Genomic DNA, 1,111,001 nt, shown 5'->3' on the forward strand with positions numbered 1-1,111,001 from the left:
GGCAGAGGGAATAGCAACAGCCACAGTCCTACGCCAGAGGCTCAAGGAACAGCCAGGAAGCCAGGGTGGCCGGAGCCGGTGAGGGGGCGAGTAGAGGAAGCCAGATGCAGGGACTAGGTGGGGCGGAGGGCCATGGTCAGGGCTTTGGCTCAGAGTAAAGTGATGCACTCTTGCAGGGCTGAGCTGAGGAAGGGTCTACTGCTCCCAACTTGCCTTATTCAAGATGCAGAGAGACACTCTCTCTTTCATCTTTAGAGAAACATAAAAATCAAGCAGGCCCACTTTGTCCACAGAGGGCATTTGCAGCCAACATGCCAGGTAGCACCGTTCTTGCCCCTTTTGGTACCTCGGGGACCTGAGGGTCTCAGATGTCACAGGCGTTTGTCCCAAAGATCAATCAGGCATGAGTCCAATTCAGGATGCAGTGCCTGGGTTCTTTCCCCGAACCATCAGTGAGGGGCTCGGCTGTAGCGCCAGCCTTGGTTTGCTACCCAGGGCTCTGTGCAGGCCTGATTCCAGGAGGCTGTGTCCCCGACTTAAGGCCTGGTGGGGCTTCCCCATCCCTCCCATGAGGGGGCCCTGAGAGGGCTGTCCTCATCCACACTGTGCTCTGAAGCCCTCCCCACTGCAGGATCCCACCTTCCCAGCTGGAACCTTGGGGCTGAGCACCAGCTCTGTGGCCCATGTTGTCTCCCCAGAACATCCTTGGCTCCCGTTGACACCCCCTCAGCTCCTTGAGGACAAGGTTGGGGTCTGGTTGGTTTCTGTCTTCCCCCCCAGCCCAGGGCCTGGCCCAGAGTGTCAGTTTGTTTGGTAAAGGAACGCTGTATGGGACGCTGACCTGAGTACTTAGGAAGAACACTTAGCAACAGCTTCTGAAAGTGACCCTGAGCCAGGCCACAGTGACCCAAAGGTACTGAGGGGAGCCGTCCCTTGTGGGCCCAACTATAGTGGCAGAGTGGGTGACATATAGACAAATCCAGGCCACTGTGACAAGTGGGGGATGGCCACATGGCCACGGCTGCAAAAAGGAGTGACCACGGAGGAACTGTGGAGGAGACGAGGACTTAGGGTCAGTGGAGTCGGCTACTGAGGAATGGCCGGCCATTCCAGGCAGGGGGAACAGCATCTGCAAAGGCTTGGAGGATGAAGGAGGGAGGTTCAATGGTTAAGCCCCATGGGCAGGAGTGTACCCGAGAGTGTACACTCAGGGGTGCAGGAGGGGAGGAGAAGGGCAGGGCCAGGCAGTGGTGTAGGGGCTTCCCCTGGAGGGCTGGGGAGCCAAGCACAGGACCCTTTTCTTTCTCCAGGCCTTGTTCTCAGCTCTCTCCAGCCCCCACACCCTGCCCTGAGCCCCTCCTCCACTGGGTGACGCCCCACAATAATTACCCAGGCAGAAGGGCACTACCTCTAAAAGAGACCAAATACCATCTGACAAACCATATCCTGTACCCCTGAATGAAACACACCAGTAGGCTTCAATTCTCCCAGACCTGGTGGCAGAGACGGGACCTTAAGAGAGGGACTGTCAGATTATGGAGACCCTGGATGCTTCTGGGGTGGGAGCGGGGGCAAGAACTGACCTGTAAGGGACAGGCAGATGTGGTGGGTTCTCTCTGGTCAGTCTGATCTTTCTGCTCCATCTGGCTGTAGAATGATTTTTCTGAAATGTAGACCTGACTGCCCCTCCCTTGCTCCCTTGCTCCGGAATTTGCTGTGGCTCTCTTGTCCTGGCCCCAAAGCTGGACTCTACATCCTGGTCCCTGGCATCTTGGCCCATTCCCCCTGCTTGTCTCATTGCAGAACGGCTCCAGCCCAGGAAGTCTGGGCAGACTGCTTCTCCTTGCTTTTGTCCAGCTCATGGGTGCCATCTCCCAGGCCACGTAGAGGCCCGCGATACCTGCAGAAAACGAGAGAGAGCAGGTCGGGAAGGGCCTGAGTGCATTCCAGCACTTACAGCCCCAGCTGGAGCATAGCACCTGGGTTTGTGCAAAATTCTCAGACCTATCACCTTGTCTGACCCCTGCATCCCAAGGAAGCAGGCTGGGCCCATTTTGTCTTTGGTTCTGTCCTGCACCATGAGGGCCTTTCTGCCACATATGGAGGCCCCCCCCACCGAGTACTTCTAAGTTCAGTTCCCACCCCAAGACTCAGATGGTGAAGCGAGCACCCAGAGCCCCAGCTGGGAGGTCACGGAGCTGGCCAGTCCCACTGTCCAACCGTCCCACTGCACGGCTTCCAGCCCTGCCCTCGTTCCACTGGGCAAGTGGGTTCAGAGGTCAGCCCAGTGCAGCGTGGGCTCCAGGCCAAGCTCTGAGGGCAGGTGAGACCTCCCACTCCTACTCCGGGGCCACCTGTGGGGCCACCCAGGGGTTTAATGAGGGACAATTAACACCACCCGCTCACCTCACCACACCTTGGCTCCTCCCCACGTCCCAGGTCTCCTCTGCTCTCGATTCCCTCCACTATGCGGGGAAACATCCCGGTGTCCCCCTCCCACCACTGTGTGCTGCACACACCTTCTCTCCTACTGTCCCAGGGTCCAGATCAAAGTTGTCTTCTCAAACCCAACTGTCTCCAGGCCCTGCTGTGTGTGAGTGGGTGTGCAAATGCGTGTACATGTGCAAATGTGCTCAAGAGTGTGCACGTGTGGGTGCATGTGTGAGTCTGTGTGCATGTAGGAGTGCACATACAAGTCTGCATGCTTGTGTGTGTGTGCTAGTGTACGTGCCTGTGTGTGGTAGGGAAGTGGCTAACATCACTACGGTAACATCTTCCCTTCCAGGCTCTCTCCTGTGAGGTCCTGACCTCGAGTCCAGCTATAGTCCTTGCTAAGTCCAAGACCCTGGCGTGGTCCCTGGCCTATGGCTGAGCTCTCTGGCTCCGTGGCTCTCTCTCACCTCCCCCATCCAGCTGAGCTCCCACTTGGTACGAGGCACTGAAGGACTGCAGGACTCAGACAGGACCCAGACTCTGGGCATCCCCCCAATCCACATGGTGAGAAAGGCCCGAGGGTCTCCCTGAACACCTATGTGGGGGAAGAAGATTCTAGGCAGAGGGAATAGCAACAGCCGCAGTCACTAGGCAGGGTTGGTGTAAACCCAGAGTATGGACCTGAATGTAGCTCCTCGGCCTATAGCCAGGGACCCCTGCCCGCTCCACTGCAGCCAGCCAACGGCCAAAGCAGAAATTCAGGGCCCTTCAGCCAGAAGGTATCTGCTGGCCTGTGCCCTGATGTAGTGGACACAGAGTGGAGGGGACAGGGGCTGGGCTGACCTTCAATGGAACCCACTGGGGCAACTAACCTTTTGTTAAAATATTGAAACACTCCCGTACTGGCTGGTAAGGAGCTGCTGACCCCAGCCTCCCAAGTGTCTACCAGCATCCCCGCCCTTCTCTGAGGACTGTGACAATTCAGGAGCCAGCTCCAGTGTTTGTTCTGACTGGTGGAGGCTATACTGCTCATGAACTGTTTTGGATATTGCCCAGGATGAGAAGCTGGTGCCAGAGCTGAGAGTGAGGGGCGTACAATGCCTGGTCACGCGTGCTCACTTGGGCCTCAGACACTCTCAGGGCTGTGAGGGAGCTGGTGTCTGTGGGAAGAGGGGGGCTGGGAGAGTTAAGGGGCCTGAGGAAGCTCTGTGGGAGGAAGACCAGCCTAGGCACAAGTCTCTGCCTTGGGTGGAGGGCAAGCAGATGCTGGGTGGCCTTGGTCAAAAAGTCAGTCCAGGACTCCCAGCTCCCAAGCGGGTGTTCCTCCTAAGAATCATGATAAAATAAAGCCAGTTGCTGTGGAGCCAATTCTGATTCATTTTGACCCTATGAGTGTCAGAGTAGAACTGTACTCTAGGGGGTTTTCAATGGCTGATTTTTTAAAAGAAGTAGATCACTAGGCCTTTCTTCTGAGAACCTCTGGGTGGACTCAAACCTCTAACCTTTTGGATGGCAGTTGAGCACATTAACTCTTTGCGCCACGCAGGGACTCCAGTGTTTTCAGTTGCTGAGGAGTTGACTTCAACTCATGGCGACCTTATATATAGCCACTCCCTACTTATCGACATGGTAGGTTCCAAAGACCAGGATGTTATGAGAAAATTGGTGTTACAAGAAAATGGAGGATGACCACATCAGATCACAAAATGGAGGATGGCTACATCATTACATAACTAACAAATTACATCATTACATAACTGCCACGCCACTGAGAATCATGGCCCAGCCAAGGTGACACATAACCATCACAGCCAGTGTTACTCTCGCCTCATACCTCTATGTTTGTTACTGCCAGATGTACGTCGTTAAGGCGCAAAATAGTCTGATAGTAAGTTTTTTACTATTGTCTTAAATTTGAAATATCAGATAACGAGATAGTCCCTAAGTGAGGAGTAGGTGTATAACAGAACAAAGCGCTGCCTGGTTCCTTGTCATTTTCATGATCATTGGTGTGCTTGAGTCCGTTGTTGTGGCTGTTGAGCCAATCTTCCTTATTGAGGGTTTTCCTCGTATTCGTGGGTCCTCTACTTTACCAGACATAATGTCCTTTTCTGGGGTTGGTCTTTTCTGATGACATGTCTAAAATAAGGGAGCTGAAGTTCCACCATCCTTGCTTGTAAAGAGCATTCTGCTTGTATTTCTTCTGAGACTGACTTGTTTGTTCTTTCGGCAGTCCACAGTATATTCAACATTCTTCACCAACACCACAATTCAAAGGCGTCAGTTCTTCTTCCGTCTTCCTTTGCATTGCCCAGCTTTCTAATCCATATGATGCAATTGAAAAGATGATGACCTGGGTCAGGCGCACCTTAGTCATCAGAATGTCATCTTGCTTTTTAAAACTTTAAAGGGGTATTTTGCGGCATATTTCCCCAATGCAAGAAGTTATTTGATTTTTTGACTGCTGTTTCCATGAACATTGAAATTAAAGTAAAATGAAATTATTAACATCTTCAGTTTTTTTCTCCCATAACAACAGCAACAAAAAAACTGAATTGCCACTGAGTTGATTTCAACTCATGGTGATCCCATGTGTTACAGAGTAGAACTGCTCCATAGGATTTTCTTGGCTGTGATCTTTATGGAGTAGTTCACCAGGCCTTCTTCTGCAGGGCCATTGGGTGGGTTAGCAGCCCGCTGCAAACCACCTGCGCTTCTTTAGGATCCCATATTTCCTGCTCCACCCTTTCGACCCTGGGACTCAAGAGAACACATTGTGATCTGTTTCCTGGATCAGGAGGGGATCAGGGTGAGGCTGAAAATTAATCAGACACTAGCTTGGCACCCAGGGGCTTTGGGACCCTGAGTCTACACCCAAGAGTATTCCAGGGTACCAAGCATCTCCCTTCCCAGAATGCACTGGAAATGGTCTCTCTTGGACTTTGGCTCTGTATGGCCCACGCCAGGCTGGGCAGGAAAGGCATTTGGAGGACACACCCTTCTCACCCTGCCCTTGATGTGTCCCAAAGATCCGCAGGGCAATTCTCTGGATTGGCAGGAACTGCCTAATTCTGAGCCCAAGCCCTAGCCAGAGACAGTTGAGATACCATTGGGGTCCCCCAGCCCCAGTTATCATCTACCAAGATCCAAAGGTACCCTCATGGCTCTGCCTCCTGCATTAGGCTGTGAGCTTCCTATGGGAATGGTTGTATTTGCATCCCTAATTCCCAGCTCTGGCCTTGTACAGAGCAAGTGGAGAACTGAAAGGCTGTACAGTGAGTCACTGGGCAAATGACAGAACACTCACAGCAGGAAAGGGACTCCTTCCCAGACCCCAGGAGGCAGTGACTGAGGCAGTGGGCAGGTGAGCCAATGGATATCCAAGTCAGAAAGAACAGAAGGCCCCCTCCCCCACCCCAACTATACCACACCTGCAATTCCAACCACCCCAGAGGTTTCTAGAACACTTCTCTTCCAGACTTTTTTTTTATGGATTATAAAAACAGAATTTCATGAGATTTTCAATTAATTGAATTCCAGGGTGATTTATTTCCAATGTTATTAATAAATTCTAATGCCACCTATAACTTTCAATTGCAAGTTAATTAACTTGAAATCAATGCCTTGTAAAAAGCACATTAAATACTTTTCCAGGCAGGCACTGGTAAATCTAATGAGCCGGCATGTCCCGAAGGAGACAGCCTTGCTCACACATCCCAGCCCGCCTGCTCATGAGTGTGTGACCTGAGCAAGTGACAACTGGGCCCTCGGCCTCTCAGTGTCTCGCCTGTCAAAGGGGATCATAGAATCTGCCTCCAAACCTTCATTGGTACCCAGTGTTGGTTCTGGTTTTTGTTCATAGACAAATGCATAAAGGGCCCTGAGTGAGAATTGGGGTCAAGGTCCTGGCTCTGATCTTGTGGACTGAAGGACTGTATTAATCTCCCAGGGCTGTTGTAACAAACTACCACAAACTTGGTTACCTAAAACACCAGAAATTTATTCTCTCACAGTTCTGGGGGCCAGAAGTCTGAAATCAAGGTGTTGGCTGGGCACGCTCCCTCTGGACGCTCAGGGGGAGAATCCACTCCTTGTCTTTTCCAGCTTCTACCAGCATTCCCAGGCTTGCGTCTCCACCTCTCCAGTCTGCGCCTCCGTCTTCACACAGCCTTCTCTTCTGTGTGTCATTGGGTTTAGGGACCACCTGGGTAACCCAGGGTGATCTCTAGGTCCTTTTCATTGCATCTGCAAGGACCATTTTTCCAAATAAAGTCACATGCATAGGTTCCAGGGATGAAGGTATACACATGCCTTTTGGAAACCATTGTCCAGCTGACCACAGTTTCCTTGGGCAGGTCACTGTACCTCTCTGGGCTTGTCAAACAAACAGCCTGCATCACTAAACTAGTGAGAGCAGCTACTGCTTCTTGTCATCACTGTGTGTCAGGCCCAGTTCTAAGCCTCACCATGTATTGACTCATTTAACCCCTACACCTATGAAACAGGTGCTTTCATGATTATTTTGCAGGTAGGAAAAGGGAAGCCCAAGGAGGGTAAGTAACTTATCCAAGGTTACACAACTAGTAAGTGGTAGAGTCCAGATTTGAACCCAGGCCATCTGACCGTGGAACCTACACATCTTCGTCTTTATACCGGTAACAACTTCATTGAGATATAACTCATGTATATACAATTTAACCGTTTTAAGTGTACAATTCCATGTTTTTTTAGTATATTCACAGAGTCGTGCAAGCATCTCTACAATCAATTTCAGAACATTTTCATCACTTTCCAAAAAAGAAGCCCTGTACCCATTAGCAGTCATTCCCCATTCCTCCCTCCCCTCAGCCCTAGGCAACCATTAAGCTACTTTCTGTTTTTATAGATTTGCCTGTTCACACAATATGTAGCCGTTTATGTCTGGCTTTTTTCACTTAGCACCATGTTGTCAAGGTTCACCTATGATGTACATGTGTCTGAGTCCCTGCTTTCAAGGCTTTTGGGTATGTATCAAGGAGTGGAACTGCTGGGTCATACGGTAATTCTCGAGTCTCTGGGTGGTGCCTTGGCTACTAACTGAAAGGTTGGCAGTTCAAACCCACCCAGAGGCACCTCAGAAGAAAGGCCTGGCAATCCATTTTCAAAAGGCCACAGCCTTGAAAACCCTATGGAGTGCAGTCCCAGTCTGCAACAGACGGGGTCGCCATGAGCTGGAATTGACTTGATGGTAACTGGTTTGGTTGGTATGGGAATTCTATGCTAAACTTTTTAAGAGGAGTCTACACTCTTAACCTCTACAATGACCTGTGGAGTCCCTGAACAAAAAGATCCAAACCCATTGCCATCAAGTTAATCCCGACTCATAGCGACCCTATAGGACAGAGTAGAACTGCCCCATAGGGATTCCAAGAAGCAAACTTTTGATTAGCAGCCAACCTCTTAACCACTGGGCCACCAGGGCTCTGTAGGGTCCCTGGCAGCTCTGAAATCCCTTGTGTAGGATCAACATATTCCAGGCATTTCAGCCAATCCTGAGGCTAGATCTGCGAGGCTTCTGTGGGACTTGGGAACACAGTCCCTGCAGCCCTCTACCAAAGCACTGTCTTCCGTCTTTGTAAGATTCCTGGCACAGCAAGAACCCCAGTGACACGGGCCACAGCAGGAGAGCTAGCATGTCAGGCCTGGCTGCCCCTCGAACGGAGCTGTTCTGCCCTCACCCGAGGCAGAGCTGCTCGACCTTCTCATTTCACGCCATGCAGAGAATATGATAGTACGTGCCCACCACACAAGGTAAACAGACCAGGCTGTGTCCAGCAGAGAAGTCCAGCCCAGGGTCTCTGGCCATCCGTGCCCTGCCCTGGCAGCCTCCAAAGGCCAACCAACATCCTAGCACATCTGGAGCTCATTCGCAGCACACGAGTGGAAGCTCTGATCTCAGGTATCAGGACTGCGCACAATGGGAGCTCTGGGAGTTAGTTTTGAGTCTTTTTCTGCAGGGGCCCATTTCAGGAGAGCTTAGCTTCTCAGAGGAGGGGTCTGGGCCAGGAGGGTGAGAGCTGGTGAGAGTGTCCTTTCTTCACTGCAGAGCAGCCCCCAGTGCCCAGCACAGCAGAGAGGACACCAGAATCTCAGGCTCCAGTGGGGATCCGGCTCTGTCCTGGCTGTGGGATGTGGCCTTGCATCTGGACAATATGGGGTTTGCAGTGAATTTATGATCACGGGACTGCTGCCAAATGTTGCCCCTCCCCAGGAACCACGACAGGAGCTGACTCGGCTGCACCTCTTCAGGATTTTCCCCAGGATTTTCCCATCTGAGGGTCAGCAGCGGCCTATCCACACCACAGGGCATGGACGGACTTGCATTTACAAATTCTCCCAGGCACTATAGGGAGACAGCCCATCTTGATCCAGCCCTTGGGATGGATATGGCCTCACCAAGGGCCAGGACCCCAGGAAGGCTCTGGCTCAGCGCTGGCCCCAGCATGGGTGGCTTGCCGGCCTGGGCAGGGACGAAGGATGCCCCATGCCCCATGCACTGCCCCAAGCTTGCCCTGTCCTGGTCCTGATCCACCCAGCCCAGACCCTGCCTGCACGGAGCTCCCAAAGAGCAAAGATCAGTGACAGCAAATGAGGACTGAAGGAAACCCAGGGAGCAGGGGTCCCCAGGAGGAGCACCCAGCTCATCTGCAGGTTGGGGAGTCCTCTCCGAGGAGGTGGCACAGACGTCGAATCTAAAATAATAAGTAGGAGTTATCCAGGTGAAAAGGAGCTCCGGTGGCACAGTGGGTAATCGTTCGACTGCTAACTGAAAGGTCAGTGGTTCGAAACCATCCAGCAGCTCTGCGGGAGAAAAGACCTGGTGATCTGCTCCTGTAAAGATTACAGCCTAGGATACGCTATGGGGCAGTTCTACTCCGTCCTATGGGTCACGATGAGTTGGAATTGACTTGACGGTACTCAACAACACTCAGGTGAGGGTGGGGAAGGGCCAGTCCAGTGCAGGGACCAAAATGTGCTCAGGGCCTTCGGGAAGGGAAAGGTGTGGGCAGAAGAATGTTCTAGCGAGGGGCAGGGAGATAGGAGCTGGAGGAAGAGATGAGGCCAGACTAGGAAAGGCCACGAGCAGGTTAAAGAGTTGAAGTTTTACCCCGATGGTGGAGGCAACCAGGGGAGAGTGCTCAGCAGAGAAAGGACACAGGTTTGGAGGGACAGCAAGGAGAGGATAGTTGAAAGGTGTTTGGGAGGTGGATGTGCAGCCCCTGGGGACCTGCTGGGTGTGAGAAGGTGGAGGGGTGTGCTCTCACCCAGGGCCCTGCTGTGCACTCCATAACCAGCCCCTCAGGCTGTCCCTGAGGGTGAGGAAGGGAGAGAGGTAGAGTGAACAGGCCCGTGTGGCTGAGGTGGGGGAGCATAAAAGGAAAGACACCTGGACCAGGCTGGAGCAGGCTTGAGACCCAGGGCCAAACTACAGGTGTGCCAAGTCAAAGGCCAAGGGCACCGTACCCAGCCCCTGTGTGCTGACTTTGGGCTACTTAGCTGCATTGGTTGTAAACAGCAGAAACCCATTCAAAGTGCCTCAACTAATGGGGACTTATGGCAAGGCTAGGGGGTTCAGGGGTGGAAGAAAGGGCAGCCCAGAGGAGCTGTGTGGGAATTGAGGCAGCTCTGGGGGCCTCTGCAGCAGGAGGGGCCTGCTGACTCCCCAAGTTAGCTGCCTGTGCAGCTCTCCTCTCTCGGTGATCCATCATTCTGTCTCTGCCCTCAGAGCTTCTTCCTATTCACGTCTCCTGCTCCCTCCCACCCCTGACTGGCAGCGCCTCACTTGCTCTCCCACCCCACATTCCGCTGTCACCCGCATCTTGATCTTGTCTCCTCTCACCCAGCATACAGATTTGCTGGGACCTCCCCAAGGCAGGGCTCCTCCTCTTCCTCCTGCATCCCCCCAAACCCAGAAACAGATACCTGATAAGGAAGGAGGGCTCCAGGGGCGTAAGGTGGGAAGCCCCAGGCTACCGGAATGTTTGAATACTTTGTCTTGACTCGTGTAAAGACTTTCTAAACATAAAAGCAAAGGAAAAAATAAAGAATAAGACAGAATTTAATTCACAAACATTTGAATTTCTTTATGGCTTTGTCGCCTGTTAATGGCAGAGGCTCCAGTCCCAGGAGAGGGATGTTTAGGGTCCCAGGCTGGCTCTTGCTGGGCAAACAGTACAGTCTCGGCTTTGTTTCGTGTTGTTGGTGTGTGCTGTTTTCACATTAGAACTGTGTTTTTCAAGCATGAGCATCCTGCCCCCACTCCCCAGCTATTGAAGGACTTCCATGATGTCCCTCCAGGTCTCAGGGTGCAGCAGGTCCACTTCCTCACCTTGCTGCCACCACCCCCAGTTCCAACCAGCCTGGCCGGCCCAGCCCATAACAGATTGGGTATATGAAAGGGCTTTAGCCTTAATTTTTCTTCTGCATTGTGAATCTAATGGGAGAATTTATTTAAAAGACAAAACCAAAAGGTGCATCTTAATTAGGGATGATGTGCAGCGAGACCAGACTGAGCGGGGCTGGGCACCACTTTGTGAGAACAAATGCTTTTAATGCAGCCCTGTTGCCATGGTGATCACCAAGTCTCGGCTTACTGAAGTGGCATTGCAAACCTGTGGAGGAAAGAACAGATTATTCAATAAATAATGCCGGGACATTTGGTTAGCTATTTGGAAAGAAGTAAAATTAGACCTTTCCATCACATCATACATCAATATAAACTTCAGAGGATTTAAAGAATTAACTGTAAAAAGAGAAATCAAAAAAAAAAAAAAAAAAGCCAAAATGAATATTTGGTCTTGATGTGTGGACTTTCTAAACATAAAAGCAAAGGTAAAAATAACAAAGAATATGATAGAATTTATACATAAAAATTTAAATCTCTTTGTATATTAAAAAGGCATTTAATTAAATTTATTGGAAAATTATAAACAAGGATAAATAGTTGCAACACATAAGATAAAGGGTTAATATTGTTAATATATAAACAGCAATTACAAATCAACAAAAATGAACATTCCAGTAGAAAAGTGGTCAACACTTTTGTACAAGAATGTATAAAATGAAATATTAAAATACGAAATAAACAATTTAAAATATGCAGCTTTACTTGGAATGAAAGAAATGCCCATCAGTGGTCCAAATACCAACAGCATTCTTTAACGAGATGGTAGAACTAATCACCAACTTTATATGGCAAGAGGCCCTGAATAAGCAAAGCGTTACTGAAGAAAAAGAACAAGTAGGAGGCCTCATACTACCTGATCTCAGAATGTGCTGTAGAGCCATGGCAGTCAAAACAGCCTGGTATTGCTACAATGACAGACACATAGACCAATGGAACAGAATCGAGAATGTAAATTGGTGGGAATGTAAACTGGTACAACCACTGTGGAAAACAACATGGCACCTCCTTAAAAAGCTAGAAATAGAAATACTATGCTATCCAGCAATCCCACTCCTAGGCATATATTCTAGAGAAATAACTGTCACACGAATAAACATATGTACACCCATGTTCATTGCAGCATTATTCGAAATAGCAAAAAGATGGAAACAAATGCTCATCAATGGATGCATGGATAAACAAATTATGGTACATACACACAATGAAATACTACTCAATGATAAAGAACAATGATGAATTCTCAAAACATCTCACAACATGGATGAATTTGGAGGGCATTATACTGAGGGAAATAAGCCAATCAGAAAAGGACAAATATTGTATTAGACCACTATTATAAAAAACCAAGAAAAGTTTTACACACAGAAAGAAACAATCTTTGATGGTTATGAGGGACAGGAGGGAAATCCCTAGATAGTAGACAAAGTGTTAACTTTGGCAAAGGGAAAGAACACAAAATATAGGGAAAGTCAGCACAACTTGACCAAGGCAAAGTCATAGAAGCTTCTTAGACACATCCAAACACTTTGAGGGACTGAGTTACTGGGACCGAGGGCTGGGGACCATTGTCTCAGAAGACATCTAGGTCAATTGACATAACATAGTTTATGAAGAAAATATTCTATATCCTACTTTGGTGTGTAGCATCTGGGGTCTTAAAAGCTTGAGAGCAGTCGTCTAAGATACATCTATTGGTCCCAGCATGTTCTGAGAAAAGAAGGATGAAGAAAGCCAAAGACACAAGGAAAATATTAGTCCAAAGGACTAACGGACCGCATGAACCACAGCCTCCACCAGGCTGAGCCAAGAATAACCAGATGATGCCCAGCTACCACCACCTACTGCTCTGACAGGGATCACTGAAAGAATTTTACAAGAATGCATAACTGAACAGCAAATGAAGAGAAAAATAGAATAACAAAAAATAATTAATCCAAAAGAAAGTTAAAAAAAAAAGTGATATAAAGGAAAAATAATGGTGCAATAAATAAGCAAATAGCCTGATGGTAGACTAAACCCAACTATTTCAGTAATTGTATAAATTGTACACAAAGGAAAGACAATCAAATTAAAAGCTAAAGATTGTCAGATTGAATTAAAAAGACCCCAATATACGCTGTTTATAAGAGGTGCACTTTGAATAAAAGAAAATAAAATAATTGAAAATATACACGAGGCAAACACTCACCAAAAGAAAGGTGGTGTTACTAAATTAATATGAGAGCAAATAGACTTTAAGGTAAGAAATAATTTAGTGGGAAAGGGGGATCTATTCTAGCAGGTTAACTCAACCAGAAGCTATGAAAATCCTAAATTTCTATACGCTAATATCATAGCTTCAAAATATATTTAAAAAAATCTTACAGAACTAAAAGAAATAGACAAGTACACAATGGTAGTTCGAGATTTTAACACATCTCTCTTATTAACAAGGAAACCTAGTGGTGCAGTGGTTAAGTGCTGGGTTGCTAATGGAAAGGTCGGTGGTTTGAACCCACCAGCTGCTCTGCTAGAGAAAGATGTGGCAGCCTGCTTCCGTAAAGATTTACAGCCTTGGAAACCCTGTGGGGCAGCTCTACTCTGTCCTACAGGGTAACTATGAGTCACAATCGACTTGATGTCGGTTGGTTTGGTTTTTTGGTTTTCTCTCATCAATTAACAAGACAAGGAGGAAAAAAAAAATTAGTAATGATATAGAAAATTTGAACTATGCAATTATCCAAATTGACCTAATGGACAATATATAGAACATTCGTTTACCAACTGCAGAATGCATGTTCTTTTCAAATACACATGGAACATTTTCCAAAATATATCATATGGTAATCCCTAAAGCAAATCTAAACAAATTTCAATTAAAATTGTACAGAGTATTTTTCTAATTGCATTTAAATTAAACAAGAAATCAATAAAAAATTAGAAAATTTTCAAACATTGGAATTGAGGCCACACTATTCTAGATAATCTATAGACCAAAGAAGAAACCACAATGGAAATATAATGTATTTTGAATTAATGAAAATAAAAACATGACATGCAAAAATTGTGATATGCTGCTCATACAACTCTCAGAAAGAAATTTATAATTCTAAGTGAATATATTAGAAAAGAAGAAAGGTAGAAAATAAAATTGTTTTTCTTTTCCATCTCAAGAAACTAGATAAAGAGCAACAAATTAAAAGAAAGTAGGGGGAAAAATAAAGGAAATAGTAAAGATGAGAGCAGAAATCGATATAATAGAAAGCACATCTATAGAGAAAATTTAAAAAGCCACAAATTGATACTTCAGAATGTTACCAAAACTGATAAATCCTTCACATGGCTGATCAAGGAAAAGAAGGTAGAAAACACAAATTACCAATATTGAGCATTAAAAAGGAGACATCACTACAGGTCCTAGAGACTTTAAATAGATAATACAAGAATATTATGAACAACTATTTGCCAGTAACTTGAAAGTTTAGATGAAATGGACAAATTCATCAAAAAATCAACTTATCAAAACTTCCCTAAGAAATAGAAAATCTGTATAGTCTTATTTCTGTTCAAGAAATTGAATCCATAATTAGAAACCTTCCCACAAAGAAAATTCCAGCCTTAGATGGTTTAACAGGTGAATTCTACCAAATATTGCAGAAAGAAATATTACACATTTTACACAGACTTTTCCAAAGTTGCTTCCGAATTTGTTTTATAAAACTGATACCTAAATATGACCAAAACACTACAAGAAAGAAAAAAAAAAAAACCTTCACTAATATACATGAAAAAACCATAAACATATTATTGACAAATTGAATTCAGTGATATATAAAAAGGGTAATACACATATTCCAGGACTACAAGATTAGCTTAACATTTGAAAATAAGTTTATACAATTTATCACACTAACAAAATAAAGAAGATAAAAAATAAAAAGCTGTCATCCAACAACGGCAACAACAAAATTCTTTGGACTATCCTCATAGATGTAGATAAAGTATCTGATATAATTCAATATTTATGGTGTTGAATGAGGAATATAAGGAAACTTCCTTACTGGATGAAGAGTATATACAAAAAAACTACAGCTAACATAAAACATATTGATACTATATTGAATGCCTTTCCTCTGGTGCCAGGAAAAAGACGTATTGCGCTGTCTAATTTAAAAACATTTTCATCACCTCCAAAAAGATCTGTAACCATTAGCAGTTACTCCCCACCTCGCTCTGCCCTGTTTTTGTTGGGTGCCTTCAAGTCAGTTCAGACTCATAGCAACCCTCTGTACAACAGAACAAAACACTGCCTGGTTCTGTGCCATCCTCACAATCGTTGCTATGTTTCAGCCCATTGTTGCAGCCACTGTGTCAATCCATCTCACTGAAGGTCTTCCTCTTTTTCACTGACCCTCTACCTTACAAAGAATGACGTCCTTCTCCAGGGACTGGACCCTCCTGATAACATGTCCAAAGTACATGAGACAAAGTCTTACCATCCTCACTTCCAGGGAGCACTCGGTCTCTACTTCTTCCAAGACAGACTTATTTGTTCTTCTGGAAGTCGATGGTATATTCAATATTCTTCGCCAACACCATAATTCAAAGGCATCAATTCTTCTTTAGTCTTCCTTATTCATTGCCCAGCTTTTACAAGCGTATGAGGCAACTGAAAGTACCATAGCTTGGGTCAGGTGCACCTTAGTCCTCGAAGTGACATATCTGTTTTTCAACACTTTAAAGAGGTCTTTTGCAGCAGGTTTGCCCAGTAGATTTCCCCAATCCCTAGAAACCACTAGTCTACTTTCTGTCTATATGAATATGTCCATTCTGAACATTTTATATAAACAGAATATACAATATATGACCTTTTGTGTCTAACTTCTTTCATCCATTGCTGAAAATTTGGACTGCTTGTGCTTTTATGTACTATTGTGTACACTACATATTTTATTGTACTATTATTAATTGGTGGTGTGGTGGTTAAGTGCTATGGCTGCTAACCTAAAGGCTGGCAGTTCAAATCCTCCAGGCGCTCCTTGGAAACTCTATGGGGCAGTTCTACTCTGTCCTATAGGGTCAGTATGAGTCGTAATCGACTCGACGGCACAGGTTTTTTTTATTATTAAGTATGCTGCTATGAACATTTGTGTACAAGTTTTTGTATAGACATATGTCTTCATTTCTCTTGGATATACACCTAGGGAGTGGAATTGCAAGGCCATATAGTAACTCTATGTTTAACTTTTTGAGACATTGCCAAACTATTTTTCAAGTGGTTCTGTCATTTCACATTCCCACCAGCAGTGTAAGGTGGTTCCAATTTCTCCACATCTTCACCGATACTTGTTGTTGTCTGTCTTTTTATTATTATTATTATTATAGCCATTCTAGTGGGTGTGAAATAGTATCTAGTGGTTTTGATTTGCATTTCCCTAATGACTAATGATGTTGAGTATCTTTTCATTGTTTATTGGCCACGGTATGTTTTCTTTGGAGAATTGTCTATTAAAATCCCTTTCCCTTTCTAACAGGGGTATTTATCTTTTTATTGATCTATAAGAGTTCCCTTATCAAATATATGATTTGCAAATATTTTCTCCCATCCTGTGGGTTGTATTTTCACTCTTGATAATGACCTTAGATGCACAGCAGTTTTTAGCTCTGAAGTCTAGTTTATCTGTATTTTCTTTTGTAACTTGTACTTTAGGTGTAGTATCTAAGAAACTGTTGTATAATTCAAGGTAAAAAATATTTATGCCTATGTTTTCTTATAAGAGTTTTATGTCTTTCATTTCGCTCTTACAAAATGATCCAATTTGAGTTAATTTTTATGTGGTGTGAGGTAGGGATACATATTCATTGTTTTGCTCGTGGATATCTAATTGTCCCAGTACCATTTTGTTGAAAAGACTATTTCTTCCCGAATGAACGATCTTGGCACTCTTGTTGAAAATCAAGTGACCACAAATGCAAGAGTTTATTTCTGGTCTCTCAATTCTATTCCATTGGTCTATATGTATTTCCTTATGCCAGTATCAGGCTATCTTGATTACTGTGGTTTTATGGTAAGTTTGAGTCCTCCAACTTTGTTCTTCTTTTCAAGATTGTTTTGGCTATTCTGGGTTCTTGAATTTCCATACGAATTTTAGAATCAGTTTGTCAATTTTTGCAAAAATACCAGCTGGGGTTTTGATAACAATTGATCAATTCGGGGAATATTGTTATTTTAACAGTATTGTCTTTTAATCCATGAACATGTCTTTCCATTTGTTTAGGTCTTTTTAAATTTCTTTCAACAATGTTTCGTAGTTTTCAGTGCACGAGTCTTGTGTTTCTTTTGTTAAATTTATTCCTAGGTATTTTTGATGCTATTGTAACCAGATTTTTAAAAATTTCATATTCAGATTATTCATGAGTAATATATAGAAGTAAATTTTATTTTTGTGTATTCATCTTGTATTCTGCCTGCAGCCTTGATGAGCCTATTTATTCGTTCTAATTTTTTGTAGGTTCCTTAAAATATTGTATATACAATATGTCATCTGCTTACCTTTCCAAGCTGGATACCTTTTATTATTTTCTTGTCTAATTACCTTGGCTAGAACCTCCAGCACAATGTTGAATAGGGGTGAGAGAGGCCCTGTCTCATTCCTGACCTTAGGCGGAAAACATTTAGTCTTTCTCATTAACTGTCATGTTAGTCACAGGTTTTTCATGAATGCCCCTTACCAGGTTAAGGAATTTCCTTTATATTACTAGTTTGTTGAATGTTTTTTTATCATGAAGCGTTTCGGATTTTTTTCAAATGCTTTTTCTGCGTCTGTTGAGATGACCATGTGTGCTTTGCCCTTTTTTCTATTAATATGGCCTATTATATTGATTGATTTTCAGATATTAAACCTATCTTACATTCCTGGGATAAATCCCACTTAGTGGTAGTATATAATCCTTTTACATGCTGCTGGATTTGGTTTTCCAGTATTGGAGGATTTGGGGGCCTATGTTCATAAGGGATGTTGGTCTGTAATTTCTTTTCAAGCTATGTCTTTGTCTAGTTTTTGTATCAGGGTAATCCTGGCCTCATAGAATGAGTTGGGAAGTGTTCCATCTCCTATATTTTCTGGAAATGTAAAGGATTTGAGCTCATTCTTCTTTAAATATTTGTTAGAATTCATCAGTGAAGCCATCTGGGCTGGGCTTTTCTTTATGGGAAGTTCTTTAAAAATTATTATTACTAATTCTATCTCTTTATTTGTTACAGGTCTGTTCAGATTTCCTATTTCTTCTTAGGTCAGTTTCAGTAATTTGTGTCTTGCTAGGAATTTGTCCATTTCATCTAAGTTATCTATTTTGTTGATGTGCAATTAGTCATAGTATTCTCTTATAACCCTTTTTCATTTCTGTAAGGTTAGTAATAATATCCCGTATTTCATTCCTGATTTCAGTCATTTGAGTTTTCTCTCCTTTTTTCTTGGTGAGTTTAGCTAAAAGCTTGTCAATTTTCTTAATCTTTTCAAAGAACCAACTTCAAAAAAAAAACATTTTCTATATTGTTTTTCTGTTCTCTATTTCATTTATTACACTCTAATCTTTGGATTTAGTTTGCTCTTCTATTTCAAGTTTCTTAAGGTGGAAAGTTAGGTTATTGATCTGAGATCATTATTTCTTTTTAATATAGACAATTATAGCTATAAATTTTCCTTAAAGCACTGCTTTAGCTACATCACATAAGTTTGTTGTGTTTTCAATTTTATTCATCTCAAAGTATTTTCTAAATTCCCTTGTGATTTCTCCTTTCACCTACTGATTATTTAGTAGAGTGTTGTTTAATTTACACATTTTTAAATTTTCTGATTTTCATTCTGTTATTGATTTCTAATTACATTCTGTTGAAGTTGAAAAACACACTTTGCATGATTTTAAATGTACTGGGTCTTATTTTATGGCCTAACATATGTTTTATCCTGGAGAATGCTCCACATGAACTTGAGAAGAATGTGTATTCTGTTGTTGTTGGGTGGAGTGTTCTATAGATGTTTGTTAGGTTCAGTTGGTTTATAGTACTGTTTCTTTAATTCTTTAGACATGGTTTCCTTTAGTTCTTTGAACATATTTATAATAGAAGTTCTAAAGTCTTTGTCTAGAAAGTCCAATATCTGGGCTTCCTTATAGACAGCTTCCTTGATGTCATAGATTGAATTGTGTCCCCCCAAAATATGCATCAACTTGACTAGGCCATAATTCCCAGTATTGTGTGGTTGTCCTCCATTTTGTGATTTGATGTAATTTTCTTATGTGCTGTGAACCCTAGTCTCTGCCTGTAGTTAATGAGGCAAGACTACACTGTGTTAAAGAGGATTAAGGTAGGATGCAACCCCCTTACTCAGGTTACAGCCCTGATTCAATGTGATGTAAGAGGAGTTTCCCTGGGGTGTGGCCTGCCATCACTTTTTATCTTACAAGTGATAAAAGGAGAGGGAATTGAACAGAGAGATACGGACTTCATGCCACCAAGAAAGAAGCTCAGGGACTGGAGCATGTCATTTGGATCTGGGGTCCCTGCACTGAGAAGCTCCTAGACCAGGGGAAGACTGATGACAAGTTCCTTCCCCAGAGCCGACAGAGACAGAAAGCCTTTCCCTGGAGCTAGTGCCCTGAATTTGGACTTCTAGCCTACTAGACCGTGAGAGAATAAATTTCCATTTGTTAAAGCCATCCACTTGTGGTATTTCTGTTACAGCAGCATTAGAGGACCAAGACAATATTCTACCTAGGTCCACCCATTTTACCACATTTTCTTTGTCATTCTCTCTTCTCTCCCTCGTAATATAAATTATCATTTATATTATTTTCTGCAACACCTGAGATTTAGTTGCAGACATAATAGTCCTTTACCCCAAAATACTTTAGTGTGCATTTCCAAGAACAAAAACATTGCCCTACATAACCACAGTACAATAGTCAAAATCAGAAAATTAGCATTAATACAATACTAAAAAAAAAAAATTTTTTTTTTTTTATCTAATCTATAGACTTTACTCAAATTTTCCAGTTGTTCCAATAATGTCCTGTATAGCAAATTTTCCTTGTCTAGGTCTAATCTAGAATCCAGGTACTACATTTAGTTTTCATGTCTCTTTAACCTTCTTTGATCTGGAACATTTCCTTAATCCTTCTTCTTCTTCTGTGACATTGACAGTTTTGAACAGGACAGGCCATTCATTTTTAGGAATTTCTCAATGTTTGCCTGATGTTACCTCACCCTTAGATTCAGGTAATTCACTTTCCGCAGGATTACCACAGAAGTGCTGTTGTGCTCTTCTCAGTGCATAATATCAGAAGACACATGATGTCAATTTGTCCCATTACTGCTCCTTCCTTGTAGTTTAGGGTTTGCTCTTCTTTGATCACTACAGAGATTCAACATTTTCTCTTGTATATTTGCTTCCCGGTTGATATTCATGTATAATTTTAAGGGAAAAAAGGTAGACTTTCAAAATTGTGTTATGACTTTATAAAAATATGCACAGGAACAAGTGTTCAGAAGAAAGGGTTATAGCAGATCTGCAATACTATCTCTGTCTCTGTGTCTCTTCTCCTCTTTTATAAAACACCACTCAGGTGGGATTAGGACCCACCCTACTCCGGTGTGATCTTGCACTAACTGATAACATCTTTAAAGACCCTATTTTCAAATAAGGCCACATTCACACTTACCAGGGGTTAGGACTTCAACATATATTTTTGGGAGACACAATTCAATCCACAACAGTTGTCATCCTGATACTCCTTTCCTTTCCCTCCTATTCTGGATCCCCTGATTCCTGAAGCCCATGTTTTCCTCCTGTTTGCTTTTTCTTCCCTCATTTTGGAAATACTACTTCTTGTAACACCCTGAGATAAAGAGCACGAGAGGTAAATTTTCGTGACTTTGCAAATCTGAAAACATTTTTATTCTACCCATACATTTTATTCATGGTGTAGGAGTCTTGCTTGAAAATCACTTTCACTCAGAATTTTGCAGACTTGACTCCATTTGTCTTTCACCTATTCACCATTGTTATTGAGAGTCTGATGTCATTCCAATTGTCAGTCTTTTGTACATGAGCTTTTAATTTTTCCCCCCAAAACTTCTAGGATTTTCTCTTAATCACTGATAATCTAAAATTACATCTTGATGTGAATTTTTCACTCTTGAGTCGTGTGCTTTGGCTGTGGGTAAATTTCTTGAATTATTTCTTTTATAATTTCCTCCCTTCAATTCCTTAGGAACTCATATTAGATGGATGTTGGCCTCCTAGATTGACCCTTTAATGTTACCTTTTCTCTCCTGATATCCACTCACTTTCCATTCTTCCTGCCACTACTAGGCCTGTCCTTTTTATATGCCATTTCCTATTTATGGTATCTTTTTCCTGCTCCTCTTTGCCTGTGTAACTCCTACCACTGAACCTTCAGATCTCATCTCAAGCATCTCTTATTTAGGAAAGCTTTTGCCATCTTCTCCAACTAGTCAAATGCTCCGATTTCAGGCACCATGTCGTTTTTATTCATAGCACTAAGGTGAGTTGTATCTTTGCATTTACTCCTGTGATTATTTAATTGCTGCCCATCTCCTGCTCAGTCCCTAAGCTCCATGAGGGCAGGGCCATTCACCATTGTGTCCCCAGAATCTGACACTATATCTGGCATACAGAGAGGCTCAGACCCGTTTACTGATTAAATGGTGAATGTCTTTTTGCTTTTGCACATGCTGTTCCCCCTGCCTGGTATGTTCACTTCCTCTATCTCCTGCCAGCAAAGCTCTGCATCCTGCTGGAGCCAGCTTGAAAGCCGCCTCCTCAGGCCTTCCCTGGAACTCTAGGCAGAGTCATTGCTTCTGCAGTACAGTGTAAGCATGGTGCACATAACAATGGGCTTGAAATGATTCAACAGCATAACCTTGAGCTACTGCAGTTTGGATCTTATTGTATAGATTGTTGCAGAGAAAACATGAGCGTTTCCATATTTTTTGCAATAAGGAAGCCGATTTCAAGCATAGCACCAACATGAAAAATACTCCTTAGCTGAAAACCCAGAGTTCGGAACATCCTTACCATCAGAGCCTACCACGCAGAGCGCTTATCAGAACACACGGGCAGAACTGAAGGGCCTGGTTTAGAGTGAAACAATGGAAGCTATGTGTGGGCCTTGTAACCATGTGAGTCAGCAGAAGCCTCCAGCCTGACTCCTGACCCTCAGACTTGGGACTTTCCAGCCTCTGTAACCTCGTGAGCCATTTTCTTGGTGTACATCTCTCTCTCTCTCTTTCTATGGCTTTGCTTCTCTAGAGAACTCAGTCGCCCTCCCTCTTAGTGTTGCTGGTGAACTCCGGTACCCAGCTCAGACCTGGCACAGTGGGCAGCAGGGCCCTGTGAAATGCATCCATCTCTGCACACTGGCCCCAGTGCAGGACCCTGCTTGAAGCATCATTGGCCAGTGTCCACTTCTCGAACTTGTGCATATGCAGATGGGACCAGCTCCTGGTGTCCCTAGGAGACTAGGAGAGACCTAAATTCCACTCAGATCAGCCCTTTTCCATGCAGATTAATTGCTGTTGATGTTCTTTGGATGTAATTTTAAGCGAGACAGGATCATTTGGAAAGCCATAAATACACATTCAGATGCACATGATGGGTAATAAACCTGGGCTCCAACGAGTGGCTCAAGCCCCCATAAATCCTGACTACGTTTTCTTCCCTGTTGCCTATAAATCTGCCCCAATCTCCGCCTTCCTCTCCCCTCCTCCTGGAGACCCTCCCTGCCATCCATTATGCTTCAGGTGGAGCGGCTGACAGCCAGCCCCACACACTGCCTCCTGCCCCTCCTATATCTGTCACGTAGCCGACCCCACATCCTGCCGCTCCCGCCCAGTTTTAGGCCTCCTCTGTGCTTTTCTCAACAGCAGCCTTTCCCCACCATGGTTTACATGAGCCTGATTGGGTTTTAATAACATGCAATTTTTAAAAAGCAGTTTGTAGCTGCTCCTGGCCTTTTCCCTTTCCTGGGCCTGTGCCCTGTGGGCTATTGTCAAGAAGCCAGCAATGCAAAGAACAGGGGAAACCTCATGGGGCTAGGAGTCAGGTACCATTGGGCTAAGTGGCTCTGTGGCTGAGAGTTTTCAGCCAAGTCTCTTCTCTGGGTCTCAAGGGACTTCTCGGTAAGATAGTGTGTTGGTTTCCTTGGCTGCCATGGTAAAGTACCACAAACTGAGCGGCTGACAACCCAGATTTATTCTCTCACAGTTCTGGAAGTCAGGAGTCCAAAATCAAGGTGCCAGAGGGCCATGTTCCCTCTGGAAGCTCTACGGGAGAGCCCTTCCTCGCCTCTTCCAGCTCCCGGTGGCTCCAGTCAATGCTTGCTTGTGGCTACCTCCATCCAGTCTCTGCCTTTGTCTTCACATGGCCTTCTGCTCTGTGTCTTCTCCTCTCCTGTCTCTTACAAGGACACTTGCATTGGATTTAGAACCTACTGGAACAATCCAGGATGACCACCTCATCTTGATATCTTGACTTAATTACATCTACAAATGCCCTTTTTCCAAATAAGGGCACATTTACAAGTTCTGGGGTTAGGACATGGACATATTTTGGCGGGGCCACCATCCAGCCCATCACAGATGGAGACCTATTTCCCAGGATTGTATTATTCAGGGTAACATGTCACATGAGAGAAAACCCCAAACCTTAGGTTCATAACTCAATATAAAGGTTTAATTTTTGTTCATGTGAAGTCTATTGTGGGTCAGGCTGCCTTCTGTCATCTTATAACTTTATTATCTGAAACTTGTGTTCTTCTAAGATTGCTGGGGCAGGAGAAGAGAGAGATGGAGGAAGCATACTGGCTTGTCACTGCTTCAGCCCAGAAATGGCTCAGGTCAGTTCTGCTCACATCCTATTGGCCAGAACCAGTCATGTGAGCCCAGGCTAATCACAAAGGATACTGAGAAATAAAGAAGCACATGGCAAATTGGTGAGCATTTACAGTCCTGCTAGAGGATTGTGAGTGTTTAAAGAAACAGGATTCACATGACAGGGTAAGGAAGGGCTGTAGCAGAGCCTCAAGATGTCAGAAATGAATCTAAATCAGGACTGATGGAGGATTTATGCCAAGCCGACTTTCAAGATGGCATCTGGTGGTCCTGATTCATGGGCAGAGAGTTCGCACACGTGTCTCACTTGGGGCCTGGCTGGGGCTGCACAAGGCCATACACCTGGGATACCTCCTTGTGCTGGCTCAGCATTCCTGCCTACTCCTCCAGTCAACCTAGAGGGTCTCTGGGAAGCTCTCATGGCCTGAAATGGCCATTCCTAATGGTCAGGGCACATGGATTCAAAACCCTGATCCACTACTGACTCACTCTGCGCCCCCAAGAAAATCAATCATGGGTCCTTCCCAGCCGTCTCAGTTTTCCTCTTTGTAAAATGGCGGGGGAGGTAATGAGGTCACTATGAGAATTCCACGATGTTTATACAGGGCTTGGAGCCAGTTTCTAACAGGTGCTCAGGGAGGAGATTTGTCTAAGGCTGCTTCATCTTCCATGATACAAGACAAGCTCCCCAAAGGCCGAGCCGTCACTCCCTCACACTCCACCACCCCTCCCTTGGGCTGGCACTTCACAGGACCCATGGCCTTCCCCACCAGTATCTCCATCAACCTCTATTGTAGCATCAGGCTCCATTACTCAAAAGACACTCCAGCCTTCAGCTAAGCCCTGCCTGCAGGAAGCCCTCTGTGATTTCCCGAGCTCTTGTGAGTTTGGGGAGTGGATGTGTTTCTGGCAGTCCTAGGGTTCTGGATAGGGAGGAGGTAATTCAGCAATGAGGCTCTCCCTTGTCCTTGGATCCTGCCTACCCACTGAGCAGCCTCCCACAGCTGGGCAGTGTGGCTACACAGCTGGATCTCCTCATGCAGCATCTGCCCTCTTCAAGCCAGCAGCTGCAGATCATGGAAAGTCAGGGTGGCAGAAAGTTCAGGAGGGCAGAGCCTGGTGTGGCTGGAGTAAACGGCCTGATGAGGTGCCCTCTACTTTTAGGGGTGGGAGGGTGGAGGCCCCCAGGGACGCCTCCCCCCTGGCTTGAGACAGCTGAGCTTGAAAGCACCCGCCTAAACTATGGGGGCAGATGTACCAAGTCCTATTCCTTGCCCTGATGCTGATTTAGCATGTGGCCTTACAACAACCCCTTTCCTGTTCAGGTCTCAGCTTGCTCATCTTGTAAAATGGAGTGTTATGGATTGAATTGTGTCCACCCAAAATATGTGTTGGAATCCTAACCTCTGTACTTGTAGAGGAGCCCTCATGGTGTAGTGGTTAAGAGCTTGGCTGCCAAACAAAAGATTGGTACTTCAAATCCTCCAGCAGCTCCTTGGAAACCCCATGGAGCAGTTCTACTCTGCCCTATAGGGTCCCTATAAGTTGGAATAGACTCAATGACAATGGGCCAGGGTCTGCTACACTTGTAGATGTAATCCCATTTGGGCATAGTGTTTTCTTTGTTATGTTAAAGAGGCCATATCAGTGTAGGGTGTGTCCTGAACCTAATCGCTTCCAGGTTATACGGAGCAGCATAGACACAGAGGTGAGCAAACACAAATGGGAAAGGGTGGGGGGATAGATGTCCTGAGAAGATTGCCAAGGAACCGAGGAATGCCAGAGCTACAGAAGCTGACACAAGGATCTTCCCGCACAGCCCACGGAGAGACAGCCTTCTCCTGTAGCTGGTGCCCTGAATTTAGACTTCTAGCCTCCTAAACTGTGAGAAAATGCGTTTTTGTTCTTTAAAGCCACCTACTTGTGGTATTTGTGTTGTTACACCAGCACAGCTCTAGAAAACTAAGACACGGGGTCACAACTCATCCCACCTACCTTAGAGCTCTAGCTGCAAATCACTTGGGAATGGGCCAGCGTGGAGCTGGGGTGGAGATGGAGGGTGTACGAGCCAGAAGGACCCTCTGTTGGGATCTGAAAGTCTGCCTTGGACAAGCTCTGGGCTGGATAGCAACTCTGGCTCCTTGGGAATCCAGGCGGGACACAGACGACAGCACTGGGCCTGAGGGCCGTTCTTGCATGGTCCATTGTCTCTCCCCAAGACTGAAATCTGCTGCTTGTCCTGGATGGAACTCTCTTTTTCCATCTCTCATCCTCAGAAGCACCCCATAAAATACCAAAAATAAACACCGTGCATGGCTTTCATTTGGAGAGAGCTGTCTTTCTGCTTTTATTACTTCTTACCACGACATACCAGCCTTTCATCTTTGCACATGTGGGTCAGTGACCCCGGGAGCCGGGCCAAAGGTGGTGCGTCCAGGCCTCTTTGGGAAAACGAGGACTAGCCTGCTTGAATGATGGGGTAAGCACAGAGGGCTGCCTGGGGGAGGCAGGAAACTGAATAGACAAGGAGACCCTAGGCCTGGGCCTGGGCCTTGAAGGATCAGTAGAAATTGATCAGGTGGGAAATGTGGAGGAAAAGCATTCCCGGTGCAGAGACAGAGGCAGGATGGACTGGTGGGTTCAGGGAGCAAAGGCAAGTTCAGCGAGGCTGGAGGTTTGAGTGCCCTGGGGTGGAGAAGAGATCCAGAGAGGCTGGGAGGGAGGGATTGTGGAGGCCTTGATGCCCTGCTAAGGAGCTGGACTCTAACCTGAAGGCAGAGGGGAGCCAGGGAGGAATGTAAGGGGGTGGGGTGGGGCTGGAGGTGGGGGACACACCGGTACACCTGCCCCAGGGTCAGCTTTTGTGATAGAATCCCATCTTGTTGTGTAGGTGGGGGGCCTGGAGAGGGGGTGGCAACGTGGCTTTTTCTGTCCCCAAATTCAACTTCCTCTCTGAGGAAAAGATAGTCCTCAAAAAAAAAAATCTGAAAGGAGCCACCACATAAAATGACTCCTTAAAAAAAAAGTCAACATTTCCATGATTTTTGTAGAATTAATCAGGAGCACATGTGTTCTATTTTTCATAAATTGCATGGGATCAAAAGGGAAGGAAAAAACTCTTAGGGTAAAAGACAATATGAGTCCCATCACCAGAGCAGCACCCCACACTGCTGGCTCAGAGTGCCGGGCCTTCCTGCCATCCAGCGTCCCCTGAGCACCCACTGGACGTGGGCCCCAGGGTGGGCACAGGACATGGAGGGGCCCAGATGTGGCCCAGACCCCCAGATGCTTACAGGTGGGAGGAGCACTGGGGACTGGGTGATGGCAGTCAGTGTAACCAGTGTGGGAGAGGAAGCTGAGGCTGGGGCATCCAGAGGAGTCCTCCAGCTCAGCTCTGGGAAGAAAACAGGACAAGGAATGATTAGAGATGAGTCTAGGTGGGTGAGCTGGGGATAGGTCAGGACTGCTAAAGAGTCTGGATTTTCCCTGGAACTTTTCCCCATGGCCATCGCATTCCACTATCCAAGAGGAAGGGAGTATGGGAAGGGTCCTGCACTTGGAGTCAGAACCTTGATTCGAGCTCCCTCTTACAGTATGACCTCTGGCCTAACCAGGACCTCTGTGGCTTAATGCTCTCATCTGTAAATTGTGGACCATAATGAGGCCTACTTCCCCACCTAGGGAAGCCATGAGGAGCTGGGGCCATGTGGACAGGTGGGGCCTCACTCACCCCGTCCTTACCCCCACTGGCCTTACCTGGGGTCTGCCAGCTGTGGGGGCTGCATTTAGGGGTGGGAGAAGGCAGGAAACAAAGTTCCTCAGGCCTCAACCCAGGTGATGCCCTGCATGCCCCAAAGGATCAGTGGTTCCTCTGCCAAGAGGGGCTGCAGCCTCCGTTGACCTGTACACTCTTGTGGCCATCCTAGGACAGAGTGAGGTCAGGAGCCCAGCCTAGACACGGTGCTAGGAGACCGTCTGGTACCTACTTTAGCCTCAAGGCCTAGCTCCCTCCTGTGCCCCCACCCCCTAGGAGAGCACAGCACTCTGCCCGCCGCCAGCCCGCCTCTGCAGTGGGCGCCCTTCCAGCCTGCCAGGCGGGCGGGCACACCAGGTGGCTGCAGGGGCTGAGGTAATCTGGCTAGACTGGCTGCCATCTTGGCACGTCCCGAGACGCCTGGGGCTGGGGGGAGCTTCAAAAGGAAAATGAATGTCTCTTAGCAGCAATTAGAGGAAATTATTTAGATAGAAATCTTGTTTTATATCTCCTCATCCTTGTTTTTCAATCCCCACCCTTTGATTTCATTTTTCTACGGGGATTCTCAGAAAGACTCACTGAAAGCCCTGATACACAGCAACATAATTAATGGAGGGCACACCTGGTGCAGTGGCCTCTCTTCTGGAGGCTTCTTTGAGGCGCTGTGCCTTTTAACCCAGCCCTAAGGTCTTCCAGAGGGCCAAGGGCAGTGCCCCTCTGTGGGCAGTCATGGGTGGGCCCTCAGCTCTGCCCTGGCTGCTTTTCCACTGCCCAGGGGAGGGTAGCACTGGGGCTACAGACCCAGCGAAGGTCACAGCGTTAGGGGGTGGTGTGGTGCTGTGGGGAGGGAGCAATGGGGTGGCCTTGGTGAGAGCTAACTCCCTTCCTCTCTCAGCAGGGACCCCCTCGGACCCCTGCAGTCCTACCTCCTTAGCCTGGCACGCAAAGCCCTGCACATCCATCCCTGCCAGCTTCCCTGGCCTTGTCCCTTGCCTCCTCCACCACACATCTCCCCACTTCAGTTGCCCAGATGCCTGGCTTGTCCCAGACACACTCAGGCTCCTGCATAACCTTGGCATGAGGTAAACGACCTTCTCCTCTTTCCCTAGCTGGCCAACCCTGCTCCTCCTTCCAGGTCGAGCTCTACTTCCATTCCTCAAAGAGGCTTACTCAGATCCCATCCGCTAGAACCACTGAAGCCCCCAGCACTAGAACCAGGCCTTTGCTTTCATCTCATAACACTGGGTTTTTTTTTGTTTTTGTTTTTTTATTGAGCTTTAGATGAAGGTTTACAGAACAAACTAGTTTCTCATCAAACAGCATACACATTGTTGTATGACATTGGTTAACAACCCCAGGACATGTCAACACTCTACCTTCTCAACCCCGGGTTCCCTATGACCAGCTTTCCCTTCTACCTTCCAGTCCCTGCCCCAGGCTGGTGTGCCCCTTTAATCCTGTTTTGTTCCATGGGCCTGTTCAATCTTTGGCTTAAGGGTGAACCTCAGGAGTGACCTCATTACTGAGCTGAAAGGGTGTCTGGGGGCCATACTCCCAGGGTTTCTCCAGTTTCTGTCAGGCCAGCAAGTCTGGTCTTTCTTTTTGAGTGAGAATTTTGTTCTACATTTTTCTCCAGCTCTGTCCAGGACCCTCTATTGTGATCCCTGTCAGAGCAGTCAGTGGTGGTAGTAGGGCACCATCTAGTTGTACTGGACTCAGCCTGGTGGAGGCCATGGTAGATGTGGTCCATTAGTCCTTTGGACTAATGACCATAACACTGATTTATAACTAGTCTCAAAGTCAGGGAGCAGATCTGCTTCATCTTAAGGCCCCCTGCACTGGGCTTGGGCCACAATGGGCTTTGATAAGTTTCTGCTTCAATAAATGACACCCAGTGACAATGACTGCCTGATTAAGTGAATGAATGAGCAAATGAATGGAGTTTAATGGAAAAGACATCTGGAACAAGGAGTCAAGAGACTAATCTAGACCCCTGCCTCAGTCTTTTTCTTCCCTGTGTGAAATGGGGCAAGTCGCCTTACCTCTCTGAGCCTCTGTTTTCAACTCTGTAGAATGGAATTAATAGTTCTAGCCCTGCCTTCAAAACAGTTGTGGGGATAAAACAAGATAAAGAAGTTGAGGGTGTTTTGTAATTATATCAGAGATCCATACATCATTCACCCAACCATCCATCTACCTACCCATCCATCCATCTACCCACCAATCTAGTCATCTACCCATCCATCCATCTACCCATCCACCCACCCATCCATCTGTCCGTCCGTCTGTCTGTCCGTCCATCTGTCCATCCATCCATCCATCCATAATCTGTTCATTCATTAACCCATATAACCATCCACCCATCATTCCTTCATCCATCCATCTTCCACCCATCATCAACCATCCGTTCATCATCCATCCACCCACCCACCAACCCATCCATCCAATCACTCATCCAATCATCTATTCATCATCTCATGAGCAACTCACTCAGGTCACTGTATGCCAACTCACTGTGTGCCAGACCTATGTTGGGGCCTGTGGGACAAAGAAGGGTCATAAGCAAGACCTGCCTTCCAGGACTGCCCTCTCTGAGGGGCAGTAGCAGCAGAGAGGCACAGGCAGGAGCTGAGGGGAAAAGAAGAACTCTTCCAAGAGTGCAGCCCCAAACTGCTGCTGCTTCTTACCTATGCAGCTGTTCTTCTCAAGCTCAGCTTGCTTTTGCAAGTCCTAGGAGGCCATAAAAATTTCTACCAGGATTCCAGTTAGGAGGGTACATGGAGGGCATGGACACTGAGGTAGAGGTGAGAAGGCAGGAAAACCCAGACACAGAAAAATTAAGAAGTTTGCACCAGACTATGTAATTACGAAGCTATTGAATTGGGATGTGAACCCAGAGCCATGTTCTTCACCTCTGCCTTGTACTGACTGGTCAGCAACCTGGACTGGATGGGCCCTCCAGTCAAGTGCCCAGAAAGCCTCCAATAAGTGGCTGTCTAGCATCCGTCCACTGACAAGAGGCTTACTGCCTTCCCAGGTAGCAAGACTCATCTATGAACAACCATGACTGTGAGATGCTCGTTCTTGAACTGAGGGCCCATGCTGGCCCTAGTTCTGCCCTCTGGATCCTATGTGTTCTTACTGCCCTGGAACGTCCCTGCAGAAACTTAAAGAGAGAGATGGTCTCCCTGAACCTTCTCTTCTCAGCCTAGGTAGTGCTTCTCCCTCCTCAGACCCTCACCTTCCAGCTGTCAGACTGGTACAGAAGGCCCAGTGCATAGATGAGGCCACAAGGGAGGTAGGGATGGCCCAGGGGCTCAGAGGAAGGAAAGTACCTTGTAGCATTAATTTGGGGATCTTAACCTCGTCCCTGGCCTTGTCCTATTCCTTCGAAGCATTAACTGTCACCATTCCCCAAATCCTTATTTATTATTATTGTTGAATAATAGTCTTCAGTAAATTAAGTTTGGGGAGTGGCCACAGCTGGCTCCTCTCTCCCTCACAGTCACTAGCCCACCCTTCCCATCTTATACACCCCCTGGACCTCCATAAGCACTGGTCCTGTCCCACGGACGGGACAAGTGGTAGTGAAAGCTCACCCTGTGGTTTGCTGGAGCCTGCTCATTCCAGCCCCAAGAGCTGATTGTTCATGCTTCAGGATTGTTGTAGTCCAGTTGACTTCATGTTGATATCTTGAAATCAGCCATAGTGAGAGTATTTATACCATGGGAATCGGCAAACGCTATAAATCACCCCCAGAGAGTTTACCAGCACACAACGGACCTGCCTCTCATCTTTCCTCTCCCCTTGGATTCCCAGCAGTCAAAGGGGAGGGGACTAGGTCTGCCTGACACCGGAGACCCCAGTCTTTCCAAGAGGCAGATGGCCCAATGCGAGCCTCTATTTTTAGCAGACATCATCCTATTCCATACACAGCAGTTTCCTAGGAGCTGCCGGGGATTCAAGGGTGCAGCCACTCATTTTTGAGCAAACATGTGTTGAACACTACTTACCATCTGCCTGGCACTGAGCTGGGGAGTGGGGACACAGTGACGAGACAGAGCTGCTGTCCTCTGCTAGATCAGGGGGAAGGCTTACTCTGTGCCACATACATTTCAAACATTATCTCTGCCAAGCTAGTAGTCTTAGTCTGACCAATTCCAAAGACCCTGGCTTACACCCCAAAATGATGGTGGTGGTAAATGTTTTTCTTTGTTGCCCTTCACTATGGTTCTGAGAGGAAGACATTATTTACCCTATTTGCCTATAAGGACACTAAAGCTCAAAGGAGCAGACTTGCCCAACTTGTAAGCTTGAATGGAAATGCAGACCTCTTGCCCCTCAGTCCTGGGAGTGGTGCAGAGTTAGCCCCTCTTGGGTGAGGCCTTCATTTGGTAACCCTCAGTTCTTATTTCAGTTCTACTCATGACCCCTGGGATGACTTGGGACAAGTTATTCCTCACCATCCAAGCCGTTCTGCCTCTCAGCCCTACCTTCCCTCTGAGCCCCAGACCCCAGTGTCCCCTGCCATCTGGGTTTCACCGTGAGGGTGTCTCATGGATGCTGCAGCTTAGCATGTTCTAGACAAAACTCCATGCCTCTGTTTCCTCATTGGAATCACATTAGTTTCTATGTTACTAGATATTTTGAGGGTATAGTAATCTATTTTCTATGGGCTTGTGGTAGATAATCAATAAATATTAGCTATTAATTGACAGGGACATGTTCCCACTGTTTAGCTGGCAGTGGTACCCATGCATGTAGTCCACCTCTGAACACTCAAGCATCCACTGATCACTTTAAATACACACCAGTTCCCCATCAGGGCTGACACTGATGGGTGTTTGGTGGATTAAAGATGGCCACAAAATGTCACTCCCATCAAGACATCTATTTCTGCTTCCTTTGAGTCTAGGCTGGCCCCATGACTGCTTAATCAATAGAATTCAGTGGAAGTGATCCTGTGCCAGTTCTAGTCCTTGCCTTTAAGAAGACTGGCAGCTTCTGCTTTTTCCCTGTTGGAACACTTGTTTTGTGACACTCCCTCTCAGAACCCATACATCATATTACAAGAAGCCCAAAACATGGAGAGGCCACATGTAGGCACTCCCACTGATACCCCCAGCCAAGGTCCCAGTCAACATCCAGCATCAACCAGGTCCATGTGAGGGAGCCATCTTTGATGTTCCAGCCCAGTCAAGCCCCCAGATGATGGCAGCCTCAACTCATATCACATGAAGCAGAAGAACCTCCTAGCTGAGCACAGACAACCCACAGAATCACAAGATTTAATAAAATGATTATTGGTTTAAGCCACTAAGTTTTTTTAATTATTATTTTTCTGTTGTTATTGAAGATGTACACAGCAAAACATACACCAATTTAACATTTTCTGCATGTACAATTCATTGACATTGATCACATTCTTCAAATTGTACACCCATTCTCACTCTCCTTTTCCTAATTATTTCTCCTCTATTAACATGAACTCACTGCCCTCTAAGTTCCTTCTCTAATCTTTTGAGTTGCTGTTGTCATTTTGATTCCATATAGTTAGTTCTTTGAAAGAACACAACACCTAAGGCAAATGTTCTTCACTAATTAAGCTAAACTATTTTTTTGTTTTAAAGAAGACTTCAGGGGATGTTTTTGGTTTAAAGCTTAAAGATTATCTCAGAGCAATAGTTTTGGGGGTGCCTCCAGCCTCTATGCCTCCAGAAAGTCTAGATTCCAAGAGATTTTGAAATTCTGTTCCTCATTTTTACCACTTTTGATCAGAATTCTTCTATAGATTCTTTGTTCAGTAATGGTAGCTGGGCACAGTCCAGTTCTTTTTGTCTCATGGCGAAGGAGGCAGTTCTTCCTGGAGGAAATAAGCCATGCATTCCATTTGCTCCTCCCACTCCTGACTCTCCTTCTGACTCCTGACTCTCTTTCTTCCTCTGTTGCTCCAGACAAATAGAGACTAATTGTTGTATTTTGGATGGCCACTTGCAAGCTTTTAAGACCTCAGGCACTGTGCAAGGAACTAGGAGGTAGAACAGAATAAACCACTTAATTTTGAGGCAGTTTTTTAGGCAGCAATATATAACCATTTTTGATATTTATAAGTATTTCTAAACACTTATTGATTGTTTTTTTTTTTTTTTTCTTTTTTTTTGAAGATTAGTCTTTCTACACTGCAGAACAGGGGTCAGAAAACCTCAGCCCCCAGGCCAAATTCAGCTTGCTGCCTTTTTTTTGTAAGCTGAAAGGTAAGAATGTTTTTTACATTTTGAAGTGGTTGGAAAAAAATCAAAAGAATATTATTTTGTGACTCATGAAAATTATATGAAATTTAAATTTCAGTATGAATAACTAAAGTTTAATTGGAGCACATTCGTGTTCATTCATTGACATATTGTCTATGGCTATTTTTGAGCTACAACGGCAGAGTTGAGTACTTGGGACAGAGACCATACGGCCCAAAAGGCCTAAAATATTTACTAGCTGGCCATTTACAGGAAAAGTTTACTAGCCCCTGCTGTAGAACATTAAGCATGTATCACCTATTTTGAACTTGAAACCCTTCATAAAAGGATTTCTATGCTTCTAAGCATTTATTTACATAATCCACTAAGTAAATAAAACCTCTATAGACCTTTTTTTTTGCTTATTTATTTATTTAAAGGTTTGGAAGTTTTAAGAAGTATAGAAATGCCTGAACAGTGTGCAAAAATCTAATACATTACAGGAGGTATGCTAAGAAAGCATTTGAGAAGAGGTCAGGATGAAACTCTATGATGATGGAACAAACAGAGGACTTTGACGAGAGTAAAGACTGGAAATGGGGCCCAACTGGACAGCGATGCTCCCTGAGGCTCACATGGCATCCCTGTAGCCTGCTTCCTTCTCTTCTTCCCACCAGTCTGTCCTAGCCAGTGCTCTAGGCCTTATTCCTCTCACTGGGAGGTTACCCCAGCCATCCCAGTGCCCTCTCCCCACCACGTCCCCTGCCTGTCTCCCTGCTTTCTCTTCTACCAGTGCTCTCAGAGGTCTTTGAGTTGACCTAGCCTCCAGATGGCTACAGCTCCAACCATCAAATGGAACAGAAGAGCCTCCCAGCTGAGCACAGTCTACTCACAGAATCTTGAGATGTGATAACATGGTTAAAGTCCTCCACAGAGCTCATGCTCTCTCACACCTCCCCTTTGTCCTCCCAGCTCCCTTTTCTGCCTGGAAGTCAAGGCCTAGCTTGAAAGCCTTTCTTCTCTGAGAAAGGGCCAGCCTCCACTCCCTTATCTCTGCTCTCCCAGTTCTAATATCCCACCTGCTGTGTCGTATTGTTGATACCCACTTCCTTGTTGAGGTGCTTCCTGGGCTGGAAGCACCTCAATGGTGGCGACTGGATGTACTCACCTCTGGTCCCCCAGGACTTGTCTGCTGAATGAAGCCTACCCCCAACCCTTACAGAGCATTTGGATATCAGAAATCCCTATGCTGAGGGGGCTACACAGTGTGCAACTCTGTGATACAGCACCCACACCCCACCAGTCAGGACAAAGAGTCCAGAGAAATCAGAACCCCCTTCACATATTGGGCACATTCAGGACCAGTCCTGAGCTGCTCCCCACTCTTGCACAGCCTCTGGCAAGGCCTCTGGCTGGGCAGGAGTGGCTGACAGGACTACTGCTGGTTAACAAGCCGGGCGCTGAAATATAGGTTCTGGGAGAACAAGAAGCCCATTCAGGGCACAGGCTGGGCAGGCCCGCTGTCCAGGTGCATGATCTCACTGTGTGGAAACCCAACAGCCCTGCCAGAGGCCTCGTAAAGCCTTTGATGACCCAGTATGCAGGATGCAAATCACAGGCCACCAGGCCTCCCGGGGCCTGGCTGACACCTCATTCCATGGGCAAATGTTCCTGCCCAGAAGAGGTGTCCAGACAGAGGCCTGCAGGGGTTTGGGAAACTGAAGGGTGCACGGCAGACAGGCAGGGTGTCCACCCTGGAGAGCAAGCCTAGGCCAGACAGGGTCCAGAGCCTGGCCAAGTGTCCTGCGCACCTGGTGGGGCAGGGGCAGCCCAGCTTTCCAAGGCACAGCAGCTTGTGTGTCTGGTCAGTAAAGCTGGCTGTGACATCAGACAGACAAGAGCACTGCCCCAGGCCAGTGGCCCTGACACACTGGCCCACCAGGGGGCTGGAGCTAAAGGAGATTGTTCCCAGCCTATGCTGGGTCTGGCCTTTGTTCTCTAATGACTGCCAGCTCCCTGAAGGAAGGGGCTGGCCAGGGAGAATTGTTGGCTCCATCTTGCGTGGAATCTGCCAGAACTCCTTGGCCTGCAGTTTGCTGGAGGCCCTGCTTTTCCGTGCATTCACAGGGCATGGCCTGGGCTGGGCATATAATTTAATCCCATTTGCCGAGTAAAAGTCAGGTGGTCCAAGAAACCAGGCCACTGCCTGCTGCCCTCTCAGCATGCCTACTTGGCTCCCTGCATGAAGACGTGGCCTGCAGCCCTGTATTTGCCAAGAACTCCTAGGGCAGGTGTCTGGAACAGGGTTCATGGGCCTCTCATCGTGTCCAGCCATGGCCTCTGTCATCCCCTCTGTGGCCAATAGCACAGGCCTCCACCCATTCCTCACAGGGACGCCCATGCCACAGTGCCCGTGTGGGCTCCCATGCCCTGAAGGCACTCCCATACTTTTGGGATGAACACCCAGCCCTGGCTGGAGGCCCCAAGGCCCTGCACCTCTGACCCTGGCAACCTCACACAGCCTTGCCGGCCACCCGCCATGCTTGGCTTCTCACCAGGCTGTTTGGTGCCTCTCAGCTCCTCCTGCTCTGGCAAGCCTGGCTTATCTATGCCCTCTGGCTGGCGCCCTCCTCCCCCAGGACTCTGTGGAGCCTGTGCCATGGGCATTTATGGATGATTCCATTCCTCTCTGACACCAGTTACTCAAGATCAGAGGCTGGATGGAAGCCGTTCTGGTTTCCAGTGCCCAGCACAGGCCCAGCCCAAAAGAGGTGCCCACAGGTGGTCGCAAAGTGACTAAGAACATTCGGGAAGCCTCTGGTTGGAGGGGAGGCAGCCTGGCCATGGCACTGGGCAGAGCACCCTTGGCCTGTGGGTAAGTGTCTTAGCTTCTCTAAGCCTCATTTTTTTATCTGCAGAATGGGAATATTAGCACCCACTGCCCCCACAGAACCTGGTGGCACAGTGGTTAAGAGCTCTGGCTGCTAACCAAAAGGTTGGCAGATCGAATCTACCAGCTTCTCCTTGAAAACCCTATGGGGCAGTTCTACTCTGTCCTATAGAGTCGCTATGAATTGGAATCAACTTGATGGCAACCGGTTTGGGCCCTAGAGAACAGCATGCTCACACGAGGCTGATAAGAGGTTCAGAGCAACCAGCCATGAGAAGCCCCAGGCCCAAGCCCAGCACACATGGTGCTCAGTAAAAGACAGTCCCCTCTCCAATCGCAGGCCTCTCCTCTCACCTTCGGGCCCCCCTCTTTGCTCCACACCCAGATCACCTACAACTCACCTTTCTTCTAGGCCTTCACCTCATCTACCTTGTCTGCCTCTGGGCCTGGGTCAGCCCATTTCCAAGCTGCAGAGTCTTCTTGGGAGAAGCCTAATCTTGAGCACTCTTGGGAAACCCATATGCTCCAAGCCCAGCCCCCAGAAAGCAGGGCAGAGCCAGGAGCTGGAGCCCCCATGGCAGGCTGTGGGGAAAGCTCTGGGCCCCAGAGTTCACAGCTCTCTGCTGCTTTCTGCATGTGTGTCCAAAGGCAAGCTGCCTTTTCTCTCTGAGCCTCAGCTTTCCCATCTATAAAATGGGCGCTCCGGCCTGCCTAGACCCCTCCTCCCCCAGGTGGTGGCAGGCCTGAAAGTGAGAGAAGAGGCCCAAGGGTTCTGTAGGCTGTCAAGGGCTATGTACCAGGTGGCCTGGCCACGCCTGCCCTTGGGACAGGAAGCTCCCAAGGTCTGTGTAGAGACGGGCCCACCCAAGAGTGTCTGGCCAGGCAGGGGTCCAGCAACCGTCCCCGGCCCCCAGCCAGGGCTACTTTGTGCCCAGCTTGATCCCAAGTCTCCATTTGGGACAGCAGATTTCCGGGCACCTGCCCCTCTTTCCACAGAGCCCTGGTGGCACAGTGGTTAAGAGCTCGGCTGCTAGCTGAAAAGTCAGCTGTTCAAATCTACCAGCGAGTCCTTGGAAACCCTACAGAGCAGTTCTACTCTGTCCTATAGGGTTGCTATAAGTTGAAATCGACGAGAAAGCACTGTCTTGTTTTGTTTTTGTTTTCTCCCTTTCCATTCTGTTTGGATGTGCTCAAGCTGGCCCAGACCTCCAGCTTTTACTGCGAATTCATGTCATGGGGGACACTGGATGCAACTTGGTGTGGGGCAGGCAGGAGAAGAACCAGCTATTACCAGAGTGATGAGGGCATTTTGGAGAGGGGGTGCTCCACTGAGAAGGAGGCCCACATGAGGAAAAGCAGGGGACTGCCATGGCCCGAGGCTGCCTGCAGAGCTGACCTGGAGCCCTAAGCCACATGGCTTGTCCTGCCCACAGCTGGGTGGTCACAGTTCAGGCCAGAAATGGACATTTCCTATGTCCTCACCATGCCCTGGGGGAATGCCTGGGCTCCTGAGTGGCAAGTTTGGGTCAGGCCACACAGGGGGCCTTTGGAGGACATGAGAAGGGGAAATGTCCTCCTGATTAATTTGGAGAAAGGTGCGAATTGAGCTTTGCCGGGAAGGCCCCTCTACACTCTGTCTCCCTCCACCTGAGGCCTCCATGGGCTCACATACTCAGTCCACTGCCCAGAACACAGAGGCCAGGAAGAAGTTCTCTTCTCTCTGGCATCCAGGCCCTCCTCCCCCCACCCTTCACCCACCTCCCAGGGGAACCTAGGACTGTGGCAATGTGAGGATGCTTTGTGGTCCATCAGGTGAGCGTACAGGGAGGGCGGGCAAGGACAGAGATCTCCACTACTGTGGAGACGTGAGAATAGTGAAAGCCTCACTCCTGCCAGCGCTGGATGCCCTAAGTGCTTCATCTCTGATGCTCACACCAACCCAAAGTGAAGGGGAGCTGGTACTGCCCCATTTTATAGACAAGAACACGGAAGCACCGAGACGTGAGGTGGCTTGCCAAGGTCCCACAGTAAGTACTAGATCCAGGACATGAACCCAGACCAGACAAAAGGTCTGTGCCTGAGTCACAGACACATACCATCTTGAACCGAGGGTTTCGGCTGATAGTAAGTACCTCAGCAACATTCTCCTCACCTTGGTGGATACAAGTATGGGCTATGAAACCTGGATTCAAATCCCAGCTGTGCCTCGTACTGGCTGTGTGACCTAGGGTCAGTATCTTACCCTCTCTGGGCCTTAGTTTCCCATCTGTAAAGTGCAGATAGTAACAGAAGCCACCTCACAGCATTGCTGGAAGTTACCTGTGTGGAGGCACACAGATTACTTAGCACAGGGCGTGCTCTCCACCAGTTACTATTATCTTTTACAGGAAACCGAAACTCAAAGAATCATTCAGCCAGGAACTGAGACAGCCAAAACTCACATTTAGTGTTGCCTGCCCCAAAGTTGAGCTTTTAACCCTGTGTCCACAGCTGTGGAGAAGATGCCCAGAGGGGAGCCCTGGGGTGGTTAAAGGGGCACCTTGGGGAAGCCTGTGCCCTGTGAGGCTGCTGAGCCATCAGTAGATGGCGCTGTGGGGCCACAAGGGCTGCCCTCTGTGCGTTTGCACACACCCGGTCACACGCAGACTTAAGGGCCTCCAAGGCCTGGTGCTACCCTGGGAAGGGGCTACCGTTCACCCTGTTTCTCTAATGAGGAGTACGAGGCCCAGAGAGCTTAAGTCACTGTCCCGAGATCACACAGCCCTAAGGGGCAGGACCTAGATGCCCCCACTGAGATTCCCAGCCCTGCCCCCATGCTACTCACCCCCAAGAGGCCATAGCTGCTCTCTGGAACTTGATGGAAACCAGTTGCATCCCACTCTTCCCCCTCCCCCAAGGCTGGACATTCCACCAATGCTGAAGCCGCCAGTTTTGAAGTCAGAGCTAAGCCCCAGATTAGGGCAGCGCCTGCTGGCCCCTCCCTCCCAGCCCTGCTCCAGGCCTATGCCCACAGGCCCACTGCAGTCCAGTGTCCTCGGGGCAGAAAGGGGCCTGGGCCCAGAGGGGGAAGGACCTACTTGGCAGGTCAGGGCAAAACTAGCCACAACCCCTAAGGAAACCCCAGGTCCTCCCAGACCTGCCACAGCACTGAAATTCCATCTTCAGCCCCTTATCACCACTCAAGGCCACATATTAAACACATTGCCCTCCCCCCACCCCCCACGGACACTCAGTGACCCAATTACAGGTCCTGGGCAGGAATGTGCCCCCGAATACGTTCAGGGATGTGGGAGAGACCAGATGAGATGAAGAGGCTAATGGAAAGGGAAGAAGAGATGGGGAAGGTCTGAGGCTGGGAAGAGCTCTCTCCTCTAGGCCTCAGCCTCCTCAAGGGTTCACCCCCAGTGAGCTCCACAGTGACCCCTAGAATCCTTCTGGCTCAGCCTGTCTTGAGTTCTAGGATTCTGGCCGGGCCACATCAAGCGTAGGTGGGGGAGACAAGGAGACACCCACTGTGTGCCAGGCAATAGACCAGGTATTTTCTGTGCCCTTATCTTTCTGCTGTGAGGAGTGACCCAGGTTGTAAAAGTCAACCGGTCTGCCCCATCTCTGCCACATGGCCACCAGCCTGGCTTGCATACCCCCAGTCATGGGGGGTTCACTCTCTACCAAGAGGCCTGTCCCCTGTGATGGCTCAGGCTGACAGCAAGTGCTTCCTCAGAGCAGTCCAAAGGTGAGGTCCCTGTCTCTCCCAGCTACCTGCCTGCTCTGCCTTTCTGTCCAGGACAGGGATTTGAAGGCAGGGTGGCCCGCACCCTGCCCCCATGGGCTTACAGGGTACTGTTTCCAGCCTTCTCCCTGCTCCATCTGGCTTCTCCTCATTGAGCTTGCCTTTGTCTGTCTTTGTCCTCCTGGAAGTGAACCCATGGGGTGGGCAGGACCATCCCCTCCTCGTCCTGGTGGAGGCAGCTCCGTGACTGCAGTTTCAGATGCTGTGAGCTCCTCTGGCTGCCAGGTTCCATGGCTGAGGGACCTCACTTCTGGTCAATGGAGCCTACTGACCCCAAGAGGAGAGGCTGGGGTCACAGCGGTGGTGGCCCTTGCCTCAGTTGTCCATCCAGCTGAACCAAGAACGATGACTCAACATCCAATCTGTTTCACCCTCACCAGGTAAGCGTGGGATAAGTATGGCAGAGCATTATCTGTGAAAAACAGCACCGATGGCAATTAGTTTTAAATTTTTGAATGATCTCTCATAGCTGCCAATGGAAACTGCCATGGCAAATACAAACTGCTCATTGGTGGGTGCCCTCTCCTCCCCTTAAGTGGTGCCCGGGGCATGTGCCAGACTTGCCATACCCTAGATACTCCCCTGGCGAGAGCCCCAAGCCCACAGGCTAATCCCGGTGGCAGCTGGGAGAGGCTGGGGCACAGAAGGCAGTTGGAGAGGGGCAGGGCTCTAGGAAGCACCAGGTGCAATACGCAGAGTGCCATGATGCCACACTGGCAGGACTGAGCGGCGCCTGAGTCACCTGGAGAGTTTGGCTTCATGAAGACCAACCATGAGCTTGTGTGCTTGCCAGGCCACAACCCCCGTGTGACTGGAGACTGTCTGTCTGTCTGTCTGTCATCGAGCAGCCACACTCTCTTGGCCCCACCTTGCCCATTTGAGGAACAGGGTGGAGTCTTTTTGTTCAAGGGGATTTAGACTCAAGATTGAAAGCTGACATATTGGAGGAGGCACATGGGTTCTAGAACATTCTCCTTCAGAGTAATCTCTCACAGCCTCTTCTCTAGAATTCAGCTCTTCCCAGTAGTTCTTATTCTACTGTCATGATTTTTGCCTGAAATATTGTTTACATTAATTTTTTTCCTTAAATCAACTCATGTAGGTACGTTTATTTTTAAAGAAAGCTTTTATAAAATAAAAACCTCACTACCAAATACATTTAAAAGAAACAAAAAAAGATTCTAATGAAAAAAAAGAAACCTCACTACTGAAAATGAAAAGCTAATCCCGTGCGTCAAATGCAGAAGATGACTGTAAACATACATACAATGAAAACAAACTCCGTTCCTTAATTTTAGCTGGCTCCATGGCTGCGGAAGGCTTTCAGGCTGCAGCCTGCTCTGGGTTACTTATAAGGACCACAAGGCTGGCCCGAGAGGTTCAGAGACCCCTGCAGCACCAAACTGAGCCTCTATCCTTGCAGTCAGGAGCGAAGGTTCCGAAAAGAGACTCCCTTTCTTCACCTTTTGCCTGGAGGGCCATGTTTCAGGCTGTCACCTCCTCCAGGAAGCCTCCCAGGCTGAGTGGGCATCTGCTTTGCACTTCCACAGATCCGTGGGCCTTTCCTGAGTGTGCCCTTGTCACCCTGGATTAATACCCTGCAGAGTTTGGCATTTCTGATCACCCCACTCCCAATGGGACCACCTTAGCATGACCTACTTGGTCCTGGTCCACTCCCTCCTCTTCCTCCTGTCCACTCTACCATCACAGGTCCTTCTCACATCTCCATCTGCAGTGATGTTTGCCTCTCCTGGATGTAAGCTCGGGGGGGCCAGGATAACGCCCACTTGGATGAAGGAACAATCCTGTGAGTTTAGCACTATTATTATCTTCATTTTACAAATAAGGAAACTGAGTCACAGCGAAGCTAGTAACCTGCCCAGGTTCACACAGCTCAGCAGTGGTGGCTGGCAAGCTCTGCAGCGGGTTCAAGGGATTTTCTCCACTTTTGTCAAATGAGAGTTAAGGGCTTTGTGTATGAGACAAACAGATAGACACTGACAGACACTGGGGGAGGCACAGACCAACTCTCAGCCAGAATCAAATTCCTGGTCCAGCCCAGGGCTCAGCTCGCAGCAGGAACAGAATAGAATTTCCACCAAACAGACTCTGTGGCTACTGGGGCATCTGCTCAGAGCCCCACCCCATGCTGTAACCACCCCCTGAGGCCTGAAATTCCACTGGGACATTTCATTGCTCTGAGGCCCAGTGTCCCCCAGCTGAGGACACTGGCAACTCCCCCCGCCCCCCCCCCCCGCCCAGCCTGGCTGTAAAAAGGGGCAGAGTCACCCCTAGGGTTGCCAAGTGACAGAGGTGCCCAGTACCGGAATAGGGTCTCCCCATGAGCCACAGCTGTCCTGGAGGGGCCCCGCCCTCCTGCGGTCAGGAGAGGCTCCCTGGGAGAGCCACGCCCAGCAGGCTCCAAGCCCCTGGGGTCCTCCCTGGAAGGGCCTTCAAAGGACCTGGCCATTCTTGAGCGAGTGCCAGAAGGGAATCTGCTCCCAGAGTCCATTTAGCCAGCCACAAGGAATGCGGCGTTTCTCTTAACATCGACCCCCTCGTAATTTGTACGGGGCCACTGTCCGAAGGCCCCAGCCGATGGATCACAAGTGGAAAATGAAACACCAAGACCCAGGCGTCTAGCTGTGCTAATTACCCTCAATGAGGCCCAGCTGGCTGGGGAGCAGCAGCTGGGACAGGGCCAGTTTCCCTGCACCCAGCTCCCTGGGGATGTGCAAGCCGGCCACAGCCCTGTCTGGGCCTGCTGCCCGTCACCTACCAGGTCATGACTAGGACCACCAAGAAATCTGGGCAAGCCAGTTTGGCCAGCTCATGAGACAGGTCGCAGAGAGACCAACCTCGGGCAGCTGACCTTTGGCACAGCCCAGCCAGGCAGGCCCAGGGATGGTCACAGGAGTCCTGAGTGCCACGGGCTTCCATTCTGCTCATGGGAAGACTAAGGCACAGACAGACACGGCAGTCCCGAGGAGCCCGGGAGTGGCTCTGGGCTGGACGCGGGCCCTGGACCCAGCGTGGGGCCTAGTTTCTTCTTGTGGTCCGGAGCCTGCAGCGGTCAGTCACAGATGCTGCCCAGAGGCCCTGTTCAGTTCCGGGTTGGCTCTCTGGGCCTCCTAGAGGTAGTCAAATGTTTCCCAACAGTCTGCTATGAGCCAGGCCCCATGCAGGGTGCTGGGGGAGACAGTAGGGGGCAAAACCCAACCTGATCCCTGCCCTCAGGGGCTTAAGTCCTGTGGGAAAGACAAACATCACTCACATCTTCCAAATAAAAGTGCTTGGTGCCTTAAAAGTGCATGGGAGGGAATGTGAGGGTCTGAGAATGTGATACTGGGCTGAGATGGAAAGCTGGGTAGGGAGTAATTGGGCACAGGTGAGGGTGGTGCCTAGCGAGGGCATGTTCCAGGCAGAAGGAATAGCACATGCAAAGGCTCTGAGGCAGGAGGAAATGTAGGGCAATCCAAGAACTGAATGAAGTTGTGTAGCTGGAGTCCAGAGCAGGCTGGGCAGTGTCACCAGGACAGGCGGGGGAGGCCAGCAGCAGTTCTTCTAAGAAGGTGATTCCAGTGTATGACTCAGGATGATAGGTGGTATGTCCGTCAATGTGCTTGCTCCTCCCAGTTTCTCTTCTGCCTTTTGGAAGATCAGCCCCAAATCTGGATGGGGGGGAACTCTGGGATCACCCTGGCAGCCTGGGCCAGAGGAGAAGCCGTGGCAGCCTCCGTGGGGTCGAGACAACCTGGTTTGCTCTGGAGGACTGAATGGACAGACCTAGTGGGCAGGTCAGTGGCAGCCAAGACCACAAATGAACCCCAGTTCGGCGGGGGAGAGGAGACCACAAGTAAGCAACCATGTGGGGGCACCAAGAGAAACATTGGCCAGACCCATGGAGCCAGCAGCAGTCTCAAGACTGGCTCAACCCCTCCAAGACAGCCCCCCTGCTTTCTTTCCCTGGGCTGCTGGAACTGGGTCACTCCCATGCCTATGGCCCATCCTCACCCCCATAGCCCCCACTCAGAGCCTCCTGGGACAAGGGTGGGTGTTATCGGTCATCTCTGGGCCTTGGAGCAGGGGAGACGCTGAAGGATGGAGGAGATGAGCGAATCCATGACCTGCCCTCCTCTTCTCACCAGGCATGGAGCCCCTCTGGCCCTCCCCCGGCCACCTCTGTGTCCTGGTGGAGCCAGGCCTTTGCAGGGTGGGCAGTCCCAGTTGTCCTGGAGCAGGGCGTGCAGGTACCCGCAGTCTCCACTCCTTCCAGCCTCCAGCAAGGCACAAACAGGTCTGACGAGTTCCTAAGCAGCTGAGCCAGGGCTCAGTCCTTGCCATGGTTTTTGGTTTTCGAGGAAAGGCAAACTCTTAGAGAGCAAGAGGGAGCAAAGCCTAGGGTAGAGGGGAGGGTGTTTCAGAATATTTCCTCTCCCCAGCCATGTGCCTCCCCACTTCCTGCTCCTGACCTTGCCCTTGGGTTCCAAGTCGGGAAGTTCCAGGCTGATGGTGGTCCTTCCCCACCACCTTCCTCAGATGGAACAAGGGGCTCAGGATGGGGAGGGCAAAGAAGGGGCTGAGACGAGGAAGCCTGTCCCTACAGCCAAGGTGCTACCATCAGAAGCCAGGCCTGGGGCTCTGCAGGCCTAGCTCCCTGGACCTCCTCCCCTCCTAGCCTCTCAGGTTCTGAATTCTAACTCCTCAGCTCCACTCCCACCTCTCAGCTCCAAGAACCTCCTCCACCACCTCAGTCACCCTGTCTGAAGGCCACACTCTAGACCTGCCCTTCCTGAAACACTGGGCTTCAGTTTCACTCAGTGCTCTACTTCGCAGGAGGCAGTGTGGAGTGGAGGTTTAGGGCGTAGGCTCAGAGCTAGGCTGCTGGGGTTCAACTCTCAGCTCCACCATTGACCTTGGGCAAGCTGTGTGCCTCTGCTTCCTCTCCTGTACTCATAGGTCATTGTAGGCATGAGATGAATAAGCCCATGTGCAGAGCTTAGCTGGGCCAGCTCATTTGATTAGAAGTTGTTGGTATTTCTCCACGGATCTTTGACCTCATCAAGTCCTCCAGCCCTCAGTTCCTGTCTCCCAGCCTAGCACTGACCACCGGTCTACCTGATCTTCCTGTTCGAAGTGCTACTGGCCCCCAGCTTTGGCTCATGGTCTCTTCTTGTCCCCATTACCTGCTTTCCCTGCACAGGTTCACCCAGACACCTAGGTCTCCATCCCACACCAGCCGTTGCCTCCAGAGCTGTAGACATAAGCATTCAGCCATCTCCTGGAGCTCTCCACCTCACAATCCACAGGCCCCAAACCAAACTCAGACTCACCCCAGAGTCACTTCTCCTCCTGAGTTCTCCACCTCAGGGCACAGTGCCATCAATCACCAAAGGCAGAGTCCTGCAAGTCCTCACAATTCCTTTCCGTATCCATCAGTCTCCAGTGCTCTCCACTCATCTCCTGAACATGTTATCTTTCCCTTCTTTCCTTCCTTCCTTCCATTAGAATGTTTTATATATAGATATATATCAAGTGCATGAATCTTAATGGTGCAACTCAATGATTTTTCACATACATTTACACATGAGTATCCACTACCCAGATCAAGATATAGAGGATTTTCAGCACCCCATAAGATTCTTTCATGGCCCTTTCCAGTCTGTATCTTCCAACATCCATCCCAGACATAACTCCATAAATTAGTTTTGCCTGGTTTTGAACTTCACATAAATGGAATCAAAAAGTATGCACTCTTAGACATATGAATCAATGGAATGGAATTGACAGTCCGAAAATGAACCCAATCTGTGGTCAGCTGATGTTGGACAAGGGTAGCAAGTCTTTTCAACAAACGGTGCTGGGACAATTAGATATTCACATGAATTTGGACCCCTATTACATGCCAGGAGCCCTGGTGGTGCAATGGTTCTACTCTGTCCTACAGGGTCGCTTTGAGTCAGAATTGACTCAGTGGCCGCAGGTTTGATTTTGGGTTTTATTACGTGACATATACAAATATTAACTCAAAATGAATCAAAGACCTAAATGTAAGAGCTAAAACTATAAAACTCTTAGGAAAAAACATACGTGCAAGTCTTCATGACCTTAGACTGGCAATGGTTTCGGAGATATGACACCTAAAGCAAAGCAACTAAAGAAAAAAACAGATAATTTGTACACAAAATTTAAAACTTTTGTGAATCAAAGGACACTGTCAAGAAACTGAAAAGACAAACCACAGAATGGGAGAAAGTACTTGCAAATCTTTTATCTGATGAGAGTCTAGTATCCAGAATATATAAAGAACCCTTACAACTCAACAATAAGAAGACAAATAGCTCAATTTTAAAATGGACATTTGAATAGACATTTCTCCAAAGAAGATATATAAATGACCAATAAGCACCTGAAAAAATACTCAAAGCCATTATTGAGTAGGCAAATAGAAATCAAAACCACAATGCAACTCATAGCGACCCTATCTATGGACAACAAAATGAAACACTGCCTGGTCACTCGCCATTCTCACAGTCATTGCTATGTTTGAGCTCATTGTTGCAGTCACTGTGTCAGTCCATCTCTTGAGGGTCTTCCTCTTTTTCGCTGACCCTCACTTTACCATGCATGATGTCCTCCTCCAGGTACTGGTCCCTCCTGATAACATGTCCAAAGTACACGAGAGAAAGTCTCACCATCCTTGCTTCTAAGGAGCATTCTGGCTGTACTTCCTTCAAGACAGATTTGTTCGTTCTTCTGGCAGCCCATGCTGTATTCAATATTCTCCGCCGATACCACAATTCAAATGTGTCAATTCTTCTTCAGTCTTCCTTATTTGTTGTCCAGCTTTTACAAGCACATGAGGTGACTGAAAAGACCATGGCTTGGGTCAGGGCTACCTTAGGCCTCAAAGTGACTTCTTGGCTTTTTAATCTCTTTAAAGAGGTCTTTTGTAGCAGATTTGCCCAACGTAATACGTAGTTTGATTTCTTGACTGTTGCTTCCGTGGACGTTGATTGTGGAGCCAAGTAAAATGAAATCCTTGACAACTTCAACATTTTCTCCATTTATTATGGTTATAACCAAAAAAAAAAAAAAAAACCAAGTGTTGGGGAGGATGTGGGGAAATTGGAACTCTCAAGCATTGCTGATGGGGATATAAAATGGTGCAGCCACTTTGAAAAACAGTTTAACAGCTCCTCAAAAAATTAAACATAGATTTACCAATATGACCTAGCAATGCCACTCCTAAGTATACACCCAAAAGAACTGAAAACAAATCTTCACACAAAAATTTGTACATTAATGTTGACAGCAGTATTATTCAGAATAGCCAAAAAGTGGAAACATCCCAAATGTGGTATAGCCATACAATAGAATATTATTTGACCACAAAAAATGAATGAAGTTCTGATGTAGGCTACAACGGGGATGAATCTTAAAAACATTATGCATAGTGATATGTGGTTCCATTTATATGAAATGTCCAGAATAGGCAAATCCATAAGGACAGAAAGTAGATTCATAGCTGCCAAGAGCTTGGGGGAGAGGGGAATAGAGAGTGACCGCTAGAGTGTTTCTTTTTGGAATGATGAAAATGTTCTAGAATGACATTGTGATGATGGTTGTACAACCTCGTGGATATACTAAAACCATTGAATGGTACACTTTAGAATGGTGAATTTTATGGTATGCAAGTTATAGCTCAATAAAAAAATACAAAAAAGTATGCACCTTTTTGTGTGTCTTCTTTCATGCAGCATAATATGTGTAAGAGTCGTCCATATTGTTGTGTGTATTAGCAGCTTATTCCTATTGATGTGTAGTATTCCAATGTATGAATATACTGTAATTTGCTTTTCAACTCTCCTGTTGATAGGCATCTGCGATGTTTAAAACTTAGGACGATTGTGAATAAAGCTCTAGAGTCTTACACGTGTCTTTTGGGGAATATCAGATGGACATATCTACTGGTATATTCCTAGGAGTGGACGTGCATATATTTAAATTTAGTAGATACTCTCAGCTTTCCAAAATGGCTGACCTACTTTACACTCCCTCCTACCACCAGGGTCCAAGAGTTCTGATTGTTCTACATCCTTGTCAACACTTGGTATTGTCAGTCTTTTTAATTTTAGCCACTCTGGTGGGTGTGTACCTAATTGAAGTTTTAATTTGAGTTTTCTTTATGATTAATGAGATTGAGCATCTTTTCATATGCCTAGTGGCCATTTGGATATCCTTATTTGTGAAGTAGCTGTGTATTTAGTTTGGTTGTTGTCTTTCTATTATTGATATGTAGGACTTTTAAAATATGTTCTGGATATAAGGCCTTTGTCATGATTGATGGGTTGCCAATATCTTCTTCCACTCCATGCCTTGCCTTTCCACATTCTTAATGACTTTTTTTTTTTTTTTGGATCAGCAGAAGTTTTTAATTTTGAAGAAATCCAATTTACCCACTTTTTATTTTATGGTCGGTGCCATTTGTGTCCTGTTTAAGAAATCTTTGCCTACCTCTTCAGCTCCCTTGAAGTCACCCCCTCGATTCCAACTTCTTTGCCTCCGCCTGGCTCCTTGCTGCCACGTTTCTCCTGGACTGCCAATCCTGCTCCCCACTGCTTCTCCCCCACCACCTTAGCTCCTGCTCCCCCCAGCTTGTCCTCCTCACTGCGGTCTGCACACTGTTCCTGCTCAGGGACAGGTCTGGCTCACCTCTTCCGTGTCCCGGGGCTGGCACAGAATCTGGCGGACACTAGGTGCTCAATATAAACTTCATAAATGAGTGCAATGTCCCTTGGCCCAGCTGGGGATCATTAAAACTGTGAATTAGTTCTAAACACCAGCTCATCAGGAACATTTGAGCAAAGCCAGGGAAGTAAAAAGTTTTGGAAAAACCCACAAGATAGGAATGTTTAGCTTTCTCCCCAACTGAAGCATTAATCACGAAAACTCAGACCTTGTTAGCATTATTTATTCTCACTTCTGCCCCTGTGGAACCAGGGGGCCTTTCTCCTGGCCAGTGTGGCCGCAGGAGAGCCCAATCAGCCCCCTGTATTTGCTGACTCTGAATGGGAGGGACAGCTGTGGTCTCCTTCTAGTCCTTCTCTTCACCGTGGGTGATGACGTAGCACAGGTTCCTATAGTCCAGGTTACCACACACATCTGGCGGGAAAGCTGCAAACATCTGCTTGATCTGAAGAAAGAGCAAGGAGTCAACCTCGACCAGGTTGGAATGGGGGCCAAAGCGGGTGGGGGCTGGAGCGCCAGGTCCTCTGGGTGCCAGGTAGCACCTTCCTCCCTTTCTTACAGATGGACCATCAGGGTGAGGGGCAGAGGGGCTGGGCCAGCAGGCCAGGGCCCTACAACCACCCGCAGCCCAATTCTTACCTCTGTAACCCTACCCACTCCTTGCTTGTTCTCAACCACGGAGTCAAGGAGGGAGATCAACTCAGCATGGAAAGGAAAGGGATCTCAGGGGTGGGGCAGGCCTGCAGGCCCCAGGAAGACCCTCCACGGTGGTGGGAAGGACCTCAAAAAGGCCAAGCTTACCTCCTCCTCGCTGAACCTGTCTGCCTGGGTCATGAGCTTCTCCTTGATGCTGCTCAAGGAAGAGAGACAGAAACTGCATGCTCAGGGGGAGAGCTTCCCCCATGTGGCCATGCAGGTCCCCGGTGACGAGGGCAGGTGGGCGGGGGCAGCCCTGGCCCAGAAGGACACCACCTGGGCTGGCCCTTGGCTGGCCATGTGGACTCGGGTAGGCCTCATCCATTCTCTGCACCTCAGTGTCCCCATCTGTAATGTCAGCTCTCCTCACTGGGTGGGGACCAAATGAAATGACCGAGGAGCCTGAAACGACCTCGAGAGCCACTTTATCTTCTCACTGTGCTAGTAATCAGTCTCCAGGTCACTGAGGGGAGGCAACTTTCTTTGCCTCAGTTCTTGACGTATAGCTTGGTATGGCTTCTGACAAGCCCTGAAATCTGCACGGTGCTTTACAGTGTACGAGGCACTGGCACTCTACAGTGAAGGGCCCCGGAGGCCCACCCAGGTCTCACTTGTCCTCACTGCCCTGGGAAGCGAGTATCTTTAGCCCCCTTTGACGGAGGGGGAAACTGAGGTTTGGGAGGGGGTTGATTTGCCCAAGGTCCCAGAGCGAGGTAGTGGCAGGAAAGCAGCTGCCCCCAGGAGCCAGAGCTGGCCTGGGGTGCAAGGAGCAGCAGAGGAGGGCGTGGGAACCACATTTGAGTCTGTGTAGGAGGGACTGATGCCCCCACGTGGTTGGAGGGCCCTGAGGGCTCACAGGGGCTCCATGGGCAGGCTGGGATCAAAGGACTGAGCAGGGCCCCCCTACACCCAGAGTGTCCTCTGGCGCCGGCAGTGGCAGGCCCCACTAAGGACCGACACACATTTTCCATTATTTATCTTACTGCGGGACAGTCCCAATTTCCAGCTCTCCAAATGGGGACTTTTCAGGCTCTGTTTTTGCAAAACACACTGAGCTGTGAAGGGCCTCCGCCAGAGCCTGCCTGGCCGCCTGGCCGGCAGCCCGATTTCCCAGGTCCCATATCCTGGCATGCGGGTGAGGGGTGGTGCCTCCAGTTCCCAAACTGGGTCCCCAAAGGGCTCCTCTCAGTCTGCCCTCATGCTGGTGGGAGTGAAGATGGGTGACAGCAGAAAAGTTGCCCCAGGCCACTCCAGGAGTGTCCCTAGTATTCCCCCAGGTCCCCAAGGTGGGAGTGGGAGCCAGGGACCCTGAGGGAGGGGTGAAGAAGAAAAAATCCTCAGCAGCCCCTCCCCTACCCCAGGGGAGTATGTGACTCACAACCTGGAGGGGGCAGGGGGTTCACAAGAATGTGTGCAGAGACTGTACCTCCATGATTCGATTATTACACGGAGCCAAATTATCCTCAAAACATAAAGGCCAAAGCATTGTAGTCTTTGACCAGGAAGCCTGTGCCTACCAGCCTAGTGAGGCCTTGGAGGGGACATGGGGATATTTCAGAAGTCAGCTTGGCATCCCGCCCCTAGGCAGGCTGCCATGGCCCCCATTGCCTCTCTGCCTCCTATGCTTTCACTGGCCCTACCTAGGCTCCCAGGTCAGCAGGCCACCCAAGTCAGTGCCTCCAGAATGCCAGCCCAGGAGCCCACCAGACAGCGCCCATGGCCACCTCCAACTCAATGCACCCCTCCTCACCTCCTCCAGGCTAGCCTCCAGGTGGTCCCCACCTAACTCCTTCTCAGGCTTGCCAATGCCCCGGGACAGACCCAGGATCCATGACCCAGTGTGTGAATCACCCTGATGCAGGCCCTGCCTACCTCTCTGTGCTCAGTCTCTGCACCCCAAATCTGCCTGCACCCTCCAGCTACAGCAGACATCTCCTCATAGACCCTGCATGCCCCAGCCCTTGACCCTTCACTTGCTTCCATCTTCCAGGCTCATCTCTGCCCTCCCATCCCTACCACTGGGAGGCCCTTCCCAAGTGACCTCACACTCCCTATATACTTTAGTTGGGGGACTGAGGCCCAGAGAGGGAAAGGGGCATCAAGCAGAGAGCTGGGCTGGTCAGTGGCCCCCTGGCTCCCGGCCAGACGTTGACCAACCTTGGCTGAGTTCTGGGTGGGGGAGGGGACTGTGCTGCCCCCCCACCCTGCCCCCACCCCAGCTCCTTTATCTCTTGAGCCTTTGGGGGAGAGAAAAATCAAAACCAGGGGGAGGAGACTTACAAATCAGCCTTGATGAAGCCTTTCCCCTCAGTATCAAACACCTTGAAGGCATGGAGAATGGTCTCCTCGGGGTCTGTGCCTGGAAGCAGCACACACAGGGCAGGGAGAGCAACAGGGTAAGGAGGGTCCCACAGAAACAGGCCAGAGCTGGGCAGGGGCTGAGGTGGGGCCAGTCCCATGGCCCCTGCAGAGGGGAGTGCAGGGGAGGGCTTCCTCCCCTACTTCCACTCCACAGGTAAACAGAGCCCACTTGAAGGAAGTGCAGGGCGGTTCAGGGAAAGTCATAGTAATGATAGACAGCACCCTGCACAGAACTGTGAATGGCCCTCACAACTGTACTTGAAGATCCTGCCTGAGCATTGACTATGTGCCAGCCACTGTGCTTATCCTCCTAAGAACTGTCCCTATTTTACAGACGAAGAAATTGAGAGGTTAAGTCACTTGCCCATGGTCTCGCAGCTGGCAATTGGTAGGGCCACCTGATGCTGCCATGTGATTAGTGAGGTCCTCAGGGCAGCAACTCTGGGGTTCCTTACCCAAGATGTGCATAAGAGGCTGTGAGTGGAGGAGAAAGAGCGCTGCCCTGGAGGCAGAAGGCTGAGGCTAGGGCAGTAGGGTTGCAGAGGCCTGTGGAGATTGCCAGGCCAGAGGAGCAGGAGGTGGGGTCAATGCAGCTGGGGTGGGGGGCTAGGCAGCAAAGCTAGAGCAGCTCTGATTTCCTCACTTTCATGGGGCAGGCTTTTGGGAAAGACATCTTTAGAAGAGATGGTTCTGTTGCCTACATCCAGCCCCTTCATTGTACAGATGGGGAAACTGAGGCACAGAGCGAGGAAGGGTTTTACCCAAGGCCTTGCGGGCTGTATGAGGGACAGCAGGGGCTGGACCTGGGCCTGTGACCCTCACTGGATGCTCCTTCCTCTCGGTCCTACTGCAAAAAGGCTTTGTTAATGGGAAACAGAATGATAAACATGAATCTATCCCCTTTTTCCCCCATGAGGCCCCAGAACAACGCTGTGTGGCAGGTATTGACACTCCCAATTTGTCAAAGAGGAAACTGAGGCTCAGAGAGGTTCTGTGACTTATCCAAGTTCCTACAGTTAATAAGGAGAGGCAAAATTTCAGCCCACCTCTGTCTATCTCCGGAGCCCCTGCTTTCTGCCACTCTGTGCTCCTGCTCACAGCAGGCCAAGCCCCCAACAGACTGGGTCAAGGCCTCTGACCTCCTCCATCAGACCAGGTCAAGGCTCCCTGTATCTCTCCCACCAGACGGATAACGGCTGCATCAGACCAGATTGGGACCACTGTGTCTCCCCCATTGTATCAAGTCAGGGCCTCTATGTCTACACCATCAGACCAAGTCAGGGTGCTCTATGTCTTCCCCATCGGACTGGCTCAAGGCCCTCTGTGTCTACCCCACCAGACCAGGTCAGGTCCTCTGTGTCTCCCTATCAGGCCAGGTGAGGGCCCTCTGAGTCTCCCCCATTGGATCGGTTTAAGGGCTTCTTTGTTCCTGCGGTGCAGTGAATTACTTAATATGGCAATTTTAGCCATGGTCTTGTCACTCCCACAAAATGATTGGGTGGGACTATGCAAATAGGGTGCGTGTGGCCCCCAGGGGGATTGGACAGCCTGCTAATAATGCAAATAAGGTGTGTGGAACACTTGTGGGGGTGGGACCATACAAATTAGGTGTATAGAACCCTAACAAAAGATTGATCAGTTTTGCCATCCCACTAGGCTTAAAATGAGCTCCCCCAGAGGCAGAAAGGGGTCCTCACTACCATCAAGAAGAACAGCCAGAAGCGGAGTGTATCCTTTGAACCTTGGGTCCCTGTGCTGAGAACCTCCTAGACCCAGGTGACAGAGAGAGCTATAATACTGGAGACAGCGCAAGATGATGAAAATCAGCAACAGAGAAACGGCAGCAGCAGAACCAGGAGACTGGCGCAAGATGGCTGCAGTGGGCTTCCCGGCCCATGGAGCGAGGTGGCTACAGTGGGCATGCCGACCCACAGAGCAAGAGAGCTGAGCGCCTTGGGGGAGGAGGCTTGCTGGCACAAGTGGGATGCCTCCGGGCACTTGTTGGCAGAGCTAAAGAGCGAGCTGTAACAGTTGCTGAAGCGGGGCAGAGGCCAGGCTGAGGGGCCCAGAGAGATCTGCCTGTGGGCATGGCCAAGAAGCTGTCCTGACCAAAAAACTCTATTCTGAGTTGTTCCTGATCCTGAATTGTAACCTGTTATTTCCCTAATAAACCCCATAGCTGTGAGTATAGTCTATGAGTTCTGTGTGGCCATTGCAATTAATTTTCGAACGCAGCAGAGAAGTAGAGAATGTCACTGGAGAGACGGTTGGTGTCAGAATTGGTAGAACGGTTGGAGGGTGAAGGTATGTTTGACCTCCACCTCAGAGCAATCAGCCTTGGGCTGACACTGATCTTGACTCTCCTTCCCCCTTGTGAAGTTAAGGAGGTCTGATGCCACTGAGCCATTTTTACACTGCCCCATCAGACTGGGGACTTCTCCAGGGCAGGACTGTGTCTGGGTCACTTGACGTCTCTGACAGGTGCCCATAGTAACCATATCCTGCTGGCCTGCAAGTTCTTGGTGGGGAGAGTTATGAGCTCCCTCTGGGCAGGGCAGCATTCGGGCTCAGCCTAGAGTCCAGCTGGGAAGGGCTCCAGGCCCTAATGGTGGCGGGGCAGGCAGAGAGAGGCAGCTCCAGGTGACTGGCCAATCAGTCATGGTGGGGGCCTGGCGTGGGGTCCCTGCCTCCCAGGCCTCAGCTTCCAGCTGTCATTGATGCTTGTATTTGAGCAGAGACCACCCTGCCAGGACAGGCTTGTGGCTGAGGACGGCTGAGTGTGGACTCAGTTAGCTCAGGCCCAGGGACGAGACACTCCCCACAGCCCACCCACTCCCACCCCACAGTTCCTCCCTGGTCCTAAGAGAGGGCCTCTGCTCTCATAAAATGGGCGCAGAGTGGCTGCTTCCCCCATTGCTGATGGGAATCTCATGACACAGTCTCCTCATCCCAATTAGGGACAGGCGGTGTCTTCCCCAGCCCCCGCTCCTGTCCCCACCCACTGGCCACTCATGCAGGCTCAGCCACATTTGCATGACAGGCTCCTCTGGGGCCCCATCCTGGCGCCCCTGCAAAAATGAGAAAAAGCTGCTGCCCTGAGGCCCACGCCTGGTCTGAGTAGCTGCTGCCCCAGACCTACGCAGCTTCAGGCCTCAGTCTCCCATCTGTTAAACAGGTCTTAGGCCATCATGATCTAAAAGGCCTCCCATCGCCCTCCCGTTTCTCTGAGCATCCAGAAAGGGCCCTCCTGCACCTCCAGCTCTCAGAGCCTGGGCCCCCTCTGCCCACCCCTCACACATACAAGTCCTGGGGCCAGACGTGCCACTGCCTCATCCTAGGACTTCAGGCTCAGAAGTCTCAGGCGAAATCCTCAGGCTGGCCAACCCAGCAGACTCAAAGGCTATTTCCCCAGGCCCTTCTGCTGGCCTTTAGCAACTTTTCCTCAGTAAGGTTCCTCAGAATAAAAGATGGAGGCCTATCCATCTGCTCCCATTAAAGTTGCTGGCTGGAGTCACGCTGGCCCTTCCCACAACTCCTATACCCTGACCCAGCCCCCTGGGCTTCTGAGCCACAGTCCCAGAAATAACCCCTAGTGGCTGCCAGGAGCTCTCAGGCGGTCCAATGGCTCTCCTGACTCGGCTGGACAGCCCTAGTTCATAGCTTGCCCTGGAAGGGTTCCTGGACCTCTCTGGCCCTCGGTTTCCTCATCTCTAACATAGAAGGGAAGGTATCGGGTAACAGACACTGTTGGCCTCCTTCTAGCTCCAGGAACAGCTAGGGTATTGTGTCATGACCCCATGCAAGAGTTTTATGTTTTTTACCAAATAAAATTTAGGTAAGGTTGCCCCATTTCACAGGCAAAACTGAGGGCCACTGAGGAACTGAGCCTTGCCCAAGGCCATCCTGGGAGTCAGTGGGAGACACGGAGGCAAAGGGAGCATGTCAGGCAAGGCAGCCCAAGAATGGGATAACAACTTCCACCTCACAGGGCAAACACAGCCCAGTCTGGCTCTTCCTCTGACCGTAGAACCTGCCAGGGAAATCATTAAGGGGGACAGAGATGGCCCAATCCCTCCCCCCCGCCAATTCCCCACCACTGGCCAGATGCTATGTCTCAGGAGAGTGCAGTGGTTAGAGCCAGGAGCCAGGGTTAGAATTCTACCCTGGACAGGTTTTTTTTGCTGGAGCACCTGGAGCTGGTATCCTAACCCCTCTGAGCCAAATCTCTTTATCTGTGAATAAATGAGCACCTTGCTCATTTCCCTGCCTGGGAGGGAGGAAATGCAGTGTCTCCTATGGTCATAGAGCAAGTAACCTGTCCTGCCCTGGGCTGGCCACTGTGGCTTTCAGAAAATAGTGATGATGTCATCCCACCCTAGCACCCTTAGTGGTCTGCCAGAGAGCAGTGAGACGAAGTAGGCAAAATGGGGGCGGGGGGAGGGGGAGGCTGAAGGAGGTGGGGATGGGGTACTGTCTTGATGGTGGACAAAGGGCAATGGGCTTCCCCTGAATTGTCTCAGTGGGTCCCCTCTCAGCTCTTCATGACAAGGGTTATTATAACAGAAACCAAGGCAGGGCCCAGGAAGATGTGTACCCCCAGGACCTGGTATCTGGGGGCCACATCATGTTCCCAGCAGCAGCGAGTGTGTGTCTGTGTGTATGTGGGGGGTACAGGGGTATGTCTGCACCCAGAGCCTGGCCTGCCCACACCATCCCCTCGCCGGGGCTGACAGGAGCCTCACTCACCCTTCAGCTTCTCCCCAAACATGGTCAGGAAGACGGTGAAGTTGATGGCCCCTGGGGCCTCCTTCACCATGGCCTCCAGCTCTTCGTTCTTGACATTGATGCGCCCTGGAGGCAGGGAAAGGTGGGGACATAATGGGGGTCAGAAGGGGCCCTGCCTCCAGGCAGCCCTAGAGACAGGAGCTTCCCAGCTCCCAGCTCTGCAGACCCACCCACCCCCACTCAGCCCTAGGGCCCTGCCCACTTACTGGAGGGCCAGGGCAGGGGGTGACATTCAGCCCACAAGCAACAAAGCACTGCCCTAGCCTCGCCCTCACCTCCACCTCAGCCTCCCTGGAAAGGAGAGCAAGTCAGTCATTATCCCCATTTTACAGAGGAGGAAACTGAGGCCCAGAGAGGCTGAGAGTCTTGAGGTACAAGCTGTGCACAGGGGCTGGAAGGCCTAGCTCTCCCTGGGCTTCAGGTCACGTGCCCCAGGAGGGGTCAGTGAGCTGCTGGGTGGGGAGAGGCTCTGGGATTGCTCATGGTCCCAGTGAACAGCCAGATCCCGGGGGCCCAACACCCAGTCTAGAGGTGACTTGGTTGTGTTCCCTTCCCCCCACTCCTGCCCCCTCCTTAAGGCCCTTCTCTGGGCCCTTAGAGAATGTAAAAGCCTCTTCTGACATCTGAAGCCCCATATCCTTGGGCTCTGCCAATGTCACCAGCCCCGCCCCACCCTCCAGCTTCTCCCCTGCTCTTGAGGGTCCTCACCACACCCCTGACCCTTCCATGCCAGGCCTTTGCACAGGCTGTCCTTGTGCCTGAAACCCCCTCCCCTTCTCTGGCTGGGTCTTCTTCAGCTTTGAGGCCCAGCTCTAACCCCCACTAAACCCCTCCTGACCTCCCAGGAGCAGGTCACCCCTGCTCTGCCCCATAGCACCTGTGCCCCTCCTGCTGGCAGCACCCACTGCCCTAGACTCCCACGGCCCCCTCTTGGCCCCACCCAGCAGAAGCTCCTCTTCATGTCCCTGGGGCCCACTCAGCCCAGCCCACAGTGGTCATCAGTGGTATTTGCTGACTGACCGTTTAACTCAGGTCACCTACCCAGTGCAGCAAACGTGTCCCTCAGGTCCCCCTTGTCAATGAAGCCATCCCGGTTCTGATCCATGATAGTGAAGGCCTGGCAGAGACACGGGCACTGAACAGCCACCACCACCCAAGCCTAGTTCTACCCTGACACGCCTTCCCCAAGATGATGCCCTGCTGTGAACCACTGCCCGAGGAATCTCATCAGTGCAGGCCCCTCTGGCCACCTTGCTGGGGTTTCACAGTCACTGCCTCATTCAGTGTTCACAGCAACCCCACTTTTTACAGACAGGGAAACTGGGGCTCAGAGAGAATGGGCTTATCCAAGGCCACACTGAAAGCAAAGACTCAGGTACAGAGAGGGGAAGGGGTTTCCCAAGGGAAGAAAGACACATGTCTCTAGACTCTAGACTCTGAGGCACCCCACAGTGGCCTCTAGGAGTAATGACATATCCCGCACTCCCCCGCCCCCACCCCAGGGATTGAGGTCTGGCTGGGTGCTAGGTTTGTTAAGCATTTTACATGCATTACCTTAATCCTCCCAACAACCCCATGGGGCAGCTGACCAACCTCCTTAAACTCCTGGATCTGGGACTGATCAAACATGGAGAAGACATTGGAGCTGGCTCCACCCTCTGCTCTTTTCCGGGCTCTTCTCGGTCCCTGTGAGGTACCAGGTAAGGCCTTGCAGCAGCCCTTCTTTTGAGAGGTCAGGCATCCACCCTCCCTCCTTCTCCCCTCCCTTCACCCAGAGTATCACAGTCCTGCATGGCACACCCCACCCTCAGGGCTAGACATCACAGCAGACTGAAGGGCTTATAGTGAAGCCTTGCAGACAACCAGGGTGTTTTGTCAGCCCACGGGAAGAAGCTTGCTGAGTGCCCACCCACAGGGCCAGACAGCTGCCTCCTGACCCAAGCTCCGGATTCTGGAAGGTGAGTGGCCAGCAGTCAGGCTGTGGAGCAGAGAGAGGCATTGTTTCTAGAATCAGCCTTTAGGGGGCTTCCACCTAAGTCTGGAGGGAGCCTTATAGACAGGAATCTAACTCTGGCATCCAGCTGTTTAAACTTTCCCTAGTTCCCACAGGATAACATCTAGGCTCCTTAGCCCAGCAAGGTACCCCCCCAACCCCCCCCATGTCCCTCTTCCAGCGTTTCCCCTCCCACCCACCCCCTACTTTGCCCCAAAGCTGCTTAGAGCTTCGTTCTCTCCCAACTTCTGCTCTTGCCATCCTACTTCCTGGAATGCTTTCCTCCTTCCACCTGGAAGAGCCCTTCAGGCTCAACCCCTCAGTGGCCTCCTCTGAGAAGCTTCCCTGACCTAGGCCCTCTGCCTCCGCCTCCACCTCCACGTCACGTTGCCATCTTGTGCTGCCTCTCCCCACAGCTCCCTCCACACTGCCCTGTGCCCTGTCTGTTTCCCCAGCCAAGTGCAGACCTCCAGGGCAAGCCCCAGTCTCTCATCTCCGGTAGCTCCAGCACTCAACCCCTCCAGGGCCTGGCTGCCAGTGGGGATCAGCCAACATTTGGAAATGGCCGCCCAGAGCAGATGACCCCTCAAGGAGCTGGTCGAGGGGCTCTGACCAGCCCTCCTGCCTCTAGATGTTTCTTTCAGGATGTCATAGGGCCTGAGAGTCCACCACAATTAGGCATTTGCTGGAAAGCTCTCTGGCCCCCGAGACCCCCTGAGGGGCCAACCTTTCCCTCAGCAGCCATCACTAGAGCCCCAGGAATGCTCTGGAGGGGAAAAGAACAGCTTGGGCTTCACAGGGGTAGAGGTGGAGGAGCTTCACATTCACATAGCCCCCTCCTACAGCTCCCCCCCGCCCCAGCTCCTGCCTCCATCTCAGCCTCTTTGCCAAGCCCTTGTCCTCCCAGTGCCCACCCCCCAGGTGGTCTTATCTCCCAAGCAGGGGTTTCCCCTGGCTCCCCTGCACCCCCAGTGCCTGTGTGGTCCCCCTCCCCCAGATCACCCCTGTCCTCTTCCCACCCCTCCCGCTTCCCTTCTGGCTCCTGGGCTTCTTCAGGAGTGAGCAGCACCCGGCTGACTTATAATTAGCTTTTACTGGGTGCTTTGTCTCCACTAATCCTTTGAAAGGGGGCTGGCAGGGCGACTGGGAAGTTATGATGCTGTAAAACCTCTGTAATATTTATAAATCCCTTCAGACATCATAAAGAAAAGAACCTCCCTGCAGAGTTCATCTGACATAATTACATATACATTTCCCTCTGATTAATAAAAAATGATCACTTCCGACTGTGGACTACTCTCTGCCCTTTCTCTCTGCAGACCTCAGCCTCCCCCATCCCCACCTAGCCCCAGCCCTTTCATGTCCATCTTATTAAATGTCACCCTACTGTGTGCCAGGCCCTGGTCTGGAAACTGAAAGGCGGGAAGGAATTCTTCTCTCTGATTGTACAAAAGGGGCCCTGAGGCCCAGTGCCTTGGCCGGGCTTCTGCTCTCCCAGCCAGGGCTTTTTCCAGCCCAGCTGTCTTGGAAATTTACCTTGATAAGGTGCCCCTAAAAAATAAAGTTCCTCTGAAAGGAACACCTCAGGGCAGAAGGGACAGCCTAGCACAGGGAGTCACTCAGCCCTGGGTTTTAATCCTGACTTTGCTGCTCACAGCCTGTGTGATGTTAAGAAAATCACTCTTCGTCTCTGAGCCTCAGTTTCCCCGTTTATAAACCAGGATACTACCTACCTCAAGGAATCCACTGCATCAGGACATTTGTTAAGCACCTGTTCCATGGCCCCAGAGCTGAATCAGACCCCATCCTTGTCCCCAAAAAGCCCACAGTCCAGCTGGGAGAAAGGCAACCAGTAAAGGGCAACGGAGGGAAGAGCAGGCATGCAAGCACAGAAAAGCCTTATGCTACTCGGGACTCAGGGCAGACTCCCTGGAGGAGGTGACTACTGAGCTGAGACTTGGCAACTGAGCCCAAGTGCTCAGGCCAAGCAGGACTAATGGAGGTATGTGAGGCAGAGGAGTAAAAGAACAGCACTGTTGAGGGCCTGCAGAGAGGTCCGCAAGACAAATCCCTGGCAGGCAAAGTTAAGGGTGAGCAAGGAACCTTGCAGCAGAGCCCCACAACAGCCCCAGAGGAACCCTGCTGACCTGCCCCTGCCCGGATAGGAAGCAGCTGTTTCAGCAGGAACAGAGGCTCAGCATCTGCTGCTGTGAAGCCACCAACTCTACTGTCTTGTGTCTGCCTGGCCCACCCTGGCTTCCTCTACCCTCCTCTTCCTCATTTCCCTCACCTTCATCACCCTAGCCCCCAACAAGCCAGGGGAAGCAGAGACACAAATTAGGATCACATGGCCACTCATTAAGGGCAGACTAGGGTGGGCCAAGGAGCCCTGGTGGTGAAACCGCCGAGCGCTCAGGGGCTAAAAGGTTGACTTCTCAGAAGTCATTGGCAGCTCCTTGGGAGAAAAGACCTGGCCGTCTGCTCCTGTAAAGGTATAAGCCTAGTAAACCCTATGGGAAAGTTCTACTCTGACATATAGGCTCACTATGAGTCAGAATTGACTCCGTAGCAGCAACAAAGGTGGGCCAGGCCCAAGGATGACACCAGGTCAAGGCCAAGGATGCCAATGAGAAGAGTAAGGTCAAGGTTAGGTGAGTTCAGGGATGAGGTCATGCTCAGAATCACAAATGAAGTTGAGGTCAGAGGATAAAATCAGAGTTGAGGGGTGGTGTCAGGATCAAGGGTGAGGTCAGGATTGAGGTCAGGACTGGGAGGTTAACCCCCACAGACGGGAGTGAGAAGGACCTTCCTGGAGAGGAGACTGAAGGGGCAAGGAGGACAGCCAGAGGAAGGTAAGACAACCCCAGCCTACCATGATGCGGAGTGCTCTCTCTCGCTGCATCGGGGTGAGGGTACACTCAGGGCTGGCTCTTTAAATAGTGCTCCTCCCCAGGCATGGTGCTGCGCCAAGTCCAGACAACAGTTTGGAAGGTGACAAAGGACAGGATGGGGACCTCCCTGCCAGGCACCTGTCCTGAGCCATTCAGTGTGGGTGGGGTGGTGGGATCCTTGGGTAAACACCATGATCCACAGTCTGTCCAAACCACAGGACCTCCATTAGTACTGAGGCAACTGTCTTCTCTACAGCCCAGGGGCCAAGGCCAACTGTAAGTTGAGGCGCAGAACCAGCTAGAAAGACTTAGCTTTAGGCCACTGAGGGTCAGGAGAGCTCCCCAAGGCAGAGCCACCCACTCCAGCTGGAGAAACTCAGGGGCTGCTGTCTTAGTTATCTAGTACTGATATAACAGAAATACGACAAGTGGGTGGCTTTAAGAAACAAAAGTTTATTCTCTCACAGTTTAGGAGGCTAGAAGTCTGAATTCAGGGCACCAGCTCTAGGGGAAAGCATTCTCACTCCATTGGTCCTGGGAAAAGGCCCTTGTCATCAATCTTCCCCTAGTCTAGGAGCTTCTCAGCACAGGGGCCTCAGGTCCCTGCATTTCTTTCTTGGTGGTATGAGGTCCCTATTTCTCTGCTTGCTTCTCTCTCCTTTTATCTTTTTTAAGATAAAAGGTGATGCAGGCCACACCCCAGGGAAACTCCTCTTACATTGGATCAGAGTAGTGACCTGAGTAAGCGTGTTGCAATCCCACCCTAATCTTCTTTAACATAACCTGATCTTGCCTCATTAACCATAGGCAGAGATTAGAATTTATAACACATAGGACAGTTAGATCACAAAATGGAGGACAACCACACAATACCAGGCATCATGACCTAGCCAAGTTGACATATATTTTGGGGGACACTATTCAATCCATGACAGCTGCAATTCGGCTGACCCCTCGAGCTGCCTGACCCTGGGTGGAGCACAGCTCACTGGAAGCCTCAGCCATCTCAGAGGGAAAGCGGGCAGGACAGTGACACCCCTGTCAGTTTGTGGAGAGGGTTTCTGTGCCAGCCTGGGCCACAGGGGCCCTCAACCAATATTGCTATTGATCTATGGTTATCAGTGCCACAGTTTCCCACCCAGCCAGGTTTCCCTTCCAAAAAAACTCAAAACCACTGCTGTCAAGTAGATTCCAACTCATAGAGACCCTATAGGACGGAGTAGAACTTCCCCCATAAAGTTTTCAAGGAGTGCCTGGTTTCCCTTAGGGCACTGAAAATGACCAAACCCAAAAACCAAACCCACTGCCGTCAAGTCGATTCCGACTCATAGCGACCCTATAGGGCTGCCCAATAGAGTTTCCAAGGAGCGCCTGGCAGATTCAAACTGCCGACCTCTTGGTTAGCAGCCGTAGCACTTAACCACTATGCCACCAGGGTTCCCTGAAAATGTCCAGGGTGTTGTAAAAGCAAAGAAAAATGGGGGCTCTGACCAGGGAGAACTGAAAAGTCAGACCCCCACCTCTTCCTGGGCCCGTCCAAGAATTCTCCAGTATATGAGCCAGCAGAGCCTGCACCTGCCCCGGGCAGGCCCCTCATGCATCTAGGGCAGCCTGGGCAGCGTGGGCTTGGCCTCAAAGGCTACCCCTACCCATCTGGCCCAGTCAGTTCCTGTGTGGGACCTCTCACATCTGATCGACTGCCAGGGCTTACAGTGCTGGGTTCAGGTGGTGAGCTCACTCCCCGGTCCCCAGGAGGTAGAGAGCTTAACTGTCCCTGGGAGCTGGCCTGTGGCCTCCAGGCCCTGCTGACCGGCAATGGATTAGCCGTACCGGGGCACAAATCTGGAGCCACTTGTGGGGAAGGAATGTGATAATGATAAGAAAAAGAGTAGCTAACATGTATGAAATGCGGAAGGTCTGGCTATGTTCCGTAACAGTGCTTGACATGTGTCCTCTCAGTCAATCCTTTCCCCATTTGCCAGGTGAGGAAATTGAGGCACAGAAGGATTAAGTCACTCACCCAAGGTTGATCAGTGGTAGTGTCAAGGTGTTGTTGTTGTTAGCTGCTGTGGAATCAGCTCCGATTCATAGCGACCCTATGTACAACAGAATGAAACACTGCCTGGTCCTGCTCCAGCCTTAAAATGTTTGAGGCCGTTGTTGCTGTCACTGCGTCAATCCATCTCGTTGAGGGCCCTCCTCTTTTTCAATGATCTTCTGCATTACCAAGCATGATGACTGTAGTGGATTTAATTGTGTCCCCCCAAAATATGTGTCAACTTGGTTAGGACATAATTCCCAGTATTGTGTGGTTGTCTTCTATTTCGTGATTTTCCTATGTGTTATAAATTGTAGTCTCTCCCTGTGGTTAAAGAGGATTAGGGTGCGATGTAACACCCTTGCTCAGGTCACATCACTGATCCAATGTAAAGGGAGCTTCCCTGGGGTGTGGTCTGCACCACCTTTTATCTTACAAGAGATGAAAGGAAAGGGAAGCAAGCAGAGAGTTGGGGACCTCATACCACCAAAAAAAGAAGCATGGGGAGCAGAGTGCATCCTTTGGACCTGGGGTTCCTGAGTGGAGAAGCTCCTAATCCGGGGGAAGATTGATGAGAAGGACCTTCCTCCAGAGCCAACAGAGAAAGCCTTGCCCTGGGGCTGACACCCTGAATTTGGACTTCTAGCCCACTAGACTGTGAGCGAATAAACTTCTGTTCGTTGAAGCCATCCACTTGTGGCTGCACTAGGTGACTAAGACAATGTCCTTCTCCAGGGACTGGTTCCTCCTGATAACACGTCCAAAGTACACGAGACGAAGTCTAGCCATACTCCTTTCTAAGGAGCATTCTGGCTGTACTTCTTCCAAGACAGATTTGTTTGTCCTTCTGGCAGCCCATGGTACAGTCAATATCCTTTGCCAACATCATAATTCAAATACATTGATTCTTCTTCAGCTTCCTTATTCATATGCTTTCACATGCATATGAGGTGATTGAAAATACCATGGTTTGGGTCAGTCACAGCTTAGTCCTCAAAGTGACGTCTTTGCTTTTTAACACTTTATCATGACTCATGGGACATATATCACCCATCTACATTTTCTGCCTGTGAGGTTTACTGAAAAGGTGCTTTCCCATTTATTGTGTGTTCTGATGCTTAACTGTGTAAAACTGAAAAAAATAGGCGTTAGTACTGCATCACCGTGGTGAGAGGGTATTGTATCTGTTGTTGCATCCTGAAGGCGTGATTTTGCAAAACTTTTTTCTCTTTTGGCTTTTTTTACTGGGAGATAACCCTTGTACATATATTTCCTGGCACCCGTGTGTCATTTGGAAGCTGCGATGGTTCCAGGTTCACGTGATTACCTCTTTTTCAGGTGCTACACATTTTTTTACACATTGTATATATATATAAAAATCAAAGCAGAAAATAATTGGACCTTGAAAGGGTTAACCCTTTGGTGACTGAATTATTTTCTGATCTGAGCTTTTTTTCTTTTTTTGGATACCGTGTGTTTTCAGTAATGAAAGTCATGCTGAATCACTGAGTTTATCTGAATTTTTTTTTTTATTATGGATAATATGTGGAACACCCATGTTCCTGTGGACTCTCGAGGTAGGATTATGTGGGACACCTATGTCCCAATGGACTCTGGGGGTATGATTGGTGGAATCACAGGTGCATACAATGAATGGCTCCTGAAAACGAGGTACTCAAGCGAATATGGAATCATTGCAAGTAATGCAACTTCCAAATAACACACAGGAACACTAAAAAAGCCAAAGGAGACAGAAGTTTTGCGAAATCACAGCTCCAGGATGTGCCACCTAATACAATACCCTGTAAAAACAGTAATTTGCAGGACACACCAGACTCTTTCAGTTCAAATAGTTATACAGGCCCTAGCCTAGCAGTAGTAGGCACTGTAAGTGGGAAGGCAGCTTCTCAAGAAACCCCGGAGGCATAAAATGTAGGTGGGAGCTATATGTTCCATGGGTCACCAAATTAAAAAGATCTTTTGCAGCAGATTTGCCCATCGTACTACCTCATTTGATTTCTTGATTGCTGCTTCCATGGGTGTTTATTGTGGATCCAAGTAAAATGAAATTCTTAACGGCTTGAATATTTTCTCCATTTAGCATGATGTTGCTTATTGGTCCAGTTGTGAGGATTTTTATTTTCTTTATGTTGAGATGTAATCCATACTGAAGGTTGTGGTCTTCGAACTTCATTAGTAAGTGCTTCAAGTCCTCTCCACTTTCAGCTAGTAAGGTTGTGTCATCTGCATATTGCAGGTTGTTATTGAGTCTTCCTCCAATCCTGATTCCACATTCTTTTCCCTATAGCTCAGATTCTCCAATTATTTGCTTAACATGCAGATGGAATAAGTATTGGGAAAGATACAACCCTGATGCACACCTTTTCTGATTTCAAAACATGCAGTATCCTCTTGTTCTGTTCAAATGAATCTCTTGGTCTATGCAGTTTAGTATTCTGGAATTCTCGTTCTTTGAGATGTTGTCTGTAATTTGTCATGATCGATAGAGTTGAATGTCTTTGTGTAGTCAATAAAACGTAAGTAAACATCTTTCTGGTATTCTCTGCCTTCAGCCAAGATCCATCTGACGTCAGCAATGATATCCCTTGTTCCACATCTTCTTTTGAATCCCGCTTGAATTTTCTGACAGTTACCTGTTGATATATAGCAAAATTTTACTTGCATGTGATATTAACGATATTGATCTAGAATTTCCGCATCCTGTTGGATCACCTTTCTTTGGAATGGACATGAATATGGATCTTTCTTCCATGAAGAAGTTTGGCAGAGACTGGAAGCTTCCCAGAGTGAGTTGGTTCTAAAACATTTGTCCCTGGGCAAGGGGGTGTGAGTGTGGAAGTGTGGGTGGAGGTGAGAAGGGGAAGCTGTGAGTCTGCTCTGTCTGTGGGACTCTCGCTCAGCAATGCAAGGACCCTGTTTTTCCCATCTGAGAAATGGTGCCAGCAACCTGGTCCCCTCAAAGTTTTCCTTAGGCAACCTAGTGCTGTGGAAAGGAGATAGGCTTTAGAGTCACAGGCCTGGGTTGGAAGGGCTGACTACGCCCATCTCCCCACCCCACCCACTAAAACAAGCATGCAGGCTCTTCAAGTTGCAGTTCCCTCATAGGCCAAAGGGGGCCTGCAGTGAGTCAGCCGTCATTGCTGGGTCACATTGTTTGACTCAGCTGTACAGGAGGCAACAGCCTGTTCTCAGGGTCAGAGACGCTCCTGAGGGCCTCTGGACTCAGCCAAGGGATCACCAGGAGCGCAGAACCTCTAGAGCTAAAATTCCAGGTCTGTCTGGGTTGAGCCAAAGGAATGCTTAGCCTCTTGCTGCTTGTCTAATAGTCTGAACTTTGGCAGTTCAAACCCACCCAGCGACACCATGGGAAAAAGCCTGATAATCTGCTTCCGAAAAGATTACAGCCAAGAAAACCCCATGGAACAGTCCTACTCTGAAACACGTGGGGTCATCATGAGTCAGAATCAGCTCAATGGCAACAGGTTTGGTTTTCTGGTTTTGGGTAAAGAGCACACCCACTTTCCAGAGGATAAACTGAGGTCCTATGAGAGACCAAACCAGGAAGGGAATTGGAAAGTATCAGCTGCCTTTGGAATTGGCACCCAAACCACACAAGAGCAAGCTGGGGCAGGTGACTTCACCTATCACACCTATCACTCCTAATCTCTCACCTCTAGCAGTTTCCCCTCCCCACAGTCCCACAGCACTTGGCCCTGGCCAGCCACCACCCTGAAGTCTACTGTTCTCAAATGCCTCCACAGTCTCCTACCTCCAAGCCTTGTTCGAGTTGCATGTTCCCACCCCTATCACACTCCATCTTCCCACCTTCCATCAAGTGTCACCACCTCCTAGAAGTCTTCCCTGGTCTCCCTCCTCTACCCTCTCCCGATGGCATCATGTCTCCCTGCAACCTGGCCTACTGGACACTGGCAGCAATGAGGGGTCTCAGAGGCAGCCCCCATAGACCCTGAGCTCTCACCAGGAAAACTCCCCCAGGCTCTTACCCAAGCCTTGACTGCTTCCCCTCCCAAAGACTTCAGACCCTGAGAGGCTTGTTCACAGAGAGCCTTCCACATGGGGGATCGTTGTTTTGGACTTTCTAGTGAAAGGAACCTCAAAGGCCCAGTAGAATGATGAGCCCTGTCGAGTGTCCTTTGCAGCCTTCCCATCAAGTGGCCCTTGCTTGCATACCACCTGTGATGGGGAGCTCGCCGTTCCCAAGTAGTTCCCAAAGGCAACTCAAATCAGCAAATACTCATTAATTATCTACCGTGGACCTAGTCTGCGTGCTCTGAGGGACTAAGAACTTGCCTTTGAGCATCTGGGGTTTGGAACATTTTAGTAATCAGTGCACCTGAGTTGAGTCACTCATTCATCAAATATTGACTGAGTACTTATTGAGCCCTGGGTAATGCAGACACAGAGGTAAATGAAACAGGTGTGGTTCCAAGCCTCATGGGAACTAGACAAAGAGTCTGCTGATTCAAAAGGGGCACTGAGGGCTGGCACTCAACACGCTAGATCTTGAAGGATGAGGAGAATGCATTGAGGGTTGTCAGTGTTCAGGAAAACAGCCAGGTTAGCATGGGGAATGTCCCCACACACCCACAATATGAAGATGTAAGACATGTGAGGCCTGGATCAGGAGAAAAGGGGGGAGCAGAGGGGACAGGGCTGCTCAGAGGTAGTGGCTCCAAGGTATAAGCAGGACCCAGCAGAGAGACCCAGACCTGGCTTGGGGCTCCTTCTACTCATGGTTTAGTGTGATTGCCAGCCTCCTGGGCAGAAGAGGAGCCCTGCTGGTGCAGTGGTTAGGAGTTCAGTTGCTACCAAAAAGGTTGGCAGTTTAGACACTCCTTGGAAACACTATAGGGCAATTCTACTCTGTCCTATAGGGTTGTTATGAGTCCTAATTGACTCAATGGTAATGGGTTGGGCAGAAGAATCCTGCTCCTTCCTCCTCTCAGCCATCAAACCCGCAGTTATTTTTACAGCAGGAAGTCTGTGGCCACAGGTCCCTTGAACATGGTAACTTTGCGTGCTGGGCTAGGGGACTACATTCCCCAGGACTCTCAGCCATAGCCATAAAAGAGGCAAGAGGCCTTCTGGAGATGTTCCTCCCAGCTTGAAAAGTTCCCCTGTCTTCTCTAAGTGGCTCCCAATTAGAGGAAGGCTCCAGACAGGGGCGGGGAGAAGGGGACACCAGGGCTTTGGGTAAAGACAAATCTCTCCTAATTGTCCTCAAAATCGCAGCCATTCCATGTGGTAATTAGAGAGCTGACAAATGAGAAAGGCAATTTCCTTTGTGGAGAGAGAGAGAAAAAGACTAATTGACTCCAAGTCAGAGTTTTGCCTGAAATATTAACTCTCAAAGGGTGGGTTGCTCTGGCCTGGCCTGGCCTGTGGCCGTTAGGGAGCCCTGCTGGTCTCCTGGGCAGGGTTGCAGGACTGTGGGCATTGTGCCCACTCCCACCCCTAACCTGAAGCCTTTCTCTGAGCATGTGGCAGAAATGGAACACAGGGATAGGGGCTGAGTGTCTGTTAAGCAACAGCAGCAGCCACAGCCTTCAGTGGAATGTGGGTGCTCCCTGTGGACCCAGCCCCACCGTCTGTCCTTGGGCCACAGGTGGTCGGAGGGGATTCTTGATTCAGGGACATGACATTTGGAAGTGGGGGATGGAGACATTTCAGGAGCCCTGGATCCCTGAACAGATCTGAAAGAGCAGAGCATGGACCCAAAAGTATATACCTGTGCCAAGCCTCGACCATAAGCGGGGGACTACTGTGGCCACAGCACATTCCTGATGTCCCTTGGTTCAATGCCAGGTATATTGGTCTGGATTGGAGGGGTCTTCAGGGAGGAAGCACCCACCTGATATTAGGACCCTGCCTCCCAGAGATCATTCAGGAAGCCTTCCAGGGGGAGGGGGACCTACATCTCCACCCAATCCCTGGTCTCATCACTGAGGAACTGATGGGGAGGTGAGAATGGTGAGAGAAGCAGCGATCAGAACCCAGAGCCCCTGGACCTTGTGGCCACATCACCTTCCTCAGAGCTGGGCAGCTTCATTGCTGGACAGGGCTGGCCTGGTGGTCCCAGGATACAACCAGGAGGACCCAGGGGCCTAGAGATGTAGGTGGGAGGCTCTCAGAGAGTGATGATGAGATGTCTGCCCAGGCACAGTAGCCACAAGGCAGGCCATGCCTAGCACCCGCAAGATAAACCTTGCCCTCACCTATGCCCAAAGAGTTGCAGGGACTCATAGCAGTGTAAAAACAACCAAGAGGTTGTTGTTCAAACAGTTCAACTTGGACATGTGTTTGTAAAACTGAAGGTATTCTTGGACTGCATTAATAGAGGTCCTCAACATCTCATATTCAAGTTGAAGCTGAAGAAAATTAAAACAAGTCCACAAGAGCCAAAATACGACCTTGATTATATCCCACCTAAATTTAGAGACCACTTCTTGAATAGATTTGACGCATTGAACACTAATGACCGAAGACTAAACGAGTTGTTGGATGACATCAAAGACGTCATGCATGAAGAGAACAAAAGGTCATTAAAAAGACAGGAAAGAAAGAAAAGACCAAAATGAATGTCAGAAGAGACTCTGAAACTTGCCCTTGAATGTAGAGTAGCTAAAGAAAATGGAAGAAATGATGAAGTAAAAGAGCTTGTTATGGATTGAATTGTATCCCCCCAAAATGTATATCAACTTGGCCAAGCCATGATTCCCAGTATTGTGTGGTTATCCACCATTTTGTGATCTGATGTGATTATCCTATGTGCTGTGAATCCTAACTTCTATGATGTTAATGGGAGCCCTAGTGGTGCAGCCGTTAAAAGCTTGACTGCTAACCAAGAGTTCTACAGTTCAAATCCATCAGCCACTCCTTGGAACCCTATGGGTCAGTTTTACTCTGTATTATAGGGTCGCTATGAGTCAGAATCGACTTGAGGGCAACAGATATGATATTAATGAGGCAAGATTAGAGGCAGTTATGTTAATGAGGGAGGACTCAATCAATAGAATTAAGTTGTATCTTGAATCAATCTATTTTTCGATATAAAAGAGAAAACCAAGAAGAGAGGAGAAGGATCTCATGCCACCAAGAAAGAAGTGTCAGGAGCTGAGCATGTCCTTTGGACCTGGGGTCTCTGTGCTGAGAAACTTCTAGAACAGGGTTAAACTGATGACAAGGACCTTGCCCTTGAGAGAGAGAGAGAGATTTATCTCAAGGAAATGGATCGCATGGTTGTAGAGACTAAACCCATTGCCATCGAGTCGATTCTGACTCATAGCAACCCTATAGGTCAGAGTAGAACTGCCCCATAGAGTTTCCAAGGAGCACCTGGTGGATTTGAACTGCTGACCTTTTGGTTAGCAGCCGTAGCACTTAACCATTATGTCACCAGGGTTTCGAAGCTAGCAAGTCCCAATCCATTGGTCAGGAGTCAGGCTGGAGGCTTCTCCTGGCTCACATAGCTAGCTGCAGGGGCTGATGGAACCAAGATCAGCAGACCACTGGCTCACAGCTGCAGAGGCTGATAAATCCAAGATCAACTGGCAAGACCACAAGCATCTGGCTCAAGTCCCAAGAACCGGCCTATTGCAACCTAATCTCAGAAGATACATAATGACACCTCCACACTACTCTTTTGGTTGAAGCCATCACAAAAGCCTTCCCAGTGTCAAAGGGAGATGACATAGACCCCCATCTCTGATGGGAAGAACTTCAAAGAATTTGCAGAAGCATTCCACAACCACCACTCCCACTCAGTCTGGGCTCAGGGAGGCTTAAGAGGGCCTAAGATCACAGACCTCGTAGGCAGAGCAGCTGGAATTTAGATCCAGGCCTGAGGGACTCTATCCCTTAGTATGTTCCAAGTATGCGAGCCCAGAAAGGCCAGGAAACTCAGCCAGGGAGAGGATAGAGGGACAGGTGGTCACTTCCTATCCACAGCCAGGAAGGCCTGAGTTTGAAAAGGGGCCTAGAGCAGGGTGAGAGATCAGGCCCCTCTCTCCTTCTGAAAACAACCAGAAGAGTAGGCCCGTCTGACTTGGCCTGGACCTGGGCCATGGCCCCACTGGATCTCATCATCTCTGCTGTGAGACTTCAGCGGATGAGCAACAATGAGATGTTCTGTGGACTGGCCATCACAACACAGGCTGCCCTTCCAGACCCCTGAACCAATCCCTGGCAAAAAGAGGGCTTGCCTCCTGTTATGGTTGAAATATGCCCCTAAAAAGAGATGCTGAAGTCTAAACCCTGTAAACATGATCTTGTTTGGAAACAGGGCCTTTGAAGATGTTATCGATGAAGTAAATGTGAGGTCATATTGCAGTAGGTGGTGTATTTATTAAAGAGAAGAGACTCAGACACAGAGGGGTGAACATCATGTGACAAGGGAGGCAGAGACTGGAAGCCAAGGAATGCCTGGGCTACCAGAAGCTGAAAGAGCCAAGGAAGTATCCTGCCCTAGAGACTTCGGAGGGAGTGTGGCCCTGCTGACACCCTGAATTTGAATTTCTAGCCTCCGAACTGAAAAACAATAAATTTCTGTTGTTTTAAGCCACAGAGTTTGCAGTACCTTCTTTTTTTTTTTTAAATAATTTTTATTGAGCTTTAAGTGAACATTTACAAATCAAGTCAGTCTGTCACATATAAGCTTATATACACCTTACTCCATACTCCCACTTACTTTCCCCGTAATGAGTCAGGCCTTCCAGTCTCTCCTTTCGTGACAATCTTGCCAGTTTCTAACCCTCTCTACCCTCCCATCTCCCCTCCAGACAGGAGATGCCAACACAGCCTTAAGTGTCCACCTGATACAAGTAGCTCACTCTTCATCAGCATCTCTCTCCTACCCACTGTCCAGTCCCTTTCATGTCTGCTGAGTTGTCTTCGGGAATGGTTCCTGTCCTGGGCCAACAAAAGGTTTGGGGACCATGACCACCGGGATTCCTCTAGTCTCAGTCAGACCATTAAGTCTGGTATTTTATGAGAATTTGGGGTCTGCATCCCACTGATCTCCTGCTCCCTCAGGGGTTCTCTGTTGTGCTCCCTGTCAGGGCAGTCATCGGTTGTGGCCGGGCACCATCTAGTTCTTCTGGTCTCAGGATGATGTAAGTCTCTGGTTCCTGTGGCCCTTTCTGTCTCTTGGGCTCATAGTTATTGTGTGACCTTGGTGTTCTTCATTCTCCTTTGATCCAGGTGGGTTGAGACCAATTGATGCATCTTAGATGGCCTCTTGTTAGCATTTAAGACCCCAGACGCCTCACTTCAAAGTGGGATGCAGAATGTTTTCATAATAGAATTATTTTGCCAATTAGAAGTCCCCTTGAGCCATAATCCCCAAACCCCTGCCCTTGCTCCGCTGACCTTTGAAGCATTCAGTTTATCCTGGAAACTTCTTTGCTTTTGGTCCAGTCCAGTTGAGGTGACCTTCTGTGTATTGAGTATTGTCCTTCCCTTCACCTAAAGTAGTTCTTATCTACTAACTAATCAGTAAATAACCCTCTCCCACCCTCCCTCCCTCCCCCTCTCGTAACCACAAAAGAATGTGTTCTTCTCAGTTTATACTCTTTCTCAAGATCTTATAGTAGTGGTCTTATACAATCTTTGCCCTTTTGCCTCTGACTAATTTCGCTCAGCATAATGCCTTCCAGGTTCCTCCATGTTATGAAATGTTTCACAGATTCGTCACTGTTCTTTATCGATTGCAGTACCTTCTTATGGCTGCCCCAGGAAACTGAGATGGCTCCTCTCTCCTTATTCTCTTTCGGCACCTGCAGAAACGGAGGCTCAGAGAGCTGAAAGGACTTGCCTGGGCTTCACAGCAGGCAGGGGTGTGCAGCTAGTAGTTGGCTCCAACCCCTTGCTCTTTCTGCTGTGTGAGTCCCCTTCCCAACAGTGGGGTGACAGGGAGGATAGGGTCTGGCTCAGAGTCATATATTCCCTGACTGCCCCCCTCCCAGCTCAGAGCAACAGAGAATGCTGTGGGGGGACAAGCCCAAGGTGCGTTCCTGGAGGAGAGAGGGATGAGCTGGGCCGTGGTGTGTGTTGGGGCCTGGCACCTAGCTTCTCCCCAAGAGGGAGGAAGTCCTCATCCCATTAGATAGCTGGGGAAACCGAGGCCTGGAGTGGAGAGGGGCTTGTTCAAAGGGCCATAACAAGCTTTCTAACCCAAACCCTGCCCAACCCATCCTCAGAAGGGCCACTTGGGAGCCAAGAGGTTGGGGCCCTCCCCTAAGATGCTGGCATCCCTGCAGCAGAGCAGTGGCTCAAGCAGCACCTGAACTCAAGCTCTCCAGGGGTCTGGAAGCTGCCAAGCAGACCCAATTTGCTGTGCTAATGTGTGCTTTATGCTGCAAGGAGACTCTACACACCCTCTTCCATGATCCGGGCCAGCAGCAACAGGACAAGCTATAATTACATCAAGCCACGTCCTGCTGCCCTGGCTGAGTGATTAGCAAAGCCGCCCAGCTTTTTCGAGCTTATGCCCAGCTATGCTCTGGGTGGGGTCCAGCAGCAGCAGTCAGTCAGGAGAGGGGAGGGCAGGGGAACCACTTATTAAACACCTCCACACCCACCCCAGGAATGAGTCTGCAAACGGGGGCTCCTTTTCTCAGCTAGTTACCCATCACCCCAGCCTGACCTCAGCTACCCTCTAAGGGTGGCCCACTGAACCAGGACTACTCCCACCCACACACAGGCCAGGATGCCCACAGTGGAAGGGCCAACGGGAAGCAGGAGCCCTCCCTGGAAGGCATCCCTGCCTAGCACCCAGTCTTGTGGACTGATATGTTGGGGAACTAGCAGTATAGGCACAATCTACTCCCCAGGGCTCTAGGGGCTATAGAAAGATTGGTGCATGAATTGGAAATCAGGTAGGCCTAGGTTCAAGTCCTTCTTGGCCTGTTTGTCCTGTGAATATCAATTGATTTCTCCAAGGTCTCAGTTTCTTCATCTGTAACATGGAGTTGGCCATATTCACTTCACAAGATTGTCATGAGAATTGGAGCACTGTGCCTGAAACACAATTTATGCTTGATAAATCGTGGCTAAAAATCCTTTCTGGTCATTGGGAGAGGATATGGCTTGACTGTGACAAGGTTCACTCCAATTTCCAGGCCACATGGCCCAACCCTCCTTGGGCCAAGCACAAATGTGAACAGTTATGTCACTGCACTTCCATATGCTGAATTCCAAGAGAACACTGTCTGTGTCTGCTTTTTCCTTTCACTTCAGCCCTGTGCATAGGACCCAGAACACAGCAAGCACTCTATCAGTGTTTGTGGGTCTGCATCTTTGAGTTGATTCCTTCCACAAACACTGGCTTGCCCACTTAGGCCAAGTCCTGCACTGGATATGTTAATGGGAAACTGGATACATTGATGGGAGAGGCTCTGTTCAAAAATCAGAATGGCTTCAGACTTGTCCCAGCAACACTGGAAGCAAGCAGACAGTAGAGTGATGCCTTCAGAAATCTGAGGGAAAATAATTTACAACCTAGAATTCTATATCCCAGCTAATGAATCGCTCAAGTATGAGGGTAGAATAAAAGACATTTTTACCATGAAAATTCTCAAAATACTTAACTCTCATGTATCCTTTCTCAGGAAGCTACTAGAGGATGTACTCCACCAAGACAAAGAAGTAAAGCAAGGTCAGAAACTTCTAGGATAAATTTCTGTAAGTAAACAAAATTAATAGAATATTTGCTATGTCTGAACATCTTGAGAGGAAATTTAGGCAATTTGCAGAGATTTGGGGTTAAATAAGTGTATAGAAAACTATGCAAATGGGGAAAAAAGGACAATTATCTCCAGGAAAAACAAGAACAATGCAGAAAATGATAGAACACTATATGCGTCAGCAGTGGATAGCATTTACATAATCATAATAATATAAGCACTAACCATTGGTCTAAGGGTCCCTGGTGGTGCAGTGGTTAAGCACTTGGCTGCTAACTGAAAGGTTGGCAGTTTGAACCCACTTGCCACTCCGTAGAAGAAAGATGTGACAGGCTGCTTCTGTAAAGATTACAGCCTTGGAAACCCTGAGGGGCAGTTCTACTCTACCCTATAGGGTCACTATAAGTCAGAATTGGCTCAGCAGGCAATGGGTTTGGTTTTTTTGGTTTAACCATTGATCTAACCCAAATTGCAGTCTATAACTACCCCTTATTTCATTGATTATAAGATGTACATTTTTTTCACATCCTCTGAACTCTATGACTCTTATAATTATTGATGACACCCTACAACCTCTGCTAGCCAGGGGATAGTCAGGACATAGTTGTGTGGAAACCACCTAATGATAACCTCCTGGTAAGACCAAGGATGTGCCAGCATCTTAGATTTGATGCAGCATGGGTATGTTGGGAGAGTGGACTGAGAAATGTTGGTAGATGAGGTGTTGGAGGACTAGGGTATGGTAAGAGCTAAATGCTCACCTCCCGCAGTGGAAAGTCCATAGATAAAGTAGACACTGAAAAACTAACAAGTAGGAATGCAAGCATATTATTCAGTTATATGGAGGGAAATATCAAAAGAATTGGCTGAAATAGTTGAGAGTAGTTGCCTCTGAGGCAGGGGAGAAAGGCGGTTAGGAGGAGAAGGGCTACTATTTTTTAAAACAAGCCTGTATAATTATATAATGATGCAACTCTTACTACTGATTCTAACTTAGGTGTATGCATAAGCTTAAAAAATCTAAATTAAAAAAAGAAATGTGACAAACAACCCAATCAAAAAATGGGCAAAAAAAATTGAAGACATTTCCCCAAAGAGGATATTCAAATGGCCAAGAAGCACGTGAAGAGATGCTCAACACCATTAGCCATTCCAAACCAAAATAACCAAACTTGTTGCCAATTACTTACCAATTACTTACATTACCCATTACTTACCTCACTTATGACTCATGGTGACCCCATGTGTTACAGAATACAACTGCTCCACAGGGTTTTCTTGGCTGTTTTACAGAAGCAGACCCCAGGCCTTTCTTCTATGGCACTGCTGGAAGTATTCAAATTGCCAACCTTTTGGTTAGTAGCCAAGTACAAACCATTTGTGCCTCCCAGAGGCTTCATCAGCCATTAGGAAGATACAAACCAAAATCACAATGAGATACCACCTCACTCCTATTAGAATAGCAATGGTTAAAAAAAAAAAAAAAAAACAGGTGTTGGTGAGGTTGTAGAGAAGCTGGAACCCTCATCCATTGCTGGTGGGAATATAAAATAGTACAGTCACTGTGGAAAACAGTTTGGCAGTTCCTCAAAAATTTAAGCGTAGAACTACCATATGACCCAGAAATCCCAATCCTAGATATACACCCAGGAGATGTGAAGACAGAAAGGCAAACAGAAACCTGGACGCCAATGTTCATTGCAGCACTTTTCACAATAGCCAAAAGGTAGAAACAACCGAAATGTCCACCAACAGATGAATGGATAAACAAAATGCAGTATATACATATAATGGAATACTACTCATCTCTAAAGAGAAATGAAGTCCTGATGCATGCCACAAGTCAAAAGGACAAATACTGTATGATTTCACTTTAATGAAATAAGCAAATGTATAGAAACCGAAGATTATTGGTGGTTATGGGGGAGGGGGCAGAAAGGGGGAGTTTTTGCCTGGGGAGGGTTGAGTTTATGTTAATAGTGGTAGAATAATTTGGAGAAGGATAGTAATAATGGTTGGACAACATGAAGAATGTGATCAATGTCACTGAACTATACATGTACGAATTGTTGAATTGGCAAATGTTTTCTTGTGTGTATTTTCACCACACACACACAAAAAAGTATACTAAAAAAAAAGAAAGAAATTTGTATCATTGCGTCAGCCTCTGTCTCCCTGTTCTCGGGCAGCACTGAGGGGAATGGGGGAGAGGGGCAAGGCTGGTGTGGGGAAGAGCAGAGAGTGCTGATGTCAATGGCCTGGGCTCACTCAGGCCTGTCCCGCTCACCTGAGGTGGACTCTCAGTCCATTTGGACCAAAGGGGCTGAGAACTCCAGTGAGGAAACTCTGTCCCACTCTTTCACCCACCAGTTCACCTCACTGTTCCTAGGTAGGACTGAGTACTCAGAGCCATGGGAGCCCCTGAAAGCACACACTCCAAGTAAAGCACATTCTCTCCTTGATTTCTCCCAGAAAAATCCAAGGCCTGACCTCATTTCACCTCCACTTCCTCCTACTCAACCAACTGAGGTGAAGCCTTAGGGAATTGCAGTCACCTGGTTCCTCTCGGTGAGACCCCCCATCCAGCAAAGTTATGCCTGTTATCTCTCTTCTCTCTCTTTCCTCCCTCCCCTCTCAGTCCCATCAGAGAATAGGAGGCTCCAAGAGAAGGGGGAGGGTGTTCCAGGCTGAGAGAGGCATGACCTTTAGAAAAGCCTGCCCCTTTCAAGGAGTAGGGGGAGTTCTATTCATGTAGAGCACCAGCAGTGCACAATCTGACTGGCTATACATGGCGACCGTTCTCCAAGGCACAGGTTCTTGGCTCTTTCCCTCAACCACGTACGGTATGTTTCCTAGAGGCACAGGGCCAGCCACCCATCTGACCCCTCCTGGGACTGCATTCCCAGAAGGACAGCATTCTGTGTGAAGTGGGGAAGGATTTCATATCCTGGAGTTCTAAATACAGTTCTGGCTACTTTGAGAGAGAAACAGATAAAAGATTCTGGGGTGAGGAGCTTGGGAGATGGCAAGGGCCCTAACCCACATTGCACGGGTCTGATTGGTGCCTTTCAGTCAGGAGGATGGCCCAGCAGAGCTTCTTGAGCTTCACACTTACGGAAATGGATTAACCCGTGATCGTTGGTTCATGGGACACCCTCATTATTGGCCCATGCTTGACTCTCTAGTTTTCTCCATTTAATTGATTGATTGATACAACAAACCCATCAGCCAACCCACGAACTTGAACATCACCAATTACTCACATCACTTATACTTTCCTATCCACCTGCCCTCCTACTGTCCAAGTAATCCTGAATTTTATGTGTATCATTCTTTTGCTTACTTTTGTTTTATTATATATATAAAATAAATCATGTATTATTTAGTTGTGCTTGTTTTTTTAGTTGTACTTGGCCACGTGACTTGCTTTGGCCACTGGTAGGAGATTAGAAGAGAGCATGCGCTGGTTGCATGCCTAGGCCTTAAAAGGCCTTAAATGTCTCTCCTTCCCTGCTGCACTATGGAAAGATATTCGTTTAGAGGAGCTGCCCCTTCAGCCTGGGCCTCAGAAAGAGCAAACATGGAGTAGAGCAGCCCTAGCCAGTCAACAGACCTTCAGCTTCAACGAAGCCCCAGCTAAGCTGAAGATCCTGAGAATTAATGATTGTTGCTTTAAGCCACTAGGGCTTGGGGGTAACTTGTTACGCAGCATTATTATGACAAGAACTATCCATTATACCACGGTCCATCCACATTGTTATATGAGGCTGTATGTAATTTATTCTTTATTATGTGACTTTAACACCACTAACTTATCCATTTTCTTCTAGATGGACTCTAGGGTCCTTTCAATCTTTTGTTGAACAGTGCTGCCTTGGACATTCTTGTAAATATGGTACATGTGGCCAAGGGCTTCTCTTGAGAATATAGCTAGAAGTAGAAATCAAATATTCAACTTTACAAGACAGCGTGAAATTGTTTTCCAACGTGACTGTACCAATTTTTACTCCCACCATCACTGTTGATCCTGTTCTCTTCAACACCTGCTCTCAGAACTGTTAATTCTTGCCAGTTGAAGGGGTCAAATCAGTATCTCATGGTGACCCTGACTCACATTTACCTGAGTACTAGTGAGGTTGAGTATGTCCTATGCTAATTGATCATATTTCCCCCTCTTGTATGAAATTCCTGCTCTGGTCTTTTGGCTATTTTTCTATTGGAAATTTTCTTATTGCTTTATAGGACGAATTTAAATATTCTTGATACCAGATATTTTCTCCCAGTATGTAGTTTGCCTTTTTACTCTTTTTAATATGGCTTTTATGAGTAGAATTTCTTAATTTTAATGTAGCCAAATCTGTAGATCTTTTCTTTCATGTTTAGTGTGTCTTGTGTCTCCTTTATTAATAGCACACAGACTGAACACTAAATATTCCATAACAGGATATGTTAAATAAATTCTGTGATATTACATGATGAAATAATATATTTCAATTGAAAATTCATATTTTAGATGAATATTTATTTTTTTATATTTATAAAATATTTTACATCATAATAAGTAAAAATAGCAGGTGACAAAATAGTGCATATGCTTCTATTTTTGTATGTGTTGGGATGAACTACCCCCCTTCCATGAGGCACAAACTTTGAATAAACGACAATCCTCACATGGATTGCCATGTGTCAGAAGCAACGTATGGCAACTAGTTTTGCTGTTTTTTGGTTCAAACTGGGTTCCTCCTTGCAGGGAAGAAAAAGATAGACTTTAACCGCCAAAGCAGGCTCAATTACGATATAAGCCAGGCTTAGAGGGCAAATCTACTGTTCCAAAGGGCACAAGGCCAAAGTCATATTGATTTGAAATTGACCTGGGTTGTTTCTGAGAAAAAATAATTAAAATATTACACACTGTAGTGAGATGTGCTTAGCTCTTGTCCTTATGAGTGGTACCCACAGCTCTCTCTGGGAGGACAGTGAGCTGGGCCTCAGGTCCCACCTTCATCCCTGAGGAAGGTACCAGAATCCAGGGGTGGGGGGGTCAGGGGCGTGTGATGGTTAAGGTTATGTGTTGACTTGGCTGGGCCATGACTCTGGTTTGGCACTTATGATGTGGTTTGGCAGTTATGTAATGATGTAATCACCTCCACAGGGAGATCTGATATAATGTAATCACCACTATGATGAGATCTTCTATGAGCAGTCAATCAGTTGAAAGAGAGTTTCCTTGGGGGTTTGGCCTGCATCCAACATACATGGACTTTCCGGCAAAGCTCGCTGGCTTTTGCTCACTCTGGATCCTGCATCTGGCCTCCATTTCTTGGGACTTGCCACATTGCCTGCTGATCTTAAGATTCGTCAGCCTCCGCAGCTCATGAGTCAGCAGCCTCCTGTCTGACCTGCTGATCTTGGGTTTGTCAGCCACTGCAGCACCAGCTGCATGAGTCAGGAGAAGCATCCAGCCTGGTGCCTGACCCACAGACTTGGGTCATTCCACACTCTACAACCACATGAGCCATTTCCTTGAGATAAAGCTCTCTGCCTCTCTCCCTCTCTCTCTGTGTATATATTATTTTGCTTCTCTACAGAACCAGCATAAGACCTTTGGTACTGAGAGTGGTTCTAGAGAAACAAGATGTAAGGATGAATTTTCTACATTTGTTTTCAAGTCTGGTTAATCTTTTAAGGTGCTGATGAATCTGCTTCCAGCAGTAAAGAAGGCACTGCTAATGCACAGGAGGTGGCAGCAGAAATGCACAAAATGTCACCACCAATAGAACAAGTATTGGTGAGAGGCAAGGTTCTGGGTGATTGCATGTTTGATATGTTTCTACAATTGCGTCCGACTGAGAAATATAAGGAAGCTGGTTGGTTGGTTCTGCTTTTGTTAGACAAAGTGGTAAAAGTAAGAGATGAGCTCCGGGCTTCAGAGTCAAAGCTCAACAGCCACACAAACAACCTCAAAGTTGCAACTTGTGCCCTAAAAGAAAGTCATATTTCTCATAGCAACAGAGTTGATACTGACAAAAAGCAAACCCAGAGTTTTATCATAAGAGTGGCTGAATTACAATGCCAATTGAACTCCCAACCTTGAATGATGTCTGAAGTTAAAATGAGGGCATTGATTGGGAAGAAATGGGATCCTGAAACTTGGGATGGAGACATATGGGGAGATAATCAAGAGGCTGGGGACACTGAGCCCCTAATTCCTTTGAATCACCCCTGCCAACAAAACCATAGGCCCCTCTACCCTATCTGATAAGGTTAACCCAGCTGTGTCTAAAGAGCCTTTGTCTGAGACATCACGTGGAGCATTGTCTTGAGTCATTGCCTGGGTCATCTCCTGAGGCAGATGCCTTATAAGACATTTCTGAACATTCTCAAAACATATCCCCACCACTCATTTTGGCTTCTAGACCTATAACTAGACTTAAGTCCCAGCCAGCCTCAAAAGGTGAAGTACAAAATGTGACCCAGAAGGAGGGATGCTACATTCCAAAAGAACTGCTTGACTTTTTTCTAATATTTACAAACAGAAACCTGGGGAATATATGTGGAAATGGCTATCAAGGGTGTGGGCTAATGGTGCAAGGAACATAAAGTTGGATCTGTCTGAGTTTACTGATAAGGCCCACTAAGCACAGATTCTTCATTCAATGTTTCAGCTTGAGAGGTTAGAAAAGAATTTAGTTGTGTCGCTGAAGCATAGATTACACAGTTGCTTACGTTAAATTAAGTTGAAGTACCAGACCTGTCTTGGTACACGGTAGAGGAAGGTATCCAAAGGCTTAGAGAAATTGGCACGTTAGAGTGGGTTTATCAGGTTAGACACACAGACCCACACATGGAGGGCCCAGAGGAGACACTTTTTACCACAACGGTGAGGAACAAATTTGTGAAGGGAGCTCCTGCATTCTTGAAGACTACTGTGATTGTTGTTCTAAGTAAGTCAGATTTGACAGTGGGAACTGCCCTAACTGAATTAAGACACTTAACTACAATGGGGCTGAATGGACCCCGTGGTTGTAGGGGCCAAGCGGTGACAAAGACGAGGTGGTCATGGTTACCATAATGGACAGCAGAATCAAAGAAATAATCAGAATAATCTGACTCATATGGACTTACGGTGTTGACTACTTCCTCATGGTGTCCCTAGGAATTAAATAGATAGGAAATCTACTAAATATTTATTTGATCTGTATAAGCAGAAGAAATCTAGGTCTAGTGAACAGAAGCCTAACTCAAATCACCAGAATAGAGAGTCATGCCCCTCAACCAATTCCCAGACTTGACAAGTTTAAAGACCTACAACCCCTTCAATGAAAGGGAGGCTGGGGCCCCTTGAGGAAGGACCTAGTTACATTGCCAAAATTGTATACCGTTAATCTTTCTCCCAGTCTTTCCCAAAGGAATCTATAGCATTTTACAAGAGTGACTGTTCATTGGGGAAAGGGAAGTAATCAGACTTTTCAGGGGATTCCTGGACACTGGCTCTGAACTGACATTAATTTCAGGAGACCCAAAATGTCACTGTGGCCCACCAGTCAGACTGGAGGCATATGGAGGTCAGGTTATTAATGAAGTCTTAGCTCCTGTCCATCTCACAGTAGGTGCAGTGGTCCCTGAACCCATCCTGTAGTGATTTCCCCAGTTCCAGAATGCATAATTAGAATAGATACACTCAGCAACTGGCAGAACCCCCACATTGGGTCCCTGACAAGTGGAGTCAGGGTTATTACGGTAGGAAAGCCAAGTGGAAGCCATTATAACTGCCCCTACCTAGGAAAATAGTAAACCAAAAGCAATACCACATTCCTGAAGGGATCGCAGAGATTACTGCCACCATTAAGGACTTGAAGGATGTAGGGGTGGTGGTTTCCACTGCATTCCCATTAAACTCACCTATATGGTCTATGCAAAAAACAGATGGATTTTGGAGAATGAGAGTGGATTATCATAAACCTAACCAGGTGGTGATTGATTCATGGGCTGTGGCCAATGGTTTGGCTGGATGACCAGGTTCTTGGAAGGAACGTGATTGGAAAATTGGAGACAGGAGGTATGAGGAAGAGGTATGTGGATAGACCTCTCTGAATGGGCCAAAGAAGTAAAGATATTTGTGTCTCATGTGAATGCTCACCAAAGGGTGACCTTGGCAGAAGAGGATTTTAACAACCAAGTAGATAGGATAACACGTTTTGTGGAAAACAGCCATCTTCTTTCCCTAGCCACTCCTGTCGTTGCCCAATGGGCTCATGAACAAAGTGATCATGGTGGCAAGGATGGAAGTTAAGTATGGGCTCAGCTAAATGGACTTCTACTCACCAAGGCCAATGTGGCTACAGACACAGCTGAGTGCCCAATCTGCCAGCAGCAGAGACCAACGCTGAGTCCCGGATATAGCACCGTTCATCGAGGTGATCAGCAAGCAGCTTGGTGACAGTTTGACTACATTAGACAGCTTCCATCATGGAAAGGGCATCGTTTTGTTCTCACTGGAATAAACACTTACTCTGGAGATGGATTTGCCTTCCCTGCACATAATGCTTCTGCCAATACCACCATCCGTGGACTTACAGGATGCCTTATCCGCCCTCATGGTATCCCGCACAGCATTGCCTCCCCCATAGTATCCCACACAGCATTGCCTTGGATCAAGAGACTCACTTCACAGCAAATGAAGTGTGGCAATGGGCCCATGCTCATGAAATTCTCTGGTCTTACCATGTTCCCCATCGTCTCGAAGCAGCCAACTTGGTAGAATGATGGAATGGCCTCCTAAAGACACAATTATGGCACCAGCTAGCTTTCAATACTTTGCAGGGTGGGGCAATATTCTTCAGGAGGCTGTATATGCTCTAAAACAGTGTTTAATATATAACGCTATTTCTCCCGTAGCCAGGATTCATGGGTCCAGGAATCAAGGGGTAGAAATGGGAGTGGCACCACTCTATTACCCCTAGTGACTCACTCACAAAATTTTTGTTTCCTGTCTCCTCAGCTCTATGCTCTACAGGTCTAGAGGCCTTAGTTCCAAAGGGAAGAATACTCCTTTAAGAGACACGACACTGATTTCATTGAGCTGGAAGTTAACAACGCCATCCGGCCTCTTTGGGAGCCTCATCCCTCTGAATCAACAGGGAAAGGGGAGTTGCTACACTGACTGGTTCGATTGATCCTGATTACGAAGAGGAAATCGAATTGATATTACATAATGGAGGTAAAGAAGATGATGTCTGGAATACAGGAGATCCCTTAGGACGTCTCTTAGTATTACCATGTCCTGTGATTAAAGTCAGTGGAAAATTACGGCAACCCAATTTCAACATGACTGTTAATGGTCCAGACCCTTCAGGAATGAAGGTTTGGGTCACCCCACCAGGCAAAGAACTATGGCAAGCTGAGGTGCTTGCTGAGGATGAAGGGAATACAGAATGCATGGTGGAAGAAAGTAGTTCTAAATACCAGCTATGACCGTGTGATCAGTTGCAAAAAGGAGGATGTAATGTTATGAATATTTCTTCCTTGTATGTGTGATCAGATATTTTTGTTTTCATCACTTATAAAATATAAGATATAAACAGGGCTAGTGCATTTTCGGTTGTACGTGTGTTAGTTGAATCATATTAGGCACAAGTATGACTTAATAATTGTCTTTAGAGATTATGTATGGTTTAAGATGTGTACAGGTGTCAAGTTGACAAGTGGTAGACTGTGATGGTTAAGGCTGTGTGTCAACTAGGCTGGGGCATGATGAGTTTGGCAGTTATAATGCAGTTTGGCAATTATGTAATGATGTAATCATCTTCACAATGTGATCTGGTATAATGTAACCAACTCCATGATGAGATCTACTATAAGCAGCCAATCAGTCAAAAGAAAGTTTACTTGGAGATGTGGCCTGAATCCAATATATATGGACTTTCTGGCAAAGTTTGCTGGCTTTTGTTCACTCTGGTTCCTACATCCAGCTCATTATCATCTGACTTTCTTAGGACTTGAGCCAGCAGCTGGCTGTATTGCCTGCCAATCTTGGAATCTGTCAGCCTCAACAGCCTGTGAACCAGCAGCCTTCCATCTGACCTGCTAGTCTTGGGTTCGTCAGCCTGTGCAGCTATGTGAGTCAGAAGAAGCCTCCTGCCTGACACCTGACCCATGGACTTGGGACTTTCCAACCTCTACTACCAAGTGAGCAATTTCCTTGATGTAAATAGATGCTTAATTGGTTTTGTATCTCTAGAGAACCCAGCCTAAGACAGGGAGGGAGGACATTGGTGGTTCAGAGGTAGAATTTTCACCTTCCATGAGGGAGAACTGGGTCTAATTCTCAGCCAATACACCTCATGTGCAGCCACCACCCACCTGTCAATGGAGGCTTGAATGTTGTTGTAATGCTGAACAGAATTCAGGGGAACTTCCTGTCTTAGTCATCTAGTGCTGCTATAACAGAAATACCACAAGTGGACAGCTTAACAAAGAAGAATTTATTCTCTCACAGACCAGTAGGCTAGAAGACCAAATGCAGGGCGCTGGCTCCAGGGGAAGGCTTTCTTTCTCTGTCGGCTCTGAAGGAATGTCCTTGTGATGCATCAGTCTTCCCTTGGTCTGAGAGCATCTCAGCTCAGGAACCTCAGGTCCAAAGATCATGCTCTGCTCCCGGTGCTGTTTTCTTGGTGGCATAAGGTCCCCCTGTCTCTCTGCTCACTTCTCTCTTTTATATCTCAAAGAGATTGGCTTAACACACTATCTTAATCTTGTATATCTCATCAATATAATTGCCACTAATCCATCTTATTTCATCATAGTGATAGGATTTACAACACATAAGGAAATCACATAAAATGGTGGACAGTCACACAATACTGGGACTCATGGCTCAGGTAAGTTGACAGATGTTTTGAGGGGACATGATTCAATTCATGACACTTCCAGACTAAAACAGACTAGGAATAAAGGTCTGGTGATCTACTTCTGAAAATCAGCTAATGAAAACCCTATGGATCACAAAGGTCTGTTCCATAACCGATCATGGGGATGGCAGCATTTCATTCTGTGGTGCATAGGGTCTCCATGAGTCAGGGCCAACTTGACAACAGCTAACAACAAGAGGAGGAGAGTAGGAATTTCTCTATCAGAGAAACTTAGGAGCATCTGTTGGAAGGAGGGTGTCCTAAGCTGAATTTCCCAGAGAAGTAAAACCAGAGAAAGAGAGAAAGATTTATCTCAAGAAAATGGCTCACACAGTAGTAGAGGCTTTCAAGTCCCAAGTCCGTGGGTAGGTACCAGGCTGGAGGCTTCTCCTGACTCACATAGCTGCAGGGACTGACAAACCCAAGATCAGCAGGGTAGACGGCAGGCTGCTGGTTACAAGTTGCGAAGGCCAAAAAATCCCAAGAATAGGAGGCAATACAGCAGACCACTGGGCCAAGTCCCAAAACCAGAGGGTAGATGATGAAGAAACGAATGCAGGATCCAGAGCAAGCAAAGGCCAGTGAGCTTTGCCAGAACATCCATATATATTGGATGCAAGCCACACCCCTGAGGAAACGCTCCTTACAACTGTTTGGCTGATCATATCAGATCTTATCTTGGAGGTGATTATGTCATATCACAAAGTGGAAGATAACTACATCATTTCATAACTGCCAAATTACATCATTACATCACTGCCAAACCACTGAGAATCATGGCCCAGCCAAGGTGACACACAGCCTTAACTATCACAGAGGGACTTTAAGATTTGTCTTAAAGTTACATTTGTGTAACAAATGTCCTGATTTATTTATGTTGTCTATTTCAAGTGGCTTTTTTTTATGTGTACTGGGGAGCCCCTGTAGAGACTGATGGCAGCTAAAGGCCCCCTAAGTCACCTCTTGTGCCATGTCTGGTCTAGAGCTAAAGGGCCAGGGACTTCTTTCTCCAGTTGGGAGGGGAGGCACTTTCAAGACAGGGAGATGGGCCTAGGAAATGCCAGACAGAGGGACTTAGGAGGGGAAACAAGGGGAGCTGGAAAAAAGCAAGGTGGGGAGGAGGGCCCTTCCTCTCTGGAGGAACCCTCCTTATTGATGACAAATTGCACAGGGTTTCAGGTTCCCCCCACTCTCTCCACACACTGTCTTGTCCTCAAACACCCCAGCCTTGGGCAAAGACCTGCATGTCCTCACCTCATCATCTGCTACCTGGGATACTGAATGGAGAGTTAGCCATGCTTTGTATGAGAAATAGTTGCAGGAACTTGGTGAGCCTGGGCTGCTGGAGCAGGAGTAGAAGAGAGATTTCACCTCCACCTGGGGAAAAACACAGGTAGTGAGTTCCCCGTCACTGCCACAAAAGCAGTAGGAGGTAGTGTTGAATCTAGCACATAGGAAGTGCTCCGTAAATACTGGTCAAACCAATGGTAAGGAATGAAGGTTGTGGAGGGTCCCCAGGCATGGAGAAGGAAGAAAGGCCGAATTCTCCAAAGAAGGAAGAAGGGCCTCTCCCTGCCCACCACAGAGCCCCACACACAGTTCTCACCCTCGCCTGGCTCTGGACACGGAGGTACAGCAGACACCCCGTGTTGACCTCGGGTTACTCACACGGTGGGAAGCCCACATGGCGCCGCAATGAGCCAGGGGTCTGTTTGAAGTCCCAGCACCTGCTAAAGATTTGGTTTAACAAGCTTGGAGTTGTGGGCACTGGGATGAAAGACACTATATAACGAGCAATTAAAGCCATTTTCCTTAGAAAAAGGAAGGTCCCATTTGCCAAGAGTAACCAGTGAGGGCAGGCTCTGCCCGGGCACAGTTAGAAAAGTCAGCCCAGGTGGGCTCAGAAGCCAGGGTGAGTCAGAGCTCAGGGTCAAGTGGGGCCAGGGCACCCCCCACCCCCAGGGGTTGAGGAGTCAGCAGAGATAGCAAACAGGGGTCCCCGGGTGGCTGGAGGGGCCACCCCACCACCTTCCACCCTGCCAAGCAGGAATGAAGGAATATTGGGCCAGCCTAGATGGAGGGAACCCCTCCATCTATTCAGGAGCACCAGGACATCCTCCACAGAATGTGGCCTCAATGAGGAGACAAGTGGTAAAGCTGACTCCTTTTTTGTTAATTTTACAAATATCTATAGGAGGTTACCTGTATGACACCAGGTGCCTGATGCTTCAATGGACAGCAGACAAGCAGGCAGTCCTCACTGGGCTTACCTTCCAGGATAAAAGCTACTGGGTACTTACTATGGACCAGACACTGAGCCGAATGCTTTCCGTGGGTAGGCTCATGTAATCCTCACTATGCCCTAGAAAGTGGGCTCTTAGGGTCCACATTTACAGATTAGGATGCTGAGCCACCCAGCTAGTATGTGGGAGGCTGGAATGCAAACCCAGGCCTGCTCCGGGATCTGTGCTGATAATCACTGCACTGCCCTGCCCTTTCCCATTTCCCCAATGCCCCGTCCCTGCCTGCAGCTTGGAGTACACCTCTTTGACATCCACCCTGCAGACTTCCCTGCACCCTGACATTCACCTTGCAGACTTCCAGCCTCCAGGAGGACTCCAGGACCACTCTCTAGCCCACCTCTGTCTCCCTGAGCTCCTTATAGCCAGGTTGGTAGCCAGGCTCACCCTGCACATGTCAATGCTGACCTTCTTGTCCTTCCCCTGCATTCCCTGTCACAGGGACTGTCCACTCAACCTTCCAAACCCAGAAGCAGCTTCCATTTCTCACACTTCGTCACCCCATCCCATTAGCCACTGGGCACTGTCCCGCTCTCTTCTGGAATTATCCTGTTGTCTACCCCCTTCTCAGTTTCCCACAGGTCACCCAGACCACCTCAACAGCCTCCAGCCACAAGGTTGGTCCCCTCCAATTCCTCCCACAGTGGGGCAAGGGGATCCCCACCTAAAACGCTTCAGGGATTCCCCATTGCCCAGAAGCTTGAGCCCTAAATCGCTACCCTGACCTCCAAGGCCTTTCATCATTTCTCTCCAACATATCTCCACTTTCCCTCCACCCAGTCCCACCCAGGACCTCCAGCACACCTGGTCTCTTCCTCTCTGGGCCAGCTCCTCCTCCTTCAAGGCTGAGCTCAGAGACCCCACCCCCTCAGTAGAGCCTGCCTTGGCTCTCCCCTTGTTCTCTCAGAGCTACTCACACCCTCCTCTGCCTTCCTCAGAACTGGGTGTGAATTTCCGATTTGGCCCTCACACTGCATTGGTGAGATTCTCTGGGCCCCCCTCCAGATCCAAGACAGCTTGAGGGGGACCCAGCCTTGTTCTGTCCTGTGACCTGTGTAAGAGCAAAAACTTGTAAGGCTTGACCAGTGTAAAATGGTTGAACTAAAGACAGGCCTGAACTCCATTTTGGCTCCTGCTGACAACTTAACCTTCAACATGGAATGAAGATCATACAGAAGGAGGGAAATGTTTTTGTTTGTGGTCAGGCTAGGGAGGGAAAGGGAATATTCCAGCGAAGGTCTGGATGTCTGCAGACTTAAGTACATAACAAAAGAAATGTTTTTAATGCACTTAAGGGAGGGTCTTGACACAAGATCCTTACCAGAAGTCCCCTCAGCAGCCCTCAGGAAATGTTCAAGATAAATTACCTTGTAAGTGCCTACAGACCCCCCTTAGGCATGTATTGAAATGGACCAATCCAAATATCCCACATTTGTGTTTCCAACCAATCACTGTAAAGTCCACCACCTCCTCTACCAGTGCCCCCCAACCTGGAGTTGTTCTGCCTCCTAGTCTTGCAACTTCCAATCAGAATATTGTAACCTATTTCCTAATTTCCAACCTGTATCCCTGAGAAGAAGCCAACCTTTGGATTCCTTGGTCTTTACTCTGTGTGGGCTAATATCTCTCCATTCGAATGTTTCTTATGCTTTCAATAAATCTCTTTGTTTTAGTTTAGCCCAGTCTGAGAGTATCTCTCTGTAGCAGTCCCCACACCCACAGCAGGGCTGGCCAGCACTTGTTGAGTCAATTGTCCTGGTTTACAAATGAAGAAGGTCAGTCCAAGAGGCACCCCATGGTACCTGGCCTGTGCTTACTCAGTGGCCAGAAGTCGGGTCACACACACTCCATCTCTGTCATGGATTGAATTGTGTCTACCGAAAATATGTGTCAATTTCGTTAGGCCATGGTTCCCAAGATTGTGTGGTTGTCCTCCATTTTGCTATTTTCCTATGTGTTATAAATCATAATCTCTGCCTGTGGTTAAAGAGGATTAGGGTGGGACACACTTGCTCAGGTCACATCCCTGATCCAATGTAAAGGGAGTTTTCCTGATGTGTGGCCTGCACCACCTTTTATCTTAAATCTTACAAGAGATAAAAGGAAAGGGAAGCAAGCAGAGAGTGGGGAACCTCGTACCACCAAAAAGGCAGTGCTGGGAGCAGATCGGAAACCCTGGTGGCGTAGTGGTTAAATGTTACGGCTACTAACCAAAGGATCAGCAGTTTAAATCTGCCAGGTGCTCCTTGGAAACTCTATGGGACAGTTCTACTCTGTCCTATAGGGTCTCTATGAGTCGGAATCGACTCGACGGCACTGGGTTTGGTTTGGGTTTTTTCGGGGGGAGCAGAGCGTGTCCTTTGGACCTGAGTTTCCTGCACTGAGATGCTCCCAGACCACGGGAAGACTGATAACAAGGGCCTTTCTCCAGAGCCAAAAGAGAGAAAGAATTCCCCTGGAGCTGGCACCCTGAATTCAGACTTCTAGCCTACTGGACTGTGAGAGAACAAACTTCTCTTTGTTAAAACCATCCACTTGTGGTATTTCTGTTATGGCAGCACTAGGTAAACTAAGACAGCCTCCAAGTCCCTTATCCACGCTCTCATTACCACAACTCCATGAGTCCTGGAGGGTTTTCTTTAACTTGAATTTGCCTTCTTCCTCTGGGGCTCTGAGGAACCCGGCAGAGTAAAGGGTGTTCTTTCTTGCTGCTCCTGCGTGCTCGCCCTGAGCCCTGGGGATCTGCCAACCAGTCCTTGTTCCATGGACCTCCACATCTGTCTTGGAAGAAGTACAACCAGAATGCTCCTTAGAAGCAAGGATGGCGAGACTGCGTCTTACATACTTTGGACATGTTGTCAGGAGGGATAAGTCTCTGGAGAAGGACATCATGCTTGGCAAAGTACAGGGTCAGCGGAAAAGAGGAAGACCCTCAGCGAGGTGGATTGACACACAGTGGCTGCAACAATGGGCTCAAGCATAACAATGATTGTAAGGATGGTGCAGGACCGGGCAGTGTTTCGTTCTATTGTGCGTAGGGTCTCTATGAATCAGAAACAACTCGACAGCACCTAACAACACAACAACAACCACATCTGTGTCTCAAGGTGAGTGAGGCATGGAGGGTGGGTTCGGCACAGCTGCAGGCCATCAAAGAATTCTTGGCCACACTGTGGCATTGGTGTCCCTTAGGTACCCTCAGGCTTAGTACCTAGGTGGAGCCTAACCTGGGTGGAGGCACAGCAGTGAGTGTCCGTCTCACTTGGGCCTGCAGGGCACACAGAGAACAGAGGTTCGACATCTTCAGTGGGCCAGTTGGGGCCTGGAGCCAGGAGGACCCAGCAGTCTAGAGCAGATCCTAGAAAAGGCTCAGCTCCTTTTACCTCCTGCCCTGGTTTCCTGCTCCCTTGACCAGGAAACAAGCCTTATAATTCTCAAGTCAAATGTACAGACATAGCCCAGTTCCCCAAAATGACATGGCACTCAGAAATGGTTGTGTTCAACATTCCACAAGAGGAAGCAATCTACTGTGTTCTGGCACCTACCATGATAACCCCTCCTTACAGATGAGGAACTTGGCCCTCGAAAAATGTAAGTACTGCCAGAAGTGAGGGACAGTCACATAGGAGCCTAGGTTCTTGCCCCATTGCTTCCTGAATTACTTTTCTATTGCTGAGTAACATACTACTACAATTTAGTGGCTTAACACAATACACACATTTATTAGTATCCCTGCTGCGAGTTGCACATCAAAGTCCTGATGACAAGTTCTCACTTTCTTGGATTCTAATCTCAGGGGTTTCCTCTAAGTCAAGGGTATGAGCAGCAGCCTAGATTCTGCCTCCACAGGGAGAGCTTAAAGGACTCCTCCCAGCCCCCAAGACCCTCTGATCCATCTCACTGGTCCTATGGATGGGAAACTGAGGCCCAAGGAGGAGAAGACTTGCCTGAGGTCACACCAAGGGTCAGGGTGGAGTCCAGCCACAACTAACAGTTCCAGCTCCTGGCCCCACTCACACCTACCTTTCCTGGCTGCCTCCATAGCTCCTTCACTGCCCTAGCTTTGGCCCCACCACAACTGTCTGCAGTCCGGCCTTGGAGCCTCCTCTCATCTCCATCTCTTCCACACAATGGTGGTCTCATCAGGATCTTTCAGCCAATCACTGAAATTAATAGCCACATCCTGCTCAGATTCCCAGCAGCAGCAGTGGATGGGGCTGAAAACCTACTCTGCGTGAGACATTTTTTGCCTCCTTTGGGTCCCCTATCTGACCAAGAACTCCTCTGGAGAGGAGTCTATAAGATTAAAAGCAAAAGGAATTATGCATAAACATTGAACTCTAGTTGCTAAAGTTGTTTCTCATGAGGTTATGCGTTAACAATTCTGAAAACACTGAACATGTACACCGGAATTGAACACTTAAGTAAGTGGCTGGCAGATGCTAGGAGCCTGGTTTCTCACTGTGGAAGTGGGTGATTATAGGTAAGCAAGGAGAAGAAAGCTGGAATGATGCATGTGGTAGGAGACAGCAGTGTGGACTTGTGTTTAGCTTTCTATAGAGATGGTTGCATAAATAAATATTCATGGGTATGTGTATACACACAGGAAACCCTGGTGGCATAGTGGCTAAGCGCTACAGCTGCTAACTAAAGGGTCAGCAGTTCAAGTCCGCCAAGTGCTCCTTGAAAACTCTGTGGGGCAGTTCTACTCCTTCCTGAAGGGTCACTATGAGTTGGATTCGACTCGATGGCAATGGGTTTTTGGGTATATACACAAGTTAGTACACACATGTGTTTCATTGCTCCGTCAGCTGAGGGCCTAGAAGTAATGGTACCCCAGTAGCAACAAGCACACCCAGCTTTTTGATTCCATTCTCCAATAAAAGGAACCAAGGCTTCTCAGAAAAATGGCTGATTCTAGGACTGGGGCAGGAAATACATAGCATAAGCCTGGAGCATCTTGTAAGGCCAGAAAGTAAGGAAGTGCTCCAAAAAACAACCAATGATGGTATATGTCAAAGGGACACAGAAGCCGGCTAAAAGAGCTCTTAATGTCCAAAGCTGGAACAATTTGAGCAAGAAAATAAAGCAGTACGGAATTATAGGGGTTCCTGAGTGGTGTAAACGGTTAACGTGCTCAGCTGCTAACTGAAAGTTTGGTAGTTTGAGTCCATCTGTTACCGGAATAAGGTTCTTGCCTCTCTCTGGTCAAGAATAAGCAGGTAAGGCACGTAGTTTTCCACACGAGCGAAGCTTTATTGAAGAGGCTTGAAAGCGGAGATGAGGAGGGCCTAGAGCAATGCATGCCCCCATCTCAAAAAACAAAAGATGGGCCCAAGTTTTTGAAAGTTCTTGGGCAGGAAAAGATTCGTGTTTATTCATAGACACAGGCGGGGATATGTTAACTAAGGTGAGCGCAGCAGCTTTCCAAGATGGCTCCTGTCCCGGAGCCCTCTGGGATTCGTAGCAGGACTTATTATGGGGTGTCACGCCTGCGCTGTCTCTCGCCCCCCAGCTTCGGTTCCCAGGCTGGGGCTGTAGCCCGTCACTGCCCCTAGTGGCAGGTCACACAGCAGTCACAGGTGGATGTTCTGTGCATGTCCCTGGGCCTGGTTTTCTCCAGCTGCTTCTGAAAGGCAACTTTAAAGAAGTTTGCACACTATTTTTAGATACCCTGCCCCATTGTCCTGGGGAATGGCTTCATTTCTGCTCCCTGGCCCATTTCTTTTTACTTTGTTTGCAGATTGGGGGGCCCCTCTGTTCCTTTTTTTTTTCTGTTCCTTGTCTTACTAAGTCTCTAGGTTCCACACTCAACCCACTATTACCTCCCTGATAGTATAGTCTTTTACTTGTTTTTCCTCTAACCACACCAGTCTCTTCGCTATTTCTCAAACAGATACCCTCTGATCTCAGGGCCTTTGTTCCCTGTCTTACATCCAGAGGCTCCTTGTCTTAGTTATCTAGTGCTGCCACAACAGAAATACCACAAGCGGATGACTTTAACAAAGAGAAATTTATTTCCCCACAGTAAAATAGGCTAAAAGTCCAAATTCAAGGCGTCAGCTCCAGGGGAAGGCTTTCTTTCTCTGTCAACTGTGGAGGAAGGTCCTTGTCCTCAATCTTCCCCTGGTTGAGGAGCTCCTCAAGCACAGGGACCCCAGGTCCATAGGACATGCTCTGCCCCTGGTGCTGCTTTCTTGGTGGTATGAGGTCCCCAACTCTCTGCTTGCTTCCCTTTCCTTCTCTCTCTTGAGAGATAAAAGGTGGTGCAGGCCACACACCAGGGAAACTCCCTTTACATTGGATCAGGGAGGTGACATGAGTAAGGGTGGTGTTACAATCCCACCCTAATCCTCTTAATATAAAATTACAATCACAAAATGGAGGACAACCACAGAATACTGAGAATCACAGCCTAGCCAAGTTGATACACACATTTTGAAAAATAGAGAAAAAACATACACCTCCTTGCTCCTTGCCTGTGCACTTGCAATAAAGTCTCTTCCCCCCTCCTCACTTTGTTGCGTCTTTATTGATGACAAGCCACACTGAAAAAGACCTGCTTTGGGTAACAGTGTCTTGAATGGAATCCTGGAAGAGAAAAAGGTAATACAATTGTTTTGATTCTCCTGGAATCCATATATCTGGGTTCATGGGATTGGGGTGACCACTCAGGCCATCTTCCCTTAGATGTCCTTTTGAAACTCGACCCTTTAAGGAACTGTTTTCCTAAAGTCACCTTCAAGTCAAACAATAGCCTAGGAAGCAGCTTAGCAGAGATCGTTTTGCCTTAGGCATGGGGCTCTTTTAGAGAATTACCTATGTGCAGTCAGTTTTCAGGAGCAGGAACCCCAGAGTCTGACTGGAAATGTATGGCACGTCCTTAGTGACTGTTCTTCCAACACCTGAAACCCCAGGATGTGGTTTGATGCTATCTCCTGAGAAATTAACATAACAATGACCTATGTAACCTGCTTTCTCTGTCTCCTCTTCAAGTGGCTTCCCGATATGATGCTCGGGTTGACCCTGCCTGATTCGAATCATATCTACTCTCAATAAATACATTCTGTTACACTAATTTTTGGTGTTTCTCTGTGTCTTTTTAGGTTTTTGACAAAGGACATCAGGTAAAAACTAAGGAAATCTGAATGAACCTCAGTTAAGAATCATGTGTCAAAGTTGGTTCAATAATTGTGACAAATGTACCATACTAGTATCAATTACAGGGTCGCTATCTGCGGGTTTGGGTATGAGTGGGAATCGACTTGATGGCAATGGGTTTGGGTTTTTTGGGGGGTTAATATCAAATAATAAGGGAACCTGAGTGTGGGATATGTGAGAATTCTATGTATTATCCTTGCAATTTTTCTGTAAATCTACTATTCTAAAATTTAATAAGAGCACATATTGTAATTCTATTTATATAAAACTATAAAAAAATGCAAACTAATCTATAGTAACAGAAAGTAGATCGAAGTTGCCTGAGACAGAGGGGAAGCAGTGCAGGAGGGAAGGATTCCAAAGGGGCAAGAGGAAGCTTCTGGGGGGCTTGGATATGTTCATTACCTAGCATCTAGGTGTAGTGATGTTTTTATGGGTGCGTGTAGATGTCACACTTTCCAAATCATCACTTGAAATATGTGCAGTTTATTGTGCGTAAATTATATCTCAATAAAAACCAAAACCAAACCCACTGCCGTCGACTCGATTCCGACTCAGCGACCCTATAGGACAGAGTAGAGCTGCCCCATAGAGTTTCCAAGGAGCGCCTGGTGGATTCGAACTGCTGACCTCTTGGTTAGCAGCCGTAGTACTTAACCACTACGCCACCAGGGTTTCCATATCTTGATAAAGCTGTTTAAAAAAAAAAAAATCTGGGGGAGGCAGGAGTGGTTTCACCTTATAGAAAAGGAAGGTTAGACTTTGCCATGATGTATGGCTTTTCTCTCTTCCATTTCCTTATCTGGCTTTTAATTTTTAGATAAACTGAGTAGCTCCTCTGAGGTGCAGGGAAGTCAGCAGAGAAAAGCACATGCATGGTAGGGTAACCATCTTCACTAAACAAGGGGCACAGTGGGCAAATCCCACCTTTATTGCTAAATATATGGTGAGGCTCAGCATGAATCCAATTCCCACTGGAGGTGGATCCAGTCCTTACCTTCCCACTTTTCCATTCTCGTTGCCAGTCCTCTAACTCATCCCCAGCCACCCTGCACCAGGTCAGTGAGCACCAGCTCAGGAGTCCACACATTTCCCTCCACTTCAGACCAGCTAGCCCCAAATTTGGAGCTTTCCTCTACCCCTCAGGGTACCAGCCACAAGCTCAAAGGTTGTCAGTCTCCTAACTTCTAACCCGATGGCCCCTTCTCTCTCTCATCCCTAGCTACCCAGTGGACACAAGTAAAAAAGGCATAGCTCTTCAGACTGTCAAATAGGCAGACATCAGAGCCCCTATTGGCTTTCACTGCCCCTTGTGGGTTTGATAATTCCTGGAACCACTCACAGAATTCATTTTATCTATACTTATAGTCACTGATTTATCATAACCAGAAAGGATATAAACAAAGAGACGCATAGGATGAGGTTCGGGAGGGATCCCAGCACAGATCTCCCATGTCCCCAGGGACATACCACCCTTCCAAGAGCAGATGTTTTCGCCAACCAGGAACCCCAAGCTACTTGTGTGTTCAGGGTTTTTTATTGGCTTCATTGCATAGCCATGATCAATTAAGTCATTAGATATGCATGATTGACTAATTATGCCCCCCTTGCCTCCTGAGTTTAACTGACTAGGTGTGGTTTGTGTAGCTCCCACTTATCTGCACAAATTTTCAAGTGTTGCTTGGTCGGTTTTAGATAACAAAGACACCTCATTTACCCAGGAAATTCCAGGGATTATCTCTCAGGAGCCAAGAACAAAAGACCAACTTATTTTAGGTAAGGTAATTCATTATCACAGAAACCATTCTGGTTTGTCAATGACTGAGGGAGTTTTAGGGACTCAGGACTTTGAGTTACTGGGAGGAGTTGGTAACCCCTAAATGGCCACGTGGGTTTGGGAGGTAGGTTGGGAGCAGACAGTAAAGACCTACAGGGTGTGGGGGGTGGGGGTGCGGGTGGGGAGGGAGATGCACAGGGTGGCCACAGGAGTCCCACTGGTGGTTGTAGCTTGGGGTAGAGAGAGTTCAGAGACTGGTGTGTCATGGTGGGGGTGGGGAGGGCAGTCCCAACAAAGATTCTCCCTTTACTGGAGTCGCTCCTTCCCCACGCTCCCCAAAAGGGGCTGGAAGCCAGCTGGCAATGGCAGGGCTGGGATTCAAACCCAAAGAGCTTGGCTTCACGTCCACACTGGGAAGACCTGCACCATCCTGCCTCCAGAACTAACACGGAGCATGCTGGGAAGGAAGCATCTACTTCCTATTTGTTCTTCACCTGCCATTCTTAGGGGCCAGGTTTTTCCCTTGGAGCTGGGAACTCAGACCTGAGGAATCAGACACGACTCTTGCCCCCGGGAGCCCCACTCCAATGGGTAAGAACCCACCCCTCCCAGTAGCTGTGAGAGAGGCTGATCCAGGGAGCTGGTGGGGTGCAGAACACTCTGCTCCAACCTAGGTTTAGTGAGAGTGGGGTGCTCACTGCTGGTTGCTCACCCAACATCCATTCTCTCCTTCCTTACTAACAGAAAGAACCCTGACTGTATTAGAGGCATCAATATGCTCAGACAAGATAATTACATTTCTCAATCTCCCTTGGAGACAGAGGTAGCTATGTGATCAAATTCTTGCCCGTGACATGTATGGGAAAGTTGTTGAGTGCTGTTTCTAGGAAAGTGCCTTCAGAGAGAAATGCAAACTCAGATGTCTTGCACCCTTTTGCACCTCCCTCTTCCTCCTTTGTACTGCTGAGAACATGGATATGATGGTTGGAGCTGCAGCAACCATCTTAAGACCAGAAGTAGACTTGAAGATGAAATCACACACTAAGGATGGTAAAGAGAAGGACTCACGAGTGTTGAAAGCATCATGGAGTTACAGCACCAGCCATGACTCTTCTACCTCTGGACTGTTTGTAACATGTTAACCCCCCTCTTTTATTTAAGCCACCATTGGGGGAAGAGCGAGGTTTCTGCTACTCACAGCCAAACACAATTCCTGACTGACACAAAACACTTTCTGGAAGAAGTGATACCTGAGCTTCATCTCGAAGGACAAACAGGAGTTTGGTGGACAGACTGAGCAGCAGATAACACCAGCACATTGTATGTATTCAGGGCTTTCCAGCTGCAAAGCAGCTTTCCACCCATTGCCTCTGGAAATCCTCAAGAGGGCCCTGAGGAGGAAGCAGGCAAAGATTGCCAACCCTTCATGTGCATGAAGAAGCCAAGGCTCCTAGGGGTCTGTGACCAAGCTCTGCTCAGCTCCCAGGCCTCATGCCTCCTCCCAGCTCTCCTGCTACCCCCACTGCTCCAGCCCACTGTGCAGACCTCAAGCACCTGGAAGCCCCAGCACAGCTGCCCTCTACCCTGGTGCTGAGGCTGTGTCACACCTCCTTGTCCTGCAGAGACAATTTGCCAGTGCAGTTGCAGCCTCCAGCCACCACCTTTTCTAAGCCCCGGAGAGTTGGGCCTCAGCTTCCTACCAAGTGTGTTTCCTCAGCCTTGTTTACAGTTGTTGAACTATTTTCGTCAAATTAATTAAATACATGCTAAATCCTCTCCAATGTGTTGTGCGATAAATTAAAGATGCTAAGATTGTGAAATGCACAACAAAACCTGTTTATTCTGATAAAAGCCCACAAGACAGCTCCTAGTCAACCGTCAGATGGTTCAGAATCTGCTTCCTACCGGCAGGGTTTATCAGAGCGGGGCTTCCGGCTGCCAAGCCCGTCTGCAGCTGTGAATGGAGGCTCAGAGAGAGAGGGAATCAGGCTCAGGTCACCAGAGAGAATAGTTCAAAGCGGCCAGCACAGCCAAATGCAGAGCCCTTCCCTAGAATCTCCTGTAGGGCTTCCTGCCCTCCACCCCCATCAGCAGTTTGTGGAGATAATAAGAGCTAACACTGACCAGGTGGTGCAGTGCATGCAATAATTTATATGTGTTAGTTTCTTAGGGCTGCCGTAATAAATGACCACAAACTGGGGTTTAAAATAACAGAAATTTATTCTCTCACAGTTCTGGAAGCTAGAAGTTCAGAATCAAGGTGTTCACGAGGCCATGCTCATTCTGAATACTCTGGAGAAAATCCTTCCTTGCCTGTTCTAGCTTCTGGTGGTTGCCGGAATCCCCGACATTCCTTGGCTTGTGGCAGCATCTCTCCAATCTCTACCTTTCGTCATATAGCTGCCTTCCCTCTGTGTGTTTCCGTCTTCTTATAAGGATACCGGTCATATTGGATTTAGGGCCCACCCTAATCCAGTATGACCTCATCTTAACTTGATTACATCTGCAAAGACCCTATTTCCAAATAAGGTTCCATTCACAGGCTCCAGGTAGACATGAACTTTAGGGGAACACTGTTCAACCCAGTACATGATGTCATCCTCATGGCAACTCTCTGAGGGAGGTGCTGCTGTTGCCCCATTTACAGAGGAGGAAGTGGAGGCACAGCAAGTAACTTGTCCAAGTCCACACAGCCTCCAGGATGGGGCCAAGTCATCAGCCAAAGAGTTCGTGCTGGTAACCACTGTGCACACAGGATCCTCCTCCAGCTTTGGCCACCCGTTCCAGGCATGGCTTTGGCAGACCAGCCGGACCACACCCTCAGAAGCCCTCAGGGGTTCAGAACACACACCAACACCACCACCCTCCCCACAGCTGGCCTCCACCTCACTCTATTCCTGCTTCTGAGCAACATATGGCCCACTGTGAGCAGGGGTGAGCAGGGCAGATCACTTGTAAGAATTCCCTTCACCCATAGTCTTTCCTGCTCTCAGGATGCAAAGAGCCATAGAGAGGCACCCCTCAGCTGTCCTAGAGAAAGAAGACTTGGGTGTTCTAGCCAGAGAAACTGAGGCAAAGAGGCCCTTGCATCTCATGAGACTGTGGCCCAAGCTCATCTATGTACAAAATGACTCCACAACCACCGCCCCAGTGAGTCATTCAGCCAGCCCTGGAGCCATGTTTTATTATTCCCATTTTGTGGATGAGGAAACTGAAGTCCAGAGAAAAAAAAACGTACAACCCATAGAGAGATGGAGGGCAACTGAATCCAGACCCAAGAACTGCTGAGCTCCCAGAGCCCAAAGCCCAGCCCCTCGCCCTGGCATACCTAACCTCTCAGCGGGCACCTGTGTCACTAGCATTCCTCAGCCCCTCCGCCACATAGGCTATCTGGGAGCCTTAGTGTCTGAGCACACTGAACAGACACCCAGATACTCCAGTCCTCGGCTCCTCCCCTGTCAAATGGGCATGGTGATATCCCACTCATCGAGTCCCAGAGAAACCAGCACGATCATGGACTTGAAAACAACTTGTAAACTCTGAATCCCAAAAGGGATGGCAATTGCTAGTGGTGATGATGCTGAAGAAGAGGATGGGGACAAACCGGGAACACCCCCACAGACCTAGTCCTGCACGTCCACTCAGGCAGGCAGCAGCTCACACTGCTAGAGGGAGCCTGGCCTGTCGCAAACTTCTCTTCCCTCAGGATCTCTTGAGGACACTGTCACGCAGCCACCGGAATCTCTTGCCCCTATGGGGTCCCGAGTGCTGGGGGCTTGGCTCCATCAAAAGCCTTTTCCTTGCAGGCTGAACACTTAGCTCCTGCTGAGTTCCTGCAGCCCCTCAGCTCATTTCCTCCCTCTACCTGGACACACAAGAGATCCTCGGCCACCTCCTCCCTCCACAGCCTTTCCTCGGCCCCTCCTCTGGCCTGTGCTAGGCCATGCTGAGGGCACAGGGGCAGATCACACCCAGTGCCTACTGTCTGGCCAATCCTAGGCATGGGGAGACAGAGAGAAAAAGGCCACTGTGATCCGGTGAGATAAGGGCTAGGACACAGGAAGCTCAAGGAACCTGGGAGACCGGGAGAGTGTGACTGGTTCTAGCTGGGGCCTGTGGGGAGGGTGTGGTCCAGGAGTAAGTAAGCAGAGGTGACATTGAAGCTGTGGTTTGAAGGATAAGTAATGAGTAGAAGTTTTCCAGACAGAGATGGAAAGATAGGGAGGAGGAGGTTCCAGACAGGGTCTGTTTGGAGAACAATACCTTTCGCTTTTATCTTTTTCAGGACAAACATTGGTGACACTGTTGCAGCAAGACAGATGTTTGCTGTGGCTAGAACACAGGGCACAGAATGGGGAGATGGCAGGGATGTGTCTGTAAATGCTGCAAGTGCCAGGACCTATGAGGCCTTGAGTGCCAGGTGCAGTAGCAGTTCCTAAAATCCAGAGGCATTTTGGGGCAGGTAGGGGAGAGGCAGAAAAAGATGTGATATCAGGCTTGCTTCTGGAAGCATGTAATGCCAGGAACTGTCTGATAAGAAAGTTAATCATAAAATGATAGCTCAGGCTGTTCTTAGATGGAAAATAGATTAACTGATCAGTAGAAAGCAAGTAAAAAAAACAAGTTATTTTAGAAATCTTTATGGTCACGGTGACTAAGATTATTTGCATGTATAAAGGATCTTTATTCCACTTGAACTTTGGAGCACATTGTACTTTCATACTCTGCTGCCCAGTTCGAACTGCTGCTATTCCTCAATAAAAACTCTTCTTTCACTCCTAATATTCCTCAATAAAACTCTTTGCTTTTACTCCTAAAAGAGTATGCAATTTTCTTCTTTGACATATTTGGTGTCAGAAGTGGGAATTTGAAAATGCATTGCCTTCAACAACACCCGAGGTGTTGAGGACTTGAGCTTTGGTAGTAGCTGAGCTGTTTGGACTCTTCGCTTCCACAAAATCTTGGGAGTTGTCTGAAGCTAAATAACCTCTTGAATCTGGGCTCCATTCTCTTGCATTGGAAGCTCTTTGAGTTTTATTGTGGTTTTGGTTCTTGCAAGTAAAAGCTTGTTTTGCTGCTGTGCAAACCCCAATATTTACTGCGAGTTTTAGTGAATCATAGCACTTAGGACTGTCTCAGTATGGGGCATGCTAAATCCAAGAAAGCAGCTGATTTTCCAAGTGGAACTCTGTCTCGCTAATGGCCAAGAACTATGGGTCTAGGTCTTGTTTGTATTTGAATTTTTGTTTGAGCTTCCTAACAACAGTTCGGAAAATCAGTGGCCACTTTTGAATACTTTCCAATTGGAGAGACTAGCGTGTATAAGGCACTAAGTCCCTAACCAGCAGAATGAATTAGCCTCAGAAGGAATGAAACCAGGTTTTGTATGGTTGTTATAAAGGAATCCCAGAGTCTTTTAAGCTGCAAAAATATGTGGACACGGTTCTAGCATCTTAAAACCCTCTAGGGTGCTCACCACCAACAGAAAGGCACCCACGAAAGGATAAGCTGGAACATGAGATGGGCTAGAGCATTAGGCTGCCCACCAGACACAAGACAACTGTCATGCAACGGAGACACTCTGTGAAACAAAGTACTGACCAAACACCATGGCAGACTCCCTGCTAGGAATTTTATTTGACTCTGGGAGACCGAAGTTTCAACCTATTCTTAACATCCTTAATAAATGAACCTGGATTTCCCCCTACCGGGACGCTGGTTTGGGATTCATGTTCAAAAATATTACAAGCTGAACATATTTGAAGTAATTTGGAATTTCAGTGATCACTTTGAGAAAATGAGTTTCCATCTACTTTTTTTCCTTCCATTTTAGGAAAATAAGTTCCCATTTGTGCTGTCTTTTCTTTCTTCTGGGGAACTTTAGTTTGATGCTCAGGTTTTGTCAGGGCGTCTGATCTCCCTTCACCTGAGACTCTGGAAAATTAGTAAGTTTAGTTAGGACCTGCTTTTCTGTTAAATTGGGTTGATCTCACCCAAGAATTTCTATATGCATTTTAAGAAACTGGGTTGCTGCAATGGCTAAGCGTTCGGCTGCTAATGAAAAGGTTGGCCATTTGAAGCCACCAGCTCCTCCTTGGAAACCCTAGGGGGCAGTTCTATTCTATCCTATAGAGTCGCTATGAGTCGGAATTGACTCAATGCCAATGGCTTTGGTTTTGGGGGTACTCCATTTCTTTGCCTTGTGTGACGTTGTATAAGCCTGGTTTTTGAGCTGGCCATTTTATTCTGAAAGCTTGTCGCTTGTCTAGAGCGTCGTGTCTGAGTTGTATCAGGTTGAAGCCATGACTGGTGTTTCTCATAAAAAAAAAATTCTCATAGGGCTGTCTAAAATCTCAGTTCTTTTCTCTTCCAAGAAAAGCTACTCTTGCATCTGTCTTATGATTTGGGCTTTTAATAGCTACTACACTCCTTGGAAACCCTAAGGGGAACTCTGTGGGGCAGCTCTACGCTGTGCTGTAGGGTCACTATGCGTCGAAGCTGACTCGACAGCAACGAGTTTTTATGAGAAACTTTGATATACATTGTTCTCTTTGAAAAGTGTAGGGAAAAAAATGATTGTTTATTTTGATTGGTATAACAAGTCCTTAAAAAGAGACAAATTATTCTAAAATTGCTTCTCTTAAAGATCTTATAAATCATGCAAAAAACCCGTTGCTGTCGAGTCGATTCCAACTCATAACAACCCTATAGGATGGAGTAGAACCACCCCATAGGGTTTCTAAGAAGTGGCTGGTGGATTTGAACTGCTGACCTTTTGGTTACCAGCCAAGTGCTTAACCACTGTGCCACCATGGCTCCTAAAAAAAAAAAAAAAACAGGGTTATGAAAATAAAATATTTTCCTACCTCTGGGCAGTGTTATTAAAACTAGACTGTAATTTTCCTTCAATTTTTTTTTATTCTGGTTGGTTTAATGATATATAAGTATGCTTATATAAATTTAATAGCCCAAATATTTCCAGGAATTAATGAAAGCAAATTTGTTTAGACAAAGATTTTTATGTCAATCTTAAAAGCAAAACCTTTCAAAGTAACTTAAGCTAGATATTATATGCAATGTATTTTATTAAGGAAAAGGGGTAATTTTATCTTAAAGTAAAACTACAGTTCCAGAATGGAAAAGGGGAGGGGGGGCATAGGACAAGCCTGGAGTTGATGGGTTCATTTACAAAATTTCTAAAGAGCTTTGGTATTTACTGGGTAGATAAAAGGTTGTGATAAAGAAAAGGCAAGATTGCTTACCAAAAGAATAGTGAAAGGGAAAGAATTTGGTTATCTTTTGTCTTTCAAAATACTAGGCCAACTTAAATATAAGTAAATGAATTAGGATGACAAAGTCTTGTCTTTCACCATGAGCCAGAAAATAGGAAAGGCAGGGCCGGATTGGACCTCCTTGGCCACCAGCCTCTGAGGACATGTAGTTCCAGGGAAGCTTTTGAAGAATCTCTCCTGACTAGGTGAAGACCTTTTAAGAAAAAAGAAAATAAGATGATGTCTTACTACAGTTATCAAAAATTGGGTGGATCCCCACCATAAAAGAACCGTAAACAAGTTCTCTATATTGTGGAGGAATTCTAAGAAGCCAAAATGTAGAAACTATAATGAGACACACCTGAAATGAAATGGAGATATTTTAATCCCCCCCCCCAAAAAGTCCATAAAATCTAAGGTTAGATTGAAAAATATATAGAAAATTGTGAAAGTTTGAATGAAAATATAGACTATTTAAACAAAATTTATTTCAACAGTAATTATGTTTTGTGGTAAAAAATTTTGTGGTATATAGGCTTAAAAATCTTTAGGCAATTTATTGATATTGTTGTTGTCAGGTGCATTGAGTTTGTTCTGACTCAAAGACTCCATTGACAACAGAATGAAACACTGCCTGGTACTACACTATCCTCACAGCCATTGCCATTCTCAGGCCTTTATTTCAGCCACTGTGTCAATCTATCTTGATGAGTGTCTTCCTCTTTTTCGATGATCTTCTATTTTACCAAGCATGATGTCCTCCTCCAGGGACATCTGATAACATTTCTAAAGTACGTGAGATGAAGCCTCGCTATCTTTTCTTCCAAGGAGCACTCTGGTTGCACTTCTTCCAAGACTGACTTATTCGTTCTTCTGGCAGTCCATGGTATATTCAATATTCTTTGCCAACATCATAATTCAAATGCATCAATTCTACTTCTGTCTTCTTTATTCATTGTCTAACTTTCAAATGCATATAAGGTGATATGGCTTGGGTCAGGCGTACCTTAGTCTTCAAGGTGACATCTCTGCTTTTCAGCACTTTAAAGAGATCTTTTGGAGCAGATTTGCTCAACGTAATGTGTCTTTTGATTTCTTGACTGCTGCTTCCATGGGTGTTGATTGTAGATCCAAGTAAAATGAAATCATTGACAACGTCAATATTTTCTCCATTGGTGGAACCATTTATCGTAGAATCCTTCAATATTGCAACTCGAGGTTTGAATTTTTTCTTTAGTTCTTTCAGCCTGAGAAATGTCAAGCATGTTCTTCCCTTTTGGTGTTTTCTAACTTCAAGTCTTTGCACATTTCGTTATAATATTTCACTTTGTCTTGTCTTTCTATCCTTTGAAATCTTCTGTTCAGCTCTTTCACTTCACCATTTCTTCCTTTCGCTTTAGCTACTCAACGTTCAAGAACAAGTTTCAGAGTCTCTTCTGACATTTATTTTGATCTTTTCTTTCTTTCCTGTCTTTTTAATGACCTTTTGCTTTCTTCATGTATGGTGTCCTTGATGTTATCCCACTACTTGTCTGGTCTTCAGTCATTAGTGTTTAATGAGGTAAATCTATTCTTGAGATGATCTCCAAATTCAGGTGGATTATTCGACGGCACTGGATTTTTTTTTTTATACTCAAGGTCATATTTTGGCTCTTGCGAAATTGTTTTAATTTTCTTCAGCTTCAACTTGAACTTGCATATGAGCAACTGATGGTCTGTTCCGCAGTCAGCCCTGGCCTTGTTCTGACTGATGATATTGACTTTTCCATCTTCTCTTTCCACAGATGTAGGTGATTTGATTCCTGTGTATTCCATCTGGGGAGGTCCATGTGTACTAAAAAAATGCTCCTTGGAAACTCCATGTGTATAGTTGCCGTTTATTTTGGTGAAAAAAAGGTATTTGCAATGAAGATGTTGTTGGTCTTGCAAAATTCTATCATGTTGTCTTTGGCATCGTTTCTATCACTGTCTTAGTCATCTAGTGTTGCTATAACAGAAATACCACAAGTGGATGGCTTTAACAAAGAGAAATTTATTTCCTCACAGTAAAGTAGGCTGAAAGTCCAAATTCAGGGCATCAGCTCCAGGGGAAGTCTTTCTTTCTCTGTCTCTTGGCTCTGGAGGAAGGTCCTTGTCCTCAATCTTCCCATGGTCGAGGAGCTTCTCAGATGCAGGGACTGCAGGTCCAAAGGACACACTCTGCTCCGGGTGCTGCTTTCTTGGTGGTGTGATGTCCCCCTCTCTGCTCACATCCCTTTCCTTTTTATATCTTGAGAGATAAAAGGTGGTGCAGGCCACACCCCAGGGAAACTCAGTTTACTTTGGATCAGGGATGTGACCTGGTAAGGGTGTTACAATTTCACCCTAATCCTCTTAACATAAAATTACTATCACAAAATGGAGGACAACCACACACTACTGGGAATCATGGCCCAGCCAAGCTGATAAAAATGTTTTTTTGTAGGGGGGGATATAATTCAATCCATGACAATCACCAAGGCCATATTTTCCAACTACCTGTCCTTCTTTGTTTCCATCTTTCAAATTCCAATTACCAGTATTCATCAGTGCACCCTAACTGCATGTTGGGTCAGTATCAGACTGCAGAAGTTGGTAAAAATCTTCAATTTCTTCATCTTTGGCCTTAGTGGTTGGTGTGTAAATTCAAATAACAGTCGTATTAACTGATCTTCCTTGTAGGTGTTTGGATATTATCATATTACTGACAGCGTTGTACTTAAGGATAGATCTTGAAATTTTTTTTTGACAATGAACGCAACGCCATTCCTCTTCAAGTTGTCATTCCCGGCATAGTAGACCATGTGATTGTCTGATTCAAAATGGCCAATACCAGTCCATTTCAGCTCACTAATGCCCAGGATATCGATATTTATGCATTCCGTTTCATTTTTGATGATTTCCAATTTTCCTAGATTCATACTTTGTACATTCCATGTTCCAATTATTAATGGATATTTGCATCTGTTTCTTCTCATTTTGAGTTGTGTCACATCAACAAATGAAGGTCCCAAAAGCCTGACTCTACTTTAAGAAGGCAACTATTCCCTAGTTGTTTTTTGAGTGCCTTCCAACCTGGGGGGCTCGTCTTCCAGCACTGTATGGGACAATGTTATGCTGCTATTCATAAGGTTTTCACTGGCTAATTCTTTTCAGAAGTAGATTGCTGGGTCCTTCTTCCTAGTCCGTCCTACTTCGTAAGCTCAGCTGAAACCTGTCCCCATGGGTGACCCTATTGTTACCTGAATACCAGTGGTATTCAGCATCCAGCATCACAGCAACATGCAAGCCCCCACAGTATGACAAACTGACAGACACGTGGGGGAAAGAGAAGAATTAGGAGATGAGAAAAATCCTTACCATAAAATATAGTCAGCATAGTACTATTAGTTACTGAGATAGTTGGTTCTTGCATTAAAGGAAATCATCAGAGTTTAAATAGGTTTAGATACAGTAACTCTCAAATTCGAAGTTTCTGTTGAAAAATTGTAAAGACCATAAATAGAGTAGTATGTGAACTTTGAGCTATGATTTTACAAACAGAATATCATTAGATTTCCTGTTAAGTCTCCCAAGGTGGAGTTCGTGTCTTAATATATGAATGTTGCTGTGTTAATTATATTAATAACATGCAATCTGAGGTCTTGTGGAATGTGGCTCCTGCAGAGACACATGAAAAGCAGTTACTGATGCTGCTTATATATAAACAAATGTCTCATTGCACTTGTTCCCTTGGTTCGGAAACCTAGGGCCGTGGCTTTGTGGTTCATTTCAGTCAATTGGCCTAATGTTATTCTATCTCCCAGTTCATAATGTAGCATCTGGGGACTTAAAGGCTTGCAAGCATCCATCCAAGGTGCAACAATTGGCCCTCTGTTCATCTGGAGCAGCAGAAGGAAGGAGTGCCCCAGACGGAGAAAATTAGAAAGAAGAGCCTTGCTGATACAGTGGCCAGACAAGTTGCCTCTCAAATTATTTCTGCGCTTATGATGATAAAGACAGGGACTCCCCAAATTTACTTATTGACTATTTCAATCTTCAAGAATCGACTTTAGAAAAGTTTGTGAAACACCAACAATTGACCCAGACGGACGAGACTGAGACATGGAAAAAGGCAGAATGTTATTATCTTAGTTATCCAGTGCTGCTATAACAGAAATACCACAAGTGGATGGCTTTAACAAAGAAAAATTTATTTCTTCACGTAAGTAGGCAAAAAGTCCAAATTCAGGGCATCATCTCCAGGGGAAGGCCTTGTCTCTCTGTCAGTCTTCCCATCAATCTTTCCCTGGACTAGGAGCTTTTCCGCCAAGGGACCATGGATCCAAAGGACGCTTTCTGCTCCCAACATTGCTTTCTTGATGGTATGAGGTCCCCCTTGCTCTCTGCTCTCTTCTCTATTTTATATCTCAAGAGGCTGACTCAAGACACAGTCAAATCTTATAGATTGAGTCCTGTCTCACTAACACAACTGCTGCCCATCCTCCCTCATTAACATCATAGACACAGGATTGCAACATATAGGAAAATCACACAATACCAGGAATCATGGCCCAGCCAAATTGATAAACACACTTTTGGGCAGACTTAATTCAATCTATGACAGTTATTAAGTTCCTGTTACTAAATTATGGACTGGACCTAATAAGAAAACTTTCTTACTTAGCTTTATCAAATTATTATTAATACTTAATCCAATATTCTAAAGAGTATCTTTCATAGGCAAGAGAAGCCTTTAATGAACAAAAGTTGGGCTCTTGAAGCCTGCCTAACAAAACTCTGAGAGAACATGTATATTAAAAGAGACATTGACTAAAGTACTTACTTGTTGGAAGGGACCATCCCTAGTTCTTCTCACCAATTTATTCAGCCAAACTTGAAGGAGTTAAACTTTGGATCCACCTGTTGCAACGCAAGAGGGCCAAATCTCCCTCTTTGGACTAGTCAGCTCTCTGGAGAATTAAAGCTTATCTTCAAACACCCCTCTGGCCAGAAGCAGATGACATTTGAGGTAGATGGCTAATCCCGAGATTATGGAAGAAGGCTCTACAAATTTTGCCAAATTTTGTGGACTACACTTTATAATTGTGACTATTCTTAAAGGTTTGTTTAGGCTTTGTACTTCTTTTTCCATTAACTTTTTCTAATGTTCGGAGAGAGAATTTATTGTTAAATTGGCCCAATCAGTAGCCAGTGCCAGTAACCTATCCATCACCCTTCTTTCATGAAAATTTAGATCTTTTGGCCTCTCCTGAGTCTAATTACAATCACGTACCAAGTGCTACTGTTAAGCCCAACATTACTACCAAATGAGCCATACATGTTAGATTATGGTACCTCCCTGGATAATTGGCTCAGTCTCAGGTACCAGGTTTTAATCTAACCCTAGTCAGAACAACAACAACAACAAAAATTTGCTCTGAGGCTGCTTGGGACCCTCTGATCCCAATTGCCAAAATGATTTTCTAGTTTCCTATGCAAAACTTCCTAGGTTTTGGCTGATGGTCACGCAGCCAACATAAACTGTGTAAGTAAATGTGGAAGGATCTCCTGTGCTAAATTATGGCATGCAGGCAAATTAGGGTTAGGACGATTGACTATTTGTAATAACTCTTTAACAGAAAATTGACTTGTGCAGATAAACCATTCCCTTTCCACACAATGAAAAGTGTGTGATTTGCGCCCCTTATGGATTTGTATTTTTATGTGGGGGATCAAATTATCCCAGAATAACAGAACCAAACCCCAGAGATAAACCTTATACTTGGGCATTACCCTGTTTGGACGGCTGAAACATGACAGATCAAAGTACTTTAGGACATTTAGGAGTCCCTTTTAGATATCCATTCCTATAATGAAGGAGTGCACTGGACCACTGATTAGAGTATCTTTACTTGCCATGAGAGTGATGCAGACCCTTTAAAGTGGGCTGATCAAATGAAACACCAGAACCCTATCTCTGAAAAGCCCAAATTAGGGTGGGTATTTCTTCGAGACTTTTTACCCTGGTATGGTGTTCCTTAACTTGAAAAACCTATTTACAATTTATCTGCTACTCTGGCTCAAATTGCTAGTTGCAAAAGGGATGGCAGCTCAAGCAAAACCATTAGAGTCTTTCTAAACTTATATTAGATAACAGAATAGCCCTCAATTTTATTTTAGCTCAACAAGGGGCAGTCTGTGCCATCACTAATACCTCTTGTACTTCGGCGAATACCTCAGGGAAAGTAAAACCAACCAAAAACCAAACCCAGTACCGTCGAGTCGATTCCGACTCACAGCGACCCTATAAGACAGAATAGAACTGCCCCACAGAGTTTCCAAGGAGCACCTGGCTGATTCGAACTGCCAACCCTTCGGTTAGTAGCCATAGCACTTAACCACTACGTCACCAGGGTTTCCTCGAGGAAAGTAGAACATGTTACTGAGAAGATTCGCCAAAAAGCAACTTAGTTACATTCAAGACCCCCTATGCCTGATGCCCCTTTCTTAGACATTTTTAGTTAGTTACCTAATTCTTCCTTCAGTTCTATTGATTATAATAACGTTAGTCAAATGTATCATGAAATGTTTGTCCAATGCTTTTATCAAGATTGAAACTGCTTTAGTCATGCATAGAATCATGTACTTCAAAGAAGCCAAGTCTTTAGAATGAAAATTGAAATCATACCTATTAATCTCTTTGTCACACATTATATTTTCTTGAAAGTTTTATTAATGTTTAATCAATATAAAGAACCCTCCTCTATTTTCTTTAAATGTCTTCAAGTTGGCCCTTTGTTGGCGTTTACCCCCAAACTGTTCCTCCCATTTGGCCTGGCCCCTTGTCATAATCCCAATCAACTCACCCTGAAAATGGGAACCATAAGCTTGGCAACGGGAAGAAAGAGACAAATTTTCCTTCAATAACAACTGATACTGTTGAAATTCCTTAGGCAGAGTCCTTGCAAAGAAGGGTTACTCAATTATGGGTGACCAGTGCCCTCTAATAAGGGCTTGATCAAAAGGGGGGAATACAATAGTGGGCCCTAAAATCCGGAAGTGTTTGGGGGCAGGTTTGCAGCAGAGGGTTGATCCAGACCACTTTTGAGAAACCAGAGGGAGAGGTATAAAGAGATGTGATATCAGGCTTGTTCCTGCGTGCATGTAACATCCAGGAATTGTCTGATAAGAAGGTTAATCATAAAATGATAACTCAGGCTGTCCTCAGATGGAAAATATATTAGCTGATCAGTGGAAAATATGTAAAAAAAAAAAAGATGTTTTAGAAGTCTTTGTGGTCAGGGTGACTAAGCTGATTTGCGTGTGTAACGGACTCTTAACTCCACTTGGACTTTGTAGCACATCGTACTTTCACTATTATGCTGCCCAGTTCAAACTGCTATTTCTCAGTATCAGCGTATGGAATTTTCTTCTTTGACACAGGTAAGGATCTTGGTCTTGGGGCAGAGAGAGCGATACGAAGCAATCACTCTGGCACAGACATAGAAGGGCTGGCTGAGGCCAGATCAGAACTAGAGACCCAGAAAAGACAGAAGAAATAGTGCAGACAAGAGGTGATAGAGCCCTGGAGGGCATGAAGGAACATCGATTACAGGGACACTAAGAGCCATTGAAAACCTTCTGGAGCTCAATTCTACTCTGACGCACATGGAGTCTCCAGGAGCTGGGGTCGACTTGACAGCAACTGGTTGGGTTTATGGTTTTTGGAATGGGATACAGCCAACAAGATGGCGGTGGGTGATTCTCTGTAAGCTGAGGGAGAGGGAGGGATCCAGGTGTTCCACTTGGGTAACTGGGTGGATGTTAGTCAGACCCAACTGGGGACGCAGAATCAGGGTGAGAATCAGAGGTCCAAAGGACGCGCTGTGCTCCCGCGCTGCTCTCTTGGTGGTATGAGGTTCCCAACTCTCTGCTTGCTTCCCTTTCCTTTTCTCTCTTGAGAGATAAAAGGTGGTACAGGCCACAACCCAGGGAAACTCCCTTTACATTGGATCAGGAATGCGACCTGGGTAAGGGTGTTACAATGCCATCCTAATCCTCTAACATAAAATTATAATCACAAAATGGAGGACAACCACACAATATTGGAAATCATGGCCCAGCCAAATTGATATACACATTTTTGGGGGGACACAATTCAATGCATAACAACCTTTGTGAGGTCCCAGCCAACCATCCATGGAAGACCCAGGTTGTTGGAGTCAGCAGACACTGCAGGTGGCAAGAAGTAGATGTATATCAGGGAAGGGGAAGCAGACAGGAAGGAGCAGGACAAACTGGAATCTGCTGCCCCTCTGCACATGTCTCTCACCACCTCTAGTCATGATGATCCTCAGAGCACACATTTCTTTTTATGTATTAGTTTCCTAGGGCTGCTGTAACAAAACTCCACGAACTGTTCTGGAGGCTAGGAGTTTGAGATCAGAGTGTTGGCAGGATCATGCTCTCTCTGTCTACTCTAGGGAAAGATATGTCCTTGTCTCTTCCAGTTTCTGGTAGCCTCAGGGATTTCTTGGTGTTTCTTGGCATTTCTTGTCTTGTAGCTGCATCTCGACATAGCCATAATTCCTCTGTCTGTCTCTCTGTGTCTCATCTCTTCTTTTATAAGGACACCACTCATATTGGATTAGGATCCACCCTACTCCAGGATGACCTATGAAAGACGAAAATCTTGTGCTCTTTTAGGAGTGAAAGAAAAGGAGTTTTATTGTGGAATAATACAACTCAAGCTGGGTAGCACTCAGTGAAAACACAAAGCAGTCCGTTGTTCAAGTGGAGAGAGGGGTCTACATACATAGAGAACAAACAAAGGTAGGGGGTTAAGGATTAATTGTAGATAAGATCAGCTTTAGCTTGAAGTCCTTTGAAATGTAAAGCTCGGCCATGAGGCTAGGAAGGAGCAAATTACCACCTAGGTGAGTGGCACCAGCTGGTTTAGTTATACATGACTGTAGACACTTACACAAGATTGTAGTCACTTATACATGATTATAGTCATGAACACATTTTTTCCAGGAACAAGTTGTTTGCATCTTGACACATTCTTCCCAAATGGTTCACATCCTGACCTTTTATTTCCTAGGAATTCATGCTGGCCCCACTATTCTTATGTCTGACACGAGTGCCTCCAGTTTGAAACTTTTCTGTTTCTAGACCTCATGCTAATTTAACACAATAACATCTTCAAGGAGCTCTGATGGCATAGTGGTTAAGAGCTGCGGCTGCTAACCAAAAGGTCAACTGTTCAAATCCACCAGCTGCTCCTGGAAACCCTATGGTGTAGTTCTACTCTGTCCATATAGGGTTGCTATGAGTTGGAATCAACTCGACGGCAATGGGTTTGGTTTTGTTCTAACTTCTTCAAAAACCCTATTTCCAAACCAAGTCACATTCACAGGTACCATGGGTTATTACTTCAATATATTTTTGGAGGGACACTATTCAATCCATAATACTTAAATTAGGAAGGAGATTCTAGAGAAAGAAAGTTCCAGCTAGGCCAACTTGATCTAGCACCCAGTGACTGGCCCAGGGAGGCCAGGTATGTTTGGACCTGGCTCAAGATGACCAGAGTTAACCTATGTTGTTGTGAGGTGACTTGAGTCAATTTCAACTCATATTGACCCCATGTGATGTAGTAGAACTGCCCCATAGAGTTTCCTATGCTGCAATTCTTACAGGAGTAGATCACTGGTTTTTCTCTCACTCGGCTGCTGCGTAGGTTCAAACTGCCAACCTTTTGGTTAGCAGCCAAGTGCTTAAACGTTGTTGTGCCACCAGGGCTCCTTAACCTGAATATCACCACCGCCACCCATTGCAGTAGATTGATTCCATCATCGCGACTCTATAGGACAAAGTAGAACTGTCCCAAACGGTTTCTAAGGCTATAAATCTTTACGGAAGCACACTGTTATATCTTTCTCCCATGGAGCAGTTGATGGGTTCCATCGTCCAACCTTTTGCTTAGCAGGAGAGTGCTTAATCATTGAGCCACAAGGGCTCCTTAACCTGACTATACCCAAACCAAACCGGTTGCCCTCTAGTCCATTCCAATTCATAGCGAGCTTATAGGACAGTGTAGAACTGCCCCATAGCTTTTCCAAGGAGCGGCTGGTAGATTCAAACTGTTGACCTTTTGCTTAGCAGCCAAGCTCTAAACCACTCTGCTTCCACTATACTAGGCCCAAAATGAGTCATTTGTGCTGGGCCCCATGTCAACAAACCAAAACCTAAGTTTCTATATTTCTCGTAAATGCCTAACCGTACTGGGAGCTGAAATCCAAGTCAGTCAATTGACTCTCCTGGAAACGAAAATCTAAACCAGCCAACAAGGACTTGCTTGCTCAGTTTAACCTAGTTCTAAATTTCCCCTTCATCCCAAATGAGGAAAAAAAATGCCCTCCAGCCAGTCTGGAAGTTGCCCAGTATAGCTTCCTTGTTCCTGTATGTCTGTGCTTATAAAACCTTTCCTCTTTGTACAGCTCAAGGGAACTTTTGCTTGACTTTCAGATCGGAAGCCCCCCACCCCACCCCACCCCACCCAATTCATGAATTGCAAAAAATGAAGCTTATGAGTTTGTACACAAATTTAATATTGTGGAAATTTTAATATTAACGCCAGGGATGATGTCCTGACCTAACTCTGGGTGGTTAGGGTCAGAGGGAGAGAAAGTACCACGTGAGGTGGCAGCAATGAGGAACGGAGATGTGGAGAGGTGAAGTCTGGATCCACTTCCAGGTGGGAATTGAATTCATGCCGACCTTTACTGTGCAGTTAGCGACAAAGGTGGGACTAGCCTGCCTTGCCTCTTGCTTAGTGTAATCAGTGACACAGCATAGTCTCCCAAGGTCTGTCTCCCCATCTACGACCAACACGGAGCAAAGAGCCAACTCTTTGTAAGGGCCCTGCACACAGGGTCCTTGATAATGGTTGGATTAACCAATAATGGGCTCCGGGTACATAGTGATGGTCCTAAAATCTCCAGAGGGCAGAGCTAAACCCAAGGCAAGGGTGCAAAAACGTCAGTTTACCGAGAGGAAGAATTTTGCCCTGAGCAGAGCTGTTTTAGATAGAATGAGCAGTCTTTGGAGGTGGTGAGCTCCCTGCCACTGGAGATGTTCAAGCAGGGCTGGATGGATGGTTGGAGGGTTTGGTGCAGGAGAGAGTACCTCCTGAGCTATGAGTCAAACAAGGAGAGACCACAGAGGTGGGAGGGTTGGGCTTCCCCTCAAGTTCTCCCCCGCCTCCCTGCTCACTGCTTTTTGGAAGCAGCTTGATTATTTAGCAAGATTAATTTCATGTTTGTGCAAAGCAGGAGACGAGGAGGGGAGGAGGCTGAGGTTCTCTGTAGGTTGTTAGGAAAATATCATCTAAAAAAAGACTGGCTTTTGAGACAAGTTACAGCTGAATGCGCTCCTCACCGCCGACAACCCAGGGCTTTCCATCAGTAATTGGCTTTCCTTTTACGCAGTCTCAGAACCAACACACTTAGGCTCTGGGGACGTTAGGAAACAGACCAGGTGGGGTGGCCTGGAGCCCTCAGAGAAGAGAAAAGTAGGTCAACCCACTGCCACACCTCTCCTGCCAGGGTCCAGGCCACCGACCTCAGGCACAGCTCCTATCTCCCACTATGGCTCTTCTGTCCACTGCTGCCTCCTGCACCACTTCTCGGCCCTCCTGGGGGGAGTCAGAGGGGAGACTGAGGCACAGAGAGGGCACAGGTTAATCCTAGCACACAGAGAGGTCACAGGTTTATCCTAGCACGCAGAGAGGGTTGCTAACTCCCAGGCCAGAGCTTGCTCCTCTGCACTGCCGCTTGAACTTGGAGATTGAGGGGGGAGCAGCTACACCACAGTGGTCCTTGTGAGGGCTTTGGACTGAGGTCTGGCCCCGGGGCCTCTGGAGAAGAGCCCATGCTTTCCAGGATCTCCTATCTTGTTTGGCCTTTGTTTTATTTTTAGTTACAGCTTTATTGAGATGTGGAAACCCTGGTGGCATAGTGGTTAAAAGCTATATAACTGCTGACCAACATGTTGGTAGTTCATATGTACCAGCCACTGCTTGGAAGCCCTATTGGGCAGTCCTACTCTGTCCCATAGGGTTGCTATGAGTCAGAATCGACTCAACAGCAATGGGTTTGCTTTTTTGAGGGGGAGAGGGTTTATTGAGAAGTAATTCACACATCACACAGTTTACTCATTTCAACTGTACAATTCTACAGTTTTTAGTATGCTCACAGAGTTGTGCAACTATCTCCACAATCAAGTTTAAAACATTTTCATCATTTCAGAAAGAAACTCCATAGCCTTTAGCAGGCTGCTATGGATTGAATTGTGATCTCCAAAAAGATATGTTGAAGTCCTAACCACAAGTTCCTGTGACTGTGACCTTGTTTGGAAACGGTCTTTGAAGGTGTTATCAGTTAACGTGAGGTCATACTGGAGTCGTGTGGGCCCTGATCTAATATGAGCGGTGTCCTAATAAAAGAGAAGGGCCACAGACACACAGAGGGAAGAGAGCCATGTGAAGACAAAGGCAGAGACTGGAACACCAAGGATCTCTGGCTATCACTGGAAGCTAAGAGAGAGGCAGGAATCATTTCTCCCTCAAAGCCTCAGAAGGTATCAACACTGCCGACACCCTGATTTCAGACTTCAAGCCTCCAGAACTGTGAGACAATAATTTTCTGTTCTCATACACCACCCAGTTTGTGCTACTTTGTTACAGGAGCCCTAAGAAACTAACACACAGCCACTCTCCAATTCCCCGTCCTCCTCAGCACTAGCGACCTCCAATATGCTGTCTCTATAAATTTGCTTTTTCTGGACTTTTCCTATAAATGGAATCATATACTATGTGGTCTTTTGGAACTTCACTTAGCATAATGTTTTCAAGGTTCGTCCATGTTGTAGCATGTAGCAGGACTTCATTCCTTTTCATGGCAGAATCATATTCTTTTGTACAAATATCCCACATTTTGTGCATCCATTCATTAGTGGTATGAGTAATGCTGCTATAAACATTTGCAGACAAGGTTTTATGTGGACATATGTTTTCATTTCTCTTGGGTGCTCCTATCCTTTTGAAGAGAAAAAATAAACATACAGTGTGCCAGAACAAAACGAGAGTGATAAGAAGGAAAGGCAGAGAAGATCATCAAGACGGGGGAGGGTGGCCTTGGAGTGCATCCAGGAGGAGGAAGCCCTACCCTGTGCCTTAAGGACAGATCTGAATTGGAGAGGCATTCCCAGTGCAAGAAACAGACTGAACAGAGGCATGGAGAGGAGGTGGTAAGAGGCCCCATCCTGGTATCTCCATTGCCTTGGGCACTGCCCTGCCCTGTAGACCAGGGGTCTCAAAGTGCGGTCCCACAACCAGTAGCATCAACCTCACTTGGGAACTTGTTAGAAACGCAAATTCTCAAGCCTCACCTCAGCCTACTAAATTCACAGCGCTGGGTGTAGAGCTCAGCAGCTTGTTTTAACAAGCTGCCCAGGTGACTCTGATGTTTGTTCAGGTTTGAGAGCTTCTGCTCTTGGTCTAAGGCAGACACGCAGGAGTGGACATCCTCAAAGAAGAGAGGAGAAAGAGAGCCAGGAGCTCACCATTCGGATGCAGGAGCCAATGGCAGAACACACAACATCTCTTCCAACCCTTCGGCATCCCTCCCTCCTGCCCCAGGAGCTCTGCTCAGAGCTCCCAAGCCCTGCCTTTGCCCGTGTGGCTCCCTCCCCTGGGGAATGTGTCCTTGTGGCTTAGGGCCTGCTCTAAGGGTTACCTCCTCCATGTCAGGTAGCACTGTCCTCTATTACGCCCCACACCAGCTGACCCTTAGTCCTTTCCCTGCATTTTAACTCCCTCCCAGTCCTTGGCAGGAGCCCTGGTGGCACAGTGGTTAAGCATCCAGCTACTTACTAAAAGATCAGCAGTTCAAATCCATCTGCCGTTCCTTGGAAAGCCTATGGGGCAGTTCTATTCTGTCCTATAGGGTCACTATGAGTTGGAATCGGCTCAATTGCTATGGGTTTAGTTTTAGGTGTCCTTGGCAGGATGCTGTTTTTCTATATATCCTCTTCAAAGGCCAGCGCACACAGCAGGTGCATAATGTAGACTGGATAGCAGAAAACAAAATCAATGACTCAGGGACTTCTGGAGGCGTCCATGGTGCTCTCTCCCTCTGAGTGCTGGTGCCTTGGCTATTCAAAGTGGCTTAGAACCTCCAACACATTCATGCAACACCAGCAACAACGTAGACGAATCTCACGCGATTTTGTTGAGCCAAGGAGCTGGGCACAAGAGGGTGCCTACTGTGTGAGTGCATTTATATGAAGTTCCAAAGCAGGCAAGACTAGCTAAAGGTGGGAGAAATCAGATCTGTGGCTGCTGAGGTGGGCTTAAGAGTGAGGACTGACAGCAAAAGGGCCTGAGAAGACTTCCTGGGCTGATGGGAATGGTCTGTATCTTGAATGTGGTGGGGGCCACCCAGGCATCACCGCCACTACCAGATGCCATTAAGGTGATTCCAACTCATGGTGACCCCCTGTGTGTCACAGCAGAACTGTGCTCCATAGGATTTTCAGTCACTGATTTTTTTTAAGTAAATCACTAGGCCTTCCTTCCGAGGCACCTCCGGATGGACTAGAGCCTCCAAACTTTGAGTTAACAGCTGAGCACTGTAACCATTTGTACTACCCAGGGACTTCTACCCAGGTATACCTTTGTCAAAATTACTGCACCCTACACGTAAATTGAGTGCATTTTATTGCATGTAAATTATACCTTAAAAAGTGATTTTATTTAATTAAAAAAAAAAAATTCTCCCAGATGGAGGCTCCTCTCTTGGGAAGGACAGACCTCAAAGATCCAACTGATGGTAAATTTTCCTACAGCCATCTCTCCCACCGGCCAATCCCCACCCTGCCTTGAGGCAATGAGCCCTCCCCCAGCCCCTGCCATGGTGCCATTACTTCCTGAAGCTCCTAATCCCCCAAAGGGCCTGTTTTGTGACAATGTCAGAACCAGAAACCAGCTAATCCTGGCAGTAAACTGGTATCAGGGCCCGCCCCACTCTACCTAGGATCTCTCATGTCTCCCAAGTATCAGGCTGTGGGGCAGCACCCCTCCAGACCCTCAGGCAGGCACCCTGGCATGTCAGATCTGGGTCTCAGCTGGAGAAGCTGGGGCACAGGGCAGAAAGGCAGAGATATCTAGAAGGAACTGATGCATGACTTGGTGATCACCACACAAGCAGAGACAAGGAATACTTCAGGCTTCCTGTCCCCTTTCCTAGAACCCCAGCACCCCAGGCAGCCCACCTGTAGACAGACAGCAAACCCTCTCTCTCCCTTTGGCTCCTATATGCCCTACCCCAGCTCTCAGACCCTATAGCCCTGACTCAGGAGTTCTATTCATGCATTCACTCAACAAACATTTACAGAGTCCCTGGTAGGTGCTGAGGACACCACAGAACAACACCCAGGCTCCAGCTTGAGCTGGGGCAACTAGCCCATCTTAAGGAGTCAGGGAACACTCTCTGCAGGAAGCAATGCCTCCTCAAAGGACTGAAGGACAAGCAGAACTTGGCTAAGCAAAGGAGAAGGAAGATAACTCTTAGCCCAGGGATGAAAAAACCTGGCACATTTCATAACAGCACATGGCTTGATATTGATGGAAGAAGGGTTCACAAAGGATCTATAGGTAAACTAGGTGGGTAGGGCCTGAGCTACAGAGCCTTGGAGATCATGTATGATGAGGAATACAGTCATCCCGAAGGTGGTAAAAAGCTGTAGTAATCTTCATGGGGAATGAACTGGAGACAGGGAGAATGATGGTGGTTTGGACCAGGTTGATAACAGGAGATATAGCAGAGGTTGCTAGTTGTTCACCAAAATATTTCCTCTTTTTACTGGGCACACAGCTAGACCACATTTCCCATTCTTCCTTGCAATTAGATGTGGTCTCATGACTGAGAGGAAGTGATGTGCACACTTTAAGGTCTGGCCCATAAAAATCACCCATTTACAGCTCTCTGTGCTCTTTCCCTTTCTTCCAGCTGAAGGTTGACCTCAGGCTAACCTAAGAAGCTACCAACTGAACATGGCAGAGTTGCTACAAACCTGTGAATGAGGTGTTGGGGGTGGGGAAACATGGAAGGAATGACAGCTTAGAGCAGACTCCTACACAGACACAACTAGGAAAACCCACACTAACTACCAAAACAAACAAACAAAAAAAAACAAAACCAGTGCCATCGAGTCGATTCCGACCCATAGTGACCCTACAGGACAGAGTAGAACTGCCCCCATAGAGTTTCCAGGGAGCACCTGGCAGATTTGAACTGCTGACCCCTTGGTTAGCACCCGTAGCACTTAGCCACTACGCCACCACGGTTTCCGTGAGTGAAAGTAAAAGCCTACTAAATTAAGCCACTAAAAGGGTTTGCTGTAGCAGCCAGCAATACCCTAGTTAGTACAGAAATTGGAGTCCCTTGGTGGCACAGATGGTTAAGCACTGGACTACTAGCCGAATGGTTGGCAGTTCTAACTCACTCAGAGGTACCTCAGAAGACAAGCCTGGCAATCTAAGTCACAGCTTTGAAAACCCTATGGAGCAGTTCTACTCTGCACATATGGGGTCTCCATGAGTCAGAATTGACTCAACAGCAACTAACGACAACAATGGCAACAGTACAGAAATTAGTCACTTGAAGTGGAGTAGTACTGCTATAATAAAAACCTAAAACAAATGGCATTGGCTTAGGGGTGGGGTGACAGATGGCAAGAAAACACACGTATCAAGTTGGAAGGCTGGGGAGTTCTGTGATACCAAGGCAAAACATGTGATAATGAAGCAAACATTTGGTTTGTGATGACTCAAAAAGCCGACCATGTGCTCACGGAGCCTGTAGCTTTGGGGAAAATGGTTGAAAAGAGGCCAAATAATGTGCGTTGGCTACTAAGGGCTGATTTTAGTAAGTTACTGCAAGGAAGACATGAGCTCAGGAAAGATCTGGCTAGTCTGTAAGCAAAAATAGAAGGAACTAAGGAGAATCCAGAAATTTGGGGCTTTACAGGATTTCAAAAGCCAGTTCTTTCTGGATTTAACTTTATGTATGCTATATGTCAATAAAATTTACCCTAAAAAGAAAAAAGTACCCTCAAAGCAAACAAACATAATCCAGAAGACAGAAGATAACTTTAATAAGAACTCCAGTTAATATCCCCAGAAGGATGCAATAAATAAACAAAAAAAAAAGCTCTGGAAAATTAAAAGTGGTAGAATTTTAAAAAATATAACAAGTTTAGGAATCTCCCAGAAATTAGAAAGAAAGAGAAAGAGAGATGGAAGATGAAAGAAAAGCTTAGACACACGGGGTCAATCAGGGACATCCAATGCCTAACACTGGGAGCTCCAGAAAGAGAAAACAGGGACTACAGAAGGGAAGAAATTATCAAAGACACAGAAGAGAAATTCCCAGAAGTCACAAGTCTTTGAAAGGACCTAGCTGAGCATCCAGCATAATGAATGAAACTAAAGAAAAAATACCTAGAACTATCACTGGGAAACTTCAGCAAGTGCAACAGTGATAAACAGATGGCCCTAAACATTGCTGACGGGCAGAGGTGGGAATAAATCACCTAAAATGGAGCCAGGAATCAGTGATGACGTCCATTTTCTGAGGAGAAATTATTTTAACTAGAAAAGGCTATACTGCAGTTGTATTCTGTCACATGGGGTCGCTATGAGTCGAAATCAACTCGAGGGCACCTAACAACAACAAGAATTCTATACCCAATCAAACTAGCAATCAAACCTGAAGACCAAGTAATCGTTCAGATATGCTATGACTCAACTGAGTTTATCGCCTCTCTACTTCCCTGGGAGTGGAGGTGGGAGGGAATAAGTAAATCAAGAAAGAGGAAGAAATGGCATCTGGACCACAGTGGTTCCAATCCAGGGGAGTAATGAAGGGAAGTACTGAAAGTTGACAGGATCCAGATCAGGCAAAGAAGATAGATAAGTAGAAAGTATGTTAGAAGGAGCCCAGGAAAACCGTGGGACTCCATAGATTTGATCCCACCCCTGAAGCATCAAAAGAATTTAAGCTGCAACAAATGTAGGCAAAAGAATGACTTTTAGAAACTTCCAGAAAACTAAAAGCTGGACTCTACAGCAAAAGGCAGTCACAGAATACCAGTGAATTTCACGGTGAGCACTATTTACATAATCGTAACAGTGTAAGCACTGTTTACTTATTTTCAACTTTTATAATCAACCTATAGACAAAGCAAGGAAGACTTAATTAAGGTTAAGGAATGCAAATATTTTCAACCACAACAATGGAAAACTACCAAAGGCAGATGTAGGGAGGGAAGAGTGAGAAATAGAACTGACATAAATGCCCAAGACATCAATATCCTTATCTTGTGCAGCAGGTTGTCAATAATTGATGAAACAATTAAAGTTCCCAAGATAACTAATAAAGTAATTAAAAATGGTGAGGTAACTCTGTTGGGAGATGGGGCTGTGGGGGGAGGCGATAAACAAATTAAATCTTCAGCTCTCAGAGCAAGAAGTCATCAGATATTACCTAAAATTGATGAATCAAGAAGTACCGATATAGTGGACACATGTCATTCTTATCGTTCACTCAGCATGCGAGCTCCTCCCCATTGTTGGAGGGATCCCCCTTCTTATGAAGCAGGCCCCCTCCCACCCACAGAAGGAGAAAATCCCAATTAATAACACTGGTGGAGTAGTGGTTAAGAGTTCAGCTGCTAACCAAAAGGTCAGCAGTTTGAATCCACCAGGTGCTCCTTGGAAACCCTATGGAGCAACTCTACTTTGTCCTATAGGGACACTATGAGTCAGAATCAGCTGGACAGCAATGAGTTTGGGTTTAGCCTTCCTTGTAGCCAAGGGTAGGCTCATGACCTGGCTCAGCCAATCAGATGCACTCACTCAGACCTCAAAACGAAAGCCATGAGAAAAAGAACCCAACCCACGCAGATGCCAGGCAGGTAAGGCCACATTCAGCTTCTGGAAGCGATAGGGACCCAGAGCAGTGCCCAGCAACAAGGTGCTTGTACTACAAGCTGCAACATCTGAGCCCAGCAGGAGTCTTCACCTGACCAATGCTGGGCCATGACTTGGGGTGTTGTTCCTGTGGGTGTACCCCTGCACCTCCGCAGTTCTGCAGCCTCCCATTGATTTTGTGAGCTTCCCAATATACTTCTAATAAATGCCCTTTCCACTTGAATTGCTTGGAACTGAAAACGCTGACTGAGACAAAGGATACAAGCATGTCCTTCAGAGACAGGAAGGGAGTCTCCAGAAAGCACTGAAAACGAGGGGGATGTGAGCAGGGAAGAGTGAAGCAGGGCCCTATTGTTTTTCATGATATAATCCTATTTTTTAACTCTTATAATACTCTGTATAATCCTGTTTTTTAATTCTTGGGAACTGATTCATTTGATTAAAATTTATCGTTTTTTTTTTTAATAAACCAAAAAACCATCATGTTGATTCTGACTCAGTGACGCTATAGGACAGAGTATTTCCCATACAGTTTCCAAGGGAGTGGCTGGTGGATTCGAACTTCTGACCTTTTGGTTAGCGGGCAAGTTCTTAACCACTCTCTTTCTCTCTATGTGTGTGTGTGTGTACACATATATATATATACATTTTTTTTTTAATTTCAAGGGTCAAGTTCTGGTTGATGACAAGGCCAAGGTATGATGGTCAGGGGTTGAGAGAGTAGCTACGTGGTACGGAGATGAAGTCACTGGCCAGGGTATGAGATGGGTGACCCCTAAGTTACTGAGGCCACCAGGGGAATGGCGTGAGAGGAAGCCTGGAAAAGGAGACCAATGTCTTCCCTGAATGAATGTGATAGTGATAAATGAGTCGGGCCTCTTGAAACCCTCAGAGGAGTTGCTTTGGCCCAGCCAGGCCAAGCTCTGTACTCGGTCCATTGCTGCAAGCTCCCTCCAGAGCCTCAGGTTCATCTTCTTCCCTCCCTCAGCAGCCCTCCTGCCTCATGCCTAAGCCCACCCAAGTTCTGACAAAGGCTGGTAAGACCCATTCCCCAGGCTCTGTCAAGCCTCACATCGGTACATGTCCAGGAGAGGGGGGATTTGGGTTCAGAGGGCTCAGCTGCAATATGGCTTGGAGAAGGAACGGGGAAACTAAAGAAGGTGTTCTGGAAGGAGAAGACTTGGAGGTAGGGCCAAGGGGGTGCTCATTTGCTGTTGACAAGCAACTGCAGAGCAGCCAAGGAAAGGAAGGACCCCAGAGAGCTGAGCCATCGCAATGGTAGATGCTACAGGGAGTTAGATTTGGGTTTAAATAAGGAAGACTTTATCTCATTGCCCGGAGATGGACTGTTTGGGGGAGTGAGTTCCCTGTCTGAGGAGGTGTGTGAGGAGAGGCTGCATGTCCACCCAACTGGAAGGGTATTGGTAGGATTCACACGTGGGATCTCCTCCAGCTCTGAAGCTCTAAGAAAAGGAGACAGAGTAAGCGGAGGAGGGAAGAGAGAAGCAGGGCCCAAGGCGAGAAAGGAGACGCCGCAACAGCAGCTGCTGAAACAGCAGCTCAGGATGGAAACAAGCCCTTATTTGTGGGAAATTTGTTTCAGCAAATGAAAGACAGTGATGATGCTCAGACTGTCTCCTGAAACGAATGCCATCTGGAAAAAATACCAAACTCAACAGGACCACTTTTTTCTCCACTAATGAACTAAATCAAGTTTTGTGCCCGTCTGGATTTATCTGTTTAGAAAGAAGCTATTCACTCCCATAAGCCAGGCTACGCTTCTGGGCAGATGAGGCTTTTAGTAAATAGTTAATAGTGAAATACGCCATATATGCAACAGTGTGAATTAACTGTATAGGTAGAGTTTAAATAAGAATCATTAACACCCAAGTACCCTCCCACCACGCTCCCCCCTCCACCCCACTTAAGAATTAGGATATTACTAGAACCTGAGATAGAATAGTAGTGGAAACTTAGAAGATCCCTGTATGAATGACTCTGGGGCAACCATTGTCCTGAATTTCAGATTAACCATTCCTTTGCTTTTCTTTGTCTGTGACCTTAACATAGATGGACTGCTACTGGATGTACTCTTCTGTGACTTTCTTTAATTAAATACGGTTTTGAAATTCTTTTCCATTGGTGTTCATAGTTATGTTGTATCTTAGTCATCCAGTGCTGCTGTAACAGAAACACCACAAGTGGATGGCTTTAACAAAGAGAAATTTATTCTCTCACAGTCTAGTAGGCTACGAGTCCAAATCTAGGGTGTCAGCTCCAGGGCAAGGCTTTCTCTCTCTCTGTCGCCTCTGGAGGACAGTCTTTGTGATGCATCAGTCTTCCCTTGGTCTGGGAGCCTCTCAGCACAGGAACCGCAGGTCCAAAGGATGCGCTCTGCTCCTGGCTCTGCTTTCTTGGTGGTATGAGGTTCCCGTGTCTCTCTGCTCACTTCTGTCTTTTACATCTCAAAAGAGATTGGCTCAAGACACTATCTAATCTTGTATATCTCATCGATATAACTGCCACTAATCCATCTTGGTACATCATAGTGATAGGATTTACGAGACACAGGGAAATCACATCAGATGACAAAAGGGTAGACAATCATGCAGTCACCTAAGGGAATCGTGACCTAGCCAAGGTGACATATTTTGGGAGGACACAATTCAACCTGCGACATGTTGCCTTTATTTTTATTCTCTATAGTGTCCCATCAATTGAACATGCCACTATTCATGTATCCGCTGTACTGTTGATGGACATTTGCATTTTATGTCTCCCAGTGCACACATAAATGCAGGGAAGTCTGCCGGGTACACTACTAGGACTGGAACTGCCAAGTCATGGGGTATATAGCCTCACGTATGCAGAGGCCTTCTCCCAAGTTAAGGCAATTTCCATCTAGTCCTAGTTTGCTACTAATTTTTATTATTACTATTTGTTAAATTACATCAACTTTTTTCTTTTTTGTACCTATTGAGATGATCACATGGTTTTTCTCCTTTAATCTTTTATGTGGTCAATTACATTAGTCAATATTCCAATATATCTAATATTAAACCAGCCTTAATTTCCTACAAACCAAATTGGCCATGATGTATTAATATTTATCTATGCCTTGATTCAATTTACTAATCGTTTGTTTGGAATTTTTGCGTCTATGTTCACACATGAGTTGGTCTGTGATTTTCTTTCTTCTGGTTTTGGAGTAAAGGTTTTAATAACTTAATAAAATTACTTATAACATGTTTCCTCTCTTTCTGTTCTCTGGAAGAGTTTTATAAGATTAAATTATCTATTCCTCGGATATTTGGAATATTTTACTTCTGAAGTTATTTGGGGCTGGTGTTATCTTTGTGAGAAAAAATTTGCCTAGGGACTCAATTGTTTTAGCGGTTACAAGACTATTTAGGTTTCCTGTTTCTTGAGTCAGATTTTGGTTTTGCAGGCTTTTTTCTTGTAATTTATTCGTTTTAACTAAGTTTTCAAATTTATTGTCGTAAAACCAAAACCAATCCTGTTGGCATCAATTCCGACTCATAGCGACCCTATAAAAAAGCGTAAAAGTGCCCCATAGGGTTTCCAAGGAGTGGCTGGTGGATTTGAACTGCTGACCTTTTGGTTAGTAGCCAAGCTCTTAACCACTGCACCACCAGGGCTCCTATTGCCATAAAGATGTTTATAATATCTTATTAACTATTTAATCTATAAAGTATTTTTAGTATGGTTCCCTTTTTATTACTAGTATTATTTTACTTACGCTTTATCTCTTTTTTCTTGATTAATATTGCAGAGGTTTGCTTATTTTCTTTTTAAGAACAAGCTTCAGATTAATGTTTCTTTGACAATTCTAGCAAATTCCTAGCCAATATCATTTCAAATTTTGACTTTTCCCCACTCTTCCTATTACCTCCTTTTAGAATTTTGATTAGGTACATATTCAACCTTTTCTGTCCTTTATGTGTCTTCGCTGCTCTTGTATATTTTTTCATATCTTTTCACCCTCTGTATTACGTTTTGAATAATTTTTTCAATCTTCAAATTCACTGATTTTTCTCTTAACTGTGTCTAGTTTTTCTTTTCAGTTGTGAACATAGATTTTTTTTTCACTTGTCATAATTTTCATTGGCAGAAATCCTGTTTGCTGCTTCAAAAGTGTTTGTTTTCGTGTTCATGTTTTCAAGCTTACATGTCTTTAGACATATGAACATAGTCATTTTGTATTCTGTCTTTAATAGTTCTAGTATCTAATATCTTTGTGGGTCCATTTTTGCTATCTTTTGTTTCTGTTGGTTTCCACTCATGGTGCTTTATTCCTTATAATTTTTGTCATTTTTTTTACTGTGAGCTACTCATTTTCCTTGGAAATTTATTTGTGAGGATTGTTTGAGGCCTAGGACAAAGGCTATTAATCTGAGAGTTTCTAGTAGCCCAAGCCTACTGTCACGAATTGAATTGTGTCCCCCAAAAATATCTGTCAATTTGGTTATGCCATGATTCCCAGTATTGTGTGATTGTCCACTAATTTGTCATCTGATGTGATTTTCCCATGTGTTGTAAATCCTACCTCTATGATGTTAATGAGATGGGATTACTGGCAGTCATGTTAATGAGACAGGACTCAATCTATAAGATTAGATTTTGTTTTAAGCTAATCTCTTTTGAGATATAAAAGAGAGAATTGAGCAGAGAGACATGGGGCCTCATACCACCAAAAAAGAAGTACTGGGAGCATAGCACATCCTTTGGGCCCAGGGTCCCTGCACTGAGAAGCTCCTCAACCACAGGAAGATTGATGACAAGGACTTTCCTCTAGAACTGACAGAGAAAGAAAGCTCTCCCCTGGAGCTGATGCCCTGGATTTGGACTTTTAGCCTCCTAGACTGTGAGAAAATAAATTTCTCCTTTGTTAAAGCCATCTGCTTGTGGTATTTCTGTTACAGCAGCACTAGAGGATGAAGACAGTATTTGTACAGGAGTGGGGTGCTGCTCTAAAAGATACCTAAAATGTGGAAGCAGCTTTGAAAGTATAAATGCATAGAGGCTGGAAGAGTTTTAAAGTGCCTAATAGTAATTTTTTTTAATAGTAAAAGCCTAGACTGCCCTGAAGAGACTGTTGGTGGAATTATGGACATCAAAGACAATTCTGGTGAGGACTCAGAAATAAATGAAGAAAGCTGTTATACTGGGGATAGCACAGACATTGAGAATCAGCAGCAGAAAATGACAGCAGTAGAACTGCGTGAGACAGCACTGAAGCAGGCCTACAGAGCAAGAGAGCCGAGTGCCTTCCAGCTGAAGTTTATTGGTGGACTGGGGTGCCTCCAGGCACTTATCAGTGGAGCTGTACAGCTTTGGAACACTTGCTGCAGCAGGGCAGATGTGTGGCGAAGCTCAAGGAGCCCAGAGGCCAAGGAACCAGGAAGTAGAAGCTCAAGAGACAAGGAATACAAGAAGCAGGGTTGCCTCAGCCTCAAAGGGTGGAGTGAGTCTCAACTCAGATTGACTAGGAAAATGGCACCACCCAAAGCCTAGGGAGCAGAGTTGCCATTCAGTGGGCCTCGAAGGCAGAGCTGAAGCCCAGGACCGAGGGCCCTTGACCCAGAATCAGGATAGTGCAGCCAACACCCAGAGTCTGGAGGACAAGGCCATTGCCTAAATGGTCTCAGAGAATAGAGGATTATTTTCAATCCTTGAGGGCTAATGTAGTGTGTTCTACTGATTTGCTTGGTGCCTATTATACCTTCATTCCCTTCAATTTTTCTTATTTGTAATGGAAATGTCTAGCTTGTACCTGTTCCACCACAATACTTTGAAAGCAGGTATCTTGTATTCTAGATTTCACAGATGAAGAGGAATTTTGGGGTTTTGGACTAGGAGTTGATTTAAGACTTTTGCTATGATCTGATGGGGTGAATGTGTTTTACATTCGGCAAGGACATGAATTTTGGGGGGCCAAAGGGTGGAATGTCATGGATTGAATTGTGTCCCCCCAGTATTGTCAATTTGGCTACGGCATGATTCCCAGTATTGTGTGATTGTCCACAATTTTGTCATCTAATGTGATTTTCCTATGTGTTGTAAATCTTATCTCTATGATGTTAATGAGATGAGATTAGTGGTAGTTATGTTAATGAGGCAGGATTCAATGTACAAGATTGAATTGTGTCTTAAGCCAATCTCTTTTCAGATATAAAAGAGAGAAATGAGCAGAAAGATATGGCGATCTCATACCACCGAAAAAGAAGCCCTGGGAGCAAGTAGCACTGGATGACTAAGACACTGGCCATATCTCTACTAGCACACTAGCTCCAGGCAGCACCCACTCTCCAGCTCTTAGTTTTGTTTTCCAGAATTCTTTTGTTTTTTTTCTCCTGTACATGTGAAAATGGTATATAAGTTTCTTTTATCCTCTGCTACAAATATCTGCTCAATAAATACTTGTCCAGTGCTCTAAGCATTATCTCTGGGAGGGCCTTTGGTAAATTGTTTTGTGTCTCTGTGCCTCAGAATCTTCATCTGTAAAATAGAAAGGTAATACCAGTTCAGGGGACAAAATGGAATGATGTAAAAGTGCTTAGCAAAAAATAATGTATGTGAAAGTGCTTAGCAAACAATAAAAGCATTAATGCTGCTTGTATTATTGTAACAGTCCTGAGCTCACTCTTGCAGTGACACCCTGGTTCCAGACACAGTTTCTAGTCATTCCCACAGAATTGAAGTTTACATCTCCAGTAAATGTCCTAGGAGTTATCTGACCTCACTCCACTTCTCTTGTTAGTTATTTAATAAACTTTTATAAACATCAATTATGAGTCCACCCCAGATTGCTGCTTGATGGCAAGGTTGTTGGAGCTGAGCTAAAGATACAAATACCTGATCCAGACCTCAAAAGAGGGGCCAAAGGAAAGATCTGTCCAAAACTGAGAAACTAGGAGGAGGATCTATCCATCCAGACTACCCAGGAAGAACCGGAATGATGGTCTGTCCACCCAGACAACACTATGTCCTAAGAGAGTCTGTCCATTCAGACCACACAGGAACTGCTGAGGGAATAGCCTGGCCACCCAGTTGATGCAGGGAAGAACCCCATAGTGTGTTCTGATTTGACCATTCAGCTCCTCCTCACAAAGGAAGGTGCTCTGTGTGGCTGGCAGGTCGGAGTTTCTGTGGCTCAGTTCCCAGTCTCCTTCTCTCCTCACTTAGGTTTGCTGAGCCTCTTTCTTCTGCATGTAACCGATATACAACTGGACCTTCTAGTCCTTTATTTAAGGCTCATCTCAACATAGTGTACATTCAAAAAAAAGTAATCCACTGACTTCCCAAATTCAGATAGAGATGATCTGTTCTTTCAAAGTTTGTTAAATATTGGCCTGAAAAATATTTGCACCTGGAACATTTTTGGAAGGGAAATCTTTGTCTATCATTTCTGTTTTTAATGATTATTAAAGTATATTAGAGTTTTCTATTTCTTCTTGTGAGAATTTTAGCAATCCAGAATTTTTCCTCTTTTACCCAAACTGTCATATATATTAATATATAATTGTTTATAATATTTTTATTTTTAAATTTGTGTTGTATCTGTAGTTATTTTATTATCCTCTGAAGTAAATTAATCTAATATTCCTTATTTTTTTCCTACTATTTCTCCACCCATTACCTTGGATGAACACCAACAAAAAAAAAACAAAACTTTTTTTAATTAGAAAAGAAAAACCCTAAGAAGACAGAGGAATAAATTGGACTTCATGAAAATTACAGAGTTTTGTGCTTTAAAGGACACATCAAGAAAATGAAAAAGACAACACACAGAATGGAGGAAAAGTTTTGCAAATCATATATCTGATAAAGGACTTGTATCTAGAATGTATAAAGAATTCTTAGGACTCAATAATACAAAGACAAATAACTCAATTTAAAAGTGGGCACATGATTTGAGTAGGCATTTCTCCAAAGAAGGTATGCAAATGGCCAAAAAGCACATGAAAAGATGTTCAATGCCATTATTCATTAGGCAAATGCAAGTGTGGTACCACTTCACATTCATTAGAAAGGTTATAATAATAATAACAAAAATAACAAGCATTAGTGAGGATGTGGGGAAATTGGAACCCTCAGACTTTGCTAGTGAAATATAAAACAGCCCACCCGCTTTGGAAAACAGTTTGTCAGTTCCTTAAAAAGTTAAAATAGAGTTACCACATGATCTAGCAATGCCACTCCTAGGTATACACCCAAGAGAATCTAAAGCAAATGTTTACACAAAAATTTGCATGTGAATGTTCATAGCAGCTTTACTTATAATAACCAAAAAACAGAAACAGCTCAAATGTACATCGATTGATGAATGAATAAATAAAATGTGGTCTATTCATAGAATGGAATATTATTCAAATATTAAAAGGAATAAAAAACTAATACATACTACAACATGGATGAACCTGGAAAATATTATGCTAAGTAAGAGAAGCCAGGCACAAAAAGTCACATATTGTATGATTCCGTTTGTATGGAATGCCCAGAATAGGCAATTCATAGAGACAGAAAGTAGATTGGTGCTTGCCAAGAGCTAGAGGAAGGGGAAAGGGGTTGTGACTGCTACTAAGTAGAGTGTTTCTTACTGAGGTGATAAAAATGTTCTAAAATTGATTGTGATGGTTGTACAATTCTGTGAATATACTAAAGACCATTAAATTATACACTTTAAATGAGTCAATTTTATGCTGTGAATTATATCTCAATAAAGATGTAAAAAAAAAAAAAAAAAAACCAGAAGGCAGAAGAATGGGAAACAGTGTGACTATGATACCTTAAATTTTTGTCCCTCACATGCCCCCACCCCCACTCCTGCCACTGGAATTCACACCAGTCCTCTCCAAAAAGAATCATCATAGGTAAAATGATCCCTATTCACAGATGACATGATCCTGTATATAGAAAATCCCAAAGAACCTACTAAAAATTTTCTAGAACTAATAGAGGAATTTGCATAGTTGCAGGATACAAGGTCAACACACAAAAATCAGTTGTGTTTCTAGTCACCAACAATGAGAAATCTGAAAATGAGATTCAGAAAACAACTCCATGTCCAATAACATCTAAGAGAATAAAATATCTAGGAATGTAAAAGACTTAAATAATGAAAATTATAAAACACTGCTGAAAGAGACTAAAGAAGACCTAAATAGATGGAAAGATATTCTGTGCTCATGGATTGGAAGACTTAATATAGTCAAGACGTCAACACTACCCCAAGTGATCTACAGATACAACACAATTCCGATCAAAATTCCAACAGCATTCTTTACAGCAATTGAAAAACTAATCCTCAATCTTATTTGGAAAGACAGGAAACCCCAAATAGGCAAAACAATTTTGAAGAAGAACGAGTAGGAGGTCTCACACTTCCTGACTTCAAAACATATTACATAGCTACAGTAATCAAAACAGCCTGGTACTGGTCTAATGATAGACTCGTAGACCAATGGAATAAAATCCAGAAATAAATCCAAATATCTACGGTCAATTGATTTTCAACAGTGTCTTCAACAAATGGTGCTAGCAAAACTAGATTTCCACATGCAAAAAAATGAAACAAGATCCATACCTCACACCATACACAAAAACTAATTCAAAATGTATCAGCGACCTAAATCAAATGCTTCTCATTTCAGCTTGGTTTCTCCTACAAACGCAAGAAGATGAGGGTATTCACTGGTTCTTTCTCTCAAGCTTGCAGTCAGCTACAACACATCCTACATGCTAGAACCAAGACAAAGCTGGACATTTCTGCCTCCTGAAATCCCAGACACTCCTAGATATGATGCTGGATCTGCTCCACTGGAGCTGAAGCCTACAGAGCAATCACAGTCTTCCCATTTGTGAGGGGCTTGCCTCGCTGGAGAAAATGGAGGTGGGGGTTCAGCCTTGATTGGGCCTCAAACTGCCTGCAAGAGGTTCCCAGTTGGTGAAGAGAAGCCTGTCAACCCCCAGTCACCAAGACCTTCCTGAACACCCTTAAGGCAGGGCAAAAGGAGCCTTAGTCCTGGTCCCCACTCTTCAGGGAGCCCCTCTGGCCCTCCTCTGGTTGTTCCCCTCTAAATAAGGCGAGGAATTCACAGGGTCATGCATATGTGTGGATCTGAATCTCCCACCTCCCGCAAGCCAAAGCCATTGAGTCAATTCCGACTCATGGTGACCCTATGTTACAAAGTAGGATTGCTCCATAGGGTTTTCTTGGCCATAATCTTTATGGAAGCAGATTGTCAAGCCCTTCTTCCGTGGTGCCCTGGTAGGTTCAAACTGCCAACCTCAAGGTGAGTAGTAGAGCACAAACTGTGCCACCCAGGGACCTGTCTGCCATAAATGGGAGAAGAAAAACACAGTGATAGTTGGAAGAGGTTGCAGGATTGAGGGTAAATTTCAAAGGGGAAGATGGTGTTATTATGGCCAAGAAAATCCTTGTGTACTGATGGGAATTATCCAGTACAAAGAGAAAATTTGATGATGCAAGAGAGAGAGGAAAGTTGCAGGAGAAAAGTCCTTGAGAAGGAGGTGAGAATGAAATCCAGGACACTGATGGAGGGGTTGCCTGAGACAGGAAGGAGGATAGTTTTCCTGTCATAGGTAGTGTTATAGATTGTATGACCGCGGAACAGTGGCTGAGGTTGAAGGAAGTGAGGGGTCAAGGTCAAAGTGTTAGCTGGATCTTCTCACGGACATTGAAATCACCAAGAGTGATGACAGGGGTAGAGGTGGAGAGAAAGACAGTGGGCCAGGGGTAAAAATACTTTTTGACACAAGAGATGACTATCAGGAAGAAGGCATTGGTTGACTGCAACAAGAAAGGCCTGGGGTTGGGGTAGTCTGAGCATGTGTGCTTCAAAGAGACTGGGGGAGCGGGGGCTTGTGGAAAGACGAAAGTGCTCACTCCGTAAAAATTCATTTATTGGTACACCTGTAATTTGCTTTTCTGCATATATGTTATACTTCAATTAAAAATGTACATTAAAAAAACAAAAAGCTAGACATTTATACACCAATGTTCACTACCAAGTTATTCACTAAAGCCAAAAGATGGAAACAACCCTTGTGTGCATCAGCAGATGAATGGATAAACAAAATGTGGTATATCCATACAATGGAATATTATTTAGCCGTAAAGAGAGATGAAGTTCTGATGCCTGCTACAACATGGATGAACCTCGAAAACATTAGGCTGAATGAAATAAGTCAGACACAAAAGGACAAATATTGTGTGGTCCCGCTTATATAAAATATCTAGAATAGGTGAATGTACGGAGACAAAAATTTATTAGTGGTTACCAGGAGTTGGAGGGAGGTGGGGAGTTATTGCTTAAGGGGTACTGAGCTCCTGTTGAGGGTGATAGAAATAATTTGGAAACGGATAATGTGATGTTTGCACACCATGGTGAGTGTAATTCATGTCACTGAACTGTACACGTAAGAATGGTTGAAATGGCAAAAGTTTTGTTACATAGATTTTATCACAACAAATTTCTTTCAAAATTTCTTTTTAAAAAGCTGATAGAGGGCCAACTAATGCATGCCAAATGTAGAGTGGACCGATTTAGCAAATAAAAATACAGGGCCCCCAGTTAAACTTGAATTTCAGATCAACCACAAATAATTTTTTACTATAAGTTAAAAAAATGAATAACATAACTAAAAAATTATTTGTTGCTGTTGTTGTTGCTAGGGGCCATCAGGTTGGTTCCAACTCATAGCAACCCTATGTACAACAGAATGTTGTCATGCTTGAGCCCATTGTTGCAGCCACCGTGTCAATCCACCTCCTTGAAGGTCTTCCTCTTTTTCGCTTACCCTCTACTTTACCAACCATGATGTCCTTCTTCAGGGACTGGTCCCTCCTGATAACATGTCCAAAGTATGTGAGGCGTAGTCTCACCATCCTTGCTTCTAAGGAGCATTCTGGTTGTACTTCTTGCAAGACAGATTTGTTCATTCTTTTGGCAGTCCATGGTATATTCAATATTCTTCACCAACACCACAATTCAAAGGCTTCAATTCTTCAGTCTTCCTTATTCATTGTTCAGCTTTCACATGCATAGGAGGTGATTGAAAACATCATGGCTTGGGTTAGGCACACCTTAGTCTTCAAGGTGACATCTCTGTTTTTCAACACTTTAAAAAGGTCTTTTGCAGCAGATTTGCCCAATGCAATATGTTGTTTGATTTCTTGAGTGCTGTTTCCATGGGTGTTGATTGTGGAAAGAAGTAAAACGAAACCCTTGACAACTTCAATCTTTTCTCCATTTTTCATGATTTGTTTATTGGTCCAGTTGTGAGGATTTTTGTTTCCTTTATGTTGAGGCATAATCCATACTGAAGGCTGTAGTCTTTGATCTTCATCAGTAAGTGCTTCAAGTTCTCTTCACTTTCAGCAAGCAAGGTTGTGTCATCTGTATAACGAAGGTTGTTAATGAGTCTTCCTCCAATCCTGATGTTCCATTCTTCTTCATATAGTCCAGCTTCTCAGATAATTTGCTCAGCATACAGATTGAATACATATGGTGAAAGGATACAACCATGACACACACCTTTCCTGACTTTGAACCACACAATATCCTCTTGTTCTGTTCAAATGACTGTCTCTTGATCTATGTACAGGTTCCTCACAAGCGCAATTAAGTGTTCTGGAATTCCCATTCTTTGCAATGTTATCCATAATTTGTTATGATCCACACAGTCAAATGCCTTAGCATAGTCAGTAAAACACAGGTAAACATCCTTCTGGTATTCTCTGCTTTCAGCCAGGATCCGTCTGACATCACAGTGATATCCCTTGTTTCCCACCCTCTTCGGAATCCGGCTTGAATTTCTGGCATTTTCCTGTGGATGTACTGCTGCAGGCACTTTTGAAGGATCTTTAGCAAAATTTTGCTTGCATGTGATATTAATGATATTGTTCCATTATTTCTGCATTCAGTTGGATCACCTATCTTGGGAATAAGCATAAATATGGATCTCTTCCAGTCATTTGACCAGGTAGTTATCTTCTAAATTTCTTGGCATAGATGAGTGAGCACTCTCAGGGCCACATCCCTTTGTTGAAACTTCTCAGTTGGTATTCCATTAATCCCTGGAGTCTTGTTTTTCTCCAATGCCTTCAGTGGAGCTTGGGCTTCTTCCTTCAGTACCATCAGTTCCTAATCATATGCCACCTCCTGAAATGGTTGAATGCCGACCAATTCTTTTTGGTATAGTGACTCTGTGTGTTCCTTCCATCTTCTTTTGATGCTCCCTGCATCGTTCGATATTTTCCCCGTAGAATCCTTCAATATTGCATCTCGAGGCTTGAATTTTTAATTCAGTTTTTTCAGCTTGAGAAATGGCCAGTGCGTTCTTCCCTTTTGGTTTTCTAATTCCAGATCTTTGCACAGGTCATTATAATAGTTTACTTTGTCTTCTCCAGCCACCCTTTGAAATCTTTTGTTCAGCTCTTTTACTTTACCATTTCTTCCTTTTGCTTTAGCTACTCAACGTTTGAGAGTAAGTTTCAGAGCCTCTTCTGACATCCATTTTGGTCTTTCCTTTCTATCCTGTCTTTTTAATGATCTCTTGCTTTCTTTATGTATGATGTCCTTGATGTCATTCCGTAACTTGTCTGGTCTTCGGTCATTAGTGTTCAACACATCAAATCTATTCTTGAGATGGCCTCTAAATTCAGATGGGATATACTTAAGGTCATACTTTGGCTCTTGTGGACTCGTTCTAATTTTCTTCAGTTTCAACTTGAACTTGTATATGAGCAACTGATGGTCTCTTCCGTAGTGGGTCCCTGGCCTGGATCTGACTGATGATATTGAGCTTTTCCATCATCTCTTGCCATGGATGTAGTTGATTCTTTTGTGTGTGTGTGTGGTTGATATGAAATTCACATTTAACTGGGTATCCTGTGTTTTATCTGGCACCTCTACTAAATGCGTCCATGGTGCCAAGCTGGGCATGCCCACTTAGGTGTCTCATTCACTCCCCATAAATCCATCTGGGGGCAGGTGCAGAGAGAATAGTAACTTGGCAAAGGTCACACAGAAGGTCAACAAGCAGGAGGTGTCAGAGGCAGGATTTAAATGTCAGGTGGCTGCTCCCCACTGAGGGCTCCCCTCCTGGACCCATGACAGCCTCTGAGCAAGACCCACGGGGCACTCTGAGCTGATGTCCTGAGCCATGACAACAAAACTTCTGGGCTGTAACAAGAAACATTTCCTGACCACTTACTACCCCACAGCCTGATTCTAAGGCCCAGCTCCTTAGACTGTCACTCCTCATAGCACTCTTGAACAGTCCGGAAGGTGACAGGCTGGGTGGGAGGTTGGCATTACCCTCCAAGGAGAGGCCTCAGAGTGCTCTCTCACACCCAATTCTTGACTGAGGAAACTTGTCCAACATTATCCAGCAGGTCCATGGCAGAGCTGGGACTTGAACTCCAGAGCCATCCTCATAGCCACTGTGCTACATCACCCCTGAGCATCATGCAGAAAACTCTTCCAGTTTGTCCTTCCTGGGTCAAAACCTTAAATCACAGGAGTTCAGCTTTAGCCTTGTCCAATCGAGTCCTGAAGGCCTGGCTGCCATCTGTACTCCCAGGATGGAGGGAGATCGGATGGAGATAGGAAGGGGCCAGAGATGGGAAAGAAACTGTACTTGTCTGAGCTAATCTTCCAGCTGTTGCCTGCCTTGAGTAAGAAAGGACCAAAGTGGGTCCCTAGTCCCCAGCTGGCCAGAACACTCCGGTTTTGATACATTTACCTTTTCCGGCAAGATTTCATTTGAAGCAAGAGTTCCTGAGGCCAAGGGAGGACAAACAAAGCTTTGAAAACCAATGGCCTCAAATTCAGCTGTTTTCAAACTTCAGCACACTCAGAGTCTCCAGGATGCTCTGTATCCCCACATTTGGATGGGCCTGGAAATCCACTGACAAGAAGCCTAGAGGATGCTGGGATACTGGCTGGGGGCCCAAGTGGGGCCCAAGGGTCTTTTCCTAAGGACCCTTGTAGCTTGAGTCCCTGAGTTCCCTCAGGTTCCCCTTCCGGTCCTGTCTGCAAACACCCAAATCTGAGCACATCACTTCGGATGCACACAAGCCTTGCCAGGCCTGGGGGGGGAAAGAAGGGTGGCCTGGAGAGCACACAGCCCCTCCCCTCTGCCCACTCCTCCCCTGAGCTCTCCACAAGCTCATTAGTAACTGGAATGCTGGTCCCACTGAGCTGTAACTGCAGCCCCCGAACCACCTTCCAGCAATCCATCACTCACCCAGTCCCTTCCCTCACCCAGTCCCACCCACCACCAGGTAATTCTATTGTTAATTAAAATCCTGCAGCCTTTAATAACATGGCCGGTAATTGCTGTTTTCACCAGGTCCTGGCTGGCTGTGCAGGCCTTGGGGGGACCAGGGATTTTGTTTCTGGCTTTGCTTTTGTAGCGCTCTCCAGATGCCAAGAATCCTCCATGAACTTCGAAAGTGGGGCAAGTGGGGACCGGACGCCCCCGGGGGCCACCCAAGCACCCCACGATATCTCCTAAGGAAGGAGGCCAAGGAAGAAGGCAGGGTCTCTACTCTCTTTCCCATAGAGAGGGCTCCCAGGGTACAATCCTGGCAGCATAAGTTAGTTGAAGTAGACCTGTGAAGGCTCTGGAGACTCCAAGGCTAGAGAGAACTGTAGAGGTCTCCACTGGCCTTGTCTACATGCAACAATGCCCTGTAGTCACAGCTCCTTCGCATCCGCCATCTCCTGTCATACTCACCTCAGCTCTGAGTGCCCACTTTACAGGTGGAGAAGCTGCAGATCAGAGGGGGTGGGGAGTTTCCCAAGGCCACACAGCAGGCAGCAGAGCTGGGAGATCAGGATGCCAGAGTCAGTTCTTATCACCATACCACTCTGCTCCTTGACTCTTGCCAACCGGTTCACATTCTTGCTTTCACCCCACAGGTGAGGCAAGGAAGAAGGAATGGCAAGAGGACCACAGCCTGAGGCCAGAGGAGTCAGAAACTGGAGGCCCTGGTGGCCACAGTGGAGCTGGGACAACAGAGTTTGGCCCTGTCCTAATTACCTACTAGAGTGAACACGACTACTTCACCCATATCCTACTAAGCCCAAAGGCTTATTTGCCCAGTTGCTGGGAAGGTGATTGGGAATTACCGTCTGCTGAAGACTCAAGCCAGCCCCTTCCTGGGACAGCCTGCACCCAATGCCTAATGGATGCAGGCTAGGAAGCCCAGCCTCCACTTTCAAGGTCCCCACAGGTTGGCTGAGAACTTGAAACCACCCATTCTCCTCCTTCTGCCCCACCCTGCTTCTGTCCCTTCCCTTCCATGGGTGTCATCCCCAGAGCATCCCTGTTGAACTTCCAGTACACAAATCTCTACTCGGAGTCTGCTTCCAGAGTCCTGTTCTGCAGCACCCTCCTTCTAGAGAAGTCCTTCCCTTTGGGACTTCCAGGTCCTGTTCCCTTTGATTTGTGTACCCCCTAGTCATCCCCTCAGGGACCCCAGACCCTCCTCACCACTGCCCATTGCCCAAGCCTGGCTCATGTTCCTGGCTTCTCTGTTCCTTCAGACCTGGAGAACACAGATCTGTCTTCTCAAGCTAGAGATAACCTCAGGTGCCCCCAGCAGGAATATCTGGAGGCCAAGGACCCCTCCAACGCCCTTTATACCTCTCAGGTAAGGTGAGTTATCCCCATTTTGCAGACAAAGAAACTTGAAAAGCTGTCACCTGCCCCGGTTTGCATCACTAGGATGTGTCAGACGGAGCTGGGATCAGGTCTGGCTCTAAGTCTAATACTCAGCTCACAGCTGCCTCTGCTGAAGTTCTAAGGCTCCTTTGCTCATCAGCGTCTTGGTGAGGATCAGTTCCTTCACTAACCAACCCTCACTGAGCCTGTGAAGCAGGATTGCGTTTACAAAGGAGTGCTTTCATCAGTATTGGATTACCCAATAAGCAAGGTAAGCACAGGCTTACCTGTGCTTACCTACTAATCTATAGTGAACAATTTTTCATGTTTTTTTTTTCTTTTACCGCATCAAAGATTCTGCTTCTAGGCATTGCTGGCATCTGTCTCTCTCCCAATTCCACAGCACCTTCCTACAGAATCAAAGCCTGCCTGTTTTCAAATATAAAATCCCTGACAAGGAGGATTACCCAGTAAGCAAGGTAAGCATGGGCTTACTCGTGTTTATTTACTAATCTGTAGATGTGGTGAAAGGGAAGACCCTCAACGAGATGCATTGACAAGGTGGTTACAACAGTGGACTTAAGCATAACAAGGATTGTGAGGATGGCGCAGGACCGGGTAGTGTTTCGTTTTGCTATACATGGGGTCGCCATGAGTAGGCACCAACTCAACAGCACCTAACAATAACAAGAGATGTGGTGAAAAACATGTGAAATGGTTCACTACGGGCTAGGAAGTAAGCATAAGCAAGCCCCTGCTTACCTTGCTTATTGGGTAATCCACCCCTGGATTTCATTCATTCATTCAACAAATACGTTTTGACCACCTACCTTGCACCAGGCACTCAGTGAACAAGACAATGTCCCTGTCCTCAATCTACTAGCTTATATTCTAGGAGAAAGACACATTATAAATAAGACAAATAAGTAAAATGAATATATAGGATGGGATGGACTTTACTTAATAATCTGCATCAATATGGTTCATCAGTGATAACAAATTTACCACATGAATGGAAGGTGTTAATAATAGGAGAAACTGTGCCCATGGAGGGAGAGAGGGTATATCCCTCTTCCCCTTTCCAGCTGCACAATTTCTCTGTAAACCTAAAACTGCTCTAAAAAATACCATCTATTAATACACACACACACATATTAGATATTGATAAGTGAGAAAACAAAGCAGAAAACAGGGACATCCAATATATAGGGTACATTAGAGGTGAAAGTTTAGGCAGCGAAGGCCTTGATGGAAAGGTGACTTTTGCACTAAAGGGTTCAGGGCCACGACACATCGCCGAGCCTCTTTCCTGGGCTCTTGGTAAGGGATGGGGGAAGTCCCTCGTCTTAGGCTGGGTCTCTAGAGAAGCAAAACCATTGAAGCGTGTGTGTATATATAGAGAGAGACATTTATCTCGAGGAAATGGCTCACGTGCTTGTAGAAGCTGGAAAGTCCTGAGTTAGTGGGTCAGGTGTCAGGCTGGTGGCTTCTCTTGACTCACACAGCTGCAGGGGCTGATGAACCCAAGATCCAAAAGTAAGATTGTAGGGTCCTGGCTCAAGTCCCTAGAACTAGAGGTCAGATGATGATGAGCAGAATGCTCGATCCAAAGCAGAGCAAAAGCCAGCAAGCTTTGCCAGAAAGCCCAAATATATTGGATGCAGGCCACACACCAAAAAAACTCTTTCAACTGATTGGCTGCTCATAGCAGAGCTTATCATGGAGATGATTACATTGTATCATCTCATCATGTAGGTGATTACATCATTACATAACAGCCTAACTACATCATAACTGCCAAACCACTGAGAATCATGGTCCAGCCAAGTTGACACATGACCTTAACCATCACAACCTCCAAGGAGGAAGACCAGGCATTGATGAAGCAGAGTCTGAGCAGAGGCTGAGCCCTACTTTCCTGTCTTGTTGTCCTGGTAGGGGCAGCTGGTAGGGTGCATGGCTCCTCAGCAGAGGCATCTTGTTAGCAGGCAGAGGGTCCCCTTGACCCTGGGCTCCAGCCAATGCACACAGCTCTGAAGGCTGTCCAGGTCCACCTCACTCCTCTGGGTAGCCTTCCCAGCACCCAGAATCTCAGCTTCCTCCTAATAAATGCCTGTGGGCTCCTTGCAAAGATTACTGCGTGCTGCGACGGCACTCTGAGATTCCAGATGAAGGCATTCACTTACCCGGAAGTGTCATAAGTCCCCCCAGCAGATTCCAGGGGGCCTAGCTACTGGACTTCAGTCAATGCCCCAACCCCTTGTGGGGAATGTCCTTGGCATGGTTCCTGGGAACCCCTAAGCAAGTTGCCACACTCAGCATATCTGATTAGCTGTTTTCCTATGTCTCCATCTCTATTAGGGACCCAGTCAGTGCCCAGGCCCAGGCCTAGGCTATAACCCTGTGGCATGCCATTGGAGACCACTAGTGAACCTGTGCTGGCTACCCGCTCTATTTGAGGGATCAGGGATAGACACTAAGCTCTGGCCACTGTATAACCAGACATCTCTGGCTCCTATCTACAGAGGAAAGTATGGGAAAGCTGCTAGCCGAGATAGAAATGGCACAGAGACGGCAAGACAAATATAAGACAAATTGCTCAGGGGGCCTTTGGAAGCAGCCAGGCCCTGAAGGTGTCTGAATCCACAATAAAGTTTTAGTGTCCTCCAAAAAGATAAGTTGAAGTCCTAACAACCCACCCCCCCCCGCCACCACACACACACACACCGTACCTTGTTTGGAGATAGGGTCTCTGAAGATGTTATTGGTTAATATGAGGTCATACTGGAGTAGGGTGGGCGCTAATCCAATATGAGTGGCGTACTTATGAAGCAAGGAGAAGAGACAGAGACAGAGGGAAAAGGACCACATGAAGATGAAGGCAGAGATTGGAGTGATGCGTCTGTAAGCCAACAAACACCAAGGGTTACTAGAAACCACCAGAAGCTGGAAGAGGCAAGGAAGGATCTTCTCCTCGGGCCTTCGGAGAGAGCATGGCCCTGCTGACACCTTGAATTCAGACTTACAGCCTCCAGAACTAAGAGGCAATAACTTTCTCTTGTTTTGAGCTACCCAGTGTGTGGTACTTTGTAACAGTAAGACAGTGGGAGTTAAAGAGAAGCATTCTGCTCAAGGCGGGAGGGTGGCTGGGGTGAGGTTGAGTAGTAGCTGGACAACAGTCGCAGATTCATGAGGAAGGAAAGTGCCTGGGCAGCAAGGCCCTTTCCTCAGGGTCATCAATTAAAAAAAAAAAAAAAAAGCTCTAAACTAGCATCATGAAAACAGGAAGGAAAAACTACCGTCAAGTCAATTTTCCTGGTGATTCCATATGATTCCTGGTGATTCCATATGATTCCTGGTGATCCCATATGTTGCAGAGTAGAACTGCTCCATAGGGTTTTCAAGGCTGTGACCTTTTGGAAGTAGATCACTGGGCCTCTGTTCCAAGCCGCCTCTAGGTAAGTTCAAACCACTAGCCTTTCAGTTGGTAGTCAAGTGCTTAGCTATTTGCACCACTCAGGGACTCCTTTACCCACTTACTATTTATAGGAAACCAAAGCTCAGAGAAATTACCGTTTGCAAGTGATGGAAAGGAGATTCAAAGCTGCATCTCTCTGGTTCTCAGTAGACACTTTTCTCTCAAGAAACAGAGACAGTCAAGTTCCCAGGATGTACATGTCTCCCCAGTGGGTGGGCCCCTCGTCTCTGACATTGGCCTCCAGTGAACCTTCGTTTGGTCTCAGGGTGAACTGTCTGAAGACTTGGGGTTTTTGTTCTATGAGTCAGAATTGACTCCACAGCAGTGGGTTTGGGTTTTTTTTTGTCTTGACAATGTGTTGACAGAAGAGGAGGCCAACCTTTGGCTGACATGGAGTCACCATTCCTTTTTACTCCCACTTGTGTCTTTCTGCTCCATTGCCCAAAGCGCTCAGTGCCCTGGAACTCAGCACTCTCGCACGACCCATACTAAAGCCCATAACAAAACACGTTGCCTTCAATTCCAACTCAGCGACCCTATAGGACAGAGCAGAACTGCCCCACAGGGTTTCCAAGAAGCGCCCAGTAGATTCGAATGCTGACCTTTTGGTTAGCAGCCATAGTTTTTAACCACTACACCAGCAGGGTTTCCACTAAGGCCCATACGGGGCCATTTAGCCACATTGAGTGCCAGCAGGAGGCAGTGTGAAGCAGAGGAAAGAGCAAGAGCTCTGGAATCAGACTAACCTGGGGCGGGATCCCAGTGCTGTGCCATCTTGGGCAAGTTATTAAGTCTCTCTGAACCTCACTGTATTAGCTCCCTATTGCTGTTGTAACAAATCAGTGGTTTTAAAACAACACAATTTTACCATCTTGCAGTTCTGGAAATCAGAAGTCCAAAATGGATCTCACTGGGCTAAAATCACGGTGTCATGGGGCTGCATTCCTTCCTCGAGTTTCTAGGGAAAAAATCTGTTTTCTTGCCTTTTCTACCTTCTAGAGGCCACTTGCATTCCTTGGTTTGTGGCCTCCCTTCCTCCTTCAAAGCCAACAGCTTAGCATCTTCAAATCTCTCTCTGATCTAACCTCCTCTCCTGCCTCCCTCTTCTGCTTTAAAGGACCCTTGTGATTACATGGAGACTGTGTGGCATAGTAGTTAAGAAATCAGGCTGCTAACCAAAACATTGACAGTTTGAGGGCAGTTCTGCTCTGTCCTATTGGGTTGCTATGAGTTGGAATCGATTTGACGGCAACGGGTTTTTGGGTTTTGTTTTTTTTTTTTTCCCCACCTTGATTACATTGGGCCCATCAGGATAATCCAGGAGGGCCTCCTTATTTTAAGGTCAACTGATTAGCATCCTTAACTGCCCCTTGCCATTTAACATAACACGTTCACAGGTTCTGGGGATTAGACGTGGACATCTTTGGTGGGTGGGTGGCCTGGCATTATCTTGCTACCACACCACTTGCCTCCCTGGGCAACTATGGATTTAAGATTACTCTGTGTAATAAGGGCCCCCACCACAGTGACTAACACACAGCAGATTTTTTTGGTAAATGGTCCCTATGAGTATAATTTTTTATAATAAATTATTCAGTTATAAAATGGAAGGCGATCCTCTCATCAAGGGGATCAAAAGCCTTAGGGGAGCAACAGACAGGTCCTCCCCATGGCTCCCAAGCCTACTGTGTTCTGCTGTGGACAGGCTGGGCCATAGCAGGCCTGACAGTGAGGCCCCCCACCGCCGCAGGGAAGTGCTCCCCCAGGCTGGAGCCATGCTCTGGCTGGCAGGAGAGCATCCTGGGAGGTGGGCTGACCTGAGGCATGGGCCAGGACTTAATTACCTCTGGCACAACTGGACCTCCCAAGCCAAACTCTGGGAGACTGACCCACCCCAGACCTGGCATTTCCCTAAACAAGCCCAGGTGCAACGAGCTGGGGGACCACCTCCCAGGCAGCCAGAGCAGCTGAATCCTGGCCTCTGGAAGTTCCAGTACTTGGGGTCCACTAAGCCTTTAACTCTTCTTCTGATATTTAAAAAAAAAAAAACAAAAAAACTCTTGCCTAAGCCAATTTGCTACTCGAGGCCTTGTACATTTAAGTGAAATTCAAGTCACTGATTCCCAGGGTCTGATGTCACCAGCTTGTTTCACAAAAAGACATGCAAATTCCCAGAACCCCTCAGCTTTTTCCTTGAGAGACTGGAAGTCAGATTTCTCCTATGAGATAAGCCCTGCACCCCAAAGGTTCAACTTTAGGGAGGAGAGAGAGGTTTAGGCTAGTGGCAGTCTGTGCACTGCACAAATGCCCCCAGCTGAGGTGGTGGGGGTGGGGGGGAGGGGGCCATGGGCTGAGATCCAGCCCCCGCTGCACTCACCAATGTTATGTGTGACCCCAGGTCGACCTTCTGGGGACGCTTATTCTATTTTGCACAAGGGCACAGTACAGGCTAGAACCCTGGTTCTCAAACTACCTGTCCATTGTGGACAATACGTGGTCCTCCTGCCCGTGACCAGGTTGTTGCTCAGGTCAAATGTACCACACCACACAGGCTGCTCTACTCCTTGTTCCAGGAGACATGTCCATGGAGCAGATGCCTTGGATGTCATGGCAACGACAAATTGCTATAAATGTACCTAAACCGTTGCCATCGAGTTGATTCCGACTCGTAGTGACCCTATAGGACAGGGTAGAACTGCCCCATAGAGTTTCCAAGGAGCACCTGGTGGATTCAAACTGCCAACCTTTTGGTTAGCAGCCGTAGCACTTAACCACTGCACCACCAGGGTTTCCATAAACGTACCTAGATACTCTCAATTTTTGTGTTTATCCTGTCTCAACCAGTAACAGCTTGAGTAGCATGGGGCCTGAAGGCATCTTTGTCCCACCCACTCTGGGATCCCAGGGATACTCTTTGGGAGATGGTTGAAAACCAAGGCCAGGGTTGGGGTCTGCAAGTGACTTAAGGTAGGGCCAGAAGTGTAGGGCAGGGTGTGCCTCTCCCTCAGGCCCCCAGCATCCCACCATTTCTGCATATGCTGTCATAGCTTCTTAGCCAGTGTGAAGAAGCCATCTCAGAGCAAACACTGACCTTCTGGGATCTGAGAAGCTGCCTGACTATGTCCTGTTTGGGAGAAGGTTGATGCTGAAATCTCCACCTCACCCTGAAGTTCAGGTCCCAGCCCAAGTGACATCAGCAATGTAAGGTATTCCAGTTATCTATTGCTGTATAACAAGTCACCCCAAAACATTATGGCTTTAAACATTTTATTATCTCTCCTGGTTCTGTTGGGTTGACAGGGTTCAGCTAGGTGGTGCTGGTTGATGTCATTCATCAGCTGCAGTTAGATGACAGCAGGGGCTGGAGTCGTCTGAAGGCTCAGCTGGGCTAGAAATCCAAGATGATTCCTTCAGTCACGTGTCTGGTGCCTCAGCTCCCAACTAGAATAGCAGGGCTGGCCAGATCTCTCTCATTCTCCATGAGACTTCTCCATGGGGCTAGACTGGCCTTCCTTACAGCACGGTGGTCTCAGAGTAGTCAGTCTTCTTACACGATGGCTGGCTTCCTCCAGAGCAGCATTACCAGAGACCCAGGTGGAAGCTTCAAGGCTTCTTCTGACCTAGGCTTGAAAGTCACACAGAGTCACTTCCACTGCCTGCTATTGGTTATGCAAGTCCAGCCCATATTCAAGGGGGGAGGCTATACAAGGGAATGAATCCCAGGAGGCATGGTTTCCTGTAGAGGCCATCTTTGGGATACCTATGGAGGAGGGGGAAGCCCTGGTGGCATAGAGGTTAAGAGCTACGGCTGCTAACCAAAAGGTCGGCAGTTGGAATCCACCAGGCACTCCATGGAAACTCTATGGGGCAGTTCTACCCTGTCCTATAGGGTTACTATGAGTCAGAATCAACTTGAAGGCAATGGGTTTGGTTTTTTTTTTTTTTTAAGGGGGGAGGAAGGAGGAGTGGGGGGAGGTGAAACAGGACCAAAGGCAGCCAGGGCTTGGAAACTTCTGGCTTGGAACCAGACTGGACTTTTTCAAAAACATTATCTTTCTTTCACAATTGTTCTCTGAGTCTGAGTCACAATGGTGACTCAGCCCCAGCCCTGCCCTCAGGGAGCCCAGAGTCACCAACTTTCCTATAGGAAATTGTCCTTCCGGTGAAGACAGTGTGAGCTATTCTTGTCCTCGCTAGCTATTCAACCCAAATTACTGGTTAAATATCTCAATTTTATTACCTACATCCCACTCCGCGGTCCAGCGAGTTCAGAAATATTCAGGGATTTTTTTCCTCAAAATGCCCTGATGTTGTAATGGTTAAGAGCTACAGCTGCTAATCCAAAGGCTGGCAGTTCAAATCTACCAGCCACTCCTTGGAAACCCCATGGGGCAGTTCTACTCTGTCCTATGGGGTTGCTATGAGTCAGAATCAACTCAACAGCAATGGATTTGTTTTTTGGCTTTATGGATTGAACTGTGCCCCCCGCCACCACCACCACCACCAATATATGGTCAAATCCCTGTACTTGTGAATGTGATCCTATTTGGAAATAAGGGTTTTTCTTTTTTTATGTTAAAGGGTAGGGAGGGTCCTAAATCTATTTCCTTCTACCCACTACTGTTGCCATTGAGTCAATTCCGACTCATAGCGACCCTATAGGACAGAGTAAAACTGCCCCATATGGTTTCCAAAGAGCGCCTGGTGGATTCAAACTGCCAATCTTTTGATTAGCAGCCATAGCTCTTAACCACTACGCCACCAGGATTTCCTATTTCCTTCTTTAATAAAGACTAGGTGGTGTTTTATAAAAAGGTAAAACAGACATGGAGAGGCCGAGGAACGCCTGGGGCTGTCAACAAGGACAGATATTCCCCTACAGCCGATACTCTGATTCCAACTTCCAGGCTACAAAACTGTGAGACAAAATACATTTCTGTTCTATAAAGCCACCCATATGTGGTATTTTTGTTACGGCAGCACTAGGTAACTATTGTTGCTGTTGTTAGGTGCCATTGAGTCAATTCTGACTCATAGTGACCCTATTTACAACAGAATGAAACACTGCCTGGTCCTGTGCCATCCTCATAATTGCTGGTATGCTTCAGCCCATTGTTGCAGCCACTTTGTCAGCCCATCTCGTTAAGGGTCTTCCTCTTTTTCACTGACCCTCTATTTTACCAAGCATGATGTCCTTCTCCAGGGACTGGTCCCTCCTGATAACATGTCTGAAGTACATAAGATGAACTCATGAATAGATTTACAGCCAGACCAAGGAAGTACACAGCTCATCTTCACTCCTCGCTCCCTCTTCACGACTCTGGACAAGCTCCTCCCTCCTGGGCCTAAGTTTCCTCCCTTAAGAAATGGAGAAATGGAGGTTATGGAGAGGGAGAGGAAGTTGACCAGATGACTAGACAACAAAAGCCACCATCATGACCTGCGGGCTTCTACTCACTCTGCAGCCTTGGGCATGTCTCCACCTGTCAGGGTCTTAATCTCCCACCTGTAACGTGGGAAGTCAGACAAGATGACTCTACCGGTCCTTCCAGTACAGTCATTCAACAACTCAGTCTTCCATCTGGATCCACTTCGGCACGTTCAGGAAGGCATCCATTGCTTTAGGATTAGGATTCAAGCCCGGCTATTCAACACTGCTTGTATTTCCTCAGATCCAAGCCTGCTCACAGTTCAAACAATTGCAGACACGCAGACACTACCATGGAAACTGACTTGGAATCCATCCACCGGCCCCAGCTACTGCTGAGTGACGGGCCAGCCTGGGCAGCCTGGGCAGCAGTTTGGAATAGAAGAAAAGATTGAGATTATGGGTCAGACAGACTGGGCGGGAATCCAGGCCTCTCTGCTTGGTTTTGGTGTGAGCTCAGAAAAGTCCTTAGCCTCTCTGAGCCTCAGTTTCCCCATCTGTAAAAAAAAAAAAAAAAAACTAGGGTAATAATGCCCACTTCCCGGCGAAAAGTCCGTGGATTCAAGATCCCATCCAAGAAAGCCCAACATAGTGTCTGTTATTACTCAAACCGCACCCTGGGAAGCAGCGTCTGTTTAGAAGGCTATGGCGCTGACTCTTGTCACCACTGCAGAGCCTTCCCTGGGATAATTTAGGAGGTCTGGGCTCAGGAGTGTTCCCCAGGCGGAACTGCCAGCTCCCTGCCGCCAGCTGCTGGATGGATAGGCCTGCCGCCGGGCTGAGAAGCCCTCCGAGCCGCCGCCTGCAAAGATGCCCTGTGCTGTCACGGTCTCTAGCACGCCGCACTAAAAAACGACTCCAAAGAAGAGTAAGCAGACAGACACTCCAGGCCATAAATATTTCAGAGCAGAATGAACGTCCTCTCTCTGGCACCAACTTGCCATACATATTATTTATAAAACTATAACTTGAGTTGAACGGTAGTCCTCGAAAGAATAGACAGTCTCACTCAGATTCACTTGGTGATTGGAAAAACCATCTAGAGGGGGAGAAAATATGCGTCTGGGCTAGAGGAGGTCACAGGAGGTCATCTCTGGCCCTGCCCCCCTGTGCCAGCTTTACCCAGATGGACTCTAGCCGGAGTGACGGGACATTACAGCTGGGAGAGGCCCTGGACACCAACAACCCGAGAGACCCACACAGCCCGGGGCTTTCTGGGCGTCTCCCAAAGTTACCATTAAATTACAACCTAAACTCTACAAATGGAGAGTTGAGTTTAAAAGATCTTTTATTTACCTTTATAACACGAGGTGGGGTCTATTGTCAGAGAGGAGGCTGAAGAGGGCTACCTAGAAGCGATGGTGGGTGAGCAGAAAGAGCCCTGGATAGGATGTTGGGAAACCTGAGTTCTAGTCCTGGTCCTGCTGGTGCATGGTGTGACATCCTGCCTGGGCTCAATTTTCCCATCTGTGAAATGGAGGGGACAGTAGTCCTTGATTCCAGTCCCCTTCTGTTACACGTTAGTCGAAATCTACTCGACGGTAACTGGTGTATCAATTTAAAAAATATACAATTTTAAAAAATCAATACAGTAACTTGTGATATAAAGGAAAGAAGAAAAGTGATTTATAAGGAAATGGTATGTATTTTAATAGGTAAATACTTGGGCACGTCTACACTTGGGGACAAAATGAAGCAGTCACGTTGGTCACCTGTTCACGGACTTGCCCCGAATGTGGCATTTCCAAATGCAGGCTGGTGTTGTTCTGCTCTATTGGCACCTCAAATACCATGAGCAGCCTGCAGTCAGAACGTGACTGAAACAGTGAACACTCGGTAAAACCCTGCAGCAAAACAAAGGACAACGGCTCGTCAATTTACGCTGTGCAGAATGTACTGTGTGTTAATATGTAAAACAGAGTTTAGTTCTAAGCTTGGCTGATTATAAACAGGTTTTTCACTCTCAGGAACTGTGGGGCTTTGTAATTTGTGCAGGATGCGGTACATTCTTCCTGGAGCAGGACTCTGGGGGTGACTTACAGACAGCCTGGCATCCCTGACCCACACCCACCCTGACCCCCCACCCACGCAGTGCCACTAGCCCCCTCCAAGCATTGTGATGATGATAAATGCCCACACACATGTCTAAGACACACCCTGGGTGGAATGACCCCCACAGAGACTCACTGGACAAGCCAAGACCCCTTCTACTCCACTCTGATTGCCTGATGCCACTCATGACCGGCTCAGTGACAAACACTAAAGACCATACTGGCAATACTGTGACATTTCAGGGCCACTTTGGTGGCAGGGGAGCCTTGGTGGCATAGTGGTTAAGAGCTATGGCTGCTAGCCAAAAGGTTGGCAGTTTGAATCCACCAGCCACTCCTTGGAAACCCTATGGGGCAGTTCTACTCTGTCGTATAGGGTCACTAGGAATTAGAATTGACTCGATGGCAACGGGTTTTTTGGTTTGGTGGCAGCAATGGCCGGACCAAGAGGATAAACCTGATTTTAAGAGTTGGCCTGTCCAGACACGTTGAACACTGCTTGAATAGAGCCTGGAACCAGGATGCAGGATGTGCAACACTCCCCCCTTCACTCTGCCCACTCAAGGAGCTGGCCTCTGATGGAAAGAGATGGAGTCCAGAACCCCGAACAGAAAACCAGAACACCGTGTGTGCTCACAGCAGGGCCCTTGAGCACTCTAGAGGTAAGGGGGCCCAACCAGTCTCACAGGGTGCTGTACACCCACCCGGCCACCCCTCACCCCACCCAGACTGTTGGTATCCAGTCCCAGATGGGGATGCTAACATCAGCAGGAAGGGAACAGAAGGAGGACAGCCACAGCCCAAGGGATGATGACAGAGGGTGGGTTTCATCCCCAAGCTTTGGCAGTGGTGAGGGCTTGTTGCTTGACTGAACATATATGATCTAATTCATTCTGCCCCCTCTTCAGCTGAGGAGAAATGAGGAGGTAGGAGATGAGCCACAATTAACTGGGAAGAGTCAGGCACTTTGAAGATAGCAATAAATGTGGCATTTGGGGAAGACGAGGTGCCACCCATCAGCATATGAGATGGAGGTCCCTTTGGTACAGGCCTATGGGACTGCAGTTAATTAGTGCAAAGATGGCGTCCACTTTTCAGTCAGTGCCGGACCAAGAATTCGTTCTCCATAAGCATTCCTGAGAGGGATTCACATGAATGTGATTTACTGGGAAATGGTCTTAGGAAAACTCAGTGAGGGAGTGAGGAAGTAGGACTGGGAAGGGAAGGAAACCAAATGAGGGTGCAGTTTCCAGCAAGGCCTCATGGAGGGCACCTTATTCAGTGCCATGGGGGTACCCCAATGGTCTTGCTCAGGGGCCTGGAGCTAGAGGATTTTTACCTTCAAACTCAAACCCGTCAGTCATTAGTTAAGGGCCACCTCCAGGGAGACGTAAATTCCCAGGCACCCCAGCTCTCTGTGCAGAGAGGCTCCAGTCACCTGAGGGCAATCCCCAACCAAGAGGTGCAGGTGCTGGTACCAGCTCAGATCTGAAGGGCACTGGGAGAGGGCGGTAGAGCACTGACCCATCTGCTGCACCTGGGCCCAGGCATGGACCTCAGAAGGTCTGCACCATTTATACACATATGTGCAGATGTGTGCTCTTCTCCCCGTCAGACTCTCAAATGTGGCCCGTGCCCCAGAAGAACTGCAGGTCTGTAGGAGGCCCCTCCGCCCCCCTCAGATCCTCTCAGATCAGGTGGGGGCCCTGGGGTCGGATCATGGATGCCCTGAACGCTCTCCCTCTCAGCTGCAGTGGACACCTGAGTTTTCCCCACCTGCCAGTAAGTCACACGGTGTTGTCGTCGCCTGGGCTACTAACACCCCCAAGGGGGGACACACCGCCCATGTCCTGGAAGTCTGCTCCAGAGCTGTGGGTGGCCAGTGTGAGGGGCACTGGCACCTTCTCTGAGGGTACCACCTTCATTGCCTCCCAAGCTCCAGCACCGTGCTGCAGGGCACCAAGGTAAATCCTCCTCAGACTCTCCTCAGGCTCCCCTCACTTAACTCCCTGGATGGCCACTGGCGGCAGCCCTGGCTGCTTCCTGCCACCCAGGGCTCACATTCTTTTCCCTCAGGGTGATTTCACCCTGGGAGGTCCATACCACCAGTAAGCACTTCCCACCCTCCCCAGCACCCGACTCCTCGCCCTCCACAACCACCCCCAGCTGCCCACCCTCCTCCAAACAGGCCCAGTGGAGCCAGAGTCCTGAGGGGACCATTGGTCAGGCCCAAGATAGGCTTCCTGTTACAATTGCCTCAGATGGTGGATGAGCTGGTTTTTTTTTTTTTAATGAGCTCATTGTATAAAATACAACACATATATATATATGTATATTGTTATTAGGTGCCATCAAGTTGATTCTGATACACAGCGAGCCTATAGGACAGAGTAGAACTGTCCCATAGGTTTCCAAGGAGTGGCTGGTGGATTTGAACTGCCAAGATCCTAACCACTGTGCCACCAGAGTTCCATTATGTATATATATATATCCACGCATGCACGCACACACACACACACACGACACACACACACATATATATGATAGTATGAATGAACTTTAATTTATTTAAACAGTTCCTCTATTGTTCCCATCTGTGGAGTGGAAATCCCAGCTCCCAGCTAGAGAGAGACTGTCCCAGGACTGTCCCATTTAGGTGCGTTCAGTGAACCACCAGCATAAATGAGGGTCTCAGGTGGAAGGAAGAGGGGTCATGAGCCCCAGAAGAAGCTCCTGGTGTCAAGGGCCCAGTCTAGCTGCTCAGGTGTACAATACCTGGGGGCTGATTTAGGAAGGCAAGGGGTCTTGAGGACATCTTGTTAAAGCAAACACACCCCCATTCCTGGCACCCCAGCCAGAGAGGCAGAACGCACCCGTGCATGTCCTCACCTCTGGTGGGAGCCGGTGAACGTTTGGGGAAACAGGCACCCAGTCAGAGCAGAGTCACACAGAAATTGTAGCTACCTGGCCTGTTCCAGGAACCAAGAGGGTCCAAAAGCTCTGAGGGTCATGCCAACTCTGGGGACTCGCAGCTGCATTAGGGAGACAACTCTCCCATGAAGCTGCACAGCCACATGTCACCACAGGACAGCTTGTGCAGGGCCCCGGGGTCAGCTTTGGTGCCACACTGCTTTGTCACTCACCAGTTGTCCTCTAAGTCTCAGTTTGTTTAACTTTAAAATGGGTACAAAAATTGTATCTACACCATAGCTTTACTGGGAGGACCCAATGAGAGAAAGCATATAAAATGCTCAGTAAACAGTCACCCTTCCAATGATTATATCTGGGTTCCCCAGGCCTCACCAGACAGTTACCTGCAGTAAGTCGTATTTCTCTAACTCTTGACCCCTGCAAATGGAGGGTCTTCCCTCCCAGTCTCATCCAGCAGCTGGTGGTTCCCCGGGGTGTCTCAGGTGAGCTCGTTTTCTCTGCTACCAGTGGGTCACCATGCTGCTTTCTCCTTCTCAGCCCTGACTCCCAGGGCCCCCTGATCTGCAGACCCCGTGGGCTCAGAATAACCCCACGATCCCTGACAAAGATGGGGGAGTGGCCCCCTCCCCATTCCAAGCTGTGCCACTTGGTTTCCCAGGCTCTGGGCAGAGGGCCTGGTACCCTCATCCTCAGGATCCAATGCCCCAGACCTTGCTTGCAGCTGCCTCCCTGTGGGCCCAGATCCCAGTCCAGGAACCAGGCTGGACATAGCCCTCCCATCCTCTTCCTGTCCGCATCCCACTGACGTCCTTCTTCCCTGTGCCCAAAGGCCCCCGCAGACTGATGACTCGGGGTCAGGGGCTCATCTCACCCTATGTCATCCGTACAGTGGGCATTATCTGGCACCCGCTGTCAGCAGTATCATGGTACAGAGAAGTGGGGAAGGGCACATGGCTGGAGGCAGTCCTGGAAGGCTTCTAGAAAAAGTAATATTTGAGTTGGTAGGACCTCAGCAGCGATGGCATCTGGTGCCAAGAAAGGGTGGATCTCCCTGGAGAGAAAGGATGTGCACTAAAGCTGCAGCCTGAAGCAGGTGTCACCCGGCTGCTCAGAGCCCACAAGAACACAGCCTACCCAGGGAGCGGAGGCCCAGGGTCTGGCCAACAGTTACTCTCAGGCTTGTTGTTCAGGCACGGCTTTTCGAGATCAAATAACTTTTGTTTCCCCCAACATTTGAGGGGAGGAAGGGTCCATGGCTCTACTGAGAGGTGAAGGGAGCAGGGTCCAGCTTCACTGAGTGAAGTTGGGTGAGGATTTCCCTTTCAGGGAGGGCTCAGTCTCCTCACCTGTGAAATGGGAGTTTGTGTTACCTACCTCAGAAGCAGATGTGAGAATGAAATGTAAGAATGAATGTGAAAGCCCTAAAATTGGGAGTGACTGTAATGTAATCGTTCACATACAGATGGGCCTGGTAGAATCTTCTGGAATGGCGTCTTCTAGCAATGGAATAGTATGTTCCATAAGGCCTCCAAAGTGCTTGCTCACAGCAGTGCTAGGATTCTCTTCTGGTTGGTGGGCATAGAAAAAAGGGTCCAGGAAATGGTCTACAGACAGATGCGTGTGTCTGCCCCGAGGTCCCAGCAGGACCAAGGGACTCCAGCAGCCCCTGCTCTGGGCTCAGCTCTGACCTGCCTTTTCTCGAAGTCTGTTCTTGAGCTTCCCCGAGGGCCTTCTCACAACAGCTGCTTTAGCTCAGCTCAGGCCTCCACCAACCTCTTCCCACTCTGTAACCACCCGGCCCCTGAATTAAAAAAAATAAAAATAAAAAACTAGATGAGTTAATTTGCTAAAATGGACTGGAGTGCAATAACTGATTACATTTTTCCCCAAAGGAAACTTTAGTTAATTTGGCCGGTGACTCATATACCAGGCTGCCAGTTACAACACACACCATCACAGACACAACTCTCCCAGAGCCCCAGCTGGCAGCCGCCCTCCCTCCTCACTGCTGCAGGCCCAGGTTTCCTCCTGTGAAAGGTGGGGGCGGGGGGCAGCCAGAAGTGCCCACTGGACAAAGCTTGTGACCCTTCTGGAAGTGCAAGGCACACTCACACACAGGCATGTACATGGAGAAGCACATACACCAGGCACGGACAAGCACAGGAGTGCCTACGTGCACACACACATACACGCACACACACACGGGGTGCCACAGCTTAACCCTGGCATGGGACACTCAGAAAATCATTCAATGATAACCTCTGTATAGCAACACTGGGGGGAAATCCAATTAAAGTAACTTATTACTAAGTTGTTCCCATTGTCCCAGCATCTTAAAGCTCCTGGGGAGAGAAGAGAGGGATACGCGGGAGTGAACTTGAACTCCAGTGGGCTCTGGGTGGAAATTCTTGGCCTAGCATCCCATGGGTGGAGGCCTCAGATGGGCTTTTTCTAACAGGGGTGAGGGACCATGGGGACCCCCCACTCCACCCCCATATTCCTCACATATCCATAGCTCCTATTGAAAGCAGCACACAGCTCATGCAGAAATCCTCAAGGCAGGCCCTGAGGTCAGAAGACTCCTGAGACCCAGTCTTGTCATTCACATGCTGTGTGACTTAGGGCAAGGCACTTAACCTCTCTGAGCCTCAATTACTTCTATAAAAGGTCACATTATCATCATCATGCCAATCTCACACGATCATGGGGGAAGCACTTAGTGAGCTAAAGTCATCCAGAGGGGTTAGCTGGGAAAAGGATGAGAGATACTCCTTAGATACCTCACCCAATCATCCTGAGCAAGGGAACACGGCCCAGGAATCAGGGACTGGGTTCTGGCCCTATTCACCCACTAACTTCTGTGTGACCTCGGGTATGTGATTTCCTTCACTGGGCCTCAGTTTCCCTACCTGTCTTTTGACACTACTACTATCAGCCTCAATAGTTTTTATCTGCTGAACAAGGGGCCCAAGCAGAGAATAGGCAGGACACCACTCTGCAAAGAGCAGAGAGGAGCCAGAACAGGGGTCAAAGTCCATCTGACAGAGGGTAAGAGCAGAGAGGGCTGAGGGAGCCTGTAACACCTAGGCTGTTTTCTGCTCATCTGGTCCTATTGCTAAACCCATTTTATGGGACAGTAAGCTGAGAGAGGGCAAAGAGGCCTGAGCACTGGCCAGAACCGGGTGGGTAGCCAGCAACAGCAAGAGGTCTAGGAGAGAACTGGAGCCCCACAGCCCAAGCCCTGCTGCACAGGTACAGGTGGCCAGAGCCTTCCAGAGCCCTACGCCTTCATTCCCAGGGCTCCTGTGGCCTCATGGCTTCCACTGCACCCTGGGGTCTCTCCATTAGAGTCTCATTTTGTGGGTTTCCCTGGTTCCCCCCTTGAAGGAAAATGAGCATGGACCCTAGTGGTCAGCCCCAGTACTTGGGGTGGAGGAAAACAGGAGGCAGGGAGTCAAGAGCTGAGAGGAAAGAGAGGTGGGGAAAAGTTTGCTAACTTCTGGGCTGGGGTGGGGTGGCTTCTTGGCTCCTTGGGAGACGCAAGCATTGTTATCAAGAATGAGGGACAGAGGTTCTTGCCCCAAGACAAGTTCCAAGAAAGCCTCTTTCTTGTGAGTTGACTCCCAGGACAGTGCTCAGAGTGGCAACAGCCCCCAGAATCTGGCCTAAAAAGACAAGCAAGCTCTTGGGACCAAGGCTCAAGCACAGAGTACCAGTTCGCCCATGAACTCAAGGCCAGGTGTCTCAGTATGGAAAGCAGCCGTGCCCACCCTGAGGCTCACCCAGGCCCAGCCATCCCCTTGATACTCATCAGCGCCCTGGCCTTGAAGCATCTGCACAGCCTTAAGGCCAGTGAGAAGGAGGTTTTCTAGCCCCAGGCTTCAGCCCCTGCCTCTATAAGGAGACATGGCCATTCGGCTGCCATTGACTAACTACACATAAAGCCATCCAGCACACAGCAGGCTGTCACAGGGAACTTCACTGCCACCCTGGACGCCTGTAACTTGGAAAGGGGATTACGAAAAAGCAAATAGCTCCAATAAAGTATGTGGTCAGCATCTTCCAGTTTTCCCAACTATTGTCACTTCAAGATATAAAACACACTGAAATGTCTCTTCCCTCCAGAAAATGGGGACTCCAAGTATGGCCCCAAAATAAGCAGGCCCAGTCACGGCCTGGCTCCAAGAGGGCCTGCTGGACATCTGAGTCTCCATGCTCCCCACTCGGGTCTGGTGTGGCAGGTTCTGGACTTTTCCAGGCCCCAGGCCCAGCAGAGGAAACACACAAGTCCTCATATCTGACTTTTTAAAGCCCACACCAAACACTGCTGAACATCCCCATATTTTCCACTCAAATATTCTTACACAGGACTGAAGTCATAAAGCTGGGTGACCCAGTGTCCAGCTTTCAGGAGAGATTTCCCTCAGCAGACATGGCCCAAGGGAGCATCTGCATGGAGTGGGCTGTGAGACTGGGCTGAGGAGATGGGGATGAGGTGAAGGAGAGATGGGGCCCACCTGGAAGTGTCTGCATGTCCCTCTGGGAATGAAAGAGGGCATCCAGCTGCCGGAGGAAGGGGGCCAGGGAAGGGAAGGCAGGTTTTCCCAAAATGCACAGCCATAAGGGCAGTTCTTCACTGTTAGTAATGGGTTCCACTCACCCCTCGGCAAATGGGCCACAGACACCTTCAGCCTCACAAGCAGGAATTGCGCAGGCCAAAGGTCACACTGGTGAATTCACGGCAGACCCAGGACTAGCTCCCCCCAGGCTAGGGAACCAGAGCACACGTGCTCCCCAAGAGTGTTGTTCAGACTCTGAAAGCCTTTGATAGGCTTCAGCAAAGATGTGTCTGCTTTACTTGAACTTAAACAACAAGGGGGGGAGGAAGAAGGAGCCCTCAGGTTGACAGAGAGGGACTTCATGTCACAGGCAGTGTGTATTTGCAAGGGACAACCTCTCACCTCCTGGGGATCTGCCTCAGTGCCTCCTGAGGCCCACCCTGGGCTCTTGAGCCTGCACCAGCCTGCCTCCTACCTCCCCCTCTACTCCCCATCCTACCCTGAGCCCCAAACTGGGGCCCAGACATCAGCCTGCCCCTCCTGCACCCTGGGGCCTTTCCTCCCCCAACACTGTCTGGCCCTCCCCATCTCACTCTTGCCTCCTCCTTGACCCCCGTGGCTGGGCTTAGCGGGGGCAGAAGCCCCACGAAGCTGGGGCTCAGGAGAAAATTCCCAGACTACAGGAACTGGGGGTCAAGGTCAGGGCCAGGGTCAGGGCCAAGCTCTGGTCAGTCCCCTTTCTACTCTCTGGCTTCCTTCTCCGGCATTCATCCCCTTACAAAAAAAACAAAAAACCAAACCCATTGCCATCAAGTTGATTCATCTCCTTAGGTGTCAGGAACTACAGCCTGGCCTGTGACCTTTTGCTCCTCTGGCGGAGGTCCTGCCCGCTGCCTGGGGCCGCCCCTTCCTCCTTCTCCCCGCTCCACCCCGGTCCCTGGGGGCTCAAGGCGCACGAAGCTCCTGAACCTGAGAAGGTCAGGGGACGCGGTCGCGCCGCCGATTCCCCCGGACGGCGCTAGGTGGCGCCGCGCTAACGAGGATGGGACGGCCGGGACTACCGCGGAGCGAGGGCAAGGAACCTGGATGTTCCGCAGACTTCTCCAACAGCAGCGGCTCCCACCCGGGGTACCCAGAGCTCCTGGCACCGGCCCTGAGCCCCCCTCCACACCCCGGGCTCTCCCTGGGGCTTAGCTCACACACACCTGGGGTCCCTGCCCTCTCCCGCTGCCCTTCCTGGGGACCGCGCTGCGCCCCTGGGGCAGCTTCTTGGATTCCGTGGGCCTGGCCAGTTGCCTCAAAGGAGTTACCTGTAGTGCCTTGCCCTCCCCGGCGGTGGCCCCCACGAGAAGACCCTGCACAACACAGAGGTGGATAAACAGAACTTGGTGAGGGAGAAAAGACCAGGAGGAATGATACCTAGTCCTTGAGTAAATGAGATCAGCGTGCAAAACTAGCACAGGCATGGCACAGACTCGGTGCTGAGTGAGCACCACGGTTGCCTCATTATGTCCCTCCAGGATTGTACCTCACAACTGCCTTTGCCCCCTCAGTTTCAGGGTGGTGGCACCCTCAGGTGTCCTCACAGGCCATACGGGCAGCAGTAGACATCTAATCAAACGCTGCCTGCACCCCACCGCTTCCGTCCCTAGAACAGAAAGACCGTGTTCCCCTCCCTTGGCCAAATTGGCCCAATGCTCGCTCCCTTTGGAAACCAGAGAGACCCAAGGAGGGCTTCAGGATGTCCCCATTTACCAAACTCCTCCTGGCCTGAGTCTTCCTCTGAGTTCACCCCACCCCCATTGCCAGACTGCAGCCTCCTGAGGACAGTGACCCCATCTTCTTGGTGTGGCTTAGCACAGGGATGGGGACAAGTGCTCAATACATGCTTGTTAACAGTACTTGTGTGAGAAAGAGACGGGGCACTGTCTATATTATATTGACCCTACTCTGCCAGGCCCTGGGCAAGGGGCTTCTTTAATTTAGCCCTTCAACAAACTGAGGCTCAGAGAGCCCAAGGTCACACAGGGGTCAATGGCAGAGCCAGGGTTGGAGCCCAGGTCTAGCTAACATCAGGACCAGCCCCTGCCATACTCTGGATGCCCGGGGCCTGTTTGGTCATGAGAGCCCTGTTTACTGAGCGTCTGTCTAGACCTGAGCTGGCAGTGGCCCCCAGGCCCTTGCCGTGATGAGCCCCTCCCACTTGTTCCTTGCAGTATGAGTGGACCCTCTCAGAAAGTCCAACTGTGAGACTCTCTCTCACTATGCTCACACCCACCTCCTAGCATTGCAGGTGCTGATCCTCCTGCCAAGAAATATGTTGTTACAGATTTTGAATTATGTCCCCTAAAACTGTGTCTCAATTTGGCCAGGCCATGATTCCCAGTATTGTGTGATTGATTGTCCACCATTCTGTCATCTGATGTCACTTTTCTATGTGTCGTAAATCTTCTATGATGTTATTGAGGCAGGATTGAGGCAGTTATGTTAACGAGGCAGGACTCAGTCTACAAGACTGGATTGTGTTTTAAGTCAATCTCTTTTGAGATATAAAAAAGAAGTAAGCAGAGAGACAGGGGGACCTTGTACCACCAAGAAACAAGAGCCGGGAGAAGACGGCATCCTTTGGACCCAGGGTACCTGCGATGAGATGCTCCTCAGCTGAGGAAGATTGATGACAAGTACCTTCCCCCAGAGCTGACAGACAGAAAGCCTTCTCCTAGAGCTGGCATCCTGAATTCGGACTTCTAGCCTCCTAGACTGTGAGAAAATAAATTTCTCTTTATTAAAGCCATCCACTTGTGGTATTTCTGTTATAGCAGCACTGGATGACTAAAACAAATGTCTTCCCTATCCTCATCCTTTAGGGCCTCACAGCAGCATCACCTCCTGCAAGAAGCCTTCCATGACTCAGCCCTAAGTGAAGATGTCAGCTGGACCCTCCATAGCACAGGGTCCCCAGGCTCAGAAAACTCCTGCCTCAGACCCTCACTTGGTCCCTGGCTCAGATGCACTATAGGACCAGCTGAGAACACATCATCATCATGAGGGTCCCATGGAAGTGCCTGCACCATGTCCCAAACACCCACTTTACAAAGAAGCCTTTAAAGGGGCATTGAGGATAGAAGATGAAACTAGGGCCCAGAGGGGCCAAGTGAGCAGCTCAAAATCACACAGAAAAGCAGAGGCAGAGACTAGACACAAAATAAGGTCTCCTGTCATCACCTTAAGTGGGGGGAAAATAAAAAAAAAGGAAGACTAAAAGGGATGGATTTAAAACGCACAGGTACGTTCAAAGGGCCAGGCAGAGTGAAGTTATGGAATGAGCTGGGAGGGGTGACTCACTGTGGAGAGGCCCTGCTCTGGGCCCCAAGTCACCGAGAACACCTCCAGAAGCTGCCTTCAGCATGCAGCTCAAGCCAGGTACTTTTTGCAGGCACATCCCTGAGGATGGGTCTGTCACTCCACCACACCGTTTGTCATTGCCCACCTGTGTGACCAAGAAAGCTCTGCCTTCCAGTCATCAGGACAAAGCCACCATGACCAGTACCCCTATCCCTGAGAGTCTGGGGGGAGGCCAGGCTAGGTCAGGCCAGGCCAACCAGGGAGCCTCTGAACCTCAGAAGCCCACTACCACCCATCCTCTCAGGGGCTCGGCCATAAAACACTGTGGACATTCTGGACAGTGCTCTGCCCCAACCCTGGGTCACCTTGGACCCTTCTTTGGGCTGCATCAATACAATGATAGGTTGGGTGGGTGGGCTCTGAGCAGTGATGTGTGCATCTGGGCCATGGCAGGAGATTCATTCTGGAATGCAGGAAACGCCACTTCTTTCTTTCTTCTTTTTTTGTTTCTCTCTCTTTCTTTTTTTTTTTTTTTTTTTGAGAGCAAGTTGCTAGTCATTTACCTGCAGGATCAGGGAGCAGCTCATTCGTCTCCACCCACAGGCCCAGGGAGCAAGCCAGAGCCTCCCAGCAAGTGGGCCCAGACCCCCGATGCCCCCACCCCACCCTGCACAGGAAGGCCTCAGCCTCTGTTCTCCCACTTGGCGTCAGTTCTCTTCCTTGCATGAGCGTGAGGAACCATGCAGATCCCCCATCCTCCTCACTTAACATCTGTCCCCAGCATGTCTGATCCCAGAGCCTCCCTGGTGGAGACCATATTTTAGCAGCATCCCCTCTGGGCTTCTCGGGGACCACCAATCAGCAGGGAGTGGTTTCTGGGGTTCCACGCAGGGTGAAAGAAACGGCAGCCTGAGCTGCCCAAGAATACGTCCCCACCAACCTGGCGAGAGCAGCGCTGATCAATCGGCAAGGTCAGAAGGCAGGGCCTTCACAGATCCAGGCAGCACCTGTGTGGTGCTGGCCTCATTTGAACATGGGCTCAGCTGAACCGGCCTTCAAAGACTGGAAGAAAAAAAGAGGGCCTCGCTAAGCTCTAAGCAGGGAGTGCAATGGAGATGCTTAACCTACTTAAGAAAGCTGATCGGTTTCAGACTTGTTTAGTGCATCCACTTAGGCACACCAAAAAACTGATATCCTGATTACAGGCTGTGCATTGTTCCTTGAAGTTGACGCCCGCCTCAGCACCACCTGCAGTCAGCATCGCTACCCACGCCGAGAGTTAGTAAAACTCCATTTTAAGACTAGCCAGCCAGCTTCCCTCTCCTTCACTTACTATTTACGAAATGATCCCTGTGGCCAGGCCCTGTTGAGTCCCACACTCAGACATTTTCTATGCCACACTGACCTCCCTGCCCTCTTTGTGGGGTCTGACTGCCGAGGCTCTGAGATGGGCGTCACTGGACCCACGTACGCCCATGAGTATGAGGGCTGTGGCCAACTGCCTTCTCTCTCAAGTCTAACTTCTCATAGTTGCTGCTCAAAGTTTGCCAGTGATGGCTGGCTAGTCCTGCTCACGCTCCAACAAGTGAACAGCATTAGGGAGGAACCGGTAACTGCCTGCTTGGACTAGGTCAGTGGCTTTTAATTGTTTTTCAGCAGTAGAGGCCTTTTTACAAGGGAAATCATAGGCAGGGCCCCAAGACATAAACCAGATGAGAACAAAACAGCTTTAGCTCAAGTGGGTCCTGCCCAGCTGCCGCCTCTTCCCCAGCCCCTCCTAGCAGCTGAATCCCTGGGGGACCTCCCCTGGGTCCTCTAGCTCCAAAGTGTTTTCTATCGGGAACTGATCCTCCCCTCATCTAGGAAGCCAGGCTTAGAGGCCACTCCAGCCTAAGTATATAAAAAACATATAAGAAACAAAAACTGCAGGTTACAATAAAAAAAAAAAAAAAAAAAGGAAATCAAACCCATTGCCATTAAGTTGATTCTAACTCATAGCAACCCTATAGGACAGACTAGAACCGCCCTGTAGGATTTCCAAGGACTGGCTCATGGTGCCCACACTATGGGATAGCAGAAGGCCTTTCTTCTGGGCTTCATTGCCAGGAGCTTTCCCCAAAATTCTACTTCTTGGGCTCCACCCTCACCTGCCTCACCTGTATTCGCTCTGTGGGTACTCCGGCTCTCCAGGAGTCCCCAGAAGAATCCTCTTGTTTCCCACTGGTTGGAAGTCTTCTATTCCAGGTCACTATGGCGATGATGATCCTGGTTATACCAGTAGCCAGCTGCTGACAAGTCCGTTCCGACTCACGGCAACCCTGTGCATGTCAGAGTAGAACTGTGCTCTGCAAGGTCTTATTAAAAACCTTGGCTGACTTTTTGGAAGTAGATTGACAGGGCTTTCTTGTTAGGTGCCTCTGGGTCTTCACCACCCAGGAACTCCATTTCTGGTTATAGCATCTCCAAACCAACAGCTGGGATGCTCAGGCCTGTGGAAGACGTGGCCACCGTTGCCACTGCCACCAACTGGGACACAAGACTGGGCCAAAGTGCCAACTCCCATGACTACCCACGTGGCAGGGAATCCCTTACTCCCTCATTCATTCCATAACACCTATGTGCCGGGCCCTGCGTCAGGCACCAGGGACGCAGCGGGGCCCAGGACAGACAAACCTGCTGCCCTCGGGGAGTGTGCATGGGGTGCTGATACGGAAACGGGCAGCATGAGGGCAGGAGGAGAGCTTTGGAGCTCATGGGAGGAGGTCAGGGAAGGCTTTCTGGAGGAAGTAGCCTCCGAGCTGTTACTGGAGAGTTAGGCAGAAGACAGTGCACTTAAAGCTGGTTCCACCACAGGGAAGAGCATGTGCAAAGGCCCAGAAGCAAGCAAGTGTGCAGAAGTAGGAGTTTGGTGGGCTTGGAGTGCAGATGGCAAGGCAAGGGTCCCGGCTAAGACCAGGCTAGAGCAGGCCTACAGGCAGCACAGGGCTGCAGCCCAGAGGAGGGTGGCAGCCAGCCTTCATCGGGAACCAGTCTTTGCTGCAGGGCTCACAGCCAGGGTGGCTGTGGGGAAGGATGGCTACATTGACTTGGATGTGCCTCGAGGAAGGACCTGGGATCTGGATAAGGGCCTTTGCTGCTCACCTTCGTGCTGCCAACGTCCCAGAGCCCTCAGGAAGCAGGTCTTGGGGTCTGTACTGCTCTTTACTCAGCCCTCCCCTGGCCGTTGGGTATGGATCTGTGGGTGGGCCTCCTGGGCACAGCTGAGGAACAGCTCAACCCGTGTGCCCTTGAAAGAGGCAGGCCCTCTGCTGCTCCAGAATGCCAAATATTCCTGGCCAGAGGGACTGTGGCCCAGGTCCCAGTGGGTTGGGTACTCACAGAGAGATAGTACCAGCCTGCACTTGGCATTGGGCTGCCAATATGTCTGTGCAATGGGGCCTTTGTCCAGAACACTGCCCAGCACCTCCCAAGGTGCCTACACGATGGGATAGCAGAAGGCCTTTCTCTCGGGCTTCAAGGCCAGGAGACACTGTCCATTCCACCAGCAGCTGCTTGCATTTCTCCCGAGAAGTCCAACTGCCAGGCCCAGCAAATGGTCCCCAGGACACACAATAATCGTAATAACATTCTTTATTGATTACTGGTTATTGACTATTTATTATGTATTGGGTGCTCTGTGCCAATCACTATGGAGAATGTTTCACAGGTTTTTATCTCATTTAATCCTTACAACAGCCCAAGGTTCTATATTATCCCCATTTTAGTGATAAGGAAATAGAGGAACAGAGGCCACTCGCCTAGGATCACAAAAGCATGTGAAGCTGGGATTTCAACCTTGGTAGCTCCAAGCCTGCAATCCTCTGCCCTCTGGGAACCTCTTATTTCCCTTTTACATTCATTTTCTTCTTTTTCATCCTATTGTCTGTACGCATCTCTGCACATCTCATGAAATCCCTTTCTGAACTAACTAAGCAACAAAGAAATACATTTACAAGTCACCCCTCCCCGATCCCAGCACAGACCCACCATCCTCCAGCCAAAGATGTGAGTCCTGAGGCCCGTGGAGGGTGACTTTATTCCTAGGAGGCTCCAGGCTTTTTACGCAAACGTGCCCCAGGCAGCCTGCCTGCCAGTTCTCTACGTGTTCAGGCCTGCCGGGGGCCAAGGCATGGCACAAAGAGCTAGGACCTTCCTGATTCCATTCATTCACTCATTCATTCACTTGTTGGGCGATGATTGGTCTGAAACTAAGGCCTAGGGTCAAGCTCTGCTAACTCGTGCCCAAGAAAGTTGATTGACAGGGCCAGTGGGGTCACAATGGGCCCACAATCACAGTGGGCTTCTGGAGCCTGAATCTGTCCTGGGGGCTGGTCCCTGAGTAGATGAAAGCTCCCAGGTCTGGGTTCCAGAGCTGCTAGCCCTGCTCAGTGCCTGTAACCTTCCTCACCTGCTCAAGTGGCCTAGGCCTGACCTGCAGACAGCCGCCTGCAGTATCAATCTCCCCAAGCTCAGTACCAAGGCTACCATCCCAGAGGGGCACCAATCCCCTTCCTCTTCAAAGCTGCCCCAGGCAGGGCTCAGGGCCCTGGAACCAAAAGCTCTTAGGTCTTGGAGAGGTACTGAGACCCCCATATCCCTGCCCTGCCTTCCACCTCAGCCTGGCCTTCCTTTGCCAACATAAGAGACAGTGGGAGGTTTGAAGTCTCCTCTTCTCCTTTGTGCCAACAGACCAACAGACAGCAGGACACTAGGCTGGCTTGTCAGCATTGCAAGATTCCCAGGCCTGGCGGAGACTTGATGACAGAACAGGATGGCAGATTTCCCCTTGCTAGTGGTGATAAGGGGTGGGAGAGTGGCCTTCCGAATGGTGGAGAACAAAGACAGGGTGAGGGGGCCGCCCAGCTCTCCTGTTGGGCCACCCGGCCGTCACCTCCACCGGCCTCTGCTGGCCCATGAACTCTCCGTGGCTCCCAGGGGCGTCATCACCCTTATTTTACAGAGGGCGCCTAGCGGGGCTGAGAGGTGGGGAATGGAGAGGTGCATTATTGTGCACTTTTTCTTAAGTCTGTGATAAGCTCCTTCTATTAGACTATAGATCTCGTCACATAAAATAGATTTGTGGACTCGCAGCCGGGAGAGCCACGTTCCAGAGCCAAGGAAATGGCTCATTTTTCCCCTTCTTCCATGAGTAACTGATGGTCATGAATTTTTCACCCAAATGTCGCCACTAAAGATGTCACCAGCTTCCCTCCCCTAGAGATTTTATGATCTTGCTCTAATGGGGCGGGGGTGGGGGGCAGGAGGAGAAGGGACTGGCCGTGTCCTGGAGCTAGAAAAAGAGCACTGTCCCCAGGTGGGGGGGTGGGACAAGGGGTCAGAGGCTGGAGTGCCAATTCCGGCAACATTAGTAGCTCTGTTTATTGGGCATTTACTTCGTGGCAGACACTGAGCCAAGGGCTTGACGTCCACGATCTTGTTTAATCTTCGCAACAAACTCATGAGGGGAGTGACAGGTAGGCTGGGACTCAGAGAGGCTGAGTAATTTGCCCAAGGTCACAAAGCTTATTAAAGCAGCAGAACCAGGAGGCCAGCCCAGCTCTTCAGGGGCCAGAGCATGCCCCATTAATTGCTCTGCTTCGTTGGCTGGTCAAACATTCAGGGTGATCTCTGCAGGCTGTCGATTCACTCTAGCTCAGGATCTCCAGGAGCAAATAGGACAACGTATCAAACACTTGCATTCTCATCAATATGGAAGGATGAAATCTTCTGCAAGGATCAAGGTCAAAGTTACATTTGATGACACAATGCCCTTTCCTCCTGCAACGCGAAACTGCAGATTCTGGGATATTGAGATGCTTGCTTTGGCAAAGTGTGTCTTCTTTTTGGGAGAGGAGATGGAATGGAGACTAGAAACGTCCACTGTCTCCCGACTCGTGGGCCCATAGCCAGATGCCCCCAGCAGAGAATGAAGCTCACCCCAGAGAGCCTTCACTAGTGTCTGCAGCGCCAGAAGTCATGGCCATGAATGCTTCACCCCTCAGGAGGGGTGGGCTGCCAGATTGAAAGAGAGGGCTCTGGAAAGCAGAGGAGGAGAGACCCAGGTGTGGGGAGGGAGAATGTCCTTGAGGTCCAGCCCCCTCAGAGTAGGCGGGGCCTGCTCCCCTTGGACAGTGCAAAGAACAGTGTGGGTCAAAGTCCTACCCACTGGTCCTCCCACTTTTGAGCTGTGACAGGGGAAGGATCAAATACCTGTGGAACCTCTAGCACAGTCCAGTCTCCTTGGGCCTACAGAAGACTGCCACCAAGCAGGAGAGACTCAGGGGTGGGGTGTGACTCCCTGATCATCTGGGAGCCAGGTGTCCATCAGAGAAGGGGAAGAAATGCTCCCTCTTCCCACCCCTGCCCAGGTAACTAAGTAGTCATTGAGGTTCATCTTTTCTTTTTTCATGCCCCTTTGTAATCCCTCCCTTCTCCATCCCCTGCCCCACTATAGTTTGCATTTTCTAGAATTTTATATAAATGACTTATATAGTATGCACTCTTTTATTATTATTATTATTATAATACCTCTCCACTCCCCACTCCCCCCAGCCTTTGGTAGCCATTAATCTACTTCTGTCCCTGTGTGTTCGATTGCTGGCCATCTCGAGCCAGATAGACCCTCAGACTGGCTGTGGCCAAGATAACGCCTCAGGTGTCAAGCATTGGATGTAAGTCTAAGGTTCCTAGTCCCTGCTTCTGCTCCCTGTATGGCTTCACCCCACCCAACTGTGCAAGATGGGGAAGGAGGGGACCCCTGCATGCCTGGAGGAGGGGCACATTTGAAGGGCAGAGTAAAGGAAACAAAACTTCAAAAGCAAATGCTAGCGCCTTCCAGGGCAGGAAAGAACAGACTCATATCCAATGCTTACACCTTGTCATAGCCTACTTGCCAAGGGAGCCTCCAGCTTTGCTTTCACTTAGTAACAGGTAGCTCACTACCTCTCAAGGCCGCTCAGTCCATGTTCTGATAGGAAGCAGCCCCCCTATAACTCTGGCCTCCTCCTCCAGCCATTCCCTCTGGGACCTCTTGGGAGGCCCGTGGAGATCTTTGAGAGTATCCATCGAGCACTGAGTCAAACTTACTGAATATCAGGGCCAGTTTCACTGCACCTAGAACATTCTCCTGTCCACTGTCTGCTTGATGCATAATCCTCTGGGATAGGAAGAACAGGCCAGGGTTACTACTCCCATTTTCAGACGATATTTGGGCCACATGTGGAGATATGGGAGGAGAGAACTTGAGTGGTGTCCGACCCAGCTTCTGGGCCAGGGATCTGTCCCCTGCACCGGGGTGACATGGCCCAGTCCCTGCCACCCTCTTCTCCCCCCAGCTTCAAGCCCCCACCTACTCAGAACCAGCTCCAGCTGGCCTTGACCCCTGCCGCAGGTCCAGCCCTGACCATGATGAGCCCACTGGACATGCTTTCTAGCACCCCAGGATGCAGCATCAGAGGTCTTCTAACTTCAGGGGGAGAGATGAGAGTCACCATCAGGATCAGCTCAAAGTTGATCCCATGAGATGGAGGTCAGATATACCTCCACTCTCCAACCTTTTTCTAACCAATTCTGGCACCAGTCATCCCTCCCATGGCACTTTCTACTTCTCTGCTGGGTTCAATAATTTGTTGCAATGACCACACAGAACTCACAGACCACACTCACAATTATGGGGGTTAATTAGGGAAGTAACAGGTTATAATTCAGTATCGGGATGAACTTGGAAGTAGCAGAAACAACTCAGGAGACAGTATACTGTTTGTCAGTCAGGACAGTTTCTAACCTTTCAGCTCCTTCTGAGCCATGTCCACAGGTAGGCAGGCCTCCCTCTCAGCCATACCTACTGCCAGCCCTTGCTCTCAGCCACTGCCCTGCCCAGACAAGTGTAACAGCTCTTTAGCTACACCGATAAGTGCCCAGAGGCACCCCAATCTACCAGGAAGCCTCCTGCCTGAAAGTACTCAGCTCTCTTGCTCTGTGGGTCCATGAGCCCACCGCAGCTGCCTCACTTCATAGGCCAAGAAGCTCAACACAGCTGTTTTGTACTAGTCTCCTGTTTCTTGCCATTGGAGCCATCTTGCTCCATCTCTTGCTGTCTCCAGCATTACAGCTCTCTCTGGCCCCTGGGTCTGAGAGGTTTTCAGCACAGGGACCCTGGGTCCAAAGGGCTAACTCCACTCCTGGCTCTTCTTCTTGATAGTAGTGAGGTACTCCCTCAATCTTTGTGGGATTGGCTCTTTTAAGTCTAGTGGGATGGCAAAACTGACCAATCCCCTTGGTAAGCCACAGGTACCTTATTTGCATAGTTGCTGTCCAATCCCTGCAAGAGTTTTACATGCCTTATTTGCATAGTCTCAGCCAATCATTTTGTGGGAGTTAAGAGACCATGGCTAGAAAGACCATATAAAAGCAGTTCATTGCACCACAAGGATGCTGGCTGGAAATTCAGGGTACCCAAGGAGGTCCTATGGGGCTTCCACTGCCAAAAATTCTCCACACCCTGCCCAGGCTGCAAAGCAAAAGGCCCCAGTTCTAGTCCCTTCTGCCCTTCCCCAACTCAGCCTTACCTTCCTCCCCTGGAAGATGAAGGGGCTTCTCCAATAAGGTGAGAACCCTTGACTGCATCCTCCATTTCAAAAGTAGCCAAAGCACAGCCCCTTTGTGACTTGTTGTCCAGTGAAGTTGCCCAGGCCTGGGGACATGATGTCAGCTGAGCCTGTGGAATCCTGGGGGTGGGGTGGGGGGGCCTGGTATGCCCTAGGGAGGGAAACCCTGGCAGGGTCCAGGGAGGCATGGCAAGTGCTCTTCAGCTCTCCAAGTCCTGGGTTCTAGTGTGGAGGGCCCAGACCTCAGTCATTCAGCAAAACAGGGAGAACCTGCCTGTGGAAGGGGCAGCAAGGCTGAGGGGTGGGGCCAACAGGGAAGAAGAGACAAATTCAGAGCTGCATCCCTAAAGAGGACACAGAAAATACCCAAGAATTGATGGACACTTTACAAGAATCAAACATTTTGCACGTGGCACTTCAGAATATAGCCAGATTATTGCCCTATAAATGAGTAAGAAGCAAGTTGACTGATTCACGACCAGATTGAATCAAGCCCGAGACGAGTCAACAGGCAATTACAATGCAACCCAACAACTCTGATAGTTGCCGTGAGAGAAGGAAGCTGAGACTGCTTGCTGAGCAAATGACTCTGCCCAGGGGCAAAGAGATGTCAGGAAGTCTTCCCAGAGAAGGAGATAACTCAGCTAAAAACCATTAGGGGCACTTCCAGTGTAGTACCAGAGAGTGAGTCATACCGACAGGGTAGGTCAATTGTGTGGAGAAGAGAGGAAGGGAAAGAATGGGGGGAGGGGAGAGGGTTAGGGATAATCTCAGAATCCTTTCAAAATTTAGAGCTTTGTCTTAAAAATATAAGCAAATATTGCATTCTTCTCCATAATTTGCTGTAGTTTCCATATAAAAACAAGTTTTCTTATTATGACTAGATGGGCAAACCAATGGGACAGAAAAGAAAGCCCAAAAACACATCCCGAACATGCTGGAATCCAGCATACGATAAAGGTGACCTCTTACGTCAGTGAGGTAAAGATGGATTTTTAAATAAATAGTGTTGGCACAACCAGGAAACCATCTCGAAATCAATACAGCTGGATCTATTCCACACCAGAACACAGGGACAAACTCCAAATGGATCCAAGATTTAGACATAAAAATTAAAACCAAAAGAGAACCAAAGGAAAGCATGAGGGAATCCCTGGATAATTGTGGAGTAGGGAATGTCTTACAAAAACTATGGCTTGAAGTTCAAAAGCCAAGAAAAAAAAAAAAAAGATGATAAATTGTATTAATAATACAGTGAAACCTGTGAAAGTTGGAACTCGACTGGACTGCCTTGTTTTTCCAGGTCTTGCAGGTTTTCCACCTTTGACAGGATACAGTCTTACCACTTTTCTGTTGCCCGTTTTAGTGGAAAATATTTGAGTTTTCCTTTTCTGACAGGTTTCCTCCTTACACAGGTTCTGGCTTTTGCGAGTTTTACTGTAATAAATTTCTGTATGACAAAGAACACCATAAGCAAAGTCAAAAGAAAATCACAAATTAGGAGAACGTATTTGCAACTCATATGACTAACAAGGGGCTGATCTCCCTAGTATACAAAGAGTTCCTAGGAAACAGGAGAAAAAGGCCAACAACTAATAATAGAAAAGTGGGCGAAAGATCTGAACAGTGCATTCAAAGAAAAAGAAATGTAAGTGACTTAAACATATGAAAAGATGCACAACCGCATTCATATTAAGAGAAATATGAATTAAAACTACACCTGGATATCGTTTGTTACCTATCAGATAGGCAGAAGTCCAAAAGTTTGACAACGCACTCTGTTGGTAAGGCTGTCCTGCTGAGAAATAGGCACTCTCATACATTGCCAATGGAAATCCAAAATGATATAACCCCCGTGGAAGATGATTTAGTAATTAATACTCATCCCAGTCACGGATGTGCTTACCCTTTGACCCAGCAATCCTAATTCTGGGAATTATCCCAACGGATACACCCTGAATACGTGAGAAATGATGTATGTACAAGCTTACTCACTGCAACTCTCTGTAATGGCAAAAATCTGGGAACAACCCAGGCATTCATCTAAAAGAACTAGTAAATAAACTGTGGGACAGCCCCACAAAGGAATAGTATGCAGCTGTAAAAAATGAGGCAGGTCTCTATCGTAGTAATTGTTATTACTTAATATTACTGTTGTCCCTTGGTATCCAGGATCCCCTCAGATACCAAAGTCTGGGGATGCTCAAGTCCCTTATATAAAATGGCATAGTATTTGCATAAAACCTACGCCCATTGTTTTTTATCCTCCTATTTTTTTTATATACTATAAACCATCCCTAGATTACTTAAGATACCTAATGCAATGTAAATGCTATGCAAATAGTTGTTTCATCACAGTCGAAGACTTGCTCTGGAAGGTAGCCTTTCTCTTCTGTGGGAACGCTAAAGCTGCCTCAGCTCAGCCAATGCCAGTTCGCCGCTGATCTTAAGTTCTTGAGGCTGCGTAGTGCTTTACATAGCTAGCCAGCCATCCCTTACCCCTTACCGTTACCCGTTGCTATGGAGTCAATTCTGACTCATAGGGACCCTATAGGGATCCCTCCGCCCTGTAAGGTTTCCGAGGAGCGGCTGGTGGATTTGAACTGCCAACCTTTTGGTTAAAAGCGGCCATACCTCTTAACCACTGTGCCACCAGTGCTCCCTTATTGGCCTGATACTCCTTCCTCTCACCCTCCTCATACTCGGCCCTTGAGGAATAGCTTTGATCACTTCATTGCTTTTTAGGAGCTTTTTTTTTTTTTTTTTCCACAGAAACAAAGGGTGTGCGCAACCTAAGTAGTGACCGAACCGAGATGCTAGGCAAACAACGCTGAAACGACTGCTGGAGAGAGACTGAGGATCCCTGAAATGGCGGGAGGCTGCAACAAGGCGTGCCTACTCATCACTTCATTCGCATGGATTCAGCATAGTGCTCGGAGCGTGGCACATTCAAGTTTTGCTTGTTGGAACTTTCCTCCTTTTTTTTCTTGAATATTTTCCATCTGCAGTTGGCTGAATCTGCAGGAGAACCCCGCGGATGCGGAGGGCGGACTGTGTAAGTCAAAACAGAAGGAACAGAACAGCATATATGTATGCTGCATATTACTTTACGTATTTCCAGAAAGAAATACTTAAATGATACACAAGAAACTGAAAAAAGTGATTTCCTCTCGAGAGCAGGGGAATGGGATGGTGGGGACATAAGTAGAAATGGAACTTCCAATGGGTGCCATTTTTAACATTGGTTTTTATTAATAATACACTTTATTTTTTTTTAGCAGTTTTACGTTTACAGAAAAAATGCACAGAAAGTTTCCATATATTCTCCCTTGCCCCGAACACCGTTTCTCCTACTATTAACATCTTGCATTAATGTGGTACATTTGTTACAATTGATGAACCCACATCAATACACAGTGAAACCTGTGAGAACCAAACTTCACCGGACTGCCTTGTATTTCCAGCTCTCACAAGTTTTCCACCTCTGACAGGGTGCAGTCTTGCCACTTTTCTACGGTTAGTTTTAGTGGAAAATATTTGCATTTTCTTTCTCTGACAGGTTTCCACCTTACACAGGTTCTGGCTTTCACAGGTTTTACCATAACCTTATTAACTAAAGTCCATAGTTTACATTAAAGTTCACTCTTTGTGCTCTGAAGTTCTATGGGTTTTGACAAATATATGTCCTGTGTCCACCATTATAGTATCATGCAAAATAGTTTCACTGTCCTTAAAATGTCCTGTGCTCCACCTGTTCATCCAGTGCCCACCCCCTGCCCCAAGTTCCCATCAACCACTGATCTTTTTACTGTCTCTATAGCTTTGCCTTTTCCAGAAAGGATGCCTTTTACAGAAGTTTGTATTATGAGCCATGCAAACATAGGGCACATTCAAATGTTTATAACGATATTAAAATAAATAACTTGCCATGTAACTAAACACTGGTGTTTACCAGGTATTTGGTCAATTGTTGATCCCCAAATACCAAGTCCTAGACCATGGGAACGTGCCCCCCCCCCCAATTTGGGAAAAGGTGCTATATACAGAGGAGGGTAGGCACATGGCATACTCAAGAAAGCCCACAACCCCGCACCAGGGCTCAGGGCCAACGGACCTCTCAAGTAGGAGCTGGAAACAGGGCAAGGGGACCTGTGGCTAGAACCCCGGGGCACCTCTGGATCAAGGCAGGGCCTCATCAAGCTCCCACAACCCTTTTTGTCAAAGCAGGGGCACATTCCCATGAGTCTAGGACTTGATATTTGGGGTAAACAAACCCCCAGTGGTCCTGGGAGCATCTCAGCCCCCAGCTCCTGGCTTCTAAGCAGGCTACTTTCTGCGTAAGGAGGAGAATTCTCTGATATGGGCAGAGAGGCCACCTCAGTGGGCTCAAGTAAGTCCACAAGAGTCAGTTGCCAAGCTCAGGGCCCAGGGGCTGGCTGGCTGGGCCCAGGACCCCCAGCTGATAAGATGGCAGGTGGCTGAGGAAACCCACCTGATAGTCAGGTGTTCAGTGGGCCCTTTACCTTCCAGCTTCAGACAAGTGATTTGTGGTTGTGAGTTGCTATCAAGTCCACTCCAACTCATGGGGATGCTGTGTGTAACTGTCCATAAATATTGCCTGGGCCTGCTTCATCCTCGGGATTGCCAGCATGTCCAAAGCCATCATTATGCCAATCCATCTCACCGAAGGTCTCCCTCACCCTCGCTGGCCCTCTAGTTCACCAAACGTGGTGTCTCCCTCCAGTGATTGAGCCTTCCGGGTGACGTGTCCAAAGCAAGCAAGTTGGACAATGCTCTGTTGTGATCCATAAGGTTTTCATTGGCTAAATTTTGGGAGTAGATTACCAGGCTTTTATTCCTAGTCTGTCTTAGTCTGGAAGCACCGCAGAAACCTGTCTACCATGAGTGACATTACTGGTATTTGTAATACTGGTGGCATGGTTCCCAGCATCACAGCAACGAGCAAACCACCACCATACAATAAACTGACAGATAGGAGGTAGAGATGAGTGATAGATGGGGAAGAAGGGTTCCTTGGCACACTTGCCACACCCCACCAACTTAGGAAGCCTTCCTGGGGCAATCAGGATGCTAGGCTGTAACCTGCCCTACTGCCTTTCTCAAGTCCTTGTTCCTGTCTATACACTATTCCATGACCCCCTCACCCAGGTCTGGTATGTTGGTGCCCTGACCTGGAGGTCTCAGCCCTTCACTATCCCAGCCTCAGCAAGTGAGTCTGGGGCTCTGTCCATACAAATGAACACCAACAGATGCTGGCAGAGCCTGGGGAAGCACTCTGCAAACTAAAGTGCTGTGCATCACAAATATCTCCCCTGGAGTGAGGCGGGGTAGAGGGGGAATAGGCTGTGGTTTCCCCACCGCATGCCTGGTTTTACTGCCCACATTAAATGCCTTGTTTGTGCACACCCCGCCTGGCGGCTTGTACACACCTGTACACAGAAGGCTGTAATTTTTCTGCATGAATCACAGGTAGGATCACACCCAAGTTACCGGAACTCCACTCCTTGAGGCAGGCTGGCCAGACAGTCGCCTTTGTCTTCCAATTATGCTGTCATTTATTGCTGTCTTAGCTATAACAGAAACACCCAAAGAGACAGAATCTGAAGGACGATTAATGACGTTGAAAAAAGCCAGCAAAGCCACCAGATCTGGGGCCCTAGGAAACTCTGTGGCTGGACACGCTTTCACTTGGGGTGTGAGGAGGCCCCGTGCAGAGCAGCATGTGCACGCTGGCACCCCATAGGCTTGGGTTCAAATCCTGGCTCTGGTACTAAGCAGCCATGTGACCCTGACAAGTCTCCTCGCCGCTCTGAGCCACGGTTCCCTTATCTGTACAATGAGAAGCGGAGTACCAAGGCTGCAGGAGGACCCCAGAGACGAGGGTGTGAAGGTGTCTGCTGCTCAGTAGACGATCAATCATTGTGATGTCCCTCCAGGCCCCTCACACCATCAGTGCTTCCTATTTTACAGGCGTATTTCTTCTCCCTCCAACGACTTGTCATTTCCTACAGTCCCTAGCACACACCATGTACAATGTAAGTCCACAAGGCAGCCAAAAATATGTTGGCTTTGAAGTAGTTTTTTCATCTATTCCATAAACATTCACGAGACACCTACTAAGCACCCGGTCTTGGGGTTCAAAGGCGCAAACCCTGCCCTCGAGGAACTCACAGTCTTGAGGAGGGAGACACAGAGCAGTGACCAGCGGTGAGAAGGCAGATAACAAGTACCACCATCACGGGGAAGAACCAGGGGCATCCCTGCCCCCAGCAGGCCCCATCCCAGCCCTGAAGGTATGGAAAAGGCCCTCGGGTGGTGCATCCTGGGGGAGAGAAGAGTCAGACAGGCAATGGAAAGAGATGGTGTCCCGGTGTTGTGGGCCAGAGAGTATGTGTGTGGCTTGGAATGTGAGGCAGAACTGGTGGCAGTCTGGGAATGACGAGCATGGAACTGGGGGCAGAGAGACAGAGCCAAAGGAATCGCCTGAGGTCAGAGCTTAAAGGCCTCTTCATCCAGGCCAAGGGCTTGATGCAGAGGACGGTGAGGAGCCACTGCAAGGAATGAAACAGGTCTGGTTTTAGCAAAAGCATCCTGGTGCCCTGGGAGCAGTGGTGGTGGTGGTGGGGTGTGAAATGTAAGGCCAAGACCCGAGGCAGACACATCAATGTGTGTTGAAACACTGTTCACAATAGCCAAAAGGTGGAAATAACCGAAATGTCCATCAACAGATGAGTGGTTAAACAAAACGTGGCATATACATACAATGGAAATGAAGTTCTGATGCACGCCACAACATGAATGAACCTTGAAAACATCATGCTGAGAGAAATAAGTCAGTCAAATAAGGACACATATTATACGACCACACTTAAATGAAATAAGCAAATATATAGAAACCAAAGTTTATTAGTGGTTACCAAGGGTGGAAGGGAGGGAGAAAGGGAGAGTTTTGCTGGGGTGGTGTGATGATTAAGGTTGTGTGTCAACTTAGCTGGGCCATGATTCTCAGTGGTTTGGCCGTTACATAATGATGTAGGTTGGCGGTTAGCTAATGATGAAGTTCGACAATTATGTAATAATGTAGCTTGGCAGTTACAGAATGATGTAATTTGGCAGTTATGTAATGATGTAGTCATCATCCATGATGTGACCTGATATGATCAGCCAATCAGTTGTAAGGGGAGTTTCCTCCAGAGTACGCCTTGCGTCCAATATATATATGATGTTCTGGGAAACCTCGCTTGCTTGCTCTGGATCTGGCATCAGGCTCATCATCACCTGGCCTCCAGTTCTTGGGACTTGAGCCAGAGGCCTGCCATATTGACTGCTGATTTTGGATTCACCAGCCTGCACAATTGTGAGTCAGTAGCTTACCGTCTGACCTGCTGATCTTGGGTTGTCAGAACCCCTGCAGCTATGTGAGTCAGGAGGAGCCTCCAGCCTGACACCTGACCCACAGACTTAGGACTTGCCAGCTCAAATCCACCAGGTACTTCTTGGAAGCTCTATGGGGCAGTTCTACTCTGTCCTATAGGGTTGCTATGAGTCAGAATCAACTCAGCAGCAACAAGTTTTGGGATATATATATATATATATATATACACATACATATGCACACACACACACACACACATATATATATGGGGCCCTGGTGGCACAGTGGTTAAGCATTTGGCTGCTAACCAAAAAGTAGCAGTTCAAATCCACCAGCCACTCCATTGGAAACCCTATGGGACAGTTGTACTCTGTCCTACAGAGCCACTATGAGTTGGAATCAACTCGATGGCAATGGGTTTTTATATATATGTAGACCGAACCAAACCAAAACCATTGCCACCAAGTCAATTCCAACTTACAGAGACCCTATAGGAGAGACTAGAACTGCCCCATAGGGTTTCCGAGGACTGGCTGGTGGATTCAAACTGCTGACATTTTGGTTAGCAGCTGAGCTCTTAACCACTGTGCCACCAGAGATCCATATATATACATACACACACACACGTATATATATGTATGCTTCACTAATTTTGCTTCTCTAGAGAACCCAGCCTAAGACAATTGGTACTGAGAGTGGTTCTAGAGAAACAAAATCTAAGGATAAATTTTCTAAATTGGTTCTCAAGTCTAACTAGTCTTAAAAGAGCTGATGATTCTGCTTTCAATAGTAAAGAGGGCACTGCTAATCCATGGTATGAGATGGCAGTATTAACACGAAAAATATCACCACCAATAGATCGAGTACTGGTGAGAAGCAAGGCTCTGGGTGATCGCATGTTTGATGCTTTTCTACAATTTTGTCAGCATGAGAAGTATAGAAAAGCTGGTTGGTTGGCCCTACCTTTGCTACACAAAGTGGTGAAAGAAAGATGAGCTCAAGGCTTCAGAGTCACAGGTCAAGCACTGCATAAAAGACCTCAAAGGTGGCATTTGTGCTCTGAAAGAAAACCTTGTTTCTTGTAGTAACAGAGCTGATATTGCTGAAAACCAAACTGACAGTCTTATCATAAGAGTGGCTGAATTACAACGTCAAATGAATTCCCAACCTCAAAAGGTGTCTGAAGTTAAAGTGAGGTCATTGATTGGGAAGAAATGGGATCCTGAAACTTGGAATGGGTCATACAGACAGATAATCAGGAAGCAGGGGACACTGAGCCCCTAAATTCCATTGAATCACTCCTGCCGACAGAACCAGCCCTCTTACTCCCATCTGAAGAGATTACTCCATCTTTGTCAGCTAAACCATCTCCTGAGTAAAATGATTATCCCCTCCACCCCCATCTGATGAGATTAATCCAGCTGTGTCTGAAGACCCTTTGTCTGAGTCATTTCCTGGGGCATCATGTGGGGTAGATGCCTTAGAGGACATTGCTGAATGTTCCCAGTTCCCACACTCACCACACATTTTTGCTTCTAGGCCTATAACTATACTTAAGTCCCAGCCGGCCCCAAAAGGTGAAGTACAAAGTGTGACCCAGGAGAAAGTACACTACATTCCAAAAGAACTGCTGGACTTTTCTAATATGTACAAACAGAAATCTGGGGAATATGTGTGGGAATGACTGTTAAGACTGTGGGATAATGATGCAAAGAACATAAAGTTGAATCGGTCTGAATTTATTAACGTGGGCACACTAAGCACGGATACTTCATTCAGTGTTTCAGCTTGAGAGGTTAGGAAAGGATCTAATAGTTTACTTGGATGGGTTGCTGAAACATGGATTATGCAGTAGCCTACACTAAATCAAGTTAAAGTACCAGGCCTGCCTTGGTATACAGTACAGAAAAGTAACCAAAGGCTTAGAGAAATTGGCATGTTAGAGTATACTTATCAGGCTAAACCCACTGTCTTAGTTATCCAGTGCTGCTATAACAGAAATACCACAAGCGGATGGCTTTAAAAAACAGAAGTTTATTCTCTCACAGTTTAGGAGGCTAGAAGACCAAATTCAGGGCACCAGCTCCAGGGGAAGTCTTTCTCTGTCATCTCTGGGGGAAGGTCTTTGTCATCAATCTTCTCCTGGGTCTAGGAGCTTCTTAGTGCAGGGACCCTGAGTTCAATGGATACACTCCACTCCTGGCTCATCTTGCTTGGTGGTAATGAGGTCCCTCTCCTCTCTGCTCTATTCCCTCTTTTGTATGTCAGAAGAGATTGACTAAAGATACAACCTAATCTTGTAGATTGTGGCACGCCTCATTAACATAACTGCCTCTGATCCTGCCTCATACATCGTAGAGGTTAGGATTAACAACACGTAGGAAAATTACATCAGATCACAAAATGGAGGACAACCACACAATATTGGGAATCATAGCCTAGCAAAGTTGACACACATTTTGGGGCGACACAATTCAGCCCATAACACCCACAGACCCACACATGGAATGCCCAGAGGACACACCTTTTACCACGGCAGTAAGGAATAAATTTGTGAAGGGAGCCCCAGCATCCTAAAAGACTGTTGTGATTGCTATTTTATGTAACTCAGATTTGACAGTGGGAACCGACCTAACTGAATTGAGACACCTAACTCTAATGGGGCTTATTGGACCCTGGGGTAGTAGGGGCCAAGTGGCAGCATTCAATCTAAAAAGACAAGGTGAGTGTGGTTATGGTAATGGACAGCAGAGTCAAAGCAGTAATCAGAATAGTCTGACTCATACGGAGATGTCATAGCTGAAAATTCTCTCCCAATCTGTAGGTGGTCTTTTTACTATTTTGGTGAAGTCTTTAGATGAGCATAGGTGTTTGATTTTTAGGAGCTCCCAGTTATCTGGTTTCTCTTCATTTTTGGTGATGTTTTGTATTCTGTTTACGCCTTGTATTAGGGCTCCTAACGTTGTCCCTATTTTTTCTTCCATGATCTTTATCGTTTTAGTCTTTATGTCTAGGTCTTTGATCCACTTGGAGTTAGTTTTTGTGCGTGGTGTGAGTATGGGTCCTGTTTCATTTTTTTTTGCAAATGAATATCCAGTTATGCCAGCACCATTTGTTAAAAAGACTATCTTTTCCCCAATTAACTGACACTGGGCCTTTGTCAAATATCAGCTGCTCACATGTGGATGGATTCTCAATTCTGTTCCATTGGTCTATGTGCCTGTTGCTGCACCAGTACCGGGCTGTTTTGACTACTGTGGCTGTATAATAGGTTCTGAAATCAGGTAGAGTGAGGCCTCCCACTTTCTTCTTCTTTTTCAGTAATGCTTTCCTTATCCGGGGCTTCTTTCCCTTCCATATGAAATTGGTGATTTGTTTCTCTAACCCCTTAAAATATGACATTGGAATTTGGATCGGAAGTGCATTGTATGTATAGATGGCTTTTGGTAGAATAGACATTTTTACTATGTTAAGTCTTCCTATCCATGAGCAAGGTATGTTTTTCCACTTAAGTAGGTCCTTTTTAGTTTCCCGCAGTAGTATTTTGTAGTTTTCTTTGTATAGGTCTTTTACATCTTTGGTAAGATTTATTCCTAAGTATTTTATCTTCTTGGGGGCTACTGTGAATGGTATTGATTTGGTTATTTCCTCTTTGATGTTCTTTTTGTTGATGTAGAGGAATCCAAGTGATTTTTGTATGTTTATCTTATAACCTGAGACTCTGCCAAACTCTTCTATAAGTTTCAGTAGTTTTCTGGAGGATTCCTTAGGGTTTTCTGTGTATCAGATCATGAGTCTGACTCATACGGACTCATGGCATTGGCTACTTAGTCATGGTGTCCCTAGGAGTGAAGTAGATGGTAAATCTACTAAATATTTACTTGATCTACACAAGCAGAATTCTGGGTCTTGTGATTGGCAGCCTAACACAAATCAGCAGAATAGAGAGTCATGGATCCTCAATAAATTCTCAAACTTGAGCCAGTTTACAGATACATAACCCTTTGAATGAAGGGGAAGCCAGGTCCCTTTGAGGAAGGACCCCATTACACTGCCAAAAATTTACACTGCTAATCTTTCTCCCAGCCTTCCCCAAAGGAATCCATGGTCTTTTACGAGAGTGACTGTTCACTGGGAAAAGGAATTAGTCAGACATTTTAGGGATTACTAGATACTAGTTCTAAACTGACACTAATTCCAGGAGACTCAAAACATCACTGTGGCCCACCAGTCAGAGTGGGGGCATAGGGAGGTCAGGTTATTAATGGGGTCTTAGCTCAGGTTCATCTCATAGTGGGCCCAGTGGGTCTCCGGATCCATCCTGTAGTAATTTCCCCAGTTCCAGAATGTATAATTGGAATAGGTATACTCAGCAGCTGGCAGAACCCCCACGTTGGATTCCAGACATGTGGATTAAGGGCTATTATAGTAGGAAAAGCCAAGTGGAAACCATTAGAACTGCCTGTACCTAGGACAATAGTAAATAAAAAGTAATACCGCATTCCTGGAGAGACTGCAGAGATTAATGCCACCGTCATGGACTTGAAGGATGCAGGGGTGGTGATTCCCACTTCATCCCCATTCAACTCTGTATTTGGCCTGTGGAAAAAACAGATGGACCTTGAAGAATGAGAGTGGATTATCATAAACTTAACCAGGTGATGACTTCAATTGCAGCTGCTGTTCCAGATGTGGTTCCATTGCTTGAGCAAATTAATACATCTCCTGGTACCTGGTATGCAGCTACTGAGCTAGCCAATGCATTCAGCTGGCAAGGCCAGTAATATATCTTCACTTTCCTGCCTCAGAGTATATCAACTCTCCAGTCCTATGCCATAAGTCAGTCCTCAGGGACCTTGATCAGCTTTCCCTTCCACAAGACGTCACACTGGTCCATTACATTGATGACATTATACTGATTGGACCTACTAATGAAGAAGTGCCAATGACTCTGGACTTACTGGTAAAACATTTGCATGCTACAGGGTGGGAAATTAATCCCACAAAAGTTCAGACACTTTCCACCACAGTGAAATTTCTAGTGGTTGAGTTGTGTGGGGCATGTCAAGAGATTCTAAAGTGAAGGGAAAGCTCTTGCATCTGGCCCCTCCCACAATGAAAAAGGAGGCACAATGCCTGGTGGTCCTTCTCTGGATTTGGAAGGCAACATATCCCTCATTTGGGTGTGCTATTCCAGCCTATTTATCAAGTGACTAGAAAAGCTGCTAGTTTTGAGTGGGGCCCAGAACAAGAGAAGGCTCTGCAACAGGTCCAGACTGCCGTGTAAGCTGCTGTCATCACTTGGGCCATATGATCCAGCTGATCCAATGGTGCTTGAAGTGTCAATGGCAGAGAGAAATGCTGTTTGGCCTCTTTGGTAGGCCCCTATGGGTGAATCACAGCACAGACCCTTAGGATTTTGTAGCAAAGCCCTGCCATCTTCAGAAGATAACAACTCTCCTTTTGAGAAACAGCTTTTGGCTTGTGACTGGGCCTTAGTAGAGACAAAATGCTTAACATGGAACACCAAGTCACCATGCGGCCTGAGTTGCCCATCATGAACTGGGTGTTGTCTGACCCAATGAGCCATCATTAAATGGAAGTGGTATATACAAGCTCGGGCCCAAGCAGGATCTGAAGGCACAAGTAAGTTGCAAGAGGAAGTGCCCAAATGCCCAAATGCCCTCTCCCCGTCTGAACCTAGGGCCTCATGGGGAGTTCCTTATGATCAGTTGACCTCGGAAGAGAAAACTTGCACCTAGTTTACAAATGGTTCTGTGAGATATACAGGCACCACTCGCAAGTGGACAGTGACAGCACTATAGCCCCTTTCTGGAACCTCCCTGAAGAACTGTGGTGAGGGGCAATCCTCCCAAAGGGCAGAACTTTGAGCAGTGCACCTGGCTGTTGGCTTTGCTTGGAAAAAGAAATGGCCTGATGCTCAATTGTATACTGATTGATGGGCGGTGGCCAATGGTTTGGCTGGATGGTCAGGGACTGAGAGGAATCATGATAGGAAAGTTGGACACAAGCAGGTATGGGGAAGATGTATGTGAATAGACCTCTCTGAAGGGGCCAAAGAAATGAAGATATTTGTGTTTCGTGTGAATGCTCACCAAACGGTGACCTCAGCAGAGAAGGATTTTAACAATCAAGTGGATAGGATGATAGGTTCTGTGGTAAGCAGTTATCCTCTTTCCCCAGCCACTCCTGTCATTGCCCAATGGGCTCATGAACAAAATGGTTATGGTGACAGGGATGGAAGTTATGCGTGGGCTCAGCAACAGTGACTTCCACTGACCAAGGCCAATTTGGCACTAGTGAGTGCCCATTCTGACGGCAGCAGAGACCAACACTGAGTCCCCAGTATGACACAATTCCTCAAGCCATATTGTCTGCTGATTCTGGATTCATCAGTCTCCACAGCCCATGAGCCTGCAGCCTGCCATCTGATCTGCTGATCTTGGGTTCATTAGCCCCTGCAGCTATGTGAGTCAGGAGAAGCCTCCAGCCTGATGCTTAACCTAGGGATTCGGGACTTACCAGGCTCTACAACCACACGAGCCATTTCCTTGAGATAAATCTCTCTCTCTCTCTTTCTCTCTCTCTCTCTGTATGGGTTCTCTAGAGAAGGAAAATCAGTGACGCATACATACATATATATATGTTATGTTTTTGCTTCTCTAGAGAACCCAGCCTAAGACAGGGGGTACTGAGTCTATGTTAACGGTGGTGGAATGATCTGGAAAAGGATAGGCAGAATGGGTGCACACCTTGAAGAGCCTAATCAATGTCACTGAATTGCACATGTGGAAATTGTTGAGATGGCATATGTTCTGTTATGTATATTTTCAACAAAATAAAAATTTTAAAAAAGAGTCCAGGCAGAGAACAGGGGCAGAGGCTGCAGCAGTGAACCAGGTAAAAGGTGGAGGAGTCTGAAGGGTGCTCACTTGGATCCTGCCTCAGCCCCTCACCAGCTGTGAGACCTTAGGCAAGTGATTTACATACTCCGTGTCCTTCTTTCTTAAACAGAATGGTGATACCTCATTCCCAAGGTACCAAAAAAAAACAAACCCCATGCCTTCGAGTCGATTCCAACTCATAGCGACCCTATAGGACAGAGTAGAACTGCCCCATAGAGTTTCCAAGGAGCGCCTGGAGGATTCGAGCTGCCGACCTTCTGTTTAGCAGCCGCAGCACTTAACCACTACACCACCAGGGTTTCCCCATTCCCAAAAAAAAAGGTAAAAAAAAAAAAAAAGTAAGGTTTAATCAGGATTAAAAGAGGGATGATACCATATTGAGATAAATAAATAATCGAATAAATAAACAGGGGAGGAGAGGCTCTATCATGCAGTAGAATGACAACCCGTAACTGTAGAAGGAACAAGGAAATAGAAAAATAAGCATTAGACAAAAACCACAGTAATAACTGTTGCAAATGGTATCCACAGAGGGATGTTAAACTTAATGGTGGAAAGGTTGAGGAGAAGTAGGATTTGTCTCCTCTCAAAGTATCACCTCCAAGGTAAGTGTTAACTACAGAGGGAGAGGCAGTAACTCTATACTGGAGAGACCTGGAAGGCTCCACTTTAACCAAGCCTGATGCAACAAAAAGGACACACACCATTTTTGTATTTTTCTTGCCCGAATTCTATTACTTATTCCAATCGTGAGAAAACACTGGACCAATCAACACTGAGGAAAATTCAAAAATAATGGATAAGTACTCTTCAGAAGTATCCCAGTTATGAAAAATAAAGAAAGACTGTTTCAGACTGCAGGAGGCTAAGGAGAAATGACAGCTGGATGCAACATGGGTTCCTGGACAGAATCCTAGTACAGAAAAAGGACATTAATAGAAAAACTGGTGAAAATTGAGCAAAATATGTAGTTCACTTAATAGTATCGTGCCAAGTTAATTTCCTGCTTTTAAAAATTGCACTGTGGTTATATAAGCTGTTAGGATCCTAGGTGGCGCAAGCGGTTTGCAATCAGCTGCTAACTTAAAGGTTGGTGGTTCGAACTCACTCAGCAGTGCTGTGGGAAGAAGGCCTGGTGAACTGCTTCTGTAAAGGTTACAGCCAAGAAAACTCTATGGCGCAGTTCTACTCTCTAACATGTGGGGTCACCATGAGTCAGAATCACCTCCATAGCAATGAATTTAGGTTTTTTTTTTAACGTAAGATGTTAAATTTAGGGGAAGCGGGGTGAGAGATATACAGGAACTGTCTGTAACTATTTTTGCAGCTTTTTCTGTAAGTCTAAAATTAGCTCAAAATTAAAAGCTAGAACCCCTGAAACTATTACCCTGAGGTAATCTTTAAACTTTAAACCAGAAATATCCCCCGAAGTCTTCTTAAAACCAAACGATAGTTTAGCTTAACTAGTAAAGAATGTCAGTCTTGAGCATTACGCTCTTTTAAGATCTACGTTGTCGAGGTGGATTGTATATGGGGTCAAATTAACATTAGCAACTGGAAAGATTAGATAGGAACCCTGGGGGACAGTGAGTTTATGTTAATGGGGGAGGAACACCTCAGAAAAGGGGGGTGAGAATGTTTGCACAACTCAAAGAATGTAATCAATGTCACTGAATCGTACACGTAGAAGCTGTTGGTGTGAGTTCTGCTGTGTATATTCTCAACAACAAAAATAAAATATTAAAAAAATTAAAACTTAAAAAAGGGGGAGGACTATATCAAGTGGTTCTTAATCTTGGTGACACATCTGGAAAGCTTTTTCTTTTTAAAGGCTGATGCCCAGGCCCTCCTCAGACCAGTTGAATCAGCATCTCTAGGGGAGGGGTCCAGGCATAGGTAGTCTTTAAAAGTCCCCAGGTGATTTGAATGGCAGCCACAGTTGAAGGATGGACTACGTAAATCCCTTGGCCCATTGTAAACCTTCAGCAAATAACTATCCCTCCATATAAACGTGTTGACTCATCAATTCACACCTCAATCAAATATTGATTGAGCACCTACTATGTGCCAGGTGCTGTGAGACATAGCAGGGATGCAGTGGTGGGCAAGAGAGACAAGGTTCTTATATTCTAGTGGGGGAGATTAATAAATGAGATTATGACGCACGTAACAGGGACTTTGAAGGAAATTAATGGTTGTGAGACTGGAGGGGCGGGGTGCTCCATTAGCTGGTGTGGTCCTGGAGGTCACTGCTGAGGAAGTGACATTTAAACTGGAATGATAAGAAGGGTGGAGCCTTCAGAATCTCTGGGGAGGCTGGAAGCATTTGATACAAAGTTTCCAGAGTCCTGAGGCAGCCCTGGAGCTGGAGAGGATGGGAGTGGTGGTCCATGAGCCATGTTGAGGAGTCTGGATTTTATGTACAGTGGGAAGACTTCAGTAAGGGTTGAAGCAGGGTGGGGTGGGGGGATGTTCTTTGATCTGATTTGGGATTTTAAAAGATCCCTCTAGAAAACAAAAAAATCACTCTAGCTGCTGTGTGGAGACCAGGCAGTGGGGAGCTTGTTAGGAGGCTCCTAGGTCTGTCCAGCAGACAGTTGACGGTAGCCTGGACCAGGTAGGAGGCAACAGAGGAGGTGAGATGCCAACCCATTGAAACCACCCTCTGTGTTCAGCCAAGGTCTGAGGTAAGCAGGCCCCTGACTGCCCAGCTCTCCCTGCCAGGCCCTCTGCTGGGCAGCAGAGTCAAAATGCTCTTTCAGCCAGCACCTACAGTTAGAGCCCTACTGTACGCCAGTCCCCCAGCCCAGCATTGCCATGGCCATGAGACCCCCTCCTGCAGAGGCACCATGCGCCTTAACATATCACATCCCATATTAGCCCCATAGGTCACATGTTCTAAATAGTCCTTAATACTGACGTGGAAACTGAAGCTCAGAGAGAAGGCATTCACTCAACATCGCACAGCAAGTTGAACCCAGGGAGGATTGTCCCACTGCCCCAGGCCAGGTCCTCTGAGCCGTGTTGATGTTCTAGACAAACAAGGGCAGGACTGACAGTCAAAGCCAGGCTGGGTTACACAGCCCAGAGATGGCAGCACTGTCATCCCCAAAGTGCCCGGGGCCTGAGCCCAAGTGATGTCATTCTAATTGCACATGCCCAGTGCCTAGATTCCTCGACACCCCAGCCCAGAGAGAACAGGCTCCCAAGAAAGCTAATCTCACTAAGGTGTGAATGACTGATAGCAGTTCCTTTCCTGAGAGGAGAGAGAGTACTGGGACATTGAGCTCCGGAAGAAAGGAGACGGCGTCAAAGGCAAAAGCTTTGTCCCCATCCCAGTTACACTGTTGGCACCTAGAGCCCCCTGGAAGTCAGTGATTAGCTGCAAACTCCTCCACTTAATTTGCCCAAATTAGCAACAGATGTAGGAGCTCAGCCTTAGCCCACCCCCACCTAAGGCTGGGGTCCCCTCTGCAACCAGTGCTTGCCCTCTCTTGGCTTGAACGCCTACAGTGACAGGGCCTGATGCTTATCCAGGCAGTTCTGCTATTTGGCAATGGTAGTAAAGTCCCTTTGTGCAGGTATGCAATATGTAGGGACTAGTTTACAGGTAGACCTATTTGTAGCTCTATTATAGATGGGGAAACTGAGGCACAGGGAGGTAAATGAATAGTCCAAGATCACACAGTTCATAAGGGATGGAGCTGGGCTTCAAAGCCAGACTGGAAGCAGCAATCTGATCTCTGAAACTTCTCTAGCACGTGATCTGGGAACCCCAGGCGCTGGTCTGCTGGCCCCACCACTAGCTTCCTCTTTGTTTAAACTGTGGTCTCCTCAAGGCCATGACCAACTCACTCCTGTGTGTCCTGGGAGACAGGGACTTTCAGACCTAAATCACAGCTTTGAACATGCACTTGAAATCCCCAGTCAAGACAGACTAAAAACCAGAGGACTTAGTGAGTAATTCAGGGACCCCTGAATGAACACCCCGTGACCTCCCCTGACCCACAGTTCCTCTTCCAGCCTCACCCCACCAGCCGGCTGGGTGTTTTCAGCATCTCCAGCTGTGACCTCAGTCTGGGTCACAAAGATGAGGACAAGAAGGGGACCATATTCCTCTGGCCCCACAGAACAGGGTAGGTGGGTAAGAGACGGCGTGATGAGGGAGCTGGCACAGTCCTCACAGTCTGAGCTGGGGGCCTCTCTCTGAGCCACGATTTCCCTGATAACAAAATAGAGCTCATGTGCCTGCTCCTGGGCCCTGAAGAAGATTCCCACAAAACTGTCCCACCATGGGGAACACACAGAGGGTCCCCCTGCCACCGCTCTGAGGCTGTTCAGAACCCCAACACCCTCTGCTTCCTGTTCTACCACTCCACCAGCTCTTGCATCTCTCTGAGATGCAAAAGGCCCCTTTCCCCAGCCTCTTGGGAACCCCAGCCACCCTCAACTGCAAGCCCCCAGCCCCATCCTTCCACCGAGGCTGCCTTGATCCAGGCCCCCCTCCCCAACTGCAAGAGGCTGCAAACGCTTCTGAAGGTTGGAACATCTGGCTAATGACGGGGAAAGTGCTGAGACGACAGGTTATTTCAACACTGTCATCATCGTTGGGGATTTCAACACTCAGTGCTTGTGCAAGAGACATAATGGGACCTGTCATAAACCCGCGCTGCCTCAAAGCTCGGGCACGTCACAGCGGGGCTGGTGGGGAGTTGTTGGGGTTTAGCAATCGAGGCTGTCTTGGGGCCTGCAGCCTCCTTCGGGTTATTTTGGCTCCATGCAGAAAGCCTGGAGAGAAATCTCAAGGTGTCAGAGAAAACTAAGAGCAATTACCTCTTGGGATAATTAGGTAGTGGCGGAGATAGCCCGCCTTCTTGCCTGCCAGAGAGGGAGCTGGGGAGGACCAGCTTGCCTGGCCCACTGGGCCAGCCCCCACTTAGCCCTCCCTCTGGGGAGCTGAGGCAGAAGATGACCTCATGGAAGCAGCAGCAGCAGCGGTGAATCACGGCCCCCTCCGGGTTTCCACTTCCCTCCGGGTGGGCAAGTGCGCAGGCCCTCAGGGGGCAGCCTCCACCCCCAGGAGCCACACCCGTCACCTTTCCATTGTGGCTGATTCTCCAAAGAGCTGTGAGGAACCTGGGGGTGGGGGGCACTTCAGGAGACTGCCGGCCACTACTGGAGACCAGAGTCAGGACTTGGAACTGGAATCTGATTTAGCACAGGCCTGATTCAAGATGTCATCTGAAGCTAGCCACTCCCGTAGGAGGCTGCATGATGGTGGAAGCTGGAACAGGGAGATGAGGTTCAGAGGGGGGCTGTCTGGGACAGGCTGAGCTCCCCCCACAAGCTCTCATGTGGCAGGTCAGAGCCACCAACCGGGGACCGCAGAGCCGGTTTTGGACAGAGCTGGGAAGGGCAGAAACTCCAGGTCCAAGACACTCCACACCGGTTGTGAAGAAGCGCAAGGCACAGCCATCAAGGCCTCCCAGCCTCCAGGGAATGGGCCCCTGAGCAATGAGTGATCAGAGACCCCCCAAAGCCAACAGCAGCCCACACTGAATATGGCTGGGCTCAGAGCCAGCCCCCACCCTCCTGTGGGCCCCCTGCGTCAGCCCCCCCACCACACACACACCCATATCTCCAAGGTATCCTGGGAGAGATGGTTCTGGCTCGGAGCTTGATGACAGTGCACAGAGGACAGGCTGGTAAGGAACGTAGGACTCCCACCCCTGAAAGGAGGTGCCTGAGCAGGACACCAGAGAGCAGGAACAGCATGGACAAAGACACGGGATCTAATGATATGAATGTATGATGGGACAAGGCGACACAGGCCATGTGGCTAACACACAGACACATGCTGAGCCCGGGGCCTGGGGCAGGGAAGATCCAGGAGTGACAATCCCATTTAGTAGGCACTGGGGAGCCACAGAAGGTCTTTGACCACAGGAGTTCCAGTGCACCACTGTGCTTTGACCCCCTTCCTAGGCTTGGGGTGGGCAGGGGGGGCAGGAGACCCAGAGCACGCCCAGGAGGCTGGACAGTAGCCAGAATGAGGGATAGAGGAGAGGGCAGAGAGGGGGAGTGTGCCTGAGGACATTTGGAAGTAGACCCCCCAGGGCTGAGTGCTGGGGTTAATGTGAGAGAGGGAGGCATCAAGAATGACTTGGGGTCAAGCTGGGAGGACTGAGATGAGGAGGGGACCCTTCTCAGATACAGGCTGTAAGGAGGGAAGGGAGGACAGGGAGGGAAGTTTGCACGAGACTTTGGGGTCTTCATGGAAACCTGCACCCCAGGACCTAGGCCAGTCTCATGCCCCATTGCCAGCAAGACAGTGATCCTCTGCTTTGATCAAACCCTTGGGAGCCAGTCAGACTTGTCCCCAAAGAGATGCAGCAACCAAGGATGGCGGCTTGTGTGGATCCTGGCTCCTGCTCCAGGGCTCAAACTCCTTCCCCTAAAGGCTTCTCTGCCCTAATATCACCTCCTGGCCTGTCTTCTCTTTCTCCAAGTTCACTTCCATGGCCTCATCCAAGGCCCCTGCAGGATCACAAGCATTGCCTCCCAGCCTCCTAACCCCCATCCCCTACTGGTCCTCCTCAGCATGGCTCACACTGTCCCGCCATTGTCCCTCCACATGACTCAGGCCCCCACTCCAGGCCCTACCTCCTACCTGGGTTAAAGCATCCCCCTCCCTTCAGCCCACCTACCTGAGGCTGCAGCTGAATCCCCTCCTTCCAAGTCCAGCTCTGTGGGACTCCAAGCCCACGCCCCACAGCCTCTACCCAGCTCGACCACAGGAAGTGTAGACGCCTGGCCCTAAACCAGCATCCATTTCCTTTCCCCAGGCTGGGAACCTGTCAACAGGACTGTCACATTCCCATTGCCAGAGGCTACGTTCCAATGCTGTCTGTACAGGAAAGTTTTACCAGTACCAGACTGAGGAAAAGGCAGCCGCCCGGCCACCTTCAGGTGGCCACAGCTTTGTAGTGAGCAGTTTCCTGTGAATTGCACTTGGGTCCCACCTGATGCTCACACTTGTCCTAGGAGGTAACCGATTATCATCCACATTCTACAGTTGAGAAGACACACCACTCGCACATGAGAGAGCCTGGTCCCAGCTGTCTCACTCCCTGCATGGGGTGAGTACAGGGGTCAGAAAGGCTCTCTATTCCCGGGCACACAGTCTACTTAGGCTACCCTGGACAAGGTGGGAGGCAGATGGGAGGCACCCAGCCCTGCCCTGCACCAGCGCCTCATGTGGGTTCCTTCAGGCACCTTTCTCCTCTCCACAGATCAGGACCTCTCTTGCCCATATTCACAGACCCTAGTTGAAGCAGAGGGAAAGCAGAAGTCCCTGATTTTCTCCATCATTTTGAGGGAATCATTGACCATTCCTGGGCTTCTGCTTCCTCCTCTGCTGGAGGAGGCAGCTGGCCTCGGTTTCCCTGGTCCAGAGTTGCCATCATGGCATGGTGAAGAAAAGCCCCTGAGGACAGGCTGGCTATCAGGGTCTGTGTTAGCTCTGCCTCTTCAGTGCTCAACTCCCTGCCTTCCTGAGCTTTGTTTTCCCATCTATAAATGGGGTACACTATCATCTCTCTCATACATCGGCCAGAGCAGACACAACATGGGTGCTGTGTGACGTCCTTGGTGTGACACCCAAGGTCCCACCTTATTCTAGAACCATCTGTCATTCTTTGACAGACCATCCCTCAGGAGACAGCTGAGCAGCCATAGGCTAGGCCAACTCCTGCCAAAAACAGGTCTGTGGTCTCAGCAAAGCCTCAGCTGCAAACCCAGGAATGAGCCCATTCTACAGAAGCCCCAGAGAGCTGCCAAGTCAAGCTAAGAGGACTCCATAGGGGGTTCAATACCCTTGAGGCTGGGCCATGACTCAGGAGGCCCCATAGCCACTGCCCACCTGGCAGGCCAGGCTGGCTCACACACGCTCACTCACTCCATCTCCTGTTTATCTTCTCGTTCTCCCCACTGAATGCTCACCCATGGACCCTCTTTGCACTTGACTCAACCCTCCCAATGTAAGGTGCAGCCGAGGGATTTGAGGCTGACTCAACAACAGGGCACCCAAATCCACAACAGGTGAACTCAATGAGATTCAAGAGGGAGCAGAGAGGAGGGGGCCTGCACCCTGTGGAAGGGCTGGGGCAGCAGCAGACAGGAAGAGCACTCGCTCCTTTGTGCCTGCTTGGTACCAGGCCCCACACTGGTCACCAAGGCCAGAGTGACTCAGATGAGGACCCTGTGCCCCCTGCCCCAGGAGATGCTCTTAGTGCAAGGGGCCTAGAGAGCTTGAAGAAAGGCCCCCAGCCCCATCAGAATGGGACCCACCAGCCGGACATGGTGCCATGGGAGCCCAAGGAGGGGACCCAGTCTGGCCCTGCCTCCCCAGGAACCAGAGTGGCCTCCCTACCTGGCCTTCTGCTTGGTGAGGGGTAGCAAGATGCTGGTCCAGGCAAAAGCCTCCCTCACCGCCTCCCCCACCGCTCTACCGGATGGCATCGTCTCCTGATGCATCTGGCTGTTTACATTCCCCCAACGAAAAGCAGCTTTGTTTATGGAAAAGAGCTATTTTGGTTCCACGTTTTCTCTCTCAGCTCCTCTGACTCGCAGGCGGAGTGGCTGCTGCTCTCTTGAGGAGCCGTGAGGAGCCACAGGGTCTGTCCCCACTGCCTTGGGGGAAGGTGACCACACCAGGACAACAGATCACAGACACGGTGCCATCTCCTCCACGAAGGCTCTAGGAAAGGAACCGAGGTGTGAGCCCGTGTTCACAAAGTTCAGGTGAAAGCCCTGCCCCACGAGCAGGTGTTTGCTGACACTGCCCCCTCCAGATGCCTCAGTATGCCTCAGTCAGAGGCATACTGGTCACGAGTGTCCTGCCCTGCCAGGTGAGTAATATGATTATCCCCACTATACACGTGAGAAACTGAGGCACTCAGAGGTAAAGTGGCATCTCCAAAGTCACATAACTAGTGAGGGGGCTAAGTCCCTTCCTGAGACCCAGGGGCTTTACTGCAAATGTTATGCTGTTTCCCACTATACCATCCTATGATGGAAACAGATATTCCTATCTAATGGTGGGGGAGACGCTGGTCATAGCCATTTCCATTAAAACCCATGGCAAACATTCAGTGCCAGTCTCAGGAGACAGCAAGCAAAGGGTGAGAGGAACGATCAAGTTTTATGACCTGGATGCCTGCTTCTCCGGAAGGAAGCTGCCATTTTCCAGACGGGAACCTCAAAGCTCAGAATGGGCAGAGGAAACAAGACTTCCCTCCAAGAAAACACAAGAGGCCAGTCCCCTGCGCAGTTCCCAGCCACCACCTCCCCAGTATTAGAAAAATGTGTCTGGGCATGTGGCCGGAGGTTCTACTGAATGTCCCCCTGTGACCCTGGGCCCTGGACCCTGGACCCTGGATGCTCTCCCACTCTCTCTTTCTTTCTGCTTCCATCACCTCCTCCACTGAATCTGTGTTTTCTGATACAGGCAGGTCCACCACTGTCACCATGACAACAAAGAAAAAGTAAAAGTGATGAGAGATGGAAGAGCCACACCCTAGAGAGACCACAGGTGACTCTCAGCTCTAATCCCCACCTCTAAGAGGAGAAGCCCTGATGGGGCTAGGGCTGCCCTAGGGACGGGTACAAGGGGATCATTAGAGAAGAGGATGAAGTTCTCAAAAAAGAGGCAGAAGCTTCTCATAGCCCTGTGGTATGCTTCTCCTAGATTCCCCTCGGGGAGACACAGTCTGCGCCCCAGCATCTTTGGAATCTCTGCTTACTCAGGGGCTGGAGCAGAGGTGTGATGTGGGGTCAGCTACCACATCAGTTTCCAGAAGCAGAGCCGCAAGTGGGTCAGAGCCTGGGAGTGTCAGCTAGGTGTGCCCACCTCTGCAGGTCTGCGGTGGGATTTGGGGAGTGTTCCTGGAAGTGTAGCCTCCCAGCCTGGAACTCTGGCTTTCCAGAAGATTCTGTGATTATCTTTTAATAAATTCCTTAAAATATTTGCAGTATCTTTTAATAAAATCCTTGTCTGCCTAAACTAGCCAGAGTTGGTTTCTGTGGTCTGAAACTGCAAACCCTGGGATGTTCACCTCATGATGGTGAAAATGGCCTAGGAAGCCCCTAGGCTCAGCCCAGCTGAACAGAGTCAGAGGTCAGCCCTGCTTCTTCCAGACCAGGCTGGGGGTGGGATGGATGAAGGTCCACCAGGCCAGATCCTTCCTATGAAATGCCCACCCTCCAAAGCGGGACCAGGACAGAGGTCTGAGCAAGAACTACCTTCTGATCCCAATGGTCTAGCACACTCAGGCGGTCCCACTGCCACTAGGCAGAGCACCTCCTTGCTGTTGCTTCTGTCTACCACTCCCTCCCCACAGGCTCCTGTTAACTCCTTCTCATCTTCCTTTAAGACTCAGCAGCTCCTGCCTCTTCCAGGCAGCCTTCCAGACCCATCCGTCAGGGCTAAGTGCCATATCTGCCAAGGCACTTCCACACTGGATTGTGACTGGCCATTCACACATCTGTCTCTTGACTAGACGGCGATTCTCTGAAAGCAGGGGTCATATCCAGTCCACTCTGGGGACCCAGTGCCTCAGACCATTCTGACACAGAGTAATATGCTCAGCAAACGTCTGCTGAGTGAGCAAACGAGTGAGTGAAGGAAACTGCTCCCCACTGGAGAAGTGAGAGGTCACTCAGCTCAGCGAGACCCCAGAGAGACAAGAATTGCCAGGGTGGCCATGTGGCTCAGTGGGCAGCTCACCCAGCCTGAATTCTCCAGGACATCGACAATCTGCTCAGCTTATATTGGAGCAAAGGACACATGTAGGGTTTGCCAAAGCCGGCAGCTCCAGCCACCATGGATTTAATAGGAAATCCGATGGAAAAAAGTTCCCCGGGAAATTAATCTGGAGCTGCCAACTTGCTTCAATTCCCTCCGTATCCTGCTATTGATTTGTATCTGAGAGATTTAAGCCTTTCCATTTGTTTGCCAGAGACACTTGTCGAGCAGACGTCAAGGATGGAGATGGGATAGCAACGTTCCTGAGCAGCTCTGAGTCCGAATTAAGGACGTGCCTCTGAAATCGCTCTTCTGCCCCTGGCACCGACAGGCGAGAGAGGTTTCCGGAGCCCCTCAGAGAGATCTGGCAGCTCCATCCCACCAACTGGGCTGCCACTGTCCACACAAGACGTCCAGCACGAGGGGCCTCTACTCTGGGCCATGCCACCTGAGGCTCCTGTCCTGGTGCTAAAAGCTGGGGTCAGCGGGGTCACCTTGACCCTCCAGGCTGGACCAGGGTGACTCACATTCAAGTCTGGCCCCACCATGGATGGTGGAAGACTGAACTCTTTCCCAAGGGGTCTGTGCATTCTTCCTGGGGAGGGCAGTGGGGGCAAAACGGTCACACTCTCTTGGCTGCTTGTGACCCAGAGACTTGCCTCCACTGAATTTTGGTTTGGGGATGGTCTCACCTTCTTCTGCAAGACTCTGCGGTCCCCCCACCACAGCCACCCAGATGTGGGGTCCTCCCCTTAGTTTCTATCCCCAAACCCACTCACGCTAAGCATTTTGTGGGCAGGGGGTTCACTGGCAGCTGAAGACACAAAGAGATTTGCTTTGCAATTATAACAAAAAACCAAACTCGTCCAGTTGATTCTGATTTATAGACTCTCTAAGCGACAGAGTAGAACTGCCCCATAGGGTTTCCAAGGAGTGACTGGTGGATATGAACTGCCGAGCTTTTGGTTAGCAGCTGAACGCTTAACCACTGTGCAACCAGGGCGCCATTTGCAATTATAGAACCTATTAAAATCCTTCTCCCTCAAGGTCTCTCTGCCGTTTCTGCCCCGACAGTCACCCTCCCCTTCCTCCTCTGCTCCTTAAATCCTGTAAACTGTAAAGCCGAGTGGTCTCACCCTCGTGGTCCCCCCTCCCCTCCTGATAGATTTTTCCCAAACACTTAGAAGTGGAATTTGATGCCAGTTTTTAGAATGATGGATTTTTATCTCATTACACTGGTATCAGCCTCACCTTCACTATATACATAAGTCCTGGCACCTCCCGCCTTGTGGGACCCAGAGCTGAGACAAGCATAGACCTTGACTCCAGGGTCCAGAGGAGAGACAAGCCTTCTAAATAGACCATAGCAGAGCAGGTGGCAAGATGCTGGGTGAGGGGAGAAAACACAGACCCAGTGAGGACAGATGAGTGGGAGCTCCCTCTGCTTGGAGAAGGCAGAGCTTTCCTAAGAGGTGATGGGAAAGCTGGCCAGTGAAGGGGTTTCCCAAGGGGAAAGGGCAGCTGGGACAGAAACAGCCCCAACAGAACCGGCCCCCACACCTCTCTGCAATGCTCCCACTGTGCTGTGTGGTGGCTTCATGTCTGCTTCCCCACCAAACAGTAAGCTGCTCAAAGGGGAAGGCAGGGAGTAGACCATGTTCAACCGATCCCATGCCTGGGACCCAGTCCAGGGCTCAGCACTGAAGCCTCAGCAGAAGTTTTGCGGGAGGAAGAAAGACAGGGAGACAAAGGGAGGCATTGTGGCAACAGCACAGAGGCCTGGGCGCTGGAAGCCCTGGGATCCTTGACCCTATGGTTGAGACAAGAGGCGGAACTGGCTGGATTTTCATCCTACACAGCTCTGCTCACCTGCTTTGTGGGACTCAGGTCATTAGGAGGCCAGAGAGGGATGTTCTTGCCTTCAGTGGGTTTGCATGTCTAAAGACAGGGGTGCCAGGCCCTCAGAGATGGGAAGTATATAAGACCTAGTAAGTACCCCAAGGCCAGCTCCAAAAGTTCTCCAAGCAGTGAAGCAGCCAGGCCCAGGGACAGTCCTTGTCAGCAGACCTAATCACTTCAAACTGAAAGTGAGAGGGATTGGGGGCCGTGGGTCCTTAGACCATACCTATGCAAGGCCTTTTACGTCAAGTATTTGTGATCCACCAAACATGTGAACCACCAAATATCCCAGCATACACTCTCTGTTCTGAGAAGGACCATGATTTCACATCCGTACAGCACTTAACACTTAGGAAGATGTTCTAATACCCATGAGCTTAGAGCTAACGTATAGACCCTACACCCTACCCATGGACCCCCAGGAATAAGAGAGAGAACAGAAAAGAAGCACATGGTAAACCCTGGGCATCGTGCATCGTGTGGGATTAGGTGGTCAGTTCTCTAGTCCCCTCACCCTCCCTGTTCTTAGAGCTCCCATAGCATTGAGAGTGGGCAGCAAAAACTGAGTGATAAGCTCCCTATTTGCTGTTTCATGTTCGTGAGGCTCCTCACCTGCACTGGATCCCCAGAGCTAAGGATATGCAGCCTGCACCTCCTCTGTGCTGTCTACCCCTGCAGTGCTCAGCCTGGTACCAGCCCCCCAGCACATATTCAAACCAAGCAGTGGGGTTGGCAGCTTCCTCTACAAATTGGCTACACCCTAGAATCATCTAGGGACTTTAATAAAACACCTATGCCCAGGCCCCACTTCCAGAAATACTGATTTAATTAGTCTGAAGTGGGGCCAGGACATCAGTAGTTCATTAAAGTCTCCAGGTGATTCTAATGTGCAGCAAGGGTTGAGAACCACCTCTGTGGCAGCTGCAGCAACAAATGCAGAAAATGCACTTGTAAAATATGGACCTGGAAAGTTGACTCTTGGTATTAAGTTCCATCACTTCAGATCTCACTCACCTCAATGGCTTCAATTCCCACTGTATCAGATGGTTCCTAAATCTCTATGTCCAGCCTGGGGTTCTCTCCTCAGAGACTTTAGGCTCCAAAATATAACTCCAGGTGGACAGCTTTAGCTGCATGCCCATAGGTAATTCACGACGACCCCCAAACAAGTGTCTCCGCATGTACATAAGACCTTGGTGAATGGCACCACTACCATGGTGAACAACTCTATTAGTCATATGTTTTAAGCTATCTGTGATGGAAAACCAACTTGAACTAACCTAGTAATGGAAGGACTTGGATATATCTTCTGTAACTATGGGGTGCAAAGTACAGCTGGGCTCAAACACCATTGGCTCTAAGACTCACTACCACCACCAAGACCTGCATTTTTTCATGCTTAAATATTCTAGGGAAGGACCGTGACTGGCTTGGTCAAGTGCCCACCCTATACCAATCATCTGAGGCCAGGGGCATGGGTCTTGTAGCATTGACTTGGCTGTTAGGGTCCACAACTGAGTACAGAAACAGAGGAGCTTCCATTTAAGATGGTGGTGTAAAGCCAGATCTCAAAAATATCTCTTCCCCCAAAGACTAACAATTCATATTTTTAGATAAATAACAACAATAGTGACAAATAGAATTGTTGTTAACTAGATGCATAAGTTAGGGACCTGGTAAGAAGCAGATATGACAGTCAAAGAGGTAACTGAAGAAATTTAATAAGGAGACTATCTAAAAGGTAAGAGATAAGAGAATCAATAAGGGATGCTGAAGCACCCAAGGATTAGCTGTTACCACCCTCATCCCTAGGCCTGAAGGAGGCAGTTGTTACCAGAATCCAGCAGGAGTAGTAGCCTGGAAGAGGGCTACCCAGCAGGAACCGTGGCCTTAGTTAGATGAATACAGTCACTGGTAAACTTGGAAGAGTAGGAATTGGAGGGATAAATACCCAAACCTCTCTCCTCCCGCATTTAAAACTTTTGTTGGCCTCTCACTGGCTGAACATAACTAGAAGCCAGAGAGAGCCGAAGTGATGTAATCCATCGAGGTCAGCCTTCCAGGCACAGAGCAGGTGGAGAAGGGTGGAGAATACATCCAGAGGGACAAGTGTAGCACATCCTACATACTGGGCAGACACTCAAATGACAGCTACTCTCTCAGCTTCAGTCGCCCAGTGGCAGTAACCTTAAAGTCACCTTTGTTCCCTCCATTTTTTCTCCCCCACATTCCATCACTGAGTCCTACTGATCTCAACTCCCAAACATTCCCAGAGTTTGTCCACTCCTTTGTCTCCCCACCCTTCTTTGGTTTAAGTCTTCATTATCTCTCCCTTGAATTATTGCGGTTGTTTTTCAACTGGCTTCTCTATGTCCAGTTAAATCTACCCCCAAGACTCAGCTGATCTGACCATGGCCCTTCCCAGCTAAAACCCTTCCAAGGCCCCCCACTGCCTTCAGGATAACAGGCAGCCTCCCCGGCATGCTCCGCAGCTACAGACCTGCTCCAAGTTTGTTGAAGGAAGGTCATCAAGGTTGGTGACAGTCTGGGTAAGGTATTTGGAACTCATCCCCTAGGCAATGGGAACCCAAAGGAGCTTTGAAAGCAGGATTTTTTTGCTGTTGTTGACTTTTCATTTTTAAATACATTCAGGATTTCCAACCTACCCACCCACTGCCATCAAGTTGATTCCAACTCATTGCAATCCATAGACAGAGTAGAGCTGCCCGTAGGGTTTCCAAGGCTGTAAATCTTTATGGAAGGAGATTGCTACATCTTTCTCCTGAAGAGCGGCTGGTGGGTTTGCACCACCGACCTTTGGGTTAACAGCCAAGTCCTTTAAATACTGTGCCACCAGGGCTCCTAGAATTTCCAAAAAGTTGCAAAAATAGTATAAAGAATCACCATACGCCCTTCACCCAGATTCTCCAAATGTTAACATCTTACACAGTGTAATTATCAAAATCTGAAACAACTATTTATCTAATCTACAAACCTTATTTAAATTTCATATATTGTCCCACGAATGTTCTCTTTCTGGTCCAGCACCTAAACCTAGGCTCACCTTGCTTTCCATTGTCGTGAGCCCTTAGTCTCCTTTAATCTGAACAGTTCCCCAGTCTTCATCTTTCATGACCTTGACACATTTGAAGAGTACTGGCCAGCTGTTCTATAAAATGACCTTCAGTTTGGCTTTGCCTGATGTTACCTCGTTATTGAAGTCAGGTTATACATTTTTGGGTAAGAATAAGACAGAATTGAAGTTGTCTCCTCAGTACAGCTTATCAGGAGGCGGTTTCTCCCAGTGTTGATGACATTAATCTTGATCCTTTGGTTAAGATGGTGTCTGCAAAGTTTCTCCAGTATAAAGATACTATTCGTTATTAATAAGTATCCAGACAGGAGATACTTTGAGTCTATGTAAATATTCTGTTTCTCATCATACTTTTTCTACCAATTTTAGCATCCATTAATGATTCTGAAACAATTATTACTATGATGTTTGCCAAATAGTGATTTTCAAGCTCATCATTGCTTCTATATTTTAGTTGAAATTCCACTGTAAGGAGGGGAAGAGAGAATCAGGATATCCACCCACCCAGAAAATGGTCTCCAGGGATCAAAACAACCTCAGGACAACCCAGTTTTAAAATGGGCAAAGGACCAAATAGACATTTCTCAAAAAAAAAAAAAAAAAAAAATCGAAATGATTAATAAGCATATGAAAAGATGTTCAGCATCACTGGCCATCAGGGAAATGCAAATCAAAACCACAGTGAGATACCACTTCACACCCACTTGGATGGCTATAATAATAATAAAAAAAAAAACAGATAACAAGTGTTGGTGAAGATGTGGAGACATTGGGACCCTCATACACTGCTGGTGGGAATGTAAAATGGTGCAGCCACTGTGGAAAACAGCCTTGGAGTTCCTCAAAATGTAAAGCATGGGCTTAACCATATGACACAGCAATCCTACTCCTATGCTCAAGAAGAATTAAAATACAGGTCCACACAAAAGTTTGGATACAAATGTTCATAGTAGCAATAAAGGTTGTCTTTTTGTCCACCTACTCTGAGGCCAACTCTAAATATCTTCTCCGCCACCTACAGCAAATGCAGTGTTTCTAGATTTACACACAGGAAAAAACATTCTTTGATGGTTACGAGGGTGGGGAGAGAGGAGGAGAAATCACTAACTAGATAGTAACAAGTGTCAACCTTGGTGAAGGGAAAGACAACACACAAGACAGGGGAAGTCTGCATACCTTTACTAAAACAAAAGTATAGAAGTTTCCTCGACACACCCAAACACTTTGAGGCACTGAGTGGCTGGGACTGGGACTGGGGACCATAGTCTTGGGGGACATCTAGATCAATTGGCATAACATAGTTCATAAAGAAAATGTTCTACATCCCACCTTGGTGAGTAGCGTCTGGGGTCTTAAAAGTTTGCTAACAGCCATTTAAGATACATCTATTTGTCCCATCCTGTCTGGAGCAAAGGAGAATGAAGAAAATGAAGGATAAAAGGAAAATATTAGCCCAAGGACTAAAGGACCACATTAACCAGAGACTCCACCAGCCTGAGCCCAGAATAACTAAATGGTGCTCGGCTACCACCAGCGACTGCTCTGACAAGAGTCACAACAGGGAGTCCCAGACAGAACGAGAGAAAAATACAGAACAGAATTCAAATTCACAAAAAAAGACCAGACCTACTGGTCTGACAGAGACTGGAGGAACCTCTGAGACTATGGCTTCCGGACGCTCTGCTAACTTAGAACTGAGAACACTCCCAAAGCCCACTTTATACACAAAGATTAACGTGTCACCATCAAGTCAATTTTGACTCATAGTGACCCTATAGGACAGGGCAGAACTGCCCCATAGAGTTTCCAAGGAACACCTGGCAGATTCAAACTGCCAACCCTTTGGTTAGCAGATATAGCACTTAGCCACTGTGCCATCAGGGTTTCCAGACAAAGATTAAAACCAAAACTAAACTCATTGCCATCAAGTCGATTCCAACTCATAGCTACCCTACAGGGCAGAGTAGAACTGGTCCATAGAGTTTCCAAGAGGCACCTGGTGGGTTTGAATGGCTGACCTTTTGGTTAGCAGCCATAGCACTTAACCACTATGCCATCAGGGTTTCCAGACAAAGATTAGACAGGCCCATATGTAAACAATAATACATGTAAGGAACACACTTCTTAGTTCAATCAAACATACAAGACCAAATGGGCAACTTCTGTCCAAAAGCAAGATGAGAAAGCAAGAAGGGACAGGAACTGGACGAATGGACATAGGGAACCTGAGGTGGAGAGGGGGAGCGTGCTGTCACATTGCAGGGATTGCAACCAAGGTCACAAAACAATATGTGTATAAATTTTTCAATTGAGAAATTAACTTAAGCTGTAAACTTTCATCTACAGCACAATAAAATTTTTTTTAAATTCAGTATTTCTTTCTCTGATCCTAACCGCCAGAGCTACATCAGATCTCACAAGTTAAAGGGCACAGTTCTCCAGCTGCCAAGACTTCAGGTGCCAGTCCTAGTTTGAGATCCCCATGACACCCTCACTTCTGCTCTGCTGGCTACAAATTTAGGGATTCCTATTACTCCCTCAGGTCCACTATAACAACTCAAAGAACTCAGGAAAACACTGTACTTACAGTTTTATCATAGCAAAAATGATACAAATAAAGAGATGCATAGGGCAAGATCTGTGAGGGTTCCCTGTGCAGAGCTTCCTTGTCCCAAAGGATGTGTTACTCTCCCCCATACATCAGTGTCTATCACCAACCAGGAAGCTCTCGGAGCTTCGGGATCCAGAGCCTTTATTTGGGCCTCATTACATAGGCATAACTGATTAAATCATTGCCCACATGGTTGAACTCAAGTTCCAGCCCCCCTCCCCTGAAGTCGAGTTGATAACATGTGGTGGGTCTTTCGGGCCTGGCCAGGGCCCCACCCTCACAAATCACCTCATTAGCATAAACCCTCAGGTGTAGTCTGGACCCCTCAAGGATAACAATACCATCACTTGGGAAATCCCAAGGTTTTAAAGATTCTGTCTCAGAAACCAGAGATAAATACCAAATTCTTCGGGTAAAATTCATTGTAAACCCCAGAGCAGCATTATTCATAATAGCCCAAAAGTGGAAACAACACAATGCCCATCAACAATGAATGGATAAATAAAACATGGTGGACCCATAGAATGGAATATTAATTGACAATAAGAAGGAATGAAGTATTGATACAACATGGATGAGCCTTGAAAACATTATACTAAGTGAAAGAAGCCAGATACAAAAAGTTACATTTCATATGATTCCATTTATCCAAAATATCCAGAATAAACAAATCCTTAGCAACAGAATGCAGATTGGTAGTTTCCAGGGGCTGGGGCAGTGGAGGAAGGATGGTGACTTAGTTATCTAACACTGCTACAACAGAAATACAAGTGAATGGCATTAACAAAGAGAAATTTATTCTCTCACAGTTTAGAAGGTTAGAAGTCCAAATTCAGGGCGCCAGCTGCAGCGGAAGGCTTTTTCTCTCTGTTGGCTCTGGAGGAAGGTCTTTGTCAACAATCTTCCCCTGGTCTAGGATCTTCTCTGTGCAGGAACCCTGGGTCCAAAGGACATGGGCTCCTGGCTCCTTCATTTGGTGGTAATGAGATCCCCATGTCTCTGCTCACTTCTGTCTTTTATATCTCAAAAGAGATTGATTTAAGACACAATCTAATCTTGTAGATTGAGTCCTGCCTCATTAATATAACTGCCGCTAATCTCACCTCATTAACATCATAGGGGTAGGATTTACAACACACAGGAAAAGCACATCAGATGACAAAATGATAGACAATCACACAATACTGGGAATCATGGACTAGCTAAATTAACACACATTTTTTTTGTGGAGGGGGGAACACAATTCAATCCATAACAGATGGGGAGCGACTGTTAATGGATATGGGGTTTTTTTGGGGGGTGATGAAAATGTTCTAAGATTGATTGTGGGGATGGATGCACAGCTCAGTGAATGTTCTAAAACCATTGAATTGTACACTTTAAATGGGCGAATTGCAAGGTATGTGAATTATATCTCAATAAAGCTGTAATTAAAACAACAACAACAATTCCGTTCCATTCCATAGCCCCATAAGACTGGGAGCTTCCTCCTCCTCCCAGTCTGCCTGAGTTCCTGCTTCCCGCTGCTCTTTGCATGCAAAGGTGATTGAGGCCCAACAGGCCGAGTAGGAAAGTGGGGCTTTCTTGGGCCAAGCAAACAAACGGCAACTTGACAGAATTTCCAGCGATGATGGCCGGTAAGATTCACAGCTGCTTGTTGACCAGCTATCTCTTTACTCCCCAGTGAAATATCCGGAGCCAGACTGTGGTTTTGTGACTTGAAGTCCAAGGCCATGAATCAACATAATCCACTTATCAAGACCAAAGGCTGTGGTTGTCTTGCATGTAGAAGGAACAACCCACATTTCTTGGCGCCTGCACATCAGAGGGTTGGGCTGCACTCTGGTGCCCAGGAGGGTGGGGGCTGTGCCCATGGATGCTTCTGGACTAACCACACACCACCTTGGGCCATACCTTTCCCACAGCTGTTGCTGGCTTGGCCACTCAGAGCCTGAGAGTCTCAATTCCACTCGCCAGCTCAGGCCCAGCCAGGCCCGTGCTGGGTCCTCTGGCTTTTGCTTTCTCACTGATGTTAATACTGTTGTAAAAGACAACTCCAATTAGGGTCTCTCTTCAGCTTAAAGCCCTCTGGCACCTTCCCATTTTACCTGGGATAAAGACAGAGCTCTTGAACCCAGCCTGGTGTGGCTCCAGGAGCCCTGCCCCCACACTGGCCTCACCAGCTCTTCACCACCATGGTCCCCCACTCGTGACCACACTCTGACTACCCTGGCCTTGTTTCAGCTCCTTAAAGTCCCCCATCCCCTCTCACCTTCAGGCCTCTGGATAGTCTTCCTGTCCTGCTTTCCTTGCCCCTCGTTAACACTCCAGGAGTCCCTGGGTGGCCCAAATGGTTAAACACTTGACTACTAACTGAAAGGTTGCCGGTTCAAGCCCATCAGAGATGCCTCAGAAGAAAGGCCTGGTGACCTAACTCTGAAAGGTCACAGCCTTGAAACCCTATGGAGTGCACACATGAGTTGGAATCCACTTGACGGCAACTGGTTTAGCCGACACTCATTCGGTCTTGAGATCTCTGCTGATGTCTCATCCCCATACAAGGGAAGTAGGGTTCTCTGCATTCTTTTGGTTGAGCAAACTGGGGCAAAGGGAGGCTCTGTGACTTGCTAGAGTTATAACCAATCAGTCAGGACTCCCAGGGGGTCTTTGCAGTTTGCCTCACCACCTATAGGGGCCAGGATGGGAGCTGTGTGTTTCCTACATCTCTGCTCCCAACAACAGTGAAGGAATGAATGGAGGTGGCAGAAGAGACATGATGGGGGGGCCCCCTTCTCAGAAAGGATCAAACAGGGCCCTGCTTAACAACTAGTCAGGCAGCGGAAAGCCTTGTGAATTCTAAAATTTCAACAGAAACACTAGGCAAAGGAAACATTGGCCAGTGGGCAGAGAAATCTTGGCCAGGAAAACAGCCTCTTGTTCCAGTTTCCGCAGGGGGATTAAAGACAGATTCGGCAGCTCTTGTCCAGCCCCAGTGAGGTGCCACTACTGCCAGGCCATCAGCACCCACATCATGATTCATTTTGTCTTCACCATGGCCCTAGGGGGAGGACGAGTGGTGCCCATTTTACAGATGGCAGAACTGACTTGCAGAGGAAGGCAATGACTTGTATAAGGAACCCAGGCCTCCTGCCTTCCAGCCCAGGGCTGTCTCCCTAGCCCATCCCCATGCCCTGCCCTGGCTCCCCTCACTGGCCTCCAACTTTCCCCCTTCCTACCACCTGCCTGCAGCCCTGTGGCTGCTACTGCTGGACAAATTCCAGCTCCTTCCCCGCCCCTATCCTGAACATTCTGTAAGGAGGGAGACGCCAGGAACTTTGGGCCCAACATGAAGGACATTAGAAGGTGTTAGAAAAAATAGCCAAGTGTGAAATGAATTCCTGCCACCTTCCTGGGCATGCCAGGAACCTTTGTTTTGCCATCAGACTGTCCCACAGCTAATAAATCAAAGAGGGTGGCCAAGGCTGAGATGACCAAAACCGAGCTGAGCTGGATCCACCGGAGCTGCTGAGGGGCCAAGAAGTAACTGCATTGGCTGGTCAGCTCTCCCCTTTAACATCCGCTTCCTGAGCTTTCTGAGTTAGAGGACTTATTCTCTCAGGTAGGCCTAGAATCTGGGACTACTCCAGAGGCACCTCCCTCATAGTCAAGGTCAGGTCAGGCCCCCTCAGGAAGGGCTGTCGGAGCTTCTAGACAGGCAGGCCAGCTGAAGAGTCTCCAAGAAGAAGCTTCCTCTGAGACCACAGCCCCCTGAATTCTATTCCCAGCTGACCACACACCCATCCCTTCTCACTTTAAACCTCTCCAAGCCCAAGAGGCAGGAATTTTGCCTGCAGGGCAGAATAGGCTTGTCCTGAAGCTCACCTTGAGTTCACACCCTCTCTGAGCCTCAGCAAGTTGGGTCTGTGCCTCAAGTGTAACACCGACCACCCAACTTCTAGTGAAGGTATACGAATTCCATCATACTGCCCACCCTGAATGCAAGCTCTGTGAAGGCAAGGCCGAGGTCTGTATGCTAGAATGCTAGCCCAGAAGGGAAACAGAAAGTGGGGGAGGGAGGAGAGGAAGGAGAGGGAACAAGGAAGGTGGCATTGTTCAGGAAATGGGATTTTACTCTGGCAAAGTCAGACCCGGTCTTGGTTTCCTAGCGCTGCTGTAACTGCAATACAACAAGTGGGGGCTCTAAAGAACAGAAATGTATTTTCTCACAGTTCAGGAGGCTAGGAGTCTGAATTCAGGATGTGGCTCTACAGGGAGGCCCTTCTTTGTCTATTTCAACTTCTAGTCGTTGGCAATCCTTGGAGTTCCTGGGCTTTAGATTTACCTGCCTCTCTTGTCAGATAGCATCTGTCTCCCCGCTTCACATCTCTGTGTCCATGCTGCTTGTTATATAACTCAGAAGTAATTAGGTTTAGGATTCACCCTACATTGGGTATGACCTCAACTGATTGATTACATTATGGAAAGTAATTACATTATTTTACATTACGTTACATCCACCAGTATAGGACTTAGAATTCCAACACATATTTGGGGGGGACACATTTCAATCCACAACAGATACTGGTTCATTTATCACATATTTATTGAGCATCTCCCATAATCCTAGTACTATAAGAGACATTGAAGCTACAGCAGGGACAGGGCCAAGTTCTTGATCTCTGATGCTTACATTCTAGTACAACTTCCCAAAAGGGCAGCAGTTAGAAGTCTTTGGATGCAAGTAATAGAAACACAACCAAAATCAGCTTAAGCAAAAATGAGGAATTTAGTGGCTCAAGTGGCCCAAATGCAGGTCAGGCAGGGGAGGTCCAGATTTTAGGTTGATGAGAGCCAGAGCGCTGCATGTCTCTTCTCTCTGCCTCTCCTGGTGGGCCAGTCCCATTTGGTCCCACTGCAGACCCCTCTCTCCATGAGGCAGGGTACTTGAGGCCATTTCAGACTCACTTCTTCAGAGCTCCAGGGTCTGAATAGAAAAGGGGTTTTGTCCTCCTGGCAACAGATTTTAAAGTCCTAGGCAAGGATTTTGATAGGCCCAGCCAATGCCATGTGACCACTCCTTGGCCCAATCACTATAGCCAGAAGAATCGGGTCTGTTATTACAAGAAGTGAGGAAGAGTACAGGGCAGACAGAGTAATGATGTCCACTACACGTGGATATTATTTAGTTTGCTCTTCATATCAGCTCTAGAAAGGAGAGCAAAAAGGAAGGGTGAGTACTGTGGCCTCCATTTTCTGACTAACAGAAGAGATTTTCCCACTGCTAAGTGGAGTGCATGCCTGCCTCAAACTTAGCCCCCTGACAGCCAGGCCAGAGTTCAGGCCCCACACCACAGCTGCCCACAACAGCAAAGGAAAACTCACCTGGGACTTAATTCCTGCTGGGATTGAAGTGGAAGAAGGGAAAATGGATGTCAAATATGTTTTGAGGAATTTCATCAAGATTGAAACGGCATTTTTCTAACACTTTCCCATGCAGAGAGAGGGAGGAAGCTTTGTTCAGATCAGAATCTCAGAGCCATGCATATTAAAACCACAAGGGGTTTTAGGAATAATGTCATCTACCCAAATGGATGGTCACGGGAGTCAGGGCAAAGCTGGAAATAGGATCATAATGGTTACTCTTCATTTATTTTGTGTTGGACACTCTTCTTATATTAGGTGAACATTTATGCCCCATTGAGGTACGTAGTGCCCTCTTTACTTCCTGCTCCCCTGCCCTACTTCCTTTTTCCCAGGGGAGGAGGAACGACTCACCTAATTTGGGAGAAGGAAGTAATCATGCCCAGCCTAGTCCCTTCTGGCACTCTCCATTCTGATCAGCTACCTTCTGATCTCAGTTGGTCCAACTCCTGCAACTGTCTGTCAATTTGTTCTGAACTTGGGAAGGGAAGAAGTTTTATTGACTGGCCTACAGGACCAAGGGGGGGTGCAGTTAAAACTCTTAGGATGCAAGTAATAGAAATTCAAATAGAATAAACTTAAGCAAAAATCGGGAATTTATTGACTCAAGTGGGCCAAATACATGTATAGTAAGAACTGTGACAGCCGAAACTCAACCAGACTGCCTTGTCTTTCCAAGTCTTGCAAGTCTTCCACCTTTGACAGGGTGCAGTCTCACCACTTCTCTATCACTCATTTTGGTGGCAAATATCTGAGTGTTCCTTCTCTGTCAGGTTTCCGCCTTACACAGGTTCCATCTTTTGAAGGTTTCACTACACTATCTTCAACAACATGTACTATAGGCAGTCCCAGGGTTATGAACGAGAATTATGAATTTTGCAATTGGAATTCCAATCGCCAGTAATTATCAGTGCATCTTGATTGCATAAAGTTTGATCCATTTCAGACTTCAGAAGTTGGTAAAAATATTCAATTTCCTCATCTTTGGCATTAATGGGTGTTTATAAATTCAAATAATACTTGTATTAACTAGTCTTTCTTGTAGATGTATGGATATTATCCTATCATGACAGCTTTGTACTTCAGGATAGATCTTGAAATTTCTTTTTGACAATAAATGTGACACCATTCCTCTTCAATTTGCAATTACCGCAAAGTAGACCATATGATTGTCTGATTCAAAATGGCCAATACCAGTCCATTTCAGTTCACTAATGCCTAGAATATTGATCTTTATGCATTCCATTTCATTTTTGACATCTTCCAATTTTCCTAAATTCATATTTAGTTCATTCCATGTTCTAATTACTCATGGATGTTTGGAGCTGTTTCTTCTCATTTTGAGTCATGCCATATCATCAAATGAAGGTCTTGAAAGCTTTACTCCATCCACTTCATTAAGGTTGATTCTATTTTGAGGAGGCAGCTCTCCCCCCGTTATATTTTGAGTGCTTTCCAACCTGAGGGGCCCTATATCAGACAATGTTCTGCTGCTATTCATAAGGTTTTCAGTGGCCAGTTTTTTCAGAAGTAGACTGCCAGGTCCTTCTTCTTAGTCTGTTTTAGTCTGGAAGCTTTGCTGAAACCTGTCCACTATGGGTGACCCTGCTGATATTTGAAATATCAGTGGCATAGCAGGAAGCATCAAAAGAAGGTGGAAGTCCTGAGGTTCACCCTTCAGCCAAAGACTAGACAGGCCCATAACACAAAACAAGACTAAATGGACATACCAGCCCAGGGGCAAGGACGAGAAGACAGGAGGGGACAGGAAAGCTGGTAACGGGGAGCCCAAGGTTAAGAAGGGGAGAGTGCTGACATGTCGTGGGGGTGGCAACCAATGTCACAAAACAATATGAGTATTAATTGTTTAATAAGAAGCTTATTTGCTCTGTAAACCCTCATCTTAAATACAATTAAAAAAAATGAAAAGAATACACAGAGTAACTGTACCAAAAATAACTGGTTGATGTTTAACCATTTCAGGAGGTAGCATATGATCAATAACCAATGATAATGGAGGAGGAAGCCCAAGCTGCACTAAAAGCTTGGGTGAAAAATAAGGCTCCAAGAATTGACAGAATACCAATTGAGATGTTTCAACAAATGGATGAAGCATTGGAGATGCTCACTCATCTATGCCAAGAAATTTGGAAGGTAGCTACCATGACCAACTTAGTGGAAGAGGTCCATATTTGTGCCCATTTCAAAGAAAGATGACCCAATGAAATGCGGAATTTATCAAACAATATCATTAATATCAAACGCAAGTAAAATCCTGCTGAAGATAATTCAAAAACAGTTGCAGCAGTACATTGACAGGGAACTGCCAGAAATTCAAGCTGGATTCAGAAGAGGACATGGAATGAGGGATATCATTGCTGATGTCAGATGGATCCTGGCTGAAAGCAGAGAATACCAGAAAGATGTTTACCTGTGTTTTATTAGACTGTGCAAAGGCATTTGACTGTGTGGATCATAACAAATTACGGATAATATTTTGAAGACTGAAACTTCCAGAACACTTAATTCTGCTCATGTGGAACCCGTACATAGATCAAGAGGCAGTCATTCAAACAGGACAAGAGGATACTGCGTTGTTTAAAGTCAGGAAAGGTGTGCATCAAGGTTGTATCCTTTCACCATACCTATTCAATCTGTATGCTGAGCAAATAATCTGAGAAGCTGGACTATATGAAGAAAAATGGGGCATCAGGATTGGTGGAAGACTCATTAACAACCTGTGATATGCAGATGACAACCTTGCTTGCTGAAAGTGAAAAGGACTTGAAGCACTTGCTGATGAAGATCAAAGACTACAGCCTTCAGTATGGATTACACCTCAACATAAAGAAAACAAAAATCCTTACAACTAGATCAATAAGCAACATCATGATAAGCAGAGAAAAGATTGAAGTTGTCAAGGTTTTCATTTTATTTGGATACACAATCAATCCCATGGAAGCAGAAGTCAAGAAATCAAACGACATACTGCATTGGACAAATCTGCTGCAAAAGACCTCTTTAAAGCGTTGAAAAGCTAAGGTGTCACCTTGAGGACTAAGGTGCGCCTGACCCAAGCCATGTTGTTTACAATTGCCTTATGTGCCTGCAAAAGCTGGACAATGAATAAGGAAGACCAAAGAAAAATTGATGTCTTTGAATTATGGTGAAGAATATTGAATATACCATGGGCGGCCAGAAGAATGAACAAGTCTGTCTTGGAAGAAGTACAGCCAGAATGCCCCTTATGGCAAGACTTCATCTCACATACTTTGTACATGTATTCAGGAGGGACCAGTCCCTGGAGAAGGACATCACACTTCGTAAGTTAGATTGTTAGCAAAAAAGAGAAAGACCTTCAGTCAGTGGAGCAAGGGTGGGGATTTGGGGACTATGGCTTCAGGGGACATCTAAGTCAATTGGCAAAATAAATTCCATTAAGAAAACATTCTGCATCCCACTTTGAAGTGAGGCGTCTGGGGTCTTAAATGCTAACAAGCGGCCATCTAAGATGCATCAATGAGTCTCAACCCACCTGGATCAAAGGAGAATGAAGAACACCAAGCTCACAAGGTAATTATGAGCCCAAGAGACAGAAAGGGCTACATGAACTAGAGACTACATCATTCTGAGACCAGAAGAACTAGATGGTGCCTGGCCACAACCGATGAATGCCCTGACAGGGAACACAACAGAGAACCCCTGAGGGAGCAGGAGAACAGTGGGATGCAGACCCCAAATTCTCATAGAAAGACGAGACTTAATGGTCTGACTAAGACTAGAAGAATCCCGGCGGTCAGGGTCCCCAAACCTTCTGCTGGCCCAGGACAGGAACTATTCCCGAAGCCAACTCACGAGACATAGATTGGACTGGACAATGGACTGGAGAGAGATGCTGATAAGGAGTGAGCTACTTGCATCAGGTGGACACTTGAGACTATGTTGGCATCTCCTGTCTGGAGGGGAGATGAGAGGGTAGAGGGGGTTAGAAACTGGCAAAATGGTCACGAAAGGAGATACTGGAAGGAGGGAGCAGGCTGACTCATTAGGGGGAGAGTAAGTGGGAGTATGTAGTAAGGTATATATAAGTTTATATGTGAGAGACTGACTTGATTTGTAAACTTTTATTAAAGCACAATAAAAACTATTAAAAAAAAAAAGAGAAAGACTTTCAAAGAGATGCACAGACACAGTGGCTGCAACAATGGGCTCAAACATAGCAATGATTGTGAGGATGGTGCAAGACCGGGCAGTGTTTTGTTCTGTTGTGCATAGGGTCACTATGAGTCAGGACCAACTTGACAGAAGGCACCTAACAACAACAACGTGCGTATAAAACATTTAAGAAACACTTTCAAATACATTAAAACATTGTAAACATAATAATATAATACATAATAATAATACTGATACAGTAATAAGTAACTACATATGGTAGTCCCTAAAGAGGGACAGAGAACCTGCGTGTGTGTGTATGTGTGTAGCTATACAGTACTGTAAAAAAATTTTTTAAAGGAACAGTTCTTAAAACAGGTTAGATAAACTTTCCATTTCAATAATTAAATCACTGTGTTGCTTAGTAATAATTGTAGCTTTCATCGGGGCAGAGCCTTTCACATTCTCCATTATTCTCATTTTATGCTTTAAAATTGTTCTGATCATTGACCTATGGTAGCCTAACACTTTTCCAATGACCAATGGCGTTTTACCTCTTTCTGATGGCTTTAATATTTCCACCTTCTTTTCAATCGTGATCGTTTTCCTTTTCTTTGATGCATTGCTAGCACTTGCATTGGGTTTATGCTGTGGAGGCATGGTTACAAGGGTAAAAAAGTGGAAAATTTAAGCCAAATACAAAGTTACACACTCAACACAGTGTTAATGGCAACACGATCCGATTTAGAAAAAGGCAGACAGCGTATTCCTTCATTGAGCCCAGGAATGCTGAAGCCTTGCAATGTTTTCATGAGTGTCACAAAGTAGTGCGTGCATTTATTATTATGAACCATTGTATTTAACTCAAACTTTTAATACAATAGGCCTTACAACAGTCCATTCTTAAGTATGAGTTGTCCATAAATTGGACGTAACCCGGGGACTTGCTGTACTATAATTATCCAACAACATTATGAGGTATTATTATTATTTCCATTTTAAAGGCAAGGGCAGTGATGTCAAATGACTTGTCCAAAGCACCCAGCTAGTCAGGGATACAGCCAGGACCCAGATCCAGGCGGGCCAGGCTCACCTACAGCCTGAGCTCTGGGTCCCTCTAGAACACGGGCTTGTTGGCTCCCAACCAGTTCGCTCTCCGTGGCACCTGGCTGTCTCGCCTCACAGGACAGACCTCAGAGAAGACAACCAGACTTCCCTCACTGCCTTTAGAAGCTTTCAGTGAAAAACTGACATGCCAATGAAATTCATCATCAGAAAGGGCTTCACAAAATGGTGTGTTCAACTTTATACAAAAACAGGCTCCTAGCTACCCACTTAGAAATAACACTGCCTACCTTAGGGTTAGTATGAGCATTCAGTGTAGAAATACACACGGAATGATTAGAACCAGGTGTGGCACAGTAGACGCCCGATAAATTCTGGTTATTGCAACTTTTACCTCTGTGACTTTGGACCAGTCACCAGCTCTCTCTGACTTTGGTCTCTTCACCTGCGTAACTGGTGGAATGATAGCACCCAGCAAAGTGGGTAATAGGAGAAAAACCAAAACTAAACCCGTTGCCATCGAGTCAATTTCAACTCATAGCAACCCTACAGGACAGAGTAGAACTGCCCCATAGAGTTTCCCAGGAGCACCTGGTGGATTCGAACTGCCAACCCTTTGGTTAGCAGCCAAACACTTAACCACTACACCACTAGCGTTTCCGGTAATAGGAGAGTCACATGGGAAAATGTACGAAAAAGCCCTTTTCCATGTGTCAACTCAGAGCAGAGCCAAAGGGTTGGGATCTTTTACTTTACAGCCGCCCCAGTGCACCCTCCTGGATTCCTGACCCCAACCCAGTGCTGGTCTGCCTCACAGGCTGGCAAACTGCAGCCTGGTGGGAACAGGTGACACTGGTAGGCAGAACACTGGAACTCTGGGATGGGTACTCTGTCACCCCCGCCCCCCACCCCAGCCTGGGAACTCCAGCAGGCCAAGGGCTGGCCCTCTGATTCACCTCAGTTTCCCCAAACCCAGCACATTCCCTGATGTTGAGGAGAGGCGGGGGCAGATGGTTATGGGGTGAGTATATGAGTAAGTGAGCGTGTCAGTCAGTGAGTTAGATCCACAAATATTTACTGCATGCCTATTGTGTGCCAGGTGTTATAAATTGAGAAGGAAATAAAACAAGACACTGTGTCTGCCCTCATGGAGCTTACAGGCTAATGGAACAGGCTATGAAATTAACACAAATAGATTTATCAGGTGAGGCCTTGTAGACTGTGGCAAGAATTTGGATTTTATCTTAAGTCCAATGCAAAGCCAGTTAAAAATCTTAGGCAGGGAAGAACACTGATCTGGTTTATCTTTTTTTTTTTTTTAATTACTCTGGCTGCTGAGTGGCAAATGGACGGGTGGCCCAAGTTGGAGCCTGTGAGGAGGCTGCTGCCATGGACAATGGTGGCTGAGACCTGGATGGTAACAGCAGACACAGTAAGAAGCAGTTCGAGTAGGGGTATATTTTTAAAGTAGAATCTACATAGTCATGTGTCAAATCGAGTGTGGAAATGAGGGAGAGGAAGGTGTTAAGAATGATTCCTGGGGGAAGAGTGGTGGTGTTTCCTGAGATGAGAAAGAGTAAGAGTTGAGTCTGGGTTGTGTGGAGTGGCGCATGCCCTGGAGGCCAAGTAGAGGTGTCAGGTGGGCAGCAGGATGCATGGGTCTGGCGCTCCTGGCCCAGAATGAGTGAGTGCCAGTGGGTGAGAGGGCGAATGAATACCAAAGAGACTAGATACATGGACAGATGGGTCAGTGGGTGTCGTTGCTAGAGCCTGATGGTGGACCTGCTGTCCTTAGAAATAGCTCTTCCAAGGACCTAAAAGGTGAAACACTCTGGCTAGGCATACCTGGATGGCCTTGACTCATCCCTCCCCATATCCCACTCCTCACAAGTCTAGGTGAAATCTGGAGCCTTCTAAGGACTGGGTTCTAAGCACAACAGTGCACATTCCTGCAGTTTTCAGGGAGAGAAGAAGGTGGGGACAGAAGATGGAGGAAACAAGACAGAGGGGCTAGGCTGACTCCAGGGGGGAGGGGGAGGGGAGAAGGCATGGAATGTGGGCCTGGAAGCCCCTTCCTCAGCCTGTTTGCACAGCTGTCCAGTCTGAGCTGCACCTGACAGTGAGTCACTTGCTCCAGGTTCACTTCCCCAGGTCTAGTGGAAGGCAACTTGCCTTAAAGGAGGGAACTTGGCAATGAAGTCCCCTTGTCCCTTTTCCCTTCTCCCTTCTCCCCAGTCCACTGGCCATGCCCCTGTGAAGACCCAGGCTCAATGTTCTGAGCCCCTCACCCTGGCCTCTGAATCTAAAATGCCCTCTCCTCTCTGCTTCCCTCCCAGCCACCTCCCAAGGCCCAGATCTGCTTCTGGTCTTTCTTTCACTTACCCACGTCTGAATGCCATGCCTCCTTGGTTTACCCGCCACCACAACCTGAATTAAAAAAAAAAAAAAAAACAGTAAAAAAATGTTTTGTTTTGTTTTGTTTTGTTTTTAATTAGAGTCATCCATTTCCGGTCTTCCCATCCGTCGGTGGGCAGCTCAGGTACCTCTGCTATCTTTTCTGTCTCTTGCCCTGCACACACCAGATGCTTCATCAATATTGGTTGATGAAATTAAAAAGTGCTTAATTCACACTGCTCAAGCTATGAGTAAGAACAAGGATGTCTCTCTCCCTCTCTTTTTAATCCATGCCCCTGTGATAAGATGGTGCTCAGGCTGGAGCAAGGCAGGAGGGACTTCTTCTCTGGTGGGAGACCTGTCTTTGGCTCTGGATAGTTGAGGACATTTTTTTCCAATACATTCCAGGTCTGCAAAATGCGCCAACCAGCCTGTCTCCAGCCCTAGAGCATGGCCAGGCCACGGATGAAAACAATAAGAAGCTCCATTTATGGAGGCAGGTGCTGTGTTAACCTCTTCACCTGCATTATCTCAGCTATCTATCAACAACCCCATGATGTAGGCACTATAGTCTCCATTTCCTGGTTTAGGAAGTAGACTCAGCAAGTCAAGTGACTCAGGAATGTCAAGTGATTTACCAAAGGCGCTCAGTAAATACATGATGGCCTGGGATTTGAACCAGGGCCTCTCTGACCCCAGGGACACCGCTCCTGGTCACTTTGCCTCCTGACTGCCTGCTCCCTCAGGAGGCCCTCAGGGATGGCCAGGAGACCCCTAGGCAGGAACCAGAGGATCACGGGAGGAAATCTCTCTCCACCACACCATGATTTAGTCACCTGCTTTCCTCCACCCTGTCCACAACCCCAAGGTGTCCGTAGCTCCCGCCTCTCTGACTCCCTGTCTTACCAGCTTCGGGCTGGCCCTGGGAGCCACAGGCACAGTTTCTTTCGCCTGGGAAAGAGAGATGCAACCCTCGCATCAATGCAAGTAACGGTTTACCCACTTGGCTTCCTGTTAGGTTTTTTCTTCCTTCCCCCAGGGGCGTCTCTTATCTTAAGGTTCTTAGGAGGTTTTGTGATGGACCGTTTACCATTGGGTGACAGTTGGTGCCAGCACCAGCCTCTCCAGAAAAACGAGGAGGAGAAAGGCAAGCCCAGGTGCACCCCCAGTTATCCGCATGGCCACAAGCGTCCGAGCTGGGTGGGACATGCAGGTCCTGAGCAGTGAATGATCACATCCAAGGGTCCCGTCGGTGTCATGTTGCATCTTCCAAACAGGCCTCACTCAACTACGGGGAAGACACAGGGAGCTGCAAATAATCCGTCAGATATGTAGTCAAGAGGCGGCTGGGCCTGCTGGACTAAGGAGCTGGCTTTGGTCCCTGAATTAGGAGCTCTGGGTTATTTATGACTAATGCAACGCGAGAGAGTTTGCTATAGAATCTGGTCCTTCCTCGACCACCCACTTCCTAGCACTCCTTGGCTTAAGACCCTTGATTCTCTGTGGTGGGAGCTCTGTCTGATCCTGTGGCCCAGTCCTAATAAGGCCCCTGTATTTTATCCTCCTGGAGGAGCTACTAACCAAAAGGTCGGCAGTTCCAATCCACCAGCTGCTCCTTAGAAGCGTTATGGGGCAGTTCTACTGTGTCCTATAAGGTCACTATGAGTCAGAATCTACACGGTGGCAATAGCAACAGCAATGAGATCCTCCTAGAGTCAAACCCCCATGGCATAGCCCAGCCCCAGATCCTAGGCCCACAGAACCCCAGGCCAGACCTTGCCCTTGTCAATCTGCCCAAAACCCTTGGCAGTCTGTTGCCCTGTCCACACCTGGACACTCCCATTCCTCCTGGACAGTGGAGCCCCAACCTAAGCTTCACTCAGTGCTACCAGGCTCCTCACTTCTCCTCCTTTCTGCTCTTGCTCCCAGGTGCCCGTCCACCCAAGGAACACCCACCTCCTGGCTAAATGTTACTCTGCATCTCACCCTGGGAGGGCTAGGGTCTGGACTCCCGATCATCAGTCATCTGTGGGTCAGCCAGCTCCCAAGCTTCTGACCATCCCCTGGGTCTGGTTAGGGTCCAGGATCAAGGCCTACCCAGATCTAAGTAAGCTTGAACCTCTGTCCAAGGGGTTCAACTTGTGCACGGTCTGGGCCATATAAGTAACAGATGAAATGGCTGGACAGAGCAGTACAGCTGCCTTGAGTTCAATTGCAAGAGATTCCACGTGACCTCAGGTTGAGTGGGCCAAACTCTGACCAGACATGGAAAAAGAGTTTTTTTTTACCATGTTACCCAGAAATGGGATTCCCAAAGTAGGTAGGGCTCAGAGACCAAGTTCCTTGGATCAGTGACTTTAGCGAGAAGCAAACAATGCAAGGAAGAATGGCTCAGATGAAATTCCAACCACCTTGCTAGCCCTCCAGACCTACAGCTTTGGGATCTGAGAAAAAGTCAGTGCAGAAGAGGGTCAGGTAGCCTCTGAGAAGATAGCTCAGATCATGGCAATGTGAGAAGGTGAGGTGTAGGTGAGATAGCAACAACTGATGAAGGGGGAGAAGGCACGAGACAGTGAGGTGGGCCATCTCCAGTGCCGAGGCTACTTCGCTGTTCCTCCACAACCAGGTGTTTGGGGAGGCTGAGCAACCTGAGGGAAGGAGAGAGACAGTTAAAAATTCAGAGAAACCGTCACAGTGAAAACACACAAGGGAACCTCACTCGCCCAGGGACATGGGTAAGATGGAGACACTGAGGCATCAGGTAATGGAGGGTAACCGACATGTGTGAAAGCCTCTGAAATCATTCATTCATTTTTCCACTCATTCCTTCAACAACTACTCATTAGGCATCTCCTTTTTTTTTTTTTTATGTATAAAGTACAACACAGAGATTAAGAGCACAGACTCTGGAACCAAAGGGCCTGAGTTCAAATCCTTGCTATGGTCTCATAATCTTATTACTTAATGTCTCTTCTTTGTCTGTAAAATGGAATAGCTACCTCAGAGGCTGAGCTATTTTGACCCTTCAGCGGGTCCAAAACCCATTGCCATTGAGTTGATTCCAACTCATAGCGACCCTATAACCCAGTGACCCAGGGCCGTCGAGTCGATTCCGACTCATAGCGATCCTATAGGACAGTAAAACCACCCCACAGAGTTGCCAAGGAATGCTTGGTGGATTCAAACTGCTGACCTTCTGGTTAGGAGCCATAGCTCTTAACCACTGTGCCACCAGGGTTTCCTTAAGTGGGTCAGTGCGTGTTAAAGGGTTAGGACAGTGCCCGATACACAGCGATCACTCAGCAGGTGCTAACCCCTTGCTGAGCACTTAGCCATGGCCTGTGGAGGGCTCTGTGCCTCTGATTCCTCCTTTCCAACATCTTTGCAGTATGCACTGACTCTTGGGCATGAGATCATGGATAGAAATCAGGCTGTACCTCCCTTGGGTGGGCCACTACCTCTCTGAGCCTCACTTTCCCAATCTGTAGAAAAAGTGGCTGGACCCTTCCAGCAGGAACATCCTAAGAGTCCCTTCTTGTCACTCATGATTCCTGATGGAAGGAGAGGGACCAGCTCTTCCTTGGAGAACAGGAGTGCTCCTCACATTCCTCTGTGTCATCAATCACCGACAGGCCAGCCAGCTCCAAGGCGCCTGTCCATCCCCCTGGGCCTGTCCAGGGTCCAGGCTCAAGGTCTCCCAGATGAGTAATCTGAACCAATGTGTCAAACGCATTCCCAGCCCCCTCTATGGTCCTACACCCAATGATGTCCCCCAAGTGAGGGTTTGCCTCCTGACCGAAGCCAGACCCACCTTCCCAGACAGTCACTTTAGACAAGTACAAGGACTCCTCCCTTCTCAAAGGCAGAGGTGGCACTTCTCACCCCCACCGCTTCCCAGGGGCAATTGCACCCATTACTACCTCCTGGTCAACACATCGCTCCATTAAGCCACAAACATCTGTCTCGCCTAAAAAGCCTTCCCGGTCTTCTCACTCACCACCGGTCCACATTTCACCTTCCCTTTTTTCAGAGTGGTCAGCGTTGGCCCAGCTTCCTCATCCCCTCACCCAGTCACTTTGAAGGTGCCCAAGCATCCCCACGCTCTCATCCCCCGGCCTTTCCTGCCTCCCAGAGGGCGCCGGTGATTCTGTCTCCAAACAGAGCTGGGCCCGCAGGGCTCTGGGCTTTTCAGAGTTATAGAGGGGCGGCGGTCCGTGGGAGCCTGAGAGGCCCAGGAGTGAGGCGCAAGGACTCTCTTGCCTGGGACACTAGCCCCCTACCTACCATCACTCGGCACTCGGTCCCCTTTTCCGCCACCTCAGCTCTGCCCGAGCCCGGCAGGGGGCGCCCTTCCCAGCCCGCCGGCCCTGAGGCCGCTGCGCCAGGCAGGGTACCCTAGGGAAAGCCCTCTTAAAGACTTTTTCATTTCGCGTGAACTCACCGCCTGCATCCAGCCGCGCGGTCTCAAAGGTGAACATCGCATAAATGCGTTACAGATGTGCTTCCTTCCATTTTTGGCTACTGCACCGCGGTGCGCCTGGGCGCGGCGTCCACAGCGCGATCCAGGCCGCGTTTTCCGTCCCGCCAGCCAACTTTTTCAAGCTGTAGTTATTTGATAATGATTTTTTTTTTTTTTTTTTTTAACCTCTCCCAATAATTGTTACCCTCCCCACCCGGTGCAGTTTAGGTGATGGGCAGAGACTGCAGACTCCTCCTTCTCCGGGTGCTCGGCTCTGGCGCTAGGTGAGAAGCCAATGCGGAGAAAGATGACCCCTAAAGGCCCCCACGGAGGCCTCTGCACCTTGCTCTCCCCCCACCCACCAGGCCGCCTCCCCCAAGGCCCACTCTCCAGGGCCATGACACTCTGATAGTGCCACTGAACAGAGGGGGTGCTTGGCACAGAGTTCAATATCACAAGCATTTATTGAGCACCTGCTGTAATATCGGAGTCCCTGGGTGGTGTATACGGGTTAACACACTCAGCTAGGAAGTGAAAGGTTGGAGGTCACCTGGAAGGGCCTAGGAAGAAAGGCCTGGATATCTAATTCCGAAGATCAGCCATTGAAAACCCCATGGAGCACAGTTCTAATCTACTCTGACACAACCGCATGGGGTCACCATGAGTCATAATCAACCTCCAGAAACTGGTTTTTGTTTGTAATGTATTACCAGGTCCCTAGTAAAGCTTTGGAGCCCTGGTTGCCCAGTGTTTAAGTGCTATGGCTGCTGTCTGAAAGGTCAGCAGTTCAAATCCACCAGCTGCTCTTTGGAAATCCTATGGGTCAGTTCTACTCTGTCCTATAGGGTCACTATGAGTTGGAATCCACTCAACGGCAACGGATTTGGTTTGGTTTCTTAGCAAAGCTTGGGCCTCAGCATCAAGTAAGACCACCCTCTGGCCTCCCACCTCCCAGTCTAGAGGAGACCCAGGACTACACACCATCTACCTGGGAACACTGAGAGGGGCTTCCAGGGCAGGGGTTCCCTGGATAGAACTTGGCCCAAGGCTGAGCTCTTCCCCATCCAACCCCCAACCCCCACAACCTCAAGGAAGGTTGAGCCCCTGGGAAGGGCCTCTCAGAGCTCCTTCTAAGAACCACACGGGGTTTAGAAAATTAAGTCACAGGGGGCCAGAATGCTAGGGATCTCTGAAACCACCCAAGCAGGTGGCTGAGACGCAAGCACCAGACAGAAGCACTAAGCCCTGTTTGAGTTCCCCCTGGGAAGGGAGGGCTGGTCTGGCGGAGCAGCTCAGGTGGACTCCTGCCTCCCCACCTGGGGGCCACATCTGTTTTTAATGCTCAACCACAAGTGCTTTGAGAAGAACCCTCGGCTGGGGGGGAAGTGAGTCCAAACTCCACTTGGTTACACCCACAGAAAGCCCAAAGTTCTCTTGTTAAGCCTCGATTAATTTGAAGTTTTTAAATTAGTACATTGGAGGTGGAACTCTGGCCAGCCAGCAGCAGATGTGAAAGAGAAGGAAGTGAAAAGTTAAGAAGGCAGAGGGGAAGGGTTGGGGGTGCTGGGAAGAGAAGGGCACAGCTGGGGGACCTGCCCTCTCCAGAGAGGGGTGTCCTCTGGGAAGATCAGATTGCCCTGTTCCTCCCCTCCCCACAGACCCTGACGCAGCCCCCCCTCCGCAAATCATCGCCACTTAAACCCCCCAATTCAGAGGCCTGGCTTGGGGGCACAGTGTGAATCCAAGTGCGACTAAGGAGCCGGAGGGGGAGGAGACACTACAGCTACCTTAGTGTCCGGGAAGTTGCCTGGAGGGGCTGGGGTGTCCTTCACTGGATAGAACCAAACCTCAGAGAGGGGCTCCACGGGCCCTTCTTGTCACCTGACACCTTTTCTGAAGCAGCTCCTGTCCAGCCTGGTCAGTGGTCAGGGTCACCATGGTTCAGGGAAGGCCATAGAGCTGCCAAGAGTCAGTTACCACCCAGCCCATCTGTCCAGCCTCGTGCCTGGGCACACCTCCACCACTGGTGCCTCCACACACCAGGACTCCAGCCACACATAGCCATCGCCAGCTTAACATGCCTGCGTCTTCTCAGCCCTCCTGTGGCATGAATGCCCACCACACACACACACACACACGCACACACACACACACACACACACACACACACACACTTGCTTTTTCTGCCCAGAGTCTCCACCCAGAAACACACTGGGTAGTTTACCTGAGCACATGCATATGGTACCTGCAGAACCAAAAAAAAAAAAGGACGAATATTTATTGATGAACTTATCTAAAATGTTCCAATCAGAAAATCTTGAAAGAGGCTATTTTAATTTTGACATATGTATAATTGTATGAGTTTGAGTTTGGTATTATTTTTTATTTTTAATTATCTATGGGCAGGCTTTCATAATCTTCTCAGCGTACAAGGCCCAGGTCAGGGTTACCTCCTCCAGGAAGCCTTCCCCCCCGCCCAAGATCGGTCAGACCTTCTCTGCGAGGCTCCCCCAGCCCCATGCTCCCCACCATTACCATCCCATCACTGAGCTGTCTGTTTGCCCATCCATTTCCCTCACCCCACCAGCACCGGATGAGGAGTCTAATGTCTCCCGTCCTTATGAACACTTGTGTTTGAAGCTTCTGAAAGCAGGAACTAGGCCTTATTCCCCCCTGCGTCTCCAGGAGGCAGCTCAGGGCCAGTGCAAGGAAGACACCAGGGACTGTTTGCAGAACTGAACCTGGTTACGTAGCTGGGCTAAGTGATTTCCCTTCTGCTCCAGCTGGTGACATTCGAATCTTGCTGGATAAGCCGTCCCCAGCTAGCCCTTTCACAAAATCCTGACAGCCTCCCCTACTCAGTTGTGGGACCCCCTTCAGGGCCTTGGAGGAGTCCTTCTCCTTCTTTCTCCGTGGGTCCAGCCATGTCCCTCGAAGTCCACCAGAGGAGAGAGGGTTCCCGGAGACGCCTCCTCGCCTTCAGCCAGCCTAGTGGAGGGATCAGATGCAGGGCTGGAGGCCCCCTGTCTGCACAGGGGCAGGATTTATCTCAGTTTGGGGAGGTCTGGGGCCCCAGAGTCCTAGATCATCATTAGTTCCCTCAAAGAGGCGACGACTATCTGAAAGAGCAAGATGCATGGCGTCCAAATTGGAAACAGCCTGGTGGGCTTCAGGGTAGGAGCTGGCGGGAGAGAGCTTGGCTGCCCCGGGGGAGTGCGGGACCCTGGAGGAGTCCCACAAACAATGCACAGGAAGAGGAGGAGGAGGGAAGAGAAAACATTCCACTGGGGCTCCAGGGAAGAGAATGGTGCAGAGGTGGAATCAAGCCAAGTCTGCAAGTCAACGCAACCTCCCCAAGGCGGCTCAGGCCTGAGAGGCCCAAGAGAAGGTGGAAATCCCACTCACCATCATGAAGGAACTACTGTGTTCTGGCCCAAGCACACACCTTCCTATACCCTGTCTCACTTCATGCCTATGGCAACCAGGGGGGACACAGAAAGCATTGCCTTTGCTTTTTCATTGTTGTTGTGTGCCATCAAGTCGATTCCGACTCATAGAGACCCTACAGGACAGAGTAGAACTGCCCCATCGGGTTTCCAAAGCTATAATCTTTGCTTTACAGATGGGGAAACTGAAGTTCATTGGGAGAACTGTCATGCCCAAAGTCACACAGGGTGCCAGGCATAGCTGCATCCTAGCCCAGGTGGCTCAAGGGCATTCTTAGCCCTCTGAAAATACAGGAGTGAGGCATGGTCCAAATGGTAACCTTCTCTCTCCTCATGTCTCCCTGTCAGCACCTGCCCCAGTGGCAGTGGTCTGGTTTTAAATTCCAGGTTTAAAATAGAGACAGAGAAACAAAACAGAAAAATCTTCTAAATACTGGGAAGTGGTGATACTAGTGGATAGAATGGAATTGAAATGGTTCATTCAATTATAAAGACATATTTAAAAGATCTCTCCTACCCTACTGCTCTTTGCCAATGACCATTCCCCATTGCCCCCCCCCAGGGTGTCCTTTAACCCCTGCACCCCACAGACCTCCAGACATCTGATCCCTGCATCTCCCACACTCCCCAACAAACTACTCTCTAAAGTGGAAAGAAGGTGGCTGAAGCCGCAGTTGCTGACGCGCTGGGTTCAGTCCCTGACCCTCCCTGAGCCTTAGTGACCTGCTTGGGAATGAGGGGCTGTGTTGGGGAACCTCTCTGACTCCTCAAGAAGTAGTCCAGGAAGAACATTGAAATGCTAGAAATGAGGGGGAGGGGACATTGGGGAAATTCTTTAACCGGAGGTAGAACCAGAGAACTATGCAGGCTAGGAAGCTGTTTTGAAGAAAGGGAGACCGAGATAAACGACAAAACTTCCTCTGCCCAAGGGTATTCCAGAGGCCTTATTTATAATTGTGAAAAATGGGAAACAAAAAGATGCTCAACGTCCTTAGTCATGAGGGAAATGCAAATCAAAACCACAATGAGATATCGCTTCACCCCCACTAGGATGGCTATGATCAGAAAAAGAGAAAACAGCAAGTGTTCACAAGGACTTGGAGACATGGGAACACTCATCCGTTTCTGGTGGGGATGTAAAAGGGTGCAGCCGCTGTGAAAAACAGTTTGGCAGTTCCTCAAAAAGTTAAACATAGAATTATCGTATGATTCCACTCCTTGGGAAACACTCAAAACCCTTGAAAGCAGGAACGCAAACAGATGCTTGTATACCAGTGTTCACTTCAGTACTGTTCACAATAGCCAAAAGTTGGAAACAACCCAAGTGCCCATCAATGGATGAATAGCTAAATAAAACGTGGTATATCCCTACAATGGAATAGTACTCAGCCATAAAGAGAAATGAAGTTCTGGCACATGCTACAACAGGGATGAACCTTGAAAACGTTATGCTGAGTGAAATGAGTCAGACACAAAAGGACAAGTGTTATATGATCCCATTTATATGAAATTATCTAGACTAGACAAATGTATAGAGACCTAAGTTTATTAATGGGGGAGGGAAAAAGGGGAGTTGTTGCTTAAGGGGCACTGAGTTTGTGGTAAGGATGACGGAAAAATTTGGAAAGGGGTTCTGGTCATGCTTACACAACGTGAACTTAATTAATGTGGCTGAATTGTACATGTAAAAAATGTTGAAATGGCAAATGTTTTGTTATAGATATTTCTACCACCACAACAAAAAAAGAGAAACAGCCTAAATTTCCAACAACAGTTAAATGATTGGATTAAGCTATGTGGCACCCTTGTGCTAGAATATCATGGAGCCATTACAACAGATGCTGTGGACTTCTTTCATGGAGTGGTGGAGGGAAGGAGGATGTTGTCAGTAAGACATGAGAATTACACGAGGGAACTATGTAAAGAGCTGGTACACTATAAACATTCAAAAACTGTGGTTGTTGTGTGATAAAAACAGGACTGAAACGTAGATATACAGACTGATTCCAATTTTGTAAATAATAACCCATGAATGCCTAGAGAAAGATTAGAAGGAAATATAGCAAAAGAAGGCTGAATTGTGGGATTATTGGAGATGTTTTGTGTTTGATAACTTTCCTATAAGGAGTAGATTTTTTTAATTAGTGGAATTTTTTTCCAACATTTTACTATGAAAAATTCGAACACAGCAAAGTTGAAATAATTTACAGTGAATCCACATAGCCCTCTTCCTAAATTCTACCACTAACATTTTGTCTTTGTTCTACAATATATCCTTTCATCTATTGCTCCCTCTACCCATCCCTAAATTCATCTTTTTTATCATACATTTCAAAATAAATTACAGACATCAGTAGACTTCCCACTATGTCCTCCAACACACATATCAGGAAAACTTGTTTTTAATAGTATCTTCGTCATCTAGTGCTGCTGTAACAGAAATACCACAAGTGGATGGCTTTAACAAAGAGCAATTTATTCTCTCACAGTCTAGTAGGCTACAATCCAAATTCAGGACGTCAGCTCCAGGGGAAAGCTTTCTCTCTCTGTCGGCTCTGGAGGAAGGTCCTTGTGATGCATCAGTCTTCCCTTGGCCTGGGAGCACCTCAGCACAGGAGCCTCAGATCCGAAGTACAAGCTCTGCTCCCAGCACTGCTTTCTTGTTGGTATGAGGTCCTCACATCTCTCTGCTCGCTTCTTTCTTTTATATCTCAAAAGAGATAGGCTCAAGACACTACCTAATCTTGTAGGCCTCATCAGTATAATTGCCACTAATCCATTTCATTACACATAGTGATAGGATTTACAACATATAGGGAAATCACATCAGAAAATGATAGATAATCATACAAGGGAATCATGACCTAGCCAAGTTGACAGGTATTTTGGGGGAACACGATTCAATCCACAACAGTTGCCTAGAGGAGAGAGGCTGTCCTTAGCGCTGAGAAAGGCAGCCCCCACCCCACCCTCCTGGCAGCAGACCAGTCACTGGGTCTGGGGCTGAGTTTGGGGTGAGGCCCAGCCCTCCTGCCTTACTCTCTGGGTGACCCCAGGTCAGTCCGTGGAGCCCTGTGGTTTCCTTCCACCTCAGGCAGGGATAATAAGATGCAAATAAGCCTCTCTTCTCCCTATCATCTGTGGGTGTGGTGAGGGTTACCTGCAACACCTGCACTCACCCTGGGCTTCCTGCAGGGTTGAGTTGCCAGATTTAGCAAATAAAATCCAGGATACCCGGTTAAATTCGAATTTCAGGTAAACAACAAATTTTTTTTAATCTTAAGTTTGGGATCCCTGGGTGGTGCGGATGGCTAACATGCTTGGCTGCTAACCAAAAAGCTTGAGTCCCTCCATCCTTAGGATGGAAAAGCCGTTGAAAACGCTATGGACTACAATTCTACTTTCACATACAAGGTTGCCATGAGTCAGAATCAGCTTGATGGTAACTGGTACTGGTACGTCTCGTGTAATACTTGGGACACATTTGTACTAAAAAGCATTTATTGTGTGTCTGAAATTCAATTTTAAATGGGTGTCCTGTATTTTCTCTGGCAACCCTATATAAGATGTGGAAGCCAAAGCCCTGGGAATGGAAGCATGCCAGAAGTTAGGATCCAGGTTGGGATTTTTTTTTTTTTCTTTTGCAACCATCACAACCATTCATTTTCAAAACTTTTTCATCATCCCAAACAGGTACTCTATACCCAAGAAGTAATAACTCCTCACTCAGCCCCTGGTAACCACTAATAAACTTTCTCTCTATACATTTACCTATTCTAGATATTTCACATAAGTGAGATCATACAATATTTGTCCTTTCCTGTCTGGCTTATTTCACTCAGCATAATATCTTCAAGGTTCATTCATGTTGTAGTGTGTATCAGGACTTCATTCCTTTTTATGGCTGAATAATATTCCATTGTGTGTAAATACTACCATTTGTTTATCCATTCTTCTGTTGATGGCCACTTGGGTTCTTTCTACCTTCCGGATATTGTAAATTATGCTGCAGTGAACACTGGTGTACAAATATCTGTTTGAGTCTCTGCTTTCAATTCTTTTAGGCATATGCCTAGGATTGGGATTGTTGGTCTATATGGTCATTCTATATTAAGCCACCAAACTTTTCTCCCAGTTAGGATTTTTGATAGTAAAGTCTCTCATTTGTGCTGTATTTTGTAGTCTACGAAGTATTTTTCTGTCTACCATCTGACTTGAGACTCACTACCACCCTCTGTTGTTGTTGTTGTGTGCCATCAAGTTGATTGCAACTCGTAGTGGCCCTATGTAGAGCAGAATTGCCCCATAGTGTTTCCTAGGCTATAATCTTTACGGGAACAGATCACCAGGTCTTTCTGCCATGGAGTGCCGTATTATTATTTGATTCTCATTTTACAGTTGAAGAAACTGAGGCTCAGAGAAGCTCAAGATCTCTACCCAGCTGGCACGGCACAGAATTAGAATTCAGCCTCAGTCTCTGGTATCCAGTCAACGCTCTCCCCAACCACAGTTCCTTCCTGTCTTTGAGACTTCAGCAGACTACAAGTGTTGGCCCTGAAACCCACCAGGGGGCTCTAAGACGCAGCTTACAAGCCCACAGCTCCCGTTCTCATGGTCCACGATCTCCCTCACAGGGGTCACCTCGGTCTATGGGTGCCTCCCACCATCCCCACCCTGGGGAGTTGGGAGGTGCAGATGTGAGCTAACACCCTTGAGCAGAAGCCTTACTAGGTCACATGCCACATTGTGCAACAGAGGCTCTGAGAGGTCCCAGCAAGTTCCCCACACAACAGAGGAGCACCCAAACCTCCCACCTTATCAGTACTCCTTTCAGGCCCCTCAGGCCTGATGTTGGCTGCTGGAGAGGAGACAGCTGCAGATGGTGGCAAAGAGGAGTGACAGGAGCAACAGGCCAAGGCTCGGGAGAGGGTACGGCAAATGAAAAGAAGTAGCTTTTTTATGTGGATTTTGCTGAGTCCTCCTTCAGACTCCCCAAACCTGGCAGAGACCCACTCAGTGGTGGCTTCTGCCTGGAACCCCATGCAGCATCCTTGAAGGAGTTGGACCCAAAGTGTTGAGTCTTTAGAAAGGAGGATGGGGCAAGCCTTTGTCTGCTACCTTGGTCCTCCTTATGGGCCTGAGCTCTTCACTCTTCAGTTGACTGATCCTTTCTGCCTGGCTGCAGCCACCCTAGAGACTTGCTGTTTCACCCATTCACTCACTCATTCTTCATATGCTCCCCCGTCTGTGAATGTTTTCACAAAATTACATGATTATTCTCATTACTGGGTGACGATATTGAACCCACCACCAGCCAGCACCAGCGATCATGGCAGAAGCTAAGCTCTGTGTGGCTTTGGTGGAACTAAAGCTCTGAGCTCTTAAATTGGGTCTGCAAATTTATCCCATATGTCTGGCCATGCTTCATGTATTGGTTTATTGCATTCAGTTACTTTAAAACATACTTTGTTTTGCTGTAACCTTTCTCTGAAAAGCACGCATTTAAATTTAGCAATACAGCGTCCAAATCTTTATAGGTTAGATAGTGTTGGATCCCGGTCTGACAAGGTGGGAAAAATCACTCTCTGAATTTCCATGATCTCTCCCACACACTCATCCTGTCCCATACCAGAATTTTCCTTCTCTGAAAGAAGCTTTTCTTGTTTTGTTTTGTTTTTACTTTGAACCCTCCAGTTTAGTTTTTGGCAAGTTTCCTTTGCTGTCTACCACACGGTTTTGAAATAGTCATCGTTTCTCTGAGATGATAAACAGTGAAAGACTGCTTTACTTTTGAAGGCAATGAAAACACGTCTATGGTTTCCCTTTGAACTCATCAGGAAAAAAAAAAAAGCTCGTGTACCACGTAGCACGTGTAAAGGCATCCTCAATTCACGGGCCACCTGTGTGTCTGATAATCGTTTAATGCCTCTTCCAAAGTTTCAATAATCTCTGCCGGCAGCTCAGTTGCAGCCGAGAAAGCCTGATGATACACAACCCAACGTGTTTCCAGCAAACTACCCAGCGTCCTGCGTGTTGCTTCACTGCTCCTCTTGACGTATATTTTAGGCAATCACCAATCTTTTCACAGATGAATGCACAGAGTAGAACAGAGACCTGAACAGAATGAACGCACGTCATAGTTTTCTTCATTTGTCTACCAAAGCCTCATCATCCCAAAGTCCAAGGAGGGGATAACAATACGCATACCCATCCTTCTTTTTCCCCCTTACACCATGCTGCGGTGTAGCCAGATCTTAGCACGCGTTTTCAAGTCTTCCCTTGCGGCTTTGACCACCCAGGTTATGAAGTCTATAAATCTTTCTGACTGCAGAGAGGTTGGTCTTCACCATCTTTTCAACACCAGCAAAAATCTAAGAGTTTCTATCATTGAGATAGAGGTTGAGATTTTTCTTACATAAACAGCAGTGGGTCCTTTACTGCCCAACCAGTGGCCCTGTCAGATGGTACAGAATTAGAAAACACTGATTTTCTCTGCAATGTCCTTCCACCTTTCCAGTTTTCTTTTTCTGATGATCTCATTTTGAATTTGCTCCCTTTTGTAGGCATCACAGACACCTAAGTTAAACTAAACCTCTCCTTTATCTCTTCTCTTCCAGCAACTCCTTCCAAATTACCTTTATTCACAGATGAAATACGCCTGTCATGACTTCTTCACGATAAACACTGTTTTCCAAGAAATCAAATATGTGTAACTCTGAGTTTCAGGAATGTTTTTGTTTCCTTAAGCTGTTATGAGTTAAAAAAACAAAAAAAAAATTTTGTTATGAGTTAACAGATAATAATTTGTTAGTGACAGTTTCACCAGAAAAAATCAATATTCTCCCCGCCCTCAAGTGCAATGATTTCAGGTGCATTTCACTTCTTTTGCATTTTCAGAATTTTTAGAGTTTTTTTCTTTGTTTGTTTTTTGTTCTTTCAAAACAGGAACTCCTCACGCAAAGTGAATGCTTCTCCTCCACAGGTGTATTTTGTTGACAAAACCTTTGGCAGGTGTGAACAAGGGGTTTATGTTTTATAGCCCCATTTGCTACCCCTGCAAATCTGAATACCAAGAACTCCCCAGAATTTCCATACTTGCTTTGCACGTCGCAGATGTTAGAAATACATTTTAGCTTATCCATCACAAATTTCAAACCGAATGGCCTCCTGGCTTGACATCATATTATTTTCTACATCTATCCTAGCATCATCTGTAGGCTGTTGTTGTTAGGTGCCATCAAGTCGATTCTGACTCATAGAAACCCAGTGTATAACAGAACTAAACACTCCCCGGTCCTACACCATCCTCACAATCGTTGTTATGTTTCAGCCTGTTGTTGTAGTCGCTGTGTCAATCTATTTCCCTGAGAGTGTCCCTATTTTTTGCTGACCCTTTACTTCACCAAGCATGATGTTTTTCTCCAGTGATTGGTCCCTCCTGATAACATGTCCAAAGTAAGCGAGCCAGCAGATTAATTACTGGTGATAAGGAAACATATGAAGAGCTAGATCACACCATTTTCACTCCATCATTAAAAAAGAAGAAAAACCGTATGTAATACACTGTTGCTGTTCCTAAACGTGGGGTCACATACCCTCAGGGACAGACTGTTCTGTACTCAGAATACTCATTTGAGTCATACTTTGAGTCTAAGCATGATTTTTAGATTGGCCAAGCCAAACTCTTAGAAATATGAACAAACACAGACTTTGATTTTCACATCTTTTTCCAATAGTCGCACTTACCAAGAAAGAAACCATAGCTGACCATGACCAATATATCCAATAAAAGGAAGGGAGTGAGACATTTGTCTTCCTGGCAACACAAAGCTATGCGCCTGTCAAAGTGAACACAGGGTTTCCGGGTGTGAGCGGGCAGGGTGCTTGTCGGTAGAGAAGGCATAATTGATGGATTCTGCTACCATGTGTGTGCTGTTCTGAGTTTTCATTTTATATCTTGATGAGAAGATTACTATTTTTTATACTACTACAGAATAAAGAGAAGTACGAACTGTGCTTCATGCAGGTGTAGCTGATCCCATGTCTTTTTGCCTCTTCTCTGTCATGTTTCTGACAGTTAAAACGGTGTTCTTTCTCTCTCTCTGGGACATTGGGGTGGTTCCAAAAAACCAGAACCAAACCTGTTGCCATCAAGTTGATTCGGACTCATAGTGACGCTATAGGGCAGAGTAGAACTGCCCCTTAGGGCTTCCAAGGAGCAGCTCGTAGATTTGAACTGCTGACCTTTTCGTTAGCAGCCGAGCTCTTAACCACTGCGCCACCAGGGCTCCTGGGGTGGGGAGGGAGGTTCCAGGGATGCTTTTTCATCCTCTTCGTCCTTGGGCTTTCACTGAGCATTTCATGCCAGGTGTCTGCTAGACCCTGGGTATACAGATAGATTCATTTCATGTCCTGGGAAGCTCATAGCTCAGAGGGAGAGACAGATGTTGACAGTACAATGTGAGAACTGCAGGAGGCAGATGGATGGGTCATTTCTCCTCTGCTTGGGGTTAGAGGGGAAGAATGAGGAAAGGAGGTGAGTGGCAGTGGCAGGGACAAGATATGTCTTGTCATCCCACCAATCCCCTGAACCATATCCCAAAGAGACAAACGACTTAAGTAAAAAGAACATGCAAATTTTCTTCCAAGACAAGTCCCCTAGTCCCTCTGCTCACCCTGATTTCGGCCCTCAAACTTCCCCCAAATAGAAGTAGGGGGTTGGGCTCTCTCAGGATCTTCTGCTCACCTTTGGGGAAGACAGGTTTCTCTGCTGGCACTAGGAAGATGCTGGTGTTAGCTAATGTCATTCTTCACATCCAGAGATGACCCTCCTGGCCCCTTGTCCCCAAGAGAGGCCTTGTTCAATGGGTACCAGAACCGCCTGTGATGGGTACAGGTTACAAGCATCTGGGCCTGGCCGGTTCAGACACTAAATCAGTCTCTGGGCGTGAGTGTCTGCACTTTAACCAAGTGCCCTGGTCTATGTTTTATAGACCAAGGTCAACAGCAACTCCACATTCATTTGTATTCCTAGGAATCTGCACCCCCCTGGGCTGCTGTTTGGCTTCAGTGATGCCCATTCCAGGGTGGATCCTGTCTCAGAATGAAAAAGCCTGCCTGGCTGGGACCTTGGGCTCTGTCCAATGGCCTCACCAGGGAGAAGATTCTCTGTCATGCCAGCCTGAGCCCACCCAAGTGAATCCTTGGGGAGGGAAGAAACCTAACGCAGCCTCTGGATCCCACTGGCCCCTGGACACTCGGAGCACCTGGGGTAAGATGGATCACTTTTATTTATTTTTTAAAATAATTTTTATTGTGCTTTAAGTGGAAGTTTACAAATCAAGTCAGTCTCTCACATATAAACTTATATACACCTTACTACATACTTCCATTTACTCTTCCACTAATGAGTCAGCCTGCTCCCTCCTTCCATTCTCTCCTTTAGTGACCATTTTGCCAGTTTCTAACCTCCTCTACCCTCCCATCTCCCCTCCAGATAGGAGATGCCAACATAGTCTCAAGTGTCCACATGGTACAAGTAGCTCACTCCTTATCAGCATTTCTCTCCAATCTGTTGCCCAGTTCAATCCATGTCTGATGAGTTGGATTCGGGAATGGTTCCTGTCCCAGGCCAACAGAAGGTTTGGGGACCCTGACCACCGGGATCCTTCTAGTCTCAGTCAGACCATTAAGTCTGGTCTTTCTATGAGAATTTGGGGTCTGCATCCCACTGTTCTCCTGCTCCCTCAGGGATTCTCTGTTGTGTTCCCTGTCAGGGCATTCATCGGTTGTGGCCAGGCACCATCTAGTTCTTCTGGTCTCAGGATGATGTAGTCTCTAGTTCATGTAGCCCTTTCTGACTCTTGGGCTCAAGCTTACCTTGTGAGCTTGGTGTTCTTTATTCTTCTTTGATCCAGGTGGCTTGGGACTCATTGATGCATCTTAGGTAGCTGCTTGCTAGCGTTTAAGACAAGATGGGTCACTTTTACATGGCTTTTCTCACCATGGTCTTGTAACTCCCACCAAATGACTGGGTGGGTCTATGCAAATGAAGTGCTTGGATCACCAAGAGGATTGAATAGCTTACTGATAATGTAAAGAAGGTGCATGGCACCCTTTGTAGGGGTGGGACCATGCAAACAAGGTATATGAAACCCTAATGAAAGGATTGGTCAGTTTTGCCATCCCGCTAGGCTTAAAATGAGCCATCCTAGAGGTGTGAAGAGGGGAATTCGCTACCACCAAGGAGAACAGATGAGATTGAAGGATACCCTTTGGACCTGGGGTTCCTGCTCTTAGGAAGTCCTGAACCCAGGATACAGAGAGAAAGAGAGCTATAACGCGGAAGAGAGCAAGAGACAATGGCAAGAGGCACAGGCAAAGAAACGGTGGCAACAGAAGCAGCAGAACAGGAGCCTGGCAGGAGATGGTATGTTGGGCTTCCTGGCCCATGGAGCAAGAAAGCTGACCTCCTTCGGGCAGGGGGCTTGCTGGAGGAGTTGGGTGCCTCCAGACATTTGGCAGAGCTAGGCTTACAAACCCAAGGAGCTAAGAGTTGTAACACTTGCCGGAGAAGGCCCTGAACAGGGCCCAACAACAGAAGGCCCCGAGTAGGACCCAGCGGTAGGGGGCGAGAAGAAGCTACCCTGATTAAGAACAGTATTCTGAGTTGTCCTTGTTACTTCTTAATTGATCCTGATCCTGAGTTGTATCCTATTACTTCCCTAATAAACCCCATAACCTTGAGTATGGTCTGTGAGTTCTGTGTGGCCATTGCAATGAATTATCTAACCCAGCAGAGAAGTAGAGAGTGCCGTGGGAGGGACAGCTGGTGTCAGAATTGGCAAAAAGGTTGGTGAGAGGAGATATGTTTGACCTCCACCTCATAGGAATCAGCCCTGAGTGCTTGATGCTGGTAATGATTCTTCTCCCCCTTTGTGAAGTTAGAGGTGGTTAGATGCCTCTGCCACCATGCCATTTTTACAGCACCTTACCCAGAGCATTTACCAGGAACTCAGCCCACCCCTCCTCTCCATATGCCCTGGAACTGCCTTGGATCAGGACTCATCATCTCCTACGACAGTCTCTGCTCCTCCAATCCATACACCATACTGCTGCCTGGGCCATCATCCATAAATGCAAATTGATCTCATTTCTCCCCCATCTAAATCCTTAAATGACTCCCTATTGTCTACAGGGAAATGTCCAACTCATCAGCCTGGCATTCAAGACCTTTCAAAATTTTGGGAGGCTTTTCTTGTCCGTGGATAACCCCATTTGAGTACCCACCCCCACCCAATTGCTCCCTCAACCTGGCAGTGAAGTATTGTGGTCCCCAGTTCACACTCTTGAGCCAATCTGCTTGGGTCCAGATCCTGGCGTGGCCAGTTACAAGTTTTGGGGCAAGTGAATTTGAGCAAGTTGCTTAAATTCACTGTGCCTCAATTGCCATGTCTGTAAAATGAGGATAATAAAGATACATATCTCATAATGTTGTAGCTAGCACCTAAAGATTTAACCTGTGTGTACACCAAGGTTCATTGCAGCAGTCTAAAGGTGGCCCAAATGTCTATCAACAGATGAATAGATAAGTATGGTATATACACACAATGGAATATCATTCAGCCATAAAGAGAAATGAAGTCCTCTGCAGGCTACAACATGGATGAGCCTTGAAAACCTGATGTTGAGTGAAATATACTAGACTCAAAAGGATTAATATTACATGATCCCACTTATATGAAATATCCAGAAGAGCCAAAAGTGTAGAGACTGAGGGGTGGAAGGAATGGGAAATTATTGGTTAAGAGAATTTCTGTTTGGGGTGATGAAAAAGTTTTGAAAGTAGATAGTTGTGATGGTCGCATAACATTGTAAATATATTAAAGCCACTGAATTGCATACTTAATGGTTAAAATGGCAAATTTTATACAGATTTCACCACAATTTTTTTTAAGTTTAAAAAAAAAAAAGGTTTAACATGGACGATGCCTTTGGAAGTATATCTGACACACAGTAAGCATCTAACAAAATAATATTTGTTATTATTATGGTGTCTTTAGGAGCCCTGGGTGGAGCAAACGGTTAAGCACTTGACTATGAACTGAAGGATTAGTGGTTCGAACTCACCTAGAAGTGCCTTGGAAGAAAGACCTGGCAATCTGCTTCCCAAAGGTCACAGCCTTGAAAACCCTATGGAGTGCAGTTTTACTCTGCAACATGTGGGGCCACCATGAGTTGAAATCAACTCAACGGCAACTGATTTGCTTTTGTTTGGATTGTGGCTTTGCTCACACTCTTCCTTCTATCTGCAAGCCCTTCTACTCTTCTCACCTTGTGAGCTCCTATTCATCCTTCAAGACAAAACTCAAGTCTAGCTATGGAGCCCTCTGTGACTTTTCTGGAATATTTACTCCCTCCTCTGCATTCCCTCTACTTCCTGGGCTTATCGCCATCCCAGCACACTGCATCCTAAGCCTCCTTCTTTACCTGCCTCCTCCACTAGCCTGTGTTCTATTGACTAGCCCTCCCCAACCTCCACAGGGCCAATTTACTGAATGAATGAATACATTTTCAGAAATGATGACAGTAGGAGGTTTTTACCTACTGTCATCTTTGGGAATAAACACTAAAAGCCTCATTATAAAAAGAAACCTGATTTCTATTTATAAATCTTTCTCAAGGCCATAAAAGACTACTAATGTCTCTAAAAAGGAGAAAAATTTGAACAACTGAATAATAGGTTAGACTTTTTTTTTAATCAGGCAGATAATAAAATAGAAAACCTTTTTTTTTGTGTTTAATTAGTCATTGTGATCAGGTATCTATGGAAACAACTGGATGCTCCCGCTCAAAATAGATAATCATCTCTTCCCTCAACAATGCACAATCAACAGGAAAGTTGGAGCCGTGAGTATCAACGTTCATTTTTCAACAAGTGTTTCTTGACTGCAAATGATGTGAAGAGAAAACAAAGCTCAGTCCTTGCCTTCAAAGGTTCTCCTGGTCAATAGGCAGCTTCAGCAGTCTTGTCCTGACAAGGCTAGTGTGTGGGGGTCAAGAAAGGGAGGTGCTAGCATGTGTTCCCGCACCGATGGGTAAGATCTAGAAGCCAGGGAGATGAAGTAGAAGAGACAGGAAAGAAATATAAGAGCAGAGACCTTGAGAAGGCTGACTGGGGGTGGGAGAGATCAATAACTAGGGGGCAGGAGGGAACTTTTGAGGGTAGTGGGAATGTTCTAGAACTCAACGAGGGTGATGGTTACAGGAGCATATACAATTGTCAAAACCCACTTAAAATGGGTACATTTTATTGTATGTAAATTATACCTCAAGAAAAACAATTTTTTTTAAGACCTTGAGAGGAAGAGCTCGATGGAGATGCTAGCCAGCATGGTGGGGGACATAGGACAAGGGCAGGCATGGTTGGAAGGAAAGACATGAACTTGGTTTTTACCATGTTGAGTTTCAGTTGTCTGCACTCTTCTGCTAAAATTGCAGTCCCTGAGTCCACAGAATCAGGGTCACCTGGGAGTTTGTTAGAAAGGCAGATCTCTGGCCCCACCCTGGGACTACTAAACCCGAATCTGCGCGTTAGTAGGATGTCCCAGTGATTCGTGTTCATGTTCAAGTTTGAGAAGCACTGATTTATGGGACAACACACACAACTGTGAAAACTATAGGTCACAAAAAAAGGGGGGGATACGGGGGCGAAGGCCTATATGGGGTGTCCCAGGAGGTGGGACACCCTTAGGAGGCAACCTAGTCAAACACAGAGGACAGAGCAAGGAGTTGAGGGATCCAATTTGGGTTCTGGTCCTTTCCCAATGAAAACCAACCTAGTTATAGCACAACAGAATTCGCCAAGAACTTTCCACACAGGTGGTCCTGTTTGAGTCTGATTTAAACTGCAAGAGCCCGACAAGATCAGCAGGATCCTTCCTTCCACCAGATAGATGAAGACACTTAGGCTCAGAGAGCTGGAGACTCAGTTAGGGTGGCCTGGCCCTTTACTCCGGAAGGCCTCATCTGTAGACCTGAGGGTGCGTGCTGTGGTCTTCAGTCAAAGTCTCGAGTGCCCTGGGAAGGAGGGGCCACTCCAGCTTGGAGGGCCTCCTGGAGCAAGGCCTTGCATGCCCAGGTGCCGGGCTCCAGGTCTGCTCCACTTCCAGGAATTTCAGGGCAGCTTCCTACCACACCCACTCAGGTCGAGGAGGCTTCCAGGGATCAAGCTGTTGGGGCAAACCTCACTAACTGCTGGCGTGGTCACTTGGACATGCTGGGGAGCCATGGAAGGACATACCTCAGCCACTGGTGCCCTCTTTGAGGCCTGCCCCTGTAGCAGCTGAAACCAGGGGGAGTGAGGGGCTGGAATTTGCAAGGGCTGAGGGGCACCTTCTTTGCTAGTACTGGTCCATTTCCACCTTCACCAAGGGCTACCTTCCCACCCTCCACTCCACTCCTGACTCCTACACTATAGGCCTGTTTGTTGGTCCCCTGATTTCAGACTTATGTTAGAGTCCACCCTTGGAGCTCAGGCTGACCTGTCTTGTGCAGACAGAGAGATAGGGTTCAGAAAGGGAAAGGGAGCTGTCCTTGTCACACAGCAAGCTGGTGGTGAACCGGCCCAGCACCCAAGCTTTCCCTTCTCAGACACCTGCTGTGTGCCCCACCTGGGCCTAACCAGAACCTTCTCCCAGGCAGCACTCCATGAACAGCAGTGACAGCGTCTCAGTGCTCATGTGCCTGCCACGCCCTGCCCCAGGGCCTTTGCACCTGTTCTTCCCTCTGCCTGAGAGACTCTTCCTCTCAAAACCCACCTGGCTGATTTTTTCAGTATACACACATCTCCACTCACAAGGGGGCTTGTCAGAGAGGCCCTCCTGGATCTCGCTGCGTAAAACAGCCCCCATTGCCCTGCTTTGTTGCTCTGCATAGCTCTTAACGTTTCCTGATACTATGTTCTGTATTGTTTTCTTTCATTTATTTTCTGTCTTCTCTTGCCAGAATATAAACACCGTAATGGCAGAGACTTTGTTTTTTTCGTTGCTGTAATCCCCAGTATCTAGAAGGGCGCTTGGCATTTAAGAGGTACTTTTTTTTTCACTAAATATTTGTCGGATGAATGAATGAATTCAACCCATGCTTTCAGAGTTCAAGGCTAGTGAGGAATTCTCTCTTGTGTGTTTAGAGATCTGTGAACACACCCCAGTCTCCTCCACTGTCCTCAACCTGGTTTACAGATGCAGCCTCTCACTCTTCACTGGTGCAGGGAATTACAGTAGGGAGACAGGAGCCTCGTCACTGTCTTCCCCCCACAGTCCCCACCACCACCACCAAGGCCACCACTATCCCCTTGGTCCTTTTAATTACTTATCTGAGAATGGTCTTTCCTGCCCTCCAGGTAAAATGACAGGCAGCATGTACCTCTGTCTCATTGACTCTTTCATTTTCATAATCACCTGAGGCTCAGAAAGGTTATGAAACTTTCCTGAGGCCACACAACTCATACAGGAACAGAGTGGAAGTCCAGACCTTAGTCCCCTGATTCCAAGTTCTGTTGTCTGCCCTCTATGGCAGTCTAGTGTCTGGCACGAGGGATAGATGCCAGTACTGAATGACCATTGAGGCAGTAAACACAAAGGCCTGGCAAATAGCTGGTGCTCAGTAAAGGGTAAGGGCCAGTGGACCTAGGCAGGGCTCTCCTGGAGTCTGCCCTTCTGGAATGTTGTACAACAGGTCAGGCAACCCTCTTTGGTCCTTCTTTTAGAACACCCACCAGGAGAAAGCAGAGCCCAGGGAAGTGTACACATCACACTGGGGGGCACTCCTTCTGGCTCTGTAGATGATTCCAGACATCAGGAGCACAGGGGGCCCTCCAGGGGCCTGGGGAAGCACAGGCCATGCTGAGCAGTCCCTCCTTCACACTTTGACCTCAGTTAGGCGTAAGGCTTAAGGACCCACCCAAGTCCTGGGACCTGACACTTCCGAGAGGGAGGACACATCACCATGACGAGCCTTCCCTTGGCCTCAGCTGGAGCCAGCACTTATAGATAACTCATTACCCCATCACGTTTCCAGACAGCTCTGATGGGAAAGAATGTTCTTTCTTATATTGAGCTACAGTCTTCTTTCCTGGAAGCTACGCCCACGGGCTCTTTGTGGCTTCACAGAACAGTCCTTCTTCATTTGAATGAGGGTCTCCTGGCTCATGGAGTTTTCTCGCAACGAAATGATCACAGATCCCCTAACCAATTGCATGTGGTGGGGCTCCCTCACCGGCCTGCTGCTTCTCTAAAATCAAGCATTCTAGAGAACAGGACCGATATCTCTCTTTTTGTGGACACTACCAATTGCCACTGAGTCTGCTCTGGTGCACGTGTGCTCTGGGCCCATATGTGTCAGGGTAGAACTGTCTTCTGTAGGGTTTTCAATGGCTGATTTTTTAGTAGATCACTAGGCCTTTCTTCCAAAGTGCCTCTGCGTAGACTTGAACTGCTGACCTTTTGGTTAGCAGCTGAGCACTTTAACCATTTGTACCATTCAGGAACCCCTTTAAGAGCAATGCGGAATAAAACCAAAAACCAAACCCACTGCCGTTGAGTCCATTCTAACTCATAGCAACCCCATAGGGTTTCCAAGGAGCTGCTGGTAGATATGAACTGCTGACCTTTTGGTTAGCAGCTGAGCTCTTAACCACTGTGCCGCCAGGGCCCCAAGAAGCCTCTAGTAATGCAGCCTAAATTCATATTTCCTCTTTGGACAGCCATCTCCTAGAGAAGGAAAGTTGTGAGTGGAGCCTTGGAAGGTGACCGAATTTTAATCCAGCATCCAGCACAGCTGTAGGCATGTAGTTGACCTTCGCAGAGCAGAAAATAGGCAGAGAGGGAAATATTTAAGGAGGTAGGATAGTATGGCCAAAGCCATGAAAAAAAAAAAAAAAAACAGAGATAATTGTGGCCTATTTTGAAGGAAAAGGAGGTCTGGCTGAGCCACAGTTTCGTGATGACATTCCTGGAGACAAGGAAGTTGGAACAGATCATGCGAAGTCTTGAACGACCGGCTGAGGGGTTTAGACTTCTTGCAAGCCAAAGGAAGAGATTGAAAGTCCATTAGCAAAGTGACACGATGGCCATGATTCAGAACCTTTATGGGAGTTTATGGGATGTACTAGGGGGTGGGGCACAGAGAAGGAAGGGGGCTTCAAGTAGACAGTGAGGAATTATAGAAAGCCACCCTAGGAAAATACTGAAAGATAATCTAACTTCCCTTTCATTTGCGGACAAGAAACCAGTGCCCAGAGAGGGAAAAGGACTTGCCCAAAGTCACACAGCTATCAAGGAACAGAGCCTGGAACAGATTCGATTTTTTTATTTTTTAAATTTCCATCCAGATGTCTTTCTGCTACATCAGGCCTTCCCAGAAGCTGCCACCGAACAAGTAGGTGTCCAAAGAAATAAACGTGGGTTTGGTTTGATGTGTGGCCTGGCCTAGATTGGTGGCGATAAGAAGGCATAACAAATACGGATGACAGTGCTTGGCAACTGATAGTGGGCTGGGGGGGTGCGGGTGGGAGTGATCAAAAAAAGCTCGGGCCACCACTACAGAAGGGGCACCAACGAGAATGAGGTTGGGTCAGGATTTCACTCTCTGATATCAGAGTGAGCTCATCATTGAGGTCCCTTCACAGAAGGGACTCTTCCAGGGATCAAGCTGCTGAGATTCCCTGTCATCAGAATGGCTTCAGGACCCATCTTGGCCCCCAGGGCCAGTGCACTGGGCACAGAACTGGGGAACTACCTGGTCAGCCTGATCCCTGGGTGGGTACTGCTGAGGAACCCCTGGAGGACCTGCTGCGGGTCTGTCCCAGGGCTTTTGAAGACCTCCCTCCACATTAGGAGACCTGGATGGCCACCATCCTGGGAGTGGACTTTCCTGAGGACCCATTTGTGTCTTGGCTTTCTCATCCGTGAAATGGGGATGATGATACTCACCTACCTCATCGCCCAGTTATGAGAATTAATTAATGTTTATAAAGGACTTGGAGATCCACAGATGAAAGGCTCTATAGAACTACAAAGTATCATTACTGTAATTACATTACACTATTATATCTCGGGCCAAAGGCTTTCTGCAGCTTTGCTTATTACTGAGAATGCGCGATGGGGTGCAGATAAAGCCCAATCTCTCCCAACCATCGCTCTAAGTCCCAACCAAACTCTATCCAGATCTAAACTCTGGGAGATTCATTCAGGCTTGGAAGACATGACAAGTGTCTTCAGCCCCAGAATTCCCTGGGGGAGAGAGACAAGGAGAAAGACAGTCTTCTGAGTCTCCCCTGAAACCAGGAATTCTGGGGGTCTAGGGTTTTTTTTTTTTTTTTAGGGATACTTCTGAATTCATACAAAGGCTGGGTCATCTGGCCAGGCTCTCTCCTTCTTGGGGGGCCTTCTTGGTATTAAACCAGGGCCCTGTGGGGTCCATTTATGTAATTCCCCCAGCCCCAAGTCAGACACTGCTACCAGACCAAAAAAAGAAAAAGGCCACTTGGTTTCAGGTGTCAAGCTCCCCGTGTTTATTGAATATCCAATGATTCCAGGACATACCCATCATCACTTGTTTCACAATACTCCAATCTGACTGGGTAGGCGAAAGCTAGATCAGAAAGAAATATAATTACATTTTTACGAGCTTATGACATGGTTGCACCCTTGTAGGCTGCCAGCTTGTCCAGTCACTCACAAATGATGATATACATACTATAAATTATATCATTATCAACCTATAATTACAGGCAACATCTATATGAACCCCCTGAAGGAGATTGAGGCTCCAAGATTACGTACCCTTGCCCCTCAGTCCCTTGGGAAAAAGCAGAAGGGGAGTTACCTTTTTCCAAATTTCACAGACGCTGGGTTAAAACAACAGAGATGCCCACCTCCCCTTCCATATGTAGTACACACCCCGGGGCTCCCCCAGAATGTGTCAGCTCCCCCACAGCATTCACAAAGCCTGAGACGTTGGCATGAACAACTCTGGACATGTGAGGGCAAATGATCAGGGGGAGACAGAACAGAAGCCCCGACCTCTGGGTTCCAGGGGAAAGCTGGTTGGACAGCAGACTCTAGTATACTCTGGTGGGCTGGGCTGGGCCCAGAGCTGGGAGCCCTGTAGCTACCCTCCAACGCGGGATGATGCCTTCAAGGACACCTTTGCCTCCCGGACCAGCATCGTCACCCACAGGGGCGATTCCTGGGGCCAGGCTGCCCTCTGCCAGGCAGTGGTCTGACAATGCCCCCATCCTGCACCATCTTGCAGGGGGAGCCTTGGGTGGCAGGGAGTGTCAAAACAGCTCAGCTCCTCATGTGGCCCCCTGGGCAGGAGGGAGAGAGCAAGCTGGACGGGAAGAGGAGAGGGGCAGCCCCTCCAGGCCACACCCCAGCTCCTGCCAGGCCCCTGGAGTCAGCCCTTTCCTCCTCTCTTCCTTCCCATAGGAGCAGACATGTAAAGGGCATAGTCCTGCCTTCAGGGAGTTCAGTGAGAGAGGCCCATGGCCCAAGGTGTGCCCACCCTGAGGCCAGCGTGCCGCCAGAGGGGGCCTGTGCTGGACTCAAGGCAGAACACAGGCAGGCAGGGTAGGCTGGCCAGGAAGGGCAGAGGTTGAGTTTTGGGGTGAGACCAGAAGGGAGTTTCCAGATGGACAAATGGGAAGGACATTTTAAACAAGAATACACCTTGCATAAAGGCCTGGAGGGATGAACAAGATGGTCTGTTTGGGCAGTGGTGAGAATATCTTCGGTACTTAAAGGGCCAGCAGAGAATGGGGGGCTGAGACTGGATCCCTTGTCCAGACCCAGCCCCACCTCATCTGATCCCCTGTACTTCCTCATACAAACCTCCACTCCATCCAGCTCTGAATGCTCAGCAGGCCCTTTGCCCCTTTCTATCCCCAAGGCCTTTTCTGTAACCTCTGCCTGCCAACCAAGTCTTTTGATCTCACAGGCTCCAGCTCTGACCCCTCCTCCCCTGTGACAAGCCCTCCTCCAGATCCCACCAGGACATGTGGTCATACTTGGTGTGTGAGGACCTGGATGTTTCTCTGTTCAGGTGTGCACACCTGAATCCCAAACAGCCTGGTCCTGGCGACACCTCAAACCAGCCCCTGGCCCTGCACATAGCGAGGAGCAGAAGAAGAGGATGTCAGGGAGAGAAGGGCTTTGCCCAGAGTCCCAAGTGGCAGACTCAAAGCAACCAAAAGTCTTCCCCATCTGGATGGCAGGCAACCCCAACTGGGGCTCGTCCTTGAATCACATCTTGTAAAAAATCATTTGCACATTTGAATTCAAAGCCCCTCAAAACAGTATAAACACCACCACTCCGAGTACCATAAAAACCGCATTGAGCATTTATGGAAACTCAAACATGTGTATTAACATATGGCAAAAATTTCACTTTACTGCATCTTTTTAGCATTGGACTGATGCACAAGGCATCTGTGCTAAAAGCTTTTGAATGGAAGGTTGAGAAATGAGCAGAATGAGAAAAAGCCTATCGCAAAGGCTGGGCTGGTTGGCAGGGCTGCAGCAATGCCAAGGACTGGCCCCCGGCAACAGCTGGCAACTTTAGCACAGAGGCGGAGGTTGCCTCCAACAGGGCAGCACCAGGGCACACACGCAGCTCCATGCACCCCTGACCCTCAGAATAAGCTCGCCCTCTCCTGCGTACCCTCTTTCCTCTTTTTCTTCCCTCATTTTCCTCACCTCCTACCTCAAAGGAGCAGATGGTGTCAGGAGAGAGAATGGTCAGAGCTGAGAAGAGGAAAGGGAAACTCCTGGATTCTTTTTTCCCTCTCTCTGGTTCTGACAGGAGAGGGGTGAGTCTTTCAGCATCTGTAGCCCAAGGATGGAACACTGACTGGGGTCCCAGAGCAGGACTTTTATCAGCTTCTGCCTGAATCATCCACCAAATAGTCCCTGTGACTCCTCTAGGTTCCCGCAGCCGCCCTTGCCACCCTTGCAACCCCATCTTAAAGGCCAGGCAGGAACGCTCCTCTCCTGCTCTGAAGAAATGTTCATGGTCCTATGGCCCTTGGGGTCCTGTTCACTGGGGCCCAGCTCCTCATGCTGGGCTCCATATCCAGCTGTGGCAGATCCAGTTAAAAATGCTAAGGCCCTTACAAAACTGAACATTCTGATGGTCAGCTAGTCCTTGGGAATCCCTCAACACCAGGTTCAGCCTCAGCTTGGCAACTGGTAGTATCGCCAGGCTTGCAAGTGGAGTTCTTGATTCCTCAGGTACCGTGCTAGTCATTCTGAATGGTTTTGAAAGAACAAGCCAGCCTTGTAAATAGCTACTCGCCCAGGGTGAATTACGGCATAGATGAGACAAGAAAAACATTTGCTTTGATTTACTTTGCCACTTATGTGACTTTTGAGAAGAGGCCAGGTGGGCTTTCAACTTCCCTCTAAATGAGAGGTCATTCCAGACAGTGATGAAAAGAGCATTGACGTGTGCTGCAGAGCAGGTGTGATGAGTGCTTTGCCCCAGAGTCATCCTTCTAATTACATGAACATCAAGTATGCAGGTGGTAGAAACTTGACAACTTGCAGGTATAGACCCTGGGGCTGGCACTCTGCCATCTGATTGGGGTCTCTCCTAACTGGAGGAGGTGGGAGGGTGAAACTCCATGTTCCTGGTAGCAAGCTGAGCGTGCCATTCTCATTCTACAGACATGCTAGCCATTTGGGAGTGCCCCAAGAAAGGTTTTTCCAGTGTGGGTGTCGATAGACCCTTGGGTTTTCTTGTCCAGGGTTGAGCAAGTCTGTCTTCTCTCAGACAACAAGCTCACAGTCCAAGGCAGGTAGTGTGGGGTAATCAAGGCAGCCTGGAACTGGGAGTCTCCACTGATTCTTCCTGATGGCAGATTTCCAGGTCAACCCTGATGATTTGCTCAGCATCAGTGTCCTATTTGTTAATTGTTGGCATGGGATAGACCGGGTATGGCTGACAAGATCCCTGCAGTGCCTATTGAAGAATGACATCAAATCCCAGGGCTGTGGGGAAAGAGGAAATTAATCCATTGAGCTCCTACTCATGAGAATGCTCCTAGCTATATCCAGATGTGCAGATTCCAAAGTGCTTTCAGATGCATTGTTACAGTTGAACCGTGCAACCACCCTTTGAGGGAGGCATCATGACCATCGTCTCCTTTTCCATCAGAGAATTAACAGCTCAGACCACATGGTCGGAAGGAGGTAGAGGCAAGACTCTGAACCACAAACCCCATGCCCTGACCCCTATCCCATGGCCCCTTCATCCTCAGAAGACCCTCAGTGAGGAAATATTGACACTATGGAAACCTATCTCCAAGAGTGGGTCCCATTCTCCTTTCTTGCCCAGCAGGTGCTGTCTGGGTACTTGCTATCTCCTTATCAGAAAGTGGCCTCTTCTAGTCAACCTAATTGCCTGGCACTGTGTCTTAGTTATCTAGTGCTGCTATAACAGAAATACCACAAGTGAATGGCTTTGACAAACAGAAATTTGTTCTCATAGTTTAGGAGGCTAAAAGTCCAAATTCAGGGTGCCAGTTCCAGGGGAAACGTTTCTATCTGTGTTGGCTGTGGGGGAAGGTTCTTGTCATCAATCTTCCCCTGGGTCTAGGAGTTTCTTAGCACAGGAACCTTGGAGTCCATAGGATGCACTCTGCCCCTGGCTGTTCTTTCTTGGTGATAGGAGGACTCTCTCCTCTCTTCTCTCTTTATATCTCAAAAGAGATCGATTCAAGATACAACCTAATCCTATAGATTGAGTCCTGCCTCATTAACATAACTGCCTCTAATCCTGCCTCATTAACATCATAGAGGTTAGGATTTACAACACATAGGATAATCACTCCCCATGTGTCTGTCAGTTTGTTGTACTGTAGGGGTGTGTGTGTTCCTGTGATGCTGGAAGCTACGCCACCCACCGGTATTCAGATACCAGCAGGGTCACTCATGGAGGACAGGTTTCAGCTGAGCTTCCAGACTAAGACAGACTAGGAGGAAGGACCCGAGAGTCTACTTCTGAAAAGCATTAAAAAAAAAAAAAAACTTATGAATGGCAGCGGAACATTGTCTGATATAGTGCTGGAAGATGAGCCCCCCAGGTTGGAAGACACTCAAAAGATGACTGGGGAAGAGCTGCCTCCTCAAAGTAGAGTCGACCTTAATGACGTGGATGGAGTAAAGCTTTTGGGACCTTCACTTGCTGATGTGGCATGACTCAAAATGAGAAGAAACAGCTGCAAACATCCATTAATAATCAGAACCTAGAATATAAGAAGTATGAATCTAGGAAAATTGGAAATCATCAAAAATGAAATGGAACAGATAAACATCGATATCCCAGGCATTAGTGAGCTGAAATGGACTGGTATTGGCCATTTTGAATCAGACAATCATATAGTCTACTATGCTGGGAATGATGACTTGAAGAGGAATGGAGTTGCATTCATCGTCAAAAAGAACGTTTCAAGATCTATCCTGAAGTACAACACTGTCAGTGATAGGATAATATCCATACGCCTGCAAGGAAGACCAGTTAATACGACTATTATTCAAACTTACACACCAACCACTAGGGCCAAAGATGAAGAAATAGAAGATTTTTATCAGCTGCTGCAGTCTGAAATTGATCGAACATGCAATCAAGGTGCTTTGATAATTACTGGCAATTGGAATGAGAAAGTTGGAAACAAAGAAGAAGGATCAGTAGTTGGAAAATATGGCCTTGGTGACAGAAACAATGCTGGAGATCAAATGATCGAATTTTGCAAGACCGACGACTTCTTCATTGCAAATACCTTCTTTCACCAACATAAACGGTGACTATACACATGGACCTCGCCAGATGGAACACACAGAAATCAAATTGACTACATCTGTGGAAAGAGATGATGGAAAAGCTCAATATCATCAGTCAGAACAAGGCCAGGGGCCGACTGCGGAACAGACCATCAACTGCTCTTATGCAAGTTCAAGCTGAAACTGAAGAAAATCAGAGCAAGTCCATGAGAGCCAAAATATGACCTTGAGTATATCCCACCTGAATTTAGAGACCAACTCAAGAATAGATTTGATGCATTGAACACTAGTGACCGCAAACCAGACGAAATGTGGAATGACATCAAGGACATCATCCATGAAGAAAGCAAGAGGTCCCTGAAAAGACAGGAAAGAAAGAAAAGACCAAGATGGATGTCAGAGGAGACTCTGAAACTTGCTCTTGAGTGTCGAGCAGCTAAAGCAAAAGGAAGAATTGATGAAGAAAAAGAACTGAACAGAAGATTTCAAAGGGCATCTCGAGAAGACAAAGTAAAGTATTATAATGACATGTGCAAAGAGCTGGAGAGGGCAAACCAAAAGGGAAGAACACGCTCGGCATTTCTCAAGCTGAAAGAACTGAAGAAAAAATTCAAGCCTTGAGTTGCAATAGTGAAGGATTCCATGGGGAAAATATTAAATGACGCAGGAAGCATCAAAAGAAGATAGCAGGAATACATAGAGTCATTATACCAAGAAGAATTAGTTGATAATCATTTCAAGAGGTGGCATATGATCAGGAACCGATGGTACTGAAGGAAGAAGTCCAAGCTCCTCTGAAGGCATTGGCAAAAAACAAGGCTTCCGGAATTGATGGAATATCAATTGAGATGTTTCAACAAACAGATGCAGCGCTGGAGGTGCTCACACGTCTATGCCAAGGAATATGGAAGACAGCTTCCTAGCCAACTGACTGAAAGAGATCCATATTTATGCCTATTCTCAAGAAAGGTGAATCAACCAAATGTGGAAATTACAGAACAATATCATTAATATCACTGGCAAGCAAAATTTTGCTGAAGATCATTAAAAAATGGCTGCAGGAGTATATCGACGGGGAACTGCCAGAAATTCAGGCTGGTTTCAGAAGAGGACGTGGAACTGGGCTATCATTGCTGATGTCAGATGGATCCTGGCTGAAAGCAGAGAACACCAGAAGGATGTTTACCTGTGTTTTATTGACTAGGCAAAGGCATTCGACGGTGTGGATCATAACAAACTATGGATAACACTGCAAAGAATGGGAATTCCAGAACACTTAGTTGTGCTCATGCGGAACCTTTACATGGATCAAGAGGCAGATGTTTGGACAGAACAAGGGGATACTGATTGGTTTAAAGTCAGGAAAGGTATGCGTCAGGGTTGTATCCTTTCACCGTACTTATTTAATCTGTATGCTGAACAAATAATCCGAGAAGCTGGACTATATGAAGAAGAACAGGGCATCAGGATTGGAGGAAGACTCATTAACAACCTGCGTTATGCACATGACACTACCTTGCTTGCTAAAAGTGAAGAGGACTTGAAGCACTTACTAATGAAGATCAAAGACCACAGCCTTCGGTATGGCTTATACCTCAACATAAAGAAAATGAAAATCCTCACAACCGGACCAATGAGCAACATCATCATAAATGGAGAAAAGATTGAAGTTGTCAAGGATTTCGTTTTACTTGGATCTACAATCAACAGCCATGGAAGCAGCAGTCAAGAAATCAAAAGACCCATTGCACTGGGCAAATCTGCTGCAAAGGACCTCTTCAAAGTGTTGAAGAGCAAAGATGTCACCCTGAAGACTAAGGTGCGCCTGACCCAAGCCATGGTATTTTCAATCACATCATACTCATGTGAAAGCTGGACAATGAATAAGGAAGACCGAAGAAGAGTTGACGCCTTTGAATTGTGGTGTTGGCAAAGAATATTGACTATACCATGGACTGCCAAAAGAACGAACAAATCTGTCTTGGAAGAAATGCGGCCAGAATGCTCCTTAGAGGCAAGGATGGCGAGACTGCATCTTACATACTTTGGACATGTTGTCAGGAGGGATCAGTCCCTGGAGAAGGACATCATGCTTGGCAGAGTACAGGGTCAGCAGAAAAGAGGAAGACCCTGAAGGAGGTGGATTGACACGGTGGCTGCAACAATGAGTTCAGGCATAACAATGATTGTAAGGATGGTGCAGGACCGAGCAGTGTTTCGTTCTGTTGTGCAAAATGTCACTCGCTATGAGTCGGAACTGATTCTACGGCACCTAACAACAACAACAACAAGATAATCACATCAGATCATAAAATGGTGGACAATCACACAATACTGGGACTCATGGCCTAGCCAAGTTGATACCCATTTTGGGGGGACACAATTTAATCCATAACAAAGTCCAAATTCGGGGTACGGGCTCTAGGAGAAGACTTTCTCATTCTGTCAGCTCTTGAGGAAGGCCTTGTCTCTTTTGAGCTTCTGCTCCTGGGCAATCTTCATGTGGCTTGGCTTGCGTCTTCCCCCATTGCTGCTTCTCTTGCTTGTTTAATCTCTTTTATATCTCAAAAGAGATTGACTCAAAACACACCTTATACTAATCATGTCCGTTAACCTAACAAAGACAACCCATTCCCAAATGGGATTATAATCAAGGCATAGAAGTTAGGATTTATAAAACTTATTTTTGAGGGACATAATTCAATCCATAACATTCCACCCTTTGCCCCCCCCATTCATGTCCTTGCCACATGAAAAACACATTCACCCTATCACATCACTGCAAAAGCCGTCTATCAACGTCAAATCCAAAAATCTCATCTCCTGACTCATCAAAATCAAATATGGGTAAGACTTTTGGCATATTCCATACTGGGGCAAAACTCCTCTTCATCTGTGAATACAAGCTATCTGCTACTAAAGTACAGTGGTGGAATAGGCACAAGGTAGCCATTTCCATTACAAATTGGAGAAACTGAAATGAAAGAAGGGATAACAGGTAACTTCAAAACCCAGCAGAACAATTTATATTAGCTCAAGGCTTGAAAACAATCCTCTCTTCTCTGAGACCATCTGAGCAATGGCCTTGGCCTGCAGCCTCTGGGTGTTGGCCACACCCTCTGAATTCTGGGTCGAGGTCCCTTGGCCCTGGGCTTCAGCTCTGTCTTCCAGGTCCTCTGGCATGGCAACTCTGCTCCCTCGGCTTTGGGCAGCCCCATTCTCCTAGTCCATCTAAGTGGCGACCCCACCGCTTCAGCTCCAGCAGGCCCCATTCTTCTGCCCTTTGGGCATGGCAGCCCAACCCCCTCAATTTTGAGCAGTGGCCCTAACCCCCAGCACACCTTAATGACAGCCCCACACTCCGGAACCAAGTTGGCAAAGATTCGACTCTTTGAAACATAAGAGGCTATGGCCCCACTGTTTGAAACAGAGAAGGCCCTGCTTCCCATGCTCCTTCCAACATTTCTGCTGATTTCTGAGCTTCTCCAGGGATGGTCCTTTTCTTTTCTTGAAGGACAACAGATGTAGCTCCTTTGGCCTGTTTCCTGCCTGTAGAATTCCAAGAGGCAGACAGCTTTCTTTCCTTTTGTTCGTTCTCTATCCCCTTCAGTTTAAGCTGATGGGTTTTCTGCTGTGGTAGTTGGTTAGATCCATCAGTCACCTGTAGCAACATCCTTGGTGAACATTCTAGGACATGTGTCCTTAGTTTGTAAAAGAGAATTTTCCAACTCTTTAAGTTTTGTTCTCATTTTGCACAGTTCTTTTTTAAGTCCATCTCTCTCCTCTGGTATTTTGCTATAAGCAGCAAGGAGAAACCATGTGGCCCTTTTAAGACCTTGCTTAGAAATCTCATCAGCCGGATATCCAAGTTCATCACATATAAGTTCTGCCTTCCACCAAACATTTGAACATAATTCAGACAAGTTCTTTGCCACCATATAAAAAGCATTGCCCTTCCTTCTTTGTCCAATCACACGTTCATCATTTTCTTTTAAAGCCTCACCAGAAGCACATTTAACACTGACATTTTTGGCAACATTCTGTTGCTGGTGAATTACCTTTGACATCCATAATCCTCTTCAAGGCAATCTTGGCTTTTACTATTAGGCACCTTAAAACTCTTCCAGTCTCTACCCATTACCCAATTTCAAAACCACTTCCACATTTTAGGTATCTGTTAGAGTACCACCCCTCTCTTCCAGTACCAAAATCTGTCCTACTTATCTAATACTGCTATACCAGAAATACCACAAGGCGTGGCTTTAACAAACAGAAATTTATTTTCTTACAATTTAGGAGGCTAGAAGTCCAAATTCAGAGTGCCAGCTGTAGGGGAAACCTATCTCTCTGTTGGCTCTTGAGGAATATCCTTGTCTCTTCTGAGCGATCTTCATGTGGCTTGGTGTATGTCTTCCCCCATCTCTTCTCTTACTTGCTTGTTTAATCTCTTTTATATCCCAAAAGAGGTTGACTCAAGACACACACTACACTAATCCTGCCTCATTAATATAACAAAGGTAACCCATTCCTGAATGGGATTATAACCACAAGCATAAAAGAAGTTAAGATTTACAACACATATTTTTAGGGGACATAATTCAATCCATAACACACTCCATCTCTTTAATCACAAGAACCTGACACTGAGACATTGCTTCCTTGCTTTGATAAAAATCAAAGCCCCAAAGGTAAAGTCAAAGGTCACCAACCCCTTCCCCTCACTAGCCAGCATCCTGGATTTGGAGTTTACAAGGGTCTCTGACAGGCAAAAGAGAGACAGGGCTTCCTGAATCACACTATCTTTCTTTCCTGTTTCTCTCAAAAAAAAAAAAAATGCAGTGGCCTGGGGCACAAACAAGTTGTAAGGAGATAAAATGATACCCTCTTGTCACCATCCTGTATTTTGATATCCAGAGATGGCGGGAAGTGCTTGCATTGGCAAAGAAGGTGGTGTAATTGATCTACCTTACAACATCTTTCAGAATGTGCTCCTCCCTGCTTTAATTTCAGCCTCAGGTGTGGAGAAACAGGCAGCTTTCTGAAAAACAAGAAAAACACATCCTTTGGTTAACCAGCGTACAAAATGGCTGTGGGCTTTTAGCACACTTACAACTAGACAGGGCCCTAGGGGTCCTTGGATTACCTAGGAGCCCTTCTTCCTGCTGGAATAGATGGGTTTGGATGGCCTCTACCATGGTCTGTCCTCAGTGGTCATGGAAAGCGACTCTCTGGAATCTAGGTCTGGAGACAAATGCATGGGAAGCAGGCTCTAAATAAACTCAAGACATGATTGTGGGGTGGGGCGCAGTGGGAGCTGCTGTGACTCTGGCATCCAATACCCCTGTGATGGGAGAGAAAGAGGCCCCTCCTGGTTCCCAAGAGGAACTTTGGGTGACCTCAGAGAAAGCAGGCACTCTAGTGTTGTATTAGTTTCCCAGGGCTGCCGTAACAACGCACTGCAAACTCGGGGCTTATAAGGACAGAAATCTCCTAGATTTGGAGGCTAGGAGTTGGAATTCAGGGCGTAGAACATGTTCTCTGTGAAGGTTCTAGGGAAAGATCCTTCCTTGTCTCTCTCAGCTTCTGGTAGCCCCAGGCATCCCTTGGCTTGTAGTTGTAGCATCATGCTGCTGTCACATGGTTGTTTTCCCTCTATCACTGTGTCTCTTCTCCTCCTCTGTAAGGACACTACTCAGATTAGATGAGGATCCACCCTACTCTGGCACGACCCTACCTTATCTCATAACATCTTCAGATCCTACTTCCAAACAAGGTCACCTTCACAGGTACCAGGGATTAGGACTTCTACATAAATTTTGGGGTTCACAATCCAATCCATAACGGGTGTCCAATGGGTGTTTTCCAAGAGAACTGCTGAGGCAGAGGCAGGACCTGGGCACGGGAAGTGCTTCCTGGGATGCTCATATTGGAAAATGGGTGCTTCCAAATGGCTAGGAAAACTGGAAGACCTACTTAGAACTTAGCCCACCCAGTACCACTCCATGGACATATCATGATGGGGAAAAGGCCACATAGGGACCTGAGCACTGCTGGCTAGGTGACCTTATGCTGCACTCAGTGTCTCTGGCCTCTGTCCCCTCCTCTGTACTAAGGTTCAATCGCAGTGATGGGAGTGCATGAGCTTCTCACTCTGTAAAGCTTTCTTCAAAAATCAGGAGGAAGCCACGGTGAGTGAACATCGGTCTAGACTGGAGTGACATTTCCTAAGTGCATCTGAGGCTCCACCGCCATCAGCATTCCATTGGGAGAGCCTCTGTCTCAGGACAGCCATTGAGAATTGGGTAGGAGTGGGCACGTTTATGATTTTCCAAGGTAAAAAAGAAGTGGTCATCCACACTGGCTCAAGGTCCCACAAATTTCTGCATCCTTCCTCAGCAAGCAATGACATCTGGTAACCCCATTGTCTGCTATCTGAAGGGAAGAAAGTGTTAGACATGAGGGGCAGATGGAGTTTGCCTAACGTGTCTGTTCTTTTCTCTGCTGCCTTTTCAACTCTTCTTGGGAATGCAGCAAAATAGCAGCTGTTCATAATTTCATGAATAAAGAACTATGTAAATTTCAGCTATGAAAATGTGTTGCATCTCTTGTGGGCAAAGTGTGGTGTATGCTCCCGTTCTGTCTCTATTTCTATCTCATGTGCATCTTGGAGTTTATCTAAACTGCCTTGTCTGGGCAACTGCTGAGTTTCAGAATCAGTCTTGGCTAATCGGTAACAAATGGCATCATTACCTATTCGTTGAGGGAACCCTATTGGCCAGAGCAAGAGGCTTGGAGGCCAAATTCACGGGTGTCAATTCCAGTTCCCTTGCTTCTGAGGGGAGCCCTGGTGGTGCAGTGGTTAAGCATTCTGCTGCTAACCAAAAGGTCGGCAGTTTATATCCACCAGCTGCTCCTTGGAAACTTTATGGGGCAGTTCTACTCTGTCCTATAGGGTTGTTGTGAGTTGGAATCGACGCAGTAGGTCTGGATTTTTTTTTTTTTTTTTTACCTCTGAGTGGGACATCTGTCTCTCTTTGTTTCTTTTTACTGGTCTGTAAAATAGGTATAATAATGTTTCTCTCTTTCACGGAACACTTACATAATAATTATGCACTTGTGTACTAACCTCCAGCACTCTTGGATGAAGAGGCCAGGCATGTTTACAGTTTTTCTTTAAATACCTGCATGAGACCAAACTTGCCAGCAAAGAATTCCAGCCATGTTTGTGCAGCCCCCGGAGCCTTGACTGGGTCTAAACAGGTATTTCAGCTCTGGAGCTGTCCCTCACCCTCCCACCCCATGGCCTCTCCTCCTGGGGCTTTCCAGGCAGCCTCTACACTCTGCACTTACACAGTGCTGCCAGGAACCAAGCTGTACTCCAGTAACAATCTTGCCAGCTTAGTTCTGTTTGCTGGGTGTCAGATGGGAGATAATGAACCTCCCGTGAATGGATTCAAGGTGTGGAGCTAGGATCCATAGGTGGAAGCTCTAGAAAATCCACCTTTAGCTCCTCAGAAGGAGGAGAGTTCCAGAGTGCCTGAAGAGATGGCTCAGTCTACCTTGGAAGGGTGTGGGCCGAAGCCTGGTGACCAGTAGGATAGGGTGCTGCAGGGAAGCACGTCTCAGACTCCAAGGTGCACACAAATCACCTGGAGATCTTGTTACCATGAGAATTCTAATTTAGCAGGTCTGGGTGGGGCCCAAGATTCTGCATTTCTGTCAAGCTCCCCTGTAGACCACACATTGGACTAGTAGATCTTTGAGATTTCTTCCAACTCTAAGTCTCTATAATTCTGTGACTCTATAATTAGTTGGCGTTTGGCGACTTATTTGTGTGAGAGTTAATTTCACAGGGGTTCTGGTCTGCTTGGGCAACAGAAGGCATCAACAAGAAGTTTGAGAACCTCCCTCCACAAAATGGAGCCCTGGTGGTATAGTGGTTAAGAGCTTGGCTGCAAACCAAAAGGTCAGCCTTGGAATCCACCAGCCAGCTACTCCTTGGAAACCCTATGGGGTAGTTCTACTCTGTCCTATAGGATTGCTATGAATCAGACTCAATGGCAATGGGTTTAGGTTTTTTTTTTTCCCCTCCACAAGATGTCCCTCCTATGTCTCCTACTTTAATCCTCTTAGACAAACGTTTTTCTGTTTTGTGATTAGCAAATCAAATCAAGTTGCTTCTGACTGTTATGGCTGTTAGGTACCATAGAGTCTGTTCTGACTCATAGCGACCGTATGTACAACAGAACGAAACACTGCCTGGTCCTGCACCACCCTCACAATAGTTGCTATGTTTGAGCCCATTGTTGCAGCCGTTGTATCAATCCATCTCCTTGAGAGTCTCCCTCTTTTTTGCTGATCCTCTACTTTGCCAAGTATGATGTCCTTCTCCAGAGACTGGTCCCTCCTGATAACATCTTCAAAGTATGTGAGGAGTCTTACCATCCTCACTTCAAAGGAGCACTCTGACTGTACCTCTTTCAAGATAGACTTGTTCCTTCTTCTGGCAGTCCACGGCATATTCAATATTTTTCGCCAACACCGTAATTCAAAGGTATCAATTCTTCTTCAATCTTCCTTATTCATTGTCCAGGTTTCACGTGCATATGAGTCAATTGAAAATGCCATGGCTTGGGTCAGATGTACCTTAGCCCTCAAAGTGACATCTTTGCTTTTCAACACTTTAAAGAGGTCCTTTGCAGCAGATTTACCCAATGCAGTAAACTAAAACAAAAACCCGTTGCCATCGAATCGATTCTGACTCATAGTAACTCTATACGACAGAGAAGAACTGCTCCATAGGGTTTCTAAGGAGTGGCTGGTGGATTCAAACTGCCGACCTTTTGGTTAGCAGCCAAATGATTAACCACTGTGCCACCAAGGCTCCACCCAGTGTAATACGTCATTTGATTTCTTGACTGCTGCTTCCATAGGCGTTGATTATGAATCCAAGTAAAATGAAATCCTTAACCACTTCGATATTTTCTCCATTTGTCACGATGTTGCTTATTGGTCCAGTTGTAAGGATTTTTGTTTTCTTTATGTTGAGGTGTAATCCATACTGAAGGCTGTGGTCTCTGATCTTCATCAGTAAGCGCTTCAAGTCTTCTTCACTTTCAGCAAGCAAGGTTGTGTCATCTGCATGTCGCAGGTTGTTAATGAGTCTTCCTCCAATTTCTGATGCCATGTTCTTCATATAGTCCAGCTTCTTGGATTATTTGGTCAGTATATAGACTGAGTAAGTATGGTGAAAGGATACAACGCTGACGCACACCTTTCCAGGTTTTAAGCCACTCAGCATCCCCTTGTTATCTTTCAGCGACTGCCTCTTGGTCTATGTACAGGTTTTGCAAGAGCACAATTAAGTGTTCTGAAATTCCCATTCTTCACATTGTTATCTATAATTTGTTATGATCCACATGGTCAAATGCCTTTGCATAGTCAATAAAACAGAGGTAAACATCTTTCTGGTATTCTCTGCTTTCAGCCAATATCTATCTAACATCAGCAATAATATCCCTCTTTCCACATCCTCTTCTGAGTCTGGCTTGAATTTCTGGCCATTCCCTGTCAAATGTACTACTGCAACTGCTTTTGAATGCCCTTCAGCACAATTTTACTTGTATGTGATATTACTGGTATTGTTTGATAATTTCTGCAATTCCAGGAGCCTTATTTTTTGGCAATGCCTTCAGTGCGCAAGTTGGATTCTTCCTTCAATATCATCAGTTCTTGATCATGTTACCTCCTGAAATGGTTGAACGTGGACCAATTTGTTTTGGTACGATGACACTTTGTATTCCTTCCATCTTCTTTTGATGCTTCCTGCATCATTCAATACTTTGTCCATAGAATCCTTCAAACTTGCAACTCGAGGCTTGAATTTTTTCTTCAGTTCTTTCAGCTTGAGAAATGCCAAGTGTGTTCTTCCCTCTTGGTTTTCTAATTGCAGGTCTTTGCGCGTGTCATTATAAAACTTAACTTTGTCTACTCTAGCCACACGTTGAAATCTTCTGTTCACCTCTCTTATTTCATCATTTCTTCCATTGGCTTTGGCTATTCTGCATTCAAGAACAAGTCTCAGAGTCTCTTCTGACATCCATATTGGTCTTTTCTTTCTTTCTTGTCTTTTTAATGATCTTTTTTTTTTCTTCTTCATGTATGATGTCCTTGATGTCATCCCACAACTGGTCTGGTCTTCAGTCATTTGTGTTCAATGTGTCAAATCTATTCTTGAGATGGTCTCCAAATTCCAGTGAGATATACTCAAGGCCATACTTTGGCTCTTGTAGACTTGTTTTAATTTTCTTCAGTTTCAACTCGAACTTGCTTATGAGCTACTGATGGTCTGTTCTGCAGTTGTCCCCTGGCCTTGTTCTAACTAATGATATTGAGCTTCTCCATTGTCTCTTTCCACAGAAACAGTCAATTTGCTTCCTGTGTATTCTGCCCTGCGAGGTCCACATGTATAGTCGTGGTTTATGTTGTTGAAAAAAAAGTATTTGCAGTGAATACGTTGTTGGTCTTATAAAATTCTATTGTATGAGCTCCAGTGTTGTTTCTATCATCAAGGCCATATTTTCCAACTACTGACCCTTCTTGTTTGTTTCCAACTTTTGCATTCCAATCACTAGTAATTATCAATGCATCTTGATTGCATGTTTGATCAACTTTAGACTGCAGAATTTGGTAAAAATCTTCAATTTCTTCATCTTTGGCATTAGTGGTTGGTGTATAAATTTGAATAATAGTCGTATTTACTAGTCTTCCTTGTAAGCATATGGATATTATTCTATCACTGACAGCTTTGTACCTCAGCATAGATCTTGGAATGTTCTAATTGAACTATCTGAGGCCATTTGGGAAGTCTTGGAGTCAAGCTGCACTGAAAGCTCAGCCCCAAAATGCTTCCTACCTGCTGGTGTTGATATGGTCATTTGGCTTCTGAGAACGCAAAGAGAGGCCCTTTCTAAAGTCAAGGTGGACAAGAGAGCAAGATACAAAAATGTTATTGCGTCCAAGGTAACTGGCCAGCTGGGACAAGGGAATCTGTGAACAAAACCCTCTCTTTGCCCAGTTGTCCTTTGTTGCCCAAGCTCCCTCCCATGCCCTAAGCCCAGTTCACTCCTGCCCATACTTGATAAATGCTGAAGTTGAATAAGCATCTTTCAGGGTTTCCTTCCTCTTGCCAGGCACCGTGTCTGGTGCTGGGGGGCACAGAGATGGGCCAGGCATAGGATGTTTCCTTGCCTTGCCCACAGGTATACCATGAAGACAGAGCACTCAGTTCACTGAGAGGAAAAAAGGACCTGTGGACTGGAATAGTCAGGGAGAGCTTTCTAGAGGAGGTAAGATTTCGGGTGGGCCTTAAGGATTAGAAAGATAAAGATCATAGGAAATAGGACAGGAACGAATTGTGGGGATAAAGAATTCACATCCCGGAAAGGCCCCATAGGAAAAGCCCATTCAAGAAGCATGAGGGTTAGAATGCTCGTGGGAATGTAAAATGGTGCAGCCACTGTGGAAAAAATGGCAGTTCCTCAAGAGTTAAACATAGAGTTACCTTATGACCCAACAATTCCACTCCTACTCCTAGTTATACACCCAAGAGAATGAAAACATGTTCACACAAAAAACTTGTACACTAATGGTCATAGCAACATTGTTCATGATAATGAAAAAGTAGAAACAATCCAAACAAAATGTGGTACATCCATACAATGGAATATTATTCAGCCATAAAAAGAAATAAAGCATTAATACATCGTACAACAAGGATGAACCTTGAAAACATTATGCTAAGTGAAAGAAGCCAGTCACAAAAGATGACATATTTTGTGTCATATTTTATGTCATTCAATGCATAAATATTACTGTATATGTATCTCATTTATATGAAATGCCAAGAATAAGCAAATCTATACAACCAGAAAGTAGATTAGTGGTTGTCTAGGGCAGAGGGAGAGGGTAATGTAGGGTGACTGCTAATAGGTACAGAGTTTCTTTTTAGGGTGATAAAAATGTTCTAAAAGTGATTGAGATGATGGTTGCACAACTCTGCGAACATACTAAAATCATTAAATTGTAACATTGAAATGGATAAATTATATGTTATATGAATTATATCTCAATAAGATGTTAAAAGAAAAAGAACAGAGTAACTCTTGGCCTCAGAGTCGTCAGCCATGCTCTTACAGTTCCACCCTTGACAAGCGTCCCTGATCCCCTCAGCAGCCTCTCGTTCCCCAGTTACACCCCCTCCCAATCCCCTGCAGTATTAGGTCAAGTTCCCCAGAAAGCCGACTGTGAGACAGAGATACGTTTGCAGGAATGTTGTTGGGAATGCCTTCAGGATTTTTGGAGAAGTGAGGGGAAGAGGATTGAACAGAGGAAAGAGCTGAGCTGTGATGCAGTCACAAAAAAAGGCTCAGCTGATCCCACGGGTGCTCTGGAACTGGGATGACCCATCAGAATTATCCCAGCTAGAAGCAACGGGGCCAGGCAGTTATACCCTCCCCATTGACCAGCCATGGATACAGGCTGCCCCCAGGAGGAGCATGACATTGAGCAATCCTTGGAAAGGAGCTCAGCTGACAGCTGTCAGTCACCAGTATTCCCAGCGGCTAGAGGGCCGAGTGCCTGGTGGATTCGAACTGCTAACCTTGTGGTTAGCGGCCGTGGCTCTTAACCACTGCGCCACCAGGCGTTGCTTGGAAACCCTATGAGGCAGTTCTATTCTGTCCTGTAGGATCACTATGGGTAGGAATCAACCTGACAGCAATGGATAACAGGGCCAAGGTGTTAGTCCTGGAGGGAGGACCTGGGCCATGACCCTGTCATTCACCATGCCCCTTCTCCAAAAGACTAGCCCAATCTACTCTGTACCTGGTTAGAGCTAGGAGCCTTACTTGGCCTCGCAGCACAGATAAAGCCAGAGGAAGCAACCTTGTTCCAAAGTGACTATAATAGGGAAATTCTTTAGAATTAGCTGTATTCTAGGGCATTTCTGGTACAAGAAGGGAAAACCCAATCTTCGAATTCTCTCTCATTTCTTCCTCGGATTTTTTTTTTTTTTTTAAGAATAAAGATAAAATTCATATAACATAAAATTCATTCCTCCTTGTTTTTAAATCTTTTTTTTTCCTCTTCCCTTCTGCTGTTTGAAGGCATTTTGGCACAAGGCTCCCCCTTGAAGCAGCAGCAAGTCTGGCAGTAGAGAAATAAAGATCAATGAGAGTTTTCAAATGGCAATAACAATGACAGTAATGAGCTACTTATGGGGGTATTGGGGAAGTCACTCTTTAGTCAAAGAGATGGGATGCTTAGCAAAGTTATAAGTGTCCCTTCTCTGTTGTGTGCTTAAGCCAATGAAAAATATCGACGTAAAATAACAAGAGATGGCCTAGTCCTTTCAATATTCTTTCAGCAGAAAAGAGAGAAACTGACTTTAGGGTATTGCTGCAGCTTTTTCTTTTTAATTTTTAATAATATGTGATATTCTGTCCCACAAATGAAAGTAATTTGGGTCATCAAATTACCTGAGTCACCTGAGAAGCCACAATTTAACGCCACCTTCCAATACCCAGAGTTCCTATCTTCAAATCAAATTAAGTAGAAAAACAAGTCAGGGGGAAAAAAAAAATCCTTAAATAATTATGGAAGTGGGCAAAGTTTTTTTTGTGATCGAAACGGTTGATAATGCTTGTATGAGGAGTGAAAAACATCTCATATAAAAATTTGATCTGGAGGTTTTTGTTGTTAAAACTCTCATGTGAATCATGAATTATGAAAAACATGACTGGGAAAAGCTGTGAACAAGTTGGTTCAAGTATCTCAGGCATCTGATGATCTCACACCCCAGTCCAGCTTGGCTTCTGGGACTGTCAGGATTTTATCAGGTTCAGAGCACGCGATGGCCTAATGCTGGCTCCGGGCCTCACCCAACTCCTCTCACACTGGTTCCAGATGTTTGGGAAATTGTGGAAAACTAGGGCTCGGACTTAAATACAGAAACCCTGAAACCGACGAGCGCAGTGAAATTGACTTAGGTGTCATGACCCTTGACCTCTGGCTCTTGGCTGAGGAGTGAACGTGGGTCCCTCCTTCCTGTATTCATCAGACAGGTATTAAACACCTACTATGTTTTTTTTTTTTTTATGTGGCACTAGTTTTTTTTTGTTTTTTTTTTTTATGTGCTAGGCAGAATCCCCAATGGCACAGTGGTTAAGAGCTCGGCTGCTAACCAAAAGGTTGGCAGTTCGAGTCCACCAGCCGCTCCTTGGAAACCCTATGGGGCTGTTCTACTCAGTCCTATAGGGTTGCTATGAGTTGGAATTGACTCAGTGGCAGTGGGCTTGGTGTTTTGGTTTATGTGCTCAGCCAGTGGGTGACGGAAGTGCAAAGAGAAATAAGACAAGGTCCTCAAAGAGCTCAGTCCAGTGGAAGAAACTGAAAAATACTTGCAATATGGTATGACAGACTGAAGGCAACATTTGATTCCGTGAAAGAATCCATGTGACATGTACTGGGGGCCAAAGGATGGCCTTTACCTGAAGGGTCAGGGCAGCCTGTCCCAGAGAAATGCTGACTGAGCAGCCTTGTGAAGGGGGAGGGGGACTTACCTGCTCCTTGCATGGGGTGGTTAGACGCTGGGCAAAGAAAGAAGCCAGTGACAAGTCTGGTGCCTGGTATGTTCAGGCAGGGGTGATGTTAGAAAGCTCTAACAACTAACCAATCAGAATAGGTCAATCGGAGTGGTCAGTGGACATTAGCCAACCCAGTGGGGCCAGACAGGCATGTATGGTGTGCTCAGGGAGGAGGGAGAAGTCTGGTGTGGCTGGAGCACTGGCCACACAACAGGCAGAGGCAGGATGGAGGTGGAGATGATAGAACAGGACTGAGAGGTCTAACTCGCCAAGTGAAATGGAGGAGAGACTGAAGGATTAGCAGGACAGGGGCCAAATGAGCATTCCAGAATGCCCTCCCCCTCAGAAGGGAGCTCTGTGGTCTGTCTAGAGGATGATTTGATCCCTATACTTCGGGTTTTTGGGAATACAGAAGCTGAGATTGCCGGAATAAAGGGGAATAAAAAGCTGATGGGCCTGGGTCATTGTTCCCAACCTGGTTCTCCTTCTTAATGCATGGCTAGGGCCGGGTCACTGGATGTCCTCTTTCACCATGTCACCACCGCCCATGACTTAGAAACCCAAAGCAGGAACTAGCCCATGGAGACTTGATTTTGGCATCACTTTTAACCCCTAATCTGTTCCAGCCCCACCTAATACCATGCAAGTCAGGGTGCAGCCCAGCCCAGCCTGGAGGAAAAATCCACACTTAATGCCCTCTGGGGGATGCTGCCTTCACCCATGGAGCCTGGCCTCCTTTAAGAGTTTGGCTCAGTTGCCTCAGCACACTGTGGGCAGACAAATGGCATACAAGATGAACCCAGGCACTTTACATACAGTACCTACGTTACGTTTTCAACAGGTTTTAAGCAGTTCCTCCCTCAAATCACAAAGTTACAAACTATACTGCAGCACAGGTCTACCCTCAAAATGGGTACATAGCAGTGAGTGAAGCCCAATACGGTTGCTGGGCCTTAAGCTAGACAACTCTTTGGCAAAATTATTGGTGCTGTGCCCTTGTTCCTGGCATCTAATAAAACTGCAAGTTAGTACATATCACCGATCTTCAGGGTTGATTCCAAATCCAGGAGCCCACAAACATTAAGTGCATCATCAGCTCTGAGGGTCTGTGGAATGATTGCCACTTTACAGATGAGGAAATTGGCACTCAGTCAGTGTGACTTGCCCAAGGTATCCCAGCTAGTGGTGGTGGAGCCAGCGTTCAAGCCTGGCCTGCCCCACTCTGAAACCTGTCCTATTTTCACTTTGCTGCCCTTTCCTTTTGGTTATGACCATACCCAAGTGATCATGAGACGTAAGGTGTATGAAATCCCACTGGAGCTCGAAGTTTTTTTTCCCGCTTTTCCAAGAGGGAGTGTGAAAGTTGGACTTGACCATGTTCTCTCCATACACTGGACGCTGTCACACACCTTGTCTTCGGATCAGCCTTTCAAGGTTGTGTTTTGCCCCCACTCTTTAAATGGAGAATCTGGAGATCCCTCAGTTGGTTACTGGCCTTCCTTCTCCATGTCACAGTCCCCCAGCAATGGGGGAATATCTTAGTTTCCTAACGCTGCCATAACAAAAAATACCACAAGCGGGTGGCTGCTTTAAAGAACAGACATTTCTTTTCTCACAGTTTTGGAGGCTAAAATTTCAAATCAGGGTCACAGCTGTGTCAAATTCTTCTGTGGGCCTCTCGCCTAGCTTCTGGTGTCTGCTGCAATCTTTGGTGTTCCTTTGCTTGTAGACAGGTCCTCACATGGTATCTGTCTCCCCCTGTGTGCGTGCCTCTGTGTCTCTCCTCTCATTTTATAAGACACCACTCACAAGTGATCAGGTTTAGAACCCACCCTTATCTAGTATGACCTCATGAACATAACAAAAGAAAACCGGGGTTATATTTACAAGGTACAGGGTTTAGGACATCCACATTTCTTTTTTTTGCTGGGGTGGGGAGGGGAACGTGATTCAATCCATAAAAGGGGAAAGGTGGTTCAAGTTCTGTGTTGGACCTCAGTGACAGCCCCACTTTGCAGAAGTAGTTTTCCCAATGGCCGCCTCAGCCCAGAAGCCACAGTTGTCCCTGGAGAGTAGAGCTCTGCCAGGAGACTTCTCAGGGCACCTTGTGAGCCCTTTACAAGAGTGTGTATTATCTTAACTGCCCATCCCCACTCCACACGCTGCAGGAAATAGGATCATATTGTTTATCCTCAGGGCAAAGTGCCTTGTATAAGACAGCAAAGGACGACTGCTTCAGTCCCAGCAGAGGTGCTGGTATTGAGTCACATCAGCCACTAATGCCCTCAATCATTCGCCACATCATTATTGAGAGAGCCAGCCCCCGGAGACAAGGCAGTGAAGGAGAATACAGAACCCAGTCCCTGCCTCACCATGCTTACTGGTTACCAGAATGATAAGCAAACCTGGAATGCTTGTTTGAAAAGTTTGGTATCATGCATACTGGCAACAAGAAAAATCAACCATATCCTAACTGAATGCTACTTTGCTAAGTTGCATACATGTTTTCTTTCTTCTTTTCATTCTCTGATATGTTAAACAAGTATGTATATATATTTTAGCTCTTGCTGTATCAGTCAGGGGTCTAGCAAGAAACAGAATCGAACTTAGATGACTCATGAGAATTTAAGAAGGGATAAGGTAAAAGGAAGTCATGGTACCACAGGGATTTAGTGCTACAGCTGCTAACTAAAAGGTCGACAGTTAGAATCCACCAGGCGCTCTTTGGAAGCTCTATGGGGCATTTTTGCTCTGTCCTGTAGGGTCGCTATGAATCACTATTGACTCGACAGCAAGGTTGTTTTTTTTTTTAAGGTACAAGGTGTGGGCAAAATTAAGGGTGCTAACAAGAGACGTGGAGGCACCCTGAGATTAGCAACAGCAAGCTGTCAGCACTTCTAGGCCTGAAGGGGCAGAGGAAGGAAATGGTATTCCTGGAGTCCAACAAGAGCTGGAGGCATGGTAGGGGGACCATCTGGTGGGAGCTGTAGTTGTGGGAAGACGCAGCTAAGTCAGAACTCCAGAGACAAAGCTGAGAGGAGTGGGGAGGCAAAGCCCCAGCCTTTTCCTTCTCCAAGCATCTGGTCTCCAGCAGTGCCCTACCATTGGCTGAACCCGATGGGAAGCCAGGATGCAAGGGAACCCTGGCACCTCAGCCTCCCTGAGGTACAAAGCAGGGTATGAACGAGTGCAGAGCAGATCTGGGGGTGGAGGAAGGTAAATGAAAATAACCATGAACAATTAGAGGAGGGACTCCAAAGGGAAATAAGCTAAGGGGCCCACCCTCAAGAACTTTCGGTCTGGGAGCTCACTTGCTGGGTGAAATACTGCTGGGAAGGTGGAGATATTGAAGAAGAAAGGAGAAGGTTAGGATTTAGCTGGTTAACCTGTGTTTTTTAAGTAGCTAGAATGTATAATTCAGTCTCAAAATGGGAGGGTGGCCGTGGTGATGGCCGTGATGGTGGTGGCTCATCACCAGCCCTGTCTACTTTGATCAACTACAGCGATAACTACCAGCTGTCCCGGGCCTTTGTGCTGGGAATTCACAGACATAACGTGTGTGCATCTGGGCCTTCACAAGAGATCGTGGAGGCTGAGTAATGTTTGGAGGGAGAAGAAATTATTGCGTTAAGCAATATGATCTTCAGCAATCGACAGCTGGTGATTCAGGAGCTTTCAATCTTTTATTTTGTCTGAGGCTGAGCAGCTAAGTCTGGTGTTTAGCTATATTTTGTATTGATTTTCAAAATGACAAAGGAAATTTCAAAAGCTGTCAAAAAACATGTGACATTTATAAAATGAAGTTACGTTTCATGGCAATTTGTGCTTTCCTTCTCATCTATTATGGATATTTCATTAGAGATTACTCAGAAACTTTCGAAGCCGGCTTCAGAGTTTGTCATTTAGAGCTTTCATATCAATTTCCTTAAAACAGAAGAAATAACACTCCTATAAATAAAGCAAAAGGCTAAGTATGCAGGCAGATAATGCAATGCAGAAAGGAAAATATAATTTCCAAACATACACAATTATGAAAAATAGAATAACGAAGTAGGCAATGTTTCAAATTAAGTTCCTAAATGTACATTTAATTTAAGCTTAATAAAATATCACTTATATTGCAGTAATACCACTTAATTATTAAAGTTCCTATCCAACCAGATTAATAACTATGTAAAAGATACTTGCCTAAATTCTAAATTTCCCCGTCTACTCAGCAGTCCCTCATTACCAAGACAATACCTCATTTTAGAATGAATTCCCTCCTGTCCCTCAAAGATCTGCTGTTAACTCATTTTTAACACTGCAAATGAATTATTTCAGATGTCACTGGTACATCACTTTATGTTTATTTTGCACCTACTGTATCTTCCATGAGAAAGCTAGACAATGAATAAGGAAAACCGAAGAAATCGATACCTTTGAATTATGATGTTGGTGAAGAATATTGACTATACCATGGATTGCTGGAAGAACAAACTATCCTGGAAGAAGTACAGTCAGAATGCTCCTTAGAAGCAAGGATGGCGAGACTTTGGCTCATGTACTTTGGACATGTTTTCAGGATGGGCCAGTCTCTGAAGAAGGGCATTATGCTTGGTGAAGTAAAGGATGAGTGAAAAAAGAGGAAAACCCTCAAGGAGATGGATTGACACAGTGGCTGCAACAATGGGCTCCAGCATAACAATGATTATGAGGGTGCTGCTAGGCTGGGCAGCGTTTTGCTGTGTTGTACATAGGGTCAGAGCCAACCTGGCAGCACCTAAAACAAAAATATATCTTCCTAGTCACTGACACCTAACAACAACAACATGTCTTCCTAGGCTCAGGCAAATTTTAAAGAAGCATAATTCATAAAGAACTATGTTTTGAGGAAGAAAACCAATTCTTACATGGGCTAGGTACCTCCCCAGACACTTGACATACGTTGTCTTAATTACTCCTTACACCAAGCTTGTGAGGTAAATATTGTTTTCCCCATTTGACAGATGAGAAACGAGAGGCTTAAGGAGATCCCAGTGCCAGCAAGCACCAGAGCCCAACCTGAACCTGTACCTCCTGCTTCACCATTATGGGCTTTTTTCCCTTCCCCCCAGACCATGCTGCAAAGGCAACCAGTAATAATTACCTAATATAATTTCCAACATAGCTATTCACATCAAATTCCACTCATTTATGATCTGGCTTTTGTTGGCTCATTAGCAACCCTAATGCCTGGTAATAGCAATGGGACCAGTCTCCATCCATGACACATTGCGTGACTGTATCTAAATTGATTGTTTTATTAATCACGTAACATGCCATGGAAATTCAACCACAGGGTAAGAGTTTGGCTGGGGACTAGACAACTGGACAGGGTGTGTTGGGGAAATTTTTGTCTGTGTTAAGATATGTTTTTGAAGTTTCTGCTGTGTCCTTTTGTGGTTTCTCTTTACTGGATGGTTATTGCTATCTTGGCCTCAGGACACCAAATATTAAGACCTCGGTGGGATTTGAGTCAGGTGGGAAGACTGTTTTTACTCCATGGGATCTGTTGCCTTTTGCGTATGGGGGTGGGGGGGCATTGAGGTTTTGAAATCAGGGAGAAGCTTCAGTGATTAAGTCAACCACCACGCCATTTCTAGCAAGTCAGGATGATCATGCTAATGGATTGAAGGTCCAGAGCCTGGGAAAGGCAAGCCCCTTATTTTGGTTACAGCAACTTCAGGCCTCTAAAGGTTGTATGTTGTTGTATGGAGGGCAAAGAAGGGAGGGGGAGGGGCACATACAAGTGGTACCTCCTGCTCCGTGAATTTAGAGATTAGGTGACCATAGCCTCAGGGATACTGGTCTACCCGCAATACTATTTACTCCAGAAGTTAGGACATATTGAAGGGATCTTAATCCAGAGACCTCTGGCCAGGCCACAAGTGTGACCTGAGAATGCTTCCTGTCTGTCTTAATACCTCCAGAGGGACAAAGCTAGCTCAGTGTGGGCCATTAGCAGGACAAGATGGCAGTTGTTAATTTCAGTGCAATCCATGGAAGGGATGCTGTCACTTCCTGGCTGCTGGTTATTATCTGTGGGTGTATTGGGTGAAGAGGGGCATACAGGAGAACCTGTTTTACCTTGGAGATGATTTGTTTTTTAATTAAGACTTTTTTTAGAACCATTTTAGATTTACAGAAAAATTGAGCAGATAGTAGAGTCCCATGGAACCCCTCCCCTGCACACAGTTTCTCTTGCATTACCAAAAAAAAAAAAAAAAAAAAACTCATTGCTGTCGAGTCAATTCCGACTCATAGTGACCCTACAGGACAGAGTAGAACTGCCCCATATGGTTTCCAAGGAGCACCCAGTGGATTCAAACTGCTGACCTTTTAGTTAGCAGCAGTAGCTCTTAACCACTACGCCACTAGGGTTTCCATCTTGCATTAGTGTGATACATTTCTTACAACCAGTGAACCAATATTGACACATGATTGTTAACTAAAGTCACAGTTTACATTAAGGTCAGCTTTTTGGGTTGTACAGTTCTATGGGTTCTGACACATGGGTCATGTTGTGTGTCTACCACTATAGTATCATACAGAATGGTATCGTAGCCCCAAAACTGCGACACTGTGGATACATTCCTCAGGCATTTTCATCTTCCTAAAGTTAGCCAAAAATGATTCTCCAGGGACAAGGAAGTATGAACAAATATCACATGTCCAATGGACTACCAGCATTCCATGACATGGACTAGGGGCTGGTGAACAAAATACTGTGACCAGCACGAAAAGAGCTAAAGAGCACAATAGTATGCAACAGAGACAGTCAATGAGAGCAGGGGCCAAAGATCCGTTTTGGGGTAAAGAGGAAGAAGAGTAAAACCTTCACTGGATGGTAACTATCTCAGGCCCCATTCTAGTGCTTTCTGTGTATTAACTCATTTCATGCTAACAAAGATCCTGCGAGGTCGGTAAGATATTTTCTGTATTTTATAGATGAGGAAGCACAGGCAATAAGTTGAAGTAAGTTAAGCCAAAGACCCAGAGTTAGCAAGTGTTGGTACTGAAATTTGAATCTAGATGGTCTGGCTCTTAACCCCTACCATTTGGCAGGGGTTTGATACATTTTATTTCATTTTCACTAGGGGATAGGTTCCTTATGGTTCAGATATTATATGGAAGGAAGTGGAGACTCAGAGAAGCTAAGCAACCAGTTCAAATCACCTAGCTTCAAAACCGCAGAGCTAGGGTTTGAACCCAGGTCTGTCCAGTCTGATGTCAATGCCGGTGGCCTTTTCTGATGGATGAAAATAATGCTGTCTCATGTGAGTCAGAGAGTGGCTGAGGATTTAGCTCTTTTCTTCATCTGCAAAGTGGCTGTGACTGTTCCGGAGAGGGTGAGGGGAGGCAGCTTCAGAGAAGCAGCGACAGGAAATTTGGTCTATTGTTTGAAACATGAGGTGCAAACAAGTCCCCTCTTTGAAGTGTCAAACAACAAATTCCACCGGGAATGGAAAGGCTAGAAGCTACATGATTCTTGAGCTGGTGTCAAATGTGCGGTGGCGGATAGATGGCACGGGGGAAGGGGCGGACCTCAAAAAACTGGGGCAGAATTTGTTTGAAGAGTACTTACGTGTCTTAAATAGATCAGGCTACAGGGGACGGTGAGGGGGGCAGAGTCATTTCTTTTTTTTTTTTTTTCTAAGGGAGCCAGTGTTTGAAAAGAAAAATGGCATTCAAAGGTGGGGGTCAGAAGCAACCAGCTCAACAGTAAAACGGACCAGTTTTAAAAGAAAACAAAACCAAACCCCAAACCCCACCACCTGGTCTGACTTGGTTGGTAATAAAATGCTATCGGATAAACGGAGCTTGTGTAAACTAATCCTACCTCCCACTCACAAGTAAGTATTAAATTTAGGAACGAGAGAGGCTGAGATACTGCGTTACCATGAGGCAAACTCGGAATTACTTGAAATTGCTTTACTAAACTGCAAGTCTTAACTCTAATAGCATATCCATGACCCCACCCTCCCAGCCATACATGAAGCCAGAATGGGATTGTTAATCAGATACTTTCCCAGACAGTCCATTAAACCAGACTCCCCTACAGTGAAGAAGCAAAACCTGTCAGCAGTTAGCAAGTAGATTCCCAATGATGACTAGGAAAACACACCCTTTTCCAACTACTTAGATTGCCAAACATTCCGTCTCCCTGTACTTAAGGGGGACTTTTGACTCTCCTCATTGTCTCTCATTTGCAATCAATGTCTCATTCAAGACCAAAGTCAGGTTATCAATCTTCATTATAGATGCCCTGGACCAGGGCGCCTGGAGCCTCAACTGTCATAGCCAGAAGATGTCTGGAGACAAGACCACCACAGGGAAAGACTGCTGGCAAGTGGACTGCTGTAAGGTAAGATGAAGCTATCACTCCTGGGCAGGCAATACCCAGGACTTCCTGCAGAGGTGGAAGGGAGGCTCCCAGGTAGGTTCTGACCAGGTGGAGGGAGACCCAGGTAGGATGGAGCAGCAGCGTGCAGGCACGATGAGGTAGAGTCCAGACTTTCGCTTACCAGTGAGTCAGTCACATTGCAGAAGTTCCTTTACGTCTCTGAGCCTCAGCTTTCTTATTTGTAAAAAGGGCATCATGATTCTGACCTCGCAAAACTGCTGTGACGATTAGAGATAAGCTTGTGGTACACATGGTAGGCACTCAGCGGACAATAGTTGTTGTTGTCTGGTGGTTTTACAGGCAAAGATGACTCTTGCAGGCATGTGACTTTCAATCTGATCTTTCCACCCTCAGGTGATCAGTAGATAATAGTGATATTCCACACAGCTATCTTCCCAATCCCCCACTAATGGTTTCCATAAATGCAATTTATTTGGTGGAGACCTGAGCTCTGAAGTCTCCAAAGGGGGAAGAAGTCTAAGAGAGGTGTGTGTCTGAGTCAGAACAGGGCTGGAGCCTCAGACTGGTGATTCCAGAGCTGTGTCTACCAGCCACAGCCTTTACTTCCACCAAATATCATTCTCTTGTGCACATTAAATGACTTACAGGGTCTAACCAATTATATGTTTTCAGGGTCTTCTAACCAGATTTTAAGCACTCTCCAGGGCAGGAACTACTACATTTCACGCTGTTTTATATACACTCCCCCCGAATCCTACCTTCCCACCTGTCCCCAGCACGTGAGCATGGATGTGCGCATATGCGTGCGCGTGCGCAGACGAAAGCGTGTGCGAACACATACCAGGCTGGGAACGTGGTTAGAGGCTTCGGGAGCAGTCGTGGATTTGTGTGGACTTTATTTCATGTCACGTTGGGGAAAGCAGGAAACTTTGCTTTTCTCTGTGTGGTTGTAGCCTCACTCCTGATTTCTGAAATCAAAGGTCCAGGGTAAGCAAGCCTGGAAGCTGAGTATTAGGATAGCCCTTACCAATGTCAGAGACCCACCAAAGACACATTTCACTCTGGCAATAAGTGGTTACATTGCCAAAACAAAGAAGGCTGAAGGATTACAATGCTCTGTGGCATGAAGAATGTATGTCAGGGAAGTGAAAGGCATTTTCATAACCAGCAATGACATGCCACAGGATGAGAAGGCTGCCAGGGGGATCCTCCTCTCCGAATTTCTTTCCATGGTGCTGAGCTCTCCAACGGAGAAAGGGGTAGAGAACCCCCACAAGCTTCAGACCTGGCACACAGTAGGCCCTCACTAGATAATTATTGGAGGAATAAATAAACAAAGGCATCATTTGTTTGAGAAAGGCATTTGGGAGTGGACAGCTGAGATCATAGTCATTAAAAGGTGGTCAGGAAATTGAGCAGGTACTTGGGAGTCTGGTTGAGAAATCCAATCTCTGTCAAACAGCAGCTTTCTGCTGCTCTGAGCATCAGTCTGCTGGTGTGTACAATGGCACTAAGATATCAGCAGGGCTGCAGAGAAGTAAAAAAGTACATGAATGTAATGCAGTTGATGAGATTAAATAATATTGGCTAACTTTTATTGGGTGCTTCCTGGGTGCAGGGAGCCTTGGTGGCACAGTGGTTAAGCCATCAGCTGCTAACCAAAAAGGTTGGTGGTTGAACCTTTCCTTGGGAGAAAGATGTGGCAGTCTGCTTCCCTAAAGATTACAGCCTTGGAAACCCTATGGGGCAGTTCTACTCTGCCCTATAGGGTCGCTATGAGTCAGATTGGCAATGGAAGTTTTTTTTTTTTTTGGTTTTTACTGTGAGCAGGTAGCACTCTCAGCATTTTACATGGATTTCCTCATTTAATCCTCACTGCACACAATGAGTTTGCATTTATCCTGTGGAAATGGAGACTCAGGGGTGTTAGCTAACTTGCTCAAGGTCAAAAAGCTCTTCCCTAGAATATGCACCCAAATCTGGCTCAGGGGCATGTGCCTCAACACCAAACTGCCTCTCCTTAGCTCTGCTGTGTTTTGTTGACTAGATCCATAGGACAACAGTCCTTTTTGACACAGTGAATTGGAAATGGGCCCCCATGTGGGAATGAGCCATCTGCAGAAACTGCACATCACATTGCTTGCAGTGCTGTGACATATCCCCCTAAATGTCGGTCTCCCAATTTGCCTCTTCAGAGATGCCACCAGCATCTTCCCATCTAGCCGCCTTTAAAATGCCAGGCTGCTCTCCACCTCCTGGCTCCAGGCTGAACAGCCGCTCACTGTTGCCTCGGCCCTTCTTGCATGGGCCCCGTCTTTGCCACTTAGTATATGCTTTTCCTGACCCCAAATACCCTCTTCCTTTCTTTCCAACCCTTAGATCCTGTTCTGTCCAAGGCTCCACCATTTTGGAAATCTTTCACTCATCTATGCTGAGAGCTAATCTTGCCTATGGCACGTGTTAGCATTTCATCAATTCCTTTCCCAGGTATTCTTTGTCTTATGCTTAAGGTTGAATTTTTTTTTTTTTTCCACACATGAATGCCCTATTCCCACTCCTAACTAAATTGTAAGCTTCTAAGGGCTGGGACCTGCTTTGGGGTTTCTTTAAAGTGTCTGGCATAGAGCTTTGCCCAATGGATGTTTGATGATTGGACAAATGGACTTTACAACATCGTTGGTGCCATCCTCATCTGTCCCATAGAAACCCTTTTTAAGAACCGGAAGATCCTGCACAGCTGTAGTTTGGCCTTATATTTACTGGGCCTCCCTTTACTTAGAACATAATGGCTTCAGTTTCTCTCAAACGCCTTTGTATTTTATATTCACTTCAATTCGCCTTAATAGAACAACACTTTGCACCTTTATAGGACCTTTCTTTGGAGAGCCCAAAAGTATTTTACAAGAAAGTGTTAATTATTCCCATTTTAGAGGCAGAAAACCTGAGGCAAAGTCAAACCGTGACTCAGTGGCAAAATGAGGACAGGATTTTCCCTCTCTGTTTTCAGTTGTCTATTATAATCACTAAATCATGCTATCCCTTCCAGGGTAGAGTTAAATTACTGTTTAAGGAAATGACTTGTCAGACTTTATCAGCATCATTTTAAATAATATTTGCTATTTTCCTGCATTATAAGGCTAGTGTATTCCCAGGTAGAAATATATAAAATGCAAAATGTTAAAGAAGATGAAAGTCATCCATAAATTCATTGGCCAGACATCCACTATAAATGTTTTAGTTAATTTTCTTTCAATACCCTATAAGCGTATATGATATGCTATTCTTTGTATTTGAGCTCATATGGTATCTTGCTTTTTCTCTTATTCTATGGTAAACATTTCACATGTCACAACACATTTTAGTATATGTAATTTTAAGGGCTACATAATATTTCAGTGGTTATTTAATAATTCTCCTATCATTGATTGTCTCATTTGCTATTTGTTTTGTCCCCAAGAATATTTCTGTGATGAAAATATTTGCATTTTCTTCTTTTATTTAATATTTATGCTTTTCAGATTATAAATGTACGTGAATATTTTAATAAGAAAAAAACAGTTGCTAGGTTATAGGCCCATTTGCCCAGCTTTGTACCCCCTTCTCTCTCACGCACAAAACATTGACATGCTATGAAATTCTGCCCTGGTTAAAGTCTCTCTAGCTGTCACATACAGACTCTGAAAAACTGACACCAGCTCAAATATTTCTTGTAAACAGAGCTTGAGAGAATGAAAAAAGTTTTCTATTCACTGCTAGAAATATCAGCTTTTGCCATTGGAATAGGCTTTCAAAATTTTGCAAACCACATTAACCCGGGAAAAAATAATAATACACAATCCGACGGTGCTTATGAGAGAAGAAAATCTAATTTCATGACAACAAATCTTCATTCAACTTGAACTGTACAACTGCAGAGGTGTCATGAAAGATCTTGTGGAGGAATGAAACAATTCCTTGCTTTGGATTGTGGATATAATTTAAAAACAAAAAACAGGCCTGTGTCCTATATGATCGGGCTCTAAGGACACAGCTGTGCCTTTAAAATATTAGATGGCAAACTGATATACTAAGAGCATTTATTAATAATGAAACTCAATATAAATAGAATGCATGTGGCTCAGATCTCCCAGGAGGAAAGGAAAGGAATTAATAGAAGGTCTTAGCACAGAATTTGAACTTTACATTAAGCAAGATGATGATAATATTTATGTAGTGCTTTACATCTTCCCAGCCCTTTCAAGCTACTGACTGTGTCCATTATTAATTTCTAGCAATTCAGCAATGACATCAGTGAGAGTCATAGAGGATGGCATTTATTTTAATAGTGTACAGGGAATATGTAAGATGACATTCACATGGCATCTTATGAGTGGGAGGAGGTAAAAGGGAAAACTGAGATGTGATATTCCTATCAACTCGAAATTTCAGGAGGATTTATATTAGAGCGCAAGTTTAAACAGAGACTGGGGCTGAGGGTGAGTGGCTAATAAGGTGAGGTTTGGGAACTTGTGTGAGAATACGCAGCCCCAGGTGCCCTTTTTGGGGTTTGGAAATCCTGGAGCAGTGATCAGTCGACCTGATTAAGCTAGATGTATTTTCAAAGCACAAGCCTTCATCTGAGAGAGCAAGCTACACATTTTCTTGTTTAAGACAAGCGGAGGAGAACAGAAAGTAATCATTAGAGGTGTAGAAAGATACCTAGAGTGAGTGTCATCAACATATGCTGTCCAGAAGTGGAAGGCAAAGTTAAATGGAAGGCCAGAAGAAATTAAGTCTTTGAAGCTTCCAAAAAGGGTCTTGGAGACTGAGAGATGCTGTCACCAAAGAGAGACTGGGAGGGTGGTAGATAATAGAGTCTACTGTTTAGAAATCATTATAGTTTGCTCTTACAAGTTTGGCAGGTTCTTGGTACAATTATATAACTACCCATACATTTGGCCTGTAGAGATGAGTTACGCAGTATGCATGTAATTGTAATTACATGAGGCAAAATGTGTACTTTCATTTGGTGGGTATTTACATAGTACAGTGAATAGTGTACTTAGAAATAATTAACATAAAGTATTATTTAAAACACGAAACAATTAAAAGTAGTTTGGTTTTCTTGAGCTTCCAAAAAAAAAAAAAAAAAAAAATCTGGAGTCTTCCTTTTATTTCTTCCAGTAGTCTATGCCAAATCTTTCTGGGAGACAGTCACCAAAGACAAAAGGAAGAGGGTGTAATTTCCTTCTGTTATTCATAAACTTTTGATTTAAGAAAAAGGCCTTTTAAAATTTGAAGTGTTTCAAAACTTCTGTCGGGCCTCTTAGATACTCCTAAATTTAAAACATTTACAAATTCCGTCACCTTGAATGGATGCCTGGGTATAATTTTGAACTTCTGTGTTTGTAAAATCCAGATTATCCATATGCCTTGTTAGGAGTATGCTTGTTTTACCATGGGTCGAATTAGCCATGGTTTTAAAGTATATCTACTCGTGGATAAACTCTGATATAAACATTTAGCATTATACATTGTTTCCAGTTATTTGAAAGGTTTCTTGTGGAAAACTATTCAAAACCAGTTCTAACTCGGATGCAAAAATTCAGAAAATGAATGAAAGTTTTAGAAGGAATCTCTTGATTTTTCTTTTTAACAGATCACATATGACAGAAGATTTCTGAATTTTTTTTATTATTCTCCGAGTTGGGTAAAGATCCTAGATTATCCCTCAACTTTTTTCTGGAGATAAAGTTTTTAGGCAAAACTTAATCTTCTAAGTCCGTAAAATAAGATCTCAAACCATAAAGACTCTTTTGTGAAGGATAAAGAGTATAGCTTTTTTAAATAATGGTGTACAGTGTAAGACATTTTTCAATTTGGAGGAAATTCTTGATTGTTAATTCTTTCAGGGAATTTGGTCAAGTGCATTAGAAAAATTACTAAACTTGAGTCTTTAGAAAACAGCACAACACATTTTCACTTCTTGGGGCTACCAAAGGAGAATCAAATTAGCAATAATCAATCCATATAGTATTTTGGAAAATTTATCAATTTATACCTTAATGGATTTAATAAACTGTATGTAGATGGCATAGTTATGTAGATGGCAAAGGCGTGACACTAACGCTAATAATTAGGGTAGGGAAGAGTGAACTCCTGAAAGTGCTTTACAATTTCCTGTGACATTAGTTAGTATTATCATATCTCCAATATGGCCACTGAATTTTTTTTTTTAAGGCAAAATAAAATGGACCAGAAAAATAACTTAGATATTCTTGGTTCATATTAGTTATCGAGTTGCCTTATTTGGCGCTAAGCTGTTTGTCTTTGAAAGGTGTGGAGAACAAACATCATTATGGCCAGTCCCTCATCTGATTACTGGGGCAGTGAATTAGTCAGGAACTGTGAGCTTTTTTTTTTTTTCCTAAAGGGAGAGACTGACCTGCAAAAGTGACCAAATACCCCTGGGCTGTTTTTCTTGTACTTCTTTCTAATATCAATGACAAAGGTGCTTCTCTGGAACTGGGCCCTTTCTCAGTCTGTGCTCTGGTGGGGCATAGCCATTATGTTATTATCCTTACAGGTGCTAATGGAGATAAAAGCTTCTATTTTGTAAATATTTTATACAGTACGGGCTTTGAAGATCTACTGTATTTGAATGTCAGTGAGTCCTCTTGAGCTTTTACAATGGTAAGGCTGAAAGTCATTCTGAAGAAAAATTAATTAAAAAATATATAGTTCTTATTGTATATTTGCTCAAGAAAAATAAAACTTATTTAAAAATATTTTTTAGGTCCCTGATAGTTATTTTGCTCAGCTAAGATCATTTTTTGGTCATTGGTTTATCTTGAATGATTTTCCTTTGAAAATGGTAACATTTCCTTTTTAAATGGTGCTGGCAAAGTTTTCGTAAACTTTTTTCCCCCTGTAGAGAGCAATAAGCTTTGTAGAACCCGAAATGTCGATAGGAGAAATCTAAATAGAGCTTAGGACTCTGGCCATTCAATACAGTGTTTCTCTACTAAGTCTGGTTAGCATGCAAATAATATAAATACAACCAGAAATGTAACAAGGGTATTTAATGATCCTCAAATTTATTTCTAAAATATTGCCGTGGACTCAGAGCCCTGAATTCCAACCAGATGTATTTCTGGAGTATTACACAGGTCATATATATTTCACTTTTTTGGTTCAAGCCCAGGGGATTGACACGATAATTAGATTGAGAACATCTGCACCAAATCCAAACCATTTCCCTGATCTTTCCTTGAGCCTTCCCCACGGGAGAGTTTTTTTTTTTTTTTTTTTAAATGTTTAAGCTCCTGCACATTTTATTTGTTTAGCCACCTTTAGGGCAATTCCGAGGTCTCGCCTGCCTGCCACTGCACAAATAGGAGGGAGGGCAGACTGACCCCCACGCATGGGCTGGGGAGAAATCCTTAGAAGCAGCACTTCATTGGGACAGGAAGCGCCCCAGCTGGCAAGGCTGCTTCCCGCCGGGAGCCAGGCTCTGGGACAGGGCGTGGCCAGGCGCGGGGCTCGGGGCGCGCTGGTGGGCACGTGCGCGGGGACCGGAGAACGCGAGTGTCGGGGCGCCGCTGCCCTCTACCGGGCGGCGCCGTCCGAGCTGCAGCGCGGCCGCCAGCCGACTGAGCGCGCGGGCTTGGGCGCTGCAAACCCCCGCGGCCTTGGGAGGCCCGAGGTTGGGAGTGCCTTGCCTCAAGTCTCAGCATCTGGGGCGGGGGCCCCAGAACGAGCCCCTCCACGTCCGCGCGCTCTCACCCGCTTCCTGTCCCTTGGGCCAGTCAAGGGTGCGACGGGGACGCAGAGTGACACCCCCCCTCCCCCAGCTCAGGAGCTGCCACTGAATGAAACTGAGGCCCCTGGTCGGGAGTGCGAAACCTGGGGACACGCGTGTTCTTTCATCCTGGGTACTTTCGTTTCTAGTTCTTTCATTCAGAAATGCCGAATTCACTCCAACGATCGGTGGTATACACTCTAACTCAGTTGAAAAGCAATTATTTTCCACTTATACGTTTTATTTTGTATTCCATACGGATTTTTTTTACGTATAATTTTCAAGATTAAGGAATATGGGATTTGTTTTAACTAATTGCACGTTAAATGAAGTGCGGACGAGTGCAGTACATTCTGCTGTAAACGCAAACTCACACGTGTATATAATCAAAGACGCTCATAAAACACGGTTTTTGCAAGGTTTCCAGTGAAGAAACAAATAAAGAGGTAACTTCTTTTCTGTTTAAATGTTAGCATTTCAGTAAACTTGGGACCTTGCTTTCTGTGTTAAACAACTTTTCAATTTTCTGCCCCCAAAGTAGTAGAAATCGAGGGGTCTCAACCACAGGAAGTTTTCGGGGCTGTTCCGCTGAAGCGATGCAGGAGCACAAATGACTGTGCTCCGAGACTTTCCCTGTCACGACCTAAGCTGGCGCAGCCAGGTGGACCTGGGCCACCTACACCCCTGCGGACCGCCATGACGTGGCGTTCTGGGTGTGCGGGGACTCAGTGACCCCGTCCTGGGAGGTTTACGAGTGCAGCTACAGGAGGGTCTGGGCTGATTTCTTGCAGCCTCGGTCCTCCAAACATGCAACGCACTTCTAGGGTGCTCGGTCTCCGAGTCCCCGCTGCTGAGGCGCAGGGGGCTCGGTGTGTGTGCCACCGACGGCCAACGCGCCCGGCACACGCGCGGCTGCCTTGGGGCCTGGGCCGTGCGGGGTCTGGGCTCAGGCAGGTGGTCGCGGCTGCTCCGCGCACTCGGCGCCCCGCAGGAGGGTGAGCGAAACCCGGAGCGCCGCGGGCGGCAGCACAGATGCGCGCAGAGTCGGTAGGGGCCCCGCAGGGTCTGCCCTTGGCCGCCGGCTGCGCTCCCCCTTCCCCAAACACTCCCCAGGTGAGCCTGGCCTGGGGCCTCTTGCGGGTTTCGGGGCTCCCCTCCCGCAGCCCTCCAGCGCCCCCTCGGGGCTGGGCCGGGCCGGGCCGCTGCAGGCAGGGGCTGGGGGCCGGGGAGGGGCGGGGGTCGCGGGCAGGTCGCCCGGCCTCTGGCCCGCCGGGGGCGGGGGGCAGGGGCCGTGTGCGCGAGGCCGGGCCAGCGGCCGCCGTGCCCTCGGGCTCCGACTCCGGCTCCGGCTCGGCTCGCCATGGCTGCGGCAGCGCCGTGAGGAGGAGTCCGCGCTCCTCCGTGGCGGCGGCGGCGGCCGGCTCCAGGCCGGGTTTTGGCGCCGCCCGCCTGCTGCCTCCTGGCGGCTCCTGAACTCCAGCCCCCTCTCTATCAGCCTCTCACTCCGTCTCAATATGTCTCAAGATGGCGGCCAATGTGGGATCGATGTTTCAATATTGGAAGCGCTTTGATTTACAGCAGCTGCAGGTCAGGCTTCTCCTCTCTCGGCCTCTCGCCCGGGGGTGGAGGCTGCGGGCGGTCGCGGCCTCCCCCGGGGCCCCGGGCTGCCTAGCCGCCGGGGGGCCGCGGCGGAGGGGAGGAGGGGGTTGCCGGGGAGAGCGGGGCCGACTCGGGGACAAGTCCCTCTCACTCCCCGGCCCCCATTGATAACTCGCTTTATCAGAAATTGATCCTCTTTGTTCAATTCATCGATCAGCCCAAGATGGCGCCGGGAGCCGCCGCCGCCACCGCTGCCCCCGATGTCTGCCCCCTCCCCGGGCGCCCCCCCGGCCCTGAGCCGCCGCCGCCACCGCCGCCGCCGCGGGACCGGGGAGGGGGCGGCCCCGGCGGCTGGCGGGGTACGCGCGCGAGCGGGGAGCGGGTGGCGGCAGCGGGGAGGGGGCCGCACTGGGGAGGGGGCTGCGGCCCGGCACGGGCGCCGGGGGCGCGCGCCCCCGGTCCGCCGTATTCCCGGGGAAAGTTTGTGGGGAGTTGCTGTGGGGGGTGAAGCGCCTGCCTCTCCAGGAGGAGACGCCGCCGCCACTGCCGCCGGCGCGGCGGAGCTGGGGCTGGTGGCGCTGTGGTGCCGCCGGCTCGGGGGAGGGTCAGAGCGGCCACCGGCCAGGCGGCGACGCGGCCCGGCTCCGGCCAGGCGCCGGGTGGCCGGGCGGGCACCCGCGCTACCCGGGCCGGCCCGGGCCCCGGCCCCGGCCGCTGCCGCCGGCCGTCAGCGGGCCCGGGCCGTCCCTCTCGCGTCCGGCGTTCTGCTCCCTGCTCGGTCCCCGGGGTTTGTTTACGTCCCGGGGAGTGCCCCGGGGGTACCAGCACACCCTGCAGCCGCCGGGGTCTTTTGTGTGCTTGGAGGAGTGGCGCGGACCTGCCTCTACGCAGCCAGTGGCCCCCTTAGGGGCGCTTTGGGGAAACTTGCGAGGGGCCGCGGGGAGCCCCACGCGAAGTGCCGGAGGGTCGGGGCGCCCGGGACCGCTTGGCAGGCGCGGGTGCGGGACCAGAGCTGCAACTTTCCCCGAGCGCAGGCCCTGCGCGTTGCCTAGACGCGCTGTCTGCTCCGGCGAGGGGTACTTCCTCCTCGCCGCCTGTCCTGGCGGCCTTCGCCCCGCGTCCAGGGGCTCCCGGGGCCCCCACTGACTCGCCGCCCATTCCAATTGGGTCCTCTTCTCTGGGGCTCTGCCTTTCTAATCAAGGTCCACGAGCGGAATGGAGCGCGCAGCGGGTCCGCTCCGAAATGCCTTCTCGGGCTGGGTTCTTGAAAGCAGACCTAGGGAGACCCCGCTGGACTGTGGCGTGCTGGGCCGTAGTCAGTGTTCCCAGCCCCAGGCGCGGCGAGGGGATCGTGCCGGGACTCTCCATCCGGCGCTCGAGTCGCCGCCGGTTCCCGGGGGCGCTTTTCTGCTCGTCGCCCCCCACCCTGAGGAGCGGTGCGTCCTCGGGGTCCGCCCCGCACATGCCAGCTCCGCGCTCGCGGCTCCTGGACAGCCCCGGGACTCTGCCAGGTGGATGTTGTGTATAGCCGGAGCTAAGTTGAAGGTGAGCTGCATGTGGGCCAGAAGCTCCGTGAGCGTTGGGGCGGGGGTGCAGCTTAGAAGGGCCCAGGGAGGCCTGGTGCTCTGGGGAGGGGGGGATCCCTCAGCGTCCCTAGGGAACAGCTACTGCTGCCAACTCCTAGGTGTGCGTGAAGGTACACTTGGCTGAACTTTCCTAACCGGGGAGACTGGTGACTGTGACCTACGATACCTTTAGGAGTAAAGCAAATGAACTCCAGATGCAGGCTTGTATGAAATGAAAACGGATTGGATTAAAACATATATAAATGGAGTCTGACAACTTTAATTGTATATGCTTGTTTTCTGCTCTTGCCTACGTAAAAACGGTAAAGCGGACTCAGAGCCGTTACGAAATTTACTCAAATTTCTCGCTTAACTAGGAAGAAGACTATGTGAAATATGTATTTCCGATAAGATTAAACTTAAAGGAGTTTGAGTATTTATTGACTAAAATAGATTACTCCAAAGTGTCTATTGTGTAAATTAGATTCCTGAATGTAATGAACACAGCCGAATGGCATTTTTGATAAATTGGTCTACCCTGTTTTAGTAAAAATAGCTCCCTTTTACCATAATTTAATTTCTGTGCTTACTGTAAAACCCGTTGTGGAGTTTTAAGAGACAAACCTTAATTTTTTCTTTTCTTGCCTTACTAAATGTGACATCCTAGCGTAATATCAATGAAGTTTCTTTTTTAAGCATCCTGGCCAAAGTGCCTGGGAAATAGATTTGGTGTCTAGAAAGTTATTGGATTTTGGGAACTCTCTGGACCTGTTCCCTAACCCCCCCGCTGTGACTACCTACATCATCTGGGACCATGGGGACAGTTAACTGTGTGGCTGTAGGGCTAGAGAGAAAGCTGCCCTGTCCGTGGGCTTGAATGAACTTTAATATGTTGATTAAAAAAAAAAAAAACCCTTTATCTGAGCATGGTTCTCTTTCTTGAGCATCCGGTGCCTTTTGGTGGTGGATAATAATTTGGCCATCTTAGATGTTTGCGGCTTTGTCGCATGTTTGAAAACTTCACTTGAATGTGGAATGCCAAAGTGGAAGTACAAGCTTAAGCTGGTTCTTTCTCTGGGCCCTGAAGAGGCCTTTTGAATTATCTGGTTTAGGGTCATCTCTTTTTGCACCGATGGTAAGTGAGCCAAATGAGACAGCAGTTTGAGAGAGAATTCCGTAATTTCAGGCTCTCCTCGTCTTTCCAGACCCTTACACTGAGATTGGGTTTCCTGCAGAGCCCATTGTGGGTTTTGGCATTGCCACCTGAGGGTAAAGAGCTTGGGTCTTAGTTCTCTGCGAGCCGAGTGGATCCGGGGGGGATGCTGCCATCCCGCTCCTCCCTGAGGACTCAGTGAGCCAGGGCTGTGCCCTTGTCCCTCTGCTTGGTCTGTCTTGAAGGCTGCCGTGTGACGTGGGGTGAGTGCCCAGGAAGAGACTTTCTGAAGATTGAGCCTTATTTCATTTCCTTTTTAGTCCTGAAGCCTTGTGATATAGAAGTTTCGGTGCGTTGGTGCTGCTGAGGCTAATTGGACAAGTTTTTATCCTTTCTCCGACTTGTAAAAAACCAGGCTTTTGTATTTTTTTTTTTTAATTAGAAAAACACCATTGTATAAATATACCTTTTAAATACAAACGCGCGTTTGAAAAGAGGACACTTTCTGAAAAGAAGCTCATGTAACTCTGCATGTTAGCGCCACTTTGAACTTTTTTGGGCTGGGGCCTGCCGTTGACTGCCTTCCCTTTTGGACTTTGCTCCTCCATGGGTTCCAGGGCTCCCATTCATGTTCTTAGGAGCCTTTACAGACCAAAACTTTAAATGTTTTTCTCTTTTTCAAAATAAAAACAGAAATTCCATTTTGTGGAAAAACTACTTTCTGGTTGCTTTTATTTTCTTTTCACCTGTTCTGGAAGTGTGTATGTTGCCAGCCCTCCAGGACTGTTCTCCATAAGAATTACATTATTTTAAATAAAATACGTATCCCAACTAGTATCCTTTATTAAACACCAAACCCAGAAACCAAACCCACTGCCATCGAGTTGATTCCGACTCATAGCAACCCTGTATGACAGAGTAGAACTGCCCCACAGAGTTTCCAAGGAGCGCCTGGCGGGTTCGAATTGCCGACCCTTTGGTTAGCAGCTGTAGCGCTTAACCACTATACCACCAGGGTTTCCTTATAAAACACAGTAATGAGTAAATAAATTGAGGGCTTCTACACTGCTGGTTATTTTTTTCTTTTGGGTTCTTTTAATATTGATGTCTTTAAGATTGGATGTGTGAAGGGGTCGTGATCAGTCGATGGAAGTTTTTTCCTGTGTGAAGCTGTGTGGGTTTTTTTTTAACTAGGTGCAAGTCAGTGAAGGGATGGAGTTATGCAGCAACTCCTGATACAGTTGGGTCCACAGAGACCCCTTCTCCTGCATCCTCACTTTCACATCACTCATATTGGTGATTAGCTACGTGAGGAAGTTGAAAAGGGAAGGGACATACTGCCAATCCCCTCAGGAATTATCCTTGCCCTTATCCACTGGGGTACCTTTAAAAATGCTGCCTGGTGAGCTGATTGAGCCCAGGACTTTTAAAGGCAGTTTAAAGAGTCCTGCCCCGCTGCCATGGAGTTAAAACAGACCCACTAGGGTTGGTGCTGGAGCCCTGAGGAAACAATCGTTTAGGTTCTTGTGCTCCCCCTCTGGGCCTACCTGTAGCAGCTAACAGTCAAAACCGCTCCTGAGGCTGTGCTCGCATTCTTAGAAGAGAAAACCTGGCCAGAAGTTGAAAACCTATATCCGTTTCAGTTCATTTATAAAGCCCAAGGAACATCGTGGTGAAATGAAGGAAGGACAAACGTGGAGGGAAAAACTTGGACATTTTAAAAAAGTTCATCGTATGAAAAATCCTACAGAGCTAGGCTAAAATTCCTACCTGTGTTTTTGTTTAATGTAGTTCACATATTTGACCCCATGTAATGGAATCCAAGGAGCCCTGGTGGCACAGTGGTTAAAGCGCTTGGCTGCTAAGCAAAAAGGTCAGCGGTTTGAACCCACCAGCCGCTTCGCGGGGGGAAGGATGTGGCAGTCTGCTTCTGTAAAGATTTACAGCCTTGGAAACCCTATGGGGCAGCTCTACTCTGTCCTCTAGGGTCGCGTTGAGTCGGAATCCGCTGGATGGCAGTGGGGTTGGGTTTTGGTTAATGGAATGTAACACAAATGCTACATTAAAGCTACTGTAAAGGACACTAATATACAGCATCATAAATTAATTTAGAAATTATTTAAAAGCCTACTTAAAATTATTTGATGTATAATGTTTTAAAATATAATTGGTTTTTCCCTGGAAGAGTCTGATTTTTACAATTGTCAGGATACAGATATCTGTCTAGTCTTACTGTTTTTTTGAAGCTATGCATTATGGCTTGAGAGAGTTTTGATTTCAGTGGAAAATTTCGCTGCCTCCGACTGTTTAAACCAGACCCTTAATCTTATTTTAACATATTTAAAATGTTCAGAAAACCCAGAAGAATTGTTTTGTGTAAGTAGCAAGTGAATGTAGTTTCAACACTCAAGCAATTCAAGTGTCTAATTGGAAACAGGTGGAATTCTTGGAATCCTGGATTGGAGCCTTTTTATAGCAAACCATAAGGAGCCCTGGTGCCGCAGTGATTAAGCGCTCAGCTGCTAGCTAAAAGGTCGGCAGTTCAAACCCACCAGCCGCCCTGTGGGAGAAAGATGTGGCAGTCAGCTTCCTTAAAGATTTACAGTCCTGGAATCCCTATGGGGCAGTTCTGCTCTGTCTTACAGGGTCACTAGGAGTTGAAATAGACACAACAGCAAGGGACGCCTTTCACTTAAGGCCATTCGTTTGATTGAAGCTATTTGAAGAGGAGCCCTGCAGCCTCCCACTATGCCCCACTGCTGTTTACCTGGCTGTTCCAGTCATGCCCTCTCAGAAACTGGGTGCCCGAATACCCAAGAGAAAGGTGCGTGCGAAGATCACGGCATAATTAGACAAGCTGTTCGATATCTGTGTTATGTAACTTTTATAACAAAGAAGCTGTGAATTCATTTGTGACTTTTGATTTAATAAACATTTATTGACCTGAGTATTGGGGTACATTTTGTTACATCCTAATACTGATTTAGAATTCAGAAAGAAATCACTTTGCTTAAATGTTCTCCATTTAGAGATACAAGCTTAAATAGTAACCAAAAAAATTAACTCGGTTAGGGGGATATTTATAAAGATGCTAATGGTGGGGCCTTCTGAATTCCTTTTCCCATTCTAGTTGTCAGGCTGTGTTCCTGAAAACCAGAGGACAGCCCTGATTTTGCTGCGTAGTTAAAAACCGAGTTTTGGTTTGTGTGTAGATACGACTGCGAGTGTGTTGGATTTTACTTAAGATGACAACTGAGACTTTGCTGCGGTGTTGGCCCTGTCCTGGCTTTGGCTTTGCTGAGCTGTAACCCATTCCTCTTTTCACCTGTATTCTGAGAAAGTTGTTAGAGGGTAGCAGTCTTTGGCTGGAAAGGAAGAGCCCCTGCGGAAGCTGACAGCCGGGGCTTGAGCGCAAACCTGGGGTGCTGCTTCCATTTGCTCCGTCCCTCAAGGAGCTTTGAAACACCTGGGCTAATGCATCTGGGTGGTGACTTAAAGATTTTTTAAAGTGCTTGTGCTACTCTGTTCCCAAAACATGACACAATTAAAATACCTAATGAGGGCAAACAACCCTTCCTGAAAGACATCTAATTTGTTGCACCAACTTTTCCTTTAAAAAGTAAACAACTCTAATAAAAATAATTTTAGTCCTTAACTGTAATTATAGGATAATGTTAGTCACATATGTTGTACACAAAATAAATGCTTGTTAATTTCTTAATTTTAATCTGATGTCTTTACGCCCTTTTATGTTTCTGAGAGCCCTGGGCTGGGGGCAGCCCGGGAAGCTCCTGTGGCCAGACGGTTGCCAGCCTCCCCACACTGGATTGGCATGGATTCTACCCACAGGAGTCTGCCTACTCAGAGGAAGCTGCCCTTTCTTCCCCTAGGTTGTTCCCACTGAACACAATCAGACAGTTGACTAGAAAGGAGCTGGGTTGGGAGTATTCCTCCCCAGGACTTATCTAACATTGCAGAGCAACTGAGAAAATAGCCAGGTAGGAGATTCACCTGAAATGAAACTGACCAGATTCTGCTTCCTTTCATTGAAGCATTTGTGAAAATAAGTCGGGATAGCGACAAAATGGCCCACACTTTAATAAAACAAGAGGCTATGGGAGTAGACGGGCCCGCTGGGTGTTGCACATGGCAGACGCTCCGTCAGTTGACAGTTGAAATCCTGGATGCTTCTGATCGTTTGTGATTTATGAAGTTAATGTAGGAGGAAATTACCAGAGCTTACTCCAAAACTCCAGGGAAGTAGCTTGTTCTTCCTTAGTATTACTCTTAAGTATAGCGGCATGGAGCCTGCTTTCTATTAGGCTGTGTAAGCAGATGCAGTTAACATTTTTCAAAAAAATTTTTATATGGTTGTGAGGTGTTCCGAGCTTGGTTAGGAGAAAAAGAAATTGACAAGTTAGCTCTTAAGTTGAACATTGCAAACTTGTGAGAAATAGAATGTCATTCTTACTGTCATTAAAAATTTATTTGGGTGTTGACAGCCTTTTGCTAAATGTAAGACATTCAGATCCTGTCCACCAGGTTTTATTAAAAGAAAAAAAAAAAATTCAAAAGCTGCTTCTCCCCTCAGTAAATTGTTAATGTTTTGGCTTCTAACATAGCTTTATGTTTTTAAGCCCAAAAGAAATATTAACTCATTTTAAGTGCACCATTGTTTTGTTGTTATTTTGGACCTGTGAAGTTCATTTCCTGTTGTTTGGGTGGGATAAATTACTATTTAAATAAAAACATTTTGATAAAAGCCCATTGCTCTTGAGTTGATCCCAACTCCCAGCAGCCCCATAGGACAGAGTAGAACTGCTCCATCTGGTTTCCAAGGAGCGCCTGGTGGATTCGAACTGCTGACCTTTTAGTTAGCAGCCGCAGCTCTTAACCATTACGCCACCAGGGTTTCCAAGTTTGATAGAAGCGAGTAAATTTATACCGAAGATAAATTGTCTTGAGGAGCCTGAAGCTCCGAACATCAGCGGAGCCTGTGGGCTGTGGGTAAATGAAGGCCGCAATGGAGATGCCCTCAGCACGGGCAGTGCCAGCCCGCAGCACTTGATGCCACCACTGCCTGTCATTTCTTGCCCTTCTCTGTGGTGTTCCTGCCCTGCCGAGCCTGTTCCCCCTCCTTTGTTGTGACGACTGTTTTTTTTTTTTAATAAGTATTTATGGCACCCCATTACTTTGAAATTCTGGAAGAAAGATACTATGTAAATGAAAATTAAAAATAAAATTTTTGCTGGAGGGAATGGTACATGTAATTTTTATGATGAGGTTTGGAAAAGATTTTTTTTCCCTGTCCCTGAAAATAGGAACATTCTGTTGCTCTTATCGCCATTTTTGCATCCTTCTGAAAGGTACGTCCGATGAGACATGTCTTTTCTGCTTTTCACCATGGCACTTGACCCAGAATCTGCACCCATGAAGTTCTGGGTACAGTCAATTATTTCTGTCTCACATTGTTCTGCTCTGCCCTAACTGAGAGTGTAGCTAGCAACTGCCCAGAGAACAGAAACTCTTGAAAAAGAGCCGGTTTTTAGTCACCAGCATACAGAAGTCACAATTAAAATTATGAGTAGACCTGTAAGTCAAATTTCCTCCTTCCTTCCTATTCATGCAGCAGAGATGTTGTAAGCTGTACCATCTGAAACGGAAAATTGTGAGCACAGGAGCTTTCATTTAAACCAGCGTAGAAACATGAATTTACTCAAATTGCTTCATTTCAGCCGTATCTCGGCTCCATGCTTATGCAGTAATATGTGCTGGACCAGCATTCAGCCAAGTGGGAGACAGGTTCAAGCTTGGAGTCATGTTTCTGCCTGGTAGGCATGTGTGGGACCGAGGAGCCAGACAGGAAGCTGAGGCTGCTGCAAGTCACCCCTTGGAGGTGATGTCTGCCATGGACCTCCAGTCACGGTCAAGTGTGGAGGACCAGGGAGGTGTCAGCGGCCGCTTAGAGAGCAGTGCTCCTTAAATCAGAAAGACACCATGTGGGCATGTCCCAGAGGGAATTCTCAGTCATCACCCGGGCCCAGCCCTTAGCCCTGGTACCACAACTTGTCAGCATTGATGTGGGGTTGGGAGAGGAAGGATATTGCCAGTTATGGCTGAGTGTCATTGTCTGGAGAGCAAGAAGTGGTTTGCGATTGTTTTATGTTGTTCCGCATTGGTATATAATTATGCTGTCATTTTAAAATGCAGCGATACTTTAAGGAAATCTGTAATGTGTGTGTATGTAGTTAGTTTTGGGAGCTGCTTATTGTCTGTGAGAGCCACGTCTTTCTATTACACAATAGCTGAGTGTGTAGTATTTACTTGTTTCAAAATTGTCCATTCGAAACAGGTCACAATCCATTATAGACATGGCTGCCAGATTGATCTTCCTAAACCATTGATTTCGTCACGTCGTACCTCTCCCTCATTACCCATCGTGGCTCACTTTGGCGCAGAATAGAGGCCATACTCATCAAGCTGGCAGGCAGAGTTTCTGATGGTTGTCTCTACCTTATCCAAACCCTCCGCTGCAGCAGGAAGGACCTCAGACTCTTGCTCATTTTGGGAAACTCCCTCATGGGCCCTTCTGCGTATCTGAGTATCAAGTCCTATTTCATGTGTTCCTTCTTTCCTTGGTTTAACAACCGCCAGCAGAGCCCCTGTGCATGAGGCACTGGAGATGCGTAGGATAGTAGTGGTCCCACCTGGCGGAGCGGACGTCCTTCCATGCAGAGTGGCTGGAGCCGTGGGACTAGGCTCTGAGGACACGAGGTGGGGGAGGGCTGCAGAGGAAGAGTGGGAGTGGGCAGGGGAAGCCCCCTGGAGGGGAGGTAAAGCTTGAGTTGAGCTCTGTTTGCTTGGGGAAGAACGGGGGAAAGGGCTTTCTAGGAGAACAATTGTGGGGCAACCTTGGGGGCTGCTGTGAGGCCTCCCCTGAGCTCCTTCCTTCAGTGACTCCGACTGACCCCAGTGTGGTGTTTCTCAGTGTCCGGCTGTCCTGCCACTCAGGCTTCTGCTCGCCAGCTTACATTGTTAGGTGCCCTCGGCTGCTCTGCTGTAGTGCCCACTGCAGTCCTTGGCACCCAGTGAGTGACTGCTGCTTGAGAGGACCAGGGGCCTCTTTTAAGGGGCATTCCTGTATGCTAAGATTGAGGATTCGTTCAGCTGGTTAACTTAAGAACGTGAACTTAGTTCTTTTTCATATGGTGAAAAGGTAAGTAGGTAGGCTATATTAAAATGGCCAGGTTTTGAAAGCTCCTGACAGATACACTGATAGAATATTTATAGACTCGTTGGTATGTGTTTCTTTTTTATTTCCATTTATTCTTCTCTTTGCAAAATGGCATATATATTGGTTAAAATATACATGATTGTATTTGTGGCACATGAAATATAAAAAAATTCTCATTTTCCAAAAGTAGAATTGGGCAGAACAACTCTTTGACAGAGATTTATTCTTTGGCTCTGCTCACAGCCCGAGTCGGAGGAAGCGCTTCACCATATGAACAGGGAAAGCGTGTATTGTAATGGTCAGAATCAAGCGAAAGTGTCAAGAAGCAGAGGTTTTGGTGTCAGCACTGAAGAAATGTCTCCCGGGTGTTCAGCCCCCCATGACTTTCCCATGCGTCTGGCGGGCATATGGGCAAAGGTGTGACCCTGCCCCAAGGCGTGCCCTTGCCCCAGGCAAACCCTGTTTTGAGCAGTGGCTTTCACAGCCTACGTGCTTGCTCTGCTTCTTCATGTAATCAAAGTACCTCGGATATTTTTGTTGAGGTGATGTCACTGTCTCTCAGCATAAGCATTTGCACGGATTTGGGGAAGTGAGGACAGCCAAGACTTCACCAAGGGGGACTGAGAGGAGCCAGAGACAGCCACGTCCTGTGCAGTGGCTGGGGGTCTGTCGCCTACAGGAACGAGGAGTAGGGGGGAAGAGGGTGTGTTCTTTTTGGGATGTCGGTTTTGGGGGACTGGTGAGAACTCCAGGGGACAGCCTGGGGAAAGGAGGGTTGGTGCTGAAGACTGGAAGAAGCTGGTTGCAACTTGGAGTTTGAAGCCTGTGGAGGATTTTGGTTGAGTTTTGGTTGGTGCTTAAGAGTTTAACGTCATTTGAGGTGAGGAGGAGTGAAAAATTAATTTTAACCGGGGTCCGTCCCCACTTACCTTCCCTACTTCTGGAGCTAGGACTACTGTGAGTGGAGGGAAAGAAAGCATTGCCCCTAGTATTCAAGTCTGCATGTCTACGTATTGTACCCGGCTTTGTGCCCACCTTAACAAGCCGGGAGCGTTTTTTTTAAACAACACTAAGAGCTGCCATTTCTGAAGTGTTAACCACAAGCAGGCGTGGATTTAAGTTCTTGATTTATTCCATTTTATCTACACAACAACCCTACGGAGGCAATAGGGACTCCACCTTGTACGTGAGAAGCTGGAGTCTAGTCTTTGCTTTTCCTGCTGACTCCGGTTAATCCCTAGACCATCTGAGTTGAAGCAGTGAGGATATAGGGGGGGACTCAGAGGAACTCCTGCCTCTGGGCCACAGTGAGCTTGGAAGTGAGCAGCTGGTGACGGAAATAAACTCTGGGGTAGATGTGAAGGTTCCTGGGTCAACTGGTAGGTTAACACCTTCTGGCCGAAGCCTTGCTGGATAGAGAATTTTTAGAGTTTTGTAGATGGAGCCTCTCCCTGGCCTGACATTGAAGAATCAGCTCAGTGATAAAGCTTCAGAGAGAGTTATAATAGATAGAATCACTGTTGCCCATGTTCCCCGTCCTAGGATAATTCATATTCGCAAACTCGATCTGATAGTTGGGGTGCAAATATGGCGTCAGGCTGAAAGTAGCCCTTCTCATCACATTACCTGCTGGTCTCACCTACCCCTTCCTTTATACAGCAAGCTTGTTGGAAAAGTTTTGGGGAAATGTTAAGCACGAAAGAGACCTGTTAGTGGAACCTGGACGTCTTGGAGGAGGAAGGCCAGGCACCATCCGGCCCACAGTCTGGGGTGGGGATGACAATTCTTCTGACCGAGACTTGCCTTTGAGACGCTGGCGCCTTTGAGACGCTGGCGGCTCTGAGACACAGGGACTGGGGAGTGATTTGCTGCTAAATACTCATGTCTCCATTTAAATCCACGATGACCAAGACAAAATCCCCACTCTCAAGATTCCTGGCAGTCTTGTTGGTTTAGTCACTGCCATGATATTGTACTCAAATTTATGGAAATCAGGAGAAGTTGTCAGGAAAGCAGCGATTAAACAAGACTTTGTTCTCAGTTATGCAAAGGCAGGATCGGGGTGGATGTCAGTAAGAGACCGATTTTTATAAGAGCTCTGCATTTGGGCATCAATCTTGAGAGAAGAGGCCTTGTCAGAATGACACTCCTTAGACCTTATTTTTCTCAAGGAATTATTGAAAAAACCAAGCTTTTAGGCTGCTATGGGTTCTGATGACTTCTTTTGCATGTTCGATTTTTTGTGATGATGAGGACTGTTTTCTTACAAAATTTAAAAAGAAAATATGCAGAAATGTGCACTGGTTTTGGGATAATACAGCATTTTGAGTGAAGTTGGTTAGTTTTGTTTTTAGAGCTACTCATTGTTTTCATAGACTGTTAGGGCCATTCATTCATTCATTCCTTAACGGAACGTATCTTTGTGACACCAGATCTTGGGACCAGATCCTTCTCAAGCGTCTGTGGTCCCGAGAGGAATAAGGCCCAGGCCCTGGTAGTCAGAGAACTGTGGGGTGAACAGTGCCTTGAGGCATCAGGCTGCAAGGGACTGAGTATGTCTGATGTCTGGAGTTGCAGGTCAAGGGTCTGGAAAGATGGCCTTGGGGCGCCTGCTTGGTGGATAGACTTATTAGTCAGTTACTCAGAATTTATTGAGTATCTCCTAATGACCAAAACAGCAGAAAATCTCTGCCCTCAAGGAACTTGCACACTAGTTGGGGAGACAGAAAATAAACATAACCAATAAGTAATTTACATAGGGCAAGTGTCATGTGCTGTGGGAAAAAACAGCGGACTTGTAAAGCCCGAGTGGGTTTTTTATTGTATCCTGAAGGCCCTGAGAAATGACTGCTTTTTAGATTTTTAAATTCAGATTTGTGTTTTAGAGGATGGTCCTGGAAGCTCCATATGAAAGGCAGACCAGAGTGAGGAGGGCCTGGTGATAAAGAATTGAGCAAGGAGGATGTTGAGGTCATAATCTAGGTGACAGAACCAGAAAAGATGTTAAAGATGTTGAGATGTTAATTCGCTCTGCCAGACAGGGACTGAAGTCAGTGGAAGTGAAGAAGAGGAAGGTATCTTGGCCCTGGCATTGCTGGTGAGGCTGATGATGGGTGAGTGGTGGCCACATCAGAGGTGGGGCTGGTGAGCAGCAGGCATGGGAGCGGAGAAGACCCACTTAGACCTGCCACCTGTGGGGCTGAGGTGGCGCTGGTTACCCTAGGTGGAAGCTGTGGGCGTGGGGGAGGCGGCAGCAGAGGAAGCTGAGGCTGGGAAAAGCAGCCAAGGAGGGAATAGCGGGAGCAGTGCACGCAGGGAGCTGTCGTCTGTCGAGTGAAGCCACGTACCCAACAGTCGACGTCACCGGCTTCTGCGTGTCCAGAAGTGGACCTTGCACAGCCGTCTGTCTGTGTGGGCCCCACAGGTTATTAAAAACAGGTGGGCTGGGGGAGCTGCTCTTCAGTGTTGGATGTGACTTACATGTGCATGGGGTTTCTTTATTCATCCCTATTTGCTTTTTGTCGGTAATCCTTTGTAATTCCCCAGTTTCATGATGTAATTTTAATGGAATTAAACTTGAACACTTCAAAATTATGTAATTAATTACATTCGGCTTCAATTACAATGACTAATTATAGAGTGATACCTGGTGGCAAGTCAGTTACATGCCAGTGGGGGGATTTGTGTCTGCTGGCTATTTAGGGAAGCCCGTTTTGTTTGGAATCTGAGGGACCGCACCTAGGGGTGAGGCCAGCTGCCTCTGGTCTGCTCAGAGTGTCTCCGTGTCCCTGCCTCACCCAGGGTGCTCCGTGGGACATGACAAGGTGGGAGACCTGCTCCAGCGCAGACCTCTCTTTCAAGGACTCTGGCGGTGTTGGGGGGAACGAGTGAGGGCCAGAGTGTGCGGGAAAGGTTGTTTTAGGTCCTGTTAGGTTTGGCGTGGCTAGAGGGAAGCTGAGAGCGTTGTTGTGTGATTTTTCTATTTTCCCTGGGAAATAGAGGATGCATTGATGTGAATGTGAGGGGTTCAAGGTTGGAAAAGATGGCTTACGGAGAGAGGAAGAAGTCTGCAAGAACCACCTTGGGGCGTTGTGAAAGGGAAGGATGAAAGTCAGGTTAAAAAAATGTGACCGTGCAGTGTTATTTCCAAGGGGTGAATGCACAGGGCCTCTGAGGCCAGTAAACCTATGTCCCTAAAACGGAGCTTTGTGTTTGAGTACTTCCCGGAAAGTCCACTTCCTTTTTGGAAACAGTGGTTGTTTTACTTTGCGTTAGGAGGAGGAGGGTCTTCTTGCTAAGAAATCTTCACGTGGAGTGACTGTGATTGCTAAAGCTTGGCATACCTGCGTTTCCCTCTCGATAGGAGAAATGGAGCCCCGTTGGAGAATGAGATGCGCAGCGTTAGCGAGAAGCGCTGGGCCTTTGGGTCCTGTTCTTGCACAGCTGCCTGCCTGCCTTTCCTGCCATTAAGTTACTTGTACAGGGACATTCCTGAAACGGACTTTGCACTGTGGCGCCCAGGTGTGGCTCCCAGTGTCCAAGGTTCTGTTTTTGAGGTACCTATGTGAATTTACTTGAGAGGCTTAGGGCATCTTTTCAAAAGGCTAATTCTTAAATGTTGCAAACTAAACTATGTTCTTAATGCGGTCATCTGAGTTTTCTAGTACGTTTGCTGTGCTGCACTGGCAGAGGAACTGCTTGTTTCAGAAGCTCTGATGGAGGGGATACTTCGGTTAGGTCCCACTAAACAGACCAAAAAAAAGAAAGCCTAAAAGTTTATTATAGAGGTATAAAAGTGACGTGGGGGCAGCGTCTGACTTCCTCTAACTTCACAAGGGGGAAGGAGAATCAAGATCAACGGCCCAAGGCTGATTCCTGTGAGGCGGAGGTCAGACATGCCTCCCCTCTCTGCCATCTTTAAGAATTCAACACCAACCATTCCTCCCACGGCGCTCTCAGCTTCTCTGTTGGGTTCAGTAATTCTTTGCAATGGCCACACAGCACTCACAGATAATACTCAAGATTATGGGGTTTATTAGAGAAGTAACAGGTTGAGGGACGCTCAGGATACAGTCCTCCCATCAGAACAGCCTCTTCTCGGCAGTCCCCGTGGGCACGCCTCTCTCTGGTCCCTCGGCCTCTGCCCTGCTGGGGTAGCTTTGCGGATAAGTGTTCTGAGGCACCCCTCTTCACTGGTAAGCCTCCGCCCAGTGGCGCTTAGCTCTATCTCTGTGGGTCAGCAAACCTAGCTCCACCGTGTACCTGGAGACACCGTACTCTGCCAGCAAACCTCCTGCCTGAAGGAGGCTCCCTCGATCCTTGGGCTGGGAAGCCCACCACGCCATCTCCTGCAGTCTCCTGCTAGTCTCCTGGTTCTGCTGCCTCTGCTGCTGCTTCTCCCGTCTTGGTGTCTTTGGTGTTATACCTCTCCCTGTCTCCTGGGTCTCGGAGGGTCTCAGTGCAGAGATCCCCAGTCTGAATGATGTGCTCCATTCCTGGCTCTTCTTTCTTGGTGGTGGTGAGATCCTCTCCTGCCTCTGGGATGGTTTGTTTTAAGCCTAGCGGGATGGGAAAACTGATCAGTCTCTGTGGTGGGTCACAATTGCCTCATTTGCACGGTTCCACCCAATCACTTGGGTGGGAATTACAAGACCATGGTGAGAAAGGCTACACAAAAGTGTTCCATTGTGCCACAAGAGGTTTCTGTTTTTTTAAGGGAGAGTGGGATTTGAAAACATTTGGATGATACAACTAGTTCAGTTTTTCTTTATCCCCCAAGATGGTGCAGAGTACTTTTAGAGGAAAAAAAAATGTTTTTTTCTCTTTAACATTCTGCACATTTTCTTGGTGCAGAGAGAGCCTCCTTTGACGCAATGCCCCAATACTTCCTTTTTTATTTTTATTTTTTAATAAAAATTCACAAAACATAAAATTAACCTTTTTAAGGTATACAGTTAACTCAGTGATTTTTAGTATATTCACAATGCTGTGTAACTGTCACCAGTACGTAATTCCAGAACATTTCCACCCCCCCCCCCCGAAAAGAAGCCCTGTGTCCGTTAGCAATCATTCCTCTTCCCACCGTATGTAGCCATTTCTGTCTCTATGGGTTTACCTTTCTTGGCACATTTAATGTAAATGGAGTCATATAATACGTAGCATTTTGTGTCTGACTTCTTTCACTTAGCACCATATTTTCAAGGTTCATTCATGCTGTAGCATGTATCAGTACTTCATTCCTTTTTATGGTTGAATAATAGCCCATTATTTGGATCTGCCACTTTCCGTTTATCCAGTCATTTGTTGACTGACATTTGGGGTCTTTTTTATCTTTTGACTATCGTGAATAATGCTGTTATGTGCATTCCTGTACAAGTTATGTGTAGACTGTGTTGTCTGTTCTCTTGGGTGTATACCTAGTAGTGGAATTGCTGGGTCAAATGGTAGCTCCATGTTTAACTTTTTGAGTTTGTTACTTTTTCACCCTTGGTGTGTAAGTACTGTTTGTTCTCCAGAGAGCTCATCTTAATGCCTCATTCACGGTTCCATTTTATGAAAACCATTCTGCCCTGGTCTCTCTCCTGGATCCTCCTCAGTTTTCCATGTGGTGTGTTGAACCACTTTGGAACTATTTTTCTAAAGAACAGTACAAATGGATTTTGTGGAAATGGCGTGGAGCAGTTTAGGATGAGAGCAGACACCTTTGATGGTCCACCCAATCTTTCCCCGCTCCCCGCCTTCCATCCTTGCTTACCACTAGGGACCTCTGTCACACCTGGGAACGAACCTTGGAGCTTGTCTAGTCAGCGGCTGGTTTAGGTATGGTGGGCATTTGGCTTGGCCAGTGAGGTGGGATGTCAGGTAGAGTTGCTTCTGAGAAGGAGCTTCTCTGATAAAAGATGAGCCAGGACAAATGGCCCCTTTTTATCTTTGGACATGGCTATATGAGAAGAGGAAACCCTGGTGGCGTAGTGGTTAAGTGCTACAGCTGTTAACCAAAGGGTCAGCAGTTTGAATCTGCCAGGCGCTCCTTGGAAACTCTCTGGGGCAGTTCTACTCTGTCCTATCGGATCGCTGTGAGTCGGAATCGACTCAATGGCACTGGATTTTTTTTTTTTTTTAACACGAGAAGAGGCTGCCAAGAGCTGCCCCTGCCGTCTTAGATCCTTAGGGGAGGAGCCCAAGACAAAGTGAAACCACCAGAGTGGTAGAGTAGGAAGATGGAAGGAACCTGGGCCTTGATGACTCTGACCTGCTGAGTGAATCAACCCTGCCTCTGTTGCCCCAGCATCCTGTCACAGGAGAATAAAATTTCCTCATCCTTTTAAGTTGGATCTTCTATTACTTGCAGCTGGGGAGAGCATTATGAAACAATATCACAGTTCAAATTCAGATCATAGTAAGTTTGTCTTGACTGCTTCGGCTTGATGTGGAATTAAGAGTAATATTTTTGGTACTGGATAGAGTTGAGAGTGTGAAAAGAAAATGTGTGCTCTAAGCTCTCATTTCTCTTGACAAGCAGGATTCCATTTGCCAAGCCGGATGTCCCTCAGTACTTTAAATCCAGCCAATAAAACATTAAGCAATTAGAGTGGTTAATATTCAGTTAAGTAGAATTAGAACCTGGTGTAAATCGTGAATGAAATTGATGGGTCCCATAAGTTACAGCAGAGTATCAAATCTTTATTAGTTGTATGTGTTTGTGTCTGCATGTGGGTCTGTCAAGTCCTGTAGGTACAGCACCTTACCTCCTTGTGGAATAGAAATGAAGGGCCATTGTTAACTCAAACCAAAACCCAAAACAAACAAACCCGTTGCCATTGAGTCCATTCCGACTCATAGTGACCCTATAGGACACAGTAGAACTGCCCCAGAGTTTCCAAGGAGCGCCTGGTGGATTTGAACAGCTGACCTCTTGGTTAGCAGCTGTAGTAGCACTTAACCACTATGCAACCAGGGCTTCCATTGTTAGCTCACTATAATTTTGAAAAATTGGAACCACTTGTTATTGTTTTACTATGCTAAAGATGTTAAAATCCTCAAGTTAAATGGTAAGGGTTTTAACACCCCCATTTCTACACCATATTTCTGCTTGTCTGCAGGATGTGTGTGCTCGTGCTGCGCCTCCCGCCGGGTGAATTGAGTTAGTCTGTCCTCAGTTCGTGGCACATCTAGATTAATTTTTTTCTACTCCACTCCCATCTCATTCCCCTCCTCTCCTCAATCTGTGTGTTTAATATCGATATATCATACATTCTTGTAAAATAAGTGTTTTGTGTGTGTAAGTAGTTTTAAGTTATAAATACGCTATTGTGCTCTCTTTCCTTCTTTTTTACCCTTCATTGTTTTTGAGATCTGTCTGTGTTGCTCCCTATGAATGTGATTTGTCACTCCTGATAGCTGCATTGGATTCCATCTTAAGAATCCACCCTAGCTCACAGATCCATTTCCGTGGTGAGCCCCCTTGGTAGTCGGTGACACCTCAGTACCACAAGCAGCACCGAGGTGGACATCCTTATACATGTCTTTCGATGAATGTCTGGGCATGGGATTGCTGGGTCATGTGGTGAACGTGTCCTTAATGTCACTAAGTGCTGCTAGATTGCTTTCCAGAGTAGCTGCACCACTTCACAGGCATTCCCCAGGTTACGAACAGTTACGAACCAACCTCCCGTAAAGCCTATTATATTAAAAACTTGAGGTACATACAATGGTTCATAATAACAAATAAGTGCTGCTTTGCGACAAGCATCAAAACATTATTATTATTACTATATTATTATGTTAAAGATGTTTTAGTGTATCTGGAAGTGTTTCAGTGTTTTTTACGCTTGGAAACGTATACGATATACTAAGACAAACATTTGACTAAGTGATGTTAGGTATGAACCTAACTGTTCCAACTTAAGCGTACAGATTCGACTTAAGGACAGATTAGGAACAAACGTGGTTTGTAACGCGGGGACCGCGTTGTACCCTTCAGCCAGGAGTGCACGAGGGTTTCCTTTCCTCACGTTCTTAGCAGCACTTTGTAGGTATATATTTTTTGCCATTCTGATGGTTTTAAAGTGATGTTTCAGTATGGTATAATTTTTCTCCAGTGGCCAGTAAGGTTTATCCTTGTTATAAACCTCATTTTATACTTGTTAGCCTTTCAGATTTCCCTTTTTGTAAATTGACTGGTTATATATTTTGTCCTTTTTTTAAAAAATGGGTTTATTGCCGTTTATTTGCAAGAGTTTGTTGTATGTTTTACATGTTAATCTTTTGTGGGTTTTAGCTGTTGCACATGTCTTTTCTTGGTCTCTGACTTTTGTTGATCCGTCTGTGGTGCCCTTCAATAAATAGAAAAAATGAGAACATTTTCATGAAGTCAAATCTATCCGTTTTTACCCTCCTGTTCTCTGTTACTGTAATCCTGTTTGAGAAATCTTTCCCTGCTCAAGATCACAAAGATATTCACATTTCTGTAGCTGTATAAATTTGTCTTTCCCATTTAGATCTTTAAATTAGGTTGGGGTTGATATTTTTTTTTGTGTCGTGAATGAGGTATCAGATTCACTAGAAGTATCTGGTAAATAGTCCACCCCCCCACCCCCTGATTGGAGAATTTGCCCTGAGCGTATTCCAAGTCCCGGTATACGTGTGGATATGTTTCTGGGGTCACTCTTCTGCTCCTCTGGTCTTGTACTGGTGCCCTACTGTTTTAATTACTATGGCTGTATACCATGTCTTCATTTCTGATTGAGTGAATTTGTGTTCTTTTTCAAAATGTTTTAGCTATTTAAAGTCCATCAGCCTTTCATATACATTTCTGTTAAGTTCCCCCTAAATTCTCTTGGGGTTTTTGTTGGATTTGCACTTAAATACATAGATTAATTTGCAGAGAATTAGTAACTAAATTGTCCCATCCTTGCATAAGGATGTTTTTCTGTTTATTTAAATCTTCTTTCTCTATAAAGGTTTTGTGCATTCTTTGTTAGATTAAGCCCTAGGTCTTCACAGCTTTTTGTACTTAATGTGAACGGTATCTTTTTATGTCTAGTTGATTATTGCTGGCATAAAGGAAAACAACTGGTTTTTTGCTTATTGATTTTGAAACTGGCAAGCTTGCTGAATCGTTTATTAGTTTTACTAGTTCACTTGATTCTGTCGTATTTTCTCTGGAGAGGATCATATCATATGCAAAAAAATGACAGTTTGTCCTTTTCCTTTTAATCCTTGTACTGTAGCAATTTATTCTGATGCCTAGAACCTTGAGGACTTTGTTGCATAGTAGTGGTTGGTGATAGTGGCTTTCGTTTTCTTTCCTGGTCTTAAAGGGGATGTGCATAAAGGAGATTAAAAAAAAATTTTTTTTGTTGTTGTAGTTGCGAATATACACAGCAGAACCAATTCAACAATTTCTACACGTACAGTTCAGTGACTTTGATTATGTTCTTCTGATTATGTTCTTCGAGTTGTGCAAACATTTCTCACCATCCTTTGTTCCTCCGCCATTAACATAAACTCACTGCCCCCTAAGTTTCCTATCTGATGTTTCAAGTTGCTGTGGTCAGTTTGATCCCATAGAGATAGATCTTAAAAGAGCATATTGCTTAAGGCAGACATTATTTACTAGTTAAGCTAAACTATTTGGTTTTAAGAAGACTTCAGGGGATATTTTTGGTTTAAGGTTTTAAAGATTATCTCAGGGCAGTAGTTTCAGTGGTTCATCCATCCTCTGTTGTAGTTGGGTGCCATTAAGTCGGTTCTGACTCGTAGCAACCCTGTGCACAACAGAATGAAACACTGCCCCGACCTGTGCCATCCTTACAATTGGTGTTAGGCTCGAGCTCATTGTTGCAGCCACTGTGTCAGTCCACTTCGTTGAGGGTCTTCCTCATCCATCCTCTGTGGCTTCAGAAAGTCTGGATTCCGTGAGAATTTGAAATGCTCTTGTGCATTTCCCCCCTTTTGATCAGGATTCTACTATAGACTCTTTGATCAAAACATTCAGTAACGGTAGCTGGATACCATCCAATTCTTCTTTTCTCATAGCAAAGGAGGCAATTAGCCACACATTCCATTTCATCCTCCTATTCCTGACTCTCCTTCCTCTGTTGCTTCAGGCAAATAGAGACCAAGTATTATACCTTTAATGGCCTTGTAAGCTTGTAAGGCCCCAGGCACTACACAAGAACTAGAGGGTAGAACTAAATGAGAGGTTTGGTAGAAGCTTTAATCAGATTTTGGTAGTTCCCCCTTTTCCCTAATTTTCTGAAAGTTTTCATCATAAATAGGTGTTGACCCTTAGACCATGATTGTGGTCAATTACATTGATGTTCTGTTGTTGAGTCCTCCATTGTGTTCCTGGGATAAAATCTTCATTTTGTATTTTAAACTTATTGTTGGCTTTGCTTTACAGTTTTGAGGTCTATGTTATTAAATGAAATTGGCCTATAATTTTCTTACCTTTATTCAGTTGGAATCAGAACTGTATCTCGTAAAATGGGTTAAATCTATTTTTAAATTATTTGCATAAGATGAGGTTTATCTGTGCCTTAAATTTGATAGAGCTCACCTGTAAAACCATCTGGGCCTGAGACTAGAGCATGAGCTGGCAGGGGGCAGGAGAGGTTAGGGGGTGTTGTTCACTTTCTTTGTTAGTGATCAATTCAAGTTTTCTATTCTTGTAACAATGTTGGCTTTTCATAATTTAGTATAAAAGTACTGATTTTATCTAGGTTTTACATTTTATTATGTAGGATTATTCATAATATTTTAATTATTTTTTGAATCTGTTTTAGCCCTATTTCTCATTTTCTCTCCATATTCTGGTTTTATTTACAACTTTTTTTTTTAAAATAATTTTTATTGTGCTTTAAGTGAAAGTGTACAAATCAAGTCAGTCTGTCACGTATAAGCTTATATACACCTTACTCCATACTCCCACTTACTCTCCCCCTAATGAGTCAGCCCGCTCCCTCCTTCCAGTCTCTCCTTTCATGACCGTTTTGCCAGTTTCTAACCCTCTCTACCCTCCCGTCTCCCCTCCAGACAGGAGATGCCAACACAGTCTCAAGTGTCCACCTGATACAAGTAGCTCACTCTTTGTTAGCATCTCTCTCCAACCCATTGTCCGGTCCCTTCCATGTCTGATGAGTTGTCTTCGGGAATGGTTCCTGTCCTGGGCCAACAGAAGGTTTGGGGACCATGACTGCCGGGATTCTTCTAGTCTCAGTCAGACCATTAAGTCTGGTCTTTTTATGAGAATTTGGGGTCTGCATCCCACTGTTGTCCTGCTCCCTCAGGGGTCCTCTGTTGTGCTCCTTGTGAGGGTGTTCATCAGTTGTGGCCAGGCACCATCTAGTTCTTCTGGTCTCAGGATGATGTCAGTCTCTGGTTCATGTGGCCCTTTCTGTTTCTTGGGCTCATAGTTATCATGTGACCTTGGTGTTCTTTATTCTCCTTTGATCCAGGTGGGGTGAGATCATATTTACAACTTTTTATTTTCAGCCTTGCATAGAGTTTTCTCTATCTTATTAATCTTTAAAAATAACCAGCTTTTGGTTTTGTTAATCTTTTTTTTTGCCTTTGTTTTTTGTCTATGTCACTGATTTCTCATCATTATCTCACTCTTGTTTCTTTGCGTAAGGAGCCCTGGTTACGCAGTGGTTAAAGCGCTCAGCTGCCAACTAAAAGGTCAGCGGTTTGAACCTACTGGTGCTGTCTGAGAGAAAGATGTGGCGGTCTGTTTCCATGAAGATTTACAGCCTTGGGAACCTTATGGGGTGGCTCAACTCTGTCCTATAGGGTCTCTGTGAGTCGGAATGGACTCGACGGTAGTAGGTTTTGTTTCTTTGAGTTCACTCTCCTATGTATTTATTTTTTTTTTAAATGATTAGCTTCCTTATTTGAATTCTTTCTCATTTTCTGATTAATGTATTCAAAGCCATAAAATCTTCTCTTAAGTATTGCTTTAGCTGTGTTCTACGAATTTTGACGTGTAGTGTTTTCATTTTTATTCAGCTGTAGTAGTTTGTAATTTCCTCTTTAACTCAAGGGCTATTTAGTAGTACGTATTTTCGAGGGCTCTGACCCTACCAGCTGCACTGTAAAAGGGGCAGGGTGGGAAAACCTCACCTTTATCACTAACTGCTTATCAAGGAGCAGCATGAATCCAGTTCCGAGCTATATCTTTGCTAATTTTCTAACTATAACTTTGACAGTTGTTATGTTAAGACTATATTGTTAAGTGCATATATGATCATTACCTTTATATCTTCTTGATTTATTGTTCCTTTTCCTGGTGTATATATATATTAAAAATGAAAAAACCCAACTGATTGCCTTTGAGTCCATTCTGACTCAGTGACCCCATAGGACAGAGTAGAACTGCCCCACAGGGTTTCCAAGGCTGTAAATCTTTATGGAAGCAGACTGCCCCATCTTTCTCCTGCAGAGAGGCTGGTGGATTTGAAGTTGTCAAGGATTTTATTTTACTTAGATCTACAATCAATGCCCATGGAAGCAGCAGTCAGAAAATCAAATGATGTATTGCATTGGGCAAACCTGCTGCAAAAGACTTCTTTTAAAAAAGCAGAGATACCACTCTGAGGACTAAGGTGCACCTGACCCAAGTATGGTATTTTCAGTCATCTCATATGCCCCCAAAACCTGGACAATGAATAAGGAAGAACGAAGAAGAAATGCTGCCTTTGAATTATGGGGTTGGTGAAGAATATTGAATATACCATGGATTTCCAGATAGAACAAACAAGTCTATCTTGGGAGAAGTACAGCCAGAATTCCCCTTAGAAGCAACGATGGCAAGACTTAGTCTCACATACTTTGGACATGCTATCAGGAGGGACCAGTCCGTGGAGAAGGACATGATGCTTGGTAAGGCAGAGTGTCAGCGAAAAAGAGGAAGACCCTCAGCGAGACGGATTGACACAGGGCTGCAACAATGGACTCACACCAGGGCTTTGGACAGAATCTTCCCTGTTCAGTCATGACTAACCAAATAGAACCAGAATGGACCTGAATTTGTAAAATGTGGGTATAATGGAATGATAACCTGAATGGGAAAAATTATGAGTCAGTGCCCTGCTAGAAACTTAATCTCTCTCTTAGAAAACAGGAGCAGCGTGTGCATCGCATAGCAACCAAATCTCTTGACTCCCAAAGTCATAAACAATAGTGCCCCGGCTCTAAGGTGGCAGCTGACCGCACTGCTTTGAATGTGTGTCTGCTCTCCTCAGTTCTGACAATAATCCAGTCTCCCTCAACAGGGAGTCCTCATCAGGGCTCAGTACTCCTCCTCCGAGTCTCCCATTCCAGGGCTTTGATTCTTAATTTTTCCTTTCCTGTTATCATTCCTGAATACCCATATTTTACAAATTGGAATGTGTTTCGATTTCACTGTGTCAGCCATTACTGAACCAGTTTGAACCATTTCAGAGCCTTGGCTCAAACATAGCAATGATTGTGAGGATGGCACAGGACCGGGCGGTGTTTCGTTCTATTGTACATGGGGTCAGTATGGGTCAGAACTGACTTAAAGGCACCTAACAACAACAACAACAGCAACATATATATATAGGTAGAGAGAGAGAGAGAGAGAGCCTTCCTTTGTCCTTTGTGATGTTTTTCACATTGAATTCTATTTGCTTCGATATTAAATTACTCCCTTTTTTTTTTCCCCAGTTTACCTGATTACAGCTTTTTTTATTCCATTATTTCCAACCTTTTGCTTCCGTGTCCTTTTGCTTTAAATGTCTCTTGTAGATACATGATACAGTTTCTTGTTTTTTAAACCCAGGTTGAGAGTTTGTCTTTGGTCAATAAATATAACTGGTGTTCCCTTATGGCAGTTATGATTATATTAGGACTTGTATCTGCCATCTTTGTGTTTTCGATTTACCGTTATTTCTTTTGTCTCTTGTAATGCTGTGTTGAGTTGAATTTTCCTCCACTGGGTTTTGAAGTTGTGCAGTCTATTTTATTGTTCTGAAGTTCAGGCTCTGGATTATTCTTGAAGTTATTAAGACCCTTGTGTTTATTTTTTCCTATCAGTTTCTAATGCTTATTAGTATCTCTGTCTTTCCGTCAAACCAGTTAAGTGATGACTATGTTTCCTTGTTTTGTTGCTGTTGTCTGTAGTGGTAGACTACAGTGATGCCATCAGTGGTACCATCTAGAACTGTATTCCCTAGGCAAACAGAGTCAGTATTATATGAGAATTTGGTAGAAATGCGAAGTTTTGTGCCTCATGGCTAAGACCTACTGAATGAAAAACTCCCATTAATCTATGTTTTTAACAAGCCCTCCAGAAGATACTGATGCATGATAAAATTTGAGAACCACTGGTCTAGAATTTTGCTCTTGATTGGTTTTATTTCTCTATATATCTGTATATATGTGTAGGTTTGCTTTTAACTTTTGTATGTTTTTCTTGTGGTTTATTTAAATAATAGGTTTTTCTCACTCTCCCCATATGTCATTTTTTATTTTCAGGATTATTTTCTTTCCTTTCTAGAGTATTTCTAATCAGTGCATTTAAAGAGGGCTAAAGTTTATCTGTTATAAACTTTCTGAGACCTTAAGAGACTGAAAATCTACTGTTCCACTCTCATATTTAAATGGTAATTTAGCTGGATATAAAATTCTTCGACATGAAAATTATAACCTTGTTTTCATTTTGCATAGAGATTTGTGGCTGAGAAATATGTTTCTTTGTAGGTAGTCTGATTTTTCTTTTTATCCTTTTCTTTGTTCTTAAATATCACCCTAATATACCTAAATATAGGGTCACTATGAGTCAGAATTGACTCGATGGAAGTGGGTTTGGATTTTTCATACCTAAAGGTGGATTTTTGTTTCCTTACCTATCTTATTTGCCGCTTTATGAGTCCTTTCATTCTGATCTTATATTTTTCTTTAATTCTGGGAAATTTTCAAACATTTATTCAAATATTTTCTCCCTTTCTCTGACTCCTACTGTACAGCTGTTGACACTTCTGTTTTGTGTTTTTCTTGATTTTAGCCTCCCTCTTTTCATCTCTGTCCTTCTAGGAGAGCCCCTTACCTTGTTCTTCCAGCTTATTTATTGATTTCTGTTTCAGCTGTAACTCACGCCTGGAGTTTTTTATGTCAACAATTATATTGTTCATACTCTCTCCAATTTGTTGTTCTTCGGACTGCTGATTCCTATTTCCTGCTTCTACCAGCCTCTCTCTTCACTCGGATGGTATTAACTGTGCCCATTTTAAGTTTGTGTGCAGTCAGGTTCATTAACTCTGCTTTCTTTGTGTAGGTTGCTTGATTCGTTGGTTTATGTATTCTGGTTCTTGCTTTCCTCCTGGTTATTTTTTCCCTGTGAGTTGGTAGTCCCCAAGGCCTAAGCCCTAGGGAATCAACTATTTTAGCTGATCACAGGCTCTTGGGGGGAAGGGTTGAAGTTAGGCCACAGCTTCTCTGCCCATAGAGGAGTTTGATGGTGAAGGGGCTGCCTCAGGGTAGAGGACTTTAGGTGGTGCAGTAAGGTCCCCCAGGGAACCCTCTGCCCAGTGCCTTGCCCCAGTCACAGCTGTTTTTCAAGAGCTGCTTACCTCTGTTGTTAATGCCTAAGGGCAGATTCTCAACCCTCCCTGGGCCTCACGATCACCTGGTGGGGAGGTGGCACCTCACATTCTGATTCTGTTATTCTGGGTGGGGCCCAGGCATTGCAGAGTTTCTCAGGATGAGAATATATAGATTAAACAGGACTGGCCATGAATAAATAGATAATTGTTGAAGTGGGGAGATGGGTCAAAGAGGTTCATTATGCTGTTTGTTTACATCTGAAATGCTATTGGTGTACAGCTGAATTTCTGATTTGCTCCTGATTAAGACCCACTGGCCCTAGCCCATGGGGTGGGGATAAAGGTGGGAGTACATAGGAGAGGCTGATTAGCCAGACCTGGGACTGGCTGCAAGGACATTTAAAATGACTCATAGGCATACATTATATTTCAGTTGGACAGCGCTGTACTAATCTAGGAAACCCTGGTAGCGTAGAGGTTAAGAGTTCAGCTGCTAACCAAAAGGTTGGCAGTTCGAATCCACCAGGTGCTCCTTGAAAACCGTATGGGGCAGTACTACCATGTCCTCTAGGGTTGCTATAAGTTGGAATTGACTCGACGGCAGTGGGTTTGGTTTTTTTTGGTATACTAATCTAGGGAAACTCTGGTGGTTTAGTAATTAAGTGCTACGGCTGCTAACCAAAAGGTCAGCAGTTCAAATCCACCAGGCACTCCTTGGAAACCCTACAGTGCAGTTCTACTATGTCCTCTAGGGTTGCTGTGAGTTGGAATCAATTTGACGGCAATGGGTTTGGTTTTTGGGTTTTGGTATACTAATCTAGACCTTGCTATTCAAAGTGGAAATGCAGGACCTTAGCCCTTACCCCTGACCTAAAGCCTATTGCAGAGTTGATTCCCACTCATAGCGACCCTGTAGATCAAAGTAGAAGTGCTCCATAGGATTTCCAAGGAGCACAAATCGGTTAAAATTTACATTTTTATAAGATCCTCAGGTGAGTCATATTTAAAGTTTGAGAAGCACTGGTCTAGATCCTTTTAAAACAGATGATTGATGTCATCTAATTCTTATTTTAATAGAGTGACCCCACCCTTGTCTTCCAAGTTGAGCTCCCCAGCACACTGGTAGCAACAGGTCACCTGAGCCTTGGAGAGGCACATAGTCTGTGCACTTAAAAAAGGGAGGTTCCCATGCCCTCACCTGAGCCTATTTTAAACCTAGCTTCTTTTTTCACACAGTTCTACTTATATTGCCAATCTGCATTCAAACAGCAAACTGGAAGAAACGGGAGTTGCTAGGGGCAGGCGCACAGACAGTAGGTCCAACTTTTAGCTCCCTAGCAGTCGGCCAGAAAGACTAAAAAGTATTGGGGTGGGCTATTTGGTGTAGAGGTAGATTCCCCTATATGTAGATTGTTGAGGAATGTAGGAATTCACTAAAGATTACAGCATCGACATTTATTATGATTAGCCTGAGCTGCTAAGAGATGACTAAATTATGTTTTGATTAATATACCTACTACCACCATCCGGTGGGGAAGGTGATATTTTCACCAACACCATAGCAAATGTCAGGGCCAAGATTAAACACAAACACTTAACTTGTTTGGAAAATGAACTTTTAGGGAGCCTTTCCTTCCCTCGGGAGCCCTGGTGCTGCAGTGGTTAAGTGCTCAGCTGCTAACTGAAAGATTGGCGGTTTAGATCCACCAGCCACTCCATGGGAGAAAGACGTGACAGTCTGCTCACCTAAAGATTACAGCCTTGGAAACCCTACGGGGCAGCTTTGCTCTGTCCTACAGGGTGACAATGAGTCAGAATTGACTTAATGGCAATAAGGTTTTTTTATTTTGGGGTTTCCTTCCCTCATTGTGCTGGATGCAAGATATACTGTCACTTGGAATTGGCTGCCTTTATCGTATGAGAATATGTGGCTATATAGATGGCCTGCCTCTGGATTTGCCCAGAACAACAAGCTGTCCACTCTCCTGGCATGGTCGGGGTGGTCTGGTGCAGTGGTTGTGGTAGCTCTGGTCTTGACGGCATTCCACTTTAGTAGGCTCTCTGCTCTTCCATTTTATTAGTGTGACTTTGGGCACTTAGTCTGCTTCCTCTGTAAAATGATTGTAATAAAACCACTTATTTTTAGGGGAGTCAATAAGATTGAGCTTAGGACAACCCAGCCCAGTGCCGTCGAGTCGATTCTTGCCTGATATATTACCCTAGATATGTTTTAGTCTCAAAATGAAAAAGTCCAGTAAAGTCCTATGGTGTCGGCAGCTCTCTAAGAGAGACCGCCTTCTATCCAAAAGCTCCTAGCAGTCGTAACCCAGACTGCGGGGTCACCGTGTCCACACTGGGGTCTGGGCTGGCTATGTCACTGGGGACGTACTGATGCTGACTTGTTTACTGTTTTTATTTCTTTTATGCTTTTTCCAGAGATTTTCCCCCATTGAGTAGAAACATCAGATTACATATTTAAACCCAACTGGGTATGCACAACCTATTTTTAAGGCACAAGTCTGCCTCCTGGACGTGCGCAGCTTCCGCATCAAATGTTCAGTGGGCAAATGAAAAACGTGAGTCATGCAACACTTGCTGCCTTCCTTTGGCTTTTATTATTTGGTGGCAGACTTCCTATAGAGAGGAAGAATTTCAAAGAGGAAGTTCTTTCAGATCCAGGTGGTGAAAGGATTATTTAGATGAAGCAGCTTGATTCTTTTTAAAAAATTTTATTGTGGCTAAAAATATATAACAAAAAATTTCCATTTTAACCATTTTTAAGTGTATAGTCCAGTGGCATTAATTATATTCACTGTGGTGTGTAACCATCACCACTGTCCGTCTCCAAAAGTCTTCCATCACCCCAAACAGAAATCAGTACCCCCTTTTCCCCCTTGCCCAACCCTTGGCTTTCAAAAATAAGCTCCTGTCACTCTGTATTTGCCTGTTCTAGGTATTTCGTATTAGTGGGATCATGTAATATTCGTCATTTTGTGTCTGCCTTATTTCACTCAGCAAAATGTTTTCAAGGTCATCCATGTCGTACGTAGCGTGTATCAGGGCTTCAGCAGCTTGATCCTTAATGCTGGTTAGGACTAGTAATTGTTTCCCTTCTATTTTCTCAGCCTGCCAGGCCCCTGTGGGGGCCAGATTTAGTTCAGAATTTACCACTTTTATGCAGACTGAAGCTCCATCTATGGAATGTGTTTAACTGGAAAGATAAGAACAATTCTAATAGTTCCTTAAATGCGCAGCAAATAGAAGACATGTTTTTAGACTGATAGAATACTTGCAAGGCATTTCTCTTTCCTTTTTTTTTTTTATTGTAGTTTAGGTGAAAGCTTATAGAGCAGATGAAACGATACTCAAATTGTTTGGTGACATTGGTTGCCAACCCCGCGTTATGTCTTGACCTCAGATTCCCCATTTCCATTCGTCCAGTTTTCCTGTCCATTCCTGCCTTCTCATCTTTGCTTTTGGGCTGGTGGGCCCATTTAGTCTCACATACATGGTTGAACTACATGTGTTACTGTTTGTTTTAATAGGCCTGTCTCATCTTTGGCTGAAGGGTGAACTTCGGGAGTGATTGCAGTACTGAGTTAAAAGGGTGTCCAGGGGGCATACTCTCGGGGTTTCTCCAGTCTCTGTCAGACGAGTAAGTCTGTTTTTTTTTGTGTGTGTGAGTTTGAATTTTTTCTACATTTTTCTCCTGCTCTGTCTGGGACCCTCTATTGTGATCCCTGTCAGAGCAGTCAGTGGTGGTAGCCAGGCACCATCTAGTTGTTCTGGACTCAGTCTGGTGGAAGCTGTGGTAGTTATGGTCCCTTAGTCCTTTGTACTAATCTTTTCCTTGTGCCTTTGGTTTTCTTCATTCGCCTTTGCTCTAGACAGGGTGGGATGTATCTTAAATGGCTGCTCACAAGCTTTTAAGACTCTAGACACTACTCACCAAAGTAGGATGTAGAATATTTTCTTTATAAACCGTGTCATGCCAGTTGAGCTAAATGTCCCCTGAGACTATAGTCCCCAGCCCTCAGCCCAGTAACTCAGTGCAAGGCATTTTTCTGGTTATTTGGAGAGCTTGAGTTTTCTCTATTGATTGCGATAGCAATGAACAAGGAGATGAGCGATTTTGCCATGTGACTTACATGTGGGGTTCTGAGTTTTGTTTTCTTGGCTAAGATCTTGGGGACTGTTTCCAAGTAGGTGGTTCTTATTTGGCAGCAGGTTTGGGCTGCTATGTAGTCAGCCCTGTCCTTTTCTGAAGGGGAGTTGGTATGGGAGAGGGAGCAAGGTGGCAGATATTAGTGTTCCCTCCAGTATATGTAATTTTTAACAGAATGGCACCATTCTCTGCATTGTGACTGCAGGGAATTCATGCAAAACACACTTTGATCTGGTTTCAGGTATATAATGGAGAGAAATATGAAATTTGGAGAAATGGTAAAGCAGTTATATAGAATATGGATCAGTGAGGATTTCAGAAGCAAAGTCAGATAAAGCTTATTGGTAAAAAAAAATCTTCCATGACAAGAAAAAAAGAACTAAACCTGGGTAATGGCTTGGCGGCTCCTTGCTTGCAGGTGCTCTCAGGGAGCTGGCAGGCCCAGGACTACAGCGGGTGGAGGCAGGGGCATGGCCGGTCACCTGCCCCGTGTGCCAGGCCTCCTGGGATGTGAGCAGCCACCACCACCAGCATTTCCAACCCTGGAAGTTCCACATCTTGAATGAATGTATTTCATTAAAAAAAAAAAAAAGGCAACTGTCATTTTTTTTTTTTTTTTTTGCATGTTTTCTTTCTTTGGAAACATTTGATTTTTAAAGAAAGTTCTATAAAGCTTAGTATTAAAAAAAGTCTCCTGCCCTGCTTCTTCCCATCTTCAATTTCTGCACCCTAGAGTAATCTCCGTTTTTTCTAAGAAGCAGACTTCCACAACTGTTCCTTGGTTTTTCAATGTTAGATATTTATCTACTGACAACGTGGTCCATGAGAAATGGATGAGGAGTTAGGCCTCAAGAAGGTCCCCTCCCCCAGTTCTCATTTTTGCTCAATTGATTTAAAATAGTCACTGTTTAGATAACTATACCTATGTATATATTAGTTTTCTATATATGATATTAATTTATCCCTAAACTCTCCTCTAGCGATATACATGTCTTAAAACATGGAAACCTGTCAGACATGTAGTGGTTTCATCTTGTTCTTGGCAGCACCCCTCCTGGTCCCTCTGTTCTCTGTTCCAGTCTGGACTGGTTGTTGATAGTCCTGGGCCCAGCTGCCCTCCTGGGTCTTCCCTTTCCCATCATCTTGGGGACACCTTTGACTTCTCTTCTGCTTTGGATCCCCTGTATCTTATGGTCTCATCTTGCTTGGTTTAACTTCTTATTGCGAGGAGCTCCTCCAGTAGCTTCCTGGTAAAGAGTGTTCCTGTCTGGGGATCTGGCAGTGTCTTCATTCTCTCCTCTCATTGGTAGTTGGCAGACCATGGACCTCCAGGCTGGGACATACTTCCCTTAGAATCTGAAAATCTGTGCCATACGCTTCTATCCTCCATGGTTCCCACCCTTGGGTGCATTCTGATTTTTGTCCCTTGCTCTTTCTCACATCTTTTAGAGTCATCTTTTTATCCTTGTTATTCTCAACTTGCATGACGACGTGTCTTGGTATAAGCCTTATTTTCCCAGCCTCTGTGTTGTGTCCTCTGGAACACTCTTTATTCAGATGTTGGACCTCTTGGACTGATCTGCTCATTTTACTTACCTTTCATTCGTTTTTTGATAGGCTTCCCGTGAGAATTTTTTTAACCCTCTAACCTTTCTGAACTTTTATTTATCCTATTTTTAATTTCTGAGGGTTCTTTCTTGTTCTCTGAATATTCCATCCGTAGCATCTCTTGTTGTTTCATGGATGAAGCATCTTTTATCACACTGGCTGCATTCATTACAGTTTTTTCATAGAAGTTTTCTTCTGTTCTCTGTATTATCTTTTTTTAATTTTTACTTTTTGAAATCTTTTAAAATGTTATTTAATACATGTAAACAATTATATGTAATGCATTTTGGTTATAAAGTACAGTAACATAATGAATGCCCATGAACCCTCTATCCAAACCCAGAACCAGAATATTAACTAATAATTTGCTTCTACCTGTATCCATGTCCTCTCTCCCAGTGAACTGCCTGCCTATCCAGGACAGGTGACTGTTGTCAGATTTTGTATTTATTATGCCATAGCCCGAAAAGAATATCGTTTCATCACAAGTGTCTGTACGCTGAAATAATATTTACTTTTGCTTGGTTTTGAGCTCTGTAAAAGTGGTATTATTCTGTATGTAGACATCTAGAACTTGCTTTTTTTTTTTTTTGACTCAAGTTTTATTACTGAGGTTCATCTAAGGTGTTGCAGTAACTAGGTGTATTCATTTTCTTTGATGTTTAAACCCAATTGTGTAACTAGAACGAACTTTATGCTGTTTCCTGTTGATTTCTCTCTCTGTTCTTTTTTCTGTCTTTGTTTTGGTCCTAGTTAGAGGCTGTCCCAAATGTCTGGCAGCATTTCATCACCTGTTCATATATAAGAGCAAGGCACTAATGTGCTTATGTGGAAGCTGTGTGTGTGTACCAGTGGGCAGTCCGACTGGCAGCCCTCACTGTAAGTGATCAGCCCAGGTGTTTTGTTGGGGGAAACCCTCCGAGTCAGTATCTGTATCTCTTTCCTCTTGGGCTGATCAGTTTCTCCAATGACAAGCCCTTAGTTTACCTGCTGGGTGGGGGCGAGGGTGGGATATAAGTCTGACAGCCTGTCTTCTAAGAGCCACGCTGGGGAAGGGACTGGAGAGTGTCACTCGCTCCACAGTCCTCTGCCAACATCAGGGGAGGGGGCTCCCTCAGCTACATTGGGTGGGGTCAGGTCTGACTGCTCCAGTTAATACATTTCATCCACCTAGCACCTCCACCTTCAAGGGTCCCTGGTGTCTCCCCTGCCTGAGCCTTTTCAAGTTCTGCAGCACAAATTAGCTTACTGGGTGGTGGCTTCCTGTCTTCAGGCAGAATTGTGAGTTCTTTGGTCCCACAACTTTCCAGCTTCTAAAATGTTATGGAGTTTGCTCTTTCCTCTCCTGTTTGCTTTGTTCTGTGAATTTATACTTTACTCTCTGGAGGGAGCAGAGCTAACTCGTGTGCTAATCTGCCGTATCAAACTGGAGGTCACTGTTGTCAAAATACCTAAATGTGTGTGTGTGTGGGGGAAGGCTGCCTGCGAAGACACCAGTTTTATAGGAAACACATGAGTTCTCTTTCGAAGTAAGCTTCAGAAACTCCTTCCTGCCAGGCTGCCAGTGATTGACACTTAATTAACATGTTTGGGAATGGTCTTCAGAGCATGAATCCCTAAGAAAGCCAGTCTTGTTCTTGTCTGTGTTGGTTTGGTTAGGTTAGTGGTGGGAAGGACACAGCAGGGGTCTGAGAGTCTAAGAGGCTTGGGTTCAAGTCCTGCCTCATAACTTAGTGGTTGGTGCCATCTCCTCATTTGTAAAAAGTGAGACTCTCCTAACTGGGTTAAAATTAGGGAATATATGCGAGTTTCCTCTTGCTAGCTGTTCAGTAAGTAGGAAATATTATTAGCCGTAATGTCATCCTTTGCTTACTGGACTAAGAAATTAGAGCCACCATCTCACATTTATGTGACACCCCATTTTCCGTAGTGTGCTTCCATGGTTTTAATTTGCACACACACACACACACACACACACACACTCGGAAGAACTAAAAATGGATTTGACCTGGGTTGTAAGTAGAGCTTGGCTGCTCTAATACAGCGATTATATCCCTCCTTCCCTGTTATTTCATCTCCTTTCCTCTTGCTTGTAATCTTCCTCAACACGTTGGTATCTATTTCCTGCTTAAGTGAGTTCAGAGGGCATGAGGGGCTCTTCTCCGTGTGTGTGGCAGGTGCACCCCATCCCTTGGAGCCTACATCTTGGCCCTGCCTCCCAGTGAAACCCTTTCTGTCTTCCCAACCTCAGGAGCTCTGTCTCCTCCAAAACCCTACAGCCATCACCATTTACCCCGCACCTTGTGGCACTCTCTGAATTCCATCAAATCAGCCTGGTGGTCTTGCCTGCCGGGGGCGGGCGGGACCTGGGAGCACTCCATAGTGCTGGGGCCCCAGGAAATGCTTGGTCAATTTTACCTGAGTTTACAGATGGTACAACAGGAGAGTCGTTTTGCAGGTATCTTATAGTTTAAGCCACAGCGTTCAGTCTGATACCTTGTCTCTGTTCCCACCATGTGTTAAAAAAAGCTTAGGTCAGCTGGAAGCATATAAGTAAAACACAAGCCTGAAATCAAAGCGGGGAGCCCTTAATCACAATACATAATGACCAGCATGTTATTCCACAGTTGGCATTTGCTTACTTCATTAGAGTTGTTTCTCCATCCATTTTCCTCCCTAACCTTAATTGTTTATCTGAGTTAGTGTTTTCCATTCTCTAATTGAAGGTTCTAAAAATGGTCACATCAAGAAGCCTGGTAGATATGGGAAATGAAGTCGACTTTACAGAAAGATGACGAGAGCAGACCAGTTTTCTGCCTTATAGATGGAAAATCCTTTAGAGTGTTGCGGGTTTCTGAGCCAGGACAGACCCAGTGACACAATCTGTTTCCTGCAGGCCCAGGAGGGAATACTTCCTCCTTGTGGTTAGTGACTTCAAAAGCTGCCCCAATTAGAGTTAAACTGCTTCTGTAATTTTGATGACTTTCTGGCAGCGACTGGGCTGCCATGGCACTGTTGCACTGTTGATTTCTGACTGTGTGAAAGCCTTTCTTATGTGCTTGGGTGAAAAGAAAACTCTCATGGGTCTTTATCTTCATCATTTAAAATGAAACTGCTTTGTTGAAGCCAAACGAATTGTTTGGTCCTTGCCCAGGCCTCACGCTCCTTGACCTCTGTGTTCCTTTGTGCTGCTGATGGCTGCCGCCTCCCTGAGTTTCCCCCACACGTGCCTGCCAGCCCCACCACACTGGGTGTTTGAACGGACCCTCCTCTTTTGAGCCCAGGGCCTCTGCTACCGCTGGCTGCGCCTGCTCCCTGGACCGCCCCCTTCCCCCCAACTCAGCCTCTGAAGTCCTGCCCAGCTCAAGTTCCTGTTTCTGTTTGAACGAAGCCCTTCAGATCCCCTCCAGCACATGGAATCTGTCCTCTTCTGAACCCCAGGGCACTTTGTGCCTGCCCTATATTTCTGCCCTTACTGTAGCTGGTATTAAGTCACCTCGATCGCTGTTTTGTCCCTCTTCCAGGCAGCAAGCTTATCAGAGCCAGGTACTGTGTTTGACTCTGCAACCCCGGCACTTCCCACAGTGCCTTGCATGTAATACATATAGCATTCAATAAATATCTTATTTTCAAAATATCTGTAGAAATAAAAAGAAGTAATTTTTTTTTCAGGAGTCAAAATGTATGGCTTTTATCTACTTCTTAACACAAAGAATGTTTTCAGCACAGAAAGGCTTTTGCTGCTCTTATGTGATAGTGGAAACCCTGGTGGTGCAGTGGTTAAGTGCTATGGCTGCTAACCATAAAGGGCCGGCAGTTCCAATCTGCCAGGCACTCCTAGGAAACTCTAATGGGGCAGTTCTACTCTGTCCTATAGGGTCGCTATGAGTCGGAATCGACTTGACGGCACTGGGTTTGGTTTTTGGTTTTTTTTAATGTGATAGTAGGCTTTTTGGTACGAAGCGACGATGAACACCTCTGAAATCGGCTGTTTTGAATTAAGTGAAGCCGAGTGAGGGTGGAATTCGGTGAAGGAGTGGATGGGGTTTAAGCAGTTGGGGATTAACATGCTGGGCTCCTTTAAACGCCAAGGGACTGTCTCTCTGTAACTAAGCGAGGCAGGGAGGGAAGGACAGAGTTCAGCTCTGGCCAGGCTGGATGTGTGACTCCCACTCCTGCTCTTTAACGAGGCTGCCACCTGCATTAGGCTGACGTAGCTCAGGATGACTTAGCCCTCCTATGGCTTTGTGTAATTACAAGGCATTTTTTGCAGGGCTCTTTTTATTAGCCATTCTTCCTGGTGATTTGTGGAGATCAGCTTCATCATGCTTACTTAACAGATAAGGACACTGAGGCCCTGGGAGCAAGCTGTCTGAACGATGAGGTTGAGCGAGCTTGTTTGGAGGCTTTTCTGCTCTGTTGACACATGCAACTGTGTCAAAGGATTGCACAGCCAAGTAACTAGGCTTTCAGTTTGCCTGCTTGCTCCTCATTGAATTTGGTGGTTTGGAAGTTCTGCATCCAGCAGCCACCCAGCTGCTGGGCAGTAGCCAGGCTTACTCTACACTTTGCACAGAGGCAGTATGCTCAGTTAGCCATATGAAAACTGATGAATGAAACTAACTGTGAAACAAACCCTTCCAAGTCCTTACGAGGCATGCTGGACTGACACCTGTTTCAGTGGAGAGTGGGGTCCCATAAGTAGGACTGTGGTGTTGGCAGTGGTGATTTTCTCGTGCCCGGGGTAGGCACTGTTTAATAAGCTTCACCAACATATGAAGGACTCTTTTCTAACTGGCTGGGGGTAAGAAGTTTGCCTTACCTTTGGATAGCTGGTAGAACTAACACTGGGACGTTCTTGGAAGCTCCCCAGAGCTGCAGAAGTCCACTGATTGGCTGTAACGCGTTGCACGGACAGTGCATCTGAATTAGTCTCTTCCCACTTGTTTTCTCTGGCAGGCATGGAAAAGAAGACCAGCTGTCTTAGGGTTCCCTAGAGAAACAGAACCAGTGATACGATATTACATATCATACATATAGATACAGAGAGAGAGAGATTTTAAGGAATTGGCTCATGTAGTTGTGGGGGGCTGACAAGTCCAAAATCTATAGGTCAGGTGACAGACCGGAGATTCCTGAGGTCTTGTGTTCCAAAATCCGAGGGTCAGGAGATGAGAAGAGTAAAGAGCCTGAGAGTTCTAGCAAAATGTTTTTTGATAGCCTGGAGGGAGAACACACTCTAGGGAAACTCCCTTTTTGCTCTTAAGGCCTTCAGCTGATAGGATGAGAGCCACCCACACTTCAGAGGGTCACCTGCTTTTTGGATTGTGGTGCTGGTGAAGAATGCTGAATATACCGTGGACCGCCAGAAGGATGAACAGATCACTTTTGGAGGAACTACAGCTGGAATGTTCCTTAGAAGTGAGGATGGCAAGACTTTGTCTTGCTTATTTTGGGCATGTCATCAGGAAAGACCAGTCCCTGGAGAAGGACAACACGTTTGGTGTAAAGTAGGTGGTCGGTGAAAACGAGGGAAACCCTCCCTGAGATGAACTGACACAGTAACTGCGACAGTGGGCTTAAACATCCCAGCAGCTGTGAGGATGGCCCAGGACTGGGCAGCGTTTCGTGTTGTTATGTGTAAGGTCACCATGGGTTGGAGCCAGCTCCAAGGCAGCTACCCACAACAGCAACAATCTGCTGTACCTAAAGCCAGCTGATGGAGACACATGTAACTACTTCATCTTTCAATCTACTACTTTAATTTCAGCTGCATTCGATCACCTCTTAGGCATGAGAAAGCTGGTCAATGAGTCAGGAAGACCGAGGAAGAGTTAATGCGTTTGAATTGTGGTGTTGGTGGAGAATATTGAATATACCATGGACTGCCAGAAGAACCAACAAATCCATCTTGGAAGAAGTACAGCCAGAATGTTCCTTGGAAGTGAGGATGGTAAGACTTCGTCTCACTTACTTTGGACATGTTATCAGGAGGGACTAATCCCTGGAGAAAGACATCGTGTTCGGTAAAGTAGCGGGTCAGTGAAAAAAGAGGAAGACCTTCAAGGAGATGAATTGACACAGTGGCTGTAACAACAGGCGTAAACATAGCAATGATTGTGAGGATGGCGCAAGACTGGGCAGTGTTTCGTTTTGTTGTACATAGAATTGCTATGAGTTGGAACTGGCTCAGTGGCACCTAACAATTACTTTGTAACTGTCTAGACTAGTGTTTGACCAAGCAACTGGCCAGTATGACCAAATGACTTAGCCAAGTTGGCACATAAAATTAATCTTCACACTTGCTCACACACATTTGTTCGCTGGGTAGGGGGCCGCTTTGTGCTTTGCAGTTCTTGCAGGAGCTGAATTCTCCCTGAGAGCCACCCATTCCCGGGTGCTGTCTGAATGGCCACTCTGGACCATTCCACACGGTGTGTTTGAATACCAGATAAAATCATGCATTAAAGACCACAGCCTAACATTTTGGCTTAATGCTGAGAACAAATAAAACCCAGGGGCTCTTCTCAGTGCAGGTTTAATGCTAGAACAAAGGATATGTATTTTCTAAACAACACTGTTTTCAGTTGGTGCCCAGGAGTAGGGTCAGTACAAGGGAGCTGGTAAAAAAATAATAATAAATGCAGTGTCTAGATTCCTCAAGGTTATAGCAAAGCTAAAACAGCTTGTAACTAAGTAAATGGGTGAAAATCTTACCAAAAGCATCTTAGTTTCTGTATTCCCTGGGGTGGCTGTGGTGGTGGTGATTCCTGTTTTAGAGGCTGACGTTGGTTTGTGTTGATAGTTTCACTTCCTTCAGGTCTTAGATGCTACCTTTTCAGAGAAACCTTACTGCCCACCCTATATAAAATAGTACTCCCTCCTGGCCCCTCTCCCTTCCTTCCCGTAACTTTTTCTTCTTCATTTACTTATCTTTACAGGACCCACTATTTATGTGTTTGTTACCTGTCACCTCCCCTGCCTCAACCCTGATAATAGGGGCTTTGATTTGCAATGCCAACAGCAGTAGTGCTCTGTGAATACTTTGTCGAATGACTAGATCTGAACTGTGATTGGCCCTTAGAATGGGAATGACTTTTTTTTTTTCTTTAAATTTTATTGTGTTTTAGGTGAAAGTTGACAGTGTACATTAGTTTCTTATTCAAAAATTTATACACAAATAGTTTTATGACATTGGTTGCAACCCCCGCCATGTGTCAGCATTCTCCCCCTTTCCCTTTCCACCCTGGGTTCCCTGTGTGTCCATTTATCCAGTTTTCCTGTCCTTTCCTGCCTTCTCGCCTTTGCTTTTGGGGAGGTGTTGCCCATTTGGTCTCATATACTTGATTAAACTAAGAAGCACGTTCCTCACTTGTGTTATTTGTGCTACAGGGTTGTCTAATCTTTGGCTGAAAGAGTGGCTTCAGTTCTGAGTTAGCAGGGAGTTTGGGGGGGCCATGGTTTGGGGGAATTGAGGAATGGCTTTTTAATCACAAGAAAGACCTACTATTCATTGATCATGAAAACAAGTATACTTTTTTTTTTTTTTTACTTAAAGAAACCTGGTAATGTTAGGCTTAGATTTAAAGTAGGTCAGGTGGCTAATGATTGAAAATGGATTGGCAACCAGAGTGTCTTCAGAAATGTAAAGCTAGACTTTAGACTATATTTTTGTTTATCCGCTTGCCATTACAGTGACTGCCAATGAAAGACAAGTTTGCAGGCATTGCTGAACCAGGGGTTAAGAGCAGAGCTTCTGTTGGGGATGAAGTTAAGGTGTCCCTCCCCTTGACCTGAGCTGGGAGAAAGGTGGGTTTATGATTAACTCAGTGATACCTTCAATGAAATTTCTGGAGGCTGAAAAAATTAACTTTTGAAAAATGATTTCAAATTACCAATTGGCCATATCCGGGGCTGAACCTGCATGATTCAGCTCCTTTCAAAAATATCTTCTCTCAACAAATTGCTTCCTTAACATTTTAATTTGTTGATCATAAAGGAAGCTTGCCAAATATTAGCTGTTCTTTTCCATTTCCTACAGCTTCAAGCTTTCCTTATTTGGCATCCTGCAGTGAAACTGTAAGGTCACTCCCTATTTCTCTTCCCAAATAACTGTATTTATTGCTGTCAAATATTGGCGGGTTTGATCCAGCTGTCAGCAGAGCATTTTGAAATATTGTTTTTTGCCAGAATGCTGATTTAATGATCTAATACTGACATGGCTTATTTTCACTGCTGACTGGATAACTTGTTGGATAAGCTCCCTTTCTCATTGGGCAATGGTGCTCCCCCCATTACCCCAGCCATAAAGACTGTGGGCAGTGTCCTCAAAACAGTAGCAGAAGGTGGATGTTTTTCCCCTTTTCTTTCTTCTTTCTTTCCTCTTCCTTTGCTTCCTTTTTCCTTGTTCTCTCTCTTTTTGCGGTGAAGGGAGGGGGAGACCTAGGTTGGGGACAAAGACTTGGTGAATAGGATGGTGCTGTTGCTGTCTGGCATTTTGAAGAATATTCATGAAATTTTTTTCTGATGGAGAATTTCAGACATACACAGAAGTGGAGAGACGAGTATAATGAACCCCCATGTACCGTCACCTGGCCTTAACCAGGAAGCACAGCCAATCTAGTTTCATCCCAATACCCACCCACGTCTGGGAGTTTGAAAAGGACATCATATTATTTTATCCATAAATATTTCAATATGTATCTTTAAGAGAGAATGTCTCTGTTTTTTAGAAGAAGAAGAAAAAAAGCGTAATACCATCATCTCACCTAAAAGAAATGAGCAATATGAAGAGTCAGTTGTTCTGAGTGGCACGGTAGTGAGACAGCCCATGGGTGTCACAGGGAGAGGAGAGGTGCTTGGTGCACAGCGCTGAACTGGGTCTAGTGCTGGTTCTGTTCTCGCCTGCCCTAGGGCCTGTGGCTGGTTACTCCCCCCGCTTTTCAAGCCTCAGTTTCTTCATCTGGAAATCTAGGGAGCTGTACTAGTTTTTCTGAGTCTGAAAAACTTGAGTCTCTGAATGTGTGAGTCCCAACTTGCTTTAGAATTGGCCTCTGCCACTCAGCTCTGGTGAAGGAGGAGATGGGTGTGGGCTTTTTTGTTGACAGTGCCAAGTTCTAGAAAGCTACATTTTGTCTCACTTTTACTGGTTATGGAAATTTGAATGCTTTACTTTGGCTGCATCTCCCTTGGTAGTTGAACATATACTCCTGGTCACCTTTTTTTTTTTTTTTTCCTGGTGGACAGTTTCCCGTGCACTGGCTTCTCCTTTGTTGCTCATGCCAATTGTCTGAGGGTCAGCGTAGTAGTTGATTCTCTGACAGGCATTTCTCTGACCAGAAACAAAAAAAAACCAAAGCCATTGCTGTCGAGTTGCGTCCGACTCGTAGCGACGTTATAGGACTGAGTAGAACTGTCCCATAGTGTTTCCAAGGAGCGACTGGTGAATTCAAACTGCCGACCTCTTGGTTATCAGCCGAGCTCTTAACCACTGGGCTCCTAAGTGGAAGGTCTGTTTCCACATTTAGTAGTTAGCTGTTCAGGATCAGTAACAGGTGTCAGAGTTGCGACCCATTTTCATCCCTGTCTTTTGGAACTGAAATGTTTCAGTCATTTCTATCTCACGAGCTGCTTGGCACTGCTCCACATGCTGGGGTTACAAAGTGGGTCCTGTGCTGGCTATACCTCAGGGAGCACCTGTCACCTTAACTACAGCGGGCAGGGGCTGGTATAGGGCTGGGGGTAGGGTGGAGATTTGGTGGTAATAGTACTGCTGAGCCTTGAAGCATAAGTGAAGTTTCCAATACCCAGGCTTGGGGGAGGTGGGGTGGGGGTAGTGGGTAGTCATGTGATCTGGTGTAATTATTCTCCACTCCTCCCCAAGGTATGTTAATTATAGTCTCTTGCAGTCTTTTTTGTGAGTTTACAGTGTTTTGTGATTATAGACCCAGTAGATGGTTGTTGTAGAAAAATTAGAAAATATAGAGAAGTATAAAAAGTAACAATCACCTGTAATCCCACTACCAGAGTTATACTACATTGTCGATGTTGTGATTAATTTCCTTTGGCCTTTTTTTTCTGTGCATATATGGATTTATAATAGCTGTTCATGTAGCCAGTAACTCAAGAAACATGTACTGAGCATCTGGCCATGTGCCAGATATGCAGTCTTTTTAGGACTAGGGGCTCAAGATAGTTCTTGCCCTCAAGGAGCTTAAATCTTCGTAGGTAGGTTTGTATGGTAAATCATATGATAGAGTAGACGAAGTTTGTGTTGTTTCATTCACTTTACGAATGACACCAGGCCATCCGTAGAATCATCTGTCTGCCCTTCCAGCCTGAGACTGCCCTTCAACTTGACAGAGAACAGCTGCCTATCTGTGAAACGTGATGTGATCTTTCAATGACAGTAACTCAACACGGGTTCTGAAGGCCTCGAGAAGGCTGTTTGACTGGCAGTCTCAGGATTGCCCCCATTTCCTTTGATTTGCCTGTAAACGGGTGGCCTTTTTCCTTTAATTGAATAACCATATTGACCTAATTTGCACTGAGGGACGTATTTCACCCTGGTATAATTTCCAACCCAAGCATGCCCTTAATTGTTTCGGTTTTGAGCTTGGTATAGGGGCAGTTATTATGTTGATCTTCTTATGATTTATGTGTGTGGCATGTCTTCGGAAATGTCACACCTGAAGTTTAGAGCTCAGAAAGGATAAGACCCTTTATCTTTAAATTGATCCAGAAAATTCAGCTCCGGATATTTTTTTCATAGCAATAACGTCATTTTATTTATTTTTTACTACTTATTATAGAAAACTTCAAATATATATTTAAAAAACAGACAGTAGAGTGTAATGAATCCTTTTGTACCCATCACTTAGCTTCAGCAATTGTTTACTCATGGCCAACCTTATTATTTTTTTTATCTGCACATTCTCTTCTCCCACCTCTAGTTAATATTGAAGTAAATCTTAGACATCAGATCTTATTTCAACCATAAATGTTTGAGTGTGTCTCTCTAAAGGTAAGGACTTTTTTTTTTTAAACAACCACAGTACCATTTATCATGCCACAGAAATGACAGTAATTCATTAATAACAACTATTCCGTCATTCAGATTTCCATTTTCCCACAAATCCCATCATCTCAAAAAAAAAATTGAATCCAAATCTAAGATTCTTGTGTTAGGATTTGGTTCATATGTCTTTTAAGTCTCTTAATCGATCAGTTCCCCACTGTTTCTTTTTCCCCCTCCCTTGTAATCTCTTCCTTGAAGATCTGATGCAGGCCTATTTTGGCTGGATCACTTCCTAGATGATGCTGTGTTCTTCCATCAGGAGGCCGTAATAGCTGGCTGGCTATCTTTGTGAGACGGCAGTTATTTTTAATAATTTATTTTAAGTTTTATGTTTCATCTATGGGTGCTTCAAGACGGGGAATATATTTAGTGAGCCACTGTCATTCTTTCCAAATAAATAAATACATGGGAAATACGATCCCCCACACAGTATTTATGACGTATATCATTTGTTTGGAATGCTTCACAGAATCACCAAAATTGGACCATTTCTCTCTATTGTGAGGAAAGCAAGACCCCTCAGGGTCTCAGCCTTGTGAGATGGAAGAGTAGGCTGGGACCAGAGGCCCACGTTTTTTCCTGGTCCTGGCTGCCTCCTCCTTCCTTGCCATTTTGGGCTCCCTTGTGGTCCTTGGGTGGGCACAGCCAGGTACACAAAGCCCTGTTTGTTTGACTACAGATCATTCGTACTTGTCAAGAAACCCAGAACAGTTGTTTTTGTTCTTACTGTAGATGTTTGTGTATATGACCTTTTGAGAACATATTTCTAGATGCTGCCAAGGCACTGGCGTTAATGCCGATCACCTAGTTAAGTCTTTATCTCAGCAGGCATTGCTTATCTGTTCCCTTAAGAATTCCTCTTAGTAGAGTTACTGTCTTTCTCATTCTGTTATATGTTTATTAGTAATCGTATATAAGTTAATATATTATTTTCCGGAGAGCCTCTTGGTGGAGAGTCTAATATTAGTTAAACCTTGCCTCCTTGTTACTTCTGATGATGCATGGTGCTAGGTGTCTGATGCATGTGGACAGGACTGAGGGGGTGTTGGGCCATCTAACTGCGAATAGTTGGTTGTGTCCTGTAGCGTGTACTTCTGGGAGCAGCAGGCATCTGCTGACACATTTGTATGCAGTCTAAACAGATGATGCTTATGAACGTGGGAAGTGTGTGCGTACACCTTTCGTAAGTGCAGAGATTTGTCATCCGCTATTTATGATGGAAGGAGCCCTGATAGTGTAACGGCTAAGTGCTTGGCTGCTAACTGAAAGGTCAATTCGAACCCACGAGCCGCTCTGCAAGAGAAAACACCTGGCAATCTGCTTCTGTAAAGATAAAGAAAAAACTCATTGCCATCAAGTCAATTCCCACTCACAGTGACCCTATAGGACAGAGTAGAACTGCCCCATAGGGTTTCCAAGGCTGTAATCTTTACAGAAACAGACTGCCACGTCTTTCTGCAGTGGAGCTGCTGGCGGGTTCGAACTGCCAACCTTTTGGTTAGCAGCCAAGTGCTTTACCATTGTGCTGCCAAGACTAACTGTAATATAGGGTTGCTGTGAGTCTGAATGGACTCCATGGCACATAACAACAACATTTATAATGGCCATAGTAGGAAGATTTGTTAATTCACTAGGCTATTATTTATTGTTTGCTTAAGAAGGGCCAGGCACAATGCTAGGTAGTGGGGATTAGCGCTGGAAAAAAAAAAAAAAGATAGCCCCTATTCTCATGGAACTTAAATTTTAGTGAGTTTGAGGGAGAGCAACACCTGTTGGTGAGAGACCTTGCCAAGGCAGGCGACCTTGAAATCTATCAAAGGAAGAGATATTATGAGTGCTTGTTTTATAGTCTCCAGACAAAAAAAACATATGGGACCCTTTACTGTAGACACGAACATTTCATTTCAAGGACTCAAATGAAACTAGGACAAATGAGCAGGCATAGTTGTTTGGTGATCATTTGTGGCTGATGCAGTGAACAGCTCATTAGATTGTTGGTGGCAGATGAAATCCCGCAAATTTCAACACTGAGACAGTCTAAACACCACAAGCCATGAAAAGCTGAGTTAAAGGTGAATCTTCGTTGTCCTCTAAGGATCTGATTGACTTCAAAGCTTAAAAAGAAGGTATCACTGAGCCTTTGGGAAGATTGGTGTATAAGAATCAGAAGGTTGAAAAGTTTCACAACAGTTATATTGAAAGTTTCAGGGCGATTTGATTTTCCATGATCATAATTAATGTTCTCTGTGGAAACCCTGGTGGCATAGTGGTTAAGATCTATGGCTGCTAACTAAAAGGTTGGCAGTTTGAATCCAGCAGGAGCTCCTGGGAAACTCTGTGGGGGGCAGTTCTACTCCGTGCTATAGGGTCGCTATCATTTGGAATCGACCCGACGGCAACGAGTTTGGTTTTTTTTTTTGGTGTCGCCACAGGCATTTTCCTTCCCTTTTCTTTTGCATACTTAAATTTATGACATGGAGAAGGACCAGCAGCAGTGGGTGAAATAACAGTGGTCCAGACATATGTGATAGTGTCAGCTCAGGCAGCAGTGTTCTTCCTCGTTGTTCAGGGGGCTGTTTTGATGCTCAGTGTTAACGGCAGCTTGTTTACAAAGTCTGACCACCAAGCTGTGTGTCCCACAGCCAGGGCCACCAAGTCCTGCTCCTCCTGGTGTGCCACCAGCAGCCAGGCTGAAGTTGTAGTGCACCGAAATGGCATGCCGTGGCAGAGCTGAGGCTCCTGTGTGTGGCCTCCCACGGACACCTGGGGTGGGGGATGAGCACACCATGGAAGCCAGCGAGTGCGTCAGCTAATCAACACCTAACCTGGCTGTTCTTTTTCCTTGTGCACCTTCATCTTTGGGCATCTCTTAAGCTCAGACTTCAGATAAATTGATTTTCTCTTTTTAAGCCAACTTCTTTGTAGAGGCACTCACTCGTGGCTTTGACTGTCATCTCACTGTTGAGGAGTCCAAAGTCCAGTCCTGTAGGACTTGGTCACTGGATGGCCTGATTTTCCTTCAGTAGAGCCAAAACCAATCTCATCCGCATTCTCCTTTGCAGAGCTGGTTTATGCCCGTGGTGAAGCTGGCTTTTGTCCTCCAGTTTGCTGGAGCTTAACCATGGCCTTGTCTTGGGCTGTTCTGGTGACTCCTTTGGCGAACAGTCAGTTATCATGTCCTGTTGCTATTTCCTGAGCAGAGAGTCTTGAATTTCCCCTTTCTCCAGTCTCGTTCTTACCCCTCCAGTCAGTGTGACACCCCTAGCTGCCAGGCATTGTCTGTAGGTTTGCAGACCTCCTCCCACCCCATCTGTCTTGCATGCTGTGGACCGTGCTCGATGTTGACTACACACCTGTCCCTGCTCTCAAGGAGCCTATCATTTAACTGGGTGGTGAGATGCTCCTGGGAACATTAACAGTGTACAAGCTGGTTTAAGCGTACAGGAAATATAGGCAGCCCAGAATTCAGAGTGGACAGACATTTAAGTGCTTTAGGTATTTATAGGAGAAAGGTCACTGGTATAGAAGTGAGCAAGAAAGGCTTGGAGGAGGCTACTTTTCTGGCAGGAAAGTGGCATGACTTAGAGCAGTGTGTTAGGAAGACTTCCTGGCTTTGGGGAGTTGAGTGGGAAGAGGGGACTGAAGCCTGGACTCCGGGGGTCGTGAGGGCTGTAGGCAGGTGTCAAAAGGAGAGAAAGGGTAAGAGTAACTGACTGGAGCCAGTGTGCCCCCCAGAACATGGTAACTTCTGGTTTGGGAGCAGGGGAGGAGACCAGGGTGAGCCTGGGAGGTATGCACATGGATGTGACTGGGAGGCGAATCAACTTCTTGGTCAAAAACCCAGATGGCAGGAGGAGCAGCAGTGTGAGGGGAGAACGGATGGCATTTCAGACATTTTCAATAAACAAAAATGCTCAAGAGACAGGGAGGGTCTGCCCTGTCTGTGCTGAGTTCCCAGCATCCAGGACAGTGCCTGGGACCTAGTAGGTGCTTAATAAGCACGTGGACTGAATGTGTGAGATTGAGAGTAAAGTCAAAGTTGGCCACAGGTATTTCTAAATCCTGGCTTCTTGTGGTTGGTTGCCATCAAGTTGATTTCGACTCATGGCAACCCCAAGTGTGCAGAGTAGAGCTACCCCATAGGGTTTTCAAGGCTGTGACTTTTCAGAAGCAGATTGCTAGGCTTTACTTCCAAGGGACCTCTGGGTAACTTTGAACCGCCAACCTTTTGGTTAGTAGTCCAGCACTTAACAATTTATGCCACCCTAACGCCTGGCTGTGTTTGTTAAAACCATTCAAGCGAATGAGTTTCCTGAGGGATTGAATTTAAAGAGGAAGGGTAGAGGGCCAAGGGCTGAGCGATTGTCTGGGGAGAGCTGCTGTTAGGAGGCCTGTGGAGGAAGAGAAAGCCTACAAAGGGGGCAGGAAGGGGGTGATTGGAGGGTTAGGAGGAAAACCAGCAGGGCACAGGGTCAGCCAAGGTCAGGAGGACCTGGAGCTCCAGAGGTGGCGGTTAATGTATGCACACGAGAAGCCTTGGATCTTGGCTCCAAGGGAGCCTGGCCCTCTCTGTGGAGGACGTAGGTGAGTGGCTGCTGCTGTGAGTGGGCGGAAGAGGTAGAATAAGAGCTTGTGCGCAGCACCATCACAGGAGGAGGCCGCACTTTTGCTTTTCACATAGAGTGTTAAGCTTTGTTTCACGTTTCTAGCAGCTTCCCTCCTTGGCTTCTGTCAAATCTACGCACTGCTGCGAAGACCCCTCTAGTCCTTCTCTCCCTCCCAGCCTCATTCCCACTTCTTCTCTTTAGGGCCACTTGCTTCATGGACAGTTGGTCTGCCCACCCCCTCTTGCACCCCTTTCCCCGGGCCCATTGCTTCCTGGGAAGCTGAGTGCTCATCTCTTCTGGCTTGGGCCCACCCTCCACAAACACTGTTTCTGACTCCTCCTCAGATGGCCCCGCTGGCCGGAGTCTGTGTCTCTCGCCCTCACTTGCTCTGTTGCGCACTTGAGCCCCTTGGCGTACTTTGATCTCTGTGTCTGCATCCCTTTTGCAGCCAGCCCCTTGTAGAGCATCGTTTACTTGCTGTGGCTCCCGAGGTCATGGAGGCAGGGAGCAGCTGCTCAGTTCTGATTTTTAGTTTTATAAAAGGGGTCATGTTACCAACTTGCATGCAGGCAGCCCAAGGTGGAGTATTGTTGGTTAACGGAAATATATGCCTTCTCCGGGCTATGTGATAACTCAGGCAAAACTGTTTCTTTACTGACTTTCATGAAACACTTGTCTAAAAATTCATGGACGAGAGAATCTAGGGAATCTTGTCACATTATTTCTTGAGTAAACTTAGAGAGTATGAATCTAAGGGGAAATATAACTACCCTGATTTGACTGCAAGATGGTAAATACCTTAGCCTTAAGTGGCAGAGCGGGTTTAACAAGATTTTTCCAAGTCTCTGTGGTGGAGTTTTCATTTTTCCCCTTTTAAAGTTACTCAGATGGAGCTGTGAGGATACAGAGAGTTTTGCTTTTTTAAATTGGTTATGAGTAATTTTAGGACAGATGCTTATGAAGTCTGTAAATTAAAAAAAAAAAAAAAAACACCTGCACAGTGCCACGCACATACCAGTTTCGTAAATACTCTGTACGTAGCAGAAATCACCTGTCTGCCCTATAGTGGGGCCTAGCAGATGGGCACAGCTCCTGAGGAGGTCGGAGTGAGGGTAGGTGAGGCTGTAGATACCACCATACCACCCAACGAGGTGCCAAACACGCTGTCGGATTAATTTTCGTATGTGATCATAGCATCCGTGGCTTAGGGGACTGTGCAGTTTATGCTCCTGAGTTTGCTGACTTGCTCAGACTATTAGGGACCACCTGGCCAATTGGCGGAATATGGGCCTCAGCTCAGTTTAATTCGGGACCATAGTGAGGACCAAGAGGTGATGTTCTCAGTTATATGTGTGGCTTTCAAAGTAAACATCTTTTTTTTTTTAAACACCCATCAGAGTGGCAACAGTTAAAAGTCTGAAAGCTTCAAGGGTTGACATCTTAGGCTTCTAGCAAAGTGAACTGTGTGTTCTGTTGGTGGGGGTGAAACCGAGGCAGCCGCTTTGGAGAGCAAGTTGTGGAAGGTGTGTGCGGTATGATGGAGTGGTCTCCTGGGTTAGAGGAGTACCTGTGCACAAGTGTGTACAAGGGAACAAGTGCAAGAAGGTTCATTGCTGTACGCTTTATAGGAGTGAAGAGTTGGGAAGACAGTAAACATCCATGGGGGTGGGGGGAGTGGCAGTCGCCTAGAGGAGTTCTAGTAGACATGACCTAAGGGCACCGGCACCAGCGTGGCTGCGTGGATCAACCTCACAAACACATTGTTGAGCAGAAGGGCCACCTGAAGGGTGTATGCAGTGTAATTCCATCGATAAAACCAAAACCAAACCAAATCCACTGCTATCGAGTGGATTCCGACTTACAGCAACCCTATAGGACAGGGTAGAATTGCCCCATAGTTTCCAATGAGCGCCTGGTGGATTTGAACTGCCGACCTTTTGGTTAGCAGCCGTAGCTCTTAACCACTACGCCACCAGGGTTTCCACTTGATAGGGAGTTAAAATGTGCAGAACAATACCTTATGTTGTTATTGGAGCCATAAAGATGTAGTAAATGTAGACTTTTTGGGAAAACTGAACTCCAAATTCTGAAAAGTGATTATTTTGGAGGGAGGAGGGGAGAAAACAGGATGGAGAGGGTAAGACCGGAGCTAAACTATTATGTTTTATTCCTTTAAAAATAGCAACTAAAGGTTAAAATTTGATGAAGCTGGGGGCTGGGTACCTGGGAATCTATACTTTTCTGTATGCTTGAAACATCGTTATTAAAATATATGTATATTAATGAACAATTTTTAATCTATAGCCTGAAGTTTTCAAGATTGGGGTGTTCTACATGGGACCCTATTTATCTTTCTTTTTCCTGCTCACTTATAGAATCCCAATGTTATGTTGGCTTTAATTGTATTTACTGAAGAACTTTTGTGTTTTCTTATTTTAAGTATTAGAAGGTAGGTGAAACATTTTAGGTTCCTCTACATTTTTAAGAGGACAACTTTGAGGTGTATTTTCTCCTTTACCTTATGCCTTTTGGTAGAAAAATAGGTCTTTGCCTGTGTTTCTGTTTAATATCAGTGCATTTTCTACAGAGAACTGCTGAAGTGTTGAGATCCGGAATGCCAAATTTCCTTGTCTTATGTAGTACTTAGAATATTTAGGAGGCCTAGAAAAAGTGAGCTCTAAATTATATTTAACATTGTCCAGGCCTTAAGTTTGGAATTGTTTCACATTATCCCTGAAACAAGAGGTGTTTCTCCGAGTGAGATTTCTGGCTTAATTGAATTAGAATTATTGAAGCCAGGATGGGAGTGAAAGGGTACATTCCTTTTGTGCCGGTGGTGGGGGATGATCTTAAAGCAGGCCGTTGATGGAATAATATCCTGTACTTACATGGTGTCTCTCTCTGAGGAAATAAGAGCTTAATATGTCCCATTCAATTAATCCTCACAACATCCTTAAAGGTGAATAGGAGGCAGATAGCATTATCTCCATTTTACTTAAAAAGCAGCTGGAACATGATGAATTTGAGCTCCCTGGGAGTCTTCAGCCCTTTCTCTAAGTACTAGTTCAGAGTGCGTTAACCCGACCGGTAGCTAAGATGAGCAAGACGCATGGCAAGGAGGAAGGAAATATTTATGGTGTGTCACCAATGCCAGGCACTGTTGGAAGCTTTTAGGATAGTGATCCCTTTAATCCTCAGAACAGTTCTGCGAGGTGGTAGGTGATGGTGCCCTGTTTTTCTCAGAGAAGTTGAGTCGTTGGTCCAAGGTTCCCAGTCTGATCAGTGACCAGCTTGGCTCTGGCCCTTGGTCCCGTTCTTAAGGTCTCTGCTTTTTCTACCTGGCTGTGCCTCCAGCCTGGTGTTGTGGAAGGGCAACTACCGGTTTCTGATATTGTGGGAGACAAAGGTTTAATGTATTGGAAGCAAAACCGACAGATTCAGTTGTGGTAGATGCCCATAACTGTTAATACCATTGAAATAAATTTTACCTAAATGAAATAATTTGATGTTGTTGAAAAAAGTTTCAAGGAATTTGACCTCACACTTTTGGACTCTAGGCAGGGCCGCCGCCTGCCCCAGAGCCGCACAAATGACTGCTGCCTCTCATAACCTGTATTGATAGACCTCACTCAGTCACTCTAATGGGGGCCCACCATGTGCTAGAATATTTTAATTTTTAACAATTCTGGTCAAGGAAAGGGAAAAGTCAAAAGAAGGCTGGCTAGGCCAGTGTCTTGAGAGGGCCTTATATACATCCTGTTTTATAGGTGGAGCCCTGGGGTCGATGGTTCAAATCCACCAGCCACTCCTTGGGAGCGCTTTGGGGCAGTTCTCCTCTGTCCTATAGGGTCACCATGTGTTGCAGTCAACTCGATGGCATTGGGTTTTTGGTTTTGGTTTTACATAAGGAAAACCGAGGTTTCCAGGTTTAGAAAGGTTAACTTGTGCGGGGTCACTTTTTATTAAGTGGCAGAGCCAGGATTCAAACCCAGGTTTATTTGATTACTATAATATTCTGTGTATTGTGTCTCTGGTGGGGTTGGTGTTTTCTGTTGTTTTTTAAAAACATTGCTGATCACTCATGATAAATAAGGACGAGGGCTTAGATTTCAGCTGCTTTGAATTAGACAATGATTTCTCTTATTATAAGCAGAGCTCTTTATTAACCGAAAACACTTGGCTGTTAGACATGGTGTTTAATTGCTGTTAGAATGTATTTTTGTCACACTGCCCTATAATAAGCCAAAGAACTGTTTGTGCCAAACTTAGAAGGAAAGAGAAGGGAGGATGAAAACCATTCTGCCCCTCCAACTCCCCATTTGAGCCCGTGGCATTCTGTTTGCTATTTTGGGTCTAGTTTTATTCACCACTTGTACCTTTTTTGTGAAGAGCACCTGGTATGAAAGCTGGTCAGGATCGGGACGTGAGAGAGACCTCGCCTGGATGTTCCGGGCTGAGTGTGCCCATCTCTGTGCTTTAGGGCTCTTCTTTTTCTGATTTTGTAGATTTCTTTCATTCTCTATTATGTATGTCTTGAATTTTACATATAGGAGGAAATGATTTTACTTCTGATTTAAAAAGAAATGCTTGTTAAGAATAAGGAACTACAAAAGAGTAAAATAAAGGAAATAAAAGTTACCACTAAATTCTTCCACCATTAGCATTTTGGCGTATGCCCTTCCAGGTACTCCCCCCTTATATGAACATAAAACTGGATGAGTGAAATAACACTTTAGATACTATTTTGTAACTTCTTTTTTCCTAACCTGGAGTTTACTTTGTGTCCTAGTTACCTAGTGCTGCTATAACAGAAATACCACAAGTGGATGGCTTTAACAGACAAATTTATTTTCTCACAGTTTAGGAGGCTAGAAGTCCAAATTCAGAGTGCCGAGTGCAAGGGGAAGGCTCTGGAGGAAGGGCCTTGTCTCTCCAGCCTCTGCTTCCTGATTCCTCAGAGATCTCTATATGTCTTGGCATCTCTCTTACCCCATTTCTCCTCTGCTCACTTGTTTTAATCTCTTTTATATCTCCAAAGAGATTGATTCAAGACCCACCCTACATTAATTCTGTTTCATTAACATAACAAAGAAAACACATTCCCAAATGGAATTATAACCACAGGCATAGAGGTTAGGGTTTACAGTACCTGCTTCTGGGGGGAAATAATTCAATACATAACACTGCTATCAAAAATATCTTTCAGTGTTGGTTAAAAAAAAAAAGTATATGTGTATATATATGTATATACATATATACTGTTTGTTGAAGTTACATGATATTCCATGATATAATTTACCATATTTCATTAATTTGATCCCAGTTTTTTACTGCTCTAGGCCACACTGGGATGAACATCTCTGTACAGCCATGCATCTTTTCTATGACTATTTTTAGTGTCTGGCTATTTCTTTAGGTTAAATTTCTAAGAGTAGAACTACGGAGTTAAAAATGTGTATGTTTTTAAGACTTTGGATGCATATTACTAAATGCTTTCCAGAAACATTGGACCAATTTATAGCAGCAATTGCACTAAATTCCTGTGTTATTGATTTATTAACAAGTGATGCCATCTCATAGTTTAAAGAAAAAAAAAATTTTTTTTTTAAGGCATGTAGAGAAGTCCTCTATCTGCCTGGGGTCCTCTCCTTCTGCTGTTGATGATTTTTTTGTGTGTCATTCCAGAGTTTTTTTTGTACACACTGAAACAAATATGAATGTTATTTCCCCCTAGTATACACAGTCTAGCTTGCTGTTTACACCGTTCTGCACCTTGCTTTGTGTTGTTGTTGTTAGGTGCCATTGAGTCGATTCTGATTCATAGTGACCCTGTGTACAAGAGAACGAAACATTGCCTGGTCCTGTGCTATCCTTACAGTCGTTATGTTGGAGCCCATTGTTGAAGCCACTATGTCAGTCCATCTTGGTGAGGCTCTTCATCTTTTTCACAGATCCTCTATTTTACCAAGCATGATGTCCTTCTCCAGGGACTGGTCCCTCCTGATAGTGTGCCCAAAGCAAGAGAGGCGTTCTAAGGAACATTCTGGCTGTACTTCTTCCAAGACAAATTTGTTCGTTCTCCTGGCAGTCCATGGGATATTCGGTATTTTTCGCCAATACCGTAATTCAACGGCATCAATTCTTCTTCAGTCTTCCTTATTTACTGTCCAGTTCTCACATGCATATGGGGTGCCTGAAAATACCATGACTTGGGTCAGGTGCACCTTAGTCCTAAAAGTGACAGCTTTGCTTTTTAACACTTTAAAGATGTCTTTTGCAGCAGATTTGCCCAGTGCAATACTTTTTTTTTTTTTTTAAGGTAACAGCATTTCTTGGAAATCTTTCCAATTCAGTGAGTACGTGAAAGCTTAAAGTGTGTGTGTGTGTACGCGCGCACACGCGCGCGAGCTGAACAGTATTCCATGGTGTGGGCGATCACATTTTATGTAGCCACTTCCCTTTCCCTAGCTATTTGGGTTGCTTCCAGTCTTTTTCTCTTACAGGCAGTGCTACCTTGAAGAACGTTGTACATGCATCAGTTGACACATGTGCAGGTGTATCTGCAGGGTACAATCGTACAAGTAGAGTTGCAGGATCTCAAGACGAATGCATTTGTGAGTGATAGATACTGCCTAGTCAGCTGCCATAGGAGCGAGGCCAGTTTAGACTCCTGCCAGCACCGTTGGAGAGAGCCTGGTTGTCCACGGCCTGCCGACAGGGCCCACATTTAGTTCTAATACTTTCATAAGCACTTGCATCATGCAAATAGTATGAACCTCAGGAGTACCAGCCCCCCCCCCCCAAAAAAAAACCACCTTAACACCCTCTCTTGCAGATGGGTGTGTAAGTGCGTGTTGATTCAAGGAGTCTAGGCGGAAGAGAGAATAAAATCAGCTAAAACCTACCTTCCTCCCTCTGCAGTGTCGGCACAGAAGGTAGCGCCAGCTCACCCTCCCTGCCTGCCTTCCTCAGGCTCCTTCCTAACCTGAAATAATACCACTTCCTTTAACAGAACAGGCTGCGACTCTCGGTCAGCTGGTGCGACTAGAAAAGCAGTGAGCCTTGTTTAAGACTGACCTGACAGATAGCAAGTAACAAGTACCGCTGAGCTAAATGGCGTTTGCAGTAAATGTTCTGACAATGAAAAGTTTGAGGAAATGAAATTATTGCTGCAAAGACGGCAGAATGTAGTGGAAGCCAAATGAAGTAAATGGGGTTAACTTCCATGTTCTCTTCAGAACCTGAAGCCACCGCCCAGCACCCTGAGGTGAGTTCTCCTAGTGTCCAGGAGAGTTAGATGATGTAACTTTAGTCAGGATTTGGGTGAACTAATAAAAATTAGGACTTCAAAAAAAATAAAAGACCACTTTAATGGTTTTGTTCAAAACAGTGCGGTTTTCCAAACACCAAAAGCAAACTGATAACTTTTACTGCAATGTGAGTTTTTAAAAATACACTTTATTTTTTTAGGACAGTTTTAGGTTTACAGAAAAATTGCCCAGAAAGTACAGGGAGTTCCCCATACACCCAGTCTCTCCCCTGTGCAGTTTCTTCTGCTGTTACCATTTTGCATTAATGTGGTACATTTGTTATAATGGCTGAACCAACGTTGATACATTGTTAACTAAAATCCCTAGTTTATTTAGGGCTTGTGGAGCCCTAGTAATGCAGTGGTTAAGAGCTCCTCTGCTAACCAAGAGGTTGGCAGTGGAAATCCACCAGCTGCTCTTTGGAAACCCTGCGGGGCAATTCTGCTCAGTCCTGTCAAGTCTCTATGAGTTGGAATCGACTCGACAGCAGTGAGTTTGGTTTTGGTTTTTCTTTCTGTTGTACATGGATTTGAAAACTATATTAATAAAGAGAAAAAAGTTGAACTGACTGTTTACACGTTCTTCAAGCAGCAGAGACTTTTCTTCAAGAGCAATATTAGGGTTAAGAAGCCTATTTGCAATGTGATAGGGTGCTGACTGCCTTGGCTGCTCTTTCTAAGTAAGAGTTTTCTGTACTGATGCAAACTGACATGCTCAAGTATCTCAGAGTTCTGGGATTGTTGTATTTTATTTTCTAGCAAGGACTTCCCTACTGGGGACAGTGCCTCCTGCTGCTGGCCTGTGCTATTGACCTGAGCCCAGGAGGAATCCCTGGGGGCTGGCTGCCCCTTGGGGCCTGAGCTGTGAGGATGCAGAGCACAGGCCTGTTAGCTTTGGGTGAGCTTGACCCCATTCCTCCCCTCCTCAGTTTCCCTTTCTTAAATCTTTAACATATAAGTGTTTCTAAGCTGTATCTACTGTGTGTAAGAGGGTTCTACTCTAAAGAATACTGTTTTAAATTAGGGTGGGTCCTTCCCTCTCTTCTTACTTTGTTTCCTGTGTCTAGACCTTTAAAAAAAAGTACCTTTTCCTTTGTTCTTCTAAATAAATACATTCTAACCACTGGTGTTTCTAAATTTCTTTTTTCGGGCCATTAGCTCCTCTCTGTATCAGGCTGGTCCCAATGCTCCCCTGGTCTTCCACCCTCTGGAATTTAGCTGCTTCCCTCTGAAGGCTGTGCCCTTGCATGGCAGGCAGGCCCACAGTAGTCTGCCTCCTACCCCCACAGTGGGCTAGTGCCCAAAGTAAGAATGTTTGCTTTATTCTGTGATTCGGTGTGGTCAGGTTCCTTTCCCCCAGAAGTGGGTTCCCTGGGTGCTTTGTGAGCCTGCCTGTAAAGGCCCTTGGTGGAATTACCAATTCCACACTGAGTTAGCCTGTAGGTTCACTCCTGCCCAGAGGCAACACAGCAGTTCCGTGGAAGGTGTCCAGCTGGGTAGGCTGTGGTCATGGTCACTAAGCACAGGACAGCCTGCTTCCACATTTTGTGTGTGGGGGGGGGACTTGTCGAGTCATGGACTTGTCGAGTCATGCTCTGAGCTCTCCCCTACCCCCTGACTTGTGGACCTTGGTGGGTGGTGGGTGGTGACAAACAGCCAACTGGAACTGTGGAAAGGGAAGGTGGCTTTTATGTGGGGATAAAGGATATGTTTTTGGATTGCAGTGGCCATCTTGCCCGGAACTGTACACTTTGTTGTAGTTAGATTTCGCCGAGTGGTCCCAACTCGTAGCAACGCTGTGTGCCACAGAACAAAGCGCCGCCAGTCTCGCTCTGTCCTCACGGCCATTGCGCCTGAGCGCGTTTGTTGCGGCTGCTGTGTCAGCCCATCTCGCTGAGGGCCTTCCTGTCTGTACTGACCTGCAGGAAATGGCGCGCTTTATAAAAACAACTAAAGACTCACAAAACTCAAAGGACAGGGATACCCCTAATGCATTATATGACATGTCCCATGGAAAGGAACTTTGAACAAACTTAGGACAAAGATTTTTTTTTAATTGCTTTTCATAAATATACTCCTAGGAATGGGTAATAGGTGTTAGGAGAATTTGCCTGCAGAAGGCAAATTGACTGTTCATTGAAGCTTGTGGAGCATTCAGAAGTCTGTATGGGTTAACACCATCTTAGGGTTGCTTTTCCTGCAAGAATTGGCTTTGGGGGCCTCTCCTCCCTTATCACACATCCCCCAAACCCCTCTCGCTGGCCTCGTAAAGAAACAGATGGTATACCAAGAATAGCTCAGAGATCACATTGGCTTCTGGCTGTATAAAGAGAAAAGACTGGGACCATAAAAACTTGAAAATCTCCCAGGAAAGGAAATTATTCCCTCAATGAAATAGCGATGTGAGGGGAGCATTTTAAGAGATAGAAATTATGTACCCAGATTCAGGTTGAACGAGATACTGTACTTTAACCTTTCCGAGAATGGTTCATTTGAAAGCAAATAGAATGAAATATAGACTGTAAAAGCAGATTAAATCATTTTTATCCTTTTTGATGCTTTGACAGCTCATGATTGTGAAGAGTTAATAGCGACAAAAGTGGGTTTTGGAGTGAGGACAGCAGGGCTCCTGATCGTGGCCCTCGAGGAACGGGGAGAGTAGTGAGTGGGGCAAGGCCTGGGCATGGGTGCTCTGCAGACCAAAATGGAATTCTCTAGTAAAAGCGTTTCCTTTTTTTTGTTTTAAACTGAAAGTGCCTGACCCATGTCCAACTAGAGGGAGCAGATGTCTAAGAAAGATGTCTCTGATTGATTTTGGGGGGAGCCCCAGCGGTTGATGTTTGGTGTAGAGGTGGGGGAAGCTGGGGCTGAGTTACTTGTAGCTACCTGCAAGAATAAACAATTCTTTTGAAACATCAGTAGAAAAAAGGCAGCTTAAGATTTATCTGAAAAGGAAGTGGAAAGTTTAAAGTTGCTGGAGATCTCATTACTGTCTGTCTCGCTAACTGTAATTAAAAAATGCCTGAATGATCTTAATAACACATGATTCAGCTGACAAGCACTAATTGCCCTGTATCAGGCCAAGAGAAGATGAATGTTGTCAAGAAAACCACAAGTCAGACAAGCTGATTCTCTCTCAGTCTAACACCGTGTTCCCATGTACAGACCAGTTTTTACTGGAGCCTTTCCAGCATCAAAAGAAACTCTTTACCTTCCCATTAATTTTCATCGCTGGCAGGCCCGCGTTGTTTGTGACGCGCCGTTCTCATTACTCCTGCTCGCCGGCTCCAAGTGCTTGGGTCTGCAGACAAAATGTAAATATGTTTCTTGCTCTTATCTTTGTCCTTTGTGTGTGGGGGGGAATCCCTTCCCATTCAGTACAAATGCCCCGGTGGGCTTGTCAGTGAATTACGTGGCATTTGCAAATTGATTTTCTGACTCCACAGATCTGTCAAGAATTTCTTCTGCCACTTCAGTGATTTGACAGAACCTGTTGGGCCGCAGAATCAGGTGGTTGGGTGTTTCGCCCACAAAGAGAAGGGAACCAGTGACTCCAGGGCACCTCGGCATCTAGGCATCTCCTGGAAGGTGGAGGTTTGTTGAGGCAGGAGCGGGAGGAACAATGGTATTTGTTCTTTCCTACGCTTTCTTTGAACGCCGAGTCATTTTGTTGTACTAAAACCTGATTTGCAGTTGTCTGGATCAAGTTTGGGGTTCAGCTGAATGGAATGTGCTGAGGGCCTCTATATGCCGGGCAGCATACTTGTCAGAGAAGGAGCCACAGAGATAACACTGTCCTTAAAACCCTGGCTGCTCCCCAAGTACTTTTCACACCTGCGTGTGTTGGACTGCTTGGCGCCAGGCCCTGCTCTGGGAGGTGGGGCTGCTACGACAGGGAGGCAGATGGTCACAGTACCTGTCCTCACCTGGGGGACATCGCCTGGAAAACACAGTGGCAGAGCGCGCTAAGTTCAGACCAGCATTTTCATTGACAGCCCTGTCCCTGCCCTCCAGACAGGCAGGGTAGCTCGGAATGAAGAACGTTGGCTCTGAAATCCTACTGAGACTCCACCACCTGCTAGCTGGGGGGCCGAGGGCCTGTTTCTTGACATCCCTGAGCCTGTTTCCTGATCTGAGAAATGGCAGTGACCGCACAGGGTCATTATGAGGCTCGATTGAGGGAATGGATGCTTACTGTAAAGATTCTTACCTACACGATGCTTGGCACATACTAGGAGCTGGTCGATGTTAGTGTTGTAACCACAAAGTATTGGAGGAATAGTTGAGGATGTTCAGTTTGCCTGGTACAGTAAGTCGCACGTGTTAAAAAAAACACGTGTTGGGGCACAGTAAATTGCTGAAAAAGGAACTTGTTTCCTAGTAGAAAGAGGCTGATAAAGTTAGTAAATAAACAGGTGGGATCACAGAGTAAATAAGGTCACTAACTCTGAAACCGTGGTGACTAGTCAGAGTGTTTCCTCACTGGAGAGGGCTGACCACAGGACAGGATCACCTTGGAGCCACCCACACACAGAGCTGTAGGTGTATGTTAATTAGCCAGATTTTCTCTCCAGAGACCTATTTTCCAAAAGTTAAAATAAGGTGAAAATTTGTGACAATTGCCAAACGGTGTCAGCGTGACTTTATTGTAGAAGTAAAATGTATCTGTCATAAAGGAAGCCGGGCATTAAAATGCCCTTAAAAAAAAAAAAAAAATTTTTTTTTCCCCCCGGAAATAAAGCCAGGGTGCGCGTTTTGGTCTCCCATTCAGTGCCTTTGGTCAGCAGCATTAACTTTCTACTTTCAAACTCAGGGCCTTTCACACTGCCCGGTGTGCTCAGGATGTGGCCCTGCTTATGCACAAATATTCCAGGAGGAACCAGCACAGGAATCTGTACCTTGACTTTGAGCTGGGCTCTGTGGTGGAATCGGACCCTTCCTTTCTTCCCCACTCGCAGTGAGCGTGCTGGCCCCTGTCTCCCCTACCCTCGGGTGGTCCTTGTGATTCAAAAATAATGGGTCGAACATTTGCAGATTTTTCAGGCCCCACTGGCTCCTAACCTCCTTCTGTGAATACTAAGTCACAGCACCTCTGTGTGGTGCTTTGTCACCTGTGCTTAATTTATGCATAGCCCAGAGTCACTGGAAACAAGGGTCAAGAGACTCCAGATCAGGAACTACTTTCCAAATGCAGAGTTCGCTCAGTTTTTAAATTTTAGGCTGTCATGGGGCCGGTTGTTCTTTTAATCTTCATAGATGACCGATTATTTTTTCGTATGCAGAAGTGGTGCTCATCTCCCTGATTATTATTGGTATCATTTTTAAATCAAGCTACTTCTGTCGTGGGGAGAGTCTGTCACACAGGTGGATGGGAAATGTCACCATTATTTTAATCAAAATCCTGCCAGTAATTTCTGTTTACAGTAGAACTATTGAAATTATATTGGGACGGAGCAAGCATAATGTAGAATTTGTTGAGCTGTGTGGGATTTTTCTAGCATGTACATACAGACAAAAATTGGCTTGAGTTGGTAAAGCTATTTCTATTTATTGTGCTTTCGTTAGCTCATGTTATATAAAGCCCCAATAGTGTGCCAGAGGCTGTTAAGAAATAGGGGGAATGGAGTCCCTAGCCATGGGACTTGCGGTCTCTAGCGTTACCTGCAGTTAGTTTAGAGCCTTCCCGATGGTTTCCCAGAAATATTTGGTTCCAGAACTCCTTGCTCCACTCCTATTATTAGATATGTGCTTTTCTCTCCAGTCATTGCAGCAGTATTAATTTTCAGAGAGGGTAGGGAAAGTGGTGTGTCATGGGGGCCTCACCCCAAAGACCTGGTGCTGTTTTGGAGGGATCATTGTCTAGGTCCCCCACATGGCTGGTATGTGGTACACTCACTGGCTCCAACAGTGTCCTGGCCTGTCCGCGCCATTGGGCAAGCAGAGCGCCTGGGAAATTGGGCTCCTCCCAGAGAGTAGAATAGCTAACAGGCAGTCATTTGAGACAGAAGTACACATGATTGTCAATTTTATGGATTACGGTTAATTCTGTTTAATGTTTATTTGTTTTGTTTTCTTCCCGTTTGCAGAGTCCTATGCATTATAGACCATTGACTTTAGCGTGGAAGTGTTTAATACTTGATTTGGCACTTTAATGGATGTTTACACATTGACGCAACAAATGTTGGATAAACAAGGGATTTGTTTTAAATGAGATCTTCAGTCATTTGCAGCCGCTTTCCTTCCCCCTGGCCTTCTGGAGAAAACCCTGGTGGCGTAGTGGTTAAGTGCTACGGCTGCTAACCAAAAGGTTGGCAGTTCAGCCAGGTGTTCTTGGGAACTATTAAACAGGCCGTTCTACTCTGTCCTGTATGGTCACTATGAGTTGGAATCAACTTGAGGGCAGTGGGATTTTTGGCCTTCTGGAGTCCTGGGCTGTAGTTCTGCCTAGATTTGGAGTGCTGTAGCAGCCCGAATGCTGCCCAAAGGACTTGACGGTGTCCTCCTGAGGTGCTCACCGCACCCCAGTCTTGCTCTGCTCTCCTTGCTGGGTTGGTTATACACTCTTGGAAGCTGACTCTTCCTGCTAGCTTCTCTCTGTGTGTCTCTGCAGCTCGCATGTCTGTGATCTGCTTGTAGTGGAAATATTTGTTGAACTGGATTATTTTTACACACTAGCCTTTTATGTGGCCGCCAGCATTTTGAGGTCTGTTTTCCTTTGGTTGGAGACTGGGAGCAGTCTTCCAATTCAGTGAGGAGCGTTTGGTAGCTTCAGGTGTGGGGGGCTATGATCTGACTTGCTGTGGCCCTGTCTAGCCCAAATAACCCCAGATGGTTTTTAGGAGAGAGGAGTTTTGTCTAGAAGGCGTTTGGATTGATGCCCTGAAGAGCTGTGAAGGTGTGTTGGGCTAGAAATAGAAATGTGGCCTTTGAAGCGTAGTTGAGGCTATTGGAGATGTAGGTTCCTCCTGAGAGTCTGTGGGACAAGAGGGAAGAGGGAAGAAATCAAAGATACAAGGAATCTCTCCAGGAAACCTCCATACACAGCTGTTGTGGTCAGGCCTCTACACCCTTTGTCCTGAAAGGCCCAGCTCAGGGCTGTCTTCTCAGATCCCACCCCCACAGCTCCCAGAATGCAGAGCAGGTATTGCCTTGCAGCTATTTCCTCTTTGTATGTTGTGAATTAGTCAATAAATTTTAATGTTTTCCAAGGATATTTTGCCTGGCTCTTTCTGATGAGACTGTTGGCTTACAGGAATAATAATGGCTTACACTTATGGACTAGTTCCTCTCTGCCAGGGACTGTTCTGAGCACTTCACATGTACTCAGTTGGTCCTCACCAGCTCATAGGGCAGGTGCTTTCTCTATTTCCATTTTACAGAGAGAGAAGGTGAGGCACAGGGCCGTTAAGTAACTTGCCCATGCTAGCAAGGGCAGGTCTGGAGCTCGAACCCATGTAGTCTGGCTTCAGGTTCCCAGGCCTCTGTGAGCAGACACTTTAGGAATAACAGGTGGAGCCTTTCTAAGGCCTCTCTGGATCTCCCCATAGACCCAAATGTCCCTGCTGATATCAGTACAGGTGTGGGTAGCCACCCTCAGGGCGGGGTGGGTGTGCTACTGGAGGGACTTCCCGCAGCTCTTTGTTCTGACTGTTCTGTTGACTTAATACTCACACAACATTACATATAGGGCAGAAGTGAAGCAGGCCCCCATTCTGCTCACTGGCCACCTGCAGTCCACGCAGGGACCTTCGTATACTGTTGGGCATTTGGAAAACCCTATCATAAGTCTCCATGCTACCTTAGCGGAAGGTGAATTTTGTCCCAAGGGAGAGGGCCCTTCAGTTTTCGTTGTTCCTCTCCCATTAACATAAACTCACTGTCCGCTAAATTTCCTATCCAGTGCCATTGTTAATTTAATCCCATATAGACCTTAAAAGAGCATCGTGCTCAAGGCTGACATTCTTTACTGGTTAAGATAAACTCTTGTTTGGCTTTAAGAAGACTTTAGGGGGTGTTTTTGGTTTAAGGCTTAAAGATTATCTCAGCAGTAGTTTTAGGGGCTCCTCAAGCGGGCTGGCATTCTTGATGGGCAAAATCTTACTCCTCTTTTCAACAATTCTTCCATCCCGCTACACTTTTTGGATTATTGGGACCACGTTCAGGAGCCCAAGGCCACAGATGCCACTGGCCTTGATTGTTGGAGCCTTTCTGGAGTAAGCCAGTGGGCAGGGCAGGAATCCACAGCTACTTTGTGGTACATATCAGTAAGCTAGGTCCCTCCCTGGAATTTGTTCTCAGAAGATATTTCTTGCTCTTAGTACTCATAAGTTGAAAAAGCCAAATCCTGTAACCGTTTCTGGTGGTGAAAATGACTTTTATTTTGCTCAGTACATTATCATTTCTTAGGTCTCTTTATGGTTTATGTGCAACTCAGCAATCATGGGGAACTTTGATGTTCACTCTGGGGCATATGCCCAATGTCGGGACACCCTCTGGTGTTTAAAGTTGAATGTAGAGATTTCTAGGATAAAGCTCATTGAGGATCAGAAAGGGCAATAAACATTTTTTGAGCCTCTTCCTTGTGCCTGGTACTATATCTCATTTATGTCATTTAATTCCATTGGGTAATGAATTAATATTAATTTGTACATATAGGTATATTCATCTACTTACAAATACATTTATTTTAATACTTGAATAAATTCATTGGTTTATTGGCATTCTCCCTGTTGATACTGTCAACTCCAACACTGATCACTATGGTAACTGCAGTGCCTGAAACATCTACTGATTAAATGAGTGAATGAATGCCTGTGTCAGGCTCATTCTTTCCATTCTTTTCAGGATCTGGCACATAGTAGATGGTCATTAAAGTGTGCCAAATGTAATCAGTCCTCATAAAAAACCTACACGAAGTTGCTCTCTCCTCCATTTTGCAGATTACAAAATTGGTGCTCAGAGAGAAAACATGTTTTCCCTGAGAATCTACAGATAGTTCGTGAAAGAACCATTCCCTTCCTCCTAGTCCATGCCCGTTTTCTCCTACTCACAACTTTGTCTCCAGGTGTACATTAGCCTTTGGGGTTTTTTTTTTTTTTTTTTTAATTCAGTTTTAGGTGAAAGTTTAGAGCTCAAGTTAGTTTCTCATACAAAAATTTATAAATGCATTGTTATATGACCCTAGTTGTTATCCCTATAATGTGACCACACATTCCTCCTTTCCACTCCGGCTTTCCTGTGTCCATTCAACCAGCTCCTGTCCCTTTCTGTCTTCTCATCTTGCCTCAGAGAGGAGCTGCCCACTTAGTCTCATGTATCTACTTAAACTAAGAAGCAGACTCTTCACGATTATCATTTTAGGTCTCATAGTCCAGTCTATTCTTTGTCTAAAGAGTTGGCTTTGGGAATGGTTTTAATTCTTGGTTTACAGAGAGTCCGGGGCCATGTCCTCTGGGGTTCCTCCAATCTCAGTCAAACCATTATGTCTGGTCTTTTTACTAGAATTTGTGTTCTGCACTCCACTTTTCTTCTGCACCATTAGGCACTCTTTGTTGTATTCCTTGTCAGGGCAGTCATTGATGGTAGCTGGGCACCATCTAGTTCTGATCTCACGCTGATGGAGTCTAGTTTATGTGGCCCCTTTTATCTCTTGGCTAATATTTTCTTTGTGTCTTTGGTGTTCTTCATTCTCCTTTGCTCCAGGTAGGTTGGGACCAATTGACGCATCTTAGATGGCCACTTGCTAGCTTTTAAGACCCCAGATGCCACTCACCAAATTGGGATACAGAACATTTTCTTAATAGATTTTGTTATGCCAGTTGGCCTAGATGTCCCCTGAAACCGTGGTCCTGAGACCCCCGCTCCTGCTGCACTGTCCCTCAAAGTGTTTGGTTGTGTCCAGGAAACTTCTTAGCTTTTGGTTTAGTCCAGTGATGCTGACTTCCACTGTACTGTGTGTTGGTTGTCCTTCCCTTCACCCAAGATAATTCTTGTCTACTATCTAGTTAGTGAATTCCCCTCTCCCTCCCTCCCTCCCTCCCCTCGTCCCCTCTCCCTCCCTCTCTCCCTCCCCTCGTAACCATCAAAGAATGTCTTCTTCTGTGTTTAAACCTTTGCTTGAGTTCTTATGGTAGAGGTCCCATATAATATTTGTCCTTTTGTAACTGACTAATTTCACTCAGCATAATGCCTTCCAGATTCATCCATGTTATAGGATGTTTTGGAGATTCATTGTTGTTCTTTATCATTGTATAGTATTCTATTGTGTGAGTATACCATAATTTGTTTATCCATTCGTCTGTTGATGGGCACCTAGGTTGTTTCCATCTTTTTGCTATTGTGGACAGTGCTGCAGTGAACATGGGTGTGGATATATGTATTCATGTGACGGCTCTTATTTCTCTAGGATATATTCCAAGGAGTGGGATTGCTGGATTGTATGATACTTCTATTTCTAGCTTTTTAAGGAAGTATCAAATTGATTTCCAAAGTGCTTGTACCATTTTACATTCCCACCAGCAGTGTACGAGTGTTCCAGTCTCTCCATAACCTCTCCAACATTTATTATTTTGTGTTGGATTAATGCTAGCCTTGTTGGCTCCCTTAGGTTTTTACTTGCTTCCACCTTTAGAAGGTTCATAAAATGGGCTTGAGAAAAATAAACTAATTTTGTCCCCTTCTAAAACATCCAGTGCATGTGAAGTGCTCAGGAAATCATTTCTTAGAAGAAACTCTGCAATTGCAAATGCGATCATTTTACTGGTTGCGTGCGGGGGTACTGAAATTCTCCTTTATTCTAGATGATTGGAGTTGCTCTGTTTTCTGGAAATCCAAGCTTTCCCACCACAGTTTTAGATGTGGTACCAGGGTCTTTGCACCAGAGACACAGCTGGCCTGCTAGTGGAACTGTTACCGCTGGTGTGTGGTGGGTTGTCCCCAAGGATTTGGGGAAAGGAAAAAGCCAGTGGTGGGGATAGACTGGAAGAAGGATGGTAGGAAGAACCCCAGGTCACAAACTGATTAGTGTTAGTGTCAGGGGTGTGTAATGTGGGATGATTGGGTGCCTTGGCAGACAGGCACGATGAGGAGCCCTGAAGCCTGCGGTGTGCGTAGATCCCAGGAATGAAGGACACTGGGGCATCTCTCAGCTCATAGCAGCAACTTCAACCCATAGTGGGGTAAGGGGACTGGTCAGAGAAGGGCCAGGGTATCGGTCCCAGAGATACCGATACCCCAGACAGTGAGCAAAATGGGCGCATCAGAACTTGGGCGTCAGAGAGACCAGTAGGAAGGGTGCTTTGCTAATGGAAGTCCAAGGCTCCTCTCTCCTCCTGCCTTGGGTTGGAACTGGCTGGAGAATCCGAGTACGTGCTGTCCTGCAGCCAGAGTGGTGCGTGAGGATGCGTGTGCTTTACAGGACTTCACGTTAGGGTTATCCTTGGGGTTTGGGTGAAGCACGCTTCTTTAAGTTGTTGGTTTCATGGGTCAGCATGGGGCCAAATGGAGAATCTCTTATAAAACATAGATAAAGGCTGGTTTGAAAAATAGCAACTTGAGTCTACCTTGTGTAGTTTTACTCACTGCCAGAACACAAATCTACCTTCCTATTTCCTGACTTGTATTTATTCTATCATTTAATCATTATTTACTTCATTTCACAGCTTAACCTTGAACCTTTTCATGGCTGTGGCTATTACCATCTATTGCTTCTCACTTTACACGCTAACATGAGATCTTTTTTATTTCTGAAGTGTGGTTTGACATTGTTTAGGCTGTTGGCTTGCTTCTTATTTTTAACTCTTCTTTTGACACTTAAGTAGGATGTCTTAATCCTTGTGTTAGAACATTTAACAGAATTTCTGTATTTCTCTTTGAAATATGGCTTTTGTATTGAATTTTTGAGTACTTTCCTGTGGAGGTACCTTTTAGAATTCTTATGGATCCTGTAATTGTTTTCAAAGATGTTTTACTATTAGACGTAGGCATGAAAAAGGCTTTCTTTAATCATTTCACTTGGAACTCCCGTCTGGGGAAGTTGGCTGTTTGCAATATGCTCCAGAGCCTGGACCTAGCTGACCTGGGGCCATTGAGCGAGCGCTCAGACTCACTCAGTGACTGCGGAGCACTGCTAGCCTGCCTTGGGTGCTGCAGGGAACTTCAATATGATCAAGACAATCCCTGTCTTCAAGAAACTGTGTTTAATAGGGTCAAGAAGAAAGCAACCAGAATGTGACACGTGCTGCAAAATAGAGGAGAGGGAGAAGATAGTCTGGCTGGGGCGAGAGAACAAGGAAAGGTTCGTGGAAATAGTGGTATTTGAATTCCCAGTTCAGGGCAGTAGGGTTCAGATAAGGAGCCCTGGTGGCGCAGTGGTAAAAGTGCTTGGCTGTGAACCAAAAGGTCGGCAGTTGGAACCAACCAGCCTCTCCATAGGAGAACAATGTGGCAGCTGGCTTCCATCAAGGTTTACAGCCTTGGAAACCCGATAGGGTTGTTCTCCTCTGTCCTGTGGGGTTGCTATGAGTAGGAATCGACTTGACAACAGTGGGTTTGGTGTCTGTTTTTTTTTTAGGATTCAGATATTAGTTTTGAGGCAATTGTTTGTTTTTATTTTCTCCCCTAAATTCAAAGAACTTGTGATTCTTTTCTTCCAACAAATTGAGGTGAATTTCTCAATGGAGAATGCCATCATTTTCATCATCTCCTCCATTGCATAGTGTCAGTAAATGTTAAAATCAATTTTCTTTAGACTTCGCTGTTGTTAATTTTCTTCATCTGGGTTACAATATTTTGTTTCCCATACACTGTTAGACAGGAAATTCCGTGTAGGTAGGGGTGGTGCCCGTTTTAGCTTTTTATCCTCACAAATTGGCTTGTCTGAGGGGGCTCAGCATATGCTTGTTTGAATGAATCTGATCTCGGGAGCATCTCTTTTGTGTCTCAACTGAGAGTTTCTCCGCGTTCTGTACCTCTCCTGGCTTAGGAGCTGACTGGTGGCAAGCTGAGGACAGCTGGACTTCTTGAGAAAACTGCATCTAGAAGCAATTTGTTGGTCAGATTGTTTTAATTTTAGGTTGAGTAGTGTTCCTTTTTCTCCCATTTGGTGAAGTGGTGTAATGCTTTAACACATTCTAAATAAGATTACACAAGCTGCTGTTAGTTGGCATCAAGTGTCTTTTAATCTGGAGAGAAAATGTTACCTCCTTCATTTGCAAAACAGAGTGTTTCTGGCACCATATTCCAGAATGTCTTCTGGTTGTTCAGTTTTTCAAAACTTACTGTGGGCTTCTAATTACCCTCATTTAGACATCCAGGACAGAAATTGCCACTCCAACAAGAAAATTTTGTAATGAGCCGGAGGAAGCGGGCTCATCATTACTATGTTGTACACAGCCTACAAATCTACATAGATTTTTATTTCGCCAGAACAGGACTGTTTAATTGAAAATCATTGTCAAAATGTCCTTTGCCTTCCTATCAGTTTGCTGTTAATGCTTGTACATCTAAGTTAGAATCAGTTCCAATTGGTCCCCCTTTGCCAAAATACTTATTTTCTTGCCATTTTTGTGCAGAATTTTGTGATAATAGACCTTTTTTTGTTTAATTGTTTAATTTTCTTTAATTTAAAGAAAATGAGAGCTGTATTTAAATTTTTAGTCCATTAAAGGGCCTAATTGAAAGGCCCTAGTTGAAAGGCACAAAGAATTAACTTTAATATTTATTATATGGATAAAACCAATAGGGAGAACATTTCCAGAAACCCTTTCTCTTTTTCCTCCTTCAGACAGCTGGATAAGATTAATAGCAGGCCTGAAAAACAGGCATGTTTGGCTAGTTTTTCTTGTTCTATTACTAGGAAATAACTCGGAGAGGAAATATTGTCCTTGTTTTTTTGGGGGGGTTGTAAATTTTACAGCGTACTAATACGATGTTTGCTGATAACATTATCATATTTTGCTTTCTGATAGGACAGTACTAATTTGTACTCTTATTGGGATTTCCTTTTAAATTTTAATCTACTGTATCTGCCTTGTAAAACAAACGTTCTTGGGACCAAGCGTCCAAACACCAACTCCAGGGCTGTGGAATCTAGCTGGCTCCCTGGTGGCGCAGTGGTTAGGAGCTCAGCTGCTAGCCAAAAGGTTGGCAGTTGGAACCCTATGGGGCAGTTCTACTCTGTCCTATAGGGCCGCTATGAGTCGGAATCGACTCCACGGCAATGGGTTTCGTTATTTTTTTTGGAATCAAGAGAAGCTTAATAAGAAGTGTGTTTTGTACACGGCCAGGCACCCACCTTCTGCAGTCTTCCTGTCACTGTTTGAGCAGTAATACCCCTTTTGGGCTGTAGATTTGCCTAAGACTCTGATACAGAAAAATGGACAGACCTAGTTGCGTCAGTGAAGATGATGGGCAGGCAGAAAGGGACATTCTCCGTCTAAGCTTGAGCTCTTGTATTTCTCCTATAGGTTTCGTTTCCCAAATTGGATTGGCTGTCGTGATTGAAAAGATCGTCAGCACTATGTAAATGAGAAGGAGAAGTGAAAGTGCATCTCATGCAGATAATTTCTATGTAGATAATTTGCCATAAAAATTTATATTGCAGTCCTTAAAACCTTCGGAGATTTAGTCTGTCTAGGGAAAGGTGATTTATATGGTATTAAAACACTTTTTTATGTTCCAGTCCTTTAGATTTAATGTTTATTGCCTATAAAAATGAAATCTTCTTGTGGATATTTAAAAGTTTTGGTACTGTGTGAAATACATATTCAAGTTAGAATCTAAAATGCTTTGGAGATGTTGTAAATAAGTGACAAGTCCTTAGCTCTGAAGTCCATGCTGCTGTTTGGGCCATGTCTCTGCAGAGTTAGGCGTTTGCGCAGGTACTGGCGTCTCAGCCCCATGGTGAAGTTGCCAGGTAGGAAAATGTCTTATTTGGGGCTTGTATGGTTCTTTTTAAATTTAAATTCACTAACAAGTATAGCATTATTGTAATTCCTCGGGAAGTTATGTGAGGTGTGACAAGAATTCCACCGAAATCTGAATTATGGGCCGTGTTTTAAAGAAGGGAAGTGCTTTGGCATTGCATTATCAAGTGCAGAGCAGTTTTTGAACTTTTGCAGCCCCTCGGATTCATAAGTAATGGCATGTTTAGGGGCCCTGGTAGCATAGTGTTTAAGCACTCAGCTACTCATTGAAAGGTCTGTGGTTCAAACCCACCAGCCGCTCCACGGGAGAAAGATGTGGCAGTCTGCTTCTGTAAAGATTACAGCCTTGAACACCCTGTGGGGGCAGTTCTACTCTGTCCTGTAGGGCTGGCATGTTTAGTGTCCATCTTAAGTAAGATTCTAACGGAATAAATCACATGGTGGGGCGGTGCTGTCTGAGATGGCAGCCGTTTACGCTCTTTGATGCTTACGGAGATGTCTCTTGACCTGGCAGCCCTGGGGCACCTTGTTTGACTGTTAAAGGCAAGCGAGGTTTCCGTAACAGAAGCTTATGCTTTGCTGTGCAGCTCCGTTGGGATGCTTTCTGTGGGGGGGGGGGGGGTGGTGATTGTGTAGAGGAGGCTGGCCAAAGGAGTGTAGGGCTGCTGGCCTTGCTGAGCCTCACGCGCCAGGTATTGGTCCCCGCTGGAGCCACACTAGGTTCCCCAGGCTCCTCAGTTGCTGGCCATTTTAGAAATTGCATGGGGAGATGCTTTTCCTGGACATTCACAGATCCCTGAAAACGTGGAATTCATCAACTAGGCCCCCCCAGTATATAGCACATTGTGCTGGGATCACAACAGGGATCATGGCAGCAAGGGCTGCTGGAGTACCTGAGTCTGATAGTTTGGGTGAGCCTGGCTGGGGACACTGGCTTCTCTCTGAGGACAGGAGATGGCGTTTGGGCTGCCAGGTTTGGATAATATGCAGAATAAAGAGACTTAATGAGATGTTGGGGTTGTGATTAACAGGAATGCTTTCACCGGGAGCTGTCAGTGGCTTTGCTGCGTGGCTGCTCTGCAGGTGGCTTCTGCCCAGCTTCAGAGTGGAGATGGGAAGCTGCATTACCAAAGAATTCCAGGGCAGGAAAGGCTGGGAGAGCCACTGAAATCCTGAATCCCTTGAGATGGACCGGGGCTACGTGCAGTCATCAGCTAGTCAAAGTCCTCTAAACAATGCCATCGAGATAGAATTTTCAACCATTCTCCATGAAAAGGTGATTACTTTTGTCTACCTGTTTGTAGAGGTGAAAGAGGTGGCACAATAATAGGGGATGGATTCAGGGCCAGATTTCCTTGTGTTCCCCAGTAAAATGAAGCAGGGTACACGTGTCAGAAAGGCAGACCATGGTTAGCAGTCTCTGGCTACACCCACACAAAAGCTTTTCCAGACTGTGATCAGGGTTGTTTGGGACAGGTCAAAGTTGAGAAGGGGGGCAGGGGGACAAGGGATTTAACAGTTTTCAAAAGAAAAAAAACTAGTTCAATTAAAAATAAAATTTTATGCTGGAAATCTGGAGCCTTCTCCTCAATGAACTGAATACAGAGTTTTTAATTTTAGAGGATTTGTTTGCCTTTTTGTATTCCTGAGGAAGGTACACATTCATACCAGAAATTCAGAGGCCTTTAAGGGTTACCCAGGTATCAAAGAAACACAAGGGACCGTGGGGACAGTGCTGGCACAGAAGAGGAGTGTCATCAGTATATATTCGTTGAAAGGTGAACGGGTGTGTGTGGTGACAGTCCTGCCCCGAGTGGGGCAAGACAGAGGTAACACCACGGTCAGCTTTTGTGTAAAAAGGGCTTGTGTAAAAACAGACTGCTAAGACCGGCTCCAACAGCTCTGTCCCTCAAGCAGAAATTGTGAACTCACTAACTTCAGACTTCTCTTTTGTCAGTTCAAACTATACTATCTGAAAGGAATGTGAAAATTCAGCTTTTCCAGTGACAGTGTGTTAAGTGAGGCCAGTTACACAGCTTACATCTATTAATATTTTTGGTTTAAAGCAGTTACTAAAATTAATTCCAGCCTGAAGCTTGATGAATCTTCAGTCATGGATTTAACGGGTTTCACATGGAAAAATTAGCTCAATTAAAAATAAGTTTTTATGCTGGAAGTTTGGAGCCTGTCCCTAATGAACTAAATACAAAGTTTTTAATCGTAGAGGGTGTGTTTGCCTTTCTTGTATTTACGGGCAAGGTCCATATTCATACCAGAAATTCAGAGACCTTTAGGTGTTACCCACTCCCAACAATCTTTAAAGAGCAGTCAATATCATACTTACAGGTGTTGTCCTGTGGGGGCTGTTAAGGCGAGCTGTCAGTCCATATGAAGAATAAGGTGGGAAACTGGCCTCTCTGGTGTCCTCCGAGCTTGCTTTGAAAGGTAGTAACATCACACGCGCTACCATCTTGAAAGGGCAGCCTCCTCTCAGTTGGCCTACCCAGTTTGCCTCTAGTTTTATTAGACCCTCCTCTGAAATTCTGTCAAGTCCTATTGAGGACACATGCGAAACAGGAAGTATGTTTCATTTGGTTTTTAATGAGGTTCCAAGCTACCTCTGCCCATCTCTGTCTTCCCAGTGACAGCAGGGTTTGACATAATTTGATATTAGCAAGCTCGTAGTTGCACATCCCATGGTATTTCAGGTTAATGTAATGTAGCAAGAAAAGAACAAGGGGCTATTTTTTTTTATTTTTTAAGAATTTAGAAATTCTTCACTTAATTAGACAATTTCTAACAGCGAAGAATAAATTAGGCCATCTTATTTTTGCTGGTTTGAGTATCATGATGTGGACTGTAGTAAACAGTTTCATATTTTCATGTCCAGCTTCAGCATTGAATAACACCAGCCTGTAACATGACTAGTCCATGTTCTTGTTCCCCAAATCTCCATACGTTCAGTTGTAGGAATCCAAAATTGAGTAAACCCGTTGTCATCAAGTTGATTCCAACTCATAGCGATCCTGTAGGACAGAGTAGAATTGCCCGATAGAGTTTCCAAGGAGCGCCTGGTGGATTCGACCTGCCAACCTTTTGGTTAGCAGCCATAGCTCTTAACCACTGTACCACCAGGGTTTCCCAAAATTGAGTACCCAAATTTATTTCCAGTGTGGTGGTCTTCAGGTTTTGCTTAATTGTGTGTATTTCAAGAGAAACATGTGTTGGAAGGGACTGGACAATGGGTTGGAGAGAGATGCTGATGAAGAGTGAGCTACTTGTATCAGGTGGACACTTGAGACTGTGTTGGCATCTCCTGTCTGGAGGGGAGATAGGAGGGTAGAGAGGGTTAGAAACTGGCAAAATTGTCACGAAAGGAGAGACTGGAAGGGCTGACTCATTAGGGGGAGAGCAAGTGGGAGTATGGAGTAAGGTGTATATAAGCTTATATGTGACACACTGACTTGATTTGTAAACGTTCACTTAAAGCTCTATAAAAATTATTTAAAAAAAAAGAGAGAAACATGTGTTCCTGGACTCAAAATTTAAGTGGCAACAGTAATGTGAAAAGGTAGATTTTTAGCAATAGTTTTTGTAAAAAAAAAAAAGAAAAAGAAGTCAGTCCATACCCAGGTGCTACCGTAGCCCCAGTATTTGGAAATAAACTGCCTTGCTGCCTCTGCCCAGCCTACCTGTCAAGACCCTGTAGCCCTCAGACTGGGCCCCATCAGGCTCTCTGGCAGCAGGCAGGTCCGGGATCCAGTGGAGTGATGTCACCGCGGGAACGGCAGATGTACTCCGAGGGAGCCCACTCCCCTGCTTTAAACCACAAATGTCTTTTGATAACTTGTAAAATTGGCAAGCAGGATGATTGAAAACATGTGAGAGGTAACTGGATCTAAGTTTCAAGTAGTACATATTTGAAAAGTTTTCCCCAATGTAAAAGTTACTCTTTAAGAGCCTTAAACTAATAAAAACAAGGAAATTCCATGTTATGGCTGCCACTCGGCCTTTCCATTTTTATTCCAGCAGTCAAATTTGACAGGTCAGCCACCGACTGGCCCTGGGATCCCAGGGAGCGTGTACAGCAGGCGGGAAGAGAGTGAACGCTGGCAACAGCTGGGGTGGAGACAGCCTTGACAGCTCTGGAGTGCCAGGTCCATAATTCCATTGTAGCGTATCCCATTTTCTCTTCGTGTGGTCGCTTCCTGTATTTACTTTATTTGCTGAAGCTGATTCAGGATCCTCTTAGAAGCAGTTCTTGTTTCTTCCCCTTCATTTATCTTGATCTCAGTGCAGATTTTACTTGGGGGCTACCGTCTCAGCTCACTGGGTAGTGCACACGGTTAACACACTCGGCTGCTAACCAAGAGGTTGGAGGTTTGAGTTCACCCAGAGTTACCTTGGAAGAAAGGCCTGGAGATCTACTTATGAAAAATCAGCCATTGAAAACCCTAAGTAGCACAGTTCTGCTCAGACACACGTGGGGTCACCGTGAGTCAGCGTTGACTCCACGGCAGCTGGAACCTCCTTGACAAGAGTTAAGGCTGAACCTCTCTTGTTCTTTGTGACCCTGTCCCGCAACCTGTGGCCTTTTTGCTAACTGCTGAGCTGCAGTGGCCTCCCTCTAATACATTCTTCCATTGCTTCCAGAATGATCTTTCTAAAAGCACTGCAGTGATTGTCAGTAGCCTATTCAACAACTGCCTACAGAATCAAGTCCACATTCAAAACCTCTGATTAGCTGCCCCAGTTAGACCTGCCTCCTACCTTTCTTAGGGACTCAACAAATAATGAGTAACTATGTATGGCTCCAGAGAAAGAGCCTCTTTCTTTTTTTTAAGCAGACCTTTTCTTCCGCTTTGTACCCCCATAGCCCAAAGTCCACCCATCAACCATAGGCCTGCTGCACTTTTGAAAGCATTCTGCTGTAGTGGAAGGAGCAGATTTAGGTGCAGAAAATGTTGTTTGTTGTTAGGTGCCTTTGAGTCGCTACTGACTCATAGCAACACTATGTACAACAAAAAAATACATTGCCCGGTCCTGCGCCATCCTTACAGTCATTGTTATGCCTCAGCCCATTTTTGCAGCTACTGTGTCAGTCCATCTCCTTGAAGGCCTTCCTCTTTTTTGCTGATCCTCTACTTGACCAAGCATGATACATCCTTCTCCAGGGATTGGCCCTTCCTGATAACATGTCCAAAGCAGTGAGACAAAGTCTCGACATCCTCGCTCCTAAGGAGCATTCTGGCTGTACTTCTTCCAAGACAGACTTGTTTGTTCTTCTGGCAGTCCGTGGTATATTCAGTATTCTCAGCCAACACCATAATTCAAAGGCATCAATTCTTCTTTGGTCTCCCTTGTTCATTGTCCAGCTTTCGCATATATATGAGGTGATTGAAAATACCATGGCTTGGATCAGGTGCACCCTAGTCCTCAAAGTGACATCTTTGCTTTTTAACACTTTAAAAAGAGGTCTTTTGCAGCAGATTTGCCCAGTCTGATTTCTTGACTGCTGCTTCCATGGGCATTGATTATGGATCCAAGTAAAATGAAATCCTTAACAACGTCAATATTTTCTCCATTTATCATCATGTTGCTTATTGGTCTAGTTGTGAGGATTTTTGTTTTCTTTTTTGTTGAGGTGCAATCCATTATTAAAGGCTGTAGTCTTTGATTTTCATCGGTAAGTGCTTCAAGCCCTCTTCACTTTCAGCAAACAAGGTTGTATCGTTTGCATATCACAGGTTGTTAATGAGTGTACAAAATTTTGCCTTTAAATCTCATTCCGCTATGTATTGACTGTGTGATCTTGGTCAAGTTACTTTTACCTGTCTGAACGACAGTGTCCTCACTGGCAGAGTGGGCATAATAACCATCTGGTAGGGTTGTTGTGGGGATTAAAAACAACAAGGCAGTAAAGCATGAGCCAGTGAATTTTAGCTACAGGTGTTTTTATTGCCTCTGCCCCTTCTGTCTCTCCTGGAATCCCTCCCCCCACCCTCACCCACTGAAACCTCACCCATTCTTTAAGGCCTGTCTCTTGCTGCCTTTCCTGTGAAGTTGTTCTTGATCTTCTCAACAGAAAGTCACCTCCTTTCCTCTCCAGTCGTTTGGTACTGCTTGCACTGTATCCTGCCTTACAGCTCTCTAGTCATTTTACTAAATTGCAAGTTCTCTGAGCACCAGTGCAGTTTGTTGGACCTTTTATTTGCTGCCTGTTCCTGTCCCCCCAGGGCGAGCCCAGGAGGTGCTCAGGAACGATTTTTAATGAGTTGATAGGAAGTTGACAAAGGGGCTGGGTGGGGGAGGAGAGCAGTTTCAGGGAACACTTGGGCTATATGAGTCCCACGTGATCAACACGCTTGGCCTGCTTTGACCCTCGTTTCACTTAAGTGTGTCTTTGCAAACCTGATCCAACAGTGTCTGAAACTGGATGCATTCTTCTGAGAGAGTCTTTGGGATTCTGACGGATTCCTCATGATCCCATTGGACCCCTCAGTTGAGGTGTTCCTGCTGCAGGCACACATGCTGAGGTTTTGCTCTTGGTGAATATGTGTGGTTACTTGAGTATAATACAAAATGTGTAGAAGCCCAGGGAAACTCATTAAGCAGACCATTCAGGGGTTGAGATATAAACAAATAATTTCTTTTATAAGGATCAGCACAGAGCTGGTTCCTATGAGGCGGAGGTTAAAGATGTCCCAAATGTCCAACTTTTCCCAGCTCTGGTACCACTCCATCATCTCTAACATCAACTGTCCCCTCTCCCCTCAGTTCTCTCCCTCCTGTCTTGGATCCCCTAATTTGCTGCAACATCATGAACCATATAAAGGAAATGGTTCACATGGTGGAGGCTGGCAAGTCCCAAATTCATGAGTCAGGCATAGGCTTCTCCCTAGCCTTCAGTCTCTGCCCAAACACACTCAGATTTCTTGCTCCACAGGCTGGGAAGCCCACTACGCCATCTCCTGTGGGTCTTACCTTTGGTGGTGGTGGACTTTTCTCTTTCCTGCCTCTGGGGTGGCTCATTGCAAGCCCAGCAGGATGGCAAAACTGACCAGTTCCTTTGGTGAGCCACAATTACCCTGTCACACAGTCCTGCCCAATCACCTGGGTGAGAGTTACAAGACCATGGTTAGAGAGGCCACACAAAAAACCATCTGTCACACCGCAGGATACAGGTAGCAGTAGACCAGGAAATCCTTTTTTGTTTCAGCTCGTTAAAAGTCTTCATGAAAATATGTTAACATGCTCTCCAGAATTACTGAGTATACTGAATATAATTGTTTTTGTTTTCGATGATTGAAGATCTTGATCATTTCAGATCTATGGCAATATTTCCTTTATATTACATTAACTCGGCAGAATAAAATATTCCCGGCGTAGAAGACGGTGGCGCACCTTGGCATCCCAGAATCCCATCCGCTGGCCGTGCTGGTGCGTCCCTCCCTGGCCTCCTGCCTGTGATGGAATGACAGTATGCAGAGAAATAGCCAGAGTGTAGCTGAGGCTCCTATGCCCAGAGTGGCTTCCTGACCGATGCTGCCCGGGCGATGTTCTGGGCTCTGGCTGGTAGTGCTGAGGGGAATGGGATGGGGTAGGAGCTGTCCTTTTTGTAGATCATACTCTACTGGGAGCTGCCTTTTCCTCCAAATCAGATCAGAATCCTCTCTTCCCCTTGCCTCTCAAGAAGTCACCAGACAGGGCAAGGAACACAGGGTACGGGTAGATGTCTTCCATGGCCCAAACAAGCGGCAATCGTTTTGCTCAGTTTGATTGAGAAAGGTCTCCTTGATGTCTGTGTAAGAGGTGACATCTCAAGTTAGAGAAAAACAAGTGACGAGAACCTGAAATTGGAGTAGTTAACAGGCTGAGAGGCCGGGGACACTTCGTAATTGGCATTAATTTTCTGCTATAAGAAACCCCACCCTCCTGTCCCCAGCCAGCCTCATGGGCAAGGCAGTGTGGGACACTGAGGAGACTGTGGAGTGGAGGCCCTGAGAAAAGAGAGGGCCTCCTGTGGTGGGTCAGAGCTTGGAAGTGTTGGAAACTGAGGTGCTGGATGTGGCTGTGTATCAGGACCCCATCTGGTGTATTTATGCCTGTAGTGTCAGTAGTTTGTTCTAGTTGTGCTTCTTAGTTGTGTGGCCTTATCCTTTAGCATGAGTTTAGACAGATACTGGTAGTTAGCTCGCTTTGTAACGTCTGAGTTAAAGACCCCTTCCAGTTACTTTTGTGAAAGCTCTCTGGACAGGATGGGGTGCCTCTGACAGTTGGAGGCACCTTTCTGGTGCCCAGAGTGGGCAGACTAGAAGCTGCACTTTTGGGGCAGCTCCTGGGTCAGTCCTTTGCCTCCCTGAGTGTCCTTCACATCTAGTGTAGCTAGCTGGAGGTGAAACTCTGAGGATTTAAACGGCACCTTTACAATCCCATGTCTGTTCTTGGCACCAGGAGCCCCCCTGCAGTGTAACCTGTTGGTGCCCAGCATCCAGACTCCCTGATGGCAGCCAGCAGTGCTGGTGCCAGCAGAGAGTGAAGGCATCGCATGCAACTCTCACATTCTCTGCCATACGAGTGTCATTCTGCCGGGCCATCTGGCTGGCAGCAACTCTAAGCCCGTGGCAGGATGCTGTAAACCATGCTCTCTGAGCAACGGCACCAGAAATCTTGAGAATTAACTGCAAAAATAAAACCAAAGCTGGTTCAGGGGTGGTGTTTCTTGGCCTGACACAAGCTCCTCAAATGAGCTTGCTCGGCATTGTTGATAGATGTCTGTTCTAGTTTGGTTTTCCCCACAAGCCGTTTGGCGTCTTTTAACTTTGACTTATAAATTATGGGCAAAAACATTTTGAGAGCTTTTCAGAGTTTTTATTTGCTAATTAAAATGTGAGAAGGGAATGCAGCCGCAGGTAGAGTTCTAGTGCAAGCCACAGCTGTGATTTAAAAAAAAAAAAAAAACCCAACAGTTTCAAAATGAAGTTATTAGCACTTCACCTGTAACTGTGATAGCTTTTTAACTTTCATGATCTGTCTCTTAAGTATCCTCCCCACCCCATATATAAGAAAGGCAGCTAAGTGAGGAAGAGGGTACTTAATCCTTGCAAAAAATAATAACTACCACCTATATGGAACTTTTTAACAAATAAGAGTTTTTATTACATGAACCCTGTGAGGTCAGATAGGTGGTGTATTTTACAGATGAGGAAACCGAGACTCAGGGAGTCTTAGTGACTTGTCCACATTCCAGTAGCAAGGTGGGGCTGAAGCCAGGATTGAGCCTGGTCTGACCAAAAGTCCTTGCTGCTTCCCAGACTTTAGTAACGTCCCAGTGCGGGGTGGGCCTAGCCCTGCAGAACAACAACAACAACAAAAAAAACCAAACACTGCTGTCAAGTCAATTCTGACCTATAGCGACCCCATAGGACAGAGTAGAATTGCCTGATAGAGTTTTCAAGGAGCGCCTGGAGGATTTGAACTGCTGACCTCTTGGTTAGCAGCCGTAGCACTTAACAGTTACACCACCAGGGTTTCCAGGGCTGTGTGAAAAATCAAATAGTAGAAAAAAAAACAAACCAAAACACTACACCCATTCCATCGAGTCCATTTGGACTCGTAACAACCCTATAGGACAGAGTAGAACTGCCCCATAGGGTTTCCAAGAAAGGCCTGGTGGATTCGAACTTAACGACCTTTTGGTTAGCAGCCGAGCTCTTAACCACTGTACCACCAGGGCTCCAAATCAAATAGTACTGGCTCACAAATCTTCTACCACTTGCTAAATAATTAATTCAAATCTACCCTCATTATGAAAATTGTAAGCAGCCAGTTGCCCACAAAGCCCAGTTATATTCTAATATTCCCCAAAGCTGCTCTGCTCTCTTGCGCACTGGGTGGTTTGTTTTGATTCACAGCCCGTGTCTGCATTGGCAGATGTTTGTGGCTGGGATAGCCCAAACAGAGCGAGCAAGCAAGCGAGCGGCAGGGTGGCGAGGGTTTTACCAGCCAGTGTTTTCCCAGCGAAGTAGGAGGGAACCTTTGCCAGAGTGGCTGGTGCCCTAACAAATTGATTCCTGCCAAACAATAGAAATAAATATTTTCAACAGACAGAAATTTTGGCTCCTAAACCATTCAAATTAAAGGCTTCTTTCTGAAACAAATACTTTCAGCAGAAAACGTTTACCCCTGTAGATGAGATCAGAGTTATTCCATTTGGCAGTGGCATAGTTATTTTTGAGATTAAAACACAAATGTTTCCCCATCCTTGCCTCACTTTTAGTTGATGACCTTGGCTCCTATTTCCTGGGGAAAAGAAAGTACATTAACCCTGAGTGTGGGGAAGAGGTGATGTGATATACTTTACTGCAGAGAGCCTCTGCTTTGGAGTTATACAGGTCTGGATTCAAATCTTGGCTCTACCCCTTAATGATCTCCTAAGTCTGTGAAATGGGGCAGTAGCTAGTACCTACTTTCTGTTAATGATGTGGTCAGTGGCTCTGAGAGCCTGGAGAGTCATTCCACATCAGGACTGTCCAATAGAAATTTCTGGATGGAATGGGCTGTATCTGAGCCATCAAATAGAGTAGCCGCTAGTCACATGTGTCTGTTGAGTACTTGGAATGTGGCCACTGCAACTGAGGAACTGAATTTTTAATTTCACTTAAGTTTAAGTAGCCACACGTGGCTAATGGCTACCATGTTGGACAGTGCGGTTTCTGGTTTCTGTTCATCCCTCTCATTCAGTTAATTGGCCCGTGGGTCCAATTAAGTGCTTGACACACTGACGCACTAAAGGCCTCTCAAGTCTCTTTCCTCCATTCCAGGTGCAGCTGTGGCATTCAGGAGTAGCTGTTGTCTCTGACATTCATCTTCTGTACTGCAGCCAGAGCTGGGCAGAGGAATGAACGTCTCGGCCGCAGCTCCCCCAAATCAACCTTCGTGAACATTTTTTTTTCTTCGATTTTAACAGGTTCCCCTTTGATTTTAAAATCTGTTTCATAAGTGCACATTAAGTTAAAAAGACTAATACAAGCCATTAAGTTAAGGGACTCACTCACTCCCGGGCAGGAGACTTAGGCTTCCGAACCTTGCCTTGGTTTCCTTATCTCTGAGATAAATAAGCAAAGCTCTTGTGCTGCTGCGCTCCCAAGCTCGTCCTGAGGCCCACGTGTGGGGTGGTGTCAACAGCAGGCCAGTCTTCGCAGCTTCCTCCCCATTCCCCAGTGCTGTCCTGCAGGGGAAGGTGGAGATTGTGGTCTGGAGATACAGGGGAAGCAGAAAACAAGGGACCCACCCAAGGGGAAGGATCCCACTTCAACCCAATCAGCAGAAGACAATCAGGAGAAACCGATAGAGAACATAGCCAAGTGGAAATAATCCGATATCGAGGACCAAAGCCCATATGGCACAGTGGAGGAGCCTGTGACAGGAGGGAGGGGTAAGGAAGGGCTCTTTGGGTCCCTTGGAGAAATCCAAGAGCAGAGAGGGCAAAGAACTCCTGCCATGTGGAGCTGCATGTGTCTAAAGGCCAAGTCCCACAGACCGATGTTAGTATTGTTTTGAGATGTATACAGGAGAATACTCCTTTTTAAACTGCCATTTTTGTCGTTGAAAAATGGTCAGATATCAGCAGTTGCAGATGGTGTGACTTAACATTTAAAGTAGAATCCTTTTCATTTGAATTAAAAGACACCCTTCCCTCTCCCTGCAACAGCTCTGGGCCACGTGTGCTTCCTCTTAGAGACTCTGGTTGTCTGATTCGCCTTATATTTCATTATGCATCACTGAGACACAGTCTCTCACGTCTCACTGTTTAAATGAGAGTCTAGCAAGTACTATATGTAGTGTAGTGCTTGTTGGATACATCTGGCATTTTTGTCTTTGCATAGTGGGTTTTCGGCTGGGTGAAAAACAACAAAAACCAAAATCTTGATTCTCTATTGAAATTTCTGAATCCTGAGGAATTTGCAAATAGGCTTGTATGAAAATTTTGTGTTCAGTTTTTGTTAAATGCATGTATTTATTTTTACTCAGTTTTATTTTTCAATTAGCTAACCTATTTACTTGGCCCCCAAATCACAATTATGTTAAAAAGTATACATTGAAAAACCTGGCTCCCACCCTTGGCCCTTCCACCCTGGTCTGCCCACCCCCCACCATTTACTCCCAAGTCATTACTTTTATTAGCTTCTGGTAGGTGTGGTAGACAAATTCTGGAGCCTGACCTTTGGATAAAGAGGCCACAGATAGTAAGTGTAGGTTGAATTAAATAGTTGCCCTTGAATTTCCTAGACTGGGATTAATTAACATCAGGTTATCTCCCAGAATCAAGAAACATTGAGTACGTGTGACATGTATAATACGGTTTGAAGAGTTAAAGGAGCATGGGAAAATAACCTTTATACAAGGTAGTCTCAGGTTGAATAGCAAGAGGAAAAGAAGGCAGTCACATTTAATTGTTACTCACTGCACTGGACATTTTATCTTACTTAATTCTCACACCAACCCTATGAGGTACATATTAGTGTCCTCATTTTACAGTTAGGAAAAGAGGTTAAATAGCTGGCCCAGAGTCATAGAGCTGGGAAGGGTGAGAGCCAGAGGGCCCACCCACGCCCACGTCTCTGGGTCAGGAGTACACCCTCCTCCATGGTTCCCAAGTTCTTGGAGTAGGAAGCAAAAACTAGATAGGGTGTAGAAAAACTGCATTAACTGGAATTGAGTCAAGTTTTCTCCTGCCTTCTGCTTTTGGGAGAAAGATGCAAAGTGCCTAGGAAAGCAATCGGGAGTTTATCCTTTAAAAGCTTTTCCAAGTGTGCCTACTATTCACCAATTTGGGAGGCATGTGGGGCCAAGGGACCAGTGATGACAACGATGATAGCTACCTTGGGCTGACACCGAGTGGATTCATGTGTACCTTATCTCTAATCCTCATAAGAAAGCTGCAGGGTAGGTGGTATTATACCTATCTTATAGATTTGTAAAGGCTAGGTGGCTTGTTGAAGGTGGTGGGAGTCCACATTCAAACTGAGTCTGTCGGAATCAGAAATTCAGTGTTTTATCCACCACCCTGTAGGTGCACTCTTCCCCATTCCTGGTCCCCGGGCATTTTCTCTAGGGGACCAGGGGACAGGATCCCCCATGGTGGTGGGAAAACCATGCTATCAAATACAGCCTCTGAGTGCTGTGTGATCTGGCTAAGGGGTTTCGTTCTGGTCATTTGACCCTAATCCCTAAGATGGGAAAAGATGGCTGACGACACTGTACAAAGATTTTCAGCAAAGGTTGAAACACACAGCGTTTCTGTTAGTCCCCAGATAACTGGAAAATCGAATTACAGGCAAGCTGTCCATGCGCCTATGTTTTTGTTCCCTGAGAACCGCGGGAGGGATGAACACAGAATTCTCACTTCTCGCCCACCCAATTCAGCTAGCATTTATTGAGCACTTCCTAAGTGCTGGGCTCTGGGCCCGGTGCCGGGAACTGCTGCGCTGGCAGGGACAGTTAGCCCTCCCTTCCAGGAAAACGGGGATGGAGAGACGAAGCAGACATGGTGTGCCTCAACAGCAGAGGAGCCTCAGCACCACGTCTGGTCTGCTGTTCTGTGTTTTCCCAAAAGCCCTGTTGGAGTGCGAGTTTCCCTGACTCCTGGTTTTCTTGCTCCCCAATTATGGTGGGGCTGTGATGAAGGTTACTTTCTAGGCAGCTAGGAGAGCTTGGCCAGGGTGGCTTCATCAGGGGAGGAGACCTCCTTAGTTATATGATTCTAATTCTCATACAGTGTTACCATTGTAGGGTCGGACCCAGAATCCTTTGAGGCTGAGATGGAGGGGGCACTAGATCCCATGGTAGAGCCCCTTACTTGGTCTCTTGCAGGCTCTCCTCCAGGTACCCTGCCTTCTCTTCCTCACCCAGCCTTGCCCAATCCTCCTGTCCACTTCCTCTTCAGTCCATGATGGCCACCTGAACTGGGCCCAGATGGTTCTGCCATTCCAGCCCTCAGTGCTTAGGGCCGGCCCTTTCCTTGTAGCCTCTCTCCTCTCCTCCACTCCACGGTACCAGGTGTCTTGGAAGCATCTGCCCAACTGGAAGCCTTGCCAGTCTGTAGAGGTCTTAGGCTCTCCCCACCTCTGCTTTGCCTGTTGCTCACCTGTGCAACCCTGTCCCACTCCTGCCATCTTCTCATTGCCCTCTTGCCTCTTCTTCAAGGTCTGGCTCTTCTGTTGTTATCTTCATGAAGCTGTTTCTGACTTTCTCCCTAGCAGAAATAATCTCTCCTCCTTTGAACAATTTTTGTACTTTTTCTGGACTTTTATTCTTGTATTTAATATATGCTACCTTTTTTGTTTTTGCTTATTCTTCACCTGGCAAATACTACCTGCCTGTGCTGTGCCCAGCTTAAGTGCTGGGAATCCCACAGTGAGTAAAGCACAGACCTTGCTGGAGCTCACATCCTATGGGGAGATGGACATTAAACAAGCTGTCACGCAAACACAGAATTGCAAGCTAGGAGGCAGGGGGCATAGTTCAGGGACTCGGCACACAGTGCAGCCTCTTCCCCAGCGGGAGGCAGGGGCCGGGGAAGTGGTGCCTGAGCTGAGATCTGCAGGTTTCATGGAGTTCACTTGAGTATCGCCAGGGGAGAAAGGGTACCCAGCCCTCTGTTACCAGTGTCTTGTATAGCCTTCTAGAGGTATCTTGTATGTACGTATATATATATATATATATATGTAAGCAAAGGGCTTTTTTTTTTATGTAAGCAAATTATATATGTATGTCTGTGTATTTACAACAGACATTTTCATCACTGTGGGTATATCTTGGAGAAATGGTTTTTAAACTTTTAACAGAACACAATTATTTCCAAATTGGCCCATAGTGGTTAAGAACTCGGCTGCTAAACAAAAGGTCAGGAGTTCGAATCTATCATCCACTCCTTGGAAACCCTATGGGGCAGTTCTGCTCTGTCCCATAGGGTCACTATGAGTCAGAATTGACTTGACAATGGGTTGGGTTTTGGTTTTTTTACCTCTCAGCAGCCCTCCTGCCTGGTCTTACTTTTCTGCCTCTCTGCATGTCCCTGGGAGACCTTGGCCAGGCTCCTGGATTCCTTGGGCCCCAGTGTCTTCATCTGTGACAGCACCAACCCCATGGTTGCTGTGCACAGCGTAGTGCCCACTGCTTGGTGAGGAGGAAGAAGGTAATGGGAATTGAGCCTGACACAGCCACAGGCCCCACTAAGGTGGGCGTCTTCCCCAAAACTTAAAGATCTTTCTTACTGTGGAGGTAACTTCTCCCTTTCCTAAGCCCTTGCTATTTTTATTCCACGGGCCTGGTGCTCTCTCTCGTCTTGTCGCTCTTTCATGCCTGCCTAGGTCCTCTGTTGGGCTGTGGACACCTGGAGGTCAGAATCTGCTTCTGAGTCATCCGCGCTTCCCTGGATTTCCCATCCTAGTCAAGATCCAGGTCTGAGGTCAAGTGCATGACTCTGATAGTACAGAAAAATTAACCTGATGGAACACCTACCATTATCTTAATCTTAATTATCTCCAGAAAGGCAAAGCCATTTGACCAAAACCACACAGGTCACAGTTGGTATGGAGCCTGGATTCTCACGCCACTATGGGAAGGATCTTCCAGTGTTTTGTGTAGGGGCTCGGAGGGGTGACTGAAGGAGGCTGGTGGGTGGGCTTTTTGGATTCTTCACCCCTATTCCAGCCGGAGAAGCTTCCATCAGTCATAACGATTCTGTTGCTGAAAATGAAACAAAAAATGATCTGAGGGCCACTCCATGCAGGCACCGCGGCTGGTCTTACCTTTTTTGCACAAGTGATCTTGGTCTTCACTAAGAATAAAAAGCCATTTTAAATTCTGATATACAATTTGCTGTTTGAATAATTTGAAATGTTTGAAAATAATCTCTAAAGATACATCAGACGAACTAACTCATCAGATTAAAGTTAGCGATCATTAAAATAGAAAATATATTACTCGCATTGCTGATGCTATTGGCCGGGTGTGTTCTCCCTGCTGGGCCAGGGTGCTGGCAGGAGAGGAGGTGTCCCGTGCAGCTCCGGAAGGAGCCTACCCTGTCTGAGAGCCTGGCCCGTGTGAGCATGCGCAGAGAGCGCTTGGGGCCCTGGCCTGGGCCTTCAAGAAGAGAGCCTCAGCAAAAATGGTAGCAGCACCGCAGGTACCCCCCATTTCAAAGAGACAACTGATACCTGTATCTATATACACACAGACCTTCAAAGTGAGGATTTGCACACTAGATCCTCGACATTGTTGTTGTTGTTTTTCCTACCCACCTAGTGTTTTTAAAAAAGTTTTTGTTTTTAATAAATCATTCATACTCGACTGAGAGGCCGGAGTCCCAGCACAGAGAAGCTGAAAATGTTCGGAACTTTGCCATTTGAAAATCTGTCAGAAATGGAGAAAAGGCATGTCAGAAATTTTAGTCAGTGAGGAAACAGGGTCTCAGCCGTACCCAGCTTCCAGAAGTTATAGCTGTTTCACAGAGCGAGGCCTGCCTGCATGCCCATAATCCTTCCCTTCCGAGATGAGGGACCACGTCAGCTCTCCTGCGTGACATGGTGATGGGCTTGCGCTCCAGGAGCCGGGTCTGTGCCTGCTGGTGCCGATCGTGACTGCTCCGGCCGCAGAAGCTCTCCTGAGGAAGGGCATGAGCTTGGTCTTATGCCGGGCGCTCTGGGGCTCCTGGGTGTGGAACACCCTTGGCAGGGATAAGACAGCAACACCCATGCCTTGAGTCTGTCCCGTAGCTCTCAATCAGCAAGGCTGAACGCACTGTCCCCACACTCAGGTTGGGCTAGAGGAGGCTCAGTGAGTTGAAGTGTGCATTTACTTGCTCTGCGTGAGGTAGGCTGGGCCACGTGGCTGCCAAGGCACTAGGGGGCTGGAACCTAGGCCCATGTGGTTCCTTCAGCGGGACCTCGCTGTCTCCCAACAGCAGCCCTCCAGTGACTACTTTGAAAGAAAAAAAGTATTTCTGCATTTAAGGGCCTGCCCATGCAAGACATTTTCTCAGTAAGAGCTCTGACTCCTTTGGCCTGTTTGGAGGCGCGGGGCTGGGGTTCAGAGTCTGTGGGCTTGCTGCCTGCACTGCGGACTTCCTGTTATCTGGACGTGGGCCCCCAGGTATCTCCAGGGGGTGAATAGTTCTCAGCAGTTCTGAGCAGCCCCTCCCCTGCCCCTCAGCGGAGAGTTCTGACTGGGCTGAGGGGTGTTTTCTGTGACTGGCTGACTGGCTTGGCCTCCTTCAGCAAGCCCTGAGACTGGCCGTTGGGTTGCACATTGTGCAAGAAAACAGCTGTTGTTTTGACAAAGGACGTGCGAGGTTCACGTTTTGAATCATCAGTGATTCACGAGGTCATCTATTCCAGGCCCTGCCCTCTGGGCAGGTGGACATGCAGACTTTGAAAGCAGAGGCTGGTAGTATGTTATACAGTTATAGGTTTGGCATACTAGGTAAACTATGTTTATATAATTTTATGTGTGTATATTTTTTCACATTAGCAGGATTTTTAAGATTAATAAATATTGCAATTTGGCCAAATAGATGATAACATGCACATGGTAAAATAGTCAAAAAACATATACTGAAGAGTAACCTCCCTCCCCCACACTGAGCCCTGGTGGTGCAATGGTTAAGTGCTTGTCTGCTAACCAAGAGATCAGCCTCTCGAATCCACCATCCGCTCTTTGGAAACCGTATGGGGCAGTTCTACTCTGTTCTGTACGATCCCTATGAGTCCGAACCTAGTCGATGGCAATGAGGTTCGTTTTTTTTTTTCGATTTTTAAGCCCCCCCTTCACACCAGATCCCTCCTGAGAGCCAAGCACAGTTAGAAGTTTCCTTTGTATTTTTCTAGAGATTATCAAAGCATGTGCAAATGTAGGTATAAATATTCGTTTCAGTGATGCTAGCATATTCAGCACTTTGCTTCTTTTGCTTAAATCGATTTTGAAGATCATCCCTCCCCATATAGTGTAAGACTGGATTTTTGTAACCACTGCAGAACAAGCCATGTTGGATCTGCCGGCGTGCTATAGCCGGGCACTTAGGTTGGCCTCCAGTGCTTTTGCTGTTTGTGGGTTTTTAATGCCTTTCAGATGTGGGGATGCCTACGTGTACCTTTTTACATGTGACCAATGACTTGGGCAAAGGGTTCTGAATTTTAGGTCCCCAACTTCACTTCCCCTCAGCTCATTGAATTCTCTTGTTAGTGTGCTGTTACATTTAACACCTTGAGTATAGGCAGACTCGGTAGATAATAAAACAGTCTTAGGCTTTTGCTTAATAACCATCCCCTCCTTTTGAGTTGTCTCCACAGCCTGAGAACTCCTGCGTGTCATTCAAAAGGATTTGGTGGCAGTGGTGGGGGAAGGATTTGGTGGTGTATTTTTAAAAGATTTAAAGTAAAAGATTGTGAGCCTTAAACCTGACCAACCAAAGGGTTGGGGCTGTAGCCGTGGGAGCGCAGTCTTTCCTCCTTGCTGTGCCAATCTGTTTCTGTTGTGGTGGATGGCAGCCCGGTATTACATTCGGAGACCCCTGTTGGTTTCTCACGTTGACCCGCATATGTCTGCAAGTGTGGGCAGAGGAATGTGGCGGGCTCCTGTGGAGCCCCCGACTGCCGGCGACGGGTTCCCTCAGAGATGCTAGCTCTGCAGCCCGGTGCTAAAGGTGGGTGCCTGCCCCCAAGGGACCTGTTTCAGGCTCAGCCCTCCTTAGTCAGGCTTTCTGATGGAGAGGGACTCAGAGCAAGGGGGCAGCTGGGGAACTGAGGCACTCAGGGTTCTACAGACTACGTGCTCCCACCACCTCCTCAATGTTTTCCCACTCACACTGAGCTCTTTGCACTGGGTGGCTAACCCTTGGGGTCGGGGCTGGGACCCAGCAGTCACTTTTGCACCCCCAGCATCCCTCACCTTGCTCAGCTGGCCTTTCGTTCAGTGGAGGAAGTAGGCCTTGCTGAAAGCAGTCAGTGCTCTCTTGTTTTTCTCTAAGTTTTCTGCATCTGTGTGTGATTGGAACGAACATCAATTTTTTTTTGGTCATATTTCAATATTGGCTTTTTTTCTTCTTGCAGTCTCCTTTTATAACTTCTTCTGCTGCTTAAATATAGATGTCTAAGTCCTCCTCCTTAGCAGATTGTTTATATTTTTGAAAAGCCTTCTGCTTATCTGTGATTGCTCTCTCTTCTCCATCTCCATCCCCACTTTGCCACATTGGTTTTGGTTGCTCTTTTTTCCCTGCCTTCACTTGACTGGGATGTGTTTCAAATGTGGTCTATCAAAATGTTCAGTGTTTCCCTCTTTTTTGCAATAGCTTTGACATCTGTTCTTGAATTCCAGCCCACATGATTCTTTTGGACTTGTTTTTCCAAGATTTGCTTTAATGCCAGAAATAATAAAGGGGAAAGTGTGGCGTGGTGGGTTTCTCTCCCCACTCCTCGTTTTTTTTTTTTTTTCTCGCCCCCTTTTTTAAACTGTCTAAGATTCCCAGCGTGGCAACAGCACTCTGGTTGCTTGCTCCAGCACTTTGTCATCTTGTCTAGCTTCTTTCTTGAGTAGCAGTGGCCTACTCCATAGTGGTACAAGTGAAGTGTTCAACAGGAGGGTCTGCAGACTAGTTCAGGTATTTTCTGCCAAAAAGGAAAGCAGGTGGAACTTGATGAGGTAGGAGGAGAAAGACTCTAACATGTCTCCATGATTTATGTGAAAGGCCCTTAATCTTTGATTTTCCTCGCCTTTTGGCCTTTGATTCGGTCCTTCCTCTGCTCAGCCCCAGGAGGATAGTCCGTGCCATTGAGAACCACGTGGAGCAGCCACGTTTAATCCTAAACAGAATGCGCCTGTGTGTGTCTTAGTAACTGAAGCCACTCAGCATGAAAGTGGGCCTTTTGGTGGCTATAGAAATAATGTCCTTGTGCTCCTGCTGTCTGCCCGGAGCACCATCCTGGGCCCATCTGCTTCAGACTTTTTTGAAACAGATCCCCTTGGCAATTCCTCCCAGAATTTCCAAGGCCAGGGCACGGGTTCTCTGATATTTGAGTGCCAGTTTGTCACGTGGAGCAGAGCCCAGAGCCCTCAACCCCTGACAGGTCCTCTTACTTGGAATCCACCCCTGATGGTTCTAAGAGTTTTAACAGTTTGAGGGCAACTACCATTTGAAGGTATTTCATTTCGGGAATGTATAAGATATTGAAAGTAATTAGTTATTCTTGGAATTTGCCTTTTAAAAGGCCTCCTTGAAAGTAAGTACTAGGTTAATTTTAATGGTACTTAACGTGATGCTGGTGGCATAGTGGTTAAGAGCTACAGCTGCTAACCAAAAGGTCGGCAGTTTGAATCCATCAGGCGCTCCTTGGAAACCCTATGGGGCAGTTCTGCTCTGTCCTATGGGGTCGCAATGAGTCAGAATCGACTCGACAGCAACATGTCTGGTTTGGTTTAACATGATGCTTTGAGTTGAAATTGACTCGATGGCAACAGTTAACGTGATGCCTGGCATATAGTAAACTCCCAATATATAATATTTGTTTGAGGAAAGCAAATTAAGTGTGACAATGAAAGATTCCAGGCCCACACTGCTGAAGGGCAAACAGAGTGCCCTGATCAGACACACAGAGTTAAATAGCAATACGAGCAAGCAACATGGCAAGAAGACACACTTGTTATGAACAGAAACGGAGCCACTCCCAGAGGGATGTCATCTGGGCATTCTTTCTACAGAGAAAAATGTATCTGCTTATTTTATTATAGAGACATAGTCATTTGTAAAGTGCACGTTGAAGTGCCTTTGAGGGCAGCACATCAAGTCAAGCAAACTTGGCTTTCTCAAAGCAGCCCATGTGGAATACATTGGAAACACAGCATGGTATTGTTAATCTCCCTTTCTGCTTGACCCAGCCCCTCGGCCAGTGAGTCGATAATCTCCAAGCCGGGGGTTATATCCCCAGTGCCCTGGTCAGCTGTGATCTTCTCTGGTCCAAAGCGCAGTTACAATCTTGTTTTTCGTTTTTGTTTCTCTTGACAGAGGGAACTTGATGCCACCGCAACAGTATTGGCTAACCGGCAAGATGAAAGCGAGCAGTCTAGAAAGCGGCTTATCGAGCAGAGCCGAGAGTTCAAGAAGAACACTCCAGAGGTGAGGCGGAGTTACTGTCAAGACCTGTTGGAAGGGGTCTTACTATTCTAGTACATATTCGGAAGGCACCTTATAAGCATTTCTTTTTTATCAGACCAATGTACTGCAGATAATCCGGTTGCCTCGTTTGTTCCCAGTCGCATTCTCACGAACTGCGTACCACTATGTGGGCTGTGGTAATGTGAGAATTCATAGGTCGTCTGAAAAAATTAAAGCACACACTTATTCCAGATGCAGGCATTGGACAAGTTGGGTATACAAGAGTGTGGCCAGGTGTGTGGAATGTAAGATCTTTGAGGCCATCCCAGCCCCCCACACCTCAACTCTGTCCCCAAGTCTGTTAGCACATCCCTCAGAAGTCCATAGGGACCAGTGGGCCTAAGGACACTGTAGGGTCGAGGGGCCTTAGAGGACTGGCTTCCCTGCTGGTAGAGTGTCTGAAGGGTGCATGTGAGGGCAGCAATGTGCCAATATTCCTCGTAAGCTCGACATTTAGTCTGATAGTGCTTTTTAAATGGCCTGCATGTTTCTTAAAATAGGCTTTAGAGAGCACCAGAAGCGTACTCCTGTTTTTTTCTTGTATGCGTTAGGCAGACAATGCTTAAATTTGCTGGGGCAGCATTTTCCTGGTCTGTTTTCTAGGTCCCTTGTTCCCTTCAGTACCGATCAAAGGTGTATTAAGAAATAAGAAACGAGGGTTTACAGACAGTCGAGCAGATATGGAAATGGCTTTCAGGAAGCTTCTGCCAATTTGGCCTACACTGGTGTTCTTGCTCTGGTGCCCAGCTCTCACCCAAGTCTCCTGCATCCTCTGCCCAATGTGAGCAGATCGTAGAGGGCCCGAGCTTCTGCCTCTGCTCCCAGGCCTTGAGATTTCTTCCATGTAGGACAAAAGAACAGACTCAGAAGAACAGCTGCTTCTGGGAGAGATGCTCCTAACTTTTCCAGTATAATATTCCTGAAAAATCACGTGCCAAGTGAATTTTTAAAAGTGGGCTCATTTTAAATGTTGCAAAGCAGCTTGCTTATTTAAGGGAGTACCATTGTGAATCATTTTGGAAAACAAATGATTAACCCTCTGTTTTCAGTATAAATATTTTGGGAGAGAGCCTGGTAGCACAGTGGAAAGGAAGGGCTCTAGAGGCTTAACTGCCCTACGGGTTGCAAACCTTAGATCCGCTGCTTAACCTCTTTGCCCCCCTTGCCCTTAAGTGTGGGTCTTAGGTTTCATCAGACCAAAAGTAGAGATCAGAGTAGTACACACTGGGGGATTGTGCCTTCTGGGCAGCTGGGGGGCCGCTGTTCTTTGTGTCCAACCTTGTCATGAGTAAAGATAGAAAGGAAAGGACCAAGTGACAGAACTTCTTCCTTCTAATTGCCATCTTTCTCTCAGGCTACTTGAGGCTTTAGCTGTGGAATTTGCCTTGACTCCATTTCCTTGGGCAGACCACCTTAATGGAACCTTGTGAGCTGCTCTGAGTATCATTCCAGTCATTTGCTGTCCTGTATTCTTTCTACTCTTGTGTGGGTACAGGAATAGTCTTTGGTTACTATATGTCCTGAGGTTTCCATGAAAAAATCAGTTGCCGTTGAGTCATTTGTGACTCATGGTAGGACTGTGCTCCATGGGGTTTTCAATGGCTGATATTTTGGAAGTAGATCACCAGGCCTTTATTCCAAGGTGCCTCTGGGTGGACTCCAACCTCCAGGCTTTCAGTTATCAGCTGAATGCATTAACTTTTTGTACCACTCAGGGACTCCAGAGTTTTCTATAGAAAATCTAAAAAAGAGAAGGGCAAGTCCAACCATCTGGGCAGGTAAGGTGACAGACTGCAAACAAACAAGGGTATGAAACATATCGTACAATAAATGCTATGAGAAGATTAAGCAGAGAGCTGGATTCCTAGGTGTTTCTCTGAGTTCTAGCCTCTTGGTCAGCTGGTAAAGGCAAGTGCCATCCAAGAACGTGGCATGTGCCTTTTTGGCCACCTGGTGCCCAGCACATGGTTGATAAATATTGATTGCACTAAACTGACCTGTGTCCCTCCATTGGCCTTTTTGTTGTTGTTGTTAGGTGATTCAAACTCACCCAGCAGCTTCATGGGAGAAAAGACCTGGTGATCTGCTCCTGTAAAGATTACAACCTAGAAAACCCTATGGGGGCAGTTCTACTCTGTCATATGAGGTTTCTGTGAGTCAGAATCAACTCAATGGCACACAACAACAACAACAATCCCCCAAAATAGAGGAGGCCTGGGGAGGAAGCAGCCTCCTTGTTAAATGCCCTTTGGGACATCTCAGGGCACATTTTGAAGACAGTGTCACCCACTGAGAAGTGAAACTGAGAAGGGTTGTTCTTGGGTGCCGTCTAGTTGATTCCTACTCACAGGGACCCCATGTGACAGAGTAGAACTGTCCTGTAGAGTTTTACGAAAAGAGATTGCCAGGCCTTTCTCCTGCAGAGCTGCTGGGAGGGTTCAAACTGCTAACCTTTTGGTTAGCAGCGGAGCACTTAATTAACAACTGTTGTACCGCAAGGGCTCCTTTTGTCTAGTTATATCGCTGGACAAATTATTAAACAGCTGAAGAAACACAGTAACAGTCTGTAGAGAGAACACTTCTAGAAATTGAATGTGTAAAAAGGAAGGTTGCTTAGAGCTTTATTCTGAGGGTAAAAAAACATGGCTTGTCAGAGGGAAAGGCATATTCCTCTGTGACGGACACAGGCCCCCGAGCCCTCGCCCGCCTTTCACTCTTAGCCTGCTCAAGGGGAGCCAGCGCGGGCAGATCCAAGACCAGTGGTGTTTCCTTATTAGTATAGCACCAAGCGCATTGATTCTTGATAACCGCGTTGAAGTTGTCAGACTTCACTGGAACGAGAAGAGGTTTTTCTCCTGATGTTGATGGAATGTCCGGTATGTCTAACATAGAGTATTAGGCAGTGGGAGAATACAGAGGCAAGTAAGATTTAGTCTTGCCCATCAAGGAGTTTGTACTCTGCTAGACTGGCACCACGCAAAGGCAATGGGAAAAAGCTCAGCTCCAGGAGGGAGAGGATGGGCACTGCCAAGGACCGGAGGGGAGGAGGGAGGGAGGGGTCGGGCTCTGACAGGCAGGTGTCAGTTCAGGAGCAGAGAGAGGAGGGTGCTGAGCTGGCTGGAGCCTTGAATATCTTTTGTTTAGAATACATTTTTCTAAAGTTTCAGTTTCATGTTATTGAGTTAATATATTCATAGTCATTTGCTAGTGTTGTTACATCTTTTAATCCAAAAATCATACCATCGTCCCTCGATATTCACGGGAGGTTGGTTCCAGGACCCCCTGCAGATACCGAAATCCACGGGTGCTCAAGTTTCTTACATAAGATGATGTAGTATTTGCAGATGACCTACACATACCCTCCCATAGACTGGAAATCGTGTAGATTACTTACAATACTTCATATTGCTTATAATACCTAGTACAATGTAAATGCTGTGTAAATAGTTGTTATACTGTATTGTTTAGGGAATAATGACAAGAAATAAAAGTCTGTGCCCTCCCCCCTGAATAGCTTGGATCCGCGGTTGGTTGAATCGCGGTTGGTTGAATCCGCAGATATGGACCCAGTGGATATGCAGGGCCAATTGTACTTAATTTGCAAGTGATTACAATTCTGTGAATAAAATTTAGGAGTTTCTTTGAATCAAAAAAGAGTTCCTTTCAAAGAAAAAAAAATTGTTTTTTTATTTTCTAACTGGACCTCAGTTCCGTAATTGACTTGATAATTTAATAATTGGTAGTTGAACATAATAGCCTCTTGGGTACTTCTAGGTTGTATTGGTTTTCATATTCTTGTAGGTGACTGAACAAGCTGAGTGTCTTCGGGCAAATAACTTAATCGCCACAAAGTCCCAGTTTCCTCATCTATAAAATGTGTAATGACAGGGCCCAGCTCCCAGGGCCACTGTGGGCACTGGACGTGGTGTGTGTAAAGACTCCACACAAGGCAGCGCAGGAGTAAAGCCCACGTTTTTTCCTGGAGTTAACTTGGAACACGTAGAACATAACGCACTAGATGCCGTTGATTTCTGCCCCTCAAAACTAGCACAGGGAACTTCAGCAACAACAACAGCAAAAGTAGATAGTTTCAGCTTAAAATGTTCCAAAAGCTAGTTTGGAATAATTATTATTCATTTTACAACTATTTATTAAACACCTTCCATCTTTGGCCCTAGGGATAAAATCCTATCCCCGGCCTTTAAAAGGTTCTTTTCTTTCCTATCCAGTGACTAGAACATTGTGACGTAGCATGCTAAGTGCTGTGATAATACCAGTGGAATCTTCTGAACAAGACTGTTCCCGCAGAAACATTGTTATATGAATGGTGGTAAAGTTGTCTAGCTAAGCCACATATGCCTCGGTAATCCTTAGTGCGGATAAACAGTTTTGCTTTGTGAACCTTTGGTTCTTAACCTTCAAAAAATTGATGAAAGCCAAAGACCCACTTCACTGAGAAATGTATGTTTGCAAACAATTTCAGGGTCACCTGGACTCCCTGGTTCCCATCCATCAACCCCTCAGTTAGAACCATGGCTGTATAGGAGAAGGCTGGCAGTTTCCAGGAGGATGGCCAGGGTGGGAGGAGATAAGAGAGGGAAGCAGTGGTGGGGAGGACTGTAGGGGGCAGAGCTCCCGAGCTCCAGGGTGGGCCAGAGGTGAGTGCCAGGGCCTTAACTGCCAGGCAGAGGCGAGCTGTGCCCTGGGCACTGGGCTGGGTGCCGGGGTGGTGGCCTATCCCTGTGATGAGGGGCCTGAGAGGATGTGGCACAGGCACCCGTGCAGCTGGGCTCCACGTTCCTCCTGCCTGAGGCCGGGGAAGACCGTGGGCTGGGCGGGTGGCAGCGTGTGTTGGTGTGGGGGGGCGGGCAGCAGCAGCTTTTGAGGAGCCTGGTGGTGCTAGAACCGCCTGTGCAGTGGAGGCTCAGTTTTTCTTCCCGTTAGCCTTCTGCTTTTCCGTTGCTTTGATCTGAGATCAGAGGTGTGGCCGAGCTGTCCATTTCCTGCGTGTGAGTCCAGTGGTGCTTTTCTGCTCCAGGCGCCTGTGCTGCCACCTTAGGGAGCTGCTGAAGGTCAGGATTACCTTTTAACACCCAGTACCACGTCTGTATTTATAAAGCTGACCGGGATTGTATCGCCAGGTATGCGTGCAGCCCTGACCAGAACCAGCCCAGGGGTTGGAGCCAGCCCCTCTTCACTCCCTGGACAGGGGCATCTCTCTTGGGTCATTGTGAGTTATTTTCCAGCAGGGACTGCAGGAGGGGTAGATTTAGGGTTTCATTATTCAACCTAAAAGCAAAAAAACTCCACTGCAGTCAGTAGATTCTGACCCATGGTAATTTCATGTGTTTCAGAGTAGAACTGCACTCCATAGTGTTTCCAGTGGCTGTAATCTTATAAAAGTGGATCACCAGGACTTTCTTCCATGGTAACTCTGGGTAGACTCAAACCACAAACCTTTTGGTTAGTAGTTGAGTGCAAACCATGTACACCAAGCAGGGGCCTTATTCTACCTAGGAATTAATTTTTTCTTATTTTTCATTCCGTTAAGTTTTATGTTTGCTCCTTGGGCCAAAGTTTGTCTTGAGGATCTTACAGCTACTACTTGTCAGAATGGGGAGTTGAACCCAAGCAGTCTGGCTTGGAGGTCAGTGCTCTTCATTGCTGGGCTGGGCCACTTCCCAGATGGGTGTCTAGAGGAAAGACGCATGAGGTTTAGTGCGCTGGAGGCACTTGAAGGTGAAGGCCTGGGAGGTTTTCTGGTGAGTGTGCTGTGTTTGACTTGCAGTAGGGATTTAGAGGTGAAAAGAGGGGCTGCTCAAATTGGGGACCGAGTGACCTGGGATGGCCTCCTTCCTTGAGAAACCTTGAGGCTAGCTCAGTCCCCCTGTGACTTAGGCCTTGCTTAAGGACTATGCTATTTAACCATGATGCTTGACTCTCAGAAAGAAAGGTCTCCAGCATTAAACTTGCCTCCAGAAAGAGGGCAAGGGTGTTTTTGTTTTGTCCTCATCCTTTTCAGTAAGGGAAGAGCTGTCATCATTTACCAAGGCAAAAGAGGCAGAGAACCACAAACCTGAGATGTAGCGATTTTATCATAAAACCGTGCCCAGGGCTCATTTTGTTACGGCAGGGTGTCCAGCTTCTACCTCAGAATGTTTCTTCAGAGTCTGACTTTGTTGGGTTAATTCAGGTCTCCTATAAAATGAGTGCGTCTCTTCCGTGAGGAAAACTGAGCTGTAGTCCTGGAACTCACTGGCAAATATGTTTCTGATTTTTTTTTTTTTTTGCCTAAACATGGAGCATTAATCCTAGTAGCACCTCGTCCAGTATGCTAGCAGTCTGTATCTCTGTTTCCTACATCCGTCCTGCCCATATGCATGTCACTTTGTCCTCAGGGCACCATCTCTTACTCCTTTCATCATCAGCAGAGTCCGGCTTCAGCTCTCTGTGGTCAGGACCTGGAACGGAATGCCTCTTCCTCCCTTGCTGTCTCCAGCTGGGGGAGGTGGGCCAGGATGGGACGCCCACTGCAGCCTCCACAGCCCTGCCTCAGAGCCAGTGTCCCCACTTTGTGCCAGGGGACATTCTCTTCATTGCCGACACAAGTGGTTTTTCATTGGCTATCATTTCCTGAGGACAGAATTTTAATTTGCCTTTCGCAGACTATTTTTCAGGTTTTTACATTCTTGGGGAACAGTTGTAAAACATCAGGTTTGGGGAGTTGTCTTAAGATGTGACTTGGAAAAACTCTGGCACCCTCGTGGAAATGAGTTAGATTTGCTGATTCCTTCTGGACTCGGGCGGAAGGGAGCATCTCCCTTCTTGAGGACAGCAGCAGTTGTCTTCTAACTGGTCAGGATGAACTGTTTCTGAAGTAAGATATAAAAGTATGTCAGATTATGTCAAGCCCAACACCATCTCCTTCAGATGTCAGCTGCACACTTTCTGCCGAGGTAAGGAGGATGCTGTAAACCTGATGATTTCGTCCTTCACTCCCTGAGAGAAAAGGAGCTACGGGACAGGCAAGGGAGTGGACGGTAGTAATATATAGCTGGGGCCTGGGCCCGAATGCATGTAGTCACTGCCTCCCCAGCCTTTATATAGGCACTGCAGGGAGTGACTCAGCCTGGAAAAAGAGAGTCACTTACAAATAAAGCTGCGACTCAAACAGTCACGTCGCACACAGGCTGCCTTGAGCAGCCTGGCTGGGGCTTGATGAGGAGCCTGAGAGGGCGTCTTCGCCTGCACGGCCTTGCTGGGCATGTCACGTAGCTTGCCTGAACCTCTTACTGTTTTTTTTTTTTTTTTAAATATCTCTGAGGTGAGGACAATAATCATAAATATATCATGGAGTTGTTGTGAGGATTAAATGAGGTCAGATATGATTCCCTGTACTTTTTAAGCTCCACAGTACAAGATACAGATGTTATTAGCTACTGTTTGACGTGTTTGTGTTAGTGGCTGAATTCTCAGCTGCTCTTTTGCCTTTGACAAATCAATAGAACACGAAGGCCTGTGTGACTCTTGAGTTTTACACATAGGTTTTGTTTTGTCGGAATCTTCATCAGGGTATAAAATCAATGCAAGCGAAAGACTGAAAAGGCCGGCATACTTTCCTGGTATCATTTAGGACATGTGAGTGGGTTAATTGAAGCCTCATAGCACTGATGAGAAACAGACCCCTAGCGGCCCGAGAGCCTTTCCTGAAAGGGCAGTGAAGGGAGAGGAAGCTTTGAAGACAAGGGGGCGGCAGGGTGGTCACAAGCTAGAAATACGAAACCCTCTACCATACAACAGCTCATAGTGGGGACTTAGGGATCCATCAGCAGCATCTCCGCTGAACCTACAGCTCTAGCACCATTATTGTATCTCTTTGTCCCACTCTAAAGTGTGAGGGCTTGCAGGGCAGGAAGTGTGTCTTCTCCACGTTTTCATTTAGCCCCGTACCTTGAATACTGTGGACACGTAGTGATGCTTGTAGCATGGAAGGTCCTGCCATATTGATGACGTTTATTTAGAAAGTTTTTCTTTGCAAAATATAAGAAATAAAAAAAAAAAAGTTAATTATATCCTCTAGTAAGAAGATTAATTACTCAAAACAGGCAGAGGATAAAATTTTATATGACTCTTCAATTTTATTTTATTTTTTATGCAAAGCATTAAAAAAAGAATTTAAGAAAGACCTTTCTTTGGCAGTTACTCAAAAAATTAAATATGGAATTACCTTATGGTCCAGCAATTCCACTCTCAGGTATATACCCTAAAGAATTGAAAACATACGTCCACACAAAACTTGTACACAAGTGTTCATAGCAGCATTAGTCACAGTAGCCAAAAAGTGGAAGTAGTCCAAATGTCCATCAGCTGGTGACTAGATAAACAAATTGTGGCATATCCACATAATGGAATATCACTCACCCATAGAAAGGAAGAAAGTAGTTGATATATGCTACAACATGGAGGAACACTGAAAATGTTATGCTCGGTGAAAGAAGCCAGACACGAAAGGCCACATACTGTGTATTCCACGTATATGAAATGCCCAGAATAGGCAAATCCGTAGAGCCAGAAAGTAGATTAGTGGTTGCCAGGGGCTGGGGGTGGTGGTGGGGGGTATGGAATGACTGCTGATGGTTATGAGTTTTCTTTTGAGGACAAGGAAAATGTTCTGTAACTAAAAAGTTTTGAAGATTGCACGAGTTGGTGAATATGCTAAAAACCACCGAATCGTACACTTTCAAAGAGCGAATTTTATGACCTCTGAATTGTATCTCTATAACGCTGTTACTTAAAAAAAAAAAAGAAAGAAAAGGCCTCTCCTCCTGGGGGTGGGGGAAAGCCCAGCACAGGTTTTTTTTTTTTATTCACCTGGGCTCCCTTATCTTCTGCAGGAACTCCCCACATAAAAGTATCTTGTGAATTTTCATTTTGACAAAGACAACTTAGTTTTAAAAAGGCCCTTGTGGTATTTGGCAAAATTATTAAGCCCAAATAATCAACTCGCAAGTTTAATCATTCTGGAATCACCTACCATTACGTTACAGTAAGACTTTAACTAGATAAAGCTTAAAAATAGTGAACTTTTAGCTGTTAACAATTAAATGCTTTAAGTCAGTTTATCAACCAAAGAAGTTATTTTCTTGTTCCTTTGGGTCCCCAAGGGAGAAAACCTGCCTTGAGAGTGTGATGGAGTACATGCAATTAAAACTTAATTCGCCCCAAGTCAGCAATGTCTGGTGGCCACGTCATTCCCCCACATTCCAGAAAGCCCTACAGTGTGCTCTGGAGGACACCAAGCAGAGAAAAGTGCTTGAGCTTGGGGCAGATTGAACTCACGTCAGGTCCTAGTGTCATTGCTTAATAACATTGTGACCTCAATAACATTGGAACAGGAACTTAACTTCAGTTCCTTCAGCTGCAGAAGTACACTCTGCCTACTTCATGGGGTCATGGTGAGAGGAGTATGTGAGATTCCTGGAAGGTAAAATGCCCAGTCCTGGGTCAGGAGTAGAGTGAACGTTCAGGCAACGTGACCTTGAGCAAACTCACTAGCAGTCTGAGACTGGGTCCCCTGATACGTGGAGGAGAACTGATACAGAACAGCTGCTGGGAGGATTAGGACATGAATTCCAGAGCGTGCAGCTTGTAGGAGTGCTCAGTGGAAGCTTTCCTCTCTCTGTTTATTCCTCGCTTCCTTCCTTCCATCTTTCTAGGGGTCAGGGACAGTCTGAGGTGCTGAGATACCCCAAGTGATAGAGAGAGAAGGTTCCAGCTCTCAGAGAGCTGTCACCTTACCAGGGGCAGGCAGGCGGGGGCCAAGTAAACAGATGACATGCAGGATAATGCCAGGTAGTGAGAAGAACTGAATCATGACAGCGTGGCAGGGAGTGAGGGTGCACGGAAGAAGGTACTTCTGGGTGTCAGGGAAGGTTTTATGAATCTAAGAATCTAAGAAGTGGAGTGCTCCCCTTGGCACTCTGCCCTCAAAACAGTCTTCAGTGGAGATTTTGAAATAACCATTGATGAGCTTGGGCAGGTTCGTTAGCAGTGGGTTTCCTAAAATTTCCTTTCAAGCAAAGAACTCATCTTTGTTTTCTCTAATCACTCGATTAATTGTAGATATAAGAATCAGTACCTCTACTTTCTAGACCAGAAATGCTGTCAAATTTGGAACATTAGAAAATTCAGTTCAATGAACATTTCAGTTTGAGTAAAACCTTATTTTATTCGATTGCCTTTGGCCCAGAAAAGTGAATTCCTAAGTAATCCATGAAGAGTTAATCTCCCAGTTTTTCTGTTCCGGTGACAACAGGGAACAGCCAGAACCTTTTGTGGAGTCTCAGCCCAGGGCAGCAGGGTGGCATCTGAGGAGCCTCCAGGCCACACTTTCCCTGAGTGTCTGCCCAGGACCATCCACCAGCCTCACTCAGTAAGGGGGTCCACAGGACTGGCGTGCCCTTTCCTTCCTGAGCCCATGAACGCACTTCCTTTGTGTGTCTAGCACTTTTAAAGGGCTATTTTAAGTATAACAGACAAATTATCTTAGAGTTTAATAACTGTCAAAAGGAAAAGACTGTAATTAGATTCACGTGGAATGGGATTTTAGTCTGCCACCTACAAGCACAAGACCAGGCTGAGTTATATAACCTCTCTGCACCTCCATTTTCTCGACCAAAAAATGGGAGTGGTGACAACGACCTCAGTGTTACTGTGAGTTAGACAAAGTGCTGTAGAATGCCCAAAACAGCCTTGACAGATAGGAGAAGCTCTGTAAGTGGCGTGTGTGTGTGTGTGCGCGCGCTCTCACGTGCTAATAAAATCTACTCTTTTGAAAGGAGAAATTGTGTTCATGAGTGAATTTTAAAGCTGTAAATGAACACTAAAATTAATAAGAGTGAAACAATCCTTAAGACATAGATAGATTAGATCCTAGTTTGTACTATAGATTTGAGTATATTCAATAAAAAAAAAAAAAAAGTTGCTCCTTCATGCATGTCTAGACAGTCATCTTCCCTCCCTTTGTATTAGCTTCCCTGTTCATAGGGTGGAAATATTTGCTGCTGAACTCTCTTTGGAAGCTGCTCTTTGGGAGCAGCCCTTAAGTTGTTTTTCTGGTCAATAAAACCTCAACTAAAATGTATTTCGAATGGAGAATATCATCCTATGTAGGATGTAATAATAACTGGGGTATAGAAAAGAGCTCTTGGCCTCCGGTCAATAAATATCTTTGTTGTGTAGGGTGTTTAAGGTATGGCTAAATGTGAAAGCCATAAAATTTGGTTGAAATCACAGTGAATTGCTATTTGTTAATATTTGTTGTGTACTTGCTAAAGGCCAAGCATTATGCTAAGTACATTACAAACATTTCATTACTCCTCACGGTCACTCCAGGAGGTGGGCATTATTAATGCCATTTTATAGAGTGTAAGTTGGAAACCCTGGTGGCGTAGTGGTTAAGTGCTATGACTGCTAACCAAAGGGTCAGCAGTTCGAATCCTCTAGGCGCTCCTTGGAAACTCTATGGGGCAGTTCTACTCTGTCCTGTAGGGTCGCTATGAGTTGGAATTGACTTGACGGCACTGGGCTTATTTTTTCGGTAAGTGACCTGCTTATGAGAATTTGAACCCAGGCAGACTGAAGCCATAGCCACTAGGCAAAACTACCTCCTTTTAGTTCCAGAAATTGGCTTGCGATCACTTCATTGTAAGTGGTTTTCTCTTCTATTAGTTAAACAGTTTTTTGAGCATTGCTTTGAAATGGCATATGCATTTAAAGAGTTTGTGTGTGTGTGTGTGTGTATTGGGGGGGCGTTTTGTGGGAGTATACTCAGGGATGAGCAGTTATTGGCTAAAATCTGACATTAGCCAGAGAACACTGATTAACTTAGGGGGTTTATTATAAACCAAAAATACAGGAAGGTCTTCCCTTCCACTTGGAGATTATTTTGAGAAAGAGATGACTGAATGACCAGTGCCGTTGACACAGAGATTTGTTGTCTTATTTTTTCTGTTTTGGGCTGGGTGGTGGAAATAGGGCTGGTGGGCTAATCATTGAACAGTGATTATTGACTAATGTTGGCTCTTGGTTTTGACTTGCAAATGTGAATTGCATAAAAAGCGAGCATACAAGGAACATTAGGAACCTGTTAGGCAGAGGGGCCCAGTGTTTTAATAGGAAGACTGCTTGAAATGCATGAACTCATTTAGCATTCATGGGATCCCCACGGAATAGGTACACTGTTGATCTCCGTTTCAAAGAGGGGAAAACTGAGGCCCAGAGAGGAGGAGTAATTTGCCTCGGTGTCACGTTTTTGGATTCCCTGACCACAGGGCTGTGTTGAAGCAGGTCCGTGGGGAGCATTTACTGAGTTCCCATGGTGCACTGAGCCCACCACAGTGTAGTGTGCGGGATCATCTGGAACCTCCTGTCCTGCCCACTCGCAGCTATGCCCCCACCCTCTTTTTTAAGAAGGGCCCTTTCGTCCTAGCAGATAGACTCTCCAATGCTGTTAGGGAAGAAGAGAGTTTGACTGGCTTCTTGAGTCAGTAGTTTGTACCCTGAGGCAACTTGAAGCCCTAGTACTCCCTTCATGGTGGTTTCTCTACGTCACATTTGGAAGGTCACCATTTTCTCTCTGAAGATTATCTGGGACCCCAATTCGACCCCATGTTTACTTACCCATTCACTGTACTTGGGATGCTTTGAAAAGGGTTTGCTTCAGAGAGGGTATGTGATCGAGTGTCCCAAGACTTGACTGTTGAGCGCTTGCTGGGGGTCCACAGCCATGACCTTGGCTCCTAACACTTCCCACACCACCTCTGGTGTTATGGCATGGAAAGGATAAATTTCTACTCACAAAAAGTTTTGTGTCGAACAGTTTGACGCTCGCACATCTTTCTTCCAAGAACTTCTTGTCTGAGGGGGTGGCCACTTAGGTGGAAAGACCAAGAAGGCACAGCCGCCTTCGCTTTGCCTAAGACTCACAGCATTTTTCCTGCAGTGTTGAGGTTACTATGCACAAAGCGATGTAATTAGGTTTAAAATTTTTTTTTTAACATGCGATGTTTCGAGCGTCCTGAACAGTATAGAAAATAAATATTTCTGTACCCTTCATGAAGACTAGATGTTGACATACGGCCCCATTTGCTTCTGTTGCCTTTTATCAAATAGAAATAAAATATTAAATATACAGCTAAAATCCCTCTCCCATTCCTTCCCCCTCCCTTCATTCCCCAAATCGATGTTTCATATCTGTATGTTTTTGCATGTATAACCTTGTTTATGCAAACTATTGTTTTTTTATATATTGTTTCTTACTATTGATACTGATACAAACAGTATATACAAATGCTGCCTCAAGGTATCCATATATGTATATATGTATATATGTATATATATATATATATATATATATATATCCTTTTACAACTTGCCTTTTTCACCCAGCATTACCTGTTAGAAATTTAGCCATGTGGGCAGGTATATGTAGTTTATTCGTTTAAGCTGCAGTACTGTATTCCATTGCGTGCGTCATCCACAGTTGGTTTGTCCGCTACCTTACTGAGAATGTCAAGTGGATCTCTACGGGTTGTTGCCACTTTTTCTTTATTCTTCAAGGAACCCTTGGTGAGTTCTGGGGTTTCTTAGTATTGATACCCAGACATATACTTGCTGGGTCACGGGGCGCGTGCAGCTTCAGCTTGACCACATATTGCCGGTGGATCTCTGGGGTAGTTGAATGGTGTTTGCATACCCTACTGGTGATCTCTGGGTGCCTGGTCCCCCCCACCCCCATCCACGCTGACACCTCATGTTAGCTGGCAAACTGATTTCTGCTAAGTTGATGAGTGTGAAATGGCATCTTGTTTACTTTGTGTTTCCCTATTTATTTTGAGGGTGAACATTTTTTGTATAATGACTGGCCTGTAGGATTTCCTCTTTTGTTACTTCCCTGTCTGTGCCCTTTGCCCAGCTCCCTTTCCAGGCCCCCTTGTCTGTCCGCTTCAGCTGCCTGCATGCCCCCGCGTCAGCACCACACAGATTTGGTTACTATATTATTACTCTCAATACCCTGCCTCGTTATGCTTCAGAGTCACCTAGACTACCCTTGGTGCTTCATTCTTCCGGGTGAATTTTAGAATCATCTGTCCAGTTTCATTTAAAAAATTCTGTTGGGATTTTTATTGGGGTCTCATTGAATTTGTAGATTAATTTGGGGAGAGTTTGTAAACTGTTTGGAGTTTGGATGGAATCGTTTCAGATCTCATTAAGTGGGCTTTATTTCCTGTGTGACGTGAGGGATGTGTGAAGGCTACACAGAATTTACCCTGGTTCATTGTGTGCATACAGAATAGTCAGGATTGAAGGATTGATCATCTGAGCCAGGCATAAAAATAAACTCCACTCTGTTATCATAGGTGGCTGTGATTAAGATCAGGGGAAAGGTCGGCTGTGGGCCCCTAACATTGACAGTTCCCTTCAGAAGATTAAGTGGTTCTTCATTTTTGGCCCAGGTCATCAGTAGCTTAAAGCCATTACTGTCTATTGGCTGTTTGGTTTGTCTGAAATATGGGGCTGGTCTCAGCCTGTTTCCCTGGGGTCAGGTGTGTCCACATAATCAAAGTGCCAGGAACCCATTTTGTGTGTGTATGTGTGTGTGAGTGTGTGTGTACGTACAAATTAGCCTTTTCTGGGAAGGAATTCACAGTGCCAGGAATACAGAGGTGTTCTTTTGCACCTTTGCTTTTTGAAACGTGCGTCCTCATTAGGGGAGTGTTTTCAAGCTTCTCCTTGAGATAAGCGTGTTCAGCCACAGTTACATGTGCTTTAGAAAATGACCGTTTGTGTAGCTGTCAACCGTTGGCAAACTGAAGAAAAATGAAGATTCCTTTTCTCTTGATGTGTGTTCGGGGATTTTCATCAGCCCAATGCAGTTCCCATGACCTGTTCAGAGAAGGGTGATCGCTTCTGTTGCCTTTAATTACAAGTTGAAGATAAATAGAATTTTTTTCTAAATCTATTTTTTGTTTAGATATAAACAACCCATGAAAAGCATTTCATATATGCTTAAATGATTGCTTTATCTGCCATAGTAAAAACAAAAATACTGGTTCCAATAGTGATATGAGACAAGAAAAAGTGATCTGTGACTATGTGAATAAGAATGAATTAAAGTAAGAAATTTGATCGGGCTAGCCTGGGGTAAGAAGAATAGACCTTGAGGTTGTGCTGTTATAAAATAGGGGAATGTGATATTTATATTTTTCTTCTTAAATAAGATTTTTGAGATACATTTTTGTTTGAACAAATTCATTTGCCCCTGAAACTAGATAAAATCTTTGACTATATAATAATTTTCTTGTTGATAAGTGTGGCAAAAACATTCCTTGGTAACCCTTTTTAAATAAATGAACCGATATGTTAGAACCAGAAGAGTTAGGAGTAATTTTTACTTTAAAATTCTTTTCGCATTAACACATCTGCAGTGTTGAGGAATATATGGAAAATTGAAATAGTGCTTCTATCCTGCCGTGTCTCCAGTGCGTCAATAAATCACCTTTTTTTCCTTTTAAAATGTCTGGCCTTGTAATTTATGTTTGCATAACCCATTACTGAATTCATAGTAGGTGTTTTAGTTGGCAGGCATTATTCCAGGGATTCTGAAGATCTTAAAAAAAAAAAAAAATACAGAGCCTTTGTTAGTGTTTATACTTAAAGTGGACATTTTCCTTTTTTAAAAAAAGTAATGAGTTAGATTTTTAAAAAAGAATTTGGAGCTGGCTGTTTACCTTTTCCTTAAGTAAACACTATCAAGTCTATATTCCCACATTTTCAGTTGTCATGGATTTCTTAATGGACTTCGTGGTTTTTCTTTCTTTTTTTTTTTAAGTTAAAATCAGAAGAAAAAGATGCTGATATTCCCAACATACTTATTTCTATATGATTTTCAGTGGGGTTAAGTACCCAAGAAAATAAAAATTCCTGTTTTAGTCATTTTTAAAGTTCTTAAACGCACCCGAACTGTTTGAGTTATAAAGTGAAGATGAATATATTCATTCATGTAGTACACTCTTTGGTACTTGAACAGAAATAGAAATGTTCAGGGTTACTTCACATACTTGCGGCTTATCTTTGAGACTTTCTAATTTTTTCACCAGACATTTAAAAATAATCATTATGTCTTCTAGCCCCGTGTCAGGAAAGCTTTCAGAGTTTTACTTTGAAATGACGAAAAAAAAAAAAAAAAAAGTTATGCCTGTCTTCTATTGTGAAAGTTTTTAGAAATGACTTTATATGAATTAAAAAAGCCACAAGGGCCATTTATAGCTTTCTTAAGAAGCTTGCTTTATTTAATCCTTCCTCCTCTCTCTCCCTTCTACCCCCCATCAGCTGGTTAGGAAGGCTTTCAGTATTAAATATGTATTTCAGCCCATCGAAACCATTGTGGCCCACCAGGGGAGGAATTGTCCTTCCCCAGGGAACCTTTTTATAGTTTTCAGGAAGTCTGTAGCCTCTTCAGTCTCTCTGTGAAACAGAGTGTATGTTATTGTCCCAAGCATAGTGGTGTGTTAAAAAATATTCAGGATTTCACATATTCTAACTTTGATCTAAAAGGCAGACTGTGCTGTATAAGTTTGAAGACCTCTCTTCTGACTGCTTCTGACTTAAGTTAGAGATTTAAAGTCATCAGAATTTTGTTTATTTGGAAGACACAGAAAATTTGACATTTTTTTAAAGTGCCTTATTTTCATTATTTTATTTCGTTATCAGAGATGTTTTTTCTGGTTATGTTGCTCTAATAACCTTCCACACTTAACAAAATAATTTCACTTGTCTTAAAAGGTGCCTCTTCTGTTTCTGCATTTATTTCTAGACACTTTGGAGGGTGCTATCCATTCTTCCTGGGGAGGTGCAGGGTTTCAAGATTCTATCCTGCTTTAAGAGCTCAGCTCAGAACAGAGCCTCCCACGACTCAGAGAAACACCGATAGCAGATTCTTTTAGGGGAACGGCATTATAGGTTTCGTTCGATGAGAAACACATTTCATGGCTTTTTGTAGCGTTTTCTTCATCCTGTTCCGTGCAGCTCCTCTTTCTCTTCCTCCTTCCATCTCAGGGGCTTGGTGGCCCGGTTGTACTGAGACTCTGTGTCCCAGACTGCCTTTCCACCAGGGGAAGGTGCTGTGCAGAAGCTGGAAGAAAGGAAAAAGGAAGTGTTTATCGTCCCAAAGACGCCTTCCAACTTTTATTATTAATTCCTTTTCCAAAATACACTTTCAGATTTGTTTCAAGTAAGCTCTAGCCAAAGTGCAATTGGGTTTGCTGTGTTCTCTAGGACTAGAGGTGAAAACAGCATCACTCCCAGGGAAGGACGAGGAGGGGTGGAGGTGGAGCTCCTTTAGTGAAGCAGAGGGAGCCTGAATGACAGCTCCTGGGACAGTGAGGGCTTGAAGAGCTTGGTGCAGAACAAGGCACACCTTCAATGAGCCCTTTCATACTTCATTGTAGCCCAGCCAACATGTTGGTCGGCACATCTGCTGTGGGTTAGGCCCTCCAAGAGGAGCCGAGGGTCCTTAGCACTTCTCTGGGGCACTCCTGGCCCAACTGGCGAGATCGGTGTGGTAGTAGACTGTTCCAATATAGAGAGGTAAATGAAAAATAGAGAAATGCCCAGTGGACTTTTGGAGCAAAGGGAGAGCGCTCTGGGGGGTATGCAGGAGCCCTGACCTGGCTTGGCGCCACCGTGGGGCCATCTCTGGGAACATGCCATAGGCGGAGGGAGGTGGCGTGATGGTGAGACTCAGGCCCCGGGCCGGAGAGCCTTGAGAGTGAGGCTGAAGAACGGGGTCTTTATTCTGTCCAAAGCCTGACCAAGTGCTCATAGGATACAGGTTTAGGGGTGAGATGGCCGGGTTTACATTTTGAATAGTTGGTGCTACAGACTGCAGTGTGGAATATGGATGTCTGGGGAACAGGAATGGGGCCAGAAAGGTTTGGATGCTATTATAGCGGACTAGGTGAACGGTAGTCGGGTCACTCAACAACCGCTTCTTTTACCTGAGGATGCAGCAGGGAATGAAATTATCAAACGTACCTGCCCTTACAGTGCTTACATTTTAGTGGCCCAAACTAGTTGTTGTCTTGTCATTTCTGACACATGGTGACCCCAAGTGTGTCAAAAGAGAACCGTGCTCCGTAGGCCTTTGAGTAGTTGATTTTTCGGAAGGAGATTGCCAGGCCTTTCTACTGAAATGCCTCTGAGTGGACAGCCAAGCGCATTAACGTTTTGCACCACCAAGGGACCCCTCTAGTGGAGGGACAGACAGTAAACCAAGGGGTGGGGCAAAAGTTCATCCTGAAGTGTGGGCATGGGAGTCTGATTGGAGAGTTAGGGAGGTAGAGCTGGTGAATGCAGCTATCTTTGAAAAAACTTGGCTGAGAAGGACAGGAAAGAGACAGGGTGGTTCTCCCTATCCTGAGGGGGAGACCCAAGCATGTTTCTAGGTGAGGGTGGGGAGAAGGGGAGGAGAAGATGAGAGACAGAAGGCTGAGCCAAGGTCAAGATCACAGAGGCTGGAAGGAGGTGGAATCAGGTTCACAGACTGGAGTAGTTTATGGTAACGGCATCAATTTTTCGGGAGAAGCAGGACAAAAGATTGTCCTTTAAGAGTAGATTGTCCATCAAGAGTGAGCAGTGGGGGTAAATGCTGGGGAAAGTGGACAAGGTTTAAAATAGTTTCCAAGGCAATGGGACAGAGATTTGGCAAAGAACAACTAGAAGGACCAGAGAGCGATGGTCACGTTTCTGCTGAGATGGGAGGTCTTGGATTTGTGGTGGCACCTGTCCACCAGTGGTGCTCAGCACCTGGAGCTCCTTGTACACAAGAATTTGAGTGAGTGGTTCATTGAGAATGGCAGAAGGACAAGTATCCTGGTTTTGAAGAGGAAGTTGCCCAGGTGACCAACTGTGCAGTCACCACTGGCTTCCTTGCTTTTGGGTTTTGCTCACTTTGCTCCATTAGGGTTTCCTGTCCCTTCACCTACTTGCCATTCCCTGGATGCCTTTGAAATGATGCAGCACCAATTATTTGGAGGTCATTAAATCCAGGTTCCTGTCTCTCAGAATTTTAATGGTTAAGAAATCAACAAGTTCACTTCCCGTGTGAAGGAGACACCCTATCTCAGTATTTTCCTAATTTAGCCAATCATCAAAATCTCCTGGGTGGGTGCTTGTTAAAAATACTGGGCCCCACCCTAGGCATGTTATTGTCGTTAGCTGCCGTGGAGTTGACGCTGCCTCCTGACAACTTATGTAAAACAGAACAAAACATTCTGTATCATCCTGTGTCGTCTGCACAGTCCCCAGCATGTTCGAGTCCATCGTTACAGCTGTTGTACCAATCCCTCTCGCCAAGGGTCTTCGGCGCCCTTGCTGGCCCTCTGCTTCACCAAACGTGATGTCCTCCTTTAGCGACTGATGCCTCCTGATGACGTGTTCAAAGCAAGCAAGGTGGACAGTGTTCTGTTGTGATTCATCAGGTTTTCAGTGGCTAATTTTTGGAAGCAGATCACCAGGCCTTTCTTCCTCTTCTGTCTTAGTCTAGAAGCACCACTGGAACCTGTCTACCACGGGTGACCCTACTGGAATTTGAAATACCCTAGCATAGCGTCTAGCAGCATAGCAACATACAAGCCACAACAGTGGGACAAACTGACAGATGGGTGGGCAACCCTAGACATACTGAGACATAATCTCCTGAGAATGGCATGAGGACCAGTATTTAGAACAAGCACCTCAAATTCTTGTGAGGTGACAAGCATGGGAAACCCAGCCTCTTGCCCAGTCCGCCGTATCTGCTGATATTCCTCCTCACCCTTCCTCGGCCTCCAGAGTCCGCCCAGCCAGCTTTGCCCCACTGTTCCTGTGACTCCAAACGATTGGCCAGGATGGGATTCTTTCTTTCTCCCTGTACTTCTTTTGAGCGTGTCCCTTGCTGGGGCATGGGAAAGCCCCAGTGGTCATTTGCGTTTCTCTGTCTCCCCTGTGGGGCTGAGCAGAAGTGGATGCTCAGGCGTGTGTGTGGAGTGGCCGGCTCAGCGCTTGCCAGGATGGATGGTCAGGGAAGCCTCAAGGAGCCAGCTGGCAGGAGTGAGGCCGCATGTGAAAGCACTTCATGAAAGGTGTTGGTGCTGTTGTTACTGGGGGCTGGCTGGGACAGGGCAGGGGCTGGAAGGCCTAGTGGAAAGTAGTATTGCCACAAATGTGTAGACTTTAAAAGGGTCTTCCGGGGTTATCTAGTCCAATCTCCATATTTTATACATCAGGAAATTGAGGTCGATGGCTTGTCTGAGGCCGTAGCACAGTATGGAGGCAGAGCTGGGTATCTGTAGTGTTGTTTTTGACCAAAGACTGCTTGGGCTTTGGCTTTTAGGCAGGGCCTTGGGAGTTATCCAGATCTCAGAGCCCCTGGTAGTAGCTGGCCAGGACCCTTCCCACGTCACCACTCACTCTCTGAGGCACCTGGGCAGGTTGGGAAGTGGAGGTAACATCCACCTTAAAAGGTGTGATGGGGGGTTAGAAGTCCCCTCTGTAAAGCCCCTAGCCCATGGTAGAATCTAGTGTACTGGTTTCTGTGATGCTCTTTGTACAATGCTTCAAACTGTCTGTGTGTGTCCTTCCAATTACAAGCAATTTTAAAAGCAGAAAGTGTGACTTAGTAAGAACTGTAGACGCTAACCCCAGAGCCTACAATATGCCAGACACTGTGCTTTACGTGTGCGCTTGGTGTTCTCACACCAGCCTCTGACGTGGGTCTGTTCCTGCCCCATCTTACAGAGGAGGAAACCGAGGTGTGGGAATGACAGAATCAGGTGTCAGCCCCCAGCCACCCCTTACTGCTTCACTCTGCCTCCTAAGGGCAATATCAACCATCATACTGTCAGCTGCCAAGCCAAGCAAGGCTCCAGTTTTTTCCATTAATAATACTGGTAGTTTTCTGCTTATTCATTTTATCATTACCAGCACTTTCTGGCAGATTGAAGTGTAGCAGGCACCAAAGCTTTTTATAAATAATAATTGAGAAAAATCTGTTAACTAATCTCTTCAGCCTGCCCAAAGCCAGGAGAAAGGTGAATAATTGAGTCATTACACTTCAGCTCCTTATTTTTCTAGAACTGGAATGAAGACACTGGTATAAAATCAGTTCTGCATTTGGGGAGAGATTTTTTTTTTTAGTGAGGTTTACGTGGTAAAATTCACCCATTTTAGGTATCTGCATTCTGTCATGTACCACCACCACAGTAAGACCGAGAACGTTTCCATCACTCCCCAGAATGTTTCCATGCCCCTTTGCAGTCAGAGCCTTCCCTGGCTCCAGCCCTTGGTAACCGCCGATCTGTTTTCTGTTCCTATAGGTTTGCCTTTTCCAGAAGGTTACATAAATGGAGTTACATAGTATGTAGCCATTGGATCTGGCTTCTTTCATTTAGTATCACTTCCTAATGCTTTTAAATTCAGTCCTGTCGTTGCATTTATCAGTAGTTTCTTTGTTTTCATTGCTGAGTAGTATTCCATTATATGGATGTACCACGGGGAGTAGGGAGAGATTTTTAAAACAGGTCAGGCAGTATTTATCTCAGGATCCTCAGTGTCCAGTCCCTGAGTTGTTTAAAGCTGTGTACAGACTCACATCGAATCCTGGTTGGTTTACTAGGATGGTCATGTGATCTACTATTTCTTCTCTGTGTTGCTAACCAAGAAAAAAACCAAACCTGTTGCTGTGGAGTCGATTTCAATTCATAGCAACCTTATAGGACAGAGTAGAACTGCCGCATAGAGTTTCCAAGGAGCCCCTGGTGGATTTGAACTGCCGACCTTTTGGTTAGCAGCCATAGCTCTTAACCACTACGCCATCAGGGTTTCCAAAGGGCCAAACAGGTTGTGTTGCTTAGTCCCTCTCATCCTGAACATGAGTGGTCTTACTGATGAAGGAGATTTTAGCGTGGGTAAAGCTGACCAATTTGTGATCTTCTGTAACGAGGGAGAAAAGGACGTGAGTGGTGTGGGAAGTAGAAGCTGACCCAGAGACACACTCCATGAAGATGATAGTGCCTATACCTGTGAGCGCACAGGTGCGGCGAGATGGAAGGTGGCAGTGTATCACTCAGACGAGCAGCGCTGCAGTGAAATCAGATATCTTGTTGTCTATGTTCTCTGAATTGTAGATGCTCTGCTAGTATTTCTTTATATTGTTATTTGATTCCTCTAGACCTTCATCCTCCCTGTGACTGTTTTCCCTATGTAAATGCCCTCGGAAGGTATGAACCAAAACCCAAAACCCGTTGCCGTCGAGTCGATTCTGACTCATAGTGACCCTATAGGACAGAGTAGAACTGACGTATACGTTTCTAAGGAGCACCTGGTTGGTTCTAACTGTTGACGTTTTGGTTAGCAGCCCTCGCTCTTAACCACTACGCCACCAGGGTTTGCTGGGTATGAGCAGGTCCTCCCAAATATTTGGTTGAGCACATTGTTCAGTAAGCATTTGTTGATTGGTTGATTGATTACATGGTGTGATGCAGATGTTCATGGAATGGTCCAGACCCCTGCTGGCCCAAGGATGCCTCAGAATCTGAAAGCTGTCACAGCTGGGTGGAGCTTAGCAACCAATAGCCCACCCTTTCAAATCGTTCAGGAGAAAATTTAGGCCCAGAGAGAGAGAGCAACTTGCCTAGAGTCACTTAATCCATTCGGAGGACGAGGACTCAAACCAGGCTCAGGTGTCTCTATCCTGAGGCCTCTTTCTGCCCTCTGAGAACGCCAACACTACAGTTTGGGAGGGTCTGCCTTCCCGCCTGTGATCAACAGCCATGCACATTTCATTCTGATATTGTAAATTAGAAAATTCAGAAAGAAAAGGGCAGAGTGCCATGCTTCCTTCAGGAAGGTGGCTCCTTTAAAGCCCGGGCTTATTGTTGCCGACCTGACCTCGTTGCCATGGAAGCAGCCAGCAGGGCAGCTTGTTCCTATCAACCTGAGCCCCTGACAGGCTCCAGGAGCCCGCCAGCTCCGCCTGGAGAAGGGGGACCCGAGGAGCCTTGGGAGATTCTCTTCTACTGAAGTTTTTGTCATAGGAGTTTAATTTAAGGGAACATCAGCTCATTGATAGCCCCAACCTGCACTTTCCCAAGAGCAGGCACAGTGGTAGCCTTGGTCCTTGCAGTGGGAACCCCTCCTTTGGGGCCTCTGCTCAGTGCTGGGGTATCCATGAAGAGTATACGACTTTCCTTGCTGTCCATGGAAAATCCTGAAGATGAAAACACGAGAAAGCTTTAACATCTTAGTCCTGTGCTGCAGTGGGCACTTCAAGAAAGTAAATATGGCAGTGGCATCTGTTTCTTGAAATTAATTCCGTTAGGCCGCTGGATTCCCTTTCTTGCTGAGATTGGAGTTGGGCAGTGGTGGTTTGATAACCGGGCAGTGAGATTTGACTTGTCTCCTCTCTTGTCCAGCAGTTTTTATGTCTCGACATTCCTGAGCTTGGTCTGTTTCATTTCATGCTGGGATCACAGCTCAGTCATGAAGCCTTTATTATATTAACTAGTCAACAGATACATTCTTTGAAGAATTTGGAGTTTTAATTACTCCACTTAAGCCTTTGGACACGTTGGTTCGGAGGGGCATTTTGCATAACTGAATTCCAGAGTTGACTGTGAACCTTAAAAGATGAGAAGATGGTGAGGCCAACTTGTTAAATCACAGCCGAGGGAAAGGCCTGGGTCGGTCTTCCCATTAGCTCTTGCTCTCTCCGCGCTTTTAAGCCCTTTCAGCCTGTGGCGTGACGGCGGTATTATCAAACATGCCAGCACACATTGTTTCGCAGGTCTGTTTTCACATTAGTTTGGGTAGAAACGTCTCCAACTTCTGTTCCAGTAGGTGGAGAAAGATGCTTAAATCCTAGAAGCACTGCTTACCTACCTTTTTAGGGTATTGCAGGTTTAGCTCGAGGGCTGGAGGGCTTCCAAAAAAGTATGACTAAGGGGGAAAAAAGACTACTCCCAAAGCTAACAGGGTGGAGTATCACGGGACAGGAAAATTCCCAGCAGGGAAACTGCCTGTCTGTAAGGCAGACACATTGGGTCATAGATCTGCTTTCACAGAATTCTCATTCCAAGAGGCCCTGTTTCTGCAGGTGTATCTTTCGATCTTAGCTTGTGTTCTATATTATTTCAAATGATTTTTATTTTAGGCAGTATCTACCCCCAACCAAAAAAAAAAAAAAACTAGTGCCTAGCTGGCTCAAAAGGGAGGCACTCAGCCGCCCCCTCGCCCTACCACCAGCACCTAGGTTTAGGGCAGAAAGTGAGACCCACTTACCGGGTGTGTGCCTTCCTTCCCTAGTTGCCTCCTCCCGGTGCTCATGTCTGGCTGAAGGTCCCTCCAGCCCAGGTTTTCCCTTCCCTGCTGTCGTTCCTCCTTCACCCAGGAGCAGCTGGCAATGCGCTTCCGGCCCTCAGAGAGCCCGCCTGGACACCCAGGGCCAGGAACAGCCTTTCGTGTTGCCAGGGCATCTCGTGCCCCTCCCACAGCTGTGCCCCCATGTCCTCCAGCTCTGAGCGCCTGGCCCACGTGGTGTTGACAGCTTGGACTTTGGAGTGATGCAGACCTGGGTTCAAATCTTTGCTCCTTTGATTGCTAGGAAATTACTTTTCAGAGCCTCGGTGTAACTCTGGTTGGAATCTCCCCGTCCTAGGGTGGCTGTGATTAAATACTGGAGGCTCATGTAGCTTCATATGCCGCACACAGGTGCCTGGTGAACATTACTTTCCTTCCCAGCCTGGTAAGTACTCAAACACTGAGCAGAAGAGAAATGCCCAATTCATCTGAAACTCTGAACAAGCAGGCAGATTCTTTCCTGCGCTGATGGCCCTGAATCTTTGGGCATTGGTGGCCCAGGCTTAGTGTTTTCTCTCTGTTGGGCTCTTTTTGGAGTCCCTAGGAGGTGCAAACAGTGATCACGCTTGGCTGCTCACTGAAAGGTTGGAGGTTGGAGTCCACCCAGAGGCTCCTCAGAAGAAAGGCTTGGCGATCTCCTTCCCCAAACCAGCCGTTACAGACTCCCTGGGGTGTAGTTCTGCTCTGACACAGGGGGTCGCCTTGAGTCAGGGCCGATGTGACTGCTTTGGTTTTTTTTGATTTTGGACTCTTTTCAGTATTGTGTGCTGTATGCAGATTGCAGAGGGCAAAGTCTGGCACAGAGGCACCGGGCGTGAAAGGAGGAGCTGGGGCCAGAAGTAGGATGGGAACAGTGTCTTTTAATGGTATGCATTTTTGATTAAAAGAAGAAAATGACAACGATTAGGTTTGTTGGGTACCTTTTGGATTTTGGAGGCTCAGAATGTAATTTTATTAGGTCACTGCCATGTACACACAGCACAAAGCCTGCCACGTAGGCACTCAAAAACTACTATTAAATCAATGAATAGATAACTCGTGAAAATATCGTTCATGCTGTCGCGTTGATATAGCGAATGACCCAGTGACCACTTTTGGTTGAGTCTGCCTTGGGTCACGCAGATGCCCTTGTGTTATCCAGCAGTGGACTGTGAAAGCTCTCTGAGTCCGGTCCCACCTGTGGAGCACGTCTATGTTCGCTCCTTCAAAGTGGAAGAAAAAAAATTCTCATTGTTAGGATAATATGGGCTAATCGTAAAACATTTAATTAAAGCAGAAATTTAAAAAGTCATCCCAAATTCTGTCATCCTAAGGTTAAAAAAAAAAAAATTTTTTTTTTTTAAGGTAACCACTGCTAACGTTTTGCAGACAGCTGTTCAGACATCCCTGTATGCTTAAGCTCTGGTCAATAAATATTGAAAAGCACCTCCTGTGTGCCCAGGACTTTGGATTCATACTATACCTGCCTTTTTGTAAGCTGCCAGTCTTGTGTACATGCTGTGGACGTCTTTCCAGTCAGAATGTGTTTGTGCAGCCTGTGTTTTTAATGGCTAAGTAATATTCCAGTGCCTGGCTTACTCTGATTGATTAGGCCAATCCCTTATCGATGGAAATGGAGGTTGCTTGTTATTTTCAGTTAAACCATTTCTAATCAAACAACATGACAGCTTGAGCCACACACCAGCTCTTGCCAAACTCCATTAATGCCCTGACTCAGGAAAGAAAACTTGTTCTTTTTTTTCAATTGACTAGGCTCAGCCATTCCCAGAATTGAGTGACCCAACCCTGAAAAGAAGGTAATTGATCTGTCAGGGGCTGTGGGCAGCAAGGTGGTCTTTGGGAGGGTGGCATCAGGGAAGGGGCCCTACAGCTGCTCATCAACCCCACCTCAATGGAAACAAAACTGCTCTTCCCAAGTAGGATACTGATAAGTTCATAGAACTTCTGTTGCGTGTTTGAAATAGACGTCAAGTTTATGGCATTAGAAGTAAGGAGGTGCCCCAACAATATCAATGTCTTGCACTGACTTACTGCTGGGAGGTGGAGAGCAAGGCCTAAGGGAAACTCTGGGTATTAAGGCCTCAGGAAGATGGGTCCTCTGGCAGTGGGCCCATGGGAGGGGAGGAGAGAGACTTCCTGCCACTCTTGGGGCACTCTGGCCTCCACCCAGGCCTACCTTTAACATGACTGAAACCATCCTGTGGAATGTAGAGTTTATTGCCAGGAAAATAAAATAAAATAAATGAGAACAGTCCTTAGTGATTTTATTTAAATTGAGAGCAAATTCTCTCTCTCGTATTTTGTTAATTCTGTCTAGGAGTCAATTTATTATTATTTAAAATTGCACAAGGACTCGTGGAGACCCTCTGTTTATGGACTGTCCACTCTGTGCCAGCCACTGTGCTTAGTGCTAGGGATGTCCCTGTCCTCCTGGAAGTGATGTTCTCAATGAGAGTAGAGTCCCCGTGGTTTTGATAGGATGGGTTGTCCAGGTGGGGTTGGTCCTGAGAGTTTGATTCAGGGCAGGGCCAGGACTGTGGGCATTGAGGAGTGGACCTGATTGGATAGAAGAAGCAGAGATGGGATCCACAGGATTCTGAAGGCAGAACTGTGGGCCAAGAGCAAAGAGTCGAAAGTTCTGGCCTGGGTGCCCTACTTTTGTGGTTCTGACTCTGGGAAGTGGCTTCTGGGGCAGGTGTCTGTCTTCCTTCCCTCCACCTATAAATCTGAGTGACAAGAAGGGTAGTGGCTCTGTCAAATGAGTCTGGGAATGCCAGATGCGAAGGGCTTAGTTTGGGGATGACAAAATGAGGCGTTTGCTTACTTAAACAACGAATTCTAGATGTTTCCCTGTGAGTGTATGACCACGAGGGTGATGCTTAGGAGGGGGGTCAAACCAGGGTGGTGGGTTTAGAAAGGGATGCTATGGAGGCCGCAGGTGAAGCCAGTGGTTGGGGGTTGAGGAGGCGTTGGTGTTCTCTAGCGTGAAATGTAGAATGGAGATCAGCCTTTGATCTACTCTCCAGAAGTGGCTGGCGAATCAGATGGAAGAATCAGATGGAAGCCATCTGAGGACTTGGAGTTGGGGAGCCTGCGGGGAGGAGGGATTCAGAGGGATTGAAGTTAGCGGTAGCCAAGACGGTAGATTTTTTGGATTTGGAGAGCTTCTAGAGCAGTTAGGGGGCAGTGGTACAGGCTGTAATGGGAAGGGGTATGTGTCCCGCCATGGCCAGCGAAGGTAGCCTTGTTGTCTTTGTAAAAGGGAAATGAAGCCAAGAAAGGCTTAGCAACTTGCCCAGGGTCACTGAGCTGGACTCCAATGTTGTGCTCACCCCATATCACCACACAGCCTCTGGGGAGGGGCTGAGGGACAAGTGTTGAGCGAGACCTCAGAGGTGGCCCCCTCGGACCAGTCTCTCCACAGGGTCAGCAGAGAAAAGAAGAGGCAGAGCAAAGGGAACCATGGAAAGCACTGGGACTTATTTTTGTGATTTTTACCTGGGGAGGACGGTTCTGTGGGGAAGGAAAAATGGAAGCAGGTCTGAAGAACAAGAACACAGCGATTGGCCTTTTATTTTTAAATGCTTTGGTGACAGATTTAAAACTTGACTGACTTCCCTCTAAAATAATCTCACTCTCCAGGAACAACCCCAAGCTTGAATAATTTTCCCTATAAATCCGTAAGGTAATATTGTGCCCATCTTCACAGCTTCATAAAGAAAGGAACTTCACAGTGTAGGACATGCTGACATATCAGATAGTCAAATACTTGGACTTGGGCATGAAAAGAATTCAGTCTTAAATTTGGTTTATTTAAACTTTTGTTGTTGTTGAGAATACACACAGCAGAATATACACCAATTCAGCAGTTTCTACGTGTACAATTCAGTGACATCGATTGCATTCTTCAAGTTGGGCAGCCTTTCTCATTCTCCTTTTCTGAATTGTTTCTCTGCCATTAACATAAACTCACTGCCCCCTACGTTTCCTACCTAATCCCTTGAGTTGCTCTTGTCATTTGATCCTATGTAGCTAGATCTTAAAAGAGCACAGTGCTCAAGGCTGACATTGTTTACTAAAAAAAAAAAAAAATTGTTTACTAGTTAAGCTAAACTGTTGCTTCGTTTTAAGAGGACTTCAGGGAGTATTTTTGGTGTTAAGATTTAAAGATTATCTCAGGGCTGTAGTTTCGGGGGTTCACCCAGCCTCCATGGCTCCAGAAACTCTGGATCCTATGAGAATTTCAAATTCTGTTCTACGTTTTCCCCCTTTTGATCAGGATCCTTCTGAAGAATTTTTTTATCAAAATGCTCAGTAATGGTAGCCAGGCACTATCTAATTCTCCTGGTGTCATGGCAAAGGGGGCAGTTGTTCACAGAGGCAATTAGCTGCACATTCAATTTCCTCCTCCTATTCCTGACTCCAGTCTTAAATTTTAAAGTGAACAATAAAATCTCTACAAGAAAAGGAAGACATTTTTTAAAGCCCGCAGTGAAATGTGTCTCAGTCTGGCTAGAGCTAATTTGGGTAGAATCACATATTTTGATATCTGGGTTTTTTTTTTTTTTTTTTTTAAGGAAACTTTTTAAAGCAGTAAATTAAATATTTTTGGATTTAGACTGAGATGACTTACTTAGCCATTACACTGGCAATGTGGAAACTTAGGCTAGCAAGGACACCTTCAGAAAGCTTGGCTTCTGTGGATTGTTGACCCCTAGCAATAAAATGTCTGTATTTTCTTAGGGCCATTGCTTAAGAAATTAATTGGGATTAATTTCTTTTGCACCTGATCTCTAGCCCAGACATTCACATTTTGCCTCATCTGCAGAGACCTGAGCAGAGTTTTATCTCTGCGTCATTGCTAAGTGTTCCCACTCTGTTAACAGAGCTATAATTAACTCACAGGACGCCAGGCAGCCAGATTCGGCCAGGCGCCAAGAAATCAGCCCCAATTACTATATTCACATTGTCAGTAATGCCCACTTCACAGCTTCTGCTAATTTGAAATGGCAAGTTCCAACTTTCCATAGTAAAATTACCATTTTTGTACTATTCTATTACATGGTGATATTTGTCCATTATTTTGCCTATGTAAACTTGGTATTATAACGACAATTAGTTGTTGAGCATTTTCTGAAATGATTTGCAATTACATCTCTTCATTGGAAAAACCACGTCTGCCCGGGTGGAGTGAGCAATACATTCTATCTGTGCCCCAAGTATACTTTAGGAGTCACCTTTTCATAGGGGAACGCCATGTGTGGGGCTTATGATAAAGGTGAGCACTTAAAATAAGGGGTAGCTTAGCATGCTGTCCATTTTGTAGATTTCCAGGGCGCAAGGGGTCTAATTTCTTTACTGGCTGCTAACCAAAAGGTCGGCAGTTCAAATCCACCAGCTGCTCCTTGGAAACCCTATGGGGCAGTTCTCCTGTGTCCTAGAGAGTCACTAGGAGTTGGAATCAACTAGGTGGCAATGGTTTTTTTTTTTTTTTTTGAAGTTATAAAAACAATGAAGTATTTCTGCTCCTTGGCTCCTTCACTTCCTGGGGGCCCACAGAGGCTGGTCCTTCGGTTGCTTCTCTGGCCAGTCATGCCTGCTGCACTTTAACAGCTGTGGTTTCATGGGGGCTCCTGGTGTGCGGCCCAGAGAAGTGGTCAGGAGTTTCCTATCACCGCTGACCTTCAGCCTGTGGTGGTGGTGGTGGTTTTTCCCACGGCAGCACACTGAGGTTCCCCATTTTCCAGAGCATCTTGTCCCTAAGCAATCACCTGCCCGATTCCTGATGAACGGGGGTCTCACCAGCCTGATTGGGTTGTCCATTGTGTTCTGTTTTCAAAAGGGAAACTTCAGGCAGCACTATCTAGCCCAGTGTGCTATGCAGTGAATGTCAGAGTGTGGTCCCAGGACTATAAACTATTCGTTAAGTACAGAAATCCAGAGTAGACATTCAGAAATTTCTAATAGTTTGACATTACGGGGGCACCCAGGTGGAGGTTTTATTGTATGTTAGGAAAATATTAGTCCACAGCAGATTGGAAATTTAAAAATCCGTGGTGTGTCCTTTACAACTGATTGGTGGAGGAGCATTGGTCATTATTATTTAACATCCTAATCTCTGATTGAATTTCACAGTAAGACTTTAATTTGGGTGAGGCACGATGGTATTTATTTTTCTCTCAGGCACTGGTCTTAGGGCACAGTCACTGGGGGGCAAGGAGGAGTGCTGAAAGGAGAAGGAGGTGATCTCCATACAGCAGAAGCAGGCAGACCCCCTGTGAGGGGCTCAGGATGTTCAGTGACCAGCAGCCTGGAGCACAGGCCTCCCTGAGGGGCTGGCATCTTGGGAACATGTCGTGCGGGCAGGGTGGCTGCAGCCCATCAGGATCTGACAGCCCAGGCCTGTCTCTTGAGCCCCAGAGCTTTCCTTTCACATGCAGACTGGACTCCTGGACCCCTCCCACCTACTTGCCACCCTGTATTCCCTCCAATGATTCCTGGACCCTGATGGGGAGTAGTAGTCCAAAGACAGGAGTCCAATCCCTCCTGGCCCCTCAGCCAGTCAAGCAGCAGTTCCTGACCTTGACTTCCTGACCAGCTGGCACATCTCCTCTTCCTCTTCAGTCCCATCCCTCTAGTGCAGGGGCTGGGAAGCTACAGCCCTCAGGACACATCCAGTCTGCCACCTGTGGCTGTCTGGCCCGTGAGCTAAGAGAAATTGGAAGAAGAAGAATATTTTATGCCACATGAAAATTATATGAAATTCACATTTCACTGTCCATGAATACAGTTTTATTTGAGCACAGCCATGCTCATTTGTTTTGTATTGTCTGTGGCTGCTTTTGTGCAACAGAAACCATGTGTCCCGCAAAGCCTGAAGTATTTACTCGCTGACCACTTGCAGAACGTTTGCACACCCCCTGCCCTTGTGCGTGTACTCTTGTCACTGCTTGTGTAGTTACTATAGCAACCATCTAACTGGTCTCATTGCTTCTGATCTCATTGTCTTCCAGGCTTTCTGCCCTGTCCCAGAGAGATTTTTTTTAAGATACAGTTCTGATCCATTCTCTTCCTTGGTTCAGATCTTTTCATGGCATCCCATGGACTAATGTCACATTCCCTGATGTGTTCTTAGGAATACCGGTCCCAGGATAACAGTACTGGTTATTAAAGTCTCTGAGAAGTCCTGCAGAAAAGAAACCTACTCAACATTTATTAATCCAGTACCTTCCAAAACTAACCGTAAAATTAACCTTTTTTTCCATTATCTTTTAACATTCTACAGCAGAAGTTGTCAGACTTTTACTGAAAAAACCCAGATAGCCAATACTGTAGGTCTTGTGGACCATACTGTCTCTGTTGCAACTAATCACCTCTGCCCTAAAGCAGTCATAGCCAGTATGCAAATGATGGGTGTGGCTGTGTTCCGGTAAAACTTTACCTAAAATAGTAGGCAGTGGGCCAGACTTGGCCCGTGGGCCATGGTTTGCTGATCCATGTCCTATACAAGAGGGTGTAGGACTAGCAGCATCACCATCACCTGGCAACTTGTTAGAAATGCAAATTCTCAGGCCCCACCCCAGACCTACTGAATCAGAGATTCTGAGGTTGGGAGCCCAGCTGCCTGTTTTAACCAGCCCTACTGGTGAGTCTGATGCATGGTAAGGTTTGAGAGCCATAGAACCACAGGATACACTTTGGGAAATGTGGACCTCAAGTATAAAGGCTACCATCAGCAGGGATGCAGGGTCCTCCATAATCTGGTCTCTGACACTATCCCTCCTTCATTTAGCTGATACTGTACTCAGGCTGAACTACATGTAGGTTCCAGAACATGCCCTCCTTTTTCAGACCCATGTGTTTGCACAAGTGCCCTTCTCTGTGGAATGGCTTCCTTCTCCAGCCACCACCTGCCTTCCCCCTAAGTTCTACTGCTCATTTATGATTCAGTTCAGGTGTGACCTCGTCTTAAAAGTGTGTTCAGAGCCTCCCACCCTTACCTCTGCCCCCAGCTGATTAGGTTTTCCTCTTTGCAGTTCTTTGCATATTGAGCAGGACGCTTCTTGTGTGTGTTGTACTGTAATTGTTGACTTTCTTGTCTGCCTTGTCCACTTGGTTGTAGGCCCCTTGAGACAGGGGCCGTTTTCCCCGTCTCTGTATTCCCAGTACAAATTTGACACCCCAAAAATGTTTGTTGAGTAGTTAAATAAATGAGCAAAGCAATATATTTGGAGCACTAACTCAGGAGCCACAAAACCTGGTTTCTGATTGACTTGCCTTGTGACCTTGGCCAAATCACTTCCCCTCTCTGAACCTCAGTTTCTCCATTTTTAAAAGCAAGGTTGAGCTAAATAATCTTTTAGATAACACATTGCTTTAGAGTTTGTTAAATGGTGATTGGATTTTCACTGTGAAGAGGACTGGGGAAGTCAAGTCAGCGCTGCCGGATTCCTGACTTTCTGTGGTTCTGGGAGGTGCTGGTGGTGTTTAGCTTCGCAGTCATTTCCTTTTCTCCCCACTCTGACTCACTGATTGATTAATGTTTGAAAATTGTGACTCATCTTGTTAGAGAAGGAAAAGGAAATTTTATTCTACTCCTTCTCCCTCTCTTTCAAATAAGTAATAAATAAAAGTGGCTGACATTCTACTTAGTGCAGTTAGAAGCATTTAAATACATTTCTGGTTTTCATAATTGGTAGTTTCCTGTTGAAAGGTATTTATTAGAAGAAAAAAAAACCTTTGTGTATTTGTTTTTGACTTTTTTAATGTAAAACTGTAAAGTGAGCGAGTGTGCGGAGTGGCCTTGCCTATTTTGGTGCTAGCTCCCATTTTGCCATGGGAGGCTTAAAGCTACTTCTCTTTTAGTACGAAACGTGAGGTGTCGCCTCTCCACCTTCAGAGTTTCAAAATGAATTCACCAGGGTGGTGAATAATGATGTCTTAAGCACGGCTTATTAAATTTGAAAGACGAAGATGTTCTGGGTTGACATCGTGTACCAAATATAGATAAGGCCTGGGTCAGCTGGACTCTAAGCCTGGGGCTCACGCTGGTGCCCAAACACAGTTGAATCTGTTGATGTCTGTGTCGTCACATGAAATTGAGGGTCCGAGCCCGTGGATAAACATCCCTTTAAGGGTCTTCTTGGGGGGTTGGGGGGCGGCGGCAGCAGTTCACTTACCACTGTGATATTAGAATTACAGCTTTGAGCTTTACATTTGCCTTTTATTCTCTTCAGGTTCAGCAGGTCCTCACTATTTTAGGCTCTTAGGTCTTCTTGAAAACTTAGCAAATGAGGTCAACATCTTTTCAAATCTAAAAGAAAGCTTAATAAATATTAAAAAACAAAACTGCTTGCTGTCTCATGGCAACCCGATCTGTGTCAGAGTAGAACTGTGCTCCATAGGGTTCTCAGTGACTGATATTTTCGGAAGTAGATCACCACCCTTTATTCCGAGGTACCTGTGGGTGGATTTGAACCTCCAGCCTTTTGGTTAGCAGCCAAATGCATTAACCATGTGCACTAAGCAATAAATGCTAGCCATTGTAATTATTATTGCTATCCTTATTATTTGCTAGACACAATGCCAAGTGTTTTATGTACTGTACGCATATTATCTAATTTAATCTGCACAATAGCCATTATATCTCTGTTTTAGGAATGAAGAAGCTACAGCTTAGAGAGGCTCCAGATTCGTGCCGTCAGGACACACACCTAGGCCCATCTTCTGTCCTCACTGACTGAGCAGTGACTAACTGTGTGCACTCTGGTGTCCCTGGGTCTGATGACTGGAATCACATGAAGTGAGAAATGTATCACACACATATTTTAACTGGGAAGCTTTTGAAATGCAGGTTCCGAGGAAGGAAGCCCACTCAGGTCCACCTTGCCTTCCTCCCTTGCCAGTCCTCCTCTCCCAGGCTGCTGCGCCTGTGGCCCTGGACAATATGGACACTGAAGGAAGAGGACATCTTTCTTCTCAACAAAAATGGTAGCAAGCATTTGCTGCTTGCCTTCACCGTGCTGGGCACTTTGCATTTAGTTTCTGATTTAATCTTCACAACTGCCCTATTTTATAGACAAGGAAGTTGAGGCTTAAAGAAGTTAAGGAACTTGCCCAAGCCACCCAGCTGGTGAATGACAGCGCTGGGGCTCTACCCAGGTCTGTCTGATCTGGCAAGGTGCTTCACCCTTGCGCCTCCCACCCCCACCTCCTAGTGTCTCTGGTAGTGCACGGCTGGGCCCTCTCTCCTAGTTTTGGCACTCCTGGGCTAGTTCAGAAGTCCAAGAGTGTGATCTAACGGATGGCCCTGCCAGCTGGCCCTCTGGCAGATGGGCCTGTGGATGGTGCCATGGGGCTAACAGCTTCAACCCTGTGCTGGTTTGGGTTGGGGAGGAGGCCAAGGAGCTGCTTCCCAGTGTGGGGAAATCAAATAATGGGAACTTTACAGAGAGTGAGGGGGCCACAAGCTTGGACTTAGGGACTTGTAACTGCCTTTCATAAGGGCAGTGTGACAGAGCTAAGAGTCACGATTTTTATCGTCGACTATAATGCAATCTGATGCTTGCAAAGCCTTGTTTATAAGGTCAAAAAGAAGGCGTTTTTGGAGGAGAGAAAATTGGCTTATTGTCTCCCCACATCTTTCTAAGGGCTGAAGTGCACACACCCCATGTTCGCAAGGAGAATCGCAGTCCTCAGTCAAGGCTTTTCTCTCCCCTCCGTGGGAGCTGGGTTTGGATCATTGCCCTTTCTGTGTGAGGAGTGGCCTTTACAGAGGCACTGGTTATATTTATCAGCAGCTAACTTGTTAGCGAATGACACCAGATATGCAAAATTGTAACCTGACTCATGAAAGAATATATAGCTCATGACTTGATTGTAGAACAGATCTGTTTCTAAAAAATCAAATGGATTCTTGAATCCACTCCCCCGCCAGAAAACTTTTTAAAGGATGCAAGCGGATTGTGAATTCAGACCTTTCTGGAAACAGTTGTGTATCTGCAACCTTAAAAATGTTTATACACCATTGACTCACCACTCCCACTTTTTAAGAATCCACCCTAAGGAAAACTGTTAGAAATGTGGTCAAAACTTTATGAACAAGAGTGTTCATTAGAGTATTATTTACATTACTAAAAAAATTGGAATAGCCTAATGCCCAGCATAAGGGCATGGTTAAATTATGTTAAGTTCATTCATTGACATTATCATATAACTGATCGTGTTTTCCAAGAATATCTAATAACCTGGGAAAGGATCATGCTATAATAAAGTAAAAAATTCAAGATGCTACATATTTAGTTTTATGAGAAAAAAATCTGCAACATGAATACATGTACATACGATACATGCATGTATCTGTCACATATATACAAGGGCTAGCGCCCATGTGTGCGTGGAAAAAGGTTGAGGCAAAATAATTCAAAGTCCTGTTGTTGTTAGGTGCTATCAAGTCAGCTCCAACTCATAGTGACAGCAGAACGAAATGTTGCCCAGTCCTGTGCCATCCTCATCATCATTGCTATAGTTGAGCCCTTTGTTGCAGCCACGGTGTCAGTCCATCTCATTGATGGTCTCCCTTTGGCATGAGATTGTTTGAATTTTTAATTTCTTTGTTATACTTTGGTGCCCTGGTGATGCAGTGGTTAAGAGCTCAGCTACTAACCAGAAGGTTGGCAGTTCGAATCCATCAGCTGCTGCTTGGAAACCCTATGGGGTAGTTCTGCTCTGTCCTATAGGGTTGCTATGAATCGGAATCCACTTGATGGCAACGGGTTTTGGGTTGTTATACTTTTCTATATTTTCTACAGTGAGAATGTTACTTAAAAAAAAAAAAAAACTAAGAAAATGTTCAATTTTGCAAATAAAATAAGAAAAGAGTCTTTTTGAGAGACTGGTTGTTTATTAATTCGTTCACAGTTTTAAAGTAGGAAACAGCAGTTAAGCACAAGGGCTTTGAAGCCCAACAGACCAGAATCCAAGCACAGCCGTTCAACCTCCCTAAATCTCAGTGTCCCTACCTCCAACGTGAGCCGAGCTCTGGTACCTGTCTCTTCAGAGCTGTCGAAATGAGTAAATGAAACAAAGTACTTGAGCCTTCAGCTGGAACAGGTATCTGGAACACTTACTATTGTTATTAGCATTATTATCGTCATTATTAAAGTCCCAGCTGTGTGCCAGACACTGTTTGAGGTGCAAGGAGTGTTAAAGTGAGTAAAAATAGCGCTCTTCCTCACATCTGGAGGAGAGAAGGGAGTGCACAAGGTAAAAAATACTGGCACCGAAGTCTGGTAGGTGCGTCGAGCACCAGCTGTGCGTGCTGAGCCCATGAGAGCTCTGCGAGATCAAAACGGGCTCCTGTGAACTGAGGCTCAACAGGGGTGGGAGCTTGCCCCAGAGCCAGGGTGGGGGCCCAGCCTGAGGCGGCAGCGGTAGCCAGGTTCGAGAATATTTAGATTCCAGACAGGAGAATCTAGAGAGCTTAATTTGAGGGGAAGGAGTGATCAGAAAGAAGTCGAGGGTGGACTGAGGTTTTAGGTTGGGCATGTGACTAAGAGAATGTTCTTTTTAAATCACAGGGACGTGATACCTTTATTTTAAGAGAACGTAGGCCTTTTCAGAATGTTCACCTCACCGGACAAAGTAAAAGTAAGGGAGATTAGGGGTACTTACCTAGAAACCCTGGTTGCATAGTGATTAAGTGCTACGGCTGCTAACCAAAGGGTCGGCAATTCAAATGGCTCCTTGGAAACTCTGTGGCAGTTCTGCTCTGTCCTATGGGGTCGCTATGAGTCGGAGTCGACTCAACGGCACTAGGTTTGGTTTTGTTTTGGTTACCTGGCATCAGCGTTTCTTAGTTGCTAGTACTTTTACTCCACAGCCACCACCCCCTCCCCGCCGCCCCTGTTTTAACCAATTACCTAGGACTATTTGATATTCCTGGCCACTTTGTCTTGCATAAGAAGCATTTTATTCTTTTCTTCTTTGTGATTTGTTTTTCTCATCCCTATGTCAGACCAGAGAGTATTCCCACCCTAAAATAGGCTTTCCTGTAGCTTGGGGTCCAGGGCAGTGGTGATCTTCCCCTCCCCCATGCTGATTGGGCGGTTCTTTCTGCTTTTCACAGCAATGTGAAGAAACCATGGAAGCCCAAGTCAGATCTCTAATTATTTCTGTTGAAACTGATTATATTGAGGGTGGAGTACATTGCCTTTAATTTCTTTGTGTGCGTGTGTGTGTTTTTTTTCCCACAAGAAGTATATTCTTTTCTTTCCTGTTTGTTCCTGCTTGATTTTGGGAGGCTGCTATTTTCATTGCCTAATTAATGGGAAAATGTTCTGTTTAGGATTTCGTCGTGTACATGTTCTCTGTTTGAACATGGTGCAACCTGTGGACCCTTTTAAACGTAGTTACATGCTTGGCTCTTTATAGAGCAATAACCAGATTAATTTTGCCATGCTTTTCAGAATACCATTGTTCTTTTTGAAAGAATAGGTTTGCTGTTTTAATAAGACTTTAATGCCATCAAGACGCCTTAAATTGGCACAGTTGCTTTATAATAGCATGGTCCCTTAAAATGGATTTTAGAGAACATTTTAGGGCTGTCTGGTTGTTTAAGACTGCCTCAGTTAGATGCTTCTTCTACCCCAGACCGCTGTTATTGACCATATTTATCTTAGTGTTCTTTTCAATTTCATCTTTCTGAAATTTTTAGCTTATAGCGAGGTTCATTATGTTTGTCTTGCCCCCTTCTAGGTTTCACTAAGAAGATTCATTTGTAAAGGAGAATTGAAAATTAATTGGATGATTAATTACAAGAATCTTGTTCTTACCAAGGAAAGCCATAGAAGTTGTGACTTCAGAGAATATTCCCAATGGGCCCTTAATATACTTTAAAAAAAATTTTTTTACTTTTAAAATTTAAAAGCCTGGCTATGTAAAGAGAATTTTGTGAGATAGAAGATATTTTTTTCCTGTGCATTTGCCACAGACTTAATTCCATGGTAAGACAGTGTGTTGTCATAAAAAAGCATAGTGTATGGAGGTAGAAGACTCCTCTCCTTCCTTCCTGCAGTCTGCCTGCCTCCCAGCAGGTGTTCACTGAGGATTCATTCTTTACCAGTAGCCGTAGCATGTGATAGAAGGTGAACTTAACCAAGGCCTCTCAGTGTAATGGGGACCATGTCTTGGGGAATGGCTGGTTATGGGGTGAGAAATGAGGGCGTGAGAGAAGTTAGCTTTCTGGCTTGGCCTATTGTGGGTGGTGCTGTTAAACGAGAATCTGAAAGAGATTAGGTGTGGGGTTGGGAGGTGAAGTGAAGAATGAGGTTGATTTCAGGAGAGTTTGAGATACTAGTGGGACCTCCAGGCGTTGCTGCTCAGGAGGTAGGCTGGCCCTGGGAGAGTAGTATTGAACTGAGCGTAGATTTGGAAGCCATCAATGTGGAGACAGGACTCAGCTGTGTGTCCCCTGGTCACTTCTGGCAGCGTGATCGTGCCCGCTAATCCTTGGTTTTCTTTATCTGTAGAGGTGATAAGAACCACTGTAAGGTTGCTGAGGACTGAACGAGCTTAATGCACTTGGAAATGCTCCGTAAACCCTGAACTGGCTATAAATATGAGTTATTACTGCTGTTAGCATTCTTATGGTAAAATATAATTTGCCAAAACCATTTGGGAAGCACTACGTGCTACAGCCCCAACCTGGCGATTTGCAGTATGTATTACTGGTTTGTTCATTCAGTCACCATATTGATTAGTATTAGAACAGCTGAAGCAGTAAAATTAAGCAGCAAATAGAGAAAGATTGAAGTTGTCAAGGATTTCATTTTACTTGGATCCACAATCAATGCCCATGGACATAGCAGTCAAGAAATCAAACGACATATTGCATTGGGCAAATTTGTTGCAAACCACCTCTTTAAAAGTGTTAAATAGCAAAGATGTCACTTTGAGGACTGAGGTGCCCCTGAATCAAGCCATGGTATTTACAGTGACCTCATATACGTGCAAAAGCTGGACAGTGAATAAGGAAGCCTTTTAATTATGGTGTTGGCAAAGAATATTGAATCTACCATGGACTGCCAGAAGAATAAACAAATCTTTCTTGGAGGAAGTACAGTCAGAATGTTCCTTAGAAGCGAGTATGGCAAGACTTCATCTCACTTACTTTGGACATGCTATCAGGAGGGACCAGTCCCTGGAGAAAGGACATCATTCTTGGTAAAGCAGAGAGTCAGTGAAAGAGAGGAAGATCCTCAATGAAATGGATTGACACGGTGGCTGCAGCCATGTCAGTGGGCTCAGACATAGCAAGGATTGTGAGGATGGCGCAGGACCAGGCAGTGTTTCGTTCTGTTGTACATGGGGTCACTATGAGTCGGAACCAACTTGACGGCACCTAACAACAAATCAGGAAAAAAAATTTAACAGCTGCAGCCAGAAAAGAAACACAGGTAAGAATTAGATCTGTCTGAAGAACTGAGAAGACAAATATATCGATTTCATCTTTTTAATATTTCCCCACAATTTATCTTGCCGTGGGTACCATTTTCCATCTGGCAGTGGGAATGTGATTGCCTGGGAACTGTATGGACACAACCAAAACGTCCCTCAGCAGGGCCCTGAATTACTCTGTCCTCCTTGGATCCCCTGTTTAAATTTTTAGATGATGAAATTTGATCTTGATTTTAACTGAAGCTATTATGTATTAATCTAACATTTCTGTTTAGTATTTTAAGCAGTCCTTAGAGGCCAGAGATAACCATTACCTGTTTTGCCCGTTTGTTCCATTGATTCTACTTTGAAGGCATATGGATTCTGGTTCTTTATGCCTGTTTCATATAAAGGGGATGACAGACATATGCTGAATATTCTTCTATAGGAAGAGTAGATTTCTCCAGTGCTTTTATAATTCTTCACTTCCCTCCTCTTATGGAATAACTGTATTACTGTATTTATCAATCTCAGATTCCTAATTTGGCCCAAGGGATTTACTGCCAAAGTGTAGTGTAATTTATGCCTCTTTTCTGCTTTTGCTGTCCTCTTGTTTTCCCCCTTCCAGGACTCTTTCCTGTCCTTGATTGTTGCCACTACCTTTTCTGATTCTGTCTGCTAATGCCTGCTCTGCCTGTCACCTGCCACCTCCCCTGGCTCCTGCCACCCACTGATACCTTAGTTACCTGCCACCTTTCTCCAAAACCGTCCCCTTCTCTTACCTCCCAGGAAAACTGCTTGTATAGCACCCACCCCTGCCACCAACTTCATTGCCAGAAAACGTGCTGGACGTACGGTATTTGGATAGTCTGTCCTCCTTTAACTGATATTTTGCTGCCACTTGAGTAGGGAGGAATTGTGTTGTGTTCATTGCCTGTCCCTCCATTCATTTGCTCAGCACATATCTAAGTCTGACCATGATGGGGCTTCTATGTTGGGTGCTGGGGTGGTACAGGTGAACAGGATAGACACAGTCCCTGCACCAGAGATCTGCCTTGTTCACCCTCCTCACCTCTTCTCACTTATTCTTTGGAGAGGTTAGGTGATGAAATTTGATCTTGCTTTCAACTAAAGGTACTGTGTATTCATCTAGCATTTCTATTCAGTTAATGTGTTTAGCAGTTCTTAGAGATGGGAGGGCATTACATGGAGGAAAGAACAATCAAAGAGTCAGTGGATAGACTGGCAGAGCTGAGTCCGTCCTGGCTCGATCACTAACCAGTCAGTTTCTCCGTCTGGAGTTGGAGTAGTAACCCTGGTAGGGCTGCCGCTTATTTGTTGCACATTACCTTGGGCCAATATCATAATAAGCCCTTTATTGATGTAGTTGCACTTCACCTTCTCAACAGCCCCATGAGGTAGGTTGGATATTTTTGTCCCCATTTCACATAAGAAGAAATGGAAGCTCAAAGACATCTCAACGAGTGACAGAACAGAGATTTGGATCCAGGTTTGGGGACCAAGGCCTGTACTCTTTATTTCAGTAAACAGCATATTGGCTTGAATGATCATTTCCCAAAACATATTCCAAAGAGCACAAGCTGCAAAAGGTATTCCTTGAAAAGAGGTTCAAGTGACTAGTTAAATTTAGGAGCTGCTGAGTTTCCGGTCTACGCCGGTGTTCCTTCCTTCACGTGGCGCTTTATTCAGCCATTCCGCACATATTTCTTGAACACCTGGGGGGCAGTGAAAAAGTGGCTGAAGTATGTAGGCTGGGGAGCCAGACCACCTGGGTTTGAATTCTGCTCCACCACTTACTGTGTGACGTTGACCCAGGCACTTCACCTCTCTGTCTCAGCCATCTCAACTATAAAGTGCAAAAACAATAGAACCCACCTCTTAGGGCTGTTGTGAGACTTAGATGAGTTAATACAGATGTGCTTAGAGCAGTACCAGGTGTGTGATAAGTGTTAATAGTATTAGCTGTCATTATTGCTGTGACTGTTATTGGCTCAGGGGATATAATGGTGTGCAGCAGCACCTCAGGGCTCAAAGAAGTTCAGAAAGAAGAAAGCTTTGTTTTACCCTTGAGTTCTCCTTTCTTTTTTGCCAACATACTCCTTTAATCTTGACACTCCTACCTGCATCCTAGAAACCAGAGCAAAAAGGGACGTGGTGTTGGGAAATAATGGTTCAGATGACTTTAAGACAGACTGAGGCACAGATCAACATCCAACAAAAAAACCTAAATCTCCTTCACACTATCTCTAGAATTGGAATAGTGTCACTTCAGGGTTAGGAGGGCCGCAGCTGTCAGCCAGCCCACACTCCCCAATCACAGACCTCCCTTGGAGGATGGTTTTATTTGGACCAGAGCAGAAAAGGACCTCTTTTTCCCACAAACCTAGTAAAGAAAAAGACCTGACCAACCAACCCGTCACTGTCAAATCGATTCTAACTCACAGTGACCCTATCAAAGGGCTTGTGAAATGGGCTTCTTATCTAATCTCCACCAAATCTCAGGAGCCTGATTCCTTCCAAGGTGGAGAGGGCTGGTTAATGGTGATGATGAGTTTTGGCAGAGCCCTCACTGCCGTTGCCTTTATGCCTTTGGTTCTATACTGAGCCGAATTCAGGCAAGCACATGACAGCGGTGCACCTATTTCTGGCCAATTAGAAAAGCTATTCCCATACTTTTGCCAGTGTGCATCCTGAGAAGTGGCAGATCTGTGTATCAGGAATTGTTTCTTCCTCAAACAAGGGCCTTGTGGATGGGCCTGGTGCCCTAACTCAACTTTGTGGATCTCACTGGCAAAGATGCCTCAGTGGCACTGCCCCTTCCCTGGCCTCCATGCTGACTGGCTAACCATGCAAGCAGATCGGGGAGGGAAACTGGTGTGGGTCAGCGGGCTGTGTGGTGAGCCAGGGGTAAGGGCTGGTTGGGGGTCAAGACCTTAGTGCCTGGGGGCCGTGGAGCTAGGACCAGCAAGGCACAGATCACCTCCCTGCCAGCATCCCACCCCTGGCTAGGACTGGAGACACTTGCCCCAGGAGCACAGAGTAGTCAGTTCCACTCTGGCCACACCTCAACGCTTTGCCCAAGTCGCTTCAGCTGGACTTTGGGTACTTATGATTTCTCAGCCACCCATTCTTAGATTGTGGTCTAGGGTGAGTCACTTTAATGGGTGGCTAATCTCTTACTTTTTCCATAGTCTTACTCTTAGAGGATAAGCTTGCTTTCTGTATTTTGGAGCTATCTTGCCCTCGTTCCCCTAATTGTTTGCCAGTAGCGTTTAAAGTAGGGAGCATTCTGGAGAAGGAAAGTGGTCTTCATGTAATGGTGAGCCGTCCTGTATTGCGGGATTACTGGACCATGGGAATTTGTGAAGTTGCTGTTAGGTGCCATCGAGTTGATTCTGACTCATGGTGACAACAGAAGGAAACACTGCCTGGTCCTGTGCCATCCTCACAGTCATTGCTATGCTTGAGGCCATCCTTGCAGCCATTGTGTCAGTCCATCTCATTGAGGGTCTTCCTTTCTTTTGCTGACTTTACCAAGTAGGGTGTCCTTCTGCAGGGACTGGTCCCTCCTGATAACATCTCCAAAGCACATGAGAAGTCTCACCATCTTTGCTTTTAAGGAGCATTTTGGCTGTACTTTCTCTGAGATAGATTTGTTCGTTCTTCTGGCAGTCCATGGGATATTCAGTATTCTTTGCCAGCACCATAATTCAAAGGCATCAATTCTTCTTTGGTCTTTCTTGTTCATTGTCCAGCTTTTGCATGCATATGAGACGATTGAAAATACCATGGCTTGGGTCAGGGGAACTTTAGTCCTCAAAGTGACATCTTTGCTTTTTAACACTTTGAAGAGGTCTTTTGCACCATATTTGCCCAATGCAATATGTCATTTGATTTCTTGACCGCTGCTTGCGTGGGCATTCACTTTGAATCCAAGTAAAATGAAATCCTTGACAGTCGTGAAGCCATGTATGTTAAACCCTTTATTACTTATGGAGGAAGGGAGGGAGGAGGAGAGAGAAGAGAAGGAAGACAAGAAGGTGCGAGGAAGTGTGAGGAGTTGAGGAGGGAACGGTTTTAATGGAATGATTGTGCAGACGAGTGAGGCCCCACTGTGCCCTGATGAAGCCCCTGCCATGGTGCATGGTCAGTCAGAGTTTGCGTCCTTGGTAGAAACTGGAATAAGAGAGAAGTAATGAAAAAGAAGATCCACTTATCCTTGGGATTATAGATGTTTTTCCCCTAAGAGCTGTCCTAATGTTGTCTTCCTAATTGTCATTGCCCCCTGTAAGGTGTCTGATATTTACTCATGCCTTTACTGACACCATTTGTCCTTCACATCCACAGTGGCTGAGACTGCTGGATAATGAGGGCTCAAGTATTAGTGTCTGGTTCTCTCTCGTGCATGGACATAACAGGTTTAGGTTCGTGCTTCAGGAAGACCACTCTGGCTATGGTTGGCAGAGACCAGGAGCAGAGTGGTGCCATACACCCTTGATGTCATACAGCTGGTAGGGCCTAGCTGGCTGACTTCCCCGTCCAGCCTTTGCCCTTCTTCTGTGGCCCTCAACACCACTGTGTGCCCCTTCTCCTGTGCTCCTTAGATCCCACTGAGGTATGGTTGAGAAGGGAGGGCGCCAGTGGTGCTACATAGCTGTCCCTGGTTATGTGGCGCCCCCGGGCAGAGCCTCTCTTCGGCCTTTCCACAGGGGCAGCCCTTGCCTTTCTCCTGGCATGTGGTTGGCATTCATTAACCATGTGTTTAGAAGGGTCGTTTCTTCTGCAGTTATTTTCTGAAAGGCAGTATTCGAAACAGACCCAGTTTAATTTTTGCTGTCTTATCTGTCTCATCCTTTGGCCCATCTTACCATTGTGGCAGGGGCATTTCCTTTCACTGTGTGTTAAGACTCATGACGTAGAGCCTCAGAAACACTTAGGTTATAAAGGTTTTTGTAGACACAGAGCACAGCTGACGTTCATTGGGGACTTATGTAAGGCACTGTGCTTGGCGCCCCTTTCCTTACTCCCCAGCAGTGCCGCAAGAGGCAGGCCTGATAGATGAAGCTCAGGAGCCCCAAAGAGATGACCAGTTTGCCCAAGCCACGTGGCTGGAGTGATGGGCCAGCCCCAGGGCCACAGTATCTCATTCCTGACATTTCCCTTCGGCGATTCTGATGAGAGGCGAGCTAGGACTTGGCCTTGGTTTTCCAGGCTGGTGGTGGGAGGGGAAGGTCAGGGCCATTGAGATGCAGCTGAGTTGACTTTCACAATGTTAAAAAAACAGAACAATCGCCAGCATTAAAAATGAGGACATATAGATTAAAAGAGAAGGAAGAGATTTAAGGGCCAGGTATAACATCTGGGCCTTATTTGGGTCTAAATTTGAGCAAATCCACAGTAAACCTACGTTTCTGAAACAATTGGGGAAATTTGGCGATACTAAGGAATTACTGTTTTTACTTTTGGGAGTGGTAATGGTATTATGATTATCTTTTTTTTTAGAAAGAATATTTTTAGAGATTCACAGATGATATTTACAGGTGAAATGAGATGATATCTGAGATTTGCCACAAAATCATGCCGTGGGGAGGTTGTAAATGAAACAGGATTGTCTGTGAATTGATAATTGTTGAAAGCGGATGGTGGGCATAGGGAGCTTGATGTTGCAAGTTGGTTGATGTTTGAAATTTTCCTAATAAGGTTGTATCTCACACACAAAAGCCTGGGTTTCTGATTTTTCTTGGAAAACCGGAGTATCTGGGAGTATCTGGTGGTTCAGACCTGCATTCTCTCGGGGCAGCTGGAGCTGAGCAGCCGCAGGAGCCTCAGATGGGTGGGGCCCTCCCACGTGGTCACAGGGAGGGAAGCACAGAAAGAGCCTGGCACTGGTGAGGACAGGGCTGATGCCACTCCTAGGTGGGTGGAGGTTAGTTGAAAGACGTCTTAGTGGAGGCGGGGTTCCCTCTGGAGACCTGTGTGTGCTCTTGGAGGGTGAATTACCCACTAGTCAGAGCTCTCTAGCTGTGTTAATCTGAACACCACCGGGCTCCTCTCCGAGCAGGCGACACAGCCGTTGTGAGGAGCAGGGTGATGTCTGGGCTGAGCTCTGAGGATGGGCTGGCCTCATGGAGCAGAGGGGCATCTGTATCCAAGGAAAGGACAACGGATCGTTTATTAAGTGGCTACTTGCTAGCCTCGTGCCAGGAAGTACTCGTCCGAGTAGGATTTGCTAAATCCACCCCAACACCCACGCCCAACCCATGACTTGGTCCCCAGCTACCTTTGGAAAGGGACTGTTTGGAATTTTTTTCCATTTAACACATTTGTGACTTAGTGAAGTGTCTCTTTCAAAGACTAATAAAGCCTTAACAGCTTCTGAAACACCACACTAGACCTGAGAGTAGTTGACAATTTGGCTGCAGTCTCCAGTGGGAAAGATTCAAAACTGCAGGTTTTAGAAGCTTTTAAAAGCTTTTTGTTTGTGTAATGTTCATTGAATGCAAATTTTGGGCAGACAATGGTCTGTAACTGCTTTAAAGCCTGGGTGTGTATCTGTCAATGGTGAAAACCACAAACACACATGCTGTTTGCTGAATTGTTTAATTAAACTGCATCCTTGAAATGATGTGCCATGTATGAAGGGCCAATATGTGTACCACACTTCTTGAAAGTATATGTAAAGGGTCCCCAGAAACAAAAAATCAGAATTTATCCTAGACAAGTCATTTCCTCTCTCCGCACCTGAGTCTTCATCTGAAAATAAGGGAGTGAGACTAGGACATCACAGAGTCCTTGGAGAAATTGAAGTTTTCAAGTTCCCTGTTACTTGGAATAACTGTAACACCTTAGGTTCAGTTCTACTCTGTCCTATAGGGTCACTATGAGTCAGACTCACTCAACAGCAATGTGTTCTGGGGTTTTTGTTTTGGTTTAGGTTCCCTGCTGCCCGGATGGGAGGCAGATGAGAACTGGGGGAGGGGCTGGGAGCTGTGGATGGGCAGACCTGGAGGCTGCCCCCCACCATGCACCAGACCCCCTGTTGGCCTTGGGCTGGGCGCCAGCTCTGGGAACCCCTTTCCTCTTGGGTAGAGAGGACATAGTCAGGCCACTTTATGGGCTTGTGGTAAGAATGAACGAGTTAGAGCCTGGTATAATTCAGTAGTCTTAGTTCCCTTGCCAGAATTTCAGTGGGGACCTATGATGGATTGACTTGAATCGGCTAGGCCACGATTCCCAGTATTGTGAACTGAATTGGCTAGGCCATGATTCCCAGTATTGTGATTTTGTCATCCGATGTGGTCTTCCTGTATGTCGTAAATTCTGCCTCGTGATATTAATGAGGCAGGATGAGAGGCAGTTATGCTAATGAGACAGGACTCAATCTACAAGATTGGGTTGCCTCTTAAATCAGTCTCTTTTACAAAAGAGAGAAGTGAGCAGAGAGACAAGGGAAACTGCATACCACCAGGAACAGCACTGGGAGCACAGCATGTCCTTTGGACCTGGGGTTCCTGCACTGAGAAGCTCTTAGACCCAGGGGAAGAATGTTGATAAAGGCCTTCCCCCAGAACCAACAGAGAGAGAAAGCTTTCCCCTAGAGCTGACACCCTGAATTTGGACTTCAAGCCTCCTAGACTGTGAGAGAATAAATTTCTCTTTATTAAAGCCATCCACTTGTGGTGTTTCTGTTACAGCAGCACTCGGATAACTAAGACAGCACCCCTTAGCCAATGGCTGTCATTAACCTAATGAAGTTAAACTACTTGAATTAACCAAAAAAAAAAAAAAAGACCAAACCTGTTGCCATCGAAATGCTGACCTTTTCATTAGCAGCCGTAGCTCTTAACCACTGTACCACCAGGGTTAAAAAATAGGCACTCAAATGTTCCTGAACCTTAAAGAGAGAAACTTTGAGTTTAGATTGAGATGGTCAGGCTCTGTTGTCAACAAAAGTGACCAAATCATACTTTTTGAAATCGGAAACTCACCTCCTTTTTACAAAACTGGAATCCTCCTAATAAAACCTGGATGTCAAGTTAGTCTGGATTGTCAGCTTTTCCAGCGTGCAGGTTTATGGAATCATATGCTTTCAGTGGTTGACGGGAGCTGAAGATGTACCAGCCATTTCAAAGTTGTGAAGCATAGACTAAAATAGTCTGAAGCTGAATTTTAAGCCTCTTTTGGCTGGATCAAAGAAACCCAAACTTCTATAAATACCAAATTAGGTTTTTAAGCACAGTTTCTATCTTTAGTTGAAAATGTGTGCAGTGTGTGCTCCTGGAGCCCATTGAAATGGATCCATTGAAATTAGCATTTACCTTGAAAAATGAGGCATTTGTCCTGCCCTGAACACACCCTCTTGGCTTCCATGTTGGGATTCCACAGTATAGACCCTTTTCCTTTCTTAGTTCGTCCCTATCTGCTCACTGAAGTAGTTGTGGTACAAAAGAGGTTACGCTTTTGAAAACCAAGAAAAACAGACATGGGGAGAGAACTTAAAATGGATGTCCCTCCATAGTGCATAATCTGTATTTGGGTTTCAAATGTGTTATTTAATGCTCCTTGCAGCAGATTGGCCATTCTAATTGCCATCCTTGTTAAAATTCAAATTAGCCTTTACTTTCCTAGCGAACGGTGACTGACAGTTGAGGAAAGTGGCCCAGAATCACGCTGAGGGACTGGGGCAGGCAGCCTGGGATAGAAAACTTGTTTTCTTGATTGTTCATGGAGAAGTAGAGACTGGACTTTTGTACTTCCATTAACAGGTATTTTAGAAGCAGAGCTTCTGTCCATAGTGAGCTTAGCCGGGAGGGTTTGGCGGGGGGGAAGCTGCCCTCCCTCTGCAGCCACCGAGAGCAAATCTACCTCATATGCAGGCTCCAGGTAGGCAGACCAGCCCCTGGCCTGGTGGGGTCCGTGGTGTCAGCAGCAGGCCACGTGGCCAGGATTGCAGAGCCTAATCTCCAAGAGTGGGAGACGGTCTCCCCAGGATACTGTGGACCGTCTCAGACCTTCACATTCCTGATCAGGGGATTGACCTTCAGGCCTGCTGACCCCCTTTGGGGTACAGAGGTTCACCAGGGCTGTCTGGGGTGAGATCTGTGCCAGTTTTGCCTTGTTAAGAGAAAAAGGAGATAGGGAAGCAGTACAATAGGAAAAACAGGGAATTCACTTTTACTCAGCGCCTACTTTGTGCCTGAACACGTTCACATACAAGCTAGTTTAATCCTCCCAAGGGCCCCGAAAAGATACTTTGTATCTGAGGAGATAGGCTCAGAGACTTCAATGGCCTGCCCAAGGTTGTGCTGTCAGTGAGTGAAGGAGCTAATACTGAGTCCAGGTTGGTCTGATTCTAAAACCATGCTCTTGCCATTATGCCAGGCCTGCCCTGTCGGGTGGTTATGTTCTACCTACTAAAAAAGATCTCACGTGGCCTGCAAAGGTACATACAGCATGATATGACAAGAAGGCGATCAGGCTGGGGTCTAGTGGGAAGGAAGAAGAAATAATGGGAGGAAAAAATAAGGTGAAGTGGGCCAGAATTGGGCAACTCTCCAAGATACATTCCACAAAGCCCTGGACCCTTCATAGAGATGAGCCACAGCCTTGATTGTGAGCTTCCTAGCACCCAGTGCAAAGAGGGTAACTTGATGGGTCAATATCCATGAGCTAAACACAAAGCACTTTGTTCAGAAGATTCCCTGGTATTGCAAAAATTTCTCCCAGGGTCCTCATAAAGAGGGCACACTTAGTTTTCTTGCTAGTTGCAAGTTTCTGGAAGCCAAATGCCAGTAACATGTATCTTCTAGGTTAGTAGACAGGATTACATTTATCTGAAAGAAGAAGAGAATTGTAGGTCCACTGTTTGGCATGTATACCTGTTTCTAAACGTAGAGGGGCTTCTCTGTCTGGACTTTTGAGCTGTGGGTAACACATTTTGATTTCAGCTACAGAGCAAATGGGGCATGTCATTAGAAGCAGAGAAGATCTCAATAACTCTCTTTCTGTCCCATTCTCAGTCTTCTTGGTTCTCTCTTTTGGGGAGTATGTGTGTATTATTTTACGATAAGGAGGTATATAACAATTTTCTTGGCAGCGTTTGAGACTGGGTGGGTTAAGCACAAAAGGGGATCTGTTGGGAGGAGAAGGGTATCTCATGGAGTCCACACCGTAAACAGCCAGGAAGAGGGCTGGAACACTGAGGGAGCCGGGGAGGCTGAGCACTTCTGCTCTCTGATTCTGCTTTTTCTGTTGCCCTGCCAGCAGCCTTTCTACTATCACTCTGCTGGTAGAATGGGCCCTCACATCTCCTGCATCATTGGGTTTAGCCACCAAGGGGGAGAGAGACTAACTTAGTTCCATTCCCAAAATTTCAGGAAAGGACTTTGGCCCTGTGTGGGCCAGATGCCTCCTTTAGCATCTGCTGTGTCCAGTGGGTGAGGCCTGGTGTACGGGTACGGTGGATTGGAAGAGGTGTCATTGGCAGAAGAAGCAGCAGTACCGATGGCAAGACAGGCAGCTCCCAGAGAAGAATCAGACAGGGACCCAAGGGCACTATCTGTTAGACAGTGGGTGGGTGTTAGGAGGGACCCAGGGACCCTGTCTGTGTGGTAACCAGCACAGGGCAATGCTGAACAAGCCGATTCAGGTCTGTGGCCTGATGCCTGCCAAGGAGTAATGACTTTCTGTTGCCACTGACCTGGACAGGGTCTTAATCAGTGACCTTAAGGTGAAAAGCTCTGGATCTTATTACTGACCGGTCCAGCCAGCTCCTGCCTTCCTTTATTCGATTCTAAAAATGATACTTGGGTTTTAAAGGATTGCTTTTCAGGCAGCTGAAAGCGCTGCTAGCACCTTCTGGTACGCCAGGAGAGAAGAATCCAGTCTTTTTGCCTTTTCCTTGTCCAGGCCCTCAAATCCATCAGAGTGCATCTTGGATTGCAGCAAAGCCAGCAGAGGTTGGACACCTTTGGATTTTCCTTGTGGTCTGAGCTCACCTCCCAGCCCTTCCCAGCTCACTGCCCATTGCCCCTGGGTGGTGCTTGCCTCCTCCCCATGGCTCTGTGACCTCAGCAGGACTCGCCTCACACGCCTGTCTGTTACAGCCCCCAGAAGGCACGTGTTTTCCATGAGGGCTTGTCTCAACCCCGCCCCATCAAATTTATGCCAGGACACGGTCTGCTAACAGGAGAACTTTGGACAGAGGTGATTGTTGTTGTTCTACTTTGACCATTTAAATCAAAGTTTGATATGCATACAGAAAAATGCATAATTCATTAAGTGTACACTCAGTTAATTTGCACAATCTGAACTCAACCCATGTCACCAACCCCTTGATCAGGAAACAGAACATTATCCCCCACACCCCCTAAAGCCCCTCTCGTGGCCTTTGAGTTGGAAAGAATTTTAAAGGAAGAAAGGAAAACATTTACTGATTAACTATGAGACGGACACTTTGCATACTTTTCATCTTGTCCCAAATCCTCATTTTAAAGATTAGGAATCAGACACAAAAAGGATCCATGACTTGTTCAAGGCCACAGAACTAAAAAAAAACCCAAAACCCAAAAACACCAAACCAGATCTGTTGCTATCAAGTCAATTCTGACTCATAGCAACCCCATAGGGCAGAGTAGAACTGCCCCTTAGGGTTTCCAAGGAGCAGCTGGTAGATTCGAACTGCCGACCTTTTGGTTAGCAGCTGAGCTCTTAGCCACTGTGCCACCAGGGTTCTGTCTCCCAGATTCTCACTTCACCATTTCGTCTCAACCACTCTGTTGAATTTCATTCTCTCCCTATCTTTTGTAAATTGTTAGAAAATGAAATACTGTATTAATATTTTCAAAACTTCTTAGGTGGTGATTAAGATAGAAATGAGAAACTAGGAAATGGGGGCTTTTAATCCTAGCTTACAGGAAATTCTAACTAGTAGGAAATCTAATTCAGGCAGTCCTGGGAAACATCACACGCTATGAGAGGAAAGTCAGCTAAATGGAGATCTAATTCTATAATCTAAATATAGATGTAGATATGGTGCAGGTTGGCCTTTCCAGCTCGGGAGGGTATCACTCACTCTGAAAAGTCCCTTTTGTATTACAGAGAAAGGAGCAGCTCACTGTGACAGCTGAGGAAGGGCACGAGCTTGGATGTGGGCGGCTTTCACTCTTTAGTCTTTATAGTCTTAAATTTTACGGTAAGAATGGCTTTGTGCATTATATGTGTAGTAAACACATTGAAAAGACAAGAGGAAAGGCATCTTAGAGGAGTCGATGTGGTAGAGCAGGGTGTCATGATTTGTGTATAGAGAGAGGCTCGTAGTGGTGGTTGCTTTTCCTGGTGATTGTGGAGGGTAGAGGAAGTTAGTCTGCTGTCTCTCATCCGTGGGATGGCTCCATGGGCTTAGACACAGATGTTATTGTTAGGTGCCGTCGAGTCGGTTCCGACTCATAGCGACCCTATGCACAACAGAACGAAACATTGCCCGGTCCTGAGCCATCCTTACAATCGTTGTTATGCTTGAGGTCATTGTTGCAGCCACTGTGTCAGTCCACCCCTTTGAGGGTCTTCCTCTTTTCCGCTGACCCTGTACTCTGCCAAGCATGATGTCCTTCTCCAAGGACTGATCCCTCCTGACAACATGTCCAAAGTATGTAAGACACAGTCTCGCCATCTTTGCCTCTAAGGAGTATTCTGGTTGTACTTCTTCTAAGACAGATTCGTTCGTTCTTTTGGCAGTCCATGGGATATTCAGTATTCTTTGCCAACACCACAATTCAAAGGCTTCAATTCTTCTTCGGTCTTCCTTATTCATTGTCCAGCTTTCACATGGCTATGATGTGATTGAAAATACCATGGCTTGGATCAGGCGTACCTTAGTCTTCAGGGTGACATCTTTGCTCTTCAACACTTTAAAGAGGCCCTTTGCAGCAGATTTACCCAACACAATGCATCTTTTGATTTCTTGACTGCTGCTTCCATGGCTGTTGATTGTGGATCCAAGTAAAATGAAATCCTTGACAACTTCAGTCTTTTCTCCGTTTATCATGATGTTGCTCATTGGTCCGGTTGTGAGGATTTTTGTTTTCTTTATGTTGAGGTGTAATCCATACCGAAGGCTGTGGTCTTTGATCTTCATCAGTAAGTGCTTCAAGTCCTCTTCACTTTCAGCAAGCAGGGTTGTGTCATCTGCATAACGCAGGTTGTTAAAGAGTCTTCCTTCAATCCTGATGCCCCGTTCTTCATACAGTCCAGCTTCTCGGACACAGATACCCACCATGCAATGACTTGCTCGTTGGCCTTTATGTGGCAAAACCAACCAGTTGCCGTAGACTGAACTCTGACTCATAGCAACTTCATGTGTGTCAGAGTAGAACCGTGTGCTCCGTGGAGTTTTCAGTGACTGATCTTTTGGGAAGTAGATTGTGCCAGGCCTTTCTTCCGAGGCACCTCTGGGTGGACTTGAACCCATAGCCTTTCTGTTAGCATCTGAGCATGTTAACCGTTTGTACCACCCAGAGACTCCTCTGTATGGCAAAGGCTGTTTTATTTAAAAAAACCTTTTGCTACAAAAGTAATATGAGTAATATATACCCATAAAAATGAAACCACTACAGACATAATAACATAAAAGAAATGAAAGCCCTTGGTGGTGTAGTGGTTAAGAGCTATGTAGTATGCTAACCAAAAGGTCAGCAGTTCAAATCCACTGGTACTCCTTGGAAACCTGATGGCGCAGTTCTGCTCTGTCCTATAGGGTTGCTATGAGTCAGAATTGACTCCACGGCAGTGGGTTTGATTTTTGGTTTTGGATCTTCCTTGGAAACCCTGGTGGTGTAGTGGTTAAAATCTACGGCTGCTAACCAAAAGGTTGGCAGTTTGAATCCACCAGGTGCACCTTGGAAACTGTATGGGGCATTTGTACTCTGTCCATAAGGTTTGCTGTGAGTCGGAATCGACTGGACGGCAGTGTGTGTGTGTGTGTGTGTGTGTGTTTCCTATCTCCTCCACACTCCAGAGGTCTCCACTGTTAATAGTTTAGTGTATACCCTTACTGGTCTTTTTTGTTTGCACACAGAAACTTCTATATGTCTTTTTCTAAGCACAAAAAATAGATCTCCGTCTGCATGTTCTTGCACATCTTGCCTTTTCTACTTAGTGATACGCCTTTCCAGCCTTCTTGGTTAGTGGGACAGCTTGGGGCAGCTCCACCTCATTCTTCTCCCTGACTGCCCGCTCTTCCTCGGTAGGGTCGTAACACGATCTGCTACCTGTTCCTCTACGGATAGACGTTTGTGTTGTCTCCAGCTTCTCACTGTTACAAATAGTGCTTTCCTTTGGACCATCAGGTCATCTTTTCATATCCTTTATCCGTTCTTCTAGTGGGTTGCTTGCCTTTTCTTATTGATTTATAGGAGTTTTATTTTTTAAAATTGTGGTAAAATAAATACTACATATGTATACACACGTGTATAAAATAAATATATATAAAAAGCAAACCATTTGCCAGTGCAGCGATTTTTACATATATAATTCAGTGACATTGGTTACGTTCATCATGCTGTACAACCCATACCAAAATCCATTTCCAATTATTCCACCAGCATTAACAGAAACTCCGTGTCCCCTAAACAATGACCCTCCCTTCTGTCCACTCCCTTCTACCCCTGGTAACCACTAATAAGCTTTGATTTCTATACATCTGCGTATTTCATGTAAGCGAGATCATACAGTACGTGTTTCTCCTTTTGTGACTTATTTTACTCAGTATAGTGTTTTCAGGGTTCATCCATGTAGCATGTATTAGGACTTCGTTTCTCTTTATGGCTGAATAATATTCCATTATATGTATGTACCACATTTTATTTATCCTTTCATCTGTTGATGGACATTTAGATTGTTTCTACCTTTTGGCTATTACGAATAACACTGCAGTGAACACTGATACATAGGCTTCTGTTGATGTTCTTGCTTTCACTTCTTCTGGGTATATACCTAGGATTGGGATTGCTGGGTCATATGGTAACTCTATGTTCAATGTTTTGAGGAGCCACTAAACGTTTCCACAGCGGTTGTACCATCTTACATTCCCAGAAGCAATAGATGAAGTTCCAATTTGTTCATGTCCTCATCACATCCATTAAAAAAAAAAAAAATCATAGCCATTCTGGTGGGGGTGAGGTGGTATCTCATTGTGATTTTGATTTACATCTCCCCAATAACTAATGCCATTGAGCATCTTTTCATGTGCTTGTTAGCCATTTGTTTAGGAGGTTTTTTATAGCGTATCATATTAATTCTTTCTCTCTTAGGTATTGCAGATATTGTCCCTAAATCTATCATTTGTCTTATAAATATAAATATTTGTTTTACAGTCTTTTGCAGTAATTGTATAATTCTGGTTTTTCATTGGTTTCTTTAATCTGACAACAGTTTTGTGTATATGGTGTGAGGTATAGGGATCTAACTACTTTTTCCCCAGTGCAGTATTCTTTTAAACACTCTAAATAAAAGAGAACAGCAGTCTGTCTTCAGGAGATGGAGAAATGAGCCAAAAAAGATGCATAAGCAATTTTTATTTAAAAACACCGCCGGGAGCAAAAGTTTGAAGCGAATTTCCCCTAAAAGCTGACACTTGTTAGAAGTGGTAGCCTGAGGGCTCTCAAGAAAGCGGTAAGGGCGTGTTTCTACCATCAACCTTTCCTCCTCTTTACCTTACTTTTTTGAGCGGCCATTAAAGATGACTGGTGGCAGCATTTTGACATTTAGGATGGCGGCATAGTTATATATGTTGAAAAACTTGAAATTTGCCTCGGTTAATCTCCTGTGTCTCATTATATTGGAGGTGTAAAAATTCCATGTGTCTGTTTGTACAATTGTCCTGTTACATCACAGTTCAGGGAAACAAGAGTAACAATAACTTATATTACATAGAATTGCTTGAGTTTGACTTTATTCCTTTTAGTTGATATTGAATCTAGAATTTGAATATCCTTTTTCTTTTCTACTTTTATTTTCCCCTTTTATTTCTCTTCTCCCAAAGATACCAACTGTCAGATAACCTCTTCCCATCCTTACGAAAGCATCCCTTTTTCTTCAGCTCACAGGCATTTTAGAATTCTCAGGGCTCCATGCCTGCCACCATTCCTTCTTGTCTTTGCTGAGACTGTGAAAATCGTTTGGCTAGGCTGAAGCTATTCTTTGAAGAAGTATCATTATTCTAAAATAAAAGAAGAAACTTCCTTCTCTAGGGGCTGAGAACTAAGAATCTCAAGCTGAAATCTTGCCTTTTCAGCATGATCGTGCACAAGGGAGCAGGGGAAGGAAAAATCATGTGTTACATGATGAAACCTTACGAAGCTCTCTATAGCTGACCCCTCTCTCCTTCTTAAAAACCTTTTGTTTCCCCTCTGACTCCTGGGACACCAGAGGCTCCTGGTTTATCCCACCTTGTTAGTCACTCTTTGCTGGATTCCCACCCCTGCTCAGCCTCTAATGTTGGAGTGCCTAGGAGTTTTTGGGCCCCTACTGTCTCGTATCTTTATCTCTGTCCCTAGGAGATCCCTTTCACTGTCTTGGCTTTAAATACCATCCTTAGAAGGATGATGTCCATACGTTGTTGTTATTAGGTGCCATTGAGTTGGTTCCGAATCATAGTGATCCTGTGTACAGCAGAACGAGACACTGCCTGATCCTGTGCCATCCTCACAGTCGTTGCTGTGTTTAAGCTCATTGTTACAGCCACTGTGTCAGTCCATCTCTCTACCAAGCATGATGTCCTTCTCCTGATAACATGTCCAAGGTACGTGAGACAAAGCCTCACCATCTTCCCTTCCAAGGAGCACTCTGGCTGTAATTTTTCCAAGACAGATTTGTTCATTTTTTTCGCAGTCCATGGTGTATTCAATATTCTTCGCCAACACCATAATTTAAAGGTGTTAATATTTTTTTTTTTAAGTCTTCTTTGGTCTCCCTTATTCACTGTTCAGCTTTTGCATGCATATGAGGCAATTGAAAATACCATGGTGCACTTAGTCCTCAAAGTGACATCTTTGCTTTTTTAACACTTTAAAGAGGTCTTTTGCAGCACATTTGCCCAATGCAATGCATTGTTTGATATCTTGACTGTTGCTTCCATGGGCGTTAATTGGATCCAAGTAAAATGAAATCCTTGACAACTTCAATATTTTCTCCATTTATCATTGTCATGGATTGAATTATGTCCCCCCAAAAATGTGTGTGTCAATATGGCTGGGCCATGATTCCCAGTATTGTGTGGTTTTCCTCCATTTTGTGATTGTAGTTTTATGTTAGAGAGGATTAGGGTGGGATTGTAACACCCTTACTAAAGTCATATCCCTGAGCCAATACAAAGGGAGTTTCCCTGGGGTGTGGCCTACACCACCTTTTACCTTACAAGAGGTGAAAGGGAAGCAAACAGAGAGTTGGGGACCTCATACCACCAAGAAAGCCGTGCCGGGAGCAGAGTGCGTCCTTTGGACCCGGGGTCTCTGCACAGAGAAGCTCCTAGTCTGGGAGAAGATTGATGAGAAGGCTGACAGAGAGAGAAAGCCTTCCCCTGGAACTGATACCCTGAGTTTGGACTTTTAACCTACTTTACTGTGAGGAAATAAATTTCTCTTTGTTGAAGCCATCCATTTGTTGTATTTCTGTTATAGCAATGCTGGATGACTAAGATAATCATGATGTTGCTTATTGGTCTAGTTGTGAGGCTTTTAATTTTCTTTATGTTGAGGCATAATCCATACGGAAGGCTACAGTCTTTTGTCTTCATCCATAAGTCCTTCAAGTCCTCTTCACTTTCAGCAAGCAAGGTTGTGTCATCTACATGTCGCAGGTTGTTAATGAGTCTTCCTCCAATCCTGATGCTGTATTCTTCTTCACACAGTCCAGCTTCTCAAATTATTTGCTCATCTACAGATGGAATAAGTATGATGAAAGGATACAACCCTAACACACACCTTTCCTGACTTTAATGTCTATATATCAACCCAAATTTCCAACTGTCTGCTCTACTCAACTTGAAGAGACATCTCAAATTTAACATAGCTTAAAAAAGAACTATTGATATTCCTCCTAACCCCACCCCTCCCTACCATCCTCCTTCATCTTGGAAATCACATCACAGGTCATGCAGCTCCTCAGGCTAAAACCTAGGTGTAACCCTCTTCCCTTACTCCACACGTGCAAACCACCAGCAAGTCTGCCCTACCTCCTGAACATGCCCTGGATCTGACCACTTTTCTCCATCTGCATTGCTGTCACCTTGGTCTAAACCAGTCATCTCTCACCGGGCCACTGCTTCCATTCTCGGCCTCATTTTTTACCCTGCAACCTTAGTATTACTTTTAATTAATACTATTCAAAGCATGCAGCTGCCCTGGGTGGACCCTTTGATGCCTTCCCGTTGTCTCATCTTCCACAGTCCCTGGGGCCTCTTGGGACCTGGCGCCTGCTGTCCCTCCTCTGTCTCACCACTGCCGCCCTCCCTCGTTGTGCCATGGCTGCTTGGGCCTAGTCATCAGTCCTTGAACTTGGCGGGCGTGCTCCCTCCTCGCAGTCCCTCCACTGTGCTTTCTCTACCTGACATGCCCTGAAATTCCACGGCCAGCATCCCAGTCTAAGGCAGGGCCTCAAACTGGTTTGAACTGGTTCAGTCATGGGCAACGAAGCGAAACAAGAACAGACCCAAATTTTTACAATTTGGGTGATCCGGAATGATAACCAGAACGGGAAAATTTACGTCAAAGCCCTGGAATGGAAGACTCCGAAGAGGCACAGTGAGGCCTTTCATGAGCCTAAGGCATGAAATTGGATTATTGGCAGGACTGTGAAGAGTGACAGACATTCAAAGCGGAGCTGTCCCCTACCATCTTTGGGGGGGTGGCTCTCTGTTTCTGACTACTGGACAAGAGATTTGGTTGCTATGCAACACGTACGCTGCCCTTGTTTTCTAAAAGGGAGATTAAGTTTCTAGTAGGTCTTCAACCTGTAATTTTTCCTATTCCAGTTCACCCAAATTTTAAACGTTTGGGTCTGTTCTGGTTTCACTTCCTTAGCCATGACTGAACCAGGATGAACCAGTTTGAAGCTCTGGCCTAAGGTCATTTTCCTGTGTTACTATCAGACCTTACCTTGCTTATTTTCCCCCTTTTCTGTCTGTCTCTATCATAATGCTAATCCCACAAGAGCAGGGACCCTTTTTGGTCATTTTACAGTTGTGCCTCCAGCTCCTGGCACAGAGCCTGGGTATAATAGGTGCCCTTGAAAATAAGTTAAGTATCTGTGGACTGGCTGGCTAGGTACTTTTGTAGGCAATGATCACTGGTTACCGAGTGACTGGCCAGTAGTACCTCTGCTTTCTGCCCTTTCCCATAAAACTGTGAGTGCTCCATTTAATAGACAGGGGTTCTTGACTTCTAGACAAGCAGGCAGATAGAAGCTCTTAGTGAAACATTTTTACTACTCAGAAAATGTTCCAGGAGATGACTAAGAAGACCTGGGGCCGGTGTTGGCCGAGGCAGAGGAGGGACTCATCAGTCAGTCAGGAGACCCCCTTGGGCTTTTACCTGAACCAGGTCATCACACCCAGGGGTGGAGCTAAGTTTGAATTCCATAATGTTTAAAAGTTTGAATTTTTGGCAAAAGCCTAACTTAAGAAATAGCATGAAAAATTGATGTTCTTAGATCTTAAATTGCAATTAGGTAGACCATGGAATTAATTATCAGTATAATATTTTAAATCAAGTATTGGGTCTTGCTAATATAATAGTAACGTCAAAGCAGCCCTAAGGAAGAGAGTGTGGGGTTCACTTCTAGCTGCCCTTAATAAGTTTGTGAGTTTGGGCAAGATCACCTCCCTCCCTGGGCTCAGGTTTCTCCCTTCTTTGTTCATTTGTTGATTCGAGAAATGTGTTTTGAGCTGGTAGCTGCCAGGCGCGTGGTAGGTGTTGGAGTGTAGCGAGCAGGGCCTGCAGTTTAGCTGTGCAGTGGAAAGGCTCCGTCCAGCTCTGCGCTTTTGACCCCCACGGGGTCATTCCGGGTTGGGATGATTGTGATTAATATTGTAACTAAGAGGGCTGCCCAGAGCAGTGATATTTCCTCCCTGGGAACAAGACTATATGGAGTGAGAATTTTGTGTGAACAAATCTGACTAGTTCTCCGCCTGGTACTTGAGAGGACAGTGTCAGTGTAAAGTTGGTGCCAGATTCGTTCCCAGGTGGTCCCTGGAAGACTTGGGCTTTCCCCCCATCTGTCCACCCTTCACGGGAGAGTCGCTGTGGTAGTGGCAGCCTCCTCCCGATCTTAGTCAGCTCTTTACTGCTTATATTCCCCTTCCCGTGTGGTCCTCACCATAACCCTGGGACCCCCACCCCAGGAGAGGGCTCAGACAGGTCCTGGAACCAGCCAGCTGCATCCAGACTGGGACCCCGTCCTTTTCTCTCCCCTCTCTGAATCCAGCCTTTGCAGTCTAGTTACTTAACTCTGGAGATGGTTTTTTTTCCAGATGTGTGAGGTTTGGTGTTCCACGCTGTGTCTTTTGGAATTTTGGGATTAACCTGTGAACATCAGGTTGTCCCTGGGAGCTCTGCACCTGACTACGCTGACACAGTAGTTCAGCAGGATTGGTCCACAGAGTGAGGCTCCACCTTCTTTTTGTGGGCCAGCACCCCCCACACACACATACCTATCCCCTTTATCCCACCCTGGTTCTCTGGGGTATGGGCCTCTCCTGATACGTTACACATCTGTTGCCTGTCTTTCTCCACGAGGATGTAAGTTTCATGAAGGTGGAAACCTATTGCACTTTTATGCCACAATCTGGACTGTAGCTGGCTTGCATGTAGTAGCTAGTGAAATGTTTGTTGAACGAGCAGGTGAATTATCAGTCTGGAGCACTGAAAGTGAGTCTGGTGTGGGCTTCTTGGGGCAGCTGATCAGTGGCTGATGGAAGGGAGTGCGCCTCTCCAGGAGGGCTAGCAGTCAGTCAGTCTCTTTTCTGGGTGTGTGTTTATTTCAGTTACATTTAAAGAGTCCCGAACGGTATTCAAATTGTGAACGCACTGAAACTTGAGTAGCAACTGCCAGAGCCTCTCCCGTTCCCAGTCTGGACTCTAATAAAACCAGGGAGTTTTCCGTTGGTCACACTGGCCCAAGGGAAAGGCAACTTTTGTTTCCGGCATTCACCAGGGTTATCTGAAATGAGAAAGTAACAAAAGGGGGGCGGGGGGAAGAACCAAACCCTGTGAGGTTGTACGAGTGTATCTGTGCAGGTATTTTCTTGCCTGTTGATTGCTGGATTTTCTCTTTACCTGCACTGCAGGCTAAAAAGTATGACTCAGAGATGGCCAATAATACAGCAATTCAAAGTGGTTTACCCTTCAAGCTTTCTCTTCTTCCCTGGTTGTGGGTGCTGACTGTACGTGTCCACCACAAGAAGGGAAAGCTGAGTACGTTCTGGCGGCCTCCTTTTTCTGGCTGAGGTGTTGTGGGCCTGTGGGGGAGGCCAGAAGCTGGTGCCTAGACTTGGCTGCTGCCCTGCCGTTGGTTTGCTCGGGACCTGTGGGTTTGTGTCTGTCCCTGCCGGGCCCTCCCGGAGCCCATGCTCAGAGCCATCTGCCTTCTTCTCTCCTCTGTCACTGCTGCTGCGGCCACCACCACCAGCACCACTGTCGCTGAAAGCACTCCCCATCTCCTAGACAGTGCAGGAGGACAGCAGTCCTAGAATCAGTGTCAGGAGGAGGGGGGACAAGTCACATGCCTCTTGAGCCAGAGTTTCCTCATCTCTGAAACAGGAACAGTGTTAATCTCCTCCCTGGGCAGTGACAGGAACCCACAGAAGTGTTCGTCAGAGTGCTTTGTGGCTGCAAGTGTGTGGTGCCCAAGGAAAGCACTGATCAATTGATCCACACATTCATTAAACAAATAGTTATTGACAGTCCACCTTAAGAGGAAGGAATATTATACAGCCATCAAAAACTAAATTATAAGGTTATTTAGAAATGAGGAAACATTTATGTTGGGGCAATAACGAGGCAGGAGCCAACGGCAGACTTCTCTGTGATCACTGTGGTGTTGGCATGATATGCGGCACTGGCAGGCAAAAAGAAAACAGCGCTGTGAGGGACATGGGATTGAGTGTAGGTATTTTGAATATAAATTATTTCTTCAGTGCTATTATAGTCACATTCCTTACGGTAATTATTCTTAGGGTGGCAACCTCTGTCTTACAAAGTAAAGCTTGAAAAAGAAAGAGAAGCTAGCATTTGTATAAAACTCAGCCCAGGTGCGGCCCAGGTCCTCAGGAGCCTTCCCTGACACCCCTACCCGCCAATTATCCCTCGTCCTGTGGTCTTAGAGTTCAAGTCCTTTTCCTGTGTGTTCCCATGATCCCCTGGTCCTGCCCCTGATGACTGCACTTAACAATTATTTATGTGTCAATCACAACCATTAGCCTACAAGATGTTTACGTACCGGCCCCGTGTCTTACTTATCCTTACTTCCTTGTTGGTAACACATAGGTGTATCCCACGTGGATGGGACAAGTGGGTGACTCACCTTTCTAAAGCTGTTTCCTGATCTGTAAATGGACTGAGCCTGCAGGAGTGTTGAGAGACAGTGCGTATGACAACCTCAGTCTGTAGGTCCTGGGACACAGAAGCACTCAAGAAACAGTCTTCTCTGTATTGTGTGGATTCCATTTTCTATGCTCAGGTTGTTCTCTGGGGAAAAAAAGAAAAATGCATGCAACAAGAACCCGCCCTGCACCTTATTGCCCTGTGCTTTATTAGGCTGTTTTTACTTACTGTTTTGTGAGGGTCCTATTGGACCGAGCTTGGAGCGCCACGCACTCCCTGCGCTGCACTTCCAGAAGGCACTCAGATGGCCTCGGCCAGGCGGGCAGTGGGGCGGCGGCTCAATCTGGGAAACCTAGATGTCAGTGAAAAATGCTGGAGGCGGTTGGCATTCACAAAGCCTGGTCATAAAGCCAGCGCGTTCTCAGTGCAAATGAGCGCTGTTAAAAATAAAACGTACGAGAAGAAATATATTTGAATATGAGGGCACTGCAAACAGTTTTGCAAGGTATTAAGATCACATTAATCTTAATTTTATTATATATTAAAGTTTTTAACTTTTCAAATAATGCAGCTTCGTTGCTTTAAAACATCTGAGAATTATAGAGCTATTTGGTGTGGCTGTCAGGAAAGGGCTCCTGCCATTTATTGGGGCCCTGGTTTTATTTAATAGCCAGATGAATGGAACAGTTAATAAAAGAAATATTGCTTTATTCCCTGACATTTATGTCCTTGGTTTCCAATAAAGAATTGAAATTATGAATAGTTGATGGTTTAAATTGATGTTTTATGTTGAACGCTAGCTATAATTTGCCCTCTGAGGATTGTAATACCGAGAAACAGATGGTTTTTCACAGTAACAAATTGCTATGTGTATACAGTCTATAGTCTTGGCTTTCAGATACTTTCACCTTCAGTTCAGAGCTGCCCTGCTGCTGGCAGACTGGGGGAGATGCAGCCTGCCTTGGAAGGGGCTTCCTGCCCTGGGGGAGATACACAGGCCCTAGGAGTGCAGCTGTGGCTAAGGCCTGATGGTGGGGAGGTGCAGCCAGGCTGTGCTCCTGGCTGCAGCTGGGACCTGCCCTGCAGCCCAGCATTTGGAACCGGCCAAGAGGAGTGCTCTGCCTTTGGAGACAGCTTGTCCAAGGTCACGGTAGCAGCTCTGATGCAGCGCCTGTGGCATTCCTGCCTGTGACAGTCAGATACTGGACCCTCTGCATTGCAGACTTCATAATCCCTTTAGAACAGGCAAAGAAGAGGAGTAGGAATGTGTTATGGCTGCTTGGAGGTGCTTACAGTACAGGGGTTAAGAGCTCTGGCCCTGGAATCAGGGGGCCAGGATCCTGGCCTGACTGCTGCTGACTGGCTGGGAGACCCTGGGGATGTTTCCTAAACTCCCTGATCTCAGTTTTCTCATCTGTAAAATGTGAACAATAGTAGAAGCTGCCTCCTTGTTGTGAGGATTAAGTGAGGTTATCCTTGTAAAAGAGGTCTTTTTTTAAAGATCTCTTTAAAGTGGTAAAAAGCAAAGATGTCACCTTGAGGACTAAAGTGTGCGTGACCCAAGCCAGCCGTGGTATTTTCAATTGCCTCATGCATGCAAAAGCTGGACAGTGAATAAGGAAGTCTGAAGAAGAATTGATGCCTTTGAATAATGGTGCTAGGGAAGAATATTGAATATACTGTGAACTGAAAGAACAACGGACAAACCGGTCTTGGAAGAAGTACAGCCAGCATGCTCCTTAGAAGGGAGGATGGCGAGGTGTCTTCTCATGTACTTTGAACGTGTCATCAGGAAGGACCAGACCCCAGAGAAGGACATCAGGCTTGGCAGAGGATCAGCAAAAGAGAGGAAGACCCTCAGCTAGATGGATCGACACAGTGGCTGCAGTGGGCTCAAACATAGCAACCATTGTGAGGATGGCACATGACTGGACAGTGTTTCGTTCTGTTGTACGTGGGGTCGCTATGTGTCAGGACCCACTCAGCGGCACCTAACAACGACACAACATCCTTGTGGAACAGCACTTAGCACAGTGCAGGGCACAGATAAATAAGTGCTCAGTAACTGGTGGCGATGATAATGCTTAGCATGGGAAGCCGGAATCACAAGACAGGTTGATTCCGTGTGATTTTTAACAGTACAAAAGCTTCGTCGTCTTCAGGGCAAGTCACCACAAGGGTTCTTTAAACAGCAACATACTAAAAAAAAAAAAAAAAAAAACCTGTTGGTGTCAGGTAGTTTCCGACTCATAGGGAGCCTGTAGGACAGAGTAGGGTTTCCAAGGCTCCAGTCTTTACGGAAGCAGATTGCCACATCTTTCTCCCGTGGAGCGGCTGGTGGGTTCAAACCGCTGACCTTTCAGTTAGCAGCAAAGTGCTTAACCACTGCGCCACCAGGGCCTCTTCAGCAACACATTAAAGTTACACAGATTTACTCTTCAGGCAGTTTTAAAGGAACATGGCTTCCATGGATGCAAGCCACACAAAATGGTGACATTTGCCAAGTGTGTATGTTTTGTTGGCCTTTGAAATTCCCTGAGCTCCTGGAAGGAGACCTGGGCCATTGCAGCTCTAGAGGCCAAGGCCAGTGGGTCTTCACCATCAGCTTGGAGATTGTAAGAACTGGTAGACCATTTAGGAATATTACCGGGTAGAAACTGGCAGGCCTGGTTTTAAGGTGTAGTTTTGCACAGGTGATGATGATGAAGATAGAATTCTTAGTGGATCAGGGTGAGATCTTAATAGTTTGTGAAATTTCATCAGTTGAGATAGGTGGCTGTTTTCTCTAAGAAGACTGTTGAATTTCGTATTTTTCCTTCTTTGGATTGTGCCCCAAGAGCTGGTTTTCAAGACATTTATTTATTACTCAGAATACAAGACTCTTTTCCATAGGAAAGACAGTATTATAAAATTGTTTGTGTTCTCAGTTAATTGAATAAAAACCTGTTCGTCTCATGAGTCACTAAGAGAGAGCCCGCAGCATTTCCTGACGACCTATTATGTGCAACACTTAATAATTCCACTTGATCTTCCCAACAAGGATGAGAAGCAAGGACCTTGGCCTTGCTATCTCACAGCCTCCTCCGCCATAGGGACCTCAAGGATGAGCTCTTGGGCTACCCCCACCTGCACCATGGTTGACCTTCAGCCTGGGTTCTGGCTATAGGACAGAACTGACGTGTTAATTGGTTAATGTTTGGGGCTAAGAAAAAGTGGACCTGAAATGACATTGACTTGGCGTGAGGAAACTAGGGCCCTACTCTGGACCCTCCTGCTCTACAGTAAATGTCTCTCTGTGGACTTTTCCCCATCTGTAACGTGAGATTATTAGACAGGAATACTCACCCTCCAGCACTGATCTGACCCTCTGAGGGCCCTGCTCCAGATCCTTCATTGTCTCCCTGTGGGCTAAAGGACAAGTCTGGCTCCCTTCTGTGCAGCCACCGTGACGTGGCTCTAGCCTCTGCCCCAGGCTTGCTGAGGTCTTTGGAGTCTGAAGCCCAGCATGTGGTTTGTCTCTCTGGCGCTCATAGGAGGCATCAATAACTGGAATGGATGGAGTAGCTGTACGCATGCCAAGGCACTTGTGGAGCCGTGATGATAGAGTGAGGATGATAGAGTGAGGATGCTTCGTCTGTCCTACTCGTGAAATTTTGAAGGTGGAGGGAGGGGTGCGTATTGCCCACTGCTCGGCTATGGCTCAGGTACTTTGTAATCACAGTAATCTATTGGGAATAGCTAGTAGAAGATTCTCATATCATAAAAGTAGGACCACTGCTTGTTTTGAAGTCTTATAGATTATAGTCAAGTTAAAAACAATTATTATTATTTTTTAAGTAATTTGTTTCATTAGTTAACTGCGAGGGGCCATTTCCTGGCAGCTCCACGTGGTAATGGAGAACCTCAGGCTCCCTTTGAAAGCACCCTGACTCCATGTCTGTCTTACTCACTAGATACAAGGGCAGAGATAATACCTTTCTTAGTCACCTCGGTGTCCTTAGCACCCAGCTCACTGTGTGCCACAGAGGATGTGCCCAGAGCCCTTGGCGATCGGAGGGCTGCATCGGGGCCCTTGAAATGCTGGTGGTCTGACAAGAGACAGCAGATGAATGGGATTGGTCTGGATCTGTAGCATTCCATATTACACCTATTAAAAACAAATAAAACACTGTGTTAGACTAGAAATAAGTTTAAGTGAACTATAGACAAGAAAAGGCCAGAGAAGGTGAAGATCTTTTTGTTAAAAGCTGTTTTCCATGAGTCAGCCATGGAGTCTAATAAAAGTGTCCTCAGCTAATTCCACACAGCTTGTATCAACCCATTTTGGGGGCTGGGGTGGGAGGTGAGAAATCCAGACTGAACTCTGAAGTTCTTGGCGAGCTGCAAAGAAAGTGTTACCTCTCTCTGGCTGTGAAAGCTCAGAAGCTCTATTTGTGGTGTCCACGCTGTGGTGTGTCTTAACTGTTCTTCCAACTCTTTCTCATCCGCTGTGGCCCTCTGAATCATCACCAACTTTGCTTTTCTTCACCTCCTACCTCAGATCTACTTCCCAAAGTCTCATCTCTTTCCTACTGTTTCGCTTTTGTTCCCAATTCCACAGCTTTGTTCAGGCTTCTCATCTTTTGTATGGCCTACTGCTATAGCCTTCTAATCCCTCCTGCCCCCGGGATGGGGTCTGGCCAGTCCTTTCTGTCTCCACATTTATTTCCCAATAACTTCCCATTTATTTCAGGGATCTTCTTGGCTTCCCAGGGCCTTTGGAATGACGCCTCCACACCCTGCTGCACCCTCAAGGCTCTTTGTAACAGGTCCCACGCCCTGTACCAGACAGACACAGCCTCTGCCTTGGGTGCTTCAGGCATCCTGAGCTCAGGCCACTTAGGTTCCCTGCTGGAAGCGAGAGCCCATATCCCGGAGCCTTTGTGGGTGCTTGCCCTTCCCCTTCCTGCCTGTCAGCAACCTGCCATCTTACAAGGCTCCGCTGCGGTGCCTGTCCCTGTGTGAAGCCTTCCCAGGCCCTCTCTCCCCCTCCTTTCCCTTCCCATAGCACTTACATCATTCTGCCCTGTCTCACTGTGGGGCCAGCGGGTATCTTCCACCAGACTGTGGAACCAGAGGCCTTGTGTGTTACAGATTCCACAGGTGGCCCCTGGGCCCCTCACCTCAAGGACTTTGTGTGCACTGAGTGATGATAACAGCAACAATGGCAACTTGGTGCAGGCTTTCCTTCCCTTACTTCATTTAACCACACAGCATCCCATCGGGGCGGGTCATGATGTCTTGACTTTCCAGATGGGAAAACTCAGGCCCAGGAATGTTGGGAAGATTCTCCAGCTCGCGCACAGGTCACAGAGCTGCCAGGGGCAGAGCCTGCATTCACACCCGCAATTGAGCTTTCCACCCTGGTGCTGGCTCTGCTAATTTTAACCAAAGGCCCTGGCATATGAAGGCACTTTGTGGTATTTGGAAGCACTTTGGAGGTAATGAAGCCACACCGTATGGTCTGATGGAAGCTGAGGCCGGTGAAGTGATTGCTGGGTTCTCGCAGTGACTTAGGACCAAGCCAGAGGGCTGGCTCGGATATCCTCACTCTCAGCAAAGGTTCCTCCAGCTGCTGTACTCAGAGGTTCTTGAATGCTTTTAAGTGCATGGAGAGCAGGAGATACACCTGCCAACCACCACCACTAGGGTAGCTACAGACAGAGAGGGATGGAGCATGAACCGGCTTGACGGAAATCACTCGAAATACAATGTCTCTGTAGCTGTTTCTGGGGCTATAGTTTGTATGGGTGCTTCTAATGCTCTGGGGAGTGACTACAAGCCAACTGTGGACGCCACCACTGTGGAGAGAAGAATGATGGGGAGAGGCTGGGAGGGGAAAAAAGGCACTGAGATTTCCCTGACCTTAGCACTGCCCAGAAGAGTCAGTGCAGAGAGCAGTGATTGAGAAATTTCCGCTGATCCTCCCAGGGACTTCCCCCAAGCTCATATTGTATGTCCTCCTTCCACAGGTGAAGAGCCAAAGGCTCAGCACGACCCAGTGCGTACAGTCAGTAAGCAAAAGAGCTTCTTTGGCTTCGTGGCTCTTGTCCTTCCCTTTTGTAGATGTTTCTTCTGGTTCCTCCGTGATGGATTAGTGCTTAGCGCAGGGTTTTGTATTGGGATGGCATCAGCGCACAGGCAAGTGTAAATGGAGAGAATGAGCTTGAAACAACACCAGATAAGTAGAGTAGCTGCTAAATGTGAGTAACAAGAGCCTGGGATTTCCCTAAGTTCCCGTCTGTGGTCAGGGAGGACTGCTTGGCTGTATTTCTTTTGTAATTATCCCTCAGCTCTTAGCGCTTTGCACCTCCTAATGCTGCCCGTGTCCTCCGGTGGTGAAGTACTGCGGCAGAGGCTGCGGATTGCAGTCTGATAGGCCGAAGGCCACAGGAGGATTTTGAAGTGCACTTTTCCTTTCCAGTGGGTATTTCTTCATCACTGAGCCTATTCAATGCTTTTTGAAACCTCCCATGGGACATGCGGCGCCTACCCCCCAGGCTCAGAAGGGAAGCACTTCCCTTTGATGGTTCATGAGGCCCAGCACTTCTGGTTTCACTTCATTAAAAACAAAGTAAAAAGAAAAGGCTGTCAAAAGACAAACAGCACTGAAAACAAAACAACATGGGTTCACCACCACCACCATCAAGGGGAAAGCAGTTAAGCGTTATAGTACGCCAGCTGAAATTTTGTACCCAACAGAAGCCAGGGCACAGAGCAGATTTGTTTGTCCTCCATTTAGGAAACCCTGGTGGCGTGGTGGTTAAGTGCCACAGCTGCTAACCAAGAGGTCAGCAGTTTGAATCCACCAGGCGCTCCTTGGAAACTCTATGGGGCAGTTCTACCTCTGTCCTATAGGGTTGCTATGAGTCGGAATCAGCTCGATGGCAGTGGGTTTATAGAATTTATGTGCACGACCAGTTTTGCGGATGAATTTCTGCTAGAATTTATAGCTGCATAGCCGAGTTTATTAAATTTTTATTTCTGCTTCTTTCAAAAATATCAATTGATTAATCTGGACTTTGTTCTACGAGCGAAGGGGTTGAGGTCAGTCCTTACAGTTGTGATCTGCGTCACCAAGTAAGTATGGCTAGGGCCCCAGAAGGTCAGGGTGGGAAGGGCCTAACAGGCCACTCTTCTAGTCCAGAGGTTCCCCACCAAGTTCTTCACAGCTCAAGAAGAAATGGGGAGGGGAGCAGGGAGCAGCCTAAAACCCACCTCCCCTGTCTTCAGCTAGAGCCTCTCTGTTTTTATCTGCTTAACAGTATTGTGCATCCATGCAGATGTCGTTTGAAAACAGTGTTCTACAACTAAGAATACAAAAAAGTTTGAAAAGTAATACCTTAGACTCCAACCTCTTTTTTGATGCGGGAAGCTGAGGTCTACAGAAGGGAAGTGAACCAACTGAAGCAACCAGCTAGTGAGCTGGGTCCAGACTGTTATCTTGCCCTTGACTGGTGAGTTCCCGAGGGCCAGCAGCGTGTCAGTCCTGACTGTGTGTCCAGTGCCCAGTGAGGGTTGCTCCAGAAATGTTTGTAAGGTGAAACATCAAGAGCTGTTTCCCATGGCCATATGGTGACATTATTTAGGTCTTATTTTAGTTTGGCTGAAGTATATCCAGAATGTACAGCAAGGATGTTGAGCCTTTGTCTCATGTACTATGGTCATGTTATCAGGAGGGACCAGTCCCCAGAGAAGGACGTCACACTTGGTAAAGTAGATGGTCAGTGAAAAAGGGGAAGACCCTCAACTAGATGGATTGATACAGTGGCTGCAACCAGGGGCTCAAGCATCAACGATTGTGAGGATGGTGCAGGACTCGTTTTCTTCTGGTGTACGTGCATGGGACTGCTGTGAAGTCGGAGCCGACTTGACAACACGTAACAACAACAACAGAGATAAACTCAGAATATGAATGAGCAAAAATCTGACCATTATGGTTGTACCTAGAAGATGATACATGAGATTATTAACAGCGGTTATATCTGGGGAGTGGTGCTACCGGGACTTTAATTTTTGCATGTGTTATTTGAGGGTATTTTTTGTTCACAGTAATTGTTTATTACTATAAATTAATGTAAAGAACCCTGGTGATGCAGTGGTTAAGCACCAGACTGCTAACCAAAAGGGCAGCAGTTTGAACTCACCCAGTGACTCCACAAGAGAAAGACCTAGTGACCTGCTCCCATGAAGATTACAATCTAGAAAACCCTGCAGAGTAGTTCTAGTCTGTCCTATAGGGTCGTTGTGAGTTGAAATGGACTCGATGACACACAACAAAACAACAACTTAAAAAGTTAATGTAAGAGATTCCAGGGTGGTCCAGTTAGCACTGGACTACTAACTGAAACATTGGCCGTTCAGACCCACCCAGAGGCAGCTTGGGAGTAAGACCTGGCAGTCTGCTTTCCTATGGAACAGTTCTTCTCTGCACACATGGGGTCACTGTAAGTCAGAATCAATTCAGTAACAACAATATAAATTAATAAATAAACAGAAAACAATATTAAAAAAATATACCTCCAGCCTTCACATCTGGGGAACCTCTGGCTACTGCAAGGAGGGCCCAGACTTAGTTTGCCAGATTATGTCTGATTTCAGCCCTGGCTGGCTGGGTGGCTTTGGAAGAGCCGCAGATGCTCTGGTGAGGGGTGGTGTTAAGATGTGTCTGGGGGTGGCCCTGTGCCTCCCAGGGGAACCCCTTACCTTTCCATTTTATAGTATATCAGAGCACTGCTGGTGCAAGAAAGAAGCAAATTGCCACTCAGGGGGACTGTGCCCTGGTTTGTTAATTAATTTATTCATCCCTTCCACAAACCCAGGCAGAGTAGAAGGAGCTGCTCCACCACTCATTAGCTGTGTGGCCTAGGCAGTTTCTTAGCCTTTCTGAGCAGTTTGGGCAGTGTCTCCCTGGGGTCTTCCTGGCTGTCGTCCTCTCCCCGCCTCCCACTCGTTCCGTGGCCCCTTCCACCCGGTCTCAGCGCACCTGAACCTGCGCTGTGTCGCCACTCGGAGAACACTGGCCAGCCTCGTTTAGCGCAAGTGCCCTCCTGGCTTTTGTGGCATGGTGCCCCCGCCTGACTTTCCTCCACCACTTCCAATCTGCCCCAGCCTCCTGGGCTCCCTGTCTTCATCTCTATGGTGTGCGCTTTATACCTGCAGTCTCTCTTCAGGAGGCTGGGGCACTCCCAGCACTTTGAGACTCTGTCCTTTCAGCTCCCAGACTCGTCCAGCTCTGGATCATTTACCAGCTGCCACCCATGCCACCAACATGGCACGTCCAAAGCCAACCTTGTAAACTCCACATGCTCAGGTTTCCCACCACCCTGGAGGTGGCCCCATGGTCTACGGAACCACTCCAGCCAAAGCCTGAGCATGACACTTGGCAGTGCCCCTCCCTCTCTCTACCTCTCTTGTCAACACGTTACTAAGGCTTGCCAGTTTATCTCCTCCTTGGCTTCATTAATGTTTCCTCCGTCTGTCTCATTTATCTAGTGCTGCTATAACAGAAATACCACAAGTGGATGGCTTTAACAAACAAATTTATTCTCTCACAGTCTAGGAGGCTAGAAGTCCGAATTCAGGGAGCCAGTTCTAGGGGAACACTTTCTCTCTCTGTCAGCTCTGGGGGAAGGTCCTTTTTATCAATCTTCCCCTGGTCTAGGAGCTTCTCAGCTCAGGGACCCCAGGTCCAAAGACATGCACCACTCCTGGCTTTTGTTTCTTGGTGGTACGAGGTCCTTCTCCTCTATGCTGGATTCTCTCTATTATATATCAAAAACGATTGACTCAAGATACAACCTAATCCTGTAGATTGAGTCTGCCTCATTAACATACCTGCCTCCTTAACATCATAGAAGTTAGGATTTACAACACATAGGATAATTACATCAGATCACAAAATAGAGGACAATCACACAATACTGGGAATCGTGGCCTAGCCAAGTTGACACATATTTTTGGGGGACGCAATTCAATCTATAACACCATCATACCTTTGTGGTCAACGTTTTTTCTCTCCTAGATCTCTGATGATATTATTTTGGCAATAATCTCTTTGGGACATCTTTGTCTGCTTTGCAAACCTTACTTGACTTCTCAGATTCATGCTTTTTGACCTGGGTGGAAGACTTCATCTCTCTGTGTTGTTGCCTCCAGGAACCTGCTTGTCATTTACCTTTCAAGGCTGGTACGAAAGGTCATGATTTAGATTTTGGAGGGCATTTGAGAACTCAGAGTTGTCTCGTTTGACTAGGAGAGAAACATTAGAAACACAGGCAGCCTTGATGCCTGGCTGTGGATGGTTGTAGGGAAATGTTGGGGACTAGAGTCTCCAGGCTCACATGTCTCCCCCAGCTTCAACCACTTTGCCTGGATTGCTTAAAAAAAAATCCACTTCACATTCCCTTGAGAAGGCCCTTTTAAAGCCATTCTGGCTTGCTTATTCTTGCCACATGGACCTAAAAAAAAAAAAAGTTCTTTATATAAACCTGCAGAAACTATACATGGTGATCAAGAGCATTGCCTACTGCGTCAGGTTCACCCTGTTCTTTCCATCCTTCTCTTAAAAATGAATGACTCTCGTCCCTACTTCTTATAAAATAACACCGTCTGAATCTGCTTGATTAAATTAGGGCCTTACGCCTTTTGACTAAATGACCTTATTCAAGAATCTTGAGTTAAGGGTCATTTATAATAAACATTGTCAGAGCTTCCGTTAACAGTTTACTTGGGAAGTACTTTTGTCATAGAGTAGAAAAACAAGTGCAAAAAATAACCCTGCAGACAATTATAAAAGGTTTCTAGATAACAGTTGTAAAAGATTAGATTTTCTTGCCGATGTTTGAAAATGTTCATTGGCTGGTCGTGGATGGATGGGCCATGGACGACGCCCTGGTGCACACAGAGCATTTGTGTTTGCGGGGTTTAGCAGATCGATGCGGTGAGGAGTTGACAGTATGCTTGGCGATGCTTATTCCTATTTACCCAAGAGATGCAGGGCCATCTACGTATTTTACATTTTGATGGAGATGCCTGACCTTCTTGTGAATAGAGAACTCCTTACTATACACTGTATCAGCCCAGAGCCTGGGGAGCCATGTTGGCTTCCTGTCACCCAGACACTTTAAGCAGAAGGGGACAGAATGCATATGAGTCTGGCTGGAAGGTGACTGTGAGCTCTTCTGCATCTCTGTCCTCTGCTCCAGGTCAGTATTGGGCAAGGGTGCCAGGAGGAAGTTGCTTAGAGCCAGGCCACATGCTTCAAGCCCTGCTGACCCTCTGGGAACCCCCTCCCGGACCTGGGGAAAGCGCAGCCTGTGCATCTGGCCAGCAGAGGCCCAGCTACTCAGGTGCACTGCAGCACGTCATTGTCCTGGTTTGTCTCTTCCCAGCCTGGAGAGGCTCTGAGCAGCTTTGCTGGTCACCGTGACAAGGCCAAGGCAGGAGCTGCTTGGTTTCTCATGGAGAAAATGCCATGATGATCCAAAGGTGCACAACTTTTATTATAATTTCCTTCCCTACTTCCCCCTCCCCCATCCTTTTTCCTTCTTTCTTTGTTTTGTGACTCGCTAAGTGTAGGCCGCTTGTTCTGTTCTCTGTGGCCATGTCCTTACCTTTCCATCCCGTGTCTGTCCATAAAAACCTTATGTCCCCATCAGTGTTCCTGTCCAGTGCAGCCTCCTTCAGGAGACTTCTGTGGCTAGCTCCCCAGACAGGGTCACCCCTCTGGGACCCCTCGGCACCACAAGGTCCCATTAGCCTAGCCTTGAGTTGTCATCGTCTTTGCACGTGTCTGTTAGGTCTTACACGGGGGCTTTTTCTCAAGTGCAGTGATGAGAGCATTGGTTCTTGTCAGCACCCTGATCTCAGTCTGCACTAGGCCCTTCCATTTACTAGTGTGGTCCCAAGACAAAGTCCTGTCATCTCTATCCTCTGCATCCCCTCCATAAAGCAGGGATAACAAAGGCACTTGCTGTCATTGGGTGGGTGTGAGGATTGCATGGGTGCACATGAGTTTCACGCCTGTGGTCAGGAAGGGCAACGCTGTTGGTGTCTCCAAAATCTCAATGGACATTGCTGTGACTTTTCCATTTACTGACACTGATACCTACTTTGTATCCTCTGAGCCTTATATCGGCTCTACAAGGCTGACGTTATCATCCCAGTTTTACAGACAAGAAGACAGACTCGGAGGTTAGGAAGCTGCTGAAAGCCATCCAGCCCATCAGTGATTGAGGCTGGTTCAGAGCCGTTCAGAGCCTGGTGCTTTCTTGGGATTCTCCCTCCCCAGGACTGGGATCAGAGTGTCCAGGAATAAGGCTGACACAGGCGCCTACCTTCCAGCCCCCAGTGCTGCTAGGCTCTGTCTGGCTCCACAGAGCAGCTCTGTGACTCGGCGCCCGCTCTGGAATCTCAGTGATTCCTGAGACACAGGAGCACGGGCACCCCCAGCGTTCACCCATCGACTCAGTAACTGAGTCCTGTGTTGTTGCTGTGTACCTCCAGCCGCGGGTGGAGGTTGTGGCAGCCTTTCCCTTCCCTTCCCACGCATAGACTGGGCATCTGTGGGTGAGGATTGCAGAGCTGTACTTGGGACTCAGAGGTTCTGCCTTCCTGGGGTGGGTGGGGGTTACCAACGGAAGCCCCGGGCGTCGGGCACAGCACAGGTTCACTCAGGACGGCTTGAACTGTATCAGTCATCTTCCGGTACCACCAGTGTTGCCTCTTTGGGGAGAAGGTGTTTTCCTGCCCCAAGCTTAGCCTGGTAGGGTTTAAGGAAGAAGAGGAAAGGAGGGTTTTGGCTTTCCCGACTTGAGCCTTCCTGAAGGTAAACCTATCACCAGTGAAAACAGTGGCTCTTTGGAATTGAAAAAGCGGTCAGGGCCTCTGGTCCTGGGAAAGGCCTGGGCCAGGGTGGAGGGCCCCCTTCCCAGAATGCTCTGCAGCACGCACCGGCAGAGTGCTATTTCCTACGCTTAAGCGTCAGTACCCAGCCCTTTCTTCCTCCCTTCTTAAGTCAGGGGAGTTGCTATGTCAGGGATATGAGCAAAAAGGCCCCACCTCCCAGGCTGTGGCTGGGCTTTGAAGTGCCTTTCCTCCTGCCTCAGACCACTCTGCTGTAGGATGCCTCCTGCAGTGCGTCCCCTTACCCCCCAAAGGAACCTGGCATGTCAACAAGGAAGTGCCTTGCCAAGTGCCTAGCTTCAAGGGGCTTCCTCCTTCAGCTCAGAGAGCTTCCCAGTGTTACCGATAGGCGGGAAAGACATGTTCGCCTCCACCACACCGTCTACCCCATGCCACAGAGCATCTGCTGTCCCTTTACCAGCACTAGGCAAGGAAACCTGACAAGTGGGAAGTGGGGGGCTGGCTCCTGGGCTACCACAGGTCTCCACCCATTACCTGGGTATGCTTTGGTGAGAAGCTACTCTTCCTTCCTCTGTCTCAGCATGTTCATTTTTCCTACTGGCCTCATCATTTGCGCCAAGCCTGTTGCCTGTGCCTAAGCATGGCCCCTTGACCCTTAATGACAATGACCTTGAGAAAATTCCTTCAGAATCTCAATCTTCTGGCAAACACACAAGCTCAGAGGAGCTGACTGTTCCTTGATTTATGTCAGCTGCTTCCAGAAAGCAAGCTTGCCACTGCACCTAGCCAGCATCCCACAATTACAGTGTGCTGCCCAGCTGAGGCTGATGACAGAGTACCTGAGAAGACCCCCTGACAGCGTACAATGTGTTCATCTTCAGCAAGACCACTGGTGGACCAGTTTCTCCCAAGATTAAACTTTCCTGAGGCCGTCCGGGCTGCCCCGGGGGTGCTCAGGCTTCTTGGTTTAAGATTAGTGACAAATGTATTGAACTGTATTTAGTTTAAACATATATAGGTTTTGAAGTTTTTAGGCTTGGTAAGAAAATGAAATCCTTTGTCCCAGATCAGGCCCTGCTGGTCTTGTCGGTATTGTGTGTGTGTTTTAAAGAGTCTCTATTTTGAGCTGTTTGGAGAAGCAGCTGCTCTGAGTTGAGACACATGTGTCTTAAGCTTGTTCTCTGATCTTGGCTCTAAAATAGAAATCTGTCTGCAGTCTTTCTTGCAGGCAACTTGTCAATGGGAGTGCTTTCAAATGTTTCCCAAGTGAGAGGGGTTTGACCCAGGCATCTTTCTCATCCATGTTTTGTGGAAAATAACGTTTTTAGTTTTAGAGATTTTTAAACAACTTCCTATCTGGAAAGCAATATGCGTCCCATACACATTGCGACTGGAAAACATTCTTGTATAATCAGTCACCCTAGTTCTACCTTAGACGCCCCCAGAAATAACCAGACTGTGGTTACATAGAGGCCATAGCAAACCATGCAACACTGCTTTATAGGCACCTGGTTTCCTTCCTGAAATCACGTACATTAGTTTCTGCTTCAGCGAACTGGTTATTTGGTTGGATATGTGCCGGCCCCTGTAATGCTCCGGGCTGAGTGAGAGGTACTCAGGTACCTCTCACTTTTAAACATTTGCTTTTGCCCAATGTCCTGTGCCCTTTGCTTGGAGAATTTACTGGTTAGCACTGGTCCTCGAAAAAGGACTGAGCCAGCACCCATCTTGGGCCGATTTATAGTTCCTCTCTCTCTCTCTCAAACAAAATTATGTTTACTTTTTGTGTTCTTTGCCTTTTTAACTGAAAAGTCCTTGTTTACTTAGCTACAAGTTGGGGGAAAGGGTGGGGAATGGAAGTACTCTTTCTCTACCTTTAAGTTCCTTCAATAAACCTTTGCATTCAGTGCTTCCTATGTGCCAGGCAGAAGGTGGTGCAAATGGCGCAGCTGCTACCTGGAAGGTTGGGGATTCAAGTTCAAGCAGAGGTGCCTTAGAAGAGATGCCTGGAGATCTAGTTCTGAAAACAGTTCTACCCTGACACACATGGGGTCGCCATGAGTCAGAATCAACTCAATGGCAGCTTTTTTTTTTCTTTTTAAATTGTGTCAGGCCCTGTGCAAGGAATATAAACAGGCATGGCCCTGTCCTCAGGTGTTTCTCAGTGAGGCCTCAGTCTTGTGAACAGGTTAGGACACAAGAGAGTTGTGGGTACTGAGTAACGTGAGTACTAGGTGCAAAGGGACACAGAAGGCTGGGCAGTCAGTTCTTCTCGGGAGGCTCGGATAGGCTTCATGCAGGAGCTGACCCAGCAGAGGAAGAGCCAAAACCCATTGCCACTGAGTCAATTCTGACTCATGGCGACCCCATAGGACAGAGTAGAACTGGCCCATAGGATTTCCAAGGCTGTAAATCTTTACGGAAGCAGACTGCCACATCTTTCTTCCGTGGAGTAGCTGATGAGTCCAAACCACTGACCTTTTGGTTACCAGCCAAACTCTTTAACCACTGTGCCACCAGGCCTCCTCCCATAGCAGCCAGGTGTACTTATTGTGAGGCCTGCCTTCCTCTAGGCTCTGTCTGTACCTTGGACACGCTCCTCATTTGCCTTTTTCGCATCATACAGCCATGATTTGCATGTTTATCCTCCTCACTACACTCTAGCTCTAGGAGACCAGGCCCATCTTCTTGTTCAAGGCATACAGCAGGCACTCAATAAGTGTGTGCTGAGCAAAATCATTCTTTCTTTTTGGGTAGATTTATCACAGGTTTGCTTTAAGGAGCAAGCATTTGTCCCTGCTTTGAAGCGCTTACTTACAAATCAACTGTTTTTACAGAATAAGCTGAAGTTTGAGACATCAGTATTTATTCTTTAGTTATGTCAATGGAGAGATGTGATTGATTGACAAAAACCTGACTGAAAAGGCTATTCAGAGAACTGTCTCATAAAACAAGATACGACCATGTGTGGTTGCAACTCAGGTAACTGCCTTGAGCTCTTGCCAGAGGGAGGGCGCGTTTGGCTTGGTTTCCTTCTCTCTCTCGTGGATGACTGTGGGATTTTGTGCAGGCCTCTTGCTTCATGGCATGTTCCACCCTGTGTTTTCCCAAAGATTTTTCCCTTTGGATCTCTCTGTAGAGGTTAGGGCCTTCCACTCTTATCTTGCTCTTCCTAGCACAGAGCAGAACCCCGGTGGTGGTCTCCCATGGGCGGAGGCTGGCAGAGCTGATCCCAGGCCACAGACCTTAGAGAGCCCCCTATTGGCTGGAGGCAGCAATGAGGTCTGCAGGTCTCCTTGAGTGCTGTTTTGAAGCATGCGCCCCGTCTGTAAAATCATCACTTGGTTTTTCCAAGCTTCCCAGAAAATGAGCGCTGTCTAGATCACTGAGCACCTTGCGGGCTAATCCTGACATCTCCACTTAACAGCATTTGCATCATAAACGCCCAAGGTCTGCCTTCCTTTCTTTCACTCCTTTGAAGGGAGTCTTAGCTACTGCTTCTTAAGGTATTCTTCTAGCTAAAGATGGCCCTCTGATCCTGAGAGGGAGGGTCTGTGTCCCCGACCCCTACCCCACCTCACCTAACAGCTGGTGCAGGGTTCCCCAGACCAAATGGGCTGCCACTGTCATGCATCTCCCTGTTGCTTCAGGCACACTCCAGTTTGGGGTGACTTGAGGGAAGCTGAAGGGCTGTTGTGTTGTCAGAATATCCTCATTGTTGTCTTGTAAATAAACGCTATCATAATAAAAGGAGGTTACTTCTCGTATGCCTCAAAAGTGGACCGACTACTGTACCAGCCTTATTCTTGCAAATAATAACAGTCATGTGCTTTATTGGAAAGCTGCTTGGAATTGGAGGAAATCCAGGAGTCGTTTCTGAGCTTGTGGTGGAAAGGGGCTGTTGCCCAGTGGACAAAGCCCTGGCCTCCCTGGAGTGAGGCCTGGGTTCCAGTCCTAGCCCCACCCCTTCCTAATCTGGTGGCCCGAGACTTTTTAAGCTTCGGTTTCCTCATCCTCAAAATGACATATTTGCCGACCTCATAGGCTGTTATGAACGCTAATTAAGATGGATTCGTGAGGTATGGGGTAACCAAGATGTCACGTAAACGTAAATGGCAATCCCAGTTTTGGAAATGACTTAGGATTTTACATGTCGCACTTCTTGAGTTGCTCAGAGGCCTCAGTGTTTCTTTGTATAAGAAGTTTAGTTTCTCTTGGTTTCCTAAAATAGCATGGTTCAATCCTCTGTCTCCCTTCAGCATATCTGAATGTGGAGACAGAATGATTTTCCCAATGGCACAACGTCGACTGAGTGAGCTCTGTTCAGGCGGCTGTGTTTTAGCATAGGGCCCCAGCCAGGTGGGAACTGACTGAGACGGAGAGGTTATCCTGATGGGAGGGGAGGGTGGGGGGCAGGATTAGATCACAGGTCATCGATTTGGCAGTTGAGCGACTCCCCCGCCCCCCATGTACAGACTGGGAAGGAATGTCAGGTTTCAATATTTATGAGAAGAGAAAATAAATTTTGGTGACAAATCAATTCATAAATAATCACAAACAACAATAAACTTTCATTCCGAAAGTGTTCTGAGCTTTAAAAAATGTATATTCGTAACCCGCATCTAATTTGATGTTCAGGGCAACCTTTTAGCTGCAAATGGTCACACAGGCAGAGAGAGATGGGGCTGAGGCCCAGATTCTGCTCTGTGTTCCACATGACCTGATTTCCTGGATAGGAGGCAGCACACATCCTCTGCACATGGACACACACCTGAGAATGTAGGAATGGCGGGATGAAGAAAAAGGAGATGAAATGGGTGGGATAGAGGGTAGAATAGATCCGGCCCACCAACTTCCTCTGAAGAGGCTAGATACTAAATATTTTAGGCTTACCAGCCCAGAGGCAAAATCAGGATATTATGTAGAACTTACATAACCGTTTAAAAATGTAAAAGCCATTCTTAGCTTGTGGTCCATAAAAGTGGAGGCAGTGGGCTGGCTTCAGCCCACTGGCTGCGGTATCCCGACCCCTGGAGTAAATAGTTGGCTACTTTCTGCGGGCAGAATTTTGCAGTGCTGTGCACCTGTGCACACCTCCTTTGGCCTGCTGCTGAAGGCTCCCAGTAATAAGTCACCGGGAGCTGGTGGAGTTTCACAATGTCTTAGAGTTGGCTCTTGATAGAGTCAGAGGGGACTCCCAGGAAAACTCTCAAGGCTGTATTTAAAAAATCTTCCAGGGATCCTTTTCCAGTGCAGACTAAGGTCATTGTTCTCCACACACAAAGCCTAACCACTCTGCAGGTGTGCTGAGCCCCGGAGCCCCAGGTCCCTCATCCTGTATCCAGTTTGCAGGCCTTCCAGGAAGAGGGAGTTTTTGGACCATTGGAAGGTCCTGCCTGCTCTCGCCTTCCAGGTCCCATGAGCGCTAAGCTCAGTGCTGCCCATCCCTGTGGCTCAGAGAAGCAGTGACCAGCCCAGGTCCGGCTCCCGTGTGCTGCCCTCAGCTGTGGAACCACCTTTGTGTCTAGCAGCAGTCCAAGCAAGGCCCGAGTCTGGCTTTTCTGCCTGTGTTGTTCCAAAACTCCACTCACAGGTCCTGGCCTTTCTTTCCGCACTGCCCACTGTGAACTCCAACTCACCTCCTGGCAGCCACAGGCAGCACATACATCATGTTGCCTTCTAGAAGAATCACGTCCCTTCTGGAACCGGCCCCTAAAGCTACACACGGTATAGCTTGTATCAGCCGTTTTCCTGAAGTATAGCAGCTCCACGGAGTCCCAAGGCGGTGCTCCAAACTCTTTGCCCCAAAGAGAAAAGTGACGAGGACTGGCTGGGCATGTATATGAGCTTAGCCAGAGTAATTGGTTTGTTCCCGGAGATGATGGCGATCAGCTTGAAAAGATGAGGCCACAGGAGTTTAAGAAAAGATGAGGCCACAGGAGTTTAAGAAAAGATGAGGCCACAGGAGTTTAAGTCGATTTTTACTAGTTGCAGACGTAGGGAGAAGTAATAACCCAGGTTCTGGGGTGGAGCTACAGCCGTTTAGAAAGAAACCACCTTTTTGGTTTCAGATTCAACCTGTGAATGAAGAAAAAAGATACTTGCAGGGGTTAACTGGCATGTAATTTGGTCTCCTTTGGTTTGGACTGGGCATTGGAGGCTCAACTTGGTAACTCGTTTGTTAATGTCCAGGCTGTTGTCTGGTTACCACCGAAGCAGGGAGTCTCTTGATTGCACACTGCATTCTTCCATGTGGAAGAACCCTGGATTGCTGGTACCTACCAGAATCTAGGTAAAATGGATTTCTTTCAGGGCAAATAAAGTAGTTTTAGGCTCAGTAAATGGGTTGGGCCTTTATTTAGAGCGAGATGTGTTTAGCAGGAGTGGAATAAAACCATTTATTTGCTTCATCAGATTATGTATTACTGCATCTACCACGGCGAGGAACCCCTGTGTGCTGGGGGTCCAAGAGGAAGAAGGAGCAGCCCCTGCCCTTCCACAGTATAAAGTAGAGTGCGGTGGGAAGCCTTCCTTTTCCAGATTTTCCGTTTGGAAATACATTTCCTTTAGATTTTGTCGTCACCACCTCAGTTGCTCCCCGTGAGCTTCCTTGGGATCCACCTATCTCTGCCACTAGCCCTTCCAGAGCAACAGACTCTACTCACTGTGCCTTGTTGCTCCTGCCGTCTTCACTGTTTGCCCTCTGACTTTTAACCCTCTGCTCTCTCTAAGGTTATACCACTCATCAAAGCCTTTGGCTTTTTCCTAAGCCTTGTCCTTTGTCCCCTTCAGCATTTGAAACTTTTCTGTGGTCTGTCTCCTCCTTCTGCAACTCCTCTGTCCCTCTCCTACTAAGTGGAAAGTTCCCCCAGGGCCTTGGCTGCAGGCCCTTCACCTTACACACCTTACACCCTCGGCTCCGGCAGACTCCAGCCCCTCATTCTTCTGGATCATGACTTCCTACCTGGAAGTCCTGCTGGTTCCTCGGTATTTCCAAAAGTGGATCCCTCCTTGTCTTCACCACCCACAGACCTGTTCCCACCCTATGTTCCTCACGGCCATGTGAAAGGCTCTGAACGCTCAGCACAGACTTCACTTGCAGCTTCTCTTTTTCCTCCTCACATCCCTCAGTGGCTAAGTCCTATTTAGTTTAATTCTGGAGAACATTTTCCCTCTTACTCTGCATTGCTGCTACCCCGTTTCTGGTGTTACTGCATTTTGCCGAGACTGTTATTTCACTGAACTCTTCACCCCAGGCTTTCCCTCTTGGCCTGGCCTGTAAACTACTCTCAGATGAATCTCCCAAAAGCAGATCCCCAGTCTGGTTCCTGCAGCCGCTTAACATGATTGGTGGCTTTTCATCACCTCCTGGACCACACCTGGGCTCCCTGAGTGGCCCTGATGGCCCTCCAGACCTGACTCCACTGGCCTTGCCAGTTCTTTCTTGTACATGCCTTTAGCTCGCTTCTTTCTTCCCTTTGCTTCTACTGTTATTTCTTCCTAGAAAGCTCTCCCTGTCTACTCCCCCTCCTTCTGTGTCCAGACCCTGTCCTGCTCACGTGCCCCCTCCTCCTCAAGTCCTTCCTTGATCCAGGGGTGTGCTCTCCATGGGCCTGCTTCCTGTTTCATCTGTACCTTTCTTTGGCACTTTTCGTGTCTTACCTTGTATTGTATTTGTTCACATGTCCTTATTCTCCTTGTGTGCTCATCTCTACTCTCTGTGGGGATTAGGGTGTGAGGTGCTCAGTCACCATTTGAATGGACACATGAATGACAGTTCTCACTCTGTTCTGCTCTGCTATTACCTTCGATGCCTGGGAGCAAGGCCTGTTTCGTTACCTTGAGTAGAACAAGACATACAAAGGATCTTAACAGTTAGCAAATATCAAATTGCAGATTTAAGGTGAACAAAAACAATTTTCAGGAGGAAAGACTAAGATACGGGGGCATTCATGGTGACTTAGGACCTTCCCCCGGCAGGCTCTTTAGCAGAAATCTTTCCCCCAGCAGACACAGGAACTCCCGAAGCATGTCACATTTATACTGGGCCCTTGCTCATACGGCTCAGGCTCACCAGAGGTCAGGGTGCGCCAGCAGGTCTGAGTAAGGAATCAGAGTCATAGATACAAAGACTTGGCTGCCAACAGCGGCAGCTTCGGATGAAATGTGGCTTAGGAGTCAGCATGGCACAGCAGCCATGGCGCCAGCCCGCCCCTGGGTTTTCATTATAGACAAATGGCCTTAGGTCAGACACCCAACCTCTCTGAGCCCCAGGTCTCCTGTTTATGCAATAGGGGTAATTCCACATACCTGAAGGGCTGCTGTGACGCATAAACAGGTCACATAATCAAGGGCTGTCATGATGCTGCCACCTAGAAGGGCCTCTGTGAATGGCAGGCCCAGAGCTCCTGCCAGGACGTGGCAGGGCACAACTTGCCCTGGCAACCCCACCAGAGTACATGCTAAGAAAAGGCTATGCAGGGGCAGCAGAGCACTTAAGGTCTGAGAAGGTGAAGGCATTGCACAGTCCAGGTTCATGAGCCCGGCCTCTCTGTACACGTGAAATGATTCAGGCACATCAAGGCCCAGTCCAGGTCTTGAACCTGAACCTTCCGCCCTTGTCCCTCCCCCTCTTCTCTTTCCCTGCAGGATCTTTCTACTTCTCAAGAGTAGGGAGTAGGGGACAGATTGGCCTACTGCCTTGGACTTCTTTATCTCTAGCGTATGTTTCTGTAAATTTAAACTTTCTCAGTTGGGTAAAAGCTTTAGAATTACTAAAATTCCTTTTGTGTTGCCTAATGTTCTTGCCATTTAAAAGATTAACAGGCATAATTTCAGGGAGCCTGCATGAATGGCATGTCTCGTTTAGCTTAATCTCTCTTTGGTACATGTTAAAACATATACAGAGAGCGTCTCTAGCGCACACAGGGAGCCTGAAAATGAAAGGTCACTCTGATCCAATCTCTCAGAACAGTGGACTTACTATAAAACAAAAACACGAAGTGAGCAGCTTACCTTGCTGACAAGTGCTATAGCCCAGATGTAAAAATGCAAGGTGCCCAAAGGATGGGGGTATGAAGTCATTTCCAGGACGTTCAGGAGAAGGCAGGCAAGTCACGCTGGAGGAAACCAGTGACGTTTTAACAAACCTTTCCTGGCCACAAAACAGCAGGCAGAGATCGCCTCTGGAAGTTTTTGTTTGGAAAAAGCCTTCTCTGCCGAGTTCTAAGACACCATGTGTCACAATTGTTGGCAGAGAGACAGAGTGGGGTTATTGGAGACTGCACTGGCTAACCTGAAGTCAGCAGCATCTACTGAGCATGCTGGCAGCCAGTGACTACAATGCTCGCTATTTAGACTGTCTGACTACCTACCTGTGACTAAAGAACGCCTTGCAGACCAAATCGGTAAAAGACTGAATAGTGCATATGTAAGGGGGGATAACATTGTGGTCATCGTTGTCATTGTCACAACTGCATTGAACACCAGCTGTGTTTATTCATTCAATCAAAAATGTTTACTATATAAAGAAAAAGTTCTACATTCTACTTTGATGAACAGCGTCTGGGGTCTTAAAAGCCTGTGAGCGGCCATCTAAGATATTCCACTGGGCTCACCCCTTTGGGAACAAGGGAGAATAAAGAAAACTAAAGACGCAAGGTAAAGATTAATCTAACAAACTAACGAACCCCAACTACCATGGCCTCCACCAGACTGAGTCCAGTATATCTAGATGGTGTCCAGTTACCACCACTGACTGCTCTGACAGGGATCACAGTAGAGGGTCCCAAACAGAGCTAGAGAAAAGCGTAGAACAAAATTCTAACTCAAAAAAAGGCCAGACTTACTGGCATGACAGAGACTGGAGAGACCCCAAGAGTATGGCACCCGGAAACCCTTTAGCTCAGTGATGAAGTCACTCCTGAGGTTCACCCTTCATCCCAAAATTAGACAGGCCCATAAAACAAAAGGAGACTAAAGGGGCACACCAGCCCAGGGGCAAGGATGAGAAGGCAGGAGGGGCCAGGAAGGCTGGTAATAGGGAACCCAAGGTCAAGAAGGGACAGTGTTGACATGTCATGGGGTTGTTACCCAGTGTCATAAAACAATATATGTACTATTTAATGAGCAGCTGGTTTGTTCTGTAAACCTTCATGTAAAGTACAATTAAAAAAAAAATTTCCAGGATGCCTGCTATGTGCCGAACACTGCTGATCATGCACAAAGGGCCTTAGAAGGCAAGTAACATCGTTCCTACCTAACGGAGAGGAAACTGAGGTGCAGAAAAGTGACAGTTAAATAAGTAGCCTAACTTCACACAGCTTCCAAGTGGTAGAGCTGGGATCCAAACTCAGGTCAGTTTGAATTTTTCTATAAGAATGACTTGCACATATACTGACATAAGAGAGATTCACAGAATGAGCCATGCGTAGTATTTCCTGGATCAAATCTATTCATGTAGTATGTATGCCGGGTGTCTGTATACATCCAGGAGCCTTGGTGGCGCAGTGGTTAAGAGTTCAGTTGCTAACCAAAAGGTTGGATTTGGAATCCACCAGCTGCTCCTTGGAAATCCTATGGGGCGGTTCTGCTCTGTCCTGTAGGGCTGCTGTGAGTCAAATAAACTCAGCCACAACAGATTCGGTTTGGGTTATACATAACCGTGTTTAAATGATAACAGTGTCCAAAGAGATTCAGTTAAGTACTGCTGGAGCCGGGAGGGAGGGGTGGATGCTGGCGTTTGGCTGATCTGAGGACCACTCCAGAAGATGCCAAGCATCCTCTGTTGGTTTACATTGCAGCGGCCCAAAGCGTGTATTGTGTTTTAATTGATCAAAATTGACTTCGCTGACGTTTCTCTCAAGTGGATTTTTTTGTTTGGAAAAAGCCCTTTTTGGGTATATTTTTTCTTAGTATGTCCATGCTGCCATTTATTTTCGCAGCATTCCTACCAAATAGGAGGGATCAGATAAGAGCCTCATGTTTACAGAGAAAGAATTGGGAAGAGGGCGATGTATCAAATCACTGTCAAGTCTAGTACTTTAACTGCAGGGACGTTTGATGATGGCAGTGTTCTGATTTCTTGATATCTCCACCTATTCCTCTAAAGTTTTGTTTCCAAGACCACCAAGAAATGCAATTCTGGTCAGGTTTGCTCTTCTCTTAGGATAGCATTTTGCGACAAAGACTGCCTCTCCTGCCTGTGTTGGTTAACTCCCTCTGTGTAGAAAGACTACCGTGCAGGGGTACCTAGCCAGGGCAGGGCACTGAAGTATGCCTCTTCCCTTTTTGGGGGGAATTTTTGTTATTTTGCCTAGATATTTGAGTTTTTTTTTTTAATTATTATTTTTATTTTTAAATATTCAGAACACTTTGGACTCTAGAAAAGATTTTCCTAAAGACCCGTTGCAATTAATAGTGACCCTATAGACAGAGTAGAGCTGCCCCAAAGGGTTTCCAAGGGCGGCTGGTAGATTCGAACTGCGATCTTTTGGTTAGCAGCTGAGCTCTTAACCGCTGCACCACCAGGGCTCTTTTCCTAAAAAGGATTCTAAAAAAAAATTTTACCAAATAAGTTTTTAGCATGGGCTGCAATATTGTTGATTTCATATTTGTTTTTACAAATGGGCCTCCCAGTTGTCCTCCAAATACGTATGAACATTTTCAGCAGACACCCTGTTGTTCGCATATTCAGGAGGAGCACCTGATGGCATCGCGTGTCTTAGGTTATTGGGCATATCTGGAGTTGGTAATTTGAGTCTCAGGTTGGACGGCAGAGTGTTTGAACCATATAGTATGCAGCCATTTCTCTGCACTTCTGTGGACCTTCAGCATCTCTTTAAAGGTTATATCTGAAGAGTTCAGATTTGTCACTTGGAGTAACATGGAAATAAAAGCAGAAGATAGAGTGGTTACTGCATTTTGCCCTGCTTTTTCCCTGGCTGGACTTCCTTAAGGTGCAGGTAGTTGACTTTTCCAGAACGGATGGGCTCCTGCCTGCCTCATGCAGCCCCCTGCGTGGTCCTCCCAGCCATCCACCCACCCTGCCCTGTGCCCAGTGGCCTCACTGCTCCTTTAGCACAGCCTAGCTGTCCCTGCTTTTGTGCCATTCCCTTTCCAGACTACATTCTACTTTTTCCTCAGAGCCCCGCTAGTCTTACCTCCCCCTCAGCACCACCACTCCACACCAAAGCCACCTTTAGAACCCTGGAGCACTCTGTCTTTCTTTCTGCTCTGTTCTCATCCCACTCAGTGTCCTCCGTGGTGGGGACTCCTGAGGCAGACCTGGGGCTCTTCATCTTTGCATCTTTGTAGGGTTTGGTTCTCAGGACACATCTGATGAATGAATGAGTGAATGAATGAATGAATGCAATAAGCACTACTCAAGAGACCTCTTAAGCAGTCATGGAATTTCCTAGCAGTTGGCTTTTAGAAGACTGAAAAATATTTTGGTATTTGTCTCTTTAAGGAATATATATGTGCCAGTCAATACCAAGTGCTATTTTTCAGGGGGTTCCTGAATGGGTGATGGATGAGAAACATGATTCCTTGGGGGTGAAAACTTGTTCAGGTTAAATTCCTATAGAAATCCTTATGGCCTTGAGTTGTTCTTCTAAGATGTAGCAAGAATGTAAATAGCTAGCTACTTTGACCTCCCTCAGATATTTACCGATGTAAACATTCTGTCCTCATACTGAAAAAAAAAATTACCGAAGGGGGGAAAAAAAACAGCCCAGGGTTATGAGCGCCAGCACTGTCATTGGGTGCGCTGTCTGTGTGGCTAAGTTGTACATCAAGGGACACGTTTAAGAAAGGCAACAAGGTAAGAAAAACGCTAAAGCTGAAGTTGAGGTGATTGGAAAGAAATAGATCTATATTTGCCATATATGGTAATAAAAGAAAAGTCTGTGCAAATGCTCTCGACATTTATGGACTTCTCCATGATTCATCTAGCAAGGCCAATAACTCCAGCCAAGAGATATAGAATTTGTTAAACTGTATCTCTTTCCTGAATTGTTCCCGCTAGAAAGAAGCCATGCTTGTGTATTCAAAAGAAATTCCAGTCCTACGTAAAAGTTAGTCTTTGGTAACAGGCTTGAGAAGGATTGCCACAGAATTCCAGACGTACTTCACGGCCATTTGTTTACCAAAACCTGCAGTACCCCTCTGTGTTAGCAGTTCCCTGCAGACCCAGGTTGACGTGCTGATGGATTTTCTGTAGCTGCGTGCACTTCTCCCATGCCAGAAATAGAAGGGTCTGTGCTTTTTCGGCTGATTTACTCATATACAAACTCTTCTCATTTTAATCTGTTATTGAGTTAAGTGACATTTGTGGCTCCATTTCTAGGGGCTGGGTAAAAAATGAGCACCCAGCCCTGCGTTTCCTTCACCTAGCAGGTTCTGAGCTGTGTCTGGCTCTTGCCGTCCCTGCTCCCTGGCATTCCTCTTGACACCAGGCCCAGGAGAGCCAACTTGTATGGGCTTCACAGGGGGCTGCTGCTGGAAGTGCCTTTAGAGGCTACATTTATGGCATCCCAGAGAGCACACCGGGAGAACACTCGCCGCTCACTCCCGCCGCTCAGCGCCTATTTCCCACCCTGGTGTCCTGTGAAATGGGCTAGTAAGGAAAGGGCACGCATGTGTAGGAGCTGAGCAAGTGGGGTATCCAAATCAACATCAGACGACTTCTTTTTAGATGTACTCTTTGAGCTAAGAAGACAAAATCGAGTGAAAGTCATGGAGTCAAATGTCTTTTGGATGTTGAGGGCAGAACATAAGCAGCAGCCAATGCAACTCAGCTTTCCTTCCATCCCTTTCCTGGTGTTAGAAACGTCATTTCCCTGATCTCTGGGCTCTCTGAATGGTGTGACCTGCTGGATAATATTGGAGGAAACTAAGGAGGCACTTCTTTGGGGCCCTCAAATTGATTTTCTTTGATTGAGTAAAGCTGGAGCCCCTTCTTAGCAGCATGCCCGTCCGTCACTGGGGATGCCGAAGCGGAGATGGGCCATAAAGTCTACAGAAGCCTTTGTTTGCCCTGGCAACCTTTGCTTATCTTTACTTGCTATGATGAGGTAGGAGTCCACCCGGAAGCCTCTGAGTCTTGCTTCAGAGATTTAAATCCGCTGGTTGCCCACTGAGCCACATATGTTCCATGGACTTGGTTTCTACCCATCTGGTATAAATAATTCTGTTTAGAAATTGAGAAATTATGGTCTGTATTTTATATGCCAGTGGCTCTGTAGTATTTTCTAAGAAAAGGCGATGCACGTGAAAAATACAAGGTCCCTGTTTGGGTCACACACCTGTGGAGCTTTCTGGCTATGTGTGGCTCTCTAGGCGCCTTGCCCTGCTCTGAAGAGTAGAACCTTGTCCGTGAAAGGTCCTGCCTTTCTTTCCACTGGTGTGTTAGTGAGCGTCTGAATAAACATTTGCAGTGCACTCTGTCTCTGCAAGTAGATTTTCCCATCGTTTATTATCTGAGGAGCTCTGTGAAAAAAAACTAGTAAATATTAATAAACAGTGTGAGCAGATGACTAAGCTTCGATGAAGGTATATCTCTTCTATGCGGCTTAATTTTGGGTAAGCTGATGTTGTTAGGTGCCGATGAGTCGGTTCCGACTCATAGCGACCCCACGTATGACCGAACGAAACAGTGCCTGGTCCTGCACCATCCTCACAGTCTTCGTTACGCTTGAGCCCATGATTGCAGCCACTGTGTCAATCCATCTCGTCAGGGGTCTTCTACTTGTTCCCTGACCCTCTTCCTCACCAAGCATGATGTTCTTCTCCAGGGACTGGTCCCTCCTGATAACATGTCTTAAGTACATGAGCTGAAATCTCACCATCCTTGCTTCCAAGGAGCACTCTGGCTGTATTTCTTCCAGGGTAGACTTGTTCGTTCTTCTGGCGGTCCGTGATATATTCCGTATATAAGCCCTGGCAAGCTTTTCAGTTATGTAAGCTAGTTGCACACAAACGGTGAATAAATTTGAAGGCATTTAGGTGGGGAACCAAAGAAAACTAAGACCAGAACTGGGAAGGAAAATAATTGCAGTCTGATTTTAAATCGTGTATGTCTCCTTGGTGAAATCTTTTATTTGTTTTGTGATTTGCCTGCTGAGTCATCAGCGTCATATCCACACACTGGGGGCTGTGCCTGGCCCTTTGGTGTTAGTTTGAGATGGTATCTTAAATCTCCCCAATATTCCCTGAGATCTGTGACTCCATCCTCTCATCATAAAAAGAATGAGCATTCCTTATAGAAATTTGTGAAATACATACAGCGTAAAGAAGGAGCCAAGAATCATCTGTGATCTTAGATGTAACTGTTGAACATGTTGCTTTCGACCTTTCTCATTGTTTTTGTTCGTAAACATTATATATTTTAAAACAATTAAGATTGTGCCGTACATGTGATTTCATAGCAAGATTTTCCTTCAACATTAGTATTTTATCTAAGCAAATAGATAAAGCATATGATGGGCCAGGAGATTTCCTGCTGACACTTACTATAAAATAATTTCCCCTGGAGGAAATATGTGCAGAGCATAGCCGTGCATTAGCAGGTACAGTGTGTCTTTTCTTTTGGGTCATTCACAAACCAAAACAGTGCCTGGCCCTGGGTCTTGTTGCACACACGGACTGCCAGGAGAACAAACAAGCCTGTCTTGGAAGAAATATAGCCAGAGTGCTCCTTGGAAGCAAGGATGGTGATTATTTTTAATGGATAAACTTCTAGAAGTACAGGTACTAAGTTGAAAGATTAATCTGCATTCTGATATTAAATGCGGAAACCCTGATGGCCTAGTGGTTAAGAACTATGGCTGCAGCTCAAACCCACCAGGCGCTCCTTGGAAACTCTGTGGGGCGGTTCTACTCTGTCCCATAGGGTAGCTATGGGTTGGAATTGACTCGATGACGATGGCTTTGGTTTTTGGTTTTAGAGATAACTACTGTTTAACACTGCTGTATTTCTTGCCTTTATTGTCCGTATGCATACATATGTGGATTTGTTCATTTTTACAACATTGAAGTCATACTTCACACACACTGTGCAGTTCGTGACTCCTTTCCTACTTTTTTCCCCACTTAACTTCCCCAGTTAACCCTTACTTATACTCTGGATCTGGGCTTAGACGCCCCTTCCACGGAGGGACCCACATCCCCCTATTCTGGGTCAGGTTGGTCTCTTTGCCGCACGTGGCTCCTCTTCATAGCACTAACCACTCTTGAGTGTTCTCTATGTGAGTGGAGATTTGATTAATTAATGTCTATCACCCCCCACTCTTCAGAAGCCCCATAAGGCACAGGAACCCATAGGTTTTGCTCATGATTGACGTAGTACTTCTGGCAGTACTTGAGTTTACATGCCTGGCCCCTAACTGAAAGGTCAGCAGTTCGAACACACTAGATGCTCCATGGGAGAAAAGACCTTTGGGGATCTACTCATGTAAAAATTTCAGCCTAAGAAACCCTTTGGGGACAGTTGTGTTCTATCATACAGGGTCACTATGAGGCAGAATTGACTCAACAGCACACAACAAATATGCCATTGTATTGCTTTACTAAAATTTATGTGATAGGTAATAAGCAATCTTCTATTGCTGGAGTCTACGTTGTTTATAATTTTTCACTACTTTAAACACGTACTTTGTGTATAAATCTATGCCTACATCTCCGATTATTTTTAATGGATGAAGTTCTAAAAGTCCAAGTACTAAGTTGAAAGGTTAATCTGCATTCTAATGTTAAGTACACCATTTGGCTAAATGTCGGCAGCGTCTGAGATGATCTAGACTAAATTACACATTGGGTATATGTGGCAAAAGTGGCAGTCACACCAGCTGGTTCGTTTCAGAGTCTGAGGACGGAGAGGCGCCGTTAGGGCACATCCCCCATCTAGCATGTGAACCGCCTTTACAGCGGCTCTCGTGTGGGGTTAGCTTGGTGATGAGTCTGGAAGAGTCTGTTCATTCATTCTTTCCAGAGGCTTTCCTTGAGCGTCTCTTCTGGATCTGGCCCTATGAATGGCTCCAGAAACGGAGTTGAGGATTATGTGGCCCCACAGCAGCGGACAAGAAATCTCGGCTGGGTTCATCGTTGTCATTAGGATGTAAGTTCCATGAGGGCAGGGACCTTGATTCTCCCACTCACTGCGTAGTATCTGACACATAGTTAAGTGCTCAAATGGCTTTGAATAAATTAAAATATGAATATAATATGAGGCTTCTATCTTTGAGCAACTGTCTATATCAAAATCTATTGATTTTTGTATACAGTCGTCCCTCAGCATCCACAGGGGATCGATTCCAGGACCCCCCAAGGATACCAAAATCCTTGGATGCTCAAGTCCCTTATATGAAGGGGTGTAGCATTTGCGTATAACCTACACACATCCTCCCATATACTGTAAATCAGATTACTTATAATACCTAATACAATATAAATGCTATGTAAATCGTAGTTCCATCACAGTTGAAGACTTGCTCTGCAAGGTAGCCTTTCCCTTCTGTGAGTTTCTTGAGCTCTCCTGGGAATGCCGATGTTGCCTGGGCATCAGCCGATGCCAGTTTGCTCATGATCTGGAAGTTCTCGAGGCTAACCCGCTGGCCACCCAGAGTCTGGCGGGAAGTCCTTGTGTCCGGTGGTCTGCCCCAGGACATATGGCTCTCAGGACTGGCCAGGGGTGACGTGAGCCCAGCTGATGAGAACCAGCTCTTCCAGTCCCTCCTGGGTGGGAGTCAAAGCCAGAGGTGCTGGTGAGATGAAGGGGAAGGGCTCCTCTCCCCCGGGGCCGCCTACTGTCTCAGCTGCCTCATGGGATGCATACACACGGTCAGAGCGGACAGCCTGTCCTGAAAGAGTGACCAGGAGCAGTTCTCGCCTACAAGACTTAGAAACGTCAGAGCAGCCATTTCTCAAACGTTTTGGCCTTTTAAAATTTATTGAGGACTCCAAAGAGCTTTCGTGTATGTGTGGTGTATCTGTCAACATTGACTGTGTTAGAGATTAAGACTGAGAAGTTTTAAGACACAAGAATACACAAGCACATGTGCCATTAGCTTCAGAGTGATCACAGATAGCTTCTGGAAAGCTCCATTGTACATTCATGAGAGAATGAAAGTGGAAAAGGCAAATAACAAAACTGGTTTTGACCTTACGGAACCTCGAAAGGTCCTGGGCGACCCAGGAGTTGCCAGACCACACTTTGGCTTCGCAGCACTTTGGATTCTCCTGTACCCCTAAGCTGCCACCGCGTATTGTCGTTCTTCCTAGAAAAGGTGGCCTTTGTGTACTTCAAAACTGTCCTTTTCTTTCTTCCATCTTCTTTGCACTACCCTCAGCCTTCATCACCTTATGTCCAAATTTGAGCATCAGCCAAATTTGAGTGTTAGCCAACTTGATAAACCTGCCACTTTCTAACACGTCTTCCTAATGAAGGAACACCACTCACGGTTGCTCAGGAACTCAGAAATCCTCCCTGCTGCCTGGTTCCTCAGGTCTCCCTGCTCTGCCTTCAGGGTGCCCCAGCTGGTGCTCCCCACTCACCACCAGGAAGCCTCCGCTTGACCCCTGCCTACTCCTCATCTTTGCCCCCGCCCCCCTCCGGCACCACAAAGCCAAACCCTACCCATTATGCGGTTTTATTAGGTACAGTGCTGCAGGCACATCCATCAGTATGGGAGCCTTCCTGCCAAGATGCAGAACATGTCTCAAATGGAGCAGAGAAATTTAAATGGGAAGAAATTATAGCATGAGTGAGTTTATCCCTTTCAAGATAATCTTATTTAATAACCAAAAAAAAAAAAAAACCTCACAAAGATGTGCATTTTATCCAGCTACAAAGGCAGCATGGCAGGCTATATATTGTGGTAATTACATGTTTGGGGTTTCATTCCTTCTCCAAACTAGATTTCTATTATTTCAGAAAATCAACCATTGTAGAAAAAGACTATTCACTTATTTCGTTGCTGGGTGGCCCATACACTGTAAAAATAGGTCAAGAACAGTAATCTAAATTGACTGCTGATAAATAATTAATGCTAATGGAATTTTCTCAAATCTGTGAACTAAAATCTTTTAAGAAATTGCCGGGACATACTGTCTGCTGTTGTAGAGAAAGGTATTTTTTATTTAACACTTCAGTTTAAATGCCATTTAAAATTACCGTTTTCTCCCACAAAGACTGGCAGAACGTGTGTTCATCTAGAAACGTAACCAAAAGTCTGATGCTCCATCGATAGCTGTGTGATTCCTCTGCTAATGACGAGATGAGAAGTGAAGGCTTCAGTATCCTGAAACAAAGAGAAGCCTCCATTTCTCCTGCACTGTGTTTTAAACTGAGCTCTGTAGCGGGTGTATCACTCAGTATCTCTTATCTTGTTTTTAAAACTTTGTACTTGGTCTGAGCTCTTGTATACATGCTAGGGGGGATTATAGCTCTCATAAGGGCATCCAAGGAAATCCAGGAGGCATTAATAACAATTTTTCTTTTTAAGATAATTATGATTCTCTTATTGGTGCTACCACTGCCACTACCTTATAAAAATACGCTTGACAGAGATACATACAAGTTCTTTGTAGAAGAAATGGTTTATTAGTAAGAATTATTATAGTCAGTCAGACTACGATATGATGCACTATGTGGGTTTTCCTTGATTAAGAAGGGCAATTCAACCATCGTCAGGGTATTTTAGAACCCTAAAGACAGCCCAATAAAGCATCAGCCACTAGATGCTTTTGGACAGTATGTCTGCAGTATTCTGGCTTTAACATGTAAAAGAGGGGTTATATCCTCATTTCAGCTTGATTAAAAAAAAAGCTATCCATTTGGTTTCCAAAAAATCTCCCATTTGCTATTAAAAAAAAAATTGTTTAGTTTAAACTGCCGCACTTATGTCTAATGTAATGTTATATTGGCAGTGTTTTAATATATTTGTAAACAGTGAACTCAGTTTCTGTAATTAAACTTATTTGCATTAAAATACTTTATACAGAAATTTCTTGATTTAAAAGAAACTATTTTTTTTTTTTTTTTATACCATTCAGCCTGTACGTGTCTAGCGTTTGTATAACGGGGGCAGCGCTGGTTCAGTGGTAGAGCAGATGTCACGCACAATCACCACCCACCTGTCAGTGGAGGCTCCTGTGTTCCTATGATGCTGAACAGGTTTCAGTGCAGCTTCCAGACGAAAACAGACTAGGAAGAAAGACCTGGCAGTCTACTTCGAAAAATCAGCCGATGAAAACCCCATGGATCACAATGGTCCAATCCATAACCAATCTTTAGGACGGTGCAGGACCAGGCACCATTTCATTCCATTGTGAATGAGGTCACTATGAGTCGGGGACTGACTTGACAGCAACTAACGCCAACAAACATCTATATAATCAGGATCTCAGCATTTGTATTATGTACTTTTAAATATCTTTAAAGTTCTTCATTTTAGGGTAGCTGTGTAGATCTCATGGGTGTTTTCAGTGACTGTCATTAGAATTGCATTCCTTTCTTCTTCTCTAGAACTTTGTTCCAACATGACTGGGCAAATGACTTGAATAGACTTTTTTTTTTTTCCTTGCTGTAGCATAAAAAAGTGGTACATCTTAGATTCAGTGCTATAAAATTTAATGAAATATACTATATTGCATAATGATTTTCTTCAAACTTATACCTAAAACATTTTCAAGGAAAAATTTTCTTGCTTTGGGGCCTGAGTGATGAGGGGGAAAGCCAGGGGTTAGTAGATTCATTTGGAGACACTGTGTTCAGTCAGGTGTGTGACATATAACCTCCTTATGTACAAACATTTCCCAGGGTTATATTTTTGCCTGGCCCCTATCAAGGGTTAAACCCGTCCCAACTCTTTACCACCCATAAAAAAAGAAATGCGAACTAAGACCAGGAGAAGAGGAAACACTGGGTAGTATCCCTGAGTTGAGGGAGTTCTGAACTAGAAGCTGACGACAGCTAAACCAGTGAGGTCACCGCTGCTGACACCAGGGATTGGGTCCATGATGACACCAGGGCAGGGCAGTTTGCTGGCAACCCTGTGAGAGTCACAGAGTCAAGCCTTTCAGAAATGACCACTGCCCCCACCTTGCAACGCAGTGTTTTTGGGAAAACCGTGTTGTCACTGAAGGAAAACAGGGCCCCCGCCCCCCGCCATCATCACCACCAGCTCCTTGGTTGCTGCCATAGAGAGTGAGGTCCCATCAAGAATTGCGGCCAGACAGTTGGGAATTTTAAATGTTATCAAAACTGTCCCACAGAAACGCACTGTAAGTTACTGTGAAATAAAAGGCATTATAATTCCTAAAACACCTAGAGACGTCTGGATGGTATAACATTTAAAGCCTAGAGATCATTTTATGGCTTTGAGGATGCATTTGTAATTAATAGCCTTCTTTTGAATAATGACTGTGCTGGAAACTTCATCCACTTGTTCTTTCAAAATGTGTATGATGTCCTGTGAGCCATTCTTTCCCGGACACTGAGGGGGACTGGCTTCGGTGTAGCGGCTCAGGTGGTCACCAGCTCTGAACTTGTGACATGTGACGCCGTGACTCACCTAACTCCCAGCGACAGGGTCTGCCGCCCTGCCCCTGGCATCATGTGTGAGTAGGGGCAGGAGAGAGTTGTGGGGATATTAGGAGCAAAAGGCCCCAAAGAAGGGAACAGAGCCCTCCAAAGACCCCCCGCCGCCCCCAAGTACCCCAGATGGGCAGAAAACCAAAAGGATCCCCTAGGGTGAGCCCGGGAATGTATCTCTTACCGCTTACTCCCACAGCAGGTGCAGCTGAACACAGAATGGGATTTTGTGTTTTTGTTTCTATTTTACTTTTAAATCAGAGTGATTTTCCCTAGCAATTGTCATTACCTCAAAAACTCCTTAATAGCATTTTGCCATTCAATTTTCCGATCTAAATGGTGAGTTGTGAATCAGTGGTTTGAAGAATAATGAAAATCCTTTTTACATAGAAGCATCTCTATAGAAACATTACTTATTGTTTGCTGTGTATTCAAGGGAGAGAGGGTTGACATGCATTATTTTGGAGCCCTGTTTTTTTTTTTTTTTTTTACCACCAGACATTTGATATTAATAATCTCAAGGACATTACTTTCCAGACTCAAAGAAAATTTAAAAACCTGTAACTGAATTAAGTGTCTAATCCTAAAATTTTGTTACATTTCTTAGCCTAGTGTTGGATTGGCTAGACCACACTTTCTTGTTTAGGATGGTAGAAACGTGTGGCAGGAAGGAAGCAGGTGAGGACCGGCCCATGGTGGTGATCAAGCACCCTGTGGGGCTCAGAATTGAGCGTCCTTGTTCAGGCTGCTTAGTTCAATACAAAACGGGGAGCATTCTCCCTTGGCATCAGTCTGATATTTACAGGCAGCAGAATTGGATAAGGCATTTCTCAAATGGCCAAGGATAAAATTAGAATGAATGATTTTTAGCTGATGACTTGAAATACATATGTATCAGTTTGTGTGTGTGTCTTAGTGAATATATTGTGTTATTTCTCTCTTCAGCTGTCTTTAAGTGTGTGTGTGTGTGTGTACAAATATCAAAACATTATTTTAGTGGGTTTGTTATGAGAGGTGAATATACCCAAGGAAATGATTTTTGAAACACACTGGTTGGTTAAGATGCCCCTAAACACCAACTGAAGACAGCAGAGAGGAGTTTACTTTCTTTGCCTTCCTGGTGGAGATGTGACTCTTCTGCGCGCCCCCCCCGCCCCCCCGCCCCGGACTGCTGTAATAGAACATAGAAATGCCAACTCATGACAACAGGTTTGGTTTGGTTTTTTGTTAACTCCTCAAAGCTTGTGTTTGCATGCGGGCTGGTCCCATGCCAGGTGGTGATGGGGTCTGGTGCCTGATAAGAGGTACTGCTTTGTGGCCTGTACATCTCCTCATCCCTCGGGAACATGCCTTCTGAGCAGGATCTTGCCCCTCCTCTCCTCGAACTTCCTTCCTTGAGCTCTCTCCCATTCTTTCTCTCCATCACGGCCTTGAATCCCTTAACCTTGCCAGCTCTTGCATCCCATGACCCCTTCCAACTTAACCATTTCTCCTCCGAGTTTGATGGCGCAGTGGTTAAGCAATTGACTGCTAACTAAAGGGTGGGAGGTTCAAACCCACCAATTGCTCCACGGGAGAAGGATGTGGCAGTCTTCTCCGTAGAGAAAACCTATAGGGCAGTTCTACTCTGTCCTGTAGGGTCACTCTGAGTCCGAATCGACTTGACAGCAACAAGTATGGCCTTTTGAGTGGTACATGTGTGCCCCCCACGTTGCTGTCCACGTGGCCCCTGTGTGTCGTCCCTATACATACACTGTGGTGTGGGCCTAGGGTTTAAATCCTCACTCTTTCAGCTGTATGACCTTGGACAAATGTACTTTCTGAGCCTCAGGTATCCTCTGTGGAATGTAGGTTATCAGGCCCTTATGTTAGCAGGGTCATTTGAAAAGTAAATGACAATAGAACATCTGAGTCCCCACTGTGGTGCTCAGCACATGACAGGCATTCAGTCACTGACAACTGTTTTTAACTTGTACCCCAGACTCTCTTCCCCATGGTGCTCCCCAAGCGTCACCTACCTTCTTCCCTCTCCTTACCCTGGACTGCTGGGTTCTCAAAAACTGCCATACACTCATTGCTGCCTTTTCCTCAGAACTTAATCCCCCTAAGCTCTTTACAGGGTGGTTTCCACCCATACCACTCTCAGCGCCACTGGAAAGTCATTGGTTGCTATATCCAATATCACTTTCTCAGTCTTCAGCTGCACGGCAGCATTTTATATAACCAACCACCTTTTCCCTCTCGAAACTCCCTCCTCTCTTAACTCTGTGATCTCCCAACACTCTTCCTTTGAGGATTCCTTGTTCTTTTCACCTCTCCTTCTAGCTGTCCGAGAGGGTGTGAAGACCTCTCACCATTCTTGAGTTATATTTTATCCCTGATCTTTCTTCAAAGTACATGGGGCTAAATGAGATAGTGGTATTGGTTTTCCGTTGCTGCCGTAACAGATTACCATATACTTAGTGACTTATAAGAACAGAAATGTATTAGCCAACGGGGCTGGAGATCAGAATTCCACAAGGGGCCTGACACCCTCTCCCAGGAGAGACCTGAGTTGTGAGTGCATTTCTTAGCCCGGCAGTGTCCAGTAATGCCAGCCACGCATGTCCATGGACCACTTGACACATGGCCAGTGCGAACTGAGAGGTGTGCAGTAAGCGTAAAATGCACACCAGGTCTCAAAGACTTAGTACAGAAAAACGGAATGGGAAATATCTCATTAGTAATTTTCATACTGAAATCATAATATTTCAGATACATTGGGTTAAATGAAATATTATTAAAATTTCATGTGTCTCTTTTTGCTTTTTTTTTGTATAGCTACTAGGCGAGTTTTGGTTACATTGGTGGCTAGCATTGATTTATTCTGGGACAATGCTGTCTTGGAATATGGAGCCCGGCCTGGGGGGCCCTTTCTCCAAGTGCACCAAACCAGAACCAAACCAAACCCATTGCTGTCAAATTGATTCCGACTCATAGCGACCATACAGGACAGAGTAGAACTGCCCCATAGGGTTTCCAAGGACCGCCTGGTGGATTTGAACTGCTGACCTTTTGGTTAGCAGCCGTAGCTCTTAACCACTTTGCCATCAGGGTTTCCCCAAGTGCACCAGCCCCACCCCATTTGTGCCACACTTTAGAATATTTTTCACGTTTTCACCCAGGCCCACACTCCATGTCTTTTGACTTTCCCTCTCTGCCAGGCCCTGCTCTAGACACGGAGGAGACAGACACACACACTCCTACAGCTGTAGCCCAAGAGCACACTTGCTCTCTTAGCAGTTCCGTGTTGATGGCTCGTGTCAGTCTTTGTGCTGACCCTGCCAGCCTGACTGAACTGGTTCACCAGGTCCCTGCTGCAGAGAGCACGTCATCCACTAACCAGGGCACCACCTTGGCCCTCACTGGCGTACAGTGTTGGGATTGGACCACTGTGGGGTGGGATTGACAGGAACATCCCAGGTGACTCCTCTGGGACAAGGAACATGGCACCTGGACCAAGTGTGGAATGTAACCCACCTTCTGGAGATGTAAAGCCTCTTGTGCGTAGGTCTCCTTGGCAAAATATTGCTAAGCCCTGTGTTGGATGCTGGATATCAAGGGCTGACTGAAAGCCCTACCCTGCCGTGCCCTGCCCTGCCCTGCCCTCCAGGAGCCTGCAGTAGTCCGGAAGGGAAGAGGATGCATACCTCACTGCAATCACGTTGATGTTTACAGAGCTCTTGATAAAGTGAGAGGCCATGGGAAGCATACCTCCAACACTTGGTCCTGGCTGCTTCCAGTTCTGCAGATCCAAGGAGTATTGGGAGCCTTAATGGTGCCCTTTCAAGAGCCCAGGGGCCATCAGCTATCACGCTGCTGTCAGATAAAACACACACAAGGGCACCCAGGCTGCCCACAGTACACACATACTCCCATGCATCCTGCTCCCAGACCACTTGGGGATGGTGAGGGGGCTCAGCCATGGTTCTTTGAAAAGCAAAGGGCCTATCCCAAAGCCCAGGCCTGGAAGGAGCCACAGTTTTCATTGACAATTGGAAGGCAAGTGTCCCACTGAGGCTATTTTCTGGGAATTTTTTTAGTCTGATTTTTTAAAATTGAGGTTAATACAGTTCTGTGACTTTTCTCCTTTGAGAAGGGCGGTCACTGTAGGTCCCTGGCTTTTAGAAGAGGCAGTTGTGCATAGCTGGGCTAGTGCACCAGGGCTTCCTCCAGCTTGGCTCAGTGCAGGCTTGTTTCTCTCTTCCTTACCCCCGCTGATGCTTACCTTAGCACCCTGCTGGTGAGAACTCTGGCTAATGCAGTGACACCTCATTAACGAATTGCCTTCCTACAAAGTCAGCCTTTTTGGAAAACAAACAACAAACAAACTCCATCCATCACCTTGTGTTTGCAGCCTGTGACAAAGTAGCTCCCTGTAGTCCTTCTGCTTGTTTGTCCTTGCTGGAGTGCAGGGGAAGAAGGGAGCAGACCAACCCAAAGAGAGTTCAGGAGTCTTTCTGCCATCACCCTTCCCCTTTCCCAGCGGGCTCCTTTCTCCTCCTGGCAAGTAGCCCAGGCCTTACCTCCCCTAACCCTGCAATACACACACGCGCACACGCACACACACGCAACACACACATACACACACACAGTGAACTCAGTCATATTTACACCTTCTGCATCCTTACCTGTGGTTACCAAGGTTCTAACAAAAAAGCGTGGCTTATTCCTCATGATTAAAACCAAGGCTTTACCATAGACCCTGATTGGAATAATGTAGTCATCTTTCCTCCATCATTCCTCATCCTTTTTATCCTCTTCTCCCTCGTTTTCCCTTTGAGTGTTACATTTTATCCCCAATCTTTCTTCAAAGTACAGTAGGCTAAATGGGATAGTGTATTAGTATCATGTTGCTGTTGCAACAAATTACCACGTACTTAGTAGCTTAAAAAAAAAAAACAAAAACAGAAATATATTCGCTGTCAGGGCTGGAGATCTGAAGTCCACAAGCGGTCTTACTAGGAAGGGTGAGGGGTGGGGAGGAAGGGAAGGGATTTAGAGGTGGACCTGGCACAGATAAGCAGACTGAGATCTGAGGGCTTCAGCCATCTCCTCATTTTGCCTATAAAAGTCCTGCCTGTCTGCCCAGCTCAAATGCTGCCGCCTCCATGTAACTGCTCCTCGTTTCCTTAATCTATCTTTCCTTTTGTTGTCTCCTGTAACGTTGGGCTTGTTTTTCTGAACTAATGCCTTTCTGCTCTTCCTATGTTATATTTTAGTTGCTCTGTATCTGTTTTTATCAATATAAGTCCATTTCAGGTGAGTGGGTACATCAGAATCAGCTCTGCAACTGTACAAAATGTAGACACCTAGGCCATGTCCCAGTAGTACTTAGTCTGAGACAGCGCATAGATCTTGCTCAGTATTCTTACTACATTAATTTAAATTATGGATCAGCATTTGACATTATTTATGTTGTAGGAATGAAGGGACGTTGGAAGTACCCTGATTGCTTTATGTAATAATAATCTGCACTGAATTAAAAGCTGTTTTTAGGAAGCCTTAACAAATTTTTTCCTTTTTTTTCCTTTTCAAATGGCTGCTCCCTGATCCATCCTTCTTGCTCCAGGATTTGCGCAAACAGGTAGCGCCACTGCTGAAGAGTTTCCAAGGGGAGGTAAGCTTTTACATTTAATTCTATCCTGAGCCACCCTTCGTAGTTAATAGGCGTTTCTTTTCACGTTAAATAAAGACCATAGACCCAAGCTACTCACCCAGGTGGTGCCGTTCAGGCTGCACCCCCAGGGCCATGTAGACGTTGAGTTTTGCTTTGTTATTTTCACTGGGTCCTCAGTCAAAGCTGTAATAGAGGGAGGAGCCATATTCAGAATGTACGAAGGTGTAGTGGATTCAGTGGAGAAGTGCCCAGCGTGGTTGGGCTTCCCACAGTGGAGTGTACGGACCTCTTCAAGCTCACTTGAGGGCAACCACCTTGTTCCCTGAGCTAGTCTGGTGCTGCTGCTGCCGTGAGGCCTGGACTGTTTAAAAGATGGAATAAGGCCATCTGGTGTTTTTATGAGCAAGGCTGTAGGAGGGAAAAGGAATTTTACTTGGCCCAAGGCTTAGAACAAAGTGCAACAGGCAGAAGCCATGAGGAGTAAGTTTGGGTTCAATATAAGAAAGATTTTCCTACTAGATACTTCCAGAGAAGGACTTAGCTCTCTATCAAGGTGGTGGTAGAGTAGCAAGTCAACTGAGACATCCACTGTGGCTACCTGTCCATGGGAGTGGCATCTGCAAACAGGACTCGGGGCTGAAGTGGGTGACATCCAGTTCCTTCTCAACCTTCTGTGTAGAGATGCAGTGAATTTTAGAAAAACGGGAATTCTGTTGTTGTTTGGGAGTTATTCACTCTCAGCTCTTTAACTTCTCCCATTAGTATATGGAAGTAGGACAGGGAGAAGGATTTTTTTTTTTTTAATATTGTCAACAATACACACAGCAAAACGTACACCAATTCAACAACTTCTACATGTACAATTACAGTCACGTTGATTACATTCTTCGTGGTGTTCAATCTCAAAGAATGCCTCACAAGGAGAAGGATTTTTAAAAAGCCCTTTAAAGAAGCCGTGTTAGTACAGTCTTAGGAATTATATATTTTTGCAACCACCCAGTTCACAGGAATCTCAAAGAACATGGAAGAAGGGACAGGATTAGGGAAAGTGAGATGGTAAATTCAATTGGGGATGCCGGTGACGTGAAGGGCAGGTGGGATGGATGCTTTTAGCGACAGAGCCTGGAGTAAGAGGTTGGTGCTACCGTTCAGCACATTCCCCGGCCTGCAGGTGATAGCAGAGGGTGAGGAGACTAGTGCTGTTAGTTATGAAGACCATGGTGGGAGGCCAGAGAGGAGATCCCAGGAGATTTAAGGAACCCGTGTTGAAAGAAAATCCGTAGTAACTGTTGTTGGTGATTACTGAAGATTTTAATCAGTTGGGTTGACTCAATTCCGACTCCTGGTGACCCCATGTGTTTCAGAATAAAATAGGGTTTTCAATGGCTGTGGTCTTTCGGAAGTAGATCACCCAGCCTTTCATCTGCGACGCCTCTGGGTGGATTCAAACTGCCATAACCCTTTGTACCACCCAGGGACTCCCTGAAGATTTTAGAAGGGTGGAATAAAAAGGAAAAGCAAACCCACTGCCATCGAGTCAATTCTGGCTCATAATTGACCCTATAGGACAAAGTAGAGCTGCCCCATAGGGTTTCTGAGGCTGTAATCTTTATAGAAACAGACTGCCACATCTTTCTCCCGTGAAGCGGCTTGTAGGTTCAAACCGCCGACCTTTCGTTTAGCAGCAGAGTGCTTAAGCACTGGGCCACCAGAGCAACCTGAAGTGTAGAATAGTGCCCTTTTTTTGTTTGTTTGTTTCTAATATCCTGCTTGGTGATGCCCAGATGTCCTCAGCCAGGTAAGGCACAGAAGCATAGCGATATCAGGTCTTTGAAGGACTTGACTGGTCTTTCCTCAGAACTGAATCTCTGAAGCCTCATTTTATGAGTAAAATTGTTAGCCACAATTAATCTTATGTGTTCTTTTATCTGTTCAGCACCCTTGTGAGACCTTTGGCTTAGTATTTCTTTGGCTAAACAGCTCAACACACTTTATTTATTTTTAATCCTTGAAAATTTTCAAATATACATAAAAAGTAGAAAGCTCGGTACAAAGACCTGTGACCCTTCACCCATTTTCCCCACTTGTTAATGTTTTGCCACCATGTTCCTCCACCCTCTTGCTGACCAGTTGAAAGTAACTTGCAGGCTCCATGGCACCGTACCTTAAATACATACATGGATCTTCCAAAAATAAGGACATTCCTGGCATCACCACAAGTGTCACACCTGAGAAAATTAACAGTCATTCCATGATATCTAAAAAGTCAGTCCAAAATCACATTTCCCCAGTTATGCTCCAAATCTCTGTCATAACTGCCCTCCCCCTAGCCAGGATCCAGTCGGGGTCATGCGGCACATCTGGTTCTAGATCTCTCCAGTTATTTTAATGTAGAACATTCTCTCCACCCCCGGCACCTTTGTGTTTCATTCTTATGACATTGACTTTTTTGAAGAATCTAGCCCACTGTCTTTTTGTTGTTGTCATTGAGTATATACACAGCAAAACATACACCAATTCAAGTTTCCACATGTACCATTTAGTGACATCGATTACCTTCTTCGAGTTGTACAGCCATTCTCACTCTCCTTTTCTGAGTTGTTTTTCCCCAATTACAATTAATTCACTGCCCCCTAAGGTTCCTATTTAATCTTCCCAGTTGCTCTTGTCACTTTGATCGCATATAGATAGTTCTTAAAAGAGCATAATGCTCAAGGGAGACTTTTTGTGTGTGTGTGCTTTAGGTGAAAATTTACAGCTCAAGTTAATTTCTTATACAGAAATGTATACACATACTGTTATGTGACCCTAGTTGCAATCCCTATAATGTGACAGCACACTCCCTCTTTCTACCTCAAGCTTCCCATGTCCATTCAGCCAGCTTCTGTCCCTTTCTGCCTTCTCATCCCACCTCTGGACAGGAGCTGCCCATTTAGTCTCATGTATCTACTTGAACTAAGAAGCATGCTCTTTACGAGTGTTATTTTGTTTTATGCCATTGCCGTCAAGTGATTCCAACTCATAGCGACCCTGTAGAACTGCACCATAGAGTTTCCAAGGAGCACCTGGCGGATTTGAACTGCTGACCTCTTAGGTAGCAGCCGTAGCAGTTAACCACTACGCTACCAGGGTTTCCATTTTGTTTTATATTCCCGTCTAATCTTTGAAGGAAGACATTTTTTACTAGTTAAGTTAAACTAGTGATTGATTTTAAGAAGACTTCAATGAATATTTTTAGTTTAATGTTTAAAGATTATCTCAGGGCACTAGTTTCCGGAGTCCATACAACTTTTATGGCTCCAGGAAGTCAGGTGTCTAAGAGAATTTAAGTTCTGTTCTGTATTTTCTCCCTTTGAATGAGTATTCTTCTATAGAATCTTTGATCAAAAGGTTCAGTAATGGTACCTGGGTACCACACAGTTTTTCTTGTCTTGAGGCAAAGGAGGCAGTTGTTCATGGAGGTAGTTAGCTACATGTTCCATTTCCGTGTTCTATTCCTGATGCTCTTCCTTCCTCTGTTGCTTCAGGTGAGTAGAGACCAACTGTTTGTTGTACCTCGGTTGGCCACTTGCAGACTTTTAAGACCTCAGGCACTACGCAAACTAGGAGGTGGAACAGAAGCACTAAATCTGTTATTAGGCCAGTTAACCGAGATGTCCCATGAAACTGTGACCCTAGATCCCCAAACCAAGAAACCAAATCCCATGAAGCTTTTGGTTGTACGTAAGCAGCCTCAGCAGCTACTTTTTTTTTTCTTTTAACTTTGTAAATGTATCTATCACACAACTTTTGCCAGTTCAACTTTTTACACATGTACAACTTATTGACAGCAATTACAATCAGCTTACCTGCCCTTTATCAATGCAACATTTCTATCACTAGTAACCCTCCGTTTTTCCCTCCTTCCCTCCTCTGGTAACCACTAATAAACTGTGTTCTCTGTACACTTGCCTATTTTTTTGTTTTTTTATTTAAGTGAGGTCATACAACAGTTGGCTTTTGTGATTGACTTAGTTCACTCAGCATAATGTCTTCCAGCTCCATTGGTGTATTGTAGCATGTGTTAAGACTTAATTTCTCCTACTGGCTGAGTAGTATTCCCTTGTATGTTATATACCACATTTTGTTTATCCACTCATCTCTTGATAGGCATTTAGGTTGTTTCCACCTTTTTGTTATTGTGATAGTGGTACAGTGAACATTGGGGTACAAGTCTCTGAGTCTCTACTTTCAAGTCTTTTGGGTATATACCTAGGAGTGGAATTGCTGTGTCATATTGTTGTTCTGGAGTCCTGATGATGTAGTGGTTAAGAGCTCGGCTGCTAACCAAAAGGTCAGCGGTTCAAATCCACCAGCGGCTCTTTCGAAACCCTGTGGGGCAGTTCTGCTCTGTCCTGTAGGGTCACTATGCGTTGGAATCATCTTGACGGCACCTAACAACGGTAACAAATGGTTGTTCTACTTTTAGCTTTTTGTGGAACGTCCACACTGGTTTTCTTAACAGCTGTACCATTTTGCATTCCCACCAGCAATGGGCAAGGGTTGCAATTTTCCCACATCCTTGCCAACATTTGTTATTTTTTTTGTGTGTGTGTGTATGTGTGTGTGTATATGTGTGTGTGTGTGTGTGTGTTTTATCTTAGCCATCCTAATGCGAGTGAGATGATGGAATCTCATTGTGGTTTTGATTTGCATCTCTTTGATGGCTAATGACACTGAGCATCTTTTTCTGTGTCTGGTAGCCTTTGAATGTCTTCTTTGGTGAAATGTCTATTCAAGTCCTTTGCCCATTTTATGATCGGGTTATTTTGTTTTTGTTGTTGTTGAAGTTTTTTTTATGTATTTGGGTGATTAGATTCTTGCCAGATACATGATCTCCAAAGATACTCTCCAACTCAGTAGCTTGCCTTTGGTTGAACAAGTTTTTAATGAGTCCCATTTATTTGTCTATTGCTGTTTGAGCTTTTGTTATTAGATTATCCATTGTTAAAACCTAGGCCTGACAGCAATGCCCCGGCTTTTTCTTCTAAGAATTTTATGGTTGTAGTTTACACATTTAGGTCCTTAACCCATTTTAAATTTGTTTTTGTATACGGTGTGATGCATGGATCCTATTTCATTTTTATGCATGTGGAAATCCAATTTTGCCAGAACCGTTTAGTGAAAAGACTCTTCTTTCCCTGTTGAATGCACTTAGCACCCTTGTCAAAACTCAGTTGACCATAGATGTGTAGGTTTATTTCTGAACTCTCAATTCAGTTCCATTGGTCTGTGTGTCTGTGGTTATACCAGTACTAGACTGTTTTGATTACTGTAGCTGCATACCCAAACCCATTGCCATCGAGTGGATTTCGATTCATAACGGCCTTATAGGACAGAGTAGAATTGCCCTGCTAGATAGTATCTTTCAAAATTGCGAAGCGTGAATCCTTCTACTTTGTTCTCCTTCAACATTGCTTTAGCTATTTGGGACCTGTTGACATTCCATATAAAGTTAAGGATGGGTTTTTCTGTTTATGTAAAGAGGCTGTTAGAATTTTGATCGGGATTGCGTTGAATCTATAGATCGCTTTGGATAGTATTGACATCTTAACAATATTAAGTCTTCTAATCCATTAACGTAGGCATTCTTTACATTTACGTAGTGTTCCTTAATCTCTTTCAGCAGTGTTTTATAGTTTTTATTGCATGACTCCTTCACGTCCCTAGATTTATCCTTAGGTGTTTTATTCTTTTAGATGCTATTGTCAATTTGTTTCTCTAATTTCCCTTTCAGATTTCTCTTCACTGATGTGTAGAAAGAAGCCCAGCTGATTTTTGTTCACCTTGTATCCTGAAACTTTGCTAAATTCTCAGAAGTTTTCTCGTGAACTCTGGGATTTTCTGTATATAGAATCATATCCACAGATAGAGATAATTTTACTTCTTTTCCAATCTGGATTTTTTATATCTTTTTCTTGTCTTACTGCTCTGGCTAGGACTTTTAATACAGTATTGAATAGAAGTGGTGAGAGTAGGCACCCTTTTCTTGTTCCCAATTTCAAGAGTAAAACTCTCAGTCTTTCTCCATTAAGTATAATGTTGGCTGTTGGCTTTTTATGTATGCCCTGAATCATATTGAGGAATTTCCTTTCTATTCCAGTCTTCTTTAGGGTTTTCATCAAGAAAGGGTGTTGGGTTTTATCAAATGCTTTTTCTCCATCTGTAGATGATCATGAAGTTCGTTTTCTTTGTCCTATTGATGTGGTGTATTACGTTGTTTGATTTTCTAATGTTAAGCCATTCCTGCGTTTCTGGAATAAATCCCATTTGGTCATGGTGTACAAATCATTTAATATGCTGTTGGATTCTGTTTGGTCATATTTTGTTGAGGATTTTTGCATCTATATTTATGAGAGATATTTGCTTATAGTTTTGTTTTCTTGTGGTGTCTTTGGTTTGGGTATCATGGTTACGTTTGCTTTATAGAACAAATTAAAGAGTATTTCTTCCTTCTTTATCTTTTGGAAGAGTTTAAACAGTGTTGGTGTCAATTGTCTAAATGTTTAGTAGATGCCATCTGGTCCAGGAATTTGTTGTTGTTGTTTTTGTGGGGAGGTTTTTGATCACTGATTCAATCTCTTCACTTGTTATGGGTTTGTTGAAACTTTGTATTTTCTCTTCAATCAGTTTGGGTAGGATGTTTGCTTCTAAGAATTTGTCCATTTCACCTGGGTTATCCAGTTTGTTGCCATACAGTTATTACGTAATATTCTCTCATAATTCTCTTTATTTCTATCGGTTCAGTTGTAATGTCCCCTGTTTCATTTCTTATTTTGGTCATTTACATCTTTTCTCTTCTTCTCTTCATCAGTCTGATCTTTTCAAAGAACCAGCATCTAGTTTTATTGATTCTGTTGTTTTTATGTTTTCAATTTTATTTATTCTTCTCCGATCATTGTTATTTCCTTTCTTCTGGTAAGTTTAGGCTTAATTTGCTCTTCTCTTTCTAGTTCTTGGAGTTGTCAAGTTAGGCTGTTGATTTGAAATCATTCATCTTTCTTTATGTAGACATTCATTGCTATAAGTTTTCCTCTGAGTACTGCCTTTGCTGCATCCCATAAGTTTTAGTATGTTGTGCTTTCATTTTCACTTGACTCTAGGAAATTTGTGATTTCCCTTTTGATTTCTTCCTTGACCCATTAGTATGTTAACAGAGTGATGTTTAATTTCCATATGTTTGTATATTTTCCAGGGTTTTGTTTTTGTTGTTACTGATTTCAACCTTGATTCCATTGTGATCAGAGAAAATACATTGTATGATTTCAATCTTTTTTAAATTTGTCAAGACTTGCTTTGTGACCTAACATGTGGTCTATCCTGGAGAATGATCATGTGTACTGGAGTGATCATGGGTGGAGTGTTCTATATGTCTGTTAAGTCTAGTTGGTTTGTAGTGTCATTCAAGTCCTCCCTTTCCTTGTTGATCTTCTTTCTGGGTGTTCTGTCCAATATCGAAAGTGGAGTATTGAAGTTTCCTGTTGTACTATCTACTTGCCCCTTCAATTCTATCAGAGTTGACTTTGTATATTTAGGTGCCTCAATGTCAAGTGCATATATATTTATGATTGTTAAATCTTCTTGATTAATTGACCCTATATAGTGTCCCTCTTTATTTCTTTTAACAGATTTTGTCTTCAAGTCTACTTTGTCTGGCATTAAGATTGTGACCCCCAGCTCTCTTTTGGTTGTTATTTGCATGAAATATTTTTTTCCATCCTTTCACCTTCAATCTGTTTGTGTCCTTGGGTTTAAAGTGTGTCTCTTATAAACACATATAGCTGGATTCTGTTTTTTGTTATCCATTCTGCCACTCTGCCTTTTGATTGGAGCATTTAGTCCATTCACATTCACTGTAATTACTGATAAGAAGTGATTTATTTCCGCCATTTTTATTTGTTTTTTGCGTGTCTTAAGCCTTCTTTGTCCTTGTCCTTTACTGCTGCTTGCTTTTGTGTTTTGTCAGTTTGTTGTAGTGAGACTTTTTGGTTTCCTTCTCCTTTCCTTTTGAGTATGTTTTTTTAAACATATTTTCTTAGTGGTTACCATGAATATTACATTTAACAGCTTGTATTTATACAGTTCTGGGGTAAGTTGGTAACAACTTAACTTCAGTAATATACCAGAAATTCTATATCTATACCATTCCTCTCCCCCACCTTTCGTTGTTGTTATCACTAATTATGTCTTTATATTTCACGTCCCTAGTAACATGATTTTATCCTTGCTTTTTATGTATTTTTTATTAAAAACAAAATTAAGGACAAAACATTTAGAGTTATCAAGCATGAATATCTTATTACTAGCCTTTATACTTGTCCACGCATTTCCTTTTATTAGGGATTGTTATTTTTATGTATAAAAACCCATATAGCTTTAAATTACTTCGTAGTGTCTTTTCCCTTCCATCAACAGAACTCCCATCTGAATTTTTTGTAGGGCCGTCTGGTGGATATGAACTCTCTCAGCTTCTGTTTGTCTGAGAATGTTTTGGTTTCATCCTCATTCTTGAAGTATAGTTTCACTGCATATTCTTGGTTGACAGTTTTTTTCTTATATCACTTAGAATATATCATTCTTTTACCTTCCAGTCTCCAATGTTTCTGAGGAGAAATTGGCACTTAATCTTATTGGGGATCCTTTGTTTGAGACTGTATGCTTCTCTCTCACTGCTTTTAGAATTTTTGCTTTATCTTTACCTTTTGAGAACTTAACTATGATATGCCTTGGTATAGATCGCTTTGGGTTTATCTTGCTTGGTGTTTTTTGAGCTTCTTGGATTTGTAGATTCATGTCCTTCGTTAGATTTGGGGAAATTCTCTGTCATTATTTCTTCAGTATTCTTTCTGTCCCTTTCTTTCTCTCATCTCCTTCTGTAATCACCATGATGTGTATATTAGGTCTCTTGTTGTTGTGCCATAATTCCACCAAGCGGTCCTCAGCCTTCTTGAACGTCCATTGTTGTTGCCATTCAGCGTCTGTAATTTTAACTATCCTGTCTTCTAATTTGCTGATTCTACTGCCTGATTACATCGGTAGATAAGTCCTTCCACTTTGTTTCTTGGTTCAGTTATTGTCCTTATCAGTTGCAGTGTTTCTTTTTTAGATCTTCATTTTGTTCTTGCGTTGTTTTCCTTATTTCTTTTAGGTCTTTGTCTATGTTTTCCCTTAGTTCTTTAATTATGTTTAGTATTGTTGTATTATATTTTTCCTTTTTTTTTTTAATTATTTGGTCATCTCTAGATGGGCTTTCACTTCCTCTGTCATGTTCATTTGGATGGGCCATTGTTTATTCTTTGTGTGTCTTGTGGTTTTTTGTTGAAGCATTGGAATTTTTTGAGGATGTTAACTTTCTCAGTTTTCCACAGTATTTGGTGTTTTTTCCAACACTATTTTGTGTAAAAAACTCTTAGGTGGGCAGAGCCTTCAGCCTTTGCTTGTGACTTCCACTCCCTCTCTATGGTAGCTCTTTCTCCCTCCCTGGTTTAATTAGAATTCCAAAGTTCCAGATGTCATTTTTCCACTTTCCGTCTCTTCCAAACACATGAAAAAACAAGCTATGGTCAGTTTGTCCACCAGTGGGCACTGCCATTCAGGCGAGATATCATGTACTGATCAATCTGTCCACTAGCGGGCACAGTCCTCTCCTCCCCACCGTGTCGCCCCCCCCCCACCAACTCTCCCACCTCTGGTTATTACTCCCTTGCCTTCTCTGTTTCTGCACACATGCTTTTAGTTGAAAAACCCACACCCAGTGAACCCCCTTTGGGGCTGGGTGTTGCCCTTCAGTTTTGCCCAAAGTTTCCTTCCCTGATCTATGGGGGCTGCTCACATCTGAGCTGGCATTCAGGGGAAGCGCAGGCAGATTTTCCTCCATTTTGGGAGGAGAAGGGGCTGATACTTCCCAGAAGGACCTCTGAGAAATCTATCTTGTTAGTTTCAGAACCCAGTGGTCCTGTAGGGGCTGGGGGAACAGTCTCCACTTAGGTGACCCACCTCCTGACTCAGCTATAGGTAACCTTTTGTGGGAGTTTGTATCAATCCAGCAGCTGACAGTTACTGTTTCGGAGAGGGGTAGTCACACTACAAACAGACCCCCAGGGAGGTCTGCCTTGTTGCTGTTGGAGCCCGCTCCCTGTGGGTGTAGCCTCCACTCAAGATGCCTGTTTCCTAGCACACAGCAGTCTCAATCAGCAGTCCTCAGCATTAACTGGAAGGAGTAGACAGGCCTAAATTGATCCCCAGGGAGGTCTGGCCTGTTGGTTTCAGAGGCCTGAGCTATGGGGCCACAGGGAGGGAGGCAGGTACAGTGCTAACTATGGGAGCAGACTCCACTGTGGGGGCCTTCTCTAGCAGTTTGCAACAGCCTGGCAACCAACAAATACCAGGTGGGGGAGGCAGTATCACACCCTGGTCAGATCCGCATGGAGGTCTACCTTGTTGCTATCATAGTCCCCCAGTGAATCATTGACTGTGACTACAGCCTTCGCTCAAGGCTTCTGTTTCCTAGTACACAGCAGTCTTGGCAGTCCTTAGCGCCAATCAGAAGTGGGGGCAGACTGACTAGCCCCTAGGGAGGTTTGTCCTGTTGGTTTCAGAGGCCAGAGCTATGAGTGCACAGGGAGGCAGGTAAGGTGCTGACTATGGGAGCAGACTCCATTGCACAGGCCTTCTGTAACAATTCACAGAAGGCTTGCAACTGCCAGTGTCCGGGTGGGAGGTGCTCGCATACTCCAGATGGACCCCTGGGGAGGTCTGCCTTGTTGCTATCAGACACCCCACCCCCCATCCTAGGAGTTTCTTTGGCTATGGGTTTGGCCTCCAGTAAAGACGGCTCCTTCCTAGCACACAGCAGCCTCAGTCAGCAGTCCTCAGCACCAACTGGAAGGGGGAGCAAATGGATCTGAACTGACTCCCCGAGAGGTCTGTCCTCTTGGTTTCAGAGGCCTGGGCTTTGGGGTGCGCAGGGAGGTAGGTAGAGTGTTTACTAGGAGAGCAGACACCACTGCATGGGCCTTCTGTAGCAATTCGCAGTAGGCTTACAGCCAGCAGTGTCTGGGTGGTTGAGGTGCTGGCACACTCCAAATGGACCCCCAGGGAGGTCTGCCTTGTTGATTTTAGAGCAGAAGGTTGGGGTCCTGTCTGTTTATACAGGCAAAGGCTGTGGTGGTTAGGGAAGCAGGCTCCTAATTTTCTGGGGTCACTTCCCCGGTACACAGCACCCGGCAGCCCGTATGGCTGCGGGGAGGGGCAGGTACAGTGGGAGAAACTACTTTCTTATCATATGTGACTCATTGATTTGTTGATTCTTACCTGTCTGTAGTTCCCTGATGTTTTCTCTACTCCCCGATTCAAAATCCTTCAAAGCCGAGCACCATTTCCTTGTTGTAATCATGGGGAGGGGGGGATTGGAACAATGGTCTGCTTACGCTGCCATCTTCCCAGAATTCTAGGCCCATTGTCTTATAGGCCACATTCTGGATAGGTTAATGGAATATAGTAAATTTGAGATGCCTGAGAGACATCTAGGTTTCATATCTGCCTATTTTTTAAAAGGATACTTGAAAAGTAAATATTTTTATAGTATTATTAATATTTATCATTCTCTGCTAATTATTGTATTTATATTAAATAATGTATGCCTTCTAGAAAGCTCAATTTAGTAGAAGGAACTAAACCCCACTTTTTTCTGAAGAATGTACTTACATAGCAGAGGTAACTGTAGATGGGACCACATGTGTAGGGTCAATTTTCTGATGGGTAAGGCTAGAGAGCAGCACCTCCTGGTACTTAAATGGGAGATCTATTGGTTTTTTTAAAAAAGACAGTCTCCTGTAATCGCAAGGCTTGCTCTTATACCCTTCATTACTGTCTGCTAAATGTGATTTTCATTTATCAGATGTATTCTTTGAGCTTGTTCCAAGATGTTTGAATTCTCTGTGGAAAAATGTACAGTGTTATTAAAAATTATCTTCATTGCCCCCAAATTTGTAGAGTACTTCTTTCCTTCTTCGAGACCCCTAAAAGAAAACAAAAACAACAAAATAAGTTTTTATACAGTAAGAAATTCACATAGGACTTTATAGTCCCTGCAAGAATGTTTGTTTTTAGTGTGTTACGTTGTTGTCGTTAGGTGCCATCGAGTTGGTTCTGACTCATAGCAACCCTGTGTACAACAGAATGAAATACTGCCCAATACGATGCCATCCTCTCAATTGTAGCTATGCTTGAGCCCATCGTTGCAGCCACTGTGCTGATCCATTTCATTAAGGGTCTTCCTCTTTTTTACTGACCCTTTACTTTTCCAAGCATGATGTCCTTCTCCAGGCACTGGTCCCTCCTGATAACACATTCAATGTACATGAGACGAAGTCTCGCTATCCTTGCTTCTGAGGAACATTCTGGCTATATTTCTTCGAAGACAAATTTGTTCTTTTAGCAGTCCGTGGCACGTTCAGTATGATTTGCCAGAGCTGTAATTCAAATGCAGCAATTCCTTGTTGGACTTCCTTATTCATTGTCCAGCTTTCGCATGCATAATGCTATAGGAAACATTAGCCTGGCTCTTAGCACCTTACAGTGTTTTCCTCTGGTCCTCTGTAGTCAGTTCGGACTCCCTTGGGTGGTTTGTAAGACCCTGCATGACAGGGGAACTGCTTACCCTTCTAGACCCCTCTTACCACTCACCACCATGCCGTCGATACACCAGCCATTCTGAATTTCTGCAAGGCCTTTGAATAGATTTGGGCTTCCTCATCTGCCTCCAAGCCTTTGCACATGCTGCCCTGCTTCCCGAAACACTCCTTCCCTCCTTTCGCTCCACCTGGCGTACTTCAAGGAAGGTCTTTCCTGACCCCAAAACTGCAGGCTGGGTTCCCCCTGCCATGTGCTTCCATTGCATCCTGCTCTGCTTGTGATAGTGTTTGTCACCCTGTCTCAGAGTTGCCTGTGACTGTGTCTGTCTGTATTCCTTATTAGCCTGTTCAACGTGCCAAGGCAACCACTGTGTCTTGTCTTGTTCACCATTGTATTCCCAGCAACTGGCACAGTTCTTGGAACTAAAAACTATTTGGCACCTCAGAAATGTTTATTGAATAAATCATCAGTGAGATTCCTCTGGAGGTAGTTTTTTAAATATTTTGCCTCCATCCTTTCTTCAGGATGTGTTGTTAGTAAGATAAGAGAGACCCTGTAAGATACGCTTGGGAATTACCTTTAGAAGAAGCCAGTAAATAACTGTATCTGTTGTCTTTGACTGAAAAGTTTGAAATATAATCATAATAATTACTTAGGGTCATCAAATTTAAATTGCACTGAAATTGGATTTATCTGTATCTATTGATCGATCAATTGATCTGTCTATCCATCTATCTATCTAATCTATCGCTATACCTAATTTTGTGTCTGACAAGCCCATCCAGCTGGTAAGTGGGGGGTGCAGGTAATCTAAATGTAACACATTCTCTAGTGTTTAAGTCTTTAAATTGCCCCCCCGCCTTGTTTGTCTCCCTAACACGAATCCTGATACAGAAGGTTTGGCGGGGTGAGGGGTTAGCTTAGGCAACCTCTTGGCAGTAGAGGAGCTGGTGTGCTTAGACCAAGTGTCCTCAGGGAGGAGAATCCTTTTAATAATAACTTGAGTGCTTATATCAGAGAGCAAATAAAAGAGTGAAAATCCATGAGCTAAGCATCAAGCTTAAAAATTTACAAAATTGTCACAGAATAAGCTCAAAGGAAATAGGAATAAGGAAATAATATAGATAAAATGATGATGATGATAATAATAAATGTAAGAATCAAAATGAATTAAAAAAATGAAGTCACATGAGAGAAATAATCCTAATGTTCGTTCTTTGGAAAGGCTATTACAATTGACAAACCACTTTCTTATTCAAGGGGAAAAAGATGACAGTAATGAAAAGAGGAATAAGATTGTAGCTACAGCAGATATTAAAAGGTGATAGGGGAATATTACAAGCAACGTCATACCAATAAATTTTAAATGAAAGACAAAATGGGCAACTGCCTAGAAAGAATACTATAATTTACCAAAACTAATTCAAGAAGAAGTAGAAAACCTGAATAGCCTTGTAACTATTACAGAAATATTCCACAAGATCCAGACAGTTTTATGAGAGCGGTCTATCAATCATTCATGAAACAGATAGTTCTAATCTTTTGCAAACTTCTTCAGAAAATAGAACAAAAGAGAATACTTCCTAACTCATTTTAAGAGGCTAGTATAACCCTGGTAGCACAGTGATTAAGAGGTCAGGCTGCTAACCAAAAGATTGTCAGTTTGAATCCACCAGCTGCTGCTAGGAAACTGTACAGGGCAGTTCTATGATGCCCTGCAGGATCACTATGAGTCAGAATTAACCTGATGACAGTAGGTTTTTATTTAATTTTTTTTTTTATAACCTTGATACCAAAAACCAGACAAGAACAGTACAAGAAAAGGAAAATTAAAAAGCAATCTCATTTATGAATAGATATACAAAAATCCTTAAAAATGTATTAGTAAACCGAATCCATCAATTTTGGTATATCCCAAGGATGCTGCTTGGTTTAACATTGGAAAGTCTTTCACGGAAATTCATATTGTTAGCAGATTAGAGGAGAAAATTATCATCTCAATAGTTACAGGAAAAGAAGTTGATAAAACTCAACCTCCATTCGCGATAAAAACTACTAGCAGACTAGAAATAAAGGGTAACTTTTTTAACCTGGTAAAAGATATTTATCAAAAAGCTACATTAGTCGTCATTCCCACTGGTGTTAGAAAACATTCCCTTTATAATCAGGAACAAGACAAGAAAACCTACTATTGCTACATTTATTTAACATTGTACTGAAAGTCTGAGCTAACGTAGAAGTCAAGAAAAAGAAAGTATAGGTATTGTAATAGAAGAAAATAGAACTGTCATTTTTATGTGCGCCTCAATTATTTAACACGGTTTAAAAAAAAAAAAAAACAAAACCTGTTGCCGTCGAGTTGATTCCAACTCATAGTGACCCTATAGGACAGGGTAGAACTGCCCCATAGGGTTTCCAAGGAGGGGCTGGTGGATTTGAACTGCTGACCTCTTGGTTATCAGTCGTAGCTCTTAACCACTGTGCCACCAGGGCTCCTTAACAAGGTTACTGGATACAAAATTGGTGTATACAAAAGTAATCACATACCTCCACGTCAACAGTGGAGCCCTGGTGCGAATGGAAAATAAAATTTTTAAAAAGGATGCCATTGAAAATAGTATTAGTATGAGCTATTGAAAATAGCAACAAAAAATAAAAGGTATATTGGAATAACTACAACAATATATAGGAACTCTTTCTGGAGAAAAGTGTAATAACCACATCAAAGAATATTATAGAAGATTTAAATAAAGAGAGAGAACATAATCAAGGATGAAAATTCCCACAATAATGAAAAATGTAAATTTTCCCCAAATTGATTATAGTGAGTTATTGTTGTCCAATCAGAATTCCAAAAAGATTTTTCATGAAACTTGAAAAACAGATTCCATAATTTGTGCACAAGAGCAAATGATCAACATAATACTAAATAAGAGCAAGATGGAGGATTCGTCCTATAAGATTACCAAGGCTACAGTAATTTTCACTGCGAGAGATCGGATAAACATACCAATGGAACATGATCAAGGAACCAGAAACTGATCCACGCATACACAGAAACCAAACCAATTGTTGTCGAGTCAACCCCCTGTGCTGCGGAGTAGAACTGTGCTCCATGGGGTTTTCAAGGCTATGATCTTTCAAAGCAAATTGCCAAGTCTTTCTTCCAGGGTGCCTTTGGCTGAGTTTGAGCTATCACCCCTTTGGTTAGTAGTTGAGTACTTAGCCATTTGTGCCACCCAGGGACTCCTGACCAGTTATTGTTGAGTCGTTTCCAACTTATGGTGCTTCCATATGTTGCAGAGTAGACCTGTGCTTCACAGGGTTTTCATGGCTGTGACCTTTCAGACGCAAATCCCCAGGCCTTTCTTCCAAGGCTCCTCTGGATGTTTTCAAACCATCAGCCTCTTGGCTAACAGTCAAGGGTTAACCAGCTGTACTGCCAGGGGACTCCTATGCATATGTAGAAGCCAAATATGGTGCAAAGGTGGCATTGCAGATCAGTGAGGAAAGGGTGGAGCATTCGGTAGATAGTTCTCTGACAACTGGTTATCCTTACGGAGTAAAGGGATATTTAATCCTTACCTTCCACCATATGCAAGCATAAATTACTGGCCAAATTTTAAACCTTTCAAAAGAAAACATCAAATGTGATGACTTAAGGGTATAGGGTAGAATTTCTTAAACAGGAAACCATAAGGGAAGAGATTGTTACATTCAACTGTATTAAAACTTAGAAGTAGCAGCCTTTTTCTTGGAAAGACACCCTAAAAAAAGGAAAAGATAAGTTCAGGACACTACTAGCTCAGTTGTACCTTTGTGTGAATTAGGAAAAATCACCTTTCTCAAGACATTTTTCTCATCTGTTGGAAACTCATCATAATGAAATCCAGACCTACGTGAATCTTAATCATAATAAAGATTCAAATGCCTATGATGTGAATAGAGCCCTGATGGCACAGTGGTTAAAAGCTCAGCTGCTAACCAAAAGGTCAGCAGTTCGAATCCAACAGCCGCTCTTTGGAAACCCTATGGGGCAGGTCTCCTCTGTCCTATAAGGTTGCTATGAGTTAGAATCAACATGATGGCCACAGGTTTGGTTTTTTTATGATGTGAATGGTTCCCCTTAGGGTTGTACTGCGAATAGTCTGCACAGTCACATGTGGGCTAGCCTTGGCCACAGCCACAAACTGGGAGAAGATAGTTGCCACACACATAATTGACAGAGGATTAGTGTTCAGAAAATATTTTAAATTCTTAGATATCAATAAGAAAAAGATAAGCATCCCAATAGAAAAATGGGCAAAAGTCATGAATGGCATTCTCAGAAGAAAAAATCTGAGTGGTCAAGAAATACATGAAAAGAAGGTTCACTTCAGTAGTAATCAGGGAAATGCAAATTAAAATCATTTAATAGCAAAATTTTTGTACCTACCCGATTGACCAAAATTTAACTTAAGGTAGGAATATAAATTGGTGTAATCTTTTTGAAAACCAATTTGTCATTAGACAATAAAGTTAAAGAGGCACGTATGACACGGCATTTCCACTTCTGAATATATACCCTAAATAAACTTTTGCTCTAGGAAACAAGTTCAAGGATATTTGAAAATAGCAAACATGTAAAACAACCCAGATGTCCATCAACAGCAGAAAGAATGAATAGTGACATACTCATTTGCTAGAATACAACATAGTAGAAAAAAGGTGAATGAAATCCAGAAATGTGAAAAACTAAGCTGATATTTTTTAGGAATATATACATAATAAAACCATCAAGAAAAGTAAGAAAAGAAAAAACAGGAAATTCAGAATAAAGGTTATCATAGAGGGGCCCAAAGGGGGTTTCAAAGGTCTTGGTAACATTCTCACGGCTGTTCGTTGTATTATTTATACCTTATGTGTTCTTTTGTGCGTGTGAAATATTTTTTCCAAAAAGAAGCAATCTTACTTACAAGGCGATAGCTACATAATTCTTTTCTTGCATGTCAGAAGCTGAGTATTATCTTCTCCTTTCTCTTCACATTTCATCTATGACAAATTTTAATCTCCCAGGCAAATGGATGCTTCAGGTGAGGCAGTGTACTTAGGAAGGCAGAAGGGGAAAGCACATTTGTAGTAATGTTCAAAATGGCACCTTATTAAACTACCATTTGTGGAGCAGTGAGCAAGCCCAGGGGTTGTGCTGGGTGCTTTTCAAGTGCATATGCTCGTCCAGTCTTGACGATTCTGAAAGTAGCTACTTCTTTCATCTTCCTATCACCAGATCTGCAAAGCCGTATCCATCTTTTCCTTTAGCTTTCTTCTTTCACAGGAGGTGGAAGTGCCCCTTCATTGACCACCAGTCTCTTTGCACACACGCTGGAGCCCACCTTCCATTGCTTTCTCAGGAACCCCAGTTCTTCCATTATCCCTTCTCCTGGGTCTTCAGTCTCTGCTATTGACTGAATTGCTCTCATCGGCATTTCTACAAGCTTTAATATGATCCATTTTGGAAGACAGAGAGAACCTCTTTGTCCCCCATCCCTCTTAGTCAAGTTTCTCCAAGGGCATCTCCACTCCTGAGCACGTGTATACTCATTATTCTTCAGCCCACTGCGTCTGGCACCTGCCGCCCTCTCCATTGACACGTTAGCCCTCAGCGCTCTTACCTCAGCAACGTTTAACCCAACCAATGACTACTTTCTTGATATATTCTCTTCTCTTGACATCCCAGGATATTATGCCCTCTGGATTTTCCTTTCACTTCTGTATTGATTTTTAGTCTCCTTGGATCATTCTTCCTCCTCAATCAGACCTCTGAATAATGGCATCCTTCACTATATAATCTCTCACTAGCTATACACGAAAACTCACATTAATATCCCTAACTGAGCCTTCTCTTAAGTTCCAGGCTCGTATGAGACTGCTAGTTGATAGTGCTTCTTAGTTATCCCACAGAACACGGCTGACTCTTAACCTACAACCACATCCCTTTGCCCCAGCTTCCATACCTACTTAAATGCCACCCTTCTCCATTCTTTCCCTTCTCAGGAAGTAACTCCCCAGTCTACCTAGATGCCTAAGCTGGACACCTGGGATGCCCCCTGCACTCCTGTAAACCACATATCTCCTCCATCCTCCCTCCAAAGTATGTATCAAATCTACCCAATTCTTTCCATCCCTCCTGCCTACATCCTTGTCAAAAGCCACTGTCATGTATCACTGAGACCATTACAATGGTTCCCTAACTGGTCTCTCTATTTCAACCCTTACCCACTCCACCCCTGTCTTTTCTCTGTGCAACAGCCAGGATCAGGTCAATTCCTTGCTCATAACTTTTCAGTGGCTCCCCAGTGCCCATAAGGCAAACACAGAACCTAACCTAGGTCTTTGGGGTGTCTTGGCTTGGCCACTGCCCACCTGCCCAACCCAGCACTCTCCCTCTGCCTGTGTACCAGCCACCCTGACCCTGGTCCATGCTCTCTGATGAGCTTTTGGGATGTCCCTCTGTCCAACCCTCCTCCCCTAGCTCCCTGCCCAGCCCTCTCCTACTCATCCTTTAGGATTCAACTTTAATGTCACTTCCTCAAAGAGGTCTTCTCTGACCATCAGTCTAAATTAAGACCCTCTTTTGAGTTCTCGTGTACTACCTTGTTTATCTATTTCAGACTGTTTTCTCAGTTTCTATATTTTATGTCCACTGCTCTCACTAAAATGTCTAGATCAGTGCTGGCCGTTAGTCAGCACTCAGTAAGTGGATGGGTGGATGGATGGGTGGGTGAGGGGGGTAGCTAGGTAGACGAAAACATCATCCTTATTTCACAGATGAGGAAACTAAGCTCCAGAGAAGGTAAGTAAATTACCCAAAGTCACACGGGTAATAATGGCAGGACTTGGACTTGTCTGGGATCCCAACCCATGGTCTTTAATGTTGGTATACTCTTTTACCACGTGGAGGAGAGGAGAAGAAATGCCTTCAGCCCCTCTGTGATCTCAGTCAACTTCTCCAGACTTTGATGTGAATAATCGATGTTCATCTTATGTAAAGTGCTTTGTACACACTGCTTTAGGCTCCCCTCCCTTTCCAACCAGCCCCTCCTATACGTAAATTCTAGAGCTCAATGCCTCGTCCCACGTGTACGTAAGTATACGTAACTGCCCATGTACTTTGTCACTGCCCTGATCTGTGCCTCTTGGAGGAGTGGAGCCTGGGTTCATTGTGGACCTTGATTTCATCACAGTGTCACCTGCTGATGTGGTCCACATGGCTGAACAAGTAAGAATTTGGAACTTCCCTTTGTACTGAATGCCTGCTTTATACATAACATCCCTGCAGTGGTCAGGGCTGCAGGCAGGCCATATCAAACCCCATATTGTCTGTGGTGCTGTGTTTTACTCTCTAATCACAACAATAATAATATTCATTCATTTATTCGTTCAGTAAAAGCTTTCTGAGAGCCTACTGTGTACAGCTCTGGTCAAATTGGGGCCAAGGCTATCGCAGTGAATGCAATCGACTGTGTTCCTGTTCCTCTTGAAGCATATGTTCTAATGAAGGGAGGCAGGTAAGAAATACAAAAGGTAATGGTAGGTAGTGATAAGATGGTATCATGGGGTAGAGCGTTTGGAGCACTGTGATTTCTTTCGAGAGCATTGTCACGGAAGGCATCTCTGAGAAGGTGACATCTGAAGTCAGTGATGGGGAGAAACCAGCGACACAGAGAGCTAGGGAAAGAGCATCAGGCAGAGGGGAGCAAGTGCCAAGGCTCCGCAGAGGGACTGCACCCTGAGTGTGAGAGCCAGGAAGAAGGCACTGTGACAGGAGCTCCGTGAACCAGGGCAGAGAAGTAAGCAAGGCCAGTTGTGGGGGGCCTTGTGGGCCATGGCAGTGGACTTCTCTGGAAGGGCCTAGTCCAGAGGAGAAATCAGAGCACAGTGGGAAGCGAAGACCCTGTGCACATTTGCGGGACAATTTGACAGATTTTAATGAAATAACAAATGAAATGGCTTAGGTTGGGTAAATAGTCTGAGAATTAGTTACAAGTGACCAAGAACTTCAGGCATGTCCTGTAGCCTTATCAGTTGAGCTGTAACATACTTAAGTGTTCAGATCTAAAGGCCATTTCTAAATAAAGCCAGGGCGTCTGTGTGGCGTACTCCAAAGAGCACTGTGCAGAGAGACGACTCATGAGTTGGTCCAGGCGCTGCTGTTCACTATCTCTGTGATCTCGGGCAACTCCCCAGGCCTCTTTCTGCCTGATTCTCCCCATCTGTAAAATGAGTGGGCGAGCGAGATAATCTCTAAGGCGCCTCATAGCTCTGAAATTCAGGGTGACTCAATGGACTGATACTGGGTTAACTATTCTGAGAAGAAATCAGAAAACCAAAAATCAAACCCATTGCATCAAGTCGATTCTGGCCCTGTAGGACAGTAGAACTGCCCCACAGGCTTTCCAAGGCTGTAGTCTTTACAGAAGCAGACTGCCACGTCCTTCTCCCACAGAGCAGCTGGTGGGTTCAAACTGCCAACCTTTCAAGTGCTTTAACCATAGGGCCACCAGAGTTTCTCATCAGAAGAGAAGGAGGGAAAAATGTCCAGCAATTAGATCTGTCCAAAAATTGAATGAACTGCCATCTAAGGTAGTGGGTTTCCCATTGCTGGAAGTATTCAAACAAGGGCTGATGACCACCTGTCAGGGATGTTATCCAGTTCTTACCTACTCAAGGCCTAACTCAAATGCCAGATCCTCCAAGTCATCCCAAAATACCCTAGCCAGAAACAAAACCTTCCCGTCCTGATCTGTGAGAGGGCTTTTTTGTATCTCTCTTTTGATTTTGAGCCTGAAGACATTCTGCCCTTATATTGATTTGCATACAGATTGACTTGCTCTATACTGAGCCTTATGCTTCCAAAATCTAGAGGGTAGAAAGTGTGTGTGTGTGTGTGTGTGTGTGTGTGTGTGTGTGTGTGTTCACATATTTATGTCCACTTAATGTTTTGTGCTTAGCAAGTACTGCTCAAGTATCATGGCAGGATGGTACTGATGAAGGTTGGACTAGCACCGTACTGGCTATGTGAGAATCACCCGTGTGTTTCAAAAATACAGCTCCCCGGGCTCCTTGCCCCAAGCTTCTAACGCATCAGGCCTAGGATGGAGCCTGAGAATCTGTGATTTTGCAAAGTCCACACAGGGTTCTTATGCAAACCTAGTTTTAAGAACCACTAGCCAGGCTCCCTCAAAGGGGCTCCACCTACAGCTAAAGTTCTGTGATTCTGTACAGAGTGTAACTCTCGGGCTCCTTAGGTTGATGTACAAGGAGCTCCAGGATTTTCCTTTAAAACGTATTTCTAGGCTTCAAGTCCCGGGCTTCTGCTCCAGCCGAACTGGTCTATTTACTGCCACCTGAACCTGCCTTCTGACTTCCTGCCTCTGACTTTTTCCTACAGCCATTGCCTCGGTTATTGTAACCTTTTGTTCTTCTCTACCTACTGAAATTCTACTCCCTTCATTCGTTTTCCTGACCACCTCAACCCGTTTTTAACTTTTCCCTCTTTATGTCCTGATCTTTTACCAGCTCTGGTACTTTTTGAGGTCCTGGTCTTATTCCAGGCTTTGGTCATCTTCTTTGCCTGATCTGAATTTCTCCCTTCTTCTCGTTTTGCCCCTCTTTAGTAAGTACTTATACTGAGTGCGGTGAGCAAGGCCCTATACTAGCTTCCTAGAGATTCACAAGAAAAATAAATCTGGTTCTCAGGAGCATCAGAGCCATCTGTGAGTTTGGGGCCAGTGTCCCTGACAGGCAAGTACAGGCCAGGCACCCTGAGGTCAGACTCACCAGTTCTGACTGGAGGATGTAGGGAGACATCACAAGAACCCCAAGGCAGTCTGCTGTCCTGTCCGGCCCCTCTTTCGGGGTGGGGGAGATTTCCTTCTCACCCAACACACTGATCTTCAGGCCTTGGCTCTTTCACGACTGTGGTAGTTGAGGTGACGGTGGTGGCAGTGGTGGTGGTAATGCCAGCGATGGTGGTGGCGTGGATTAATTTTCGTACAGGAGAACTCGAAGGCCTAATTAATACAGTTTCTTCCTCTAGGTTCCCTCCGTGATGGCTCAATTAGGGTAGCAGTAGAACTGTGGTTCAGTATCCAGGCCAGCTTCATAATTGAAAACACATTTTCCCCTACAAAGCTGCAGCTGGTTTGGTTCTGCTCATGCAGAAAAGGATATAACCTTGCATAACATAGGAAATGAACGGTTGAGAGAGAAGCCAAATTCAATTTCAGTCAGATATGTTGAGGCTGAGTCCATGATCTATGGAAGCAGGGGAACGCGAAGTGTGTGGATGTGGAAAGGCGCGCACTCAGCAGTCTATTAATCACGCCGGCCGGCCAGTCGGCGCTGCCGCCGCCGTGTGCCACTGCGTTAGCGCAGCTTCTCCAACGGGGGCTGGAGAGCAGCCAAGCACTCCAGAAGTTAACCTCTTAAAGACCCTGAGCTGCTTTCTGTTGAATAAATGTAATTTTGTGGTCAGAAATAAATGCTCGTGATGTAGCAGGAGCTTTGAAAACAACAGTGAGCCAAAGCTATTACAAATTGCTCTGTGTTGTGGAAGTCAACAGCATACATCAAAATTGCAAGTGTATGGCAAATTGATTTCGGCCCAGAGCTCTGCAGCTATTCAATAAAAGTCCTATTAAACCATTGTATGTAATGAACAATCCAGAGCAAATCTAATATTTTCAGTAGATAATTATTTTTCACATCCTCTTGGTAACGTCGGTAGGTTTCTTGGATGTTCACAGCACGTACAGCATGTGGCAGGCCCTCCTCAGCTGTAATTTCGCCTCTGCCGGAGGACGCGTGCCAGGCACCAAGCCGCCTGCCCTGCTTCCTGAACACAGAGCTCCGTAACTTGGGCTTAACAGCAGCAGGCCAACTGCAGGCCGACCCAGCTCCTGGGGAAGGGCCCCAGGAGCTCCAGTGTCTCCCCGTGCCTGGCACATGGTAGGTGCCTGGTAAATGTCTGTTGAATTGAACTGGACTGAGCTGAAAACAAGAAGAGGAGGCTCCAGGAGCTTTAGGGTGCATTAGTAAAATGATGCGCTAGCACAATTGACTTGGAACCTATAAAGGCCAGTGGGTAGCGGATAAGAAATCGAGGTCCTGTGTGATAAAAGGCACAGGGAGCCAGGCGGAGCCCAGGACTGCCAAGAAACAAAAACTCGCTTTTGTTTCTTGGCAGCTCAGGAAACAGATCCTGTGTCAGGGAACCCACGCTTGAGATCTTGTTGCTAGCTGAGTGGTGGGTTGCTTCAGCAGGGACTACTGCGCCCTCCTCATGCTGCTCCACTGCTTTGTGGCTGGGCCATAATCGTTGTCACGCTGAACTGTAATTCTTTTGTCAGTCTCCCCTTCTAGACTATAAGCTTCTTGAAGACTGAGACTACTCATTATTTATTGGACCTCTACCAATTGTCAGGTACTGCACTAGACCCTGATATAAGGTGGTGGGGAAGTTGATACAGATGCTTCTTTCATAGATCTGTGTCCCCAGCGTGTGGCACAATGCTTGGCACATAGTAGGCCCTCAGTAAATGATGAATGAATGGAGAGGGGTGGGTGGGTGGGTGGGTGGATGGATGGATGGATGGGTGGGGTGGATGGATGGGTGGGGTGGATGGATGGGTGGGGTGGATGGGATGGATGGATGGAAAATTAACACCCCATTGGATGAACCGAAAGCATTCCATTGACAAAAAAGGCTCTGCGTTCCCTCTGCTTACACTCTTAACCCCATCCAAGGAATCATGTGATACCCAGAAGCAGTTGTGATATAAAGGTAAAAGCACTGGACCTAGATATATAAGGCCAGGGTTTGAGGCCTGACTCAACCACTGACCTTGACCTTCAGCAAGTCACTGACCTCTCAGTGCTTCCGTTTCCTCCTATGATAAATGTGAGGGGTCCCGGGAATGGATTTGAATGAGAGTTACAAATTGTATTTGTATATAAGAGTAGACTGACTCTAATAGTTTCCCTTTCTAGACTGAAATTATCCAACTTGTAATATTCAGTCATATAGTATTTATTTGAATACCGTGGAATTTAAATTGTTAGGGTATTTTATTTCCTGTAGATCTCTTTCCTTGGAAAAACTCAATCTGGATGTTAATTAGGTTTTACTGATGTTTCATCAATTTAATACAGTAATTCCTTAAATGAAACGGGCACCAAGGACCAGATGGTCAAAAGGAGGGCCATGTCCATATGTGTGTGAGTCTGGGAAGGGCGTATGAGGATGCTGTTTGATAATAGCTGAGTGCCCATAGCAGATTTGTTGGTTGAACATGGAATGTCCCACTTTCTACCCCTCCACCATAACCTCCCATAGCCTTCCCCCCACCCTGTGCAGTGGACATTCTCACCAACCAGAGACCGGCCCGAGGGGCAGCAGTGAGTTTGAAGAGCAGAGCAGTATCTACAGAGGAGGCCTCAGCCCCGAGCTCCTGGGACCCCTGGCTCCCTCAAGCCTTGTTATGCTACTTCTTGTCACTACATCCTCACCTGCTCCACCCCTCCAGCAAGTCATCTTAGACTGAAGGAGCCCACCACCCAGCACATTGAGGGCCACAGACCAGCTGCCCTACACAGACCAGCCTCACTGTTGTCCTGTGAGAGTTCAAGTGGGCTGACTAGGGTCACTCGGCTAGGAAGCAGGAAGCTAGCATTTGAACGCAGGCATTTGGACTCATTCTACTCACACCGCCCCCCCCCCGCCATAGGAGGGGACATGACTACTGTTAATTTAAAAAAAAAAACAATCCAGGCTCTGTGTCTATTTGATCTGTGTCCCTGTAAGTACTGACTTCCTAAGCCTTGTAAGATGCCAGCTAGGAAGAAGCAACCTGGTCTGGTGGGCCAGTGGCCCAAAGTCCCTTCCTCACTAGGAGGCTGGAACATGCCTCTTCTCTTCCCTTCGTAGCCTGTCACTGCTTTGGGCTGCTCACTGGCCTCCTCCCCTGGCCCATTTCCCTCTGGCTATCTAGGAGAACCCAGACCTTTGGGGTTAAGAATTGGGAGAGGCTTACCTTGGAGCCTGCCTTAGCCCAGCCTCTAGTAGGAAATGAAGATTAACCTGGAGAGCAGGTTCCTTTAATCAGGGGGACTCTTGGCCCAGCCCTTTGGGTAGACTAAGGGGAGGGAGACAAACAGCTTTCAGCATCAGCTGTGTGCCAGAAGCTTTGCATATGTTATCTCATTTAATCTGCAGAGTGGCTCAGAGGTAGTTTGGTGTGTTTGGTGATGACAGTGTGTGAGGTGGAGATTATGTTCGTGAGAAAGCCAAAGGGGGAACTCCAGGAGGCTGCTGGAGCCCAGGGAGGCATTATGGACGAGAAGCCCAGCCAGAGACATTTGGAACACTCAGCACAAAAATGGTCCAAATGAGCGTATTATGATCACTTCTTTGGAAAGGAGAAAATGGGCCCAGAGAGGTCAAGTACTTCCTTGAGGCCACACAGCTTGTCAGAGACTTGGACCCTGACGTGACTCTGACATCTGACTCCAAAGCCTGTGCTTAGTCCGTTAAGCTTGACAAAGGTCTTGAAATTGCTTCAGAATTAGGCGAAGAGGGGGAAACCTGTGAGATTGTACTTTGTTCTTGGGTGTAAGAAAGAAGAAAGAAACGTTGCTAGGTTAACCAGTAGGAGCATAGAAAGGAAAACAGTCTGGTTCCTAGGACTGTGGTGGCAGGGGACCCATGGAGAGGCCACCTCCAGCTCCTGATTTATATTTCTCTCCCCTCACTCCCACCCCAGGCTGTCAAACCCCATTCTTCTCTAGGCCTGAGGCCACTGGTATTTGGGGGTGCAGGTGGGTAAATCTCTGGACACACTGTGGCCTAAATATGAGGCCTGACATGCTCCCGGGGCAGATCTGAGCCCGTGCTCTTTGGAAAAGCAGCAGAGAAGGCCACTGCTCTGAAGCACAATCGCATTCTGCTGTGGGCATGCCTGGCTGGCCACTGCCTAGCCTCTGTATCAAGACTTGCCCTGTAGGCTGGAGCAACTCTAGGGATGCAGTGCAGACTGCTGGGATGCTGGACATTGCCCTGCTCCTTCCTGCCGCCACACTCACCCCCAGTTTCTCTCCTTATGGAGGTTCCTTTTGATGGAGGCAGGTTAGAGCAGCAGAGAAGTCAGACAGATCTAGATTTGATTCCAGACACCATCAATATGGCCTTAAGTAAGTTATTTCAACTTTTCTGTGACTCATCTGTGTAATGGAGATAACTCTCCATTGCAGGGACACTAAATGTGTATACACATATAAAAGTTTTATGTATTTAAAGATCATGGCACAGAAGCAGTGCTGAATGAATGGGAGCTCTAGTTACTGATCATAGAAGCCTCTGGACTCTGTGTTCCACAGAATTCAACTGTCTTAGATCTCTAGTGCTGCTCTAACAGAAATACCACAAATGGATGGCTTCAACAAACAGAATTTTATTCTCTCATAGTCTAGGAGGCTGGAAGTCCAAATTCAGGGTGTTAGCTCCAGGGAAAGGCTTTCTCTGTTGGTTCTGGAGGAAGGTCCTTGTCCTCAATCTTCCCCTGGTTGAAGAGCTTCTCAGCACAGGGACCCCAGGGCCCAAAGAACGTGCTATTCTCCTGACCCTTGTTTCTTTGTGGTACGAGGTCCCCATGTCTCTCTGCCTGCTTCTCTCTTTTATATCTCAAAGGCTTAAGACAGGATCTAATCTTGTAGATCTCATCAACATAAGTGCCACTAATCCATCTTGTTAACATAGTGATAGATTTACAACACGTAGGAAAATCAGATCAGGTGTCAAAATGGTGGACAGTCACACAATACTGGGAATCATGGCCCAGCCAAATTGATACACAGACTTTTGGGGGGCACAGTTCAATCCATGACACCAACCCTAACCTTCTGAGGTTCTCAGTGTAGACCTACCTCATTCACATTCCTTGAGTAGCCTCATTGAACCATTTTTGTGCTGAGTGTTCCAAATTCTGGCTGGGCCTCTCATCCATAAGGGCCCCCTGGGCTCCAGCAGCTTCCTGGAGTTCTCATAAACATAACTTCCACCCCACACACTGTCATCACCAAATTCACTTCTGCTGTCAAGGCCTATGAACTGTTTCCTTAAGCTCACCCAGATTGACTCCCTCCTTCCCCAAACACTGCTTCCATCCCTTTCCTGGACTGTCACCACCCTTTACTGGTATTTCTGCCTCCCGTTGAGTTGCCTCCCTATCCAGGGCGATCGCTTCATGCCACTTCCTTATGACATCCTTAGGAATTCCCATTGCCTTTCTGCATGGAGCTTTAGCCTCCAGGCCTCCTTCCATTATTTGGCCTCTGCCTGCCTCTTCAACCTCATGTCTCCCCCCTTGCACCACTGCTTCAAGCCACACAGATCTCTGCAGTTCTTGGAACAGGGCATGCTGTTTCAGCACGTCTCTATGCCTCTGCACAGGCCCCCCTTCCACTTCCACCTGGAACCCTATTCCATCTGCCATGAGTGAAGCTGTCTTCATCGGCTTAAAAACTCACCTTAAGCTTGCAAAACACAAGATACAGAACAATGTGAATAATATCCTACCATGTGTGTTAAAAGGAGAAGAGAATGTGTATATATAGATACTTATAAATGCATAAAATACTTCTGGAAAGATGCACAAGAGAATCTTTGCCTCTGGGCCAGGCAACTGAGTGATGGACGCAGATGGAAGAGAGACCTACTTTTCACTGTAAACTTCTTATATTTTGTTTTGTTTTCTTTTTTACAATTCATTGGTTTTTAGTATATTCACAGAGTTGTACCACCATCACTACTCTAATTTCAGAATATTTCATCATCCCCAAAAGAAACCCTGTACCCATTAGTAGTCATTCCTCAATATCCACCATCCTCATTGCTAGATCTAAACCCAAAAACCAAAACCCGTTGCCATCGAGTTGACTGCAACTCAAAGCAGCCCTACGGGACAGAGTAGGGTTTCCTAGGCTGTAATCTTTAGAGAGCAGATTGCCAGGTTTTTTCTCCCACAAAGTCACCAGCAGGTTTGAACCACTGACTTTCCAGTCAGCAACCTAGCGCTTAACCACTGCACCACCTGGGCTCCTTTCCTTACCTCTAGGCAACCACTAATCTGCTTTCTCTCTCTGTAGATTTGCCTGTTCTGAACATTTCATATGAATGGAATCATGCAATAAGTGGTCTTTTGTTACTGGCTTCTTTCACTTAGCGTAATGTTTTCAAGGTTCATCCATCTACCAGGAATTACCATGTTTATAGCTGAATAATATTCCGTTGTGTAAATATACTGTATGTTGTTTATGCATTCATCAGCTGGTAGACATTTGGGTTGTTGCAACTTTTGGGGTCTTATGAATAATACTGCCATGAATGTCCACGTACAGGTTTTTGTGCAGATATGTTTTCATTTCCCTTCGGTACGGACCTAGGAATAGAATTGCAAGTCATATGGTAACTCTGTGTTTAACACTTTGAGGAACTGCATCTTAGGCTGGGTTCTCTAGAGAAGCAAAACCAGTGAAACATACATATACACAGAGAGAGAGAGATTTATCCCAAGGAAGTGGCTCCCGCTGTTGTGGAGGCTGGCAAATCCCAAAGTCCATAGGTCAGGCATCAGTTGGAGGCTTCTCCTCACTCACACTGCGGCAAGGGCTGATGAACCCAAGCTGGTAGGCCAGACGGCAGGCTGCTGGCTCACAGGGCTGCAGAGATGGAGAATTCCAGAGTCAGCAGATCAGGCAGCAGACTATGCTGGGCAGAAGCCCCAAGAATGAGAGGTCAGATGATGACGAGCCAGAAACAGGATCCAGAGCAAACAAGTGAGCTTTGCCAGAACATCTATGTATATTGGGTACAGGCTACACCCCTGAGGAAGCTCCCCTTACAACTGATTGGTTGATCACATCAGATCACATTATGGATGGGATTACATTATAGAGGCTAATTACATCAGATCACAAAATAATTATGTAATACTGAGAATAATGACCTAGCCAAGTTGACACATACCATTAACTATCACTCTCCACCCCATGTCAACTTGGCATCTGTACACATCTCCTTAAATCATACATAATCTCTAAATAAGGATGATTATAAAGTCATACTTGTGCCTAACAAGATACAACTAGCGTGCGTACAACTGAAAACACACTAGCCTTGTTTACATCTTATGTTTTGTCAGTGATAGAATAAGGGAGGGAAGAAAACAAAAATATTTATATATATATGTGTGTGTGTGTTTACGTATGTATGTATATGTGTGCACACATATACATATGAAAAAACAAAGAAATACTCGTAGCAGTTACAGTCCTTGTTTGTGCAACTGGTCCCTTGGTGATAACTGGTGTTGAGAACTACCTTCTTCCACCACCCATTCCGCATTCCCTTTACCCTCAGCAAGTACCTCTGCTGGTCATGGTCCTTTGCCTGGTGGGATGACCTGAATCTTCATTCCTGAAGGGTCTGGGCCATTAGTAGTCATGTCAGAATTGGGTTGCTGTCGTTTTTCATTGACTATTTCATTCCAATCACAGGAATGATAGTACTAAAAGACGCCCTAAGGAATCTCCTGTATTCCAAACATACTTGGATTTACCTCCGTTATATAATATCAATCCAATTTCCTCTGGTAATCAGGATCAGTCACACCAGCCACTATGGCAACTCCCTTCCTTGCCTCTTCATTCAGGGACATGAGGAGCCCAAAGTGGCCAGGTGGCATTCTTAACTTCCAGTTCAATGGAATCAGTGTTGTGTTTCCAGGTGGGAGTATTCCTCGCTTTGGAACTAAGACCTCTAGACCTGCAGAGAATAGGGTCATGGGGACAGGAAGAAAAAATTTTGCCAGTGGGTCACTAGAGGTAACAGTGAGTGGTGCCATTCCCATGTCCACCCCTGTTTGCTGGACCTGTGAATCCTTGCTATGGGAGAAACAAAACCATACATTGGACGCCGGTTTAGAGCTTTTACAGCCTCCTGGAGGACATTGCCCCACCCCTGCAAAGTATTGCCACCTAGCTGGTACCGTAATTTGTGTCTTCAGGAGGCCTTTGCATCATTGTGTCAAGCTAGCTGCTTCAGGATGATTGGGGAACATGGCAGGACCAGTGAGTTCCATGAGCAGGGGTCCGTTGCCACACTTCATTTACTATGAAGTGAGTCTCTTGATCCGAGACAATTCTGCGTGGGATACCATGACGGTGAATAAGGCATTCTGTGAGTCCACCAGTGGTAGTTCTGGCACAAGCTTTGTGTTCAGGGAAGGGAAATCCATATCCAGAGTAAGTGTCTATCTCAGTAAGGATAGAGCACTGCCCTTTCCATGATGGAAGCAGTCTAGTGTAATCAACCTGCCACCAGGTTACTGGCTGATGGCCTTGAGGAATGGTGCCATATCAGGGACTCAATGTTGGTCTCTGTTGCTGGCAGATTGGGCACTCAGCAGTGGCGGTAGCCAAGCCGACCTTAGTGAGTGGAAGTCCATGTTGCTGAGCCCATACATAACCTCCGTCCCTGCAACCGTGACCACTTTGTTCATGAGTGCATTGGACAATGACAGGAGTGACTGAGGAAGGACAATGACTGGTTTCCACAGAACATGTCATCCTATCCACGTGATGGTTAAAATCCTCCACTGCTGAGGTCACACTTTGGTGAGCATTCACATGAGACACATATATCTTTACTTCTTTGGCCCATTCATAGAGGTCTGTCCACATACCTCTTCCCCACACCTCCTTGCCTCCAGTTTTCCAATCATGTTCATTCCAAGTTCCTGATCATCCAGCCAAACCATTGGCTACAGCCCGTGAATCAGTATACAGTCGCACATCTGGCCATTTCTGTTCCCAAGCAAAGTGAACAACCAGGTGCACTACTCAAACTTCTGCCCACTGGAAGAATTTCCCTTCACCACTATCTTTCAAGGAGGTCCCAGGAAGGGACTATAGTGCTGCAGCTATCCACTTTCAAGTGGTGCCTGCATATCACTCAGAATCACCTGTAAACCAGGCACAAGCTTTCTCACCCTCAGTCAGTTGATCATAAGGAACTCCCCATGAGGCCATAGGTGCAGACTGGGAGGGGGAAAGTAACATGATAGGAGTCCAAGGGCATTTGGGCCGCTTCCTCATGCAACTTACTAGTGTCTTTTGGTCTTGCTTGAGCCCAATCTTGTATATACCACTTCTGTTTAATGATGGAGTGCTGTTGTGCACATCCGACTTTATGACTCAGTGAGGCAAACAGTACCCGGTTCCTGATAGGCAACTCAGCCCACATGGTGACGGGGTGGCCCATGGTGAGGCATTCAGCCGCTAATGCCCAGTAACAAGTCAGAAGCTGTTTCTCAAAAGGGGAATAGTTATCAGCAGAGGATGGCACAGATTTGCTCCAAAATGCTAAGGGTCTACACTGTGATTCACCAATAGGGCCTGCCAAAGACTGTAAACATCATCTATATCTGTCATTGATGCTTCAAGCACCACTGGATGAGCCAGATCATAAGGCCCAAGTGACAAGAGTGACTTGCAAGGTGACGAGAGCGACTTGCATGGCCACCTGAACCTGCTGTAGGGCATTCTCTTGTTCAGGGCTCTAGTCAAAACTAGCAGCTCTTCAAGCCTCTTGGTAAATAGGCTGGGGTAGTACACTCAGATGAGTGCTATGTTGCCTCCAAAACCCAAAGAGGCCCACCAGGCATGCGAAGGACCAGATGCAATAACCTATCCTTTGCTTTAGAAGGAATATCTCAACATGCCCCACACCACTGGACCCCTAGAGACTTCACTGAGGCGGAAGGCACCTGTATTTTTGTCGGATTGATTCCCTTCCATCTAACATGCAAATATCTTACCAGTAACTCTAAAGTCATTGGTACTTCTTCCTTACCAGGTCCAGTCAGGATAATGTCATCGGTGTAATGGACCAGTGTGACATCTTGTGGAAAGGAATGGTGATCAAGGTCCTTACAGACTAAATTATGACATAGAGCTAGAGAGTTGATGTATACCCCTGGGTGGACAGTGAGGTTGTGCTGCTGGCCTTGCCAGCTGAAGGCAAACTGCTTCTGGTGATCCTTCAGAATTGGAATTGAGAAAAAGGCATTGGCCAGATCAATAGCTGGCTAATCAGTAGGTCCCAGGAGATGTCTTAATTTGCTTAAGCAATGAAACCACTTCTGGAACAGCAGCTGCAATTGGATTCACTAACTAAGTTTACAGTAATCCACTGTCATTCTCCAAGATCCATCTGTTTTTTGCACAGGCCATATAGGTGAGTTGAATGGGAATGTGGCAGGAATCACCACCCCTGCATCCTTCAAGTCCTTTATGTTAGCAGTAACCTCCGCAGTCCCTTTAGAAATGCAGTATTGCTTTTGGTTTACTGATTTCCTAGGTAGGGGCAGTTCTAATGGCTTTCACTTGGCTTCTCCTACCATAATAGCCCTTACTCCACATGTCAGGGATCCAGTGTTGGGGTTCTGCCGGTTGCTGAGTAGGTCTGTTCCAGTTATGCATTCTGAAACGGGGGAAATTACTACAGGATGGCTTCGGGGACCCTCCGGACCCACTGTGAGACAAACCTGAGCCAAGACTCCCTCCGTTAATAACTTGCCCTCCATATGCCCTCACTCTGACTGGTGGGCCACAGTGACATTCTGGGTGTCCAGGAATTAGTTCAGAGCCAGCCTCAAAAAGCTTGATTATTTCCTTTTCTCAGTTAACAGTTGCTCTTGTCAAAGGTCATAGATCCCTTTGGGAAAGGCTGGAAGAAAGATCAAGAGTTTAAATTTTTGGCAGTGCAGTGGGGTCCTGCCTCAAGGGGACCCAGTCTCCCCTTCATTCAAGGGGTTAAGGGTCTGTAAACTGGCTCATGTCTGGAAATTGATTGAGGGGCCGTGACTCTCTTATTCTGGTGATTCAAGTTAGACTCCTGTTCAGTAGACCTAGAATTCTTCGTTATACAGATGAAGTAAATATTTAGTAAGTTTCCCATCAGCTTCACTCTGGGAGACACCATGACTAAGTAGCCAATGCCTTAAGTTCATACAAGTCAGTCTCTTCTGATTACTGCTTTGACTCTGCTGTCCATTACAGTAACCACACCCACCTTGTCTTTGTCAATGAAGTGATGCCACTTGGCCCCTACCACAACCGGGTCCACTCGGCCCCATTGTAGTTAGGTATCTTAATTCAGTTAGGTCAGTTCCCACTGTCAAATCTGACTTACTTAAAATAGGAATCACAACAGTCTTCAGGTATGCTGGGGCTCCCTTCACAAATTTGTTCCTCACCACTGTGGTAAAAGGTGTGTCCTCCAAACACTCCCTATATGGGTCTGTAGGTCCAACCTGATAAACCCACTCTAACATGCCAATTTTCCTAAGACTTTGGATACTTTCTTCTACCATATACCAAGTTAGTTTTGGCACTTCCACTTGGTTTACTGTAGGCCACAGCTTAATCCATGCCTCAATGAGCCAATTAAATAAACTGTTAGATCCTTTTCTAACCTCTTGAGCTGAAACATTGAATGAAGGATATGTACCTAGTAGGACCATATCAATAAACTCAGACTGACCCAACTTTATGTTCCTTGCGCCATTATCCCACGCCCTTTATAGCCATTCCCACACGTATTTCCCAGGTTTCTGTTTGTACTTATTAGAAAAGCCAAGCAGTTCTTTTGGAGTACAGTATACCTCCTTCAGGGCCACACTTTGTGCTTTACTTTTTGGGGCTCACTAGGACCTAAGTGTAGTTATAGATCTAGAGGCAAAATGGGTTGGGATCAGTTCTGGGGACATTCAACAATGTCTTGTAAGGCACCTGCTCCAGGCAGTACCTCACGGTGACTCAGACCCCTCCCCAGGTGATGTCTCTGAAAAAGAGTCTTCATACACAGCTGGGCTAATCTCATTAGATGGAGGTGGAGAGGATAGTTTTGCTGGGGAGGCTGGCTTAGTAGACAAAGATGGAGCGATCTCTTCAGATGGGGGGCCCGGTTCTGTTGGTAGGAGTGATTCAACAAAATTTAGGGGCTCCAGGTCTCCAGCTTCCTGATTATCTGTTCATATGTCCCTATGCCAGGCTTTTGGATCCCGTTTCTTCCCAGGCAGTGCCCTCACTTTAATTTCAGACACCACTCCAGGTTGGAAATGTAATTGGTGCTGTAATTCAGCCACCCTTAACTATAAGACCCTGAGTTTGGTTTTTGGCAATATCAGCTCTATTCTACAAGACATAAGACTTTCTTTTGGGCACAAGTGTCAATTTTGAGGTCTTTATGCCACACTTGAGCTGTGATTCTGAAGCCCTGAGCCCATCTCTTCCACTGCTTTGTCTAGTGAAAGCAGGACCAACCAACCAGCTTCCCTGTTGTTGTTGTTAGGTGCCGTTGAGTCGGTTCCGACTCATAGCAACCCTGTGCACAACAGAACGAAACACTGCCCCATCCTGAGCCATCATTACAATCGTTGTTATGCTTGAGCTCATTGTTGCAGCCACCATGTCAATCCACCTTGTGGATTCAGAGTTTTCTGCTTTTCCGCTGACCCTGTACTCTGCCGAGCATGATGTCCTTTTCCAGGGACTGATCCCTCCTGACGACGTGTCCAAAGTATGTAAGATGCAGTCTCGCCATCCTTGCTTCTAAGGAGTATTCTGGTTGTACTTCTTCTAAGACAGATTTGTTTGTTCTTTTGGCAATTCATGGTATATTCCATATTCTTCGCCACCACCACAATTTGAAGGCATCAATTCTTCTTCGGTCTTCCGTATTCATTGCCCAGCTTTCACATGCATATGATGCGACTGAAAATACCATGGCTTGGGTCAGGCACACCTTCGTCTTCAAGGTGGCATCTTTGTTCTTCAACACTTTGAAGAGGTCCTTTGCAGCAGATTTACCCAATGCAATGTGTCTTTTGATTTCTTGACTGCTTCTTCCTTGGCTCTTGATTGCGGATCCAAGTAAAATGAAATCCTTGACAACTTCAGTCTTTGCTCCATTTATCATAATGTTGCTCATTGGTCCAATTGTGAGAATTTTTGTTTTCTTTATGTTGAGGTGCAATCCATACCGAAGGCTGTGGTCTTTGATCTTCATTAGTAAGTGCTTCAAGTCCTCTTCACTTTCAGCAAGCAGGGTTGTGTCATCTGCATTACGCAGGTTGTTAATGAGTCTTTCTCCAATCCTGATGCCCCGTTCTTCTTTATATAGTCCAGCTTCTCATATTATTTGCTCAGCATACAGGTTGAATAGGTACGGTGAAAGAATACAACCCTGACACACACCTTTCCTGACTTTAAACCAATCAGTATCCCCTTGTTCTGTCCGAACATCTGCCTCTTGATCTATGTAAAGGTTCCTCATGAGCACAACGAAGTGTTCTGGAATTCCCATTCTTCGCAATGTTATGCAGCTTCCCTATAGTTCTCATTCTGACCAATTATAAGAAAGTGTCAAACATGTGATCACCCACATCCTTGCCATTCACCAATAGCTGATTTATTGGTGGTGCTATCTTGTGTATTAATATTGCCACCTCATTCCATGGATTACCAGTGCCCTCCTTACTACTGGAAACTCTGGTGGTATAGTGGTTAACAGCTTTGGCTGCTAACCAAAAGGTCAGCGGTTTAAATCCACCAAGTGCTCCTTGGGAACTCTATGGGGGTAGTTCTACTCTGTTGTATAGGGTAGCTATGAGTCGGAATTGACTCAATGGCAATGGGTTTGGTATTTGGTTTTTCTTTACTACTGGAGGCATAGTCATCAGTGACTTTAAGACTAGTCAGACTTGAGAACCAATTTAGAAAATTCATCCATATGATTTTATTTCTCTATAACCACTCTCAGAACCAAATGTCTTAAGTTGGGTTCCCTAGAGAATCAAAACTAGTGAAGCATATTTATAGAGAGAGGGATTTATCTGAAGGAAATGGCTCATGCTGGCGTGGAGGCTGGCCAGTTCCAAAGTCCATGGGTCAGGTGTCAGGTGGAGGGTTCTCCTGACTCACATGGCTGGGGGTGCTGACAAACCCAGAATCAGCAAGTTAGACAGCAGGCCGCTCGTCGCATGGCTATGGAAGTCAGCAAATCCCAAAGTTGGCATATCAGACAACAGACTGCTGGCTCACAGGGCTGCAGACCTGGTGAATCCCAAAGTCAACAGATCTGGCAACAGGCTGCTGGCTTAAGTCCCAAGAGCCAGAGATCAATTGATGACAAGGCAGATACAGGATCCAGAGCAAGCAAGGGATCTTGGCCAGAACACCCATATATATATTGGGTGCAGGCCACACCCCTGGGGAAGCTCGCCTTACAACTGATTGGCTGATCACATCAGATCACATCATGAATGTGATTACATTATATCACAAAATGGAGGATAATTACAGCAGATCACAAAATGGAGGATAATTGCATAATACAGAGAATCTTGGCCTTGCCAAGTTGACACATAACCTTAGCTATCACACACTGCTATTTTATCTTCCAGAGTAGCTGCACCATTTTACATTTCCATCAGGAATGGGTAAAAGTTCCATTTTCTCCACATCCTAGCCAACACCTGTTATTTTTCCCTTTTGTATACTTCTTTTTGACTACAGTCATCCTGATGAGTGTAAAGTGGTATCTCGTGATTTGATTTGCATTTCCCTAAGGACTTCAATGTCGAGTATCTTTTCCTGTGCTCATTGGCAATTTGTATGTCTTTCTGTTTAGAGCCTTTGCCCACTTTTTAATTGGGCTATTCTTTTTATTGTTGAGTTTTAAGAGTTCTTTATATATTTTGGATACTAGACGCTTATCGGATATATGATTAGCAGATATTTTCTCCCATTCTGTGAGTTGTCTTTTCAATCTCTTGATAGTGTCCTATGATGTATAAAAGTTTTTAATTTTGATGAAGTTCCATTTTTACTTTTTGATGTCTGTGAGTTTAGTGTTATATCTTGGAAGCCGTTGTCTAAGGTCATGAGGATTTACCCCTGTGTTTTCTTCTAAGAGTTTTATAGTTTTTACATTATGGTCTTTCATCTATGTTGAATTAACTTTTCTATGTGGTGTGAGGTAGAGTTCCGTCTTCTTTCTTTGGCATGTGAATATCCTGCCACTGAGCTGCAGTCTACCTCCCTGTAGCTTCTACCTTTTGGATCTGGTTTTATACTCTGAAGAGAGGGAAGACAGCTAATCCTTCTCCACAACAGCCCTTCAGATATATGTTTACAGCCTGAATGTCAAATGTATGTGAAAGGGCTTTGTAAACTGGATAGGAGTATAAAACTTGTTACTGTTTTTTATTATTTTTACTGCTATTAGCATACTTACCTTTGCTACGGATCTTTTCCATAGCCCCACATCCTCTTTCCTTACTGTTTCTTCACGACCCAGTCTTCTTCTAGACATCTCCAATTTTACATCTTACAGAAACATTTTTGCAGGAGGCATTTAAGGAATATTTCCGCCAGGTTTTCAAGAAGCAAGTTTGTGTTATTACCCAAGTCTACAACGCGTTGTTTTTGCCGCTGAAACTGCCGTATGGGATATGGCCAACGTTTGAGCAGAGTGTAGAGATTTCCAGCAAGTCCTGTTCAGTTCTCTGGGATGGGGAGTAGCGTAGATGTGATTCTTTCTCACTGAGCTCTGTGCTGCTGTTGGAAATCATGAAGGGACATGAGCTTGAGAAACAAAGCTGGTGGTGGCTCCTAGCTTCCGCCACCATGTCCAGTGTCTCTTCTCACCACACCACTCCAGTAGTGACCACTGTGCTGGGAGAGGGGCTCCCTCTGCTCCAGGGCCATCTCTGGTCTCCCATAGAACCCTCATGGCCATAGCAGGGCTAGTACTTTTCCAAACATAGAGTGATGTACTTGAGGGGATTTACTGGGCTCTCTGCTGTTTTTATTTTTGTTCAGAAAATATGTTTATTTCTTTGGCATGCCTATGTTGAGTTAAAATTAGAACTCTGGAGATTTGCATGTGTGTGCCTCTCTTTTGGACTGGCCCTTGATAATAATTCTCAATTGAATTCCGGTGTTCCATGTGGCTCTCCAAATCGTGTCTTGCTCTTGAAAAAAAATTCTGCAGCCAGACTTACAGTCAGACAACACTGTTGTATCATATCCTACAGCACTTGCTGATCTTTATTGGCCTGTAGTCCAGCAGAGCACATTGATTCAAAAATTCTTTTAATGGTCTGTGTTTATTTCTAAATCATTGTTGTCAACTCCCAGAGTATAGGCTAGTGGCTTGTTCCTGAGGATGCCCTTGCCACCGTGGTGCCTTAAACGTTGTTTAAGCTGTCTCCATCCCCCAGGACTTGAAGCATTTCGGCTTTCTGCTTGTTTTGGTAGCAAAGGGGGAAACCTAGGATATAGTGGAAAGAGAGTGCCGGATTTGGATTTATTAGGGGAAGGTTACTGGTGATTGCTCAGTTTCTGTACATCCAGCCTGCTGGATACTTGCTGTGGGAGGTCCTCACATTTAATTATCACGGCGGCTCAACAAGGAGGGAGTTAGTACTCTCACTTAACAGCTGAAGAGGCCAAGGCTAAAATAGTGTAAGCAACCTGCCTCCCAAATCACCCAGCAAGTGTGTAGCAGGGCTGGGTCAACTCAAGCCTGTCTCTGCTTCAAAGGCCGCGTTTTTGGGATGTGGGTTGCTTAGGGGCCTGGTGCATCTGGGAAGTGGAGCTGATTCTCTGGCGACTCCTACGAGTTTTGCTCTTCACAGCAACCGAGGTACATTCTCCCCAGTTTGCAGATGAAGAAACTGAGGCATAGAGAGTTTAATTCAGGGTCCAGAATAGCATACCTACTTTAATGATGGAGCTGGGAATCAGCCCCTGATCTTCTGACAGAACACCCAGGCTCTTGGCCCTGTGTGGCCCTGCCTTGCTACCCGTGTGTGGCAAGGCTCAGATGACTGTCTGGAAAGATGAGCCATTTTCATTTCAAACTCCATCTCTGCAGATAATATGAACACCAGTATTTCCATTCTGTATCTTTTTTGGTCATCCCTGGATCCTTGTAAAAGTCCACGTTGTTGTATATATCTGTGCTTCACAGCTGGTGTGCCAAAACACTCTCTGTGTGGCATACAGGGGTGGAGCAGCTGTGCAGCACTGGGCTGCCTAGAGCCCCCTGCAGCAGCCCGGTCAGTGTGCCCCAGTGTGCTGTGTGAATATCACCCTTTACACTGCGAGCTGGATGTGCAGTGGTCATAGCACAGAGACCTCCACCCCCTCCACTCCCCACCCCGCGGGAGGTTTTGGAGTCACTGCTATGCAAGCCGAGAGTAATCTCTGTGGTGAGAATAGTAAGAGCCACAGTGTATGCTATGCCTGCCAGTGCTAGGCATGATTGTAGACACTTTACATACCTTCCTGTATAATACTTACAAAGAGCCAATGGATTGCCTCCATTTTAGAGACGTCATGTAGCCAGCATGTAGGGAGCTGGTTTTGAGTGTATCTCTAACTAACTGCAAAGCCCTCCTGGCTCTTTTTTATTCCACTGTACTGCCTCACCAAAGCAAAGGAAAGGGTTTCTTGTTCTGACAAGGACAGTTTGCTCTTCCCTAAACTAGATCAGAGTTGGCTTTTGTAGTTCTGTCTCAAGACTTCCCACTTTGTAGACTAAACTGGTGGATAGTAAAAGCTTTCTTGAAGCTTTTAATTCTAGGAAGCTGCCTTCTCCACTCTGACCTTCCAAAGTAATCCATGTTGAACAACTCAAGAGAGAGTTTCAAGAAATCCCTTGGCCTGTACAGCCTTCTTTGCCTGGTCCCTACCTTCATTTATTCAGCAGACACTTCGTGAACAGTGTCCCTGTGTTAGAACCCATGCCACATGCTGGAGGTGAAGAGATGAAGGTGCCGCTAGTCTTGAACCATGGTAAGACTACAGGGCAGTGGAGAAGAAGGTCATGGAAATGAGTAATTGTAGCCCAGTATGGAAGATCGTTAGGGAGGGATTTACAAAGTGCTCGGTGGCACAAGGACAAAGTAACCCACTGTGCCTGAGGAGTCGGGAGGGTGCCACAAAAGAGGTGCCACCTAGACTGATTCTTGAAGGGGGAGCTGAGGTTGTCCCATGGGCTGGGCAGAGAACATTTCTGGCAGAGGAACTAGTGTGTAAAGACCCAGAGGCGTGGAGGGGTCTGGTGTGTAGAAGGGACAATGGCTAGGAGTGTAGAGGCCCAGCGTCAGTGGTGGGCTTTATGGGAGGTGAAGTTAGCAGGGTAAGCAAGGGTCATGTCGTGAAAGGTTCTTGAACCACCGCCTAAGGACTGTGGACTTTAAGGGTGACGAGAAGGCATTAAGGCAAGGTAGCCACATCGTTCTGAGTTCTGGGTTGATGACCCAGGACCATTATGGAGGACGGGTTATGCTCAGTGGCAGGGAGAAGCTGCTATTAGGGAGTTTCTGCAGAAAGAGCAGAACTTCTTGATGAATAGCTGGCGAAGGCTGCAGGAGAGGTGGGTTTCCAGGTCTCTGTTACACAATTTTTTTCCTTTTTTTCTCCAATTCTAAGCAAAACATCTTCCAGTTAAAATTCAGGCTTGCATTTCTTCCCACATTTCCTTCCTCTGCAGAAAACTGGAGACTCCTATTGAAAATTTGAATAACAACACCCAACTCTTCGGTCCCATTAATGGTCTAAATTATAGGTGGTTAGGGATTTTCTGCAGGGAATGTCATTTTAAGACATGAGCATGCCCTAAAGGTTGTACCCACCCATTATAAATGCTGTTTAAGAGATGATCCTAACAGGTAGAATTCTTTTGAAAGTGAAGGATTTATTTATACTATAACTAATCCTTCAAGCATGTGAATTCACCACTAATTAACCCTCTGAAATTTTGACACTTAATTTAGATGATGTTTGCGTGGTATTTCTCCTTCTAAATATCATGGGTCAATACTGATCACCAACACTGAAGACCAGCACTACACTGTGGTCACATCTTCTGTCTCATCCCATCCTCCTTGGTTTCCTACAAGATGGACATTCTCATCATTCCCTTTCCCTGGACGTTGAAAATAAGGTTCAGAGAGGCAGAGGCTCAGTATTCCAAAATACGTGATGGAGCCATGTCTTAATTCAGGTCTTCTGATTTCAAATCCAGTGTCATTTCAACTTTATCAAACCACTCCTCCCTTTGGCAAAAATAAACAACCAAGCTTCAAAACAAACCAAAGTCCTTTATTCTTTACTTTTATTTTGTGTTGTATCCTTAGAGATACAACCACGTCTTCAAACCCATAATGGTCAGCTTTTACTAGCTTATGCTGCATTACCAAACAACCCCAAATCTCAGTGGCTTGTGACAACAAAAGTCTGTTTCTCATATTGGCTGTAGGTTGACTATAGCTGTGCTCCAGTACCATGTGTTATCTTCATTGGGTGATACTAACAGCAGAAGCCACTCCTATCAGGATATGCTATTCTCGTGGCAAAGGGAATGAGCACAATGGCTGAACCACGCAACGGCCCTTAAATCTTATGCCTGGTGCATAAGATTCCATTGGCCAAACTCAAAACTCAAAGCAATTCAAGTGGCCAACACTGATGTCAGTGGGATGGGATGGAAAGTACACTTCTCTCACATGGGAGGTGCTATTATACCACAAGTCACGTGGCAGTGGACAGAGATGCGTAGTCCTCGCAGGGAGGGTGGACAGTAACTCCCCAAACTCTACAGTGCAACTCTCCTGATGCCCAACCAGTTGGACACATTCTCACCTCTTCTAACTCTCAGGGGTCTCCTGGTTGACTTCCATAAACTTGCTCTCCAAACCTGGACTCTGCATAGTGGTTAAGAGTTCAGCTGCTAACCAAAACGGTGACAGTTCGAATCCACCAGCTGGGCTCCTTGGGAACGCTATGGGGCAGTTCTCTCCTATCCTGTAGGGTCACTCTGAGCCGAAATTGACTCGACAGCAACAGGTTTGGTTTTTCGGTTTAGTAGCCAAATATTGATATTTTGAGATTTAATATAAAATACTTTTCATTTAGAAATTTCTCTTTAAAGTCAATTCTTACTACAGAAAACTAAACTCAGCATTATAAAAGTAATATTGCTGAAAGGATAAGTGTTGAATCCAAGAACTGCATGGTAGACGCACCTGGGCATCTTGTGGGGTGAAGACTTGTAGCTCACTGCAAGAAGACAGCCTGAGGGAGCCCTCTCAGTGTGTGCAAATTACTGTAGAGGAAACAGATGCTTGTTTAACAAAGAACTCTGGATATGCTAAGCATTTTCATAAAGCTTTAAAACTGGATACCTTCACTATTTGCTAACTCGTGCAGATAAAGCAGTTGATCAATGTAGGTAAATTGTCATTCACAAATAAAAATTTGTTAAACACCTGCTATGTGCTAGTCTTGGGAGGAAAGGCAGTTGAGACGAAAGCAGAGTTTGGGCTTTCAAGGAATTCAGGCTCTTACAAGGGAGCCTTATCTGTGTTGTTGAGCCACTTCAGGACAGTCTGATGTGGGTGGTGGGAGTGGCCCTTACCAGGGAGATGGATCTGCACTGAGCCTCCAGGATCAGAGGAACATTCCAGGGAGGCGCCTTCCAGGCTGAGGGGAAATTGCTCATGTATTCAGGGAACAGGGAGTAGTCGGGTGTGGCAGGAGTGTAAGGTGTGGCAGGAGGTAAGTTTGACAAAGTAGGCTGATCCCAGACTAAAGGGATCCCTAGGAGAAGGACAGGTTTTACCCTAGGGAAGGACCTAATAGGAATCAGACCTTCCAGTGATCTGCCCCAATTCTGCCATTAGAAATGGTACCTCTGTCCTTACCACTTCCTCAAAATGTTTTGAAGGGGACGGGAATGATAGAATCTGGTTAACATTTACACATTGAATACCCAGAGTGTCTAACCTAGGGCCCTGATTTCAGCTATCTGTGCCTTAAGTCCTTACCCAAACCTCTACTCATTCACAAATCTCTTCCCTTCTTGTAAGGTGCTGCCACGCAGACCATGGCTCACCATCTCTAAGTCACCTAGCAAATGGGGCGGCTGTGGCAGACTGGTATGGTGGGTGGAGGGCATAAAGATGCGTATAACCCTGTCTCTTCCCTCGCACTCACAGAATGCTAAGAGGGGCAGACAGGAGGGCCCCGAACCCTGGTCGGTAGCTGTGTGTAACTATCTTGTGCCTGTGGGCCCATGACAAATCACACTTAGGTAGCATTTCCCTGTGCCAGGCACTGAGCACTCGACTGATACTAGCGCATTGGATCACCCAACCCTGTGATGCTTGTGCCGTTAACCCAGCTGTGTAGGTAAGGTGGTGCTGGCTTACAAACCCAGACAGCTGGCTCCAGACTCCAGGTGCTGGTCCACATTCCCACCTCAAAGCCCAGAGCACCGCCACCTGGAGGGAGCCCGGCACCAGCGTACTGAGGGAGTGGTGCTCGTGCTGGGTCTTGGAGCATGGGTAGGTCTTTACCAAACAGAGGCCAGTGGAGGGGAGTCCAAGCAACAACATGGAAGGAGGCTGCAGCAAGAATTCACAAGTGTCAGTTGTGAGAACAGAGAAGGAAATGAACTGGGGAAGGTGAGGATAGACTGAAACGCACACTTGATGGTCTGTCCTTGGACTAGGGCGATGCACAGGGAGGTGTGGAATGATGAATCTGGATAGAAACTATCAAAAGTCCCAGAATCAACAAGGGCTTCCAGGCAGTATTGTAAATCTTGTAAGTGACTTGTCGGGGGCCCTGGGGGAGGGATTTCATCATGTAGAAACTCAACCATGACTGGAGTACTGTTCATCACCATCGTCTGGTAGCTTAATGAATTAATGAACTCATTGGCCTGGCTTTGCTCTCTCAGGATTGGGCTTGTATTTTCTTGCCTTTGTGGAGAAGCAGAGGGGATGAGGGCTCAGACTCATGGTCCCCAAGTGTGCTGTGTAGATTGCCACTGGAGAGAGGAGGCTCCAACCAGCGCCCATCCAGTGCCCTCCGTGGAGGCAGCCACCCTTTGTACCCTGAGTTGGAGTTCCTGGGCAGTGAGGGCCCCTCTCTGTGTGGCTGTCCTGCTTTCTGGACAGAGACTGTATCCCCCATGGCCACTCTGCTCTTAGGAGGTGGCAGAAAGATCTGGCTCACAGGGAGCGTTCCCGAGAGAAAACTCCAAATCCATTTGTACTCAAAACATGGATATATACGGAGGTTAGGTCCAGCTGAAATAGTACGACTAAGACTTTTTCCAAAATTTGTAATAGGTGTAGTAAAGGATTTATGATACGTTAGTGAAAGGAAACACAACATAAAATTTTACATATGGTTTGATTTCGACAATATATATATTTTAATAGCTTTAGTGAGATATTCATATTTTTATGATTCACCCATTTAAAAGTATACAATGCACTGGCTTTTTAGTATATTCACAGGGCTGTGAAACCATTACCATAATCAATTTTAGAACATTTTCAACACCTGGAGAAGAAACTCACACCCTTTAGGCTGTCATTTTCCATCCCTGCATCCTTTCCCCTCCCCCAGCCCTAGGCAACTGCAATCTACTTTCCATCTCTATAGATTTGCCTGTTCTGGACATTTCATTCAATTATATATTTATAAATTAGGAAAAAATATGTAAGGGAAATACAGACCAGAGTATGACTTCTACCAGTGAGTGACAGGATGTGATTTTAATTTTATTCTTTACATTTTTAATATTTTTTAATTGTAAAATGAATATGAATTACTACTCATTAGAAAAATAAAACACTTCATTTTACAGATAAAGAGACAATGTCTTTTTAAAAATAATTTGTTGTTATTGAGAATATACACAGGAGAACATACACCAGTTCAGTAGTTCCCACATGTACAATTCAGTGATACTGATTACGTTCTTCGACTTGTACACCGTTCTCACCCTCCTTTTCTGAGTCGTTCCTCTCCCATTAATACAAACTCACTACCCCCCAAGTTTCCTGCCTAATCTTTTTAGTTGCTTTTGTCAGCTTGATTCCGTATAGATAGATCTTACAAGAGCATGATGCTCAAGGCACATTTTTTTTTTTTACTAGTTATCTAGTGTTTGGTTTTAAGAAGACTTCAGGGAATAATTTTGGTTTAAGGTTTAAAGCTTATCTCAGGGCAATAGTTTTGGGGGTTCACTCAGCCTGCATAGCTCCAGAAACTCTGAATTCCATGAGAATTTTTCCCCCCGTTTGATCAGGATTCTTCTATAGAATTTTTGACCAAAATGTTCAGTAATGGTAGCCGGGCACCACCCAGTTCTTCTGTCTAATGCCAAAGGAGGCAATTGTTCAAGGAAGCAATTAGCCACACATTCCATTTCCTCCTCCTGTTCCCGACTCTCCTTCCTACTCTGTTGCTCCAGGCAAATAGAGACCTATTGTTGTGCTTTGGAAGTCCACTTGCAAGCTTTTAAGACCCCAGGCACTATGTAAAGAACAAGGAGGTAAAACAGAAGCACTAAACATGTTATTAGGCCAATTAACTGGGGTGTCTCATGAAACTAGGACCTTAAACTAAGGAACCAGATCCCCTGAGGTATTTAGGTGTACATAAGCAGCCTCAGAAGCTATTCCAAAGAGAGAATTCTTGTTGTATTGAGGTAGTCCTTGCAGATCACCCTGAGAACGTCTCCAACACGCAAATCACAACCTTATTTTATGGAAGAAGGAAAAAAAAGTGTCCAAGCTCCAAACAACTAACTTCAGGTAGGAGTTTTGGAGCACATCTTGAATTAAACCTCTTTTCTTTGTATCAGATCTCCTTAGACGTAACTCCCACTCCCTAGGGTCTTCACACCCTGGGCCGTAATCAGGTGAACTGTCCCAGCCTTAACAAATTGTTGGCTGGCTCGGTGTGAGAAGCCTTGTAATTAAACCACATCCTTTTGCTTCTTTAATAACATTGCAGACAGAGAGTATAATTCTGTGAGGGGACAGAAGGAATATATAATTTAGTGTCCTTTTTCCTGAGCCAATTTGGACTTTGTGCATGTAAAATCTTGCACGCTTCAGGTGTGAAAAGTGATCTGTTGTCTCAGCAGTTGTGTTGTGTGAGCTAAATAATGTCATGAGCCTATCCAACAATCAGAGGTTCTCTGGATATGTGTCCCGCATACTTAAGAGTTTCACACATCACCTTCCTCTCAGGAATAGACCTCTACCTTGGAGGAAACTAACTTAGCTGGGTTCGTTCACAAGTGAACATATGCCAGCCACCGGCACAGAAAGTTGCCCGTTGCCTAAGCTAGAAACTCAGGCGCTATCCTTGGCTCTCGTGTTCCTTCATGCCTCACGTGAACTGTTTGATCCATTTCTCTGATTGACCTCTTGTGTTCAGTCCCTGTGGCTACTGCCCTAGTCCAAGCCCGCTCGTTTCTCAGCTGGATGAGGACAACCTCTGAGCAATGTCCCTCCTTCTTGCCCCCTCCCATCCTTCTGCCGCTCTCACCCATGCCCCACATGAACCCCAAGCCCCTCCTGTGGCTCCCATTGCCAGATGGTGGTGGTTGTCCTTTTCTGCCTGGCCCTGGTTGACCCTCTGTGACTTGACCCCGTTTACCGTTGCAGTCTGTCACCCACAGCTGTCTTGCATGTATCTTTGATTCCACCACAGTAGATGACTTGGGGATCCACTGTACTCCATGGCTTGTTACAGCTCCGTCCATGGGTTCTTAACCTGGATCCAGGGAGAGAACTCAAGTGGACACGTGTGTGTCCTAAAATAAGAATACAGAATTCCGTGCTGTGTGTGTGTCTAGGAGGAGGGTCCTTGGTTTTCATAAAATACTTCAAGAGGAATTATGAAATCCTTCTTCCCCATAAATTTTAGATTTTACTCTGGGCATTTGAGCGTGTCCTTCCCCTTTAATGCAATGTCTCACCTCTCCATCCTGGCGAATGGCTTTTGAAGACTCTGCTCGAATATCGCCTGCTTTTCTGCTTGTCGCTCCTTCCTTGGTGTCCCCGTCACTGCTTACTTAGGCCTTGTCTGACTATGCCTTAATTACTTGTTTGGATCCCTGTTGCCTCTGTTAGACCATAAGCTACTGCGGGTAGAGACCATCTCACTCCTCTCTGCCCTACCCTTCGGCTCAGTGCCTGGGATACCACTGGTGGTGGTGGTGGTTGCCGTGGAGTCAGTTCCAACTCGTGGAAACCCCGTGCGTGCAGAGTAGAACTACTTTATGGGGCTTCCAAGGCTGTGTGACCTTCTAGGAGCAGATTGCCAGGCATTATTTCCAAGGTGCCTCTGGATGGGTTCAAACATTCAGCCTTTCAGCTAAGTGCTTAACCATTTGCTCCACCCAGGGAGCCTAGCATGTAGTTGTAGTTGTTAGGTGGTGTTGAGTCGGTTCTGACTCATAGCAACCCTGTATACAACAGAATGAAACGGTGCCCGGTCCTGCACCATCCTCTCAATCATTACTATGTTTGAGCCCATTTTTGCAGCCACTGTCAGTCCATCATGTTGAGGATCTTCCGCTTTCTCGCTGGTCCCTCCTGATGACACGTCAAAGTACAAGAAACTAAGTCTTGCCATCCTCACTTCTAAGAAGCCTTCTGTCTGTACTTCTTCCAAGACAGGTTTGTTTGTTCTTCTGGCAGTCCGTGGTATATTCAGTATTACTCACCCTACACCATAGTTTAAAGGCATCGATTCTTCTTTGGTCTTCCTTATTCATTGTCCAGCTTGCATGTGTATGTGAGGCGATTGAAAATACCATGGCTTGGGTTAGGCACACCTTAGTCCTCAAGGTGACATCTTTGTTTTAACACTTTTGCAGCAGATTTGCCCAATGCAATATGTCATTTGATTTCTTGACTGCTGCTTCCATGGGTGTTGATTGTGGATCCAAGTAAAATGAAATCCTTAACAACTTCAGTATTTTCTCTGTTTATCATGATGTTGCTTACTGGTCCAGTTGTAAGGATTTTCGTTTTCTTCATGTTGAGGTATAATCCATACTGAAGGCTATAGTCTTTGAACTTCATTACTAAGTGTCTCAAAACATCTTCATTTTCAGCAGGCAAGGTTGCATCACCTACATATCGCAGGTTGTTAATAAGTCTCCTCCAGTCCTAATGCCATGTTTTTCTTCACATAGTCCAGCTTCTCAGATGATTTGCTCATCATACAGATGGAATAAGTATGGTGAAAGGATACAACCCTGATGCACACATTTCCTGATTTTAAACCATGCAGTATTCCCTTGTTTTGTTTGAACAACTGTATTGTGGTCTATGTACAGGTTCCCATATGAGCACAGTTAAGTGTTCTGGAATTCCCATTCTTCAGAATGTTATTTATGATTTGTTATGACCCACACAGTCGAATGCCTTACGGTAGTCAATAAAACACAAGTAAACATCTACCTGGTATTCTCTGCTTTCAGCTAAGATCCATCTGACATCAGTCAGATGATACCTGGTTCCACGTCCTCTTCTGAATCTGGCTTGAATTTCTGGCAGTTCCCTGTCAATGTACTGCTGCAACTGTTTTTGAATTATCCTCAGCATAACTTTACTTGCTTGTGATTTTAATGATAATGTTCGATAATTTCCACGTTACATTGGATCACCTTTCTTTGAAACAGGCATGTATGTGGATCTCTTCCAGTCCGTTGGCCAGGTAACTCTCTTCCGAATTTCTTGGCAAAGATGGATGAGTACTTCCAGCATTGCAACTGTTTGTTGAAACATCTTGATTGTTACTTGTCGATTCTTGGAGCCTTGTTTTTCGACAGTGCCTTCGACATTGCAGCTTGGACTTCTTCCTTCAGTACCATCAGTTTTTGATCATATACTACCTCCTGAATTGTTTCAATATCGACCAGTTCTTTTTGGTACAGTAACACTACGTGTGACTCTACGTATTCCTTCTGTATTCTTTTGAGAATGCGTCCTACATTGTTCAATTTTTTTGCCCATAGAATCCTTCAGTATTGCAACTTGAGGCTTGAAGTTTTTCTTCATCTCTTTCGGCTTTAGAAATGCTGAGAGTGTTCTTCCCTTTTGGTTTTCTAACTCCACATCTTTGCACATTTTCTTATAATACTTTACTTTGTCATCTCGAGCCTTCCTTTGAAATCTGCTTATACTCTTTTACTTCATCATTTTTTCCTTTCGCTATATCTACTGTACGTTCAAGAGCAAGTTTCAGAGTGTCTTCTGACATCCGTTTTGGTCTTTTTTTTTTTCTTTTTAATGACCCTCTGCTTTCTTCATGTATGATGTCCTTGATGTCATGCTACATCTCATCTGGTCTTTGGTCATTAGCGTTCAGGTCATTAAATCTATTCTTGAGATGGTCTCTAAATTCAGGTAGGATATACTCAAGGTTGTGCTTTGACTCCCGCAGACTTGTTTTGCTTTAATTTTCTTTAGCTTCAGCTTGAATTTGCATATGATCAGTTGGTGATCTGTTCCACCGTCAGTGCCTGGCCTTGTTCTTATGGATGATATTGAGCTTCTCTGTCATCTCTGTCCACAGATATAATCAGTTTGATTTCCTGTGTATTCTGCTCGGTGAGATCCGCAAGTATAATCACTGTTAACGTTGTTGAAAAAAGGTATTTGCGATGAATAAGTCATTGGTCTTGCAAAATTCTGTCACCAAGGCATACTTTCTAACCACTGATCCTTCTTTGTTTCCAACTTTTGCATTCCAATCACCAGTAATTATCAGTGTATCTTGATTGCATGTTTGATCAGTTTCAGACTGCAGCAGTTGGTAAAATCTTCAGTTTCTTCAACTTTGACATTAGCAGTTGGTATGTAAATTTGAATAATACTTGTATTAACTGGTCTTCCTTGTAGATATACGGACATTATCCTATCAATGACAGCATTGTATTTCAGGATTGATCTTGAAGTGTTCTTTTTGATATTGAATGCAACACCATTCCTCTTTAATTTGTCATTCTTGGCATAGGAGACCACCTGATTGTCTGGTTCAAAATGCCCAATACCAGTCCATTTCAGCTTGTTAATGCCTAGGATCAATCTTTAAGTGTTCCATTTCGTTTTTGACAACTTCTAATTTTCCTTGATTCATACTTCGTATGTTCCATGTTTCAATTATTAATGGATGTTTGCACCTGTTTCTTCTCATTTAAAGTTGTGCCACATCAGCAACTGAAAGTCCTGAAAGCTTTACTCCATCCCTGTCATTAAAGTCGACTCTGCTTTGAGGAGGCAGCTCTTCCCCAGCTGTATTCCAGCACTATATCAGACAGTATTCCACTGCTCTCTGTAGGATTTTCAGGGGCCAGTTTTCACAGAAGTAGGCCGCGTGCTTCTTCCCAGTCCGTCTTGGTGTGGAAGCTCCGCTGAAAGCTGTCCACCATGTTTGACCCTGCTGGTATTTGAAATACTGATGGCATAGCTTCCAGCATCCCAGCAACACACAAGCCACCACAGTACGACAAACTGACTGATGAGTGGTGGAATATATAGTTAGCTCTTAGTGAATACTTACAGAAAAGGGGAACAAGACCAGGAAGGGCATACCAGACCACTTTTCTCTGTGGAATGCTCACACCCAACTTGGCCATAAGATTCATGGTCACTTCCCAGTGTTTTGAGTGGCTTTATGATCTCAGCACTGCTCCTGCTTCTGTTTTCCCTCAGAACTGGGCCCCAAGTATCCCTTGTCTCCTTGGATTTGTTGGCAGGCATTTATTCTAAGAGATTGACGGCCTGGTAGTCCAGCATCTACATGGAGAAGTCAGGCTTGCATTTGCAGTGGGAACTTGCTTGATGTATAATGATTTTTAAATTACTTCTTGACAAATTTTGAGCTCTTTGTTTTTTTTCTTTTTTTTCTTTCTTTCATTCCCTTTCAGATTGATGCACTAAGTAAAAGAAGTAAAGAGGCTGAGGCAGCCTTCTTGAATGTCTACAAGAGATTGATTGATGTTCCAGGTAAGCCCGTGCACTCATGTCCCCCAGCGGGGCTTGTGTCTGGTGAGTTGGTAGGTTCTGAGAACATGAATTCTCCAAAACCCAGACTTTTGATAGGTATGGAAATTGGATGCTCTTGTTAAAGTAATCACTTAATCTCTAACCGATGCCTTTGTAACTGCAGAAAGCCAAATCTGTGGGACTACCTTGACATGTGGTATAAAATGCTGCATGTATCACAGAGAAGAAATGAACAGCTGTGTGGACTATGCGGACATCCGCAGTTCTGGGGTGATCCCTCCCACATTTAGGAACGGCTCTAAAAGGGTCATCCGGGGAATTGGTGACCTCTGACCATGTCTCACTTAAGGGCTGACTTAGTTATCTTGTGCTGTTATAACAGAAATACCACAAGTGGATGGCTTTAACAAATTTATTCTCTCATAGTTAGGAGGCTAGAAGTCTGAATTCAGTGCACCAGCTCTAAGGGAAGACTTTCTTGCTCTGTCAACTCTGGGGGAAGGTCCTTTTTTTCTTTCAGTATCTGTGGGCCTGGTCTTCCGTGGAGATTGACATGTGTTTTGGCATCAATCTTCCCCTGGGTCTAGGAGGTTCTCAGTGCAGGGACTTCATATCCAAAGGACGTGCTGTACTCCCAGCTCTTCTTCGTGGTGCTGAGGTCCCTCTCTTCTCTGCTTCTTTCTCCTTTTATCTCTTGTAAGACAAAATGTGTGACTCAAGCAAGGGTGTGACTTGAGTAAGGCAGTGCAACTCAAGATATACCTCACCCCAATCCCACTTCATAGAGGTTTTAGGATTCATAACACATAAAATGGAGGATAGTTATGTAATATCACAAAATGGATAATAATTACATCAGATCACAAAATGGAGGATAGTTATATACTACTGGGAATCATGGCCTAACGAAGTTGACACATATTTTGGGGGGGATACAATTCAATCCATGGGAAGGGCTATAGCCAGAGGGCAACAGGCAGCCTCTTTAGTTACAACTAAGTATGTAGATTGTTTCATCTTTTAAAGGAACTCAAGAGTTTAGAATTTAAGTAATGCTTGTTAGACATTGAGAGATGATGGCTTCCATTCTTTGTTTTAGAAAAGTGGGGCAGGGTTTAGAGTGCTTGAGCCCACCAGTTCTGCCCATCTTCTGTTTCCAGGTGTTCCACTCACCTAGAGTCTGTGGAGAGGTCACAGACATGACCATATGGGTCCCACTTCAGGCCTGGAGAGACTTAGATCAGAAAATTAGGAGAGTCACTTGGATGCCTTCCTCTGTCAACTGAGGAAACCAAACTACTACCACCTCCATCCTCCCCTCACCACCCACTGTTGTGTCATGTTTGCTGCCTTATTATTTTCTGAGCAGCATTGACATTGCTGGAGCTAGTTTAACAAAGCAAAATAGAAACAGGACTCCTTCGAACCTGTACTTGTCTTCTGATTCATGTCCGCCATGGGCTATGCTGTTCTCTCTTAGAGCCAGCCCCCAAGTAGAAGGGGCAACGTTTTGGATGTGGAATGGAGAGATCCAGATTCTGCTACCAGGGGCTGGTTGTGAGGTCCTGATCACATTACTTTTCCTCCCTGGACCTCAGTTTTCTCATCTGTAAAATGGAAGGGGGTGGGAGGAAAGCCTAGTAGTAGAAAATTGTTTTCTTTTTGTTCTAACATTGTGTGGTTTGTGATCTTCTTTCGATGGCACTTTCCTTCCCCTTTGCTCTGCATTGCCTCTTTCTGGGGTAAATTCTACATGGGTGTTTAGCCCAGGATTTTTCCTCAAAGAAGGTCAGGATGGTGTTGGCACTCTCCTTTGATGTCACTGCATCACTTTGCACAGTGCTGACCTGGGACTTTCTGTTAACCTTTTGCTCTCTCAGGAGCTCATCCAGCTCTTAGTTCCAAATTCTAGACTTGATTTTCTGCAAGAGCTCGTATCCAGCTAGGGATTCCCTGAGGCCTCTGACCGAGGCTCACGAGGAGACTCCTTCACAGAAAATTGATCATTTGATGCCCGGAGCGTGTCGTCAGGTGTCCGGCAGTTTGGTGGGGCACCTCTCGCATTTCCTTGTGGTTAAGGTGGTGACTGAGAATTTTTTCTCTGAACCATGTCATGTCCACAGTGACTCCTTGAGAAAGAATTTGCAGGGAAGGAGCAACCTGGGCTTTGAGAAATACAGCTTTCTGTTCCAAAGATGCTTCATTCTTCCAGTTTTCTATTTGTACCTCCTACTCAGGGGAAACTGTGGTGGCACAGTGGTTAAGCGTTCAGCTGCTAACCAAAAGACTGGCAATTCACATCTACCAGACACTCCTTGGAAACTCTGTGGGGTGGTTCTACTCTGTCCTATAGACTCGCTATGAGTCGGAATCAACTCGACAGTGACAGGTTTTTGTTTTTTAACTCGGAGTGGCTCTGCCCCACCATGGGCTGCAACACCTTCTGCCACCAGGGAGCAGGACTTAGAACGCGGATGTGTTCCGGCTAAGAACTCTCTGTCCTGTTGGTAGTAATTGAAAGGGGGCTGACTTGTTTTGTTTTTGCCAGAGACCCAGAGAGCCTTTACCCTCTTCTTTTAAATAAAAAATCGAGTTTATACCTGGGTTTTCTCCTGGTGAAGTTTTTGAACTGGTCGGCCACTTAGCAAGTCATCGGGTTTCTTTCTCTGCAGTTGTTTTCTCTCCTGATCTCCCATAGACAATGAAGAGACCTTTAATTTTCACCAACATTGCTCTTTGTCTGAGCAGACCTTATCCATGTATGATTTTGAAGTAACTGTGATCATAGCATGAATATAATTTATGTCCTACTTTTTTCACTATAGTTATGCCATAAGCATTATTTGTATATTGGTGATATTCTTCATAATTACTATTTTTGGCTGGAGAACGCAAGTTTCCAGCTTAAATTTCATGGTGAGACCGAATGGTTTTTGATGTTTTCTGTAGTAAAAAAAAGTCAAGCCAAATCCATCTGTATGCCGTGTAGATCACCTTTACCCACCTCCCAGGTATGTCTTCCTTCCAAGCATGAAGGTGTGGCCTGACAGGGCTAGCAGGCTACTTGAAAAGCAGGAATGAAGCATGGAGCACTCTACCTGTGTTTTGCAGCCTGGTTATCGCGCAGATGAAGTAATCCTGCGGCTGAGGCTTACAGGAAGGACCCTGGTCAATAGCATTACGTTTACTGACAGTTCACACTGTTGGAGGGAGTCCGTGTGCCTTAGCTGTCTGTGTGCTTCAGGCTTCAGCCCAGCGGCGGAGCCCAGAAACATTTATGGGATGCTTTTTTTTTGAGTTCTAGTTGCAAGGCCGCTCATCCTATCTCAGGAAAATGGAGGAAGCTTTTAGGAATCCCAAAACAGGTATTTCAGCTATGTGTCATGTGACCCACCTCTAGAAACCCAGGAAAGCTGAGCAGCCAGCCTTGGGAAGGGGTGGAAGCAAAATCGTGCCTGGCCTCAGAGACTGGCATGGGAATTCCAACTGGACCAGCCCCCACATACCATCCCTTCCTGAAATTGTGTTTACTTAAGTGTTTTATCGTTTCATATTTTTCCAGCCTACTAGAAAGAAAGCTCCTTGAGGCCAGGGCTTTGCTTTACTGCTCTGTCCCGAGCACCTAGAACAGGGCCTGGCATACAACAGGTGTGCCGTGTTGAATGGCAGAACAAGTCAGTCAACCTAGAGCCACCCCAGAGTCCTCAGTAGCAGAGTTTATGGAGGTTCATACCAGTGACTCTTAAAGCTTTGTCTCCAGCTTACCCCTCTCCCCTTGTCAGCCCGCATATCTCACTGCCCCCTGGGCATCTCTGCAGGGAAGGTGGATAGGCTCCAGATGTGTCCAGTGGAGCCTGTCTTCCTGCCTTCCCTCCCTCAGTGTGTGGCTTCACCTTAGAGGCAGCTGTCCACACCAGAGCACCTGGTCACCAAATCCTGGACAGGCCAGCTCCAGAATGTTTCTCAGTTACATCCACTTGTCTCCATCCCAACGTCTTCCCTCTCCCCTCCACACTTCAAGCCACCGATCTCGTGTCTACAGGATTGCTACAGCCTACAAACCAGTCTCCTTGCTTGCAGGTTTGACTGCCTCTCATCCATCCTCCACACTGCAGACAGTCCAACCTCTTAGCCCAGCGCCAGGCATCTTCGCAGCTGATCCCTGTTGACTGTCTCAGATTAACTTGCTTGGACACTGCTTCCTGACAGAGGCCTTCCCTGACGCCCCAGTCTGGCTTAGGTGTGCCCTTCTCGCACACACACCCCTCTCCTAGGACCCTTGTATACTTGGTAACTCCTCTATTTTCCTTTCTAGCCGGACAGAGACTGGGACAGTATGATCCTGCCCCTAAATGTTTCCCTAATGTCTAACTGAGCACCTGCCACCTACCAGAAACTTAATAAGTATTTGTTGAGTGAGTCAATAAATTAATGGATCAAATTATTTCTTCAGAATGCTTTCTGAATGCTTTTGGTCTCAGGCTTTAATTGTTCATGTTGAACCTGACTCGTGAGTTTGCCACTTCCGTTGACGGAGAGCGCTCTGGAGCGTTATAACAACCTCAATTGCAAGAGAACAGAATGTATCTTTCATTGAGTTGCAGCAGTTTAATAGCTCTCAGAACTCTCATTTTGCTTTGGTGTCACTCTGTAAAGATTTACATGCCTGCACAGACGTTTATATGGCACTTAGCATTCTGTGTTCATCAGACCAGCACATGAGCTTCCGAGGCCTCCAGTTTTGTAGCTAGTACTTGATGTCCAGAAGCGGTGTTTGGCTTAACAGCTGTCCTGCTGACGTTCCAAACTGCATGTACCGGGCACCAAACATGGGCTCTTCTCCTCCTGGCCTCCTCTCCTTCATTACTGTGACTCAGCTGTTCAAGAGTTACCCTTGCCTCCTCCCTCTTCTCCACCTTCCACATCCAAAATGCCAAGTTATGTTCTTTCTCCTTCCAAAATATCTTTCATGTTAAAGACCCTGAATAAACACTTAAATACAAATTAGCACAGAACTAATACTGCCCCAGTAAGTCCTCTGGATGGTTAAAATAGTTAAGACGCCACATTTGCCAGCAGGTCGTTCATCATTCCTTAGTCAATTTTGAGAGGCATGTTTCTAAGACACCGCCTATCAGAACTATTCTTTCTTTAGCCATATCACTCTTTTCTAATACATTGCCATGACCCTCCTGTCCCTGGGCGTTATTCGGTCAGCACCTTTGTCCCCTGCTCCTGCTATGTGTCAAGAACCATGCTGGGTGCAAGGGATATAGCAGTGAACAGAACAGAACCAGGGAGGTTGCTACCCTCGTGGAATTTAGAGTCCGGCAGGGAATATGGACATTACGAAGTAATTACGTAAGTAATTATTGAACTTTGAGTGTGATAAGTGCTATGGAGGCAAAGCCCACTGGGCAATGAGTGTAGAACAGGGAGGATCGAACAGGATCAGAGGCAGCTGTCCCAGGACAGCAACTGCACAGAAGAACCCTAAGGAGGCAGGTTTTCTGAATAGAGAGAACAGCGTGTGCGAAGGTCCTGGGCCAGATCACAAGGCCATGGAGCTTAGTGAGCAAGAAGAGGTTCAGGGCAATAAAAGGAGTGGCCAAGTAATATATCGTCCAAACCAAGGCACTCCCAATACTCAAAGGGTGCACTGTTGATAATTAATGCTGGGTAAAGGACATACCTGCAGCTGCAAGGGGTGGTGGGGGAGGGGGAGAGGTAGAAACCTGGTAGATCCTGTGAAGGATTCTAGACCCTATCTAACGAAAACCAAAAGAAAAAAAAAACCCATTGCCGTCAGGTCAATTCCAACTCATAGTGACCCTATAGGACAGAAGTAGAACTGCCCCGTAGAGTTTCCAAGGAGCGCCTGATGGATTTGAACTGCTGACCTTTTGATTAGCAGCTGTAGCACTTAGCCACTGTGCCACCCGGGTTTCTTATCTAACGAAGAGAACCCATTAATGAATTTTAAGCAGAGAAATGACGACATTAGATTTCTGTATTAAAAAGGTCATCCTGGCTACAGTTTAAACAGCATTGGAAAAGGGTCCAAGGTAATGTGGGAGGATCAGTGGTGAGGGAGAGACAAAGTCGCTTGGTCTCTAGTGTTGGAGAGAAATGGACAGATTCCAGCTGTATTTAGGAGGCAGACTGGATTTGACTCTGGTCGGGTGGGGAGTTAAGGAAGAGGAAGGCAAGCAGGAAACCTCAGTCCACAACCCAGTTAACACAGCGTTAATATCTTCATTGCTGGATAACAGGACGTGTTTACATGGTTCCATCTTGTTCACAGAATTAAAAGGAAGCTGAACAAAAATTTGGAGAATTACCCTTCTGTTCCTAATTCTGGTATCAGCTCTGATACTTTAATTGAAAACGGCTTCTGCCTTTATTGTCAAAATCACAGCTGTAAGGAGAGTGGCTTTACAGAGTCACAAGTCGGTTACAATTTTACATCATTAATTTAGGAGGCTTCATCTGTCAATTTGATCATGGTTAGATATTGCATCAGAAATATACACGATCAGTATGTGGGAATTACCTTAACTTGCAAATATTTAAATATTTTAAATTTTACTACAGCTTTAATGAGATTTATATGTATTAGTTTGCCAAAGATTAACCACGTGAGGAAAGCATCATAGCTGTCTGCCAGAATCATGACTTGATAAGGACAGCTGGTGAGCCCCTCCTGCTCCGATCCCCAACAGGAAGTTTCTCTGTGATAAAAACCAAAACTCATTGCTGTCGAGTCTATTCCAATTCATAGCGACCCTATAGGACAGAGTGGAACTGCCCCGCAGGGTTTCCAAGGAACGGCTGGTGGATTCGAACTGCTGACCTTTTGGTTAGCAGCCGACTGCTTAACCACTATGCTACCAGGGCTCCTTCTCTGTGATAGTAGATCCATAATCAGGAGGACGGCGTCCTTTTGTGTCGGCCTCTGTGTCTGTGGGTGAGAGCAGAGTTGAGTGTCTGTCAACAACAGAGACTCAAGTGTGTGAGGAAAGATTCAAGGTGTGCTGTGTAAGAAGTCATGTTCGCGCCATCACTCAGCAAGCACTCTGGCAGCCCACCACAGATCAGGCCTGGAGATACAAATGTGAATAAGACAAGGCCCCTGCCCGCCTTTAGGTGGCTCACGTTTGGGTGATGGAAGAATCTACAGTGCCTTTGAGGAAATATTCTGTAATTAAACAGGTAGAATAGACAACCTCCATCCACAGGGTCGTTATGAGTCAGAATTGACTTGACGGCCACAGGTTTACCCCTATTGTAATAAAACAAGAAGTAGATGTCGCAGCTCTTAAAACTCAGACCTGTCAGCTGGAAATATTCTGGGATGACTTTAGAAAGGCTCTTGCATAGCTGGGATTTTCCTGTGTTCTCAGCAAAATTACAGTGGTATGCATAATCTGCCAGTAATTAACCTTGTGTAGGTGACTTGCTCTTGCTCCTTGATACCTTTCAGATTTTTTTTTACAGTGAAAATATTTATTTCTACAATCAGGAATTAAAAAGCATAAATCAGTAAAATAATCAACTTGTAATCTTAATTTCTGAATAAACCAAACCAAACCGGTTGCTGTTGAGTCAGTTCCAACTCATAGTGACCCTGTGGAACAGAGTAGAACTGCCCAATTGGGTTTCCAAGGAGGGCGCTGGTGGATTTGAACCGTCAACCTTTTGGTTAACAGCCAAGCTCCTAACAGCTCTTAACCACTGCACCACCAGGGCTCCAATTTCTGAGTAGTCTTAATTTATGTATTACAGATAAGAACTTAAGTAGTAGGTTAGTATTTGTGGGATGCTTAAAAGTTGGTGTAAAACACAACTTGTGACTTTTTTATCCCAGAAACTTCTCAGTAATGGTATTTAAAAAAAAAAAAAAAGTTCTTAGAAAGAAGAATGAGACAAAGTTGGTGGAGTTGCCGCATATGCGTTGATAGCGCAGAACTTCTCTGGGAGAGTGACTGTGGTTGCAAAGTTGATTGAAAGAGCCTCCTCTGCCAGTTGCCATTGCCTCCCTTCCCTGCCTGTGCCTGCTTTACAAGAATCATCTTTCACTCCTGGCTCAGATGTGGTTTAGGTCCTACAGACACAAACCCTTCGAACACAAAGGCACTGCCTGGAAGAGTTTATTTTAAGACTTGAATCTTAGGAAGCACATTACCAGTGATAAAAAATATTCATCGATTCATGAAACACTACAAGAACTCAATATTTCATGACTTATTTCTCTCAGTTTCTTTCCATAGGTTAACTGGCTTGTAATTGTGAACAGTAGTTGGTTTTCAGAAGTTCTACAAGAAGTGGGTGAAGAGGGCCCATTTTGTGGGCCCTGCCATTTTCAGAATCTACTCCAACCTGCCCTGCTCCAAGGCACTCCCCGGGGAGATCTGGATTTGGGAAAACCTCTCTGGTGAACATCCCATCAGCCTGGCATTTGAAGATCCAGACATAAAGGAAAATCCGTCATTTCTGAGAACTGTTTTTTAATGTCTCTCCGTAAGAGTGAAATAGTATTCTGGTCCTTTGTGTCCATTATCCTAGTTTTACCACATTATAGGTTAAAATTAGAAAGCACTGTTCCTTCCATTCTTCTTTCTTTTCTTCTGTCTCACATACAAGGATCCATAGTAACACTTCTGAAAAAAATGGATGAAATCTGAAGGTTTGTTTAGAAATACCCTTGTTTCTGGTAGCCAAGATTTTAATCAATGTGCTACTTGGTAGCACTTTCTGAAGGCCCTAGAAATGTCACTGTTCCAGCCTGATCCTGTACGGATACTCCAGTCCATGTATTCTAGGCCTCTGTGATGTTGGCACAGAAGACCAGTGCCCACGGCCCCTCCAGAGAGAGCATGCTGTAACTTCAGCTGCCTGAGACTTGTGGATCCCCTTTACAAATTTTCAGTTTGCCTTCATAAAGCATTTTCATTCACGTGTAAGAATCAACCACACGCACCAAGATGGGACAGAAAGAGGAACTGGGCTGCAGGCTCCGGTGCCATCCTGCCTCCAGCTTCTGCTTTAGGGCCTGGCCTGGTGCTGGACCTGTGCAGGCTGCCCAGACTGGGGGAGCAGAAACTCAACAAGGAGGCTGCTTTTCCAGCTCCCATCTTGTTAACGAATGAGTTTGGCACTTTATCAGCCTCTCTGTTTTGTGTACAGTAGTTTGCAGGTTGAAGAATTAGCTTTGAACATTTGAAAGAAAGGCAGACATGACAAAAAGGGCATCTGCTTTTGAATTCTGCCTTTCGTTCTTGTGGCTTTCATCCCTGGTTCTTTTTCCCAGTCCTCAACATAGTGCTAGAGTATAAGGACTGATGAGATGCGACGCAGGGCTCCTCCTTGGTTTGCGGACGTGGAGAGGTATGTTGCCTTTTTCCCCCTTTGCCGTAGCTGGGGTGGTCCTGGCACGCTCAGTATCTAGACAGCTTTCATCAGTTGCTCATCAGCATGCTAATTGCTGTATGACTAATTATGCCCTGAATTCCAGTTGATTTTCTTAATGAGACAGCTGGGTTAATTATGTAATCGTATGATTACATTAGCCTAGAGTGCCCTGGCGAAAAGTAACGTCTGCCGCGCTGTGATGTCATTTCAGGAGTGGCGCTCACAAGGGGTGCATTCATTCTCTGGCTAATGGCAGGGGACGGCACTGTCGCCCGCAGAGCTCTCTGTGCAAACATGGGCCTTGGATTTATTAAGCTCGGTCTTTTCAGGCCTCACGGTATGTGGAGAGCCAGTTCACCACAAGCCCTCCTCGCCACCCTTCTCTCCACTTCCCCCAGCACACCCAGGCCGACCAAACCTGAAACCCTGCTTCTCAGTCCCTACAGCTCTCCAGGAAGTTCTGCAGTGTACTCGTTCTTCTTCCACGGCTTTCTTGAACTAAGACTCTTGGGTTTTATTGGGGCAGGCCAACGCTTCCTTTATAGCGACTCAAGGAATCCCAAACAAAACATTTGTACTAAGCTCCCTGGAGGATCAGAATAAGTTAGTTTGCATAAAGTATAAACAGCCACAAACTGGCCCCAACCTTTTTTCCAGTATTCCCCATACCTGTCCTGTGCCATACCTGCTTTCTACCCTGGTTTCTAACACACCTTGTATTTCATCGAGAAAATACATGAAGCCAAAGGAGAATTACATCTTCCAGCCGCTGGCCCAGTTCTCTGCTCCCATCGCCGGAAACGCCTCTGAAAATGGATTCTAGCTGCTGACTGTACTTCTTTACCTGTTTACATTCTTCCTTCTCAGACTTCTGCAGCTGCCTTCTCTTTCTCTGCCAGAACTCTAGGGACTTTGTTCTTAGCCTTTGTCTTTTCTTCATTTACTTCATTCTTTATTTTCTTCTCTCCCTAAATGACCTTTGATGCCTTTTAGGCTCCATAGCCAAAAAGAGAACAATTGTTTTCCCTCCAAAGGCCTCACTCCCCAACCCCCAAGATGTAAATGGCCTCACCTCCCATACACTTGCTTAGGCCACAAATTCAGGAGTCATCCTTGCTTCTTTTCTTTCCCTCACACATTATACTTAATCCGTCAGTGTAAAAATGGTGCGGTGGCAGCATGGTCTGACCTCTTCCACTGCCTTCACAAGGGGAGGGAGAGAATTACCATCAATGTCAGCACAAGGGTGATTCCTATGAAGTGGAGGTCAAACATACTTCTACCCTCCAACCTTTTTATTAATTCTCACGCCAGCACTTGCTCCTGTGGCACTCTCTGCTTCTCTGCTGGGTTCAGTAATTGATTTCAATGGCCACACAGAACTCAAAGACCATAGTCACAGTTTTGGGGTTTATAGGGAAGTGACAGGTTACAACTTGGGATCAGGATCAACTGGGGATACAGTTCTTGGATCAGGACAGTCTCTTCTTAGCCATGCCTACAGGCAGGCCTCTCTCTGGATCTTGGCTTCTCGACCCCTTGGCCCAGCCTCTACCCTGCTCAGGCAAGTGTTACAAAGCTCTTTAGCTCCACCAGTAAGTGCCCAGGGATACCCCACTCCACCAGGAAGCCTCCTGCTCAGAGGCACTTAACTCTTTCACTCTGTGGGTTGGCCGCCAACAAGCACACCCGTCTCCATCAGGAAGCATCTTGGTCAAAGGCTCTTGGCTCTCTCGCTCTGTGGGACGTCACACCACTGTAACACGTTGTTCCGTAGGCTGGAAAGCCTACTGTGCTATCTTGCACTGGTCTCCTGGGTCTGTTCCTGCTGCTTCTCACCGTCTCACGCCATCCCCAGTGTTACAGCTCTCCCTCTCTGTCTTCTGGGTCTAGGAGGTTCTTAGTGCAGGGACCTTGGGTCCAAAGCATGTGCTTCACTCCCATCTCTTCTTTTTGGTGGTAGTAAGGTCCCCCTCTGCTCTGGAATTGGCTCTCTTTTAAGCCTAGTGGGGTGGGAAAACTGAACAATCCCCTCATTAGGGTTTCATACACCTTATTTGCATGGTCCCACCCCCACAGGTATTCCATGCAACTTATTCGCATCAGTAGCAAGCTGTCCAATACCTCTGGTGGGCCACAGCACATTACTTGCATAGTCCCACTCAATCACTTAGTGGGAGTTATAAGACCAGGCGAGAAAGCCCACATAAAAGCAGTCCATCACACTGCTGGCCACGCCCTGGCTTTTCTAGCCATGGTTCTTTCATATTTGGAGGAGAACTTCGCTTTTTCCAATCATTTTACCACTTCAAAGCAGTCATTAACAATTAGTCCTTCAGTAGGACCAAGAGTCCTCAGGGTGAGGTCCCTCAGGTACTAGGCTTTAAGGTCTGCTGCAGATGTCCATCTGTCTAATCCGGTCAGGTTGTCCAGGAACGGGCTCAGCTTCATCCCCTCTGACTTCTGATAAAATTTAACTGAGAGAAGATTATTCCCTTGCTCTGAGTCTCTCTTGAGGTATTAGCATAGTGTTAGATTTCCCCTGCTGCAAAACCTGATTATTCGTTCTTTTACCTTCAGCTATTATTTCTCCTTCCTTCCATTTGTCACTTAGTTTTACCTAAACTTTTCCACCCTGGGAAGGGACATCAGGCTCAGCTGTTGTGCCAGTCCAGATTGCTGGTAGCAAGACCAATCTAGCAAGTACTTCCCCCTCAATCCACTCCCATTCATGTTGGCTCGAGTTACATAGGTACAACACTAGTGGGCTGTCTCGACTGCTAGGCAATACAGCAGTATTCACTGTCAGCCTCAGTTTTGCCAAATGAGGGTGAAGGTAAAATTCATCCCATCAGAGCCTTGGGATTTCCGACATACAGGTTCAGGGGTATAGTTACGGCCTCTTGCTTAGAGAGAGATCACCCCTGCTTCCAGCATCTGCAGCTGCATCCCTAGTCCTGGGACCGTAGCATCCAACAGGAAAAAAAAAAAAGACAATTTTAGATGATACGGGAAAGAACTGTACAGTGGCACCAGCATCCTTTCCCACTCCCTCTTCCCCAGATCCCCCAGAGAATTGTAGAAATCCATTCAGTGGTGATCCTCCCTTGTCCCCCTCATCTGATATAATCACACTCTCCAGAGTATCTAAGCCAGCCATGTTAGGCCTTTATCGCTCCTAATTTTAGATAGCCAGTGTTTAAAATTGTCCATCTTTTCAAACCTGTACTTGGAAGAAACAAGTATGTTCCTTGATCTGAAGAATTTTCTGTTCTGTTTGGAGTTTTTGAGCATTTACATCCTTAAGCGATATCCAGTCCAGAGCAAACCATCAGATTGCAGCCATCTACACCAGCTTACCGTGTCAAACATCTTTCTCCATTCAGTTGAGTTCTGGTCAGTTCATCCCTAGCCCCTGTGAACTAGGTCAGTGGGTATACCAGATGTAGGCTTGGGAGTCTGCACGCTTCCCTGCACTTGAGGCCGGACAGGCCCTTCTCTCTCTCTCATCCCTAGTCCCCTTGAGCTAAGTTAAAGAGTGCTAATGGAACAAATTCAAACTCAGCCCATCTCTCTTCATTGCTGTACTTCCACCACTTCCACTCCTCTCATGGCCCCAGGTGGTCACCTCAAGTAAGCATACCAGGCTGTCTATTCTCCAGTTCCCTTTAAATTCCAGTCCTGGAAGGGGGTTCTTCTGATGGACACTCACTTTTCCTGCCTCAGTGCATCCAATGGCAAATTGAAATTGAAAAATAAAACAGTCATTTTTTTCCCCCTACAGTTCCTTTCTTCAGATATAAATTCCTGCTTTCTCAGCAGTTCTGGGTGGGTCTGCATGTCTTTTCAAATGCAAATTTCCTAACTCCAAAGGCTCTAGGTGAGGCTCAGGTTTTGACCTAATTCCCCAATAGTCTATACACAGAGCTACTGCATTCAAACTAACAGCCTGTGTTTCTTTCCAGTCAAGTATTGGCCGAAGGCGGAGTTACACGCTCTCTGGTATCTATAATACAGTATTCATTTCCATCATGCATGTAGATCTGTTTTATAAAACTAAGTAGGAGAAACATTCAATATCCATACCGAAAAGCTCCTTACCATCGAGTTGATTCCAACTTATAGGGACCCTATCGTACATTCAAATAAACACATAACCCTTTTTAAAACATTCCAGTTTCATCTTCTCTTCTCCACACCTTGACTATCTTCCCATTCATGTGCATATGACCTTGGGCTTCTGCTGAGTGGAACCAGAAGACCCTGGCCCCCTGTCAGTCATCTAGTTTGACTGGCCTGGCTTTTGCCCCAAGTCACTCCAGATGTGGCTTTTCTCCCCTCACCTGTAGCATAACATCTCTTACTTGCCTTTCAGCCATTACAGATAACAGCAACCAAAGCAACTGTCTAATAATCAGAAGTTTCACTGCCATGCCCCTTCATTCTTTCTCTTACAAAGTTCTATGCTTCCATGAGCCTGTATCCATTGCAGTGAATCCCACTCCTGACACCAGCTGTAAAAATGGCATGGTTGCAGCATCCTCTAACTTCCTTGGCTTACTTCACAAGAGGGAAGAGAGAATCACTGTCACATCAGCCCAAAGCTGATTCCTGTGAAGTAGAGATCAAACATACTTCCATGCTCCAAACAGTTATTAATTCTGATGCCAGCCACCTCTCCCAAGGCACTCTCTACTTCTCTGCTGGATTCAATAATTCATTGCAGGGGCCACACAGAACTCAAAGACCATACTCACAGTTACGGGGTTTATTGGGGAAGTAACAGGTTACATTTCAAGAACAGAAAAAACTCAAGATACAGTTCTTTGATCAGGACAGTCTCTTCTCAGCTGTGCTCACAGGGAGGTCTCTCTCTGGCTCTACGCTCCTTGGACCAGCCTCTGCCTTGCTCAGGGAAGTGTAACAAAGCTCTTCAGCTCTGCCAGTAAATATCCAGGGGTGCCGCACTCTGCCAGGAAGCCTGCTGCCCAAAGGCTCTTAGCTGTCTTGCTCCGTGACTCAACAAGTGTCGTTCTGCCAACAAGTGCCCAGAAGCACCCCACTCTGCCAAGAAGCCTCCTGTCCAAAAGCTGTCAGCTCTCTCGTTCCATGGGGCAGCACAGCCACTGTTACCACTTTTCCTGCATGGACCAGGAGGCCTACTGTGCCATCTTGAACTGGTCTCCTGGTTCTGCTGCCACCATTTCTCTGCTGCTGCTTCTCACCATCTCACTCCGTCTCCAGTGATACAGCTCTCTCTCTTTGACTGTCTCTGTCTGTCTCCAGGATCTAGGAGTTTCTTATTACAAGGACCTTGGGTCCAAAGGGCATGCTCTGCTCCTGTCTCTTTTTGGTGGTAGTGAGGTCCCCTCTGCTCTGGTATTGGCTCTCTTTTAAGCCTAGTGGGATGGCAAAACTGACCAATCCCCTCGTTAGGGTTCTATACACCTTATTTGTATGCCCCCCCACAAATGTTCCATGTGCCATAAATTTGCATTATTAGCAAGCTGTCCAATCCCCTTGGTGAGCCACAAGCACCTCGTTTGCATCGTCCCACCCAGTCATTTAGTGGGATTTACAAGACCATAATGAGAATGGCTATTTAAAAGCAATCCCTCACACTGCAGTCAGTAAGTCCTATTGACTCTGCCTCCAAAACACATCCTAAATCCAACCACATCTTATCGATTCAGGCACCACCGCCCTAATCCAAGCCACAATATCTCATCTAACTAGGCCTCCACCATCACTCAGCCTACTGGAGTCCCTTCTATGCATAGCATCCAGACAGGTCTGTAAATCAGTGGTTTCCAAACTCCTTTTGCTCATGTACTCCCAACAGTAGAAAAATTTGAATTTGTACCTCGAATATATTCTTGTTTCTTTGTTTATAGGTACTATACATGTGTATTTACAATAGAGTATGAAACATTATAAATCACATACTAAAAATGGAATTAAAGGAATGAGATGAAGAGTACCCACCCCAGTGCCATTGAGTCAGTTCCGACTCATGTTCTTGCTGTCATTAGGTGCCGTCAAGTCGGTTCCGACTCATAGCGACCCTATGCACAACAGAACGAAACACTGCCCGGTCCTGCGCCATCCTTACAATCGTTGTTATGATTGAGCTTATTGTTGCAGCCACTGTGTCAATCCACCTCATTGAGAGTCTTCCTCTTTTCCGCTGACCCTGTACTCTGCCAAGCACGATGTCCTTCTCCAGGGACTGATCCCCTCCTGACAACATGTCCAAAGTATGTAAGACGCAGTCTCGCCATCCTTGCCTCTAAGGAGCATTCTGGTTGTACTTCTTCTAAGACAGATTTGTTTGTTCTTTTGGCAGTCCATGGTATATTCAATATTCTTTGCCAACACCACAATTGAAAGGCGTCAACTCTTCTTTGGTCTTCCTTATTCATTGTCCAGCTTTCACGTGCATATGATGCTATCGAAAATACCATGGCTTGGGTCAGGCACACCTTAGTCTTCAGGCTGACATCTTTGCTCTTCCACACTGTGAAGAGGTCCTTTGCAGCAGATTTGCCCAATGCAGTGTGTCTTTTGATTTCTTGACTGCTGCTTCCATGGCTGTTGATTGTGGATCCAAGTAAAATGAAATCCTTGACAACTTCAGTCTTTTCTCCGTTTATCATGATGTTGCTCATTGGTCCAGTTGTGAGGATTTTTGTTTTCTTTATGTTGAGGTGTAATACATACTGAAGGCTGTGGTCTTTAATCAAGTCCTCTTCACTTTCAGCAAGCAAGGTTGTGTCATCTGCATAATGCAGGTTGTTAATGAGTCTTCCTCCAATCCTGATGCCCCGTTCTTCTTCATATAGCCCAGCTTCTCGGATTATTTGTTCAGCATACAGATTGAATAGGTATGGTGAAAGAATACAACCCTTATGCACACCTTTCCTGACTTTAAACCAATCAGTATCCCCTTGTTCTGTCCAAACAACTGCCTGTTGATCTATGTAAAGGGTTCCTCATGAGCACAATTAAGTGTTCTGGAATTCCCATTCTTCTCAGTGTTATCCATGATTTGTTATGATCCACACAGTCAAATGCCTTTGCATAATCAGTAAAACACAGGTAAACATCCTTCTGGTATTCTCTGCTTTCAGCCAGGATCCATCTGACATCAGCAATGATATCCCTGGTTCCACGTCCTCTTCTGAAACCAGCCTGAATTTCTGGCAGTTCCCTGTCTAAATACTGCTGCAGGCATTTTTGAATGCTCTTCAGCAGAATTTTGCTTGCATGTGATATTAATGATATTGTTCTGTAATTTCCACGTTCGGTTGGATCACCCTACTTGGGAATAGGCATAAATATGGATCTCTTCCAATCAGTTGGCCAGGAAGCTGTCTTTCATATTTCTTGACATAGACGAGCGAGCACCTCCAGCCCTGCATCTGTTTGTTGAAACATCTCAATTGATATTCCATCAATTCCTGGAGCCTTGTTTTTTGCCAATGCCTTCAGAGCAGCTTAGACTTCTTCCTTCAGTGCCATCGGTTCCTGATCATATGCTACCTCTTGAAGTGGTTGAATATCGACTAATTGTTTTTGGTATAATGACTCTGTGTATTCCTTCCATTTTCTTTTGATGCTTCCTGCGTCATTTAATATTTTCCCCATGGAATCCTTCCCTATTGCGACTCGACGCTTGAATTTTTTCTTCAGTTCTTTCAGCTTGAGAAACACCAAGCGTGTTCTTCCTTTTTGGCTTTCCATCTCCAGCTCTTTGCACTTGTCATTATAATACTTTACTTTGTCTTCTCGAGAGGCCCTTTGAAATCTTCTGTTCAGTTCTTTTACTTCATGAATTCTTCCTTTTGCTTTAGCTGCTCGACACTCAAGAGCAAGTTTCAGAGTCTCCTCTGACATCCATCTTGGTCTCTTTTCTTTCTTTCCTGTCTTTTCAGTGACCTCTTGCTTTCTTCATGGATGATGTCCTTGATGTCATTCCACAACTCGTCTGGTCTGTGGTCACTAGTGTTCAATGTGTCAAATCTATTCTTGAGATGGTCTCTAAATTCAGGTGGGGTATACTCAAGGTCATATTTTGGCTCTCGTGGACTTGCTCTGATTTTCTTCAGTTTCAGCTTGAACTTGCATAAGAGCAGTTGATGGTCTGTTCCACAGCCGGCCCCTGGCCTTGTTCTGACTGATGATATCGAGCTTTTCCATCATCTCTTTCCACAGATGTAGTCAATTTGATTTCTGTGTGTTCCATCTGGCGAGGTCCATGTGTATAGTTACCGTTTGTGTTGGTGAAAGAAGGTATTTGTAATGAAGAAGTCGTTGGTCTTGCAAAATTCTATCATTCGATCTCTGGCATTGTTTCTATCACCAAGGCCGTATTTTCCAACTACTGATCCTTCTTCTTTGTTTCCAACTTTCGCATTCCAATTGCCAGTAATTATCAATGCATCTTGATTGCATGTTCGATCAATTTCAGACTGCCACAGCTGATAAAAATCTTCTAATTCTTCATCTTTGGCCCTAGTGATCGGTGCATAAATTTGAATAATAGTCATATTAACTGGTCTTCCTTGTAGGCATATGGATATTATCCTGTCACTGACAGTGTTGTACTTCAGGATAGATCTTGAAATGTTCTTTTTGGCAATGAATGCAACAGCGTTCCTCTTCGAGTTGTCATTCCCAGCATAGTAAACTGTATGATTGTTCAATTCAAAATGGCCAATACCAGTCCATTTCAGCTCACTAATGCCTAGGATATCGATGTTTATGTGTTACATTTCATTTTTGACGATTTCCAATTTTCCTAGATTCATATTTCATACATTCCAGGTTCCAATTATTAATGGATGTTTGCAGCTGTTTCTTCTCATTTTGAGTCGTGCCACATCAGCAAATGAAGGTCCCGAAAGCTTTACTCCATCCCCGTCATTAAGGTCGACTCCACTTTGAGGAGGCAGCTCTTCCCAGTCATCTTTTGAGTGCCTTCCAACCTGGGGGGCTCACTTTCCAGCACTATATCAGACAATGTTACACCGCTATTCATAAGGTTTTCACTGGCTAATGCTTTTCAGAAGAAGACTGGCGGGTCCTTCTTCTTAGTCTGTCTTAGTCTGGAAGCTCATCCTGTTCTCCATGGATTACGCTGCTGGTATCTGAATACCGGTGGAGTAGCTTCCAGCATCACAGCAACACACAAGCCCCCACAGTACGACAAACTGACAGACACGTGGGGGATTCCAACTCATAACAACCCTATATGACAGAGTAGAACTGCCCCATAGAGTTTCCAAGGAGCCCCTGGCGGATTCAAACTGCCGACCCTTTGGTTAGCAGCTGTAGCACTTAACCACTACTCCACCAGGGCTTCCAAGATGAAGAGTTAGGGACCTTAATTTTTTATTAGCAGTACAGGGAACTTTTTGTTGTCATTAACAATAATATTTATAAATCAACTTTATTGAGCTATATTTACATACAATAAAATGCACCCATTTTAACTGTACAGTTTGATCGTGTGAGCACCCTCACAATGAAGACATAGAACATTTTTATCACCTTAAAAGTTCCCTTACTATCCCAAACCCCAGCAAGGACCAGTCTATTATTGTTCTCTGCTACTACAGGATTGATTTGTTATTTCTAGAGTTTTATATTAATGTAATCATTTAGTACGTACTCTTATGTTTCTAGCTTCTTTGACTCAGCGTAGTGTTTTGGAATTCATCCATATTGCTGCTGGTATCAGTAGTCCTTTTGATTGCTGTATGGTAGGTAATAACATACTTAAGCCATTTACCTGTCAATGGACATTTGAATTTTTTCCGGTTTGGGGCTATTAGGAATAAACCTGTTGTTGTTGTTAGGTAGGGTGCAGTTGGTTCCGACTCATAGCGACCCTGTGTACAACAGAACAGAACACTGCCCAGTCCCGTGCCATCCTTACAATCATTGTTATGCTTGAGCCCATTCTTTGCAGCCGCTGTGTCAATCCATCTTGTCAAGGGTCTTCCTTTTTTTCGCTGACCGTCTACTTTACCAAGCATGATATCATTTTCCAGGGACTGGTCCCTCCTGATAATACATCCAAAGTACATAAGATGAAGTCTCATCAACCTTGCTTCCAAGCAGCATTCTGGCTGTATTTCTTCCAAGACAGACTTGTTCGTTCTTCTGGCGGTACGTGTTGTATTCAGTATTCTTCGCTAACACCAAAATTCAAAGGCATCATTTCTTTGATCTTCCTTTATTCCTACAGTAGGAATAAACCTACTTGTAAACATTTATGTACAGTTTGTTGTATAGACAAATGTTTTCATATCCGTTAGATAAGTAGCTAAAACTGGAATTATTGGATTATAGGGTAGGTGCATGTTTAATTTTACAAGAAGTTGTCAAACTGTTTTTCAAACATAAGAAGAGTTTTTAGTTGCCCCGTGTCCTCTCCATCATTTGGTATTGTCGGTCTTTGTAATTTTAGACATTCTAGTGAGTATGTAAGGTATATCATTGTGGTTTTAATTTACATTTTCCTGAGGGCTAATAATGTTGAACTTTTTCATGTGCTTAAATTGGTCATCATATATCTTAATTTGAAAAGTGTCTGTTTAAATCTTTTGCCCGTTTTTTAACGGGTTGTTTATCTTACTATTGACTTGTCAATTCTTTATATATTCTGGATACAAGTCCTTTGTGAAATATTTTCATTGTGAATATTTTTTCCTAGTTTATTGTCATTTCATTTGAAGAAAAGAAGTTTATTTTTGTAAAGAACAGTTTGTAATTTTTTTTCTTCTTTTAGATCTTGCTTTTTATGTTCTGAGAAATCACTGGTCATAACTTTTTTCTCCTATTTTATTTTTTTTTAGAGAAGTTGTGTAGTTTTATCTTTTTCCTTTCCACCTATGATGCATTTTGAGTTAATTTTTACGTCTGAAACGAGGTAAGAGTCAAGGTTCACGTTTTTCCATACGGATATCTAGGAGTTTCAGCACCAGTTCTTGAAAAGACTATCCTTTTTGCGCCTTTGCCAAAAATTAATTTGCAGTATATGTATGGGTCTTTTTTTAGACTCTGTATTTTATTTCATTGATCATATGCCTATTCTTGCACCATTACCATCCTGTCTTGAATATTATATAGCTTTATAATCAGTCTTGAAATCAGGTCATGTAAATCTTTTATCTTTGGTCTTCTCTTTCAAAATTGTTTTGGCTAGTTGAGGTTCTACATAAATTTTATATTCAGCTTGTCAGCTTTTAAAAACAAGCTTGCCAGAATTTTGATTAGAATTCCACTGAATCTAGAGATTAAGAAGAATTGATAATTTAATAGTATTGAGACTTCCAATCCAAACATGGTATATTTAGGCCTTCTTTAATTTCTTTTAACGATATTCTATAGATTTCAATATATAGGCCTGTACATATTTTGTTTATCCCTAAGTGAATCATGTTTTCAATGTCATAATAAATGATACTCTCTTTTTAATTTCATTTTCCAACGGTTTGTTACTTTTATATAAAAATGCCACTGATTTTTATGTAATAATATTATATTCTGTGACCTTGCTCGACTTATTTATTAGCTCTAGAAATTTTTTTGTAGACTTTCCTAGGATATTCTGTCTTGAATGTTCCATGTACCCTTTATTCTGTGGTTGTTGGGTGGCATGTTCTATAAATGTCAGTTAGGTCAGGTTGGTTGATCTCATTCAAGTTTTCTATATCCATATTGATTTTCAATCTGTATGCCTTACATATTTTTTTCTTGTTCTGTTTGCCCTGCCTAGGACCTTCAGTACAATGTGGACTAGAAGTAGAGTGGATATCCTTGCTTTGTGCCCAATCTTAGGAAAAAGCATTCAGTCTTTCACCATTAAATACGATGTTAACTGTAGGCTTTTTGTAGATGTCCTTCATGAGATCGAGGAAATGTCCCTCTGTTCCCAGTTTGCTGAGAGTTTTTGTCATGAATGGATGTTGAATTTTGTCAGATGTTTTTTCTGCACTTATGGAGATGATCATATTTTCTCCTTTATTGTCTTAAAAAAAAAAACCAGTGCCGTCGAGTTGAATGATGATTTATTGTCTTAGTGTGGTAAAATTATTTGATTTTCTAATGTTAAACCATTCTGGCATTCCTAGGATAAATCTCACTTGGTCTTGGTTTTTTGTTTTTTCTTTTTTTAATTTGTTGGATTCAATTTGCTAATATTTTATCAAGGATTTTTGTATTTATGTCTATGAGGAATATGAGCTGTAGCTTTGTCGTTGGTGTTTCCTCCTAATGTCTGTATCGGGTTTTGGTATCAAGGTAGTACTGGTTTCATAAAGTATATTATATTGGAAAGTATTCCCTCTTCCCCTATGTACTGGAAGAGTTTGTGTAAGATTGCTATTAGTTCTTTTTTTAAAGAACTTTTCTAATTTACCCATGAAACCATCTGGGCCTGGGATTTTCTTTGTTGCAAAGTTTTTAATTACAAATTTTTTTCTTTAACAGATATAGGGCTGTTCAGATACTGTATTTTTTTTTCTTGGGTCAATTTTGGTAGTTTGGCAATTTTTTAAGGAATCGACTGCTTTTTGTCTAAATTATCAAATATATTTGCATAATGTTCAAAATATTCCCATATTTTAAATATCTGTAGGTTGTATAGTGATGTCCCTTCCGTCATTCCTGATCCTGGAAATTTGTGAATTCTTTTTTTTTTTTCCCGCAATCAGTCTGGCTAGAGGTTTACCAATTTTAATGATTTTTTTTTTTTTTAAGAACCAGCTTCTGGTGTCATCGGTTTTTCTCTTTATTTCCTGTTTTCCGTTTCATTGATTTCTGCTTTTGTCTTTATTATTTGCTAATTTTCATTACTTTGGGTTTAATTTGCTATACTTTTTCTAGTTTCTTAAGGTAGATGATTAGGTCATTGATTAGATCAGAGAACATGTTCTGTATTCTTTCCATTGTTTTAAATTTAAGTTTTATGGCATAAATGAGTAGTCCGTGTATACTTGAAGAGAATGTGTCCTCTGTAGTGGTTGAATGGTGCATTCTGTAAATCTCAATTAGATCAAGTTGGTTGATAGTGTTGTTAAGTCTTTTTTATCCCTACTGACTCTATGTCTTCTTGTGCTATTAATTACTGAGAAAGGAGTTTTGAAGTCTCTCTAACTATCGTTGTGGATTTTCCTTTTTGTCCTTTCAGTTCTGTCAGTTTTTGACTCATAATTTGAAACTTTGTTTTTGATTTCGTTTAACCATCTTGCACGTTAAAAATGCTTATAGCTTCTTGATGAATTTATTCTTCTATCTTTATGAAATGATTTTCTTTATCCCTGGTGATATTCCTTGTCCTAAAATTTCATTTATCTGATATTAACATAGGGACTCCAGCTTTCTCTTGACTTGTGTTTCTGCAGTACACCCACTCCTCACTTATGGACATTGTTAGGTTGCAGGACCGGGTCTTTATGCAAAAACCGTGTTATGTGAAAATGGAGGATTTTTTTTTTTTTCTGTTTTCAGGACATCCATTTGTCTAATTTTTTTTTGTTTAGAAAATATGATCACAGAAGTAATAACAGCTAAGATTTACTGATACGCTCATCACTGGTACAAGTCCAGTTATGGATTATTCCTCTGCAGAGAAGGAGGCTTGAAAGAGACAAAGCTGGATAAAGCCAGGCTGTGTGACTGGAAGGCCCACACCTTCCCCCTGTGCTGGGTCAGAGCTTCCCTAGTAGAGCCACTTCCAGGGCTCCACTACCACTCCTGCAAGCCCTTGTTCACAATCCTTATCCTAGAGCTTGCTCTTCCCTCTGTGCCTGGCAAATCACCAAGCCTCGGAGCTTCCTGCAGAGGTCCCTGGGAGCCTGGCCGTACACCTGGCTCCAGCAAGGTAGAAGCTTCAGGCCCATTTTGGCTTACTTTGGGGATGTCATCACACTTGCATGCATATCTTCCAAACACCCTTTCCATGTTTCTTTCTTTCCTTCCTTCCCACCTCTCAGCAATTTTGAACTGCAGGGCCTCAGGCCTCCTGGAACAGGCTCCTGCTGGCTCAGTGCTGTCTGACTGCCTGATGGCTGAGGGAAGGAGCAGGGAACAAGGCCTCCCAGAGACCGTCCTTGAGGGAGGGGAGGCTTCACAGCCCATAACCACCTGCCTGCCACCTCATTGATGAGCAAAATAATCAGATAGTTGATTTTTTGCTGTTCTTGTAAATGCAAAATGAGATGAGATGAAGTGAGATGGTCGATAAGTGTGTATCTTTTCCTATTAACCTATCTCTGTCTTTTTATTTAAGTTGCATTTCTTATAAACAGCATATACTTGTGCCTTGCTGTTGATCTAGCCTGACATTGACTTTTAATTTATATTTACATTTAATGTATTTACAATAAAGTTGAGTTTAAGTCTCTCAGTTCACTATTTGTTTTCAATTTGTCTTACTAATTTTTTTGTTGTATATTTTCTGCTTTCTGTTCTTTAATCGGTATCCTGGTGGCACAGTGGTTAAGCTTTCATCTGGTAACCAAACAGGTCAGCAGTTCAAATCCACCAGTTCCTCCTTGGAAAACCCTATGGGGCAGTTCCATTCTGTCCTATAGGGTCCCTATGAGTCGGAATCGACTCTACGGCGGCAAAGTTGGGTTTTGGTTATTCATTAATTGGGTATTTTTTTATGATTCTATTTTATCTCCCTAATTATCTTTATAAGTCTTTATTTTCTTGGTGGTTGCTATAGGGTTTACCATAAGTATTTTTAACTTAGCACAGTCTACCTTAAAATACTATCATACCACTTTGCATGTAACGTAAGAACTTTATAACACACTATTTTTTCCCTTCTGTTTTTTGCATGTTGTTATACATTTTACTTCTACATATAACCCTACACCACATTGTTACTGCTTTTGCTTTAAGCAGTCTATTAGTTTTTAAAGAAATTAAAAATGAGAAAAAATAAGTATTCCATTTTTACCCACGTATTTACCATTTCCAGTGTTGTTTATTCCTTCATGTAGATCCAGATTTCTATTGGTATTGGTTTCTTTCAATCTGTAGAATTTCCTTTCACGTCTGTTATAGTGTAGGTATGCTGGCAATGAATTCTGTCAACCTTTGTTTATTGGAGAAAGAAAAAATGACTCTCTTGGCCATCATTTTTTTGAAGAATATTTTTATGGGGTATAAAATTATACATTGGTAGTTTTTCTTTTGTTTTTCTGTCTTAGAACTGATTCTGTTTCTGACAGGAGGTCTGTAGTCATCTTTCTTCCCCTGTGTGTAATGAGTTTTCTTTTCCCTGACTTCTAAGATTTTTTTTTTTTAATTCTTGTTTTCAAAGCAATTAGATTATGATCCGCCTTAGCTTGGTATTCCTTGTGTTTATCCTGCTTGGAGTTTATTAAGCTTCTTAGATTTTTGGCTTTATAGTTTCTCCAAACATGGGAGTTTTTTTAGCCACTACGCCTTCAAATACTCCCACCCCTTTTCTGGGGTGCATTTTTTTTTTTTTTTATGTTAGACTGCTTGATATTGTTTTACAAGTTAACTAAGGTTTTCGTCACTTTTTGTTTTTCTTTTTAGTCTTTTCTCTTCGCGTCTGTTCACACAGTTTGTATGACTGCGTCTTCGAGTTTACTGATCTTTTTTTTCTTCTGCGGTGTCTAATCTGCTGTTAAGCCAACCTACTGAGTTTTTTTTTTGTTTTTTTTCATTTTAGATGTTGTATTTTCAGTTTCGGATTTCAGCTTGATTGTCTCTTATATATTCTGTTTCCTTACTATGTTTATGTTTTTCTATAAATTTTCAAGCATGCTCATAACAGCTGTTTTGGTCTGTGTCTGCTGATTTCAATATCTCTTTTCATCTCTGGATCTGTTTTTGTTAACTGTTTTTTTCCCCTGATCCTGAGTCATATTTTTCTGTTTTTTTCTCTAGTAATTTCTTATTGCACGTTGGACATTGAGAATGTTAAGTGTCTGGATTTTGTTGTCTTTCTTAAGAGCATTGAAGTTTGTTTTGATAGACAATTAAATTGCTTGCAGATCAGCTCAATCATTCTGAGGCTTGCTTTTAAGCGTTCTTGTATGAATCTAGGATAAACCTTTACTTTAGGACTAATTTAGTTCTCTCCTCCGATGTGGCCCTTCCATTGTCTCTACTAAAGGCTCCAACTGGTTGTCATTCATTTTCCCAACCCTCTGAGAGCTCTGCGAATTACTCAGCTCAAACCTCCCTGGTCTAAGGGAGCCCAGCCTTACAGAGTTTCATCCGATGCGTATGCACCTTAGCTTTTGCGACAGACTCCAAATTATCCCTCTGCAGACATTTTGGCTCTGTCTCTGTATAGCTCCCTCCTTTCCAGTGCTCTGCCCTACAAATTCCTGCTGCCTCAGCCTCTTAAACTCTGAACTCTATTTTCTATACCCAGCAAAACTGTTGTGCTCTGCTTGGGTTCCTTGTTCCCTGTGCTGCGGTCCAGAAACTTCCTTCTCATAAAAAACCAAGGTGACCATAGGGCTCACCTATGTCTGTTTATTTTTTAAGAGATCTCCTCAAGTGCCCCCTCCCCCCTCCCCAAAAAGAAAAGAAAAATCTACTTTTTCTAGTTTCTCTATTTGGGAATAGTTGTCCTCTCATCTGATCTTCAGTGTGGCCTTTCCTTGCTTTGCCTTTGTTATTTGTGTGTAGTTTATGTCTGCTGTGAGGCTGGTCTCTGCTGCCTCTGCTGAGTGTCCATCCCAGGGCCTTACCCAGAACAGATACATGTTTAGGTAATACTTGTTAAATTAGTACTTGAAAAGGCAGTATAATTTAGTTGATGGCTAGTTCAGGAAGCAGACATCTTAATTAGAATTTTACGTACTGTTTCCATGGCCAACTTCTTACCTCCTTCTGTCCCTGTGTGAGATGCCTGACACACTGCAGAGCACCCTCCCCAGGCTCTGAGTGTGATGGCTAGGATTAATAAGATAATGTTACATGTACTTAGAAAAGGTACGGAATAATATAGGTGATGGTATTGTTGCTGTTTGTTATAATTATGTTCTTTGAGTCCTGTGTTGCACAATGAGCTGTATAAACCTCAAAGAGCTTAGGAATTAAGTATTAGATGATTGTAAAGCACTTTGCAAGTTTGTCATACTGGGTGGATGGAACTGGCAATAAAGCATGCTGGGTTGGAGTAGGCCGGGAAGACAGGGGTTACAGGGTTTCGTGTGTTCGTGTTTTACATATGGGTGTGTTCTCTTGCCTCCCCCAGACAATTCCCTAATTGAACTGCTGAGATCCAAGGCTTGTGACGTTCAGAATAAGACCTAACAATGCTTGTGTGGGGTTTAAATGGCATTGGAAATCATTAACAAGACAAAAAGCTATGATTTCCCTAGATTAACATGCAGGTTGGGGTTTGGCATGCTGAAATTCATTGTTTTGGTCTCTAGCCCAAACATGCTAGAGTCATTATACTGTCATGTGGTAATTAGCTGTTCCTTTAATACAAGTAATAAAAATTAAGCCTAAGAGGTACTTTAGAAATGCCTTTTACATATCCCAAAACAATATTCAAATGCTGTAGGCATTTAGTCATTCAACTGTACCGTAGTAAAGTTTGAAGTTTAATACATAGAGATGTTGGAACATTCAGTTCATTCTTTATTCTGTGACCAGTTTTGCTACTTAGGCATTAACCTTTAATAGTGTTAAATTAAATATAAATGCCATAATGAATAATTATGAGATTGCCAGAATTTTCATTTACAATATAATGCTTTGTGAGGACTGAAAATTTGTCTAAAGGTCTAGTTGCTATTCACTTGATAATGTGCATGTTATTTTTATGCTGACTGAATTCTTTGGTGATTCCAATGAGGGAAGCTATTATTTATTCGAACAGACATAGTGGGTCCTGGCCTTCTAAAAGGAATGGACTGGAAAAATTGTTGACAGAAATTCTAGAGATGGAGGACAGTATACTATCTTAGTTCTTTAAAAACATAATTTGTACTGGCAACTGTACTGGAAAGCCTACATGAGCAAGTATTAATAGAATTTTATACAAGTGCAGCAATTCTCACCCTTGCCTCTCCTTCCCTGACCTCTGCATCAAGTTCAGGTTATAGCTCTATACGAAGGGGCCAAGGGTGTACTGTTATTTCCTTCAAGCCATTTGCCCAGCACGAGGCCTGGCAGGGGTGGAAGGAAGGAGAAGATTCCCTGGGAAAATACTGAAATTTAAAAAAAAAAAATCATACCTGATATGTTCTGAGGAATTCGGGTTTTAGTGTCCTTTCTCCTCCTTCCTACAAGGAACTGTCTCCCCAAATAGTCTTTAAAATCAAATTTAACACCCGTATTCTCATGCTGATTAAAATAATAATGAAAAGCCACGAGTGAGAACGTGGAGCAGTCATAAACTGTATACACAGGCTAAATGCACAGCAGCCAGGGATTTTGCATGATGGACAATGTTGGTGTTGAACCCTGGCACACAGAGTCTGCTGACATTGTGCTGGACATATCCCAGGGCTGCCTTTTGTAAACTCTGAAAAGACATTGGCATCTTGAAGAGCTCCTGGCTCATGGTTAGCACGCTGGCTGAGGCATGGCTAGACCCAGCCCTCCTCTTCGGGAACCAAGGGTGGTCTGAAAAATTAATGGCTCTGGTATTTGGAAATTAAGTGAGCGCTTGAATATATACCCTTGTTGATCCACTGTGCTTGGTGTTTAGCATTCTTCAAGAGGAGACTAAATCTTTGCAGCCATTCCACAAGTGATGCTGGCGCCCATACCAGAAATATATTCAATAATCTTTTCTGAGTTCTGCGGACTTGGGCATTCTTCTACTCCGATGGAGCCTGAGAATTCCAGAGGAAGTTCTCCACTGGTGCCTAGCAGGTGGATGATAATTGCCTTTTAGGTAGCAGAAGAAAAAATAAAGATGGAGTAGATGGCAGAAGAAAATTTAATGTCACTCCATTTTGTGCAGGATTAATGGTAAATGGAGAAGACTAGGTATTTGTACCTCTAAGTACAGTAAATTCCGTGGCTACGATCTCTAAGTTCAGGTTAAAACCCAGCTTTCTACGAATGAATCTGCTGGTAAATCTCACAGTGAACTGGCCAGAAGACTTCACATTACTGGGCCAGGTGCTGTCCTGCCCATGTGGTCCACTCTTTGTATTATAATCACCAGTGCAGTGGCCTGAGACAGGCCACAGTGCATGCTGGGTCACCAGCAGCTGGGCTTCTGGAGAAAAGCAGACCCCAGGGCTCTCCAGTCTTTAAATCCCCCCTGACTCTTCCTGCTGAACATCCTTCATTAGTAAAGGAGGCTTGTGATGAAAAGGCATCGTGTTCCTAAACAGGATAGGATAGACCAGGTAGGGTTAAAAAAAAGTAGCTTCTTGTTAAAACCCAAGGGTTCGTTTCCTCCATTCCACCAGATAGTATTCCTTGATTTAAAGATTGGTCTTTGGAAGCTAGCAGACTTGGATTTACGTGCTCTGTGCCTGCTCACTAGCTGAGTAATCTTGGGAAAGTCACATAGCTTCTCTTAGCTTTAGCCTCCACCCTGTAAAATGAATGTCATACCCGTCTCACGTCACTTTCCCGGAATTGTGGTGAGGCTCAAAGGAGAAGATATCCATGAAATAATCTGTGACCCGTGAGACACTTTCAGGGTTATTTCAGGTGCTGTCTGCACCTTCATGGAAATCATTGGAAACTTTAAGCCTGTGCACACCTTCTCACGGACTCCCCATCCTCCAAGGGCAGCTCCAGATATGTTCCTCCTTCTCTTGCCCCCACCAGATGTATTCCTTTTCTTAGCAGATCAAAGAATGAGAAGTCATTAGAGAGTTACACCACACCAGAGCGGTGTGCAAATACCAGTGAGTTCCCACAGTCTTTCCCATCCTGTCTGAATGCTTTGAGGACACCAGGGTGGCTCTGCGTGCTGAGTCCTTGCTGCTGTCTGTGTACACATCCTGTACAGAGCAGCAGAGAAGTGTCCCCGCTCCAGCTGGGGGCTTCCGGGGCTCTGCCATGTGAGGCCCCAACTTCGGGAGCCTGGCCTCCTGGCTTCCCCATCCTGGCACGCGGTGGCAGCCTCGGGGAAGCTTTCAGGCCCCAGAAGACCTAGCTGTCTGTGCCTGTGAGTGTGGCACCTTTTTGTGCAGAGCGGACTGACGTTTCTTCTCGTGTCGTGCAGATCCAGTGCCAGCCCTGGACCTCGGACAGCAGCTCCAGCTCAAAGTCCAGCGCATGCATGATATTGAAACGGAGAACCAGAAACTTAGGGAAACTCTGGAAGAATACAACAAGGAATTTGCTGAAGTGAAAAATCAAGGTTGGTGGAAAAGGCATTCTTTGCTATTCCTTTTTTTTTTTTTTTTTTAACTATCTTCCCCATGCTGTTGGGACTAGCTCTAATTGTAACAGACGTCATAAAGCCGGGTGGGGCAAGAATCGTACCAGTCGTTAAAGAGAGATAATGGTAATGCCCTGCTATTTAGAAGTAAAACTTTTCCTCAGCACAGTAACTACATATGATTTTATTGCCCTCTGACGGGAGTGGTCAGGATTCTTTCCAAATTCTCTCTGTATCATCATGTGATAGGATCTGCCTTTTAAAATGCACTGCCTTTGGGTGACACCTGTCAGAGAGTCAGCTTAGGATCAAAGGGTCACATACAGTAAGTCACTTAATCACTGCTGCCAATACGTTAAAGCTTTGGACACAGACTGAGAGCTTCGTGCTTACGCGCTACAAGTTCCTCATCAGAATCACCGTTTCATTACTGATTTAATAAAAGAAAACAGCCTCGTGGTGCAGTTGCCCATCCATCAGCAAGGCAGACAGAGCAAAGGTTGCCTGGCTTTTCCTGTCAGGGAAGAAAAAAGAAACTCTCCTATACCTAGAAATCAAATGTATTCAGAATCAGGGAGGCTGACAACTTCCTTGTCTTGAAGAAAACTTGCAAGCCACCTGACAAGCAGCTGTGAGCTTTTCAGCCAACTCCCTGTAAAAAGTTGGCCTCTTTGTTTGTGTTTGGGGGTGTGGGTGAGGAAGGAGGTAGAAAGAGGAGGCAAACTATTTGGCTGCCTTCCCCCTCCAAGGGGCCTTTTACTTAATATGCTGCTCATGGATTGATAAGGAGTTAACCAATGAGATTTTGAAAAGCCTCTTTTGGCTTTGAGAAAATGAGGGACAGGCTTGGGAGAAGGACGCATTTTCCATGGAAAGGATCCAGGAAGAGACTGCAGTGAGTCCCAGGGCCCGTGCTGTGGGGCGACACCCCCAGAGCCCCTTCCTCGGGGTCTTCAGGCTGTGGGGCAGCACCACCAAGACCCCTTCCTCAGAGTCTCCAGGCTGTGGGGCAGCACCTCCAGGACTCTTCCGCAGTGTCTCCGGGCTGTGGGGCAGTACCCCGAGGACCCTTCCTCAGGGTCTCCAGGCTGTGGGGCAGCACCCCCAGGACCTTGCCTCAGAGTCTCCAGGCTCTGGGGCAGTACCCTGAGGACCCTTCCTCAGAGTCTCTGGGCTGTGGTGCAGCACCCTCAAGACCCTTAGAGTTTCTGGGCTGTGGGGCAGCACCCCCAGGACCTCTGCCTTGGGGCCTCTGGGATGTGGGCCAGCATCCCCAGGACCCTTCCTTAGGGTCAGAAGAGCCTCCTTGCTGAAGTTGGGGACATGGGGATGACAGGAAACTGGGAGAGCCGGAGTCAGCTCTGACCCCACCTCCATCTGGTTCATAGAGAGCAGCTGTGCCTTGGGACCAGAAGGGACTGCTTGGCCCTCCTAGAAGTGTTGGACTTACCAAGCTGGGGTCGGTCTGAGAGAAGGGACTGCTTCCCCCAGTGGGAACTGTTTCTCATCACAACCGCCCGAGCTTTCTGGCAACAGGCTGGTGAAAGCACACACTTGCCTCCGGGGGAGCTCTCCCCAGAAAGGCTGTACTTTTTTGATTGCTGGCTTCTACTTTTGACAGACCCACTCTTTGTTTTCTGTTTAGTTTGATCTTGCTTTGTTGGGTGGATGGCATTGGTGGGGCCCAGTGGCCTGGGTGCTATTTTCTGTCCCTGTGGAGAGGAGCACTGTCTGGCAAGGAGCCAGAACTGAGCTGTGGGATGTTCTCCTCCCTGAAGGCCTCATCCTATGGGTGTTTTAAAATGAGATGTGTCGTCCAAGACTTCTTAAGAACAAAGGCCGATGGCTCTGCTTCGAGTCCCTTATTGCTTCTACTTAGCTGTGTGACCTTGGGCAAGTTATCTCACTTCGTTAAAAGCCTCATTTTCTTAGGGCATGATTCTCATAGTTACCGCAGCTGCAGGCAGGGGCCAGTCTGTGCTTCTGACAGGCCAAGCAAGACCTGGCAGGTGACGTTGTCATTTGAGCTTGGAGCCTCCTTGTCATGAGCCCTGTCAGGGCCTCACCCTGGTCGTCCGGGTTTGGCTTGTTCGGTCATTTGTGCCTCAGTCATGTCCTGAGCACCTGCTTGTGTGGGGTGCTGGGAACACAAAGAAGCTCAGTCTTTGCCTTCTCAGAGACAGATGCCTAAGCAGCAGGTATGTTCCCCAGGAGCTGGGATCAGAGTACTGCTGCTGCAGATGGACCAGTGTGCAGACCACTGGCGTGGGGTGTGTGTAAGTGGACCCCCAGCATGGGGGGTGTGTGAGAGGCCCCTGGCGTAGGGTGTGTATAAGAGGATCCCTGATGTGGGGTGTATGTAAGAGGGCCCCCAGCATAGGGTGTGTATAAGAGGACCCCTGGCATGGAGTGTATGTGTAAGAGGACCATTGGCATGGGGTGTGTGTATAAGAGAACCCCCAGTGTGGGGTATATGTAAGAGGACCCCTGGCATAGGATGTATATAAGAGGGCCCCTGGCATGGGGTGTGTGTATAAGAGAACCCCCAGGGTGGGATGTGTGTAAGAGGACCCCCAGCGTAGGGTGTGTATAAGAGGACTCCTGGCGTGGGGTGTGTGTATAAGAGAACCCCCAGTGTGGGGTCTGTGTGAGAGGACCCACAGCATAGGGTATATATAAGAGGGCCCCCACTGTGGGGTGCTTGTAAGAGAACCCCTGGCATGCAGTATGTGTATAAGAGAACCCCCAGTGTGGGGTATGTGTAAGAGGACCCCTGGCATAGGATGTATATAAGAGGGCCCCTGGCATGGGGTGTGTGTATAAGAGAACCCCCAGGGTGGGATGTGTGTAAGAGGACCCCCAGCGTAGGGTGTGTATAAGAGGACTCCTGGCGTGGGGTGTGTGTATAAGAGAACCCCCAGTGTGGGGTCTGTGTGAGAGGACCCGCAGCATAGGGTATATATAAGAGGGCCCCCACTGTGGGGTGCTTGTAAGAGAACCCCCGGCATGCAGTATGTGTATAAGAGAACCCCCAGTGTGGGGTATGTGTAAGAGGACCCCTGGCATAGGATGTATATAAGAGGGCCCCTGGCATGGAGTGTGTGTATAAGAGAACCCCCAGGGTGGGATGTGTGTAAGAGGACCCCCAGCGTAGGGTGTGTATAAGAGGACTCCTGGCGTGGGGTGTGTGTATAAGAGAACCCCCAGTGTGGGGTCTGTGTGAGAGGACCCGCAGCATAGGGTATATATAAGAGGGCCCCCACTGTGGGGTGCTTGTAAGAGAACCCCCGGCATGCAGTATGTGTATAAGAGAACCCCCAGTGTGGGGTATGTGTAAGAGGACCCCTGGCATAGGATGTATATAAGAGGGCCCCTGGCATGGGGTGTGTGTATAAGAGAACCCCCAGGGTGGGATGTGTGTAAGAGGACCCCCAGCGTAGGGTGTGTATAAGAGGACTCCTGGCGTGGGGTGTGTGTATAAGAGAACCCCCAGTGTGGGGTCTGTGTGAGAGGACCCGCAGCATAGGGTATATATAAGAGGGCCCCCACTGTGGGGTGCTTGTAAGAGAACCCCCGGCATGCAGTATGTGTATAAGAGGACCACCAGCGTTGGGTGTGCGTAAGAGGAACCCTGGCGTGGGGTGTGTGTAAGAGGATCCCGGGCATGGGCTGTATGTAAGGACCATCAACATGGGGTGTGTAAGAAGACCAACGACGTGGGTTGTGTGTAAGAGGACCACCAGTGTGGGGTGTAAGAGGACCCCCAGTGCAGGCTGTGTGTAGGAGGACCATTGGCATGGGGTGTGTGTAGGAGGACCACTGGCGTGGGGTGTGTGTAGGAGGATCCCTGGCGTGGGGTGTGTATAGGAAGGAAGCAGGCCTGCTCTAGGACCAGCCCACAGATCTGAGTTCTGACCCTCCTCTGTTCGGCTGCATCTGCTTTGGCAGTCCTGTTTTGCGTTATTGAAGCAAAGGCTGTAAACATGCATTTGGTAGTAGTGGTGGTGCCATAACTGAGAGATATCTGGCTCTGGGCTTTGCAGGGACAACCCGGCTTCCTAACGGGCCCTTTTCCAGGAGCAGCTAAGCCTCAGGGCTGGTTCATTGCACGGTGCTGCCCCTGCCCTGGCTTTCATGCCCCATGCCACAGGGCACTTGCGGCGCATTCTGCAATCATTTGGAGCATCTTGCCGGATGTGGTTCTCCCCCAGGCACTGCACTCCTTGCCCTGCACACGCTACCCAAGTCTGCCAATACCTGCCCTGGGTGGAGGGTGCTCTCAGCACCCAAGCTCCAGCTGGCATCTGAGGAAATACACATGTTGTCCACTCTGCATGTTGTGTTTTTCGTCACCTGCAAAGCAGCAGAGCTGCAGGCCCATGGCCAGGGAAGCCTCTAGACTTAACCGGCTAAAACCACTTCTTCTGAAATGTACATACCATTGTGACCTGTTTTTTTTTGTAAGAAAGTACTTAAACCCAACTAAAACTTTATTAATCTTCCCTCAGTAGGGGACTCATTTAAGACTCATCAATAAGATGATATTGTATTTTACTATTGATTTTTTCCTTCTTTTTTTTTTTTTAAAGTTGTGTTAGAGAAACCATAGCTCTTCTTCCCAGCAAAATCCATTGATCCTTCTCAACCTAAACGTTTAAAGTTCAATTTAACATTTAGGGAGTAAAAGGTCTCCGAAGGGACTTGTAACCATTGATTTTGTGTCAGAGTTGAAGAGCTAAAGTTTAAAACATACCAATCCTACTGGGTTACGAAAGCCGTGTATACATAGCCACATGGAATCGTACTGCTCTCATTGTAGGTGTTTTTCTCCCCTCTCTTTTCCTGTCCACAGAGGTTACGATAAAAGCACTTAAAGAGAAAATCCGAGAATATGAACAGACTCTGAAGAACCAAGCCGAGACTATAGCTCTCGAAAAGGAGCAAAAGTTACAAAATGACTTTGCAGAAAAGGAGAGGTGAGCCTGTGGTCTGGTGTGCACATCCTGGCGTAATGTTCTTCTCCCTCTAAACATCACATTGCAAGGGAACTTCTTAAATGTATCTGTGGAATAAACCCAGGCTGTAAGCAAAAATCCTAGGGGCTCTAAGCAAAATTTGGCTTGAGGAGAAAAAAAAAACCCAGTTGCCATGGAGTCGATTCCAATTCATGGTGACCCCGTGTGTGTCAGAGTAGAGCTGTGCGCCACAGGGTCCAATGGATGATTTTTTGGAAGTAGATCACCAGGCCTTTGTTCCAAGGCACCACTGGGTAGACTTGAACTTCCGACCACCCAGGGACTCCCTAAAAAATAAAAATGTCCCTTTATTCTTAACTTGTGGGATTCTCTTGAGTGCAAATCTGTCTTACCCATTGGTGGATGAGGTCAGCGTGTGTGTCAGGACCTCGTAGTTTGGAGGTAGAACACAAGGCATTTATAAATGACCCCGCATTTGTACCTGAGATGAGATAATAGAAATGATCTCAGCTGGGTGTCCTCTGGGGAGAAGCCCCAGGGTACATACTGAACACCTTCTTCTGCCTTCTTTAGTCAATGTTGATATTTGTATTTTAATAAATAGTTCAGAGAACATCACACACAGGTGTGTATGTAAAATTTGGAAGGTTTTTTTGTTTGTTTTTTGTTTTTATTTTTTGCCTCTGTTCCTTACCACACCACGCTTCATGCATCAAGGAATTGATGCCTGTAAAATATGTTGATGTCCCGCCCACACTGATGTGAGTCCTAGATTTCTAATGGTTTACTTTACCCAAAATGTTTTCCACAGATAATGAGCAGTTTTGCAGTACTGTGACAATGTAGTAAAAGTTAAATTTCTTTTAGAAACTGTAAGTTTTTAAAATTGTGTAAGTCATATTTTTTATTAATTCTTGGTTAAATTAAGATTTAAAAATTTAAGGCTGCCTTGGAGAAATGCATGTATCCATGTAAAAGGAGGCATTCAGTTGTGGTTAGAAAGAAGGGGCCAGGTTTGCCCATGTCATAGGGTTTGTTTTGCTGTTTTCCGCGGACTTCGTATGTGGCTGCTTGGAATTCTACAAGGCAGACTCCATAAAGATCTCAGGTATTAGTGAGCCTCCCTGGAGCACTACTAAGTGACTTCATTAACAAAAGAAAAGAATAAAAATGCCAGCTACCACTTACCAAGTGCCTGTTCTGCATCAGAATTTGCCAGGTCCTCTGTGAACATTAGCCCACTGAATCCCCATGACAGGCCTGCAGAATGGACCATTTTACAAACGGAGAAACTGGAACACAGACTAGGTACCTGCCCAACCTCTCACAGCTAGCCAGTGCCAGAGGTGGGACCAAGTGACTCCAGACCAGAGCCCAGCCTGCCACTGCAGCCCTTGCCTCTGGTTGTACAGGCACAGACATGACCTCCTGAGGTTTGCTCTGCAGGACCACGCCCCTGTCTGCACACAGGCCAGGAGGTGAATAGGGCAGAGCCTCCAGTGGGGAGGGGAGGGAGCACCAGCAGTCAGGGCTCAGAAAGATGGGCAGACGCTTTGACCCAGGAGATGTGGAATCCATCCTACATAAACGCTTCTTAGGGAACCACTGTGTGCCTGAAGAGATTTTTCGCGATGCTATTGATAATGGGGGAAAATGCAAGCTATCCAAATGCCCAATCAGTGAGAAGTGGGTAGGTAAAAGGCTGGCTCTTCCCTAACTGAAACATTATGCAGCCATTAAAATAACCGTTCCTATAGAGTTTGCAATAACATGAGAAATATATACAACATAATATTAAGTGAAAAATGCATAAGTCAAAATTAAATCCAGTATAATGAGACCTGTTTAGAGTAAACTCATGCAGTGCAGAAGTCTGGACATAAACTCACAAGAATTTAATATATTATTAAGTTAACTCCTCAAATCAGGTAAAAGGATTGATTAATATTTTAAAAATATGAATAATTCACGATTTTGGGGGGAGGGAGCAGTAAAGACTAGGTCTTTACCTCATTGTGCCAAAAATTGAGACGGATTTCAGATTTAAATATTAATAATTACATACATACTGGAAGAAATTTGGGCAAATATTTTAGAGTGAGGAAATCTAAGCATTAAAAAAAAAGTTACATAAATAAAATTGAAAAACAGAGTACCATAAACAAATTTTCAAAAGCATCAAAAACTAGGAAGAAATATTTACAACACATCTGGTAAAGGGCCAATTTTCATAGTATACAAAGAACTCTTACAAATTAATAAGAGATAAACAACTCTACCAAAAAAATGGGTATAAAAAGGAGATAAGCACAAAGAGAGATAACTCAGCTTCACCCAGCAGTCAAATTAAGTTTAGGAGCCTGTTGCACCAGTGGTTTGTGGTCAGTTTGTGGTTGTTGGCAGTTCTACCCCACCGAGTGCTCCACAGAAGAAAGGCCTGGCAAACTGCTTCCATAAAGATCATGGCCAAGAAAACCCTGTGAAGCAATTCTACTCTGTAATACATGGGGTTGCCATGAGTTGGGAGGCTAACTTCACAGCAAGGAACAATACAACAACAAAAATTAAGTTTGATTTTATTCAGTATTGTTAAGAGTGTAGGAAAACAGATGCATACATACGATTAGTAGGAATTTTAATTGGTGAGGTTTTTGTAGAGAAGTTTCACAGTATCTGTCAAAACAGAAAAAATAAACCACACACATACCTTTTGACCATTGTAATTGCTCCGTTAGAATTTTATCCAGGAGATTCAGTCTCAAAATTATGTAATAATACCTACATAATGATCATTGCACAATTTTTAATAGGTAGAAACTATAAACAATTGATGTCCATTTATGGAGGCCTAGTTAAATTAATAATAAGGATAAGGAAGAAGTATGTATGCTGAAGTAGAAATTTTTCAAAATATGGAGATAAGTGAAAAAACAAGCTGCAGAGTAATGTGTGGATTGTGAACCCATTTGTATTAAAAGAAAGGAATAGGTAGGTAAGTAGGTGGGTGGGTGGGTGGAGGGAGGGAGGGAGGGAGGGATACTGTCAAGTCAGCTTCTTCCCATGGTAACCTTACATACAGTAAACAAGAATGTTGCCTGGTCCCATGTCATCCTCACTGTCAGCAACATTTTGAATCCATTGTTGTGGTGATTGTGCCAAGTCACCTCACCAGGCATTTCCCACACCCTTGTTTTGGCCCCCTGTTTCACCAAAGCAACGCCCTCCTGATGACGTATCCAAAGCAAGCAAGTCAGGTGATGTTCTGCTGTGGTCCTTAAGGGTTTAATGGCTCATTTTCCGAAGTACATCGCCAGACCTTTCTCCCTATTCTTTTTTACTCTGGAAGCTCCACTAAAACCTGTCCACTATGGATGACCCTGCTGGTGTTTGAAATACTGGTGGCATAGCTTCCAGTATCACAGCAACATGCAAGCCACCACAGTACAGCAAGCTGACAGGTGGGTGGGGATAGTGACTTTATATTACACTATAGTATATTACATATTGCACTGTATTTATATATGTAAGCAAAAGTTTTTAGAAGGGTATAAAAGAACTATATCTGATGAGAAGAAATGGAGCCAAGAAAGGGAAAGGACATTTTGCCTCCTATGCTCTTATGATACTTAATTTTTGAAAACTCAGACCGTATAGTTTTATATTTGAAATACATGAAAGCATTAGAAATGTTTTTCTATGTTGTTGTTGTTAGTTGCTGTCCAGTCTATTCCGACTCACGGCAGCCCGGGTTTTTCTGTACCAAAAAAAACCAAACCCGTTGCCGTCAAGTCAATTCCGACTCGTAGCGACCCTATAGGACAGAGTAGAACTGCCCCATAGGATTTCCAAAGAGCAGCTGGTGGATTCGAACTGCTGACCTTTTTGGTTATCCACCAAGCTCTTAGCTGCTGTGCCACCAGAGCTCCATGTTTTTCTATAGGTGAGGAATATCTGGATGATTTTTTTTTAAATAACTGTGTAATTTCTACTTTTCTGTATTCTCAGGTTTGTTATTATGAGAGCATTTATGCTGTATTCATATGATGTAAAAAATAATAAACTTATTTTTAGAGATTTCCTGCAGATTAGGAGCAAAGGAATGCTGTTTACTGACCAGGGAATTCATGTAGAGATCATGGGAATGTAATTTAAAACACTTAGCATTTCCCCCTTGGGTATTGCGGTGGCATTTGCATTCCATTATAACAGAGGTGGAACAGCTGTCACATCTACTTGGTACATCCTTTATTCCACCAAATTCCTTCATTGTGTCAGCAAGATGTAAATGCATCATTCTTCTTGGGCTAACTTCAGAAAACAATGAGTGCATGATGATGATTTTTTTTCTCTTTTAAATATCTGGCATTTCAAGAATGAGTTACATTTAGGATAACCTTCTACACAAATTGTCACACGTCAAGGCCTACAGGATGTGTGCTCCGCATTATGTAAGATATGGTTACCAAGCCAGGGCGTTAAAGATTAGTAAGACGCTTCATAATACACGCGGCATTCCAGGTGAGACCTGTTGGCAGCTGTGTGTTGTTACCATAGCTGGTCACTGTACATTTCTGTTGGTAAACAAGATGACCAGTCTGACTTCATTCCCTTCCTTTTCAGAAAGCTGCAGGAGACACAGATGTCTACCACCTCAAAGCTGGAGGAAGCGGAACACAAGGTTCAGACTCTGCAAACAGGTCTGATGTTCTTCATTCTAGTCAAGTTGATGAAGGGAAGGCTGGAGGGAGAGAGTCTGGTCAATCTCTTCCTCCCTTCGGATTCTCATTGGTACCCGTTGTCCTGCTGGGGATGAGCTGGCAGGAGCTGCTGAGCCCACGCTCCAGACTTCCTGAGAGCCCCAGGAGCTTCTTTGCCTTTACTTCATTGGTCACCAGCATTCAGTTGTTCATGTTGAGGTGGGAGGATGTGAAATCCATTTTCACCCTTTCCACTCGCCACCATTCATTTTGCTCTTTTTCCAACAAGCACACCTAAATTTCCAGACTGTCAAAGACTGCCATTTCACTTAGAATGATAGTAGGACAATTATAGGAAAAAGCATACTTCTACCCTAAGCAAAGCTTAAGGACAACAGTGATAGCAGGCCTTTGAAATTTAAAGGATCCCCAAAAAGATTATGCTAAAGTTTTTACAGTTTCTTTAAACTTCTTATGGGGGCCGGGGGTAGCAGGAATGCCTACTGAAAGGAAAACCACCCTGCATATTTAATTGAAATGTAGGAAAAACATTAGAAGGCAACATAATCCAAGTTAGAACAGAGATGACAAACAATAACACAGGTGAAGAACGTGCTTCTTAGCTCAATCAAATATATGAGACCAAATGGGCAACACCTGCCCAGAAGCAAAGATGAAGAGGGCAGGAAGGGACAGGAAAACTGGATGAATGGACACTGAGAACCCAGGGTGGAAAGGGGGAGAGTGCTGACACATTGAGGGGATTGCAACCAATGTCACAAAACAATTTGTGTATAAAATTTTTGAATAAAAACTAAACACGCACACCGAAACACAGACGCACACACACAAGTGACAGAGTGGGAATAAATATCACAAATTTAACAGACAAGTGAGTAAAATCGATAAAAACAGATTAAACAACCGAATAGAAAAATGGGCAAAGGGTGTGAACAGGCTGTTGTCGAAAGAAATGCAAATGGCTGATATGCATGAAAAAATATTTAAGCTCATTAAGAATAGGAGAGATGCAAAGGCCTGTCAGACTGTCAGAATTTTTTTTCAGTTGGTATTAGCGAGGGTGTGGGAAAATAGTCACACTTATATATTGTCAATAGGAGAGGAAATTGCCTTTTGGGAGGCTAGTGGGGTTTATGGCATTTTAAATGTGTAAGCTCTCCCCCGTCAGCAGCTTCACTCCTAGGTATCCAGCAGTGCCTGGCACGTTGGTTGGCTCTACACAAGTGCTGGCTGTTATGGCTAGTGCTGTGACCTGACCCGGAGAGATTTCTGTGACACACTGCAAAGGGAGAGGAGCAAGGCTCAGGCAATACTTGTATTATCCCATTCAGGGAAAACATATAAAGGCAATTAAGTATGTAACCATGTTTTTAAAGAGCATAAAATCTATACAACAAATTATTGCAAGTGGTGCTCTTTGAGGAGAAGCATGGGATGAGATGAGGCAGAAGGAAATGCACTTTTATCTTTGACTCTTTTGAGATGAAAATATATATTTTTTCTTTTTTAAATTTATTTAGACCATTAGCATTTTATAGTATTGTTTTATGTTTTCTGCCTTTCAGCCCTGGAAAAAACTCGAACAGAATTATTTGACCTGAAAACCAAATACGATGAAGAAACTACTGCAAAGTAAGTGTCTGTTTGCTTCTCCCATCAGCATGTGTTTGGTCAGGTCTCACCTGATTTTGCTAATCCATAAAAGATTTACCCTCGATTCACTCGACTTCTATTGACTTTGCAAAGTGGGGCATGCTTTAGAAAATGTTTGATCTCTGCATTGCTTCCAGGGATGCACTGTTATTTCAGATGAGATACTTACATCAGTATAATGCCGCAAGTATTATAGCAAGCTCTAGTGCTCTTCTGACTAAAACTTTCTTTTCCTTAATTATTGTGAGGCCTGGTCGATGCTATACCTTTCTCTAAGAGGGTTAAAAAAAAAAAAAAAGAATCAGCCTATAAATGACGAAACACATGAGATGTTTTGTGGAGCTTTGTCTGTGCAAATCGTGTCACCTTTTACCTGGACCAGAGTCCTTCATTCTCCCAGGGCCCTTCCGTAAGGCCTGTATCAGGAGAAGCACACTCCCAGGCAGGAACATTTCTGTATGCCATGCCTTACATTGCTAGCTGTGCCTGTGGGGATGCACACACGTAGGGAATGTGTGTATTTGGATAGGCAAAGTCACATGGGGCTTACTTCTACCTGGCTCCTGTCAGAAGGAAATCAGAATGACCAACTACAATATGTTTGTTGCCAGCCCACCCTCCCTGCAGTACACCCAAAAGGAGGAAATAATACTGATACAAATCAAGAAAAGATGAAGAAGCAACAGAGATGGTTCCTGGCCACAGCTTCCTCTATAAAGTCCAGGCAGGCAATACCAGGCTACCATTCAAACCACTTTTTCCTGTTTGAGAGTCTCCTTCCATCTCCCAGAAATGCACGTGCCCACTGACAACTGTCTTTCAGGTTGCCCTACTCCAGTAATAAAGGTCTCCTGCTGTGCTCATACAGTGCCTCTGTGGGCACTGGTGAGTAGAGGGTGCCTCTGAATGGCACCACCCTCCTCCCAGGGTGCTGTTCCATCTGGGGTGCTGGTACTCATTGTCCTTCTGGCTCCTCACCCTGACCCTTGGGCCTTGAGGTTGCTGCTGTGTCAGTGGCTCTGGAGGCTGGTAAGAGGTAGATTCTTGACACCTTACTCTGGGTTTTTTTTTTTACTCTGGGTTGTTTAGTAGCCTGAGACCTTGAAAGCCCATCTACCCAGCCCCGGTAGTCAGAGCCAGCTTCAACTACGAGCATGCAGCTTCTGCAAAAGGTTAAAATAGTCTTGTCTACCGTGGCAACCCTGGCTCACTTGTTGGCATTTCTAATCCCAGTGGAAACAGCCAGGTCATTTTAACCTCTTGTCTTGATGTGCTCTACCATATTACTTTATATACTACAGAAGGAGCTGGTTTTAAGGTATGGTCATCTTTAAATTTCATTTTGAAAATTGGCAACTGGTATGCAACCCTGCGGCTACCACTTATCTGTCAGTTGCTCATACTGTGGTGGTTTGTGTGTTGCGGTGATGCTGGAAGCGGTGCCACTGTATTTCAGACACCATCAGGGTCACCCATGGTGGACAGGTTTTAGAGGATCTTCCAGGCTAAGACAAACTAGGAAGAAGAACCTGGCGATCTACTTCCAAAATAAAATTAGCTGGTGAAGACCTTACGAATAGCAGCGGAATAGCGTCTGATATGGTGCTAGAAGAGGAGCCCCTCAGGTTAGAAAGCACTCAAAATATGACAGAGGAGGAGCTGCCTCCTAAAAATAGAGCTGACCTTCATGACGCAGATGGAGTCAAGCTTTGGGGAGCTTCATTGCTGATGGGGTATGACTCAAAATGAGAAGAAACAAGTGCACGCATCCAGAATGTGGAATGAAGAAAGTATGAATTGAGGAAAATTGGAGGTTATCAACAATGAAACGGGATGCTTGAAGATTAATATTCTAGGCATTAGTAAGCTAAAATGGACTAGTATTGGCCATTTAAAATCAGATAATCATATGGTCTACTCTGCCAAGAATGACAAGTTGAAGAGGAATAGTGTCTCATTCGTCGTCAGAAAGAACATTTCAAGGTCTATCTTGAAGTACAATACTGTCAGTGATAGGATAATATCCATCTGCCTGCAAGGAAGACCAGTTAATACCACTATTAGTCAAATTTACACACCAACTACTAATGCCAAAGATGAAAAAATTGAAGTTTTTACCAACTTCTGCAGTCTAAAATTGATCAGACATGCAATCAAGATGCATTGATAATTACTGGTGATTGGGATGCAAAAGTTGGAACAAAGAAGGATCAGTAATTGGAAAGTATGGCATTAGTGATAGAAATGACACCAGAGATCACACAATAGAATTTTGCAAGACCAATGGCTTATTCACCGGAAATACCTTTTTTTCAACAATATAAACGACGACTACTTGGACCTCACTGGGTGGAATGCACAGGAATCAAATCAACTTTATCTATGGAAAGAGACTATGGCAAAGCTCCATATCGTCAGTCAGAACAAGGCCAGGGAACGACTGCGGAACAGACCATCAGTTGCTCATATGCAAGTTCAAGTTGAAGCTGAAGAAAATTAAATCCATGACAACCCTGAGAGTGTGGCCCTTGGACACCCTTTCAAGCTCAGTAATGAAGTCACTCCTGAGGTTCAGCCTTCAGCCAAAGATTGAACAGACCCATAAGACAAAACAAGACTAAAGGGGCACACCAGCCCAGGGACAAGGACTAGAAGGCAGGAGAGGACAGGAAAGCTGGTAATAGGGAACCCAAGGTTGAGAAGGGAGAGTGTTGACATGTCGTGGGGTTGTTAACCAATGTCATAAAACAGTATGTGTACTAACTGTTTAATGAGAAAGTACTTTATTCTGTAAACCTTCATCTAAAGTACAATTAAAAAATTAAAAAAAAAAAAAAAAGTCCACAACAGCCAAAGTACAAATTTGAGTATGTCCCACTTAAATTTAGAGATCATCTCAAGAACAGATTTCATGCCTGCACACTCGTGACCAAAGACTAGATGCGTTGTGGGATGGCATCATACGTGAAGGAAGCAAAAGGTCATTAAAAAGATGAGAAAGAAAGAAAAGATCAAAGTGGATATTAGAAGAGGCTTTGAAACTTGCTCTTGAACATAGAGTAGCTAAAGCAAACAGAAGAAATGATGAAGTAAAAGCTGAACAGAAGATTTCAAAGGGTGTATTATGAAGTATTATAAATGAGAAGTATTACAATGAGAAGTGCAAAGACCTGGAGTTAGAAAACCAAAAGAGAAGAAAATGCTCAGCATTTCTCAAACTGGAAGAACTGAAGAATTCAAGCCTTGAGTCGCAATATTGAAGGGCAAAATGTTGAACAACACTAGAAGCATCAAAAGGAGATGGAAGGAATACACGGAGTCACTGTGTATCGGTCGACATTCAACCATTTCAGGCGATAACATATGATCAAGCGAAGTTGAAGGAAGAAGTCCAAGCTGCACTGAAGGCATTGGCAAAAAACAAGGGTCCAGGAATTGATGGAAAGCCAGTTGAGATGTTTCAACAAATGGCTGCAACGCTGGAAGCTCCGACTCGCCTATGCAAGGAAATTTGGAATACAGCCACCTGGCCAGTCGACTGGAAGAGATACATATTCAAGCCCATCGCAAAGAAAGGAAATGCAGCAGAATGTGGAAACTGTTGAACAATATCATTAATATTACACACAAGTAAAATTTTGCTGAAGATCATTCAAAAACGGTTGCAGCAGTACATTGACAGGGAAGTGCCAGAAATTCAAGAATTTGGATTCAAAAGAGGATGTGGGTCAAGGAATATCACTGCTGATGTTAGCCGAGAACAGAGAACACCAGAAATATATTTACCTGTGGTTTATTAACTACACAAAGGCATTCGACTGTAGCTCATAACAAATTATGGATAGCATGAAGAATGGGAATTCCAGAACACTTAACTGTGCTCGTGTGGAACCTGTATGTGGACCAAGAGGCAATCATTCGAAGAGAACAAGTGGATACAGTATGTTTTCAAATCAGAAAATGTGTGCGTCAGGGTTGTATACTTGCACTATACTTATTCAGTCTGTATGCTGAGCAGATAATCTGAGTAGCTGGACTATATGCAGAAGAACATGAAATCAGGATTGGAGGAAGACTCATTAACAACCTGCAATATGCGGGTGACACAACCTTGCTTGCTAAAAGCGAAGAGGACTTGAAGCACTTACTGATGAAGATCAAAGACCACAGCCTTCAGCATGGATTACACCTCAACATAAAGAAAACAAAAATCCTCACAACTGGACCAGTAAGCAACATCATGATAAACAGAGAAAAGATTGAAGTTAAGGATTTCATTTTACTTGAAGCCACCATCAACGCCCATGGAAGCAAGCAGTCAAAAAATCAAATGACATATTGCATTGGGCCAATCTGCTGCAAAAGACCTCTTTAAAGTGTTAAAAAGCAAAGATGTCACTTTGAGGACTAAGGTGCACCTGACCCAAGCCGTGGTATTTTCAATCACCTATACATGGGAAAGCAAGGAAGACCAAAATAGAATTGATGTCTTTGAATTACAGTGTTGGTAAAGAATATTCAACATACCATGGACTGCCAGAAGAACGAACAAATCTGTTTTGGAAGAAATACAGCCACGATGCTCCTTGAAAGCGAGGATGGTGAGACTTCCTCTTACATACTTTGGACGTGTTATCAGGAGGGATCAGTCCCTGGAGAAGGGCATCACGCTTGGTAAAGCAGAGGGTCAGTGAAAAAGAGGAAGACCCTCAGCAAGATGGATTGACACCGTAGCTGCAACCGTGGGCTGAAACACAGCAACATTGTGAAGATGGTGTAGGACTGGGCAGTGGTTCTTCCTGTTGTTGGAATCCACTCAACAGCACCTAACAACAGCAACAACCCTGAGGCATCGCTGAGAGCACTCCCATAGCCTGTTGTCATGGAGGCAGATGCGTGGCTCCATCCCACCCTGAACTGACACCACAGCCTGAGAGTTCCCATCCCTCAGATGTAACCACGACAGCAACCACACCAACTACCAAGATGAAGGCCTGGTCCCCTTTATGCACCTCTGTGTCCAGTTTCTCTGCCAACGGGTCGTCCGTGTTTATCTGTTGTTTGTTTGCACTCTATTCTACTAAGCAAGTTGGCTTTCTCAGTAATTTTTTTTTCCCGTTTTAATATTTTAATCCAATATGTAGCATTCAATATTTGTTTTAAATAGCTCTAACCTTAGATTTGTAGACAATGTGCTAATTGCTTTATCTGCCCACTCTTTCCTACATCCTTTTACTTATTGGCAGAATTCATGATGACTGTGGTGGGAATATATTTGATTATTTCACTAGCTTATATTTGTTGGGCTTTTTTATTGTCATTATTAAACCATACTCTTTCTAAAAGGCTCGTGTATAGATACAGTTTGTGTATCTATAATTAACAAAGTTTGCTTTATTTAAAAAAAAAAGCTTGCACAACCAGACTCTAAGGCACTCTTTCAAACTGTGGGTCACAATTGTGCAATGAGTGGCTACCTTCTAGCTGGCTAATGGAATATTAAAGAAAATGATAGAATCACACATTGCACTTAGCAAAGATAAGTATCGTTCCATGACACTTTTGTTTTAATCATATCTGTAAAATAAAAATATAAACATGATTATTGGACCAGAGTTTGAAAATACAGTTCTTCCTTCCCAGTGGCTCTGAATCAAAAACCTCTTGGAAAGCTATGCCCCGAGAATGTCGTCAGAGCTCAATGTCCAGGAGTTGGCATCTCCTGTTATGCCATCATGTACCCACGGGGAAGTCTGCTTTCCATTAGCCGTGGACATCCACTTGCCTGTGAGAAAGAAACTACCCAGTAACATAAAGCCACTAACAAAATGTTCAGAGTTGACAGGAAAGTACCCTGCTTGTCACTGTGGAGCACAGGGTGGTTTATTGGTGATCCATGGTTTGGATTCGTGATTTTTTGTTTTCTTATTGGACTTCTAGAAAGCCGCATGGAGTACTTTTGTCCATTTCATTGCTTCGTTTGGGGGTTGCGGTTAAGGAAACAATGGCGAACTGTGTTCTCTAAGGGAGAGCAGTGATCTAGGAATGATTTAAATTTTTTCTCCTCTCACTCAGGTTTTCATCTTGTCTAGGTAGGGAATGTAGGGACTGGAGAAGTGACTGGGGAGACAGAGCCAGAGAAGGAGGAGTCGCTTCCTCTCCTGTCGCCCCCTTTGTCTGGCCTTGCCGATGCTGGTAGGTGATTCTCTTTTCCCAACCAGAGTTGCCAGTTAACAATTAACAGCTCAGGCACCTGCTGGCCCTGTGCCCAGGTGACTGCTCCCTACTGTGGCATCAGAGCTTGTCTCTTGAGAGGATGGTGAAGATTTTCAGTCTTAAGTGTTTTTCAAGTTACTGTTCAGACTCATTGACGCCTGGGCTGTTCCTTAGCAGCCGTCAGTGTCATTTTACAGGCAAGAGCATGAAGTCCCAGAATGTCACCTGATTTAGCAGAATCACCCAGGGAGGACCAGCGGCCAGTTGCCCTGCCCACAGACCACTCAAAGAACTCTGATGTCACTGGCATAATATGAGAGGCGGTACTCCTTGGTGTGGCGTTGCTGAAAACCATTTCTAGATGACATTTCCCATTGTATCAGTGTAGTTTAAGGCCAAAATGATTTTTTCCCCAAAATCCATACACAGGTGAAATTCCATGTTACTTGTTCAGTTTCATCAAACTATGGTAAATGAAAACTATAATTGAAAAGTATCGGGGTAGATTGTTACAGCATGTGAAATGCTTTGCCTCAGGATTGTGGCTGTCGTTCATTCACTGCTGCAGGGCTCCGGGCGCTTTTGGGGTGTGCTTCCTCCTATGACATTGTGCTACCCTCTCAGGAGGCCAGAGTGATCATAGCAGGACTAACCTTTCTTCTCTAGTGCTGAGTGGGGAGGCAGGAGCTGTGATGTGTGTGTGTGCATGGAGAGAGAGACTCACTTGGAGAAATGATGGGCCTGACTCGAAGATGACAGCTCCACTCGTTAATTCAGCAGTTCACGGAGGCCTTCTTCGTGCCTCACCGTCCACTGGCCCTGGAAGTCCCTGCTCTTGCCAGGAGCTCCCAGATTAGTAGGGAGAAAAGAGCCATGATAGAGGGGGAGCAGGGTGCTGTGCCATCCAGTAGGACTGCTTCCTATGTCAGGGTCCCTGCAGAGACAGATGAGGATAACCAGAGCTTAATAGAGTGTGTTGTGGGCCTGGAGGAGGGAGCCTTCCAGAGCAGTGCAGTATCCTGAGCTTGTACTCATGGTGCTGCGTCCACCCGTAGGTTTAAAGGGAGAGGCTGCTGGAATCCAGGAGGTGGGGTGCTTTGAGGGGAGTTGTAGTCTTTGAAAGGGGAAAGGGAGTCAGGGGAGCATCAGCAGCCCCTGACCTGCCCTTCCTCCCTCCTCCTGCTAGGGCAGCCTCCAGGGTAAGAGCAGGTGGAGAAAGGGGAAGAGAGACTAAGACCTGCGAATGGAAGCTCTCCAGCACAGGACCAGTCCAGGTTGGAGCAGAAGGAAAGAATTGTCAAGGAAGCCTTGCTGAAGGGGGGTGGCGGAGGCAGGGGGCATGGTTGGGATTGAAAGATGAGTTAAGGTCTAGGTGGCGGATGTAGGAGCAACATGGGTGCAGTTTGAAAACTCAGCAGTGAGCCTGATCTTTGGGGGCCAGCAGAGGTCCCAGAGGTTTCCCATATGGGATATGGTGGGTGCAAGAGGGCTAGACTTACATTTCCTAAATCAGAAAAGGACTGAATGCTAACAGCAGGCAGCCTAGGGGCAAACGCTTATTGTAAATGTTTCCCAGAGGAAGTAATCCACCAAAAAATGTCGAGAATGGACTGAGATAATAATTGCTACTTTCTTTTAACTTTGGAGGCAGTCGCTTCAGTCGTGGAGATCCTGTATGAAGCCTCCTCCTCCGCATTCCTTTTTTATTGTCAGGGGAAGTTTTGTCACGTTACCATCTGCTCAGGCCCAGCATAACTATATTTTATTAGACTAGACATCTTTTCATTAATGCATATGAATATCAGCCCCTCCCCCCCGGGGGCAAATCTCTTCACAAACGGTCTTAAAACACTTCAAAACAATTTCTTTTCTCCTCTGAAAGGAAGGATTCTTAAATACTTGTTGCCAGAAAACGGTAGGAAGGAAATTGAGGAGGTATGGGGAACAAGTGGCTTTGGAGACAGACCTGGGAGTGACGCGGTGGCTCCACTACTCACTCTTTGTGGGACCTTGGACCAACTACTCACCTCTAAGTCTCACTTTTCCTACCTGTACAGTGGGCATAATGGCACCCACGTCCTTGGGTGGTTGTGAAGAGTAATGAGTCGGTGTGTGTACAGCACCCAGCACAGTGAGTGTCGCAGTAGCTGTCACCAAATAGCATCTGTTCCTGCCGGTCCAGCAGTAGTGCTTGGGGTACATTTCTGAAATTAGCAGGCCTTGAAGAAGATTGACCTTAATGACATCACCTCTCATGAGACTGGAAGAGCACATGTTGCCTGCCTGTCACTGGGCAGTGTCGCGGGAGTGACCACCCCTCACTCCCATTTTGGAAAGAAGCCTCCATCCACGTCAAAGGCACCGAGGCTGCTGAGACCCCAGTACGTTGGGTCCGATCATCATGGCCGTGCATCAGCTGGCAAGGCAGGGCTGGTGTGATGAGCATGGCAGCCGTGAAGTTTTCCATGTGTAGGCTTGAAGCAAAATGTAATTAGCCTTTATGTGCAGAACAAGGGCCCATTGATGAATACAGCTGGTCTTTGTTTTGTCCTGTCATTGAGAGTGGGAGGTAAAAGTGTTCTTCTTCATGTTTATTAATGCGAGATTCCTTAGACAAATGGCAAGCACAGTTTAATATTTGTTGGAACAGAGAGGGGTTTGCCAAAACGGTTGTGGTGAAAGAAGATTGCAGGGTTTCAGATTATAATCGTTTTCTGGGTTAAATAAATGGATTATTTCTCTGCTCCCCCCCCACCTTTTTTTTAAAGATAAAAAGGTACCTCCATCTTAGACAATCATCCTATAGACAGGTCCTTCCACCTCTCTTAGTAAATGGAGATTTAGCACCCTAATTGATTTTAACCTGGCAAGTCTAGCAAAGCAAAGTGGTATGGATTTTAATATTTAAACGGTTCCCCAGGATGGCTTGGAGGTGGATAGGCTTCTCTGGGCGGGCACAGGTGGCACGGTGAGGCTGGGGCTACTCCCCCGTCCCTTGTTTCTGAGTCTGTCTTTGCAACTGTTGCCTTTCGTGTGGCTTTGGGCTGCTCCCCCGAGGAGTTACAAGTGTTCCAGGCAGAAGCGCAGGAATTCCCATTTTTGCTGAAGTCCACGGCCACCTCTTTGCTCTGTCCCCAGAGTCCTGGCTGGCAAACGAGCTTCAGTTGTAGCCCATGCAGCCAGCTTATTACATTCCTCTTAACATGTGGGCTGAGGCTCTGAGCCGCCAATGAAAGAAAATATTGAACTGCACTGAAATACTACATTTTTTATGGCTAATGTTAGTCTTAGGAGAATTTGCACCTCCCAAACCTTTCCTGCCAGTAAAATTCATATTTTTTTTTTTAAGGTTACTCATGTTGTCTTCTTTGCCTACAGTCTTTATGAAAAGAATGACATTGTATATACACTTACGTAGTACATTACAAAAGAGACATTTATGAGGGTCACTTGAGTTAATTTTGGAGTATTTCCTTTATACCATGTATGTAACCAGGGTTTTATCAAAAGATACGATATGCTCTGGGAAAGCAGAAAACGTTTCCCTTAGCTGACTTCGCTTCCGGCTTTGTTGAAATTGTCTAGGGAAGCCTGCGCCCTGCGTTGTGGGGATAGGGGCTAAGGACATAAAGTGCAATTTACAAAGGTGCACAGACAAGCAGCTGGTGACACAGCTCTGGGCATGGGAAATGCATTCACACTGGGGAATGCCGGTGGAGAGCCTTCCACACATACTGCTCCAGACTGTTCCATGGTGTCTCTCATACGTTGTCCAGCCCCCGCTTCCCAGCAGTCAGAAGGAGGCTCCTATTATGCCCATTTTTTTTTATAGATGAGGGAACAGTCCGAAGAACATAAAGTTGAGCCCCTAAGCCAGTCCTTTGGCAGTGAGTACCCTTTGCACTCTATGGTGGTAGCCTTTAAAGTCCCTCCCTCTTGATGCTGCTGTGTGAGGACTGACAGGGTGGCAGCAGGCCCCAAGTCTTCTCCCATTGGTCCGTTGTGGGTTCCCTGGTGGTCTCTTGTTAATTTCTTTTGTTCTACTTCCACGTGAAGGACTGAGGAAACCAGGTCAGGTAGAACATAGACATTTGACCAAGCCTGAGACTCACAGGAGTGTTTTGACAATCATATTAGACAAATAACTGCTTCCCCTGTTTGAATTTGGAGAGTCCAACTTAAGTGTCCTGGAACCGAGCTCTCTGCTGTACCTTTAAAAAAAAAAGTACCTTTAAGAATGTAAAATTCTCTATTTCCTGTCTTTTTGATGAGTCATCAATTTCCAGTTCGGGTTGCTGTAATTATCCTGGCTAGATTAATTTCCCTAAAAATAGAGAAGCAGCTACTTTTATGGTTTTGAGGGGTGTGGGCTTGAATGAAGAACCTAGTGTCCTTAAACCTCAGAGAAAGCTAAATCAGACTTGAAGGGGAAAATTGGTGGCCTCTTTCTCTCTGTCTTATCTCCAAAAGAACTTAACTGTGCATTTTATAGCATGCCTGGAATTTTCCACCCGTGTACCAGTATTTTGCCTCACACCTAACATTCGAGGGTTGGGTGAGCCCTTAAAAGGCTTTCCTTGGCATTTGCACTGCCAACAGCCCTCAGCTTCCTCTAACCAGCACAGGTCTGATCTGATGTTCTCTAGAAACTGGGCAGCCTGAGGTTTTAGTGGAAAGAAGGGGGTGGCTTCATGTCTTCAAACCCAAGGATTCTGGACCTGTTTTGTGTATTCCAGATGGGCGTAGAAGTTAGAAGGCATCAATGAGAATTGGCAGCCTTTATTTTTCTTCCCTTCAGGAAGTCTTTACTAAAGGCCTGCTTTTTGGCAGGGATTGTGTCAAGTGCTAAAACTACCCAGCGAACAGAGGGAGGGGCCTTAACAGTTATGATATGCACACAAACCCACAGATTCACACACTCTATAAATAAAAACACGTACCCATGTATGAACATATAGATGTCCAATGCATGCCCAGTGGTTACATTCTATAAAATCCTGCAGACACTGAATTACCAAATACTGAACTAGCCTTAACCGTCAGGTGACTCAAATTTTTCTCCAGTGGGCACATGTGCGTGTCCACGAATGACTGCAAAAGTGCCACGAGTATTGATTTTAGCAGTACAGATACATTTTAGGGAGTTGAGGCGTTGGCAAATGTGGAATCCACATATAATGAGGATCAAGTGTGACTAGGTAGGTATAGACCCATATAAACATGGTTGTCAGTGTAGGTACACATAAACATGGTTGTCAGTGTAGATACATATAAACATGGTTGTCGGTGTAGATGTGGCAGTCAGTCACCCAGAATCCTCTAACAGGGTATTATAGTTTGGCATGCTTTTATAAAAATTTTGCTCTTTGGAGGTTCTTGAAGTTTTTCTAATTCACTGTAAGTATAAATCTTGAGCAATTCACAGTTTAAAGTAAATGAATGAGAGGATTATTGGAATTTTTGGAAGATTATAAAACCCATTGCCGTTGAGTCAATTCCGACTCATGGTAACCCTAAAGGACAGAGTAGAACTACCCCATAGGGTTTCCAAGGAGCACCTGGTGGATTCGAACTGTCAACCTTTTGGTTAGCAGTCATAGCTTTTAACCAGTAGGCCACCAGGGTTTCCGTAAAATGTAAACTGGGCCTTACAGTGCGTGCCTTCCTGCTTCGTGGAACTGTGGGGATCATGTAAGGTAACAGACGTGGTCCTACCAACTGCACAGTGCTCTCAAGTGTAGACAGAAAGCGACTCCAAAGGAAGGCCTTTATCTTACTCTGAATATCGAGTGCCTAGCACCGTTCCTGATACATCACAGACGTGTATGAGCCTTCATTGTTGAAGAGAGGTAGATCAGGGCAAGCACAGAGGGGAATGACCTCGGTAGTGTTTGCCTTGGAGCCTGACCGGTGAGGATATTTGGTCTCCAAAAAAGGCAAACTAAGGAAGCTGTTGGCATATGAGAAGAAAGCAGGAGCCTTTAAAGAAAGCTTCAAGAGCAAAGAATTATGATGGCGGCCTAACCTGCAACATTCAGACCAGCTTCTGCCCCCAATAAAATTCCTTTAAAAGCTCTGCGGTTCTGACTCACCACAGGGAGTCCCCAGCTGCCGCCAAGAGGGTCATGGACATGCAGGTCTCTGTGATGCAGCACATCTGAAGTGGCCGTGGAGAACGAGATGCAACTCACATTGACCCGGTCCCTGCCAAGGCTCCTTTTGAAGGGGGCAGTAAGGCTGGCAGAAATGCGACATGATCTTTCCCATGGTCCACCACCAAATTAATGAAGTTATGTAACATTGATTTCTAATTATAAAAATCATGCAAAATAGTGTACAAATTTTAGAATATTCTAAAAGGTTTAAAAAATAAAACAGCTCATCACTTATAATCCCACAACAGAGAGACCTGCTGTTGACATTTTTGTGTGTGTTCTTCCCATCTTTTTTCTATATGGTGTTTTTTACTTTGTTTTTCACAAATGGCATTAGACTGATATGCAGTGTTGATTTCTGGTTTTTTTACTTGACAGATCTTAAGCATTTCTTTAATGTCATTAACTGTTCTTCTGAAACATAATACATCCTGCATAATATTCCATCAAGTAGGTGGACCATAGGTAGTTCCCATGCATCTCCCAGTCGCTGGGAGCCTGATTTATTATACCTGTTTTACTGCCTTACCGCTTTTAAAATTGGAAGCTTTATACTTGCTTTCTCTTTTATGTTTATGTTCTGCCGGTGGCCGTGGTGTCTTTAGATGGCTTCCCCTACGCCACCATCAGACGAGAGAGGTTAGAAGCACAAAATGATCCAAAGGCTCACATTCACCAGTGCTGGCGTGAGGCCCCTGTTTCTAGACTAGTTTTGTGGTGTTCAAAGTCACTGGGCAGTGAAGGTGCACTAAGCTTAGAGTCAGGAGACCCTGGTTCCCGTCCTAGCTCTCAGCAGGTGTGGCCTAATAAAGTTTGGCAACATCAGCTTCCTCATTAGTAAAATGAGAGGATTGGACTAGATGACGTATACAATCAAAGAGCCTACCTGTTTTTCAGCCTCTTGATCTTTAGCACCCAGTTGCTTCCCAGAAGCCCCAATCTCCAGTACTGTCTCCCAGCAGTGACTGAGCAGCCTATTTGTAAAGTGGTCTTCAGGGAAAGCTCGATCCAGGGCATGGGGCGGGGGTGGGGGGCAGTGTGAGCCACAGTGGGAAGAGCCTGGGTGTCAGGGTCACAGAGGCTGGGATTTGATTCTTGACCCTATGAATTGAGTAACCTTGGATAGGGCACTCAACTTCTTTGAGCCTTGGTTTTCTGCTAAGTAAAACGAAATAACACCACAGAAAGTACCTAGCACAGTATCTGCACACACACCCCCAATAAACGGGCTGCCATTGCTGCTTGCTGCTGCTATGAGGCACCTTGCATCATGCCTGGTACATTTCAAAAATGTTGGTTTACTGCTCCCAATTTAAGATCTCTTCCCAACGCTAAAGAATCCTATGTTTTTCCATATTGAATTTGTGAAAATCAGTATGCCTGTGTTGCAAGACCTACATTTTGTTTGTATGAGTATGCGGAGGCTGTTGGAGTAGCACATACCTGCTTTGCATAGCATCGTCTTTCTGAATTTTAGAAATTTTACTTCGAAGCAGGGGCTGGGGTCTGGGGAACTTGGTTTGAGGGGACTTCTAAGTCAATGGGCAAAACAATTCTATTATGAAAACACTCTGCATCCCACTTTGAATTGTGGCGCCTGGAGTCCTAAATGCCAACAAGTGGCCATCTAAAATACATTAATTGGTCTCAACTCACCTGGAGCAAAGGCAAAGGAGGAACACCAAGGTCACATGACAACTAAGAACCCAAGAGACAGAAAGGGCCACATGAACCAGAGACCTACATTATCCTGAGACCAGAAGAACTAGTTGGTGCCCGGCCACAATCGATGTCTGTCCTGTCAGGGAGCACAACAGACAACTCCTGAGGGAGCAGGAGACCAATGGGATACAGACCCCAAACTCTCACTAAAAGACCACACCTAATGGTATGCTTGCGACTAGAGGAATCCCAGAGACAGTGCTCCCCAGAACTTCTGATGGCACAGGACAGGAACCGTCCCCGAAGACAAATCATCAGGCATGAAAAGGACTGGTCAGTGAGGGGGAGAGAGATGCTGATGAAGAGTGAGCTAATTAAATCAGGTGGACACTGGAGAGTGTGTAGGCAACTCTTGACTGGAGGGGGGATGGGAAGATAGAGAGAGAGGGAAGATGGCAAAATTGGCACGAAACGAGAGACTGTAAGGGCTGACTCAATAGGGGGAGAGCAAGTGGGAGAAGGGAGTAAGATGTATGTAAACCTACATGTGACAGACTGATTGGAATGGTAAATGTTCACTTGAAGCTTAATAAAAATTAAAAAAAATTTTTTTTACTTACCATTTGGGTACTGCTAATATGGGGCAAAAAGTTCTGAGATCAAACCAGTTACAAGGCTGTTGATGCCTTAATCCTAAAAATGAGCTCTGGGGGTGGGGGGGGCGGGGAAGCTATGGAGGTTCAGAACCATGTAGTCATTGTCTTCTGAAATCCAAATGCCACATTTACACGGGACCCATCTATTCATGTGAGAATAAATCATTAAGTATGTGGTCCTCTCATGGCGGGCTGTCACATCCAGGTGGTGGCTGTACGTTGGAAAGATGGTTGAGTTTCAGTCAGATCTGACTCCATCTGGCTTGGAGACTTGGGGGCTCTGTGGGCTGCTGTAAAACGAATTAGGAGAGGTGCCAAACAGCTGGGCACCCAGCAAGGCCGTCGAGGGCTCTTGTTCTGGGATGTCGTTGAAAAACTTTTTGGAACCAGCCTTAAGAATGAAAAGTTTCCTGTAGGAAAGGGAGAGAGAGCTAGATAATTGAACTCATTGATTTCTTCACGGCTTGTTTGCCCTTTCATTCTCTTCCTGAGGTGCTGTTTGTTGAGGAATGTCTCCAATTGCCAGAGAGACAGTGGGGTGGCTCATATTTCCCTGCCAGCTCTCCTTTCAGCCAGAGCCGGGTTCTGAGTCAAGCCTGCAATATGAATTTTTAATGCAGAAGTTTATAGCATCCCTCCTGCAGCCTGGCTGCATTGCTCCCCTGACCTTTCAGATTTGATGCTCTTATGAAAAGCACGCAGATTCGGGGCATTCAGCGTCAGTGAGAATTAACCCCCCCATGACCACACGTGTATCCCTGAATGGCCGCGGAGGCAAACCTAAGGAGTTGGGAGAAAGCATTAAAACTATGTAGTATCTGGAGTAACATCGGATAGCCCAGAGCACAAAAGCAGAATGTATTCTTGAAATCTTACTGGATAGCTTGTATTTTTACCTTCTCGTTTATTTTTTTAAGTCTAGCTATTTTCATTTTTTAGACATGCTTTGTAACTTGTAGGATTTATGGAATATATCGATGACTAGATATTTTCCAGTTTCTGTGGTCAGCCAAGACGTAATTAAACATTCAGAATCGGTCATTGATAAGGGCCTGTTGTGTTAAGTGGTTAATTCTAGGTGTAGACAAATGGTTGGTTATTATTTTGTCCTGGTACTTTTCTGTACTTTCGAAAGTTCAAAATTAAGAAAAAAAAAGCTTTGAAAAAGTGGTATATAAAAGTACTTGGATTTAACCCTTTCAAGTTAGAAAAGGAGGGGGTCTTCAGCAAGTGGTGCCAGGATAATTGGTTAACTGCATAGAAGATAACAGAGTTAGAGCTGAGCATCATGCAAAATAAATTCTAGATGTTCTAAATATTTCAGTGTGAAAAACAAAACCATCAAAACACTAGGAGAAGTTTTCGGCGGATGTTTATGTAATCTGGGAGTTGAAAAGATCTCGGTAAGCATGATGTCAACGGTAGAAACACAAAGGAAAATTCAGATAGACAGGCAGACAGACTGTCAAGAATATTTTCGGTCTATATATCAGAAAAATATCAGAGAAAGGGATAATACATTTAAAGAGCCCTTACAGAGCAATCCATTGCCGTCAAGTCGATTCCGACTCATTTTATCCTTGGGTGGCACAAATGGCTAAGCGCTCAACTACTGGCCGAAAGGTTAGTGGTTGGAACCAACCCAGACGTGCCTCTGAAGACAGGCCTGGTGATCTGCTTCCAAAAGGTCACAGCCTTGAAAACCCTATGGAGCAGTTTTGACTCGATGGCAACTAATAACAACCGAAGGGTGGAAATCTTTGGAGCCCTGGTGGCCTAGTGGTTGAGAGCCCGGCTGCTGACCAACAGGTCGGTAGTTTGAATCCAGTCACTCCTTGGAAACCCTATAGGGCCGTTCTACTCTGTCCTGTGGGGTAGCTGTGAGTTAGAAATGGGCTCAACAGCAGTGGGTTTGGTTTTGGTGCAGAGCAGTAAGGAAATGGTTAATACCGCAAGAGAGAACTCTGTATTTTCAACTCCTCATCTCGAATGCAAGTGAACTCCTTATCCTCCATAACCTCCCTCTTTGCAGACAGCTTTCCCTCCATTTTCCCACCGCCACCCCTACCCCAGCTAAACATGCTGCTCCTTCCTTCTAGGAACGGAGGGACCTTCTTGACTCCGTTATTAGCCCCCTAAGGAAACCCTAGTGGCGTAGTGGTTAAATGCTGCAGCTGATAACCAAAGAGTCAGCAGTTCAAATCCACAAGGCATTTCTTGGAAACTGTGGGACAGTTCTAGTCTGTCCTATAGGGTGGCTATGAGTCAGAATTGACTCGATGGCTGTGGGTTTGGTTTTGGTCCAATCCATCCTTATTAATTTTGCCTCCTGAAAACATTCCAAATCTCTCAGTCCTTTGTCTCCACAGTCACTACCGTAATTTTACCCCTTTTCATCTCTTGGCCTCACTGTTTAAGTACCTTCCTAATTTGTCTCCCTGCCACCAGTTTCTCCCTGGAAGAGTCTATCCTCCAAGTATCTGCTGAAAGTATCTTTCTAAAATACAGGCCAACGCCAGCACTGTCCTGCTTAAAAATCCTTCCACAGCTCTTTCTTGCCTCCAAGGAAAAGTCCAATATCAGAGCTTGGTCCACAAGGCACTTCTTGATACAGCTCTGCCTTAGCAGCCTCACATTATACCAAGTCTGACATCCCACCCCCACGGAATTAGAGGCCTTTCCCAAATTCACCAGGTCTCTACTCACATCCTAGTTCATATTTATCCACCTTTTTTCCAAGCAGGCTCCTGGCAGCCCCTTCCCTGCTCAGCGCCCAGTTACCCGGATGAACCTCTTCATTTCTCACCTGAGAAGGGCTCTGGCCACTCCTGTTCCAGGGGCTCTCAGAGAGAATTCAGGGGTTCATGAAATTGACTGGGGAAAAAATACATCTGAAGTCTCACTAACTTGTAACGGCAGTGTATTAATTTCTTTCTATGGCAAATGAAAAGAACAAACCAGAGTAACAGCAGACCTGTGACTTGTGGCTAGTAGAAATCTCAGAAGTTTTCACATTACATTACAACTGTTGGGGATGTCTCAGGATCTTTTCTTATATTCATTACTACTTCAAAATGTCGGCAGTTCTTCAACATGCCACTAGATTTTGTTTTTTAGTCCCTGGGTGCTGCAAGGGTGTTAACCAAAAGGTTGGACGTTCAAGTCCATCCAGAGGCGCCTGGGAAGAAAGGCCTGGCTATTCTGAAAAATCTCCATTGAAAACCCTATGGGGGATGGTTCTATTCTGACACACAAAGGTTCCCAACAGCAGCCAGAGGGATCCGGTCACATGGTAGGTTGGATCCCCTTTGTCCTCTCAGAACCCTGACGTGCAGAATCCTCACAGCTGGGCTGTACAGCTGATCGCCCCCCTCTCCTCTCTCCTCCGGCCCGATCTTTAGTAGCACCGGGTATGTTTCCAGAAGGGTTTCTTTGCCGACTGTTCCCTGTGCCCAGAGCACTGTTTCTCTAGGTGGAACATGGCTTTCTCTCTCACCCCCCCTCAGGTCCTTGTTCAGAGAAAAAAAACAAAACCAGTTGCCATTGAGTCAATTTTGACTCATGGTGACCCTGTGTATGTCAGAGTAGAGCTGTGCCCCACAGGGCTTTGAATAGCTGATTTTTCAGAAGTAGAGAAGCAGTGGGATGCAGACCTCAGCTTCTCCTAAAAAGACCAGACTTAATGGTCTGACTGAGACCAGAAGCATCCCGGAGGTCACGGCCCCTGGACCTTCTGTTAGCCCAAGACTGGAACCATTCCCAAAGCCAACTCTTCAGACAGGGATTGGAGTGTACTATAAGATAGAAAATGATAGTGGTGAGGAGTGAGCCTCTTGGCTCAAGCAGACACATGAGACTATGTGGGCAGCTCCTGTCTGGAGGGGAGATGTAAAGGCAGAGGGGGACAGAAGCTGTCTGAATGTTCACGGGGAATACAGGGTGGAGAGAAGTGAGCTGTCTCATTAGGGGGAGAGCAACTAGGAGTACATAGCAAGGTGTATATAAATTTTTGTATGAGAGACTGACTTGATTTGTAAACTTTCACTTAAAGCACAATAAAAAAAAAAGTAGAGAAGCCCTATTTAACAGTGTAGTTCTCCTCCTCCTACTGGTAGTCTGTGTCCTTTTCCCTGCTCTAATTTTCTCTGTACCATTTATCACCTTATGATGTGTCAGATATTTCCTTATTTGTTGCTCTCCCCTTCCTCCCTAGAATAGAAGTTCCATGACACTTGTCATCTTGTTCACTGCTGTATCCCCAGTGGTAGAATAGGGCCTGCTAGGTACTCAGAATAGATTCTTTGAAGGATTTGAAAATGAAGTTCCTGCCCTCCTGAAGGCAATCTCGAAGCAAATAAAGAGATTACTCTATAATAAATGTTGAGTGTTAAGTGCCATGAAGAGAATTAAAGCAAGTTAAAGGACTGGAGAGTGAAGGAGAGGGGAGTTGCTAGGTCAGACGAGGTGGTCAGGGAAAGCCACTTGGTTGAAGATTAGGTGTAGAAGCCCCTGGCACAGGCTCTGCTCTGTATGGTTATTAAATTGGATCCATGGGTGCTTATACTGCTGTTTGTCTTATAAAGGGCACTTACTCATAGATTTTTTTAAATGAGAGGGAACGTCGGACCTAGCCCCTCTACGAGAAGGCCAGTGCTGAAATATAGACTACTCCTAATACGTTTAAATCATAACGTATATGGCAGTTTTATGTGCCTTCCAGTTGTGCATGTAGAAGTTAAATACATCTGTGACTTCTGGTAATGTTTAAAATGATCACTTCTCCTAGATATAGCCCCAACTCCTTAAGCTTTGTGTTTAGGTAAATTGCCCCTCGTCACACATACTGCTCAGGACTCCTAAGCTTGAGTGGGATTCCTTGGACGGAACATCAGCCACACCCCAGAGTCTGACTTATGTCTGGGGTGGGACCCAGGAATCTGCAGCCCTCCAGGGAGTCTGATTCATGGAGTTTGATGACAATACTTTGGAAGACTTTGATGCAGTTATTCCTGTTTGATCGCCACTTCTTGGCTTAAGGAAAGAGTTGTCCACGTATTGATGAAGGGATAGCACTGGGATAGCCCTACTGGGCTCCGTTCCCGTGGTAGTGGTGCTTACCCATCAGGCCCTACCCCGTTGTGTTGACCTGGGTGTCTGACGTCCCATCTGGCTCACGAGACTGGGAGTTCCTCAAGGTCCCTCTTTGGGTTCCGAGGACCTACAGCCGGGCTAGCACACAGCAGGATGTCAGTATGTGGATAATCCATGTTTTCAGACAACTACATAATGAGATGTTATTGCCTTCAGGACTCTCACGGCCACTACATTCCACCCCTTGCCAGAAGGTCTGAAGAGCCTGTTTCTTGGAATATTAGCATATCTTAAAAAACCCAAAAAAAAGAGTAGGGTTTCCAAGGCTGTAAATCTTTTATAGAAGCAGACTGCCACAACTTTCTCCTGTGAAGCAGTTGGTAGGTTTGAACTGCTGACGTTTCAGTTAGCAGCTGAGCACATAACCACTGCACCACCAGGTGTGTGTGTGTGTAAAAATAGATCACATCAACCTTATCATTAATAATTTCTAAATAATGGAAAATGGTCTTTCCTTCCCAGTCCATTTCCTTCTAATTTTTTTTTTTTTTATGATTTATTGATTCTTTAATCTGTCTGGAATTTATTAACATATGGGATAAGATGTTTCTGTTTATTATACTTCATACTAATACTAGTTTGCCCAAGAGTATTGGTGATTCCTTCCTCCAGTATTTAACGTTTGACAAATCAGGTATAAATAATTATATATATCTCTGGAGTTTCATTCCATTTGGTCTAATTTTTCATTCTAATAAATACCATACAGTTTTGATAAATGTCTCTTTGTTTTCTATTTTAATATCTTGTACAGCCTTTTAATGTTGCTTTTACTTATTAAAAAAAAAAAATCTTTGGTATTTTGGTCACCTGACTTTGCACTATGCATCTTACTTTATCAAGTTTTATAAATTAACTTGGGAGATTAATTATTTATGTTTAACACAACAGCAAATAAGAAATGTCATCATTAGCTTTCTTTACCGCTAGCATTTTGTAATTCGGTTTTCTATAGGTAAATTATATCATTTTTTTTAATTCCCACACATTTCTTATTTTACCTGTATTGTAGATGTGATAGATCTTTTATTTCATATTCTGGACATTTATTCCTAGTATATGGGAGTTTATTGTCTTTACAAAAAAGCATGGAACTTAGCTGAACTTATGAGTTATCTCTGCTGCTTTGTTCAAGGAAACCCCTTGGATTTTGTAAGCATGTAGCCATATTGCCTAAGAGAAGTGAATTTGTACCCTTTTGTGACAGCCAGAGTGTCTGATCCCCTTCTTTCATTCCTGTTGTTAAAAGCAGCACCTCTATTATTTCTCTTTAGAGCATAATGAAGGCTCTTGGTTTTAAATACACCTACTCCTCACATATTGACATGGTTAGGTTCCAAAGACCAGGTCATTATGCCAACATCGGCGTTATGCAAAAATGGAGGATGACCATATCAGATCACAAAATATTATGTGGATCCAAGAGCGGAAAAATGTACGTAGGCACTGTGTGTTCCACTGGTCATGAAAAGGCTATTGCCAGACGTACGTTGTTAATGCGCAAAATAGTTGGATAGCAGACTTTTTACTGTTGTCGTAAATGCAAAATGTCGGACAACGAGATAGTTGATAAGTGAGGAGTAGGTATATATGCCCTTTTTCATGTTGGCCAAATGCTGAATTCAGCTGTGAGCTGGCTTTTAGATTCCAGGAGGTTGGCACTCCTCAGCTGTGTTTTGTTATTTATTTCTAGTCTGTTTGCATTGTGGTTCGGAAAGCGATTCATTTTAGAGGGAAACAAATAGAGATAAAGCGTGTTATGAACTGTGTATAGTGTTAAAAAAGAAAGTATTTCCTAGTTTTCCCATGTAATTATTGTAATGTGTCTACTGATTCTGACTTTATCATTTGGACGAGGAATTTATGATTTATCTCTTTAATCGATTTCTCATATTCTCTTAGTTTTCTAAGTTTTTCTAAGTTTTCTAAGAGGATTGCACTTCTATATATTGCGCTTGTTTTGATTTTTATTTTACGTAGTTTACAGATTTTCTTGCCTTACTATTTGAGACAAGTTCCACCTTGTGTTTTCATTATTTACTGTGCCTTTTCAAGTTACTTATCTCCTTCATTAGAGGAGCCCTGGTGGCACAGTGGTTAAGTGATGAGCTCCTAACTGAAAGGTCAGCAGTTCAAACCCATCAGCCACTCCACAGGAGAAGGATGTAGCCGTCTGCTTCCATAAAGATTATAGCCTTGGAAACCCTGTGGGCAGTTCTGCTCTGTTCCATAGGGTCACTATGAGTCGGAATCAACTAGATGGCTGTTGGGGTTTTTTTGTTGTTGTTTATCTCCTTAAGAGGGACAGTGATGATTCAGTGGTAGAATTTTTGCTTTCCATGCGGGAGACCTAGGTTCGATTCTCGGCCAGTGCACCCCATGCACAGCCACCGCCCATCTATCAGTGGAGGCTTGTGTGTTGCTGTGATGCTGAACAGGTCTCAGCAGAGCTTCCGGACTAAGACAGCCCAGTGAGAAAGGCCTGAGGATCTACTTCTGAAAACCAGCCAGTGAAAGCCATATGGATGGTGATGGTCCAGTCCACATCCAGTCATGGGAACGAGCCGAGATCAGGCAGCATTTAGTTCAGTTGTGCCTGGGGTCACCATGAGCCAGGGGACTGCTCAGTGGCAGCTAACAACAACATTTCTCCTTAAGGTCATTATATTACATGTAATATTGGTTAGTGTGATTTAAAAGTTTGCCGTAGCCTTTTAAAACAATCTAGTCAGCCTTCGCTTTTTTATGTGAAATATGTTTTTACTTCATTTTGTTAGATTTTGGGTTTTTTTCAAATTTGTACTTCATTTTTATGGATGAATTTGGCCTGATTACATGTACTGATATTCTGAGTTTTTAAGCAGATAACACACGTTACACTTTTCTGGTATACTGCACAACCCACCTGCACGATATTTTCATAAGTGTGCTATACCAATATTTTTTTACATGTTGTTGACTTCAATTTCGATTTTTTTTTTAATTCCTTCTAATGGATGTAATGTTAAGTCTTCGTCTTAGAACCTGTTGATGCAGAAGTTTGGTTCCCAGCAGCAGACACTCACCAGCCAGCCTCAAGTTTCTAAAGCAGCCCCTTTCCCAGCAGGATTCCTTCCCTGCCCTGCAAACCGCTTTCTCCAGTGCAGGAAGGAATCCCTTCTTCCGTCCTAGAAACAGCTCTGCCCAGGAGGTGCACGGGTCTGCACACTCTGGGCCAGAGAGACCACTCAGGCTGGCAGGGCCCGTGCTCCACAGCCACACACATTCCACCCTGCCGGCTGGCTGATCAGCCTCCACCCTCAGGCCATTTGAGTCTCCCACCTGCATGGACACCATGGGGCATGTGTGAGAGCCATGGGCATGGAGGGGTGGCACATCTCTCGCTCAGATGAGACAGGTCTGACAGGGACCAGCCCGTGCCCAAGCTCTGGCAGCCCCATGTACAGCCCTCCGCCCAATCCTCCACCCTTCTCCACCGCAATGCAACATACCAAGGCACGGATGAACTACAAGGAACTACACCGCTCTCAGACCAGGCTATATGAACTGCCCCAGAGCAAACACACAATTTCAGTAGTTTAATTTCTGATTGGAGCACTTCCAAACTCAATCCATGACTTCTTGACTATGGTTTCTACCTTTATTATACAAATATGATCAAACTAACATTTTCAGACTCTTGAATTAGGGTGAAAGAGGCCAAAATTCCCTTCTGGAAACGTCATAAGACATGCACAGTAAATGCACACGTGCTATGCCAGAACAGTTTTACATAATTTCATCCAATTCCTCACATTATATGTGCACATTATTTACATGGGCACATTATTTTCAAAAAATACGGTAACTCTTCTGTTTTCTTGTTCCCCTTTTAATTTATATTTTTCTTCTTTCTTGATATTCCTTTTTTTTTTAATTCATAGTATCTCTGTCACAAGCATCCGGGTGTGTTTAGAAGATTGGCTGAAAAGCTTAATTGACTATCTGAACGTCCTTGTGAGTCTCCTAACTGATCCAGCACTGCTTTGAGTTCACTTATTACTGAAATTCAGTTATAGCTAAAGAATCGTTGAGCCCCCTTCATTCCCCAGCTCCCTACCAAAGTCTTATAGTTATTTTTCACTCTGAAGCCTTTAAAAAGCTATGTATTTATTTTAAATTCTCTTACCATACAATACTATATTTACATTATATGTCTAGTGTTACGTTAACCTACCACTTCCCTCTGCAATGAGACCCAGACTTTTATAGAATTCTCTGAACCTCCAGATTTCTGTTGGTGAATTCTGTTATTTGGATTTTGCAGTGTATGATCTCCTACTGCCTTCAGAAGGCAGGTACTGATTTAGCAGGATTATCAACTAGTAGTAAGAATCCACTATTCCCCAGAGTATAGTAATTATTTTTCACAAGCCACGTAGATCCCAATGGTTGACATGCATAGATGGAAGATATTTTTATCATTAAATTGTTTTAAACAATCTAGATATCTTTTGGAATCAGACATCTATGATCTCCTATGCCAAGAATGGTAAAGAGGAACAGCTCCACAGTCATTGTCAAAAACAACATTTCAAGATCTATCCTGAAGTACAGTGCTGTCATTGATAGAATGATAGCCATCTGCCTATAAGGGAGACCAGTTAATACGACTATCATTCAAATTTACGCACCAACCACTAATGCCAAAGATGAAGAAATCGAAGATTATTATCAACTTCTGCAGCCTGAATTGATCAAACATGCAATCAAGATGCATTGATAATTACTGGTAACCGGAATACAAAAGTTGGAAACAAAGAAGAAGGATCAGTAGTTGGAAAATATGACCTTGATGATAGAAACAACGCCGGATATCATATGGTAGAATTTTGGAAGACCAATGACCCATTCGTTAGAAATACCTTTTTATAACAATGTAAACAGCAACTATACACATGAACCTTGCCAGATGGAGTACAGAGGAATCAAGTCAATTACATTTATGGAAAGAAACGATGGAGAAGCTCAATATCATCACTCAGAACAAGGCCAGGGACCGACTACGAAACAGGCCATCAATTACTCATATCCAAGTTCAGATTGAAACTGAAGGAAATTAAAACAAGTCTACAAGAGCCAAAGTACAACCTTGAGTATATCCCTTCTGAACTTAGAGACCATCTCAAGAATACTCAAGAATAGATTTGACACGTTGAACACTAATGACCAAAGACTGGATGAGTTGGAGGACAACATCATACATTAAGAAAGCAAAAAGTTGTTAAAAGGAACAGTAAAGAAAGAAAACACCAAAATGGAGGTCAGAAGAGACTCTGAAACTTGCTCTTGAACATAAAACGGAAGAAATGATGAAGTAAAAGAGCTGAACAGAAGATTTCAAAGGGCGGCTCTAGAAGACAAAGTAAAGTATTATGAAACGTGCAACAACCTGGAGTTAGAACACCAAAGGGGAAGAACGTGCCCAACGTTTCTTAAGCTGAAAGAACTGATGAAAAACTTCAAGCCTCGAGTTGTAATACAGAAGGATTCTATGGGCAAAATACTGAATGATCCAGGAAGCATCAAAAGAAGGTGGAAGAAATACACAGTCTTTATACCAAAAAGAATTGGTGGACGTTCAACCATTTCAGGAGGCAGCATATGATCAAGAACCAATGGTATTGAAAGAAGTCAAAGATGTACGGAGGACACTGGTGAAAAACAAGGCTCCAGGAATTGACAGAATACCAATTTAGGTGTTTCAACAAAAAGATGCAATGCTGGAAGTGCTCCCTGAGTCTGTGCCAAAAAATTTGGAAGACACTGTAAGAAACCCTTTTGTGCCCATTCCAAAGAAAGGTGATCCAACAGAATGTAGAAATTATCAAACAGTATCATTAATATCGCATGCAAGTAAGATTTTGCTGAAGATCGTTGAAAAACGATTGCAGCAGTGCGTGGACAGGGAGCTGCCGGAAATTCAGGCCTGATTCAGAAGAGGATACGGAACCAGGGATATCATCACCAATGTCAGATGGATCTTGGCTGAAAGCAGAGAATACCAGAAAGAGGTTTACCTGTATTTTATTGACTACACAAAAGCGTTTCACTATGTGGATCGTAACAAATTATAGATAACATTACGGAGAATGGAAATTCCAAAACACTTAATTGTGGCCATGCGGAACCTGTACACAGACCAAAAGGCAGTCATTTGAGCAGAACAGAGGGATACTGTGTGGATTAAAGTCAGGAAAGGTGTGTGTCAGGGTTGTACCCTTTCACCATACCTATTCAATCTGTATGCTGAGCAGGTAATTCAAGAAGCTGGACTATATGAAGAAGCATGGGGCATCAGGACTGGAGGAAGACTCATAAACAACCTGCAAAATGCAAGTAACACAACCTTGCTTGCTGAAAGCAAAGAGCCTTGAAGCACTTACTGCTGAAGATCAAAGACTACAGCCTTCAGTATGGCTTACACATCAACATAAAACAAAAATCCTTACAACTGGACTAATAAACAACATCATGATAAATGGAGGAAAGATTAAAGTTGTCAAGGATTTCATTTTACTTGGATCCACAATCGAAGCGCATGGAAACAGCAGTCAGGAAATCAAATGGTATATTGCACTTGGCAAATCTGCTGCAGAAGACCTCTTTAAAGTGTCAAAAAAGCAAAGACGTTACTTTGAGGACTAAGGTGCGCCTGACCCAAGCCATGATATTTTCAGTTGCCTCATATGCATATGAAAGCTGAACAATGAATAAGGAAGACCAAAGAAGAACTGATACCTTTAGATTATGATGTTGGCAAAGAATATTGAATATACATACCAGGGACTGTCAGAAGAACAAACAAATCTGTCTTGAAAGAAGTACAGCCAGGATGCTCCTTAGAAGCAAGGTGGCTGGACTCTGTCTCATGCATGTACCTTGGACAAGTTATCAGGAGCGACCAGTCCCTAGAGAAGGACATCATGCTTGGTAAAGTAGAAGGCCAGCAAAAAAGAAGAAGATCCTCAGCAAGGTGGATTGACACAGTGGCTGTGACACTGGGCTCAAACACAGCAACAATTGTGAGGATGGCTGGCGCGGGACCAGGCAGTGTTTCCTTCTGTTGTGCGTGGAGTCACTATGAGTCGGAACCAAATGGACAGCACCTAAAAACAACAGCTATCTAACTCAGAAAACCCTATCCAGGGTTCTTTGGTAAGAATTAAACTTGTAAGCTCCCACCCTGTCATTTGAAAAGTGAATCCAATTTCCTTTCCAAAATTGCAATGACATTGTACATTGATGATCAAAAGCATAGCTGAGCTGAAGGGCTAGTCTTTTGATATACGTGTCTTCCTGGTGAAGAGGCCTTGTGACTGTATCAACTAAAGTTACCCAGCCATGGACATATGGAAGAGGGTGTGGCTTGTCCAGCAAGAATCCCTTCTAAATGAATTGTGTAATTATTCATCAGGGTTTGTTTGTTTGACTTTCCTTACGTAGGATTTTCAGGAGTTAAGTATTACGATGGTATCCTAAGGTACTGTTAACTTGACTATGGAGGAAAACTGAATGTTTCAGCTAACCGTTCTACTTTCTTGCCTATGTCTAAGTATTGTGAGCTTCCTTTGTGGTATTTTAGTGATTAGACAGGATGGAGGGTGTTCTTAAAAGATTCATGGCCAAATTCAATGATGTCAGAATGAAGGGAAGGGATGGTCTTCGTGGGGCCAGCAAGTCTGGCCCCATCTGAATTGTTTGTATAACACTTCCCAAGTAGAATAGGAACCACTGAATTATTCATTTTCAAGTTGCCCTAAAAAAAGGCACTTATGCTGTAGAAGTGCAGACTTTTGGTGCCAGTGAGAGGAAGAGGAAGGATGCTGATTTTCCTATGAATGTACTGCCGCCCCCATTGCCTTGTTACAGTTTCACTTCCTAGCTGCTGTGGGGTGAAGGAAGCCACCAACTGGCTTAAGTGCAGGGCAGTTAAGCGGGGGAGGGAAATGCGGCACATAGAGTGGGTGACTGTGAGGCCACAGGTACGCTAAGCATTTAATTTACTGGGGGGCCACCAGGTAGAGGAGGGTTTAGAAGGAGTGTTCAGCCAGGAAAAGAGCTGTATGTTAGAAGGGCCTAGGACGTGAGCATGGACAGAGAACAAGCCCACGCCTGAGAGATGGGCCCCTGATGTCATCTGTCATCTGTCCTTGGGTGTGGGGCTGAGGGTGGGAGGGGGAGGAAACTGAGAGTAACAAGTAATATACAATTGGAAATCTTTTCTTATTCTTAGTTTTAGCTTTTCTGCCACCAAACCTTTTCTTAACAGTTCCTACCAAGTGGTACTTAGGGGAGAAAGGGGGTAATTAGAATCTCTTACATTGGAGAGTAAACGCAGGGTTCTTACCCTAGACAGGCTGCTTGCTGTGACCTTGAGTCTTCTGTGCTCCTCACGGGGCCTCAGTTTCCTCACCTGTGAAACCCGAGCTGTTTCTTCTCTACTTCTGGTTCTGCTTTGTGTACATCCTCAGTACAGGAGACGGGTGAAAGAAGCAGCTACGCCAGTAATGGTGAATTTTCTAGAGCAGTCTAGACCCTGGCCAGCACACATGGGGTACAGGTAGGATTTTTACCGATTAACAGGGAAAGGGAAACAAAACCTGAAAGGTGATTCTGAAAGAAAGAATGTTCAGATTGACGAAGCAGCGCTCCAGCTGCGGGGAAACTGTGCTGGCAAATGTTTATACTAAATATGTGATGGGAACTCTTGAAATATACATATTTTAAGAGTCTCCGTCACATATTTAGTGTACATATACGTATATATTTAGTGTATATATATAGTGTGTGTATATATATACACACCCACACATACATCTATCTGTATTTATAGGTATATAGATACATATAGGAAACCCTGGTGGGGTATGTAGATATATATAGATGTGTGTGTATATACGTATGTGTGTATATACATATATAGAGATGACATAACAGCAACCCCCTTTTTACTCTGAAACAAGAAAGAGCATCCCGGACCCACTGCCCAACCAGTATTCTTCTCAGCCCCGTGAGCTCCTGGAACAGGCTGTGCAAGCTCTCAGAGAACAGGGCCAAGTTGGCCACATCTTCGCAACTGCCCTAGCATGCAGCAGAGCCCCTTCTTACAGAGGTGTGCAGTGAAGGGTGGACAGGGGGCCGCGAGGGGGCGTGAAGTACGCAGGATCCCTTGGTCTGCACTTCCTCTGTTCACCTAAATGGGGGAGGCTCAGTATGAAAGCTCCCTTTCCGGGGTTGAATGAAGAAGGGGACTTTAGCATCCCTTCCAGAACTCATTCTCATCCTGGTCTATTCTCAACTACAATCTTTTTATGTATCAAAGAGCAAATACATATATGTATACAATTTTCTAAATCATATTCTTCTTACAGAGTCTTGCTTTTTATGTATGTTTCCATATATTTCCTCCCCTTTGATGAGTGAGTAGATTGAGATTCTGAGAGGCTACCTGTCTTGACTAAAGTTATCAAAGTACCAAGCTGGGGCAGGGCTAGGCTTCCAGTACAGGACAGCCATACGGACATCCACCCCCAAATTGGGTGTTTTCTCCTAAGGGCCCCTGCAGCAGCCTCACAGGCCCAAGTGTCTACTGCTCAAATGTTTTCTCATATTGCTCATTGCCTCATTTCTATGTAACTGGAATAATAGTAGCCAACACGTGTAAAGATACGTACAGTTAATCAGTGGTAATGTGGAGGGGGGTACAAAACTGCTATGGGGGTTTGGTTTTTCTCATCTTACATTTTGTTGTTATTGTTTTACTCTTTATTATGAACATGTTCAACCGTACAAAAGAGGACAGACTAGTACAGTGAACCCATAGCTCCCTATTGCCAGCAATCACCCATCATGGCCCATCCTGTCCCACCTGCCCCCCACCGCATATTATCTTGAAGCTACTTCCAGGTGCCTGTCATTTCCTCTGTAAACATTTTAGCATGTTTATCTTCACAATACGGACTCTTTTTCAACATAGACACATACTGTCATCATATCAAAAAAATAATTTCTTAATCTCATCAGGTATATCTAGCAGATATTTGAATTTGTGTTGCTGTTGTTAGTTGCCGTCTAGTCAGCTCTGACTCACGGTGGCCTTGTGTACAGCAGAATATGACGTTGCCCAGTCTTGCACCATCTTCACGGTCATTGGTATGCCCAAGTCCATTGTTGTGGCCACTGTATTTTGAGCGCCTCCCATCCTAGGGGGCTCATCTTCCAGCACTATATCTGACAATATTATGTTGTGTTCCATACGATTTTCACTGGCTAATTTTTAGAAGTAGATCTTTAGGCCTTTCTTTCTAGTCTGTCTTAGTGTAGAATCTCCACTGAAACTTGTTCACCATGGGTGACCCTGCTGGTATTTTAAGTCCGAGTGGCATAGTTCCAGCATCATAGTAGCACGTAAGCCACCACAGTATAACAAACTGACGGACCAAGAAAAAAAAAAAAACAACTGTGGCCATTAAGTCAATCCCGGCTCTTAGAGATGGCGCTAAGTGTCACAGCTGGTTTTACTTTTTACATTGGTTTGATCAGGACTCAAATAAGATCAAGTATTGTAATTGGCTGGTATGCCTTTTAAGATTCATTCTCTTTTCTTTTTCTTTTCTCTACAATTTATTTGTGGAAGAAACTGAGTCATTTGTCCTGCAGAGTTTCCCCAAATTCTGGGCTTTACTGATTGCATTCCTGGATGTAGTTTAATGTGTTCCTCTGGCCTCTGTAACTCCTATAAATTTGTAGTTGTACCTAGAGGCCTGATCTGTTTCAGGTTTGAACTTTTGGGCATTGCCTACTTCATAGGTAGCTGTGATTCTCTTCTGTCAGTCTCAGGTATTGAAGATTAGCTGTAACCAGAACTGAAAGACCTGATTTTTGCACACAACAATAATTATCATGTGTATAGGCCTCTGTGGTTTACAAAGCTCTTTTCCGCTCCATCGATGTTCTTATTTTACCCTCAGGCCAGCTTCTTCAAGAAAGGTGGCATTATTCTTCCTGTACAGATGACTAATGAGTTCAAAGGTCTGCCCAAGGTCAAACAACTAAAAAGTGGTGGAGAACTCAAGCCCTGTTTGGTTCCCAGCCACTCTCTGTTGGTTCCCAGCGTCACAGTTTCCTCATCTCAACTCCAGTAACTCCACTGTACTCTGACCCCATGGCACTTAAAGAAAGAAGAGGCTGTTCACATCCAACCTACCACCCATTGCGCTCGGTTAAGCAGTGCCGGTAGAGCTCTAGAACAATGGCCAGAAGCATCAGAGGATTAATCCGGAAGATTACCCCGAGGGCCTTATGCTGGCTTCAGCAGCAGAAACAGGACACATTATGTAATAGTATAACTTCATGCTCCAGACCACAGCTGTCCCGTGTCCCTTGCCCAAAGATGACTAAACTTGACAGACAGTCACAGGTGGTTCTCATCACACTGAGGGTCATACTCTAGTGAGTGACCAGCCTGCTGAGGGGCTCCCGCCATGCAGCTGGGTTGGCACAGCTGGAGCCTTAACCCTGGGTGGGTTGTAGAAGGCCCCCTTGTCTGTTTCATTGACCTAAAAGGAGGATTTTGTTTCAATTGCTTCACATAAACAAATGAGCTAAACAGTAGGACAAGAAGGGAAATTTTCTTGCCAATTGGAATTAAAAAGATGAGACTTAACTAAAATTGATTTTAGTTGTTACTGTGTTATCACTTAAATTTAATACGCTAGTCATTAAAAAGAACAAATTATGGTTCATTTCTGAGCCGGCAGAGGTGATGTTCTGGCCACTTAACTGTTGCTTGGCACTGTTTCATTTCCAACAAAAATAAAAATCACTATTTCCAGAAGATTCTCCCTAGGGGTCAAGCTCTATCACCCGTCTCTCTGCTACGCCCTGGATTTGACTGTGGAGGGGTGTTTCACTCCAGAGTAACTCATTTGTTCAGAGGCTTGGAAGGATGCCAGATGGCTGTCCCTTTCCACTCCTGCCAAAGCAGGGGCGGACCTAAGGCCCTCCCAGGCAGAAAACAAAAGGGAGGGCCGCTTATACAAAGGAGGGTTATCAAGACAATCTCACCCTAAGGGGCACTTTCTCCTCCTTGCTCCTACCCCCAGCCCGCAGCAACCCAGGTTTGTTGAGTCCCTGTGTTGTGCCCAGGCACAGTGTCAGGCATTAAGAATGAGTTGGAAGTAGGCAGATGGCCCCACCTGCTTAGCCTGGTGGACAAAGAAAAACTTGACTCTGTGTCTTCCTGGACTTTCTCCTTTATTCCCTAACAAGATTATTGCCTTGTTTTTCAAAGGCTTTGAAAAATGGTAAGGTAAACAAACTATTTTCCTTTCACAAAATCCTCACAGATTCCTTTCTTAAAAATCGTATCAACAACTTGGCAAAATAACCCTATATTTTCTGCTCTTGAAAAGAATAGCAGTGAGTGGCCTAGAAGTGCCTAGTGGACTTCAGTTCACACAGATGTTTTTATTTTGCATATTTAGTTAAGCAGTATCCACTGAGCACCTGCTGAGTGCTCTGGGGTTGTGGTGGGGAATAAACAAAAAAAATTGTTATATGAACATGGTATTTTCAAATAGGAATAAAAGAAAACAATAAAATGAAGGAGGCTGGGACAGTGTGGACAGGCCTGAACTGAGCCCTGGGTGGTGACAGAGGCTGCCTGTGAAGCAGAGACAGCAGTAGCTGCAGAGGCCCTAAGGCAGGACAAGCACGGTGATTTCAAGGAACAGAATAGGAATAAAGGAACACTGAGAGTGTTTGCTGACTGGGCTACAGAAAGAAATTTACATGGAGTATGCCTTACTAATAGACCTTCAGCAACACATCCAGGAGAAACAAAGAACAAACCACAGCACAAAGGCTCCGATGAGGAAACAGTTCTATACTTAGGCTTCTTTGTCTGGAAGACTAGACTCAAAAGTTGGCCAAAGAGGTAGGTCTATGATCTTCTATTGACCCTCTGCTCCCTGCAGGGATCTGGCTCAGCAAGGGGTGAAGGGATCCCTGCCCATAAGACACTCTGGATCTAACTGGGAGAGAGGGGCCTGAAAATAGGCTCATGGAGTCATCCTCACCATCCAAGGCAGACTCGTGACTGGCGGGTTGGATTTAAACGCTAAATGCCATGGGGATGCAGTGGAGGGAAGAGGCCCCCCAAACTCGAGAAGTGGCAGTGAGAGGCTCTGCCAAGGAAACCAAAGCCAGGGATGGCTGCCTGGGCATAAACACTGCTGGGCCTGAGAGCCAGGGGACAGTGGGTAGATGGAATGTGGGTCTAGATTGCTTTAAGAGTAATTTGTGAAGGCTCACTTCATCTATGGAGAGAAGGAAAGGCTTAAATTTTTGTGATGAATCTACCCAACGACGATAAGACAAAAGAAACCAAAGGCCAGTCTCGTATATATTTTTGGAAAAAAAAAAAAAAAACACTAAATAAAGTATTAGCAAATAGAATTCAGGAGCATATTAAATGCATAGTATACCACAACCAGATGGAACAAATAACTGTCAGAACAATTTACCATTTTAGTGGGTCAGAGGAGAAAAACCATTTAACTGGCTCCATAAATGCTTAAAAGGCACTTAATGAAATCAACATCCATCTTTTATTAAAAAGTCTTAACGAAATAGAAACAGTTGGATATTTCATTAACACAATAAATATATAATATATATATGATTTCATTAAGTACCTTTTAAGCATATGTATATACACAAAGTAAAAACCCAGCCACATGTTTAATGGTGAAACACTAGATACATCACTGTTAGAGTCAGACACCAAACACGAACCCCCACTATCATCATTATTTAAAGTAGTTCTAGAAGTGCATAGACTAAGAGGCAGTTGTTTGAAGAGAACAGGGGGATACTGCATGGTTTAAAGTCAGGAAAGATGTGCGTCATGGTTATATCCTTTCACCATACTTATTCGATCTGTATGCTGAGCATGTAATCTGAGAAGCTGGACTGTATGAAGAAGAATGGAGCATCAAGATTGGGAGAAGATTGATTCATTAACAACCAGCTATATGCAGATGACACAACCTTGCTTGTTGAAAGTAAAGAGGGCTTGAAGTGCTTACTGATGGAGATCAAAGACTACAGCCTTCAGTATGGATTACACCTCAACATAAAACAAAAATACTTATAACTGTACCAATAATGATAAATGGTAAATGGAGAAAATATTGAAGCTGTCAAGGATTTCATTAAACTTGGATCCACAATCAACGCCCTTGGAAGCAGCAGTCAAGAAATCAAATGACATGTTGTATTGGATAAATCTGCTACAAAAGATCTCTTGAAAGTGTTGAAAAGCAAAAGTGGTCATTTTGAGGACAAAGGTGCGCCTGACCCAAGCTGTGGTATTTTCAGTCGCCTCATGTGCGTGTGAAACCTGGTCAGTGAATAGGAAAGGCTGTATTAGTCATCTAGTGCTGCTATAACAGAAATACCACAAGTCGATGGTTTTAACAAGACGTTTATTCTCTCACCATCCAGTAAGCTGGAAGTCTGAATTCAGGGCGCCAGCTCCAGGGGAGGGCTTTTTGTTGGCTCTGGAGAGAGGTCCTTGTGATGCATCAGTCTTTCCTTGGTCTCGGAGTATCTCAGCACAGGAACCTCAGATCCAAAGAACGCGCTCTGCTCCTGGCACTGCTTTTTTTGGTGTCTCTCTGCTTGCTTCTCTCTTTTATATCTCAAGGAGATTGGCTTGAGACACTGTCAATCTTGTATATCTCATCAATATAACTGCCACTAATCCATCTCATTTCATCATAGTGATAGGATTTACAACACATAGGGAAATCACATAAAATGGTGGACAGTCACACAATACTGGGACTCATGGCCCAGCTAAGTTGACAGATATTCTGGGGGGACACAATTCAATCAGTGACAAAGACCAAAGAAGATGTGTTTTAATTGTGGTGTTGGCAAAGAATATTGAATATACCGTGGACTACCAAAAGAACGAATAAGTTTGTCTTGGAAGAAGTACAGCCAGAATGCTCCTTAGAAGCAAGGATGGTGAGATTGCATCTCACATACTTTGGACATGTTATCAGGTGAAATCAATCCCTGGAGAAAGACATCATACTTGGTAAAGTAGAGGATCAGTGAAAAAGAGGAAGACCCTCAACGAGATGGACTGACACATCGGTATAACGGTGGGGTCAAGTGTAACAACAATTGTGAGGATGGCACAGGACCAAGCAGTGTTTCATTCTGCTGTTCACAGGGTCTCTATGGGTCGGAACCCACTCAACGGCAACTAACAACAACACCAGGAAGCACTGATGAGTGCAGTTATACAAGAGAAAGAGGTGAGCAGTAGAAAAGGTGGGCAGGAAGGCTGTAGCGTCATTATTTGCAGAACAAGAGCATAGCATACCAGGAAAACCCAACAGAGCAACTGAAACCCTGTTACAAAATTAAACAGACACCAACCACTTATAAAATATAATGAAGAAAAAATACCTTTTTAATAACAACCAAAAAAAACTGTAAACTAGGAGAACTAACAGGAAATATACAAGGTCTATACGAAGAAACCTTTAAAATGTGATTGAATGTCTTAAAAGAGGACTGGATGGAGAGACATCCCCAGTTCTTGAATAAGAAGAGAGTCAGGGCTGTCAGGGTGCCAGGCCTCCCTGATAAATCTGTCAGTGGGAATCCACAAGCTGATGCCAAAGTTCATATGGAAAAATAACAGCAAGGATAGCCAAGAAAATTCTGCAAAAAGAAGGACGATGAGGGAAGACCAGTGCTATAGATAATAAACGTATTGTAATTCCAACAGCAGCAGTATTTGGTCTCCCCGTGAGTCAGTGAAACAGAAGGGAGAGTCCCAAATTTGGCCCAAATCCATGCAGAAATTTTGTAAATGATAACAAGCTGATGTTTTAAACCAGTGGTGAAAAGATGGATTATTCCACTTGAAAGAAATACAAATTAAAAACAGAGTGAGCTTGTTTTTATGATTTTTGTCTCTAAAAGGTTGTATCTCCCTCTGCCTCACAAATTTGGATTCACCCTCCAGGATACAACCCAGATGTCCCCTCTTCCATGAGACTTTCCCTCTCATGTTTGCAAAGCCCTTTGTCACCATACTGGAATTACTCGTGTCCCTCTTCACCTCCCTTGTGCCTACCACTGGGTCCCTGCTCGCCCCTCCTACAGTCACCACATATTTATTGGCTCCAAAGCTGTGCAGAGTATACTCCTGCACGCTAGCAGTAAGGCAGATGCCAGTGCCTTTGCCAGCTTGGCACCTGGACATTTACTTCTCTCTCAAAATGAAAAAGCGATTGCCATCGAGTCAATTCCAACTCATAATGACCCCATAGGACAGACTAGAACTGTCCCATGGGGTTTCCAAGGCTGTAAATCTTTATGGAAGCAGACTGCCACATCTTTCTCCTGTGGAGTAGCTGGTAGGTTCAAACCACCGACCTTTCGGTTAGCAGCCAGGTGCTTAACCATTATGCCACCAAGGCTTCTGCTTCCCTCTCTTCCCACCCTGGTCCGGGTGGGCAATGTCCAATGCGGAGCAGGTACAGTGCACGGTCTTGGGTACCATCTTGCCTGGCTCGCGTGTGACCGCAGACCAGCCTTTAGTTTCAGTGAGAGTTGAGCTTTTGTGCGGTGATCAGCCTTTTGTAGAGCCTTGTCCACACCCTTACTCAGCTCCTTGTGTATGTGGTATATGCCCACTCAGGAGAGAAGGGTACCTTTCCTGAGACATTCTCCTGCCCATTAAGGGGACCCCAGGAAACTTCCCTCCAAGCCTCTGCTTTCTGCCTTCTTTCCTGCCTGCTCTGTCTGAACTCAGTCCAGTGAGCACTGCTACTCTTTGTCCTCTACCCCTTATGGAGATGCAGGTTGCTATGAAAATGATCCCCATCGCTGACAGATGAGGTCATCAAGTGTAGCATTGGGGTGGAGGGCGAAAGTTCATTTTATGAAACATCCTGAAGCCTTTTGTTTGGTTGGTCATTTTGTTGTATTTTAAGCAGGGAGAATTCATCTGTATATATTTCTCTTTTTTATGCCAAAGAGCTTTGCAACCTAGTATTGAGACTTGGCTTTTGACTTGGGTCCAAGAAGATACCCTGATCTTTGAAAGCTGCCCTGTATATTTCCTCATCTGCCTTGACCGTGTGCTTTGTTTTAACAACCCCTGGTGTCAGCAGGATTGTTTGGGTGTTGAAATATACTCCACCCTCACCCTGGTGCCGTACCTCGGGACCCGAGGAAGTAGATGCAGTTACTAACATGGATATAATTTCAGTTCCATCGACCTTGACTGTGTCCTTTTAAGTTCCTCATAAAAACAGAGTGTTGGCTCAGAGAATGCCCTGAAATGATCAGTAGGGAACTGATTGAATGAGCTACATATTCTAGGCCAAACTGAAATGAGCCACACTTTGAAGTCAGAGGAGAGCATAACACAATGCCGGTTAATAGATCAGTGAAAGCTGTTTTGTCAGCTCATAAAAAGGTGCGTGAACTAGAATTTTATAATAAATAGTTTTGCTGAGCAAACAATCTGTGTGGTTATTACAGACTTTGGAAAATAAATGATTTCAGACTAATGTCAGGCTGCAGATACTGACATGGTAGTTGCACCTTCGGAAAGAAAAAGTGAAAAACCTTTGGAAGATTGTTGAAACACTATGAAGGCACATGACATTTAATTCGTTACTGAGCCCTTAAGATAACATTTATATTTGTGGTATTAACCTTTTGGCATTTTCTTATTACCCACTGAGGGCAGTTTGGTAGGGTTAATTTTGTTGGGGGGCAGGTACTGGCTTGGAGAGAGAGTGAATTTGAAGACTCAGTGGAGGACATGTCCTCAGAGAGCCCCGGTATCTTGGTCCTCTTCTGCAAATGCCAGTGCCTCCTGGTTCTCAATTAGAAGACACGAGGGATTGCTGGGCCTGACACCTTCAACAGCCCTGGTCACATTTAAATACACCACTAGTTGTATTTTATTTGATCTTTTAAAAAACATAGCCCCCTTGGAAAAATGAATACCAAGCCTACAGACTTCTAAAGTAGTATTCTAGATTTGCTGCTTGCCAACTGCTTCCCTGGTTCCTTCCATCGTTTCCTTCTGTGATTTCTGCCCCGTTCTGTGAACGGGCACTGGAGCCCTCTGGGCCCTGCCATCAGCAGGATCTTGGTATTGAATAGCCCTGTTGTATTGCAGCAGAGCTCAGGATTGTCATTATCTTTTGAAAGTTTTGGAAATTCAAGAGTCACTCTGGTAATGAAAGGTAAGTGCGGTCGTTGTTATCACATTCAATATTTTGGTCAGCTTAGCAGTTGCTTAGTAACAGAAGTTAAACTGACTAGAAGATGGAAAACTTGAAATGCATTTCCAGCTTCTTGCCTCTGACTGCCAAGAAGGCACCTTCCTGTTTAAAGGTGCCTTAGAGTTTTTTACACATGATTTGGAAACCTTTTGGAGATGATACATTGTTTTCTGGATATTAGACATATTAATGAACATCCGAAACCATTCACTGTCTGACAGGAAATCCGGAGTCTGTGTATTCACCAGGAGGCCCCCAAGCCCAGCCCTGGCCCTTTAAACCAGGCAGGATTCAGACACCTGTAGGTCCTGGCACTGCGGTCCAAGCCTCCGGGGAAGCAGGCCTCTTGGGACCTCTCTCTCTTTAGCCCTGATGTGTGTCTGACCCCCATACTGGCCCTTTCGACGCCCAGGCAAGGAGTGAGGAGTAAGTGAAAACAGGTGAGGGTGGGCCCATGACCCTCAGGCAGCCACTCCACCCCTTCAACTCCAAACCAGCAGGACTGGGGCGTTCCTCCCAGGGAGACTGCCTCCCCTGACCGCTGCTGCTTCCCTGGTGAATGAGCAGCAAGAGGGCTTAGCAGTGGGGGCTGTGGCTCCAGGGATCAGCCCTTCCCTTCCTTCATTCATGGAGCAAGTATGTATTTAGTACCTTGTGTGCGCCTTCTTAAATTTGCTTTAAGAGATACATAGCAGGGCCTGCCTCTCTGTCCTCCCCCATATACACCATCAGAAAGAATAGCTAGTGTCCCAGGGGGACCTGATCTTACAGGAAAAAAAAGCTAGGCCCCAGGGGAGAACAGCCACCCTGAAAGACAGACCCCAAACAGAGCAGTGTATGTGATCTGAAGCAGGACAGATGGGCCACGGATACAAAATAAACATTATAAATATACTCAAGGAAACAAGGCATGGTATTAGCAATGTGAAGCAAAAACAAGGAGTAATTTTTTTTTTTTTTTTTTAATGAACAGGGTGAAAATAACAGGTATGAAAAATAGAATAACTAAACCAAGGAACAAAAGAGAAAAGATAAATTGCAGAGTGGATAAGCTAAAGTACAGTTACAAAAAGGTGAAGACCCTTCCAGAAGGCAGCAGGAAAGGGTAAAGAAATACCAAGTATAAAAAGGAAGTGGAATGATAGGAGGACAGAAGTAAATAGTGCCAACAGTATCCAAATGATAGGTATCCTGTGCAGAGAGGAAGAAACATTCGAATGATGAAGATCAATTAGCCAGAATTAAAGAAAGATGAAACGGCTCGTCGAGGGCCAAACAGGAGGGCTTAGGAAACCCAACACTAAGGCTCAGGGGTTGGATCCCTTTGCCCACCCAACCCAGGCCATCCCCTGTCCAACTTCAAGCTCCACCATAGGCAGCTCCCCTGATGTACTCAAGAGAGAATCTAGACATTGTCAACGTCCTTTCCCCTATAAATCTTTTTTGGGGTACTCAGCAGCTGGCATAGTGGTTAAGAGCTATAGCTGCTAACCAAAGGGTTGGCAGTTCGAATCCACCAGGTTCTCCTTGGAAACTCAATGGGGCAGCTCTACTCTGTCCTATAGGGTTGCTATGAATCGGAATCGATTCGACGGCAGTTGGTGTTTTTTTCCCCCAGCAGTTATTATGTCTGTCCTTCTCTTCTAAGTTTGTGGCACTGACAAGATATGCAGGAACCATGACTACCATCTGCATATGCCCATCCCATCTCCCCAGCCAGATGCCAGGAAGTGTTCATGGAATGAATGAGTGAAAGAATAAATGAATGATGCTAGTAACCAGGGAAGTTTGCCGTGTATAACTGGACTTTGTAAATGCGTGATAAATAACTGTCTGGTTGAAGTTCAAGACTGTGTTTAAAAGTTGCAATTTACCTTAAGAATAGTTTGTTAACTTTTATGTTGCATTTTGTACCCACGGAGTTTACATCCTGACTCCTTCATCAACAAGTTGCCAAGACAGCAGCTTCCTCTGTGGAGGGTCAGGTATTTTTCCGTGTTGTGTTCAAGACTTAGCACCGTGAATGGTTTTTGTTGTTGTTATCCTTTGCAGTTACTAGAGTATCTTTTCCATTGCAAGGCAGTTTGCCTGTACGAGCCTGGTGGTTGTGTTTTGAGATGATACCGTGATGTGCTTCATAATTTGAGCTGCCCTTCATTGCAGAGGTCTCGTTGGGTATTTCTCTTACTAAGAGACACTACCAAGTCGCCCTAAAAATAGTCCATCTAACTAGGCCATTTTACAAGTGGTTTCAGACTTTTCTCAGACCAGGCTGAAAGCAGGGTACTATTTCAGAGCAGGTACAATGAGCATTGATCCTGATCCCAAGGCATCTGGGAGCCCATTCAGGCTGCTGAGAGGTGAGAAGATGGCTGCGGGTCACCACAAAAGCCAAAAAGCCGGGGGCAGAGGAAGCACGTGGTGCCGCAGATGGGAGCCTGACCACCAGGGCCCAGTACAGTTGTCCCACCTCCTGTTGTTCAGGACAGGTGGGCACCCTTGCCCAGCTCGCATCTCATTTGGGTCAGTGACGCAGATTTCCGGATGCGGAAGGACTGTCTCATGGTTAGACTGGCCCAGGTGTCCTGCACTGCCCTCCAGGTCACTGGCACCAGGAGCGTCGGGCAAAGGAGCACACACAACCTGGTCTCCAAAGAGCTCCCGTGAAGGAGTCAATGAGCACAGCTACAGTCTGGGTGGGGGTGACTGCCACCCCCCGAGGGCTGGGAGGGATGGTAGAAGTAGGAGTGGAGGGCAGTCCAGGCCATCCAGGTCAAGGCCTGGTGCCATCCAGGGGCCGGAGATGGGGGTGTTTTCGGAGCACAGAGGTATGGGGATTGGAGGTGGGCAGGTGCCACATGTATAGTACCAAGGTGGGGGAGTAAACCCCAAAGGCCCTGTGGAGTGTGAAATCAAAGCAGGAAGACAGGAAGCTCCAGGAGGAGTGGGCCAAGAGACCCCCAGCAAGGGTCTCCATGGCTGTGATGTTCCACTACCTTTTCCATGGGGTGATAAAAGCTCCCTCGGTCTCAGCCAGTCTCGGCCTGCAGCCTCATGACAGGGCGGAAGCTGGGGCGGTGGTTTGTCCAGGCACTCTGTTTGAAGTGGCCGTGCCCTTCTCAAGAGGACTCTCAGCATTCCTTTCTCTCATGATGTCGTATGTTGGAGCCATATATACTTACCTTCAAATTACTTAAGGAGGTATTTTCAAAAAAGAAAAAAGAAAAAAAAAACCTGGAAACTCCATTTTTATGAGCTGCTTGGTGGTGACCATTAACTCTTTGGTGATGACCATTAACTCAAGGTGTCTTCAGAGCTGACTTCAGGGTCCCCCAACCTGCATTTCCATCCTCACCTGCCCTCTTCCCCACCAGCCCCGCCACCTTCTCATGGTTCTCTTTGTTGTCCTCTCAAGGCCGTCACTGTCATTGCCTTGGTGCATGCTGTTCTTTGTCCTACGGTAGCCTTTCCCCAGCTTCCTTCTCTCACCCCAGCCTGGCAAACTTCTAATCATCCTTCAAAACCCAGCCCACAAGTCACCTCCTCTGAAACCTTCCCTGACTCCCTCCTCCAAGGAAAATTAATCTCTCCCTTCTCTGTTTTTCCAGAGCATTTGGTCCAGACTTCTATTCCAACTCTTGGCAGGATACACTGTGTATTTTATCTTTTTTTAATATGTAATTTATTTTTATTGTTGTTTTTGTTGAACTTACGTAACAGAACATATACCAGTTCAACAATTTCTACATGTACGGTTCAGTGACATTGTTTACATTCTTTGAGTTGTGCAACCATTCTCACCCTCCTCTGCCAAGTTGTTCCTCCTCATTAACATAAACTCACTGACCCTAAGTTTCCTATGTAATCTTTCAAATTGCTGTTGTCAGTTTGATCCCATATAGATCTTAAAAGAGGACAGTGCTCAAGGCAGACATTCTTTACTAGTTAAGCTAAACTATGATATGGTTTTAAAAAGACTTCAGGAGGTGTTTTTGATTCAAGGGTTAAAGATTATCTTAGAGCAGTAGTTTCAAGGGTTCATCTAACCTCCATGGTTCCAGAAAGTCTAGAATCTAAGAGAATTTGAAATTCTCTTCTGCGTTTCCCTCCTTTTCATCAGGATTCTTCTTCTATAGAATATTTGAACGAAATGTCCAGTAATGGTAGCCAGGCACCACCCAGCTCTTCTGGTCTCATAGCAGAGGAGGAGGCAGTTGCTCATAGAGGCAATTAGCCACACATTTCATATCCTCCTCCTGTTCCTGACTCTCCTTCCCCTGTCGCTCCTGGCGAATAGAGACCAATTGCCATGACTTGAATGACCACTTGCAAGGTTTTAAGACCCCAGGCACTACGCAGTGAACTAGGAGGTAAAACAGAAGCACTATACACGTTATTAGGCCAATTAACTGGGGTGTCCCATGAAACCATGATCCTAAATATCCAAACAAAGGAACCAAATCCCATAAAGTATTTGGTTGTACATAAACAGCCTCGGCAGCTATACTTTTTCTTTTCTTTCTTTTTTGTCATTATTGTAAATATATCTATCACACATTTTTCCAGTTCAACGTTTTACAGGTGTATAACTTATTTATAGCAATTACATTAATTGGATGTGCACCCCTACCCCTAATCAATGCAGTTTTTCTATCACGGTAAACCAAATCTCAGTATTCCATAATCAGTAACCCCTTTTTCCACCCCTCCCTAAAACCAAAACAAACCCAGTGCCCTCAAGTCGATTCCAACTCATAGTGACCCTATAGGACAGAGTAGAACTGCCCCATAGAGTTTCCAAGGAGAGCCTGGTGGATTCAAGCTGCCGACCCTTTGATTAGCAGCTGTGGCACTTAACAACTACGCCACCAGGGTTTCCTCCCACCCCTAAAAGCCACTAATAAACTTGGATCTCTGTACATTTGCCTGTTCTTGTCTTTTTATGTAAGTGAGATCATACAATATTTGTCCTTTTGTGATGAACTTAGTATAATCTCTTCAAGTTCCATCCGTATTGTAGCATGTCTCAAGATTTTGTTTCTCTTTCTGGCTGAGTAGTATTCCATTGTATGTACGTACTGCATTTTATCTATTCATCCATTGATGGGCACTTAGGTTGTTTCCATCTTTCGGCAATTATGAATAGTACTGCAATAAACACTGGTATACAAGTCTCTAAGTCTCTGCTTTCGAGTCTTTGGGGTATATACCTAGGAGCAGAATTGCTGGGTCATATGATCGTTCTACTTTTAGTTTTCTGAGGGCTGCCACGCTGTTACCACAATAGAGCTACTACTTTGCATTCCCACCAGCAGTGGATAAGGATTTCAATTTCCCCACATCCTCAGAAACATTTGTTATTTTCTGTTTGTTTGTTTTATCTTAGTCATCCTGGTGGGAGTGAAATGGGATCTCATTGTGGTTTTGATTTGAATCTCTGGGATGGCTAATGATGGTGAGCACCTTTTCATGTGTTTGGTGGCCGCTTGAATGTCCTCTTTGGTGAAATGTCTATTCAAATACTTTGCCCGTTTTACGATTGGGTTTTTTGGTTTTTGGTTGGTAAGTTGTCAAAGTTTTATATATATTTTGGTTATGAGATTCTTGCTGGATGTATGGCTTCCAAAGATATTCTCAGTAGCTTGTCTTTTCACTTTTTTGGGGGTGGGGGTGGGGGGTAAAGTCTTTTGATGAACAAAAGTTTTTAATTTTTATAAGGTCGCATTTACTTTGTCTTCTGCTGTTTTTGGTTTTGTTATTATATTAGATAATCCATTGTTAAAAGCTGGGCCTGAAAATGTTGCCCCTGCATTTTCTTCTAATCACTTTATGGTTTTAGTTTGCACATTTAAGTCCTTAACCATTTTGAATTTGTTTTTGTGTATGGTGTGAGGCATGGATCATGTTTCATTTTTCTGCATGTGGAAATCCAGTTTTCCCAACACCATTTATTAAAGAGACTCTTCTTTCCCTATCAAGTGGACTTAGCACTCTTATCAAAAATCAGTTGACCATAGATGTGTGAATTTCTTTCTGAACTTTCAATTTTATTCCATTGGTCTATGTATCTATTGTTATAATGGTACCATACTGTTTTGATTACTGTAGCTGTATAATATGTTTTAAAATTACGAAGTGTGAATCCTCCTACTTTGTTCTTTTCTTTCAACATTACTTTAGCTATTTGGGCATCTTGCCATTCCATGTAAAGGTGAGGATTCATTTTTCTATTCTTGTAAAGAAGGCTGTTGGCATTTTGATCGGGATAGCATTGAAGGCTTAACAATATTAAGTCTTCCAGCTCAAGAACACGGAACATCTTTCCGTTTAAGTCTTCTTTAATCACTTTCGGCAGTATTTTATAGTTTTCATTGTATAAGTCTTTCACATCTCTGGTTAAATTTATTCCTAGGTATTTTATTCTTTTAGATGCTATTGTAAATGGGATTGTTCCCTTTATTTCCCTTTCATATTTCTCATTGCTGGTGCAGCTGTTTTTTGTTTATTGACCTTGTACCCTGCAACTTGGCTCAATTGCTCTATTAGCTCTAGAAGTTTTCTTGTGGACTGTTGAGGAGTTTCTTTATGTAGGATCATGTCGTCCACGAATAGAGATAATTTTACATCTTTTTTTTCCAATCTGCATATCTTTTATTTCTTTTTCTTGTCTTATTGCTCCGGCTAAGACTTGTAATAAAATATTGACTAGAAGTGGTAAGAGTGGGTGCCGTTGTCTGGTTCCCGATTTCTTGGGGAAAGCTCCGTCTTTCTCCAATAAGTATAACGTTGGCTGTTTGCTTTTCATAACTGCCCTGAGTCATATTAAGACATTTCCCTTGTGTTCCAATCTGCTTGAAGATTTTCATCCAGAAAGAGCGCTGGATTTTATCAAATGCTTTGTCTTCATCCGTAGAGATGATCATGTGGTTCTTTTTTCGTTCTGCTGATGTGGTGTATTACACTAACTGATTTTCTAATAAGTCATCTCTGCATTCCTGGAGTTAATCTCATGTATTTTATCTTTTTATGGTTCTGTCTCCCCTGTGAGATTGGGAGCCTCTCAAGGGCAGACAGCCCCTCACCCCACCCAAGCTCCCTCCTCGCAGCGGTGGGCAGCAGCCTCTCCTCGCTGGGTCCGCACGGCTGGCTGCTGCTGTCCCCCACAGCGTGGAGTGCGGATCGTCCCGCCAGGTCCTGCCTGTGTCCTGTTAATCACCTCCCCGAGCCTGCCTTGTTTCTGACTAACGTGCTCTCTCCCTCTCCCCTTCCTAGGGCTGATGAAATTGAAATGATCATGACGGACCTCGAAAGAGCAAATCAGGTAGGAATTGTAACGGCTTTGGGCATAAAACCACAATAGTGTACCCATTTCTGTCATCTCGAAAGGTGTTTCTAAGTTCAAAAGCCAGTTGTTCTTATGTTTTTTATGTACAGCTCATCAACATGACTCTTTTTCTGATGTCACAAAAAGTAGAAACATACATGAAAAGTCCCAGGCATTTTTCCTCCGCAAAGTCTTTGATGTGGTCTCAGCATCTCAGACATCCCCTGGTGAACATCAACCACAAAGTGGCTGCTTCTTTCTTTTTCTTAATCCATCACTTAAATATCTGCCTTTGCACCCGTGGCATCTGTTATACGATAGGGTTATGCCGTAGAGAACTTTTTATCACCTCCTTCTAATGGAGAAATCAGCACTTCCCTGGGTTGAAACCAGCTGCTTTGGAGAGGGCTCCCCAGATGATGGCCCACTCCTGGCTTTGCACTTAGTTATCGAAAAGACACTTTGTGGAAAGTTCCGAGCACAGTACCCAGCACAAGGTGGGCCCACAGCATTTGGTGGCTCTAAGTACTCGGCTGCCTGGAAAACTCAGCACCTGAAGAACCCCTTCCTTCCCCCCGGACTCCGTGTAACAGTGAAATATTTTGCTTTAGCACGTGGTGCTGCTGCTTTGGAAAGAAACAGGTTCCCCCGTTTATTTTCTTGATTTGCGGGAAAAGCAGCCAATGCTGTGATGTTTCTCAGCCCCAGCAGGCCACAGGCATGGACTCTCCCCACTCAGTTTTACAGCTGGGTAGCCACAGGCACAGGAGAGTTCAGTGCTTTGCCTGGGGTTGCCCAGGCAAGCCATGGCCCCAACGAGATGGAATTCTCCCTGGGTCTCAGCGATCTCTGCTCACCACCCTGCACGAGTTGTGCAGGGCATCTGCCCCTTTGCTGGCGTTGGTTACCAGACTTTGGAAACGCTCCAGAAAGTGCAGCCTTGCCCATTCCCTGGCCAATTAAACATCCTGAAGTCTCATGGAAATATAAAAGTCAGTTTATACATGGGAATGGTCATGGAATGTACAGATTTCTTTTTTCCTCAAGGAATCCTTTGTGGGTACAGTGTTGGATTCTCAGACTCACCACTAAGTGTCTAGGGCTTGGCACATAATAAGCACTCAGGAGACATGTGTGGAGTGAATCATGTAGGCGAGTGTCATTACAGTATTAGTTATGATAGTCGCGATAATAACAGCTGACAAACATTCGGTACTTGTTTTGTGCCTGGCTCTGCTCTCAGCACTTTACGTGAATTAACTCGCAGCAACCCAGTGAGGTTGGTGTTGTTATTAGTCCCGTTTTACAGGTGAGGAAGCTGAGATTAACAGCTGGTAGTTTGCAGAGCCGGAACTGGAGCCCCCAAAGTCTGACTTCAGAGCCTACGCTCTTCCCCGCCACCTGGGAAACAGGGACGCCAAACCCAGGCTCGCTTTGCCTTTCTGTCAACACCGTCCAGTTTCACAGATGCATAAATCCACATACCTCATTGCTCTAAAGCACTGCTTCACTTCACAGAAATGCTTATATGTTTATTTACCTTTATTTGCTTCTTTATTTTTACTCAGCTTGCACCGCTAACCTTTGCAGAGACCTTAGGCCAAAGGTAGTTACTAGAAAGAGCTAGCCTTTGTCACATGATTGCCGTTTGTATTTCTCCAGTTTCTGTACAGCATACCCCAAGGCCAGTCTTGAGTGTGTCCCCCTTCCATGGCACTTTGGAGTAAGCTCTGGTTTGTTAAACAGGTGACCGTATTCTCTGAATATCATGTACACTGCTAGGGGTCAGCTCTCTGTGGTCTCAGTCCCTAGGGCACCAAAGAAGGATGGCAGAGGGAGGTGAGACACCAGATAGGACCTTTGAGAAAGGTATGAACTCAGAAGGGACGTTTGGTCCAGGTCCTGACTATGTAATTCCAGGCTGTGTGGCCTTGGCAAGCCTCTTCTTAAATTTCTTTATCTTAAAAAACAAAAGAAAGAGAAGGAGAGAGGGGACAATAACTCGTACTTCCTTTGCAAGATTGTTTTGCGGATTAGAGGGAAAATACCTGGGTAAGAAGTAGGCATTTAAATAAATACTAGTTTTATAGTTGCCAAACAGATTTCGCAGGGAGCATTGTAAAGTCCTGCCCTAGGGAAATACCAACAGCAACCCTTTTTTGGGGAGGGTAGGGGGGTGATGATAGGAGAATTTTAATCAACAATTCAATGTGAGTAAACAGTCCAGTATGGCTGCCAAAATAAATTAATGCGACCTCAGGGTGCATTAATAGAAATAGAATTTCTAGAATGAAGGAGGCAGCGATTCTGCTTCAGTCTGTAGCAATTAGTGTGTGCCCGGGGAGCCACATTTTATTCTGGAAGCAACACTGTAAGAAGAGAGGCTACCTGGAGTGCCTTCAGAGGCCCTCAATGGCCAGGACCAGGGAGGGACTCTCACAAAAGAAAGCAGGAGGTTTGGGACACTCCTAATCTTTGAGAGGAAGGAAGACAGAGGGACTTGGCAGCAATGCACAAGAGGAATCATTTCAGGAAGTTGGGATGTTAAAAGATTAGAAAGGGAAAAGTTTCGGATGGGGGCCTTGTGAATTCTGTCCTTGTAGCTTGTTCTCAAGGGCTGGCCAGGGGAAGAGGGTTGGATTTTTTCTGAGAGAACCCAGAGGATAGGAGTTTGGCCAAGTGGGAAGACTAGTGGGAGGAACCTTACTCCAAAGTCTAGACATTTTCTCTTGGTGCTGGCACTGCAGGTACTGAGAGCTGCCTTGGAAGGGAGTGAGCTCCCCATCAGCAGAGCTGTGCTCACAGGTGCAGGCAGTCCCTGCTGGGAGTATGAGATGGGAGCCCAAGCCCTGAGGGAACAGAAAGAGGGCTTGAGCTTAATGACACAGCAGGTCCCCTTTGGCCCTGAATTCCAGGATTTTGTGAAGCGATATGAGCCCACTGGTACAAAGAACATCTAAGAAAGAGACATAGAAGTGGTGGAAGATGAAAGAATATACGTGGGGAGAAAATGGAATTGAAAGTCTGAAAGAAAGCCAGAGAAGGTGGAGTGTAGCCTAGGCCTTCAACAAGGAGGAAGCCTCCCCAGGTGGACAGGGAGGGGCTAGCTAGGTAGAAGGTGGGTGAACTCTGAGCATGTAGGTCTTTCTGTAAAACCAGAACTGCAGGGTGGGTGGTGGATTGGTGGAGGGCCTCGAATGAAAGGAGGACTTCAGTGGAGATGTGTGCAGGAGTGAGATGCTCAGATTGAGTCCTCAAAGGAGCACCTCGGGGAGCGGGTGGGCATAGGGAGACCAGAAGCAGCAGAGCAGTAAGGAGCTGTCATGATAGAACAGAGAGAAGAGGCCACTGGCTGTGGAGGTGAGGTGATGCAGTCAGGCCAGAGGAGGGAGCTGCACGCGGGTGAAGCACAGCTAGACGTCTGGATTGGTGCCTCTCCCGTTGGGGAAATCCCCAGGGGGAGCAATTTACTAGTTCATTGGCATATAACATTAATTTTGCACTAGACTCACGGTCAAAGTGTTCTACTGAGACTCGACGCTTTATTTTATTGCTAATGTACTTGTGTTTCTATGCTGGAAAAATAGACAAGCAGTCAGCAACGTCAGTTAAGGGTGTGACTCATTTCCACCTGTTTAACTTCAAGACACTTCGATTAGATACTGCTCTCCATCATAATTGGTTCAGAGCTTTTGAGACTGTGATAAAAAGCAGCTACAACTTGGTACCCTGCAACCATATGAACCCCCGTTTAGGGGCTGGGTAAGTCAGTGATAGTTTAGGAGGTGCAGGCTTCTCTGCTTTCAGCGGGGCCCTCCTTCACGGGACACGGAGCTCCATTAGAACAGCCCCGATTTCGGGTGCCAGCACACAAAGCCACAGCACGGGGACCAGGAAGAAGTCATTTCAGTGAGTTGCCGCCCTCCTGTTAACGTGCCTGATTTTTATGGAGCAAGACTGCCCTAATGGAAGACCTTTCAAGCTGAGGTTAGGGTTGGAAACCACAATTTAAATTAACTAAGCAGAAGAAGCCAAGTGCAGAGAAAAATGCAAAGAGCAAAAGGAACTTGTAGCAAATTGCAGCATTTTCTTTGACACCGTTGTTTGTGTTCTGGTGGGAAAGAATTACTGAGTTTGGAGTCAGGAGACCTATGTTCGAATCCCAGAAGTCCAGGCAGCCTTGCACAAACCCCTGGTCTCCCAGTGCCTCCATTTCCCCATCTCTAGAATGAGGGTAATAATTCACGCGTCTGTGAGAATCCCCGTTCATTTTTGCCCCCATTCATTCAACCAGCATTTTGAGCACCTGCTGTGAGCCAGACCTTGTTGGAGGTGTTCCCTACTTGTGCTTGGAACCTCGTAAATGCAGACAAGGGGCTCTTTTCCAGTGGACACGGCACACGTCTGACTCTTCACTCCTTGGCCTCCTGCGGACCTTGGTTTCTCCATGTGGTAAATTGGGCTCCCAGCCCAGGCCAGGCGTGTCAGCAGGACCTGGAGAGAGCCCCTGGGCACACATGGAAGACCTTGGTAGTAAGAGGAGTTAGGAAGATTAGCTCTCCTGGCAAGCAGTGTTGGCATGGGTGGTGATGGTGTAGTTCCAGCATTCAGCCTGGTGAGAAACCAAAACCAAACCTGCTGCCAACAAGTCGATTCCAACTTACAGTGACCCTATAGGACAAAGTAGAATTACTCCATAAGGTTTCCAAGGAGCACCTGGTGGATTCTAAGTGCCTACCTTTTGGTTAGCAGCCTGAGCTCTTAACCGCTGTACAACCAGGGCTCTATCCGCATCAACATCCATCCTTAACCCCCCGCCGCCCCCAGACACGCAGGCAGTGGATCTAAATGGGGGCTTTAGCTCCCAGTGTATCGTCACTTTCAACACATGGCAATAAATTTCTTGTCCCCAGGCCTTGGTAGATCTTTCTGATCGCCTACTTGCAAAATCACTGAAGTAGGGTCTCGAGGTTCTGGGTAGTGTCTGTAGTCACATGTGGGTATTCCTTTGGAAAGGTGACCAGAAGTTTGCCATATACTTTCCGGAGTGATGAGGTCTATTGATTTGGAATGACAATTTGTTGGTCTCTGTTCTCTCACTCCTTTCTCTCTGTACCAACCTGTCGGCCCCCCGTAAGGGGGTCCAGGAGGGACAAGTCAAGGAGTTATCCCCAAGGAGAGCTTGCTTTCACCTTGAAGAGGTTCAGGTGTCTTGTTGGTTATTTGTCCCAGAAATGTCCATGTCCTAATCCCTGGAACCCATGAATATGTAGGTTACATGCAAAGGGTGAAATTAAGGTTGTTTAACAGCTGACCTCAAGGTAAGGAGATTATCCTGGATTATCCCGATTGGCCCAATATGATCACAAGGGTCCTTCTTTAAATGCCGGAGAAGGAGGCAGAAGAGTCAGTGTCAGAGTGATGTCTTATGAGAAAGACTCAACCAGCCATTGCTGGCCTTGAAGATGGAGGAAGGGGCCATGAACCAAGGAATGTGAGCAGCCTCTAGAGGCTGGAAAAGGTGAGGAAACGGAGTCTCCCCTGGAGCTTCCAGAAGGAACGAAGCTGTGCCAGCATCTTGCTGCTAGCCCACTGAGACTCATTTCAGACCTCTGACCTCCAGAACTGTAAGATACATTTGTATTGTTGTAATCCACTAAATCTGTGGTAATTTGTTACAGCACCAGTAGGAAAGTAGTGCAAGGAGGGGGAAAAAAAGTTGCCATCAAGTTGATTTGACGGATGGCAACCCCATGTGTGTCAAAGCAGGACTGTGCTCCATAGGGTTTTCAATGGCTGGTTTTTTGAAAGTAGATCACAGGCCTTTCTTTCAAGGCACCTCGAACCTTCAGCCTTTTGGTTAGCAGCTGAGAGTGTTAACTGTTTGTACTATCCGAGGACTCCATCCAAAGAGGGACCTCCTACCAGCCCGTGTTTCTAGCCAGGTCCACACCCTTGGCTAGGCATAAGCCTACTCAGGGGAGGGGCACAGCTCATCTTCAGCTCACATGGTTGCTTTGTCGCTGGAGGGACTTGCTCATCTCTGATGTCCCTCAGCCCAGGTTTCAACGGCCACACATACAGGAGGGGACAAGAGGCAAAACCTAGGGCCAAGAAGGGTAGAAGTTTGGATGGAGACAGTCACATAAAGCCAGGAACCCCAAAGACCACCCCATAAATGGGTGAGCTAGGAACAAGCCTGCCCTACAGGGGAGACAGTAAGGATTCTGTCACGTCTCCACCTTGGTTCTGGGGGAAACAGAAAACAAGTCATCTAATAACAGCCACTTCCCTGGGTGTGGAGCCCCCGTTTCACACTAGCTGTGCCTGGCCTGGCCCACCTTCTCCCCTGGGCCTCACCCACAGTCTTAGGCTGCGGTCCCCAGTGTGGCTGCTGCCTCCTACTCCTCCCTGTCGTCTTTTCCATGATGCCTCTCCTCCGCCTTATGAATCAAATTGTTCAGACTTTAAGACCTGGAAATAAGCTGTCAGCATCCATTATTCACATGTGACATGGTCCCTTAGAGGGTGAGATAAGGGGAAGCCCATTCCTTTACTGCCTCTCCCTGGGGCCTCCTGGGCCACAAAGGCTTCCCTGTGGGCCTTCCTCTGGGACAGGCTCAGTGTTTCCCAGGTACTGAGGGCCCTCAGTGTAGGCTGCCCGTCCCTGAGTCACCCAGTGACCCATGTGCAACTGTCACAAAGAGCAGAGCAGTGTCTGTCACCTTCTCTAATGACAGAAGCTCACCTGTAACTCCTGAGCTGGCCGGGGCTGCGTGGGTGGGACGCATCAACACCAGAGCCAGATTTAGGCAGGTGAGGGCCCTAAGCAGTGGTAGTCTGTGGCACCTTCCTGCTTACTCACGCATTGAATGCAAAAGTGTCATGTGGCATTTTCTCAGAGTGAGATGAACTGGATTATAAAATTTTTAGTAAATTGGGGTCCTAAGATTTTTACACCTACTCCTCACTTATCAATAAAGTTAGGTCCCAAAGACCAGGTCGTTACGCAAAATCGCCATTTTGCAAGAGTCACCACCTATTGGGCACCCCCAGTGCATCTCAGGAGGCACGTGGCACACAGGCTCTCTTTCCTCACCACCATGGAGTCTGCAGGGCTTGACGGTGGTGGTGATCAGGGTTTACCCACCACCTCCAGAGCAGCAGGGGCCCAACCATCATCTGACCACACTCCAGGCCATCTTCCTGCTCCACTGGCCCCAGAGATGGGCCTCAGTAGTGGACGGCTGGGCCCGGAGGAGGCTGCAGAGGTCGCAGAGAAGCCCATTTGGAAGAAGAGACTTCCGAGCCCTGCCCCTCCAACCCCGATTCCCACCGCCTCCTCAAGGCCTGGCCAAACCCGCCTCGTGTGTGCCACCTACCTGCCCTATGCTCGCCACAGGCCTGGCCTAGCTCCTCATCCAGACCCAGGTAATACTAACTTCTGGCAGCCCCTGTGGCCTCGCTTCCTCTCACAAGCATTGCCATCCTCCTCCTCCAACGCCTCTCACCTTGGCTCCTCGATGTGTAAAACAGTTGGATAGTAGTTTTCTTCTGTCGTCATAAATGCGAAATGTTGGATAACGAGATAGTCAATAAGTTAGGAGTAGGTGTACTATGTACCACATTTTCTATAAAAAGAATATTGCACATATCCTACAGCAGAGAAAATGAGTCGGTGAACTTAGTTCTTTCAACAATTAATATAAGATTCTGTTGATCTCCCACAAGGAAAAATTGATTTTTACCAATTTTGCTTTAAACGACTCATACTCAATTTTGATGTTTGTTTTGTGATAAATGCTATAATTATAAATGAACAGATGAAAAGATGTCATAAAAGAAAATTTAATGACCAGAAAACAAATATTATCACAAAATACTGTATTGTATTTTTAGATAGATCTTTTGTCTCTAACATGTTATAATTAAAAACATTTCTACTCTTTGCTCTTATAAATTCTTCAGTGATTTTGTCACAATTAAGCTGCCGAGCAATATCTACTTCCATGTGTAGTAAGGATAATGAATCAAGTCTTTCTTGAACCATTATTGTACATTAAGGGTTTTTGAGTTTCTTTAGGGATGAAAGCGAGCATTCTGTTGTGCCGTTTGTGATCATTAATGTTAGGAATATGTGTAAAGCAGTGTAAACATTGGAAAATATGAGTTATATTTTATCTTCTATTATGGACTCATACATGCCTACATGAGTAAAATTTGTCTTTCCTGAATCTGTGAACTTAGTTCTTATGTAAGAATGGAATTGTCCCACTTCTTCATAAAGGTCTGTATTTAAGTCATTGGGATAAGCCTGCACTAATTTCCTGAATGCCTTCATGCATTCTTCACCAGGTATATCCATGCCCTTTGTTGCTTCCTTGGAAGATGAATTTAGAAACACACTCATTGTTGGAAAACAGAAACATATTTTGCATGATAAATTTTGCATCCTCTTAATGTACCTAATACCTCGTTTATCAGCATATATAGAGAAATATCAAGCACTGTGTCCTGCAAAACAATGAAAAACTCACTTGATACATAAACTAAAACTTTTCATGTTAAATATTAATATTTCCAGTATTGTTTGGAAGTTTCTGTGTTAGTAGCATATTAAATTATTACCCATGTTAATATTATATTAAATGTATGTTAGACTGACCTTGAGTATATCCCACCTGAATTTGGAGATCATCTCAAGAACAGATTTAATGCATTGAACACTAGTGACCGAAGACCAGACAAGTTGTGGAAGGACATCATACATGAAGAAAGCAAGAAGTCATTGAAAAGACAGGAAAGACAGAAAAGACCAAAATGGATGTCAGAGGAGACTCTGAAACTTGCTTACGGAGGTCAAGCAGCTAAAGCAAAAGGAAGAAATGATGAAATAAAAGAACTGAACAGAAGATTTCAAAGGGCGGCTCGAGAAGACAGAGTAAAGTATTATAATGACACGTGCAAAGAGCTGGAGATAGAAAACCAAAAGGGGAGAACATGCTCGGCATTTCTCAAGCTGAAAGAACTGAGGAAAAAATTCAGGCCTCAAGTTGCAATAGTAAAGATTTCTTTGGGGAAAATATTAAATGACGGAAGAAGCATCGAAAGAAGATGGAAGGAATACACCGAGTCATTATACCAAAAAGAATTAGTTGATGTTCAGCCATTTCAAGAGGTAGCATACGATCAAGAACCCATGGCATTGAAGGAAGAAGTCCAAGCTGCTCTGAAGGCATTGACAGAAAACAAGACTCCAGGAATTGATGGAATATCAACTGAGATGTTTCAACAGACAGATGCAGCGCTGGAGGTGCTCGCTCATCTATGCCAAGAAATATGGAAGACAGCTTCCTGGCCAACTGACTGGAAGAGAGCCATATTTATGCCTATTCCCAAAAAAGGTGATCCACCCGAATGTGGAAATTATAGAACAACATCATTAATATCACACGCAAGCAAATTTTTCTGAAGATCGTTCAATAACAGCTGTAGCAGTATATTGACAGGGAACTGCCAGAAATTCAGGCTGGTTTCAGAAGAGGATGTGGAACCAGGGATATCATTGCTGCTGTCAGATGGATCCTGGCTGAAAGCAGAGAATACCAGAAGAATGTCTACCTGTGTTTTATTGACTATGCAAAGGCAATCGACTGTGTGGATCATAATAAATTATGAATAACATTGCGAGGAATGGCAATTCCAGAACACTTAGTTGTGCTCATGAGGAACCTTTACACAGAGTAAGAAGGCAGTTGTTCGGACAGAACAAGGGGATACCGATTGGTTTAAAGTCAGGAAAAGTGTGTGTCAGGGTTGTATCCTTTCACCGTACCTATTCAATCTGTATGCTGAACAAATAATCCGAGAAGCTGGACTGTATGAAGAAGAACGGGGCATCAGGATTCGAGGAAGACTCGTTAAAAACCTGCATTATGCAGATGACACAACCTTGCTTGCTAAAAGAGAAGAGGACTTGAAGTACTTACTGCTGAAGATCAGAGACCACAGCCTTCGGTGTGGATTGCACCGCAATATAAAGAAAACAAAAATCCTCGCAACTGGACCAATAAGCAACATCATGATAAACGGAGAAAAGACTGAAGTTGTCAAGGATTTCATTTTACTTGGATCCACAATGAACACCCGTGGAAGCAGCTATCAGGAAATCAAAAGACACATTGCAGTGGGTAAATCTGCTGCAAAGGACGTCTTTGAAGTGCTGAAAAGCAAAGATGTCACCTTGAAGACTAAGGTTAGCCTGATCCAAGCCATGGTATTTTTAGTCTCATCATATGCATGTGAAAGCTGGACAATGAATAAGGAACACCGAAGAAGAATTGACACTTTTGAATTGTGGTGTTGGTGAAGCATATTGAATATACCATGGACTGCCAAAAGAACAAACAAATCTGTCTTGGAAGAAGTGCAACAAGAATGCTCCTTAGAAGCAAGGATGGCAATACTGCATCTTATGTACTGGGCATGTTGTCAGGAGGGACCAGTCCCTGGAGAAGGACATCATGCTTAGCAAAGTACAGAGTCAGGAGAAAGAGGAAGACCCTCAACAAGATGGATTGACGTGGTGGCTGTGACAATGAGCTCAAGCGTACCAGCGATCATAAGAATTGCACAGGACCGGACAGTTTTTCGTTCTGTTGTGTATAGGGTCGCTATGAGTCAGAATCGACTCGACAGCACCTAACAACAACAACAAGATTGCGTCTGTGTGTATGCCAAACATATTTTAAAGTTATAAGTATTATTGTTTACAAAACTTAGGATGTAACTCTCTACGTAAATGCTGTACAGTTAAAAAGTGACTTGATTGAATTAAATGTAGAGGTCAACTTATTGCACATCATCTGGGACTGGAGTTCTCACTGTTTACCAGGATGTGCTCAGGAGCACACTGGTGTTTGTATCATGGCAAAGAGCATTGCTGGATCTCCTGGCTGGACTTGCTGGATCAGCAGACGTGGTTGTACAAGACGATTGTCTCAAAATGGATCAGAGACCTGTTAGCTATTAATGTAATCCGCTCTTGCCCAGTAGCCACTTATGTTGGATCCAGTTGCATGTTGGGTGAATGTAACAAGAGTTAGATACAACAGCTCAGCCATACCCCTTGTTTATTAAAAAGAAATAGTATATTCCCAAGAGACCTGCAGAGATAAGGAATTTCAGTTACATAGGAGCGGGCTGTAGGAGACAGCTATCGACAACGACGATGTTGAAGTGTAGGGGCCTCGTGGCTTAAACAGCCTTGCACATGGGTGCCCTTGTAACTGTGTGTGAACTTTATTTCCAGCCACACATTCTCATGCACTGGAGCTGATACCAGTTTCATTTAGTGCCCTGCCAGTACTCTTTCACCGCAGCACTCGCTTTTCCTTGTGTCCTGTCTGCTTGGCGTCTATGAGTCTTCGCCTTGGACAACTGATACCCTTGTTTTGTTGATCCTGGTACATACATGCTTACCTTGCTTATTGGGTAATCCCTTCCTGATCATCACTGTCCACTGACATGACTAACATGAAGAATTGTTGAAACAAGGAGGGACTCGCTGCCTCCTACCTTTGTGGTGACTGCTGAGCGGAGGCAAAGAGCAGCTTACAGTCTATAGCCCCATCCCCTAAGAAAGCCTTCCACTGTAGATGAGGAAAGACTAATGCCGACCTGAGGCATCTCAAGAGAGGGCCTCAATAATGATGATGACATTTACTGGACACTAGTTTCCTTATGGTGGGCACTACTGGCACTTGACCATGTCATCTTATTGGTCGTTAGTCATCCTGCACGGTAGCTGTTTTCTATCATTGTGGTCAGAGCTAACACCAAAATGCGAGCAATGTCCTCATTTATTCACCTACTCTCCTTCTTTACTTTTGCTGTGTTTCCAGCACTTTCTCCATTTCTCAGAAAAGCACAGAGGCAAGCAAGAGCCAGCAAGAGAAACCTCCCAGGACGGCCGCTCAGGCCTGGCAAGCACTGTTCTCATCGTCGGTTGGCTGTAACCAGCCTGGCAGGCTGTAACATGGCTCAGCCCTGACCGAGACCTGGACATGTGTCCCCATGCCTTTGTCTCCATGGGGACACAGGAGGAAACAGGGAGCTTGTCAGGGACAACAGAGTTAGGTGACTCATAGTAACCACAGCTCCGTGTCTGGGGTTCCAGAACAGAAAACAGCTTTCCATCTCCCGTCATTGATCCCAGTTCTAGCCATGTGCAGCTTCAGCTGGTTAAGTTGTTAGTCAAGAAAGTGGGAGAGCTCGGAAGCCAGTGATACCAGTCATGTGGCCCAGCACTCACCCTTTCTTTCTGTCCTAGCTGCGCACAGTGGGGTTAAATGTGGCTGTCGACAAAACTCATCAATCCAACTGCTTCTCAACACCTGTTTCCCTGCTTTCTCCTTTAACTGCTTCTGCTCCTGTTTTTATTTTAATTGTTCTGCTCTGTGCACATTTAACTCAACTCTTTTGTGGGAGGCGGCATTCAGGATATAAATCCTAACTAAATATATAATCAAAAAGTTGCACTGAACTAACCAAGTCAGGCCAAATGAGATCAACGGCTGCGACTACAAAGGGACAGGCCAGAGTGATTCTTTTCATAAGCTTGGAAACTGAATACAAGTGCAAAAGCTCTGAAGGAATTACGCAGACTGAGGAAGAAATTATCGATGCCTGGATGCTTGTCCTGGAAGCCATGTGCTTTGATCAGAAGGGTCTCCCCTCTGAGTGGGACTCTCATCAGCCCATTGGCCATGCCGTCCCGAGCTCTGCTCGTTCCAGAACTCATTCTGGGGCCAAGTGTATGAGTCGAGTGGTGGTGATGCTACCTCATTGGCTGCCACCAGGACAGCTCCTCCACTAGGCTAAGAACTATGTCAAAAGTATCCAGTAAATTACCATCATTCCTGGCAGAGTTACGAGGATTCTGTGCCCAAGGACTTAGCTGAAAAGAAAGCTAACTCTTGGAATGAATGGCGTGTCTGAAAATAGACTGGAATCACTGAGGAGGAAACCCTCCCGTAGCTGTAATAGTTGAGGAGTGGGCACGCACCAGAATCACCCCAGCCACTTTAGCCATCCTGATCACGTTGCCACCTCTCTCAATAGAAAACAGCCACCTTGCCAGATGACTAAGGACCTAAAATGGTTCTAGATGCTGTTTGGAACAGATAGGGTGGGAGGAGACTGGCCATGGGCAGGTCTGGCCAGGTGCTAAATTGGGTTGAGTGTGATTCCAAGAGCACCCCAAGAAGCAAGCAGGCAGGAGGCCACCAGCACCACCTGGGCAGACCAGCTGTTGTTGGAATGTCCTCATTTGTCTGTGTGCAGAGCAGGTAGATTCTCAGAACAGTGCTGCTGGGAATGGAAGCCAACCTCAGAATCACTGGAGGGCGCCAGGCCCGCTCCTCATACAACACTAGACGGGCGATAGAGGACCAGGCAGGCTAACTCCTGGTTTCGCCTTTTCCAGTTCTTTCTTAGCTGGTAGCAGACACATGCTGTCACCCCCCAAATAAAACTCACACAGTATCCCTGCTCAGCCAGGCCTTTCTCGTTTACCTGCTCTATTAGCCGAATGTGAGTCTGGTGGGAAGAAGGTTCTGTCACTTTTCAGATCACCCACCCATGGTCATTACCATTTCGCACCCACCTAAGAGTTTTGTCTTCATAATAATTGTGAAACGAGCACAAGCTCACCCGTAAGACCCCTCTGATGAATGCTGAGTGCGTGCACTTCCGTGGATGCAAGGTCTCTACGAAGAGGGTGATGGTCCCGTTTTAGAGACAGGAAGATGGATGCTTAGGTTAGGCAACTGCCCAGGTTCCTCTGCTCCCAAACACCCAGACCTCTTACTTTAACTCCTGCCTGCTGCTCCTTCGTGCCCCGCCCCCCCCCATCATATCCAGCGGGAAATCCTGGTTTGCTCCCCTGTGACATTGCTTTCCTCATCCGGGAATTACATGCAAATGACAGGAGAGTCCAGGCATTTCTCTTGCAACCTCTCTCTGTAGTCGGCTCCCTTGCTCCTGGAGCCCCAGCTCCAGGGCCACTGGCCTCGGATTGGCTAACAGTAGCAGCACTGGTGTTCGAAAGCTTTGTCAGGCGAAGGGTTAAATATATTGAAATAAGCCTGGTTCTCACAAAAGAAGGAGCATTTACACCCTTTACGTTTATGGAAAGACTTTGTGCAGGAAAACAACTACAACATTGTGCCTGTTTTAGGAAGAGAATGGCCAAAGTGTCTTTAATTCACTGTTTACCCGTGAGAATTACTCCCAGGAGCAATCCTGCAATAAAATCTTCTTGGTCTATGAGAATAGAAAGAAATTGAATCAAAAGACTCTATTTCCACTTGTATTTATTCAGTCTGGGAAATTCAGTGGGCCGGAGCGTTAGTACCAGCAGGGGATTCCTTGCTCCTAGCGTTAAATTACTGTCATAATCGCTCAATTATTTCTTCCTTGTACTGTTTAAAATAAAAATCCATCACATTCGATGTTTTCTCCTAGCATTTATTAGGTGGAGTGTTTAGGAAAATCAATTATAGTCAGTCAGGCATGAATTGATGAATGTTCTTGTAATAATTGTCAGTTGTTAAACTGAATGTACTTTCTCTTTTCACCCCTTTTCATTTCCTTCAGAGGGCAGAGGTGGCTCAGAGAGAGGCGGAGACCCTAAGGGAGCAGCTCTCGTCGGCCAACCACTCTCTCCAGCTGGCCTCACAGATCCAGAAGGCTCCGGATGTGGTGGGTAGTCACGGCTGTCGGGCCTCTGCCCGCCTGGCATCTGCAACTTTATGTTACAGCTGCTTTGTTATTTTTGTTCCTAGCGTCTCTTTCTGGAATAATATTTTCAACAGGACTGCTTTCTTGGTGGGGGGTGCTTTTAAGAATTTGAGGGTGGAACCTGTTCAAGTCAGAAGGCCAAGCCTCGCTGATTATGCACCCGTGCTTCACGGTCAGCATGAGGCCTCCCAGTACAGAGCCGGAGGTGGGTGAGATGGGATCACGCTGGCCCAGAGGGTAATTGACAGTGCCCGGGTGGAGATCGTTGACTGAATCCTTGCCAGAACTGCAAGGGAAAATTGGAAGTTTGTTCTCCTGGATGTGTACTGCCGTGGCGAAAAACCGTTCATGGTGAGCTGGGAGGCCCATGAGGTAATAAAATAGCCACCTGCTCTGACTTACATCAGCACTGGACTCTCACATCTGAAGTGCCAGCATTCAGGAAGAGCAAGGCAAAAACCTTGGTCATTTTGCCTCATGGTTTTATAAGATTAACAAAGGTAGCTCTTAGCTAGAACTTTCTCAGCTTGACCAAGAGGACTTTGGATTACTGGTTGTCAGACTCTTTCTTTTTCAGTTCTGTGCAGTGACTTGGAGCAGCATAGTGGTTAAGACCACAGATATCAGCCATACTCTTAGGTTCATATCCCAGTTCTGCAACTTATCGGCCTTGTGACTTTGGACATGTGGCTTAACTTCCCTGACTCTCAGTTTCATCTCCGTGAAGTGGGGGTTTTGCGAGGACTCAAAAAGTTTTTGTGAGAAAAGCGTTTAGAACGATGCCTGGCATCTAATAAGTCCTTAGTAAAACTTTGCAATTGCTCGTAATACTGTTACTGTGGCTGGCGTCATTGTCTCTGATCCGGGAGTCCTAGTCTCTACCAGGCTCAGCTCTGTAGCTAGTCTCCTCATTTGTAAAATAAAAATTAAGTGATTCTAAGGTCCCTTTGGAGCCCTGGTGGCACAGTGGTTAAGAGCTACGGCTGCTCACCAAAAGGTCAGCAGTTCAAACCCACCAGCCACTCCTTGGAAACCCTGTGGGGCAGTTCTTCTCTGTCCTGTAGGGTCACTATGAATCAGAATCAACTCGACAGCAACAAATTTGGGTTCTTTTTTTGGTTTGCTAAGGTCCCTTTAGCCCTGATACCCTATGATAAGTGTGTTGCAATTATAGATGTTCTTGTATTCAACAAAGATTTATTGAGCCCTTCTGTGTGCCAAAGCTTGTAGCAGACACTAGGAAAACAATGAAGAATGAGAGTAGGTCCTTCCCCGAGAGACAGCAGTCTAGCAGGAAAAAATTACTGTTGTAATAAATTTTTACGTCAATTTGGCAGGCATTATTTCACCTAATCTGTGAAACGGGGTATTACTATTTATATAGATGAAGGAAACCCTGCTGGTGTAGCAATTAAGTGCTACAGCTGCTAACCAAGGGGTTGGCAGTTCAGATCCACCAGGTGCTCCTTGGAAACTCTATGGAGCAGTTCTACTCTGTCCTGTAGGGTCTCTATGAGTCGGAATCGACTCGACGGCACTGGGTTTGGTTTGGGTTTTTATGTAGAGGAAGAAGCAGGAACTCTATGACCAGGAACACCTCCCCCAGAATTAGCCAGCATCTGAGCCCAGACTGGACCGGGGTCTTCTGACGCCCTGCATCCATTGCTCTCGAGTCGTTTCCACTCATGGAGACCCCGTGTGTGTCAGAGCAGAGCTGTGCTCTCGAGTCGTTTCCAGCTCATGGAGACCCCGTGTGTGTCAGAGCAGAGCTGTGCTCTCGAGTCATTTCCAGCTAATGGAGACCCCGTGTGTATCAGCAGAGCTGTGCTCTCAAGTAGTTTCCGGCTCATGGAGACCCCGTGTGTGTCAGAGCAGAGCTGCGCCCTTGAGTTGTTTCCACTCATGGAGACCCCGTGTGTGTCAGAGCAGAGCTGCGCTCTAGAGTTGTTTCCGGCTCATGGAGACCCCGTATGTGTCAGAGCAGAGCTGCGCTCTCGAGTTGTTTCCACTCATGGAGACCCGGTGTGTGTCAGAGCAGAGCTCTGCTCTCGAGTCGCTTCCACTCATGGAGACCCGGTGTGTGTCAGAGCAGAGCTCTGCTCTCGAGTCGTTTCCACTCATGGAGACCCCGTGTGTGTCAGAGCAGAGCTGCGCTCCCGGGTCGTTTCCGCTCATGGAGACCCCGTGTGTGTCAGAGCAGAGCTGTGCTCTCTGGTCCCTTCCGCTCATGGAGACCCCGTGTGTGTCAGAGCAGAGCTGCGCTCTCGTGCCGTTTCCGCTCATGGAGACCCCGTGTGTCAGAGCAGAGCTGCGCTCTGGGGTCGTTTAAGCTCATGGAGACCCCGTGTGTGTCAGAGCAGAGCTGCGCTCTCGAGTCGCTTCCGTTCATGGAGACCCCGTGTGTGTCAGAGCAGATCTGTGCTCTCGGGTCATTTCCGCTCATGGAGACCCCGTGTGTCAGAGCAGAGCTGCGCTCTCAGGTCGTTTAAGCTCATGGAGACTCCGTGTGTGTCAGAGCAGAGCTGCGCTCTCCAGTCGTTTCCACTCATGGAGACCCCGTGTGTGTCAGAGCAGAGCTGCGCTCTGGGGTCGTTTCCGCTCATGGAGACCCCGTGTGTGTCAGAGCAGAGCTGCGCTCTCGAGTCGCTTCCGCTCATGGAGACCCCGTGTGTGTCAGAGCAGAGCTGCGCTCTCGAGTCGCTTCCACTCATGGAGACCCCGTGTGTGTCAGAGCAGAGCTGCGCTCTCGGGTCGTTTCCACTCATGGAGACCCCGTGTGTGTCGGAGCAGAGCTGCGCTCTCGGGTCGTTTCCGCTCATGGAGACCCCGTGTGTGTCGGAGCAGAGCTGCGCTCTCGTGTCGTTTCCGCTCATGGAGACCCCGTGTGTGTCTGAGCAGAGCTGCGCTCTTGGGTCGTTTCCGCTCATGGAGACCCCGTGTGTCAGAGCAGAGCTGCGCTCTCGGGTCGTTTCCGCTCATGGAGACCCCGTGTGTGTCAGAGCAGAGCTGTGCTCTCGGATCGTTTCCGCTCATGGAGACCCCATGTGTCAGAGCAGAGCTGCGCTCTCGGGTCCTTTCCGCTCATGGAGACCCCCTGTGTGTCAGAGCAGAGCTGCGCTCTCGAGTCGCTTCCGCTCATGGAGACCCCGTGTGTGTCAGAGCAGAGCTGCGCTCTCGGGTCGCTTCCGCTCATGGAGACCCCGTGTGTGTCAGAGCAGAGCTGCGCTCTCGGGTCGCTTCCGCTCATGGAGACCCCGTGTGTGTCTGAGCAGAGCTGCGCTCTCGGGTCGCTTCCGCTCATGGAGACCCCGTGTGTGTCTGAGCAGAGCTGGGCTCACGTGTCGTTTCCGCTCATGGAGACCCCGTGTGTGTCAGAGCAGAGCTGCGCTCTCGTGTCGTTTCCGCTCATGGAGACCCCGTGTGTGTCAGAGCAGAGCTGTGCTCCGCAGGGATCTTAGTGGCTGACTTTGGGGAGTAAATCAGCGGGGCTTTCTTCCGAGGTAACTTCGGGTAGACTTGAACTGCCAGCCTGTGGTCTGCAGCGGAATGTGGTAAGCATTTATGCCACCCAGGGGCTTCTCTGACTCCCTGGACCAGGCTTTAAACCACGGAGAAACCTGTGAGAGCTGGAACGCGATGGGCCTGCCCTGTTTTTCCGGGTCTCACAGGTTCTCCACCCTTTGATAGAGTGCAGTCACCACTTTTTCAGCGCTCTCTGTTTAACGGAAGTTATTTGAGTTTTCCTTCTCTGACAGGTTTCTGCTTTGCACAGGTTCCGGCTTTCACAGGTTTTACTGTATTCCCTAGAAGTACATCTGAACCATAGCATTTCAGACCTAAAGCAAATTTTTCATGTTAGGGCTACCTTTTAAGAATGGATTTTAGTTTTCTTTTTTTTTAAGTATGTTAAATAAAACATGATTTGAGTGTTTCAGGATATGGAGAAATTGGAGAAATTTTTCCATTAAAGGGACCGTCACATCCTTTGTGCTTCATGGACTCTGGGTCTTAATCTTAACCAAAATGCACCCTTCGCTTTGTTACTTTTCTGTCACCCAAGTTCAGAGGCCTGAATACCATGCCATCGCTGAAAGAAAGCCCTCAGGGATGGATCAGTACCAGCCTCTCCAGCCTCTATGGTCAGCTTGGTACTCTAGGGGAAGCCATGCATCCTAGTGTGTCTGCACAGGGCTCCTGAGTGAAATGTTTTGATGGAAAGGATTTTCGGCACCATTCGGGACTGCAGCAACCCAAACATTTGAGAAGGAAATGAATGTTTTTGCGGGTAGAGTAAGTTGCAGATCGTAGGGGTGCTTAGACACTTCATCATCGGTAAGTGCAGTGTTTACATGGCATTGATTCAGTCTTCAAAGAGCGATCCTGCTGGGGTTTCCGTTGGGTCTGCATTCCCCACATAGGCCGCTGCAGCTCCAGCCAGTTGGGTAGTGAGCATAGGAAACTGGGCCGGCAGAAGAATGGTCTTTTGGCTTTGGCCGGCATAACACGGCAGAAAAACAGTGGACTCTATCGATGTAGTGAAAGCCAAAACTGATCCATCGGGGGTCAGCGGAATCACCGATCCTAGAAGGTGAGCAGTCACCCACAGAGCTCTGGTAGAGACGGGCCAGGCTTCAGGTGGGCATCTCATTTCTGCCTCCCAACACCACAGCCCTTAGAGGTGCTATTATTATCATCGTTCTACAGATAAGGAGACCGAGGTTCAGACCAAAACCAAACCAAACCCATTGCTGTCAAATCAGTTTAGACACATGGTGACAACTTGTGTTACAGAAGTAGAGCTGCTCCATAGGGTTTTCATGGCCATAATCTTTACCCAAGTAGATTACCAGGCCTTTCTTCCATGGCACTGCTGGATGGGTCCAAACTGCCAACCTTTGGTTAGTAGACGAGTGCAAACCATTTGTGCCACCCAGGGACCTCCTGAGGCTCGGAGGAGTTAAGTAATTTGCCCAAGGCCACACAGCTTGAAAATGTAAAGCCAGAATCGAAACCTAAGTTTGTCCTACTCCAAAGTTCATTCTTCTTCCCCAACGCCTGCCCTACCCCTTCTTCATGTGCGCTGAAGGAGACAATCTAGATGAAGGTACTTTTAAAGTGTTGTTAGGTGTCGTAGAGTCGATTTCCAACTCATAGCAACCCAATGTGACAGAGTAAAATTATCCCACAGGGTTTTCTGAGCTGTCGTCTTTACAGGAGCAGATCACCAGGCCTTTTCTCCAGCTGAGACTGGGTGGGTTCGAACCACCAGTCTTTCAGTTAGCAGCCGAGTCCTTAACCATTGTGCCACCTGGGTTCCTTACTTTGTGAAGTATTTGCAGACAAATACGATCAGTTCAGGGTTCTGGTGCACCAAAGCAGGCCACCTTTTTTAACCTAAACAGACCAAAATAATACTAGAAAAAGTGAATAGTGTGATAGAAGCCAGCCTGCTTTGTTTAACTGGTGGTGGCAGGAGTAGAGGTGGCAAAAAGAAAGAGATGAAACAGAGGCCCCTGTTCCCTCTTCTTGCCCTCAGTGGGGCACATAGAACTAGAAGCTTAGCCCAGCCTGCTGCTGCGTGTCTCAGGCTGGGGTCCAGGGCTTGCCGTCACTCTGCAGTGAGGATTTCCGTATTGAGTAGTGATTCTGCGTCTCATTCATATTTAACATGGAAATGGCTGCAGGATAAGAGAGCTTGTTATCCAGCTCCCCTCAGTCTCAGCGCTCCAGTCTTAGTCAGACTACTCCACGGACAGTTAGACAACTTGTGATATTTCCTGCCAGCAGGTGAGCAGTAAGGGGAGGCAAGCAGGTTCAGAGAGACAAATCTGATGGAAGGCCACCGGAGTGACTTCTGTTTTTACGTTTTCTTTTCCCTTTGAAAACATGCCCCACCACTGGCATCAGAAGCCCTTCTATTTTTTCCATGTTTTAAAGTCAGGATTCTGGGCTTGGGTTAGTCCCTTTCTGCTCCTTCCTTCACATGCTTTTCTGAGCCAGGGTCCTGCCTCCTTCCTTCATGTGCTTGTCTGAGCCAGGGTCCTGGCTCCTTCCTTCATGTGCTTGTCTGAGCCAGGGTCCTGAGCCTGGCTTCTACCAGAATCCCTGAGGGAGCTTCTAAGGCCGGGAACCTGTATATTTCCCAGATCTCCCAAGTGATTCTGGGGCGATTAAGCCCTGGACAGATGTGAGGGTATCAGTGCCCCTGGCCCCCATTGAATCCACATGTGCCCATTGTAACTTCACTTCTTGAGTAGCAATCTCAGTGGCTTTCAATGGCCTGACACCAGCCTCCCTGAACTTGTAACGGCTGCCCCTTTTACCTCAGGATGCCCACCTTGCTTGCTGTTGCATAGGTTTTCTTTCCAGATGGTGATCTTTGGGCTTAGCGGCCCTGCTCTGTCACCCTGGCTCAGGCCTCTCGCACCTCCCAGCCCTAGATCGTCCCACAAGCCCGTCTTCATTTCCTTCTTAGTTCCCTGTCATGTCCTGATGATGGGACATCCAGGGGTACTCCCCATCCTGGAGACAGGAGTGACCAGGCCTGGGCTGAGGGAAGGTGATCTTTTCTTATCTCTAGCATCTTATGGCTTTGGGGTCTGTCATCTCACCTCCTTTTATGCACGTCAGTAATGACGTCTGCTACATTATGAATGAGGAATGTGGCTCAGACTCCTGAGGATTAAATGACATGCGCAGGGTCACACACCAGCTTGTGGCAGAGCTGGAACTGGGGTTGACAGAAGGACCACCCACTCCCAGGTATGTGTCCTGGCTCCAGGGTCAGCACCAAGAGCTGCTGTCCTCATACATAGTATCTGAGGTGCTTATCCATGATGTATTAACTCATGTTTGCCCCCTTTAAAACCCAGATCATCTTTTGGTTGCTTTTACAGGCTCTTTCCCTAACAGCACCTTAAGCACTTTTTTGGGGGCTGGATCCCTCAGGTTGGGAGGTTGATGAAATAAATTAGGTAGACATGGATCTGTTTATACCCACCATCACCTATCCTAGCCCCTTCCTGCATCAGAGCCTCCAGGGGCTTCCTGTGGCCACCCCAAGTCCAGGCTTCTTGGGCCACCCCCCCCCCAAACGTTCCCCAGCAGGTGCCAGCATGATCGCTCAAAAGGCAGTGTGGGTCACTTCTCCTGCCCTGTCCCCTGTCCCTCCCAACCAAGGCACCTACCCTTTCCCTAGGCTCCTGCCCTAAAACCGAGTCCGCCTTTTTTCTGCCCAGCCCTGCAAGCTAGGCCTGTCTCTCCCTTCTTTCCCGGCCTCCTCCCGAGGCTCCCTTATTGTTCCATTAGACTCCACTGTCCTGACACGTGGGAGACCACCACATACTGCCCAGGGCTCCTTGCCATGGGTCCCGGCCAACGTTGTTCAGGGCAGTGCCTCCCAGGCTCCCTGTGGCCAAGGACAGTTCTGTTTTGTTTTTTTCGTTTCCAATCTGTGGCAGACTGATAGTTTTACAAAAGACAGTGAAAGTGTCACAGCAGTGTGGAGTTGCTGTAACAGTTTCCAAGCCTTCACTCTCACTTTCTGTGCTTGTCTCGTTGTGCACCAGCCGCAGTTTAATTGGCCGCAGTCCGTGGCCTGCACTTGGAGTAGGACTGGTCTGGACGGCATGTGCCTGTGAAATAAACCTTCGGGAAGATGCTCACTGGGCCCCGGGGCCGAGTGCAGATCTTCCAGGGGTGGGGGAGAAACAAGGACCTGATTTTACAACCTGACACAAATCCAAGACACACAGAGGAGTCACTGCGTTACACATCAAGCTGGACAGTCTTAAAGTGGTAAAGACCTTAATTTCCCAGGAGGAACATGTGAAAAATTGTTTCCCTGGGTGATTGATTGGCTGTCCCCAAATGCAAACAAGCCCATCAGGGCACAGAAGGGCATGGTTGCACCTGCCAGCTAGGGCCTGCCACTGCCACCCAATATGGGTAAGATTGACACAGAGCAGTGCATTTCAGGGGAGGAGGTGACAACAGGGACAGTGGCATTTGGGCCACGACCTGAGCTACCCCCAGGTTTTGCCATCGTTGGGGCCAGAGCCGTCCTGTCCTCCGCATCCCGTCACTGCCGTTCACACATGCCTCTGCCTCTCTAAAAAGCTTTCCAAATCATTCAGGAACCGGCATTATTTTTAAAACTTGAAAAAACACCGTTTTAGTCTTTGAAAAGTAGAATTGTGGATGAGTTTTTCTTTTTTATACCTTTTCTCTGTTTTGCATATTTTCCACAATAAGCATTTTTTGAGGAAAAAATTTTTTTAAAAAAATCAGATTATCATAAGAGTTTCTAAGCCAAGGGACCCCAAATACACATTTTCCATATCTTTTAGCTATTTTGAAAATGCTGGCTCTGAGAATCAGCTCATCAAACAGTATCTAAGTTTCTAGATAATCGATTTAATAATGAAACCAAAAGACATTGATTCATATCTCACAATTGAAAACTCGAATGCTTTGGAATGTTCTGGAACATGCTGCCCCTCCCCCACCCGTCACAAGTCTTTGCTCGGACAACATCTCAATAAGCCTCAGTAAAGCCTCTCCCACCTCCCAGCCCCCATGCTTGTTTCCTATGTTTTTCTGTAGCACTTATCACCACCCTAACATGTTTATTTATTGCATCTCCCCATCCCCACTAGAATGTAAGCTCTGGGAAGGCAGGGGTTTTTGGCTTTTTTGTTCGCAGCTGTATGCCATTACATTGTGGGCACTCAATAAATATTTGTTGAGTGACTAAATGCAGATGGAGCAAGCTAGCATATACGTGGGAAGGTGCCGTGGCGGCCCGTTGTAGGCTCAGCCTGAGTAGAGGCCGGGAGTGTCTCTTGCTGTGAGCTCACCATCCACGCCCTTGAGTCTTGTGTTTTCCCCTCGTTGCCAGCACAGTTGCCCCAAGCCCATGCCCGAAGCTGGTGCAGTTTTGTCATTTCCTTTCTTCTCCCTAGGAGCAGGCCATAGAGGTGCTGACCCGCTCCAGCCTGGAAGTTGAGTTGGCCGCCAAAGAGCGGGAGATCGCCCAGCTTGTGGAGGACGTGCAGAGACTCCAGGCCAGCCTCACGAAGCTGCGCGAGAACTCGGCCAGCCAGATCTCCCAGCTTGAGCAGCAGCTGAGTGCCAAGAACAGCACGCTCAAAGTAAGGGTGCCGGGAGGCTGCAGGAGGGCGCCACCCAGGGAGGGAGGGCTGGATGTGCGCACATCCCCCCAAGCCCCCTCCATCTGTGCACCAGTCCTGGGGGCACTGAGGGAGTGCGAGGTCGGCAGGTGGGTCAGGCTGGCACTGTGCTTCTTGGTCTCATCAACATCCTGAGCTCCTCACTAGGTCATTTCTGCCCCCAGTGTCTGCACTGGGTGTGGTGACAATGGCAGGGGGCCTTGTCTTGGAAGCGGCCTTATTTGCCCAGCCTTGGCCGTGGCATGACACATAGCTAACTTTTATTGTCTGCAAAGGTAATGGTTAAAATTCATTCCCCTCTAAAAGCGGAAGTGCCTATTTGGGATTTTTTACCAGTCTGAGCTTCAGCAAAAGGTTTCCCCTCAAATGAGGGCAGCATAAACAGGACCTGAGGCTCCCCTCAGACTCATCACTTAGATGCACATGTCTACTCTCCACTGGAGCTCCTTCTTAGAGGGCATGTTGTGTGGAAGAGAGCCACTCACTGGCATCAAACATAGTAACCTTGAGTGTCTATACAGTGGCTCAAGCAGAGCCACCTGGCCCTGAGGCAGGAAGACAGTTTGAACTTCTGTTAGCTTCTGCCTGGACTATTTTTTGCTCCTAGCGGGCCACTCCTGGCATGCACAGGTGTCCCTGGCACTTGATCTCAATCCCTGTCCTCTAGCATCTCTCCACTGGACTGTTGGCCACGTGAGAACTCCCAAGATGGAAAGTCTGGTGTCTACCTGGAGGCCCTGTGGTCTCTTGCTGTGGGGCCTGGGGTATTTGTCCAGGTCAGATGCTGTTTCTGCATATGTGTCTGTTGGCCAGCTCTGTTGGGCTTCCCTGGCTTTCTGAGAATGATCCTAGCAAGAGAGTTTCAGAACCCAGTGCCTCAAAACTCTGGCTCTCTGTGTGCCTCCAGCCAAATGGAAGCCAAGCAGTTCCTCAAGCTCATCTGTGACCTGAGCTGCAGGAGATGTTTCTGGGTCCTGGCGCTGTGCCCTCAGGCCTGTGCTGCACTCAGGGGCCCAAAGATCAGTGCTGCTTCAGCACAGGGTGCCCACAAGTTCAGCCTCCTATCTCCCAACGCAGAGTTGTTAGCCAGTCTGTTCAGAAGATAGACCCTCTTGGGGTTTCTCATAAATTTGTATCCCAAATCCAGAACCTGGCGCCTTTTTCATATGTTAACAATAATAATAATACTTCATTTAAGGTATTTCCAGTCTGTTGAACGTAGTATAACAGAAGGTAGTTCCGGAATCCTAGGATCATAGCATGTCAAAGCCAGAAAGGACTCCTCTGGAGGTGTCTTTCTTATTTGACAGATGTAGAGAGAAGGGCCAGAGAGGGACAGGTCTCCAGGCTCCCAGGCTAGAGGCTTCCCCACTCTGTAACCTCTCCCCAGCCAGTATTAGGGCTCACTCAGGTTTCTTCCTACCCTTCTCAATCTCTGTGTGTGAGTGAGTGGCTGGCTATGAAGTATTTCCATTATGTGTTAAATATAATGGATATACTTTATATATATATTAAATACAGTGAATCGAAGTTAGTTGCAAAAATGTAAAGAAAAATTTTTTATATAATTCTGCCAGAGCCCTGGTTGCACAGTGGTTAAGAGCTACGGCTGCTAACCAAAAGGTCAGCAGTTCACATCCACCAGCTGCTCCTTGGAAACCCTGTGGGGCAGCTCTACTCTGTCCTATAGGGCCACTACAAGGCGGAATGGACTTGGCAGGCGACAGGTTTGAAAGATAATTCTAGAACTCGGTCAGGCTCATTTTAATTAAAAAAAAAAATCCAGCTTGTCTTCTTGACATATCACCTGTTTCTAACCCAAGACTAAATTGTTGCAGCTTCCAGGGGGCCTGTCCTCCTGGTGGCTTGCTGACCTGATCTCGCCAACACTACCCGCACCCATGGCTCACCCTCACTAGTTTCTTCGTTGCCTCTTTGGGGTGGGTGCCTGGTTCTCTTTGAGGAGACAGTTCTGCCATCTTTGGGGAGGTGGTTGAGATCTGGTCACCTTTCTTATCAGCCATGGGGACAAATCCTGAGGTTTTGATTCTCTCGTCAGCTTGCCAATAATTGCCCAGAATTCCTGCCCGCAATCATTTTTCATTTCTAGATTAAATCTAATTTCTCATACGATGGCCGTTTCTGACCCTAGCAATGGCATTGTTATTAGATAATTTCCCTTTCTCTTGGCTATCGCAGTTAAAGGCCGTGGCTCGCGCCTGCTGCATCTGACGACATGAGAGGGGGAGTAAACCTTACATGTCCTATGATAGAGCAACTTCCTCTAAATCAGCTATGATTGTAACATTTGCCTTCTCAAAAAAAAAAAAAAAAATGAAATGCAGTTTCACAAATTGATGTTCTTTATCCATCTCTTGGGGGAATTCTTTAATACTGTGCAGTTAATGAAACAATTCGGCAATACTTCTTCAAAATTATTGCTCCCTTATCTTCATCTGATCTAATAATCAAAACATGTCCTCTAGTAACAAGACTTCTCTGATTTTAATTATCTTAACCCCTTGTCGCCAGGAGTACAGATTTCCCTGATATCAGACCCACACACAAAAGGCATTACCCTTAACCCCCAAATGAACACATCTGCCTCCCTCAGCCCAAAGGAATAAGGTTAATTGAATGAGATACCTTCTCAGGGCTTTTTTTGTTGTTGTTGTTCTGATGTGTATAATTTCTAGTCTCAAATCTAAACTAAGCAGTTATACAATTATCAGGAAAATATTTTATGAATGAGACCTGTCAAATTGGCCACCTGATGCTTTGATGATGAGAACTCTAACCAGGCAGTGGGGCTGCTGTCCAGAGGCTCCGGAAGTTCACCGTCACTCCTTCTTCCCCCCTTCTCCCTTCCCCTCCTCTCCTAATCCCCTCTAGTTTTTTGTTTTCCTTCTCAGACCGCATTTTTCAACTTTGGAGGACTCTAGAGCACATTGTGGGGGGCTTGGGTGGGGTTGCTGTTTGGAAAAGGATGCTCAGCTTCCAGCTGGTCTCAGCTTCCTAACAGTCGAGGGTGGTTTTGCCATGAACGCTTGACAGTGACCTTGAGACAAATGTGTTTGATCACAGTCACCGACAAGGGGTAGGGGGAGGTTCTGCCACAGGCTGGTGGACCAGTGGGCAGAGTCTTTAGTCTTGGGGCCTGTTCCACCACACAGTATAGAAGTTCCTTTGCGGTCCACTCCATGTTGAGTACATTTGGAGACTAATCGGCTTGCTTTCTCTAGCCCCGTAAAAGTCTCCTTCTTTTTGGAGTTCCACTGATACTCTTCCCTACCCTTAGACGGCTGATCAGTAATTCTGTGGGGTGCAGGACGGCTGGGCGTTTGCCAGGCTTCCTGTCCCATGTTCTCCTTTTTCTAGCAGAGTTCCCATCCGTCTAGGGTGGAGTACCCTCTAAGCCCATGTAGACATTGAAACAGACTTCAAAGGGGAGGTGTTTCTCCCTGGCTAATCTGACAAGTCTTCAAGCACGGTGCTGCTTTTAAAGGGTAATTCTGCATTAGTCATTAATGAAATAACCAGGCTGCCATTACAAGGCTGCTATTTTTGATAACTCTATGCTGTGGTCTCCGTTGGAACACTTTCATATAAAGGCAGTGTCATTAGGCAGTCACCTGCGTGATGCTCACTACAGCACAGAAAATAATGCTACCAATAGCTTCAATTTAAAATGAGTATTTATAGGGAAGGCTAACTACAAGAATGCCAGTCTCCTGTAGGGAGAAATTCTGTTTTCTCAAGATGCTTTGGAGATCAGTACTTCTCACTGGGTAGGTGGGCACAGGTATTAGAATCGCCTGGGAGACTTTTCCCAAAATGCTTATGCTCCCCCGACCCTCCTTACCTCCTCATGGATTCTGACAGGTCACATTGAGCCACTGTGGGAACGTGCTGTATCCCTCAGGGTGCGGGGATGGAACAAAAGGCTGATAACCAGACCCCCGGAATCCTTCAGTGCCTTTAGACTGCGCACCTCTTCATTTAGGTCAGCTCCCCCATCCAGCAGCGTGTACCTGCTACAGCCCAGCCTGTCTACTGTACTGAGCTGCCCCCACTGATAGTTTACCTGGCATCTGACCTACGTCCTAGTTTATAAAGCTCTAATGTCCATATCCCATTTGATTCTCACCACGTGGGGCAAGAGTGGTGACAGCCGTTGTCCTGTGGAGGAGGTCACTGGAGCTTGAGGAGATCAGGCCTAGGCTGTCCCACCTGTAAGTATAGAGAAGACGTATCACGGTGTCCTGACACCACGGCCCACGCCATCCCTACCGGCACTCTTCCTCCCGCAGTCAGCATGGGGTAAGGAGGTAAGACTCACACCTGGGGTGGGCAGGTGAGTTCTAACATCAAACATCCCAAGGCGCAAGGGGCCCAGGAGACAAGCCTCCCATAGCATGGTCTTGGCTGGGCCTTGAAGGCATTGCGAGCACAGGTTGGAGGAGAGGAAGGAGTGAGCCTTCCACGGGGAGGAGGGAGGCTAGTTACGGTCATGGACACCGGGAACTGGGGAGACTTCGCCTGGCGGGAGTTGGAGGCCTTGCGGGAGCATTCGGGGAAGCAGTCTCACAGGAGCAGAGGGGCTTGTTGCTAGACAGCCTTGAGTTCCATGTCAGGATTGAGGTGGTATCTGGCAAGCAATGTAAGGTCATAAAGAAAAAAAAAAAAAAAATTTTTTTTTTTTTTTTTGTGGGGGGGTTCCTATAAAATTGCTGTGAACAGTTGGTATCACTGAACAGCTTTAGGAATCTTATGGTGAGCCCTCTTGGAAAGATAACACTTCCCCCGTAACACTTGTGAATCAACCTGGGTATTTCACACACAGGTGGTCCTTGGCTTAAAGGACACCCCACCGATCATAATACACAACATCCCAGGTAGCCTAAATTTTGTGCTGGTCCTCGTCGGTCAGTGGTGGCACTGCTCTGTGAGGAGTTGGCTCCTGTCCGCCCCATGCCCAGGTCTCACTTGGGTTGCAGCTCACGAAGGTTGGAGATGGTCTTTGTCTCATTTATATAGTGCTACAATAACAGAGATAACTACAAGTGGATGACTTTAACAAACAAATTTATTTTCGCACAGTTTAGGAGGCTGGAAGTCTGAATACAAGGTGCCGACTCCAGGGCAAGGCTTTTTCTCTCAGTCAGCTCTGAAGGAGGTCTCTGTCTCTTTGAGCTTCTGCTTCCTGGTTCCTTGGAGATCTCCATGTGGCTTGGCATCTGTCTTACCCCACCTCTGCTTGTCTAATCTGTTTTTGTATTTTGTAAGAGGTTGACTCAAGACACATCCTACACTAATCCTGTCTCATTAACATAATAAAGACAACCCTTTCCCAAATGGGATTATAACCACAGGCAAAGAGGTTAGGATTTATGACACATATTGGGGGGGGGCACAAATCAGTCCCTAACAGTCTGTGACATGTTTGCTGTACACAGGCTCCTGCCTTTACTGTCCACAGTCAGACTTCAGCCCGGCTGCTCTCTCCACTCTAATTCAGTCTGTCGGGGTGCCAGAGCCCTGCCTTTAGGTGGAAAGCAAGCCCTCCAATGTAAACATTATCCCTTCATCTGGCCCTGGGCGGGGTGGGGTCTTGTCTTTTCTCCCTGTGTTCTCAGCATCACTGTAGGGTATGCCCACACCCACCCGAGTGTTTTAAAAGGATTCCAGGAGGATTCAGGCACCAGAGCACCCCTGGGATTTGCCCCATGCCCGCTATCAGTTGGTCATAAATTTACATAACAGCTGCCTCTCATGCAAGGACCCGTGTTCTAACCCAAGAGAGGGTCCCTGCTTAGTAGAATCAGTAGAAAGAGAAGCATGCCCTGTCTGGTTCTGGAAAACAGATGCAGTGTCATCTTGGGGCGAGGGGGTTTGCCCCTACCTGGCCCCTTGACCAGGTTGCCCAGTCGTACTTGTTCAAGATCTGCCTGATGGCCCCTCAGCCTAGTGCAGGGAGAAAGGCCAAGGAGACACCCACCTCCACCCCTAACCCAGTGGTGTCACTAGGGGGGTGTAGACCACACAGGGTAACACTGTTAGAGGGGCTGACACCAAAATAACTGTCTATAAAATTTTGTGCATTAATTTGAGCAGAAATTTATTCTTTTTTATAAAAATACCCTTGTAGTCAGTTGTAACAACGAAAACATTTTTTGTAAGCCCAGCATACATGTATCAATATTCCTACAAGGCTAAAACTCTATGCTAGTTTACTTCTGGAACCTTCTAATACCCTCTGGTCACAGCTGTCGTTATTACCCAATTACAATGATTCTTCAAATCACGTGGTTTCGTCTGCACAGGCTACAGGCATACGTTGTTGTTTTCATTGACAGTGTCTTTATAGTGGCTGATTTTGTCAAATTTTTTTGGCCTTTTAGCTACAGTATTGTGGTTATTAGAATATGTGAGCCTATATCAATAACTTTTTTGAGAATGATGTAGTAATTAAAGGAAAATGAGTGACATTCGGAAATCAACAATTTATGAGTAACAGTACAAAAAACATTACTAAGGATTCTGTATGGTCTGGTACGGGAGGAGGTTGGTGGGAAGGGGGAAGGTGACACCATGAGTTACCATACTGGGTGACACCAACCCTAGTGACGCCACTCCCTTAACCTGGCTGGTCGGCCCTCAGCACTGCGGCGAGCCTGGCTCCCTTTATCCTGAAGGGAAGGATGGAGCCATGGGCAAGCTGCGGCGCAGACGCCTCTCCGCCGCCTCAGTCTGTGTTTTGTGGCAAAGAGGCACTGCTGCTTGACGGTCACTGTGGCCTCAGAAGACTCAGCCTCTCCTCGGGCCTTCACATGAGTCAGACCTGCCCGGCGGCCCTTAAAGCTGGTACCCGAAGCACAGGAAGGGCTGTATTTTGTAATTTGACTAAGATGGATCTCTCTTATAAATTTAGTGCCTAATTTGCTGCACGCCAAAATACTTTGCATTTTAAATTCAATTTTCTGAGTCTTTAAGTCTTAGCTGGAATTTTAAGAACTTCATATAGATAATTCTTCTAACAATTCAGGAAACATTTCACAAACACCTACGAAGGTTCTGGACCCACATTATGTACTCTCAACACATAAAAGTGGTCACGTTTGGGTGGCACGTGGCAGCCTGCACTGCTCGTTCCACCGCCGCCCTTGGAAAACGCTTAGTAGTGTTTACTCCTCCCATTTTTCCCATGAGGAACATGAGACTCAGAGAGGTCACAGTCAGCCAGGACAGGGCTGGGTTGGCAGCTGGGTCTCTGACACTTGACCTTGACTCACCTCTGTATTGAGCCCATGTGTGTTCCTCAAACATGACCTCTCACTGAGTGCATTTTTCTGAAAGAGGACCCCAGTTCCCAGATTCCACGTTCCTGGCATCAGATGTGGGGCTACCTTTCTTGCCTGTCAGCCTGTAATAGCCAGAGCTGCTCCCGGCATCCGTGGCGCCCCTCCATGGACATGCAGAGTAGCTGGGCATTGGGAGATGATACAGAAATGTGGAGAACTTCATAGATCTCCTGGTGACAGAGCTACAGAGCCTCCTGAGATAGTATTTAGTCCTGTTAATACTCCCAACCAGTAATAACAATAGTAATAACTACAGTAACGATAATAGCTATCATTTGTAGAGTGCTTACCAGGTGTCGAGCACTGCGTTAAGTATTTAGTATGTGTTCTTTCACTTAAACCTTACAACAGCACTATAACGTGTGTACCATTATCCCCATTGCATAGATGAAGAAACTGAGGCTTAGAGAAGTTAAGGGTCTTGTCCAAAGTCACACTGCAAATAAGTAGCAGAGCCAGGAATTGGCCCAGTCTGTCGGACTCCAGAGGCCAGACTCACAGAGACCACGTGGCGTGACCTCAGCACACCTGGATTTCACATCCACTCTGCCACTTGCCACAGCCTGACAGGGGCCAGCTTAAGCACTCTCCAGGGTCTGCACCGTTGACCTCCAGTGATTTGTTCTTTCTTTGGGCAGATAGACACTGGGCGATAATTAAGTAAGATAGTATGTGAGATGTTAGGACCGAGCATAAAACCTAGCACGCTGTCCCATGAGTGTGAGCTGGATCTGAGAGTCTTTCTTCAGAGATAATGGCAGACTGGGACACCTATTGCTCCTTCCAGATTCCAGGACTTTCTGGGTAACCAAAAAGGGGTTACTGAGCAAAGAACGAAATTGAGGGTGGTCTTCTCTCAGCCTCAGAGGGCAGTGCAGCCTTACCTCACAGGACTTGAGGAGACTCTTGTGGTACTTCCTCCCCTTTCCCACCCACAGCAAATGGCGTTGTGAGATGAAGCACTTTCGGCAAGAGAACTTGTACAGAGATCCACAGGAGAGCGGGGCCAAAGGGGGTGCAGGTTAGGACAGCCTCCGTCTCCCAGCAAGAGAACTTTACAGAGATCCACGGGAGAGCAGGGCCAAAGGCGCTGCAGGTTAGGACAGCCCCAGGCAGCCATCTGCCTGGCTTGTCTGCTCAAAGACACAGAAATGTCAGCAGAGATTTACAGAAAAGGTCATGGGCATTTCCTGATTAAGCTGTCCCCAGTTAGATGGCAGAAATTTCAGTGGAAGCCATTCAGTTGTCAGTGAAAACCGACTAACCACACGGACTCTAATTCTAAAGCCTCCTGATGGGGTCAGATGCAAGTCTTCAAAGGAAACCATCCCCACACCCCTCAGGGAGCTACCATGCACTCAGGGCCTCGCAGGCACCCGGCTCTTCCATCTTGCACCTTCATTCTTTGATCCTCACACACCCCTTTGAGGTAAATGCTGTTATTCCCATTTTACAGATTAGTGTGATTAACATGCCCACAGACTCCCAGCTTGTAAATGATAGAGCTGGACTTGATGCTCAGGCCGTTGGCCTCCTTGGTCTGAAGTCCAACTTGGTTTCCTCTCATGTGTCCCTTGTCCCGTCTTTCTCCCATTCTCTGAGTATGACCACGTTTTATGTGTCTTCCACATCAAATTCGAGTGAATTCCACAATCTAAAATATGTTTTGCATCCAAGCAACACTGGGTAATCTTTTGTTGGGGAGGGCTGGCCCGGTAGCACTCCCTGCTAGTTGACTGTGGGGTAAAGAATGAAATAATCACTTCTTTATGAGCACCTTCTGAGACTCTTTTGTAGGAAAATGAATCCATAGTACCCCCTGTTTGATTATGAACTGGGAAAGCCATTATAATATATAAATTTGGCAAGAGGGCTTGAAAAGGAGCTAGGGCAGAACGATTGTACTCGATGGTAAATACATACACAAGAAATTGCCACAAAGGCAACAGGAGATGAGCTGACTGGATTCAGTTCAGGGAGCACCTCCGTTCTAGAAACAGAGGGCAGGTTGGGATTCAGATGAGTACAGAGGCCTGGTGGGCCAGATGGGGCCCCTAGCCCTCTAGAATGTACTCCGCTGCTTTGAACTGTTGTATTGGCCTGGCTGATCCAGCAGAACCTAAAAAGGCAACTGGAAACACTGTAAATGAGAAAGTGCTGGCAGTTTAGGAAATGGTAATTATTCACCCCAAGCTCGGCAACACACAGAATCACCAGGACCCTCCCCTGCATCTTCATGTTTTATATTGAGCTGTGGTATTGCCCCCAAGGAGATCCCTTTGGGGGAATGTCACAAGCAAATTAGTTGAAAACCATCTTCATGGAAGGAGGCACCTTCAATCGGCCAAAGTCCTGCTGGGTTCTAGGCAAACAGTAGCCACTTGACAAGACATTGGGGTCATTATACTTTGGAAAGGGATGTCACTCCCTCGGCCCCCAGGCCTTACTAAAGGGCTTTGTAGACAAGAGCCCTCTGCCTTCCCGTTGAAGGGCCTCTGGGGCCAGGGAGTCCACTGAGGCGTGCTTTGGCCCTACTGTGCAGGGCTCCCAGGCGGGGGAGGGTGGGCAGCATCTCTGTCAGGACAGAAAACACTGACCACCCACTGCCCCAGCCTCCTCTCCTAAAATCCCAGCATCTGAGGGCTCAGGGGTGCAGATGCCTTCGTCTAGGGCCTAATTGATGCTGTTTCAAAGGAAATGGACTTTTCCTTGTTCCGTTTTGTAACACTCTTTCCTTTTACTTTCATTACATTTTATAACCTTTTGTTGGCGGTAGTGGTGGGGTGTGTGTGTGTGTGTTTGCATATGCAACAGACCAGAAGAGTGAGGGACAGAAGATGACACGCGTCCCTTGTCAGCTTTTGTTTATATACATTTGCTCTCCCTCTCAGGGACAGGCTGCATGTTTTATAGGGAATGCAGCCAATGAATTTTATCAACCTATTTTCAGACATTGCCATTAATAGAATCCCCCTGTCTTTTCAGCAACTGGAAGAAAAACTCAAAGGGCAGGCTGACTATGAAGAAGTGAAGAAAGAATTAAAGTAAGTACGGAGGTGCCTGCTTGACCACTCACAAGCCATGGCTTGTTAGTCACTTTGCCAACAAAAACCTGGGAGGTGATGCTGCAGGGACAGCCGGTGTTAGCCATGGTTCCCAGGGCTCAGCCTCCTGGACACGTGAATTCGTGCTGGGCTGCCCAGCGTTGGACAGAGCTGTGGGTGTTTGCACACAGGCCTAGCCCTGCATTCCTGGGGCTTTTTATAAAAGTTTGTGCATTTAAAGTGTGCCAATATGCACAGAATCAGGGGAAACATTGCCTTTATAGAAATTATAAAATATCAGCTTGCTTTTCAGCTGTAATTTTCCAAGCAGAAGCAGAGCAACGAGAGAAACATTTTCCAATTTAAAGAATACAGGTGGCCTCACACTTTCTTGGCCTCCTGGACTCTGGAACCTTCTTCTCTCAACCTCCAGCCCCTCATGTACAAGGTCCCAGCTGAAGGCTTGTCATTCCGTACATGACAGTGCTATGTTCTGAAGCCCAGCCATCTCAGACTCCCTCCCCTGAACCTGCCCTTGGCCCCCTGGAGCTGCCAGGCCCTGGTCCATCCTGTCTCTCCGAATCCACTCTCCCGAGCTTCATTGACCCCTCCCCAGCCTGGGGCCCACGGTCAGCCCCAGCACAATGCCCACGCTCTCCCTTAACCGTGCACCTGGCCAGCAGTCTCACCCTTTGGGCCCTCCTCTCCTCCCAGGTGGTCACAACTGCAGAAGAAAGTCCCTGCCCCGTGTTGACCAGCCCTGCGGCCACTGATGCTGTGCTGGGTTTCCACCTCCCCCCACCCCAGGGCCTGTTCCCTGCCCTTTGCCCCTCTCTCCTGCCCCCAGCTGTCCCCCACCCAGCCTTTAACAGCCACGCTCAGCCTCTGCTTCCTGGAGGTCTCAAGACCAAATCTCCTTCTGGTCTTTGCTTCCACCTCCCCTATTTCCAGGCTGAGCCCCTCCACCTGGGCCATGGGTACCTTCCTTCCTACTCCCTCCTCAATCAGTTACTGTTGCTCTTGAGGATCTTCTCAATGTCTCCCATGAAGATAAGCCTACAGCCCCTCACCATGTTGTCCTTTGTAGTCCTGGTCTCATCCCGTCTGGTCAGCTACTAAAGCTCACAGGAAGGCTCTTGGACCTTTTCACTCCCATATCGGTAGCATCTCAGTCATGATCTTTTCCATCTTCCCTGGGGAGTGTGACTTCATGCCTGGTCGCCACTGCCTCTGTGTGGCTCTCCTTGGTCCCTGTGTCTGCCAAGTTCTCTCCCCGGGCAGCCATACCCCTCCAGGCTGCAGACAGCCTCTGCCAGCATCCACTCTACTTCCAGCCTCTACAGGCTGTGTGCCCTTCCCCACCCCATTGCCAATTTAGTGATATGTATTTTTTATTTTTTATCTGGAGTCCCTGGGTGGTACAAACGCTTAACACATCAGCTGCTAACTTGGACTTGGAAGTTCAAGTCCACCCAGAGGCACCTCAGAATAAAGGCCTGGTGATCTGCTTCCAAGAAATCATCCATTGAAGACCCCGTGGAGCACAGTTCTCCTCTGACACATGCGGTCGTCATGAGTCACAGTTGACTCGATGGCAACCAGTTTTTATTTTTTACCTGATTGACCTTCTGTACCTGTGTCTTCTGTCCCAGTTGTCCCTTCTTTCCCTCAAAAAAAAAAAAAGTGCCTTCTCCCACACCCACCGCCCTCCCACTTTGGGATGGCCACGCTCACCTGAACCCTAGGGGTCAGCTGCCACACCTGCTCCATGTTCACCCCTGTTCCCCGTAACCACAGCTTCTCATCTGTTCCTTCCCACCCGTCTGCCTAACCTGCTGCTCTCTGGTCCTCACCCTCTCCTTGGAACTGCCTCGCCAGCCCCACTCGTCGGCCACACCTGTGGCCCTCTCTTTCATTCCGCACACTCTTGCTGCTACTGCCGCATACTCTTTTCAGGCTCCACGCCTGTTGTGTGGCTTTTCTGCTAAAATGTGTTATAGCTCCCACGTCCTAGTGACTCAGATGCGTCCATGACACGGTGCCTGCAACCCTCCCATCTTCATCTCCAGTCTCCACATCCTCCACTCGGATGCCCCAGACCCACCCTGCACATCCTCCTTCTCACCTCCCAAGGCCCCACACCCACCACAGTGGACTATAAACAGCCTACTCCTCTAAGGCCCGTTGCAAAAACTTAACTCCCTGCGAAACTATGCCTCCATCTCCACCAGATGAGTGCTCGCCTGCCCAAGGATCCCCGCCGATTTTTCACGTGTTGTTTGGATCTTTGTCTTGTATCTGTGATCGATTATATATTTCGTGAGGTAAGGTTCATTCCATCTTCTTTTCTCTACAGAGCCAGCAGCTAAGAGGTCATTGGGAAACGTTTGTGAATAAATGAAGAGACATTTGCATTTGGGAATAAATGTATAGACTCACTTGGTGTTTTACGACATGATTGTAAAGCAGATACCAAAAAAGGGACAGGATATAGTAGCAGACAAGGTGGAGACCACTGAGAAGGGGCTTGTCCGTCTCACTCTCTGTCCTAATGTGACCTAGAGCTCTTGGGTGACCATCAGCAGCGCCCTGTAAAATCAAGTCTCAGTTCACCCCATGGTAGCTCTTATTTTGTTACTTTACATGATACGGGTCACAAAGATAGAACCACAGGTAAACACAGAGCGAGCAGATCCTGAGTTTAAGCAGGACAGCGGCCAGGGCAGAGACAGGTCTGCCCATGTTCCAGGCATCTTTGCCTGTGATATCAGCTTCACACATCGTGGTGTCTTGAGGACATGTCTTAAACTGTGGCTACTGGAGGGCAGGGCAGTGCAGTGCAATGTGCTCAGTGCCTGGGGTGTCCCTGTATACCTATGGGCTGGACAGCTGACTGTGCCGCCGCTCATTCTGCCGCCCTCCCCTCCATGTTTAAAAGGGGCAGTTGAAGCTCCTTAGGACAATGCCAGTTCATTTCCCCTTTTCTCCCTGACAGCCTCACAGATAGAAAGGAACACCCAAAGCCAAAGGAACGCTGCAAATGGTCATTGTGGTGACGTGAACACACTCAGCTTTTGGTCTTGTGGGAACAGTTCAAAGCGACTGAAATGACCATTTTGTGATGAGGAGGCCAGTGGTGATAGATCCCTCCTTGCGCCACGTGTTTGTACCTGGCAGTCCCTCCCCAGCCAGGGCTGCAGAGAAGGGCGGCTTGCCACGCTTTGGGACATCTAATAGTGGGACGTTTCCCCTGGTCCCAGGTGCCACAGTATCAAGTACGCATGTGATACCAAGGCCAGAGGAGGCATGAATTCCCTCTCTTGCTTCCTTGGCACAATGCCTTCACTCCTTTGAGCTTTACAAGTGCATTCTAACTGCAGCTATATTGTGCTCGTACCAAACTTTTAAAATTTTCCTCTGAACAGACTTGGTACGATTCCATATGGAATGACTTACATGCTGGGCCAGAAACTTTTGCTAGCCAACTGCCAGTTGAATAGTTATTCTAGAGACATTATTGAATTATATTACTGCCAGGGAAGTTGTTAAAGTTGTCAGGGGGCTTGGTTCCTGGAGAGCTGGAAATTGTAACGTTAGCACTTATTTAGTGTGGCTGCTATTGAAGGTATAAGCAAATAACCGCTCTGTCTTGCTCTCCACAGTATTCTGAAATCCATGGAGTTTGCACCGTCTGAGGGAGCCGGGACACAGGTACAGGGTCATACTTTGCTCTTAGTGTTGGCACAGCCCAACAGCTGGTCACCGTCCCCCACCCCCCCTCCTCGCCCCCGGTATGCCTCATGACCTGTGCCAGTAGCTCTACAGTCTCAGTATTTCTGTGACAGCTCTCTTTTTGGAGGAGAATGGCACACAGCTGATGAGTAAATCTCCAAAACATTAAACCAAGTTGAAACAAATTGCCTTGAATTAAACAGAGGCAAAAAGAGGAGTTCATGTCTTCTGAACTGATAACTCAGTTGAAATGAAATTGTGATATATCTTGAGCAGGTACTAAGAATATGGATAGAAAGCAACTTCAGACTGTGTGAAAGATCAACCTAAAAGGAGTTGGCCTGGGAACTTGAATTATCTGCTGCCTCACATGGCGAGGGAACAGGATGACAGTGGTCTGGGGTCATACAGTGGCCCATGGAAATTTAAGGCATCAAGCCAACTCCCACTCCTCATACCCAGAGGGCAGCCGCTGTCTTTGACTGCTTGAATTTGGAGACAGATTGGAGAATAATTAATTGTCTAGAAGTTATGTGAGTTTTTAGAAGAAGTGGGAAAAAGTACTTTAACTGAAATTCCTCTCCAAAGGAACTTGAATTTGTCCCACGTGTGCTTTAAAAATCTTTGGGGGGGAAATAAGATTTCCCTAATTAGTTGGAGCCCCGTGGAGAGAGCGGGTGGGAAAGCCATGAGACAGGCAGGGGTGCTGGGCCTGGGGCCCCGGGGCAGGTGGCCAGCCCAGAGTGAGCCCTGCTCTGCCCCGTCTAGGACGCGTCCAAGCCCCTGGAGGTGCTGCTGCTGGAGAAGAACCGTTCGCTGCAGTCCGAGAACGCTGCGCTGCGCATCTCCAACAGCGACCTGAGCGGTAGGTTGACAGGGTCGCGAGTATGGCGCTGGGTTCACTTTGCAGGGTCGCGGAAGAGGCAGCTGAGCTGTGCGCTGGGCTGATGCATGGTGGGAGCCTCGCCGGCAGTGCGAACCCTGACTAACGAGCATTGGTTCCCTCCTCTCCTCACTGCTCCTCTGCCCTTCCCTCCCCGCCCTGCTTAGACGGGCACCGTGTCGTCGAGATTGTGAGCCTCAGTGCGTCCGAGGGGTCAGGTTGAGGAAGTGTCGCAGGCAGCCCAAGAGGGACACTCGAGGATGTTGGCTTTCTGGTCTCTCTCTAGTTGTGCTGCGAGTCAGTCTGTGGGAGCAGAGGTGAACGCAGCCTCTGTCCTGGTGTTTCTGGGGGCTGCCTCCATGGTGTCCCCCGCCCTTCCAGGCTCAGGGGAGCTCTTCTTCCTTTGTCAGGTTTCCGTGGGGATGCATCCCCCATCCTTAGCCTTTCTTTGCTCATCCCAAAATGGCGGCGTCACTCACTGTGCTTCTGGTTTTGGCAGCTGGTAAACCGTTCGAAGGTGTCTCGGGCTTTGATGGTATTTCATTCTTAAAATGTGCGTGCCTTCGATCGAGTGGACTCGTTACGGTGCATTCGCCTCAGAGCAAGCGGTGTGAGAGAATCCATGGGTCCTAAAATGTCAGTGTTTGCTGCTCCTCAGGTGGGGCCCCCGGTAATAGGTGGAATGCTAGAGGCCCGCCGAGGCCCGCGACCTGTCAGCTCCGTACCGTGTGTGTTACCGGCTCCTTGCCACTCACTAGGAGTTTGAATCGATGTCAAGGGGATTCTCCAGGCTGCAACGTACAAGAAAGGCGCAAACATGAAATGCATGTTGCTTGTTTTGGGGGGCCTCGTTTGGCTAATTAAAAATTCAATTGAAAAACAAACCAACACACCTCATTGGCCCTTGTAAAAATCTGCACTTTTTTTTTCCCGTTTGTGGGGCAAACTTTGCATTTTGGTCTTGGTTTTTTTTCCCTTTTGAATCCCCCATAATGCATTATGTTTGCCCTTCCTTGTAGGGTCAGCCAGGAGAAAAGGGAAAGACCAGCCTGAGAGTCGGCGTCCTGGACCTTTGCCGGCCTCCCCTCCTTCTCAGTTGCCCCGCAACACGGGGGAGCAGGCTTCCAATACTAACGGTACACACCAGTTCTCACCAGCGGGGTTAAGTCAAGACTTTTTCAGCTCATCCCTGACAAGCCCCAGCCTACCCCTGGCTTCTACAGGAAAATTTGCACTAAACTCTCTCCTCCAACGACAGCTAATGCAGTCCTTCTACTCCAAGGCCATGCAGGAAGCAGGAAGCACAAGCATGATTTTTTCAACAGGTCCATACAGCACAAACTCCATATCTTCCCAAAGTCCATTACAACAAAGCCCAGATGTAAATGGCATGGCCCCGTCCCCCAGCCAATCAGAAAGTGCTGGGAGCACCTCCGAGGGCGAGGAGATAGACACGGCCGAGATTGCCCGGCAGGTGAAAGAGCAGTTGATCAAGCACAATATTGGACAGCGTATTTTTGGACATTATGTCTTGGGACTGTCTCAAGGGTCCGTGAGTGAGATTCTGGCCCGGCCCAAGCCGTGGAATAAACTGACTGTGCGAGGCAAGGAACCATTTCACAAGATGAAGCAGTTTCTCTCTGACGAGCAGAACATCTTGGCTCTCCGCAGCATCCAAGGCAGACAAAGAGGTGAGAGACTCTGGCGGGCTGGTGTGGACATTGTAAGCCTATCGCAGAGTTGGATGTATGTGTTTGTGCGTCTGTCTGTGTGTGCGCTAAAACATTTGTACATCACATCAGGTGAGATTCTTCTCAGTTTGATCATTTCCAGAGGTCAAGGGTCAGCAGGCATGAGCTAAAGCTGTTAGATGTCGGAGATCCGGTCTTCCCATTTTACTCAGCTTGCACGTATAAACTCAGTGAGCGAGTACTGGATTGGAGGGAATTGTATTATGGAAAACAGCCCAATATGTTTAATGTCCAGTGGTCACATTGGCCCTTGGTGCTGGCCTCAGGTTGGAGGAGCCCTTGGGCGCCATCCAGCCCTATAGCAGCAGCGCCCACCGGAATAAATCCTCCCCTAGACCTGGTTTCTGTGGGTAGAAGGTAATCAACAGCACCTTCTCTTCTCTTCCCCACCCCACAGAGGAGAGTATGTTCTGTGGTCAACTTATTTCTAATATCTCCATTCCGTTATTGATTCATTTAGCATTATGAACAGAATATGCCTGCCTTGAGAAAAACCCATGAAAGTTTTATTAAAAAAACCATCCCTGCCCCATCCTCCAGAAAAGATAAAAAGTCAGTCACATCCATAATTTAAAGAAGTCCTTCCCTCTTTAAGAACTGGGGTCATTCTGATAAATCACAGTGATACAGAGAGAGAATTTTATCAGACTCATTTGAAACCTCCTGAAATTTAGACTCCAACAAATGGAGAAGGGAGATGTTTTGAGCAGCATCAGTTTGCATAAAGAACATGGAGCTTTTTATGGTGATGTTAACTGAAATTGAATGTCTCTGGATGATTAATGTGGGGCTTAGTTCTGCGGGCTGGTGGGTGATTTGCTTGGAGGCAGTTCTCCCTCCCTTTGGCCATCTTTGCAATGATGCCGTACTTAGGTTGGTCCGATCTCTTACAGTAGAACCATAGCCTCTGCTGACCAGTCGGCAAGGGAAGGGCCTCTCCGAAGTTTCTAGTAACTCCCAAGTTGCACAGGAAGCCCTGAGCCCAGGAGCCCTGGAGCCCTTTCTTTAGTGACAGGCGGCTCAGATTTCATGTCACACAGCCCATATCGTCAACACCACCATTCCCCTGATTGTTTTGTTCTTACCACACTTGTTTTTCAACAGAGAATCCAGGCCAGAGCCTGAACAGACTATTTCAGGAAGTACCGAAACGAAGAAATGGGTCTGAAGGTATGTTGCAGGCAGGTGTTTTTCTTTGCAGTCAGTAATCTAGGAAGCAGCATGTCCTTAGCTGTGTATTTTGCTTAAAACTGTGCAGTGTGATTCTGGCCTGGAACCTGATGGAAAAACAGAGCTAGTAAGTATAAAACAAAGCACGGGTTCAAGTAGGCACGTCCCCGTCTCCCGAGCTGCCGATCCCCGGTTTACGGGCACGCAGTGGAGGTGAAAAGAGGGCAGCGTTACTAAAAATGAGCCCCTTAAGTATGAATCCCAACCCCTTAGGATTCAAATTGCACCCTCCTGTTTTCTCAGAAGCAGGTAAAAGAATAACAGTTGTTGCTCTGAGAAAAATCAGGTGACTTGGTGAAACCAGATACTGCTGCTTCCTCCTATTTTCCAGTCTGAAATTCGGTAGAGGTCCTCCAGAGCGGACCAGTTCCAAACATAATCAGTTTTCCTGTGGACCTTGGCAAGCCAGTCCCCACTGCACCCTTTGGAGCTGCGTCTGTAATGGGCTGAGTCCCAGTGGTATACTTGTTTTTAAATGGTTTCATGTGGCGGTTCCTATTTAGTAAGGTAGTAAGAAATTAAAATATTTGGACGTCTTCTAGGAAGAACCGGGGCCAGCCCCTGGGCTCCAGTAGCTTCAATGTGTCTGCACAGGTGGCTACTCTGCAAAGCATCACCATGTGGCTGATAAGACCAATTCTTGTCCTTTAGGAATTTCTGTAGGCTTCTCTCCTTGTTCACAAATAACAAAAAAGATCATATGCGATAGCGGATCACAAATATTTTAGTTGAAGCTCCTTCCTCTTTATCTTGTAGATGTTGACAGTGAGCCTCAATCCATTTCTCTCCTCTCTCATTTTTTCCCTGTTTGGGATACCAGCACAAATGTACAGAGTCTGAATATAGCCCAAGCCAAAGGAGTTGGTGTCATTTTTGAATGCCTCATGAGAAAGCATTGCCTTTTAATTCCTCATCTTTTTTTTAAATACTGGAGGAAAGGATTCATTCTCCATGATACTAATCCATGGGCGAGGTCCAGCTTGGGTATATGTGAGAGGTCTCACTGGTAGACCAGTATTTAATATAAGGTAGATTAAACAGGAAGCCTGCCCTGCGGTGTCGCGGTACCTGCTATGACATTGCATTCACAGCAAGCACAGGGACATGGGAGGCCACGCCTGCCTCCTTGCCATCACTGGCCTCACCTGGGGCACTTTATCAGAACGCTGACTTTGTGTAGCATTGTGTTTTATTCAAAGTATGGGTTTGATGTCTTTGATGCGGCTTCTCCCCGCAGGTAATATCACCACCCGGATCCGTGCCTCGGAGACCGGCTCCGATGAAGCAATCAAGTCCATCCTGGAACAAGCCAAAAGGGAGCTGCAAGTGCAGAAAACTGGTACGACTTCGTCTTCTACTTCAGTGGCTGCTGACTTCCAGACTTAATTAAAAGAATTGTTATGAACGATCTGGTCAGCAGTAATTAACTTTTTTTTTCTTAACAATAATGAATATATGTTTTCAAGCATTTAGACAATTATAAAGGGGAGCAGCTCTGTTTAATATCTCTTACTAATAGTTAACATTCTTTCTACAACGTCATTGCCTAGCATTGACGGAGGAATATACCCCTGGCCTGGAATCTCCTTTTCAGTAGCTAAATTCGTTTTAGCCACTTGAAGGCGTAAATTAGCAAGCAGTTTGTATCAGGTTTCCATCTGAAATTCAGTACAGGCTTGTTATTTGGGTAGTAGCATACGTGGAAATTAAAACTAGCCTCTTAACCAAAAGTGACTGGAAAAGAATGAGTGAAAAATGAGTTCTTAACAGCTGCTTAGTAAAAGTGAATGTTGCTAGGGAGGAAAAGCAAGATTTTGAGGCCAAATGTCACCCATGTGGCCTCCCTCAGCTCAAGGGCCCTGAGAGCTGCATTTTCTCACATTGCAGTTGAGTCGACTTCGACACATGGTGTCCCCATACGTGTCAAAGTAGAACTACTGTGCTCCACAGGGTTTTCTGTGGCTGATTTTTTGGAAGTAGATCCCCAGGCCTTTCTTGCAAGGCATCTCTGGGTGGACTTGAACCTCTAACCTTTAGGTATTTGCGGCACACAGGGAAGTCCCACATTCCAGTCTTTCCCCAGTTGATCTTTGGTTGTTTGAGAGGCAGGTGCCATGCCGCAGATGCAGCTCAGACCTTCCACTGGGGAGGAAACACGGAGTGTCCATGTTCTTTCCCTGAGGCTTCACACGCAGACACCTATCGGCCCCCGGGCTGTGATACTCATGGCCTGCCAAGTTCCCTTAACTGTACACCTGGCCACAGGGCTCCTGCCTGGCTTGGTGGAAGACCCATGGAAGCTGAGCACAAGCCTCCACCTGGTCACTTGCTCTTCTCAGCCTGGCTCTCCTCAGGGCTCTCCCCAACACAGGCTTATTCAGCACATGAGCTCGGTGCACCCTTCTGAGTACCACGTCTGGGCTGACTATCTCCACCTTTCTTCTCCTGCTCAAAATAAATCCTTGCAACAATCTTAGAAGATGGGTTTTGCTATTCTAGTATTCCTGATTATAAAACTCAGGCTCAGAGTTGAAATAATTTGCCCAAACTCATTAAGTGGATTTAAACCCAGATCTTCCAACCCTTGTCCCAGTAGACGGGACCCCTCTATTGCTGTCTGCCTTCTTCCAATGACCCCAGAACAGTAGAAAATCCTCTTTATGGGCTCAGAAGCCTGACAATGGATGGAGCTTGCTCTGATAGGCCGGGGGAGAGGTTTAAGCCAACCTCCCCTCTTGTTGACTAAGTAGCCAGGACTGTTAGCAGGGCAACTCTGGCCAGGTAGAAAATACACCTAAACTTGGAGTGAAGGCCTGCTCTAAGGCCTGACTCCCTTTATTGCCTGTTCCCTCCTTGAGCCTTAGGTTCTCCATCTGCAAAATTATGGTGGTACTGCCTACATCGTAAGGATGCTGTGGAGATCAATGAATTAGAGGGAAGGCCCTCTGTTAAGCAGTAAAATACTCAGAAGGCATTAAAAGTTGTTGCTTTAGGCACATTCAAAGCAGATGAAGAGCCAGCACGTATGACTTCCTCCCCCAGACATGGAGGCATATTATCTGCGGAGTGTTGCACAGGTGAGAAGGTCGGACTCCTGAAATGTCAGCTGGAGTATCTGCAGGAACGTCCTGCCAGTGCTTCTCATCAGGGCCTCACACCACTCTCACCTGGGAGCTGGTTAAAAATGCAGATGCTGGACCAGCCCACATCTCCTCCTGAATCAGGCACTCCAGAGCTGGGCCTGGGCATGTGCATTTTAATAAGCTCAATGAGTGAGCCCTAGCCAAGAGTCATTGATCTAGTCTGTTACTGTTCCAACTTACAGGTAAAAATGCTGAGGCCCAGCAGTACCCGGGACTTCCCCAAGGTCGCAAAGTCCTGGCTCTGGGCCAGGGAAGGCCCACTCAGCCTCGTTTTGCTCCTCTTCTCCCCTCCCCTGGGAGAGATTCACTGTTGCTGGCCAACCACAGTGATCCTCTCAGACAGGGATTCTGCCTTGTTCATCCACATGTGCTCATTTATCATTGGGAGACACTTGTCACTCAGTTCAGTTGCCAGCAGAAGTTGTGCTTCTAAAGCTTGACAGAAGCACTTGAGTTTTGGAATATAGCACACAAGAATATGAAGTTTAGAAATCATCAGGGAAAGAAGGTCCCAGATGGCATGTCGCTGGGCAGCTCCATACTTCTCCTTCCTGTCCCCTTTCACAATCAGAAATGCTTCCACTTGGCTATGCAGGGAGGGCATCAGGTCACAGAGCAGGGTGTTTCCTTGATGGGGGAAATGTTGGAAAATAAAGCAATGTGGTTCTCCCAAAGAACCCACAATGTGTGGTGGGTCGGGTTGGGTGGAAGCTGGAGAAAGGCAGCATGTGCCCAGCCGAGGGCACCACCTCACCTCTGTGTTTGCTCCATGCAGCTGAGCCGGCCCAGCCGTCCTCTGCATCCAGCAGTGGGAACTCTGACGACGCCATCCGGTCCATCCTGCAGCAAGCCCGCCGAGAGATGGAGGCCCAGCAGGCCGCCCTCAACCCTGCCTTAAAACAAGAACCACTGTCCCAGACAGACATCACCATCCTGACCCCCAAGTTACTGTCCACCTCACCCATGTCGTCGGTGTCCAGCTACTCACCCGTAGCCATCTCCCTGAAGAAACCCTCCTCAGCTCCCGACCCCAGCATCTCTGCCCTGCCGAACCCCTCAGCCATCAAAAAGGAGCCCCAGGATGCCCCCGGGCCGGAACTTCCGGGAGCAGCCGATGCTGCCCAAGGGGTTCTGAGACACGTGAAAAACGAGTTAGGCCGCGGTGGCGTCTGGAAGGACCACTGGTGGAGCACGATCCAGCCAGAGAGGAGGAGCACGGTTTCCTCCGAAGAAGTAAAGGTTGAAGAAGCCAGCAGCGGGAAAGAAAAAGCCAGCAGCAGCCAGGCACGGGCCGAGCGCAACCAGCTCCAGGGACCCTCCTCTTCGGAGTACTGGAAAGAATGGCCCAACGCCGAGTCGCCATACTCCCAGAGCTCAGAGCTGAGCCTCACTGGGGCCAGCCGCAGCGAGACACCCCAGAACAGCCCTCTGCCTTCCTCCCCAATCGTGCCCATGTCGAAGCCATCCAAACCCTCGGTCCCCCCGCTGACCCCTGAGCAGTATGAGATTTACATGTACCAGGAGGTGGACACCATAGAGCTCACCCGGCAGGTGAAGGAGAAGCTGGCCAAGAACGGCATTTGTCAACGGATCTTCGGGGAGAAGGTAAGGAATTCTGTGTGGGGCTTGGGTTTTCCCCTCTTTCCTTGCTGAGGACTAAGTGTCTATCTTGGAGCAGGTGGTCATCACCCTTTTTAACGAACCAAGGAACCTCATGTCACCTCCACTCCCAACCTGGCGGAGAGGCTGAGGGTGAGACGGCCTGGCTCCCAGGTGGCCCTCCCACCCATGCTCTCCTGGAAACCCTCAGTTACACCGTAAGGTACAGATGAGGAATCTGAGGCTCACGGAAGTTAAATACTTGCCCCAGCAGTTGGTATTTGAGTTCAGTCCAGCCTCCACGGCCATGTCTCAGCTCCAGAGATACCTGTGCAGACTGTTTCGGCCACAAAAGAGGCACAGTCTGACCACACAGAGAGATGGCCAGTATGCCAATAACCGGGAGGTACTGACAGGCAAGGCTACGGAAAGCATAACGGTACCTTTCTGGTATAATTCAGAAGGTGCCTGGGTATTGTCCAGCAGCGAGGTCAGGCAACTTGCCCAGGAATACACAGACGGAGCTGCACAGAGCGGGCCAGACCAGGCCCAGGACTTGCCCTGAGAGCAGGGTCCCCGGTTTCCTTGTTGTCCTTCCCTGGCTAATGAACATATACTAGTTTGTGAATGAGCTTCCAGACCCTTTCTGTTCTCTGCACTTCCATAACAGTGGCCTGCTGTGTGTGTCAGAAATAGAATAATGTACCAGTATTGTTTTAGATTGCATCATGATTTGCTAAGCAGGAGGGCCCGCTCCCCTAAGGGCCGGCTTCCCAAGGGGCATGTGGCAGCAGAGGCCTTGTCCTGCCTTCAGCTCGGTGTGCAGTGAATCCTTGCAGTATCCGATTGTGAACTCTTTGTCCTGATTTTGCAAAAGGTGATGGGGTGAATAGAAATCAGGATGAGAATTTAAAGCCCCTTGGAATTTCTAATTTGGTGTTGTAAAAATACCATTTGAGAACATTTAAATAGACATTTGTGCTCATGCCTTAAATTTAGCAGAGACTTAATAGTGTTGAACTTGTTTGGCCCATGAGTACAGTTTATTCTGGAACTTGAGAACTTTTAAAGAGAGTGATGGGGCTGCGTCTGAGTCCTCATAGGGGTGTCTGAGCCTGTGCATATGGATGGCCAGGTGTGAGAGCAGGGAGCCCCCCACACACATGGAGCTTGTCGAGGGTCTGCAGCCGTCTTTTACTCCCAGGCTGGCTCCCACTCACCACTGGCCCACCTCTGGGCCCCCACCGTTGAGTGGGGTGGGGTCAGAGAGTAAGCGTTTTCTGAATGCCAGCCAGGCCCAGCTCAGCACAGAGACTCAGCACGGAGACACCACAACCACTGCTTCTGCCTGAAGGAGCCCTTGGCTCCACACCACAGCCTTTCCTGGGGCCCCCAGGCAAAGAGCAAGATGGTTCTGAATGCTTCTTCCCCAAGGTTGTCAGGACTACAATCCTGCAGGCTTGGCAGGATCAAGACCCTGAGCAAGAGCCCCTCCCCTCCTTTTCCCAGCCTGCCTCGCTGTGAGCTGAAAACTATGACCATACTGTGGCTCGGGTGTGACCACCCTGACCCAAAACACCCTGGGTGCCAGGGCGGCAGGCCGTGGTGGTCTTGAGAAGCATATCCCCTACCCAGGCTGTTGCCCTCCACCAGGTGTGTTCTGTGCTCAGAGTCAGCTCTGGAAGCCGTCCCCATGTCATCATCTCTGCCCTGCCCCGACTCGGTAGCTTTGCATTACTCAACCATTTTGCAGCTTCGCACTGAAAGCTTGGCCCTGATGGCTGTGTGTCTTTGGTTGCCACTCAAGGTGCTGGGCCTCTCCCAGGGCAGTGTCAGTGACATGCTGTCCCGGCCGAAGCCATGGAGCAAATTGACCCAGAAAGGCCGAGAACCCTTCATCCGGATGCAGCTCTGGCTGAATGGTGAGCTGGGCCAGGGCGTCCTTCCAGTCCAAGGGCAGCAACAAGGACCAGGTAACTGCAGCCCTGCCCTGGGCTGGGCTGGGCTGGAAGGGGGAGTGGAGAGCAGAGGATCTGTGGGGGGAGGCAGCCAACCCACATTCTTAGCAAGGGCCAGGGAACCGCAGCCCCGCTGGGGGCTACTGCAGGCTGGGAGGGAGCGGGAAACCATTCAGGCAGAAGCCAGCCACTCTCAGCTGTTGGCTGATGCTGGGAGGCAGAGAACTGCCCCTCTCCCTCCACAGCCTGTTGCCATGGGACTGACTTTAGTTTTTAGGAGAGAGAAGATTATGCCTAGCTAATTTTGTAAGCAAGAGAAAATGAGTTACCAATTAAGAAAGGCTGTTTATACGTAAATATGGGTAAAAGTCAAGTAGCTAAGGCAGAGAATTGGGAAAGAAAAATCAGTTGGAGGCACAGAGGTGAAGTCTGGCATTTGAGAAGCCTCTGCTGCTCCCGGATCTGGTGTCCTGAGCCGTACTAGCTGCACGTCTCTGCGTGCAGGGCCCTCCCTCAGTCAGGAGTGGGACCCCTCCCTCCGGCTCCTGTGGCTCAAACTGGCTCCCTCAGTGTGCTGGGTTCTGTGCATTAGACAGCCTGAAACCCTTGGGCTATGTTTCCTAATTTAATTGTAACCTTTCTCTTATTCAGTCATCCAGTCTGTGATGTCACTCCAGGACCCCCTGCTGCAGGGCAGCGTGAGCTCAGGTAACTCAATGCTTCCTACCGGCCTTGGGTGGCATGGCCTTTCCTCTTCCCTTTCGGGTCTGTAGGGATCCCTTGCTCAGGACTTAGCTGAAAACACTGTGTGGTATTGACCAACTGGATTTCTGCTGGTTTTATTTTCTAGTAGAGGGTGGAAGGCTATGCAACTGAGTGAAGAGTCTCCACTCCCATTGCTTGCTCCTTACTGTATTTTCATCAGTAAGTCATTTGGCTTCAGGGCTGGGGGTGGTGGTGTCCAAGTCAGAGACAAATGACTGTCTGCACTCAGGGGGCTTCCAGTCTAACAAGGCGGACAAGGTATAGGCACATATCGCACCCACAGTGGGTTAACAAGGGGAGTCACATTAATCTGGAAGACCTTCGGGTAGCCTTTGGCAGCAGTCATAGGGAAGGTTTGAACTTGAGATGGGGCAAGAGGAGCAGCTGGAAGGAAATGGCAGTGGACCTCCTGGGAACAGCTTGGGGTATGATTGGAGGATCGAGGTGATTCACCAGCTGGAAGAGAGGGACTGCGATGGGCATCACAGGTAGGGAGGTGCTGGAGAGCTGAGCGTAGGCGGAGATGGTCAGGTCGCAGCTCATCAGCCTTCAAGAGCCCTGCAGGTCTGTGAGGTCTCCAAGTAGCGTTCCTACTCCTGCAGCCCATGTCCCTTTGCTCCGGAACTCCCTCCCCCATCCTCCTTCCTGCCTCCTCTCTGGCTAAGCTTTTCTCACCCAGCTTGGAGGAACAGCCAGCATCACGAGCTGTTCCTCTTTTTTCCTTTCTTTATTTTTCTAAACATGTTGATTAGTCTCCATATCCCATTGATGCATTGAAAACACAAACAAGGCTAAGTGAGGCGCGTGAAGCCTGCCAGCTTGCTGGAAGTTTTACGGGGGAAACATGTGTAGTGCGGGAACAGCTGGGCGGCAGCGGCTGCTCCTGCTGCAGGCTCCCGAGCCCACGCACAGACATAGCCAGGAGCACTTTGGTTCCAGTCAAGTTCCGGTTGAGATTGTCTGTGTTTTAGGTATTCTAACGGACTTGGGCCAAAATGGGGGGCAGAAGGCTGTGTCTTCCCCGAGCCTCTGGTTTTCTTGGCTGGAAATCTGAATGGAGTGGTTGTCCGTCTGAGGAAAGATCAAGTGTGATGCCTTTTCATTTAATTTCTGCTTTGGCCAGTTTAATTGGCAAGCACCAGAGAACTTACCCAGCACTGGCTTGTAGTCAAAATACATTAGGGAAAATAATGAACATAGTTGTTTGTGCTAGAGTTTTGCGGACGTTTGCATGGAAAATTAGACTTGCCTCCTGCTCTAACGGAAAGTTGGCCTCCCCTTAAACTCTCTGGGAGTATTTGCTGCCCCATTCAAGGCAGGGCTGAACCTGGCAGAATGTGACTAAAATTTTTTAGATCAAAACCCCTGGTTCCTAAATAAAACAGGAAGTCTCGCACAGTCCCAAGTCTGCTCTGACTGATGTCAAAACCTCCACGTCCGAACAAATCCTTGAAGGATGGTTTCGCACTCTTTATTACAGCAGGTAACCGCCACTGTGCTGGAACATTCATACAAGGGTCGCGTTTACAAACTAGGAGAAACACTCTGGGCCCCTAAAACTGAAAACCAAACCAGTTGCCGTCGAGTCGATTCTGACTCATGGCAAGCCCCTAAGAGGAACGTAAATAATATTGTTGAAATAAAAGCGGGAGAGAAGTGGGGTGTAGAACTCAAATTCTAGTAAAAAGACCAGATTTGATGGTCTGATGGAGACTGGAGACTGGACCCCAGAAGACATGGCCCCCAGACTCTCTATTAGTCCAGAACTGAAACCATTCCCAAAGCCAACTCTTCAGGCAAAGATTAGACTGGACTGTAAGAGATAAAATGATACTGGGGAAGAGTGTGCTTCTTGGATACATGAGACTAAATGGCCAGCTCCTGTGCGGAGGCAAGAGGAGCTGGTTAAGTGGACACGGGGAATACAGGGTGGAGAGGAGGAGTGTGCTGTCACATTGTAGGGAGAGCAACTGGGGTCACGTAATAATGTGTGTTTAAGTTTTTGTATGAAAAACTGGCTTGATCTGTAAACTTAAAGCACAATAAAATAAATAAATATTTTTAAAAAAAGATAATTTAAAACTCTTGAGAAGGCGGCCCTGGGCCTCTAGATAAACCTGAACACGGTGTAACTTAGTGGTTTTGTGAAGAGGTGACAGGCGGGCTGTCCCTCTGTCACCCTGGTGAGAGGGAGATTGATTGTAGATTGCCTACTCAGCGCTCCCAGTGGCTGAGCAATAGGGAAACCACCTGTAGAAATAATAATTATGATGACTGTGGAGAAAAATGGAAAAAAATATTTCTTATATTGTAGGAAAATTTTTTTAATTGTGTACCATGGTGGTAGCTAAGCAAAAATGTTTCTCTGTGATTCAAGAAGACTAGAGATGCTTGTCAAAATGAAAAGAAAAATTGTCATATTATGGTCAGATCGTGGGCGGGAGTTTTCCTCATTTGAGATTTCTTTACTATCATTGTTACCCTTTCAAGAGTGTTTCTAAAAATAAAGGTAGCTTTGTTCTCGGTATATGGAATTTAGAAAAATAGAATTACGCTATAATGGTCAGTTTGGCGAGTCACTGGGATGAATGACTATAGAAGAATCTCTTCCTTGAGAGCTGAAAAAAATCAGTGTCTCTGGGAAAGCCTTCGGTATTGCTCTCCCTGCCAGCAGGGGAGTAAAGCCTCAGGTCCTAGGATTTCCTCAGGGTTCTGAGTCCCTGCCTTCACCATGGCTACAGTGGAATGCTTCCACAGGGACCCTAGACTCAGATGTGCTGTCTGTCTGAGATGTTAAGTCCATCAGGTCTTGGCCCCAGGCAGCTCAGCGGGTAGAGCCAAATGGCTGCAGGAAAGTAATTCCAACCCCGGGTTTGTTTATGGCAAAGGGAGGAAGCCCCTTTTCCTGACCATAAGGAGAAGTTCTCAGTGCCTGAGAACCCAGGCCCCCAAGCTAGCCTGGCAGGTGGGTTTACCTCCCAGATATGGACATTACCTTTGAAGACTTGCCTTCTGTTGCCTGCCAGCCAGTCACAGCCCTTCTGCAAGAGCTACAGCCTCAGCCGAAACCTTGTTGGTCTAATGAGATGGAGCTCTGCTTGGTTACCATGGCAATAAGGTGCCATGTAAGTGGAGTGGCCTCACTCATCCAAACAGCAAACTGCTGACACAGGAATCCGTTCTCCTCTCTGAAGAATCCCAGTTTGCCTCTTTCTGCCCGGCTCCAGTGCCCCACCACGTCTCCATTTCCCTTCATGATTTATATGTCAAACTTGCTGATCAGTTCTGTGATAAGAAGAGATAAACTAAAGTTTCAATTGCATCACTGTTTTTTTCCCTCACAAAGGATATCACCATTTCTAAATGCTCCTTTGATGAGCTGAGCATTGGGGCAACGGCCTTAGGCATTAAGGAAAATTGATGCCATTTCCACCACCGGTATCACTAATGACCTGTGGCTTTTCCTGGGGAGCTGGGGGGCCTAGATAAAGAGTACAGTGAACAAAGGGTTCCCTGCCAACCATGAACAACTTTTTTAAAACAATGTTTTCAAAGGACAGAACTTCAGATCAGTTACCTGTTAATATATTTCCTCGTAGTCTGGTTTTCTATATGTTGTTGTTGTTGTTAGATGTTGTCAAGTCGGTTCCAACTCATAGCGACCCTATTTACAACAGAACGAAATACTGCTCGATCCTGTACCATCCTCACAATTGTTGCTATGCTTGAGCCCATTGTTGCAGCCACTGTGTCAGTCCATTTCGTTGAGGGTCCTCCTCTTTTTCGCTGGCCCTCTACTTTACCAAGCTGTTTTCTATATAGTGATGAGCAAACATTTTTGTGCTGGCTTCTTTCAGAGTTCCCAGTGTTTTATGTGCATGTGTCAGGGGAGATAGTTATAGCCAGGGTCATCTTTGATGTAATATGGAAAACTTCATTCGAAGATAAAGTTGCAAATGATCCTTGGAGACTGATTCTCTGGGTCTCCTTTTGTTTGTCTTCCATTCCAGGTCCCATCCATCATTCCTGACCTCATGCTGCTTAGCAATAGCAGTACCCAGGGGAACAGAAGGAAGCACTAATAGAAGGAACAGGGAGGGGGCAAGTGAGACTTGTTTTTTCAGAGTGTAGCTTGCAGTCGTTGCTTATCAGTTAGGGAATTTTTTAGAGAAAAAAAATCTTGAGCTGTAGATAAAGGTGAGTATGTGTAGGTAGGTAGGTAGATATGATCTATTAAACCACTATTTTTTTTTTTAATTTAATTCCTTAAAACTCATTTCATATTCACAGTTCCTGGAGTCGTTAATCTTTTCACTGTAGGGAAGGAAGGAGATAAGAGACTGCTCTAGAGGGAGTTTCTCTCCTCCCAGGAACAATTTCACCTGTTTTTCACCACACAAAGCTGTGGTAAAACCAATGGGAAACTCTTCACTACAGATTAGCAAGTAAACACAATTAAGCCTGTGCTTACCTTGCTTACTGGTTAATCCACCCTTGGGAGAAGAAAGAGAGAAAGGACCAGAGGTTAACCAGCTGGTTGTTAGTCGTTCCATCATGGAGAACTGATGGAGGAGAATAAGCCAGCACCCTCTGTTTTGTGACTTTTTAACATGCAGCATTTCATTACTGTAGCTAACAAGCTAGTTCTGCTCTCTAGCTTACAAACCAGGTTCAGATGTATCATTGCAAGCTGGCCAACAAAAGAATGGCCCAGTCCCCTCAGATTAATCATAACATATCTGGCTTTTTCATAGCGTGTCAGTCAGGAATTGCAAGTTCTAAGCCTTCTCTGCCATGGAGAATTAGCCAGCTCCACGTTGCTGGTCTCAGTCAGCGGAATATCAGCTGCCTCTTTTGAGAAGACAGCTGCTGCTGTCCGTTTCTAACATGGGTGGTCTCAGTGTTGCCACTTTTCTGACGTGATGGCTACAGGGCTGTGTGCTGTGACCTTATGAAGCCAGCAGATTGTCACGGCCACAGTACCTCAGGTGGGAACAGGGCCAGCGATGCTCTTGTTAACGTATGTCATGCTCTCGTTTCTTGCCCACCAGATGACAGGGGACATGCGTCCAGGCTTTGGTGCTTTGAACTATACCGTAGGATTCCATTTCTTAAACAAGCAATCAGTTCTTCAGTTTTCATGACTAGAAGGCAGGGTGGAGCATTTGGGTGGCTTTTAGATAGCATGTGAATTGGCAAAGGAGGGGCTGGTTGCAAAGCCAGAAGATTTCATTTCAATGTCCAGAGTAGGCAAAACTCTTCATTCAGTGCCATAGGCTAGATTTTATTTTTCCTCTTCTCTGTCATCAAAATAAATTAGTAAAAGTTACTGTTGGCCACCAAACACATGAAAAGATGCTCAATTTCTTTAGCCATCAAAGAGATGCAAATCAAAACCACAATGAGATACCATTTTACTCCCATTAGGATGGCTAAAATTAAAAAAAATAATAATAACAAATGTTGGTGAGGATGTGGGGAAATTGGAACCCTTATCCATTGCTGGTGAAATGTAAAATGGTACAGCCGTTGTGGAAGACAGTGTGGCAGTTCCTCAAAAAACTAAAAATGGAACTACCATATGAGCCAGCAATTCCACTCCTACGTATACCGGTTACCCCTTGCCGTCAAGTAGATTCCTACTCATAGCGACCCTGTATACCAAAAAAACTTGAAACAGAGACTCAAACAGAGACTTGTACGTCAGTGTTCATTGCAGCACTATTCAGAATAGCCAAAAGGTGGAAACAACCTAAATGCCCATCAACGGATGAATGGATAAACAAAATGTGGTACATACTTACAATGGAATACTATTCAGCCGGTAGGAGACAGGAAGTCTTGATACATGCTACAATATGAATGGAGCTTGAAATAGTTATGCTGAGTAAAATAAATTAAATGAAGAAGGACAAAGATTGTATGACCTCACTTACATAAAAAGACAAGAAAAGCCAACTGTATGAAGACCAAAGTTTATTAGTGGTTACTTGGGGTGGGAGGGAGGGAGAAAGGGAGATTAATGGTGATGGAAAAATCACATTGTTTAAGGGGAGGGTTGCATAGCCGATTATCGTAATTGTATTAAGTTGTATGCATATAAAAAGTTGAACTGGCAAAAGTTGTGTGATAGGTATATTTACAATAACAACCCTCTTTCCAAAAAAAAAAAAAGAGTAGCTGCTGAGGCTGCTTATGTACAACCAAACACCTCATGGGATTTGCTTCCTTGGATTGGAGGTTTAGGGTCATGGTTTCATGAGACATCCCAGTTAATTGGCCTAATAACATGTTTAGTGCACCTATTCTACCTCCTAGTTCATTGAGTAGTACCTGAGGTCTTAAAAACTTGCAAGTGGTCATTCAAGGCATGGCAGTTGGTCTCTATTTGCCAGGAGCAACAGGGGAAGAAGGAGAGTCAGGAATACGAGGAGGATATGAAATATGTGGCCAATTGCCTCCATGAACAACTGCCTCCTTTGCCATGAAACCAGAAGAACTGGGTGCTGCCCAGCTACCATTACTAAATTCTGTAGAAGAATCCTGACCAAAAGGGGGAAAATGCAAAATGGAATTTGAAGTTTTCAGGAACTCTAGGCTTTCTGTAGCCATAGAGGCTAGATGAACTCCTGAAACTATTCCCCTGGGATAATCTCCAAACTAAGAAACTAAATCTCATGAGATTTTTGGTTATACATAATATCCCCTGACATCTTATTAAAACCAAATACTAAAAAAAAAAAAAAACACTAGTTAAGCTTAAACTAGTTTAAAAAAAAAAAAAAAAAGTCTGCCTTGAGCATTATACTCTTTTTTGAACTATCTGTATGGGAACAAGGTGACAGTAGGAAGTCAAAAGATTAGATGGGAACCTTAGGGGGGCAGTGAGTTTATGTTAATGAGGGAGGAACAACTCAGAAAAGGAGAGTGAGAATAATTGTACGCTCAAAGAATGTCATCAGTGTCAATGAGTTGTTCATGTAGCAACAGTTGAATTGGTGTATGTTTTGTTGTGTGTGTGCTCAACAACAACAAAAGAAAAAAAAAATTTTTAAGTAACTGTTGATTCTGTCCAGACGGAATTAGTCTAGCACTTGTTTATTTTGAACAGCTGAAAAGATTTGTTCATAAGTGATTTATACATAACCATAGACTGCAGATCAAAAGCAAAAGAGAATTATGGAAAGTCGCCTGTAAATTATACAGTACTGAAGGGCCCCCACCCCCACCCCCAGCACTGGGCCACTGTGTACCATTTGGTCTGGGATTTCAGCCCTTGGCCACCTACTTACTAACTAAATATGGTGGCCCAGAAGAACTAAGTGCCCCCATCGATTTCCTTCTTTCTGGGTTCTAACCTACATTAGGGCATTTTTATTTTATCAAGAGAGGCATAATCAAGTCACTCTCTACTCTCACCTCAGAAAAGACAGGTTTCTGGATTCAGATACCACCCACCTTCCTGTTGGCTGTCATCTGGTATGTGTGGGCACAGAGCTGCGAGGAGGGCCCGTGGTCCTGAGGGAGCCTAGAGGAAGGGCTGAGTGCAAAGGGTGAAGGGGCCATGGCGGAGAAGCTTCCAGGTGAAGAACTCTGAGTGTGTAAAGGTTCAGAGATGAGAAAGAACATGGCAGGAATGGGAGTGTGAGGCTGGCCGACAGAACCTTTGAAATGCATGAAAACATTAGAAACCCTCATTCTGCGGGCTTTTTTTTTTTTTTCCAAGTGAGTAAAAAAGTAGATTGTGGAAGAATTTTGCCTTTTCTTTACGTAGAATACTACTGATATGGTATGGTTGCCGTAAAATTCATATAGTAAGAAAAACGTAAATGGGCAGGACCAAAAGGAGGCGCCAAGCTCCTTTTAGGTGGCCTCAGTGACCTGCCTTCAGGCTGTTGTTGAGCGCTGGGTTCCCCACAGAGTGCTTCTTCTTCACTGTGGGGTTCTTTCTTGAGGGAAAGTGAGTACAGCCCGTGGTGGTGGTAGTGGTGCTTATAGCTCTCTGGCATTCTTACCAATCTCATCCTGAAGAGAATTTGTTTGAAATTCAGGGGAGAAACCCACAAGGGTGCCACCACAGATTCATAACCAGGGGAGTTTTCTCTGCTTGACCACAGAGGAGCGAGCGGGCCACGGTCACATAGACAAGCAGCAGGCTGGCCTCCAGGGCATGGAGTGTTGAGAGCACTAGAGGGCAGCAGCAGCAGCTGACGTATATGCCTCAGACAGGTCAGACACTTCCAAGAGAAATGTCTGGAACCCCAGGTTGAGACTTGAGGCCCAGAGAACTTCCTAGAAAAGCAAAGACAATGCTGTGCAAGGATGGAGCGTTAAGTCAGTGGGCTACAGTGATCCAAAGCTCAAAGCGCACGTTCTTTGGCCCCACATGGGAAAGAGCTTTGTTCAGCCAAAGGACCTGGATGAGGAGGCTGCACAACAGGAGGAAGGCATGCCCAGAGCCAGCCAGGTAGCCAGGGGCCCTTGGCCAAAGGCAGGGCTCAGAACAACCATCTTCCCAGGAAGTAGAAAACATACTCCATCTCTCCTTGGGTATCTCCCCAGTGCCTGCTGAGACGGTCTAGGGGTTGGCTTCATTGTCTCTGGAATATGGAATCTATGCTCTATAAAGTTAGCTCTTTTATGAGCTTCTTTTGAAAAATTTCAACTTTATCTCAGCTGAGCTATGATAAAAAGGGATCTGGTAGTGTGCTGCAGCTAACCCTTCACAAGAGATGAGCAAGGGTTGCTAGAGACACAGCATCCTCAGAGCAGTTCCAGGGGGCAAAGCAGGACAGCACTGCTACCAGGCTTTAGGTCACAGGCAGGGAGGATGCGCTGTACAAGTCTTGCTTGAAACATGGCTTGTTCAGATCGCCTCTCTTGGTGAGTAGTATCTAGGTCTTAAAAGCTTTCGAGCGGCCATCTAAGATATAACTATTGGTCTCCACCCATCTGAAGCAAAAGAGAAGGAAGAAAACCAAAGACTCAAGAAATTAGTCTACAGGACAAATAGTCTACATGAACCATGGCCCCAACTACCCTGAGACCAGAAGAGCTAGATGGTACTTGGTTACCAGTACCGACCATCCTAATCAGGGCTACAATAGATGGACCGTGATAGAATGGGAGAAAAATGTGGAACAGAACCTCAAATTTCTTTAAAAAAATAAATAAATAACCTACTGGACTGGTTGAAACTGGAGGACTCCCCAAAACCATTGCCCTGAGATACTCTTCAAACCTTGAACCGAAACTAACCTGAGGTCACTTTGTACCTAAATAAGAAATTGGCTCAAAAAATAATGAGTACCATCCATAAGTATTGTGCTCCTTTAAAAAAAATCACTTATATGAGACTACACAGTCAACAGTGCCTTTAAAACAAAGATGAGAATATAAGGGGGTAAGGAAACTAGATTAATGGAAACAGAACAACCAGATCTGAAATAATGAGAATGATCCTGCATTGTGAAGAGTGTAACCAGCGTCACTGAACAACTTGTGTAGAAATTAGAAATTGTTAAATGAGAACCTAAACTGCTGTGTAAACCTTCAGTGAAAACACAATAAAATAGCATTAAAAAAAATCATCTCTGTCCTCAACGGAGAGCCCACTCATCACCTATGCAGTGAGCTCCTTTTCAGCTCTCCTGGCCCTTTCAAACGTTTGTGGGATTCATTCTGGGGACACTGCATGACCTTGTCACACAGATAGCCGAGAGCAGAGGGCATGTGGCAGTCCCTTTCGCGCCTGTGACGAGGGGGTAGGAAAAGCCCAGCCTGTCCCGCCACTCCGAGAGCAAGCCACACCTGCAGGTACTCATGGAGGCCCTGTGCCAAGTGGCAGCCCACTTGATGTTTTGTGTAAAAGCAATCAATGTCATTGTTAAGGAAAAGCACACAGGCCACCAGCCTGCTTGATGCCCCATGGTGACAAAATGCAAGGTTTGAAAGGGTTCACACCCTTTCTAAAATAAATGCCCTCTCTTCCTTGTCCCCCAAGCCCCAGTGGCCCTCACTAGGCAAGCTTGTCCCAGCTTCTTGTGAGTCCTTCAAACATAATCCATACATGTAGATGGCATTCCCACAGGCAGGAGCCAGCTGCCCCAGGTTCTGAGCTTTGCTTTTCTCACCCAGCGGTGGGTCTTGGAGACTTTGCCCGGTCATACGTGCAGTATTTCCTTCTCTTTTCCAGCTATGGAAGAGTTCCTTTATGTAAATACACCATGTTTTATTCAACCAGTCACTATAGATACATATTTAGAGTGATTTCAACAGCAAAATATAAGAAACTGTCCCGCACGGCCACCCCTGAACACCTGTGAACAGCAGTGTGGCGCGGTGGGCTCAGAGCGACTGCCAAGGGCTAGTCCTCCCTCAGCTACTATGAGACCGTGTGACCTTAGTCAAGTGACTCACCGTCTCTAGGCTTCAGTGTTTTCTTATGTAAGATAGGAAAAGTAAAGTACCTATCTCCTAGGCTGTTGAAAGGTTTAAGTGAGTCAATGTAGAACAGCCCCCAGCTGGCATACAGTAAAAAAAAAAAAAAAAACCCACTGCCATCAAATTGGTTCCAACTCCTAGCAGCCCTATCAGACAGCATAGAACTGCCCCTTAGGGTTTCCAAGGAGAGCCTGGTGGATTCGAACTGCTGGCCTTTTGGTTAGCAGCTGTAGCTCTTAAACTACTGCGCCACCAGGGAAGTAAGTGCTATTTAAGTGTTTACAGCTAGCACACACTACAGCCACTACTGCTGCACATCATTCCACGTGTGCACGGTCTGTGGGATAGTAGACACGCACACGTGAAAAGCAGCGATACCCCTTTGGTGGAGACGGCTAAGTACGTTGCAGGGTGGGGCTGGCACTGTGGGTCTGGTGCACAGTGACTTGCAACAGTCCTCCAAGTGATGGCTTCTGTGAAGTGCCATTCCGTCTTTGGAAACTGCCTATCCACCTACCCTTCCTTAAAGTTGACCCCAAATCTCCAGCTTCAGGAGTAAGACTACAGGCCAAACATCGTCGTTGGAATCATTTGGGCAAACTAGTATGGAGCCCTGGTGGCACAGTGGTTAAGAGATCAGCTTCTAACCAACAGGTTGGCAGTTTGAATCCACCAGACACTCCTTGGAAACCCTGTGGCGCGGTTCTGCTTCGTCTTATAGGATTGCTGTGAGTCAGAATCGACTCAGTGGCATCAGGTTTGGTTTGGCTGCTCTAGTATTCGACGGCACTGGGTTTTAGTATGAAACGAGGCCATCGTGTCTTAAAATAGGAATGACTTTTAGCAAGGGCAAGTAGTACCACCAACTCACTCAGAGTTGCTCTGGTTGCTTTGGTTGCTTTGCTTAAGGACCTCTTTGCTGGTGCTCGCAGGCCCTGGTCACGGGGCCTCTGGACACGTCTCCTTTCTCTCCCCTTTTAGGCTTTCCTTGGGAAACAGAATTTACAGGACGTTGGGCATTCAGTAGAAGAGGCAAAAGTAGGTCGTAAGAGCAAACGAGGACTTCAGTTTTCAAAGGTTTCGTTCCAGGGAAGCGTAAATGCCTAAAAATCCTCAGGGAATTTCAAAAAGAGGTGAGGGAACAAAATGAGGAAACACACATCTGCATCTTTCACGTCCCCCACACAGTGCTAATGCACTACTACACTGAGCCCTTTAATCCTGAAGGTAGCCAGTAAGTGAAAATTATTTTCCCTATCTTACGGATTCAGGAAACCAAGGCTCAGAGATGAGACGTGATTTGCCCCAAGAGGGGGAGGCAGAAGAAACTCACGTCACGTGGTCCTCAGCCGGTGGCTTCTGCCAAGGAGCTTGTCAATCAGCCTGAGGACCTGGCCCTCCTGCATCCTCCCCACCCCCAACCTACACTCAGAGAAGGTAAAGCCACATTTCAAAACAAAGAACAAAATTAAGTTCAAACTGTAGATGGACAGATATCAAAAATTAGGTCCAACAAAAAAAACTATTGAAAACCCTGTCCTCAGTTATTCTGGGGTGACCCTTGTGTTCCAGCTGGGAGCTGGGCGGGAGAAGGGAGGAGACGCCTAAAACTAGTGACAGCATAGGACCCAAGTTCATGGAACTCTGCGATGGAAAGTGTATTGTCCACCTGGCCTGCGTTGTAGATGTCTGTGCTTCTTTGAAACCACTTCCAGTCTAAATTCAAGAAATATGTATCCCATGGCCTGAGGGTGTCGCCCTTCAGCTGTCAGGTTTCCTCCCTGCCTACTGCCTTGAGCCACCCCAGTGCCCGGCCCTCTGCGGGCCCCATGCAGACTGACCTGGGCCAGCCTCAGCCACCTCAGGGGAGAGTTAAGGGGGGGAGCCCCTTCTGGCTGTATCCTGGATAGGATTGGAGTGACCCAGGAGGCTTCCTCCACTGGCTTCATCTTGATTTTGTGTTTTGTTCTTCTTTGGAGCATGATTCCTAAATATAGCCACAGTCTGAATTGGCAGATGTTAGGTTTGTCCTTTACAAGAGGGCCAAAATTAGCCTGTCATTTGGCACCTAAATAAAGCAGCCGAACTGCCTCTGTACCTACTTTGCAATTAGGAGGTACTGAAGTGGCAGCATTGTATTCGATAAGGAAACTTTGATGGACGCGGCAGCAGCACTCTGAAGTCCAGGGGCCCCAGAAAGAGGCCAGAGAGTCCAGAGGGACATTTCCGTTTCCACAGTTAGACCTGCTCGTTCCTGAGTTAAGGTCAGTGCTATTTCATACGACATAAAAACCTCATGAAATCGGAAAGGAGGATCAATACGCCACAAAAATAGCACGAGAAGAGACCAGGAGTGGCTACTGTGATTTGGGGAGGAAAAGACAAATCTGCCCTGAGTGCCCAGAGCTTGGGGGAGCAGTGGGGCTCCCCAGGGGCCACAGAAAGATGTTATAATCAATTACCACATCATAACACTGATGTATGATAATTACTGAGTGTTTCTCCTGAGATAGTGCAGCGTTTGGCTGGGATGCAGTTCTTTCATGGTCCACTGCCTGATTAATATGCAAATAATAGGCTGATTGCATGATGAATGCAGAAAATGAGTTCGCTGATAACGTGCCCACTGAAGCGGGAAGATGATAAATTACTTTTACTGACTGTCCTACATTAAGTACCCTTTCTCAACAATTTCATCACAAATTAAGTAAAGCAGTATGGAGAGATTAGGAGGATGTGTAAAATAACGTACCTTAATGGCTTTTCTAGTACCATCACATACAACGCAAATGTCACTTAGCTCTGCTCAGCAAGGCCTAGGGCTGTGTAGGGCCCGACCAGTTCACTCACCTGCGTATTGTTTTAAAGATGGAAAGCGACCCGCCATACCAGCTTGCTTGACTGGCGACGGTCAGCTGTGGGCTCTCTAAGGAACACTCCGTCACCGCCTGACCATCATTACCCGCACACCAGGCCGACAGCAGCGTCACTGTAAGGGGACAGGCTGCTCTTGGGACCGGTGCCGTATCCCATGTACAGATGGACACTTTGAAGCCAGCTGTCCACTGTGTGCCTGGGGGAAAGGAGAGTATCCAAGCTGCAGGCCCAGCAGGCTCGGAAGAAAACAACATTGAAAACCACTTTTTAGCTCCTCCAACGCTTAGGAATCTGAGGAAATTCATTCCGCTATCAGGATGGCATATCAGGATGGCTATCAAACCCTGGTGGCATAGTGGTTAAGTGCTACGGCTGCTAACCAAATGGTCGGCAATCAGGATGGCAGCGTAAGCTGCCTGCCAGAGAGTGTGGCCACTGGCGAGGCGTGGGCAGATAGGCCCAAAGCCAAAAATGGACCCTGGAGGAAAAAGAGAGGACACGCAAACCCGCACGCACACAACGCTCGCACACACGCTCCACACGCTCACACACGGTGATTAATCTTTGATTACAGCAAAGCAATTTAACTAGAGGGTTTGTTTTTTCCCATCGCAGTAATATATATTTAGAGTGTTTGTATGACATACATTTTCTCTTAATGCACAGGAACGCATTGATAAGTGTTCATACACACAGCTGGCTCGGTAATAAGGTTATAGAAGGTAATTTGAAAGCATTATTTCTCAATCAGTATGGGTTTGTGGGATGCGGGAGCAGGGAGCTCACGGTGCTCCTGACGCAGGACCAGTCGTGTCACCAAGTGTCGCTTCTACAGCCTTGCCAGACAGAGTTCGCTGTAAAAACGGAATTGGAACTTAAGGAGCGGTTTTAATTTTCCATATCCCGAAACCCTGCCTCTGATGTGCACATTTCTTTAAGAGCTTGTAAAAGATACGCAAGAAGAAGAATGAGCCTGAGAAGCAGAGCACGTTTATGCTCCAAAGTCTATGCGGTGCCCACCCAGTGGGTGAGCACTCTCGGTCAGCTCAGGCCTGAGTCTTGGCCGCAGGATGGACGTTGTGACCTCTGCGGCTTCCCCTACATGCCTTACAAGACAACACAGAATTCCTACGATCGGTTTCCCCAAGAGGGAGGGATGTGCTGGGTACACAAGATGGTGTCTACTTGGAGAGGCCAAATGCCTGGGGTGATTTGATTTGAATTCTCAGCAGCGGCAGCAGCAGCACTGGCATTTCCTACACTCCTGCACCATGCGCGGGTGCCACCACTGTGCAAAGGACTGCCCCACACCCTCTGCTCTTTGTGGGCTCCTCTGTCACCAAACCCCCCACCAGTCTCCAAGGCAGCTTACCCAAACTTGGTCTCAACCTTTGTCCACTAAACTGCTCCCCCTCCACTGTGCTTTGTCTTTTGTTGTTATTGTTGAGAATATACGTAGCAAAACATACACCAATTCAACTAATTCTACATGGACAACTCAGAGACATTGACTACGTTCTAGTTGTGCAACAATTCCCACCCTCCTTTTCTGAGTTATTCCTCCCTCATTAACATAAACAAACTGTTGCTGAAGGTCCCTGTCCAGTCTTTTGAGTTGCTGTTGCCACTTTGATCCCATATAGATAGATCTTGAAAGAGTACAGGGCTTAAGGCAGCCGTTTCTTACTAGTTAAGCTGAACTGTTGTTTGGCTTTAAGAAAAATTCAGAGGATGTTTTTTGGTTTAAGATTTAAAGATTGTTTCAGGGATTCATCTGCCCTCCATGGCTCTAGAAAGCCTAGAGTCCATGACAATTTGAAATTCTGTTCTGCATTCCCCCTCGCCCCCCTTTTGATCATGATTCTTCTATGGAGTCTTGGATCAAAATGTTCACTAATGGTAGGCGGGCACTATCCAGTTCTTCTGGTCTTATGGCAAAGGAGGCAGTTGTTCATGGAGGCAATTTGCCACATATTCCTTATCTCCTATTCCTGACTCTCCTTCCCCTGTTGCTCCTGGTAAATAGATACCAATTATCATGACTTGAATGGCCACTTGCAAGTTTTTAAGACCCCAGGTACTATGCAACCAACTAGGAGGTAGAACAGAAGTACTAAACATGTATTAGGCCAATTAACTAGGATGTCCCATGAAACCATGACCCTAAACTTCCAAACCTAGGAACAAAATCCCATGAAGTTTTTGGTTGTACACAAGCAGCCTCACCAACTACTCTCTTTATTGTTGTTGTCGTAAATATATCTATCACACAACTTTTGCCAGTTCAACTTTTTACAGGTGTACAGCTTATTGACAGCAATTAGGATAATCAGCAGTACAACCCTCCCCTTGATCAACTTGATTTTTCCATCACCGTTGCCCCCACTCCTGCCTGTAGTAAGGCCTAATAAACTTTGGTCTCTGTACAGTTGCCTTTTCTTGTCTTTTTATATAAGTGAGGTCATACAATATTTGTCCTTTTGTGATTGACTTACTTTGTTCACCATGTCCTCAAGCTCCATCCATATTGTGGCCTATATCAAGACTTCATTTCTCCTACTGGCTGAGTAGTATTCCACTGTATGTACGTACCATACTTTGTTTCTGTATTCATCTGTTGATGAGCATTTAGGTTGTTTCTACCTTTTGGCTATTGTGAATAGTGCTGCAATAACGTTGGTGTACAAGTCTCTGAGTTTCTGCTTTCAAATCTTTTGGGTATATATAGCTAGGAGCGGAATTGCTGGGTCATATGGCAGTTCTACTTGTAGTTTTTTTTTGAGGAACCATCACATTATTTTCCACAACAGCTGTACCAGTTTGCATTCCCACCTGCAATAGATAAGGGCTCAAATTTCCCCACATCCATGCCAACATTTGTTATTTTCTGGGGGTTTTTTTGTTTTGTTTTTTATCTTAGGCATCCTAGTAGAAGTGAAATGGTGAAGTCGTGTTTCATTGTGGTTTTAATTTGCATCTCCGATGGCTAGTGAAGTTGAGCATCTTTTCATGTGTTTGTCGGCCATTTGGTGAAATGTCTATTCAAGTCCTTTGCCCGTGTTATGATTGTATTATTCGTCTTTTTGTTGTTAAGTTGTCAAAGATTTGTATGTTTTTTGGCTATTAGATTCTTGTCAGATATGTGGTTTCCAAAGATAGTCTCCCAGTGGGTAGCTTGTCTTTTGTCCCATTTATTTTGTCTTTTGCTGATTGTGCTTTTGTTATTGTATTAAATCATCCATTGTTAAAAGCTAGGCCCAACAGCATTGCCCCTGCATTTTCTTCTGATAATTTTATGGTTTTAGTTTGCACATTTAGGCCCTTAATCCATTTGGAATTTGTTGTTGTGTATGGTGTGAGGCATGGATCCTGCTTCATTTTTCTGCATGTGGAAATCCAATTTTCCCAACACTGTCTATTGGATAGACTCTTCTTTCCCCGTTGAATGGACTTAGCACCTTTGTCAAAAATCAGTTGACCACAGATACATGGCTTTATTTCTGGACTCTCAATTCTGTTGCATTGGTCTATGTGTCTATTGTTATAACAGTACCAGGCTGTTTGGATTACCGTAGCTGTATAGTAGGTTTTAAAATCAGGAAATGTGAGTCCTCCTACTTTGTTCTTCCCTTTCAACATTGCTTTAGCTATTTGGGACCTCTTGTTATTCCACATAAAGTTGAGGATTGGTTTTTTCCATTTCTGTAAAGAAGGCTGTAGGAATTTTGGTTGGGATTGCATTGAATCTGTAGATTGCTTTGGGTAGTATTGACATCTTAACAATATTAAGTCTTCCAGCCCAAGAACACGGAACATCTTTCCATTTATTTAAATCTTCCTTAATCTCTGTCAGTAGTATTTTATAATTTCATTGTATGAGTTCTTCACATTTCTGGTTAGACTTTATTTCTAGTATTTTATTCTCTTAGATGCTATTGTAAATGGAATTGTTTCTATAACTTCCTTTCAGACTTCTCACTGCCGGTGGATAGAAACCCAACTGATTTTTGATTGTTGTCCTTATTCTCTGCTAGTTTGCTAAATTCCTCTATTAGCTCTAGAAGTTTTCTTGTGGACTCTTTGGGATTTTCTAAATACAGGATCATATCATCTGCAAATAGCAATAATTTTACTTCTTTTCCAATCTAGATACCTTTTGTTTCTTTTTCCTGTCTTATCGCTCTGGCTAGGCAGCGTGCCTTGTCCTGGTGAGCAGTACCCCATCCCGTCCCTGAGGTTGTCTAAGCTGAGAGCCTGGCGTCCCATCCTTGACTCCTCTCTCCCATTTGCCCCCTCTTTCCTCCTCTTACCCCCGCCCCCCATATTGTTTCTATTTCCTAAAGGCCTCTCAGGTTCTTTTTCTTTTTGTTCCTGAAGCCCCACCCAGCCCAAGCCTCCAGGTCATCTCTGTCTGGATTACTGAGCAGCCCACCAACTCTCTCCGCCCTCAGTCTCCTGCTCCTTGCCAGGCTTCTCCTTACTGAGGCCAGAGCCATCTTTCCATGGCAGACTCATTGGGTCACTCCTGCTTCAGTCCCTTCCCTTAGGGTTAAAGTTTCACCTCCTAAGCGGACCTGCCGTACCCCCGCCTTCAGGCTCATCAGTCACCAACTCTCCCCTCCTGCTGGTTCCCCGACCCTACCTTAGATCCACCATCCAACCGTTCATTTGTTCACTCTCTCTCTCTCTCCCTCCCTCTGGTGCCTCCCTCACTTTCCATACTCTCTGGCAGGCAGCTTACACTGCCATCCTGATAGTGGAATTAATTTCCCCCGATTTCTAAGAACTGGAGGAGTGAAAAGGTGATTTTCAAAGTTCTTTTCTTCCTGAGCCTGCTAGGTCTGCAGCTCACTTCCGCGCCCACCTCTGCCCCAGCCTGGGTGTCATCTGTGCCGTGCGCTCCCACGCCCCCCACCCCCGGCCCCGACTTTCCCCTGTCCTGGCCCTCATCCCACTGTGTTTGTTACAGTGACAAGGTCTGCCTTGCTAACCACTGTACACCTGTGGTATACAGCCCCCCGCCTGGCACTTAAAAGGTTTCATAATTAAATGACGGGCACAGGTTTTACAAGTGGCTTAGAAGTCAAGTTGGGGGAATTGAGATATAAATAACCAACCGGTTGCTGTGGAGTCGCTTCCAACTCATGGCGTCCGCGTGTGTGTCCGAGAAGAACGGTGCTCTGTGGAGTTTCCAGGGGCTGATCTTTGGAAGCAGATCACCAGGGCTTTCTTTTGAGGTTCATCTGGGTGAACTCAAACCTCCACCCTTTCAGTTAGCAGCTAAGTGAGTTAGCCATTTGTACCACCCATGGACACCAAGAGTAACTACCTTGCTTTTGTTAAACAAGTTTTCTTTGTTTATAAAAATATTTTGGCCTCTATAGCATTATAAGAGTTTCTTAAACAGACTTTTTTTAAAAAAGGTATTTCATACACACACACCATTGCCTACTGTGTGCCAGGGACTTTTGTCTCCTCTTATCTTGTCCACACTTCAGTTCTGGCAGGAGTGAGTTGTGTGTCTATGAGAGAGAGAGACAGATCCTTGCTCTTCCATTTCACGGAAGAAACTAGAGCCGGCAGAGGGGAGAGCTACTTTTCCAGGGCTGAGCAGAGCTTCCAACCCACCCCTCCGGACCCCCACCAGGTCTGCCCACCACCCCACGCCGCTTTTCCACCCCCTCTCCCTACGTTCCTCAGGCCACTCCTCTCTGCTGTTGACAGAAAGGTGGCTTGTTAGGTTTGCTGAGATTGTCAGTGACTTAAGGCAATGCCAAGGTTGGCTGAGGGCCAAAGGGTAGTTGCCAACTCCAGACCAGTAAGGAGGGTGGGCAGTGACCTGCATACAGGGGAGGGATGTGCTTTGGTGCTCGATGTTTGTGAATGGGCCTTTCCAAGAGGGCAGAGAAGGCCAGTGGGCCCGAGAATCAGACCTGTGACGGTGAGGCCCCCACTTAACGCGTAGCCTTCCTGGAGTCAGTTGTAGGCGCTCGGCTTTCCTGAAGGCTGCTTTGTGGGGTAGGCACTTTGGGTGCTTCTCTGCCGTACCCTAGTACATCATCAGGTTCTTTTGCTTCTTCCTCAGTGTGGAAGTGTACAGGACAGAGTGAGGGGGGGAGCAAGAAAAGTGCCTAAACGCCTCTGTGATCTCTGTTCAAGTCTTCATATATTTTGTTTCAAGCTGCTGCTAATTAGGCAAAATATACATACTCAAAAGAGAAAACCTCTGTGTTTTTTATGTCAGCTATATTTAATGGAGCCCTGGTGGCACAGTGGTCAAGAGCTTGGCTGCTAACCAAAAGGTCAGCAGTTCAAATCCACCAACCGCTCCTTGGAAACCCTATGGGGCAGTTCTGCCCTGTCCTATACGGTCACTACGAGTCGGAATCGACTCAATGGCAACAGGTTTATATCTAATGGAGATAAATGACTGTAGGATATGGTAGGGCCTTCAAGGGGAGTGTGTCTGCTGTTAGATTCACGGGAACGTTCAGGAACGGAGGAGGCTGTTGAAGCTGCTGCCGCAGAGGAGAAGTTCAGTGCTCAGAACTGTCATCAGAGCTAGACACACAAGAGGGTCTCATGCTACTGTGTGGTAGAGGCCTAGCCAATTTATGACCAAAACACAGGAGGTCAGAATAGCGTTGCTTGTCACCTTTGATGCAGAGGAGCGCATTATCTCAAGGGAGACCGTTAGGCCGTAAATCCTCAGGTGGCGCTCCTCTTCAGAGATGACCAACGTGAGCATGCGCGGCCCCACATTTCAGCCCGGGGGTGGTGTCTCCATCGTGACCTCGACGTCTGACCTTGGCTGGGAAGAGTGCCAGACTGGGAGCCTCTTGGTGTGGCTGCTGAGGCTGTCAGGACTGTCAGCTGGAAAGGCCCTAAAGCTGGACAGAGGCCTGCGGGCCACCCAGGCTCCCGCTGGCTGAGGACGGCAGCACCCAGGCATTTGCAAACTCCCCGCCGCCGCAGCTCCAGGCCTCCCCCCAGCTTCATCTTCCCCACTCTGCTTCTCCCTGCACTCTGCTTTTCCTCTTCTCTGATGGGTGCCCTTGCTTATGCTTATACCTGCCAGGCTGGGACAGTGCTGCTCCCTGTCCTGTGCAGCACCCTCCTCTCCTGTCTCTCCATGCTCGCCTGTCTTTACCGTCACTTGGAATTTCCTGGCTTGGCATGGACTCAACACCCAAACTATGGACATAATGAAAAGTGGTGCATCAGACCAGCCGCCAGTTAAATAATGTTTGGGTTCTTGTCAGAATGTCACAGAGGGCCCTGTCATTTTGTTTTCAGCAACTTGTCCTTCCGAATGCACGGTTCGCCTGATGGCATGCCAGCAGTAAAAATGTCACTTACAATAATTACTTTTTGGTGAAAATGCTTGCTGACTTCCTACCTTCAAGCTGTTTTTTACACAGTGGGGAGATAATAAGAAATGACTTTATCCCGACTGCTCAAATGAACACTAAATGGCATTTGGGTTATTATTTACTGCAGATAGTTTTTTTTTAGAGGGCTGGGTATGGAAATTTCAACAGTGGATCGGATAAACTGCAGAGAGATTTGTCTCCGGAAATTATGGCGGGTGTGCATTTTCAATTGGCTTCTATTGAAAACTTAAGACAGCTGTTGTTTGCCTGCTGTTTTGGGAATATAATATTTTTCATAATCCTTTTATAGTTCGTAAATGCCTCGTGTATTTCAGAGGGGCTTGAGTCTCTGTCTCTGCTTTCTGTATCTTGCTAACCAAGCTACACTTATGCAAGTCAAAGTCTTGCAAAAAAAAATAATAATCCACACAGCTCACTTTGAAAATGTAACACCTTACTATTGCTGTCAAAATCGGATAGACTGTGTAGCTAGACTTTTAAAATATGCAAATTACCCACTTTCAATTGTCCCAGTCCCACAGGCTTTTTGCCTAATTTCTCTCTTATCCCCAATGCCTAGCTGAGTGCATGACCCAGAGTAAACACCATTTGTTTACCAACCATGCCCTCTCCCCAGGAAGTATTTTCGTGTTGCTGTAAAAAAAAATTAGCATAATGCCCTTTCGAAAATCCCTTGAGGGTGGGGGCAGGCGCAATTAGCAAACAAACACAGAAGGTATGCATTATTTGCGTAAAATGCAGTGTTTGTAAAGTGAGTGATTGAATGAGTGAGTGAAGAGAAGGCAGTCAGGCTGTCGTGGTTTACAGTGGTTCATCATTGCCAACGTCAGGACAGGTGGAAACATGAAAGCTCCGCTCCTAATCTGGCTCAGATCCTCGCTCCATCCCTGTGACCTTGACCAAGTCGCATTGCCTGTCTGAGCCTTGGTTTTCTCACCTGGAGTGTGGGGTCTGTATTTCCACCACAGGCAGGACTAGTACGAGAACTGAGTGAAATGATGGTGTAAAAGCCCTTAGCCCACTGCCGAATTCACATTCAGTACTAAACACGTCTTGGCTCCCTTCCCTGTTCCAGCAGTGGATTGGCTTGGGTGGCTTCGTTGTGTTGTTGAGTTCCATGGGGGTTGGTACGTGAATTGTGGAGAGACTGTGTCCTGAGAGGCGGCACAGTTTCTCAGCTGTGGACATGTGGGCACAGGGGTGCAGGCCCTGCCCAGCTTTGCAAATGGGCTGCGTAGAATATGGAACCTCTGAATGGTTCTGGCTGTGTAACAGGCACACTGTTTTACCTCTGTACAATGAGCGGGAGAAACACGCTCCCTCACAGGGTGGTTGTGAGGACTGGATTAGTTCATTCCTGCCTGGCGCACAGTAAGAACCCAATAAATGTTAACCGAGGTGTAGTAGCCGCTCTTAGGAAGAGTGATGTCAAAACATGGTTTCCTAAGGTGGTCTTCCGCCTCACCTCAGGACGGCTGCCTGTAAGGTGCCCCCTCAGTAAACGGCACTCCACGTACCACCGCCCAGCAAACGTGGGAGGAAGCACCCTGTTCCCCCCGCCGCACACAGCCAGCCCTAATCCCTCCTCAGTCTGTGTTTGCTGCCACCCCCGCCGCCACCCCCACCCCCAGCTCCCGGCCACCTTCAGCTCTCACCTGCCGGCTGCAGCAGCTTCCTCGGTGTCTTACTGCCCCACACAGCCAGTCCTAATCCCTCCTCAGTCTGTGTTTGCCGCCACCCCACCCCCAGCTCCTGGCCACCTTCGGCTCTCACCTGCCGGGTGCAGCAGCTTCCTCGGCGTCTTCCCGCCACTGGTTCAGTGGCTGGTTTTTCGGAAGCAGACCACCAGGCCTTTCTTCCGAGGCACCTCTGGGTGGACTCGAACTTCCAACCTTTCTGTTAGCAGCCAAGTGCATGAACCGTTTGCACCATAATGTTTGAAACATAAAGAATATTATGGGATAAAGTAGTAAAAACCACGTATCCATCGTCTAGGCTTTCTTTAACCTTAATTTTTGCTCATAGTTTACTCATGGTATTTTTTAAAAGAAATAAAACATCAAAGATAAGAGTTGAAGCCCCCTCCCTGATCTCATTCTTCCTAAAAGTGAATTAAGGTCCCTGGAGGGTGCAAACAGTTTAAGTGTGGTTCAGACTGGTGGTTCTAAGTGGTGGTTTGAACCCATCCAGCTGCGCCACAAAAGAAAGACATGGCCATCTACTTCCGTAAAGATGACAGCCCAGAAAAGCCTATGGAGCTCAGTTCTACTCCTATAACACAAGAAGGTTGCCATAATTGAGTCGGAATCGACTCGACGGCAGTGGTTTTTTAATCTGGAATTTACTATTGATTATCATTCCCGTGCATGATTTTACATCCTAACTACTTACCTAAGTAGCCACACGTGTAGGACTGGTTTGCAAGCTTTCAAGCTGTACACAACGCTATTCTGTTTCATTCTGCATCTTGCTTTTGGGGCTCGTCATGCTCGTGATGTCGATCCAGTGGCCCTTGTGTACTGATAGGATGGAGTGTGGTGCATGAATTGCCTCAGCTTAGATTCCTGACCTCCTGGCGATGGATGGATGTTGTTTCCAGTTTTCTGCTATTTCAGACAAGGCCTCAGTAATCTGTCTTGTGCCCACTTTGAATCTCCAAGAGAAGTGCTGCTGAGGTGAAGAGTGGGCCGGTCTTCAAAGAAGCCTTCCCCTGACTCCCCCCACTGCACTGGCATTCAAACACAGACGTCTTGATGCAGCCGATCCAGAGGCCTTGCCCAGCTCAGCCCCCGAGGGCTTCTGCCTCAGGCTCTTGCTGCGCTGAATTTTGACCATGGCTCAAACCCATCAGGTTCCCCCTCACCTCTAGGCTTTGTACATCCTGTTCCAAATGTCTGGAACAATCTATCTCCTCCCTGACCCTCCCACTTCTCCCAACTTCCTGGCTAATCCTGTTCCTCCCTGAAGTGCCACCTTTCCAGGAGGTCTCTCTAGTCCCTAGGCTACGTTAGCATCCCTACCTCCACCCCGCCCCACCCCGCTTTGTGCTCCCATTCCCCTCGTCCTTCACCCTTGGTAACACTCCTCACCCTCTAGGCTGTCGTTTGCTGATGCGGAGTCAGCTGCCGACTCGTGGCGACTCCTCGCACAACACAATGAAACGCTGCCCCATCTTGTGTCATCCCCAGGATCAGCTGTGGATCAGACCGTTGCGATCCATAGGGTTTTTACTGGCTGATTTTCAGAAGTAGATCACCAGGCCTTTCCTCCTAGTCTGTCTTAGTCTGGAAGTGCCCCTGAAACTTGTTCAGCATCATAGCAACACATCAGCCTCCACCGGTGGCTGGTGGCTGCGCATGAGGCGCATCGACAGGGAAGTGAGCCCACATCTCCTGCGTGGAAGGAGAGAACTCTGCCCTGAGCCGCCACTGCCACCCCCTCTAGGTATTTCCTCTTTAATGGCTCTTAGTCGTGAGCTCCAGGAGGGCAGGGTCACCTTGACTTGTTCACTGCCATATTCGCAATATAGACTTACTGAATGAGTAGAAGAATAAATGAAATGACATGCCTTCATTCATTCATTTAACCAGCACTTTTTTTTTCCTGTGTGTTTTTATTGAAGTAAAACTCATTCTTCACTCAGAACTATTCTGAGTTTTGACGGTCAAGACTTAGAACGGTTCCATTACCGCCCCAGCCCCTACTGCTGTTTTCTATCCATGTGGTTTTCCTTTGCCCCAAGTGTCATCTCTGTGGTTTCCTACTGGATGCAGCCTTTGAATGGATGGCCAGCAGCTCAGCCGTGGGCCAGGCACTGTGGGGGAAACAGCAGGAAGTCAGGAGGCGATTTACATCAAAAGCAGGAGAGCTTGATAGAGACAAAACATTTCAGTACAATTTAATAATAGCTGTTGTTTTAAACACCAGGTTCCAGTTGTGTGTGCTGAGCGCCAACGTTGGTGCAGGCTCATTCTTCACTGCGGTCCTGTCAGAACAGGCCTTTCTGTCCGCGTTGCCAGATGAGGAAACCGGACTGTTCCAAGAAGTTAAGACTCATACCCAGGCTCAGTACCTGAATGCCAAACCCAGGGCTCTCCCTTTTTTTTTTTTTTTTTTTTTTTAATATATAATTGTTATTTTTAGTTACATAGAGTAGAGCAAAGCTCTGTTCTTTCAAAAAACATTATTTTAATCAGAGGATTTCATTTGCTCATTTTTGGAATAGGAAAAAAGAAGAAAAAAAAAGGCAATGTTGACTACACTTCTTTGTTCTATCAGAACGGAGAAGCAACTAGCTGCCCCCTACCCTGGGAGGGGCCTGGCCACCTCTCCAGGGGGACCCTGGGTGTTTATCTATGAGTTTACTTTTATCAGACTGGTCCTACAGCTGGAGCTGCGAGGCTTTCTGTAAATAGCTTTCTTAAAGAATGACTGTTCTTTCCAAAGTGACGTTGTGCGGGTGTGGATTTGTGTGTCTCCAAAAAGGCCATTTATTTGCTGTTGCATCTGTCCGTGCCTGTCCAAAACCGCGGGCCTGATGCTGCTCTCTGTGACCTGAGACCTGGCAGCATGTGCGCACATGCGCGTCTGTTGGCAAGTATACTGTCTCCAGGAAGGACACTCCCAGCTTGAGTTGTTTGCCGCATTTTAGACAGCAACTCAGAAGGTGATGTCTTAGAGTGGAGGAGCAGAGACAAGCTTGCTACAGCAGCTGGCCTTATGGAATGGATTGCTCCCCACAAAGCGATTTCAGGGCCCTAACAGAATAGGGTTTTGATCTTAAGGGTTTTACTTCTCTGAAGTCATGGACAGGAGCACCAAGGGACCCCCGTATTGTGTGGCGAAGCCCCTATTTAGCTCTCTCAGAGGTTCTCCACAGCAAAACAACGTACGGGTAGCTTGCTGAGAATGCCTAGAAGAGAGAAACACACAGCTGCTCAAGTGACTTTGCGAGTGCTGCCTCCATCGGCACCCAGCACAAAACAGGGAGGCATAAGAGCAGCCAGCACCAAGCGGCCTATTAGCTGGGCAGCCATGATTTTGACCTTGCTGTGGGTTAAAGGACACAAACCTGAGAAGAAATCTGTTTATCATGTGGGGAATTCATGCCATCCTTGACAGTATGCAGTGAGCAAGATGGATGATTTGCCAAACTGGTCCCTCGCACGGGTGAATCGGGGCAAATTCACAGCACAATTCTTTTGCTGCTTGAGGTACAAAAATAACATTTGCTGGGTTTGATACCTGGTTGTATGATGACCCGGAGGCAAGCAGCGAAGAGAAATCTGATTTGTAGGATTCATATTGCCTTAAAGATTTATATGGACCGTTTCTGCCTTTTACGCCTGTCTCTTCTACATCTTGCACAAACCATTTTTTTTATTTTAAACCTGATTTTCTAGGTTTGAGGACATGGCTTTATGTGATCGTGGAACTCTGTATGGGTTCAGGAAAATAAAGGGGTTTATCAGTTGAATTGCCGTTGTCTTATTTGAGATGGTGCTCTTTCTAGGTATTTACACAGACTATTCCTCTTGAATTCAAAATAGGTTGTTATCCTGGGTACAGTATGTCCAGCTAAGGACATTCCCATTATATGGTAAAATGAAATTAAATTAGTACTCAGTACTGTATTTTCTTTTTACTCAGGTGACAAGGTATTTTGGGTACGTACTGTGGGTACTGAGGTTGGTTGAGTGACCCCCTAGGGCTGAGAGACAAGCAAGCAAGAGTGAAACCTAGCCCAGCCCTGTGACTTTTCACCTCTCTGGGGCCACAGAGCCAGTGCTCCTGAGCCTACGTGAGACTGTCTGGTCGGCCCCTTGTATGTGGCACTGTGAGTCCTTACATGTAATGTCAGCATGGGTGTGGGGAGAAAGTGTGCCAAGACACGAAACCAGAGCAGATTTTACATGATGGCCAGGACCTCAGCACTAACTCACTGTGTAGTGTTCTTCCTGGACACAGTCTTTCTCTCTCTTTGGAAATTAGAAAATGGCCGAAGTCTTTACTCCAGACATCCCAAGACTAGAATCCAGCCTACTTTGTCAGCTTTTATGGGTGATGATATTGGAGAGGGCAGAAGGTTCCACTCACCAACAGAGTATGTGGTGACCATTCTCCCTGGGCACAAGTAATCATGCCAACAAGGCAGAGGTACTTCTTAAGGAAGGAGAGTGTGAAAACCCAGCTGTCCATAGCAGCCTAGGTCATTTCTGCTGTCTGTTACAGCATGACAGAGAGGAACAAAGGGCTTGGTTTTCACAACCAAGCAGTACTGGGTTTGACCTAGAGCTCTGAAATGGAAGGGCAGGAGAAAAGAATAGGTGCTCCTCTCTCTTTGGTTTCCTCATTCTTCCTCTAGAAATGGGTGGTGTAGAGCCTTCTGGGCATCAGAGTAAAAACTAATCTGGGATCCTGAACAGCAGAATATTTACCCCAGGAAGACTCAGCAATGGGCTGTGGAGGGTGGAGGGGTAGAGCAGGGAGTCACTGACAGAAGCTTCAGGCTTCCTTTTCAAAGGTCTTTGTAACCGGTGACCACACATCATTGGCAACCTTGATTTAAAATAATCTGTCTGTTGTTGTTGTTGTTGTTATGGAAAATATGGACAATATAATTATGCAAGTTATAATCTAGCCAAGGTACTTCTGAATTATAGAATTATGGGGCTTTATTAGAAGAAACCATGACAGTGGTTACATATGGCTAAGGTGAAAGATACTTCTTAACAGAATGTGCTTATTTCATGCCTTCAGAAACCTCTTATTTAAATGCTTAGTTTTTCTTCTGTTATTTTTTTTTTTTTTTAATAAAATTAGAGACTACTGTCAGTCAAAAAACTATGAAACAATTCATTTAGGTCCATACAGTACCTTACCGTTTATGTCTTGTATAGGGCATCTAATTATTATTTCTTAGATAAGTAAAGTGAAGGTACATGGTGAAAGAACTATTTTAAGCCGCAGTTTCTCCTGTGCTTTAATTACAGAAAGCACTCCAAAGACCTCAGCCAGCTGCAGCCCTGCACCCGAATCACCAATGAGTTCTAGCGAATCAGTGAAGAGTTTGACTGAACTGGTTCAGCAGCCATGTCCCCCCATTGAAACAAGTAAGGAGGGAAAACCACCCGAACCAAGCGAACCTCCAGCTTCAGACTCCCAGCCCACAACCCCACTGCCTCTCTCCGGACACTCAGCTCTCAGCATTCAAGAATTAGTAGCCATGTCGCCAGAGCTAGACACCTATGGCATAACCAAGAGGGTCAAGGAGGTCCTGACAGACAACAACCTCGGTAGGTTCTTTTCTCAACTGCTAAGTCTGTTTGAATCTGTGAAATTCAAGTAGGGGTAGTAGTAATAGTAGCAACAAAGGCTGTCTAACTTCATAGAAGGTAATGAGAATCACCAGCACAAACCAGATTCCCATGAGGTGGAGGTCAGACATATCTCAACTCTCCACCTTTTTACTAATTCTGACCCCAGCCATCCCTCCCGTGGCACTCTCTGCTTCTCTTCCAGGTTTGAAAATCCATTGCGATGGCTCACAGAACTCATGAACTATACTTACAGTTGAGTGGTTTATTAAGAAACAGGGTACAACTCAGGATCAGGATCAGGAAGGAAGTAGGCAAAGCCTCCCTTCTTCAATGCAGGACAGCTCTCTCAGCTCTTCTCTACCATGCAGGCCTTCTCTCCATCACCCTCAGGATAGGCTTCATCTTGGGTCCATTAGGACAGGCTCCTCTTGGCCCTGCTATCTGTCACATCACCACCAAGTTTGCCACAGGGTCACTTCTGGGTCTGTCACCACCAGCTTTGGTGCTGACCCCCTTCCAGGCCTGTTACTGTCTTCAGTGTTACAGCCCTTGACCCATGTAACAGCTCTTGCTTCCTTTCTCTCTCTGCTTCTTCTTTCTTCCTTCTGCTTCTTTCTGTCTCTAAAAAACCCTTGTGGAGCTGTCTGCTTAAATCACAAACTCCTGATCAATTTCAAGGCATGGCATTTCCACCAGGGCCACAAACTGACCAATCCCCTCTCACTAGGCCACAGGCACTTTATTTGCATACTAGGCTACAACTCACCTCATTTGCATGGTCTGTTAACCAGTCCCACAAGGTGCATACCAATCACAGGGCAGGCTGCAGTCCAGGGCCAGACAAAAAGTATCAAACCACGAGTAGTTTACAGCTTACCCTGGAAATGTCAGTCAACCTACACAAAGGTAACAAACCTTCTGGGGTAGAAAACTAGGGCAAAGCTCAAAGCTTAGGGGAAGAATCTCTCAAGCTGTTTTTCCAAAGAGCCAAGGCAAAAGGCCATGTAAACAACTCATTTCACCAGAGTCCTAAGGAAGACTGGAACCCTGAAATAAACTCTCAGGCTGAGCCAGCGAAGGGCTTAAACGTATATAAGCTACCTGTAAGAACACAACTGCCTAAAGCTGTGGCTACTGAGGGACTGATAAGGGTGCTTCTCCAGGCCAATCCCAGCACCGCCCTGCCCCCCGCCCCCCCCCCCCCACCCAACCATCCCTGTGCCCTCCGTGGGATCACTTGGAAGACTCGGATGTGGGCCGGAGTAGGCTCCGGCAGTCCACTCAGACTCTCCCTATTGGAACATATCCACAGAAGCTCCAGATCCTTGTTGGGCACCCGAGCTGGACAGGATCCATGTCAGCCCAGCAGCACCTGGGACCTGCAGTATGGCTTAGTGGAAGAGTCCAACAGACTCTGGATTCAAAACTTAATCCTTCTATTTACCGATAATGTGATACTGGGCCAGCCACTTTATTCTCTGAGCCTCCTCAGTAAAACTACAATAATAATGCCTGAAGTCAGGTTTGTTTGAGCAGCAGTAATCCTGAGCACCACCACACCTGGCCATCGGTAATCTATTATTGTTGTTGTCCCTGCTTCTCCTGAAGCTGTCTCCATGCCCCAGGCCTGCCCCTCAGATGAGGCAGGCCCTGGAGAACGGAGTTTGTCAGCCCTCCCATTTGCCCAGCATGTGCTACAGCCTCCCGGGGGCTCTGGCTGAGAAGGCTGTCCCTGCGGGCTCCATGTCTCCCTCCCCGTCAGTTGGTGTGGCTTAAGAATGATAGTGTATTTAGTCATTTTTTTTTTCTTTTTTAATTTTTATCATGTTTTAGGTGAAAGTTTATGTTTAGTCATTTTTAAACTACTGTGTTCCTGCAGCGTAGCCTTGGCCAGACATGTTTCTCCTGGCTTAGGCCTCCAGAAAATGGAAACAACCATCCCCCCGAATAGTTATGTCTTTCTTATTTCCTGGGTGTAAAAGTCAATTAGAGGGGAACCATTCTCCTCTGCAGTGCATGTTAGGACAGCCCCAAAGAGTGATCGGAATCTGTTCAGTGCTTTTAGGAGGGACCTAGTGTGTCTCCTTCTTTTTCCCAGGGGAGAGGAAAAGAAGAGAATAGCAGTGAGCCGAGTTCCCGTACAGTTTGCTTAATGATCTGACGGCCTGAGGACTAGACCAGCTTGTCTGGTCAAGGCCTTCTACCCCTCTGTCTCTGCAAATCATTACACAGAGCAGAACAAGAGAGAAAGTAGTATCGATCGAGAGTTTTTTTTAATTAAAGTCAATTCATAAAAATAAAAATTTAGCTATCGATTGAAAAATTTGTGAAGTCCCGGTGCTGCTATAACAGAAATACTACCGGTGGGTGACTTTAACAAACAAATTTATTTTCTCACAGTTTAGGAAGCTATAAGTCCGAATTCAGGGCACCAACTCTAGGGGAAGTTTTTCTCTCTGTGTTGGCTCTGGAGAACAGTCCTTGTCTCTTTTGAGCTTCTGCTCCTGGGTGATCTTCATGTGGCCTGGCATCTCTCTTCCCCATCTCTGCTTGCTAGTTTGCACTTAATCTCTTTTATATCTCAAAAGAGATCGACTCAGGACACACCCTACACTAATCCTGTCTCATTAACGTAACAAAGAAAACCCATTCCAAAATGAGATTATAACCTTCAGCATAGAAGTTAGGATTTACAACATATATTTTGGGGGTACAACACACAGTTCAATCCTTAACAGTCCCTTATGTTGATCAGTTATTGAAATGTACACAGCTTCCTAGACTTGAGTCATCCCCTACTTCACAGTTTTGTCACAAGTCCGAGGAAGCAGGCCCAATATATTATTGCTGTTTGCTCCCTGTAAGAGATTCATTTCGTATAAAAGTTGAAAGGCCTCAGAAAAAAGCTCTCATTTTAGAACACTGATGAGTTGTAAGATCGTAGTTATAAGACTGTGGATATTGCAGTCGCCTCCCTGGTATTTCTGTCGTTTCTCCATCAGTGATGAAGTTTCAGATGAAGTGGGCAGCTGCTGTTAGGTACACCCCAGTGGCCGAAGGAACTCATTTTCAAATGCTGGGAAGCGTAAACAGAGTGATCTTAGGGTGACCCTTTTCATCCCAGACAGACAACGCCCTCCTCTTTGAGCAGGAGCTTCTAGAACAGCTCAGTAGCAGCAGCAGCCTGGGTTGGAGATCAGAAGCAGTCTTCATGGTTGCCCGAACTGGTCTTGGCTACTCAGGGAAAGTAACTCCCTCCCCTACTGAGGTCTTAGTGGAGTCATGAACACAGAGGGGCCAGGGTAGAGCTGAATTAGGCAGCAAAGATTTTCATGGGTCAAGACCCAAGCGTCATCTTAACCCTTGACCTGGGATCTGGTGGTGTTCATAGGTAACCCCCTGGAATGGTAGGCAGAATGTTGTGTACATGTACATCGTATCAGGTAAGGATCTGTAGCTTTCTTCAGGTTCCCAAAGGGATCTGTGATCCAAAAAAGATTAAGAACCGCTGCTGTGACTCGTCTACAAGTCATACAAATAGTTGTCCAGTACACCTGGGTGGCCCAGCAAATAATTAACTGTTCGTGTATATTGCTTTCCTGGACGTAGAAAGCTCCTTAAAATACAAGGAGATTAATTTGTCAGGCTGGAAACCCTGGTGGCATAGTAGTTAAGTGCTATGGGCTGCTAACCAAAGGAATGGCAGTTCAAATCCACCAGGCACTCCCTGGAAACTCCATGGGGCAGTTCTGATCTGTCCTATAGTGTCGCTATGAGTCCTAATCGACTCGATGGCACTGGGTTTGGGTGAATATGTCAGATTAGAAATAGGTAAAATTCTGAATCAGAACTACCACAGCCTCCACCAGACTGAGTCCAAAACAACTAGATGGTGCCCGGCTACCACCACTGACTGCTCTAACAGGGATCATAATAGAAGGTCCCAGACAGAGTGGGAGAAAAATGTAGAATAAAATTCAAACTCACCAAAAAAAGACCAGTCTTACGGGTCTGACAGAGACTGGAGAAACCCCAAGAATATGGCCCCCAGACACCGAATACCCTTTAGACCCAGTGCTGAAGTCACTCCTATAGTTTACCCTTCAGCCAAAGATTAGACTGGCCTATAAAAAAATCACACACGTTCAACAGTGTATGAGACCAAATGGGCAAAGACAAGAAGGCAGGAAGGGACAGGAAAACTGAACGAATGGAAATGGGGAACCTGAGGTCAAGAAGGGGGGTAGAGTGTTGACACATCGCAGGGTTGGCAACCAATGTCACAAAACAATTTGTGTATTAATGTTTCGTGAGATACTAATTTGCTCTGTAAACTTTCACCTAAAGCACAATTTAAAAAAAAAGTAAAATTATTTTAAGACAGCCACAACAAAAAATTGCAAAGGACTTGGGGCATCTACAGGCCAAACTAAGAGTTTGAAAAGCAGAGAAGCAATGGGTTGACCAAAATCAGTAAATTTATCTTTAAGTTAATATAACTAGTGCAAAACTAATTACTTTCTCAGACTCGAACCTTATCATGCAGTAAGTTTTCACTGGGGGCCCGCCCTTACAGGGCAGCGCTAACTAATTTCCTTCCGTGGCTACCCTGTGAGCACAGGCGAAGGTGTTTCCATTTCACAGATGGAGGAAGTGAGCCGCAGGGGGAGTAAGCCGGTCACCATGCTGAGGGGGGAGGGAAGAGGTGTTCCCTGACCTGGGTGTCCATGGTCTGTATGCTTTATGGGACCAAACACTGGCCTCGGAACACACACGCTTGGAACACAGTCTTCATTTCCAGCTAAGAAACGCTGTGCATTTACCTTCCCCTGCTGGGACCTTCAGGTTGTGGCGAGTTCTCATGTGTACCTTTAAAAGTGGTCCACAGCTGAACGGCTCTCAGAGAAGTGGAAGTTCTTTTTAAGCCTCTGAAAACCATTGGAATCGGAAGGCTGCTGCGCTCTCCAGAGGCGCCGCCCTCTGAGGACCTGAGAGGCAGAACCTGAGAGGCAGGCCGCTCACCCGCCAGGAAGGGGGTTTGATCCCCTTTGAGTCACAGCCAGCAAAGGCCGCTGTGGCCGCGGGAGCAGACTGTGGATTTAGAAATGGCCTGCTTTTCAAAAACGTAGAGCTGAGGAGCTTTCCTCCTCTTCCCTGCCAGGACCCTGGGTCAGGTGCCCTGCTTTCTCAGCGAGACTGATCACCTCGCTGATTGTGATTGAGGCAGTGCGGCAGGCCCTCTGATTGCAGGTCAGAAAAGAGTGGTCTCCCAGTGGGCTGCTCGGCCTCCTGAGCCTGGGTCTCGGGATTTAGCTACCTCTGATAAGTGCCACAGGTGTCATCCAGGCCTCAGTTCATCTGGAAACCTCAAGGCTTTTTGGAGAGAAACGTTTGTTGTGTACGAGCGGAATGCAATACCAACTCGGTCACTGGTGGAGTCTGTGAGCAGTCGGCCAACTCGGAGCCGTTGCTCCGAGCCAGGACCCAGCTGGCCAGACTCTGAGCCTGCAAGCCTGTGTCTGATTTGGACCTTGATGTTGTACACTTGTCCTACCAGATCCCTGGATCTCAGCGATGACCTCTCTCGGTGATTTTCTTTCCTCTAGGCCAGCGCCTATTTGGGGAGACCATCTTAGGGCTCACCCAAGGCTCTGTCTCTGACCTCCTTGCTCGCCCAAAACCCTGGCACAAGCTCAGCCTGAAAGGACGGGAGCCCTTTGTCCGGATGCAGCTGTGGCTGAATGACCCTAACAACGTGGAAAAGCTGATGGACATGAAACGGATGGAGAAGAAAGGTAACTCCTGCCCTCCGCCCTGGCGAATTGCTTTCTCACGTATAGACAGGCCGTTTCTCTTCAGTCTTTCCCATGGAGCTCACTGGGCACACTGACCGGGCCAGGGCACTGTCAGGGAGACAGGAGTTTTTACCGTCACCAAGGACGAGTACCCAAGGGGACTGGAAATTGGCGGCTCCGTCTACCCAGCAGCCTGAAGCCAAAGAGTTTGAGCATTTGGCAGGGGTGAGGGGGCGCTTTAATAATTTCTCACAGTTGCCCGTCAGTCCCTTTCCCCCTTTTCCTCCTCTGAGGAGAGTAAGGCCGCCAAGGAGAGCTGCACAGCACTTGGTGGGTGGTGGTTCGTAGTTTTTGTCTTGTTGTTGGGTCGGTGGGGTGTTAAAACATCTATTGATTGAGTATGTACCATGCGCCAGAAGCTTTCCTATATTATTTTACTTCAGTGATAATTAGTAAATCCATTTTATAGATAAGGAAGCTGGGGTTCAGAAGGCCTAGGTGCTTCCGTTAGGGCTACCCAACCTAGAAAATGGCAGGGCAAATTTCTGCCAGAACAGAGTTCTCTTTTGCTCTTACTTTGTACCCTGAAGGGACACAGCCTCCCTAGAGAGAGAGGGGCCGGTATTGTCTCCAAATGCATTCAAAGCAACTGTTGCTGAGCAGCCTTTTTGTACCCTGTAGGCCACAATACAGGACAACAGTAAAGGGGAGTGTACCTTCCTGGTGGAAAGTAAGACCTACTTTGTCTTGTGGTTTGCAGCCCCAAGTACCGGCCCCATTAGTCCACCCCTTAGAGGGACACCAGGGGTGGATTAACCAGTAAGCAAGGTATGCACCAGCTTAATTGTGTTTACTTACTAATCTGTAGTGCACAATTTCACATGTGGTCAAAGATGTGGTGAAAGACAGGTGAAATTGTGGTCACATGTGGTCAAAGATGTGGTCACATGTGGTCAAAGATGTGGTGAAAGACAGGTGAAATTGTGCACTACAGATTAGTAAGTAAGCAAAAGTAAGCCCATGCATACCTTGCATATTGAGTAATCCGTCCCTGAGGGGCACACAGTCCTCGGGTCACTAATAGTGCAGTGTGCTCATGAGGTGGCTGAATTTGAATACCTTAAATGTAGATATTGGACCCAGCTGCTGGACCGGCTGTAAGCAGCTGTGAGCGCCCTCCTTAATCAGCTGATCTTAACTAAGAGTGGACGTCACAAGCAGCCGTGGGGCTCTGCCTGGCCCCATCCCCAGAGCATGTGGGGAATGGGGAGCCAGGCCAGTATTGTCTTAACTCACGAGGGGACTCTGCTGTTGACTCCAGCTGCACATTACTGTTCTCACCCAACCAGGGAAAGGGCTGGAGCTCTGGGAGGGAGCGAGATGTCTCTGTAGCTGCCTCCCCCAGGAACTCCGTGGGACTGGGCCCTTTTATAGTAATAAAGACTTCCATTTATCGAGCACTTCCTCTTTGCCAGGCACTGTGCTGAGACTTCATGTAGTCCACACAGCTCCATAGAGTATAGATGTCATTATCCTATAAACATGAGGAGCAGACAGTTATAAAACATACCTAATTTCAACAGCTGGTTTAAGCAGGGGGCAGGAATTCAGACTCAGGGTTGTCTGGCGTTACAGCTGGAACTCTTAAGTATGTGTTCTGCCGCCTTGTACTTAGAGTCTGCCACTCTGGGAACTGAGGGCACTGCTGGCCTGCTGGTGACGTGCTCAGGTATGGCCTTCTGGCCACTGAGGGCTCTAGCCTGCCCCCAGGAAAGTGGCCCAAGGCTTTGACACAGGCACAGCCAGGCAGCACTTCCAGCTCCAGAGGCGTGATACCACATCACCCAAGAAAAAAAGTTAATTTTAACTTTTTATTACGGGAGATTCAAACCTATACCAAGAGTAGAGAGCACACTATCACAAACTCAATACGTCTGTCCGTCACTGAGTTTCAATGATTGTCAGTACTCACACAAGCAATTTTAAAGCTTTCTACAGTCTGTCAAAAGGTACCACCCCACAGCCACCTTAAGCATGGCGAGGCTACTCGCTGCCCCCTCCCTGTTCAGGGCCAGTAGTTCTGAACACCATGGCCAGCCCCTTTGGAGGCCACTTCCTGACGAGCCTCCTGTTGCTTCAGCAATCAGGAGGGAAGAGAGTCCTCATTTTACCACCCTGGTGTGTCTCTCATCCTGGGCCAGGAGGAAAGGACCTTAGCCCACCGCACATGGATCTTCAGGGGCCTCCCTGGCCTCTGCTCTTCCTTCTGCATGGGCTGTGGGCGCCATCTTGTGTTACAAAAGAGTTACTGTTGCAGCGGGATACAGGCCCTTGGTAACATCCCAAGAGCCCTAGCAGCAGCTGTGGCCCCACTGTCTTCCCTCTACACATACATCTTCCCTGCACACGTAGGGCAGAGGAGTCTTCACTCACCCCTGTGGGAGACCCAGGCACCTGACCTGCCAGATGGGGCAGTGGGTGACCACAACCCAAGTAATTCCTCAGTGTCTGTGGTTACCATCAGCTACTGTTGATCCCTCAGCCCCAGGGTGGGCACTGGAGAGAATCACCACCACAGTCCAGCTCACTTCTTTCTGACCTTTGAGGAGGTCATATGCATTTTCTTTAGGGGAAATTTACCTTCCCAATTGTTTCCTATGGCAAGTTTGTTAAGGACCTTTCTGTAGTATCTGTAAAATGAGGGTAATAATGCTGACTTTATCAGGTGGTAAGGAGTAGAAAGAATATGCCTAGTATAACAACCAGCACATGTAAGTGCTCAATAAATGGTCATTACTCAAATAATTTCTGTTCCTTTAAAAATATTGAAATAATTTGTAATCCAGGCCACATGATTGATAGGGAGGCCATGCTTCTTTCTCTTCCATAAGCTTTTTTTCTCCTCCTTTTAGGTCTAATCTTTTATTCCTCTCCTTATTTCTTTTTTCCTCATAAACCTTCTTTCTCTACCCTGGTCTGTCTTCTGCCTTTCTGTCCCCTTCATGAGATGGCCCTTGAACCACCTGTTCACACAGCCTCCCTCACGCGCACCCCACACAGGCTCTGCAGGCTCAGTGGGCTCGGCTCCTACGTGCTTACAGATGGACCCTGACACTCTCTAGTCCTCTCTCTGTCATTTCCTTGAGACCGGAATTCCAGCACTGCCTTTGAAATGCTGAGGGTCCTGGGGACACTGCCTCGGGTGCCTGCTCGCCTGCTACAGCGTGGCAGGGCAGGGACACTGCCACACCACGTGGTATGGTGGGACAGGCAGCACTGCCCCAACAGCCTTAGGTCAGATCTCAGTTCTGTCACCTGCTCTGTGACCTCAGGCAAATCCTTTAACCTCTGTAAGCTTCCATTTCTTCACCTGCAAACAGGGACCATAATGGTACTTCCCCCACAGCGTGACTTTGAGGATTAAACTGTAAATGTCAGTGGTTGCTGCTGTCGATGATGGTTACTGCCACTCTGCTATGGCATGGAAACCCTGGTGGTATAGTGGTTAAGAGCTACCACTGCTAACCAAGAAGGTCAGCCGTTCGAGTCCACCAGGCGCTCCTTTCAAACCCTATGGGGCAGTTCTCTGTTACATAGGGTTGCTATGAGTCGGAATCGACTCAACGGCAATGGGTTTGGTTTTTGGTTCACTATGATATGCCACTTGAATTAAATATTATTTCTCATCTTCTATCAGTTGTAAGAACTTTTAAAGACTTTTCAGGCTGTATTCCAAACTAGTTCACTAGAAAGATCCGTATAGATGAGTCATCTGCTAAAGAAGTCAGAATGGTTTTAACTTGAAGTATAGTTGGTAATTAATAATGTGTAGAAACAGGGAGGAATAGATGAAGCACAAATAACATTCCAGAACATATAATCCAGAAATCATGGCCCCTTTACGGTCCACTCAGTAACACATCCCCAAGTGACAGTCACCACATATTGCATCTTTGGGCCTAATCTCAGCCTCCTCTTAACCCACCATTCCACAGTAAAGACAGACTAACAGTACAGGTGCTCCCCTACGTCCCCACATCCCCAGCCTTTTTGCCACCTGCCATCTCTCCTCCTGCACCATCATCTCCAGCCACTTCTCCTCCACTCTTGGGTTGCACCCCTGCTTCCTTTGAAGTCTGTTTAGGCAGGCTTTGCTTTAAGTCCCCCGCTTATATCCATCATCTGCCAGCCTCTGCTCATTCTCTACTTTCTGTCAAGACTCTGGCACAGGATCGTAGCCTTCCTCCATATGCCCGGGGGGATTTACCGCCCCTGTGGAAGACCTATCTGACCTGTCTAACACCCAGGCCGCAAGTTCTTTAGCCTTCTCAACCCCTGGCTCTTCCCCAAATCTCATTATCACCCAGAACTACTCTGCATCTCAAACTCTAAACCCATGTACCTTATTCACTGGCCACAAACTGCCTTCTCATCATCTTTCTCTTCACATTCCACCTTCCCATCCTTTAAACCAAGATGGCCTTCAGGCGCTTGATGTACCGTCCCGTGCTTCCCCCATCAGTTTGCCCTCTGCTGCCTTATTTCCTTTCCCAGGCATCCTAGACGCCATGGCCCATCCCTTCAGTACTCTCTGGCCAATATGCTCATATCTCTATGATATGAAGAATGTTTTTCCATTCCTCTTCCCCCAGTCTTGGGTTAGTGCTCCTGCCAGTTTTCTCCACTATCCTCTTTGGCTTCTGGGTCCTGCTAGAGAATGTCCCATAACTACGTGGGTTGGTGCCACCTCAGGCTTATAGTCTTCAACCTCAGTGGGATCTTCTGTGCTTCTTTCTCACATCCTTAGCCATTCCTCTCCTCCATCCCCCACCACAATTTCATACTATCCCCCAACCCCCAAGATTTCTTTCCCATCGCCTCTTTCACATTCTCATCAAGTCACCTTTCTGCCTACCTTTGTACTTCATAAAGAAAACAAAGGCCATCAGCCTTCCCCACCTCAGTCCCTATGAACCTGTGTGTATACTACCTACATGTCCTCCCTCCCTGCTATCTCCTACCACCTGTGTCCAGGACCCAACCTCATGCCCTTCCAGTGACTATCCTCTCTTTCACCTGTATGTCCAACTCTCTTTCTGTCATCTCTCTCCCCTCAGCTTAGAAGCATTCTCAGCTCTCTTTCATCTTTAAAAACCCATCCTCAACCCTGGATTTCCCATCAGAAGCCACCCTGTCTCTTGCTTTTCTTTTAGTTAGGCTTCTTAAAATAGTAATTTATACTCCCAGCCTTCAGTTCCTCATATCCCATTAACTGTTCAACCCACTTCCGTCTGTTTTCTGCTCCCATGACTCCACTGTGTCTGCTCACCAAGGTTACCAATAATCCCATCACTAAGTCCGAAGGACATTCCTGGTCTTCGCCAAACTTCCCTTTCTGCAGCATTTGACACTGTTGACCACCCCCTCCTCCTTGAGATTCACTCCTCCTCTATAATGCCATCGTCTCCTGGTTTTCATTCTGTCTCTTTCTATACTTCAGGGGTTCTTCCTATGAGCATCCTCTACATGTTGGTGTTTTCCAGGGTCCCATTCTTGGCTCTTTTCTATCTCTTTCCCATCTACATTGTTAACTACACTTTCTATTCTAATGCTTCCCAGGTTCCTCTCTCTAGTCCAGTCTATTCTTTTGAGCTAAAAACCTATATCCAACTCTCACCTGGACATCTTGATATGGGTGGCCCAGAGACCCCTCACATCAACACATAGTCCAAGACTGATCCATCATCTTCCTTCTTTAATCTGCTTCTTCCGTGGTGCCCAACCCAAAGACACCAGCACCCACCTCTTCTCCCAGGTCTCCAGAGAGTCATCCTTGGCTCCCCTCTCCTTCAGTCTCATTTAATCAGTCACCAAAATCCCATCACTTCCATCTCTTCCAAAAAACCAAAAACCAAACCCAGTGCCATCAAGTCAATTCCGACTCATAGTGACCCTATAGGACAGAGTAGAACTGCCCAATAGAGTTTCCCAGGAGCACCTGGCGGATTTGAACTGCTGACCCTTTGGTAAGCGACCGTAGCACTTAACCACTATGCCACCAGGGTTTCCTTCTATCCCTTAGCATCTGCAAAAGCCATCTGCTTTTCCCCAGCCCCACTACTGTTGTTGTTGTGTGCCATGGAGTCGATTCCAACTCACAGCAACCCTGTAAGAGTGGAATTGCCTCATAGGATTTCCAAGGATGTCATCTTAATGGAAGCAGATTGTCACATCTTTCTCCCCTGGAGCAGCTGGTTAGTTCGAACAGCCTTCCTTTTGGCTAGCAGCCAAGCTCTTAACCACTGAGCCACCAGGGCTCATTCCATTATTATTAGCTAAGTTCAAATATTTATCATTTGTACTTCCTATGAGGACCCTTCCTTCCAATCCTTTTTGATGACTAGTGCAGTCATCAAAAACACGTATCTGATTATAGCATTGCCTTGATTAAAATATTTCCGTTCTCCTCATTACCTTCAAGGTCAGGTGCAAACTTTTGGCCTACCCTGGCTCTGCCCACCTCTCCAGCTTCATCTCCTACAACTTCTCCTACCACCACCACCCCCTTGCAGGCGCACGGACATACACACACACAGGTGTACATACACATACTTTACCCATGCTGTTTTGTGCCTCTGCATCTTTGCACATACTGTTTTCTACAACAGCTTCTTGCATCTTCTACCTCAGTCCCTATTTGTTCTGGCTTATCCTTTCCTGTCCTTCAAGATTCCGTTTAAACATCCTTTCCTCTGGGAAGCCTCCCCTGACCTCTTCCCAGGCAGAGTTGAGTAATCTCCCTCTGTGTCCTCCATGGTACCCCGTGCTTACCTCCCATATCCCATTCTACTGTGGCCGTCTATCTGTCCACTTCTCTGTGTCCCCAATAAACTCTTAGTTCTGCCAGGACAGACAAGGACCTCATGTTACAACGAAGCAGACCCTCAGTGAATGTGTGTTGGGTGATAGAATGGTTCTAGTCCAAGAGTTTTGAGACGCTCTTGGGAAGAGCAGGGCAGAACAACCAGCTGCCAAAACCTACACAACAGAAATTAAAAGCTGACGGCGCACGGTCATGCTAGTGGGGGTCGGGCTGGTATGGGCTCTTTCACTCTGGGCCTTACATCTCAGTCTGCCTCCTCTTCCTCCCCAGCCTACATGAAGCGACGGCACAGCTCAGTCAGTGACAGCCAGCCCTGTGAGTCCCCCTCCGTTGGCATCGACTACAGCCAGGGCGCCAGCCCCCAGCCCCAGCACCAGCTGAAGAAGCCCCGAGTGGTGCTGGCCCCTGAAGAGAAAGAAGCTCTGAAACGGGCATATCAGCAAAAGCCATACCCGTCACCAAAAACCATCGAAGAACTTGCCACCCAGCTCAACTTGAAAACCAGCACCGTCATCAACTGGTTCCACAATTACAGGTACGGCCCTGCCATCGCCCAGTAAACAGTGGCTCTGAGAGTGAGCCCACGCAGCCCTGGGAAGAGGCTGGTCCGTACTCGAGCATGGCCATCCAGTGCCACCGGAATGATGTTCTGGCTGCTTGGCCATGGCACACTGGGGCTGAGAACTTGGCGTTTGGTCGCTTGGCAAGTTTCCCGTGTCTTTTCCTTTTAAGTTTTTAACTCCAGAGATGTAGGCCAAGTCTCTTCTAATCAGCATCACATAGTTGGAGACAGTCTACTTCTGCCATGACCAGAAAAAAACCACCACCTCTCAGCTATGTCATTGAATAAGGGAGAGTGTAGGCGTCCATGGTCCATAGCAGTGAACGTTTATCTCTGAGCGACTTTTTGATGCTTTCTCAGGGTCTTTTATAGTACTGGTTTCCATATTAGTTTGCTTAGCTGTATAAGTAAATTAAGTAGTTTGGTAAAGTTCTTTCTTTTGGTACAATTCATGAGCTAACAAAGAGTTATTGAAGGTCTACTAGATCTCCAGACACTGAGCTAAGTATTTTGACCAACATTATATCACTTGATCCTCACAACTATGTAAGGAATATAATAGTATCTTCATTTTACGAATGAAAAATTGGAAAACTCGCTGGTGCAAAGGGCCCGGTGCTCTCCTAGTAGGTCAGGGTGGACAAGGGGTAAAGTGTTTGGAGCAGATACTGGAAATCACTGAAGGATAATGAATTGCTGCTCATAGCTATAATCAAGACTCCCTACTGGTAGAAACCAAGAATTCCCAGTGGCCTGATAGAAATTCCTGCTTAATGCCTTTTAAGTGGCCAGCTCGATTGCCAGTTCTCATCAGAGCATCATTTTCTGTAGGGCTCAATAAAACTGGGGGAGGTAGGTGCTCCTGGCTGTCCCAGGTTGGCAAGTACACCTGTGTAGCCTGTGTACTTGGAGCCTTCACGGGTACTCACCTGAAACCAGTGGCAGGCAGTGTTCAATCATAGACAGTCAGGGACTAGCAGAAGAGTTCTGTCCCCAACTGGGTCCTGCTTCTCTCTAATAGGTTCTGTTAGGGTTTCTGAATGGGGCCCAATAAACCACCCAGGTTCTGAATAAATTGGAAATTTTCTAAAATATTAGATAGGCACTAAATAATACCTTTATCGCTGAGAAAGGCTAAGTCAACAGATACCACTTAATGTAAGTGCCAAATGGACCTGCTACCTGCACCCTAGAACCAGGCAGATTTATCCAACTTGATAGCACTGGCCCCAGGAGAAAGAAAGTCGATAAGCTGAGCACAACCAGCTTATTTGTCCCAAATTTACAATCAGGTAAAAACAGAGACACAGGCAAGCCAGGAGACACAATGATCGAGCTCCCCATACACGGAAGAAAACTTCAGAAGCAGTAATGAAGCTCTCCCCCACCACACACCAAGTGAAGTGAAGGAGAATGAAAGGACATGTGGACAGAAGTTCCCCGGACCTCTCCTTGCCATGTGTTGTGCAGTCCCATTTTCACTTTCTAGACACAGAGGTGCATTCAAATATGTGCTTTCAAGCCTCCTACAAGTTAGGTCCATTTTAATGCAAGTATGGTAGCTCTGGACAGGACCACACAAAGCTGTGGATTACTGAGTATTTGGGCAGAGGTACTTGCCAGTTATAAAAAATACCTCCAAAATCATTTTTTCCTGGCCCTGCTTGGGTCACCTTTTCCCCTGGTCCCCCTACAGGCCTCAGCTGAGTGGCAGTCACAGCCCCCTGGCCAGGGCATGCTCTCTGGGTTTCTCATCTGCTGTCACTTGCCTTGCTTACCTTCTGACAGCCACAGTAATTAATGCCCATTACCTGGTGGTCAGCTGACCGTTGTGGTGATACCTCATTTGTGCGTTACATTAACAAATTCAGCTATACACCCTTGGCAAAAAAATAGAGAAAGAATAGCAATAGGAGCTCAAAACTTAATGAATGAGTCCAGATCCAGAATAGACACTCAATAAATGTTTTCTTTCAAAAATAACTCCATAGCAAAGCAGGCAAATGGGAGAACAAGGGCAGAGGTTGGTTTCTCCTGCTGCAGAGGTCTGGAAACATATGGAAGAGGTGTGAGATGAGCAGGGTCTTGAAAGAAAGGCTGAACTAGAGAAAAAATTTATAAGCAAAAGAATAGGTTGGGTGAGAAGTGAGTACCAATCATTTAGAATCAGCACAAAGCTCAGAGAATCACAGTCACTTGCCCAAGGTCACTCAGCTGGTAAACTGAAGAGCTGAGATTCAAACAGCGCTCTCCCTGACTAGCTCTTCCACTGCGTGCTGAGCACAGACCACATCCGGCTTACCCTGGTGTACCCCACAGAGCTTCACAGCAGCACTGGCACGCAGCCGCGCTCATAAGCATACACTGAATATGCTCAATCCTAAATGAAAAAGGGGGTTTTCACATTTTTTCAACAGGAGTTAAATAAGAAAAGTTGATTTTTTTTTTTTTTCCCTCCTGCCCCGCTGAACCCTCAGGGAGTAAGACTTGGAGTCATTTTCACCTCTCTCAAAGAAATAAATAAATAAAGCTTTACTTCTCTTATCCTTTCACCCTGAGGTAATCCGAAGTAATGCAGGCTGACCATTTACCCAGGAATGAGGCTGGGAAGGCCAAAACAGCATTCCCCAAAAGACACCTGTTCACCTCTTGGGAGGACAGGCCCCCCCCAGTAGAAGTTCTTCTGCGTCCTTAGCCCTTGGCATTCCGTGATCTTTGTGTGACTTGTCTGAAAACCAGAACTGCTCCTGAGACCTGGGCTTCCTACACCAGAAGAGAATCTTCCTTGTGAACACAAAGACAAACCTAAGATAAGAAGGATGGTATCTCACATCTGTCGAGCACCCTAGTATGTGCTAGGCAATGCACTAAGAGTTAAACCTCATTAAATCTTCCTGTCGGCGGTGAGGGCAGTGCTGTTAGCTCCATTTTACAGGGACAGGTTCTGCACATTGATGGCCAGGCTGGTGAGTGTGGAAGCCAGGGTTCCACCCAGGTCCGGGGGCAGCCCAGATGCCATGCTCCAGGCATGAATTTGTCCTCTCCCTCCCCCCAGCCCTTCTCCCTCAGCCTTAGAGCCTATAACAAGTGTTCTGTCCATCAAAAGGCCACTGGGTAGTAAGAATAGTTACTTTTTTTTTAGTGTCTAATTTGTGTCCTATACTATACAGTTAATATTTTATTTACTCTTAATAAACGCGAGTATGACAGCTCTGGACAGGAGCACACGAAGCGGTAGATTACTGAGTATCTGGGCAGAGGTACTTGCCAGTTATAAAATTACGGGTCAAAGCCCTGGAATGAGAGACTTGGAAGAGGCATAGTGAGCCCTTTCGGGAGCCTGATGCAGGAGACTGAATTATTGCCAAGAGTATAGAGAGTGACACACAGTCAAAGTGGTGCAGTCAGCCACCATCTTTGAACGGGGCATTGCCATTTCTGACTCTGCTCAAAATCACACAAGAAATGAGGTCACTATGTAACACGTAAGCCACCCTTCTTTTTCTAAGAGGGAGATTAGGTTTCTAGTAGGGCTTTGACCAGTAATTTTTCCCATTTGGGTTATTGTTTCAGTTCACTCAAATTTTAAAACTTCGTGTCTGTTGGCGGTTTCACTTCCTATTCCTCAGCCATGACTGAACCAAGAAGAACCGGTTTGAAGCCCTGCTGAAAAGCCAGTAAAAAACAGGTGTACCATCACAGCCTAGTGCCCAAGAGCCTATGCCTAAGGCAGCCCCAGAGAAGGAAGAAAGTTCACTATTGCCTCTAGGAAGGTCTGGGAAGGTTCTCAGGACCTCGCCCTGCAACTCTAGATCCCAAATCTTCATCCTGGACAAAGTTCAGAGCTTACCACATGCAGGGAGCAAGTAACTATGTAACGGATAACAACTCTACCAGAGTACGGATCTATTGACTAAATACAACCATATTCTCCCAGGCTCCAACACTCTCAAAAAAGTTGACCTTTATGGAGTTGCATGTAATGCAGAAAATATTTCCATGCATGCCTGCCCCAAGTGCTTTTCTGCAGGCTCTCTCTGTACAAGATGTTGGGCTTGGTATTAATTGACCCAAGATGCTTTTCCACTAGTGGTTTCCATGTCATCAGAGGCTTCAACTCTTGGGAAGAAAGACCTAGAGAGGCCTTTAATTGGGCCTATACTGTGAGCATGATGAGAGGAGTAACTTTAGAGTAAAAACAGACTTAAAACAAGAGCCCTTTCATGGGGTCACCAAGGGCTCCAAAACAGAAAGCAGGCCCTTCAAGAGATGGTACATTGTCCCAGCAAAGTACCAGAACATACCTTCCACTGTAGGCTGAACTTGGCTTGATTAAAACTCACTTTTTTTGATTTGTTGGAGCATGTATTTGGTCTTTTTCTGTTTGATCAAAAACGGACCTGGTCCTTTCCTTTCAGAGGAGGCAGCTAGTTGAAAATACACAAATTGGTGAGATCCCTACCCTAGCCTGGACCAGAACCGGCTAACTCGGTGGCTTAGGGCTGGAAGCTGAAGTTTCTCTTTGGGCATTCTCTAAGAACTGGTTCTCTCTCGTGAGGTCCTGATGAGGAAGCGGTGGTTACCAGTCAACCTGCAGTTGCATTTGTTTATTCAGTCAGCATTTATTCCTGTATTCCAAGGGCAATGTTAGGCCTGGGGTTTGTGAAGAGTAAATGGGACCTCTGCTTTCACAGCCTAGTTGAGGGGGGATATGCCATTAAATAAATAACATTGGAGCTTTATCCTAGTGGAGAAGGGGATGGCATTCCAGCCAAGGGAGGACATATTCAGAAGCATCAGGCAAGAATGAGTTTGGGAAACACTGGGAGCTTTGCTCAGTCTCCGTTGTAGGCTAGCGAAGGTGGAGAGTGACACAGGAGTGGGGTGCCCTCCCTGGCTGTGGAGAGTCGCCAGGTGGGACTGTGAGGATGCCCTGTGGTGGGGAGAAGGGGTTTGGACACCTATGTGGGCAGGCAGAGATGGTGGGCTGGGTCTGGCAGAAGGCCTGGGAGGAAAGGGGCCTGTGCCTGCAGGTTCACAGCAGCCACCTCATGGTGCTCGCCCTGCTTCTGTCTCGTAGGTCCCGGATCCGCAGAGAACTGTTCATTGAGGAAATTCAGGCCGGGAGCCAGGGCCAAACCGGGGCCAGCGACTCCCCGTCGGCCCGAAGCGGTAGGGCAGTGCCCAGCTCGGAGGGCGACAGCTGCGACGGCGTAGAGGCTGCAGAGGGCCCAGGCGCTGCGGACACCGAGGAGTCGGGCGGCCCCGCGGCCGCCGCCAAGTCTCAGGGAGGGCCGGCCGAGGCGGCCGCGGCCCCGGAGGAGCGCGAAGAGGCGCCGCGGCCGCCGGAGAAGGCGGAGCCGCCGCCCTCGGCGACCCAGGCCCCGGACGACGCCGACGACGAGGGCCAGTCAAGGGCTCCGCCGCCACCGCCGCCGCCAGAGGGCCCTGCGGACGGACCGGGGCCCGTGCCAAACCCTGCCGCCGACGCCGCTGCGCCCACGGCCGGGGAGGACGCCGCTACCTCAGCCGCCCCGGCCGCCGAGGGCCCCGGCCAGGCCCGGGAGGGCGCCGCGAGGAGTTCCGCTTTGCCAAGCACCAGCGCGCCGCCGCCCTGCGCCCGCCGGGCCAGCTCGCTGCAGAGCCTCTTCGGCCTCCCGGAGGCGGCGGGCGCCAGGGACTCGCGAGACAACCCCCTGAGGAAGAAGAAGGCCGCGAACTTGAACAGCATAATCCACCGCCTGGAGAAGGCCGCCAGCCGGGAGGAGCCCATCGAATGGGAGTTCTGAGAGGCCGCCGCCCGGCCGAGTCCGGCCGAGCCGGGCCGTCGGGCCAGTAGCCGGGAGGGGCGCGGCGACCCCAGGCCGGACGTGTTGCGCACTTACCGCCCTGCGGGCCACAGGGCAAAATCGCCATAGGCCAAGGTGCATATAGAAAACAAAGGAGCATTAAGCCCAATCTATGTCGTGTTTTCAAGGAAGAAAACGGAAATGTGTAGTCGAGCTTTTTTGTACCCTGAAGTGTTTTTTTTATTGCCCTAAGTGATTTCCACAGATTCTGGAATAACTCTTACAGCTTTGCCTTGCGCCCTCCTCTTTCGTGTGGGCTTAAAAAAAAAAAAATCAAACCCACATATTAAAAGGGGGCTTTTTATCTGCCATCTAATGGCTTCAGAGCGATAATACACTATTATCTTCTTAAACCAGGAAAAAAAAAAGTGGGGGGGGGGATTTTTTCAGAAAAATTAAAGAGTTTTTGTAGCTGTCCAGTTGCCACTAAGAGATTGCACAGTCAAAGCGACTCTAAACACACTAGTTTGGATTCCTAAATATTTTCAAGAAAAGAATCTTCTCGTTTGAAAACTTTGAATTAAAATAAAACACATTTACTCCACATATTTTTTAACAAGAAGAAAAGTCACATCAGGAAAATATCTGATTTTGTGGTAGCTGACGTAGTGTTTTCTTGTACATGAATAGAATCCTGACATGTAGTGCACATTGATCCATAGCTTTAACTGACTCTGGGCTTTTGCTGACCAGGGTTTGTTTAATACACTCCATTCTAGGCCAAATCAGGACAAAAAGAAAAGATCCGAATCTAGGTATTTTATAATCTGCTTTTTAACCTCTAACCGCAGAGCACGCTGATCAGACCTCATGTCTGGGAGGTTTGGGAGACAAGTTAGAACTGTAGCATGTTCCTGTTCGTTTTGTGTAATTTATGGTGTCTACGTCTGTGTTCGTGCGCCTGCACATGCGCAAGCATTTAAAGACAGCAGGAAAGAGTCGGCCGGTAAGGTCCCAGCAGGCAGTTCTGGGGCCCTGTTTAGAACCTGGGGCCACAACGGGGTCCTGCCCCTTGTAGACAGCAGTCTTTCCTTGGCACAGAAGGCACCACACCTCACACCACTCTCCCGGGCGCCTGATGGACTGAGCCCTACCAGGGGAAGATGCTCCCTGGGCCTGGGCAGGGCTTGCACACACACTCTCTTTCCCTGGCTTCCCACCACAAGCACTGATGACTATGTTGAAGTCGTGGGAAGCTTCCTTCCCTGCAGAAGAGAGAACGTGGCAGTCTGGGCTCTGCACCCACCCTCACAGACATGGCCCACACTTACACCAAAATGTTGATGCTCTTCACTTCCAGACCAGACCATTTGCCCTTCATTCATTCTGCCTCTTGGAAAGTTCTTTTATGCACAGTTTTAGGACAGTCTAAGTACAAATCAAAAGTCTAACTTGTCTCTGATTCCTCCTGTTGTCTATGTGTAGATGCGTGAGAATAGAGGTGGATGAGAGTGTGCGTGTGTGCGTGTGTGCAATTTTATACGTCTGTGTATTTTCTTAAGTACCTGTGCACACATAGAGTGCATTACTGCCACCTTTTTTCAATAAGCTGTTTTATCAGTTATGGCTTCTACAAGTTTGCTAATTTAGACTCCTTTATTGCCATATCTTTAAACTAACAATAGATGATTTCGGTATATATATATATTTTTTTTTTTGCTTATTTATAGGTGCTGTATTTTATTATCTGATTGTTAGGAAGGGATGAAAGGGGCAAATATTCTTTAGAGGGATAGACTGCCGGCAGTATTGGGTATAATTTACAAGATGTAGTTGTCATACTGTATATTACTGATTGAAAACTTTTTGACCGTATCGTGTATCATTGAAACCTTTTGTCTTAGGTCAACATCTTTGGATGACATTTTAATGGTGCATTCATTATTTCTTAAGTTTAATTAATATTACTTTTTTTGATTTGGGGGGGTGGGAGGGAGTTATAATTTTCAAGGTATGCTCCCGCTTTTACACCTCAGTGTGCTTGTATTAATTAACTTGTAGGCCTTTGACTGTAAGATGTGAAACCACGTTTCTTGCATGATATTTTAGAAATTACGTATTTCATTTACAGTCTTTTTAACCTGCAACTGCAGCACTTAATTCAAGATTTCACAAATTTTAAGAGTCACTACACTAAAGACAATGCCTTTTCATGAATACGAAGTTTCCAGAAGGCTCTAGGAGGCTGGGAGGCAGGCCGTTTGGTTGGGATGGTTGCATTATCTCAACTTGAAACCTGGTTCAGTGAAAACAGAATTCAAACTGGAGGATTGTAAGGAAAAGTGGGTTACCATCTGGCTCAGTTCAGGTGCGTGCAAAAGAGCGAGTTCACGTTAGTGACCCTTAGGACAGTGAGTAGCAGAACCGCAGACAGTACTGTGGTGTCCTCTCCACGAAAACCTCGAGGGATTTGTGTCATCGTGTGTGATGAAGCTCTAAACATCATTAGAATGAAAAGAAGGAAGTTAGCGGGAAACATTAGGGCAGTGTTTTTAGTTTTAAAGGCATAACTGTTATTTACAAAGGTGTTAAATCTGAGAAAATTGAGGCATATAGATTTGCCCATCCTAGTGGCCAAATAGTAACAGTCCAAAAGAGCCACTTTGGCTCTTCCAAGCAATTGAATCGTTTTTGTTGTTGTTCTGTTTTTTTGTTTTGTTTTTTTTTTAAGCCAGAGGAGTTGGTGGTTGTTGATGTCCATTCTGTCTTTTTTGCCAGACTTACATCAGAGTGCTTGATACAATCAGTTGGTTAAATTTTTGCTTATGGTTCTGTGTTTGTATTTTTTCTCGATTATTTATTTATTTTTATTTTTTCTTTTGTGCGATCCCAATCTCATGATCTCTTGTGTTGAGTTTTCACTGTCTGTAATACTTCTAAGAGCTGCCACTCATAACAAACGTGGAGGGCGAGTGCCCCCCTCCTTGTTGGGCCCCTCAGTTTGAGTCTAAAGGTTGATCTGTCTTCTTGATAAGCAATATTCAAGTGCCTTGAAAAGCATCCTCTTGTGGTTTACTTTCCACTGGCTGTCGTTCCAAACAGTAACTCCTGCAGGCAGCAGACCCTCCTCTCTTTACGCTCTATCAGCTTCAAAAGCTGATTTGTACCTCTCCCCTGGGGGGGAACGGTTCCGTCTAAAACACTAACGCTTAATTACAAGCTCCATTATACCATTTTAAATGGCCTCTTTTTGTTAATTGGAGGCAGTGTTCATAACTCTGGAGTTAAGGCTTTTGCCATTACTTAGCTAGCTAAGTGGAGACTCAGCATAAAATCAGTGTTCACATTTAGCCTCTTGGCCCTTGGGTCCTGCCTGAGTCCTCTGGTGGTGTCTGAGGTAGAGGGTGTGTGGGTTCTGTCCAAGACCCCATCCTTGCTCACTTCTATCCTAGAAAAGGGAGTCTTCTCCCCATCTAGCTTCCAGGTAGCCTCCTCTCTCAGACTTCTGAATCAGTCAGGATATCTGCGATTTGTTCGCCAGACCTCTCTTGTTGAAAAAGGATTACCATGGCCAGTTAGCACACCTCGGTGATGCTCATCACCAGGCTGAACTAAGGCTACCTGAGGAACCCCACGGCCCTGAGGAGGCTAGATCATCATCTCCTGGGGCCGGATCGGGCAGACTGTTCCAGGACACAGGTTGAGAGAAGTCTCCGAGAAATGCCAGGACCTTGACCTGAATGATGACTATCAAACCGTGGCCACTATGTCTGGGAAAATCAGTGAGGCAAGAGATACAGTTTATGGCCTCCCCGGAATAGTTCCTTGTCCTTCCCAAGCACAGCTGCCTCCCTGCCCAGTTTCCTTCCTGTTGGCGTCTTTGTTTTCTCCCCCCATTTAAAAACTCTCCTGTCAAATGTGGACATTCAGGTCTGCTGGTTGGTGTTAAAAAGCTTCGGGGTGAAATTTCCTCTGTGTTCTCTCTGTGGCCTGAACAGACTCCACACACACACACACACACACACACGCCCAGACAGCCAGCTCTAGGCGGAAGGAAACAGTCCACCCAAGCTCTCCCACCCGATCTGCCTCCCAGCCAGGGCCATGTCAGTCAGGCAGCTCACAAGCAAACCAAGGAGGCAGGTTGTGCTCTAATCAGAAGGGAAAGCTCTGCGCCTTGGCCAACTGTCCCGAGGTGGGGAATCAATCACGCCCTGGGAGAGATCAGAGCAAAAGTGTAAGTGACCGGGTGAGCGCAGGCAGGTGCCTCCCCGTGAAGGCTGCTCTGGATTCCTTCGTTCCGCCTGAACTCGCGTTCTTTGATACAGGGGTGATTAATGAACTCTGACATTCTATGCAATGTTTTTCATTCCTCTGATTTTAGAAAAACTAATCTCACTGAATTAGCAGAGGAACCAAGGAGAATATACCCATGTCCTTCTGGGATCAGCACAAAGTAAAATGGTGATAATGACTTACTGAATTTTGAGCCAGTGAACGACAGTCTTTGCCTTAAATGCAATATGACAGGCGCCTCTTGGCAGGCCTATCAAAACAAAAGGCTGCCCTTCCGTCATTCCAAGCCCCCACTCTTGAGGCCAGTGAGCCAGCTGTGTGGGGGAAGTGGAGCCATGCAAGGTTCCAGGAATGTGTGGGAAGCACGGTGGGTTGTTATCGGCATTACTTTAGGCTGGAGATTTGGCTCCTGCTGAGGAGAGGGGGCTCCCCTGCTCCTCCCTGGATGTCCTCCATGTCTTCACACTCCTCATGTGTTCCCTTCTACCTCACTGACCTGTGTTCTTCAGCTGACAACACTCCACACCTCCCACTCCTCAGAACCATGAGGCAAGTGGGCTGAAGGGGGATGAAAGGCTAGAAGTGCGGCAAATGGGAGTATATCTTGGCCTGGTAAATTTTTTTTTTTTTTTTTCTCTGCTGTGAATACCGTGTGGACAGACAACTGTGCTCTTGGGTTTTTTTTCTTGGCTTCCACCTGTTTCTGAAGCTCTAGCAGCTGTTTCCTGAGGTCTGGGGTCTTTGGTCTGCTTTGCTTTCTGTCCATTCCTGCTCAGCTGTTAAGATCCATCACAGCCATTCCCCTTGCCCTGAGCTGCCCCAAACTGGCCACATGAGGACACCTCCCCAGGATTCCTGCCTGGTGATAGTGACTCTGCAGTTATTGTTGTCTCTAGCTGGCACCGGGGGTTGCGATTTTTAGTGCCATTGTGAGCTCTCCTTTGGAAGCCTCTAAAGGACGGAAGAGGATCTGACTTTGTCCAGCCTGCATGCCTGGTCTTCAATCACATGAGCTTTTCTTTCAAGAAGAATGTTGCAGTTACCATCCAGTGCCCAAGAAAGCCAGCTCCCGGGGCTGCTGGTTGGATGTGGCCAAGGTGGTCTCCTGGTACAGAGAGTTTGGGAGTGGGGCTTCATGATTTTGTCATCATGTCGTGCTTGGGCAAAAGCTCACCCTTAGAAATTCACCCCCAATTCTCCCGCAGTTTCATTTGGGCCTGATGACATTAAGGAAGCCTTCATGGCCCCCAAGGCCCTGAGCAGCAAGGTGGGGGCATGGGACTTTCTAACATTATGTAGTTCAATCTCCAGGTGCATTCAATGCCAGTCTGGCCAGCACACTTGCATGCTTGGAGAATAGTACAATTTGACAACATTTTTATTCCCATTCTGCCTTTTGAAATATAAAACCACCAGGAAAAGAAGGGAAAACAAGCTCCCAATTAAAGTTCCAAAAAGATCCAGCCTGTGAAACAGAGAGATGTGCTGAAAGCCAAGGACAAAACTCTCAGCAGGAATCAGGTCAGAAGAGAGGGGGCATTGGAGCATGCATCCAGCATAACCCAAACTGAGTTCCGGCCCTGCTCCTGGGCTCTTCCTGACCCCGGAAGCCCCAGCAGCCTGTGTGCCTCTTCCCTATAAGGGACAAATGGAAGGCAATTCTTGTACAGTTCTCCCGTCTGTCCCACCTACAGGAACAGCCCCCTGCCCGTGCCCTGCCTGCTGCCCTCAACACCACCTCCCCCGCCAAAGAAACCACATCCTTGCTGTCAGTGGCATCGTCTTGACTTTTCGTTTCTGGATGAAGTGACATTTAGCTTTAACAAGACATTTCCAAAGCGCCTAGTCTCCTCCAAAATGCTGACTTTAAAAGTTGGGCATTGTAGGCGAAGAATCCTAAAAAAGGCTAGTGAGAGAAAGACAGTAGGCTATGCATAAATGTGCACTTCCCTGTTCCCCTGTGAGTAAACTAAAAAATACCTGTGAGTTGCCCTTCCTGGATCATTTTCGTTTACTCAGTGATGTTAAGAAGGACAGTCTCTGTTACTGTAATTTCTGTAGTTAGGCTTTAACTTCAAACACACAATATGCTAGATGCTATGTATCAAGCTTTCTGTGATCAGAAAGGAAAGGTGCCTTATATCCCAATGTCACGACTACATCCCTATGGAAAATAATCAGAAGCACAGAATGTACGAAAGCGTTGGGACTTCCGTTGGTGAAACAAGACACCGTTCAGCAAGACGCCTGGAAGTGGTCTTTTGTTCTTTCTTCCTCTTTTTCCTTTTTTTTTTTTTTTCTTGTAGTTTGCTTTAAACAGAAAGCACTTAAATAGATGACTACGTGTAAAAGCTCTGTGCAATAGAAATCGCTTTTCTTCGTTTTTAAAAGATAAGGTATTGCACACCAAATGAACTCAAAGTAAGCTTTAGACCAGGACGATTCAGGTTGTGGATGAGTATGTTCACTGTAGTTCCGTTTGTTCATGAACTGAAGGGAAAACAAGCCTCCCTCACCCCCTCCAATCTCTCAGCCTGCCTCTGCTGACCCCTGAGCTGGATGTATAGGGCCCACGGGCTCTGGCGGAAGCGACGGCTTGGTGTGGTGGGAGGTGGGGGGCGGGGGGGTTGGTGACTCAGCAGCTGAGACCCCTCCGAAGCAAGTGTCTGAGACCACACCCATCCCTTCTAGCACTTACCTTTTTCCCCTTGAGATGGACTAACTGCTACTGACAGGCCAGCGTGCATGAGGATAATTATAAAAGGATGTTTCCTTGAGGGAAAGGGAAAAAAAAATTATTTCTATCCTCTTCTATTTATTATTAGGTTAATCATTTGAAGTACTTATCAGGAGTGTGTTTTGTGTTGTTGTTTTTGTTGGTATAAGTGCTTTTGTTATCACTCCAGTGGTTACTGTCCTCTGCTTCCTGCCCCCTCAAAAGAACTCAAGAGCCTGGGGATTTGTTGGGGGGGGAGCGGGGAGAGGGGAGGGGTGTTCTCCAGCAGAATCAGACACCTGTCTCCAGAGTAGCCACCAGAAACGGTGGTCTCTATTTCTAACCCTATAAATGAGAGAGCTGATGAACAAAAATCTACCAGTGTAAAGAAGTGCTGAGGTGAAGGACACTCGTGTGAGGAGCTGCAGATAAAGCTTTGCAAAGCCAAGTTCAGTTCCCCAAAGCCTCCTAGAGCCTCTGGTAAGACTTCTGGGTTCATGAAGTTTCGGCGAGCCCTTGTCAGAAAGGGCGTGGCGGCCCAGTCAAGAGTATTACTTCCAAGTGAGAGAGTGGTTTCTTGCAAGGCTCACATGGGTGGCTGTGTTTTAGTTGGTTTATGCTGTCGTTTTCCTTGCATACGAAGTTGGTCAAAACCGTCTTGTGAAGCAGCAGTGTTCGTTAGTACCCGCTGTGGCTTGAGACTCATCTAGGAGGTCATGGGGGAGCCCCTTGCCCCTTAATGTGGTGGGCAAAGGAATGTTTGCTGTGGGGAAGAGCTTTCTTTGGCTAGAAGCACAGCCGACAAGACACCCAGTTGCTTCTTAATGTGGGGGTGGGGTGGACCTGTGGACCTCAAGCCCTGCCCCGTGGGCCCTTTAGAAGGAAGCTCACCCGCGGTAGGCAAGGGCCTACCAACCATCTGACTCACTTGGCAGAACGTTTCCTTTTATGCCATGGCTTTCCCCCTCTCTGAACTGTTCTTGTCTCTTTGAAAGAAAGCCCTCTAATAAAATAATTGCTCCCATCCCCCCAAAGGGTCTTCGTTTTTCTCTAATTAGTCTATGCATTTCTCCATCCTGCCGTTTTCTGCCTCTTCTCTCGAGAAAACGGGCATCTCACATCCCACCCTCTGAGGCCCCTCAGAAAATGCTGTGCATTTTGGAGATGTGAGGACTTGTTCAAAATTCTTAAAGCATTTGAGGATAGCTTGTTATAAAACAAAAGCGAAACAAAGGTGGTTTTCCCCATGTCCCTTTCCACTGAGTAAGAGACCTAGCTCTTTGCATTTTGTGCAATAACTACTTGCCCTGAGAGCGGGTGGCGTCACGCTCCTGTCCAGACTACTAGCACAGCACAAGACAAGCTCACACAAAGTGGTGGACTTCTTCCTGAGAACTCTTCTAATAAGCTCAGTTCCCCCCACCCGCCCCCGCGTATTGTGGTGTCTTACATTTTAGCAGTATTTTATATTTTCTGTAACGCACTAAGTCGTAGATGTTTTTAGAGCTCGTTTGTTAATACTCACAAATCACAGTTTTTTTTTTTTTAATCCTCACAGAGACCCAGTTGACCAAAAAAAAAAAATATATACAAAAAAAAACAAACAAAAAAAGCATCATTTTTGTACAAATAGCTTTGAGAAGCCTCTGTTGTGTTGCTGTGACACATCTCTGGTAACATTTTTATTTCTTGCTATTTGTTTCAACATTAAGAGTCGAAGTTGATCTGGCTGGCGCGGGGTGGGGGAGGCACCCGTCGGCCCCTCGGCATTGTCCCTTCTGTCTTTGGTTAGCCATACGATGTTTGTTCTCAGCACTGTACAACAGTCCCTATATGATATGGAAAAGCAATATCACTGTATGAAACTCACACCATGTATTATTATTATTCACTAGCACCCTAGGTGTGATAATTGAAGTAAATATCTTTTATACAAACACAAGCATGTGTGGGTTGTTTTGTTTTTTTTGTTTTTTTTTTAAGTGCTCTGGCCTGAGGAGAAGCAGCAAACACTTTCGTTCTGGGTCCAAATGGCACATCGGGGATGGCCATGACCCAGGTAGCTGTCTCTCTACCCTGTGCTTGCTCTGGTGCGTGGTGTCCAAGCAGGTGGCAGCAGAAACCTGGCGCTGGGGACGGGATTTGTCGGGGGTGCGGGCTACAGCGGGCCCGACTCTCAGCCGGCTCTTCATCCAGGCACCCCATAAGTGCATTGCGTTCCTGCTTGCTGTTGTCACCTTTACCGCTGTGTTCCCCTGGACCCAACACTTTCTCTCCCATCATTGCTTCCTGTCTGTAAAATGGGTATACCATCATTTCTAGCACACAGGGTTGTTGTCAGGACCAGGAATGATGGCCGGAAGCGCTGAGCGCAGCACTGGGTTGATGGTCGCGGCCAATAAATCGGGCTTCAATGACTCAGAGCCCTGGCCAGGTACCTCAGTGGAACAGCCCACACCTGGCCAGTGGCCTGGGCTTGGCCTTCGCCTCACCTCGCATGCTCTGTGGGGTCTCTTGCTTTGTCCCTGAGTCCTGCTGTGAAGAAGGTCCAGCCAGGACACCTGTTACCGTTGGGAAAGAAGTGACCATGTCTTGTGGGTTTCTGGAATGGGAAGGCTCCTGAGAAGGGACCCTCTTTCCAGCCAGGCAGGGCTCAGTGCCGGTGGTAGGAGGGCTCTTCTGAGTTAGCTGCCAGGCTGGTCAGATGTTTGTGACTCGGAGGGTGTTGCTCATCTCGAGACCTGCCGGGTGGGAAAAGAATCACTGTCCTTACTGATGTGTGGCTGGTGGGGGAAGGGTTATTACTTCATGTGCACTCATTTGTACACTTCAGAGTATGAAGCACACGCGATTCAGAAGCATGAGCGTCTCTCCCCAGGTTGAGCTGGATGCGATCCTTCCCCCGGTGAGAGACCCCAGAGCACAGGACACAGCCTCCCATGAGCTTCCGGTGCTCCCCCTGGTCCCTCTGTCTTTTCTGGTCACTCAGAGACATAAGTGCATCTAGAACGACCCCCTCAGATGGGAGAAATTAGCATAAAACCATAGCATTCTGCCAATTTCAAGTTTTAAAAAGCTTAAATCTGACTCCGCTAACGTTCTGCTCCTTTTCTGATGGCTAGCTTAGTTATGGCCCACTTCTTAAAAGTCTGTTAGCGAAACTAAAATATAAAATGTGAAAAATCATGTAGCACAATGCCTGCTTAGCCAGGAAGTCTCCCCACGTGCTTGTAATGTGAGATTTAATTTAGCAACACTGCAGTCGCAGGTGGTTGTGCAGGGCTGACTCCAGAGACAGAAAAAGCAAGTGAGTTTTGCCCGCCCTGACTGCAGTGGCTGTTGCCCTGGCCCCAGGTATATTGCTTTCCCTCTCCATGCCTCGTCTGTCTCCCTTCCCTACCGTTAAGTGGGTCTGAACAAAGTGACGCGATTTGTTTGATGCTCTGAAGAAACCCAACTGCAGAGGGTGATGCTATGTGATGATGTAATTATCAGAGTAAATGAGTTGTCTGCAGTGACCTGTCTGCTTGTGTTTTTAAAAACCTCCAAGTAGCTGCCTTGGGGTGTAGCTACTTCCTCCACCAAGTTAGGGTGCCGGCCTGGGGGCACACAGGTGCTGGCCCCTGCTTCAGAGCACCATTGGTTCCTGGAAGGTGGCTTGGGGTGGGAGCCAAGCTGGGAACTCAGCTCGAGAAAGCTGTAGAGATGTTGGTGGGGGCTCGTGGTCGGCAGGCCACTGATCCAAGTCTGACTCACCCGATGTGTAGCGAGCAGAGTTCACAGAGCAGGGGGATGCACTCTGGGCCCAGGTATGGGCAGGCCTTTCAGAGACGTGCTGACTCAAAATGGCAATGGGAAGGAGGTTTTTCAAGCAAAACAGTTAGTGGACAGGTCAAAGCGGAGCTGCTCTGGGGTACCGTGGGGGCTCCCAGGAGCAAAGTTTAAGGATCCCTCTCATTTTACAGGGGCAGGAGCTGAGGTCGGCTGTGGCAGTCACAGCACCGCACCTGGTTCTCCCTGTCTCCTCTTGCCAGCTGGTGACTTTGGTCAACTCTTAGCAGATGCTCAGGAAATCTCTTCTGGAAAATGTTTTCTGGATTTCACACCTTTGAGCTTCAGTTTCCTTCTCTATAAAAGGAACGTAGCAATGCCAGACTTACAGGTTCTACTGGGAGGATTAAGTGATAATACCTATAAGCTGTTTAGCACAGTGCCCACGCGGGCGCACAGAACACGTTCGTTGTGGTTGTTGATGAGAATGTCGTTAATGTCATCGTCTTCAGGTTGCTGGAGTAGCTCCCTCCAGTCAAAGTTGTTTTCATCTTGTATTAGACCAGGAGGAGTCCTGGGCTTCTGAGCCAGTTCTTGACTCTGCCCTACTCAGAATCAGATACTTTCACCAGTTTACCAGAAGACCAGCCAGTTGGCTGCCGGCCCTTATATCACCACTGGTGATTCGGTGTTGTGTTGATGGATGCACGAGATGAGCAGCAGAGTCCCCTAGATTCAGCAGCTCTCTCTTCAGCCCCCTGTGGGCTGTGGGCCAAACACTTGGGCTCTGGCTGCCGCCCCTGGAATCAGCCGAAGGAAGAAAAGACCCTCACTCCTCACGCTTTTGGAGGGGGGGCTACCTCTTACTGTGGGTGGGTGGTTTCCTCTTTAAGATCTTTACCTTCTTTGGTTGATTTAAGCATCTGTTGAGACTGACCCCTGCCACATTTTAGCCAAACACAGAAGCTACTATGTTTGAGGAGATGCGAGCCCCCGAGAGATTCTCTAGATCAGTGGTTCTCAACTGAGGGTGATTTTGCCCCTCGGGACGTTTGGCAATGTCTGGGAGCATTCTTGGCTGTCACAACGGGAGTGGGTTGCTCCTGGCTTCTAGTGGGTAACCTCTTGGCCCTGCACAGGTACCTTCCCTTGATTTACTCAGCAGATACTTACTCAGAATACTCACTCTGTGCCCAGTGACATGCCCCAGCGTGGTGTCCAGCGGCCTCCCCTCACAGCCCAGCGGGGAGGCAGGCCGGGCTGTAGAACCATGGCCCAGTGCGACTGGCTGGTCCTGTGGCTTGTAGTACGGGGCTGCCTGACTTGGGGGAGGGCTGGAGGGCTTCCCAGGGGAGCAGCCGAGAAATACGGAGAGGAACGGTCGGGCAGGCAGGAGAGGCCCTCTAAGCTGAAGGCTACACAGAGGCCAGGCGTGGCGAATCAGGGGAGCCACGATCAGACAAGCTGGGGAGGGGTGGACCGGGTGACGGTTTCTTGCGCATGTTCCTACCACGCCTTTGATAAAAGCAGCCTAGCCCTCCTGGGTGTAGAGTGGCCGCTGCTCTGGGGGAAGTCTGTTCTTTCAGTCTGATGTCTGGAAGGATTTGGTGTAGTTAAGAGCGCTCTACAGACATGCTTGGAGTGAGGGGAGGGGCTCCCAGACAGGGGGGACATGCCTGCGCCCCCCTCCAAGAAGAATACGCTCCTTGATGTGGGTGCAGGATGGCCCCTGGGCTGCGGCACTGGCAGACCTGCAGGCCTGATGCCGCCACGTGGCCTGGCAGGAGGGGATGAACAGAGGGCCAGCTGACCCTGCCAGGCTCTGGCTGCCTCTCCTCAGCCAGCCCTGTCCAGCCCGGGCGGGCCTGCAGCTCTGGGAGCCATCCTTCCACCTAGAGGGCGCAGGGCTGCCTCCCTGCTGGGTAGAATCCACTCAGCCCATCAACTAATATGCACTGAGTGCTAACCGAGTTCCAGTGCTCTAGGACACAGGGTTACAGCAGAGAACAAACACCAGAGCTGACCTTCCAATAGGGGCAGACAGACGGTAAACATAATAAATATGTGGATTACATCATAGCTTAGAAGGGGCTAGGACTCCCTGGGTGGTACACACAGTTAATGTCCTTGGCTGCTAACTGAAAGGCTGGAGATTCAAGTCCACTCACAGGCACCTCAAAAGAAAGGCCGGGTGATACTGCTTCCGAATCAGCCAGTGAAAGCCCTGTGGAGCAGTCCTACTCTGACACACAGGGGGTCACCATCAATCAGAATCAGCTCACCAGTAACTGGTTTTTAGAAGGGGATAAACGTTACAGGAGAAAAAGAGGTTAAGGAGGATTGGAAGAGCAAGTGGAAGGGCTGAAGTCTTACACTGGGTGCTCACTAAGAAGGTAATATTTGAACAGAGGCTTGACGGGTGAGGGAATAAGCCCTGCAGACATCCAGGGGAAGAACACTCCAGGCAGAGGGTGCAAAGGTCCTGTGGTGCAAGTGTGCCTGGGAGCCAGAATGGCTGGAGCAAAGTGGCCAGGTGGAAGCGAGGCAGGTGATGAGGTCAGAGAGCTAAAGCGGGGGCGGAGTGCCTGGGGCCCTGTCGGCCACTGTAGGGGTTTGGGCTTTGACTGAGTGGTGTGGGAGCCCCTAGAAAGGGTTGAGCACAGTGATCTGATTTGACTTTTTAAAATGCTCACTCTGGTGGCTGTGTCATGACTAGGTTGTAGGCGTGAGGGTGGGAACAAGGAGACCAGAGAGGAGCGTGTTGCCATAATCGAAACGAGATGGTGACTTGGACCAGGGTGGCGGCGGTGGTGAGAAGTGATTGAATTCTGGACACATTTTGAAGGTAGAGCCAGAACCAGGACTTCGACAGATTAGATGTAAGGAGCAAGGATAGCCCAAGGGTTTTGGTCAGCCACTGGGGACAGACTTGCCCTTACAGAGAATGACACCCCAGGAGGTGTGCAGCAGGGGGTCCTGTTGGGGTGATGTAGATTTGGGAAGGGGATCCAGCTTATATTGGCATCTGTTAAGATTGAGGTACCAGCTAGACATCTCAGTGGAGATGGGAACAGGGAGATATGGGCAGAAGGTGGGATCTGGGGCGTTGTCAGCTTCCGAGTGGCATGTAAGATGGCCAGGGTGAAGGAGCATTCCAGCTACCGAGAGGAAAGGAAATGTGGTCCCGGGGCTGAGCCTTGGGTGCACCGGTGGCATCCAGAGCTGAGTGACAGGACCCAGCAAAGGAAACTGGGAAGGAGCAGCCAGCGGGGGGAAGGAGGCTGGAGCCAGCCGCCAGTGGGCCAGGGAAGATAAGAGCTGAGAAATGAGGACGCAGCAACGTGTAGAGGTCATTGGTGACCTTGACAAGAGCAGTTTCTTTGGTGTGGGGACGAAAGCCTGACCAGAATGGTGTGAGAAAATGGGGGAGAGGATTAGGGACTGAGTAGACCACTCCTTCAAGGAACCTTCTGGAGGGGACACTGGAATAAAGTGAAGCTGCATGTAGATGTGTGTGTGTGTGTGTGTGTGTATGGATGTGTGTGTTTCAAATAGGATAAATAATATGTTTGTATGCTTATAGGGGTAGTGGTGGTTTAATGGTAGAAGTCTCCCCTTCCAGCCGGAGACCCAAGTTCGATTCCCAGCCAAGGCACCTCACGCACAGCTACCGCCCATCTGTCAGTGGAGGTGTGCGTGTTGCTTAGATGCTGAACAGGTTTCCACAGAGCTTCCAGACTAAGACAGACTAGGAAGAAAGGCCTGGCAATCTACTTCCAAAAACCCTATGGATCACAACGGTCCAATCCAAAATTGGTCATGGGGATGGCACAGGACTAGGATGGCGCAGGACTCCGTTGTGCATGGAGTTGCCATGAGTTGGGGCCGACTTGATGGCAGCTGACAATAGCGACAACATGTGTATGGAAAGGAGAAGCAAGAATTCATGCAGCAGGAGAGAGGGTGGAAGAGACTTCTGTGGGACACCCTTGCATAGGAGCAAAGGGATGGCGTCTCTCAGCAAGGGAGGGGTCGCAGCCATCTCTGGTCACCTCTCGGATTACACAGGTCCAGAGGCAGGGAGGAGATGGATGTGGTCCCGGCTCCAGTCCCTCTCAGAGCCCCCAAGCTGAGAGAGACAGTTTGTACTGCAGAGCCCTACCACTCCTGCCTGGCCTGTGGTGGCTGGTTTAATAACACAGCGTCCCCCACCTTCCAAAAGCAACGGGCACAACACCCCAGGCCTTTGCCATTGGACTCCAGTTGCTGTAAGTTCCAGGCTATAACTGGTCCGCAGGCAGAAATAGTACCTTCAGTCACAGGGCCCTGTCTCCTTAAGTCTTGACCATGATATTTGTTTCTTTCTCCCCTCTGAGAAATGCACCCTCCAGGAAGTCTTCCCAGATTCTCCCAGAGGAATGACTCACCACACATTTCATAAGGGGAGGGGGCCGTCAGGCGAGGGGGTCTCTGTCTCATCTGAGGCCAACCCTCCACCTGGCTCTGGACCTTCTACCACTGCCCCCGCCCCCCACACAGCCTCTCCCTCTCCCTGCCCACCCCTGCCCCTGCTTACATCCTCTATTCCTGAAGGCCCTTCTCTTGCATCCCCCACTCCCCCCGCAGTTCTGCCCATGGCTCTGCGAATCCCAGCCAAGCCTCTGTCCAGAGAGTGAGCTCACCCCAGTCCCAGCCCCACAGGCCCCTAGGCCCCAGCGCCTGCCCCAAGCTCCCCTCCCACCCTCAGCTTTCTGTAGCCTGAGATGCCAACGACCCCCAACGACCCCTCCTTACTTGTCGACACTCTGTTCAACATGGTGCCTAGTAGCACTTCCTCCTGATATCCCCCGATGTCCTGCCACCTCTTCTCAGGGTCTACTAGCTAAAACTGTCATCTCTATTGTCTTACTCATCCACTGCTGGGTTTAGCCCCCTCCCCTTCCCCGGGCATGGAGCTCTCCCCCTGCGTCTCCAGCCTCAGGCAGGGCGCATCCCGCCACTCATGTTGTCCCCTTAGCTGCTCCCCTAGCACCTCGTGCACCACAGCCAAACTTGGCTGCTGCTCTCTCTGCCCGTTAGGGGTCTAGTTTCAGGCACGGGCCTCCTGGGTCTGTATAACAGTGTGGTCCGCGACTCTCACCAGAACCTTCTACTGCCTTGCCCCAAGACCCCATGCTCCACTGTCCAAAGAACCCTCCTCACCTGACCGGGGGGCCTGGCATACCACCGACTCATGGTGCCAAGCCAGGCCAGGCCCTCAGTCCCTTTACCACAGCACTTCCTCACAGCCCAGCTCACCTCCTGGCTCAGGGCCTGGGTGGGTCCTCAAGGTCCCGCCTACACACAGGGGCTTCTCAGCATCTGGGCCAAGCCCACCCCTCCTGCCTGGAGGAAGTCCCCCTGATCATGGGACCCTCCTCGCCCAGTGCTGCATCCTGCCCCTCCCGAGTACCCCCTTCCTCCTGTATCCGCAGCCCCTGTACCCCTCTCTCCCCGAGTTAAAGACCTCCTCCCTCAGCTGCCACTCCACCTTCCCTGCTTTACCATGAAGGTTCCTGAGAGGGTCCTCTGCACTCACCTCTACCTGCCTCCTCTTTGGGGACAGCACATTTAGCATGTTCAGAATCTAGAGCCATCCACTGCCCTCTGCCAGAGTGGACCCAAGCCTGTCCTGCCTTCTCCACCTCGGCCACGGCCACGCTCTCCCTCTGCCTTCAAGGCTGGGGCCTGCTTAGGACTCCACACCCCTCCCATCAACTCCAGAGCTCCCATCCTGCAGGAAAACTCCCCCAGACCACAAGGGGCATGCACCCTCATCTCACCTGGACAAGGTTAATTTGCAGGGAGTGACAGGTTGGCTATACCAGCTGCCATTGAGTCAATTCCAACTCATCGTGACCCTGTGTGTGTCAGAGTAGAACTGTGCTCCACACAGTTTCTAATGGCTGATGTTTTGGAAATAGATCACCAGGCCTTTCTTCCAAGGCACCTCTGGGTGGACTCAAACCACCAACCTTTCTTTTAGCAGCCAAGCATATTAACTGTTTACACCACCCAGGGACTCCACAGGCTGGCTTTACTCCCTGAACCTTCCAAATACCTGTCCACCCCCTCACCTTTGTACAGGCTATTCCCTCGGCCTGGAAAACCCTCCTCACTTGCCCATCCCTGTTTGGCAAACTCTCATTCATCCCTCAAGGCCCAACTCAAATATTACATCTACGGTGAAACCGCTGGTGCTGCCTGCTATACCCCAAGCAGAATGAAGTTCTCCCTCCATGCCCTGACGTGGACCTGACTTCCCCAGGGCCCGCAAGCACCCCCCACCCCCAGGGCAAGGGCCAGGGGTGGGAGATCATCTTGTCGTCTTTCCAGTGCCCAGTATGATGTCTGGCACACAGTAGCTTGCGCAATAAAAGCAACTCCTAGGTTCCAAATGCCTCCAAAACATTCCAGAGCCTTTCCCCAATGCTGGGCGTGATTGGGAAGGGTTTACGGCCGCAGCCTGCTGTCACTTCGGCCTGCCCATGGTGGGATTCCCGAGCTCCGGGGAATCGCTAAGGCCTTTGTCCCTCCTAGGCCTTTGTCCCTTTCAGGTGGGATGGCCAGGGCAGGGTTAAAGCACCACACAGTAGGGCAGCCTGAAGACTGCAGGGCTGCAGGCGAGGCCTGAGGCTGGACTGGCTATGAGGGAGGTCCTGGAGGCTGGGGGTGGGAGGCATCAGCAGCTCCGCCTGAGGAGAAGGAACCTGGCTCTGCAGGGCTGCCCCCAGCGCTCCACCGAGCCCTTAACTCTGAAGTGTATCCAGGCCAGTAAAACGGAACAAGCCCGGCAATGGGCTCAGACGCCCTCTTGCTTCTCACCAAGTGGCGGGGGCACCTCAGCTCTGGCTCACTTCTCCTGTGGACTGTGCTCTGCTGAGACTGACCCCTTGTGCCTTATCAGAGCCCGGCTGGTCCTTGTCCAAAGTTCTGGGCCTTTGCCTCTGTCGCCGCAGCATCACTCAGGGTTGGTGTCCCCAGCACCTCCTTGCCTCAGGTGGTCTCCAGGTTTTCTCAGGAGAGCAGTCCTGCTCAACCACTGCCCAGCAGCCAATCCAGCTTCTCCAGGGGCCTCTCATCTCCATTTTACAGACAAGACTGGGAGAAGTCAGGTGTCTTGCCCAGGGTCACGAAATTCCTATAAAGGCAAGGCCAGAATTCCAGAGAGGAGCCCCGCTTAGGCCCCTCCCTCGATACTAAGTGGCCTCCTGGAGATGTGACCCCCAACTTTCTAGTTTGCATATTCCTTTCTCCAGTGGTGAGGGGAAGCAGGGGCTGGTGGCCAGGGGTCCCTCACATGGCAGGCTTGTGTGCTTCTGTGATGGTGTCACTGTGGCCGTTGTCTTCCCTGAGTGGGGCCTGTAACTGAGGCTGCCCCTCGGGAACTCAAGCACTGTCTCCTGACCGTCTCATCCCCCACCTCCCGTCTGGGTGAGGTTCCAAAGCACAGCTCTGGGTAAGGCTGCGATCCCAGCTGGGTTCTGCTGCTCCCAGACGGTGTCCAGGCCCTGCCTGTGAGCCTCAACCCCCTGCGTGCCTTCCCCAGACCTCCAGTGCCTGCCTCTGCCAGCCTCTGCTCTGTGCCTCCATTCCAGCTGCGAGTGCATGCTGGCCAGCCCTCCATGTCACCCAGAGCCACCTCCTCAAGGACAGCCTCCCCCATGCTCAGCAGCTCCCCCAGAGTCTGGGCCAGCATAACAAACTGGCCCTTGCAGGGTGACCGGGCTCTGGCTGGGTAGGGGCCCTCACACACTCACAAGGCCACAGCAGGCACAACACAAATGCACAGGAAACCCGAAACCCGGCCCCGAACCCACTTGCCTTGCCCGGGCCCACAGATGGCCACGGGAGCTGTAAGTCACTCCTACCCCAGGGACCCTGGCCCAGACCACACTGGGGGTAGACCTGGACTGGTGGCTGAGCTGTCCCTCTGGCATTTCATGCAGTATGTTGGTCCCCTCCGTACATGCTGCTTGTATACCTCCAAGGACAAGGGTCCACACTCCATAGATTTCCCCTCTCCCAGCCCTGTCTGTTCTGTTCTCTGGGCCCTCATCCCTGAAGGCGGGGTGCTGCCCACCTGAGCCTGTGTTCTCTGGGCTCAGCACCTTCCACTTGTCCCAGGGTATCTGTCCACACCCTCCCCCCACATCATCAGTCTGAGCACCATTGTTAGACAAGCTCTGGTTATGGACACCCAAGGCTCCTCCCTCAGTCCAGGCCCTCCCCTCTAGACTCCCATCCACCGCCCTCCTAAGTGTGATGGGGCAGCAGGCTGTCCTGCTCTCCAGGCCGGGCCCACAGGCCTGGGATCCAGTACTCCATGCCCAGACCAGCGGCCATGCAGAGGCCTAACTAGGGTATGGCAGGTGTGGCAGTTATTGCACTGAGCAGTTTCACTTAGCCTGGTGCAGCCAACCGTGTATCTATGGAAAATGGCGCCTGTGGCAAGTATTGAAATTGCACCCCTGTGCAAACACCTAACACCCCTCTTTTAGATAACTTTACCATAATATCAGCTCAAAAATGCAACTCAAGCTCAATCTTTTAACACATTACTGTGCTTGAGGAAGGACCGTGGGCTGTACCAGGTTAATAGAAACTCTAAGTGGCACCATGCAACCATGGCATTTGTTGTCTCCCCCTGAGACACAGAAGAGGGTCCTCCTTTCTTCCCTGGGCTCCGCCCCCACCACAGGACCCTGGTTAAAGCCCGTGGAGGAGGCCATGCAGGGCCTACAGGCTGAAGGCCAGACCCCAACCCTGCACCCAGCGTGCTCCTCCGTGGCCCAGCCCTGCCCTCAGACCCCTCACTCTGCCACCTACTGACACCACCTGCCTGCCAGGTATGCCTGGAGGAGGAAATCCACTTGGAGCCACCTGGGCAAAGGGCCTAAAGGAGTCAGGTCCCTGATGTGGCAGAAGGACTTAGACATAGCTGGGATGGACACCCTGGGTTTGGTCCTAGCCCTGGCCAGATCCTGGCCCTGTGACCGTGGGCAGAGTCATCCTCAGCTCGTCATCTGTTGAGCAAAGATCATCTTTTCTGACTAACGGCGCTTTGAGGTGTGGAAAGGGCTTGGCGTGCAGCGGGCACCCAGGAGATGGAGCGGTTGGGTGTGAGGTGAGGCTGCCCCCACCCTGGCTCAGGGCATTGAGCCCAGCTAAGCTGGTGGGACAGCTGCACAGCAGGCCACCCAGTGACTGGTGAGGCCAATGGAGAAGGCACAAAATCCAGATCCTTGAGCACAGCCTGGAGCCTTTGGGCATTTCTGAAGCCGCAGTGCCCCCTAGTGGCCTTGCCGTCTACCCTGGAAGAACAGCACCAGCCCTCAGGCCTCAGCTGCCTGCTTGTGGCCCCGCTGCTCAGCCACCATTCTGTGCCTGACCTCTGAGCAGGGTTTGTTGGCATCAGTTTGCAAATGAGGCCCAGACAGGCGAGTTGGCCGCCCAGAGTCACACCGCCTTCCAGAAACAGAGCCAGACCTCGAGCTCAGGTCTCCCTGGCTCCCAGGCCACTGCTGTCCTCCCTGCCGTGGCTCTGAAGGCACCAAGGGGCGTCCTTCTGGGGAGTGTCAGAGAACTCCCCAACATCTCCCACTCTCCAAAAGGGCAGGAGAGTTTCCAAACAGAATTCTTGTCAATTTGCTTTGTTGTAAAAAATGACACGTGGCTCCTGGATCGGGGAGAGGACAGGACTGTGGGTCACCCTCACCCCCACCATGGCCACCACCTCCACCATTGCAGCTGGGGCGCAGTGTGCAGAAAGTTGGGAAAGGGGCCAAGCAAGTCTCGTGTCAGCTTCAGACGTGGAACCCTCACCCCCTTGGGTCTGAAGGAGGACTGCCTCCTGGAGGCCCCTCCCATACCTTCCTTGGGGTTCACTGGGTTCAACCCACTTGCCCACTTACAGTGCCAAACAAGACCTGGAGAGGGAAGAGGCTTAGGGTCACCCCGCTGGCCACAAGCAGAGCCAAAGCTGGGCTGATTTTCCCTAACTGCCTGACCTGGCCCCCTCCCCTGCCCAGAGTGTTTCAGGAGCACAGGCAGTGCCCTGAGCCCCTAGTGGCCTGGTCTAATGGTGGTCCATTAGGTGGTGATAGGTGGGGAGGGGACAGCTGGAGCTCTCGGCCTGGGTGCGGTCCAGCTTACAGAGTGTGGGCTGGAAATGCACAGAGAGGTGAAGGCACCGCCGGGCCCACCAGGCTCTCTCTGATGGCCATGTCTTCCTTTGCCCACAGGGCGCTGTGCGGAGCTGCAGGTCCACGTCACCGAGGCAGTGGCCACGGCAGCTGAGCAGAGGGAGCTGATTGCCCGCTTGGAGCAGGACCTCAGCACCATCCAGACCATCCAGCGGCCCGATGCCGAGGTGAGCCCCCACGCCATGCCCACGCCCAGTGCTCAATCAGCCAACTCCCCAGGGACTCCAGCCCCAGTTGGTCAGGCAGGTGGTGTCACCTGCCCCTCCTCAAGGCCCAAAGGGGCTGCCGTGCCATCCTCTGGCCTCCACCAACGCCCAATTCAGGATGCCCAGCCTCAGGGCAGAGGAGCAGGCTTTCCCGGAGCCAGCTGCAAACCCTCCCCCACTTCCCCCAGCCTCCTGTGCACGCACTGGTTTGGGCCTCTGCCCTGGAGTCCTGGACAGGGGATAACCTGCAGGGTTATCCACCCAGCTCACAATTAGAGGAGCTGAGTCCTGAGACCACAGAAGGCTAGCGCCTAAAGGGTTTTCTGGACCACCCCGTCGCCTCAGGGCTCATTTCATAGATAAGAAAATGGACTCTGGGAAAGAAGCTGGGCTAACTCATCCCTCGGCAGGCTGGCTGCCAAAGTTGGGGTCCCCAGGCCTCCTGATGCATCAGAGCTGAGTGGCCTCAGAAATAACACCCCGGCTGAGCCTGTCTTCTGTGGTAGCTCATGCTGGGCGTCTGGCTCCCGGGCCCTCTGTGGCACTGCTGTGCCCAAGCTCCACCTCCAGACAGCACCCAGTGCCCACGCTCCCGTCTGCTTCCCCCTCCACCTCCTCCTGTCACCACAGGGTGCAGCAGAGCACAGCCTGGAGAAGATCCCCGAGCCCATCAAGGAGGCCACCGCCCTGTTCTATGGTGAGGAGGGCTTGAACCCTGACCCTGCCCGGGTTGTGGGGGTCGGGGTAAGGGAGAGAAAGCGGTGCAAACTGAGCCCTGATCCCCAAGGGCACCTTCCAAGGCCAGGACCCCCCGCCCCTTCAGCAGTGCCACAGCAACAGCAAGTCTAGGGCTGCAGCCCAAAAGAGGGAGTGAGCCCCCACCTGCCACTCTGGGCCTTAGTCTGATACCCCACCCCTCAGCCTTGCCCTTTCTGGGGAGGTCTCAGCACTGAATTGTGGCCACAGAGCCCTACAGTCCCAGAGGGGAGGTGGCCTCAGGTGCTGAGGCTGGAACTTGGGACTGCTGGGCCAGGACATGGTGGTGGGGGTTGTGCCGCTGGCTTCCCAGGCCCCTCAGTGTCCCTTTGCTTCCCTGGGGGCGGGTGCCTAATCCAGCAGAGGCAGGGGTCCCAGATCTAAGCACAGAGTGGGGAGAGTGGGGCCCGGCCCATCAGACAGTACAAGGAGGTGAGCTGAAGCTGTGCGGGGAGCCTGCCTGGGGCTCTCGCCTCCTCTCCGCCCCGTTCACACCCTCCCAGTTCCCCGGTCCAGTCCTTTCCCAGACCTGCTCAGCACCAGGTGGTCAGACACCTCATGGCACATGGCCAGAGCTCCCTCGGGCTGGGGCCCAACCTGAGGGTCCCACACCTGGGCTCTGCCTCCTGCCACCCCAAGCCACTGTCCTCATCATCTGCCTCTTAGGACCTTCAGCACCCACCAGTGGCTCCCTCCCCGAGCACCAGGTGGGCTCCCTGCTCTCCATCATCTCCAGCCAGAGGGAGCGCTTCCGTACCCGGAACCAGGAGCTAGAGGCTGTGAGTCGCCCCTTTCCCCTCCCCACCCCTTATTGAACCCGAGGACACAGTGGGCTTAAGCGAGAAGATGGTCACAGACGATAACCACAGGGCAGTTAGTATTGTGCAGTCAGGGAAGGCTTCCTGGAAGAGGGTGTGCCATGCTTGGCTTTGAAAGAAGAACCAGATGGTCACAGTAGAAGAGACTAAGTGAGTGGAGGCAGGGGGCCAATGAGCCAGAAGGGATTGCAGACGATGCCGGGGCTGCAGGAAGGAGTTGAAGGAAAAAGTCACAGGGCTCAAGAGTCACCAGATAGTGCCCTCCTGCAAGGCTGGAGCGCGTGGGCTTTACCCTGCAGGTGGGGGGCACCACCAAAGAGCTTGAGCAGGGGAGCTGCATTGTAAGAATGGAGGGAGGAAGAGTCACCAGGCAGCTAGTTCAAGAGGCTGGACCGGGAGGATGACTGGGGTATAAGTACTGTTGTCCAGGTCAGGGCAGGAGTGAAAAAAGCAGGAGCAAGGGGCGTCTTGGACACAGGGCTGAGGCCAGGTCATCCCCAAGGGGACACGTGGGTGTCAGCGGCCAGAGATGACAGTGGCGGGGAGCAAGCCAGGGTTGGCGGCTATGCCAGCTGCAACGGAGCCCTTGGAGTGAGTGAGAACACTTGGGAGGAGGAATGTCATGATTTCCACTTAAGCCCCCCCTCTGCAGCAAGGTGGCTGCGCGTGGCGGTGCACACAAGCCCCAAAGCAAGCAGGGAAACCTCATGGCTCACAACGTGAGAATATCTGGAAGTTTTATCACATTTTAAAAGTTTTTTTTTAATGTAGTTTTTTGACTTAGTTTTCTTTAAGCAGATACAACATTTTGATCTTAGTGACACTGATGTCCTTTTTCGTAATGGTTTTTCTCCTGAGTTTTTTTGCGAGGACTCTCCCTTTTAAAGTGTACTTTGCTGTTCGCTGACCTCAGAAGAGGGCACAGGCCCCTCCTGATAAGGGGGTTCTCTGTATCTGCGTGCATTGCGTGGCTTTGTGCTGGTTTGCTCTGTGTCAACTCGGGGTTAAGGGATGTGGTAGCGTTAACAGTCACAGCTTTGTGGTAATAAAGGAGCCCTGGAAATTCTGGTTGTTTTAGCTACAAGTGCCAGGCTCACAGTCAGCCAGTAAATAGAAAAGTATGAGGGCCCATGTGAGAAGCCAAAGGAGCTAATGGAGGGGGTGCTGTCCTGGCCTTGGGGTACTTGGCTGCCCCTTATCCCACAGAGCCGGCCCAGACCACCCCTAATCACTCTTGCAGTGGAGGCAGGAGCCAGGAAGGTTTTCGATGCTTCTCACAAAGTCAGTCCTTGAGCTGATGACAGAATTTCTAGACCCATTCTCTTCCAAACCCAGCATTCCCTTATGGGGTACACTGGGATGTCATTGCCTGAGGTTCCCAAACTCAGACCTGGGGGAGGCAAACATCACTGAGCAACGCAGCAGACCAGGCTGAGGGCTATGCAGTGGCAAGGGTGGACAGAGCCATCAGATGGGACCCTCATTATCTGTGTGCCGGAGCCAGAGGCTTTCATCTCGGGCCTCCCCAGGGCTCTCCCCCTCACCCTCACCCCCACTGCCTGTGTGCACAGTGGGCTGGGAACACTCCACGTGCCCATCGCAGGACTGGGGACAGCCACTGTGGAATACCATACAGCCTTAAAAGAAGGCCTTCAAGACTGATTAGCTGGGGCGGGAAAAGCAAGAGCAGAGCGAGGCTTAGAGTGTTCTACCTTTTGCTTTGAAAATGTAGACTCTTTACCATATACTTTTTTGTACCATTTGAATTTTGAACAGTGTGAAGGAAACACCTATTCAAGCATTTGTACGATTCTGTCTCTATGAAATGTCCCAAACAGGCAAATCCATGGAGACAAGAAGTAGATTAGAGGTCGCCAGGGGCTGGGAGAGCAGGGGAGAGGGCATGACTGCTAATAGGCACAGGCTTTCTTATCGGGCTGATAGAAGAATCGTGGAATCAGGTAATGGGGATAGTTGCGCAACACTGTGAATATACTAAAAAAAAAAAATCACTGAATTATCCACTTTAAGATGGTGAATTTACGTTATATGAATTACATCTTAACCATATTAAAAAAAAAAAAAAAAAAAGACTGAATACAACAAAAAACAACACTTGAAGAAACCTGGACAGAGAACTGAGACTTTTGCCTGGGGTGGGGCCACAGGAGGGGACAGGGTGGCCCAGAGTAAGACAGCTCTGAGCAGGGTCTGCGGGTCCAGGAGACATCCATGGGCAGAGGGCTCCAGGTGGGTGGAGCAGTACCTATGCCAACGAGGACCCATCCCCGGGCCCTGCCACTGCCCACCTCCCTGTGCCCACCACCTGCCTGCCCACAGGAGAGCCGCCTCGCCCAGCAGACCATCCACGCGCTACAGAGCGAGCTGGACAGCCTGCGCGCCGACAACATCAAGCTCTTTGAGAAGATCAAGTTCCTGCGGAGCTACCCGGGTCAGGTAAGTGTCCTCCCCAGCCTCCGCCATGCCGCCAGGTGTGCCAGGCAGGGGAGGGGCTGGTCAGGGCGCTCCAAGGCAGGAGGGTCGGGCAGTGACCTGCTATGCAGCACTGGGCCTGGGGAACTTGCAGAGGCCATCTGACTCCCCCTGCCTGTCCACTGTCCTCTCTCAGCTGGGGAGAGGCCCCCAGAGTAGAGCTCTTGTGAAGGTTCATCAGAGCCAGCCAGGAGGTGGCCAGGTACAGCAGGTCACAGATCCCAGGCCAAATGTGGGTGGTCCGTTAGCTGACCCCAGGGTCTGGGAATTTAATCCCAGGATGTGGAGCATCAGGACAGAACCTGGAGAATCTGTATGTTTGAAACTTACATTAAAAAATCCCAGAATTTGGTCCAACAGGTCACACACTAATCAAGAGAATAGAGCAAAAACCTAACCGCTGGTTCTTCTCAGATGGGAAGGCCCATCCCTGGCCTCTTTCAGCCCCCAGCCCTCACAGGGGACCACCTTGTACAAGAAACCCCATCTATGAGCTGTGGGGAGACAGGGTGGGTGGAAGAGGGGGAAAGGGAGCAGCAACACTCATGCAGGGGGAGTTGGGGGCTCTCCCTGGGGACAAAACCTTCAGCCACTACCTCCCATTCCCACCCATTGGAGTTGCTCTTGGGCCACTAGAGGGCGCCCGGACTCTGTGCAAACTGATAACCACACAGGAGACTGATGGGGGTGGTCTCCTCTCCCAGGAGGGCCTGCGCCCCACAACCACCCCCACACTCCTTGCCCTCAAAGCCTGCCTCCCTGCACCTGGGCCCAGCCTTCTCGCTGGCACACTCCAGCGCCTTTCCAACCTGTGAGGCAGGACCATGCCCTGAGGGTGGAGGGGGTGCTGTGGTCCTGACCTCAGATGGAGACCTCTGACCTCGGCCAGTGCCCCCACAACACGGCACCAGCCTCCTTCATGCTGTCCGCCTGGGACTCTCTCCCAGCTCTGGGATGTGGGGCCCCCTCACCCACCTCCATTTTGCAGATGAGGAAACTGAGGCTCCTGTGACCTGGCAGCCCTGGCTTCCCGCACACAGTCACCTTCCTGCAGGCCCCAGGGGGCTGACAGTCTGTCCTCCTCCCTCCCCGCACAGGGCAGTGGCAGCGATGACACAGAGCTGCGGTACTCATCCCAGTACGAGGAGCGCCTGGACCCCTTTTCCAGCTTCAGCAAGCGGGTGTGTGAACACGGCACTGGGCCGGGGAGGGTTGTGTTCAGCTGACCCTGTTCTGGGCAGGCCCCAATCATTCAGTCACCCTTCCCCTCATCTCGACCCCATCAGCCTGTCCATCCCCTCCTGCCCAGCCTCACTGCACACCCCAACCTCCACACCTACTCTGGCACATGGAAGCCATGGAAGCTGGCACAGAGCAGGTGGCTACGTGAGGGTGTGTGCCAGGGAATAAATCAACCCTAGGCTTGCACTCAGGGGGCAGCAGACAAGCAAAGAGCCAAATACAGCGCCCAGTCTCAGGTGACCCATGGTGGGGCCCACCACCTAAAGCTCCCCTCACCCCATCTCTTGGGCTGTGGAGGCCCTGATGGTGAAAAAGGTGAAGAACATTCTCACAGGCAGAGCTGTCAATAGAATGGGCGACAGACAAGGGACAAGGAACAAGGGGGACCTAGTCTGTCACACTGAGTGGGAGTGGGCACCTGGGAAGCCCCAAGCAGCCCCTCTAGGATTCCAGGAATGGCTGGGCAGGGCCTGTGGGGCCCTTTGGGGTCCTCGCTTCCTCATTCCTTCCCCTTCAGGAGCGGCAGAGGAAGTACCTGAGCCTGAGCCCCTGGGACAAAGCCACCCTTAGCATGGTGAGTCCTCTGCCCTGTGCCCTCCCAGGATGAGTCTGAACACACCACTTGCCCTCCAGTCCAGTCTGGACAGGCCCCAGGGACCTCACAGGCCTCTCACAGGTCCTGCCCAGTGTGGCTGCAGGGAGCACCATCCATTAGAATTCCTTGAAGGCCAAGCTCACCACCTGTGATGGTGGACCCGGGACCCAGCTGCCTGCTCCTTCCTTCCCCTTGCTGCCCTGGGCCATCTCTGTCTGAGCAGCCCTGCAGGAGTGGGTGAGACCTGCCCTGCCCCACCCTACCCGACTCCATACCTGGATTGCTCCCCAGGGGCGGCTGGTTCTCTCCAACAAGATGGCGCGCACCATTGGCTTTTTCTACACGCTCTTCCTGCATTGCTTGGTCTTCCTGGTGAGTGCCCAATGGGCATACAGGGGTGCATTCACCACCCTTCCCCAACCTTCATGGGCAGCAGAGACACTGTTACCATGGCTCAAACAGGGCCTGACGACGTGGCATCCAGGCCTGCCCAACCCACATCCTCGACTTGTGGCCATTTCTCTCCCCTACAAGGGCCTCACCTGCCCTGAGGAATAGGAAGGCTCCCCATCTGCCTTTTGCCCCATGGTGAGGCCCGGGTGACTCCATCCAGGGCCCAGACATGGAAGGGCTTAGTGGGGGGAAGGGCCCTGTGGGAGCCTGAGGAACAAGGAGAACCCAAAGTCCACCAAGGGACAGCCAGGCGGCTGCCAACAAAGGGGACGTTACAAGTGCAGGTCCTAGCAATACCTACATATCACCATGGCTATTGAAGGCACCAGACTCAGGGACCCTGCCCCCAAATAGGCCATAGTCAACATGACCCCTACTAGGTTCACCTGGGTTCCAAGTCTGACCCCCTAGCCTGGGGTAGAAGTTCAGGGCCCAAGAGGTCCCAGCCCTGCCAGTGGCATGCTCAGCAATATTAGGGACGGTGGCTCCATGCTGGGCCTCTGACCATCTGTGAAGCAGGCAGCACCACCACCCATTGGCCTGGGCCATGAGAGCCTGTGTGTCCTGGGAGACCTGCAGGAGTGGCCGTGAGGCAGGGTGGGCAGCTCACGGTATCCACCCCCCCGACCAGGTGCTGTACAAGCTGGCGTGGAGCGAGAGTGTGGAGAGGGACTGCACCACCTTCTGCGCCAAGAAGTGAGGACACCACCCTGGGCCCCAGCACCATCCTGGAACAAACACCTCGTCCCCCCATCACATCCCCTGCTCCCCCAGCCCTCCACTGTGGGCCCCGATTCTGATCCCCTCCGCCCCCACCCTGCGTACCCTTCACCGTACCCCCAGAGAGTGCCATGCACCCCCACCACCACCACACACACACACATTTCTCTCCTTTTTTCAATCGGTCTCAGCAAAGGTTTCTGTGGCCCCACAGGTTTGCCGACCACCTGCACAAGTTCCACGAGAATGACAACGGGGCAGCAGCCGGTGACTTGTGGCAGTGACATCCGGGTCCTCGCCCACTGGACAGCAATGGCTGCATTCCCCACCCTTGCTTGCTCAGCTGCTTCTAATCACTTTCGCTTCCCTGGAGAGACCCCCTTGGAAACTGTATTGCCCTCTGCTCTGAGGTTCCAGGTCCCCTTGGCCCTCCTTGAAAAATGTCTCAGCCATACCAGACCCCCAAGTCCATAGAACCCCTAATGCCTGACCAGGCTGAGCCCGAGGGGCCCCCTCAGGCCCCATCTCAAACCTGACTTAGGTTCTGACCACAGCCTGACCTCTGGCCCTGGCAGCAGAGACCTCCCGCTAGTTGAGTGACCACTGCTCCCGCTGTAGGTAATGGAGTTTGGATTCCCAGGGCTCTGGGATCCCCCTGGGCTCCTCTGGCTCCCCAAGAAGTGGAGGGCCCTTCTTTCCAGGCCAGTAAGCTGTGAGTCCAGTCCCCCACCTGCCTTTGTCACTGAACCCCAAAGGATATATGGTTTGACAAGACCTGGTCTGCCCACTGCCCCCTCGCCCCCAGGAAGAAGGGGAGCCTGAGAGGGCTGGTTTGTTTCTGTTTCTGTTACCCCTCCCTGTTTCCTAGACCACCTGTTTGATTTTCGCTTTTTTCTTTACAAGATATACTGGCTTTTAGGGAGGAGGCGTCTCCAGTGAGGCCCCATGCCCCATGCTCCTCAGACCTAAGGACTGGTCTGAGGGGCCTAGTGCTCCTGGTCAAGCAGAACTGGCCACAGACCATCCTAATAGGGCCGACTCGGGGCCACTGGGTGACCTTCCTAAGTTAGAGCTGTGACTTGCGCTTTCAGCTTTGCACTTTTGGAATAAACACATGGTTGCAGCCACGCTGGATGCCCCAAGCTCTATGACTCTGGGGCTGGACTTGGGCGGGGGGGCGGGGGGGTCTGGATGCTGGTGGGTGCCTGCAGCGCCACCCTGGGAGCTGGGGCTGGAACTGCAGCTGTTCTGTTGATGTGGACAAGACCCCTGGCACATAGGAAGACTCACCCCTTCTTCCTGTTCCCAAGATTTCCACAAGTGGATTCGGAGCTTTGTTAAAATCCAAACTCACAATGTCTGAGTTCTCTTGAGCAGACAAGCAACCCTACCAAGGAGGGAAATCCAGTCCTTTATTCAAAAACACTTGTCCACGCGAGCTTCTGGGGAATCCCTGCTTCCTTCCTGTTGGCCCTAAACTATCTTCTCTGCATCTAGAGTGTGCCCCTTGCCCTTGGGCCCATTTGCCACTAACCCCTCTGAGTGCCAGCCTTGCAGCAGAACTGCCCTGAGCCACAGATTCTGGGCGCCTTGCACCCAGACCAGCCCCTTCATGTGGGTCCCCCCAGACCCAGACGGAGAAGTGCATCCTCTTGGTCTGTGGTGGCTTGTGTTACCCCACTGTTCGGGCAGCCCACAGGACTGGCTCTAAACTCTGCGGTCCCACCAGTCCACAGTCCTCCTGAGCCATCTCTGTCTCAGTCTTAGTCCTGAACAGTCTAGAGCTTGTGCATCCAGGGGTCCTATCCTCAGCACCCTTCATCGTCTGCTCCAACAGAACTGCTTCCAGCCCAGTTGGACCTGTCCTCCCTGATCCCATTCCTGTCCTCCCTGACCCCGTTCCTGTCCTCCCATGACAGCTGCTCTTGGCCAATCATGCTCCCCTACAATCCCCACCCCCCCACCCTGCCACTTCTACATCTCCCACCAGTTCCTCCTTGTGGGTCAGAGTCACTAGGCAGCTGGCGCCTCCTCACTTCCTCCTCCCTTGGGACCAGAGCTATTGTCCTGCCCAGGGCTTCAAGCCCAGGACCTCCCCGACCACTGCCAGCCCACCAGCAGAGCTCAGCCCACCACACTGACCAGGTTAGTCCACTGTGGGCTGGGCCATCCCTCTCCCAGAGGGTGGGATCCACAGCCAGGCCACCCAGGGTGTGGAGTCTCCCTCCCTGCCCACTCGTTGGGCAGTCAACCCCACCCCCACTCCCAGCCTCATTCACAGGTCTCATGGTTCCCAGCCAGGCGTCCAGGCCTGTGTGCAGCGCCAATCGATGGCTGGGCCACCGCCTAAGATTTCATTAAGTGTTTGCTGGCCAGGGCCTGTGGGGGAAGCAGCTGAGATGTGTGTGGGAGGGAAGGGGCTGGGTACCAGGGCCCCAGACAAGGCCTGCTTTCTCTCTTGTCCCCTGGAGGGCAGTGCCAGGGCTGGCAGCAAGGGGTGGTGACTTCAGGCCAGTCTCCACCTTTACTCACCCACTGCTCCTCTCTAGCCCCCTACCTTTTCCATGTGTAAGGAGGATAAAGACCCTTGCCTGAAGTGTGAAACGGCTTTGGGGAAGGTTAAAGGGCTCTGTGCAAAGGTTAGAGGTCACTGTGGATGGAGGAGGGCAACAGATGGAGACACTCCAGGCTAGCAGGGAGACCATGGCAGACCACAGAGCTGCCAAAGGGGTTGGTGAGGGCAAAGAGCCTGACCTAACTGCCTGCGGGGGACCGAGGGCCTGTGCAGGGGCAAGGCAGGAGGAGAAGGAAGACAGCTCAGCATCCCCACCCCTCTTGAGAAGCACCTGAGAGGTCCATTCCACAGCTGATGCCCCCACTCCTCTCAGACCCCTTCCAGGCCTGCGGGAGCCCCTCCACCTCTTCCTACAAGCCCCCTGAGGGCCCCCAACACCAGAGGTCAGACCACAGGTGCCCCAAAGGCCAGCAGGACTCCTTGTTTTCTTGGTTGGACTCACCTAGGCCCCCACAAGGCTGGGGCCTCCAACCGACCAGGAGTAGGGAAGCCAGAGCCCGGGGCCCCCCATGACCTCAAAGTATTCCCATCACCGTGAAGGTTGGGGGCGCGGGATCTTGCTGGGGGGGGATTCCCCTCCTCGTGGTGCTGGGGCAATTTCCGGACTGGTAGGGCTGGAGAGAGGGGGCGTGGTACTCGCCCTTGGGATTTATCAGAACCAGCCGTCCACTTCCCCGTTGCGACATCTGGGCCTCCCCGAGGCTCCCATTGTCCCCGCGGCGTAGGGTCCGGTCACAGCGGCTCCCCCCTAATGGAGCCCGTCACCCAGGGGCGCTTCGTGGGCGTCCAGGCCCCACACACCCCACTGCGCAGGCCACTCACTGGCCCCCACCCGCCGCACTCTCAGGGCCACCACCCCAGGCTCGGGGACACCTCCTCGCCGTGACTCCCGCAGCTCCCTCATCGTCCCCTCACAACCCGCATTAGCCGGGGGGGCCGACGCCTGGCCTAGTGCCTGCATTGCGCGGCTCAGGGAAGGTGGCTCGGGGCCAGCTGCCTAACTCCTTGGGCCCCGGGCTTGGCCCTCCACCGCAGCCGCCGATGCCGGGAGGAAGCGAGCACCAGGCGCGGGCGCCACTCGGGCTCGGCCCAGCGGAGGGGCGCGGCGGGGGCGGGGCTGGCGCGGCGCGGGGAGAGGCGGGCGGGGGCGGGGCTCGCTCCGGGGGCGGGGCCGGGGAGCGCGCGCCGCGCGGGCGGGGGGCACTAGGGGCGCGGGCGGGGCGCGCGCCGCGCGGGGCTGGGCTCGGAGCGCGCGGGGTTCGGCCGCCGGAGACTGAGCGGGGGCCGCGCCGGGACGCAGGAGCGCACGAGCTTCCGAGGTTGTGGACCCGGGAGGGAGGAGCCGCCGCTGCCGGCCACCGCCTGGAGGAGCCCGAACCCGCCGCGGGCCATGAGCCGCTGGGCCCCGGGAGCCTGGCGGTGGTCCGGGCAGCGCTCCGCCGGCGCCCCGGCCCATCCGGCCGCAGCTGCGCGCCTGTAGGTACGGCCTGCTTGTCCCCAGTTGCCCCGTCCCCTCGTCCATCACCCCGACTCCCGGCCACCCCTGAGGGCGTGCGTGTGTGTGCGCACAGCTGCCCTGGGGAGCGCGGCCGCACGCGCCCAGGTCCGCGAGTGTCGTCTTTGTGTGCGCGTGTGGAAAGGAAAAGGGAGCGAGCGAGGGCTGCGCCCCCGCTGGGGCTGGCTTCCGACCCCTTCCCCGGAGATGCCGAGCCACCTCCGGAGCAGCTGCGCCCCCGCCCCCTCCTAAGGTCCAGGCCCCGCCAGGGCGAGCGCAGCGGGCGCCCTGGAGGAGGGGTCGCCGGCGTGGTGGGAGGGGGGTGGAAGGCGACCGTGTCTCTGCCCGAAGCTGGCGGAGGTGGGGGGCAGGCTGGGGTCGAGAGGGACCCCATCCGGGGCACAGCTCTCCAGGCTCCGGGTCGGCACGCCTCCGACCGGCCCAGGCTCCCTTTCTCACGGCCACGGTTCCTGGCCCGCCCACCCGGAGAGCGCCCCCAAAGCCCCGAAAGCGGGGGATCACCGAGGGTGCGCGAGGGGCCGGCGCCTTTAAGAAGGGGCGGTTTCGTGCCCACCATTCAGGCCCTTCGGCCTCAGTCATTGATGAACCTGCCCGCCGCGCGGGGCCCGAACCGCGCCTGCCCAGCCGGCTGAGACCTGGCAGAGAAGGGGCTCCTCAGGGTCCCCAGGATCCCCAGTGGGATTTTCAAGGAAGAAATCAGCAGTGACAGGGGCCCCTCAGGAGCCACGCGGGGCGGACCAGACAGCAGCCTCAGGAGTAACGGTGAACATGTATAAGCCCGAATCTGTGTTCGCACGGAGTTGGTGCAGGGGAGCCTCCGTGTCAGGAGTCAGACCTGGGTTGCATCCTACCTGTCCTTTTGAGCTTCGCTTCCCTCCTTGTAAAATGGGGATGGTGCTGCCTACCTGGTGGCTGGGTGACCCACGAGAGTTGCATACCCTCCAACACAGGTCACTGAGGTTGGGATGAATGAGCACCCCTGGGAGGCCAGGAGACCAAGAGAGTGGTTTTCCCAAGAGGCTGTGGTTGCCCTGTTGGGTGAGGAACGGCTGAAGCCTCCTCTACTCTGAATACTGTCCCCCCTCCCCCTCCCCACTTTGGACAAATTTCTCCTTCCTGGCTCCATCCTGGAGGCCATTGGTCAGGGAGCTTTCTAGAGCCAGCTAGCTCTGAGGACACTGGGAAGGCTCTGGCAGTGAAGGCAATGCCATTAGGCTGATGTGGATCAGAATGTTTATGGGGGCGGGGGTCCTCAGGCAGTTTCCCACACTGCTTCCTTCTACTCATCTCCCTAGAGGTCTCTCTCACCACTGTTTTAAAGTTTCTGAGCCCCTCCTCCCTACTTAGTGTGGGTCATCCTTAGGGGTGCAGTTCCCTTGGGGATGCCCGGGCTGACTTCTTGATTTGTAGCATAAGTGCCATTTCTCGTGTAATCTTCACAACTCTGTGGCTTTGGTACTGTTATGATTGCCATTTTACAGAGGAAGAAACAGATCCAGGAGAAGTGCAATGACTTGCCCAAAGTCACTCAGCCAACAAGTCAGGCCATGACTCTCTAACAAGAGTCTGTCTATCCACCTAGGTTCTGGGCAGTTGGGAGTTTAAGTGCCTTGGGCCTCCTGACTACCATCCCCAGGGGTTCTGGTCCTGCTCCTCACTGTCCCTGTGGGGTCAGAGCTCCAGGGCCTCTGGGCCCTGGGGAGGCTTCTCTCCCCACCTCACCTGGTTGGGTCTGTTTTTATGGCCATGAGTGGGGACTCCCTAGGTGTGACTCTTCAACATCTGGAGGGGGTCACAGCTGAGCACCTGGTTGGTCAGAGCTGGGTGGGGCATCGACGGATGGGAATAAAGCATCCTGTGGGTCTTCTGGACGAAGCGGAGTTTGGGCCCCATTCTCTGGATGCTTCCAATCCTCTGGTTATAGGACTCACCTGGGACTGGGTGGAACAGCCCTCCCAGTCTGGTGGAGGAGATAGGCCATTTGGGATTGTGGAGGGTCAGGGAGGCCCGGGTGGAGGAGGGGGCACTTATTTGCAAGGCCTCCATAGGCTGGGGGCTTCCCAGCTGTTGGGGCAGAGGAGTGGGCGGAGGTAGTGCAGTGCTCAGCTAGGTAGAGGCAGAGCCATTGCTGAGACACTGCAGGGGACAAGCAGGGGCTGGAGGAAGAGGATGTATTAGGACTTGGATGTGGTAAGTCTGAGGTGAAGGAGTCCTGGTGGCGCAGTGGTTAACCACTTGGCTGCTAACCAAATGATTCTAGCCCACCAGCAGCTCTGCAGGAGAAAGATGTGGCAGTCTGCTTCCATAAAGATTACAGTTTAGAAAACCCTATGGGGCAGTTCTACTCTGTCCTATAGGGTGTCTGTGAGTTAGGATCGACTCGGCGGCAACAGGGTTTTTTTCTTTTTGAGGTAAGGAGCCCTGGTGGCACAACAATTAAGCACTCAGCTACTAACCAAAAGGCTGGTGGTTCGAACCCACCCAGGAGCTCTGTGGGAGAAAGACCTGGCGATCTGCTCCCATAAAGATTACAGGCAGAAAACCCTATGGGGCAGTTCTGCTCTGTCACATGGGGTCGCTATAAGTCGAAAATGAACTGGACGGCATCTAACAATAACAACAAATTTTAGAGATAGAGGCCTGGTGGCACAGTGGTTAGGAGCTACTGCTGCTAACCAAAAGGTCAGCAATTCAAGTCCACCAGCTGCTCCTTGAGGCAGTTCTGCTTTGTCCTGTAGGGTCACTATGAGTCAGAATCAACTCGACAGCAACGAGTTCGGTTTAGAGATCAGCCAGGCTGGGAGTTGAGGAACACAGAGAAAGGTCCAGGGAACCATGACACACACCTGCAGTGCCCAAAGTTCTGGCATGCTCAGAACTGAGGGGAGGCGGATGGAGGTCACTGGCATGTGTACCGTTAAAAGGCCAGAAGGCCGACTGGGGGCTGACTGGTGAAAGTAAAGGAGGACATACAGACCTCAGGTAGAAATAGTATCCTGGAGAATTGGGGGGCTGGACCAGGGGCCAGAGTGCCTGGGAGGGGTAAGAATCAGGATCCGGGTAAGGCCCATGACACTGGGAGAGAGGGGGAGGCTGCGGGATCAAGCCAAGGCTGGAAAGCCTCTACTTTTGAAACCCCAGGAGGGGAGATGGGTGGGAGAGAGTAGGGTCAGTACAGCTGGAGCCAGCCCAGCCTGCTCTCCACCCACAGGGCCTGTCCAGGAACTCCCCTGCACTAGGTGCTCCTAACGAAGTATGGGCCTCCCTCCCAAAACCCCAGACCCTGGCTTTCTTGCTGCCTTGTGTCCCCACTCCCTGCTCATCTGATGCCTACTTCTGCAGCTCTGGCTTCCCCTGCCCCCTGGCCTCAGAGAATGCCCTCTCCTCTGAGGGCAGACATTTCCTTTCCTTTCCTGAGGCAGCACCCAGGTCCCCCCAGTGTGCGCTCCAAGTGGGAGACCCCCAGGGACAGGTCCCTGTTGAGACAAGTGTGTGCTACAAAGAGACAGACATAGACTTGGCTCCACCCCTCTCTCACCTGTGCTTCCACCTGCCCCACCTGCATGGCACCTGACATGTGGTAGGAGTCCCATACAGATGTGGGGACTAACAGTGAGGGATGGCCCAGTTGCCTCCCTTGCTGTTTCCTCATCTGTACAGTGGGACAACCCTGCCTTCCTTGCATGACTCCATTAGCTATGGGCTCTAGAAAGGTGACATTGGCCACGCTGTGGAGCGTGGATTGGTGGGGTCCAGGAGGAAACAGGGAGGAGGCTGCTGCAGCCATCTAGCCAGCAGCAGTGGGAGAAAAAGAGAGGATGGGTGCAAGATATTTAGGAAGTAGACGCAGAGGAGGTTTGATTTTTAAACAAATCCCTTAGTGAATCCTCATGACAACACTACGAGGTTGGTGCTATCACCTTCATCTTAACAGAGGAGGAAACTGAGTCCCCAGAAAGCTAAGTCATTTACCCAAGGGCACACAGCTAGGAAACAGGGAGCTGGGATTCAAGCCCAGATGGCCTGGCCCCAGATCTTATGCTAAACTCCTCTGTCCCAACATGCCAAGTGACCATTTGTAGAGGCAGGAAGAGGGAGGAAGCGTCTAGGGTAACGTCCAGCTAGTGGGGCCCTCTTTGTGATGGGCAGCAGCTGTTGGACGCAGTTTTGAAGGCCCCCTGGGTCAGAGAGTTTCCATGCCTAGAGCCAGTGAGGCTTGTTGAGGCTGGGGGTGTCATGAAAGCTAGGGGGCTCAGCAGAAGGGCAAAGGCTGGGAATTGTGGGGGAGGCATGAAGGGTACACTGGGCATAGGGCTGGCTCTCGCTGTCGCCTCCCGGTGATGTGATGCTCTTGAGAGCAGCATGGGGACCGATAGCAACCTGTTGGGGAGATCAGGGCTGTTCAGTCCCACTTTACAGCTATGGAAACTGCTCAGAAAGGGGAGGCCACCTGAGTGTCCCCACCCCCACACTCACTACATAGGGCAGGGTCCCAGGGGCTTTCAGTCCACACCTGTCCCAGTCACCAGTCAGCGCCACCTTCCCCCGCCTACCCTGCAGTAAAGCCCCAGCAGACTTAAGGATGTTAAGACCAGAAATCATGCTCACATCTGCCTTCTGCAAGGGTCGTGGGGTAAGCAAAGATACTCCAGGGAGGAAGGGTTGGGGAGTTCCAGCCACTGTGGTGGGAGGTCCTGGTTCAGAGCCCGTCGGCCCTGTTGGGACACCGTCTCTGTAGGGCAGGGTAGGGGATGTCCAAGTAACAAATGGCAAACCGGGACACTCCAGCTTCCTCAGGGAGGAGAAGGGGCCAGCAGGCAGAAAGCCAGCAATAGGCACCCTGGGCTGGAAAGGAGGGAGCTGTTGTGGGCCATGCAAGGGTAGGGGTGCAGAGAGTGGACAGAGGTGACTGGAAGGGACTCTCCTGCAAAGGCAGGAAGAGAAGTGGCCCTGTACTAGGAGGAGTTTCTGACACCAAAGGAGGGTAGGCGGGAAAGAGCCTTAGCTGTGAAGTGTCACCCAACCAGGCTCTGAGGTCCTGAGGAGGGTGGTGGAGAGGAGAATGAGACTTTGTCTCCCCTTCTTGTGTTGGAGGCCTGGGACACCCAGGAATAGGCCTCGGCTTCACCACAGGGAATGGCTCAAGCCTCTGGGGGACCACTGTCCACCCGGGCCTAGGCACAAAGGAACCATGGTTTCAGACCTCCCCTGTCCCCCCTCCCCCACAGTCCCGCAGTTGGTTGTCTGGGCGCCCCTCTGGGCGCCCCTCTGAGCTCCTAGCTGAGCGAGGCTACAGCATAAGGGGTGATTGTGGCCGGGAGGCGGTGGTCCTGCATAGGGTAGCCCTGCCTCAGGGTAGCCTGGTGTGGCGGCCTTTCAGGCTGCTGGGCGGCGAGTTTGCGCTGCGGGACCACGGATGGTGAAAGGGAGCTGACATTGTCCTTTACCTGGGCTCGGCAGTTTCCCGTGGCGGGGAAGGTGCTGGGGACTGGACGCCCACCAGGACGCCAGGGGGGACACTGGCCCTGCAGACCCTGCGGGGAGTGGGCGGGGCTGCCACCCACGCTGGGTGCCGCCCACTGCGCCATTGATCCTTTCCATCGGTAGTCTTTCTTTTAGCGGGGGCGGGGGTGGCAGGGCCGCCTCATGAATATTTTAAGGAATGGCCCAGCTGTGGGGTCCGGAGCTGAGCGAGGGGGCGGGGTCGACGCCGGCCTTTTTTTTTTTTTTTTTTTCCAATCATTGCAATTTTTACCGCTGGAAGGCCGCTGCCCCCTCCCCCAGGCCCCTTGCGCCTGTGTCTGGCCGGGAGGGTGAAGTGGTCCCCGTCTGGGTTCCTGGCTGTGGGGTCGGGCGAGTTGATGGCTTGGAAAGGTGACAGGCAGGGACTCTAGGCTTCCTCTACCCCCATCCCCTGCCCTGCCCCTGAAACCACAATCCGCCTGCTCCAGCCCTGATGAGAGGGGGGAACAACAAAAAAAAGGCACTTCTCCAGAAGGAAAAGCCAGACAGCCCAGCTGAGCCTAGAGACACCTGGATGATGGATTAGGGGAGGGGTCTGCTCACCCAGTGCCCCGTTGGGGGCTAGCACCAGATCTCTGGACCCCTCAAGAGGCAGGTGGGCTCCCTTTGTTTCCAGCCCCAGTGCTCAGAGAAGAAGCCTGTGGAGGTGAGCAGTCACCCCCTGTCTGCTCTGATCCCAGTGGCTGACAGCCGTCTTCAGTGTCATCAGAGAGCCATCGCGTCTTAGTGAGAATGGCCGGCCCCTGATGGGGAGGCTGAGGCTCATGGAGACACAGGGCCTGGCCAGAGATAGAGCTCAGCTCCCCCAGGGCCCAGTCCCACTCCCAGCTGACTCAGCAGGTCTGTTTTGCATGGCTGGGACCCTGCCCATGGAAATGGAGGACTGGGCCACAGGGACCATGGGAGCTCAGGACAGAGTGGCAGTAAGAGCTGGTTTCATACAGTCTAAAGGCTGAGAGGAGTGAGGAAGGCAGTCCAGGCAGGAAAATGACAGCAAAGACTTGGGAGTGGGGGTGGGGGTTTCCCAGGGAGCTGCTAGGAGAGGAAGAGCTGGGAGGTAGGGTTGGGGGTGAGGCTGCCCATGTTGGTTGTCTGGGTGCAAAAGGGCCCTGCTTCTGGTACCTCTGGGTCCTGCCTTCCACTCCCACCCCGCCCCACTTTTTCCAAGTCCGGATGTTGGTCATTGCCAGAACGCCTTCCTGCTCAGGACAGAGGGCTGGGTCTGATTGATTAGGTGCCATGCAGGCTGTTCCCTGGAGAAGCCTGGAAACGCCTCCTGGCTCCACCCAGTGGCTAGCAGAGCCCCGGCCCTGACCGTGATGGCACGCGGAGTACAGCACTGCAGAGACTGACTCCTGTGCTGCCTTCCCCGTGGCTCAAAGCAGGCCTTCCAAGGAGAAACATGCCTATTTTTAAAGTGAGGAAACTAAGGCTGAGATGTTGGAGTTGTGGTCAGTGTGGCTCACCCAGAGATCAGTGAACCCAGGTCAGCCAAGATCCCTGCCCTTGGCCTCCTCCCTGGTTCTGCCCCATAGGACAACTGAGAACAGCACACCTTGCCCCTACCATGGCCAGACCCTCTTCTTCCTGGCTTTTAGCCTCTTCTCAGACAGCCATGTCTGGGCCTCAGTCTCTCCATCCGTAACGGCTTAGATTCTGCTCCTTGGCAACTTTCATATCCGGTTGCTGGTTTTCTGTCGTGGAGGCACTCTTGTTTCTTGCCTCGACCCCTTCCTCTTCTGTGTAGTCTGGGCTGCACCCAGGGGACACAGGGCTGCTGTGCTGGGCATTAGGCCCACAGGCCCCCAGCCAGCCAGCAGGGGAAAGGAGCGGGGATCAGGGCAGCCTCGACCTCCCAGTGGGCCCGCAAGCCAGGCCCTACCCAGAATGTGGCCATACTCATTATACCCTTGGCAGAACCCTCTCTAAGTTCCACCCCCACCTCCATGGAGGGGCTAGTTGGGACCCACCCTATGAGACCCTCTCCCCAGGGCCCTGCCCTGCCTCCCCCACCACTCTGCCCCTTCTCCCAGCCAAGGGTTTTCCCAGCCAGCAGGAAGAGCGGGGAGGGACAGGGAATTAATGCCTGAGAACCAGGCACTGGGCTGACTTCCTCCCTGCCCCCATAATTATCTCAGACAGAGGCAGCCCCACCTTGGTGCTGGCTCCAGTACTAGCCATTCCCCTCTGCCATTTACCCACCCTGATCCCCCGGTGGTCCCAGAGATACAGGGGAAGAGTTGGCCACTGCGGGGAGCACCTGCTGGGTAAACGGATGGGCTGGAGCACAGGAACAGGGCCTCATGGGTCCAGCTGCAAGCGCCCAGGAAACGCCACCCCCACAGGGCAGGCCAAGGCTTTGGCCTTCACCTTCTCTGGAGGCCTTGATGGTGGTGGCAGGTGCATTTCCACCCCCCACCCCCAGGGGAAAGAGCAAGAGCCAGGAGCCTGGGACATGACTCACACCTGCCTTCTGCCCCAGAGGAGTACCTATGCCAGATGGGGAGACAGACATGGGAATAGACACTTGGAGCACCCTGTAATTGGCACCTTGCTAGAGGGAAGTATAGGAGGGGACTGTGGGAGCTCAGAGGAGATATTTGTGCCAGGCTGGGTGGTGTGGGGATCAGGGAAGTCTTCCTGGAGGAAGTGGTTCCTGGAGTAATTGTTGAAGATGAGTAGGAGTTAGACAGGTGATGAAAGGAGGAAGAGTGGGGTAGAGAAAGGGTCCAGCATGTGCCAAACTCATGGACACCTCAGTCCCCATTCTTCCCAAACCCTCATGGACTCTCAGCACCACCCCTACCCCATGTCCTGATAAGTCCTGCTCCAAGCCATTGCTAATCTACAATGCCCACTTTGCCCTCTTTGCCAGCATGAAGCCCAGTGCAAGCCCCACCTCCTCCAGGAAGCCTCCCTGACTAACTTCCTGCTGCTGTTCTCTCCTTCCCCCCACCCCCACCCCTACGAGAACGGGCATCTGAGGAGAAAGGCTGCTTTGTAAACTGACCAGGTGGCCCCGTTTCCTCCCTGGGGCTGTCCCAATGCCCTGTGGTTACTGAATGCAGATTAATGGCTAAGGTTGCCCCAAGGCCCAGAAGCCCTGCAGATGATCTCACACAAGTGGGACAGCTATTTTTACCTGGCATTTAATTACATGATTTGGATCCAGGGGAGAGATGAGACGGTGCTCCCAGGAGCTGTGAGGGAAAGGGCATGCCAGAAGATGTGGGGATCCTAGGGGAGGCAGAGGTGAGGCCATGACACTCCATCTCAGTTCCTGGGAAGGACAGTTCCTCTCCCGCCTCAGGCAGGAGCTCCCCAAGGCAGGGCAGGGCCACATCACCCCACTTATTTGCCATCGGTGATTTTCACCTAGATGAAAGGGGTGGTGTGCATAAATGCAGAGGGCTGGACCTGTGTCCTCCTGGGCAGTGGTCACCTTGGGGGATGAGGAGGTGAGACCCCAAATGACACTGGACACACCCCCTGTAGTTGGGTGATCCGGGGTGGTGAGGAATGGAGGAGCCTGGGATTAAGGAGGAAGAAACAGGGATTCTTGGAGAGGTAGCCCCTGATCTGGGCCTCTTCAAGAAGGCCAGATTTAGGTGGGAACTTGAGGGGAACAGGATTCCAGGGGGTGGAAATACATGTAGGGGTGCAGGCTGCTGTGAGGGAAAGAAGTCTGAGGAGGCAGGGCCTTCAGTGCCAGTGTGAAAACTTGGTCATACTTAATCCACACTGGGTGGTGACCCCTGTACCCTGGAGCCAGGCAGACCTGAGTGAGAATCCTGGGCCTGCCACTAACAAGCTGTGTGTCTTCAGGGTTCCACCTCTTTAGGCCTGCTGTAGGGGCTTCAGGAGTCACACCTGTGACACCCCTAGTGTGCTGCCAAACACATTCATTCATTCAGCCCGTGTTCACTGAGCACCTGCCATGTGCCTGGTCACTTAAAAGACTTGTCAAAACCCCTGCCTTTGTGGAGCTGGCATTCTCAGGGGGCAGGGCTGGACAACACACCAAGCAAGTAAAACACATGGTATGTCAGATGGGGATAAATGCTATGGAGGAAAGTAAGCAGGAAAAGGGGTGGAGTGGGGTATTTATTGTCCTCAGCAAAGCGGGCAGGGAAGGCTAACAGACAAGATGATATTTGAGCAGAAACCTGAAGGGGATAGTCCAGGGGAGAACATTCCAGGCAAGTGTAAGAAAGCACTGCAAGTACAAAGGTCCTGAGGTGAGGACATGCCCAGCACGCTTTTAGAGCAGCAAGGAGGCAGGTGTGGCCAGAGCACAGGCGGTCAGCTCTGAGAGGCTGATCCGGCCCGGCCTTTGGCTTTTACTCTTGGGTACAGTGGGAGTCGTTGCAGGGTCTTCACTGAGGGGGGACTTGATCTGTCATATGCTTTAGAAATGATACCCGGGCTTCTGGGTGGAGAACAGACTATAGGGGGTTAAGGCTGGGGTCCTGGAGCCCAGTGAAGAGACTGCTGAAGGGCTGCAGGCAAGAGAAGGGGTTGTGCGGGTCCTGGGGCCACAGCCTGGATGGGAAGGAGTGGCTGGGTTCCTGGAGGAATTCAAAGGTAGAGGATTGCATGCAAGGACTTTGGGGCTCTCAGAAGGGGATATTGAGGGGACTGAGGTCACAGGGGGCTTGTGGGAACCCCGCTTCACGGCACCTGACATTCCCTGCCTACTCCAGCAGCCCCAGGAATGACTCTGGGGTCCCTGAGACTGCTGTTTGAGGGAAGAATGAATACAGCCCTCCTCCTGCAGAGTCCCGGTTCTTCCTCCCAGGTCGTTTCTTCTCACATCCTGGCTGCCCTGAGCGGCTGCACTTTGTTGTCCCTCCAGCCCCCAACCCCACACACACACCCAGCCCCGGGGAGCCCTGGGGAGCCTGAGCGTGCTCTGGTGCAGGCCTGGGGCCCAGGTCCATGGCCGCCTCTTCTCCCGCAGCCGCAGGGAGCTGCGATGGCACGGGCGTCATGAACGGTGCCGGCCCCGCCGCCGCCGCTGCCGCCGCCGCCGCCGCCGCCGCCGCTCTGGCCCCGGACTGGCGGCAGTTCTGCGAGCTGCAGGCTCAGGCGGCCGCCGTGGACTTCGCGCACAAGTTCTGCCGCTTCCTGCGGGACAACCCGACCTACGACACACCGGACGCTGGCGCCTCCTTCTCCCGCCACTTCGCCGCCAACTTCCTGGACGTCTTCGGCGAGGAGGTGCGCCGCGTGCTGGTGGCCAGACCGGCGTCCGGGGGAGCGGCCGAGCCCCCCGACGCCATGGAGCCGGAGACGGCAGAGCCCCCGGCCCTCAAGGCGGCGGCCTACGGCCACTCGCGGAGCTCGGAGGACGTGTCGGTGCACGCCACGGCCAAGGCCCGTGCCCGCAAGGGCTTTTCGCTGCGCAACATGAGCCTGTGCGTGGTGGACGGCGTGCGCGACATGTGGCACCGGCGCGCCGAGCCCGAGGCCAGCGTCTCTCCGCGGGCCGCCGAGCCCCCGGCCGAGCCGCGCGACAAGTGGACGCGGCGCCTGTGGCTGTCTCGGACGCTGGCTGCCAAAGTAGAGCTGGTAGACATCCAGCGTGAGGGCGCGCTGCGCTTCATGGTGGCCGACGACTCGGCCACGGGCCCCGGAGGCACTGCCCAGTGGCAGAAGTGCCGCCTACTGCTGCGCAGGGCCGTTGCTGGCGAGCGCTTCCGCCTGGAGTTCTTCGTTCCACCCAAGGTGAGTGCCCCCTCCCACATGGGGGAGGGGAGGCGCGGAGGAGCCTGGTGTGACCTTGGGCTTTGGGAGACTGGCTTGGCTGATGTGGTTGACAGGATGGAGTGTTTGTTGGCAGGAATCTGGGGTGAGGGCCCAGCTCTGCCTCTTGGACCAGTCACCCAGTCCAGTCTGTTTCTGTTAAGTGGGAGAAACCTCTCAGCCGAAAAGGGCTCTCTGGCTACACAGGGGCTCTGAGGTACAGCTCCTGGTGGTGATGGGGAGCCCCACTCTCTGACCTGCACTCCTCCTCCTCACCTGGGGCCTTAGGGAGGCTGGCGTGTCCCAGAGCTGGGGCCTACAGGGATGAGGGCTTGGGGGGGGGGGGCGGGTGTCTGTGTCTGGCTCAGTGGGAATCTGCTCATCCCCAGCCCAGCTCCAGACTCCCATCCTGGCAGAGGAAGCTCCCCTTTGTGACGTCTCTGACCCTGTGGCTCACCTTCGTGCACCGTATCCACCCCCGCCCCTTTGGGAGTGACCTCAGAGCCCTTGGGGCAGTTTTATCTCCAGGGCAACACATCTGCCTTGTTTGGAAAACAAACAAAACTAACAGTAGTGCTGGTTTTCTGAGAGCTACGAGGTCCCCAGCCCTAGGCCTGGTGGGTGGGATGCCCATATAAGCTCTTGTACCCCAGTGTCCCACCAAGGTGGCCCCAGGTCACAGAGGAGAAGACAGATATTCAGAGAGGGGGTGTGGCCTGCCTAAAGTCTCACAGCTGGTGGGTGGCAGAGCTGGGCTAATTATACCCACCACCCCTGGGAGGTCTGGAGAATGAAACGTGTGGAGATGGGCGCTCCTAGTGCACTGGGGGGCTGTTGGGAGGTGGGAAAATGTGTTAATGCAACACCTGGCAGCACCCCCAGGAGCCACCCAGGCCTCTAGCCCACCTCAGAGCCCTCTTAGTCACCCTTGGTTCTTACTCCATCTCCCAGTCTGCCAGTGACACTGGGTGCCCTTCTCCAAAGCTGGGTGTTCATGAGCCCCATGGGCTCTGGGGGGTGATTTCCCACGGACATACTCACTTTCTAAAGGGCAGTCTTCCCAAATCCCAAGACCCCCAGACTTTCCAAGGGCCTTTTGCCTGCTCAGGCCTCCACCCTTAGGTCCCTGAGAGAAATCATAGACCACTAAGCCCAACTCCGCTCCTTGTCAGACAGGGAGACAGAGGCCAGGTGAGGGACAGGAAGTGGGGCAGGGCTTGCCCAGGGTCATCCAAAGGGCAGGGGCAGAGACCCAGGCTGTCAACTCCTTTGAGCCCTGAGTGGCAGTCCCAGCTGCCCGACTGGAAATAGCAGCATCTGTCTGCGCCCACGGGGGAGGAGTGCAGCAGCTGCTGCCGTCTCTGTTAACCCTGCCACAGCCCGCCAACACCACTGCTGGCAGCAGGCAGGGCCCCTGAGGGGTCACTGGGCCTTTCCCAACCCCTGAAGAAGGGAGGTGGACTCCCACTCCCTTCAAGTGGTCTCAAGCCCTCCTTTTCTTCCTACAAGCATTTGGGTATTCAGGAGTGGCCCCATGGGAGGGTGGATGACACCAGGGTGAGTGGTCAGGTTGGATTGCCCAAATGTGTTTGGTCCCAGAAGACCAAAAGCTCCAGGGTAAGTAAGCCCTACAGAGCACCCCTGCTGATAACACCCACAGCCCAGATCAGCCCAGGGAGCAGTGCCCTTGGAAGAGGTATCAGCTATCAGATATTGGTGGGACTCGGTGGTAAACCTCAATGGGGTGAACCCTGGGGCCCGGGACAGGTATCCTGGGAGGCAGGAGCTGAAGGAACAGAGACCTGCAGTCGTGAGGTACAGGAGCAGGGTGAGGCAGCGGGGGCCAGGGTTGGCTGAGGAACCGCAGTGCCTCCGGCCAGTGGAGCCCCAGCTGAAGTCCCCAATCCAGGCCTGCACTGCAGACCTCTGTCTGTTCCAGCTGATCGAAGGTCTCAGCCTCCAGCCCCACTGGCTGGTGTGATGGCCTCACACTGTGGTCGGCTGAGCCCCTTGGTCACCGCACCAAGCCTAGCCCTGTCCCTTTTGGCCAAGGGCTAGTGCTGCCAGGAATTCCTGTGCCCCTGCCTGTGCAAATGTGGCCCTTCCCTTTCCTCCCGAGAAAGTCCCTGTCTTGGAGCCCAAGCCCTGCCAGGAATCCCAACCTCAGGCTAGCCAAGGGGCCTCAGGGCCCTGGCCAGGAGCTGGGCAGAGCGGGTAGGGCCAGCTCAGGTGACCCTTTTACTCACACCTCCCTCTGGCTTAGTTGCCTGGGGAGTGGGCAGAGCCTGAGCTGCGGGCAGGAGAGACATGGCCTTGCTCAGCCCAGGAGCCCTGTTGTTGAGTGGAGGGTGCAGCCCTGCCTGGAAAGTCTAGTCTGGAGCAGGAGACCAGCTTTTTTTTTTTTTTTTTAATGAATAGAGTAATAAGATAGAAAATATCACATTCCATCACACACAGTAAGAGTAAACATTGTTCAGGGAAAGACTTGTTCCAGAAATATTTTTACCTATGGATGTAGGTAGTAGGCCACAATGCCAAATGTATTTCATACTTTGGGTCAAGGTCAAAAAAGTGTGAAAACCGCAGACGTGGTGGGTACACCAGGCGGAAGGGCAGCCTGGGTGGAGTTCATCCTTCAGGGCGGAGGGAGGAGATGCAGATATCAATCTCAGCTCTGTGCCTGACATGTCCTGTGACTATTGGGGAGGGGGTTCATTCACTTCTCGGAAACTGCCTCAACTTCCCCAACTGTGAAATGGGGGTCGAGATGCCCACATGCCAGGGCTGCATAACATTCTAAGCTGAGGGAGGGAGGGTGGAGAGGGCTTCAGGAGTCCTGGGGCGCCACTCTCACTGCCCCTTCCTCTGCCTCCCAGGCCTCCAGGCCCAAGGTCAGCATCCCCCTCTCAGCCATCATCGAGGTCCGCACCACCATGCCCCTGGAGATGCCAGAGAAGGACAACACATTTGTGCTCAAGGTGAGGGCCCCCCTCTGGCCCCACAGATCCTCGGGCTGCCCCGGGCCTCCTCTCTCATGGGTGGTACAGCTCAAGGTCTCCATAGGGAAGGATGAGGGTAAGGGGCCTAATGTCAGGCCCCAGAACGGGCCTGAGTCTGAGCTCTAAAACCATGGGCCCCTGGTGTTGCCCACTACTGGGCCCCTCGTTCCCATTTCCTCCTGGGTCTGGATAAACCTTCTCAGAGTTTCACTTCCACCCCTGCTGGAGCCAGCGCATGCGCACCCTGCCCTGAGACTGGTGGCGGGCCTGCAGAGGTTATGTAAATGCCCCTGTCTCAGGGCACTGGAGTGTGGGAACCGGTCCAGTTCCACAGAGGGCACAAAGGGTAGGCGGGGAAACACCCCAGTGGGTCTGGGGAAAGCCTGCCCTTTTCCCAGACCCATGTCACTGGAGTGGCCTGCTTGGGTGGCCAAGGACACAGCTCCTGTGCCCTCTAACAGCACGGAGAGTGTGTGTGAGGAAGAGCCCCCAGGGAGGCCTGGTACTGCCCACCCAAGGCTGTCCAAGCTTCTGGCCGGGTGTATGTTTTTGCCTATCCCTGTTTGTTTAGTCACAGCTCACTTATTCACTTGGCAGACATTGCCAGCCCCACCCTCTGAGCCACCCCCTCTAGGGCTGGAGACACAGCTTGTGCCCACCGGGCATCTCATCTGCTGTGTGAGACAGGCCCAATACAGCCCTGACAGCAGGGCGGGCCACCATGCTGCTGAGTATGCCAGGGCTCGGTTTCCTATCTGTTCAGGGCAGGTGGTCTCTGAGGAGGCTTTCAGCTCTGAGATGCTGGCAGTCCAACAACTGCCTTTTAACAGAGGCGTACGGCAGGACACAGAGCACAGACAGCATCCTGGAGACCTGGGTCCAGGTCCCAGCACCGCCACTGCCACTTGTGTGACTTTGAGCAAGTTACTTGACCTCTCTGAGTCTCCATCTTGTCATCTGTAAAATGGGGGAAATGTATGCTTTCCCTCACCGGGCTGTCGGGAGGAGTTTATTGGGCAGCATGAATGAGAGGTCACACAGAGGCCTGGCCTGTAGCAGGGACTTTCTCCTACACACTTACCCTTTTGGAGGCTGCTTATCCCAGGGGGGTGGCCATCATGGTGGCATTTCAGGTATTGAGGCACGTGAGCAATGGCCTTTCAGGGTGACCAGGGTTGTGATGCCCCACCATTCATCTCCATGGTGCCAGGCATGGGTTGGGATGCTGGGCAGTCCGTCCCTCCCCAGCCAGCGTGGCCTTCTTAGAGGCTGTGTCTCATGGGCCTAGGGACCTGAGGTCAGCTGGGCTGGATGCCATCTTGGAGGGGGGACTGGGAAGAGGGGGGACTGAGAGTGTGGGCTGTAGGCTCTACCCCAGGACACTGGCCTGGGTTTGGGGTGGTGCCCAGACCCCACTGTCTTCCCTGCTGCTCCCACCAGTGAGGCTGCAAAGGGAAGGGGTGGGACTCGCCCGAACACTCTGGCCATGTGTCCTGGGGTCTGGAGCCATCCTGCTGAGGGTGGAGGAGGCTTGGATCGCTGAGTGAGGGCTGGACTCCTGGCCCACTCCCTCCCAGGTGGAGAATGGAGCTGAGTACATCTTGGAAACCATCGATTCACTGCAGAAGCACTCGTGGGTGGCCGACATCCAGGGCTGCGTGGACCCTGGGTGAGTGCCCAGATAGCCCTGGGATTGGTGGGCAGGTTGGGGGTCTGTCTGGGTTGTGCCCCTGATCCAGCCTTCATGGGGAGCATTCCCCTGGTCCTGGCAGGAGCTGAGTGCAAGAAACAGGCATTTATGGGAGTCCTGCCCAGGTGGGTGCAGGCCAGGGTCACATAAGGGCAGCCCTCCCCCCCCCCCCCACCCTCAGCAGGCTCTGTGAGGTCCACTCTGCAGGGCCTGGGAACCTGGAAGGAAGTCTTGTCCTCACCCCTGGGGAGCCTTGGACCACTGGGACATGGGCAGTAATGGGGGTGAGCCCAAAGGGCTATGGAAGGGAATGCCGGGGAGGCCCCTAACCCAGCCCTGGGGCTCAGAGGCAGCATCCTGGGCCAAGGCTGAGAGAATGAGTGGGCTTGAGCCAGGCAGAGGGTGATGGGGGCGGGCAGAGAGGTGTGGAGTATGCAAGAGCCTAGAACCTGTAGGGAACCTGAAGGCCTTCAGGAGAGCTCATGAGGAGAGGACTTCAGTGAGAACTCAGGGGCTGGTAGGACAGGGGCAGTAGGGAGTCATGGCTAGTGATAAGCAGAGGGCAGGAGTGGGAGGGGCAGGTGGGCCAGCAGCCAAGCACTTGGCAGCAGCTTCTGCTGGCTAACAGGGTGAGCCAAGCCCCAGGGGGAGGGGCCCTGCTTCCTAATTAACAGCCTCATTTAAGGCAGCACAATTAAAGTCTTGAACGCCGCCACCCAGGCCCCAGATCCCCTAAGAGGTTGTAACCCCTCCCTTGCCATCCTTCCCACCATCTGCTCTGCAGACTCTCCCCCTGCCCCTACCAAATGTACCTCATCTGCAGTGCTTCAGAGCTGGCAGGGCTCCAGACACCTCATTTCACAGACAGGGAGCCCAAGACCTAGGCCCAGCACCCTCCCACCCCTGGAGTGACTCCATGCAAACCCACCCCTGGGGGTTTGTGGGCAGGGGTCACGTGGCCTCAGAGAGGATTCTACCCACTTGGAGTCCTGTCCACATGGTCAGGTCACTCACATGGTGGCCACAGAGCAAGCTAAGGATGGGACAGAGGGACATTGAAGCAGAGGGACCCCAGATGAACAGAGGGCAGGATAGGGCCAAGGCTGGTCATGGGACTGCCAACCACTGCCTGGCTCCATGGCAGCCTGTGGTCTAAGTCCGGGTCCCCTGGCACCACATGTGCTTTCTGGCCTCTGCAGGGACAGTGAGGAAGACACTGAGCTCTCGTGTGCCCGGGGAGGCTGTCTGGCCAGCCGCGTGGCCTCCTGTAGCTGTGAGCTCCTGACAGAGAGTAAGTGGGGGCACGGCTGGAGAGGGTGGGAGACAGGGAGGGTGGACACTCGCAGGTGGACAGACAGACATGCTTCTTATCTGCCACTTCCCCAGCAGCAGACCTGCCCCCGCCCCCAGAGACAACAGCAGCAGTGGGTGCTGTGGTGACTGCTCCACACAGCCGGGCTCAGGATGTCATCGGGGAGTCCCTGGCCCATGTCCCGCTAGAGACCTTCCTACAGACCCTGGAGTCCCCGGGCAGCAGCGGCGGCAGTGACAGCAATAACACAGGTGCCAGTGGGGGCAGCTTATTCTCCCTGCCCCTCCTCTCCTGGGCCCCACCCCAGGCATGGGCACCTCCCTCCACAGCCTACCTGAGCCTCAGAAGCTGTGACATGTCATCCCACTGGGTCCTTCCCCCAGCTCCTCAGTAGCTCTGGGTTGAGAGGCTTTTGCAGGGGAGCCTGGGAACCTGGCCCTTCACACAAGACATGATTTCCGTTGAAAATGCTTACACAGAAGGTGCAAAGGGCCGGAACCAGGGCTTGGAGACAGCAGGCCTGATTTATCCAAGGTTTGTCGATGACTTGGCACTCTGTGCCTCAGTTTACCTCATGCTTAACTAGAGGGTTGGGCCAGATAGGCTCTCCACTTAGTTCTAAAATGATTCAAACTGCACTTTATATTTAAAAACCGAAGAGATGTTGCATCCCTTATGTCACTGGTTTGCCCCCTCCACCCCCCACCCCCCTGACACCATCCTCCGTCCCCAGGGGAGGAGGGAGTGGAGCCCGAGCCTGACCCTGAGCCCGAGCTGGAGCTCTCCAACTACCCCTGGTTCCACGGGACACTGTCACGGGTCAAGGCGGCTCAGCTGGTGCTGGCGGGGGGGCCACGGAGCCACGGCCTCTTCGTGATCCGCCAGAGTGAGACTCGGCCTGGGGAGTATGTGCTGACCTTCAACTTCCAGGGCAAGGCCAAGGCAAGTATGCACGGGGGCCACAGGGGCTGGGCAGACAGCCAGGTAGGGGGGCTAAGGTAAGCCTGGTCCTGAGGCTGGGTCCTGGAGCAGGCTGCATTGGGTGTGGGCTGCCATGTCTTCCCCTGGATCAGGCCTACCCCTGGCCATGTTCTGTGAATCACCCCCTGCCCCACACCCACACACACTTCTTTGAGGGGCTGCAGGCAGCCCCAGCCAGCTTTTCCGTTATCCAGATGGAGACACCATGTGGTGGTAGCCCAGCCCACAGGAGGCTGGGCCCCCTGGGAAGATAACTTTGCAAGTCCTTTTGGACCCTGTGCATTGGGGCTTCTGAGAGTCTTCACCCAGAGCCACCTCAGTACAAGGCTAGGATCAGCCAAGGCCCTCAGAGCCCCTACTTCCTGCCCCATTTCCAGACAGCCCCTCCTCCCTGCTCAGGTCAGTTCACCAGCCCCTCCTGGACCGTAGCTCTGGGCCAGCTCTGTGCTCAGGCCAAAGGTCAGGCAGGAAAGGAGGCACTAGGCTGGGCACGAGTGTAGCCCAGGGCCTGGGGGTCCCAGAGGAGGCTCCTGACCCCACCAGCTAGAGTGGGGTCCGAGACGTGAAGTGGGGGGAAGAATCTTGCAGGTGGAGATGAGTGGGAAGGGTGACCGAGATAGGACGCAGCATGAGCAAAGCTATGGAAGTGCACCCAGCCTGTGGAAGGGAACCCTATGCTAAAAATAAGCTAAGGCGCAAAGGAAAATAGAAAAGTCAAATGATTGTGTGTGTGGCAGGGGGGTACAGTGTGGCCAGAATGGGCAGGAATCTCAATTCCCCACCCCACCCATAAAGAAACAGACCCAGCCCCAGCTCCTCCCAGGACACAGTTGCCGGTCAGCCCCCGCTGGAGGAGGAGGACCCCAGGACTCCTGCTCCCAGCCTGCAACTGGTGGTCAGTGTCCGTCTGCAGGCCTCACCTGCCCCAGTGCCTGGCTGACCTACAGCTCTCTGGTGCTCCCTGGGCACTCCCACTGGCAGCATTGGCTCTGACTTGGAGAAGGCAGTACTGTCCAGGGGACACCCCTTGGAAAGCAGCTGCCCTTACCAGTTCCTCCTACAACCAGGTGCTTAACCCAGGCGCTGGCAACCAGCAATTTGTTTTGGCCAGCCTTGCCTCAGGCTGCCTCCCCAGAGGGCTGGATCTGACCTGTGCCCAAGCTTGAGGCAAGGTGACGCTCAGCCCAGAGGGAGGCAAGGGGAGAGATGGTGAAGCAGGGCCTCAAACCCAGCCCTCACCTCTGCCTAGCCGGTGCTCAGAGGGAGGCGACTGCCCAGAGGTCCAGCGAGTTAATGGGAAGGGAGAGTAGGAGCCCTAGGCAGCCCCAGCGTGCACACCCCCAGGGCCAGAAGATTCCTGCCTTCCCAGGCCGCACTTTCACTTTCAGACAGTTAAGAGACCTAGGCTCCCGTTAATGAGCCCTGGGTTTGTTCGCACTGCTCCCAGTGACTTCTTGCCCTACAAGTAACAGAGCTCATTCATAAGGACCACCCTCCCACCCCACCCCACGCGCACCCTGGGACTTTTCTGTCCTTTATGTGGCTGCTAGGCCAGCTCCTCTTCCTCTTCCTGGGCTTGGGGTTGTGTGTGTCCCCTGAAAGCCCACCCGTCACCTCCCCTCTTGCTACATACACCCCAGAGACACTCTTCCTCCCATGGATGCACACAGAGCACAAGAGGGCTGAAGCAGAGATCTGTGGCCCGCCACTAGAGATCACAGGCCTGTGGCTTCTTGCCCTGAGCCACCTGCCCCGTGTGGGCCTTGGAGACCCAGGGAGGGACCAGCCTATTCCTGCACTCCAGGTGCAGCACACCCATTGCTACCCAGCCTGGCTCAGCGGTTTCCACCCCTCTGGGTTTAGGCTCTGCAGGCAACAGAAGGCAGACCCCTTCCTAGCCTTCTGGGGTGCGGGAGTCAGGCAAACATGAGTTCTCTTCCCAGCCTTCGCGCTCGGGGACTGCAAGCCGGTCACTCTCCTGCTCTGTGCCTCAGTTCCCCCATCTCTAATACAGAGGCATTAATCCCTGCCTTCTGAGACTTTGGGGGGACTACAGATGGAGGTGTGAAGGGCATAGGTCCAGACTTGGTGTGGGCGCTCCCAGGATGGGGGCAAGCACCTGTTCCTTTCAGTCCTGTCCTGGCTCCCTCGCCCCCATTCCCCACCCCCTTCACAGGAGTGACTCCTCCCCCTCTGGCCTGTGGGAGCTGGTCCTTCCAACTACTGCAAAGGCACTTGCCAAGGAGGTGGCCAGTCTGGGACCCCGTCACTGATCATGCCCACCTGTGCCCACAGCACCTGCGCCTGTCCCTGAATGGCCACGGCCAGTGCCACGTACAGCACCTGTGGTTCCAGTCTGTGCTTGACATGCTTCGCCACTTCCACACCCACCCCATCCCGCTGGAATCAGGGGGCTCCGCTGACATCACCTTGCGCAGCTATGTGCGAGCCCAGGGACCCCCACCTGGTAAGACTCCCTACCTGGCCAGCGTGATGGCTTAAGAAGACAGGTGGTGTGGGGCAAGGGTCACCTTCACGTAGCCACCCAGTGGGTGAGATTAGCACCAGGTCTCCTGACCCCAGTGTGGCCTCAGGGTGGCCCACAGCATCCAAGTCCTGAGTGATTCGGAGACCCCTACCTAGCTGGGGCTGAAGCAGTGCAAGGTCGGTGAGGGTGTCCAGCATACCTGACTGCGCATGCACAGCCGCCACTCCATGGTGGTGGCATCCAGTCATTATCCAAGGAGGCGGGTGGAGGAAAGAGGCCCGGGTTGGACCCGGGAAACCTAGATTCGGGTCCTGCCTCTCTGTGTGATCGCAGGCCACCTCAGGTCTCTGCACCCCTGGCCGACATACTCGGTCTGGGAAAGGAGAGCGGTGCCCAGGGCTGGGCCAGTGGAAGCAGGGGCGCCGCCAAGGGAGGGCCGGGCGGAAGGCTGACGCCCGCACCCTCGGTTGCAGAGCCCCGGCCCGCGCCCAGCGCCGCGCCCGCCTGCTGGAGCGAGCCGGCCGGCCAGCACTATTTCTCCAGCCTCGCGCCGGGCGCCTGCCCGCCGGCCTCGCCCTCGGAGCTGCCCGCCGCCTCGTCCTCGGCCGCCTCGTCCTCCTCGGCCGCGTCCGTCGCCCTGCCCGCGCCCGCGCGCGCCGCCGAGGGCCCGCTCAGCGCGCGCGGCCGCAGCGACAGCACCGAGCGCCTGCGGGAGCCCCCCGGCAGCGGTACCGACGAGCCCCCCGAGGCGGGCGACGGCGCCCGGGGCCGCCCGCGGGCAGTCGAGAACCAGTACTCCTTCTACTAGCGCCCGTGCGCGGACGGCCACCAGCCGGCTGGCCTCGGCTCCCGGCGGCCCCGCTGGCGCGGGTGGGAGAAGCGAAGCTCTTCAGTGAAGACATAAATGTTATTAAAGAGCCTGTTTTAGGGACTGCACCCGGCCCTCCTGTCATCCTTTCTCCTGCCCTGGCCTCAGGCCCCCGCCAGCGGGCCGAGGGGAGAGTTAGGGGCTCCTGCCAGGGGACCAGCACAGCTAAGCGATAAAGCCCAAGGGCAAGGCTCAGAGTCTGGGGACGGAGGGTGGTCTTAGCGAGCTGTGAGAGGGGGTATGTGTGACCAGAGTAGAGACTTAGGGGCAAGAATGAGGGGTAGAGAGAATAGGAGAAAGAGGAGAGGAGGTGGCTCATCCAGAGACACGGGGAAGGAGGTGGCGGGGAGGGGTCGAGTCGTGGAGGCCTTGAATGCGTGGACGAGGATTTGAGCCTGGGTAGGAGTCCGGGGAAACCCTGGTGGCCTAGTGGTTAAGAGCTAGGCTGCTAACCAAAAGGTCGGCGGTTGTAGTCCCCCAGCCGCTCCTTGGAAACCCCATGGGGCAGTTCCGCTCTGTCCTATAGACTTGCTATGAGTCGGAATCCACTGAAGGGCAGTAGCTTTGGTCTTGGTTTGAGGAGTCTGTTAAGCACTCTGCTGTTAAGAACAGAAATGCAGGCGGCTCCACCAAAGGCCTTCCCTACCGCCCAGGGCAAGCATTGAAACTGCAAGCCTGCAGGACCGTAGGGAGGGTAGGAGCACGCAGGGGCAGTCTCTAAATTGCCGCCCCCCCAATATCAAGATGAATAGCAGAAATACCTTCCCCCCTCTTGTCCAGCTGTCTCAGGTGCCTTTCATGTTTGTGGCGCCTGGGACTGTCTTTCTGCACCTGCTGTGCCCCCCTCGACCTGTGCCCGAGGGCAACTGCCCCTCTCCCCTCCTCTGGCCGGGCCTCTGTCTACTGTGCTTGAGGATGTTGGGCCCTACTGGGTTACGGGAGACTGCTCAGTGGCACCCCTGCTTCAAGTAGTGCCCAGGGTACATGCCATACCTGAGATGCCCCTTGGTCTAAGCCCCTCCACTTCTGTAAAGACTACAGCCTTGGAAACCCCGTGGGGCAGTTCTGCTCTGTCCTGTAGGCTCACTGTGAGTCGGAACAGACTCCACCGCAATGGGTTTTGGGTTTTTGGGGAGAGAATAACTGTGTTCTTAGAGTTTGGCCTGGCGGTGTGGGCAGGGTGGTGGGCAGGATTCCTCAGCGTTAGGCCATTGTGGGGTTCTGCAGTGAGAAAGTCTGGGTTCCCAGCTCTGACCTAGACTCAAACCTGGAAGTGACCCACCCCCACCTTAACCTCTGCCCAGATGTTCTCTCTGCCTTCCCTGTAGGCAGAGATCCAGCTGTGGCTCACCTGTCCCTACACCCCGGAGACACCTCCTGGTCCTCATCCCAGCCCCCGCAGCGTACAATGCTCCTTTTAACAAGAATATTTTTCCTCCTGGGCCAAAGCCCCCCTGCCCCCCGTCTTAGTCATACAAATGGATGGCTTTAACAAACAGAAGCTTATACTCTCTCAGTTTAGGAGGCTAGAAGTCCGAATCCAGGGCTCCATCTCCCAGGGAAGGCTTTCTCTCTCTGTCGGCTCTGGAGGAAGGTCCTCCCCATGTCTCTCTGTTACTTTCTTTCTTTTATATCTCAAAAGGGATTGATTTGAGATAACAACCTAATCTTGTAGATTGAGTCCTGGCTCATTTACATAACGGTTGCTAATCCCACCTCATTAACATCATAGAGGTAGGATTTACAACACATGGGAAAATCACATCAGATGGCAAAATGGTGGACAATCACACAATACTGGGAATCATGGCCTAGCCAAGTTGACACACATTTTGGGGGGACACAATTCAATCCATGGCACCCCCCTCCAGTCCAAACTCTGCTCCCCACCTGGGGTAACAGACCACAGCTGTCTGTTTCCAAGGATGCTCTTATAGGGCCTGTACCAATGATGAATCTTTCAGAACTCAGACCACCCAGCTCCTGTTCTCGGGACTGCAACTAAGGCCCTGGCTTAATTTCTTAGTGCTACCATAATAGAAATACCACAAGTGGAATAAGGAATAGAAATTTATTTTCTCACAGTTTACAAGGATAGAAGCCTGAATTCAGGGTGCCTGCCGGGGGAGAAGGCTCTTTCTGCCTGCTCTGGGGGAAATCCTTGTGTCTTTCAGCTTCTCTTCCTCAGTTCCTGTGCGATCTTCACACGGCATCCATCTTTCCCTTCAGTTGTGTGTCCTTGCTTCTGTGCCTAACCCAGTCCTTTCATATCTCAAAAGCGATTGGCTTAAACACACCCTACAGTGATATGACCCCATTAACATGACAACGAATTAAAAGAAAAAAAAAAAACTTGTTGCCATTAAGTCAATTCCTATGCATAGTAACCCTAAAGGACAGAGTAGAATTGCCCCATAGGGCTTCCAAGGAACACCTCGTGGATTTGAACCGGCAACCTTTTGGTTAGTAGCTGTAGCACTTAACCACTACACCACCAAGGTTTCCCTACAGGTAGAGGGGTAGGATTTACAACATATATATTCAGGGGGCAAGGGGGACACAACTCAATCCATAACAGACACCCACATCCCCTTCCCCATGTTAGAGGCACTAGCACCCTTGGTCGCTGTAGGGTCGCTATGAGTTGGAGTCAACTCGATGGAACAGGCTGTTTGTTTGTTTGTTTTAGCACTCTTGGTTGGCTCCATTGCTGCATTGCTGCTCCAGCCATCCAGTCCCAACTCACAAAATTGCCAGGAAGTGACTGAGCAGCGCCTCCTGCTGCCACCACGGTGCAGGATGCATAGAAGTTCAGTGCTCAGCAGAGTGTCTGGCTACCTTGGCTTCCGGCATCTCCATCCTGTGTGGCTGGAGCCCCTCTGCACTTTCACCCTGATGTCCTGGTGGGATGGGGTCTATGCCAGGCCAAGTGCAAGTCCGCATTCCACCCTGACAGAAGCAGAGGGGTTCTGGGGTGAGGTGCAGGCTGGGATGGAGAAATAGGGGCTGTGAGAGCCCGTTTTGCTGCCTTGACCTCTGAGTCATCTGGGGCCTCCATCCCAGGTTCCTCCCCTCCAGTAAGACAGCCGAGCCCCAAGCCTGGGGCTTCATCCTTGCTCTCCTCAGTGGATTTGCCCCTTGGAAGGGTTCAGAGGTGGCCTCAGGGTGGAAATGACCAAACTTTCAGTCTCTGCCTCCCAGCAGCTGGCCTCCATGGGGGCCACTTCACGTGCCGAGCATGAAAGCAGCCAAAGGCAATGAAGGATCTCACCTTTGCAGAATTCTCCCCCGCCCTGCCCCGCCCAGTGTGGGAGTCCACCCTAAGGGTGCCAGTCAGGCACTGTTCCTGAGCTGTTCCCAGGTCAGAGTGAATTCAAGAGAGAACAGCTGAAGACGATGGCTGAGCAGCAGACTGCCCTCCACTCCTGAGGGATGTGGCAGGAAGGCCCAGCTGCAGGAGGTGAGCAAACCCCCTCTTTCCACAGAGTTACTGCCAGGGCGAGGCCCTCAGGCCTGTCACTCAAAGGGACGCTTCCAGAAAGCCCAGACTTGGTGGGGCTCTGGGGAAAACAGCAGCTTTTTAAGACCTTGGGCCAGTTGCTCAGATGGCAGCAGTATTTTCAAGAAGGCTTCGTTTGCTTCTCACAAGCATTTCAGATGCTTGCTCCGTGCCGTGCTGGGCCCGGGGGTAGCTGGGCAGGCAGCCAGACCAGCCTACTGCAGTATGATATGGTAGTGATAGAGGCTAGGTCATGCCCTGGGACCACACTGAGAAGTGCCCTGGCTGGCTGTGAGGGCTTGGCCAAGGGCTACAGGATGCAAGGGGCAGCAAGGGGGCAGCTGAGACCAGCAAGGTTGAGAGGGCCTTGAATGCCAGGCCAGGGAGTTTGGTTTGAAAAGGAAGGTGTCAGGGAGCCAGTGCCAGTTTAAAATGGGAGCTGAGCTCATCAGTTTTAGGCAGATCACCCTGGGGCTGGGAGAGGATGGATTGGAGAGGCTGTGGTAAGTCGGGGGAGGGAAGCTGAGCTGGGCCAGGGCAGCAGAGTAGGAGAGAGGAACAGGGTGGATTCGTGAGCAATAGCAGGAGGAGCAATAGACTGAAAGGGTGGAAAAGGAACGTTTGGTGGATTGCTAGCTTGATGCTTGGAGGAGAGTTCAGCCCATACCAAGAGAGGAGAGAACATGTAACCCAAACCCGTGCCAAGAAGTGACTCCCAGGGTCTGTCTGCCTCTCTCTAGCCCTGCATCACACCACCCAACCCCTTGCTGTCAGATCCCTCCACTTCTCCCTTCAAGTAAGAGGTTACCTACTGAGACAGCTTGTCTCCCTACATCAGCCACATGAGAGTAATTCCGGCTACATGTAGTTTCCACGGCGAAGCACTCAGCGCCATGGAGAGGTGAAGCACTGTCATGATAAACTCTCCTTAGAAGTGGCCTTGACCCAGAGGCAGGCACACAGTGAGGCCAGGTCTGGACCCATTGACCCATGGGAGCAGGGTCTCCCTGGGAAGAACCCAGGGCTGACACATGGACACCCAGTAACCCACAAGCCCGACCAACAAGTAGGAAGATGCTCTGGGTCCTGCCTCCAGACTTGAAGCTCCAGTTGCTCCAAGTCCATCATTCCCATGGGAATCGAGGTATGTGTATTGGCAGAGGGGTCTACACCTGTGCCGGTACCATCAAAATTAAAAGCTGTGTATTGTATGGCCCTTCAGAAATGGAGTTGGCAAGCCAGGGATAATCCAAATAAACAGTTCTCTCCGGTGGGCACTTCTAACTTACACAAGTTTGAGCCCCTTTGGGGTAGAAAAAGGAAAATTCTTGAGACCTAAAGGGGTTCTTCCTGGTGACCTAGTGGTTAAGTGCTACAGCTACTAACCAAACGTTGGCAGTTCAAATCCACCAGGCACTCCTTGGAAACTCTTTGGGGCAGTTCCACTCTGTCCTATAGGGTCACTAGGAGTTGGAATCGACTCAGTGGCAGTGGGTTTGGTTTTTTTTTTTTTTGGTTAAAGGGGCTCTTAATGCCTAATATTAAGAGACAGCAAACCAAAAGGTGGAACCTACCCAAGTGTCCATCAGCTGATGAATGGGTAAACAAAAGGTGGTACGTACATACAATGGACTAGTATTCAGCCATAAGAAGAAATCAAGTTCTGACACATGCTATGACATGGATGAATCCAGAAAATATTATGCAAGGTGAAATAAGTTAGACACAGAAGGACAAAGATTGTGTGATTCCACTTAAATGAAATATTTAGAATAGGCAAATGCATACAGATGAAGGTCTCTTAGTGGTTACCAGAGGCTGGGGGAAGAGGAGAATGGCAAGCTAGTGCTTGATGGGTATGAGATTCTGTTGAGAAATATTGCTGATGATTGCACAACATGATTAATGTAATTAATGTCATTGAATTGTACACTAAAAAAAATAGTTTAAATGACAACTTTTTTGTTATATGTATTTTACCACAATAAATTTTTTTTAAAAAAGCAAAGCAATGCGCTGAAAGAGAGTAAAGAAGATTTAAATAAATGGAAAGATGTCCATGCTCATGGACTGGAAGACTTAATATTGTTAAGATGTCAGTAGTACCCAAAGCAATCTACTGATTCAATGCAATCCAGATCAAAAGTCAACAGAAATAGAAAAACCAATCCTCAACATTATATGGAATGGCAAGAGGCCCCAAATAGCTGAAACAATGTTGAAAGAAAAGAACAAAGTAAGAGAGCTCACACTTCCTGATTATAAAACATACCATACAACTGCAGTAATCAAAATAGCCTGATCCTGGTATAACGATAGACACGCAGACCAACGGAATAGAATTGAGAGTCCAGAAATAAACCCACACATCTATGTTCAACTGCTTTTTGACAAGGATGCTAAATCCATTCAATGGGGAAAGAAGACTCTCTTCAATAAATTGTACTGGAAAAATTGTACTGGGATTTCCACATGCAGAAGAACGAAACAGGATCCATGCCTCACACCACACACAAAAATGAATTCAGAATGGATTAAGAACCTAAGTGTGCAACCTAAAACCATAAAATATCTAGAAGAAAATGCAGGAGCAACACTGTCAGGCCTAGCTTTCAACAATGAATTATCTAATATAATAATAATAAAAAGCATGAACAGCAAAAGACAAAATGAATAAACTGGACCTCATAAAAATAAAAAAAAAATTTTCACCCAAGGACTTTACCAAAAAAGTGAAAAGACAAGCTACCAACAGACAGAATATCTTCGGAAACCATAGATGTGACAAGAATTTAATAACCAAAACATATGTAAAACTGGTACAACTTAACAGCAAAAAGACAACCCAATCATAAAATGGGCAAAGTACTTGAATAGATGTTTCACCAAAGAAGACATTCAAATGGCCACCAAACGCATGAAAAGATGCTCAGCATCATTAGCCATCAGAGAAATGCAAATCAAAACCACAAGAAGATACCATTTCACCCCCATTATGGATGGCTAAGATTAAAAAAAAAAAAAAAGCCAGATAATAACAAATGTTGGAGAAGATGTGGGGAAATTGGAACCCTTACCCACTGCTGGTGGGAATGCAAAATGGTACAGCTATTGTGAAAAAGTGTGGCGATTCCTCAGAAAACCAAAAATAGAACTACTATATGAGCCAGCAATTCCACTCCTAGGCGTATACCAAAAAGACTTGAAAGCAGAGACTCAAACAGACTGTACACCAATGTTCATTGCAGCACTGTTCACAATAGCCAAAAGGGGGAAAAAAACTAAATGCCCACCAACAGATGAATGGATAAATAAAACGTGGTACATAGATGATCTTGAGTTTATCTCATCTGAATTTAGAGACCATCTAAATAAATTTGACGCATTGAACACTAGTGACCGAAGGCCAGACGAGTTGTGGAATGACATCAAGGACATCATCCATGAAGAAAGCAAGAGGTCACTGAAAAGACAGGAAAGAAAGAAAAGAGACCAAGATGGATGTCAGCGGAGACTCTGAAACTTGCTCTTGAGCGTTGAGCAGCCAAAGCAAATGAAGAATTGATGAAGTAGAAGAACTGAACAGAAGATTTCAAAGGGCATCTCGAGAAGGCAAAGTATTATGACATGTACACAAGAGCTGGAGATGGAAAACCAAAAGGGAAGAACACGCTCGGTGTTACTCAAGCTGAAAGAACTGAAGAAAAAATTCAAGCCTCGAGTTGCAATAGTGAAGGATTCCACGGGGAAAATATTAAACAACGCAGGAAGCATCAAAAGAAGATGGAAGAAATACACAGAGTCATTATACCAAAAAGAATTAGTTGATGTTCAACCATTTCAAGAGGTGGCATATGAAAAGAACTGATGGTACTGAAGGAAGAAGTCCAAACTGCTCTGAAGGCATTGGCGAAAAACAAGGCTCCAGGAATTGATGGAATATCAATTGAGATATTTCAACAAACAGATGCAGCTCTAGAGGTGCTCACTCGTCTATGCCAAGAAATATGGAAGATAGCTTCCTGGTCAACTGACTGGAAGAGATGCACATTTATGTCTATTCCCAAGAAAGGTGATCCAACCGAATGTGGAAATTATAGAACAATGTCATTAATATCACACGCAAGCAATATTTTGCTGAAGATCATTCAAAAGTGGCTGCAGCAGTATATCGACAGGGAACTGTCAGAAATTCAGTCTGGTTTCAGAAGAGGACGTGGAACATTGCTGATGTCAGATGGATCCTGGCTGTAAGCAGAGAATACCAGAAGGATGTTTATCTGTGTTTTATTGACTATGCAAAGGCATTCAACTGTGTGGATCATAACAAACTATGGATAACACTGCCAAGAATGGGAATTCCAGAACACTTCATTGTGCTCATGAGGAACCTTTAAATAGATCAAGAGGCAGTTGTTCAGATAGAGCAAGAGGATACAGATTGGTTTAAAGTCAGGAAAAGTGTGTGTCAGGGTTGTATTCTTTCACCACACCTATTTAATCTGTATGCTGAACAAATAATCCGAGAAGCTGGACTATATGAAGAAGAACAGGGCATCAGGATTGGAGGAAGACTCATTAACAACCCGCGTTATGCAAATGACACAACCTTGCTTGCTGAAGGTGAAGAGGACTTGAAGCACTTACTGATGAAGATCAAAGACCACAGCCTTCAGTATGGATTACACCTCAACATAAAGAAAACAAAAATCCTCACAACCGGCCCAATGAGCAACATCATGATAAACGGAGAAAAGACTGAAGTTGTCAAGGAGTTCATTTTACTTGGATCCACAATCAACACCCATGGAAGCAGCAGTCCAGAAATCAAAAGACGCATTGCATTGGGTAAATCTGCTGCAAAGGACCTCTTCAAAGTGTTAAAGAGCAAAGATGTCACCCTAAAGACTAAGGTGCGCCTGACCCAAGCCGTGGTATTTTCAATTGACTCATATGCACGTGAAAGCTGGACAATGAATAAGGAAGAGTGAAGAAGAATTGACGCCTCTGAATTGTGTTGGTGAAGAATATTGAATATCCCATGGACTGCCAAAAGAACAAACAAATCTGCCTTGAAAGAAGTGCAGCCAGAATGCTCCTTAGAGGCAAGGATGGTGAGACTGTGTCTTACATACTTTGGACATGTTTTCAGGAGGGATCGGTCCCTGGAAAAGGACATCATGCTTGGCAGAGTACAGGGTCAGCGGAAAAGAGGAAGACCCTCAACGAGGTGGATTGACACAGTGGCTGCAACAATGAGCTCAAGCATAACAACGATTGTAAGGATGGCGCAGGACCGGGCAGTGTTTTGTTCTGTTGTGCGTAGGGTCGCTATGAGTCGGAACTGACTTGACGGCACCTAACAACAATTTTTTTTAACAACAACACGTAGATGCAATGAAATACTACTCAACCAGTAGGAGAAATGAAGTCTTGATACATGCCACATTATACTGAGCGAAATAAGCCAATCACAAAAGGACAAATATTATATGACCTCACTTATATAAAAAGAAAGAAAAGGCAAATACATAGAGGCCAAAATTTATTAGTGGTTACCAAGGGCAAGAGGGGCAAGGGGAGGTTAACAGTGATGGAAAAATCACACAGCCAATTATTGTAATTACTGTCAAAAAGTTGTTTCTTATGTTGTTAGGTGCTGTCAGTTCCGACTCATAGTAACCCTATGCACAACAGAACCAAACACTGCCCAGTCCTGCACCATCCTCACAATCGTTACACTTGAGCTCATTGTTTCAGCCACTATGTCAATCCATCTCATTGACAGACTTCCTCTTTTTTGATGACCCTCTACCTTACCAAGCATGATGTCCTTCTCCAGGGACTGGTCCCTCCTCATAAAATGTCCAAAATGCATGAGATGAAGTCTCACCATCCTCCCAAGGAGCACTCTGTCTGTACTTCTTCCGAGACAGACTTGTTCCTTCTTCTGGCAGCCCGTGGTAGTATATTCAATATTCTTTGCCAACACTATAGTTCAAAAGCATCAATTCCTCTTCAGCTTTCTTTATTCATTGCCGAGCTTTTCCATGCATATGAGGTGACTGAAAATCTCATGTCTTGGGTCAGACACACCTGAGTTCTCAAAGTGACATCTTTGTTTTTTAACACTTTAAAGAGGTCTTTTGCAGCAGATTTACCCAATACAATGCGTCGTTTGATTTCTTAACTGCTGCTTCCATGGGCATTGATTGTGAATCCAAGTAAAATGAAATCCTTGACAACTTCAATCTTTTCTCCATTTATCATGATGTTGGTTATTGGTCCAGTTGGGAGGATTTTTTTTTTTTATGTTGAGACGTAATCCACACTGAAGGCTATAGCCTTTGATCTTCATCAAAGGCTTAAAGTCCTCTTAACTTTCAGCAAGCCAGGTTGTGTCATCTGCATATTGAAGGTTGCTAATGCATCTTCTTCCAATCCTGATGCCCTGTTCTTCTTCATATAGTCCAGCTTCTTGGGTCATTTGCTCAGCATACAGATTGAATAAGTATGGTGAAAGGATACAATGCTGCCATACACCTTTCTTGGTTTTAAACCACCCAGTATCCTCTTATTTTGTTGTAACGACTGCCTCTTGATCTATGTACAGTTTCCTCATGAGGACAATTAGGTGTTCTGGAATTCCCATACTTTGCAATGTTATCCATAATCTGTTATGCTCCACGCAGTCAAATGCCTTTGCATAGTCAATAAAACACAGATAAACATCTTTTGGGTATTCTCTGCTCTTAGCCAAGATCCATTTGACATCAGCAATGATGTCTCTCCTACCACATCCTTTTCTGAATCTGGCTTGAATATCTGGTAGTTCCCTACTGATATACTGCTGCAACCATTTTTGAATTATCTTTGCAAAATTTTACTTGTCTCTGATATTAATGGTATTGTTTGATAATTTCTGCATTCTGTTGGATCCCCTTTATTTGGAATGGGCACAAATATGGATCTCTTCCAGTTGGTTGGCCAGATAGCTGTCTTCCAAATTTCTTGGCATAGACGAGTGAGCACCTCCAGCACTGCATCTATTTGTTGAAACATCTCAATTGATATTCCATCAATTCCTGGAGCCTTGTTTTTCCCCAATGCCTTCAGAGCAGCTTGGACTTCTTCCTTCAGTACCATCAGTTTTTGGTCGTATGTTACCTCCTGAAATGGTTGAACGTTGACCAATTCTTTTTTGTACAGTGTCTCTTTGTATTCCTTTCATCTTCTTTTGATGCTTCCTGTGTCATTCAATATTTACCCCATAGAATCCTTCAATATTGCAACTTGAGGCTTGAATTTTTTCTTCAGTTCTTTCAGCTTTTGGTTTTCTAACTCCAGGTCTTTGCATATTTCATTGTAATATCTTACTTTGTGCTCTCAAACCACCCTTTGAAATCTTCTGTTCAGCTCTTTTGCTTAATCGTTTCTTCCATTTGCTTTAGCTACTCTACATTCAAGAGCAAGTTTCAGAGTCTCTTCTGATGTCTATTTTGGTCTTTTGTTTATTTCCTGTCTTTTTAATGACCTCTTGCTGTCTTCACGTATGATGTCCTTTATGTCACCCTACCACTCGTCTGGTCTTCAGTCATTAGCATTCAGTGCATCAACTCTACTCTTCAGATGGTCTCTAAATTCAGGTAAGATGTACTCAAGGTTGTACTTTGGCTCCCATGGACAGTTTTCATTTTCTTTGGGTTCAGCTTGAATTTGCATATGAGCAATTGATGGACTGTTCCTTAGGCCTTGGCCTTGTTTTCACTGATGATATTGAGCTTCTCCATTGACTCTTTCTACAGATCAATAAGCTGTACACCTTTAAAAAGTTGAATTGGCTCAGCACAGTAGCAGGATACAAGATAAACATACAAAAATCAGTTGGATTCCTATACACCGATAAAGAGAACAATGAAAAGGAAATTGGGGAAACAATGCCATATATAATAGCCCCTAAAAAATAAAATACTTAGGAATAAATATAACCAGGGATGTAAAAGACCTTCACAAAGAAAACTACAAAACACTACTGCAAGAAACCAAAAGAGAGCTACATAAATGGAAAAACATCCCATGCTCATGGATAGGTAGACTCAACATTGTGGAAATGACAATTCTACCCAAAGCGACTTACAAATACAATGCAATCCTGATCCAAATACCCACAACATTCTTTAAAGAGATGGAAAACCTTATCATTAACTTTATATGGAAAGGAAAGAAGCTCTGGATAAGTAAAGCACTATTGATGAAGAAGAATAAAGTAGGAAACTCAAACTACCTGACATCAGAACCTACTATACAGCCACAGTAGTCAAAACAGCCAGTTACTGGTACCATGACAGATACACTGACGAACGGAACATAATTGAGAACCCAGATGTAAATCCATCCACCTATGGTCACCTGATTTTTGACAGGGACCCAAAGTCAACAAATGGTGCTGGCAAAAACTGGATGTCCATCTACAAAAAAAAAAAAAAAATGGAATAGGACCCATACCTCACACCACATACAGAACTAATTCAAAATGGATCAAAGACCTAAATATAAAGCCAAAAACTCCGAAGTTCTTAGAAGAAAAAATAGGATCAACGCTAGAGGCCCTAATACACGGCATTAACAGGGTACAAACCACAAGCAAGAATACACAAGCTTCAGAAGATAAGCTAGATAACTGGGATCTTCTAAAAATTAAAACAATTCTGCTCATCAAAATACTTCACCAAAAGAGTGAAAAGAGAACCTACAGTCTGGGGGAAAAAAAATTGGCTATTACAAATCAGACAAAGGTCTAATCTTCAAAATCTACAAGAATATCCAATAGCTCTACAAAAAAAAGAAAAATAATCCAATTAAAAAATGGGCAAAGGAAATGAACAGACACTGCATGAAAGAAGACATTTAAGTGGCCAGCAGACACAAGAGGAAATGCTCAAGATCAGTAGCCATTACAGAAATGCAAATCAAAACCACAATGAGATACCATCTCACCCCAGCATTATTGTAACGAACCAAAAAAACAGGAAATAACAAATGTTGGAGAGGCTGCAGAGAGTTCGGAACTCTTATGCACTGCTGGTGGGCATGCAAAACAATACAACCATTTTGGAAAATGATAAGCGCTTCCTTAGAAAGCTGGAAATAGTAATACCATATGATCCAGCAATCTCACTCCTAGGAATATAGCCTAGAGAAATAAGAGTCGTCACATGAATAGACATATGCACACCCATGTTCACTGCAGCATTGTCCACAATAGTAAAAAGATGGAAACAACCTAGATGCCCACCAACAGATGAGTGGATGAACAAACTGGGGTACATATACACAATGGAGTATTATACAATGATAAAGAACAGTGATGGATCTGTAAAGCATCTTATAACATGGATGAATCTGGAGAGTATTATGCTGAGTCAAAAAAGTCAGTCACAAAAGGACAAATATTTTATGAGACCACTAACTGTAAAAACTCATGAAAAGTTTTACACACAAAAAGAAACAATCTTTGATGGTTATGAGGGAGGGGAGGGGTGGGGATGGAAAAACACTAAACAAACAACAGGTAAGTGGTAACTTTGGTAAAGGGTGAGACACTACACAGTACTGGGGAGACCAGCAGAACTTCTACAAGGCAAGGTTATGGAAGCTCCACAGACACATCCAAACTCCCTGAGGGACTGAATTGCTGGGCTGAGGGCTCTGGGGACCATGGCCTCAGGGAACATCTAGCTCAATTGACATAATATAGTTTATAAAGAAAATGTTCTACATTCTACTTTAGTCGAGTAGTGTCTGGGGTCTTATAAGCCACTGAGTGGCCATCTAGGATACTCCACTAGCCTCACCCCTTTGGGAGCAAAGAAGAATGAAGAAAACCAAAGATACAAGGGAAAGATTAGTCCAAAGGAATAATGGACCACATCTACTATGGCCTCCACCAGACTGAGTCCAGTACAACTAGATGGTGCGTGGCTACCACCACCGACTGCTCTGACAGGGATCACATGGAGGGTCCTGGACAGAGCTGGAGAAAAATGTAGACCACTATTCTAACTCAAAAAGAAAGACCAGACTTGCTGGCCTGACAGAGACTGGAGAAACTCTGAGAGTATGGCCCCTAGACACCCTTTCAGCTCAGTAATGAAGTCACTCCTGAGGCTCACCCTTCAGCCAAAAACAAAATGAGACTAAAGGGGTACACTAGCCCTGGGACAAGGACTAGAAGGCAGGAGGTGACAGGAAAGCTGGTAATAGGGAACCCAAGGTTGTTAACCAATGTCCTAAAACAATATGTGTACTAACTCTTTAATGAGAAACTAGTTTTTTCTATTAAAAAAAAAAAAGTTGAGTTGACAAAAATTGTGTGATATATTTACAACAACAACAACAAAAAAGAAATGAGTAGGTGCTGAGGATGTTTACGTACAACCAAACACTTTATGGGATTTTGTTCCCTGATTTGGGGGTTTAGGGTCATGGTTTCTTGGGACATCCCAATTAATTGGCCTAATAATGTGTTTAGTGCTTCTATTCTACCTTGTACTTTGTTGTGTAGGCCTGGGGTCTTAAAAGCTTGAAAGTGGCCATCCGAGGCACAATTGATCTTTATTCACCTGAAGCAGCAGCTGAAGAAGGAGAGGTATTTACATTTACATTCCATTTACAATAACAGAGAATAGAATACCTAGAAATAAACCTAACCAGGGAGGTGAAGGACTTATACAATGAAAACTATAAAACACTGCTGAAAGAAATTAAAGAAGACTAAAATAAAAGGAAAGATGTTCCATGTTCATGGATTGGAAGACTTAATATTGTCAATACTATACAAACTGATCTATAGATTCAACACAATCCTGGTCAAAAGTCCAACAGCCTTCTTTACAGAAATAGAAAAACCAATCCTCAACTTTATATGGAATGGCAAGAAGCCCCAAATAACTAAAACAATGTTGAAAATAAAAAGCAAAGTAGGAGGGCTCACACTTCCTGATTTTAAAACATACTCTACAGCTACGGTACACAAAACAGCTTGGTACTGGTATAAGAATAGTCACATAGACCAATGGAATAGAATTGAGAATCCAGAAATAAACCCACATATCTATGGTCAACTGATTTTTTACAAGAATACTAAGTCCATTTGATGGGGAAAGAAGAGTCTCTTCAATAAGATGTGCTGAGAAAATGGATTTCCACATGCAGAAAATGAAACAGGAACCATGCCTCACACCATAAACAAAAAAAATTCAAAGTGGATTAAGGACCTAAATGTGCAAACTAAAACCTTAAAATTCCTAGAAGAAAATGCAGGAGCAATGCTATTGGGCCTAGCATTTCAGAATGGATTATCTAATATAATAACAAAGGCACAAACAGAAAAAGGCAAAATCCAAAGATTTTACCAAAAAAGTGAAAAGACAAACTACTGACTGAGAGAATATCTTCAGAAACCATATATCCAACAAGAATCCAATATTCAAAATATATATAAAACTTTGACAATTTAACAACAAAAAGGCAAATAACTCAGTCATAAAACAGGCAAAGAACTTGAATAGACATGTCACCAAAGTGGATATTCAAATGGCCGCCAAACACATGAAAAGATGCTCAGGGTCATTAGCCATAAGAGAGACGCAAATCAAAACCACAATGAGATACCAATTCGCTCATAACTAGGATGCTTAAGATTAAAAAAAAAAAAAAAAAGCCAGAAAATAACAAAGCAGAGATTCAAGATGGTGGCCTAGTGAGATGCACCACGCCATCCCTCTACAGCAAAGACCCAAGAAACAAAGTGAAACAGATACAGGTGACAACCCTGGAAGCCTGAGCATCAAATGAAAGGATACAGAATTAGATCAAACACCAATTGGAAAAAGAAACTGAATGACAACAGTGAACAGGGAGAGACACAGAGTATGGGTGCCCTGCCACACAGCTGGGCACACCTGAGAAATTTTGAGACAAAGCCAGCAGTGATCCTGGGTGAGGAGGACAGGAAGACAACATCATGGAACCCCCAATAGGAGACAGAGAAACTGTGTCGACATGCCTGGAGTGAAGCAAGGTGACCAGAACATGAACTGGAGCTAAGGAGGGAAAGTACAGGAAGGAGGATGAGAGCTTCAGGGCTCCTGGCATACACAGAGCAGGGAGGGAGCCAGGACCCAGAGACAGGATGACTCTCCAGAAGCAATACCTGACCAGAAGGCAGGTGGCAAGCACAGAGCAATAGATGACCACCCGTTTTTTGTTTTGTTTTTTCTCTCTTCTCCCCTCCCTGGCTACCCACCCCTTTCCCACAGAAGAGAACGCCAGTGCTCCCCTGTACCCTGCCCTACCTCCCGCTGCCTGGGAGAGGGCCTGCACACCCCCCAGCCAATCGCACCTTCCCTGTCCCATCAGAGACAGCACCTGTGTGCCCCCAGCCAACTGTCCCTCCCTCCCAGATAAAGGGAGAACTTCAGCACCCCCAGATGCCTACCTTGCTCGTTGCCCATCACCAGCCCACCCGGTGAGTGACTGTGAGCATTCCTATACTGCCAGATAGCCCCCACCCAGTACACATTCAGCCCTCTCACATGAACAGTGAACAGCGAGAAGGTCTTGCCTTGCCCACTGTTGCCCCATCCAACTGGGGATAGGAAGTGAATGCCCCTGTGCAGCAGACGAATGATCACGGAAGCATACCTGACCCACCTGCGCTGACAAATCAAAACAAAAGAAAACAAAAATCATAAATAAATAAAACAACATCTTAATGTCTCAGACACAGCAGACAATATCAAATCATATAATGAAATGATAAGATGGCTCAATCAAATGACCAAAATAAAGGGGCAGAAAATTTTCCTGAGGAAGAGATGGTAATAGAACTGCCCGATAAAGAATTCAAAAGGCTAATATATACTCCAAAGAGATCAAGGAAAACACAGACAAAATCATAGAAGAATTCAGGAAAAAAGTACAAGTGGAAAATGACTAATTAAATAGACAATTAGAAATCATACAAAAACAGCAACTAGAAATCCAGAAGGTTAACAATAAAATACCAGAAATAGATAACTCAGTGAAAGTACACAGAGGTAGAATGGAAACAATGGAAAGAAGAATTAATAAAATAGAGGACAAAATCTTTGATACCAGTGTGTTCAAGGAACAATCAGAAAAAAGAATGGGAAGAAAAAAATGGAGAAAGCCTATGAGTTTTGTGGGACACTAAGAAGAGGAATAATTTACACATGTGATTGGAATTCCAGAACGGGAGAAAACTAAACAACAAAAAAAAAAGCACAGAGAGAACTTTTGAAGATCTTCTGGAAGAAAATTTCCCCAATATCATGAAAGATGAGGTTTTTATGAAAGAAGTTCAGTGAACCCCATCCAGGATAGACCCCAGAAGAAAGTCATCAAGACAGCATAATCAAACTTTCCAAGACCAAAGATAAAGAAAGAATTCTGAGAGGGGCTCAGGAAAAATGAAATATCATCTACAAAAGGACTCCAAAAAGACTAAGCTCTGATTTCTTGGCAGAGACCATGCAGGCAAGAGGGTGATGGGATGACATACATAAAATCCTGAAAGAAAAGAATTGCCAACTGTTACAGATCGAATTTTGTCTCCCAAAAATGTGTATCAAGTGGGCTAGGACATGATTCCCAATATTATGTGACTGTCCGCCATTTTGTGATCTGATGTGATTATTCTATGTATTATAAATCCTAACCTCTATGATGTTAATGAGGCACGATTGCAGGCAGTTATGCTAATGAGGCAGGACTCAATCCACAAGATTAGGTTGTATTTTGAATCGATGCCTTTTGAGATATAAAAGAAACGAGAAGAGAGACAGGGGATCTCATACCACCAAGAAAGAAGCACTGGGAGCACAACACATCCTTCGGACCTGGGCTCCCTACACTGAGAAGCTCCTAGATCAAGAGAAGATTGATGACAAGGACCTTCCCCCAGAGCTAATAGAAAGAGAGAAAGCCTTCCCCTGGAGCTGGTGATCTGAATTTGGACTTCTGGCCTGCTAGACTGTGAGAGAATAAATTTCCATTTGTTAAAGCCATCCACTTATGGTATTTCTGTTATAGCAGCACTAGCTAAAGACACCAACCAAGAATCATATACCTAGCAAAATTGACTCTCAAATAAAAAAATGATGGTGAAATTAGGACATTCTCAGATAAACAAAAGTTAAGGGAATTTGTAAAAACCAGATTATCCTTAAGAAGAAATATTAAAGGGATTCTTTCAGATAAAGAACCAACTACAGCAGACGACAACCTGAGAGCAAGCTACAAGATGGCATCACCAACATTCCAACCCAGATAGAGAAATCTCAAAAGTAAAATAAGGCTAGAGAATCAAAAACAGGGAACGAAGGGTGTCAATCTGAAATTGATGACAACTTCAAAATAAAAAGGGGAACAAATAGTATAATTGCGGAACTTCCATATGGACAGGAAGTCAAGGCAGTGTCCACAAATAACACTGTTTTAAACATAGGATGATAAACATACACTTCACAGTGACCACAAAGAAAATTAACAAACTTACCCATTGTCTTAGTTATCTAGAGCTGCTGCAGCTGAAATACCACAGGTGTATGGCTTTAACAAAGAGAAATGTATTCTCTCTCAGTCTAGTAGGCTAGAAGTCTGAATTCAGGGTGCCAGCTCCAGGTGAAGGCTTTCTTTCTCTTTCAGCTCTAGAGGAAGGTCCTTGTCATAAATTTTCCTCTGGTCTAGGAGCTTCTCAGTGCAGGGGCCTCATGTCCAAAGGACATGCTCCTCTCCTGGTTCTTCATTCTTGGTGTCGTAAGGTCCACCTGTCTCTCTGCTTGCTTCTTTCTTTTGTGTCTGAAAAGAGAATGACTCAAGACACAACCTAATTTTGTAGCTTGAGTCCTGTATCATTAACATAACTGCCTCTAATCCTGCCTCATTAACATCATACAAGTAGGATTTACAGCGCATAGAAAAATCACATCAGATCACAAAATGGTGGACAGTCACACAATACTGGGAATTATGGCCTAGCCAAGTTGACACACACTTTTGGGGACCTCATTACAACCAAGCAAGGAAAGCCAAGAGTGCATGCATCCTTTGGACCCAGTTTACCTGCATTGAGAACCTCCTAGACCAGGGAAAGATTGATGACAAGCACCTTCCCCCAGAACTGACAGAGGTAGAAAGCCTTTCCCTGGAGCTGGTGCCCTGAATTTAGACTTCTAGCCTCCTAAAGTGTGAGAGAATAAACTTCTGTTTGTTAAAGCCATCCACCTGTGGTACTTCTGTTATAGCAGTACTAAGTGTCTAAGACATCCATCAAAATAAACAAGAAGAAAATAAAAATGACTGAAAACCAAACCAAAAAACTGAGTAAACACAAAATCAACAAAAAAAGAAGTAAATGAAAAGGCAATCCATGAACAAAAAGAACTCAGCACAGAAAATTAAACAGAACAAAGAAGCTGTCAGCACCACAAAAAAAAATCATAAAAAATGACAGCAGTAAATTCATATCTATCAATAATCACACTGAATGTAAATGGGTTAAATGTACCCATTCAAGAGACAGAGAATGACAGAGTGCATTAAAAAAAAAAAAAAAAAGACCCATCAATATATTGCCTACCAGAGACATGTTTTAGACACAAAGACATAAAGTTAAAAATCAAATGAGGGAAAAAAGTATATCAAGAAACAGTAACCAAAAAGAGTGTGAGTGGCAATACTAATCTGATAAAACAGACTTTAAATCAAGCTCCATCATAAGAGACAAGGAAAAACAGTATATAATGATTGAGTATCAGTCCACCAAGAGGATATAACCTTAATAAATATCTATACTCCCAATGACAGAGCTCCAAAATACATAAAACAAAACCTAACAGAAATGAAAAGAGAAATAGACAGTTCTACAACAATAGTAGGAGAATTTAACACACCACTTTTGATGATGGACAAAAGTAGAAACTCAACAAAGATACAGAAGATCTAAATAACAATCAACCAACTTGATCTCATAGACGTATACAGAGCACTCTACCCAATAACAGAGCACATCCTTCTTCAGTACACATCAATCATTGTCTAGAATAGACCATATCCTAGGCCATGAAGCAAGCATCAATAAATTAAAAAATATCAAAATACTACAAAGCATCTTCTCAGATTACAACACTATAAAATTAGAAATCAACAACAGGAAGAACAAGGGGAAAAAAAATCAAATACTTGGAAACTGAACAATGCCAGGCTTAAAACCCACTGGGTAATAGAAGAAATTAAAGATTAAATGAAAAAATTCCTAAAATCAAATGAGAATGAAAATACAACGTACCAAAACCTTTGGGTCACAGCAAAAGCAGTGTTCAGAGTCCAATTTATAGCAATAAACACACACATCAAAAAAGAAGGGCCAAAATCAATACCTTAACTCTACAACTTGAAAAAAAGCAGCAAAAGAAGCCCACAGCTGCCAGAAAAAAGGAAACAATAAAGATTAGAGCAGAAGTAAATGAAACAGAAAAACAATTGAAACAATCAACGAGAGTAGAAGTTAGTTCTTTGAAAGGGTCAATAAAATTGACAAATCACTGGCCAAACTGACCAAAGAAAAAAGGAGAAGATGCAAATAAGCAAAGGGAGAAATGAGATGGGCGACATCACAACAGAACTAACTGAAATAAAAATGATCATAACAGAATACTATGAAAAATTGTACACCAACAAACTTGAAAACCTAGAGAAAACGGACAAATTCCCAATCTTTGACAAAGGGTCATAGTCCTTTAAATGGGGGAGACATGGTCTCTTCAACAAACGGTGCTGGCAAAATTGGATATCCATTTGCAGAAAAATGAAACAGGGCCCATACCTCACCCCATACACAAAAACTAACTCAAGATGGATCAAAGACCTAAATGTAAAACCTAAAACTATGAAGTTCATGAAAGAAAACATAGGGACAATGCTAGGGGCCCTAATTTATGGCGTAAATAGACTATCAAGCATAATTAAAAATTCACAGACTCCAGAAAATAAACTAGATAACTGGGACCTCCTAAAAATTAAATACTTCTGGTCATCAAAAGACTTACCCGAAAGAGTAAAAAGAGAACCTACAGACTGGGAAAAAATCGTTGGCAGCGACATATCTGATAAAGGTTTAATCTCTAAAATATACAGAAAACCTCAACAATAAAAGGACAAGCAACTAATCACAAAATGGGCAAAGGACATGAACAGACATGTCACCAAAGAGGACATTAAGACGGCCAACAAATATATGAAAAGATGCTTGGTATCATTAACCGTTGCTGTTGTTGTTGTTAGGTGCCTTCGAGTCGGTTCCAACTCATAGCGACCCTATGTACAACAGAACAAAACAATTCCCAGTCCTGCACCCTCCTCGCAATCATTACTATGCTTGAGCCCATTGTTACAGCCACTGTGTCAATCCATCTCATCAAGGGTCTTCCTGGTTTTTGCTGACCCTCTACTTTACCAAGCATGATGTCCTTCTACAGGGACTGGTCCCTCCTGATGACATGTCCACAGTATGTGAGACGAAGTCTCACCATCCTTGCTTCTAAGGAGCGTTCTGGCTGTACTTCTTCCGAGACAGATTTGTTCGTTATTCTGGCAGCCTATGTCTTCGCCAACACCATAACTCAAAGGCATCAGTTCTTCACTGGTCTTCCTTATTCATTGTCCAGTTTTCACATGCATATGAGGAGATTGAAAACACCATGGCTTGGGTAAGACGCACCTTAGTCCTTAAAGTGACGTGGTTGCTTTTTAACTCTTTAAAGTGGTCTTTTGCAGCAGATTTGCCCAATGCAATGTGTCATTTGATTTTTTGACTACTGCTTCTGTGGGCCTTGATTGTGGATACAAGTAAAATGAAATCTTTAACAATGTCAATATTTTCTCTATTTATCATGATGTTGCTTCTTGGTATAGTTGCGAGGATTTTTGTTTTCTTTATGTTAAGGTGTAATCCATAGAAAAGGCTGTAGTCTATGATCATCAATAAGTGCTTCAAGTCCTCTTCACTTTCAGCAAGCAAGGTTGTGTTATCTGCATATCTCAGGTTGTTAATGAATCTTCCTCCAATCCTGATGCCACGTTCTTCTTCATATAGTCCAGCTTCTCGGATTATTTGTTCAGCATACAGATTCAGTAAGTACAGAGAAAGGATACAAATCTGATGCACACCTTCCCTGATTTTAAACCACACAATATCCCCTTGTTCTGTTCCAATGACTGCTTCTTGGTCTGTGTACATGTTCCACATGGGGACAATTAAGTGTTCTGGAATTCCCATTCTTCGCAATGTTATCCATAATTTGTTATGATCCGCACAGTCAAATGCTTTTGCATAGTCAATAAAACACAGGTAAACATTTTTCTGGTATTCTCTGCTTTCAGCCAAGATCCACCTGGCATCAACAATGATATCCCTGTTTCCACGTCATCTTCTGAATCCAGCTTGAATTTCTGGCAGTTCCCTGTCAATGTACTCCTGCAATCGCTTTTGAATGATCTTCAGCAAAATTTTACTTGTTTGTGATAATAATGATATTGTTTGATAATTTCTGCATTCTGTTGGATCACCTTTCTTTGGAATGGGCACAAATATGGATCTCTTGCAGTTGGTTGGCCAGATAGCTGTCTTCCAAATTTCTTGGTATAGACGAATGAGCACTTCTAGTGCTACATCTGTTGGTTGAAACATCTCAGTTGGTATTCTGTCGGTTCCTGGAGACTTGTTTTTCGCCAGTGCCCTCCAGTGCAACTTGGACGTCTTCCTTCAGTACCATCAGTTCTTGATCATATGCGTTATCTACTGAAATGGTTGAACATCAACCATTTCTTTTTGGTATAGTGACTCTGTGTGTTCCTTCCATCTTCTTTTGATGCTTCCCGTGTTGTTCAATATTTTCCCCTTAGAATACTTCAGTATTGCAACTCAAGACTTGAATTTTCTCTTCAGCTTGAGAAATGCTGAGTGTGTTCTTCCCTTTTAGTTTTTTAACTCTAGGTCTTTGCACATTACATTAAAATACTTTGTCTTCTCAAGCCACCTTTGAAATCTTCTGTTCATTTTTTTTTAACTTCATCATTTCTTCCTTTCACTTTAGCTACTCTATGTTCATGAGCAACTTTCAGAGTCTCTTCCGACATCCATTTTGGTCTTTTCTTTTTTTCCTGTCTGTTTAATGACCTCTTGCTTTCTTCACGTATGATGTCCTTGATGGCATTTCACAACTCATCCTGCCTTCAGTCATTAGTTTTTAATGAGTCAAATCTATTCTTGAGATGGTCTCTAAATTCAGGAGGAATGTGTTCCAGGCCATACCTTGGCTCTCATGAACTTGTTCTAACTTTCTTCAGCTTCAACTTGAACTTGCATAGGAGCAATTGATGGTCTGTTCCACAGTCAGCCCCTGGCTTTGTTCTGAGTGATGATATTGAGTTTTTCCATTATCTCTTTCCACAGATGTAGTTGAGTTGATTCCCATGTGTTCCATCTGGCGAGGTCCACGTGTAGTCACTATTTATGTTGGTGAAAAAAGCTATTTGCAATGAAAAAGTCTTTGGTCTTGCAAATTCTATCATGCAATCTCTGGAGTCATTTCTGTCACTAAGGCCACATTTTCCAACTACTGTTCTTTCTTCTTTGTTTCCAACTTTCGCATTCCAATCACCAGTAGTTATCAATGCATCTTGATTGCATGTTTGATCAATTTCAGACTGCAGAAGTTGGTAAAAAAATCTTCGGTTTCCTCATCTTTGGCATTAGTGGTTGATGTGTAAATTTGAATAATAGTCATATTAACTGTTCTTCTTTGTAGGAGTATATCCACATACATACATACATATTTGTATGTACAACATGTATATTCATATATATAATAGAGCACAAGGGATGTACAGTCACAGAAGCTTCCTAGACATATCCAAACACCTTGAGGTACCAAGTTACTGGGGCTGAGGGCTGGGAACCATGGTCTCAGAGGACATCTAGGTCAGTTGACATAACATAGTTCATAAAGAAAATGTTCTACACCCTACTTTGGTGAGTAGCCTCTGGGGTCTTAAAAGCTTGTAAGCAGCCATCTAAGATAACATCTATTGGTCCCATCCTGTCTGGAACAAAGGAGAATGAAGAAAACCAAAGACACAAGGAATATATTAGTACAAAGGACTAAGGGACCACAGAAACCACAGCCTCTACCAGCCTCAGCCTAGAAGAACTAGATGGTGCCTGGCTACCACCACTTACAGCTTTGATGAGGATCAGAATAGAGGGTCCCGGACAGAGCAGGAGAAAAATGTACAACAAAATTCAAATTCACAAAAAATACCAGACTTACAGATCTGAGAAGGACTGGAGGAAGTCTTGAGACTATAGCTCCCTGGAAACCCTGCTAACTCAGAACTGAAGCCACTCCTGAAGTTCACCTTTCAGCCAAAGATTAGACAGACCTACAAAACAGACAGTAACATGAGTGAAGAACGTACCTCTGAGATCAGTTAAGTATACGAGACCAAATGGGCAACATCTGCCCAAAAGGAAAGACAAGAATGCAGGAAAGGACAGGAAAACTGGACAAACGAAAATGGGGAACCAACGGTGGAAAGGGGGAGGGTGATGACACATTGCGGATATTGCAACCAATGTCACGAAAAAATTTGTGTATAAAATTTTGAATGAGCAACTAATTTGCTTTGTAAGCTTTCACCTAAAGCACACACACACACACACAAAAGCTTGCAAGTGGCCATCCAAGGCACAACAACTGACCTCTATTTGCCTGCACCAATAGAGGAAGAAGGAGAGTCAGGAAGAGGAGGAGGAAGTGGAATGTGTGGCTAATTGCCTCCATGAACAACTGCCTCATTTATCATGAGACCAAAAGAAGTGGGTGGTGCCCAGCTACTATTACTGAGACTCTGTAGAAGAGTCCTGATCAAAAGAGAGAAGATGCAGAGCAGAATTTCAAATTCTTATGGACTCCAGACTTCCTGGAGCCATGAAGGTTGGATGAACCCCTGAAACTATTGCTTTGAGATAATAATTAAACCTTAAATCAAAAATACCCCTGAACTCTTCTTAAAACCAAACAATGTTATTGTTGTTGTGTGTTGTCAAGTTTATTCTGACTCATAGCGACCATATAGGACAGAATAGAACTGCCCCATAGGGTTTCCAAGGAGCAGCTGATAGATTTGAACTGCCGACTTTCGGTTAGCAGCCTGAGCTCTTAACCACTTCACCACCAGGGCGCTGTAAAATCAAGCAATAGTTTAGCTTAACTAGTAAAAAAATGTCTGCCTTGAGAATTATGCTTTTTTAAGAACTCCTCATATGGGATCAAATTGACAACAGTAACTCAAAAGATTAGATAAGAACGTTAGTGGGCAATGAATTTACGTTACTGGGGAGGAACAACTCAGAAAAAAAAGGTGAGTGTTATGAATTGAATTGTGTCCCCCCAAAAAATGTGTGTTAACTTGGCTAGGCCATGATTCCCAGTATCACGTGGTTGTCCACTATTTAGTTATTTGATGTAATTTTCCTATGTGTTGTAAATCCTAATCTCTGCCTGTGGTTAACGAGGCAAGATTAGGTTATGTTAAAGAGGATTAGGGTGGGACGCAACACCTTTACTCAGGATCCAATGTGAGGAGATTTTCCCTCAGATGTGGCCTGCATCACCTTTTATCTTACAAGGAATAAAAGGAGAGAGAAGCGAGCAAAGAGACGGGAACCAAATTACCACCAAGAAAGAAGTGCCAGGAATGGAGTATATCTTTTAGACCCAGGGTCCCTGTGTTGAGAAGTTCCTAGACCAGGGGAAGATTGATGACCAGAACTTCCTCCAGAGCCAAAAGAGAGAGAAAGCCTTCCCCTGAAGCTGGCACCCTGAATTCGGATTTCTAACATCTAGAATGTGAGAGAATAAATTTACGTCTGTTAAAGCCATCCATTTGTGGTATTTCTGTTATAGCAGCACTAGATAACTAAGACAGTGAGAATGATTGCACAACTTGAAGAATGTAATCAATGTAACTGAATTGTACACGTAGAAACTTGAATTGGTTTATGTTTTGCTGTGTATATTCTCAATAACAACAACAAAATAAATAAAATTTTAAAAAAGGAGAGCGTTGGCTGCACCCTGACAAAGGCAGAAAACTTTCGAGACCTGGAAAAACAAGGCAGTTCCATTGAGCTCTGGCTCTCACAGTTCTCACAGTAATAAAGTAAGGCTCAAAATAATTGAAGACTCATTCAGGGTCAAATAACCATTAAGTGGCAGATTCAGGATTTAAACTCAAGTCGCCGTAAAGTTGTGGTCTTCATAGCTGTGCCATCTCCCTTCCTTTGAGACAGAATGGAAGAGGAATGAAAACATCAAACATCTGGAGGGGAAAGAGGAGACAGCAGATTCAACCTTCATGACTGATGGCCTCTTTTCCTTGTGAAGTAGGATGGGAGGCTCTTGCAGGCAACAGTGCGAGCACTGCTATTCACATTGAGGGTACCAGGGAGCTGAAGAGGAGTCAGTCACCTTCCTGGCCCAAGATTATCTGGGCTAGCCAGTGAAACGGAGGTGTCCCCACAGAAGGAAATTCAGCAGGGAGAATTGTCAGGTGGCCCCCTTCTGCTCTGCAGCAGCTTTAGGAGACAAATGTGCAAATTCAGAGGGTGTGAGTTGACTCAAGCTAGATATGAGTCAGCGAGGAGTGGAGGTCTTCCAAATAAAGCTCATGCAAAATCAGCCGCTCCCTAGAGCCCAGAAAGGAAAGGCAATGTCCAGCCCTGCCCCCATCTCACCCTGCCCTGATGGCACTTGACGTTCTGTTTTCTGCACAGTTTTGCCCTGTGCCTACAGAGAGGCCTGGATGAAGAGGAATGAGGCCAAAGGAAGGGTGAAAGAGTCTTTGGTGGGTTCTGTAGGGGGCCCTGGGCAGCAGAGAAGGGAGTGATGAGGCAAGCTGCAGGGAGGAAGCAAGGCCTAATGCCTAAAGGATTTTAACCAAGGAGTTGGGTTGCCCTAGTGGCATTGGAGCAGAGTTGTTAAAAATTGTAAATTTACATTAAAGTGTAAATTGACTACAGCCTCCAAAGTAGGCTTTCCCATCAGATTCTAAATTAAAATCCCAGCTCTATCATTTACTTTCTATGACCTTGGGAAAGTTACTTAACCTCTCTGAACAGTGATTATTTGAAAAATGGAGATTCAAAAAATACTATCTACTTAGACTTGAGTCAGAATCGAATCGACGGCACTGGGCTTGGGTACTAAGACTTGCATTCCTAGCAATTGCACGTTAAGTAACTTCAACCAACCCATTCACTGAGGAAGTTAGAAAAGCTGGGCAAAATAAAAAAAAAAAATCTGCTTGAAGACATTGGTGTGTTAAGAAGATAGTGAAGAATTACAAGGCTAAGATCTGGGAGAAGACAGAAATCGAGAGAGTGAGTCCAAAACTTCAGACCACTTTTTCCTGAAGTTGTCTGCCAATTTTAGAAGAGATGGATGAATGTCTGAGAGGCTGAATGGTCTTTTGATGGCTTTATTCAACTAGAGAACAATTACTAGAATACTGGACCTGCCAAGGCAAGGGTCCTTATTAAAGCCTCTATGCTTTGGAGTGAGAACCACAAAAGGCTGCATTATAGGAGTCAGAGTGAACCAGAAATAGACCATCCCTCACATGTACTAAAGCCTAGCTTCCAATCATCTCAAATTCTGAAATTGTTTTAAGGTAGTCTGAATCGCTAGAACCCTCAGGCACTAGCAGTGTAAATCCTGGCAGAAGTAAACGTAAATTCTTTCCGTAGGTTGTTGTTGTTGTTAGGTACCATCAAGTTGGTTCCAACTCATAGTGACCCTATGCACAACAGAACGAAACACTGCCTGGTCTTGAGCCATCCTTACAATTGTTATGCTTGAGCCATTGTTGTAGCCACTGTGTCAGTCCATCTTGTTGAGGGTCTTCCTCTTTTCCGCTGACTCTGTACTTTACCAAGCACGATGTCCTTTTCCAGGGACTGATCCCTCCTGACAACATCTCCAAAGTATGGAAGACACAGTCCTGCCATCCTTGCTTCTAAGGAGCATTCTGGCTGTACTTCTTCCAAGACAGATTCGTTCATCTTTTTGGCAGTCCATGGTATATTCAATATCCTTCACCAACACCACAGTTGAAAGGCGTCAGTTCTTCTTTGGTCTTCCTTATTCACTGTCCAACTTTCACAAGCATATGATGTGATTGCAAATACCATGGCTTGGGTCAGGGACACCTTAGTCTTCAAGGTGACATCTTTGCTTTTCAACACTTTAAAGAGGTCCTTTGCAGCAGACTTGCTCAGTGCAATGTGTCTTTTGATTTCTTGACTGCTGCATCCTTGGGTGTCGATTGTGGATCCAAGTAAAATGAAATCTTTGACAACTTCAGTCTTTTCTCCATTTATCGTGATGTTGCTTACTGGGACAGTTGTGAGGATTTTTGTTTTCTTTATGTTGAGGTGTAATCTATACTAAACGCTGTGGTCTTTGATCTTCATCAGTAAGTGCTTCAAGTCCTCTTCACTTTCAGCAAGCAAGGTTGGGTCATCTGCATAAAGCAGGTTGTTAGTGAGTCTTCCTCCAATCCTGATGCCCTGTTCTTCTTCATATAGTCTAGCTTCTCAGACTATTTGCTCAGCATACAGATTGAATAGGTTTGGTGAAAGAATACAACCCTGATGCACACCTTTCCTGACTTTGAACCACTCAGTATCCCCTTGTTCCATCCTAACAACTGCCTCTTGATCTATGTAGAGGTTCCTCATGAGCACAATTAAGTGTTCTGGAATTACCATTCTCCCCAGTGTCATCCATAATTTGTTATGATCCACCCAGTCAAATGCCTTTGCATGGTCAATAAAACGTAGGTAAACATCCTTCTGGTATTCTCTGCTTTCAGCCAGGATCCATCTGACACCAGCAATGATATCCCTGGTTCCACGTCCTCTTCTGAAACTGGCCCGAATTTCTGGCAGTTCCCTGTCGATACACTGCTGCAGCCACTTTTGAATCATCTTCAGCAAAATTTTACTTGTGGGTGATATTAATGATATTGTTTGATAATTTCCACATTCAGTTGGATCACCTTTCTTGGGAATAGGCATAAATATGGATCTCTTCCAGTCAGTTGGCCACATAGCTGTCTTCCAAACTTCTTGGTGTAAACAAGTGAGCAGTTCCAGCACTGCATTCATTTGTTGAAACATCTCAATTAATATTCTATCAGTTCCCGGAGCCTTGTTCTTCGCCAACGCCTTCAGTGCAGCTTGTACTTCTTCCTCCAGTACCATCAGTTCCTGATTATATGCTACCTCTTGAAATGGTTGTATGTTGACCAATACTTTTTGGTATAATGACTCTGTGTATTCTTTCCATCTTCTTCTGGAGTTTCCTGCATCGTTTAATATTTTGCCCATAGAATCCTTTACTAATTCTATATTCTCTGTAGGTAGCTAGTATAAGCCTAAATACTCATTAAAAAATAACCAAGCCACTTAATTGTACACTTAAAATTATTAAAATGGAAACTTTTTTTTATATATTTTACTACAATAAAATTTTTTAAAAAAACAGACATTCTAGGAGACAAGACATCATAAAGGAAAACAACAGAAATAACAGCTAATAGAAAAGATCCTCAGGGCCTCCAAATACTGGAGTTACCAGCACAAAAATCATATATACGTATATATGCTTATTACATTCAAGAAGATAAAAGACAAGGCTGAGAACATCAACAAAGAACTTGAAAATATAAAAGGACATAGTAAATTTTTAAAAGAACCAAACAAATTTTAGAACTAAAAAATACAATAACCTAAATTAAGAACTCAGTGGGTGAGTGTCATAACAAATTAGGTATAGATGAAGAGAGTGTTGATCAGTTGGAAAATACACCAGAAGAAAACATACAGGATGAAACATGGAGGAACAAAAGTGTGAAAAATACAAAATCAAAAATATAAATACGTGGAGGATACAAGCTATGATAAACCTTCTAACGTACTTGAAATCGGAGTCCCATATGGAAATTAAAAAGAGAATGAGATAGAAACAATATCTGAAGGGACAGTCGCTGAGAACTGGTTAAAAGTCTCAAGTCAAAAATTCAAGAAATCTCACAAGCTGTAAGCAGAATAAATAAAAAGTTAAGATGTTCTAAGATCTTTGCATTGTTCAGAAGAGGGAAAAACTACCGTTTAACCTTAGACTTTGGTAAATCTTTAATATATTACAACCTCTAGGGTAACCACTAAATGTATAAATTCCAAACTAATTTAAAAAAACAGTTGCCATTCAGTCAGTGCCTACTCATGGCAATCCCGTGTGTGTCAGAGTAGAACTGTGGTCCATAGGATTTTCAGTGGCTGATTTTTTGGGGAATAGATTGCCAGGCTTTCCTTCTGAAGTGGCTCTGGGTGGACACCAACCTCCAACCTTTCGGTGAGCAGCTGACCATGTTAACCACCCAGGGACTCCAAACCAGCAAAGAGGGAAAAATGAAGTTCAAATGCTCAGACAATCAAAAAGTTGGCAAGAAAAGAGGTTTAAAAAAAAAGAAACACAAAGCTGTAAGGACAAATTAAAGGGACGTAGTAAAATATATAAATGTATATTAAGTGTAAATTAATTAAAATATCCAATTAAAAGACAAAGTGTGTTATTCTGTATACGTTTTAAAATATGTAACATATACATATCTACGAGACATACATAAAACAATGATACAGTAAGGTTGTACAAGTAAGTTGATATAGGGATAATAATATCAGACAAAGAGGACTTCAAGGCAGAAAGCATTCCTCAAGATAAAGAGTAACTCTTCACAATAAAAAAAGGTGAAATTCACCAGGAAGATTTAACAATTCTAATTTTGTATGCACCTAGTAACATTTTTTTTTAATAACATTGTCTTAAAATGAATAAAACAAAAAATGGACAGATCTACAAGGAGAAATAGCTAAACCCCAAAATGGGAGATTTAACAGACCTTTTAACAGAAACTGATATAACAAACAAATAATTAGTAAGGATATAGAAAATTTGAACAACTCAACCTTATGAACATATATAGTCACAGTGATGTGCTACAGCTAGCTTGTATCAGGTCATGGAGTTAATTTTTTAATTTTCAAAATTTTTTAAGCTAATTGATGTCACTTCAAACCCACCAGCAGCACCACAGGAGAAAGGACCTGGCAGTCTGCTCCTGTAAATATTTCAGCCTAGCACTGGGTAAACCCTGTGGGACAGTTCTAAGTTGGAATCGACTCAATGGCACACAACAACAACGACTGATGTAATATGAAATCTCACCATCCTCATTTCCAAGGACCATTCTGGCTGTACTTCTTCCAAGACAGACTTGTTCATTCTTCTGGCAGTCCATGGTATATTCAGTATTCTTTGCCAACACCATAATTCAAAGGCATCAATTCTTCTTCAGTCTTCAATGTTCAGTTTTCCCACGCGTATGAGGGAGTTGAAAATATCAAGGCTTGGGTCAGGAGCACCTTGGTCCTCAAAGTGAAGTCTTTGCTTTTCAACACTTTAAAGAGGTCTTTTGCAGCAGATTTGCCCCATGCAATAGGTCATTTGATTTCTTGACTGCTGCTTCCATGGGCCTTGATTGTGAATCCAAATAAAATGAAATCCTTGACAACTTCAATATTTTCTCCATTTATCATGATGTTGCTTATTGGTCCAGTTGTGAGGATTTTTGTTTTCTTTATGTTGAGGCATAAGCCATACTGAAGGCTGCAGTCTTTGATTTTCATCAGCAAGTGCTTCAAGTCCTCTTCACTTTCAGCAAGCACGGTTGTGTCATCTGCATATTGCAAGTTGTTAATGAGTCTTCCTTCAATCCTGATGTCATGTTCTTCTTCATATAGTCTAGCCTCTCAGATAATTTGTTCAGCATACAGATTGAATAAAAAAATCCATTGCCGTCAAGTTAATTCCGACTTACAGTGACCCTTATAGCACAGAGTAGAAGTGCCCCATAGGGTTTCCAGGGAGCACCTGGTAGATTTGAGCTACCAACATTTTGGTTAGCAGCCATAGCTCTTAACCACTATGCCACCAGGGTTTCCAACAGATTGAATAAGTATGATGAAAGGATATAACCCCAACACATACCTTTCCTGACTTTAAACCTCGCAGCATCCCCTCGTGTTCAAACGACTCTCTCTTGGTCTATATACAGGTTCCTCATGAGCACAATTAAGTGTTCTGGTATTCCCATTCTTTGAAATGTAATTTGTTATGATCCACACAGTCAAATGCCTTTGCATAGTCAATAAAACACAGGTAAACATCTTTCTGGTGTTCTCTACTTTCAGCTAAGATCCATCCGAAATCAGCAATGATATCCCTTGTTCCACATCTTCTTCTGAATCCGGCTTGAGTTTCTGGCAGTTCCCTGTCAATGTACTGCTGCAACTGTTTGTGAATTATCTTCAGCAAAATTTTACTTGTGTGTGATATTAATGATATTTGATAATTTCCATATGTGTCTGGAAATTTAAAAATACACCTCTAACTAAGCCAGGTGTCCAAGCCTGGGTTCTACAGAAAGCAGAGCTGAGACAAGAGCTGGCATACAGGTAGTTCATATTGGGGGTGGTCCCAGGAAGCAGGAGTGGAGGGTTGAGAAGACTGAAAGAAGGAGAAAGGGAAAGCCACTATAGAGCTGGTCATTGTGAGCAACTGGGCTTTGATCCCACTAGAGCCTCTAATGAGCCGTGCAAAATGTGCCTAGGAATTGTCCCCCAAGAGATGAAATAAGGGAGTATTTATCCACTGGTTCTTGTTCCCAGCTGGTCAAGGGTTGCCCCATGTGGTGTTAAGACTTCCTTGCATTTCCAGTTTTGTGCATACTTGGGTGCTGAGCAAATCCTGGGGCAGAAAGCAAGAGATCAGTAATTATGCTAAGGCAAGATGTTGCAAGGTTATGACTATATGAAGCTGGTCGGGGTAAGAAGATGTGAAGTAAGCACAAGAGATTCCTAGATGTCCCTTTCAGCTCTCAACTCCAGTCCTGCCTTCCATTAATTCTGATTCATCACAGACCTTTCAAATGGTGGCTGGCCACAATCTCTACAAAAGACTTCATAAAGGCGAGTTTCTTTATAACCTTGGGGTAAGAAACAAGCTGAAGTCCCACTGCTTTAACTGTTCTCAAACCATAATTAATATTCATCCTCTCCCTCCTCCACCATACCTTCTAGATTTCCCTCACCCATAGTCAAAACCTTGACATGGTGGGGTGACCTAGACTTTCATTCCTGAGTAGTCAGATCTCTTAGTTGCTTTATGCTTGTCAGGCCACAATTGCTGCACTTATCCATTACAATTATCACTGGATGTAGAAGCATTGAGAAATGGCCCCAATGAACCTCCTCCAAGATTTATCATGTAGTAGCAACATAGCTCCCTGTGATAATCAGGGACAATTATCACCCATTTCTTCCTTTGGATGCTGTTCCACTGGCATGAAGAATCCTAAATGAACAGGTAGTAATCATAGCCTCAAATCCCCCCTAGAACTCTTACTGTCTCCCAGTGTTTCTGCCACACCTAGGAATCAGAATTTCACAACCTGCTTGGGTTTAAGTTTGAAGATATGCAAAATATGGGCTCTCCAAGTGGATCCTTGGAGTGTTATTGAGAGGGCCAGTCCTACCTCCACCCTTTGGTTCCTGTCTTAGTCATATAGTGCTACTCTAACGGAAATACCACAAGTGGATGGTTTTAACAAAGAGAAATTTATTTTCTCACAGTCTAGTAGGCTAGGAGTCCAAATTCAGGGCAACAGCTCCAGGGAAAGTCTTCTTCTCTCTATGTTGGTTCTGGAAGACGTTCCTTCTCAAATTTCCCCTGGACTAGGAGCTTCTCCATGCAGGAACCCCAGGTCCAAAGGATGCCCTCTGCTTCAAGGGCTGCTTTCATGGTGGTATGAGGTCCCCGTGTCTCTCTGCTCACTTCTTTTATATCTCGAAAGAGATTAGCTTAAGATACTACCTAATCTTGAAGATGTCATCAATATAACTGCCACTAATCCATCTCATCAACATCATAGTGACAGAATTTACAACACATAGGGAAATCACATCAGATGACAAAATGGTAGACAATCATACAATACTGGGAATCATGTCTTAGCCAAGTTGACAGATATTCAATCCATGACAGTTCCCTAACCGTGAATTCTAACTGTAAGGGATGCAGCACCATGTATCAGCTGTAGGCTCAATGCATACTCTGCAGCCTGGAGGATATCAACCACCCAACCTCTCAGGGTGTTGTCCCTTAGCAGACATCTCAACTAAGTCCACTCCATGTTCTGTTAGGTCCTATAGGTCCAGAGGATCAGCAGATCCTCTCATCACGTCCACATCTCCTTTGCCATAAAATGTGATGCTTGGTCTGAAGAGATGTAGAGCAGGATCACTTGCCAGAAAATCAGGTGCACCCTGCAAGCCTTGGAATGATGGTGCTGGCAGAGGTACTGCAGGCAAGAAAGGCAAACCCATGCCTGGAGTAGCATCGATTACAGTAAGACAAATCAATGCCCCCTTATGATGAAAAGTGTCCAATGTAATCAATTTGCCACCAAGAGATTGACTGGGATCCTCAAAGGCTAGAGGTGGAGAATCAGGAATAAGAGAAATATATGGAATGTACGGCTAATTACCTCCATAAACAAATCCCTCCTTTGCCATGATACCAGAAGAACTGGATGGAACCTGGCTACCATTACTGAACATTTTGATCAAAGAGTCCATAGAAGGATCCTGAGAAAAGGGAGAAAATCCAGAACAAAATTCAAATTCTCATGAGCTCCAGACTTTCTGGAGCCATGGAGGTTGCATGAGCCCCTGAGACTACTGCCGTGAGATTATTTTTAAACCTTAAACCAAAGATATCCCCTGAAGACTTCTTAAAACCAAACAATAGTTTAGCTTAACTAGTAAAAAATGTCTGTCTTGAGCAATATGCTCTTTTAGGAACAATCTGTATGAGATCAAATTGATAACAGGGACTCAAAATATTAGCGGGCAGTGGGTTTGTGTTAATGAGGATGAACAACTTAGAAAGGGAGGGTGAGAATGGTCACACAACTCAAAGAATGCAATCAATGTCACTAAATTGTACATGTAGAAACTGTTAAAAACAAAAATTGGTGTACGATTTGCTGTGTATATTTTCACCACCAACAACAGAATAAATAAAACTCAGGAAAAAAAAATGTAGAGCTATTTCAAGGGCTCAACCACTGATGCCTGGTCGTGGCAGTTGGGGCATTTAGCAGCAGCCTTGGTGAGAAGGAGCTCATGCTGCTGCAGCCACGCACAGCCTTCATGTGCTATTATTCCCACTCCTTCCTTCGGCTGACATACCAGTGGCATGAAGAGCCCAGAATGAACAGGTGGTAACCTTAGCCTCAAATCCTCTAAAACACATGTGGCCACTCTGTGCCTGAGCCAATTGCACAATTACTAGAGTGGTTTAAGACAGAGGCTGAATGACCTCCACTAGACACACCATCCTGTCTACCTGGTGTTGAATCTTCTCTGCAATTGCTGATGCCTCGGTGGTCTTCTGACTTTCATAGCCTGCTTTGAGTTGATGATTGGCTAAACTGAGCCTGCATTTTCTCCCTTCAAACCTTCTAAAGCAGTTAACAGAAACCAGTCAACTCCACAATTCTTACACTTTCCATTGTCCCATACCTTTCAAATGTCACCAGTAGCACACAAGCCAAGGCTACATCTCAACTCAATCCTGTATTGAAACTCAGTCCTTCACAGGAGAGAGTATTAGTATTCATGCTGTGACTATTCCCAGAGTTATCACCAACCCACTTACCACCAGCAGAAGGCTCCTTACTGCAACCTGACTAGTACATGACCCAATTCCATAATCCCCTCCAGAGGGTCTGTTTTCTGAGCCACTTCCAGTACCACCTCTCTTAACCTGGAACTGTGGTAGCTTATTTTGGGAAGTGAGAGTTGTTTATTTTGGAAGTAATTCCAATGGTGCAGGAAGTGAGAGACTAGGAAGATTGAAACAGGGAAGAAGAAAAAACCAATACAAGGGAGAATTATTGAGTTGGCCACTGCTGTTGGTGTTTAAAGCTTGAGTCAACTGATACCGTCTAAGGAGTCAACAGAATACATTTCAGAAATTTCCACCCATGGGATGGAGGAGAGAAGCATTTCCTCACCGACTTCTGTCTCCTGTTGATTAAACACTGCCACATGCAATGTTAACTCCCTGCAAGTCCAGATTTGTGAGTTCTAAGTGGGCCTCAGGCCAAAAAGCACTGGAGGCAAAGTGCTGCCAGGATACACCTATGCTAAGCTGGTTGCCACCAGCAATGGCTAGAATAAAAATTGGATTGAGAGAATTTGAGAGGAAGCACAAGAGCAGTGAGGAAAGGCAGTTTTTTGAATAAACGGTTTTGGGGAATATTAGACATCTATATGGAAAAAGATGAAATTAGGCCTCTACTTCACACCAAACCTAAAAACAATTTTAGGTGAAATGTAGATCTAAATGTAAAAGACAAGACAATAAAGCTTCTAAAAGATAATATAGGAGGGTTCCTTTATAACCTTGGGATAAGAAAAGATGTTTTTTAACAGGATGCAAAAACTCTAAACAAAGGAAAAGGTGTTAAATTTGACTACGTTAAAATTAAAAACATCTTTTCAACAAAAGATACTAGTAAGAGAGTAAACAGGCAAGCCACCAAGTAGAAGGAAGATATTTAAAACATTCTTCGTGTGTGTGTGTTTTAAGTGAAAGTTTACAAATCAAGTCAGTCTCTCATACAAAAATTTATATACACCTTGCTGTGTACTCCTAGTTGCTCTCCCCCTAATGAGACAACATACTCCTTCTCTCCACCCTGTATTCCCCATGTCCATTCAGCCAGCTTCTGTCCCTTTCTGCCCTCTCATCTCCTCTCCAGACAGGAGATGCCCACGTAGTCTCATGTGTCTACTTGAGCCAAGAAGCTCACTCCTTACCAGTATCATTTTCTATTTTATAGTCTAGTCCTATCCCTGTCTGAAGAGTTGGCTTTGGGAATGGTTCCACTCTTAGGGTAGCAGAAGGTCCGGGGACCATGACTTCCAGGGACTTTCTAGTCTCGGTCAGACAATTAAGTCTGGTCCTTCTACGAGAATTTGAGGTCTGCATTCCACTGCTCACCTGCTCCATCAGGGATTCTCAGTCGTATTACCTGTCAGAGCAGTCATCTGTTGTAGCTGGGCGCCGTCTAGTTAAACACATTCTGATTTGTTCCAAGTTCCCAAAAGAGGATAATCTAAACGAGTCTCAGAGATGCAGCCTTAGGTGCTAAAACTATAAACAAAGGCCAAGAAGGTGAGTGAGCAAACCTTAAAACTGGCTCACTTGGCGTGATTGAATGGCTGACCCCTAAATTGAGACTCCATTTTGAATTAAAAGATGCAGGTTGGCCTAATAAGCCTTTGTTTCTGCTGTTCTGAAGAGACAAATTAGCTTTTTGTAAAAGTTTAACCGCTTGTAACACAAAAGGAGAAAGTGTCAGGATTTTTAAGCTAGTGTGAGGAGTTGTTTTTTGAAAGAACCTTGTTAAGAATGTCTGCACAGCTTGTCTTAGAGAAAATACTTCTGTCAACAGGAGGTTAGGAAATAAAATCGATTACGTTAAATGAAGATGGGGACTGCTATTGTCTCATAACTCTCAAAATGCCAATCAACCAAGTCTTAGTTCTAATCTTCTGACTTTCTCAAAAATCAGACTTCATTCATTCACTGAAACCTTCACTCCATTTCTGCTGACCCCTTATAAGTCTGTAACTAAGACAGAAGCATAAGCTTGTAGCTTCAAGACAAGGACAGACAACCAAGCAGCTATCACATAAAATTGTCTGAATTATTCCTGACAGAATGTCTTGTTCTACATACCCCAGGATGTTAACAGACTTACTGATGTTAAGAAAATTGTTTAAGAACGATTATAGTTTAACAAAACCCTTGTAACTTTTGCCTTGTTCCTCTTCCACGCCTGTGAACATGAAGCCCTTTGTTTACTCGGCCTGATAAAAACCTCACTGTCTCCTTGCACTGGGACACTGCAGCAAATTTTCTGGGTGCTCATGTGTCTCCTGTTTCGCGAAATGTCTTATCCTTCAATAAAACTCTTTGTTTTTATTTCTAGCAGGGTTTAAGTCTGGTGTTTCACTACAACAAAGCAATTACCACCTAGTCAGGAGGGTGGTTACCTTCGGGGCAAAGGGACAGAGCAGTGGTTGGCAGGCCCACAAGTAGGGCTGGGATGCTGTCAGTGTTCTGTCTCTGGACCTGAATAGTGGTATTTGGGTGTTTGCTTTGTGACCATTTACTGAGATGTGTGTCTTGTTTTTGTACACTTTTCTGTATGTCTGTTTTATTTCGCAATATAAAAGTTGAAAATGGTGTCTACCTCATATGGATCTGGTGAAAATTAAATGAGATAATGCATAAAGAACAGTTCACAAAGAGCCTGGCCTATAGAAAGAACTTAATAGTTGTCATTGGGTTTGTCCCTTTTGAGTGTGGCTTGCCCATGTCAGCAGAGGATTTATGGTCATGGCGTATTCCTGGAAGACCACCCAGGGAGGGTGTGCAGGACCCAGGTGGGGCAGGTGATGTCAGAGGCTGAGTGAGGCCAAGGACACAGCACAGTAATGGGGAGCCCAAATGGGTGATATTTCTCTCCTGCTGAGCCCTTCAACCAGCAAACCACAAGTTTCCCAACCTTGGGGTTCGAGTTAAAGTATTGGAAGGTGCTTCAGAGGCAGACTAGGAGCCCTGAAAGGTAGGGACCGTGCCACCTACAGCTGCAAGCACCCCCTACCGCTGCTCAGTGTGGCCTGGCTCAGAAAGAGCCTCGGCCAGTGGGCATTGATAGATCCTGCCAAAACAGCTAGGACCCTACGCACGAGGCTGTGCAGGGACCAGAGTGTGGGAGATTCATCCACATTGGCTTCTGGGTTTTGGAAGGGGCCACCCAACTGTCATAGCAATCCCTAGCCCCACGCTAGGCAGGACAGAACAGATTTCCAAGACCTGAATCACCTCAGATGGACACAAGGGGCTGAAAGCTGGGACTGCTCCCCAAAACCATTCAGACAATGGGGGTGACTCCCCGTCTCAAACCTGGCAAGTTCACTTTTGTTTTTTATGTCAGGTTTAGTGAGGTTCATACAATTAAAGTCACCCTTTCTAAGCGTATAGTTTGATGAATTTCTACAAAAGTTATACAATCACCACCACGAACTAGAGATAGAACACTTCCATCGCCCCAAAAATTCCCAGGGAATTCAGTCAATCTTCTCTTCCCACCTTTGGCCCCTGCCGACTGCTGATCTGTTTTGTGTTCCTATAGTTTTGGCTTTTCCGGAATACCAAGCAAATGGAATCATTCAGGATGTCCCCTTTCGAATCTGGCTTCATTCACTTAGCATAGTGCTTTTGAGATTCATCCATGGTTGCAAGTATCAGCAGTTCCTTCCTTTTTATTGTCGAGTAGCATGGAATGGTATCAAGTTATACCACAATTTGATTGGCATTTGGGTTGTTTCCAATTTTTAGCAATTACGATTCAAGCTGTTATACACATTCACATACAGGTCTCCGGGCAGACGTATACTTTCATTTATTTTGGGTTGTGTGATAAGTATATGTTTATCTTTAGAAGAAACTAACAAATCCTTTCCAAAGTTTATATCCACCATTGTTTTTATCCCCACTGGTGGAAATGTCCTCTTGTCATTGACAGCAGGAGACAAAGCTAGACCATTGTGGAAAGAACAAGGACTCACTAATTGTGGGGAAGTGAGTCTGTTTATGTGGCCTTTTGCCTTCATTCTTTGGAAAAACAACTTGGGAGATATTTCCCCTAGGCCCTGAAAAGTTACCTTTGCCCTAGTTTTCTACTCCAGAGTGTTACTTTTGCCAGGTTGATTGACATTTTCTGGAGTAACTGTAAAGAACATTAAGTTTTATAGTTTTTGTCTGGCCCTAGGATGTAGCCTGCCCCATGATTGGTATGTATGTACCTTGCAGGTATTGGTCAATAGACTATGCAAATGAGATAAGTTATAACCTACTATGCAAATGAAGTATGTATGGCCTACTGAGAGTGGATTGGTCAGTTCGTGGCCCAAGTGGGAATGCCATGCCTTGAAATTGTCAAGGAGTTTGTGTATTTAAGCAGCCAGCCCCAGAGATGTTTTTGAGACAGAAAGAAGCAGGAAGAGAAGCAGAAGGAAGAAAGAAGAAATAGAGAGAAGGGACAAGGAACCTCCTAAAAGAGCTGTAACACAGGTCAAGAACTATAAAACCAAGACAGTGAGAGGCCCAGAAGGGACCCAGGGGCAGAATCAGTGGCAATAGACTGCAGGGCCAAGAGGGGCCCGACTGGAGGGGGCCAAGAGGAGCCCGACTGGAGGGGGCCAAGAGGAGGCTTGTCCTCAGGGCACCGAGAGGAGGCCTGCATAGCAGAGAGGAGCTGAGAGCTGTCCTGCACTGAAGAAGGGAGACTTTGCCTACGTCCTTCCTGATCCTGATCCTGGGTCATACCCTGTTCCTTAATAAACCACTTAACTGTAGGTATGGTCTGTGAGTTTTGTGTGGCCACTGCAACAGATTATCAAACCCAGAGGAGAAGTAGAGAGTGCCATGGGAGGGACAACTGCAGTCAGGATTGTAAAAATATTGGAGAGTGGAGGTATGTCTGACCCCCACTTCATAGAGATCAGCCTTGGGCTGATCTTGATTTGCGTTATCCTCCCTGAAGTTAGACAGGTTCTGACAATGCTACTGAAAATATTACTACTCCCACGCTTTTACACTAATTCAGAGAGAAACTCAAATTATGAAATACAGTCACGCATCACTTAACACCCCGATACGTTCTGTGAAATAGGACGTTATGTCATTTGGATGCTGTGTGAACGTGTGAACCAGGGGGCGTGGGGCTTCTGGGTCTACGGGCCTGGGGCTGCTTTGGAGCGAGTGGCCTAGAAGCAGGGTGCCTGTTCCCATGAGTGCAGGGCAGCAGAGTGGGCTCACTGCCAAATCAGGTTGTGAGAATCCGCCTGAGGGCACTCCAGATCACAGACGTATATGTGGTGGGACGTTGCCAGATGTTAACAGACATTAAGCGGCACGTGACTGTATTTATAAAACACTTTATTGTTTTAGTATTTTAAGTACCAACTGCAACTCGAAGGATTGAGGTAGGAGTGTCCACCTGTCTAGGGTGACCAACAGACCCAGTTTGCCTGGGACTCCCCTGGTTTTAGCACTAAAAGCCCCACATCCTAGAAAGCCCCTGGGGGATAAAACTGGGATGGCTGCTCACCTAGTATTGAGTGTCAGACTCTGCACTGGTCACATCCATCACGTCATTTTATCCAGGTCCAATGTCAAGAGTAGGTTTCTTTGTCCCCATCTTGCACATAAGAAAACAGGCTCAGAAAGGTTAAGTTCCTTGCCAATGCCTACACACCAGGGTAACAAACAAAAAAAACCCAAACCCGTTGGCTTCGAGTCAATTCTGACTCATAGCAACCCTACAGGATAGAGTAGAACTGTCCCATAGGGTTTCCAAGGAGCGGTAGGTGGATTCGAACTGCCAACACTTTGGTTAGCAGCCGTAGCTTTTGACCACTGTGCCACCAGGTGGAGCCAGACTTTGGAACCAACTCTGCTGGGCTGAAAGCACTGGTGTCTTCCTGGGCGGTAGACATGACTCCCTAGTTGCCCAGCTCTGAGTCTCAGGAAAGGTAGATTAGTGGGCTCGGTAACTGGACTCCTGGGCACAGGCCATGGGGTGGGCCTGGGTGGGGTTTTGCTGCCCTCTGGTGGCAGAGAGGACAACACTCCAGGCCTGAATCCACTCCCATGGGGCAGCCCTTGTGGGGGATGAAAGTGCCCCATTCCCTCCAGGTGGCGGGAACTCAAGTCTGGTCTCAGGCCCAGGATTTGTTGTTGTTGTTAGTTGCCATCAAGTCGATCCTGACTCTTGGCAACCCATGTGTGCAGAGTAGAGCTGCTCCATAGGATTTTCAAAGCTGTGACCTCTCAGAAACATATCACCAAACCTGTCTTCTGAGGCACCTTGGTTGGGTTTGAACTGCCAATCTTTTGGCTAGTAGTCAAGACCTTAGCCTTTTGCACCACTCAGGTACTCCTGGTTGCACTAGGAGGGTACCACATAAAGGGCTCCCACTGGGGTCTGCTTGCTTCATCCATTTGTTAGTCATATGCCCACTCAAGCCCACGCAGACCCAGGGTCAGATGGCTGAGTGTCATGAATTGAATTGTGTCCCCAAAAAATATCTGTCAACTTGGCTAGGCTATGATTCCCAGCATTGTATAATTGTCCACCATTCTGTCATCTGATGTGATTTTCATATGTGTTGTAAATCCTATCTCTATGATGTTAATGAGGTGGGATTATTGGCAGTTATGTTAATGAGGCAGGACTCAATCTCCAAGATTAGGTTGTGTCTTAAACCAACCTCTTTTGAGATATAAAAGAAAGAAGTGAGCAGAGAGACATGGGGACCTCATATCACCAAGAAGCAGCACTGGGAGCAGAGTGCGTTCCTGTGTGGAGAAGCTCATAGATCAAGGGAAGACTGATGACAAGGACCTTCCTCCAGAGTTGACAGAGAGAGAAAGCCTTCCCCTGGAGCTGATGCCCCGAATGTGGACTTTTGGCCTACCAGGCTGTGAGAGAATAAAGTTCTGTTCGTTGAAGCCATCCATCCACCCACTTGTGGTATTTCTGTTATAGCAGCACTAGATAACTAAGACACTGGGTTTGAATCTGTGTAACCCTGAGCCAGTCACTTACCCTTCTGGGTCTCAGACTCCTTGTGTGAAAAATCAGGAAAATAAATATGTTTAAGAGACTTAGGGCAGCCTTAGTCATGATGTTGTTATTACCACATCCTTCACACTCCCCCACCTTTGTGCATTCATTCATTTAACTTTCATCCAGCAGCTATCTGCCAAACACCAGGTCTGTGCCAGACCCTGAGCTGGGGGTGCCAGGGAGATGCTCCCTTCCCCCTCTCCACCCCTTCTGTCTCTGTAGCTCTCTGCTAATTCACTGTCTGTTGTGTTCATTCATTCGTTGAGTTCCATTTATTTATTGTTCATTCAAACTTTCCAACACTTACTTCCTTACTCATTCATTCATTTGATCATCTTATTTACACATTCATTCACTCGTTTTTTTTCCAGAAGTTGTAAACTCCCTCCCTCCTTTCTTCCCTGCCTCCCTCATTCCTCTGTTCCCCAAGTATTCCGGAAGGACTCATTCTGCTCCAGGCCAGGGTCAGATGCTGGGATTCTGGCCCAGCCCTCAAGGAGCTCTTAGGCTGGTAAAGAGGCAGATAGTGAGGACACGCTATGGTAACTGCCACACCTGCCATTGGACTCAGAGCAGGGGGAGCACCAGGAAGGAAGCAACTGACTGACTGGAAGGTGGAGTGAGGGCAGGCAGAGAAGGTTTCATGGAGGAAGTGGCATCTAAGTCAAGTTACGAAGGGCGTGTGGGAGTTCTCCAAGGAGAAAAAGACACTCCAGGAAAAGTTTTGTGACACATGTGGCGAAAAGCAAGGCACCCAGGCTCCTGGGTATGTGATAAGGCCAAGCCCTCCCCAGGTTCCAGTGGCAGGTGGGCCACCCAAGGACTTGTCCTAATTCATCACCTTTGGCCTCTCTGGGAATCCACCAGGGAGCCAGGACTGGCCTTTAGAGAGCTAATAAAGCACATACTGGGCACCCTCCCCCTGTCCACCTATCTGTCCCACTGGGGATGCAGTAGCAGAGCTGCCCAGGCCAAGCAGGCTGAGCAGGCAGCAGCAGCAGCATTGAGGTGCCTGGGCCCCAAAATCCTGTGTCCATCCAGGAAATGTTTATCAAGTGCCTTGCTGTGATGCAGACCTTTCCCCAGACACTGGGAATAAAGCAGTGAATGAGATAGAGCTTCCACTTTCTAGGGGTGACAAACAATAAACAAGAAGACCAATATCTGTAAAGACCTCCAGGAACACATCTATAGTTGCACATGAGCCGCGAAGTGGAAGATTGCACTTACCCTCAGTAAATCCCATTGCTGCCAAGTCGATTCCAACTCATAGTGACCCTATAGGACAGAGTAGAACTGACCCGTAGGGTTTCTAAGGAGTGGCTGGTGGATTCAAGCTGCCGACCCTTTTGGTTAATACCCCAGTTCTTAACCACTTCAACACCAGGGCCCCTACCCTTAGTGTAAAAAAAAAAAAAAAAAAGGGTGTTAAAAAGCACTTACTGTGGGATTGGGGCTTGTATTAAGCGATTTTAGGGAGGGTTTCAGTAAGCAGCCTTTTACTGTAGATTATATGCTGTCAAGAAGCAGGGGAAGCTCTATGACTGGGTATCAGTGAATAAAAAGAATACTCCGTAGTAAATCAAGGCTAACGCTGTAAAAAAGAATCAGTCACTCATATTAGCCAGAATGGGGAGACGTGTGGTCTTTTTCTGGTTACAGCAGTATTCTCGTTTTTGCCCGAGAGTTCAGATATGACTACAGAGCCGTTTTGTTTATGTTTTGACCCATCACGGTCACAGATGGCCTTGTGTGATGCTAGTGTCCTGTGAAATTGTTTATCTCCAATAGGAAAACACCAAGGCCTAGCTCTGAGAGCCGGCCCAGCCCCCAGATGTGAGGCGCCGTTTTACTCTTTCTCATAAGAGAGGCTCGTTCACTTCGCCAAGGTATAGTTCCTGGGTGCCAGGTTGGTGGGTAGGTGCACAGTAATTCCAGGTAGGCAAAAGACGTACAGCCCCAGTCATCACCGAGCTCACAGAGACACATTTGCGCGCTGTCTTAAATAAAAGACAGGAGATAGTCCGAAACGGAAGGCGGAGGGCAGCAGACCTAAGGAACAGCCAGGACAAAGCCCCGGGGCGGGTGGGCGAAGGTGGTGTGAGCCTTTAGGCGGGTCTGCGCCATGGTGCTACGAAGCACACGGGAGGCAGTAGAGGTCGCCTGGGGCTGGGCCACTGGGCGCATGTAGGGCCACCTCTTCCCCCAGGGATGCCGGGTTTAGTTGCACTGATTTATTCAAAAACAGGAAATGAAATCAAGCAGTTTTGATCAAAATAACCCACATCTGTGTCGGGCTCATGAATATTCAGCAGGTTCCGTCTGGCTGGCGCTCCGCCTACCCCCTCGGGACTAAGAGACCGCGCTTGCGCCGCAGCGCGCGGCTCTGTCGTCATAGGTGTGCGCCGGCGCCGTCTCTCGCCTGGGAGGCAGGAAAGCTGCCATGGCGAGCTCAGCCGCCTCGTCGGTGCGACCGCCCAGGCCCAAGAAGGAGCCGCAGGCGCTCATCATCCCCAAGAATGCGGCGGAGGAGCAGAAGCTCAAGCTGGAACGGCTCATGAAGAACCCGGTGAGATGAGGCGCGGGCTCGACAGCCTCGCCGAGTCCGCCCCCTTCGGTTCCCGGCCCCTCTGAGCGCTCGCGGACCCACCTTCCCACCTCCTCGCGTCCGGTTCTGGAACTCAGTACCCGAGCCCCATGACCAGCCCTTGGCCCTTAGGAAGGAGTAGGCTGCCCCGGAGGTGGTGAGCTGCCTGTCTGTCCTCCGTTGGATCCCATCCCTAATGAGGACGCTGTGGAGCGGCTTCCGTGCGCTAAGACCTTTTCCAGTTGATCTGGTTAGCCCAAGGGTTTATTTTTTTCAGAACAGCACCCATTATTAGAGAGGCAATGGCCGAAACACCTCGGGCTAGTCACTCCCCAGAGCGGGCCTCAGTCTCCTCAATCATAAAAGTAATTGGATGAGGAGGTCTCTTATAGTTTTGACTGGAAAGAGTTAACTTTTCTTATGTAGTATTAGAGTTAGCGGTTTCTAGCCATAGCGGTGACTTACATTTCTGAATTCTGTTCAGGAAAAATAAATATAGTCCTGGCAAGGCTGTGGGCTGTGAAATGGCCCAGGGTATACTGGATGAAGCAAAGCATAGACAGACGGAAGAACATAAAATCAGCTCTCGGTCCAAGGAGCAGAGCAATCCTGCTTCACTACCCTAGTTAAAATTCTTTGGTCAGCAGGGTCACACTGATAAATGCCTTTGTTTTTAAATATTGTGTTTAAATGTTGCAGGACAAACCAGTTCCGATTCCAGAAAAAATGAGTGAATGGGCACCTCGACCTCCCCCAGAATTTGTCCGAGATGTTATGGGTAATGTCTTGTATGTGTATAAATATAATTTTTAAAGCATAGACATATAAACCCTGTTAGTATTAGATTTCTGGGAAAGGAAAAAAAAATTAAACGATACTCTTGTTTATGGTTTGGCATTAGAGAATTTTCTTCTGCATTATTCTTAATAATGCACTGTATTGTTTTTTTCTTAATGGAAGTAGTTTTACTAGTGGGTTTTTTGTTTTTGTTTTTTGCTTTGGGTCCTCCTTGTGCCCACTGTCTCATTTATGTTACTTGTCACACGCATGTCCACCTGTTGTTAGTTGCTGTCATGTCAGTTCCAACTCTTGGTGACCCCATGTGTGCAGACTAGAACTGCTCCATAGCGTTTTCGAGGCTGTGACCTTTTGGAAGCAGGTTGCCAAGTCTGTCTTCCAAAGTACCTCTTGATGGGTTCAAACCGCCTGCCTTTTGGTTACTAGCCCAGCGCTTAACTGTTTGCAACATTCAGGGACTCCTAATGGAAATAGTTTTATTATTGTTTTTGGATTCTAAATTGAAATATACTAATTGTAATAAATAAATAGAGGTATAAAAAGGTTAGAACCTCCTAATAATGCCATCATTCTGCTTATAACATTCTGGCGTTACACTCTGAACCACTTTATAGTCAAAGCCACTCATGATTAAGAAAAAACATTTTTACAAAAATTTTGTTGTTTCACACATATTGTTTTGTAACCTCCTTTTTCCACTTAATGTATCATGAAATCTTTTTAACTCTGTAGAAACCTCACATGCCAAATGTGAAATCATCTTGAGTGGAGAGTCACAGGTTGTCTTCTGAGTTACTAGTCACTGAACCACAGTCTCCTATTCCTCTAATGTTAGAGTGGAATTTTTAGTAACTTTGCATTCAACATTCACACAACAAATATTTAATGATGCCTACGAGGCACTGTGCTAGGTTCTGGGATATAATATGGAAAAACAAGCAGGCATGCTTCCTCCTGTTCCTTTCCGTTTCTTTCTTTGATCCTTTGGTGTTGGTAACTGAATTTTGTGAAGAACTCTGTACTGTCCTGGCTACAGGTTCAAGTGCTGGGGCCGGCAGTGGAGAGTTCCATGTGTACAGGCACCTGCGTCGTAGAGAGTACCAACGACAAGACTACATGGATGCCATGGCTGAAAAGGTCAGTGAGGGAAGAGGTGGACTGAGCCTTTGGATTTGGGCAACGGTGTACTTACAGCCTTTAGAAAAAAGTGGAGAATAGTAGTTACAGCTAGTCGTGGCTTTTGTGAGGACTGCCTTCTAAGTTTGCGTTGAAAGCAGATATCAAGCAAAGTCCAGGTTGCTCCTCTGTTGGTCTCAGACAGCAGGATGCTCCCACTAGGAGAGGAATGAGGGATGGAAGTCTCGTGTGTGGAAGGGCGCAGCAGATTCCCCTCTCCCATCCTGGCCATGAAATGGAATGGCAGGCAGGGTTTCCTGCTTACATCTTCCAATAACTTTGTTTTTCTGTACAGGCCTCTCTGGTTTAGGCTGAATGCCTATAATTCCAGTTAACTGTGTGTTTGGTGTGAGTAGTGCTGTGCTTTTTGGGTCTGTTTCTTTGAGGACTTAGGTTTTCTAGCTCGAGGCTGGCATTTCTTTATGATAGGTATCAAGTAATAATTCATTATTTTAAGAGCTTAAGAACTGTTTTAGAAATTGTACTTTAAGAACTGTTAAGCTTTCTGTTACTTGCCCAGAAGGGCCAGAAACCACTCTCCTGATGCTGTTTTAAAATACTCTTTTGGATATTTCACTTGTTTTATTTTTCTAATTGAATTTTGGAATAAGCGTTATCTTCACCAAAACTCTTGTTTGATTTTTGGCTAGGATTGAGTTGTTGAATCTGTAACTTAACTTGAAAGAGAATAGATATTATGTTTAGTCATCCTGTCTAGAAACTTTGTGTCTTTTTCGTTTGTTTAAATATTCTTTTCTCTCTCTCAATGAGTTGTAGAGATTTTGCATCTATCTTACCACATATGTTCAAATGTATTTTAAGTTTTTTGATAACAGTGATGCTAGGGAGCCCTTTATATTTTATAACTGGCTATTAGTGTTAGGACTCCCTGAGTGGTGCAAATGGTTAACATGCTTAGCTGCTAACTGAAAGGTTAGAGGTTCGAGTCCACACAGAGGTGTGTTAGAAGAAAGACCTGACAGTCTCCTTCTGAAAACTCGGTGGACTTGTACTCTGACACACATGGGGTCGACATGAGCCAGAATGAACTAACGGCAACTGATTATAGTCAGAAAAAAATAGACTGACCTTTGTTTAAACTAAAAAAAGAAAAAAACAAACCTGTTGCTATCAAGTCGATACCAACTGATAGCGACCCTGTAGGACAGTAGAACTGCCCCATAGGGTTTACAAGGCTGTAATCTTTACAGAAGCAGACTGCCACATCTTTCTCCCGCAGAGCGGCTGGTCAGTTCAGACTGCTGACCTTTTAGTTAGCAGCCAAGCACTTTACCACTGTGCCACCAGGGCTTCTGACCTTTGTATACCCAATGCTGTCAAGTTGATTCTGACTCACAGCGACCCTATAGAACAGAGTAGAACTGCCCCATAGGGTTTCCAAGGAGAGCCTGGTGGTTTCAAACTGCCGACCTTTTGGTTAGCAGCTGAGTTCTTAACCACGATGCCACCAAGGCTCCGACCTTTGTATTTCCCACTCGTAGTGCTGCCTTGTTTGCCCACCTTACAATTAATAAAAATCAAACATTATTTGCCTCGTTCCTTTTTTTTTCCTGAGTGTGTGATTATTTTTTGTTTTCATAGTGTAAAAATAGCATAAGCCAATACACATCAGAACATATCTGAAGAACAGTTCACCAAAATATTAAACGGAAGTAATCGGAGTGGTGGGCTTTTCTTTATAATTTTTTGGAACGTCTGATTTTTTTTTTTTTTAAACATTTTATTGTGGTTTGGGTGAAAGTTTGCAAGGCAAATTAGTTCCCTGCTCAACAGTTTATACACATTTTGTTTCCTGACATTGGTTGCAGTCCCCTCAGTGTGACAACACTCTGCCCCCTTGCTCCCTGGGTTCCCTGTTTCCATTTTTCCTGCCCCTTCCTGCCTTCTGAACTTTGTTTTTGGGCAAATGCTGCCCTTTTGGTCTTGTGTGGTTGATTGTTCTGCGGACCATGTTCCTCATGGGTGTTATTGTTCACTTTACAGGCTTGACTATTGTTTGGCTGAAAGGTGGTCTCTGGAAGTAGGTTCTGTTCCAAGTTTGAAGGGTGTCTAAGGGCCATAGTCTCAGGGGTTCCACCAGTATCAGACCAGTAAGTCTGGTCCTTTGTATCAGTTTGTATTTTGTTCTACATTTTTCTCCCATATTGTCCAGGACCTTTGCATGATTCCTTTTGACTTTCTAGATATACATCTGACTTCTCTAACACTGTATGTGAGGGTTTACTTAATCTTAACACATACCCAAAAAGTCCTTTTCCACAGTCTGGCCATGATGCCTGTTATTTCAGAGAGCACATTTGTGCATTTTAGAGAGATTCATATACTTTAAAATGATATCCATCTGCTTTTTATGACGAGAAAGCTGCTTTACCTAGTAGCATTTGACTCTCTAATAATTTAGTTTAAAAAAACCAGACTTTTCCTATATAAAGCAAATAAAATACTTTTAAAATTTAAGACAAACAGTATTCATAAAACACAATACTATTTATCAATTAAACACAACAAACTACTGATATATGCAACAACATGAATATTCTTAGAACGCTATGCTGAGTGCATGAAGCCCTGCTAAAAGACACCATACTGTATGGTTCCATTCATGTGAACTTCTGGAACAGGCAGAACTAATGTGTGTGGGGAAAAAAAATTACAGTGGTGGTTGTCTTGGGTGGGGGGACAGGAGCTGATTGGGAAGAGGTTTGAGGGAACTTTCTGGGGTAATCAAATTGTACACTGAAGATCCGGACGTTTTGTATTACCTTAAAAAGAAAAGAAGAACCGTAAGCAAGTACTAAATTCTGGTTAATGATATACATGCCTGAATGTTTGAGAGTAAAATGTCCTGCTGTGTGCAGCTTACTTTGAAATGCATGAAAACAGTAAGATGGATTGATGGATGGATACAGGCATATGTGATAAAGCAAGTAAAGCAAAATGTTAATTGTAGAATGTAGGTGGAGGGTATATGCACCGTATAATTCTTTCATCTTTCCTGTGTTTGCTAATTTTCAAAATAAAATATTAGGGAAAAAAAGATTAAACCAAAGAAACAGCCAAGATACAGAAGAAAATATGTAAGAACTTACTGGAATGGCCAAAACCGAGTTAGAAAAAATCCTTGTGATTTGGGAACAGATTGGAATCCTGCCATGGGTGTTTTCACCTGGCCTTTGCTGGTCCCACACAGCCTTTCTCGGCTCCCAGACGTTGTTGTTCTTTAGCTACTGCCATCTTCTGGTGGGTGGTGATATTCTCCATCCTAGCAGGAAGGCGCAGGTGGCCTGCCATGCAGCTGTACCAGGTCGCTGCGATGGGTTTGCCACTGTCAGAAAGAAACAAAGCTCTGAATACAGAAACTATCAGGAGCAGTTTTATTTTTAAACTACTTTGGAGGGGAGGAAATAGAGAAGGCTGTTGTCTCAGGCATCATAAATTACTCTAAAGTTTTTTTATATTGTCTAAAGACTGAGAAAATATGGAAAGATGTTTTGCAAACTTTGACGTCCATACAACAAAGGTTTTTGTTTAGAGGGGCTCTGAGGTTTGAAAAAAAAAAAAAAGGTTTAGAGGCAAAAGAATCTTCACCCTTCTACCCTGACTGACAGATACAGTATCCCCACCGACAGGGTGGGGTCAGACATACTCCTGCTTGAGACCTGGCCTCAGCCAGATTTGGCAGCCAGCTGGGGCTCTCCATTCAGTTTACTTAATGGTAAATTCAGTTTCTACAGCAGCACAGAGTAAGACATTTTCAGCTCAGCTTCTAAAGGAACCAAGTGCTTTTAGGTTTAAGTGGTTTGCTTTCTAGCATTCCCCAAATTAAAGCTGTTTTCTTCTTAAAAGGAGGCTCCTCTTTTTATTTCATATTTTCGGCTCTCAGAGAGAGAGCTATGTTATTTTGTTTCTGCATCCATCTAAGCAGACCCATGCAGCCCTGGTGGTACAAACAGCAGGGCTGTTGAAGCCGCGTCTTCGTCCCTTTGCTGGCTTCTTCGTTTTTGTCCAGTTGACCATGGTGGCTATGATTGGAAGAAATGAGAGATGACACTCAGCGAATGCCTTTGTAGTCTGCAGGTGCTTTTCTGTCGTTGGTTGCCATCGAATAAGCACCAACTCATGGCAACCCCATGTATAACAGGATTAAACGTTCCCCGGTCCTGTGCCGTCTTCATGATTGTTGGTATGTTTGAGTCCATTGTTGTGGCAGTTGCGTCAATCCATCTCATTGAGAGTTTCTCTCGTTTCCACTGACCCTGTGCTTTACCAAATAGGATGTCCTTTTCTAGCGATCGGTCTTTCCTGATGGCATGGTCAAAGAAAGCAAGCTGAAGTCTTGCCATTAGAAAGAAATAATACAAGAGAAATGGATACATATTCACGTGTGTGTGTGTATTTAGTAGCAGGTGATGGCTGCTTTAGAACTATTTGATAGCCATAGCTAGGCTTGTTGTTAGGTGCCATCCAGTTGATGTCAACTCATAGCGACCTCATGTGACAATAGCCTACCCCATAGGGGTTTCTTGGCTGTAGTATTTACAGAACCAGATGGCCAGGTCTTTCCCCCAGGGAGCTGCTGGGTAGGTTCGAACTGCCAACCTTTGGGTTAGCGGCTGAGCACTTAACCATTGCACCACCGAGGCTCTTACAGCTAGGATGAGGGCTTGAAATTTCTCCTGTTCTGGCCCTGACCATCCCATCTGATGAGCTGCAGTCACTGTCCTCAGCCCTGGCTGAATAGAGACCTTGGAGTGCACGCTCTATCATACTTTCTCTTTTATATTTCGTTGCACGTGAATGTTATCTTAACAAATGGAAAGAGTTGTGTTGCCATCAGAGAGCCATACATGGATTTCCCACCGAGCCTGTGGGGGAGCCCCTGGAAGTTAAAGTGGCCCTGGGGGCCCAGGTGATACATGTAGCACTCCCAGTGGTGTAACTTCTAGAACTCTCATACCCAGCCCAAGTGAAACACCCTACAGTCTACCCAGACCAAGATGTGTCTAAACGATGTGCTTTTTTGCAGCAAAAGTTGGATGCAGAGTTTCAGAAGAGACTGGAAAGGAACAAAACTGCTGCAGAGGAGCAGACCGCAAAGCGCCGGAAGAAGCGGTAAGGCTTCCTGGCATCACGTAACTATGATTAGGCTTCGGGGCAGGAGTGTGAAAGCAGATGATTGGTGAGTGAAATGAGTCCTTCTTGTAGTCAGAAGCTCACCTGTATCACCTGTAGAAGTCTTGGGTATTACAGCCTATGGCAGAACAAACCAGTAGAGGACTGACTTATCTTCCAGTACCCGGGGAGAGATTAAGTCTCTTACTGCCTCCAGCTGGTTTCAGAGTCTCCAAAACTTAGTAATCAGCACTTCCATGATTAGATGGTGTCATGGATTGAAAATATGTGTCAACTGGGTTAGGCCATGATTCCCAGTATTGTGGTTGCCCTCCATTTTGTGATTGTAATTTTACGTTAAAGAGGATTAGGGTGGGATCCTAACACCCTTACCCAGGTCACATCCCTGTACAGAGAATTTCCCTTGGGTATGTGGCCTACACCACCTTTTATCCCTCAAAAGATAAAAAGGAAAGGGAAGCAACCAGAGAGCAGGGACCTTATACTACCAAGAAGGCAGGCCTTTACCCTGTGAGTACGCGTGCATTCTTTGGACCCAGGGTCCCTGCGCCAAGAAGCTCCTAGTCTGAGGGAAGATTGTTGAGAAAGCCGACAGAGAAAGCCTTCTCCTAGACCTGACGCCCTGAATTTGGACTTGTAGCCTACTTTACTGTAAAGAAATAAACTTCCCTTTGTTAAAGCCATCCACTTGTGGTATTTCTGTTATAGCAGCACTGGAAGACTAAGACACATGGATTTTGATGTCTGCTTCACTTCTGTATTTTAACATCATGTTTAACAAGGTGCCATAAGCAAACTTTCATTTATCCTCTTCCTTAAATTAGGGCCTATGAACTCCCCAAGTGACTACGTAATTATTTAGGTTGAATGTATGTATGTGTTTATTTTTTTTAATAAATGGCCCTCAACTTACAGAGAGCTGATAACAGGCCCTAAATATCTTGGACTGAAAAAACACCTCCAGTATTTCTGAGATTGCTTTAAACACCTCAGGACCCCCAGGATCTGATCTTGATGCGTAATGAAAACAGCTTTGTTAGTGCTGATAATGCTGGGGTAGCAGAAGTCTGAGAAATTGTTCCTTTCACATTGTTATTGTACCGTTCGCGTGATTATAAACTTTTCAAAGATGCTATAAGTAAGTGTTTATTTTTTCAGATATGCAAAAAAATAGTTAAGGAGTCAATGCATTTATTTTACATTTGCAGTCAGAAGTTAAAAGAGAAGAAATTATTGGCAAAGAAGACGAAACTTGAACAGAAGAAACAAAAAGAAGGTGAGTGGTGCTCATTTCCCTTGATTGTGGCCTTTTTCTCAGTGTTGATCACGGAGGATGAACTGTCAAGAAATGCCGAGATTTACAACTCCTGTCTGAAGGTGAGATGAAAAGGCAGAGGGGGACAGGAGCTGGTTGAACGGACACAGGGAATACAGGGTAGAGAGGAGGAGTGTGCTGTCTCATTAGGGGTTGAGCAGCTAGGAGTACATAGCAAGGTGTCTGTAACTTTTTATATGAGAGACTGACTAAACTTTGAGTTAAAGAACGATAAAAAAAAAAAAAGAAATGCTGAGATCTAGAGTTCAGGACTGGCTGGCTGGCCACTGAACAAATGAGGGCTTATTTTTATTAGTTAGGACTCCTTTAGTTGCGAGTGTCAGAAAGCCAAACTGGCTTAAGCAAAAAAGAAAGATTGGCTCACGGTAAGTCTAAGGCAGACCTCCCTTCAGGCAGGCTGGTGAGGAAGCTCCATAATGTCGCTGGCATTTACCATCTCTCCTTTTGTCCGTGGCTCCCTGTCCTCAGACAGGCTCATGCCCCCTTGTGGTTGGGCGGTGCTCCCATGGGTGCATCCTGCCCCAGTCTTGACCAAGAGGAAGGATAAAGGGGATGTCCCAGCATTTTTAGCAAAGGTCATCTTGTATCTCTGATTGAGTCATCTGCCAAGTCAGCTAAAAGCACTCTTGGCTACCAGAAACAGAAAACTCAGCTAGCAACACTTACACAAAGAGGAGTTCATTTTTCTCACATAACAAGAAACCTGGTGGTAGGTTACTGCCTGGTGTGGTTCTGCAGCTCAGCAGTGTCAGCCCAGTATCTCTAAGGTTCTCTTGGCCTTTACCCTGTGAGTATGAGATGGCTGCTGCGGCTCCTGGCGTCATACCTATGTACAAAGTAGAAGTGGGGCAAAGAGGCAGTACCTGTCTGGTCTATCTTTTTTTTAACTGGAAAACGAAAAGTTCCCTAGAAGTACCCAGTCCCAGCAGATGTTACTGTGTATCTCACTGGCCAGAACTAGGTCATTTGGCCATCCTTCGCTGTCAGCATCATTCGTGTCACACACAAGTAAAAGTTTGCTGAAGATCATTCAAAAGCAGCTGTAGCAGTACACCAACAGGGAACTGCCAGAAATTCAATCTGAATTCAGAAGAGAACATGGAATGAGGGATATCATTGCTGATGGATCTTGGCTGAAAGCAGAGAGTACTAGAAAGATGTTTACCTGTGTTTTATTGACTTTGCAAAGGCATTGCGAGGAATGGGAATTCTAGAACTAGGAGCTTCTTGCCAAGATTCTTTGCCAAGACCATAACTCAAAAGTGTCAATTCTTCATTAGCCTTCCTTATTCATTGTCCAGCTTTCACATGCATATGAGGGGACCGAAAAGACCATGGTTTGGGTTTGACTACACCGTGGACTGCTAGAAGAACAAACAAATCTGTCTTGAAAGAAGCATAGCTAGAATGCTCCTTAGAAGCGAAGATGGCAAGACTTCATCTCACATACTTTGGACATGCTATCAGGGACCAGTCCCTGGAGAAGGACATCATGCTTGGTAAAGTAGAGGATTAGCAAAAAAGAGGAAGACCCCCAACAAGATGGATTGACACAATGAGCTCAAACATAATAACAATAGTGAGGTGGCACAGGATTGGGCAGTGTTTCCTTTTTTTGTCCATAGGGTTGCTATCAGTCAGAACCGACTGGACAGTACCTAACAACAAGCTAAGAGCAGGTTAGATGAACAGAAAACAGGATTTTCATGACTGACTTAAATCTATCATGATCATCACTGGGAGCTGGGTACATTTTTGTTCTGGACAGAATTGGGTTTCTGGTAACAAGGAGGAATGGGAGGAGGCTGTTGGGTCAGCATCCTACAGTGCTGCCACTCCTGTCCTCCTCTGAACCCACCAGCAGTCCAGGGGTGCCATCTACTCCTCCAGGATGCATAGGGTGGGGATAAGGATGGAGAGGGCCAGGGAAAATGACAACTGTCCAACCACATTACTGAATGGACAGTTGCTCCCTAATTGGCTAATAGGTAGATGATTGTGATTTTTGGTGTTAAGATCTCGCTTTTATTGACATACTGAAATATGATTCGCTCCTTTCTAAGAGTTTCCTTACGAGTTGTAAGTTTACTGTGTTACACACTATATGCTCTTAGACTGTTCCTCACTTTTTCCCGAAGAAATTATTTTATGCTGCGAAAATGTGACTGCAAAGACCTCATCCCTCAAACCACCGCATCACTTTTTCCCCACTTGCCCTCCCCACCAACATATGCTAACAGGGGAATATGGGAGTACTTGGGCCACAGACTGGAGGATTGGAACACAGAAGCCACTTTCATGTCCTTCTGAGGAAATACTATAGCTTGGACTGTTAGGAAATAGCAAGGCCTCCTTGGCTCTAGGTAATTCGACTGCCCTTTCCCAGGGCTTGTATTTGCTATTTGTTTTTGTTGTTGCTGTTTATGTGTTTTCACAAAGCGAAGAGGACTGGAAGCACTTACTGATGAAAATCAAAGACTACAGCCTTCTGTATGGATTACACCTCAACATAAAGAAAACAAAAATCCTCATGACTAGACCGATAAACAACATCATGATAAGTGGAGAAGATCTTGAAGCTGTCAAGGATTTCGTTTTACTTGGATCCACAATCAGTGGTCACGGAAGCAGCGGTCAGGAAATCAAACAATGTATCACATTGCCCAAATCTGCTGCAAAAGACTTTTTTCAAGTGTTAAAAAGCAAAGATGTCACCTTGAGGACTAAAGTGCACCTGACCGAAGCCCTGGTATTTTGCATCACTTCATATATATTTGAAAGCTGGACAGTGAATAAGGAAGACTGAAGAATTGATGCCTTTGAAATACGGTGTCGTCAAAGAATCCTGAATATACCACACTGCCAGAAAAATGAACAAACCTGTCTTGGAAGAAGTACAGCCAGAGTGCTCCTTGGGAATGAGGATGGTGAGGCTTCATCTCATATACTTTGGACACGTTATCAGGAGGAATCAGTCCCTGGAGAAGGACATCATGCTTGGTAAAGTAGAGGGTCAACAAAAAAGAGGAAGACCGTCAACAAGATGGATTGACACAATGGCTGCAACAATGGGCTCGAACATAGCAACAGTTGTGAGGATGGCGCAGGACCGAGCAGTGTTTAGTTCTGTCGTACGTAAGGCACTATGAGTTGGAACTGACTCATCAGCACCTAACGACAGCCTTCGCTTCCTGCTTGCACAGAGCCTCAGGGCAGCCCAGTGTAAGAGATCAGGGCCTTCACAGATCTTTCTTGGGTATGCACACAGCCCTGCACCTGTGCGTGGCCTTCTAGAGTCCCAGGAATGTGTTGGAGCTTTTCAAAGCCTCCTGTGGACATCTCATCCCCCACCTTTTCCTCTTCAGCTTCTGGTTTGCCTCAACTGTTGTCATTGCTTCAGGCAGCTGTGATGTTTAAGCAGTGGTTACGTGCTTGGTTGCTAGCTGAAAGGTGAAGGGTAAGAAGTTCTCTCGGGGAGAGAGATGTGGCAGTCGGTTTCCATAAAGGTTACAGCCTTGGAAACCTATGGGGCAGTTCTACTTTCTCTTATAGGGTCACTACCAGTCGGAATCGACTCCACGGCAGTGAGGTTTGTTTTTTTTTTAATTGATTATTATTCACAGCCTGGGAAAAAGGCAGTTCACGCTGATGGAGCGCTGAGTCAGGTCAGATAAAGATAGGCCTTGCTAAGGGAAGATTTCCAGGGAGGTGCCGGACAGTCAAATAGTGACAGGGCTTTGAGGAGAGAACTTTCTGAGGAGCTCCAAACTCCGGGGGCTGCTAGGCTGCTGGTTTTCACGGCTTCCATGATTGTGAGGCTGTTGGCTTTCAAGGTCACCTCAGAGCTGGTTGATACAGGGGTGGGAGTAGGACAGGTGAAAGTGCCACAAATTGGACTATTCTTACTGCGATTCAGCTGTTTTTCCGTAACAATCTGAGGAGAATTTCCAGAGTTCTAAAAAATGCTGGTGTTGACAATGTTTGCCAGTGTTCTCGTCACTTTTATAGAGGAGCAGATTGTCGGAGGTCCTTACTCTGCTGCTCTAGAAGTGCTTCCATCTTTCTGAATTTTAACCTGTGTGTATCATTGTGTTTAAAGTGAGTTTCCTGTAGACGTGAAATGTTTGGATCATTTTTTTATTATTATTATTTATTTCGACCATTTCTGCCTTTTTGCTGATACGTTTGGATTTAGGTCTACCGTTTTCTTATTTATTTCTCTGTTTCCCACTTCCTCCTTTCTTTTAGGATTATTTGAACTTTTTTTTTTTTTTTTACTATTTCATTTTAATCTAGCTATTTTTATTAAAACTATATCCCTCTTTTTTGCCTAGAATTTTTATTCTCATAACTTGAATTCACACTTACATGAGCAGAGGTGTATAAAGGCAGGTGTGATTCATATGGTTTTACAGAGAGATTAAGCCTTAAATCACTAATTTTAAATGTAAACTCACTTTAAAATGAAAAGGAAACGCTTTAAAAGATTGTGAATTATCTTAGAATATTTCTATATTTTAAGGAAGTTTAAAGCTGATACATAACTTTCAAACTGGTTTTAAAGCATTTAGCATTAAGCAAATGTCTGCATCCTGCATTATACTTAGTATCTTCTGCGTATTTTATCTTTTTAGGAAAAAAAGTCATTTTAAATGGAACTCAATCCACAATATTGTAAACTTCCTCTGATACAATAGCGGCTTCCAGAGAACTATAAGCCTGCCGTATTTGTTTTGTATTCTAATAATTTACTTTTTTTTATTTATTGTTTTGTTGTGACAAATATTTATAAAACATAACTTGTCAGCTCAGCAGTATTTACACATGTAATTCGGTGACATGGACTATGCTCATCATATTGTCCAACCATCACCACTATCCATTTCCAAATTATTCCACCACTAATAGAGATGGAGCCCTGGTGGCGCAGTGGTTAAGAGCTGGGCTGCTAACTAAAAGGCCAGCGGTTCGAATACACCAGCCGCTCCTTGGAAACCCTATGGAGCAACTCTACTCTGCCCTGCAGGGTCATTGTGTGTTGGAATCGACTTGACAGCAACAGGTTTGGTTTGGGTTTTTTATTAACAGAAACTTAGTAATCCCTAAGTAAAGACTCCTCTTTGCCCCCTCCCTTCCATCCTTGGTATCCGCTAAGGAAGTTTGGCCTCTGTCCTTTTGCCTGTTTCATGTAAGTGAGATCATACAGTATTTGTGCTTTGGAACTGACTGATTTCACTCCGCATGTTTTCAAGCTCCACCCACATTGTGGCATGTATCAGGACTTCATTTCTTTTTATCACTGAGTAATATTCCATTGTATGTATATAAGGAGCCCTAGTGGCGCAGTGATTAAAATGCTTGCCAGCAAACTGAAAGGCCAGCTGTTCAAACCCACCAGCCACTCTGTGGGAGAAAGATGTGGCAGCCTGCTTCCGTAAAGGTTACAGCTTTGGAAACCCTGTGGGACAGTTCTAGTCTGTCCCACAGGGTTGCCGTGAGTTGGAATCGACTTGATAGCAGTGGGCTTTACGGGTATGTATATACCACATTTTGCTTATCCATTGATCAGCTGACAAGAGATTTAGGTTGTTTCTACCTTTCGGCTATTGTGAATAGTGCGGCAGTGAACATTGACATCCAGGTGTCTCTTTGCTTTCCTGTGTTCGGTTCATCTTGGTACGTACCTAGGATTGGGACTGCTGAGTCATATGGTAGTTCTGTGTTGCGCTGGCTGAGGAGCTGCCACGCTGTTTTCCGTAAGAGCCGTACCATCTTGCATTCCCCCGCCAGCAGTGGGTGAGGAATCCAGTTTCTCCATATCGTCACCAGCCATCGTTATTTTGTTTTTGTTTTTATCATAGCCATTCCAGTGGAGGTGAAGTGGGATCTTATTGTGGTTTTGACTCTGATTTTTGCATCTCCCGAATGACTAATGGTGGTGAGCATCTTTTCATGTGCTTGTCGGTACTCTCCCTTTTATAATTGGGGTTTTTGTTGTTGTCGTTGTTTAGTGGTCGTTCTAGAGAAGAATTGTCTATTAACCAGGTAATTACCATTTCTGTTGCTTTTCCTTCATTGCTTTTTTTTAAAAATAATTTTTATTGCGCTTTAAGTGAAAGTTTACAAATCGAGTCAGTCTCTCACACAAAAACCCATATACACCTTGCTACACACTCCCAGTTACTCTCCCCCTAATGAGACAGCCTGCTCTCTCCCTCCACTCTCTCTTTTCGTGTCCTTTTTGCCAGCTTGCTTTTCCTTCATTCTTTTTTTCCAGTCTGTCACATATAAGCTTATATACACCTTACTCCATACTCCCACTTACTCTCCCTTTAATGAGTCAGCCCTCTCCCTCCTTCCAGTCTCCCCTTTCATGACGATTTTGTCAGTTTCTAACCCCCTCTACCCTCGTATCTCCCCTCCAGACAGGAGATGCCAACACAGTCTCAAGTGTCCACCTGATACAAGTAGCTCACTCTTCGTCAGCATCTCTCTCCAACCCATTGTCCAGTCCCTTCCATGTCTGATGAGTTGTCTTCAGGAATGGTTCCTGTCCTGGGCCAACAGAAGGTTTGGGGACCATGACCGCCGGGATTCTTCTAGTCTCAGTCAGACCATTAAGTCTGGTCTTTTTGCTTTTCCTTCATTCTTGATGTTCGAAACTTCCCTCTAGTATCATTTCCCTTACGTCTGAAGAACTTCCTTTAGTCATTAATTTAGGACAGGTCTGCTGGCTACACATTTTCTTAGCTGTCCTTTTTGTGAACATTTAACACCTTCATTCCTGAAGAATATTCTCGCGAGATCGAGAATTCTGGGTTGGCAGCTCTTTTCTCTCAGCACTTCAGGAATGTTGATCCACTTCGGCCTCCGTGGTTTCTGATGAGATATTTGCAGGCATTTGAACCATTCTCCCATCATCATTTTTCTCTGACTCCTTTCAAGATTTCTTTCTCTTTAGATTTCAGCAGTTTGATTACGATGCGTCTGAGCATGAATTTCCTTGGTTTCATCCTGTTTGGAGTTCACTGAAGTACTTGAATCTGTAGGTGTATGTCCTCAGCCGTCTTTATACCTTCTATTTCTTTGACACAGTTTTCTGTATTTCTGTTTGTTTCAAGAGTGTCCATCTTTACTTCTTGGAAAACAATTTTAAATAGCTGTTGAAAGGATTTGCCTGCTGATTCCAACAGCTAGGTCGTCTCAGCGCTAGTGTTTGTTGATTGTGTCTTCCCGTGCAAGTTGAAATTTTCTTCATTATTCATATGCCAAGTAACTTTATAATTTTCTATCCTGGACATTTTGAATTACATCACCAGGTTCTGGGTCTTCTTTAAACTCTGTGGAGAATGTTAATATTTGTTTTAACTGGTAGTCAACCCAGTTGCATTCAGGACACAAGTTCTGACCAGCCTCCTGTGGATTGTGGCTCCAATGTCAGTTTGGTTTTCAAAGTTTTTGCTGTGTCATCTGGGTGTGTCCTGCACGTACATCACCCAGTGGCCAGTCTGAGCTTAGTTCTTTGAGTTGAGTCCCATACAGAGTGTTCGGTGTGGTGATGAGGGCCAGATCCATGCATGTGCTGCCCTGCTGGACCCAGGAGTTCATGCACAATTTTATGGGGTCTCTTTTCCAATCTCGCCCTCTCCATCATCTCCCCTGTAATTTTTGGTTTCCTGGGGCTCCCCTTTTCAGAAAACTGGGGCTTTAGTTACCTCCCTCTGCTGCACTTCCTGTACCTGTGCCTGAAGCCAGGGTCAAGCAGTGGGAGGGCAGAGAGAAAAAAGCAACGGGGACTGGACCCACGATGTTGGGACCACAGCTCCTCTGATTGAGAGAAAAGTTCCCTTCCTTCAAAGTCGTAGGTGCCTGTGGGGCCCCACTGCCACTTTTGTCAGTGCTGCCACTTGTGACCACAGCAGGATTCCTAGGAGCCGGGATGTGAGTGGGTGGAGAAGAGACACACCAGAAATTTCCTTGGATCTGAGCGTTAGGAGTCCCCTTCCCACTTCTCCTGGAGCTCTGTCTGTCCATGCCTGGCCCCCACTTCCAGGTTTTGGGTCACCTAGAGTCGAGGCTGGAGGATACTAGAGGAAGAAAGAAAAAAAACAGGATGCTCACTGCTGTTCTGGTGGCACTTCTCCCCCAGCCTGCCTGCTGCCGTTTACTTTTCAGAGTCCTTAAGCAGCTGCTCCTTGGTAGAGGTGTTGAACCAGAACGGGTCAAGGACGGCATCCATTAGAGACCTCTATCTAGGTTGACCCTGACCTGTTGATTAAAACTCGCTGGGTGGATTTATTCTCCACCTAAGAAGCAGCCAGGCACATTCTTTTATTCATCTCACCCACAGAGGTATCATAGGAGACATCAGAGGAAATCTGAGATAATTGAATAAAACCTAAGCTCTAGGCTCAGCTCTCCCTAGGCCTCACTCTGGCCTTAAACATACAGCTTCCCTTCTTTGAATGAATTTTTCTTTTTAACTTGTAAAATGATAAGCTCATTTTTCAATCAGTCTAATTCTGCAGTTTGATGACTTTGTCAAATGCTTTGCTGGCATTAAGATATATGATATTTTGGGGTGCTCCCTCATTGGTAAGGAGCCTTGATGGCACAGTGGTTAAGAGCTCGGCTGCTAACCAAAAGGTCAGCAGTTCAAATCGACCAGCTGCTCCTTGGAAACCCTATGGGGTGGCTCTACTCTGTCCTGTAGGGTCCCTGTGAGTTGGAATTGACTTGACGGCAGTGGGTTTGGGTTTGTTTTTTTTTTTTGGAGGGGGGTTTTGGTTTGTTTTTCTCATTGGTAAACCTAAGATCTCTTTTAGAAAAAGAAACTGAGGTCAGTTTGCTGTGAGTCTGTACTTGATGAGCCTCACTGGCTCTTTGGAATCCCATGTTAACTTTGTAGTAATCGGTTCCTGCGCTGAAGGAGACGACCGGCAGCCTCCCAGAGCTGGGATTTCTTAAATCCCCCTTTCCAGGCCCTTTGAGACATTAGGCACTGTGATCACACAGTTTTCAGTGTCCTTTCTTTGTCCAAGGCTATAAAGAATGTTCCAGAGATCACACAACAGATTTTAGTACTTTAGGTAGATTTCATCCAGAGCCTTCAGCTGGTTTCACACTCCTTGTGTCCTCTCGCCGTCTCCTCCTGCCTCGATCCAACAAGGTAGACGCTTGTGGTCGTGCTGCCTCATGGGGGTTACATCATGGTGGCACAGTGGTTTTCAAACTGAGCAGTGTGAGCCTTTAATCACTGGGTCATGGATCAGTTTAGAGGCTGTAGCCCTTATTATTACCAATTTTTTTTTTTTTATGTGAAAATAGACTAGAAAATACCAGAGTGTATTGCTTTGTGAAATTTTCTCGTACTTTCTGTGCAGGGTATGGGCTATAAAATTTAGAAATCATTGGTATGGTATGTGGGCCCTGCACTGTATTTAATTGTGAAGTTAGTGCCTGTACATATAAAGAAATGATGAATTCTGCATGGTTATATATGCTTTGTACCAAATCAGTAAAAAAGAGCATGCTGTCAGAATGACTGTCATGAGAATGGTGTGTGTGGCTTTTACCATGCCTGCTCAGTTTCCCTCCTTATTTTTCATTTCATGAAAGAGTAAATAGATTTTTAAGTTGTCCAATTGAAGTAGAAATTTAATGTAGTAATACCAGTTGTGCCACAAGGTGGCTCCTGTGCACCTCTGGGTTCATGGACTTGGAGGTAGGTAGATAACTCAGAGTACTCCGACCCCTTGGCTCTTCTAAAAAGGGGTATGGGGCCGCTGGCTAGGAGTTCTGTTGTTGGTGAGGAAAAATACCCACTTATTTTCCATGCTGGTGCAGCAGCTCAGTGAAGAGACCCTGCTATGTGGGGTCAATGTCTGAATGATACCATTGGATGGCATTAAGCCAATTTAGATTACTATGAAGCCTTGAACTTCCAAAATGATATAGTCTAACACCAGCATTACTTATCCTACCAGAGAAATCAGGTGACCTTAAGGTGGTTTGTTACTAGGTACATCTAGAGCAGGGTTTCCTAGCGTCTGCACTGTTGATGTTTTGGGCCCCATAATTTTTTATTGTAAGGGGCTGCGCTCTGTTCATTGTAGGGTGTTTGAAAGTATCCTGGCCTCTTGGGAACCATGGTTTCAGGAGACATCTAAGTCAATTGGCGTAATCAAATCTATTAAGAAGACATTCTGCATCCCACTTTGGAGAGTGGCGTCTGGGGTCTTAAACGCTAGCAAGCAGCCATCTAAGATGCATCAATTGGTCTCAACCCACCTGGACCAAAGGAGAATGAAGAACACCAAGGATACAGGGTAGTTACGAGCCCAAGAGACAAAAAGACCCACAGAGACTACATCAGCCTGAGACCAGAAGAACTAGATGGTGCCCAGCTTCAGCCTACATCTGCCCTGACAGGGAACACAACAGACAATCCCCAAGGGAGCAGGAGGGCAGTGGGATGCAGACCCCAAATTCTTGTAAAAAGACCAGACTTAATGGTCTGAGTGAGACTAGAAGGGCCCCGGTGGTCATGGCCCCCAGACCTTCTGTTGGCCCAGGACAGGAACCATTCCTAAAGCCAGCTCTTCAAACAGGGATTGGACTGGACAATGGGATGGAGAGGGATGCTGGTGAGGAGTGAGCTTCTTGGATCAGGTGGATACTTGAGACTATGTTGGCATCTCCTGCCTGGAAGGGAGATGAGAGGGTAGAGGGGCTTAGAAGCTGGCAAAATGGACACGAAAACAGAGAGTGGAGGGAGGGAGCGGGCTGTCTCATTAGTGGGAGAGCAATTGGGAGTGTGTAGCAAGGTGTATGTAAGTTTTGTATGAGAGACTGACTTGATTTGTAAACTTTCACTTAAAGCACAATAAAAAAAAAAAAAAGTATCCTGGCCTCTACCCACTAGAAGCCAGTGGCACCCTGCCCCCAGCCATGACAATAAAAAAGTCTCCAAACATTGTCAAGTATACCCAGTGGGGCTATGGGGGCCAAAATTGTCCCCAGTTGAGAGCTACTGATCCAGAGGCAGGTATCTGGTGTTCAGAAGGCACTCAGTATGTTTCGAATGCGACTGTTTTTTTCTTATACATACTATGTTGGAAGACTTTCCATATCCTTTGTGTCTTTTGACAATAAGGTAATACTTGATGGTCTGAGAAATTTTTGGAATGTGTAAAGAAGAATAAAGAAAAAAAATTATCTATAATCCTTACCAGAAATAGCTGTGTTAACATTTTAATGTAATTTCTTTGATTTAAGTTTTTAATGTAATTAAAAAACCAGTTGCTTTCAAGTTGATTCCGACTCACGGTGACCCCATGTGTTGCATAGTGGAACAGTACTCCGGAAGGTTTTCGTGGCTGTGAACTTTAGGAAGGATCGCTAGGTCTTTTCTTTCTAGGTACCTCAGGGTAGGTTTGAAGCACCAACCGTGCAGTTACTAGGCCAGCACTTAACCATTTGTGCCACCAGGGGCCTAATATAAAAATACATGTTATGCAAACCTTATTTAAATAAATACCACATTTATAGTCTCAGATTTATCGTGTAACATTGTATCACAGGTTTTTCCCCATGTCCTTATAATTCCATGGTACAAGGATATTTTTTCTAGTTGACTGATTGACCAGGCAAAAAAGAGGTAATGTCTGCTTCATTTGCATTCACTGGCATTTTACTCAGTATTTCCGCAATTAAATAAAATCTCAGATTCCTGAATTGTAAAATATTATGTAACAATAGTGTAATGTAATGGAAGTCAACAATGGAAGAACTCAATACTGTCTTCCTAATGGATCCTAATGGATCACTATCCATCTGTGAGTTCTCTTTAATCTCTCTCCATATGCACACATCACTTACATACTTACAGTATGTGAACGGTTTTGTATTTTGCTTATTTTATTAACACTGTAAGCATCTCCATTCCTTCATACCTTTTAATAACATTCCAGCAACTGACATGCCATGATATAACTCCTTCCCCTTTATTAGACCCTAGACTGATTTCAGTTTTTCCCTAACGGGGAAGATACTTCCGAGAATATCATGTACCTGTCTCCCCTTTCAGGGTTCTTTCCTTCAGGTAGATTCCAACAGTGGGATTTACTCGGTCACAGTATGAAAAGAATTCATGGCTCTTCAAATGCGTTGGCAGATATTTTCCAAAGGGGTAGTACCAGTTTTTACTGCCATCAACAGTGTGCAGTAGTGTATGCTTTTACCACATCCTTGCCAGCCCTAACTTTGAAAAATTATTCTTCCTCCACGTGTATAAGAATGATGCTTATTAGAGGAAGTCTATTGGGAATTTAGTAAAAGCCTTGCAAAAATGTAGATCCCAGTCTTGCTAGGCCATGAAAGCAGCTTCTGCTCTCTTCCCATGCCTGCTCCCCATCCCCAAACACACACACACACACCACCCACCTGTTTACAGCCTCGAAAACTTTTTAAAACATAGATTGGATTGTCATTCATTCTTCTGTATAAATAATAAACAGTAGCTGACATTTATTGAACATTTATTATGTACTACCCCAGTTCTGACTGCTTTTCTTATATTAACTAATTTAATGCTCGCAGCAGCGCTGTGAGGTAGGCCTTATTCTTATCTCCATTTACAAATGTGGGGGACCTCAGGCACAAGACTGTGAAGGTGCTCACAGAGCCCCAGAACTAGTTAGTGGCAGGGCTTGATCCCAGGTTGTGTGTCTCTCTTGGCTGTAAACTTATCCATGAAGTTATCCTGCTTAAAACCTATTTCTGCGGCACCTGGGACTCCTGGCCCTCACTGTCTGGCCCCTCTGGTCTCTCTCTACCAGTGTGGCCTGGCCGCTCCCGCCCACACGCCCTCTCTCCAGCCTTGCTTACAGCCTCTGTCCTTCAGCCTCACTGCACATGCTCAGGCCTCTGTGCTCTTTTCTGTCTCATGCTGACTCCTCATCTCCCTGGAGATTTTTACTTGTCCTTCCTGTTGTAGTGTTTGTGTTTTTCTAAAGCCTTTCCTAACCTTCCTCCTCAGCTTCAACCTAACAGATCTAGCCTTTACCTCCACCTTGCTCCCTTAGGGTTTTGCACATACTCCGTTATACACCTGCTCAATCAAATGCTGTGCTTATCTATCCAGCTGTATAATCTCAGTTCCACGAGAGTAGGAAAGTTGGTGTTTTGGGTTTTTTTTTTTTTAGTAATTTTTAAATTTTGGAATAGTTTTAGCTATACAGAAAAATGACAAAGTCAGTACACAGAGTTCACCTGTGGTTGACATCTGACGTTAATGTGGCCCATCTGTCACAATTAATGAACCGATATTGATATATTATTGTTAACTAAAGTCCATACTTTATTCAGATTTCCTTAGTTTTTGCTTCATGTCCTTTTTCTGTTCTAGGATCCCGTCTGGGATACCGCATTCCATTCATGCCTCCTCAGGCTCCTTTGGCTGTAGGAGTTTCTCAGACTTTTCCTTGTTTTTCATGACCTCGATAATCTTGAGAGTCAGATATTGTGTAGACTGTCCTTCAGTTGGGATTTGTCTGATGTTCTTCTCGTGAGTAGACTGAGTTTTGGGGTTTTTAGGAGGAAGACCACAGAGGTAAAATGCCATTCTCATTACATCACAGGCATACTCGTCACTGTTATTGCTGACCGTGATCAGCCAGCCAAAGTCGTACTTGTCAGACGTACTTGTCTCCAGTGTAACCGAAAAAAACAAAACCGAGTTGCCATCAGGTCAATTCCAACTCATGACAACCCCATGCGTCAGAGTAGAGCTGTGCTCCATAGGGTGTTCATGGCTGTGACCTTTTGGAAGCAGACACCAGACCTTTCTTCCAAGGTGCCTGTGGGTGGGTTCAGACTGCCAGCCTTTTAGTTAGCAGCCTAGCACTTAGCCATTTGCACTACCCAGGGACCCCTTCTTTACTGTTCTCGCAGCAGCCCTTTCCATACTCTGCCCTTTGCAAGGTAGTCACCATACGCAGTCCACAGTTAAGGAATGGGGGTTAAGCTCTACCTCCTTGAGGCACAGTATCTACATAAATTATTTGGAATAATTCTGCATGGAAGATTTTTCTATTCTCCCCCTATTTATTCGGTCACTTCTTTATATCAGTATGGACTCGTGGGTATTTTATACTTTAGGTTATAATCCAGTATTTTGGTATTAAAACCAACCAAACCAAACCCACTGCCATCGAGTTGATTCCAACTCATAGAGACCCCATAGGACAGAGGAGAACTGCCCCGTAGAGTTTCCAAGGAGCACCTGGCGGATTTGAACTCCCGACCTTTTGGTCAGCAGCCGTAGCACTTAACCACTACACCATCAGGGTTTCCATTTTGGTATTAGGTTATATTTACTACATTATGTTGCTCAAATTGTTCCCGGCATAGGGTATGTGTGCTCATTGCTGCTGGGATGTCGTTGCTTTTAGGCCCTCTCAGCTGATAAAGCAAGGAAATACATGTAAGCATATTAACCAGTATATACACACATATCGGAAGCCCTGGTGGCGTAGTGGTTAAGAGCTATGGCTGCTGACCAAAAGGTCAGCAGTTCGAATCCGCCAGGCGCTCCTTGGAAACCCTATAGGGCAGTTGTACTCTGTCCTATAGGGTCACTATGAGTTGGAATTGACTCAATGGCAATGGGTTTTTATACACATATCTATAAATATTTATGTAACTATCTCTTTAAGCTAAACATGAGTTCATACTGATGTCTCCAGCTCTAATCCATGATCACATGGGTTGTTCTAGCCTCCCTCTTGTTTTTCTGTAACCTCCCACTCCAATGTGAGTAACGCGACTCCCACTATCCGCCATCCACTCACTTACTTAGTTGTTGGCTTCAACTGTACGACGACGTGTAGTGGTTTCAGACTTGTTAACCTGTCACCCCATTGGAAGCGACTTTATCAAGTAGAGTACAGTGCTTCTACACAGATCCTTCTGCCTTTAGCCTTACGGACATCACTTGTTTCCAAAGTTGCTTAGGCCAGCACCTTTTTCCCCACCCCTGTCGTACATTTGTAATACAGGTAGATTCATTTGTGCCCTTCTTCATTTCATCCGGGGATCCCCTGACCTCCTCAATGAATTTTTTTTTCTTTTCTTTTTTTTAATTTCTATGCATTCAAGCTCACCCCTTGTGCTGTAAAGGCCTGTGGGCTTTGATGTGGAGTGTCGTGTATCTGCCACTATAGTATTGTGAAATTCGTTTCACTGCCCTGAAATATCTGCATGTTACCTCTTCAGCCCTTTCCCCCAATCCTTGGCAACCACTCATCTGTTTACCTCCTTTTCTTGCCTTTTCCAGATAGCATATTATGGAATCGTACAGCTGTAGCCTTCTCTTTTACTTAGCAATATCCATGTAAGAGTCATCATGTCTTACCGTAGCTTTATATCTCATTCCTTTTCTACTGCTGAATAATATTCCGTCATATGGATGTGCACAATCTGTTTGTCCCTTCGCCCGTGACAGACATTTTGGTTGCTTTCCATTTTTGGTGCTTATGAATAAAGCTTTTCTCACTATTTGTGTGCTGATTTTTGGGTGGACTTAAGTTTTCAAATCCGTTGGGTAAATACCTAGGAGTGCAGTTGCTGGATCATATAAGACTGTCTTTGGCTTTGTAAGAAAACTGCTAAACCATCTTCCAAAGTGGCGTTCCCACCAGCAGTAAATGAGCTTTTGTCGCTCTACATCCTTGCCAGCAATTGGCATTGGCCATTTTTTGGATTTTAGCCATTCTAATAGGTGTGTAGTGGTATCTCATCGTTATTTTAATTTGCGACAGTATGCTTTCTTTTATTTTTGCATCTCTAACGTGAAACCTAGTACCTGCAAGAAGTAAGCACTTAATAACTGTTGAATGAATGGGTGGATTTTGTTGAATTACTGAGTGGGTCACCTACCAGACCTCTAGGTTTCTCCTCATTCAGGCCCTGACAGTATGTCTCCCTCACACAGAAATCCATTCTGTTTACTAGTAAATGAGGTAACATATTTTCAGGGGCATTGCAGCCATAAGGAATGCTCTGGGCCCTTCTCTGTCCATCATCTCAGGCATCCACAACACTCCATTCCTCTAACATCCAGGTGAATCTGTATTTTATAATTTCTTTAAGATCAGGATTCAGGATAAATCCTGTGCTCTTGTTCTGCTGTGTTCAGAGCCATGTAAGCTCTTACGGAGGTTTAAGGTGGGCAGGACGTGACTAAGTTATGGAACAAAACAGCAGTCTTCACCGTCTTCAGCCTTGGAGCTCACGTTCTAGAGCAGAGCTTCCCGGCTGGTATGTGGGGAATGGACAGTGAGCAGCAGAGACCCTGATCTCCTTGGCCTTCAGGGTGGACACTGCACAATTGCCTCTGACTGTGAGCAGTCCCATCCGGTTACCCCGTGTGCCATAGAGATATTGTCATTTTCCATGTAGGCTGTGACGTGAGAAAGCTTGGGGAGAACTGCCCAGGGATTTAGGGAGCACAGAGCGAGATCTCTGACTCAACTCTAGCCATGTGCTGGACTCCAGGGCATGCGTTTTTTTTTGCTCACCTCAATCCTGGCTCCAGCTCATTTTCCTTATGTATTTCTGAAGGCAAGTTAGGGTGATGGTTACGGGCAGAGGCCTAAAGACTCAGGTGGTCCAGGTTTGAACCCTGGGTGCTTGTCCTACTGATAGGAGGCCTTGAACAGTAATTTACTTACCTCTCTGAACTTTATTTTCCTCCTCTGTAAAATGGATATCTAATAGTGATTCTTAGCTCCTAGGCTATGTTAGAATTCAACAAGATAGCATATGTAAAGACAGCACAGTGCCCGGCACGCAGTGGGTATTCAACAAAGATTAGCTATTAAAATACCCTTACCATTTGAACTTTTGAAACTTCTCATTCTCTTTGACATGAGGCTGAGAGGGAGAGAAGGGTTCTTCTGAATTAACTGGACCTCAGAGACGATGTGCTGTGTAGTGTCCCATCCGACGGTGCTGTGCTTTGGGCAGCCATAGCCTCCCACCTGGTAGCTCTTTGCCTGACCCCGTGGTGTCAGTGGTAGTAGAACTTTGAGTGCATGCGTGGGCCCTGGGGTGAGTACATTTGCAGGGAGGAGGCCCATAGGTAGGCCCAGGCGAGCCCCGAGTTGTGAGCTGGCAAGACTGCCATGCCTACAACTGGCTGCCTGGAGTGGACTGAGCTGCAGGATGTGGTCTCCGGCTTTGCCTCGTTCCAACACTCTCCCATTCCCCTGTGCCCCAGAAGAGAGGGAGGAGGAGTTGTTGGGAACAGGTTGTCTCCGTACTCTGTGCCTTGGCCGGCTCAGCTGTACTGTGGGTGCTGGCAGTCGTGAAGGGGCTGCACGTGGAGTGTCAAGAGGGAGGGACTCTGGCCCTGTGTTTGGGAAGAGCCAGGGAGCTGACAGATTTGTTGTGGGCAGAGCCCTCTGCCCCACAGTTTTTGAAAATTCACTTGTAGACTGCAGTGAGAACTTGAGACTTCAGCAGGAGTGCTGTCTGCGTAGCATTAAATGTCAAAGAGCCAGCTGTGGAAGTCACCCTACTGAGCTGGCGGACATTGTCAGTGATGGGGGCCGTATAAAAAACAGTGAGGCCTGATTTATGGGGTGCTGGGCTCTCCTGCGTGCTGCTGGACCTTTCGATAAGGACAGGGTCCGTTTGTCAGAGCAGCCCTAGGTCGACGCTGTAACCAGCCCTTAGTACCTGAGGAGCAGGGTCGGGAACTGATGGGATATGAGGACTGGCTCCTGGCTGTACAGCCAGTTCCGAATTTCCCTCAGCTCACCACCTTTTTTAAAGAGCCCCTTTATCCTGTGAAGGAGTCCCTGGGTGTCTCAAACAGTTAAACACTCAGCTGCTAACCGAAAGGTTGGCGGTTTGAAGCCACCCAGAGGTGCCGCAGAAGAAAGTGCTAGCGACCTGCTTCCCGGAATTCAGCCACCGAAAGCCCTGTGGGGCGGTTCTGCACTGACACGCGTACGTGGGGCCGACTCAGCAGCTCCTGGTGTGTGTCTTTATGTGTTTGTTTATTCTCAGAGTGAGTTTGTATGTGTATCACCTGAATGTCCTGTGATTCCAGGATCCAGTCAGTCCCGGGAGCAGCAGTCCAGTAGCTCCGAGGAGGCATCTGGAACAGAGGAGGAGGAAGAGGATGAGCCCAGCTTCATCATGAGGCGATGACGATGTTTGCTGCAGCAGCTGTCCGGAGCCTGTGACCAGGGCCGCAGAAACCCTCCACGTGACCAGAAGGGAACGGAGGCTCTGTCTGGACTCAGCTCGCGCCCCCCAGGACTGGCTAGATGGAGAGCCCGTGCGCACACGCCTGCCCTCACCAGGACTCGGCCTGGGGGACAGAGGGCTGTCTCCTGCACATTCCGGGGCACTGCACACAGATACATCCCTATCCTGCCAAAGGGGAAAACGTACAGCTTCCTGCCACTGGTGCCCGTTGTCACATGTTTCAACAGTGATGCGTTTGGGGCTGGTTTCTATGAAAGGAACTTGACTCAGTAAAGAACAGAAAACTTTGAGGTTTTGTTCGGACGTGTGAAACGTTAATTACAGAAGCTGCAGGGGACGCTGAGACGTGACACGGTGCGGGGGCGGGCCTCAAGACTTTCCGTTCAGTAGACCAGACTCGTGGAAGGAAATGGGCTCAGGCTCTCGGTTAACCTACATTGCAGGGTGCCTGGCCTTCATCTCCTTCAGGGGAGGGAGAGTGCAGACTGCGTTGCAGAGTACCTGTCCCCCCAGCAGCTCCTGGACACAGGTGTGGATGGGGAAGGCCCAGGGCTGTGAAAAGGGAGATGCTGGTGGCCAGGGCGGAACCATTGGGCTGAGCCCTAAGAAAGGGGACTTGATATGTGAAACGGGCTTTTCGGAGAACAGCTGGAGACTAGAAGAGTAAGCAGGTAGAGAATCCAGGTTGAGCTGTACCATAGTTGGGGACATGGGGAATCCTAGCCACACTGGGTAGGGGCAGGGGATGAATCGGCCAGAAATGCTTTTTCATCCTGAAATCAAAGGGGATCTAAGCAGAAAAGAGACCAAAAGAGACTTGACCTGGACCTGTGGGTGGAACTGTTTGAACTAAAGCCCTTCAGAGCATTCACTCTTCAGGCCTTTCAACTTGAGTCACATGGGTGCCAGGGTCAGCAAGGAGGGCCCCCAGAGACCAGGAGGCTCCGTGAGAGAGGCCCGGACTCCCACTGTATGTGCCTGAATGAATGCAACCCAAGCCAGCTTCACGTACTGGCCCAGGGTGGAACGGGCACCTGTAGAGTTTGGGGCACTGCTCTGTAGGTACATGGAAGGTAACCGAGGTCAGCCTTTGACCTCAAGCACTTTCAGGCCAACACTGGGGACAAAGACATCTTCTAGTCAGAGCCTTTGCTTTTTTGATTATCTTCAGCTCCAAGTTCCTAGGCATACTTTGTGCCTTTTTTTGGCGTTTGATAGTATTAAGGAAACGGTGGTTTTCATGAAGGGAAACCAAGACACATTTTATTTTTATTTCACTTCAGTAGTATATATTTCCCCAGCCCTGCCCTGAGCCATGCTCCTTCCATGATCATGCCTGTCCATTCAGTGGTTCAGGTCCCAGGAATTTTTCTTTCTCAGGAAGCCGAGAGGTACAGTCTGCCCCAATAAATTAGCACACATCCTGGCTGGACATTTTGAAACCCATGTTTCTCTTGTCAGGGACTGGCTGGTTAGTTTTGTGTTTTGTTTTCACTTCTCCTAACTTTGAGCTATTGGTTTCCCTATCCCCCCAACTACGTGTCACAACTCTTGCTTTGAATCTGCAGTCAGGCTTCCGTGGATGTTCTTTTCAGCGCTTGAGGCTGTTGAGGGTGCCCAGAGGCCTGGTTTTGAGTCCTGACCCTGCCTCTGAGGAATCAGAACTCTGGGCAAGTTAGGTTACTTACTGCCTCTACCCAGTTCACCTGCCCGTTTATCTGTATGTGAATATTCTCTGCTCTCCAGTTAGGTTTCCCATAAGGATTTACCAAACAAGATTGAAAAATGCAGAAAGGGACAGAAACTTTCCCAGGTCACTTAGCAAGTAAGTGGTAGAGCTGGAATGTGAACCCGGACAGCGACTCCAGAATCCACGCTTCCTAGCCCCTCCACACACTGCCAGGCTGCTTTGCCGAGGAGCTGTGTGTAGCCCAAGTCTGGCTGCCCAGGTGCTGCTCTTTCGGTGCCAGGACTGTAGGCTGCAGGTCCTCCCTTAAGGAGTACCCTGGTGCATTAGTGTGTGTGTGCATGTAATACAATATAATTTGTTGTCATCCGCCGTCAGGTTGGCTCTGACTCCTGGAGACCTTATGTACAACAGAAGGAAACATTGCCTGGTCCTGCACCATCTCTGTGATCTTTGATATGTCTGAGCCCATTGTTGTGGCTGTTGGTCCATCTCATTGAGGGTTTTCCTCATTATCACCGATCCTCTACCAAACGTGGTGCCCTTTTCTAGCGATTGGTCTTCCCTGATGACATGTTCAAAGTAAGCAAGATAAAATCTTGCCATTCTCACTTCTGAGGAGCTTCCCAGTTGTATTTCTTCTAAAACTGACTTGTTCTTCTGGCAGTCTGTGGTATTATATTCGGCTTTCTTCACCAGCAGCACAATTCAGATGCATCAGTTCTGTCTTTTTTTTTTTTCCCCCCAGCTTTCTTATGCATGTGAGGCAATTGAAAATACATGGCTTGCATCAGGTGCACCTTAGTCATCAAAATGACATCTGTGCTCCCGTGGCTGCATCCTGCTTTGGTCTAGTCCGGGAGGAAAGATTAAAGATCATCTTGTGTCTCTGCGTCACCTACCAAGTCAGTTAAGAACACTTTTGCCTACAAGAAACAGAAAACCTGGCTATCAACACTTACACAAAGAGGAGTTCATTTTTCTCACATAACAAGAAACCCGGTGGTAGGTAGCTGCCTGGTGTGGTTCTGCAGCTCAGCAGTGTCAGCCCAGCATCTCTGAGGTTCTCTTGGCCTTTACCCTGTGAGTAGGAGATGGCTGCTGCGACGCCTGGCATCATAGCTGTGTGCAAAGCAGGAAGAAGGGGAGAAACAGGCAGTATCTGGTCTGTCTGTATTCACCTGAGGAGCAAAAGGTTCCCCAGAAGTACCCAGCCCCAGCAGATGTTACTGTATCTCATTGGCCAGAACTAGGTCGTTTGGCCATCCCTCACTGTCAGCATCATTCATGTCACACACAAGTAAAAGTTTGCTGAAGATCATTCAGAAGTGGTTGCAGCAGTACGATAGGGAACTGCCAGAAATTCAAGCTAGGTTCAAAAGAGGATATGGCATGAGGGACATCATTGCTGATGTCAGAAGGATCTTGGCTAAAAGCAGAGAATACCAGAAAGATTTTACCTGCGTTTTATTGACTATGCAAAGCCATTAGACTGAATCATAACAAATTATGGCTAACACTGTGAGGAGTGGGAACATCAGGACACTTAATTGTGTCATGCGGAACCTCTACATACACCAAGAGACAGTCATTCGAAAATAAGGGGAGACTCCATGGTATAAAATTAGGAAAGGTGTGCGTCAGGGCATCAGGGTTGTATCCTTTCACCGCACTTTTCAATCTATATGCTGAGCAGATAATCCAAGAAGCTGGACTATATAATGAAGAACATGGCATCAGGATTGGAGGAAGACATTAATAACCTGCATTATGCAGATGACACGACCTTGCTTGCTGAAAGTGAAGAGGACTTAAAGCACTTACTGATGAAGATCAAAGACTACAGCCTTCAGTATGGATTACACCTCAACACAAAACAAAAATCCTCATAACTGGACCAATAAGCAACATGATAAACAGAAAAGATTGAAGTTGTCAAGGATTTTACTTGGATCCACAATCAATGCCCATGGAAGCAACAGCCAAGAAATTAAATGTATTTCCTTGGGCAAACCTGCCGCAAAAGACCTCTTTTAAAGTGGTGAAAAACAAACAGATGTCACTTTGAGGACTAAGGTGTGCCTGATCCAAGCCGTGATATTTTCAGTTGACTCATACACATACAAAAACTGGACAATGAATAAGACTGGAGAAGAATTGATGCCTTTGAATTATGGTGTTGGGGAAGAATAATGAGTATACCACGGACTCCCAGAAGAACAAACAAATCTGTCTTGTTTATAAGAAGTATAGCCAGAGTGCTCCTTGGATGCGAGGACGGTAAGGTTTTGTCTCACATACTTGGGACACATTATCAGGAGGGACCAGTCCCTGGAGAAGGACATCACGCTTGCTAGAGGGTCAGCAAAAAAGAGGAAGACTAGATGCAATGGATTGACACAGTGCCTGCAACGGTGGGCTCAAACATAGCAACGATTGTGAGGATGGTACAGGACCAGGCAGCGTTTTGTTCTGTTGTATATAGGGTCACTATGAGTTGGAACCGACTCAATGGCACCTATAACCAATACTGTTACTGTTTCAAATTTGGTAGCTGTCTTCAACATTTACATTTTGAAAAATAATAGTAAATTGAGTTAGAGGAGTGATGTTCTACTGACCTTTTGGAAATAGAAATATAATCAAATCCAATTTCCAGGGGTGGAGAGGTGTGTGAAACTGTCCTTTGTAATCCTTGGAAACAGGCTGTTTTATCCTTTTCCCCTTTGGAAATTAATTTGTTTACTTTTTGGCATACTTGACTGAAGGGAGATTTCATTATCATATATTAACATATATTTCATTAAAGAGAACACCTTTAGAAATTAACTTAGGGCTAAGCCCTATGACGCAGTTTCCATTTTTCTTATTCCATAGAATGGAGCAAGCATTTAAGTGTTTAATCCAGGGGATTCCAAGGAGCACCTTGCTAGGCATTGGGGGTAACAGTGAGCAACACAGCCCCTGCCTTTGGAGTGCTCATCCAGAACACAGGCAAGAAAAAGGTAAATACAGTCATGTAACCGTGGCTGCGTGGGCATCTGACCCAGGCTCTGGGGTTGGTAGTTGAGAACTACAGGAGTGATAAAAATATAGCTGAAGGGGGAGCAGGTGCCTCCAGGCCACGGTAAGGAGAACCTGTGAGGGGCTGGGAGTGGGATGGAGAGTCGTGAGGAGTATTTCTCACTTTACGGTGTGGAGGATAGATGAGGGGACAGGTGGGAGGCTCGTGCAGTACTGCAGACCCGAGGTGGTGATGGCCTGAATTAGTATAGAGGCAAGTGGGCACAGGGAGAAGTGGGGGAGATTCCAGAGACATTTAGGAGGTAAAATTCACAGGGTTTGATAGGCAGGGGAGGAATGAGGGATGACACCAGATTTGTGCTGTCACCAGCTGGGTGAATGATGAAACATGCCCTGAGACAGGTGACCTAGGAGGCGGAGCAGGTGTGTGAGGGAAAGATGATGAATTCAGTTGTGGGTATGGTGAAGTTGAGGGGCCCTTGGAACACCCACCGCAGAGATGGCTACCAGGCTGAGGAGAGATCAAGGCTAGAGGTAATGATGTGGGAGTCACCAGGCTGTATGTACGTGGGTCTTGAAACAATGAGACCAGTCAGAGAAAAGTGCAGAAAAGGGACCAAAACAGAGCTCTGACGAACACCCACACCTGGGGGGCAGACCATAGAGGAAGAGCTTGCAGGGGCCAGGGGAGGGCGACAGTTGGGTGAAGTCACCAGAGCTGAGGAAGGAGTGTTCCCAGATGGAAGGATAGGTTCCCAGTGACAGGCAAGGCAAAGACTGAAATACCCTTGAGATTTTGCAACGTGATTTCAGTGGATTGCAGAGGGCTAAGGAGTAAGTGGAAGCAAGCATTGACAGCTCTCTGAATAAAGTTCGGCCGTGAAACAGCAAAAAGGAGGTACGAGGAAGGTGAAGACATTGTTAAGAGAGTGGTTGAAAGGGGTCAGGCCCAAGAGGAAAGGAGGTCGAGAGGGAGGAAGTTGGGTCTTGGCAACATCAAAGAAGAGAGCTAGTGGGCTGAGAACTGAGTGAGAAGAAAAGAGAGTGGGATCCTCGAATTTAAGATTACATGAAGCTGTTGTGGGTGACGATAAGGGTTAGGCCATAGGAATGAATGGCTGAGGGGACAGAACTGGCCTGCCCAGGGGACTGATGCATTGTCCACATCGACTGTGGGGCCATTCAGGATGATAAGGCCTGGGGTAGAGAGGAAAGCAGGGCCCACAGTCTTAACCAAAGAGTGGGCACTGATGAGGAGGCCACAAGTTGGGTGACCCTTGAGATGTGCCTCAAAGAATTGTTCTTTGTCCATTGTAGGGTAGCTGAGGCCCTGGAAAGGGAGTGACTTGCCAAGGTCAGCCAATTAGGGAAGTAGCCCAAACCGTGGCCCAGACTTCCGCTACCTGTGCACCTGAGGGGCACCTTCCAACTAGTAGATTTGTGATTGTCCCATCTCTCTCTTTTCAACATGGTGCTGCCATCCTCTGCCATCTTACAGGGAAAAAATGTCATGTTCTGTGTTTGGCTAGGAAACAGGCTCTGAAAAGCACTGGTGACTTGTGTTTTGCTTCTGCCCAAGCATACTGGATAAATCTGCTTGAGGGTGGAGGCATGGCTAACTGGCACATGAAGCTTTCTAAAGGATGTGCAAAGCCAGGCTTAAAGGGTGTGAACTCAACAAGCAAATGACTGTTGCCAAAAGAATTCTCATCTATGATGCAGCTACTGTAGTTTACAAAGCGTTTTCTTCCTGTTTCCCAGTTCCTTTTACCTAGAGCTCGAGGTCTGAAAGCCAGGGCATGATTGTTTTTGAAAATGTGGCCCCTGACCCTGCAAGCGGGAAACTCACATGATCCTTTTCTGTAGCCATCTATCGTGAGGGGTGGGAGAGGTGGTAATCAGATCCATAGGTTTCCCTGTGCCCTTTGTCTGTGAACCTAACAAACACGCTGTTAGCTCAGTAGCAGGAGGGGAAAACTCGCTTAGTTTTCAAGCGTCCCCTGGATTAAGGCTATCATCCTGGCCCTCAGCAGCGGCCTCTGAAGTATAAATGGATTTGGCCTGGCATCTGTGACATCTACTCTCCGGCTGTCAGAAAACCTGGACTGACAGAAGTGGAATTTTTCTTTCCTCTAGATAAATGTGTCACAGTCTAATGCTCCCGTAACAGATGGAAAAACCCGATGTAGGGCATGCAGCCTACCAAGCATGGAGGGAGGACTCCAAGGGGCCGCCTGGCACCGATGCGCTGCAGTGAACCCATCTCGCCTGAGTGAATTCATTATTTATGTGCACTTCCTGAAAAGGACATTCCTGTTGTAGGATCTCAGTCGTAAAACCGGAAAGACTTCACGGTTAAGGGTGAGCGGTTCCCCACAGTACGCGAAATGGAAGGGCCGATGCCGGTCTTAGGTCAGCTACGAGACGGCCCTGCCCACCCGTCTCGCCGGCCTGTGAGAGGGCCGCGCGCTCTGGGCGTCCACCCTGGTGGGCGCTCCTCGAAGTGCCATCCTACACCACGGCAACCTCAGCGTGGCCATTAAGCCCTTCCCAAACTGAGACTCACCTTCCACCCCTTCTTCCCACACTAGCTGCCTCACAGCTGCCCGCCCTGCAGTCTGATAACGGGACACCTACCTATTCCCGCTCCCTGCGGGGTGCGCGCTCTTGCCTGTTCCCTGCCCCTCCACCCGGCCAGTGACCGAGCCTGGGCATCCCCAAGGCGCACGTCCGAGACCCCGTGGCTCCCACTCTGCGCTCGGACCCACACCCCGGGGCCGAACAGGCACACCAGGCCGGTACTTGCTGGCCAGGCCCAGGGGTCAGAGACAGCCCAGCCTCATAGTCCTGCCCCCGAGACCTGGGCCCAGTGCGCCTAGGGGCAAAGGGGAGCAAGCCGTCCGGTTTTCTGGCTCGGCCTCTCCGCCGCCGCGCGTCACTGTTAAGGCTGGCGGCTCCCGGCTGGAACAGTCTTCGGTCGCGGGGGCCGCGGAGATGCGCACGGTCCCCGGCCCTTCCCTGCCCCGCCGGGGCGTCCCCGGGCGTCCGAGCGCCGCTGCGCGCCGAGTCCAGCTCGGGGGATGTCCACGCAGCGGGCACCCCGGGCTCGCGGAGGAGCGGCCGGCAGCCCAGCCCGAGGCCGGCCGCGTCACGTGGCCTGCGAGCGCCCCCGCCCGGCCGGTCGCGTGACGGCGGTGCGCGGTTGCCTTGGCAGCGGCTGCGGCGGCGGGCGGGGCGGGGCGGGGCGGGGCGGGGCGGGGCGGGGGCGCCGCGGGAGGGAGGGGGCGGTGCTCGGCGCCCGGAGGGACCACGGGGCCACACGGCGCGTCGCCGCCGTCTGCAGCGAGCCTGGGCCCGAGCCGGCCAGGGCGGCGGGGCAACTCCGGTGAGTGCTCTGCCAAGTGGGGGGGACCCCGCCCAGCCGGGAGCCGGGAATTGGACCGGGGAGATTCGAGAGGGGCGCGACTGGGCAGGTCGGGGATGGGGCGGAAGGAGAGGACGGCTGTGGGGCTGGGGGCGGCCAGGTGACCCCACCCGGCGCAGGGTCCCCGGGCGGGCGCGGCGGGGAGAGGACTCGGAGGGCGGAGGCGCCGGCTGAGTCCTGGGCCCCGCGGCCGCTGGGGCTTCCCTGGGGAAAGGGACAGAGATGCTGGCGGACGCCTCTCTCGGAGGCCCCAGAGGCGGCTGCAGCGCCCCCTCCCCGTGTGGAGTGCGTGCGTGTGTGTGTGTGTGTGTGTAACAGGCGTAGGTGACCGCGGACTTGACAGTCTGCGCAGCACTCGTCCTTGCCCCAAATGTTTAAAAGTCAAGACAGGCGAACCCCACAACCGACCCACTGGAGATGTTCCAAATGGAGCGGCCCAGGAGAGCCGCTGCCACCTGACTGATGTGCCCCACGCCTCCCCCTGCCCGAGCCCTGGAGTGGCGACCAGACTCAGCTCCTCCAGCTGGGGCACAAGGCCTGGCACAGCGGTAGAAGTGAGCGCCTTCAGGTGGACTCGAATCCAGTCCTGGGCAGCTCCCTTTAGAGTAAGTGGCTTCCCTACCTTCAGGACCAGCAGGCCTGTCCAAGGCCCAAGCTCCAAGCAGACAGCCCTTCTTTCCTAACCTTGCCCACTCTGGAGACATCCGCAGGGCTGAGACTGCCTGGGCCGCTCACCAGGAGCCCCTTCAGACCTTGCTGCCCAGAGTGATGGCCCCAGGGCTTTGCTAGTCTTCACCCAACACAGCTGCCCTTCAGCCCTGTGGAGGCACCAGGCCCTCTAGTGCCTCCCAGTTCTCCCAGTCAGCCAGCCGTTTCACTGGGCACACAAACCAGACTGAGCCAGTGGTCCCCAGGTTGCTTGCTCTATTCTCCTGCTCCATCCATGCCCTGTGTCCAGCACAGTCACGCTGCGTCTCAGCCAGCGTGTGCTGCTACCCCAGCTCTACAAGCTCCTGGCATCTAATCTTCCACCCAGTTTTCCCAGCCCCACACTCGCAGCCGGCCCTCCTGCCATGTGCCCAGAAGTATGGGATCTGTCCCAAATAATGTGTACCTCCAGCTTGTCTTCCTGCCTCTCACAACCCTTCCGTGTGCTCAGCACGTGTCTTTGAGGGAGGGCCCCTCTTTGCAGGGCTGCCTTCACTGCCTGTGTCTTTGTCTCCCTGGTGTGGCCTGCAGGGACCTTCTCCCTGACCAAGGCTGAAGCAGCCAGCCCCTTCTCTGCTCCCTCAGGCTTTGCACCCCCTCCACTGCAGCACTAAGCTCTCTCCCCCACTGGGCAGTGAGATCCCTGAAGGTGGAGATTCTCACCTCTAGTCTTGGACGGCTAAGAACCAAAGGCAACCCTGTATTAGGCCCCAGGAAGAGCATCTGTTGCAAGGAAGATGGAGGGATGGATGTTCCGAGGGGCGAAGGTGGTTTTTTCTTGGCTTTCACCCCTCCGTATTCTGCATTACATCTGCAAGCTCAGTTCTGTTACTAGAGAGGGGGGAAAAGAAAGTGCATTTCCAAACGATGACATTTTAAGTTCTTTGGAGCTGACCAACAGATCAGTTAGTGGGCAGCATTTCTCTGAATTCTCCCCCAGGGAAGGGCCATTCCAGTGATTAAAGTGCCCGAGTGCAGAGCTGCAGGCTGCAGATGGGGCACGCAGGCAGTGAGCGCAGCTCCCAAGTTGGCATTCCTATAAATGACCTAGTAGCTGACATCCCGTGGCGAACTAGAAAGGCACAGAACTGGTCCCTGGGGATCCTGTTGACCAGTACCAGCTGTGCCTCTGCAGCCTGGTGGAGCAGACAGAAGAAAGCACACCAAAAGAGAGCCCTCTCCCCACCTCCAGGGCCTTCTCTTTTAAAGATAGGCATTTACGGATCAAATTTGGGGCATTACCACAGCTACCCACCCCACCCAGCCCTGCTCCCTGGGACCCAGAAACACTGATCTGTTTGTAATAGCCTTAAGCCGGCTTTCCACAGGGCCTGTGTGAGCCTGGATATAAAAGTTAATACCTGATGTCAAGTGAGCTGCAAGGTGCCTGTGCCCTTGAAGCATGCTCTGCAGATTAATCGGAGCGGGATCCCGGTGTGTCGCCGCTCAGGCTAGCCCTGGGGGCTGCAGGAGACTGCCAATCCCCTATTTAGATTAGTGGAGATTGGGGCTTAAATTCTCAAATCTAGACCTATCAGCCGTTCTGATCTTCAGCCCGCCTTAGTGTCAAGTCAGATATTATACCTGGGGGACTCAGGGAGTCTCCAGCCTCAGTTTCTCCTTAACATGCTGTCACCTCAGTTGGTGAATTGAGGTTTTCATTTTGGTCAAGGTTTCCATTGCAGCCTGAATGTGGCTGTTCTTTAGTTATATAATTTTCATTTTTTTTTTTAGGGTAAACTTTCCTGGTTAAAATTGAAGTTGGACTTGAAAAACTAGGCACTACTTTGAAATGTTTATTGTGTGGTGGGCCCCTAGACACTGAAAAGCGGTTTTGAGTCTTCAGTGTGAGTTTGTTAAGCTGGACAGGAGTCCGTCGGGATGGGAATTCCCCGTTAAGAGATGAGGGAGGCGAGGTGGGAAAGGGTGCCCAGGTGTCATGCGCAGCGTCACACAATAAAGAGTAAAATCCAGGTTTTGTAATTGTAGGTGCGAGGCTTTCTGTAAATGCCATACCTCCCTGTCCCTTGAAGGCAGGTCCAAATCGTAGGATCCATTAGGTACTTTGGGCGAACCTTTGGATCCCTTCCACCCTGTGGCCCAGGAGCCACACCTGGTTCGGGGGCCAGCTTTGTAGAGGGAGCACCTTCGAATGCTCTGGGGGGGTGGGGGGATGACGCTGACCCTCCTTCCCTCCGAATGGTCCCCATGTTCTGGTTTGGGGGTTGCCTCTGAGACCAGGGCCCCACGTATATGTTACCTTTGAACCCTATGGCTTTGGCAGGGGATGGATGTGTGCAGCCCCGCTACTCCTTGGAAGGTTAAATGGGCTCGGATTCTGGCTTTTCCAGGCCACGGGAACCCACTAGGATGCCTGAATGTGTCTCTCTCCTGCCCCAAGCCTGGCTCCCACCATGAGTACTGAGCTCAACGTGCCTGTGGCCCCCTCCACACCGGCCTGCTCTGAGCCTGGCCACAAGGGCATGGATTACCGGGACTGGGTCCGCCGCAGCTACCTGGAACTGGTCACCTCCAACCATCACTCGGTGCAGGCCCTCTCCTGGAGAAAGCTCTACCTGAGCAGGGCCAAGCTGAAGGCCTCCAGCCGGACCTCCGCCCTCCTCTCGGGTTTTGCCATGGTGAGTGCTGTCGCGCGGTGTGAAACACAGCCAGCCAAAGGGGCATTTGCTAATCAGGATTCTGTGGGGCTTCAGGGAGCACATCGTTCCCCTCTGGGCCCCCTGAAAGTGGGAATAGACCATTAGCAGTGTCCCACCCACGTCCCAGCCTCTCCAACACAACTGCACTGTCAAGGTGAGGGGTTTCCGGGGGGCCCAGAGTTGTCCCCATGCCCTAGAGCCCTCAGAAAGTCTGTCCCTCTCTTGTGTTCCAAACAAAGAATTTGCCTTTAAGGACGTTACCAAAAAAAAAAAAAACATTGCCATTAAGTTGATTCCGACTCATAGAGACCCTGCAGGACAGAGTAGAATTGCCCCATAGGGTTTCCAAGGCTATAATCTTTACAGGAACTGACTGCCACAATCTTCGTTCCTGAAGAATGGCTGGGTTTGAACCACTGACCTTTTGGTTAACAGCCAAGTGCTTAACCACTGCACCACCAGGGCACCTTCAAGGACATTAAACCAAAAATTCTGTTGCTGTCAAGTTGATTCTGACTCATAGGGACCCTAAGAACAGAGCAGAACTGGCCCACAGGGTTTCCAGGGTGCGGCTGGTAGATTCAAACTGCTGACCTTTTGATTAGTAGCTGAGCTCTTTAACCACTACACCACCAGGACCCCTCAAGGACATTGGTGGGGGTTAATTAAATATCTCCAGTGTACAGGGTTTTCTGGAAAAAGGTACCTCTGGCTACCCCATCTTGGGCAACCGCCAAGAATTTGAAAATCAGTGATTTGAGCAGGGACTGTGGGATTGATGGGGTGTGTTCAGTTGGGGGCGCAGACACTCCCAAATGTGGCCTCTGGGTAATGAAGCAGACCCTCTGGCCTGACTCCCGCTGTCTGCTGGGACTTTCCCTCTGAATCATCCCCGAGGACAAGAGTCAGGCTGGAGCAGAGAGAACTGTGAACACTTCCTGCTGATTCCAAAGCCCCTAGACCCACAGTACTCCTGGGAATTGTCCCATGGCTGAGGCTGTCAGGATTCAGAGTAAGCATGGGCACGCTGGTTCACGTCACTGGGGCCACCCCTCTTTTTCTGTCATATGCTCAGAGGTCCTATTTGGCTGGTCGAGATTTTTTTTTTTTTTTCCTTATGTAAAAAGAATTGTTTTTCTGTAGCCCAGGGCCTCAGTTGTCAAATTGTAGTGCAGAAGACCAAAGGCTGTGGAGCCAGCCACTGGCCACTCCCACGAGCAGGGTCTGCTTGGTTGTCTGAGTAGACCACCCTTGGGAGAATGAGACGCTTGAGTCACAGAGAGCGTGGCTGACATGCTGGGGGAGGCGGAGGACCATAAATGTTGTTTATGTCTGTCCTCTAAAGCAAAAGCTTACGTAGGTCTTGAGGGTTTATGTTTTGTTAACATAATTACAAAAGTGTACAGTCATATTGTATACAACTTTGGGTTGGAGTGATTTTCTTCCCGGGATTTGCGTCCCATTAAGAAGACAAAATATTTTCCCAAGCTTAATTTTAAGAAATATGTGTGAGAAGTTTAGATGTCACTATTAAATTCATAGCTTGCTTTCTGTACCACAGAAGAATTATTGTATTAAATTTGGCTGGCCTGTCCTTTTTTTTTTTTTACTTTGGAAAGCTCACTCAGAAGCCTTGGATGGTGTAACATAACGCAATGAGGTTTCCTTCCTGTGTGGGGCCCAGGCCTGGGAAGTCACTTCTGTTTGCAGCTGTCTCTTGAAGACCCTGTCGCCCAAATATTTGCGTTTGCAAACTTAGGAAAGCATCACTGGTTTTCTAGCCAACAAAATGCTCACCCCAGTTGAAGGCCTCACAGTCACTAATGAACATGGGAAAACAAGCCGTGTAAACAAAGTTATGCAACAGAAAGCATGATTTCTGGAGAAGGGGTTTTGAGACTTTACAGGAGGCTCCAGGGTGGTAAGTGGTCTTCAAATAAGAACATGATGACTGGATGCAGGGATGGGCGTCCTAGGTCACCCTGGGCCCCAGGCAGGTTGCCAGTGCTGTCTGTCCTTGGCTAGGCAATGTCGTACTTTCTATTAACAATTCATTTCTTCATCGTCTGTGGAGTGTCTCCTCTGTGCCAGCAAGTGCTTCCTTAGGCATTTGGGGACATTTCCCAGGTTACACAGTGCCCGTGCCCCCTACCCTTCTCTCAGGAAGGCTGCCCCGTCTAGCATGCACTGCAGGGTCACACGCCCAGCGTGGGCGAACAGGATGGGGAGGGCAGACATATGCCCACTCAAGTGGGTTAGCGGACATGCTGCCAGTAAAGCCGATAAGCGGCTCAGGCAGTGAGGCAGCGCGGGGCAGATAAGTGGTAAGTGCAGAGTGTCAGACGGTACCTCAGCCCTGCAGCCATAACTGAACCGGGCAGGGACTAGAAGGGAACGAAAACAGGACCTTTGCTGGAATGCAATTGTTGGAGTCCCTGGGTGGTGCAAAAGGTGAATACGCTTGGCTACTAGCTGAAAGGTTGGAGGGTCGAGTTCAACCAGCAGCACCTGGGAAGAAAGGTGCGGTGATCTATATCCAGAAAATCAGCCACTGAAAAGCCTACGGAGCACACTCCTACTCTGACTGCTAGTCTCCACGAGTCACCGTTAGGATTATCGCTCCCTCTAATTAGCATTGTAAAGCTATTCCTTTGCCCAACACCAAGCATTTATGCCTAACAGGAAGCTTATCTCTTCGTGTTTATTCTTTCCTTAACACAGAAAACCAATGATCTGAGGGCCCCTCATAAAATCTCTGATAAACATTACACGTGAAAATGGCCTTTAGCCTTTTCTCCTAGTGAGGTGGAACAGAACTGCTTTCCTGGTAGGCACTATCCTGGCCTTTTAATCATCTTTGGCTCTTATCTCCGAACTCTCTGCTGTTCTCGACATTCTTTTGTAATTGTAGTTACCACCCTGGGCCCACATCCGTTGTGGTAACAAGAGCTTGCCCTGACCACAGGGCACTGAGAAAGGACCACCCCTCAGCTTGTGGCTTCTGTCTCTCTGGATACTTTTCAGAATGATCCCAGCAATAATCACTGCTGATGCTCTTCATCTTGTGGTCCACTAAGACTGCCCTATCTTCGTTTTACCTACCAAAAGTTTCTTCTCCACTGAAGACAGGATTAGGAGATGATATATCTCACTCTGAGAGGCAGTAGTTGCTAGAAGAAGTTGTGGAACCTTCTTTCTTGTAGATTTTTAAAAACAAGGATTGTTCAGATCTAGAATCCAAACATGGTGCCTTCCTCTGGCTTCGCTCTCTACATCTTACTCCCCTCCTTGCTTCCTTGGCTGGTCTGGTTTCTTACCTTTGGGTACCTGGGAGAAGTCCCTTGGTGCGTCTTTGTGGAGTGAGGCCCAGAGTCCTTGCTGGGGCCTAGGCTAAACCCTGGGCCTGGGCAGTCTGAAGTGCTGGGGGGAAAGGAGCAGGGAGAGATGTTAGGGAACCAGTGAACGGGGTCTGACTGCTGGGTGACTGTGAAAGCCTCTTAGGGTGTGTGGTGAGCAAGGCCAGGCCTGACTACGGCAGAGGTAAACTGGCCTCTGCTTCCCTCTGTGGGTTTTTTCCTCCTTCCATTAAAAAAAAAAAAAAGTATAATACATGCACATAGTTTAAAAAAAAAAAAGTGAAATCCTGCTAAAAGGTTTACAGAGCCCTGGTGGCACAGTGGTTAAGCGTTTGGCTGCTAACCAAAAGGTCGGCAGTTTGAATCTATCAGCTGTTCTTAGAAAGCCCTGTGGGGCAGCTCCATTCTGTCCTGTACGGTCACTGAGTCAGAATCCACTCAACAGCAAGGGCTTTTTTAAAAAAGGCTTATAACAAAACTCAGCAGCCCCCAAGCCCCCAGCCCCCGCCCCAGCCATGGGATACTCCTTCCCTTGTTTTTTTCTGCCGTTAGCTCCGTTTCTAAATGCCAGGCTCAGACAACCGTTCCTCCATCCATCAGTGTTAGAGCTTACCTGTTGGCTCCTGTGGTTGTGACTGCTGAATTAGCGCACTTTTCCCAGCCCCGCCGCCTTCCCACAGCTTCCCCATCTCACTATTATCCCACTGCTGTCACATCCCTGGCTCCTGAGATGGGGCCTCACCCTTTGGTTCCCAGCTCAGCTGTGAGCTGTCCGGTCTCGTATGCAGCTCTGAGTCTGGGAGCCATAAGGAGCTTCCATTTTTACGTCTGAGAAGTCAGTTTTTACTTTTTACAAAAACAGGAGGTGTTCACCTCAGTTTAAAAATAATAACGATAAAGGCACACGGAATGTGAGGTCATGACTTTTCTTGAACCCATCAGGTAGCTGAGGTCTTGAGGGGGAAAAAAAAAAAAAAAACAGAACATCCCAGTGTGGCTTTGCTGGGTTGTAGGTGGGCGCTCCCCACACACCTCATGTTCTGTTTCAGGAAGGCACCGGAGGGCGAGTCTCCCCCCCACCCCCCGACCCGGGGTTCTTTACGCTGTACTTACTTTTTAGATTGTTCTGCAGTGAGGTCTTCTTTAAAAAAAAAATTTTTTTAGCTAATCAAAAAAAAAAAAGGAAAGTTCAAGATTTTAAACAGCACTGGGTGTGTCCCCGCAGGTGACTCCATGGGGCCCCCTGCCCTACCCACCCACCCAGCAGCACTTGCTCTGCTTTTTTTGTGTGTGTGGTGAAATATATATAACATAAATTTTGCCACTTGAACCATTTTTAAGTGTCCAGTTCAGTGGCATTAATTCACAGTGCTGGGCAACCATCACCACTGTCTTTGCCACACCAAGCAGAAACTCTGTGCCCATTAAGCAATAACACCCCCTTCTCTCCTCCTCCGGCCCCTGGTAACCACTAATCCACTTTCTGACTCTATGCATTTGCCTATTCGAGATATTTCAGGTAAATGGGATCCTTGGTGTCTGGCGTCTTTCACTCAGCACGATGTTTTCACGGTTCGTCCGTGTTGTAGCGTCTATCAGGGCTTTGTTCCTCTTTGTGGCTGAGAGTCCCCCCAGGTGTGGAGGTGCCATGTGTGTCGATCTGTTCACCGTTGATAGCGCACCTCTATCTTGCAGGTGGCCATGGTGGAGGTGCAGCTGGAGACGCAGTACCAGTACCCCCGGCCACTGCTCATCGCCTTCAGCGCCTGCACCACGGTGCTGGTGGCCGTGCACCTCTTCGCCCTGCTCATCAGCACCTGCATCCTGCCCAACGTGGAGGCCGTGAGCAACATCCACAACCTCAACTCCATCAGCGAGTCGCCGCACGAGCGCATGCACCCCTACATCGAGCTGGCCTGGGGCTTCTCCACGGTGCTTGGGATTCTGCTCTTCCTGGCCGAGGTGGTGCTGCTCTGCTGGATCAAGTTCCTGCCCGTGGACGCGCGGCTCCAGCCTGGCCTCCCGCCCGGCCCAGGCGGCCACACGGGCTGGCAGGCCGCCCTTGTGTCCACCATCATCATGGTGCCCGTGGGCCTCATCTTCGTGGTCTTCACCATCCACTTCTACCGCTCGCTGGTGCGGCACAAGACTGAGCGCCACAACCGCGAGATCGAGGAGCTGCATAAGCTCAAGGTGCAGCTGGACGGGCACGAGCGCAGCCTGCAGGTGGTGTGAGGCCGCTGGAGGCCTGGGGCCGGCCGCGGGGCGGCTTCCCTTCGGAGGGAGAGGCGTGGGCAATGGAGCCAGCACGCTGTGCCCCCTGGAGCCCAGCAGAAATTGCCTGCGTTTGGGGGAAAAGTGTCAGCGAGGCTACGGAGACACCACCAGATAGCTGAAGAGCAAAGTTTTACTCCTGTCTTAATGCTGTAGCGTTCTCTGGACAGTTCCCCTCTGAAAATGGAAAGCCTTGGTGAAACAAGAGACTCTTGCTAAGAGCAGGGGGTGCAAAGAAAGGCTGACTCCTCTACCCTGAGCATTTCCCGGGTCAGAGATACGGCCCTGGGGCTACTGGGAAGAGAAGGGCAGCTGACAGGGGCCCCGTGTGGGGAGGCGTTGGAGGGCCTAAGGGGCACGGTGAAGATGCCCGAGGGTACATGCCCATCAGCTCTGCCCCAGGAAGAGCTCCAGGCAGCACCCAGAGGTCAAGGGTAATCTCGGAGACCTAGAGCCAGAGGGTGCAGGGAGCCTGGCGGGGCACGGAGTCTGTGTTCAGAGGAGGATTGCTCTGTAAGACCTAAGCACTTCTGGGTAGCCCGTCTGACGGTGCCGCACTGTCATGATAGGTGGGGACTGGGATGTGGGGTGGGATGAGGCACAGGATCCAGTGTGGCTTGGTGCCCCCTCCTCGTCCTGGCTTGTGGAGGGAGGGCAGGGATGCGGGTACATGCCCTCTCAGCAGCTGGTGGTGTGGCTTAGGCTCAGAGCGGAGGCCTGGCCGGGGTTAGGGATGTGGTGGTGAGTATCCTGGGCGAGATGAGGCCTGAGGAGCTCACTGAGGTGCTCGGAAGCCCACCAGGCTCAAAGTCTCTTTTCCCAGCCAGTCCGGAGCCCTAGCCACACTGACCTATGAGGACAGCAGGGTGGAAGAGGAGCCCCAAGTCTAGAGGCCTCCACCTCCTGGCCCAGAATGGCCTCTGAGTCTGTGTCAGCCGCCCCTCCATGCCCCCCGCTTCTGTGTCAGCAGAAGACTGGGAGCACGTGCCTAAGCAGCAGGCCTCTCCGCCCCGACCACCCTGTCCTAGGAGAGGGGCGCCCTAGGGGGCTTCCTGTCTAAACAGCACTGTTTGCCTGGCCTGTGGGTGGGAGAACCAGGGGCCAGCCCTGGCCAGATGCAGGCCCTCCTTATAATGACCCCTAGCCCCTCTGCAGGGAATATGGGACTCCCACATGGTGCCCGCCTCCAGGGCCTCCAGGCCTCTCGTGTTTACATAGCTGGGCATAGCTGTGCCCAGGGTGGGACCTGGTAGGGTCACTGAGGGCGTCTTGTAGACCTGAGCCCTGACCCTGGTGGCCGTATACACGCTGCAGTACCAGCTTACGTGGAAGCATGCTGCCCCCGCGTGGCTTTTAAAAACCATGTTTACCATATTTTCCAGTGATAACCTGGAGAGGGATGCCTGTTCTTCTGTTCTTTAAGTGTGCATTGGACATCTGCATGCTCCGATCTCATTTCTTGTGACAGCTTAGCATCTCTGTAGGATCTGGGCTGTCAGTGCCTCGAAGGCCTGGTTGGGGCTCTGGGTGTGTGACACACTGGTGAGAACACAAACCCTAACACATAACTGAAATGTTGAGGCCCTCAGGGGAGGTTTAAGATGCACTAAGCATCATCAGGTGTGCGTTGTGACATCTGTGGAGACGCCCGTGCATTGCATCCCATCAGGAGAAGAGCCTGGCGTCCTCTGCAGGGTGTGTCCACATCCTCTTCAGACATTTGTCTGGGACTTGCTTACCCTCTGCTGCATGTCTGTCCTTTCCAGGAGCCTTGGTGAAAAGACTCATCTGGTTTAATATGTTTGCTTTGCAAAAAAACTCAGTGACACTCCAAATAGCCACTTGGAATCCTGCAGGGAAGGCAGACCCTCGGTGCCAAGGTGGCTGCTTTCCTGGGTATGTGGTGCCCACACAGGGAGGGGCAGCAGGCCCTTTGCCTGGCCTGAGCCTTTGGGGAGGGGCCGTGCTGGGCCATCATCCTGCTGCCTGCATCCCTGGGCCACCTGGCCCCCTGCCACACTGTGCTGGCGTTCAAACTCCAAGCTTCCCCAACTCTGGAAAAACCCCAGCTCCTGCCAGGGCGCCAGTTGTCACCCCTGGTCCACATGCAGAGCTTTTGGCATCAGGGCCAGACAAGGTGGAACCAATGGTGGCACCACAGAGGTAGGGAAGATGCCACATACCATGTCTTTTCCATACTCTGAGCAGGAGAACAGCGTTCTTGTAATTTCTTGTTCTGTCATCCAGAGGCCTGTCCCGGCTCCCACCTCCTAGCTCGCTGAGGCACAGGGCAGACAGAATTTCTGTGGGAGCAGAGGTGGCCGTGGGGATGGGGAGCGGCAGGCAGGAGGGGCAGCCTCGGGTTGCTCCGGAGCTTGTCCTTGTCCGGAGCTGCAGAGATGACTGGGCAGGGAGGGAGCGCGGGGAGTGGGGAAAGCAAGTTGCAGTTAGACCTTCGGCTTCTAGAGGGTTAACCTGACTTGGCTGCCTCTGCCTGGTAAGCCGGCTGGCGGGCACCCTGGAGCCGCCTGGGCTTGCCCTATTTTCTTTTGAGCAGAGTCTTCCTGGTGCTCATAAAGATTCCTCAGACATGCCGAGGCCCTTTCCAGTGTAGGACACGCTCTCCATTTAGTACCTGACCAGAAGTTTCAATACTTCATTTCTGTTTTAGGGACTGCGACAGCAGACGGTATTTTAGCGCGGCTTCTAGGAAGGTCTGTCTGTTGAAGCCAAAGCCACCTGAGCCCGAGTGGTTCGAGGGTCACCTGCAGAGTGGTTTCCTGGCTGTGCTTATCAATTATTTAGGCGTAGGCATCGTGCAGATCGTGAATGAGGTATATAATCCCGTCTTGTGTATGGATTTTTAAAATAATTGCCCTGGACTGAACTGAATAAACCGAAGCGATGAAAGCTCCGTCTGCCCTCAGTGGTGTGCCGTGGATGGGGTGGCACGCGAAGCCTTGTCTTTCCCTAGTGTCTGTTGCACAGCTGGCCATGCATGCATCCTGGAATGACTGGTCACTTCTGAAGTCCCACCACCACCTCCTGATTGCTGGTCACTGGCCATAGTGCTGTGGGGGCCAGTGGGCAGTGGACGTCTCTGGGATGGAGAGGTGGGGTGCTTGGTCAGACTGACATGCTGCCAGGCTCCGGCCACGCCACTGGGGACCCAAGAGAAGGGGGTGCTGCTGAGCAGTGAGTGCCTCTGCCTGCTGCTTCCCTTCCTTGGCTGGGCTCTCCCTTCGCAGACGTAGGGAGGGGCCACCTGTGTATGTGGACACAGGGAGGGGGCCACCCGTGGGTGTGGCTGAGCTGGGCCAGAGCCCATCTGGGCAGGGGCAGGGTGCAAGTCCCCACATTCCCCAGGAGAGAGAGCCACCGAGGTTTGCGTCCTGCGGTGCCTTCTCCAACAGCAGGTACCCGTAGCCCCGGGGCCAGCCTTGGTTGCCCACCAGGCAGCAGGAACACCCTTCCCACAGCCAGCCAGGTAGAGGCCACCTTCTCCAAAAGAATTCCATCCTTGACTACTTTCAACTTTGTTACTTCATCCTAGAGGCTCCAAGGAACCAGGAGTGCAAAGCAGCTGGCAGTGCCTCTCTTCTGCCAGTCCAGAGAGGCCAGACTGCCTCTTCAGCCCAGTAAAAGAGGATTCCTAGGGCCATGGGTGGCACAGAGGTGTGGGGTCGGCACAGTGGCCTGTGCCAGCGAGCCTGCTGGCCCAGTTTTCAAGCCCTCAAGCAAGAGAACACTTAAAATGGGGGCTGCAGTTTCCTTAAAGAGAAAAAAAGACACATCCCATCACAGGTGGGGCAAGAGGAGTCACTGATGACTATGGACCATTTCCGCAGGGAGCCCAGCAAGCCTGCCCCAGAGAAACCCTGTGACCACCCACCCAGCAGACTGTTGAGGACTCACATCTCGACTTGGCAGGTTGAGTAGTAGGGTCGTAGCACTCTGCATGGGCTCCGAGCCCCCTTGCCAGCCCACTGAGAACCTGCTTACCCCGCTTTCCAGCTCCAGTTGCCCACTGGACCTCCCACAAGTTGCTGTAGGACATGGTACTCAGGTCTAGGCAGGACTAACGCCAGAGGATGCTCCTTGGACTGCACTTAGCACCCCTTCCCAAGTCAGGGCCAGCCTGGGCCTCGCTGTCCACCACGCAGAATAAATAAACAGCACCAACTTCCCTGGTGTCTTCCCAAAGCAGGTCAGGCTGAGGAACATCAGCTGAGCCACCCCTTGACTTACTCCGGGATAGGAAGCTGCCCTCTGAGCAGATACTTCCATGAGTGTATTATCACAGGCTTGCGCCTTCTCCTTAGTTTGAGACTGAAAGAGGATTAGAACTGACACGCTGGTCTGTACAAAATGTGTCTGGTACTTAACATTTGCTGAATGAGTGCGTGAGGAATTATCCAAAACACAGGGTTAAACAGCAGTTAGTTACCCTGCACTCTGACTGCTGGGGACCAATGCCTCAGAAACGTGACGTGCACTGGTACCCAAGAGCCAGGTGTGAGTGAAGTATCCCAGCCTGCACTCTCACAGCCCCATCCTGGTTGGTCTGTAAATGTCCTCACTTGGAGGAGGTGTCAGTGTGGGAGACAGCAGGTCCCATATAGCCTGACAGTCTTCATACAGTAGCTTCAAAGACAAACTCAACTATTGGGGTCGCCACCTTGACTATCCTGTAAGGGAACATTCCCTCAAGTGTGTTCTGCAGCATTGTAGAAGGGCCAACTGCCCAAATGTCTGGCAAACTCTGGGTTATCCTGGTGCGGGGGGTAAGGCAGGTTTCTTTGCTGAGTGGGTCCCCCAAGCCTTAACACGCCTCTCCCATGGAGGGCTCAGGGTACAGGTTTTCCCAGATGTACTTCCCTGTGGAGCCCCTTTTTGTAGGCTCTTTGTGGGCTCCACCCAGGGGTGGGGTTGCTCTAAGGCCCAGCCTGTCAGGGGCAGACTCCCACAGGCCCTCTGGAGGAGACCACCAGCCGCTCTCCTGCCAGATGCAGCAGGGGTGGCTGGAGCTCAGGCTGGGCTTGCACTTGACATTCAGCCCTGGTCCTGCATGGGCCTGCGAGCACCCTGTGTGGTGGTCACAACACTTGGGAAGCTGTCCTCCATCCCCGTCCCCTGACTGAGCTGTCTGGGAGTCCACTTCCCATATCGCCCGCCAGGCAGCTGGGCCTCTCACAGCCACTTGAAATCTGAGAGCTTCTCTCGTCTTTCCCAGGGTTCTCCAGACCCACCAGTGGCTCGGCAGCTGGGAATGGGGCTTAGCAGACAGTGCACGCTGACCAGCAGCTCCTCCCCGCTGACAGCTCCCAGGTGTTCCGAGTGTGTCTGTAAGAACCAGTCCCAACCATGACCCTGCCCTGGCTTTGGTGAGCCGGCTCCCGCTGAGTTGGCTCCCAGCACATGGGTGGTGAGTCAGTGTATTCTGTTCTCATGAGCAGCACGGGAGGGCTGGCCACACAGCCCAAGGGTTGGCCACCATCCGCCTAACCTCGTGGCCTGCTCCTCACCTGCCCACAGGTACCCCGGGGCAGCCGGCCCATCCAGGTGAGTGCCCCACACAGCACCAGCACCAAGAAAGTGAACAACCTCGCAGGGTCCTGGCAGGTGAGGAGCATCTTTTTTGTTGTTGTTGTTACTTCTTAACAGCATTATTTGCAGTGAGGGTGAAGCAGGCTCTCGGGTTTTCCTGCCCTCATTGGATCCCCACCCCTCAGGGTCCAGCAGTGATGCAGGCTAAGCCTGACTCAAAAGCTTTCACCAAGGCTCTGAAGTCTGAAATGACAGTAACTTCAAGTCTTCTACCAATTCCTTTCTCCAATCCAACATGCTCCCCAAATGGTGGGAAAATTAGGAAACCGCATTAAAGAAATGGATAAAGGAGAACACAGTTTTAAATGGTACCAAAATTATTTAAGCTCAAATTACCCCACTCTCTGAAAACTATGATAAATAATCAAACCCAAAAGTAGCCACAGCGTGGGTTGAAGGGGCCGGACCTGAGGTGCATTCTCATCAAAACGTGGTGGCAAGGGTCAAGCTGATTTCCTTATGAGCTGGGAAAAAGACCCTTGTCCGGGCCCCCCTTTAATCCCAATGATTGGTAGGTCGATAATAGATAGGTCGGTCACTCGGTGGGCCTGGCACCCCAGGGCAGGACCATGCTGGCTCCGCCCATGTGAGGTTGCTCACGTGGGTCTTCCTTGGAAGGAGAAGGCGATCTGCAGGAGCTTCTGCCCCAGTTCCTGCTGCTTCCCTCCAGAGCAGAACTCAGCTGACAGCTCCCTGAAGGTGACGCAGACGCGGCGAGCTGTAATGTGTTTCCGGTGGATGGCGTGCTGCCACTGGTGCCGTGCTGCGCCAGAGAGCACAAGCAGAGACCGGCGGGGCACGGGGACGGCCACCTCCACGTCCTGGCACAGGACAGACCTACTGAAGGCCACCACACCTTCCACCATGGGCTCCAGGGAGCCGGGAGATGCTGGGCAGAGCAGCAGGCTGCCGGGCGCCTCGTGGGACATGGACAGCACCGTGGGGGAAAGCAGGTTGAGGCTCACCAGCCGCTCCCCCCATAGCCAGGTGTCATCCAAGTGGGGGTCAATGGCCGAGCCCCGCTCGGGGCAGTAGTCCAGGTTACACTGTTCGACGGGCCGGAAGTCCTCCAGGATGGGGTAGAGGCCCATTCTGCGCACCACCTCCCGGCTAAAGCTGGGCAGGCCTCTGAAGCCAGCAGCCTTCAGCTTCCGTTTGCGAAAGTTGACTTTGGGGCCATAGTCCTGAAGGATGAGAACAAAAAGGAAATGGAGAAGTGTTTGAGTTTACCAAAACGTCTACCATGTGTTGGGTCCGAAGACATTAATCTCAGTGAATGAGATGGGCAGAACCCCCTGACTTCATGGACCTGGCATTCCAGCAGGCAACCGCGGAGACCTACGTAATACAGCATGCATCAGATGGCGGCCAAGGGGGAAAACAAAGCAGGGGAGGGACGTGAGGTGCCAGGGGAAGGGCTGTCCTGGCCTAGGTTCCCAGAAAGCAAAGCTAGAGACAAAAGGCCTGCCTGCAGGTGTTTTATTCTAGGATGTGATCCCAAAGAGTGGGCATGTGGGAAGAGTGATCAGAGAAGGCCAATCCAAGGCCACGTTATAGAGCTGGTCAGCCTGGGGTCAACTGAGGTTCAGAACCATTAGGGAGAATGGAGTTACCATAGGACCCAGCGGTTCCAATCACAGATACGCTCAGGGGAGCTGAAGTATATGTCCACACAAAAATGTACACACAAGTGTTCACAGGAACATTACAACAGCCAGAACAGGAACAGCCTAAATGCCCATCAACAGGTAAACTGATAAACCAAGTGTGGCCTAGGCAGAGAAGGGAATGTGACTCAGCCATAAAAAGGAACGAAGCTGACACACGCTACAACATGAAGGGGCCTCGAAGACATTAAACCAAAAACCAAACCCAGTGCCGTTGAGTCGATTCCGACTCATAGCAAACCTATAGGACAGAGTAGAACTGCCCCACAGAGTTTCCAAGGAGCACCTGGCGGATTCAAACTGCTGACCCTTTGGTTAGCAGCCGTAGCGTTTAACCACTACGCCACCAGGGTTTCCTTGAAGACATTATGTTCAGGAAAAGAAGTCAGACGCAAGCACCACATACTGTATGATTCAGTTTATACGAAATGTCCAGAACAGGCTTATCCACAGAAGACAGGAAGTAGGTTAGTGGTTGCCTAGGGCTGGGGGAGAGAATGGAAAATGACTGCTAATGGGTATCGGGTTCCTTTCTGGGGTGACAGGGCGTTCTGGAACCAGACAGTAATGGTGGTTGTACAACATTGTCAGCGTACTAAAAATCACTCAAGCATACGCTTTAAAAAGGTGAGTTTTATGGTATGTGAACCATATCAAAAGATATAATAACTCAACAACAGCAAAATTAAAATAAATAAGCCAAAGTAAAAATGACAGTGTAGGAAACCCTATGGGGCAGTTCTACTTCATCACATGGGGTTGCTATGAGTCGGAATGGACTCCATGGCACCTAGCAACGACAACAGAGCCAGTGAAAAGATCAGTGGTTACCATGGGTCCATGGGGAGGGGGGAGAGGCGAATAGGGAGAGCACAGGGCATTTTTAGGGCAGTGAAAACTATTCTGCATGACACGTAATGGTGGACATATGACATTATACATTCTTGAAAGCCCGCAGAGCTGTACAAAGAGCAAACACTAGTGTGAGCTATGGTGGATTCGAACTGCCGACCTTTCGGTTAGCAGTTGGAGCACTTAACCACTACGCCACCAGGGTTTCCCTGTGGACACTAGTCCTAACAGTTTATCAACATGAGCTCATCAGCTACACCAAACGTGCCAGACGAATACAAGATGTTCATGGGAGAAACTGTGCAGTTTTTCTGTAAACTTAAACTAAAAAATAAAGTACATTAAAAAGATAAAAAGGATAAAATAAAACATTAGGGAGGAACCTTGTAAAACGCTCCTCAGAACTGCCGCCTGAAGAACAAGAGGGGAGCGTTTAGCCACCACCTTGAGGGTGGCTCTACCTGGTGTCGACGTCTGCCTTCTCCCAGGCATTGCCTGCCCCAGGGTGCGGGGCGAGTGGGCTCCTGCAGACCCCCCTGGGCAGCAGCAGCAGCAAGCGGTGGGGAGAGATGGGGCCAGGCTGCCTGCCAGCAGGGCAGGAAGTGAGAGGCTGGCTGAGAAGACGAGAGGCAGGAACAGAGGCACCCCTGAGGTGGCGCTGCAATTCCAGACAAGGCAGGCCTGCCCGCGGAGGCCCTCCCCAAGGAAAGCGGAGCCAGGCGGGGCTGCAGAGGATGCACTGAGCTGGGGGTGGCAAGGAACAGCCAAGAGGCCACGCGACGGTCACAGGGGCGGGCAGTCGGGCTAGTGCGGTGGGGCGGGGTGGGGATGGGGGTGGCCACATCAGCAGGGTCTTCTAAGTCATTGTACGAACTGGGGTGTTTCCGTGGCGATGGGGAGCACTAGAGAGTTTTTACCAGAGAAGAGACACGATCTGACAGGTTTATGGGCCACTTTTACTGCAAAGTAACCGAAGAGGAGGCAAGGCTGAGGCAGGAAGCCACTGCGGGGGCAGCTGGAGGTCTGGATCGAGTAGCAGCAGAGGAGGGGGGGTGACATGCCCAGATTCAGGATATTCTCTGAAGGAAGAGCTGACAGGAATTACCCATAGGTTGGAAGTGCAGGATGAGAGAAAAATTGGGAAAGGCCCCAAAGTTTCTGGGCTGAGTAGGTGGAAGATGGAATTTGCTGAGCTGGGACCCAATGAGGGGATATGAGGGGAGAACCGGGACCATTTTAGGGTCTGATGCATATGAGAAGCCTGGGCTAATGTTCGGATCTTCTAAACACGGGCGGCGTTCAGAGCCCTGACTTGTTGAGCTCGCTGAGGGAGTGGGCCCAGGGAGGAGAGGAGAGAAGAGGTCTGAGGGCTGGGCCTGGGGACCCGCCAACCTGAGGAGGCCAGGAGAGGAGGCAGAGGCAGCCTGAGAGGAGTGGCAGCTGAGCAAAGAAAGTGTTTCAAAGAGGAAGGCGTTATCAACTGCGTCAGAGTGCTGCTCTAGGCACACGGGATAAAGCCTTAGACGAGAGGTGGGGCTCAGGTCATGGAGGGCAGCGATGGAAGCCATTTTTGAGTAGGACACAAGGAATTGAAGACAGTGAGGATAAACAACTTCAAGGAATTCTGTTGCAAAGAGGAAAGCCCCAGAGCCTCTTGGTATGCTGATGGCAAAGACCCAGAGTAGCGGGCAAGGCTAACCTTGCAGGCGGGAGTGGGAAATGCTGTGGCATTTAGGAGAGGGGGGACAGGGCCCTGTGCACAGGTGGGCATAGGGTGGCCTTGGAGAAAAGCCTCAGCAGCAGGAGAGACGGTGGCTGTCTGCACACACACACAGGTGGTGGGTACATGTGTGTCCTTTTGCCCAGTGAGGCAAGGTCATCTGCAGAGAGCGAGCACGTGTGGAGGAGGAGAAAAGATCTCAGAGAGGACAGTGGTGGTATGGATGACCTGAAAGACCCAGTGTGGCTGCTGAGAGTGGGGAGGGCCCAGCTCCACTGGGAGACCCTCGTGGAGGAGGCCTGTCACGGGCTGGAGTCCTATCACGGGCTACGTGCTGCGCTGCTTCTCGGCCAGGGCTGGGTGCACAAGCAGGCACGGGGCAGGCAGGTGGGCTTGCCAGGGTTGTGGTTTAGCAAAACGAGTACAATGAAATGAGGGCCAAAGGGTGAGGGAGTTGGCAGGGCAATGATTAATAAGGTGTCATGGCGTTGACGTTGGGTAAGACAGATAAGAGGAGTGAGAGAAGGGAAGGGCAGGACGGATGGGCCGCAGGAGCCGGTGGGGCCAAAGACTGTGAGGTAGCAAGGCGTGAGTTAGAAAGTGAGGAGTGGACTGAGGCAGGAAGGAGGAGGCCCAGGACCTCGAGGCCAGGAGATTCACTGGAACGCGTGAGAGGAGGAATACAGCTAATGGAGAGAGAACTTCACGACGTGAAGGGAGGCCAGGGAGGTGAAGGCATCTGGCAGTTTCTGTGGCAGCAAGGGGTCCTCCTTCAGAAAATCCCTGAAGCCAGCTGAGAAGAGGGGCATAGAGAATGGAGCAGCCGTATCTGCCTTTGAGTCAGCCTCGATGCTGTCTTGTTGGGAAGCTGAGCTGACTCAGCTGGCCCTCCCTTCCACACACCCCTGGGCCACCCCTGCCACCCTCGGTCCCGAGGTTAGGGGAAGCTTGCCCACTAACAATCCTGGGGGTGTTGGTGGAGGACCCTGAGAGGCCCGGTCAGACAGGTGGGAGAAAGGGTGAGCAAAAGGTCTCTGAGACAAGGAGGGGTCTACAGGGCCCCCTGGCGACGTGACAGGTCCCTGAGCTCTGGCCGGCGCACCTGCTTCCTCCGTCCAGACTGTGAGAGCTTCCAGGGGTCACGGTCCATCAGACGCACCAACTCAGCTTCTTCATCCCGGGTCACAAAGTCTTCTATCAGTGTCACTCCTGGAAAGGGGAAGGCCCACCCTTCGAAGTCAGACTCCTCGGCACCCACTGCCCAGCCAGTGTGGGAGCAGTAAGTGAAACGGTCTGGGTTCTGCAAAAGAAAGACAGGGTGCTGGAGCCATCGCAGCCCTTCGAAGGTACCCCCTTGGGAGCAGCCCCTGCCTGGTGGCCAGCTGCCTTTGAGGGGGTCTCCAATGGTTCACTCTTCCCTGTCTTTAAGCTTAGTGAAGTCCGGTGACTTCCGTCTTTGCCCTTGAGCCTTCTCTTTCTCAGACTCAGATCAAAAGCTGCAGAGCAAGCGGTGCCTCTGGCCCTCGCCATGTCCCCGGAGCCACTTTGGAAGGCAGCTGGAGTCTGGAGGCAGGCCACACAGGGCGTGGGGCAGAGCCCTGCCCAGGGCCAAGGCCTCTGCGAAAGGCTCGCAGCAAGGCCCCTTTCTCACTTTCTTTCTTTGTAAAAGGGAAAGCATCCTCACAGCCAAGGCAGTTATCTCCATTTTATAGATGCAGCGACTGAGGCTCAGCAGTTAGGAAGTGGCCCGAGGCTGCATAGCCAGGAAGCAGGCAGTGAGTCCACGGCGTCACCATGTCACTGGCGGGGCGGCTCCAGTCTTCCCCCAGTGTCATCGGTGGGAGAAAGGATTGAAGGAGCGGACCTGTGAAAGCACCCAGCCCAGGCCAGGGGTTGAAGGAATATGTGAACCCCAACCCTGAGCCCTTGGGGCTGTGCAGAGGGGAGCAGCACATGCTGGGAGACCAGAGCCGAGCAGCCAACACAAGGGCCTCTCCGGGTCCTGCCCTCCTCTGTGGCCACCCCGGAGGCCTGCTGCTGGACTCTCTTCAAAACCAGACAGAACTTGCAGTTCGTCCGCCAGGAGTGCAGTGCGTGGACAACGGCCTGCTGCAGTGCCTTCAGGACCTACCTCAGGTTTCCAGCTGAGGCCAAGCTCTTCCCGGGCAGCCCCAGCAATGCTGAGCCTGGCCCTGGCCGTGTCTGCCCAGTGTGGCCCTCCCCTGATGGCAGTCTTTGCCCAGAGCTGCTGCTTGGATTGGCCATGACTGTGCCAATCTACATGGTGGTCGGAAGCTCTCTCTGCCCAATCAGTTCTGCTTCCTCCGTTTGTTTTACAGCATTACCACCCCCTGCCCCATAAGTCTCTTCTACTCCTAACTCCATCTCTGCATCTGCTTCCCAGGGGGAGGACCCACACTGATGCAGTCGCTGACGCCTCTCCCCTGTTATCTGTGTGCCCACAATCTCTTCTGGGCCTTGCTGGCTCCACCCGTTTCTCATGGATTGGCCATGCCTGTCGCCTCTGGGAGGCCAGGTTGAGGACCAACCTCTTCCAAGAAGCATTTTCCCCACCCCCAAGCCATGGTACAGCTTTCCTGGGGTCTCTCCAGGAGTCAATGGTCAAGTGGCTCAGGATCATGCCCACCATCCCCACCACAGCCAGGGAGACCACCAACTGGAAAGGCAGGTCTACCTCTATGCTCAGGACCAGACCTCACCCCAGGAAGGACCAGCTTCCCCTTGTCTTTGCTGCATCCACTCCACAGAGCAGGCCTTCAACTCTGGCTCCCCCAAAACCCCTCCTCCCTTCCCAGACTTCTCACCTTTCTTTCCCTCTCAGTTCAAATCCAGCTCCTTCCCAGGTGCAGCACTGATCTCCCAGCTCCTCACTCCCTCAGCTGCTGCTCACTAACCTTCTTCCAGCTCCTTTTCCTCTTCTCCCCATGACCTGGGAATGCACTCAGGTCTCCTTCATTCTGAGAAAGTCAAGAACATCCCTGCCTTGTCTCCTTCCAAGCTATAGCCCAACCTCCTCCCTTCCTGTCCCACCATTATGTCCTGCACTTGCACCCTTTGCCTCCCTGATGACCTCATTCCTCACCTCCTGCCCCCTCACCCCAGCATCTCCCCCAGGGATCCTCACTCTCTCAACTGTCACATTTGTAGTCTCTTTTCGGTTTTCCCTCCAGTCGGCCTCCCCCATGTGCCATACTGCTGATTCCAAACCCACTGCCGTCGAGTCTGTTCCCACTCATAACAACACTGTAGGACAAAGTAGAACTGCCCCATAGGGTTTCCAAGACTGTAAATCTTTATGGGAGCTGCCATATCTTTCTCTCATGGAATCTTTTGGTTAGCAGCCAAGTGCTTTAATCACTGTGCCACCAGGGCTCCCCATACTGATTAGAAACCCAAACCCATTGCCTTCGAGTCGATTTTCACTCACAGCAACCCTGTAGTACAGAACTGCCCCACAGTGTCCCCAAGGAGCAGCTGGTGGATTCGAACTGCCACCCTTTTGGTCAGCAGCCTGAGCTATTAACCACTGTGCCACCAGGGCTCCGTATTGCTGATCGAAACCAAAAAAACCAAATCCACTGCCGTCGAGTCAACTCCGACTCATAGCGACCCTATTACTGCTTCTAAAATCCCTCCCTCAGCTTCTGATACACTTTCCTCTTCGACTTTCTTTCTTTCTTTTGAGGGGAAATATCAATTAGAAGTTTATTTGGTCGTAAAATTATGCACGTTTATTATCAACCTTAAATGGTATTTGCTTACCCACAAAGCTTGGAAGAAATTGGCTCATTGCAGATTTAAAAGCATTTCTTACTACTATCCCAGGGGATGAAAGTATTACAAGGGTCTCTTTAAAATTCAAAGGAGCTAAAGAACATGGTACAAACACTGTTGGTCTCTAGTACAGAAAGGAATAGCGCCTTTTTTTTTTTTTTTAAGTACTCCTCCCCAGCCATTTATTTGAATGGAGGAAGAATGACTTGCCTTTAAGCAAGGAGTTGTTTAGGTTGATCTTGTCTTGAAGCATGTAACAGTGTTCACTAAGGAAAAAAAAAAAAACATTTCAGGCTTGGACAGTTGTCTGCACCTCCTTGGTGAGCCACTGGTAAACCTCTGTAGTAGTGGAAATACTTTCGGCCTGGTGTTAATATTTGGTATTTGTTAAAAATAGCCTGGCCGCATCCCTTCATTAGGAGTAAGGCAATGCTTTTAGCTCCCGGCAAAGTTTGTTTCTCGGCTGGGATGATACGAAGGCAGTGCGTGGGACAGCAAGTTCCAATCATGCAGCCTAGCAGTGCATCAGAGCAGAAAAACTTAGCTTCAGACTTATACTTGAAGATGGCGGCACGGTGTGATGGTCCTTCGGGGGCGTAAAAAGTCAAACACGGGGGCAATGAACTCTTACAGACGTGTGTTTTATTTCCTTGCAGTGACTTTGAAATCTTGCAAGAGCTATGGAAAAGGAGTGTATTGCTGACTCCGAGTTATGTCGTTCTTGCTGGCGTTTAGGCCTCTGATCAAAACAGCTGGTCTCTGCTGTTTCTCCTTATGCACATGGGCCCACACAATACTTTCACTGTGCAGAGCAAATTGTTGGGTTGTCAGAAGTGAAGATGCAGCTTTCTTTGCCGCCCTGGAGCGAATGGATCCATTACAAGAGGAAAACTTGGCGCGTTCCTTTAGACACGGGAAGGGTTTATTAAAGAATATCATGGTATGGTATATTTTTCTCACTGGCCACCCACGTTGTTACTTTGACATTCTGTTGCCTATAAAAAGCCTGTTTTTCTTCATGATAAAATTATCTGCAGCTTGACTTCTTCCATTTATGTCTAATTCTTCCCTAACCTTTATCTGCCATTGAGTCAGCTTCAACTCATTGTGACCTCATATGTATCAGAGCAAAACTGTACTCCATAGGGTCCTCGATGGCCGATTTTTTGGAAGGAGATTGCCAGGGCTTTCTTCTGAGGCACCCCGGGCAGCCCTGAACCCCCAACCCTTCAGCTGGAATTTTACATGTTATCTTTGTCTTTTCCCATATGCGACTGCTGTTTTTTTTAACTTGGCTATAAATGTACATATAATTCTATATTCTGCTTTTTATTATAGCAAATGTTGTTCTTTTTATGAAATACACTTTATAATGTCTACAATGACTTAACCAAACTTGAGGTTAAGGGCACAGTCCTCCAGACTGCCAAGTCTGCCCAAGACTTCAGACACCAGCTGCAAATTCAGGGGTCCAGAAGGCCATCCTCCCTTCTGTCCAGCCTGCTGCCAATTTGGGGGTCCCCATGGATTCTCTCAGGTTCATATAAATTGCTAAGGCGACTCACAGACCCTCGGGAAGTGCTATACTTAAAATTACAGTTTTATTATAGCCAAAGGATACAGATCAGAACCAGCCTAAGAGACACATAGAGTGGAACCTGGAACCGGGAGAGTTCCAAAGGCGAACCTTTTGTGTTCTTAGGGATGAATTACTCTCTTCCGGCGACGATATGTGCCAGTACACGCAAGGAGTACTGCCAACCCAGGAAGCTCACCTGAGCTTGGTGTCCAGAGTTTTATTGGGGGCTTTATTATGTAGGCATGATTGATTAAATCATTCTGTATGTTGTTCAACTCAATCTCCAGCCCCCTCCTCTCCCCTGGAGGCTGAGCTGACATCACATAGCTCAAAGTCCCAACCTCTGATCACATGGTTGGTCTTTTCTTGTGTGGCCAGCCCCCATTCCGAGTCATCTCCTTATCATAAACTATCTAGGGGCCCACCATAAGTTCTTCTGGCTTTCTTGACTAACGTAAGAGTTAGAACCTAATGTAGTATTTGCTGGATTATATGTACCACTCAGTTTTAATCCTCAGGACAACCCCAGGAGGTAGGGACCATAGCTGCTCCTGCATGTGAGGCTCTGGCCAGAGCTTGCCCAGCTAGGACTGCAAAGCCCATCAAAGCTCCACCCTGGCCCTCTGTGGCCTCTCTTCTCTCCCTGCTCCCATCCCCAGGGCCCTACTGCTGGTCCTCCATTCTTCTCTCACTGTTCTCACCCCCCTGAAGCTTCACCTTCAGCCTCTGACTTCAGCTTAGATGTCTCCTGAGCTTTGGGCCACCATCTCCTGTCTCCTGGACCCCTCGCACTGGACATCTTGCTCTCCTCATCCAACAACCATCCAAGCTGGGATGGTGCCATCCCACAGTGCCCCATGTCTCCAGGCTTATGGCCACCAGCCTGAACTGTTTCAGGCCCCCAGCACTTCTACTGTGAACACCGCAGAGATTTCTCCACTGGCTTCCCAGCCTCCATACCTTCATACCATGCCTCTCAGTCTACCCCAGGAGCTTTTTAAAATTCACATCTGACCGTTTAGGAGCTCCCTGTGGACTTTAGGACACATCCACCCTGCTCAGTGGACACACAGGCGTCTCCGTCGGCAGGCTCCATTGCTTTTTCCAGCCTGAGCCTCACTCCACTCTCCAAGCACATGCACTTCCCCCAGGCCTTTGTCTAAGCAGCTCCAACATGGACCGTGCTTGCAGCCAACTAAAATATTTCCAGGCCACGTGGCGCAGTGGTTAAAGTGATCACTGCTAACCAAAAGGTCCGCAATTCAAAATCATCAGAGACTCCAGGGGAGAAAGATGAGGTAGTCTGCTTCCTAAAGATTTACACCTTTGGAAACCCTAAACCCACTTTCGCTATTGGTCAGAATCAACTCCACAGCAGTGGGTTAAGTTTTTGGTTAAATAGGAATTAATATTCTCCTTGAGTGGTTAAGCGTTGGCTGCTAACCAGGTCGCCAGTTCGAATCTGGCAGCCGCTCCTTGGAAACTCTATGAGGCAGTTCTACTCTGTCCTATAGGGTCGCTATGAGTCAGAATTGACTGAACAGCAACGATTTTTTTTTCTTTTTGGACAATTTCGGTGCAAGTTGTTTGGGGCCCCTTTGCCCTGGCTTCCCCCACCCTCACTCTTTCTGTCTTCTCCCCAGGTCCCGTGAAGCTCAGCACCAGACAGGGAGGGGCTAGGTCGAGGTTTGCTGACACACTCCCCAAGGTCCCGGAGGTGAACTGTGATTGGACGACACCCCACGTGGAGGAGCCCCTTCTCTACACCCAAGACCACTCCTCAAAGCCCTCATCCCCTCACCCTGCAACGCCCCGGGCTCCTGACAGTCTGGTCCTGGCCCGTCTCGTGACTAATCTGGGCCTCAGTTTCCCCATATGTAGAATGGAGTTTGTGGGCGCGGTCCATGTCCCAGTCCTTACCTGCGGAGGGAGCTGCCAGGACAGGTTACCACCGCGCTGCCGCTCGCAGATCAGACAGGTCCTGATGCCCTTGCAGCCACATTCCTGAAGGACCTCTGGTGCCTCTGCCACCGTCGCCGCCGCCATAGCCCCGCCCGGGCAGCCAGGACGCAGGCGCGGGCCCGCGTGGGCCGCTGGGAGTTGTAGTCCTCACCGCTGGACACGTGGTCCGAGGGCCCGCTTCCTTCCGGTCTTCACCGCTGACGGGCTCGCGAGGCGCCGCCTTCTGGGCTTGCTCACCGCCGGGCGACAGTACCGGGCTTCTCGAACGCTGGAGCTGCCGTTGGTGGCGGCACGGGCCACGCCTTCTCGCCATGGGCCCCCTCTCGACGCGGCTGCTGATGCAGCGTGGCCGGCCCAAGAGCGATCGGCTTGGGAAGATCCGCAGCCTGGAGTAAGGGCTGGGCCGGGGGCGAGGTTGTGTCCGCGGGATCAGGGCCACACAGCCCGCCACCCAGGCTGTCTGGGCTGCCCGGGCCTGGGCTGCCGGGGGTCGGGAAGAAAGCCTGGGGCCCTCCCCGACTCCATGCCCATCCCGGTTAGCGCCTCTTCGGTTCGCCATCGCCCCATCGCCAGGTGCCTTCCTCTAGTGACACGGGGCCGAACCGCCACCCCACCCGTGTGCCCGCTGGGCCCCGAGTGGCCTTACTCCGGAAAAGTGCCCTGACTGCTAGGGTGACAGACAGTGTTGATATAACTGGGGTGGGGGGGCCGTGGGGAGCACAGGGAGCCCCCAGAGGATCAGGAAAACCATCCTGGAGGGGACTATGCTCGGCTGAGCCCTGAAGTATGGCAAGATTAAAAATAAGTAAATAAAAAATGTGAGGGGTGGGGAGGAAGGGGTTGTGCATGTTCCAGAAATGTGAGGGGAGAAAGCCATCTGAGGCCAGGGGCAGCTGGAGGTGTAGGGTGGGAGGCCTGCTGGCCCCCTGCTTGCCTCCTGAGCCTTCCACGTCTGCCTCCCTCCTCACCTCAGCCTGTCAGGGCTGAAGCTACGCTCTGAGCACTTGGACCCCAGTCTCCTGGGCCGCCTAAGGCAGCTGCAAGAGCTGGACTTGTCCAACAACCAGCTGGACACACTGCCTGCCAACCTGGGCCTGTCCCACCTGCGCATCCTCCGCTGTGCCAACAACCAGCTGGGGGACGTCACTTTCTTGTGCCAGTTCCCACAGCTCGAGGAGCTCAGCCTGGAGGGCAACCCCTTCCTGACGGTGAGTGCCTCCCCCAGGCCCCATGCCCTGGGGCCAGGACTCTTCTGGGATCAGATGGGCAGCCTCTGAGCCATGGTTCCCTTATCTCCCAGGTCAGTGACAACCTGAAAGTCTCCTTTCTCCTGCCCAAGCTCCGTAAGGTCAATGGCAAAGAGGCTTCCTCAACTTTCTCTCAGGTGGAGAACCTGAACCGGGAGCTGACCAGCAGGGTAAGGGCAGTGTCTCTGGGAAGCTGGAGGCAGCATTGAGGAGGGAGTGCAGAATGAGACATTTGGAGGACACTGAGGGCTGCTGTCCTGACACAAAGGGGCCCTTACATCCCTAAGCCTGGCCTGAGCCAGGTGCTGCCTCTCCTCTGAAGTCAGGTGCTTGGGCTGTGGTCTTTGGAAGCCCTGCCCTCCAGGTTTGCAGGCAGGGCCCAGCAGGAGAGGCTGGGTGATTTTCATTAGTATCCTACCAGGCTTGACCCTGGGGCAGTTCTTCCCATTCTGGGGCTGTTCCTGATACGCACATATTGCTTAGGTTTGTGCAGCCTGCAGATAAGAAGGCTGTGGTTCAGACAGGCTTCCAGGTGATGAGGTCGAGATGCTTGTGGCTGTGATGACTTTGGGAGCAGTGGTGCCTCGGGGGGCCCAGGGGAGCTGGGGTGGACTGGATGGACTGGACCTGGATCTGGTCCCTCTTGTACCAGGTCACTGCTCACTGGGAGAAGTTCGTGGCTGCCCTAGGCCCCAAGGAGAAGGCTGAGAAGGTCCAGGCCGACTTTGTGAGGTCTGCTGTCAGGGATGTTCGCTATGGGCCCGAGTCCCTCAGCGAGTTCACCCAGTGGCGGGTAAGTCGTTCAGGAGGTTGGTTCTCCTACTTCCTCGCTAGCTCTTGTGGCCTATAGCTGCACTGGGGGGGGGGGGTCTCTGGCCCGTGAGGGGTAAGGAGTTGTGGGGAGTAGGGGGGTTAGAGAAGGCTCTTTCCCAACTCCAGAAGGACAGGCTGGGGTCACTCAGGACTGTGCCCAGCTTCCGGATTACCTGGCCCCACCCAGGTACGGATGATCTCTGAGGAGCTGGTGGCCTCTGGTGGGACCCAGGTGCCTAAGGCAGACAACCTAGAGAGGCCTGTGGAAGCCGCAGCCACCCGTGAGTCCAGGGTGAGTACAAGTAAGGTTCCTTGTGGCTCCCCAGTGCTCTGTGTGCCCACTACCTCCATCCTACCTGCCTAGGGCAGCCATGGGGGAGCGAGGGTCCTAGAAATGAGCCCAGGTGACAAGGGGCTGTGGTCCAGCCTGTCACGGGGAGGAAGGAAGCCCCAGGGAGATGGGCCTATTGTCACAAAGCCCTCAGCCTATCCCTGCCCCCTCCACAGGCCAGGCTGATGGCCTTGAAACGGCCACATGATGTCCCACTCAACCTCTTTCCCAACAAGCGGGTGTGTACCTCCCCATCAGCTCAGGTGGAGGGCGGCCCCATGGGCTCTGACGGCAGCCAGGTAAGCTGGCAAATGGCAGGGAGCAGGTGGTGGGGTGAACAGGGCCTGTGGCAGCCATGACCCCTCTGTCCCCAGGCTGGCCTGAGGCTGGAGCCCCTGCACTTCCTGCAGTGCCACAGCAAGAACAACAACCCCCAGGATCTCCAGACCCAGCTGTGGGCCTGCGCATTCGAGCCGGCCGGGGAGGAGGGTACGTCCTTGGTGGGCGGGCCACGGGAAACAAGAGCCAGCAGGCTTTCTGGATAGAGGGTGCCGGAATGCTCCCTAGAGGGGCAGCCTTGGTGGACTGGGGAGTTGGGAGGGCCAGAGAGCTTAGAAAACATCAGCAGGGCCAGGAGGAGGCAGCCACAGGGAAGAACTTTAACAAAAATGTTTTCACTAGGCTGACCCCCTCCAAACAGGGCATTCAGAGGACACATCCCAGACTGTGGCCACTTGCGGCGGGGAGGCCGTCTGTGTGATCGACTGCCAGACAGGCATCGTGCTCCACAAGTACAAGGTGCCAGGCGAGGTGAGTAGCAGAGCCATGTCCCGCAGGGTGGCCCACAGAGTGCTGGGATGGGGGGTCTAGACTCAGCCGGCTCCTGACCATGTGGCCTTTTTCTTTTATGCTGGGCCTCCGTCCCCAGGCTCAATCTTTCATGCATGTTCACCCATGTAGCTTGATGCCCTCAGTGACCCCTTCTCCTACTCCACACACCCCAGGAGTTCTTCTCAGTGGCCTGGACAGCTGTGACAGTCGTCACACAAGCAGGCCACAAGAAGCGCTGGAGCGTGCTGGCAGCTGCAGGCTTGCGGGGCCTGGTGCGGCTTTTACATGTGCGTGCCGGCTTCTGCTGCGGAACCATCCGGGCCCACAAGAAGGCCATCGCCACCCTCTGCTTCAGCCCCACCCGCGAGACTCACCTTTTCAGTAAGGCCCCCCTCCCCTTTTCCCCAATGCTCCCCCAGCACCCCTGTCCTGTACCCTCTCTGGAAAGGTGGGCATTCATCTGACCAATGGGGCTCACACTGGGTTGGTCATGTTCGGCTCTGGTTTTGGTAGGAAGTGACATGGGCTTCAAGTTCCCACTTGACTGCCAGCCTGCTCCATGGCCTTGGAGTTTTTCGACAACACTTTGTTCCCGTCTGTCATGGGTTGACACCACTGGCCTTCCAGTGTGGTGAGCAGAGGCCAGGCTGCCTGGTGCTGGCATGTTAGGTTAGAGCCAGAAGATGGGCAGAAGGCCCTAAGCCCATCTGGTCTCCTAGCCATGTCCCTCTCTCCCTACCTCGGAGGGGCTCTGCCCTTGGGACCACTGTCACAGCCTGGGATGCAGCCTGTAGGCAGGAGCAGGGTCTCCTCAGGGCCACCTGTCCTCTTCTGCATCCCCTCCTCAGCGGCCTCCTATGACAAGCGGATCATTCTCTGGGACATCGGGATACCCAACCACGATTATGAATTCCAGGCCAGGTAGTGCTGTGGGGCAGGGCTGGGGAGGTCCACTGCTAGGGTGGGAGGATAGAGGGCTCACAGGCCCCTGCTGTCCCTCTTGCCCTGCCTGGCAGCCAGCTGCTCATGCTCGACACCACCTCTGTCCCACTGCGCCTCTGCCCTGTGGTGTCCTGCCCAGATGCCTACCTCCTGGCTGGCTGCGAGGGTGGCTGCTGCTGCTGGGACGTGCGGCTGGACCAGCCCCAGAAGAGGAGGTGAGGCGAGCGGGGCTGCCATGGAAGCCAAGCCTCAGGGCTGAGCACTCTGCCAGGGGTAGACAAACTACCCAACGCCACAGGGCTGGTCTATCCCCACCTGGAGAAAAGGGCCCTGCTGCCCCTTCCTCACCCTGGTGTTTAGCTATGGGGCTGGGCTAGGTCAGTCCACTCCCTGGGCTGTGATCGTGCCACCTTTAATACGGGGCTTCACTGCGGGTATGACAGGGGATCGGCCCAGGCCCTGTCCTACGTTAAATCTGTAAAATGGGGATGAGGGCAAGTGTGAAGGGGTCTGGACACGGGTGAGCTCTGGAACTGCCAAGTTGAGGCTGATCTGGGAGGTCCCTAATACAGTGCTCGTCATGGCATCCCTGCCTATGTGGGGTCTGCAGGCTAGTCAGGAGACAGGCATTCAAGGTGGCCAGGTGAGAAACCTCCAGAGTGCACCGTGAGGAACGGAGAACAGAACGTGGCACTGTGAGAATGACGGGAGGCCTGCCCTAGGTGGGCCACGGGGACTCTGCTCAGGGGACCAGCGGGCAGACCACAAGGTGCTCAGGCTCCTGCTCGCCTCCACGTGAGACCTGCAAGGAAGTCAGCCAGGCAGGAGAGGGAAGTGTGTGCACAGGGCGGGGGCGGGAGAGTTTGGCTGACCTGTTTGGCCATGGCTTGGCAAAGCTGGTGGATGTGGCCCAAGTGAGGTGGTGAAAGTGCTGGGGACAGGGCCCGCTGGGCTTTGTTGGCCACGGGCAGAAGTTTGAATTTTAAGTGCAGTGAAGAGCCTGGGAGGATTGTTGGGCGAGTGGCAGGAGTGAAGTAGCTGCTCTGTGGAAGAGGAAGAGCAGAGGCCTCGGTAGAGACCCTCCTAATGTGGGTGGTGGCTTCTCGGCTTCTCTTTCCTCATGGAACGGTCCCATGCCACCCCAGGACTTACCCCGGGCCTGCTTCCTCCCTCCCTGGCCCCGTCCCCACAGTTCTCAGGTCCTGTGGTGTTTCCGTCTCCCAGATATGCCTGCCTCTCTTCACCCCCTGCGCTGCTGCCTTGGTGAAGGCCCGGCTCGCAGTTGGTGTTAGCTGGCCTCTCTAGGGCTCTGGGCAGCTGCCGGTGGCCTTCCCAAGCACAGATGTGACCACAGCACTTCCTGCCTTAAAACCTTGAGTAGCCACTCCTCACTGTCCTCAGGCTCAGAGCAAGCATCCCCTCGGGCATTCCAGGCGGCAGCCAGTGCACCCAGCATCTCCCTTTGCCAGCCCTCAGCTTTGTGTGGAAGTCCCTGCCCCGCTTGGCACCTGACGAACCCAGCTCATCTCGCACTCAGGCCCAGAGATGCTGCCTATCTCCAGAACCTTCCCTGATCACCAGCCCCATCCTGGAAGCGGCAGCCCCTCCTTCTTCTAGCTTCTGCTACCTTGTGACACCAAAGCACACTCGGGTGCTAGCTCCCCGTCCAGGGCCAAGAACTTACCTTCTTCGTTGCATCTCTGACCTCACACAGGGTGTGGCCCAGGGCAGGTGCCCAGCAGGTATTTGAATGAACGGAAAGTTTGTTGTATATGCAAGGAGTTGCCAACCCAGCATGTTCTGTGCCCCGCAGGGTGTGTGAAGTGGAGTTCACCTTCTCCGAAGGCTCGGAGGCATCTGGGCGGAGAGTGGACGGGCTGGCGTTTGTGAATGAGGATGTTGTGGGTGAGCAAGCCCGGCCTCCTACATGGCTCACCTCTCCCTGGGCTGGGGCTTAGATCCAGGGCTGCTGGGGAGCCCCCAGTGTGGAACAGGATGTGTCTGGCATGGGGCCAGCCCAGGCAGTTCCCGGTTCTCCCCCACAGCCTCCAAGGGGAGTGGCCTGGGCACCATTTGCCTGTGGAGCTGGAGCCAGACGTGGGCAGGCCGGGGCAGCCAGGCCACGGTAGCAGTCGTTGTCCTGGCTTGGCTGCAGTGGTCACCCACCGAGTTGGCCTATTTCTCGCTCAGCACCTGTCCTGGTAAGCCACCCTGCCCTGCCTCACCCTCCACCTCTTGGCACTCTGACCCACCCCCACCCCACCTTAGGCATCAGTCTGTCCTGGCAGGTGAGGGGATTGTGCTCTGTGGGGACGAGGAGGGCAACGTGTGGATCTACAACGTCCAGCATCTCCTAAATCAGAAGTCCCCGCTGCCAGCAGCCCCGCAGGCCCCCACACAGGTACTGCCCAGCTCCCCGCCCCCACCTGTGCTCCGGGCTGGCTCAGCAGCAGGGGCCTGGCCTCTGGGAAGCCAGGAGCCCAGCCTCTCTCTGCCTCTTCCCACTAGATCCTCAAGTGGCCTCAGCCCTGGGCCCTCGGGCAGACGGTGACCAAAACCATGGTGAACACAGTGGTGGCAAACCCCACCTTTACCTACCTCACCGCCCTAACGGACTCCAACATCGTAGCCATCTGGAAGAGGCAGTAGCTGCCAGCAGTGTGGGGAGGAGCACTGCCTCTCAGAGTACCAGGGACACAACCTGCTCAGCCTTGGGGCTAATGACTGGGGTCTTTTTGTCAGTGAATATTTTTTATTAAACTCTGTACTATCAAAGAGAAGTCTGTGGAGCACTGTTCACAGCTCTGTGGACCCCACCGTGTGCTCAGGGGTGCTGAGGGTCTAGAGCAGAGACCTGTGGAGGTACACAGTCCCCTTCTGCTACAAAACTGCCCCTCCCCAGCAGCACCCCCAAGTTCCCACTTTTTGGCCCAGAATGAGTTTGTTCCTGCCAACCTGTCAAACAGAAGCCAGGGTCTGCCTCTTATCTCTCTGGGCTAACCCAGCCATTGAAGTGTGGCGCGTGAGTGGCTTTGAAACAGGTCATGCAGGTGACCTCCATCAAGCCTGAGACCATTTGCTTATGAAGCCATCTTTGCTTAAGACAGTGAGACCCAGCCAACAGCAGCCCACAACGAGGTCTCTTTTTGCCATACTTTATTAGGAATATAAGAAGAACCTATGTACAGGAGATAAAAGTGTCAGAGGTGAGGGGCTCATGGGATAGCTTTACAAGGAGGGTCACAGCTGAGAGAAGCTTCTCTTCTGCTTGGTACCCAGAGAGAAGTGTCCAGGGTAGGGAGGAGCTGGACTCCCAGTTCAGCAAGTTTCCTTCCAATCCACTATTCAATTCCTTCTTGCTTGTCTTTGATGGCCACCTGGGGGAAGGGGAGAAGGCAAGGCACTTAGCTAGAATGGCTGGGGGTGAGGACCTTGGACATGAAACCCCAGCATCCCCCAACCAAGGTTTGTCAAGAAACTGCTTCCACGGCCCTTCTCCACAGAGTGCACCCATAGGACCATACTGCACAGCAGAGAACTGTACCAGGTCACCAAACCAGGGCCCCAAAAAGCACCAGGGGAGTGGGCAGTCAGGAACCAAAGGCACCCTCGGAGCTGGCTCCACCCATCCCACGTCCAGCTGCCCAGGGTCAGAGTCAGGTGGAGCACAGGTGTGTCCTGGGTGGGCTTTTGACTTAGACATTGAGAATCTGACTAGCTATGATCTTTTCCCCCTATAAATTGGGCCCAGACTGAGGTCCCCTGCCATAAACAGCTGTGGCCACCACCCATGTGGCCTCCTGAACCTTGGGACTCTGCCCTAGGCTGAAGTGCTGCCCAGAGAGACCAGTGCTGTGCAAGCAGCCGGCCTCATAAAGCAAAGAGACTTGAAAACAACTTCACAGGGCGGCAGGCCACTTGCTGCCATAAGAGTGCACAAAGAGGCAGGCCCTAGAGCATCAGGTGAGGTTCCCGCTTATGGGTGCAGACAGCAGGCCACGGGCCTCAGCTCCATAACCCCTTGGTCCAGAAGAATCAACCCAGGGGCCGTCCTAGGTGTGAGCAACAGCGCCGGGGGACCTGAGAACGCTGCAGCACTGGGCATGCTGGCTGGCATCAGCCTCTAGCCGGTCTTCGTCTGTCCCCAGGACCTCACCCGGAAGCGCTCTTCCAGCAGGGAGAGCTCGCTGATGAGGTCTGTGATGGCATTGGTGAAGGCTTCCTGAGGGCTGTAGTCCGGTGTGGTCTGCACTCGGATGATGATCTTGTGCTCCAACGGGTGGGGGACTTTGTAGCCAGCAAACAGCACCTGTGGGTCCTTCAACAGCTGTCTGAAATACAGGGGTGGGAGGTATGCCAAGTGCCCTTGGGGCCCTGGCCCAAGCCAGGCCAAGGCTGCCAGGCAGCTCACAGCTCACTAGGCTGTCCAGCAAGAAGCCCATCTGTTAGGCTGAGGCCTGTTAACAAATGCCTCTGGGGGCAACCCCAGGGGTCCCCTGCTCTTCATTTGTAGTTTAGTTTTCCCAAAAATCTTCAGGTAAAGCAGATGCTTTGTAGAAGATATACCATGTGAGGATACATACACACACATCCTCCTTCCCTCCACCCCGTCAAACCTACACCCACGAGGATCAAGGAGTCTAGCTGGGGAAACAGGGCTTCTAGAAACTTCCTCAGGGGAAGTCAGGGACCCCGCAATGCCCCTAAAGAGCCCTCAAGGTGATAAACACCAATCATATCCCTGACTACCTGGCCAGGACATCACTGAGGTAAACAAACACCCACTGAGCACCAGGTATCCACCAGGGGTACCAGACAACCACAAAACACCTCTCTCACGTCTTTTCCTTGTCCTACTGAAACTATGATCTCTGCCACACACATTGTAGAATGCCAGGTTGACAGGCCACTGAAGTCACCATGACAGATAAGAGTAAGGGGACTGCTTCTCGATGCTTACGATCACAAAAGCACAAGTAGGCATTTCCTACTTTTCCAGGCGAGTACTGTGGCTCGCTGCACACTCACTTTGTCAGACAAATGAGCCCACATAAACACGTGGCTTGTGAACACATAGGGGTCAGAGTCATTCTGAAAAAAAGGTGCTGGAATTGTGCAATGGCACAGGCAAGCACCCCAAGGGACTTCTTGTCCCTCCCTCTCAGACAGCTGAAGAATGTCTTATGGAACTTGTGCTTTGCCCAAAGCCCTGTTAAATACAGTCCTTGAGAGCCCTTGACCTGGAACTTACGATTTAATAATGTTTCCTAGTGTGTGGTCTTCTTTGTTGATGGTAAACAAGCAGGCGTTGGGCACCTTGGTGTCCTTGTTAATGGTGATCCTAGGAAGAGGCAGAGGCAGCACATGAGGGGCAGGAGCTCTCCCCAGGTTTAAACCCTGTCCTTCAAGGCAGGCTCAACTCCCTCCTCCTGGAAGCCTTCCTGGGTCTGTTCATCCCATAAAGACCTCTGTGACTCAGAGCAGCATTGTGTCTCTACCAAGACTCCGGCTACATCCTGGCTCTTAGGACCCCTGCCTCTCTGGATTCCTTCTTTCTTCTAAAGCAGGGCTTCTCACTTTGCAACACTGACATTTTGGGCCTGATAATTCTTTGTTGCAAAAGACATCAACAGCATCCCCTGACCTCTGCAGTAGATGCCAGTAGTAACCTCCCTTGTGAGAACCAAAAAATGTAGACATTGCTAAATGTCCCCTGGGGAGCAAAATGAACCCCAGTCGAGAACTACTGCTGGCTGGTAAGGGCCAGACCACTGAAAGTCCTGCATACCAGATTTTTAAGGGTAAGAAGACTCACTGTTTAATGACGGCCTTCTGGGCTAGGCACTTTACACACTTTCAATTACTTCATTTAACCTTCCCTAAGAGAGAACCCTATAAGTAAATACAGCAATAAACCCATTTTACAGACGAGAAAACTGAGCCTCAGACAGGTTGTCACTTATCTAAAGATACAGAGTCGGTAATCAGGGGATCCAGGAACCAAGCCTGGGCTGTTTGACCGTTAGACTACATTTGCCCCAAACCTGCAGGAATCGCTGAAGGTTTTACATGGGCGAGTGACAGATCGGATATGAACTGTAGAGCCATCACTGGCTGCAGCAAGAAGGAGGTGGCAGGCGGAAAGGCGAGTTGAGGGGACTGCCAGAAAGATCCCAGAGGAACAGGACTTGGAGGCCCCGCCACTTCCTGGGTCAGGGAAAGTCCCTCAACCTCGCTGAGCCTCAGTCTGCTCATCTGCAAAATGGCTAGCCTCCCCACTGCCCGGAGTTTGGCAGACACGGGCTTCGCCCCAGAATCTTCAGGAGCCGAAGGCCGAGGGGCCCGCGAACCTCGGCCCGGCCCTGCCCTGCACCGCCGGCTCCACTTACTTCTTCTCGCCCTCGAAGAGCAGGAACGACTCGAAGGCGGGAGGCGCGTTCATCTTAACGCCACAGTCCCGCCACCACCGAAGCCCCACGACACAACCTCTCCCAGCACAGCGTCTGCTTCCAGGTGATGTCGGCGGCGCCAAAGCCGAGCGCGGAGTCGGAGCGACTCATCGCCCCCTACCGGACCGGAGGACCTTGCGCAGACGCGAGAGTTGCCGGAGGCCGGGCGGGGGGCGTAGTGAGGCCGGAACCCGGCTGGTCGCTGTGCGCATGCGTGAGTCTGGAAGGTACATTTGACCTGCTTACAGGTGGGTTCGCTGTGGCGAATGCTCCGGTTCCGGCCCCTAGGGACTGGTATTACTGAAACAGCCTCGTCCAGGCTAAGCGGGTACCTCCGAGCCGGAACCCCTTCCCTTCCCCCTACTTCTTGATCCCTGTATGGAAATATATCCTTGGAGTACACAGCAAGAGGCGTTTGGAGAATGGGGTAATAATGCCCATGGGGTAGTGGACAGGTGTTGCCAGCAGCAAGTGGCGGGGAGGGGAGCTGAAGGAGCCCCATGGGCATCTATCCTTTGAGCCAGACCGTTGCGTATGAATGAGCCCCCTGTCAAGGCTGGCTGGGCAGACTGGTAGGTTGTCACTGGCTTACAAAGTTTGGACTTAGTGAGCTCTTTGTTAGGCTAGGTTGTCACTGGCTTACAAAGTTTGGACTTAGTGAGCTCTTTGTTAGCAGGGACAGTTGGGTGAGGGCTGGGAGTTGGGGGTGTGGCCGGGGGGGTGAGGAGGCAGGTGTATACAGGCATGAGAGAGCAGTTCGGTGGGATAAGTGTATCATACCCTGTATTGATTGGTTGGACTTTGAGAGACTACAGCCCAGTATGAAAGCCCAGCGTGAGTTGTTTGAAACATTCTGAGGTCTCAGATTAGCTGCTGGAGTCCTAACAGCTTCACTCTTTGTCCACGGCAGGGCAGCAGCCGTCGAGCCCCCAAGGAAATCTGGAGCTTCCACCACCACTCTTTCTAGGAAGGGCTGTTTCCTACTTGAACCCTTGAGCCATGGAGTGAGGAAATGTCACTCCTCTGGAGGCCCACACAGAACCTTGATCCTCCAGGATCAGGTGGGTGAGGCCTTGTTCTAACTGGTGAGGAACTGAGGGCAAGGAGGGTCATGATTCTCTGAGGTTGTAATTCCTACTCCTTTTCGTCCTCCTGGAAAAGACTGGGCCCTGGATGCTGTTATTGCCAGTACTGCAGGGGCCTGGAGCTGATGAGGCTGGCTGCCATTACTGGGTGATGGGCAGGGTGGGGAGAGGATTTTTACCCAGCAGGGGCTTCACCCTCCCTGCAACAGTGGAAGTTTTTCCTCTCTTAGGGGGTGCTGGTGACATTTGCCCCTTTGACTCCTTGACCATGAGATTATGGGCTCCAAAAGTTGTCAACCCCCTGAAGTCTCCAGTGGCTCCATGTTGGCATGCCCCAAGAGGAGGCCAAGTGACCATTCCCAACCTCTCATGAAACTGAGAGAGATAAGCCTGCCTGGCACAACTGTGGAAACCCTGGTGGCATAGTGGTTAAGTGCTACCACTGCTAGCCAAAAGGTGGGCAGTTGAAACCCACCAGGCATCCCTTGGAAACTCCATGGGGCAGCTCTACGCTGTCCTATAGGGTCGCTGTGAGTCGGAATTGACTTGACAGCAACGGGTCAGCACAACTGTGTGCAGCTGAAATCCAGGCTTCTACTGTTGCAGAATAGGGGCCTTAGTTCTCCAGGACTAACTGAAAGGACAACAGTTCGAACCCAGCACCTACCCCATGGCCTCCTGCTTTGTAAAGATTTACAGCTTTGGAAACCCTATGAGTGGCTGGTGGATTAGAACTGCTGACCTTTTGGTTAGCAGCCTGAGCTCTTAACCACTGTGCCACTAGGACTCCACTCTCTGCATTAGGCCTCAGTAGACCCTAGGGTTCATACTTTTGAGCGTTAGGTCCTCGAATCCTGAGAACAAGCAAATCAATGAGAGTTTTTGTGAGGCCCTAATAGAGAATCAGGTGTTGGAGATGGTGGGGGCGGGTAGGCTCAGCCACCCCGGGGAAGGGGGAGGGGAGAAGTCTTGTCCTGCAAAAAAAGTTCGGAAGGCCCGTAGGATGGTAGTATTCAGGCGATAAGCCCTTGGTGGGCTGGTTGTTGAGTGATACGGGCAGGCAAAAAGGTAGACATCACCCCAAAAACCACGGGGTAGAAGGTAGGGGCTAGCCCCTCCTTGCTTCATTTCCCCTCTGCCTTTCTATGTCATCCCTGGAAGAACCCAGAAGGGAACCTACCCCACTGGCCCTGTTCCAGAGCCTGGCAGGTCAGCCAGGTTAGGAGTCCTGCTTGCAACCTGTGCCCTTGGAGGCTGTCTTAGGCCTGGGATTCATGGGCCAGGCTCTGAGATAAGCTGTCTTGTTAATTATGTTGCAGCGTACTGGTACCTAGAGATGGGGATGAGGGCAGTGACAGGAAGGCTGATGGGAGCCTTGCTTTGGCCCAGTGTGTATGTATATGTGACATAAGCAAGCAGGGCTTGATCCCCTTCGGGCCTGGACTCTCCGGGTTCAGAGTGCAGAGGTGCCTGGGACGTTCCTTCCGAAGACCCTGGACCTCACTTGCTGAAGGTTTGCAGTCGATAGGTCTTTGGTAGGACCTGGGCACACACACTTCTCAAACTTTTTATTATGGAAGAATGTCAAAGATACATGAAGGTAGATTGTATAATATGATGAACCCCCATGCACCTACCACCCACTCCAATAATTATCAACTTATGGCCAGTCTTGTCTCATCTCCATCTCCACCCACTTCCCAGCCCCGGCCTCTAGGTTATTTTGAAGTTAAATCTCAGAGTCCCATCATTTTATCCATAAATATTTCAGTAAGAGATGTTGTTAGTTGCATCATGGTGACCCACGGACAACAGAACAAAACATTGCCCAGTCCTGTGCCATCTCCATGATTATTGGTATACTTGAATCCATTTTTGCAGCCACTGTGTATTTTGAGTGCCTTCCAACCCAGGGGGCTCATCTTTCAGAACTACAATGGATAATATTCTGTCATGACCCATAGCGTTTTCACTGGCTAATTTTCAGAAGCAGATCGCCCGGCCTTTCTTCCTAGTCTATCTTAGTCTGGAAGCTCTGCTGAAACCTGTCCACTATGGGTGACCCTGCTGGTATTTGAAATACCAGGGGCATAGCTTCCAGCATCACAGCAACAGGCAAGCCACCACAATGTGATAAACTGACAGACGGGTGGTGGTTCTAAAAGATAAAGACTCTTAACCACATAACCACAATATCTTATCACACCTTTAAAAAACCAACAGTTTCTTCATATCGTTGTATAGTCGGCCATTGTCCAAATTTCTAATTGTCTCATAAAAATGTGATTTCTCAGGGAAAGAACCCCCGGATAAGCAAAGCATTACTGAAAAAGAAGAAGAAAGTGGGAGGCCTCACTCTACCTGATTTCAGAACCTATTATACAGCTACAGTAGTCAAAACAGCCTGGTACTGGTACAACAACAGACACATAGACCAATGGAACAGAATTGAGAACCCAGATATAAATCCATCCACGTATGAGCAGCTGATATTTGACAAAGGACCAGTGTCAGTCAATTGGGGAAATGATAGTCTTTTTAACAAATGGTGCTGGCATAACTGGATATCCATTTGCAAAAGAATGAAACAGGACCCATACCTCACACCATGCACAAAAACTAACTCCAAGTGGATCAAAGACCTAAACATAAAGACTAAAACGATAAAGATCATGGAAGAAAAAATAGGATCAACCCTAGGAGCCCTAATACAGGGCATAAACAGAATACAAAATATTACCAAAAATGATGAAGAGAAACCAGATAACTGGGAGCTCCTAAAAATCAAACACCTATGCTCATCTAAAGACTTCACCAAAAGAGTAAAAAGACCACCTACAGACTGGGAAAGAATATTCAGCTATGACATCTCAGACCAGCGCCTGATCTCTAAAATCTACATGATTCTGTCAAAACTCAACCACAAAAAGACAAACAACCCAATCAAGAAGTGGGCAAAGGATATGAACACACATTTCACTAAAGAAGATATTCAGGCAGCCAACAGATACATGAGAAAATGCTCCCGATCGTTAGCCATTAGAGAAATGCAAATTAAAACTACGATGAGATTCCATCTCACACCAACTAGACTGGCATTCATCCAAAAAACACAAAATAATAAATGTTGGAGAGGCTGCGGAGAGATTGGAACTCTCATACACTGCTGGTGGGATTGTAAAATGGTACAACCACTTTGGAAATCCATCTGGCGTTGTCTTAAACAGTTAGAAATAGAACTACCATACAACCCAGAAATCCCACTCCTCGGAATATACCCTAGAGATACAAGAGCCTTCACACAAACAGATATATGCACACCCATGTTTATTGCAGCTCTGTTTATAATAGCAAAAAGCTGGAAGCAACCAAGATGTCCGTCAACGGATGAATGGGTAAATAAATTGTGGTATATTCACACAATGGAATACTACGCATCGATAAAGAACAGTGACGAATCTCTGAAACATTTCATAACATGGAGGAATCTGGAAGGCATTATGCTGAGCGAAATGAGTCAGTTGCAAAAGGACAAATATTGTATAAGACCACTATTATAAGATCTTGAGAAATAGAAAAAACGGAGAAGAACACATACTTTTGTGGTTACAAAGGGGGGAGGGAGGGAGGGAGGGAGAGGGCTTTTTATTGATCAATCTGTAGATAAGAACTGCTTTGGGTGAAGGGAAAGACAATACTCAATACAAGGAAGGTCAGCCTAATTGGACTGGACTAAAAGCAAAGAGGTTTCTGGGATAAAATGAAAGCTTCAAAGGTCAGCGGAGCAGGGGCCGGGGTCTGGGGAACTTGGTTTGAGGGGACTTCTAAGTCAATGGGCAAAATAATTCTATTATGAAAACATTCTGCATCCCACTTTGAATTGTGGCGCCTGGGGTCCTAAATGCCAACAAGCGGCCATCTAAGATACATCAATTGGTCTCAACCCACCTGTAGCAAAGGCAAAGGAAGAACACCAAGGTCACACGACAACTAAGAACCCAAGAGACAGAAAGGGCCACATGAACCAGAGACCTACATTATCCTGAGACCAGAAGAACTAGTTGGTGCCCGGCCACAATCGATGTCTGCCCTGTCAGGGAGCACAACAGACAACTCCTGAGGGAGCAGGAGACCAATGGGATACAGACCCCAAATTCTCATGAAAAGAACATACCTAATGGTATGACTGTGATTAGAGGAATCCCAGAGACAATGCTCCCCAGAACTTCTGATGGCACAGGACAGGAACCATCCCCGAAGACAAATCATCAGGCATGAAAAGGACTGGTCAGTGGGGGGGAGAGAGATGCTGATGAAGAGTGAGCTAATTAAATCAGGTGGACACTGGAGAGTGTGTTGGCAACTCTTGACTGGAGGGGGGATGGGAAGATAGAGAGAGAGGGAAGATGGCAAAATTGGCACGAAACGAGACTGAAAGGGCTGACTCAATAGGGGGAGAGCAAGTGGGAGAAGGGAGTAAGATGTATGTAAACCTACATGTGACAGACTGATTGGAATGGTAAATGTTCACTTGAAGCTTAATAAAAATTAATTAAAAAAAAATGTGATTTCTCAATCTTTTGTTTTTATTACATTTGATTGTTTAAGCTCTTAATCTCTTCTAATTTAAGGGTCCTCCTTCCTCCTCACAATTGGAATGTGATTTTAAACAACCCATCCTACTCTGAGTCAGATGCGTAGTTCAAAACCCAAGTCCTCCATGTGTTCTAGCTGTGGGGCCCCAGGCATATTACCATCTTGCCTTGTTTTCCTGGTAGCTGAAGAGTAGAGAGGATGATGGGATTGTGGGGAGGAAGAAGTGAGTGGCAGCAGGTGAAGGGTCAGCGCAGTGCCCACCCCGGAGCATGCTCACTGTGAGTCAGCAGCTGTTACTGAGTCTGAGGCCTCCCATGTCTCCCCACATTAGTCCACTTTGCGGCTGGTGAGCACTGGGCCAGGGTTGGGCAGGAGGAGCCAGGGAAGGAAAGAGGTCTGTTGAGCCCTATCTGGTCTCGAGCCTGATCTCCCGAGGTACAGAGGCCCTGCCTGCCCCAGTACCCTGGCTGCTAACGGCAGCAGCATGTGGCACCTCCAGCAGGACAGCCATGGGAGCTAGTACCACCCACAGCTTGGGTGTCCAGCCACCCTGGGACCCCCCTTCAGCTCTGCAAGCCAGTGGCCATCATCACTGTCCCACAGAGGTGGGGACCCCTCTTAGGCAAGGTGTAGGGCTTGATGGGAGGCCCCACAAGAGGGTGAAGTTGTGGGGCCTCAGAGGGGACTGACCAAGGACAGGCAGCCAGGCTCCCTGGATGCTGGGACTCCACCCCCAGGGCCCTTGGCCCCTGAGAGGTGGGAGTGGATTCACGCTAGGCCAACAGAACCAGCCTGGGACCTCTGGTGGTAAGGGCTTCAGACGCACCCCCTGGGGCCAGGAGTAGGCTGGGGCCAGGAGTGGGCTGGGCCAGGGTGAACCTTTGGAGTCTGGTGTCAGACAGCAAAAGAGGCAACGGCGCCGCCAAGGCAGAGGCTGGAAGCCTTGTGTGGGAGGGAGCTCTGGGTCTTCTCTCCAACAGCCAAGTCACTGTGGCCACTCAGCCTGTGGGGACCTGAACGAGGGCAGGATGGTGTGCCTGGGAGAAGAAGGGACCACCGCCAGGGCCAGGCCACAGCTCAGGATTCAAGTCCTAAACTCAGTCTTGCTGTGCAGTTCAGGGGCGCCCTGGGCAAAGGGGCCCTGGCTTGTTTGGGGCTGCAAGGAGACTCGTCCAGCTCTGTGGTCTGTGGGGATGGGAGTAGGGGGACCCAGGGATGTGGTGGGAGCAGCAGCAGGGAGGAGAAAGCCTCTCTGGGGGAGCGGGAAGCAGAGAAGGACGATGGGGACTGCACAGAGGCTATGACGGTGGTTCCAGTCCTTGTTCATCCTCACCGGTAGCTGCTGGGTCCTCCTGGGCCCTCTCTCTCCCCTGACCACATCGCAAGACCCCAGAGCCAAAGCAGTCACAGCAGGTTTATTGTCAGCCACAGAGCACCGTGGTGCTCCTCCCAACTCACGAGTGTAATGGGTGGGTAAGGGCCAGGAGCGAGGGGGCACTGAGGCTCGAGGGTGGTCTCCTGGGCCCCAGGAGACTAAATCTCATGAGTGGGGGTGTGGGGTGTAGGGGAGGGTATCCTCTCCCAACCTGGGCTCACAGAGCCTCAGCCCTGATTCCCTAGGTGTGCTTCTGCCGGGTCTGTCCCGGGCAGAAGCGAAAGCCCCTCAGGAGTCTGGGCTAGTGGCAGGGGTGCAAGGGCTGCAGGGAGTGGCCCGGCTTCACAGACAGCAGGGGCCCTAAATCCCCAGGAGACTTCAGGTCGGTGATAATGGCCCAAAGCCTTGCCCATTCTGGACTTCTGGATCTCCCTACCCCCTCCGTCCAAGAGACCCCCAGCCCGGCACCCTAGTGAGGGGGCTGGGGTGAAGGGCTGAAAGCGTGCAGGTCTCCCAGCATCTGGCAGTGTGGCAAGGGTGCCATGGGCCTCACGTCTGCAGCTCCAGAAGGTTTCTGTGCTCCGAGGCTGGGGCGGCAGCAGGGCTGACGCTGTGGGCCTTCTTGAGGTCCTGCAGCACCTGGAACAGCTGGGCGAGTCCGTCCTCAGGGGCTGGGGAGCAGACAGCTGTGAGGGTAGAGCAGGTAGGGCCTCTCACCTGCCAGAGCCTGTCCCAGATGTGGGAGGGCCCCTGGGTGTGGGCCTGAGGAGCCCTGTGGGTACAGGTCCTGGCCTCTACCCACCAAAAGGGGCTCGGGCCACCACGTGAGACCCAGGCAGGAGAGACCTACCTAGGCCAGGGCCTTCAAGCGCAGTGCCTGCCTCTGTGGCACCCCTCAGCTCCCGGTGCTTCTCCCTGTGGGCAAGGACAGAGTGAGGGGGAAGCTGGTGAGGGGGCCTCCTGAGTCTCTCAGACCTCTCTCCCTCCGCTGATTTCTCAGTCAGCATTTTCTAAGCTGTGCCAGGCACTGTTCTCTGTCCTGGGGCCAGAGCTGTGAATACCAGTCCTGCCTGCATGGAGCTCACAATCTAGTCAAGAGACAGGCAACAGACAAGAAAGCAGCACATATTTATGATTCAATGTGTAATACAGCTTCAGAAAACGGGGTCTGTGAAGTTCGAGAGTGATGGGGGAACGGGGGTGACTTTCACAGGGTGCTTGGGGACAGCCTCTTGGATAAGGTGGCACTTAAACAGAGACCTGAACCAGATAAGGGAATGAGCCATGTGAGCACCTGGGGGAAGGCCATTCAGGCAAGGACCACAGCATGTGCAAAGGCCCTGGAATGGGAACAAGCATGGCGAGGCTGAGAAACAGCAAGGTGGCAAGGGTAGCTGCAGCAAACCCGGCAAATAAAGGGGCTGGTGCTAGGAGAAGAGGCTGGAAGAGCGGCCAGGGACCACGGCACGGGAGGCCTTGAAGCCATGGCAGGAATTTGGGATTTTTATGATGGGAAACCATTAGAAGTTTTAAGCAGGGGAGCAATGTGATCTGCTTCTTGCTGTAGAAGATTTCTCTAGGGGCTGTGTGGTGAGCAGATCCTACAGAGGCTGGAGTGGAGGCAGGGAGACCCGATAGGAGGCTCCCGCACAGTCCCGGCTGTAAATGGGAGAGCTCGGACTAGGGGAGCGGCAGTGGGGAGAAGAGAAATGGTCAGATTGGATTTATTCTGAAAGTGAAGCCAAGGGGACTTGCTGAGGGGTTGGATATGAGGGCTGGGGACAGTGAGTCAAAGAAAGGAACCAAAGACAAGTCCTAGGTCTGCAGCTCAGGCACCCAGGTGGGCAGTGGTGCTGTTTACCGCGAGGAGACTAGGGGAGGAAGAGGCCTGGAGGTGGTCGGGTGGGGGAAATGGAGAGCCCTATTGTCTCCAGTTAGGTTTGAGATAACGTTTGGACATCCAGGTGGAGATGCCAAGTAGGCAGCTGGACATTTGGAGCTCAGGGAGGAGAGAGGTGGAGTCCTCAGGGCATAGATGGGATTTAAAGGCGTGGGAAAGCCTGAGGAGGAGGAGCAGCCGCCACTGAGGAAGAAAACCACGAGAGTCTGGCAGGTCCTGCAAGCGGAGAGGATGTGTCTCGAGAGGGGGCTGCCAACTGTGTCCATTACTGCTGATGGGCCAAGAACGAGGGGCACTGAGACGTGACCGCTAGACCTGGCAACATGGAGGTCACTGGTGGGGCCGTGAGCCTGTCCAGATTGGGTTTGAGAAAGCACGGAGGGTAAAGACAACTCTCTCCCAAGTTCTGCAATCAAGGGAGCAGGGACATGGAGCAATGTTTTCAGGGGAGTATGGGGTCGAGGGAGGGTTTCAAGTTTTAAGACGGGCGCTAGAGGGTTTCTGTCTGATGAAACGATCTAGGAGAGAAAGAAAAAACTGATGATGGAGAAGAGGAAGAGAGGCCACACCAGGAGCGATGTCCCTGCACCAGGCAGCACTGCTTGACATCTGGGGTAAAAAATTTTAAATGGGGTAAAAAAAAAACCTGGTGGCCCAACGGTGTTTTTCTCCAGACTGGCCCGGGTGCAGGGAAGAAGTGGGGGGAGGATGGGGTTACCCAGAGACGAGGCTTACAAGGAAAAGGGATGAAGGGGGAATGTAAGAGGCCTTCCAGAGACGGGCCCTGGGATCTCCGCTGCTCAGGTGGGGAGTGGGGGCAGACGATTGGTGGGTGCGGTAGGCTGAAGAATCCCCAGCGTCTGTGAATGTTACCTTCTAGAGCAAATAGGACTTCGCAGGTGTGATTAAGCTAAGGATCTTGCAATGGGGGAGAGTGGCCTGATTATCCAGGTGGGCCCTAAATGCAATCACAAGGATCCTAATAAGAGGGAGGCAAGAAAGTCAAAGGAAGGAGGAGGCAATGTGATGATACAGAGACTGGAGTGATTCACTTCGAAGATGGAGAAAGGAGCCACAAACCCAGGAAAGCAGGCGGCCTCCAGAAGCTGAAAAAGGGAAGAAAATGGATTCTCCCCATAGAGCCTCCACAAGGAGCCATCCCGGCTGACACCTTGAACTTAGCCCAGTGGGGTGGAAGGTCTGTTGGTGGTGGGCACCAGAGGAAGCAAGAGGGGAGGAGAGGAGGGCGCTGGAGTAGTTCTGAAGGCAGGGAGGCTCTCACAGCAGCAGGGCGCAGTGGTTAGGACCATGGGCACTGGACCCAGGTGGCCTGGGTATGAATTTTAGCTCTGCCACTTATGAACTTAACTGGGGACAATAATAGTACCTACCTGGCTCAGTGTTTGTGGATAGAGATGAGCTAATACATGAAATGAATTAAAGCAGAGGCTCACAAATGCTGAAGAGAAAGAAGAGGAATGCCAAGTGCCAGAGTGTGGCCATGGCACTGACGGTCTAGGTGGGTGGACCCGTACGTCTCTGGAAGCATCCTCTCAGAGGACAGGGTGAGAATGCACCACCTACGTGGAGGATGAGGTCACCGAGCAAGGGAGCAGGAGTAGAGTGGGGCGGGGGGGCAAAGAAGGTGGCAGCGGCAGGGTGACCAGGTATGGCCAGTGACCAGCTCACATGGAGCAGGTGGCTCTAGACTGACAGCAGGAGCTCAAAGGACATTGAGGGAGGAAGGGGAGATAAATTCTGCTAGTGTCTGTGAAGGGCAGGGAGGACACTCACCACCCCTCCAGGTCTTGTGCTCCTGAGGCACCATGGGAAGTTGACATTGAGCAGCCTGGCCCTGACCCTGGGCTGGCACAGCACTGACCCCCATCCAGATCTACAGAGATGTGGGTGCCTCTCCCCCAGTGTGGCTGCCAAGGGCAGGAGAAGTGCTGTGCCTGATTAGAAGGGAATTGACCACAGTGCCACCCAGGGCAGCTGAGTCTGAATCCCAGCTCTGGCCTTGCCAGGCAGATTCCCCCGGCACACGGGCTCTCCGTGTGTGATCTGCGCAGGCCTCCTCACCGAAGTGTGGCCTCCACACCTAGCAGGTACCGGTAGATGAGCTGGGCCTCCAGGTCGTGGTCAAGAGGGTCATTCCACTCCTGCAGAGTCACCCGTGACCGGGTCTTATCACAGCCCACATCTGGGGGCAGAGAGAGGGCAGGGTTATAGGCAGGTCTGGCCTGGTGGCAGGGAAGAGGGACCCACACTGTCTGAGCTCATGCCTGACTTCCTGGTTGTAGAGGTGGGCAAACCGAGGCCTAGAGGGTGAGAGGATTAGACCCGGGCCCCCTAGTGCAGGGCTGGGCTGGAGGCAGAGCAGAGCTAGGGAAGGCTGGCCCAGGTATGCCTGTGGCTCCTCACCCTTCCAGGGCGGCAGCTCACCTTGGGTTCAGCTCCTGAGCCATGGGATATGGGATACGTGATTGCAGCTAGGGGGAGTTGTGCAAGACGCACCTTGGAAGATCTGGGTGACTTTCTGGAAGGCTACCTGCCTGGAAGATCATGGTCAAGTGGGCTATAGGGGTCTGCACCTTGGAATGAGCTGGCCTTGCATCTCACAGGCCTTATGACCTTGGCCAAGTCACCTGCCCTCTCTGAGCCTTTTTCCTCCATTTTACAGACCCTGCCCCACAGTGGTGTGGTAAGGCCCCACTTCACTGACAATGTCACTATGGTGCTGACAGCCAGAGGCTGCAGGGCAGGTCTGCCAGCCCCAATGTCACTTATAAGGAGCCACCCTGCAGGGCCCTGGCAGGGTCAGTCTGTAGATAAGCACCAATAAAAACCAAAAAAACCAAGTCTGTTGCCACTGAGTTGATTCCAACTCAGCAACCCTATAGGACAGAGTAGAACTGCCCCACAGAGTTTCTAAGAAAAGAAGCACCTGGCAAATTCAAACTGGCAACCTTTTGGTTAGCAGCCGTAGCACTTAACCACTATGCCACCAGGGTTTCCTAAGCACCAACAGCTGGGCTGAACTCTCTACACTGAGAAAGGGAATTCCGTTTCAAGAGCATCTGTGGCCTGGTGATGCCCCAATCTCCACAGCTTAACCTCAAACCCAGGACTCGGCTAGAGCAGGTGGGTCAGGTTCCACTGGCTTCCACAGGGCTTCTGGGGCCGAGGCCGGGCCTGGCCTGGGGGGCAGGGGCTCCAAGTGCTGAGCCTACTGTGTGACTAGGAAGCAAGTATTTTGTAAATCAGGTAGGAATAAGAGGGACAAGTGTCCAAGGTTCTAGAACTGTGCTGTCCAATAGGGTAAACACTAGCCTTACAAGACTTTTAAAATCTAAATTAATTAAATGTAAATAAAATTTTAAAAAGCTAAAAACTCAGTTCCTCAGTTGCACTACCCACATTTCAAGAGCTCAGTATCCACACATGGCTCGTGGTTAGTGTACTGGATGGCACAGGTATAGCCCATTTCCATCAGCACAGAAAGCTCTACCAGAAAGCTCCTTTCTGCCACCCCTCTAGTGCCCAAGGCTCAGGGCCCCCTCCCCAGCCCAGCTTCTCTCCCACACCAGGCTACCAGCACAGAAGCTCTCGCCAGCCCTTACAGGCGGACATCCCTAAAGCAGGCTCCTTGGAGCACCATTCTGCAAGAAGCTCGTCACACAAGAAGAGTCCCTGTCCAACAAGTGTGGTAAGTGTGGGCCTCAACGGAGCGAGGACCAGGATTCTGAGAGTATACAGGCCTCAGAGCCTTCAGCGTGCTGACGGTGCACCACACACACCCTGTGGCATTTCCCCAACTACCTGGTCATGGAATCCTCCCCTCCTTTCACCCCCAGCACCTGGAGGGACTGGTTTTCTTCAGGTTAGTTTCCCCATAGGTGGCTCCCAGCCAGGCCAGTGAGGTGGGGTTCAGTGGCCCCATCTCCCAGTCAGGGGGTCTGAGGCCTCCTGTGGCCAGGCTCCGCCCCCACCTGTCTTGTCCTTCTGGTGGCAGCAGCTCCACCTGTCCCCACGGAAGACGCCAGGGTGGTAGGAGCCCAGCAGGCCAGTGTTGTTCATGCTCACTTTCCGCAGTGCAGACAGCCATTGGTTCAGCTCGTTCATGCACTGCAAGGTGTGACCTGATCAGACCTGGGCCGGGGTGTCCCAGGCATGCAGACATAGACAGACACACACACATAGACACAAGTCATACAGACACACACAGAAACACAGACACAAAGACACACAGATATAGACACACACAGAGACAACGACACAGACACAGACGCAGACATATAGACACATGCATGCAGAGAGGCACACACGGACACACAGACATCCTGCTGTATCAAACATGGCTGACGGGGTGGGAGACACCCATGCCTCATTTCCGGCCCCCCAGGCAGACTCCCACGCTCCCCACCCCACGGCGCCCCACTGGGCCCCTGGCCACAACCAGCACCTTGCACTGCAGGTAGGCGGTCTGGGGCCGGCCCACGTCGTCCGTGTAGATGATCTGCATGACACGGGAGCTACCGAAGCTCTTCTCCTCCACCTTTTCTGCTGCCCGGATGTTGGCCAGCTTGATGAGGGAGCTTTTCTGGGGCCAGCAGGGGAAGGGAGGCTCAGGGACCCACCCAGGGCAGAGCCGCCCTCTCCTGCGCTTGGCTTCCTATTGCTGGGCCTCCGTCTCCCTTCTGCAGCATGGGTTCATGGGGACCCACAGAGCCTACTGCTCCCAGGAGTGACCTCAGCCAGGGCAGAGGGGGGATGGATGGAGAGGGAAAAGCTTGGCCTCCAGCGCTCCCAGCAGTCCTGGGAGGTCTGAGATCTGGACTAGCGTCTGTACACCCAGCATTCCCTGGGGTTGGAGCGCAATGCCTGCTTGGCTGGGACCAGAGCCTTAGCTTCTGCATCAATTAATCCGCCAAGTCACCTTGGTTTTTTCAGACTCTAAAGGCCATACCCTGTGCCTGCCCCCCTCCCCCCCCCCGCCGCCTTGCCACCACCCTCAGATAAGGTACAGGGCCATTTAATAGAATCTGATGAAAGCCAAATGGGACTAAGAGAAGCTCTGGATTTAAAAACACCCGAAAGGCCCCTAACCTGCTAACGCTCAGTCTATGCCGCCAGCCCCCAAGCCCTGCCCTTGCCTCCTAAACACTCTCCCATCGGCTCTCGCTGGGGCCTCATCTATGGAATGACCAGTCCCCACGGCCCTCAGGTAACGCCCACTCCCTGGCCTGGAATCCAAGGCCCACCACACTCGTGGCCTCAGTGACAAGCACAGCAGGAACAGAGCCATCTCTTGGGAAGAGGGGAGTGGGAAGCTTCGATAGAAGCCTGGGGGGCACACATCTGAGCTGCTTTGGAGCGAGACACAGATACAGACACAAGACATACACACATAAAGACACACAGACACATGCACACACAGAAAGACACACGCAGAGGGAATGACAGGGTCCTCTGCCCAGCCAGAGGAATTGCTGCCATGCAAGGGGGAGGGTGTGTCTGCTGGAAAGGATGTGCGGGGCAGGGCAGGGGAGAGGAGCTGGCACAGACCAGGAGGCTACGCAGGATGGGAAGGAACAGAAGGTGACCCAGAGCTGGGTGAGGGTGGGGCCTACCAGGTAGGCAAGCCAGCGTCCACGCTGGACTGGGCTGCAGAAAAAGCAGAGGGGATTACAAGGACCAGACAGCTTCCCAGAGCTAGAGATGCTGGAAAGTGGGAGGCCTGGGCTTAGGGGTCACCCCAGTGAGGACCAGAAGAGAGCTGCTTCAGAACAGGTGCCCCTGTAAGCTGGGAAGAGTGCTACAAGGAGGGACAAGAGGGGCAGATGCCCAGCATGGGACAAGAACAAGGGTGGACATCAAGCAGCTGTTATAACCCCAAAGCCAGGGTGCCACAAGATCCACAGAGGAGCCAGACCACGCTGTGGTCTCCCAAGGGAAGCAGCTGGCGAATTCTACCAACAATTGAGCCAAGCAGAATTCTGGACCAGAGTCTTAAGAGATTAAAGTCCAGGAGGCCACTAAAGGGGGAAGCTGTGACCACTAGGGGGTGTCAAAAGGCCTTCCCCTCTAAGCATATTTCATCCTTTTCCCCCAAATCACAAAGCCAGGAGAAGATGGGGCCGCTGTGGAGGGTGACCAGTGATGGAGTATGCCTTCCTTCCCTGGGAAGCCTCAAGAGCAGACCCCTAGCCTGGCCCTCAGCTCCACCCTGGAAACCAGGGTTATTGGTGACTAGGCAAAGACCCAGGGACATGCTCACAATCAGAACTGAAAAGGATCTCAGCCAGCTGGCGCCATGGACTGCGTTAAACAAGACTAAGTTTAAAAGGAGCCCTGGTGGTGCAGTGGTTAAAAGCTTGGCTGCTAACCAAAAGGTCAGCAGTTCAAATCCACCAGCCACTCCCTGGAAACCCTATTGGACAGTTCTGCTCTGTCCTGTAAGATTGTTATGAGTTGGCACTGACTCGAAGGCACCTAACGACAACAAGTTTAAGAAAAATAAATACTAACTTCTGCTCCTGAGTTACGTTTTTTTTTTCCCTGTCTGAGAAGAAAAATAAAAACTACTTGAATAGTCAACAGGAGACTGGCTGTGAAGCTACTGTGAGATGTAACCAAAAAATACAGATGAGTCAAAGCAGTACCAATAAAAGTATAATGGCCAGAATCCGGGAGGGGACTGTCTACTGTGCTCTGCAGTGTTCAGATAACACCCACGGCGCTGTGCTCAGTTCTGGTTGCCGCAGTCCAAATGGGAACTTGGCAAATGAAAGCATGTTAAGAAGACTGAGCAAAATCAAGAAAAAAAGACCAAGCGAGAGACTTGCTTTGTCCTCAAAGTACAGTGACTAAAAAAGCTCAGGGGCTTGGGGTTCTAGAAACGAACACCCTTAGGGCTATGGTTTCTACTGTGCCAGGGTGGAAGAAGACCCTCAGTGAGATGGACTGACACAGTGGCTGCAACAATGGGCTCAAGCATAGCGTGTACTGTGAGGATGGCACAGGACCAGGCACTGTTTCGTTCTGTTGTACACAGCATCACTATGAGTCGGAATTGACTCAACAGCACCTAAAGACAACAAGGTGGAGGGACAGACTGGTTCTGCTGCCCCAGGGGCAGAGCAGAGATAGAGAAGAAAGCCCCAAGAAGGCAGGCTTTAGCTCAGGGTAAAGACCTTTCTAACCGAGAGCTGCAAAGACAGAGGGCCTTTGTGTAGTAGTATGTTCTCCGTGATCGGCAGCATGCAAGCAGAGTCTTCTGGGGGACCTTGAAGAGGTAATCTATGACCCAGACAGGGCTGGACAGGATGGCCTTTGGGATCTCTTCCGGTCCTGAGACTCAGTAGTCCCATGCCCTTACCCCTTCCAATAAGCCTTCCCTGGTTGATCCAGCCTTCCTCCTTACTCCAGCAGTCTTTACTGGTCGGGCTACTGTTTGGATTCTGGCTCGCTCCTGCCTCACACACCCCCCCAGAAGTCCAGAGGGTCAGAGCTGGACCAGCCCTTGACTGCCACCCAGCGCTGGGTTCCCAGCTGACAAGCAGTGGCATCATCGGAGAACATGGCTGCAGAGTCAGGCAGACTCGCGTCCCAGTTCTGCCACTCTCTACCACGTGACTTTGAGCCTCGGTTCCCATGAAATGGGATGGGCGCCCCAACCTTGCAGGGCTGGAGAGGGAGATTAGGTGCAAGGTAATCGGTATCTGGCCCATAGCTAACGCTCCCAGATGGTCATTACAGGAGGCTACAAATGTTTTCCACTGCTGCAGAGCTCCCTGGGGAAAATATGGGCTTCCCTAGATGGCAGCAGAGTCAAGCAAGAGAAACCTCTATTCAGGGTGGAAATCACATTGGTGGTGCTGTCTCCACCTGATGTGCCGTCTGAACACAAATGCGGACCAGAACCGAATAACGCCTACGTGGCAAAACCCTTCAAACACTGAAGGTGGTACATGACAACAACCTGAGGGGCCTTTGGTAGGAAAGAGGCCAGCCCCTTTTATCTCGTGGGGCCTTCTCAAGAACCAACTGACTCCTGAGGGTAGGGGGGGTGACGAGTTCCTTCGCCTGTCCTGGGCCCACGCTACCTGCTCAGGGTTGGGATGGGCACCCCTAGCAGGCCCTCCTCATAGCCTGGCTGACTGGGGGTTGGGTCAGGTCCATCAAGGGAGCCATGAGTACAAACCCTTCTTGGGAGAAGAGGCTCAGCTCACAGGAGACCCAGGCCCAGGGGGATGTAGGGTCTTTAATACCATTTACCATGAGCCAGGCCCTGTGTTAGGCCCCTCAAAGAGATCATCTCATCTAATCCTCTACAACCTGGTACATAGGGACTATTATCCCAAATTTACAGGCCAAGAACCTAAGGCCCAGCCAGACTAAAGCCATTTTCCTAGGCTGAAATGGCTAAGCCAGGACTGGAGGCCAAAACTCCAACACCTGTTCCAGCTCTTCTCAGGACCTCTCAGTCCCTCTGCTTTCCTGATCTCCCAGAAGCACCCCTCAGTGCTCCTGCCCACTGAGGCATCTGACCAAGGAAGTCAGGGCTAGACACTGCAGCCACTGCCCCAGTGACCCCTCTGCAGGGAAGCTTCATCCTCACTGGTCGGAAGTGACCCTTGTAACTGACAGAAATGGTTCACTCATCAGAAGCCGGGTCCCAGCCTGGCCTCCTTCTAGGACCCTATGGACGCTGGAGTGGGCTCCAGCGTTAAGAGCCCTCAGGGACCCACTCATTCGCCTCCCTCCTCACCCACCTTGGAGCTGGGCGTCTTGGCGAAGCTCAGGGCCTCGGTGGTGAGGGAGAAATGGAGCTTTTTGAAGGAGGAGGACATGAGGGGGCCCTTGCCCTTGGTCCTGTGGATGAAGAGTGGCCCCTCCTTCACCGGCGGTGCCTGTAAGCTCAGCGTCCGCTGCAGGTCCAGCTCTGCCCAACCGGGGAGGAAGGGCAAAAAGTGAGCTAGGTGAGCAGGGTCAGGGCAGAGCAATGAGAACAGGAGGCTGTGGGAGATGCCCTGAGAGGCATGGGCAGCGGTGGGCAGGGCCATGGGCAGAATAAACCACCACAGCTGGTTGTGGGTGGCACTCACCTTCTTTCTCCTCAATGTTCACCAGCTTGGTGATGAAGTCCTTTAGTTGGGCCACACCCTGGTGCACAGTGGACTGCAGGGGCTCCATCCATGCCTCCTTAGCCCTGGACGCCGGCGTATCCATGTTACCCACATTCTGCACTGCCTAGGGGCAGAAAAAACCAGGCTCCACTGGATCAGGGTTAGGGGCCACCCAGGTCCTGCCCATGGTCCATCCAGCCCTGCTGGGGGTCAGAGTTGAACTGATCAGAGTTTGAAGCCTTTTGGGACTTTAATAGGTAAGACCATTCGGGCCCAACCTATTAACCTTCCTCTGCAGGTTTAGTATCAGGCACTGCTCCACTGGGTATTCCTGCCCGCTGAGGCCCCAGAGTAAGTAGATCCAGGTTCGAAACCCCTCCTACACCACTGACAGCCTGTGCGGCCTTGGGCAACCTCTCCGGCCTCATTTTCAAAAAAAAAATTTTTTTATGGGCTCAGGTGACATAGCATGAGCACGCTCTGTGAACTGTGAAGTGCGGTGCCTACACGAACGAGGTCAGTGGAGTCACTGCAAGGCCTTCCCAGAGTCAGTCGGGAACACACTGCTGTCCAAGCAAGGACAACCTCTCCAACACCCAGCCAGGAATCCCGCCACTGTCCTCAGGCGCGCACCTTAGCCAACAGGAGCAGGGTGCGGCTGGTGCGGGCGTCTGCGTGTTGTTCTCGCAGGTAGAAGAGCTTGGGCGCCATGATGGCAGGAGACAAGAAGCGCAGGCACAGAAAACTGGTGACTGCGATGAACGGCACGTTCTGAAGGGACGAAAGGGAAGAGCCGGGGTGTTCTCTTCCCAGGCCTGGGCTCCTGAGGTTCCCTTCCCATGGTCCCCGTCATCTCTCCCCATGACCCCACCCCGACCCTCCTCGCCTTCCAACACTGCACCCTCCACCCTCACCACCACCCCGGTGGCCCGCAGCTCCTCTTCCCCCACCACCTTCTTCCCTCCCCCAGCCCCTCCGCACAGGGCGCACCTCGTGCTGGGCACTGGGGAAGCGCTCGCGCACGCGCCGGAAGAGCTGCCGAAAGGTGGCGCGGACCACGGCGGGGCAGGCGCGCACCGAGCGACTGAGCGCGCTCAGCAGCGCCCCCAGGTGGGAGCGCAGTGTCTGGGCACTCTGCTCCAGCACCTCGGCCTCGGTCTGTGGGCGGTGCAGCCCCGAGCACCTGCGTGGACCCGGGCGGACCCGCAGAGAGAGGGGCGCTAAGCACACACGGCGCGGACAGGGACTGCCGGGATAGCCGCAGAAACAGAGACAGCAGAGACAGCGGCACAGAGACAAGACACAGGTGGAAAGGTGGCAGAGTCACGACACGTAAACCCAGACAGAAAGAGCCATAAACATGTTTAGAGAGTGGGCCGGACCTTCTCCCCTCCCCGGGGGCTGCTCTTCCCCCTCCCTGGGGCTGCCCCCGGCCTCACCCCACATCCTTGACCTCCACTTTGCTCGGGTCCAATTCCACGTACTTCTTCTCCTCAAAAACTCTGTCAATGATGGGACCCAGGACGCCATGCAAATACCGCATCCCAGCCACCTGGGGACCACAGAGAGGGGACTGGTCCTCCTCCCACCTCCAGCTGCCCACCATCTTCCAGCATCTGGTCTCCCCAGCCACCCAATCCCCCTTTCCCTCCCCTCCCTCCTGCTCCCCTGTACCCATACAGTGTGATGTGGAGGGTGCTACCCACACAAATAGAGCAGTGGGGGCTGTGCACAGCTGCTCCCAGGGTGAATGAATGGAATTCTTAGTCTTAAAGAGCATTGGACATGGAGACAAAGGACTTGAGTTCAAGTCCCCTCTGCCACTTGGCCTGTCTTGGTCTCCTCATGTATAAAACAGGGACAGTATACCATGCAACCTCACCTTCAGAAAAGACTCCATGGACTTTGAGGCCAGAGAGTTACTCCGGAACAGAGTGTTGGCCTCACCTACAAGGAAAGGTTCCAGCGGGTGGGAGAGGGACAAGGCTTTGAGGAGGAGGACAGAGGGCCTTGGGGCTGGGGACTCTATGCTAGCCCCTCGGTAAATCCGTCCTTGCCACCTCCCCACCCTGTCCCACCTCTGTCCCTTTGCTCTTTCCCTTGCCTCCTCCTGCCTCTCTTCTCCTAATCTGACCCAACGGTCTCCTATAGGAGGGCTTCCTGGGTCTCTCCCCTCCCAGCATCTCTGCAGTCCTTGGCTCCAGCCCCCTTCTCAGCCACACCCTTGGACCAGCCGCTTCACCCAGTCCTCACTGGTGCGACCCAGCTCCAGCTGGAAGAGCAGGTCCAGAAAGTCCTTGGCCAGCCCCTGCCCCAGGAAGAGCTTGAGCAGATTGGTGGCCACCTCCTGGCGGCACTCGGTGCTGGTGGTCTCCTCAATGAGTGCAATCAGCTGCCCTGAGCCCTGCACGGGGTAGCAAGGAGAAGCAGAGCTGAAAGGTGTGCAGGGACCTCCGAGCACCGTTGTGGGGGGCATCTTCCCAAGGGACAGTGAAGACAGGGCACAGCAGGATCCCAGAACAGGCCTGGCTTGGGCACTGGCCAGCCCCTTACCATCCTAACTTGGTTTTTCATTCTGTGGAGTGGGTTTAGGAGGACAGGGAGGACCCTCCTACCTCCCCCTAGGGACCCCTTACCTGGGTTCCCAGCTTCACCTCCTGGCACAGCAGCTGCACCAGGGGCTGGTAGCAGCTGGAGGACAGCACTGTCTCATCCCGCAGGCAGACCTCTAGCTGCAAGGAGCCCAGGTTGCCCCTGGAATGGGCAGCCCGTGACCTCTCCACCAGGGACCCAGGCCGTCCTCCCCACTGCCTCCAGTCTCCCTCCCTTGGGGCCTGCCCCACAGTGTCTCTGCTCATACCCTCCAGTGTGGTGCCCTGCACTGTCCCACTCACTTTGCCCACGCTGCTTTCTCTGTTTGGAGAGCCCTTACTGCCTCATCCTCATGGGAACCCCATCCACCTTCAAGGCCTGGCCCTGCCACCTCCAGACTCCAAGCTTGGCCTCATGGACATGTGGGGCTCCCCAGCCTTGAACCTGTGAACTGCCAGATGCCACCTCCCTCGTGTGTACACTTTACCCTGAAGCAAATGCCCATCCACTGCCTCCCTTCACCCTTATAACCACCTGCCAGGGGAACTGAGGCTCAGGCAGGCTGGGCACCTTGCCACTTTAGGCCTATCTTCCAGGCAAGCTCCCTTGCTCAGGCCCCTTCCAGTGAGGGGCGCTAAGGCTTAACATCTTCGAAGGCCCCTGCCTTCAGCACAGACTGGAGTTCAGCATATGGAGCTGCTCATCACACGGTGGCCCACAGCAGATGCCCCATCAAGACACACCCTCGGCCCATTCTGTGGAATTGCCTTGGTGCTGGGCATGCACCCTTCTGCCCATACCCCAGCCTTCCGCAGGGAGACAGCAGCAAAGCTGAGTCATCATTGGGGGTCTGGGGGCACACTTTAGGGCTGGTGAGAAAGGGGGGCAAGGAGGCCAGGGGCTTCCTGGATGGGGTTGCCAGATTTAGAAAAATAAAAATACATGATCCCCAGTTAAATTTGGAATTTTTAGTGTAATTATGTCTCAAATACTGCACAGACATACTTATACTAAAAACTATTGTTTACCTGAAACTGAGCTGTAACTGGGCATCTTGTTTTTATCTGGCAACCCTATTCCTAGAGAATCCCAGGGAGGCAGTCAGAGCTATAGCTCAGGGATATGGACTCAGAACCCTGGGGTCTGCAAGGAAATCCTTAAAGGGAAAGGGTCTGAGAGACTGTTCCAGAAACTGCCAGAGGGCAGAAAGCAGGAGACCCATATTGCCTTGAAGCTCAGAGAAGAGGGCTAAGTCTAGGGCTGTAGGAAGAGAGAGGTGGGGTGACCCTGCCTGGGATGGAGAAGGATCCTGGCCTGGCAGATAAGGGCTAAAAGAAACCTGGAACTGTGTCACCTTCATCCCTGACCAGCCCTCCCTCCCTTCCAGCTGGTAGCCAACTCTCAGCCTCCACCCTGGGCCAGAACCCGCCACCCTGCCACCAAGCCCCCAGTGCTCACTTATCCATCTGACTCTTGGATTTGTCAGGCTGCAGCCGGAACCAGCCCTCCTCCTGCTGGGCCGCCCACAGCCCCGGGACATTGAACACTACCTGGGGACAGAGCAGAGCGGGGAGGCCACACTGGGCTTGGGATACTCAGCTCTCTTGCTTGCCAACTCCTGGTCTCGTCGTGACAGAAGGGTTACCTTCCGAGGGTCCCTGGGCACCAGTGGCATGGGGAAGGGTGTTACTGATTCTGGGGAGTCTCGGGCCTTCTGAGTGCGCCTCTCTGGGGAAACTGGAGGGAGGCCCTTGGAGGTGGGGTGGCTGGAATGGAGATGCTGAAGGTGGCAGGTGCAGCCCTGGGGGACTGGGGTGGGGAAGCAGAGCAGAGCTTACTTTGCCCAGGAAATCGTTGCGGCTGACAAGGTCCCAGTCCCAGGCCTCCACACAGAGGGCCTCCGTGGCCCCCTCCTCCAGCTCAAATTCGAACGTCTCGTTCCAGCGTGGATAGCATGATTTTTTCACGATCTGCCCAGTGTGGGGTAAGCAGGGGTGGGCTTGACTCCACAGGGCTGCCCAGCCCCAGCCAAGGGCACAACCACCCCAAACACCTCCCCTGGGTTTCCTACAAAGACCCTGATGCAGCCCCTCTCCTGAGGCCAGGCAGAGGCCCTTTGACGATAAAGGTAACAACTTCCTGTCCAACCCTCCCCCCTCTCATTTCTCAGATGGGGACATTGAGGCCCAGAGTGGGTGAGGGAGCTGCCCCAAGGCCACACAGCAAAATGGTGGCAGGCTGCACTGAGGACCCAGGTCTCGACCCTTCCTGCCCCAGGCTGAGCCCACCATCCTGGCCATTTCCCAGAAGTGAGGAAAACAGTGTGGGCAGCTCCAGTTGTCTCAGTTTCCCACCTCCCGACCCCCATCCTGGCCCAGCCTGGCTGAAGCCACAGGGGCTAGATGCAGAGGGCTGGAAGCCTGGGACCCACTCTGTGCCCTCAGACAGGTTGCCCTACTCTTCTGTTGGCCTCTGTGACTGCCGGTCCAACCTGCCCCCCAGGTGGTGGTCAGGAGGTGATGAGGACCCAGCAGGTCCCTGAGCCTCCCTACACCCTCCTAGCCCCCTCACCGAGGTCTCCTGTGTCCGGCCATTGTAGTGCACTCGGACAAACGGGTCAGATGCGCCATTCCGGTCCTTCGGGGCCAGGTCCCTGGGGAAGGGAGGGATTGACTTGTCTCCCAAGCCCCCCCCCCGCCCCTCCCTCCCTGACTACCACCCTGCCACCGTGGGTAACTTGTACCCAGTGAAAGGTCTGGGCTCCTCGGTCTGCCTCTGTCAAGTGGTTTGACTGTGGACAGGGCCCCTCTCCATTCTGGGCCCTGACTCCCATGATTGTCCCCCATGTGCCCAGACCTAGGATCCCCCAAGGTGGAAGCCTCAGCTCCTTCTGACTGGGCAGCTGCAGACCAGTTGCCACCCTGCAGTCTGATGGGGGGGATGGAATTGTAGCCATGGCAACAGCCCAGGCCACGGGCCCCACTGCCCTCTGCTCCGGGAGCAGCCTTGGGCAAGGGCAACCTCTCTGAGCCTCCCTTTCCTCCGAAATAAAAGAGATGACAATCCCTAAGTGAGATAACAGGCTTCTAGAACAGCTGCCCCACAATATGCCCCTAATGGGGAAGGGTTGAGATGTGGGGCGCAGATCGCCCTTCCCCTCTCTGCACAGATGGGGCTTTACAGAGGCCAGCCTGGTCACAGCACCCTGACTTAGAACCCTCTGGAGAACTGAGGCCCACCCTCTTCCACATGGTACAAATACCCTTTCTGCCTTTCTCCTTTCCCATATTTTAGGTTGTAAGCCTCTCCTGCTTGCTCTCCTTCTCCCTCAGAACTAAGGGAATTCCAGAGTTTGGCCTTAAAAATCTGCCTGGAAAGGTGAGAAAATGTTCTTTCTTCCCCTGCAGCAAATCGGGCTTTCTGTGCTGCCTCAAAACTCCAGCAATGGCCCAGCCATTGTGTCCCCAACAGTCTCAAGAGGACAGAGCTGAGAGAGGAGATTCCTGGAAGGAGAGGAGGTGAAGGGAGAAAAGCTTTGGCAACTGGGTGGCTGGGAGAAGGGCCCCTGAGCCCCAGGAGCTTGGCAGCATTGGTGAGTATGCTCCCAGAGAGCTGGGCCACAGGAGGAGGGGGTGAGCATGGGGCAGTGTGTGAGGAGGTGGCGAGCATCAGGAGGGGCGTGTCTTCTGTCCACAGCCAACTGTTTTCCACCCAGGGCTGTGCTTCTTCACTGTCCAGCTCCAGAGCAAATGTAAAGCCGGGGAGGGGGGTGGGCAGTCACAGAATGTCCACCCTCCTGCCAGCCCCACCCTCTCCTTACAGCAGAGAAATCTTCACCCTAGAGAGGCTGGCGGGCCACCCGCCCGGGCACATGCGCCCCACAGTGCTGGCTGGACACTGTCCTCCCTGGGGGCACCGCCCTGTGGAGGTGGCCTTAGAGCCAGAGAGGAAGGAGCTTTCTCACGAAGAGTGTGTGACTCACACCCAGGCCCAGACAGAAGCAGGCCTGCAGCTAAAAATACCTTGGTGGGGGGGGGCTGCCGCAGGTGATTCAGGCTCACGGAGCAGGCACCCACCTTCCCATCTGAGTCACTGCCTCTGCTGGGGAGATCCCCCATCCACCCCCGCCATTTGAAGATTCTCACCCTCCCACCCTGCCAAAGACCTCCCCGTGTACGTGTGAAGTACGTATGTACATGTGCGCGCACACACACACGCGCGTGCCAAGTTTGTGTGGGGTTAAACCCTCTCTGTGATGCCTAAATCCCACCATTAGAATACCATCTCGTCCCCTAAGGGACCTATTTTCCTGAGCAGGTCTCCCGGGAAACACCTTCCAGTCAGGGAAGCCCCCTGGATCCTCTCTAGAAAGCAGGCCTTGGTGGGAGGAGGCAGAGCTCTGGAGCCAGGAAGGGGAGGAGGCTCAGCAGCTTCCATGGGTTTCTCTAGCATCATGGGGTCCCTGCAGGCCCACTGCCCCAGTCTCCAGTCCCAAGTCTCACCTGGCCTCCAGTACAGAGCAGCGCAGCCGGCGGGTCCCAGTCCCAGACACCACTTCCAGCCGCAGGTGGATCTCTCCCTGCACCTCCTCATCGGGGTCCACCTCCGTCAGGTGGGCCCACCCACTGAAACCTGTGGGCAGAGGCTCAGCAGGGGCCTGGCCTTTCTCTCTGCGCCCTCCACCCTCATCCCCCACCAGGTGCCAAGGGGCCGCTCCATAATCCCCTCAGACTCTTCTCAAGCACCTGTGAGGTGGGGGCTGTTATTCCCAGTGACTGATCGGGAAACTGAGGCTCAGAAGCTGAGCAACAGCAGGTAGAAGAGCCGAGATTAGAATCCAGGTCCTGGTAACTCCAGGGCCTGTGCCCTCACTGTTGTGCCATGCTGCATTCGGCAGCCCCCACTTGTCATGGGATTGCCCTCTCTGTCCTGAGTCTCTCCATCTTAAAACAAGGGAAGCGTGCTTCTCTGCTAGGGCTGCTTGGAGAAGGGCCCGAGGCCCAAATGAGGAAGTGACAAAGGACCCCGAGGAATGGCATCATTGTGGCTGCTGGGGTCCAGAGGGGCTATCCAAGGCTGTGGGCAGCAGAGGCTTCTGGCCTGGCAAGGGCCACAGGCACTGTGAGTCAGCAAAGTCCCTTCCTCTCCCCCCCGCCCACATGCCTGCCCCAGCCTCAAAGACAGGAGCAGGTGTGTGCTGGGAAGCCCAGGAGACGCTCAGGCCAGCAGAGCCTGAAGCACCTACAAGCTCCTTGTCTGAACCCTCGCCGAGATGGGACTCACCCCGGGAAGGCAGGACCTGCCCAAGGTCATACAGCAACCTTATCGGCATCCCAGGAATCACACCATGGGCCCTTCAGCCCCCAGACATGACCCCTCAGACTGACGACAGAATGGGGACCCCATGAGCCACAGAAGGAGCTGCCCGATGGGGAAGAGGGACACCCACCCTTCAGCAATGGAGTAGGAGAAGGCCCCTTCCCCTGCCTGTACCAGGAGAACCCAAACCTGCTGCTGTCTAGTCAATGCTGACTCAGAGTGACCCTATGGGAGAGAGCAGAACTGCCCCAGAGGGTTTCCAAGGAGTGGCTGCTGGATTTGAGCTACCAACCTTTTGCTTAGCAGCTCAGCTCTTAACCACTGTGCAACCAGGGCTGCAGAGGCCTCAAATCCCACCACCAGCGGCACCTCTTTACCCCAGAGAAGATGCCATCCCAAACCAGAGGCTAAACGGGGTCCCGGAGTCCTGAGGCAGGGGGTGCAGGAGATGGCCACAGGCCCAGGCTTTTGGAGGTTGGAATGAAAGAGCCTAGAGGGAGGGTCCCAGAGCGCGAGGAAGGCAGGGACCAGTGAGGAAGTTCAGAGGGGATCAGAGGAGGGGGCAGCAGGAGCTGGCGGTGGGTTCCCTCCCAGGGATCTTACCCTTAGGGTGGGCAGCCAGAGTGTCCCGCGTCAGGCAGACCTTCCCGATAACATCATCCCGGCTGGAGAGTGGAGCCAAAGTCAGAGCTGGGTGGGGCTATAACACCTGTCCCCTGGGAGCCCAGGACCCCTGCCCTCGCAGTTCGGGGCCCCTGTGGGGAGCAGTCCAGTTGCTCCAGCCACTCGTGGGGGGCCATCAGAGCAGGACCCATGACAAGGGCCAGTTCTGGGAGACTCTTCTCCTGCAGGCGCTGGATCCTGGGCACTTGCATGGGCACGTGCTGCTTCTGCAGACGAACCAACATGTGTGCCCTCATACCTGCTAAGCTCATGCTCTGGGTGCCCATTCATGGCTCACTCCCCCATGCACACCTAGCCCGTACGCACTGGTGCACACACACAATTCCTGCATGTGCACACATACCATGTCGTGCAGGCACCATGAATCTACATTCACAGACACCCACCTGCTCAAACCCTGCATCCGTCAACCCCTCCTGGGTTCCCCTTCCCTCTAGGTACTGAAGGGAACAAACATAGAAGGGTATACACACAGAAGGGCTGCAAAGAGGATGCAAAGCACCCAGTGGAACCAGCAGTGAAATGGGCCAGGGAGGGGGCAGATGTTCAATGCCAGACCCCATGTGAAAAGTGGTGCCCACTCACCTGAGGGCATCCTCGTCCATGACATAGAAGGCCACAGAGTGGAAGGTGGGGGGCAGGTGCACTTGATACTCCTCACCCCAGAAGGGGCACAGGGTCTTCCACACCGTGGCAGTCCTACAGGAGAAGCCTTTAGCATCTTCCCAGGCCACTCCCATGCCCTGGGCTAGAGCAAGGCGGGAGGCTGTGTAAAGGGAGCCCATCTTTGTCCACAACCCCTTCCCACACCCAGTGAAGACAATTGGCTCTGTCCTCTGATGTCTTCTTGTCCTAGATTCCATCCTCCACCAACACTCATTCCTTCCCTGATTTTCCTCTATCCTAAGTGGGCCAGAGGCCTGTGTCTTTCAAGCCGTTTTACGTTTAAGGAAACTGAGACTAGAGGTGGTAGTAGCTGGCCTTAGGTTACACGGCACAGTAGCAGCAGAGCCGGGACCAGACCTGGCCTCCGAGCCCCACCTCAGGTACTGACGCTGAGCGGACTCACTGAGGGTGGAGGCAGGAGGCTGGCCAACCTGACTTTGGAGCAGGGCAGTCCTCCCGGGAGGGACTGGGATGAAGATCCACAAGGTCTTATCTGGGCAGGTCCTCACCCAGCTCAGGCTAAACTCCTGGGCATCTGAGCCTTCAACTCACGGGACTCCACAGGGTATGTTTGTATGGGGAGCTAAAGCCTCCCAGGACTGGCATGAAAGCTCAAGGAACCACCTTCACCCCAGCCACTTCTCAGGCAGGTCACTTGAGCTCTGGGGCCTCAGTGTCCCTGTCATTGAGACAATCAGAGCCACCATACCCCTCTCCCTGCCTTGATGGCCGTGGTTTAGAGAGAATCTAGAGAAAAAACTGGGGTCCTGCTTGCAGGTAGGGAAGAACTGTAGTCTGGTGGCCTTGGCCAGGGGTCGGCAATGGAGACTCAGGCAAGCAGAGCAGCTGGAGCACCTCTGGCCATTCACCTGGAGACAGGGGTCTGCATGAGGGAGGGGACAGGACATCAAAGACCCTGCCTTAGGCCTGGCCCAGAGATGGGGAGACCCTGTGTGCAGTAAAGGATTAACTCAGTCTGATGTCCACACCCTGCACATTAAGGTTTGGCTCTTGACTTGCTCCTGGGATGTAACCTTTAAGCCCTTGGAATATCCTGCTTGATAAGAGTGTCTTTGTTCACCCAGGCCCCTGGGCCATGCCAGATAGTCTATGCTCACAGTGCGATTTATAGTGGGAGCCTTGGGCCCTGTGCTATGGATTTGACCTCGAGGGATTAGAGATGAAGGTCAGCCACTCGGGTGTTCAGCCATGTCTGTATGACCAACTCCAGTAAAAACTCTGGACACCAAGGCTCAGATGAGCTTCCCTGGTTGGCAACACTCCACGTGTGTTGTCACACATCATTGCTGGGAGAAGCAAGCATTGTTCGCAGGACTCCACTGGGAGAAGACAACTGGAAACTTGTGCTTGATGTCTCCCGGACCCTGCCTCGTGCACCTCTTCCCTTGGCTGATTTTAGTCTTTATCCTTTTGCTATTATTAATAAACCACACCTGTGACAATAATGGCTTTTCTGAGTTCCATGAGTCCTTCTAGTGAATTATTGAACCTGAGAGTAGTCTTGGGGACCCCCAAACAGCACAGTGGAGGAAGGGGCATCCAGGGAAAGTGATCCTTCTGGGAATAGGCTGGAGACTCCCAGCCTGGAGAGGAGCAGTCTTTATGGGGGTCATCACTGTGGAACTGTCTCAGGGGAGGGTGCCCCGAGTGAGAGCAAGGACCAGGGTGGGGAGAAGAGCATTGCAGAAGGAGCTCAGGCTTTGGAGTCAGCCAGACTTGCATTGTAGTCTAGCTTTGCCACTTACTAGGTTTGTGACCTCTGAGCCTCAGTTTTCTCACCTGTAAGCAAGGTTTAATGATACAGTATCTGGCTCATTGTAAGAATTAAATAGAGACAGTGCTCAATTAAAGGAGAGCCATTGTGACATGGTTATAAGCATCACCACCATTTCTCCCTCATGAGCCAGAGGCCCTTGGCCAAGCTCCCAGCCCCACATAGGTAATCACTGACCAGGTGTGTCAGGGCATGGTTGGGGGGGTCTCCAGGGGATTAGGTGCTCCAAGCCCTCACCCATCTCTGCACAAAATCCACCCCCCACTGGGAGTGTGAGATGGAGTGAGCAGGGGAGGTGAAGTATGCTCAGGGAGGAAGCCCATCTCAGCCCCTAGTCCTGGGGGGTGGGCAGTACCTGATAATGGGCTCATTGTCCACCTTCACAATGCAGTAGGGGTCACTGCTGCCGGTGCTGCAAAACAGACAAACGAGAGGAGGGGGTGAGCAGGAGGTCAGCCAAGGACAGGCCTCCTAGCCCGCTTCCCAGGCTCTCGGTGACCCCAGGAAAAGGTTTTGGGGTGTTGGACCAGGGTCCAAAGGCTTTTCAGCCCAAAACATGTGTCCCCTGCTCAGTCTGGGTGGGAGGTAATGAGGAAAAGATAGGAGTCCACACCAAAGCTCCCCTGCCCAGGCCTGGGGGGTGGAGGGAGGAGAGGGATACACTGCTCATGCCTCTGTGGGGAAAGGGTGCTTGTTCCTGCCTACCCCACCCCACCCCAGCTGGCCTGTTCTGGGGAGGCAGGGGACAGCAGTCAGAACAGCCTGCCTGGGGCTCCCCTTTGCTCTTGCTGTGCCTCCTGCCTGGAATGTCCTCCCACTTTTCCCAGCCTCAGTTCCCCTCTAAGGACCCCCAGTCCCAGAGGCTGAGGGTACTACTCGTTGGGACCCTGCTCGGCTCTCCCTCACCCTCCAGCACTGCTCAGGATGCAAAGACGTCAGTGCTTCCCTCACTGACTACCTGCTACTTGACGTGTGGACCGTTGCTGTGGCCCCAGGCCTAGCCCGGGGCTCGGCACAGGACAGGGGTGCTGTGAGTATTTGTTGAATGAGTAAGCAGTTAAATAAGAAAATACAACCGTCTGCCCTCAGGAGCTGCCAGCCATCTGGGAAAGACAAGGACTGGGGACAGCAAACCAGGGACTGCACAATTGGATGTGGGGCTGTGGGGGATTCCTGGAGTTGGAGGGGCGTCCAGCCAGGCTCAGGGATGGTACTGTGAAAGGGGGGAAGGGAGGACACCCTGGAGAACTGCCGCATCAGCCTGGGGTCCATTAAAAGGAAGTATGTATTTGCATGTCAGAAAAATTTTTTTTTTTTTTATTTTTTTTTTTATGTCAGAGGTTGGGGAATTCCAAGCCCTGCTTCCCTTCTCAAAAGGGGCCCCACTGGCAGAGGAAGCCACTCAGGAAAAACATCTCCAAAAGCTCTCCTGACAATGGAAATCCCTGCCAAAACTCAGTTTTCCCACCTGTAAAGTGGGAATTCTAATCCCAGCTGATAGGGTTGCTCAGTCAATGTTAGCGCAGCCTGAGACTCCTTGCTCATCTGCCTGTAAACTACCCCCACCATTACCCAAGAGCCCCGCCTCCAGGGAGCCCTCTGTGAACACTCCAGCTTGCATCCCACCCACCCCAAAGCCAGAAGACTCCAGGCCTCAAGCAATCAGCCCCCTGTGTACCCCAAGTGGTAGGCTGGGCCGAAGAGCCAGGAGCCGGGCACGTACAGCCGATTCTTCATTATTGGTGGTAGTTATGTTCTACAGAGTTGCTGCAAACACTGAATTAGTGAATTCTGAGCCATTGTTCCTACAGAATGTGCACAGTCAGGTTCCTCCGAGCCTCTGGCCTGATTTTTGTCAGGAAGTAAATACATTTTTTTATGTTTCTGTTTAAAAAACCAAAACCAAAACCAAACCCGTTGCCATCGAGTCCATTCCGATTCATAGCGACTGTAGAACAGAATAGAACTGCCCCATAGAGTTTCCAAGGAGCGCCTGGTGGGTTCGAACTAACCTTTTGGTTAGCAGCCGTGGCACTTAACCACTATGCCACCAGGGTTTCCGTGTTCCTGTTTAAGGACACCTTATTTAATATATATTGTTGACTCATTAACACTAAACTCATGGCCAACAGCGCTGAAACATGTGCCTGAAGGAAGCTTATCTAACACACGTGTTTTCCCCGTAAGGCACGTCACAGCCTTCTTGAGCTTAGAACACTAGACAAGCACTTCAGCACGATTCTTGGGGGCCATTTTAAACAGTAAAATGGCCACAAAAAACACAAAAATGCCAGCAATAAACAGACCATGTAAAGGACCCTTGTTCCCAGTGTTGGAGCTGAGACAAAAAGGCAAGTGTCGCCTTGCTAGACCTCAGCTAGGAATGTGCACGTCGGGCAACTCGAATTTTGTGCTGCTTGCACTGTGCATGACCAGGAATGACTGCGAAAGTGCCATGAGTATTGATTTGGGGGTTACAAATGAATTTTACAAGTAGGTAAATTCACAAATTTAGAATCCACCAATGAGGAGCAACTGTGTTTGTACAAGGAGCTCAGAAGCCGAAGGGGAGATCAGGGTAGGCTAAGGTGCGCAGGCTCTGCGACTATCTGGGCTTCCCCCAGCACAAGGCCACCGCTGCCCTGCTACCATCTCTGACTCAGTGGCCCTTTGGGGGCAGAAAACCTCTTGCTTTTCTCTGTGGGCCCAGCACTGCCCCGTGCTCAGCTCTGCCCCATGCTCAGCTCTCACACAGTGACCGAATAAGTGAATGGATTCATGAATGAATGGTGAGGCTGGGGCTCGTGTTTCAGGCAGAATCACTGGTGTGGGCAAAGGCCTGGAAGCCGAGACAGATGGGGGGTGCTGAGGCAGCAATGGGCTGGGTGGCTCGATCACAGGGGTGCAAAGGGGACAGTGTCAGAGTGGGCGGAGGTCAGGTTTAAGAACCAGGGCCCGACTATGGCTCCCTGGTGGACTATTAGAACCTGTTCCCCTTGCCAGTGCCCTCAGCCCCACTGAGGCCCCTAAGCTGCTCCCCTGTCCCACTTCTCCTTTCCAGCCAGCCGCCTCTGGCCCTGCCCGGCTACTTGTGGGACCTCTATATTTAGGCCCGTGGCAGTTTCCAGGCTGCGGAAGGGGGAGGATCAGGGCAAACCCCAAAATAGTCCCAGGCCCATCCCCAGGGCCACTGGGTGTGGGAGCTAGTGGGTCACTGGTCACCATGAGACTCAACTCCTGCCTGGCTGACTCCGGTACCCAGGGACAGGAGACAGTGGGAAGGAAACAAGGTGGGTGCAGGCAGGCTCTAGATGCGGTTGGTGATGGGGGACAGAGCTGTGCTTGTGGCCTTAGTGGAACAAAAACCCATGAATGGAAGTGGCAGAGAGGCAGGTGGCAGCTCTGTGTGAGGACAGCTCCCTCCTCAGAACTATCTCAGTCAAGATGGACCACTATAGAGTTTTAGGGTCATGGTTTCATGGGACATCCCAGTTAATTGGCCTAATGACATGTTTAGTTCTTCTGTTCTACCTCCTAGTTTGTTGTGTAGTGCCTTGGGTCTTAAAAGCTTGCATGCAGCCATCCAAGGCACAACAATTGGTATCTATTCACCTGGAGCAACAGAGGAAGAAGGAGAGTCAGAAGCAGGATGAGGAAATGGAATGTGTGGCTAATTGCTTCCTTTGCCATGAGACCAGAAGAGCTGGATGGTGTCCAGCTACCATTACCGAACATTTTGATCAAAGACTCCACAGTAGAATTCTGATCAAAAGGGGGAAAATACAGAACAGAATTTCAAATTCTCAGGGACTCCAGACTTTCTGGAGCCACGAATGCTGCCTAAATACCTGAAACTTGCCCTAGATAATCTTTAAACCTTAAACCAAAAATATCTCCTAAAGTCTCCTTAAAATCAAACCATAGTTTAGCTTAACTAGTAAAAAATGTCTGCCTTGAGCATTATGCTTTTTTAAGAACTATCTATATGGGATCAAACTGACAACAGCAACTCCGAAGATGAGACAGGAACCTTAGGAGGCAGTGAGTTTATATAAATGAGGGAAGAACAACTCAGTAAAGGAGGGTAAGTACGGTTACACAACTAGAAAAACGTAATTAATGTCACTGAAGTGTACGAGTAGAAACCATTGTACTGGTGTATGTTCTGCTGTATATATTCTCAACAACAAAATTAAAAAAGGACCACTATGGGAAGTGGTGAGCTCCCTGTCTTCAGAAGTGTGCGAGCCCCGACCGGAGGAGACGCTGTTCCGGAGACGGCACTCAACACGGACCACTTTTCTTCTCTAAACCTCTGCAACCCCCGCAGCCAAATGCTTTGCATAGGATTTGTGAGGCTCCTGCCCACTGAGCCCCACGGCAAGCTTGCAACCTTGGTCCAGCCAGGATCCCTGGCCCATTCCAGCAGCAGGCAGAGTGGATTTGACCCCCGACTTCTTTACCTACTGTGTGGCCTTGGCAAATTATTTAAATATCCTGGGCCTTGGTGGCATAGTGGTTAAGTGCTACAGCTGCTAACCAAGAGGTCAGCAGTTCGAATCCACCAGGCGCTCCTTGGAAACTCTATGGGGCAGTTCTACTCTGTCCTATGGGGTCACTATGAGTCGGAATCAACTCAATGGCAGTGGGTTTGGTTTTTGGGTTTGGGCCTTGGTTTCCCCATCTGCAAACGGAGCATATCTACCTTCTAAAAACCCGTTCCCACCGAGTCAATTCCGACTCATAGCGACCTCATAGGACAGAGTAGAACTGCCCCGTAGAGTTTCCAAGGAGCGCCTGGTGGACTTGAACTGGCAGCTTTTTGATTAGCAGCTATAGCTCTTAACCACTATGCCACCAGGGTTTCCATCTACCTTCGAGGGCTAATAAAAAGATTAAATGGGAAGGTCCTAGACATCTCTTATTCCCCCTACTATGGACCAGGTAGGTGTCCCTCAGGGACCCCGAATGTCAAGACAAATGAGTCATGGACCCTGCCCTCAGTCAGGCAGGCAGGCAGCCTGGGAAGGAGCAACTGCTATACAAGGGCTGCATTCTCACCCAGCAGACCCAAAGTGCTGGAGGGCACAAAGCCGGGGCAAGGCCTGAGAGCTCAGAAAAAGCTCTAGAGAGATGTTTGAGAGGGGTCCTGAAGGACGCATAGGAGTTTTCTGAAGGACTCTGAATTGAGTGCTGTGGAGGCAGAAGGCCTCAAATATATGCAAAGGTAGGTCTGTCAAGGGCAGTAGTCAAATGTGCAGGGCTGAGGGGGCTGTGGCCAGGTTTAAGGGAGGGTCAACGGGTCAGAACTGTGTTAGAGGAGTCCACCAGGCACTACAGGGAAGGCAGGGAAGAGGTGGTGAGGGGAGGTGGGTAGGGCAGGTAGGGGGGCAGGTGATAAAAGAGATTCTGGAGGCAGAATCAACAGGACATGGGGGCCCCAGGATAAAGGCACCTTGCCCAAAGTCCCTCAGCTATGTAGAGGCAGGGCTGGGTGGGTGGGTGAGCACCTTGGTTCCCAGGTAGGCACAGCCCACGAGCCTCACTGCCCTGGGCTGGTAAGAGCCTGGAGCAAGCATTAGAACCAGCTGCTGTGGGGACGGAGGGAGGTGACAGACGGAGGGGCTGCTCCTCCCAGCTGCCATCAGCCAGAGGAGGCCAAGATGACCTAGTTTCTGGTGCCAGCATGGGGGCTGCTTATAGACAGGGCCTTGGGGCTGAGAGCCTCTTCAGACCTCATCTGCCTTCCCACTCCAGAGACCCCATTCCCAGTCCCTGCCCACCTCATCCATGCTCAGAAACCCACCCTTGAGACCTCTCATCCCCTCCCTCACCCATTGCCATAGCAACTGCTGAGCCTGGCCTTAGCAGGCCCAAGGGGCCTTGAATTGGAACTGCTTACAGCCAGCACTGAGCGTGAGTTCGGGAGGCACTCACGGAGGCAGTGTACATGTGAGAGAAACGCCCTTGTCCCCCACCTCAGGATCACCACCTCTTTGCATCCAGGAGCCTGCTGAGGAGCCGGGGGTGGGGAGGCTTCAGCCCAGAAGACTTTGGACCCTATGCCACCTCCCTCCCCCTGCTCCAGGCAGCTAGTGCCCCTTGAGCTGAGTGTTTTCAACTTCTCCCATCTGGGAGGGATTTCAACCCCCACCTTACAGAAGGGAAAACTGAGGCCTTGGGAGCAGAGACCTGCCTAAGGCTGCAGACAAGACAGCTGGTGGCAGAGCCAGGATGGGGAGTCAGGGGTCGGACAGCTCAGTCCTGCTGACCTTCTCGAAGGGTGGAACAATGGGTCCCTGAAATCTTCTCCCCAAATCTGGCTGAGGGTCAATGAAAGTCCTAGATACTAGGCTGGGCCACTTGGAGCCAGCACTTCTTTGAGCCTGGGATGCTGGGAAGTGCCTCGCTGGTTGTGAGGCTTATAGGGGGTGGTTTGGGTAAAGCTGAGGACACAAGGAATGGCACTACCCAGTCTCCCGGGTTTTGCAGGAATCCTGGCCTCCTGACCTGGACTCTTCTCTCTCTCCATAGCTGTTCAGCCCTTCTCAAGTGCCCAACACCAAGCCCAGTGACAGCCCCTGGACCCCAGGGGAAGGTGGGAGGGACAGACGTGTCAGGTGCACACTCCGCGGCACTGATGGCTTGGAACTACTAAGAAAGATACCTCATTTCTAGGGGATACCCCCGCCCCTCTCCAGCCACACCCCTGACAGTTCACCAGGATGTCTTCCCAGCATGTCTTCCCAGTCCTATCAAAGCCCCTTCCCTTCTAGATTCTCTCTTTGCTCCGTCCCTGCTCACTACACCTCCTCACAGACCCCAGACGCCTCCTCAGTCCCCGGCCTTCACTGACATCCTCTTCCTCTACTGTCACCTCCTGTCTGGCGCTTGCAATAAATCCTACTGTCCCCATTTTCCCTACCAGTTCCCCACCCCGCCCACACGCCACACCCTCGTCGCTGCTCCACTTGCGGGCTGTGTGCACCCCGGAAAGGTCAGGCGTTAAGGGGCGGCACCCCTCCCCGGAAAGTTGGGGCTCCCACCCCTGGCCGCGCTCACATGTCCTTGGCAGGCAGGTTCTTCCCCTCCACGATGCGGATGGAGAGCGAGCTGCGCTTGGCCATCGCGGGTCCGCGTCGCGGGGTCTTGGCCCCGGGCAGCTACACGGAGGACCCGGTGCAGCGGGCGGCCGCCGGCGAGCGCAGGACTGGGCGCCACGGGGGGCGGGCCGCGCCGGCTGGGGGAGGGAGCGCGGGGGGTGGCCTCGCTCCCACTTCATTTACACCCTCCCCCGTCCCACGTGCGGGGACACTACGCCCCGGCAGGCCAATCAGCGGCCGGGCTTTCCGGGGTGGGCGGGGAAGGCCCGGGCTGCGGCTCTCATTGGCTGCTTGGGGACAGGGGCGGGGCGGGGCCTGCGCTGAGGCGCGGGGAGTGCTGTGCCTCGGGGTGGATGCCCCTCGAGGCGGGTGGAGACGACCAGCTCCCAGCAGCTCTGCGGCACCGACGTGGGCGGGTGGGCGGTGTCCGAGTGGGCGTACCAAGGAGCCCAGGGGGGTGGGCAAGTGCAGGGGGCGTGCAGGCTGGAGGGCGGGAGGAGGAGGCACTGCCCACCGGACCGGCAGCCTGGCCTCGGAGTGTGACGCGTGGGGACTCTTCCTGAATGTATGATGAATGAATGAACAATTGGACACACTTAGCACGCAGTGTTTGTGTTAGAGCCGCCTCGGCCCAGAAGTAGGCTGGGGAGAGCCAGGACAGCCCAGATGTTTTAAGCACCTGCTGACACCTGGATTTTATACAGAACACACCAGGCGGGGTTATACCTCATTTACGTGTCCTACACCCTACGCAGTGGGAACCCGCGTTCCCATTACACAGATGAGTCGCTTAGGTCCACAGAGGGGGAGTCATCAGTTGGAAGTCAGCAGGTCACCCAGCTGGTACTCCATGACCACGGGTCTTTCTACTGGGTCACCATCCTTGCCCCAAACTCAGTGTCCCGAGCTGAGTGTCTAGAATTGCCCACCTTCGTGGTTCTAGTTCTGTGGCTGGCACGGTGGCGACTGGCCCTGGGCAGCTGGCTTCTCAGGGCACCATTGCGGCAAGTGTGACTACAGACTTGGGTTCCAACTCAGCTCTGCCACACCCTTGCTGGGTGACCCTGGGCCACTGCCTGAACTTCTCTGAGCTGGTTTCATTTCATCACCTGCTAAGAGGAAGCAGTAACATCTGCCAAAGATACCTAGGAGATACTGTGTGTGTGTTGAGTCCTGGCATGGTTTTGGTTTCAGCTACATCTTGTTTTCTTTTCCTATTTTGTATACACATACCAAAACCAAAACCAAACGCAGTGCTGTCAAGTCGATTCCTACTCATAGTGACCATACAGGACAGAGTAGAACTGCCCCATAGAGTTTCCAAGGAGCGCCTGGTGGATTCGAACTGCGGACCTCTTGGTTAACAGCCGTAGCACTTAACCACTATGCCACCAGGGTTTCCTGTCTACACATACACTTTAGCAAATTCAAAAGATATTGAAGAGTTCACCACGGAAAGTAAGTCTCCAGCTCTTTTCCCTACATTTTGTTCTCCTTTTCTATTTTGTTATTTATAGTATACATGCACACATTACCAAATTCAAAAGCTATGGAGGGGCTTTACAATGAAAAGTCTCTTTCTCTTCTCTCGCAGCCATATAAATTCCCTGAAGAATCCGCTCTTCCCAGCTCCTTGTGCATTCTTTCAGAGTCTCTGCCTATAACACATAAGCACATATGCATTTTCTTTTTCTTTTTTACACAAATAATAGCTTACTGCTCATACTTACAGTTTTCTTATTTTACCACAGAGAACTGTGGATATCTATATACAGAAAGTATCCTTATTCTCTTTGGCCAGTTCCCTGTTAGTGATGGGCAGCTTGTTCCTGTTATTTGTTCTCACCAACAATGCTGCTGCCAACATCCTGGCTCACACACCATTTTGCACGTGAGCAAATGTAGCCAAGGATGAATTCCTAGAAGTGGAATTGCCGGGCCAGGAGACATGTGCGTGCGGGACTGCTGTAGGATTTGCCAAAGTTCCTGCCGCAGCAGCTGTTCTGATGGAACTGCCACCAACAAACAAGAGAGTGACAACTCTCCCACGTCCTCACCAGCACACACGTTATCCATTTCTTGATCTCTGTCAATGTGATCAGAGGGAAAATTATGGTTTCTCAGGGTACTGAGGGCTATTGTTTTAGGTAGTTTCTCAGGGTCATTGCTAGCCATCCTTGGTTACTGAGATTTGCCCCCATCTGCCTCAGCATCCTCCCTAGGCCACTTGGCGGGTGGGCAGAAGCTTTGTTGGCTTCTGGGTAGGGCTGGGGTGCACTCCCCCCACCATGGGCTGCTCCTGAGGCCTGATGTGCGGGTGGTAGACAGGGAGGCCTTCTGCCAGGTCCAGAGTTAGGGTGTTGTGCAGACCGACCCCTTTAACCTGGAGAGGCACAGCCCAAGGCTGAACCAGAAGTCTCAGGCTGGAGGGACCTTCCCCACCTGGGTTTTTTTAGTCCACTTCAGGCCTCCTGCTTGTTCACTTCCAGTCTTCGGAAGTTCCCCTCCTCCAAAGGCAGCTCTGTCCATGTTCAAACTATTCCAGCTGTGAGCAAGGCCTGGATCCCCTCCCTGCCAAACCTACAGACTGGCCCTTGGGGCCTAACCCCTGAATATTCTCCCCAGAACACTCTGACACATTCCTCCTCCAGAGTCTTCCACCTGCTCTGCTCCAAGCCCAGCCTCCTCTCCACCATGGTGTCTAGGCCCCACACTGATGTCACTATCCCCTAGGTAGCCTCACTGCCTTGCTGGCCCTCCTAGAGTGTGGACTCCAGATTGGTGCTGGGCCTCATTCTTGTGCCCTGTGCTGTGCAGAGTAGGCACAAACAGACTGACCCCTTCCTTCTTCTAGGCACTAGACTCTTAATGATGCCACCCACACCTCCCTTGTTTCGGCGGGCCACACTCTCATGGTTTTTTTGTTCTAAGCAACAGAAACAAGATGGGACTCATTTAAACTCCCGAGGGTGGTGCAGAGAACCAGGCCCAGAGGCTATACACAGCAGGAACAGCACCCTAAATCGCAGTCCAGAAGGGGCTTGGTGCAGAGACCACCTCTGCCAGCACTGGCCCCAGGCTCTCATTCCACAGTGACACAGGACACGGGCCACCGCTATGATGCTGCACGCTTGCGCCTCTCACAAGAACATCTGGTCCCACGGCAAGGCAGGCTGGGAAAGCCAGTGATGGGCATTTTCAGCATCTGTGCTGGGAGGAGCTGTACCTCAGAAGGCAGGGTGGAGGGATAAAGGCGGAGGTCCCTGGACCAAGGAATGGTTCAGATGCTAACCAGCCAAAAGTGACAATGTTCACTGCACTCATAACGAGTTTAAAGGTGGCTGAGATCTGATCCTTTACAGCACTGTCGCTTGCTGCCACCTCCCCCACCCCCATCCTGGGCTTGGCTTTTTCAGGTGGTTCCAGGAATCCAAGGGCAGGGTCTTGAATTTTTCCATATTGCACCCAGATGACTTCCTCTTAGCACCCACCAGATGCCAGCCTGGACTCTGGGCACCCACAACGTTCCCTCTCTTGATCCTCATGACAGCCTGTGCAGCAGGTGCTATTACCCCCTTTGCCTGAGGTTTACCTGACATGTCGCCTGGTATCCACAGCACACTCCACTTCAGAAGGAAGGTGGGAGGCTCCAGGCCTGGGGCTGCCTGGTGGGTCTTAGGCTGTGCACTGGGGGCCTGCCATTCTGCGCCTGTCCCCCAGCTCCCAGCTGACACTGGAGGCTGTTCCCTCTGCACTGTCCCTTCCCTCACTCTGCAGCCAGGGAGCACAGCCCTGAGCCCGGGGACTCCTGGGAGAACATCGTCCACTCAGCCAGGGAGGCCGGCCAAGCTTTCAGCACATTCCTAAAACTGGTCTCTGCGGAGCGGGTGAATCAGAGGGTAGGGCAGGGAGGAGGCTCAGCCTTGGCTCCTCCATTTCGGCCAGGCCTGCCCACTGTGAGGGAAGCAGGGAAGACCCCATTGCTGAGCAGACTACTGCCCTCATTTCCTACCTCCTCCAGTCATTCATTCATTCATTCATTCACTCACTCAGCCATCTGCTTATTTAGTCAGTGTTCATGGAGTATCTGCCAGGGGCCAAGCCCTGGGCTGACATTGGGGATCCAAAGAAAAACCAGCCATTGTCCCTGCCCTCAAGGGGTTCACAGTTGACAGGAAGAGGTGGCTGTAGAAGTACTTCTGGAGAAAAAATGAATGGGGAATACAGAGGAGGGAGAGGCTCAGGGGTCTTCAGAGAGGAAGTGCCATTTGAGCTGGGTTTGGTAGGATGCAGAGGGGAGCATGATGTGGTCAAGGTGGGAAGGCAAAGCTCCCAGGAGAGGGAGCACCATGAGCAAAGGCTTGCAGGCATGATAAAGGCTGGGCATTCTGGAAACATCCAAGAGGGAGGTGTAGGAAGGTTATGGCACATGAGACTGGAGAAGCGGTCAATGAAAGGCTTTGAATGCTGGGAGGCGAAAAGTGACAATGTTCACTACACTCTTGATGAGCCCTAAGGTGGCTGAAACCGGACACTTGACCGCCGCTGTCCCCCATTGCCACCTTGGGCTTGGGCTTTTCCCCATGAAAGTTTTGGAGCAGAGGAGTGACATGGGCGGACGTGTGGTTAGGTGCCATCAAGTTGGTTCCCACTCACATATAACAGAATGAAACACTGCCTGGTCCTGCACCATTCTCACAGTCATTGTTATGTTGAGGGTCTTCCCCTTTTTCTCTGACCCTCTACTTTACCAATCATGATGTCCTCCCTTAGGGACTGGTCCCTCCTAATAATATGTCGAAAGTACTTGAGACAAAGTCTCGCCATCCTCGCTTCTAAGGAGCATTCTGGCTGTAGTTCTTCCAAGACAGATTTGTTCGTTCTCCTGGCAGTCCATGGTATATTCAGTATTCTTCTCCAACACCATAATTCAAAGGCATCAATTCTCTTCAGTCTTCATTATTCATTGTCCAGCTCTTGCATGTATAGGAGACAGTAGAAAATACCATGGTTTGGATCAGGCATACCTTAGTCCTCCAAGTGACATCTTTGCTTTGGAACTCTTTAAAGAAATCTTTTGCAGCAGATTTGCCCAATGCAATCCACCATTTGATTTCTTGACTGCTGCTTCCACGGACATGGATTGTGGATCCAAGTATAATTAAATCCTTGACAATTTCAATATTTTCTGTTTATTATGGTGTTGCTTATTGGTCCAGTAGTGAGGATTTTTGTTTTCTTTATGTTGAGGTGCAGTCCATACTGAAGGCTGTGGTCTTGGGTTTTGGAAATACAATGGGTTGACATTTTGAAGCGTTAGCATATACGTCTGTCCCCAGCCCCAACAACCCCCTGTGTCCCTGACCCATTTGGCAGCTGGATGGCATGTCCCTGGCCACATGATTCTTTTAGGAACCCATGAAAATGTTTTAATTTGAATTTCTTTTAGAATCAGAAGAAAAATTAACTTAATAGTAATAATTATATATTATAATGAATTCTGCCTGGATTATATTTGTCTATATACCAAAGCAGTTGAAAATATAAACTTTAATTTTCATTTTTTAATTTTTTTTATCAAGAAAGGAGCTCCCACAAGTCACAAGTGCTCAGGCTCATGGAAGTCAAAGTGCCGCCTGGCCACAGGACAGGTGTATTTTGAGTTTCAATGTATGCTTTGGAAAATCACAGCAGATCAATCATGTTGAAAGAAAAAGTGTTTGAGTTGCAACAGTGGATCTTTGAACCCCAGTAGAGCCCTGGGAGGGCCAGCAGGACAACGAACCCCACCCAGCCTCCAGAGGGAACGGGGAAAGAATGGTGGGCAAGGGCATCACCTTAGGGGCCACCCTAGGGTGGAGGTCTGATGCTGAATTAACTGTGATGAAGTTTCTGTTGCCTGTGGAATGAGGGGTCACTTGAAATTAAATTGAATGATAGAAAAGTAAAGAATGCTCATCTACAAATACAATGCAATCCTGGTCCAAATACCAACTGCATTCTTTAAAGAGATGGAAAAACTAATTGTTAATTTTATATGGAAAGGAAAGAAGCCTCCGATAAGTAAAACACTACTGAAGAAGGAGAATGAAGTAGGAGGACTCGCACAACCTCACCTCAGAGCCTACCATAAGCTACGGTAGTCAAAACAGGCTGGTACTTATAAAACGACAGACACATTGACCAGTAGAACAGAAATGAGAACCCGGATATAAATCCATCCACCTGTGGTCCCCTGATCTTCGACAAAGACCCAAATCCATCAAATGGGGACAAGGCGGTCTTTTTAACAAACGGTGCTAGCAAAACTGGAAGTCTATCTGCAAAAAAATGAAACAGGGCCCATACCTCACATCATACATAAAAACGAATTCAAAATGGATCAAAGTCCTAAATATAAAACCAAAACAAATAAAAATTATAGAAGAAAAAATAAGGTCAAAGCTAGAGGCCCTCATGTATGGCATAACCAGGATACAAACCATAACTGACAATGCACAAATACCAGAAGCTAGGCTAGATAACTGGGATCTTCTAAAAATTAACTACTTATGCATATCAAAAGGCTTCACCAAAAGAGTAAAAAGAGAACAAGACTAGGAAAAAAATTTTGGCTATGACAGATCTGACAGAGGTCTAACCTCTAAAATCTATAAGAAAATCCAACACCTCTACAAGAAAAAGAAGACAAGTAATCCCATTAAAAATGGGCAAAGGATATGAACAGACACTTCACCAAAGAAGGCATTCAGTTGGCTAACAGACATCTGAGGAAATGCTCGAGATTACAAGCCATTACAGGAATGCAAATCAAAACCACAGTGAGATACCATCTCACCCCAACATTACTGGCACGAATCAAAAAAACACAAAATAACAAACGTTGGGGAGGCTGTGGGGAGATTGGAACTCTTATGTACTGCTGGTGAGAATGCAAAATGGTACAACCATTTTGGAAAATGATATGGCACTTCCTTAAAAAGCTAGAAATAGAAATCCCATATGATTCAGCATTCCCACTCCTAGGAATATATCCTAGAGAAATAAGATCCATCACACAAATAGACATATGCATACCCATGTTCACTGCAGCATTATTCACAAGAACAAAAAGATGGAAACAACCTAGGTGTCCATCAACAGAAGAATGGATAAACAAACTGGTACATACACACAATGGAATACTACGTAATGATAAAGGACAATGATGAATCTGCAAAATATCTCACAACATGAATGAATCTGGAGGGTATTATGCTGAGTGAAATAAGTCAATCACAAAAGGACAAGTATTGTGTGAGACCACTGTTACAAAAACTCATGGAAAGGTTTACACACAGAAAGAAACAATCTTTGATGATTATGAGGGGAGGGAGGAGTGGGGAGGGAAAAACACTAAATAGACAATAGATAAGTGATAACTTTGGTGAAGGGTAAGACAGTACACAATACTGGGGAAGCTAGCACAACTTGACTAAGGCAAGGTCATGGAAGCTCCATAGACACATCCAAACTACCTGAGGGACGGAATTGCTGGGCTGAGGGCTGGGGACCATGGTCTCTGGGAACATCTAGATCAATTGGCATATCATAGTTAATAAAAAAAAAGTGTTCTACATCCTATTTTGGTGAGTAGCATCTGGGATCTTAAAAGCTTCACAAGCAGCCATCTAAGATACTCCACTGGTCTCACCCGGTCTGGAGCAAGAGAGAATGAAGAAAACCAAAAACATGACGGAAAGATTAGTCCAAAGGACTAATGGACCACAAGTACCATAGCCTCCACCAGACTGAGTCCAGCACAACTAGATGGTGCCTGGTGCCTAGCTACTACTACCAACTGCTCTGACAAGGATCACAATAGAGGATCCCCAGACAGAGCTGGAGAAAAATGTAGAACAAAATTCGAACTCACACACGCACTAAAAAGATCACACTTACTGGTCTGACAGAGACAAGAGAAACCCCGAACTCCCTTTTAACTCAGTACTGAAGACACCCCTGAGGTCCATCCTTCAGCCAAAGATTTGACAGGCCCATAAAGTAAAATGAGACTAAATGGGCACACCAGCCTAGGGCCAAGGACACGAGAAGGCAGAAGGGGACAAGAAAGCTGGTAATGCGGGGAACCCAAGGTCGAGAAGGGGAAAGTGTTGACATGTCATGGGGGTGGCAACCAATGTCACAAAACAATATGTGTGCTACTTGTTTAACGAGAACCTAATTTGCTCTGTAAACCTTCATCTAAAATACGATAATAAAATAAAACAAAATACAGTCATTCAAATTTCCAAAAACAAAACAAAAAAAGAATGCTTTTTAATCGACCTGACTGTGGTTTTGGTTTTTTGGTCGTTGTTCTGCCTCAGGAGCTCCCGAGCATGGGCAGTGCTTGTTTTGCCCATCATGGGGCAGGGGGAGGGGGGCAGTGGCTATTTTGGGATCTGCATCAGCTGGGGGCTCCACTCCACATCCCAATAAAAATTTCAAAATGCACCCATTCCCCAACGTTACATGACCCAGAAACTCCAGTGCCGTTGAGTCGATTCCGACTCATAGCGACCCTTTAAGACAGAGTAGAACTGTCCCATAGAGTTTCCAAGGAGCGCCTGGCTGATTCAAACTGCCAACACTTTGATTAGCAGCCATAGCACTTAACCACTACGCCGCCAGGGTTTCCAGCCTTATATGGTGGGGCTTTTTTTGGCTGTAAAAATATTTGAAAAAAGATTGCATAACTTAGCTTTTGGACTTATTTGAGTACAAAGAGCTCATTTGATTTACTGCTGGCTGTGTGCTTCCTCTGCAAACATCATTATGCCTTCCTGGGAATCTTAGGGATTCTTCCCAAGTGAGAAAATGTGACCTACAAATTGTTTTCATATGCACTAACGTGCTTTGAGATACTAAATTTAACAATGGCTGAAGCGGACATCATGTTGCACTTTGAAGACATTTAAGTAAACATTTGCTTTTTTTTATATTGCAATTTTCATATTTTGGAGCCAATGTATTCTCCCCCCTCAGGCCCGAGGTTCCATGCCCGTGGGGCCTCCTGGAGAAAACTGGCCCAGCCAAAGAGGAAAGCCTTTCTTGCCCCACCCTTCCCTCCTCCCCGTTAGACTCCACCAATGGCCCGCTGCCTACCCTGCCAGTGCCAAGTCTCAGCCCAGGTCTTAGGACCCCTGGAGCCCCAGAGGGCTGGCCCTGGGCTCAATCCCTGCAGGAAAGAGAGGAGAGGCAGAAAGGACTTCTGGGAGGAGGGTGGGAGTGAAGGAGGAACAGGGAACATCGTAGAAAAGCGCATAAAAGGAAGGAGCAGGGAATGAGAAGGAAGCTGGGCTGGCAGACACCAAGGGTGGCAAGGGGGGCCCCCACACCAAGGTCAGGGGGCCCAGCCGTGGACCTTTAAATGCTGAATGCCAGAGTCTGGACTAACTCAGGACCACAGGAAGCCCTGGCACGCTCTGGGTCGAGTGACAGCAGTGTGCTGAGAAGTCTGGACTCAACAGTGATGAGTGGGCAGGAGGGGGCAGGCCAAGAGGGGCACTATCTCCAGCTCCACCTGCCCCCTATTCTGGCAGTCTCGACATCCTTACCCATTTCATCTTGGACATAGAGTATTAAAGTAGGAGGCCCATGGTTAGGAGCATGGGCTCTGGAGCCAGACTACCAAGTTCAAATTCTGGCTCCACTACTATGGGAGAGCCTGCTGTGTGATGGTGAACAAGTTACTCAACCCCTCTGGGCCTTATTTGCCTAATCTGTAAAGTGGGGCGATGATTTTGTTGTTGTTGTTGTTGTTGTTGTTAGGTGCTGTCTAGTCGGTTCTGACTCATAGTGACCCTATGCACAACAGAACGAAACACTGCCCGGTCCTGTGCCATCCTTACAATCGTTGTTATGCTTGAGCTCATTGTTGCAGCCGCTGTGTCAATCCACCTTGTTGAGGGTCTTCCTCTTTTGCGCTGACCCTGTACTCTGCCAAGCATGATGATGATGGCTGCATCCTATTGAGTGGCTGTGAATAGAGCGTATGCAGTAGGTCTTGATGTCACCGGGACTCCTCTCAGCTGACCTCTACTGATGAGCAACTTAGCCAGCAGACCTCAGAGGGTACTTTCCTGTGGTGAGCACTTCAGGGGCCGTAATTATCATCCCATTTGATGGATGGGGAAAGCATGTACTGAGTCCCTACTATGTGCAGGCCATCCCTCAACTCCCTGGTCCTCACCAGCAACCTAGTGATGAAATGCAAGTTTATGCCCACTTTATAGACCAGCAGTGGCAAAGTCACTTTTACAAGGTCACTCACTCTTAGCACAGCACCCAACCCTCCTGGAAAAACAAACCCATTGCTGTTGAGTAGATTCTGACTCATAGCAACCCTATAGGACAGAGTAGAACTGCCTCATTCAGTTTCCAATGAGTGCCTGGTGGATTTAAACTGCCGACCTTTTGGTTAGTAGCTAAACTCTTAACCATTATGCCACCAGGGTTTCCCATCCTGGGAAGACAGGAATTCTATCCACCAGCTCAGAGATAAAGATAGACACAGAGAGGGAAACAGATGGAGGAAAACAGAGCCGGAGAGAGACAAGAAGTCAGAAGAGAAATACAGAGGCAGACAGGATTGCCCCAGCTTCAGCCCCAGGTAAGGGAGGAGGGAAGCAGAATGTCCCCCCAGTTCTCCCCAGGGATTGGCTGTGGGGGATTCAGGCTGCAGGTTCCTCCAGACATCCCTGAAGTGGTTGAGCATGGTCTCAGGGGCTGAAGTAGGCAGAAGCGGGCTCAGGGCTGGTGGCAGGTGCCCCTTGGGTACCTGTAGGCATGGGGCCTGGTGGACACTCAGCCCTACTGTAAAGAGAAATTATGCACGTGGTCTTAGATCCTGAGGCCTAACTGTGTCTTCCTCTGGGCCCTCCCCAGAGCTGTAGCCATTTAACCCCTTCAGCCCAATCCCCTGTAGGCAAAGCTCTGCCCCTCCCAAAGTGAGAAACTGTGACATGGCAAGGCAAATGAAGAACCAGGAGTCCCGGGTACTGCCTGCCAGGTGAAGGCTGAGAATCTAGAGTTGTGGGTCAAAATCTGTACTACGCAGAGGGAGTCAGAAGCTGGCTGAATGAACACGAAAATAGAGAGTGGAAGGAAGGAGTGTGCTGTCTCATTAGGGGGAGAGCAACTAGGAGTATACAGCAAGGTGTATATAAATTTTTGTATGAGAGACTGACTTGACTTGTAAACTTTCACTTAAAGCACAAAAAAAAAAACAACATATTGCATTGGGCAAATCTTCTGCAAACGACCTCTTTACAGTGTTAAAGAGCAAAGACGTCACCTTGAGAACTAAAGTGCACCTGACCCAAGCCGTGTTGTTTTCAATTGTCTTGTATGCATGCGAAAGCTGGACAATAAACAAGACAGAAGGATTGATGCTTTTGAATTATGATGTTGGTGAAGAATATTGAATATACAATGGACTGCCAGAAGAACAAACAAGTGTGTCTTTGAAGGACAGCCAGAATGCTGCTTAGAAGCGAGGGTGGTGAGACTTCATCTCGTGTACTTTGGGCATGTTATAAGGAAGGACCATTCCCTAGAGAAGGACATCATGTTTGGTAAAGTGGAGGGTCAGTGAAAAAGAGGAAAACCCTCAAGAAGATGGATTGACACAGCGGCTGCAACAAGGGACTCAGTTATAGCAAGGATTGTGAGGATGGGGCCAGGACCTGGCAGCGTTTCATTCTCTTGTCCATAGGGTTGCTACAAGTCGGAACTGACTCAATGGGACCTAATCATGACGAGTAAAGTTAAAATGTTAAATTATTAGCACACATGTTACCATTCATCTTTACATTGTGCATTGCCAGTTTTAATTGCAAGTATAACTCATATGCCATAAAAAAAAAAAACTCTGCCATGCCCTCTGGGAGTATCCAAGTACACATTCTTCCCATTGTGGGTGATGATGCTCTGGGTGGGCTTCCTGGAAGAGGCCGTACCTTGGCTGGGCTTGGAAAAGGCCTGGGGCTGGGAAGTGGGTGTGAAGGAGCCAGAAAGGGCTAGGGGGACACTCCTGAGCAGAGATGTGGCCCAGGGCTCTGGAGACAGCCATGATTCTGAGGAGACACTTGGAACTGGGACCCTGTGCAGGACCAGTACTCACAGGCCTGGCTGGGCCTCTCCTGGGTCTTCGGGGAGAAGGATGTGTATGTTCGAGAGTGTGGGACTTGGGACAGGGCCAGTGTAGCTACAGCCAGGACATAAACCTGTCTGGTTTCTGGCGCCACGGCCTCCCCACCAGCCAGGGACAGGGCTCCGGCTCAGCTGACAGGAACCAGGAATGTTGGCGGGAAGAATGGAGACACGGGGTGAGGGGCGGCAGGGGTGGGATGGAGTCGGTGGTTGTCAGCCTAAAGCCTGCCCAGAGCGCTTCACTCCGGCACACCCTTATCGTCCTGGCTCAGACAGCCCCTCTGGGCAGCGCTCCCCTCAGCAGCTGCCACCTCCTCTGCTTCCACAGCTCCTGGTGCACTGTGGGTAACTGGGACCCTGGCCTCTGGATGTCCCCTAGCTGAACCTAGTAGGACCCCCCCACCCCGTACCTCCTAGCATCTCTGCCTCTGCTCAGCCTGAGACCCTCTGTGTGGCTGTCAGCATCCTTCCCCGATGGACCCCACACAGTCTCTTCCTGCCCCACAGCTTTCCGGCCAGCCCCTGGGCAAGGGATGGTCGTGATACCAGTGTGGGCAGTGGAGGAGAGACCAGGCATGCCTGCGTAGGGGACAGCTCTGGCAATGTCAGCTCCTCGAGGGCAGAGTTCTTTGCCTGTTTCTTGCTGTGGCCACAGGCAGGCTGCTGCACCGTCCTAGGCCCTGAGAGCCCACCTCCCACATAGCCCAGGCTGGAGCTGGCCACAGTGGGGAGATAACGGGTCTCTGTTCAATGCCTCTGGTATTCACTCAGGCTCCTCTGAGGGCCAATGGCTGGTCAGTGGGGCCAAGCCATGGGCCTGGGGCAGCAGGTAGATAGGCTCTGTGACCAAAGGAGCCATTGGCCACCCTGCCCTTTGCCTTCAGCCTAGGCCCAAGGTTTCTCTCCTCCCAGAAGTTCATTCCCCTGAATGGAGTTGCGTGCTTTGCCCTCATTAACCTTCTAAACCTCCCAGAAAGGGAATGGAAACACCCTGCCTCATCCTTCCACTGAGGAAGCTGGGGATGGAAGTGGGGGAGGTGAGGAGGTCACTTAGGGCTGCTGCCCAGATCAGACACCAAGGGTGTTGTCCTGGGAGGAGGCTCTCCACTAGCTCCAGCCCTGGGAGCCTCTGCAGGGTCGCATAGCAGAGGAGTGGGAGAACTGGGAATCCCTGCCCCCAGGAAGGGCCTCACAACCCCCTCCCCTCCAGCCTTACCTCAGCTGGTTCAGGTCTCCAGACTGCCTCTCTCTGGCCCTCCCACACTAGTTCTTCCACTCCACTTTGCAAAACCCAAATGTGCTCTAAGACTCCCCCTCCCAAAATCTCCGCCACTGCCCTTGGGACACAGTTCAGCCCCCCAGCCCCTTTCATCCACTCACCCAAGGCTCGAGCCAGGTTGAGACACTGGTTCCTCAATGTCATCCACATTTCTGGGCCTTTGCTCCTTCTGGGTCTTTTCTCCTTCCCAGCCTGCTCACCCCAGGGACCCCCCCCTTACTGCCACACCCCAGCTGGGAGCCGGTCCCTGTGTTTCCCGTTCTCTTGGCATTTACCATATCAGGCCTCCATTTCTTCATCTGTAATATGAAACTAGCCATGGGACTGACCCAAGGATTAGCAGGACTCCTTGAGGCAAAGGAATGAGTCACTGTGTGTTGTAAATGATGAACACACTCGGCTGCTAACCCAAAGCTTGGAGGTTCAAATTCACCCAGAGGTGCCTTGGAAGAAAGGCCTGGAGATCTACTTCTGAAAATCAACCATTGAAAACTCGATGGAGCACAGATCTACTCTGACACACATGGGGTCACCATGAGTCAGAGTTGACGTGACAGCAACTGGTTCTGTATGTGAATTGCTCAGGCCAGTTCTGGGCATATAGGAAGTGCCGTGCAAGGGTTAGCTCTGATCATTGTCATGTCCATCCCACCTTCCCACTGTGAGCCTCTCCTCTGAGTCACTGTCACTTCTGTGTGTAGCTGGGTTGAAGTGACCAGGGTTGGCTGACACAGGGGGTCTGCGTCTCCCACTTCTCTGCTTCCACCAGGGATGGATGGAACGTCCACTCTGTGTGCAGTGGAAGGTATCCTTGGCGTTCTGCGGATTCAGAGGAGGAGAGATTACCTACCACGGAACGGTGGTGGGTGGGGACAAGGGATGGCAACATTTGAGTGGTTTTGACGGACAGGGAGGATTTGGGTTCCAGGCAAAGGGGGTGAGACAGCAGCAGGAGGGTAACAAGGACCGTGTGTGAGCCCAGAGCTGCCATCCTGAGGGCACAGGAACCTCAGGGCACACTCTAGGCAGCTCAGACCCTGTCCAGCAAGTAGGCACCTGGGGCAACGTGAAGTAGGGCATTCCTGCAAGTCCCCAGGGTGTCACGGGAATAGCCTGGGGCTCAATGTGGGTCCTGGGTGGGAGGAGGAGGCCACCCCTTGGCCTACGCTGTCATCTCTCAGAGGGGGCCCAAAGTAGGGTGGCTGGGACCCCAGAGAGCCACTTCTCTCAGGTCACACTGGCTGCATCTCTGTCCCTGAGGTGGAAATGTCCCCAGGAAGCTTAGTCTGATGAGGTCAGACCCAGAATCACCCTGCACCGCAGAGTCCTAGAGGAGCTCACTCGTTTCTCTCCCTGGCCTCATAACCACCGCTGCCTGGCTGGCTTCCACTTCCCTGGACCTCCAGACCCTGCTGTGTGAGCCAGGGTTCCCCGGAGAGCCTCACTGTCCTGCCAAACGGGGGGTGCAAATACCCCCTTATTGGGAGGAGGGAAAGGGAGTTACTTAACTTTGCACAACAGTCAGCTCAGGCCACAGCTAAACACAGAAGTGACAGTGACTCAGAGGAAAGGCTCACAATGGGAAGGGAGATGGACATGACGATGATGGGAGACAATGACAGGGGACTGCCTGGGTGACGGTAGGAGGGGCCAAAGCATGGAAATAGTGAGGCTGGGGGCAAGGCCAGCAGGGAGTGGCTACAGGGTGGCCTCTTCTGTCCCTGTCTCTGACACATGTTTTCTTTCTCCCCGCCTCCTTCCTTTCCGCCTTCTCTTATCTCCTCCATTTTTGCCCCTTTGTCCTCCTGGGCCCAAACCTGGAACAGATGCCAGTGCTCTGGTTTTATCTGTGTTTATTAGAAAACGGTGGTGCCCATCGCTGGGCCGGTTCACACAGCTTCCCCCGAGGAAGCAAAATGAGTTCCCTTGGCTTGTCAGAGTTACAAACAGACACATAACAATGAGTGTATAATGTTTTGTATGAGAAACTGACTTGAATTGTAAACTTTGACTTAAAGCACAATTAAAAAAAAAAAATAGAGACAAAAGATGGATTGAGAAACAGGCAGAGAGGCCAGAAGGGAAGAGAGGAGAGAAAGAGTCAGACAGACAGACAGAGGCATCAGGAGATGCACCAGGTCCCTGCCCTCATCCACTTCTTCCTTTTCAGGCTGACACAGGGCTTATTTCGTGGCTCAGCTTCCTTGTTCTCAAGTCTGTTTTCCCCAGGTTTGTCCCTGGGGAGTTAGAGTGCTGAGTAGGTTGGTTTGGCCACACCTTGTGGTCAGTGGGAGGGAGCCAGTGTCACCCCACCAGCCTCACTACCCTGTGGGTGTGCCAGGAGCCTGCCAGGCTCTGTGGTGGCCCTGGGATGCCCCCATGGCCTCTGTCTGTTGGCCACTTGCCCATCATTCACGGTCCACACCTCATGCCCCTTCTTTAGGTGTGTCTCATCTGCCAGCAGGGTATGCCTCTGCCTCCCATGAGGGCTCTCTTTGTTGTGTGCATGTCTACCCCTCACTGAGGTGGGGACAGCCTTGCTGCAAGGACTACATCCAGCCCTAGTGCCCGGCCTGGTTGGCTGAAGTCAGGGACTGCCTGCTGAGTAAGGGAATGAATGAATGAGTGAGGGAGGAATGACAGAATAAGGAAGGGCCAAGGGACTCAAGGACCAGAGCTGGATAGGAGCTTCGTCTCAGCTCCATAGGAAATGGTCAAAGATTATTCTAGGGCCAGAAGCCCTGGCTCAGGCCTTTCCCTCCAGCCAGTCCTGGACTCCCAGACCCCAGGAGAGCCCAGAGAAGCCAGCCTAGGCTGAGGTTTTCCACGGGGGAGTCAGGCTTGAGAATGAGATGGGTTGAATAGTGTTCTCCCCTCCCTCCAAATTCGTGTCCACCCAGAACCTCAGAGTGTGACCTTATTTAGAAATAGGATCTTTACAGATGTAATTAGTTAAGACTCTCCAGATGAAATAATCCTCGGTTTTGGGTGGGCCCTAAATCCAATGACTGATGTCCTTATACGAGAGAGGAGGACACACAGAGAGAAAGAGGTCATGCGAAGGTAGAGGCAGAGACTGGAGGGATGAAGCCACAAGGCAAAGAATGCTAGAAGCCTCTGAAAGCCCAAAGAGGCAAGGAAGAATTCTCCCTTTGAGCCTTCAGAGGGAGCATGGCGCTGCCAACAGCTTGATTTCAGACCTCTGGCCTTCAGAACTGTGAGGGAAAAAATTTGTGTTGTCTTAGGCCACATGGCTCATGGTAGTTTGTATGGCAGCCCTAGGAATGAATACAGGGAGAATCCCACCCACTCATGCAATCTGGAGTTGGGTTCTAAGGTCCACACTGGGAAGGTCCCAAGCAGGTGGTTTAAGTTTTTGTGGCCAAGATGTGTCTGTCACAGGTCTGTGGAAGGTAGTGCATATCCCCATGGGGACCTGGGGGTCAGGGAGAGCGTGTGGTCTGGGTCTGTTCTCAGCACTCATCCTGGGTGCCGGAGCACCAGGGGACCAGGAGGAGCGAGGCTGCAGGCAGCTGGAGGTTTGGCTGGAGGGGTTGGGGGGAGGGGTGTTGTGTGTTTGGAATGAGGAGCTTCCTGGGCGCCTGTTCAGAAACAGCCAGGGGTACAGGAAACATGACAGGCAGCTGAGGGGAGGCATGGTGGTTGGGGGAGGGTGTCATTAGTGAACACAGGGAGCTGGCTAGAAGGGATGAGTGCCCAGGAGGGATGAGACAGGCTGAGAGGGTGCGGGCCTGTGAGCAGGAGGTCATGGTCTTCCATGGTCAAGTCGCAGGCCCAGAAGATGGGCAACTGCTTGCGGGAGAAGGGGCTGGGAGGGGGGAACAAAAAGGACCCTCACATTCACAGCCTCCCAACCCTGAAGCATGAGGGCAGGCTCCACCCAGGGGGGGCTTTAGGGAGGAGGTGTCCTCAAGGAAGAGGCAAGGAGGGTTATTTGGGGGCCCCACCTTCTTCAGCTGGCAAATTCCCTGTCTGCTGAGGCTCAGAGGTCAACCCCTCAAGGCCCCCTCTGAAGCTCCATCCCAGCCTCAGGGAATCCACTGTCTGGGACAGAACTTTGTGGTCATCTGTCTGCCCCTCTCCTCAGTCTGGAGGGAGGAAGGGTCTGGTTTCACCAGTTCGACACGAAATGGCCTGGGCCCTCCAGTTCTGCTCTGGGCCTCTGTCTGCCCTGCTCTGAGCTCAGAAGTCTGGCCTCATGGGTGGCATCTCCCAGACCCATGTACTTTTGCTTCCGGTCAGATTTGGCCTGAGACCAGAAGGCAGGAGAGGCTGGGGTATTTAACCCCTCCCTCCCTGCAGGCCGCAGTGTGGCAGTGTTGGCACCCCCTACCTGCAGCCCTGGCTCCTGCTGGGAGCTGACCCTCACCTAGGCTACCGTTCCCTCCTTCTGGAAACACCACTCTCTGCTGTCAGCCTTTCGGTCACGAAAGCTTACGGCTCCCCACTGGTGCTGGTCCCTGGCCACTCTCTCTTGTTGTCTCCTCTGATCCTGCCCACACCTTTGTAAACTCTTCTCAATTGCCCTGTGAGATGGCAGCCATCTGTTTCCTGCCAGTCCACTGACCCATACAGGGCATTGATAAAGGTTGGCAGAGGGCAGGTCAATCTTCACTGTTTACATAAGGGGAAACTGAGGCTCAGAGAGGTTAAGAGACCTGTCTACGGCTGTCCAGCCCCAGGGTCAGAGCTCGTGGCTGCTCAGAAGAGGCTGTGGAGAGGCCAAGGCTTGGGGTCTCAATGTGCTCCCCACCTCCCCACAGCCTGGCTCCCCATGATCACGTGAGCATTTCCTCCACAGCAGAAGCAGGATGTGTACGCTCGGCTAATAAACTAATTAGGGACGTTGGTAACTCCCAGAGAGAGGGACCTGGGAACCCAGCCAGCACCCTCCTTTCCTGACCCCCTGACCCCAGAGGGCGAGGTACCTCCATGTGGCAGGCCCCTCCGGAACTCTCCTCCATCCCTTACCTCCCTCCCTCTGCTCTAGAGCCTCCAACCTGCCTAATCACTGCCTTCCAGTCGATTCTGACTCATAGCAACCCTATAGGACAGAGTAGAACTGCCCCCTAGGATTTCCAAGGAGCACCTGGCAGTTAGCAGCCTATAGCACTTAACCACTGCCACCGGGGTTTCTGCGAGCCTCTAAATGCTCCCACGTCTTTGCACCCTCTGTTCCTGTGACCTGGGCTCCCTTCCTGTGCTCACCTGGGCATCCACCACCCTGCTTCTTCAGGGCCATACCTCCCCAGGAAGCCCCCTCTGGAGCCTCAGGCAGGCCAGTGACCCACCCATCCCTCGCACATGGTGTGTCGCTCTCCGCCACACACAGAGCGGTGAACATCTTCAGGGCAGAACCTGGTCTTGGTCATCCCAGCCCCTCGAGGGCTCAGCTCCATCAGGGCTGTTGATGATGAGTGCTGGGTACTCCGAATGATTTGGGGGCTGCAGTCAGCTCTGGGCAGAGCTCAAGCTTCTCTTAGGAGCTGGACTTCACACACACTTCCTGTCCCCAAGCCCCAGCCTGGGTGGGCCCCACCCAGAAATGTGACAGGAGTGGTGGGTGATGTTTAGAAGCGGCCCCTCTTGTGCCCTCCAGGGAGGAACCTGGGGATGGGCGGATTGACAGCTCTGAGTCCTGCAGCCAGGAGGGGAGGTGAGCTGGAGACACAGGCCATAGGTAGGTGCTGGGGGAGGGGGCAGCCCCATAGCCTCTTGGGTAAGAGTAGGGCTGGTGGGCAGGAAAGGGTGGGCACCTCTCACACATGTGCAGTCTTCACAGTTTACGGGGCGCCTCCTTGTTTTAGCCTTGCTGTGGCCCAGTGGTGCTGTGCGCTTATCCTCATTTTATAGATAGGGCCATGGAGCCCCAGGTACCTCAGTGGGCCTACGACCCTCACCTCTGGTCCCGTATCCAACCTTCTCCCCACCCCCGCCCAGAACCTCCCCCAGACTGCCTGGGCGTAGGACACCACAGACACATGGGGAGGTGTTGAGGTGTTGGGGACATTTACTTCCCACTGGGACTGGCCCAGGCTTTGGAGCTCAGGCCACCCTTCCCCCATCCTCATTTAAAAAACTTCTCTCCAAGGCCTGTGATGTTGCAGGGCGTCTCCCACCCCAGGCTCTGTAGCCTGGACTAGGAACAAGTCTGAGGAGCAGATGGGGGCCCCCAAGAGCCCCTCAGGGGTCCCCCACAGCTGGAGGGCTGGACATGTGATGAGTGTTGCATCTTCTCATGCACACTGTCTGCTTGGGGCCTGAAATGGTTTTGCTCCTGCAGGTGTTGAAGCTTGAAAGGCGGAAGAGAGAGAAAATTGTGAATAAAGAGCCTGGTGGAGGGCCCATAGCCACAGCCTAGAGCTCTGACCCATTGTCTAGAGTAAGCTGAGGCGCCACTGCCCGGGTCATATTAACCAAAGGGAACCAGGCTATGACTATTTCTCTGTTGTTGTTGTGGGTAACTACCATCGAGTTCGCCCACTACTCATGGCGACCCCATGCACAATGAAACAAAATGCTGCCTGGTCCTGTGCCAGACTGTTGTGCTCCGTAGGGTTTTCACTGGCTGGTTTTTAGAAGTAGATTGCCAGGCCTTTCTTTCTAGTCTGTAATTCAGTTCCCCTTCTCTACCCCTGTCATCGCCCAGCCCCTATACTCTCCCCTCTTCTCCCCAAATACCCAGGGATCCCCTGCCTGTCCCTTCTGATCAAAACCCACCACTGGCTTCCTCCACCTAGTTCCTCAGCTGGGCATCAAGGCCTCCTGGCTCCACTACCTGGCTGCCTCTAACCCTCCTGCTCCCTTTCCCCTCTACCTATACTTCAGAGGCCAGGTTCCCCCTTTCCTCTTCGAAGCCTCCTGGACACCGCTCTCCACCAAGGCCCAGCACCTGGGCACTCTCTGAAGTCTTGAGGCAAAGCTCAGTCCTTGGCCTGAAACTATTCACCTCCACTTGTGGGGTCCCCCACTTGGGGAAGGGTCTTCCGCCCCCCAGTTGCAATTTCATCCATTGCCACCAGGGGGCGAGTGGTGCCTATTCAGAAAGTGTGAACTCAATGGCCAGGCAGGGGGCATTGATGGACAGGCAAGTGAGGGGTTAATTCACATGAGCCCCCACCCTGTCCTGCAGGTTTCTCAGCAGGGAGGATGAGGCCTCTAGCTCAGAGCCCAGAGGTTCTGGAACATTGTGGACCATACACGGTTACCTCTGCTTGACCTTCAGGGAAAACCCCTCCAGCAAAGGCAGCAAGGGGGAATTAAGCTGACAGGGCCTGGGCCAGGGCAGCTGCTGGAGAAAGCCAGGAGCGGGGAGAAGGGGCTCTAGGTGGTGCAGGATTCTCAGCCTGTCCACTCACCAGATGTAGATGAGCAGGGCCAGGAGGGCGGTGAGGAGCACGACCAGCAGGACTGACAGGAAGGTGATGATGACCACAGTGCCCGCGGTCTGTGGCCCTGGGGAAGCCTGGAGTACCTCGGCTGGGGGGACCACACAGGCAGGGAGGCTGGGTGGTGAGGAAAAGAGATTTTGTTTGACCTGAGAAGGGGCCCCCAGGCCGGGGGAGGGGCACCTGCAGATAGCAGGATGGCATTGGGGGCTCTGATGGGGGGCTGGCCTTCCCCTCAGCTCACTCCCAGTCCTCAGGAGCCCCCCAGGCCCTAGGCCTCCAGCTCCCAGTGTTTGAGCTGCTCATCGGGCCAATACCTCGCTGCAGGTGGGTCTCACCGGACCACTCTGTCTCAGCCACCAGCCCCCTGTCATCACTCAGCACCAGGAACTTCACCCTGAACCGGAGACCCAGCACTGAAGGTGGGGGAACTCCACAGGACCTGAAAGCCTGTCATTAAGTCCTCTTGACTCCCAGGCCCTGGGGAGAGCACCAGGAGTTGGGGCACAGAGCAGGGACTAAGATCCCAACAGAAGCAGTCCAAATCCCAACTGTGACATTTGCCAGCTGTGTGAACTCAGATGTATCCTTCATCCTCTGGGTCAGTGTCCTCATTTGGGAAGTGCATGTGGGTGCTGGATTAGATATCAGTGAATCAAACACTTATGGGGAGAACAGGGAATGCCCAGTCTGGGTGGGGAGACACCACCTGCGTGGTTCAGACCCACCACAGAGGCAGTGGCTTGAGAGGAGGAGGCCCTCTGCTCAAGAAACATAGAGAGTTTGCTGAGGCCCTGGCTCTATTCACTGCCCCATCTTCTGTTTGCAGAACTAGAGCAGGGAACATAGGACCCAGTGGCCCACCTAGGAGCTTTCCAGGCTTAGGTTTGGGCAGCAGGGGGTACACCCATACCCCAACCAGGGGCCGGGTGGAGGCACTTACCGGTAGGGGCCCGGGCCTGGCAGGGGGTGGTTGCAGCCCTTTGTGGTTAGGGAGCAGCGGGTGTCATTGCCCACTCGGAGGACTTGGAGCTGGTTACCAGCCTGGTCGCCCGGGTAGAGCGCCCGACTGGCCCTCAGTGTGAGGTAGTAGCCCTTCAGGGGCAAGTCAGCAGGGGCAGGAGAATCCTTCACCCTCTGTGGGGCAATGAAGCTCTGGGTGGCTGAGGGTGGCACTGCAGGTCAGATGGTGGGGGCCAAGCAGGCAGGACTCCACCCCCATCCCACCAGGCCAGACAGCTACCCTTGCAGCACCCCCACCCTCACACACCGCTGCTGCTGGTCCCAGACCTGCCTGCCCAAGTCACAGAGGGAGAATTAAGGCCCACCCCAGCATACCCACCATTGCTGTGGGCCACCACCAGCCAGATGGCATCAAAGTCAGAGATTTTGGGTGACTGAACCGACCCCGAGGCTGCTGCAGCGTGAAGGTGGACTGTGTGAGCTTCCCTGCCAGGGTGGCGTTTGAGAGCCGGGGCACATAGCTGATGAGTTCTGGGGCGAGTGAGAGAGGGAGGGCAAAGAGAAGAGGCTGAACAGGGCAGGCCTCCTCCAGCCCAGTCTGAGGGAGGAGGCACCATCCTGCCCTCGGAGTCCCAGTCTGAGGGGGGAGGCACTGCCTCACCCTGAGAGTCCCAGTCTGGCGGGGGTGGGGTGGGGGGAGGAGGGAGGAGGACACCGTCCTGCCTTGGGTGCCGAAGTCTGAGTGGGGAGACATGGGTCTGTCTTGGGAGCCCCAGTTTGAGGGAGGAGTTAGGGATCGTCCCTGGGAGACCCACTCAGGCATTCATAATGAAGCCTCCCTGGCAATTCTATGCCCCAAGGGCAGGTGTGGACGACCAGAGTCCAGCTCCTTGCCGCTTCTTTGGGATCCTACCAGGGATGGGCTCTGTGGGAGGTCAGGAGAGAGGCTTAGCCAACCCCACCTTTATTCTTGCCCCTCCTAGGTTTCCTAGGTGACGGACCCAGATAAGCGTGGCCAGGAAAGTCACAGGAGGCCTCTCTCCTCAGCTGCAGGCACAGTTCTCCTAGAGTAGGTGTCTTTGGCCTTTTTGGGGTGAGTCTCAGGTTGGGGTGAGCCTGAGCCCTCAGCCAGACTGTGGTCCTGATCCACCCAGTGACCTTGGGCTATGACTCTCTAGGCCTCAGTTTACCCATCTCTCAAGTCCTTCCAATGTCACCCACATTGGTTTGCATGCCAAGAGGAATGGCTTGGGCAGAAGGGGGGGGGAGTAACACAGACAGGTCCCCACCTAGACCCCAGTATGCGACATGGGCTCTGAAGCCAGAGGCTGGCTCAGAGTATAGAACACCCCCTCCTTCCCATCCAGTTCTCTGCCATCTCCCACGCTGGCCCCAAGGCAACTTCCCCTCAGGACCTTGTCCCCGCCTCACCCCTCACAGCCTCACCTGAGGAAGCATGGGAGGAGGGTGGCAGGACAAGCAGTCTCAGCCCAGATGCCAGTGGAGACACAGGATTGGCAATGTGGCCTGTATCCACCTTGCTGCCAGAGAGTTCAAAACCCCTAACTCCTGCCTGCACCCCCAAAGACAGAGCAGCCCCTCCTCTCCCCAGCCCCAAATACTGGGGAAGAGCAAAATGTGAGGTGGGCTTTTATGTAAGTCTCCAGAACCTGTCCTTTCAGTTTAGCTCAGGGCAATTCCTATTGAATTCCATTTAATTCAACTCAATTCTAAACAAACAACTGGGTCCGTGCTAGACCCTTTAGGGGTGGGGAGAGCAGACTTGATTCCTCCTTTCTCAGCACTCCTAGTCCTATCTCAGAGGCCCGGTGCACTTGGCATACAGTAGGCGCTTCATGTTTGCTTAATGAAGAAAAAGGAGTGGAGCAGCAGATCGGGGAGGAGGCACTGGTTTAAGAGTTTAAGAGGTGGGGAGTGAACCACGCCTCCAGACCCAAGTCAGAGAGCTGCCTTTGGGTGAGGGGTGGGCATGGGCTGGGAGGCCTGAGCCCTATGGAAGTCCTAAATGCTTTCCTCTCTCCTTGTCAGGCTCGTTTAAACCTCTCCTCAGGGGAAGGATGGGGGAAGAAGGGGAGCACATATGGTGAGAATTGGGGTGGGGACTCAGGGTGCACGGAGATAAGGGCCCCAAAGTGAGGGAGACAGCACTACTTGCTCCCCGGTCTTGAGGACCTATTTTGGTGGTCTGACTCCTCCAGCTCCCAGACAGTGAGGGGCTTGGGAGGCAACCACAGGAGGTGGGTCTGTCCTCCTGAAGCCGGACACAAATGGGCCTCCTGCCTAGGCTCCCATCTCACTCACCCAGGCACGTCCCAGAACGGAGACCAGTCAGCAGCAGCAGCAATAGTGATGTCAACAACGGAAACTGTCCCCCTGAACCCCATCGCCAGGCCAAGTGTTGCACCATCTGTCCGTCCTAGGAGCTGTCTACAGCGTCAGCAGCCCAGCGACTCCACCGTCTGTGCTGGGCTCAGGGAGGCTACTCCCGGGTGCCCCCTCCTCCCAAACAACTGGTCTGACGGGTTTGGGGGCAGAATCTCAGGCCCTGTGGATTTGGCATCACCGGGGGAGTCTGAAGAGAACAATCAGTTGCTGAAGCCAAGACAAGCCTGGACACCCCCACCCCCACACCAGGAGGGCCTGGCCAGGGAGGGGCCATGCAAGGAGGAGGCAGGCGCGGGGTCCAGGCTGCCCCAGTGACAATCCTGCCACGCCCGCCCGGTGGGATCTTTTTAACCAAACACTCCCCTGTCTGGTAACGAGGGCTCCTCACAGCACCCTGTGCAGAGGGATTTACCTTCATTCTCTGGATGAGGTCTAACGGGAAGGTGGTGTCCAAAATCACCCAGCCAGCCAGCACAGAGCCCAGGATCAGCAGGTCCACCCACTGCAAGCTTGTCTGCATCCCTGCAGCCCAGCTCCGGGAGGAGGGCTCCCCAACACCATCCTCCCTCCTCTCCATGTCCAGGTGACCATCTGGTTCTATGCTGTCTCCATCTTCCATTCCTGGCCACTCTCCTCTAGACAGAGGATTCCAGATGGAGCCCAGGGTGGGTGGGCAGAGCATATACTGACCCCCTCTATCCTGGATTGGAGCAGCACCCTTCATGGGGCTCTCTGCCTCAAGCTTAGCCCTCCTCAGTCCAGCCTCCGTACCTGGCCAGAGCCATTCTCCTAAAACTCAAATCATGCCGGATGTCTTCTCAGCTGGAAATCCAAAGGGTTTTCATTACCTAGGCCTGATTTCTCTGTTGTGCAGAACTGGCCAGCAGCTTCAAACATGTCGAGGTGGGAAAAAGTTGAGAACCACTGGCCACCAGGTACTAAAAGTTCAAGGTCCTCTCAACTCCTTACCACGTTCTCCTTGGACCACCTAGTGCTCCCTCATACCTCTGAACCTTTGCATGTGCTGTTCCCTGCCTAAAGTTACCTCCTCCCCAAGGAAAAAACTCCTGTAGTTACTTCAAAACCCATTTCAGATATCACCTCCTCAATGAAGTCCTCCCAGACACTCTTCCCAGCCTGTTTCCCTGATCCCCAAGCAGAATGAATGCCTTCTTTTTCAGTTTTCCCACAGCACTTTGTACAGATGATTGTCCTTCCTGCTGCTCGATAATCAGTCGGTCATTCACCGTTCACTCTCTTGGAGCCCAGTCTGTATTGGGGCAAATGGAAGGTTGACCATTGTCAGGAGAGTTGGCATTGTCACCGGTCCCAGGAGCCCTGTCTCATCAAAGCCCGGTGTTAGCATAGGGAAGGCCAGTGTGGCTTCCAGACCCTGGGAGATGCTGCTGCTCATTGTAGAAATGAATCATGAGCACCTCCAGCCTGGTCTCAAGTGTCACATGACACATTAGGATCAACGTGAGAAAAAGTCGTTCTCCACTGAGACATTTCACAAGTCTCTTCTGGTCTCACCAGTATCCAGCATCATAACAACTGCGTCCCATAATAAGCAGTAGGGCATGACCTGGAGAGAAAAGAGATGCCATTGTTCTACCTAATTTGGCTTTGGAGTTCCTTCTCAGCTAAGGTACCTGAGATGGTTATCTATACTACCTACATTATGTTACCATCTACTACTCATTCTAGCCCAACCACAGTCTGGTTTCCACCCCTCAGCTCCCCTGGCATGGCTCTCACAGAGGTCATCAATGACTCTGTTATCATGAAGCCCAGTGCTGCCTTCGCTGAGGACAGACAAGCTTGCTGCCTCTGTCCAATCCTCTTGATGCCACTGGCTCTCCCTTTGCACTCTGATGCTCCTGTCTGTCTTCTCGCCTCTGCCTACTCCTTTTGCCTCCTTTGAGGGCTTCTTTCCCAGGTCCTGAAATGGAGGATCTTCTCTGGCCTCAGTCCCAGACCTGTAACTAACCCCCTTAACAGTGTCTGCCTCTACGATCCTATCCACTTCCACAGCTTTATTCCTGCCTTTGTGTGGATATGTCCCAGATCCGAGTTTCCAGCCCAGACCTCTCTCCATGTCCCCACCTGCCAAATGATGTCTCTACCTGGCCATCCTATAATCTCATTCTCAACAGAAAAAAAGAGAACCCTTCAACCCCCACCACCGTCTCCTACAGACCTATACTTCCCCCAGGGTCCCCAATCTCAGCTAATGGGTCCTCGTTGACCCATCATCGTACAGTAAACCTTCGGTCCTCATCAACTCCCTCTCCTGGGTTCTCTGCCTCCAGGTCTCCCAAATCCTCCCCCACCTTCCCCCCTGCCCCAGCCTTTCTCACTTGGACCCTTCCAACAGCTTCCTCACTGGTCTCTCTTCAGTGAGGCCACAACCCATATCATTCTTTCTTTCACTCAGTAAACAATGATGGTATGCATGCTCTGTGTCAGGCCCCTGCTGGAGGCTGGGGCCTCAGAAGTGAAAACAACCATCCCTGACCTCTTGGAGTGCTCATCTAAACCAATGGAGGCCAGTCAGAGTCAGAGCCCAGATGGAGGAAGAGGAGTCAGGGAAGGCTTCAAGGAGCTGGGGTTTGCCAGAGGAAAGGAGACAATGACTTTGGGAAATGTTTTTTTCTTTACATTTCAAAGCAATCAAACACTCTCTGGTTATTCCACTGCATTTACACTCTCTCTGATTGCCAATCTACATACACTATTTTTCTTTCCAAAAACACTTAAAGTTTGCAATTATTTTTTATAGTGATCTTGAAAAAATAAAATATTCCTATTGACACTATGTAATTAGTAGGCTTTGTGTGATCAGTTCTTTACTGGGGCATGCTAGCAGACAGTCTCAGACTTTTCAAGTTTAAAAAGTGTAAGTTTTTAAGTTTAAAAGTTGTTTAAGAAGTATGCTGAGTGAAATAAGTCAGTCACAAAAGGACAAATATTGTATGATCCAACTCGTATGACATAGACAAAAGTTCATTAGTGGTTACCAGGGGTGGGAGGGAACGGAGAAGGGAGAGTCATTGCTTAGGGCACTGAGCTTCTGTCAATGGCGGTGGAATAATTTGGAAACTGATAGTGGTAATGGGTGTACGAAGGGATGTATGTAACCAATGTCACTGAATTGTACATGTAAAAATTGCTGAATTGGAAAATGTTTTATTATATATACTTTTACCACAAATAACACATCTACCATGGCCACCACCAGACTGAGTCCAGTACAACGAGATGATGCCCGGCTACCATCACTGACTGCTCTGACAGGGATCACAGTAGGTGATCCTGGACAGGCCTGGAGAAAAAGGTGGAACGAAATTCTAACTCAAAAAGATAGACCAGACTTGCTGGCCTGACAGAGACTGGAGAAACCCTGAGAGTATGGCCCCTGGACAGGCTTTCAGCTCAGTAATGAGGTCACTCCTGAGGTTCACCCTTCAGCCAAAGATTGAACAGGCCCATGGAACAAAACAAGACTAAAGGGGTGCACCAGCCCTGGGGCAGGGACTGGAAGGCAGGAGTGGACAGGAAAGCTGGTAATAGGGGACCCAGGGTTGAGAAGGGAGAGTGTTGACAGGTCATGGGGTTGTTAACCAATGTCACAGAACAATGTGAGTACTAACTGTTAGATAAGAAACTGGTTCTATAAATCTTCATCTAAAGTACAATAAAAAATGAATAAATAAATAAAAAGAAATATTGTATGTCATCAGTGATTGACTCAACCCCGAGGGGACTAGGATTAGGGGGCCAAACACTAGGGTAAAGGCTCAGGAGAGGGGAGATGAGGTTGGGCAGGATTGAAGGGAAGCTGAGCTGGGTGGGTGAGTCTGCATGCGCATAGAATGAGCTACAACCAAAAAGGCAGCTGAGATACCCTCTTGAAATACTCAAATTACCGAACATCTCCTCGCCTTTGCTCAGGAATGCCCTTGCTACCTTTCAATACCCAGCTAACATTATCCTTCAGCCCCATCCCCAGGGTCCGCACTACTGGATAGCCTCTGGATGTACCCCCAAGGGCTCCTCTAGCACCCAGCATGCGCCTCTATCGGTTAATCATTGTAATATAAGGTATTTTTACATCCAGCGTGTCCCTGTCTACACCTGTCCCCTCCTTGGTGAGAGCCCCTTGAAGGGACAAACTGGCCTTGCTCGCTAAGGCTCCCAGTGTCTCCCACTGCATTCACCACAGAGTAGGTGTGTCAGCATGTGGGTAGAGATACTGATGGGTTTCAGATACAGGTCACCCTGCAATTAGCATTTAGTCATAGGGCACAGGGGTCAGACTTACAGAATTTTAAGCAAATACGTGAGCCCCTGAGAGAGCACGGCCAGTACTATTCGTCTCAGACGCAGCCATGAGTGCAGGTCAACAGATGAGGGCATGAGTGGGTCCCACTGGAGCCAAGCCAGCAAGTCCAGGCCAGGCTGAGCCCTGGAAGGCTTTCCTTATGCCCTCAATGTTTTATTACAGAAATGCTCATACCTATAAGGAGCTCTGGTGGTGCAGAGTGGTTGAGTGCTCAGCTGCTAACTGAAAGGTCAGCTATTCGAACCTACCAGCCGCTCCTTGGAAGAAAGACGTGACAGTCTGCTTCTGTACAGATTTACAGCCTTGGAAACCCTATGGGGCAGTTCTACTGTCATATAGGGTCGCTGTGAGTTGGATTCAACTCGATGGCAATGAGTTTTGAGTTTGGCTCATACCTATAGGGAAGTTGAAAGAATAGTACAATGACAATCCCTATATATACCCTCCACCCAGATGCAACAGTTGTTAACATTTTGCTGTATTTGCTTTGTCCCTCCCGTGTATGTGTGTCTGTCTGTCTGTGTTTTACTTTTTTTCTCACTACCATTTGGAAGTCAGTTGAAAGCAGACATCATGACATGGGTTGATCTTGCTTCATCTTTTTAAAAATATATTTTTGCTCTTTGACTCATCAGATCCCCAGAAGTGGGCATGGCAGACAGTATTATTAACCTGATTACACAGATGAGAAAACTGGGCCCTGAAAGTAAGAGGAGCTTCCTGCAGCCCCGAAGTGGGTCAGCAGTGGAGCTGGAAATCTACCCCAAGTCTTCTGATGACAGGGCAGACCTCTATCATTTTCCCTTTTTTATCTGTGTTGAATCTGGGGGCTCCAGGAGCAGATGACTGAGTTAATTTTATTTCTTGGTCCATGGCACCCTTCATTACCGCTCTGCACAAGGACCTGCTTTATTTGTTTTATTTTTTCACTTCATCCTCATCTGCATCCCACTCCTGTTTCCTCCCCAGGCAGCCACTCTAGTCATTTTGGTGTATGTCAATTATCCATGGCCACACAACAAATTCCCCCAAGACAGACAGCTTAAAACAATTAACATTTATTGTCTCAAAGCTTTGGAGGGTCTGGAATCCAGGAGCCATTGACTGGGTGGTTCTGAATCAAGGTTTCTCAGGAAGTTACAGTCCAATTGTTGGCTGGGGCTTCAGTTGTCCGAAGGCTCAACTGGGGCTGGAGGATCCATTTCTAGGGTGTCTCACCCATATGGCTCTTGGCATGAGGCCTCAGTTTCTCAATGGCCGTTGACAGAAGGACTAAGTCCCTTTGCCATTTTGGCCTCCCCACAGGGCTGTCCGAGTGGGTCCTCATGACACAGCAGCTGGCTTCCCTCAGAGCGAGTGATACAAGAGAGAGAAAAGCAGAAGCCACACTGTCCTTTGTGACCAAGCCTCAGAAGTGACATCCCATCCTTTCTGCCAAGTTCTATTGGCCACACAGACCACAGCACCTGGGAGGAAGGGCTCTATACAGGGTGCAGATGCCAAGAGATCATCTGGGGGGCTGGTGGAATATGTGTGTAGCTTTATAGACTATGTAGGGTTGTTTGGGTTAAGCGTTTTTAATTTAAATGATTTTCTGCTACAGGCTTCGTTCTATTTCTTGCTTTTTCCACCCAACACCATTAAGCTCCATCCGTGTGTACATCGATTCAGTTGCTTCTCTCGCCTGCATAAAATTCTGTAGTGAACGACCCCCACCTATTACTTGTCCAGCCCCCGAGTGATGGTCTTCAATGCTGCAGACAGTCTTCCTGCATGAACATCCTTAGGCGTGTCTCCTTATGGACCTGTGCGAAGATTTCTCTGGAACTCTTATGCAGGAGTACAACAGCTAAGTGACAGGAAATACACACACACCATCGTACCAGGTGCTGCCCTGCTGGTCTCTGGCAGGGCAGTATGAAGTTACAGCCCCACAACAGCACATGAGGGTTCTTGTTTCTCCATATCCTCACAGACACTTGTTATTATCCAACTTTCTAATGTTTGTCGATCTATTGGAAATAAAGGGCGATTTTATTTTTAATTGGTGTTTCTCAGCCTACTAATGGGTTTAAACAACTACGTACTAGTTATTTGAGTTTCCACTTCTGTGACTTGTCTGTTCATAACCATTTTAAAACGGGACTTTTTTTGTCTTTTGATTTACTGGCGTTTCCAGGCACAGATTTACTGAGATGCTAATCAAGCTTAAGCCTCAAATTTCCTCACTAATATGTGCAGGAACAGACCAATTGAACAGAGAAAGGTTAGAAGGAGACCGTTTGTATGTGAGAACTTGGTACCTGACACAGTGGCGTCACTAGGGTCGGTGTCACTCAGTGCAGTAACTCACGATGTCATTCCTTCCCCACCCCTCGGGGTGGGTGGGGCTGGTAGCGGAACCAACCCCCGTGGCAAGCATCTTGCCCCACCCCAAGGCCCAGTGACATGCGTCCTGGCACCCCTGCCCAACGACCAGCACCCTAACTAGTAGGTGGGGGAACTTGGGGAGGGTTGTGACAAGCTACCACTGCCTTGGTGGCCCCTCCTGAAGCAGCACCAGCTCACCTACCACTACTGCCACTGCCACTGCTGCCTGTAACCCTGGGGTCATTTTGGTGTCACCCCCCTGACGGTGTGAAGGGGTACGGTCGGCACCCCCCTCCATGTGACGCCACTGATAAAGGCAGCCCAGCAAAGCAACGGGAGGAAAACAGATTGTTTAGCAGAAAGTATAAAGTGGGATCTGTACCTTACACCTGGAAGAGCCCTCGTAATCTTTATACACATTGGTTTTCTTAAAGAGGGCTGCCCACATTGTATAAGTTTCAGGTCCCACAAAACCTAGATCTGTCGCTGGAAGCTAGGGGTGTGTGTGTGTGTGTGTGTGCGCGCGTGCACGCGCGTGCGTGTGCGTGTGTGTGAGTGTGTAAAATTAATGTATTGTTGTTAGCTGCCGTTGAGCTGACCTCCAACTTACGGCAACCCCATGCACAATGGAATAAAATGCTGCCCAGTCCTGCTCCATTCCCATGATCCTTTACAAATTGGACCATTGTGATCCACAGGGTTTTCATTGGCTGATTTGCAGAAGTAGATCTCCAGGCTTTTCTTTCTAGTCCATCTTAGACACTTTCACTGAAGTTTGTTTGGCACCTGTCTTAGTTATCTAGTGTTGCTACAACACAGATACCACATGCGAGTGGCTTTAACAAACAGAAATTTATTTGCTCACATTTAGGATACTAGAAGTCCAAATTCAGGTTGCTGGCTCTAGTGGAAGGCTTTCTCTCTGTCTGCTGGAGGAAGGTCCTTGTCTTTTTTCAGCGTCTGTTACTCGGCAATGTCATGTGGCGTGGCATCTGCCTTCCTCCGTCTCTGCTTGCTTGCTGTTTGCTTAAGCTGCTCTTTCATATCACAAAAGAGATTGATTTAAGACACACCCTACACTGATACCACCTCATGAACATAAAAAAGAAAACCCACTCCCAAATGGGATTATAACCACTATCCAAAAAAAAAAAACAAAACTGCTTGCCCTCGAGTCAATTCTGACAGAGTAGAACTGCCCCATAGGGTTTCTAAGACATGGCTGGTGGATTCAAACTGCTGACCTTTTGGTTAGCAGCCAAGCTCTTAACCACTATGCCACGAGGGCTCCATAACCGCTATAAAAATCCCTTTGCTGTCAAGTCGATTCTTACACATAGCGACCCTATAGGACAGAGTACAACTGCCCCATAGAGTTTCCAAGGAGCACCTGGTGGATTTGAACTGCTGACCTTTTGGTTAGCAGCCATAAATCTTAACCACTACACCACCAGGGCTTCCATAACCACTATAGGGGTTAGGATTTACAACACATACTTTTGGGTGACACAATTCAATCCATAACAGCATCATAGCAACACACAAGCCACCACCGATGGAGGGTGACAGCTGTGTATGAGATGGATCGGCTGGGAATCGAACTCAGGTCTCCTGCTGGAAGGCGAGACTTCTACCACTGCACCACCAATGCCTCACTTATTAATATACATAACATATATGTTTTCCCTTATTCTGTCTGTTAATATTATCTGTGGCATTCTTTGTTGTTTGAGTTTGTCCAATCCACCAATTTTTTACCTTAATAGTTTGTGCTTTGGGGCTTTTGTTTCAGCGTTCTAGCCCCACTTCTAAATCACATATGTGTACTCCTGCATTTGCTTTTCACACTTAGGTCTTTAATCCACCTGGAGTCTACCTTTGTCTGTAGTATAAATGCATTCTTTGTTAGATTAATCCTAGGTACTACGTGTCTTAGTTAGCTAGTGCTTCTATAACAGATATACCACGAGTGGGTGGCTTTAACAAACAGAAATTCATTCTCTCAGCCTAGGAAGCTAGAAGTCAGAATTCAGGGAGCCAGCTCCAGTGGAAGCCTTTCTTTGTCAGTTCTGGGAGAAGGTCCTTGTCATCAATCTTTCCCTGGTCTAGGAGCTTCTCAGTGCAGGGACCCCAGGTCCAAAGGATGCACTTTGCTCCTAGCTCTTCTTTCTTGGTGGTATGAAGTCCTCCCTCTCTCTCCTTGCTTCTCCCTTTTATATCTCAAAAGAGATTGGTTCAAGATACAATCTAATCCTGTAGACTGAGTTCTGTCTCATTAACATAACTGCTTGTAATTCTGCCTCATTAACAATATAGAGGTTAGGATTTACAACACATAGGATAATCACATCAGATCACAAAATGGTGGACAACCACACAATACTGAGAATCATGGCCTAGCCAAGTTGGCATACATTTTTGGGGGGATCTAATTCAATTCATGACACTATGTAATTTTTTTTGCTAGAGTAAATATCTTTTGTTGTTGTTGTTCAATTTGCTAACTGGCATTGCTGGTGGAGAAATTTTCTAAACACTTTTTCTACACCCCACAGCCACTCAGCATGCTAAGCCCTCGGCAATGGAACTGGGGGTCACTGTGTCCACCCCCAGAATAAGTAGGTACTTCAGGCAGACCCAAGGGAGGAGTCAGCTGAGGAGACAGCCCCTTTCTCTCACCCCTTCTCCATCCTCAAGTTTGTAAGACAACAGCTCCTTGATACAGTAAAAGACAACATCCCCCAAGGCTAAGCAGGTGTCTGCCCCTTTAAGAACACCTCGGGGTAGGGTTAAGGTGCAGTTAGGGGTCAAAAGCAGAGGCATAACTGGGCCCTCTAGGACTCCTCACAAGAGCTGATTGTGCCGTCTCTTCCCAACTCCTCACTCAGTAAGGTCAAGCTGGAACTCGGCCACAGTACAAGTATTTCACAACGGAAATGAGCAAGCTCAACAAATTAGACCTTTTTTCCTTTTTTTCCAGAGACCTAATTTACCAGCGTAGTGGGAGTCTTCCCTTCTTCTTCTGGGGCCCTGACTGCCTCACCAGACTTAGCCCCAAGCTGGCCTTTCCCTAGGGAACTTTCTCCAAGAACCCTGAATGGCCAAGAGGAAGTGAACAAGTAAGGGAAACTCACAGACCCAGCTTCCAGCCTGCATGTGGGCACAGCCCTCACCCCATCACCCTTTCTGCCTACCTCCTGGATGTGGCTCTCATGAAGGCAGAAGACTCAGCCCCCAAAACCCAGCTCTGTGCCTGCAGCGGAGTAGCTCTAAATACAGCTTTGTGGACCGAATGAAAAAATCCTCCTAGAATTTATTTTTGGTGATATGAGATTCGAATTATTTTTTTTTTTTTTCTGGAAAGTTAGCCAGTTATTCAAACACCAAAGTACTGAATAAGCCACCCTTTCCCTGTTGCTTTGAAATACCACTTTTGTCATACACTACAGACTTACAGAGTCCCCACTGTCAACTGTCAGCTTGATCTGGGACAAGAACTGAAAGGGGGTCTACACCCACTGTTCTGCTCGGGTCACAAGCTTGCTCAGGTTGCCCCAACCACCAAGTGCAGGAATCAGGGGCCTTCACAGTCCTAGAGGGGTCCAGGAGTCCCCTCTGGTCCTGTACTCGTCCTGAGGCTACTGCAGGTGACACTCCTCTCCTCCACCCCCACTCCAGCCTATGGGGCCAACCAGCAGCTCACCCGGCGCAGAATAAGCACCTCTCAGCAATGGCACTATGTGTTGGAAATGACAATCGTGACAAGGAAAAAGGGTGGACCAGAGACCCCCTCCTCCACCCCAAGCCATGTTTCTAGTTTAGGTCAACCCTAAGGCCCTGGCACAAGCTCAGGAGGGGAGAAAAACCATACAAAGTGACCGAACCTGAACCCACTGTCCTAAGGGAGTGACACGGGGAGCCAGATTTGATGTGACTTAGAAAAATAAAGGGTTCTATGCATCTGACACCTCAAGAGTCATGGAGACATTTATGCCATTGGTTCAGGCATCAGTATCAGGCTATTTTTTTCACTTATTGACTTATTCAATGAATATTAATGAGGACTCATTATGTTCCAGGCACTGTGTTAGGCAATGGGAATGTAACAGTGTGAAAGGCTGATGTGGTCCTGCTCTTACGGAACTGACCGTCCAATGGAAGAGACAGATCTAAAAAAAAAAAAAAACCTGCTGCCATCGAGTCGATTGTGCCTCATAGAGACCCTATAGGACAGAGTAGAAGTGCCCCACAGGGTTTCCAAGGAGCACCTGGTGGGTTCTAACTGCCAATCTTTTTGGGTTAGCAGCCGTAGCTCTTAACCACTACTCTACCAGGGTTTCCAGGAGACAGATAAGTAAATAGTTAATTACAAGAGTGTATGGTCTTAAGGTGATGGGAAATCTGGCAACCATTACGGGTGGCGATTGTACGACCTGACTGATGTAATGGATATCACTAAATTAAAAAGCCATAAACCAAACTCGGTGCCATCGAGTCGATTCTGACTCATAGCAACCCCGTAGGACAGAGTAGAGCTGCCCCATAGGGTTTCCAAGGAGCGCCTGGTGGATTCAAACTGCCGACTTTTTGGTTAGCAGCCGAGCTCTTAACCACCATGCCACCAGGGCTCCATCACTAAATTATACACTTAAAAAATATTGAATTGGCAAATGTTGTATTTTCTTTTTACAATAATTTTTTTTTCGAAAAGAGCATATAATCAATGCTATGATGGAGAAATGTGTAGCATAAATCAGGGGTTCTCAGCCTTAGCAGGCATCAGAGTTACCCAGAAGCCTTATTCAAACACAGATTGCTGGGCCCCTCCCCAGGGCTTCTGATTCATTCAGTGGGTCTGCGATGGGGGCCGAGAATTTTCATTTCAAATTTCCAGGTGATGCAGTATCAGATTATTTTAATTATTATAACTTTACAATACGTCTTGCTCTATCACAGTAGGAATGATCCCTCACAACCAAAATTAACTCACCAATCATGTCATTATTTGATGAATGTCTCTTGTCTCCATTAGACTCCATTAAACTCTAACACCCTGAGGGTAGGGATTGGGTCTGTTTTGCTCCCTGTTCTTCCCTAGTGCTTAGCCCAGGGTCTGGCACAATAGTTGTGCTCAATAGTATTTTGACTGATGATATGGGCACGTCTCTGCTCTGGTGTATCTGGCCAAGTGGCCCATGGGTGCCATCTTGTTTACAGCATCAGGCTGACACCCAGAGTTCTACGGATTGTGTGTCCTCTCAAAAGCAGAGGCCAGCTTCCCTGTAGTGTCCTCTTTTCTTGGTCCAGACTTTCCCAGTCCTGCTGAGTCCCAGTGTGAGGGCACCAGGTCCTAGGTGTCCAGGGGGCAGGAGTGGTAGACACACCCAGCCCTGGGGAATAGTCTATACCCTAGGACCTACCTTGCTGTGGAATCTCTAGGGTGACTCACTGGGTGGGATGGGGTTCCCACCCACCTCCTGACACAGGGAAGGCTCACAAAAGCCCACCCAGTCCCTTGTCACCAAACAAGGCCCCAGCTCCATAGCAACCATTACACTCTTTCTCAGAGGAGGCCCACAGGGAGAACTGGATACCTCCAAGGGGAGCAAAGCTCTTTCCCAACCTTCCCAGCACAGAAAGCCCTCAGATCTGGAGCTCTGAACTTTGTCTGGGTAGGGAGGGAAAGTGCCTGAGCCCCCAGCTTCACCCCAGCCCCCAGCTTGGCTACTGTCAGATGCTCGTCTGTGCTGATATCAAAGGGAAAAGGCCCGAAGTTCATCAGCCCTGACCTGGTACATGGTAGCCCGGCCCCATCCCGCTCTGTTTGCATATCTCTCACATCAGTCAGCTTCCCACCTCTCCAATCAAGTTAAAGCATCACACACCCAGAATCAGAAGCCAGAAAGTTTTCTTTTAGTATGAGAGTGGTTTCTTTGAACGAAATTTCACATTTTCAGGCTGAGGGGCAGGAGACTGTGGCTCAGCCCTGATCCCCCTGAACTTGTGGCCAAGTCCCTTCCTGCCTGGGCCTCTGTCTGCCCCCTGGGACAGTGGGCAGGTGGAGGTCAGAGCACACGGATCTTTTTAGTTTCATTCAGTGCAGTTGACACATTGTCCATTGAGGGCCTACCACATGCCATGCCCATGCTGGTCACGGGCTATAGGCAGACAGCTCGAGAAGGTGTTGGGAAGAGGGCGGAAAATTTATCCATTCCTCCTTGAATAGGTAGTCATAGAGTCACTCTACACCAGGCACAGCCTTAAGCTTTGGGGTCCCTGCTCTGATGGAGCTGACATTCTTGTTGGGAAGAACAGACATTAAACCAATGAATACAAGTATAACAGAATGTCAGGTGATGATACAGGCTCCAAAGAACAAAAGCAGGACTAGGAAGTGAAAGTTATGGAAAGTGTGCCTATTTCAGGCAAGAAGATCATGGAACGCTGACAAAATGACATACAAACCAAGCCTGAATGAAAGGGGAGAGGGAGAACCATGCGGTTCTCTGAGTGCAAAGGCCCTGGTTCAGTTGCCTTTTGTTATGTAACAAGTGCTGCCAAATGTTAAGGCTTAAAACAACAGCCCTTTTATCATCTCTTATGATTCTGGGACTGGCCTGGGCTCAGCTGGGCAGTTCTTCTGCTCCATATGGCCTCAGCTGGGGTTGTTCATGCAGCTACATTCAACTGGGAGCTCAACACGTCTGGGGTGGCTGGAACACTCCCTCTCCACAGGGACTCTCATTATTCTGTGGTCCAGCTTGAACTTCTTTACATGGCAGCAAGAACCCCAAGAGGACAACAATGGAAGCTGCCAGGGCTCTTAAGAGTAAGCCTGAAAGTCTTACCGCATCACTGCTGCCAGATACCACAGCCAGAGCAAGCCACAGGCCATCTCAGATTCAAGAGGAGGGAAGGGGGACACCACCTCTTGATGGGAGGTGCAGCATGCACACCAGGATGGGTGGAATTGCCAGAAGCCAGCTTTGGAACGATCTAGCATAGGCCCTGAGTAGGGAGCGTCTTGTTGATGTGTTTGATGGGAGTGTGAGAAATGGTAGGAGGTGAGGTCAAGGGTTAACACAGATGGTGTAGGGCTGAGCAGGTCATTATCAGGACTTTGGCTTTTACCATGAGGGAGCAGGGGGTCACTGCAGGGTTAGAGCAGAGGAAGGGCATAGCTGACTAAGGATTTAACTAGATGGGGCCTTCGGGCACCCAGCAGGGAGGCTACTGCAGTTGTCCAGGTGAGAGATAGGTGGCCCAGTGTTCTGCAGATGGCCTCATGTGAAAGAAGGGCTCCGTGGATATGAGTTTTTCTACGTGGTTCCAAAGCCCTCTGCACTGTAGCCTACATGGCTGGACCTCTGCTCTCTGTGCACTGGCTGCAGCCGGGCTGTCTGGGGGCAGGAGGAGGGGAGCCTGACTCCTACCAGGTACTCTCGCCCCCATCCCAACCCTGGGAGTGGCTGGGTAGGGTGTTCTCAGGCCCCTGCCTTGTTCTGCCCTAGACGCGCTTCTCCCTGCCTCTCACTCCATCTCAGTCCTTGAAGGGTCTTCTGAAACCCAGCCTGCCCCCTTGTTTGGATGTCCTCTGCAGTGCCCAGCTCCTTCCACATTGCCACAGGCCACATCTCCTACTTCACCCTTCTGCCACCCCAACTCCATGCACTCCTCATCCTGGCCAGCCAAGCCCTCAAGAAACCCACTGTGGTACCCAGTTTCCTGCCTTACTCTCCAGCCTCTGCAAAGGCCCCAGCTCAGACACCACCTCCTTCAGGAAGTCACCTTAGTCCCTCTCCCCCAGGCTACGCCTCTGCCTCCCCCGGGCCCCACAGATGTCTGCGTTGCCACCGTCATGGCTTCTACCCTGCTGTACCCGTACTTTGTGGTTCCTGGGCCCCCAGCTCTGCCCCGCAAAGGACCTCACACGGAAGGGGCACCCTGAGATGTCTGATGACCCAAGCACACTTTCAGCCCTTCACCTCTCCTGCCTGGCCCACTGGCACTACTTCTCCTTCTCCCTCGCTCCTCTCTGTCCCCAACCCCCTGCCCTGGGAGCCGTGCAGTTGGGCCTGAGACATGGACAGGTCTCCAGGCCCAGAGGTTGGGAGGGCAAAGATGAACCCAGAGCTTCCATGAAATATGGGGCTTTGGGCAGCCTCAACAGGAGGGAAGGAGGGAGGAGAGGAGGGGTCTGGAGAAGAGCAGGGAGAGGCCAGGATGATTAATGGGACATTCTCTGTCCCTAGGGGGAGAAGCCAGCAAGAAAAATGGTTGTCAAGGGCAACGCATTCTTCCCGTGGATAATTCAGGCCTGCGTCATCCACGGGGTGTGGGGTTTCAGGGAGGCTAGGACTGAAGTAACTGAGCAGAAAGGAACTTAGAGATCTTCCAGGTTGAGGACTCGTTTCACAGAGGGGAAACTGAAGCCGGGGAGGAGGGCAGGGCTGCCTGGGGAGGCTCACACAGTTGATGAGGGTCAATGGGGATGAAACCCCAGGTTCCTGCCTCACTCCCTGGGCTCTGTCCCCAGAAGTCAGGGACATTCAGGCTGGAACCTGAAGGCGAAGGCCAGGATGAGTCTGCAGGAGCTTCCAGCTTCACTAGGTGCAGGGGATGGAGGAAGGCAGCCCAGAAAGCTGGTGAAATGGCCAGTGTGTAAGGGATAAGGGCGAAGGCCATGAAGTTCAGGAGAACCCAGTCTGTTTCTCAGAAGGCCCAGCCTCCTCTGCACACTGCCCGACCCCTTCCTACCTCCAGGCCTCTGCATTCCATGTTCATTCTGCCTGAAAGCCCCTCCCAGTCCTTTGCCTATGGCTGTTGGTAAACATCACCACAGACACCCACTTTGTGACCCTGCCCTTGGCAAGCCTGGGCCTCTGGGCGCACCACCCCCATTAGCACCTCATGGGTGTTCACAGCTGTACCTCCCCTATAAGACGGACAGTCTCAGGGTGGGGGCCAGGTCTGAACCCTCACTTGTCTGGCTGGCCAGGGAGGTCTCAGGCCTGGGTCCCGGGGCCTGGCGTCCTGCCCAGTGGTAGGTGCAGAAAACCTCCCCAACTACCCCAACCCTGCGCAGAAGCCTGGATGGGGCCGCTGCCCTTGTGGGTGTGGGGCAGGCGGCAGAGTGAGCAGCAGGTGCAGGTATGTCCCTTCTGCTCCTGTTTCAGGTCTGGCCCCTCTGGAGATGGTGGGGCCTGCCTCACCCTCCACCGCAGGCTGGGCAGCTTCCCCTGGGCTGCTGTGGCTGGGCCTTCGGTTAGGGCAGGACAGGAGAGGGTTTCAGTGAGTCCAGAGAGGCAGTGGGCTCAGCCGTCAGGGATTCCATTGCCCAGCCGTGTGACCAAGAGCTGGCTGTGCCCACTCTATGCTCCAGCTTCTCCCTTTGGACCATGGGAGAGATGAGCTGTTCAGAAGGGCCTATGTTCCAAGCCTGGGGAAGTGGTGGGGGACCCTGATGTGCCAGCAATGAACAGTTGAAATGACAGTTTGGTCCTCTTCTGAAATAACAAAGGAAAAAACAAAAGCTCATTAATTGAGCTTCTCCATGTTAGACTCTGTCATGGGTTGAATTGTATACCCCAAAATATACGCTGAAGTGCTAACCCCTGAAACCTGTGACCTTGCTTGGATATCGTCTTTGCAGATGTAAGCTAAGGCCATACTACAACAGGGTGAGCCCTAATCTGACATGACTGGAGTCCTTATAAGACAGGAAGAGGCAAAAAGACAGAGGAAGAGACCACCACGTGACAAAGGAGACAGAGATTGGAGTGATGTGTCTACAAGCCAAGGAACGCCAAAGATTGCTGGCAACCACCAGAAGCTGGAAGAAGCAAGGAAGGATCTTCCCCTAGACCTTCAGAGAGAGCATGGCCTGACTACACCTTGATTACAGATTTCTGGCCTCCAGAGCTGAGAGACAATAACTTCTTATTGTTTTGAGTCACCTGGTTTGTGGTAATTTGTTATGACAGCCCCAGGGGATGATTATGGACCCTTTCAACCACCACATCTCATTGCCCCCCATAGCAGCCCTTTGTAGTGGAAATTACTGTTCCCATTGTACAGAAAGGAACACTGGGGCTCACAGAGGGGATGACATGCCCAAGGACTATCTCTAGAGAAGCCCTGGCTCTCTCCCTCACTAGCCCAGGGCCCACCGAGCCCACTGCCTCCCTGGACTGATTGAAGCCCAACCTGTGGTAGAGGGCGAGGCAGGCCCCACCATCTCTAGAAAGGCCAGGGCTAAAATAGGAGCAGGAGGGACATATAGTCATAAATCCAAGAAATGTTCTGAGAAACGTCCAGCATTGAATTAAATACTTTTATTATGGTGGTCATTACACACAATGACCATAAATCAAGCATAAATTCCTCATTCTCCCCAGGGCCTGGTGACAGGCTGCCCTCCTCAAGGTGGTAGATTGTTGCCATTCTCTCCCATTGCCCAAATTCTTCCCAGCCTTCCTCTGCCTGGGAAATGACTTTCCTGCCTGAAGCGTTTCCAGATGGAGCACTAGCCAAATGAAACCTTTATGAGAATCACAAGAAGGCATCCCTTCTCCAGGTGGGGTCAGCTCCCTCACTGCGCACCCTGGCACCCTGGCACCCTAGTGCAGTGCCGATCTAGGCAGAGGCCTGAGTCCCTGTCTCCCATTGGGAATCTGTGTTTCCCAGCAACCCTTGCAGCCAGGGTGGTCCACCAGCAAAGACACCTATGCCAGGCCAAGAAGCAGATGCCATGGCCAGTCCATCCTGGCCAACACACCCAGATTCCAGAGCTGACAGGCCCAGAAGCTCCCACAGAGGAAGTCAAAGAATGCAATACCCAGGGAATGCATGGGGATTCCAGGTGAGACTTAACATTGAAATACCATTCTACCCTGTTAGAAATGAATCAGCAGAGCGCGAGGAGGGGAGGTGAGAGACAGAGGCAGCGCTTCCATTTCCTTTTCCCCAAAAATATAGTCCTAGAATGGTGTTGATCAGAGGAATAGATACTTCAGCAGTAACATTAAAATTAAAATTAATTTAATGCTTTGCTGAAACAAACAAACACACCTATATTGGGTTTAAGAGTGTAAAGATGTAGCATTAGTCATGACAGCCCAAAAGCGGAAACAAAAGGTAGTCAGTTGACAACAATGGAATGTTATTTGGCATTAAAAAGGAATGAAGTGCTGATACACTCTACACCATGGGTGAATCTTGAAAACATTATGCTAAGTCAAAGAAGCCAGACACAAAAGACCACATATTGTATTGTTCTATTTATATGAAATATCCAGAACAGGCAAATTTATGGAAACCTTGGTGGCGCAGTAGTTAGGAGCTATGGCTGTGAACCAAAATATCGGCAGTTCGAATCCACCAGATGCTCCTTGGAAACCCTGTGGGGCAGTTCTACTCTGTCCTATAGGGGCGCTATGAGTTGGAAGCGACAACAATTTTTTTTTTTTTTTAATATATAGAAACAGAAAGTAGATTAGTGGTTGCCAGAGGCTAGGGGGAGACATGACTGACTGCTAACAGGTACAAGGTTTCTTTCGGGGTAATGACAAAAATATTCAAAATTGATTGTGGCGATAATTACACAACTTTACAAATATACTAAAAACCATTGAAAGTGCTAAATGCATCTCAATAAAGCCATTATTTAGAAGAAAGAGAATGTGACCATGCATTTGTATTTTATAAGATTCATTCATCCTAGAAATATTTACTGAACATCTTCTGGAGGCTAGACACTCCTGGAGTTTACAGTCTAGCAGGGAAGATTCAAACATCAAGGACTCACACTTTTAAATGTCTAATTACAAAATGAAAAACATGCTGTAAAGGAAAAGAACTCTCCTTTAGGAGAGCTGAGGGGCCAGGAAGGGTGTCCCTGAGGACATGACATTTGAGCTGAGATACTGACTAGAGGGAAGGGAGAGAAGCAGAAGAGTGTTGTATGTAGAAGGAAAAGCAAGTACAAAGGCCCCGTGGCAGGAGGGGCTAAAGAAAGACCTGTGTGGCTGGAGTACAGGAAGCAAGGGATGGATGGTGTAGTCCTTGAAGGTTGTGAGCAGGGATGGAACACAATCAGGTTGAGAATGCTGTCCCTCTGGATGTTCTGAGGAAAATGGGTGTGGGGATCAGGAATGGAACGTAGTGAGACCAGTGAGGGGGCAGGTGCTGATGCCCTAGTGAGAGACAAAGGTGGCTTGCCTGGGGATTGTGGCAATGATGGAGAGAAATAGATGGTTCTGAGATACCTGGGGGGCGGGGGCGGGGGGGGGGAGAACACAGAGAGTGAGAGTGGGGAGGGTGTTGGCTCCGTTGCCTGGTTTCCACCTTGATTCCTTTGATATTCAGCCTGATGAATCATCTTCGACTCATCACCCCACCGTCATAGCTGTTTTTCATTTTTGACAATAAACTTGTTTTTAACTACTGAGCCATTATGTTCCAGGCCAGTGGGTTTCAAGGCTTTTCCCCAAGGATGCTCCTGGAGAAAATTTTAAAAGGCCATTTAATGAAAGACTCTCCACAACCTGGTTACCACTCTTCAGCCTGCTCTGAGCTGTCACGAGCTGACACTGCAGGGCTGAGGTCCATCTGTCAGCCCTCTTGAGCATGACTCGGGCAGAATTCAGCACAACTCTGCGGCCCACCGTGGGGTCTGCCCTAGCAGCGCTAACCTGGTTCTGCTGCCCCCTTCTCCGTGTGATCCATAAAACCTTGACCTGGTTGCCAGCACACCTGGGTCAGCACACCCTACAGCAGGCCACAGGGTGGCCTCCAGGTCACTCGGGGTATGTTTTTTTTCTTTGTAAAATATTAACAGTTTATTAATGTTCTTGTGGAATTCACCGGCTATTAAGATGGCGTCCCCTGAACCCCTTTTTCTGAGAAGCTGGGGTGGTGTGACCACTTGTGCAGTGTTCTGCAGTAATACGCAGTCCTGGCTATCCTGCCGCGGGCCTTGGGGACCCCACCCCAGCAAAGTGCTTCCACATGCATTCACGTTCATCCCTACCTCAGAAACCATTCCATAGCTGAGAAGTCCCAATTCCTCTTTTCTCCTCGGTAATATTTCTGGAATCCATCCTATCCTCTCCATCCATCCATGTCTGCCCTGGTTCCATCTGCCTGGAAGACCAGGCCAACCTCTCCCTCACTGGCCTCCCAGTCACCCTCCATGCCACTGGAGCAAGAGAGAGCTAGGCTCAGGAAGACCTGAGCCTAGCTCTCTCTTGCTCCCTCTTTCTTTCCCCCTCTACAGTATTTGACTAACTTCACTCACCTCAGCTCATACATCATCCTGAGGAGTTCCCCTGGGCCCTGGGCGGGATCAGGTGCTTCCCCGGGTTCCCGTGCCCCCTGGGCTTTGCTTCAGTCTTCATTCCACCTGTTAGATGTGATGCTGAGAGAGCAGTCCTTCCACCAGAGAAGACCAGAGGGCCAAGGTGAGAACAGTTCCTCATGGGTGCAAGGAGGTGCTTCAAAACTCAAAACGAGCTGAGGCTGGGGAACGTCAGGGAGCCACAGATTCTGGCACTGAGAACAAGCCACAGAGAGGGGGCCCCCAGGACACGAAAAAGCCTGTGGCCATTCCTTCTGCTATCTCATCACCAGGCCCTGGAGGGTTCCTTGAGCCATCTCTTCTGCGTCTCCTGTGCCAGGCCCCCTGCTGGGTATCCCAGGCCTTGAGAGCCTCCCCATTTTGTGTTGGAGATGGGCCTGGACAGTGGTATGAGACAGGCTGTGCTGGGGCAGCAGGTGGGGGGGGGCGGATTTTTAACCTCCTCCCCTATTATGGATTGAATTGTGTCACCTCAAAATGTGTGTCAACTTGGCTAGGCCATGATTCCCAGTATTTTGTGAGGGAATGTAGTTACCCTATTGGGGTAAATCTTAACCTGTATGATGTTAATGAGGCAGTTATGTTAATGAGGCAGGACTCAATCTGCATGATTAGGTTGTATTTTGGGTCAATTTCTCTTTTTTTTTTTAATTGTGCTTTAAGTGAAAGTTTACAGTTCAAGTTAGTTTCTCATACAAAATTTATACACACATTGTTATGTGACCCTGCTTGCTCTCCCCACAATGTGCAGAACCCTCCTCCTCTCCACCCTCTATTTCCCGTGTCCACTTAACCAGCTCCTGTCCACTTTCGCCTTCTCATCTCGCCTCTGGACAGGAGCTGCCCATTTAGTCTCATGTATCTACTTAAGCCAAGATGCACACTCTTCACCAGTATCATTTCATGTTTTGTAGTCCAGTCTAATCTTTGTCTGAAGAGTTGGCTTTGGGAATGGTTTTAGTTTTGGGCTAACAGAGGGTCAGGGGGCCATGTCCTCTGGGGTCCCTCCAGTCTCAGTCAGACCATTAAGTCTGCTCTACTACTGGAATTTGAGTTCTGCACCCCACTTTTCTCCTGCTCCATTAGAGATTCTCTGTTGTGTTCCTGTCAGGGCAAGACATTGGTGGTAGCCAGGCACCATCTAGTTCTTCTGGTCTCAGGCTGATGGAATCTGCTTTATGCAGTCCTTTCTGTCTCTTGGGCTCATATTTTCCTTGTGTCTTTGGTGTTCTTCATTCTCCTTTGCTCCAGGTGGGTTGGGACCAATTGATGCATCTTAGATGGCCACTTGCTAGCTTTTAAGACCCCAGACACCACTCACCAAAGTGGGATGCAGAACATTTTCTTAATAAGCTTTGTTATGCCAGTTGACCTAGATGTCCCCTGAAACCATGGTCCTGAGATCCCTACCCCTGCTACTCTGTCCCTCGCAGTGTTTGGCTGTATTCAGGAAACTTCTTAGCTTTTGGTCTAGTCCAGTTGTGCTCATTTCCCCTGTATTGTGTGTTGTCCTTCCCTTCACCTAAGATAATCCTTGTCTACTATACAGGGTCGTATGAGTCGGAATCGACTCGACGGCACTGGGCTTGGTTTTGGTTTATATCTAGTTAGTGAATACCCCTCTTCCTCCCTCCCCACCCTCATAACCATCAAAGAATGTTTTCTTCTGTGTTTAAACCTTTTCTTGAGTTCTTATAATAGTGGTCTCACACAATATTTGTTCTTTTGAGCCAATCTCTTATGAGATATAAAAGAGAGAATCAAGCAGAGAGGAAAGGGACCTCATACCACCAAGAAAGAGCGGTGGAGTCCCTGTGCTAAGAAGCTCCTAGACCAGGGGAAGACTGATGACCAGGACCTTCCCCCAGAACCGACAGCCTTCCTCTGGAGCTGGCGCCCTGAATTTTGACTTCTAGCCTCCTAGAATGTGAGAGAATAAATTTCCGTTTGTCAAAGCCATCCACTTCTAGTATTTCTGTTACAGCAGCACTAGATAACTAAGACACCCACAATTCCAGGAGTCTACAGGGACCTGGGCTTCAACACCAGCTGTTCAAAGGGGCTGCCTCCCATGATTAGATGTCACCCAGGCACCGGAGCATTTGACTCCTGACTGCTTTGGACTGAGTCTGCTTCTGTCTACACCTGGAGGGTAGGATTGTGGCTGTCGGGCAGGCAGGATTGGGGGCTGAGGCCACCATGGAGTTTTCACCATGAGCTTTGAAAGCAAAGATTCTCCCCTGGAGCAGATCCTTCTGGGAGAGATCACTGCTGAAGCCTCACAATCTGGGTGAATGGCAGGCTTCTCAGCACTGGAACAGGTGAGTGGGTTTCTCTGCAGCTGTTGGGGGGGGCCTCCCAAGCACAAGTTGTTCTTGTTGTGTGTTATTGAGTCAATTCTGACTCACAGCAGCCCTATAGGACGGGGTAGAACTGCCCCATAGGGTTTCCTAGGCTGTAATATTTACAGGAGCAGATCACCAGGTCTTTTATCATGGTGGAGCTGCTGGGTGAGTTCGAATCATGGACCTTTAGGTTAGCAGCCCAGTGCTTAACCATTGTGCTTCCAGGGCTCCTAAAGTATAAGTAGGGATAGTAATCAAGGGGAAAGGCTGGTGGCAGTGGCTGAGCAGGGCCAGGCTGGACAAGATGAACCCACTCTGGTCTTCCCCGTGGGAAAGCTCCCCTCTGGGAACCAGCACTCAGGAGGGTCGTGGGAGGAGCCAGGCTGTATTTATTCTCTCTCTCTTTTTTTTTAACCAAAAGGTCGGCAGTTCAAATCCGCCAGGGTCTCTTTGGAAATTCTATGGGGCAGTTCTACTCTGTCCTATACGGTCGCTATAAGTCGGAATCGACTCCACGGCACTGGGTTTTGTTTTTTTTTGTTTGTTTTAAAGACTGGGGCAGCCTGCTGGTCACTGGCCGGGCGCCCTTCATGGGTGCGGCCTACACAGTGGGAGCCGTGGTCAGACTAGAGGGCTGGGAGCAAGGCCCAGGGGCACGGGGTCGGGGTGGCAGTGGACAGAGGGAGGAGGTGTGCAAATCACTGGGCCTCGGTTTCTTCATCTAGAAAAGGTTGGGGCTGTGAGTTTGGATGGCTCACAACAGGCCTATTAGCAGGGGCTTGATTGCTCAGCCCTCTGGCTTGGCCAAGGTGAGGCCTCGAACCCCGACCTTCCCAGAACCCGCTGAACTGCATCCACTATCCCACACGAGGCCACCATGCAGCCTGGTCAGCACGCCAGTCAACAGGTTCGTGAATAGGTTGCGCATGCGCGTGAGCCGTGCAGCTGCAGCGGCGTACTGGCGCCCCCGTGTGGCGATGGTGGGAAGCACCGGCCTTGAGGATAGAGGGATGCTTGGGGGCTTTGATCCTGAAGCGTTTCCTTCCAGGTGATCCACTGGGTTCAAGACGCTAAGGGGCCTCGTAGGCCCCAGAGAACCCTTTGGGGTGACTGAGGGATTATAAGCCTGAGGGCTTGTGACTATCTGAGCCATAAGCCCCCAACTATAATGGGTGACATCTGGACACGTGGTCATCAGGTCCAGAGCAGTGAGTGAGCTCCCCAAGGTCAGGACCTGCTCTGCCTGCTGCCCCATGTCTGACACTGTGCGTGGCACATGGCAGACTCTCAGTAAATGTGGAGTGGGTGGACAAGTGTGTGAGCCGTCTGTGTGTGCCGTATGGTTGGAATTGATGGCCCAAATGGGTGATCGTATGTGTGTCTACACTTGGCCCAGAAAGTCCCTCTCTCAGTCAGAGCCCTACCCAGAGATGATGGAGGTGCCCCCGCCCCAGGCCTCACTCCAGCCCCAGCCTCTAGTGGCTGGGACAGAGGGAGGCTCAAGCCTCATATGACTGAGATGTGCCCAGTCCAGCTCCCTGAACAGGGCCAAGCAAGACCCTCTATGGCCTCCTCCTGAGGCCTGGAAGCTTCCTGTCAGGGCTGCCCCTCCACATGAACTTCACCTTCCCTCGCCGGGGTCCAGCAGAACAGAGGGAGGGGCTGAGGCGGGCACTAGATCTCAGCCTGACCACGCCACCCCCCAACTCTGCTAACTATAATATATAGATGCCTGGGGAGGGCCAGCAGGATGCTAATGGTGGGGGGTTTCAGGCAGCTGGGGGTGTGGGCCCAGGGGCTGGAGTTGAGCACTGCACACCCTGCTCCCCTCCCCCTCTGCCTGCCCCCCACCCCCCTGCTTCAGGGTCCAGCCATGCAGGCCTGGCTAGCGGCTGAGGCTGGGGAGAGGGGCCAGGCCAGGCTCGAAGCCCAGGGGCGGGATGTGGTGGGTTGTGTAGCGCTTCCCCATGAAGAAGCCGATCCGCAGCTGCTCAGGAGATTGGGCCTCTTTGGGCAACCAGAGGCTGGAGCTGGCAGGGAAAGGAGGACGCGCTGAGTCCCTGCAGCAGGGTGGGGTCGGGCTACCAACCTGGCTTCTCCTGCAGATCCCTCATCCTTCTAGCCTCACCTTTTCTCCCTTCGAGAACCCACTGCAGGCTTGCCTGACTACCCTGGCGTCCGTTCACTGCAACCACAGAGTAAAAAACAACGCCCAGGAGGAGAAGGGTGTGGCCAAGGACACACTGGAGGCCAGGGCCAACTGAGGCCCTTCCCTGAGGCCCATCCCGAGGAGGTGCTGGACCACCTCCCTCACCCCTGAGGTGAGATGTGCAGTGTAGAAATTCCCTGCACACTCCCTGGAGGGGCCCTGCCTCATCAAAACTGCAGCGAATGGAGGCCTCTAGTCTGTGGCTGAAGAGGTTCGGGTGGGTGAGGGATGGGTCTGCCAGGGTACGGGGTGTGGGCCACTCACAAGTGCACGGTGGAGGCAGCCAGGAAGGCCAGGAGCAGGAGGCCAGCCAAAGAAGACAGGACAGCGGTGATGACAATCATACCCCCACTTCGCCGCCCTGGCCACGTGTCGATGGAGCCTGGGGCCCTCCCTGTACACACAGCGCCGCTCAGAGACTGTCGCCTCCCTCCCTCCCACCCATGCTCACACCCCAAGGCCTGGCCACCTCACCTCCCCAGATTCCTGACTCTACCCATCTGTCCAGTTTGGGCAGGCATCAGTGGTCAGCTAGTCTGATCACCCCCTACCCCAGCCTGTACCTGGTATCACAGCCCAGGCTGTCCCCGTGAATCCCCCCACCCCTGGCCTGCCTATGGCAGCAGAGTGGCTGCAGACCTCAGGACTGATCTTGGCTTCCAGACCTTCAGATAACAACCTCACCTTCCCCTGCCACTGCAGGTCTCTCCCTCCTACCACCCCCACCTCTGCAGCCCTCCCTATCCCCCAGCTCTGGCCCCTGTGGGGCCCTGCTCAGGGAAGCCTCCCCGTTCTTTCTGACTCTGCCTCCTTCGTGGGCTGCCCTTCTCCCACCACAGCACCACTTGGCATGGGGCTGGCTCCCTGCAGGAGGCGAAGCTGTTTCTGGCCACACTGGGCTGGGGCCTGGCACCCAAAGGTTGGCCACGCTTGGGGATGGGACTGACCCATGGTCCCACCCTCCCCTCCAAGGTGCTGTTGGGTGGGCCAGACTTGGGCACTGCCTGCAAGCCCCCAGCCCCATGGGAGCAGCACATGGAGTCAACTGAGCTCAACCATTTTGCAGAAGGTGTCAAGTTGACCCAGAGAGGCCAGTGAGTCCTCTGGGGCAGGCAGGCTCCCCCAGGCTACCTTGGTGGAGAGCAATGGAGTCTGACCACCTCGTCTCCGCCTTGGGTGAGCCCTCAGTGTCCATCAGGAGGAACTTCACGCTGGGGGAGGAAGAGGAGGGACTCCTCAGATGCCTCAACTGCCTGGGCAGGGTGCCTCCTTGGCCAGGCCCCAGACCTCTTCTGGGCCAGGCCTCTGGCCTTGTCTGTGGTTCGTGGGCGGGGTGGCTCTCCCTGGGGCATTGCTACCAGCCATGGCCTGGTCCTGTTACTGCCTCTCCGGCCACAGTGACCTCTGCCAGCCACCCCAATTTATCTGAGCTGTGGCTTTCCTGATAGCTGCCACCCGATTTAGGCTGGATATGCTGGGGGTTTTTTAATTTTTTTTTTTTTTTATGCTGGTTTAGGGTACCCCAGATACTAAATGTCACACAGTCACCAAAAGGCAGAGAAGGAGGGAGGGCTAGTGGGGCTGGTTGGGTGGAGTCAGTGAGGGTGGAGGCCGGAGGGAAGGTGTGGCCAGGGAGAGGGCCAGGGAGAGCCAAGGGCACCAAGAGCCTAGCAGAGGAGCTCCCATCTTATTTTTGTGCAGAATGGGGAGTTCTGGAAACTTTTTGAGCATTGAGGGATCCAGGGAGGTTGGCTTTGAGGGAAGCCAGCTCTGATGGCTGCTGGGGTTGGGGGCAGGGTGGGGAGATGGAAGCTGAGCCCAGGTGTGGCCACAGGGGAGGTGGGATGGTAGAACTGGCAAAGGTGAGTGAGAGGGCAGAGGGAGACGATCCTGGGCTTCGCTCTGCTGACAGAGTGGATGGCAGAGGGCTTCCAGCCCCGTGACCCACCCTGCAGTCCCCCCTTCCCCTGCTCCCACTTGGCCTCCAGGGGCTGGGGCAGCCTTGGTCCTGACACCTGCATTCCCATCTCAGCGCTGCCTTTGACCTTGACAGGCCACTTGACACTTTGTACCTCAGTTTTATCATCTGTAAAATGGAATGGTAGCCAACTCTCCTGCTTCCCGCACCCCTTAGACCCACCTGGTTATGCCTGAACCAAGCCCCCAGCCTGTTTCCTAACAGGTCTGCCAGCGGTAGGAACAAGCGGGGTGCAACTCTGGCTCTGCAGCTCCCTGGCTTTGGTGCCCTTGTCTCCTCTTCTCCAGGCTCCAGGGAAGGCTGTATCCTGCCCCACCCCACCCCACCCCGCCCCCACTGCTGGGATAAGGACTGTTGCCCCACTACAAGAAGGAAGAGACCAAGCAAGGCCTGCGTAGGGGCAGGCCCAGGACATGGGGCTGACCACTAGGTGAGAGGCTGGGGAGGGCAGCCCTTGGCCCCAAGCTCAGCCCCAAACCCAGGTGCTAGGTGGGGCCGCCCACCTGTAAGGCCCAGGGCTGGGTAGGGGGGCATTGCAGTAGGGTGACTGTTGGAGGTCAGCCAGGCAACGGGCATCATTGCCCACCCGCAGCAGGAGGGCGCTCCCACTGCCCCCCACGGAGTCTGTGCAGGGCAGCTGGACTGGGGACGGGGGCAGTGTCATACAGTGCCCATCGGTCAGCAGCTGGGCAAAGGTGGGGATCTCAGCCTGTGTCTTTGGCTTTTGGAAGTCCTTGGAGGCTGCAGGATGGAGAGACAGATCAGGGTGTGGGGGAAGAGGCAAGGCCAGGTCATACTGACCAGGGTCCTGTCTTTACCTGCCCTGCAGCCTACCTGACCATAGCCCCTTGCTGGGTCTTGGGCCTCTATGCCTGCCACCTTAGAGCCCAGAAGGACCATCCGGACACAAATCAGGCTTTGTCATCCTGTAAGAACCCTGTCAGGGTGGAGCCCAACCCTGCCTGCACCCGACCCCTAAACGAGCTCCTCTCCCTCAGCCTCTGCATTCCCCTTGGCCTGGCGCAGACTGGCTGCCCTTGCCTGGAAAACTGCTCACGCTTCAAACCGCAGCTCAAATGTCACCTTCCCAAGGAATGTTTCCCTCACCTCTCCCTCCTGCTGCCACTACACAGTCAGACATTTCGGGTAGGGGCTGTGTCCGAGCCACCTGCATATTCACACAGCCCTGTAAGGCACTCAAGTCTTTGAACGCGAGGGGATATGTTGGCCTGGGCTTCCAGGCCTCCTGCCCCCTTCTTGGCCTCCAACCCTCACCCCAGGCCCCAGACCTGCACCACACACCGTTGCTGAAGGCTACCACCAGCCAGACGGTGTCTGTAGCCCTGGCATGTCCGTCGAGCACGCAGCGCGGCTGCTCCAGGGAGAACGTGGTGGCTGTGACCTTCCCTCCCAGGCCGTTATCTGTGGCGTGGAGGGGATCAGCTCTGTGGCCATGGGGGACAAGGTTGAGTACTGGTGGCCACAGAGATAAGAGTGAAGGACCACTGCCTCTGGGAGCTGCCTCTCCCAATTGAGGGATGGGCTCCCAGGGTCTGAACACTCCAGCAGGCCCACCCATCCCAGGACCCTACTCACCCAGGCTCCCGGTGGCCCTGAGCCAGCTCAGCACCAGGATCAGCAGCCATAAGTGAGGCTGCGTCTAGGGGAGCCCCGTGCTGGCCAGCCACCGCCTGGCCTTCTTGCACATCCACAGCCTGGGAGGGGCTGCGCAGTGATTCTCAGGGGCTACCCACTCCCATCCCAGAAGAGCTAGTCAGGCTGCCAGGTTGGCCCCAGGGCTGGAAAGACTTGTAACTGCAAATGCCCGCCCCCAACCAGCCCGCCCACCACGGGTAGCAGGCGTGGCCAGCACTCTCATGTGGGGCAAGCCAGTGCCAGGCCCCACCGCCCAGGCTGAGGGAGAAGGGCCACTGGATATCCAGATGCCAGCCCAGCCACCCCAGCACCCCAGAGTAAATATGTGGACCTGGACCCCACCAGGCCTCCCAGTCCTGGGGAGGGGGGGCCAGCCTCTGGCAACATTGCTCTGGGCTGCGTGCCTCAGATTCCTGTGCCCCAGGTGCCAGGAGCCTCCCTCAGGCCTCCTATCCCCACCCAGGAAGTGGGGAGCAGGGAGCAGGGTGTGCGGAGGGGGTAGGGAGCAGGGAGCACCCCAATCTGCCCAGCTCCAGCCCCATCAGAGGCCATACCACTCCTTCTTGGCCAGCCTCAGCTCCTTTGTCCAAAGCTGGACTCAGAGAAACGTTGGTGGAGTCCTCAACAGCTAACAGGTGGCCACTTACGTTACTCCTTTTGGTTCTATGTATGTATTTTATTGAGATAGAATTCACGTATCATAAAATACCCTTTTAAAGTGAGCAAACCAGTGGTTATTAGTGTATGACAAGGTTATGCAATTGTCATTACTATAAAATTCCCAAACATTTTCATCACCCGCAGAAACCCGATACTCACTCTCTAACCTACTTCCTGTCTCTATGGATTTGCCTCTTCCGGGCATTTCACGTACATGGAATCCCATAATCTGTGGCCTTGTGTGCCTGGCTTCTTTCACTCAGCATTGTTTTCAAGGTTCATCCATGTCGTAGCACATATCAGAACTTCATTCCTTTTTATGGCTGACTAGCACTCCATTGTACAGATAGACCACATTTTGTTCACTCCTCAGTCGATGGATACGTTCATTCAACGCGTTTAGTCGTCGTCAGCCACTTTTTGGCTATTATGAATAACGCTGCTAGGAATATTCACGTGGCTTTTGTGTAGGCGTATTTTAAGTTCTCTCAGGTCTACACCGAGGAGCGGAATTGCTGGGTCATATGGTAATTCTTGGAGCCCAGCTGGTGCAGTGGTTAAGAGCTCAGCTGTTACTCAAAAGGTCAGCAGTTTCGATCCGCCAGCTGCTCCTTGGAAACCTTATGGGGCAATTCTACTCTGTCCTACAGGGTCACTATGAGTCAGAATCGACTTGACCAGCAACGGCTTTTAAAAATTTTTTTTTATGGTAACTCCACTTTTTGAGGAACTGCCAAACTGGTTCCCAAAGTCGCTGCATTTTGTATTTCCACCAGTAGTGTATGTGGGTTCCATTTCTCCACATACTCACCGACACATTTTATTGTCCATCTTTTTTATTATAGCCATCTGCCTTAGTTGTCTAATACGGCTGTCACAGAAATACCACAAGTGGACGGCTTTAACAAAGAGAAATTTATTCTCTCACGGTCTTGGAGGCTAGTAATCCAAATTCAAGGTGCCAGCTCCAGGGGAAGGCTTTCTCTGTCAGCTCTGGGGAAAGGTCCTTGTCATCAATCTTCCCCAGATGAGGAGCTTCTCAGCGCAGGGACCCTGGGCCTAAAAGGATGCACCATTCTCCTGGTTCTTGTTTCTTGGTGCTATGAGGTCCCCATGATGTCTCTCTGCACACTTCTTTTATATCTCAAGAGATCCACTTAAGTAAAACCCAATGTTGTAGATTGAGTCCTGCCTCATTAACATCATGAAGAGGTAGGGTTTGTAACACATAGGAAAATCACATCAGATGACAAAACGGTGGACAATCACACACTACTGGGAATCATGCCCTAGCCAAGTTGACACATATTTTGGGGGGACACAATTCAATCCACACCATCCTAGTGGGTATGAGGGGGTATCTTATCTTGTTGCGGTTTTGATCTGCATTTCCCTAATGATTAATGTTGTTGAGCATTTTTTCATGTGCTTCTTGGTCATTTGCATATCTTCTTTGGAGAAATGTCTATTCAGATCCTTTGCCCATGTTTTCCCCTATTTTTTAATCAGGTGTCTTGCCTGAATTCCAAGAGTTTTTTGTATATTCTGGATACTAGAGACCTGGTGGCACAGGGGTTAAGAGCTATGGCTGCTAATCCAAAGGCGGGCAGTTCGAATCCACCAGCCGCTCCTCGGAAACCCTATGGGGCAGATCTAGTCTGTCCTATAGCGTCGTCAAGTTAGAATTTACTTGACGGCAATGGGTTACAGGTTATGTGTTTCAGACCTTTATGAGATATACAACTTGCAAATCTTTTCTCCCATCCAAATTTTCACTATATTTTAATGGGTCCCAGCCTTCGAGTCCTCCACCCCCGTGCTCTGAGCAGCAGTGGGTCTCAAATTTGGAAACAGGTTTGGGGTAAGGCTGAGCTGAGGTGCTGGGGTTCTCTACCAAGACCTACCCTGCCCTTTACCACAGGACCAACTTACCCACTAGGCCACAATGCCTACGGCCCACGAAAATGTTCCCCCTAATATTATAATGTTATATAAAATTAATACATTCATCTTTATACCAACATGTTATAAAACAGATTTTTTTTTTTTAAGGGATAAGAGGGCTCCCCAAGGCAAAAGTACCTCTGGCCCATAACAGTCATAATGTGGCCCTGTTTGTCCATCCAGCCCCAGGTCTGAACCCTTCTTCTCAGGCAGAGCCAGGTCTCAGCCCTGCACTGTTGGTGACTGGGAATATTAGTGACTGGTCCTCCTTTTAAGAGGGTCCAGCAGAATAAGAACTTTGAGGATGGAGCCAGGATCTATCTTCCAGCCCCAGGCCTACCACGTGACTAGTCTATGACCTGGAATCAACCACTGTGCCCTTCAACCTCATTTTCCTCACCTGTAAAACAGAGACAGCAGCACCTGCCCTGTGCGAACAGCATTCTGTAAACCAGAACCCTGGGGAGTAAGCATGGGGGGCGTTCTGGAATGGTAGGATGTGGCAGAGTTGTTGCCCTGAACCCTGGAAGGAGAATCAGACAATAGGAGGAACTGCAGCAGCAGTATAGGTCAGTGCCAGGGGCTGCCCCTCACTCTGACCTCAGCTTCATTTATCAAATGGGGGTTGAACAAGCAGCCTGGGGGTACTCTTCCTGCTCTTGATGTTCTGTCTGCAGTGAGCACTGTGGGACAGCTGTGTGCTGGCCTCCTCACATGGGGTCCAATCATACACACACACACAGTCTTCCCACTGACAAACACAAGAGGGCCTGCTGACTTTGGCTACTGGGCATTTATTGCGAACAGAAAATATGAGGTATGAGAAGCTGACCCAGAACCTATGCCCACCCCTCGCTAGGGATGGGGCAATCTCCACTCACCCTGCACCAGGCCTGGGCACTGTGGGCCCAAAGCAGCCCTCCAGATGACAGAGCGGCCCCATGCACTGAGGTAGCTGCATCTTACACCTCCCCTTCAAGTACAACTCCCCAGGGTTGCCTAATTCCCCACATGCCCAGGGGGAAGAAGAAGGGAGACAGGCAGGTAGGTGTAGCCTGGCATCAGGGGAGCACACCCAGTGCCTGAGCAAACATTCTAGCCTCTTGGGAAAGGCACCTTCCTGCCTGCCCAACCCAGCCAACAGTGGGGGAATGGGCAGCTGCCAGAGGAGGCATGGCGGGGTGGGGTGGGGCCGGCCAGGCTGGTGGGTCACTGCTGCTCCAGGCAGTCCTCAGTCACCCCCTGGGCAGCCAGCTCAGCCAGCACGTTCTGCAGGTAGTTAGGGTCGGGGTAGCCGTGGCCTGTCACATTGCGGTCCATCTCTGTCTTGTGGTGGATCTCATTCCATACTACTGTGTCAGTCTCGCCTGTGGTACTGGACGTCCCTACTGTGAAGATAAGTCGCCTCTTCCAGGCCACCTTCAGGAGCTCCAGAACCTGCCCAAGGAGGAGGAGGAGAAGGTGGGGAGGGCCAGGTGAACAAGTACCCAGCCTGAGCCTTCATGTCCTCACCCTGGGGACAGGAGATGAGAGGCAGCAGGGCAGGAGCATCCCACCACCCCTCCAACCCGTCTGCAGCCACCCCTCCTCCTAAAACTGGTTCAAGTTTCCCCAGTGATAAGGACACAGCAGTACCCACCCACCAAACGCCAGCTGTGTGTAGGCACAGTGCTGGAGTGGGGCCTTTCTCCTCTCCAAGAGGCTCAACCCCAGTGATATCATCACAGCCCCTGGGCATTCAACACCATTGGGGGGGGTCCCCCAGTCTCTAGCTCCAGCCCCAAACCCCCTGGAACTGGAACTGCCTAACAGAAATCCCAACGGCACCTCACGCGCAACCTGCTCACGATACAACTCTTGGTTCCACCGGCACTGCCCCTACCCCTACTCCTCCCTTCTTCAGAAAACGGCACCGTCAGCTCAGATGCTCCAACCCTGCTTCCAAAATCCACCTAAGAGGAGCTCCCTCCTCTACATCCTCATTCAAATCCCAGCCTCCTTGGCCTGTCCCATTCTCACTGCTTGCTCTGCCTGCACTCCTGGCCACCTGTCCACCCTCCACAGCAGCCAGTGTCAGGTTTTAAACCTAAAAGTAGAGGCTCCTACTCCTCTACTGCCCCCCACCCATGGCTTCACATAGCACTTAGAATAAAACCCAAGTGTCTATTTCTTGGCACTTGGGGGCTGCCAGCCCTGCCTTCACTCTCCCATACCCACTAGTTTAACCCCGGCTCTTTGTCTGACTCTTCATACACCCCAGCCCCACTCCCAACTCAAAGACTCCACATCAGTTATTTTCTCTGCCTGAGATGTTCTTCTCTGGACTTCTCCTAGCTAGAAACTCCCCATTCAGGTTCAGGCACAGCCCTCACTCCTCAGGCATGCCTGATCACCCTCCTTCCCTATCATGTCATGCTATACTGACTCGCTGAAGAACATGTAACCCCATCCAACAGGTTGCTGGAAGATTCTCCTTCTCACTAGAGCCCCTTGTAAAGTTCAGGTATCTCTGTTATGGATTGAATTGTGTCCCCCAAAACAATGTTAAAGTTCTAAGCCCTGGTACCTGTGACCTTGTTTGGAAATAAGGTCTTTGAAGATGGTATCAGTTAACATGAGGTCATACTAGAGTAGCGTGAGCCCTAATCTAATCTGAGCAACTCCCTATTAAAGGTGGAGAAGAAACACAGACAGAAAGGGACGAGGGCCATGTGAGAGCCAAGAAACACCAAGAAGCTGGAAAAGACAAAGAAGGACCTTCCCCTAGAGTGGAAGAGAGAGAGAGCCCTGCAGATGCCCTGAGTTTGGACTCACAGCCTCCAGAAGTAAGATAATAAATTCCTATTGGTTATAGGGATGCCTAACACACAGCAGCTGGGAAGGAACACTGGCAGGGTGGCAAATGTCCCAGCCCAGCCCCCGGGGCTCATCCTCACATTGTAACAAAGAAGGTGACCCAGAGGCAGAGCTGGGTATGGCAGCCAGGCCAAAACCCTTCCTGCACCCCAGCCTACTCTGCACTTTGTACAAGCAGCTGGCACAGGCCAGCTTCCAGGAGACGGGAGTCCACTCTGGCCCACTAACCAGAGGTGAGCTCCCGCTTGCCATGGGCAGGTGGCAGGGCCTTACCTTACGGCCCAGTGCATTGTCCGGAAGGTAGCAGTGGCGGGGAAACCCTCTGGCGGTGAATGGCTTTCCAGGGTTGGGATGTTCAGGGCCCTGCAGGAGAAGCACAAAACCAGAAATGGGAGGGACCAAAGAGAGCCTCCTCCAACTGCTGCCCAGCTGCGGGGTCTGCAGGACACAGAAGCCCAGCCCCAGCCCTCGCCTTTCTGGCTGGGGCCTTTTCTTGCACTGAAGGGACCAAAAAATCCCCATCTTAAATCCCAGCCCTTCAAACACCCCACATAAACCTCACCTCAGCTTTGAGGGATTCTGAATCAGGGAGCGGAGGAAAGCAGTGGGGAACTGCATACAGGCAAGAGTCAACAAATCAACAAGTCGCAACAACCCACAACTACCCTCCCTGGTGAGACTGAGAGCCCTTCAGGGGCTGGGACAACTCTCTCCTAATCCTTAGCACACCCCTGGGCACTGAGCTCTCTGGACTGAATGGAGGAACTTCACTGATGATGCCCACACATCAGCACACAGAACACCCTCCTCCCTGTCAGGCTGCTCCTAGGTCTAAGCACTGGCTGGGGCAGGGGAGCTGGAGCAGGGGAGCTGGAGACAGCAGCAGCAACCCGAAGGGCAAGGGGCTGGAGCAGCAGACAAATCATGCTCCCTGTCCTCTGCCACACCGGTGATACGCCCTCATGCAACCCAAACACCTCCGTCTCTGCTCTGGGCTCTAGCCCTGTCTTGAATGTGTTAAATATCACCTGGAGCCTTGGAGAGAAGTGGAGGAAAAGGGGGAAAGCATGTTGATTAAACAGACCAGGTAAACAAAAACCCCACCTGCTGTAGACTGGCCCCACTTGGCTCCAAGTCCCCATAGCCCCATGTCTTCCCACCCTGTCCCAGAGTCTCAGATCAACCCTGGCCTAATGCAGGGCATCTACAGGGCCAATGCTCCTGTCTGGGTCTCCACTGGGGTTGGGCGTTTGGGCTTCTGTCTTGTTCCTGACATCCAAGATCCCGCCTTACCACTCCTAACACAGGCCTGGGTCTGGGCCTGTCTGTCAAGAACAGAGGTCCTGATCCTGGGGAAGATGGCGATATAAAAAAACCATCATTCTGACCCTACCTCACAAATACAAGAAAAAAGTCATGCTCAGTTTTGAGGAACTCTGAATCAGGGAGCAGAGGAAAGCAGTAGGGAACTGCATATAGGCAAGAGTCAACAAAGCAACCAGTTGCATACAGTAGGAAAATCATTTCTCCCATCCCTGCCCCTTCCCCAGCCCTGCGGGCTGCCAGCCGCTGTGAACTGAAGTAGCGGCCCCAGAAAAAGAGCCTGCTTCCCTAACGACCATAGCCCCTGCTTGTAGAGAGACAGAACCACAAGCTTCTGCCCTAAAATGAACAAGGCAGACCTCCCCAGGGGTCCGTTTGGAGCTTGCCAGCACCTCCCCAACCCAGGCACTATCCTTTGTAAGCCTACTGCAAACTGCTACAGGAGGCCCATTCCGTGGAGTCTCATAGTCAACACGCTACCTGCCTCCCTGTGCACCCCATAGCTCTGACATCTGAAACCAACGGGACAGACCTCCCGGGGAGTCAGTTCTGGTCTGTCTGCTGCCTCTTTCAAGACAGTGCTGAGAACTGCTGACTGAGGCTGCTGTATGCTAAGAAGCAGGCATCTTCAGTGGCGGCTATACCCTCAGCCAACACACTCCAGCGGAGGGGTCTGATAGGAACAAGGCAGACCTTCTTGAGAGTCCATTTGGAGTGTACCAGCACCTCCCCCACTCAGACACTGTTGGCTGCAAGCCTACTGTGAACTGCTACAGAAAGCCCATAAAGTGGAGTCTGCTCCCATAATGAACACTCTATTGGCCTCCCTGAGCACCCTATAACTCAGGCCTCTAAAACCAACAGGTCAGCCCTCCCTGGGGATCAGTTCAGGTCTGTCTGCTCCTCCTGACAGTCAGCACTGAGGACTGCTCACTGAGGCTGCTGTGTGCTAAGAAGCAGACATCTGAGTAAAGCTATACCCACAGCCAACATACTCCAGTGAGGGGGAGGGGGGCTCTAATACCAACAAGGCAGACCTCCCCAGAGGTCCACTAAGAGTGACTACCCCTCCCCCAACCAGTAACTGTTGGCTGCTGGACTGATGCAAACTCCTACAGAAGGTTCCCTACAGTGGAGAGTCAGGAGGTGGGTCGCCTAAGTGGAGAACGCTCCCCCCAACCACCACAGGGCCACTGGGGCTCTGAAATCAACAAGACAGATCTCACGGAGGTCCTTCTGGGGAGTGCCAGCCCCTTCTTCTCCTGAAATGAAGGAAAGGAAAGTCTGCCTATGCTTCCTCTGAATGCCAGCTCAGTTATAAGCAGCACCCACAGTGCAGGGAAGGAAACCTGGAGCAAAACTGGAAGGCAACACCCAGGCCCAAACTGGGATCATTGGGTGTGGGTTTTCTGACTAAAAACATCACTGCAGAAACAGAGAACGGAAGAAAGTAATAACCAGAAAGTTGGAACTGCGCCTCCTGGTGAACAGACTGACCACAGTGTATTGTCTGGTGTGTTTGGGAAACACTGCAAGTTGAAAAACGAGATCTGGAACTTTCAAATCCCAGTTAAACCAGGGAGGGAGAAGGAGCTATCACAGATAGGGAGAGGAAACAATAAGCAAAAGCCAAAGGCTCTACCCACCTAAGAGTTTCTTGGAGATAAAGCAGTGTTGGAAAGAAAACACCAAACACTGGGGAAAACTGAGAAAATTAATACCCTCGAAAATCCCAATGCCGCAACAAAAAAAATCACAAGACACACAGAGAACAAAGAAACAATGGCCCATTCAAATGAACAAGACAAAGAGTGAAAGTGCATCTAAGAATGACCAAATAACGAATATCATACAACATTAAACATAACTAAATAACTAAAGAAAAACAGAGAAAGAGCTAAGATAACAAAAACAACTCAAGAACAAAACGAGGATCTAAAAAAAGGAGATACTGCAACTGGAAGGAGCAATAACTGAAATGAGAAACACAACAGAAGGACTTGCCAACAGATTTAAATGGGCAGAAGAATGAATCAGCAAATTAGAGGATAAGACAGTTAAAATTACAGACGCTGAACAGCAACAAGAATGGAGGCTAAGAAGGCTGAGCACACAGTTCAATGGAATTAAGAGACAAAAACAAAAGACCTAATATACACATCACGGGAATTTCTAGGAGATGAGAGAACGGGACAGAAAGAATATTTGAATAAATAATGACAGAAAATTTCCCCAATCTAACAAAGAAAATGAATCTATAAATCCAAGAAGCTCAAGGAACCCCAAGCAGGATAAACCCAAAGAGATCTACACCAAGATACATCATAGCTACCAAGACACATCACAGCTAGGCTCTCAAAAATTAAAGATAAAAAGAAAATTCTGAAAGCAGTGAAAGAAAAGCAAACAGTCACATACAAAAGACTCCCATTAAGATTAAATGCCAATTTTTCCTCAGAAATGCTGGAGGCCAGAAGGCAATGGAATAACATATTTAAAACACTGAAAGAAAAAACTATCAACTAAGAATACTATACCCAGTGAAACTATCCTTCAAGAATGAAGGTGAAATTAAAACATTCCCAAACAGAAGCTGAGAAGGTTCATATCCACCAGAACAGCCCTACAAAAAATACTAATAAGAGTTCTGCAGATGGAAAAGAAAAGACACTAGAAAATAATTCAAAGCTATACATAAAAAGGATGATCCCTAATAAATGGAAATGCATGGACAAGTGGTAGTAATAAGGAATTCATGCTTGATAATTCTAAATGTTTTGTCCTTCATGATTTCTTAGTAACAAATATATAAAAGGCAAGGATAGAATTATGTTACGTGAAACATAAAGATATAATTAGTGATAGCAAAAAGAAAAGGGGCAGAGGAAGAAATGGTATATAGAGCTTTTTGGATGTTACTGAGGTTAAGTTGGTGCCAACTTACCCTAGAATGTTATAAATGCAATACTTTGGTAACCACTAAGAAAACTGTATTTTTAAAAAAAATACATAAAAGGAAAGAAGGAACCAAAAAGGCTCACTACAATAAATCAACAAAACACAAAAGCAAGCAGTACTAAAAGAAAAAACACAGAGAAGGCTTAAGGCACACAAATAACAAAATGGCAGAAGTAAGTCACTTATCAACAGTTACAGTGAATATAAACGGACTATATGCTCCAATCAAAAGGCAGAGAGTGGCAGAACGGATTAAAAAAACATGATCCAACAACATACTGTTTACAAGAAACAAACCCAAGGGCACAAATAGGTTGAAAGGATGGAAAAAAATATTCCATGTAAATAACCACAAGAGAGCTGGGGTGGCAATCTTAGTATCAGACAAAGTGGCCTTTAAGACAAAATCTGTCAAAAGAGAAACAGGGACATTATATAGTGATAAAAGGGTCAATTAATCAAGAAAATTTAATACTCATAAACATATATGCACCCAACATTGGGGCACTCAAATATATAAAGTAAACACTGAGAGAATTGAAGGGAGAGATGGATACTACAACAATAATAGCTGGAGACTTCAATAAACCACTTTCAGTACTGGACAGAACTCGCTGAGAGAAGATCCACAAGGAAATGGAGGACTTCAATGACACTACAAACCAACTAGACTTAATAGACATATATAGAGCACTCCACTCAAAAACAGCATGATACACATTCTTACTTCAGTGCACATGGCTCATTCTCTAGGATATATCACATTTTAGGTCACAGAGCAAGTCCTGATAAATTTAAAAAGATTGAAATCATACAAAGTATCTTCTCTGAAAACAGAGTGAAGCTAGAAATCAATAAAAGAAAATAAAAAAGACACAAATATGGAAACTAAACACACTAATGGATCAAGGAAGAAAGCACAAATTTCTCAGAGTCAAATGAAAATCAAAGTACAACATATCAAAACTTAATGGGATGCAGCAGAAGCAGTGCTCGGAGGGAAACTTACAGCAATAAATGCCTACATGAAAAAAAAGATCTCAAGTTAACAGCCTAACTCAGCAACTCCAGGAACTAGAAAGAGAAGAGCCAACTAAGCCTAAACCTACCAGAAGAAATGAAATAAAGATCAGAGCAGAAATAAATAAAACAGAAAACAGAAAAACAATAGAGCAAATCGATAAAACCAGAAGTTTGTTCTTTGAAAAGATTAATAAAATTGACAAACCTTTAGCTAGAAAGATAAGAGAATTGACACAAGTAACCAAAATAAAAAATGAAACAGGAGACATTACAACGGACTCGAGAGAAATAGAGAATTATGACAGAATATTATGAACAACGTTATGGCATCAAACTGGTTAACCTAGACATAGTGGACAAATTCTTAGAAGCACACAATCTACCCAAAGTGACTCAAGAGGAAACAGAAAGTCTCCACAGACCCATAACGAGTGAAGAGATTGAATCAGTGATCAAAAACCTCCCAACCAAAGAAAGTCCTGGACTAGATGGCTTCACTGGGGAATTCTACCAATCATTTAGACAACTGGCACCAATACTGTTTAAACTCTTCCAAAAAACAGAGAAGGAACACTCCCCTAATTCATTCTGTGAAGCAAACATAACCATGATACTCAAACCAAACAAAGACACCACAAGAAATCCACAGGCCAATATCTCTTATGAATATAGATGGAAAATCCTCAATAAAATACGAGCAAACAGGATCCAACAGTATATTAATGGAATCATAAGCTATGACCAAGTGGTATTGATTTCAGGAATGCTAGGATGGTTCAACATTAGAAAATCAATCAATACACCACATCAATAGAACAAAGAAAAAGAATCACCTGACCATCTCTATGGATGCAGAAAAATCATTTGATAAAATCCAACACCCTTTCTTGATGAAAATCCTGAAGAAGACTGAAACAGAAGGGTGACTCCTCAATGAGATTCAGGTCATATATGAAAAGCCAACAGCCAACGTTACACTTAATGGAAAAAGACAGAGCTTTCCCCTTGAAACTGGGTACAAGACAAGGGTGCCCACTCTCACCACTTCCATTCAATATTGTATTTGAAGTCCTAGCCAGAGCAATAAGACAAGGAAAGGAAAGAAAAGGTACCCAGATTGGAAAAGAAGATTACCTCTATTTGCAGATGACAGGATCCTATATATAGAAAATCCCGAACAGTCCATTAGAAAACTTCTAGAGCTAATACAGGAAATTAGCAAAGTTACAGGGTACAAGGTTGACAAATAAAAATCAATTGGGTTTCTATATGATAGTAGAATTCTGATCAAAAGGGGGAAATGCAGAACAGAGTTTCAAATTCTCATGGACTCTAAACTTTACGGAGCCATGGAGGGTGGATGAAACCCTGAAACGACTGCCCTGAGATAATCTTTAAATCTTAAACTGAAGATATCCCCTGAAGTAATCTTAAAACCAACCAATAGTTTAGCTTAACTAGTAAAAAAAAAAATGTTTGCCTTAAGCATTATGCTCCTTTAAGAACTATCTATATGGAATCAAACTGACAACAGCAACTGGAAAGGTTAGACAGGAACCTTAGGGGGCAGTGAGTTCATGTTAATGAGGGAGGAACAACTCAGGAAAGGCAGGGGAGAATGGCTGCACGGCTTGAAGAACACAATCAATGATACAGAATTATACACGCGGAAATTGTTGAAGTGGTGTGTGCTTTGCTGTGTATATTCTCAACAACGATAACAAAATAATTAAAATTCAAGGGGGTAAAAACAAAGTAACCAGAGGTCCTGCCAGCCCCTGCTGCTGGCATATCCTTATCCCATGCGCTGCCATCTGGGAGGATCCCTCAATGCCCACCACGCCCATGGGCTCCCCAGTTACCCAGCCACTCAACGCAGCATTCTTACTGCTCATCTGCTTGGGCTTCTGCCCAATACAAGTCTCCTCCTCCAGGAAGCCTTCCCTGGCTCAGGAAAGGACTAGTGCCACCTCTGCTTCCACACTCCCTACGAGCTTGCCCCTATCCCAAGTACTATCACCTCCTTGCCCAGGCTGACAGGGAACTGGGAGCCTGAGCCTGGGCACATGGGGCTCCTCACAGCAAATCCAGGGGGTAGACTGCTGGGTGAGGGCATGGGAGGAGGAGGAACTGGGAGGGACCAATTCTAGAGGGGCCCAAGGAGGCTCCTCTTGTGTTGGCGTTGCCCTTACCTGGATGCCGTGAGGAATGTTGTAAACTATAAGGATCGTCCCGCAGTCCTCATGGCCAGGGAGGGATGCCTGGAACTTGAACACCTCCATCTTCCCCCGGGGTTGGGTCCCAGTTTTCTCTCCATAGATGGTTTTGCAGGAAGGACATTGCAAGCTTCCGTCCTGAATAAACAAGGCAGATGGCAACAGACTGAGCTGCCGGGCTCTGAGAGTACTGGGTAGTCACACTCTCGTTGGGGGTACGACGCCAACCAGGGAACAGGTCGGCCAGAGTCCATCAGCAACTTCCTGGCAGGCCTCCCCTCACAGAAATGCCACTTTCCACAGCTTCCTTGTAAAGATAGGCTTTTCACCAAAAACTCACTATGCAATTCTCAGTAAAAGGGTAAGGTATCAGGTAGGAAAATTAGGTTTGAGCAAATGCCTCCACAGTCTAATGAGTTTAAAATCAAACAGAAAACCCTGTGATGGATCTCTTGTCAATGAGGCACCCTGGCTGGTACAGGACAGCACTGGGACACTGCAGAGGGGCTACACCTGGCCAGGAGCACTGTCGCATGACTTGGTTCTCCTTGTCTCCCCAACCTCTGTCCATTCCGGCTCAATTCCACTAAAGGAAAAGCAGGCAGGTGCCAGCTACTGAGGGCTTGAATGGACTCCATCCGTGTGGAACAGCGTGGGGCTGAGTTCACTGTATGGGACATCCCGGCTCCCCCTGGGCACGTTCCCCTTTCAGAGCTGGTTTCCTCATCAGGCCAGTGTCTGCTTCAGAGGGAAGCTGTCAGGCTCGTGTGAGACTATGTATAGGAAACACCTGTTGCAGGTAATCAGTAGGTGGCAGAGGCCAGGATGGTGCTTTGCTGCTTAGAGTGGCCTGGAATCTAGAGGGTGGGAGTAAGCAGCCCAGCTGGTCCCTGTTCCTGACAACTGGGACAGGCTGAGGAAAGACAGCTGGGCCTAGTAAAGGGTTTTCAAGCCAGCTCTTTGCCCATGACTGCCTTGGTGATCCCACCCTTACCCACCCACAGCCCTCCCAGTGGCTGACACACCCTCTCTTGCAGGGCAAGGCCACACAGACATCACAGGACTGCCTCCCGGCATGCCCGGGGCCCTCTAGGAGGTGCCCGTGCCTGAAGGCAGGGGCTATGAGTAGGTTCCCCTCCTCCCTGTCCCCCGCCCCGGCCGGCCGTTTGGGCACCTTGTTCCCATTGCAGTACATGGCCAGCAGGCAGAGCAGGTGGAAGGCATGGCTGCACTTGTCGAGGCGGCCCACAGCCACAGGCCCAATGGTTTTGCTGTCAGTCACATCGCTGTACCCAGACACGGCAGACAGTTTCTCCATACAGATGATGCAGTCCTAAAGGGAGACCAACACAGGGCATGCTTGCCAATGGCCTACTTCATAGGAAGAGGCCTCCGTGTGCTAAAATGCCTGAATTACAGTGAACAGTCGCTGGTTCCAGGGGCTGGCAACACTGATGAGTCCCCCAGGATCTGTGCCCTCAAAAGGTTCACCACAGCAGAACAGACAACAGCTGGCACAGCCTGCTGGGTGGGTGGTACAATAAAAAAGCAGGGCTGGAACAGCAGTGGGAATAGGCAAACACGGAGAAAAGAGCAGAGCAGGCTCCACAAGACAGAGGCCCTTTTACAGGGGAAGAAGGTAAACCTGTAGGTAGACAAGCACCGAGTCAGGCATTCTAGGCAGAGGGAACAGAGTATTTGGAAGTTCAGTAGCTGGAAGAGCAAACAGTGGGTGGGGGTGGCACCTAAACGTGGCAGGTGCACTGAGGTATAAGAAATGAGACAAGAGGTAAGAGAGAACAAGATCCTGGAAGGTTCTTCTGGCTGCCATGCTCAGGAGTTGGGCTTTATCTTGTAAGCCACAGGCCCCGCTGAGGGTCTGAGGCAGAGAGAAGTACCATGACCATATCTTGTGTTGGCTGTGTCGAGGGGCTGGAGGCATAACAGCTCAGTTGTGCCTCATGAGCACAGGGGCAAAGGCAGGGGAGGAAGAGGACAGACGAGAGCTGTGCAGCGGAAGGACAGATAGGACTGGGGGGTGGGGGGCAGGACATTCGAGGAAGGTTACAGGTTTCTGTTCAAACCTTTACTAACCAGGCTTGACTTCTCTCATTTACTTGGCTTGCAGGGGAAAGAGGCCAGCATAAGAGTCCTAGGTTCTCTACTGGCCTGAATGACCTTGAACCCATGGTCCTACCAACTCTCCAGGACTCTCCATTCCAACTGGGTACCAGTGCTGCTGTAGCTCAAAGTGGGGCTCGGTAGAGAGAGGCTGGGGTTCTACTGAAGCTGTAACTGGTTTGGCAGGCACTATTTTTTTTATTGATTACAGGAACCTTGACCGGCTCTTCCCAACAGCCCAAGGGGGTAGGACTGGTGCTCTGGACATACCCATGTGCTTGTACAGAAGTGTCCCCCTGCAGGGGGTGGGGAGAATCCCCTTTCTCTTGTCTTCAGGCCCTAGGTCCCCAGGATGGCACCAGGAGGGGGTTATACAAGCCCCACACCAAGGGGAAGGGCTTTGCTCAGGACCACAGCTTGCCAGTGGCAAAGCTACGGCTGGAATACAGGTCTCAGGAGCCATGCCTGCCCGACTCAGTAGTCTACCTCTGGGGTGCAGGGAGAGTAAGCGAAGTGCTGGTGTGTGGCCCCCAGCCCCCAGGGGGACCTTGAGAAGAACCCTCAGTCAGAAAAGAGGCTGGTGTCCTCTGTAGCTACAGAGAGGGCCCTTCTTTCCATGACACGTACCTCATCTGGGGGAGCTTTCAGCTCTTCGGTGTAGCTTTTTACCACCTGCTCTGGCTCTGGCTTTGGAGCCCCTCCTAGGAGAGAGAAGAAGAGAGGCGGTGTCCCAGGAGTACAAACTGGAGATGGTGATGCCAGAGAGGGAAGAAGACAAGGGACAGGTCCAAGCTGCCAGGAGAAAATGTTAGGAGAGTTCAAGATGAGGAAAGTTAGCTGCAAAGGAAGAGAGGCCTTGGCCAGCGGCAAATGCCCCAGAGCTCTGCCCAGCCAGCCTCAGCCAAGCCCACCCTTTGTGGCCCAGTCCTACCCAGGAGCCCTAGCGGGGCAGACCAGGGGCAGGCTGAGAGCCCTGTCACAGCTTGCAGGAGCCACAACTGTGCCGCAGCCACACCACACGCCTGTGCCCAGTCAGTCAGGAAACCAGACCCAGGCTCTCCCAGAGGGTGTCCAAAAGAATGAAAAGCAACTGCTAAGACAAACTGAACAGAAGCACGTCCTGGCAGCATTATCTACTTAACTTTCATTATTCTTGCAGGAAAACCCCAGCCAGAAGTCAGTCTGAAGAGTCACACGTGTACTGGGTTCCTGTGTGTGTGAGTACTACGTGCATGTCGACCGCCCCAACAGCCCCCCCTCCCCACCCCAGACAGGTTGGCTGAGGGCGAGGGCTGGTAACTAGAGGATGCTGGGAATGTAAGCAGAGAGGTCCAGCGGGGGCAGCTCCTCAATGGTCTTGAATTCCAAGCAAAAAGTCTACACTCATTCTGAAGGCCAAGGTACCTGCCTCTCAAATCTAGGTCCTATCTTCACTTTTAGTTTAACTGGGGCAAAATAAACTCCGGCAGTTGGGTGGAGATACACCCGAAAGCCTCCTGACACTTATCTCTACGGACTATGAGATCTCAGTCCTATGCCACTAGGTTCCCAAGTGAGGGATTCCAACAAGAGGCCAAGATGCAGCAAGAAGTGCATCCCGACGGCCCCATGTGTGGCTGGGGGTCCCCAGGCTACCCCCACGCCTCCTCTGTGCACACATGCGCATGAAGCTGGGAGGGCGGAGAAGTCCTACGCCAGAACCCCCCGCCCTGCCCCGCAATTAGTGAGAGAAAATCAGCACAGCCTGGGGTTTTCAAGGTGGCAGTGGCAGCAGCAGAACCATGAGAAATGAAGCAGCGCTCCCGAGGGAGCAGAGGAGGGGCCCAGGGAGCCCGGGAGCAGAGGAGGGTACCCAGGAGCAGAGGAAAGCACCAGGGAGCCCGGGAGCAGATGAGGGCACCCGGGAGCAGAGGAAGGCACCAGGGAGCCCAGGAGCAGAGGAGGGCACCAGGGAGCCCAACACAGCCCTTGAGAAAGCGACTCCAACAGCAGCTCCTCATTTCACCGAAGATCACCATGGAGCTGCTCATCCCAGCCTTCAAGACCAGAGGGACTTCAGTCTGAACACAGGCTCATGGTCACTAGCCTGGGGCTGCAAAGACTCAGAAGCCTGAGGGAGCCACAGCTGCACTCCCAGGTGACAGTTATGAGGGGAGGGGACCTGGTGCAGCTGAGGGGGTGAAGCTGGAATGAGGGGACCTGGGGTTTAACTCTGGCTCTCCTGTGTGAACGAATCCCATCACTTCTGAGTATCAATTCCTTTATCTAAAAAGTGGAAACAAACACGATACCTATACCAAGGCCGCAATTGTTGTAAAGGCAACGCTGCTACTCCCTGACAGGCAGCCACTGAGGAATTCCACGTGCCCATACACTTCCAGGACTGTGACTCTGGTCACTGTGCTAAGAAAGCCAGACCAAAACACAATGACCACTGGCACACGGTGGCCATTTGGTAACTGGGACGCTTTGCTTGGATTGAGGAGGAGCATTTTAGAAAAGCCTGGTGGCTACAGGCCAGTGTCCAGATGAACCCCATGACCCTGTCTACCCAGACTGGCTCCTGGCCCACCTGTGGTGAGATCCCACTCAGCATCCCATCCCCGACCCCTGGCCCCAGCAGACCTTCAGCACTAACGGTAGCTTTCTACTAGCCCCATTTCTCAAAGGGGGCCATCCAGGTGACTATCTGCTCCACGAAAGTGACAGATGGCCCGTGTTCTTCCTGGGCAAACCTGAGTACCTCAGGAAGCTGCCTGCCCGCCCTGCCCTCAGAGCCCATCTCCACCTCCAAGGCAGAGTAAAAAAGGAGTGTGCGGAGCCCTGGACTGGGGTCCAGAGCACCAAGTCAGACCCCGACTGCTGGGTAAGTAAAACCGTGCTGGTCCCTGGGCCTCCCTCCTCCACCATGGAGTTGGGGTGGGTGTCAGAGCAGACGATGCACATGGTGAGAGCAGCCACCAGGAACTACAGGTGCGGATTTCCTACTCCTTACACAACCAACCTGCTAAGGCGGTGGCACCCAGCTCATAACGGAGAAATCTGCGGAAGATCACAAAGTGAGTATGTGATGCAGCCATGACTGAGGCCCAGACTGGCAGACCTGAAGGCCTGCTCCTTCCACGATGCCACACCCTCTCAAGGGCCATTTTGGCTTTTAGTGTCTACAAGTCTGTGGCCAAATGATGGCGGCTAAGCCACAGTCAGCTTTAGAGAGATTCTCTGGAGCACTCAGCGGTACCTTCCATGGTCCTGAAATCCCTCCTTCAGCCATGTGGGAGGCAGGACAGCAGTCATCAGTGAGCACCCCTGAAATAGCCCCACAGAGGGGGGCCAGACGGGGCTGGGGTAAGGGCAGCAGGACTAGATTCTGTCTGGTGTCTTTTCTGAGGCACATACTACCCCCAGTGGAAGGGAACAGAATTGTCCCTTTATCCTGACCCAGTGGCCGGTGCAAGGCCTTACCCCACACCTTCATGTCTACAAAGCTTCACAGGATCCTCGAGAACAAGCCCCGCATTCAAATTGTGCCAAGAAGAGAAGACGTGAACTCCGGGTCTTAAGTGGAAAATAAGGATTCCCCAGGGGCCACCCCTGCAGCAGAAGGCAGGAAGAAGGGGCCAAGAAGCCCACTGCCTCGAGAGGCCAAGGAAAGAGAGAAGGGCCATGGAGCTAAAAGAACAGCAACCAGTGCAGGAGAGTCAGAGGCAGCAAAGGCCAGAGAGTGTTTGTGAAAAGGAACTACCTTTCATTGACATTTTCCTCAATCTCTTAACTGAGCTGTGACTTTTAGAGGCCAGACAGGAGGCGGGAGGGCTGGCGGGCTGAGGCTCGCGGCTAAGACACACAGGGAGTCCAATGGCTGACATCAGAATACTCGTCATGCCTACACGGGGTGCGAGATCAAACATGCAGAGAGGGGAAGAAACATTAAAAGGAGTCATTCAGCACATGACATCAACAAACCCAGCTGAGTCCAGGGAGGCAGTGCAGTGAAAGGCCATCAGGACCCACGAAGAATCTAGGTGCTTCTCCTCCAGGGGCTTCCCTGAGGTTGGCTTTCAGGATATTCAGAATCTGGTCAGGGTCTGGGTGCAGCAGGGGGCCTGGGGTAGAAAGCAGCAATCCCACAGGGCCCCCTTTTCCCCCTCCACCCTCCGCCCCTTGAAGAGGCAGTGCTGCCCCCACCAGGTGATGCAGGGGGGTGAGGGGACTCGGGGATCCACCAGGGCCAGCCACAGAAGAATGAAAGCTCCCAACCTGGCAAATACCCCAGCTCAGGGAAGGAAGCAGAAGCCAGCCAATAAGCCTGGGCAGCACAGCCAAGACCAGGTAGGTGTGTGCCTGGCCACAATTGTGGCCGCTCAGCAGGAGGCAAAGGGGACACCAGACAACTAGGTTCAGGCCAGGATCCATGCTGACCTGCACTCTGGCTGTGTTCCCGCTTAGTTAACGCAACACCACTGCCACCACAAGGGTGTTCCTGAGCACAGACACCGATCTCTCAGGACCTGGGTGTTAGGTGAACAGAATGACAAGCAGGCACAGGTGGCAGAGAGAATGGGACCAGGTGTGGTTTTCCTTAAGAGAACCCAGGGCTTTTATATCCTCTGGCTGGATCGCCTTCCCCAATACCTATAAGCCCCCGCACTCCTGAAGTATCCACCTTCCCCGGCCACCTACCCAAAATGGTATGTACTAAAAGAATTTGGTCTTTGTCCCTGGTTCCTGGGAAGTAATTTCTAACCAAACTCATTGCCACTGAGCTAATTCTGACTCATAGTGACCCTATAGGACAGAGTAGAACTGTCCCATGCAGTTTCCAAGGCTGTATATACGTAAATCTTTACAGAAGCAGACTGCCACATCTTTCTCCCAGAGCGGCTGGTGAGTTCGAACTGTTGACTTTTGGTTAGCAGCCGAGAGCTTAACCACTGTACCACCAGGCTCCGTAGGTAATTTCCCTTGACTGGGATCTTTGTAAGGAGCCCTGGTAGAATAATGGTTAGGCGCACAGCTGCTAACTGAAAGGTCAGCAGTTCGAACCCACCAGCTACTCTGCGTGAGAAAGACATGGCAGTCTGCTTCCAGCAAGATTTACAGCCTTGGAAGCCTCATGGGGCAGTTCTACTCTGTCCTATGTGGTCGCTATGAGTCGGAATCAACTCTATGGCAAAAGGTCTCTTGGTTTTGGGTCTTTGTTATTTGCGGAGGGGCTCCGGACCACATGTACCTGCCAGGTTACGCCAGTGAGGTAACCCTTGGGTGGGGGCTAGAAAATGAGTTCACTCGCGGGCAATGATTCATCAACCACACCTATATAAATGAAGACCTGACCAAAACTCAACACAGAAGCTTGGTGAGCTCCCTGGTCGGTGCAAGATTATCAATGCTTAGGAGGGTAACGCGTCCCTTTTTGGGATATGGAAGCTCTACAGTGGGGTCTCTCAGACCTTACTCCCTGAGTCTCTTCATTTGTACCCTTTTTGCTGTAATAAAACTATAATCGTAAGCACAGTACTTTCCTGAGTTCTATGAATCCTTCTAGTCAAGTATCAAATCTAAGGGAGTAGTGGGAATCAGTAGGCCGGAAGAAACAGGGATGGGAACCCCTGAGCATACAGCTGGTATCCTGAGTGGATAGCCAGCAAATCCGTAGCCAGCACGGCAGAACGGAGGGTATAGTGGGGAATTGAGGGGGTAGTGGAAAAAAACCCCGATCTGTAGCCAGCAGGTCAGCAGTAAGCAAGGCGTGGGGATCTCCAAGCTTGTGCCTGGCGTCTGAAGTCTTGGGCAGACATGGCGGCCTGGTGGACTGTGTCCTTTAGCTTGTGAGATCTGACCGAGCTCCAGGTGGTTAGGGCCAGAGAAAGAATGCTACATTTGCAGTTGCTGTCAGAGAGCTTATTCAGAGTTGGAGCTGGCCTCAGGACAGGCAGAGACAGAGAGACACCCTTTACACCCTCCAGCTCTTTATCTCCTTTACCTTCTAACACTTCTCACCTCCTGCAACTACTTATATCTGTTCCTTTGGCTGTCTTTCCCCACCACTAGCTCCACAAGGGCCAGAGTTTTGCTCACAGCTGCATCGCCAGCATCAAGGGCAGTGCCTGAGCCATATGAGGTCCATGGTATATACAGACTAAGGAACAAATACACCCTTGACCGTCACTGGGTGTCCCTCCATCCTAAGGCCACCACCAAAGGGCCAGCCTGAACAGCACTCTGGCCCTTTTCAATGCTGGAGCTTGAATCCAAGTCACAGGTTGGCAGAGCAATAATGCAGCACGCTGGAAGCCTCATGAGAGAACAGTCTGCTCTGTGGGTCTACCATCTTTTGAAAACATTTGAAAATTACCCACACCCAACACTTCGCCAAAACAGCATCAGTGTGCAGGGTGGAGGGGAGGCACACCAAGAGTGAGCCAGCATGTCTTCCTCAGCTGTAAGGTCTCAGGAATAGCCCCTGAAACTCCTAACAGCCGCGAATAACGTCAATACCTTAGACAGCCACAGCTTTTCCACACCCATCTGAAAGGATTCCCACTTTACCTGTGAGAGCCCCTGGAGAGTGAAGCCCAATATACAGCCAGGCTCTCACATCTCAACTTTCAAACACCCCCTTTCTAACAGCAAGGATAGATCTTTCATCCAGGGGCCAAGGTTTAGGGTCTGAGACTATCCTTCTTCCCGACCCCAACAACTGGATTCAGAGCCCAGCGCAGCTGATTACTGGCCCAGTGGTCTCGGGCAGGTTGCTTACTGTCCCTGGGCATCCGTGCAAAGCGCATACACTACTTCCTTCCTCCAGGGCAGGTGAGTAGGTGGGGTGGGTCAGGGTGGGCCATCTGCCTTGGCCCAGTAACACAAAGGACAAGGATCGGATTTCTGGGTTTGAAGGATTAGGATCATAGTCTCATAGGACATTTCAGTCAACGGGCATAATCCAGTTCATAAAGTTATATTCTACATCCTAATTTGGCAAGTAGTGTCTGGGGTCTAAAAAGCTTGCAAGTGGTCTCTAAGATACAACTACTGGTCTCCATTGTCTGGAGCAAAAGAGAAAGAAGGAAATCAAAGACTCAAAGAAGAAACTAGTCTATAGGACTAACAGTCTATATGAGCCATAGCCTCATCTACCTTGAGAGCAGAACTAGATGGTGTCGGGCTATTACTATCAACCACTCTAATCAGGGCCAGAATAGATGGACCCTGATAGAATAGGAGAAAAATGTAGAACACAACCTCAAATTCCTAAAAACAAAACAAAACAAAAAAACAAACCAGACCTACTGAGCTGGGTTGAGACTGGAGGATTCCCAGAGACTATTGCCCTGAGATACTCTCCAAACCTGGTACGGAAACTAACCCGAGGTCACCCTGTAGCTATACAACCGACTGGTTCACAAAATCATGAATATCACCCGTAAGTGCTGTGCTTCTTTAAAAATTCACCTATATGAGACCAAATGGTCAGCAATGTCTTTAAATCAAAGATGAGAATGTAAGCGGGGCAAGGAAACAAGATTAATGGAAACAGAACCACCAGAACAGAAAAAATGAGAACGTTCACTGATAATGAAGAATGTAACCAACGTCACTGAGCAACTTGTGTAGAAATTATTGAATGGGAACCTAAACTGCTGTGTAAACCTTCACGGAAAACACAGTAAAGTATTATTTTAAAAAAATAATTACAAAGGCAGAGAAAAGAGAGCAAGTGCTACTCAATATCCCTAGCTTGTGGGGTAGGGTGAGGCTTAACCAGACCATTTCTGAGATCCATTTATAGAGGTTATTTAACAACTGTATTAAAGCCCTAGAGGTTATACACGTCAGGCCTAGCCACAAAAGCTCAGTATAGCCAGGCGGAGGTCCTGAAGACCGGATTCTCCTCCGCCACTCTCAGAGCCCAGACACGAATATGGGGACCAAGATTGTTACTCATAACCTTGGCCCCAACTCCTCCTCCACCACCAAAAACAACACACACATGCCTGGTATTGCCCGATTCACCTACAGCATCTGACACCACAAGGCAACCTAAGCTGGGCAGCAGCTTTCTAGTTATCACATCTTTGCTGGCTCTCTTCTCGTTGCCCCAGCAGAGGTTAATGGGTCAGCAGCTGGAATAAGTCCTGCTGGGCATTGTCTTCACTGTGGCTTATCCAGCCCCACTCTCCCCAGTCTTGACCGTTTCTGTGACTCTTCTGTTTTCTCTGTGGGTGCCTCTTCTGTCACCACCTCCTTAGTTGTGCTGTTAACCTGCACTCCTCCCATTGTCCCTTCCCCACCCACCGTCTCCATGGGGAGCTCACACACTCTCTGGCGTCCATCACACTCCATAGGCAAAGGCCAGACCACTCTTTTGAGCACCACACCTAAACTCCACCACCTCCTGGACGGCACCACCTACAGCTCCACCGTCTATAACCATAGTCACCAACCTCCCTTCAACTGCTCCTGCCACAGCATCTGGGCCACAGCAGAATGTAATGGGGAAGAGCCCAGAGCCGGGGGCCAGACCGCAGGCAGTGGAATCTCAGCTCTGCCAAGCGCTAGTTATCTGGCCTTGGGTTAAGTTACTTAAATTTGCTGTGCCTTCGGTTTCCTCAAATGTAAAATGGGAGTAATGTACCTACCTCACAAAGTTGTTATAAGGATGAAATAAATTAACACACGTGCAAAGCCCTGGTTCTTCTTCACTGTCATCATTACTATGGACTGCTATCCACAGCTGTGCACCAGCAGGCCTCATCCTACTCCTCCTCCTCTCTCACAGCTAATCCCAATCACTGAGTCAGAAGGATTTTCTGAATTTTTTACCTAACCTCCCAACCTCCCACCCCGACTGCCCTGGCACAGGCCTTCACTGGCTCCACACTGGCCTCCCTGCCTCCAGTCTTGTTCCCTCTAATCCACCCTATGTCACTACAGTGACTCCCTAAAACACAAACTCTGATTTTCTTAGTCCCTTTACAGCCTTTAAATGATGGAGGTTCACTAAACTATTCTGTTTTCCTTTGCATAATTTTTTTAATTTCCCATTAGTTAAAAAAAAAACCTTCAACGGCTCCCTCATGCCTGTCAAATTTTAAACACAGTTCCAAGATGTATGGCTAACAAAAGATCTAACTGGACACGAAGGCAACTTATTCAAGATGTAACTGCAGCCAATACGGTTCTAGGAGCTCCCCAGACGGCCCCTTTAAGTAAATGTCTAAAGCCTTTCAGGACAGAAAAGTGACTCTTCAACGATAATTCAATGTGACAAAAAAATTAAAAAGGTAGGGAAAGGTCCACACCCCGGCACCCACTGTCATTGAACCTGGCCCCAGAGAGCCCAGGGAGGGGGTGCCCGGCCCATTCACCGGGGCTGCACCATCACCAGACAGAGGCCCTGCTCCCCAAGGAGTCCTACAGATTTCCGTGGGAACTGAGGGTAACACGGTCCCTGACCCATTTCTTCCTCTCCCCCTCACCCCACACACACTCTCCCCTCTGCCAAACCAAGTCCCACTGGGCAGTTTATTCCCAAACATGAGAGTGGGAGCCTACCTGCAAGGGCCTGCTGGATCCTGCTGGGCTTTGGCATCTGCACGGGCACACTGGCGGGGACGCTCCCAGGGCTGCTGGCGGGACCGCTGGGAAGGGAGGCACTGGGGGAAAAGAGAACAAAGCTTAACATGTGGAGCTGACTTACCAGAAACAAGAATTCACTGGTTATGAACTAACTGGTGCTGCCAGGTTTTGGGCCCAGGCTCCTTCAAGGTTTCACTTTTCACGGCTTCTGCTTTGTGAATGAGGAGTGAAGGGTATCTGGAATGAGGAGCGAAGAAATCCACATTTCACCACTCTCAGACACAAACGAACCCAGAGAGTCTGAGCACTTAAGAAATTAAGCCCACAGCTGAAATCATTTATAAGGAAGACACCTATGTGACAAGGAAGACACCTATGTGAAGCTTGACAGAACATCACGTACTGGGTGGAAGTCAAGTTTGAGGGTTCTTAAGGGTGGCTAAGTAAAACTAGAAGCCAGGCTTTAGGGAGGGGGAAAGGAACCGCAGCCAAGGAGACAGGGTAGCCCTACCAGTTTTACCACAGTGATAGGAAAGAACACTGCTGTGGGTAGGACTTCCATCTTTTTACAGGATTTCAAGAATAAAGCTTGAAGCCGTCAAAAAAATATTTTACTAAGCAATTCGAAGAGTCTCTGAAGACAATCCTAAAAGAAGAGCTCAAAATGTTTTGAGCTCGCCAGCTTCAGCAAAATGGGGGCTTTAATCCAAAGCCAAACCAAACCCGCTGCTGTCGAGTCGATTCTGACTCACAGTGGCCCTGGAGGACAGAGAAGAACTACCCCATAGGGTTTCCAAGGACTGCCTGGTGGATTCCAACTGCCAACCTCTTGGTTAGCGGCTGTAGCACTTAACCACCACACTACCAGGGTTTCCCGGGGCTTTAACTGCAACTTAAAAAAATTAAAACCAGCTGTCGTTCAGTCAGTTCAGACTCATGGTGACCCTACGGGTGTCAGAGTAGAACTGTGTTCCATAGTTTTCAATGGCTGAGTCTTTCTTCTGATGCACCCCTATGTGCACTGGAACCTCCAACCTTTGGGTTATCAGCTGAGCTCGTTAACTATTTGCACCACTCAGGACTCTCAATAGTTAGCTTTACGATGGAGAAATCCAGCAGAAACCACTTTGACAAGTGATCAAGATCACCATCAATACAACAAATCGACATCACATACTCTATGACAGGATGCACCAAGAAGGACACAACACAATTTTTGTGGTATTCCTGTCAAAAATAGTGCGTAACCTCAGTCCAATCATGAGAAAGCATCAGACGAGCCCACATAGAGACTTGACAAAGTAAGTTTTCAAAAGTGTCAAGGTTATGAAAGATCAAGAAAGACTGAGGAGCTGTCACAGACTGCAAGAAACTAAGAAGACATGCAACTGGATGCAATGTGAGATCCTAGATAAGATCCTGGGACAGAGAAAGTAAGAGAGATTACCGGAAAAACTGGTGAAAGTTAAAAAAAAAAAAAAAAGTCTCTGGCTTTAGTTAATAGTGTTGAACCAAAGATAATTTTCTGACTCCATCAATTTAGCACCTGTGGTTATGAAATACGGTTACATTAGGAAAAGTCCGGTGAAGGACATATGGAAACCGTCTATACTCTCTGTGTAACTTTTCCGTAAGTCTAAAATTATTTCAAAATAAAAGTTTGGTTTGGTTTGGTTTTTTAAAGGAATTGCCATAAATCTGAATCAACTTGACAGCAACTGGTCTTAATTTTCTTTAAGTTGCTATTAAAGCCTCCATTTTGATGAAGCTAGCGAGCGCAAGACATTTTGAGCTCCTGTTTAACTTCGGCCAAGTTTCTCCCTTCCCGAGCCTGTTCCTCCCATTTTTCTTTTTTTAAAGGAAGGTGGGTAATCTCTGGCAACCTTTGCAATTCTCCGGTTCTGTAAGTGAAGGAATTTAAAGAGACACAGCCTCCCAGGCACCTTCACCTTCTCTATGGGCCCAGTTCCCATTCCTCCCCAGCTCAGGTCTCCCAAACCAACTTTACACGGAGCACTGAGCATGAGTCCTGTGCTAGGAGGCCCTTGTCACTGGAAGCCAGAAAATCTAAGCTCAGCTCTACAACCCCACAAAATCAGTGGGCTACTCAGAGGATGGGGGTCCCTGACTGCCCCACTCCACAAAAAAACATCAGTAAGTGGGGTCTTCCTCCACCAGGGAAAGGTGCATATTTGAGAGCACTAGCCTAGCTCCACCACCAAGAGCTCGAGCAGAAAGCAGACATGCAGTGAGGCTTCTAATGGATATCTCACCCTGAAACCAGAGACCAGGAATCAAGACTAAGTTCTATATAATGTCCTCAATATGCTGCCACTTCCCCATATTGCTTATCCTAGTTCCTCTCCCATATATTTTCCTGCCCTGAGCAGCAGGAACTGAACGGTCAAAAGGATCCAGCAGTTTCAAGATGGGGACTCTCAGAGCTGGATAGAACCTCAGAGGTCCCTGATCCTGAACTTTACTCCTTCCGTCCTCAAAGGGCTCAGACTTGATGACAGGATGTTCCCCAGTGTGGGGTGCCATTTGCCCCATGAAGCGCCCTTCTCTGGGAATTATCTCTAGTCACCATCTCAGGTACTCCCCTTCTTCCCACCAACAAAAATAAAATAAAACCCTCCTTTGTTTCTGGGCTTGGAGTCCCTGGGTGGTCCAAACAGTTAAGTGATTGGCTTACTAAGTGAAAGGTTGGAGATTTGAGTCCACCCAGAAGTACCTCGGAAGGAAGGTCTTGGCAATCTACTTTTGGAAAAAATCAGCTATTGAAAAACCAATGGAGCACCTGAAAATGCTCTGGTTGCCGCGAGTCAGAATCAACTCCACAATGACTGGTTCACTTTTGTTGTTGTTAATGTTCCCAGGCCTACCTACTAAGTGCCCCACCTGGCTTTCCTCTCCAGGACCATCTCAAAATGCTGTCAAACATAGGTAGAACATAAGAAATGAGGACTTCTAGCCTTCTAATTTTATAGTCCCAAGCAAATGGCAGAGCCCTGGTGGCAGAGTGGTTAAGAGCTTGGCTGCTAACCAAAAGTTGGCAGTTCGAACCTACCAGCCACTCTTTGGAAACCCTATGGAGCAGTTCTACTCTGTCCTATAGGGTCGCTATGAGTCAGAATCAAATCAACGGTGATGGGTTTGGTTTTTTTGTTTAAGCAAGGGGCAATGCTAAGAGGCTGTAGAGTAAGGAAATCCAAAGCTTCTCTCCAGCTCCCCAAGATCTCCAATTCTGACTGGTAAGCCAGCACCAACCTAGGAATCTCTAACCACATGATGCAGGACAACAAGCACGAGATGTGGAGCCTGGAGACCCAGACTCTGGTGCCAGCTCCCCCTTAAAACTGTGGGGCCCAGGCATATCATGTCTCCTTCCTGAGCTTCAGTTTCTTCAGCTGTAAGATGAGGATAATAACAAAAGGCTCCCAGGGTGGTTGTGAGGCCCAATCTAAAGCCCAATACAAATGTCCATTGTTGTCCAGGACCCAAAGGAGCAGAGAAATCTAAGGCAAAGCTCTCAGGGCCACCAGACACCTTCCCGCAGGGCCCTCACTAAATCCGGAAAACCATAGCAATATTAGAGCCAAAGGAAACATCAGAAACTGAGCAGTCCAACTCCCTAATCTAAACAGAGGAAAAACGAAACATGGAAAGGGAACAGAGCTGACCCAAGGACCTACAGTGAGCCAGGAGCAAGGCCCCGCCAGCAACCCAGGACTCTACTCGAACAAGCCAAGACTGCCAGCAACCAAAACAGGCTGGCTGTCAGCAAGAGGGCATGGGGAGCTATTAGAAGCAGGAAGAACAGCAGCAGATGAAAGCAAACCAGGAGAGCCATTTTCTAAGGCCATTTAGTACAGGCGCAAACCGCCCATAGGCTTAACCACATCACTGAGCTGCATATGACTGCTGGTCATAATTACTACCCCCAAGTCATCAAAATACTAAACAAGAAGTCACGCCCTCTATTAAAAAAGGCAAGAGTGTGCATGACACATTTCGGAAAGTTTTCCATCCAACATGATTAAACACAAGGGATAAACTTCAGATACCAGGAAATTTTACTTAAACCCAGCAGCTCAGTCACCAATGACGCACCCCCCGGGGCAGGAGTGGCGGTGGTGGGGGCACAAGGATATCTATCAGCCAGTGTGTTACCAGGTTGAGCAAGAAGCAATTTAAAACCACATGGGTTCCACAAATTTCAACTTTACCCATGAAAATGATATTTCCAACAGCTACCAGTAAAGACAAGATTCCTTAGCCATCCCTGCCTTTAGACCTGCCCCCTGCCCTGCCACCATACACGTGTAAGTTTCACATCATCCTGCTGACACTCACTTGGAGTTGAGAACTTTACCACAGCCCTTAGGGAGAACAGGGTGCCAAATTTTTCCAATTCTCAGCAGGCCCCTGCTGGCTCTACAACACCCATCAGGGAAGGATTAACTGAGGAGGCCCACGCTATAAATTAGATGTGAGTAACCCATTTTTCAAAACACGGGTAGGCCTGTGCAAGAGAGTTACATGACCCTCCCAGCTCCTGAAGAGCTGGAGGAAATAAAGACGTACACATACCCAGAAGGCAGACCCCTCTGAGGCAGTTTCAATTAACCGAGCCTGCTGGCCAGCTTCCCCGCCCCACCCCGGCTTACAGTGCTGGGCAAGCTGCAACACGCTTGTCCCAGCACAGAAGGTGAAGGTAAGACAGTCTGGCCCAACCACCTTCCTTCCTGGAACTTGCCTGGCCTGCACCCGAAGGGCTAAACCAGTCAGCTTTCTCAATCCCACAATCTAGAACTATTTAGAAATTTGCCTCAAAGTAATCTGTTAAGAACCTAAGAAGCCCCAAGAGACTTGGTGCAGGAGATCTAGCAGAAGGTCCAGCATTGCTGACAACCATTCTGAGCTGACAGCTCTATTACACTCTTCTCTAAAACAAACTGACCCGCATATTGAGGGTGGGAGGTACGGGGAGAACCTCGCTGAGCCCAGGGTGGGGCTGGGATACCACAGTCCTGCTTGCTTACGTCTAAATGAAAGTTCACAGACAGGGCCTAAATGAAATCTCTCTGTACTCGCAATTCCCAGAAAGATCTCGGATCCACAAGCCCAACTCCCAAGAGAAGCTGCCCAGGAAAACCTTGACCCATCCAAGCTCCTCACTCCCCTCTGTGTCTACAATACTCCTCCTCACTCATCGCTCAAGATGCCTTCAGCCTTCCACATTCCTCTACTTTTAAAAGAGCTTCAAGAACTCCCCACATGTACCACAGAGTCAGCTCTGCAGGCCTGGGTTTTAGTCCGAGTTCCAGCACCTGCTAACTGAGTTGCAACCTCAGTGGCCTCAAAGTGTCAATCTGTAAGTTGAGGACACTACCTACCGTAAGGCCATTAAGAGGATTGTTAAAATCACTCATGCTGCCTGTTCAACAGGACCTGCACCTAATGTCTGCTCAACAAACGGTAGCTTCTGTCACCATATCCTGTAGAAACTGGCAGGGTCCTCTGAAACCCAGCTTGAAAAAATATTGGAGGCTCAAGAACTGCCACAGCAGTCTCAGCCACTTTGTGAAGCCTGAGCCCTCAACAGGATAAAGTAGGCAGGGATGGGGTCAGGTGAGCCACGTAGTACCAAGATGCTGAGTGGCCAACGTCAATCCAAATCAACAAGATGTTCACCTATCTGGGAAACAGGGTAGCCCCAGGCCCACACGATCAGCCACTACCCACTGAATCATTCTCTCAGAAAGCAGCCCCCGTGGTGGCTAACACTTGACTTCTCACAGTGTTCTCCATGCCCAACACTCCCAATAATGACTGATTAACAGCGAAGCCTCTAGCTTCAGCCAGCTCAGTCACAGACCGACCTAAGAGCACACACCTACTGGCCAAACCCTGGGGGTTTTCTCGCTTTAAAGGACCACCTGGTCTGGACTGGGCCCGTTATTTCATCGTCATTCTCCAAGTCCAGAGGGCTCTCAAAAACTGAGACACTTAGGGCTGGGCTATCTGTTACCTGCTGCCATGTCACCATCCCACCCGCAACATTTGGTCATCTCAATACATCGGGATGGCGGCCCTCCCTGTACTGGACTGTGAGCTTGGGGACAAGAACTGTACCTTCCAGCTTTGCATCTATAGTGACTGGCACACAAGAGGAGCCACCGAGTGCACAGTACTGAAATGGTGTCAAGTACACAAGCATAGCTATGTGGCACACCAGCACAAGAAAGATGCTTAAATTTGGCTCTACACAGCCCTATTCTCGTGAGTGAATGAAAAGATTACTGATTTCAACCCCAGTGCAGCAACTAACAGAACTCAAGTAACCAGACGTCAAGCAAGCTCTGTGCGATGCAAGACCATGGACAGCTGTGGCACATCTGTACCAACGTGACATATGCAAATGAGACTACTTAACAGGAACAACCGAGGGAGGAAAGTGAGCAGGAGCCGAGTCCACAGGTATTTGGATGGGTTTTTCCGGCTAGGTAAAAGCAGAAACCCAAGCCTGCTGACAAGGCCCATATGGTGGACCAAATGACTAGCAATCACACAAGATACCTGGCTCCACTGGAAGTGGAAGATCCTGGGGGCAGGTGCTGTAGGTGAGAGAGGCTGGAGCGGTAGAGGGGTTGGTTCCCCAGAGTGGAAGGTGCCCCACTCCAGGGGTTGGTAGTGTTCAGCCTGGGTGCAGACCTAGCCCCAGACAGTGAGGGCTTGCTGTAGGGGGCAAAGGCCTGATGGGCTCCAAAGACAATGGTGGTCCTGTGGGGGGTCTGAGAGACAGGGTATGAGGGGAGGTTGGTCATGGAGTGGCGATAGCGGCCTGACACAGGGCCAGTTCCGCTGCCACTGAGGCACTGGTGGCAAGAGCAGACTCCCGTGTGGCCCAGTGGGGCAATGACGGTGGTCACCGGGTATGGGAGCCCTGCTTGGCGCCGCACGCTACGGCAGAAGCTCGAAGTCTTGTTGGTCTGCGTGTGGGTGGCAGAGTTGACAGTGTAGTTGTACCCCAGGGGAGCCAAGTCCACGAGCTGGTTGCCCCTGGCCACCTGCTGCTCCACATAGTCACAGACGCTGGCTTCATAGGCTATCCAGGAGCCATCGTCACTCAGCCACTCCCAGACAATACCGCGGCCCGCAGCTGAATGCTGGGGAAACAGATGCCTCCGCACGGCCCGCATGGTGCCTGTTTAAAAGGAAAGTTACGGGTAAACCAGTAATCTTCCAGCACCCCAAAACAAAGGGCATTTCAACATTCTTTTTTCTATAACCAAAATAAACAACTTTGATCACTGTGTATATACCACTGTGCTGTTACTTGATCCAGAAGCTGGCATCAGTATTCTTTCCAAATTTTGGGGTAATGAGCAGAGAACTCTCCAAAGGTCAAGAACCATGGCCCAAAGGAGTCAAGAGGCAGAGGGTTATCAGCACTCTTGGGCAGAAGAGGGGTATGTTGGAAGCTTAGGTCAAAGGACCCCTGCGGCTCAGACTGAACGAGGCTTTTAAAAATCTAATAATGAAACTTCTGCATCCTAATTTAAAAAAAAAAAAAAACTGGAAACAAAAAAGTATAAAGAAAATTAAACCACCCATCATCCAACCACCAAGAGAAAAGCACACAATTTATATTAAATTTCTTCCCATCTAGTCTTCTAGGCACACACACTTAAGTAGTTGAAATCACCATACTGAAAACATCTCCTGCTATTATCACATACTATGCCATAAGCTTTACCTACGTGTGTAAAACTCATACCATCCCTTAGACTTCTCAAGTCATAACTGTTGGGCAACGCCCTGCAGCCAGCTTACTGTTTTAATAAAGCAAGCCTGAAGATGAAAGAGAAAAGAACATTTGGGCCACGCTTCTGTTATCACTTGCCCAAAGAGGGGTTCTTGCTATTACCTTCTAGCTTGGTCTCTGAACTTCAGCCCTGGCCTCCTCCCCACCCCTTTCATCCATAGTAGCCAGAGGAATATTCTGAAACCCCAAATCAGATCAGGTCACTCCTCTGCCCAAAACCTGCCAATGGCTCCCCCTTTCAGAACAGTAGTTCCTTCTCGAGACTGAAAAGCTCTGCAGGACCCGCCCCCGCCCACCCTCCTTCAGGGCTGTCTTCAGTCTCTTCTCAGCACCCGAGCCACTCAAGCAAACTCTCCCAACAGTTTACACCCTCCTCCCGCCCCGGCTGCTGTTTCCTCCTTAGCATCTATTGTTATCCCACACAGCGCACGTTTTATGTCCTCTGTATCTCATCTGCTGGCTTTCTACGCTGACAGCCAACGCTGTGACAGCAAGACTTGTGTCTGCGTCAGACTGGTTAGGAGCCATAGGGCTGACAGGGAACAGAGCAGGTTTCTCAACCTTGGCACTATCGACATTTTGGGTCGGTGTTGTGGGGGCTGTCCTGTGCACCGTAGGATGTTTAGCAGCATCCCTGGCCTCTATCCACTAGATGCCAAGAGCACCCCTCCCACCAAGTCATGACAATAAAAATGACTCCAAACATTGCCAAATGTCCCCTGGTGGGAGGAAGGGAGTAAAACCACCCAGAGTAAAAGTACCGCTGGATTAGCGGGCCAGGCACAGCTCTGGGAGGACACTGATGGCCCCATTCTCTGTAATACTCATTATGGATTAAAAAAAACAAAAGCAAAAACAAACATGACTGCGCAGAGAAGTGAAGGCCTCTGCCCAGGTCACACAGCTACTTAGCAGTGAAGCCTGAATTCACCACCAGGCCCTCGTGACTACAGCAGAGCACTGCCTTCACGACAGACTGCCCAGCCACCAGACTCAAGTCCTCACGCATGACGTCAGCAAAATGGGAGACAAGAGGGCAGGGGCTGAGGTGGCTTCCATGACGTGCTCCCACAGCACCCTCTACTACTCTACTACTAAGAGGTGTATCTACCAGCGCCCGCCTCCCGATCCTGCGTGTTTCAGGGCAGGGACAGAGCTGTGATTTACTTCTGTAGCCCTGTACCCCCAACACCTAGCACAGCAGCCCGCCCAAAGCAGGAGCTCAGATATATGCTAAAGGGTCTTACCAGTGTCTTGGCGAAACTGCGTCCAGCTGGGGAGGTCGATGATATAAGGGGCCAGTGAGGGGTCAGCCTGGCCTAAGGGAATGCTGTGGGCCAAGCTCCCCAGCCCGAAGCGCTGCCCCTTCTGCTGGACAAACTGCTGCTCAATGTAGCTACAGACAGTGGCGCTATAGGGGTGCCAGGTACTCAGCTCGTCCTGCCATTCCCACACAGCCACTGCCATGGGGCTGGTGTACACCTGAGCCAGGGAAGGGCTTGGGGCCATGGCCATCTTTCTCCAAGACTCCCTCTGCTTTCCCACACAGCTTCAGACCACTCTGGGCTGGAGCCTGAGGTTCATTGCCCAGCGTCTCCCGCAGACCTGTAAACAGGACAGACACAAGGGCACATCAACACCCCTGCCAGAGCCAGTGTTTAGATCAGTCAATGGCAAATCGATGCAACCTCTTCCACTCCTCACTCCGACACCAACTGAGGCAAACCAATCATTTCCATTCTGTCCCATCTGGCTCCAAGTGCCCAGGCACAGCACTGCCTCCTCTCTGATGTTCAGGAAGACGTAGTAGAGTTTAGGTGCTCCTCATTAGCCCAGTTCTACCTGTTTCCAATAATTTCCCTTTGACCCAACTACTTAGCATATACTGCATTTATACTGTATGTATTTTCATGAGTCACCCCAAATCTGTGGAAGGAGGAGGCTATCACAATTCCTTGTACTGTGTTAAGGACTTTTTAAAGACAGTTTGTTTATAACATTTATATTAACACTCCCTATGTTACAAACCAGGATTGGAGCAAGATCCATTAACAACCTGTGTTATGCAGATGACACAACCTTGCTTGCTCAAAGTGAAGAGGACTTGAAGGACTTACTGATGAAGACCAAAGACCACAGCCTTCAGTATGAATTAAACCTTAACGTAAAGAAAACGAAAATCCTCACAACTGGGCCAATAAGCACCACCACGATAAACAGAAAAGGCTGAAGTTGCCAAGGATTTCATTTCACCTGGATCTACCATCAACTGCCACAGAAGCAGTAGTCAAGAAACCAAACAATGCATTGAATTGGGTACATCTGCTACAAAAGACCCTTAAAGTGGTAAAAAGCAAAAACACCACTTTGAGGACTAAGGTGCACCTGACCCAAGCCATGGTATTTTCTATCGCCTCATGTGCATACCAAAGCTGGACAATCAATAAAGAAGACTGAAGAATTGATGCCTCTGAGTTATGGTGTCGGCAAAGAATACTGAATATACCATGGACTGACAGAAGAATGAACAAGTAAGTCTGTCTTGGAAGAAGTACAGCCAGAATGTTCCTTAGAAGCAAGGATGGCGAAACTTCATCTTACGTCCTTTGTACTTCTTATCAGAAGAGACCAGTCCCTGGAGAAGGACATCATGCTTGGTAACGTAGGAGGTGAGCAAAAAACAGGAAGACCGTCAACAAGATGGACTGACACGGTGCTTACAACAATGAGCTCAAGCATAACAACAACTGTGAGGATGGCGCAGGACTAGGCAATTTTTCCTTCCATTGTACACAGGGTTGCTATGAGTTGGAACTGACTCCAAGGCACCCAATGACAATCTTTTTCCAGAGATTTCCCTTTGAACCAACTATTTAGTATATGCATTTATACTATACGTATTTTCGCGAGTGCCCCCCAAATCTTCCGTGGAATAAGGCTTTCATGATCCTTTATACCTGTATAAGGACTTTTCAAACAACGTTTGTTTGTGAGATATATGTTATCCCTCCCTGTGTTACCGATGGAGTCCCTAGGTGGTGGAAACAGTTAATGCAAACTTGGCTGCTAACCAAAAGGTTGATGGTTCAAGTCCACCCAGAGGCACCTTAGAAGGTAGGCCTGACGATCTACTTCCAAAATAATCAGACGTTAAAAACCCTGTGGAGCACGGTTCTACTCTGATGCTCATGGGGTCGCCCTGAGTCAAAATCAACTTGACGACAATTGGTTTTCATGTTACAGATGACAAAAATGTGTCTCAGAAAGGTCCAGGGACTAAATGACATACAGGGGCATCAATGGCAAAACCGGGACTCCAACTACAGATTCTGGCTCTTTCCGTGTCTCCAGGCTCCCCCCAGAAGCATCACTAGACATGAAGAGAGCCCCACATAAACATTAAAATCCCCAGAGTGCTGAAGCCCCCACTCCCCGGCCTTCTCAAGCCTCTCTTCGCCCCACCCCTGCGCCTGGGCCGTGCTGAGCGGCTGTCAGGCCCAGAGAACTCCGCCACATCCGGGCATCCCACTCACCTTCTGGGGCTTTCTTCCATCCACTCCAGCCCTACTCCTCTTCCCTTAGTAAATTCTCCTCATCCTTCGGGTCAAGCCTGTGTCATCCAGGGAGGCCTTCCCTGGCCACCTGTCACATGACCTCACAGTACTCTTCACCTCTCCTCCACTGCACTGATCAGATCTGTCATGACCACATACACGTCTGAGTATGATGACTGTTCCATGTCTTTCTGCCCCACCAGACTGGAAGCACCATGAGGGCAGCAACCTAGGAGTCTGTCTCACGGCTGCACCTCCAGCACCCAGTGAGGACCTGACACGTAGTAAATGTTCTATACATATGAGTTCAAAACATGGCTGAATGAACGTGGAAGAGGATTCTGCTATGAGCCTGCAGCAGTGGGAATGGGGAAAGAGGTTTTACCATGGCAGCACCCCCAGAACACTAGCTGAGAAGGGACTAACGTTAGAGACAAAAACCAAACGTACTTATCTCACTAAAGCTAATGGACTGACAAGGTTCAAGGAGGTCCACTGACTTATTCAAGGTCACACGTATCTTAAGTGGCAGCAAACCCAGATCAATCTGGTTCTAACACCTATTTTCTTAGAGAGGAAGGCTTACCCTGAACTCTACTTTGGGCTCTACTTTCAGGATCCTCTTAAACCAAGGGAAAGAGGAAGGGAGAGAAGACTCTGCACCCCAAGCTCTAAGCACCTGCAGTTGTTCCAGCATGTCCACGCACAACCCTGGTGCTGACAGGGTTCCCACTCATCATCTCTTCTGAATCCCACACATCAAATTTTACCCCCATTTTGCAGATGTAGAAACAGATTCAGGCAGCTGGAGTGACTCGCTATGGTCACACGGCTAATAAAAAGGCTGGGACTCCAGGCTCTGCTGCCCCTTCCCCTGTGCTGCACCACCATGGTTTCAGCGAGAAAGCCAAGACCACATGCCCCAGAAGGAAGGCAGAGCTGGGACTGTGGTTCTTGTTAGTGGCCTTCGAGTCCATTCTGACTCATGGCTACTCCAGGTGTGCAGAGTAGAACTGCTCCATAGGGTTTTCAAGGCTGTGACCTTTCAGAAGCAGACCGCCAGGCTTGCCTTCCGAGGCGCCTCTGGGAGGTTTTGAACTGCCAGCCTTTCGGGTAGTAGTTGAACGCTTAACTGTTTACACCATCCGGGGACTCCTGAAGTGGCACACAAAAATGGAATAGGCACTAACGCTCCTGAAACATTTGCTGTAACATCTGGTAAAGTTACTTAGCTCTCCAAGCTTACTTTCTTCCATTTTAAAAATGGAGATAGCAACAGCTTTCCTAAGTTCTTTTCACTGGAATTAAGAGACAGGTATATATAAAGCACCCAGCACAGCACCAGGCATACAGCACATCTTCAACAAATCTTGGTCCCCTTTTTTTCCCTCAACCCAAGAACCTACCCATACCTCACCCCTCATCACGGAGGAGTGGTGGCAAAGGGTGGTACTCAACTGCACCCAGCATGAGAATCTAGGAGATGAGTCAGGTCTGCAGTAAGGCTGGGCACACCATGGGTGCCAGGCCTGCCCTGAGCTGCTAATTCCTCTTTCAAGGGCCTAGAGGATTAGATCTGGGATGCCCTTGGGATGGATGGCTGGTGTAGCTCAGTACCAGCAATTAGAAGCCTCTATAACCATTTTTTTTTTTTTTTATAACCATATGCAGGTACAAATCACAGGACTGGTTTCAAAACCAATTACTCCTGAGTCCTGACAAGCCTTCTGCCAGGTGTCACTCATCTCTCAGGCAGTCGGGGCTTCCCACATCACCCGCACCTGTGCTATGTTCCAGCATGTCGACACATCCCTAGATGAACAAACTCACAGAACTCTGACAACAACCTGAAAAATACAGTCAAGAACTTCAGCTAAAGCTTTACATGAAAGCATTCAACCTTCACGGACCGAGGGCTCCCCACGGTCCAGGCCCTGTCAGGGTGCTAGGGACCCAGAAATGAGGAAGACACGGCACACAGCCCCTCCATGACTGGCCGCTGTCCCCACTCATACCAAGCCCTACACTCTTTGTATCTTATGGCCAGCAACATCAAATTCTCAAAAAAAAAAACACTAAACCAGGTGCCACCTAGTGGGCTCCGACTCACGGCAACCCCATGTATGTTTAGAGTAGAACTGTGTCCATAGGCCTTTCAAGGTCTGATTTTTCAGACACAGGTCACCAAACCTTTCTTCTGAGGCACCTCTGAGGGGACTTGAGCCACCAATCTTCTGGTTAGCAGCCAAGCACATAATTGTACCACCCAAGGATTCCATCAAATCTTAGCAAGTCTCCAAACATTCTGAGCCATTTCCCACTTCCCAGCCACTGATCCTGCTGGTGCATATGTCCAGATGCCCATCCTGCTCTCCACCCAGGCCACCAAGCAAACATGGCCACCTTTCCAGATTCAACCACAGCACCCCCTCTTCTGAGCCCTCTGACCCAACCCCTCACCGGAAAGGGTTGACTCCCCTCCTGTGTGTCTTTACCACATACTACATCTATCTCAACATGACTGCATGTATTGGCTTCCATGTCTGTCTCCCCAGAGCAACAGGAACTCTCTGAGGTCAGAGCTACAGTTCCGCAAACGCCTACTATCCCAGAGGGTCTACAACAGCAGAGGACAAGGAAAGGAGAACTTTCTGCTCCAGAGGTATGGGAGCAAATCTGAGGCAATGCCCAGAAACTCCCACTGGCAGTCTACTTGAACACAGCAATTATGGGCAATCAGGTGGCCGTGTCGACGTAGCCCTTCTCAGCAACAACCTCAGCCATCATTCAACAGCAGTTCACAAACCTAATTTGTTTCAGCTCCTAATTATGGGGCTACTTAGGGTATTTTTTATTTTAAAAAATTATGATAAAAATGCTCGTCATTAGTCTTCTTGTTGCTGTGAGCTATCCAGCTGATTCTGAGTCATAGTGACCCTACAGGACAGAGCTGAACTACGCCATGGTGCTTCCTAGGCTGTGATCTTTACAGGAGCAGATCGCCAGGTCTTTCCCTCCCACAGAGTGATGGGTGGGTTCAAACTGCCGATCTTTGCGTTAGCAATCGAGTGCTTAACCACTGTGACACCAGGGCTCCTTGTCAGTAGTCTTAAGGAAATGCATATCAAAACCACAATAAGACACCACTTCACACCCACTGGGATGGCTATTATCAGAAAACAGAAAATAACGAGTGCTGGTGAGGATTTGGAGAAATTGGAACACATGTGCCCTACTAGTAAGGATGTAAAAAGGTGCAGACCTGCTGTGGGGAACAGTGTGGTGGTTCTCAAAAAGTTAAACAAAGAACTACCATATGACCCAGGAATTCCACTCCCCTGGATATACCCAAAACTTGAAAACAGGGGCTCAAACAGAAACTTGTACACCAATGTTCACTGTACCACTACTGACAATAGCCAAAAGGTTGAAACAACCCAAGTAAGTGTCCATCAACAGATGGACACAATGGAATATTATTCAGTCATAAAGAGAAGTGAAGTTCTGATACATGCTACAACACAGATGAACCCTGAAAACATTATGCTGAGTGAAATAAGTCAGGCACAAAAGAACAAATATTGTAGGATCCTGGAGTATCTAGAATAGGCAAATGCATAGAGACCAAAATTTATTAGTGGTTACCAGGGGCTAGGGGGAAGGTAATGGGGAGCTATTGCTTAAGAGGAACGGAGTTTCTGTTCGGGGTGATGAAAAACTTTTGAAAACGGACAGTGGCGATGGTTGTACAACATGGTGAATGATATAACTGATGTAGCTAAATTGTACACTTAAAAATGGTTAAAATACCAATGACTACCCTGACAGGAAACACAACAGAGAACCCCTGAGGGAGCAGAACAGTGGCATGCACACCCCAAATTCTCATAAAAAGTCCAGACTTAATGGTCTGACTGAGACTAGAATGACCCTGGAGGTCATGGTCCCCAGACCTTCCTTTAGCCCAAGACAGGAACCATTCCCAAAGCCAGCTCTTCAGACAGGGGTTGGACTGGCCTATGGAAAAGACAATGGGTACTGGTGAAGAATGAGCTTCTTGGATCAAGTCAGTACAAGACTATGTTGGCATCTCCTGTCTACAGGGGCATGAGAAGGTAGAAGGGGTCAGAAGCTGGCTGAATGGACCCAAAAAGAGAGAGTGGAAGGAAGAAGTGTGCTGTCTCATTATGGGGAGAGTAATTAGGCGTATATATCAAGGTGTTTATAAATTTGTATGAGCCTGACTTGATTTGTAAACTTTCACTTAAAGCACAATAAATTTTTTTTTAAAAAAAAGGTAATACTAAATCTACATGTTCTGAATCTCCAAAATCATTCTTTAAAGTATTTACCACGATAGCTTTAAAATTTTTGAAATAAAAACTTTGCTTAAAAAAAAAAAAGGTTAAAATAGCAAATACTTTGTTATATATTTTCACCACAATAAAATTTTTAAAGGGTAAAAAATAGTTACAATGGCAAATGTTTTATTTTATCACGATAAATTTTTATCATCACTATCGGCTAGGGATAAAAGTCTCAACCTGGAAGCAACTTAAACAAGGAAATGCTAAATAAACTATGGACATCCTAATGACAGAATAAAAATGTTCACAAAGGGATTAAGGACCTACGATAACGCTCATGAAAAATTAAAAATACAGATACAGAATTGCACAAACATTCTGCTCTCATGCGGCTGTGTGTGCCATTTACCGAGCGCCCTTTACCACGTGGCACGCACTCTGCTTGGTGATTTTGCCAGCCACCTCTCTCAAACCTTCATGACAACCCCGAAAGACAGGGACTATTCCTAGTCTTACAGACGAGGGAACTAAGTCCAAAAACATTAAGCATTTACCCAAGATCAGGCAACCCGTCTGTCAAAATATAAGGCCCACGTTCTATCTTACATAAGCCAGTTTATAAGGCAGGAAGGGACAACACTAAAATGTTAATTGGGGTGGTGGAATTATGGGTAACTCTATACTTTGAAAAGCTCTACAATGTTTGTATTACTTTTTATGATCAGGCCAAGTTTTCGTTTTTTTTTAATCAATGACCTTGACCAGCTTTCCTGTGTATCCTCCTAGCAGCTTTGGCTGGAAACCCCTGTCCAAGCACTGCACTGCTGAGGCACAAGGGAAAATGCTGTTATTTTATCTGCAAGGCACTTTCACTGAAACAAAAAAAAATTGCATGTACCTACGAATCTTTCTATCCTCAGAGGATTTAGATAAGCTTTAAACAAGGTATGAGCTGGCAGAAGAAGCTGAGTGAAATTCATCCTGCCTAACTGCGAGCTTCCAAGTGGGCAAGCCCACACGAATGGCTCCCACTACAGCTGGCAGCCTCTGGGAAGAAGCGTCTGATTTGAAATTAGTACGCAGCCAGGGCTACGGTGGCAAATCACTTACAACTGCCAGCGTTGTGAGAAATCCGTTTCATCCCTCCAAAGCCTACCAAAATGTTTAACACTGGGGCCTCCCTCTCCCCTGGCCTGAGTGGAGCAGGAGCCTGCCCGGTGGACGCCTCCTTCTGCTCACACCTGAATGCTGTAGCAAGGAGGGCATACTGGCTCTGCGAGGGACACCTCCACTCAGTCTCCCACGTGCTTGGTGACCTGGGGACAGTCATTTTCCCTTCTCTAGACTACTTCTCAGGCGGCTGCATTGGTTTTCTAACTTTTTATAAGGAGCAGAAAGCTTTTCCAAATTTGACATCTGCTGCCCATCAATATGCAAAACACAGAATAGTGGGATGCTCTTCCTGACACAGAAGTGGGCCTCCATTCCTACCTCTCAAGAGGCCCATGGAGCTGCTGTGCGTAACAGGAGAGTTCTGGGGAGCCTGGATTGGAGACCAGGGAGACCAAGTGACTTCTAAAGCCTCTTCCAGCTCCAGCTCCACAAATACGTCTGGCATCATTGCTCAGTTCCCTTCGGACCTCTCTGTGGGCTGAATCTCCCAAACTCACTCAACTCACCTCACTCTTTAAGTCCCACTTCCTAAGCTGCCTCTCTTACTGACCCTTTCCAAGATGGATGGGCCTGAAATGCCACACCCCATCCAGCTGACACTATGAGCAAGACCTATAACTAGAACATGACCTTCAAAGACTTCTTACAGTACAGTCAGAAAGTGAAATCCTGTGCACAAGCATATCAAAAAAAGTTCTACTTGCTAGGAAAAAAAAAAAATTTTATTTTTTTTTTTTTTAGTTAAAAGCAATGAATACTATTTTTTGCTTAACAAATCAGTAAAAAAAAAATTATACGGAGACTTCATACTGCTGGGAAGGTTAAAATCTTTTCAGAAAACCATTTGGTTATATATATCAAATGAGTATCAAGAGGTTTAAAAATGTTCACTTTCATCCAGTAATCAAGAACCTATCTTAGTAAGACAGGTTCTTAAGAAAAACTTCTGAGAAACCCCAAGAGTATGGCCCCTGGACACTCCTTTAGATCAGTAACAAAGTCACTCCTGAGGTTCACCCTTCAGCCAAAGATTAGACAGGCCCATAAAACAAAAAGACTAAAGGTGCACAAAAGCTCAGGGGCAAGGATTAGAAGGCAGGAGAGACAGGAAAGCTGATAATAGGGAACCCAAGATCAAGAAGAGACAGTGTTGACACGTCGTGGGGCTGTTAACCAATGTCATAAAACGTGCACTATTTAATAAGAAACGTTTGTTCTGTAAACCTTCATCCAAAGTACAATTAAAAAAAAGAATACAGAATTCTGGGAAATAAAAAAAAGTGATTACATAAATAAAAAAATACATAAAAGTAAAAAAAAAATTCTACATAAAAATATTTGCCACGGCTTTATCTCAGCTATGTAAAAGAAATGCATAGAGAAAACTCAAATGAAATATTAACAATAGCAGCCTTTGATTGGAGAAACTATAGAGATCTTTTGTTCTACTTCCCTATATATCTGAACTCTTCACATTTTCTAAAGTAAGAAAGCATTACTTTTGTTATCAGAAAAATTTCTTTCAAATGCCAAACATTTTTAGAAGATCATAAATATAAGCCAAACCACCACCACTGTGCCTTACTATCATTACTTTAAATGGCTGCTACTACCCTGGTGGGATTTCACTTAGTAACAGGCTTTGTCAAAGTATCATGGCACCGCCTTGCCGACACATAACCCCCTCCGAGTTTCAAGAAAATGCCTAGAACAGACTATCCAGGTGCCTAAATTTTTTAAATAGCAATAGTCCTGTGAGAACTGCAAGATGGGGCTTTTGTCTTTATAAGAGATCATTCAAGCCAGTGCCACCCAGCTGTTACTAGGTCTCTAAGAGATGAAAGGAAACCAACACACCATTTATTCCTTGCACACCAGACAGCTGGAAGGGAGGCGCAATGCCTCTTCTGTTTGGTGCCTGACTTGAGCCCTCCAGGGGCAGGCCTCCAAATGGCTCTCAGAAAGCCACAGGGCAGCCAAGTGCAGGCCTCAGCAACGTGAGAGTTCCTTGTGGGCACCCTCCATCACCAGCATCAAGAACCGGCTGCTCCTTCTTCAGGAAAAGCGACCTGATGACCCACAGCTAGTCAGAGGGCTGAGCCCTGGTCCACAGGTCCACCCAGGGGCCAAAATGGGGGGCTAGTGAAGCTGTGACAGATGTAGTAATAACAGTGATGGCTACCATCTGAGAGCTTACTAGGCGCCACCATTACACCGAGTCCTTCATAAGCGTTCTCAGTGAATCCTCCCAGTCCTGGGAGGTAGATATTAAACTCATTTTCCACACGAGTGTACAAATGAGGCAAAAGAAGGTAAGCGACTTGGTTGAGAATGCACAGGGACTAAGTAAACCCAAATTTGTTTCTAACATCCTTGTGTTTACCACCAACACAAAAGGGGTAAAACAGTGCTAAACAAATCAGCCCGTAGATGTGTTCTGCTTGGCCTACACGAATCTTTTTTGATTTGCTTGGTTTTAACTGAGTCAACGTTTAAAAATTGATACATTCACCATCAAAAAAAAAAAAAAAAGATTTCCACCTTCTCTTGAAGAAAAACATGGCAACATTTATAGGTCTGGCCTAGATTAGATCTATTATCCACCCAGCAAAATCTGGGCAAGACCAGAGCAATGGCTGATCTGTTCTCTTCAGGTCGCCAGTCACCACTACTCTCAACTGCTGAGGTTGGCAAATTTTTCATGTTAAGAGCCTGAAAGTAAGTATTTCAGGCTTTGCTGACCATGCAGTTCCTGTCACAACTACTCAGCTCTGCCACTGTAGCAAGAAAGCAGCCACTAACAATGTATAAACTAATGGGCATGACTGTGTTCCAATAAAACTTTGTTAACAAAAACAGTGGGCTGGATTTGGCCAGTGGACCAGTTTGCTGACCCCAGCCCTCCTGCCGCCCCAACATCTATCACTGTTCTTCCACTTAGTTGAGAAATACTTCCCTGAATTTGCCTACCAATAAGCAAGAGAGAGCTTATGCCTCTGGCCAGCCTCACCAATGACATGCCCTGCCCTCTGCAGACATGTCAGTCTTTGCCCAATACCTGACGATGACGCATCCAATAGCACAGCAGGTAAAGTGTTGTCAGGGCCTACCTCCTGGGGTTCTAACTGCTTCTCAGAACCACACCAGGTGCTGATATCCTTCTCTGCATCAGCAAGTCAGGCCCTGGTCTACCTCTCCTCCTTCTCCCCCTGAATCCTCTCATCTCTTCCCATGGCTTCAATAACTTCCTGCTTGCCAATCCTAAAACCTTCTTCATGCCTGAGCTCCTCAAACCCTCCACTCCAGCCATACAGACCTCCATGCAGTGCCTAGAATTGGCCAGGCTGTTTCACGCCCTTCGTAACACACTCAGAACGTTTATCCTCACTTGTCTACTTACTCATCTCTTAATTCCTGTCTTGGGACTCTGCCTGTAAAATCTTTCCTACATTGTTAGAAAAGAAATGGTCACTTCTAACAATCAATGCCCAGGTGCTATCTGAGTGTAAGTATGTGTCTGTCCCTTACACTAGAGTGTAAGCGCCTTCAAGGCAAAAATTATGTCCAGGAAAAGACTTTTTTAAACAAGACACAAAACGCCAACTACGAATGAAAAAAAATTAATTTTACTACGTCAAAATTAAGAATGCTTGATGATCAAGACTCCTTTTAAAAGTGTGAAAAGACAAGTCACAAGTAGGGAGAACATATTCACAACACATATGAAGGATTAAAATCAAGAACACATAAAGAATTCCTACAAATCAACTTAGTTAAAAAACACAAGTTCACAGAAAAAGTGGCAAAAACATGAACAAATATTTTCCCAGAAAACACAATGGCTAATAAACACATAAAGAAATGTTCAACATCAGTGTTAAGGGACAAAGAAATCAAGATCCCAAAGACTCCATTTATACCCATTCCAAAAAATAAGTCTATCAATACCAAGTGTTGCCAAGGATGTGGAGCAACTGGAAGGCCCGCACGCTGCTGTTGGTGGGAGTATAAACTGGTACAACCACTTCAGAAAACAGTTTGGCAATATCTACTAATGTTGGACATCTATTTACCTTATGACCCAGCAATGCCATCGCTAAGTTAATATTCAATATTAACTCTTACACTTGTAATACAGGAGACCTGTACAAATATGTTCAGAGCAGTATGCTCTCAACAGCAAAAACCTGGGAACAACTAACTGCCTATCAATGGCCGATCAGATGAATAACCTCGGGTGAATTCACACTGATGGATACTACTAGGTGGTCAAAACAAATGAGCCACATGACACGATGATATGCGATAATATGGGTAAATCTTAGTAATGTAATACACACAGCTATGACAAAACTATATAGAAAATGAAGGGATGCTTGCTACCTCAGGACTAGAAAGGGAAGAAAAACCAAATGATTAGATGGTTACTTCTGTTTCAAGATCCTAACTTTTGTTAGTAGCTGGATCCCGGGAGCTTAGTACATTATTAAAAATAACATATGAAATGAATCAGCGAATGTTATGTTATACATATTTTTACATCAATAGCAACAACAAAAATAAAAGCTAAATAAGTGAAAGCAGGCCAAACATGGACACTGATGAGTTTATTAACCTGATTCTAAGTACCTCAGGTAAAAATTAAAACAAACACAAGAGAGACTGACTCCAAGCACCAAGCACAAGCCCGGCACAAAGAATTTCATAAGCGTTTGTGGAACAAATGAATGACTTTTCTCCCCAGCCCAGGGCTCCATTTCTTGTTGGACCCTTAGGAACCTTTGACATGTCTGAAGCCAAATTCATCTTCCTTTTTTAATTCGCCTTCTCCTCCTGGATTCCCAGGCTCCACTCTGCCTCATGCAGCTAGGAGAAAAATCTGGGATTCTTTTTCGTCTTCAACATTCTCCACTATAGCCCATCAGCTACCAAGGCCTGCTCACTCCTCCCTTCAGCAGCTCCCCCGGCCCTCACTGCTAACATTTGGTTGGGATCTTCATGTCTTTCACCTTGATAAATACTTCATCCCCACTGGCTTCTCCATCTCCTGTCTCTCCTTTAGTCCATCTCAGGTATCAGGCCATGACTGGCCCTGCCTCTTCCACACCTCCCTCTGGACCTCCAGAATAAAATTCAAACTACTTAGGTTGACATTCAAAGCCCATAATAACCTGGTCCACCTATATTTGCCAGAGTTACTTCCCTTCAATAACCTCTCTCATCTACACCTCCCTTCCCCAATCCCTCCAAAAGCATTTAAGTGATAACTTTCTCCCCCATACACTTCCAGCATTTCCCCACCTCCACGTCTCTGCTTTACCCAGAATCCCATCTACTTAACAACCCAGCCTCAACTTACCTATACTTTCAAAACCCAATTTAAACAGCACCTTGATGAGTGCAACAGAAAGTAGCTACCCCCTTAAAACTTGCACAGCACTGTCTTTCCTCTACATTTCTCCATTTTATCTCTTCAACTAGCCTATGAGCAACCTGAGGGTAAAACCTCACGTCTACCTCCCACTACCAGAAGCTGGCATGGTATAAGGAGATAGTCAAGAAGATAGGTGAAAGAATGGCAAAAGGAATCACAAGGCTTAAAAGCAAAGAGATTAATCTAATCCAATGTATGCCACACTTTCCAGCCAGGGTGCTCTTTTAAAACGCCCATCGTGTTCTGCTCAAAATCCTTTCGCTCCCCAGAGCAATGGCATGGCTTACAAAACCCTCCATATTCAGCCCCCTGCCTCCCTTTCCAGCTTCCTGTGCCCTGCACCCACCCTTTGTTGTTCCAGCCACACTGCACTTCTTACAGTGCCTGGGTCTAACAGTTTCACGACTTCGTCTACCCCGAAGCCCAGCCACGCTGTTTCTCCACACTTCCAAAATCCTACTGCCCCTTCCCAACCCACCTCAGCTATCAGCCCCTACAGTAAGTCTTCCTGGCTCTCTCTTCTCCCTCTTCCCTTCCTGGATCAATCTGAGGCCTCTGCCTGGTGCTTCCCCTGCACCTCAACAGGTATCACACTGACAACACTGTTGTGGCTGTCGTTTGTCTATCTCTTCCACCCAACAATGAGCTCCCACAGGGCAGAGATCTTGTTTCTCATCATTGTACCCCCAGCACTGAGAACATGGCTTGATAGAAAGGAGGCACCCACTAAAGGTTATGTGACAAAGAAAATTTTCCAGTTCAAATACAGAAATCGTGATTCTGTCCTTCATCCCATTAAGTATGTCTTAAAGTGGAAATCATGTGGAAAGCATCCTCTAAGACTGGCTAAACCGGAGAAGCAATTAGCAAGAAGCCACTTTAATTTATCTGAGTCAGCTGGCAATCAACAATCAACTTCCCAAGGCTCACTTTTCATCCTGGAGCCCTCAAATTCCACCCTCCTCAGTCCCTACCTTCTCTGTTGAAAATGAAATTGTGAAGGCAGCAAAATGAAGTCGCCATGGCTCTCACCTTTTCTCTAAGGAGAGCTGGCACAAACTCCCTTCTTGATGGAGACACCAGATCGTTAGCAGGAATAACTTGTTTGAGTTCCCATCTTGATATAAAAAGCAAACAACAAAAAACAGGCAAATGTGAAAGGCTTGCTGACTCTGCGACACACATTCCAAGGCACCTTTGCCGGTAAGAAAGGAGAGATCAGGTTTTAAATTGAGAAACAGCAGTTAGTGAAAACGAACGCACAGATGCTGGATCCGTGTGCTGCAGCTCGGGAAAAGGACAAACCATCAGATTTCCCAACTCAGCCTGGGCAGAGCAAGAAGGTACAGTAGTTTCCCTCCACCCACTCAACAGTCAAGGGCATAGTTCAATACACACACACACACACTTTTATACCTGCTTGCATCCAACCAAAAAAAAAAAAACTGTTGCCATCGAGTCGATTCCAACTCATAGCGACCCTACACAACAGAGGAGAACTGCCCCATAGTTTCCAAGGAGTGCCTGGTGAACTCAAACTGATGACTTTTTGGTTAGCAGCCGTAGCTCTTAACCACTACACCACCAGGGTTTCTGAGCCCTTGAATAAACCAGGACCAAACCCACTGCCGTCGAGTTGATTCCGATTCATAGCGACCCTACCTACAGGACAGAGTAGAACTGCCTTACAGAGTTTCCAAGGAGCACCTGGTAGATTCAAACTGCAGACCTTTTGGTTAGCAGGCGTAGCTTTTAACCACTACGCCACCAGGGTTTCCAGCCCTTGCTTAGAAGGCCTAAAAGGATTTCATAACCCCGTCTACAGTGCAGACATCCAGGAAGTCAACACACCAGATGGTAAAAGTTTGGCCAAGGTCACAAAGCAAATGAATAAGAGGCTTACTTAACCTGATGGCTCAAGTAAGGCCTGATTTTGGCTACCAGAAATTCTACTTTCCAGAATTCTAGAGGGGCTAGGATAGCATGCAGAAATATTTTGAGTTTTCTTTTAATTCATGGTCCAAGAGTCTGTACACACCCTATGTCTACAGCTGTGGGCGCTAAGGGAAGTGGAACCTGTGTGGAAGGCAGCAGCAGACAGAGAAAGGAAGGATGAAAAAGAATAGCTCCAGAAAAAGGAAGAGTCTTTTAAATCCTCTTCAGCATAGTTTACAGATCACCCAAAAGCGACCAGGAAACAGCTTCCGGGAAAGAGAACCCCACTTGAGAGGAGGGAAACTGAGTTGCGAAGTAAAGTCTTCCAAAGCACAACCCCGGGTCCCAGTTAGTCCTTCACCTGGCGGCAGACCCCATACCCTAATCAGGTAGTCCGGTGGCAATGCCACCACCTCCTCCAGGTCCTAGCGGAAAAGGGCGCACGTCTCCCGACGGACTCCAACTCTTAGGGTCTGTGCCCCTCCCCCTGCAGCCTTTCAGCTTCTAACTAAGCGTTCACCCTCCTCCCCGGCACCCAGTCCTGTCCTAAGCCCCTAGCGCCTCCCAGTTCCCCCAACTTCCGCCTCTGGGACCCCCAGCCCGGAGGCCAGTCCTTCCAGCCCCAGACCCTCACCCCCAGGGCTCCGGGACCCCAGCACAGCCCTTCCTCACTCCCACGCCTCCCCCTTCCGGTCCCAGCTCGGCTCAGTCTCCCCCCGCCCCTGGGACCCCAACCCAGGCGACGGGCAGACGACCTGCCCGTCCCTCTCACCAAAGCTGAGGCGGGAGAGGAGGACAGGTTGAGGGGAACGCTGGCGCTCGCGCTGGGACTCCGGCTTCACCTGGGCAGCACTCCAGTTAAGGATCCGACTCTGAGGAGACAGCTAGAGTGAAACTCGGCGTCGCAGCTTCCGAGCGCTCTGTACGCATGCCCACGACGCGCGGTCTTCTGGGAAATGTAGTTCCGGCGGGACAGCGGGCACAGGGATGAAAGCAATTCGCACCTGTGCAGGTCTAAACTCACTCTTCACCTATTCGCTTGTGACTTCTTTAATTCACTGACTCGTTCGAAAGAATTTGTTTTGTTTTTTACCAGTACTATATGATGCCAGGCCCTGTGCTGACTAAAAAAAAAATATTGGAGGTTAAATGGTCAAAGTTCGTTTCTCTCCTGGGAGAACTTCCTATCTTGTTGGAGAGACAGACACTTAAACACACAACTACAATCTAGGGCGATAAATGCTGTGATAAAGGAGTGGAAGCCAGAAAGAGGTGTGCCTAACTTTGGGTGGGGGTTGGTAGTCACGAAGATTCACAAAGGAGATGACCTCTGAGGTGGATTTTGAAGTAGGTGGATTTTGATGTGCAAAGGAAGAGAGATATGAAAGTTCTTGACACATTCAGGAACCAGTGAAAAGTTTCAAAGTTCCCTGTGGCCCTAAGGTAAAAGCAGAGGGCTGGAGAGGAGGGGGAGGAAGGAGACAATGGGTTAAGTGTGGCAGGCTATGAATATGGAGAGAGGGCTGAGTAAGATCATGATGGACTTTAAAAGTCACGCAAGGAATTTGGGCAACTGGAGCCAATGGAAATATTTAATCGGGAATGAAAGGGTCAGCAGTGCAGTTTAGAAAGATGCCCTGTGTGGTAAGTGGAGGATCTATTGGAGAGGAGGAGAAAGGAGGTGGGGAGACCAGAGGCTATTGCCATAGTCCTGACAGAAGATAATAAGGCCTGAAACCAGGCTGGTGGCTTAATCTCTTGAGATCACACACCTCCTTTGAAAAACTAAAGAAAGCGACTCTCAGAAAAAAGCTCAAATGTGAATGTTTACATCCATAGACCATTTCGCAAGCCCTTTCAGGAAACGCAGGGTCTTTGGAATCTTGGGCTGCATGCAGTTAAGTATCCTTACATGACCTAATGTACTCATACCTTATCAGGAATTTAACACAGATTCAGACTGCTGGAGAAGGAGGAAGAAACCTTGCCTCTCATTCAGCTTAAAAGCTTCATTTTATAAAAGAGGAAACTGAAGCCCAGAAGGGGGGAGTAGCCTGCCCAAGGTTAGTGAAGAAAGAATCTGCAGCAGCCCCAGTCTCTGGTTCCTAGGCCAGGACCTTTTACAGCCTGAGAGCTGCCTTAGAGGACACAGACCTTGGGTCTGGGGAGGCCCCAATGTCAGATTTACACAATTACTCTCAGAGCATAATTCATGGAAAAATGGAGGGTGGCACTCTACCTGTGATTTATACTAGGTACCTGCAGTGTCTATATTAGGACGAAAACTTCTCACTTCCCCTTGGAGAGCCTCAGTTCTCTCAACTGTAACCATCTATAACATTTCTAAAGTACTTAGTATGTACGTGGCATGCATCACCTCATTGAATCCTCTCAATGAAGTAGGTACTATCATTATCGTCCATTATAAAGACTACAGTACCGAGGCACAGGGCTTAAGTAGTGTCTCTAAGATCATACAGTTGGCAACTAGCAGAGCAGTTCTTTAAATCCAGGTAGTATCTAACTCCAGACCTGAGCACCCCAATATGGTTGGCCTCGTGGTGAGCAGGGGTAGCGCAGATGAAATGGTCTGAATCATTAGAAAAGCCTTTCTACACTGAAAAGCTATTTTCTGACGATTTCGTTTTTCCTCAGTAAAATGCTGGAGCAATGGTTATTGCCCAAGAACCCCGCTGCACACACACACACCTACACTCTCAAATAGGCAGAGCAATGGCAGGAGGTTGGGTTGGAAAGTTTCTGGAACCTAGGCTCATGGGGGAAGAACCCTGCTGCCACTGAGATGATCCCATGTGTGCGGACTAGGACCGCACTTCATCAGGTTTTCAAGACTGTGACCTTTTGGAAGCAGATTTCCAGACCTTTCTCCTGAGGCACCTCTAAGTGGTTTTTGAACTGCCAGCCTTTCAGTTAGAAGTCAAGCTCTTAACTGTTCGCATCCCCAGGGATTCCTGGGGAGGGGAGGGAACTTCAGGTTCAGAGCTGGAGGCTTGATGAGGTCCTCTAGTTGTGGCTGGAGAGGCCAAGACTGGAGACCAATGTGAGAGTCCAAGATAAGGCCCAGGTAGAGAAGTCCCACAGCTCCCATAGAGGCAGGAAGTAGGACACGACCTGGTAGATTGGGTGGATGAGAATACCCTCCCATGAGGCAGAGAACAGAAGAAAAGGACCAGCTCCAGGGAGTTGACAAGTTAAAGAGTGTGAGGTACAGGAGGGGTGGGAGATAACTAGGTATGAGTCTCTAGAAAGATGTGGACTGGAGATAGGGAATTTGGAGTCACAGGCAGTGAGATGGAGATCACCCAGAGAGACCACAGAGGACAAGAAAAGCTGAGTCTAGGACAAGGCTGAGGAACACTAGCTTTTGAAGAACAAATGAGAGGTAGAGTAGCCTGAGAAGGAAGCTGGAGAGTGGCTGAACTAGTGGACACTGGGTGTGCACAATATCAGAGAAACTAAAGGGAATGTCTCATGAAGGAGGTGGTCAGTGCTGTCACATACACCTGAGAGGCCCAACAAGCTGGTCCCCTGGAAGGGGAGCCTAGGCCACAACATAGAGCTCCTACCTCTGGTCAGGGGTTCTCTCATCTTTTAGTTGGCCAGATGACTTCAAGAAAGGTCCCAAACCTCAGGCTTAGCTACAGGAAGGTTAGCATAGAACGGTTTCTGTTGTACAGTAGAGGCTCAAGCACATGTCTCTGGGTTGTGAAGTTTAGGAATGGAGTCTGGAAGCGTAGCCAGCTCTTCTAACAAAAATCTTTGTGTTTCCTGATGTATTTGGCGGGGGGGGGGGGGGGGGGGGGGCAGATGACAGACACATGTGGGTGGAGTGATACAATTTACATAACATTGCCTATGGCTGTTCATGTGCAGATGGTGCCTGGAAGCACACTAGCCAAAAAGGGGCGATGGCAGGTGATTTTTACTTTCTTTGTACTTTTTCTATATCATTTGAGTGTGTCCCAATGAATGGTTTCCATTTTTATAACTGGAAAAGGACTAGCTTTATTTGAGAAAAATAAAGAGCTCTGGTTATAAAAAGAAGCAAAATAGGGCAGCAGCAAGAGGGAGGTTGAGGGGCATGGACTTTGATTTTTCAGGCCAGAGGGAACTGAGCATGTTCTGAGGCTGCTGTAGGATGTTCTTGGGAACCTGGAAATGAGGGAACAAGATTGGCCACTTGAGAACTAAACTTTAACCCAACATACACAGCAAAGGCCCAGAAACAACTTAAATGCCTCACAGAAGGGGGTTGGTTAAATAATCCTGGAACACTAGGTAGCCCTTACAAAGAACAAGGAAGACTCCCAGGTGCTGATCAGGAACAGACTGCCAAGGTCTTTTGTTAAGTGAAAAAAGAACTTTCATAACAGAGGGTAGATTAGAAGGTACACATATTTGTGTTTAAAAGAAAAAATGCACATAGACTTGGAGGCATTGAAAGTTTCTGGTAGGAAACTCAAGACCCTAGGAGAAGTCAGGGGATGGCCTGAGGACTCTTTTTTTTTTTAATTTACTATGTAACCGAACCGAACCCACTGCCATCGATTCCATTCTGACTCAGAGTGACCCTACAGGACAGAGTAGAACTGCCCCATGGACTTTTCAAGGAGCGCCTGGTGGATTCGAACTGCCAACCTTTTGGTCAGTAGCCATAGCACGTAACCGCTACACCACCAGGGTTTCTAATTTACAATGCCCTCATGCTGGAAACCTTGTCCTATAGGGTCGCTATGAGTTGGAATTGACTCAGCAATGGGTCTGGATTTTTTTTTCCATGCTATTTTTTTCTAAAAGAAAATTTTGAGTGCCACAGCACACAGCAGGGCAGGTTAAGCATACTTTGCCTGGAAGTGCTCAGCATAGGTGTGAATGGGAGCAGAAATGTTCCTGGCTGGGGTACTTTGTCCTCAATTGTCTGCCAGGGGTGGGGAGGGGTCTTTTCTTCTGTCTCAAAGGCTTAGGTTTGAGTCACCTATGCATGGATGACTCAAGAAAGAATGTGGCTGTTAGCCATGGAATGGGGAGTGGTTGTGGCCAAGGAAGTTTAGATTAAAAAAATGAACTTTTAAATCCTCTCTAGGTGGCAGAGTTACAGCCTCCAAGGGTTCCAATCCCGGAAGCAGCCCCAGGCTCACCTGGGAGCAAGAAAAGATCAACACACACCTGAGAAAGGGCAGGACGCTGGGGCCAGCACTGCTGATAATGGACTGAGAGCTTTCTGATGTTCTGTTTGGAAAGGCAGAATTTTGTTGCTTAGCACCTCAGCTAATTGGTGTCCATCTGACACTCTGGAGGGATTGGGGCTGATTAAAAGCCACGGCTGCTTTGCTCATTATTCCTGATTAATGGACAGCACCTGGCCACTCTGGGTGAAGGCAAAGACGCCTGCCCAAGACCCAGGTATGGCCTACACAGGTGACAAAGACACGATGGCTGAACAGTCCTAAGGAGTGAAGCCGTCTTCCTTAAAAGCATTGAATTATGTAGGTCCCAGCCCTCGGAATACATTCAGAACTGGCTCGTCCCTTTTTGCTGGTTCTCTTGCTGCAAGGCTGAAATTAGCTGCAAGTTGTGGTCATAGTTAATCCATCTGAGAAGTTTGTTTTAACACTAAGCAACCACACTGAAGCCATGCCCCGCACCGCTCAGTTAGTATTCTCATTGTAAATTAATACTCCAGCATCTTGGCTTGGGATCTATGAATTGCCCAAGAGAAGGGGTCAGTTGTGGGATGTGAGCAAGTCAGGCTTCTGAGCTTAAAGGTTGAGGGCAAGAGGACCCTTGGGAGACACAGCTTTATCTTTCTGATGGTCTCCAACTTGCCCTGAAAACTTCCATTAGCCCACTGGAGACGCTTAGACTCTATTGCTAAAAATAAAAAAAAAACCTGATAAATCTAACACCTGTCAGGAAATATTGTGAAAGATTTTGAAATGGGCAAAAACGCCTTTCCAGGTGTTAAAAAATATAATCACGTCTTAATTCAAAAGAATAACACAATATTTGATGACTCGACAGCACTGGGTTTGTTTTTGTGATAATTTAATCAGCAATGGGGAATTCACAGAGAAATAACTTTTGCTTAAAGAATACAGGTTTCCATGGTGATAAAGTACTTAAGGGTACTGAGTTAACATTAAAAAGGCAACTTCCTGGAAGATTTGGCTCTCCACCCACCTACAGTCCAGAGACCTCTAGAAATTTAAACTAAAGAGCCCTGGAATCTCTTTCATTAAATCACAAGTTGATGGTTTTGTTATTGTCTGTTCCTGGAACAGGAAAGAAAGGTTGATTAGCAACCTTGGGTGAGAGAGAGGAAAAAAAAACCCACTGGAGGATTGAATTTGAGACAGGAATTTCTGAGTTCTTAGATAAGAAAAAGCCTCTTGAAATGAAAGTAAAATATTTTTAATACAAATTTCATTCCACACAGGTTATCTGTGAGTCTGTGAACTCTATGGGGCAGTTCTGCTCTGCCCTAGAGGGTCACTATGAGTTGGGATCGACTTGGCAACACCGGGTGGGTACCTTCCATGGTCTTTGACTAAGCTATTTCACAACCCTGTGAATTGTAAGAAACTGATGGTCACGCAGATCCCTAGGTGGGGCAAACCTTTTACATTCAACTACTAACCTAAAGGTCGGTGGTTGAAACTCACCCAGCAGTGCCACTGAAGAAAGGCCTAGCTATCTGCTTCTGTAAAGATACTTTGTTGTTGTTAAGTGCCCTCAAGTCGAGATTTTGACTCATACTGACCCCATGTGACTGAACTGCTGCAAAGGATTTTCTTAGCTAGGGTTTTCTCCTTACCTGCTGTGGGGGATTCAATCTGTACGCTAAACAAATAATCCCAGAAGCTGGACTATATGAAGAAGAATGGAGCATCAGGATTGGAGGAAGACTCACTAACAATCTGCGTTATGCAGATGACACAACCTTGCTTGCTGAAAGTGGAGAGGACTTGAAGCACTTACTGATGAAGATCAAAGACTACAGCCTTCAGTAGGGATTACACCTCAACATAAAGAAAACAAAAATCCGCACAACTGGACCAGTAAGCCACATCATGATAAACGGAGAAAAGATGGAAGTTGTCAAAGATTTCATTTTACTTGGATCCACAATCCACACCCATGGAAGCAGCAGTCAAGAAATCAAAAGACATTGCATTGGGCAAATCTGCTGCAAAAGACCTCTTTAAAGTGTTGAAAAGCAAAGATGTCACCTTGAAGACTAAGGTGTGCCTGACCCAAGCCATGGTATTTTCAATCACATCATATGCATGTGAAAGCTGGACAATGAATAAAGAAGACCGAAGAAGAATTGATGCCTTTGAATTGTGGTGTTGGCGAAGAATATTGAATACCATGGACTGCCAAAAGAAGGAAACCCTGGTGGCGTAGTGGTTAAGTGCTACGGCTCTTAACGAAGAGGTCAGCAGTTCGAATCCCCCAGGCGCTCCTTGGAAACTCTATGGGGCAGTTCTGCTCTGTCCTATAGGGTCGCTATGAGTCGGAATCGACTCGACGGCAGTGGGTTTTGGGTTTTGCCAAAAGAATGAACAAATCTGTCTTGGGAGAAGTACAACCAGGATGCTCCTTAGAAGCAAGGATGGTGAGACTGCGTCTTACATACATTGGACATGTTGTCAGGAGGAATCAGTCCCTGGAGAAGGAAATCATGCTTGGTAAAGTACAGAGTCAGCGGAAAAGAGAAAGACCATCGACCAGATGGATTGACGCAGTGGCTGCAACAGTAGGCTCGAGCATAACAACGATTGTGGGGATGGTGCAAGACCGGGCAGTGTTTCCATCTGTTGTGCATAGGGTGGCTATGAATCGGAACCAACTTGACAGCACTAATAACAACAACAGGGTTCACTCGGCTATAATCTGCAAAGATCATAGCTCTGATCTTTGTTCTACTCTGTGGCACATGCAGTTGCCATGAGTTGGAAGCTACTGGACAGCAGCAGATTTGGTTTGTTTTGGATACTAATGCAAAAAATTCTTGTCCACTGAGATGCAATTGATTTGTGCCATGTGAAAGAAGCCATTTTTGCATCTATCAGCAAATTCATTTCAGCATTCCTGAATGCCTATTGTCAAAAACCTAAATGTGCAGAAAAACCCCAAAAATTAGTATAACGGAATATGTTTATTTTGACTAGATATGATTCGAATCAGGCAGCGTCAACTGGAAATATGGAAGGTATCAGGAAGGTGCTCCAAAGAGGAGACAGTGAAAACAGGCTACATAGGCAGGGTCCAGGCAGGGTAGTCTCCTGAAGGCCATCGTTAGTCTCCAAAAGAGCCCAACACCTAAGGCAAAAGGATCTCTGCTAAGCTGCTCACTAGGCTATTATTTGACTTGAAAACGACTTTAGAAAAACAGTTCCTTAAAGGTTCAAGGTTCAAAAGGGCACCTAAGGGGAGATGGCTTGAGTGGGTCACCCCAACTCTATGGACCCAGAATTCCAGGAGAAATGGTTTCTCACTGTATTGTCTGTTCTTCAATTCTCCTTTGAACCAGTTTTTACATCTTAAGGAGTCCTTCAGTTAATGAATTAAGCAAAATCTTTTACATATTTTCATATTTGTGAGTCATGATTTTACTTTTTAATTGTCCTTTAACACACCTCATCTCCCTTTTACCCTGGCTACCGGAAGCACAGAGGCAAAATTCTAAACCCCTACACAAAGTGTCAATTCACCAAGAGTTTCACATTATATAATAGGAGGCTGTGCCAATACTGTAGTTATGGATTGGATTGTGTAATTGTGTCCCCCAAAAAGATATGTCTAAGTCCTAACCCCCCTAACCTGTGAATATGACCTTGTTTGGAATTAGGGACTTTGAAGATGTTATCACTTAACATGAGGTCCTAAGATCCTAATCTGCTATGACTGGTTTCCTTATAAAAGAACAGACACAGAAGACACACAGACACGGTGCAGGAGGAATATGGCCATGGAAAGGCTGAAGAAGAGATTAGAATGCCAAAAAGCACCAGCCATCATCAAAAGCTAGGAGAGAGGCACGAAACAGGTTCTCCCTGATTTTGGACTCCTAACCTCCAGAATTTCTATTCTTGTAAGCCACCTGGTTTGTGGTACTTTGTTATAGCAGCCTTAAGAAACTCACAACTGTGGAAAGAGGGGGCTGTCAATGAATAAACTGAGACAATTCTCATCTCCCTTCCAACGTGTCTGTCAGTGTGTTGTACTGTGGGGGCTTGCATGTTACCGTGATACTGGAAGCTACGCCACCAGTATTCGGATACCAGCAGGGTCACCTGTGGTGGACAGGTTGCCAGCTGAACATTGTCTGATATAGTGTGGGAAGATGATCCCCCCAGGTTGGAAGGCACTCAAAAGACAACTGGGGAAGAGCTGCCTCCTCAAAGTTTAGTCGACCTTAATGACGTGGATGGAGTCAAGCTTTCAGGACCTTCATTTGCTGATGTGGCACAACTCAAAATGAGAAGAAACAGTTGCAAACATCCACTAATAATCAGAACGTGGAATGTACAAAGTATGAATCTAGGAAAATTGGAAATCATCAAAAGGAAATGGAATGTATAAACATTGATATCCTAGGCATTAGTGAACTGAAATGGACTGCTATTGGCTGTTTTGAATTGGACAACCACATTGTCTACTATGCCAGGAATGACAACTTGAAGAGGAAAGGCATTGCATTCATTGTCAAAAAGAACATTTCAAGATTTATCCTGAGGTACAACACTGTCCGTGATAGGATAATATCCATACACCTACTAGGAAGACCAGTTAATGCGACTATTATTCAAATTTACGCACCAACCACTAAGGCCAAAGATGAAGAAATTGATGATTTTTACCAGTTTCTGCAGTCTAAAATTGATCAAACATGCAATCGGGATGCACTGATAATTACTGGAGATTGGAATGTGAAAGTTTGAAACAAAGAAGGATCGGTAGTTGGAAAACATGGACTTGATGAGAGAAATAATGCCAGAGAGCTCATGATAGAATTTTGCAAGACCAATTATTTCTTCATTGCAAATACCTTTTTTCACCAACATAAACAGCAACTATACACATGGACCTTGCCAAATAGAATACACAGGAGTCAAACCAACTACATCTATGGAAAGAGGTGATGGAAAAGCTCAATATCTCAGTCAGAACAAAGCCAGAGGCCAACTATAGAATAGACCATCAACTGCTCATATGCAAGTTCAAGCTGAGACTGAAGACAATCAGAGCAAGTCCATGAGAGCCCAAATACAATCTTGAGTGTATCCCACCTGAATTTAGACACTATCTCAAGAATAGATTTGATGCTTTGAACACTAATGACCGAAGACCAGACGTGTTACGGAATGACATCAAGGACATCATACATGAAGAAAGCAAGAGGTCGTTAAAAAGACAGAAAAGAAAGAAAAGACCAAAATGGGTGTCAGAAGAGACTGTAAAACTTGCTCTTGAACATTGAACAGCTAAAGCAAAAGGAAGAAATGATGAAGTAAAAGAATTGAACAGAAGAGTTCAAACAACAGCTTGAGAAGACAAAGTGTTATAATGACATGTGCAAAGACCTGGAGATAGAAAACCAAAGGTAAGAACACTCTCAGTATTTCTCAAGCTGAATACCTGAAGAAGAAAATCAAGCCTCGAGTTGCAGTAGTGAAGGATTCTATGGGGAAAATATTAAACCATGCAGGAAGCATCAAAAGAAGATGGAAGGAATACACACAGTCATTATATCAAAAAGAATTGGTCAATGTTCAAGCATTTCAAGAGGTAGCATATGATCAGGAACCAAAGGTACTGAAGGAAGAAATCTAAGCTGTACTGAAGGCATTGGGGAAAAGCAAGGCTCCAGGAATTGACAGAATATCAATTGAGATGTTTCAACAAATGGATGCAGTGCTGGAAATGCTCACTCGTCTATGCCAAGAAATTTGGAAGACAGCTACCTGGCCAACTGGACCAGAAGAGATCCATATTTATGCCTATTCCCAAGATCCAACTCAATGTGGAAATTGTTGAACAGTATCATTAATATCACACGCAAGTAAAATTTTGCCGAAGATGATTCAAAAGTGGCTGCAGCAGTGCAAAAATGGACAGAGAAATTCAGGACAGATTCAGAAGAGGACATGGAATAAGGGATATCATTGCTGATGTCAGATAGATTCTGGCTGAAAGCAGAGAATACTAGAAAAATATTTTATGTGTATTTTGTTGACTATGCAAAGGCATTCGACTGTGTGGATCGTAACAAATTATGGATAACATTCAAAGGATGGGAATTCCAGAACACTTAATTGTGCTCATGAGGAACCTTTACATAGACCAAGAGGCACTCTTTCAAACAGAACAAGGGATAGTGTGTGGTTTAAAGTCAGGAAAGGTGTGTGTCAGGGTTGTATCCTTTCACCATATCTATTCAATCTGTATGCTGAGCAAATAATCCCGGAAGCTGGACTATATGAAGAAGAATGGGGCATCAGGATTGGAGGAAGACTCACTAACAATCTGCCTTATGCAGATGACACAACGTTGCTTGCTGAAAGTGAAAGGGACTTGAGGTACTAATGAAGATCAAAGACCACAGCCTTCAGTATGGATTGTACCTCAACATAAAGAAAACAAAAATCCTCACAACTGGACCAATGAGCAACATCATGATAGACAGGGAAAAGATGGAAGTTGTCAAGGATTTCATTTTACTTGGATCCACAATCCACACCCATGGAAGCAGCGGTCAAGAAATCAAAAGGCTCATTGCATTGGGTGAATCTGCTGCAAAAAACCTCTTTAAAGTGTTGAAAAGCAAAGATGTCACCTTGAAGGCTAAGGTGTGCCTGACCCAAGCCATGGTATTTTCAATTGCATCATATGTATGTGAAAGCTGAACAATGACTAAAGAAGACAGAAGAAGAACTGACCGACGCCTTTGAATTGTGGTGTTGGTGAAGAATATTGAATATAACATGGACTACCAAAAGGACAAATAAATCCGTCTTGGGAGAAGTACAACCAGAGTGCTCCTTAGAAGCAAGGATGGTAAGACTGCTTCTCACATACTTTGGACATGTTGTCAGGAGGGATCAGTCCCTAGAGAAAGACATTGTGCTTGGTAAAGTAGAGGGTCAGCGGAAAAGAGGAAGACCCTCAAGGAGGTGGATTGACACAGTGCTGCAACAATGGGCTCAAGCATAACAAGAATTGTGAGCATGGTGCAGGACCAGGCAGTGTTTTGTTCTGTGGTTCATAGGGTCGCTCTGAGCCGGAACCAACTTGACGGCACCTAACAACAACAACTCATTTCCTTTACCACTCAATCCCTGTTAGGAGGCAGGAAGGTACACACTGGCGACCAGCTGCCCAGCTGAGCTCAGATCCATTTGGAACTGATGGAATATGATCTTCAGGGTCATGTCCTTGTCACACTTCTTCCCCACACCAGGCACAGCCACTTCCTCTTTCTGCTGGACAGCAGAAGTTGAATGAAAGAAGAATTCCCAGGATGTTGCAATACCAGAAATTTGTGGGCAAGTAACACATGGGTGTTTGGTGTAGGGAGCATCCCCCCAGGGTATCCTAGGGGTAGCATTAGCTTGTAGAATAGCTGCAGATGAACACATGCTATACACCAAGTATCATGTTAAGACGAATTCTCATTTAATCTTTGCTATAGCCCCAAATAGAGCCCTGATGGTTCCGTGGTTAAGAGCTTGGCTGCTAACTAAAAGGTGGGCAGTTCGCATCCACCAGCTGCTCCTTGAAAACCCTATGGGGCAGTTCTACTCTGTCCTATAGGGTCACTATGAGTCAGAATCAACTTGACAGCGACAGTTTTTTTATAGCCCCAAATGCTCCATAGAAGCGAGGACGGCGAGACTTCATTTTGCTTACTTTGGATGATGCATCATTAGGAAAGACCAATCGCTAGAAGAGGATATCACGTTTGGGAAAGTAGAAAACAAAACGAACCAAAGTCACTGCCGTCAAGTTGATTTCAACTCATAGTGACCCTGTAGAACACAGTAGAACTGCCTCATGGGGTTTCTAAGGCTATAAATCTTAACGGAAGCAGATTGCCACATCTTTCTCCCTTGGAGCATTTGGTGGGTTCAATCCACCAACCTATCGGTTAGCAGCCAAGCACTTAACGACTGCGCCACCAGGGTTCCTTGTAGGACAGCAAAAAGCAGGAAAACTCTCAATGAGATTGATTGACATGATAACCTCAACAATGGGGTCAAACATATCAAAGATCATGGACATGGTGCAGGAGTGGGCAACATTTTATTCTGTTATACCTAAGGTTGTCATGAGTTGGACCTGACTTGATGGCAACTAACAAAAACAACATAACCCTGAAGTAAATAACTCCATCTGAAATGAAGCCAATGCTAACTAGAGGTATTTCTGTAGGAAACAGCCTCACTCAGTATAGAGCTAGGTGGAATTTGAAACAGACAGTCAGGCCCCAGGCCTAGAGCCTTTTAACAGTGGCCTGCTGCACAAACCATGATTCTACTCATGGTTACTCATTAACCCCTGAACTGTTCTGTTATTACCATCTTACATAAGAAGTGACCTGCCCAAGCTCCCATCACTAAAAGTGACAGGGATTAGGGAGCAGGGACCAAGGGACCCCCTTTTTCCCAGCCTCCAAGACACACCCTCTGCTGTTCCAGTTGATCTTCCTGACCCAGAAGTTGTGTTCATGTCACTCACCTGCTCTGAGCCCCTTTGGTGGCTCCATTACCCTCTGCCAGGAGTTCTTATGCCATCTTCTGCCCTTCAAAGTCCTCCCTTTCCAGCCCAACTCCTACCCCTTACTGGAAATGAAGACTTCTGTTCCCCCAGCTAGGATCTACTAGTCCTTTGAAGTTTTGCTCCAGGATCACCACTTTCAGGAAGGCCCCTGTTATGGATTGAATTGCATCCCCCAAAAATGTGTGTCAACAAGGCTAGGCCATGATTCCCAGTATTGTGTGGTTGTCCACCATTTTGTGATCTGATGTGATTATCCTATGTGTTGTAAATCCTAATCTTTATGATGTTAACTGAACATAATATCTAAACAGAAAATTTCAAAGGGCAGCTCAAGAAGACAAAGTATTATAATGACATGTACAAAGACCTGGAGTTAGAAAACCAAAAGAGGAGAGGGAGCTCAGCATTTCTCAAGCTGAAAAAATTCAAGCCTTAAGTTGCAAAAGTGGAGGATTCTATGGGCAAAATACTGAACAATGCAGGAAGCATCAAAAGAAGATGGAAGGAATACACAGTCACTGTACCAAAAAGAATTGGTTGATGTTCAATCATTTCAGGAGGCAGAATATGACCAAGAACCAACAATACTGAAGAAAGAAGTCCAAGCTGCACTGAAGACATTGGTGAAAAACAAGGCTCCAGGAATTGACAAAATACCAGTTGAGATGTTTCAACAAATGAATGCAGCTCTGGAAGTGCTCGTTTGTCTATGCCAAGAAATTTGGAAGACAACTATCTACTCATCCCATTGGAAGAGATCCATATTTATACTTATTTCCAAGAAAGGTGATCCAACAGAAAGTGGAAATTATCAGACAATATCACTAATATCACACACTAAGTAAAATTTTGCTGAAGATCATTCAAAGGCAGTTGCAGCAGTACACTAACAGGGAGCTGTAAGAAATCAAGCCGGATTCAGAAGAGGAGGTGGAACAAGGGATATCATCACTGATGTCAGATGGATCCTGGCTAAAAGCAGAGAATACCAGAAAGATGTTTACCTGTTCTTTATTGACTAGGCAAAGGCATTCAACCCTGTGGATCATAACAAATTATGGATAACACTGTGAATAATGGGAATTCCAGAACACTTAATTGTGCTCACGAGGAACCTGTGCACAGATCAAGAGGCAGTCTTTCAAACAGAACAAGGGGATACGTGTGGTTTAAAGTCAGGAAAAGTTGGTGTCAGGGTTGTATCCCTTCACCATACCTATTCAATCTGTATGCTTAACAAATAATCCCAGAAGCTGGACTGTATGAAGAAGAATGGGGCATCAAGATTGGAGGAAGACTCATTAACAACCTGTGATATGCAGGTGCCATAATCTAGCTTGCTGCAAGTGAAGAGGACTTGAAGCCCTTACTGAAGAAGATCAAAGACCACAGCCTTCAGTATGGATTACGCCTCAACATAAGGAAAACAAAAATCCTCACAACTGGACCAACAGGCAACATCATGATAAATGAAAAAAATACTGAAGTTTTCAAGGATTTCATTTTTCTTGGATCCACAATCAACACCCATGGAAGCAGCAGTCAAAAAATCAAAAGGCGTGTTGCATTGGCCAAATCTGCTGCAAAGGACCTCTTTAAAGTGTTGAAGAGTAAAGATGACACCTTGAAGACTAAGGTGCACCTGACCCAAGCCATGGTGTTTTCAGTCTCCTCATATAAGTACGAAACCTGGATAATGAATAAAGAAGACCAAAGAAGAATTGATGCCTTTGAATCATGGAATTGGTGAAAAATAGTGAATATACCATGGACTGCCGAAAGAACGAACAAATCTGTCTTGGAAGAAGTACAACCAGAATGCTCTTTAGAAGCAGAGATGGCAAGACTATGTCTCACATACTTTGGACATGTTATCAGGAGGGATCAGTCCCTGGAGAAGGACATCATGTTTGGTAAAGTAGAGGGTCAGTGAAAAAGAAAAAGACCCTCAAAGAGATGGATTGATACAGTGGCTGCAACAATGGGCTCAAGCATAACAATGGTCATGAGGATGGCGCAGGACCAGGCGGTGTTTCCTTCTGTTATATGTAGGGTCACTATAAGTTGGAACAGACTTGATGGCCCCTAACAACAGCAGTGATGGTAATGAGGCAGGATTAGAGGCAATTATGTTAATGAGGAAGGACTCAATCTATAGGATCAGTTTGGATCTTGAGTCAGTCTCCTGAGATACAAATGAAAGAATCGAGCAGAGAGAAGAGGGACCTCCTTACCACCAAGCAAGAATTACCAGGAGTGGGGCTTGTCCTTTGGACCCAGGATCCCCATGCTGAGAAGCTCCTAGACCAGGGAAGGATGGATGACAAGAACCTTCCCCCAGAGCTCATGAAGACAGAAAGCTTCCTCTGAAGCTGGCACCCTGAATTTAGACTTTTAGCTTCCCAGACTGTGAGAGAATAAATTTCTCTCTGTTAAAGCCATCTACTTGTTGTATTTCTGTTATAGCAGCACTAAGACATGCCCCCTACCCCTACCCCTAGAACCCCAGCCTTTTACTCTCTGGCACAGAATTCCAAAATGTGCTTAAACAAACAAACAAAAAACCCTTTGCCATCAAGTCAATTCTGACTCATAGTGACCCTACAGGACAGAGTAGAACCGCCCCATAGGGTTTCCAAGGTGCGGCTGGTGAATTCAAACTGCCAACCTTTTTGTTAGCAGCCATAGCTCTTAACCACTGTGTCACCAGGCTCCTATAACCTGCTTACTAAAAAACCAAAACCAAACCTGTGGCCATCGAGTCGATTCTGACTCACAGCGACCCTACAGGACAGAGTAGAACTCCCCCATTGGGTTTCCAAGGAGCGCCTGGTGGATTTCAACTGCCAATCTTTTGGCTAGCAGCCATAGGTCTTAACCACTACATCACCAGGGTTTCCATAACCTGCTTAATAGGTGGGCACAATTCTGATTCAAAGACTCTGTTGTTGTCGTTAGGTGCTGTTAACTCATAGAGACCCTGTGTACCACAGAATGAAACACTGCCAGGTCCTGCACCATCCTCACAGTCGTTGTTATGCTTGAGCCCATTGTTGCAGCTGAATCCTCTAGCAGAATACATTTTAATATGCACCTGAATCACCTGAGGATTTTAATATGAATATTCTTAGGTTGGGATGAGACCTGAAACTGCATTTCCAACAAATTCCCAAGTAGTGGCAACAGTGGTTGGAGGACCACACCCAAACTGCCAAAGATTGAGATCAAGGGTCCTTTTTTCTCAATAGCCCCTGACCTGCAGAAAACCTCACTCTTTAGACATCTGCCTCTGCCAAAGTCAATGCACCTGAACCCCTGCACCCAGAACCTAGGCCACAGAGACCAAGAGCCATTTCAGACACATCTAAGCACCTTCTGGCTCTGGTCAGTTTATGCCTAACAACCCTACCCATCAGGGACTAGCCCCATTTCAGCCACCAGGGCCCTCAGGCTCTCAGTGTGTAACTGGTGTTAAAAATAATCAGAACTCCCCAAGAGACAGAAAGGGCCACATGAACTAGAGACTTACATCATCCTGAGACCAGAAGAACTAGATAGTGCCCAGCCACAACCAATGACTGCCCTGACAGGGAGCACAACAGAGAACCCCTGAGGGAGCAGGAGAACAGTGGGATGCAGACCCCAAATTCTCACAAAAAGACCAGACTTAATGGTGTGACTGAGACTAGAAGAATCCCAGTGGTCAGGGTCCCCAAACCTTCTGTTGGCCCAGGATAGGAACCATTCCCGAAGCCAACTCGTCAGACATGGAATGGACTGGACAATGGGTTAGAGAGAGCTGCTGATAAAGAGTGAGCTACTTGTATCACGTGGACACTTGAGACTGTGTTGGCAACTCCTGTCTGGAGGGGAGATGGAAGGGTAGAGAGGGTTAGCAACTGGCAAAACGGTCACGAAAGGAGACTGGAAGGAGGGAGCGGGCTGACTCATTAGGCGGAGAGTAAACTGGAGTATGTAGTAAGGTGTATATAAGTTTATATGTGAGAGGCTGACTTGATTTGTAAACTTTCGCTTAAAGCACAATAAAAATTATTTTTAAAATATGCAAAAAAAAAAAAATCAAAACTCACTGTCATGGATTGAATTGTGTCCCCCAAAATATCTGTCAGCTTGGCTAGGTCACAATTCCCTTGTATGATTGTCTACCATTTTGTCATCTGAGGTGATTTCCCTGTGTGTTGGAAATCCCATAACTATGATGTAATAAAATGGTTTATCGGCAGTTATATTGATGAGATCTACAAGATTAGATGGTGTCTTAAGCCAATCTCTTTTGAGATATAAAAGAGAGAAGTGAGCAGCAAGACAGGGGGACCTCATACCGCGAGAAAGCAGTGCTGGGAGCAGAGCATGCCCTTTGAACCTGAAGTTTCTGTGCTGAAATGCTCCCAGACCAAGGGATGATTGACGACAAGGACCTTCCTCCAGAGCTAACAGAAAGAGAAAGACTTCCCCTGGAGCCGACGCCCTGAATTTGGACTTGTAGCCTATTCGACTGTGAGGGAATAAAATTCTCTTTGTTAAAGCCACCCACTTGTGGTATTTTTGTTATAGCAGCACTAGATGACGAAGATGCCGAATTTTGAACGTACCTTATTCTGAGAGGTTATTCTATATGCATACAGGGAGATCATTTTGATTCCAGAAAAAGCAAATGGCTCAAAGAAGATAGGTACAATGGGGCTTATATAAAGAGATGATCCATTGCTGTTGAGTGGACTCAGAGTGAGCCTATGGGACAGAGTAGAACTGCCCCATAGGGTTTCCAAGGACCAGCTAGCTGGTGGATTCAGATTCAAACTGCTGACCTTTTGGTTATCAGCAGAGCTCTTAACTGCTGCACCACCAAGGCTCCATTAAAGAGAATAGAGAAATATAGATCAACCATTGGCTAATCTTAACCTGGTTGATTGAATCCTGCCCTCCCTCTTTTACTGAGATCTCGGGCTATCAGTTTACAGTATAGTCTCAAACCTTGATCCAACCATATCTTTGGATATTCAAATTTAGTAAGCCTGGCTTCAAGCAGGAAAGAAAAGATTTGCAATTTAGGGTGAAAGAAAAGTTATTGGTAGATTAATTTTGGCCAGCAATTTCTTTAAAGTGAATATTTGGTTTCGTGAGTAAGAAAACACCAAAATCAAAGCAAGATATCTGTTCTCAATTTCTCTCTTTGGCACTAGCAAACCTGGGTTCTACAGAGTGAAGGCAACCATCACCCAGTGATATTGGGAACGACTTGGGTCTGGGGCAAGGTTGGCCAGCCCACTATGAAGGGCCTCACACTGCACAGCCTAGAGAGCATGACCTCCCATTCCGTTTGTAAGGAAAGGTACAAATGAAAATAAGAGGTTTTGATTCTCCCTGTGTTGTAGGATAAAAAACATCACAAAGTTTAGCAAAGCAAAAAGAAAGGGTTATTTGGCATATATTCAAAAGCAAAAGTAGCAAGTGGATAAGCATGCTGCCGGAGCTAATGTCTACCCAAATCCAAGGAACTATTACAGAACAAAGGTGGGAAAAAGGGACAAGCATGCTACCACAACAGCTGTGTCTGCCCCAGTTCAGAGAATGTTGCAGAACAGGCAAGAATGGGAAAACAGACAAGCATGCTGCCACAGCCATGTCTGCCAGAGTCCAAGGCAAGTTATAGAGTCATCGGTATATATTAATGTTACAAATGGACGAAACCATTGAAAGCTTTACCTTTTCACCAATTGGCCAGAAACTGTGATCCTACATTTTGAATCATCTTTCTTAACAGTCAATGGTACAGGTTTCAGTAAGGACAGTCAGGAAGGCCTTCATTGGTCCAACAAATTTCTGTTCACTAAATGTCAATAGAAAAAGGTAAGAGTAGGAAGCCTTTTGTGTCTGTTTGATTGGCTTTCTATGAGAAGTTCCCTAAAAGATATTTTTCTTTCCTAACAGATAATTTTCAAGATTGTCGCATCTATTGTCTTTATCTTAGGGCCCAGTTGATGTGTCCTTGTGAGTCTTTGTGGGCCCAGCTCCAGCTGGGTCACATTCTCTATGCTCAAAGACAGGGAATAATGATTCCAATATTATTTTCTAAATCACCTGTTCAGGATAAGGGAAGAGGTTCCCTTCCTTCCGGGTTCCTTCAGAATTCTTTTTAGGTAACTTATAAATTCCTTGTCTCTTTGAGAAGCATGGGAAACCCTGGTGGTGTAGTGGTTAAGTGCTACGGCTGCTAACAGAAAGGTTGGCAGTTCAAATTCACCAGGCGCTCCTTGGAAACTCTATGGGGGAATTCTACTCTGTCCTCTAGGGTCCCTATGAGTCGGAATTGACTCAAGGGCAATGGGTTTTTTTTTTTTTGAAAAGTATGTAACTCTAAGAGGTCTCCTGAAAGACCTGACAGCTTTCACCTCTTTGAAATGTAACTCCAGGTGAGCCTCCCCTACCTTCCTGTTTCCTGGAAGATTAGCCTCACTTCAGGTATCCTGCCATAAAAAAAAAAAAAAAGATGCTAGAAAGTTGGCAATTTTGTTTTAATTATGAATGTAATGAGCTGTATCCACTCAGCTGTATAATTAAGGATAAGATTTCTTTTTGTATTGGATTTTTTTATATTGGGTAAGATTTCTTTTTGCCTGTGGTGCGTCACATTCTGGTTTAATGCTTATTCAATAATAAAATTTTCTTTCTCTTCTGTTTTTGCGGAGGGGCTTTCTGGGTTGAGAGTAGATTTCGGTTTTAGTAACTTTTTCCCAACACATGTTATGAGCCCCTGGAAGGCAGCTTAGAGATAGGGTCCCAAGCTCCCTGGGCATCCCTGGGGCACCACTCCCTTGCTAGAAGCTCACAGGATCTGGGGAAGGAAGGCCACTTCATTGGGGTGTAATGTAAAGGGGCTTCCCTTCAATGACAACACAGGACAGGTCCCGGCCCTCCAGAGGCCTCCTACCCACCATACAAAGCAAAGGCTCTCATCCCAGGGCTGGGGACTTGGTCAAAAAGAAGTTCACAGCCCCAGATGTGCTCCTCAAGGCAGCTCTAGGCTCAAGGTGACTATTGTCCAAGACCAGAGGGGAAGCAGAACTAAGGACCATCCTGTCATCGCAACCCAATCATCTGAACACACTAGCTTTCTGCCTGCTCCTCCAGGGAAAGGGGGCTGTAACCGAACACTGCTCAGGTTCTTTTCCTGTCCTATTCGTCGCTTGAGATAAGACGGACACTAAATTGCAAGGGAAACAAAGTGCCAAGTTTATTGTCTTCTCAAATAAGGAGCAGTGAGGGGTCTAGGGACCATAAGACCACGTGCTCCCCATCTGAGGGGTTGGGGAACTTTTTATTTCCAATGGCGTCCAGGGGTTAGGTTTGGCACCTGGAACTCTCTGCCCTTGCCCTCCCACATCCACATTTGGAGATCCGGATCTTCTGTCAGATGTCCGTGTGGCGGGACCCCTCGCTTCTCAAATGGAATCAGGTGGAACCATGGGCTGGGAAATATTTTCTGGTGACAGTCTGGTCCAGGGTCTGGTGAAGGACTCGATCTCTATCTGCACATGCTCCAAGGTCTAGCTTAGGCCAGCTTAGTGGACAGAGCCACTATCTGCTGCGACTTCCTGGAAAATCTTGCTCAAAACAAATTCGTGGTTAGCAAGACAGGGAAAGGAGGGGAAGGGGTGTTGATTGGGGATTTCAGGGCTAGAAGTCCTCTTTCCTCCCTGCCCTCCAACCTAGAGTCAGATCAGTCGTGTCCAGAAGAGATACAAAACCCCTTTGCTAGCCTAGAAGCCAGACTGGCCAGGCTCACTTCACTTTTGCCCCATATTAGGAACTGTGTCTCCCCAAAATGTGTCAGCTTGGTTAGGCCATGATTCCCAGTATTGTGTGACTGTCCATTTTGTCATCTGATATTTTGTGTTGTAAATTCTAACCTCTATGATGTTAAATGAGGCAGGACAAACTACAGGATTAAGATATCTCTAGTCAGTCTCTTGAGATAAAAGGAGCAGAAAGAAGGGACCTCATGCCACCAAGAATTAAGAACCAGGAGGGGAACATGCCCTTTGGACCCAGGGTGCCTCTGTTGTGAAGTTCCTTAGACTAGGGGGAGAGTGATGACAAGGGCCTTCTCCCAAAGCTGACAGAAAGCCTTTCCCTGGAGCTGGTGCCCTGAATTGAGACTTCTAGCCTCCTAGACTAAGTTTTTGTTAAAGCCACCCACTTGTGGTATTTCTGTTATAGCAGCACTAGATGACTAGTCTCCTTGGAGACATCAGGTCCCAGATTACATTTGCCCCTGGGAAAAGCAGCCCTGTCCCCAGGAAGGCTACGTTGCCTAGAACCAGGGAGAGTACAGTTTGCCTCCCATTGTACAGACAAACACTGGAGGTATGGTAGTATTTGTTGGATTGTACATTTCAGCCCACGGCAGATATTTCCAACCCCTACACCCATAAACAGTCACCACACTACACACTTGAGGTTGCTTTTTTATTGGGAAGCAGACACAGGACACATCACAGGGTAGGAAACAGCACGCCACCTGGTGGCAAGACCCAGGACAACAGCAGCCAGAGTCAAGGTCACCACCACCACCAGGCCTAAACCCAGTGCCATGGAGCTGTGAGCAGCAGAGGTCCATTCCTCCATTCCATGGTCACCAGCCTTCCCCAGGAAGATCAGAGGCCCCACAGTGACGTCTGCTTCTTCTGCCACTGTAAATGATACCCAAGTTTACCTTAGTTCCCTGCCCCTGCTTCCTGCTCCAGGAATCAGCTCAGTTGTTCCTGTTCTTAGCTGCTGAGCTGGGGGGTTTTGCCCTAACAGTTGTATTCTCTTCCCTACACCCCGAGTTATGTTTCAGTAGAATCCCAGGATAATAGCAGTGCTGCCCTGGCTGAAGCTGGGATGGGGGCTTGGAGCCCCTCCTACTTATCCCTAAGCTTTGTGGCAGAAGGCCTTAAGCCCCAACCCCCTAGGGGGGAACAGCCTGAATGGGGACAAGTTTGCAACACTGTTCTCCCATGAAGTGGCAGCAGGTACCCTAGATAGTAGGGTGGGCAATAGCCCTGTGGCTGCCCTAAGACATACCATGCCTGCGTTTGCGGGAAGCAGACTTCTGCTGCTGGCTCGTTAACAGCTGCTCTGTGGGGGACAGCTTCCTAGAAACGCCTGGCCTGCCACAGTCACCCTTGTTACAGCATCCACAGATGTCATCGGTGCCTTCTACTGGGGACCAGCTAAAAAGGAAAGAAGAGATTTATCAGGGTTTTGCTGCCTGCAGGAAAGTCCGCTGATTAACGTGTATACTGGAGGAATAGACATGAGGGGTGACTAGCTGGGTTCTACTCTAGTCATAAGATCTGATCTTACCTATTGGAAGACTTGCTGAAGGAACAGGCTTTGTTTAGTTGGTCTGGGGCTTGGTTGGCTGGAGTGACCTTCAAATGGCAGGTGATATAGACCTGGAAGTAATAGCTATTATTAGGCAAGCCAGTTCTTAATATAATCTTTAACCCTGTGAGGATGAAGAGCCCCATTTTGGAGATGCAGAACTAGAGTTCCAAAGGTTAACTCACCTAAGATTGCAGAGCAAGCAGCAAATCTGATCCTAGGTAGAGACTCATGATCTTTACCTCCCCAACCTTTCAGTGAACTTGTCTACTTAGCATGCCGAACCCTGGGCCCATAAAGTGAGAACCTCAGGGATGGTGCTGGGGAAATAGGACACTTAAATACTTAGCAGGGCTCTTAAGGCTGCCACCTGACTAGATGACATGCTATTTTTCTTCTTTTTCAGGAGATGTGATTGTGAGCATTGATCCATTTTTCAATGTAGAATTGAATGGGGCAAGTTACTTCTGTGACTTGAAGTCCTTAGGTACTAGAGATCTCTTCAACTAGCTTCTTTGGAGTTCTCATTTCATACCTGGAGTCAGCTTTCTGGCTATTTCCTTAGGCAAGCTTCCCTGATCTGCTATTCTTTCTCAGGTATATGCCTCCTATATGTTGTTAACCTGCCATCAGGTCAGCCCAACTCTGACTCCATACACAACAGGAACAAAACACTTCCCAGTCCTATATCATCCATGATCAGTTGTAGATCAGACCATTGGGATCCATTGGTTTATACTGGCTGATTTCCAGAAGCAGGTCACCAGGCCTTTCTTCCTAGTCTTATTCTGAAAGCTCTGCTGAACCGTGTTTAGTATCATAGCAACATACGAATCTCCACTGACAGGAGTGGTAGCTATGCATAAGGTACACTGACTGGGAATCGAACCCAGGTCTCCTGCATGGAAGGTGAGAATTCTACCCGAGACCACCAGTGTTCCCTAGCTGCCCTATAGGAATCTATTATCAATCTGTCCATGACATGTGAACCAGAAGGTGACACTAGACTAGTACCCTGGCCTAGACCTGGCAGAACTATAACTTCTCAGAAATGGTACTTGACCGTCCTTGTCTAACAAATGCTCGAGAAGGCGCATAAGTAGCCTGCCTGGAGCCAAGGGCTCCAAAACCCAATTGAGCTATCAACTCCCCTGCAAGATCATGATCTCCTTATCCCAGTAGAGCTGGTACCCAATCCTACTACCTCAAGTAGGCGCTGATCCACTTGTCAGAGTCATCCCCAGGTCAGAGTTTCCCTTCATATTCTAGGTAGGTCTTCAATACCTGCCTGCCCTACTCTGCACGGACATGGAGCCTCCTAGCTGAAGAACTTCTGCAGAGCTACAAGCCTTGGCCACCACCTAGTGGCTAAGTGTATCAGCAGGAAAACTATCTCAAAAAATATGACACCACTTAAGTTCTTTGTGTCTTTTAACAAGCCAGGGTACACTTCTGATTATCTGTCTTCTGTAAACCTGCCTTGCTCTGTGCTTCTAGCTACCCCATTAGAGAGGAGCTTCCTGATCCTTTAGCATCCCTAGTCCAGGAAAGGAACTACTTTTATCTTTAGCTTCCTTCCAGTACATTCTTCCGGTGCTATCTGGAGCATATGCTATCTTGGTGGCTTTGCTCTAGCTATTGAATAAAGTTGTTCCTTCTCTTTATGTGCTATGGCTCTGCCGAGTCATCCTTCCCCACTGTTGGAGAACTTTCCTAGAGCTCAGGCTACCTCCCGTTGATCAGCACTGTTCTCTAGTTGTAGTTACCCCCATTCCCCCGCTCCAGTTTCTGGAGATGCAGATACTAGCTTAGTTTTAACCCATGCTGATGGCCACCACCTGTGCTAAGATTCCTCCCCCCGCCCCCACCCAACCTTTTACCCGCTGGACCACCTCTGAAGTCAGCCTTGACTTGTAAATTCTCAGCCCACTGCAGACAAACTAAATCAGAAACCCTGAGGGTAGGGCCAACAACGTGTTCAATAAGCCCTTAAGGTGGGGCTTATGCACATTCAGGTTTCAGAAACACTGATCTAGACTATGATCAAGCCCAAGAAGCCATCCCATTAAAAAAAGAAAGAAAATCTTGCCCTTCAAGGATACCTCCAGGAAGGCCGACAACTACTTTTTGTCAAGTCTTTCACTCAACTCTTGCTCAACTGGGTTCCTGCCCTGCTGACCTAGGCAAGGTCAAGGTCCATGGTTGTATGGTTGTTGGTCCTCATCTTATTTGAGCTGTCAGCTGAGCCTCCTGGGGCTCCCGTTCTCATTTGTTTTATTCCTACAGCCCCTGGCTCCTTCCCCATCCTTTGTGGGGTGTTTTAAACCTATTTCTTTAAAAGCTTATGTTGCTTATGCCTTCTCTGGGAGCATTGGTGACACACTGGTTATGAGCTCGGCTGCTAACCAAAAAGGTCCACAGCTCAAACCCACCAGCTGTTCCTTGGAAACCCTATCTCCCTCAAGCTCATGGCTGTTTCTGCTTGGAAAGTTAGAACAGGAACAAAGCAATCAAGTTGGTTGCTTACACGGAGAGCTAGTGAATGACAGGATTTTAAGCTTGGTCAGAGTTCAGCCTTATCGCAGAGTAGAAGAAAAGCTATTACCGTGTTTCTGGAGTCATTAGCGAAGTGGAACACATCCACTGTGAACTGGAGAGTATCTGGACCCGGTCTGGGGGCTCTGAATACAGAGGAGGCATCGGAGAGACCGTCCACAAGACAACTGTGACGAAGACAAAAATGACATTAGAGCCTATGTAAGGTGGCTGTTGGGTTGTCAGGAGCCCCTTGTTGTAAAGTTTCCCTAAACATAGCCCAGCCCTCACCCGTGGAAGTCCACAATGGTGTGATGAGGGGAGGTGGTCCTGGCTGGCGTTGGCGTAGCCACACAGTGGTCCACAAACAGTCGCAGTGGCACATGGCTGCCCATGTGGACCTCTGCCTGAAGATGGGCTGTGTCTCCCAGGCGGAAGGTAGGAGTCCTCTTCTCAGTGCTCCAGTCCTCTGAAAAGCAGTCCAGGTTTAAAGATGCCAAGAACTTTCCCTGCCAGACCCCTCCAGCCCTCCTTGCTTACCCTCCATCAGGCGCAGAGAGAATGCCAACTTCTCCTCTGAGAGCACCGTGGTCCTGAAGGGCACCCAAGTGGGCAAGACCGCATGGCTGCTTACATTGCCCTGCCTGGGAGAAGAGCAACAGTTGCTGCCCACCTTCCCCAGGGCTCACCCCAGCTGGGCCCCCATGGAGGGGGTATCTCATTTCTACCCCACTGCAAGAATCCTCAGCTGCAACCAAGCTGAACAGTCTAAGCCTGCCCCTTGACCTTCTAGAGCTCCCACCTCCTCTATACTGGGACTCCATCCTTGGGTCCATCCAGCCCGCCCGTGACAGCATCTGGACTGCGGCATGAAGACCACTACATCCGAAGCTAGAAGCTTGGTTTCTAGCAGGGCTTCAAGCCAGTTCTGGTTTGAACTCCCACTGAGAATTTGCATTTCTAGCAGGTTCCCAGGTGATGCTGTTGCTGCTGGTTGGGGACTTTTCTGAGAACCACTGTATAGCAGTGGTTCTCAAAATTATACATAAGAATCACCTGGGATCTTAAGATGTAGGTTGAGTCAGCATATCTGGGGTCAAAATGTAAGCCCTGATTTCTAGACCCAGATCTGCTCTCCTTGTTGACTAACTCTAGAGGCTTGAGGGGGTGGGGGTCAGGGTCTGAGGCCAGCAGTGCCTTCTCTGCACCCCCCAGGATTCTGTGGCTGCTACTAAGAGGTAGCCTAATTTTGGATGCATTTAGGAGGATCAAACTAGACCCAGCAAGTCCTACTCCCACCTAGGGCTAAGGACAGTAACCACAGCCTCAAATATGTGGTGTCTCCCAGCTGGGCCTGCAGGTGTTACAGGTAGGCTGATAGTCAGGTATGAGGGTGAGGGGCCTTTGACTCAGGGCTGTGGCAGGTTCGGTCTTCACTGACCTGGGATAGTGGCACTCTATGGGGACCTCAGCATGGTTAGTCCTCAGGATGGACAGGTTTCCCACAGGGCGGGGGCTGTGGAGCAGGAAGGTGCTGTACACTAGAGCATCATCAGTCACCTGAAGGAAAAACAAGGTGTTAACGCTTCCAGGATCAGGTACCCAAGGTGCACCTGCCCCAGGCAAGGATGGCAAGGGCAGCCTGCCGGGGGCTGGAGAGGGGAAATACAGGATCTGTAATAAAACCTGGCTTTACCGACCTGAATGAGAGCCTGGATAAGGGCACCATTTTGCACCTCAGATTCTTCACCTCTGAATGGTGACACAACCTCTAGAGTCTCTGTCAACTAAGTGCCAGACACCAAGCGGTGCCTGATGACTAGACAAATTGGGATATGCTCTCTCCTCCTCCTGCTGCCTCCCCCACCTCACCGTACACAGGTTCCTTTTTCAGAGGAGGCCTAGGGCCAAGAAAGTCCATTTCACAGGGAGGGCAGCTGGTGTAGCTGTGGCCCAAGGCAGGAAGAACACCAAAACAAAAACCAGATCCATTGCTATCGAGTCGGTTCCGACTCATAGCAACCCTATAGGACAGAGTAGAACTGCCCCATAGAGTTTCAGAGCGCCTGGTGGATTCGAACTGGCCTTTTTTGGTTAACAGCGTTAGTAGTACTTAACCACTACACCACCAGGGCATCCCAGGAAGCGCGCAGGCAGGTGCTATCAGGGCAGTTTGTACCCTCCAATTGTGCTGCACCAGAGGCCCAGTTAGCTTCCTGCCCTGACTGGCTCAGTCCTCAGAGTAGGGCGTCCCAGTTCTCTCCTAGCAAATGTCCCAGGCAGAACTGGCTGCCTGGTTTGTGGAACCCAGTGCAAAGTGAAGATGTGAAGCCCCTCGTTCAAGAATTAGTTTCACAGTGGCAGCAGAGCGTTAAACCAAGCCTGAGACACAGCTCCAACACCTGTGACTGACCCTGGCCCCAGGTGATTCTTACTGTACTAGGGAAAGGAATTGCCAAGGTTTGCTCCTCACTGGAATCACCTGGGGTCTGAATACTGATATCTGCCTCTTACTCCCCTTCTGATTTAATTGGTACAGGGTGCAGCCTGGACAACAGGTTTTTAGATGTTTCCCTCAGTGATTCTAATATGTAAAGTTTGGGAATTACAAATAACTCCTGCAGCTCTCTGCCAACACGCCCCGACCCCGGAAACAGGGGCCGTGAGTCCTCAAGGCAAGTCTGGGGACTATACCTAACACCGGAGCTCTGGCTAGAGGACTAGGCTTGGCCACACCCACTTGGAGTCCAGAAGGCTGGGGCCTCACAGTTGGAGGGAGGACAGGCCTTCCACAGGGCTAGGAATTCCCCTGGGGAAACACAGCTAGGGCCCTGGGTTCTGGCCCTGCCTTGCTGAAAGACCCCTTCCTTGTAATCTGAGCTTCTGTTTCCCCACTGCTTTGGGGGAGGGATCTGTCTGTGATTCTCTTTATATGAGGTCCCTTATTTTTTAATTTTTTTCAAGCACCTGCCTCTCCCACTTGAGCTACCTCTCCCACTTGAACTACCTCCAAAGATTGGATTAAGGTCTGTCTCAGGTTCTTGAACACAGAGGTGACAGTATTGCCTTCCTCCTCCTTTTACCCACTTTTAATTCAGGGTGGCCAAGCCATTAGACACGAGTGAGGAGGCAGGTCAAAATCTGGTCTTCCACAATGATTATTTCTGGGCTTTCTGAAGTGTCAAAATCTCTCTTCCATACAAGTGTCTAGTGCCCCCAACCAAGTGCCTGATGCCCTATCCCACACACATACCCACGCACACTGTCCTGTAGGCCTATATCTCCTGGATTCCCTCCAAGGGGTTCATAAATCCTTAGGAGGAATTGGGGTAGGGTGCCCCTTCTGGCCCAGAGTTCACTGCTGCCTCTGGACCCTACCCCACCTCCCTGATTCAGGCAGCTAGAGGTCTCCTGCCCCATCCCCAGCTTCAGGCCTCAGCTGCTCCACCTCCTCCACCCATGAGTAAGAGGGAACTGCTCTCGTTCCATCTCCCCCTCCGCCTCCCACGACTCCCACCCAAGCCTCACCTGCACACGGTTGCCACACTCATGCAGCCCAACCTCAAACCTGACCACGTCGCCAGTGTCCTCAGAGACCAGGGGCTCACAGTGCTCAGGGCCCAGGGTGAGGTCTGAAGGTCTGACGAGCTTCCCAGTGCCAAAGAAGTTTCTGCTGACAGTGACCACCAGCTGAGCCTCCAGGCATTCCACCAGCACAGGTTGTGGGGATGACACAGGGCCATGGGCTCCACCCTGAAGGAGCCAGAGGGGGTGGGGGTAGCACAGCTCCGTCCCTCCCCAGAGCAGAAGGCAAATGAAGAGCCTGTAGCTCAGCCCCATGATACCTGCAGAGCCACGCCAGCACGGTCCACAGCAGTACCACCTAGCCATCTTATACTCCCAGGATGATGGCCCACTCACACCTGGGCTCCCACGTGCCTCCCTTCCCCAGCCAATCCACTGGGCTAGGCACTTGCCACTCAAAGCGGTCCCTGGTCCAGCAGAATGGGGTTCACCTGGGAGCTTGTTAGAAATGCAGCATCTCAGCCCCCACCCAGCCTACTGCATCAGAATCTGGGTTTTAGCTATCTCCAAGTGATTTGTATTTACACGGAAGTTGGAGAAGCGCTGAGCTGGCAGCCTGGTCAGCCGTGACTTCTGACCCCTTCTCTATGCCACCCTACACATCCAGCCCTTTGCTGGCCCTGCTTTCAGGAAGCTCACAGCCCAGTAGGGAGCCAAGAGCTGTCACTAGGTTGATGGGAGGGAACAGGAGTAAGGCCTTGATTGAAGGGTGGGGAGAATTTGATCAGAAATGCCAGGAAGCACAGTCCAAGGGGAGAACAGGAGGGGCATCAATTAAGAGACAAGAGGAGTTTTATGAGTAGAGGGTTCAGACAGAGGCAGCTATGTGAACAGAGGTGTAGAAAGGGGAAATCACTGGTCAGGCTTAGGTCGGGGGGTACCTAGGAGCTCAGAGTTGCTGAAGCATCAGGCCCTGGGGGTGGGAGGTCAGGTGGCAGTTTAGGAGGCTGGGGAGGTGGGCAGGGAGGATCAGGAAGGTTCCGGGCTGAAATGTTAGACTTTGCCTTTTGGGCTAGGGAGGTCATGGGAAGATGTTGAAGCAGGTGAATGATCTGGTCAGCTGTGGCTAGGAAGGGGCAGGACTGGTGACAAGAGTCAGGAGGCTGCTGCCCTTGTCCTCACGGAGGGTGGTGAAGGACTGACAGACTCAGAGTCTACCAATGGCCTACTGTGTGGCGGGCCTGGGCGAAGCTCCTTCAGCTCCTTGTCTTTGACCTGATCAGCAGAGAGAGCCAGGTGAAAGCCCACCCCAATGGTCTGTTCCTGGGGAAACACCTCCCTCTGGGTTTCCTGCCTGACAGGCCCAGAAGGAGGGTACCAGCTGAAGCTGTGGCACTGGGACAGCTAGCTGGGGACACTGTGTCCTAAGAGAGGACCCTGCTGGGAGAGGCTCATCTGCATGCTTGTTACCTTTAGCTGTGTCTGCTGGTTGTACTGGGATTAGGGTTGGGCCAGCTGGGGACCAGAGAGCAGAGCCTCCCTGAAGTCTCATATCTGTCCCCTCTTCCTCCCTGCCATGGAGCTAATACCCCTTAGAGGGTTCAAAAAAAAAAAAAAAGATATGGAGAAATCAGTGGAGGTAGGTGTGTGATTCTAAGGGGTGAGCATGTATGATGAGGAAAGTCTGGGTAAAGATGAGAGAGAGGCCGTAGCACATGGAGTGGAGGTGGTCATGTGGAGGGAGGCCTGTATGCCCCTTTTCAGGAAAGCGGATGTGCCTCCTAGAGACCCCCTATCACCCAACCTCATCCCAACCCCAGCCCAGATTCTAGAGTCTTTTGCATTTTGGGGGGAAACACTGTCCCCTTGGTGCCAGAATGTACCAACCACAAACACGTGGCTGCCGGTCCCGAACATTTTCCTTAAAATTCTTCAGAGGCCAGATACTGGTTTCTAAACATCATTCTCCTCTAAGAACAGGATCTAGGGTTCCTTAGAGAAATGGCTAGTTCCAGGACCAGGAAAGTACAAAGGGAGCCCGGAACATCTTGTTATGCCAAAAAATGCTCAAAAAGTGATGAGGACATCTCAAAATAATGCAAGAACCAGCTTGAAGGGAGGGGAGATCCTAGTGGCCAAATTGGGCACATTTGTGCATCAAAATGAATGATGACAGGACTACACATTGATTGAATAAGAATCCGTGAGCATCCATGCTGAGCATACATACATACATACATACATACACGCACCTAAACGGAAAAAAAGGGAAACTCTCCTGTACAGTAGAATGCTGGCTAATAATCATAGAAGGAATGTTGGATTTAGGGGAGAAAAAAAAAATTTTTTTTTCAACCATCATGGCAGTGTAAGAGATTTAGGCAAGAATTATGAGTGGATGTTAAAAATTACTTGATGAAGGTTTGAATAAGAACAGGACATTTACACAGTCTCAAAGAGTCTCCTCACAGATTACTTATTAATTACAAAGGAATCAATTCTTACTTTACAGTGGCTATATCTGGCAGGTATCACTTTAGCCAAGTTGACAAAGTTAACGTAACCATTAGTGGAATAAGCTGACATCTTTAGCCTCTTGATGGGAAGCAGCGGGGAGGAGCCCAAATCACCTCTGTGGGATTCCTGCCAAAAATTCACAAACCTGAATCTAATCATGAGGAAACATCAGTCAAACCTGTTAAGAGACCTTCTACAAAACATCTGACCTCTACTCTGTAAAAGCTTCAGTGTAATGAAAGAAAGAGAAAGGCTGGAAAACCCCAGGTTAAAGGAGACTGAAGTGACATGGGAAACTCTGGCGACGTAGTGCTTAAGTGCTACGGCTGCTAACCAAAAGGTTGGCAGTTCAAATCCACGGGCTGCTCCTTGGAACCTCTTGGGCGCAGTTCTACTCTGCCCTATAGAGTCAATATGAATCGGGATCAATTCTACAGCAATGGGTTTGGTTTTGGGTTTGGAAGTGACATAGGAGTCCCTGGGTGATCCAAACAGTCAAAGTACTTGGCTGCTAACTGAAAGGTTGGTGGTTTGGGTCCATCCAGAGGCACCTCAGAAGAAAAGTCTGGTGATCTACTTCTAAAAACTCACCCACTGAAAACGCTATGAAGCACAGCTCTACTCTGACATGAGTTGATTCCAACTTGATGGCAAGTGGTTTGTTTTTTTGGAAGGGACATGAGTCACACGACAACTAAATGCAAGGCTGGATCTTGGATGGGCTCCTGGAATGGGAAGGGGGGCTGGCATAAAGGACATCACGGGGACAATTGTGAGATTTGAATATGGACTATATGTTAGATAGTAATATCACATCAACTTTAATTTCCCGAATTTGGAAATTATACCAGAAGCCCTGGTATCCCAGTGGTTAAGAGCTACAGCTGCCAACCAAAAGGTCAGCGGTTCGAATCCACCAGTTGCTCCTTGAAAGCCCTATGGGGCAGTTCTACTCTGTCATACAGAGTTGCTATGAGTCAGAATTGACGCGACCACAATGGGTTTTTTTTTTTGGTAAGAAAACTTCTGTGTTCTTAGGGAATACATGCTAAAGGGGTAAAGGGACATGAAGCCAGTGGTCTAGAAAAAAATGAGGCTATATATGTGCATATGTAAGTATATATATAAGTGTGTGTGTGTATATACATATATGTATACATTTGTTGTTAGTTGCTGTTGAGTTGGCTTCAACTCGTGGCAGCCCCATGTACAATAGAACGAAATGTTGCCGAGTCCCGTGCCATCTTCATGATCACTGGTATGTTAGAGTCCATTGTCTGTGCCTACTGTGTTAGTCCATCTCACTGAAGGTTTCCCTCGATTTTGCTGACCCTCTGCCAATTACAATGCCCTTTTCTAGTGGTTGGTCCTTCCTGATAATGTTTTCAAAGTAAGCCAGGTGAAGTCTCACCATCCTTGCTTCTAAGGAAGAGTCTTACTGTAGTTCTAATACTGATTTGTTCATTCTTCTGGCAGTCCATGGTGTATTCAATATTCCTTGCCAGCACTACAATTCTAATGCATCAATTCTTCTGTATCCATATAGATATATGTGGTGTGTATGTCTATATGGTATATATGTATACATGGTGTATATATACAGTAAAACCTGCTAAACCCAGAACCTGTGTAAGGCAGTAAGGCAGGGAGCCTGTTGGAGAAGGAATACTCAAATGTATTCCACTAAAACAAGCAATACAAGAGGGATACTACTACACCCTGTCAGAAGTGAAAAACTTGCGAGACTTGGAAAAACAAGGCAGTCCTGTCAAGTTCTGGCTCTCACAGGTTTCACTGCACATACACACACACACACACACAGATAAAGAGAGGGAAAACCTATGTAGTAAAATGTTGATATTTGCTGAGTGCTGAATCCGGGAAAAGGGTAAATGGGAATTCTGGGTATGATTTGTGCAACTCTCCTGTCAGTTTAAAACTATTTAAACATAAAAAGTTAAAAAAAAAAAAAAAAGAAGAAGTGAGAAAAAAGACAATGGGACCCATTTTCAGAAGAAGGTTGTTAACCAAGTTCACAAACCAACTGCTGAAACCAAACAAGAGGTTCCTCAAAATAAAACCAAACAAAGATGTATGGAATCTTTGAGGAAAAGATTACAAAACTTTATTGAATGTCATCAAAGAATGCCTAACTACGTGAACAGATATTTCATGTCCATAGGGAAAAATTCAATATCAGAAAGATATCACTTCTCCCAAATTATAATTTCTGTCAAAACCCACACACATATGAGTACGTGTGTGGAACTTGACAAACTGATTCTAAAATTTATGTGGAAGAGCTAAGGGGCAAAGAAGCCAAGACTTTGAAAGAAAACAAACAAATATGGGGGGACACATCTTTCACTGATATTAAGACATATTATAGAGTTTGGAAACCCTAGTGGAGTAGTGGTTAAGTGCTACAGCTGTTAACCAGAGGTCGGCAGTTGGAATCCACCAGGCGCTCCTCGGAAGCTCTACCGGGCAGTTCGACTCTGTCCTACAGGGTCGCTGTGAGTCGAAATTGACTTGACGGCAGTGGGTTTGTTTTTTTTTTTGTGGAGTTATGATAATTACAAAAGCATGGTATTAGCACAAGGTTAGAACAGAAAAACTGGGATGAATGAGAGAGCGTCAAAACAGCCACTTGCATATGTAGAAACAGAACACAGAGAACAGATGGACTTTTCAATGAAAGGAACTGTGAAAATTATTTTCCATATGGGGAAAAAAATTGGATTTCCTCTTCACACTACGCATAAAAGTTAACCTGAAAGCGAAAGAGCAAATCTTTAAAATTTTTACCACTAGGATAAAGTGGTAGGTGCTGATGGGGTTATTTCCTAAATAAGACCCTCCCCCCACCCCACCCCCCGCAAAAAACACGGCACAAATCAAAAAAGAAAAATGACTTCTGAGGGCACTTTCATAATATGACAAAATACTTGCCACAATAATTTCCGTTTGATTATTCACGATATATCAAAGACCAGATTAAGTGCCTTAATCCTTACACTCATATAACCAAAACCACACCCGGTGCCATCGAGTCCATTCCGACTCATAGCGACCCTATAGGACAGAGTAGAACCGCCCCATAGAGTTTCCAAGGAGCGCCTGGCGGATTCGAACTGCCTACCCTTTGGTTCGCAGCTGTAGCACTTAACCACTATGCCACCAGGGTTTCCTACACTCATATAGGAAAACATTATTAGCCTCATTTTACGGCTGAGGGGGCAAGCACTTAGACAGGTTAAGGAACTTGCCCAAGGCCACACAGCCAGCAAGGACCCAAACCAAGATTCAGCCCAGATCTAGGGGACCCCAGTTCCTGTTCTTCTACCTCTACACCTTACTATCCCTCTGATACTTTACATTAGAGTTCATAACACCCAGCAGACTGGAAGCAATCCATATTTTTGCCTACTCCAAAGAAAGGTGATCCAACGGAAGGTGGAAATTATCTAATGATATCATTAATATCACACCCAAATAAAATTTTGCTGAAGATCATTCACAAGTGGTTGCAGCAGTACACCAACTGGGAACTGGCAGAAATTCAAGCCGGATTCAAAAGAGGATGTGGAACGAGGGATATCATTGCCAATGTCAGATGGATCCTGGCTGAAAGCAGAGAATTACCACAAAGATGTTTACCTGCGTTTTATTGGCTATACCAAGGCATTTGACTGTGTGGATCCCAGCAAATTACAAATAACATTGTGAAGAATAGGAATCGCAGAACACTTAATTGTGCTCCTGAGGAACCAGTGCATAGACCATGAGGCAGTTGTTCAAAGAGAACAAGGGGATACTGTATAGTTTAAAGTCAGGAAAGGTGTGTGCCAGGGTGGTATCCTTTCACCATACTTATCCGATCTGTGTGCTGAGCAAATAAACTCAGAAGCCAGACTATATGAAGAAGAACGGGACATCAGAATTGGAGGAAGACTCGTTAACAACATGTGACATGCAAATGACACAACCTTGCTAGCTGAAAGTGAAGAGGGCTTAAAGCACTTGCTGGGGAAGATCAAAGACTACGGCCTTCAGTATGGCTTACACCTCATCATAAACAAAACAAAAATCCTCACAAGTGGACTAATAAGCAACATCATGATAAACAGAAAATACTGAAGTTGTTAAGGATTTCCTTTTACCTGGTTCCACAATCAACAGCCATGGAAGCAGCAGTCAAGAAATCAAAAGATGCATTGCATTGGGCAAATCGGCTGCAAAAGCCCTCTTTAAAGTGTTAAAAACCAAAGATGTCACTTTAAGGACTAAGGTGATCTTGACTCAGGCCATGGTGTTTTCAACCACCTCATATGCATGCGAAAGCTGAGCAATGAATAAAGATGACCGAAGAAGAATTGATGCCTTTCAATTATGGTGTTGGGGAAGAATATTGAATATACCATGAACTGCCAAAAGAATGAACAAATCTGCCTCAGAAGAAGTACAGCCAGAATGCTTCTTAGAAGCGAGGATGGCGAGACTTCATCTCACATACTGCAGACATGTTGTCAGAAGGGATCAGTCCCTGCAGAAGGACATCATGCTTGGTAAAGTAGAAGGTCAGCTAAAAAAAGGAAGACTCTCAACAAGATGGATTGACACAGTGGCAGCGACGATGGGCTCAAGCATAACATTGTTCATGAGGATGGCGCAGGACCAGGCAGTGTTTCGTTCTGTCATATATGGGGTCGCTATGAGTTGGAACTGACTCAAACGCACCTAACAACAACAATAACAACAATGTGGGTGTGGGGGTGGAATAAATACATCCAGACACACAACTCCAACACAAAGAAGTGTTCAAAGTTTACATGGCTGTCTCCTCGACTAGCTCATATTGGGTATTCAGTTGGTGCTTAAAAAATAGTGCTTTCTTTTCTGCCTGTCACCCTGAGAATGGCTGGCATGTGATAAAGAATAGGAATAGCCACAAATTGTGAGGCAGCTGGAAAGTGCCAGACACATATGCACACACAGATAATCCTACTGCCATTTCATTAATTCCAGAACCGAGCTTCTGCTGGAGGGATCCCAATGGTTTGAGACTGGGCACATTTTTTTGTGCAGTGGGTGAGGTGAAAAGACATGTAATGGTATAAAAGGAAAGGGGCTTTAGAGGCTTGAGAAACTTTTCACTATCTCATTATTAAATGTCAAATGGTATATAAAATATACCTCCTTTGTGACCTTGATTGCTGCCAAGGAAAATAAATATTTTGTACAATGTTTTGGCTTTTTATTTAAAATTATCTTCAAAAATACAGAAGTGTCTAAAGGAGAAATACAATCCACTCCCTCCCTCCCCTAACCATTGGTAACCATTGTCACTGTTAACAGTTTGTGGGGAATCCTTCCAGGCTCTTTCTTCTATGCATGTATAAAAAAAAAAAAAAATTTTTTTTTTTATAGCCATTTAAAAAGACACTGTCTTAGTCATCTAGTGCTGCTATAATAGAAATACCACAAGTGGATGGCTTTAACAAAGAGAAATTTTTTTTTCTCACCGTCTCGTAGGTTACAAGTCCAAATTCAGTGTGTCAGCTCTGGGGGAAGGCTTTCTCTCTCTGTCGGCTCTGGAAGAAGGTCCTTGTTCTCAATCTTCCCCTGGTCAAGGAACTTCTCAGGTACAGGGAGCCCAGGTCCAAAGGATGCACTCTGCTCCTGGTGCTGGTTTCTTGGTGGTATGAGGTACCCAACTCTCTGCTTGCTTCCCTTTCCTTTTACCTCTTGAGAGATAAAAGGTGGTGCAGACCACACCCCAGGGAAACTCCCTTTACTTTGGATCAGGGAGGTGACCTGGGTAATCCCACCCTAATCCTCTCAACATAAAATTACAATCACAAAATGGAGGACAACCACACAATACTGGGAATCATGGCCTAACCAAGTTGACACATATTTTGGGAGGGGTACACAATTCAATCCATGACACTAAATGCAATATGGTAAACTGGATTGGATCCTGGAACATAAAAAGAACACTAAAGGGAAGACTGGTAGTATCCAAATAAAATCTGAAGTTTGGTTGATATTAATGTACTAGTGTTAATTTCTTACTTTTGACAAATGTGCCATGGTTGTTTAAGATGGTAACAGAATGGGAAACTGAATGAAGGATGTATAGGAACTCTCTGTACTGTTTGTGCAACTTTTCTATAAATTTAAGAAGTTTCTTTAGAAAATACACTTACGATGTGGAGAAATTAGAATCCTCATTACGTTGCTGATGGAAAAGCAAAATGGATCAGCCACTGTGGAAAACAGTTTGGTGGTTCTTCAAAAAGTTAAACATTGAACTACCATAACCGCATCCAAAACCTTTGGCCACAGAGTTGATTCCAACTCACAGCAACCCTATTGGGACCCTGTAGGACAGTGTAGAACTGCCCCGTAGGGTTTCCAAGGCTGTAATCTTGGCAGACTGCCACATCTTTCTCCTGTGGAGCGGCTGGTGGGTTTGAACCTCCAACCTTTTGGTTAGCAGCCAAACACTTAACCACTGCACCACCAGGGCTCCTTTAGAACTACCATATGGTCCAGCAACTCTCCTGCTAGTTAAAACAGGTATCAAACAAATGCATGTACGTGGATGTTCATAGCAACACTATCCGTAATAGCCAAAAGGTGGATACAACCCAACTGTCCATCAGCAGACGAATGGATATAGAAAAGGTGGTATATCCATACCATGGAATATGATTCAGCCATACAAAGGAGCAAAGTTCTGATAGATGTTACAACGTGGATGAACCTCAAAAACATTCTGCTGAGGCACAAATTGCACAATGCCGTGAATGTAACTAAATCCCACTGAGCCGTTATGCGAATTTCACCTCAATAACTTCCTTGTACATGTATCTTTGCACGTCTGCATGAATATTTCTGTAGGGTTAGTTCTTAGAAGTGAATTTGTGGGTCAAAGCTATACGTGTTTAAAATTTTCATGGATACAGCCACATTTTTGCTCCACAATGATTAAATCCATATTTGTTCCCATCATATGATAATTTCTGTCTCACCCATACCTGGCCTTTATACTCCTTGTCCCTAAGGTTCACACTAATCCAGCAAGTGGGGAGCTATTATCCATCTTATATTCCTTACCAGACAGAAAAAAAGGGAGGGATGTGTTATTGTGAGGATTAAGTTAGATGATGTTTGGAAAATACCAGATGCATGGCAGCACTAAGTCATTGTTAGTTTTCATCCTTTTTTACTTCATCCTTATTCCCCTGAAAACATTAAAATCTTTTTTTAATAATATTTTATTGTGTTTTTTCTTTCTTTTTAATTGTGCTTTAAGTGAAAGTTTATAATTCAAGTCCGTTTCTCATACAAAAACTTGTACACACATTGTTATGTGACCCTAGTTACTCTCCCTACAATGTGGCAGTATACTCCTCCTCTCCACCGTGTATTTCTTGTGTCCATTCAACCAGCTCCTGTCCCCTTTTACCTTCTCATCTCGCCTCCAGACAGGAGCTGCACATTTCGTCTCATATATCTACTTGAGCCAAGACCCACACTTTTCACCAGTATCATTTTACATCTTGTAGTCCAGTCTAATCTTTTCTGAAGTGTTGGCTTCAGGAATGGTTTTAGTTCTGGGCTAACAGAGAGTCAGGGGGCCATGTCTTCTGGGGTCCCTCCAGTCTCACTCAGACCATCAAGCCTGGTCTTTTTACTAAAATATGAGTTCTGCACCCCACTTTCCTCTGGCTCCATCAGGGACTCTCTGTTGTGTTCCCTATCAGGGCAGTCATTGGTGGTAGCCTGGCACCATTTAGTTCTTCCAGCCTCAGGCTAATGGCATCTCTGATTTATGTGGCTCTTTCTCTCTCTTGAGCTCATGTTTTCCTTATGTTTTTTTGTATTCTTTATTCTCCTTTGCTCCAAGTGGGTTGGGACCAATTGATGCATCTTAGATGGTCCCTTACCAGCTTTTAAGACACCAGATGCCACTCACCAAAACGGAATGCAGAACGCTTTCTTAAGAAACTTTGTTATGCCAACTGACCTAAAAGTCCCCTGAAACCGTAGTCCCCAGACCCCTACTACTCTGGCCCTCGAAGTGTTTGGTTGTATTCAGGAAACTTCTTACCTTTTGGTTTAGTCCAGTTGTGCTGATTTCCCCTGTATTGTGTGTTGCCCTTCCTTGCACCTAAAATAATTCTTGTCTACTAGTTAGTGAATACCCCTTTCCCCCCTCCCCACCCTTGCAACCATCAAAGAATGTTTTCTTCTGTGTTTAAACCTTTTCTTGAGTTCCTATAATAGTGGTCTCATACAATATTTGTCCACCTGCAACTGACTAATTTCACTCAGCATAATGCCTTCCAGATTCCTCCATGTTATGAGATGTTTCACGGATTCATCATTGCTCTTTACCTTTGTGTTGTATTCCATTGTATGAATATACCATAATTTGTTTATCCATTCATTCATTGGTGGGCACCTAGGTTGTTTCCATCTTTTTGTTTTTGTGAACAGTGCTGCGATGAACATGGTTGTGCATGTATCTATTCGTGTAAGGGTTCTTACTTCTCTAGGATACATTTCAAGGAGTGGGATTGCTGGATTGTATGGTAATTCCATTTCTAGCTTTTTAAGGAAGCGCCAAATCGATTTCCAAGGTGCTTGTACCATTTGACATTCCCACCAGCAGTGTATAAGTGTTCCAGTCTCTCCACAACCTCTCTGACATTTATTATTTTGTGTTTTTTGGATTAATGCTAGCCTTGTTGGGGTGAGATGGTATCTCATTGTAGTTTTGATTTGCATTTCTCTAATGGCTAATGGTCTTGAGCGTTTCCTCATGTACCTGTTAGCCACCTGAATGTCTTCTCTGCTGAAGTGCCTGTTCATATCCTTTGCCCATTTTTTAACTGGGTTATTTGAATTTTTGTTGTTGAGTTTTTGCAGTATCTTGTAGATTTTAGAGATTAAATGCAGATCAGATTTGCTGTAGCCAAAAATTTTTTCCCAGTCTGTAGGTTGCCTTTTTACTCTTTTGGTGAAGTTTTTGGATGAGCATTAAGTGTTTGCCTTTTAGGAGCTCCCCCGTTATCTAGTTTCTCTTCTGCTGTCTGTACATTGTTAGTAATGTTTTGTATTCTGTTTATGCCATGTATTAGGGCTCCTAGCTTTGTCCCTATTTTTCCTTCCACAATCTTTATCGTTTTAGATTTTATATTTAGGTCTTTGATCCATTTGGAGTTAGTTTTTGTGCATGGTGTGAGGTATGCATCTTTCATTTTTTTGCAGATGGATATCCAGTTTATGCCAGCACCGTTTGTTAAAGAGACTATCTTTTCCCCTTGTAACTGACTTTGGGCCTTTGTCAAATATCAGCTGCTCATACGTGGACGGGTTTATGTCTGGATTCTGAATTCTGTTCCACTGGTCTATGTATCTGTTGTTGTACCAGTACCAGGCTGTTTTGACTACTGTGGTGGTATAATAGGTTCTAAAATCAGGTAGAGTGAGGCCTCCCACTTTGTTCTTCTTCTTCAGTAATGCTTTACTTATCCGAGGCCTCTTCCCTTTCCATATGAAGTTGGTGATTTGTTTCTCCATCTCATTAAAAAATGCCATTGGGATTTGGATCAGTATTGCATTGTATCTATAGATCGCTTTGGGTAGAATAAACATTTTCACAATGTTGAGTCTTTCTATCCATGAGCAAGGTATGTCTTCCCACTTATATAAGTCTCTTTTGGTTTCTTACAGTAGTGTCTCGTAGTTTTCTCTGTATAGATCTTTTACATCTCTGGTTAAATTTATTCCTAAGTATTTTATCTTCTTGGGGGCTATTGTAAATGGTATTGATCTGGTGATTTCCTCTTTGATGTTATCTTTGTTGGTGTAGAGGAATCCAACTGATTTTTGCACGTTTATCCTGTATCCTGATCCTTTGCTGAACTGTTCCGTTAGTTTTCTTGTGGATTCTTTAGGGTTTTCTATGTATAAGATCATATCATCTGCAAAGAGAGATACTTTTACTTCTTCCTTACCAATTTAGATGTCATTTATTTCTTTTTCTAATCTAATTGCTCTGGCTAGGACCTCCAGCACAGTGTTGAATAAGAGTGGTGATAAAGGGCGTCCTTGTCTGGTTCCCATTCCCAAGGGGCAATGCTTTCAGACTCTCTCCATTTAGGATGATGTTAGCTGTTGGTTTTGTATAAATGCCCTTTATTATGTTGAGGAATTTCCCTTCTATTCCCATTTTGCTGAGAGTTTTTATCATGAATGGGTGTTGGACTTTGCCAAATGCCTTTTCTGTATCAATTGATAAGATCATGTGATTCTTGTCTTGTTTTATTTATGCAGTTGATTAAATTAATTGTTTTTCTAATGTTGAACCATCCCTGCATACCTGGTATGAATCCCACTTGGTCATGGTGAACTATTTTTTTGATATGTTGTTGAATTCTATTGGCTAGAATTTTGCTGAGGATTTTTGCGTCTAAGTTCATGAGGGATATTGGTCTGTAATTTCCTTTTTTTGTGGTGTCTTTACCTGGTTTTGGTATCAGGGTTATGCTGGCTTCATAGAATGAGTTTGGGAGCATTCCAACCTTTTCTACGCTCTGAAATACCTTTAGTAGTAGTGGTGTTAACCCTTCTTTGAAAGTTTGGTAGAATTTTCCAGTGAAGCCATCAGGGCCAAGGCTTTTTTTTGTTGGGAGTTTTTTAATTACTTTTTCAATCTCTTTTGTTATCGGTTTATTTAGTTGTTCTACCTCTGTTTGTGTTAGTTTAGGTAGGTAATATGTTTCTAGAAATTTGTCCATATCCTCTAGGTTTTCAAATTTGCTAGAGTACAATTTTTCATAGCATTCTGTTATGATTATTTTAATTTCGATTGAGTATGTTGTGATATCGCCCACCTCATTTCTTATTCATGGTATTTGCTTCCTCTCGTGTTTTTCTTTTGTCAGTTTGGCCAGTGGTTTATTGATTTTGTTGATCTTTTCAAAGGAAAAGATTTTGGTCTTAACTCTTTCAATTGTTTTCCTATTCTCTATTTCCTGTAATTCTGCTCTAATTTTTATTATTTGCTCTCTTCTGTTGCCCGAGGGCTTCACTAGCTACTCTCTTTCTATTTGTTCGAGTTGTAGAGTTAATGCTTTGATTTTGGTCCTTTCTTCTCTTTGTATGTGTGCATTTACTGCTATAAATTGACCTCTGAGCACTGCTTTTGCTGTGCCCCAAAGGTTTGGGTAGGATGTGTTTTCATTCTCATTTGATTCTCTGAATTTCTTTATTCTGTTCTTAATTTCTTCTATAATCCACTAGATTTTGAGCAAGGTGTTGTTCAGTTCCCATGTGTTTGATTTTTTTTTTTTTTCTTGCTTTTTCTGTTACTGATTTCTACCTTTACAGCTTTATGTATTATAATGGGCCTACACAGGTCTATGCAGAGGTGAAAGGCATTTAAAGTCCATGGACCGCTTATGCCTGTGCCTAGGCAAGGAGCTGTTTCTGCCCTGAGTTCCTAGCTTAGGGGAGGCGGCAGATTATTTTTTCCTGTTTGTTAATTTGTTCCCTCTCCAAGGCCGGGAGAATGGCTCAGGATGTGTCGCAGATCCTACTTCTGTCCCAGGGGACACAGCAATCTCTGAAGCTGGCTCAGACCTAGTGCAGAGCAAGAAGGGGGCAGGTAAATGGGAGAGAGGTTTTTCCCAAAGGGGTGTTTTTTGGTCCACACAGTAGGTTAGATGCGTGTACTTACCTTTTGCCGCTTGAGTGACACGTTTCACTGATTTTAGAGGCATGAGTGAACTCTTCGCACCTTCGCCTCTCCTTATGTAGAAAACACATCCCGAAGCCACTACTTTCCTCACTGCACGCGTGCCAGCAGATCCAGTCTGTGGGATGCTGGTTCCTGCCGGGTCAGGTACCATGTACCTCTTCCCCTGCCACTCAGCCTGATTCCTCAACTTTGCCTTTGATGTTCAGGGCTTCTAGACTGTCACATAAATCTATTCTGTTGTTTTTTCGGATCTTTGTTGTAAGAGGGACCACAGCAAGCGCGAGACTACTCCGCCATCTTTGCCCTGCCTCCTCTTCTGTTGTGTTTTAGGTGAAAGTTTACAGAGCAAGTTAGGTTCCCCTTCAACAATTTTTTACAAATTATTCTGTGCCATTGGTTATAATATTTACAATGTGTCAGCATTCTCATTATTTCCATCCTGTTTGTTCTGTTTCCATTCACCTAGCTTCCTTTCCCCCCCTCGCCCTCTCATCTTTGTTTTTGGGTAAAGGCTGACCATTTGGTCTTATATAGTTAATTGCTTAAGGGAGCATATTACTCACAGGTGGTACTGTTTATTTTATAAGCCAATCTATTATTTGGCTGAAAGATGACCTGCAGAAATAGCTTCGATTCCAAGTTCAAAGATTATCTTAGGGCAATAGTCTCAGGGGTTCCTCTAGTCTCCATCAGTCCAGTAGATCTGGCCTTTTTTAGGAATTTGAGTTTTGTCCTACATTTTTCTCCCATTCTATCCAGAAGCATCTATTATATCCCTGGTCAGAACAGCTGGTAGTGGTAGCCAGGCACCATTTAATTCTTCAAGTCTCAGGTTAGAAGAAGCTGTGGAGCGAGTGGGCTATTAGTCCCATGGACTAGTTTCTTCTTTGAGCCTTTGATTTCCTTCATTCTCTTTTGCTCCATGTGAGTAGAAACCAATAGTTGTATCTTAGGTGGCCGCTCACAAGCTTTTAAGACACTGGACACTACTCACCAAACTAAGGTGTAGAACATTATCATTGTGAGCTATGTTACGCCAATTGATTGAGTTGTCCCCTGTAACATTACAATTTTATCAGAGATCCAAGTTTAAGATACACTTTCTTATATCATTTGTTTTTCCAGGTTTCTACATAGTTTCTAGAACCATGATTTAAAAGCATAAAGGTATAAAAATAATATATGCAAACTGTGGTATATCCATACAATGGAATATTATTCAGCCAGAAAAAGGAATGAACTATTGATACATAGATGGATCTCAAAATAATTACGATAAGTGAAAGAAGCCAGGTCAAACAATAATAATTACTCCATGACACTATTTATATAAAACCAAACCCACTGCTGTCGAGTTGATTCAGGCTCATAGTAACCCCATAGGGTTTCCAAGGCTGTAAATCTCTGTGGAAGCAGACTTCTACATCTTTCTCCTATGGAGCTGCTGGTGGTTTTGAACCACTGACCTTTTGGTTAGCAGTCAATCACTTTAACTAATGTGCCAACAAGGCTCCTTTCATTTATATAAAATTCTAGAAAATACAAACTAACCTACAGTAACAACAGATCAGTGGTTGCCTAGGAGTGGAGAAAGGTTTGGAAGGGAGGTTATGTTTTAAGGAGGGGCAGGAGAAAACCTTTGGGAGTGATGGGCATGTTCATTATCTTGGTTTCATGGGTATAGCCATATGTCAAACCTTATCAAATTTAAAATTTTAAATATGTACAGTTCATTATATGTCAGTTTTACCTCAATAAAGCTGTTTAAAGAGACAAAATAATAATATATGTACATGGTAAAAGTTTAAATGGTAAAAGAGTATAAGATTAAAATATGAGTCCCTTCCTAGGCACAGCATTTAAAGCTCACCCACATATTCCATGTGTCCCCCATATATTTCCCAGCTTCCTTTGCAGTATGGTGGGGTCACGTGGCTGGTCTGATTGAGGCACACCAATGTTGTTACTAGGTGGAAGCCCCAGGTTCTCTCTCAGCATGGCTCGTACTGGTTGTACAAGGAAATGCAGTCAGTCGGTGCTTACTGATGCCAAGACTGCTTGCTAAGGACAGGCAGGCAGATTACTTTTAAAGGGGTTTACAAGTAGACAGTTCATACAAGTTACGTCAGCAACATTCTTGATCATGCTACGCAGGCGCAGTGGGGTTTCCATATAACCTGTAAGCAAAAGCAGGATTCAAATACAAAGCTGGGGCGGGGGGGAGGGCAGGGGGAAGCCCAGCAAAGGAAACAATTTTGCAATATAACACTGTAGGGGAGGAAGCCAGGTAAAGAATACAGGCTGTGGGGGCTCTGTTTCAATGTGTTACAGAGTAGAACTGATCTCCATAGGTAGGGTTTTCTTGGCTGTAATCTTTACCGAAGCAGATCACCAGGTCTTTCTTCCATGGTGCTGTTGGGTGGGATAGAACTCCAACCTCTTGGTTAGTACCTAAGAGTAAACCGTTTGCTCCACCCAGGGACCGCACTCATGTGCCTAGAGCTGTCATTTTTAACAGCTACAGAATATTACCGTGCTTGGAAGAACCATTCCTGTCTACACAATTAGACACTCACATTCCTCCCAAATGTTGCTCTTGCATACACTACTAGCTGCCGGGCATCAAGTGAACAGTGGTGAACAAAGCGGTCACGGCTCCTAACTCATGAACTTTATGGTCAAATGAGACCTTATCTACATTATTGCCAATCCTCAAAACAAACCTACGAGTAATGGTTGAGTATCTCTATTTGCATGTCAGAACACTATAGCTCCAAGAAGGTAAATATATGAGCTGAATACTATTCATTTTCTAGAGCTGCTGTAACAAAGTACCATGAATTGGGTGGTTTCTAAGAACAGAAATTTATTGTCTCACACAGTTCTCAAGCCTAGTAGACTCAATTCAAGGTGTCGACGGGGCCATGCTCTCTCCTAAGGCTCTAGAGGAAGATTCGGTCTCGTTTCTCCTGGCTTATGATATCCCAGGTGTTGTTTGGCTTGCAGCTGCAGCATAACTCTGTTGTCACATGGGCATCTGCCCTCTGTCTGTCTGTCTGTGTCTCTTCTCTTTTATAGGACACCAGTCATATTAGATTTGGGTCCACCCTTCCCTGGTCTAACTGAAAACATATTCGAAGACCCTATTTCCCAACAAGGCCATATTCGCAGGTATCAGGGGTTAAGACTTCAGCATAAATCTTTGGAGGGGACACAATTTAACCCATAACAAACACCTAGCATGACTTAGGATAGAGTAGATGTGCAATCACTCTGTGAGTCTTGGGGAGTCGCAAGACTAGCACCTGATGGAGGCAGGATTCACAGCCAGGCCTGCCTGGTTCACTACACCAGGCATGAGCTGGCCGGAAGAGCACACAGTCTCATGGGAGACACAAACATCAAGCAAATCCAGTACGTTCTCAATGGAGGCAGGTCTGGACCAGAGCCAGGTGGTGCATAAAGGACAGAGCGGCTGGGCTACTGGAGGGAGTCCGAAGAGCAGAGGCCTGGAGGAGAGGTGGAAGCAGGCCTTGTGGACAGCTGGGTGATCCTTCCAAGCAAAAGGATCAGCATGGGAGGATGTGGGTGAGAGAGTCTGGCACACTGAGGAAACTCCAAGTAGGTGGTTAATATGGCTGGAACAGAAAGCAGGCAAGATTCAGAGATGGAGACAAGACTGACCAAGTTGGTGAGGTTGTGCAGGACCTGAAACGTCAGGCCAGAGTTTGTATTTATCCTGAGGGTGACAAATAAGAACTACTAAGGATTGAACTTGATCAGCCTTGGGCAACGGCAGCCTGGTGGATGGAGTCTTCCCTCCTGACAATAGAAGGGGAACTTTGACAAGGTAACCCAAGGCTGGGAAGCTGATGACACCCTTTGAGCATAAAAGGTCCATCTTCCTGCAGTGAAGGATGTGATCCTGCTTAGCTCTTCCAGCCTAAGGTTCTCCCTTCTCTCCTCCAGCTTCAGGATCTGAGGCCTTGATAACCAACTTGCCATCTATAAAGTTCACACAAGAGGAGGAATAACCTGGTGGAGGTGTGCAGAAATGCAGAGGAGTAAAAAGACAGTGAGGGAGTGGGGGAAGGAGAGCTCAAGGGAGAGGGAATGGCCACATTCTCTGGCAGCTATGGGTTTGCCATGTTGAACACATCAAGATCTAGGGCAAAGGCCCTCTGCCTGTGTGCCTTTCTCAGGGTCGAGCTGCAGTCTATATTACTTGAACTAGAAGCAAAGAGATGTTGAACATTTTCCAGAAGACTGGGTGTCCTTGACTGGCTGGCCACCTTCTGTGGTTAAGGGTGTGGTACTGAGGTTTCTGGAGCATGGACCTTTTTGAACAGGACTGTGGGAGTAGAGAGTAACTGGGTCTGCTGTCTTAGGGAGCGTAGCCCAGAAAGAACATTCTAAGAAGATGACACTTAAGCAGAGACTTGAATGAGGTGGTAGAATGAGTTATGCAAATATCTGGGAGAAGAGAGCTGTAAGTGCAAAGGCCCTGAGGCACGAGCAGGCTTGGCTCCTTGTTCAATGAATAGCAAGGAGGCTCAAGTGGCTGGAGCAAAATAAATGAGAGGGGGAAGGTAGGAAGCAAGCTCAGAGAAGTACCCAGCGGCTGATTTCTAGAGGGCCTGTGGGCTTTAAAATTTTATTCTACTGGGAAGCCACTTGAGCGTGAGAGCAGGAAAGTAACAGGCCATGATTTACCTTTTAAAATGATACCCTGGTCACTGTGTGGAGGATGTACTTAGTGGGGCATGGATGGACGCAAGGAGACCAATCAGAAGGCTACTGAAGAGATCCAGGTAAAAGATGATGGTGGTTTGTATTAGAGCGGGTTTCTCAACCTCAGTACTATCAACATGTTGGATTGGATGAGTTTATGTTGTGGGAGGATGTCCTGTGCATTGTAGGATATTTAACAGCACACCTGGTGTCATAGATTGAATTATGTCTCCCCAAAAATGTGTGTATCAATTGGGCTGGGCCACGATTCCTGGTATTGTGTGATTTTGCTATATGTTGTAAATCCTGCCTCTAGGATGTTAATGAGGGCGGATGGGCGGCAGTTGTGTTAGTGAGGCAGGACTCAGCCTACAGGATTAGTTTGTGTCTTGAGGCAATCTCTTCAGAGATAAAAAGACAGAAGCAAGCAGAGAGACTGGGGACTTCATACTACCAAGGAAGCAGTGCCAGGAGCGGAGCACATCCTTTGGACCTGGGGTTCCTGCACAGAGGAGCTCCTAATCTGGGGGAAGATTGATGAGAAGGCCAACAGAGAGAGAAAGCCTTCACCTGGAGCTGACACCCTGAATTTGGGCTTTAACCTACTAGACTGTGAGAGAATAAATTTCTCTTTGTTAAAGCCATCCACTTGCGGTAACTCTGTTATAGCAGCACTAGGTGACTAAGACACCTGGCCTCTACCCACTAGATGTCAGCAGCACTCTCCTCACCTCAGTTAAGACAACCAAAAATGGCTTCACATGTTGCCAAATGTCCCCTGGGGTTGAAATTATCCTTCTCTGAGAACTGCGGTATTAGAGCGATATCACAGAGGAAGCAAGACAAGGCTGGAGACATATTTTGAAGGTAGGCTGGGAAAATTTGCTGATGGAATGGATGCTGATGATGGGATGCAAGAAAAAGAAGAATCGAGAACGACTTCAGTTGTCTGCGCAACAGGGTGTGCCTGATTCACAGAATGTCACAGCTTTTGTCAGAAGGCTCCTCTGGGCCATTCGGTTGCCCAATAAATGAGCACTTTCCCTTGGGGTTTTTCTGTCTTGTCAGTCCTTAGGCCTGCTGCTTCTGAAGGAAAGCGCTAGACAAACGTAACACCCCTGATTCTGGTCATACAACACTCTCCTTCGGCACCAGTGCCTGCTCCCTGCTTTAAGGTATGAGAGTTGTCTGTGGAAAAGTCAAAGAATGAGGCTTCAGTGACTCCACAGGGAAATATTTGACACTTTTCTCCTATCCTCTGGAATTCACGCTTGCATGTCCTACGGAAATTGTTGTGTTTCATATCAGCACAAATGAATTTCACAATGTGAATGTGAAGCAGTTAAATGGGTTTCAGGGGATTCCCACTTCCACCATTTTGCCTAGATAAATACACCAAGAAAGTAGTTTGGGCACTGTGTTAGGGTGGGCTCTCTAGAGGAGCAAAACCAGTGAAATGTATATACATAAACATAGAGAGATTTATTTCAAGGAAATTGCTTACACAGTTGTGGAGGCTGACAAGTCCCAAATCCATGGGTCAGGCATCAGGCTGGAGGCTTCTCCTAACTCATGTGATTACAAGGGCTGACAAACCCAAAATCTGCAGGTCAGGCAGCAGGCTGCTGTCTCACGTCCCAAGAATCAGAGGTCAGAGGATGACAAATTGGATGAAGGATTCAGAGAGAGCTTTGCCTGAACATCCATACTTATTGAATGCATGCCACACCCCCAATGAAACTGGCTTTCACTCGATTGGCTTTCAATCTATTGATTTTCAACTGATTGGCTACTCACATCAGATCACAAAATGGAGGATGATTACATAATATCTGCAAAAACCACTGATAATCATGGCCTAACTAGGTTGACACATAACCTTAACCACCGCAGACACTCTTGTCAGATTTAATGGAACAAATTTCCTGGCAGTATGGAAGACTAAGATGTTCAGCCAGAATGCTGCTTAGAAGCAAAGATGGTGAGACTTTGTCTCACTTACTTTGGACATGTTACCAGGAAGGACCAGTCCCTGGAGAAGGACATCACGCTTGGTAAAGCAGAGGGCCAGTGAAAAAGAGAAAGACCCTCAACAAGACGGATTGACACAGTGGCTGCAACAATGGGCTCAAACATAGCATCAATTGTGAAGATGGCGTAGGGCCAGGCAGTGTTTCATTCTATTATACACAGGGTTGCTGTGAGTCGGAACTGATTCAATGGCACCTAACAAAAACAACGTGAAGCACTACTAGAAGTTCCTGGTCTTGTATTAGGAGGTCTCTTCATAACTGACCCAAATGAAGTCATCAAGTATTTGAGTGTCGCTGACCTCCCAAGGAGACAAAGGGCAGAAGAGGCTTGGGAAAGGCATTCCAGAATGTGAGGCCCAGGGAGAATACACTTACAGCCTGTACACCAGGTTCTCCTGCTCCAGCCAACCGAACCAAGCCCAGCTCTTTGTAAAGGATCTTTGAGAAGGTAAATAAATGAGTGAATCATCCCTGGGCACCTGCAGCTTCTCATAGCAGAAATTAAAAAAAAGAAGAAAAAAACACTTGTGGGAATCTGCTTTTCATATTTCGAGGTGATGATTTAGAGAAGTGCTAAAAATGTTTGTTTCTATTTATAAACATTAGTCTGTTTTGTTCTTGTAACATTGGATTAGATTTTTTAAAAATTTTTATTTCAAAATATTATAGATTCACAAGAAGTTGCAAAGAGATGATGAAGGTCCTCTGTATCCTTCACCCAGTTTCCCTCAATGTTTGGCAGTTTCTCAAAAAGTTAAACATAGAATTACTACAAGACCCAGCAATTGCACTCCTAGGCATACTAGTGCCATACCCCCCCAAATTGAAAACATGTATTCACACAAAAACTTGTACATGAATATGCATTGCAATATTACTCATACTTTCATTATGAAACAACCCAAATGTCCATCAACTGATGAATGGATGAACAAAATGTGGTATATCTACACAATGTAATATTATTTGACTGTAAAGAGGAATGAAATACTGATAGATGCTACAACACGGATGAACCGTGAAAACATTATACTAAGTGAAAAAAGCCAAGCACAAAAGGCCACATATTGTACGATTCCATTTGTATGGAATGTCCAGAATAGTCAAGCCCATAGAAGCAGAAAATAGAGTAGCAATTGCCAGAGCCTGGGGATGAGGGAAGTAGGGAGTCACTGCTAATGAGTATGTGATTTCTATTTGGGGTAATGACACAATCTGGAATTAGATACTAGTGATGATTACACGACTGTCAAAATACTAAAATCCAGCAAGTTGTACACTTTAAAATGGTGAATTTTGTGGTATGTAAATTATATCTCAATTATATATAGATATAAAACCCATCGCCATGGAGTTGATTCCTACTCCTACAGACCCTGTAGGACAGAGTAGAACTGCCCCATAGGGTTTCCAAGGCTGTAATCTTTACAGAAGCAGGCTGCCACACTTTTTTCCCAGAGAGGCTGGTGGGTTTGAGCTAACGACATTTTGGTTAGCAGCTGAGCACCTAACCAATGCACCACCAGGGCTCCATATATAGTAAAAAAAAATAGATATAGATATAGATATATAAAATCTGACAGGAGGAAGATATAAATGTGATAGTCACCTCTCTATACACAGACAGCATTAAAGCCTTGAGATTGTTCAAGATCTTTTAGAGAGGACTGAGCCTCGGGCTCCCCTCTGCTTACCAATGATCTTTTGCAGTGGGCAAGTGAATGAATTCTGGCCAATGAGACTTCAGTAGAAGTCTGTTGGTGTGGGGAGGTTTCTGGGAGAGTCTTCCTAGCTTTTAAAAGGGACATAAAATGAGGATATTCCCTACTTTCTGGCCCTGAATATTGTCATACACATGAGATACTCAGAATTGAGGCAGCCATCTTGAGTCCTTGAGGAAAACCACCTAAGAAGAGATGTCAGCTTGCTGAGGATGGCAGAGTAAGCCCACAAGAAGGACCTGGGTCCCTGATGACGTTATCACAGCACTGAATTAACCAATCCTGTAATGACCTTACCTCCGGACTTCTTGTTAAGTGAGATAAAAATTCCCCTTTTTTGAGCCACTTTGACTGGGGTTTTTGTTACTTGCAGCCAAAAGCATCATAATTAATAGACTATCAAATGCTGCTGAGACATCAAGTAATGTAATGACTATGGCAGAAATTGTAGCTGTCCCCTAGTATCTTCTTACACAATTATAGAATTTTTAGCTGGGCTATGGCCCTGAGAATAAGTTCCAGTCATGGAGTCTGAGCAGAAGTGATACGATTGTGTCCTTTAAGGGCAGGAGCAGGTCCTTCCCTTCTCCCTTCCTTTCCTTTTCATTGTCATAGTCATCTCTCTGCACATAGATGACACTTAAGGCCTTGGGATTGTTCAAGATCTCCTAGAGAGGACCGAGCCTCGGGAATGATGGTAGAAGTTGGAGGAGCCATCTTACAGCAAGAGAAGGAAACCCTGTGTTGAGGATGGCAGAGCAACAAGGGAAAAGGAATCTGGGCCCTTAATGCCTGTGAGTTGTCATGCCAGTTCTAGACCTCCTATCTAGACTTGCTGGTGAGAAGGAAAAATAAATTTGGATATTTGTTATTTTCTAGTAGATTATACTTATTTTTCAGCAAATACACTCTCCTCCTCCCTTATCTGGGAGGGATATGCTTTCTCTGCCCATTGATAACAGACTTAGCCATGTGACTTGCTTTAGAAAATGGGACATAGGCAGATGGGGTTGTATGCCATGCCCAAACAGAGGCTTAAAATGTGCTTGCATGGTTAGGCTTGGTCTTTTGGGTTCCTGCCCTCCACCATGGGAGGAGCATGCCCCAGGTAACCACTGCTTCTTTAGCCTGGGTCCTGGAATGAGAGACACATGGAGCAGACCTAAACCCACCCACAGCCTAAAGGAGAGCCATCTTTGGGAGACCTATGGGAGAAAAATATTTTAGAGTAGTTTGTTATGCACATTATCACAGCAAAAACTGACCAAAACAGGTTCTCTCTGTTGTAGTGTCAGAGCCTATATCCTAACTAAAACAAGGAGTAAAGAATATCCCTTGAATCTCATGACATGGACGTCACTGGTGACCTTACCAAGAGTTACCTCTGTGAAGTGGTAAGGAGTGAAGACAGATTGGAGGGGGCTGAGTAGTGAGTGAGAGGGAGGAAATGGAGATGCCTGTCCAGACAGCTCTGTGCTGGGGAGAAACGTGGGGCAGTAGCTGGAGGAGGAAGTCTTGTGGTAGCCATGGACATGCTCTGCTCAGATCTCCCTTCAAGAAAGAACTTGCTGATCAGCTGTGAGGAGTGCATGCAGCTGAAGGCCTCCAATTGTGGTACCTTTGGGATCTACTGCACATTCTCCCTGGGCATCTCCCAAGTGACTGAGCATGGTGAGGATAGTAGAGCCTGGCCATTTCTACCCTGAGAAGCCAACTGTAAAGAGGCCCAGGGAGAAGGCATGACAGTTGTCTGTGGAAAGGTTAAAGAACAAAGCTTCAATGACTCCAAGGGGAAATATTTTCTTCAAAGAATGGCAAGGAGGCCAGAGGGGCTGGAGCAGAAAGAATGAGAGAGGGAGAAGTAGGAAGTGAGGTTGCAAAGGTTTCTTTGTTTGCTTTTAATGAGAGAGACCAGAGCATGCTTAAAAGCCTGAAACTGACAAATCCAGTTGAGAAAGAGCAACTGAGTGTGGAAGGGAAAAGATGTGCATCAAAGAGAAATACCAGACTTGTTGGCCTGACAGAGGCTGGTGAAGCCCTGGACATTCTTTCAGCTCAATAATGAAGTCACTCCTGAGGTTCACCCTTCGGCCAAAGATTGGACAGGCCCATAAAACAAAATGAGACTAAAGGGGCACACCAGCCCAGGGGCAAGGACTAGAAGGCAGGAGGGGACAGGAAAGCTGGTCATAGGGGACCCAAGGTCTAGAAGGGAGAGTGTTGACATGTCGTGGGGTTGTTAACCAATGTCATAAAACAATATGTATACTATTTAATGAGAAACTAGTTTGTTCTGTCAACTTTCATCTAAAGTACAACAAAAAATAAATAAATAAAAAAGACGAGATGTGCAGGTGGAGAGAGGGAGGTCCCTAAGAAGGCAGAAGTAGATGGGGTCTGGACTGCAGGGGGTGGTGGGTATCCTCAGGCTGAAGGAGGGGCAGCTCTCTTGTGGCAGAAAATGGGGGGGATGGGTGCAGGCACACTTGGTGTGTAGGCCTGGAAGCAGCAGAGTGGCAGGGCTTTTCTCTCTCCTATCAGTGGGAAGAAAGATCTGGGCCGACAGTCAGAAAACCAGGCCCAGTGAGACACATGGGCTGTGTCACAGTTGTCCTTTCCTGGCCTCAGTCTTCCCAGCTGCACAATAAAAAGCCTGGACTAGATCGCTGGTCCCCGAACTTGTCTAATCCCAAGGAGATTTTCAAAACTGCACTTTTGGAGGGTCATCTCCCTGAACCGCTGGATCAGACTCTCTGGAGCATGGGTGGTGATGGCAGGAATCTGTACATCTTTTTAAAGTCCCCTGAAGGGAGGCTAGGGAGAACTTGAACATGCAGCCAAGCTTGGGAACAGCCCTGCAGTGACTCTAAAAGCCCCTCCAGCTCTAAGAGTTTGTGATTCCAACAAGAAGGTGCAGAACCCCAGCACAGCACTTAATTATAACTACAAGCTACACAATAAGTCACATGTCACTTCCTGTCCCCTTCAGAGACCCAAAGGTCCAAAAGGCACCAAAGGTCCAAGAGGAACAAAACAGTAAGGCAAAGTCACCAGCATTTCAGTGAAGTCCTGCCCCCGTGGAAACACGTGACCATGTTTCTAAACTCCCAGTTGGGACACGGCTCAGGATATGGTCAGGGGGACTCCCTGGGGGCAGAAGGACTAGGAATTGGATCACAGCGGTCTCAGAAGATCAGGGATGCTTGGCCGCCCTGCAAAGGGGTGGAGATCTATCCAGGCCTTTCTGAAACCTGATCCGTGGGGTAGGGGAGAGCCGGAGGAGGCCCTGAGAGTCCATGTCTCCCCTCCCTAGCTCCTCCTCTGCCTGGGTGCACCTTCTCTGGGGCTGCTCCGGACAGGTGCAGACCACCTGCTTTCTCCCTTTGCCTCCCTCTGCCCCTAAGTTTGGGTGAACAGGCTGGGGCCACCAGGCAGCTCCATGGACAGGGTCTTTGCCTCTGCTCACCTTCCAGCTTTGAGAAGAAAAGAAGGGTCTGTGTTGATTTGCACTGGGGGGCTTCTTCCCCCTGCTAAACTTTCAGGGGCTGAGAAAGAGACACTCAACCTTGGACTGACTGTGGAAGAAAGGACAGAAAGAGCCCAAGACATTCCCCCAGGTAGGAATCCTTCACTTTTGCTGGGGAGTTGGGAGGTGGTGGTGGTGTGTGTGCCTTTGCCCACTGGTCAGATGGGGAGTTGTTCCTGATGATTTCCAAGGACCCTTCTGACTCCTTCATTCTATGATTCTGCTGCCCTAAAGTACATTCAGTCATTCGAAAAACATTTCCTGAGTGCCTACCCTGTGCCAGGTACTACTGCTAAAAAAGATCTGCCCAGCCCTCAAGGAGTTCACAGTCTAGATGAGGAGATGGTAATAATAGCAATAGTTAGCACATTTATGGTAGACCAGGCACTGGGCTAATCCTTTTATCAATGTTAGTTTACTTAATCTAGCAAAAGCTGTGAGAGGAAAGTGTATTACTAAGCCCACTTTACAGATGAGGACAGCAAGGCGTATCAAGATGAGGTCACACAGCAAGCAGCTGGCGGAGCTGATGATTCTAACCACCATGTTGTATGGCCTCCCTGCACTGTAAAGAGACAATTCAAGGCAGGAGGGACACTAGTGAAGGATGGAGAGGGAGTGTGAGAGTTTTCGAGAGCCACATTCACTGAAGGCAGGGAAGGGTTAAGCCATATCTTGACCAAAGTTTCCAGGGTGTGGGGCAGAAGCAGACTCGAGGGGGCCAAGCTTGGAGCTAGAGGGAGAGGCAGGCATTGGGAGGCCACTGGGAGCTCTTGAGTCAGCTGGGATTTGAGGTCAGTGGGATCTGGATCAGGGATCCTTCTCTCTCATTCCCGGCCAGGGTGGTAGGGTATAGAGTGGGGGCACTTGAGGATTCCTGGCCACTTTCTTGGAAGCTGTCCCAACACTCATAGGGTGGGGGCTGATGTGGCCTGGGGGGGCCAGTGTCCCAGCAGCCTGAGACGTGGTTAGCCCTGAACCCCAGGAGATGGTGGATGGCCCAGATACCTAGAGGTCCCCCCTCCCCACAGCTCTCAGCTCCATCTCCCAGCTGTCCCCAGGCCAGGCAGAGGGAGGACAAAAGCTGATTATTCCACTGGGGGCTGTATGGGGCCCCATGAATGGGGTATTGAGAACACTGCGCCCACATCCAGATAGGTTTTCATCCTTTCACCAGCCAGGCTGTCTGTATGCCAGGGTGGAGGCAAAGCCAGGGAGTGATGGGGTGGATGGTGGAGTTCCTGCTGGGAGGAGTACCCCATATCCCCTGGTACCCCAATATATCCCAAACAGAACCATCTTCCCCACCACCTCCTCCTACAGTCCCCATCAAGGTGACGGACCCCAAGGCTAGGAGTCAACTGACGCTTCCCTGTCCCTAGCTCCCACAACCAACAGAAGCCCAGTCCTGCCAATTCAGTCTCCCAGATAGCTTTTCCATCTGTCCTTCCTCTCTACCCCTCATTATCTGGGATCTGGATGATTGCCTCAGCCTCTAAACCAGCCTCCTATCTCTCTCCCATTCGATCCATCACTCATACACTTAATGTCATACTCTTGCTAAAAGTCTTCAAGAAAAGAGAACATGGGGGGCTTCTAGGGTGCTGGGTACACAGTGTGAATGTTCACTGAGCTCTACACTTCAGATGTATATGCTTTTCCGTATGTATACTTCAGTGTTGTTGCTGTTTGTTGTCACTGAGTTGATTCCAACTCACGGCGATCCCAGAGTAGAGCTGTTCCATAGGGATTTCAGAGCTGTGACCTTTTGGAAACAGATCACCAAGTCTGTCTTCTGGGGCGCCTCTGGGTGGGTTCAAACCAGTAACCTTTTGGTTAATAGTCGAGTGCTTAGCTATCTGTGCTACCCAGAGACTCTTCAAGGGCTTCCCACACCAAAAGGGGAGAATATTTCAAATAGCATTAATCCCCCAGCCCTTTACTATTTTCCAGCCACGTGAACTACAATTTTCTTAATATTTTTCTTTAAACTGACTCATGTCTTTTGACTTTAATTTTAAAGGGAAACTTTATACTGTTCCAAGAAACGGAAAACCAGAATCTTTTCCTGTAAATTGTTGTTGTTAGTTGCCATCAAATTGGCTCCGACTCATGGCAACCCCACACACAACAGAACAAAATGCTGCCTTGCTATAAACAGAAGCCACTATACATAAAAAGGAAACCCTGGTGGCGTAGTGGTTAAGTGCTACAACTGCCAACCAAAGGGTCAGCAGTTCGAATCTGCCAGGCGCTCCTTGGAAACTCTATGGGATAGTTCTACTCTGTTCTATAGGGTCGCTATGAGTCGAAATCAACTCGACGGCACTGGGGTTTTTTATGCATTAAAAAAAAAGAAAACCAATGAAATTAAAGCAATAACTATATTGTCTATACCCCAAACCCCAGTGCCATCAATATTATCTATATTCCCCTAAAATTATCTGGGTTGCCACCACATGGGAGATTAAAATGTAAGGTGAGGCTGATCAGAAGATACTAGAGGGCTTTGAAGAGAAGGCTCTGCAGCTACGACTCTGGGATAGTACCTGTGGGTACGGCTAAGGAAGTTAGCAGTGGGGTAACATAAACAGATCTATGTTTCCCCCTAAAATTATATGGGTTGCCAAGCTTTGGCATATGCCACCCTGGAGGATGAACGCTGAGCCCTCAGCACAGCTGCACGGGTCTGTCATCGTTTGGGCCCAGTCAACTCCCCAACCTCGTTTCTGCTTCTTGATTTCACATACTCTTTCCAGGGGTCCCTGGGTGGTGCATATAGTTTACACTTTCAGCTGCTAACCAAAAGGTTGGAGGTTCAAGTCCACCCAGAGGCACCTGGTGATCTACTTCCGAAAAATCAGCCATTGAAAACTCTATCGGTAGAGTTCTACTGTGACACGCACAGGGTCATCATGAGTCAGAATTAACACAACAGCAACTGGTTTTTGGTTGTTGCTCCAGCCAAATCCAACTCCCCATTAGTTTCCATACATGCTCCTGTCTTTCTCAGCTCCAAGCTGTTGCCCATGCTGTGGTCTGTACTCAGAACACCAAACTCAAGTGGAAATGTCACTTCCCCCTGAAGCTTTCACTGCCCCCCTCCAGCCCGAAGTAATGTCTTGGGGATCTTTAATTCCAGATGTTCCATCTGTGTCTTCTCCACGGCCCCTTGATGGGACCATCTGAAAGGCCATCTACTGGCTGGACACACAAGGAAACAGAGATGAGAATTGGTCCCCAGCCAGTTGAGAAGAGCAGGGGGTGGAGGCCAGGAGATGGAAGCACTGCCCCTTCACCCCTTCCCCCAGCCCTGTCCTTCTTCCTCCTCCTGCCACTGGGTGAGTGCTTTCACCCCAATCTTTGACTCTCCCCTTTTCTGGCTCTCAGTTTTCCCAGCTATAAAATTATGGTGGGAGGTGGGTTGTGGATGAGCTGGTTTGCAATGTTCTTTCCAGCTCTGATCTCTGCCCAGGGTTGATGAAAGCTGAGGGTCTGAGGTTGGGGGACTCAGTGCTACAGGCGAGGGCTAAATATACAGAGTGTGGGTAGTTAGGGACCACTGGAAAGAGAGAAAGAGAATGGGCTCACCAGTGGCTGTTTGAGAGGCAGCTGGGAAGATAGATGGAATCAAATGACCTAGACTACCTGACCTTGAGAAAGAAGAAACAGTGTCTCAGTTTCTTCACCTATGAAATGGGTACACTAGTATGTGCCTCAGAGGGTAGTTGTAAGGAGTCAATGAGGTAATATGTGTGAAAGTGTCTGAGAACTCTAATACCCTATGCACAATAAGGGGCAGTTACCCAGCTTTAAATTTTTGTGTGCTAGGCCAGAGTCCCCATTTTTCTTCCCCACCTCCCCTCTCAGGCCAAGTGCTCAGAATTGTGTGTGAATAAGACCGTGACTGTCTGGGTTGGAATCCCAGCTGTAGCCTTTATCTGCTCTGTCGCCTTGAGCAAGTTGGAGAACCTCACTATACCTGAAGTTTCCCCATCCTTATAAATTGTCCCACTGATTAAGTGAGGCAAAGCACATAAAGCAATAAGCACAGTGCCTGGCATGCATCTATGTGATAGCTCATGCAGAAGGACTCTTTGGGAGGAAATCACAGTGAAGCACAAAGCTTTAAGGTGGAGCTACTGAGCATCCAGAAACCCTGGTGGAGGTGGCGTAGTGGTTAAGTGCTATGGCTGCTAAACAAAAGGTCGGCAGTTCAAATCCACCAGGCACTTCTTGGAAACTCTACGGGGCAGTTCTACCCTGTCCTGTAGGGTCACTATGAGTCAGGATCGACTCGATGGCAGTGGGTTTGGGTTTTTTGGGTACCCGAGCACCTGCTGAGTAATCAGCTGTGAGCAGGGGGCCCTGCGGGACACAGGTGAGATAGGTATGCCCACCTCACCAGGCAGAGGCCCTGAAAGGGGCACATACATGGTGCCCAGGCAACTCTCCCAAGTAGAAAGCACTTCCAGCTGAGGGCTAGAAGAAGGGGTTCTGAGCCAGGTCTTGAAGGGTGGGCAGGGCTGGAATGAGCCAGGTTAGCCAGCAGGGCAGTCCAAGCAGAGGAGATAAGGTGCGGTAGACTGATGGGAGGTTAAGTAAGGGGAAGCTGGTCAGAAGACACTAGGATGCTTTGTGGAGAAGACTCCAGGGCCAGGACTTTATCCTGCAGGCACCGGCAGCATTAACGATTTAGAAGTGGGGTAAGATAAGCAGATCTGTGTTTGAGACACACCTTTCTGGGGCTGCCGGTGGACCAATGGAAAAGATGTGAGGCAGCGAGGCTGATGGGGACAGGCAAGGAAAGAGATGATGGAGCTTCTGAGAAGCAGGGGTAGTAGAGTCAAAAAGGAGGGGGATGATGGTGAGGACCATTGTGCGGGGGCAGTGCTGTGTTCCTGAGGCTGGCAGCCCTTTCTCGTAGACGGCAGAGGCACCAATGGTCTTCCTCACTCTGTTTCAGCTAGCGCCCTACAGCCCACTCCACTGCCCTTTCCAGGTAGGTGCCCCTGCCCTCCCTCCCTGACCCCCTCACTCAGACTCTCAGAAGATGTCAAGGAGAGACTAACAAGCCCTGCATTACTCTAGAGGCCCCCACCTCAAAGGGATTGCTCCGGCCTTCCCTTTTTACACAAGGGAGAAATCAGGCCAAGAAGGACTGATCCCAAGTCTCCCACAGCTTCACAGCAAGGTGGGCAACCCCTAGGTTGGGCCCAGTGATCCCCCTACTGCCAGCTCTACCCTCTCCACAGAGCTGAGGCTGGTGGGGGGCCCGAGTCGCTGCCGGGGGCGCCTGGAGGTCCTGCATAGTGGCTCCTGGGGCAGTGTCTGCGACGACGACTGGGACGTGGTGGACGCCAATGTGGTGTGTCGCCAGCTGGGCTGCGGCCTGGCGCTGCCGGTGCCCCGGCCCTTAGCCTTTGGCCAGGGCTGGGGTCCCATCCTGCTGGACAACGTGGAGTGCCACGGGCAGGAAGCTGCGCTGAGTGAATGCGGCAGCCGGGGCTGGGGCGTCCACAATTGTTTTCACTACGAGGACGTGGCTGTTCTGTGTGATGGTGAGCAGAGGCCTGAGTCTTGGGAGGGCAGACTGTGGGAGGCAGCAGGGCTGCAGGCTAGATAAATGAAGGGACTTCCCAGTGGTAATCCTGTTTCATGCAGAAGACCGGGCCAGGGGCTGCACGGGTGTCAGCGTGACCTTATGCTGAAAGAAAACCAGCATCACCGCTTCCATGCATGGCTTCGATTGCCCAGTAGACCCCCTTTCCCATTTTTAAAACCAGGTGATTGGGGCCACACTGGCCTTAAGCTCTGCAGGGAAAACTTGAGAGGTTTTGACCTTGAGAGCAATGGTTCTAGATTTCAAGAGAACCACCCGAAAGGCTTGCAAAAACACAGATTACAGCCCCATCCCTAGAGTTTCTGATTTACTAAGTCTGGGGTGGCACCTGGGAATGTGCACATTTAACAAGTCCCCCAAGTGATGCTGATGCTGTTTTAAGAACTACTGCGTTAGAAGTGCTCAGGACTCAGAGTTCCTGGCTTTGACCCTTTGTGTGGCCAGAGCCTTAGGGGTCCGTGTCCCTGCCCCTCACACACCCTATAGGTGTGAGGATGGAGACCAGAAAGATCCATGGATCTTCCTCCCTTCCGCCCTGCTTCCTTCTCAGAGTTCTTGCCCACGCAGCCCCCAATAAGGAAAATGTTAACCAGCAGAGCTGTCCCCACAGCCTCCCAGAATGGGAAAGGTAAGTAAGAGTAATGCGGGGGACTACCTGGGTCTTTGGAGATAAGAGTAATGAGGGGGACTGCCTGGGTCTTTGGAGATAGATCCAGGGAGGGTCCAACCTTAGGCAGTGGAAAGAGAGGAATTACAAATGGGCAAACTTGGTCATTCCCCCACCCTACCCTGACCCTCTGTAGCCCCTCGGGCAGCTCACAGTCTGGATAGAGAAATAAGGATACAATCACTCTGTGGGAGGATTAAAAATAAAGTCAGCAAAACGTTGGAGAGGTAGGTGTGGGGGCTGGAGCTTAGTCTAATGGAGAGTCAGATAGGGCCGGAATCAACCTGACAGCAATGGGTAGAACTGCCCCATAGGGTTTCCAAGGAGCACCTGGGGGATTTGAACTGCCGACCTTTTGGTTAGCAACCATAGCACTTAACCAACTACGCCACCAGGGTTTCCAATGGGTAAATTGGGTCCAAAAATGATGATGTAGAAGAAAATGAAAAGTGCCCCACAAGAGGGACAGATAAAGAGGCAAGAAAACCTGGAGAAGGAAGAGGGTCCCATCTATTAGGAGGAGATTAGGGAGCTTCATGGAGGAAGGACTGTTGGAGCTGGACCTTGAGCAGTGACGGAGCTTACATCCAAAAAAAAAAAAACCAAACCCACCGTCGAGTCGATACTCATAGCGACCCTACAGGACAGAGTAGAACTGCCCCATAGAGTTTCCAATTAGTGCCTGGCGGATTCGAACTGCCGACCCTTTCCTTAGCAGCCATAGCAAGCACCTAACCACTACGCCACCAGGGTTTCCACCAGGCAGTGGTAAACGATAAAGCGGCACACGCTGGACGAGGGAGGGTTGGCTTTAGGCAGGGAGTGACACAATCAACTGACCTGTCCTGTGATCCCACAAACCACCCCCAATCTGGACTGCGAGGAGGCAGGGCACTAGGGCTAAGAGGGGGAGCAGATCCCCCTGAGTTTTAGGTCCTGGGGCACCGGGAACTGTGGATATGCGGAGGGCTTGGAGCACCCTGGGTGAGTGGCTGTTCAGACGCACTTCTGGAGGGAGGCCGAGCTCTGTGGGAGATGCCCCCTGCCCTCCCTCACCAGGTGAGGGCAGTGTGCGCCTGGTCGGGGGCACAGGCCCATGTCAGGGCCGAGTGGAGATCCTGCATGGCGGCCTGTGGGGCACCGTGTGCGACGACGACTGGGGGCTGCCGGACGCCGCGGTGGTGTGCCGTCAGCTGGGCTGCGGGACGGCTCTGGCCGCCACCACCAACGCCTTCTTCGGCTACGGCACTGGGCACATCATGCTGGACAACGTGCACTGCGAAGGAAGCGAGCCCCGCCTAGCAGCCTGCCAGAGTCTGGGCTGGGGAGTGCACAACTGCGGGCATCACGAGGACGCCGGCGCGCTCTGCGCAGGTGCGGATTTGGGGGCGGGGCGGGGCCTCGGGGCGGGGCGGGGCCGCGGCCCTTGGGGCTAGCCCTGACAGCTAGAGGAGGTGAAGAGGTGTCAGGACGGGGGTTGGGGGGCTTTTGGGTGCCCTGGTGGCGCAGTGGTTGAGAGCTGCTGTTGCTAACCGAAAGGTCGGCAGTTCGCCACCACCCACTCCTTGGAAACCGTATGGGGCAGTTCTACCCTGTCTGTAGGATCTCTGTGAGATGGAATCGACTCCATGGCAACGGGTTTGCTGCTTCCTAGGAAAACCCAAAATTTACTTTTAATATCTCAATGCTGCTCTAGAAGTGCCTCAGAATATTACAATACCAAAAAAAAAAAAAAAAAACCGTTGCCATGGAGTTCAGCTCATAGCTACCTTATAGGGCAGATTTGAACTGCCCCATAGTTTCCAAGGAGCACCTGGTGGATTTGAACTGCCGACCTTTTGGTTAGCACCGGTAGCACTAAACCACGACGCCACCAGGGTTTCCAATTATTACAGTACTCCCCACAATATCCCACTACTTCTTGTGGTACACTCTACAACTGTGACAATACTGCAATTTTGCCCTACCAAAACTCCAGAAGTACCTAGCAATCTCCCAGTACTCTTCATTGAATACTACTTCAGATTAAAATAACAATAGTATTGGCTTAGAAATACTTAATAAGTCTGTGACATGTAAGCCAGGTATGTCTCCAAAACAGGAACACAGTCCTCTGTAACCCTGATGCGCTATTATTTCCTCCCCACCTGGCCCCTCTCCATTTGTGGGAAATTTTTTCAACAAGTAGGAATAATAGGGCCAATAATGTCAGTTCTCAGGTGGACTTCACTCTAGAAGATATTAAGGGCTTGCCCATGATTCCTCCTAGCTCATTATTCCCAGTTTACAGGTGGGAAAGCTGAGGCCCAGAAAGGCACAGGCTTATCCATCGTCACAGGGTGGTGCCTTGGCTAACCTCACTGCATGGCATTGGGCATACCCCTTGCCCTTTCTAGCACTATTTAAAAATATATACATATAATAACAATGTCTTGTTCATGAACAAGACTCTTGATAATGAGGCTTGTCCTGCAAACTTCTCAAGACTGCAGATGTCCCTCCCTGGCAGGTAAGGCCTTCTGTATCTCCATGTCCTGGGTTTCAGAATGGGACACATGCTGAGAACAATGTGTCCCATGACACAATGCCGAATGAAAACACTGAAGAGAAATGAAAGCATGTCTGTGAAAGCCTTCTTAAACTGTGAAGCATTGTACATTTGTGCAGCACAAGTAAATTCAAAGCTAGGCAGATCTCCTTGGACCCCAGCTGGGGCTGGGCCCCTCCCTGGAAGTGAAATCTGTTGTCTTTTCCAAGGAGGCCCTCCCATCCTCCCCAAAAGCCCAATGGCTGAGGGGGAACCAGACTGGCCTCTGATCCTTCCCTCCTCTCCTGCTCTAGTGCTGGGTCCCCCCACTCTGGCAGTACCGCTGCCCTCAGCCACAAGAGAGGACTGGGCTGGGCACACAGAGCCATTGGGTAAGGAAGTGCAGCCCTCCAGGGGTAGAGTGGTGAGGGCAAGATGGGTGGGGCTGGGAATTGAGTCAGCTGCTCCAGAACTTGGAAATGCAGACCAAGGTCAGGGGGCCCTAATGTACCAGGCCAGGGTTTTAGCCAGATGGTAAAGAGGTGGGCAAAAGAACAGATCAACAGACAGAGCAAGGATGAAATCCACAGAGCTCTAGAAAGTTGGGTGGGTATTCAGACATTTCTTTAAAGCTTTGAATTAAAATTTGAGTTGGTGCTGAGACTGAAAATTGAGAGGCCTTGTGATGGGGTTTGAGAAAAAGGGCTGAATCAAGGGGAGACCTGCGTTTGGCAATAGGACTGGAATAATAACTGGGATTGAAATTAATGCCCGGAATTAGGATTCAATTCATTCCAGTTAAGTTTCCTGACGACCCCACTCCAGGCAGGACAACATGGTGACTCTGGGGTTGAGGTTGAGTGTGGGGTGCGTCTGGTACAAGAAAGGCCCCTGTGTTCTGCTTCAGGCAAGTTGGCCTCCTTGTCCCCTTCAAACGTTCTAGACGCCTTGTCTCCGCAGCTACCGGAGCTGGGGCCCAGCCTTCCAGGGAGACCGCACTGCTCACAAGTGCCTGGGCCGCGGGGAAGAAAAGTAAGTGGCGGAGTCGGGGTGCCACCGGGGAGGGGGGGTAAAAGGGGGGCCGGGGCTTTGGGAGCCAGCAGCCCCTCTGGCCGCGGGTCTCTGCGCCCCGCAGGCGGGCGGCTGCGGCTGGTGGGCGGCCCGGGCCCGTGCCGCGGCCGCGTGGAGGTGCTCTACGCCGGGGGCTGGGGCACCGTGTGTGACGATGACTGGGACTTCGCGGACGCGCGTGTGGCCTGTCGTGAGGCGGGTTGCGGGCCCGCGCTCGGCGCCACGGGCCTCGGCCACTTCGGCTACGGCCGCGGCCCGGTGCTGCTGGACAACGTGGGCTGCGCCGGCACCGAAGCCCACCTGAACGACTGCTTCCACCTGGGCTGGGGCCAGCACAACTGCGGCCACCATGAGGATGCGGGCGCGCTCTGCGTAGGTGAGGCACGCGCAGGCGTGCACTGCGGCGCGGGCGGGGCAGGGCAGGAGCCGAGGGATGGGCGGGGCCGCGCGTGAGGACGTGTGGACGTGAGGACGTGAGGACGCACACTCCGCAGGGAAAGGCGGAGTCCTACCGGCGGCGCGCTCTGCGGCTGCGCGAACGGGGGGGGCCGGGTGGCGCCGGGCGGCGCCGGGCGGGGCCGGGCGGGGTCGGAAAGGGCCTCCCTCTGCAGTGCCGGAGTCGGGTGGGACCTGGGTGGGGCGCTGGGCTCGGAGGCAGCCGGGGAGTGAGGCCTAAAGCCAGGCCTGGTGAGATAACAGTGTAACGTCTGTAAGAGTTTGTGGGGGGTTGGGTCGGAGTGTTGTTGCTGTTTGCTGAGTCAAGGACCGGTCAAGCTCTAGTTGGCAAAGTTAGTCAGACTTCAGGGAGCGCCTGACTTTTGGGACAAGTCAATGGAAAGGGGTGACACGAGTTTTTAAAATGTTTCTGTTCACTGATTGGTGTTGGAATTGAGATCTTCACACTCATTCCGTGCGCCCCTCCATAGCCTTGGCCACAAAGGGCTAGGCTTCAAAGGTTCTGCTTTGAGCTCCAGGGCTAAAGAAGCAAAACCCCCGTTTCGGATTCAAGAGGTGGGGAGCAGTGCAGAATCCTATGAAGTCCTTTCTGTCCCCAGAACAAGCTTCCTTCGGGAGGGTAGATTACCTGGCCCCAAGGAACATGGTACCCAATGTGACTACCACTTCTTTCTCTCTGCCCTTGGCTGAGCCAGGCCCAGAGGAGCTGGGACTGCAGGTCCAGCAGGATGGCTCTGAGACCACCCAGGTGCCCACTCCTCGGCCCAGGGACGGTAGGTGCCTAGAGGCCCCAGGAGTGAGGTGGGGGCATCGATTGGGATAGGAAGGGCTTGGATTGAGGGAGGTCACAGCCTGGGGGTTTACAGCTCTGCAGATTTGCACCGGGTCCTGAATCCTTGTCCTTTTGTACTGGTCTCAGGCCTCATTATCAGGGGTATGGTGTCCAGAAAAAGAGAGGTGGGCTTTAAGCTAGAGCTTTCTAGAGAGTCTCTAGAGGTAGGATCAAAATGAGGGGTTGGAGATCTTGTCCTGAGATCAGTGAAAGAATTCAGTCTATGGTGTGTGTGTGTGTGTAGGAGTGGGAGGTGATGACCTTCAGGGGACACAATGAGACATAATGACAGTCTCCAATGAGCTGGCCTGGGGTTGAGGTGTTGTAATTTCAAACAGAGAACTAAGGACAGAGCAAACATGAAGTACCCCACACATACTGGGTACAATCATTGTACCCTTCCAGTCATTGGAGTTTGAGTCTGGGCTGATGCTATCCTTCTTTAGTCTCATTGGTCTGCCCTCACAGCAGCTTTGAGGGCAGTTCTGTGTCTCAGACCACTGCCCTTTGCCTACTCTACCTACCATTACTTGATCTAGCCTAGGAGTGGCCTGGCCTGGCCCAGCCCCTTCCAGCCCTACACCTTCTCCCACACAGGGCATCTGCGTCTGTCCAGCGGCGCCCACAGATGTGAGGGACGTGTGGAGCTTTTCCTAGGGCAGCGGTGGGGCACTGTCTGCGATGATGCCTGGGACCTTCGGGCAGCCGGTGTCCTGTGCCGCCAGCTGGGCTGTGGCGAGGCCCTGGCGGCCCCTGGCGAGGCCCACTTTGGCCCAGGCCGAGGGCCTATCCTCCTGGACAATGTCAAGTGCCGCGGGGATGAGAGCATCCTGCTACTCTGCTCTCACATCCGCTGGGATGCCCACAACTGTGACCACAGCGAGGATGCCAGTGTCCTGTGCCGGCTGTCGTGACCCAGCGGCTCTGCAGACCACCTCTTCTGGGACTCTGCTGTGGCCTGCCCCTCCTCTCCCAGGAAGCCCTCCTCCTGCACTCTGCCCCTCTCTCCCTGCTGGGGAGAGAGCCTGCCCAGACTGTGCTGATGTGTGGGGGAGCCTGGTTCTATCCCCATCAACTTGTGTGACCTCAGCCTGTCATCAGCTATTGTGGGCCCAATTCAATGAAAGCTCCCAGATTCTGCTCAACCCGAATGGAAAATGGGGCAAAGGAAATGACTCCTAACTCCTTCTCTCTGGTGGGGCACCCTTGACCCTTTCTTCCTGGACCCAGGCCCAGGAGGCTCAGGGGCTGTCTGTAAAGGGGGAATCTCTATATCCCTCCCCCATCTTGGGACCCCCAAAAATAGGGAAGGCAGAGAAGCCCGCAGCTCTTTGCCCTGCCCCGTTCCATGAGGGCCTGGGCTCAGATGGTGCTTGGCTGGACAAGGGGACTAAGGGGGCCAAAGCAGGGACAGTGGCCCCTTCCTGCAGCTAGATCCACTTATGCTGCCCCCACCAGAGAGCCTCCACTTTGCAGTAGCAAAGAACTCTGGGGGCCTGTAGCCACCCATTCCTCAGTGCCAAGGTCAATAAAGCATTGTCCTCCCTGTCTTTAAACTGAAGTCAGTGTTTGGGCATTATATGTGGCATCGGGCATTCCCTGGAGGAAACTGGCTTAGGGATGGAAGGTAGTTCAAGAGCATCACCAGGGTGATCTCAGCAGGCCTAGCACATCCTGGAATTGCTGACTCACAGTGTCAGGCCTGGGAGGCCCCTAGAGTGGCCTGTAGCTCATTCCCTCTTTCATTTTATGTAGACAGACACCAAGGCCCAGCCAAAGGAAGGGGCTGGCTCAAAGTCACATAGTGAGGTGATGAAGTCACTAGAGGAGAAAAAATTCTGGAGGCAGAAAATTAGATAAGGAAGAGCTAATAGGGGCTTCCCCAAGGACTGGCCTTAGGTATCAAACAGATCTGCTCTGCTCTGCTCTGCTCCGCTCCGCTCCGCTCCAGCCAGAGAGAAGTAAGCGATCTTTCCAAAAACATCTCTTTCAGCCCCAGGATAGGTGACTTGCTAGTTTCAACTGTCCAGTGTCAAGACCACAGGCTATGTCTATGGCTCTTGTAAGAAATTGCCAAAGACTTAGTGGCTTAAAACAACACAGATGTATTATCTTTCATTTCTTGAGGTCAGAAGTCTACAGTGGGTCTCACTGGGCTAAGTTCACAATGTCAGCAGAGATGGTTCCCCATGGAGACAGGGGAGAATCTCTCTCCTTGCTTTTTCCAGCTTTTAGAGGCTCATTCTTTGGCTCCTGGCCTCCTTCCAGTCACCAGTAGCATCACTCCCACCTCTAAATCTGTCATCACATCTCCTCTGACTCTTCTGCCTCCCCTTTCAATCTTGTAAGGACCCTTGTGATTACCTGGAGCCCTGGTGGCGCAGTGGTTAAGAGTTTTTGGCTGCGAACCAAATGTTGGCAGTTCAAATCCACCAGCCACTCCTTGGAAACCCTATGGGACAATTCTATTCTGTCCTATAAGGTCGCTGTGAGTCAGGATAGACTCAATGGCAATGGCTTTTTATTTATTTATTTTTTGGTTTGTGATTACCTGGCACACTAGGCCCACCTGGGTAATCTAGGATAATCTCCCGTCTTAAGGTCCTTAATTTAAGCAAAAATGCAGTATCACTTTAGCCACGTAGGGTAACATATTCACAGGTTCCAGGGATTAGGACGTGGACATCTTTAGGGGGCCATATTTCTACCTACCACAGGATCCAAATCTGAGTCCTAGCTCCCTGCCAGGGACTGAGGTGGACCCTATCTCCATCTGTCAGGGAATTCTCTGATACCCACTGTGTCACTAGAGAGATTAGGGCTGCAGAAATAAAAGGTGTGACAAGGCCTAAGGATACAGGGAGTTAGAGGAACAGGGGTGTTCTAGCCACCCTGCAGCCCCAGCACACTCACAGATTCAGCTCGGCGCATGGTCACAGCCACCCCACCACACACACGTTTCAGTGTGGCCCTCCCTTTTCTCAGCAATATCACAGTTTCCGAAACTCTGGACTCCTCTTTCTCGATCTAAAGAAAGTATTTTCGTCAACATTCTCTCAATTGATCCTCACAGCAGCTGTGTGAGGGAAATATTGTTTTCCTTTTTTACGGACAAGGAAAACTGAGGCTCGGAGAAGGGAAATGATTTGTCCAAGTTTGCCTAATTGAACTGGCACTAAAATCTCTAAGATCCTTGATGCCCATTAATACTGTTCACCAACATTTCCAGGTCTCCTCGTTCCTGGTGCTGTAAGGAAGTACCACAAATTGGGTGGCTTATAAGAACAGAAATGTATTGCCTCACAATTCTGGAGGTTAGGAGTCTGAAGGAGAATCTGTTCCATGCCTCTCCTAGCTTGTGGCAATGGCCAGCGATCCTTGGTAATGGTTAGCATTACTTGACTTGTAGATTAATCTCTGCCTCAGCAGATGACATGGTCATCTTCCCTCTGTATCTCTGTGTCTGTGTCTCTTCTCATTTATAAGGACACCACTCATATTGGATTAGGACTCGCCCTAACTGATAACATTTTCTAAGACCCTATTTCCAGATAAGGTTCTATTCACAGATACAGGGGTTAGGACTTCAACATATCTTTTCAGGAGACACAGTTCAATCCATAACATGTGGCATGGCCATATGATATGCTTTGGCTGTTGAAATGTGAGTGGGAGTATCCTCCCAGGCAGAAGTCTTCAAAGACTGGTGCGTGACTCACCAAGTTCCCTTCCCCTGTCAAGGTGACCAATAATGTTCCAGATGCTAGCGGCTCCATCAGCCTGTGTTCCTGAGGGAGGATCACCTGGGGCAAAGCCTCCGCTGACTTAAGATGGGCGTAGAGCGTGAGTGAGGAGGCAACCTTCGTTGTTGTAAACCATTGCGATTTGGGGTGGTTATTAGAGCAGTAATACCTAGCCCACCCAGCTGAGACACCCAGACTCCCAAATTCTTCTCTGTCTTGTGAAGCTTACCTGAAACCTGCCTTCTAGCCAGTTATTAAGGCTGCTTCTCTTCACTGTTTGATTCAGCAAACTTTGGCTACCCCTCTATGTGGCAGATCCAGCTGGGACTGAGAACACACAGATAGATGAGACAGGGCTTTTGCCCTTAAGAAACTCAATACTGACTTGAGTGCCCTACTCTCTCCTGAAATCAGCCTGTTCCACTCAAAACTTTGTTCCTTAACCCCGAACCTGAGTTTCCCTGTTTGGTAAGTAGCACTACCAACCACTGGCTAAGCCAGAAACCTGGGTGTTGTCCTCAACAACCCCCACCCCCAACAACTACTCAATTACTAAATCCTATTGGTTCTATCTCCCAAACCCTTCTTGAATCTGCCCATTCTCTCCATCCCCCCATTTCTCACCATAGTCTCTTCACTGTCTCCCTGACTCTGACCCACTCCCTACACAATACCTACGGTGAGCTTTCTTATGTTTACAAGTCTGATAAGGCTGCATCTCCACTTAAACTCCTTCCACCCACGGCTCTCCAGTGCTCTTCCTCAGCTCCTTAGCTCAGTTTACAAGATCCTGCACAGGCTGGCTCTGCCTATGTTTTCAGCATCATCCCAGGACATTTGCTGCCAGGATCTAGCCAGGCTGAAACCACTTGCAATTTCTCTAATGTCTGGGCTTTCTTCCCATGGGGCCTCTGCACACTCTGTTCTCTCTGCCTGGAATATTCATTCGTCACCCTCTTCCCTCCTTCCCTTTAGCCAACTCTTCTTTAGCCTCAAGTCTCAGCTTTCATTTTCTCCAGAAGGCCTTCATAAACACCCCTCTCCAGGTCTGGACTAGCGGCCCCCATTGCACCCTACACCTCCACAGTGACAGCATATAGCCCCTGCATGTCATCAGACTGCTGGTTGGCTGTATCTGCCACTAGCCCAGAAGGACTTTGAGGATTGGGGCTGTATCTATTGTGCCCAACTTTGTGCACAGGGCCTCTCACATAGTAGGTGCTCAAATAATATTTGCTGAGTGAATGGAGGACATGAGCAAATATTTCTTGAGTGCCTACATACTCAGCTGAACACCGTGCTGGGCTCTGGAGCCACAGAGCAAGTGATCTTGACCAGGTTCCTGTGTGCATGACATGGAGATTACCTTCAAGAGGAGCAGACTGATGATAAAAAAAAAAGATGATAAGCCATTGAACAAATAAATAGACAAGATAGTTTGAGCTAGTAATTAGTGCTGTAAAGAAAAAAAGCAGGGTGATATGGTAGGGAGTAGGTGGCAAGGGGAGGCCTCTCAGGAAGTGGGGCTTGAGCCGAGCCTGAGCAGGTGAAAGGGAGCTAGCCAAGCCCATAGCTGTCGAGTCGATTCCAACTCATAGCAACCCTATAGGACAGAGTAGAACTGCACCATAGAGTTTCCAAGGACTGCCTGGTGGATTTGAACTGCTGACCTTTTGGTTAACAGCTATAGCACTTAACCACTATGCCACCATGGTTTCTGAAAGGAAGCTGGCCAAGAGAAAGTTTGGGGAGGACTGTTCCAGGTCCTTTGGTGGGGACTGAGCCCAGATCTGCAGAAAGACCAGAGGGGAGCATTGTGATTGGAGCAAAGAGGAGCTTGCTGAGTGGAGGTCAGAAAAGCTGGTAAGGGCCAGACTATGCAGGGCCTAGGGCACAGGGAGGAGTTTTAGTCTTAAAGGCGATGGGAATTCATTGGTGATTGAGTGATACAGGTATTCCAAATGTCAGCCTCCTGAAGATCTCCTCCATCTTCAACTCGCTGAGTGCACCTTTAAGTTTTAATTAAAAAACCCTAGCCAGGTACCTCCCTTTAAGGTAGGGTACCCAGCATCCTCAGGATTTCTTAGGGAGCTTTGATTCTGCTAACCCCCCCTGACTTCTGGTGATTTCTAGATCTCCCATCTGCTTTTGTCTCCTGCATGATCCTCTTCTTTCCTGCTCACTAAGCCCTTCGTTCCCAAGGAACCACCAATTCCAGGCTGGGCATGTAGCACATGTGGCTGATAGTTTGAAGCAAGTGCCCAACAAACGACTGAAAATTGAAAACTAGATATCCCTGTTTTTAAAAGGTCATTATGAGTTGGAATTGACTCAGTGGCAATGGGTTTGGTTTTTGTTTTAGTGTATTTCCACACATGTCCCTACACCACCACCTTCACCACACACCCACATACACATTCCCAGAGAATTTGCACTGATTTTCTCTGCTCTAGCCCTAACAGGGAGCCCTGGTGGTGCACTGGTTAAGAGCTCAGCTGCAAACCAAAAGGTCAGCAGTTTGAATCTACCAGGTGCTCCTTGGAAACCCTGTGGGACAGTTCTACTTCGTCCTATAGGGTTGCTATCAACTCCATGGCAGCTGGTTTTGTTTGGTTTAGTCCTAACAGCTTACCCCAGTGCCAGGACTTTCCATCTGTCCTACAACCCCCTTCCTTCTTCTCCCTAGCTTGAAAAGCTCTCTGACCTCCCACATTCTTGCTCATTTCTTTCTCTCCCTTTTTTTAAAAATAGTTGTTCTATTGAGCTATAATTCACATACCATGAAGTTCAACATACCATAAAGTATACAACTCATTGTTTTTAGTATATTCACGGAGTTGTACAACCATCGCCATTATCTAATACCAGAACATTTCAACACCCTCCCCCCCAAAATCCCATATTCATTAGCACGCACTCCCCATTCACTTCTCCCCCCAGCCCCTGGCAACCACTAATTTACTTTCTGTCTCTATGAATTTGCCTATTCTGGACATTTCATAGAAATGGAATCATACAATATGTGGCCTTTTGTGTCTGGCTTCTTTTACTTAACCTAATGTTTTCAAAGTTCATGTTGTTATGGATGTAATTGTGTCCCCCCAAAATATGTGTTGTAAATCTTACTATTTCTGTGGTTACAATCTCATTTGGGAATACGGTTTTCTTAATTGTGTTAATGAGGCAGTACTAATGTAGGGCATGTTTTACATTAGTCTCTTTTGAGATATAAAAGAGCAGATAAAGCAAGCAGCGAAAAAAGCACAGATCGGGGAAGACAGATGCCATGCCACATGAGATCTCCAAGGAACCAAGAAACAGAAGCTGAAAAGGGACAAGGACCTTCCCCCAGAGCCAACAGAGAGAGAAAGCCTTCCCCTAGAGCTAGTGCCCTGAATTTGGACTTCTAGCCTCCTGACTGTGAGAAAATAAATTTGTTTGTTAAAGCCACCCACTTGTGGTATTTATGTTATAGCAGCAGTAGATAACTGAAACAATGTCTTAGCATGTATCAGCATTTCATTCCTTTTTATGGCTAAATAATATTCCACTGTATGGATATACCACATTTTGTCTATCCATTCATCAGCTGATGGGCACTTGGGTTGTTTTCACTTTTGGGCTATTATGAATAATACTGCTGTGAATATTCCTATACCAGATTCTGTGTGAACATGTCTTCAGTTCTCTTGGGTATATACCTAGGAGTGAAACTGCTAGGTCATATGCAACTAACAACAACAACATGGTAACTCTATGTTTAACTTTTCGTCAAATATTTCCACAATGGCTGCACCATTCTACATTCTCATCAGCAATGTATGAAAGTCCCAAAACATTTCTCCACGTCCTCACCAATAATTGTTAATATCTGTCTTTCTGATTACAGTGGGGGGTGAAAGAATCCCTGGTGGTGCAACAGTTAAGCACTCGGCTGCCAACCGAAAAGTTGGTGGTTTGAACCCACCCAGGGGCCCCACAGGGGAAAGACCAGGCGATTTGCTCCCTTAAATATTACAGCCAAAAAAACCCTATGGGGCAGTTCTACTCTGTCCCATGAGGTCACCATGACTCAAAAATCAACTCCACAGGATCCAACAGCAAAAACCAAACTCGTTGTCATCAAGTTGATTCTGGCTCATTGTGACCCTACAAGACAGAGTAGAATTGCCCCATAGGGTTTCCAAGGAGCGCCTGGTGGATTCAGACTGCTGACCTTTTGGTTAGCAGCCATAGCATTAACCACTATGCCGCCAGGATTTTCCATCCAAAAACAGTATGGGCAAAATCCTATCTCAGTGGTTTTGGTTTGCATTTCCCTAATCCCTAATTGTGGAGCCCTAGCAGCACAGTGGATAAGACCTTGGCTGCTAACCAAAAGGTTGGCAGTTCGAATCCACCAGCTGCTCTTTGGAAACTATGGGGCAGTTCTACTCCATCCTATAGGGTTGCTATGAGTCTATGAGTCGGAATCGACTCAATGGCCATGGGTTTGAATTTTTGTTTTATCTCTAATTACTAACGATATTGAACATCTTTTCATGTGCTTATTGGCCATTCGTATATCTTTTTTGGAGAAATGTCTATTCAAATTCTTTGTCCATTTTTAAATTGGGTTCCTGCCTATTTCTTATGCGTAACTGTCTAGCTGTCAGGTCTACAGTCTAGCCTTGAGGCTTCCCAAAATTGTCCTTTTGTTTGGCTAATCAAAGCTGTCTCTCCTAATTGGCATTCTGCAGCCACGTATGAAACTAAGTCGTTTGGTTTCCCCTCTCATTTCACTGTCACTACAAACCTGACAGATTGAAGTTAAATCATTCTTTCCATCTCAATGATAAAGCGCCTGAGAGGTTGAGGGACCAGCCAGGGTCACCCAGCTAGTAAATCGGGGATTCGCACCTGGGACTGTCAGACAGGCTCCAAAGCCCCGCGCTCTTTCTGCTAACTCGTACTATCTTGCCTCATTAGCGCCCCGCGAAGTGTTTATCCTTATCTACAGGACAGAACAGAATCTAAGGGCCAGAGAAGGGTCGGGGGCTTTCCTGGGTCACCCAAAAAGATCAGGGTAAGCAACTAAGTACTCCCATCTCAGCTCTGAAACCGCCCCTCGCCCACCCCACCCCCAGCTCAGTGGCGCGGGTGGGGAGGGCGGGAGGTGTGGCTCGGCCCTTACAGCCCGGGCGCGCCTTCCTGCTGAGTCACTGCCTCTCCACGCTGCTGCGGCGATGGGAGAAGGGGAGTAATAGCCCTCCCCGTGTGAAAACTGAGTCTCCGCCCCTGGCCCCACGGCCGCCTCCTGATTGGAGGGGCTGGGACAGCCACAGCCCATCACAGCGGGCTTCAGAGCGCGGGTGGGCGGGCCCGAGGGCATAGGAAGGCGGCCCCGCCTCCGCTCCAATCACCCCATTCCCGCCGCGCCCCTCGGAGCCTCTGGGAGCGTCCAGGGCGGGGCTGGCTGGACTGCTGGACGGTCCCTTGGGCGCGTAGCCCTGGTGTGGCCTATGCGGGGACAAGAAGGAAGAGTCGGGAAAGGCCCCCAAGAGCCCGGACCAAAGGCCAACCCTTTGTAGTCTGTGCGACCACTCGCAGTTTGACGCCACCACCGCCTGACACCCTTGCCTGGGCTGGGATCTTTACTTTTGTCTTCAGAGAGGTCTTTACCCCAGAAAGGCCCGTTAAAATTGAAAAGCCAGTTTTCGATAAAACTGGAATTAGAGGCAGGCCCGGGCACTCGCAGACGTGCGCACTGGACTGAGTTTACCCTCATCCAGGTGGAAGAAGTCACCCAAGCAAAGGCATGGGGGTTGGAGTCAGTGGTCTTTAGGGTTAGTGACACCCGCCCCTCCCCCCCATGGAACTCCTGCACCAGACCACCCAGAATCCTTAGTAATGTTATTTGTATTAATGTTATTCCTAGATTGTAAATCCTGTATATCACTCTCTTTCATTTAATTGGAGCCGTGGTGGCGAAGTGGCTAAGAGCTCAGGCTGCTAACGGAAAGGTCAGCGGTTTGAATGCACCAGCCACTCCCTGGAAACGCTATGTGGCGGTTCTAGTCTGTCCTATAGGGTCGGTATGTGTTGGAATCAACTCCACGGCAAAGGGTTTGCTCTTTGGTTTTTTTCCTTTAATTGGAGCCTTGGTGGTGCAGTGGTTAAGAGCTCGGCTGCTAAGGAAAGGTCTTTGGAAACTCCACAGGACAGTTCTACTTTGTCCCGTATATAGGGTCCCTATGAGTCAGAATCAACTTGATGGCAAAGGGTTTTTTCCTTTACTACTTCATTCTCAAACAAGTTATTGATAAAAAAAAGGTTCGCAAATACTAATTACCACAATATTGTAGCTAAAACACCAGCAAATTTGATAAAATCAGCTAATATAAAAACAGTGGCAGCAATGAAAACAGCAGCCTGTGGTAGTAGCCAGTGCAGATGAACCCATGTGATTCCAAGCATCATTGTAAGTGGGTAATAATGACAGCTCTGACAGGAGGACATTAGGAGGTTCAAAAAATAAATTAGCATAGAGTTGTAGCCTTGTAGGTATATTGACACATGTAAGCTGGGCTTACAAAAAAATGTTTTCGTTGTTATAATTACAGGGATATTTTTATAAAAAAATAATAAATTTCTGCTGAAACACTCCACAAAAATTTTACAGTCATTTTGGTGTCACCCCCTCTGACGTTGTCACCCAGTGCAGTCTGCATTCCCCGAACTCTCCTAGTGATGCCACTGTTCGGGGTCACACTGAGTATCTGAGCCTGAGGATCTCTGAAATGTTGGCAAGGCGGGGAGGGTGGCCTCTGGATCTCAGCACTCTGAGCCAGCCACGCCGGGTGCTCTTCTGGGTGTTGCTTCTACAGCTCATGGACAAGGCCTGAACCTTGTCTTCCACCCTGGCCCTGCCTTTCTCTCTACCCACGCACCCAGCCCCTGCTCCTCATGTTTCTTGGTTGGTTTGCGCTTATATCTTATTCTCAAAGACTCATTGCAGCCCTTCTCCTTCTACTCACTCAGCTACTCAATGAGTATTTGAGCCCCTACCTTGTGCCAGGCGGGGGTAGAAAGGCAAATCACAGGGCAAAGCAGGTCCTTGCTTTTATAGACAGACCAGTGGTATGCCAAAGCCTGATGACAGTTAGGTGAAAGAGCAAAGTACTAAATCAGGAGCAGGTTGCAGAGGCCTCTAACTTAGTCTTTAGAGAGGGTCCAGAGAAAGCTTTGGAAAGAAAGCAACTTTTAATGAGGTGAAAGAGAACCTGGCTTTCTTGGAGGAATGGAATAAGAATCACGTGGCTGGAACTGAGGTTCAAGGGATTGTGGATTGAGACTGGAGGAGAGCCTTACAGGCCTCGTTAAGGTTTATAGAATTCATCCTGAGGGTACTTAAGGTTGGAGGTTCAGGTCCACCCAGAAGCACCTCAGAAGAAAGGCCTGGCAATCTACTTCTGTAAAATCAGGCACTGAAAACCCTACGGAGCACAGTTCTATTTTGACACACATGGAGTCAACTCAATGACAACTGGTACTGGTACCTAGGAAGCTAACCAGAGGGTTTTAAGGAGAGGAGAGATTTGTATTTTTTAGAAAATCACTCTGGGTAGTCTGCGGAGAAGAGATTAAAAACAAAAAACCAAACCTGTTGCTGTCAAGTTGATTTTAACTCATAGTGACCCTAAAGGACACAGTTGAACTGCCCCATAGGGTTTCCAAGGAGCGCCTGGTAGACTGAACTGCCCACCTTTTGGTTAGCAGCCATAGCTCTTAACCACTGCACCACCGGGGTTTCCTGGAGAAGAGGCAGTAGGGCAGTAAGATAGGAAGCAGGGGAAGCAGTTTGTAGACTGTTGCAGTAATGCAGGGTCTAGATGATGATGGTTTCGACAGTGTTGGTGGTACTGGTAGAGATGGTGAGCAGAGGATGAACTGTTGACCTGTCCAAAGAGGGCTCTAATGCTGCAGGAGTCTTGGATTGGAGATCCCTCGCTAGGGCCCCATTTATTTATTTGTTCATTTATTCACTCATTCATTCAACAAAGATTTGAGCACCATTCCAGATCAGAAATTATGTACCAGTCTCCCAGTCAGGGGATAGAAAGGGAAGGGTGATGTCTGCAGAGGGGTTGGTGCAAAGCTTCCTGTGACCCCACAACTGCTCAGTATTTGGACACTGACATGGGGGTTCCTACACATTCTTCTCTCCCCAGGACTTGCCTCATCACTTTGCTTCCAGCCAGCAGAGATTACTATTCCCAGTTGGTAGGTAGAGGAAGTGATGCTCAGAATAGGGACTGGCCTGCCCAAGGTCAGCCACCCTGAGCTAGAGGCAGATTTGGAACCCAGGTATCCAGGCTCCCACTGGCTTTCCCTCTTGCTGCAGTCTGGCTGTCCACATTGGGATTGTGTCACACTCAAAGAGTCCCCTCCATCACTCTCACACAGGAGAAGTCTCAGTATGAGGGACACATGCTCTTGGCCTGCCTGAGTCCAGGTCTGGCCTCAAGATTCCTCTATTATTAGTAACAGCCAAAGTCTGTACAGAGCTTTGCAGCCTCCAGCTTGCCAGGGGACTTCACATGCAGTGTCCCATTTGATCCACCTGGCCATGCTGGGAAGTAAAAATCATTATCCCTGCTGTCTTAGGCTGGGTTCTCTAGAGAAGTAAAACCAGCGAAGCTCATATATCTATGGAACCCTAGTGGAGTGGTAGTTAACAGCTTGGCTGCTAACCAAAAGGTTGGCAGTTCAAATCCACCAGCCACTCCTTGGAAACCCAATGGGGCAGTTCTACTCTGTCCTATAGGGTCACTATGAGTTGGAATTGACTTGATAGCAATGGGTTTGGATTTTATATATATATACGAAGAGAGAGAGAGATTTATCTCAAGGAAATGGCTCACGTGGTTGTAGAGGCTGGCAAGTCCCAAGTCTGTGAGTCAGGCATCAGGTTGGAGGCTTCTCCTGACTCACATAGCTACAGGGGCTGAGGAACCCAAGATCTTCAGGTAAGACAGCAGGCTGCTGGCTTACAGGCTGCAGAGGCCGACAAATCTTAAAATTGGCAGGCAATACAACAGGCTGTTGGCTCAAGTCTCAAGAACCAGAGGTCAGATGATGAGCTAATGCAGGATCCAGAGCAAGCAAAAGCCAGCGAGCTTTGCCAGAACATCCATATATATTGGATGCAGGCCACAGCCCCCGAGGAAACTCCCCTTACAACCGATTGGCTGATCACATCACATCACATCACATCACATCACATCACATCACATCACATCACATCACATCACATCACATCACATCACATCACATCACATCACATCACATCACATCACATCACATCATGGAAGTGATTACATTATATCACAAAATGGAGGATAATTACATCATTACATAACTGCCAAGCTACATCATTACATAACTGCCAAACCACTGAGAATCATGGCCCAGCCAAGTTGACACACAACCTTAACCATCACACCTACTTTACAAATGAGGAAACTGAGGCTCAAACATGGAAACTATTATGTACGCATTGAACTCCATTGAGGTTCAGTGATACACAACTAATACATATTCACTGAACTCTGATCACCTGCTACCGTGCTGGGCTCTGTGGGATACAGAGATGAATGGGATCTGGGCTCGGCTGCCCCCAAAGAGGAGACAGTATATAAGGATTAAAATGCATATATATTCCTCTGGAGAAGTGTTGTGGGCCTCAAATGTGGAAGTTCTGGGAAGCCTTCTGGAGGATGAATCATTTAAGCTGTGGTTGAAGGCCATGAATTTCAGTAAGTGGTGATGAGGAGTTGTCCTCTACGTCCTATCCCAGCACCCTAGTCTCACCCTCTCGTCATATGTCATTATTTGTCTCACCTCACTCAACATTTGAATGAATGACTGGGCTAACGAACTAAGGAGAGGCAGAATGAGGCCAGGTTTTGGGTGGACTTGGTGATGAGGAGGGTCTCTTCCAGCCTGGCAATGGAGAGTATTTAGCCCTCAGCCTACCCCTTGAATGGTCAGACGACAGCAATAAAACACACCCACCCCTCCTTGTTTGGGTGGGCTTGACACCCAGCGTAAGGGCTCAGTGCTGGGATTTGAGACAGTGGAGATAAGTACACTTAATTAGTAGGCTCTTTATCAGTGTGCAACCCTGAGAGCTGGGATCAAAATCTACTTCCTGACTCCCACTCTCAGCTCAAACTGCTCAGCCAGACTTTTGAAACTATTCCCAAAGAGTTCTGGGTACAGGAGGTATTCGTTCACTCCACGTTCTTGTTGGACCTGAAGGATGCACTTACCCCCCCATTCCTAGTCTTACCCAGGTCCATATCTATATGGGGCAGGTGAAAACATGTCAGAATCACTGAGGATTGGGGTAGTTGTTCCCATTTTACAAATGAGAATAAAGACTATGAAAAGCTCAATGGTTGCCTGAGTCTCACAGCTAGTGAGAAGCAGAAGTGGGGTCTATGCCTCCAAAGCAGTCCCCTTCAACTACCTCATGCCCTTGAGGAAGTCCTCAATGGACACTCCTCGGTTTGCCTATGGGGAAACAGGGCCACTGGGCTGGGCTTTCTGCAGCAGGTTGTAGAAATGGAAGAGATGGCCCAGCTGACTGTCCTGGCAGCCTCTGCCTTCCCAGAGGAGCCATCCATCTTGCCCTGATTGGGTCCAGCCCAGCGGCGTCTGGGATGAGTCTTGGGAGCCTGGCCAGTTTGCTCAGCACCTTCTCTCCCTGTCTCTGTCTCATACAGTCTTTCTTCCTGTCTGTCTCTCTGTCAGGATCCTTGTCTGTTTCTCTCTCTCTGGATCTGTGTCTCCATTACTATGTGTCTGTCTCTCTGCCATTACTGTTTTCTCATCTCTATCTTTTTGTCCACCTCAGGGCTTCGTCCTTGGCCTTTTCCCTGTCCCAGGAGTAACCCCAGGACATCCGGCCCCTAGGAATCACAGTTATCTCCACTCTGCCATGTGCCCCTTCTCAGCCACCTCTATGACTCAGTGGATACAAAAATTACAGAGAATACCATAGTCATGCTCCAATTTGTTCAAGCCCTTGGCTTCCTATTCACTCATTATGAAGCCCAAGAGGCCCAAATTATCCCCATTTTACAGAGATGGAAGTGCTGGCCCAGAGATCAGAGTTATGGGGCAAGATACCAGGGTGGCAGGGCCTCTGTGCCCGGCAGAACTGAAAGGCATGGAGGTCTCCATGCTACTGCCTGCCATGCCACTCCTTCCAAATGCCTTGGGCAAATGCCTTGCAGTTCTGTGAACTGTCTCTTTGTCCAAAAGGCCTGGTCCTGCATTCTGGGGGGAGTTGGCCCCTGTTGCAGTTTTTCTCTTTCCCCAGGCCCAGCCTTATCCTGGGGGAATTCAGCATCCACAGGACACAGCATCCTTCACCAGAGCCTCTCAGGGTAACATCTTCAACCCTGGGTCTCAATCCCAATCTGTCAGCCACCCATTCCCCAGGGCTTTCTGTGGGTCTTGGACTACCCAGACTACAACACCCCATTCCCCTGATCCTCTGGCATCCCGACTCCATTCCTCTCCCCTCACCTGTTCTTCAGTGTCCCGGGGGCCTCCAGCCCTCTACCCTCTCCTGGCCTCTCTTCCTTCCCCACCTGGCCTGGTCCTTGGCTAATCCCTGTACTATATTGCGCTATATTGTGCTCCCTAACCCATGGTCTCTTGGCCACAGCTGACCACGGCCTGCTCTGTGTGGTCTGACCTCGACTTTCTCAGCTCCTGGCCCATGCTGCTGAGGGCTACTGGAGAAAACCACAGGGCTGTGCAGATGGGGCCTCTCCACATGGTGTCAAGACCCAGCTGGTCCTGGCATGGCCAGTCCTTCCCTGGCTCACTCCCCACCCTCTTCAGAGTCTCCTCAAACCTTCAGTGCTTTTCTCCAGCCTCTTCCCCTCCTCCTCCCCATGACTCAGCAGATGACTTCAGCTTCCACTTCTCAGAGAAGGAGATTCCCAGGAACCTCCCTGCTCTTCACCCCAAGGCCCATTCCACCCACCTTCCATCTCAGCTGACCCCTTCTGCAGTGCTCCTGACTTCCCCTGCCTCAATTCATCCACCATCCCTTTACCCCCACCCTCTATCCCTCCAACCTCTCTCTCTCCAGGTGCCTTCCCCTGAGCATTTAAACAATCCCAGGCCTCTTCCAGCCTCATCAACCTACCCCCCTTCCTTGAGCCACCAGCAAGTATTAATTTCTCTCTCCTTCAGCTGACCATTAAATTACTCAAAAACACTTGTCTCCAAATCTTAATTTCTTACCTCTCTCCCTGCTGCCATCCTGAACTCACTATAATTGGGCTCCACCAGAATTGAACTTGCCAAGGTTAACCAAGATGCCCTAACTCGGGAAAAGGCCTTCTTTCTCTCCTTATATGACTTTTCTGGGGCATTTCGCACTGTAGGGCACCATGGGCCCCATCCTCCTTTGACCTCTGTGACACATGGACTCCTGGTTCTTGTCTTCCCCTGCTCTCCCAAGTGGTCCCTCCATCGTTGCTGGCCTTGCCCCCTTCTCATTTATACTCTTCTGGGGCCCAGAATGCCACCTTCCACTGAGAACCAGAATTTCTATTTCCAGCCCCAAACTGGGCATCCCAGTTGAACATCCTGGGTATCCCACCTGGATATCCTGTCGCACTCGGCACTTCCCAAAGTGAACCCACCATCTTTCCCTCAAACCTGCCCTGTCTGGGAGAATGAGACCATCCCCATCAGCCACTGTGTTGAAATGAGTTCCTTTATCTAGCCTTTTGCCTTGGTTCTTTGGAAAAATAGCTTGGGAGATTTTCCCGCTAAGCCCTGAGGAGTTACCTTTGCCCTAGTTTTCTACTCCAAAGGGTTTGTTACTTTTGTCTGGGTTGATTGACATTTCCTGTGTAAACTATAATCAACTTCTTTCTGATACTTTTTGTCTGGTCCTGGGCTGTAGCCTGCCCTGTGACTGGTGTATACCTTGCAGGGAATTGGTCAATAGACTATGCAAATAAGGTGAGGTGTGGCCTACTATCCAAATGAAATGTCTGTGGCCTACCAAAAAAGAAACTCATCAATTTGTGGCCCTGTGGAAGGACCATGCCTTGATATTGACAAGAAGTTGGGCATTTAAGAAGCCAGTACCACAGAGATTTTAGAGACAGAAAGAAGCAGGAAGAGAACAGGAGGAAGCAGCAGAGGAAGAGGGAGTGGGAATGAGAGAGGGGAAGAGAGAAAGAGGAAGGGAGGGAGAGAGAGAGAAGGCAAGGAACCTCTTAAACGGATCAGAGAGGCTGTAACCCGCAACACTGAGGAGGGCAACAGACCTGGAAGGGGCGGTGACAGGTGGTGGGGCCAAGAGGAGCCTGTCCTGAGGGGGGCTAAGAGAGCTTGTTCCCAGCGGGCTGAGAGGTGGGCTGAATAACTGAGAGGCGCTGAGAAAGCTATCGGGCACTTGAGGGCAGGTTATCACTAGGCAAGGTAAGCACATTTTTTCATCACATCAGAGAATCTCCTTGTAGGTGTCCTTGGCATCTGTCCTGCCCAACCCCGTAGCACCTTTCTACAGAATCAAAGCCTCTTTTCAAATTTAACGGGGACAGATTACCCAGTGAGCAAGGTAAGCATGGGCTTACAATTTCACATGTGAAATTGTTCACTGCAGATTAGTAAGGAAACACAAGTAAGCCTGTGCTTACCTTGCTTATTGGGTAATCCACCCCTGCCTGCACTGAAGAATGGAGACTTGTCCTTCACACTTCCTGAGCTCAGGTTGTACCCTGTTACTTCCTTAATAATCCACTTAACTGCAAGTGTGGTCTGTGAGTCTGTGTGGCCATTGCAACAAATTATTGAACCCAGAAGAGAAGTAGAGAGTGTCATGGGAGGGACGGCCGGTGTCAGAATTTGTAAAAAGGTTGGAGAGTAGAGGTATGTATCTGACCTCTACCTCATACAATCAGTCTTGGGCTGATCTTGCTCCTGGTCATTATCCCTGCTGTTAGGCAGATTCTACTCTGGCCATTTCACACCCACTTTATCCTTTTTTTTTTTTTTTATCCTAGGAGTCAAGCAGGACATCTTCCTCCTCCCATAGCCATTACCTTCACCCAGCCCCCACCACTTCTCACCAGGGCTATTACAGGAATCTCCCAAATGGTCTCCCTCCCTCTAACCCAGCTGCCAGAGTGACCTTTCTAAAATGCGATCCTGACCCCATCTCTCCCTAACTTAAAATCCCTCTAGGCAGATGAATCTGTAGGGCCCTCAAAGAGCGTCTGGTCAGTCCCGAGGTCCCCAATTTTGGTGCCTCTCAGGACCATTTTTGTTTATCCTTCCCCCTAACCAAAAACCAAACCTGTTGCCATCCAGTTGATTCCAACTCATAGTGACCCTATAGGACAGAGTAGAACTGCCCCATAGGGTTTCCAAGAAGCAGCTGGTGAATTCGAACTGCTGACCTTTTGGTTAACAGCTGAGCTCTTAACCACTGCGCCACCAGAGCTCCAGCCCAGGAAATCCCCATGATGTCATCGAAAGCCGGAAAATCCCTGTGATGTCACTGAGAGCTTCTGGTCTGCTCAGGATAACTGGGGTCCAGATGGTTTCAGCCAAGGCAAGAAAATGTAAAGGTTTTAGTGTTAACCCAAGTGGATTGTTTTTAGTTAACGGATCAAAGGAGGGACATTTGCAAAGGAGAGATAGAGATCCAGAAAAAGGAAGTCATTCGTTCGGTACTCAGCAAGTCGTTGGTAGAACCAGGTGTCCGGTGTTCTTTCTGTCAGCTGCACCAGGCTCCTGAATCCAGCTTGGATGCCTGCAGCCTTGGTCAGTGCACTTGGAAAATGCTCTGCCTCCCAACTTTCCCACAGGGCCTCACCTCTGACTCACTCTCCTAGAGACCACACTCCTTCTTACTCCTATGAGTGAGCACAAGGTGCCAGGCCTGCCTTCACTGGCTATGAAAAGAAGCCAAAAATAAAGAAATTTCCTCCACCGAGGTAGTGCTTCTAGATGATGAGATGAGGAAGAGGAGACACACAGACCTGGTTTACAACCCAGCCCTCCACTTACTAGCTGTGTGACCTGGTCGGGTTACTTAACCTCTCTGTGCTTTGGATTCTTCATCTATGGTGTGGCTTCCCTACTGTTTACTGGGGCAGGGGTGCAAATGCATTTTCTCTGGATCTGCTCTTTCATTTCTTTTCAATTACTGGTCTTTCCTCATCATCTGACTGTTAGAGACTGAAGGGAGGACTTAGAGGGAGTTGGACAGAGCATTGATTGTAGGCCCTGAGGCCACCTTTTAGGTAGACACCTGGCCCAGCCTAGGTTGGGGGTGACTGCCCTAGAGTTGAAGGCCAAACCATAAGTAGTCATAAAGCATTCTTAGGCTTTGCACAACTCTCTGGACACACATTGTCCCATGTCCTAGCCTTCCATCTCTGACCATCCCTCCTTTCCCATCAGGCATCAGGAATTGTGGATGTAAAAGCACGTGCTAAAAGCCCACTCTTCATTCCTGGAGAAATTGCCCATTGTGGAGACAAAAGGGCTTTGCATGTTCTGGCCTCAAATTTAAAAGCTATTGGAGGGAAGAAAGGTTATCCTTTTTTCTTATAATATCAGATGATAGAATGAGGAATGATGGGCAGAATGGAATGAGGACATCAGAACTGTTCCACAGTGGAAGGGGAACCTCAGCAGGTGGTAAATTACCTGTAGCTACAGGTGTGCTCGAAAGAGCTGACAACCAAGGAATGAGGTTGCTGTATAAGGAATTCCTATACTGAGTGAACAAGAGTCCCTCTGCAGTCCCTTCCAATTTACTGACCCCAAACTTCAGGAAGGCAAGTTGGATATCTGGCTGGCTCTGAAACCTAGAAGTCAGTGCAGGCCCCATCTCCTGAGTCATCTTGATATACTCAAGGCTCACCATGGAGAGGGTGTTTTTTGTCCCTACCTGTCCCCAAACTCAGAGCAAAGATTGGTGCTAGTGTCTGCTCCTACCTCCTGTACCCTGGTGCAGCCTGAGCTCCTGTCTGCCTGCTGTGTCAGCACCAGCGTTCCTATTACATGACCAAGTGGGATTTGTACTCTGAAAGCATTAGTGCTGAAGCTAACTCAGCAGAATGGCAAACAAGAGGGAATGCCAGATCTCTACCCCTTCCAGCTGGCCCCAGGAAGGCCTCATGACCACACTACTTCCTCTGCGGGCAACTCAGCCCAGCCTCCTTCAGATGTGCTAGGACCTTTGGAGATTACTCTGGTCAGACCACTGGTGGTGGAAAAATTTATGAGAGGGCATTGAAAACATACAGATTCCCAGACCCCACCCCTGGAGAGTCTGAGACAGTATTTCTAGATTGAGTATGGGACTCTGTATTCTAGATAGGCTTTCCCCAGGTATTGGGGCACTGTGATGCCAAGTTGGGGAAGCCAGGTTGAAAACCTCATTCAGCATCATCCTTGAGTGGTTGGTCTTCTGATCCTGCTGATCCACTGCTCCTTGACCCGTGATCCCAGGTCCTACCCCCTCCAGGCTCAGCCCATACCATCACTGGACAGCTCCAAAGGACGGAGAAATTGCTTCCTTGAACTGAGCTGAAATTGGTGGCCTCTCTAAAATCTTGGCGTCCTCTAAAAACATAAAACATCCTCCTCGCTCTGTACGATCAGCAGGCTACCACCATCGCCATCACCATGCACCTTCCATGAGTCATTTACCCTCTGTTGGAGTTCCAGGTACCAAAATGCTCTTTTTAGAGTCTCTACCAAGTCAAAGGATTCTGCCATTCATTTCATAGTACCCTTCAGAGGGCAGGGGGTAGATTTCTCTTTAGGATTCAGTGGGGGAAGCCAAGGTCTAGATTGGTGAAGCACTTGGCCCAAATTCACACAGCTGGGTTTAGGGAGAAGATTCTAGTGCAGGGTCCTTTGCCCTGGAACCTCCATCTCTTGAAAATAGTTTGTCTCTTTGAAGCAGTAGCCAATTTTTTATGGCAACTTTTTGAGGTAAATTTTGAAGTTCACTCTTTTTAGTGGAATGCAAAACTTAAAATGTAAAAATGTATTAGAATTTTTAATCTATCCCTCTCTCTAGCCCAATCAGTTAGGGGATCTTAAAGTTAGGCTCTAGTTAGGGAAGCTGGTTTGGCTCGGAGCAGAGATTTTCTCCAGGCCCTTCATCTCCATATCAAGACCTTCTTTGAAATCTTTTTTTTTTTTTTAAATAATTTTTATTGTGCTTTAAGTGAAAGTTTACAAATCAAGTCAGTCTCTCACATATAAACTTATATACACCTTACTACATACTCCCACTTACTCTCATACTCCCACTTACTCTCCCCCTAATGAGCCAGCCCGCTCCCTCCTTCCAGTCTCTCCTTTCATGACCATTTTGTCAGTTTCTAACCCCCCTAACCTCCCATCTCCCTTCCAGACAGGAGATGCCAACATGGTCTCAAGTGTCCACCTGATGCAAGTAGCTCACTCTTCATCAGCATCTCTCTCCAACCCATTGTCGAGTCCAATCCATGTCTGATGAGTTGGCTTCGGGAATGGTTCCTGTCCTGGGCCAACAGAAGGTTTGGGGACTATGGCTGCCGGGATTCCTCTAGTCTCAGTCAGACCATTAAGTCTGGTCTTTTTATGAGAATTTGGGGTCTGCATCCCACTATTCTGCTCCCTCAGGGGTTCTCTGTTGTGCTCCCTGTCAGGGCAGTCATCAGTTGTGGCTGTGCATCATCTAGTTCTTCTGGTCTCAGGATGATGTAGTTTCTAGTTCATGTGGCCCTTTCTGTCTCTTGGGCTCATAATCACCTTGTGACCTCGGTGTTCTTCATTCTCCTTTGATCCAGGTGGGTTGAGACCAACTGAGGCATCTTAGATGGCCGCTTGTTAGCATTTAAGACCCCAGATGCCACACTTCAAAGTGGGATGCAGAATGTTTTAATAGAATTTATTTTTCCAATTGACTTAGATGTCCCCTTAAGCCATAGTCCCCAAACCCCTGCCCTTGCTCCGCTGACCTTCGAAGTTCAAAATCTTTTCTCTGGACCTTCTCCCAGACCATCTTGGCTGGCTGTAGTCATATTTGCTCCTCGGATTGTCTACAGTTTTGCCTTCATGAGTTTTCACCACACGTTGGCCATGGTTGTTTGTTTTAGGGCAGAAATTTCAAATCTTCCTCATGAGATAGGGCCACCACTAGCTCCAATCTCTTCTCGAAGCAGAGAGCCTCTTTCATTGAACAAAACTTCTCTGAGCATCTGCTCCATGATAGGCTCAGTGATCAGAGGAGACTCAGATGGAATCTCTGCCTTTGAGGAATCTGTTCATGACCCCAGGGGAAGACAGACCCATGCATACAAGGCAGTGAAGTGGTTCAGACACTGGTGGAAACATGTAGTATGAGATCCAGTGGGGCACTGAGGAGTGGTCCGTTCAACTCGATGTCTGAGTCCAAAAGATGAGGAGGTAGGTGTCGAATGGAGGGTGGGGGTAGAAGGAGTGCCCAGCAGAAGGAACAGCTTTTGAAAAGACCCAGAGTTAGAAGAGAGCACTGTGTGATCAGGAAATGCAAGTTGAGTATCATGTGTGAGAAATACAGCTGTAGAGGGAGGCCTTGTGCTCCAGGCTGAGGGGTAGGGACTTTGACCCATATGCGATGGGAGCAGCATCCATGGTAGACCCAAGGCAAGGGAAGGAGGAAGATTGGATGCACATTTAGAAAGATCTTTCAGGCAGCCACTGGGAAGGATGTGAAGACACTGAGGCCCAGTGCAGTGTAATGAATTACTTAATATAACACTTCTACTCATGATCTTTGTGACTCATACACAATGACTGAGTGGGACTATACAAATAAGGTATATGGAACCTGTGATGTTTGGGGTTACGTGTCAACTTGGCTAGGCCATGATTCCCAGTATTGTATGTTTGTCTTCCGTTTTATGGTCTGATATAATTATCCTCCATTTTATGTGTTTTAAATCCTATCCTCTATAGGTTAATGAGGCAGGATTAGTATGGGGTATATCTTGAGTCCAGGTAGGAGGGCATGACTCAAGTTTCACGCTTGTTCCAGTTATACCCTTCCCTGGGGTATGGCTGCATCCAAGGTATATATGTGGGAGCTCTGGTAGGGTGCTCTCTCTCTCTGCATCTGGTTTGTCACAGCCTGACCTTCGGTTCTTGGGACTTGAGCCAGTAGCCTGCCATTTGACCTGCCAATTCTGGGATTCACAACTTTCAAAGCCCCATGGGCCAGCAGTCTATTTTCTGATGTGATTCGCCAGCATCCGCAGCCTTGCGAACCAGCAGTCTGTCGTTTGGCCTGCTGATTTGGGTTCGTTGACCCCAGCAGCCATGTGAGTCAGGAGAAGCCTACCCCTGACCTACACATTTGGGATTTGCCAAACAATTGTGTGAACGATTTCCTTGACATGGTTTGTGAGTTCTGTGAAATGTTGGAGCAAATTATGGAACCCAAAGACGGGAGGGAGAATAGTGAAGGGGGGGTGATAGTTGATGTTAGAGATGATGGAGTGGTAAGCAGTTTGAAAAAGTTGGACACCTGGGACATCTTTAACCTCTGCCTCATAGGAAACAGCTTTGTGCTGATCCTTATAAATTATTCATTTACCCAGCAATTGAAAGGCTGTTGCGATAGCCTGGGAAATCTCAAGAAGCATCTGTCCAACTTTTTTATTTTCCAGATGCACAATTTCAGACCCGGAGAGGTCAAATAACCTGCCCAAGGTTACCCAGCAACATCAATGGCAAGGTCAGGGCCTTGACCCTTGAGTCCTGTCTCCCAACAGAGGCCCTACCATGGGCCAGCCTGCTCGGGCAGTGATGAGGAAGTGTTCCCAGAGGACAGGGTGGAGAGCATCGCCCGGCTGCTTCAGAAGATGTTGCTGCTCCTGCTGCTGTTGCCTCCGCACCAATCAGGGTGCTTTCCAGCCGCAAGAGGAAGCCAGGAGCCAGGGGCTGGGGCTGCGGTGATCTATGACCTCACAGAAACAGCAGGACATTAATGTACCTGGCTGGCCTGCTCATCTGCCAACTCAGCCAGAGAAGATGCATCTAAAGGTCATATTCTCTGGCACCAGGAGACTGGGAGGGGGGGCTAGCCATGTAAGTGACCTGCCCTGTGCCCTTGTGGCAGGTCAGTCACCAGAAGGCAAGGCCTCTTCTTTCCTGAGAAGGTGCCAAGGGCAGATCCTCGTAGCCTGGGCAGGGAAGGACACCCTTATTAGCGGGAGTCCCGAAGCTCTGCCTGGGTTGGAATTCAGGCTCTGTCAGTCACTGGCTGTGTGAACTTTGGCTGGTCACACAACCTCTCTGAGTCTCTGCTTCCTTGACTAAAAAACGTGGTTGATCCTGAGTCTCTCAGCCCTTAGAACTCGACCATCTCCTAGGTCTGCAAGCACAGACCCCTGTTTCCACAGCTGAAGAATTCCAATAGCCTTCCATTTTAGAAGAGGAATATGCCGAATCTAGAACTATGACTCATCACATTTAGTTTAATTTCAGTAGGGAAATTAAGACCCTCAGAGGGGACAAGCCTTGCCCACAGAGCTGGGAGCAGGCAGAAGCCAGATGCTAGTTCTCCACCTCACTTCTCTAGATTTCTTTTAGCAGAACTAGGCAGTAGAGGAGGAAACCAGGATGTTAAGCCATTTGCTCTGTGTAATGTCGCCATGCCTCTGAGGCAGCCCTCTAAACAGCCAGGGGCTGCTGGGCAGCTGTAGCTTTAAGTCTAGAGTCTTAAAAAATTAAAAAGGAAAGGAGGGCAGGGCCAGCTTTCTCCTGCACAATTAGAGGGAAGCCTCGATATGGACACTGTAGATGTCATTCCTATTTGGCTTTGCAGCATCATTTTCTTTGCATCTGTTTTATTTTTTTCCCAAGTAGGTTTGGCCTGGGTTGTTTTTTAAGTGCGTTGGACTGGTTGGGAAAGGAACTAGGTGGAAGAAGTCAGAGATGTAGCCCAAAATGTGCCACGGAGTTCTGAGATTTAGCATCTAGAGCCAAGATCAGTGACATGTTTAATTCACAAACTGACAGCCAGGGTTGGATATAAGGGTTCACTCCCACTGGCCTCGGATGCCCACGGCAGAGTGGTTCATGCCTGGCCTGCAGGGAGGAAGAGAAAGGAAGAGGAATAACTTGGTGAACAGTCATGCAAGAGCAGAAGGAAGTAGGAGGGTTTATTCACCAGCAGGATTGCAGTTTGCTGGGTGGTGTGGTAAGAGAAGTGGGGCCAGGCTAGATCCAACGTTGGAAGATGGGGAGAAGAGAGCTATTTCTAGGCTCTCTCCCCACTCAGTCCATCTCCTACACTTCTGCTAGTGCAGTCTCCCCAGAGTGCATTCATTCATTCATTTCACATGTTCTATGTACTTACTCTGTGCCAGGAACTGTGTTAAGTACCAAGGATTCAATGGTGCTGAAGAAGACAAAAATGCAAATCTGATCATCGTTTGCGCTTGTTAAACTCACTCATCGGCTTCCTATTTATTTTGGAATAAAGACTTAACTTCTTAGCCTGGCATTCAGGGCTTCTCGTGTTCGTGATTACCATCCCAGCCCCATTACCTATCACCTGAGGGTACCAGACACATCAGATTCTTTGCCTACCAATAAATATGCCAGGGAGGAACCTGAGAACCTGCCTCTAAGCCTTGCTATTTGTGCCCTCTGCCTGCTCTTTCTTGTCAAATCCTACATATCCATTAAGGGTCAGTGGGAAATGTCACCTCCTCCCTGGAGAACCTTTTTAGAATCTTTTCCTGCCTAGCCTGAAAGAATTAAAAAAAAAAAATTAT

The 1,111,001-nt window shown here is 47.4% G+C and overlaps 14 protein-coding genes and 3 long non-coding RNA genes across 43 annotated transcripts; 7 read left to right on the forward strand and 10 right to left on the reverse strand.

Annotated features, from left to right (window-relative positions):
* Positions 1 to 49,532: 49,532 nt before the first annotated feature.
* Positions 49,533 to 59,353, reverse strand: MYL10 (myosin light chain 10). Of its 2 annotated transcripts, XM_064294921.1 has the most exons (7): positions 59,338 to 59,353; positions 58,622 to 58,677; positions 58,070 to 58,145; positions 56,990 to 57,094; positions 52,163 to 52,241; positions 49,988 to 50,036; positions 49,533 to 49,631 (listed from the first exon to the last, which is right to left on the reverse strand). In XM_064294921.1, exons 2-7 carry the CDS (start codon positions 58,655 to 58,657, stop codon positions 49,533 to 49,535), a joined length of 444 nt encoding a protein of 147 aa, XP_064150991.1. In that variant the 5' UTR covers positions 58,658 to 58,677; positions 59,338 to 59,353. The 2 variants fall into 2 exon arrangements, with proteins under 2 accessions (XP_064150991.1, XP_064150990.1); XM_064294920.1 differs by lacking the exon at positions 59,338 to 59,353 and having other exon boundaries at positions 58,622 to 58,783.
* A 221,691-nt stretch (positions 59,354 to 281,044) lies between these two features.
* On the forward strand, positions 281,045 to 739,615 carry CUX1 (cut like homeobox 1). 9 transcript variants are annotated; one of them, XM_064295900.1, is made up of 25 exons: positions 281,113 to 281,216; positions 352,470 to 352,714; positions 372,500 to 372,610; positions 475,266 to 475,313; positions 526,912 to 526,990; positions 556,614 to 556,751; positions 561,625 to 561,748; positions 566,369 to 566,445; positions 568,032 to 568,098; positions 613,606 to 613,654; positions 628,316 to 628,420; positions 637,423 to 637,611; positions 647,997 to 648,055; positions 651,718 to 651,766; positions 652,556 to 652,652; positions 653,690 to 654,361; positions 655,526 to 655,591; positions 656,889 to 656,990; positions 659,570 to 660,399; positions 662,201 to 662,366; positions 663,003 to 663,059; positions 690,823 to 691,125; positions 696,756 to 696,944; positions 704,098 to 704,362; positions 709,470 to 716,090. In XM_064295900.1, exons 2-25 carry the CDS (start codon positions 352,625 to 352,627, stop codon positions 710,176 to 710,178), a joined length of 4,641 nt encoding a protein of 1,546 aa, XP_064151970.1. In that variant the 5' UTR covers positions 281,113 to 281,216; positions 352,470 to 352,624; the 3' UTR covers positions 710,179 to 716,090. The 9 variants fall into 9 exon arrangements, with proteins under 9 accessions (XP_064151971.1, XP_064151976.1, XP_064151975.1 ...); XM_064295901.1 differs by lacking the exon at positions 352,470 to 352,714 and having other exon boundaries at positions 281,045 to 281,216; XM_064295899.1 differs by lacking the exons at positions 281,113 to 281,216; positions 352,470 to 352,714 and adding an exon at positions 281,964 to 282,773 and having other exon boundaries at positions 637,429 to 637,611.
* On the forward strand, positions 389,757 to 466,886 carry LOC135233004 (uncharacterized). The gene is made up of 2 exons (XR_010323678.1): positions 389,757 to 423,519; positions 423,667 to 466,886. It is a non-coding gene; the product is annotated as an uncharacterized LOC135233004 (long non-coding RNA).
* Positions 739,616 to 740,474: 859 nt separating the features above from the next.
* SH2B2 (SH2B adaptor protein 2) lies at positions 740,475 to 779,421 on the forward strand. Of its 2 annotated transcripts, none has more exons than XM_064295907.1 (9): positions 740,475 to 740,633; positions 753,063 to 753,829; positions 756,724 to 756,825; positions 758,424 to 758,515; positions 759,736 to 759,827; positions 759,923 to 760,099; positions 760,582 to 760,790; positions 763,125 to 763,296; positions 763,791 to 779,421. In XM_064295907.1, exons 2-9 carry the CDS (start codon positions 753,092 to 753,094, stop codon positions 764,123 to 764,125), a joined length of 1,917 nt encoding a protein of 638 aa, XP_064151977.1. In that variant the 5' UTR covers positions 740,475 to 740,633; positions 753,063 to 753,091; the 3' UTR covers positions 764,126 to 779,421. The 2 variants fall into 2 exon arrangements, with proteins under 2 accessions (XP_064151977.1, XP_064151978.1); XM_064295908.1 differs by having other exon boundaries at positions 759,926 to 760,099.
* Positions 779,422 to 809,128: 29,707 nt separating this feature from the next.
* On the forward strand, positions 809,129 to 836,346 carry PRKRIP1 (PRKR interacting protein 1). 2 transcript variants are annotated; one of them, XM_003416563.4, is made up of 6 exons: positions 809,129 to 809,298; positions 810,016 to 810,094; positions 811,151 to 811,251; positions 816,338 to 816,423; positions 817,653 to 817,720; positions 835,899 to 836,346. In XM_003416563.4, exons 1-6 carry the CDS (start codon positions 809,173 to 809,175, stop codon positions 835,997 to 835,999), a joined length of 561 nt encoding a protein of 186 aa, XP_003416611.1. In that variant the 5' UTR covers positions 809,129 to 809,172; the 3' UTR covers positions 836,000 to 836,346. The 2 variants fall into 2 exon arrangements, with proteins under 2 accessions (XP_003416611.1, XP_064151979.1); XM_064295909.1 differs by lacking the exon at positions 835,899 to 836,346 and adding an exon at positions 827,896 to 830,965.
* A 7,725-nt stretch (positions 836,347 to 844,071) lies between these two features.
* ORAI2 (ORAI calcium release-activated calcium modulator 2) lies at positions 844,072 to 856,102 on the forward strand. Of its 4 annotated transcripts, none has more exons than XM_064295910.1 (3): positions 844,072 to 844,155; positions 847,254 to 847,541; positions 852,614 to 856,102. In XM_064295910.1, exons 2-3 carry the CDS (start codon positions 847,281 to 847,283, stop codon positions 853,151 to 853,153), a joined length of 801 nt encoding a protein of 266 aa, XP_064151980.1. In that variant the 5' UTR covers positions 844,072 to 844,155; positions 847,254 to 847,280; the 3' UTR covers positions 853,154 to 856,102. The 4 variants fall into 4 exon arrangements, with proteins under 4 accessions (XP_064151980.1, XP_064151982.1, XP_064151983.1 ...); XM_064295912.1 differs by having other exon boundaries at positions 844,084 to 844,155; positions 847,304 to 847,541; XM_064295913.1 differs by lacking the exon at positions 844,072 to 844,155 and adding an exon at positions 844,370 to 844,799 and having other exon boundaries at positions 847,304 to 847,541.
* On the reverse strand, positions 849,118 to 852,148 carry LOC135233005 (uncharacterized). Its single transcript, XR_010323679.1, has 2 exons — positions 852,032 to 852,148; positions 849,118 to 850,982 (listed from the first exon to the last, which is right to left on the reverse strand). It is a non-coding gene; the product is annotated as an uncharacterized LOC135233005 (long non-coding RNA).
* Positions 856,103 to 859,098: 2,996 nt separating the features above from the next.
* Positions 859,099 to 870,475, reverse strand: ALKBH4 (alkB homolog 4, lysine demethylase). The gene is made up of 3 exons (XM_010596232.3): positions 870,333 to 870,475; positions 864,141 to 864,338; positions 859,099 to 859,983 (listed from the first exon to the last, which is right to left on the reverse strand). The coding sequence occupies exons 1-3, from the start codon at positions 870,456 to 870,458 to the stop codon at positions 859,396 to 859,398; spliced, it is 912 nt and encodes a 303-aa protein (XP_010594534.1). The 5' UTR covers positions 870,459 to 870,475; the 3' UTR covers positions 859,099 to 859,395.
* A 132-nt stretch (positions 870,476 to 870,607) lies between these two features.
* On the forward strand, positions 870,608 to 877,318 carry LRWD1 (leucine rich repeats and WD repeat domain containing 1). Its single transcript, XM_010596233.3, has 15 exons — positions 870,608 to 870,765; positions 871,348 to 871,582; positions 871,675 to 871,791; positions 872,274 to 872,414; positions 872,622 to 872,726; positions 872,942 to 873,064; positions 873,140 to 873,254; positions 873,466 to 873,575; positions 873,770 to 873,977; positions 874,445 to 874,517; positions 874,613 to 874,753; positions 876,352 to 876,443; positions 876,584 to 876,739; positions 876,827 to 876,939; positions 877,047 to 877,318. Exons 1-15 carry the CDS (start codon positions 870,686 to 870,688, stop codon positions 877,185 to 877,187), a joined length of 1,950 nt encoding a protein of 649 aa, XP_010594535.1. The 5' UTR covers positions 870,608 to 870,685; the 3' UTR covers positions 877,188 to 877,318.
* Positions 877,319 to 877,658: 340 nt separating this feature from the next.
* On the reverse strand, positions 877,659 to 881,082 carry POLR2J (RNA polymerase II subunit J). Its single transcript, XM_003416559.4, has 4 exons — positions 880,928 to 881,082; positions 879,790 to 879,879; positions 878,695 to 878,869; positions 877,659 to 877,915 (listed from the first exon to the last, which is right to left on the reverse strand). The coding sequence occupies exons 1-4, from the start codon at positions 880,978 to 880,980 to the stop codon at positions 877,880 to 877,882; spliced, it is 354 nt and encodes a 117-aa protein (XP_003416607.1). The 5' UTR covers positions 880,981 to 881,082; the 3' UTR covers positions 877,659 to 877,879.
* Positions 881,083 to 888,064: 6,982 nt separating this feature from the next.
* Positions 888,065 to 917,334, reverse strand: RASA4B (RAS p21 protein activator 4B). 8 transcript variants are annotated; one of them, XM_064295914.1, is made up of 21 exons: positions 917,193 to 917,332; positions 910,486 to 910,542; positions 908,255 to 908,368; positions 907,589 to 907,650; positions 906,169 to 906,298; positions 904,238 to 904,319; positions 903,505 to 903,636; positions 903,125 to 903,216; positions 901,711 to 901,828; positions 901,328 to 901,478; positions 900,957 to 901,021; positions 900,514 to 900,626; positions 900,065 to 900,320; positions 899,708 to 899,845; positions 899,054 to 899,198; positions 898,721 to 898,890; positions 894,409 to 894,546; positions 893,936 to 894,071; positions 892,026 to 892,146; positions 888,894 to 888,958; positions 888,065 to 888,729 (listed from the first exon to the last, which is right to left on the reverse strand). In XM_064295914.1, exons 1-21 carry the CDS (start codon positions 917,255 to 917,257, stop codon positions 888,593 to 888,595), a joined length of 2,487 nt encoding a protein of 828 aa, XP_064151984.1. In that variant the 5' UTR covers positions 917,258 to 917,332; the 3' UTR covers positions 888,065 to 888,592. The 8 variants fall into 8 exon arrangements, with proteins under 8 accessions (XP_064151984.1, XP_064151987.1, XP_064151986.1 ...); XM_064295917.1 differs by having other exon boundaries at positions 888,065 to 888,714; positions 900,065 to 900,257; positions 917,193 to 917,331; XM_064295916.1 differs by having other exon boundaries at positions 900,065 to 900,257; positions 917,193 to 917,331.
* Positions 917,335 to 918,706: 1,372 nt separating this feature from the next.
* Positions 918,707 to 931,079, reverse strand: LOC104846478 (uncharacterized). Its single transcript, XR_775911.3, has 2 exons — positions 930,809 to 931,079; positions 918,707 to 919,319 (listed from the first exon to the last, which is right to left on the reverse strand). It is a non-coding gene; the product is annotated as an uncharacterized LOC104846478 (long non-coding RNA).
* A 3,108-nt stretch (positions 931,080 to 934,187) lies between these two features.
* LOC100672065 (uroplakin-3b-like protein 1) lies at positions 934,188 to 941,597 on the reverse strand. The gene is given in 8 exon segments (XM_023555867.2): positions 934,188 to 934,309; positions 934,460 to 934,536; positions 938,087 to 938,207; positions 938,434 to 938,513; positions 939,060 to 939,279; positions 939,459 to 939,509; positions 939,512 to 939,619; positions 941,402 to 941,597. Coding segments are annotated over 8 exon segments (885 nt in total). The 5' UTR covers positions 941,508 to 941,597.
* A 24,190-nt stretch (positions 941,598 to 965,787) lies between these two features.
* On the reverse strand, positions 965,788 to 969,797 carry UPK3B (uroplakin 3B). The gene is given in 7 exon segments (XM_003416566.1): positions 965,788 to 965,932; positions 966,376 to 966,505; positions 967,243 to 967,322; positions 968,593 to 968,830; positions 969,392 to 969,499; positions 969,502 to 969,534; positions 969,686 to 969,797. Coding segments are annotated over 7 exon segments (846 nt in total).
* On the reverse strand, positions 969,414 to 1,019,569 carry DTX2 (deltex E3 ubiquitin ligase 2). 6 transcript variants are annotated; one of them, XM_010596235.3, is made up of 11 exons: positions 1,019,435 to 1,019,569; positions 1,017,760 to 1,017,844; positions 1,003,507 to 1,003,864; positions 1,001,011 to 1,001,638; positions 994,405 to 994,505; positions 988,592 to 988,732; positions 985,474 to 985,547; positions 983,900 to 984,058; positions 982,702 to 982,863; positions 975,479 to 975,568; positions 969,416 to 973,786 (listed from the first exon to the last, which is right to left on the reverse strand). In XM_010596235.3, exons 3-11 carry the CDS (start codon positions 1,003,772 to 1,003,774, stop codon positions 973,559 to 973,561), a joined length of 1,851 nt encoding a protein of 616 aa, XP_010594537.1. In that variant the 5' UTR covers positions 1,003,775 to 1,003,864; positions 1,017,760 to 1,017,844; positions 1,019,435 to 1,019,569; the 3' UTR covers positions 969,416 to 973,558. The 6 variants fall into 6 exon arrangements, with proteins under 6 accessions (XP_010594539.1, XP_023411639.1, XP_023411638.1 ...); XM_010596237.3 differs by lacking the exon at positions 1,003,507 to 1,003,864 and having other exon boundaries at positions 969,414 to 973,786; XM_003416572.4 differs by lacking the exon at positions 1,017,760 to 1,017,844.
* A 21,464-nt stretch (positions 1,019,570 to 1,041,033) lies between these two features.
* Positions 1,041,034 to 1,048,323, reverse strand: ZP3 (zona pellucida glycoprotein 3). Its single transcript, XM_003416567.3, is given in 9 exon segments — positions 1,041,034 to 1,041,159; positions 1,041,162 to 1,041,182; positions 1,041,559 to 1,041,707; positions 1,041,841 to 1,041,932; positions 1,044,467 to 1,044,584; positions 1,044,688 to 1,044,865; positions 1,044,937 to 1,045,040; positions 1,045,838 to 1,045,956; positions 1,047,925 to 1,048,323. Coding segments are annotated over 9 exon segments (1,179 nt in total). The 5' UTR covers positions 1,048,288 to 1,048,323; the 3' UTR covers positions 1,041,034 to 1,041,124.
* A 28,787-nt stretch (positions 1,048,324 to 1,077,110) lies between these two features.
* On the forward strand, positions 1,077,111 to 1,089,468 carry SSC4D (scavenger receptor cysteine rich family member with 4 domains). The gene is made up of 10 exons (XM_023555872.2): positions 1,077,111 to 1,077,569; positions 1,079,195 to 1,079,230; positions 1,079,484 to 1,079,789; positions 1,080,402 to 1,080,479; positions 1,081,578 to 1,081,892; positions 1,083,360 to 1,083,437; positions 1,084,006 to 1,084,077; positions 1,084,181 to 1,084,492; positions 1,085,268 to 1,085,345; positions 1,086,002 to 1,089,468. Exons 1-10 carry the CDS (start codon positions 1,077,371 to 1,077,373, stop codon positions 1,086,316 to 1,086,318), a joined length of 1,791 nt encoding a protein of 596 aa, XP_023411640.1. The 5' UTR covers positions 1,077,111 to 1,077,370; the 3' UTR covers positions 1,086,319 to 1,089,468.
* The last annotated feature ends 21,533 nt before the right edge of the window (positions 1,089,469 to 1,111,001 follow it).

This window comes from Loxodonta africana, chromosome 12, assembly GCF_030014295.1.
Source record: "Loxodonta africana isolate mLoxAfr1 chromosome 12, mLoxAfr1.hap2, whole genome shotgun sequence".
Taxonomy (NCBI): domain Eukaryota; kingdom Metazoa; phylum Chordata; class Mammalia; order Proboscidea; family Elephantidae; genus Loxodonta; species Loxodonta africana.

Excerpts from the sequence above, each read along its gene's own strand:
- SSC4D (XM_023555872.2), top strand. The coding sequence starts at position 1,077,371 with ATGTTCCATCTGTGTCTTCTCCACGGCCCCTTGATGGGACCATCTGAA. Across the intron at positions 1,080,480-1,081,577 it reads AGCCTCCCAGAATGGGAAAG|GTGAGGGCAGTGTGCGCCTG; the intron begins GTAAGTAAGAGT and ends CTCCCTCACCAG. Across the intron at positions 1,084,078-1,084,180 it reads CTGGGCCGCGGGGAAGAAAA|GCGGGCGGCTGCGGCTGGTG; the intron begins GTAAGTGGCGGA and ends TGCGCCCCGCAG.
- PRKRIP1 (XM_003416563.4), top strand. The coding sequence starts at position 809,173 with ATGGCGAGCTCAGCCGCCTCGTCGGTGCGACCGCCCAGGCCCAAGAAG. Across the intron at positions 809,299-810,015 it reads AACGGCTCATGAAGAACCCG|GACAAACCAGTTCCGATTCC; the intron begins GTGAGATGAGGC and ends TAAATGTTGCAG. Across the intron at positions 810,095-811,150 it reads ATTTGTCCGAGATGTTATGG|GTTCAAGTGCTGGGGCCGGC; the intron begins GTAATGTCTTGT and ends TCCTGGCTACAG.
- RASA4B (XM_064295914.1), bottom strand. The coding sequence starts at position 917,257 with ATGGCCAAGCGCAGCTCGCTCTCCATCCGCATCGTGGAGGGGAAGAAC. Across the intron at positions 908,369-910,485 it reads GACAATGAGCCCATTATCAG|GACTGCCACGGTGTGGAAGA; the intron begins GTACTGCCCACC and ends CTTCTCCTGTAG. Across the intron at positions 906,299-907,588 it reads TCTGGCTGCCCACCCTAAGG|GTTTCAGTGGGTGGGCCCAC; the intron begins GTAAGATCCCTG and ends CTCTGCCCACAG.
- ALKBH4 (XM_010596232.3), bottom strand. The coding sequence starts at position 870,458 with ATGGCGGCGGCGACGGTGGCAGAGGCACCAGAGGTCCTTCAGGAATGT. Across the intron at positions 864,339-870,332 it reads CCTGGCAGCTCCCTCCGCAG|AACCCAGACCGTTTCACTTA; the intron begins GTAAGGACTGGG and ends TTTCTTTTGCAG. Across the intron at positions 859,984-864,140 it reads AGTCTGGACGGAGGAAGCAG|GACTATGGCCCCAAAGTCAA; the intron begins GTGCGCCGGCCA and ends CTCATCCTTCAG.
- LRWD1 (XM_010596233.3), top strand. The coding sequence starts at position 870,686 with ATGGGCCCCCTCTCGACGCGGCTGCTGATGCAGCGTGGCCGGCCCAAG. Across the intron at positions 870,766-871,347 it reads GGGAAGATCCGCAGCCTGGA|CCTGTCAGGGCTGAAGCTAC; the intron begins GTAAGGGCTGGG and ends TCCTCACCTCAG. Across the intron at positions 874,518-874,612 it reads GATTATGAATTCCAGGCCAG|CCAGCTGCTCATGCTCGACA; the intron begins GTAGTGCTGTGG and ends CCTGCCTGGCAG.
- DTX2 (XM_003416572.4), bottom strand. The coding sequence starts at position 1,003,774 with ATGGCCATGGCCCCAAGCCCTTCCCTGGCTCAGGTGTACACCAGCCCC. Across the intron at positions 984,059-985,473 it reads TGAAAGCTCCCCCAGATGAG|GACTGCATCATCTGTATGGA; the intron begins GTACGTGTCATG and ends GTCTCCCTTTAG. Across the intron at positions 975,569-982,701 it reads ACATTCCTCACGGCATCCAG|GGCCCTGAACATCCCAACCC; the intron begins GTAAGGGCAACG and ends CTTCTCCTGCAG.
- MYL10 (XM_064294921.1), bottom strand. The coding sequence starts at position 58,657 with ATGTTTGATCAGTCCCAGATCCAGGAGTTTAAGGAG. Across the intron at positions 57,095-58,069 it reads GGACACGTTTGCTGCACTGG|GGCGCATCAATGTCAAGAAC; the intron begins GTAGGTGACCTG and ends CCCTGCCTCCAG. Across the intron at positions 50,037-52,162 it reads GGCTTCATCAAGGCTGATTT|CATCAAGGAGAAGCTCATGA; the intron begins GTAAGTCTCCTC and ends TTCCTTGAGCAG.
- ORAI2 (XM_064295910.1), top strand. The coding sequence starts at position 847,281 with ATGTGTCTCTCTCCTGCCCCAAGCCTGGCTCCCACCATGAGTACTGAG. Across the intron at positions 847,542-852,613 it reads TCCTCTCGGGTTTTGCCATG|GTGGCCATGGTGGAGGTGCA; the intron begins GTGAGTGCTGTC and ends TCTATCTTGCAG.
- SH2B2 (XM_064295907.1), top strand. The coding sequence starts at position 753,092 with ATGAACGGTGCCGGCCCCGCCGCCGCCGCTGCCGCCGCCGCCGCCGCC. Across the intron at positions 758,516-759,735 it reads CAGGGCTGCGTGGACCCTGG|GGACAGTGAGGAAGACACTG; the intron begins GTGAGTGCCCAG and ends TGGCCTCTGCAG. Across the intron at positions 763,297-763,790 it reads AGCCCAGGGACCCCCACCTG|AGCCCCGGCCCGCGCCCAGC; the intron begins GTAAGACTCCCT and ends CCTCGGTTGCAG.
- POLR2J (XM_003416559.4), bottom strand. The coding sequence starts at position 880,980 with ATGAACGCGCCTCCCGCCTTCGAGTCGTTCCTGCTCTTCGAGGGCGAG. Across the intron at positions 878,870-879,789 it reads CTAGGAAACATTATTAAATC|ACAGCTGTTGAAGGACCCAC; the intron begins GTAAGTTCCAGG and ends CCTGTATTTCAG. Across the intron at positions 877,916-878,694 it reads TGCTGGAAGAGCGCTTCCGG|GTGGCCATCAAAGACAAGCA; the intron begins GTGAGGTCCTGG and ends CCCTTCCCCCAG.
- CUX1 (XM_064295898.1), top strand. The coding sequence starts at position 282,444 with ATGGAGCGCGCAGCGGGTCCGCTCCGAAATGCCTTCTCGGGCTGGGTT. Across the intron at positions 654,362-655,525 it reads CATCCAAGGCAGACAAAGAG|AGAATCCAGGCCAGAGCCTG; the intron begins GTGAGAGACTCT and ends GTTTTTCAACAG. Across the intron at positions 691,126-696,755 it reads CCTGACAGACAACAACCTCG|GCCAGCGCCTATTTGGGGAG; the intron begins GTAGGTTCTTTT and ends TCTTTCCTCTAG.